Source organism: Anser cygnoides, chromosome 11, assembly GCF_040182565.1.
Source record: "Anser cygnoides isolate HZ-2024a breed goose chromosome 11, Taihu_goose_T2T_genome, whole genome shotgun sequence".
In the NCBI taxonomy this organism is placed as follows: Eukaryota; Metazoa; Chordata; class Aves; order Anseriformes; family Anatidae; genus Anser; species Anser cygnoides.
The window spans coordinates 12,037,915-13,151,063 of NC_089883.1; the positions used below are offsets into that span (position 1 = coordinate 12,037,915).

Genomic DNA, 1,113,149 nt, shown 5'->3' on the forward strand with positions numbered 1-1,113,149 from the left:
ATCCCCAGTGCTGCCAGCGCCATGGTCTGGGGACAAAAATAGACACTTGGGGACAAAAATAGGAGTCTCGAGTTACGCGCCGGGCCTGAGTGCCCAAAAACCTCAGTGGCCCTTGGGGGGGCACCAAAACGCTGCTTTTTGGCCCCGTTTTCCACCAAACCTCAAAGTCGCGTGCGTGGATTGAGCCATTTGGCTGTTTTGCCCAAAAAGAGGAATTTTGGGGGTGGCTTTGGAAGGTGGTGACACCATTGTCACTGTTGGGCTTGGGAGTCTTGAGGGAGCGTCCCCTGCTTTTCTGTTACCCCCACGGAGGGGACATTTGGGGACCAGGGTGGGGACAGTGCCGGGTTCATGGTGCGCAACCCTTGTGCCCCCTCTGCCAGCTCGTTGTCCCCATGGGGCAGCAGTGCCACCACTGGGGACAAGCCATCCGTCCCCGCAAGCACCCACAGATGCTTTGACCCCACTCACACTGGTGGAAGCACAAATCTGGGGACAAAACTTCCTCCCAGGTGTGGCACATCCCCGTCCCACGTGTCCTCCTGCCACCTTCCTCACGTGCCCAGCGCCTGGTGGCACCTTGGGTAAAGTCCAAGGCGGTGACAGGGACAAGGTGTGGGGTGTCCTCATGGCACTGTGGGGTGCGGCAGGGTGCGATGTCCTTGTGCCCTGCCGAAAAGGGGGGACAGAGGCAGGAACACTGGGCTGGGGACGTTGGGGACCCCATGCCAGCACCGTGGGGACCTTCTGCTGGGACCGTGGGGACACTGCTGGGGACACTGGGAACCCCATGGGGACATTCTGCATTGGGACCAGGGGATCCTGGTGCTGGGACAATGTGCCAGCACCATGGGGAGGGGACACTGGGGACCTCATGCCAGCAATGTATGGACCCACTGTGGGCACCCAGTGCCAGCACCTCGGGATCACTGTGCTGGGGACATCGGGGACACTGAGTTATGACCAAGGGGACACAGTGTGGGGTTGTGAGGGACCGCGGGGACCCTGTGCAGGGGACATGGGGGACACTGAGTGGGGATCATGGTGAACAACGCGGGGCCTTGAGGGACCACAGGGACCTCGTTCAGGGGACATGGGGGACACTGGGTGGGGACCAACACAGGGCTGTGAGGGACCTTGGGACGTTGTGCAAGGGGACATGGGGGTCACTGAGTGGGGACCATGCTGAACAACATGGGGCCGTGAGGGACCACAGGGCCCTTGTGCAGGGGACATGGGGACACTGTGTGGGGACCAACGTGGGGTTGTGAGGGACCGCAGGGGACCAGGGGGACCTGCACCGGGGATGCCGTGTCCCCCTCCCCCCCCCCACACGCACACTTGGGGTGTCCCTAGGGACACCGGGGGACATTTTGGGGTTCGGTGCCGGGGTCCCCGCGGTGACGTCACCGCCCGGGCGGCGTTGCTGGGAGACGGAGGCGCCGGGGCCCTGACGTCAAGGCCCGATGGCCGCCCGCCCGCCCGGCAGCATGGAGGCGGCAGGGCTGGGGGCAGGCCGCCGCCAGCGCTGAGATGGTGAGGGGACGGCGATGGGGACGGGGACGAGGGGACAGGGGGACGGGGACAACATCCCCCCCCCCCCCCCTTCATTCGGGGCCTGGCGGTGGTGGCGGGACCAGGCCTCGCCGCACAGGCCAGCACGGGGATGGCGGTGGCAGCGCTGAGGGGGGGACGGCAGCGAGCGTGGGCTTCGGGTCCCCCCGTGTCCCCTCCATGTCCCTTTGTGTCCCCCTGTGTCCCCCACAAATGGCTCCTGTGGGGTGGGAGCCCCCCGATGAGGGAGGGAGGGGCGAGGTGCAGCTCCCCCCCCTCGGCTGCAGGGTCCCTGGGTGGTGGTGTGCGGGTCCCCCCCTGCCTGTACCCCATAACCTGAACCCTAAACCTGTCCCCAAACCCAACCCCTAAACCTGCACCCCCAAATCTGTCATCCAAACCTGCACCCTCCTGCCTGCACCCCAAGCCTGCACTCCGAAACCTGTACCCCCCAAATACCTGTATCCCCAAACCTGCACCCCCCTCCTGCCTGCTCTGTAAACCTGCACCCACAAACCTGCCCCCTAAATCAGTCCCACAAACCTGTACCCCCAAACCTGCACCCTTCATTATGCACCCACCAAGTCTGCACCCCCAAACTGCTTTCCCTGCCTACACCTCAAACCTGTACCCCCAAACTTGCACCCCCAAACTGCTTCCCCCACCTATACCCCAAACCTTCCCCATGCCTGTTACCTGGACCTGAATCCCCAAACTTGCACCTCCCAATCTGCCCCCCAAACCTACACCTCCAAACCTATATCCCTCCATCTGCACCCCCAAACCTGCCCCCAAGCTTGCTCCCCCCAATCTGCCTCTCCCAAATCTGCCCCCCAACCCAGCTTCCCCATCTGCTCCTTGAAACCTGTACCCCCAAACCTGGCCCCCCAACCTCCCTGCAGTCTTCCCCCTCAGTCTCTCCCCCCAAACCTTCACCCTCCTCAACCTGCAACCACAAACCTCCCCCCAAAATCTCCCCCCCAAAACCTGCTCCCTCAGCCTGCCCTCAAACCCATCCAACCTCCCTTTCCAACCCCCCCAATCTGTTCCCTGAAGCCCCCTCCCCAAAATTCTCTCCCCCCCCTAACTCTCTGCCCCCCAATCTGCTCCCCCCAGGACCTCAAGGGCCAGTACTGGACGGACGATGACTCCGACGGGGACAATGAGTCCGAGGAGTTCCTCTACGGGGTGCAGGTAAAGCCGCTGCTGGGGACAGGTGCCACTGGGCACTTGGGGGGCTCAGGGAGCCCCTGCCCCCTTACAAGGGTCTGGGGGCTCCATGTTTGACAATGCCACGGGCGCTGTGCTGTAGGGGACCTGCGCCGCCGACCTGTACCGCCACCCGCAGCTGGACGCCGACATCGAGGCCGTGAAGGAGATCTACAGCGAGAATGCCGTGTCCGTCAGGTGTGCACCATGACATCCCTGGGGCCCCTGGCTGTGACAACAACTTGTCACCCACTCGTGGCACCCCCAGGTCCCCTGCACTCTCCCCATGCCACCCCGGGACGCAGGGAACCACGTGTGCCCATCACGATGCCCACAAGGCCACCCGCTGTGGCACAGGGGGCATGCCAGCCTCACCCCGTCCCCTCACCTCATGTTGTTGCAGGGAGTATGGGACCATCGACGACGTGGACATTGACCTCCACGTGAACATCAGCTTCCTCGATGTGAGTCCCCGTGGCACAGGGGGTGTCCCCAGCATGGGATGCTGGTGGGGTGTCCCCTGGGTTCCCTGGATCCAGCTGGGGTCCCCATGGCTGTCCCTCGGCAGGAGGAGGTGGCGACAGCGTGGAAGGTGCTTCGGACGGAGCCCATTGTCCTGCGCCTGCGCTTCTCCCTCTCCCAGTACCTCGATGGCCCCGGTGAGTGGGGCTGGGCAGTCGGGGAGTCCCCGTGTGCCCGTGGGACGGGCGCTGGGTGACGAGCGGCTCGCTCTCGGCAGAACCGTCCATCGAGGTCTTCCAGCCATCCAACAAGGAGGGCTTCGGGCTGGGTCTGCAGCTGAAGAAGTAAGAGCCGAAACACCGCGGGGACCCGGGGTGGTAGGGAGGTGGCTTGGGAGTGTTTTGCCTCAAAAGCATCCGGGTGCCCCTGTCCCCATCATGCCACGTCTGCTTGCCCGCCGTACAGCCCCAGGATGGGATTGTCACAGGGTTTTGGTGACGAGGAGCTGGGGGGCAGGGGGCACCCGGCAGAACACCCCCAGCTTGGCCAAAGCACCCTTGGGTGCTGGCACCCTGCTGGGGCACCCATGCCACCTCTCTGCCAGGATCCTGGGCATGTTCACATCCCAGCAATGGAAACACCTCAGCAACGACTTCCTGAAGACCCAGCAGGAGAAGCGGCACAGTTGGTTCAAGACGAGCGGCACCATCAAGAAGTTCCGAGCGGGCCTCAGCATCTTCTCCCCCATCCCCAAGTAAGGTTCCAGCCGTGTCCCCAGGGTCCCAGCCCCCGTCACCTTCACCAGGGACCCTCGCTCCTCTGTCACCATGCCTCAGTTTCCCCATTTGCACCTCGGATGCTGCCAAGGAGAGCGGGAGCTCCCAAAAACACACAGGAAGGCACAAATTGGGTGCTGGATTTAGGGGGAAGGAGAAGCCAGGAGGGAAACCGCCATCTGGGGAGGGTGACGGTGACAAGCGGCCCCCCGGTCCTGTGCCCGCAGGTCGCCCAGCTTCCCCGTCATCCCGGACTCGGTGCTGAAGGGCAAGCTGGGCGCGCCCGAGGTGCGTGTCAACCGCCTGATGAACCGCTCCGTCTCCTGCACGGTGAAGAACCCCAAGGGGGAGGTTTTCGGCTACGCCCCCAGCACCCAGGCAGGTGTCGCCCCCTTCAACATCCTGGTGGGTGCCAACCCCGCATCGGGGCTCACTTTGCTCTCCCTCCCCTTCTCCTACCCCCAGCCGCGTGGCATCGGGGCAGGTGGCACGTCCCCGGTGTGGCCGTGTCCCCCTGGGAGGGTGTTGGGGGCACCCGGGGCCTTCGGGGGCTCCCGATGCGGCAGGGGGTGTGTGGGGAAAGGGTAACACAGCTGGCACTGCTCCGGCTCTGTCGCAGGTTGGTGGCCACTGCAAGAACGTCCCCACGCTGGAGTACGGCTTCCTCGTCCAAGTGAGCGCCCTGCATCCCGCTGGGACCTAGCCCAGCACCCAGAGCGTTGTCCCCTCTGTCCCTTGTCGCACTTGTCCCCATCCCGCTACCCAGAGCATCTTCTCCACTGCCCCACATCCCGCTAGGGTTTCCAAAGCAGGGTCTGGCTCCTGCCGTGGTCCCTCGCAGTGGTCCCAAACGTCTCCCAGGCGCCAGGGGCCCGAGTGGCCGGGCCACCACTGCCACCATGGGGCTGACTCCCACATCCTGCCCCGCAGATCATGAAGTACGCGGAGCAGCGCATCCCGACGCTCAACGAGTACTGCGTGGTGTGCGACGAGCAGCACGTCTTCCAGAACGGCTCCATGCTCAAGGTGCGGTGCTGGCAGCGGCCGGGCGGGCACAAGTGTCACCCCGTGTCGCTGTCACCAATGCCACACGTGGTGCCTGTCCCCTCCACAGCCGGCCGTGTGCACCCGGGAGCTGTGCGTCTTCTCCTTCTACACCCTGGGCGTGATGTCCGGCGCAGCGGAGGAGGTGGCCACAGGTGCTGAGGTACGGGGACCGGGGGTGCGGTGGGTGCGTGGCACGAGGGTGGCATCTCTGGGATGACCAAAGCGACGTCTCCTTGGGGTGCTGCCCTGACCCCGTTTCTGTGCCACCTGACCATCTCCATGCCCAGGTGGTGGACCTGCTGGTGGCCATGTGCCGCGCTGCGCTGGAGTCTCCTCGCAAAAGCATCATCTTTGAGCCTTACCCCTCTGTGGTGGACCCCAACGACCCCAAAACGCTCGCCTTCAACCCCAAGGTAAGCAGCGGGGCAGCAGTGGGGCAGCGCTCCCCAGTGCCAGGGCTGCAGAACCCCTCCGACGGCCGCCCCTCTGCTGCCCCATGTGCAGAAGAAGAACTACGAGCGGCTGCAGAAGGCCCTGGACAGCGTGATGTCCATCCGGGAGATGACCCAGGTATGTGGCGTGGCCCCAGCCCAACATTTTGGCCCCGTGTGAGACCCTTCATGCCATTGGCTGGCATTTTGGTGCCCTTCACGGGTGGGTGGGTGGGTGACAGCGGCTCTCACCTCCACCGTGCCTCTGCCAGGGCTCCTATCTGGAGATCAAGAAGCAGATGGACAAGCTGGACCCCCTGGCACATCCCCTCCTGCAATGGTAAGGCCGAGGGTGCTGCAGGGGACGGGGTTGGGGCTCAAGCCCCTTGCTCCATCGTGGTTGCTTTCTCCTGGGGTTTGCGACCACCCACCAGGCAGCACCCGAGGCTCAGGGACAGGGTGGGACTCGCATCCTGGGTCAAACCACCCTGTCTGACCTCTTTCTCCTCCTCCTCCTCTTCCCAAGGATCATCTCCAGCAACAGGTCCCACATCGTCAAGCTGCCTCTCAGCAGGGTAAGTGGCCCAGCTAGGACGGGGATAGAGCTGCACGGGCATGGGATGCAGGATGTAGGGTGTGGGATGTAAGGTACAGGTGGTGGGATGCATGATATGGGATGTAGGATGTCGCTACGGGATGTGTGCCCAGAATATGGGGCATCGGATGCAGGCTGTGGGACAGAGGATGGAGGATTTGGGATGCGGGAGGTGGGATACAGGACAAGAGCCAGGAGATGCTGCGGACAGCGATGGGTGAGCTCCGATGGCTCCTGGCCCTTGCGCCATGGCCAAGCCCTCCGGCCGGGCTCTGGGCAGTCGCACTGAGCTGGGGTGGGCGTGGGGTTGGGGACTGCCGTGCATGATCTGTGTCTGTCTGTCTGTCTGTCCTCTCTCCCCGCCGGCGCCGCCTTTGCTCTTCCCTTTCCGCTGGTAGCAGCTGAAGTTCATGCACACCTCACACCAGTTCCTCCTGCTGAGCAGCCCCCCGGCCAAGGAAGCCCGTTTCCGCACTGCCAAGAAGCTCTACGGCAGCACCTTCGCTTTCCAGTGAGCTACCGGGGGGCGGTGGGGGGCTGGTGGGACCCCCATGGGGCACCGCGGGGCTGGGCGCTGTGGGGCCGGGGCTGACACAATGCTGGCTCTTGCAGCGGCTCTCACATTGAGAACTGGCACTCCATCCTCCGCAACGGGCTAGTCAACGCGTCCTACACCAAACTGCAGGTACTGCTGGCTGCCGCCGGCCCCAAATCCGGGCGGGAGGGCAGGGAGGGATGTGGGCAGCCCCAGGGATGCTGCTCGCCGCCGCCGCGGCCCGTGCCCCATGCCCAGGCTGCTGTGGGCCCCGTGTCGCTCACCCCGGTGTTTTCCTGCAAGCTGCATGGAGCAGCCTATGGCAAGGGCATCTATCTGAGCCCCATCTCCAGTATTTCCTTTGGATACTCAGGTAAGAGGCTGCCTGCACCGCTCCATCCCGCCTGTGCTCCCACCCCACTCCCTGCATGGGCCCGGGGCTGCTCGGTGCCGTGCCGGCTGGAGGAGCTGCGTGGGAACAGGGTGCTGAGGCCTCCTGGCCGCATCCCGTATCCATCCTCCCCACACCAGCCTCTCCCTGCCAACCCGGGGCTTTCGGATGCACCCTTTTGGTCACCGGGGAAAAAAATACAAATAAATCAGCATTTTCCAGGCTCAAAAAATGACTTTAAGGTGTCACAATGGCCACTTCTTCCTTTTGCCAGCTCTGAAAGCCGCTGCTCCCTCTGTGGGGGTTCCCAGGGTTCAGCTGCAGGACGGGAGCATCCCGCATGGCCGTCCCCGCGGGTGTCTGTGGCATGTGTCCTCACCTGTCCCCATGTCACCCCGGGGAGCTCCTGCCCGCTGGCCGCAGCATCCCCCCTGGGGTGCCCTGCGGGCGGGGAGTGACGGCGCCGTGTCGCTTTCCACAGGGATGGGGAAAGGGCAGCACCGGATGCCTTCGAAGGACGAGCTGGTGCAGAGGTACAACCGGATGAACACCATCCCCCAGGTGACGTGGCGGGGGACACAGCGGTGGGGGTCAGGGACGGGGCCGGGGAGGTGTCGGGGACCGGAGCAGGACGGGGGGTTGACGCCGTCTGCTCTCCCCGCAGACCCGCTCCATCCAGTCCCGCTTCCTCCAGAGCCGCAACCTGAACTGCATCGCGCTTTGCGAAGGTGCGGGGCCGCGTGGGGTGGCGGGGGGACGGGCAGCGCCCACCTCCCCAGCTGGGCACCACAGGGGGCTTGGGGTCCCCAGCGCAAAGTCCCGGTGCCCGTCTGTCACCCGTCACCCGCCTGACAGCCCCTTCCTCCCCTCGGCAGTCATCACCTCCAAGGACCTGCAGAAGCACGGCAACATCTGGGTCTGCCCCGTCTCGGACCACGTCTGCACCCGCTTCTTCTTTGTGTGAGTCCTGCCGCCCCCCGCACTCGCGCCCGGCCCCCACGGGCCCCCCTCACCCTCTCTACCCCTCCAGGTACGAAGACGGCCAAGTGGGAGACGCCAATATCAATACTCAGGACCCCAAAATCCAGAAGGAGATCATGCGTGTGATCGGGACTCAGGTGTACACAAACTGAGCGGCTGGGACCCGCCGCGGCGCTCCCGGGCGCTGAGCGATGGCCCCTGGCCGAGGATGGGCGAGCGGGTTTCGTGCCGGCTGGGCGACGCGCGCGGCTCCGGGCAGGGCAGAAGCGGGGGCACCGACGCTGGCGGCACCTCCCTGTACATAGGCGTAAAGCGGCGAGCGCGCAGCGGGCGGGTTGAGCGGTCCCTTGTCCCCACATCGTCCCCGACCCAGCGTGGGGCACGGCGCGTGCCCGGTGGTGGCTGTCCCTCCTCACGTTTACAGCGACGGCGTTTTTACCGAAGTCGAGAAACTGAAGCAAAAAAAAAAAAAAAAAACATGCAAAAACAAAAAACAGACAAAAAAAGAGAAAAGAAATCTGTCACGGTGTAGTAAAATTCTTTGAACGCCCTGGTGGGCAGGGGCTGTGGGGAAGGGACGGGGATGTAGCTTCGCGCCGCGGTTAACCGTGGTCCTGGGGTTAACCCGAAATAAATAAAAAACCCAAACTGCCCTTCCCCGCTGCACTGCAGCTGAGACCATGCCATCGTTTTTTGCTTAGGTTTGTGGGCTTTTTTTTCCCTTAAAAATAAAATGAATAAAGCCACTTTCCCACGTTTACTGAAGTCTCCCAGTGTGGCAGCGAGGGGACACCCAAGGGGACGCGGCAATGCCCTGCGAAAGCTCCCCATCGCTCCGAAACAATGCTGACACTGCGGGCAAGCGGTGCTGGGGGCCTGCTCCTGCCCCAGAGACGCTGCCCGCACCCACTTCTCTGGCTTGTGGGGGCAAATTCCTTCAGGAAATGTCAATTTCCAGAAAAAAAAAAGCAAAGCAAAACCCCAAAACGAGAGGCTGCTGGTGCACGTTGGGTCCCGTCCCATTTCCTTCTCCAGGGAAGCGTGGCCGCACCAGCACCGCCCTGGCTCGCAGCAGGACTCCAGCATGCAGTGATTGCTCCAAAGAACAAACCAAGGTGAAGATTTTGACAAAATAATTTTATTTTGCTTCGCTTCATTTCTGCCGAAACCTCACATTTTTTATTTTTTAATTTTTTTGGCTGAAAAACAAACGGAAAAAAAAACACAAAAGGGCCAAAGAACCAAATCGCTTCGCCGTCTCCCGCAGGCGACCGAGGGGCTCTTTTGACCAGATTTGGCTGCTGGGGCCACTGCAACCACCCCAAAATCCCTCAACATCCCCCCTCCCCGGCGCTCAGCCGCAAATCAGCCCCCCCAGACCGAGCCCTTAAGCTCCTCTTGGCGCCGCTCGCAGCTCTTGCGCCCGAGGTTTTTCTTAAATCTTTTTTTTTTCTTCTTCCTGTTTTTTTTTGTGTGTTTTTTTTTAAATTAATTTATTTATATATATATTTAAAAAAGCAATAGTCCTTTGGTCCCTAAACTCTAAGGAATGATATGACTCTGAAACAAGTAATCCTATGTCCCTGTGCCAGTGACAAGCAGGGGGAAGTGCGTGTCCCGCCACCCTGCTCCATGGGATATATATATATATACTTATTTATATATATCTTCTGTAAGTCCAACATCCTTTTATCCTTTTTTTTCCCTCTTTTTCCCAGCCAGACGTGGAAAAAACTATCACGATTTCTCTTTCCAAACAAGCATCCTCCAGGTGAAGCGCCCAAGGCTGGTCCCTTCCCGCTGCCTTTGGTTTGAAGTCCGCTTGGAGCCTCTGTTCCTCATTCCTCCTGGGAAATTTGTAGCAGCAAATGAGTGCTTTAAAAAGGTAGCTCACGTCCCGGCCGCCCGGGCCTTGGTCCTCTCTCCCGGCGAGGGATTTGGCGAGTCCCAGCGAGCGGCCAGCAGCGAATCTGAGCCCCGCTACCACTGCCGCGTCGCTCTCCTTCCTGCCTTCCTCGCTCTCTCAATCCCGTTAAGAAACAAACAAGACCATTTGGATAAAAAAAAAAAAAATCAAAAAGGAAAAGAAAAGCTACGACCAGAATGGCTCTCTTCTTCGCGTTTTTTTCTTCATCGCCTCCTCCTCCTATTCCTCCTCCTCCGGGACATGTTGCAAAGAAAGAGAGTTACGGGTTTGGATACTGCACTTGGGGAAGGGGAAAGTCGTCAGACACCGCGGGACGCCCGACCTGCAAGACAGCGAAGGCTCTGTGAGCGATCCACGGCTGCTGGGCAGGATCCGTCCCACCCCGGCAGTGCCCAGCTGAAGCACTAATCCCACATCACTGGGATTTTACCCAAAATAGACGCTCTTTATCTCAGGCGCCCAGCCCCACACACTCTTCTGGGAGCAGAGCGCCCAGCACATGCATGAGGGCATTTCTGGAGAAAATCCGGCTCAAACCAGTGGTGCTGCAGGTGACACCACCAGGTCCCCACCTTACCTCTCCGTAGGGCCAGGGTGGGCAGGGGTCAGTAGGGTCTGTTGGCATCTTTCGGCCGCTTTAGCTGGACTTTTAGCCTCTTCATGCCGATCTGGAAGCCGTTCATGGCCTGAATGGCTGCCTGAGCGCTAGTCGGATTGTCAAAACTGACGAAACCTGGGGGCGAGGGACGGGGCGACAGAAGGGGGGACAGTTTGTCACCACCAGCATCACACCTCGCTGCTCGACTTCAACAGGGTCACGGCCCAACTTCATCATGGACCCCATGCTCCCCCAGATGGGCTCACAAAGCCCAGGAATGGCCTCTGGGGTGGGGAGGTCTGGGGGGACAGCGAAGCCCCAAACTGCAGGGCGCTGGGTGATGACATCTCTGGGGACACCGAGGTTTGTGAGGACATCAAGGTGACGGGGCCTGTGGGGACTCTGGGGTGAGAGGATCCACAGGGACACGGGGTTGACAGGGTCTGTGGGGACACTGGGGTGATGAGGTCTGGGGACACGAAGGTGATGCAGTGACATCCTAATTAGCGGCAGCAGGAGGTTATGTCCTTCTGTCCTGGCACGGTGTGGTCCTTCAGCCCTGGGGTGACAGCCACCACGCTGCTTTGGGTTTGGTCACCCATCGGTGCTGCCCGGCCACCGGGGAGAGCCCCAGACGGTGACTTACCAAAGCATTTACTCTGGTTGGTGGCACGGTCCACAAAGACTTTGGCAGAGATGACATTGCCGAAAGGCAAGAACATCTGCGTGAGCTCTGCATCCCCGAACTCCTGGGGCAGGTGATAAATAAACAGGTTACAGCCTTCGGGACCTGGGTGACACACAAAGGACAGGGCCACATGTCAGCCACGAGGCGGGGGCCACCGGGAGCGGCAGAGCAGCCGGCCCCGCAGCGGGGTGCCCCCCTTACCTTCCCGCTGCTGCTGCGGGATGATGGGCGCTTGCTGGGGGAAGGCTTGGCTGATGGGCGCGTAGGCGGTGGGATATGCTGCTGGAACAGAGAAACACGGCGCTGAGACCCTGGCACAGGATGGGGACCGGCCCCCGGAGGGATGTCCCCAACTGCCACCCTCGCTGGCCCCAGCGGGGCTTCATCACCGCGTCCCCAGCACGTGAGGTTTGGTGGCACAGAGGTCTGAGCAGAGCCATGGTCGCTGCTCGGGTGGTGGCTGCTTCCTGAGGCCCCGTTCCTCCCTTGTGGCATCGGGGTGGGACGTGGCACCGTGGGAGGGCGCAATTGGGCTTCAAAAGCCTTTCTGGGGTGCTGGCTCCCCCTGCAGTGCAGCCTGCCTCTGCCAGCAGGGCCCTGGCCTGCGGGAACGGCTCTCCCAGTAGGGATGCTGAGGGCACCAGTAACACGGCCTTAAGGTGGAGGAAAGAGGCTTTTATCAACTTTTGGTTGGCCAAAACAATGACCAGGGGTCAGAAGCTTTGTTTTCTGTTGCAAAGCTGGAAATCGCCACCGGTGCTCCTAATTAAATACCAACTGCCGGGCTCAGAGTACTTCCACAGCTTGCTCTGACACCCTTCTCTCGCTGCATTACTGCGCTAACCCGTGCCCGGGACGCGTGGGGCCGCGCTGCCCAGCTTTGACCCCCCTGCGGCGCTCACAGCCCCCCTCCAGGAACCGGCACAGAGCAGAGCGGGGAGAGAGGGAGACGTGCAAGCGAGGTTTGAGACCTGCATAGTGCTGCATGCCCGCGTAGGCTTGCTGGAGGGGATCTGCCACTGTGGGGCTTTGAGCTGGGAAGAGAAAAGAAGGGAGAAGGAAGAGAGTAAGCGAGGGAAAGCCGAGGATGACCAGCTCCCAGCACGCGTCCCCGGCACCAGGGAGCGCGTCCGAGCCCCCCCACGCTGCATGGGGCGGTGTGAGGACGGCACCTGGGTAGGGGTGGATGCCGTTGGTGTAGATGGTCTCAGAGGCGGGCTGCCCGTTGGTCTGCGGCGGCAGGGGGCTGAAGCCGTTCACCCCGATCGGCGTGGCGATGCTGGGCACGGGCGCCGTGCTGATGCCGGGGGGGGTGCTCGTACCTGCGGCCCCGCGGGCAGGAGGGAGGGCATCAGCGCCGGCGTCCCCCCGCCGAGGCCACCAAGGAGGTGGGTGGTGGGGTGAAACCAGGGGCTGTACCTGAAGAAGGGGTGAGGGGGGCAGCCACCAGCCCGCTGACGTTGAAGGCGGCCATTTGCTGCATCTGGGCGGCAGCGATGGCGGCCATGGGGTTCAGGCAGGTCCCCTGCGCCGCCGCCATCAGGGCCGCCTGCTGCTGCATGATCTGAAGGGGGAAGGAAAAACAAAGGGAGGAAAGAGGGAAAAGTGAGCGAGGTGCAGAGGAAGAAAGAGGCAAGGGAGGATAAATTAGCATTTCCAGCACGTTCCCCGAAAAAAGACGTGTCCCCTCCCGTGCTGACCCCATGCCACCTCCTACCGCTTGCGTGTAGGCCCCGTAGGCACCGAACTGGATGGTCATGGGGTTGAAGATGCCCAGCTGCCCTGCCATCTGATGCATCCGCCGCAGGGTCCTCTCCTTGTCTGTGTCCGCAAACTTCACCACCAGGCTGGATGAGGCGCCCTACAGCGGGGGCGAGATGGGGCTGACAGCGGGGCCACCGGCCTGGCGTGACCCCAAAATGTCACCCTGTTCTGGGGACGACCTGCTGGCTCCCGGCAGCCGCAGCGTCCTCGCCCCGCAGCCCTGGGATGCCGCCTGGTTGGCAGCAGCAAGCAGTGATCGATGCGAGGTTTAATTACAGCCGTCTTTCCTCCCGGCGGCTGCTCCCTGACCGCTGTTTTCCTTTCCCCCTCGCTCACGGTTTTGACCTTCGGTGTTAATTAAATCACACCTTTCTCCTGGAGCGAGGGAATTAGCCCCACGCACCCACCCCCAGCGTGAGGAAAGGATGAACCTCAGGGTGATGTGGACAACAAACTGGGATTTTGATCCAATTAGACAGATCAAATTAGCCCGTGATTGGATTATGGAGACAGCACAGGGGGTAGGATGAGAGCCACGGGGCGCGCCCGGCGCTTACCGGCATGGTTTGGCTGCCGTGCAGGCTGTTGATGGCAGCCTGCGCCTCGGCGTGGCTGCCATACTTCACAAAGGCACAACCTGCGGGCAGAGCGGGGGCACGGGAGAGGTGGTTTGTGGGGGCTGCCCGGCTGGCAGCTCCCATCCCCCAGCTCCCTGTTTCCCACCTTTGCTGGCTCCGTCGGGCCCGCGGAGGATGGTGCACTCCTCGATCTGGCCAAAGGGCTCAAAGAGGCGCCGGACGTCGTCCTCGCTCTGCTGCTTCCCCAGCATGCCCACAAAGAGCTTCCTGTCTTCTAAAAGCAAAGCAGAGCCCGTCGGCAAGGGGGACGCCACGCGCCGTTCCCTCCCCTGTGCCAGGTTTGCAAATGGTCGTGGAGGAAAAAGAGGCTGGGGAGGGAGGGAGGCCAGCAGCACCAGTGCAGAACCCCGTGGTGGAGACGCAGGGTTCTTCCTCCCCATCCTACAAAACGCACGGGGTGGGAACCCTCTCCAGTGGGGGGGTTTCTTAGGGGTGAGGCGGGGCTGAGGACCAGGATCCTGCTCCCGTGGTGCCAATGCTGTCCTGTGCCACAGGACGCGTAGCGATGTGGCTGGGGAACAAAGCCCACAAAACCCCAGCAATTGCATTCGTATGATTGACTATCAGAATAACCCGCAGTCCCCGGCCGTGCCCGGGGGACATCAATAACCCAAACACGAGAGAAGGGAGAGTAAATAATGAGAATTTCATGATTATTACCAGCATCTGTCTTGCGCGGCCGCACGGTCCCGCCGCGCGCTAATGGCATTTGACAAAGAAAATAAGGTGCCCTGTCAGAGCGTTGCCGGGGAAATAAATAAATAACAGCAGGAGACGATTAATGCACCGTCCGTTAAGGTACCGGGAAAATTAGTTAAGGGAATAGGGCTCACGCATTGTCTGGTTAAACATAAACCATCTCCCTGCGAAGGCGGCCGAGCGTCGCCTCCTGGGCGAGGGGCCTGGAGTTGGGCACCCAAGCTCACCCATCGATTTTTAATCCCTCACCAATTATGCTCGGTAAGTGGGTAATTTATTTGCTGTGTCCCTCCAGGACGCGCTCGGAGCAGCTGTGTTGTGCCAAAGAACCGCGGCGTGCTGTGGATGCGTGGATGCCCGCCCCGGCCAGAAGGACAGGGCGCAGCTGGCCGTCACGCCAACATCCTGCAGGTCCCCGCGCGGCTAAGGTCCCTGAGGGCCTTTGGGACTCAACAGCATCATGAGAAGTGCCAGGTCTCAGCCCTCTGACTTGAAACGTTGCCAAGCCACGTGCTCAGGGCATCCATCGGGCGGCCCCACGCCCTTTCAGGTGGCTCGGGGGGTGCACCTACCTCCTCGTCCCTCGCTGTCCGCCGGCTTCACCTGGATGGGGCGGTTCATCTGCAACACACAACCGGGAGCAGGCGGTCGGCGGCGGTGCCACAGCCCCCGGTGACACCTTCCATGGGGAAGGGCAGGATTTGTGGGCATGGGACAAGAGCACGGCACGGGGACAGAGCGGAGGGTCCAGCCCCAGCCCTGCGGGGCTGGCTGCGCTTTGGGGGCGGCAGGTGCCCCCCGCTGCCTGGTGAGGCCACGCGGTGGCAGTGAGGACGTGCACGGGTGTGACGCGTGCCAGGCGCTGTGTCGTCCCTGCACCCATGGGCGTGACGTGTGTGTGCACCAGGACGCAGGGACAGTGCGAGCGTCCCCACAGCCATGCCTGCCTGGCCCAGTGCCGCACGGGGCCATTTCTCCTTCCCACCTCTCTCCCCCTCCTCTTCCCCCCTTTTTTTCTGAAAACGCGCTACAATTACGGCAGTTTCCACGGCAACAAGCGTGCATCCCCCGCGCTGCCGCGCCATGTGCTTGATAGGGTCGTCACGGCAACGGCAGGCTGACACGCGTGCACCCAGCATGCGTGTGGGGGGTGTCACGCATGCAACACGCCACGGGTGTGCCGGGAACGTATTGCACGGCCTGGGCGCACGACAGTGGTGCGCGAGGACGTGCATGCAACGGGCGTGTAAAGACGGGCACGCGCGTCAGGCTGGACACCCGCAGGAGGCAGCCACCCATACAAGGATGTGCCCCGAAATGCCACCGCCGCCACCGCGGTGGCACCCCCAGAGCTGGGTGGGGGCAGCACCGGCCCCCAGGTGATGATGATGATGAGGAAGGCTCAATGAGGAGGAGGAGGAAGGCTCGGGAAGAAGAGGAGGGCGGTTTCCACGGCAACCGCCTCGTCTCCCGGGAAACGCGGGGAGGAGATGTCAGCGCAGAGGCAGGGATGCTCGGGGAGGGGACCGATGGACACGGGGTCCCTGCATCCTGCTGTCACAGCTGGGAGGAGGGACCCCATTTTGGGGGGCGGGGGGGAGGCGCTGCCGGTCGCGTTCACCAGCACGGCGGCCTCTGATGGAAGATCTCTCCCGTTCCTGCCGTGATACACTCAACATAATGAACCCAGTGCGTGTGATTTAGAATAACATTTCGGAGCCGCAGAGCGCCGTTTTGGTGTGCCTCCCGTCTCCGCCTGCCGCTTATGGACCCACATCGGTCCTCCGAGAGCGGCTGATGTTTGGGAACACCGGGCCGCGGGGACCCACCAACCTCCCCCGGGGCTGCGTTGTGCCGGGGAGAAAACCAGAAAGGGTTTTTCGGTACCCCCGGGCTCGCTGAGCGCTCCCACACGCGTCTGTTGTGCCCACGGCCTCACACCCACACTTGCACGCGTGCCGTGCACGCCCGCAGCCTGGTGCATGCCCGTGCCAGCACGCCTCTGTGCACCGCCGTGCACGCTTGCGCCCGCGCAGCCCCACGTCCGCCCGTCCTCGCACGCCCTCGGCGCAACCGCACGCCCACGTGCAGCCGCACGCCGGCCCCACGCGCACGTGCAGGTGGCCGTACGCCCCTCTGGGTGTGCGAGCTGCACCGCACGCACACCCACGGCCCCCGCGCGCAGACACCCACTTACCGTCTGCACGCCCGCTCGCTCCCACCAGCACCCCCTTGCACACCCCACTAAACCCTGCGTCCCCCCGTCGCGCACCCCCTTGCACACACACACACACGCACGCACAGACGCACGCACACACGCGCTGCCCCCCCGCAGCCGGGCGGGGCCGTGCCGAGCCGTGCCGGCGGACAAAGGCGGGGGCCCTACCTCGATGCAGAGGATCTTGGAGCCGGCGGGCACCCACAGCACGGGCGGCCGCGGGCCCGGCGCCGGCACCTGCGGCAGCTGCATGGCCCGGCTCGGCCCGGCCCGGCTCGGCCCGCTTCGAGCCGGCCCGGCCCGGCTCCACCCGCGGCGGCTCGGCTGGGTCCGGCCCGGCTCGGCTCGGCTCGGCTCGGTTCGCGCAGCGGCGCGCGCGGGAGGCGGGGCGGGGGCGGGGCCGAGCCGGACCGAGCCGGGCCGGGCCGAGCCGGGGAGGGGCGGGGCTTCGGCGGGGCCACGCCCCCCTCGCCGCGCCAGGGGGCGAGCACGAGCACGGGGGCGAGCGCGAGCAGCGCGCACCCGCAGAGGCGCGCCCACGCGGCGAGGAGCGGGGCCCGGGGCCGCGTGCCCGGCGCGGGGCGGGGCGGGCGGGCTCGTCCCGCAGCCCCCCGCCGTTCACTCTGAAGCCTACTGACGTGCAGCGGGAAGGCGGGGTGGGGACGGCGCCCTCGGCGGCGCCCTCCGGCCCCGTAACAAAAGGGCTCCCCGCACGCCCGAGGTCGGCGTGTGTATTTACGGGCCTCGCGCTTTCCCCAGCCAAGCGGCTGCCCTATCGATTTTGATTTAGGAGAATAATTAAATATTTATTTTCACTTTGTTAAAGCTCGGGAGGTCGGAGCCCACAGAAAGCGCAGCGGCACGCGGGCGGGAGAAAATCAATGCCTCGGTTTGCGGCCGCTGGAGCGGCTCCTGCGCCCTGCGCTGGGACCCCGCTGTGCCCTGGCACCCTGGCGTGTCACCCAGGGGTGACAAACCCACCCCTGTGGAGGGGGATTTGTTAAAATGTGACGAGCCTGCGTTTAATTGGGCTGCGTTTGAGCGCGCACCCAGCACCCACAGAGCTGGTGTCATCCCCAGTCTCCTGGCCACTCCGGCGTCGTCCCCAAGCGCTAGGCTGAGTGCTCTGAACTCATCACAGCGGTGATGCGGTGACACAAGGCACAGCTGAGGCCACAGCCCCCCTGTGCAGAGCATCCCCTGAGCCAAAGCGATGCCTATGCACGCTGCATGTGCCCAGCACAGCACCCACTGCACCCATGGCACCGCGGATGGGCAGGGGAGGTCGATGCGGTGCCAACCCCTAAATCTCGCCCCGATTCCCGGCTGTCACTTACCCCTGGCAGCGTCTTCTGCTCGTGCAGGGCACTCTGAGCCTTCAGGGCTGAGTCGCGGGCGCAGTAGGTGAGAAAGGCACAGCCTGCAGAGATGGGGAGACAGGATTAGCGTCTGGCCTGGTACCCATCGCAATGCCCCGAGCACCCCAAATTCCAGCACCGGGTGGCTAACGTGGCTCTGGGGCGCATCAGCACCCGGACACCCATCCTGGGACCACGTGCACGTGAGCAAAACCGCCAGCCCTGAGCTCAGCCCCAAAGCAGAGAGGGAGATGTTAATGCAAAAGAGACGAGGGAGCAGCAGGAGGAAGGTGAGGGTGCACAGTGAGGCCAGCAGCTCTCCGGCCCCAAGCACAGCACCGGGGAGCCCTGGGGAAAGCTGCAGCCAAAGTCCTCCGGGAAGCAGGTTTCCAAGAGTCGATGCCGCGCACCCCGGAGCATCCTCCCCGCTGCAGATGGCATCGCGCCGCGAAGGCTCCTCCAGCATCACGTCGCGGCGCTTCGGGAATCAGAAATGCGCCCGGGGCGAGGTTTTCCCACGCTGACTCACGCTGCCGAGCGCTCGCTCACCCCACGGCTCACGCGGCAGGGACGGGGCCGGCTCTCTTCTGTCCCCACGGGAGCATCCCGGGTCCCCGTGCCGCCGCGCCGCTCCCTATCCGAGGGCTCCCCGTATTTGCCGAGGTCACATCCATAAGCTTCTGAAAGTGATATTAAAACAGCAGCAAAACAGTTTCCCTTCAACAAAGTAAATATTTAATGAATAAAATTGACATTGATGCATTTTTAATATTGGCACAATTAAATCCGCCAGCTGATTAAGTATTAATAACTCTTAATAAGTACAATCAGCGTGCCTCGGAGGAGAGGGAGCGTGGCAGCGGGGCGGGGGGCGCCGAGGGATGGGGTCCTTCAGCCACCCTGGGTCCTGGGCACATCAGCCCCTGTGGGGGCAAAGACAGAGCCCCTTTGGTTAAATATTAGGTGGAAAACGGAGGTCGATGCAGTGGCTCGCTTCAGCCCCGAGCTGTGGGTGCCTCTGCCTTCCCAGCCGCCTGCGTTTCCAGTGTTTGCCATTTGTAATCAAGCTGGCTTCCTCCTCTCTGCTCTCTTTTCCTTTTTTTTCCCCTCTGCGGGCAATGATGTGGACGGTGCCCAGGAGAAGTTCGGAGGGCAGCAGCGGCAGCCACGTTTCCCCTCAGAGGCTCGCCAGGAGCAAGGACAGCATTTGATTAGAGGAGCATCCGCAATAACATTGTGTTCCTGGGCCAGGGCGGTCAAAACCTGTGCTGGACAAAGTGCCATTGGGGCCGGCATGGTGCAATCCCCTTGTCCTAGGGCACAAATTCAGCTTCGGAGGCATTTTGGAGGCCTTGGTGCTGAGAATGAAGGAGTCCAGGAGTCGTCCCAGGCCGAAGGGTACCGATACACCAGCATCCACTAGCGCCAAGTTTCGGCTTCCAAAAATGTCCCGGAGTGCGGTGACAGCTTGCGGAAGAGCACGAGGTCCCATCCAGGTGACACCCAGAGCTCCACGGTCCCACTCTGGTGCGGTGGACCCAGGTGGGCATCCCCAGCCCAGGCAGTGCCCAGAACAGCCGGTGGCTGCTCCCAAGGCAGGTGGGAACACCCCACATCTAGGTGGGTGCCTCCTGCTTGGGCGGTTGTCCCCGTCCCAGGGGTTTCTTTGCTTCAGACACGTGCCTCCACCTCAGGAGTGCCCCTCTACAGGGGTACCCCAACCTCAGAGGTACCTGCACCTCATGGTGCCCCAGCTCTGGGGTACCTACACCTGTGGGGCACCTACACACCTCATGGTGCATTTACCTCAGCGATGCCTCCACCTCAGGGGTAACTTCATCTCACGATACCACACCTCAGAGGTACCTCCACCTCAGGTCTACCTCGAGATCGGGGATAACTTCACCTCATGATGTCCCATCCCATGGAGCCCTACCTCAGGGGAGCCTCCACCTCATGGTACCCACCTCAGGGCTGCCTCCACTTCAAGGGTGCCTTCCCCTCAGGCATACCTCCAGATCAGGGGTGCCTCCAACCCACTGTACCCACCTCAGGGGTGCCTCCAACTTGGGGGTGCCTCCACCTCATGGTGTCCCATCTCACGGAGCCCTGCCTCAGGGAAGCCTGCACCTCATGGTAACCACCTCAGGGTTGCCACCACCTCAGGGCTGCCTCCACCTCATAATGTCTCACCTCAGGGGCACCTCCACCTCAGGGCCGCCTCCACCTCACGGAGCCCCACCTCGGGGGTGCCCCCACCTCATGATGTCCCACCCCATGATGTCCCACCCGAGGGGTGCATCGTCCTCACAGAGCCCCTACCTCACGGAGCCCTACCTCAGGGCTGCCTCCACCTCAGGGCTGCCTCCACCTCAGGGCTGCCTCCACCTCAGGGCACCCACCTCGGGGGTGCCCCCACCCCGTGATGTCGCACCTCAGGAGCCCCACCTGAGGAGCCCACGGCCGCCGGCGCCCCGCCGCGGGCCGCCCGTACCTTTGTGCATGCCGGTGAAGCGGTCCTTGAGCACGGTGAGCTCGTAGATGCGCCCGAACTCCTCGAAGAGCGGCTTGAGGTCGCTCTCCTCCAGGTTGCGCGGGATCTGCCCCACGAAGAGCTTGATGGCGTCGTGGTCCTTCATGGCGATGGCGCCGGCCGGGTGGCTCAGCCCGTTCACCCGGCCGCTGTTCGCGGTGCTGAACGCCGCCCCCGCCGGGCCCGGGCCCGCCCCCGCCTCCGCCGCCGCCGCCGCCGCCGCCACGCCGCTGCCCGCCGCGGCCATGGCCGCTCCGCGCCGCGCCCCGCCCCGCCCGCCCCGCTCGGCGCCGCTCGGGACCGCTCGGGACCGCTCGGAACCGCTCGGAACCGCTCGGCGCCGCTCGGCTCGGCCCGGCCGCGCTCGGCCCCCCCCCCTCCGCCCGGTGACGTCAGCCGGCCGGCCCCGGCCGGGCGCGGGGCATTAGCATAATGAGGGAGCGGCGGCCAATCCCGCGCCGGCCCCGCCCACCGCTGCCTGCGTCATCGCGGCCGGGCCCCGCCCCCGCCCGCCCCCGCCCTCGGTAGGCTTCAGAGTTAACGCCCGGGGGCCGTGAGGGCACGGCCCGGGGCGGCCGCAATTAGGCGGCAGCCGTTAAGTGGGGGCGCGCGGAGCAGAGGCCGGGCGTGGGGCGCTCGGCTCCCCACAACGGGAGGCAGGCGGCACGCGGGTGTGCAGCCACATGCGTGTGTGTGCGGCCATAAGCATGTGTGTCTGCAAGATACACGTCCTGCAAGTGTGTGCAAGTGTGCAAGCCGGTACATGCTGCAAGTGTGTGCAAGTGTGCACATGTATGTGTTACAAGTACGTGCAAGTGTGCGAGCATGCACATGCATGTGTTGAAGGTGTGTGCAAATGTGCAAACATGCACGTGTTGCAAGTGTCTGCGAGCATGCACATGCATGTGTTGCAAGTGTGTCCAAGTATGCAAGCATACACACGTGTGTGCAACTGTGCAAGCGTGGACATGCACATGGTGCAAGTCTGTGCAAGTATGCAAGAATGCACATGCATGTGTTGCAAGCACGCACATGTTGCATGTGTAAGTATGCAACTGTGCAAACACATGCATGCATTGCAAGTGTGTACAAATGGTTGCAAGCACCTGCAAACAGTTGCAAGCACATGCAAATGCAGGCCTGTATTGCAAGCCAGTGCAATCACACACTTGCACAGACACCTGTGTGAATGTGTTTGCGACTTGTGTTTGCAAGCATATGTGTGCATATGCATGCAAATGTGGACACAGGTACAAGTATGTGCACGTTCATGCAGCACATGCATGTGCACATGCACCCAGCTGCACACGTGTGCGTGCACGGGCAGGAGCTGCCTCCGCGGAGGCTCCCGCCCCGGGCAGGGCTGAGGCTGGACCTCCTGGCGCTCCCAGGGGGGCGGCTTCATACAGAAAATGAAAATTAATTCCTACAGCACGGAGCGGCATTTAATTCCCAACAAAACCCAACGGCAAAACATACTTATCTCCCATCGCCTCCAACCGAGCCAGGAATTATCGATTCCTGCCGCCTGTTGCACCAAGAAACCCATTTGTCCGTCGGCCCAGCTTTGGTAATTACTTTTTTAATCTCGTTTTTGAAACGTTTTTGCATAAACACAGTCATTATTTTTTTTTCCACCCTCCTTTGCTGCCGGCCCTGCTTGTGGGCAAATCGTGCCCTTGCGCGTGCACCCAGCGCTGGGTGGAGGCAGCACCCATGGGTGCCCTGCGTCTGCGGCGGGTGTTTTCGGGGAGCGGAGCCGAAATCTCGGGGCTGGGCAGGAGGCATCTGCCGCTCCTCAGCGCCGCTTGGGTTTATTTTTAAACCCGTTGGCCCCGAGTGATTCACACGCTGCATGTTCCCGTGTTCTCCCCGGCAAGTTTTACATGACAAATCCCGGGTAAAAATAGATGTTCTCGAAGGAGCCGACACGCCGCGAGGATGCGGCGGGGGAAATGGGGGGACCGGCGGCACCCCGATGGTTGGGGACCCCACGCCATGGCAGCCCCCTGGTCCCCGGCCACCAGGTCACCCCGCAATGGGGAAAAAAGCAATAGGGCTGCTTTAAAAAAAAAAAAAAACAACAACAAAAATCAACATAGGTTAAAGCCAACCCCAAAAGAGATCCCAGCGGGATACTCACTGGGAAGGGGCTGCTCAGGAGCATTGGCCGGAGCAGAAGTTGTCCTCGGGGGGCTGAGAAGCTCCTGCGAAGTTTCGAGTGTTTGCTCCTACAGAAGGAGCTCGGAGCTCTTTAGGACGTGGCGGTGCATCGAGCCCCAGCAAAATGAAGCAGCTGTTATTATTATTTACATCTTTTGTGTTACTCAATTTAAGAGAAACAAACATCACGGGAGGGGCAGGCGGCAGATTGGCAATCCCGGCTCACCTTCAACGCCCTACCTCAAGCACCAGGCAAGGACAGCAATTATTGACCAAAACAACAGAGAAAAGGGGCACGAGTTTCCCAGGGAGACCCGGAGGAAGCAGAGGAGCATCTTCACTCAGGACGCAGCGCGCAGGACGGCCGCCCTTCCCTTCCCTTCCCTTCCCTTCCCTTCCCTTCCCTTCCCTTCCCTTCCCTTCCCCTGTCCAGTTGGAAAAAATACCCCCCTTTTCCCCCAAATCTGGCCATGGGCTACGCTTCCCTGCTCCATGGTGGTTGGGCTTCCCAATCTTTTCCCCGTAAGACGGGGGCAGTTTTACCACCACAGCCAAGTACTGCCTGGGTACCCCTACACAGGAGGGTGAAGAAACGCAAGGCTCGACAATTTAGGAATATTTTAATTCTAAGTAAACAACAGTGAGAAGCTTCCATCCATAACGGAGAGCAAACAGCAGACCTCACTCATTTCAGACCAGGACACACGCCCAGCAGTCCTGGCCTGGGGGAATTCTCCCCGAGAGATCCTCACGTTTGAGCTGGCCGGGATTTCCAGCGGGGCAACCCCAGCCGTCAAACGACGAGAACCCCGGCTGTCCCGGCTCCCTGGGACAGCGATGGGGCAAGGACCGTCTCTTCTCCAAGGAAAATACTGTCCAAACCAAGCCACTTGGGTACAGAGGCGGAGCTGAGCCCCTCCGAGGACAAGAGAGCAGCAGGGGGACACAAGAAGCCTGAGCAGAGGCAGCAGCCGACGGAAGAGCTGAGCGGTGCCTCGGGAACATCCGCACCCAGCTCCCGCGCTCAGCTCAGTGGCTTTGCGAGGTCTGAGAGGCTCTGGGGCTCGTCTCAGGAGCAGCCAGCCTGGGAGCAGACGGGGTTTAGGGACACAGAGAGAAGCGATAGGGAAAGGCCAGGAGGCAGCGGGTGACACAGCAGTGCTGGTGACATCCCAGCGCAGGCAGCGCCTTCAGGGGCCAACAGCAGGAGGTGGAAAGGAAAAGTGAGGGAGCCCACTTGGCCTGCAACATGAGGATTCCCCCCCACACACGTTACTGTGCAACTGGACACCACATTCTCTTAGCAGGGAGGAAATCTGGGATACTGGCAGAGAATAAGCACGGTTAACCCAGCTGAGCAGGCACCCGGCGCGCTGCAGAGCCAGCAGCATGAGGCACAGCCAGACGATCCTCCACAGGAATCCCTGCAACGAGCCTGCTCCAGGGCAAGGCCTGCCCAGCAAAAAGCCCTCGCATGGTCTTCCCAGGCCCCAGCTGGGTATGAAGAGGCACCTTTTTCTCTTTGGGGTCATTTATTTATAGATTTAAAGAAACTAAAATAGAAAAAGGGGCAAGGAGTGCATACTAAGGAAAAAAAAACATTCATTGCAACAATGCAAGAGCAGAAGCAGGGGGAGTAAAAGGGTCCCTTCACCATGCCAGCAGCTTTTGAGGGAGAAAGAGAGATCATTCCTCCTGTGCGCAGAGACCGAGGGCAGCAGGACTCTCCCTTCAAAACCAGTCGAATTCGTGGTCACAGTATCCTATGAAGAGAGGCTGTGCCTGGACACCACGCCTGGAAGCAGAGCAGGCAGCGGGCGTTACGCGGAGGACACAGAGCTGGCGGTCGGGTCTGAGGGGTTAGAGGAACCCAAAGCAGCCACCAGAGCCCCGACTCAGATTTGTGCAGTTTGCATCCTGCGCTTACAGGCTGGGTTTTTGCTCACGTGTGGAAGTGAGGCCTAAGGGCAGTTTTCCTGGGGATGAAGCGATGGCAAGTGCCACAGGGCAGCGCCTGATGCCGCAGGGGGGTGGCAGGAGCTGACAGGGCCCCCTCCCCAGCACAAAACCCTCTCCCCCGCAGAGCCACCAGCCCCCACCGGCAGCAGGGACCCCCTTTTCCAGCACAGCCCAAAGCAAGCCCTGCCCATGCACAGGCACGAGAAATGCTCTGGACTTTAGGGGTTGTTTCACACCCAGGGCAGCCCGCCTCCCCCCCTAGCACCCTCACGGCCCTGCCCAGGGTCTGTGTGGAGGGGGTGTCCCCTGCAGTGCCCCCCCACGCTGCGAGGAGGGTCGGTTACCTGAGAAGCTCGCAGCGGAAGCTGGCCAGCCGCACGTAAGCATCTTGCAGGTTCCTCACGGTCGCGTTACTCCACAGCCTCTCGGCTACAGCCCCAGCTCTTGGCCTTAAGGAACAAGCCACAAAGGCGGGCCGGTCAGAGAAAGCTTCTCACACACTCCCAAACACTTCCCCAACCCAAGTCCTCCAACACACGAAGGCGCGTGGCTTCTGAACGTTAAAAGCCCCACGCCTAGATGGGTGCAGGTCGGGAGGTGTCCTAATGACAGGACAGAGACCAGCAGTGAACAGACTGGCTGCAGCAGCAGGTGGCACAGGAGCAAGTTTTGCTCTTAGAGATGGCCACAGAACCTTGTTTAAGCCTCAGTGAAGCTGTTAGTGCCACAGATGTGCTGCCAGAGGACGGATACGAGTGCCACGAGACCGAAGCAGCATCCCTGGGTGCACACCACGCCGTGCTGAAGGACCAAGCTAACCTCCCCAGGACATCTCTTACCAGAGCCTGGGGGCCAGGTTGGTGACGTCCACGTATTCGCCCCACATGCACGCCTCTCCGCCGATCACCAGATCCTTCTGCTCAGGGCTGCCTGCCAGAGGACACAGCTTTCAGGTGATCGGGTGCTGTAAGGTAACAGAGCACCTTCCTGCCCTGCGTGGGGGGACGACTGTAACAGCAGGGAGCTGGCTCAGCTACAGAAGCTGTGATTTGCTCTTCTGGAAGCCCCAGCTTCAAACCCTGGGGCAGGGAGAGCTGAGGCGCAGCCTGTTTGCAGCAAGGGGACAGCACAGAGCCCAGGAGCCAAGGCACGGTGACTCGAGCACGTTCACACCACCAGTGAGAACAGAGCATCACGAGAGACAGCCCCGGAACCACCTCTGAGCAAGAAGCCAGCTGCCAGAAGGAAACGTGCCCCGAGGAACGCACCTGTGAAATCCAAGGGCTCCACCTGGTAGGCTGCCATCCAGTCCTGCCCGTAGGAGATGCGGTTGAGGTACCAGGGAGCAGAGAGCAGAGCCCTGTAGCCAGCCTTGGTGACGTTCGCCATCTCCTCCTTGTAAGGCAGGGAGTTCTTCCACACATGGATGATTGTGTCCGGCCTCACCTGGACCCGCAGCACAAACACACGTGGAGCCCGTGCACAGCATCAGTGCAGCAAGGGCACCACCTCCCCTCACGAGCAGAGTGCCCCGGAGACACCCCCAGCTCCAAACACCTCCTGATGCTCTGGTGACCAGGTCCTGCACCAGAACACGCCATGACCCGTTATCATAATACTGGGAGGTAGAGTTACACCCACCCCCCTCCATCGCCACTGTCCTGACACATCCAGTCCCCCCAGGGAAGCTCTCCTTGCTCCGCGCTTGCTGTTTCATGGCAAAAGCCCCCCAAAGGGCCAGGGCACCAAGGCGGGCACTGGATCGACTTCTGAGCCACGTCCAGGCTCACTTGAGTGAGCAGCACCGGCACCATTTGCCCAAGCGTTAGGGAGTTGTGCCAGGGAACGCAGGCAGCTCTCACCTTCGCTCCGTTGTCGAACACCTCCTGCCACACCATGTAGCCTTTGCCAAGGGAAGAGACGATGTCCAGAAGCCTGGGGTGGAAACATTACTGAGTTTGGGGTCCTCCCAGCTACATTCCCCTCTCGTTGCCAGCCGCACGCAGCCAGAGCAGCAGCACCAATATCCTCGCCATCCCCAGGGGGACAGGAGGGTACTGCTCATGGAGAAGGGAGAAAGCACAGCCCCTCCCAGGGCTCTTTTCTCCCTCAGCCCCAGACCTTTTTGTGGTCAGTCTCCCCCCAGAAATGTGGCTAGGCTACTCTGTTTGGGGACAGAAAGACAGGCCCAAAGGACTACATTCCTGAAAAGGAGATTCGTTGTCTGAGACAGCAGGAGACATTTGTGCCTGTTGTACTGCAACTGCAGGCGCAGGACGCAGCCATCCTCACCTCTGGATGTAGAATGACTCTAACTTTGTGTAATCTTCACCAAAGCCCATCTCCTCCATGAAGGCACGAATTTGTGGATTGGATTTCCTGCGTACCAAAAAGAGGAGAATAAAAACCCCAGGCACCAACCCAGAGAGCCTCTCTCTCTGCCCAGGGGAGCAGGGCACCAAACATCTGCAGGTGATCGTGGCCATGAAGCATGGCTGGGACTAAGGGGGCCTGTGCCAAATTTCTGTCTCCCTCTTCCACAGGAACAACCCTCTGCTCTCCCCCTACCCATTAGGGGGGCTGTTCTTTCAGGCACCCATCCCCAGGCATGTGCCAGGCACCCAGGCAGCAGAGCACCAGTCTTGTTTCAGACCCCAGGCCCCCTCCAGACCGATCTCTGACCAGGCATCACTCACCAGCACGTGAAATCCACCTCATCGCCACCGAGGTGCAGGAAGTAGTCTGGGAACACAGCGCCGACCTCTTGAAACAAACTGGTCACGAACTGGTAGGTGCTGTTGAGGATGGGGTTGATGGGCCCGTAGGTCCCAGAAGGATCCTTGCCCAAATAACAGGGAGTCAGGAGGTCTGGAGCACCTGGGTCACGACAAACCCAGTACAGTGAGGAAGGGGCTGAAGGGGGCTGTATCGCCTCGTGTAGCCACCCAGACCGCCCTCGGCACAGCCCAGTGACCACTGGGGGACAGAAGCCCCAAACAGCGCACCAGACGCATCCCTGGCAGCAGAAAAGTGCTCTGTGACTTGGGAAGTCTGATGTGCTGGGAGCGGATCCGCATCCTGTGCTGATCTGCGCTCCCCACCACATCCACACACTCATCTCGGGCAGAGGGCAGCGTGTCAGGACGGGGGCACAGCTGAGAATTTGCACTTAACCCCTGCGGGATGTGGCTGCCCACGCCCTGCTTCTGAGATCCACGTCACAGAGACCCCTCCCCAGCCAGGTACAACCACAGCTCTCACACCCACACCCCCAGGAAGGGTCCGCTCCTCACCTGGCCCCCAGGACATGGTGTGCCCGGGAGTGTCAAACTCCGCGATCACCCTGATGCCACGGAGCCGGGCGTACTCGATCACCGCCTGCACGTCACTGGCTGTGTACACGTGGGTCATGGCATTGAAGGCTCCCTGGGGGAACACGTGCGGTCACTGCGACCAGCACCCAGCTGGCCGGGGGGCTGCACGATGGCCAGCAGGGGTTACCTGCTTGCTGAGCTCTGGGAAGGTGAAGCTCTCGTACGGGAAAGACGGGTCGTCCACAATGTGCCAGTGAAACACGTTCAGCTTGTTGTAAGCCATGACGTCCTGGGAAGGAACGGGAACACAGATATACGCACCATGCTCCTTCTGAAAGGTCAGCCTGCTTGTCACAGGAAGGAACCACGGGATCTCAGGTCGCTGAGTAACGGACAACACAACGGACGAGCACAAATGCTCCCCAGGACCCAAGAACGATTCCAGCACCACAAAGAGCTGCAGAGGGCCATCAGTGCTTCTGCTCGCAATAAAATCCCTGCTCTCCTTATACCAGAGCCAACGGTTGAGATTTGAAGTTTAATTCTGCCTGGGATGGATGCAGAACCGCCACCCACTTTCATCTAATGCCACTGGGAAGTGTTTTTCCCTTGCCTCAGAAAGGATCCAGCCTTGGAAAGTAAGCCAGGCTGCAGGAATCTGAGATACCTCAGGGCTTTTTCTTCCTTCTCCCACTTAGAAAGGGAGCTGAGAAATCACCTAAATCAGCTGTGAGTTACACCAGGAGCAAACACAGCCACAGGCACAGAGTACTGCACTAGGAAAGACTGACAGCACGGAGGCATTTTTCCATCATGCAAATCTGTGTACTAAGAATCCAGGTCAGGCTGCCATCCCACCCCAGCCTGTTGCTTCATCCAGAAATAAGCAAGCTGGTGTTCCTCAAAAAGCTTCCATTTGGCAAGCTCTTCCTTGATGAGAAGTGAACGCAGTGGCCCATGCACAGCCGCATGGCTGGCTCTCCCTAGACAGCTCCTGGAACCATCAGAAATGAGCAACACACACCCCAAAAAAACAAAAGAAAACAGAAATGTGGCCCTCCAGGCTATTCAGGGAGGCTCAGTTGTCAGAGAGGGACACCCAGCTAAACCACTTTGCCTGCCAGTGGGGCAGACACATGCCTCCCAGTCCAGGCACCCTACCAGGGTCTGCAGGATGGCTTTCAGAGGCAGGTAGTGGCGAGAGGTGTCCAGCAACAGGCCTCGGTGAGGGAAGCGGGGAAAGTCCACAATTTCTGTCTCGTTGACGTAGTACTGCGGGAGGAGAGAGGACAAGGAAGAAGTGAGCAGGGCTCCAGGCAACACAGCCATTAGCACGAGGAAATCAGGGTCATCCTCATCCCCAGGGCAAGCAGGATGAGCAGCGTGCGAGCTGGCCAGAAAGAGCTGCCGTGCTTTACCCAGCTCAGGAGGCAGGACGCACTGCCCCGAAGCACAGCTTGCCCCCAGGAGACGAGGCAAGGACTCGTAGTGCTGCGGGAGTCGTGCTGGGCAGCCCCCGCACGAGCCACCCACTCACTCACCGTGCCGTTCTCATCTCTCCCAACAAGCTGGCTGAACGTCTCCAGGCCTGCGGGAGAACCACACACAGTCACTCGCTCAGCACAGATTCCAAAGAGAGCTCAATTAATTAAGTCTAAGGGAGAAGAGAGGCACAGGGAGATGTCCCGGTCTGCAGGGAGGGCGGGAATGCCCAGCAGAAAGCTCCGTGACTAAGCACACCTCACCTCTGAGAGCTCCCCAGACAGCATCGGCGTAGAGCAGCAAGGAGTCCCTTGAGATGTGCAGCTTATCTGAAAAAACAGCATCGGTCGGACTGGCACAGGCATTAGGTTCCTCGCACGCTGCCTGAGGGCACGAGAGCCCCAGCTGTGGGGTCACAGCTGGACCAGCAGTGGTTTTGGTACAGGACTGCGCCCCTGGGTCCCAAAGAACTGATTTTGGGGTAGTTTTTTTGTTTTGTTTTGTTTTAAAACCTCTCTCACACTACCAGCAACCTCAGGTAAGTTGCTCGCCCCTGTCCCAATTTCTCAACAATACAGTGAGGATCCCGCCTCTCCAAAAATAGGATTAAGTGCTGTAGGGTGTTATTTCCAACCAAGAGGCAGAGAAATACCTGCGCTCTGCTCCAGCTATCTCCTCCCCAGTACTTACAGCTCTCGTTGGAGTCCAGGCTGGGAAAGCCATCGCAGCCCGGCGTGGAGACCAAGACGGAGAGCTCACTGCAGGGCTTCCTCCAGGGCTGCTTGCTCTCTGCAAGGCAAAAAAAAAAGGTCGAAAAAAAAAAAAGAGGTCAAAAAAGATCAAAAAAAAGGTTGAAGATGAATGCAGGTGTATTGCAAAGTTGGGCTGGATTAGAGGCAACTGCAAAACCTGGCCTGAAGCTTTCCTAGCACAGAAAGGCCCCTGTCCGACTTCATCTTCTGCACAGCGGGTCACAGGCCCAGCAGCTGGAAAAATCAACCCAGCGGGAGCTCTGGCTGCTCTTCCCTATCTGAAGAAGCGTTCTCAAGCCCAAATCTTCACTGGAGCACACGGGAGATGCTGCCCTGACTCCCAGGGGAGGTGCTAATCCTGCTCTGAGGTAAGTGGGTCTGCTCAGAGCCATCTCTGGCCAGGAGGAACGTTGGTGGGGCGCTGCCATCACAGCCGTGGTTCACACCTACAGCCCCACAGCATTCCCAGGGACAGCCAACACTCAGCACAGCCACCAAAAAATAAGAAGCTTGGCTCTGAGGGAGCCTCATCAACAAGTCAGACACCAAGCTTTGGAGAGACCGTGGCACCACCAGCATTTGGGTGAAACATGGAGAGCACAGGAGCCAGAGACCCCAAACGTCCCCATGAAGGAATGGTGAAACCTCTGTGGCTGGAGGGAAATGGCTCAAAAACACTCCTCCATTTTCAGGTTTCCTCTCAGTACAGACAAGCCGGTAGCCAAGGCAACCTTGCAGACGTGCGAGCTGGCACATGGAGCACAGCAAGACCAGCTCCCTACGCTTGGCAAGGCAGCAGCTCAGCAGGGACGGCTGCTCTCAAGCCTGGCGACACGGCAAATACTCATTTTCTCCCTAGGGCCCTTCCCAGGATGAGCACTTCCCAGCCTGCGCCTCTCACCTCCGGCCGGATGGAGATTTTGGTTTAGTCGCAGGAACGCACCCTCCAGGAGCAAGCAGCAGCCGCTCCGAGGACGAGGGGGACTGCGTTTAAGGTGAAGATGTTTCCAAATTTCCTACCAAGCACCATCAGCCCTTTCAGCAGCCTTGAGAGGAAGGAAGTTACTGCCCGGCAATAATCCAGGCGCTGCACAGCACGGCCTGTTACACGCCCTGCAGCGTGCCACGGGGAGTACCAAAAAGCACTGTAGCTGGGCAGCGCAAAGGGGAAGTGAAGCAGCAACAGAATCGGTCCCCCCACCACACTTAAACCTGCCTGAGAGACATCCCTGAGCACGACACACAGTGCAGAGAGAACAGCACGGGTAAACCTCGCTTGTCTGATCGGGGAGGGAATCTGCAGCCAGCAGAACGTGTATTTGAACAAATGTACTGACATCTCTGTGCCAAACCCAAAGCAGCCTCCTTGACCAGGGAGCGGCAGGTGCCAGCACCACCAGGCTGGGAAGGCAACGCGGACGGGCCCAGAAGGAATCGATCGCCCATCAGCCAAAAGTTCACGGTTAAAAACAGTGCTACGGAGGTGCAAGTTGAGTTAATTACTGTCACAGGCTGGAAGGACGCTAAAGCAATGGTCACAGCGGGTTATTAGCAATAAGGCATCAGGGATGAGAGGTCCTGGCTTCAGCTCCATGCAGGGTCCAGGTCACACGCTCACAAGCGTTTCGGAGGCACGCAGCTGAAGGACTACAGACGAAGGAAGAACAGCAAGGGAAATCCCAACTAGAGACAATGAAAAGTAATATTCTTCACCTTGAGGATGGTCAAACCATACAGTATGGACTGAGCTCTCCATCCTTGCAGATATCTCAATTTCAGCTGGACACAGCCCTGAGAAGCCTGACCCTGCTGCGAGGCTGGCTCTGACCCCAGGGCTGGCCCTGATTTGAGCCGGGGGTTGACCAAATACTCCCCCGTGTCCCTCCTAACTTCAGTCAGCCTGCTTTCACGCTTGGAGTCCAGCAGCGTTTGGGCATAATCCACAAATCCCCAAAATGTTTTCAAACCCTGGCAACACGCAACTGCCCCTCCAAGTGCGCTACGGTAACAGCTGCTGGATCACCCCACCTGCGGCAGCGGTCGCTCGGCTTCCACTCAGAGGGAGAAAAAGACTCCGAGACGCCTGCTCTCGGGGCACAATCCACACATGCTGGATGTGCTGCAGAGCTGATCAGCTCACACAGGAGGGGATGGCACGCTAACATCTGGAGGGTTTGAAGAGGACCTTAAACTTGTTCTGTGGGAAGTCCAGCGCTGCCGTGGCATGCTCTGAAAGCAGGTCAGGAGAAGATGCTGAAGTCTCCTTAATTCTCTGCAGTGCGATCGGCATGCTTGTTTGTTCAACTGACATAGCTGCTTTCTAAAACAGGAAGAAAACTCTTTCTGTCATTTATTTTCTCTATTAATAGAAACTATTTTTTTTTCCATGCAGGGTTCCCACTCCTTGCTATTACTAACTACTCATGTGGAAAAAAAAGGAAGGCCGAGAGGAAAAAAGCCCTAAAATTAAGCATGCAGACTGAACTCCACATAAAACAGCGTATGGAAAACGGTGAGTATGCAGGGAGAGCTCGATCTGGTGATCACAAGAAATTGCTCCAAACGATGTGATGGCCATAGCTCCCTCTGACAGGAGCAGGAAAACGTGAAAAATTGAAACGATGCGGTCTTTGCAACCCTCAAATGGAAACTTATTTCTATTGCTACCTAGAAGAGTCAAGTTTAAGAGATAAGCCAAATGTTTCTTCTCAGTGTTTCACACTTGCCTTTGTCACGGTGCACCTGAGACAAAGCAGGGCAGCTTCCAGTGCCGTCACCCTACTCTGCTCTGATCAGCAGCGACAGAGTTCACGCTGACATACCGGGAAGCAGAGTTACGAGCTCTTTTTGATGAATGGAGCGTTTCACACTTCGTAGATGTAGCTCTTCAGGCTGCCTGCAGACCCACGCAGGCACTCAGCCTCCATGCGTGCCGGCTGCTCGATGTGTGTGCTTGCCCTGCAAAAGCAGCCAGGGAGTTCGCAGCATTTCACCTCAGACATGCAGCAAGACAGCACTATTTCACAAAGAAGTCCAGGTTGCAAGGATGTAATGACCGGCCACAAATCAAGCCTAGGCTCCCAAGGCTTTTTGCCTTTTCTCATCTTACACTATAGAAAATTTCAGGGTGCATCCAAGGGCTGTTACCTCTTTGCCAGAAAAGCCACACCGCCTCGGGATGCTGACCTGCTCACCTTGTGAGAATAAATGGCAAAAAAAGCCCCAAAACAAGAATACGTACTTGTGAGAAACAGGCAACAGCAGTTCTTTCTCAAGGCATATCTTTGCACTGGATGCACAAAGAGCTGCTAGAAACGGGAAGAGCCAAGACTTGTGAAAAGCGCTGGTAAGACTGGCAGCAGCTCTCCCCGGTCACGAGTAAGAAAAGGAAGCAAAACAAAACGCTGCAGTGCTGAAATGCAGTCTGGGGGAGATAAAAACGAGATAAAAAGAACAAGCTGACTGAATGAAAGAAATTTCTTTCCTTGAAAGAAATGCAAGATGACTGGTGCTCACCGTGCTGTGGAAGGCGTCTAGCCTATGTTTGATTTTTATTTTTTATTAAAAACAAAAACACAAGCACAGCAGGCACTACCCTGCACATACAAAGCAACAGTGGCTTTTGCTACAAGACTCAATTCAACCAACCAAGTCACCAGACTACAGCCACCACTTCCTCTAGCCATCAACCCCAGGTGAATTAAAGAAGCAGAAGGAGGGAAAAAGCAATACGTGGGATTCACGCACCCAAGACAGGAATTTTCAGACAGGAGCTGGGCACTGAAGCTCCAGGCTGACTTGGGCTCGTGCTCCCCAGTGCAGAATCACTAAAAATTTAACAAGTTGCTTTATTTGAGGCAGTTAGTTAATTTGCTGATACTGCAAAGTCCCCTGAAACTGTTGTACAGGAGGTGGTGACACCATGAGCAGACCAGGCTACCAACCCAACAGTGCAAATTGGGACAAGCTGCAACACTGGAGATTTCCTTATCTTGTCATTGGGTCAGCTCATCCCCACTCACCTTTAGGAGCTGATTTTCAAAAAAAAACTCAGGGTTTAACTCAGAAAAACACAATCTCTGTTTCAACAACTACATCATGGAGAACAATGTCCTTTTGCTGAACAAGGATTTGGTGAAACCAAACTTCCCAGTAACAAAGTTTCTGCTGGGCTGAGCCAGAACCGAACAGGTTTTGGTGCACCTTCCAAGCCAACACGAGGCTGGTCTGCCACGAACCAAGCAGGAGCAGCTCTCGCCTGCCACAATTACCGCATTCAACGCCTAGGTGCAGCTCTGTCTGCCGCTCCTGGAAGCACACACACCGCTTCTTCCCCACAAGGATACCCAACCTGAAGCAAGGAGCCCTTCTACGGAGCCAGAAGAGCTTCTTTGGCCTGGGGAGAAGGACTTTGACAGGCCGAAGAGCCGTGCCCCACCTGGGCACTGTCTGAGACGTGGACCTTTGGTTTATTACGGTGTGAGGCTAGAAGGTCCCACCGCAACACGGGACACCTGCGCGTTAAGGAGCAGGTTTCCACAAGACGCACACAACTTTTTGGAGACTCAAATCTCCGTGCCCGCTTCCCCCAGCGGCTCCTCGTCCCCCGCCAGCCCCAGGAGCCCGCCGGGCCGCTGGGTGCCCCCCGCCCCGAGCCCTCTCCCCTCGCCTCACCCGCGGGGCGTGCGGCGCCGAAGATGAGCGCCCGGTACCGCTGGAAGGCCTCGTCTAGCACGGCGCAGCCCGGCCCCACGGCCGAGCCGGCGGCGTAGGAGAAGCGAAAGCGGCCGGGGGGCAGCGGGCAGCGGGCGGCCGCCGGCGGGGAGAGCTGGCGGAGGGGCTGCGGCCACACGGCGGCCGCCGGGCCCAGCGCCGCCAGCAGCAGCAGCAGCAGCGCCCGGGCCGCCGCCATGTCGCGCTTCCCGCCCCGCCGGGGGTGCGGCTTCGGGCCGGGGGCGGGCGGCCCTGGGTCCCGCACGGCTCTGGGCTGCCGGAGGAAGGGGTTAAATGGGAGGTTGGCGGGGTTTCTGGGGAGAAACTGAGCCCCCGAGCAGCCTCAGGCTCCTTCCTCCCAGCTCCGTGCTCCTCAAAGGGAAATGAGGGTGCTGAAGTCCTAGCCGTTAGGTGCAGGGCTTACCCGTTTAAGGCCCTAAAATCTCACCCAAACAGCGTTTTACTGAACAGTCCTCCTCTGCAAAGGAATTAAGCTTTTGAGCATCGCAAAAGCATCATCAGGGGCTGAGGGAACGGGGGTTTCTGTGGGGCCGGGAGGGTGGAGGAGGATGCTCGCCACAGCGAGGGAGCCTGGGGGCCAGGGCACAGGAGAGGATCGCGGTTCGGTTGGGGTCTAAACATGAGTGTAGGGATTTCATGGGGTTGCCACAGACAGGTGGGGGAATTTCAGGTGGAGGGGGGCTGTGGGGCACCCCCAGACTGAGGAAGCCTGGCTCCGTCCATGAGCTTAACTCCTGCACAGCACCGCAGCCTCCTTCCCCAGCCCTGAGGAGCCCCCCGGAGCTGCCTGTCCCCTCCAGGACGAGGTGAACCAAGGATGGACACAGTGCAGGCAACAACCTCACCTGCTGGGCACAGCCCTGCGGCACCAAGGCCAGGAGAGCAGAGCAGGGTGGTCTATAGCCAGCAGTCCCCATGCAAAAGCAGGGCACCAAGGTAAGCCCATGATCAGCCTTGGGAAGCCTGGGAGGACAGCCCCACAAACGGCTGCCCAGGCCTGAGCTTAAACGGAGCTCCTTTCGAAACCTTCAGGGCCCCTGGTGGCCTGCACTCAAACCTGTGAAGTGCCAGCTGTTGCCACTGCTGCTCTGACCGGTTCCAGTATCTCTGGGCTCTTCCTCAAGTAGCTTCACTGTGTTAAGATTGCAGGAAACAAAAAAACACGGTTTGCTGCCGTGTTACAGCAGGCAATGTCAGCAACATCAGCAGGGCTGTGCTTCCCAGCATGTGAGGCTGAAACGCAGGAGTGCCTTGGCTTATCTCCCTGGGGCTGCTGCCCTGACTTGAAGCGAATCCTTATTTCAGTCTGTGTCGGGTGGCGTGTTCACCAGACTTATGTAAAATGTTGTGATCGTAGCCCGCAGTCGAAATATCCAAGCCTTTCTACGTATTCTGTTGTTGTTGCTATTTTAGGGGACCCTGATGTCTCTGGGGGATGACTCAGAGAAGTTGGGCAGCATTAATCCAGACTAACAGTCTGATTCAGGAATGCATCTTTACGTAAGAAAACTGCTTGAGCATATGCTTATCTTTGGAGCCTCGAATTAAACTGTCTCACACACTATCCTGCTTTGGGCATGGAGCAGCAGTAGCCAGAATCTGCTGATGCTCTTCAGTAGCTCCTCAGTAGCCAGCTCCTGGTCTCAGAGCATTTCTGGAGGGCGATACATCCATCTGGCAAGTTTGGCTGCTTTTGGCAAAGTCAGCAAAGAACAAGCACAGGATAAACTGAGACACGGGGTTCAGAGCTTACCTGTGCTCCCCCACTCCTCTGCTCGCCCTTGCCGAGATCTCCAGCCCCGCAGCACGGTCGTACCGGTTCAGAGACACTAGGATGCAAGTGGCTACAGATGTCGGTGCACTGGGCTGAGAACATCGCAGTGCGCCAGCCGGCTGATGCCTGTTGCAGAGGTACCTGCAAACACCTCTTGTTTGACTGCAAGAGCTGTCCTGTTCCAGGCAGAAAGCCAAGTTGCTGAGGGACTCTGCAGAAAACTGTGCTCTGCACCAGGGCTGTGCTGGATCACCTGTTTTCTGCATGAGGTAGAAATACAAATTTGTTATTCTAGCAAAAATTGTGATAAAGTCTGGCCAGTGTCACACTTGGATCTTTCTGGTTTGTCCACCTTTGGTGCCTGAGGGTGGCCTTTGGGCTGTCAGTGCAGTTCTGTGTTCCACAGCATTTTTTTTTTTAAGGATAAAACCACCTATTATGCTGCCTAATTCCCTGTAACATTGGCTGCATCTGCATTTAATCGGGAGGATGGTTTGCATACAGATTCCTCCGCCGGTGGGAAGCATGCGAGCCGGTGAAAGGGGAGCAGAGGAAGCGGATCGGCCCGTGGCCCCAGTCCACCCCAGCACCTGCTCAAGTCCTGCTGGATGTCAGCACGTGCCTTAGTGTTTCGCAGGGCTGGAGCCTGATCTGTCCTGCCCGCTATTAAATCAAGCTGGGCTCGCTTTCTGGGATCAGTTTGGTATGCGTGATCATGGAAACCTCCACAGGGCACTCCCAGGACTTTTCCGGTTTATTTTGCTCTTTGAGCCAAACGCTATTTAAGTACACTCGTTCCTGAATGAAGCCGGCTCCCAGGTCAATAGACCTGCTGCTGCCGTGGCTGGAAGAGGGCTCTGGAAAACGCAGACGATCTTCTGGAAATGCCTGCAACTGCCTGCAGATCTCTGACTTGAATTTTGATGTCTCAGAAGCTTTCTGGGCCAACTTACTCTCTCCATTTGCTTGTTTACCTCTTATTTAATCCTGGTAAAATAATTATGGTATTTGAATTGGAGCCACAAGGGTTGCAGTGATGAAGTGACCTTACTTGTGGTGGTGCTCTGGGGGCAGTAGTGGTGTGTGTGTACAGGGGCTTTAGAGGCATGGACCCTCCTGTTGCCTGTCTCCTAATTTCAGGGAGGACAGTGTTCAGCGCGGTGTCACACAGGTGCTGGCAGGGAGCGAGCTGTCTGCATGAGTTGGTGCCGATGCATCTGTCGTTCCAGCTTGTGGCCGCTCCGTGTGGACAGAGCATACGCTCCGCTGGAGGTGGGATGACAAGAGAGGACTGTTGGAGCTTTAGCATGTGCACCAGGAAGATCCTAAATGAGAGGTGGCCCTAAATCCATGTCCATTGTAGTTTCATCACTTGATCCCTCACAACAGCTCAACCCATGGGGAACATCCACATTTTGGGGGGCTGAAACAGGCTGGTGCATGGCAGTCTGCTTTCAGAGCCACAGGCATGTATCCCGGCACTTTTCAAAACACAGGATGCCTTGTTCTTACATCTCTGCATTTCCACCTTGACCACTGCTTGTCATGCTACGTGCTGCCATTGCATGGTTTAGCAGATGCACGTGGTAAATGAATTTCTCGGCACAGATGGAGTTTAGCAGAAGGCACCTCTTCAGATGAGAGAGCACAAGCAAGGGGAGCAAGGCCTGGGATATTCAGTGTTAGCAGGCAGGAGTGGGGCTCGGCTCTGGGCATATTTGCAAAGAGCAATATTTCAACAAATATGAACTTAAAAGCAGAGTCCAAGGCAAAAAGCTTGAGGCAAGATGTGTTAATCAGTCAGAAGAATTTGGGTTCCTGGCTCAGTAAGTGCTGCAGAGCTCAGCCAGGTGGTATTTGCACTATTGCCATTATTTGCAAAGCCTTCTTCTGCTGGAATTTCTCCAGCTTGCACAGCTTCTGGACCACAGTGATCTGAGGGGCACCTCAGCACACACTCAGGGTTCAGGTAACTAATGGGTGTGTAGGCAGCCAAAATCAGCCCCCAGGGAGAACAGCAGAAGCTGGGCACAGGGAACTCTCTTGGGTTTCCCTCCACCAACTGCAGGAATTCCACAGGTCTCAGGGGATGGAGGAGAAGGGTTTTTTTCCAGAGATATTTGCCCAGCCCCACCTGGGCCAAGGAGCAGCGGAGCAGGAATGAGGCAGAGGTGCACTACTGAAATGGGTGAGATTGCTGGCATACATCGAATCCCCAGGTCTCCTTCTCAGAACAGAGCCTCGGTGCAGTGCTGGGGGGCACCAGCACTTTTGTAGCATTTTGGTACAGCAAAGAGGGGCTCATGGGGGTGCCTGTGTCAAGGCTGTGGGGCTGGATGGCAGATCATTGAAATGTCAGGCTCCATGCGGTGCTATCAGAGAGAAGGGAGGCTGCTGTGAGTTATTGTGCAGGGTGAGTATTTGTGGCCGCCGTTCCTGGCTGCTCTCAATCACATCTGTGGGCCTAAGCAATCAGCTGAACTGGAATCAATCAGGCACCCGTGGATGTGCAGTGAAGAACTCCTCCATCTGGAAATGAAATGAGCGTGCAGAGAAGCCCTGCTCCCGTAAATCCCTTAAGCATGTGCTTAACTTCATGGAGCAAGGTGATTGCAATGCAATATTTTATTCTTGTCAGCTTCAGTGTTAGCAGTTACTAGAATCACTTGCGTAATTAAGCTCTTGCAAGAATAAAATGAAAAAGCACCAGGTGCCTTTGGAGATCTAAATCATTTTTCAGATTGGGTAGAACAGCAGTTTTCAACTTTCTTAGGTAGCTGGAATCCTAAAATCCTCCATGGCAGCGCAGATCCCCTCGCAAGGAATTGAAGGCAGCAGCCATGCTTCTCTGGAGTACCTTTCGCCAACCTTTCAAGGAGACAGTGAGCACCCAGGGCTCTGCACGTGACTGGGTGAACCACTGGGTCAGAAGCTTTGTAGCTTTTGCAAAGGGCATGGCTATAACTTCATACCGAGACATCTTTTTAATAACTACAGATCAGCGTTTTAACCGTGCTCGTTAAAACAGACCAGTCTTGTCATTAGCACAGACTGACACACACAGCTCTGGGGAGCCGGCAGTGAAGTGCTGATCCGTGTCTCATGGGGAAAAAGATAAGCCTGGGACCGTAGGAGGAGAACCACGTCTCCACGTCTATGGGATGGCGTTCTTTGGTGCACAGGGAAGATCCCATCACTGTTTGTAAACATTTAGTTCTGGAATTAGACATAAAAAGGGAGACAGTCGGGTTTGGAAGGCAGCAATTGTCTGAAATTGCCCCTGCACTGGGTGGGAGGAAGAGAATTGAGGGCACGTTCACTGCAGGTGTAACGGAGCTGCTGTGACTGACGTTTATTGCGAAGAGGAGAAGGTTCACTGATGCCGGGAGATTTGTTGACACACTGTGAGCCCGAACTCAACCTGCCTTCCTTTATATATACATACCTGAGAAAGTTTAAATGTGTTTCTAAAGGACTATGCACTACCGAATGGGCTGCAGTATTTACCCTGTGAGATGTTCAGGTGGGAGGTGACACTGCCAGGTCCCTGGGGGACAGTGAAGCGGTGCTCCTGGCACTGTGCATCGCTGCCCAGGGCTTAGGACATCCTTAAATTAAGCGACATTGACTATACCCGGTACCCGGCCTCTTGAGAGCTGAAGGAAGCCGGAGGGGCACAAGGGCACCGTGCTTGGAGGAGGCTCCGGAGCTCTGCAGCTTCGGCAGGGGCCAGGAGAGGGCAGCGGGGAGGCGCTGGCGGCACGGGGCGGGGGCGCTGGGGTGGCTGCCGGGCTTCAACTGGTGGAGGGCTCGCTGCCCCAACACCTGGATGACCCCGTCCCGGAGAGAAAGGTCAAGCACGGCCTCTAGGATGCTGCCTTGATAAAACCCTGCTGTCCGGTCAACACCTTTCTCGGCTCCTCAGGCCCAGTGGGTGCTACAGCAGACACGCTGCCATAAGCCTGCTTGCTTGTTGGTGACCCATGTCACCGGCTGGGCAGGACACAGAGCCCCCGGAGGTGCCACACACCCCCTGGGGACACCGCACCACTCTGTGACCCCTTTTGCACCAGGACATGACACGGAGTTGTGCAGCCAGCCACCGCCTGGCACAGAGGGTCCTGGAGCCACACAGAGGTCAGAGCGTGGGCTTTGTGGCACCAGGTGAGGACCTGTGACAACCAACCGAGCCACCAGCGCTTGACATGTGAGATGGCACCAGCCTGGCAAGTGTCCAGCTGGTAAGTCCAGAGCTAAACAAAGCCAGTGCTATTTATATTTATGTAGGGCAGGATGATTAATGCCCAGGCCTTCGCCATTCTAAATAAGTAGGGTAATTAAGGAGCTGGCTTTATTTACTAGGTAGGTTGGCATGAGGTAATGTGCGTGCCCAGCCCCGATGTCTCCCAGCCCAGCTCGCACCCACCTGTGCCACTGGGATGCACTCCTGACCCAGCCACAGGCACGATGCTGGGGCAGAGCAGGACGCGGGGACAGCAGGCTGCCCGTGGATGGAGACCCAGGGCTTCAGCAGGTCCCCCGAATGTAGGTGCTGCCCCTCCTGCCTCCTGGTACAGCGCAGTCAGAGCTGGCATCTGTCACGTTGCACCACCAGGCCCTCTCCTTCCTCTGGGCACCCTCTGGGCTGGGGAGAGAACAGGGCACTGGTGTAAGAGGGGTGTTTGCACAGCAGCTGTTTGGGGCGGACAATGGGCAGTTGCAACTGGAGAGAATTCACTGGGAGCAGCTGTGGTGCTACAAAACACCTGGAGCTGATTTTTGGAGCTACTTGTAGATCTGAAAATGCAGACCGGTACCCAGCAGGGCTTCCAGAGCATCTGCCCAGGAAATCAGACACCTCATCTGCTTGGGTCCCCAAGGGCACCTACCTGCCTCACCCTGAACTTCAGCCCCTGACACTGTGACCATCATTACACTTTACGTGCTCCATCAGCAAATAAACACCCCTGCAGCTTTTGGGCGGCAGCTTCTAATTTTCTGCAAGTGCCACTGCCTGTTTCATAAGGTATTTGTTGTTTGTGCTGCATTAGGACAGCGGAAGCACAAGCAGGAAGCAGGATCCCGCTGTGCCAGGTGCTGCACAAACACAAAGCACCGCGGTGACTCCTGTCCCAAAGAGCTGATGAAACTCATCACTCCTACGCTGCATACTGCAAGGCTGAGTCTCCCCCGCCCTCCGGGCACAGGGTCATTTTCATCCAGGTAAAGTGGGTGAATAATGTTACCACATCAGAATGACCTGCTTCACCAAGGTAGAAATGATCCCCCAGGGCACGAGGAAGCAGAGGATTAGTGCCTGGCGGCGGCGAAGGTAGCCCTGGAGTCCTCCCGGGGCTGTGCAGTCTCCTCACATCCGCAGTGAATAGCAATGGAGGATATGGTATCAGCTGGCTCTCTTCTGGGCCAGGCTACAGCCTGTTACCAAGCCAACCGGAGTCCCTCACACTCCCCAAACGGCTGCGAACAATAAGCCCAGCTCGCCTCCTCCGTCCCTCAGCTGTACCAGGCCGAGCACATCTGATATTGGAAACAGAGCTGCCCTAGCCGTGCCACTGCAAAGGCAGGCGGTGGTGGAGAAAGCTGGCGGGTGGGGTGCAAGCTGAGCGGTCAGGGCGCTGTGTGACGTGGGGGGCAAAGGGCGCTCAACGCCTGCCGCGCCCCAGACCCACAGCCTGGCGTCCAGCTCAGTGTCTGTCCCTGCCCTCTGTGACAGCGTCCAAGAGAGGCCCCAGCAGGGACAGGGGCACCTGAGAGCAGCGCTGGCCCTATGTCCCTGACCTGCCCAGAGCATTCTCGAATGGCAGGCTCAGCCCCAGCTGTTTGCAGAAGGGAAAGGTCTGTTTGTGAGCACGTTACAAAGCCACTACTGCATACTCTGCCCCCCTGCAAAATGCCAGATTATATAATAAACAGCTCTAGACAAGGCTGCCTCTTTTTATAGTACCTGCCCTGCAAGGAGCCTTTTTTTGGGTTATGCAGCCCACTGAAGAAAGGGAATCATGCCCAGCAAAACTGTGAAAAACTGAGTATTTTTATCTCCGCTGACCAGAAAGCAAAGCTGGAGCAGAGATGCCACCTGGCATAGCTGGGGTCACACAAGGTTTCATGGTTGGGAACCAGGGAAAAACAAGTGGCACAGAGGCTGGATTACCTCTCCCTTTGTCCATGGGCAGATGTTGCTGTTCCACACTTGAGCAGTGTCTGCATGCCTGCTGCTGCACGATCTCTCCCAAAGGCTGAATGACCTGCGTGACCCACATTAAGTCAGTTTTCCTTGGGAGATGTGTGTGGACCTGCTCTCCTTGGAAAACATGGGCTGTGTGTAGAGATCCACTGCTTGTAATCACCATTGCCCACGTTCTTACTGGGACACTGGAAACAGGCCTCTGAAACACAGAGATGGAGGGATCTGATAAACCCTGACTGGTAAGGGGCTGCCCCGCATTTGGGCAACATCTGCATCAACCGAAACCTGTGAGGCATCAAACAGAGGGGTCAGGGCCAAGCCCACATACCCATACTGGTACCAGCACCTCACTGAACCTATTTCCCCTCACATTTCTTTACATTTTCCTGTAATTTCCCACACATTCCCTTCACGTTTCCTTCCTATTTCCCTGTTATTTTCCTCACACTTCTTTCCTTCACACTTCCCTCATATTTCCCTGGGATTTCCTTCCCATTTTCCCTTTAAATTTCTCTCCTATTTCCCTCACACATCTTTCCTTCACATTTCCCTGTCATTTTCCTCATTTTTTTTCTTCACATTTCCTCATATTATCCTGCCATTTCCCTCACACTTCTTTCCTTCATGTATCTCTGGGATTTCTCCCACATTTTCCCTTCAAATTTCTCTCATATTTCCCTCACACTTCTTTTCTTTGCATTTCCCTTATATTTCCCTGACATTTCCCTCACACGTCTGTCCTTCATGTTTCCCTCATATTACCCTGTCATTTCCCTCACATTTTCCCTTTACCTTTCTCTCATATTTCCCTCACATTTCTCTGGGATTGTTCTCATATTTTCCCTTTACATTTTTCTCATATTTTACTCACACTTCTTTCCTTCACATTTCTCTGGGATTTCCCTCACATTTTCCCTTCACATTTGTCTCATATTTCCCTCACACTTCTTTCCTTCACATTTCTCTGGGATTTCTCTCACATTTTCCATTTTTCTCGTATTTCCCTCACGCTTCTTTCCTTCACATTTCCTTGGGATTTCTCTCACATTTTCCCTCTACATTTCTCTCCTATTTCCCCTCACACATTTTTCCTTCACATTTCCCTTATATTTCCCTGTCATTTTCCTCATGTTACTTTCCTTCACATTCTCCTCACATTTCTCTGGGATTTCTCTCACGTTTTCCCTGTACATTTCTCTCACATTTCCCTTACACTTCTTTTCTTCACATTTCTCTGGGATTTCTCTCACGTTTTCCCTGTACATTTCTCTCACATTTCCCTTACACTTCTTTTCTTCACATTTCTCTGGGATTTCTCTCACATTTTCCCTTTACATTTCTCTCCTATTTCCCCTCACACATTTTTCTTTCACATTTCACTTATATTTCCCTCACACTTCTTTCCTTCAAATTTTCTTCACATTTCCCTGGGACTTCCCTCACATTTTCCCTTCACATTTCTCTCCTATTTCCCTCACGCTTCTTTTCTTCACATTTCTCTGGGATTTCTCTCCCGTTTTCCATTTCTCTCCTATTTCCCTCACGCTTCTTTTCTTCACATTTCTCTGGGATTTCTCTCCCGTTTTCCATTTCTCTCCTATTTCCCTCACGCTTCTTTTCTTCACATTTCTCTGGGATTTCTCTCCCGTTTTCCATTTCTCTCCTATTTCCCTCACGCTTCTTTTCTTCACATTTCTCTGGGATTTCTCTCCCATTTTCCATTTCTCTCCTATTTCCCTCACGCTTCTTTTCTTCACATTTCTCTGGGATTTCTCTCCCGTCTTCCATTTCTCTCCTATTTCCCTCACGCTTCTTTTCTTCACATTTCTCTGGGATTTCTCTCCCGTCTTCCATTTCTCTCCTATTTCCCTCACGCTTCTTTTCTTCACATTTCTCTGGGATTTCTCTCCCGTTTTCCATTTCTCTCCTATTTCCCTCACGCTTCTTCACATTTCTCTGGGATTTCTCTCCCGTTTTCCATTTCTCTCCTATTTCCCTCACGCTTCTTTTCTTCACATTTCTCTGGGATTTCTCTCCCGATTTCCATTTCTCTCCTATTTCCCTCACGCTTCTTTTCTTCACATTTCTCTGGGATTTCTCTCCCGTTTTCCACTTCTCTCCTATTTCCCTCACGCTTCTTTCCTTCACACTCCCCTGACGTCCCCCCATCACACCCCTCGCACCACACAGCCCCCACAACAACCAACCACACCGACGACCCCGGCGGTGCAGCACCCCCCTAACCCCACGGCTGAGCGAGGCGCCACGCTCAGCATGGCGGCCGCGCCGCACTCAAGATGGCGGCGGCGCGCGGGGCGGGAAGGAAGCGGGCGGGGAGCGGCGCGCACTCAAGATGGCTCCCGGCGGGGCGAAGGGAGATGGCGGCGGCCGCGCAGGCGCGGCGCCTGAGGCGCGGCGGCGTGACGTGCCGTGCCGTGCGGCGCCGTGCCGTGCCGTGCGTGCGCGGCGCGCGGTGACGGAGCGGGGCGGCCGCGTCCCTTTGTTGGCGCTGAGGCGGCCGAGGCGCGGCGGCGCCGGGAGCGGCAGCGGGCGGGCGGGCGGGGAGCCGCCGCTTGGCCGCCTCGCCATGGACTCGGACGAGGGCTACAACTACGAGTTCGACGAGGACGAGGAGTGCAGCGAGGACAGCGGCGCGGAGGAGGACGAGGAGGACGACGAGGAGGACGAGCCCGACGACAACCTGGACCTGGGCGAGGTGGAGCTGGTGGAGCCCGGCCTCCGCGTCGGCGGCGAGCGCGACGGGCTGCTGGGCGGCGAGACGGGCGGGCTGGGGCCCGGCGGCGGCGGCGGCGGCGGCCTGGGCGGCGGGCCGGGCCCCGGCGGCGGCGGCGGCCCGGAGCAGGAGGAGGACTACCGCTACGAGGTGCTGACGGCCGAGCAGATCCTGCAGCACATGGTGGAGTGCATCCGCGAGGTCAACGAAGTCATCCAGGTGCGCCGCGGCCGCGGGGAGGGGGCGCCCCGCGGCTCCCCGGGGGGTCCCCCGGCTTCGGGGGGTCCTCGGCCTCCCCCACCCCGACCCCCCCGCTTCCCTCAGGTCGCTGCCCTTTGTGCGTCTCCCAGCCGGGATTTCTTTCCTTTCGTTATTAATATCATCGTTTTGCCTCCTCCACCCCCCGCCCCCCCCCCCCCCCCCCCCCCCCCCCCCCAGCCGCCCGGTTACCGGAGGCAGGGCAGCGGTTGGCCGCTGTGGAACGGGCTGGCTTTGGTGCCCCCCCCCCCCCGGTTGTGGCGTTTTAAAAACGAAGCGGGGCTCCAAAGAACATCCACTGACTTCCGACGAGCGTATCTAATCTCCCGGCTCTTGTGCTGTTGGAAGAAATTCAAGCTGCTGAGGCTATCTAGCATCCTTTTCTAAATATTTACAGCTGGGTTTTGCTCCAGCTTGCCCTAAGTTTCTGGTGCCGTCCGCTTTTCCTTGCAGGTGACCAGAATGCGTGGGTTTTCTTTTGTTTTGGTTTGCTCGGTGTTATTCAGAGTTACAGCGAGCAAACAGCAAACGCTTCTCCTTACCCAACAGAGTGAACAGCAGTGTGAAAGTATTAAATTTCTGAAGTGGTGTGAGGAGACTAAATTTACTGATACTACATAACAAAGGACACCATTCCCCCAAATCAGTCGCTTCCTCGGTGCGTGTACTTCCAGCGTTAAATACGAGATGCCTCACTGAATGTTTTTGCCCAGCTGTCCTGTGCTCTACAGTGACTCCATGAGCAGCTTTAAAATGTGGCTGTATGCGCTGTAAAGCCACTGCAGTTTATGGGGAGCTTGATGCAAACAACTGCCCGAGTGTTCACCTAGGAAATGAGTAAATGGCAGTTCTTCAGTCAAGTTAAAGTGTATAACTTTAATAATAGTACCGCGCACGTAAGGCTTATAAAGGAGTCTGGCTCGATTAGCTGATTATGAGAGCGCTCGGCTAAAGAAGATCTCTTGGTTACGTATGGATATTTCCTTGCTCCCAGTTATTGATCCTACTGGAGGGAAAGATGTGCAAGTGGGAAGTAGACATGCAAACACTTGATAAAAGTTTTTAACTCTTTGAAGTAGTGATTAAAATGGTGAGTGTGTGTATAATGACTAAGACTGTGAGAATCATCATCCATACTGGTGGTATTGGACAGACTCAGCCATTTGCCCCAGCTTTGAATAAGCAAAGTGGTGGAAATATTTCTGCTGATGAGGAATACTGAGCATCCCGCTCCTGTGTGTCCCTGGCCTGATGAATTCACCTGTGTGTTTTTTAGGAGCTGACTTAAATGAGGTCCTCTTTTCTAGTCCATGGTTTTTCTTCCTTTTTAGACAGCCCTCAAGCTGTATAACTTGAGCACTGGGCCTCAGCAGAGCTAGTAGCCAGAAGTTGAGGGAGGTGGAGACCCTTCTCCTGTTCTTGCACCCAGGGTGGGGGTGGGAGGCCTGACCCTCCCCTGAGCTGGCTCTGTGGGGCTCTGCAGAGCACAGCTGGTCTGCAGGAGCTCTGTGGCTGCTGTTTTAGGTCTTGGTGTTAGGTTTGTGGTGGTTATTCCTGGTTTAGCAGGGTGCAGAAGGCCAGTTGGTGTGGAATATCATGAGTCAGCCTAAGACCTAACATCAGCTCAAGTGCTGGGAGACATCAGAAGAGGGTAGAAAAACATTAGGCTACTCCAAATAGCTTTGAAATGGCACCTTACTGCTACTGGATTTCTAGTCTGTTCGGAGGTAAGTGAACTTAATTCAGTCAGTGCCTCAGCATTTGCTCATCCTCACTTCTCTTGCTTGCGCTGAAAGCTTCCAGGGCTCCGTTCTGTATATTTCTTGCTTTTGGCGCCCAACCAGGATTGCTGCTGCTGCTTTTCTGGTTCAGTAAACCTTTTCTGGACTCACATTGGCTCAGGATCCTGCTGCGGATCCTTGGTTGCAATCCTGTGATTCACTTGTTCCAGTCTAGAACTGGATGGCTTTGGTTCCTGCGTATCTAAATTCGGTTCTTGATATTGAATGATAACGGTTGCAGTTGCCTGTTGCAGTCCTCAGGAGCTTATTTGTTACCACGTGGAGGTACCTGGTGTCCGAAAGCTTCAGCTGTAGGGCCTGTGCCCTCTCATCAGTGGAGGTACCAATTTCTGGTCAGAAGTAAGTCATGAATAGGGCTTTATTTTTCAGTTGATTGTTTTGCAGGTGCAATGAGAAGAAAAGGTATCAGTGAGCCATGAAGTATCTGCAAGGGGGGGTACCTGAGCTGCAGATACAGCTTCCATGTGCAGGGACTTGGGCCTTTGTCCCTAACAAAACACAGGGCCTGCGGAACAGTTATTAGCTGATATAACCACCAGTGGAAGGAGTTGAATTAAATCTATTTTCCCATCCATTTAATCGCTTCCCAAATGCGAGCTGTGTAAGAACAGCCCAAAGTTCTCAGGACGGGGATTTGACCTGACGAAGGCTTTGCTGAAGTAGTGGCTAACGTGTGATAAACTTCCTGGCTACGAAGCGTGTGATTTGTGCTGGCAGCAGGTAATGTGCATGTGAAGATGGCTGCTCAGTGCTGAGCTGGTACCTTTTTCTATCACTTGGCCATCTAAGACCGCTAAACTTGCAGTGAACTCGGGAGGTTTCAGAGTGACTCAGATACTCAGCATGTTTTGCATTCACTCTCTCTTGTCTGAGCATAAGGGGGATTTCAGGTGCTTAATGATGATTTTTGCACAGTATTTAGCATTTATGCTGATAATCTGATTTGACTCTCTGTGCCACATGGCAAGAATTCCCCTTCTCCTCCAAATGCAAAAATAGGGGCATGAACAAACCTCTAACCTTGCACTGTTGATTGGCTGAGACGTTCAAACCCCACCTCAGATCCGAGTATCGCTTCCATTATATTGCTATAATTACACAGAGTAGAGAATCATTCCACAAGTTATTTTGGTTTTAGTTGTCAAAGTAAATGGGCAGACTTCTGGGGTGGTTTTTGCCAGCTGCTGGCAGAATAACTGACCGAGCAACTGCAAAAACCTAGACATAAAGGTTCTGGTAAACAAAAGGTTGTGTCCTTTGAAAGGCATTTTCCCACAGTTGGATGTCGTCCCCGTATTCTTCCTCTCCATACTTTGGGATGAGGGATTGTCCAAATAAGTTTCTACGATCATTACGTCTTTTTTTTTTTAATATCAGACTGCTATTTCTGTCTTTGCTGTAGATTTTCTGAAAATAAACTTGGAAATGTTTAGAATAGCATGTTTATTTCTACTCTGAATAGAGCACGTGATAGTCGGTGTCTCTCTAGTCTTGCTTGGCTCGGTGTTTTTGCCTTGTTGCAACTTTGTGCAACTTTGGTATTTCTAAGCTGGGTTCATTTTCCGCTCTCGGTCAGCTTTTTCTGGAGTGTTTGACATCACTGTGACGTCAACTGACAACATTTGTTCTTTTTGGACTTTAGCAGGGTTAAGCACTGGAAAACTCTCAGGGTGAAGCTTGGAGATGGTTGATGACATTTAAAACAAAGCACAGAAAAGGGAGCTGAGCCCTTGCTTTTTTTTCCCACCCAGAGCAGCACCCTGGACGCAGCTGGGTGTCGTGCCTTGTGAGCACATGAAACCCCCTGGCTTTGGAAAGAGACAGAAGCACCGCATCTCACGCAGCTTAGTCTAGCTCAAAAATACCTTTTCACTTTACTGCAGGCTGTGAAATGAGGTTCTGCAGGGTAGAGCAGGTAATGTGCAACATCAGAACATTTGTACTGAATACTGGTCCTCGTTTAGAGGACCAGGCCGGATAACTTCTTGCAAAGTGAGTATCCTTACCGGCTAAAGCTTTGATGTTACAATAAGCCAAAACCCCAGGCTGCTCTGAAGTTACAAAGCCGTGCTTGTTGAATTGGGTGAGGGGCAGCCTTTTTGTGACCGGGGCAGTGCAGATACCCCCAGAACACTGCTTTGCAGTTAGTCAGGCTCTGTTACAGCAAGTGTCAGTCCAGTGTGGCTTGGGAAGAGCGGTGTTACTACACAGTGGCTTCTCTTGCTCGGACAAAAAGTGCTGATTTCCAGTTGTAACTTAGGAAATCTCCCAAGTAGTGGTGTAATTCAGTGGTCTTGGCAATGCGTTCAAAATACTTTGTCCAAAATAGGAATGACTTTCCAGCGAGCAACAGGCATCGCTGCTGTCATCCAGGGCTGTGCTTAAAACTGGATTTCGTGTTAGAGATGACATCTTGAAAACCCCAAGTGCTTGAAGCTGCTTGACAAGCATTAGGTAGGAGTCTGTGGGAGGAAGCACTTGAGGCTGATGCTGCTTGCAGTGCCTGTACGAGGTGAGTTTGCAAGGCTCTGACTTCTCTTACTGTGTGGTTAGCTATTTGATAATAAAATTCAGTTGGGGCCCTGAATGTTATGATGCTGGAAGGAAATGCTTTGTTAAACTCCATGGTTCTGTCACATGGCGTTTATAAGGTGTTTCATTATCGGAGGAATGCGCTTAATGTTTCCAAGGAACGGAATAAACTTTGTGGTGACAAAGCACTCCTGAAATCTGCTGAAAGCCATCACTGTAAGGCTTTTGGAAATGACATCCTATCTGTTCCCTGGCTGCTGAGACATGTAATTCTGAATATAATAAAGCTAAAAAAAAAAAACAACAAAACCTATTATAAATTTCAGAGTTAACAGGTCTGTTCTATCTGTTAAGTCTCCAGAGTAAGCTAAACCTCATGCTTAAATGACCCACTAGCTTTGTGCTTTAGATTTGTTTCTTTTAGGCCAAACATAAATCTCATGGCTGGCCATGAGTAAAAACTGATGCCGGGCTCTGTTGCCCCAACATCACTTTGCCGAAATCACAACAAAGCAGCTGTCTCTCAGGGGGCCTGTGGGTGCAGATGGGGACTGCTGTGTCCTGGGGATGTTTGCAGAATGAAACTGAAAACAGTTTGTTTTTAGTTACTTTTAAGCATTTGTTTATTGGGGGGGGGAGGAACAAAAGGTATGTGCAGCCATTGGTATTCCCTATGGGTTTAATTTTAGTTAGCAGAACCATACATGCCACGCAAAGCAGAAGTGGTGGTTCTGCTCTAAATCGGTGACTGTTGTGCCACGGAGAAGTCATAATTGAGACTGCAGTACTCATGCTCCTTGATATGAAACAATAGCTGTGTTAGAAGCACGTTGTTCAGTCATATGCAAGCTGTGCTTTCCTATCTATCTGCTTATCCCGAGCTCTTACTCCTTAGTTTCAGACTTGCAGGAATTTAAACTTCATAATAGGAAATAAAGCCGGACTTCTGATGCTTTCAGTGTTCCTGTGGCGTGGCATGGAAGTGTAGGGCAGTCCTGTGCCTATTCAGAAATACTTTGCATACTTGCTTAGTGCTGTTTGGCAAGCAGTATTAGATTTAAGAGCATGGTGCACAGAACTGCAGTTTGACAGTGTGTGCTTCTTATGATGAAAACTGAGACCTGGAAGACTTCAACTTTTGTTTGGAGTGAGGCTGTAAGCTCATAAATTAGAAGTAGCTCCCTGTACAACACCTCCCCAAGCTCCCCCGCCACCTGTTGAATTTTTTCTCTTTTGAAAACAAGCTCTCTTCCCCCTTACTTCACGCATGAGGCAGAGTAAACAAGGAATTTTGGGTCAGCTGCGATGGCTCTCACTGAACTCTGAACTGTGCTCTTCTTATAATGAAAGTCCTGTCCGTGTCATTCAGTCTGCACCTTATCTGTTCTGGGTTGTGTTTTCAGTCCTCTGGAGTTAGAGGGATCAAAAAATACTGTAAGTGATGTTTTCTCTTGCTTGTGGCTGTGTACCCCATGTTATTTGGCATCCATGAAGGTTGGGAGGCTTTTTTCTGTCTATACGTGTGTAATGCTACTCAATGTCATGAAGTCACTCTGGCTTCTGCAATTGCAAGAAAATTGCAGCCTCATTTATTGTAAAACGCGCACGGCAGGTTCGTAGCTACTTGGTGATGCCAAATGGTGCATTTGAGTGCAGCCCAGAATACAGATGCCTGCGTGTTTGATAAAGGAGCTCACGTAGGGTACTGCAGGAGGCTCCAGCGTGAAGGTGAAGTGACCAACTCTGAGCTGGAACAAAAACTGTGGTTTGTAATCTGATGATGGAAAATCCGCTGATACTTCAGTCTGCACCATCCCAGGTATTTTTTGGTTGGGAAAGTTGAACGTCTTGCCTTTGCCTGGCTCATATGTGATTCCTCGGCTTGCTTTTTAGCTTTTGATCTCGAGCTGTGATGGAAATACTGGCTTAAATGAATGCATTGAGAACTGCTATTCAAGGCTTCCTAAGAAGCTGAGTTTCATCTGTAACTTAGTTCAGCAGTGTTTGTGCTTCACAAATCAGAGCCTTTTAGAATTTGAAATGTCCTTATGACTACAGACACTCTTTCAAAAGAGGTCCCTTGTTTACATGGCATAGTAATGCTGAGTAATTGGTTTTGGTATTCAGGGTAGTAATAGTGCTGTGCGAGTACAGTGGTTCACACAGCTAGCTGCACCAAGTCTTTCCTCTGTTTGCAGAGGCTGAGATCTGCAAATGCCCGGAATAATTTCAAATTCCAAGTCTTAGGCAGATATTTTCAACAGTATCTAAGTCATTTGGAACAAGGAGGAAGCTAGTAAGCCATTTAGAGACTTTTTCAGGGAAAAAAATGGTTCTTGTAGCTTAGGCACCTGCCTCTGAGCACGCTGGCTTGCCTTGTGCGAGTGTGGTGGCATCAGGGTCCCTTTTGGCAGCAGAACTGGTCTCGCCAGCTCTTTTAGGCAGCGCTTGAGAGCTCATGGGAACAAAGGAGAGCCCTGTGAGCGGGCAGTTTCTGGCCATGAGCTAGGAGAACTGGTGTGGTAGCCTGTATGCCTACCTAAAGCTCTGCTTCGTGGCCTTTTCCTGAACTGCTGATGGAGCCCACTGCTCATGCTAGCATGTTCAGTTCCTTCCCTTCAGCCTTTTTTAAAACATTCTTGGGTTTCTACCTTCCTCATTTAAAACTTTTACATCCTAGAGCATGATGTGGCGCTTCTGATTTCCAGAGATGGGAAAACACTGAGACAGGTGGTGTGAGGACCCTGTCTTGGCTGTCTTGCTTCAAAACCAGGTGTTCGGTGAAAGTGATTGTGGCTGAAACAAAAAGGCTAAAATCTAAAGGAGAAGAGTTTATTTTTTTGTACGACTTGCTCAGTTTTTTGAGGGCTTGAGTTTCCCTCCACGTTCTGGGACATCACGAATGTGCCTCTTCTTGTGGAGAGAGGGTGCATGTTAATTTACAAAAGACCCAGCTTCGATTGCTTTGTAATTCGAAGAATTTGGGAGCTGGAGGGAGGTAGTCTCCAACACTAGGAATTCAAAGCTTGATTGTTCGCTTACTGCCTTCATAACATTTTGAGAAAAATTCCCTGTGCTTGATAGAATAATGTTTTGCTTGTTGCTTCGCCAGGTAAAGGATGCAAGCCCTTAACTGTTTTCCAGCAGGGGAGAGTAGGAGCCCTTGCTGAGGGGTTCTGCTTGGGCACAGCTCAAGTCATCTTGAAGTGCAGGACGCATGCTAAAAATGCCGAACTAGAAGAGTTTGTATGGTTGTACCTGAAAGTAGTCAGCTGGTGAAACAACTGACTGCCTTGGGTGTTAGCGCCAAGATTTTCAGTGTGTGTATCTCCACCTGGAGACTCGGCTTCCGTGGCCTGTTTTGGGCACGGATGTACTGATGGCTGCGTACGGAACTTCTGGAAGAGCTCGGCATGGCTGTGGTAAGTGCAGATCCCCTCTGCAGCCGATAACTTTGGATTGCGTGTGTTCTTGTGTAACAAAGCACAAACGCAAGCAGCATTCCTTTGTCTGGCAAACAAATGTGGAGAGGGATTGGGGGAAAATAGGAGAATTCTTGTGAGCAACGGTCTCCCTTGCACTACACTTCCCTCTGCGGGAAGATTAACCTAAGAAGTTAACTCTTAAAAATTTACATCCAATTCAGGCTATGGGATCTGCAAACTAGGGAGGTGGAAGGGAGTGGTCTGAAAACACAGAGTTGAGGACCAAGAAGGGAGCGTGCGTGCCAGATCCGTGTCTTGAGGGGCCTAGGGAGAAATCTCCCGAGGCATCGCAAGTTCAGGCTCCAGAACAGGGAGTGACAGCACTTCGCTGATCAATGCATTTCAAAGCTAGAATGAACACCAACTTCTTGATAAAAAGATGGAAGAGCTCTCCAGCATGTAGTCAGCATTTCATTTCTCTTCTGGGAGCTCTGACAAGTTCTGGTAAGCCCAGGCAATGAGTCCTTGCCTTAAAATGAAAAATGCAGGTTCTCGTTCTGCATTCCTCAATAAACAAACCCAATAGGTGCTATTAATGTGAAATTTGTTTTCGTGTGAAGTGGAAGTCTTCAGGGTAGAATCCCACCTGGTGTGTGCACACAGAAGATTAAGTAACAATTTCTAATTACTATGAAGATCTGATGAACAAACATGTCTGACATCCTTGTTTGGGTAATTAGCAATACTTCTGTGATGACTTGAAAGGCTCTCTGAGCAACTTGGGTTTATTCTTCAATTTCATACATATTTTATGTATGCATTAGCATGTGCTCTAACAACCCTTCTCATGCTCAGCTTTATCTTATTTGATAAAGTGATGCGTTTGAAGCTTCCTTATTTGTATTGCTAAGAGGTGAAATGAACACCTGAAGATATTTTTGTGTTGGACAGAGATAGCTGATCATAAAGGCGAGCGTAGTTAGCTGTGACAGTTAAGTATAACTTGATAAAGTCTTAAACTATTGCATTTAAGCAATGAGATAATTTGCTTCCAGTTGGGAAATCTGTGCTGTGTATTGCAAATGGGTTTGAAAGCAGTATAGAAACTGGTATAAATTTTGTGAAATTGGTTAAATAAATAAATACATGCTTCTTGGCCTGCCGCCTTAATTTCTGAATCTCATCTGCCTTCTCGTGTTAATCCTCTTTGGGGGTCACTGTTTGGGATCGAGCCTTCTGTCTCTGGTGTTGACGTTTTTGGCTGGGATGATGTGTGTTCTGCACGTGAATGATAAGGACAGTTTTGAGACGCAATAAGTGCTGTTTTTTAACAGCAGCGTGGCTTGGAGGAGTTCTCGTGGGTGCTTTGTAGGTAGCTTATGGGAGCGTGCAGGGCTCGGCGCTGTTGCTGCCAGGTTTTGCCGTGTTCCTTAGGGACCCTTCAGCAGGCTCGCAATCGTGGTGCTAACAGAGGATGCTTCCTGGAGGAGATAGTCATGCAGAGACCCACGTTGCTTTTTGGGGTGGCTGGTATGGGAATTATCTGGAGGGAGGGTGTTGGAGATGTGCAGCAGTTGGAGGCTGCAGTTACAGGTGTGACTGTGCCTTGTTCAAGGGTGTGAATGAGCACGAACAGAGGAATCGCCAAACTCCGTGCCTCCAGAATATCCTTTCTTCACTGGTGGCTTCTGTGGAGGAAAGTTTTGAGGTGTAAACAGGCAAAATCACCTCTCCAGTGGAAGTTTTGGCTCATAAAATGGGATGTTGCTGGGGCTCTGTTTTGCTGGCTGTAAAACCAAGTACGACTAAATGAGCATAATGTGGTAAGTAAACTGCAAAGTCATCAGTAAGAAGTGGTCTGAGCTAGAAGAGGCTTGTTGGGGAAAGGATGCTGGCAGGCTTTCCTGGTGCAGATGCAGCTTCTGCCAGAAAATAGTGCTTTTGCAGGTAGAGCTTCTTTTCTGTGGGGGGAAGTGATATATGCTGTAACCACATCTGCTCTGGGGCTTTTGCCAAGGTGAGAACGTTGCCAAAGATTACGTCCCCAAGATGCACCAGCAGTGACTTCCTGGGCCTATCAGGTTGAAAAGCACTAAGATCACTAAACTTGTGTTTTTGTGCGACTTGAGAGTTGCAGGCCCTGCTAGGGGAGACTTGCTTGTCAAGGTGACGTCGCGTGTGTGCAAAACCACATTTGGCCAGCAGATACTTCAGAGGGTTACGTTCTTCCTGTTTCGCGTCGCAGTTCGGCGAGACTGTCCGTCTTTCAGCCGGCTGCTGCAGAGGTAACGCACGGTGAGGGCTGGAAATGAGAAGGTGGCAGCAGCAGCAACACGAGGAACTGAAGTCAGCCCAAGCAGTGTTTCTGCTCGAGAATTACGGTGCGTGTTGCTGTTCTGGTGAGCGGCGAAGGCTTCTCTCTGCCCACGCGTGCAGCACTGAGTAAAAGTGTGTGCTGCTTTGAGCAAGGGACGCCACTGGAAGCAATAAGGGCTGGAGGAGAGAGATACGGAGCTTTTGGATGCTCACCAAACCCGGACCTGAGGAAGAAAGATAAGATGGAAGGACGTTAAGGATTTCTCCCGAAAAATTAGCTTGTGAAGTGCCGCTGGCTAAACATTCTTCTGCTGAGTCTGTGTGTCATCAGTCACATTGTCTCTGACAGGCTTAGCGGCTGCACACCACCTGTGACCCTGTCTCAAAACTTATTCGAGTTAACCTGGCCACTGAGTGAGAGGTGGTTTTGTATTGGGGTGGGATTTGTTTAGCTTTCGTGGTAGATCTTTAACTGGTTGATTTTTGAGTGCTACTTGAATGCTGCTCATTGAAGAAGTTACTTTACCGTACCGTTTTCTACTCCCTGTGTGCCTTCTCTGTTGGAAAACGTTAATTGCAATGTTCTGAAGTGGAAGCCTGGATTCAGGGCACAGGCTGCACACGTGTGGTACTTGAAGATGTTGGAGCAGTGAGCATTTCCCCCTGCAAGCACCTCTGAGCCCAGGAGCTCTGGCTTTTGCTATGGGAGTTAGCCTGTCCTTTTGTTCAAATTTCTTCTCAGAAGAGCAAAGTGCTGTGTAACCAAGCACTGCACCAGCTGCCGGGACAGGAGAACCGCCAGTTTGTGCCAGCAGCATCATTTGGGGTGAAGGTGTGCTCAGGATAAACCAGGGTATCTGTGGAAACGATTGATTTTTGAGGAGTCAACATGAAGGCAGTTGGCTCAAGGCAGCCCGCGATTTGGTTGGATTATCTTTCTTCTGTGATAAACCTCTCATCTGTCTTTGTGTGTGAGCATGACGTGGTGGTATAGGTGTTCCCCATTTTTTCCTGGTAAAAGCAGGTGGGAGACAGATTCCCCAACAGTTTGAGACGTATTTGGGCTGAATATTCCTGGGTTCTGATCCTCTGCTTGCAGACTGTCTGAAGGCAGCTCACTCTTTCTTTAATAATTATCATCTCGAAGAACTGTTGAGACTAGGAAAAGGGCAGTTGGAGATACCAGAGACTTTTGCAGAGAGTTTGCAACGCTTAATCCAGAAAATCAATTAGTTGTTATTGTTTTCTTGGCACACGTTTGAGCCTACAGGCAGATATGCTATAGAAATTGTCTACGGGAAAACAAGCACAAGTTGTCAGGAATTTGCCCTTCCCGGTGTGCGTGTCGCTGCGATGGGTGTCAGAAAAATGTCCTCATCCCCTCTGCCTAACTTCTACTACACACTTTAAGTATGCCATGGTATTGTTACTTCTTCAATGGATTTTTTTTTTCTCCCAGAAAAATCCAGTCTTTTGACATCACAAAAATACCGTAGGGTACTCCTCCGGGAAGGACTTTGGTGCAGGTACTTCTTGGGATAGACATTTTTCAGTCAGATTCAGTTCTGTTCTAGCATGTAGATTTTTAACGCAGAGTAGTAGATCTTTGGGAATGAAGTGTTGGGCTGGTTTCTTTGAGAAGAACACGTGGAATGTTCTTGTTTTCTAAAACTGACATTAAAAAAAGGGTTTCGTAACCATTGTGTGTGGTCGTACGACTGGTGCTGTACTGATTCCTTTCTGGGGTGAAGTCCAGTTTCTGACTTCTTCACAGATCTGCTAGCAGCATCCTTCTGGGGCAGCAGAACTGCCTGTTGAGTGCTGGAGTGGTTTAACCAGGTGCTTAAGCAGCAAAAGTGAAGTTGTGTTACCCAAGGGCATGCCAAACCCACGGAGAAGGCCCAGCTATTGCTGACCAGGGTCGAGGCAGCCTGCTCCTTACGTTCGATGAGCTGCTGGACCTCGTGAAGCTGGCAGAGCAGCGGCTTTGCTACCTGATGGGGAGGAAGAGTGCCAGGTTCCTACCGGGATGTATTGAGCCTATGAAATGGGTAAAGTCCTGTGGGTGAAACTGGCTCTGGATCAGAATCTGGCAAGGCACAATGCTGACTGTGGTGAAAGAGCAAAATGAATGTTCTGATACACATTTGAGGGAGCAAAAAGAAGCAGGGACAGCTTTTTTTGCGATACCTCACACTTCCGTAAAATGATTTAAAGGAAAAAGCATTTGTACAGCAGTGTTCCCTCTTCAGCTGTATTCCTTTAGCACCTTCTCCCTGCGCACAGGCCAGGCTCTGTGGGTGCCATGGGCAGATCTGGGCTTTCCCAGCAGCAATTTGTTCCAAAGTTGAGGTGGGCAGCCAGAGAAGAGAAGACAGCATTTCCCCCCAAACCCCAGTGTGCTGCTTTGGGTCGCTTCCCCTTTATCCACTTGATGAGTCGCTTGCCTGACCTGTGCCACTTCTGTAGTGTTTCCAACCTTGACTAATAAAAGTTTGTTTATTTTTTTTAAAGTGGACTCTAATGAAAGTAGGGTTAGGTCCTCTCAGCAGGCACCTCCATCAAGGTCTGTCTCTCAGTAAGGTGGCTTCTGGAGAGAGGTTGGCAAGCTGTTGCTTTCACCTGGCTGAGAAATGAGCTTTCTGGATGATGCTTTCTGGGATGGATGCTCAGGTTGCTCGTGGGATGATGGAGGAGAAGAGTGGGACCTCTGCAGTAATGTGCATCAGATTGTACCTTGATAAGCTTTCAAGCCTTCAGGACCAGAAGATCTGGCAGGAGAACCCAACTTGGACATGTCTGGCACATGGCTCTGGGCAGACCGATCTCCCAAACAGAAAAACTTCTTGGGAACAAGACCCTCCTGTCCAAGTTGTGCCAACTCAGCTGTCTGGCCTCGCTGTGATCTTGGTCCCGGAACTGGTCTGGGTTAAAACAAACCAGGAAACCCCTTCCCCTGGGTCAGTTCCTTTGTCTGCTTCACTTGTAGCCGTGCCGGCAGTCGTGCTCCCATCACAGAGAGGTCAGCAGTTGCACGAGCTTGTGTTGCTGCCAAAATAAATACTTCCAGAGCCACTTCTGGTAGCAGTGGGATGTAGCTGCTCCAAAGCAGGTTCTGAAGAGCCCGTTTTACTGCTCTGCCTGGTCACTGTCTTGTTTGTTCTTCCAGTCAAAGGTACTGTTGTTGCACAGGCACTGGAAAGGGTTCAGGAGGGCTTTTTCCATTCTCAGAGTGTTTCTTCTAAGAATGCTGCTCTCTGCAGTCTTGTTGCAGAGCTGAGGGGTTGTGGTACCCATTGCCCCCTCACTAAATTCCACCGCTGTCATTCAGGGTCATTTCTTTCTGTAGCAAAATAAGCTTTTGTATTCCTCATGAATCAATATTGTTCGCTTTCCTTCAAGCTCCACGCTAGTGAGTTGTCTTACTGCTTTGAGACAAGAGTTGAACCCATAACCTTGCATCTCTTCTAGGCTGTGGGACTAAACGTATCGATTGCTGCTGCTGTCTGCTATTGAGGTGCTTGTGGTCTAGAGAAAACCAACACTCTTCCTCTGTATTTGGCACAATCGGATCAATTTGCAGTACATTTACATGAACGGTGCAGCAACTGGTGGGTCAAAACAAAGTGGAGTGGGGTGAGAAGCTTTATAGTGCAGGTTCATAGGGGACAGAAGAGGAAGAATTGGAGCCTGGAGGTCTGGAAGAGCAGTTCTGTGTAACAGCAGGAGGGAACGGGGCCGAAATACACCTTGGGGACAGTGCTTGTAGTGATACACGATGGATGAGCAGGGAAAGGGACTGCACCTTGTTGGTGATCTGGGAACCAGAGGGCTCTGAGTGCTTTTTCCGAATAACCATCTGTTTGTTTCATTGATTTCTCATCCTAACAGCAGCAGTGCTGTGAGGCACGAGATGTTGGCTAAAGGTTTGGCCTGAGGGGGAAAGTGGTGGTTACTGAAGACCTGACCTCTACCTGGATGAACATGTGGGTCCTTTGCATTCAGGATTGCCAGAACTATTTTTGGGTCACGTATGGGGCGCTTAAATTCACCCTTTCTACGGCTCAGCTGCTGCGCCGTGTGCTGTTTTCTTCCTCAGCAATGGGAGACTTTAAGGAGCCACCAAAATAGTAAACTGAACGAATTATATGGAAATGATGCCATCACCTTCTCCTACTCTTTTAAGGCACGTCTTTGCAAATTTGTGAGTGGGAGGCAATGGGTTGAACAAACCCATTCTGAAACACGCTCGGCACCCGTGCGCTCCCACTCCGGTTCTCTCTCATTATGTCAGCTACAGTCGCTCGGCGGCAACTCCGGAAACTGTAGACATGGCTTGTTGCTTGCACAGATCTGCTGAGCTTTTGCTCACACGTTGCGTTCTTGTGATGGGAGACCCCAGAAGGAGCAAAATACTGCGTGTGATGCTGCCTTTGGGGAAGGGTCACCTTTACACCCAAAAGCTGGAGTGAGAAGTAGTAGAAGCCAAAATGTTCTTCATACAAAATGTGTGAAATAGGGGCTGACATCTTCCCATATCCTATTATCAAACCTGGTATAGAAGCAAATGCAGGTGAAGCACTTAACAACAGCTTCCCTGGCCATATCCCACATGTGGTTTTAAATCTGCGTCAGTTGGTGGTGGGGCTTCAGCAGCCATCAGAGAGTCAGAACTGCCCAGAACACCGAAGCATGGCAAACCCATCTGCTCTTCTTTTATTTGGAAGTATTGCAGTGTGAATGCAGTTTTTGCATTTCCGAATTTGCTAATTCATCCCGGAGTTGTTGCTTGAGGATTTTTTTTGATTTAAAAGCTTTGTTACACAATGGATCTTTGTTGTGGCTCTTAATCATTAACCTGAAAACTTTCCAAAAGGCTCGGAGAAAATGTGAAGCAGCTGACTGCTTCGGTTTTGTCTCTTGAACCAATTAAGTGGAGTAATAAAGTTTTCTCCAAAGTTGCTTTTTATTATCTTCCTCTGCTAAAAGAGTGTATGTTCATCAGCTAGAACCAATCAGTAAAGTGCAGATAAGTAGGTTACTACAAGCTGAAATCTTCATATCAAGCTGTCATTTGGTGCCAATGTGTAATGTTACTAATTCAATAATTCTGGGAGACTTAATTTTCAAAATTAGAGATGATGTGTGAAGGGCGATTGATGAGATGAAGTAAGATGTGGGAAGCTAAGGAGATGATCAGGATGCAAGCTGAAGCTGCTGTATGTGTTGGGGGAAGTTGCAGTAGGTACCAGCCAGAGGACAGCAGTGCTGGGCGGTGTTGCAGGGAGGTAGCCTGTCTTCGAGCTGAGTCGCCTGGAAATGCAGGAAAAAGGGAAATTTGAGTGATTTGGAGCCGGATAATTTGAAAGGATCACTTCAGTGCGGTTGCAGGATGCAAAGCCCACGTCCTCAGTGGGTGCACAGAGATAAATAGTGCCAATTTCTTTTCTTATTTCTTACAGACTTTGGAAGCTGAGATCTCTGGTCCATGTGTGTTTGTTGACCTGGCCCTACAAACCATGAGATGGCGCAAGGCAGAAAGGCACCTCCGAGTAATTCTCCTGGCCTCAGGGGATGGCAGAGGTGGAGATTGTGGGTGGGCAGTGGTGGACTGATAGCTTTAGCTGCTGTTCTCATCATCTCACAGCAGCACTCACGGTCTGTCTGTAATCGAGCCAGGCAATACTGGGTTACACAGAAGTCTTCTAGGGTCTTCTCGGAGCTCTTGGTTGGTGTTGTTAAAACTAGTAAGTTTGAAGGTAAGCCCTTCAGGAGATCAGGTCCTGGAGGTGCTCAGCACTTGTCTCATCTCCCCTAGTCCATTCCTGAGGATTTTATTAAGCCGCTAGAAAAGGGGGTTCGTGTTTGTAAGATTTCCTGTAATTGGCTCCTGCAAGAATAAATGTGAATGGATTTTCACAAAGGTCGCTCGGCACATGTGTAAAACAATGCAGACCTGATGATAACAGCGTTAGTGTAACATGATTCTGGCTAAAAGCTTATCTAAAACGCTTCCAACTCTGTTTATTTCTACGGTTACCTGCACGGGGCCGGGAGACGTACAGATGAAGAGCCGTGGTGTTAGCAACAGTTGGTGACCTGGTTATTGCAGGGCTCGCAGCCGGCATTTGCTCTGTTATTGCCGGACCGAGGAAGCAGCGGTTTGGTGCCCGGTGTGCTTTGTTGGCTGCCCTCGGCCTGGAGATGGAGGGTGAGCTCTTGCCCTTGAGAAAGCGGGCTCGTTGTAAACCTGGTCAGGTTTGAAATGAAGGCTTATTGGGTTGTGCTGCTCCTGCTCGGTGGTGGCATTAATGCGACTGACACTTGCCCACTTGTGCCCATCAGATGTGACTCGGGTTAGGGCACGCAAGCCTACGGTCACCCGCAGGGCAGCGGGGAGAAGCGTGTGGCGCATCCAATGCTGATCCTGGCCATCATGAGAGCTACAGCTAAGGCAAGCCAGAAATCTCCTTAATTTATCAAGAAATCCTTCAAACTTCTTCATGGGGAGGTGGCTCTCACTCCACCTGCTAACATAAGACGTGTCACGTTGGTTATTTTTGTTTGTTTGTGCTTCTTTCCATGGTGTGCGCAGCGATGCGATGCGGCAGCAGGAAGCTTTGGTGCCGATCGATCCTGCACGTGCTTGGAGGGCAGCTGGAGTTTCCACTTGGTGCTCCTCTGTTGGCAAACGCTGTGGTTTTGGCTGATTAAATATTTACAGTGGTGGCGTGACATGCTGCCTCCTTACTGGAACACATGTTGGTTGGTTTCTTTTTTTTTTTTTTTGAGCAAATGCTCCAAACAAACTTGATTGTTCCAAATAGGTGTAGTTTTGAACTCTTTTTGGCAGCCCTCTGCTTTTTCACCTGTGGGTGTCATGTGTCACCTTCAAGCACAAGTCTTTGCCCTCAACCGTCTGCCCTGAAGCCAGTTGGTTTCCTTCTGCCAGGGAATTTAAAATACGGTCTTGTGGCGTTTATGTGCCCGTGGAAAATAGCTGTGGATGCTGCTGAGGCTCAAACCATTCATAGATGTGCGGGGCTTGGGTGAAGCCAGTGTTTCTGGAGCGTCTGCTCTGTGTGCCAAAGCAGATTCATAGAAAACCGCCCTGGAAGCAGCATCAAATTCATATCGATGCACAGAGTCTGAGAAAGCCACTGCTAATGGGAAATAGATGCTGCAGTTAGGATGAAAACTGTTGAAATGCCAAAGCTGCCATGATTAAAAAACAAAACACAAGCAAAGCCATGAAATGGGAGGGAACAAAATGAAGAATTTATCAATACCAGGTCTCAGGGAGGTGTGAGAGAATTTTTCTGGAGAACGCAGTTTAAGGCGAGTTGTTGTTAAATGGTTTTTATCTGCAGTGAATGCTCAAATTGGAACAGCAGCTTACTCTCAGCATGTGCTGAGAAGCTGAAGTCTGAAGTATGCTTTTGTCTGTAATAACTGCAAGAATTAACTGTGCAGCTCGTCTTGACAGATGAAAACATGAATGGATCAAGTGCTGCAAACTGTCATTCAGCAAATTATGCTGCTTGGAAATTCTGATTTAAGCTAATGTCCCAATAATCTTCGATTCATAATTCATTTATAGCGTTTACAGGCATCCATGTTCCTCCTTCCAGTTTGTTCTTTTCTTTTGGTGGCAAAAAGAATTTAACTCAGGTATTCGTGACCAAGCTTCCAGTTCCTCACGTTCTGCTAAATCAGGGAGTTTTATTTCAGTTTGTGGTGCTTCTTTGGAGAAGTCCAGATCTGATTTCTGAACCTTTGTAGGGTTTCCAATCCCTGTGTCTCCTGCTTGCATCAGTGTGTCCAAAGACGACAATGTAGCTGAGAACAGTAAACGTAAATATCTCCGCTGAGAAGCAGTAGTCGAGTGGAATCTGTTTGAAGCAGATTGGGACTTGGCTGCTTTGTTAACCTAAAAAAAATCCCTGCTGCAGGACTGCCTGCATTTCTCTGTGGGCAGAGCTTTATTCTGAGTGTTTTGTTAGCTAGCTAGTTGTGACAGCGAGTCTTTGAGAGTGCCCTGAGAATTTCAACAAAATGGCTGCTTTCCTCGGGTTTCATTTATATCTGGGTATCAACAGGCTCGCTGCCCCGAGCTCTAGGCAATCTTCCTCGGCTTGACATGTAAAATTTAATAGGCGACTGCTATAAATTAGATCTGCTGTTTCAGCTTTCATCAAACCACATCTGAATGGAAATTGAACGTTTGAATGTGTTAGCTTTTCCCTAGTTTACCATCTGTTTCTGGCTGCTTTACTTCTTTTTCTCGGTAAACAGAAAGCACCCTTTGTAAAAGCCCGCTTCTTCGGCCGCAGCTCCGAGCCCGAGCGGTAATCCCAGCTGAGCAGCCTCGTAGCCTGTCCGTAAGTGATCTTTGTGGGGTGACACTCTCACACAGCAATCCTGGGTGAAAAATGAGAAGCCTGTCCAGTTTTGGGACAGAAAACATACTGGCACTGAGTAACCCAGCATCTTTTGGGAGTTAATTCCCCCAGGTGCCTGGAGCATGCCTGAGGTCTCTTAGCAGCGGCCATGCTGATGCAGGGCTGCAGCAGAACTGGTGTCAAAGCAGGGTTTTGGGTGATTTTGGTGCCATTTTAACCCATACACAACTGAGCAGGTGACAGGACATAGCTGCTCTGCAGCAGCTGGCTCCTTGGGGTAGGTGCGGACGATTTACCGCAACCAAAGCTGCTCCCCAGTAACTGGGAGAAGTGTGCACATGCCAGCAGTTAACGCTGAGCAGCTGTCACCCGGCTCCTTGCAGGTGTGCCCAGCCTTAAATTAGAACAGCCCTTAATGCTGGAGGTTTGTGCATTTGTGTTTAAGGGTGGCTTGCATTGTGTAAACCAAGCCTCTCATGGCTGCCTCCCTCCCTGCGTGCCACGGGCTGGATTACGTTGCTGCGCGCGCAGCCTGGGGGCAAGGGCAGAGCTGTGTTAATCCTCAGTGTCGCTGACCAACCAGTCAAGTTGTAAATACCCCGTCTTGGATGGGGCAAGCAGCTATTGGTGGTGGGAGCTTGTCGTGCTGCTGGTGTTTCCTTTTTTTAAAAAAACACCACTGAACAAATCCTGCAGTAGCTGAAGCCCACCAAGAGCTGCGTGTTTGCATTACAATCCACCCTGCCAACAGCGCTCCTCTCTGAAGTGTAATCCTATAATAACACACTGGTTTGTGTGCTGTCACAGTGGAAAAACAGCTTTTTTGTGTGTGTGACGCTGGGATGTTTGGGGCAGCTGATCAGGAGAAACTTGTCCTGCAGTGGCACTTGGTTGGGAAAATGGACAGGCCCCAAACGAGATGCTCCTGTTCTTCGCAGCCGCGCGTCCTTCGGTGAGCGGCGTTTGCTGGATTTGCCTTGCAGCGCTCGCTAATCACTGCAGAGCAATTGAGTTCCGTGTTAGCACAGCATAATTTACCCTCCAGAGCGGGGAGAACTTGTCTGTCTGCCTCCTCTGAATGAGAAAACTCAGGCTACTGCATCCGTCACCTAGCCTGCAAAGCAATTGATGGGTGATCCTTGAGGCCTTAATGCAGCAGCCAAGGGGGTTGCTGTAGCAGAAGTCTTGGGGTTAATTTAAAGCTCTCAGTTTTGTTGCTTGAGAAGTTAAGAAAATGTTGCTTTGTTGTGCATCCTTTTGGCAGATCGCTGGACCAAAGGATCCTTGTGTCTGAGGGAGCCGTGCGCTTTGCTGCCCGAAACGTACTTGTAGATCTGGAGCGCAGGCATGGGTGGTGGGCCCAAGGTATTAGATGGAGAGAGCTGTGCATGGCATGAGGCTGGTATGTTTAGTGGGTTCCGTGGTTTGGGGCAAGATTTGCTCTATAGAAATAGAGATTTATTTAAAAATAAATGTTGTACTGGCTATTTGGTGCAGGAGACTTGAGCTGCTTGGAGGTAGGGCTGCTGTGAAAAACTTTTTTCCTTTTTAAAGGGGGCTCTGTGCTGGCTTAGCGCATCTCCTGCATGGGTTACAGCTCCAAGCTTACATCCACATCGCATGTGAGTCGCATGTGAGACCTGTTCAGAGGGGGACTGGGGCCGTGTTCACAGTAGGGAGTGGTTGGCAGTGCTGGCTTCTGGGTTTTCGGCTGCAGACTGACCATCACAGCTGCTTGTGGGGCTCCACTGGATCATCTAACCTTTTTAAAGTGGTTTTGCTTGGGCTTTTTAAGCTGGAAAAATTTCTTAATTTGGCCTTAAACAAGCCATGTTGGCATTAATAAGAGTAAGAAGAGGCTGAAGAGGGAGAGGATCATCACTTTGTACAGCATAAACTGCAAGACTAGTTCTTTGTGCTCAAATTTTGACTTTGGGGCTTTATTTCAGGGAACATGTTTGATGCTGTCACTGCTGGAAGATGCTGTCCCGCTTGTCCCAGGCTCCTTATTCCTGCCCGCTCCCTTGTGCTGATGCAGCTGTCTGTGTAGGCAGGCAATAAAGCAGAGGGTGAGGAAGGGGTGGGACTGTTGCTTTGGGCAGCAGTGTTGGCTTCTGGCAGCTTCAACTTGTAGCTATAGCCTGCGGACTCAGAAAAGCACATTGCTATTTCATGTCCTACTTTTCAACAGCTTCAGAGTGTCCATTGAAAATTTGCCCTCAGGCAAGCTTCCATTTTGGTGTTGAATGGCAGAGGACGGGCACCCATTCTTAGGGTGCTTGCAGTTGCGTGTAAATGGTCCTCGGCCTGAGCCGAGACAGCTCGGATTTAGGGAGCTAGGGCACAGTGCTGGGGTGTAACAGAAGCTACGTGGGGTTTCATCTCGTGTGCCCAAAGCCTTGGCTGAAGATACGGGCATAGCTGGAAGAAAAACTTGAGTAAAGTGAAAATTGGCTTTTATTTGTAGTGGTGTTTTTGACCTTTCCAGGCTGTATTTCTTTGTGTTGGATAATTACATAGTGCTTTTGAACCTCGGGGTGCTTTGGGATCGCCTGGAGACTTCATGGACATCGTCACCTTATGGCTGATTACTTTCTGGGCGAGTTTTCAGCCCAATGTTTGGGGGTTTGAGGTTGGGACAAATATGGAATATTCTTGTTCTGCAAATACTGTGCAGGAAAAAATGGCAGGGTAGATGCCACAGTGAGCCCTTCCCGCATCTGAAGGGCATCCTGGGCTCACACTGCATGAGCACATGGGACATTGAGATGGTGGGGCTTGGGCATCTGTTGTGGCAGCAGTAGCTAACCAGTTCCTGAAGTCTTCGGCTGTACTCTCGTTGTGTAGATGTTTTGCTTTAGAGATGTGTTGTGGTTTTTGTTAATTTTTTCTATCTGTCAAGACAAACTTTTCCAGTATGGGCTGACAGAATTTGTGCAGGCAGTCCGTTATCAGGCACGCTGTTCTCCCTATCTGCTTTTTCAGAACTCTGCTTGGGATCCTCACGATACAATATCAGCTTGGTAAACAGTTTTACTCAATTATTCTTTTTCTTTTTTTCTCCAGAATCCAGCGACTATCACTCGAATACTGCTTAGCCATTTCAACTGGGATAAAGAGAAGCTGATGGAGAGGTAAGCAGCCACACTTCACGTCGTACCCGCAAGAAATGTTTATTACTGGATTAGTGTGAGAACGGACGAATGCAGTGTGTGTGGTAGGAGAATCTCTTGTGTAAGCTCTGGATGTTTCCTCCTCCAGCAGCTCTTACTGGCTGAGTGACTCCTTGGTTTAATATTAATAATGCCTTCAAGACTTGAGAAGGTTTGGAAGCTAGTTACCACTTGGAGCGGTGGGTGCGTTTCAGCTTCAATACGTAGAGCTGCTGGATTTTTGCAGACTCTGGACTAAAGCAAGCAGGAACAGATTCCTGTTATCTCGCAACTGTTTTGGGTTTGGATTTAGTTGCTTTTACATCTTATCCTAGCATGCATGTTCCTGACTTGATTATTCTTCAGTCTTGCTGAGACCAAACTCATCCTGACTGATGAGGGGTGCTGGTAAACTGCATCTGCCTTCCTGGTCTTTGTTTTGCAGCGCTAGTTTTCTCCTTTGGAGGGTGTGTGCGTAAGTAACGGCTGGAGTTTTGTCTCTCCCTCTGAGCAAAGTGTTTTATGGCTGCTTCTCTTATTTGGCTCTTAGCTCTTGGAAGGTGTTGCTGGTAAAGGTGCTTTCTAGTTTGTGTCTTACAGTGGAGGTCAAATCTACCTGCAGTGGTAATGTACCTTTAAAAAAAAATTTCTATGCCAGTGCTGCTGTTGAAGAGTACGAAGGACCTGGAGAAATCAGTTTCCTTCAGAAGCCCGTGGAGGAATTAGGCTGGACCAGAAGGAGCAGTAAAGGCAGCATGGTGACTTAGGGTGGTTGCAGTCTCTGCTGGTCTTTACACCAAGAGTTAGGAGACATGGTTGGGTCAAGGGGTGAGGGCAGAAGTCTGTGCATCTGTAGGGTTGTTTCGTTATTCAGCTTCTTCTCAATTACCATTTCCTGATGATCAGGGCAGGAGAAAGCAGGGTGCTTTGCGCTCTGCGGAACAGTATGCAGCAGGAGTTGGTAGTCCTGTGAGCTGGACCCCTACCAGTTAGCAGCCTGGAGCTCTGTACCGTGGGTGGAGGCAGGAACTTCCACGCGTGGTCATTTCAGGGCTGTCTGACTGACTATAACTGTTAAGCATTCTGCCTTAGTTCCTTCTGTATAACTTCTCCCCCTTCATTTTTTTTGTTTAAGCTTCTTGTGCTGGTTCTTCAGGCTAAAGTTCACTCTCCTAGGCTATCTCCTTCTCACTTCGAGATATCTCTGCCTAAGTGTACTGAAATATCATTCATTTATTCAGAAGACTTCTTTTTTTCCCCATTCTCACCGAAAGCTTGTTAAGGCTGCCATCCACTTAAAAAAACAGTTGGCCTGTGGGTTTTTTTGAAGGGGGGTGTCAGCCACTTCTTTGCAAGGTATTATTGTTAAAGGCTTTTACAATTTGCAGCCAAAACATTTTAAGTAAGTGTAAATATTTACAAAGTCCACAGGTAAATATTTACTCTGGGTACATATTCATTAAAATACTTATCTTAATTCCATAGGATCACCCCTGTGAGTAATGTAATACGTGGCCCTTGCTTATGCAGAGCTATTGCACACGAGCTGCAGTTTCGGTGCAGGTACCCTGCTGTACTAGAAAAACATTAAAACGTTTTCCCTCGAGGAGCTATTGCTGCTTTCTGTCATCTCTTCACCAAATGAAGCCGTCTGCAGCCCTCCGCTGGCACCCAGCTGCGTGAAACAGGAGCGGGATGCTGGGGCAGAGGCTGGGGGATGGCTCGTTGCAGAGGGTTGAGGAAGACTCTGCGATTGCTGCAGTATTAGATGAAGGTGAGGGTGGGAGGCGAGTGGTCATGAGCTAGCTGCAGATTGTGTCTTTTTGTCGAAGTGGAGGATTTTGCTAAAATAGATGCTTTGGAAGTTTTTCCTATTTAGACAAAGAGGAGCTGATTAAGCCCAAATCTAGACTTGGTTAGTCTTCCAAAATAAAGATGGTTTTTGAGTCTGGCTTGGCTTTGTGTGTTTCCAGCAAATCTTAGGGCAGCATTGTGCTACTGTCACCAAGCAGAAAAACACGACTGACTGGGAAGCATCCACAGTGAGTGGAGAGGCGTGCTGTAATCGGGCAAAAAGTTTGATTCAAACTCCTCCAATTCAGAAGCTCCTGCAGTGTGAATGGGTTTAATGCTGGCTAAGGTGTAATGTTTGGGTGCAGTTTGTGGTAATAGCTGTCACACCAAGTCTGAGCTCGAACTCAGTTGCTTAATGGCGTGTGTTTACAGACCTAGGCAGTGCCTCTCGTACCTTAGCTCATTGTGAATCAGCATGACCTGCCGGGCAGCCCGATCGGACTTCGCCTGCAGGAAAGCAGATAAACCAAGTGGCTTTTTTCTGATAAGTGCCGAGTGCTACCAGGTCTGAGCTCGTGAGATGAAAATGTTCATGTTTTAATACGCACAAACCTCTTTGTTGCTTTGTTGTATTGTTATGCATGTTTTTAATAAACAGGTTGTTATGGTCTGTGACAGCTTTGTCATGGAGTAATTCCCTGGAGTTACTAAGAGGGCAGATATGTTACAGGTGTTTATTCCACCTCAAGTGAGGTAATATCCACAGTTCAAAAGCTGCCCTATCCGCTCCTGAAGTACTAATTATTTGACTGGCTCTGAAAGCCAAATTGGTGTTTTGGGGTGGGTTGGCTTGAAGGATAGAAGTGGGTAGTGGAGGAAATACTCCAGCTTCTGAAGTGTTGCACGTGTCTCAGAGAAGGATGTTATTGTCTTGAAGAAAAGCAATTCCTGAAGAAAAGCAAGTCAGCATATAACCAAGGGCCCAATTTGGGATACAGAGAGAGATTTGAGGTCCATCATAGGTGCTTCTTGGTGGCTGCATGTCTGCATTCCTCTGAGCAGAGGACAGATGCTCAAACAGCCTCGGTGGCTTGGCTGCTAGCCCAGGCTGCCTCTTCCCCTTGCTTTTGGGATCCCCCTCCTGGCTGTAGGTGCCTTCATGCCTCCCTCCTTTCCCTTGGGCATGTAAGTGCTTTAGACTACTCAGCAGGGCTGAACAGGTGAAGAAATTATTGCTTACGGCCAGCTTTTTGGTGCGAAGGTATCTTTTACTGTGAGTGTGCTGATTTTCTGACATTCACAAATACCCTTTCAATAAAGTAAATAACCCAAAGTGTGTACTAGGAGCTTTTTTTGAGTGGAAAGGGTTTTTGTATTGAATACTCCCTGGGATGGAATTTGATTATGTCTAGAAAATTGTTATTGGGCAGTTACCAGCAGCGGTGTCTGTAGAGATGGATGCTGTTTTGAGTAAATAAAGGAGTCGACAGCCTGATCCCTCTACCAACAAGACCTGATGCTATTATGGACTTGGTTTTGGTAAGCTAAGAAGAAATTCTAGAAGAACATTAAAAGAATTTTTGCTGTGTGGCTGATGAGTTTAAAGTGGCAGAGAAAACATCTTGGTCTGTAATGAAAAGAATGAACATCAATAACTGGCTCTATTAGTTTTGCAGTCAGCTGTATTGAACAAAGTCTACTGCTGAACAGACCACAACACTTCGGGAATGGCCTAAGTGCTGGAATTACTGAATTTGTGAAGAGAGAAGGAGGGGAATGTAAGGGATTTAACACAGAGGGGTGTTAAAGATGCTGTGCTCCTACCTAGGATGGAAAGGAGGACCAAGCTACCAAGAAGCAACCCTTTGGTAGTGAGAGGTCTAGGGATGGTGTGGGAATACTCAGAACCCAGGCTCGGTTACTTGGTAAAGCATCCACAGCCAAGAGAATGAGAAACTAGGGTAGAGGAACACTCTACAGTGAGGATATGGTGCAGAACCTGTGCTATCAGTAAGAACAAAATGAACCTTTGGGTTTCCTTTGAGAAAGGACCGTTGCCACATGGCTAAGGTGAAAGAGGAGATTACTGCATCTGCAGTGGAAGCAAAGCTCAGGGCCCTGTAGGTGAGCGGGGAGAGGAGCGGAGGGTGAAGGGGGTGGGATAAACTGGAGCCCCGAAGGAGAGGAGACAGAAGTAAAGGTTTTTTCTCCCATTTTTCTCCCAGGTTTCCCAGCAGAGATGATGGCATGCAGCTGTATGATATCAAATGTGGGGTATGCGTTATGGGTACAGGGATTAGGAGGGTGTGCGTGGAGTCCCTTTGCTCAGAAGGCAGGGGTAGTAGACCAGATGGGACGCATTAATAAGTCCCTTATCAATTAATTTGGGGATGAATGTTTGTTAAAGTGTTAATGAGTGACTTGGCACAAATCTGTTAGGAGGCATTTGGCTCAGAGGAAGATCCAGACGTCATATGGGGGAAAAACAGACAGCCGGAGGATCCTAGCGATGGAAGTAGTACAAAGTGTCATGATGGGTCTCGTCAGCACAGAGCTGGAAAAGAATCTGGGATTTCAAGTAGGTTGAAATGGAGCTGCTAGCATGAAGGAGCTCTGCAGAAAGGTGGGCACCACTCAGGAGGCACTAGGTGGACACCTGCAGGAGAAATCCAGGTGAATTTGTATGAGAGCGCAGTGATAACTTGCCAGGACTGCATTTGCTTTGGCCTCCTTGGATTTGAGAAGGATGAATGGAGGTGGAAAGCAGCAGTCTGCTGGGGTGGTTGGGGAAGTGGGGAGGTGTCATGCAAGGAGCTGAGCTGTGGTGCCAGGAAGGGTGCTGCAGCATCCATCCCCCAGTCCCTCAGAGGAAGAACATAGAAAGGGCAAAGGAGGAACTTTGGGCGTGTGGTTTATGCTGATGTTGGAACAAGTGGGGAAAAAAGATGCGGTGGCTGAAATTAGGAGTCATCCCTAACCATGGAAGGGGCTGGAACAGTCTTGTGGATGGGCAGCAAGTGCCTTGACATAAGAAGTGGTGGAGCTGCTGGAGAGACATGGTTGGACTTTGGAGTTCCCATTTCAGTTGTATGTTTTCAGGTATTCGTAGGCATTTCTTAGAGTTCATGTTCCCTTGCAGCAGCATTTTAAGTCTGAGATGCGTGCGTACGTGCAAATAGTTGTGGAAATCACTTGCTCAGAGCATCCTGGCACAGCAAAGAAAGTAAATGCATTAAATGCAAACAGCCTGTGGGCCCAGCGTGGAGGAGGAGTACCCAGTGCCCTGTTTACCTCGACATCAGTAAGGTTAATGTCTCATTCCCTCTATGGGGAAAATAGGGAAAGCCTGGGAAGGAGGTGGCTGTTGTGAGTTGGGTCCTGCTGGTATTTAGAGGAGATAGGCAACTCCAGGTGAAAAAGCAGCTGCTGGCAACTTCTGTCTGTGTTTGTTGGTGTTGGGCAGTAGGTGTGGTGGCTCAGAGTAGCTTTTTCAGAGACCTTATAAGAATGTAGCTAAAAAGATGAAAGTGCTAGAGCGTTCCTGATGTGGTTATGCGCTTAAAAACCAGCTCACTGTTACAAACATCGCCGCTATTTCCATAAGCGTTGAGCTGACCAGGAGTGCCGGTCTTGTGGTTGCATTGTAAGATTTGTCTTTAAAACTCTTTTCTTTGCAAACATCCCACCCTGCTGTCCGTCTGCTCGTTTTGGGCAGAGGATGTCCTATGCTGATCACCCTGCAGGTAAAAACAGTTTCAATGATGGAAACTTTTTGTAGGGTTAATAATTATCCATTATAAATATGGTGTATAATGGGACTGCACTGAATTCACTTGCTAAAGTTTTCTAGATAAAAGTAACCCTGAAGGCAAGCAAAATACCTTGGGTAAACCAAATCCCTGAGCTAACGCTGAAGAGCAGCAGCAAAGCCCTCGTGCATGCTGCAATTCCAGACTGCGCCAATACAATACGTTCAAAATTCAGCGCCTTGAAAATTCAGGCGTAAAGTATGTGAACTGCATCAAGACGCTTATAAAACAGCCGTGAACCATTTTTGCGTGGCACGTTGCCCCGTTGCATTCATGATTTTAAAGCCATTGCAATCAGGTGGTTTGGCAGGAATGCCAAAATACCGTGTTTGTTTGCAATGGGATTGGAATCATAGGATTGGAGTGGCAGTAGCTGAGCATTCACTGATGGGAGACAGGAGACCTTTTCTTAACTCTTCAGAAACAGGTTTTCCCTCTAAGAAAGAATTAACCCTTTAAATCAGATCTTGTTGGTAGATAGAGCTGTACGAGAGCTGCTGCAGATCTGGGACTTTCTGGGAATACTGCAGGATAAGACCCCTCTAGCAAGAGGCCGTTTGGTTAGGTGATGTATGTGTGCCTAGTCCCAGATCTTTGAGAGCCACCTGGTAAATTCTCACCCTGGCAGAAAGACTTGGTTGTCTTCTATCTGTTGGTGGACAGCAGACTTTTTTTTTTTTCCCTGGTCTGTGAGGAGTTTAAAATATGCCTTGTAAAGAACCTTTAACTTCAGTCTTGCCTGTGTGCTCTGCTATAGGGACAGTTGCTGGGACTAAATTTGCTGCTCTTAAATGCGACTGTGCTAAGATCAAATGTGTGTTCTCTTGGTTTTTGTTGTTTTTTCCCTTAGGTAGGTGCCACTTTATTTGGATTTAACTTGATGATGGAGGAAGGGAGGGGAACGACTTGTTTACTGACATTGAAAGGGGGATGTTCATGCAGGCAAGGTTAGCTGGTTAATTGTCAGATTTGATTAGTTCTGTGCAGCTGCTGCAGGCTGCAGGAAGGCGTGGTGTGGTGTCTTGGTATCAGGAAGAGGCCGACTTGCCTGCTTGTGGCTCTTTCCAGTCTGGCCCTGCACCAAGGTGAAGAGCTTTCTGTAAGACACTGAACCAAAGCAGTGCTTTTTTTCCTTAAGGGGGGAGTAGGAAATAGCAAGTGGTCTTTCATCTCTCCCCCCCCACACACACACACCAATTTTATGTCCTCCCTTCCCTGACCTTTGGAACCACTGCAAACCTGGAATTGTATTTTCTTAGGATCTGGTTAAAATATCTCTGAATTGGCTGGAGGCAGCCGATACTTCAGTGGCTAGGGTTTTAGCCTGAAATGGCTAGGGTTTTAGCCCGAGAGGAGGGCCGTGCGTTCTCTTTGCAGGCACGGATGTAGGCAAGCGCTCGGTGTGCAGCTGCAGCCTGCTCTACCTGGAGATGGATGAAGGGCCTGATCTCATAGGTGCCTGCCCAGCAGCCGTTGTTCCCAAACTCTGGAGATGCTTGGAGCATGTGAAATGCACTCCTGCAGTTGCCTTAATTGGACATCAGTGAACATGTGTAAGCGCTCCATCAGCTGAACCAAGCGTCTGATCCTGCTGGTGCGTTCCTTCCTGGAGAGAAGTGCTGAAACCAGAGTCAGGACCTCTCTGAGACACTTCACATAAATGAGCACGCTGAGGAGAACACAAAGCAGAGGAGCTAGGGACCTGTTAATTCTTGCGTGATGACCGATTGCTGTTTTCTGCCGCCTCCTTAATGATTTTGCGATTAGAATGTTAGCAAGAAATGGAAGGTTGGAGCTGAAAAGAGGACTGAACCTGAGAAACCTGTGCTTTAGGAAGGTGCCCTGATGCCTGGACTGTGAAGTCAGATGTTCTTGTGCCAGTTGTCTGTCTTGGAGCTTTAATGCAAAGCAATCTCTTTGAGAATTATGAATTACTTGAGGAGTTGAAGGTACCTGAATTTTCAGGAATATGCAATTCAAGCCCAAACCTCTGACATTCTGGATTTGTCTAATAGACACCTCTGTGGCCAGGGAAGTGTTGTGATGTCGGTGAAGAGCTTGTTAAAAGAAGTTGATATGTGTGGTGGTTTTTTTTTTTTTGAAGCATTAAAACCAACCTTGTACATTTAACTGCTAAATGGAAATTGAAAAGTGGCTTAAAGGGAAGGGAGTTACATTTTCATTTTCTTCCGTGTGTCATGCAGGTACTTCGATGGCAACTTGGAGAAGCTCTTTGCAGAGTGTCACGTAATTAATCCCAGTAAAAAGTCTCGAACGCGCCAGATGAACACAAGGTCATCAGCCCAGGATATGCCTTGTCAGATCTGCTATCTGAACTACCCAAACTCGGTGAGTACGTGGCATCCAAAGCAGTTTCTGATGGGTAACTCCCCCAGTTTTGCTGTCTGAAACTCAACATTTTGAGCACTTCTGTAAGGACTTCTCCAACAGCACTTTAGAAAAGCGTTTGAAAAGGAACTGAGGTTTCATTTTTTGATGGAATCTTCTTATCTGTAGTATAAGACATAGAAAACTGTTCAAGATGGTTTCTTAATACAATAAAGTGTCTTGTGTGCTGCAGTTGATCTGAGTAATACAGCAGGGACCAAAGAACTCAGTAATGCTTTTTGTATTCTCTTTAATTTTTACTCTGTGGTTTGACAAACTTTTTTTTAAGCAAACCTCAAACAGTATTAGTTTTCCTGAAGTGGCATTGTATTTCAAGCAGAAGGACTATCCTTTCTGTAAAAACCTTTGAGGATGCTGGGTTCTGCGCAGTGGTGTAGTAAAGTTACTCAGAAAAAAGCAAGCGGTGGATTCAAAGGTCAGATACCAATTGAGACGTGCAAATAAATGGCAGGCGAAAAAAAAGTAGAAAGCATGACAGGCAGAGCGATTTACTTAAATAGAATGGCAGGGCAGGAAACAGCTTATAATAGTAAATCATGATGCAATACAGTCAAGCTAGAAAGTTCAGAATAAAACTAGGTGGGACTAGGAATAAAAGTTGTGCTCTTCAGAGGAAATAATGGGTATTATTTATTGTGCTCCCACGATACCTAGTTACTGGAAGAAGATTAGGGTAGAAGGGCTTGTTGGGGCTCTCATTCAGACTTCTGGTTTGTGTTAAGATCGGTGATAGTGCTGCTTTTGGGTAGCTATTCACAAACACTAAGTTTGGCGTAAGTGCTGATGAGAGGTCCAGGCTTTTACCCTGTTTTGCTCAGGCAAGCAGCTTGCTGTTGACCTTCCTGGGGCAGAACACAGTGATGGGCGATCCGGGAAGAAAAGGAGATTAGTGGAAAAGCTCAGTCATGGGAGTCCAACAGTGGCTTTGCCAAAAGGCAGGGTGCTGACATAGGTGAGGAATTCTTTTATTGGAACTTACTGTTCCTGGTGGAGCTGTTCTGATCCTCCAAAACACCGTGACATCTGCCTGACCTTTAAGAGGAAAGCAGCCCATACATAAGACTTCCACTCTTGCTCTGGGTGTGTTTATGAGCTTGCTTTTCAGCAATAATGGAAACCATTATGAGCTTTGGGTTTTATGAGTAGCCATGAATGAAGGGCTCTTGCTTCCATGACCTCGCTTGCCAGCCTTTTCCTTGCTCTGGAGCAGGCAGAGCGAAGCAAAGCCCAGTTTGAGGCAGCTGAGATGCTCAGTGTTAAGATCGCTGTTGCTCTTGGGCCAGTAACCACAAGCCTTTATGCATCTCCTTTTAAGCTTTGTACATGCTTACAACTTCCTTTTTAGAGAGTATCTGCAAAGCAGAATCGTTGCTTGCTTTGTATAAAGAAGTGCTTTTAAAAAGCAAGACATGTTTGAGAAATCTGTCTATCCCTCTACCTTATGCTGCAACCCTGCTGTGTAATCACTACAGGCTTCTCCATGTTAGACGGTGAGGAAATGACTTAGGATCTGCAGCATTTTTGATGAAAACAGGAGAAGGACTGAGGGGCAAAACAGGGGGAGACCTCCTCAGTTGTCTTAACGTCCAACTCCAGAAAAGGTCCTTTTGGAGATTTCAAGCACAGGTTTTATGACATTTAATACGTATTATTTACCTTCTTTTCAGTGTAATTGCTGTGCTGGACGGGAGCAGTGTGCCCAGCACTCACACCTGACACACTTACGCTGCCTGGGAAGCGTCTTTCTTGCTGCTGGAAAGAACTGCACAAAGCACACTGATTCTTGCTTTTGTAGTTCGAGTAGATCATAAAAATAGCAGTGGCCCAGTTATTAGAAGAGCCCTTCCCTAACTGGAGCAGTGAGGTGTTACAAGGGAGCAGGGGTTTCTCTGAATTGTTAGTGTTGATTAACGAGAGACAACTGAGGGGAACCTCTCTGTCTCTTTGCTGTATCCAGGAGGTGGAAGCACAGGGAAATTGATGCTCACGGCTGCTTCTGTAAGGGGCTGTGGTGTCTCTGTGTCTAAGGTGACCGTAAGCCATCTGCTTTGAAGTCTGTTTGGAAGTGGTTTTAGTCAATGTCAATTATAAATTCTAGGATAAGTTATATTCAATACCTGAGTCTCCGTGAGCCGATGTCAAGTCCCAGTAGTTAGTGCAGACAAAATCCTTTTTGGTGAAGCTGGGAATTGAGAGGGTGGTGGCTTTGGCCACCTCCTCTCTTGCATCTCATCCTTCAGATCCCATTTGAGTGGAAAGCTGCCAGGCTGGGGGTGTTTGGGAGACATCACGCTGTTGTGAAACCGTTCTGAGCACACACAGCTAACGTAAGGCTGTGCTGCCATCCTTACGGACCTAAAGAAAGCCCGAGCGAAGCTGTCACGGTAAGCGCATCCTGCAGCAGCTGGTCCCTCCTTTGGTGGGCTTGGTGCTGCTAGGACAGCGTGCTCGTGCCTGGCATCCCAAGAAATGTAGATGATGAGTATAGGTGGGGTGACAGCAGAGCTGTTCCCTGAGATAATGTGCTGTGCAGAACGCGCTGTTACCCCTTTCACTCCTTTCCTGTTGGTCTTTTTTGCTTGCTCCTTTGACATCTGCTGTCAGCTTGGCCAAAAATAATTGGGAACTCCCTCAAAGTAAAGAAATGAGTTAAAAGGTGCTCTGAGTTCTTTGCAGCTTGGGAGGAGGTGTGGTGGCCCGCCTTTTATGCGGGCACGTAGCACATGTTTTCACTGCCTGTGTTTTTGCCACACTCCCCTTGTGTGCTTGCTGCAGGAGCATTTAGGTTTGTTAAGGGGTGATCCCCTTGTCCCTGCTTTCTGTCCATGTGGAGAAGCCTTAATTTGAGGCAAAACTGATGACTTTAGGCTGGTTATGTGCTGTTAATAGCTCAAAAAGTCGCACAAACCATGAGACTTTTCAGCTGTAACCCTGCACCTCCAGGGGACGTCATTTGGTCACTGCAGCATCTGTGGAGAGCATCAGATGCCTTGTTAGCCCATTCAAAAACTGGCAGCAAATTTCTTTTCCAGCCTTGAGGCGTTAGTTACCTTGGCCACGTAGGTACCTGTGGCCAGTCTCCCTGACACAACACACAACTCCGATTTGCAGAGGGGCCGGGTGCCTGTCTCCATTTCCACCCAAAACACAGCCAGATGCTCTCAGCTCCTTGCTGACCGCTCAGGCCAGCTGTCACCATCCTCCTGCCGCCGGTATGTGCTCTCTGGCAGGGCCGTGGGGCTGGCACGCAGAGTCCTGCAGCCCATTTCCAAGCCTCAGGTCCAAACCTGTGCCGCTGCTGATGGTAGGGGCGCCAGCCAAGCGTGAATCAGAGAAAAGCAAGGCCGTGGGAAGAAGGTGCTGAGGAGTGCTGTGCAGTCCCAGCGTGGTAGCAGTGGAAGACGAGTGTAAGCTGGTGTTGGATGGGCAAAATGGGCAATGTGAGTGATGACTGTCATCTTGAGTTTTGCATGGACAAGGAAGCTGTTTAGGGAGAATGCTTTTTCAAAATGGACTTCTCCTTTTCGTGATGAACAGCATCCTGCTGCTGGTTTGGGCTGTTCTGCAAACAGCTTTCCTTCGTTTACGGAGGTGCATCCAAGATGATGACATCTTGTGGTGGAGCTCTTGTTTTATCTGCAAGTGAGTTTGAAAAGCTCGGCCGTCACCTGCATAGCACTACGAGGGCACAGTTTCAAATACAGCTTGTCCCTGCCCCTGGCTCTCAGTGTAAAGTAACTTTTAAGATGACCTTAGAAAAGTGACTTAGTTTCAGTCCTTGCTGAGCACCGTGTGCTCCTCCACCCCTTGTGTAACCGCTCAGTCCCAGATGGTATCTTGACACACTCCGTGTAGATGATGCATTCACAGGTGAAGCTGTCCTTGTTTCTGTCTGCAGCTGCTTATCAGAGAATTTTATTTAGTAATTTACACCTGCCAATTAGGATCTGTAGTGTCCTCATCAGATGAGCATCTGGGTTTCAGAGGGAAGCTTACCAAGCAAGTTGGCAAACTTTGTGCGCGCATTAAAACCATAAGTGGGCGCGTTTTTATTTCTGTTGTTCAATGCTTGCTGATCACTTCTTGTTTCCTGTACAGGAGGGCGGTAAATTAGTGCCTGCGCATAGCAGGTAGGCTTGTTCTGGGAATTAGGGGCAGCACCCATGTGCTGCAGCAAGCCAAGCGGACAAACAGGAGGCACGACTCATCATATAACTGACCTGTTTGGTGGTGCTACGTTTATTTTATTGAATTCCCAGAGTAAAACAAGGGGAGAGCCGTTTCATGCTCCTAAGATGAGGATCAGTGTGAATGGGCAGGCAGGATAGAAACATCAGCCACACCTTTCCTTGCTGCTAGGGCTGGGGATTGAAGTCTGGCTTCGAAAGTGTGTCTAGAGCTGTGTTAGCGATGCTCCGTGGTGGTGGTAGAAAATAAATACTAGAGGCTCAGGTTTGGTACAGGGGATGAGGGATGCAGTAATCTGCACAGCATCGAGAAGGCTGGAATACATGATAAAATGCCCCGATGTCTGTGTTCTTTGTCATTGCAGTACTTTACTGGCCTAGAGTGTGGACACAAGTTCTGTATGCAGTGCTGGAGTGAATATTTAACTACCAAAATAATGGAGGAAGGCATGGGACAGGTAATACGTCAACTCGTACACCTCATGACTTCTCAACATTCTGTGTACTGGAGAGGAGGGGGAAGGAAGAATCCTTCACTAAAGTTTGAAAAAAAAAAACAAAAGAGCAACAGTTAAAACTACAAACCTGTAAAAACTTTGGGGGCTGTAGTCTTTGCCATGAGTGAAGCTGAAGGGAAGCTTAGTTTGTAAATCTTTGCTCTGGATGGGAGAAATCGTGCTGTGCAGGGTGGCACATTGGGATGTGATGATAAAGTCCATCTACTATTTTTGCTGTGGGTTGGAGTGAAGTCTGTTGCCTTGGAATTCTTTGTGATGCAAAAAAAAATAAGATAAACACTGTTCTTTTTATGACCTTTCTGTTTTTTCAGACCATTTCATGCCCTGCTCATGGCTGTGATATCTTAGTTGATGACAATACAGTTATGTAAGTATGATGAGTTGCTACCTCTTGGCTTTCTTTTCTTTTTTCCATTTTGTTATTCATGTGCTATTCAAATATGTACTGGCTTATAAAAAGCTGGGTAGAAGCTTAAGGCACTAGGGAGGTTGGCGCTGAAGTGTCTATTTTGATTCTGGTATGTTTCTTAACTTCCCGTTTAGGTCTGAAAAACCCGTGCCCCAGTACTTGGAGGAAAGACTCCTTGACCAGTTGGGTCATCGAGACAGCATAATAAACATCAGGCAGTCTTTCTAAACCCTGTTTAACAGCTTTGTGCATTTTGTTTCCTTTGATTTATGTAGGAATTTGACTTCCTACCTAGGTCAACCCACTGGTTCACCAGGTCCTATAGCTGTAGTTACTCTGTGAGTCAGAGGAAGTCAGTCCTGTGTACAGTCTGAGGTAGGGGATGTTTTATGCCCTCTGATAGAGAGCAGTTGACCCTCAAACATAAGATCTGATTAAACTGGTATGTCAACCTGTGTCACTTAGCTTATTAAGTTGTCTTGCTGAAGGATGGCTGCTTGCACAAGGCGAAGCAGTGAATTCCACAAGCTTCCTCCCCTTTTATGCTGTGTGATGTTACTGCGTGAGTAATATCCTTCATAATGCTGAACCTTGATTAAGTTCATTTTGATTCTTCATGCTAAAAAGCATCTAAATAGAAGCTCGTTCTCTTACCTTATTCCTTCCTTCCTGAAGTCTGACTCACTCATTGATATTAATTTGCTGTTTTTTCTATCAGTTGCTTTCAGACGAGTGATTTCCCATATCCCTCTGCACCAGTGGCTCTGTTAGTCATAAAGTGTAGGCTGAAGAGAAGTGGAAGTAGCTGAAATATCCTCGTGCCCCGTTGAGGGGTGGTTTGTGGAGTTCAGTGGGTGGAAACCGAGCCGAAGTTGGCATCTCTTGAGTGACTTGATGGAGATTTTTGTTTACTGGAGTCTGAGCTCGACTTGTGGTGTCACACGCTCTCAGCAGGAAATCGCTCGAGGGCGTTCCCGATTGCAGCTCTCAGTGAATGAGATGTGCTTGGGGGTCCCTTCACATAGTCTAGCTGGGGGTCTTCAGGTCAGTGGAGGCTGTGGTGGCAGCATTAGAAGGGGGAGGAAGAGGAAGATGGAAGCATGTGCTGTGCCCCACCTAGAACCGATAAGGATAGCTGGGACTTTAGGCAGTAAAACAAGCAAGTTCTCCTTGTTTAAGTGAAATGTTAAATGCAGAGGTGAAAACCCTCCTTTCCCTCCTCTTATGGGGGACACCTGCAATTTCTGGGGGGAGGGAAGGGGCATTTTCTGTGAATGCTAGTGCTTTGCCTGAAAAGCAACAATGGTGATCTGCAGCTATTTTACAAAATGGCAGGAACAAAGATGTAAGTAATACCATCTGGAATCTGCACCCCCTCCCATGTGCTTAGTTTTTCTCTTTTTAAGTCTTGTTCTTTTTACGAAGTCTCCAGCTCTAGAATTCCAAGCTATAGAAGCCGAAGAGTAATGTGCAGTGTGGAGAGACATTAAAGTTTCCTTATCCATCAAATCAGAGTAGATAGGCCAAGCTATTCACTTACTCCCTTCTTGGTACTTTCCCTCAACAAGGCAGTACATCTCCAAGTTGTATTCTCTCCGTACAAGTCCAAATTGAGCAATTCAGATGAATTTCCTTGATTTGTGAGTCTTCATCTTCAGCTAGCAGATTGCTAGCTCTCCTGCTCCTGCTCTTCCTGCTGACCTTAAGCAGGAAGGCTGCAAAGACCCTTGGGCTCTTTTGAGACCTTCAGATTGGCTGAAGGTAGTCTGTTCCCATCCCTTGTTCACTCTCGCTAATGCTGCTGGTAATTGCTTTATCCTACATGCAAAGTTCTTGATTTCATTAAGAAGCGAGGCAGGCTTACCTGGTGGCGGCTGCTGGTGGATGGCAGCAGGCCGGTACTAACCTTTAAGAATCAACCCACTCGGGGGAAATGGGTCAATTTTGGGTTTTCTTCTGGGAAGTCATATGGAGCACCTCCTCGATTTTAATCTTCCTTTGCATAATTGCAAAAAACATTGCTGCTGTGTCACTTCAGAATGCAGTAGGGTCTTGGAGTAATTCCTGTGGGAAGGTGTTTGAATTCTCACCTGATACGGGGCTTGCAAATTCACTGATTTTGCCTCTGAGGAGTTTGCACTGTGAAAATGGAACAAAAGTGTCAAACTGATGGCCTTATAGAGGGTAGCTGCCATCTTCAGATGGATCTGAAATTGTTCTGAAGACATGCCAGTGTGTAGTACTCTTTCCTGAACCTTGTTGCCGTAAGAGATCAAGGGATAACTTTTTTGTTTGCAAGCAGTTTGCTTTTTCAGCCTGGCAGCTTCAGTGAGGCCATTTCTTCCATAGCTTGGCTCATGGAAGAGTGAGCCCCAAAGGCTGGGCACCGGGATGGGTTTCATCTCGTATATGCATTAAATGCCACTTAAGGAATTTACTCTACTTCTGTGTATCTAGAAGGTTAGGTATAGAGTAAAGTGAGATTTATAATTCATTTTACAAATTTATTTTTATTTTCCTTTTTTGGTTAGTTTCACTCTGAAATTGCAGGCTCGTCACGGACAAGGGCCTGATGAGCTGCTTTGTCAGTCGATTTGTTTTATTTTAGCACTGGGAATTTGGCTGTCACGTGCTGTGTTTATGTAATAACCAGCATGTCATTTGGTGAGGAGCTCCCCAGACTGCTAAGGGCTAGGATTTATGCAACATCGCATAGTCACGTGCACTGCGTGATAACATGCAGGAGCATGCTTGATTCTGGCTGCACCCTGAAATGGGTAGTGTGTTAATTAGAATATTTATATGTGGTATGGCTGTATCAGGCTGTACTACAGTTTGATTTAAAACAGAAATACCACAACGTGCGTACTAGTCCAGCTTTATGTTGTGAAGCTTTATAAATGCAGAAGATGTTTCTTTAATAACCAAAAGACGTATATGACAGTCTTCAGCAGTACATAATTAAATTATTTATAACGCATCTAGTGTGGACAGTCTGCAAATGCCAGCTGGATCGTTGTGTCAAGGAGAAAAGCGGTCACCATGCTTTTAAAGGATTCCTGTCTGGTTGTCTTCTGCTCTGAGCTGACTTAATTCAGAAGTGAAGTCGATGCTGTGGACGCTATCGCTCTGTGCTGTCGGATTTAAATCAGCTTTGCCTTTTTTGTGATGAATATAACAGATTAAAATCACATTGACTTTCAAACTGAAATTGTTGCATTCTGTTGACATCCAGCTAACATAAGGTCTACCAAAGTTAACACAGCAGTTCTGAAGCTTTTTAAAGGAGTTTGACACAAAATGCACATTTAATGTGAACGAGTTAATGAAACTTGTCTGGTTATTGGGCTCTCTAAGAAAGTGACTTTTTTAAAGCAAACATCCTCACACTGAGAGGTTAGTTCCCTTAAACTTCATGAGCTTTGTCTGATTCTGAAATTAGTATTATAAGTTGAATACAGTATCTGTAGATTTCATAATATAATAGAGAAAAGGTAAGTGCAAAAAAAGTGCTTGCAAGCATAGAAGGAAGAATCAAAATCATTTGTGTCTGTGTGTACTGGCTATGTGTGTGGGGGAAAAAGTTGAATTTACTACAATATTTTTTTTCCATTTCCACAGGCGTCTGATCACAGATTCCAAGGTTAAATTAAAGTACCAGCATTTAATAACCAATAGTTTTGTAGAGGTGAGTTTTCCTTTGAAATTTGTAATGGCTTCCAGGGTGTCTTTTGTCTTGCATGTGTACTAAACCAGAGAAGTGAGGCTAGTTTGTAGCTGTAGAATAGGATTTCTTTTGCATAGTCTCTAATCAAATGTAACTACAAATTACAGGCTTTGTGGGGGCTGTTTTTTAGCCCAGTTAGCTACAGATACAGTTGTAGGAAAAGAGTAAAGATCTATAGGACAAAAGCCATGGTGAGGTTACCTAGAGGTATAGCCAGCTGTTGGAAACTGCAATTGCAACAGTTGTTCAATGTATAAGTTCTGAGGAGCGCTTCATGTTTATGGTTCTTGAATGTTATCTGAGATGCTTCAGACTGAAAACCAGGAAACAGCATTATAAACAAGAAAGTGCCTTTAATGTTTGCCATTTGAAGTCAAGCTGTAAAATTGCTTTTAGCAAAATTCCAATAGTTTTACACCCCCAAAATCAGAATTATCTTAGAGAAGGGTGTTTTGGAAGACATTCCTCTGTCCCCATTTCCTACTTGCATGCGTTCACATTTGTTGCAGAGCCTGGTATGCAAGTTGTTACTGTGATTAAGCTTCCACTCCTTGTTTGAAGTGATGCAGTGGTAGTAAGAGCTAGGTACTGTGCATAGTTGTGAGCTTTTTAACTTTCAAAAAGGCTGTGGGAGCAGTGGAACAGAAGTGAGTAGTTGCAGACAAGTTTAAATACGCTATGTTGGTGGAAAGCTCCATAACTTCAAATTACTCAAACGTGTTCTCTGAGTGAACTCTGAGGTCAGCAGGAGAGGTGGTGCTCCTCCTCCTCTTTCATAAAGGACTCCATTTGGCAGTGAAATGTTGATGGTTGTATTCCTGCTTTCTTTTGCTAGTAAGAGAGCAAATGCCTTGGCTGAGGAGACTTATGGTAAGGCAGGAGGAAGTGCGATTGAAGCTCAGAGTTGAAAGGATGAAAAAGGGCTGAAGGGCAAATGGGTAAGTTTCTTGTGCAGCATCCTTTCTCTATCACGTTTTTTTGGCTTTGTTTTGTAGTGTAATCGACTGTTAAAATGGTGTCCTGCCCCAGACTGCCACCACGTTGTTAAAGTCCAATATCCTGATGCTAAACCTGTTCGCTGCAAATGTGGACGTCAGTTTTGGTAAGAACAAACAAGTAAAAGAAGTTAATGTTGCTTTTTGTGTTCAAAGTGTTTTAGTATGTAATCCAGAAGTCTTCGTATTGAGATGGGTTTAAATGTGGTGAGAAAAGCACGGGGAGGAGGTGGGCACGGGGTGGGCTTCAAATGGCAAGCCAGGATTAGGCCCAGCTGGTGTGTAGTTGTTGCAGCTGGTGTCTCAAGGCTCTTTTCACCAGGCTCCACATCTGGCTTTCACTGAGAGATGGCCTTCAGCTGAGTGATTTTGAGTTAGGTGAGGTTCTTGGTTGCAAACAGAGAATCCCAGTGATTTTTAGGTTTATACTGTCCTGAAATTACATTTGTCCATTAACTTTCAATAGCAAGTTTGCCTGCAGCATATATTTTTATAATAATTAGTTAAGTCAAGTATCTCGTCCGGGTGAGGTCCTCTTGTTAGCTTTTTTTAAGATATCTGATTTATTTTGCAAAGCTGCCCGAGGTGCTTGATGGAAAATAAATCCCTGTTGCGTCTAAGCATCTAACATTAGCACCGAGATTCATGAATGTGGTATATATTCCAGTGAGGCTGTGGGATTTGAGGTGTTTGACATGTGTAATTTTTCCTTGAGATTGTCCATGGTCTTTGAACAGAACGACCCAGAAGATACCCATGGTGTTAACCAAGTTAAATAAAAGTATAGCTGGCTACCTAATTTGCTTATTTTTCCTTTCTTTCCCTTTCAGCTTTAACTGTGGTGAAAACTGGCATGATCCTGTTAAATGCAAGGTGAGCGTCTCAGAGCAGTTTTCCAAATGCGTGACTTTGAAACAATTAAAGTCAAGTTATGTGTAAGACACGCAGAAATGAAGCACAAGCTTTGCAGCTGTTCACATCAAGAAGCATATTAGTTCACCTGCTTAGATCACTTCATGAGAAGAATTAGAGAAGTCCTCCTGGATTTCTTTAGGATGCCTGAAAGTTTCTTTTTGATAGAACAATTCCTCAGCCACGTGGGGGAACACCCAGAGGAGGAGGCTGTACAACAGAGACCCTGGAGGAGAAGTGGGTGGCTTCAGAAGTGAATGCCTCACTTTACAAAGAGCATTCCTACGCTCAGCATTTCTGTTGGTGCTTCTGCAGGGTTGCGGTTTGTAGTAATGAAGGAATTTGGTCCTGGTTCATGGACCTGCTGCCATGCAGTGAACTCTGGAACTGGGCTGTTACTTTTCGCGGGGCTGCCAGAAGCTGCAGTTAAACCTAGGATTCCTGTGGCCCTGTGCAGAGCTCACACAGATGTTTCATGCCTCGAGGACAGGGTGGTCTCTGTTCTTAGTGACAAATGCATAAAAACTTCACTGGGGAGGGGAAAGGGAAGCCTCACCAGAGGTGTAGCATGGTTTGGCTGGTCTTTCTGGAACAGTAGTGGTCAGTTTGCTTATCTAGCAGGTGTAAGCAGTCCTTTGTTTTTGTAACTTGCATTCACTTGGTAAAGCCACGTTCCCTCCAAGGTTAAGAAGGGGAAAAAAAAAGATTGAGGTGGATGGCAAGGGAAAAATATGACATGGCTTGGTGTGAAGATAGCCAGCGCAGAGGGTCCGACTGCGGTTTTGGCAGATCATTTTTAAAATATCTATAATATCGAGTCCCACTTGAAGTTTTAGCTGGTTGAACTTTAGGAACTGTAAACTCGTTGCTGAAGTGTTAGTGCAGTGGTCCTGCTCACTGCATTAGGTTGGTGCTGCAGGAAGTGTCTGCAACTAAATTAGTTGCTGTCTGCACTGCTTTCTAGCATCACCTGTGCTGTTTCCCCATCCCAATTTACTAGAAGATAATTTCCAAAAGGTAGGATTTTGGAATAGTAATAATTGCTTAGACTTCTGATCCTATCTTCTTCTCTTCTGGTACATATCTAGTAAGCAAGTCAAAGGATTTGTATCCGCTCTAGGAAGCTTTGTGAAGTTGTACTTCAGTGTGGTAGCATTGAGCTCTGTGTTCTTTGCTATCACCTTAATGTAAGCAGCTGTCTTGGGACCCTTTACAGTTCCTCTGTTTTAATGTAACTTTCTGCATTTTTCTAACAGTGGTTAAAGAAGTGGATTAAGAAGTGTGATGATGACAGTGAAACTTCTAATTGGATTGCAGCAAACACAAAGGTGAGGGTGTTTTCCTTGTGCTTTATGTATGCTATCAGATGAAAAGAAGAATAGCAACCTAATTTGTCAGTACTAGGATTCTTTTTTTCTGCTGTTGTCATTAAATCAGGCATTAAAATCCTCAGCTCACTGAAATACACTTGTTTGAAGTGCAAATAGGTGTTACTGCCTTGAATCAGGGGACATTCTTCAGGTTAGGTAGAGTTTGTTCATGTAACAAAGTTGACTGGAGACCCAAAGGAAGCTCAAGTTTTAAGTCTTTGGGCTCCTGTCTGGCACTGATGGCTTCCCTGAGCAAGTCAGTGCCTCGCTCCAAGTGTGTGAAACATGTTAACACCACCCGTGGCTTGATATGGCTGTGATAATTTACATCTGCCTTTAAATCCCCTGGGCTGGTCTCTTGAAGAGTTGTTCATTTCCGCTGGGCAGCATTCCAGATAGAGACTGGCAGAACAGCTGTTAAGATTTTATTATGTAAATGTCTTCGTTCCAGCGAGCCCAACTTTGTGTGAAACTTCAGCAGGTCTGCGTTTGTTGGGAATAAAAACAGCGGTGGGGTGGTGGCGAGGAAACAAGAGAAGCAGATGTCATCGGGAGGCTGGGGCTAGGAGCAGACCCAGGTCTCACTTCTGCCGGCAGGGTGGAAGAAGGTGGGGAGGGTGTGAGGAAACAGCCGCTTTGTTTTCTTAGCCCCGTTGTGTAACTGGTTAATGGCATTGTTTGCGGCAGCGCTGCTGCTTTCTGGGGCTGGCTGCGTGTTTTTCATTGAACTGGAATGTCGCATTATGGTGAGAGCAGAAACACCCATCGCTGAAACGCACGGTTAAAGTCGTGCTGGAATTGTGCAGTCTCGGTGCTTTTTTGTTTCATGGGCTGAGGCTTCTGTGGTCCCTGCTTGGGGGCTGAGCACTGCTCAGGAAAGTGAACTTGGCGGTTTCTGGGGTGAACATGTTCAGAGATGGGTCGTGGGTCGAGAACCGAACCAAGTTTATTCAGTTTGCTTGCTCTTCAGATATTGCCTAAATTAAACCTGAGGAAGAAGAACCAAATAACTTGGAAAGGGTTGAGTGCAAGCACATGTAAAGCAGCTATTTTAGCCTTGGGAACCAAATACTTGGAATATCACAATGGCACAGCCCCGTTTTCCTGTTTGACAGCCCTATCTTGCTTGTGATGGAGCCCTCGGGAGCCAGAGGAGGAGCTGCTGCTGCCCCTCGGGGGTGACACTGTCCCTGGCCTTAGGGCTCTCCGTCTCCTACCTTGTCCCTAGGTGTCCCTACCTGGGCATGTGCTGCAAAAGGCCGAGGTCTGAGCTCTCCTGCTTTGGGTGCAAAACAGTTTTGCCTGCCTTCCTGGAGAGCCTCGTGCTTGTGGGGTGTTGTCACAATCTCAAGTTAAGCTTTCCCTTACTGGGTTCTGTGCTCATCTTAAAAAAAAAAAAAAAAAAAAAGGCTAAAATATACTTGTGTGTGTTCTGTAAATGAAACATGAGTGATGTGCCACTAAGCCTGGCTGCTGGAAATAGGAAGCTGCTTGTCTTCTTTTATTTTTTGGACAGGTATCTGCAGCTTGCTTGCCCAAAGAGTATTGTAAAGATGGTCATCCTTTTTTTAACTGGGATCTAGACTGTGTCAGCAAGGAGCCATGCTAGGGGTATTTAAAGCATATCTCAGACTATCAGAATTAAGTTTAAATGGCAGGAGCAAGAAGTTCTTTTTTTTTTCCTGGGAAACACCCATCCAGAGGAGGGTGAGGAGGGGAAACAAGTGTGGCCAAGCCATGCTGGCATCAGCCCAGCTTATCTGTTAGTGCCTGGTGTCAGCAGCAGAAGGGCTGTTGTCCTTGCACATCCCTGTCTAAGCTACTTCCTCTAAAATCGTAAGAGATGCTCCTGCAGCAAGAAAATACGTTGGAGCCCAGACTGTGCAGTAGCACCAGGAGAGAGGGGAAAAAAAAGGCAGGGTAATTACACCAGACATCTGAGCAAGCCAACTGTCATGGGGCCCTGTGGTGTCCATATCGATTGAAATAACTAAAAGACAATATCACAATTCTCCTCTCTCCGAACTGATGCTAGATTGAATTCGGGGGAAAGCTGGCAGGAAACGTAACCCTCCCCCTTCATAATGATCTCTGCCTTCTCGGGGGCAGCGAAGATGGGAGTTGTGTGCTGCTGCGATGAAGTGTGAGCGGGGCTGGCTGTTGGAAGACGCATGGTTGGAGCTTTACAGCCTGCGGTCACAGAGGAGCCAAGTATTTGTACAGCTTGGGAAAAATCCCTTCCTGCCGTAGCAAGACATTGGGGCAAGAGTTGCACAGTCTGGGTGCATGTATGTCTGCCCTTGCTGTCTGTCTCCTTACTATTTCTACAACGAAAGCAGGGCAGTTGTGTTTGGGGAGGGATGTCTTGAACCTTCTTCACAGCTGCTCACTTCAGTGAGCACAAGTCAGAGACCAAATTCTGCATCAAATTTATTCATTTTGAAGAACCAAGAAGGGAATCGGATCAGATCCCATCAGATGCAAAACCCCATTTTAAGGTGCAGAAGAAAACTCAAGTCATTTAATTGCTGCTGTGTTCCTGTTGCTCCTGCTGTCTCCATTGCCATTTCTAGCTTTTGAAAAGTGTTTTCTCAAGTCCTCCGAGCGTGACGCTGAGCTGCAGTCCTGTCCCATGTGGTCTCAGTTCAGGGAAGAACACTTCCCATCTCACCGCGATGGAGGCGTAACAGAAAAATACCAGTCTTCCTGGAACGTGTGCGCTTCAAGTCTGGGTAATCCTTTGCAACAGGAGAATGTGAGATACGTTTGTTCCAGCTTGCCCTCGGAGACAGGATAGGAAAGGAAAATGAGGCAATTGTTATATGAGAGAGCAGAAAAGTGAAACCTAGCTGAATTGGAATTTGTTTCTGTTCAAAAACCAGAGTGGTGTGATGCATTTTTTTGACAAATTTGGAGTGGTCTGAATGAAAAATGAGGAGATTTGAGGAGTGAGTTTTGTGGCTGCCTCTATAATTTTTTTTATGTGTACTTAGGAGACCTATACACTAAATTCTTTCTGCTTATTCAAAAGATAGAGCTCTTGCAGCATGGTGTGCTGAAGTAGATGGCTTTTAGTTTAAGTAAATGTAAATTCAAAATAAGCCTAAGCAAGTTCTTTACCAAGGCTTTAGTTCTCAGTATTCTTGCAGACAAAGGGTTGAATAGTTGAAGGTTTTGTGTGTTTCTTTTCCTCAGTTTGTTGTATAAACTTGGTTCTTAAACAGTTCCTTTCTTGAATAAACTAGGCAGCTTTCTGGTGGTGTTTGGTTCGCGTGGCTTTGGCAATAAAGAAACCACATAAATCAGTTACTTCTATTAAGTGGACCTTCAAAGGATGAAGAAACAAAAACAGAAAACTTGGATTTGTGTGCTTTTTTGGGACTCCTGAGGTGTTTCAAGACTGCCTGAAAGGATTTTAGAAGGGTTGGAGGGGGAACAAAACCTTTTTAAACCTGAGTTTCAGTGATGTTGGTTTTGCGGTATCTTTGAGCACTAAGGGGAGAACAAAGATGTTAATGGTCTGGTCTTCACCCAAGGCATTGTTTTTTGTTGAAGTTAAATTGGAGTTAATGAAAGTTGTTCATCTGATACTAAAAATGCCCCTGCCTTACCACTTCTGGCTCCTGTCATGTCACCATCTCATTATCTTCTGGGCTAGACAGGACTTGAACGGCTGATGTATAAAAGAGGCAGATTTTTTTTCTTCCACAAAAGCTATTGGGCATTTTTCTCCTCCAAGCGAGATAAAATGGCAAAAACCCAGTTCTCTTCCTTTTCAGGTTGCTTTTAATGCCTGAACATGTACTCCATCTGTACTTTCTGGAAGTCCTACATTTGTTCTAATGCATGGAAATTCTGGCAGCCGCCTGGATCCTCCCTGGGCACCAGCAGTGAACTTTGCTCTTTCATTTCTCACCAGCGCGGTTTCGTGCCAGAACTGTGAACAGCCTTCCCTGAGATGTCAAAATGCCATCCTTCCTCTCAGACAAGCAAGCGTTTAAAATATCCTCCTTTGCTCGGTGATTCTAGGTGGTGTCACAGTGTGCTACTTTGCACCAAGTGTAATTAAGTTCAGCTGTGGATTTTGTTGAAGTGCTCACCGTGGTGTTGGAGGATTCATCTTTTAGGGCTGGTTATAGGTGAAGGCATTGTGGTGAATACGTCAGGGAGGCTAATGTGTGTCCCTTGCCTCTGGGAGTCCCAGAGAGGACTAATCGGTTTCACCTGCATGGAAATATGAAAGGTGTTTCTATCTAGCCTCCTGTTCACAGGGCAGCTGCTGAGGTTTGTGGGGTTTTACATACGTGCAGCCTTTTAGGACAGAATGGGGATTGTTCTCCTTGGCCAGGTTTGCCTGGGCTTTTGTTGCAAAGTGCAGCGTGTAAGCAAACACCGAATTGTTCGGAGTGGAACAATGTTAATGAGGTCACTTCTGCATCGTGGCATGATAGATAACGTGCAGAATAATCTACCGGTTTAGTAATTTGATTTGCTGGCTATTATGTTGTTGCATGGCCGTAATTCTCAATAAGAACTGCCTTCCATATCCTCCTTAATCTATAAATCTCCTCCACTCATTGCATTAGTGGCTTGAGTAGTTGCTGCTTTTTTTTCTTTCTGCTAGCATTCGCTGTTTCTTTCATACATCCTTCTCGTAGCTTTTCCATAATTTTTAATAATGTTCAGCTTCTTCGCTTTCTCAAAACTTGCACAGCACACTGTGTAACCTCTTCCTTGCGCTTTGCTTAGCAGAGTGTAAAAGCATGACCAGGGTGGCGTTCCGTGTACTGCAAGGGCTGTGGTTAGGGTCTTTTTGTTCTGGTTTGCATCACCGTGCTGCCTGGGAGCTCCAAGCACCATCATGTTGAGACACTGAGGAGCTTGGTCGCATCTTCCAAGACCCAAGAGCAGAATTTCAGTGCTCCAAAGTGAGCGTAGCTGTGGGTGAGGATGGCCCCGCAAGCAGTGTGGATGTCCCCCACTGTGCGTAGGCAGGCTGTTTGGGAGCTGTTTCTCTCTCACCCCAGTTGTGGGGTTGTCCTAAGCAGGAGCGATGGCTGCAGCTGTTTGGCTATAGCTGCGTCTTCCACCGAGGCACTCGAGTGTTGGCACCTGAGCAGATGAGACACGTGGCTGGGGGAAGCCATGCAGCTCTGCTACCACCATCTCCTCTTGGAAAACCATTCATTGCTGAGCACAGGTAGCTCAGAGCACTTCAATTGTGATGGCCAAAAACAAGTTTGGTTTCATGCTAGCATCTTCTCTTGTCTTTTTTTCCCCTTGGAACCTGCTCATCTAGTGAGAAAGGTTGCCTCTGACAGGTGGAGACCCTGATGGTCTTTGGCACCTCTCAGCTATACTCTGTGTACCTAACTGTGCAAATTCTGCTCTTTTACAGCACAAACAGACCAACTTGCATGCAAATGTAGCTTACGTGGTAGTACTTGGGACATCTGGAGTGTGTGTATATGAATGTGTTGGGTTGTGTCCTGTATAGCTTCACAAATGCTGGTGTGGCTGTGTGATGAGCTGGGCTGATCCAGGCTAGATGTTTTTTCTCCAACTGTACTTGTTGCTTGGTTTTAACCTGAGGAGTTCCTCAGCTCAACTCTGGTATAGCCAGCATGAGAGAAGTGCCAGAGGGGCAGGAACAAGCGGCAGACGAGCTGGACTGGCTTCCTTCACCTGTAGATGCAGCTCAGTGTGGTTTTGCTACTTTAGCTTTGTGTACTCAGTAGGACACTACAGAAATCATCTTTTTTATATTCTGCATGAGATGAATGTTGTTTTGGAAAGTGGCCATATTCTGCTGATGTAAGAGAGTGATACTGGTGTTATTAAAATATATATATATATATATATGTATATAAAACTTCCCCAAAGATTTCCCTGTACAGTGCTGCTCTTTGATATCCTCATACTCGACAGAAGCCTTACACCTGAAAAGGAAGCCCCACATGGACTTCTGTAAGAAAAGACTTCAGTGAGGTGTTACATGAAGAGGGAAAAAAGGAGCCTGACAGGAAGTGTGGAAATGCCCCAGGAGGAGCATTGTCTTTTTAGCTGACGGAGGCTTCTTTGAAGCACAATGGATTCTTGCTGCTAGTTTTCGGATACTTTTTGGACGACATTTTACAACTTGCAGGTGTCTCGGATTGATAGCAGCGTGATACCAGCTCACTGTTAGGCTTTTTTGAGGTTTGAGTGCTGCAGTGGACCAAACACTTGATGGTGAGGAAAGCCAGATGCCTTCCCCTGGGCAATTATGAACCATCCCTGCTACCACTGTAACTCTGGAGAAGGTCATGAAATTAGCCATCCCGTGTACCACTAGCAATGTATGATAGCAACAAAGGTGATATTTGTTGCTTTTTTTGGTCTGTCTAGCTGCTCTGAGTTTGGAATTATTTGGAGACTTAACTTTGAAGAGGACCTTGGTGATCAAAGGGAAAAAGTAAACCGCGTATTTCACCTGATGTGCAGTCTCTTACTGCCATGGGAACCCTTCCAATTTCCTAAGATTTTCAAGGGATGCCTTGCTTTCCCTGCTGACAGTGCTCTGTGTCCTGTCCACAGGAGTGCCCGAAATGCCACGTCACCATCGAGAAGGATGGGGGCTGCAACCACATGGTCTGTCGGAACCAGAACTGCAAAGCTGAGTTCTGCTGGGTGTGTCTGGGCCCCTGGGAGCCCCATGGATCTGCCTGGTGAGTTCAGAAGTGTGCCTGGTGGGAAGGCGAGGCAGCCACGAGGGAAACTGCATCGAGTTTTGAATTGAACTCTGTGGAATCGGTGTCCCCGTTACAGGTACAACTGCAATCGTTACAACGAGGATGATGCAAAGGCAGCAAGGGATGCACAGGAGGTGAGTCCATAACCTTTGGCGGTGAGGGAGATCACCAGCTCTGTGGCGTGCTTTTAGGCTTTCTGTAAACCAGCTGTGAGGAATTTCCTGGATTTGGGCATGAATCCAAAAGACAGTTATGTTCACCAGCAACTTTGGATTCTTGCCTTGCGCTGGGTGGGGAGAAGGTTCAAAATCACTTTAGTGCAGCGAAGAGAACATGTTAACTCAGTTGTTACCTGTCATGCTGCCTTGCCTGTTTTATAGCAGCTCTTGCATGAAGTCGTCATAATGCTGTGGGTCTGAGACAGCAATCCTAACGCCCTTTGGAAAATGCTCTTCACTGCAAAGTTCTTAATGCTAATCCTGAGGTGTTTAAACACAGCAGACCTTTTGAATGTAAATAGAGTAGACTTCAGTTGTTCCAATACCTATACTTGGAGGCCTGACAGAAGTAGAAATTGGGAGTGAAGCTGCAGCTACCTTGAACTGCTTTGTGATATGGCTAGCAGAGCCAAAACCTCTTTTAATGGGGAGGGATTGCATGCTGTGTGCTGCAGCTTGCAGAAATCCATTTCCTGCATCTCTGTCAAAGTACCGTTACAGCCAAGAACCAAAGTATTTCCTGCAGCCCCTCCTCCTGCAGATAGGGATGACTTTGGCTGGCGTGTGCTACCTTTGTACATCCACTCTGCAAGTTTAACCATGCCCATGTTGTCCTTGTTTTCAGCTGATCTGTCAGTGAGAAGAAAATAAGATTAATGGCTGTGTATTGAGTCATCTTGGTTCTCTTGTACTACTTAGCACATCGCGTCTTTCCCCTGCTCTGTAATCGACATGCCTAGGCAACCTAAGGTTGCCCTCTTAACACAAGCACAATAATTGTTTAATTAGAATTCCTTATTAGCCAAAAAAGGAAAATCTGCTTCTGGCTGTTTGTCGTGACACTGGAAGCATTTAAGTCCTTGTAACTTGAGAGGGGAGGCTGAAATAATAATAATAATAAAAAAAAACACAAAACTTTAGGCTTCAGCAATGTGATTCCAATTACTTTCAAGGTTGGAAGTGAGGATGCTGCAGCTGTGCTAGGAAGTCCCCTGCATGACAGGGAGCTGCAGTGGGTCTGGCCTCTCCTCTGTGCACAATGTCAGGGTTAACAGTGCCGCACAAAGTGGCGCCATCTGAATCTGGCCAACGTGTGAGGAGAGGAAACACCTTTGGAAAGGAAGCTCGTTCTCAGGGTCAGGAAGAGCCTTGTGAAGGGCTTACTTCTCTTGCAGCCATTACTTTGTTTTAACTATTTGTTCTCTTTTTCCCTAATGGGAATTAACACAGCGATCCAGAGCAGCCCTGCAGAGGTACCTATTCTACTGCAACCGCTATATGAACCACATGCAGAGCCTGCGCTTTGAGCACAAGCTCTATGCTCAGGTGAAGCAGAAAATGGAGGAGATGCAGCAGCACAACATGTCCTGGATCGAGGTGCAGTTCCTGAAGAAAGCAGTCGACGTCCTCTGCCAGTGTCGTGCCACACTCATGTACACTTACGTCTTTGCCTTCTACCTCAAAAAGAATAATCAGTCCATTATCTTTGAGGTAGGAGAAAACATGGTTGTCAGGAGTTCAGATCACAAAGATAAGTGGCATAGGGATGTAATGCTTGGAGAAGCTGTTGTCCCCAGTTGTACAGAAGTGAGTCTTTCTGAATATTGTTGTCTATAAGGTAGAGGCCCTGCTAGGCATTTTGTAGATCCTCTGCTGGGGGATGAAATATCGCTACTTGTTGCTGCAGTCTGAAACAACAAAAAAAAGGATTGAGGTTCTGGCTTGAACTGGCAAAAGAATGCATTAAAGCTTAACGCTGGTGTTTTGCCTTTCCCTGGTGCTGGCTTTTTTCCAAGGGCACTACCATTAAAATTGCTCTTGACAATCTACACAGTCTGTTTCACACGTGAAGCTGTATTAGCTATTTAAGGTTTACAGCAATCCTTCACTGGTCTACGTGCAGAATTTAAGCATAAGGTTTCTGGGCTGTGTGGTCAGGGTGCACAGAACTACTGAACAGTAGTCAAAGCTGTGTGTACCAGGAGTCAGTAGAGCTGTGCCAATGCTGGGGGGGGAAATAGACTTAGGGGCATAATGGGAGACCATTTGGCTTGTACCGTGCTGTAGTAGTAAGGAAAAGATTCCTTAGGCTTGCCAGAATATTGCAGATCGAGGAAGGAATAGGGCTTGCTGGTAGGTGTAACGGTTCTCTTCTGATCAAATAAAATTTCTACTTTTTCAGTCACGGTGCTCAGAGCAGGTTACTTGAGTGTTACATGGCTTATATCTCACCCTGTTTTTTTTATTTTGGTTGGATTGACAGAAAAAGATCTTTCCTTCCACCTAAAAATACATGTTTTTTTTGTCTTTGCAGAATAACCAAGCAGACTTAGAGAATGCTACAGAGGTGCTTTCTGGGTACCTTGAGCGAGATATCTCCCAAGATTCGCTGCAAGACATAAAGCAGAAAGTACAGGATAAGTACAGGTTTGTTTCTGAATAATCCTCGTATCTCAAAGCTGCTCTAGCACCTGTAATGCCATCCCCTGTGGTAGGTAGCGGCATCTGTATTTGCCAAATTACTGTTTTCTTCAGAGTCATGTCCCTGGGAAGCTGTTTGCTGTTGGCCCTCTGCCATACATTGTGATCATCAGCCTGTCCCTGGGCATCTCAGAACAGCAGTGTCCTGTGCCAGAGCCTGAAATCGCTGGCGGTGAAGCCCTCGCACAGATGCTGGCAGTGTGTTTTTATGCCCCTGTTGGGACCAGCCCTCGGGGGAGGTGGCTCCTAGCTCTTCCTTGCATCTGCTCTGCTGAGCAGTAGCTAGAAGGTTCAAGCCCAGAACAGAAAAATCTTGTGACCAAAAGCAAAGGCTCTTCATGCACTGCACAGAAGGAGCACTGGGGAGTGGCCAGGACCCTCCAAAGAAGAACAAGGAGTGACTTTGTTGTTCCCAACCGACGACTTTGGCCCAGGTTGCGTTGCCATAAGAAAGCAGACAGCTGTTTTCATTGTCTTGCTTGCACAGTGTGTCCCCTGAGCAAAAAGTGGGTGCACAAAAGCTGTACTGAAAAAGGAGAGAGTAACCTGCTGAACCCTGAAAGAGAGCAGAAGTGGGGCCCAGGTGACAGAAATGCCAGTGCTTTTTATGGTCCCTGGGGAATCGCTTCTGCACAGTGGAAAAGTACCAAGCTGTAAATGTGGATGAGTCACAGGATTATGGCTTGCATTTTTTTGAGGCATTTTGCCAGAGTCGCTAAACTTGTGATGTCTAGGTTGGGGGCAAAAAAAAAAATGCCCAAGTAGGGTAAGCTTCAGTGATTAAGGGATGCTGGGGAGTGGAAGAAGCAGCCATTAACTCGCAGTGGGCCTGTGGCCAATTCTGCCAAAGGGTCTGGCAGCAGGGCTGGGACTGGACAAGGCTTTCAGACCTTCTCTTCAGTTAAGTTCTGTAAGTTAGCCTTTAAAATGGCTGCTAAGTTGGTATCTCAGCTCAAGCAGCGGTTTGCTTTGGTTCTGTGAAACTGGATGCTCTTCTAGGGATGGTTACAGCTATCCAGAAGAAATAAAAAAAATGTATAGCTTGAATTGCCTGACAACATATATCCTAAGTCTGCCTTCAGGTTTCTGGGAAAACAGTATGCATCTGTCAAGCCTGTGCAGGTCCCTAATTAACTAGTTCAGTCATGTCTTAATCATGTCCTGCGCAGTGCTTTTTGTGTACTGGTTACAGTGATGCAAGATTGAGACCAAGGATGTTATCAAGGTGGTCAGATGGGGTTTAAAGAACGGGGAAGCTGATTTCCTAGCTTGCAAAGGTATTTCTAGAAAACAGAGTTGACCCTCTCATCAACAACAAAATAACTGAAGTTGGGAAAGCAGTAACTGTGCATGTTCATTATTGCATGCTTTGTAAAAATCGGTGGGACTTTGTGTACGAAGACTTGTGTTGCAACAGCTGATGGCAAGGAGAAGAGCCAGAACAGTTTTATTCAGATAAATCTGTTGATCTGATCTGATACTGAATGCGAACAGTATTAGGGCATTAAACATGTCTGAGGTGAGGCTGCTACGATGTATTTCTTGCACTCCTGCCTGCGTGTTGGCATGTGCTATGCTTGGATAGCTTTCTGTTAGGGTCTCCTGCACTGTGCTGTGGGTCTCGTCCTGTGCCTCTGCTGTGCAGCTCCTTTGAGTGAGCAGAGGGACATGCTCCACTGGAAGGGGATTAATCCAGAATTGCCTGCTGCTTATTTATAATTTGCTTTTGGAACCTGAATACTTTAAACATTTCTCTGCTTTTATCTTTTTAGTTGGCTAACGCACCTGAAATGAACATGGCATCTTTTGATATGTTCCTATGATATCCCTTTTCCTCACTATCATTGATCCTGGTAGGACTGTACCTAACTCTGGGATCAGCTTTATTTGCAGCTTTGTCAGTTTAAGTGTGTAGGTGGGAAGATGTTGCAGGGCATAGCGCCCCTCTGAGGCGCAGGAGCTGTGGGGTGAGACCTCTGCCCTCCATCAGGCCAGTGCCCTTTTTGTAGCCACCTCTCAATGCTCTACCACTTCGGTCTCTACAGGGATTTTGGAGGGGAATAAAACAGGGTCAGCATTCCGGGGTTTGTTTTGCCCAGCTAGCTCCTGGAATTGTCTATATACAGCTCAGTGAGCAGGCATCAGCGCACCTTTGAGGAGAGCTCCCTCCTGTTCCAGGTGTCACCGCTAACCCGTGCTCTGGCTTCTGCAAATTGCAGCCACCCCTTCTTCATTTTTCAGTTATCAACGCAGATTTCTCAGCTATAGGGGCTTTGGGGATATTTTTGCACGGGAAACTATACATTTGCATGGTTTTCCAGCCAGGGACCTGAAGTGAGTGACTGGCGTAGCTGAAGTCTTAATTAGTGCTGTTAACTAACTGGCTACAAATACAAAGCCCTTCTCAGGGGATCTCCCCTTTGGAAGCAAGGCTTAATGTAGGTTTGCATTACTCAATGCTTGGGACGAGCAGTGTCTCCTAACCTGTCTTTTCTGTGCTGTCCCCCTTTGCTGCAGATACTGCGAGAGTCGACGAAGGGTTTTGTTGCAGCACGTGCATGAAGGCTACGAGAAGGACCTGTGGGAGTACATTGAGGACTGAGACTGGCCCCGCATAAAACGAACTCTGAAACCTTTACCATCTAGAGTGCTCATGCGATAAAAATAAAAACACACACAAGGCACTACGCCTGTTACACCGCTGGTCTGTAGTACCGGGATTCTGTTTTGTTAACAGAAAATTTAAGTAAATTATATTGTAATAAAAAAGGTAGATAAACCATTGTACAACAGTATTCTAGGCGGCCAATAAGAGTGTGACAGACGCACTAAAAAAAAAACCCTCCAACTTTAACTTGTAACGTAGCTTCATTCTCCAAGCCGACTCCTTTTTCTTTTCTATCTTTCTTTTCCTGTGTGTAGTACAGATGAAATTTAAACCAATTTCTTGACACTGCTTTTCATGTCCAAACCAGCCATTTTGATGTACTTTGGTAAGGGGGGATGTCTCTCCCGCCCCCCTCCTCCTCTCTGCCACCCAAGTACACGGATGAATGTCGATTTGGCTCCTTGTAAAGGTGATTCTTGGGGAGGGGAGGAGGGGGGTACACAGCAAGGAAAAAAAATTTGTATATGACTTTTAAAACAAAAAGAGGACAACACAGTATTTTTCAAAGTTGTATATAGCGCATATGCATGGACAAAGAGCAAGCGTGGCACGTGTTTGCATAATGTTTAATTACAAAAAAATATTTATTCTTTAAAAATCTTCAAGATTATGTCTATTTGCTGTGCATTTTCTTTCAGTTTGATTATTTTTTTTGTTTTGTTCTGTTTTCCCTGCGATGGGGTGGGGGAAGCGTGTGCTGGTGTAGTGACTTTTTTTGAAGGCTTTTACCAGAGAAGTTGGGTTTCTCCTCTTCCTGCAGTTCCTTTACATCCCTGGCCTCTGTGGTTTTGTGTGTACCTATTGCTGGCGACGGACCCGTCCCCTCACGCTCAGCTCCTGCCACTCGGTAACCCGGTGTGCACCGCATTAGTGACGAATGTACATTGTGGTTCAGGATGCTTTGCCTTTTTTTTCTTTTATTTTTTTCTCTCCCTACATTGGTACTGCTTGACCTGCCCCAATCAGACTCAGCTGTTCCCATCCACGCACGCAGGACACGCGCTCTGAACCTGGAGGAAGTGTGTGTATGTGCGTGGTTAGAGTTTTTTTTATTTTCCTTAGTTCTGAGGCAGGAAAAGGAGGGGTATTTTGCACCACTTCTCAAAAGATTCTTCCAAGGTTTTGGCTGTGGATCTCCTCTCCCTCCCCCTTTCATCTGTCAAATGGAGCGTTCCTTGCTGTTAAGTTTCACTTACATTATAACGAGTCGTAACATTGAAAAGGAAAGATGATGGAATTGTCTTTGTGTTTGTTTTGGGCTCGATTACTGGGCATACTGTCCTGGCAAATATTTAACACTCCATCTAGTGCAGTAGAAATTGAAATCAGTGGGGGTATTTTTCAATTAAAAGGGGAAAGAACTAATGAGTTAGCTACTGAGTCCATTTTTATGATTTCTGTAACAAGAGCTATGTTAAAGTAAACAATTGGTGGTGGTTTTATTAAATTTACTCCTGTATAGGAATTCCTCCTGTGGTATTTTTCGCCAGGCTAGTGTCCTCTGAGCTTCTTCCCACTCTGCCAGCCTCGAGGGGGAAAAATGGCAAAGGGGCAGCTCCCAGGCAGGGCGGTGATGTGAAATGCAGGTCTCAGCTGCCACCCCACTCACTATTTTATTTATTCCCTGTGGATGGCAATATACACGTACACCTGCTGCGATTTCAGTGCTGGCGGGTGAGGGGTGGGATGATGCAGATCCGTCCCTGCCTACTACCATGGCAGTGGCTACTTCGGCTTCAACTATTCAAAATGCGTATTAAAATGCCTCTGTAAAATGCCTGCTCATGGAGCAGTGTGGTTTCAGCGCGGCTGGGCCTTTACCCTTGGTTTTTATTCAGCATTTCCCAAAACGTGTACCCAAGCCACGGAGCTTCTGCTCCTCAGGGGAAACCTCTGGTGTTGTTTGATCGTAATCACGATTACGAATCAGTCACGTCTTTTAAATACTTTTCAAAGCGGGGGGGGCAGGGTGACGCGTCTGTAACAAACAGGGACCCTCTCCTGTGGGGGCTCTGGCGCTTATGGGCGCGGAGCTCCGGGCACGGGCCGGGCTCCCCTCAGGAGCCGCGGACTCCCCTCAGCCCCCGGGCGCGGGCCGGCTCCGTCCCCGCCGCCTTCCCGTCGGGCGCCGCGCGGCGCCGCCGCCATGGCGGGCCCGGCGCCGGAACTGGGCCGCGCGGTAACCCTGGCAACGGCGCCGTCCGCCCGCCGCCGCCATGGCGGAGCCGCAGGGCCGGCCGGTGAGGGGCCGCCGGGAGGGCGCGGGGCCGAGGGGCGGGCGGGGGAGCGGCCCGGGCTTAAAAACCCGCTGAATTTAAGGGGGTGGGGGCTGGAAGGACGCCGCGGGGCGCTTCTTGAGGCGATTCTAAGGGTTTTTAGGCGTTCCGTGTGGGAAACGTCGGGGGGATTGGCTTATTTCTCGCTCCCAGGAGGGTGGGGAGGTATTAAAAGGGCAGGAGGAAGGAGAAAAGGAGGTGATTTGTGGAGCCGGCCGGTGCCAACCCAGCCGCGCAGGGGCTGGCCAAACGAGGAGTGTTTGGGGTGGCGGGAGGCGAAGAATTGGAGAAGCCACTGAGCGACAGTTGGGGGTGATGTGTAGGTAAAAAAAACACTGAAAATATATCAAAAAAGAAGTTCTCTGCACTCATTACTGCTGCTTGGGAAGAAGATCTTGGAGTTAGGTAGTTCTGTGAAAGGACCGACACTGCACTTCTCATTAACAATTAGAAAAGTGACTAAACATTAAAAATTAAGAAACAAAGCTGGTAGGAGCCAGAAAACTAGACCTAAAAATGTTCCCAAAGCACTGAAAGGAACGAGTAGGTAGGCTGAAACCGGAAAAAAAAAATGTTAAGGTGGGACAAGTCTATAAAATCCTATAAGAAGAGGAACGAGGACTGTCTGAGGACTGTTCCCTGTGAGACCTGGAAGGCAAAAATGAAAATATTTCCCCTGGGTGATCCCGTGTAACTTCTGCGAGTGCTCAGTTTTGATGCAAAGTAAGAAAAAATCCCCAATGGGTTTGTTTTCCACGAGCTGCCTGCTTGGCCGCGAGCTGTGGGCAGTGTCTGTGGGGTGAGGTTTGCTGCCCTGCATGGCATGGCGTCGCTGCACTCCCAGAGCGATTAGGGCTGGAGTCTGCCCTAGGTGTGCCTTTGGTTTTGCCCCTGTGTTCTGGAGCATGCACTTCTTTTCCCTAAAAGACTGCATCTTCCTGAAGAGTAATTAAACTTCTTCTCAGGAGAACATCAAGGATTGGTTAGCAGCCTGCAAGTGTGTGGAGAACGCACCTGCTGGGAAGAAGGCACTTGACTTTCTCTCCTCTTGCTCTGGGTGACTTCCACGTTGTCGTTTTCTCGACCGAGAAAAGGCAGAATGTTGAGTGTTTAATTAGGTCACCTTGGCCCTAAATAAATCCTTTAAAGATGACCCCAAAACGCTTTAAGATGCACTGTGAAACTTACCTTTCTCTGGAGTGAGCTCCTCTCAGGTGTGCTCTGAGCCTGCACAGCCTTGTGCCTCTCATATAGGTCAGTACAGAGGCTGTCTATGATTTTCCTTCACTTCTCAGAAACCACTTTGCTCTGATTAATTTTATAAACGTTTATAACACACTTTTAACATTTTGCCCTGTGATCTCTAAGTAGCATCTTAAATGCTTGATTTTTTTTTTTTCAATGTGAACACGTACAACATGGATTGCTTTCTGGAATCCTAATCAATAGCAGTGAACCTACAAAAACTGAACGATCTGTAAAGCAAACAGGTTTATTTAATCTACATGGTGAGTGGAAATCTCAAACGAGCTATGGCTACGGAAGATTAGTGCTTGGCAGGGCAGAGTTTGTCTAGCAGCAGTGATGCTATTTTTGTGCACTCTTTTGGGGTTTGCCGGTTGTCCTTTCTGATTATTTTGTGGAATGTGCCTTCAAGAAACCTTGCGTGGTGTATTTAATACTTCTCTTTTCTGTCTTTTCAGGTTTCTACATTGCCAGTGGCTAGACAACCTCCAAAACCCCATCCTAAGAAAGGTTTGTTTTAAGATACGATTGTGTTTCTTGGCAGATTGATTTTAAGATTTCTTCATAGTGTGTGCAGCTGTCTAGTAAGAAAGAAATGTCCGCTGGGAAAAGACAAGGCTTTCTAGACTGCAAGCTGCTGAGTACAAGTACTTTTTTTGTAGGGTCTATGTCAGCACTAGCTCAGTGCTTTTGCTGGCTAACTGATTGTACCTACAGGCTGCATCTTATAATCTAACAGACTTTATTTTAGTGGTTACATACTTCTTGGCTTGCTAATGAGTTGATATTCATCTGCCTTCTTAAATAATATGACTTTTTTCTCCTTTTTGGTTGTGTGTATACTTGCATTCTTCAGAATAATGTTTTGCTTTAAAAATGGAAAACTAACATCATGTCTCGTTGATTTTTTCACATCACATTTTCCAAGTTTTGAAGTAAAAGCATGTGCAACTGGGATCAAACCAGTCAGGTTGTAACTGGTTTTAACTATAGGTTTATTTGTTTTTTCTTTGTTATATATCGAAAATAGGCATTAAGTCTCTGAGTTGTTCTGAAATCTTGGTTGAATCTGAACTGGATCAGTAGCATTATGAGTTATTGATTCGAAATATTTGACTAAATCCTGATACTTTGTAAAGGGTCTCATAAAGCCTGCAGCGCAGCGTGGTGGTGCAGCTGCTCCTTCCCCCTCTTCCCTCACTCTTGCAGTGTGACTTGCCCCAGTGCCCTCTGTGAGCGTTTCCTTCTCTGCAGTTCTCAGCTGTGCCCACGTTCCCCGTATGGATCTGTTCATTGTAGAGACCTTGTACCTGCGAGGTTTGGGTTCTCTGCATTTCCCTTACTCAAGCACCCCTCAGGGCCCCATCAGCTCAGGTTATGATGAGGAGTGAACTCTGCGGTGTTGCCAGAACCCCAACATACTGACAGCACGAGTCAGAAGCAGTCCGCCTTTTCCCTTGCTGTTTAGTTCGGGGACGCTCAGGTAGGGAGCACTGCAGTTTGGCCTTTTTCTACCCTGAATGTGTGGTGTTCCTGTCAGAGCATGCTTTGGGAGGAAATCTTCCATGTTTCTGTATCCCTCGTGATGGAGAGTGCCCCGGTGATAATGCTGGCATTAAAAAGGAGCTTGTTTGGCAACTGGGCATTGTGTTTTCTGCCTAAAGGTGAAGTTCTTTGTCTTGCATGTAGGCACAGTGCTATAACTGGCCCTGGGAAGCTGGAAAAGCCTCTTTGCCTTTTTTTTGGGGGGAGGCCAGGCTAACCTCACCTAGCCCTGTATACACCTACTGTTGTTGGCTTACACGAGTGTGAGCCTCTGGTACGTTGCCCGGAGCTAAGAAGAGATTGCTACTGCTGCAGGCCCGTATGCAAGTAAAAATAAATCTAGAACTTTTATCTCCGCCAGCAACTCTTTTGGGGCAGGGATGGCTGTCACTTCACAACAATTAGTATGGCTTCCATGGAGGCACTGGTTGGTTGCTCTCCATCCAGTTCTATAAAGATTGTGGCTGATCCCCTTATCCGCAGTAACCCCACCTTGTTCTGCCTTCTCATGCAAGCCACATCTACGATATTTGCCCTGACCCTGGGAGGCTGCGTCTTCTGCCTGTTTTTTCAGGACAGCATCCCCTTCAGCTCTCTAAGACAGCTGCAAAGGGATCAGGCTGATGGTGTTTGCCGAGAGATGGACTATCACTCCGCTGCTCTTTCCTGGAGGGCTGAGGTCTATTAAATCAACTCTGCATAATTCATGTGCGAACGGAATAGCTGAGCAAGAAAGATGGGGCCATCAACCTTACGAACAAGCTGCGGAGGTGTACTGGGTAGAAGCTGCCATGCCTCTGTCAGCTTGCTTGTTAAACTGTCAGTCGAGAGCCTTCCTGCTTTTAAGTGTGCACAATTTAATATTGATTGTTTGGGAGAGCGAACGGAGGCAGTTGTGACTTTCTTAATGGGACCGCTTTTGCGGATCCTGCCTGCCGTTTGATCAAGCGCTGCTTGCTCGCGGCTGCCGAGGAGGAGTTTTCTTTCCCACTCAGCAGTTTGCATTGACAGCCTCAAAACCGAGCCGGGCGCTTCTTTAAAAAGGGCCACCAACGCTCCTTTGGGTTTTCAGGCTGCACGGAAGAATTGGTCTGCATCCGTCACTGCCCGATGTTCCTTCTGCCTCCTTGATTTGGCATGGGTGTTTGCACAGCTGCCTGCCAGAGGGGAAAATTGTAAATGAAATCCAACTGTTGGTGCCCCTGGGTCTCCCTTGTACGACTCTTGAGTCAAAATGAGCTATCATGAAGACACAAATTCTAGCCTGTGACTTGTGTAATTATGTCTGTGTCTCAAGGTAAATTGGGGCACCTCCAGGACCTGGCTCACCACAGGTAGTTCTTAAATACTTTGGAAGCCTTTGCCATTTAATATTTGACTCTGTTGCCTTCAGTACAGTGGGTAAAAGCTGATTTAAGCTGCCTGTTAATCTCTAGGAATGAGGGCAGCTGCAAGATTTGTTATAGGGAGTGATATAACTGTCCTGTGTGAATATGATGCTGGGGATATGTAAGAGAGGAGTGGAAAAAATGAAAGTGATGTTGTGTATTCTTCTGGGGACTTTGGCAGGGAAGAGTAGCATCTCTTACCTGTGACAGATTTTTTTAAACAGGATTTTTTCTAAAATTTCTTAATGAAGTCTCTGTCCCGATGTAGTTTGGCTGAGGAGAGTTGTGGTAAACCTTAAGGAGCCAGGCAAATCTGCATCAGGTATGTTTGTATAGAAGAGCACTGCTAAAGTTATCTTAAACTGAATTTTTTAAGCACTGAACAGTAACTTTCTGTTGCAGCAATCTGTCTTTGTTATCTGCATTGTATTTTCAGGTGGGAGGCGAGAAGAGTCTTAGAATTAGTGCAAGCAGGTCGAAGAGATATGAGACTGTGTAATACAATAGCTTAGGCCCTTCTCCTACAGGTGGTTTGGTGTGGATGAAATTTGTGCCTGAACAGAGCGTGTATTATAATAACTAAATAATGTCGTCGCACGCAGGTGTAGTAGACTATGACCGAGTCATCGCTGAATCCTACCTTAAGTCATCGCAGTGGCTGGGTTCAGCTTGCCCGTGTTTGTCCTGGGTAGATGTAAGACACTAAATGGATGGTTCTGAAAATGTCATCTCAGATTTGCAAAAAGTAATTTGAAGGAGAAGCTACAAACGTGAATTTGTTGCTCAGCCGGAAGGAACGCCGCGTTTTCAGTCTGAATTGTGCAGAAGAGAACACGTCGAGTGGTGTCGAACCGCACGGCTGGAGAGTCCAGTGACTTCCCCTCGCTGCTGCCTGCTTCTCCTCACAGGGATGCTCGACTGATCCTGTCCTGGGAGACGACTTAAAATGGAAACTTCGAACCAGTGTTTTTCACCCTGGCTGTTAAACAAGGATAACTGTGAGATAAGAGGCAGAAATTGCTCTTGAATTAGCAGCTGTCGGGACCGATGAGTCAGTCACGTGGCTGTGAAAGCCCGAGGGGTTTGGAGTGAAGAGAGCCCATCCTGCAGACAGGTCAGCCCAAAGGGAGAGCAGTGAGCATCCAACACGCGTGCAGAGGGTCTGCAGCAGGCTGTGGCGGTCCTGGGGAAAGGCACTGCAGCAGTCGGGGTCAAAACCTCTGAACCTAGCAATCTAAATTAAAGGGGGTGGTGGAAGGCAAGCCCCTCCGAGTATCTTGTAGCTGCACTTGCTGACAACCATTATTCAGTAACTGACACGTTAGTAGCTAAAACCGTTCATTATTTTGTCCTTTACCCCCCGTGGGGAGAGCTGCTCTGAAAATCAATTCCCTTTGTTGCTATATCAAGATCCATAACTCTCCCTGTGTTGATATTTTCTCCCCAAGCAATTGGTGGTGGAATAAAGGAAGCTCTGTTCCTTGAAGCAATGTAGAGTTAATATCTGCCTGCTGAGATGGGGTTTTAATCTCCCTGCTGCATTTTAAATTAATCAGATATTTCCCAAAATGCTGTACTGGTTTTTGAACTCGACTGTCTCCCAGCTCTCCACTCTTTTTGCCACGCAGGCCAGTCAACTCATTTTATGGTAACTGATAGTGCCGCAGCAGAGAAAGTCAACAATACAAGCTGGGAATAGAGCTTTTATGGAACTTGAATTTATTTCCCTTTGTCATGAAAAATATTATTTAGAAAGCAAGTTCTGGGCTCTCGTGTTAGTCTAATAACAGTTCAGAGGTTAATGGATTTGCATTTGGATTTCTACACAAATATTAGACCCCAGCTTTTGCTGAGATACAGTGATGGATTTTTAATAACAGGATAGAATCCTAAAAAAACCCTAACATATTAAATACACTGTAGCAAAGTAAAGTGGAGTACACTTGAGTTGCTGGAATAATGTGGGCCAGAAGCCCTTAAGACTGTGAAGAAGGCGATTCTGAATTGTTACCAACCCCGCTACGTGTACCCAAGGACGGGGCAGGTTGATTATATTCAAAGAGAAAATCTCCCACTTGAGAATTGCAAAAGGATTAGCAAGGATTAAGTGTTCTCCCCAGTCCGGGGCATTAGGATATTTTTTGGATCCATTGTAGGTATGATTTTTCTAATGTTTATAGCAAAGGAATTCTGCTTTGGATTAGCTGTGACCTTTGGCAAAGTGCTTCAACTTTGTTTTTTAACATTTATCAAAGAGAAGATTGGTCTAACATTCAGTGACAGTGTTTGGATGCTGCAGGTTTTCAGTTAACAAAACATTTGGAGACGTTAAGTGAAAAATATTACATAAAAGTAATATACTGCAGAGTACTACTTGACCTGTTTGAGTGCTGCTAAAGATAGTACTGAAGGGTGCAGGCAAGATGTATGAGCGTACCAGAAGGGAGAAATTTTGTGTTCCCTGTTCAGCTCTGCCCGCAGGGTGATTTAACACACTCATCGCTTCACATCAGAGCACTTCTGTAAAATCAGCCAGGTGTCTGTCTGTTTTCTGGCTGCTTCAAGGCTTGTGAGTCTTCGTCTGATTTCTTTTTTTTTTTAATGTGGTTTCCACTTCTGTCTGGTACAATTACAGCTGAACTAGCCAAAATGGCTTGTAAGGCCAACGTGGGCCACCGAAGGGGAGGAAGCAAAGTTCCCTCGGGTTTTATAGCACTCTCCTTTCCAGAGACAAAGTAAGGTACTGACCCAAACAGTCGATGAGACAGGTTTAGCAGTGGTGAACACACAAGTGCTCAGTGTTGCTTTGTACGTAATAGCGAAGTTTGGTGTAGACTTGGCTATTACAGCCAAACTAGATAACAGAAGTGGGGAAGCATATAATGTGAGCAGATGTTTTAAAGCAGTGGCTTTGTCCTGTTCTTAAACTCTGCGGTAAGGAGGGTGTTCTTCTTTGTGGCTCAAAGCTTCTCAAAACTCTTTTACCACACAGAAACCTGAGTTTTGGATAGATGACAAAGCCCCAGTGTTCTGCATCTTACCGGAGTAGTTTCTTTTGCTTAATTGAATTTTGAAACGTTCTCAAGTGCCGGGTATTATTCTTGTCTAGCTATTCTTGTCCCCGTCAATATTTAGCTCAAATACTGATCGTGCTGTCCTTTTCACGTAGGTCCTCATTCTTGAAGACAAGGATGTCGTCATTGGGCTCTAATAAAAAAACAGTTGCTGGTGCCAATTTGATGGGCAGTAAACTCACTTTATCTGGAACTGGCTGTAGTTAGGAAGTGCTGGTGACGATCTCAAAATGTGACTGTTGCATTATAAATAACTTCCAGCTTATGCAGAAAAAGATAGGCGTCTTTTATGCTGTGTCCTGCAAATGCATCTCGCTTTCTCTCTAGGCTGCTCATGCAGATGAACCGATGGGCATCCCTCCTGCTCCTGCAGGTATTTTAATGGCTCGAGCACTCTGAGGAGCAGGAACTTTGTAATGCCCTGGTGAGTTGGTTCTGTGCGCTGCAGATCCGGTCATTTCTGAATTCCTGATAAATCAATATAAATCCATTCTTTGAGCCAGCTTCAAAGCTGCCTTTGAACTTGTAAGAGTGAAGCTGCCTGAGAAATCCAGATAAAAAACGACGCCCTTGAGTTAAATTAATTAGTACTTTTAAGTGTGTCAAAAAGAAAATATGTTAGTAGAAATGCTGGGGGGGGACTCAATGACACAAATGTGGTTCTTGGTTTCTGGACATACAAGTTTGGTTCCATTTGGCCATGTGCAAGCCAGGTTTTGTAGCCCATTTGAACCTAAAAACTTGCTGAAAGAAAATGATTTCTAAATAATACAGATTGGTTGGTGATTGTTTTCTATGAAAAGCTAGTATTTTCATCTCTGATACGTGGGTAGCACTGCCACACGTGTTTTGTGCAGGATCTGATGCAGATGTTTTTAGTTCTGTAGAGTGCTGTTAAAAAAGGTGAGTTACCATTTTGGGTTAATTAAATTGTGTAATACGCTTCATCCTCTTCGCCTCGAAGCAACAACCCTGCACCATAAAGAACTGGAAACATTTAAGTTTGAATGTGCTAGTACAGCTCTGCCCTCTTGTGTGTGTACATTAATATCTGTGATAACACGGGGACTCGTTTTAGATCGAGTGTGGTAGGTGTGTTGTTCTGTCAAGGCTGGTGTCACCGTAAAATTTTAGTGCAGACTTTTAAATCAGACGTTTTATGGTTTCAGTTCTAGTTTTACATTTTTTGGCAGCTGTCAGCCTAATTTCATTTCCCCCCTGTAAAAATAAAAATTCATATCTGCTTCTTAAACCTATTGCAAACTTAATTAGACAATGAAAAGTGCCAGAAAGGTGCTAACTCTTGTAGCAAGCAAGTATAATCTGAGTGCCTTTTGCTGATTTGATAATTAAGAAATATCTAACCCTATATATATGGGGTGCAGTAGCCCAGCTTTAGGGGATCTAGCCGTACGATTGCAACATACTACTTTAGGATGACATTTAAGTTGGCGAATTTATTTTTTTGATCTTCCTTTAAAAGTTCTCGGTGCTAGGCAGTTTCTTTTGTATTTTAAAGTATTCAGTTTAGTTTGTCTGGTGTACTGCTTACAAATGAAATGGCATCTCCTGCTGTGAAATTAATAAAATATATACTAAAATAGCAACAAACAAATTTAGGAAGGGCGGGATTAATCTTTCTTAACTTAGATGGCTCTGATATCCAGCTCCAGGTCAGAGCAGATCACCTGTGCTCGTGTTTAGTAAGTGGAAAGCCCCATCCAATGCCACCCTTCTGATCTCTCCCAGCCACCTATCTCAGGGTGAGATGAATCTCTCCCCGAGGATGCGTATTCCTCTGCTTTACTGCAAAGACAGCCCAAGGCAAATAACTCAGCTGTCTTAATTTTGTGATGCCTAAGTTAAGGGAGGTGCATCCCACTCAAGAATGTCACAATTAACCTTGTCTGCGCAACATTAATCCAAGCCCCTGAGTCTTTCGTGACAAAATTACACGCTGGCTTTTGCCCAGCTCTCCAACATCACCCATAGCACAGGGATGAGGGCACTCACCAAAAAGGGAACAGCTCAGTGGGAGTGTTAAGTCAAAAATATCTCCCTTATTTAGGGTATAGCCAGATGTCTTGTTTATCCCAGCACAGACAAATTCCCTGGTGCTGCAAGGTCATAGTCGAAAGTAGGTACTGATGCGGGGTTCCCTGATGCTCGAGGGCTTGCTTTGCCAGAGTTACAAACTGTGTGTACGCTAACACCGTGGTAGACACGCATCGCTGCTGTGCATCGTGCTGGCTGGAGTCAGTGCTGGGAGGTACCAGGTCTCATGGGCAGCCAAAAATGAGGGATGGGAACGTGGTGGCTGCCTTGGGGAAGCTCTGGTAGGTGATTTATCCAGCATCAGGGTGAGGTTTCATGTCTCATATGCAGCATCTCAGTGTCTTAACAAAGAGACTCTTAGTTTCTTCCAGGTTCTGTCCCCTTTGCCGCATAAGGTTTAAGCTGTGTAACAGAAGTCCTGCAATTTAGTCACTGTATCGTTCATATTTTGCAGTAATTTCATTCAACACCCAACCTTGATTTATTTTTTTGTTCATCCTAATAAGGATGAGGCAGGGCGCCTGGTGAAAATACCAGTGCTGTAGATGCGCTCATGTAACCGAAGGCATGACACCCGTGCAGTAGGGAAGAGCAAATCTTCGTTCTGGGACAGATGTCTGGCGTGGAAAACTTCATCCTGAGGCAGCACGTCAGGAAAAACTGCGGCATTCAGAAACAGGGTCTGATAGCAGGAAGCGCTGGACCATTTGCAAGACCAACTCTAAAATGTCCTTCTTTTGCAAGGGATGAAACGAGGGTAGGTTTTAGCTGTTACTCTTGGTTGAGTGGGAAGTTTCAGAGGCTGTCGGGACTGAATTGCCGCGCTATTCCTGCCTTAATTTTGTTTTGCTTTTAAATGGGAAAGCTTTTTCTTACAAAGGCCTTATAACAATTTTGGTTTCAATTTCTATGCAAAACACCTCACACCGTAGACAGAAAAAGCCTAAGCATAAGTATTTAAGCCAAAAGAAGGATTAGTTTGGAAATCCTGAAAGCACTGATCGCTACTGCGCTCCTGGTACTGGAATTAATGAGAAGCTGGTTAGGAGGGTTATTTTGGGAACGTCTGCAGCCAGCATTACTTCTTTTGTGGGGGAAATATCTTCCATCCCTCAGACCTCCTGTGCAGTTTTATTCTGGGGCGGCGTACTCTGGCAAACAAACACCCAAAGGGAGCTCCCTCTCCCCATTGCCTACCAGGGTATCGAGCGCAGGGCATCAAGCAGGGTGAAAGCATTGAAATGGGGAAGATAACAGCAGGGGGGCTCTGCCAGGGGCTTGAATCCTTGAATATCTCCAGCGTAGAGTTGAGAGCTGTGTCGAGTCAGCCTGTTTTTTTTCTAGATTAGCTTGTGTTTAAAAGCAAACATGGCAAAAGTTGTTTCAGACTTGTTTTTCTTCTGTTCAGCATGCGTGCTGCTGCTCAGCAGACAGCATCAATGCTCAGAATTGGCTTGTGCAGAGGAAACAGATGGTTGGTGTCTTTTTTGAGGCCAGTAAACGAGAGTCTACTTTTTTAGTTTGCTTTTGAAGGTATGTGTGCATTACTAAGCTTCACCCCAAGGCTGCTTGCTCTTTTAGGTCTGAATCAAATGCTTTGTGTCGCAGTGCTCAGGGTAATGTATTCGTGCTTAGGGAAATATAATTCCCCACCTCTTGTCGAAAGGAGTCAGGATTGCAGAGCGGTATCTCGCCAGCCTCGTGCTGGTAGTGGAGGTTTCCCAGTAAGCAAACTGATTGTGCCACTGGGAGGTCTGGGGTGGTCGCAAGCATTGGTTCCTTTACTTCTGTAACCTTCTCACTTCACCTTTCAAAGGTTAAACTTGAGCAACTCATGCTGTGGAGGCATTTATATTGAATAATTTGTGCAGGTATTTGTTTTGCAAATAAAAACATTTCATTTGGAGGAACTCAGACCTTAAATGTCTTAACTCAGGAAAACCACTGACTTTGAAGTCTGAGCTGGCTGCTCTTCAAGATTTATGCAATGTAAACTAGCAACAAAAATTGCCCCCACCTTTTTTTCCTAGTGTGTAAATCAACTTTTAAGATACAATTTTCATCTCTTTATATAACTTTGGCTAATTTTCCTGCAGGGGGAGGTGTAGAGTCAGAAATGTTGCCTTTTTGTTTAAACCTGCTCTTGTTTTTCAGCCTTCTTCCAGTTCTCTCTGTGTCTCGTGAAGCTATTAATAAGTGATAGTAAGATCACAGCTATGAATTATGGCTTTCTTTCCAACGTCAGGATACTACATGATGAGTTTTACTAACCCCAGCTGACTGTAAATAAGGAGGAACCATACGGGTTTATCGTTTGATTTAAAGGTGTTCCAGCAGCAATTTGCAAAAGGGAAAACAGAGAGAAGGGAATTAAACAGAGGGAATGGCTGCAGCCATGCGAGGAGACGGTTGCAAAATCCTCTCTCCTTTTTTCTGTTGTTTACAGGTATTTTACACTTATAAACGTTTCTGCATTTTACAGGTATTTTTGTGTACACGAACACCTGTATTCTCACACATGTATGTATGCATATATACACACACAATGAGTGCAGTGTAGCATAAACAACCTCCCCTGGGTGGTGATTTTTTGAGCTATTTTTTATCATTACCGAATTTTGAATACATTTTGTCTCCATTTATACTCTTTTCGAACTCCAGAGCTGGATTTGGGCGTAGGCAGGATGATGTTCCTGTACTAGTTTTCTTCCCAAGCTATAATGTGTTTATATTGCCACAATCTCAACAAAAGCCTTTGGGTGTCTGAGTAAGGAAGAGGATTTCTTGTTCTTGTGTCTGTGCACCAGCCTAGCTAGGGATTTGTAGGATGCTTCACTGCTGTTAAAGCAGTCTGTTGTTTTTAAATTTAAAAAGCTTGAGAGCTTAAAGCGCTTTCTATCCATAATTTGTACCTTATTTTGGAAAACAAGGTTCCCTGGTACATTGTTCTATAGCAGCCATTTGAGTTTGTTCCTTATTATTTTAGTATTATTTTTATTCAGAAGATGCTCATTACCTCTATTTCATCAGCTTTACCTTATTTCCCCACGTTGGGAGCTTGTGAAGCTCAAGGCAAGAAGGAGAACTGCACAGCTGGTTTCATCCTCGCCTTTCCCTTCCTACTGGTGTCTAATTAAACACGGTTGTGGAAACACCAAGCTTCATTTCGGGCCGTAACTGCAGCCATGCCCAGCAGCAAACCTTCCCCAAACTCTGCAGGTGGGAACGATCACATCCCTGGCAATAATGCCAGCAAACGTCTCGAGGAGACTGAGCTGGGAATCACGGGATGCGGTGGATGTTGGCATTGAAAGACTTAACCACGCGTCGCATCTCAGGTGTGAGGAGCCTCCTCCAGCCGCAGGTGAAATGTTATGCTGCCGTGAGTTTGATGCTAAGCTGATGACCAGAAGTACTTGCAACTGGGAAATGAATCCCAAATCAAAAAGATCAGTCCAGCTTTTGTGTCTTCGAGGGAGCCGTGCCCTCTCCAGTGGCACAAGATAATAGCCTTGTGTCTTTGCTGCAGCAAAGCTCCCCTCTTTTTCTTTTTGAGCAAGATGCACTGTCCCAAATATTTTCTCTGGTGCAGCTCTGCTAATAGCAAAACACCACGGTAGTGAGAGACTTGAGTTATTCCATCCTTGTTCATTAATCTTGAAAGTACCTGTGTGCTGGTGTGCTTTCTCAAGACTGCAGGGTTTTGTTTTACAGCATCCAGTTTTTAAGTGGGATGTAACTAGGACGGGTGATGGGCTGGCTGTGGCTGCGCCCGTGCGGTTACGGTGAAGTCGACTTCGTCTGGCTGTGCCTACAGCACAAGTAGTCTCTGGGTACCTTCTTCGAGAGGACAGCCAGTGCTTTAGCAATCGCTTCCCCCTGAAATTTGGTTGTTTGTGCTTTCCCCCCCCACACCCTTTTTACACTACAGCAATTTCAATAGGCTTTTATTAAATCTGAAAACCGCTGTTTGATAGTTGGTATCTAGGCTGTAATTACCCAATATGAAGACACAAGCACAAAGTAATTTCCTAGGGAGGTTTCCACAAAAGGGGACAATTCTGATTTTATTTTTTCCAGTCCTTTGAGAAAATCTATAACAGGATGAATGGAGTGAAGAGTGATGATAGTGCAGCACAGATACAAACCTGATGATCTTCCTCCGATTCTGTCGGGTTTTCCACTCCAGTGACTTCCGTAAAGGCGCATTGTCAGAAAGAAAAATCACGTTGCTGGGAGCAAGTTGGGCAATCAATCACTGGCCACAGAGAAAGAGGGGGATCAGATGGATTCCCTTTTGAATTCAATCAAAACACTGCAGAGCAACTGGCCTGTCTCTTGACTGAGGTATTTAATCATATATTTGGTGCCTGGCACCCTGTCGCAGGTGCTTAATGAGACTAGACTTTTGTACTCTCAGAAAAGAGAGGCGAAAAGATAATTACACAAGCTATAAACCCTTTTCACTGTAAATACAGTTTGGGGATAATTGTGTTTTCTTTGACTGGCCCTTGATCAGCATGATTTACAGAAAATACGTCTGTTTTCACTGCTAGAATGGTCAGAAGCACTGCTTTTCTAACCTGTGGTCCCTGCATCCCCGCAGGGACTGGATTGTAGGTGAGGGCTGTGCGAAAGGTGGCAAAGAAAAGCGTGTTTTCCTGCGCTCTGCAGCAGTTACATACGAGGGACTTCTGAAGGTCCGTGTATTGAAAAAGGTGGAAAATTGGATTGCAGGCAGCCTGAGGGACGTGATGAATGTGCTCAGCTCCTCCCGGCAAGGCCAAATTCAGTAGCTTTTCCCTGTGCAGAAACCTCCCAAGCGACCGGTTGCAGTCTCTAATTAGGGTGAGATTGCAAACCGCTCTGTGCCACATGAAAACTCCACTGTTCCCCATCATCTCTGCCCTTGAGGAGTCTGCAGCGTGGTGCCGGCGCTTCTTTCCTTTCTTTGTGCCCCTCGCAGCAGCCCCGTGGCCAGATCCAGCCACGTGCTGCTGTCGAGGCCAATGCAGCAAGTGCTGCGCGGCACGGCACGCCTCACCCATTTTTGTGTTTGTAGGTACTCTGTGGGTAACATACAGCCCAGTTAACAGTCCTTTGCTTCCCATAGCCCTTTTCGGGTGGATTAGACAAGTTATTGTCTAATGATTTATTAATTTCCTCGCAATTTCTTTGTCTTTCCTCTCTTCTCTGTCCTCTGCGGCTTCTACACCAGGCTTGGTACATAATGTTTGTCTTGGAGTTCTTCACAGAAAGGGTCAAACCATTGATGTTTTCTTTCTGGAGTAGACTCAGGGAGTCTATCAACATTCTTCTATGAATCTTTGTGTTTCTTTTGTGCTCAGATCACTTTTATCTACGAATTAATCCAGACATCTTTTTCGAAAGACATCAGAATTTATTTATCTTTTTCAATTTATTTATCTTCGGGAAAAAGGAAAAAGGATGCTGATGTCATCTCAGTCAGGTTTGTTGCTATTTCCAAATGTGTTTTAGGAGAGTAAAAACTCCATGTGTTTTCCCAATTCCACATGGTTATCTGAGGAGATAGCTCAGCGCATTGCCGGGGGGAAGCAAAACCCTTTTATCTCTGCAGATGTGAATGCCATTCACTTGTGTGTCTCATGGCCTTTTTGTTTCCTCTCAGTTTTATTTCCAGCCCAGCTTCTCTAGGTAACTCTTCTGGGTTTTGCAGTCTCAGACCCATAAGGCAGATGGTGTTTGTGAGATGTCAGTGTCCATTTTGTCGTTTTCTTTCCATTCCTGCTTGTTTCTCAGCAGCAGGACAATGGCAGAGGGACAAGGAAAGAAAACACTGCCGTGGCTCGTGCCTGTCTATGCTGCAGATGTTTGAGATAGATTATGGTAAATTGATCAAGCTCACGCTCAAATCCATTATAAAATCTGTGTTCATTTTCAGGTGGCTTTGTTCTCTTCAGTCTCTGATGCCTTTTTCAACGCTAGGAAGTGCATGCGCAGGATCAGTTGCAGCTCGATACCCAGCTCAGTGCAGTGACATTTAGCATTTGTGTTGCTGGCTTGGGTGAATGTCGCCTCTGTCTTCGTTCCCAGCACTGCTCTCAGCAGGCATTGCCGTCGTGTAGGCAGCACTGTAATGTCCTTCTGGTCCCACAACTGTGAAAGAGCCCTTTCCTTCAGGAATTCAATAACCCATCTACCATCCGCTCGCCGATGTGCCATCCTTATCCCAAAGCATTCATGTAGGGTCTGACGTCATTTGGTCTTTCCCACCCCAGCTGGAACACACCCGAGCCAGCTCAATTTTCTGTATGTTTTAAGGTTTAATGGTGCTCTCTATTTCTTTTCGACCTCTCTGTAAGGCTTGCAGTACTCCTGGCATCAGGCTGGAGACCAGGTGGGATTTGTCTGGAGGCCCTTCTGATTGTTTCCTATTTAAAACAGTTTCCATTGTTTGTAATGATAAAGGATTTTGTAATTTTAGGCTGTATTACTAGCACAAATTGGCAAAGTGTGCTTTAGTTCTGACTGGAATTGGAATGTTGATGGTTAAATAGAGTTTGCAATGCCTACCTTTAAATCCATGATTACAAAAGAAGGTAAGGAGTACCTGAATAGGTCAGACCGATGTTCCATCTGGTTCAGTATTTTGCGTTGGGTAGTGGCAAGAGGAGATGCCACGCAGGGGCAGCACGCAAGTCTGGCTGCTTTCTGCAATTCACTTCCAGTACCCCTAAGTGCTGTATTTCTAGGAAAAGAAAGTTCTGTCAGAGCCTGGCATCTGCAATAACTTACACAAGGAAGTCATTACAAGCCTGCCAATGAATTAGGTAACCACCCGATGCAGTCCAGAAGAGCAGCCCTCTATGCTCTTTATGAAATAGTGCTTTTTTAAAAATCATTTTGTAGCCACTTTTAAATCCTTACTTGCTGGGAAACCACGAGGAAGAACAAATGGAAAACATAAAGCTATTGGAAATCAATTAAACTGATCTGGGAGTGTGCGTGTGCAAAAGCCGTTCTTACAAAGGTCTGAGAGGGAGCAGCATTTGATGTGAGCTTCTGGATCCCTGATCCCTGCATTGCCTTAAGTTGGTCACATCAGCTTTCCATCTGACCCTGCCCCGTGCCGCAGGCTGCCGGTGGGGACCGTGGGCCATCCCTGCGGCCCCGGCCCCTGCGACAATCTTTGCCTTCCACGCTTCTGTCACAATATTGACTTGCAAACATACAGCTTTTTGCCAGTTGCTATGGTTACCTCTCAGCTACCAGCATCTGAGCTGCAGAAACGAGTACCAAGCAATACATTTCGAGCCTTAATGAAATGCACAGCAGCGTGTTAAACTTTTAAACCCAACACGAATTCACTAAGCAACATCCATTCGTGATTTGCCATAATTTCTGCTGCAAGCTCCATACGAGTGAAACACCGGAGCACAAGCCTTTCCCTTCCACTGCATCAAATAGGTTTTTCTGCCAGTAGCTTCACAGTAGCTCAGACCTGTGATGTTTCATACTCCCTTCACAGTTTCAAAGAACCAAGCCTGACCTCTCTAAATTATTCACACCTCGAGAATGGCAACATCTCCAAAGTCTCCTTTTGTGTGTGGTGCCTATTTCCTTCTCATTCACTCCCAGAAATGTATTTTAAAGAAGTTTGATTCTTCTGCCCTACTTCCAAAATGTGAATCTAACTCATTTCCCCAAGCTGCTTCTTGCGTATTTGGAAAAACCAATCCCATCAGACCAGCGTTAGTGCTAAATTAAAATGTGTGCGTAGCCAACGTGTTGCTGCTCGGTGCTGCTTGCTCCTGTAGCTGCACCAGAAGGAGCAGATGCCTCAAGCCTTTTGAGGTGGTACCTTTCTGTTTTCTGCTAAGAGACCTCATTTAGTGTCTCTGTCTCAAACAACGCATTTTACACATCAGTTTGAGAAATAAAATGAAACTGGACATGGGTTGTATGTCCAGGCTCCAGGTTTCAAGTCGGAAGTTTAATTGCACCGACGGGTGCAATTGCTGTTCTCAAATTAGTTGTGTTGTGCTTGCAGACCAGGCAGTTCAGAATCCCTCTCATGCTTTGCCCAGGTTCCCTGCTGATCAATCTCATTTTGTATTTTACATGCAGTGCCAGAGTTACCTGTCCTAGAGAGGAGAAACTGGTACATCTATCTGCTCTATGTTCGCAGAGACTACGATGAGTGTAAGGTAAGAGCTGCTGCCAAGACTTTGCATGAGGAAGTACTTTACTGCTGTTGTCAAATGATAGTTTTCATGCCTGGCCTAGCTGTGCCGTGGACAGGGGAGGTGCAGAGCTATGGCCTTGCAGGTTTGCCAGATCACCTGCTGTGCCACAGGGTCGTTAGGACCCCTCCTTTCCCCATAAACCAGTACATCACCAACATAATATCCCAGCTTTGAGGTAAGGCTGAGCCCTGGCCACCCTCCTTCCTGACTTCTCTTGGAATCAGGGGACCAAAAGAAAGTAGAACTAAGACAAGGATCAAAACAGCTTTAATTTTATTAAATCCTCAACTACAATCAGGATTCATACATGCAGTTTTCTAGAGTGCTCCATAAACTCACCATATGTTTGGAAGTGGTGAAAATGAAAGGATTGCAAGCTTCTCTTGTTCCAGGTGATACCCAGGGTCTTCCACACTGATTATAATGCAGTTCCGTAGTGCAGGTCTCTCAAGGGTCCTACAGAGCTGCTATGAAAAGCACTTCAATCAAGTAATACTTTTCTACCAAATCTAAAAATACATCTTGGCTATCCTTGAATGAAATTCTTTCATTTTGCATGTGATACGCTGCACCCTTTTATTTCTTCTGAGTTTGGTGGGTATCGTGGAAGTGGTTGATGATTTGAGATTTAACAGTAAGTGGACTAAGAAAATGACAAGTTTATTAACCAGTGTGTTTTCCCGACATACTGAAGATGATGGGGCCAGTGGCAGGAGGAGGGGTGTAAGAGTTGCCTTTCTGCTTTTGTAATGTGCAAAGAAGATCTGAAAATATTTCTTTCCTCCTGAAACATCAGGATCGGCCAGGACTTGTCTCTCTCTGTTGGAGAACTCCCAGGGGTGCTTAAGAAAGTGGTAGGCCAGAGGAAATTCATTTAGCTCTTAATTAATGGAGCTGGAGGGCTCTATCGTCAGCAGAGTGATTTCCACTCAGATCTTGGTTTAAATAGATCTAAGCAGAGGCTGGACTAGTAATCTAAATAGAAAATTGCTTCCCTTTTCTGTTGATCTGACTGCATTTCGTTGGTTTCCTGTTTTGTACGTTTGCTGGTTCCCTGATGGGATGTAGACTCGTGGAGTGCAGAGATGTACAGCTCAGGAAAACAGAAAGCATCCGTGTGGATGGTCTGAAGGGAGCACTGGCTTCTCCAAGTTGTCTTCAGTCACTGAAGGAAGTAAAATATGGGGGAAAATGTAGAGAAGACAGCTAATATCATTTCCTGTGGCAGACCAGTTTCGCTGTAGCTGTCAGCTCCTTCCTCCTGGCTCACAAAACCGTGTTTTTGTGGTAACATTGGGAGAGTTTGGCACCGGACAGTAGCTGGTTAAATAATCTTCCATCCTTCCTCCCAGATGTGATGAATGTATGCTCAGAGGCCTGGATCTGTCCCAAAGAAGATAAGAACATAAGCACGCCAGGATCCTCCTGCAGTCTCTGAACCATAGCCGTGTCCAGAAGGCAATGCAGATTCTAGGTGGGCTGAACTGCCCTCCGGTAGCCTCTGGCTCTCTCTGCTGGTGCCCGATGGGGTTACAGGTCTACACAGGATGCCCCAGGTGCCTGCCTTTACACGCAGTGAGCATAGGCAGCCCCAGACATGTTATTCAGGGCCAATACCGTCAAAAATGAAAGGTGGCATCCTTATCCCTGATGACTGAAATGGCTTTAAACTCACTGATTTCAGTATAATTTTGGCATTTGTTAAATCCATCAATTTTCTTTTAAGACTCAGCTAATAAACAAATGACCTGTGATGCTATTAATTTTGGCCTGATCTTGTACCCTCCTTCTTGCTCAGTGCCTTGAGATGCCTCCTCTCTAGCGCAACTGTAAAAGCTCCCCTATTTGTCAGCGGTGTAAAAGCCCAAGGAAAAAATGTTTCCTAACATTGACACCCTGAAATCCAAGCATTAAATTGGTTTTAACCCTTACAGTGCTGCTCCTGCATCTATTCCGGCGTTGCCAAGCTTCTGACCAATGTTGCTGCTTATTACAGCGCGAGATTGATAACTCCGGCTGCTCGATTCCGCTACCCAGCGAGGCGCAAGGCAAACATCCCCTGGAGCCAGAGGCAGCAGCAGCCCTGCTATTGCAGTGCAGGCAGAGTGGATCTGGGGGGTGATGAGGGGGGAGCACAGGGACGGGCCCTGCTAAGCAGTCGTCATCACTCAGCTCTTGCTCTTCAGATAGGCAGCTCATAAACTGTGCGTTCTGCTTGCAGCAGCAACTCTAGCTCTTCCCCCTAACCGTTTTTCATAACAGAAATCTTCTGTTATGTGTGAGGGAAGGATTATTAAAATTACCAGATGCTTTTAATTAATTAAAATCACTCACGCTGGTTGGTCTCCTGCCAATACATCTAAATTCTGTCAGCAAGTTAAATAAACTTGGGAGGAAACCCTGGGATTACAGATCATATTTCTCAGCTCAAGGCCTTTCACTATGGGATTTTTAGGGCTTAAAGAATTAATCAGATCTCTATAAAAGATAGCTCTCTATTGCCTGCTCTTGCTCTGAGACTGGTTTTATGTAGATGGGGCAATGTAGCATGTCTGTGTTCAGAAGATCCTTGTTTGTGTCTGAGCTGAATGTCCGATGATAAAGTACTTGGTAAAGACTAAAATGTAGGCTCGTGGAGGGTCTCTGGTCAGGAGATCAGAGGGATCCCCGTTATGTCCAAGGGGAAGAGCAGCCTGCGCTCGTTCTTTTTTTTCCTTCCTTTGTTTAATTTTCTTTCTGTGAGTGAGGTTTCTCAATAATAACTCTCCTTGCCTTCACCCTACTTTCCATGTGCTATGTTTGAGGTTCAATTTTCCTCCTTGTTTTCAGGTCCTTTCATTTCTATTCGTCTCGGAGGCAGGGGATAGTGGTACGGATCACACAATTGACAGATGTGCCAGACGAGCGCCAGGTTATTGTTAGCCCAGAAATCCTCCTTTCTTTCTCCTCTTTGTCTTCTACGTCAGAGCAAAGGAGGAACCTCAAAGAGAGCAGAAACAGGGCATTTGCTTCGTAGTCAGAGTTTGCATCCTGCCCAGAGTCACTCATTTTGGCTACTTTTATAATTTCAGGTCATGTGTGACTATGGAATTTAGCCAAGCTGCACCCGCACCCCAAGCTGTCAGCTGCAGGAGTGCATCCAACAAGAATTTACATTTTCCTCAGTTTTCTTCCTTCCTTTTCCCATGTACTCATCATTTGTTCATTTGACTTTCACTGACTCAGCTGCAGTTGCTCCAATTCAATTTATTTCTTCACAAAGGGCCTAGAGTAGATACCCTTATCAGCAGAGGATGCTTTCGTAGATTTCTTGTGGCGTTTTCCCCAGGTAATATCTAATTATCTTTGGTAATGGGAACGAACAGAGAAGCACTGAATGGCAGTGGTATTCCTGGCACCATGCTCTTCACAAACAATGATGAATTTGCACTCTTACACGCACTCTTGTAGTTGTCCCAGATGCAATCCAGTGCCTGTCTTATATGTGCAGTTGTGGTTTATGTAGCTGAAACCAAATCTCTTTCACTAGTTTTGTTAAAATGTTGAAAGCTGACCACTTTTGTAGTATTTTAATACAGCATATTGCAAAAACTAGCTGCGAATTCTGTCGTAATACTGACTTTTCCGAGCACAAAATTTGGTTACGTGAATGTTGTATTTGTTGTGTCCTGTGTGATACCACCGTTACTGTCACGAAAGGAAGCACCGTGTCTCCCAACATGTCGCGTGATGTTTGAATTCAAGGTATTTTGGGGCACTCTGCTGTGCGCCCAGGTACAGCACAGCTATATGTAGCACATGCAAAAAGATTCTCCAAATCAAGGTCGCAGGAGGCATTTGCTTGGTCAGAAATCATTTTTCTTTCGTAGAGGTTGCCTTTATTAAAAAATTTGAAGGGTTTATATTCGTTTGAAAACTTTCATGCTGCAGTTTAGAAAGGGGGTGATGGTGACCCAGTAAATGGGCTTCTCAGAGATGGGGATTACATTTACCCTGTGGTCTTTGCACTTCCTTGTTTCAGGCTGTCATCAAAGAGCAGCTCCAGGAGTCTCATGGAAGGTGCGAATATGCTGTCTACGTTCAAGGTATGTCACATGAGACCTCTGAAAGTCTTAACATTGCTAAAGCCACTTACTTTTGATACAAGATACAGTGAACAAGCGGGGACAAAAGAAGGAAACAGGAATAAAATTCATATGTAAGTATATTTGGCTTTCTTTCTACCTACCTTCTAGTGTTGAAATTTGGGATTATCACATGAACAAAGACAAGATTTTCTGTTTTCTTTTCACTGATGAGTTTGTCATCAGTTCCTCCTTGGACTCCTGGGTCTTGGCCTTCGATGTGCTGGTGTTCGATTGGGTCATGTTTGATCGTGTGCTGTGAAACGTATTGTGGGTGTGTGTTGTCTGTCAGAGCTACGTGCCTCAGGTGGCTGTTTTACCGCTGGCTCTAAGAATGGTCTTCCTCTGCCTGTCCCACCCTCTGCCCTCTCACAAACGTCCTCCAAACCTGGGCGTTGAAATTCGAAGGGCTGTGTGTCACCTTGGCAGGCGACTGGCCTGGGGGACAGCTGAGATTTCTTGGCCAAGGGCTTATTGCAGCCTGTAGGAGGAGGGGAGAAATCCAGACTGCATCGTAACGAACAGTTGGCCAGGGTTTCAAGATGCCTGTACCATTAAGAACAGATTTTTTTTCCAAACGAGCACGAGTCCTTTGCGTGTATTTTCATTCTGTCCTCACACACAGCTTCTGCATGAGGTTGCTGCAGGAGGGGAAAGACCAAACAAGTACTGCTATAATGTATCTGTACTCCCTGTTAGTTCCCTGCTGTCAGAGGTACATTTTTCCTGCAGATAATGGACTAATTTGCCTGGTATATGTTGTCTTGCAGCTTTGATATTTCGCTTGGAGGGGAAAATTCAAGAATCTCTTGAACTCTTTCAGACATGTTCCATTCTGAACCCTCGAAGTGCTGACAACCTCAAGCAGGTGGCACGATCGCTGTGAGTGGTGTTTTTATTGCTTCACTTTGATGTGCTACCCAGGACCTTCCAGGTTTTGTTTTTCTCCCAGGCATCAAGTGGAATCCCTGGCTGCTTAATTCCAAGCATGCTTCCTCCTTATCAACACTTGAGATGCTTTCCAGAAGCGTGGGCTACCCTTTAAAGCACATTCTCTGTCATCTGCTTGGCTGCTATTGTTGTGTTTTTTTTTTTTAATTATTTTTTCTGTATTTTTTTTTCTAATTTGTGTTTGTGCTTTAAGTGAGAGAAGTAGCACACCAATTTCCAGGTCCAGAGCTAAAGATGCAGCCTTGAGCAGTGTAAACTTGCCCTGCAGACCCCTTTCTGTCTCTGAGTGTCCAGTCTGCTTTTGATCACCTGTGCTTTTCCTTGGAGACAAAGGCAGATGACAGAGCCTGTGGATTCATTCCTTGTATCTCCAATAATGTAAGGGAGCGCAGAATTAATGACCTTGGTCCTGAAAGGGAGCAGTGCTGACATGATTGGAAACTTCTCAGGGCTTCTCAGGCAGGTCTCTGGAGAGCTAGCAAATAGCATCATTTCTCACTGGCAAAGGTGATAGTGGTTGCACAGCAGGGTTTCAAAGCAAGAAAAAATAAAAATTGAAATGCTTTCACAGGTTTCTTTTGGGGAAACACAAGGCAGCCATTGAAGTGTACAACGAAGCAGCTAAACTCGATGAAAAGGACTGGGTGAGTGTTGTGTTGATTTGGAGATTACTGTGCTATGCAGATGTTTCTGCAGTTTTATGGAGACAGCTGCAAACGTGTTCCAGGCAGAGGGGAGCTCATGCTGCCTGCAGTGCGAGCTGCAGGGCTGAGGCAGCATGATGATGCTGATGAGGCTCTGCAGCCGCTGGTTTGGATCGCAGGAGCAAGGCATGATCTCAGCCTGCAGAGACCCACACCTTGTTCTGGGGCACAAGCAGCAGAGAATCTAGCAACGTGTTTGAGCTTTGCAAAGTACCAGTATTAACACAGCCATATATAGTACAAAGAGCTAGATGACGTTAAGGACAGTATGGGAAGTGCCTCCTTCGGTCATCATTAAACCCTCATTATCACTAAAACTTGCTTGAGTAATTGGGAATCCTTTCATAATGCAAAACACCATTGAAAAAGATCACCCTCAAATTAGCTGAAAGGGTTACTTCTTATCTACCAAGCATTATCTACTTGGACAAAATACAGGCTGATAACTACAGGAGCAATAATAAATTAGCTCTTCCCCCTTAAGAGGGAAAGAACGAAGGAAGAACACTGCAAAGGGAGATGTGTGACGAGAGGTGAGAAGAGAGAGGACACGGCTTGCAGTTAGCTGTGGACAGCCTTCTGCAGGTGGCTGTTTTGCCTGCAGAAGTGCTGTTTCTAAGACAGGCTCACCACATGTGATCTTTTTTGCTAAGACATGATGCACTTGCTGACTTTAGCTGTACTTTTGGTGCTCAGTGTGTCTAAAATTGAGGCTTGATACAAGGATACATTTGACATTATTCTCATCAACTCATCAGTGCCAAACAACTCAGAAACCTTTTATGCTGTGGATCTTCCCTTAGCTAACCAAGCTACCTGCAGTACGTACTTGGCATGACTATAACCCTATTTACAGCCACAACAGGCAGACTTCAGTGGGCATTTTGATCAGTTATTTCCCATACCTGGCTCAGCACTGGCAGCAGCCTGTGCTCTTCGCTTGTGCTGCCTCATTCTGCAAGCCGCAGTAACCAGGAGTAGCTCTTTGATTCATTACTGTTCTCCACAGTTGGAGAGCCACATCGAGGAAAGTGTCATTGTGAGGGTAAATAAGAGAGTTTCCTCTGAAAGGTCAAGGCCGTCTAAACTGATGAAGCAGTAAAATGCTTACCAGAATAGAAACGAGGAACTTGTGGACCTTGCTTTTCAGCTCTGCGGGATGTGCCAGGGTGAGGAAGATGACAAGTAGCTTGGCTGTTACACTGTTGGCGATGAATTAGAGGCATGATTGTTCCCTACAGTGGCACTAGAGTGTTTAGGATGCCAAAGTGATCTTCCTACTGTGTTGCAAACGTGTTTCAGCTGCCAGAGATCCTGGATATCAGCCCTTCTGATGTTTGACTTCTATTTTGGAAAGTTAGATGCATCTTTAAATTTTGTCCAGATGGATGCAGTGTTGTGTGTGTCTTTGTGATTGTACAGGTAGACGGAGAGCCACCCATGAGGGCAATGGGCGTTAGCTTCAGAGATCTCACTGGGAACCGAGTCACATTAAAAAAGCGCTCTTTGCTCCGTGTTCTCCAAAGAGACCATTGTCATTTCTGTGCTGTAGTCTTTCCCATCCTGTCGCACTTTAGCTCTGTAGGTTGCTGGAGCAACTGGAATTTATAGGTTTATTTGAACTAAAGCAAGAAGGGTACGGGCCGGGAGTCTCCCTGTCCAGGTCAGCGATGACTGTTGGCACTGGTAGATTACATATCGCATCTCAAACCTCCTGCTGATTGGGTTTTATTTTGCTTTGTTTCATACAGGAGATCAGCCACAACCTGGGGGTGTGCTACATGTACCTGAAACATTTCAACAAGGTAACACAAATGCTCATCTTACCTACCTGACAGATGGGAAGCGGGGTCCTGGAAATTTCACACTCTGGGGGTTTGAGGTGGACCTTTTGCAGTGCTGGGTATCAAGGAAGCTTTTTGCTTCGGTGTTCATTTCTGGGAGGAAAAGTTTGCGAGCTGTGTCTGTTCTCATTTGCATGTTGAATTATTTTGAGTCAGCTGAAAGTTTGTGAACTTGGACAAGAGTGAAACTGAGCTTAGCCTTGTTGCTGGCCAGGAGGCTTTTTCTGAACTAGGATTTACAGAGAGCATTTCTGTTCTTAAAAGGAATGTTTGAGGAACCTCAAAGAGCCGCCTCAAACTAGACAGAAAACCAGCTGTGCTCCATCAAGAGCTGCATCTGTTTCAGAGCCTTTTAAAACCAGTGTGGTAAACACTGCAGGTTTTGTGAGGAGCAGCAATCCACTGAGCATGCCAATTCCATCTTCTTGCAGCAAGAGAAGTGTGATGGTTAAGACCCAAACTGTTTCCCCAGCATAAAGCTCAAACTGCTGCATCTTGTGCATGGTCTCTTTGGTCTGAAGGAAAATCAGCTTCCCCTTGTCTCTGGCAGGATTCAGTGAGAAAAGTCATGAAGTTTGTGTGCTGGAGGTGTAGTGGGAACCTCTTTCCCTTCCCTCCATGGACAGGGTTTGCTGCTGTGTCTGAAGCTCCTTTTGCACCAAGCCTGGAGCAGAAGTTGCAAAGAAGCATAGCTGCAGTGTGGACAGCACTGTTGCTGCCTTTGAGGCAATAAGGAACTTGAAATGGACTTTTGGTCCCTGGTCTGAGCATGCCTTTCCCAACTCTTCACTTAACCCTCCTCATAGTGCTCGTGGTGAGCACTGAGCTGCCCTCGATCCTGTGGGGTTACTTTGTGAGGGAAAACACAGCATTTAGAAAGCCTTTGTTCCCAGTTTGGCCCAGTTGTTCCCTGCCGCTCTTTCTGGTGGAATGCTGTGGTCCTTGCAGGCAAAACCCTGCTGCGTTCCCCGTTGACGGCATTGCTGTAAAGCAGGATGCTGTGGAGTGTAGGTTCATACATGGGATTTGTTATCTGCACTAGCAGTTTCCATACTGGGACCTGCTAACCTGCCAGCTTTCCCATAAGTGAGAGGTACTGGTCACCCTGGGCAGCAGTGTGTGCTGAATACTTCCTGGAGGACATCTAAAACACAATGAAGCCCATGGGGATGGCTATCTTTTCAGTAGTTGTTGGTAACAACTACCCCATATTGCAGAATTCCTTTAACACGTCAGCATTTCTCTTTCTAATATATGGTGTGTCCAGAAAGAGCAAATGTTCTTTGCAGTCCTGCTGGCTAGGCCTGAGGAGGTAAGAGGAGGACATGCTACAAAGCGTCTCCTATTGGAGGGAAGCGGTGGGTGCCTGACAAGAGCTGATTCATTCCCCTGGTTTACTTGGCAATCCCTGCTTGCTGCTGGAGTAAGCATTTTAGCAAGGAATAAACTGTAACGTACCTGTTAACCTCACAGGTCTGAGGCTTCCCTTAAAGCAAACAAATTCAAGGACAGGAACAGGCCTGTGCTCCTCTCTTCCTCGTGAGGTCGTTGCCTCTTGTCTTGGCTTGGAGCATGCTGCTTTGCTTTTTTCTGTCCCAGAAAGCTCATGGCCCCCGATGCAGAACTTGTTTCAACAATTAGCTGGGCTGGGCTTTGCTAGCAGGGCCCTCCGAGCTCAGGGGGTGCTAGCTGCTGTTCGCTTTCCCTTGCTGCTGTGGATTGCTCTTGGGCTATTGCTTCACCAAGCAATAATCACTGATTATTTTTTATTCTCTCTGGTTGTGTGTTCAGGCACGAGACCAGCTAAACAATGCCCTGGAGCTCAACAGACACGATCTGACTTACAAGATGCTGGGAAAAATTCACCTCTTGGAGGGGGAGACTGATAAAGCCATTGAAGTCTATAAGAAAGCAATAGAGTAAGAATATGGTTTTTTTTGTTTTTTTTCTCTGTCAATGTCCCATCTTATGCCAGGATAAATTTGATGGGTGTCCCAGATCTGAATTGAGGACACAGTTAAAAAGCTAATGGTAATTACAGTGTCTCTGTGCAAAGCAAGCACTTTGCAAGCTCTTCAGCTGTCTCTGCTCTCAGCTGTAGTCCTCCTCCTGCTGACAACATGTCAGGGAAGAAGGTAGCTGTTTGAAGGTCTGCCAAGAAACAGTGGAAAACAAATGGACAGAAATGCCTCGGAGCAAACATATCCCAAACGGACTTCATAAATCCCAAAGGTTTTTCTACCAAAAAGATCTAACCCCAGCTGTCTCTCTAACCCCGACTGTCTGCCAAAACTCAGTTGCTGGGTTTCACATGGAGTGATTTGCGTTTGAAGGAGTGTGAGTAGGCAGACTGGAGATGGGCTGGTGCACGGTGAGTTTCTCCCACCCTGTCACCGTTTCTGAGTACCAATCTGTCTTTTTTAGGACATTCCTGAGCGTCTGATTTACAAGTGCTTTTAAAAATGTAGGCAAAAGACTAAAGGAAGGCAGGAGCATGTCAGAAACCACTGGAGGATCTGCATTTTGTACTAGCTATTTTTCCTTCTTACACATCTGCTTGTGGCTGCTCTCTGGCAGTATATTGGGTCGGGTAGACATTTGGATTAATCTAGAATGTTTATTACGTAAATAATCCTTGCTAGGCATTTTACCAGGTTTATTCTGGTTATCTCGGTGCTCCCCTTCCCTCCCTTCCTCCTTGCTCCTGCTTTTTTCTTTTTGTTCTCATCTGCCCACTGCATTTAGTCTGCTGTTACCAGCTGCAGGTTAGTCTGTCACTGCTCTCTGTTTATCTTCCACCAGGCACACAGATTTCGTTCCAGTTGAGATTTAAGTGTGCCTGTGTGATTGTACATACTAGTTTTCTTAAGACCTGATAGCAGGGACTTGAAAATTCACTTTTGTTAAGCGAGGTCACAAACATACCTTTCTACTTTGTTGTTGCTATTCTTTTCATGCTATTTATCTCTTCAAAAACCTCCTGGGAATGGGGATGCTTTTAAAAGTGTTCACAACATTGCTGCCTGAACCCCAAATTAGCCATGAGGGTTTGGGAGTTGCATACAGTAACTGAAAACACTAAGGGCATCCTTTTTGAATTTGAAGCCTTGCTGTGCTGAACAGTGGTGTATATTGTCTGAGGTGTGTTAACTACCAGAGCAGTGCCTGTGGATTGCAGTGTACCACAAGGCCTTGGTGAGCAGTCCACAGCTTGTAATCTTTTTGTAGCGTAGTGAATGGCAAGTCTGATGATGAATGTGTGGGATCCATCAGAAACGCTGAGGATTGTCTGTCACATGTGGCCCCAGAAGCTGGGGAGGGATTTACAGGATCATTTATGGGAGATGAAGGAGAACCCCATTTTCTATTTCCAGGTCACTGTGCAGGCTCACTGTGAAGCTTAATAAAACCACATCCTCTTATCGTGCTTCCAGACCCATTTCAAACAGCTACCTTCACTTCTTATTAATATCTATAAGGCATTTTGAAATCATAGATGTAGTATTGTTCAAAGGAAGTCCCCATGATGGTAACTGTTCTAATATTTGGGTATTATTAATAATAACAGTTAATTTCCTAGTGTGACGCTAGGGTACTGTAGCATAGCTATGCCATGTTCTGTATTTACCTTGTTCTAGAAGTGCCAATACACAATGCAGCTCTCTGGCTTTTGTGTTACAGGTTCTCACCAGAAAATACAGACCTCCTTACAAAACTGGGGTTAATTTATTTGCAGGTACTGAAAACTTCCCATGTCTATTACAAGAACTTACTTATTTACAAAACGACCAAGATTTTTTATAGAGTTAAATCCTATCCATCTTCATATGACTAGCTTGTGTTTCTGTAAGGACCGTATTTATCATGACAGAGCTTGCTTTTCTCTCATTTCTTTTTTACTTTTGCTGCTAACAGCAAGTTGATCCTGGATCTGAGCCAGAGCAGGAATTCTGTCTGGCAACTGCCCTAATTCTGTTATAAATCCTCCAAGTACAGTAAAACATGACTTGTCATTACCTTACTTCTGGAGCTGGAGTCCAGCAAGTTAATCTACAACAAAAGCAGCTGTGAAATTATTAGCATTAACGCACCATAGAAGAAAATCATTGATTTAAATAACAAAGGCAGGCTTATCACTTATTTGTGAAATGTATGGGCAGGACCATCGGATTATTCCAAAAGTAAGCTACCCAAGGAGCAAACGGGCAAAGAAGAGCTAGCAGTATCAATCCTAGCAGGATTGATGGGCTAGAAAACTTGCACTGAGTGCTAATTCAGAAAGCTCCTTAAGCATTTCCCTATCTATTTAGATGCTTGAGAATAAGATGTAGATCTTCATAAACATTGCCTTGCTCTGGAGATAGGGAAATTGGGATGGAACAGTGTATCCTGCTCAGCAAAATCCATTTTTAGGATTTGTTTTGTAAATTATCAAACAAGAATGTGTGTGTAAGTAAATAATTGGAAGCCCTGCAAAAATCACTTTTCTGAGTCCTTTTTTTTTAACAGAAATTTAGGTGTTCATAAAGCCTATGTTTTCCTTTCTTATTCCTGATTTTCTGATACTTACTTACTTCTTTTCCCAGCTTGGGGATTACCAGAAGGCTTTTGAACACCTTGGAAAGGCACTTACTTACGACCAAGGCAACTACAAGGTATCAGGAGGAGTGGAAATGAACCAGCTGACCTCTCGAAACTAATTCCAGTATCAAAGCTTTGCTGTCTGTATTGTTGAGAGGCTAAAAAGGATTATGCTCCAGAAAACTTTTTCCATAATACATTTATGGGACCTTTCCCCGGAGAGGGAATTGGATGTGTGTGGAAGCAGAGAAAGGGAACTGGGCAGAGTATGTGGTTTTAAATGGATACCTTGGTTTTTAATCTGAAGTTGCACCTAGTTTAACAAACTCAATTTGCTTTGCAATGAACATCTTCCAGACATTTCTTTAAAAATCCCAAGACCTGTGCCTGGGTCACTGTGATTCCTATGCATGGAGCACAGGTACAAGTGATGTCCTATTACATTATTCTCCCATGTGCTAATAATCCTCTGTGTTTCCAGCTGTTACATACAAGTGTGACTTTTCCTTGGCTCCGGTCCGGAAAGCTGAGCTTGGCATCTAGGTTTCATTCCTGACTGTGGAACTGCTTCCCTTTTTAGACATGTTACTTCATTTCTCGCTGCCTCCTTTAGTACGATGTTAGCAAAGTAGAATATTGAAATGCATGGTTGACAACTGACACATGAATGCAAGCCAAATGTTATTGTGAAAACACCTTTACACTTACAAATTTTACTTGTCACTGTGAAGTATCATAAATTACTTAACTAGCTTGGTGTGGTTTAAATATATATGTGTTGCAGCCACTTGCCTTTTTTTCCCCCAATGCATATTTCCATTAATTTGCAGTATCAACTAGTTGGTATGAACTAGGCTGCTTTGTCTCGCTTGTGTTTTTTACTCTCCAGATAACTTACACCAGAACTGTTTCTATCAGTACTTGTTGGTAAAAAGAAACTAGTAGTGCATAGATCTTCTCAGAGATACAGGCTGTAGAAGATATGCTGTCACCCCAGAACATACCCTAAGCACTTTTCACATTACAGGATTTCAGAGACTGCCACGATTGAGATAGGGCAGGAAAAAGTGCACTCGAGTCCCTCTTTAGCCTGTCCTCACTATATGCTGAGAGGTTCTGGAGTCTCCATCTGCCCCTCACTGTTGGTTTTGGCAGCCCCTAGAAGAAAATAACTGAAAAAGTTAAATGGTTGCTTTTGAGATGGCTTTAGCTTAACAACTTTTTCCTCTCATCATGTTTGGGGAAACGCAGTTCCTCAGCTGGTCGCTCTCCTCTTTTCTCAAAGGCCACCTTGGCGGCTGGCAGCCTGATGCAGACCCATGGAGACTTTGATGTTGCCCTCTCCAAATACAGGGTGGTGGCCAGCACCGTGCCTGAAAGCCCCCCGCTGTGGAACAATATTGGGATGTGCTTCTTCGGCAAGAAAAAATATGTTGCAGTAAGTATCTCGTTTCCTTACTTTTTTTCATGTTTTTTCATGTTTTCAATTTTATATAAGAACATGAGTCCTGTTGTGGCAGAGACAGGAGGTCTGCTTGGAGGGGCTGCGTTACAGCACGCTTATTCCTTTTTGAAGGCTATCAGCTGCTTGAAGCGGGCAAACTACCTGGCTCCCTTTGACTGGAAGATCCTGTACAACTTGGGCTTAGTCCACCTGACGATGCAGCAGTATGCGTCGGCTTTTCACTTCCTCAGTGCTGCCATCAACTTCCAGCCCAAGATGGGAGAGCTGTACATGCTCCTCGCAGGTATGCGACACGCCGTTATGCAGCTCTGGTATATATCCAGCTTAGGAGATGCAGCGTTTTGGAGAGGGAAGGTTTGGGCTGAAGGCAAAAAACATTGGACGAAGGCTATACCAAGTTCCCCAGCAGGTCACTGGTGGGTGTAAAGCCTGAATAGTCTGTTCTCTCTCGGTGGTGAACAGGAAGGTTAAATTGCAGTTAGATCCAGGTTACACATTTGAAAACAAAACAAAACAAAACAAAACACTTTTTACCTTTAAGAGTTTGGGTTTGAGTTGGCTAGAGGGTGTGCATGTCCAGCACTGGACATTTTTGTGATTTGGTGAGATGAGTAGTTATAAGAAGGGACATTAGAAGAGTTAATCCTCACCTGCACAGGGGGCAGTAATCCAGACAACCCTGCTAGCACCTATTTATTTCATGATTTAATGACAGAATTATCCTAAAAGTAAAGTCCTTGTGAAGTATCATCTTGTGTGTGTACCTTTTCCTTTGGTACAGTTGCTCTGACAAACCTCGAAGACATTGAGAATGCAAAACGTTCCTATGAGCAAGCTGTGGCATTGGACAAGTAAGTCTTTGTCACATCTTTTAGCTCTTTGATCATGCTGCTTTTCCTCCCTGCACCTGGTTTCCTTCACATGCTTTGTCGCTCTGACTACTCTGACCTAAGATGGTTTTCATTAGGGAAATATTTTTATTCCTGAGGCAATGCAAATCAGTTTTAAAACCCTTTTTTTCCATTCAGGTCAGCTCTGAAAAATGAAAGAAATTTTGTTTGAGACCAAACCAGAGCTGATTTTTATTTTGCTGTTTATTTAGTGAGTCAGTGATGATGACTTTGGATTCCAATCCTCCTTTATTTACACACAATGGAGCAGATTCAATAGAAGGAAACCAGCCATCCCAGAATATTTTATAACCTGAAGTTCAAGCACTGGCGAGAGCATTGAGAGGCTTGGGTTAAAGCCTGTTCGGAACTGGTCAGAGGGAAGATTTTAGCTGGGAAGATGTGGGCAAGAAGCTAATATAAAGCATATGAAGGACAGTGGTGCAGCCCTTTCTCCTCCATTTTGTTAGCAATGTCGGTGTTTGCAATCTAGCTCTTAAAATCAGAGCACTTGCTTTCAGAAATGTTAAAGTGAGCCTTTCAGTGGTAAAGATAGTCATTTGCGTCATTTCAGGCAGGAAAAACAGATTTGTCTCAAATTTAGGAATAGTTCTGGCTGCCTAGGTCTGCTTTTCTTTACCTTTCATTTTTCACTTTTCACATTTTAACTAGTAGGTGGTTTGATGGCGATTCTTCTCCCCAGTTTACTGCGAATATTTGCATACTTAAAGCAGCCTGCACAGTGAGTCTTAAGGCAGGCTCTTTTCCACAGTGGCCACCACAAGGTGGCAGGAGAAAATACTGGTCCCTGTCCCCTCTAACCTAGGCACACAGGCCAGGCTTAATTCTGGGAATTCTAGAAGTTCCCAAGCCCATTAAAAAAGGCAGCAAGTTTAAAAGAATAGTGTTTAATACCTTAGTGCAGTTCTTTTTGCAGAGAGGTGCTTTAAATGCTCTCGGCACTTTGCTGCGAATTGCCTGGCTTGCATGCATGACAGAGCCCTTGAGTCAGTCAGCCCGGCGCCATCAGCACACATCTGGCACTGAGGTTCATAATTCTGCATCAACAAAGTTACAAAGCAAGATTTAAATATTTCTACTTCTGCCTCAAATGTCAGGACATCTGGGCAGCCTCCTCACAGGAACTGAACCTGTGCAAGCCATAGTCAAAGATTTGCACGTCTTGCTGTGTGTTTTGCAATTACGCATCAGCTGTTCTACCAAAATCTCCAACCAAGATCCAGTCGGCTCCTTTGCCTGGCTTTCCTAATCAGAACTCCATGTCTAGCAAAGGAGTACGGGATATTAAGCTCATTCAGACTGCTTAGTCATGAGTTTGTGTGCTTTGATCAAAGAGAGGGAATAGAAATCGAGCTCCACAACTTTGCCTAAATATCTGGCACCAGTAGCATGCTACAGCTTTATAGTTTTACCAGGAAAATAAAACCTCATCAAAGCAAAAATGAATACAAACTGCCACTGACTGCTGGGAGGAATATCCAGGCTCTGTCAGGCTCTGATCTTTGTTTCTCGTTCAGCTGACATGCCTTGTATTCTCTACAGTTATTTTGTGGCGGAATCCGTGTCCCCTCAGGCTTTCTTTGCTGGCACATGATGAGCTGTTTGGCTGGGATGAAGGTAGCTGTGTCTGTTGCCATTGCCATAAATACTTTTATAGCCACGCTGTGACATTTGGTCTGGGTACCATGCTGGGGTCTGGAAGGGAAAGTGTTCTGCCAAAATCTTCAAAAAAGATGTTTCTTCATCTTAGTACTGGTTTTAGCTCATAGCTGTGTTTTTTTTTTCTTTGGTTATTTAGCTATTGATTTTTCTAACCGTTATATTGCTTCTCAGCTCTTGAAGGACAACTAGCATGATAGGGTTCAATTAATTTTAAAAGTAGCTGTCCAATTTCTGGTTTTGGTGTTTTGTTGTGTGGGTCTGGTTTTTTTTGTTGTTTTGTTTTGTTTTGTTCCCCCCCCCCCCCCCCCCCCCCCCCCCCCCCCCCCCCCCCCGTTTTTATTGGCTTTCTTCCCCCCAAGAAATCAGTTTTTTATATTTATTTGCTCATGCATTACATCCTTTGCTTTGGCAAAGACGATGAGGAGGGTGGGGGTTTTTTATTATTATTTTTATTGCAGGATCAGTGTTCCAGTTTCTCAGATAAAGGAAATCCAATGGTGATGAATGCTATCGGATTTCTTCTAATAGTCTTCTTCCTTGCAGCGCTGTCATATAACTTACTGAGGATGGATAGTCATGGCCTGCAGACCACACTTTCTATTTGTTGAACAATGATAGCAGAAGCCTTTCCTTCTGCACTTTTCACAAAGGAAGCTCTCTGTCTTGGCCCCCTGGGTGTGGGTGCTGGAATCCTTGGATGGCTCCAGCTATCCCTGCCACGCTCCAGGAGAGGGCACCAGTCCCTCGCTCACATTTATTGAGCAAACTCCAGAGCATCCCTGGCTGACCCGTGTGCAGGGATACATGTACACGCCGCGGTCTGGCCAAATGCAGCCTCTGCTTTTCCAGGTCTCAGCCTGCAGCCAGGATGAGCCGAGTCTCTGCCTGAGCTCCTGCGGTGCCCCTCTTGCTGTTCATTTCTTTGTCAGATAACACCTATGTGCTTTGCTTCACCAAGTTGAGTGCGGGATTCAGACTGCTGAAGAACGGTCAGAGCATTTTGCTGAGTGTAAACCTTGGCTTGTGAAGCAGCTAGAGAAGGAAGAGGTCTCCGAGGGGTTCACTGAATCCCAGAACCCAGGGAAGCAGCTCGCTTCCAGCTGAGTTTGCTCACACTCCTGGCTAAGCTGGAGGAAAAGCTGCTGCTCTGGGTTAATGTATCCTGGTGAAGAAAATGGGTACTGTAGAAAATGAGAGCACATGGAACAATTCTATTCCATATAAAATTGTGTTCTTATGCTGTTCTTCATCAGGAAGGGAGGCAGAACTGCACAGGATTGCAGTGTTACCTGCAGTGCTGGGCTTCCTTTTGAATCCCTCGTTAGCAGGCACTGTCTGCTGTTCCTCTGTAACCGTACACACGCTGTGTATGGTTTTACTGGGTGAATGAGAGAGAAGAGGCAGGGAACGTGAAGCATAAACAGCATGTTCTGCAGCATGTCAGTTCGTAAAGTATGATCAGTATGAGCCAGTGCCACTGTCCTGTCCCATGACAAGCTGCTCTCCTACAAATGTGGAGCGCTATGAGAGCCTGAAATAAGTCAGAGTAGAGATCAGCTTTCACCGTGTGACAAAGCCCGCATCACTTCACCTGCCCCAGGCACCAGCTCTCACATGGAGGTGCCTGCTCGCTGCTCATGGACCTTTGTCTAGGACTTACTAAAACCGGTCCTGAGATGGTCCCCAAGTGCAAGGAGTTGGCTGGTGCAGAGAAGATCCTGAAGGGGGTGAAGCAGTCACAAGAGTCGTCATGCTGTCACTGTCACTGTGGAGTGCTTTGCTGACCCTGGGCTCTGAGTGTTTGGCCAAGCAGGCCGGACTCTGTCTTGTTCCCAAAGGTGTAAGTGGTAGCACAGGTAAATACAGCGCAGCGCTGGCTTCTGCTCTCAGCCAGGCTTCTGCCGCTGCCTTTGTAGGTCTGAAAAGTGCAAAACTGTTCTGCAGGTCTTTGCAGCTGGGTATCAAACCAAACTCTAGCACAGCATGGCTGCGTTACGCTCCTCCACCCTCCCACAGGCAGTCCAAGTAGTTCTGAGGCTGGCCCCAAATGTAGCATACATTTCAGGGAGAGCTCTTGCCTCCTTTGAACCAATCTTGCGGACGCTGACAAAGCCAGCTCACCTACCTGAGAACAGAGGTCACTGCTCGGGGAGATCTTTGTAGCCCTCACCTGAAAGCAACTGAGACTGGGCACTGGAGAAGCGATGTAAGCAGATGTGACTTCAGGGCCAGAGCACCCTGTGGCTTGTCTGCTTGTCAAGCTTTGCTGCTTGGGCACGTCTTAGCGTGATCTGAGTCCGGGTAAGTGTGATGCATCCCGTGTGTTTTCCGCAGGTGCAATCCCCTCGTCAACCTGAACTATGCTGTCCTGCTGTATAACCAGGGGGACAAGAAGGGAGCCCTCTGCCAGTACCAGGAGATGGAGAAGAAGGTCAACGCAGTGAAGGAGAGCAGCACTCTTGACTTTGACCCTGAGGTAGGTGCCTAAGAGTTGTCAGCAGGAACTAGATAGCCACATTAAGACTCACAACAAACAAGGAGGAAATTTGACTTTTGAGTCCAATAATTAGGAAGAAATTCTGCTTATGAGATTTTCTGAGCAGAGCAGTCGCCTGCTGAGAGCTGCTTACTTCTTTTCTGCTCTTTGAAGCCCAGTTCTTCAATCAATACACAGCAAGACAAGATTTCCTCTTAATTAAGGGAATGAATTAGCGGAGATGTTTCCCTCGAGCACCAAGGCAGTTGCCAGCTCTGCACAGCTCTATTTCTTTGTTGACTTTATTGTTGTGTAAAGTATTCCTGTTTACAAGGGTCTCCTCTTTTTGTTTCTCGAGAAGATGGTGGAGGTTGCCCAGAAGATGGGAGCTGCCCTGCAGGTTGGGGAGAGCCTGCTCTGGACTAAGCCTGCTAAAGAGTCTAAATCCAAGCAGCGAGCTGCTCCATCAGGGAAATCATCCAGTACTCAGCAGCCCTTGGGCTCTAACCAGGCCCTGGGTCAAGCCATGTCCTCAGCTGCTGGGTATGGAAGAAGCATGCAGCTTCCACCAGGTACCCCTCCTTTGCACCACCGCAAAGTGGAACTGTGGGAGGGGAGAAGAGAAGCCTCTGTCCCTTTGGGTAGGGAGTTACAACGTGTGTTTAGGAAGGTATTTACTCACTTACAGAGCTCCATTCAGACATATTCAGCCTTAGAAGACCTAGGCTGATAGCTGCATGTGCTGCTTCTTGCTGGGGGCTTGGTGGGGGCATCTCCAATGCCTGTGGCCTGACCTGCTCTTGCCCCTTGGCTCCCAAGGAGGAATGCACTCAGGATACTGCTGATTGTGGTGATTTTCTGTCACTGTTAAGTTCTGTTTCCTGTGGATTGGAACAGGAAGGAGGTTGTGTAACCCAGGCCTCTTTCCTTGGCACCCCTGAGGACCCATTCCATTCCTCACACATGGAATAAACTTTCCATGCATGGAAGATTTGGAGGCTGAAAAACAGAAACATGCAGGAGTTTGGGGCTTACCTGAAGGACTTTATCACCCACGTCAGAGGAGCTGGTTCATAACATTAGCTGTTGGCCTAAGTATGTATAGATACAACTGCAGCGTGGCATTATCCTGTTCTGATTTTATTCTGTAAGGAGCTACGTTAACTGCCTGGAAACTCTTCCTGAGATTGCTAAAACTGAACTGAAAACTACACTGTGGTTTTGGTTCCAGTTTGAGTATAAACCAGCCTTATTGGGACAATTTTCCCTTCCAAAGCATGACTTAATTCCTAAGTTCCTACTGACTTCTCACAGCAGCCTGGCCGAATGAGACAGTGTGCCTCAGCTGCCTTTCAGCAGAACCCCAAGTACTATAAGGTCTCTGGCTGGATAGCTCACAAAAGAATTGAGTGCTACTGATAAGCTAATGCTAGACAGAAGAAATCTGAGAACAAAAAATAGCTGTGATTGTTTTGCATCTCCATCCTCTTTGGAGGGGCAAAAGAACAGACAAAACACACAGTTGTTCTGTAACTGTCTTCTCTCCCCAGGTGCTGGCGCATCAGCTCCACTTGCAAAGCCTCCCTCGCTGCCCCTGGAACCAGAACCGGGCTCAGAACCGGGCTCTGAGGAGACCACAGCACCAACAGAGGCCGAGGAACAACGGAAAGAGAAGCGCAAGAGCCGGCAGGCAGCGGACTAGAACGGACTCTGGTTGGCATGGGCAGGTGTGGGGACATTTCCAGCGCTGCCTGCTGACCTGTGGGGAAGGGGACCTGCCCTCTCCCCCGACCCACGGTGGCTTCACCCCACTGTCAGTTAGTCTAAATGCAGTTGTTTTTGGTTAATGACTTTAGCACGTGCTCTCTGCCTTGTCCCAAGGAGTAGTTGCAGCGGTCAGAAGTGGTTCCCATGTAGCTACTGTTAGCGTGGTCGCACCTTACTGCAAGAGACCGGAGGATGGAGACCCGGTGGGGTTGGATGTCTTCAGTGTTCATCTCTAAGTCCTCCAGAAGGGCGCTGAGGCATCCAGTAAGTTTAGAAAAGCCAGCAGTAGTGACTTAGCATCCTGGAAAATGAGAACCCAAAGAGGCTCAACCCCTTCTGGTGGCTGAACTTGTAAGCTGAGGAAGCCCTGCACAAGCCGTAGTAAGGTCAGTGGTAGTGCACTCAGAGAAGGGGTGAAGGAAAAACACCAGGGTGATTACAGAGCTGTGAGCCCGGCATGGGCCTGGCACAACTTGGATCCTGGCAGGGATGTGCTCGTCACTCCAGTTTCACGAAGGCAAGACTTCCTAAATGCTTTTTCAAGGCTGGGCCAAGGAGGTTGCTCAGGGAGGGAGCTGAGCTGGGAGGTCTCATTCCTTGGCAGGGCCATGTCGTGGCCATGGAGCACACGAGCACACCCTTTCTGTAGTGGTGACAGCTGCGTGGCAAAGCCGAGCTGTTTGGTCTTGAGGCAATCGTTCTGTTAACGGTGCAGCCTGGTGACAGCACGTGAGTCGGCCAGCCAGCTGAGCCACCTCCTTTAGGACTGTGGTCACACTGATGCCAAGATCACTCTGTGTATTTCTTGAATCCAACAGGAGAGAATCTATTTTAAAGCATATGTGGTAGCTAACAACAGCCAAAGAAAACTGCAAAGCTGGGTGAGAGCAAGGTAGGTGCTCAGGGGCCAGCTATTCTGGAAGCAGGCTAGCTGCAGCAGCACAAAAGTCTGCCAGAACCAAATTCCTAATTGTTTGCTGAGAAACAGGGTGAATGAGCCTCAGTGAAGCTCTGTGCTCATGTGATTGGAGTTCTTCCTTTAGAATTAGTGTTGCTCAGCACGGGGGAAAAGATTGGTTTGCAGGAAAGAAAGATCCTTTCTGAAAAGGCTTGCCATGGTCAGCTTCAACACTAAATTTAAATTGTTTCAGTATGACAGCAGCTGTGCTCTGAATAACTCAGTTATGCCCTCCTTACAGGAGCATTCAGGAGAAATCATTTCTGCTAGGTTCCAGAAGGCAAAGCAGCCTTTTGGTGAGCGGAGCAAGGAATTTTAATGCCCATGTGATACTTGAGATGCTTTGAAAATGTTTTTCTGTTCAAGGATAAAAACCTTAGCCTTCCTTTCTCTGCTCCTGTCAGTTTTTTGCCCCTGGGATTTATCCAGAGCTTGATACAGGTCCTCAAAGCAACTGGTTTGGGGAATTAAGGCAGGACCATCATGCTTTACATAAAGAACCAGTAACTGGGTTAAGAATGTCTGTTTTTTCCTCTTTCTCCCCTCAGTGTGCAGAGAAGTGCACAGAGCTAACGTTGCTGTGGGACTTCTGATCCGAGTTCTCTAAGCAGAATGTCTAGCACTTGCCAAAAGCAGCTGAAGCTTCAGGATCAGCCTATTTGCTGGTTGGGCTGCTGAGCTTTTTAAAATACATTCCTGCTTTTTGTTCTGCACCACTGCATTCTGTCTCTCCGTAATCAACAAGTCCAATAGGGCAAGGTTAGTAATGGAAACTTCTCTGTAGCAACTTGTAGCAGCAGCCTGAGGAAGGCTCTGGATGCATTAACATCCTTCAGTGGTGCTTTCTGGTTAGCTGCTATTATCTAGAGTGACGTTAATGCATCTTTAGAGTGCAGCTGGGAACTGAAGTGCTATCCTGCTCCCCAGGGGACACTAAAAGAGTAGGAACCCTTCACTTTCTCTCTTTTGATTGCCAAAACTGCTGGCTTATCTCAAACGCGTTTTTTTCCACCTCTCCTCTATGGGCTGGTTTTGAATTGGTGCAGCCCTGGGGTAGCACTGTGGTGAGGTTTTCATCATGCTAGGAGCTGAAGAAATCACAGTTTCTGTTGTGGAGTGCTGGCAAATTTAAACAAACCAGACAAGAAGCAGCATAAACCAGGTACAGTGCAGTGATTTTATTCACATTAAACTTTTTACACTGGAAGTTACTGCAGCATAACTGTAGCTGTGAGGAAGGGGTTAAGATTGCAGAGCAAGGGTAGGCAGGGTGTGGGAACTCTCTATCTCACCCCCAGAACTTTAGTTCGTGACATTTTTTTCCTGTGGCAATTGCTTGTTGTAATCATTTGGTCTTACCATGAAGGCTCGCAAGCTGTGGGAGTTGCAGTGACCTGAACAGAGTGCTTACAGGCAAGCATCACCAGCACTGCTGATAGCGGAAGGTTTTCCCTCCAGCTGCTCGATCCCCTTGTTTTCATGTCACTAGTTGCTTTCCCCTGCCTTCTGCCAGTTGTACGAAGGGTAAGTTAACTTCAGGACTGCAGCATTATGAAACCAACTGGCTATGTGCAACAGCCCTTGGCCCACAGGTGCTGTGGGAACCAGAACTGCCGAGCAAGAATCTGAGCAGGCTCTTTTCTCACCCGGTCCCACTGGTGCGACCTGTTAGCTTCTGGGCTGCTGGGCTGCTTTTTAGGGTAATTGTTATGTGTCACTACCGAGGGAGTGCTGCATTCGGAGGTGCTGTCAAGGTAGTTAAAATACACCTTCTGGTAAAAAGCCTACGCAGATGATTAACTCCACTTCTATGAAAAGAAACGGTAGCACCTTGTTCTTTCCAGATTTCAGCAAAGCAGAAGGGAGCTTCACATCTAAGGAAGTGTTTTTAAATCCGCAATTACAGTTGGATAATAAATAAAACTGCAGTTCCTCGTCCCGTCTCCTCTCCTCCTCCTGGGTACTGTGATGACAGCATTTGCATGCCGTAAATTTGCAGTATCTTTATGGAAAGTTTTTTATTCTATCTAATGATGAGAATGAGGCTGGACTGTTCTTTCAACTGAAATTAAGCAAGGGAGTTTTCAGCAGGACTGTACAAAGTCATTTAGGGATTTTGGAAATCACACCTTATGTTCTAAAACCTGCTTCTGGCATCAGCCATAATTCTAATTTTCTGTTTTTTCCCCTGTAATTGAAAACTTAAGATGGAAAGTAATAATGAGCTTAATTTCTAGGGAAGCAGAAACCACCTGCTTTAGGACATTTTGTTTCCCTTTTCAGGAAAAAAAAGTGTTATAATTAACCAGGTTAAATCAAACTGCTTACAAGGTAGACTGCAGCTTGACTTCATGACAGGAACAAATCTAGAAGACAGTTGAAAAATAAAAGCCTGGGCAGCAAGACCTTGTTTCAGCCAGGAATAATTATCTATCCGTCCAGCAACTTGCATTAAACCCAAGCAACTCTGGTTCTGAGGTCCCCGAGACAACTGGATGCTGGCTGATGCACTGTTACCGTGTACTCGCTGGGTTCCTGCATGCCCTCGTTTGCCCAGTTGTGGTCACTGACAGACAATAATGGCAAGAGCTTGGGTCCTACTCTAACGTCCTGTTCTTGCAAAAAACACCTAAAATTTAGACTTCCCTGTTGGGAAGTGGCAAAGCCTTTTCTACAGAGGCAGAAAAACCTCAGTGCTGAATGAAGAAAAATGAGCCTTATTAAAATAATAAGCTCCACACCTATATACACTACAAGAAAGCACATAATATTACAAGTACTTCATCTGTCAAGACTGGTTTCTGTAACAGAAAACAGCTGTGCTACAAATAAAGCTGTACCACTCTCTCAAACTAAACTGCACACAAAAAATCAGTGTTTTCTGCAGGGGTTCTTTATGAAAGATGCAGGTGAGATTTGAATCCAGTTTTAACCAGGCTGCACTGTACAAGGAGCAGCTTTCCTGAGACGTTCACAGGTGAGGTTTTCAGGATTTTGTTGTTGTCGTTTCCTCCACTTGCATTTTAATGAGATTATTCACCCTTAGCTGCCAGTATTTGTATTCTTCAGCTGCTATGAGCTCAGCAAAGGCTGATACCAGGTTCAGTTTTCAAAGCGACAGTGAGCCGTTTGGAACCTATGCCTTTCCTAGCTTCTGGCACAGGAGGGAATGGCTGTGCATGCTATTTCCAACCTGTGTTTGTTCCCCTTGCTGAAACGACATCCTACCACAAGAGTCTGGATCAATAACTCCCTGAGAATTCAGTCTGGTCAGGGCGTAGGATCCACCTGAGATTATTATGCAAGAAACTGCTCCATCTGCTGTGGAACAGAGCTTCATCTGGCATCTCTGAACAGACAGGAGAGCAGTCACTCCTGGGTCTACAACAAAGTTTGGCTAAAGAGCTCAACAGACTCTGTGTCGCTGAGGAAAACAGGCCTGAGGGCTGAGAGCAGACCAGGGGGTAAAGAGAACGCGTTACAAATAGGTTGCTCTGCCTCTTAGCATCCAAATTTTAAAAACAAAGAGCAAAGACAAACTTCAGCATTTCCATTTCTCCAATATCCTCATTGCTGCCTGAATGTGGAACGTGAGATGGTAGTTGTTGTGGCTTCTGTTCTAGCAGGTTTTAACCAATGAGTCTACAGACATGTATTTATTTATTTCCCCTCAAAATGAAACTACTACTTCGCTGTGATCACAGGTTTAAAACCTAACTGTATGCTTTTACCAAAACATGAATTGCACTAGAGAACAGCACAATTAATATGGGTTGAAACGTTCACTTTTAATGCAGAACATAACAACCCAACTAATGCTATAAAAATGTAAATTTGGTATTTCCTCCGTTTTTATACTGTTCTTTCAAATGTACTCATCAACTCGATGAGTTTCCTTACACCAGAAATAGTAACACACATGGTGTGACAGGAACGCTTGCCGGGACTGCTCCAGAACAGATTGCTCTGAGCACGTGTACCCGCAGCCAGTGCTGGGTACCGGTGCAGGGAACATAGCTGCTCGCTAGTCCACACCATCAGCTTCCACCTAGCTGCAAGCTCCAGCAAGGAGCACAACAGCACAATGTCTGAAGAGCTTTTGGGGTAACTGCAATGCTGCATGTGCCCTTGGACCCTTCTCACAGAAGCTGCCCCCCAGTTTTTATTTTCACTTCCCAGCGCGTGGCTGGAAAGATCACCCTGCTGTGGCACATCTTTCCTGGTGATTCAGTCCAGGATTACAGAGTAAGAAAAAAGCCAGCCACCAGTAGCACCAGCAGACTTCACAGCTTAAGATCTCCTTTTATTTCTGTTGTTGTTGTTGAGAGGTGGCTACAAAAAGCCACCACCACTGCCTTAGGTTAGCCTGCCTTAAAATAAATGTGGTCAGAAAATACCTGACGGCAAAGACATACACACTGCTGGCATTGTCCATTAGTTTCTGGAGGTGGATCTGTCCCTGCTGCTATCCAAGCCTGGGATTCCAGTAGCTGAGAAGTGGAGCTGGGCTCTACAGGAAGCTCTAACCACATTCGGGCAGTTCATGTGGACTTTGCTAGAGACAAGGCATAAAAGCTAAGGGAGAAAACTTCAACATCATTTCTGTAAGAGGAACTCGCACGAAAGAGCAAATGTAACCAGATCTTACTTAGCACAACAGGAGATAACCAAGAAACACAAAAGTAAAGAAAATCAAGTAATTCCTTGGCAGTGCTGTGAAACACCAACGAGCATTTAAACTGGAAAGAGTGGGGTTTGGGATAGGTTCTTCCTTGGCCAGGCAGCAACCACATGGCACCATGGGCACAGTGGAGAAGCAAGGTACCTGCTGAGGGACATTGAACCTTCCTGAGCTTCACGCCTCAGCTAACTAACCTGCCACCTGGCCTTCACGAGACAACGTCATGGAACATGTCAGCACATTTCATTTGAAGGAAGATGGGAATCACTGCTTGGTTTTGGTCAAGGGTAAGTTAAGAAAAAGCAGAAAACAAAACCAAATGGCTGCACTGGCTACAGGCACTCAGAGGTGGAAATACCAACACGGACAAATTCTATCAGCTGGAGAGCCACTGACTTACTGCCACAGCAATGAGCTCATGTATTGTGTCTTCAGCAAACTATGTGCGAATAAACATTTCCAGGGCATTTCCAAAGGAAACCCTTCTGCTGGGGAGTACGAGGCTAGCTGAGATTTGAGTCAGCCATCACTGTGGATTTCAAGGTATGAGGAGGGCATGAGAACAGAAAGAGAGGGTAAGGGGGCATCCTTTCAAGACTGGTTTTGACACTTGGGTATTATCGCAACTTTTCTGTTTTTTCATGGTGAACAGCAGTTTGGATTTTTAGTAATCAAGTAGGTAAATCTGTGAATAATCTCTTGCCTACCAAGGACTCTTGGATTTTACAAGACAAAACAACCACACGCATGCATAGATCACAGGACCCCTTTCTAAGCATTAAGTACTCCTAAGAGAACTGGACACAGCCTTTCAGATGTGCTCCAGCTGTTTTTCATGGGAAAAAAAAATACAAAAAACAAAGCCCCAAGAACTAAAAGCAACAGTACTGCAATGGGGATAGTAAAAATAGGGGTAAAAACTGGGGGACAAGTTCCAACCCCCCAGTTGAAATACCCCCCAGTATTTCACTATTTTATTTTTTTCTGTACAGACTAAAAAACCAGTCTAGTTCCATTTCTGTTGTTCAGCGAGATCTGTTCAAGCAGCTTTCCTTTGTTGTCTCTGTTGCTGCTGTGCAGAGGTGTGGGACAAGCAGGGCTTCAGGAGTCTGCAAGCCTTGCTGTAATTAAGTTTGGGAGGCAGAGGGAAGTTAAGCAGATCAAATTCACAGCATGTGAAACGTGAAGCACAGACAGGCTGCCATTCGATTCAGTTTTATTATCATATAGATTGTTTCAAAACTTAATCAGGGATAGCGAGGGCCTATCTGATTAACGGGTCATGCTTGTTACGAATTACCCTCGGTAAGTGAATCTGGTGACCAGGCGAGCTGGCAGCGAGATGCCTGATCAAAGCAGATACTTGGGCAGAGCTGCAGCCTCGCCAGGCTCGCAGCACACCAAACGCAGGCCAAAGGCGAGGCAGAAACGGTACCTGCTGAGAAGGAACAGAGCAACAGAAGAAGTTCAGAGTCATTGCTTCATGGTTAGTTTTTTTAGGCCCAGATGAATTCTTAAGCAATAATTGCCTTTTTCATACTTACTTACAGCAGTTATTTATTCAAATTAGTTTTTAAAAATAGCCTGAATTTAAGCCTGTAACATTCGTTTTAGTGTAAGCATGCCTTACCCTTGGGAGAAGTTCTGATGGCGCAGTTACCTGATTTTCAATGGCCAAAAGACAATCACAGCCCAACTGGCCTCGTATCTCAGCAAATGCTTTTGGAAGAGAGAAGGGAAACAGAGCAGCAGGACTATTGCTCATGACAGCTTGTGTGTATTTAGTTTTGTTTCATTTCCAACCCGAGAATCCACACAGCTTGGCCCAACGTCAGGAAAGTGGGACCTATCGTAAGCAAAGGATTACTTCTCCAGCTGGCAGGATACGTGGCCACTGGTGGTCCCAGCGGTGTTGTACCAGAAGGCTCTGATCAAAGGTTGCAAATAACCCCGCTAATGGCCTCAGACCTTTTAGATGGCTGAAAGGAGAAATTTTTTATTTATTTTTTCTGTAGGAAGACTAAACCAGAACTCTTAAGTTCCATGCTACAATTTATAAATTAAAACAAAACACCAACAAAGAATAGAAAGCCTTTCAGTCTTAAGAAAATCCTGCATTGAGACAAATACTGAGACTCAGTGGAAGACCAGGATGGGATAAGCTACAGGGAAGAACAGTGCTGCCTGTATTTCTCCTCTGGTGCAACACGTAAGACTTTCCTCAGAGGGAAAGGAGAAGTTAAATACACGTTGACAGACAGCATTTTGTGTTGAGTCAGTACAAGTTACAATAGCTGTCAATTTTTATCCTTACAGAGCATTCACAATCGCGTTTTCCAACAGGAGAACATCACTGACGGCAATGTGATAGCCCTACTGAAAGAGATCAGGCCAGCCTAATTGGTAATATTCTCTCCTCCCTGCTGCTGAGATGCAAAGACTGACCAAAAGTGAACCCTACAAATTCTGGTACAGTGCCGACTTGCATAGACACGCTGATTGCATTTAATTCAGTTACACTGAAAAAAAAAAAGTGTATGATTGCTATGGGAATGGGCTTGAAGGTCCTGGAAACAGTCAGAGACAAAATCATGCTGGAAAAGAGACAAAAGAACGCTGGTGCTGTGCAATCAATGGTGTGCCACTACCAAGAGGTAAAAAATACAAACAAAGTATTTAACAAGATTTCTAAACTAGCAAGGCGATGATAGTAGATGATTTGACTCCTCTATTTTTAATTTCAAAGGCTGTCCGGAGCAAAGACAGCCTAGTGACCTAGTCAAAGTCAATAAAAAGCTCCTCACATCTGTCTTACCTGTTGCAGCTTTTGAGCCTCCAGAGGGCCCTTCCCTAATAAATTAACCCTTCTGAATGGAAAGCAGGGAGACGAAAGATTGCACATCAGTTCTCAAACAAACAAACAAAAAAGTCTCCAGCACTCAATAGCTTTTCTGTCCGATGGAAAATACCAGACATAAGCACCTGCCGTTAGCAAAGAAAGCAAGCTGTGAGCCCCTCTGGCTGAAACCCTTGGCATGTAGTGTTCAGCAGACACAGGGAACGTTTTATGGTTTACCTGACAATAAAATAAAGCTGTGTTCCCAAATAAAAACCCAGACTATCTTCACTTTTAGTTGCCCCCAAATTAAATACAGGCAACTAGGACTCAGTTGAATACCAATAATCGCAGAGACAAGAGACCCAAAATCACCTACACTGCCTTGAGTCTGGTTTCCTCTGTGGACGTGGGGAGGAGGTACAGCATGCGTCACATTTCAGGGCTGCGGCTCCCTCCAGCACGAGGGGCGCTGAGGTTGAGAGGTAATTTTGTCAGTAATAGATTTCATCATCGCACCAAGCAAACGGAAGGTTGGCTCTTGCCATGTAGCAATGTGCTGAGAGGAGATAATGCAAGAGCCTTTTATTTTTACTTTATCAGAAGCAAGGCAGGGCCGAGCACTGCTGTGCTCAGCCTGGGATCCACACACAAGAAATTCTCCTGGCTGCACCACTTTCCAGCACTAACAGACAAGACCCAAAGAGCATACCTACTCCAGACAGGCATTTTGGCATTTGTTCCCCTCCCCGCATGCTTAAGACAAAGAAAAGCCAATTTTCACATTAAATACTAAAACCTCTGCACTTCAACGTGAAATGTTTTAGTTGCTGCAAAGTGACTGGAATGTATCTGACAGTTTATACCTGGAATTATTCTTTGGCTCTTTTTCACTTATGTCCAGAAAACATAGCACACCCTGATTCTGTTCCTATATCACCGCTGCCTGAAATCCTAATGAGAAGAGCATGGTTCCTCAGACACCATACAGTACTGGAGACAAAGGAGGGCCTTTGCCTCCTACTGAGGATACACTTCTGAATATAGCAGTCCTTCAGCTGAAATAGCATCCCCGAGTCCCACGGTCCGGACAGGATCCTTACACACCAAAACGGGTGTGAAATGGAATGAGATGCCTTCTCTGTGCCAATGCACTACTGGCTCATCTGGATTTAAGGATATTTTGGAAGGTGCCTCTATCTGGGAGGTCACAAACTCCAGAGGAGCTTTCAGAAAGACTTTGCTGGTGTCAATGGTTTCGGTCGCGCAGGCCTGAGCCCCTGCCGCTCTAGCTCCAGCAGCCACGGCAGCAACCTGGTTGCCCCAGAACCCGTCCACCGTGGCAAGGATGTGGTAGGCCAGGGTGTGGAAGTGGATGCGTGTGAGATCAGAGGCCCGGTCCGCAGTCTTCCCGTGCTCCTTCAGGACCCAGAAGAGGATGTCGCTGACTACGCCCACATCAGGGATGCCGTTCCAGGAAGCAAGGGAGGCGTGGGGACCAGAGGCCGACTGCGTGAGGAAGAGCAGCTCCTGCTCGTTCAGCCCGATGGAGTTCACCAGGGGAAAGACCTGCTAACAGGAACAACAGTTCTTCCTTCAGAGACAGATCAGACTTCTGGGTTCTCCTTCACAGTATTGTTTTTACCAAAGTGCATCACAGCCTGCTGGCTATTTCTGAAATTCGTTTTCTAGATGTGCACTTTGACATTAAAGAGCAACAGAACATCACATCCACATGAAACATAATGCTGGGATTAGAGCTGTGTCAACTGAAACATTGGGATTTGCAGGAAAGAAATACTGCAAAAACCCTGAATTGATGATCAACCAAAAGCCTTTTAAGATACCTCCTCTATGAAACCTCACAGTCAGACCCTTCTAAAAGGAATACCCTCTGTGAGCTAAAGAAAACAGATCTGGCCTCTGCTAGGCCACAAGTCATTGCAGTTCTCTGCTGCCCAGAGGAGACTGGTAAGCTCAGTAAAGAAAAACTGTTCAGAATGCATCAGCAGACATTAAATCCATCTTCTCAATTTTTCTTCAAATGGATAAGCCTCATTTTATTTTTTTATTTCTATATTCATCTACCAGTCTGCGCATTGTGATACTAAAGAAAAGGAAACTGATGAAAAGAGCATGTCCTTTTTGTTACCTGATGCACAATGTTGCTCATAAAATCCTGGTCAGTCATACTGGCCAACTCCAGGTGTATAGGAATGTCAGTAGGGATGTCAGAGATGGAGGCCACAGCCTGCAAGGGCAGAGGAAAAGGTGAAAAACAACACCTAAAACGCATTTGAAAAGAAACAGAAGGAACGAAGGGGTGCATACTGTGAGAGACAGAAAAAGATGCACCTTATTACAAGTTCAAGCCTGGGAAGCTCGGAGTTTGCTATGGAGCATTTGTTGGAATGGAAATTAAGGAGATTTAAGTATCTTACCTCCATTAGTCGTCTGTGTCGCATCTCCTTGCTCTGGCCTTCCATCATGTGAAGTCCTGAGAGCACCACAAGATCTGGCTGAAATTCATCCAAGCTGGACACGAACACTTCCAGCATATTTAAGGCGCCATTTGATAGGTCATGGGAGAAGATGAAGCGGTTGGCATTGGGTGCTTTCACCTGTCCCCACTCTTCACCTAGGGCGAAGCAAAGAGGAGCGAACCAACTCAGAAGAGAAGCCAATCAAACCACATATCTACAGATCATTTTGGGATATCCTGCTGGAATCTGAAGGCACGGTTTCATACCATGACTGCACCCAATTAACAGCTATTGGAAGCAGAATTACACCTCCGGGTCTGCTTAGGATATATACCACAAAACAAAAAGTATACCTGGTTTTTATAGGCCATAGCGTACAAGAATACAGAACCCAGGGGATGGCAGCACAGCAGCATGAGTCAGTATTTACAGTAACTGCATTACAAAGGAATAAAGTTTCAAAGGAGTTTAAGATGTTTGCTCACCTACCACAGCTCCCTGCAGCGCACAGAATTACCAGATTAGCCCAGTGACAGCTGCCAGTACTGATAACTTACACAGTCCTTTTAACCAATTCAAAAAAAAAAAAAAAAAAAAGAAAACTGTAAAACCAGGCATCTCTTAGCGATGGTCAGGGTTCCATCCAACATTCAGCCTTTGGCACGGTACCTGCTTGATACTCCAAGATGAGATGGAATTCATCTCTTTCCTGCATGGATTCAGGTGGCACAACCACATTGTCATCAAGCAGTTCGTGGAGCTTGGGACCAACTGGGCCACAAAGGAGGATCTAGAAAACAATGAAAACAATCAAGGATCCCTGCCGTGTCCCCTGCCAGCATTTCAGTGCATTGAAGTAGCCATCTCATTTTGTGTGAAGCCATTCTATGCATGCATTAGTCCCACATTTCATCTCTTCCCAGTATTGCTGATGAGCAAGATAGTTCTCTTACAGGAAAATATATTTCCTTTCAGGATTTGTTATGCGCGGTACAGAAATACTTAAGACATCACAGCTTTAGAACCAAACTCTCTTCACTCTTGCAAGCTCACTGAAAGATGGAGGACCTTACACTAATCTGTTTCCAACCATGTGGCCTCCACATGACCATGTGAAAACAAGAAGCCACTTTTATTAAATAAGCAAAAATTAAGAGTCAGCACAGCACAGGGATCCGTATTTGTTTTATTAGAAAGAAGGTTAAGACAGAAGCCAGTAACTCCAAGGGAGCAATAAGCTGTAAACCATTACATAAAGAATAGATTTGAGACTCCTTAAAGCCGAGTGAAGAGCATAAAACTTTTGGCACACCTACCTTCAGGTCTGGATTTGCTGCAAGCTTCTGACCAATGAGAGCAGCGTTTCCTCCTACGTAAAGCTGTAAAACAGATCGAGGCAGGTATGGGCATTCCCTTGCTTTGATAGCTTTACACGTGCTTAGTCCTTAGTACAGGCTTCAGATTTTAGCTTCTAGAAAGGTTCCAGCATTAGAGAATTTAGGAAAGCTTAGTGGGGCTGAAGGCAAAACAATTTTACAATTCACTGTCAGATGCCAACAACTTAAGCGTTCTCTTCTTAAACTCTAAATATTTGCCTTCAGGTAACTCACAGCCCTGTGCAAATCAACTAATTTTTAACAAACAGTCCCTCCTACTTCAGTGCAGATTTTCTGTGGCAATTGGTAACTTGTTTTTTTTTTTTAAATCAGCAGGTAAACAAGCAGTCATTTGAAAACTACAGTATTTCAGGGTTAAACCTGCCATCTATGCCCACACAAAGTGAGCAGAACTGTGAAAGTTTCTTAGGTAAGAAAGGTCAAACTTTCTAGTAAGAAAACACCTATGTGAGCTCTGAATCTAAAGAACATAGATCTGTCACGAGGACCACAGGTGCCAAGAGGTGACAGAAAAAAAGCTGTAGAAAGATACAGCTGATAATCAAGTGATTCCAGAAAGCCCACACAGCAAACATCGAGAAACAAGCCAACATGCAAAAGTCTTGACCAATAAAAGGCCAGATTTTCAAAAGCAGCTGGCAAACTGCATATAAGGCAGCATTAAATAGTCCGTAGAAATTAGCTGTCAAGCAGATATCCAGCTAGATTCAGAAGACCCAGCATAAATTAGAGCAACAGAGCTTTGCTTTTGGAAAGCGAAGCTTCAGGAAAATCACTGAGTTCTTTTCATCATCCCTACTTCTAGAGAGAATTTAAACCCTGCATTAAGGTCCTAGAGCTGATCAGTGTGTTCATAACTTCTCATGTGGGGATTTTTTCCTTACTTCCTGCCTCACTACAAGATGTTAGAGCCTCTTTTACAGCATCAATCCCATCTGGCTCCCATAAAACATAAAAATGTCTTCAGTACTATCCTTACAGAGGTAATCTTGGGCTGGTATTTCAGTTTGGGAAAGGCAAGCAAGGGACAGACCATTCAAAACCCTTCAGTTTGGGGCAGGTGCAGAGTTCTGTTCTCTGTTTTTTCCTAAACGATTAGAGCTCTCACTAGACAGAGAACAAAAGTCACCAACGCTGCAGAACGTAAGAACTGTACTTCTCAAAACCTGGCTTCTCATGGAGGACATACCTGGGCACCTGGGTACTCCGAGGCTGTCCGTGCTATGTGATGGAAAGACTCCGCATCGCTGAAGAAGCGCTCGGCAGCCGCCCCTTTCTCCATGAAGTGTGCAAATGCTTCCTTCAGGTCCTGCCGGGAGGTCAGGACAGCGTGGTTTTTTCCATCCCCAGGTTCAAGACCAAGCGCCTCCAGCAACTTCACGCCAGACAGAACCACGTCCACACAGGCGTTGACGCTGAAAGAGAGAAGGAAAATGCATCGTGGGGAAAGCCAGCGTACGTTAGGGTGCCTGGGACACAATACAATGACTTCACTTCCCAGCCAGCGATGTTTGCTGTTAAATCTGGGCGGCCCTCAGGAAAAACAACCAACCAAATTAAAAAAAAAATAATTCCCACAGGGATATGAATTTTCTAAATTTTTACTGAAGTGCTCTCTTTATTGTGCTCCATCACAGCACTGAAGAGGTGGATTTTGAACATTCTGCTAAATTAAAACAAAGTGTAAGTTGTTCATGTTTAAAGGTGGTTGTAAATGTTGCATTACATTTTGCACTTTGCTTGCTGTTTAGGCTTGCTCTAAAAAGAGCAGGCACAATAATAATAGCATTTTTAACTTTTAATTCTTAAAATAAAGAAGCTTTTATTGTTCTAGTTCTGGTTTAAAACCTGCAGGCAATTCAGAACTGTTAAAAACAAAACTGAAAGTATTTCAGCCCACTAGATCAGCCTCTTGAGTTTCAACTACTGCTAATAAAAAGCAAAAGCACATACACAAACACCCTGTACCTGGAGTGATTCTGTTTACAAGAAGTCAAGAGAGCCACTTTTCAGTCAAAACATTTGAAGACTGCAATTTCAAAAGAACCATCCCCAATTTCCAGAAGTAGCATGTCTCCTTCTCTCAAATAGCGAAGCAGGAGAAAAATCCAGCACCACTTGGTAAGTTACAAGAACCATTTTGGCAGATCCAGCCTTAGGTGACATCAGACCTGCCGCTCAAACCTTCCAGTCCCCGCTTTTTATAAATTACAGCAATTTAAACACAGCGAGCCCAATTCAGAGCAGAGAACAGGAAAGTTTCTGCACTGGAACCAGGCCCGCAGGAAACATCTTACATGCTCTACTGGTGTATTTTATGGGAAGTTCATGAGTGCTTGCCCTCATTCCTATTCCTTGGTTTCAGAGAGACACTAATATAAACAAAATATTTACTGAGATCACATGAGCAATTACTATAGCATCTTCTGGAACTGCTCTAAGGGCATTTGCTGTTCCTTTGCCCCATGCTTCCATGACAGTGATCCAAACAACCTATAAAGCTTTCCCAGGATCTTCAGCTTGCTCTGCATCTGTCTCCAACACTCCAAATACCAATGTCAACTCGAAACGCACAGCCTTTCCTCCTCATCGGTGACCTTTCATGCACGACTTGGGCTGCATCACACTGAATAAAGGACATTAAAAACCTCAAGGGTTTTCAGTGCACAAGGTAACACAGCTCCTATTTGATTGGAAATCCTCTGCACTCTGCATCACATACTAAGGGAGAAAAATCCCCTTGCACAGCAGACGAAAGAAACAATAAGCTTCAACAGCATTTTAGCCACAAACTCACTGCAGCAAAAGGGCAGCAATCTTATGTTTTAATGGATCATTAAAGATGCAAGGGGACAGAAAGCAAGTCACAGCTCTTTCAAGTGAGACCCTTCTAATCATCCTCCAGCTGTCTTTGTTCTCCCTCCCTGCCATTCCTCTGCTAACGCACTTACTGCTTTTAATAAACTGCCCTAACAGCAGGGATATGCTACTAATGAACTTATTTTGCTATTGAACATTGAGGCCCTGGGTGTTTGGGGTGTGTATCTATTATGTGTATCTATCTATTTATATATATTCAGTCCCTTTAAAGCAAAGAAGAAAGGACTAAACTGAAGATAACTGTCTTTTTTCCAATGAAGGCATGGCATAAGAGAAGACTAAAGGGGACACTAGAAGTGTCACATATTCAGGGGAGAAACTTTGCATCGACCATACTGCAAGAGCAAGACTCCAACTAATCCTACATTAGCTATGCAGCCATTACGCTGAATAACTTTTTCCAACACTTGGAGGCCAAACCTTGCATCAAAGTCAAGTTATCCTGTCACATCCTTTTATTTAAAAGAAAGTGAGTCAAGTGCTATATATAACAGCAAGATTAATGGTCACACTTAACCCCAGCTTTTAAGATCAATGTGATATTCCTGAACTTTCCCCTTACCCTCTTTGCAGTTTAAAAAGAGAAAGGGTGTTGGATTTCCCCATGCACACACAGGTATTCTTGATGTCTACCACTTGCTCCTCACCATTCCCTCTCCCATTTCTTTGCTTACGTTGCCATCTCTGCCTTTACCCAGTTCATTTTCTCCTATCGTGACGGCTTCACTCCCTGCCCCACTCCATAAACCTGCTTCTCGCACCTATTTATTGCCAGTCCATGCTCCCCAAGCGCCACCTTCCAGGAACGGCCCAGTAGCTCCAAGCCACTCACTCAGCCTCTGTGTATAAAATTGTTTTACAGGCCAGCAAACAGGGGACAAGGTCTCCCGAGTCAGGCTTGCCAACCTGTCCCGAACCACGCAGCACCCTTCAGCCCCCCTACCTGAGGCTTTCCGGCCCGTCACCTCCCTCAGACAAGCCGCAGGGGCTCACACCTGCGCTCACCAGCTGCCACCTCAGGAGCTGCCTGACCATGGCACCTCACACCTCAGCCCACGGTGTCCCCGCTCCGTCCCAAAGCGGGGTCACCCACCCTACAGCACCTCCAGGCCACCACAAGCTGCTCGCTCGCCACTCGGGCTCTCGCTGTTGGTTTCTGGCGATGCGCTGGGCGACGTGACACGAGGGGTGACACGATGCGATAGCTGATACAATGCAGCATAAGGTGACAGCTCCGTGTGGCAGTTGAGGCCCACCCCCCTCACACCCACGCATATAGGTGTATATATATAGCTATAAACGCACTCAGACACATAGGTGACCTACCCGACGGCGACGCGCGCCCAGCCCCGCGCCGGGCGGACGATGGCCGCCTGCCAGGCCGCCACCATGCGGCTCTCGAGGGAGCGGGCCCGGCGTAGTCCCCCCAGCAGCGAGGCGGGGAGGAGCCGCAGGGCCGAGGGGGGCAGCTGGGGGCCCAGCAGGCACAGGTAGCCCAGCGCCACGGCCAGCAGCCCCACGCACAGCGCCCGCCGCCACATCGCGGCCGCCCCCGCCGCCACGTCTGAGGGGAAGGCGGGCGGCCGCCCCTCCTTACGCCGCCTCCGTAGCGCCCCGCCTCTGCCCGGCGCCGGCTGCCGTAAAGCCGCTTCGGGAATCGAGGCGGGCTCTACACCGAGTGCGCAGCCTCTCCTAACGCTGCGTATTCTACGTACCTCCGGCAGGGTGCGGCGGTGCGGCGGGCGTAGCTGAGCTACGGGAATAAGGCCGGGGGAGCGCCAGCGCGGCGGCGCTTCGTGAGAGGAAATGGCGGGCGGGGCAGCCTCGGGCACCCTCAGCGCGACTCAGGGTTGCCTCCGGCCTCCAGGGCTCCTCCATCCGGCCCCAAGGAGCCTGGCCTCGGCCCCTCAGGTCAGCGGGGAGCAAGCGCTGTGGCGTGTCGGTCTCATCAATGTGTATGAATACCTGAGATGTGGGAGACAGGGGGATTTGGCCAACCTCTTTTTAGTGGTTTGTGGGGATAGGACAAGGGGAAACGGCTACAAGATAGAGCACAGGAAGTTCCGCACCGACATGCGAAAGAACTTCTTCACTTCTTCACAGTGAGGGTGATAGAGCACTGGAACAGGTTGCCCAGGGAGGTTGTGGAGTCTCCTTCTCTGGAGATATTCAAGGCCCGTCTGGATGCCTACCTGGGCAGCCTGCTCTAAGAAACCTGCTTTGGCAGGGGGGGTTGGACCCGATGATCTTTTGAGGTCCCTTCCAACCCCTTCAATTCTGTGATTCTGTGGGGAACGGGGAGTCTGTGCCCCTTTCCCTCTATGCCTTTCCAGCACCTGTGTAGCCCCACGCGCTGTGTTCTTGCTCTTCATGTTCATCAACCTTTACCTCAGTAGCGCAGCTTCAGCTCTCAGCCTCTTTTGTGCCTTCCCCAGGTTACATTACTTCAGGTCTCTGCCCACGTTCCTGTGAGGCAGCCTGTGCTGGGTTTAGCAGGGAGCGGTGGGAAGGCATCCTTTGTTGTCTGCCTCAGCCTGTCACACAGGTGTCGTAACGAGTCAGGAGAGAGGCTTTCCCCCCTTAATGAAAGGGAAACTTTCTGGGCTGCTTTAGAAATCATAGAAACATTAGCTCTAAGGCTTAATGACAAAATTTGCGGGAGTTTGACAACTGTGTGCCACAGTGCGTTGGCTGAGGCAACTGATAATTTTCCTACTCAGTTCTGTGTTGTGAATGATTGTCATTTTCTTTGACTCTGACAAAACAAACAGTGAAAGAGAGAGGAAGGCTTCTTGCTGATACTTTTTTCTAGATTACAAGAACGGGTATTTGGACAGTGGCTCATCTACGTGAGTCTCGTGGCTCATTGCTCTGGCCCTGTGTGGTTACTGTGCTGCTCATCAGATTGCCTTTCTTGCTAGCCCTTCTCAAAAAGGACTGACTGCCTCGATGATTTTGCTCCTGTGATTTTACTCCTAGGAGCAAGTGAAGACAGAGGGTTTGGAGGTGGGCAGGACTGGAATTTGGGAGGGAAAGACTAAGGATGGGCCTCACCTGGTAGTGGGTGGTGTGCAGGGACACTTTTTTAAGAGCCTAGAGCAGCACAATAACATAGTGAGTTTTAAGAACCATATCCTGCAAACAAAGTGGGGGCCTAGCCACCTTCCCCATTGTTCAAGAAATCCTTCAGATGGTTCTTTCTCTTCAAATAGCTACCTGCTTCAGTGCCCCTTAAAAGGCTGATTACAGCACTTAGACCTGTATTTAGCCCATCAGTGTTGGTCTGTTAGTATGCAATCCCTCTTTGCATTTGCTCAGGTGGTCTTCGGGTTTTGTCAGTTGGCTTTTTCACTTGAACAAATTTACTCTTTTTCCCTTTGGCACTTTTCCTGCTGACATTTGACCTAAACGTGATTATGAAATCTCGCTTGCTTCCATACTCTTCGAGTCCCTAGGGTATAGGCCTGGAGGGCTCCCACAACCATAAGCAGCCCTCCGGTTCAAGCAAGCAGTGCTGTGTTGTTGGAGAACAGAGCAAATACCTGCTGGAACCTCTCATTGCTCAGTGCAATCAGGTCTTCACCTGTGGGAGCACATGTATTTATAGCCTTGTCACAGAACGTCATAATTAGACATGCCCATAAGGCAGCTGCGACCCATAACATTGTCACAGCTCAGGGACTCCATTATTAGTACTGTGTCATCAGAGGGTTAGGCTGCAAGCAGATAACCCATCTAATACAGTAGTACTTTAGGGAATTAGCCACGATTCCAATTTGGGGTGATTAGTTTTTGATCTGATGCTAATGCCGTGTTCTGCGTTGTTGCCCTGAAGTCTAAAGTTGTCTTTTTCACTCCCAGAATAGGTGCAGTTTCCACATCAACAAAATCAAACCTGTTCAGGAGGAACCACTACTATTTGGTCTGCTTAAACTGCTGGTTCCTGCCAACGAAAATAATGTGTTTTTTTCTTTTTTTAAAAGAAAAGGCAGTTCCCTCACAGAACCCTATTCGGTTACAGAGCTGATCTGCAGCTTTTCAGTTTATATTTGTTTTAAGCCAATGCAGGCTTAGATTTGCCTGTAACAGCTAAACTAGAAGTGAAAGTGTCAGCTGACAACTGAAATGCATCTCCTTATTTCCTTTCCTGTGAGCCACCAAGCATCCCACAAAATTTAGTTAGGGGTAACAGAGGGACACAAGGCTGATAGTTTCATGTGAGATGACTCAGATTGAGTAAAAAGTATTAATTAAATACCTTTTTAATTGCTTTTGGTGCAGGGCTGTGTGATATTTCAAAGGTGCGACACTGATTTTGAGAGCTTTTGCTGGGGTCCTTTAATAAAACATAGGAAGAGAAGGTAAGACTTGGTGGGTTTCTAAACAGTTTAAATCAAAACTCATGATGACAATTTTCCTTTGCCGCTTCTTCCTGGTTATATGAAGTTGTTCGTATAACCAATCCTTTACCTGATGCTGTTTCAGTATATGAGCTGCCTGTGACTCGGAAGGGATGTGCCAGGGAAGGTGGGTTTAATCCGTCTTCAGTTATTGGAAACTGAACTTTTTCCCTTCAGCAAAAAAAAAAAAAAAAAAGGTGGGGGGGGAGGGAAAGGGGACTCTGTCTGCAGGAGGCAAGCCATCAAGAAAACGCTTCTTTTAAAAAATTCGCCATGGAGAGCTATGCACAGAGCACATGCTCTCAGTAGCCACTCAAGCTCACACACAAGGGTTTGTGAGCTTTTAATGCTGTTAGTGAGTTTACTTTTCTGATCACAGGCTCGGTTTTGAGAATTTGGGGGTTTGCCAGAAGCTTATTAGGGAGGAAGTGAGAGGAAAGGGGATGAAGATGGGTAAGCAGAAGAAATAGCAGGGAGGGGTGAAAGCCAAAGCTTCGAGTTCCCAAAGGAGCTATGAAGACCTGTTTTTCTTAGCTTGAACTCACAAGCAATTGTCTTCGCTCCTTGTTAAGTTGAATTTGCATATTCAAATGGACTCTCTTCTTTTGACCTACTTTGGCCAGCTTAAATTGTAGGCCTGTGCGCAGTGTGGGAAGGGGAGGAGTTTTCCTTGAACTATGAATTCCTTTATTGTTGGTGGGATCGGTCATGCGTATCTTTAATGCCTGGAATTAAATCTTCAGCTGTACCTAATAAACATTAGGCAGTACCCAAGGCAGGATTTGCATTGCAGATGCTTTCAGGGCTGCTCCCTCCTGTGGTATCCAACACTCCCATGGTACTACCGCCTCTCTCTGAGTTCCCCAGGCTTCGTGAAGTCAATTATTCAGGTGTTGTGTGTCTGACTCCCTCTTTTGTGTTCTCTGCTATCAAACTTCTCCCTGAAATCCCACATCCTCCTGTCTTTGATTGCAGGCCTTTGATCTGAATTGGAAACTTTATGATAGAGTGGCAACCGTGTATCAATCCCTACTGGTGAAGCTAGTGCAGACATTTCTGATGCTTGCCTGGTGACATGTAGCCAGACCCAGTAGCAGAATTTGGTGGGTGTGACTGCTTGCTGCTGGAGGAGTAGGAACAAGTGGCACCCAGGCTTTTTGGATGGGTCCTAATAAAAGGCCTGGAAAATTCAAAAGATGAAAGTTTGTACTGAGCCCTGCAGATGAGCAGAGTAATTAAAATACATAATCAGTGCTGTGCTCAGAAACTGGGCAACGTTCCCCATCTCAGCTCTGCCAACTTGTCTCAGTCCTGGACTTCAGCACCCACTGCTTCCCTGCTTCATAAGACACACACTCAGCTTGGCCACCGCATCTCAATCTTGATCTGTAACACCTCCTGCTGTTCCAATTCTGGGGCCTTTTTGAGCAGAAAATACCATCTCTCTTCTAAATTGTGCCAAATTGCTTGGTTTTGGCCACAGAACTCATTTTCACTTGTCACCTAACGGGATACCTAGAGACTTTCATCTAGCACTGTCAGCGCCAGAGGAAAAAGAACATGTGAATACTTGGTCCCCTGCTAAGTCCCCTAATTATATAGTGATGTGTTAATAACAAACACGCTTTCATGTCTTGGCAGTTGCAAAACACTCATCAGTAGCGCAGTGCTTCAGAACTGGAGTCGCACAGGAAAGATGCAAGTCCCTGTTTAAATTACTTAATTAGTATCAGCATTGTCTGTACCCAGCGCTAGGGTCTGGAAGAAATGCTAGCATGAAGCTGCCAGATGCTGGTTGTTTGGGTGCTCTGCAGAATCGGAACCACAATGTTAGAGACTTGTTGTTGCAGAAGTGATACTTGCTGTGCAGAGCATCTCTTTTTCTTTGGGGGTGGAACAGCTTCTATCTTGGCTGGTGCATGAGAGCTGGAGCTGGGAGCATCCAGATCCAGAGTTATGTGCTGCTTTCAGTTTGAACCAAATTGCTGGATTTTGCAGTGCTGATTGCTTGCACCCTGTGGTGATGAGCCTGGTTTGCTGCACACCTGGGAGCTGGAGCAAGAGTGAACCTCTGTGTGTGTGCTGGTGAACACCCTGAGCCACTAAAGTTCATGGCAGTGGCTGCCTGAGCTCAGGAACAATTGCTCTCTTTCTGGAACAGATGGCTCAGATCGTCAGAAGTGGAGGAATTAAACCGTTTGTCAGGAGGTCTTCTGGAAGCAAGGTAGAAGTCAGAAAACCCAAGGGTGTTAGCATGGGGGATAATGTGCTTGGGGGAAAAGAGAGGAGGACGACAAAAAGAGGGGGAGCCAGGTGGGAGAGGCTTCCTTTCCAGAAGACAGAGGGACGTGGCTGATGGTTGCGTCGTGCTCCCTTGTGAGCAGAATCTTGAGCTGTGCCCAAAGTTCCTGCTTGCGCGTGCAGCGTGCGTGTTGGCTTGGGCTTTGGGGTCTGGCATAAGCCCCCTGGCAGGGATGGCAAACTCGGCCCCCTCCTGCAGATGGTGCAGCTGTGAGCAGCGCTGCCAGGTGTTGAGAGCTGCAGAGCCACAGCCCAGCTAAACGCCTGTTTATCTGTCCTGTTTGGCCTTGTAAACAGCCCTGTGAGAGCTGTTGGATGCTGAGGTCATATCCTGGCCCAGGAGAAAGGATGGATATACATCTTGCATGAGCAGGGTGTAGGGACAGAGCAGTGCTTCAAGTGCTTTCTTCTGTTCCAATGTCTTTGGCAAGGCAGAAGATGAATGGCAGATGCCCAATCTTATCCTGGGAAAGGAACGCTGCAAATGAAGCTCTCAAAATACTCCTCAGTCCCCTAGATCCATCCAATTTACATACTCAGTGTTGTGTGGATTGTATCTTATGCTGCATACTTTGCATTCTTTTATGTAGGTTACAAATTCTGCTCGTGTCACTTCACGCTAACAGCAGTGCCGGTGTCCCTGATAGCGAGTGTGCCTTGCAGTGCTCGGTGTCTGTTGGGATCACAGCTCTGAGGTCAGATGGAGGCCACTGCTCGCCCAGTGTCACAGCGTCATCAGTGCTCGCCTCTGACAGATTGGCCTAGTACCACCCCATCGGCGGAACGATGTGTTGTGAACGCGACACTTATTTCTATTACCATTCAAGAAAATGCCTAAAAACCGGATCTCTGAGAAGCCTTATATTTGCAACCCTTTAGGCTTTAATTTAGGCTCTTGCTGTGGCAGAAGACCGTGGAAGAAGGATGTAGGCAGGCCTGGAGAGAGTAGACGAGAGAAGCCAAAGCATTTGCTGTCTTTTAGGTCTGTCTGTGTGCAGAGCTGTGCACGAGGGCCTGCTGAGATTGCTTTGCCAAGGGGTAGGACGTGCTTAGGTCAGATTTCTGTGAGTGTGAGGGAGGGAAGAGGCATGATTTCTGGCTGAGAGCCACACAGTTTTACCAGCAAAAATACTATATGAAAATTGCCTCTTTTGTTTGTCTTATTCAGCATGTGTCTGATGCATGTCCGAAGGAGCCACAGCCTGGATCTTAGGCACGGGTCTTTGTGGGGAGCAGTTCTCTCTTCTGGCTCAGAAGCTGTTTTGCCATTCCAATCACATGCAGAACTGAAAGAATCGTGTTGGGTGGAGAGAGCGCAAGGTGATGTAACATCAGCTGTGTGCTGCTCATCCTTGGTGATCACCCACCTCCCAGCAGGGCCCTGTGTGGGCCCTTATCCTGCAGCCTGCTTAATCAGAGAAGCCCCAGGTTTGCCTTTGCTCCACCCTCCTCAGGGCTCTCTTAGTGCCATTTAGTAGGGTGAGCACAAACTGCTGCAGCTCAAAGCACGGGAGCTCGGGGCTGTAGCACTCAGGCACATGGTTCTGCTTTCTCACAGGTAGGAGACCTGCTGCCTGATGTGATGCACCAGTGCTGTAAGCTCAGCACATTTTAACGTGCTAACTGAAGCCCCAGATTGCATTTTGCAATAAATTTGTGTATAGGTCTACTGAGAGGCAGTTGTTTCAGAATTTCACCAGCGAGACTGCCAAAACTATTTGTGTATTTCATAGTTCATATTCTAAACGACTCGCACGCATCCCCATGTCATATATTAACCGACACAACTCAAACTGTGGTACCTAGCACAGCTCTCGTCCCTAGATCTGTCTACAGAGGTTTTAGCAATAGAGCTTGCTTTATCCAAGTTGTCCCTGGTATTTCCATTGTGTGAATGTCCATGTAAGGCACGGAGGGTTTGGTGTAAAATGAACCGATGACAGTAATTGTTGCTGCTGTGAAACCAGATTCCTCTTAATTGGCAAAAGAGATCTCTAGCCTCTGCCACAAATGGGCAATGAGTGGAGGGGTAGAACCTTCTCTAGAGGAGATGGGGCTGAGAAAAGTGAAACACTGAGAAAATGTTTCATAAAACAAAAAGGAGGTAGGGAAGCAAAGGGGAGGTGAGACTTGCTATATGGGGAAGGGGTTGAACAAGTTTTCAAAGAAAATGCCTTATGCTCTGGAAATAATGCTCACTCTATCACAGAAATCCAGAACAAAATCGGTGCTATTATAAATACTATTTGATGTCTCTTTTGACTTATACAAGCATGCAGATATTACTGAGACACTCTGAGCACTAAATTCATTTTCCCTTTGTAGTTTTGAGGCACCTGTAACTCTTGTGAGGAAGTGTTACCTCTAGGCTAGGCAACGTGTCTGACAAGGAGATGTAGCTGGCTGAAGGAGATTGAGATGAAACTCAAGTAGTTCCCAGGGGAAATGCTTTGTGCTTATATGGCTGACCAACCAGTTTAGGTTCCGGGGACTTCATTTTGAAAGTTTGCATGCAATTTATGCTGTCGTCTTCATTTTATGAACTTGGAGATTCAGCTTTATTAACGCTGCAGGAATGAATGCTTTTGTGCAGTATCTTCAGGCTAATTTGGGTGTTTGGGTTGTTCTCACCACCGTAGAGCAAAGCACATCTCTCCTGCAGAAATACAGCACCGATGGCTCACGTCATATTGCTCTGGAAGAGAAGAGCCAGTAAGCAAATGAGCTAAAGAAACAAGAGAAAGCATTGCAAGCACATTCATGCTGAATGCACAGGGAGGACTCTTCCTCCTTCGTCTTTACAAAAATGTAGAAGAAAGCAAACCAATCCTTTTCTACCTCTGTTTTTTGGATTTCAGAAATAACTGCTGTGAACTTTTGCTGCTACAGTTGCCAAAGCAGATTATTGTGTCGCTTAATTCTTCCCCATATTAACTTCAGCTGAAAAATCGAGCATGCAAAAGAAGCCCTTAACAGCAAGTGACTCCATCTGCTGCCTAGAGGAGGTCATTCATCTCTGAAGGCAAGTGATTAGACTTGTCAGCGTGCCTCATTCCAAAGTCTGCTGCTAATCCCTCTTGGGCCGAACGTTTGGTGTAGCCAAACACTAGTTTATAAGAGAAGTTTTGGTTGCCCATCAGTCTCGAAATAGTTTGTATTAAGAATTCTTCAGAGAAGAGCAACAAAGATGATTATGGATATGGACCAGCTTCTGGGCAGAAGTTAAATTAATGGGGATGCTTCAGCCTTGAGCAGAGATGCTCTGGAGGAATGTCCTGGAGGGTTGTGAAGTTGTCTGTGTCTGGAGGGTGACCTGTGGAGGACTGCTCGCTGTCTCTTTCCCAGGCATAGCGCTATTCACCACTGTCAGGGAGGAGATAATGGGCGTCTGCGGTCTGACATGCTGTGACGGTCTTTACCTTGTGGAGTGCGAGGTGTTGCTGAGCATGGTCTTTACTTCAAGTGAGGTCCTGAGATGCCAAACAGGGAGGTGTGTGAGAAAACCCTTCCCAAACAGAGCTCCCTTAGGTGAGAGCTGATAATTCTGTGGAGACTGCTACTGGTTTAGCACTTAGCTGGCAGCTGAAGGTGAGAAAGACAGCTCTGGGCAGCTGCTGGGGATGCTAAACTGCAAAAGGGCACAGCGATGCACTAAGCGCCTCACAGGTTATCAAAGTAGGTGAGCCTGACTCGGGTGCTGCTGCCAGATGAGGAGCAGGAGCCGGAGGCCGGCCGGATTTTCAGTGGCAGTGCATGTTATTTTCTCTGTCAAGTTCAGCTGAAGTCACAGGTGCTGAGATGCTTCTTGCTGTTAGGCTCTTGAGCTTTCAGCTGGGCACCCGTCCAGCCATCCGTCACTCCTTGGATTTTGTCCACAGGAAACCAAATGTGATCTGAGAGTTGCCACCGCAGCAGAGATATCAAACAGACACCTGGCATTTAATACAAACTGAGGTAAATTCAATCCAAAAATAGAACTGGGGTGCGCCTTGGCTGCCAGGCAAGTGAGCCTGTGCTGGGGCTTCTGGCTGCTCCCTGAAGGCTGGGTTGTAACCCTGTAGATCAGCTCCAAACAGAAAGCAGGAACAATGTTTGGATGTAACTGTAGAAAAACTGATGTGGGGCAGCTCAGAACCAAGCTCAAAGCCAAGACTTTTTTTTTTCTCCATGATGTGATCAAATGAGTAACAACTGAGTGAGCTCTTTTGTTCTTTGTGGCCCAACTGACAGATAATGCAGGGGGTGGAGAGATTGGCTTTGTTTTTAACTGCAAAATCCATGAAGGGATATGTTCTTTGTGAATTAATTTGGAGAGAATGGGGTTTAACTATTCGACAAAAGATTCATTTCCACCCACTTCCCAGCTGGCTCTGGAGTGCAGTTTAAACATAGACTGTCACATTCGCAGCACCCGTGAATGTTTGAACCAAACTAGCAACTCGTATCTGGCGGGGCAGCGAGCAGCAGTGGTGCTGCTGGTGGGTAACGGGTGGCATCCCAGAATCATTTGGGGTGGATAAGACCTCTGAGATCATCAAGTCCAGCCGTTAACCTATCAAATGGTGTGGTTGCTGTCATACCAGCCACATTCTGCAGACAGGTGCAGAGACATCTTCAGCACAGGAGCTGCAGCAGATCATAATCGCAAACTCTGCTAACAAGAGCTGGGGGAACCAGCCTAGAATGAGGTCACCCCTTGCCCTTGGAAAGGTCTGTGCTGTCCACCCCCCGGTAATGAGCCAGCTCAGACACTTAGGATGTGTCAACTCCAGATTCCTTCCAGATCTTCCAAATGGTTTTAAACCTTTAGATCTGCCAACGAGAGAATGGTTTTGGTTTACATCACTGTGCCACACCTGGTCCACAGCAGCCTTATCCCTACACGTACAGCCCGATGATACGAGCTGAGAGGTGACAGTCATCTGTTGCCTGTAAGTGGAGTGGCAGGACAGTGGCAGCTTTCCTGTTAATGTCACCACTATCAACGGAGCAAAGACGCCTCTAAATAGCATGGGAATGTTCAGCAATTGTCATCTCATGTGGAAAGTTCAAACTGTAGTTCAAGGACAGAAGGTCTCCTAAGTAAAAGGAGATCAAATCCCCAAGGATTTGTAAAATGCTGCTGTTAGTGCCCCCCAAATGCCTTTAGCTTATTTTGCTGAAGCGGCATGCTGCAGCTTATATCTGTATGACAAGAAAAGGACAAAAGTGTGCGCAGTTGGGACCCTGAGCAACTTTGCTGATCGTAAATACAGCGAGGCACCAATAAAATGAGACTCTTATTCTGAGCAAAAGAAAATGCAGAAAACTGAGCATCAGACAGAGCCAAGCTGTGTGCCCACTTTGGGTGCAGTTAGGAGGAATCTGAGAAAGAAAAAAAAAAACTGCATAAGACAGAGCAATTCAAATTCAAAAAACTTCAATTGCAAATACTTGCTACTCTGTCAGGATGGTGGGACACCGGAGGAGTCTACAAATTTACTACCTTTACTGCCTACAAATAACGTGGTGTGGGCCCCTGGAGGTGCTGAGTTGGGAGCTGCGTGGCAGAAGACTCTGAGGTGTTTTTGTGAAGGGGGAAGAGTCAGAAGGGCAACGCAAGCCAAAGGACTTAGGTCACTAAGGTCAAGCCCAGTGAATCTAGATCTGTTCATCTCTTGAGATACCTAAAAGAGAAAATATATTATTTGTTTAAAGATTCCCTTTGTCAGTTCTGTGCATTTGTTTTTCATCTGCAATGTCACCCCTGAGAAATAAACTGTGACGTTCAGTACCTGGAAAGCTGGGACTCTGCATGACCGCAGCTGATACAGTAAATCCAGGGCAGGTCTCCAGGCCTGTCGCGGCTGGGCATGGCACAGGGCTGGCTGTCAGGGTACATGTGAGTACTCAGTGACAGTCAGGGACGTGTGGACCTTACCTGTGTCTCTTTTGGGCAATACGGAGTTGACCCGTTCCTTAGCCTAGAGCACAAAAAGGGGAATTTACTCACTTTTTGGTATCTGTGTGCCCCAAGGCTTATTGCTGTCATTGTTGCCACAGCTGGCAGTGGTGGGAGGGCTAACACAAAGAGGAAAAGAACAAAGAAAAACCCAAACCTATCAAACCTATCACCAGCACACAACAGGCCACCTGGAAGTACCACCAGGAGATCCTGTCAGTGTTAGGCTGTTTTTTTCCAGGATAAATCATGCACTTGGAAGCCAGCAGAATCTGTTGAGCAGATAAATTCTTGTTCGTATAGCCTAGCAGCAGAGTCATATATTTCACTGAAGCCACAAACACATACACTCACTGCAAGTGTAAGACAAATGAGACTTGGAGGACAGTGAAATATGCAGTCTCCCGGGGCTTGATCAGCAGCGCACAGAAGGAACGTGGGCCCACCAGCTTGCTGTAGATTTTGGAAAAGGCTCTCAGCCCCATTAAAACCCCAGAGAAGCCAACCTGCCATCGTAAGACCGGCTTGCACTCGCCCACATCTAGCCTCCCCCACGGCGTGCGCAGGATGTGTCACAATGGCAAGAAAAGCAGGAACAATCTTCCCAAACCCAGAGAAAATTGTGCTGGTGCCAAGCGAGCTGAGCTAAGGTAATGTGCAAAATAAGGTTGGTGTGGCACGGGATGGTTTGGCTGTGCTGGGGCTGCAATAGGACAGATCTCTAAGAGTACATAACGTTATACAAGATGTGTGATTTGTATTTCTGCATGGCAGGAAGCAATATTTTGAAAAAAAAAAACATTTTTCCAGCAGGGTAGGACCTGAGGATGCATCTGAGCAAGTGCTGCGAGTTCCTTCAGTGGGGAGAGCAAGGCTGAGACCCCGCACAGCGCTGCGTGGCCAGAGCTGCTGCTTCTCGCTCACGCCCAGCCCCGTGCTTCTCATTTTCTCTTAGGACAAGTGAAATACTCTGGTCAACTGAAATCCTTTTTTTTTATTTCCCCTTTCTAACTTGTTTTGCTGACTGTTCATTCCAGCGACTGCAGTATGGTGCTGAACACCCCGTGGGTGTAGCCAGGTCTGTGACCCCGCTGGCTGGGATGCTGAGGACTTTTTGCAGTCCCTTACAGCGAGGTCAGGGAGAAGTGCTTCTGCTTTGCAGGTGTTTATGTGCCAGCCAGAAATCTGTTGCTTCCTGGGAGCGTTGCTCCTTGTGGAGGAAGGCTGACTTCCCCAGCATGTCACTCCTGATAGCAGGGAAGCACTCAGCCAGCTGCTTCTAGCAGGCCTGGCATCTCAGACACTGATTAATGTCCAGCCTCTGTTGACAAGGTCTGATTCTCTTCTGGATTTCCTGAGGTGGCACACCTTGTCTACACCCACTTGGAAAGAGAAATGGCGACTGTAGATGAGCTTTATTTATTCTATCCGTGCAGAGTATCTGTATTCATGAAGCTCCTTCGTTCATACCCTTGCCTTCCAGCACTTGTCCTTTAAAATGCTGATAATCCCAAACCATCCAGGCAAACTCCCTATGGAACCAAACTTGTCATTGCTTTACCTTTGGGTCTGCAAAAGATCTCTCCTATTTCTTCTCCCAAAGCATGCGATGCTTCTGTGCATGTCCTCCTGGATGAGAGGTGCAGGTCCTGGGGCAGGCAGGAGCCAGCTGCTGGGGGCTCCTGGTGCGAGGGGCTTGAGCAGGGCAAGAACAGCCTGGGGAGTAACGGTGCAGGGAGTCGTCCCTGCTGCGAGACGCAGTCAGACCTTGGGTGCTGAGCGCTCCATGCTCCTCTGGTGCCAAGCTCAGACCCCCGGCAAGCCTCTGTGAGTAGAGGTTGCCTTTATCTGAAGTGCCCAGCAGTTGATAGAAAGCAGCGCACCGGCATGTATTTCTGCCTTCGCTTGCCAAAATGCCGCAGGCCTTGGCTCAAGGTGCTTGGAAGTTACTGCTATTTTGGGTGCTGCAGCCATCAGCCCTCGTGAAACGCCAGCTCTGCCAGGTGAGAGACACCCAGCCGCTCGCCTACCAGGCGGGGAGCTGGGACTGGGACAGCACCCCGAAACCAAGCGGGGCTCCTGGGCCGTACGCACCCAGTGCTTTGGGTGCCGCAGCGACCCTCGTCCGGCTGTGCGGCGCCGCACGGTCTGCGGCGGGCTGGCCCGCGGGAGAGGGCGCTGCGGGCCTGTGCTGCGCAGCCCGGCAGCTCCTGCCTGCCTGCAGAGCTGTGAGAGGAGGCTGGAGACAATGCACAGGGCAAAGCAGACAATAACGGGCAGGAATCGGCAGCGGGGGGTTCGCCTGGGAGCCCGGGGATTTTGTTCCTTTGGAGGGGGGAATGGTTCTGGAAACTTTGCACCAAACAGCCTGAAGAGGGGAGGGAAGAGCTCGTCGCTAACCACTTGTACGAAACAAGGAGCCTGTGAATTACTGAGCTGTGCTTAGTGTGTGTGAGAAGAGAGCACTGTTTGCCTCAAAGGGTGTTTTCAGTAGATTAACGTGCTTTAGAGTTCAGTTGCTGCTCACCAGAAAGCATGGTGCATTTTCTTTCATAGGATTATGGTTTTTTTCCCTTTGGTCCTGCCTGCAAAATATCCAGTCCTGAAGGGTTTTGGTAGGAAGGAATGCTAGAAATGGTCCAAATCTACATCAGAAAAGGGGTGTCATGTCAGAGGCATTTGTTCTCTTCCCATTTCCATGGAAACATGCGAATGTGGACTTTGGTTTCAGGCAGAGCAGCTTGGCAGGATCCAGCTGACTCTCTCCAGGATGAGCTGCTGGCAACAGCACACAGAAACGTGGCTTGGTCCCATCAGGTTTGAGAGACAGGTATCCTGGTCCTTTAAAAAACAACGCTTGGTATATAGCCTCAGAAAGAACAGCCGTGACAAAGATTTGACTCCCAGCCTTCCCCTTCCCATCCCACCCTTCCACATCCCATTGCCCCGTCCAGTCCCGCTGAGCAAACAGTGTACACCACAGGCTACAATTTTTAATTTCCTTAGGGGTGGAAGGGGTGGAGAGCACATCTTATGGCGTCTGACAGGCTTTTTTGTTCTGCGTCAGTCCTTTTATTAACCCCCTGCTAGATCATTCACTCTCCCTGCTTAGCTGCCCCCGCTGCGTTAGTGATGAGAGCGTTTGTAACAGCAGGTCTGCCTTGGGAGATTATGGGGATCCCGTGGACAGGGAGCAGTGGGTTGGTCGGTGTGTGCACACAGATTGCTGGCTGCAGCTTTGCCTCCATCTGCCCTCTCTGCTAGCCTAGATACCTTTCATTATCCCTGTGGCGACAGCAGTCGCATGGCTGATCCCCCCGGAGCAGCCCCGCGGCGCCCTGTTCGTGGATTTGAAGTCCCACCTGTGCGGGCTGGCAGGAGGCGGCATGGCGCCAACGGTAGGAGAAAGCGTGGCAAAGGCGAGAGCATCTCACCTTATCCTGTGCCCTTTGCCATCCTCCAGCTTCAGCAACCCCTTCTATTTAACTCACATCTTGGGCAAAACCAAGCGTTCCCAATCAATAAACTTGCCTGTTTCCCCTTCCCTGCTTCCCCTATTTAGGCCCTTGGTTCCATAAAACATTTGTCCCAGACAAGGGGCTGAAGAATTTATGGGAGCCATCTAGATCTCTCTGGGCAGTTATTTCCTTTTTCATTTGGATCAAACTGTTGTTGGTTGATTATTCTAACTAGATTCGGGGTGCTCACACAAGTTCTAATTAGCTGCAATTATTTGCTTATTTCTGATCCAAACAATTATTTGCTTATTTCCTCCCTCCCACATCGCTCGAAATTCAACAACATCCCCCTAACACAGTGCAATAATTATCCTCCAGGCCAACACTGAACCTCTCAATCTACGATCAATACCTTCATCTGTCAGCTGCGATTAATTAAATGGAATCCCACTTTCAGGGCTTTGATTCATATCACCCCGGAACAGCTTACTGTGTGTTATAATCCAGCCGTGATTCTAATACAAGCCTCAAGTGAGAGGGAGGAGCTGGCTGGTACATCAAAAACAACTTCATTACAAAGCTAAACGACGCAGGACCTCTCATTGTAAGGCAAGTGGTAAGTAGGTGGCACCATATTCTCCTCCAGAGCCTGGCTGCTTCATCTGGGGAAATAAAGCTACTGAAATCAAAGGTGTGAGCAAGGATGTTGCTCTGTTTGAGGAAGGGAAGCAGAGTTAGGCCCAGCATGATCATTTTGATGTCTGCGCCATCTGCGTGGGTGTATTCTGCTCTGTGGAGGCTTCTTTTTTTGGCCAGCGGTTGCGGTTTTGGAACTTGATCTGGTTCTGAGCAGTAACTCAATATCCACAGGCTGTTCTGAACTTCTTGGCTCTGGTCTGTGGTGGTCCAAGCCAGAATGCCAAAGATGCTATAACAAATGTCTTAAAAACAATGAAATTGTTTTACTTGAGAATCTTCTGGTGCATTTAATAACTCTCTGCTCTGCGCACAGAGTGTTAAAAGCGAAGAGGGATGTCAGGCCAAGCCATGCAACGGCAAAGCAGGGACCGGATCCAAGATTCATGGCTCCCTCTCCTCTTTGCTGTCTTCCTCAGACAGGAAGGGAGGTCAGATCTAAAAGGGGTGATTTGAATCTGTTCCAGGTCTTAAACCTGAGAGCCAGTACCCTTTTTGCTGATGCTGACCATGTGTCCCAGCCAGACAGCATCCTCTCCAAGGATTTCTGCCTTCATACTCTTTCTTTTTTCCTGATTCATGGTCAGGCTCTCACAGCCTCTCTTTCCCAGAAGCACATCCCTTGCACCTTTACCTTCGGGGCTTAAAACGCCTCAGACTCAACTTTTAGGAGCCTGAGGGCAGCTGCTGGTATCTGCGAGGGGCAGGCAGCTCAGCAAATCTCCAGGCGATAAGAGACAATGATTTCCAACCTCACACCACCTGGAAGAAAGTGGAACTGGGGATGTTGCAGAGTCACCACCTCAGGATGGGGACACCAAATCCAACTATTTTTGAGCTCTCCAGCAGCCCTCAGTACCCAGTTTCATCAGTGCAAATCTCTGGGGGTTTTCAGGACGTTCTGTGTCTTCTAAATGATGTGTTTTGTTTTGTGTCCTCGTAGGACAAAGGACTTTTGAACCATCATCAAGGGGGAATAAGCAGAAACTCGTTCCCAGTGCTGGAAATGTTAGACTTGGTCCACCTGTCAAAATGTACACCTCAGCGATACGTAACACGTGCAAAGCCTTCTGCTCCCCCTGGGTCTGCGTATTCAGCGGGGGCTGGAGCCCAGCAGCGGTGTAGCTGCGGAGCTGACCGCAGCCTGGGGAGGCACGCTTCGCCCAGCTGCTGGCATTTCAAAGTTCATTCCAGTTCAGAGAGGCGAGTGGCGCTTTCATGTGTACTGAGTTCTAGTATTCAAGCCCTACCAGCTTGCCTGTTTGCATCCAGAAATGATTAAAGCTGGAACATTTGCTAGGCAAACTTCCTAAGTTTGATAGGGCATTCAATTAGGGAAGAGAAATGGTAGCACGCAGCCGGCTGGTCACTGGGTATGCCTCGCTGAAAGCTCACCGAGAATTTCACAATTGCTTTGCAGAGAGGAAAAGCCAAGATGTGAAGCCTCAAAATAATTTGCTGGAAGTTTGCTGCCTGGTTATTTTCAAAACCCTGTTCTTGCCTTTTGCCGAAGATCAGAATGGGAGCCGGGATGTTACTTGATCTGCACTGTAAGCTTTAGTTTGTAAATAGCAAAATCTCTGTGATCAGAATGGTTTTAGGTACGTGCAAGTCAAAAAATGCCAGATTCTCTGCTGCCCATCTAAGAAATTTGAGCATGGGGATTTAATAGAGCAATAAACCACAGTGCCTTTGTGGGTGAAAACTGTTAGCCCTAGGTTCATTGCAAGACAGAGGAACAAAGGCCACTTTGCTTTCATCAGCCACTTGAGAAGTACAGACCCCCCGCCACACTCACAGGGTGAGAGGCTCTGCTGGTGACGCTTTATTGCCAGTATAAAATGAAAATTGCACACAAAATATAGAAGAGAAAATTCGTATCTCTGCATTTGAGTGCTGTGCTGGGTATGACATCACTGCTAGCCAATCAGCAAGCTCCCTTTGTGTCTGGCTTTCTAATAAAAGCCACTTCATCAGAGTAATTTACAATAATAATTTATTCACCTTCTAGGAACGACACCACCTGATTCTCTTAACAGCCAGAGAGAGCACGCAAAGGTCTCAGGGACTAGGCACTGCAGCTATGCCCTGAGCCAGCACATCCTCAGTGCTGGCATGCGAAGAGTTGCATTCCAGTTGCAGTTAATATGAGTGATTATTTGTATTAATTAATTGCTCCACAGGTGCTCGGCTCTGCAGGCTCCCAGAGCAGGTCCCTGTGGCAGCGGGAAGGGGCTCTGGTAGGAAGCAGCGCTGTGATCATGTCACTGGGCTCAGTGTGAGCCTGGGCAGGGTGCAATGGGTTCCCCTTGCTCTGCGGGGATTTATGGGAGCAAGGTGCTGCTTTGAACGGAAACTGGGAGGAATTTGGCCACTTTCAGTTTGGGGTTTGCCTGAACGAAGGGCACGGAGTGTTGCACTGGAAGCACAGAGAGAGAGTGAGGCATCCAAGTGCTGAGTACAGCTCAGTTGTCTGGTGCTACTCAGGAGGAGATCTGGCCACGCAGGAATGGCATGTGTATGGCCTTGGGCAGCTGGGTCTCTCAGTTCAGCTCAGAAGCCTTCTTTCCAGGCTGATATCCCAAAGCTCCTCTGCGATGCACACGTGGCATCCAGTGTTACACGCAATGAGAAATAGCTCTGTGTGCAGGGTTCGGGGACCCCCGCGCGGAGATGCTGAGGAGTGAGGACAGCCTACGCTAAAAAGAAGAGCAGAGCCTGCAGGAGCGCTCCCTGAGTCACCAAAAAACCTTGCTCAGAGTGAGGTCCTGCCGTGCTCTGGGGCGGAGGACGAGTATGTGTTCTGCAGCTGTATGTTCCCCTCGCCAGGCTCTGCATGGGCGATGCTGGATTTGGAAGCAGAGCACAAACGTGCTGAACAGACGCCAAAACATAAAGACAACCAAAATAAGAGATCACTTCTGCCCTGAATAATTTGCTTTATTTCACAGGGAGAGAAGGCAGCGGAGCTGGGAACAGCAAGCGGATGCCCTGTGTCAGCGCAAGGAGCACACCGATGTAACTGTCGGCACACTGAAACAGGTAATGGAGATGTCAGCTGGGAACGCAGCTGGGCTGAAAAACAGGAGCTGATAGGTGGGCGAGCGACAGGAGCGTTCTCCCAGCGTGCTGGCAGTAGGGGCAGCAGCCCTCCTTTCTGATTGTGGGGACGGCATTGCTGCCTCTTGGTCACCAGAGTGTCTACACAGCTTTTGATTCTGAAATCAAAAGCCAAAATCCAAATAATTCAACCAGTGGAGTTAATTTGCTCTGTGAATGCTTTTGGAAGTGTATTCAAGTAGGGTTTCTGTTGGGAGCTTCTCCAGGAGTTTACCCTCGCCCCGCGTGCCACGTTGGTCCTGCAGAGCAGGACAGCTGCACGTGATGAACAACCTGCTCTTCCTATTCCTTAGGGATGTGTTCAGCCACCAGACCGGGCTGCTCGGACGGGGTCTGTTAAGATCCCAGTTGGAGGAGCCGCTTACAGAGGTAGAGCCCTGGTAGCTTGATGGAAGGCTGACCAGGAGCACGTCCTGGGACTGCTGGGTGGGGGCACAAGGAGCCCCAGGCAGCCAAAACGCCCGCAGGGCTGACTATGACTACCCGCCTTGGCTTCCCGAGGAAATCCACCCCAGCTGTGCTCTACGTGGCTGTGTTACCCTCTGTGTGACAGCAGGCCTGAGAGGCCCTAGGTGCCTGCAGTGAGTGGCGTGTGGCCCCTTTCTGAATCCAGCCTTCGTGGAGCCCTGAATGGATTCAGCTCCCCCTGCCTGATGCGTTTGCTCGGCTCTGCTTGGTCCCCGTGTCAGCAAGGCGCTCAGTAAGGGCTTTGGATTTCTCCAAGCAAGGATGGGACAAAGAGGCAGGCCTGTTGTCTTCCCCAGTGCCGTCTGTTCCATGCTCACGTTACTCCGGTAGGATCTGGTTATGTTCTTGGGGCTCAGATCCCAAATTAGTTGAAGGCCCCATGGACATGAGCTATTCCAGTGCTTCACATCTAGCTGGGGACAGAGAAGGGCTGCGGCGTTGCACCCAGCCTGTGTCTGCAGGACCCCTTTAAGTGTTGTTTATTGATTTACTTTGCGACTACATCCTTGGCCTCGTCTGAGTGCAATCAAAGGTGACAGAACTCCAGAGCAGAAGAGTTTATAACCCGTGTTCTAAGAATTGCTTGTCATATCTGAAGGGAAAATGGAAGGGTAACATAAACACACACAAAGCTTGAGGATAATGGCTATTGCTGTGCAGAGACAGCAGCCTCAGAGTCCAGAATGATCTGATGAAGTCTTGTAATGGGAATTTGGACAAAGCTGTGTTTTGCAGCCCTGATTCTCTTTGTAAATGAAGCTTCATAGAAAAATCTCAGAATTGCCGGGGCTGCTTGGAGAGACGAGGCTTTGTTGTCCTGGCTGTACCTCTGTACTTCTTGGAGCCTGGCTTCCAGACAACCTCTGCTACTCAGCCCCTGGAACCAGCTCACCGCAGAGTACCTGTCAGTCAGGGAGGGATGTTTTCTGAGGATTTAACATTTACTGGCTTCAAGTGATGGGAGAGAGGCAATCACTTTTTGGCATAGTTCATTTATGAATTGAGGCTGCACAACATCTTGCTTCCCTCAGGTTTGTGCACCTTAGAAGCAGTTTGCCTTTGCCGCGCACATGCAGGCAGAAACAGAATAACGTCCAGACCGTTTATCTAAGTGGTTCAGTGCCTCACTTGCTCTTCCCCATTGACTTGGTCAGGCCTTTCCAGGCTGTAAGACATCTGACTCTTCATTGTCCTCAGATTAGACAGCAGCAAAGTTGCTTCCACCTGGTTTAAGTGCCAGAATAGGTCCTCTTCATATAGCCCCACTGGTACGTTCCCAGTGCCCCATTCCCTTCCCTCTGCCTGGGGCTTGCTGTTCATGCTAAGAGTCTCTACGTGGCTAGAAATGGATCCTCTTTTTTCAGAGTCTCTTTGCATTATTGAGCTCTTAGGGCAGCTGCCTAAAACCTGCAAAGACCCCCACCTCCCTCTGTAAATTTGTGAGTCCCTTCATGACAAATTGGAGGCTGTTGCCAATGACGAGTTAACCTGGACGTTCCCTGCATGCTGTCTCTGCTTTCCAGCCAGCAGTCTCAGGTAAATGGGCAGTTTCAACATACAGTGTCGTGCCAGCTGGCTGTGATCCGGGGTCAAGTGTGACTTCAGGATCCCGCTGCTCCTGCCCCTGCACATCACAACCATTATCCCTATCTTCCAGCATCTGGGCAGCAGCTGAGGAATGCTGGACATGCTCGGTTTCCCGGCACAACTCCCTGCCAGCTACAGCTGTGTGGTTGTCTTTTCCACCCCATGGCCGCCAACAATGTTTTTCTCTCTCTCCTTGGATTTGGAAGTGAGCTTGTAGCTGTGTCTGGGGGAACTTGAAGAGCTCAAACAAGAATATGGACTCTTACCACTGCCAGGTTTGGTCTCTGCAGCTGCAAGAGCTGGTCTATGTCTGCACTCAGGGGCAGGGAAACTGAGGCAGAAATTCACCCTTGGGGAACCAGGACCCAGCAGCTTCTCGAGCCCTTTCCATGTTTCTTAGTATAGCACGTTTACCTGCAGGGGACAGCCTAGCTGGTGGGGCTGTGTTTATTCCCCCCTGCCCACAGGGCGGGGTTCCCCCGCAGCGATGTCTGTAAGGCTGTGCCTGTCCTGCTCAACAGTCTTCAGGTACTGCTGGCTGCTTCACCTGCTCCATCACTCACTGTTCACCCAGCCTCCCTCTTTTCCTCTTCTGTGTTCCCTCTCTGGGTGACCTTATTTACAAGTTTTGCATATGTAATCTCCTGCTGATGACTCACAGAGTGATTGCCTTGCTCCCTGCCTGTCCTGTGCTGTCCAAATTAATTCAGTCTGTCTTTCTGACAGCGCTTCGTGGATATCCACCTACTGGCTTCAGCTCAACACAGTCGAAGTGGAGCTTTTAATCTTCTCTTGCTTGCTCTTCCCTCCTACCTTTCCTGATGTCTCTGATCTTTCTTACCATCCTCCCAGCACCTGTCTCCTCTTTAACATGACCCCTCTCTAAATACCCATACCCTGACCAGTGAACTAGCCAGTTCTTCCTGAAGGGTATCTCCAAGATCCAGCTCCTCCTCCCTGTCTGCCTGGCTGGAATCCTTCTGGGTTCCCAGCTTCTCTGAGCGATCAGATTGCTGTCGAGCTTCTCAGTTCCGTGTGGAGTACCACAGACCCTTATCGTCGGGGTTTTCACTGGGAACCTCTGGCAGTGCAATGTTAAAAGGTCCTGCAGGACACGTCTCACCAGCCCCTTATTCATCTCCTTCACCCAAACTGCGAAGTGCTTGTGTCTTCCACAGACGGCCTCGTCCAGCCCTGCTCCATCGAGCCATCTCATCAAAATTTTCCACTATGGAGATAGAGCCCTGCCTGTCTGCTAGCCGTGCCAGTTCCAACATGCAGCTGCATGTTCCTCCCGTGTCACTCCCTCTGCGGGGGAGTAGCAACCTGTAAACACTCACAGAGCCTTTTCTCCATCCTCCAGATCCCTCCTAAAAACTCTGCTGTGCTCCATCGCCTACCAGCCCCAACATACCTGATGTCTGCTACTGCTACCCAGCATCTGCCTTCACGACAGTTTAGCTCTTTAGCCTGTGCATGGTATTTTTGTTGCATTTAAGTGTGTCCTTGGGATGTACGGACACTTCTGAGCGTGGAACTGCCCCTCTGCGGCATTCTTGCAGCGTGCTCAGCAAGATGAGATCGTGACTTAATGCTGCACCTGTAATACAGCCCATAGTGAGGGGGCAAAGAGCTCTTATTTGGGAGGCTAAATTACTAAGTCTGGTCATTTTAGTTTCTGGGAGCAGCGAACGTGAGATTAGTTTTAGTGCATGCAAATCTTGTGTGTAAGCTTCCATTTCCCAAGCGCATTGCAGTTGTGTTGCCTCTGTCAAATGTAGCAACTTTGGCTCTCCTCCCACAGATTATCTGGGCATGTAAATGACCTAAGACAGATACACTGTCATTTTCTCATGCTGTGTTTTTACTTACACCCCCCTGTGGTACATGACAATGAAATTACCCTTCTTGTTCCTTTCCCACAGACAGTCTTCCAGGCTTGTCAGTCAGCACATCACGTGCACAGTCCTTCATCAATTGCATTTGGGACCTAGGGGGTGATTTGGGACAGGTCTGTTGTGCTGTAATTTGCCTCTGTTTGCCTTTAGGAGAAGGATTCTGGTTTCCATGCTGTTTCCTCTGGGCCCTGCATGGCTCTTCGATCGCCATTTGACTCTGTAGGCCTTCAGAATTACGGTTACCTTGTATGGTTTGCCCATCATCTTGGTGAGATTGTTTCCTGACAAACTCCCAGCTCACGATTACCAGGTAGCTCAGAGACTCTCTGTTCTTGTCACGTATTCTCTGTTTCTCACCTGTACTTAAGCACTACTTGGGTCTGAAACACTTCTCAGCTTCTCTGTCACTGTCATCCAGCCTTCAATATTTTCACTTTAATATAAGAAAGATTTCAATATAGGATCCTCTTCTCTCTCATTTTTGTCCCCACTGACCCTTCCACACGACGTTCAGCCAGACCAACCCCAGCAGTAACTCAGCAGAAAGCCTGCAAGCTGCTGCTGCGCTCACCAGCACTTGTTAACAAGGCTGCTGTCTTGAAAACACAAACAACAGAGCTCTGATATGCCAGCAGGGTCTATGTCAAATAAAACCCTTATGCTTTCTCATATTCCTCCCCCAAAGACTTTATATATAACGTGTACGCTCTTGGGGCTGAGTTTGAGCCAGTCGAGCCAGGATTAGAATTGCTTCCAGGCAGGAAGCTTTTTAATCAAATGTTTCTCCTCTTACTGCTTATTATGCAGTGTGTACTTCTGACACCAGGGGAAACAGGAGCAGGATATCAGAGTCGGCTGCCAGCTGTAAGCCAACCAGCGTGTTCTTCCCGGCGTTCTTCCCCAACACTGGGCCGCTCCCTGCTCCCCAGCAAAGTCAGCAGGATGTGGAGCTGCTCCAGAAATCCCAGCTATAGGAGAACCATGCATCGGGCTTGTGGTGCGGTTAATGAGTAGTTATGGATAGCAGTTACTGAGCATGTCAGCGCTTCATACGTGCGTTAGTTCAGCCTCGAGGATGGCTTTTGGAAAAAAGACGAGCAAGGAGGAAGACAGTGCAGTGGTGGTGGGTTTCAGCCCTTGGGCAGCGGATGACTTCTGTAGAGACAGACATTTTTTTGGTGGGCTCAGCTCCACTGGGCAGGGCACTGCATCTGGATCAGGCAACTTCTGAGAGACCTGAAAGCTCTGAGCATCTAAGCACACGCCTGCTGAGAGGGAAGGGAGAACAGCCAAGGACTGAGGGTTCGATGTACCCTAACCTGCAGAGGATGGTAAGCTGTGAAAAAAAAGCTTCTGACCACAGAACAGAGCTGTCTGCCTGCTGCAGAGGAGTGACCGTTCAGGCTTATTTTCCCACCTGGGTGTTCTGGAGCTTGGATTTCCACCTGCCTTCCCCATGGCCCGCACTGGCAGAGAGGGAAAAGCACAAAAGCCCTGAGGGAGCTTGCTCTAAAAGCAGTAGCCAAAGTCGTCTATTTTTTTCTTTTCCATCAGACTGAGCCCTCCAGCCAGTCATGTTGGGGTGTAAAAGGATCAATTACCTGTGCTTCGACTTTGGAAGCAGTGTCCAGTGGAGGTCTTTAATAACTCGCAGGTCTTTGCAAGGAGCTCCTGCACTCTCTTCATCCCAGGTCTGGCAGGTGGATCAAAGCCAGTTCTGGCTGCAGATCCCCCCTGCGTGCTGAAGGAATGAAGCACAAGCTCATCGTGCTTTTAACTTGGTGTTCTGCCTCCATGTTCACAAAGGAAACAATTTCCATTTTCTGTAGTATTTTTTCTATTTTGTAATATCAGTAGTGACCTCCTGGTCAGACATTTCAGGAAATTTAATGACCAGCTGTGAGAAGGGACTTAGGCTTCAGCCTATATCTTACGTTCTTGCAAGAGCTGCCCATCTCATTACTGGCATGTACAGCAGCCTGCTGTTACCTGGGGGTTAGCAAGGTAAAGTTTTCCTAGATCCTTCTTCTCCTGCCTGAATTCTGGGCAAACAGGGCTCACGAGTCCCTATTTATACAAGCATAAAATGTCATTATTCTGTCCAATTATAATCCCAAACTTAAAAATTAATTGAGGCAGGTATTAAATTAAGCGGGTTTTGCTTGAGTAAATATTTTCCATTGTGGAGCCTAATCTGTTCACTTAATAATCTAATGCAATTTTATTAAATTTTTTTTTGGTTTGCAAAAAAAATAATAATGTCTGTTCCATTAGGAAATGTCACTGGCTTAAGAGGATTTTACTCCCATTTTATGGTTTGGCTCAAAGAAAATTTATTCTTGCAATAGGTTTAATAATTCTTAGCTAACGTTGCCTTCCCAGCCGCCATTGGACTGTAATAAAAAATAAAAAAAAACACACCTTTGGCTTTTGTTAGACTTGCACATTCTTGGCTGCCAATAATGATTAATCTTTCCCCCTACAAGATCATCTTATTACTCGGGTTTGAGTTAGGAGCTGCCATTCCCTCTGGAGCTTGGTAAGGGCTTTCTCCCGGAGCAGCTCTGATGCAGCGCAGGTGTGACCTGCAGTGCCTTTCCCTGCAGTCTGTCTTTGCCCCTTAATTGCTGCTCTGTGCCACTCTGCTTTCTGAGCTCCTCTGCACGGGAACGCTGTGCGGGGATGACGGAGAATTAATTACAAGAGGAATTCCTGAATGCTTCCATGCGAGGAAGGGCCCTCAGAGAGCCCGGCTGCCCAGCGGGAGGAACGTCTGCAGCATGCTGGGTGAGCAGGTGAGGGACGTGCAGGGCAGGCTCCGGCTCCTCTCCCGAGTCGCAGGGGGCTCTGATCCCCACCCGAATAAAGAGCAAATAGTGGCAGCGAGCTGAGCCTCTGAGCTGTGGTTAGAAGCCCTTTGCTGCTCTGTGCCAGTCCCCTCTCTGTGCAGAGGCCGAGAGGGGAATGCCCAAGCTCCAGAGGTGCCAGAGGGGGCTAAAAGGATAGGGCTGGGCTAGGTAGCTCTCTGCGACAGCGTTACAGCAGCTGGTTTTGGGGCATCACCAAACATATGGGACTGGAGCTTCGTGCTGAGAAAGTTTGTGTTTTAATTCATGGCCATCTTGGCAGTGTGTTCATGATTCGTAGCAATAAAAGCCCTGGGAACAGGAAGGGAAGAGATGCTTAACCGATGTCAGGGAGACCTTTGCCATCAACAGGACTCGCATGCTTTCTGATGGGCTTGTCACACCAGCCTAAGTGAATTTGCGGTACACGAACTTGCTGTACTCTCTCTCCGCCTTTGCCTGAGGGATCTTTTGGGCAAGTTGATTGCACCAGGGATTTTACGTAAAGGAATGTCTTCCCACTTCCCGTGCTCTGAAAGACCGCTAACTCTAGGGCAGAACCTGGCAGCTGATCGTACGAAAAGAAGTGATCATCAGCGCCAACAATTAAAATTGAAGTGGAAAATGCTTGAGGTGTTTGGGCTAGCATCTGGAGTTCCTTTTAGAAAGCTCTTGCAAGCAAACACGAATGTTCAGGGCTGTTTTACATCCATCAGAGCCCTGCTGCATACAAAAAAAAGATTCGTTTGTGACAATGGTTGTCAGCAGTAAGAGCTGCAGAACTGGTGCTAACACAGCCTCACTCCAAGCACAAAGACAAACTGTGTTCAGCATCATTTCAGGAAACAAGGTCTTCATCGGGCTGGCCCAAGCAGGTTTTATGAGCCTCCCTCACATAACAAACCCATGTGGGTGCAAGGGGGGAGCATAAGTGCTTTTCAGAGAGTTGCTTCACTTCACAGTTTCTGAAGGCTTATGTTAAATCATAGCCTGAACACTCAAAACTAGCAGCTCGATGGCTTTGCCTCTCATCTCGTAGTGAAATGATGGGTGCTGAGGTGAGAAGGCACCGCTGGGAGAGACCTGGGTAGGCACCGGTGTACACGGAAGGAAACAGAAAGACTCTAGCTTGGATTAGCAGTGTCTGCCTGCCTCCAAAGTGGGTTTCTCAAGGCTGAGAGCACTGGGGTATCCCTACAGGCTGAGGCTTCTCTGGAAGGCCTTGAATCTGAAGGTGCTTTGTCACTGGAACTGCGCCATGTGCGGGCTAAGCAAAGCTATTTGCAAAACTCTAGTCAAATGCAGGTCATTCCAGCTGGGTAAAACACCCAGCACTTGTGGGAATAGATCTTCAGTCATTTCTGACTTCCTGAAAACAGATTTTTTTCAATTTTTTTTTTCCTGAAGCACTGTTTTGTTCAGACATTTTGCTGTATGACATTTTTTTAACTGCAAAATCTTCTGGAACCAAGACTAAAAAAAAACAAAACGATCTGTTGGGTTGGGCAGTCTTGTGGTTGATCATGAAAAAGGGTTTTGGATATAAATTTTTTTGCTTTGGCAAAAGAACCTGACAATATCTTTAGTTATGGATTGTCATGAGAGTGTTTTTTCCCTGTTTCTTTGTTGTTGTTCAGTCTTTGAGGAGCCCTCCAGATCCCTCTGACATTCCTGCCAGCTGAGATGGTGGGGATTCGTCACGCAGAGGGGGACACACCTGGGCCCAGCAAGACCGACTGGGTGCAGAATGAGGGCAGGACTGGCTCTGACAGCAGATTCCTGGTGACACAGTTGAGAGTAGATGCGGATGGACATCGTTTACCCCCTGCTTATGTGATCAAAGAGATTTCCGTGCCTCTCTCTGCCTGGCCTTCAGCACCAAATGGGTGAGTGTGCCCACTCTTTTTGCCTTGTTAATCATCGCACCTGTATTCCTTTCCAACTACTGGGTCAGCGTTGCCATATCATGTGTACGGAATACATTTTCACGTCCTTGCTGTTTCAGCTAGCTGCCCATCCCCACATACACGTACCCCCCTGATGCTATTTCTGGCCTCGGAGCACTTATCACCTTCCTTGAGAGATGCCCATATTTTCTCACGTCCTTTTCAGCTGTTCAAGTAATGTAACAAACACTTTCTTCCGTGCAAGGGTCTGCAAGTGTGAGGCACGTTGTGAGGGCACTGGGAAAGGCTGGTTGACTTTTAACCCTCCCGTCTCTTCCACCAAAGCCTTTCTTGTCCTGGATTCAGCCCCCAGATGGGCTTGGGCAGTCGCGTGGCTTCCCCGTGGTTGTCCTGGGATCGCGGGCAGGCTGCGCTGCGCTGACGCATTGCTGTTCACAGACACTTTGAAGGGGCTCCATGGACAGGAAGCAGGGCAGATTAGAGGCACACTGAGGCTTTTATTTTATGCCAGGGCTTGAAAATGTTCTTGTTGGTATTTCTGAGGCCCCGTTTTCAACCACTCTTTATACATGTATATAATACAGCAGGAGGCCAGCTTCCCTGACTCCTGTGAGCCACACAGTGAGTTTCCATGGGATGAGAGTCACAAGACACTTCACATGCCTCAAGAGCCAAGGGGCTCCAGGGGAGGTGCAGGACCGGCTCTTTCAGGTCTGCTTCCCTCAGCAGCTGGAGGCAGCTCGCCCAGCAGCCCCTGACCAGCCTCGCGCCCCACGCACTGCTCTGCAGCCTGAGGCTGGCTCTTCCTGGGGCGTGCGGCTCTTCCAGCTGACACAGCCACCCTGCTTCATGCCCTAGGGCCACGCCAGCTCCCTCCAGTGAGCTCAGGGAGGCAGTGTGTGCGCACAGAGGTCCTGGCAGGCTGGGGGAGTGGGTGGCGCAGGGATTTTGCTGCCTCTTCTTTCCCTCATATGTTTGCACCCATTCCAGACATGCGTCAGCTCCACTCCCACAGGAGCACTGGGAAGAACATGCTCCAGCTGCTGTTCCTCCATGGTTTCTCCCCAGCAATGTAAACAGTTTACAGGGGACTTTGTAAACAGCAGATTTGTTTAGGATATTGTCTGCATTCCCGCCCCAGCCTTCCCTAGTTTTGCGGCATGGGGGGAATGCTGAGCTGCTGGCTGGACGTCCGCAGCTTGCATCATCAGAGGGGGAAGGTGGTGGTGACCGAGGGGAAGGCGTTGTGTACACTCCTGCAGTCTCTGTGAGCCTGGTGGATTTGGGGGATCACACCAGGGTTGCACGCACATGTTTCTGCATCCAGCAGAGGAAAGCTGGCATGGGATGCGGCTGCTGCTGAGCCTTTTGCAGGACACAGTTGCATGAGAGAACAGAGTGTATGTGAACAGACCTTGCTTATGCAGTGCCCAGGGCACAGGGAGATAGATGAGAAATCTTCCAAGATAGGATCTTCATTTCAGGAAAGCTCTGCCTATTTGAGGAGTCTCAGAAACTTGCTGACTCCCTGGGGAAGCTGATTTTCTACCCAGGGAAATAAAGCTGTTAAATCAACTTGGCCTTCATCTTGTGGGATTAACATCTGAAGATGTCTGCTCTCCTTTCACAGCTGTCCGCACAAGGATTCGGCTTGTGCTCATCAGTAGATCAGCTTCTCTCTGCTGCCCCTTGACCTTAGTAAAGAAGCAGAGAAGGGAGAGAGCAATCTACCTGAGCTTTTGCATCTGCCACAGGAGCTTTGACAAACTTGAGCTGTATTACTCACAGGTAACCATTAAACCTAAGATGCACACACTGAACATAAACAGTTGCAGAGGTGAATGAGGGAAGCTTCAGATAGAGATTGACGTGCCAAGAAAAGGGTCTAGGGCTGGGGTAAGAAGAAAACGTATTTAGAAGCAGTCAGTGGCAGTTGGGTCAGTGAGAGATAACCCCCAAGCCCCCGGGTTTCTGTTGGGTGAGTCCAGCCTTCCTTCTGCTGGTAAAACATCGCTTCTGCAACATGGCTGTGAGAGGTGGGTACCAAACAGGAGAGTGTATGAGAGGCTGACTTTCAGGAGGCATCTGAGGACAATCAACGGACCTCATAGAGGAGGGAACATGGCCTGAATGTTACAATACACTTCCTGTCTGTTGTTTTTTGATTTTCTGTTGTTGTGCTTAAACCTGAGCAGTTTAAACTTGTGACAGGCCCTTGAGCTGCTGCCTCAGCCATTCCCCACCGACAGCAGGGTTAGCTGTTGGCCAGCCTGGCTGCCCTGCACCGGGCTGTCAGGAGCTGACAGCTGATCGTTCTGCTGTTTGCCCCGCTCCCTGCCAACCACAAGTTAGAGTTTTGAATTTAAACATCCTGAATAGAAAGGACGAGATCTCTAAATGGCACCTCCAGTTCGTTGCCAGGGAGGTCTTGCATCCAGAAGACACAAACAGCTCAACAAGGCCAAACCTAGGGAGAAGCAATCAGACCACATTTTCCACAGCATTGGCTTCCCAAGTATATGTCTGCTGGTTGTGGCTCAGAGACTCTCCTCTGTTAGCATGGCCGTGTGAGGGACTGGCTGACCCACTGTGGCCACGTCCTCATGTTCACCATTACTAGGAAGAAAAGGGCAGGCAGTTCTTCCAGCTGACTGCTTCTGCTTCCCTCAGAGGCGTGGATGTATAGTACAGACTCAGCTTGGCCCAGGAACAATCGTGAAGGTTGAATTTTGGTTGTCTCTGGATTTTTTAAATACCATGTTAAAGCCCTATTTTCCTTTGGGGGATGTGGATAGTTGAGTGTTGTCCAGCAGAATCTTGTTGACTTTCTGGTGAGCTTTAACTGTAAATATTTGAACAAAAAAATTTCTTGTCTTAGCCGTAGCAAAATTTAATCCTTCTGTACATAATGAAATCTGGCTTAAGTGAAACTAAGAGCGGTAGTTTCAGGTGATTCCCCAGTGGGTGTCTGTCCCCATCAGCATGCTGCCCATCCTGGGTGGCAGCCTGCTCATCAGGAAGGGCTGGGAGGGCAGCTGGGATGGCTGGGCAGGACAGAGGTGCATCGGCTGAGTTTAGTATGGTCCTGAACAGGAAAGCAGGAGGGCTACGGGTCATGTTGGGTGAAATGAGACAGAAATGAGACGGAGCTGTCAGGAGAGTTGCCAGTTCTCACCTCTTCCCTTACAGAGTCCGTGATGTGCCTGTAGCTTGGGACCAGGCTTGCTATAAACCCCAGTGCTTAAACAGATTGTCAGCCCAGCTTTAGGTGAAATCCCCCTGTGCTCAGCTTGCTCATCTGCTTTACTCCCTCTTCTTCTTCCTTTGATCTCTCACCTTTGTCATGCAGAAGGATGGTGAAGAGGAGGCAAGAAGCTCTCCAGGTACCTCCTTCTTCCTTCCCACCTCCTGTCTGCCTAATTCATTCCTGGAGAACTCTGCTACTGCATGGGATAGGGATGCTGAGCTCCCAGAGGGCAGGCTGAGTCCGAGGGGTGGAAGAGGAGCACAAATTACTGAGGCAATGTGTGCATTACCAAAGCAGAAGTGGGAAGAACAAAAATGTCCGGGGGGCCGTGAGGCAGGTGGGCATGATGAGAACGCTCCCACAGCCCCAAAGGACCACCCAGGACTTGTACGCACTGAGGCTGGGAGGAGGCACAAAGATTCAGTACTACCAAGCTGACCCAAATGTGCAATGTGATCCTCATAAAAACAAATTCCTTAAATAAGAAGTCTGAGAGGGCTGTGGTTCCTCAGAGCCGGCAGCGTTAGTGGTGCTGGGGGTGAGTGGAACAACAGGTCAGGAGCGAGGGGCAGAGCCGGCTGCCGGGGCACTGGGTCAGGATCAGGGCACTGGCAGAAGGGCTCTGCAGTTCTGCACAGAAAATAGATTTAAAGCGTTGATGTTTCCAATGATCAAGGAACTGACAGCTACCTCCTGCAGCCCTCAAGTGCCTTGAAATCCCACCTTCCTTTACGATAAACAGGTGCCTCACTTAGTTAGATAGATGTCTTGAGTGGAAACATCTGGAAGCCCCCAGCCTTCACCCCAAATTCACCCTGCTCAAGACACCCAAGCAGGCAAGACTGTTCCTCTTGTATGCAGACCCTCTGCCAAGGGGGGTGAGCGCAGGATGCTTTTAAGGTTGTGCTCCCGTGCTTTGACCTGGGCTGAAGTGTGTCTGGGAACCCGTCAGGGAGGGAGGTGCGTGTCTGTGGTCCAGCCATGCCCCACTGCCTGTTTCAGGCTTTGGATTTGGTGTAGGGACCAGCTTCTGCTGTGCCTTGTGCTCCTGCCATTCCTTCTGGGGGAGGAAAGCTCTGCTGCGCTGCTTTTGGCCCCTTAAAGCAGCAGAGTGCCCTTAGCAGCAAGGCTCAGGCCTTAGAATAAAGCTCTGCATGAATGTCTTCAGGCTTCTGGGCACGTGCTCTGCCTCCCCATGGGCTGGATGGGCTCAGCCGATCTTATGGCTGCCTTCTGGGGACGGGAGGGCAGCAGGCTCTGTGGTACTTTTATGTTGCTGCCTGAGCTCAGCAGTATCACAGACCCCGCACTGACTGCAGTGCAGCTTTTGCTGAGGGCTGTGCCAGAACACCTCTAGAAACTGGCGTGAAGGGGAAGGATGCGCAGCCCCGCTCCTGGCATTTGGAGTGGCCTTTTTACAAATGGATACGGGGAGGAGGCAGGTGAAAGAGGATGGCAGCACCTTTGGGGATCCAGGTGCCTGCCACCACAATCGCGGTGCTGCAGCGGCAGAAGGTTCCCGGCTCTGGAACCGCACGTAGGGCAGGCAAAGTTTGCAGGGTCAGGCCAAGTAGGTCCTGCCTTTGCAGGTAGGGCCCTGTGGGTTTCGTTTCCAGGCCCCGTGACTTTGGCAAGATGAGAGGTTGTGAAGGTAGGGCTGAGAGCGTGCTTGCAAGATGGCAAGTGCTATCAAATTAAGCAGGGAAGATGATTGCTAATAAACTGGGTGTGATGATACTTGGCAGGGGTGGGAAGGGCTGATGAATGTTTGCAGAGCCACTCGAAGACCTGCAAGCACCTGGAGCGCTGTAACCTGCAGGAGCGTTTCCAGGGCCGGGCGCGCGAGGGCCTGGGGAGCGCGTTGCGTGTGTGCAGGCGGGGGCCCCGGCAAGCTGTAACAATTCCCATTTAGGTTTGACCTTTTGCTGGATATTAAAGCCTGGCTGTGGCTCAGTGAGATGAACACTGCTGCAAACCCAATTCCTCAAGATGAAATATCTCTCCAGTGGGTAATTCCAGCCTCATTTGAGGGTTGTTGTATTATTTTTTTTTTCTTTCCCACTGAATCATTTATTCCTGGTGTCAGGAAGGTGCAGAATGACTTTCCCCACTGGCTTTCAGAGCCTCATTGATTCAACTCCCACTCCTGCAAATCTGCTATACCAGCAGCCCTTGGCCTCTCTGATTTTCCCAGGAGGGGAATGGAGAAACGGAGGGTCTCAGGACGGGGGGAGCTCTGCAAGTGAGCCCATTCACAGCCTGGGCAAGATGTGATCATGTTTTAAGCTCTGTAGTCCAGAATCTATGTCTTGATTTGCACGTTTGTCGCCTTAAGTGCCTTCTCAGCACTCAGCTGTCGGCATGGGGAAGGGGGAAATATGGCCCCTTAGAACTGCGGGTGAAAGCAGGTTTTGTGCTGGAAGGATCGGGGGGGACAAGGCTTGGGTCACCCCAAACACCTTCAGACACTGACACGGGTCACAAAAGGCAGCGCAGGCCCTTGCCTGGCCGAGCAGTCCTCAGGAAGACAAGGGACAGGATTCATTGCAGCAGCTCCCCCGGAGCAGGGAGGTAATGACAGATCAATGGTAGATGGAGGAGCGGTGAGCAGGAGCATCTGCTGCAGCCGGCGTGTGTGCAGCGCCTGTGGGAATGCCTGAGACTGCACAGAGCACCAGAGACCTTTGGCCCTCCCTCCTTTCTGGTTCACTGTTGCAGCTTAACTCCTTTGCTCATGGTGGGTAGGAATCTGGTCCGTCCCCTTCGGCAAAGGAAAGCAATCTACTCCCCAAAATGTGTCCTGAACAAATCCAATCACTGGTGTGTCTGCCAGGCAGCAGTGAGCGAGCCCAGGCCTCCGCCTGTCATCATCAATCCGTTTGCAGTCCTGTCTCCGGGTTCCACTTTGCAGAGTGTCCCGAAGGATGCGCCGGGTCAGCAGCAGAGGCCGTGGCTCCAGCCTTGTTAGGGCCCTTCCCGTCTGGTTTGCAGCCTTTTGTCCAACAACTCAGGGCTGTTTTCCCCTGGCTGTGTGGCACCAAATGCTCCCACTGCCTGCGTGCCATCTTTCCAATGCATCTGCAGGGAGGAGAGCTGTGATAAGAGGATGAGTGGCAGGGAAGGGCTGCCAGCTCTCCCTGGGGAGTGAGTCTGGAGCTGTGAATCCCAGAGGAAGAGAAGTGTCTCCCTGCAGTAAGGTGCATAACCCCCGGACAGCAGCAAGAGGTCTCCTGCCTTTTCCTGGGAGCTGACATAGGTGATGTCCACCTCGGTGCATGGCGCTGGTCACTGTGGTCCCCGCCACGAAGCACATCGCTCTCCCCACGTGCTGCAGCAGGTGTTTCCATCCTGGGTCTGAAACAATTCATGGTTTCACATCGAAGGCTGCAGTCAGCTGGAGAAAGAAAGCACCATCCTAAATAGCTCCCGTCCCCTCCTCTTGCACCCCCAGCAGGTTATAACCCCCTCAGACCTGGCAGCAGTCATTCCTCAGTCAGGTGAGCCATCACGTGTTGGCTTTGGAGCTTTGATTTTGAATTTTTTGCTCTGTGTTTTTTTTGTTTCAAAGGTTGTTTTTGTTTCTCTGCTGGCTGTTCAGATGCTGTTGTCTCTTGATGGTGCTGGGTTGCCTCACAGACCCCTGTACCCTGCTCAGGGAAACCCTCTGCTGTCCCCATCAGAGCAGCAGTCACAGTGAACACACCAGGCTTTTCTCTTCCCAAATCTCGTGACTGCTTCTGTGATGGCTCACTCCCAGCCTGCTGTCATGCACTGTCGCTGCCTGGTGATGCACCAAGACCTGCTGTTACTCCAGAAGGGGGCTTTTACTGGCGAAAAATGAGGCTGAACTGAGCTGTCTCCTGGACAGGGAACCACCCTGGTACCATTTGTGAGTCCTGCGACTTCTCACCACTTTACCTTCTGTGAGTGCTGCTGTGAACAGGGATGGGGTTGCCTTCAGCCAGGATCTCTCCCTCTGGCTCTGCAGTCCTGGAGGCAGAGGTGAAATCTGAGCTACTTCTGTCTCGCACAGCTCTATGGAGTTTTGCTTTGCACTGTGATGTGTTGTTTTTTTTCTTCCATCTCCTGAGGCTATTTCACCCCAGACCCTTTGGAGATGACACTCTCTTTATCTGTGAGCCTTTCACTTATGGGATCAGGCCTGAGTCACCGCTGCTTTGTGCTTTGGTATGGCACTGAGTGAGGTGAGGCAGCCAAGTGGGTGTGAAACACTGCTTGACCCCTCTCCAGCAGAGAAGTAAATAGAGCGGGACAGCCGCGACGTGGACCCAGCGCTTGAAGCAGGACTGAATGGATGCCTCGTGTCCAGCAAAGCTTGCAGCCAGGCGCTTGCTTACTAAGCTCCAAGCGTTGATTTAAGGAGTTTCAAGTTGTCTGACCATGCCTATTAGCGCTTACATGATTCTCTTGCCAAGTAATTGCAAATGTTTCCATTCGTTCTGCGCTTGGCCCAGTTTCTCGTGTTTGTTATCCTAAATGTGCCCAGGACATGACCCTCCCACCCTCCTCGGCACTCATTCCAATTTCATTTAATTTCTGCTTCTTCCTATGAACCACTGTAGCATAAGCACTGTTTAAAGGACAGATAAATAAAGGGAGATGGGGCTTTGCAGCACTCTGACCTCTGTGGGATCAGGTGTGGTGCTCTCAGATCAGGTGGGCTCAAGCAAATGTAAGAACACCCAAAAATGCAAAAGGTGCTGGTGGGGACTGCAGGGGAGCTGGGTGTGTGAGAGGGCTGGAGGCTGCAAAGCAAGGAGGATGCTCGGTGCTAGTGGATTTTTAAGTCACTGTTTATTGCAGTGCTACACAGGAACAAAAAAGATCAATATTTATTAGTCGTAGAAAGCATAATTTTGCATGAAAAGCATCGATCAGCATGTCAGCCGAGACAATGTCATTACATCTTCTTTATGATTTGGTCGACATCCCTATATGAGTAAGGACATCATTGCCCTAGACAGACAGAGCCGGGGGCGCAGGGGGGTGAAGTTTAGCATGGCGCTGCATTTGAGGGGAGCAGAGCAGGGGCTGCAGGGGCTGTGAGGCACGGAAGATGGGATTTTGAAATCCCATCCAGGAGGAATAACCTTGAGTGCAGCCTGCCTGTGGCTGCTTCAGTCAGGTCCTAATTTTTGAGTCTTTTTCCCAGTGAAATAAGCAGCTTGCCAGCTGGGGTCAGGGTGAAATCTCCCCCCAGAGGGTACTATTGCACGGTTATGGGCATTATGGGGTGTTGCTGCCATCCTTTAAGGGAACACAGCGTATGTGGGGAGGATGCCTGTCAGTCCCAGTTCTCCTGCAGACATACTTGTGCATGTGGACTGACCCCAGAATAATCTGACAAGTGAGTAGAGGTGTCCAGTGTCGGGCATGGGCCACGTGCAGCCACCAAAGCCATTTGTTTGACCCGAGCAGCGAGTTCAGCAGCTGGGCAGCCAGTCTGCGTGGGCAGGCTGCTGGGGCACTCGTGGCGTGGGGAGCTGCGGTGTAGCAGCTGGACGCAGAGCCGAAGGGAAGAGGCTTCTGGGCTGCTACCGAAAGCTCTCCTTGCTGTGGGTGCAGTGGTGGTGCAGCAAGATCTCCTTGTGCCTCTGCACAAGAGGTTCAAACCTTGCCGTTAACTGGAGCTCCACAATGGGCATGGAAACAGCAGGCCCTGTGGTTTCGCAGAAAGCCTGAGTCAGGGCTCCTGGGTCAGGGTTCCCAGCAGTGCCGTTGGCTCCCTCAGGGCAAGCCACAAGTCAACCGCACGCGCTGCAATTGCAGAACTTGGCTTCCACTTAGACACCAAAATAATCGGCTCACCAAGCTGGGGGCATGGTTGGCTTTTCGGAGAAGTCCTGCTGCAGAAGTCAGGCTGGGAGCAAGCAGTTCTTCGCGATCCAGCCCCACACCGGATCTGAGCCAGGAAAGTGTGCCCCTGGCTTGGTAAAAAGATCCTGACCAGTTCACAGACTGGTTGTGAGACTTAATCTAGGTGTTTGTAGATAAAAGGTGTCGTCAAATGAAGATGAGTGGCCCTGCCTGGCTGTCTGGATGATGGATGAGGTGCGGTTCCATACAAGCAGAAGGGACCTCCATGTGGATCCTCAGATACAGTTCTTAAGACGGTTGTTCCTGCTTCCACAGCCTGCCTGACCTGGCAGACAGCCCTTTGTTGGCGTGAGAGGCTGTTGAAGAGAGAACAGCCCAGAAGGCTGGGCCCTGTGCGGGACATGAGGGCACAGATTCATCTGCCAATGCTGGGCACCTGCTGGCAGGGAGCTCGGGGGTAAGGCAGGAGCATCAGCGCAGGTAAAACCGAGCCGAGATGTGCACAAGGAAGGGAACTCACGTCCAGGCGGCTTTCCATGCTAGCCTGGCCGTGCAGCTCCCCGGGCTCCCCCAGGCAACGGAAACGTGCCGGTAACTCTGCTCAGCAGGGAGGCCAAAACGGGTCAGTCGGGGCTTGTGGGCAAGGATGTGCGGGCAGGTCAAGGCAAATCGACCGGTGTGCACGGGTTGTTGCAGTTCCATCCCTGCTCCCGGCCAAGCAGAGTCTTTCCTTGTTGGGTTGAAAGAGTGAATTTCATGGAATCGTAGAATATCCGAGTTGGAAGGGACGCACAACGATCACGTTTCAGTCCTGCTTTTGCCTTGCCAGCTGCGGCGCTCAGAGCAGGCAGCTTTACTGCATGGTATCTGAGCGAAAGAACCATTAATTTTGTATTAGGACATAAAAACTGTTTGAGCTGAACAGACCGATGGTCCTTCCAGCCCGGTATCCTGTCTCCACCAGAAGCCAAGGCCGGATGCCTTAAAGGAAGGCATAAAAATCCCATAATGCCCATAACTGTGCAATACTACCCTATGGGGGGAGATTTCCCCCTGACCCCAGCTGGCAAGCAGCTTATACCCTGAAGCAGGAGAATCAATAGCTGTTATGATTTTCATTTGAGCTACTGTCGCTGCGGATGCTGTTCTTATTCACATAAATGTCTGATCCTGTTGTGAAACTCTCTAATGCTGTTTGTTATACTGCTTTTTTTGATATCCTGGCGAGGAGCTGATGTTCTCAGGTCTGGCATTCATGGTATGTCCTCGGTGGCCTGCTGCAGACAGGGGATCCAGAAGCTTAGCCCCTTGGCCACCACCCCAGCATGTTCATTTCCCCTCCCTCCCGCTCTTTATTTTGTACTGATGCTCCCCGTGGCCCAGCCATGGAGTGACCATGATGGGGAGAAGAATTACTGGCCAGTCCCATGTCTGTGTTGATTTTTGGCTGAGGCACTGCCCTACAAGTAGGGTGTACCAAAGGTAAATTTCTTTGCCTCTGGAATATTTGCAGGATATTTCTTAGAGAGGGATTGTGGGGCTAATTGCGGATGGGTTGATCTTTAGTGGGCTGTAACCTCCTCACAGCTACTGCAGGTGATGGAAGCACTTTCTTTTCTGGCAGTGCGCTGTCACTTCTTTTCTCCTTGCACATTCCTGCCAAGCCTCCTGCTGCTAGTGCTGGGCGAAGCCTGCTGCGCAGCTCGGAGTATTGTCAGCAGCTGGCCACCAGGACCGGGGCTCACTGCAACGTGTGGGAGAAGACCTTGACGTGACTTCAACTCTAAATGAGAACTTCTGGTTACGTTTTCACTAAGTAAGTAAGTTCACTACGCCAACTAGCCACCTTTAGGGTGAGATGTCCAGCCCAGAGACTGCTCTTCCACTTGCCTGCCTTCTCCCAGCCCCTGCCAGCCCTGAGCATGAGAGAAGCTAAAAAGAAGGCTACCCAGGAAGGAGCGGCAGAGGTGTGTTTGCCTGCTAGCAAAATAGGAGAGGGGAATGAAGGCAGGAGAGCAGGTCTCGTCATGTAGAACGGGGAGGAGGTGACACAGCTCGTGATAATTGGACCATTAAATCTAGCAAAGGCACCGACACTTTACACAATGTGGCTCAGGGAAACAAGTGTTCTGTAGTAACAATAACTCTTCAATAGCAAGCAATAATAAGTAGCTGCAGTCATTTTTCTGCTGATACAGTGCTTAATCCTGTTGTTCACACTCCGGGTCAAATTGTCCTCGAAGCACCGTGCAAGGGCTGGGTAGGTTTGCAGAGATGTTCAGGCAGGACTCAGAAGAAGCTGTGGCTCAGAGATCGGTTGCACTTTGCAAATGCCTCTCAAATGTCCGCATTTGCGTCCTGTGCCTCCTCTCTTCCACCTCCAGAAATCTCTGCATCGGAGAGAACCATTCCAGTCCCCGAGGTCAAACCCCCCGTATGCAGTGAGTCACCAGCTACAAAGAATAGCCAGGACTGCCTGAGACAGTTGGCTGTCAAAATTGGTTTAAAAAAACGTGGAGGTTAAAAATCTGGCTTTAACCCTTATTTTTTTGTAGATCTGGGGGGCAGGGCTTTCATCCTTGATCTGCTTTCTCAGATTTTCATCTGTGGGAGCTGAGTGCCATTTTTGCACTAACAAAAGTGGTATTTTGGCTGTTGAGGCAGGGCCCCAGAAGCTGGGGACTGGAGAACACCATCCTGAAAACACCACCCTGTAAACACCACCCTGTTCCTGAAAGCTTCACAGTAAAGTGCAAGCTGTTGGCAGTCCGGGGCTTCCAGGGCCGCTACCCATCTGGACAATGTCTTTTTTTCATTATTAATCCACCAGCTCTAGTCCCAGAGTTTATCAGACCCCGCTGGACTGTTACATGTACTGTAAGGTATGGGTGCAAAGTTGACCAAGGCTGCTTAGATCTGCTGCTGAGCTCGTGGTGCTGGGTGGGGAGGGCCCTGGAGCTTGAGGCAGTCTCAAGCTGGGATTAAGAGCAAAGACAGAGAGAATTTACCTCGCCACTTGGGTTTTTCAGCTCTTTTCTAACTAGGTAGAGGACAGAAAGGGAAGAAAGACCCATTTTCAATCCCATGTCTGGCCAGACCTAATGCTGCCAGTATTCTGGCTGTACTGCTGAACTGCAGGCAACTTTGCTGTGCGTTTTTTCTGTCTTGGCTCGGTTTGGGCCACCGGGTTGCTGTAGAAAAACAACTTGCAAGTGTTGGCCATGTATTTTATCGGCCTGACAGTTCATTGTGGTAGGAGAGGAGTGCAGCCCTTTGCTGGGCAGGGGCTGAAAGGGGACAGAAGGAGATGTCAGGTTGTGTGACAGGGGTGTTGTGGGACGCCTGGCATGTGGCTGGAGTCTCCTTGATACACGGTGAGCTGGTCACAAAAGGTTCGTGGCTCCCCATACCTCATTTCCTCCCTGGGGCCATCTGAGCTGGTTATGATTTTCAGAGATGTCTAGAAAGGGGAGATGTCTGGGATATGTTTGTTTTCCTCTTCTTTCTCTTTGATGTCTCCCTAATAATGGGAGACTTCTGCAGCTTGGGGTTGACCTTCCCTGCTCGGTCTGGACCGGTGCTCTCCTGGTGAGTAGGGAGTGATGGCAGGGGAGGGCAGGACCTGTGATAACTCAGTCTGGCAGCCCCAGCCCTGTCAGCACCGATATGATGGAATAGTCTTGATTGCTCCAGAGCCCCAAGGGAGTTGATTGCTTCAGTCAGCTCTTCTTTCTGAAAAGGGTTGTCATAAAAAAAAAAAAAAAAGTAAAAGGTAAGGGAATGTAACTGTACGTAGCCCTGGAAACCTGGAGGAGAGGACAGAAACTGAGATCTAAAAAGGTGTAAGGCAATTTAAGAAAAAAAGGTTGAGGTGATGCAGTCCCTGCAATCAGTGCTGGTGTTAGTGAGTCTGGCCTTGATCCTGTGCTTCCTGCTGATGCAAGTCCTGCTCGTGTCTGCGTCTGAAGGGGTTATGCCCTGCTAAAAGGTGTGGAATGGGAGCAGGGAGGCCCCAGACATTGCTGAGCTGTGTGCTCAGCCCTGCTGAGGAAGCCCTGAGGAGGAAAGGGGCACGGGCTGCAGGGCAGTGCAGATGGCAGTGTCGTTTGGGCTCGCTGCCCTGGGACACCTGCCTGGACTCGGAGCTTGTCCCTACAGCTGCAGGCAAGTGCTGTCCTCTCCCCCCACAAAGCTCCAGGGACTCGTCGCTCTTCCTTTGGGAGGCTCTGACAGGGCAGAGGCTTGCTAGCAGCCGTGTGGTTTCTTCTTAACAAAGAAATAAAAGAGGGAAAATGGATTTTCCCTCTGCCAAAGATTTACAGACATCTGTCTCATCCCACCCCTTCTCCGAGCGCCCTGCAGCTTCGGGCTCTGCCCCTTAGCAGCTCCGTGGGCTTTGGGCTCCCCGAGTTCAGACCCTGTGGCCCAAGCACAGCACGGAGCATGTTCTGCGGTGGCACCGTGTGAGTTCAGGAAGCCGTTCCTTGTTCTTTCAGCGGTGGTGGTGGTGTCAAGGTACCGTCCTCTTCTCTGCATATGGTTTTCATCAGCCTCCTATGAAGTCACGGCAGCTTGTTAGCAGAGAACACATCCCAGGACACATCAGCTGCTCTTCTGCAACGTGCAGTGGCAAGGAGCAGTGGTGTGTTGCAAAAGGATTATTTCCTCATTATTTCCACATCAGCCTGACGTGATGGCAGGACGCTTTAAGGGGTAGGGAGCACCTTTAGTTGATGAGCACAGCTCTGTTTCTCTATTTCCTTCCCCAGTGAAGGGACAGCTTGGTGCTGGAGTTGGCTCCGGCCAAATGTTTTCTGCCACCGGTTCTTACCAGTCCTGTGGCATCCCCAAATGAGGCTCAGGGGATTACAAAGCAGTCAGCTTTTGTTTTAAGCCTGACCTTGGCATCAGGCTGTTAGCATGGCAAGGCAGAGAGATGAGCTAGCTGGCATCCTGCCTGTGTGTGGCAAGGGCTCTTTAAAGCCTCAAAGGACGCATTAGTTTGATGTCAGAGGCTTTGTTTGTGGCATTCCACGGCACAGTTATCCTCCCTCTGTGTGTGTGTGCGTGTACACACATCTCCTCCCCGGCTGAACCTCTGATGCTCCCCCATCCCGTGTCCGAAGAGTGCAGCGAGGCGGCGTGGAGAACTCCAGCGAGACAGATGGAGCTGGATCCAGGCCTCTGTGGGGACAGCTGCGGCCCTGACAGTCCCCTCTGGTCATGCACCTGTTAGGAACTATACTTAGCACGGGAAGGCTTTCCAGAAAAGAGGACGCAGGGGAGAAGTGGGGAGGCAGAAGGGCTGGGAATTTGGCCTCCGTCTCTCCAGCAGGTCTCGAAGCTCCGAAATGCCTTTCAGTAACAGCGACCGAAAATGACAATCAGGTGAAAAGCAGGCAGCATCCCGAGGCGTGCTGGCTCTGTTTGGAGACAGCCTGAGCACGTGATGGCTTCATAGGTCCTGGCCGAAGCACCGGGAAGCCTGGCGTGCTGGTCCTGCCAGGCCCAGCAGGTCGCTCGGTGACTGCCACGTGGGAATCGCGGTCAGTGCCGAGTGAGGCACGTGCTGGGGCCACAGGTGGAGCCTTCGCTGGTGCAAGACTGCATAGACTCCCATGTTCATCACATATCACCCAGGACTGTTGCAGTCCCTCCAGAAATTTAAGCAGCTCCCATTCCTGGAGCACCCAGCACGCTGCCCGCATGCCCGGGCTGCAGCCTGGCTGCGGTGCCATTGTCCCCGCGCGTGTCCACCTACCCGTATGGCTCGCAGACCCATGTGGCATGAGCAGGGGGGGAAATCCTCCTCCTCTTGGCACCGAGCAAGGTTCTCCGTGAGGGGATGGGAGGCATTTCAGCTCTTCTGTTTATAAATGAAGAGCCTGGAGCTAGGTGCCTGTGCTCTGATGCTGACTGAATGTGCAATAAGCTTGTCTGCTCCTTGCAGCAGGAGCCGTGCAAGGAGGCGGGCTGAGCTGTGGTATCTCGCCTGAGCAGAGGCAGCAGATCCAGGTAGGCTCAGAGCCCGTGTTTTCTTTCATCTTCCCCTTTGCTGGGTGCCGAGTTGCGTTTTCACCACCCAGCCTCCCTTAGGCACAGGAGGTGCCTGGTGGCCATCTCTGCCACGCCGCTCGCGCAGTGCAGCAGCGGCTGACGCAGAGCGAAACTCTAGCAGCGCTTCCGACCCACGGGAGGCTTGGGATGAATGGGAATCCTGCAGCTCTCAAATGCCTCCCGAGCCATCCTGCAGCAGGCCCAGCTCCTGACAGGTGGCACTGCCTCCCTGGAAGGACCCCGTGTCGCCTTCAGCTGCTCTCCCGCTACGCCTACCCGCACGCCCTCCCTAATGCCCGCACGCCGCACAGGCAGTTAGCGTTGCAGCATTTGTGGCCACCTGGGCTGCTGCTCGGTGTGGGGGATTTGCTGTACTTAGCAGAAAAATGCATCAGGAACTTTAAACTGCTCTGTGGCTAAATGGGGCTCACTTTTCCGGTCTCTGCAGCTCTCAGCTATCCTCCTCTGCCCTGTTGCTGTGTCCTCTTAGCAAGAAGTTCTCTTTAAAGAGAAAAACTATTGCATTGCTCATAGGAGCCACCAAACACTACGGGTTTCACTCGGCATCTTTCCTGGATGATGTTCTTAGTGTTTTCCCAGCCTCGGGGAAGATCTGAGTGTGAAACCAAGAAAGGAAGAGGGAATCCAGCATATCTTGAGGATAGCCACAGCATCTCCAACTGATAGGATAAATCTGTACAATTCCTGGCTGCTTAATCTGGCTCTCAGTGGCATTGGAACAATGTGCATTAACATCGTTAGCGTGACAGTGCTGCAGTGAGGCAAGGGAGAGCTAACATCCCCGTTTCACTGATGGGGAGGTGAACCCCGGACAGGCTATGGAGCCTCTGCCAGGTGACACAAGGATTCCTTGGGGCGTAGCATCCTCCTCTGGGCATGTGCCAGGGGAGCTGAGCTTCTCTTTCTGGCACGGGCAGGCTCCTGTGGGCTGCAGGCTGGCTCTGGGCAGCAGACAGCATGGGGACACCTTACCACCTCCACCCCGCGCACCCTGCCACTGTCTTTTCTTAGCAGAGGTGTGGGGTCCTCAGGGGACTCCTACATCTTCTTCATTTGGTATCTCCAACCACACAAGTACCTTCGGAGCCAGTGGGAAGGCAGCACTTACCTGCAGGGCTGGCCCATCTGGCGTAGATTCCTCTTAGCTTGGCTTTCTACATCACTTTAGGTGCCTAACCTTACAAGCAAGGGAGCTACAGGCCACTGAGACAAGGGAGAGAGACGAGGGGCTCCATGAGCAGCTCCCCAGGCCCAGTGGTCCTGAGCCCTGGCAGCAGGGGTTGCACCCTGCCGGTACTGGTGCCTGCTGTGCCAGCTCCAGCTGTTCCTTATCTCAGTTCCGGAGGTGGATTGAACGGAGGTGGTAAGGTTGGGATAACCACTGGGTAACCTGTACGTTGCTTTACCTCTCTTCATATATGCTATGGAGGCTTTCCTGGAACTAGAGGCACTAGGCAACATAAATTGCTTCTGTCAATGTGCTTTATTGGACTACATCAAAGTAGAATCGATAAAGAGTTTAAAAAAAAAAAAAAAAAGCCCCCAAAACAGTCTTGCTAAGCCAGACCAAGTCATAAACGGATTAGAGTGCTGTGGAGGTCAGGTTTCAGCTGGCATTCGTGAAAATAGGGGGGTTCTGGCGTTGTCGGAGGGTGATTCATTGCACTGGAATATTTCAGGGGAGGAGAGCCGTACAGGAGCTGCGAACACAATGCTGCAAAGAGAGGGGCTCGTTGTGTGCTGAGTTTCTGCCTCCAAGTTCACTCTCGCAGATTTATGCTGATACCACGTATATCAGGAGAAGTTATCTGTTTCTGTTTAACTCGGATGAAAGCCCATGTGTGGTTATTGCATTCTAAGTTTGCTAGAACTTGTTAATAATTTAGAATAATAAAGTCAGTCAAATTAATTCACTTCTAAAATTGAGCTTATTTGCATTGGCTTGTCTTTTTTGTAACAGATCTCTCTGCGGGCATATGTTTGTATAAGCTTTTGTATGTGCTTGTGAGTGTTTGTGTGCATACGTAATTTCCTTCACCATCTTACAACCCAAAGAGGCTGAGCTGGGTTTAAACATTGTACAAGAAAAATAGTTTTCTCCCTGCCTGTGAATATATTCAATGAAGGTTCACCCCAAAGTGAAGCCAAATAGCTAAGAAATAAATCCGCAGGAAAAAAATGGGATTTGTAATGGAAATGCTCCCTCGTCTTAAATTATAGCTAGGCATATGTGAAGCTGAAATGCATGCTGCAGCATCCAGACGGTGCCTCAAGCTGGCCGTGCATTCCCAGAAATAAAGAAAAATACCCCAGCCTACCTGCAAAGTGACCTTTCTCCTAGCACCGACTTGCAGCTCAGAAGCTTTTGTGCTGGAAGAGGCAGGGTAAGATACATGAAGTGACAGATTGCTACTGACGGTGAAAGGCTCTTTCAGCTGCATTTCTCTACAGCCACAGTGATATATCCAGGGGCTTGTTAGAGAACAGCAGCACCAGCCAATAACCGGTTGGTCTAAGCCCTAGAGATAGACCGTATGTCCCACACTCTGTCTCCTAATCACCGAATGTAGAGTGAATTCAGCTGCAGCATCGCCTCTCTCCCTTCATGTTATATAGGAAAGAAACGCGCCTGTGTATTTATCTGTCTGTGGCAATGCCTGTGTCTATAAATAACAGTGTTTGTGTCTATGCATGCGTGTGTTTGTGCATATTTATGCATGTGTGTGTTCATTGTGGGTGCGGCTGGTTGTAGAGCAGCCTGGAAAATGGAAATCCTTTTGTGCAAATCACGCGTTTTTGGAGGAAAGGAGAGCCAGGAGACCGCGGGTGATGAATTGGCCCTGAACTGTGATGAAATTTTTTTTTTTAAGGCAAAACAATTTCAGGGAAAGGGTCTCCAAAAAAGTCCAGTTTCGGGAGGTAACTCAATTGAATTTCTGGTTCCTGGCTGCCTGCCTGGAGGGCCTCTTGTCACTTCTACTTTCTTCCAACAAGGCAGAAGGCGGAATTGACAGCAGCCTTCCCGCCAGGCTGTTAGAGAAGCAGGGAAGCCAGATGCTTTGCCTCCCTCTTCCCTCCCCCTTGTGCGGCCCAAGAGCCAGAGAGTTCAGCTGCTTAACTTTTCCATCTTCGTTCTCCAGTGTTCCTGGTCTGACCCAGCGGGGATCCTGTGGAACGAAATAACGCCTGGTAGTCAGCAGAGTCGGTGTGTGCGCACAGAGGGGTTTGTGGCTGCTGAGGGATAGGGGTGTGCGCGTGTCATACAGCCAAGTGTCATCATGCTTCTGTATACAAAAGTAAAATTATACTTTCATACACAACGGTTATGCAGAGAGACGCGTTGATGAAGATGAGCTGATCTACGAGCCCCTCCCCTGGAGCAAAACCATGGCAAATGGTTGTGTAATGCAATTTCAGAGCTTCCATTGCTGTATTTCTAAACTCAATCTCAACCCGTGCTATTTGTGTAACTGCGAAGAGGTTATGTTATAGGCAATATCTAAAATATTGTTATGATTTCTCCTGCAAGGACAGAATGCTCAGCCCCTCACTTTTCTTCTTCATATAGGGTTATTGCCTTCAGATGGTAAGAAATTTAAGAAGGTTTCAGTTGCTGTTGAATTAACATTTCTATACGCATCATTTAACTAGATAATTTGCTGACTCTAAAATTTCTGTGTAATCAAATTGATTGGCTGTTTGAACATTCCTAAGTGCTATTTGAAATGATGCGGAGAATGGGCCCCTTTCTTTAGATTCAGGGCAGCATCAGGGTGAGGTTATCTCATGCAGCGTCCTGAGGCCTGACCTGCTGCAAGGCAGGGCTCGTGCATTTCCCAGCACACACGACCTGCAGCGCTTTTGCCCTCCCTCATCTCTGGAGCCTGCTGGCTCTGCTGAGGGGCATCCAGACATCTCAGAAGCAGTGAGATGATAGGGTTTTATTAAAGTACATACAGCCCTCTTCTCCTACCAGAGTTTTATTGCCTCTTCGATGCTCAGAAGTTGTAGCCGGTGAGTGCTTGTGCACTCCTTCCTTCCACCTCTGGTCTCTTGTTCTCTCTGCCACCTGCCCTGGGAGGGGAGAATTGTGATGGAGGCAGCTTTCCTCCTCGTTTGGCATGCGTTGCCGCTTGTGCCAACTCAGGCAGGAATGAACATTAGCCTAGGGCAAACCACGAACATTTGTAGCCTGCAGCAAGGCAAAAAAGATTGCCCAGAACAGCCTTTGGAAATATTTTAATTACCCTTGGTGAACTGGCAATCAACTAGCTTGAGGTAAAGATCACAAGTGGAGACAAAATCTAAGGGGAATTTTATGCTTGGAGTCAAATTTCAGCAGCATTTTTGAAGCATTTCTAATTGGTATGGTTTAACAGCCATCACCAAACATCCCCAAATCTAAACAGTTCTGATGTATGTGGAAAGCAAATCACAGTCCTGCAGCTCTACTACAGTATCGTGAGGTGGATGAACACAGGGCTTATAAAAGAGTCTGGGTAGCAGCCTAACCACAGAGGTCTTTCTGAACAGCTTTATAGTCAGAAGAATTTTTTAATGGACTGTTTTAATGGAGTGAATCAAAAATCAGGTTTTATGTTTTGTTTCTGCAGACTTGACAGTGAAAGAAAACTTGTTGGCTTTCAGATCAAATCATCTTTGCCAGCCAAAGCAGTGTCTTCTTCCCTGTTTCTAAGAGGCATGAACTTAAACAATGAGTCTCAGAGTGGGGTGTATCTACAGTCGTAGCTGTGAAGAGAGGTGATTATTCCTCCCTAATAATTCAGTTTCGCATAAGGAAATTATCACACACACAGGGGCGTGCACCTTCCTCTGTTCTGCCAACATGCGCTGCTAGAAAGATTTATTCCAGTAATAAGGTCTTTGCAGTGAAACTTAACAAAAATGAGGGGCCAAGTTTATTAATTATATATTTTACAGTTAATGAAACATAATATTTAACAGAAATAATTGCAGGCATCTGCCTCGATGGCACAACTCATTTTCAGTAATAAACGGTTTGTGTTTCCCTTTGTTGGACTGATCGGTTACAGAGACAAATCCTGCCTTGTGCTAAGCCCTTCTTATCTCTTTTCATTTGCAGGAGATGAAATGTTCTCCTGTTCAATGTACGCGGAAGAGACCAGAGCTGAGCTGCTATCATCGTAACAGTAAAACTACAGCGAGATCTGAATTCTTTGTTCATGTTTCATTGCCTGCTTTGAGGAAAACAGTGATCATGAGATCAGACATCAGCCTTAGGGTGAGTGTAGATACCACCCACGCCAGCTCTACCAACAGACTGCAATCTATATCTGGTTCACTCCGTTCCCGTCTGTCCCTCGCAGCCCCGCTGCAGGCTCTGGTAGACAAGGCTCCCTTGTTGTACAGGGCTCAGGTATTTCACCCCACAGCCTCTTCCATGTCTGCTGAAACGTCATGTAGGAGCACTCGGCACGCTCAGCTCAGCTTGCATTCAGGACTTTTTAAAACCTGCTCATGGATATACATTATCTGTCCATGTAGTAACTTGACAGGTTGTCAGAGCATACGCTCCTTTGGTATCTGCTATAAAGGGTGGCTGGGTGTCGTCTTGTGTGCCCTGACATTTGTAGAGCAGGGAGGTTTATTTTGCAGTATCACTGATAATTTCTCTACGCTCCTAACAACTTTCAAGCAGGTTGGCAGATTCTACCTCATCTAGGTGTCCATCTCCCATTATCTTCTGCTACCTGAGGTACCTCAGAGCCTGTGACACTCAGTTGAGTGATTTTTATTCCCTCCACTTGAGGGAAGTATCTTACAAGATTTTACACTGGTCCACTGCGGTTGACTCATGCCACCTATTTTTGAAATGCAGCCAACAAGGTAAGAGAAGATTGAAAAAAAAAATTAACAGCATGCAGATAAAATTAGGACAGAAATTAGAAACAGCAGTCAGGTAAAACATTGTAAACAGACAAACCTGGTGTGCCCACTAAACACAGAGCCATCCTGGGTGACAATGTGGTGTTCCTTCTTTTATTTTTTTCTTTACAAACTGTTGATGCGGTTGGTGGGTTCTCCCTGTGGGGTTCACTGCAAATAAGCTGTGACAGGTGAAGTCATTAGCTCTAATAGCTATGCACACCTCAGGACAACAGTCCTTCATACATAAGAGGTTGATGGGAACTCTTCAAGGAGGTGTTTATCTAATGGCATGCCACAGGGATCAGGGTTAGGTCCAGTCTTCTTCAGTGTCTTCATTAATGAGCTGGAGGAGGGGAAAAACAGCAGGTTAATGACATCTGTGGATGAAACAGAGAGGGAACAATGCAGGGGCCAGGGGAGGTCACTGGCACCAGCCCATCAGAACTGAGTAGAGCTGGGTTGTATCTGCTGTAGGCTTTCAGTCTGGCTTCATGTTTGCTGATTTTGTAAGTAAAATGTGGAGTCTGGGCAAGCAGGGAGGTGGGTTGGGTATTTGTAAGGGCATCTGTTCAGCCAGAGCATTGTCTACTCTGCTCTGAAACACAGGTTTTCTGCAGATCCATCTTGTAAATATTTAAATGCACGAGTAGCGGATGCAGCAAGTCTGGGTAGAGACTTGTGAGCGTGGAGGGAAATAAAGAGTGTGTGTGAGATGCATGTCTCCTTCTCACGTGTCAGCACTCGCATGTGCACGTCTTCCAATACCTTCCAGACAGATTGTCATCCAAAGAGCTCTGCCAGTCTTTCAGGCATCAATCACACGAGCTCCGCAATAACCCTGCAAGGTCAGGAAGCACTGTCAGGTGGGGAAAAGCCCGCGTCTCTGTGATCCTCAGAGGAGCAATTTGCACCTGAGCAAGGAGAGGTGAGCAGAGGGCAGCAGTGACTCCTGCGAGAGCTCACATTTGCTGCAGTCGGAGCTTCCCTGATTTGCCTAGAGCCAGGGATGGGAGCCAGGTCTGCTGAACCCCTGTTCCCTGCCTTGACCACTAGAAACACTTCCTCCCCACAGAAACCTCACCATGAAACCACCCACAGGAGAACGGCTTTGTTATTTGGCAAGGAGAGCACAGGCTCTGCTCTACCCAATCCGCAGGCACATTTTTGGGGTTGCGTGTTTACTGAAATCTTGGCTTTGCTGGTCTGGAGAGGATAAAAGTTGATTGTTCACCAGCCAGGGGTTGGCGTCTCCCTGCCTGTACGTGTAAATATCTCTGTGCAGCCATACCAGGCCATAGGGAATGTTTGTGGTGCAGCAGCCTGCTAGTGTTAGAAGCCTTGTCTCTCTTCTGCGGTAAACACGTCTCTTGTTACCTGTTCTCACTGAAGCTTTTCTAGCTTCTCCTATCCTTGGCCACTTTGGCTTCAGGGCCTCGTGATCGCTGGATTGATTTATTTATCTAATAAGAAAACTTAAAGAACTCCTTGTTTTCCAGAGTGCTCTGTCCCAGGCACTGGCTGCCTTGGAGGAGCCAGGTCATGCTGGAGGGAAACAGGGCTGCCGAGTGTGAGCGTCAGCTCTGCCAGCCTTGCTGTTCCTTCTGCCTCTCAGCCTTCTCCCGATACCGCCCTTCTCCTGGATTAACAGGAAAGATTATGTTGCTCTTCAGGATGTCCAGACCTTGCCAGTTCTGTCCCTCAGCATGTGGAACAGATCGTATAAAAGGGAGTTCACACCCCAGCTCTACGAACAGGACCATATGAGAGTACAGAGAAGACAACAGAAGACCAGGGAGTGGGCCTGCCATCCGTTGCTTCCCCTGTGCAGGTCCTGCTCGGTGTCACAGCACGTGTTTGCTGCTCCATGGACCCACGTCCAAGTGTGGCTGCTCAGCACGTGGCAGATCTCCCAGGGGTGGCTGAGCAGATCTGGGCTCATGGGGCAGAGCAGAGCCTCCCTGCACTGCGCTGCTGGTGTGTCGGGTCCCAGTTTTGGTTCAAAACAGAAGTCGGAGATCGGTGCTCTGGATTCCACCTGCTGCTGCAAATCTGAAGGCAGTCGGCTCCTGGCTGGTGCAGGAAAGTGTTGTCGCACCCCACAGCTTCACACATGCTAGTTACAGGTCTGATGGGACATTTTGCTGCTTCAGGAGACTCAATGTTATTCAGCTTCCTAAAATGCTGCGTTCTGTGATGCCTGTGTGACAGCACTGCTCTGAGCAGAAGTCAGCCTAACTGGTTCATCGCTGATGTTTTCCTGTCTGTTGGTTTTACAGCCAAATAATGAAACCCACTTCCCGTCACTCTCTGACCTTGGTTTTGCAGAGTGCTCAGGTGCATCTTAAAGACTTTGTGTTTCAGGAGGCAGGAGGCTGGCACAGCTGCAGCTCAGTGCCTTGAACAGTTCGTTGCATTGAACTGTTCATTTCCCTGAACATGTGGCCCTTCCTTCAGGAGGAAGGCTGTCTCTTCACAGTGTTTCTGTCCATAGAACTGATAACGTTGGGGCTGTTTTACACATCAGCAACAGAATGAAGAAAGCAGAGGCAATCAGGACCCAAAATAATTATGTTTATCATCTGTAATCATCACGCAGGCTCTAACTGCACGTAAGCACTTCTAGCTGGCTGCCTGCAAGAACACAGAATGCAGGGAGTATCATTAGAGGATACACTGGCTATTGAAAAGGATGCTAGCCAGCTGCTGAACAGGGCAGCAGGGGATTCTCTGGACTGCAAGCACTCCCATTTATTATTACATCTGTAGAAAAAGAGGGCATATCCAGTGCTGAACCCTCCTCTGTGTGCATGTGTTAGTGGGTGTTGTTTCCAGAGTCAGGCTGCTGGGGAAGTAACAACCCAGCCCCTTTCTGGCTGACCCTGGGGGTTCAGAAGGTATAATCTGGAAGAGCCTACAGCTGCTCAAGCCCTTCTCCACGAAGGGGATTATTCCAAGGGAGCTCTCTGATGTTTCCCCTTGTGGCTCTGTCTACTCCTCCCTAGGTTCATGCCCTTCTGGAAACACATAACCCCAGGCAAGGTCTTCAGGGCTGAGTTTCCCGCTAGCAGAACTCTTCTCCACCACACTGCTGCACCGGCTGAGGCTGCCGAGCAGAACTGTCCAAGCAACTTCAAGTGATCTCAGTACAGAAAACGCCCCTGAAAACATTTGCTGCATTCCCAAAGGAGAGCAACAAAAAGCAACATTCTCCCACCCATATCCCTGCAGCTCAGTCCAGTCTCTCCTAGTGCTGCACTGAGAAAGGGCTAAAGAATGTCTTGGCTGAAATGAGCACAGAGAATAGCTGCACTTGGCCGTTTCATGGAAGGTCTTACTGAAAATCTGCTTGAACGTAAAAACCTTAAGGCTGATAGCACAGGAAGAGTTAAAGCCAGATTTTGTATCCGTAGTGGAATTAGTTGGAATCCCATCAAAAGCCTGTGACAGTTCATCTCTTGAGCAAAGCATGTGAGATGCTGCACGTTTACTTATTCTGATGCTCAGGGTTATAAAGTGGCTTTCTAAAACCCTTCTTTTCCATGATGATCTCCAGATGACGATGTAAAATCTGTCCTTGCAGGAGGCCAATCCCGAGGTGTCTGTGTGTGTACAGGAGGGCTATTTCTCATCCTGAGTATCTGTCAATGGGAACTGGTGTTTCTCTTGCAGACACCCCCCCTCTGCCAAGAACTTTTCTTTAGGAAGGCTCTTATGAACCTGCAACTTTTTTAAAGAGTCAAACATTGATATAAGTGCACTTCTACCAAAATTCAAATGCAAACCAATCAGCATTTCACAGCAGCACTTTAGTTTTCCTGCAGATTACTTTTCCAGGGGCACCCTCTACTTCTGGCTTACCTACAAGACTCTGGGAATGCTGTCAAGACAGGAGCCGTTCTCCTGCATCTAAAGGGCAATGAGCACAGGGACCGAGCCACATTCTTCTGTTGTGTGGGCACCTCGTGCCAGTGAGCCGGGGAGGAGAGCTGAGCTCTGTGGGGCGCTCTGCGCCTGGAGGAGAGTCCTGCTGTTAACGAGGCAAGTGAGATTCTGCATGCTGTTTCAGGGCCATATACTCCTACAATCATGGGATAATGCTGGGTGAAAGGAGCCCGAGGGAGTCTTCAGTCTGTGCCCCTGCTCAAAGGCAGCTTCAAAGTTAGGTCCAGGTGATCTGGGCCTCCAGAGAGGTTTTGTTATATCTTCAAGGACTCCTATCCGGTGCTTAGCCACCCCCAGTGTGAAAAATGGCTGCATGGATGTTATCCTGGAGCTGAGTGTGAAATCTTTTCTAAAATCTCTGTCTTTTTCTGTGTCTTTAATGCCCAGGAGTTGGAAGGAGGCCAGAACACATCTTGTCATTTCACTTGACAGTATTCATCCAAACTGATTGGCTGTTGGGAGGGCAGGGCAAGCAATGCATGGTTTTCTAGGTCTTGCTTCCCTCTAATCCCAAGCCATCCTCTTACTCATAGCATCTGCACAAAGGAGGAGATTCTTTCCTGACTGTGGCCAAAGAGGACTTGTTCCTTGTGGAACCTCCTTGTGGAGTTGAACAGAGGAGCAGTGAAGTGATACTGACTGTGATCTTGGTGCTACGCCGCGCTAATGGCTGTCAAACTTCCTGCACAAATCACAGTGAAAGATTTTGAAGAAGACAAGTAATCAGCTTTGTGGGTGTTCCTCCCTTCCAGAAGTATGAATAAGGAAAAGCACGACAGCGCTTCCTTGAAAATCTGGTGGGTGGACTGGTGCTGTGAGCTGATAGAAGAAGATGGGGGCTGCTTTCTCCATAATGAATGAAAGATGACAGATGGGGGAAGGCAAGGAAAGGCCTTCAGCAGTAATATAATTAACTTCTGAGAACATTGGGATGTTTTTTTTTCCTGATGTGAAGGAAGAGAGGATTTTTGGCTGAGAGTCCTGGGGAAATGGGAACTACAGAGGTAAATATGGTTGGTCCTCAGTCCAACCCAAAGCAAAGACCTTATACCAGCTTCAAAAGCAGCGAGGAAGGGTGGCCTCCCTGGTCTTAGAGAAGGTAGGGTGCGTGGGGCTGGTCCTCCCTCCTCTTAGCTTCATCGCTGGCCTGGAGCTCTTGTTTTGGAAGAGAAGGTGAAGAGCCAGTCCCCCTTCAGACCAGTAATGACTTCACACCCTGACTTTTTCCCCGCAAGCCTTTCCTTTTACACGCTAACAAGTCTGAGCCTACTTCACTGTGCCTTCGGTAATTGTGCTTTTAATTATGCTCTGTGTCTTTGACCATCTGTTGTGCTTTTTTCAGAATCTGTTTCAGTCCTGCTATCCCCTTTGAGATGAAGGGACCACGAGTGCACACACTATCCAAGGTGTGGATGAATCATAGATTTTTCCGTTCTGATCTTTTTTTTCTTTCCAAATGATTCATACCAGTTGATCTGTTTCTTGATGGTTGAGTTGACATTTTCATGGTACCAACAGCTTTATGTATGTGGAAAAACGAGGGCCTACAAAGAGAAGTGAAAACGATATCCGTTGGACAGGAAAAGACAAGATTTTTTGGGAACACTGCAGGAGTCTGAAGGGAGAGGTTACAGTACCTCCCAGCATGGAGCCCACTTGCGAGAGGAGCCAGCACACAGCTGCTGGTGTCAGGAAGATGCTGTAACTTGCTGACAGACATAAGAGCAAGCACGGCAGACCTCTGCTTTGAGCAAGAGTCCAAGGGAGACAAAATTCAAGTCAGGAGAGGGAGCTTGAAAGGCTCCAGCTTGAACAGAGGAAGAGAAGCAAAATGAAAGGTTAATGAGCCAGAGAGCTTGTTAGGAAGATGGAGCAACTGCAAGCTTGGGCTTGAGAGCTGAGGTAGCTGCAGAGTTCAGTGGGTGAGAGGGACAGGCAAGAGGAACACGGCTGGACCAGAGGGCTGAAGACTGCAGGACCAGAGCGGCTGGAGCTGGAGGAAAACCAGAAGGTGACACTTGCAAAAGTTTAGGATAAGGGAATGAAACTATGGTCTGAGGCAACTGTTTGTGTGCTTCTAGCACCTTTTTAGTGTGTATGAGGCATATTTTCCCTTCACAGGGAGAGCACAAGTGCACATGGCTTCCTCTTTATCATGTCAGCACTAGCTCTGGCTTCTTTCTGCGGGTGTGCAGGGCTGTTCTAGCCTGTCCTCTGCTGTCAGTGCGATACTGTGCTATCTCAGGCTCTGATACCCAGGAATATCGTGTTCTCAGCAGGATGCCCTCTTTGTCTGTACTCTTTTCCAGTCAGAGCAACCCTCAGTAACCTTCAAGAAGTCTTATTCCAGGATCATCCATTGACCTCTGGCAGCTGCTCCTCATCTTGTCTTCTGAGCATCCTTTACCTTCGACTGCCTTGATGTGATTTCCTCATGCCCTTTTTGACCTCCCTCTGCCCCCTGGGTCTGACAACTTGGTGCTTAGACATCACCCATCATCACTGCTCCCTACACGAGCAATGAGAACCACCTGATCTGCTGCTGGCTGTCTCCTTTCCAGCTCTTTGAGGCCTTTCACCTCCAGCTTCCAAGCACAGGAAGGAGTCATGGTATTTGGCCTCACAGTTATCAGCCCAGCAAAACTGTCCCTTCCTGACCCCTCCAGACAGGATGTCCTGATGCCCATTTCATGGTGTGTTCTGTTTTAGTGGGGTTTTCTTGCTCTTTTGGCAGAGAAGAGCTGCCAGGAGTCTCCAGGAGTGCTGTAAGCTATACACTGATGTGCAAGACCTGCCTCTGTTACCCTTCTGCTCTTGCTGTTTTCTTATGCATGGAGGATGGTGAACAGAGATAGCTCACCAAATTACCTAAGGGGCTTTCTCTCTTATTCCAGTATTCTGCAGGTAGGTTTCTTTCCAATACATCCCCGTACCTGCAGGGTTAGGTGTTAAGCATCAGTCATGTGAGAGGACTATAAATGAGGTTCCTTCAAAAACTAGTTCTGTTTTGCTTTAGGCCGTAATGGGAAAACTGCTGTGTTTCCATTAAATCCCCTTTGTATCAATCTGGAGAGCTCGGCTGTGGGCGAGAGGTGCTGGGATCCCAATAGGCTACTAATTAATTACCAGCCCCACATTCTTTATTGGCAATGCGGGGGCCTTCCGGCATCGCCTCCTGATAGTTAATTAGGGTGGAAGCCAAGCAGAGGCTCCGTTTCAGTGGTGATCAGTTAACGTTCCCTCTGGCTTTATCCCTTGCAGACATGCCTTGGCACTGTGAGGGGAAGCCAAGACTGAGCATATGGCTTATTGCAGTGCTCTGACCTTCCCAGAGTGCCAGCGATCTGGGGCAAAGCCAAGCGGCTGGATTTCCATCAAGTGCTGCTCGAAAGTCTACCTGATGCCATGGAAAGCCTCCGTGCCATTTCTGGGAAAACATACCCACGGGGGAAGCACCAGCAGTTGCTGTTCTCTCATGTTATTCCTTCCTGTACGATACGGGCAGCTAAGAAATGTCTTCTGGTGGTGCAGGAGGAGGAGGAGACTGACAAAATCTCCTTTACAGGGCTCAGTGCTTACAGGTGGAAAAGAGGAGCATAGCTCCATGGATGCTTTCTGATGGGCACCTGCTGGTGCCCTTTCCATGGCTCTGTGAATCCAGGGAACCATCAGATAACGGATTGGGATGCCTGAGGGCACACTTCTACAACCCCACACGCAGTCTGTTGGGATCCTGTCATCGAAGGACAAGGCACATTTGGGATGAGTTCAGAAACTCTCCAGCCATTCCGAGTGTGAAATCTGCAGCTGGCCGGCCTGGAAGAGACTTCAGATAAGCAAAACATAACTGCTCGCAGTGGCTTGCCAAGATCTGGGTGGGAAAAGCCTTCCTTTGAAGAGGATTTCCCGTCATCTCCCAAGGACTCCCCAGCTGCTGAGCCTTTTTTGTTGCTGTGGCCTCGTGTCTGGGATTTGCTTTCCTCAAGACCTTGAAGCCCATTCCCCTCCCCGATTTCTTGTGGAGTTCGCTGCAGCCTGTCTCCGGTAATGCAGCTGTTCTCTCCTTCGCTGGAATCTGCTTTGAACAGAAACGATTTCTACTTTATTTTCCTTTTGCTGTGCAGCGACCTAATTAGTTAACTCTATATTGCAGCCTCTTACTACAGCACTTGCCAAAGAGCTCATCAAAGCCTCCCTGCCCCGGCGCTGGGGGAGGTGGATTATTAGTCCCTCTGTGCTCAGCCTTGGAGGAGATGTTTCCTTCTCTTGTGGACTAGCGACTCTTTAGCCTCGCCATTCGAGATCAAAACCACAGACAGCTGGGAGCGCGCTGGAGTAACGTGCTCTCAAAGGCAGCGCTTTGTTTCCTTGAAGTGCCTATCAGCTGTGCCTCTGATGTGCTGAGGACAGGCTGGCTTCACCCCGCAGAGGAGAGCAGTCTGTCTGGGAAGTGGCTGTGGTCGCTGGTGACACGTGGCCTTGTCCTGGCATCCCCAGGGCACCCTCCTTGCCCCTGTGCTCCCCAGCATGCGCCGCTCTCAGCCTGGCTGATGGCCTCTGCTGGGTCACCTCTGCCCGTGCCAGCCAGGACGAGGGCAGCTCGCAGTTCTTCCAGATGGTGTGCTTGTGGCTAGCACAAGTCTCAGCCTTGACCAAGAACTGATGTCTTTATGGGGGAAAAGCCTCAAAAGGAAAAGGCTTCGGCAGCTGAGGTGGGTTTGTTACTTTGGAAACTCCCTGGGCTGTGAGCTCACCTCCTGGGAAGTGTCGGCACCATGAGCTGGGATGTGCTGGACCAGCAGAGGCTGAGCATGTGCCGTGGTGCGATAATGCTGACCTGGTGTCATGTGCTTTTACCCTGGTGTCTGCTGCCTTGGCGGTGTCTAGGTGATGTCAGCGAGTGTTTCCATAGAGAAACTTCACAGATCTGAGATTCCTCCAGGCCATTGAGGCTGCACTGGAATATCACAATCTTAATTCTTGGTGTAACTGGATCCACTTGGTCTTGGAATGATGAGAGGAATATCTGGTCTTCCTCCTGCCTTGACAAAATAAGGCTCTAAAATTGCCATGTTTCTTTTCTCTATACACATACCATGTGACAAAGACTGATGTAGACAAAATATATCAATGCTGGCTGTGATTTCCCAAATATGTGATGTCCTAGAGATGCAGTAGTGTGCTGGGCCGGAAGGGATATGTGAGCGAGCAAGAGCCTGGTTAAATACCCCTGTCCTGCACTCAGGTTTCACATGCATGTGCCTGAGCTGCGTGCAGAAAACAGCTGCACAGGCCTGACTTTGCCAGTGTCCAGGGCTGCTCACAACACTGTAACACCGGGAGGGGAAGCAAGGGCGGGATTTCCAGTGGTGAGTAAGGAGAAGGAGCCAGAAATGGAGCAGGAAGTGCTGGAGGGGCAGTGGTCAAAGTCAAGGGAGCCAGACCTGACTTGTGCTCGTAGAGGCATCCCAGTCATTCCTTACATGAGCAGCTCTGCCCACAGCCACTTGTTCCCTCAGCAACACCATCCCAGGACCTGCAGGGATGTCCTCCCCCGTTCCAGAGCTCAGGTACTGCTGCAGTCCTTGGGCAGGCGCAGGGCACTCCGCTCCCTCCAGCACTCGTGGCGCTCGCGGGGCCGTGCGCACGCAGCTGCTGGTGCCAGCACGTGCCTCTGCTCCTGGGCAGCAGCTGGTAAATCCATTGGCTCAGCAGGTATGTTCGTGCTTTCTCAGGAAGGATTGGCTTTTCAGAAGAGAGGGGAAAGAGAACAGAGGAAAAACTGGAAGGGGAGCAGGAGGAAATAAAAGGAAATAGAAGACAGAGGGAAAAGGCAGCAAATGGCTGGAAGAATTAGAGGTGGAGTGTAGAAAGGACTGTGTGTCCCCAGTTGCTTTGAGCACTCAGCAGATCCTGTGGTTTGTCTGCTTTATTACTGACAGAGTTCTCCCTTCTGTCGGCTTGTTTCTTAATTGCTGGTCTTGTAACTGCTTGATTTATGGCTCTGTTCATTGGTTCTGGCCCTCGGGTATAACATGCTTTTCCTTCCAGGCTGGGAAGTGAATAACGAATTAACAGCCCGCCTTAGGTTCAATGAGAAGCTGAGCATTCGGGGATCTTTATTGTGATGCACGTGCCAAATCTAACTGCTTAATTTTTTACTTCTCATTCACAGAGGCTATTCAACAACTCCTTCCCCAGGGCAGCAGCTGTGTTGTGGATGCTTGGTGCCTTTGAAGTGTCCCACAAGAGAAGCCACCAAGGAATGGATTCGCAGTTGGTTTGCACAGAGAACTCAATCTGTTTCCTCGCAGCTTGTTCTGAAGCTGACATTGTGTGCCATACACGCTTGTCTCGGGCAAACGTCCTTTCAATACAGCCGAGGGATGAAGATCAAGGCAGAGAACAAACAGTCCCGCTGAGCTGGAGCTGTGACCCCCCGGTGTGCGAGCAGCCATCCTGCCAACCCCTGGCTGTCATCGCCTTGTTGAGAGGTTTGTCCTAGACAAACCCTGGAGTAGGTTCCCTTGAGTCAGGGCAACTTTAATCTTCTATTGAGTGAACCAAGCTCCTCTGCTTGCACAGTCCTTGGTGCCCATCCTGTGCCTTCCGCGCAGCTCTGATCCACGCGGCTGCGTAGTCGCACCACGATGCACTGGGGTTACACAACGGAACATCCTGGCCTTGCCGTGATAAGGTTTGTCCACACCTGGAGGATCGTGGGGTGGGAGCTCCCCTGGGTTCAGAGCATGTGGATGTTCTCCTTAACCAGGTCCCAGGGCCAGGAAGTAATGTGGTGTTCATAAAACACCTCTGCAGCACCACAGACACGCTGCAGTGGAGACCTGTGCACCTGGCAGCATGGCAGAGACTTCACGAGAACAAAATGTCTGTGAAACAAAACCTTGTGAAGGAGGAAAGCTCATGCACAGAATGGAGGAACTACTGTCAAAGTGTGGGAGCTGTTCTGTGAGCATAACGCTCTGCAAGGACTACCTCAGGACTTGCAGGCCTCAAGCAGATAAAGTTTAAGCTGACAAGTCCCCTCAGGACTTAGCAGCTTTCTGCCTTCCTGCCCTTGATCAGCCTGTTAGGATGCTGTTGCTGTCTGTGAGCTGCTTTGTGGCTGCAGCAGGTAAATCTCATCGGCCTGAAAGGGGGGGGTCAAGAGAATAGCTTTGTGCCCTCTGCATGCTGCTGTAGGAACAGGAGGCTCAACTCTGCATCACAAGAGGCCACGAGTGAAGGGCAGAGAGCTCAGAAAGTCATGTGGAGCATTAACAGAAAGGCCTACAGCCCCTCAGGTGCTGTAGAAACCATTAGAGGGAAAGTTGTAATACATCTGCTCAGTGCTGATCCAGTCCTCATGTGTCTGCAGGAGCTCAGCATGCAGGAGCTCTGCTGGATGGAGCATTTTCTCTTCTGAGAGTCCTGTGGCAGTGAGAGAGATCTGCTGGTGTCTGGTTTTTCTCCTAGGGCACATGCAGTAAAGCAAAGCAGAAATAAACCACACAGTCCAGCATTTCTTTCCTAGGAGCATTAGCAGTACAGCTTGATCAGATTGTCGTGGCCATCCCGTGTGCTTTGTCTCTTGCTCTTCCTTCCCCTGATGGGTCTGCAGGTCCATGCTCACAGACCTGAAGAACACCTGCTGGGCAGCCGGGCCAGTGTCTTTGGGCACCAAGTGCTGGAGGTATCTGACTGGGCCAAGCCTGTCACTGTGGTGCATCTGTCCCAGGCAGCCTAACGCCACGGTGGTGTATTCTTCACCTTCTGACAAGGCTCATGAACCTGTCCATGCCTTGGAGCACACTGGGTCCCCACCTGTCCGTGTGCCATATCCAACAGAATCCCTGATGCGACCGTAGTTTTGATTAAAATCCACGAGGCCACCCCCGGCTGCCTCCTTCCAAATAACCTCGCAGGCCTGTCAGGAGGCGGCAGGTCTCGGAGTGCAAGGATCTGGAGATGGGGTGGCAGTGCTCCTCACGGACACGAGCAGCTGCTCACCATGGCTGTAGTCAGCTGCTTCCTCCTGCCAAGGAGTCCAGGATCCAAGAGCACTCGGAGAGGAGACCAAAAACCCCTCTTGCTTGCAGTTCACACGTCCTATCACTGAGAATATTAACTACTAATTGCTAAATAATCTGAATATACGCTCAAAGTCCAGGTGTTATCGCTTACTGATAAAAAGGCTTCAAACTGCCTTTGGTTCTGCGTGTGAGCGTGCTCACTCCCATGCAGAATATCGGTCCTATTTCCTAACCTGCGTGACAGGCAAGATGGTTCAGATACAATAACCGCAAGAGGTTCAAGGTCCTGGCCATATCTTGCATCTGGCTGATCAGCCATCCGAGGCTGCGTGCCAGCAAGCAGAGATCAAAGGAGCAGAAGTGTGGGATCTGTGCTCGGGGTGGGTAGAGTTGGTGCCTGCACCCTTCTTCCCCTCTGGTGCAAAGGTTGGGGCAGTTTCTAAGCCTGGGACCGAGGCACTTCCTTTCTGGATGCTGCTGTGGGTGGCATCATGGCACAGACAGCTTCTCTGTGGACATGTTCCTACTGCTCACATCGCACGTGGGGCTTTAAATGGGATCAGAGTGAAATATTTCTCTTTAAACTCTATATTCACATGGCAAGATCCTCTCTGTCACCTCTGACCCACTCCCGCCTGGCTGCTGGTATGGATCTAAGTGCTACAGCGTTCAATCACCTTCCAGACAATTGAGCAGGAGCTGTTCCAAACACCGGCGCTTTCCCTCTCCTCTGCCCTGGAGTAGGAATTACCTTGAGCAGGTCGTAGCGGTGTGTGCAATAATGACTGTAGTAGTGAGCCTCGTTCCTGTTGCCTGGATGCAGGTAAAAGAAACTGCTAGGAGAACGGGGAAATTCTGTAGCTGAAGATGTGATCAGATGAGCGTCTGATCCATCTTTAGACCCCCTTTTTTCTAAAGTTCCTGTATTTCAGCTAAAGCTAATGCCCCTCTGCTGTCAGGTCCCTTCCTGCAGCGCAGGCAAGTAGCTGTTTGTGCCTCTGTTCTGCACAGCACAAAGTAAAAGAAGCTCGTGTGAAGACCCTGCTGGCACGCTCTTCTTGCTCTGAATGTGATGAGGTCGGGGACCTGACCTTTTGCAGGAGGTGGCCTCAACGTGCATGTCCTGAGGTCGCGGAAGGCAGCCCCGTGCCGCTCCCAGCCCCAGCGGGCACTTCTGTCCGCCCAGCCATGTAGCAGCCACGAAGGGATGGAGCTGGGTTTTGGGGGGTGAGCTCAGGGGCTCCTGCATAAACCACTGGAAGAGTTTTGAGTTTTAGGTCATAGATTGACCTAAAAATTGCAACCAGGAGAGTGCAGTGGACAGCAAAGGCTTGTGGACCTTGTGCCAGCTGGGTGAGGAGGCTGTCTTGTAGCCGAGTGCCGTAACAAAGGGCTGGGGTCAGAGCTCTGGGGCTGATCCATGCCCCTAGCACAGAGAGCAGGCTGCACACATCATTTTGGTGGCTGCTGGGCACTGAAGACCTGGGAGCTGGGTCAATGGAGCTGGTTCTTGCCCAGGCACAGCTAGTGTTGCTTGCCCAGGCTCTCCCTCACTTAGGTTCACGCTGAGTCTCGTGGATCACCCCAAAACATCCATCCCTCACAGCAGGGCACGGAGGCAGAAGCAAAGCATCGGTGTACACTTAAAGCATGGAAAACGACAGCCCTTTCTGACGGGACTGGCTCGGGGAGCATTCACAAGCAGATCACTGCAGCGGGTCTGAGCAAGGCTGCTCTCAGGAGTGGGATGGTGGCAAGGCGTGAGCAGCAGGCTCAGCTCGAGCTGGCGCAGCTGCAGCTGAGCTGGGAGTTTTCTGCTCGCTTGCCCTGCCGTGCACTCTTCCTTTGGCAGCGGCTTGGAGCCTGCATCCCTTCTCCCTACCCACAGGACTGATTGCAAGCTGGAGGGAGAATCTGGTGGCAGCCCCCACAAGCAGTTGGGTGTTTTCCAGATCTCTCCTACTCTCTGTTGCAGCTCTCAACTTGCTTGGAGTCAAGGACACACATTAGCTCCCTGTCTGTCTTTCTCTCCCCCACGCAGCGCATTAGCTATGCTCTGGCTTTGCTGTCTGACAAAGATGTGCTCTGCTTAGTGAGCGAAGGTTACCTGCAGAGTGACGGGAGCCTTCCCCGGCCTTTGTGGTGATTGAAATACTCGTCTGCTTTTGGTTTGTAGAGCTGGCCGGGGACGCTGCACAGCTGAGCATTGTGCCTCCAGATCCTTGGATCAGCCCTGCTGCTGGGAAGGGAGAGCTCCCGTCACTTTCCACGTGCTCTGCATGGATCACTTGCGCTCTCCTTTCTTTCCAGCTGGACCACAAAGAAAGTTGATAATGTGAAGACCTGTAAACCGTAGCTGACCCTTCTCTCTGGCAGCCCAGATTCCTGCTTTTTTAGAACCAAGGCTCAGCCACTGAAGACAACCACCCCAGCAGTGGGGTTTTGCTTGCACAGAAGCAAATGCAAAAGCTGTAGAGCCCAGGATGAGACCAGAGCTCCTAGGCTGCCAACAGCTCTGCTGTGCGGAGGGACTCTTAGGACCATGCCACCTCTTCTTCCTAGTCTGCAAGGAGACACAAGGCAGAGAGTGATCCGTAAAGATCCCTTTGCCCTGGCTGTAGCACCAGGTCCCCAAGTACGTCCCCAGGAGCACACCGCCCCGAGGAAGGCAGAGCTCCGCGTGCTGCACGAGGCGAGGAGACGCTGCCCTCCCCGACGGGCATCGCTAGCGCAGAGATGTCGGGTTCTGGCAAGGCAGGCACGGGGAAAGGGAGGCGACTTTTTCCTCTTGGTTGCTTTGTTCGTTGTTTAGGTAGCGGGTGAAAGGAAGCCTTTGCTGCCTGGGTTAAGGAAATTATTGTTTAGCTGAGAGCTTATGTGTTCTTTGGGGGAAGAAGATTGTGTTTGCCTTTGGCAGGGAGGGGTTATTGTGTAATGGCAGTTCATTTTAATTAGTTGCTTTTCTTTACCTTGGCTTTGTTTAACCAGAGAAGGAATTTCTGAAAGGAGACTTTTTAAAAGAGAGGGAGAAAAACAACAAAACAAAGCCCAGATTTGGGCTGGGATTTAGGACCTATGCTTCCAGATTGTCCCTGGTGTGTACCCATTTACCAAGAAAAGCTTTTCCCAGAGAGGCAGAGGAGGTGCCTCATCTCTTTCTCTCCCTACACTCTACATTCACTTTAGGGAACGAACAAGGGAAGTGTCTGTATCTCCATGGTGGGATTAATGGCAATATGGAGATGAGCTGAATGTATAATGGCCAATTTTCATAGAAGAAGGGGCTTGTACCAGCAGCAGTTTAGCCCATATGTCTGTGAGGGCTGTATCATTTTCTTTCTTATGAAAGCACCGAATAATCTTTCAGTTCTTCTGGGATGTGCCATGTAACTGGTGCTGCTGTGAGGGTGTTTAGGCTCCTGGTTATGTGACTTTCGTGAGAACCGGGCATTAAACGGGAGTTCAGTCTGGGACAGAGGATCCCTTCACATCCATACTCTTTTAACACCCGTTTTTTTTTCTTGCAGTCTCATGGCGAGGGGGCAGGAGCAGGATTCCCCTCCTTGTCCCCTGGCCCTGTCTCCAGGTGCAGCTGTCCGTGAGGCTGAGGCAGCGCTGGGGGCAGCGGCTCCCCCCAACATCGACATTGCTGCCGCGTCCTTCCCTCCGAGCTGGAAGGTGACAGTCGTGACAACAGCCGGGGAGCAGGGACAAGCAGCTGGGCTTTGGCAAGTGGCAGGGCAGGGCAGGGGTTGCTTTCATGCAGGCCGTAAGGAAAGGAGCTCTCCCAGTACAAAGGGAGTTTAAAATGTCTCCATTAAAGTGCTCCCGGCGGCCCAGAGCTCTCCAGCCCGTACCTCCGGGCTGGCGGCACTTGCTGGCAGCCTGTTGCCCTCGGAGCGGAGCTCGGTGCCTTCTGTCCCCTCTATTCTCTCCGAGGGTACCTCCCTGCTGCTCGGGTCTGAGTGAGCCTGGGGTCACTCCCACCTCAGGCCTCTTTTCCCTTCCCTGTCCAGCTCCTTAAACAACAGAGGTGCTGAGGGAATTTATACCTCTGCCTGGTAACAAGACAGATCAGTGAGACGCTGTCACGGTTTTGTGAGGGCTGTATAGATTTTTATGGCTTTTCAGTCCTTGGGTTCCCAACCTTCCTTTGGCTTGTAAATTGCCCACAAAATGCAGACACAGCTCCTATTCTGTGAGCTCCTTTGATGATTTTATTTATATCTCTTGCTTTGTCTTGTCTTTTATTACAGGGAGACTGCAATTAATTATTATCCCATCAGCTTCTATTTAGGCTGACAGTACAATGCAACACACAGTGTCCAACCTTCCCCTGCCTCTGTGTGCACAAGCGGGCAGCTATTCTCGAGAAGAACAAAGGCGCTGGCAGTTTTAGAAAGGGACATGCTGCTAAAGGGCAGCTTAAGGGAGTTCAATAGCACCAGCAGAGCATAGTTGTGACCAGGCGTCCCGAGTTAGTTGTGATGCTCCTGATTTTATCTTCTCATCCAAAGATTGTCACTCGTTGAGCAGGTGTAGGCTCATGATGGTAATTTCAGGACCCCTTTCCTATCCAGCCTTTGACACTGGATTCTGTATGGGGAATATCAATTTTCTCTCCTGGCTGTTCTGCCACTAGAAAACCTGCAAAACTGTTTTCACTCTTTCTTTTTTCTTCAGGTCTTGCAAAAAGGTTTATTTGTCCTACAGGCCCATGGATGGCATGACATGGATGGCTGAGCAGTGCTGGTGATGAGCTAAAGATGTTTTGACAAGATTCAGTGCCAGGTGAGTGGAAGCTGCTGTAAGACCAAATGTTTGTTCACTTCACTCCTTCTTATTTCTCTCACTGTTTCATTTGTTCATTTACACCTGGTCTTGGCAGTTTTTGGCAGTGTAGCTCTGACTCTGACCTCCTCAGACCAGCTAATGACAACGAAGCAAAGCCTCTGTGCCAACATTCTGGTGGAAATGTCAATGTAATGCTTCTACAGTGGTGTCCTCTCCGCTTCTCCCCAGCAGAGTCCACTCCCAGATCCTTTGGAAGAAGCTGCAAGATAACCCCCATGTGGGCTGTGGTGCCGTAAGTTCAGAGAGACGTTTCTCGCTCCTGTCCTCCACAAATGACATGTGCTCACTAGCCCACGCCGCTACCAGCAATTAGCTGGTTTAAGTTTTGGAGTCCAAGCTAATGTAGCTGTGGGGCTCTGTGGGAAACGAAGGGCATGTCTGGGCGGGGAGGCCAGGCAGACTGAGCTGGCTCTGCCATTGCTAATGCCAGAATGGAAGTGCCGGGAACTGCGGGGCTGAGATGCTGAGTTGGCTCAAGCTTAGGACTGTCTATGTTCACCCCACTTAATTAGCCTTCCTCAGAGAGCACATTCACTGGCTTGGGTGCAGTTCTGCTCAGGTGTTCTAATCTCCTCCTGAAAGCGAGCGTGGATGATCTTGCAACCCTGTTTTGCGTTGTGAGAACTTAGCTCAGCTCTGCATTGCTTCAGGTCTCTTTCTCCCATGCTTAGAAGATGAAGCCAAAGGTAAGAGCAGTAACTCTGTGACTGATTCCACATCACCCATTTAGAAACCTTGATTAGGTGGTCAAGTGAGCTGTTCTTCCCTCCTCCACCCCAGCTGCATCCCACATACAGTCCTACTGACTGTGATTACTGTGATAAAATTGCAACTAAACCCTGTCAGCTCTGAAGCAGGAATGATGAGGGTTGGTCTTTACATCAGACATGTAATTACCTGTCTACAAAACCATGGAAATGTGCAAGGGAAAAAAGAGGGAAAAGCAAGATCTCTGTCAAATGAGAGAAAACCTATCATTTCCCCCTTTTTTTCTGTTTTGTTTTTGTTTTCCTCCATTCACAGTAATACATAGCTGGGCTTAATCCAGCTAGGAACCTGCTCAGAGGTCACACTGCCTGGTAAGCTACCTTGTGGCTGCTGGCCCTCCAGCCTGCTCGGAACATAGGGCTTCTTGTTTGAAAACCCTGGAGAAACTCAAGTTTGCAAGATTTTAAAATCAGAAAAATCCATTTCCTGCATAAGATCTTTTTTATGGTAAATGAATACTGAATTGCAATCAGAATGCCACTACTGTTTGTTAAATGCAAGTTGCTTAAATAGTTCATTTTTCTTACTAATTATACAGTACGTGGTTAGCTTCAATGATCACATGTAATTAAAGGGGAACGGTTTCTGCAGCATTGTCATGACTTTGACAGTGCTGATAGAGAAGAGGCCAATATTTCCTGGTAGTCTACAGATTATGTGCTAATTAGGGGGTTTACATGGAGTGGCATGTGTATCCTGTGCTTGGAGCCAGACCCTGAACATGCGCAGGATCTGCTGATTTCCTGGAGGTCCTTAGCTTTGACTAAGGTCCCAAGTTATCAAAGCTTCTGCTTAATTTTAAATATGTGCTTAAAACTGTTTGAAGTCAATGATGCTTAAGTATGTGCTTCAGCTTTAGTCACACACTTGAGAATTTTGCCGAATCGAGGCTGCTGGCTAGTTAGGGATAAAGCCTGGCTGGCACCTGTTCTTCCCCAAGGACACATCTTATCCACTCGATTAACTGATCCAACGTAGCAGGCTTCGAGCACCCCGGTGACTGTCACGGTTAACTTTATTTCATTTAAAACACAATAAGCAAATCCCTAAGAGTTTAAAAAGTTTTTTTTCCCCTAGAAACTAAATGAGAGTGTATGTAGGGGGAAAAAAATATCATCTCTGGCTATATTATTTTACCATGCCAAACAGTGGGGGAAGCCTTACAGAGGGTTGCTGTATGGTGGAAAAGGGTTGGTTTTCTGTGCTCGCTTTAATGCCTGGACCTTTGTTCTACCTTTTAGCTGTGACCATTTAGTAACCACTTGACTCACTTTGCCCTCAGCAGGATGTTGCATGTAGCTTCACTGTGTTGAAGAACAGTCGAAATTAAAAGTATAATTTAATGATTCAGTTGGTAACAGACAGATTTCCTGATAGCCTGCCTGTGGAGTGGACCTTTGTAAGCACCCTTCTGTACAGGAGCGCTTCCTTAGACAAAAACTAGCTCGGAGGCAGGACGCAGTAAGTTCCCAAGTCATCCCGTCTGCAGTCTTTAAATCCTGTGTGTTGAATCTCTGAGTATTCAGCCAACAGCAAACTGAAAGAAAACTCTTTTAATGGAGAGTGGTTTGTACCTTTACTAGGGAAGCAGATTTAGATGTCTTTGGACAGAGGGCCCTGGAAAATACCTGAGCTGGTCTCTTCTTGGAAGAGTTCAGGATTTAAACATACGGAGCAGACTCGAGGTGGAGAGGAGGCTGGCTCCCATAGAAAGGTGACATGCCTGAAGGAGGCACAAGGGGCCACTAGCACAGCTGGGATTACACCCCTGGCCCCTGTGCAGCGCCTGTGCACTGCAACAGTAGAAATCGTTGCGGGCTTTGCTCGTTGTGGTTTGACGACTGCATTCAGGTGTGGAGGAACATTATTATCTACAAGCTATCATGATGGGTAAAGAAAGTGTAAGAACCAATTCTGTGTACCCAGAAGAACTGAAAAAGCCTCCTGAGCTTCCCTTCAGCTCAGAAGGAGGTGCCTGGGGGGGAGGCAGGCAGCTGAAGCCATGGGCTGGGGCAGAAAAAGAAGAGAAAGCGTGTTGTGGCTGAATGTGTCGGTGGAGTTTATTTCTCTGGACTTCAGCTCTGTTCCTGCAAGGAAATTTTTCCTACCAAAAACTCAAGCAATTCCCCTGAAAGCCCTGTTTCGGCAGACAGAGATCTCCCAACATGATTGCAGTGTCCAGCTACAGGTCCCAACCAGACAGTGGAGCAAGGGAAGTGGAGGTTTCAGTTTGAGAGAAAATTCTCTGTTGCCCTGGGGAAAGAGCAACAGGTCTTTCTGCTCGGTCTACAAAAACAGATTCATTGGACCTGACTCTCCTGTTAGGCAGGGATAGGATAAGAAATGATGGATGTGAATTGTGGTGGGAAAAGATGTAGGTTACATGTCAGGAAATTCTTCCTGCAGTGAGGATAGTTTATGGAAAAGCTTTTTTTTTTTTTTTTTTTTTTAAATTGTTTGATGTAGAAGGTGATGCAGTGGGTTGGGAGCTACTGAGGTAGACCTTACTGGTGCTCCTGCTTCATCAGAGTCTGTAGAAAATCAGATCAGATGAAATCCTATTTTGAGTGTCTCATACCAGGCTTAATTCTTTCTGCTGAGGCTCTCTGTGAAAGAAGTCAAGTGTCCTTGACTATAGCAGCCCTCTCTGGAGAGATAATTCTTTTGTACTTCCAATTGTAACTGTACCCTCTGGCTCTCTGAATCTGGCCCATTCCCAAAATGATGCAAAAAGTGTGTATGCTCCACCACAACAGAAATAATAACAGGAGGCAAAGATTCAAGAAGAACGTTGTTCTTAGGAAAGCCTTTTGGTAGCCTTCATTTACAGCTAGTTTGCAGCTGGTTTTTTAGAAAGAATAAATGTACTGTAATGGGAGTGAGTCAGCATGGATATATTGCAGGTAAATCATGTCAGACTAATTTGATCGCTTATGCTAATGAAATAACTATCAGTCTAGATAGCATAAATCTATCTGGTTTTCCAGAAGGTTTTAACAAAATTTTGCATGATGGATTATGGTACAAACCCCCTAAATGTAGGTTAAAATAATCCATTATTGAAAAGGATAAAATACTGGCAGGAGGATAGAGCCCCGGCTTGGAATGAAAGGTGGGTGTCAGTGGGGGGGTGGCAGGGGCATTGAGTCCTGCAAGATCTTCTGCTGCAGTGTTTTAATATTTTTATTAAAGATGAATGCAACACCACAACAAGTAGGATCATTAAATTTCAGACGACACAAAGCTCAAGGGATCAGGCAAGCCTCAACGGTCTTTCTTTGCAGAGAAATTGCTTTTTGGCAGTATTATCTTGCTAAATTATGTAAGTGGGCTCAAAATTGCAATACGATTTTGACTGGTCCAAGATCTTTCCATGACAATTACAGTACCTTTGACAGAGAACTGAAGGTGTGACCAGGACTGCAGTCTTGTCGGTGGAGATGGGCAGTTTATATCACAAGGTCTGCCGGAGGTATGGGGGTGAGGAATGACCGGCAGGAGGAGTGAGAGAGATTTTTCCTTCATTTCTGGATTTTTAGAGTCCTTTATGCACTCTTGGTGTAAACATTTGCACAGCAGCATTTGATAGAAAGTTCTGTAACAAATAATACATTTGATGGAATGTATTATTGTCGTATATAAAATATATATTGTGTTTGGCCATGCTTTATTATAGTATATAAAATATGTATTCTGTTTGTAGCTGATGTAGCAATTATATCAGAGAATTTATGTTTGTGTGTGAGCAAGGACTAACCTAAGCATGCAGCTGTTCCTGATTACCTGCAGATAAAGGAGGGGGAACTGGATAGGAACAAAACATTCCTGTTCTCATGCAGGCACGTTCACATGCTGAAGAGTTAACCAGAAAGAGATGCTACACTTCTAGTCCCTAGCCTGTTATAGTACACAGCGATGTGGAAGTGTAGCTGTGTCTATGTGTATGGTTAGCTCTTATCAGTTTTATTCCTGTCACAGCCCTCATCCGAGCCACTGAACGCCATGCTCATCTGGGTCTCTGCTTTTAGGTGCTCTTCATTACACGACATCTCGGCAGCACCGTGCCAGTCGGGGCAAGAAAGGCGCTTCCTCCGCTTCAGCCCGCCGCACCGCTCCCACTGAGCGTGAGACAGCTGAGCTGTCCAGCAGACAATGCTCAGGGCTTTCCAGCAGCTTTCCGACCAGTTTTTGAGGGTAATGCGATGCCTCTGCTGCTCTGCTGACGGTGCTACTCGCGCTCATCTTTCTGCCACTCTGTGGAAAAAAAGTTCAGTCTTTGGAAGACGTACGATAACCAGGAGCTGATTTGTTGCATGAGGCTCTGAGGAAGGGAAGAGTGAAAATACAGGAGAGTGGTTTTTCCTCTGTTTTGGTCTCTGATTTAAATCAGCTTCTGGGGCAGCATTCAGAAGAGTGATGGTTTTGGATTGAGATTCCTGCAGTAGGAGCAATCTTTTGGGGGTAGCCACCACCTGCATTTCTGAGTTGGCGTAGTTGTTAAAAGGTGACCAGTTACACTGACAGTACACCCAGGTTCCATGTTCCTGATTTCTCCGCCATTAAGAAGATGAGCCACAAATCTCCAGACATCTGTTATCATTAACAGAAGGGCAAAAATATTAAAATGTAAACCATAAAATAAATCTGTTGAATAAATCAAAGATAGAACCGAAGGAGAAATATGAAATCCCTGTGTAGCAGGCATAATTCATTCTCACCGACAGTTCAAAATCAACCGTAGCAGGAGAATTTAATGATACCATTGTTTAGTGAAATTAGACATGACACTAGCCAGCTACCTTTTATTTTGGTTGGTTAGGATTTGCTATTGTTTGACACTCATTAGAAATCACAGTAACCTGTTTTTAGGGCAGTCAAATTAAGATTCCCTCTCTCTGTACAAGATTACTCATCATACCACAGCTACATGGTAATTGGAAAATAACTAGTGAATGAGTATGCCTTATACAACCTGTCATCTGAGCATGTCAGGTAATGTACCAGAGGTGATCCTGCAAAGAATTTGGTTGTACACACAACAGCTAAGAAAAAAACTGTTGCAGGAGATTAATGCTACAATCACTTATCAGATGCAAAAATAATTATTAATCCTTAATGACGCTGGTAATTTCTTTATGGAAATTCACCTGCCCTTCTGTTTCCTTCAGTGCCTCCAGCATGAGAACACATGTTTTTCAACATGAACCTCAGCCCTGGCTTTTCTTTACTCTAGGAATTACTGTGAGTGAGTTTAAGAAGCCCTAGGGTTTGCTGTGCCAAGCCAGACTTCCATGGAGAAGACCTGTGAACTTGCTATACTTGCAAGCAAACAGGGTGAGCTGCTAGCTCCAGGTGTCTTGCCTTCTGTCTCCTGCCAGAGGAAACCTTGCTTAGCTAAACCATGTAGCGTGGGGGAAAAATTGAGCTAATTCTTACAAAGGGGCCATGTACTGCAAAGCACCATGAAGTCTTGCAGGGAGATGAGCAAATGCAGGGAGAGGTTTAATAACGGTTGTGCTTGCACTAGCAAGCAGCAAGGTGCAGTAAGAGCAGCTTTGGGGAGTGAAACATTTGGTGCTGGTCCACTACGTGCATCCTGGGTGATTTGTTTGGGATAGTTCTAATCTGGCCCAGTGGCTTGGAATACCCAGTAGCGCTGGGACACGCTAGGTGGTTTTCTGGAGCACACTTTGCCATTTAGTTTTGGCTGAAAGGAATCCAATTCTGCAGTGTGGACCAAAGTGCAATAAGGTCACCTCAAAGGGGCTGCCCTAGTCCAAAATAAGACAAATGCCAATACAACTGTAGAAGAGTCTTCAGGAAGCCAGTCAAACCAGCCTCCTGTTCCTGGAAGTGCCTAAGGAAAGATAATCTGAACATGCACAGCCTGTTTTGTTGTTTTTATGCCATGTTCACTCTGAAATGCTTTTGTTCTAGGGAAGCAATACTTTGCAATCAGGAAGTTGCTTGTTTTGTGATTAGCATTGCTGCTTCACCAGAGGGAAGGGACGGCACTGTCTGGACAGACTTCAGATCTGCTGAGGGCGTTTGCTTCTGGTACTCCACCCAAGATCCAGTCTACAACTGGAAAAGTTGCCTGATTCCCACGGGTGACTTTGGATTTAGGAGCCAAGAGATGTGTGGGGCACTGTGTCAGGTGAGGCTGGTCCAAAGTGTAGTTCACCCAGTAGCTGTGACAAGAGTTTCCAGTGAGTTTGGAAGGAAGATGTGCAGGTAAGATTAGCATTACCAGTTTATTCTCTGCAATGCATTCGCTTCAAACTGGAAAACACACTCCTTGCATCACCGTGCTCAGGTCTACGTGTTGCCTGCATATTCAAACAGAAGATGAACTTTCACTTTTGATAGTTCAGCTTACAAAACGAAGAGAGAGAGGAAGAAAGACCCTTCTGCACCAGTGTGATGATTGATCACTTTTTATTTTTGCTCAGATGCCAGGTGTGGGTGTGAAATAGAAAAGTAATACACTGTTTCATGAAAGTTACTTCAGGATGGGGCCCTGAAGGAGGAATGCAGAGTGCTGTAAGACTGGGCTGGAGAGATCAGACAGGAACCAGGAGAACAAAAGCCGCCACTGTTAGAGATCTGGGAGCTGGTGCTGGATGAAGCGGGGCCTCCCGCTGTTCGCTGCTCACTGTTGCTGTGGCCAGGCTGGCATCACTGTGCAAGGGGAAATACAGGCGAAGAGCTAATCTATTGAAACAGAAGGACAGACTTAGCTTGAGAAGATGAGCATGCTGAGCTGGTTTCTGCTCTGTTACACCCTGAAACCTCGCTGATATCTGTAGAGCTCCCCAGCTGTAACAAGGAGCGGACGGGGGTTCTTTATGCATTTTCTCCAGAGCCAGACTGGTGAGGATTTGGTGAGGACTGGAGAAACTGATACTGAGATTTGCAGCTCTGCAGGAGGGAATCTGTGTTTGCTTAATTTGGGAAGAGACAGTCATATAACTTACAGTATGTAAAGCTTAAGCAGTGGAAGTATCCCCCAGAGCACAGTGCAGAGTTTGAGGCAGCTAGGAAAAGTCTTTCAGGCTGCCTGAGTCTTTCCACAATGCTTCCTCCAAGTAGTCACAGAGAAATGCCTTCTCTGAACAGCTTGAGCAAGAACTCGGCTCTGGGACCAGCTGGGCTTACGACAGTCTTGTTTTGTCTTACAGCCAGTGCAATTTCTCCCAGAAGGTAAATGAAAGAGTGGCTTCTGAAACACAGCTAATCCCATAATTTCACCTAGTTCCCTGGCAAATGCTTCCAGTACTGAATGGCCTCTGCTGCTGTTTGTGTCTTGTTTCAAGGTTAAATTTCTGATTTCCAGCTTTTGCCGTTGTCTTAGAAGAAGCACCATGGTATCCCAAAGCCCTCTCCCACAATTGCCTTCCCCTATATCGGTGCCAGGAGCAGAAATGAGATCCCTTCTCAGCCACATCTTTGGTAAGCCAGCAGGCCTGGGCTCCTTTGGAAGCGCGCAGGACCCAGCTGCTGGGTCTTTTTGTGTTGCTTTGCCTGAATTGCTTCTGTGTTTTCTCTTTCTCCTTGAAGGAAGAACACAGACTGGGCACAGCTTTCCAGCAGATTGTCACTGGTGCCACGAACGAGAAGGATCACACCCTGCTGGGGTCTGTGATTGCCCTTTCTGAACACGGAGGGATCGGAGATGTCCCTTATGGCAGCTTGCACCGCAGCTGGGGCTAAAGCAGAGCTCTGAGATGTCCTCTAAGTCCTTTTCAAAGCAACTGCTTTCCGAGGCAGCATCCTGTAAGAGTAACCTGCATTTCTGGTTTCAGATGCCTTACCTTGCATTTGACTTTTTAAATCATGTTTCACTGGAGTGTGGCCAACTCCCAGTTACTTCAGATCGCTGTGTATTGATAGTCCAGTCTTGCTTGTTGTTTCCCTACCGCCAGTCTTGTTGGCATCTGCAAACTTTGCCACAACAAGGATTTTTATAGCGTCATTTAGATCGCTGATAAAAATATCGAATAAAAAACGGTAATAGGAGTTTCACTCTTCTTTTATCCCAAATATTTTTGCCCAGCATAATATTGCTGTACATTTATTGAATTGTGGCTATTGGAACATCCAGTAAATAAGGCTTTGAAGAATAACCAGTTTCCAGAAATGCTTTCCACCTTAAATGTGTATTCCCAGTCCATTATGCCGACAAGTGAGGTTAAGGCTTGGGAAAACAGAAATGTTAAATGCAAAGGTGTGTGCGTCACTGCCTGGTGCCAGATTGTTTGCACAAGTGTAACCAGATCGTGCCCCGTGGTATCTAGGCAACTTGCCGGGTTTTAGATCAGCAATTAACTCTTCTTTGGCTTTCAGAGGTCCAGTAGAAGGTTTTCCCATGTGGACTGCAACAGTTTCAGAGCTGAAGGCATTATTGTTTCTGAAGAACTGTGGTGCCTGGCTTTGTGAGAGGTCTGGGAGCTAGCTGCTGGGTTGAAACCCACCCCAGTAATGCAGCTTTGCTTCCTGCCCTCCTGGGGAGGAGGAAAGAGTGACAGCCATGCTGGACCTTCTCCTTGTGGTGGTGCCCTCCTTGTCAAACAGTGCTCATACACATTTTGAATGTTTCTTTTCCTGTAGAGAGGCCATTGTGGAGCCAGTGCCAGTTATCAGCCTGGATCTTGGTGGGGAACAGGGCTGCTCTGATTGCTGTGGAGTGAGCTGGATCTACAAGCTTATCCAGAGCCAGGCGAGGTAGGTGCCAGTGTTCCCAGCAGTACAGGACCTGTTGAAGGCTGGCTCTGAAACTAGGGGAGTTTCAGGCTGTGTAAGAGTTGTTAATGGGGAAAGCACTGACATGGCATAAAGACACCCTTGCCTGAGTGCTTCAGGTTTTCAGGACCTCTGGGGGATGCAGCCCAGGAGCTTGTTTAGATCCCAGGTTATGAGGGTTTCAAACCAATGAATTTGTTTCTATCTATCTCTTTTCACCTCCTAAACCAAATTCAAAGCAGCTACCACCTGACTGTGGGAGGTGTTGGCGTGGTAGGAGTTTGTACCTTCTGCAGAGCTTCCTAAGAGAAGGGTCACTGCTGCACGAGGGGACAAAGGCAGCTCTTCTGACAGCGGCTGTGTAGCAAAGCTCTTTACACAAATGACTGGAAGTCTCAGAACTGCTCAGAGTGCCCCAGCCAAATATCCCCAGGCTGGTACAGCAGAGCACAAAGGAAATCATTGATATTCAGAACTCGATCTTTAGCTACCCAGGACCTGAAAGCACAGGCACGTTTGTACCTCTGGGGAGAGGTACGAGGAAGTGGGGCAGCCTTTGACATGGTAACAGGAGCTCTCACTTGCAGAGCTAGAGGCAGAATAGTTGTCATTAAAAGAAGGTGATGTGGCCTTCATGGAGACATTTGAGCTGCTCTGGTTCACAGACCCCTGGGTCTTGAGCCCTGAACCAGTGGGGCTGGCTTGGCACAATGCACTCTGAAGGAGGGCTGCGGCTGGGGAGCTCTGGCACTGCCAGTGGGAGAAGGTCATGCAAAATGAATGAAGGGTCCTCCCTTTGACAGGAATCAAGGAATACTTCTGACTGTACACCAGTACCATCCAACTGCTTGATTTACAACCGATTGCTCGTGGCATGCAGGCAGGAGAAATTGTGAAGGGAAAGCTCCCTCTCCATTCAGCTCAGTGCAACCTGGGAAAGCTTTGTGCAGCCTACTCCCCCACCTGGGTCTGCTTTTCATTATTATTTTTTATAGCCAGAAATAAGAACTTTATTGACTTTATTCATCTCCTGTCAGATGCCCAATCAACATCTGGCAACACAGCAATTCCCAGAAAGTGCTGACCTAGTGGAGCAGGACCTAAGGGAAGGCCCTTAATCCCCCCTCCCATCCCTGGCTGCCCTTTTAATTATCTTCCCAAGCCAAGGTAGGATGCGTACCTCCACCTCACTCCTGCTGTCTGCTTGTGTTTCAGAGCACCAGGGTCATGGGAGCTCTGGATGTGATGCTCTCATTGGGCTTGGGGTCCCTGGCAGGCTTACGGGAGGTACCAGCACCGGGGGAAATCTGCCTTCCTCTGGTGGTCCTGAGAACAGACTTCTTGTGGGTTTGTTTCTTCCTTTAAGAAAAAAAAAAAAAAAAAAAAGGAAAATAAATCTCAGTTCTGATTTCTAGCCAGGTGTTCCTAGTTGTGCTGGCTCCCTTGTCCAGGGAACATTTAAGCTTTTGCTGTTCTAACAGCCCACAGGCAGCCTACTGTGAGTGTCCCTGGAGAGCTGTAGTATACCACTCTCACAGTTTATATCCACCCCTGAGCTTCCCCCAGCTTGCTTTTCCATGCAGGTTAGCTGTCAGTCCTGTAGAAGCACTAATGAATGGGGAACAAAACAGATCAGAGGCCATGCAGGCAGCCGAAACTGTAGCAAAGGAGGGTGACTGGGGAAGCAGCCTTGGGCACCCCCTTGAAGAGGTGCTGCGAATCTCAGCAGTGTGATCTGATCATAGCCGTGGTTGCAAGGCTCCTGAGAAAGCATCTAGGGCACGGAGGACAGGGACAGGAGGAGCTGCGTGGGAGGTGGGCTATCCTGACAACTGCTGCTGGGTCCCGTAGAGCTGACAGGGAGCGACTGCATCCTCTGTCAGGGAGGAGAGGAGACAAAGGGATCAGAAAGTTGCAGTGCTCCAGGAGCGGTGCCTGGCCAGTGTAACGGGGGTGCACAGGGCAGGGCAGAGAGGAGCTCAGCTCTCCCTCCTCCCATGTGCTTTTGTTTGGCTTTGCAGAGGACCCAGAACCTCTGCATAAAAATGCAGGGATCCTTCCTGAAGGGTTTCTGTTAGAATTTCCTGCAGGTTAGAGGATTTTAAGATCTAGCAGCAGATTGACTAGAGAGGAACACATTTTTATTTACCGCGGCGTGTTGGGCTCGTAATAAAATTCAGGTGTAACAAGCCAGAGGCAAGTTGTGTTCTATTCGGAGCTGAGCCCGTGCGCAGCTGCTCCAGCAGGTCCAGCAGGTTCCCTGCCCGATCCCTGGGCTCCCACAGCAGATCTCTTGAGCCCCCTTTTCCCACACGGTCCCGCCCTGACTTCTCCCTCAGGTGTGGGTGGCTTGCTTTTCTTTGCTGCATTGTGGTACCGGCCTTTCCACGTCTTGGCTTTTCTTCACTCCCTATCTCCTAGATTCAAGCTCCATCCAGTTGCTCGAGACAGTTCCTCCCTCTTCTCTGCTTGGGTCTTCTCCCCATGTTTTGGTCTTTTTCCTTCTTCCACCTCCATGGGAAGTTCCCTCCTGTTGCTGTGGGTTCCCAATTTCTCCTAACCGTAAGTGGAGCTTTTTGGGAGAAAGTAGCCAGGACGGACAGGGGAATAGTTTTTCCCTCCTAATGCCAGAGCCCAGCTGGGCCAGCTCCTTGGCTACTCTCCTTGGAGTAGGAAACCTTGCTGAGAAACCAGGACACAAACCCCTGTGGCCTTCATCCACATCGAGTGCCGCAGCCTGCTCCCTTCCTGGCCAGTTTTGGAGCATGCTGTCCTATCAAGCCCCCTGTCAGGTCCCTGCAGCTGGGTAGCTTTGGTTGTCCTCGGCTCCAAGAGACATGGATCCTTTAGAGACGGGGTCCCAGGCATACTGCGTGATCAGGTGCCCACTCATGTGAGCAAATGCCACCAGTGCGAGCCGAGGCATCGTAATCCAGCCTACAGTGCTCCTTTAAAGACATTTCAGCAGCTCAATTAACTTTCCACTTGGGTGTTTTCTTTTTCACCCTTTGCTTTCATGGTCATTTAAAACAAATAAAGTGAGCAGAACATGGCAGCGTGATAACCACCATTTAATTCCCTTCCCACGGGTCTCCAGATTATTTGGTGATTCAGCGGCAGCAGGGGGAACATTTACGGAAAGGGAGGAGGGAGCTTCCCACAGGGACAACAGCTCACAAAACAGGGCCCCTGAGCATCTCGGAGGAAAAACGTGCCTCTGGTTTCCTTTTAAATGCCATGGATATGGTGAATGCAGCGCAAGAGCCCGGGCCTTGGAACAGAAGCAGCCACCCGCTCCCCCACTTTTGTGGCGTTCCCGTTCTCATTCCATGTCTCACTGCCCTCGTTGTTCTCGCATTGTGAAGTGTGGGTGACGACCAATGTTCAGGATACATTTCACGCTTCTGTGCAAACACAATATGAGATGAAGAATTCATACCCTTAGACAAGGAGACGAGAGTGTATTTTCTCATAATAAGGAAAAGCAGCCAGATTGGAGCCTGCCAATTTCTCTTCAGTGCTCCCGACTTCCCTAGGAAGTTCAAACAAGCCTATGCTTTTAAGCTGGCAGAGGGAAGTAAATTATATTAAAAAAAAAAAAAAAAAGACCAACAAAAACAAGCAACACAAATCCTTTTGGATCTTTTTTACATTATTCTCCAAGCCTCTGCCTTGGTAGGTGACTTTTCCAGCTCCCCCATTTGATCTGCTGGGACCGCAGCGGTGGGGAAGGAGAATGCCGTGTGCTTTATGTGCGTGCGAGCAATTAATAGTGGTGCGGCGTTTCACTGGAGCCGCATGTAAAGCGCACCCCAGGAGGGGAAAAAATAACAACTAAACAGACTCTTAAGCAGGCCAGAGCATTTGCTGTCCTGTAGGAGAACACAGTGTGGGGGTTTGCTTATTCATCAGCAGCTGTAAATAACGGGTGCTCACCTTGAGTTCTCCTTCAGCTATTTCTTTATCTCCCCAGCCTCTGTGCTAGCAAAGAAAGGAAATATTTACTGTAGTTTGGTTGACAAACTGTGTTTTTATAGCTGTTCAAATTTTAGCTTTTGTTTTCTCCCTAAAAAGCAGTGTTTTCGCAGCTTTGGCTTCATCTCCCCCAGCCTCAAGAGCTTCTGTCTGGAGCACCTTCTGCCAGTCTGACACTGAAAATTAGTCCTGAACCATTTGCCTGAACCTGTCAACCCCACATCATAGCCACACATTGCGTATGCAGGTGGTTTGGCCTGGGAAGGACGCATAATGCACGTTAGTCATTTAATACATTTAAAATCTAATCTCTCAGCGCAGCACAGTCAGCAGCTTTTCTGCTTTTTACCCCTTATGCAGTATGCTGAGACGTGTTTCCATCCCTGTGTTGTCCTGTGCCCGTGCCAGGGAAGACATCAGTTCGCCCAGCACCGGGCTGGGAGGCTCCAAATTCCCTGCAGCAAAGGCCACGGTGGCCTCAGCTCCCCTGTGCTCCCCTCTGCCTGCCCTGTGTCTGTCCTGTGAGCCCCTGGAGCCCCTGGTTTCTTCATGGGCACAAGGAGGTCAGGCACCAGAGCATCTGCTGACAGCTCCAGCGGTATTGGGGGTCTCTGGGCACATGCCTGGCTTCGAAGGTTCACAACATCCCTTCCTTTCATCTGCACGTCAGGGCTTTGGGTTGATCTCGCTCAAGCTGAATCCGAGCCTGGAGACCCCGAGGTTACCGAGCATTTCCCTCCTGCCATCTGCTCTTGAGAGCCCTCCCATCTTCTGTAATTTCCCAGGGAGGTCGAGGCAGGCTGGGCAGCGGGATTTGGAGACCGCCGTGCACCTTGGCAGTCCCAACAAGCCATGAGCAGCCAAGACCTGCTGCAGAGTGTTGACCAGGAGAGCTGCAGACGCTGGATTCCCAAAACCTGTGCTTTACCTAAAGTCCTCAGACCATTCCTGAATTAAAATGATCCAGGAAATGCATTTTCAGACTGTCAGTGAAATGCATTCATCACCCCCCGAATATGCACCAGATTGTTAGTGCTTGAGGCCAAATACCATGTCTTTTTTAATGCCTACAAATGTAGTGCATGTTGCTGGCTCTGTATTTATAATAATTATAAAAGTAACGGGAGTAGCAGCATTCCTATAGGCTAGGAACGGCCAGGCACAGACAAAAAAAAAAAGAGTGATTCATTGTTGCAATTAATGCTTATGCTTGCACCTGTGATTAATTAGCCTGGCGATAGTGCTATGCAAAAGATCAGGATGAGAATTAATAAGCAGACAAGTGCCGACTTTTAAGATGGTTAAGACTACCGTTTAGTGCTCCTTCCCTGGGCTGCCCATTCCTGTTTAATTACAGGCACTGGCACAGCCTTGCTGTGCACCAATAGACCCTCAGGCGGGGTGTGCAGAATATTTATATATCAGTGTTCTGTAGCAAACTTCAAAATTAAATTCACATGCAGGTCTCTAAATATAATTCCGAAATGTCAGAGATGCTCAGAAGAATGCTGGCACCGATGAGATTGCTGTCAGGAGCAGGCAGCAGCGTGCCAGATTTATACTGGTCTCAATACGCAGGTGGCTTTTCAGCTTTTGTGTCTGGTGGAGCCTAGAATACTCTGATGGACATACTAAATCTGGCGGAAGGCAGAGAGACAAAGAGGAAGGTGTGCTGGACATTCCTACTCCTGCAGGTGCCTGTTGCTCACCTCCGCATCCAGCGCGTGCTTTGATTAATGCTGTTTTAATTGCAGGGCTCGCTGGCGCTCGGTGGCACTGCACAGGAATTGGGAGGATAACGCTGCAAAGCTGGCCCAAAGCGTGCGCCCTGTTAGCGCAACGCCGTGCCCAGGGAGGGTATGGAGAGGAGCGTTGACAACTGGAGCCCAGTCAGATGCCAGCGGGGAGCAGAAGGACGGAGGGTGTTCTGGAGATCTGCCCAGGGAAAAGCTCTCTGCAGAAGGCGCCGTAGCACCTTGCCCGGAGCGTGAAGTCAGCTGCAGTTTATCTTAAATGACCTTTTGCTGACTTCCATCTTGCAAGGTATTTCTCCCTTTTCCTCCCATCCTCCTTTCCCTTCCTGCATAGCCCTCTGAGAGAAAACAGCTTTTCTCCTTTTTAATAGGTGGCTTTGATGGGTGAGATGGAGCAGGGGCAAATCCTGTGAGCCTGCGAGTTCCCATGAAGCACAAGCTACTCTGAAGAACCTGCTCTTTAAGGTGAGCTACGCTGGCAAAGTTTCTTCTGCAGGTTTTATCCATCACTCCTACTGGCTCATTATCTTTCCCGTTGGCGTATTTGCGCCTCCCACCACCCCAATTCATTTTTCCCAGTTGCAGCAGCTATCGACTGGTTTATATAGATGGGGTTTAACCGGTCCTCCCTCCGGCTGCTCCTGAATCGCTGACGAGGCCGCTTTTGTCTGTTCACACATCAATCTGAAAGCACATGCAAAGTTATATCTTGGCTGACTTAATTGTTAGGAGCTGCAACCCCAATGTCTTTGTAAATAAAATGGTTTAATCTCATGGGGCATGCCTGGTGGAGAGAGCCGAATAAATACATCAATATGTAAATAGATCCTCAAGAGGAGGATGAACTGGGACTTTGCAAAACTGATAAAGCATCTTAGGAGACGTGTTGTCACTGCACTTCTTGCATATTCTGATTAGGCAGACAGGAATGCTGGATCTCAGCCCTGGGTTGCGGGAGAGGAAGGGAGGGAGGGAGGAAGTGTGGGCACGAGCACACCGTGACTGAAATTCTTGTATGGATTGAGTTGACTTGAATATATTCCGGGGCTGGTCTAATTGCTAGTTTAGTCTTAGGCTTTGATTTTCCTGTTCCTTTCACATCGCTGCTGCCGAGTCTTCCCTGCATCTCAAGCAGCCGTGATGGGGGCAGCATCCAGACCAAATCCAGCCCCTGTGAGAGCAGAACAGCAAACACCTGTCCTTTCTCAATCCTTCCTCAAAACATTTGCAGCAAAGTGTGGCATGAAGGTCGGACTTCTGCTGCATGGGCATGTGCCTGTGTAACGGCAGTCAGGGCTTATTCTGAAAAAACAAAACCTGAAGCTATTGGGACACACTGTTCATGATCGGCCCTGCTGGCCTGTCCCTCAGCAGGGATCTTCTTAGTGAGAATTCAGCGAAACACAAACGGGAGAAGGTGCCGTGGCCAACTCATTCACGTTGACACGCGGCCTGCAGGATCCTGCCTGCTGCAGGACTCTCTGTGAGGCCAGCCTGACGTTTCTGCTGCTTTGCATCACCCTTGCACTCCCACCGCACGGGTGGGAATAGAGGCACGAGGCAGGGAGCCCCACCAGGTGCTCGGTTCACGAGCAGCAGCCGTGGGTCAGGCAGAAACAAGTCGCACACCTCGGGCACTCGGGCGCTTCTGGACCGATTTCCAGGGAGAGGAGGGGAGGAGAAACTCCTGCCACATTGGCTGGGGCTGCCTCCCCTTCTGCGGGCTGAGCTCCAGCCCTTGTTTTGCAGCGCACCACGTGGAATTTTATCACCTTCAACAATGAAATCTGTCACCTTCAAGCTGCTTTATTGTAATCTGGGGACTTGCGCCCTGCCCGCTGGAAGCCCGTGCTGGGCTCCCACCGCAGTGCTCTGCGTCGCTCCCCAAGCCATCGCCAACATCGATCGATCGGCTCCTCGCTGCAACCAACGGCGTTAACTTTAGGGACCACATTTGTACTTGTTTTCTCACCGGGATCGGATCATTAATTGATCTTCTTCTTTGCCTCCCTTCTCTCTTGTGTGTATCTCAATCCTCTTCTTGCGGCTGCTTCACCTCCCTCCCTGCCCCCTTCCCATTTGGAGAACAGAAGCCAATCAGACGTGCGGTGTAGGCAGCATTCAGGAGGTTTCCTGCTCTGATATTTTAAAGAATGTGATGTACAAACGCATCCTTTAAATGATACCTCCATGTTGCATCGGTTATAAAAATATACCCGTCGGAGTCAGATTAACCATCATATTTTATCTTTCAGAAAGCAATTTAACAATGATCTTAGGGCATGGTACTTAAGCAGCAGATACAGCTTGTGGATCACAGCTCCTGAGCTGTGTTGTGGGTGGCTATTTTCTGGACAGTTTGGGAGCCGTGGTCAGGCGGGGGGGGGGGGATAAATTGACCCTATCCGTCTGCTTAACAGACATATTAACATGTATGTTAGGATCAGAATATTCTTATTTGCTGTTTTTCTGTAGCTTTTATTGTAGAAGCATTTCTGTTTTAGGGAGTGAGTTGTTTTCCTTTGAAATGCAGTTATGTACATTTGCATACACATTTATATGGGCTAATTAAAAACTTACTGTCAGAGTTGCTTTTCTGCTAACGATCACTGTACAGCAAAATGGTTGTTGCTTTTTGGCAATGTCTGCTTTGATGCAGAAATCTGAACTTTTTAAGAAATCACTTGGTCAAATCTTTGCGATGTATGTTTTCAATGAATAATCAATTTTGCAACAAAAGATTTAAACAAAAAAGGGTGTTCACTGAAGTTTTTCTGCAGGAAAAAATCGATAGCATGTATTATTAAATCTAAAGAGTCTCATGTCCTGAGTTTTATCGTGCCACATCTTATAATAACCCTTCAGAAGCTTGAAATGGGATTTTTTTTTTCATTGAACAAAACGTTGCATTCCCCCTGCCACATTTATTGCAGGCAGCATATTGAAAGGTGCCTGCACCCAGCAGTTCGGGCCTGGAGGGCTGCTCTCATCAGTCTCCGTCAGTGACATGAGTTATTTCATAAGCCATGGAAGTAATTATTTCAAAAGTGGATGTGCAGGGGATGACAGCAACAGCAGAGGTGTGAGCACCAGCCAAGGGGGCAGCATGCTTTCTCAGTGGCCTACAAGGATTTCCAGTGCCACCAGCAAGGAGACGAGGAGAAAAATCCCATCGCTCCGCTTCCTTTGAGTTGCTGGAGTTGCCAGAAGTGGGACTCACAGGCCAGTGCCCCAAAGCATTGCTTTGGCCGCCAGGCAGGGTGGGGATAAAGCAGTCGTGCTTCAGTCGTGTTTTCATTCCCCGTGGCCAAGTTCCAGTATCCAAAATGGGATTATTAGAACTGAAATGCAGTTGGGTCTTGCCTCTGCTGACCTTCAGCAGCTGCTGAGCTGTTGAGCTCTGGGGTACTGAAGTGTTGGTCTGATACTCCTGTCCTGAGCCCATCCAAAGCAGAGACTGCCAACTGACGTACCCAGACGTGGAGATGTTGTGACGAGCCAAAGGGAACCTTTCCCCCAGCACATACAAATAAGTTTTGCAACGCAAAAACAAGCAGCGATGCAGACAATGTACTCTTTTTTTTCCTCTTTGCTTTAGGAGAACTGGAAGAGGCAAGGAAGGAGTGGCTCTTTATCCCACCAAGGGTGTTCTCCATGATTCCTGCTGGGACCACTCCTGTATGTTCTTTAGGTAGCAGCTCTTTTGATTTTCTGGCCGCCTTGCAAGTCACACTGAGGTGCCTGGAGAAGGATTTGGTGATTGCTTATGAAATCCATTCACCCTTGAGGATCTGCTCTTTCCACTTTGATAAACTTTTAAGTCTTGCTTTCTAATAATACTGAGGGACTGTTTTGTGGGCCTGCCTTTATGAAGGACTTGTGATTGATGTTCATCTGTGCTTGCAGTAGACCAGTAACCTCATTTTATTTTTGACAGAACATCAGGACAAGCACTCTGTATCCTTCTCCCTTCTTGGTTACTTCTAAATGAAAGAGAAAGTAAAGCGGCTATTATCTGTCCAGGTTTGTCAGTTTGGCTCACTTGTACTCTCTCACCATATCACTAAACTTCTGACACTGTTTCTGTCCAGCATGGCACACAGGCACGTGTTTAAAGGACACGATCAGCTTATTTTTGATATTGCTCTGTTATCTTGTTTTTATTCTCGGTTCTGTACACTCGTGCCTGGGATGTTTGGAAGTAACTGCTGTAACTTCGTGTGGGAGTAGGTTGCTTAGATATTACCTCACAGTCAATGTAAATTTAGAGCAGATAAGGCTTGGACCCCAAATGCCTTTTTTAACCCATTGCTGTCTTTTTCCAATTCCATTCCTGCTGCCCTCTCTGATCTGTTTCTAGCAGTTTTGAGATAAACATGACTCCTGTTTTATGCTTCAACTGACCTCACCTGTAACACCACGGCAGTTTGTAGACGGCCAACAGAGAGATCTTGCACTTACGCAGATGCATATATGTCCCTCAACACGTCTCCACCACTGGTGAAGGATTTGTTGGTATAAGAAATCCTGGAGGAAAATGCCCACAATGATGAATTCACAGAAAATACAGAAAATACTATACCCAGATAGCCAGGTGATATCATTCACCAAACTGTGACACTGTTCTCAGAGAGGAAATGTAATTTCCCTTAAAAAATCCATTTTCTTTCCTTAGGAAAAAGGACATTCAGAGCACCTTTACTGAAGGAGAGAAAGTAGAAGAGCCTTTGTGCATGCCCTGCTTCTTGTACTCTTAAGCTGATTCTAAACACAGGTTTGGTTATTTCTTATATCTATATCTATATTTTCTCTCTGCTTTCTTGCTTTGAAATGTCTGTTTGAGTTCTCAATGAAGAACAGCTGAGAGATCAGGAAAATGGCTTAAGAATTCAGCAGGCTGTAAGCTATTTGGATTTAAAACAATGCCTGGGAGAGAGCTTTTTACACTGCCTTGCTAAGCAATCCTCCTTCTGTCACCGACTGAGGTTGCCATCCTTTGTTCGTCATGTCGCCTTCCCTCTAACTCTCCAGTGAGCTGTGGAGCCTTCAAGGGAAGGAAAAGAAGGATGAACGAGGCTTCTTTCTTGTTTCTTTTTCAAATCCCCCAAGGTCCTTCTTAAAAAAAGAAACAGAACAACACAAACCTCGTGGGCCATATGCCGTTGTTTTAGTTGTGCTTCTTGGCTTTGTTTCTTCATAATTTCCTCCTCCTCTCCCCTTCACAGGGCACTGTTAGGCACTCAGGGAGAGCTGTGCCAAGGCAGATGAGCATCCCCAGTCTCGGCCACAACACTTGTAGCATCAGAACCCGCTCGCTTGACTACATCCAGAATCATCTCCAGCACACGCAGAGGCTTCTTCCTTCTCCCTCCCAGGCTCTGCAAAGGCAAAGCAGTTGCTGACGTGCTGGGCTGTGATACAGCAAGCTGGGTGCCCTCGCGGCACGGGCGGGCAGGCGGTGGCAGGAGGGCCCCATCACGCTCGGGTTCCTGCTTGTTCCCCCTGCAGATGCAGAGACAGGCGGGAGGGAGCACGGGGTGCCCCATGGCGCAGGCAGTGGCTCGTCTTTTTGCCGTTGGTTTGCAGCAAACCGAGGAGGGAGCTATGTCAAACACACAGCACTCCCAGACAGCTCAGCACCACGCACACCGGGAGCAGGTGAGGCAGCCAAGGGGCTTGGACAACTTTTTGTCACGAAGCCCTGATCCAGGGGCACTGGGAGCAGGACCCTTAGCTGCAGCTCACCCTTTGCCTCCTGCTCCTGCGTGGCTTTGCCTGCAAGGAGAGTGCCCTCAGGACACGCAGGCACCACTTCAGGAGTGTTTCTAAAGCCGTTTTTGTTCAGAAATTCCTGTTGTTGTTGTTTTTGCTGACCTAAGCGGGCTGTATCTTTTCCAAACATTTCTGACGTTTCTCACAGAGTAATCTATTAATGTCGCAGACAAGGATTCTGCTGACTTCAGTTTGGCTTCTGTTTCCCATTGGGCAGGCTCGTCTCTTTATGGGGGAATGCCTGAAGCCAAAAAGAGAGGAAAAAAAACCAGCCCCTGAGCTAACTGAAAACAGGCCCAAAGGGAAGCGCTTTCCAGCCACATTGCCTCTCGCTGACTGGCTTCTGTTCTGTGCTTGGGGACGTGCCAGACTTCAGTGCCTCCATGCTTTTGATTCCTGTTTATCCCCAGCAACATGATTGTCTATAATTATATATAATCTCTCCCTTGTTTACTCTTCTTCCTCCAGGTCTGAACACAGCTCGATGGCAGTTCTCTGCTCGGCCTGCCAAGGCTCCGGCTCCAAACTGCTTCTCGGCATCCTCCACCTTCTTTTTGAAAAGTAACAAAGACATCTGATTTCCTCCCACCCCTTCTCCGTGCGCCCCTCTGCTCCCTCCCTCCCCCTCCCTGGCACTGGGGTTATTTATACAGAATGTGGAAACAATTTGCAGGAAAGCGAACAATGTAACCCGGAGTGAGGGAAGGGAGACAAGTTTATTGTGTACACTGAGGGGCCTAGAAGCGAGGCACTGTGCTTTTGGGGTGAGAGGGAGCGGACTGTTTTCCTTTCTTTCTGCTCCCCTCTTTCAGCGTCTCACTGCGTCACTTTGTCTTGCCAGAGCCAGGTCCAAACCAGAGCAACCAGATCTGACTGCGTGATTTGGAGGAAGTTCAGGTTGGATCCCCTCCCTGCACCAGAGCTTGTGCTTAATCCTCTCGGAGGTTTTGCTCTCGGATCATTTCTGCTCCCGGGTTAGCATTAATGAAGAGCATGTGTGCTGAGAGGTCCTGATCCAGGCCCTGAGCGCTACAGCACTGCTGCAGGCACTGTTTTATGCTGGGGTGTTGCACCTAGCTGTTCAGAGGAGTGGTTAGGCTGAATGAGAAGATTCCCCAAGAGTGAACAAGGCAGAAGCTTTGTGCAGTGTGATTTCGCTCCTCCTCCCCTCGCCCACTAAGGGTGAAGTTTCCAGAGCAGCCCAGCACCTTGTTAGCACAGATGTGAAAGCATCTTTGTAAATCTAGCAGTTTGCTTTGGTGCCCACCACAGAGCTGAGCTCTGCTGGAACTTGGGAACAAAGCACGTGCGCTTCTCAGAGGTGCGGGTGCCCTTTGTCCATGGGTGTAAGCTGAGCCAGCATTTCATCCAGTAGCCTTGAGCAGCTCTGAGGTTTTCAGATCTCCCTCTGCACGGGGCCCAGTTACCATAAAGTGCTTAGAAAGAGGTAATCCAAGCCCACTCATCTGTTGAAAAGGGCACGCTAGTGTTGCAGAGGGAAGGAGATGTTCTCCACAGGTTGCACATCTGAGCAGAGCAGCTGCCTTGGCAAGCTCCTCCCTTCCCGGGAGCTCACAGCTTCTTTTCTCAATAGCCTCAAGACTTGGGACGTGATCTGTGCAAGTCGTGCTGAGCTGAGCTGGTGGGGCAGAGTCAGGAAGCTGCCAACTGGGGCATCGTGTTCCTCCCTAAACCAGGCAAATTTCTGACCCTGAACTGGTGGAGTTTGGTGACCCGACAGCATAGGAGGGAGCCATGCACAGAGGGACAATAGAAGGAACCTGCAGTGGGTTCTTCCTCCGTGAGATCTCACCCTCTCCACCTCCAGTATTTCCTTCTCCTTCTCAGTCTTTGTCCATACACAGTGTGAACTTCCAGTATGTGTGTGTCCTGTAAAATTCGCATCTGCTCTGCCACACAGAGTGGCAAATGTCTCTGTGGGCAAGCTGACCCTTCTAAAACTAGGGACACAGCATGGATACCATCCCAAATGCTGTAGTTGATCCCTTCCTTTAGCCAGTCCTTGGCCCAAATTAGCAAATTTTGGTGAAAAACAGCACAAGGCAAGAGTGAGGTTATTCTGGTCACCTTTGTTTTCTGATGTGACCTCATCAGGGGCAGTTCAGCTCCTCTCTTTGGGGTCTGCTAGTTTTCTTTAGCTCCCAGAAGGGCCAGAAGCAGCAACGGTTTCTGTTTTCTCTTCCAAGCCAGGCACCAACATTGTGAAGCCCACATCTGGGAGCAAAGAGTGACTGCCACCTTCTGCTGCTCCCCATCGGCCAAGGCAGTGCCCAGACATCACAGTGCAGCCCCTCTCCACCATGCGAGCCAGGCGCAGAGGCTGTGGCACAAAGAAACACGGGGTTTGGAGGCATTCACTCTATCTGCACCCGCCTCTGTTAGCACCGCGTGCTCCCCAACCCGTCTGCCTCCCATCCATGCAGCTGCCTCTCACAGAGCATGTGGATGTCTGCAGCAGCCTGCCCAGGCTTGTCGCACGGTGTGCTTAGCTGACTAGCAGCGTGCTGGGCTATGGAGAGCATTTCAGTGCCTTAAGACTCTGAAGAGCCCCCTCTGGTCCCTCCTGCAGCTGTGCTTAGCTCAGGCTCTTAGGAAAGCAGCTCTGTTTTTTAGGGTTGTCTCTGGGCGCTCCACTGAAGGCGGTATGGGCAGACAGGTTTCCAGTCTCTTTGACTCCCAAGGTCCCCCTTTTATCCCTGGAAATGTGGCCTTGAGTTAAACTGCATGGAGAACTGTGAACTAAGCAGCTCACAGCAGCTGTACAGGTTTGGGCAAAGCAGAGTCTTGTACCTCTACCTTGAGAGACTTGAAAATGCAGAGAGCAGCAGTGTAAGTTCAGGAGAACAGTCACTGGAGCACATGTGTTTTTCCCTTTCTGGTTTGATTCTAAATGTTTAAATTCTCGTAATTTGGGTCTCTCCTTGGAACGATTGTGGTGCTGAAGCCATCCTTAGCTTTTTGGAATTTCCTTTGTCATCTTGTTCTTGTTTATATTATTTTTAGGACTATTTAGAGGAAAACATATTTGTATTCTTCATTTCATGCTGCTTGCTCACCACCTGAAATCCTCATCTGCTCTTTGCAGTTCCCAACACAACTGTGAGCAATATCCCGAACAGAGCATTCCAACTTCAGGTGGAGAAAAGCAACAGAAGCAGATGGGCTTGTAAACAGCAGAGAGCCGGCTGTCCCACAGAGGTCCTTGCAGAGCAGAGAGGAGCAGAAGGGTTAGTAAACACTGAGCAACTTTCATTTTCTGGGCAATGTCAATAGCTGAAATGTGATAATCTGGGGAGGGGAGGACAGCATAGGAACAGCAACTATCATATTTTGGCACAGTCAGCTATTCCCAGCAGAAGCTGTTCATGTCAGAACTTGTAGCAAACTGGAGAATATGGGAAAGGTGGGGGGGGGGGGTATGTTTTCCAGCATCAAGGAATTTGTGGGTGAAGGAAACAAGATTTCTATCAGCCCTTTTACACTAGCATTTTTATCTTGGTTTCTAAAGAAATATCCTACTGTTACGCTGTCATTCTTCCCTTCCCTTGAATTACTTTTGAAAGTGTCAGTCAATCAGAGTGATACGAAATTCCCACGAGTTACCTGAAGGTTTGCAGCTGAGTGGAGGGAAAAAAAAACAAATTGCCATCCCCACTAGTGGAAGAAGCCCCACATCCGCTGGGAGAAGCAGCAGCAGCCAGCTGGCCAGGCAGCACACGTGTTGCTCCGACCCAGCATGTGCTGCCAGTTGTCCAGCCAAGCACATGGAAGTGAGCTGGAAGCGAGCTGGAACGCTGTGGGGAAGGGCAGGGGGGAAGATGATCTGTGGGATCTGGTTCCCTAATAACCGGGCTTGGGTATTTCTGCTTCTCAGGGATCCGCGTGTGGCTGCACATATTCCATTAGCGGAGTGCCGGTGAAGAGAAGCAGGGTGCATCAGCCCCGTGCGGAGGTGTGGGGAGCAGCTCTGTCGGTCCTGCTGCCTCTGCTTTCGCAGGTGCGCCACAGGGACGGTCACAGGGGAGCTGGGAAGAAAAGCCCGGCGCTGACACAGCCTGTCAGGGCCTCCAGCCCAGGTGATGACAAACCTCCGAGTGCTTCTAGCTGCCCCTGAGAAGCAGCACATGAACTGTTTCCTGAAGGAATACAGATCCCTGGCTGCATAAAGGCTGGTTTTCCTTGTCCTTCGCTCACCCTGTGTGTAATAGAGCGTAGGAGTGATGCAATCAGGCATACTTCTTCCCTGTTAGAGGGCTGGGGACTCCTTCTGTCTTTACTTTTCTTTCATGCTTGGGCAGGACCCTCTTTCCTGTCATTTCTGGCTGCTCTTTGCTTACCGATGAACCCTGGGGGGTTCGGTTGCTTAGTTTAGAGCCAGGAAATGAATGAAGAAGGGCAGGAGAAGAAAGAAAACAGAATAAGGAGGCTTACTTCCATAGTTTATTGGGCCCAGAGAGATTTCTGTAAACCACATGGTATCAGGTGTAAAAGAAATGAAAGATGATAACCAACGCGGAAGAATGGAGCAGCCCAAACCTCCCACAGCCCGGTGAGTCTGCAGAAATGTTGGCAAGGCTTAAACAGCAATTTACTGTAGCTGCAGGCAAAGAGCATCCCCTCCACCTTGTTCGTGTCAAGAAGAGGTCCTGATTCATGGGATCTGTTTTTATTTCCTCTGACAGGGAGACTACTGTGGATCCTGAGGAGTCTAGCAGTCACCAAGATAAGAGACTTGTGAAAGATGGTTCCAGGTGAGGATTTTAGAGAGATCTGTGTTTGATTTAAGGTTGAAGAGTTGATATTTCTATTGTTGGTGGGGATTGGGAGGGGAGATTACCAAGTCCCCAAGTCTTAATGTAAAATGCTTAGAATCTGGAACAGATTGCCAAAAAGACACTTAGGGATGACTAAATGCACAAAGCAACTTGAATACCCCTACCACCAGATATCATCCAGTCCAGGATAAAACCTCTGAAATGGGCAGCACTTATATAAAGTACATATGTCTGGGGACTCAAAATACAAGAAAACGGTATCTGAGGAGGAGGAGATAACACTTTCTTCTCTGTTTCCTAGGAAGGAAAGAGAAAATGCCAAGTTACTTTTTTTTTTTTTTTTTTTTTTTTTTACTGACAATGGACAGGAATGGACTGCTCAGGATTTTTTTTCTGAGCTGGACAAGAACCACTGCAGGTTAAGATGATCCCCGTAACCCGACACAGTGGGCTCACTTCATCCTGCCACAAGTGGTTCTGGCATTTCTAGCGAGATTTGCAATTCTAAGAAGTAACCTCAGAGGTTAATTGAAGTCTGAAAATAAGTTTGTTTGGTAGATAGGCTAGAGGAGTTTAATTACATGTTTAGATCTGTGTTACTTTAACCATAAATTTTACCTGGGAAAGGAAACTGTGGTATTGGGAACAACAGCTTCAAGCAGTTTGTATTTGGAGATGGAAAATCATGGGGACTGGCAGATGGAAATGAGCTCTGAATTAAAGGAATCTCTTTGTTTGTTTTGGGCCCAAAATAACTGGACTATGTGTAAGGCCTGCTTTTCTGAGGATGGGTGCTCAGCAGTTTGGTGACAGGCTGTCAGAAGGAAACTATCTGAAATGCAGGCAATACACGTCTGGATTCTTTTTTGCCTTCTTTCTCTTTTCTGCCTGGTATGTCATATTCTCCATGCAGTTTTCCAGATCAGAGTTACTCTTCCACTTGTTTCCCTTTGCCTCCTGCTGAGTCAGTTCCTTTATTTTCTACCATTATTTGTACTGTAGTCACTCCCAGAATCTGGGCAATCTTCCTCAGAAGTCTCCTTGTCTCCCAAGCTCACCGCCAACTCTCCCACTAAAGCTTTTCTTTCTTTGTTTTGCAGAAGAAGAAAAGGCCAGGAAAGTGTGCCGTGACATCCATTCAGGTGCCATTGCCCTGTATTCTTTACAAACTCGATACAAACGTATAGTCTAGTCACTGAGAAGTGCTACAGTGAGACGTGTAAAGGCTGAATTGGTTTTAGCACATGAAAGGGAAGCAAGTGCTGTGGCCTGGTATCAGGCACTGAGTTCTGGTTTTGGTTTGGACACTGACTCACTCCCTGAGCTCGGGGAAATCGTTTCCCTTCTCTGTGCACCTGTTTCCACTCCCCACCTCTAATTGTCTGTCTGGTTAGGCTGTGAGCTCTTCAGGACACAGCCCATCTCTCGCTATGTGCATGCACAACGCCTTGGCACAACGGAGCCTTGTCTTGGTTGGGGCCTTAGGTGTTAAAGTAATACAAACAAGAATAAAAGGTATGCCCAGACGGCACGGCAAGCTTCCCAGACATGCTGCCCTGCAAGCATGTCTGAAACCCGATGTGCTGGGAGCTGTCTCTGTTCCCAGCCCTCGGCTTCTCTCAGCCAGCCAACAAGGCATTAACCAGTTCCAGTTGCAATGGGGAGGTGAACAGGCATGGTCCCAGTTCTCCTGGGAGCCAGGGTGAAATCACTAAGCCCATTTTGCAAACTCAAGCAGCGCCCGATAGGAACCCGCATCCCGTGCAGCCACGGACCTGCCTGGAGCTTCGCCACCTCCCTGCAGGTGAAAAGCTCCGCAAGCCAGCCTGAGCTCATCTCGCCCCATTCGCAGCCCGAGTCAACTCCAATTTGCCAGCGGAGAAGTGAGCAGGAACATTTTCTCCTTTCCTTCCTCGTCTGAGGAGCTGCGTGCGTGCTCAGGCTTTTCTTCTTGCCTTTCTGCTTCTGCATAGCCCCTTCCTCCAGTGGCTTGTTCATTCCCAGTGCTCCACCCCATCTTTTGCTTTCCTCCCTGGTTTGAGACAGCATCTCGCTGGTCCTGCCTCACACTCGGTGAAGGGGTATTAGATGGATTCCCCACAGAGTATAAATTGAATGGAGAGAAGTGGCTGGTTTCCCAGCAATAATTTATCTGATTAAAAAAATACTCCCCGAACTCCCCCCTCCTCTGCCGGCCCTACACCCCCTCCAAAAAGAAGACTGGCACTCGGGCTAGTGTTACAGCTGCATTATTCAAATCGCTGGAAGGGGGATTTAGATGGGAAAATGACTGTCAAAAGATGGCTCTCTGGGGAAAAAAGCGGGAGCTCTGAAATTTGGATCATGGGTTGGTGTATGGAGGAGGCAGAGAGAGTAAATAATTCTGAGTCAAGTACCTCTGTGCTTTATAGCTGTGCCCTCATCTAACAAATATTTTACAGATAGGCAGAGAGGCATCTGCTCACACACGTGTCCCTGCACACACCTCTCATAGAAGAAGCCATCAGCAGCAACTCCGGGGCAAAGCAAGCTGCTCCTCCTGGTCCATTTTTTGCCTTGATTCAGGGCTCATTCCAAATAAAAGAAGAAATCCACTTCACAAAATGTGTGTCTTCTTGTTTGTTACCTGTGCAGGTTTTATTCCTTTCAAATCAGCGTTATCCAAGGCTGGTAATTTTTGCCTCCTGCCGAAGCCAGCGTTCCTTTCCTCACATAGGTGGTTGTAACTGGGGAGCAGAGGAGTCACTCTGCCACCCCTTTTCAGCACAGAACCGCAGTGTAGGTGACCTGAACTACGTCTTCCCGGCCTGTCTGCATTTCGCTGTTGCCTTTTTCTTTGAGGGAGAGAGGCAGGTATTTTACATTTCATACTGCTTCCACAGTACGGAGTGATTTATAACAGGAGCTACCTTATTAATGTCAAGGGCAGAATTGCTACCGACATTCAAGCTGCAAGAGCGTATGAAAATCATTTAGTTAGCTGTGGCACGATCCCAGCACCAAGGGCTGTTAGCTGATGTACATTCCTCTCTGTGCTCGCGGCCTCGGCCGAGCCTGCCTGATGGTTTCAGGGCAGTGGGTGAAACATGAACGGGCCCATTCTGAGCTGCAGCTTTGCAACCACGGAGCAACCTTAAGCCAGTCACCAGGGCTCAGGTTTCCTTGATTTTTGACAGGAGTACTACTCAGACAAAACCTCTCTGCTCCTTCTGGAGGATTTACACTGCCACAAGTCTTCATTTTTTCCAGATGTTTTACCTAATAAATCAAGGAGTCTCATCAGAGGATTCGAATCCAAAAGCTGTTACCATGACTTCAAAGGCACAGACTGGAGTGGAAAGAAGCAGTGCAGACATTTTATACCAGGCTGTAGTCACCGATCATGAATATACACTTTGGTTCCAGGATTCTTCTATGGATACCAAAACTCCACTGTGATTAAATATAATGGTACTGCTCTCCTTCAGCCAGCCTTTGCTGAAAAGGAATTCAATTGAGGCACCCGCAGGCTGCGTGGCTGGCAGAAGTGGTGCGCAGTGACACAGGGTGCGGCTGGTCCAGGTGAGCTCTGCCAGCCCCCATCCAAGATGAGGGACAGTTCACTCGTGTTTGAACTCTCTCTGGCCTCTCAGGTCAATATATGGCTGCGTGTTTTCTGTCAATGCTAGTTTAAACTATTTTCATGTAAAGGGTTCAGACTTCATATTCTTCAGATGTTTGGGAGAGAAGAAGATAAAAAGATTGCATGGCTGCAAAATACGATTGTGATTATTCAGGCCAGTTTTTTCTTGATCGAGAATGTAACTTTTTTTTTTTTAATATAGCAAACCCTTCCTTTTTACAATGGTGTCTTTTTACATGGTGTCATTTTCTTTCACTGTTACATTTCTAAAGATAAATGCTCCAGCATTTGAGAAACTGTAGCATTTGTGTTTCTAATTACTTGATTGCATAGTGTACTGCAGGATAGTGTAACGGAGAAAAGCAGCTGAAAACAGAAGGAATGTTCCTGCAGTAGGTCAGCTGAAGACCTAAGAGACTGCAGTTTGGTTCCCTGCTTTCTCAGAGAGCTCTGGCATAACTCCAGCGGGTACTTGCTGCAGGTGACGTGAGCAGAGCACTTGGGTTGTGGTACCTGAGGATTCTGTTACTTGAATAAGTTGTCACCAAGGGGCTACACTAATCCCTGTCTTGTGCTGGTAGTGTGTTAAAAGCATGCAGAGGGCTCTTAGTGCAAAGCAGATGTGTGGTAAACTGCTTGTGGGTCAAATCTCTGAGGGAATCAGGGACTGTAGTACCTAGAGTGCTATGAAAAGACTGTGCAGCCCCCAGTAAACACTATAATTATGTAAAACTGACTTGGGACCTGAATTTACTCCAATTAGACCTTCTTTTATGTGTCCCAGGCAGCAGTGAGCAAGAGGGCGTTTGGTCGTTCAATATCCTTAAACCAGATCTTTAAAAAATCCCCTGTGGTTGCCCAGCAGGTTTTCATAGAGGATGTTTCAGTGAAGGGGACGTTCTGCTGCATTCTGGTGGAAGGCTGTCAGAGCACGCAGAGCCAGGTATGTATCTCCTAAAAGCAAGTTCAGACTAAAAAAAACAAACCAAAACAAAACAAAAAACACAACTCATCTAAATATTAATAATAAAATTACATTTATCATGATACAGTTTGTTCCTGCCACAGACTTCAGAAAAATTGCTGCTTATCTTCCCTCCCCCAGGATGCTAAAGCCCAGCACCACAAACTGACATGACTGCCTGGGATTGGTGACATCTAGAGTGATACGTGTTGGATCATCAGAAGAGAGTGGGAGCAGCACAGCTTGGCTTCGGGAACCTAAAAATAGGTACTATCATTTCTGAGCTGAAGCCTCCCTCCTCTTTCCCCACCCAGCCCTGCCTGTTTGGCACATGCAACACATAATCGCAGTGTTCACTGTGTACCAAAGAAAAGCCACATTCCTAAAGCAAGCAGTGCGTTAAGTAGTGGACACACTTTGGTGGCAGGGTATGTTACAGCATGGCTCCTAAGTTAGTATCAGTGACAATGGTTTGCAGATTTTCTGTTGGCAATGGGTCTAGGAAAGTATACAGCTCATCTGCTGCATTTCCATGTGGAAAAGCATCAGCAATGTTCAGAGACGCGCCATAAAATAGGGAGCTTGAATTCCTTTCACTGGACAGCTGCTCGGATACTTGTGATTGAGTGATTGAGTGATGAATATAGCACATTTGATTTTCCTCTGGATCTTTTCTCTCTTTATTGTGCAGCTCTGTGAATCTCAGTCGTGCTTTCACCTTTTTTTTTTTAAAGTCTACTCTCTGGAGTAGGTATTTGTCAGCTTCTGCCAAACCCCAATAAGCTTTTTCATTTCAAAAAAAAACAGTTATTCAGGAAGGGTGAAGTTTGATTCACAAAGATAGCTCTCTTTGAAGATGTCTGCTCCTTTGGTAGTGACTGATTTAAATGGGTTCCATTTCAGTATGCCTGTTATGCTGTTCTCAAGGCCACACAAAGGAGGAGGAATGGTGTGAGGCCATATAAATCAGGGTTTGTTATAGTGAAGTCAAACACAACTGCACCATGGGGTGTTAATAGTGAGCAGGCAAGAAGTCAAAAGCAAGTCAGAACCAACTAACAAAAGCCACAAAGCTAATCTGTCTGGTTCTTGATGCTTCCCAAAAGTGCAGCGTCTGCATGCTCACGTTCTGTTCTAGAAGGAGCTTGGGGTGTTAGACTGATCCATATCACCTTTTCAAAGTGCTCCAGTAATTGGATGAGTATGTTTGGTGTAACATCTTTGGCTCTCAATTTCTCCCATCAGGGAAGATCTAAAAATGAAGCTACGTGAGCACATCGCTAGGCCAAGTCTTCTCATACTTACTAGCACCAGGCTCACTCCACTGAATGAGCTCAGCTGAAACGGTGGTGAGGACGAGCATGCTGCTGGACACATGGTAAGGGACCTGCTGGACTGCACTTCCTTTGAATAGTGCATCGTTGTGTGGAGGAAGAAATCTGCCAGTCTTTGTGCATGCAAATAAGAGTTTCCTCCTTTCCAAGCAGTGCTTTGTGGGCAGAGTGGAGGGCAGCCAAGAAAATTTAACTAGATGGAGAGGTATAAAAAACCTTCTAGTGCACAGCTGAAGTGAAGGCTCTCGAGCAGTGTTTCCTGTATGCTTGAGGACAGAGATATCACACGCACCAGCCCCTTTCTTTAGAAAGCTTTGTCTTTGACACGGCTGCTGCCATAGGCCCAGTGTTGCATCCCATAGTCAGGTCCTCACGGAATGGGATTTCTGCCCTGGGCCTTATTCTCCAGAGCAATGGTCCTGGTGACCTCTCCTTACATGCAGATCATTTATGTGTAGGTTCATTGTGGGTTAAATCCTGAGGCTTTTACTCCACTGAGTTCCTCTTGAAGCCCATGAGAACTGCTGGAATAAGAAGTGGATGAAGATCTTGGTGCACAGCCTTTGGCGAAAGTGCCAGTGCATGTGTGTTTCCCTCTTCCTCAGTCCCATAGTATAGGAGCACTTCGGGTATTTGGAAGTCTCCCTTCACTCTTTCCTTCACCTGCTCTTGCTAAGACTCAGGGCTGCGTGCTGGACCACGAAGCTGGAAGGCAGGTGTGGAGCTCGCTTGGCACCGCCACACATGGAGCTTATGTGGGGGCACATCTTTCTCTTCCAGAACGGCTGTGCCATCTCTGCAGCGTCCCAAATACCTCATAGCCCAGAAGAGAAACTGTGCCCCAACCTCCTGAAAAGTACTGAGCTGTCAAGCCAAAAAGGAGCTGTTAGTGCTTTAAAATGGGCCACGAGGCTTCCTTCTTACAGACCGAATTCAAGACAGTGGAAAGTTTGAGGGATTGAATGTAGCTTGTGGGCCGGGATCGTGTATGATCGCATGAGTCCATTGGACAGACTGCAGACACGTGCGTGCACATGTGCCTGCAAGCACATACCACTGTGGTTTCTGTATTAGTTTTTGTTATTTCTCAATATTCCCTTTAATATTTAATGTATTTATACTGGTTGCTGGCAATTACAGCAGTGAGAGTGCTGACTCTGGTGTCCCTCTGGGACATGACATTGGCTTGGGACAGCACAATGCTTTCCTGTGGGTCTGCGAAAAATGTTCTGTCCTCTACCCACCAACCCCAAGAACATTCCTGGCTCCTCTGATAACGTCCTTAACTGCAGCACGGACATAAAGAATTTCATGTAGAGGAGCGACCAGACACTTCCAGACTTTCTTTATTTTCCAGGAGTTCTGGGTCTTTAGAGCCTATTTGTTGTAGCTCTTCCCAGCAAGAAGGACTTCAGCTGTCTCAGTCCAGTACCTACAGTGTCTCTCCATTCCACAGATCATGTTTTTGGAAAAATTTGCATTTGGCAAGACTAGCAAGGAGGGAATGAGAGTGCAGACCAGGACAGTCTGGCATAACTGTTGTGCCCTGACACAGTTCTTCTGGAAGACAGAAACTGAAACAGGAAAGGGAGAGTCCTGGTAGGGAGCAAGAGCTGGGTGAAGTCCAGGAAGGAACAACATAGGGTGCTGCAGGTCACAGCTGAGCGGAGCTGACAGATCTGGCAAGGGTGACACAGGAACGTGCTTTGGCTGAGGTGCAAGGGTGCAGTTTTGATCCATGGAGGTGGTGCGTTGGTGACTGCAATGGCCGTGGGGGAACGATGGGTCAGGAAGGGCTGAAGTCCTTCAGCTGGAGAGTGCCAGGTATTGGCCAGCGGTGTTCACGTCTCCCTTTAAAATCAGGTCAAGCAGAGTCCAGATTTCTCCTGCTAAGCAGAACAGCTGTATTTAGGAAGCTGCGGCTCTCACACAGCCAGTCTGTCTGTGGGAGCTGGGAGCGCTGGAGGGCAGAGGAGGGGACGCACTCAGACACAATCTGTGTGCACACAGGTACCCTCCAGCTTGCTGCACAAAGCTGGATTTTGCCTTTGTGAACATTTGCCAATTATAACATATCATGTGCGTCAATAGTGCCTCTAACTTGCCTTAATACCTTTTTATGAGAATAAAATTTGTTCTTATATGGTGCTTTTCATGCTTGAGGCAGTTCAAAGCGCTTCGCTAAGCACAGTAATGAGTTAGATCTGGGGAGCGCAGTGATTGTGTAGGCAAATACAGGGACTATTATGTGCTCTGCAATAATTCACAGAGCCGCCTATGCTAGAAACTGTTTTATTTATTGAAGGGAGGAATGTTGGCTGGATCTCGTGGTTGTCCTCTGGAAGATTTTAATGATCTTTAGCTTCCATACAGAAAGGCACCTCTGAGAAACTGGAGCCAAGAGACCTGGCTTGAGGAATGACACATCCAGCTATGCAGTGCTGCAGCTCCTGTGTCAGCTGAGGTGTGGGGCCCAAGTTCAGTTGCAGCCCTTGAACCTGAGATATACCTTTCTCAAGCATTATACATCTCTCTAAATCCTAGCAGTACCCTCAGGCTGTCTCTGTTACTTGATGTTCTCTTTTAGCTTACATTTAGTTATAAAATAAATGTTTTTTTTTGAGCAGGACCTTCCACCCCTAGGTCCTGAAGACGGATTGCTGAGTTTAACAAAGACCTTGTGAAACACCATAGAAGTATTGCAGTTCTCCACAGGAATAAAGGGAGATTTAAAGCTAGATCCAAACATCTGAAGTGAAATTTGCACAGAATTTAGGCACATAAGTCCAAAGTCATGATCCTGAAAAACCTGCTCTCAGCGCTGCATGCTACAGGGGCTGTCTATACATGGCAGACTCTTCATTTTCAGCATTTTAACTTCTTCCCCTGCACCAGACAGACCTTTCCTGCTGACTTACTGGCCGAACTGTTTCTAGGATTTCTCCCTAAAATGTTTGGGTCAAAATGAACTGGTCTGATGGAGGAGGGCAGTAGCTGCTTCCACTGTCCTGGCTGTTTGTGCTGGTAGTTGTTACAGGTCCAGGGGGCTCTGGATGTGTCTCGCAGGTACTGTTATATTTTTTCTGCACTGTATGGGTGATGATGCAGCACATGTTCTCAGTGCCCATGCTGCGGGAAGGACACCAGGTCTTCATGACTGCATTCTTCAGGGGAAGAGACGGCATGGGGTATGCAGGCTGCTCCCTCTGCTCCCTATCCCTGGAGAGGTTTGCCATAGGGTGGCTTGGAGGAGAGCTTTATCCCAGAAACCCTGTGCACGACTGCAGAAGACCACATGCAATCCAATCCTCAAAGTAAATTCATGTATTTTCACATTTTCTAGAAGAAAGCCCCAGGAACCCTACCTAGCACATTGCCCTGAGCTTTTGTGGGCATATGCTGATGGCTGGGGAGCCCTTTCTGCTAGGTAGGCCTTGATGTTGGAAAATGTGCATTACCCGCTTCTGCAGTGTTTCTCCAAAGGGAGCCAGCTTTTTCTTACTGCTGTATGATTACAGAAGCCTAATTAAGAGAGCAAGTGGAGTCAAACAGGAAGATGCTTCCCTCTAGGTGCTGTTTCAGCATACACATCTTCAGAGGCTCATTGCTTACACAGCGAACTGGCCTGTGCAGCTTCGTGCTTTTGGGCTGTTTGAGTGTATTCAGCCTACCAGAGCGTTTGCCATCATGGTGTTTGGTGTCTCCTTTGTACACTGCCTCAGTATTACACAGCAGAACAGTTTAAGACAGTTTCTTCAGCCTTTGTGATACCAGGAAGCATCCTGTGTTCAAGGACAGCCTTGAGACTCCTCCTGAAGCTCCTATGAGGCCACTTACGCTGTACCTCCTGTGAACAAAGAGGATTTGCATGACTTTTCACATCTCCCGCCTGCCCAGTGATTTGTGGGTTAACTGTGAATAACAGTCATTACCTCTCTGGAGCTCAGGGCACCGAGGGCTTCAGACTGCACTGCAGACAGGGCAACCCTGCTGACATGAATAGAGCTGGTCTATTGGGAATGTAAACAGAGTCTGACTTATTATTGAATTAACTTCCTAGCAATCGTAGGGTTACGATAGAAAGGTATCACTTCAGGCTACTCTGGAATGGGACGGGGGTTAGTAGCTTGAATTGTCCAGAGCAAAACTACACCCGGCTCAGACTGTAAGTAAAGACTAATAATATCTCTAATTGAAACCAGACAAAACATTCGAGCAGTCAGCCTACAAGTGCTTCACAAAAAGTGGAAAGCAAATGCTTTTTGTATAAGCATTAATCTTTATGCCTCACTGGGGTCATAAGCACTAGTAAGAGTGCAAGGAGAGAATTCAGCTTGGTCAGCACTGATCTGTAAAGATCTATGTCCAGTTTTGCACTTAGTTCTGTTTATCTGGGGCTATTAATTAGCTGCTTTCAGTTTCCCTGTGAGGATCTGTATGTTAGATCTAGGGAATGCTCTTGCACATAAAGATCTGTCATTGGTTGCTTGGGCAGCTAAATTGGGTAGACAGTTAACTGCTCAAAGGTATCTTAACTTCGCATCCTTTTCTGCTAGGGCAGGAATACTGGGGATGACTTCAATCTTTTTGTAATCTCCTTGTACACATTGCTTTTCTAATTTCATGCCTAGGTATGGCATTTCCATTACAAAGGAGTTTTGTTGGTTGAGCTCTGCTGGTCTGGGTCTTTCAAAAGCTGATCAGAGCCTTTGGTCATGTGCTTCTACTCTTTTGCCGCAGAACAAAACATCATCTACACAGATCCTAGGCTATCAAAGCCCATGAAACAGTTCAAGTGCCAAACACAACCCAAATGGCTGCCTGAGAAAATTATGTCTCCCATAGGGGCTGTTGAATATGCACAAACGTATGCTCTGTTTTCCTAACGTGTCTGTCAGAACCCTGCTGATGCCTCCAGCAGAGAAAAATATTTGGCAGAGTCCATTTCCCCCCAAACTTTACTCCTTGCAGGAAACAGAAAATGATTTTTTTCCTATGTATTTATTTGTGCTTAACTGTAATCACAAAAGGTTATATTTTTCCCCTTTCTCTGGTGACCCACGAGTGTCCAGTTGCTGTCAGTTCTGCATTTCCTCTTATCTTTCACAGAGCTGTGAGCCTTTTCACCCTTTCCTCTAATGTCTGCTGTATTCCACATGAGAATTTTACATAGGATGTGAGCTTTATGATGGGTGGGCTCTGTTTAGGTTTATTCAGCATCCTGTGCAGGCTTCCCTGTTTAAAAAAAAACAAACTCACTATTGTTCAGGTGCTCTGATGAAGGTGTTTTTCTAATGTAAACAAGGCTTCTCAACACAGCTATATAGGCTAATTTTTCAGGCTATCTCTTTTGGTGTCTGTTGGTTCCCCATACATTTAACATTGGATTCATTTAGTTAAAAGATCTCCTCTGTAAGTGCTGACTTTGAGCAGTTTCACTCACTTCTGACCATTTTCAGGAGTCTGCTTGTAGCTTTTGTTTTAGAGCTAATTACTGCTGTTCCTATCAATGCGTAAGTTGGTGCACAACTTCTAATTAATTAATATCCCTTTATCTTTCAGGCTGTGGATTCCTCACCTGTGTCACCCTACCCACTCTGGGACCATGAAGTACTCCAAATGGGGATTTTGTCCACGCTGACTGCTGAATTGGCATTCACATGTTCTTGGTGTTATCACTTGAGTTCCCCTTTCTTTTTCCAAAGGTGGGGACTGGTTTCTGTTGCTCACCCCACTGCCCTGTTCCATTGCCTGTGTTTTTTTGCAAACTGCTTCTGAATGCTGCAGACCTTTATCCTACTCCGCTCTGTTGCAGACTTTCAGATTATTGGACCTGCCTTCTCTCAGTCAGCATTAGAGTAGACACAGAGACTTTCCAGTGCTGTTTTAACAGATTGGTTCACTAAACTCAGACCCACGGTTTGAAAGGTGGTCTCCAAGTCAGCTGCTGGCAGTGCAACAGATCCAGTACTGGACTTACTATTGCTCATGGTAATTGTGAGTCAAAAATCTACTTTGGAGCGGTTTGTTCCAAAACCCAGTCAGGATCTGGTCTATTATTTGAGTTCAGTTTGTCATTCAACAGTGTAAATACATTATCCACGTTAGAGAATCATAGAGCTTTCTGTGCTCAGTCCTTCTTTATATACATCAAATCTGTTATTTTTAGGTGAAATGCATGATTTCTTACATATGTCACGTCTAAAACAGTCCGTATTGTTCACCTGCATCAGATGAAAATCAGAAAAGCCTTTCCTGCGTCCCAGCTGGCTGGAGCCAGGAACAAAACTAACTTCTTCATCTGCCTGGCTTGGAAATTGCTCACAGTGAGGAATTTGTCTCACACAGTGTTGGAGTTCTCACTGCTCGCTTCCTGCAGCAGGAGCCTGGGCACAGCATGTGCTTCTTCAGGAGTCTTCTGGGGGCACTGTATCCCCATGGGGTATTACATTTGTCAGAAACTGTATGCAACACTTCAAAAAAAAAAAGAGAGAGAGAGAGAGAGAGAGAGAGAATAAGAGACTGGGAGTTTTATGTGAGTCTTTTTTTTCCTGATATTTCTCTTCGGTATATTTTTGCAGCTTTATTTTTAAGCTAAGGATTACACATGAGCTCTGCTCTTTAGTAAAAACACACATTAACACCAGTAGTAGCAGTAAACATCAAAAGTGTGTCAGTAATACTGTGTCTTCTCCTACGCTGTCTGCTCCAAAAGTAACACTTCCTAGAATGACCTGGCAACAGAAGTATTGGCTCACGGCAGATATCGTGACGACAACCCCAAATGACCAGGTGACTGTTACCTGTTATCTGGTGAGTGGCTCGAGGTCAGAAGGAAAAAGCTGGACTACCATTTGATAGGGTGGCTTAGACAAAACTAACAGATCGTGAAGCAAGCAGCAGCCTGAAAGAAGGCTTTGGAGGCAGATTGCAGCCATTTGGGGCTAGAAAAACATTAGATTCGTGAGAAAGCTTTTCTTCCTCTGTCAAATATATCTTATTTGTTACCTGCCTCAGAGGGCTTACATCTGAAAAATGCCATTTCTTTTCTTCCTGGAATGTAAATGTTCATTCTAGATGGTATAGACATAAACCTCAATTTCTCTTCAGCCCTCAATGGAGGTTTTTGAATGTGGAATGAGAGTCTTTTTGAGAAATGGATTTCTTGGTGAATAAAGCACTTCTGTACTTTCAGAAATGAAGGGTGCTTCTGATAGCCTTCACTTCTTTCTCTACTGTTTCTCCTTTTTTAGCAATGTGAGTTTGTTCCAAACATCTGAATTCTCACTGGTCTTTGGTAGCGATCCTTTTTAGCTGAATGCCTTTGTGAGTGTGAAGGCATTTTGCTTTTACACAAAATGTATGCCACCTGCATAGCGTAAGAATATTTTCCTCCCAGGCTACCTTGCCAACATGTACCTCACACTACACTGAAGGAGGACATGCCATTTCAACCCTTGGTCCTTCTCAGATCATCCTCCCTCCCAAAAATGTGCATCAGTGGAGGGGGAAGTAGGTGGTGCGACAGCCTAGGCAACATTTTCTTACAGCGTGGTGCTACCTGCTTGCTAGGAAGTGGCTTAGCACCTTCACCTCTTCTGGGGCAAGGCACGTGACTGCCAATGGGCAGTGATTTTCCAAAACCACTGATCTCTGTTGGTATGAACTAGTAACCTCATTTAGTTTTCTGCAGTTCCCACTGCTCCCTTTAAGTGTTTCTGAATGTCTTTGTGTCTCTCTTGGACACAAAGTCACATTCTGACCTCTTTGAAACTCATTTCATATTTCTTAGAATCAATAGACTTCAAATGCAGTAGCAGAAATACCAACTGGTCAATAAGTGCAGTCAAGTTATGTTAGAAGTAAAAGCAATGTGTTGTAAAGGCAACATTTTCCTAAGGAACTGCTATTCGGGCATATTTGTTGTTTCAATTAGTCTGATTTAGTGGCTCAGTCAGGGGGCTGCAGCCTGTAGCACTCAGACTGTAATTTGATTTCTAAAGCTGCCGTTCAGGTACTAAGGAAATAAAAGTGTGTGGTAAAACCACATTGTGACAGCAGACGTACAGCCCCTGATGTGCTTAACGTGCTGCGGATCTGTCAGGAAGATACAAGGGTTCATGGCACGATCACCTGCATTTCGTACCCCGTCAGAGTTGCATGTTTTGCTCTCCTGGCTTTGATCACTGGTCCCCTGGGAGGAGCATGGAGCGGTGGCAGAATGGCGGTGTTTTTCCAGAACTGTTGCCCTGAAGGGATATTTAAACGAAAAAAGAAAGTAAAATTAACGTGTGTGAAAAGTGCCAGATTGACAGCCTTAGCAAGTAAAACACTTTACCTATTTGAAGGCTACCCACGTTTTATCTGCTTGAGCTGTCAGTGCAGTACCACTCCTTAGCGTGAAATGTATTCTTTTTTTTTTTTTTTAAGCTGTCCCTTTTTTCTCCAAATTGCTCAGTCCTGCATCTGAGAAAGATTCAGACAGTACTAATGGGGGTAAGAAGCCGGACTTCTGAAATCTAGGAAGAAACACTGGCAAATTTGCACTGCTTTTGGAGATCCTTGAAATTTGCAGGAGGCTAGAAATGATTTTACAATAAAATTTATGCAGAATGTTTCAAGGCGTAGCTCTGCTTTCAAACTAGAAACTGCTGGGAACAGGAGCTTGTTTCTTAGCAAATCAGGGCTGTATCACTGCTGTTACTCTGCAAAGAGACTTGCTTGCTCTCCTCTATGAGCTGCGTAACCGAGCTCGTCTGGACTTTTGCAGCATGCTCAGATGCTGCAGCGTGACTCCCTGCCTTTCTTGGCAGGAAGGTGCAACATTTGATTCTTGCTTATAGAAGTAACACTAAGTTTGAATCTGAACACCTGAAATATTCCAGCCGAGTCCAGTTTAAAGCTACCATCGTCATATCCAGAAACTGAGCTCCATCCTAAAGATGGGCATGTGTCCCCTGTGGGGTCACCACGTTCAGCTTCTCACAGATCCTGGGGCAGGAGGTCACTGACAAAAGACAAGTCCTCCAGGAGAAATAAAGACCAATACAATATCTCTTCCATAAAATGTCCATGACATTTTTAGGAAATTCCTTCACAGAATTTGAAAGAGTGATGAGATTTTGAGTAGCATTCTAACAGAAGGGAGGAGATCCCAAACTTTAAAGGGATACCTTTAGTGTATGAACAAGATAGTTGCTCATTACAAACAGGACTGTGTCCCAGTCCAGATCTGTGGTCTGGATGTCAGTATTCTTACCTGTTTCTGCACATCATTGTCCCTGTCTTCACTATATCATACTAATGGTGTGTGCCATTGTTCCTGAACTGTTAAATTCGTGGGCTGAGGTAATTTTGTTTGTATTTACTGTACTGTCACAAGGCTCTACTAACTGCTATTCTTCAGTTTCTGTGGTTTAAGATGGGGATACCTCAGTCAGTATTTTCCAACAGGGACTCCTGGAACATTTATATCTATATCTTACCTTCAGTTTTAAAGATCTAAAGCACTAGTGTGAGATACAACCCAGCCATGACTGACCTATAGCAGCACTGGACACTTACGGGAGCTGCAGGTATTGATGCAGCAGTGAAATCTGTCCAGTTTCAAGTTTTATCATGGAATCACAGAATGGTTTGGGTTGGAAGGGATCTTAAAGATCTTCTAATTCCAACCCCCCCATCATGGGCAGGGACACCTCCCACTAGGCCAGCTTGCTCAAAGCTCTATCCAACCTGGCCTTAAACACTTCCAGGGATGGGGCACCCACAGCTTCTTTGGGCAAAAGGCTTGAGACTTGCTCATCTAACTCCTGCTGAGCCATTTGCTTCTCACGCAGGTAATGTGGCTGCTTCTCCACTTCCTGGACTTCACAAACCAAAGGCAGCTGATCAGCCGCTGGGCAGTGGATGGGTCCCAGAGCTGGAGAGCTTCTCTTCCTTTTGTTTTTGGCCTTTCTACTTTTTTTCTCTCTGTTTTGCATTGCTCTCAGACCACTGCAGTCTCACTTCCCCACCTTTCCTGGCACAGAGACCAGGAGAAAATGTAGTAGGATTTACATGGCGTTGAAAGACTAGGACTCAAGAGATGTGAAATATTTCTTTGTGGTGGACCTGCTGCACTACCTTCAGTGATTCATAACCCCTTCCCTTGGTTCGGTTTTCCTCCTAACTTCTCTGAGGAAAGGACCTGCTTTTATTGTGTGATCGTACAGTGTCTAATACAACAGGACCAACCTCAGGTAAGACCTTTAGGCACTCCCATTATACGAATGAGAACAAGATTGTTGGTGTCAGTAATTAACATTCTTGTGGGATTGTTGGAAATGCTTTGGGATAAACACCACCTGGAATTCTTGCCTGGCTTATGTGGTTTTTAAGCTGCAGAGGAGGCTGATCCTGTTCACAGGAGAGGGCATGGATTGTCTGTCTCTTCTCTTTCTGGGTGTGGAAAAAGTCTTTCAGTCCAAAGACATTACAGCACCTCAGTGAGAAGTGGGATGCTGGAAAAGCAAGAGCGTTGTCAGTGGGGAAGAAGAATGGAGGCTCAGTTATCAGCGTGGCTCCACAAATGATCTCACCTGAGGACAAAGACTATATGACAACGACCAAAAGAGAGAGAAAAACACCAAACTAAGTGTCGCTGATAACATTGTGAATGCCTGTGGCACAGTGTCATCCCATGACAAGCTTCCAGAGATGAAATCTGGCTCTGGTTAAATGGATGGCAAAACTCCCACTGACTGCAGTAACATCAGGCTTTCCCCTTGGGGTTGCCTGCATTTCTCTGCTTTTGAATGCCCAGACAGCCGCATCCCACATCATTATGCACGTTCTGATAACAAATAAATTATTCTTTAAAGCATGGATTGGATTCAGTAAGCCCTGCATTTTGGATTCTAGGTTCCCTCTATCTGCACCTGAAATCCCCGAATAAACAAACACCGGATTAGATGTGAACAGCAACTCTGCTCAGTAAACGAAGCCATTAAAAGCATTTCACACCAACTGCTCTGCTCCTATTTCAGACTCTGTTAAACACAGAGTCGAGCTAAGGAGCTCAGTCATCCTTCTCAAACTTCCCAGGAGACTAACTGTAGTTATTGGAAGGTCTGCCTCCATTTGCCACCCTCCCTAGCTCCAAGTGAGGAGTCAGAATTGTCCAGCTGTTGACATCAGGAAGGACATAAATATGTGCTGGGGTTAGAGGCTTTCTGGCAAATGGCCTGCTAACCTAGAATTTGCTCTGCAAAGCTGGGAGGATGACTTTTAACCTCTGAGCAGTTTGCAAAACCACATCGGTGACCAATAAATATGAAAAATTAAAAAAAAAAAATCTAGTCCCTACTGAATGATGGAGAACATACCTCACTGGGCTCTGTGGTGCTGCGATCAGTATGAAGACCAATGTAGGCAAAAGCAAACTGGTTGCCAGAAGAGGTTTGTGGTTGTTGCTCATACCTCATACACCAGGGAGGCAGCACTGTATATTAAATTTAAGGTGAGTACCTCATAGATGTAAATCTTAATGAGTCACGTCTTTGTGCTGCAGCTCCTTCTTACCCCAAAATTGCCTTAACCAGCTGTTTGAGGATGCCCAATAATGGGAAATTCTCTAGATAACAATAAATTGGTGTAACAGTTCTGTGCCACCTGACGTCCTGCTAAGCACTAGAGAAATAATGATCAGAAAAACAGACACAACTAGAGCACCACTGACCAGTCCAATCCTAATTTCATCGCTCTTCTTGTTGGCAACAGATAACCCAGTGCAATTTACAGCAGCCCTGGAGTGTACAGTAGTCCTCTGTGCAAGCCTCGTGACTGGGAGTCACAAAAGGTCAGTGAAATTGTCTTTGTTCCATAACCTTGCGTCTGTGCCGAAAAGCAGTAGGTTGGTTTGCAGTAGGAAGCACCTCAAGCAAGAGAAAAAAAATTAATCACTGAAATTAAGGTCCTCCCCTGGATCTCCCCTCTGGAGAGTATTCTCTGCCTCCATTGATCATACTCAGACTCCCAAATAAGGTAGAATTTTGAATTAAAAAAGGTACAATGTGAACATTTGAGTGACAGCATTAAATCTTGGCTGTAAGGCTTAGATATCTCCAAGAGGAGAAAAACTTTTCTTACTCAATCATTTAGAAGTGGCTGAGGCAGATGAGGTAAATATAGTCTCCAGTTATTATAGAGCAACGCAGTCATTTATACGTGCATATTAGACATTTGCACCCTAAAGGTGTGGTTTTTTTTTAATTCAAGAGTTTCAAAGTTAAGAGATGCTAACATTAAGGTGGCCTGTGCAACTGTAATTTGTCCCCTTTTGTGCATTTGCATTATGATGCGCTATTTAATTGTAATTAGAGCACACGCTGTTCTTTTGACAGGTTCCCAGCCTCGCTCATTTTACAGAATAGCCTGTGCTCACTAAGTAATAATTTTATTTTCTCCTCGCTGTTCACTATGTGGCCCATGCTTTATTTACTGCACACTATTCAAATATTGTTCTGAAGACAGATTTATTCATTTCCTCCTGGGCTTTTGCATGGTACTCATCACTATGGTATCCAAGTGCATCGCAAACTCTAATTCATTTTCTCAACACTGTGTGAGAACTGGTATTACCCTTATTTTACAGATGAGAAATCTAGGCATACAGATGGAATAGTAAAAAATATCTTTTAATTTTAGATATCCAATTAGAAATACTCATGGCCTGATTTTGTCAGAAAATATAACATGTTAAAGCATCTAATTTAGTCAAAGTTGAATAAATTCTCATTTACTGTGGTTCTATCTGTAAGAGCTCTTCACTTCTGCAAATCAGACTTCAAAATGTCAAATCAGGCACCTAGGAAATGCGGGCTGCACAATTAATGTGAAGCCTCTGTTTTAAGCGCTGTGCTTTGCTCTGCGCAGGAGTTTTGATGCTGAAGCCCCTTCCTGGCGCTGCAGTTGCCGATTTGAGCCACAGCCCTTTCTTTTCCTGCAGCTCCTTGCAAGGTACATAACATACGTACATCTAATTTTTGTAGTAAATGAAGTGGAAGTTATTCAGGCAATTAATGTTGTTCCTTGACCTTGCTTCAGCATCAGAGCCAGGCATATCTGCTTGCATTGACAACCTTTATTCTGGTATTTCATAACTTGGGAGTGTTTTACTTTGCAGCCCAACTGTTGCTTTAATGTAGTTTTCCATGTGCAATTCTCTCCCATGTAGAGATAACCTAAAAAACCCAGCAATTTTATCCTGCGTTGTTATATTGATATCTATGTAGGCCATCAGCAATGTGGAAACTTATCCTAAATGAGGAAAGAAATAGTTTGGCTCTCCTGCATGTGGTCCAGCGCTGCAAGAGAATGCGGTACGTTCTCGGTGCGATTCAGACACTTGCTGCCAGTAGACATGGCAGTTTCTCTGACGGTCTTCACTCCCATTCCCATTTTTCTCCCATTTCTAGTCTGTTTTCAAATCTTCTCCCAGCAGGCTGGCTTCCAGACTCTTGCTCCTGAGCTTTGCTTTATCCCTCCTTCCAGGCAGACCCAGTTTCCCCTTCCAAGTCCCATTCCCTTTCATCGCCCTGGAGAACCTGTCTTTCTCCAGACCCTTTGTGCCTGCCAACTTCCCTGACCCAGTTCCTGGCCCCACGGAGGAGCTTCCTGCTCACGTTGCCTGAGAAGCAGCGAGAAGACTGGAAGGACAGGTTCCCCGCTCGCCCTGGGTACGTTCAGACTTGGCATGGTCCAGGGCAGCGGGGAACTGGAACTGCAGGTCCAGCTGTGCTCCCACAGCCCTGGGCTGCGACCGGCTCAGTGAGCATGAAACCGCTGGGGAATGGCTCTGCCAAGCTCCGGTAAACCCCCGCGGAGTGCAAATGGCATTTTTGGTAGGTTTTTACACGGAGGTTTTTGAGGAAGCATCTCTGACAAGGTGACTGTTCTCCTTTTCAGGCCCAAAGATATTTTTCAAAGGACATTTACCTCTGACCTGAGAGAAGGAATGACAGAAGACCTTTTTGAAGTTTGACCTGAGGTATGAATTTCAGATGCTTTCATTTCAGCACAATAGTTACTCTGGCATTATTAAAGGTGACCGAAGATGGGATTTTATGACAGGAATTGCTAACCAGCTTCGATAATAGTTACACTTCCAGTGCCACCTTTTAATCAGGGCTTCTTTTTTCAGTATAAACCATCACAGTTCATTGATGGTAATCCTTCTGGTGTATCAACCATCAGCGTAACGTGGCAAGCGTTAACGTGGAGAAAACCAAACATCCTTCTGAGGAGGTAATTATTCACCACTGTGAGAACGCTCCAGGATATTTTCAGTGGAGGACAAGCCTCCCGCTTCCTGACAGAAACACTAGACAAAATTATAAAATAATGAAGCAGGTTTCACAAAGAAAAACACTTTGGTATTAGCTGACGCTTTGTAGTCATGCTGGTGTTCAAGTAATCATGCACATCTCTGCATCTGTAGGTGCAGAAAGATTCACACGTGCACAGGTGTGCTGTGTCAGGCTTCTGCTTTGCAGAAAAGCCTTTAAATGCACAAATCTGCAAATTCCGCTGCCTCAGGGCTCATTTCAGTGGAGCATCACCGGTGCCTGCATGGAGAGGGACACCCTTGCCAAATGGTAATCAAGGCAAATGACAAACTTTCCTGTAATTAGTCCTCAGCTCCTCAGCAGCTGTGTTAGGATGAGTATTAAACCTGAACAAACAATTCTAAACATGTTTTTTTTTTCTTTTCTTTTTTTTTTTTTGTGATAGAAGTGTACTTTTTAGGGAGATATACCCAATTAGCTGTGTTTTGCTCTTGCAGTGCCCCAGGGGCATGGTTATAGCAGGGTTTCCGCACCACTTCTTGAGCCTCAGCGCTACGTAATTATGCACTGAAAGAGACGATTCAATTAGTCAATAATAAAACGAGGTGCAAAGATAGTGTACAGAGTGTAAAAATGTCATTTAGTGGGCAGCAGGCCATGATGGAAAATATATAAGGGTACACTTCAGATGATTAATGGAGGAGGAATGTATATTTATAGCTCTCATTGTGTCCTTTGTAAGGATACGCAATGCAACAGTCGGAATAAAACTGGCTGGTGACGATGCGCTATCCAAAACGATTTCGATTTGAATGGCAAATGCTGCCTAAAACGAATTGCCCCGGGAGGGCGAAAAGACGCATCGCCCGCCTTTACAAAGTTTAGCCTGTGTGTTTATTAATCCTTTGATTCGCTGAGAAACACGCTGGCCATGAAACACCGAGCCGTGTTCCCTGAGAGGACACAAGTTACTGGGGGTTGCTGTGAGGAGGGGAAGGAGGCGACATTTTGGGGTGCTCTCGGGCTCTCCCCTCACGGCGCTGAGGGGGCCACCGGCCCTGAGGGGGGGGCGCGCGCACACCTGGCGCGCGATGGCGGGAAGGGGCGCGTGCGCCGCCGCCGCCTCCCGGGAGCGCGCGGGCGCATGCGCGCGGTGTGTGTGCGGGGGGGCGGGGCCGCGAGGGGCGGGGCGGGGCGGGGCGGGGCGGGCGCCGCTGGGCTCCGTGCGCGGCAGCGGCCGGGAGCGGCCCCGGTCCGGGTTCGGGTCCGGCCCCGCCATGGAGTGAGCGCCGCGCTGCCGCCCGCCTCCCTCAGCCCGGCTCTGCCCGGCTCGGCTCGGCTCGGCTCGCCCCGGCTCGGCCCGGCTCCGCTCGGCGGGAGGTGCGGCCCCGCCGCCTCCTCGGGGCGCCGCGGCCCGGCGGGGAGCGGAGCGATGGCGGCGGGGAGAGCCCGGCGGCCCCTCGGCCCCCTGTGGCTCCTCGGCCCGCTGCGGCTCGGCCTCCTGCTGCTCGGCCAGCCCGGGCCGGCCGCCGCCTCCCGCAGCGGCTCCCCGAGCCCCCGCACAGGTACGGGGAGACACGGGGAGGGGGGGGGCGGTCGTTGGGGGGGGGGCGGCTCCTTCCCCGCCTCCGCCGCGGCTCTGGTTTGGTTATTTAATTTATCGCCGCTTCGTTCGGTTTGATTTTTTACCGTTTTGTTTTATTTCGTGCCCCGCCGCACTTGTCCGAGCGGGACGGGCTGAGACGTGCGCCGGTAGAGGCCACTGCGCGCCTCGGCAAAGCGGCTCCTGTCCGCCTGTCCCTCCGTCCCTCTGTCCTCCTGCCCCCCGCCCGCCCTCCTGCCCCTCTGCCCGTCCCTCCGTCCGTCCGTCCGTCCGCCTGTCCGGCCCTGCCCGCAGCCCGGCACCTGCGGGGGGGGCCCCACTGTCTGGGCGCTGCTCGCACCTTTCCCCATTGTTGCTTTTCCCGATCCGCTAGCGAAGCGGGCGGCTTGGCTGCCTCCAGGAAAAAAAAAAACCCACAAAATGAATAAACCCGGGGAAGCCCAGCCCCGTAACACCGTCCAGATGAAGCGTGGCGTGCGTGCGAGGCTGCCCTGCGGAAAGGCCTCCGCGACGGGGGGATCTGGGCACGCCGCGGGGGGATCTGCGGCTCGCAAAATGACGGCGTGAAAAAACTTTCCCTTCCCCCCCCCCCCCCCCCCCCCCCCCCCCCCACCTCTTGTCAGCAACGGAGTAGTAGAAAGCTGGAAAAAATCTTGCGTGTTGAACGCTGGGATTTTTAAAAAATGTTTCCCTGAGGATCGAACGCTGGTGTTTGAAAGGAAAGCCCTGCGTAAGTGGACCCTGGACAAAACCCAACTGGTGGTTAAATGAGCGGCTCTCGGCAACTTGGCGCGAGCGTGGCCGAGCCGTGCTGCCGGCGGTGCGGTGTGGCTGTCCTGCTTCACATCACGCCAGGCAGAACCGCGCGTGCTAGTTCTCAGCTCAGGCACTACTGATGTAATCGCGTGTGCTGACTCCTGTTGACAGGGAATGTATTTATTTAACCTCTTACATAGCGCGAGCTTTGCCGATTCCAGCTCTGAAGACTTTTATTCATTTTCCTTTTCAAAAAGAAAAAACACCAACAACGTTATACTTAGGTTGCAAGATCTCTGTGTAATAGATAAGTTACTGTTTTGATGTGTAAAATCTTACCATGTGACAATTCCGTTTCAGTATTTACTGCTCTGCTGACAGCTCGCTGCAGTTACAGTTCTGTTGGGTGCTTTTTGCTACTTATAAAAAAATCCTTTCTGTTTTGAGAACATCAAATTGATAGGTGAAGCTTTATCCGTTGAAGCTAAATAGGTGAGTTAAGTCAGCCAAGGGGGAGTAGCGCGCAGAAACATGAAATAAAGCATTCATTGAAGCTGACTGTTTCTCAGAGTAGCAATTTGGAAGCATCAGTGTGGAAATGCTGGAAGTTCAGCGCACCCCTGCTGCCTCCTCTCTCTCTCTCTTTTGTGCAATGTGCTTTTATGCCCTGTCGATGCGCTGCCCCGTTCCACCCGCGGTAAGGACCAGAAGGCAGGGTTTGCCTGACCCTGAGCCCTTCAGAGGGAGTCGCTGGGGGGGGAGAGCCTTTCTTGGTTCTTTGTCTCAATGAAGATGTGAGATGCTTCGGGCACAGCGGATGAACTCCATCCTAATTCGCACTAGCTCCCACCTGATAATTAGTATTTTTTTCTTAAACGCAGGGTGTTCCACGTATGCTCCTGTTTGGCAGGTGGGAGAGGCGCATTCGAGTCCCTCCCTGCTGGTGGAAGAGGGAATCGGACACAGATGTTCCACGTCACGCACAAAGCGCTCCCTTTGTGCAGTGGGTGCAGGGGTGACAGTGCTGCCGGGGGGCCTGGCGTGGGGCTCGAGCTCTTGGGCGAGCTCTGAGCAGTCGCGGTGCAGGTGTGCAGGGCTGGAGAGGACGCATGGCCTCTCGGGGCAGGTTAGATTGTGGCGCTCATCTCAAAGCTCCAGTGGCTTTTGCTGTGTCCCGAAGGAATAGATTCCTCTTTCTAAGCTTTTTGGCGTTGATAATAATGACACAAAAGAGCAGAAGTTGCAGGTTTGGAAGCCTGCGCTCTTTGTATAGAGCCCCTAATGTTTGAATGACGTTTGAGCCCATCTGTAAATAGGCAGTTGTTGCTCTCTGAAGAAGGAAAGAGTGTAGCTGAATTATTTAAGGAAAAAACCACCTGTGTAACTGCAAGCATTTGTTTGCGTATCTAGGAACTTGAGTCTGTTTCCCAGTCTATCTGGTTGCTTTGTATGTAAAATGAAATGAGCTCCTTATTTCAGAATTAGGACAGTTATTCACTTACAGAGTAAACCCCCCCAAAAATCCGTATTAAGGAACAAGCATCAACTAGCTAAATCCTGCCTCTCGTAACTGACTGAAACTGACTTGAGACGAATGTGACAACTTTGATCTATACAGGATTACATTATTAAGAATGAGATTGAAGTTGGTGTCGATTTTAATTTTTAATGGAGAAGCTATGATAAAATGTATGCCCTATTAAGACTGCAGATGAGATTATTCTGAAGCAGGAAATTTGTTCCTTCTCTCCCTGGTATTGTCGAAATCCTTGCAATCGGTGTGTATTGTGCTGGTAAAGGACAAACTGGCAGTTTAGGAAGTCCATAATGAAACACAGTTTGGAGTTGGTAAGGATCGAGGATGCACAGGGCTCCCTGAACTTAACGGGTGCTCAGGCACCTGTTGGTGGCAGGCACTGAAATGGGCACCGCGAGCGCTGCTGCAGGACTTGGGAGCAGCGGAAGGAAAGCCGGAGGAAGTGGGAGCATAGGTGTTTGGGGTTCCTGAGAAACAGGAGTCCTAACTCGTTCCTGTTCTGCGTGCATTTCTTGATTATCTCTAAATATATCCTGAGCTAAGAATAGAGACAAATATTCAGGTCTCCATTACGCCCCGTCAGCACAGGTCCCCAGCTGGTATCCCCGCTGGATGTAAATGCGGCGTGTGTCAGCCTTGCTTGTCCTGGCTGCTGGGTGCGATCGAATACGAGCAATTTGATTGCTCATAGCTACCGGGATGTGCGCATGCCAGCACCGCTGATTACACGCAGGTGTGAACAGGCTGGGGTAGGGGGCTCTGCTGGTGCTGGATGGGGCCTGTTTCTTGGGACCGTGAGCTATTGTCCCGCTAACTTACTTCTTACAAGTGAGGTAAGGTAATTACACACTGTAGGCTTCTCTTCATGTAAATAAGTGTTTGTTTGTTCCTGATGATAGTGTCCTTCTCATTTGTAAGACTTCAGACCTTCAAGAGGAGATCCTTGGAGAGATGTGAGAACTACGTGGGCATGTTTTTAAATAACTGGCCACCCTTCTGTGTGGTATTCTGGCCTACAGTTTCCACTCACCTCCCTTGTGTTTGTTTTAATTCGAAGGAGAGGAGGGTGATAAGGAGCGAGCATGGAAATGGAGTGGGAATTTAAGAAAACTGCACAAAAAGCAAGATGATATGTTTGTTAACCTTTACTTTCAAGCCATAAAAGCATATGACTTGTGCAGCATCAGCCTGAGCGTCATAAAAGGGTGAAAGCAGATCAGTGCACCATCTCTAGCTTGGCATGGCAGTAATTTTCTGTATAAAACAGATGCCAATGTGTTTGTAGCTCATTTTTATTAGTAAGCAGTAGGACCCTTAAAGTTTTGCTTTGCCTGGTCTAGGAGGAGGAATGCCTGGAGTTGTGGTTAATAGCTGGTGCCACTTGTTTCCTGTGAGGAACCTGCCGTAGCTTCCAGAAGTCAGCGAGTGGAAGAGAGGCCTTGCACGACTTCCATTTCCAGTTGAACCCTGGAGAAGTCACAAACCGTGAGGCAGTGCTGGCTTACCAGGAGCTGCTCCAGGCTGTCTCGACGAATCCGGGCTCTGTTCCTGGAGTGGGGGAACGTCATGCTCCAGGGATATCGATCTTCAGGAAGGGCACGCCGGTTCTTAATAGAGAAAATGTCTCGGCGCTGTGGAAACAGCAGTAATATTTTACTGATTGGATGCTATTGATTTAGTTCTCCAGTTAAATTGCTAAGATGAAAGTGGTAATCCTGATTAATTCCATATAAATAACTAAGCCCAATTTGTACATGTATCGCTGCAGACTTCTGTAGGAAATTGTTAGGTGCTCTTAATTCCAAGTGTTTTTTCCTATGTAGTATTCAAGCTAGGGAGCATATCTTAATTTTACAAAATAAACAGACTATCGATTTATGATAAGCCTTTTTTTTTTTTTTTGGCATCAGTTTAAAAAATGTCTTTAAAAAAAACACAAACCCCAAAACTCTAAAGCTGCCCCTACCAAAGGGAGAGAAGGAATTAGCAGCCTTGTGCTAATAAATTTCCTGGGAGTTTGGGCAATTCCCTGGAGCGTGTGACAGCCATGAGATGTTTGAGTTGTGTAGAAAGTGGAGAGATTTAACATCTAATTTTAATGAAAATGACTCAATGTCTCTTTAGCAATCCAAGTAAGAATTAAATACTACAAAGCAAGATAAGTTTTCCGTACGCTGTGAATAAACATCACTCCACTCATTGCTTCTGGACGTTTGGGACACTGGAAGTGGTTGGAGCTGAACATGGTTGGTCTGACTGGGGGTCATGCTCAGTGCGAAAGTTCCTTGGTTTTAATACCATTAGAGAAAGCTCATGGTCAGAAAACAGCTCCTTTATTACAAGAACAGCCTGCGTTCACTCTCTGGTTTCTCTTGTGAGGCTTGTGTGGAACGGGGGCTTGTATCAGGAGGAGATGGCTGCGAGCTTCTCGCCATGCCTGGGGCTCGCATTGTTTGTCCTCGTGTCTGAAGTGACCTCCCCATCTAAACATACCTGGGTTTTCTGTTGGTCTCTGATTCTCATGGTCCATCTTTGAGCTTTCCTGGTTCAGCCTCGGCTTTCTGTTGTGAAGTTAGCAAGACTGAGTGTGGCGTTTTTAGGGAAGAGCGTACTGTTAATTTATGATGTGACTGTTTTATTCCTCCTGTTCTGTGGGTGTTCTGGTTCTCACAGCTAGTGAGATTTTCTCTTGAGTTGTTAAGTTGATCTAGAGATAGTGAATTGCATGTTAGAGAGAGCTTTTCTCTTTAAAATGCACTCTTCTGCATATATTAGCAGTGAATTTTCTTTGCCACGAAGTAGTTTGAGCAGCTGACTTGATATTGGATACCATTGAAGAAATTCAAGTGCTCTGCTTTGGCTGAATTTCTTCATTTGCGATTTTTCATCTGTTGATCTTGGTGCACTGGGTAAGTGTTAGCTCATATGAATGACTTCTTTCTAATCAGCGTGAGTTCTGATGAATCAAGCGTAGTAGCTTGATAATTCTAATTAATAAGCATCCTCTAGTCATATAGTTTTGTCCAGAGGTCTTTTAAACATGGAAAAACTCCTGTGTGACTAAATTACCCCCTGCTTCATCTGTTCACAGAACTTGAAATGCAGCTGCCCTTCCTAGTTTGGTTAGGTGAGATTTCAATTTGCTTGTTACCCCATACAGCAGTGAATCCTATTGGGTTTTGTTAATGTTTTTCTGCTATTGCCTTCAAAAAAAACCCAAACCAGAACAACAACATCAACATAAAGCCCCTGAGCATTAGCTACTTTATCATTTATCTGCTACAGAAGCTTAGAAAGTGTGCTAGTTTGTGAAGATGGCTGAGTCACTTTCTCCAGGTCCACCAGATGTTTCAGCCCTTCCGATTGTGTGATGTACTTTTATTTTGTGCTGATGGGAGAGCCATGCTAAAGAAATCCCTTGCATATGCTTTACTGTCACTGAAGGCCTGAATTTCATTTTGTTTAATGTGACTAGTAATTTGTATATTTCTGTACTTCTACCGCCTGCTCCCATAAAACTCCGTTTCTCCTGATTTTCTTCTTGCCTGTAATACTTCATATCCTTCTGATGGGTTTCACTGGGCTTGGATTTCCACTTGGTGGGTGTCTCTCTGTTGAACTTTCCCACCTATTCATGTATTTTTCTCTTTTGCTTACAAGTATGGACAACTTCTGAGTTTTGCTTCTAGCTTTCTGCCCTTATGTGTGTGGGGGGTCTGAGTATTTTACCTTCATGTTTTTATTTGATGTCTTTCTTACATGTCTTGAAGCTGTCACATTCCGTGACAATTGGTCGAAGGGCATGTCAGTAGCCAGCTTGGTTGTCTTCCATTATCGTTACACTTAGATAAATTTATCCTGTTTGATGTGCTTTTAACATTTTTTGACATGTGTCTAATGTTGCTGTTGACCTAGGGATGAATAATGCAATGCTGCTAGCGTGGGCATGGTGTGCTGCAGTTGGAGGTTTGTACCAACGTAGGTGTAACTGGCGATTCTTGCCAATTAAAACATTTAACTTAGACTTACAATTTTGAAGAGATAATCTGCTTTGCTGCAGCTTCACTGCATTTAATGTTCTGCGTGTAGTTTACAGCCAGGTCATGATGAGTGCTGCTTTTCTACGAAATTTGGCTTTATTTGCATCTATGAATATGTGCTGTATTATGTCTGTGATACAGCACTGCCCAGTACATTGTCTTGGGTGTAGAAGCTGCATCTCATCATTTTGACCATGCTGATTTCTTTGCCCTTCCTTGCGGCAGAGGCACCTTCGTGTTACTGACACCACTGCCAGCTGCTCCTGGCTTCAGGCTTGGGGCAACTTCCAGCTCCTTCTCAGCTCACAGCTTTTTGTTTAATGGCCCAGCAGCTTGATCCCACTTGGGCTAAGGTGCAGTCAGGTCCCGCTGTGCAAGCTTCATCTTTCTCAGTTTTCTTCTGTAGTTAATGAATCTGAACATCTCTTAATGCTGCTCTGGGGCTCGGGCATGGAAACCTTATAACATAACTGTAGGGAGAGCCACAAATAGAGGCGTTTGGATATGCTTTCTAAAAGTAGAACAGGCTGCCAAAAGTCATTTAAGTCATTAGACCTGTCATGACTTCTAAAACATCTTGTGCGTATTGAGAAGCGGAGTGTAAGTTGCTTTCTAACTGCCAAGGGGTTGCAGTCAGACTGATTTAAAAAAAAAAAGAGTAGTTGTTTGAAACCAATGGTTGTTGCAGTATTGTACACAGCAGACATGAAAGCATGGGTATTAATGAGAAAATGAAATATTTCCAACAGCAATTTATAAAGCCAAATGTTCCTGTTTTCAAACAGGCAAGGAAGGCAGTGTAAGAGAGCTGGAAATGAAGTAGAACTGCATCCAGAAACAGTCCGTGTGATGTGGTCGGGCACCCCAGCAGCTGGTGCTAGGCTCCTGTGCCGCTGGAGGTGGCGTTTCCAGGTTGGGCTCTCGGTGCTCATCTTGCAGAAAATGCAGTATTTTGTTACCCGTTTGTCAATTTTTTATTAGAAATCTGGGCGAAAGCGAAGCGCAGCAGATAGGAAGTCACTGCCAAACGTTAATCCTATTTTCATGTATTAAGCTTCAACGTTTCTCGCACACCCTGCCCTTCCATTTGCTTCCACAAGCGTTTGTGGAGGCTGTAGCGATCTGGATGGGTTCCCATATCTGCCGTGCCATGTGGCTGCATGACGGCCTGCCGTCGGAGAGAGCGTGACAGGAGCACATGGGAGCCGCGCTGCGGGGAGGTGACACCGCTGCTGCTGCTGGTGTTTCAACACGAAAAGCGCTGTGAACAAAATACAGAACATCTTCTGTCACCGTGCTGGTCCTTAATGTTCTGACGTATCGTATCACATCAATTCCAGATCTATAGGCTAAAGTTTTGTCAGAAAATGTATGTTATTTTAAATTGGATTTTCCAGTAAAATGTTTCTTAAATGTTAAAGTCTTTAAATTGGAACGAATCGTCAGTTTGGCTCTAGTGTCCTCCCTCCCCCATGGAAATCTCATCTGTTTGGTCCCGAAGTGGGAACTAAGCTCTAAGTCTAATCTTAAAATACTTTGCCTTGAGGGGGGGGAAAAAAACCAACATGAAACTACCAGAGGGGGCTTCCATTTTCAGCAGCGGGTAGCGGCCTGGTAGCTCTCTGGATGGACTAGCCACGGGCTTAAAGTCCAGAGGAAGCCGATGGTGATTGCCTTGCATAGCATTTCAGTGCACGTGTTGCTTTCAATCCATCGTGTGCTGATGGCTGTGCTGTGGTTTTGTGGGACCAGGACTTTTAAATCATCTCTGTACCAATGATTAAACCCTTGAAGAAGAACACTGAACCGAAGTCCAGTCAGATTGTAAGACGAGCTGACACAGGAGGTGAAGTGACAAGCAGCCTTGGCAGCCACAGCAACTGCTGATGTGTGGAGACTTCCAGCCAATTTAATGGCTAATGATGACATCGCTCCGTGGTTCTCAGGAAAAATTCATGTTGAAATCAAGTGTCAGGAACTTGTGAGTGCTGGGAGACTGGTGTGGAGGTGAGGTGTATGCCAGGGGAGAGCTGCTCGTGCTCCATAGTGCCCTGCTGGGGCATACTATTGGTGCCCTTTGTGTGGTTTAGGGGAGATTTTTCATTAATCCAGTTACGTATATGCTGATAAGGGCCATGCTGTGTGTGTACATATTGCCTTTGAAATGATTTAAGCCGTTTTGCTGATTGACTTTGATACTATTGCAGAGATGGAAATCATTTTTACGCTGCTACCCCATCTCTACTACCCATGGTAGTTTTGCAGTGCATCTTGACCCGTTTAGATGCTGGTAACGGGACGATTTTGGGAGCTACATCCAAAATCAGAGGAATATGTTCCTATTTTGCTCATTTGCAAGGACAAGTTTAAATAATAATAAAAAAGAGACACTGTTTTAATTAGCATTAAGAGCTATTAGAGTGTGTACTGCAAATTTGGGGTGTGACAGCCCTACTTCGTAATTTTCCCAGGTTGCTTCCTTTTCTAGAATTTGAAATGGCTTGTCTTCTGTTTGAAGTGTAAAATAGCTTATTTATTGTAATCTTCCCATGCTGTTGTTTATACCTAGTGCAGGTCTTTGGAGCTTTAATTTTAGGTTCTGTAGCTCTTCTCTTCTTGTTATGGATTCTTTTTCCTTCTTGTCCCCGTATTTGAAGTTGTGGGGTTTTTTGTTGTTTTTGTTTTGAGAAATTTCTAAATGCTTAAAAAAAAAAAAAAGAGGTCAAACAGCTCAGATATCTGCGGTGGTTTGGTAACCACTTCAGCAACGTGATTTTTCGTGCAACTTTTTTGTGATGCAGATGAAATTCATGGTACGCAAAGCATAGCTACAGGAGAAATATGACCACATTGGGACTTTTTTTTTTCCCCCCAGTTGTGCTGTTGAGTGTAAATGAGTGTTCGGCATTGTTGAATCTGTTGTCTTTGAGAACAAGCGAGTGCTCTTCCTTGGAGCTGATGCAAATGCTGTGGCTCTAGTCTGGCAATGACTAAAAATCAGGTGGCAGAATCTGGAAGGTAACACCACAGCATACGAATAGGGGTTTTCATAGTTGAAATTCGAGGCTTTTGGAGGGGGACAGTCGATATCTGACTGTGGGAGGAAGAGTCATCAGGTGCATGCAGAGCAGGATCCGATGTATGCTGACTTTGTGGCTCGACGTGAAGTATCTTGTGCTCATGGTAACGGCGTTATCAGCTGAAAATGTGCAGTGCTATTTTTTGAAGTAGTGTTTTCCAGTTCTCTTTATTTACTGTTGTTGCCGAGCTTTTCTTTTTACTTGGGAAATCAATAATCTAAAGGAGGAAATAAAGCTTTTCCAGTAGCTGAAAATACCTGTCTGAGCTAGATCTGATCTGTCTCCATTTTGATCTGTCCTACTTCTTGCTCTCCAGAGCTACTGGTCATGACTCCAGAGCAGAGTGAGCCTGTGCTTTGTACTTTTATCTTCGTTTGCATTCAGTTTGTCAAGTAGAGGCTTCACTGCTTTAGCATTTTCAGGCATGCCCTTTGATAATTTATTAAAATTAAAAAGGATCTGCAAGAAATGGACTTCTGACTTATTTTTATCATGTGTGTTGATAATTTTTTTTCCCAATTTAGCGGTCATCCCTGTCTCTGCAGGAGACTTTGGAGGGTTATCACCTGATGGTTTCTGTTATAATTGCATGTTAATAGGTGGAGCATATTGATTGCTTAAATCTAGTGCAGCTCCTGTGCTATGAGTTACTTTGTCCCTGAACTTGCAGGCTGCCGGTTGTTGGAAGTGCACGGAGTGAGGAGAGGCTGTGTTGGGTGTTACTTCTTTTACAAAATAGAAATAACTGTATCTCGTCCGTTCTGCCTCATGGCTGCTGGTGGATTCAAGTGCCTCGTTCTCTTGTTGCCCGTTGCATAGCCAGGTTCACCAGCCCGGCTCAGTTGTGATTCCTGTGGGGGTACAAAGCAACTGGGTTGAACTGGTGAACTGAACCTCAAATCACAACACCTTCAGTGACCTACCTCTGTCACCTGCATCTGATTTCTTGGAACTTGGGCAGTCTTACTGCATTTAAAAAAAGGGAGGTGAGTTGTAGGTTGAGTTGAAGACTTATCATTAACCCCAAGGTTGAACATTTACATGTCTTTAAAAAAAAAAAGTGACTATTGCCATGCAGTGAAACCAACAAATGGTTTTAAGATGCAGGAACACCTTCAGACAGATTGCTCAGACAGATTTAGCTTTGTCCTGTGGTCTCAGAAAAAGGTGGAGTTTGGTTTCAGCTTTAGTGATTGCATGCAGGTGTTGTCACTTCTGTCCCATAGTCATATGGTTATTGTCAGGGGTTGCCAGCCAACGCACATCTTTGGAAAACTGAAGGCTGGAGGTTGTGTCTTGCAGATCTGCTGTAATGTCCTTAGCTGTGGCTTCAGAAACGTGAGTTCACATTTCTTGGCTGCCAAAGGTGCTGCGTGGGTGGGGGATTGTTACCTATACTTACTGCTATGCTGGTGGTTTGGTTTTTTAAAGTCTGGAAGCTTTTACAGCCTTTTGGGTAGCACTTGGGAGCTGTAGCAAAGAGGACACCTTTTGCTTCATCGTTTGGAAAATTTCTCTTCAGGCAGTTTTCCAAGAGTTTGATAGAAAGGCTTTAGATGTTGACCAACTGATATCTGGGTGTCTTTGTAGTAGTAGATGTACATTTGATTAGTTCTGCCACCTTTTATGATAATAACGGTTGAAATTTATGCAGTCCCTTATGGCAGTTTGAAACAGAAGCATCCATTCTTGTTCCTTAATTGCTCGTGCACTTTCCTGAGGCTATAATGCAGACTTCAGTGGCGTCACTGTACAAGTAGTTTTTTGAGGCACCATTTTGTGAATCACAGAATCATCTAGTTTGGAAGAGACCTCCAAGATCACCTAGTCCAACCTCTGACCTAACACTAACAAGTCCTCCACTAAACCATATCACTAAGCTAAATGTTTTTAGAACATAAAAATGTAGCAGACACGCTTGTTTTCAAGTCCTTCAGTTTGCACGTAGGGGGGGAGAATGGCTTGAAGAAGGTAGCTCAGATGTGCCCTGCAGGTTCCTTACTCCTTGCTATAAATGAGGCCAAAATGCAGGCCTGAGCAAGATCCCTTGAATAGACCATTAGGCAAAAAGCAGCTGTACAAAATTCAGAGCAATTTTTTGTATTGTAACTGATCTGCGTTACAGTATACCAAAGAGCATATATACGACAAAACCAAATCAAGGCGCTCTTAATAGTTCGAAGAAAGCAAGGTGTCACCGAGAAGCACCAAGGGTTTGTGAGCATGGTCTCTGAGCGCTCCTTTCCTTCACAGCCTTTCGATGCAGGGGAAGAGCACTGAGACAACTGTGCTTTTACAAGTCAACCTACCAGAAGGTAACATTTCAATTCCCTAACTTTTTCTTGAGCAACTTGGTGACTTTGCTTGTGCAAACAGTTTGGCTCACTAGAAAGCAGCATTCAAATTCAGTAACTTAGGTAAGTGATGCACAATGCTTTGTGGTATCGTGCAAGGCTACGCTTCCACGCTGGAGTTTTTGCTTCAATAAACTCCTTGGGGGGAGGTGGTTGCTGTTTTTTCGGACTAGCTCCTCCCATCCCCTCCCTTTGTGTAAACTCTGCAGTGCCTTTTGCAGCATTTTCCTATGGAGTTAGTGCTGTGCTGCGTTTCACAACTTTGTGATAAAAGCAGCAGCATAGTTCTGGGATAAGTGCTTCGTCGCTGTGCCTTTGCCATCCTTATGTCTGATTTTGTGTCTTTATAAAGCTAGAGCTGGGCCTGATTTAATTCCTCTCCTTTACATATGTTTTTGCGCTTGTACACTTTATTTTACAGAAAACGATCAATAAAATCTTTTATAGTGAAAATCTGTTTAAAAGTGTGACATCTGGCAATGTTGTTTGCTTTACTGCTATTGACTCAAAGGAAATCTGGTGATCAGAAGTGTCACAGAAAGTCTGAACAGCTCTGGTTAATGGGACGGCCATTTGAAATTAAACTTGTAAGATTTCAAGATACTCTTCTGATAACCTGGAAATACTTCTGAGTGCATTGTTTTAAATATAGTGGAAGATCTTTCTGAAGTTGTACAAGATGGCTTTAGTGTACGAAAATAAGGTTTTTATGTTATGGTCCTGGAATACAGACAAGGCTAAATTTAAATAAAAAGTAGGAAATTGTATATTAATATGGTATTTAAAATCCCTGCTAGAATTTCCATCAAAAGTTCTCTGTGTAAATGTCTTGATGAACTTGTCAACCCTGAGAAAATACTGGGCTCCCTTCAGCATCCCCTGCCTCTGCCCCGCAGCGCTTTTGGGAAGTTGGTGAGATGGATAACGTCCGCACAAATCTAGGTAAGGGAGGAACACACACAAAGTACAAGAAAAACGGACAGGATTGGATGCAGTCTGGATGTGGAGCATAAGGGGAAGCAGGGAGGAGGTGAGCTCAGCTATAAAGTGCCACAGCTGCTTGTTAGGCAACAGCGCCGGCATGCATAATGTATCGGATGCTGGTGGGGAAGGAGTCTGACGGATCTCCTAGTGTCCTCCTCCTCCTGTGCAAATCCACCTTGGGGTGAGATGAGCAATGTGCCATGCTGAGCTTCGGTCTGATGCGCATGAGCAACGCCTTTGTGCACAAGTCCTGTGTACCATAACTCCTGCAGATATCCACCTTTTTAAAAACTGGAAGTTTGTGCATCTCTAGTGCTGATGTAATGCATAAACGTGCATGTGCTTTGTAGAAGTAGCATTTAACTTGCTAAAGCTACAGAACCTCCGTTTGGTTTCTTAGGGAGACGGTTCCTTTTACACTGTGATTTGCTATAAAGCTGTGAGGCTCTGCAAGGATGTGGAGCAGAGCTACGAGGTGAATGAGGCTCCTGAGAATTGGGGTGGAGAGGGGGAGAGTATGCTGCTCCCCACCCCAGAATTGGAACAGAGCATTTTCACTGTTTCTAGCTGTCAGTCATTAGCTCTTGAAGTGAACATTGAAAGGACTTTTCCCACCTGTAAAGGGGAGTATAGTTGTGAGGATCTCAGTAGCTCAGTGTGGTCAGGAAGGTGGGATGGAATGGTTTTATTCAGATACATTTACTTGGCTGAGGAGGCGACCGTGAAAAGCAAACCTGAATGCTGCAGTGAGGTCCTGCTTCTACAGGATCATTTTCTTTCAATTTGTGTGGTGCTCGGAGCCTTTCTCAAGTGCTCCTCTTGTTCCTCAGTGCAGAAAAAATATTTTTCCTTTCTTAATGCTTTTCTTAAACGTTTTAACCCTTGACCACTGTGGTATGAAGTTGAATAGAAGAATAAAGTTGCTGGCTGTGCCTGCTCTGAGATTTGAAAGGTAAGAGAAGTCTTGCTTCTTTTTTAGCTTGTTCTTTTTTTCTAGCATGTATTAGTGCAAGAGCAGAAGCCTGCCATGCCTAATGAACACTTAGAAACTTCGGCCGCATCTTGCAGGAATGTGAGGCCTTTTAATGATGCAGGAATATCACCGAATTCAAGGCCTTCAGTTGTTTGAAGCTCAAAAAAATGCCATTACTGCTTGTAATTTAGAGTGATTACCAGCATTGTGAACCCCAGAAGACGTCCGTGTTCTTTCCTAGGCTTTGGATGTTAAGCGAGCTAGTCTTTCTTTCAGAGGCTCGCTCTAATCCTGTTGCTGATATTTTCATTGCTTGACAGAGCAGAGGAATGTCTGAGGCCGCAGCGGGGGGCTGGAGAAAGCTGTGAGCCATCGCTCAGCCAGGACGGAGCTGGGCTTGGGGAGAGGCTGCAGCGCTCCCTGCATTCGAAAAGAAGAGGTTAGAGCCGAGCAGATTGTTCCTCCTAGGATAAGAAGTAATTTACACACGATGCAAAACACTTGGCTTGTGGTGTTAGGTGAGGTGAAGGCTGAATTTGTGCAGTGTTGTTTGCCTGAGAAATTCCCTTTCCTGGAACACTGAGGACCAGGATTACAACTAATTGCGTTATACCTGCAGTGACTCTTGCTGTGCCATGCTGCTCTGAAAATTCTTAGTGGTGACAAATCCTAGAAAGCCTAAGAACTTAAGCTGTTATTTCTATTGTGGATATCAAAGGCAAAGCTTTCCAGAATCTGTTGTGGCAGTCTGTGTAGGTGCTTCATTGATTTTTTAATTCACATTTGCACTGGAAATGTGCTCATGGTGAAGAGCTACCTTGTGGATTTATACAGAGATAGAAGTAAATCCCAACTTTTATTTTTTGGCAAGAAAAATACCTATGCTATGAAAATGAAGTGAGTTTCATTACCAAAGACAAATGCAGAACAGTCTCCAAAAAGTAAATGCGTTCAAATAGTATTTCTGTCAACACAATTGATTTCACACATGACTTAAACATTAAAATTTACTTTTCTGATGTCTGGGGTTAAACAGCTAAAATATTCTGCTGGAACACTTGAAAAATACTGAGGTGTGGAGAAATGATGTGGAGATGTAGCTCTGTGCTGTTGTTCAGTCGGTGGTATAGCCCTTTGTGCTCTTTGCTTGAGCAGCGCTATGAATCTCGCCATTAGATGTTAATGATGCCAATATTAAATCAATATTTTCTGTGAAAAATGAGCAGCTAATCAATATACAGATTTTTTTTGTGTGTGTCACAAATTGATTTTAATACTACTACTTATCTATATTTAGCTTTTCTGGGTTCTTGGGATGTTATTTTAGCAAACAGGTAGAGAAATCTCTGTGATGTGGGTATCAGTTTTGTGGCATAGTAGGGTTCTGACCAAGGGAGTGAACTTATTAAACGTATGCAGTCATTGCAGGGATTTTCCATGTAGGCTAAACGATTCAGGTTTTAATACGTTAAAACCGATCTGTTTGTGAGAAGGCAGCACAGCTAGCTGCCTTATGTCTGGGAGGCTCCAAAGAAAGCAATGCAATTATGCTCACTTCACTGGCTCAGAAGAATGCAACCTGTGAATTTGACTCGACAGCTCTTATCAGACACATCATGAAAACATAAGAACTTGTTTTGGTGGATTTGCTGGATGTGTAGGACCTATCCAGACCTATATGTTGCATGCAAACTTTAGGATACACTGTTAATTTGCATCTGTCAGAGATAAAGGGTGATGTGAAGGCAGACTTAGGCTGCTACATTCAGACATAAAGCACAATCCTTAGCACTGAGGGGATGCCCCCAGTCTGCAAGGCGTTTCTCCAAATGGAGCAGAGGTGTACTGGAACAACATGGGTGTTAGGGCCAGGGAAAAACAGGACTGTGACTGGTGGTGGAGTCGTGCTGAGATGCCGTACGCAGACGGTTTTGCTCTGCTTCTGCCCTGAGGTGAGCGGACATGAGGCTGCTCCAAGTGGGGAACCTTGCTGGAGGGTTGGTGGCTCTGATGGCCAAAGCGTAAGGAGCAGCAGGGCACAATGTAAATTGATGAAAATACAATTGTTGTACTGAAGAACCCAGAACAGGGTAGGTAAAAAGGCACTCACCTGCCTCTTTAGTCATGTCATTTTATACACCTGTGAACCATCGCATGTTGTGCGCTGGTAATAGCAACAGCATTTCACTGCTAGGGACGAAGCTCTCTGAAATGCAGGCTTTTTTTTTAGGTCTGACTTGGTTCTCTGAATTTTGTGGCAAGGCGTAGCTGTCGGGTGCTGGGTGTGGGTGCCTGGCACTGCTCACGTCTGGAAGCAGAGGCTGCCCTTGGTTTTGGTACTGCATCAGGGAACCTCACCTCACTAATAATGACTGCCTGATGATGTTAAAGTATGGCTTAGCCTCATCCCCAGCTCTTAATTGCCTTAGTCATATGCACATCTTGCTTTCTTTAGCAGTTTTTGCTACATTTTACAGCGTATTTTCTTGTAGATCTTTGAGGCACACAGCAGCCAAGAGATGCAAAGGCGGTGACCACGCACCAGCATCCAGTGGGGTACAGCTGCGCCAGGCACCCGGCCCAGGGGGCTGCCAGTGGCACGGGGCGCCCTGCATGCTCCCTGCTTGCTTTGAAGGCAGCTAGAAATTAAAATGAAACTTGTAAGTTGATTCACCACAGTTTTCATATGGAAATAAATCCGCTCGACTTGTTACTCTGCTGGGTGGATTTTATTGTAGTGTGTCGTTTCATTGTTGTTTTGTGCAGATTACACCATTCTTATGCATATACTCCAATGGTCACACAATAGTTTATTCATATGACTAAAACCGGCATTAATTTGGGGAAGAAATGTAGAGCCACAAGCATTTGTCACTTTCCTCAGTCATTGCGAAGGGCTTGGAATCACTGTGAACTCTTGCACTCTTTTCTTGTTCCTCAGAATATTATCCTTATTGCTTGAGCGATGCGTGCAACTTGCATGCGCAGAATCCCCGATATTTCAGTCTTTCAAGCTCCACTTTTACTTTATAAGGAAATCAAAATACCAAATTCCCAAACCTGAATATTCTCACGTGACCGCAGGGTGTAAGGTGACCTCTTTGGCTCCGATCCCAGCCCAGGAATGTATCGTTTCTTTGAGTTAGACTTTGAAACAGGTATTACTTTACAATTTAATTGGCTGCATACATCTCGAAAAGGATATAAACCAGTGGGTTTTTCCACTATGGAGACAGAAAGGCTTGTTTCACAGAAGAGAAGGCATAAACAGGCTGGTACAAGGAACCCTGTGTGAAGTGAGCTATACTGTATACTTCAGGGAAAAAAAAAAGTAAATTTTTTTTTGCCTTGTAGGTTTTGGCAGCGTCAAACAAAACAGCCAATGTTCTCCTAGGAAAGCGAAGGAATTCTCTATCTTGAAAACACATTTGAAGACCCCCCCCCCCCCCCCCCCGCCTTTATGCGGGGCTGTGAATGTTGCCTGGTGCTGCTTTGGCTGCAGGTCCCCCTGCGGATGCTCGCCGAAACGTCGTGCTGCTTGGGTGCAGCCTCGCAGCTGGGGCATTGGCCACCAGCTGCTTTCGAACCAAAGGCTGCTGACAATTAGAGGAAAGCAACTCCAAATGTTTTGAGTGTGAACCCTTTGTTTTGGAGCTCTATTCTCTCTTCTCTTGTTTTTAATAACTGCAAGTGATCTAATTAGTGTCCATAGCTAGATCCAAAACCCTTCGCTGACCTATATTCAGACGTCTTTCATCTGCTCCTGCGTGGTTAAGACCTTCATAGTATTATTGAGAAGTAAGGAGCCAGACAGTGCAAGGAGGGTGGATAAACCTCTTAGTTCCTTGCATTTTGTTTTGCTAGTTGTTTTTTTCATTTCTTATTGTAGGATTTGTGGCTTATCTTCAATTTAAATCTTGCTTCACTGTTTTTGTCCTTTCTTCTTTGTAATCTGTGGCTTTTAATGTCTAAAAGGTCCTAAATATTTGATCAAAATAAGGCCTAATTCCCATTCTGAAGAGAATAAATCACTTTAAAAGTGGCAGAAAGAGAAACCATATGCAGGCAAAATGTAGTTTGAGGGAAAGATGCAGCATACAAGCATACATAATCAATTACTGAAACGTGGCACTAATGTTCCCTCTGCTCCGTCCTTAGCCACTTTCAGGCTTCTTCTGCAACTTCGGTAGTTTCCATTAATCTCTTTAACGTTAAGAGCTTTGGGCACAGAACTTTTGTGTGTGCGGTCTCTTAATATCTCATTTTTGTCCTGGTGTCTCCAGTTTTCTGTTAAAGTAGACCCGGAGTATTCTGTGACCAAGCTGGATCAAGACGTATTTCTTAATTATTTTGACTAGAGAACAACAATTCAAATTAGTGTCTCTTTGCTGTTTCATGACTGCAAGTAGGATGTAGTAATAACGTGTATACTTCCTAACACTGTTCTAGCTGTGTATTTCTGCTGTCCAAGCTTACAGTAAATTGTCGTTCATGAAAGCTAAGGGTGAAACTTGGACACGAGGATAATCTTGTCCTGTGAACTGGTGAGCATTGTTACGGAGCTTTGGAGATGTCGAGTGCTGCAGAAGTGATGAGCAGCCTTCATCCTGTGGCAGCGTTAATCACACTGATGAATGCTCGAAGGAGATGACTGATATGGGCACCATCTATGGCAAAGTAGTCTAGATTCCTAGTTATTTGCAGAAATATTTGTAGTCGTGATGGTTTTTCTTGTGAATTTGGTTATTAATAACAAGTTCGAAGGGGAGGAAAAAAGTAGGAATCATCCCTGCTTTCTTTCCCTCTTTTCTAAATTTGAGATCTCATTTTCATGCAATTCCTGACTCATTAGCTCCTGTAAATTTTGTTTGATTTCTCTGAATATTTTCTGGCAAAAAGGTTAAAAAATATTCTGACAGTAGATATCTCTTAAAGCTGTTTTTCTTAAGGAAAAAAAGCTAAGTATTGAAAGTCTTGCCTACTTTAAAAACAAGTTTTCTATTAATGCATAACTAAACATTCTGGGAGTGTGAGCCTCATATTTAATAGGAATTCTTATAAGCAGGAGGGGATGTCGCTAGATAAGCCCTGGAGGTGGAGTTGAAGCGATCAGCTGGATTCTGACAGGTATCAGGCTTTATGCAAGTGCAAGAAACAGTCATTTCAAGGAAAATGCAGGAGATACTTCACACAACCTTAAAATATTAATAAGGAACAGAAAAATCAGGACAACAGTGTCTTCTGTTCCAGTCTGTAAATTAAAAAGTGCGTGCATGAAGCAGAGATCATAGGACCTTGTGATCAAAGCTTTTTTGTTCTATAGAGTGTTTTGTTCAACAGAGAAATCTTAAATGTGCAGAATACGGTGAACTTGTAAGTCAACGGTATTTAACGTCTCGTTTTCAAAAAAGACAAACAACTTTTCCATGTTTATTTACAGCATTGAAGTTAATTCTCTAGAAGAGCAGCTTGACATGGAACGCTAGTAATTTTATGTAATACTATCAATTACTTCTATGTTATTAAATTAAAAATAAAGGCAGATGGGTTTTAAGCAGTATGATTACCTAATGATATATGTAAACTATCTTTCTTGGTCCAGCACTTAAGGTTTGGTGTTATGATTTCAGGATCATCTGGAAAACAACCAGCCCTGCTTGGGGGGAAGATGGCTACTAAGAATAAAATCAGTGGTTTTGGAACAGGAAGGGAACACAAGTAAACTATTTCCTTGTTCTTTGGAACTAATAATTGGTACTTCTTTCTTTTTCATTTCATCTAAGCACTGCAAGGCTACCAGCTGACAAGATTCTGAGTTAAAAATTTCGGCAACCTATTTTTTTTGATATGAAGTACAGCACTGAAAGTACAAAAATAGATGGAAAATGAGGCTGAGTGATTTTTAGTAAGTAGCTAGTAGTGTATTGTGTAAGATCAGTTGCAGATAAAAATTTAATGATGGACAAAGTGGAAGAAGGGTGATCAAAAAAGATTTGTTGCATGTGCAGACATATTTTACTGTTTTGGAGGGAATTAATACCTTAAAACTGGGAAAATGGAGTTTGGGAGCAAGAAGCAGCATCAGGTTAAACATAACCTGAAAAAATCCTTTTCTTCCCCTCCTGTGTTGGTGATACACTGCATACTACTGTTCTTTCAGACTTGTCTCCCCCCCGGAGACCACATTGTCTGGAGGTGGAATGAGAGAGGAATCGGGAGGCACTGGGCATCGCCCCATCGGGTCATTCTGCTTCCTTAGCGGTGCTGATGCAGCCAAAAGAAAAACCTGTTGTTAGTGAGCCATAGCCAGGTCTGTGTCTGCGCGTTAGGAATGCGCTTTTGATATTCTTGGACAGCTTACCTCTCCCCAAGAATTGTTGGTGTTGGAGCTGCGAAGACTGAGCAAACTTCCTGAGAGGAAGCAATTGTAAAATATCCAGGAAGTTATTAGGAAATGCAGCCTTCTGCTCCTGTCCGTGAGCTGTGCGAAGTGCTTGGGCTCTTTCCGTAGCACAGTCTGAAGAATGGGTTTGTTTTTTAATAACAGGAAGCCTACTTTAGGGGCTGGATGTAAGAAATGCAGTGTCGAGGGCTGTTAGAGCTTGGGCTTTTAAGCACTGTGAGGAGCAAGGCCTGGCGGCTCTTGGCAGTGCGCTGCTCTCCGCTGCTGGCAGAAAAAAATGGATCTGATTTTCATTATTTTTCCTGTTGCTCCCATTTTAGATTTGCATACCAGCTTGTCAGCTTCTGTGTGCTCCTGTCTGGGGAAAGAGGGCAGGAACAGAAAAGACCCAGGGAAAGTGTGGAGGCCTGAACAGGGAGACGTAGGAGAGTTCAGTTTGAATCTGTGTGCTGCCATCAAGCATTGCAGGGATCCCCTGGTTTTTCATATTCAAATTTTTCTGTGTCTGAAAACCATCTCGCAGTCGGTGCTTGCACTGTGCTCTCTAGGAACACTTGCTTTATTAGCAGCAGTGATGTAATGTGGTTTTTGCTGGCTTTTTGTCTTGCTGCTCCCCTGCCCTGCCTCTCACCTGCCGGCCAGACCAGGTTAGTCAGAGGCAGGGGAGCACTGCCATCCCCATCTGCGTGTTATCCTCGTTAGGTTTGATTTGTTCTAAAAGACAGGAGTCTTTTCCATCTGATTAAACATGCTTTTATGTTTTTTGTGGAGAGCCCAAGTCTATGATAACAAAGAAAATTTTAGATGATTAAGTATGTTCTGGGGCTGCTGTTAGAGAAACAATTTCTTGGTTTTGTCTTATTAATGTAAATTAGAACTGTCAGCTGCAAGTACGGAGTGTCAGGTGGAGCTGGTTCATAACTCAGTTACTAGTGTGAAAGCGTAAACTCGGTCTGTCCTCCGTCTTTATGATGATGCTGATGAGGGATAGCTTTTTTATTTGGATGTGGCCGTTTGGAAATTTGAAGCGTGAGTTCAGACTCCTACATCTGGTAACATGCAAGTATCAGGGTGCTTCTTGAGCTTGAGGTTGTTTGTGAGGACAGGTGACAAATAAATGAAGTTTCTCTGGTGTTGAAGGTGTGAAGAAAACGTGAACCCAGAACAGCCCAGGTGGTACAGAAGGTGTCCGTCCCCCTCTTCTCCCCTACCCCTTTACTGGGAGTCTTCCCTGGAGTGATGGTGAGTTGCCAGGTTTCAAAGGAAGGGAGAGGCCAGTCACAGCACCCACGTGAAGTTAGAGGGACTGACCGAGCTCCTTTAAACGTGCTTTGAGTTGGCAGACTCTCCTGGCAGCAATTCCGTAACTACTCAGAGAGGGCACGGTGTCTCCGGTGCGCTCGTGCTGGGAGAAGTTGTCCCCAGGGAACGTAGCCGTAATGATGCTTCACAAATTGCAGTTCTGTCTCCAGCATAGCCAGGGCTTTACCCCTTGAAAATTAGCACCTGTTCATTGACTGGTGCTGGCGTTGACTGAGCAGGGAAAGAAGCTGCACTTCTTGGCCAGCTTCAGCCTTGGGAGGGAGCAGACAGCTGTGCTTTGGGTGTTCATTAAAGGCTTTCTTCAAGCTGAGCTGCAGATGCAGCAAGCTGAAGGCTGCAGCTTAAAGAAGAATATGGGAGGGTGCTGTGGCTAAGCCCTTGCTGGAAGGAAAGGGAAGAAGTCATCTGAGCTGGCTGCAGGCAGCACGCTGGGTGTCTGCCTGGTCAGGAAACAAGATGCTTGAATCTGCCCTGGGGATCTGTCTCCATGCACCCCGTGCTTGTTGTCGGTGCTGCCCTGTGGACTACAGGCTTATTTGCACTGTTTCACAAAGTGACATTCAGCATTTCTGCTGCTTTATTTCTGCAACAACCCTGGGAAGAAGGAGAGCGGTAGCAGTTCTGTGAGCAATGCAATTAATCTTGGAATTGAAGACTCTTATATTGAATTCTTTCGATATATTATTGGTTTTAAAGTATCATGTGGATTTTTCTTCATGGCTTTAAAAATTGGAGTTTGATGCAGCCTTTTTCCCCAGAGAGCAGTAATTCTTCCTCTTTGATTTGACTGCCTTCCTATTAATTTCATGGGAACTCTTTGAATTCATTTCTACTGTCAAATGCACTTAAAATTCACAAATATATACTCAAGAATCTTTGCAAGTAGGGACTGTGTGCACACCTATGTACATACACGTGTGCAGCATTAGCCCTGTTTACTTAAAATCAGCTAGAAACAGCGACACGAGTGGCTGAGGGCTGGCACATAGAAGGGTTTTGGACCTGCTTGCTACTTCCATCTTTTGACATGCAGATTGTTTTCACTGCTCAGCTGAATTACAGCTTGTGGATAGTTTTTTGGGTGCTTTTTCAGCTGTTTTTTTTAAATCTGTTCTTATGTGCAGTGTCACAGTTGTCCATGTCCTCCTGGACTGAGCTAGTTGGGATGTGATTAAACTGGTTTACTTCTGAAGGGAACAGAAAGCTAAGTACATAGTAATGAACTCTAGAAGGCCATTTAACTCGTTTCTTTTCCCTCTTCCTGCACATACTCCAGTTTAAACTGGAAACTTCGCAGGGCTTGCAGTGAAGTGTGTTTGGATGGCACTTATGATACCCAAACCTCAGAGACCTTCAGGCAGAGGCAGTGTGAGCAGCGCTTAAACGCGAATGTGCAGGTTTTGTCTCGTCCCTCCCAGCCCCTCTCTTGGGTTTGGAAAGTAATTTGATAGAGTAAAAGAACTTTGAAAGCTATTTTATTCTAGATTAATAATGTAAAAAGTGGTGCTAGAATTTGATCCAATATTTATAGATTTCTGCTGTGTAAGAGTTAGAACAGCCTCTTGAGGACAGTTTAAAATTCACATTTTTAATACTCTCTTGAAGCTGAAAGAATTGTGGAGTCCTCAAAAAGAGTTTTGAAAAGAATTCAGTTAGGAATAATTCTGAATGTTCCTGTAGCGTACATTTCTTCTCATTTCTGTGATTGTTAGAAATGCTTGTCATCTTCAGAACTGCACTGTTTATCCTCGGTGAGTGTAATTGTGGCGTTACAGGAGAGGTGAGACTGTAGCCAAGAGCTCTTGCATTTATAGTGCAGATGGAGTGATCAAGCCCCCTTTCAGCTGAAGTATGGATTTGTCCTTGAATGGGTCTGTTTTGGGCGAGGTTTTGCTACTGTGAGCACCCTCACTGAATCCCAACGAGGTGCCTGGGAGGTGGGGATGCTCTCTGGATTGTAACGTGCCGAGTGTTTTTCACTTGGCTCTCTGAAATGCCATTTCTTTCCCTAAAATGTAGCATGTTTGCTTACAAAGCTGTTGCAACATGTAGTCCAGTGATGTTCTATGCACAGCTGAAATTTCTTGTGTTCATGAACATAGGTCTGTGAAACCTCAAAGAGGAGGAGAGATGCAGGGGTAGAAGACAATTCTTCTGCTGTTGGTGCTTCAGCTCTCCTGAGATATCAGCAGGTCTGGGGATATGAGAGATGGTTTTTAATCCAGTTTCCTTTGGGTTACTCAGCATCAGAAAAATTGCCTTCCTTCTGTTGTAATGGAGCTTGCAGTGTGTTGAGTTCAGGGTTGTGGAAGTCAAGAACTGATACCCGCGTCTACAGATTGGGAATGGAAAGGTAAGCCTGGTGTCTGCAAATACCCGGACAGTTAGGAAGTTGAGAGAGGCCAGCTTGTGCTAGCCAAGATGATCACTCAGGCACTTGAGGAATTGCTGAATCACAGCAAAGACTCCCTAGGATGTGCTCATCTTGATGTCAGCCAGGCTTTGTGAAAACACTGCTGCTCTCATCCCTGGCGATGCAAGCTGCTGGTCCACGCTGGTTCTAGTGTCCTTACGTGGCTCCTATCTTGGCTGTGTTACAGGCACCAAATGCGTCGGGTACTGTAATGACGGAGCTCAGGCTAGTCGGGCTCTAAGGAAACGGGCAGCAAACTTTTTAAGGACTATTTTTGGTAATTTTTAAGTAGAGAATGCCTGAACGTAAATAGACTTCCCCATCCACTAATGAAAGGATTGGGGTTTAATTTGACTTGGTGTGTTTTCTGGTTATGCTAAATTACTTTGATGTGGCCCTTGAGGTTATGTATTGGAGCTTTTTGCAGCATACTGGCTCCTCGAGCTTCAAGCCTGCACGGACAAATGTTGTAGAAGGTTTTGTTGGGAAAATGTCTGCATGTGTAGGCAATTGGACAAGAAAAGATTTTGATTTATTAAACTGCATGTTAGTCTGGTAAATATTAACTAAATGTACTTTGGGGCAGGGGTCAGGCTTTTGAATAAAAAGACAAATTTCAGCGTAAAGCAAACTTTTAAATGTGGGATCTAGCTGTATTTAAAGAAAAAGCATCTGGCAACATACAGATAGGAGTACCTGCTAAGCGTGATTTATCACAAATCACTATTTTGCTTAAGGTTTGCTGTGTGCTAAGCTCCCACCAGTGCCAGCATTGGTGATTTTATGGGAGATTTTCCATGAGGGTGAAGTAAACTGTGGAAAGTTGCCAAAATTTTTTACCCAAATAGCTTTGGATTTCTACCTGTTTGTGTGAAATGCCCACAGGTAATGCTGCTTCGACAGGCTCTGTGCTATGCTTCTCCTTGACCTGATGGAAAGCCAGTATTTCATACATGAATAGGACTTATGCAGAGGTACTAATTGTTTTAGTCTCTTTTATTTGGAATTAAAGTGCAAACACTTGCTTGAATAGGGAATATGAATTATTTGCCTGTGACACTTCAACAATTTACCATCCTTCTCGCTGTGTGAGTCCAGTTCAGGTGAGGCTAACACAAAGAATGGCTTCATCCTTGCTCTTGTAGGGGTTGCGAAGGGGAAGAGACCCCTTGCTCAGAGCGTGATGATGGAGTGGGCAGTGAAGGAAAGGATAACACAGCTAGAAGAGCAGCTGGAGCTAAGTAATCTCTCTTCACAGCTTTAGGGATTATAACATAAATATGTTTAAACTGGTATTTGTTTAAATGGGTGAGTCGAGTCATAAAGTTGATACTTCTGTTGCCCAACCACAAGTACCAGAACTTTATCTTTGTTCCACCCTTGACAAAAGAAAGGCCTTATTTGTGTAGTAAAATAAAATCAAACACTCTGAACACCTGCTTTGGAAAACAAAAAAAAAAGAAAAATGGACTCCTATCTTTTTGCAACAAATCTTTTTGGAAAGGTGCAACTCTCTCAAGATCAGCCTGTGGACGTTGACCACCTGCATCTGTTTTCCACACTGCACAAATTGAGTGATATGTCACAGTATGAAATGTGTGGCAAAATGAAGTGTCAGATTAGAAGAAAGTATTTAGATTCGGTGCTTTCTTGAATTTCAAGGTAGATGCTCACAGTGTTCAAACTCTACCCAATACCCTTGAGGAAATCGGGTCACATCCTTAAATACCAGTGGCCTCACTGAGGTTGCGTGATAAACAACGCAGCTAAAACTCAGGGTTATCTGGGAGAGGCTATTTATTTGAACAAAATGTTCTTACAAATAAATTAATTTAGATTGCAGCCAATTAGGTTTCTGTATTTTATTTCATGCAGTTTGATACTCGGGATTGTTAAAACAATTTTTTATGATCTGCTAATTTGAAAACTTGTTTTTTTTTCCCTTCCAAGCCATTTGCAAATTTAATAAGGTCAGTACTTTTTTGCTGTTAGAGTAGTATAAAAATACAGAGAGGACAGTGTGCTTATACATAAATGCTGTCTGTGACTTGCATATCTAATGATATGAATCACAATTCCAACTTTAATGCAAGTGTTGTAATTCATAACCATTTCAGTGGAAGGTGAAGTCTGTCCGCAGAAGAGATGACTGGGTAAAGCTTATAAGAGCTTATATATGGAGGGTGTGTGATGGCTTCATTTGTTGTTTTCTAGAATGATGAATCATAGCGCCCGAGTTGATGGAATAGCATTGCTGCTGTCTGTGTTGGTTGCTTTTTATTTGTTACATTAGGAATCTGCAATCCCCAGGATTTGAAAAGAGCTCACTTGATCAAGATTTTGGCTTATTTTTTTGAAGCCAGTTTAAAGACAATAATATTTGCTCTGATTTCAATTTATTGACTTGTTCCAATAAAAATGTTTATTTTATAAAGCATTTCTTTAAATGGAAGAAAAAAACTGCTGGCACTTAAAACTCTTACATCAAGGTCCTGAAGAATCTTGTCCTTTTTTAGCAGTGCTGTGTATGCATATTGAAAGGGGGGAGAAGCTGGTGTCATAGCAGAAGGGATTTTGGTTCATCTAGCTTGTTGCTATGCCTCTGTGCTACAGAGCTGTATTAATTATTGACAAGACTAGCCTAATCCAAAGTCACTGCAGTCTGAGGCATTAATTTACCGTATAGCATCGTGTGAAGAGAAAAAATAATTTGGTTCTTGTTATACATCTGAACAGTATTTTAGAAGGCAGAAATGTTTGCTGAATGAAATGTTTTCTATAAAACAGGTTAGGGTCGTTGGCTTTCCCCTCTCTCCCTAAAAGAGGAACTCTAGGCTCATTGCTATTTTAAATCCAAATTTACCCACCAGTACAGGATCCCAAATAAATTGGTTAGTCATTTCGTATCTTCATAAGAGTCGGTTCAGAAGTGTTTCACCTGTTATTTTTGACTAGCAGCAGGATATTCCTGTCTTATATCTGGATTTCAGAGTTCCCTTGTTTGAATTATAGTACTTCTTAGCATCCCTATCTGGGATCCCTTAATCCCTACCTGGTAAAAGCTTTTACAAAGGCTATAATGAAAGCATGTTTCAGGTTTTTAATCGGAAATTCATAAAGGATAAGGACAAATATCAGTTAGGGGAAACTGGTTTTGGTCTTGGTGACATTTCCATCATGTTCTTTGTTAAATTAGCCTTGTAACATAAAACCAGTAGTTGCTGTAAAGAAGAGAGCTGTGGATGAGGATTGCAGATGCCCACGGAGATTTTATCCTCAGCCCCCAGCCTTGGAGGAGATGGGGTGTGGAGGAGAGGCAGAATGGCTAGGGATGGTGATGTGATGGGACGAGAAGCAATTTCTGGCAGGGGGATTAAAGAGGAGATGAATAGGAGTCAGGAAATGCTGCCGCCTCTCCTCATCCTTGTGATTAGGTGCTGTTCTGTGATCCTGCTTGAGGGTTGGTGAGGCGTTCCTTAAGGCAGGAGGTGGATGTGGCAGGAGGGTGGTTAAAGGGGAGGTGGAAAACGGTTCAGAACTGTAATGTCATCTTGTAATACCTGCTGTGCATAAAGGATCACAGTCCTACTTATCAACAGTTGGAAAGATGCTGGCTTTCTTTATATCAGCTCATTGATCGTTGTCTTCCTCCCACCCTGAAAAATCTGGATTTCAGCATTGTACAGCGTGGTCAGAGAAACATCCCATGACACCTGCATACCTTAAATATCGTTCTGCAGAGGTGGTAACATTATCCTACAGTTTCTTTGCACATCTTTAACTTCTTGGTGTCCTGGGGGACTTCATAAATATCACTTCCTCCAGCAAAGCTGCTGACATGAAGCAAAAGCCATCAATAAATTATTCATATGCTGTTCATTTTCTATGTTTAGGAATTAATGCAGCTTCACTTAAAAATTCTCTTCTATGGCTGAAGTCAAGTAAAATTGCTAGAATTAAAGCTGCATACTAAGTAACATTTTAATTTTCTCTAAATTATTTTATGTTTTAGAACTAGTGGCTTGAAAAGCAATTGAAAGTTGCAAAAACACTCCCACTTTAATGTTAAATGCTGTAGGTAGGTCCTGTTTAAAAGGTTTCGTGATGTACACAACTGTGTAGGCTGTTTTTTAGAAAGTCACTTAAATAAAGTGCAGTTGTGTACTGTATGTGAGATACAATTAGTGAAACTTCAACGTGTTTGTGAAACAGTATTGTCAAAACAGGTAATTGTGCAGTTACAAGATGTTGGTTTCATTAAAGAAAAAACAAACCACACAAGCTGTACGCCAAAACCTCTCTAAAATCTCAAGCTTGTGGTTTGATTACTTCTGTCACATTTATGTCATGGTATTTTTGAGAATGTTTTCTTTGTAATTTAGAAAAAAAAGTGCAAAATGATATTCCTTTGCTCATTTTATTAATTACCTGAGAGGCAAAGGCATGTATATATATTTTTAATAGGTTAGTAGTTGAGATGTTACTCTTCACGTTGTCTTTGTAGGTTTTGTTTTTTTTTTTTTGTTTTTGTTTTAATCTTGGACTGTATTTTTGGACTTGTTATGGGAAATAAGTGCTTTTCTTTAGGGTGTACAGATTCAGTTCATGGCGATGTCCAACATTATTCCCCAAACGCTTCATTTCCAGCCCTGGAATGCTGAGAACACACTGTGAAAGCAGAGAATTCAGGTCTTTGAAAAGCTAGAAAAGCTGCTTAAAAGCATCCACCCTTTTGCAGGGACAACTGATGAGAAGCAGTGTTAGTCTTGCTTATGGGAAGGAATAATGAAGTGTTGAGGTTTCCTTTTTAGTTACTAAATAAGCACTTTGCGACATCTCAATCATCTCAATATCACTTTTATTTTTCAGTGTTACTACGACTTGTCATTGTAGTTTGCTTTAAATTATACAAAAGAAAACAGCATCAATATTTAATTGCTGTGAGGGTCCTAAACTGCAGTTGCTATGGCTCTAAAGTATTTTTCCTGTTAGTTTGCCTTGATGTATTTTGCCTTGGGAGCAACATGTAATTCAGTGTAGCTTTTTAAAAACTCTTTCCTTAGTGATTGAGTGTCAGAAAACACAGTCCAAGTGGGTATCAGCGTTTCTTAACTGCATACATTTGTTGGGGTACATAATAGAGCAGAATCTCTTAAGTAGAACTCTGAATTTTTGTGTTTTTTCAACTGTACGGAGTCCAGTAAGCCAGTGTCAGCATTTTGAGACGGATATATTTAGCTGCTGTAGAAATGAAATACGGGAAAATGCAGTCAAGTGTTTTCTTCCGCTGTGCAGTTTTGTAGTGAGATGTGTCAGATCGCGGACCAGGGTAATCACAGGCGGTGCTGACGGCGAGGAGCTCCATCCAGAAGGACCTCGCAGCATCCAGCATGCCAGCAAAAGGCAGCAGGTGAGTGTCAGTGTGCGTACTGCTTTGAGGAGAGCTCAGTGCCGGCACGCAGAGCCACGGGTGCCAGTTCTTTCTTGCCATTAGCGCAGTGTGCAGCGGCAGCCAAAAAAGTCGATCAAGTGCAGTGCCTCATTCAGCAGAGAGAGGTACTGAGAATGTCATCAGCTACTCCATAAAACACTGGTGTGGGCAGCTCTAGTCTGCATCTCGGGAAGGAAGTGAGAGGAGGGAAAAGCTCTGAGTAGTTTGGGGAGGAGGAGGCTGAGGCTGGAGAAGGCGGCTGGTGAGTACATGATACTCTTCATCAGACCTTGAAGTGCTACAACTACAATTCACTTGGGAAAACTCACAGGTTGGTTAAAAATGGATTATAGGAGGAACTGTATTGTACAGTGGGGATTTAAATTGTGGAACTTGCTGCCCCAGAACGCGAGGCAGACATCACGTGCGGACAAGGTTAGACTTGTTGATGAGCAACGGGTCAGTGAAGGGACAGCAGAAGTCTGAGCAGCCATTTACCCCCTACAATTCCCATATAACAGCTGTAGGTGCTGGAGGAGAACAAGGAGAATGGACTGTAGAAATGGCCAGGCTTATGTGTATTCGTTAAAAAACATTCTGCTGTTGCCCTTGGTATCTGGGCTGTAGGTCTCACATAGTGTGGTATTATGTTTTCTTAACTAATGTGGAGACAGCTCTAGGAAAAACATCCTTCTTTAACAAAAATTAAACTTCCAGTTGAATGTTGTGTGCGTTTTTCTGCTTTCTATTCTGCTGTTGCTCCTGTGTCTCTCTGTTCAGGGAGCTTTGTACCTTGCGAGTTCTGAACTGTTGTGACATGAGGTGCAAGATCTCTGCTGTAAGGAAAAGTTTGTTTTTGGGGAGTATACTGCTATGTGCTAACAGAAAGAGCAGGAGTATCCCTCCCTCAGTGTCATGACTAGGAATGTGAGCTGTCGATATGCTACCAAATCTGCAGTCTTTTTACATTCGGTAGCTGTGAACTAACAGTTACAGGATTTATATATGACTATTTCCTAGCAAACCCGAAACAGCTGTGCCTATACAATGCAGGGTGTTCTGCGATGGCAAATGCATCTTGCGAATCTTGCAGGTTTGAGCAGAAGACCACCCTGCTTGGCCATCCAGTCAAGTGGATAATTATTCATCTCAAAATGTGAAATCCAGAATTAAAGCTTGTGGACAGAGGTAACAAGGAAATACACTCTATCTAACATTTTGACATACACTCTATCTAACATTTTATGGCATCATTCTGTAATAAGTGTGGTTGAGTTGCTTTTTAATTTCCTCAATAAACGTTAGGTCCTAGGAGGTCTTCTGGAGAGGTTTTCTATATTGCTTATTTTTGTAGCTTTCTGCCAAAGTCGTCTTGTTTTAAGTTTGGCTTGTGCTGTAGCTGATGGATCTGAATACAGATTTATAGTAAATTTTTACCCATATTATTGGCAGAATTCATGGTTCCTGTTGTATTTGTGTGACAGTCTGACTGTAGAGGGAGATATGGCCCATGCTCATCCACTTGTCCTGGCAGCACTGGAGTGTTGCTCAGGGTGTGAGTTTCCTTAAGTGCTGGCAGAATAACTCCAGTGTCTGAAAGCTAATGTTATAGGGAAGACATGGAACTTCTTTGTTGTGTTTTCATTTAAAATTTTTGAAACCCCTGTGCTATTTGCAAATAAAACAGATTTTCTGCTCTTCTCAAGGTGTCTAAGCTCAGTGCAAAATGGATCAGTGATAACTTCCATCTACAAGAAACACAAATTTGCTCAGTAAAAGATAAATGAGTGAGGTTATTGACAGAATCAAGCGGAGGAGCTGGTGTTGGAGTATGGGATGGCCTGATTGCCAGATACTTGTGTTGAACACCTCTCGCAGGGGACTGACGTGGGTCTGAAATGAAGCTATTTCATTTGAACCTTTCAGGCTTTGAGCTCCGCTTGGTATACAGTGTCTTTAAAAGCATGAGATAAATATCAAGTGATTGGTAGTAATAGTATGGTGGGTTTGAAATAGGGCTTTTAAATTGAGACAAGAGTCAAAAGAAACTTGCTTTCTGGAAGTACCTCGTGTTTGTTAGGCTCCACGCGCAAATGCCTTACAAATTAACTGATTGCTGGGCAGTGCGTTACTGCTCGTGCATGTTTCAGCTGTAAATCACCTGAAGCTTAGGCTGGGCTATTTTCTGAGGAAGAAAACGTCAGTTTGAATGTCAGAGTTACCCATTGCCTAACCTGAGTGAAATACTGCCTCCGTAATGTTTGTGAGGTGTCCTTCATGTCATCTTCAGATAAACCAAGTAATGTGGTGGTAGTGTAATAATGCGTAGGAGTTGCACTTAGAGGCTCAGTTGTGTCCAACAGACCTCTTGTTCAGTGCTAACCGTGAGCTCTTTGGCAGCGTTAGGCATAAAGAGGGTAGGACATGTGGAAGGCACTCAAGTTGTGGAGTTTTAGTGTGGGCTTGTCCTTATTCAGATTTTGCAGAGCTACACCCAAAAATCATGTCCACTTACATGGAAAAATGCTGATGTTTTTCTGGGATAAGTAAACACATCTGGATAGTCTGTCTTTGCTACTGCTGCTTCATAGTTCTCACATTTGTTGCTTTCATTTAAATTTTCTTTAAAGTGCTAATTGAAATAAAAAAACAGACTTTGAACAGTTTTTGTGCTGCATATTGCTGTGCCGCTGTTGAAGAGCTAGTTATTAGGCTTTGGGAAGTTCTTTTCCTGCAAGAACAAAAGAAGGGGAAAGATTGTTTTTTTGGGACTGTAGTGCAAGCCCATCTTTCAGGTATGCAGTTAGCCAAGTTTAGAGGATGGCTCCTCTTCCACGGAAAGAAAGCTTTGTTTTAGAAAAAACTGAAGTCACCGTCATCTAAAATGGATATCTCTGCAAGGGTACCTGGTAAAAGCAGTGCGTGATTCCTGAGGACCTTGTGCAAAGCAAGAAGAAACCGGGTCTGGGGCTGCTCCTGCTGGAGTGGGAGGCTGAGGCTGCTGAGCCGGCCGCCCATGAGAGCTGCCAGGCTTGTCAGTAAGCAGAGCTGCAGAGGATGAAAGGGTGAAGGGATTGGTTTTATTGCGTTTGTTCTTCCCTGCTAAATCTCTTTTGCACAACCTCCCCAAAGACTATTGGCATTAATAAACTGGCCCTTGCTTTTTATCCCAGTTCTTCGGAGAATTTCATGTTTCCAAGTCTCTCATTTGGTGAGAGAAACTCTGGCTGTGCACGGACAGAGGATACGTGTTCTCGCTTTCCCTGCCTGCCATTACAAAAGTATTAAACATTTATCTTCTATAGGTAAATGGTCCAAAAGAAATTTCAGGGTTTCCACACTGCAACAGTTACAATACCGTGCAGTGATCCAGGTTTGTTTAACTAGAAACCTTTTTTCTTCTGATACATAGCAACTAAATTTCTACCTCATTTTTTTCCAGTGTGGCTTATTGTTCATAATGATGTAATATGACATAGTGTTATGAACAATAAGATTCATTTAAAGATGACGGAGTTCATACCTGTGTGATTGCCAAGGCATTGATCACACACACACAGGTTGTGCTAAAACAAATTCCAGTGAAAAACGTGAATGTTGGCTTGTTGTACATCTGGTTTACATGGGTTTATTCTAAAGCTTTATGTAAGCATTTATATTTTCCTTTTAGTTTGGGCAGTTCTCACATTGATAACTGCTTCTTGAGACTTTAAACCTAGTCATGGCGCTGCAACATGATTTGCAGCTTCTGGGGAGCTAAACTATACGTATGTTTTTAACGACACCATTTGCTACTTCTCTTGCTGACAAATTTCTGCAGAGGCCGGAAAACATAATTGTTTCATTATTTGTACTTTTGAAACCACAAAGAACAAAAAAACAAAACATAAAACACGTATGGATATGTGTGTATGAGGCTGGTTCATCGTCTTCCTGAACTAAAGCCTGGATTTTTATTTAAAGTCTTTTTCCAGCTGTAATGAATGAGTCACTTCTGTTTATAAGGATTTGGTTGTTTACTCTGACAAACCCTTGATAGGAGACACTCGACAAGATCTCAGTAAATCAATTTGTTCAGGATCTATAAGCATCTCATTAGCATTTATTTGCAATGTTCATTCTAAGCTCAGCTGCAGCTGTTTAACACACTAAATCTCTCAAAGATTTCCAGGATTGTAAGCATATGTTTTGAGATTGTGCTTTAAGTGGAGGAATTCTATGGGCTTTTTTCTCCTTTTCACTGCTGCTGTTAGCAAAGATCTTCCAAATTGAATTGCAGGCTCTGTGTATACAGTCTCTTGCATTTTAACGGCTGAAAATGGGAGAAAATGTTACTGTTGGAATTGCATGACCGAAACTGTGCTTCATCACGTGAACGTGCTTCTTGATTGCTGCGAGGACGGCATCAGCATTTGAGCTGCGCTTTCTGAAATCATAGTGGGAAGGAATCCTGGTGCTTTACCTCCAGCAGATCCCACATGGGGACGGGTGATGTCATTGTCTTTGGGACTTGCAGCACAACGCATCTAGGATTTGCATGGTGCGGGCCGCAAGTCAGACAATGACGCTTTATTTCAGATTGACTGATGTGCCTTGCAACACAAAAGGAGGCCAAGACTACCTGCAGCTCTTAGTGATTGATTTTCAATACAAATCTCATAATAGTCTATTTTAAAGAAGTGTAGCAGAAAACTAGTCGGATAGTGGCATTTCGAAAGGTAACTAATAGCAAAAGACACAACTCCAGGATTTTTACTAGGGTGAGTTATTCCGGTTTTGATTAAAAACTAGACTGTAGGGCAATGAAAAATGAAAAAAGGAAGCTTTCTCGGAGAGCAACGGAGTAATTCAAGTCTAAAGCACCACAGAGCAGCGCCTGAGAATGTTCTTTAAACGGCAGTTAGTGCACGTATGTTCTTTATTAAAACTTCATTGTGACTTTTGTGAATAGCAGCGTTTGGGAAAGTACAAGCATGTACAAAATGGTTCTTTCTTCACTCCTGCCATGGCAAATGAAAGCGCCTTCCTGACAAAGTCGAAGCTGCTATTTGACACTCACCCATAGTATTCAGATTCCCCTCACTACTTCTGTGATCCCTGCTATGCTCCCTGGTTCACCTGAATTGAGACAACCCACCTCGCTTTGCAGCACGTGAGGACAACAAAAAGCAGCTCACGAGGCTCGGGGCTCATTCAGCCCGAGCAGGGGCTGCCGTGCCCCTCTCCGACCCACCCGTGCTTGTGGTCCCCTTTGGCGAGGGACCACGGAGGGTTGGCTGCCCGGCTGCTGTAGGATGTGCTGTAGGATGCTCCTTGCTCTGCCGGTGTAGCCATGGAGACAGACAGATGGGAATCCCGGCGTGCCGTGGGGACCAGACTGACCGTCGGCGCGTGCGTCGGGATGGAGAGCGCTGTTGGACAGGTGTGCCTGTGCGGGACTGGCTGGGCCAACAGGAGCTAGGGGAAGCAGCCAGCTTCTCATCAAATTGCTTTCAAGAAATCCTCTGTTATTTTCTGCAAGATGGGGATCACAGCCTTCCCCTGTAATCAATCCATGAGCTGCTGAAGCCCCTCCTGCAAGTAGTCTGCAATCCAGCAAGCTGTTCCACTATGATTTTATAAGGAAAGGAATTTGTGTGCTTGGAAGTACCATAACTCATTCCAGCTGTGCACTCGTACGTTTTTAGTACCCCGAATATCTTGCTGGAATTGACCTCGCTCGATCAATACTTGAGTGTAAAATCAGTGGTGTATTTTCATCCCAGATCAATAACAGATCAATGTCTTGGGGGGGAGGATTCAAAGTGCCATCTCTGCAAAATATTTCTCTTGGAAAAATCACATTTATGGCTTTATAACCAATTATGCTGAAATAAAAGGTCTAATAAAAGACTTGTGATCTAGAGGCATAATTGCAGGACAAGATCATGAAAGCTGCATCTTAACGTACAGTTGTGGAGTCATAAGGGAAACGCTGCCAATGTACTGAGACTTTGCTAATAGTCCTTTTCCTGCAGAGCAACACTAGAATGCATCCCCGTGTGCACCCAGAGCCTGCCCGTGGTCCTTGGTGCCCTCTGGCATCGCCTGGTGCTAGCCGAGGGCCTGTTTTGTCCATTAGGAAAACCCAGCTCTGGATCCTGACCCTATGCAAAGCTCTCTTCCAAATCTGTGTTCAAGTACCAGTATTCAGTCTTTGCCCTAGTGAGCTCTAGTGCTGCTTCTCCTCTTGTCTCAACTGTCTGTAAAGCTGCATCAGGCACCTAAACCTTTTCCTCAAAATGTTTTACCAGTGTTGTCTTTTGCATCTTAAATTACCAATTTTCTTTTTAAGTCTAGTTCTAACTATGAAATATTAAGAAGTAGAGTTCCAGCTTGCACACAGAGTGACCAAATATAGCTGTAATACTAAGTTGTTAGGAAGGCTAGGAATTTTTTTTGTCTTGACACTGATACCGCAAAGATGAAATGACAAGAATGTGGCTGAAAGGACAGCTTGCTTTGTTCTGAGCTAATTTAAATTAAAACTTGAACGTGGTGTAGTGAATGCGGTGATACTTTAATTGTAGCTGGAGATAATTTCCTTTTTCTTAAGTCCCTTTGACTGTATTGAAAAATCTATCTTCATTTAGCAGCTCCACCTCTCCCATTCTCTCAAGGTTACGGGTGAGCTGGAAGGAGGAGCGGGTGGATCTGGGATGACAGAACCAGCCCTTTTCTGGGGGCTCTGGAAGGTGAGGGGTCTGTGGCGGTTCTTAACAATCCTGTGTGAGCTGCAGTTTAACCTTGAGTTGTGTAGTGGGGAGAGAGCTCCCGTTTCCCATCTGATCACTTAATGAAGACTCAATTATATTTTTGGCATAGCATTTAGAGAATGATCTATGAGTTGCATTCAAAATTAATGATATTTAATTTAATCGATGAGATACCCAGGCACCTTAGTCTAATAGTAGTTTTGACCACGTTAATAGAATTTTTCCTACCAGGAACTAAAAGCAAGTTATGCAAACTTAATAAGCTTTTGTTGAAATGTTCTCAGGTTGCTGTTTGGATGTGGATGTCGCATCTGATGTGTTCATAGTTTGGGGACTAAGAACCATCCCACTAGCCTTTAGGCGTTCGGTTTTGGTACAGCCTCTGCAAGAAGGAGCTTGTGATAGTGAGCGCTTCGTACCGCAAGTCTGGAAAGCAGTGCTGCAGGCTTCCTCAGCCATCACACCTCTGGACTCCCAGCCAGGTGGTAAACCTTCAGATGAACTGGGCCTTTCGAGTTTTCTGTATGCACTTGTTGGAGATTTGACTCAGGTCTGTGCAGAAGAAATGCTCAACGCTCACCAGAAGATGTTGTCCTTCTGTGTCGTGTTTTTGTTGTGCTTTATGGCCATTGGACATTGCTTTGTCTTGCTTTTTTCATTCGCCTACCCCAGAGAGGGCTTGAGGGCTTTCGTTAGACAGTGTCCAGTTATGTTTTGTCGTCTTTTTCCACCATACTTTCTATGTAGCCCCAGATTTCCTAAAATCTCTAGATAGTTATAGCTCCCAATGAGATTTTTTTTGATGAAATTCTGTTGACCGATAATTTAGGAGAATTATTTAAAAAAAAAAAAAAATAGCACTGGTATCCAGGATTGCCTTTTTCTCTGTATAGTTGAACCCAGTTAAACTGGTGAGAAGTCCGAGCTGATTTCCCAGGATGGCACGAGTCTGACAATGCACAAGGAAGCAACACGTTATGGAAGAGGTGCCCTGGGCACTGAATGCGCGGGTATTTGAGATGTCTGCAGTATGTGCAAATGGTAACGCAAGGGTGACCTAGCTTTGGGCACCTGGATTGTTAGGTATTGGTGTATAACGTCCTCTTTCATAGCTTCCATGACAAATTTTTAGCCTGTGGCCCATCTGGCTGCCCTGGTTGCGATTGCTCCCAGCAGCTGAGTCACACTGGGCAGGCTTGTAGGCTTCTGGGGTTGCTTAAGTGCCTGGAGCTCAAATGTTGTAGGAACCGTCCTGGCTTTGGTGTTGGCTTCACAGGCTTGCAGTGTATCCCCGGAGTTCACAAGCTCTTGTCCCAGAGATTTAACGCCCCCAATTTTTCCATCATTTTCAGCTGAAGTAGGGAGGAAAGCTTTGCTGGATTGCTGTGGCTGGATGTACTGGTCTGGGCAGGAGATAGTGTTCAACCTGGAACTGGTAAGGGTGCAGATGTGAATAACTTGTCCCTCCCTTTTTCTCCTCCATGTTTACGAGGATGAAAACCACTCTTAATATATGCAAGCCGTATTTAAAAAAAACAAAACAAAACAAAAAAAACAACAAAACAAAAAAGAAAACAAAAAAAAGCTTTGGGAGACAATGTAATAACACTTTAGTCTTGGCAGTAAGAAGAGTGCTGCAGAGAAATCCCATTGAAATAAGGGCACAGCTTCTTTCTGGACTTAATATTCTGTGATTTATATCCCCTCTCGTGCAAGTAAGGTAACAGTACGGTTCTGGGAAGGAGGAACCGTGTAGCATGTGTGCTGGGTGATTCAAAACCAGACACTGCGACAAACAACATTTTGCAGAAACAGCACAGGCTTTGATTTAAAAAAAAAAAAAAAAAAAAAAAACAACAGCAAGTTAACATATTCATATGCTTGAGAACATATTTGTATATGCAGATTGGTGCTGTTGTTGAAGTGAATCACCCTGGAGATCCTTCTTCCATAAATGCTTTGTTTTGTAATGGGACCTGTAGCAGCGGATGTTTGTTACAGACCTGATGTAGTGCTTTTACATACTCTTGTCTGGGCATCCTTCACAGGTAAAGGTGACATGAGTGCTTGGCTTTCTTGGAAAGCTATGCTTCGTCCTTTTTATAACCAAAAGGAGGTGTTCAGTAGTTCTGTTTTTTGTTTGTAGGTCTTTTTAAGACCCACTGCGCACATTAATAGACAATTTTCTCATGGAAATATTTCTTTGAAAAAGGGAAATTAGTCTGCAAGAAAAGATTCCTGTTTGTGATAGCCATAATGTACTCTGAATTGATTGAAACGGGGAAAAAATCTTTTATTTTTTAAACTTAAACATAACTTTTGAGTGTTAATAGTAGACTTGCCAGGGACTGTGATCTAATTATTTGATTATACTGTGATTAAGGTGTGTTTGAGTTAGAAAGTTTCTCAGGAGAAGGTTGTGCAGGCTGTTTACATAAAACCCGGAATGGACACGGAGAATGAGACCAAAGGAATTTTTAGCTTTATAATAGTGTCTGACAGTGGTCAGTGGTGGATGCCTAGGCGGGGTAGGTCTGCCCTTCAGCTGAAAATGTCTGTGGTTTTATCTCAGAGGTAGTATTTTGGTGACTGGGAGACTTTACAGCAGAAATTCTTAAAGAATCTGGGAAAAGCTTTGCTTGTAGCATCTTTTGAAACTTGTTTTGTGCTGCGATGCGTGAGCTAACTTATTTCTGCAAGTTGCTTTGTATTTTAATACCGTTCTATCAGCATGTATTATTTAAAATAGAAAGCTTGTTGCAGCAGGCAGCAACTGTGATGCAAATGTGAAGGATATGCTAAAAACCTTACCTTAATGCTAGCTGGAGTCCTAATGCAGAGGAAAAAACTACGCCTGGTGACACATAGCAGGTCACAGCAGAAAGGGAATGAGAGACTGGGGTTGAAGGGTGGTGGTGGAGATCCTCGTGTTCCCTGTGTCCTGTGGTGCTGGATTTGGAGTGGATTCGCAGTTGTAGGGTGGTGATGGCTTACCCTGTGCTTGGGTTGTGCTAAGTGGCTGTAGCTGGTGGGTAAGTGGCCACAAACACCCAACCCGGTTTACACAGCAGAGGAACGGGTTAACTTCTGCAGTTTGGAGCTCAGCTGGAGTCAGGAACTGATGTAAAGAGGCGCCTGGGGACACTGAAGGTGGTTAGCACCTCTGCGTTGAGGTTGAAGCCTTCGCTGACTCCCCTGGTCGTTGAACTTGCGTCCTTTGGTCTCAGTGGCAAAGCAGTGTGCTCAACAGCATTGTCAGCCTAAGCAAAACTGTAATTACTATCAGCGAGCTCAGCAGTCAGGAAAGGGTCTTGGGATTCGGTGAGGTTATGGTACAGCGATCATTTTCCACCAGGAAAGCGTAACTTTTTTCCAAGAGCTTTTACAGAATCCTACATTGTGGGATGAGTGGAAGGCGCACTCTGGAGAGTGGCGTGCTGCTAGGAGGCAGGTCTGCTCCTCCTGTTGCCCATCCGAACACGTCCCAGCTCTGATTTTCAGAGCATATTGGTGTATTGCATCTTCCTCCTTGCTTCTAAGCATGGTCACAAATGGGTCAGGCACACTGCATAGCTTCCATTACTGGATTCCTCAGAAAACATCTTTTCTAATGCTGCCATTGCTGTGGCTTTGCTTGTGCTGCTGCTTGGGATTTCTGTGGTTTCAATGTGAAGGTATTTAACCGTTTTGTGGTGTGTCAGAAACAATGTAGTGGAAACCAAGGTTGGGGGCATCTCTCTCACAATGCTTTGGATGCAGGTACCCTTCTTGCTTGTTTGCCTTCTGTTGATGCTTATCCTTGGAGGTGCTTCCAGCTTGGCTGGCCAGATCTGTGCACAGCCTGATCTAAACTGGCCTGCTTGGAGCAGGTGTCTGGCTGAGACGATCTCCAGAAGTCCCCACCAAAATTATTCCATCGTTCTGAGATGTGACTCCTTCAGCTGCAGCATATGAAAAGAGGTTTGGAGCTGCACCCAAACTGTGTTTGGGGAAATGTTATCAGCTGAAGCTTTATTTCAGACAGTAAGTAGTCAGCTAGTTGGATTCCCCTGTCCAGGCAGGTTGAAGAGCTTGTTGTCATATGAAGGTAAATGTTTGTCTTGCGAGAGCACTTGAAACCTGGCTGCAGTCCATGAATCGGAAGAAATGTTAAGTATAAATACTTGGTGTGTCTGTCTTTGCTTAAAAAGTTCTGTTCAGCAGCTCGTACTTGAGCTCGCCCTAGTCAGGTGAGCTTTCGCATCCCCAGATCAAGAAGGCACAGCCAAAGCAAAAGGGTGCTATCAACACAGTCTGCGCAGGTTTTTCTTAGCCATCTGTTACACATCTGAAACGTGCAGTTGTCAGTGCTGGAAATGGGTATTGCTCTGCTTCTGTGGAGTTGTTCCTTCTGGGGTTTTGTTGCCATAATTGATCAAATTAAACGGAGTCAGGCCTGTTTATTTAACAACTTAAACGTAAAGCCATGTCAGCTGAGTACTGTCCTCCAATGTGGTATGCAGAGGTCAGATCTGAGTCTTGTTTTGATTTTATTTGAGCTAAAAATTCTGCTTTGTGTTGAGCATCCTGACCTGGAGTACTAGCCAGGCAGGTAGCTGTCAGAGCGTGGCGTGCAGTCTGTGCGTGCCAATTCAACGCAGAGAGGGATATCGGGACCGGAGCCCAGTTTGTCAACGTGAAAGACTTGATTAAGCTGGAATGGGCTTGCTTGGAGCTTTCTTGTTTAGCCCAAAGCAGTCCTGGGGGGGCCTGAACAGGAGCCTGCAGTACCTGCATGCAGCTCCGTGATCCTGCCTGCCGTCTGGGGGTCTTTGCTGACGGGTCGTCTGTGTTGCCTCTGCTGGTTTTCTTCTTTTTTTTTTTTTTTAATGGACCAGAAGGAATACAGCTAAAAGGAGCCATCTCTCAGGTGAGCTGAAGGGAGAAGTTGTGCGCTAACCCCCCTCTGGCACTCTTTAGTCAAATTATTGTTTAGGAGGTTTTAAATATTTAGAGGGAGAGTTGAGAACTTTCACTGTTAGGGGGAAATTGGGGGAGGGAAAAAAGGAATATAAGCCAATTCCTTCTAATGGTGACCTAGGAACTTGTTTTTCTTAAATATTTCTGACTAAGTAATCAGGTCATGTCCGTATGTGTAATTTGGTATGGTAATTTGTTTAATATATGCAATATTAGTATTTCCATTTTTATGTAAGTTTTTAAACATATTTGCTTTCCCACTTTGATGGAATAATCTTTATTATAAATGAACACATCCATTTTTCCTTACATATCTATCTAACATTTGCAAAGCTAATACTTGCAAATATTTTTGCTAATATGTTTGCAAAGCTACAGTTAGGCTTTTTATTTTACTCTGACAAAAACTGTGCCAATCAAAGCTACAGTGCTTCATGGGAATTTAGGAGGTTAAGTGAGTAAACAAGCTAGATGAAAGCTTTTGTTTGTCTTTAGAAAATGAAACAGGAAGCTGTTTCATTAATACACTTTCAGAAGAGACAAGAATCTGTACAAAGCTTTTAAAACTGGCCTTTAACTTCATTTTACTGTACTTTCAACTGAGATCAAATAAGGAAAATGACGGCAGTTAGACATGCTCCATTAGCATCACATGCTTTCTGTTCTCAAGTAAAGCTCTGTGTACAACTCTGCTGCTTTTCGGGAAGGTGCAAGAATGCTGCTGTTTGCCCGTGTGCTTTGTCTCCCCTTTCCTTGGCAGATAAGTGCAGTTAACGCTACACCAGCCACTCCTCCGAGAAAGAAGTCAAGAATTGGGAGTGAAAATGAGGCCTTGGGCTATTTGTCTTGTTTTTTTTCACTTCTAAAGTGCTCGGTAACGGCTTAGTAGGAATCCGTTATGGAAAAATATCATTTGGATTAAATAACACAGCTGCAAAGTTGTAATAAAGGATTTGTGCAATTAGGTTTGTTCAGGGATCTTGTTTGAATACAATATGTCGTTAAAAGACTGCATTTGCCTTCGTGATGTATAGCTGTTTGATTTCATATATGAAAAAGCAATAAACAATGATCCAGTAATTTCCTCTACTCCTTGTATGTTCAGTGCACTTGCAATTATTAAGTAGCAGTCAATAAGACTTGTGGACTTTTTTTTTTTATGATTCCAGACCACATTTATGCATTTCGTGGCAGAAGGTCAGTAAGGCTTGCAAATATGTGTCAGGTTCTGGCTGAAGAGGTCTGAAGCGAGGTTAGTTTGCAGTGGCAAAGCTTCTGCTGTTCCTGGGCCAGCAAGTTTGATGTGTGGATGTGGTCCAGAGGCACTGGTGCAAAGCTGAACCTGAGTGTGCTGCAGAATTGTGCTGTGGGCGGGTGTTCCCTGCTGCCAGGGCAGTGCTGGCCTGGCTAAAGCCTTCTGCCGGACTTCAGGCATGATGAAATTCTCTAACTGCTATTGATCCTGACACAGCCAAATTGTCTAAAAGACATTGAATATTTCCAGGATCAATGTGCACAACTCACAGCAGAGAGGTGAAAAAAAAAAGTTGGAAAGTTGTAAAGCTGATGTATTGTTCAGGTGACACACAAGGAGGGTTTTGTCTGCTGCTTGGAGTTAACAACTCCTCAAAGCTACATTTTTAACAGTGATGTGTATAAGTTACCAGTTAAACCATTTTTCTGATGGATGCCAGTCTGTGATGTAGGTGAGTCTTGTGTTTTCCTGTACTCCTGGCTGTGGTTGAAATGTTGTTTGTTTGTCGCTAGTTATCTTCTGGTTTTAGTAGTGGAGCTGATCTGGATATTGGGCTTTAATCTCTGCATCTTCATTATCTGTACATTATAACCCGTTCTAGATCTGCTAAGCTTTCCTGAAATGCGGTTCAATCATGTTGTTTTTGTAAGTTATTTCCTATTTTTTTTCCATAGGCAATGCATCAGTGGTGCTACTAAGGTGGTTAATGGTTTTGATCAGTTACTTTTAAATGCTTGTCTTGAAAAGCAGAGGTTTGAAAAATACTCATTATGGAGAACAGTGGTGGGTACACATCACTGTATATGGTGTGTGTTTATATATGGCTATGTACTGTATGCTCTGTGTGTGCGTAAATATAAGTAAAAGATATGGAGTATGTGACTTGATGTCACTTAGAATTCACTGAGGTGGTTTATGCAGGCTTCTAAATGTTTACTGCTTTATTATACTGTCAATGTCCAGCTTCAGGAGATCACTGCCAAAGTCCGTATCACCAAGCAGAAATTCATGTTCAAGTGGTGCTGCAGCAGCACCCCTATAACCGTATAGTGACTTCTGTGAAGTATCCGTGTAAGGGGCGGTGTGGCTGCTTACCACATGTGGCTGTTTTCTGGTCTCACTCCAGTGTTCCTGCTGAGCAGTGAAGTAATACAAAGCCCAAGCAGAATCTCGTATTGAGAAGCACTACAACACCTTACTGCGTGGTCTAGATATAAGTCCTAATGCCATTTTCTCTCTTCTCCTTGCTGCCGTGTGCTCTGAGTGCTGTTGGGCAGCGGCGTCCCACCTGCGTGGCTGCTGCAGGATGTGGCTCCGCACTCACCATGTGGATGGGAGAGACATCGTTAAGAATTAGCGGTGATTTAAATAGTTTCCAAGGGGTCAAAGCCGTGCAAATTTCTGCTCTTCTGTTTGTCTAGCATAAAGCACCTTGCTTATTCGTCTGTCATCGGTTGGTGTTGAGAGTGCGATTTATTTTATTTTATTTTTTTTGCTCTTGCTAGGGAAATGACTTCGGTTCTAATTACTGCCGCTTTTCCTTGGTGACCGTCAGATGCTCTACCCCAAGGCATTTGTCTGCCTCAGTTATTAAAATGCTGGTAGGGTCTCCAAATATGAGCAGGCTAACCCTCAATGTAAAAACAAACACGAAGAGATGGATGGGGAGGTAAAAACACAGGACTGGAGAGTGCACAGCGTGTGCTGAGTGCTTGCCTGACGTTCAGTCTGGGTGGTGCTCTGATCCTGTCCATGTACTGATTATTTGGGGCTTTTTGTCTTAACGTTGATATTTTTCTGTTGCTAAAATGACTTTAAAACATTAAGCATTCAGAGGTATGTGCAGAGCATAAATTATTCTCTAAGTGTACATATCTAGGCTGAAAGACGGATACTTCTTTCCCACTGGGGACATCTTTGCAGGATCTGGAGAAGCTAACTCGTGGACCCTGCATTTCAGAGGAGCTGCCCTTACTTGTATCGTGCTGCCAGGTGGGGGCTATTTTTTTTATCCTGGTTGGTTGGTCGGACCCTTCTCCACATTTCATCTCACTTGTTTCCTCTGGCTGCCTGGGTCAGTTTGGAGGTGCCAGCAGTGCTTGCTGGTGGTTTCTTATTTTCCGAGGGCTGTTGAGCTGAAGAGCAAAACCCGCTTCTGACTGCCGAAGTCCCTCGCTCACGAGTGTGAGATGCTCAAAGGGTAAATCGGGGACACTTTGATACGTTTACTCTGTTCTGAGGTGCTGCCTGGCATCTGTCTCAACTGTGCTGTGACAAGGCGCTGTGTGAAAGGGATTCTCTTTGCTCAGATCGGATGTGACTGTTCCTCTGTTTCCAGGTCCCCTTAGATAATTCTTGCTTGATCTAACATTAAAGGTATTTGTTAAGGGTTTTTTTCCTCTCATGAAGTATGCCAGAGGTCTTTCTTTCTAAAGAGACACTGGAAATGATGTTCAGCAGCTTTCAGTTTGGTTCTTGCTTGCGTCTTTATCGTTCAACCCTTTTTTGACTTTAAACTTCCCACAGAAATCAGGCTCTTTTTTTCCTCATACATCTTCCTGTGTGCTGTTTTTGACCGTTGTCTGTCATGGGAGGGCTCCCTGACTTCGTAGCAGCGTTCCCCTTTGCCCTTCACTCCTCTGCACACGTGCTTTGTGATCGCGTAATCGCTCTGAAGCGGTGAATTGGATAGGTGGGCTGGAGGACGTCCACGGCATGCAGGAATATCATTCACTGAAGTGCAACTCTTGTGCATCTTTAAATGAATTTGCTGCATCGAATACGGTCTCTTGGGTGACCCATAGCCTCGTTGGCTTCTGAGAAACAGAACTATTACTTTACCTTTCATGCAGCATTCTTGGATGCTGCAGCGTGTTTACTGCTCAGAAAATATTTAAGTAATTGGTTTCAGCAAATAATTCTCTTGTGATGTGTGGGGGATTTTTTCCAGTATTTACATTCTAAACCAGTTTTGAAGTACCAGTCTGGTGGAAAAAAACAACTGAGGCAGGGAGTCTGCTGCCTGATCAGCTGGGTGTGCTTTGCACACCAGCAGGGTAGTCTGCGGTGGCGGGCAGGTCTGAGGCTGCTGGGGGTTTCACCAAAGCGAGGTGGTAAGGAGGGGTAAGACAGAGGAATTAATGCTAATTTTTAGCATCTTGCCTGTATTGAGAGCAGTATGTATTTGGAGTCTTTCAAGACTTCATTTTCTATTTTTAACCTCTTGAAAGGGCCACTGTTTGCTTTCAGTATGGCATGTATCTGAAGAGAGGAATAGTGTCCCTGAGTGCCCAAAGACTGGAACTCGAGGCAGGGAAATCCATTTCTCCAGCAGGAAAAATGGAAATTCCTCCTTACCTGCTGTAACAAATGTGGCATTGTCGATAGCTAACATGTGGTAGCTATTTCTGTGGAAAAGTCAAAGTACTATTGTTCTCAATGATGAACAGAAATAAATGTTCTCTTTGTAGGTGTCTTTACAGTGCCCTCTAGTAAGTTTTTCTAGAAATGTTAGAAAGATCTCAGACCAGTTTGGTAAAGTAATGAAAATGTGTTGCTGGAAGAGTTGAGGTAGGAGGAAGAAAATTGCAGGGGAATAAAAGCCCCACAAAGCATTCCAAAATGGGCTGGGATAGGGGAAAAAAATCTGGCATATTGTTGATTTCGTAGGAAAGGTAATCAGTCTGGCTTATTTTGACAGATGAGAATAAAGAGAAATTTGACAATGGGTGAAGGCCTTGTTGGGGGTAGAGTGCACGTGGCGTTTCGTGCTGTGTGCTGCACTGACGGCAGTCATCACCCTGAAAGTGTTTTAGTCTGCTGTGAGATCACGCCTTGAGCAGCTAATCCCAGGGCTGCAATTGAGGTAACTTCTGTCCCTGGTGTTGAAGTCAAAAGGATTTTTACCTGATTGTCGTGCTAGCTTATTTCTGTCACTATAACAATAGAAAGGGGATATCTTATGTCTTTTGTATCAAGTAAAACACAGTACCATTTTAATGTCCTGTGCAAGCCTAGAAGGGATATGTCAGGTGAGGGGATAAGCTGTTGGAATGAAGACTGGTAGTTTTCTGAAATGAGAGAAATGGCTTTGGTAATTCCATCTAAAAAAAAAAATCATCTAAACTCTGCCTGTGAAATGATTATGAAAATGAAATTCTACTCTTAGGATATTCAGAGTAGTTCTTTTACTGGCTTGAAGAAAAAAATGGATGTATGGCATTAAATGGTCTGACTTGCTTTTCCTTGGGTGATTATAAAAGCAAAATCTCTTTGAAAGGACGCTCCTTTCACAACAGGAGGGACGTGTGGGACACAGCTCCTAGATGTGAATCCTAGCAAGCCCAAGGATTGTTTCTAAGCAGCCTGAAAGCAACCCAGATTTCTGTTCTGAGCAGTTGTAAAGCGTTCTTCCTCATTGCACACCAGGAATAGTAAGTGCAGCAGAGCTTGCTTCTGAAGCAGGGCTGGCTGACGCTTTTCTGGCTCTGAGGGTAGGTTTAGGTCAGATTAGCAGACCCTTGCCAGGAGGTAACTTGCTGGCAGCACAACCATGGACTGGAGATCTCCTTGGTTGTTTTTTTTTTTTCTTTTTTTTTTCTGGACATCCCGATAGAGCTGCAGCACCCCAGTAAAGGGGCATAAGGCTTGTGAACACGCACTGCCACGCTGAGCCACTGGCTGTTTGAGGGAGCTGGGGTCACTGGACTTGCGGCAACTAAACCCAGCAACGCTCTAGGTAGGAAAGTTGCTTCCGTGTGTTCAAAATTTGGTTAAATAACAATTTCTGACTCCCTCGAGGTGGTAGAAAGGCCAGGCAAATGGCCCCAGCCATGAATACGTCTCCTAAGACGTTTGCTATTTGAAATTAGAATCTGTGTTTGGATTTGCTGTTGATCATTATCTTGTTTTCCTTCCTATTATTTAATAATATATGAGGAGATGGTATCACTTACAGTAGGAGTGGTTAGACTAAATGCATGGCCGTGTACTTTGCAGTGCTTTACTGCAGGCACGCTGTTTGGACGCTTTGTTCTCAATGCTATTTCCGCATACATTTTTTAATGGGCCGTATTTATTTATTTTTTGCTGTGTTTTATAATTTCCTGCTTGAGATCTTTAAGGAAGGTCGATTAAGATTAAACCGATAATTTGTTATTGAGAGAAAGGTAACTGGAAGTATAGACAAAGCTGGAAAAGCATCTTTGCATAGTGTAGTATGCTTTTCTTGAATTAATTCTTTGTTTATTGACAGTGCTTCCTGAAGGGCGAGTACACTCCTGCCTATGCTGAAGACAAAGCCTTGAAACAAGTTATCTCTTTTTCCGTTGTACAGATTTGTGTTACGATGATGAGTACCTTGACTTTTGTGTTCTTATTAGTACGTGGTGTCAAAAACCTGCTCAGCTCTGCAGCTGAAGCCATTATAGAATGACATGCAGAAATGTGTAGCATTTTCTCCATGTTGTATTTCTAGATGGATGCCTTTTGAAAAACGCGGGAGCTAGAAGCAGAGCAGAGTTCTGTCTAACTGAAAGCAAATACCTCTCCACATCGGTGACAGCCTTTTGGTATGAAGACAGGCATTGTTTGCGATGACCTGTAATTTCTCAAAACTTAATATTTTATTTAGAAGATGGGCTGAGAGTACAATTTTTGTTACGGTAGCCCAGGCAGTTAGTGTTCACTCAGTATTGTCTGCTTGGTGTGTATTATGAGAAGGCACCTGTGTGCAGCATGGACAACCAAGAAAAGGAGGACAAGGGTCCTCCTGAAGGGGGAAAGGGTTTTTGGACATGCTGTTTCTTGTATCCCGCAGAAAAGGATCCATCTACCTTACGGACCTGGGAACGTAGCCCCTTCCCATGCAGGCTGCAGCAAATCCGAGCCACCACGTCGTTCTTCAGTCATCGTTGCTAGCCCGCAGCGCTTAATGATGTTGGGGCGCTGATGAGTTACTCGCTTTGATGAATATCTTTGTTATAGTGTATTAAATCATTAAAAGAGGAAATCTGCTTGTACTGAAGGAGAAAGGAATCTAGTAAGTCTGGGGAAGTCTAGATTTATACGTGGCATTACTTATTTTATAATGTTACATCATTTGCTCTCCTAGGTTCCACTGTCAGCCTTCCTTTGAAATTATTAAAGCACCAGCACGATTTATATTGTTCATTTGCCATCATGGCTAGCTCTTGTACTTTTCATTTTTTTCTTGACGCTTAAGTGCAATATCACTTTTGTCTCATAATTTATGGATTGCAGAGTCTTTGCGAAGAAAGCAATGAAATGGAGTTTAGAGAATGCAGTTTGGAGAACTTGTTCTTGGTTTCTCAGTAGGAGTGAACTTCTGAACCGCTGTGCATGTGATTGGGGGTTGGAGGTACCATAAAAAGATAATCACAAGAAGTCATTGGTTGGCTGATGTATATTGGCACTGCATGCGATTTAATTTAGTCAGGTGGTCTATATTCTTCCAAAAGGGAAAAATACGGTATTAAAAGGAAAATCTATCTATCTTTACCTATGCATTAGTTCTGCTGTGGTATATTATAGTACCATATATAAATATTGCTTATTGGGCAGTGCAGAATGTGTCTGTTGTCAAAGGAAAAAAATTTACCAACCTGCTGGTAATACGTACTTTTATTGCTAATATGTACATTTATGTAGAGATTAATGCATGTAGCAATTTATCCATATAGTTAATGTGCTTCTTAGCAATGAATATTTTAACAAAACCACAAAACAAGTTCCTTGTGAGCTCTCGCTGGCAGTTTGCAAGGAACAACATTTGTAGTATCTTCAATTAAAATACATTCATCTAACCCTTGAAGATGGCATTTTCAATGATCTAGGTTAGGAAGGGCATGACATACAGTTTTTAGGATTACAAGGGCTAGTGGGAATGTTAATTAAATACTGCTGAAAAGCCTTTTAAAAGCTCAGTCCTGCAGCAATATAGCTTGGATCTTTTATCGCTGACTTGCAATATGTAAGGGCTCTATAATAGTTCCTGCCAGTCTAATTAGGACTCTATCAAATACTTCTGTTTTGAACATCAGTTTTCAAGGGCATTGTATTTACTCTCAAATTGCTTCAGAGCCTTAATTCAGAAGGACAAGTATCATGTCTCCCAACTGATAGGTCTTTCCTCAACACATAAATGCAAGAAATCTTTCTTTATCAAAGCCCTGAATGACTCCTTCCAACAAGTGAATCCCTGCATATCACTGGAGTCCCATACTTTTGATGAAAGATGTTTGGTTGCCCTAATTTTGCGTTGTTTGGCCAAAGTGCTTCTGAAATTATACCTGTGTTTCACCTTTCATTTTTCAGGAAGGTTGTTGCATTTGGTCCCTGTGAACTGGAGTTCTGTCCCGTTCCTGTACTTGCATGAAAACTGGGATCCATTGTCAGGAATAGGTCAACCCCTGCTAGTTCTGGTGGCTATGCTGGGTTTGAGTTGAGCCTAGAGCACTGTAGCAGGGAAGCGTTCTGCCACGTACTGCTACATGCTGGTAGGAGGTGATGAACTAAGGAGAGCTGTGAGATCAGGGCATTTGTTGAACTCCTTGTCCTGAACCCTGTCGTTTCTGCAGAGCTTGTGTCAGGCTCGTGTCTTTCAGAGAGGAGACGGATCCTGGAGGGATGCTGCTTTCCACATGAACATTTCCTGTTGCAGGGGTTTCCTCACCTGCAGCTTTGTTCAAGATGTACCACTGCTGGTATTGCCAGCCTTGGAAAATGCAGCATTTGTAAAGAGCAATTGATGAGCTCTGCCTGCCTTACCTAGCTGCTTTTGGGTCCCAAAACTGGCAAGAAGTATATTAAAACTTCCTTTTGAGTTTAAAAGCCTTGTCATGGTCTTTGGGGTTTAATGATCTAAGGAGAGGTTTGTGCAGCTTCATCTTAATCTTGTTTAATCGATGTCATGTCTCGAATGCTCTTTCTTTGGTGTTTTTTCAGTGAGAAGAGCAGCATGCTTTGGGCTCTTACCTGAGAGATGCCCTAGGCCAAGGGCAGCTTAAAAGTTCTTTGTTAAATACCTCCGAATTGTTTGCGTGTGCTGAACTTGGTCTTGGCCAAAACCATTTCAGAACTGTTGGTTAACTTCGGGAAACTGAGGAGCGGTGAGCTACAAGGACAACTATAAAAACCCAAAGTATTTTAAAAGTTGGAAAGAGAAGGAGCTAGGGATGTGTAAAGAAATCCTCTTAGCTTCAACTCCTGGAAACATTCACAAGTGAGTGAGCAAACAAACACTTTTTTCTAACATCTAAGTAACATGGGTATGAGAGTTAATTGGTGTGGAATTGTTAAGGAAATACTTTCAGACCATTCTAGTTTCCTCGCGCGGTTTAAAAAATTTCATGGAAGAAGTCACTGTTTCTCCTACTGCAACCATTCAAGAACACTTTCCTAACGAAGGAGGGAAAGCTGCTCTTCTTCCCTGTCATGAGATGTCTGTGGAAAGGGCTGGGTAAGAGAAGCAGTGGTGGTGATGAAAGCTGCTTTGTGTGGGGTTTTGCACTCATGTGTTCTGGGTGAATTTCTATTAGACTCCTTCCATTCGCAGCCTGCATGACAGAGGAAGTGATGTTTGTTAAATTTTCATGACATAAAGCTGAAAGGGAGGGGACAAGATGTTAGAGTTTGGAATTGGTAAACTTCTTTAGGGATGAGGGAAATTTTGAGGAGCCAAAAGGAAGTTAATACAGTTAGGCAGGAGTGATCAGCCAGTCAGACGTGAAATGGCAAAGAGCCAGCTTCATGGCAGTTTCTGAGGACAGGATTGAGAAGCTAGGAATGTAAGGGCTAAAGAAAAGACCAGAGTTCTTTAATTTAGGCTTTTTGGGCCAACATTAACACAAATCAAGCAGCTGATAAAAGATAAGCTCATGGAAAAGAGGAGTGACTCCCTCCACAAAATCCCCCAGTCCAGTCTTCAGTAATGCTATGTCGTTAACTGAATAATCAATAGGGTGATGGAGTGGGAGAAATGGCTGGTTGACAGCAGTAGAAGTTGATTAAGCTCTTGTGTGCACAAAGCCTTTCTGTGCTGAATCAAGGGTTAAATGAGCTCTGAACTCCCTTGGCTGGAGCGTGGCACCTCCACCAGTGCTTCTCTGCTGAGTGCCACAAACTCCAAACTGCAAAACCTTTCATAGAGTACGAGCTAGGAAATTCTCAATATGAGTTTAACTTTCTTTTAACATGGGGCGTATGTATTTACTAACCCTTTTATTTTTCATCCCCTGCTTTGTGCACAGGAATTGAAGCAGCCTGTGCAGTCCTCACAGGGTTCTTGGCAAGAGCTCTTTAATGCTACCTCTGAAACCTGGCTGAGAATCTGCTTTCTTCTTGAAAGTCTCTAATCCCTTCTGTGCTCTTCCTTCTTGGCGTGCTCTCTCTTGACATCCTCTGCTCCATACTCTGCAGCTTTATTTCTGTGGGCACCTCATTTCTTCAGGGTAATTGTTAGCCCATCAGTGGACTCGATCTGCTCCAGCCTGCAATGAAGATGAGACAAGGCAAACTACTTTTTTCATCTTGATTAAAAAATCTTAAGAGTAGAAATAGGGTTCAGTTTAAGCTGGTTGCTCTGCTTGTGCTGACCTGCAGAATAAAAAAGTGAGGTTGCAATTTTGAGGTGTTTGGGCAGAACTGACTTTTCTAGAAGGCAAGAGGAGCCATAGTTAGAACCAAGATGTATATTGTTTAGTGTGATTGGTCACAGAAACAGTGAAAATGAAGAATGACAGCTCAGATCTAGCGATGGATCTAAGCTAATGCATTGAGCCTGGGAAAAAATGGGTACACTGATGCTGAAGGGGCTCTCGCAAGTGAACTTAAGCTTACCTCAATGTAGACATGGCTAAAATTGGCTTCTGTCACTTCCTGGTGATTCCCACCCACCACTTCTGTGGCTTTTTTTTAGGTTTTATTTGAAAACTCAAAAAAGGCAGAGAAAAACAAAACTGTGTGGTTGTGTTTGTTCTGGTAAGGATCTGAACCTCTATTGGAAAAAACAGAGTTTGTAAGTGAGGAAGAAAGGCTGATAGCTTGGCTTGCATAGAAGGCTTCCTATTGGAAGACCCATGGCAGTAAGGCTGAATCTTTAATTTAGAGAAAATCTTTAGGTTTGTGGAATGGTGGATGAGATTATACTGATAAGCATTCAGAAGTATTTTCACGCTCCTGTGACCTTTCTGCCACATCTGGTAGATTAGAGCCAAAACTCAGAACTCTGCACACAGAATCAAGCAGGTGCTCATGTAGGTGGGTGTGTGCAAATCAAAGTTACAAAAGCACGTACAAATTTTATAATTGTTCTGTTTTTGTTTTTTTGCTTCTTTATCACCAGGAAAGACAAAATCTCAAGGATTTGGATAGTGACATAGCAGATCTAATCTTGTCTAGGACCAGTACTGTCACTAGGGAAGCCTGTCTTTCTCTGTTACTTCATCTTTTAATTCTTATAGGTAGAAGAATATCTGAATGATATAACCTACAAAAGCATAATTTATCTGTTGTTTCTTTCACACTGCCCCTCCTGCCTTATCTTCAAGTTTCTGTGAATCATGAGGAGGAAGACAATAGGCTTTGTGCAGAAGGCTGAGCCCCTCTCCAAGGGGAGCTGAAGTCTGTTTGGAGACGAGGGACTTTGTGTGCTTCAGTGATAGTGAGAATTGCATCAATTTGTTAATTAAGGCTATTTGAGAAGGTAAATCTCTTAAAACCCCCAAGTGACTGAGGAAGCTAAAATGCTTACAGGACAGTCTGCCTTTACAAGTAAAGGCTTCCCACCTATTTATACTTTTTCTAAAAACACATGCATGGTAATTATTCTACCACTTACTGAAACAAATCTAGTTATTAAATGCATATTCCTCATAACATTTTAAAGCATATCAGTATTGACCTTATTGTGAAAAGTGAAATTATTTTAGCAAGTATTTTTATGCCCCTTCCTGACGGGTTTATTGTGTGCACCATAAGCTTAAATTTGTGTCTCTGCTCATCAGTTTGTGATATCTGTCCATCTGCATTTAGACCCTTTTTTATGATGCCTTTCGCAAGTGTTACAGGTTACCTTTAAGTTCTTGGGAGAATTGCCTACGAGGAAAAACACATCCTTAATGTGTTGGGTGTTGCTTGCTGCCAGGTTGATGGGTAAACCAGTAACTGATGGTAAACTGGTTGATGGGTAGCTCTGCTACACAAATACCAGATAAAAAAACAGATAAAAATAATGCTCTTGCTTCCTATGCAGGAAAGCAGAACAGGATTTTATTCACTGTGATATTGTCTAAATATTCAACTTAAAGGCTGTATAGAATTAAGAAGCAATACCCTCACTTCATGTTCAAGATTTTCTTTTCCCTTTTAAGAGCTATAAAGAGACTTGAAAGTCCGACCAATTTTTCCCTTGTTTCCTTTAGAGCACCTACTAACAAATAGCTTAATGATGAACAACACTTGCACTATTTTTTAAAAGATAAAAGAAATAAGAAAAGAAGTGATAGCCGTGTCATTGCCTTTCCAGTCTCCAAACAGCCTAGTGAAAAAAAACTGTTTGCAAAACTGTAAGGTTTTTGTTAGCTAAAAGCTATTTTTGTTTTCTCAGTGATTGTAAGTAGCTCTGTAAAGGGGAATGTCACACATCCATTTCTATGTAAAGTCAAACTTCCTTTCTGTAGTTGTTAAAGAACATCCTTGTGCAATATGTTTTCAGCATGTGACTTCAATTTATTCTTAAAATTTTTAAACAAGGGTAGTCCAAGTGTGTCACTTCATGCTGAGAGTACTGTAGTAGACACTGTGCTTGTAGAAGATGTTTTAATTCATTAGGATCAAAAAGCATAATTCATTGATGCTTTCATTCATTAGGACTATTCTTTAGTTGTTGCGTCCACTGAAAATAGTTAATTTCCAGCTCTTGCAAAGAGATCTTGTCTATTTTTTTTCAGCTAGTGTTTTTGTTTCATGCGTTCCCTTTTTACAGCTTTCCTTCCTTATATACAGATAGGAGGAATTGGTGCAGCTCTGCATTGAAGTTGAGGCCTGCCTCAAAATTTTGGAATTTTTAGAATGGATTTTTTAGCCCAATCTAACCTTTTGTTCCATGTACTTTTAGTTTGGTTTGTTGGCATGCAGCTCATAAATGCTCCCATTTATATCACCATGATGTTTTGTACACATGTCCACCCTTAGTCCCCAAATGGAGGAGAGGTGGAGCTTGCCAGCGTATGAGTGGGGAGCCTTGATGTTATTTTGGAAGGTTGGCTTTAAAAAACAAAGACCCCCCTTCCCCCCTTTTCTCAAATCAACATTATGCTGTTCTTTCCTGAAAGAAACTTTCCTCCTTCTGTTTTCCATGGATGATTAAGTTAAAACAAGTCCAAGTGATACTAACACGCAATCTTTCTGCTTGACCAAATACACTAGAAAGACAGTAATTAAAATTCACTTCTTAATGGAAAGTAGACACTAATTATAGATGTCTTTTGGGAATACTTAAACTAGAGAAGTAATTGTGTTTATCCTGAACTAGAATAGAAGTAAAAGATGTTTTATGGCTCTTGCATGACGTGTTATGCTCAGGATTGGAGACTTTTTCTCTCGAGGGCTGAATTATTCTTAATGTTTCTTAATCTTCGTTACACAAAACAAATTCATGCACTGCTGTTACTGGCACCCATACCACAAAAGGCCAAGAAGAGAGTCCTCAGAGTACATGCTGTTTGTATAAATGTGTTATTCGGGCACATAAATTAACAGCATAAGTTTTGATGAGGCAGATTTCTGTGTAATGGGTTGCTCGGGACTGTTGACCACATCAATTTCAACGTGAACAAACCAGTATGTCTTAGGCATGAAAGATTTGACTTCAGTTTCAAGCGTTCATTGGTATATGTAGTTAGCAGAAAATACTGTCATACAGACCAAGCTGTTTCTAGGGAGACGATACTGCAAGAACTGAAAGTTTCCATGTACAGTTGAATATTTTAAAATGATGTGCTTTATGTTCTTAAAAAAAAGAAAGGCAGAAGGCTAACCCCCAAATTGTTTTGTGTGCTCTGTATTTTCCAGGATCCGTTTTGAGGACCTTCACTCCGTTTCACTTTCTGGTGGAGCCAATGGACATTCTGTCAGTTCGCGGAGCATCTGTTATAATGAACTGTTCAGCTTACTGTGAAACCCCCCCAAAAATTGAGTGGAAAAAAGATGGGACTTTGCTAAACTTGGTGTCAGATGACCGTCGCCAGTTGCTGCCAGATGGGTCTTTATTAATAAACAGTGTGGTGCATTCCAAGCATAATAAACCTGATGAAGGATATTATCAGTGTGTGGCAACGGTGGAAAGCCTGGGGACCATTGTAAGCAGAACAGCAAAGCTCACGGTAGCAGGTAAGGGTTTCTTTGCTTAGTTTTTCGTTTGTTTTAATGTATAACTAACAGCATGATAATGTAGAATGTATGCTCTTTCTTCCAAAAAAGAGAAGAAGCTTTCCACAAAAGCAAAAGATAGTTTCATTGCTTATCAATGAAATTAGGACTCTGTGTTCCTTTTTCCTTTTTTTGTTTTAACTAGGTGAAATTTGTCATACATTCTGTTCATGTAAGTGGCTTAATGTGTGGGTATTTCTCAAGAAATACTGAAGATGAGGAAAATTAAAATGAATGGATTAAGAAAAAAGTCAGGTACATCTAATCACTACAAAGATTTCCCACAGCTTAGAGTGAGCCAAAAATAAAATGTGGGCATTTACTTTCTTTATGTGTAAACATTCTTAAAGATAAGTTTATTTGGCTTGTATGTTGAAATTAATCTGCCGTCTGTGTCATGAAACATTTGGGAAGCTTCTAAAAGCCAGTGACGTGAAGAATCCCCAAAGAACTAGAAGACTGGTGGAAAAAACATGAATGCTTGGGCTTTGCCTTTTTTTTTTGTTTGTTTGTTTCTTGAGTGTCAGGAGTGAACAAGGAAGTTTCAGAAATTTGAAAAGCAGGTGAATTTTGCAGGCAAGCGCGAAGAGTTTGACTGGGAAAGTGATGACGTTCCCAGAATGACGTTTGCTTATTTTTGCTTAAATCAGGGCTCGGGGCTGTCAGGTTACGTAACTGTTTTGTAAAGTACAACTGCAAGAGACTTAGAATTACCTTGTAAGAGTGAGAGTTCAAAAACCAACAAAAAAAGGTGAAGTAAAGCAATGTGACTAGAAAAAAAAAGCCTGTGAAGCAGTTTTCTTTTGTTTCTCTAACGATGTTTACCAGCCTTTCAAACAGTTTTTTTTCTTTGCTTAATAAATGTCTCCAGGTAATGAATTCTTCCTGACTAGTGGTACAGCATCCCCAGAGCTGCTGCTCATTGCCATTTATATTCAGATGTTGTTTCTGTTAAGTTAGCTTGTAGCATTGTGAAACATCAGAAATGCGGCAAATAAACAAACCTGCATTTTTTTTATACCTTAAGTGACTTTCAGAATCTCTATTGAATGAGAAATACATTTCTAAGTTTCCTGGCAATGAGGACAATAAAAGCAGGTCTAACGGTGATCTCAGACCATTACCACCTTCTTGCTGTTACCATGTTCTTGCATTGCTGTTTGTGTTCAGTTCTGCTGCTTTCCAGGAGATCACTCAGTGTCATGCTTATGTTATTGTTCTGGTCCATATGATCATCACATAAGGTTAATGGGGTTAAAAAAAAAAAGGATATTCCAAAATGCCTTTAAAACTTCAGAGTTTTCCTGTATCAATGCAAAATATATTGTTCTAATTGATAGTTTTAAAAAGGATAGTCTTCAAGACCCTTCTACTAATGAAAAATAAATTCTAGCGAGTTTAGTTTTCAAAAAACGTATACTGGAAAACCTTAAAATATTGTCTAACCCAAGCTAACACAGATGTTTACTACACAAAGTTTCTTCTCTGATACTGGCCTACCAGCTGCATTAGCAGAATATTGGTCAATCACAGGGAATAAAAATGGTAACCTTTTTGTTCAGGACTGGACAAAATGCTGTTGATGCTTGTTCTTCACTGCCTTACAACCTCCTGCTAAGTTTGAAACCTGCACAAGAGCATCCTCTGGCTGCAGTGTGCTTAAGTTGTTTTTCTGCTCCAAAATGTGAAATGCAGATGTGTGAAAGCCCATTTGAAAAATGAGTGTAGTACTAGGAGCTGTGCAAGCCCTTACACAGCGTTAAATCCTTTGAGGGCAGGGGAAAGGGTAGCTTTGGTTGCCAGAGGGTTTGCAATATTCCCTTCTAACTGTGCTATATTGTTTTTATTGACCTCATTTGGATTCCACAGCTTTATCAGGTATGTTCTTAATGTTTCTTTTCCCCCATCTTTGTTGTAATTGGAAGCTTTCGAGATGCATTAGCTGTGGGGATAGTTAGTGTGGTAAAGTCTCTCGCTGGTCTCAGATAACAGTGGGAGGCAGCTCATTTTCCTCTTAATTGTGCACTGTTATGTTGAATTCCTATGGTATGTGTGAATGTTGCACTGTGATGCACTTAATTTCTTTATCAGAGAATATTATGCACATTTTAACTGCTACTTAATCATTAAATAACTTCATTATCTGAAAATGACAAACTCTGTTTGGTTAGGGAGGCCAGGGCATAGAAACAGGCAGTAAAACCAAGCAATGTTACATCATTTTATATATAAATATATGTAAATATATATACATGTAGGGCTTGAGCTTTTAGTCTTACAATTGTGCTATTCTCCCTGACAGCTGATGGATAATGCTGAACAGTCCACCTGCTGTGAATCTTGTGCAAAGGTTTAACAGACTTTAAAATTGTGATTAGTTTTTGGAATGATTTGGAATAATTGGACTGGTCTAAATCTTGAATGTCAGAAGAAGCAGCTCTTGCCAATATGACAACAGGTATTGATAACGCAAGGTGTTGCAAGGTGACAGAGGTGCTTAGTCGACTATTGCATGAAAAAATCAAACCCAAACACACTCACTACCTGTGTCGAGTGTGTCAGACAGTGAGCTAATACTTTTCATTAGAGAACTACTTTCTTGGCTTTTTCCTTCAATTTATGTTTTTGACACAGCACTATGAACTTGTCATGGCATGGGAAAATTGATGTTTGTAGTGCATTTGACAATGTGCTTTTAAAGAACCTTTTCCATACCTGATAGTAGATGAGAAGCCTTTACTCTTCAGGCTTCTTCAGGTTGCAAGAATCGAAGTTTCTGTGGCAACTCTGTCTCCAAAAGAAGTTGCTCTTTCCCTTTTCTAAACTGGTTTCTCATGTGACTCTAAAACAAACAAACAAAAAAAAACAACCAACACCAAAACCTAAACTTTCAGAAGCTATGATTTAAAAAAAAAAAAAAATATGAAAAACACTTTAAATCAGGATGATTTGTCTAATTTGAAATTGTATGCTCTTAGAACTTGATAGTAAGTTATTTCCCATTCTACAGTAGGTCTGGCAGAAAAGCTTTGATTTCTTTTTTCAAAATTCAAATGTTATGAAATTTGTTAGTTATCTTTAATGATCAGTTGTTTCAGGAAATTTGTCTTTTTTCTATGAAACGTGTTCTTCTATATTTGTTTTTTTAGCAAAATCAGGTTGACATTGTCACTGCCACTATTTCTTTCCTTCTTTGTTTCTCATCCTCCTGCTGTGCAAACCCAACCACTATCATGCTCTAAACTGGATTTGTGAAAAGATTTATTTCTTTTTAAAGGCATCTTTGTTTTGTTTCTTTCAAATCAGAATATGACTGCACCAACATCAGAGCAAGGGAGGGATTTTAAAGTGTGGCAGTTACATTGCCCATCTAATTTATGGGTATTGCCATTATTATGATGGATTTAACTAGGGAAAGTGAAAGGAAATGGCTAATATATGTAAAGCCACAACATTTTTTTATCAGTGTCTTACTAGTGTGTTTTCTAATTGCTTTTTGAAATGCAAATCTGGCTTTGATACTTAAGTACCAGTTATGCCTAAAGAAGGGTAAAGGGTTGCAATAGCTTTTACAAAACAGATTAAAAAATATATACAAATTTGGGGAACTGTATAAGTAATTCATCTTGGAAAAATAAATTTATATGTATTTTAGTAAAAAGTATGATGATGATAACTTAAAATGCCCCTGAGGTAATTTTTTTTCCCAGTCACTGTTTACTACTCCTTAGTTAAAGCTTTCATAAATCTTTTATTAAGAGAATGGGCATACAAAGAGCTAGAAGGTGTGAAGTGACAGTGGCAGTGAGCTTCATCATAAGGATTTATTGGTTTTACACAACCATTTATAGACTGTTCACTAAAACATTTATTTCATCCATTGTCTTTTTTTCCCCAAGTGAATCCATCTGGTTTTTTTCTTAGTCTTCCATTTGTCTGCATTTGCTAATACTTGGCTTTGAGCTTTATATTTAATTTGCTTGGCTGTAACAAGTTGCTCATATAAAAGGCAGTTGCTGCCTTACTATTAATTACAGGTATGACTGAGTTTCCTTCAAAAAGCTCTTAATGTTAAATTATTGACCTTTTTTCTTCTTCCTCAATTAAATAATCTCCCTTTAATTAAGTAATATCTAAATAGCTCTCTTAGATATTCACAGAAATTGTGTTTTGAAACCTTCATTTTGGAATTACTGTTAGAAGAAGGACAGGCTCGTTAGTGAGCATGAGACTTGAAGACCAGAGGAAGAAGGCTGTTAACTATCTTCTCCAGCTTGCTGCACGATGTTACACAGAACCTCTCAAAAATGGGGACATCGGGCTTTTGACCTGTGTTTGACCAATGTGATTTACGTGATGTCAATATGTCATATAGAGAAAGAACTTCACTTGAGAAATTGTTCCCGTTTTCAGACTCCTGGTTGCCTTTTTAAGCTTTATTTGTGTCTTGAATTTATCAAGCTTTTGGTTTCCAAGCTGATGGCTAGAAGAGCTCTTTGTGTAACTGCCACTGAAATTACAGGAGGCCTCGATGAACAACTGCTGCCGCATTTAATGTAACATCGTTTGGAGGAATTAATTGAATTAGGAGTCAGGAGATGGCTAATGCCTAATCCTGCTTCTCTCGCTGGTTCATTACGACTTCAGGGAGATCTCACTGATCTGACTTCTCCTCAATGGGTTACAAAAGATTTTGTCTTCAATAAATTTAAAGTATTATATTTTGTAATGTACGAGGATGCTTTAAATGAGTACCCTAGAAGAAAGACCACAGAGAAAATTCTGTATCCATTACGTTTTTGGGATGGTGTGTGGTAGGTGAAGCTGTGGCCAAGAAATGAAGATCAAGGACCTGCAGTGAGCACAGCTGGTGGAGGGGAGGGAGACCTGGGTGGATGTGTGCTTGCAATTAAGGCCAGGGCTCTGCCAGGAACATCATTAAAGAGGTGTGTTGTGGTTGTGGGAACTTCTCGCGTTTTCTAGTGTTTGGGTACTTAACATAAATAATCATTTTATCATTTTATCTGTAAGCAATGGTGAGAGGAGAAGGGTTTTGCTCAAATGTTAATTTGGATTGAAATTCTATGTTTATCTTTGCTATAACTACCAAGAACTGCATAAAAATAGGCAGGTTATATAGTTGTGGATTTGCACGAGTTTCTTAAAGTTTGCCTAACTTTGAAGATGATATCTCAAGAGAACTTTGTATCTTACTGTATGTGTGACATTCCTGAAGGATAACGGAGAAGCTTAGTGCAGTGGCTGAGCAGAACAAACTGTGTGCTTCTTCCAGCTCCTTGGAGATGTAGTCAGAAACTACAGTACTTTAGATTGAATACTCAGTATTACTTATTTCCCTTAAGGGGGGGAGGGGGGGGGGAAGAAAAACTTGTTCTTCGTGAATAAAGAACTTTCTATACCTTTTGAATTGGAAAAAACATAAGAGCATAGACACTTCAGTGAATGGTACTTCAGAACACTTAACCAGTAAAAGTAAATGACATGGGTGATAAATTTTCCTCACAAAAGTATGTCTTTGTGAAAAAATCATCTGCATTTTCCATTTCATTCTATAACAAATTATCTCTGAAAATAAATGCTTTTTTATCCATGAGTATGGGAAAGGTTGTTTTTACAAAACTGCAGTTTTGTCAGCTGTTTGTAGAAACTGCAGTGTTTAGAGAGGGCAAGAAATGTTCTAGGTTATATGTAGTTCTGAATTCTTACAATCCAGTTTGTCCAGTTAAAGTAGAAAAAAGATATTTATTAGGACTGGGACTGAAAGCAAAGATCCAGATTCAGACCTGTTATACATATTTTCAGTGTAAGACTAGAAAAAAACGATGTCACTTCTGATCCAGGATCTGTTCCCTCTTAGGAAGCAATTGGTCTGTCCCCCTTATTTTTGCATGCACTTTCAAGATCTTGTGTATCCAGTTAACTAGTCGTCTTCGTTTTAGAGTCCTGAGGGGGCACAAGTAGATCTGCAACACCCATGTCTGAAGTTTCTGCTTTTATAACAATTTAATATTACTGATCGGGAAAACGCAAACTAGTATGTATTTTCTAGAAGTGGAGGTAATGTTTTGTGCAGTGAAACGAAGCCTGGTGAGAGAGGAAGAGGGATTATGGATCTCTTTCTCAGATGGGTAGGTGCAGGGGAAAAAAAGCTGAACTAGTGAAATCTCACATCTCCATTACCAGCTAACGTACACGTAGTGGAAGTCTTCCTTCTTGTTGAAGATGGTTGCGTTAGCTAGTCTTTTTGATTCCCAGACATGCAGCACTCAAACCTCTAAAGCCTCTGGTCATTCATTAAGACTAAGATTATTTTCTTAATGAGGCATTATCTTAAATACAACATTCCATTTCATTATAAACCAGGATGATTAGTTTTATCGGTTTACCATTTTGGAACTTGCACTGTTAAGGATTAGCCTTGTAATTAGCAAAGACAGTATCCTTTGTGCGTGCTGGTTAGTGGACAAAGTTGGCTTTATATTATAAATGACATCAAGATATGTTTTTTTTTTTAAAAAAAAAAAAAGCTTTGTGCAGTATATGTTCAAATCTTGACCTTTTGCCTTTTGGTTTTGAAAATACCACGGCAGTAAGGCTTATCTCAGGAGAAGCATGAATTCTGTAAAAGGGAGCTTCACTCCCAAATTTCATTTTTCTAAAGTCACTTGGGTTTCTAGTAGACGATCTGTTGATGGATGACTCTACATGGTTTTGGTTTTTCAGAAGTGAAAATTGAGAGTTTATTGATGATTCATCAGCACCCCTGAACAATAAAGTTGGATGAATGTTGTTTAGATTGGCTTTCCCGTTTGTTAATATTTTCACTCAAATATATATTTTTTTCATTATTTATGTTCTGCATGTCAGCACCAGAAATCCCTTTTGTAATTTTGCTTGACAAGTTTTGCAGAGATTGCTCACTCCAAATCCTAAACTGTCAGGCAAATGATAGTTACATACGCTGCCTGTATTCTTTTCTAACTGTGTCTTAGAGTGTGGGATTCAAAAAGATATTTCAGCTTTAGTATGACAGGCTAAAAGTGATGGATCTCCACAATGGCATTGTTCAGACTTAAGATCAACTGAGTATTACATTTTGAAAATTATAAGAAGCTGTGCTATCACACCTACCCAAATGAAAGATGACACAACAGCGGTTAAGGCTAGGAGGGATCATGGCAGGGGTGTATGTAATAAATGGTGTGTTTTTCAGAATAGAAATTCCAAGAGGTAGTTCAGTAACACTGAAAAGGAAACAAAATGGAGGAAAATGATATTTAATAAGGAAAAATAATTTATGAAGCTTGCTATGTCTGACTTCAGTGAGGTTGAGGTCTTGGCAATATTCCTACAAATGTCTCATCATTCATATACTTACACTAGAAATAAAAATAAAAACCAAACAAAACCCTTCTTATTTGCATATAAACCCCCCTGTTTTGGGGGACACTGGGGAGAAAAATCTTAATTTATAGGTTTCTGCAAAGGTGCTGCTCTTCTTTTGTTAATAGCAGCTGAAGTCAGAGGCCTGGATTAGATGCACCATCAGTATGCCCTTCTGTGAGTGTTCGTAGTCTGCACACACAAAGCCAAGAAAAAGGCTTCATTACTGAGAGACCTTTTTAAAAAAAATATATATATATATACATATATATGAACTTAATTTCTAGCAAGTGTCCATGATTCTAGGGCCAGTGGTGTGATAATCCAGATCTTTGTTGTTTTAATCCTCATCCCTGTGACTGATCCACAGCTCTGGCAAATAATCTAGTTAAGCTCATCTTTTTCAGCTAAATGCTTCTACTGAAGTTCATTCTTCTGCTTTTTTTTTTTTTTTGCCTCTTGGTATGTCAGTCTTCAGGTACTTTATTTTTGGGGAGCGTTCTTTGCTATTTGTCAGCTCTCTATGTTTTTCTGTGAAATTGCTTAGGTTACTTCCCATCTTTAAATGTCTGTCTTCAGGTACCAGCTGTCTCTGTCTATAGAGTTGCTTGTGAAAGTTTTTCTGATCTTTCCTCCAGTTTCATGATAAATTTATCCTGGCAGTCCTTTCTGTGCATTAATCTTCTTTGAATAGCTTGTTCACATGAGCTTTCGTAATTGATAGCCTCGCTTGGATCTAAAATTATTTAACCTGTCAAGCTCTTTTCTTTCACCAGAATACTCAGATCCTATTCTTCTTTTGTTACGGCTATTGATTTTGTTTTAGAAAGGGTAATTGTGAGCCTGTACTTTTTTTTTGTAAGGCTTTCTATTGATCAAGACCTGAGGTTTCTTAAATGCTGCGGCAATCTGCATGTTATCTTAAGGTTTTCCCTTAAAACCCTGCAGTGCTTTCTTCATTGCCCTGTTAGAGTGATCTTCAACAGTATCAAATAAATTATTCCATTGGTTTCTCCTCCTCTCTTCATTTACATGTGCTGTTAGAAATGCCTACTTACCACATTTCTCAGCATCTAAACAGATGAAATTTGTTGTGGATACTACAGTTTTTCCTGCTGCCTTGGAGTGCTATTGGTCCTGGCAACTCCATTCTTTTCCCCTATAATTACAAGCCCTGTCTCTGATTTTAGTTTAATTTAATCCTATTATTTTAGCTACACCATAGCAGAGTCACTTTTTCTGTATTCCTACACTATTTCTTGCAGCACTCTGAGCCTGACCTCCCACTGTACAGTGGACACCCCAGCCCCATCTTCCTTCCTTGTGGTTTATGGTCATCATCAACCACCTCTGCACTTTTGAAGATCTTGCTTGAATCACCTTTTTTGCTCCCATTTAGTTCTTGGAATTAGTGTATTGATCTCTTCTAGATGTCACCTGGTTGGATTTGGATTTCTGTTTAGCCTTGGTCTATTCTCTAGTCTTGTCCTTGCACTGAAAAACACTTTCAATACCTTCCCAAGATGAATTCTTAACTTCTGATTTTTATTTTATTTTTCCTCCAAAGACTTTCCAAGCTACTTTTTTTTTTTTCAGGGAAGGTTGGTTTAGCTTCCCACTTAACATTGCTTTCTTCCCAATTATTATTATTATTTTTTAAATATAGCTGAACCTTACCATGTCAGCGCTTTCTGTAGCTGCTTCACTCCCAGCTTGAATACCTCTGCACACTCAGTTGCCTTCATAGAAGTTCTGCCAGGACGCGTTCTGCAATTGCAGAGCAATCTTGTTAAGATGGTGAGGTTGTCTGCTTTTCATTCCTGTTGGTGGCCTGCTGTCAAAATGCATTTCCATTGCTCAGAAAGGGCAAATATGTTTGAGCAATGATAAATTAGTTTTCAATGTGAAATTCTTCATGCTGGTAGCCTGCTCGACTTTTTTCTTCCAACTCAAACAGTATTTAATCAACCAATTTCTTTATTCTCCCTGTCTTTCGCTTTGAAGTTACAGGCACCAGGAGTGCATCCTTTCTCAGAGCCAGCCTCACTTGTTCATGACACTGCTTTACGGCTGCTCCCAGAGCTGCAGCCTGTCGGGCTGAGGGCCTGGATCCTCACAGCAGATTTGTGATGGCACAGAGCAAACGCACTCAGGTGTTACAGTTTTTAGAGTTGGGAACTGGTACCCCAGTTAATACAGTATCAAGATGTACATCATGTCTGTTTTTTTTCTTGGTCCATTTTAATATTTTGTTATCCCTAGGACTTCTGTCAAAGGTAGTGTTTGGCAAAATAGCATCATAAAGTCATTTCTAGAAATGTGACCTGTCTCATGCTCAATATTGTGCTGTCAGTCACAAGTCCAGTGGTTTCACCAGGATTATCTTCTGTATCATTTCTTTTCATCAAGCATCCACGAGAGGAGTCGGCAGCTGACATATGGTATAAAGAGCTGTTTCAGTTCCTTAGGAAGTCAGGATCTTATTTATTTGTTTCCAGTGTTGGGCTGAGGTCAGAAGATGCTCTGAGATGTGTGTTCTGCTTGAAAATCAAAATTGAGCTGTAATACTATTGTGCATGTTGACATTAATTCAATGTGGAAAGAAGTTTCTTCTACAGTCTGCGTGACTGTATTATGCTGTTGTATTTCAGTTTGGGCTTCCAGGATATTAAACTTTGCAAAGTAATATCACTAGTACATAAAGGACAACTATAAAATGTGTTTTGTTTCAAATAATTTCTATGAAAAACTATTTTTTTTGCCAGGTAAAACCTAATAATATTCTGATGTATTTTACCAGTCAAAGCACCCTCTTAAATTTTTGTGTGTTTTTTTTTTTTTAATTTGTGTTTCTGTGGCAATGCTCAGATCCAAGTCCAAGGGGCTTGATTGCAACCTAAGAATTCCTGTTATCCAACCTTGTGCTCCAGGGCATGATCAGCTTTGCTTGAACTTTCCCTGTTGGAGGTCTGTTTTGGCAGATGTAATTCTGTTCCTCCTTACGCAGCATTGTGAAATGTTTTTGAGGCTGTTCCTTTATCTCTATTTAGTTTTCTGTATAGTTTCCCCAAGTCATAGCACCATAGGATAATTGAGCTCAGAAGGGACCTCAGGAGATCTCTGGTTCAAGTGCTTCTTTCAAAGATCAGGCATCACACCAGGTTAGTGTATGTATGCACATCACATGCATACAGCTATATACGTTAGCGTTTGTTCTTACTAATATGTACAGTGACATCCTCTCCTTCTTCCCCTGCTTTTTCAGTTCTGGTCATGGCATACCTTAATAAATCACTACTGTATGAAGTCAGTATGTGCTATGTTAAGTATCTCACCAAGGCTGTGTTTGAGAGTCAGAATTCTGAGTATGCACTGAAATTTTTCATGCTTTTTTTGTATTCCACACGCTTCTTGCTTTAGCTTAGCCAACGAGACCTTTAATTTTTTTTTCAAGTTGTAATTCTAAGAATATTCCATATAAGAAGCATCTGATCTTATCTTAATTCAGGTAATGCTGGACTTCTGTTCTCCATGAATGTTTTGCAATTATGAAGCTTAATCTGTTTGGTAGTGAGATTGAAGAAGTATGTCTTACTAACAAAATTGTATTTTAAAACATGTTTCACACCTCTGCCACTCAGACAAATGATGCTGAATAATGTTCAAGCAAAGGAAAAGAAGAGGAGCTGTGATAATTTAATGAAGTGTCCACAGATGGCTGGACTTAATAATTTTTTAACAGGGTTCGGGTGCGAAGCTGATGCGCTAACAAAATATGCGGCATCTTTGAGATCCGCTGCTTCACTAGAGGATAACAGATGTTGTAGCAATTCTAACAATAGGGCATCATGTTTCTATACACTTTCACCAACGTATGTTGCTAAAATCTTCATGTTTCCCAAGAGGCTATTTTAATAAACAAAATAGTAATAGAGCTATTAATTTGTTTCAGTTCAAATTTGATTAGGAAAAAGAATTGGGGGAAAATGAAAAATTTCTGAAGGCTATCAGTGGTTTGTTTAATCATTCTCATTCTCTTTGTGTCTGAACAGAACAGGTTAATGTGTAAGGATCGTAAGGTGCAAGCTGTTAGCTGTAAGGTGGCAATATTTGTAGATGATACTGTTAAAGCTTGGTAAGGTATGAGAAACTTGAGTGAGATTGGGCAACAGAGTGTTTTTGTGGTAGGCATTTGGGAAGCAGTAGTTTGGAAAAACTTGCAGCTACTCCAATATATATAATATATATAATATATAATAATGCAGCTACTGCAATAGAAATAATCAGGGAAAAATGGGAGAAAATATTTGCTGAGTACATTGGGATATCATAAAAAAGCCAGAAACCAGCTTTGGGAAACAGTTAATTGTGTAAACATGTACAGTAGGGTGTTTCAGGACTGTTTAATTCTTAAAATATTGTGTTAAAATCTGCTATGTAGAGTAGCAATGGAGGAGACTCGAGCACATGACAAAATATTTGTGAAAATTTGATCCAGCAGGCTTGTAACTGTGTAGTAAGGGTATACAAACCTGTCATAGACAGGGAAAAAGTGAATTCCTGTGCAGCCATCTGTTGCCCTTGAGAAGAGCAAGTTACTCTTTTTTTCCCTACTTTTGTTTTGCAGTCTTGCTTGGGCAAGATTGATGCCAAAAGGTTAGTAGGATTCTAAAGAGGATTAAACGTGTATGGTAATAGCATCCACATTAAATAAAAATTGAACATTTACAGTGACTGCTGACGGTATTCAGAGCAGGAGGTAAGCAGTTCCTCTGAAATCAGGAGGAACATTGTCACAGGAGTGAGTAGTTTAGTAATTGTTGATTATGGAATGTTTTTTCTTCTTCCAGCCTTCTTGGAAATGATTGGCACTGTCCGTGGCTGCAGAGAGACTGCTGAACTAGATTAGCATCTGGCTCAGTGTAATGAATTCCTCTTCTCCTGGAAAGTACAGGAGATGAAATACTGGCTCTGCTGAAGGCAGCAGACTACAGCCAGAATTTTTACCATCTGTGTTTTCCAGGAGCATGGGAATTACTGCTCTTCTAGGCACGTCATTGCTTTTTCAGAAGTCAGGACAATGGGCCACACATCTCAGCAATGCTTAGACTGGGAATACAATTTGAATGGAACAAATTTGCATTAAGTAGATTGTTCATTCACATTCCTACCATTGCTCTGGTCTTTTGGTGGGGGGAGAGACAAAAGGGAAGGAGAAAATAGGGACAGGGTTGTTTCTCCCACACCCCTGCATTTGCATTGTCCAAGAAGAAAATTTAAAGTTTGTGGTGCATCTGATTTCTATTGTATACATGTGAGAATCACGCTATTGCTTATGTGTTCTTCTGCCAGTTTGTAGTGAACATTCCAAATGGAAAGTCATCCTCCCAAATTGAGTTTATTAACCTACGTTCCTGCTAGGTCAGGAGTATTTTCCTTCAGTGTCCTAAAATCGATACATAATATATTTGTGCTGCCATGGAATGATTAATGTACGTACAAACATGAAAAAATTATCTTTAATATCAGAACCCCAAAGTATCATTTATCATTATGTTCATTTAGTAAATGATGGGGTAATATCTTCAACTGAATGCTTTGCAACATGTGGGTGAAGAGTGGGTGCTGCTTTCTCATTAGATATCTAACTAATTTTCATTATAATAGATCATCTTGCTTTGATGTGTTGATTGAAGTGACTGGGAAATAGAAACCGTTATGAGAAAAATGTATCATTTTTTTCAAAAATTTAAGTTTGAAGAGTAGCTCGAAAAATGTGTTCACAATTCAAATGAACTGAATTAGCTGGCATGGTTTTGAAAACTATGTTAAAAAGTTAGGGAAATGCAGGAACTCTACTGATACTTCGAAGTGGAAAAGAAAAGCTCTTTAGTTGAAAGACTCTAGGCTGATGGATGGCAGGGTATTTTCTAGTAGTATACTGCTATGGGGATGTATGCCAGTGCTCTGGACCTGTTGCTGTATTTATAAACAAGTCTGAGAGTTAATTTTTAATTAAAGCTTATTTTGAATACTTTTTGTAATACGTCGTCACTGTTTTGTGGTTGTCTGTTGGTTAAAGCAAAAGGGTCCTCCTACACAATGGAGACTTTTAAGCAGTGCAAATTGCAAGTAATCCTAGAATAAGAGAAAATTGCTCTTAAGACAAAATTATGACCTGGGTTAAAATTATATATCATAAAACCATACAAAAGTATGATCAAATAAAGATTTTACTGGCATTTAAGATGGCCTGAAAAAGGAACTGTAATTTCATTGCTAGCGAGTAATGAAACCATCTTAAATAAAGCTTATTTAACCTTAATGGAGGGCTTGCCCACAACAGAGTATACAATGCCTTTCTGCCCCTAAAAGTGAATAGTACTTACAAGCGATTTAAAATAAAGTGTAATTGAACTGTATATTAGAAATTGCAGGGCTTTAGTCCTCCGGTAACATTCTCACATATGCTATAGGTTGCTAATGCAATGATTGTACAGGGTGAAAAAAAAAAAAATTTCAACAGTTGAGATGAAACCAGAAGTCCCAATGTTCATCTGACAAAATAAGGAAGTCCAGATCTCCTTACCAGGCTGCTGAAAGAACTGGCTTAATTTGCAGGTCTGTTAGTAAAGATTCTTAATGAATTGTGAATGCAGGGCTAGTACATTCTTTTTGAAGAATAACTGATGCAGAATGTGTGCCTGAAAAGGGAAAGGGTGATCCTAGACCAATTAGTCTGATCCCAACAGTATGTCCTCGTTAGAAGGATTTTGAAGGTGAGGGTAATTGAGACGAAGGAAGATGGACAGAAGGCTAAACTGTAACATGACTTCTGTCTGTGGTTTGCATTTGGGTTTCTTGATGAAGCAACTGATGTCTTGAGCAGCACAGGCATGCCACAACACAGCCTTTTGTTATGCTCTCCTGTTAGAAATTATTAAAGGTCAAAATGATGGAAATTTAAATGAGAATATTGAGATTGATAAGAATCTGAGGTAATTATGAAAACTTAATGGCTTATATTGAGAGGGAAATTTTCAGAATGGAAAGAGGCCTCAGAGACTAGGTTTTGGAAAGATAATGTTTAACATCTTCATCAGCCATTTATTTTGGTGTAAGAATGAGATGCTTGCAAAATAGCAAGTGTGGCAAATTTGGAAGACCTTGTTACTCTTGCTAAAGCCTTGCTGGTCTCATAGGAATAATTAAATGAGGCTGTAGACTGAATGATGGTGAAACTTAGCACAGTGTGCAAAGTCATGCAGATACAGCAATATCCTTGGTACTGTATTAAGTTGGGATGGAGGGACTGGTGATTTTATAGGTAAGTCTAGTTATATTGGTTGATTACAAGATTGACTATCATCTGCTGATGTACAGAGAGCTAATGTGATTCTTAAATCTATTGGGAAGATATTTTCAGTAGACACGAGGAAGCAATTTTGTGATACTAACCTGGACATCTGTAATCAAATGTTAAATGACAATAGGCATATCAAATTGTTGGGTCTCTGTTTAGCCAGTGGTGAGGTGCTGGGTAGCAGTTGAAGCAAAGGAATAAAGGAGGTTTTGACTGGATTTGAGGAGAAAGTTTTTCCGTGTGAAGGCACGCAGTTCCACAATAGGTTGTGCATTGGGGTTTTCAGTATCTGACTGGACAAATCCCTGAATAACCCACTCTGACCTCGTAGCTGACCATGTTCTATCTAGGTCCCTTCCTACGCAAATGATTCTGCCATTTTGAGTCTTTGAAGGAAGATAACTAGGATGGTTAGAGGAATGAGGAAAAGAAACTGAAGATTGTGGCTTCATTAACTAAGCAGAAGGAAAGCTGAAAGAAGATTTTTATTCATGTGAATACCTTAGAGGGAGGGAGTAATGGTTAATATCAAAGATGCAAAATAATTAATACCAAAACAAGGTCAAGATCAAAGGACTAGAAGTTGGTTGGAAATACAGTAGGAGTGGAAACTAGAAACTTACTTTCTTCTCAGAGGAGTGAAGTTGTGGATGGAGCCTCCAGATAGTTCTCCAAGAGGGGGGGAAGTATGTAATGTTTAGAGGTGAACCTGTACGAGGAAGGAATTACTTGTCGAAACAGAAGTGATCTAGATGTTGGAGGTGTAGCGTATTAGAAGTCTGCTCAGATGTTCTCAAGGATTGGGAAGATCTGTGGTTTTGTATTTTACTTTCTTGGAAATTGGGGCACAAAAGGTAGGTTACTCGTCCTTCCCCTTTCCTCCCCTTCATGTTGACGAGCCAGGCAATATTTTGCCATGCACATATGCTCTAACATTAGCTTCCATGGTCTGAATGGTTGTTTGCTCTCCCTTTTGAAACAACAAAAGAATTGTAAAGCACCTCACATTTCTGATGAAGTCAAACTTCTGGAAGTGGCAGCTATGCATAAAGGACTTCAGCGTTCGGCTCGCTGGAGGAAGCAAAGAAGGTGAGAGCTGAGCCATGCCTGCAAGATGGTGGTGTTGGTGCTTTCAGCGCTGGGGTCCTGGCTGTGGGCAGCAGCCCTGAACTAGAGGTTACCAGAGCCAGCTGGTTCTGCTCTTGTGCCAGAATAATTGTGCTCAGATGGTTTCCTTTGTGTAACCCAGTCCTGCTTTCTATCTTCTGCATTGAAGGCACACAGTGTAGTGACTTGAAAGGTAAAAGCTTAAAATCTACTTGAAGCAGGAAGGGAGAAGGAAAGGCAAGATGTCAAGAGTGCCAACAGGCTGTTTCTGTGACAATATTAATTTTGAGCATAAAGAAGACCAGAAATCCTTCTTGGAGACTGTTGCTGCGGTCGGGCTGCTGAGGGGCTTGGCTGTGGCGGGGCTGCCTGGAACCGGCTGCAACCACCTCATGGCGCCCGCCTCACCTCATAGCACCGGCCTCACTGCCAGCACCAGGCACCGAAACAACCACGAAGCTGTTCGTAGGCCACGGATCTTCCTGTCAGAGGCTCTGTCACGTATCCTGTGCAGGAGGTTGTTGTGGAAAACCTTTTTATTCAGGAGATGAATGTGTTCTGTGCGTAGAGCTGCTGTTTTGGTTTTGCAGCTGTAGCTTTATCTTGTGAAGAGACTTCATTCTCAAAGGTACTAATGTGAGAAAGATAAAGATTTTCTTATGGACAAATGCAATTTTTACCTTATGGTGCTATGCTTAAGGCTTTGGGGAGCTGAAAGCTTCAAAGGGATATCTCTTTTCCATTGAATTTCAGTCAGATTTGGTCCTTTAATGCCCTCAGGCTACTTTCCGTGGCCTGGTTAAAATTTCAGTGAAGCTAAACCATTACTTGCTGTGAGTTAAACCTTTACTTATATGTGGTTGTAGAAAATATTTCTAATTTTTTTTTGGTTAAATTCTTCATTGCTAATCTTCTAATTTTAATATTTGAAATCTAAAAATACAGGGGGAAGAAAACCCTCCTTATAAGTAGTTCTGCAGGTGGTAAATTAAGATGTTGCCTGGATTGTAAACTTCAGAGTGGAAAGTACACGAAGCCTTCTCTTGTGCTGCATCAGCTGTTCAGTGTCGCAGTGTCCCAGCGTATACTAGGGGGCATCTGTGTTAATGCTGTATGAGAATCCATGGCTTTTACAAAATATGGTTCAAACTGTATTTATTATGCTGTACAAGGCAGAGATACTATCTTGATGTTTGTGTTCTGTGCTATATATTCCTTAAGTAGCAATTCTGGAGAAGTGAGTGGAGGTTACTGGCATGTCTGCTCCTGTTTTTGAGGACTCCTAAGACTTTTTTTTTCTGTTTTCCAACATTTGCTTATTTCTAAAACAACTGATTTATTTGCCTTTATACTATCACTTTGCTATCAAGTTCTAAGGTTTCTAAAGAGTTGGAGAACGTTGTACTTTTATTTTAAAGAAGATTCGTGAATCTTGGCCTGTACTTCAAAGCTTTGGTGTCACTTTCAGAATACCTCTAATTTTTGTCACTTTACTAAGTTTTGTATTTCCTATTTGCAGGTCTTCCCAGGTTCACCAGTCAGCCAGAATCATCGTCTGTCTACAAAGGAAACAGTGCAATCCTTAACTGTGAAGTCAATGTTGACCTTGCACCATTTGTGAGGTGGGAGCAGGATCGTCAGCCAGTCTTTCTGGATGATCGTGTATTTAAATTGCCAAGTGGAGCTCTTATTATTAGTAATGCTACTGATACAGATGGAGGACTCTATCGCTGCATCATTGAAAGTGGTGGGACCCCCAAATACAGTGATGAAGCAGAGCTCAAAATTCTTCCAGGTATGAATCTGTTTTTCTTCAAAAAGGAAGTAAAAAATAGTCCACTGATAGGGAAAACAAAACAACCAAGCTAAAACAGCCAAACATAAGAATGCTTGTAAGGGCAACAAATGAGAATTCCCCATGTTGCATTTTTGTATGTTTAAAGTTGGACTAAGTCTAATATGCATTGTGGAAGCTATTTTTCAAAGTAGCTTAAAATGAGTGCAGGCACTTAAACTATGAAGTATTTTGGCTCTTGGAAAGACTAACCTGTATTTTGCATCTGGAAAACAGAAAAGCAAAATCAGTTACCAGTGTATCAGCTCATTGCAGTGGTTGGAAATAGGTCAGACGTGCAAATAGTTTTTTGCCATGTTTGATGGTTTGGCTTTCAGGGTAGAATTTCTCTTAAAAAGTTGTGAGTGATACGGTTCCATTGCAACAAGGTACAAAGAGAGAATTAACTCTGAGTGTAAATGTGGGGATGTGTAAGTTCCTCAGACTAGAGTCCCTTGTTTAAAATATTGTTGAAGTTTCCAAAATAAATGGTTGTTTTGTTCCTTGCTCTTGGGATGCTGAAGCACTTTTTAATGATTCCAGTATTGAGGAACTTCTGATTCTTAAATGCTAGACCCTTTGGGGAAGTTTCCAGATCCCAAAAAGGGGATGACCATGAATCCCATTATTTTGTAAGGTTTAGCTATGCATATTGTTTTGAAATATGTAGGTTTTTAAAATGAGAACAAAAGTCCAATTCTCACATACTGAATGTTGAAACAGTGTTTTTTTCTAAAACAGTATTACGTTGTTGAACAGAACTGTGTCTTACCAGATGTTCTAACATGGAGTTTTGAAAATTGACCAAGAATAAGACAGGAATGGGAATCGCTCTTTCCCAAACTAGGAAAACATGGGTCATGTTCTGTAAGGGTCATCTTAATGATATCCAGAGCTTCATGTTGTCTCTTCTGATTTAGTCTTCATGTTGGAATTCTGATTCAATTTTTACTGCTTGGAGGACTGCCAGAGAGGGTTGCTAAATCTCCATCTTTGGAGGTTTTCAGGGCTAGGCTGGGCAATATCATGATTCACCTGACCTACTGTTGGTAACAGCGGGACTTGAAGCAGGTGGCTGCATCAAACATCTTCAGAGGTCCCTTTTAATGAATATTTCCATTTCTCATGGCTATGTCACTTCTTTGTTTAAAATACCCCAATTTTACTATTGCAACTGTCTCCATTTTAAAGTAGAGGCGTCTGCTAGGTTTAGGTAATAAATTATGCTTAAACTAGGCATTAGTTTCATTAACTTTTTCACTGGGGGGGGGGGAAGATTCATCGTCCTTCAATGAAGGAGATAATTTTTGAAGAAGAGCGCTTTTTTGAAAGACACTTAGTTGAATTATTTTAGTTTTTTTGGTCTTGGTGTTTCTACAGACTCCCAAAAGAATATTAAGATCTTTCTGATTTTTGGCAATTAAAGACTTTCTAGTATGCTTCAGTACTGTGTTGATCTCTTTGAATTCTTGATTCCTGATACAGCCAGAATCTCTGCAATGTGTTATTAAAGGTGACTTAAGACCGTTATTCGCAGATACAAATAATGCTGATTCCTTTCTTGGTAGTGAGTCTAAAAGTGTCAATAGTGAAGTTTTGTGAAGCCCCCCAGCAGGCACATTTTTTTTTTAAAGTGGGATTAAACTGTTGCACAGAAAGCTCTCTTAATCCTGAGTAGCCACATAATTGATTGTTAGGTTTGAGATGCACTTGATTGAAGGATTTGAATTAATCTGCTCTTCATTGGCTTTATTCCAATTTTAAATCGTTATCTGATATGTGCATGACAGGCACTCCAGTGTTCTGCATCTAAATCTTTGAAATAAGCCCAACACACACTTGCATAATACAGATTTTCATCCATGGACAGTGCGGTACGTTTCCTCATAGCAAGCTTCCTTAGAGCATTCAGTTTGCCTTTCATCTGCCACAATGCAGGAGGACACACTTCTGAGCTCTGCTCCTTAATTAGCAAGTAGTTTCAAGTGTAGGAACGCAAGAAAAATAACCGTGTAATTCTTGAATCCTACTTCCACAAACCTGAGAACTCAACTCCTTTTTATGAGCTTGGAGGGTAAGCAAGTTCTGTCTCCAGTGAATGAGACCAGCTCCACTCCCCAGTGTAGCGATTACTCGCTGGCAATCTGTTACATCCATTTTTTTACAACTTGGTTTGCTCCATATGCCGCTCTGGGTCACTCTCACTACGTTCATGCCTGTTCACACATGGTATTATTTCTGGAGCAAGCAGACTAGTTCCCTCTAATAGTGAATGAGGGTGGAGCTGCTGCGTGGGCCTGGGACAGATGGTGTGATCCAGAATCACTCGGAGTTTGGCTCCCTCAGCTTGGGACAGTCCTGAAACATAACTTCCATCAGGCGTGGTTCTCTTGAATACTTTGGCAGCCTCTTCTTGTTACACCTTGAAGGACATGCATGCCCTTGGTGTAGGGCTGTAAATGCTCAGTTAATATTCGGAGAACACCAAAACCAACAACTTGGAGAAGTTCCGGCAAGTATTGTGTAGGTCCCAGGTGAGACGGGCCAAATACCATGCTTGATGGACATGGTGGGTGCTTCAGGGAGGAAAAGTGGTGTGGGCACAGAGTAGTTTGCCTCCATTTAGGTGGTCAAAGATAATTTTTTGATAAAAGGTTGAGGGTTTGTCCAGTTCTAGAACTTACTAGGTGCCAAACCAGTAAGCACGCATCTGAATATTGAGAGTACAGCAATTAATGTAACACAGACAAAGGAGTTTTTTGAGCTGTTAGTAGAAGGACTTATGATAACTAATGTAGCAGAAAAGCTGCATCTGTTATGTAGGAATTCATGTAGTTCAAATCATGGTGCAAGGCATGGATTATTGGACAGTACTTACTAGTGGGTACGTTTTCAGTTCTTACAGCCCAGGTGGCCTTTTCTGATAGTTACAGACTGAGTAAGTACGTTCTTCGCTTTTGCTTGTTCTTAAAGGGGGGGAGGAGAGAAGAAAAAAGGAGCAAAGCCCTCTCCAGTCCAAATCAAAGCAAAGCCCAGACTAGTTGAGAGGATTCACCGTTATAGGGATGGAAAACTGGTATATTCTTGTTTTAGGGCAAAGGTTGCATTAGTTCAGTGTGCAAATTGTCTAGTTTATTGTTGCTTTTGCTTACGGTTCACTTTCTGCTTTGGTAACTTCATTTTCATGTGCATAACGGCAGTTTCTCAAGCAGCCACATGATAAAGTCAAGTATGATATAATGGGGACGGCTGAGTCCAGTGCTTTCTGTAGAATGTATTCCTGGGCTGGATGGGCAGAGTAAGGTGATGGTAATCCATGAAAATGGTCCTGGATTTGTACAATGGTGTTCTTTCCCCATAGCTTTCAGCCCCAGCGTAGGAAGTAAGTTTGTTAGATGTAGGTTCTTACTAGCCAGCCTTGTGGTGGTGGCCAGAGGTAGGCTGGACAAAGTCAAACCTTTATTTTTTTTTTCTTTCGTAAATCTTGACTAGCTGATGGAAGTGTCTGTTTCAGGGCTGTAGCTTTTAGCTGAAATTGTTTCCCAGGCAGTTCAAGGGGTCAGAATCCCGACAGTGTTGAATCAGTTTGCAAGTCTGGAGGAAATGGTAAAGAGCTTTTCTTGTGGGAGGCTGGGAGAGTATTTTGCAGAAAGCTTTTGTAGGTAGCATGAGGATTCAGTCCTGTGAAGAGGCAGGAAAGAAATTAGACATTTCATTTGTTTTTTTTTTATTGGTATGATCACGTCCTGATTCTGCATCTGGTAACTCTGTTGTCATTTACAAAATACTTGCAGATCCAGAGGAGCCACAGAACTTGGTCTTTGCAAGGCAGCCATCATCGCTTACAAAAGTTACTGGGCAAAGCGTGGTTTTCCCATGTGTTGCTGTAGGATTTCCAACTCCATATGTCAGGTGGACGAGAAATGAAGAAGAGCTTACTACGGAAGGGTGAGTTAAGTTAATACATATTACTTATGTAAGAGTAAGAATCCATAAACGCAGCTAGAGTTACAATTTTAGATACATGCACAACTTGCTTCCTACTCTTTTTACGGTTTTTAAACTGGTAAAATAGGTCGTGGCTTTCAAATGGTGGAGGGTTTCTAGACTGAGCACTATGACAGGGTAGTTATGAGACTTGTAGAACAGTCACATATAGTACCTTTTTTTACAGACATCTGAAACCAAGAAATCTTATTTGAAGCAGGAAAGTTATTAAGAATAAGTTACTTTTAGGTTGCCACTGGAGTAAAAGAAGCGACTAAGGGGATGGGGACATGGCAGAAAAGCCAAGGTTGTCTTCATGCTAGCATATTATCTCTGGAGATTCCTGCGCTCACATTACTCTTCCTGTGATGAAGATGTCCAATATGCATCTATGTGTCCCTTAAAAATTTAAGAACAAGTGTTTAAAGAAGAATTTCATAATTTCTCATTAAAGCAGAATATTAAAATGCTAGGCATGATTTAAAAAAAAAAGTGTAGGCTTCCAAGAATGTGTTAAGTGAAAACTATTATACATTGCCACTGGTGTATTCATTCAAAACAATGTGGTCCAAAAAAATATACGTATTTAAAAAGCAGAACAAATCCTATGAAGAACAAGAAAATTATAACCAGATAGTTGGATGTTCTATATCATTCCAAGCTGGTGAGATTCATGTAGAAACAAGTTAGTTGTGAAACAGTGAGAGGTGAAGTTGTTGCAGGCTACAGCATGGCTACCACCCGGTGCAGCTAAAGGAATACACAAGTCATTTTACAGCAACAGCGATAGCAATATGTCTTTCTTTGTCAACTCTTGTATTAAAAAGTATATGGGCTTGTAGTGTAAATTGTCTTTATCAGGAAAATGCAAGCTTCTGTAGGTAATGACTAACGGTTCTAATACCTCTGAGAAATTGTGTTGATGTCAATCTGATGGCCCATGATTTTATTTGATTCATTTTTTGTAAATATAAGAAATCATTCTCATAGAAAGGATGGTACAGTCTCATTAGAATTGCACAATTGAATATGATGAAATGTCAAAATGAATGTGCCTGGTAAGATCTTAATTTGTTTTTCTTATGACATAACATCATTTGACATATATTTTTACAAATGTTTGCTGCCTCGCCCCTCTGTTACACTATCTTTCTCCAAGGTATGTCACATTCAGTGCACAAGGAAGGTGAAGCTCACATCCTGGAGAGCTCTCATTTTATTTTCTTCTCACTTTTTTGATTTAAAGCTCAAATCATCAATTCTTCCTCTGGATACAGTGCTGCTAAGTCTGTTAGGAGCTTTTCTGTGCACGTTGTTGTGAGGGCTTCCCAAATATTCTATTGCTTTTCAAAATTTGGTGAGAAATTTTACAACTGGCGAGCTGAGGCATAACATTAGTAAGCATATTTGATCTTAATATGTGCACAATTTGAGCCAAGCATGACATGATTTTTCAGAATACGTAGCATTAAATTTAGCATTGTTTCACTTTGGTTACAAGTATAGTTTCCAGTTGAATTATGCTGCAGTACAAATCCCTCTGTAGACTGTATGTCAAGTTCTTGGTATGGGCAGTCAGAACAGCACTTGTCTGCTAAGACCAGCTCACTTTTAAAGCATGGTTTTGTGTCTTTCCATCACCACATGGACCCTGGTAAGGCAAGAACAAGAGCCACAGGACGGTCAGTTTTCCCAAACATTTCTTTACTAAGCACCTGTCTACTTGACAATTGAGCTGTTCAGGTTCTCTGCCAGGCCCCAGTCAGCAGTCACAGACCTGCAGTATTGCACCTTTTTCTTCCTGTATGAATGAGTTAATGCATCTTCTCAGGAAAGCCTCTCACCAAACTGCAAGTGCCTGTGTATTTTTGGAATCTGTTGGTTGCCACATCCTCTGCATGTGTACTCACTGAGGAAGGTAAAGTTGAAATGACAAAGAAGAATTCCCTTCAATTTGAAATAGATGTTTTCTTCTGTTCAAAGATAGAACCAGAAAGGAGTAAAAAAAAAAAAAAGGGGGGGGGGGGGAGTTTGAACAGGGAAAACTATTGGGTTTCTCTTAATGTATTACAGAATTAATGTACTACAGATTCTTTCTGTATTTTCTGGTTGAACATGAGTGAATAAAGTTACCGTGCTTTGCTGATGAAATTGATCATTTTTATTTTTAGTTGTTTCAACACACAGCTTTTTTTCTCTCCTTACAGTGAAATGTGTACTCCTTATACAGTTCACTTTTAATGCATGTAAAGGAGAAAATTTATTTTTCCCACTCTGTAGGAAGAAGTTTGCTTCATCGTTCACTAAGAGTTTCCGCACAGTTTGATCACTTTAAGCCTGCTCCTCATGACTAATGGCTTAACAGAGAAGTGATTCAAACAGCAGACAACAAAAAGTTCTTAAACTCTGTTTGCCTTGACAGCTGTCATATCATTCTCTTGAACAGAGGAACTGAAAAATCTCTAGAACCAAGAATTAAGGTTTTGTTGGAGTAAAGCCTGCAGTTAAACTGCTGTGAAATAGGTACCTTAGCTTGTTAGCATATTCTGTTAATTTAGTAGCCAAGTTGTATTTAATTTGTATTAAAATCCCCATTTTATATAAAAGTATAACTTCTGTTGTTAACATGACTTTTCTTTATCCCAAGGGATGGATCATTTTCCTGTGGACTGCTTTTTCATGTACCTTCTGCCTTTCAAAATCCCAAAGTATTTTTTGTCTCCACACAATACAGAGACCTAAATGTACATATATATGCACGTGTAAATATTCAGACGTGTGTGTATCTATGAGGTTAGGAAACAAAACTCAGATAGCATATCCCTGTTTTTTCCCCTTGTAAAGTGGGTTAGGCACGTAGTCTTGTATTTTTATTTTTAACTGTGGCAATTAATGTAATATAAAATTAAATGTTTTACTGTGAAATTGTAGTTCTAAGGAGAATCTGTATAGGATCTTGTGTTCTAAAAAAACCCACCAGATTATTATTAATACCATATCAGTGCACTACTGATGTACACTGGACCTGCCATACATGCGCTTCAGCAATTTGAACTTGCATTCTGCTTTTTCAGATGGATTTCCTCTGTAGACTCAGAATGAGTAATATCTGTGCCAGTATCATAGAAGATAGAGAATGGAAGGAAGTGGGAAAAACCACTGAAGTATGAAGCTATCAGTATAAAAATTACTTCATTTTTTCTAAATAAGCTCAGTCTGCCATACGGCCAGCATAATCTGATACAGAAGGCTCAAGTGGAAATGTTTTATATGGGTCGAATAGTTTTCTCCAGTTTTGCCAACTTTGTAGCTGTGATGATTTTTATTTTTTTTCAGAAACATGTCTGGCTAAGGATCCTACTGTGTGAGGGTCTGTTAGTAAATGGAGGAGTGATTTTGTGCTCTTGATACTGCTGAAGTTGAAAAGTGAGGTTCCACTTGAAGTGGCTGCCAAGATGGATTTTCAGTTTTGGGAGTTTCAAATATTTGGATGTTCTACTTGGAAACCCTTGCACAGCACGCGAATCACCATTCTACTAGTCTGTGTTCAGGCAGCATGTATTATGCCACTCAATTTATATTTGTACATTATATATATATGGAAGGAAATACAAATGCAAGCATCACAAGAAATTCTTATTCTAAAAAAAAAACCACAGTAGCTGAGATGGCTAATCTGAAAATAAACAGTTGAAAGGACCTGGAGCAATAACATTGTATTTTATAAAGGCTGTTGAATTACAGCTAACTCTTCAGTGTTATTGGGCTGTTCAGTTTAGCCAAATTTTATATGATTAAGAAGTGCCCACAGAAAACTGTAACCTAGTTGTATGGTTAATTATTTTCTAAAGTGAGGAAATTGCAAAGCTAAGGTTGCATGTAAGCGTTAATTTTGTGCTGTTGTTGTATGTGTTAAAATAAAGTCTTTAGTTGTGTGAATACATTCTTAATGCAGGGTTTTTTCCTTAATACCTCACATGAATATGTGATCTTTTAATTATTATATATTATTGTTAGCCAGGCACTCTGAGTGATTTGTGTTAAGTGAATTATATTTGCCCAACTCAGTGAAGGTTAAACATAGCAGAGTAATTATGGAGATTTTTCTGGTAGTAGATTCACAAAATAATCTAATTTACTGTCTGATTTTATCTGCTGTGCTTCAGCAAGACTGCAAAGAGATTAGAAGATGTTTTGGGAATGGTATTTTAAAAGGGGAAAAAAAAGCCAAAACCTCAGGCTAGAACTGACTGCAGCATTTTAATAAAGGTTCACTACATATTATGTGATAATGAAATCCAGGAGAAAAAAAGATTTGAGTTAGGTATCCAAAGGAGCTCAAGCAATTGTGTATTAGGAGAGTGTAACATGTTAACTGAAGGCTGTACAGAATACATACAAAAGGCTTGAATTTGATTTTGCTGTTCCCTGACATTTGAATGATCAATCTCTGTTGTTTTTAATGACACTTTAAATTATGTTATCACTTCTATATTAAGCTGATTCTTCGTCTCCAGTGTCTGAAATCTGATTGCTTCACTCTTTTGTGGAAATGCTTTACTATTCTTGCGAAATTAAGATTTTATTTTTTACTTTATTACAAAAGCAGTTTTGCTGTAAGCCCAGAAGTATTCCACAGTGAAGGCATGTGAATGGAATCACCAAGTAGTCTGACGTGATTTTTTTTTTTCTTCCATGTATTTAACAGTAGTGAACTTGGATCCCATTTTGGTAGACTGGCCTGTCTTTTAAATTTTCTTGAGGGAAATAATCAACTGGAATATTTATTTTTCTTTTAAAAGCATTGATTTAGATGGCTGAGAACTATATACACTCATTTCTACACAAAGGAGAAACACTGAAGTTTGACAAATAACTTCAATACTGACAATAACCTCAGAAGTTAGTATAGGAGGTGTGTAAGGACACTAAATAGAGCATTTTGCCTGCTCACTTTTCTTACAGCTCAGAATCTTGGAAAACTTTTTTTCTGGAGTAGAAAGCTGGTCAAATTCAGAATCGATAAATTCATGTAAACAGTACTGCGTGCTTCAAGTAGGTAGATCTTAGAGAATTTTCTGTTAGCTGATGTGACAATGTCTAGTAACTTTGGATTGTTTTAGCCTGCCTCCACACCATGTGTGTGACTTCACTTTTCTGGAGGCTGGCTATGGGGAAAATCAGCAGTGCAAGGCACTTGCCTAATTCACTTGCTTTTCTTTAGGCACGCTTTTAGTGCAGTGTTAATGTGTCTAACTTACTGTTTGCAGAATGAGCTTTATTGGTATTTTCTGTTCCCCTCAGCAGTGTTTGGGAAGCCCTTACATGTTCCTGGACTGTCAATGTCCATATGCAGACCAGGAACTTCAAGGACTGGACAGAGCATCGTTTTCTTGAAAATTTATCTGGGCAGATGAAATTAAAAATACAAGGAAGGGGAGGGAGGTGGTGCCAGCTTGACAGCTCCTGTTTGACGCTCTTTTGTACAGCTCTTCCTTGTTCGAGATAGGAAAAGGATTGTCCTTGACTGTTTTTGATTACCACTAAAGTGCCTGTTTTTCCTATGTAATAATTTTTATCTTGCTCAATGATAGAAGGCTTCTGCTTCTTTCTGGCTATAATGATAATACAATAAGTATGCATCTCTTTAATTTCAGTCCTTGAACTGCTGTCAAGCGGTTCCCAAAATAGTTTCATGACAAACTTCTGTTTTCCTCTTTGTTAGGACCTGTTGGCAGGTAATCCTGGAATTGAGGTAGTTATCTTAGTGTAAAATCTGGTGCCAAGGCATGGAACGTGACCATCTAGTTAAAAATTCCTCTCTGAGAACGCTCCTTGTAACGGCACTCAGAAATATTGTGTGAACGCTTAAGTTTATTTAGCCATTTCATGCAACGGACTTGTATGTGCTTCTCTGTGAATTTAAATCAATTTTAAAATGATTTTGACCATTTAAATCCATTTGTCCATCAATTTACCCTGCTGTCCTGTTTTGCACAGCTCTGAAAGGTTTCTGTTTCTTGCGGGAGGCAGTCTGGTGATCAGTGAAGTTACGGAAGAGGATGTGGGGATGTATACCTGCATAGCAGATAATGGGAACGAGACGATTGAAGCTCAAGCAGAACTTGCAGTGCAAGGTAGGAGGAATATTTAATTTTCAGAGAGAACACATCTCTGAATTATTGTTCATAAGTTTTATTTGTGTGCAACCATTTAAAGACCTTGCTGCAAAAGCTCTTGGAGTTTGTCAGCTGTTTTTCTTCATGCCCCAGTTAAAAAAAAAAAAAAAAAAAAACACCAATATGAATGTGCTGTGAATATTGCAAGTTATATGTTACTTTGATTTATTATTTGAACTGCATATGATTTCATAAATATTCAAATGAGGAATTTGTTTATATAATACACTTGAGTGTGGTTAAAAGCTGCTGTATAAGCTCACGTAATGTGAAATACTTCTTAGGTTTCTTCTTGAAAAGGACATCATATAAAGTATTTTTCATAGTCTTAAATATACTGCTGTTTTCAAGGAACTTGCCAGAAGATATGAGCTGAGATAGTTATTTTGTAAGACCAGGTTTTATTTTGTGTGTGCAATTGTTTTGTTTAGTCAGGAAAGCTATTTTAAACAGAAGCAGCACTGAAATGTTGATAATGTTGATTTAAAAGCCTTTTATATAACCTGTGCGAATAAGATTTTTTTAATTGGAGCTTTACATTGGTTTAAGATATTTCAGGTGGAATTTAATTGTATGTCACATTGGTGACAGTATGCATTGGCCTAGTAAGACAATTGAGTTGTTTTACAAGGGATTGTGGTACTGGAAGGTTTGTCTTCACAATAAGTCTTGAAGAGACTAAGAATAAATAATCATGGAGGAACTGCTAAGGAAGGCTCATCTATAGTCAAAACCTTTATGGCAAAAATACTGTGTATTTTAGATTCTAATACCATGCAATGTAATGCAAAGGCATGTTATTAGCAGAGTTCTTACTCTGTATACACTTTCAACAGTGTATAAAGGTTTGCCATATTTTAGTAATTGAGGTGTATTTACTTATGTTTTACATGCCTTACCTGGCACTTGGGAAAAGGGCTGTGTTTCTGGTATAGAAGAACTAGAGAAGATTAGCTTGGGAGGAAAAAATAAGGGGGGGGGGCGATGCAAGCTTTCAAGGGGAGTTGACCAATGAGCTGTTCAGAATTGAACAGTTGGAGCCTACCTTGTTAGGAAAGTAGAGTACAAAGTAAGGCTTTTATTGGTGTCTGCAGCATTTTTACATCATGTCACAGCTATATAGCCATGTCCAGTTCTGTGTAAAACTGACAACTGAACACTGACAAGGTGCAACATTTGTTGGTGAGCATAGCAGAGGGAGTACTGTCCTGAAAGCACATGGTCGGTGCTCACTTTTGCACTCTTCCCTACTAGTTACCTCTAATTTAGCCTTCACCTTGTGTTTTACTGCCACCTGCTCTGGGGACTGGTGTTACTATAGCTCTGCTGTGACTTGAAGTATTTTGAAAGTAAATTCTGGTCATGCAGCAAAAGCCATTTCTCTTATCTTGGTTCTTGGACTGAGGAATGAAGATAGGTGCTGTGTCTTTTTCAGTACTTACAGGCTTCATGATTCATTGCACTTTATGATGGCTTAATGTATCTCGCTGTGTGCTGTGTTTAATTCAGTTCCAAATTATCAATTTTACAGAATTGGCATGATGTTTTCAGTTTTATGGGCAGTGGCAGAAATTAATATTATTAATGGTATCATACAATTAAGCAAAGAAAATCAAACATAGGACCAAGATTATAGCCTTAATGTAGGATATACAGCCAGGTCACTTGGGGATAAAAGTGGTCTTGAGATCACTCTTTGCTACTTATCTGAACTAATGCAAGTAATTTCTTTTTTCCATTGTAATAATTTAGAATACATTCTGCCAATTCTTTTATGCTGAATTTCTTTTGTACACCCGACACAAAAAAAATTGATTTCTTTTAATGCCTCAGTATTAAAATATATTGAAGATTATACAGATTGCATTTTGGAAGTTGCGTTTCTGGTTTTACTACTTAGTTCTAATCTTACTTAATTCTACTTTACTTTGAGAGGTCACTGTTAGAGAGTAATTGTATCTCTCCATTACTATAATTTGCTGAAGGGTTGAATAGTTGAGTAACTGTTACCTGATGATTGTATCATTTTCTTCTAGAACAGAAAAATTGTCATCTCCTACCACCTACTAACTACATTATTTTGCTTAATATAGGCTTCTTCTGTCATTCTTAGGAATTAGTCTGGCAGAAGTTCATACAAGAAATCCAGGACTTTGGTATTTAATTCCCATGTCTCATCTATTTTTCTGCATCTCTTGAAGCACCTCGGTGTTTTTTTTTGTTTGGAGATGTCAAAAGCATAGTAGAAGTAGTACTACTGCAGTCAATCTCTTTTTCTTTCCGATTAATATTTCATGATGGCAATTCAGTGAGTCATTTGTAAATCTCTACTTAGGCGTGGGTAAGATGGCATTATTTGACAGTGTTAGGACAGCTAAAGTGAAATGGTGTTCCTTTTGATGACTCTTAACTGAGATTTCCCTGCAGTGCAAGATGCCAGCTGATATTTGCAGGTAGTTAGGAACAACCATTTTATGCAGTTGTAAGCTTAGATTGTGCATGGAATGAAAAGAGTGTTCACTAATGGTTGGTCTTGGAACAAAGCAACTTTTCTATAACTTTTCATACGGATATGAACGCCCGGAAGCTCACATGCGTTCTCCTTGATGCGATACCAGTGGCAGCAAGCTGCTGTGCATCCTCTGCTGTGGGATGAGATGCAAACATGGCCCTCCCTGGCTGCAGGGATGGAGTCACTGCCTTTCATCCCCCAAGGGTGGCATACCTTCCCCTGCCTCACATCTAAACGCGTGCTGTGCTCCTCTGGTGAGGACCTGGTAAATTCTGCTGTGCTGCTTGTGCTTTTGCACAAGGGAAGTGGGAGATAGCTTATTTCTAACTGCACAGAAGTACATGAACTGAACAGCCCTGTAATTTCATGCCTTTCTGTTAAATTTGGCATCATTTGAATTCAGATAAATGTTACCTTCAAGTAATGCAGTTTACTCAGTTTTGATGATACTTAAAGATGCCATCTGTTTCCACATGCTAGGAAGTAGTCCTTTGGACAGGCTAACCTTTGTAATTAAAAAAGTGTTAGCGGAGCCTTATATTGTCCTAATATTTATTTTTAAAAGTACTTGATTTAGTTTCTTTACCTATATTGCAGAAGGACTGAACCTGGAAAAATGGCTTTAACTGGAAATGGTTATACAACTTAGTTATGAAGGTATTTAGGGGTTGGGAAGTATATTCTAAAAAAAAAAATCCTCTATCCCTTTATCTATCGGAGTTAGAGTTGGGAAAACTTTTTTTTTTTATTCAAAGGATGATGGAAAATGAATGGAATATTTTGAAGACTGTTTTAAGAATATCCATAAGCCATGCAATACAGGTCCTAAGAATACAGGAAGAAATGGTATTTCGCTACTGCTAGAACTAATGGTGGCACTGAAAGTGTGTTCAGTTCAGAAATCATGTACATTTTAGGAGGGGTTGGATAGAAGAAAAAAGTATGTTTTCTATATAGCCTACACTTTTGAGGAAGCCAAAAGAAAGATTTGCAAAGTAAGACCTGTTTTTCTCATTAGTAATGTTCTTTGTACCTTTACCTGTGGAACATCTTTGAATTTCAGCCCTCTGTTACGTCTGGATAGTCTATGCTAGGGTACAAAGATTTGTTTTGAGAAATGCGCAGGAGTTTCAGAATGGTGAAAATCTCAAGTTCATCTTGGAAGATGATGGTATTTAGCACAGCTTCTGTCAGCTGCAAAGAATTAATTCTATATCTCCTGCTGAGTGATCCAAACTGTTCCACGGGAACAGTGGGCACTGCCTCTCCATTTCTTTCCTCCCGAGGCCTTTCCGTCATCTGCTGGTTCAGCTGCTTTTTGTGAGATAACTTTATTTAACCTCAACAGATGCTTTTAGGCTGGTTTGATTATTTTAGATCTGGAATGGGTTAGGTAGCCATTGCCTGAACAGCTCAAGGATGGCTCTGCGGGAAGCGCGGTTTTCTGACATTTTATTTGAAAAGAGAGAGGTGCACACTGCCCTGAAGCACGGAGGCACCTTGCAGCAAGCTCACCAGACTGCTCTGCACCAAATAGTTACAGAAAATACAGGTTTCTGGTTACATCTGTGCAGTTTGAGATTTCACGTGCCCATGATTCCTGCATCATGTTCTTGACTTGCACATTCAAGAAGTGGTTTGAACCTGGAAGAAAACATGATATGTCCTGGGGGAAGATCCATGGCTGGGATGATCCTAACCCCTAAAGCTTAATGCTTCTGAATCCCATCCACATCTGAGATGGTCTTCAGGGACAGATATGAAACAGATAAAAGGCACGTGCTGCTGCGTGCTTTTCTTCAAGTACTCTTTGGTACAAAACACAATGTGTGGGCATGGTCTCGGACCAAGTACCTTGTGGGTACCATTGCCAGGGTAGGGTATTTCCTGTTAGGGTAGGCAACAACTTGATGTCCGAAAACCTTTGGTATGATGTCAGATTTCTGTTAGCTGTGTTGACAGCGTTCTTGCCCTTCCTGTCAGCAGGAGGAACAGTGCTGGGTCCTGGCTTTATTTACAACACGTGTAATGGGTTGAGAGCGCTGGAAAAATCTGTTGTGCTCTCACTAGCAATGAAAGAATCTGTAGTATTTCCGTGAGATAAGAGTTGGAAAGTGGTGAAAGAAAAGTTGGGGAAACAGTAGTAAGAGTATTGAAAATACTGTCGGCTGGCTTCTGTTCAGTCTGAATCCTGTGGCCTGGAAGAGCCATAGTGGCAGTGAAATACCGGGAAGGTTATAAGTTCATTCTTCATCTGGGAAATATTTCAAATTTATTACCGTGCCCAGAGCCCCTGGGAGTTCTGTAAATACTGTGACGCGAGTTGGATCGCTGTGTGAGCTTCCTGCCGCCTGTCTTGGTACTTATATTGTAGATAATGAGTTTAGGGGGAGTTTTCTCTTTGTGTTGAAATATTTACTGCAATTAATTCTGAACTGCAAAATAATAAAACAACAAAACACAATTCCATTTTCATTTTTCCTTAAAACATTGATATGGCAGGTCTGCAGTCTTTAAAATGAATCACTGGGTACTTCCGGATTGTGTGAGAAGACTTAGAGTTGTTTTTTTTGTTGTCTATGTTATTAACTTTCATTGGTCTTCAGTTGTAGAAAGCTGGCTCTTCAGTCATCTAGGGCAGCAATCAGTGTCTGAATGCATCTTAAATACCGTGCTTTAAATGCCTTACTGTGTTGATGTACCAAAATTAAAAGGAAAGTGTTATTTTAGGTATCTTTAGGGATAAATTTCAGGTTGCTCATGGCAGTAGTCTGATCACTGTCTCATCTGTGCTGCCAGAGCAAATTGTATGGAGGTGAAAAAAATAGTATGTAGAAGTGCTTTGATAAAATTATCAATTTTGTGCTTTGAAAAGAAATGTCTTAAATATTTTCAGTGTAGTTTAAAAGCTTTATGCTAATGAAGAATCCTTATTCTAGCAAAAAATAAATAAGTTAGGGTGTTTTTTCCTGCCATGTGAGAACACCTTTCTTTGTGCTTTCTGTGCACGTGCTGGGTAGTAATTTAGATAATAAAAGAAATCCAGATAGTCTATATTTTGTCTAGCCAGTAGGTTTTGAATTGATAGTCAGTGACACAAATCAGATTTGAAAAGATTGTTGTTAGAGCACAGCACAAACTGCAGCTGGTTGGTGGTCGAGGTGATACCGACAGGAACGTTACGCCGTTGGTGCAGCACACCTAATTGCCTTGTCAGGGGCAGAAACATCTGAGATGGTGACATTCAGTTTCTACACTTAGGGCAAGGCTTGGTGCACCCAAAAGAAGACACGCATTTAGTTTTAAGAATGACTCTGCTTCTTAAGATGAATGAAATTGGAGGTCTTGTATCTTCAGGTAATCTCTGCTTTTCTTTGCCTTCTGTAGAGAGCCTGTCCAATGTTTTAGTAGGGTATGGGTATCCTGCAGTACTAATCGCATCCTGAGCCAAGTAATTGCAGCTGAGGTTTGCAGATGATTGTGCTTCGGTACGTCTCTGAAGACCAAAATACCTTCTATTGTTACTGTTCAACTCCACTTACGACAAATAGGGTTGCGATTTAAGTATAGACTATCTGGTGTGATTGCTTTCCCTTGAACAGCCCGCCATACCCTTTTTAACATCCCACAAAATGTTGAAAAAATATGCACAACAATTGTGGAGGGAAGAGCCTTAACATCTTAGACAGTGTTAGATTTGTCTTCTTAAAGTACATCTGATGAGATCTCATCTGCAGCAGATACTTCGATAAGAGATGATGCCGTCCTCCTCAGGAAACCGTAGATGTTGGGAAAGTGCATTAAATCGTGTAACAGCAGAATAATACATTGGGGTGACTCTTACTTTTACATTAAGCTTCCATTATTATTGGAAACAAATCTCGGGAAGAAATCCGAACCTACAGTGAAAATTGCTAAAAACCTTTCTCATACCTTCTAGATTATCATTATTGATTTCTGTTTCTAATTAAGCTCTGTGCTGTATCTTGATAATAGGCAGCACTTCAATTACAGGTTCAGAAGATGCTGCATTAAACCTGCTGCTGTCAAAGGCTCATATTTGGGACAGAGTATTCTGTCCTGGTTATCTCAAAACTCTGGCTGGGGAAGCTATTAACACTAAAAAGAATACTTACGCTTTGTAGACATTCTTTCCTTCTGCTGAAACTGTAATGTGACTTCCATTAATGATCTTTGCTCAAGTGATACAAAAGAAATACGGTCAGATGAGTCTGATGCCGGGAAGGTGTTGGAGCTAACTCAGTGTAATACTGGTCGGTATTTCTGCACTTCACCACAGTAGCTGAAAAGACTACTAGTAGTCCTTGCTGCTCTTCTGAAGTATGGCTTCATGTTTATGGAGTTGTATAATTGTGGATTCAAGGAGATAATGCGAATATAGATGTAGTTTTCAGTCATTTCTGCCTATGTGACTGAAATTCTTGTTCAACTGTCATATTACTAATGAAAAAGTTCTCAAGAAATACTGAGAAACATGCGTGGATTTGGAGGGACAAGATTGTACCATTGTTTTAAGACTACATCACTAGCTCAGGCTTTACCTGGAGACCAAGCGTGCCCATCTAGATGTGAGAAATCATTTTTAATACTACATGTAAACTTTCACAAGACTAACGTGTTCCTTACATCCTGCAAAACATCACACTTCTGTGATACTTAAAGGTACCGTGGCCTAACTTCTGCTGCCCACCAGTATTTCGCAGGCTGAGCAGAACCCCTGTCCCAGCTCGCAGCTGCTCCTCTGCAAAATCTTACTCTGTAGTTGGTGAACTGTTGTAATTTTTTGTATGATCTCTAAGACCAGGAGGGCTGTTTGCCATGTTCTCATACAATGGGGGAGGTGGCCGCCCTCGGTGCTGGTGGTGTGCATTCGAGCAGAGCCTGACTCCTGGGGTGGGGGTGAGAGCTGGAGCCCACAGGGCAGTCTCTGAGACAGGGCATGAAGATGAGGGCTGTGTCGATGTCCTGCAGGGAGCTGCAGCCTTCTGGCACCAGCCACCTGCAGGCCCATCAGCTGGCCTGGAGGCTTTGCAGACCAGGTGCTCGTTTCAGTAGCAGCTTGGGTTTAGTTTAAGCTGTTGTGCAGCAATGGTGTGAGTGTGGCATGTTCAGCTGTCAGAGCATGATATCCCCCTGCTGACAGACTGGGGAGAGGAACTGGAAACGGGTGTAGTGTCTCTGCAAAGCTGCCGGCACCAGGCAACGTGTGTAAACCCAAAATGGATCCTGCTCATTGATTGTCTGGCAATGCCATGCTCCCATCACATCCAGAAGCATCAGGTCCCAGCATATGCTCCTCCCGGCAGTGGTGACATGCCACCAACAGGCGGGAAGGACCATGCATGTGGCAGCACTGTGCTGGGGATGAGCTCTCGGGAGCAACCCAGACCATTAATTAGAGGTTCTTCTGCATGGAACCTCAGTAACTTGCTAAACAACAGGATTACATGCAGAGAAATTTTCTTTGTTATGTAGGTGCAGTATAGCTTACAAACAGATTTTTGTGGCATCAAAAGAAGCAATTGCAAAGCAGCCCTGATTGGTGAGGTGTTAGGGGGACAAAGATGAGATCCATCTGGCAAAGTGTCCGTAACTGAATTACAGTTGGGAGGTTATGCCTCAGAAGTGCACGTGCAATGAAGATGAGGTTCACCGTGAACTTAAATAATAAAAAAGCTTTGTGATTAATTTTTATATATATCAAATATATGTAGAAAGAGAATACCATTAAGAAAGCCCAAACCAAATTATCAGTAAGCCATACAATTCACACAAATGGTTTTCCTTGTAAATGTTCTTGAGTAATCCTTGGGGATAATGAAAATGTTACTAAATTAAGCAGCAGTGGCTTAAATATCTACAGTGTAGAAACTGATATTGAACTAAGGGAATTGTAAAAGCTGGTTTCTCTTTCAGCTAGAATTTCTAATAAATTAAGATCATATTAATGGGGGTTTGAACCAGCTGCTGCCTTACAGAAAGAAAGACATTCTACCACAGAATGGCTTTTAAAAAACTATAAGCTAAGGTTACTATCAATAACTTTGTTGGCCTGGACCACCAGTTAGAAAGATGCACAATTTTGCTTGAATTTCATATTTAGATTTATTTCCTAGTTCAAAATGTATTTCAGTAAAAGATTGCTAAATCAGGTATCTGTTTTCTGAACACCATTTTTCATGGGAGCTTTGAGACCAGGCTGCAGGACAGAGGATGGAACAACAACAAACCACTAAATCTGACAGATGCTCATTGCATCCAAATTTAGGCCTGTGTGAGATCAGAGGCTTTCAACACAGTCCTCGATACTTTCAGCCCTTTTTGGGGCAATGAGGCCCTATTTAGCTAACACACACACAGGACAGATGGCTAAAGCTAGAGCAGTATGAACATACCGTCCTATTTGTCATTTCTCCCCGTTATCTCCATCAAAGGCACCCCAACTTACCGTTAACTTGTCTGTGGGTTGAGTAGATGTCCTTGTTGCTTATCTGTTGCAGAAAAGGATGTTTGCTAGGTCAGGTGCTATGCTTGCAAAATGTAAAATTATTAAGATGTGGACTAGTTGCAGGTCTCCAATATTCTGAATGTGTGCTGTAACCAGCGTTCTCATGAGGTGCTGACATACTGCAAATTCTGAAAAGTGTGCTGCTCTGGGTAGAAAACTCTGCTCTGTATCCATGCCGATCGAGTTTTTAGGGAAAAGAATTGGATAGGACCAGATTAAGAATGCTTGTAATTGTGAGTGCAGACATATTTCACAAATACAGATGTAATTTTGAAATCATGTTTGTTTTGAGTGTGTCGGGAAGCAGAAGTTGGATTAGGTGAAGATGTAAGCATGCACGAGATTGGCAGGGGTTCCAGAATCGTGCTGTTGGATTTAAATCTGAAGACTCTGATTCTTTCTGTCTGTAGGCTCTGGCTGCCTGCAGTGCCAAAAGGAATCTGGGCAGAGGCACAGTGACCTACAGCTTAGAAATTCTAGGTATGAAGCTGAGGAAGCATGGAACCCTGCCTCCTTTCCAACTAGTCCTGAATGGGGATGGTGTTATGATCAACTCAGAGACACATTCAGTTGTTACTCTATCCACTCTATCCATCCTTTTCTCAGCTTTGCTTTAACCTAAGTGTTTTTTCAAGCTGTTGGTAATAACTCATGGCAGTTATTTTGGAACTGACTTACTTCTTCCCTCTTGTTCTTGAATCAGCCATGGCTGGTTGAGTAAACTCAACAAAATACCGTTACATTTAGTTCTTGTTACAAAAGGCTGTCTGCATGAGTAGTGATTTACTACTGGAGGAGTACTGCTTACACTAAGCAAGCCAGATGTGCCTTATGTGGTGTCTGCTGTACTAGCAAAGCTGTTTTTTTCAGACCCCAGAAGGAAGAAAAGCTAAGAGAAGTACAATTGTGTCGAAAATCTACAGCCAGGGCTTCTACCCTACAGGAACCATACCTCTGAGGCAGCGTAAATAAATGCTGACAAAATCTATAGCGTTGGTCTTACCTTAAATAAAAGTGGGATTTACCTGGTGTAAGATTTACTACTTTGACTCTGAAGTCAGTTACGCATTGATGAAGTGTGTACTGCTGTGAATTAGGGAAGAGAGGAGCTTGGTGCAGCACAGGCAGGCAGTCCTGCATAAGTCAGCCTTCCTCTCCCTTTCCCTAGCTTTCATCAACTACATTGTGACTGCTTCCTTGCACTAAAATGCCTGTTTAAAATAACACAGATTTTTTTTTCCAATTTTGAGAAAACATACAGTGAAACCTGCCACCTCTATTATACCTAGTTTCAGTTTGTTTCTGAGCATGTGCTTTCCTTCAGATTGCTTAACAAAAAGATTGAATTCCCTGAATTGCCATATCCTGCAGGACATGCATGGATACATGTGGCATGCTATGTGGAGCACACTGCTAAGTCCCCTGTGACTTTGGCAGGAGGAATAATTAACATTGGGTGAGAAGTTCACCCTCTGCACAACTGACCTGGGGCTATAACTCATAGGTTAATGTGGGAAAGGTAAGCCAGTTGATAGCTCAGCTTTTGTTCTAAGTGCATTTGAATACTTGCTAAGGATTGTAGGATATAGTAGATACAAAATAGAGTATACTTTTTATTATTATTTTTATTCCCTATCAAAAGACATGACACTTAAAATTGCAATTAAAAATAAAAGCTGAAGGATTCAGTAATAATTTTGAAATTGCATATGCCAAAGACTTCCAAGAAATTTAAATGTGTGAACTAAGAAGCTCATTAAAATGCCTTCTTCCTCTAAGTGAGAACTCTTTTTATAGAAATCGTGCCCTAAATGGCAAGTATTTTCCTCTGTATATCAGGGTCATCCTTCTGTGTTTAATTGGTTGAATCAAGCTGTAAGTTTGATTCTTGGATTTATAGGTTGTCGTAAGGTTTTTTTTCCATTTCAACAGACACTTGTGCATTGTTTTTGTACCCCCAAAATGTGAGATGGAATCTGAGGGTGAGTAAAATGGAAATGCTGAAGAACACCATGCATTACTTAGATAGTCTCTAGGGAGAGACCATAACATAAAGTAAAGGCATACTTTCTTTCAAGTTAATTTTCGTGGTAGTTAAGCTGACTCTCATAGTACAGGATAATTTATCTCTCTAATGGGAGGTAGATTATTGCAGTTACTGGATGTCATCTTATAAAAACCAGAATCCTTGGAAGGGAAGTTTATCCCAAAGTTACAAAGATGAAACAATTTCGTAATTTGTTGTAAGGAGATAGGTTATCTGTGGTGACTTGTTCCCTAAACAGTCCTGCAGTTAATTGGTTTCTCTTCGTGATGAGAATAACTTAAAAGAAAACACCATGGAGTTCTTATTCCACAGTAAACACAACTTCTTTAGTTACAGTGTCAAGTTAAATTAAGCATAGTGTTTTGCATTAGATGTGAAGACCTTTGAGACAGGTGTGATTTCTGTAATAAAGTTGTTGCATGCTCTTCAGCGACATGGCTGAGGCTTCCTTGCAGAAGGATGCTGGAAGGATGTTGAGCATCCTGCCTGTAAGATGATGTGAGCAGGATGCACAATAATATGTGGAAGGAAACGAGGTGCGCAGCAAACCACTTGGTGGTTAGGTAATGGCAGGAGGATATTTTCGTATTGACTCTTCTTTTTCTAACCAGTCCTGATTTCCAGCAGCCCTGCTAGTCTTCTTTGCTTTCAAGTGATGACTCCAAGATTTCTTTTCCTATGGCCTGTTGTCCTTGCATCCTTTGGAGATTGGGCATCACCGCAGTGTATTGAAGACTTGAGAGGTCAAACACGACCCCTTAGGGCTGCTAGTGTCACTTTACTGCCGTTGGTGAGCCAATAGCCAGAACGTAGGCTTCCTAAAGAGGCCTCCCTATGAAAGAGTAACTGTATTGACTGCAGCGGTGATAGGCATGCAGGTTACATCTTCCAGAAAAGTACTTCTTACAAGAAAGACCTGGATCTAGGTACTCAGGGAGCAGTTCAATTAGGTAAGGCAAGGTAGCTTTTCGTAGTGATGTTGCAGAATAGAATTGTAGGGCATGTGAAAGTGCTAGCAACCTTTGAAAACAGTCATGCTTCATGCTCTGTAATGCATCTAGCTCAAGAGTATTTTGGGCCTCCAACTTCAAATTAATTGTCTTTGTTTATTCCAATAGGATATCTTTTAAGAAATGAGTGATGCAGTTCATATTTGCAAGTCTGCCTACTGTCTTCTGAGAAACTGAGGGCAGCAATGAAGCAAAAAGGCTAAAGTGCAATTTAAAATGTCAGCCTTCTGTAATAAAAATCTCTTCTGAGATGAGTTCAACAGTTCATAGCTTCTGAGGGTTGAGTAAAGCTGTTAAGGATACGTTTTTAGTAAATTCAAATGTTTTGCTACACATTGTGTGCAATGCTTTGGGGAGAATGTTTAAAATACCATTTTGCCATTTCAGTCCCCTTCTGGGAAACAATTTTTCTTTGCCTTTTCAGTACATGTAAAATTAATAACTTTGTTTATTGACAGTGTCACTGACAACATAGCTCTGAATTAGAGCATTTATCTGTTGCCCTCTTGCTTCCTTTAGTACATCCTGAAATGCCACATGTACCGTTTATTAAGGAAGGCATTCTGGTGAGAAAATAATGGAAAACTAGAGCGCATGAGTAACATCCTGCTGCGTTCCCTTTGATGTAGAAAACACATAAGGCCCAAATAATTGTACATGAAATAATTAGCTGAAAGTTTTGTTTTGGACACCTGTCAAAGAATTTATGTGGAGTGGGAAGGAAAGAAAACCCAACAACACTGGAGGCTTTGTGAAGATGAAAAAAGTGGTTTTGTTGTACGAGATCAGGCTAGAGAGGTTGAAATGTAGTGTGTCTGTCCTGGGCATCGATCATAGCTTTCCTTCCCAATCATAAACTCAATCTGAACGTTGCAGGGTTATTGTTCTCCTAATTCACTTAAGTTATCATTAGTGTGCTTAACCATTATAGGACTGATTTTCAGAGCTGCTAATCTCCCTGCTACTACTTCTGATTGTGACTGGAATAGCATTGGCATCGATTTGGAGGATTACAAGCAGAGAACTGAGGATTTCAACAATTAACCTACTGACTTCTGTAAAATTTAGCTGGATTGTGCAATAGCATAGAAGTAAAGATTTTTATGATGCCTCTTATGTGGATTCCACTGACTGTTTTATTCCTGTAGTCCTGTTCACAAAACTCTGCATCATATTAATGATACATTAATGTTAAATCAGTAATTTAAGTACTTGGGAAAAATAATGTGACTTCAAATCTTAGGCTAGTTCTTCTCTTTGCAGAACTCGAGCTTGGTTTCCTCAGTTTGAGGTTGGATTATAATTGTTGGGTATTGTTTTCCATAGCTACCATTTTTCTGCAGTTCTATTTGAAGTTGAATAGTATTTTCCTGTTTGCCTAGAATAGCTCAGAGATGTGTAAAAACTTTCTTTGAAAGAGTGCCCTTCCTTTTCACTGAAATAGTGATTCTTTATTGGACCACTTAGAGAAAAAAATACTAAAGGGTATAACATACTCTGTTAGCTTGACTCTAGGCAAGTACTGGTGCTTTATGTTAAGATGGTCTCTGTTTAATTTAAGAAATTGAAATGTGAATAATCCAGATTTTTAATCACTTCTTCCTAAATTATGAATGATTACTGGTTTGTATCAGTATTATGAATGCTCCACAGTCTGTTTCTGGTCGCTAGGAAGGATTATTTTCTAAAACACTGAACTTAGAAAATTTGTTTGATGGATAAGGAGCATATCTCAAATTCATAATGTCTTCCTCGACTTCTTAATACGCCCATAAATTCCAACATAAATAACGCTAGAAATCTGAAAGGTTAATTAGAAGATGTGCTTTTGTGCAGCTGATCATACAGTTTACAGCTAGATTGCCATATTAGTTCTTCTTTTTGTATCTTGACACAGCTAAATTGTTAGGAACTGATGTTTTGCCACAAAACGAAATGTGGTACAGCGCAGGGTTGTAGTGGCGTGGTGTTTCTGTTCAGTCATTGAAAGATACTCCAGATCAGTCCCTCCTCTAATTCAACCCACATCTAAATTTGTAAGATTTTTATCTTTCAGTGCTGCAAAATGCTTTTTTCTTCTTAGGGTTTGCCATATGGGCTGAAATAGACTGCAAGATGCAAACAGCCAGTTCCCCTCAGGCAGGGCAGCCTGTGCTTTGGGACCGTGCTTGCTGTAATGCAATTTGAAGAGCTCTGCTTGCGCGCTCCCTTGGCAAAGACCGGGTGGTGGAGGGCCTGTGGCCTTCTCCTTACCCTGCTGAGCAGCGTGTCAGCGTTACACCTCCCGCTGCATGGCTTTTGGGAAAGACATGAGCCCAGAAATACAGAAGTGGCTGTGCTGGACCAAGTGACAGGCTCTTGTATTTGGTGTCTTGTTCCGACTGGTGTCCACAAGCAGATGGCTGAGAGAATTTATGAAAAGGGTAGAAATACGTGTTGCTTCCCTTGAGTATACAGTCGCACTCATCACTGGGGATGAGACTGATCTGAGATCTGAGACTGGGGATTTTCTGAACCACATGCGGTTTCTCCATTATTTAGCAATCCCCAGTAGATTTCTTTCCTATTAATCACTCTGTCCCCCCAAACCCATTTAAACATCTTGTATCCACAGCATCTCATGACACTGTGAGGACCAGCACCATCTTTTTGTTTTGCACCAGTCACTGTTAACGTAGATTTATTTAGTAATTTTCTTAGCTTGCATGGGAAAAGGTTGAAGGAATTTGTTCTTATTCCCCCCACCAGACCATGCATGATTTTGTAGGCCTTTGTTGTATCCCTTTAGTTGTTTCCTTCAGACTGCAGCCCTAGATGTTTACTTGTTCCTTTTTATGGAAGCTATTATTGAGGTGGATTGTAATTAAGGTTATTTTGGGGATTTGTAAATTAGAAGAGACTTTGATGTGAAGATAGGCCCACATGCATTGATCTGGAAATGAAGCGATTGGATAACTCTTAATTGATGTGTAGAGCAAGCCTGCAGAATTTGTGTCTTTGCAAGCTAAAAAAGGGAAAGCACAAATGCACCAGCTCTTCTTCGGTCTCGATCAGAAAAAAATTCTTTCCTAGTGCGTGATTGCTGGGAAAATGCCTAGTTCACAGTAGTGTGCTGTCGGAAGTTCGCATCGCACTTCTGTAGAGATGAGAGGGACCTGCTGAAGCAGTGGATCCAATCAATTATTTTTACTGTTTGCAGACCTAGCTGTTTTTTTTCCCAAGTGAACTGCACCAGTCTGTATTCAGTAAGTAAACAGTTTAATATTGAATATTATCTTAAAATCATGCTCCTTCTGGCCTCTGCCAGCTTCTGAGTCTCCTGCACACAAACTTACTGCCCCATTGTGGAGGCTCCACAGGCAAATATTCAAAAATAAGGAATTTCAAGGCTAGGATTGTTAGCTGTCTTTAGTCTGTCATCTCCTCCTTCCCGCTTGTTATGGGAGGAAGTTATGAAAATCTTGTACTAAGTGTTCTCATACTGTTTCTTGACAGGATCTTACCGCTTTGTGCAGCGCATAAACTTCATAGTACTAATTTACTGAGAAAATATTCAATATTTGATTTTTCTTCTTATTTGGGGGATAGTACCATGATTTATTTATTGTGCTCAGCTCAAATCCATATTTATTTCTGTTTTGGTATTCGGCACCGTGGAATCTGAATCATTCATAACCACTAATGAATGTATTTTTGCACTCTGCTGAAATGAAGTGGTATGGAATCCATTTTAAAAATTGACTGAGACGTAGAAAAATTAAGATGAAATGTATCCAGCTGTTTCAGTGCCCAGTTTGAGATGCTTAAACATTGATTTTTCAGAATATGCATCCCTTAATACATCCCTTTAGAGCTGTGATTGGCGGCATGAGCTCAAGACCGGTCAGCAGCTTCCTTCCCTCTCTGTCTGGCGGAGATCCAGGTGACAGGGCTGTCACCTGTCAAAAACTGTATTTGCTTGATCTCTGCCACTTAGGCAGGGAGGATAACCAAGGACACCCCATCTTCTGTGTGCCAAGCAGTGGGGGGCTCTTTGGGTTGGGGGAGCAGGTGGAAATGGGAGACTTAAGTCCATTTTCTGAGGATATCTGAGGAGGACACTGGCCTTGCTGGGCACCTCTCACCGAATTTCTTCCAGTGTTGCTCTGATGTCCCAGCCTGTCCCTGAGCTCTCTCACCTGCCACGTTCATCACTGCCACTCACCAGTCCCCTCTTCTCTCTCCTGGCATCCCCCTTCTCTCATGTGTCTCTGACGAAAACAAAAAAAAATTCAGAATCCATTTTTTCCTTCACTGATCAAAGAGATCTGAACCCTTGCACACTTTGAATTTGAGGTTTTGAAAAATGCAATTCAAGGAAGAAAATGCCTGAGGAATTCTTGCCAGGTTCACGTTTTGGCAAGTCGTAAAGTTGTTATTACCAAGGCACTCGGTTGTCATTTGGTGTAGGTAGAGGCACCAGCCATGCCTCTAACAGTAATTCAGAAAACAGCCAGACCTTTGTTCTACATCTGGTAGAAAGGCTGGTCTCTAGCTGTCACAGAATGGCATGATGGTGACATCGTAGTGTTTACCACTGTGTTAATTGTGGTAATCATCTTTAAAATGTCCGTGCTACAGTAATAAATGTGTAGGGATAAATACTGTGATAGAGGAAACACTTTACTGAAGACCAAAACCTTTGGGTCAGTAAGTTTGAACTAGTGTGTCATGACACATCTGCTTTAAAATATTGCTTTAATCTTACCTTTCAGGTAGGAAAATATCCCTCTATCTAGAACAAGTATTCGTAAATGCCAGAAGTAATGTTTTTCTCATTTTCCACAGTAATCGAAGCGGTGCTGCAGATCCTTTCATTAAATAGTCTGAATGGGGGACGCACGTTCGTGGCTTTTAGTCGGAGGTGTTTTAGCAAGCTGGGGGGAAATCTGAGCAGAATCATCATCTCCTGTGGCTCTCCTGCAGCTTGGCTTATGGGAGCTGGGGGTGTAGAAACCTGGAAGTAGAAACTCTGAAGATTCAGTGGTTCAGCTTTGTGCTGAAAAATTGGGAACTGAGGGCCCAGAGGCTACAGGCCTTCATCTTGCGGAGGGCTGTGCCTGCTGCCTCTTCACTGTGTGTTCTTTGCGTAGAGAATTAGGGCTGTGGAGTTCAATAAAATTTTCATTGCCTTTGGTACTGCTGTAAGAAATTTAAATTTTGATGAGCATTCTTGTTGTTCAGATGTTTCCATGGTACTTGGAGCAGATTCAGGGTCAAACAAGCTTGATTTCCCCTACAAGGACTGGAGAACGAAGGCTTTTTTAAACAGAAAAATAATGAATGTGATATATTTTGCATTCCTGATGATTAAATCAATTTTTCTTAAAAAATAAAAAAGACAAAATCCTGGAAATTACCTGAGGTTTGCTTTGAATGATAATCTATAATAGCTACTGCTAAGTACTGTGGGGGAGTTGTATTCTAATTTTTTTACAATAGACAAGCTTTTACAATATGATCTGCTTATCGTAATACAGAAATGTCATCTCTTCTGTTTGTCCTGAGCTCTTCCTTAATTGTAAAGTTCACCACCGATAACAGCATACTAATTCCAGAGTGTGTGTTCGGAAATTTTTTCAGTGTGTCCATACAAAAAGGCTGGGCTCTATGTTAACAAAAGGAAATAAATGTTTGGTATTTAAAATTAAATATTGGGTTTTACTACACGGGCAGGAGGAGAGATGAGAAGTGCAGACGGTATTGAGGCATCATCTACTGAAAGTAACAAACCCCTCACATGAAAGGAAACATAATTCAGATAAGCTCAAGGGGGAAGTGTGTGTGCGGGGAGTCTAAATCAAAAAAACACTTAAAGAAAAATCATCAGTGTCAGACTGAAACGGGAGGTGCAGAATTGGAAGCAAGTTTTCCCTTGGAAGAAAGGACACCGAACAATGTGCCATTGCTCGTCTGGATTCATTAGGGGCTCAGCTGTGGGGGAAAGCTGCCTCCCCCCAACCCCGACAGCTGGGGGCTGGCACTGCCCTGCAGGGTCTTCTAGGCAGGGCCCCTGCATCAGGTGCCACCTTCTGCCTCTCCTGCTGCTTCTGGTGCAGTGATCGTGTCATTGCTGATCTGTGACCTGTGCCAGGGCTCACTGCACTTCGTTCCTGCTTGCTGTGTCCTCCTGGCTGTGGTTCATCGCATTCAGCCTCTGCTCAGCTCTTGGGCAGCGCCAAGCTCTGCTAGTCGTGTGTCATTCCCCACCCTGGTCCTTCTGACACCTCCCAAGTACAGGTTTTGTCACACATTCACTTGTATTTCACAGACTGAGGCTACAATTAGGGCTGGGGAGCTTCTGCCAAGTTCTGCTCCCTAGCTCGAATGGTTTAGGAATTGTTGTCACATTCCATCCCCTCATCCACTGACAGGCCCTTTACACCCTTATTTTGCTACTGCTTGTAACAGCTGCTATAATGGGACGTTCCCAGGCACTGACCCTTTCTAGAAGTGTCCCCACACAGGGCAGCCTCTGTTTTTAGGGGTTTTATCTCCACTGGCTTGCCAATAGTAGTGGCCTCCAATTTTTTAAGGGAAATTTACAGAATACAGAAAATTCATGTAAAACAAAAACCACCTCTACTCTTACTTATCCTTTTGGTTAATATTTGCACATTTTACATGTAATTTTCTTTCATATTGATCTGTACTACCTTGCAAACAGGCTGCCAGGCAGCACAGCGTGCCCATACACTGCTTTTCTGCTGTCCCAAAGGAAACCTTTGTCAGCTGTGCTGCTTTCCCAGTTGCATTGCTTCACATGTTTGTATGCAGCTTGACCAACCATGGTGACCAGCGACGGAGCCATGCACTCCCAGGACCCCAGCTGGGCATCTCAGGTGGGATGGGGCTCCTTGAGGGTGGTTTCTTTCTGTTGTATGAGCAAGGTGCATCATACTGCTCCCAGGACAAGGCAGCACACTTAAATGCATGCACGTGACCTGTCCCCAAAGCTATCAGAACCTGTCTGACACCTCAGGAGCTATCTGAGGCTGGTCTGTGTTCTTCACCCGTTTGTGTCACGGGGGAGCGGGGAAGTCACATCACACACCATGGCACTGCAAAGCTCAGTTTCTTAAGTGAGCCAAGTGAGGGATGGGCTGTGCTGTGCTGGGGGAAGAGTTTCATCTGCACTTTCATGCATGTCTCATCAACCCCGAATACTAATCTAGTATGGTTGAGCATGGGAAGAAACAATGTGGGAGCAGCGTTCCCCAAGAGGAAGTGTTCTGTGCTGGAGTTGAGCTGCTGCTGGAGAGCCCACGGCAGACTGGTCAGAAGGAGAGGTGGTTTGGTGGTACGCACGTATACGAATATAGAAGTTTCCTGGCCAAAGCCACTTTCTTCCTTGGTCTGCTTCAGAAGTTGAGCCCAGCAGCATCATGATGCTGGGTGTTTGTCCCTCAGTCATGATCTGATCAACCTCTGTCCAAATGCCAGAAGTTCACAGACAGAAGAGGAGGTGATTTCACGTCCTTGCTTTCATGAATCGGGTGCCACAGTGGATCTGTTTGCTGAGGATGCCCCATCCCTGGAAGTGCTCAGGGCCAGGCTGGGTGGGGCTTTGGGCAACCTGCCCTAGTGGAAGGGGTCCCTGCCCGTGGCAGGGGGTTGCAACTGGGTGGGCTTCAAGTCCCCCCCAACCCAAACCTTTTGGTGATCATCCATTTGAAATGTGCTGGAACGAAAACAAGAGGTGAAGTCTAATAGCTGAATATAATTTAGAAAGGCAGAAAAAATGGAGTATAGTGGGCCAGTAGAAGAGTAATAACATCGTAAGGAAAGCTCTGGGCTAGATGTTATAAACTAACATGTCAACAAATAACACAATCTATTTAAATTGAGATTCCAGATTAAATTTGAAAACCCCGCTATTAGGACTGTACAACCCATTGTCTCTCCAAGGTTGTGACACTGATCATCACCTGCTAAAGTGGAGCGGCTGCAGGGCAGAAACCTGTGGTGAAGAGAGACTTGGGTGACCAAGGTGGTGGTAAGGTGCTGGACCATCCCACGCTGGGGGCTGTAACTGGCTGCTTTGAAGAGCAATTGATTTGGAAACTCAGGAGTAGGTTTTGTTCTTGATTCCAAGCAGTGCATGTGACTTGATTAAAAAGTTTACTGTCTATTTTCCAGTAACTGTGTTCATAACGGACTTTATTATGTTTACAGGACCAATAGAAACCATAAATCCTCTAAAGAAGCACTGAATTGTAAAAATAAAATAAAATGAAAGGAGGGAGGATAAGTGCTGTAAGAGGAAGCTGACTGAAAACAAAATCCAAAGGCACAGTCAAAAAGGTGAAGCTTGGAAAGCGGCATAGCAGTTGTTTAAGGAGCTGTGCGAGGCTCGCGGTGAATGCCTGACAACTGTCAGAAATGATACTGGAAAGACAAATACCAAAAAAACACCGACCCTGAAATCTGTTAACAGCATGGTAAAGAAAAACATTTTTCTCACATCTACATGCGAGTAAAATAATACAAAGCTTTTGAGGAACCATTTATTAATAACACAGAAATCTCTCATACCTTATTGCGAAGCCTGTCAGAGATGGGAAGCCTGCCAGAGAACGCGCAGGGTCAGCAGATGACTGAACATGAAGGGAAAGGGGTGAGAAGATGGCCTGAAGCGGAGAAGTGAATTCTTGAATTTTTCGTTGAGTTGGAAGCTGCTTCTTTTTTTTTTTTTTTCTTTTCTCCCTTTTAGAACAAGTGTGCTTGTTGGAGGACCTACCTGCAACTGCCAAGCTAGCAAAATGTATTTCAAAGCAAATCCACAAAGTGAACAGTAGCGAATCATCCGGACCAGATGGCGTTCACTCCACATTTCTCAAGGAGTTTAAGTGTGAAATCCTGAGTGTGGTGTGTAACCTATCACTTAAGTTGGCTAGGCAGTCTGAAAAAATCAGACTAAAGATATTTGGTCAACATGACATCAGTTTTTTAAGAGTCCGTTGGGGAATCTCTGGGAAACTGTGGCCAAGGTAATCTGGCATCCCGACTGTTTAAATTGATGGAAACAGAAATAACGTATAGTGTTGTTAGACACGTGGAGGTACGGTGTATTGGAACTGTGTATGTTTTTGGGAGAAAAGCCTCACCTGACTTGAGATCTGCTGAGAAGTTGCGGATATTCAGACTGATGGATGTGAGCTCCTCCGCTTGCAGCTCTTCTGTCAGTCTTGCTGAGAGTCTCAAATGATGGTGCTGTGGAGGAAGAGGGAATGACCTCGTGTAGATGAAAGAAAATCAGTAAGGTTGTTGAACAGACAGAAAATCCGAGTGGGACTGAGGGCTTCTGTTCACCAGTGGGGCCGGGTTTGCACCGTTCAGCATTTTTGTAAGCGATCTGGAAAAGAGGACTGTAAGGTGACAAACGTTGCTGTTGGCTCTGAGTGGACTAAGGTTGTAGGAATGAGTGCTGACTGTGGGGTCAGCTGCAGAAATGCCTTGTTGTGCAAGAAACAATGAAGCAGTAAAACAGCAGGTGAAGTTCAGAGCGCTATAAAGCAGCACGTTCAGTTAAATGCGGTTCAAACTCTGCTTGTATGGCACTGGTCTCTGACCTGCCTGGTTTTGCACAGGCATCAAATATTGAGGTTGTAATATGTAGGTCTTTGGAAAAGGTAAGCTTTTAAAAAACAAATTAAATGTTCGGACTTACTAAGAAAGGAATAGGCATCTAAACAGAAAAATCCTTGTGGCGCTGACTAAATCTGTGATGGTCTTATATATTGAATGCTGCGAGCAGTTCTGGTTCCCTTGCTGCTCGAAAGTAGTAAAGCTGTTAGATGCGGTAAAGCTGAAGAAGGTATAGGGAATGTAACAAGGATGATCAAAGACACATGCAATGTCAAAAACTGTTCTTTTCCGTAAAATCCTGAGTGCCGTGGGGAAAGCAAATAGGGAATGAATGCTTGGTTCCCTTTGGTTGCATGAACCACGAGACATGGCACGGCTGATTAACTCAAAGACATGCAAAAATCTGTGAATTTTCTTAGGGAGTGTCGATGAAGTTTGCAACTTGATGCTGTGAGCATTGGGGCTGCTGAAAGCTTACCTGGGTCCAGAAAGAAACAAGGGACCAGCAAATGAAAAGGTTTCTCTTCTTTCTCAGGAACTCCCTCATCCAGGGATTGCTAGACACTGGGAGAATGAATGGAGATGTATTTATTGCATGTATGCTTTCACTCCTCTCACAATTCTTTTTCCTTGATGCCTGCAGTTGGCTGCCGCTTGGCGCTGTGCAACCTTCGCTGTGTTTCTTTGTTGCTGGATGCGTCCTGCTGATAAGCAACCTTTGTTCGCAGGTTATCAGGGTAGGGTGACTTTGAAAGCCCTGCGAAGCAGATGCTGTATCTGCAGATACTGCTTAGATAAAGGAGTTGTATTTTTTAAACACTTCCTGCTCTTGCCGAACAGATCAGCTGACAATTACGGCCAATTATTGTGCTTATCTTTGTATAGATAGGATTAAGAGAGGTGTGGATGATGTTGCAATCTTGCCACAGCTTTAATGCCAGCATGCAATTAGGGTACTGAATTGGTCTGCAACTACTAAGGCACCCCACAAGTCAAAACCATAACAAAACTACTGCTAGTGTATAGGGCACGCTCAGAACACTCGCTGTATGTTTCTGCACCTGGAAAACTTCCCAGACAATTCTATTTGTGGGTATGTATATACATAACCTCTAATTGTCTGCTCTCCAAATTCATGTGCTGAGCTAACATCTCACAGCCTTTAATGATAGTTTCTCTGTAGTCCTGTATATGCACAAGTTCAGAACAGTTATATATAAAGATAGTTTTTGATTTTACTATAGCTCATACTGAGAAGAACCCCTTTCCATATCAGATTGGAGACTGAGCAATTAATTGTTTTGAGTTCTATCATTTTTAGAATAGGGCAAGAACGTAGGTGTTAACTCCTGCATAGGAGTTTTTCCTTTGGGAGAATGACACGCACATCTGCTTTTTCCTTTTTTGGGGGGGGGGGGGGGGGGGGGGGGGGGGAGTATTTATGTATTAAGCTCTCTTACCTATTTGAGGTCTCCAATTTTATTACTGCTTAATCTTGCCTTTGCTTGAATAACCAAAACCAGGGCTTCCATTTTTCTTTTAGAGCCAATTTTCTGAGTCATTGATCATTCACAGAGTTTTCTTATAAATCAGAGTCTGTGTTTTCCTTGAAATGTGGTGCTCAAATAACATGGCCAGCTGAGGATTACTGGGTGTTGGATGGAAAAGGAATCTCAGGAGGTGTAAGCAGCAGCTTTGTATGATCGCTTCTTTTCATACCAGTAGGATACTGGGAGTAGTGTTCAGGTCATGGTCATATTTATGATCTCTGGCAAAATCCTTATTTCTAAGACCTTTTTCTGCCGTTGCTATCATGTCCTATTCCGTAAATTTCCGGTTTAATATTTCTCCCTGAAGAAGAAATACGTATTTATTGACTTTTATCCTTATATTTTTATTTTCCTTTTCTAGTTGATTAGGATAATTTTTTATTATAATTGTACTATCTTTCATTATAATCTGTACTCTTCACCCTCATCTGATTTCTTGGTGGTTGTAATATTGTTTAGTTTCTGCTTCCAAAATGTTTGTGTAGGGACTGGCCTCTGAAGAGTATTTAATAGGTTAATGATTTCTGAAGAAAAGCTCTTCACTTTAAATGTAAAATATTTGTTTTCAAATCAATTCAAATGCAGTCAGGCCACCCCCTGCCATCCCCCAGCCAGGTCGTGGGTGCTTCGGTGGTTGTAGATGAAGCCATAAAGCACCAGCCCCATCTGCATGAGCAAGAGCTTGGAAAATATTGAGCGCTCAGCCTTGCCATTTCAGCTGGCGAGCAGAATCTCACTAGTTTAGGGTAGGTTCCCAGAGACTGCACTTACAGAAAAATGCTGCCTCTTTCTCTGCTTCATCTGTTAAAGGAGCAGCAGAGATCTCACACTGGTAAGCATCCCACAGACAGCGAACTGTTGATCTACTGGTATGTTAGCTTTAATTGTCTAAAACGTAATAAAACCATCAGTGGTTTACTTGTTAAACACAGACATGTGAAGTCATTATCTTACAAGGTAAGAGGAAGTAACACTGTGTCACTGCTACAGAAACTTCCATCCTCTGACTGCAGTTTCTTGTGCATAAACTGGAACTTTGGGTTTTGTGCAATAGAAAATGCTGTGCATGTACTAGTTTACATTTTTATAATCTTTTTTTGTCTTGGTACACTGATTTTTTTATATTCATTTGACAGTTTTCTATTCTGTAGCTATTTCTCTAAAAAGTTCCATTTTGTCAGCTTTTGTTTGCTGTGCAAATTTCCAGCTGCATATTAAGTGTGTTTTAAGGACATGACAGTCCTGCTCAGAGGTTGGAAAGACTTCTGACTTTCCTGAGGCATTGTTTTGGTTTTAAATCTTTTTTTTTTATATATATAAAGTACTTATCTGTATACCTTTGTTGTTTTTAAGAAAGAAAATCGTAATTCCCCAGTTCTCTTTAAAGTGTAATTTCCTTTTGTTCTATGATGTACGTGAAGGAAACCAGCTAATTTGTACAACTAGAAGGTATAATTAAAAGCTAATTGAAACTTCTCCTCTGTATTGGTAATAATGGCAGGAGCTGGAGGATGTCATGTCGTTTTGGGGCAGAATCAGAATTTTGGAAAAAGACGTATTTAGAAGGCCAATAGGCTTCCAAAGTGATTACACTTTGATACCACAAAGCACAAGACGTATTCATAGACTTAAGTGACTATAAGACATAACTGAGTGGACTGCTCTCTCCTTAATGGTTTAATGTTGTAATTTATCTTTAATTTCTTTAATTTCATTGTTTGCATTGTAGTACTTAAATAGTTTGCTTTTGTTTTTAACATAATGGCTCTGCTCTGTGGGTGCTCCGAAGCACTACGATAATGCAAGTAATGTAAAACATTCTCATCTAAGTCTGCCCACTGTGTCATGGCAACTGGCTGACAGAAATTAGTTGGTTTCAGCTAAATGACCAAAGAAATTGGTATTAGTTTAAATAAAATGCACTCTGTATGTAATGCAGACATTTCTCTGTGGTTAGCATTGAAAAGCTAAGCTATCCCAGGCAGTGAAATGGGTCCTGCGGTCTGAGCCGGAGGTGGACCTGTCCCCTAAAGCAGCCTCTGCTTGGGGAATTTAAAACAAAAAAAATGAAAGATTTTAAGATCCTGTACAGTGTCTCATTAAAACAGAAGGCTGCCATCTGCAGAAGCATGAGCTGCTTTGCCATTTGGCAGGTAGATTTGGAGAAAACGTTCTGTATTGCAGTGATACAGTGAGCATGTTAATAATGATTCAAGGCATCATTGAATGGATTAACAGTGTGATCATCATGCTCCAGAGTTATACCCTACTCATAAACAAACCTTCGGTTGTTAAAATTAAGTTTAACTTTGTAAGGATTCTAAAGAAGGATTTGTAACATAGCCTAATAGAGTATTTGTCTTCCCTGGAGCAGAAGGTAAAACTCCTCTGGGCTTATCATTTGAAATGCTGATTGAAAGGCTGTTTATAAAAATAATAAAAATGCCCAGTTTATATAATAATGGTAATCCTGGCTGTTTACTGAAATACAAGATTGGGTTTCTACCCACAGTGTAGTTATGAAATGGAAGCAGTAGCTATAAAATGAAAGTCATTTGAGCAGGAATGTTTAAGGAGGGGTTAATCAGAGGTACACTACAAGAAATTATCTAGTCTGCTTAGTTTTTATATCAATATTGGGAGTATGCAAGAACTTGTGGGTTTGGAAGATGCTTTTGTATTTGATGATTGGCATTGATTGATAAGGGAAATCCTCAGGTCATCCAGAGAAGTGTGTACAGAGGAGAGTGAAGTTTCTGCGAAGAGACATGGACAAGAATTAAGATTTAATGTTGTGATTTCAGGGAACACACTTGTAATTTTTGTGGAATGAGAGCATTTATAGGTGGCTGAGGAAGCGGAAATGGCTACTTCAGCCTGGTCCTTGACCACTCTGTTTGGAAATGCAGCTGTTGCATTTCAGTCCCTTGGCTGCCGTAGCCTGTTGAAGCAGGGAGGTGACAGAGGACTGGAGGAGACAGCAAAACGCTGTGACAGATTCCTTCTACCTCTTGCAGTTGATCATGTGTAAGTTGTTTTTTGTCTGATGCTATGCTTGGCCCAACAGCTGTGCTAATGCTTTTTTAAAAAGAGAGCAAGTCTTTCTAAAGTATGGCTTGCAATCTGTGTTTCTGTTGCATCCAAATGAGACAATTCTTACACACTTTGAGTACGACTTTTACACCTATTCAGAAGGGAGATAATGGCGCAGCTGCAGCTGCCTGTTCTTTGAGGAATACTGGATATATAATGCCTAGGTCAGCTTTGGATTTTTTTTTTAAGGAGATTATACATTCAGATGATTTTTTTCTTACTTTGAAGACCTAAATGACCTGCTTGCTTGCACTTCTGCCTCTGCAAGGTTTTCTTTGTTTCTCAAGTCTGACTATCAGGAAACACTACTTTGCCACCTTCCTTTTCTTTCTGGGGAGCAATGTGGAGGGGATTCAGTTTTGGTGAAAGGGTAAGGCACGAAAAAATTAGATATTAGCTAGAATAGCAGCATTTTGGTCTGAATATTTTAGGACAAGATTCACTGTGCTTGTAACTAAGCAAGCAGAAAGTTCTGCTTTTTTAATTGTGCAGAACTTGAATTTTTCCTTTTCTTGTTTAGTTATAGCTTTCATATTTATAGTTTCACATTTGAAATGAGATTGCGAAACCAGGAACCTTTGTTCTTTCATCCGTGATTGTAAAACTGAAAGGAAAGCTCTTCAAGAGCTGGAGAGGACTGAATGTAATTAATTTCTCTCTCATTTGAAGCAGTACAGATGGCTGAATTGAAAATAGATTCTTTTGGCTACGGCCCTGAAGGCCACCAAATTGTTCTCTTTCTGTCTTAATGAGAGAGAACAGGCAAGAGCTGCTGACCACTGAAAAGACACTTGAAGAAGCAGTCGTTCTGTAAGGCTCAGAATAAATGATGCTGCTTTAATGTTCTTCACATAGTTATTCAAAGGTTTTTAATACTTCGCCATTTAAAAATTAACCTGTAGACAGTGTGGATCCTAAGCCAGCGTTTTTCTTTGTTGGCCCCTGCTGGCACACAAGCACGAATCAGGTAAGTGTCAGTCCTGTACATTGGCTTCCGCTGCTCACTTGGTTTTCTGCTCTTTCTGGTCACCTGCATTTGCAAAATGGCATCTGTGCCCAGCAGTGTTCCCGTCTCCACTTCGACTTACGTACTTCCTTAGCTCTTCCCATCATTTTACACCCGTGGGCTTAAAAAAACATATTATTTTTAGAGTATTTCACTTTTACAGGGATCCAGCTTATAAGTTTGAGTCACCTGCTCATGTAGATTGCCTTCCTTCTTTTCTCTGATCACTGTCGGGATCAAAATGCTTTGTCTTTTATATCTGCAGAGGTGTGGAAGATGCTGTTGTGTAAAGACTCTCTTAGGGTGCTACAGTGCATGTGAAATTCTGTGCGAGCATCTTGCAGTTGCAATAGTTGTTTGCATGCTGCCATTCAGAGGGATAGAAGAGTAGGGTGAGCTGCCAAGTTTTCTTTGAAGTTTAATTGTCTGTTTGGTAACGGAACACATAATCCTCCATTACAAATCTTATTTTATATGGTAATTGGCTCATTTGCTCTCTGGTTATCAATTTAACTTCTCTACCACAAACATCTGCACTTAGATTGTGTTAATCGGTGCGAATGCTAAACATTGACATAGTTAAACTATAAAAGTGTGTTTTAAAAGCATTTTTAATTCATTAACTGGAAAGTAAAGTATAATAAAGTGAGCACTTCTCATATTACTTTCCCTTTGTAAATAGTGTGGCATTTCCTCCAAAAGCCAGAAAAGCAAAGTCACTTTGAAAAATGAAGTGTTTCAAATTCTTAATCTCCTAAGTGAAAAATATTTGAGAGCAGGTAATAGGATATCTAGTTCTACTTTCATTTTTGTGACAAATCTTATAATTCAATATTAGTGCCTGCTAGTGGATGATGCCCCGAGTTAAAGCAATGCCAGTCGCTATAGATATCTGAGGGGGTTCCAAGGGTCTTCATTACAAAGGAAACACCGGTGGTGAGAGCAGGAACAATCCTGAACTTTCCGATGCTCTCATTTGCTGGTTCACGAGTGGAGGGTCACCGGTGCCCATCTGATGCTTGTCCTTCCTCCTCACCTCCACTCGCCACTCTGCCCTTCCAGTTCTCCATGCCCATTCCCATATTATTGCTTCGTTTCTTCTCTGGTTCCATTTTGACTTTGGTTTTATAACCAGCTGGTTATCATGGAAGTCTCTTACCCAAAAGCTGGATATGGAGGGAAGTCTCATCTGCTATCAGCATGTTCAAAGAGGAAACTGTGGAATGCCAGGAGAGAGGTGTATCAGCAGGACTTTGTGGTGGTGGCCTCCCCAAATACGTGGTCTATGCCGGACAGACAGTGTCTGTAGAAGGAGGACACGTTTCTTTGTGAGGGAAGGTCTGCTGTCTCCTCTGTGCTGTTTATGCTGGGTGTTTCTGAACTAAAAGGATGGCCAAATATGCTTTGGAAAGAAATAACCAATGAACACACAGAAGCAAGTGGAAGATCAGATAAAGGAAAACCATGGTTTAATTAAAGGTAACCTGTATCGTAATACTTTTGAGAAACTAACTCACTCTAGCAAAGGCTGTCTTGAACCGAGAACAGCTATTTGTTTGTATTAAGTGCCACTCATTATTTTATTGACCCTCTGTTGTATATCCCTACGTATGAGTTGGACTCGATGATCCTTGTGGGTCCCTTCTGACTTGGGATATTCTGTGATCACTATCTTGGAGTTTCGTGGCATAGCTGCTAGGTACAGCGAATTGCTTGTCTTCTGACATCAGCAGATACATTTTTTTATACAAGTTTTATGCATTTAACAGTGAACATTGCTTGTGTTTATTAGGATTCCTGTCATAAGTTTAATAGCTAAGGAATTAATGCCACCCTGTAGAGAACAGTAAGAAAATAAGGGTATTGTACCATCATGGAAAAGCAACTTTTTGCGTTTCCAATTTTTATGCTGCCTTTTTGCAACCACGTGGGTACTTCAACACTTGGTGTGTGTGTGTCTGTATCTGTGTATAGAGGAGAGAGATTGAAAGGAAGTGATAAAGCAGCCTGGGACAAAAATACTCATTAGTTAAAAATGATTAAAGATGAGAGAGCAGCTGACTCGGAGATCAGCATGTTGCATCTAGGAAAGGGCAAATACAGTAGCATTGTGAATTGGGCAAGGTATTTGCTGTAGTGATAACACTGTATTTATGCTGTTTTTTCAAGTCAGTGGCAAGACACATCTGAAACTGCATGCAAGTAATTGAAGCTCTATGGACTGCAAAGATTAATTCAAAGCAGAGCAAATACAGAAGGTCACTGGGGATGGTGTGGTGACTTGTCATACCAGAACAACCTGAGCAAACATGGCTTGTTGAGCTGTCCTAAACAGAGGCTGGGATACGGGAAGGGAGTAGAGGAAAAGCACAGCTCATTCGGAATAGAAATGCCAAGGGATAAACACCTGGGAGGAATACAAATTTAAAATAAGAGGTTACTGCAATTTGGTCAGGAAAAAATTCAGATGACAGTTTCCAAATGTAACTTCAGAGGACTGAAGTTACAGTTGTAACAACCATCTGATGCAGATACTAAGTACAAAAATACTTAAATCATTTTCATGTGGAGTTCATGGAGGTTTTAGTAAATTTAAGAAAATGATTATACAAAATGGATCTTGGAAGTCATAGGCAGCAATTGGACTCAGCCCCATACAAATTTTTAATCCTATGTGAAGGAGTTCAAGCAGTAAATCTGCGTGAGCATCTTTTTGTAGTTTCTGGTGTAGGTTTATATATGTCTGAGAGTTAAGTCATCTTCCTGCTCTATAAGTAAATATTTTCATATTTTTATGTTCTCTTATTTCTGATTTGAAACTTGAGAGATCAGAAGAGAGATCAGTTTGTGGAGAGCAGCTTGTCTCCAGCTATCTGTTTTAAAAAAAAATAAAAATTAAATCCACCTGCAAACCTGTACGTGAAGGAAAATGGATCATATCACAGAAAAAAATATAACAGTCTAGTATTCCTTATTCCCTAGCATGAAATAAATCCCATTGATGAGTGAAGCATGTAAAATGTTTGCCTAAACTCTGTAGCCCTGCCATATTGACTTTCTTTGATAAATATTAAAGGGCAAAAGGCTGCTTTTGACTTTCCTGGAACTTGAACAATCAGACCTGCCACCAGAAGTAAGCAAATTGCCCTTATGTCGGTGAGATTAATAAAAACAAATAGGTGAATGTGCTTCATAATAGATGATACTTGAATTCTGTGTGCCTACAAAGGGCTCTTCTTCTGCCAGTGAGCTGCAGAGGCTTGGAGTCCTCACCCACCCCTGGGTGCTTCCTGGGGCCCCAGTGGTGCTCGCAAGGTTTTGGATGCGTGGTGCTTGCGTGGCCAAAGAATTCTCTATCTTTGAGTTTTCCTGGATTTTAAACTTCCTTATTTTAACTAACCTTACTTAGAACATAAAAGACCTTTTAAAAGGCGGTCAAGACCTGGAGATGACAACTTTGCTACGTGCTTTACATTCTTTCAGGAAGAACCTTTGTGTATTACCGTGCTCTGAAATGCACATCTTGGGGCACCCCTGCCTGGAGCACATTATCGATGTGGTACAAAGCTATGTCTGCAGTTCTGCGGCTAGTGCTTCTTGCAAGGGGGTATTTATTTTTAACTTTGGAGGTCTAATTCCTTTAAGATGCCCGAAGATACGAATAGGCATATAAGAGACAAGGATCTATACCTTGCAGTGAAATGTGGCTGTGCCTACACAAAGCAGAGAAAAGAAAGCCTTCAGATAAATGCAGCGCTCTCTATTTGATGTACTGAGTTTCTTCACAGAAACACAAGGGAATGGGTACCCGAGGAAAGTTTCGTCTTAGTTTTGCGTCTGTTGACTTCAGAAAGTCTTTTTAATGTAATTTTACCTTTCTGCTACCTTTTGACTTAAATATTAAGTACAAAGAACTCTCTGAAAACCCTCTATTGTATCAACTGCAGATGTTTGGCTGAATAAATAAGATGTTGCTGATCATGATGTGCTTGGTGTGATGGAGCCGGACTGCAGTGCCACTGCTCTTTGTTCTGGGGAGCTCCAAGGGGGTGCTTGTCATGCACCTCAAGTGTAAATTGCAAGAAGTTTTACACAGCAATTTTCATCAAAGCCCATTTAAAAAAAAATTTCAAATCTAACTACAATCTTCCCACTTCATAAAGTAACAAGCTTTGCTGAAGGAAAGGGTGAAGGCTTTTCTGTAACCTGGGTTTTGTCTTGCTGGCAGCTTAGCCTGCAAGATTCTTTATTTGTGAAAGGTGCATTAAAATGTTGCACAATTAAGCACTAAATGATTTGCTCAGATGAACTCTTGAGTTAGTGAAGAAAGTGTGAATATTCTCTGAAATCCTCCCTGTACGCACTGCCCCTGCTGCTCTCTTTAGCGTTCAGCATCATGCCTATGGCAGATTTGAGAGCAGCATGGTCTTCAACCACCCAGGTATCCTTTTCCAAATAGTATGTATGTCTCTAGATTTTAAAAATACTTTTTTGTGTTACACTTTATAGGTTTTGGTTCGATTTCTTTTTTCATGTATTCTCAAGAGGTCATTTCAAATTAGACTGGCTGGCTATTTAACTGGCCTAAATGCAATTTTGAAATAATAGAGCTTGTAACAGCTTATATCAAACTTTGAAAAATGTCTGCCAACATTGCTGCTCTTTGTGCTGCCATCCCTGAAGCCATCTTTACGTGTACAAGCACAACTAATTGCTTTTGTGGATGCTAACACCATCTTTTGTCTTTCTTCCTTTTAATTTTAAGTTCCTCCTGAATTTCTGAAGCGGCCAGCGAACATTTATGCTCATGAATCTATGGACATTGTCTTTGAGTGTGAGGTGACTGGAAAGCCTACTCCGACTGTGAAATGGGTCAAGAATGGAGACATGGTGATTCCAAGTGACTACTTCAAAATTGTTGTAAGTATATAGTCAGTTTTGCACATTTTCAACTCCTGACCCGACCCTTAGTCCTGTAACACAAACACACGGAAGCTAGGTTCTTCCATAGGACCATCTTCCTATTTTTATACTATTGATGTTTTCAGGGCCTGGAAGAATTAATTGGTATGTTGAATTCTGTAATGCTCTGTAATTCAGTCATTTTACTGAAATTCTAAAACACCTTGCTTATGAGTCTGTTTCTTGGTAGCTTAGATTTTCCATGGGGGAGAGAGGCACACCCAATGGCAAAGCACAAATTGTTGGTTGAACCTGTTGGAGTGCAAGCTCACTGTGAACGTCTGTTTTCTGCAGTCATCTGTGATCGATGAAAATTACAATTTCAAACAGGAATTGAAATATAGATGTAACTGAGTTGTGGATCGTGAGTTTTGGCACACTGGTACTTCTACTGGGAAATGTTAGATGTAGTGAAAGTCATTACTGAGACATAGCTTAGAACTTAATGGTTGTATAATTGGGTATACCTGAGGTTGTGGGATTGTAACAGTGAGTTATGCGGTTATATTCAGTGCTTAAAATATCATAAAAATGGCTGTGGGAATGTTATGACTTGCCAGTGATATGTGATGCTAGAAAATGATAGCCATTAGTAAGAGCTTCTGCTGCTTTTTGATGCTGTATAATTTGAGGATTCAGTGTAAAAGAGATGAAATCTGACGGGAGCTCGAAATACACTTTTGTGTATTACTGTTCAGGAGTTTCTCCTACCATAGTGATGTGTTATAATAACACCATTGTTTTTGCAGTCGCAGCCCATTTTTAAGTGTTGTGTTTATCCTTCACTCCTCAGAAAGAACATAATCTGCAAGTTCTGGGTCTGGTGAAATCAGATGAAGGATTCTATCAATGCATTGCAGAAAATGATGTTGGAAATGCACAGGCTGGAGCCCAGCTGATAATACTTGACCTTGGTAAGATAAAAAGTGACAGTATAGTGCCAAAGTTGGGGAGGAACAGTTTCAGGGGACCTTTTCCCCATGATATATGTTACTTATAACTCAGATTGACTAGGATGATTTTTTACAATCATATGAAGGGTTCAGTGTCATCTTCTCCCTCTACACTTACAGTTACTTAGGGAGAGGAGAAATTGGGGAGTTCTACAGGATTCACCTTGCATTTTGGAAAATATATTGTGCAATAATAAACCATAGCCGTAAATCTGAAATATTAAGTGTATGCTGAGATTTTGAAAAACAACAGGATATCCAATATGAAAATAGTCACTGCAATTCCAAAACTGAAAAATAAGTTCTTACAGAGCTCACAACAGAGGAAGTATTTTACACCAAAGTCATTCCAGTGTCAGAAGCTTTTTTCTGCCATCAGTTTTAAAAAACAAAGTAGTAGTAAGCTCTGTCATTTCTGCAGACTGTGACTGCAAAAGAATTTGTGGAGTTGCAGCTGCTGCAATTGAAGATAAATATTTATTGTGCTCCAGTCAGTGGTATCACTAACAGTGCTCACCTGTTTGCCATTGAAACACACAATATCCTGCATTGCATATTTTGAATGCCAGAAGAAAATAATTATTGTTAGGATAAAAGAACTACTGTTTTCCAGAAAAAAGGCAGTACAAATATCATCAGGCATCCGCTTGCTTTGCTCTTTCAGGTCACACAGCTCTTGAAAATAATTTCTAATAGCATAATGAAGAAAACCAATAGAAAGAAGGATAAGGGAAATAAGTCAGACAAGAAAATATTAACTCTGTGCTTTTTTGACTTTAGTGTTGCCTCTCTTTTTTGGATATTGTTTCAAAATTGCAATTTCTTCTTTTTTTCCCTGTATATAACAAAACTTTTGGATGGAAAGGCTTAGAAGGAACACTTACATGTGACCAGGGACATGATATAACTTCACACTTGAAATTTTAACAGATGTGAAGCTGCTAGACCTGGTTTTGGTGTTCAGCGTACAGAGAGTAAACTGTTACAAGTGTGCCACGAAGGGAGATATTTCCCATTTCTTTTCTGATGGTTCTGTAGAGTAGTTTGAACTTTTAACTTCTTCTGAATTCTGCTTTGGATGTGGGTATGTTTCCTTTATGGCTGAAGGGATGCATGTACTTTCCACAACTATTTTGGGAATGAAAGGTGCCCTCTACTGGATTCAGTAGCTTTAATACTACGCAGCCATGGGATTTCACCTCTGACTGGTGTTAGGCAGCTGGATCCAGCATTGGCCTACTGTCATCATGTTGCCAGAAAAATTATTAAAAGTAATTTTATTTCTGCTCTATGCATGAATCACCTGAGTAGTTTCCAAATCTTTCAAATGGAAGCATTATTCCATATTTTCTGTGTTTGAAAAATATTGAATAATTAATGTACTTGGGTTTTGAAGCCCTGCCCAAGTTTGTACTTTCACCCAGTTCCCAGTAGTGGTTTATAAATTACTATTACTGTTATTATTTTAGTTCCTGTGGTCTCACTCTTCTTCCTTTCCCTCCCCGTTGTTTGCCCAGTGGTTTCTCCTTCCTGTTCTACTCTGGCAACCTGTCCTGTTATACTAAAGGACTTTGCCTTATAATGCTGTCCTTTTTCTTTTGCATGCTGCCAAAGGATTATGGATGCAGTTTTGATGGAGTCTAGGGTGTAAAAATACACCCACGAAGTCATATCGTGCTGTTACATGGCCTGCAGTGTTTTTAACAATGCACTCCCTGTGTAACACTGATGTATATTAGTTGTTGTTTTCCAGCAGTAGAGATGATCACATGGTACCTCACTGAAAGTACATTTATTTCTTTTGCTATTGAATAGTGACATAACAAGTAGTGCAATTAGGCATAAATGTGTTGTGTGTTATTTAGTCCTGATGTATGAAAAGTGGTATAATGTACACAGTCAAAGAAAATATAGATATTTGAGATCTTATTTTAACACCTTGTCACAATATATGAAAGGTGAAGAAGGAAGAAATGTTCAGGGAAAGAAAATGAAGGCATGATGTATGATAGTTCTTTCATGACAGCCATCTTGGTACGAAAACAAAAAACTAAACAAAAAAACCTATTCTGAATACTTTGATCATTAATTCAGAAAGCTATTTTTCTTCAGTTTCACACCTGATGATGAGAAATACCTACCTTGGCAATTGGAAAGTAATTTCAGTGAAAAAATGTTGATTATGTGTTCATCAAAGTTCTCCATCCCAGTTGGCAAGGATGTCTCTTCCTTTTCTGCTCTCTGTTTTCTCCTTCCTGACTAAATGGAATTGGAAAACATCTGGACAAATTACAAGCTATTTCCAGGTAGCCCTTTCAGTTACCATATTAAATTGGTCTTTAATAAAGTAAATTTATACTAGAAAATATAGAAGCCTTTTAGAGTTTGTCAGACAGCCAGGTCACATGCATTCTTTATGGACCAGTGTTGAAGAAATGGACCATGACTGTTTTGGTCATCTGTACGTGGAATACAGCATTGACTATGATACAATTGACAACGAGGAAGGGGATATTTGGCTGCCATAAGGGATGAGTGTGAGTAGTTGGAAAAGACACTCACTCAGACTGTGAGGGAGATACTCTGAGAAAGGTTGAACAGAAATAAACCCATAAAAGTGCCCTCTATTTGCGCTTTGCATATTAGATCAGATCTTAGTTGTCTCTTTCGTGCATTACCTTGTTTCATTCTGCACCCTTTGCATAGAAGTCTTCCTGCATGTTGTTTTTTGCTGCCTGGGGCGCTGCTGCTTCACTTGTAGCTGGACTGTGGTGCGCTGGACAGGTTGCGGAGCGGTCTGAAAGGAAAGCACCACGCCTGTGTTTTCTTCAGTCTTACCTGGTAGCATCATTTTTAAATACAGCAGCCATAAAGTACACAATGTGCTTCGCTGCAGGAGGCTTTCTGTATTTGATCACTGGCTTCCCAGGAACCAGATCTGGTTATTCACCTCATTGTCTTTGGCGCCCTGGCCCCTCAGTGCGCAGGTGCACACGAGCGACCCAGACCGGGGTGCGCGCAGACTCAGTTGCTACACTCAGTTTAAAATAATTGTAACTTGTAACACAAGTTTCTCTTGGGTTGGTCTTCTCTGCATTTGTGTTGAATTCTGAAAAGCTTGCAATATATTCAGAAGTGATTTGTGGAAAATAAAGAATTGACTGGCTAAAAATGCCAGGGTAATTGGAAGGCTTACTGGAGCAGCGGCTTTATTTTCAAATTCTGTAATTCTCTGTTAATAAGTTTAGAAGAGAAGAATTACCTAAAGAAAGGGGATTTTGACCTGAATTACTGCAGTCCTCTGCACTTGTCCTCTGCCAGCCTTTGGCGGTCTCGCTGCTCCTGTCTTTGCCTTGCTGCTGAAGCAGATAGATGGTGTCCCCGTAGTTCCTTCAGATGCCACCACTGAGGACTCAGCATATCCCAGTGATGAGGAAGAACCCTAGCTGTGTGCCTTGGGAATAACTTTATTAGGGACCTCAAAATCTCTCCTCGTTCCTTTTTACAAAAAAAAAAAAAAAAAGCCGTTTATTTTCTTTAGCTTACAATTATATCCTGATGGGTCAGCATCTGACCTCAGTTTTCCAATGCACGAATCAGATATGCTTGCTTAATCATAACAAAGCTATTTCTCATCATCATTTTTACAGCATTGTGTTGCGTGAACTTTTTTTCTGTGAAAACCTCAGTAATGGATACATTTGGGTTTTCTTTGTGGAGGTTAAATGCTAGTGACAAGACTGAGAAATTCAGCCAGGACCTGTAACCTGGCCTTTTCCAGTGATTCTGGCATTGCTCAGAATTGCCATTTGGGGACTGAAAAAAGAACAGGTGGCAATGAGTAAGAGGAGGTGCCTTTGGGGGAGGAAGGCAGATGGTTCCCTGTCACCCCTCTGTGATAGGCATTTGACAAGTACTCAGGCACCAAAAAAAGGAGTGATTATTGAATGCTGTATAAAGAAAAATCATTGACTGTAAACAAATATGCCACGTTATTTAGCGAACAATTTCAAAACATGAGTTGAGATGCAGCGCATCACCTTCAAAATTCCAAAGAAAGCATAGTACACTGAGCAAATTTTGTGCTTATGTGCTACAGAAATTAGTGTTTGCCATCCTTGAGTTGCATAGGAGTGAATGAATTGAGCTGGTATCCAGTAGCATGCTGTGTCACGATTTTTGTGTTGGATCTCTCCATTTCTTTAAACGTTAAATGTTCTTGAAAACTAGTCCAGGAAAGCACGTGTGAATTCATAGTACCAGCATGGGAAACGAGGAGGAGGGATTAGGAGTCTGTGTGTGGCTGCAGAGCTACTGGGCTTACACAGGTGCGTTGGGATAGCTCCAAGGGATGGGTGCAGGCTCCTTCGGAGGGGCGGGGAGGAAGCAAGGAAGAGGATCAGGCCGTGCATGCAGAGACCAACTGAGGTGCTTAGAGCTTTTCCTTGGAGGGGGAAATGAACCATCAAGAGCTTACACATAGGATCAGAGGATGGAAGGATGATGTTTTTATGCATCTCTGCTAAAGACCTCTGCTAAATGAAGGGGAAGAGGCAGTTCAAGGCTGCTTTATACAGCTGGAGAAAGCCTTGTGATTGCAGTACCTCCTTGGTACGTGTGTGGTTGTCTTTAACCACCCAGTGTGTGCTGATGTGGCAACCGGGTGGTGGGGCTGGCAGTACGGGAGGATTCTGGGGTGTGCTGAAGATGATTTCTTGATACAGGCTGTCTGTGCCTGGCTGGGTGAGTAGTGCTGGTGGTGTGTCGGACCTGCTGTGCAGGGGCAGAAGAGGACTGGTCAGTTACACAGGTCAGAGCAGCCTGGGCAGCAGCGATCATGAGATGCCTGAACTGAGGCTCATAAGAGAACTGAGCAAAACAAATAGAAGTACAGCCTTGGACTTCAAGACAGGAGATTTTGCCATGGGAGATTGTGGTGATGGGCAAGAGGAGAACCATTTGGAAGGACAGTCTTCTTAAAGCACAAGAATGGTTGATTCCAATGCGCAGGGATTTGAGCACGGAGACCAGCAGGGATGAAGAAGGAACTCCTCACTGAGCAGAAACACAAAAACGTTGGTACATGAAGGAGATGAGGAGTGGATAACCCATACACAGTCTCCCATGGTCTCCCTGTGGCTAACCTGGGAAAATCCAACCTGGACGGGGTGGGCAGTAGGGTGTGCGGAGGGCTGGCTGGCCCGGGGGGCTCCCAGCACCGTAGCTGGGTGTGGAGACTAACTGGGCTTTGTGCCTTCACGACATGGGTGCCGGGGCAGAGAGCATCCGCAGCAGCGTGTGGGTTGCAGCAGCCTGGGAGGAGCAGCAGGAATGGGGGAAGAGAGAGGGACCCGATGGGCTGGCAGGAAGCTCAGAGGTCATCCCCGAGAACACAGAGCCAGCATTGAAAGGATAGCAGGTAACAGGAAAATGCTGTGAAAGGGATTTCCAATCAGGTAAGAAAAAACAGTTTCACAGAGCAGGTGGTTGCAGTGGGAAGAGGTTGCCCAGGGAGGCTGTGATGTCTCTCTTCCTGGAGATACAGGGCACTCATTGTGGCCTGAGCAGCCTGCTCAGAAGTGCCTCTGGTCTGCGCGTATTCATGGACAAAATCTTGAGATCCCTCCCAGCTGGCAGTATTCTAATTCAGAAAGTGTCAGTCTGAGAGGTGTGAATGGATCCCGTTTAGCTCTTTGTTTATAGTCAAATTACGACCGTTCTGTAGTATGTATTTTTCTGCCGATCTCCTCATGAGAAATTTAAATGTCTTCTATTGGAGGCACAGTTTGACATTGCAACCCAAATTTGATTAAAGTATAACACCACTTGGGCTGCACTGTGTGATTTTAATTCCTCCACTGAATTTCCTTATGTGAATCCTAATTCTGAGAGTTTTAAAGACATCATTTATTGACCTGAAATTTGTGCTCTCTTTGTGTAATTGGATGCTGTGCGGGACCACTGCTGCATGAATAATTTCATTTTATGTTGGTGCTTCTGTGCCAGAGTTTGGCAGTCAGCTCTCTCAAGTCTGGTAGCAATGGAGTGAGGTTATAGGACTTCTGGTGGGGCCGGGGCTTCTCCTCCTACACCAAGGTGGAGAACATCAGAACCGTTGTCAGCGTTTTCTGGAGTCAGCACGTTTCAGCTGGGATCGTGCCAAAAATATATGGCATTTCGATACTGCAGTGGTATTTTTTGATTGAGGTTTCCTCAGGCTGATACAGACTCAAGATTTCTATGGGAGTGAGCTACCAGCAGGTTCCGTGCTCACAGCCTTGTCTCAGCTTGATACCAGTCAAAAAGAGTTTCTAGCTCTAGCTGGATTTCAGACTTCTCATTAGGCAAACCTTGGATGTAACTTCTTTGTGAAGGAGGATCCTTTCCGTGGGTGGAGCCCTCTGTCTATTCAACCATGCCATATAAATAGCACAATTCAGAAAGTTATTTGTTAAGATTCTCCCAGTTTTCAAGGAGTGTTTCAGGTACAGAAAAAGCAGGTAACGTTGTAGCAGACTAACCAGCACATAGTCTCTTACAGATGTTCCCCAAACCAGGAAACAGTACATCAGAGTGGTTTACTGCTTGAAATAAAGAGCTGTCAGTGTGTTGCTCGAGGCACTGTGTTGGTGTTTTTTCCTGAAAGACAGGATTTCCGTGCACTTGTTAACACAGCAAAAAGCATAGAGAAGTAAGTTTGTTAGTGCTTCTCATGGCGAATGTTCTGATCTTGGGAGAGAAAAATTTAATTTAATTGCATCAGATTTACCACTATGGGAATGGATTTTTATTACTGTTGACCATTGCAGTGGTTGAAAGCACGGCCATGTGGAATTCGTTGAAAGGGACACTACTGCTCCCTGTGCATTTGACTGATGAATAACGATGGGGAAAAAAAGCCCGAAATTTTGGGGCAGACTTCTCAACTGAGTTCTCTATACGTTATCATGGAAAGTAGCAGTGAAAAAGGGAGTTGAGGTTGTCATGCAGACCAGGTAGAGACAATTCAACCTGTGACATTCCTGATAAATGTCTGCATAACTTGATTATTAAAAACCTGAAACAAAAAGCCTCCACTGTCTCTGCCCTTGTGCAGTTTTGCCTATGGAGACTTGAATTTTTGGCTTAACTTGTCCAGGGGTGAACCTTTGCTGTTTTCAGGCTGTTTCTCCACTTTGACAACATGCTTTGAAATTCTAAACATGTCCTTCAGTGTGCTTGCAGCCCTCCTGACTTTACATTCGTATAAATATTAAGAGTGTTTTCTCTATGCCGTTGTCTGGGTTGGTAAAATGTGTGTGTGTGTGTATACATGTGTATACACACACATATATAAAATCATATGGAAGTCAGCATACCCTCCTTTACATCCTGGTTCAAAATCACCTTCTGTTCTGACACCGAAGCATTGAGAACTGTTCTGAATGTGATTTCTTCCAGCCAGTTATGAATCCACTTCTGTAGTAACCTCATCTGGAACATATTTGCTTGCTTTTGAAGGTGTCCTGGAAGGCAATGTCAAAAGCCTTATGTAAATCAAAATATATGAAATACTCCACGTTTTCCATATCTGTAGGTTCCATTATTCTGTTGTAGGAGGCAAATACGATTTCTCTTTGACAAATTTTGGCTTCTGCAGAAAGAAATATGAAAGTTGGCATTAACAGGCTCGTGCTCTGATTTGAAAAACTTGATCGCACTTTTGGGGATTTTCCATATGTGAGAAGTAAAATAGAATTGACTGCTGGCCTTCGTCTGGTTCAAACTCTGAAGCAGGCAGCTCGCATGTCCAGGACCTCTTTTGGATGATTTCACAGATAACAAGTGTAATCTCTCAGGCTCTTTCACATCTTACAGAGGTAATTTTTATTTTTTTTAAGTATTTTGTATGCAGCCACATACTGTGAATCAAGAACATTTAGTATTGTTTTCAAGGTGATAGTGTAAATATTTTCTCAATCCATGTAGTTACAGGGTTGTCCGAGACTGTAGAAGTACTTGAAAACTATGCAGGGAGTTGTGGATGAAATATCAGAGCAAGATGAAAAAAGCCAGCTGAATCAAAGAGAAGGACTCTGTTGGGTATTCTTCCTGAAAACTGTTCTACATTTTTGCTCATATAGAAGTGTCTTCGCATTCTTTCTGTCTGGTACAATTTTATGTGTCTTAATGAAAGGAAAATCAGAAGAGGTCCCTGTGATTATGCAAGTGGCTTTCAGATGTCTTACAGTGTCCACCAGAGAAGAAATGATTTGTGGATTGCAACTGAATAGTAAGGCTGCAAACCCTTGTGGCCAAGCATTCAAATTTTCTGTAAAGAGGAGAAGTACTCGAAAGAAGTGGATCGTGGATCTCAGGGGAGCAGACGACGGTAATGAGCCCCGGCAGCTGCTTGGTGCCACGTGCGCCCACCTCTGCTAGCACCAGAACCTAGTGGGATTTGAGAGACCTGCTCTGGTCTCTTATGGGGAGATGATGCAAAAAAAAAAAAAAAGGATAGAAAACTCACTAAGACAGGTATCCTCAGAGACAGGGCTAGCAGGGGAATTTCCTCTCCCCTGGAGTAATCTTGCTTTTGTCTGTCGTGTATCAACATGTAGCTGTGGGTTTTTTTGCTCAGCAGACTCACGGCTGCTTAATGTCAATACCCCATTCCATATATTCATACAGGGTTTGTCACAGTTTGTCAAAAATTGTTTTTCAAATTTAGGAAACAATGCAGAATGTTACGGGACTGTGGTATTTGAGCTAAATACCTTCTATATGGTATGGTGTATGCCATTTAAGATAATTGGACTGTTCAGGGGCTGTTACTGTGTTATAAAATGCAAGCTGTTTCCTCATACACCACTGCACATGCCTGTAAACCCTGTTGTTCTGTGTGCACACATTTAAGTTTATAAAATTATGTGCATACATAAATACTCATTTTTTAAATGAAAAAAACAAATCTAGGGTACTGTAGATACTGCAGTTCTGTGAAAAACTCCATGAATGCACCAAATACAGCCTCAATACTGATTGGGTAAGGAAATCTTTAAAAATTATGACAGTGCTTGTGTTAAAAGTAGGTGGAAGCTTTTCCAAACTTGCTGTCTCAGTCCCTGTCTGAAAATATCAAAATGGCTTCATCTGAATGAGAGAGGAACAGCTTGTAAGTCTCATTTTGAAAGTTGTGTTTCAGGAACATAAACAGCATCTGAAAGCTCAAACTGACTTCAGACAGTGTTTTATAAAACCAAAGCCAAACTCTGGGAATATTTTACTACTAGTTGTGTACACTTCATTGCTAATTTTCTGTAAACATAGCAGTATGTTCTCCTCTTTAACTCTGGAAGACTTTTTTTCATTTTAATTTTGATTTTAATTTATGTTGCTCAGCTAGTCTTCCTCCGTGAAATCAGCGTTATTGTTTCTCATGGCTGCACGTGTGTTCAGCATTGCCAGAAAGCTGTTGTAATTCATTCAGTCAGGTTCCTTTCTTGATTCCACCCCTGTTTCAGAAATGGCCATTATTAATTCCCTCTTCAGGGAGCTCACTGAGGACATGGGGGTATCAAGAAGCCCAACTGACTAACCTACACTGCTGTAGATCTCAAACTTCTCGCATTTGAAGTTACTGAAATAGGGACCTAAACGCCTCTCATATTCTGCATTCAATGAACTATTCATGTTTAAAGTTGGCATGTGCTTTAAATAAATTGCTCTAATTTAGATTAAATTAGTAATAGATTACTGTTTGTCAGTGCGCGGTGAATGCAGGAAGGCATAACGGAATTTATAGGAGGCTTTGATTGTGCTTGTTAGTTTTCATTTCTTGTTTTATGACTGTATTTACAGTTGACTTGGCAAAGGAATGTGAAGCCCTGTGAAGATGTGCATATCAGATGTTGTGCACTGTGACTTTTAAATTTAAGACTGCTCAGCACAAATATGGGTTCCGCCGGTTGCGACTCACACAGTTATACTCTGAAACACCTGGGCTGTGTGTCAGCTGCTTGATTTTGGTTTTCAAAGGTACCTGTGTTTGAAGAAATTATAGGTCATATTGTAAAGAGGAGTATTGTAATACATGAGGAATATTAGGCGGAGGCAGGGAAAGAGCTTCACTGTATTTTGTGAAACATCTCTCGGGTATTAATGCATACTTTCTGCCCTTTCCGTATCATATATGCATTGTACCGCAGCACAAGTGGGAAGGAGGGGAAGTGGGCTCTGACGCTGGAGCACCGGGAGTGTGCTCGGTGTGAGGAGCTCCAGGCGTGGAGCAGTGGCTGGTTGTTTGCTGCTGCGTGGTCAGAGTTATAAGGTGAAAACAGAAACACCTGGGGTGAAAAACATCAACCGCAGAAGGAGGAAGCAGTCATTGCATAGCGAGGGATTTTTGCTTTTAGGGGGTTTTGTTGGTTCCCTGTTACGGTGAAGAGGATAATAGGAAGGATTAGCTTTAGCATTCCCTCTGCCTTTATAATTCACAAAAAGGGTTGTGAAGATTGACAGAAGTAGCCTTAATTTGTAATTGATCCTAGTCTCATGTTGTAAAGGAAAATATCAGATTTTGTCAGTTTCGCACCAGAGGGGGCGAACAAACGCGTTGATATGGTCTTAATTGGTTGCTTATATTTCAGAGTTGCTAAATTATACAGTAATATCAGAGACAGATGAATGCCATTTGGAGAAAAAGCAGAAAGGATTGGTATACAGTTTGGTTGCATATGTAATAGGACTCATACGGTCGAATAACTGAATCTAGAAGAGACTTACTTCTGATGTCACGTATTTTCCCAGCAGTGATGACAAGATAGCCTAAACAGGCTTATAGGTTTTATACCACATGGAAATTAAGCACATACCTAACAAGTCAATCTGACTTTCCCTTTTAATAATAAACATTCAAATTTGCCTAATTTCAGTATTGAAACTCTGCCGATTTGTCAGTGTTCTCGCTGCATTAGAAGTATTCTATGTAGTGTTTTCTTACGATGATTGTTTTCCCTTTCCTTTGCCTTCTCTCCCCCACAAAAAAAGGAACCTGATAATTGTGGAGGCACTGTCTTTAAAAGACAAATGGATTCTGCATGGTTTCCTGTCGACATGTTGGTACTGAAGGTGCTAAAGGAAAATAATGAGAAAGAAAAAAATCATACCTGGGTTTGCTTTTCTCAGTTATAAGTCACAGACCTAATAGGTGCCACCGTGTCTCAGCAATAGGTGTCAGTATCCCAAATTCCCAAACATTCTGGTAACTCACTCAGCTGCTGTAAAAACAGTGTGGTAGACATGGCCTGCAAAGGGTAAGCAAGCAGCAGATACATACGGTCTTTAACAGAGAAACCCAGTTGAAATGAATATAAAAATCGAATATCACATATAGTAATATTGCTATAAATATAGTTATGGCTTAAAAGAGGAAAGGTGTGGGTTTTTTGATATCTTCTCTCCCTTTAAAAAAATCATGTGCATTGACCTAAATGAAAGAAAGAGAGTGCACTATATACATATAAGAAATAGATATTTAAATACAAAAATGTTTGATGAAGAGGTTAACAGTAAATTACGAGCAGCTTGTTCAGTCTCATCTGCTGAAACTTCAGCTTGCAGAGGTGTTGCTGCAGCGCTGCTTGAAGTGTCAACAGATCCACGACTGAAGGAAATTATATTTCACTTCCAAGTCTCAGAGAATGCCATATAAGCTAATATTCAGGTAAATCCTGTGTGTACTGTTAGTCACCTCTGGATTGACACACATCAACAGGAGAGAAGTACCCAATTATATCCTGAATGGGAAGATGGACATTATATCCAGAGGTAACTTGGAGGAACTCTGTGGTCAGTCATGTAAATAAAATACTTCGCTTTAAAATCAGGGGTTATCCAAATTATCCACAAGAAGTGGGGCAGTATCAGGAATTCCACCTGGTGGATCAGCAACCGCCGCTCTCAGATGGATTAATTTATTTCAGTTTAGGCTGGTACCGAGAAAAGAGAGAATGGGGGCTATTAGCCACTGCTTTTCCAGTGAAAAAGCATCCTTAAATAGTCAGGAAGCATGGTTTGATCATGATACCAGTATATTGGTACTGCTCTCACATCAAAGCAGTTATTGAGTCCTAAAATTGCCTTGTCGAAACTGCTGTGGTTAATCATTTGTAGTGTTTACAGCATTGACAGCAACTGTGGACCTGTTATGCTGGGTGTGCAAACAGTAAGTGAAAACTGAGAAACTGTGAAAAAACACAAAAGGTGAGGCTGGAAGTGAAGGCATGGTGAAGTTGTCCGCTCAAGGTGAGAAAACAAGTTACTTTAGACCAAGGGAGCAATCTTGCCTGACTCTTGAAACATGCAGATGGCTCCACATACTGTGAAAATGACCACTTTCCGAAATATATATATTGTGGTTTTATTAGTTGCTCTTTTATAAAGAGCTTTGCTCGGATGTAGCACATTTGCTCTTGAAATAAAATAATTGCTTTTCTGTTATGAGATATTATAGTCAAATTATAGTATGTTGTTGCAGACCCCACTGTTGTAAACAGATTTTTATTCTGCACAGGAGTTCAGTTTATGAGTATTTACATTAAAAAGACAACCTGTACCGTTTTTTTTTTTTTGATGCGTTTACTTTCGTTTGTGCTGGTTTTGGTCCTGTATGTGTGTTTTGTTGAGGGTTTTGACTCTATTTTCAAGGAGTAGTTGTTAAAAAATAAAAATGAAAACGCTAGACATTTCAAAAGCTTAATCTTAAAAGTTCAATAATGAATATGTAAGTCCATCATTTTTCAGTACATAATTATGAGTTGAATTTTTTTCCAATAACAAAATGTGTTAAAAGGTAGTTAGTTTTGAACCCCTTGGGGACAGTTCAAGATATGTTTGGCTTTTTTCCGTCTTTTTTTACAGTGTGAGTCCCATGATCCAGAGGCAGTCAGGGCTTTTTTTCTTCACATCCTCCCCTGACCCACTGCTCTCTGATCTGAACGGCGGGGTTCCTGCCTTCCGCTGCAGCCCTGCTGCTGCACGCGCTGCGTCAGGAAGGGCTGTCCTGCGAGACGGGAAAAAATCAGATTGTTTCCTCTACACCAGGGCACTTTGTAATGAAATGAGAAAGGGAGGAGTGTCCTTTATCATAATTGCTTTTATGACTTCCTTTGAAAAATGGGCTCGTTGTTAGAAAGTGTGTTTGTCTGTTTATATAGCCACAATTTATTCAGTGTCCATTTTACATTAGATTATAGGACTAAATGAACACTTAAAAATTCATAATCGCTTGGTATTAGATAGGAATTTGCTCGTATGTCTTTTTGGTGAGCTTTTTGCAAATAGTATGAATTGAGTGAAGAGTAAATAACAGTTCTCATTCCCAGTCGTAATGTAAATTAATCTAAAGCAATTACAAAAAAAAAAAAAATTATGTCTGCATTAGGCAGATGTCAGAATAGAGAAATGACTAAGTATTTCCATTTCATTTTATGAAAATGATGGGTACTTTTTTAAGGAAGTTTTCTGTACTAGTTAAAATGGTACAGAAGTTAAAAGCATTGTCTTTAATGAGACCAATATGGAAGTGGTAGAAGTGCCCAGGATAGAGAGTTGCTCGCAACCCGGATCCGTCCTTGGACAGGCAGAGAGATGAAAGGAAGACACGCAGATGCTTGTGCCATGTGAAGGTGCTGTGAAAAAAATCATAGCTGGAAAAATACCGCATCAAAGATGCTGTTATTTTCCCATGCTTTTTGTTGCCAAATGTCTTATATATGCAATGGTGAGCGATAGTAATAGATTTTCAGGTAATCATAGCAAATAATGTCTAAACCACTGCAATATAAAACATACAAACTGTTTCATTTTTTGAGCTTGTTGTCCCTGGTACACCACTTTGCATAGTTGTACATGCGTGAGGCAGTCTTTACAGGGTCAGTTGTGCTTTTCATTTCCGGATGGCTTGTGCAATTTTAGTTTTAGAAATAATTTCAAGGTTAGTGGGCTTTAGGTCCAGCTGGCCACCGTTGGGCTTTCTTGTAGGTGTTGCCTGAAATGTTCTAATGGGTTTTCTTTTTTTGACAAATGTCTTTGTATAGCAAAATCACACTAAAGGTTCAGCTGTTCAGATTACCTCATGAAGCACAATTTTGTATACAACTGTTGGCGTAAGTTTGAATTTTCTGTGAATGATTGAATTCTGCCATCTTTCTATGGTCACGTAGAGCAGACACAGGTTTGTGTCTCACACCAGTTAAATGGAGGTGCTGGTGATGCCCTTATGGAGCCCAGGAGATCCTGAACATGGGTTATCATATCCAGCAGAAATTATTTTAATACACACTCCATTCCATGTCTGCTTCTTCCCTGTTTCAGTTTTCATGAAAGAATATTTCAGAAGAATAGCAGTCTGATCTATTTCTTTTAATTAGTTTTTCCAAGGGAAGGAAGTAATTCAGTTATTATAACTGATCTATTGAGACAAAGTACCAACTTCAGCTGTTTGTCCTATACGAACTTATTTGTGCCAGTTAATATGTTTTTCTTTGGTTACAGTATCATGCAGGGGACTGTTCGGAATAACTATGTGATGTCTCTTCTGTTGTAAATTTATGAATTAGGCATATAAAGAGGGACAGCAATTTGATAAATGGGTAAAAACCCAGTGGAAAAAGATGACAGAAAGCAAAATTGTAAAGGATAGTTTCACCACCTGGACTTTCTCATTTTGTTATTTTGTACTTGCTACATTGCATTGAGTCCCTGTTACATTTTTTGAATACTGTGAGGAAAAGTGTTTTTAAAAAAGCCTTTTTTTTTTTGAATACGACTCTTTGAAGTATCACAGCCTCTTAATGCTGATCAAAGCTAAATCCTTCTGCTGCTGGGCAGTAGAAATGATACCATGTAGTAAAGCTGAAATTTTGGAAAACATCACACTAGGTTAAAGTAATAAAAACATTTGAAATTCTCGATTACCATTCTGGAATCAGTTAACTAACAATTCTTGTGAAAAATGTTGTTATTTAGTAAACAGCTTAATCTGAGTGCACCAAATCAAAATTTGAATGTGTTGGTGCTTCTCAGGTATTTTTTTCTATCAGCATTTCCAAGACATTCAGAGATCTGAGTGTCTTAGGTCATGTTGTTCTAGCAGATTTTTTGGCAAAATAGTCATTTGCTATTTTTAGTTGCAGTAGTAAGTCTCTGTTGCCTCAGCCAAAGGTTTATTTGTATTCAAAAGTTATAAAATCCACTCTGAAGTCCTTACAAAGAGGCCTTTCTTTTCTCCTGCACTACTGTTATATTAACCACTCTCTGGTGCCCCAAACAGCACAGTTGTCCCCGTAGCAGTTTCTGTTGGCCGGCTCTGTTGTGTTCTCCGCTTGCCCCACTGTCTGTGCCCTCGGGGTGCAGCCACGTGGACGTTTCCATTTGCTCCAGGAGAGTCCATAGGATCTCAGCCCTTACATCCCTGCTGCTCGCCCCTTGAGTTGTGCCTCAGCATAGGCTTGGACCTGGCACAATCTCGCTGTCTTTGGGAGGAGACCGGACTGGAAGCGCTCTGCAGTTGCTGTTGGGCACAAGAGCTAATGCAGAGGGCCAGTGGCTGAGCCCGTGGGTGCTGCTCCCCCTCCAGTTCCTCTCCGGCTGCCTTCTGACGTAGACATAGCTCAACTATGCTTCAGAAATACCCGGTGCTGCGACTTTGCGAGCACTTGAATATGGCCAAGAGTCTAAGTATGGCCACACAGTAGGTTTTAAAGTGTTTCTGCCTCTTAGTTTCACAAATGTCAATACTACCTTCATGAGGTAGGCTGTGGGAGTGACTTGTCGTTAGCACCAGGTAGCTGGGGCACGGGGTGTTGGACTCGTCCCAGGTCATGCAGTGGCAAAGCTGAAAGCAGATAACATTCCTATTGCACTTTTTCTTTGTGTAGTGTGTCCGGTGTTGTAATTGGGATGTTATTGCCCACAGCAGGAGGAAGCCGTGAATATGCCACTGGAGGAAAAGAGGAGGAAAAGGGAAATCTAAACCGGAGGGGCTGGACAACATGGAAAATATTTCTGCTGATTAGCTAACAGATAAAGCATTTCAATTACTGGTTTTCAGGCGTGGTATGTTTGACAGAGTTGTTTTTAAAAGATCTCATCAATATCCTGAAACAATTACGACCGAATAGCATCACAGCCGTGTTTGAATTGTTTGTTATCTGGCTGCAGTGAATTATGCTAATTGCAGCATGGGCCAGTTCTCCTACACGATGAAAAGCCGGTACCGCAGCGGTGCGTCAGGCTGGCAGACACCTCTGAGGCTTTACCAGCATCGTGCTGGAAAAACTAAAACCTTGTGATTTCGCCTGTGAGGGTGAGGATTCAGGCTAGAGAAGTCAGTGGTGGTTAGTCGTTTGTTTCCGTCTTTAATCCTTGCTGGGTATTTGTGCACACCACAAAACACTGCAATAAACCTGCAGTAGGTGATGTCTGGTCAGAAGAAGCCTTCGGAGAGGAATTCCTGCCACAGTAGCTCGACAGGAGGGGCTTGAGCAATTAGCAGTCCAGGTGTGTGTCCCCAGCGTGCTCATTCTGCATTTATCACACCAAAACTAGCTGGGAACCTCCTGGTCTGCAAGAAGATCTGCTAAGAGAGTGGTGAGGAGTCTTCTCTTAGGCTGGACCCTGGGATTTGTGTTGCAGCTGAAGGCTTTATGTGGCGCCAGGGGTGCCCCAGGCCAGGGCAGCACAAAAGTATAGAGCTACGTGATGGCATCCCTTCTAGCCCATGAGTATTGCGGCTAACAAATGGTTCTGGTGGCCAGTTCAGAAAGCCCTAATTCCTCCTAAGCCTAAAAATCCTAAAAAGTCTAATTTCTCTGCCTACCTCTTCCTGTTGGTGGATTTCTGGATGTGCTGTGATGATTGTTGTTCCAATAGTTGAACACTATTTGTGTTTGTTCAGGAATTTAGACATTGTTTTGTTGCCCAGGTTACTGCATAAGCATTAGAAAATACATTGCGCAAAGGAGAAAAAGGACTGTTTGAAATATTTTGCTGTGTTTTTAACTTTTTTTTTAGTTAGCTTTTAACTTGGTTAGGTGCAGACAGATCAATCAACCTATTTTCCTTCTCTATTGATCCAGAATTGAGACTGTATTGGGACAGTTTTAATGCATCCTCTTAGCAACACTGAGTTATTTAACCTCGGTCTCCCCCTCTCAGCCCCCAGATGCTCTGGAGCCAGTGTTTAGGGAGAGCAGTTCATTTTGTGTCAGCTCTTTTGCTGAATGATTTCTTTGAAATGCTGTTGAAGACAATGTGCTATATCTTGACTCTACAGCTTTTGTGTGATGCCAAATCGAGCAAAGATCTTGTCTTAGTCCCTTAGAAAAACACACGTCAGAAAAACTGATTTATCAGCAGTGGTTGAAAAGATAAATCTATTTTATATATACGTCTGGCATGCAACATTCTTTTCCCGTGTTTTTAGTATGTCACTTGCTGAATATGCATATTTTACTTTTTTTTTTTAAAATGAGATTAATGTGAAACTGTGTCGGCATATCTCTGTAAAGACTACCCCAGAGCAGAGTAGCTTTTTGAAAAGTGGTGAAATATATATTGGAAAGAAAAGACTTGTTTTGCATGTTACTTGTTACACCATGCTTAAAAGCTTGAAGTAATAAAGCTGCTCCCTTACTGGCGTTAAAACTAATTTTAGTGTAATTACTCATTAACACAGCTCTGCACTGCTGAGCATTCTGCTCACACGGCTGTGTACAAATCGGTTTGTAATGGCACTCAAGGCATTTTGAGGAAGAATGGGGGAGAAAGGAAAAGAAATAACCTAGTCTTCTAAATACATTCTACGGCTATCAGCAGTACCAAATTGCTGCCAAGCTGGTATTTAATTGCAGCTTTCAATGGGTGAATTTTCTTGCCTATTCATTGCTTACCGTACTTGTATGATTTACAAGCCCTTTGTGCTTTTATTTGGTTCGTGGTTTGTTTTTCTGATGCTACTAGTCTTTTGTTTTGTTTGACCTATCTACCTATAATGCTGTCAGAAGGAATATTTCTAGTTGTGAGTTTTGCACAAGGAGAAAACTGAGGTTCTGTTAATCTGGGAAATCTTGGCAGCTCTCCCAGGCTCTTCATCTTGATGCCTGCAGGTTCTTCATGCACTGTGCGCAGATCACTTAAATAAAAGATGGATCTTTTTCATTACATAGGGAGACAAATACGTGAGTATGTGGGAGGTGTTTTAGATTAACCAGATAATTTAAAAAAAAATTTCAGGAACATTATTTTGTAGAGAAATTTCAACATTTTACTTCAGTTTTATTATTCTTAAAATATTTATATTATGTTTGAACTAAAGGCAGTGATATTCAGAGGTAGGTAAGGTGCATTCCTTGCATCAAGAGCACGTAAAATGAAGTAGATCACCTGACAATATTACCAAGACACGTAGAGGAAACCGAAGTATTAATGGAAGGTAATGGAAGGTACGTGGCTTCACACTTTCAAGTGTGAACAGGTATCCCAGCTCTAAAAGACAGCTGCTGGACTGAAGAGTGGAAGTCTGATACAGCTCTTCAGCGTTTTGAACAGTCATACAGTAGAGGTTAATTTCCTGCAGTCTTTCTAGAGTTAAAGCAAGCTGAAATGGTGGATATAAGAAATTTCTTCACTGAAGTAGCAAGTGCTGGATATTTCTGAAATGTCTTAATTTTCTTTTTAAGAAATGGAGGCATTTCGTATGTTAAATAGTTTTAATAAACGTGTGAAGCAGTCAATCAAAGTGTTCACCAGACTGGTTGAGAGGATGCTATTTCAGAAGGCATTTGGCTGATGCAGCTGTACTGCACGAGTTTGTTTTTATAACAGCCTCCCTCAAACTGTTGCATGGTTTTAAATAATATTACTAATGTAATTAGTTAATAAAGGGATAGGAAATTAAAGCTTTCTGAAAGGGGAAGATAGGCAGTTGAACTGTAAAGTGAACAGAAATTGAAAACTTGAAATGAAATGGAAGCCAGTGAAGCAGGCACTCAGGGAAAGATGCAGAAAACTATGGGCACCGTGGAAGTGTTTTGTAGGGCACTGCACCTTGATCCTCAGTGGCAAAAGCTGTGGGGAAGGAATAAAGAAAGGTGCAGTGGTCAAGCCTCCAGTCCATTAACATGGACTCAAATGTAAACACCCCACTGCCCAGCCATCCAGGATGGATTTGGCTTTCCTACTTCCACCACTGAAAGCCTGGATAGTGTCTCTGTATTTTTCTGGCTAGCTGTTTCGATCTTCATTTCTGCTTCCTTCACACTCTCTGAGCTTCAGCTTGGCCAGGAGATCCATGCTGAGCCACACTGGCTTCTCACCGTGCCCACTTGTACCTTGCATTTACAAACAGACCGTTCTCGTGCTGTCCGTTCCTGAAGATCAACCAGCTGTCCTGGCTGCCCATGGGATTGCACTTGTCCCAGGAACGTGCGCAAATTTCTTCTCCTGTAGTCTATTTTCTTGGTTATGCCAAGTGCCTTCCTGAGTGTCCTTGGGACCTTAAATCTCACCATCTGAGGGTCACCAGCTAAGGCTGCCGTTGGTCACCAGACCTTTGACTGTTGGACTCAGTGGTCTCTGTAGGTCACTTCCAAGTGCAACTGTTCTGTTCTGCTCTAAATCTTCCTTCTTTTTAATAGCGAATCCAGGAGAGCATCTCTTCTGCTGGGCCATCCAGCAATGGGGTCAGAAAATTGTCCACATCTCCCTTCATATAGCTCTGCTCTGAGAAATGGAGGTGATGTAGGTTGGAGGAAGGTTGTAGTGGTAACTCTAAGCGCTGGTAACTTCAGCCAGAACCTTTTCTGCCCATGAGATAAGGCTTTTGCCCCTTGGTATATCATACTATACCCTGGACAAGGGGTGAAGCTGTGTAATTAAATATCCTGCACCGCATAGTGGGCGATAACATGGTTATCCTTGGGGAGATAAAACCTGGTGTGCTCCTGTAAGAAATGTAATTATGGGGACCTAAAAATAGTTTAGATTTTGCAATGAATGTGATGTGAATGGCGTAGCCCATTGATGGTGAGGAGGGTGTCGGAGAATGCTTGATTGTGATCTGTGGCCGTTGCAGTGTGGAAAGGATAATTAAGAAGATATTCTTGAGTACTTGTCTGTCTGTGAGCTGTATTTCCAATAGCCAAACATGTATGTTGCTGCCTCTGGGAGTCTTGCAGAGTCCTCTAAAATACAGTTACTGAAGTGAAGAGTTCTGATTTGAGTACCAAAGCAAGAAGAAACACATAATTGAAATGTAATTAGCTTGATGATGGTGTTTATGGCAGTACCTGGGGGAGTGAAACTTCCCAGATGAGAGGATGGGCAGCCTCTGAGAGAGGAGACGAAGCAGGAATGCGAGTTTCGGGAAGGTCCTTATGGCATTGCATAGAGAAGTGCTTCATAAGAAACACCAAATTGTTTCATAGTTGTGCCCACATGCTTTTATCACATTGCGCATGTCTGATAAAAGGAGATGTTTTCTTCCACCATCAGCAGCGGTGGCCTAAAAAATAAAAATGAAAAAACGAGTTCTGCAAATTGAAGACCTACATGTGAGGTGATGCTTTGGTTGGCAGTGGTTTTCTTTAGAGTTTAAAATAAGGTTGTTATTGATGGTAGGCTTCTCTAGGATCTGAGACGTTCTTGGTGCGTCTGCCTGGAAGTACTCCGTGGGTTTGGTTGCTTACGAAGCATTTGCTGTTTTAGTCCTTTTTTCACATGCAGGTTTCTCCTTTATCTCTCATGACATGAGCCCATGTGTCCTGGTAGTTCTTTATGTGGAGATGCTGCAGCTCTCACCAAAGCTGTACTTGTCCTGAGCTCCTTTCTTGAGGAAACCTGAGCCATTTTACTTAGTTTCCGTGATTACCAAGTTAATAAACGTGTTTGGCAGCATAGACTCCAGTGTGGAAAATGCTGTTGTCGGATGGCTTAAGCTTGGTAAATAATTAAGAATCCAGAAAAATTCAGGGTATCCTGAACTCTAGGGTTTTGTTACCAGTTGTGCTTCCTGTAATACCCTGTGGTAATTGGGGTCCAGCTGCTCACAATATTACTGTTAGATTTACTGGATGGATTGCTTTAATAGGATTTGGAGAACAGCTATTTGTACGTTACAACTTCTGCTCTTAACTTGTCAACCTTTTAATGCAATAATCCTGGAGATTTAGCCTAGCTTTAAAGCAGTAACACAGGGAGACGGGCATGACCGACTGCAGAAAGTTCGCAAAGCCTCCGTGTAACACAAAACGAGTTGCTTGTGCCTTCTAGTATCTTTGTAAAGTGATGTAATATACTGTGAGAGGGAGGAAGAGCACTGATGGAAAGAAAACGGTGATCTTAGGGAAAGTTAGGAGCAAATCTCTACTTGCCCTGCCCTACCAAGGCTGTCACCACGTTGGCAGTAGTAGGACCCAGCCAGTTCAGAAAGCAGGTCGTATGTGAGCTGACCCCAGCCTTTAATTGCTTGCACTCCTTCAACAGACTTGGGATATTCCATCTGTCATTTATTTATGATTGAGAATGGTATGAATTAATTGTGCATGTTAATGAAATAAAATAGAAAGTTGGGTTTGAATGTATTTTTGAATAAACAATACAGGCGGGTTTTTTATTTGCAAATGCTTGGTATTACATCTGGTTTACAAAGACATGAAAATACTGTTTGCTGCTGGTATGCCCTCTTATGAGGGCATATTTTATCCTCAGTTTTCACCTTTCCCTTTCCCTTGCCACTTCCATTACAGTGGAGATTTGGTCTGCTTGCTCTACAGTGACGTGTCCTTTAATATTTCCCATTAGTTTCCAGTAGTTACCTTTGCCTGCATGTCAGCCTTCAGTTTAATGGCCTTTTTTGTGTGTGTTCATTTTGTTTTGTTTCCCATCGTGGTTTTGTTTATTTCTTTGTTTTTTTTTTTCTGTTTTCTTTTTTAAAACCGTGGTGATGTTTGCCCTTCATATTCCCCAATGTTTGCACATGACAAGATGTTGCCATCCCAACATTACCTCCCACTTCACTGACCAGTGCCACTAATGACCATCTAGCACCAGCTACAACGGGACCACTGCCTTCAGCCCCTCGGGACGTTGTGGCCACCCTCGTCTCCACTCGCTTCATCAGGCTGACGTGGCGGACACCTGTGTCAGACCCTCAGGGAGACAACCTCACCTACTCAATATTCTACACCAAGGAAGGTATAAACAGGTAAAGATCTCAACGTGTAAAGCGGGTTGTGCTCTTTCATGACACTCCTTCACGCTAGCATTGCTTAGAAGCGCTATAAAATGTAAGTCTTCAGAGCTCAAAATCTTACAAGCTGTAGTCTGAGCAGCTGTGTTCCCTTTCCTCCTGCACCCTGATTAGGGGATACGCATTTTTGTCTGCTTCATTGCTGCATAGACATGCTGTTAGGGGTAATGCCTGTGCATGGTTTTGATTGACTGCAAACAGTTGCTACCTGCTTGTAGCAGACTGCTAAACACAGAGACTGTAACACCTCTTTGGGAACGCTGATGGCTGTAAATGCCACCCACTGCAGGCACGCAGACACCCTCCAGGTATTACATGTGCTGTTGAGAGGGGGCAGTCAGCTCAAGCTTTAAAACCCTGTAACTATAGCCTGATTCTAGAGAGGCACATGGTAGGTGTTGGTTAAATGTAGATTCCCATCTATGAATCCCTGCAAATAGAAATTTCACGAATGTGAAGCATTCATGTATTTTTTACATGCTATCCCAGTGGTCTAGTTCAATCTACATGTTTCTCTTACTGATGGGATCTGTTGCTCAGAATTAGTTTCCAATTGTTGTGATAAGATTGAAGAAGTTAAAGCTAACAGGCGTTTTGAGCTGTGCTTAATTAATTACAAATTAGATTGATTATCAGATTTATTACTCAAATGAAAATTATCTATTTACTGTCTAGAGAGTGAGGCGCAAAGTTAGGAAAGTCATTTGGAAAAAATCTCAAATGCACTAGTACTTGGAGAATTTCCACTTTTTTCTTAGTTCTGAAGATAGACAAGAGTCTAGGTTCACAGATGACAACTAATTCGGGCAATTAGTAAAATTTTCTGTGACTCACAAATGCGTTTTTTCTACTACTTCCTCATTTTGGTAATATTAATTCTTTTTGGAGATATTTTAAATGAGACAGGAAAACTGGTAGTGTCCTGCGAGCTATCCTTGCTGTCTGCCTTTCCTCCTTCATATTGCTGGTTGTAACTGATCTCCCCGTTGGGTTTTTCAGAAAGTAATTTGCTGGAGGTGGTTCGTTCCTCTCCTTATACTGGGTCTTGCTTTTGGGGAAAGCAAAATGCATCCCCTTCCACTACATACAGGACTCCAGAAATCTAGAAAATATCCCTGTAGGGTCAGAATCACTGTGCAGAGCAAAAGGAGAGAGGCATCTCCTAATCTGTGGGGAGTAATTTAAGAAATTACAGGACAACCTGCAGAAACTACCCTGCAAAAAGCAACCTTCTGGGGTTCGAGTGGTGTAGCCCACAGAAAGTTTGCACAGCAGAATACTTGAGCTGGTGCTTACATGTAAGCAGGTGGTTTCATTGACTGCAATGAAATCTTTGCTTACGTGTTCTTCTGGATCAGGGTTCAAGGCAGGCTCTGGAAGCCTTTCACTGGCACGTGGTCACGAGTTTCTGGCCTTTGCTGCCTCTCTGCTTTTGGAAGTCTTTTGCTATGCTGATAAGGACGGTTGGTATCACGCATTTCACAGGTTAGTGTGAAAGTAGTGTGAAATCCTGTCCTGAAACCTGAATTTAGAGAATGAGAACAATAGAATTAAAAACCAACAATGAACCACACTTGAGAACAAATGCATCCTATTTGTACAGCCTTTGTGTCAGCAGGCTCCACCTTCGCACTGAAAGCAAGTACAGATGCTGTTTGCTTCATCTCTGTCAAGTTAGATCTGCCCTGACGGTGCTGACAACTTGCCAGTGTCAATTCATTAGGGCATGAATTTTGGAGCTGTTAAGCCGAATTAAGCAAATAATTGAATGTAATACATTGTTTATGATAGGAGAACAGCTAAACTTGAACTGTTTCCTTCTACCTGGGAAGTCAGAAATAACTCCTTGGAGAATTTGAGAGGATGTTTAAAGTTATGGCTCAAATTAATTCAAATGTTGATTGTGTTTGAAGTGATACTAAAGCCCCTTCTACCCTGAACCCAGTTAGTTTTTGAGGGACAAAAGCTGAGATGACAAACCCAGTAGAGGTTCACCTTGAGAGGTACAGAAAATGGACTGGGGGTGTGCAGAGATTTTTGCCTCTATGCTTCCGTCTGCTGCTGTATTTGCAGGCACCTGGGATGAAAGAATGAGAAAAATCCCCCACGATTAGGATGGTAGTATCCACTCCCAGTCCTAAACTGAATTCTGTGCAATCATTAAATTATCTAAACTTTGCACTCAAGAGTCGAAAAAATGCCAATTTGCAGCATTAGCTTGCTAGGGTTTTTTGGTGTGTGCATGGGTGGGGGTATTTGATTTATGGCTGGATTTAAATGTTTTATGTGGCTTTAAGGAAGAGGCACAAAACCAACAGAAAACAACTGTGTAGAGATTAAACTTTTAAAAGTGGGTAGGATTTTTTGCTTGAAATTTAAAGGCACAGTAAGAAGTATAATAATTTTTAAAAAGACAAGCAATCATTCATCAAATGTTATTCCTTTTTTGATGTTACATGGTACGTTTTGCCTAGTTGTTTGCTTTTTTGTTACTTTGCTTAGTTTATGACTAAAAAAATAGGTGGGAGTCTCCCACATAACGAAGCAGTCAGAAACCAGAAAATTTTGAAGTCAGATTTAGATTCGCAACCCTCTTTTCTCTCTCAGCGTTATAAAACACGGCTTAAATGCTTGCTTTGTGGTCCTTGAATTATACATGATCGTACATCTTTGCTGCGGTTTTAAGTGCATATGTACCATCTCCTAAAACTCTCAGATTTGTGCCTACGTGTACCTTTTTCATTGCATGCATTACTGGATCCTTACAGTAAACTACGTGTTGCCTCTTCCTCATTTGGGTTTGAGCAGCGATCAAACTCTGGGTCATTTGATTTATTTGCCTTTTAAATCGGGCTTTTAAAAGATTGTGAAAGTCCATACGATGTGGAACAGCTCAGCGAGATATTCTGACATCTCTAATTCATCATTAAAGGGTTGCAGAGTCAACTTTATATGGTGAACAGTAGCAGCCCTACATATCTCTGCAGCACATGAGGTGTACCGTTCATGGGGTAGCGGCCCCGGGAGAGACTTCGCCTTGGCCGACTTACATTCCTTTTAGTTTACAGTCTTCCAGTGCAGTGAGATACACACAGAAACACGGTGAGGTGTTCCTTTACTTTGCACCTTGGACTGATTTAGAGGACCGCAATATATTCATGGATGGAATGTAATCACCTGCTTTGCAGCCATTCTGCAGCACTGCAGTATTTCCTTTCCCCTTTTCAACTCAGAGTGTGCTTGCACACCAAATTTGGCCTTTAATTTGGGTGCTGCAGAAGATTGTTAGCAGCAGAAAATGAGGAACTATGGTGAAAATGGCAGTCTTCTAAAATGGTCCTCGCTTCTGAAATGGTTAAAGCTGGGTTTGGTGGCTTTTAGCGTCTGTCAAGGAGGAGTGGGCGAGAATACAGGATCTGGAGGTTGCTCTGTAACAGAAACTGCAAGGAGCTGCAGGAGAGGAGCATTTATTGAAGGGACCATGTAGGAATGAAGAGGGCGTCATGGCTTTGTTGCTGTACCTCCAGAAGAACTCAAGTAATCTGGTCAGATACAAATTACTGTCTTCCCTATAGATTATATAGTTACATTAATATTCCAAATTCAAGACAGTTCCCCTGGAAAGTGTATGAGAATTCAGATGTGTAGGAGGGACGACAAAGGGAGGTTTACTCCTGTGAAACTTTAGGTGAGCAGCCATGCAGGAGAACTTCAGATTTTCAAGATATGGACAGAAAATTGTGAGAAGGCCAACACATTGCTCGTACAAGATGGTAACTTACACGCGTGATAGATTCAAATAATATTGAACCCGTGGTACAACTTAGTGTGCTACAAACACAAAATGGAGTTTAGTTGTGCATAATGGCACTGTCAAAATGTCCATCTGAGCTCACTGCCTGGCTTCACAGCTGATGTGGCCGGCATAGATGCTGGTCACTTTTTAATAATTCCCAAAGGTTTTGTTTTTGTAAGTGTGACTTCAAACTTTACTTTCCCAGATGAACTCTTGCTTCTGGTTTTGAGCTGTAGTCTTTTTTACCCCATCTACATGACAGCTATTTTAAGCCTTAATTCCAGTTTGCAAAGCTCTTTAATTGGGGATTAAACTGGAATGAGTTAGAATAGTCATAATGTTCTGTTGGGTAATATAGTTATTCATATAGACCATCTGTTTTGCTACCTATTATGCCAACCTAAATGCATCAGAGCTCATAAAAGGTGCTCAAGGCTCCCAAAGAAAGGGCATAAAGGAGAGATTCATGTAGCACTTAATTAGATTAATCTCAACATATTTTTAATATACTGTTGTGAGGGAAGGCACAATTCCTACTTATTACTGAAAATTGCATTGCTTTGGCTCATCTATTTATTTTTTGATAAATGTTGTGTTTCCATTGAAAATAATTTAAATTTTTTTTGTAATTTTAAATAATGACCTTGGATTGCTGACTTTTTTCTAGACAAAATCAGTGAGTGCATTTAAACTTGAGGCAGAAAGTGCAATATATTTTGCATGTCAATGGGAGATGAATGCTATTCCACAGCTGTGAATCAGTTGGCACTTATTCTGGGTTTTCAGATACCTTCATTATAGCTAAGATACATTTTAAAGGAAGCTATCCATTTGAAAATACATTTTCAAGCAAACATTTTGCTTTAGCTATAACTGGAAAAGTTAGCGAGAGAAAATATTTATCTTTTTTCCTGCCCCCCTCTTTCATTCAGCAGTAGGAATTATATTTCTTCAATGTCTCTCTCTCTTCTCTGCCAGCTTCTTTCTTGCAAAAATTACTTTATAAACATTAAAAGAAGAGAAATCCTTTGCAGAGTTCTTAAATTCATATATAATGATGCTGCTCATTCAAAGATGAAAATTAAAAAAAAATCTGAAATAAATTAGGCTGTGTATGCAATGCCATTTTAGCTCAACTGTAATGAAAGAGAATATTCTAGAAAATGTGTTTAAACAGCTTTTCAGTTACATTTAGCATATTGTTTTCCTCTGTATAAATACAGTATAATAGTGCAGAAATGAACAGGGATTTGAAAATGTTTTAAACCCAGTTATGCTAAATCAACCTTAGTAGTTGATTTAAAAAGAAATAAATTAAAAAGGGGAATTTTGGCATCAGATTTCCGTGGTATAAATTAAATCATAATGGCTGGGAGGTAGGAAAGAGGAGACTGTGGAATAATTTTGCCCAGGCTTCTGCATTAAAAATGATTTAATAGCAGCTAACCGTTGGGATGAGAATCGTCTGCCCTCTGCTGTAGAGCTAAACAAAGTCTCCCAGACAAAAGGGGAAGGATCGTATTCAAACCATTCACATTTTCCTTGTGTTTATTTCCTCAGTGGGGAAGTTTTTCGCTGCTTCTTTTATAATGGTGCTGTTATTTCTGTTTCAGGGAGTAGATAGCCTCTTTTCAAGCCAGGACTGGTCGTAGATGTCCTTGCCCAAACATAGCTGTGTGAAGGTTCAGGTGACAACAGCAATGTGTTGGAAATAAAGGTTGTAGTTAGTTGATAATTAATCTCATGGTCTTCACCTCAGTCCTGAGCTTGATAAGAAGTGATTGTGTTTCCTGAACTATGATCGCTGTTGGACCAGGCTTTCACATGGGGTGCTTGAGGGCTGTAATTGAAATTCGCTAGATGCAGGGCAGTAATCTTTGGGTTTGCGCACCAGGTGGGCTCTCCCAGCTGGCTTCTAGCTTTCAGCTTGCAAAATGCCTGCCTTTTTCCCAAATCGAAGAGAAATGCCCATTACCACTCAGCTGGCAGTTCCTTAGGGCTCTGGCAGGCAAAGCAGGAGGCCCAGAGCTGTCTCCTCCATGTTGCTGGAGCACCTGAGAGAAGCCCGACTCACGCGTCCCACTGGCAGCCCGCAACAGGAGCGTGCACCACTGCCAAAGGATGGTCTCCAGCAGCGGAGCCGCAGGCAGACATTGCCTTCTGTTGACTCCACTACTTGTGTGGTAATACCGCAACTGCCACAGCTGTCTGCTGCAGTGTGTGTGAGTCAGAGCCTTTGGATGTTTTTAAAAAATCTAAATATTAGGGAGGAACTAAGTAAAGTTTGGAGATAGAAGAAAATATTAAAGCAGCCTCTTTGAAAAATACACCGAAAGCATCCCCACGATATTAACAAAAATGTCTTTAAATCTCAATAGAGTCTGTGTACAATTCTTAAATATTTTTTCTTGTGGCTTCTGAGTAGTAGGATAAACTGTCACAATGAATTATGGCATGCTGTTGGGAGAATAACAATGAAGCTACTTAGAATTTTTTGATGTTGAGTATAATTTATTCTTTTAGTTTAGTGTGTATTCTTTTCAAAGACAAGCTACAAAATTAGAAGCTGTTTGTCACCAGCCATTTTGGCATATTACTGTTTTTGTGTAGTCAGGGTGGTATAAATAACCACATCATTAATACACTAGATACGTTCAAATGGGATACACGTTAGATTTGTTACAAGTAGCAACCATTTCTTTATCTACCTCTCAAAAACCCTCTTGCTAATCAATGATTGTTTCTGTGCCCAAACTTTTTGTTTCCCAAAGGGAACGTGTTGAAAATACGAGTCGTCCTGGAGAGACACAAGTGATGATCCAGAACCTGATGCCAGAAACAGTTTATGTCTTCAGAGTTGTGGCTCAAAACAAGCATGGCCCTGGAGAGAGCTCAGCACCGCTGAAGGTGGCCACTCAGCCTGAGGGTAAGCTATAAATACTTTGAGCCTCTTGACTTTGTGATTGCCGTTTTTTTTCCATTCATGGCCTTTCCCAGAATGAGGTGATCCTCTTAAAAGCTGCATTTGCAGACCTGAGTTTCAAAATAATTTTCCATGCTACCACGTTGGTATGCTTTATTCTCACTCTTAAGAAGAACTGATAAAGCATTCCTTGTTGAATTTTCTAAACTTTGTTATAAAAGAATACTTTTCAATTGTCATAAACTGACAGAGAATAAAGGAAAACTAAGAAAATGCAAAGGCTGTGATTTGTTAGAGTTGTTCAGGACACACTGGGAGTCTGATGCAAGGAGGAGAAGTTCCTTCTGAAATTTGGTGCCGCCTTTACCCCCTACCAGTGAATTCATATGGAATGCTTAAATGCAGAAAAATACCTATCTTTGAATGGAGTTTATTACTTGTGAAGTTGATGCCAAAATATTTAGCTCCTGAAAATCTATTGGTTAGGCTTGGTGATGAGCGGAGTTTCATGCTTACATTGCAGTTCAGCTTCCTGGTCCAGCACCCAATATCCGAGCATATGCCAATTCACCCACCTCCGTTACTGTCACGTGGGAAACGCCGTTGTCTGGCAATGGAGAAATCCAGAACTACAAGCTGTATTACATGGAGAAGGGACAGGACAGTGAGCAGGTACAGAGCATGGCCCTTCCTGTGTGATGTACAATGCCAGTAACAGTATTCTTTCTTTTATGTTTTTACCTTAAATTTCTAGAAGCACCTTACCAAGAGTTCATTCTTCTGACAGACAGAAGCCTTTAGCCTAAAATACAGAAATATTTAAAATTAAACACCTGGTTTGTTAGAAAATGGTTTAATTCATTATTCAGCATGAAATGTATTTGTATCAGAATTAAAACAGTTTTTATGTGATGGCTTACTTAGGTATTCAGCATCAAGTAGCATTTTGGGATGTCCTTCCTATCACAAGAGGAAAAAACTGAATACCTATTTCATCATGTAATGGTCCCGGTTCAGATGGTGTGAAGGATGTTTGCATAGGTTTTATAGGTTGGCTGTTTTTATGCTTACTGCTGATTTTAGCACGTTCCTGAATCCAAACTATTCTCGCTTCTTGAGTCTGTTGATCTGATGATTGATATTTTGATATTGGTGAGTGTCTAATTAAATTTGCTTAGGATTCTACTGGAAGAATCCAGCATGTTCTATGCAAGTACAGGTTGTCACCTGAAAAATAATCACAGCTTTGGGAGAATTCAACCCAGTCATTTAATTTCCCACATGATGGTTTATAACTACGATTTCAGCTTTAAAAAAATCCTAAGGGAAGAATATTTTTGTTTGTTAGTTAGCATTTAAAATATTTTGATGTCAGTTTTTTTAATAGGAATGAGTATTCCTCAGATAACATTACCTTCTTCTACTTTTGTGTCCCACTGTTAAAAATATCATAATAGTTTTTACCAATAGACAAATTTTCTAGATCCCTTTTCGTTTGTAAAACCTGTGTCCATGTTGTGACTTAAATTGAATAGGTAGAACTTCCTCTTGCAAGCTGACTGATAGATAGCATCTTTACAAGTCCTGGCTGCATATGACTGGGGGTTTGACTTGCACGTGCTACAGAGTGCAAGTGGTGTCCTTCCTGCTTTAGAGTTTGAGTATTACTGAACTGAAATTCTGAGAGGTTTATAATTGCAGACCTGATTCTGACCTTGACTCGTATGTATATTTGCTTATGAACAGGATGTTGATGTAGCAGGACTCTCCTACACCATTAATGGATTGAAGAAATACACAGAGTATAGTTTCCGAGTGGTAGCTTACAATAAACATGGCCCTGGCGTCTCTACGCAAGATGTTGTTGTACGTACGCTGTCAGATGGTAAGCTGCTTTATTCCAAGGCTTTTTGCAGGAATTATGTGGTAATTTCCTTTAAGTGGATTTCAAACCAGAAAGACTTCTCAGGTTGTTGTTCAGTGCTGCAGTGTTTTATTAATAATGTGGTTTCTGCATATGACCATGCATGCCAAAAGTTCCCCTGGGGCTTTCCAAATTGGGCGAAGGAAAATTAATATACCTACAAAAGTATCCAGTATTCCAATTACAAAACAACGGTGTCCTTAATTTCAACATCAGAGGTTTATTTCATGGGTTATTGGGTCTACAAAGTATTAAGAGTGGACAGAAACATAATTATATTGAACCCAACCACTCCAAATTGTTTTTTAGCTTCTATAATATTTTTACCTATGAGCAGACTTCTGCTTTTGGAGTGTTTTTATTTTAATTGTGGTCATGTGGAAAAATGTTGCATGTCTTTGTTTGGACTCCAGCACAGATATTATTAAATCAATCGTTTGTAATCCTGAAAGCAGGAGATGGTAACAGCATTTCCTGTAAGGCAAATAAGAAAGTAATGTGAGCAAATCTGATATATGAACAATTGCAGAATGATCACAGTTAATGTTAGCTTTTCTTTTTTCTACAGAAGTTAAATTATACATAAGAACTGTCAGACCCAAAATGAGCCTAGCCTGGAATCCTCTCTCCAGGACTGAGCCAAAGCAGAATGATTATTGTCCAGAAGTTTGTTTCTACGGGACTTCTTGGCCCTGCAGTAGTTTCTATGTATTCACTAACTCAGTTGCTCTTCCATGAAACCTCTAATCATCCTCTAAAAATGTCAACTCTTATCATCCACAACATCAAGTGGAGGATCCCACAACTAAACTTTCTATGAAAAATCCCTCCCTTATAGTCTGTTTTGATCCCTCTTAGTCTGTGTTAGTGTTACTCATTGCCAACAGCTGTGCCGCCTGAAAGAGGAAATAATCAGTCTCCATCAGCCTTTTCTGTCCCACTCCTCATTTTATAGACCTCTGCTGTATTCTCCCTCATTCATCTCTTTTCCAGATTTAAGACAGAAATGGTTACTCATTTCTTCTGTGGAAGCTGTTTCAAGCGTCAGTGTCCTTTTCTGAACTTTTTTCTAGGTTTCTTGTCTCTTATGTGCTTTTAAAAATGGAGCTAGGGAGGGCCAAAATTGTATTAAAGATGCAAGTGTGTAATTACCAGCATTTTTTGGCTCATTCTGAGCACTGAAGCAACATTTTTGGGCTAGAGTGATCTTGCTCCTTAGTGGAATTGGTTTGCTTAGAGCCATCGCTTTGCATGGGGAGTTAGGATCATTTTTCCTATGTATGAATTTAATTTGTCACATTAATATCCAGGCACAGAACAGCCTCAGGTCTTTCTGCAGTTCTTTACCATCAGATCTTGTCTGTACTGATATTTTTCACATTGCTGCTCATCCCCCTTTCATCTCTTACAAATGTGGGTAGCGACAGGGGTGTCAGCACGTGCCATGCCGGAGCTCCACAGGTCATCACCCACTATGTACGTTCCCACCTTCTCTTTCTTTTAGCCAGTTGTGTACTCGGGCAAGGACTTCCCTCCTATCCCATGATTGCTTTGTTTCTTAAGAGCTCTCCAGCAGGTTTGTGATGCAAGATTTCCCTTTAAAAAGTGACAGATATGTCATATTTCTCCATGTATCTATGAATTTCACACTTCATTATAGTTTCATTTTTTTTTTTGCTAATACAGATTTTTGATTTCTTACCTGAGGTGTCCAGTAGTTGCTCCAGCAGAACCCCTTCTAAATACTGGCATCTCCCAGTATCATGGTAACTTTAAGTGACCGGTTACAGCCTGCCATAAGTAATGCAACCGTTTCATTCCCAAGTTCCCTTAGAAATCCTGGATGAATATGATCTAACCCTGCCAATGTGCTGCAGCTTATGCCTGACACTTCTGTAACCCTGCCTATTGACATTTCAGTTGGAGAGTTGCTCTAAGTACCTTGTAAAGGATGTCATGGAAACCTCTCTGCTGCCTTCCATTCAGTACAAATGCAAAGCAGGTAGTTCCTCTGGCCTTACCTTTTCTTTTCCTGTGATACCTTGGTCATCTGTAACTCTGCTTACTCTGAAGGGCTTCCGGCTCCTTACTTGTTGAGGAAGAATGCATTATTAGTTTTAATGTCATTTTCAAGCTTTCCTGAACTTCTTGTCATCTCGACTTAAGTTTCCACATTTAACATGTTGAAATTTATTTTCTGCAGCTTTCTGAAGGATGTCCTTTTGCTTCTAACAGTTGCGTAGCTCTGCTGCTTAACCATGCTGTTCTCCCCCTTCACCCTCTTGAATCTTTCTAGATAAACAATACACATTTTCTTCCTGGGTTTTCCTATTGTGGTGTCAGTACGCCCTCTCCATGCCTCCTGCAAATATTTCATTCTTAGCTACCTTTTTTAGCAAGCTTCCTTGTTTTCATGTAGGTTTCTGCTCCTAACCTAAGTCTGTTACAGTGGTTTGTTGCAGAATAATTAGCTCTTCAGGTACAGCAATTTGAACCCGGGTTTATGTGCTGCTGGTAAGGATTGCATGTCTTGTCATAAGTGTTCCTGATTTGTAGGAAACAGTGTTGTATCACAACTAGAAATACCATCAGCGCATCACACCCTGATGGAGGGCATGTCACTTACCAGCTCGTCCTTGCGGCCTCTCTGAACCAGCAGCATGTCAGGTCCTCCTGCTGCACAGCCTACCAAAACGGGCTGAGCCTTTCTTACCTGAGCGTGGAATATCAGCCCATAGGAAATACATTTTATTTGTTGATCTGGTTAATTTGGTAATCTGGTCTGAGTTTAGGCGTACTTTGACATAAAACGAACTGTACATGTATATGTATTTACATGCATAAATCCTTTCCTGCGTCCTGCCAATCTTCTGTCTCTCGCCAAGTTTGCGTTAATACGCGTTAATTATTAATCAAGCTTTGTGAAACCCAGGACATTTTAGGTTGTCTTGAAAGCAGGCACCAACTGCATAAAACAAGAACAGCAAGAACTGGCCTAACTTTATTTCATTTCCTCCTCTTACCTGGTGGTCTTGCTTTTTAAAGGATGTAGCCCCTAGTCCCTAGGTCTGGTGATCTCAGACTCAGTTCAGTTGGCAAGAGGGGAGGAAAAAAAAACGTCGTTATCTCTGTTTCGGTAATGGGAGAGGGGTATTAAACCACACCCAGGGTACCTTTCACTTAGCACTTTCACTCATTTATGCACTCAGGATTGTTTTCTTAGGCAGTGTTCTGCCTGGTGTGTGTTATCTGGAAAACAGATGATTGTGGCCGGAACAATCTCTAGTCCTGTTGTACCTCTAGTTGCCTGTCCTTGTGCTTTGTTGGAGCCTCAGCTTCCTGTCAGGGAACCCTTATCTATGCCTTTGAGATAACACTTGCGAGTCTTTCACCTCTGGAGAGCTGCAGAGACTTCCTTGCTTTCAGTTTCTCTCTCGTATGTAACCTGTTTGTGTAATGGACTTCAACTGACCTGACCAGTGAGTTGCTACAGCAAGTAAAGAACTAACAAAGAGTGGAGATTCAGGAGCAGAAACTGTCTTTGCAGTGCACTTCACCTCTGTGCTTTTCAGTAGCACAGACACATCTTGACTGAGGTTTTCCTGTTACAGCAACTCATGAGACAAAAACCAGGGCTAGAATTTTAACTGTTTCCCCCAATCATGGTTTTCCCAGAATCAAGCATCTAAATTAAAGTCTTGATTTGGAAAAGTACTGAACATGATCTCTTAGAGTTAACGGGAAGTACCTTTAAATATAAGGCTTTTTATTTAAATACCTATGATAAGTAAAGGCCTGAATAAAGTGAGTTAATTTTTTGTGATGAAAGTAAGTAAATCTCCTAAGCCAACCAGTCACTGTGTGTCAGAAAGCATGTGTAGAATTTTGTAGTCACTTTAGATTGTGTATTAAACCTGAATGGTTCATACTTCCATAATGAATGATATCGGAGAGTAGTTGTACATGGAAATACAGTATGGGATACATTATCTGGAAATGTTTCAGTTGTAATTGCTTTAATGTTTCTAGTCCCCAGTGCTCCACCACAGAATCTAACGCTGGAGGTGCGGAATTCCAAGGTAAGATGCTGAGAATTTGTTTTCTGTTACGGGTAAATGGAAGGTTGGGTCTTAGATCAGCCAGAATTTGGAGTTGCTTTTGGGTCTTCTACCATGCTGCTTTTCAGCTGTTTGTTTATGAGTTGCCCAACAGGAAAATATCTGAATGTGGGACTCAAGGCATTGGAAACTCCAATCCAGTTGTGGGCTGCGCACAGCAGAATGCCGTGGACGCAGTGACAGTACTCCAAAGCATGGAGACTAGTTATGAAAGAGGTTTAATCAGGCACAAAAGCCTGAAGCAGCAGAGGTTGAATATGTTCCTGGTGATAAACTATTGTTTTACAGAGTGTATACATACATATGTCTGTTTACAAGATCCTGGGCCCTTTAAAAAAGAAAATTATGTACTTAACCGTTATTACTTTAGTGATTATGATTGGAGATTTAAAAAAAAAAAAAAATCCTTTTCTAACCCCTTTTTCCAATGTTGTCTTCTACTGCATATATGGTAAACCCCAGCAGCTTCATGCACATAAACTACAGTTCAGATAACTTGTACTCTTTGAAGAAAATACCACTTCTTAAGGACAGCCCCTCGAGTAAACCATATCTTAATATAACCCAAAGAAGATGGAAAGGGAAACCCAAGAGGCCATTTGTGAAATTGGAATCAGGAGGTCTGATAGGATTGAAGCACTTTGAGGCAAACTTATAGGCACTTGTATGACCTGTGCTGCTGCTGAATCACAGTTCTTTTTACTTTTTACAGATAGCATTTTTCTCTTTTTAGACAGCACGTGTTTTACACGTATGAAAATGCAGTGTATTCTGTCTGCATGTTTTCCCACTTTGTGTTTCTTAAGTATTAGCACTAGAGTATTTTTTTTCAGGCTGCGTGGAAGGCAATGACTTTGTAATTATCTTCTGCCTTCCACAGAGCATCATGCTACACTGGCAGCCTCCTCCTGCAGGGACACACAGTGGGCAAATCACAGGCTACAAAATTCGCTACCGTAAAGTGTCCCGTAAGAGTGATGTAACTGAGAGCATCGGTGGGACCCAGCTTTTTCAGCTAATTGAAGGTGAGCTGTTATTTGCAAGCATTTGTTATCATAGGGGTTTCTTAGGTGCTTTCAGTGTGCTGAGGCACAGAGACTTATATCTACATGTTTATGTAGTGTTCTTACATTTAAATGCAGAATGAAAACACTTAAAAGGAGTGATGATAACTTCTGAGGTAGTCTGGGCTGGCTAGTGGTAACTGAAGCCTGTTCTTTAGCCCTGGTTTTGCCTTTGACTTGCTAAGTGGACTGGACAAGCCCTTTTAAAACCTTTATATAAAGGCATAGGGGTTGCATGGAGAAGATGGTCCTGAGCTCATTGTGTTGACTGAATGACAGAAAGAAAAGTATTGAGAAAATTCCTCTATTTTAATTAAGAATTGTGATTCCCGTGTTTGCGGTTGGAATTGCTGTTTTGATATCTTGGATGCTCTTTGTCTCCCAGGTCTTGAACGAGGTACAGAATACAGCTTCCGAGTAGCTGCCTTGACTGTTAACGGTACTGGACCAGCTACTGACTGGATATCAGCAGAAACATTTGAGAGCGATCTAGATGGTAAGATAATAAGTGTGAAGTTATCTGTGACACCAAAGACAGGGCACAGTAAAGTTTGATTGCTTTTTTAAAAGGCAGAGATGATTTTGTTGAATTGTTTTTAATATATTCTAACGTTGCAACTTGTTATATTTATGATGAAGTGAAATTGATTTCTATTTTATTATGAAACTCTTACCGAGTCAATAAAATGGCTTAAAATTAAATCCTGCTTCTACACTTTCTAGCACTGTATGTTAGCACTATGTTTTTCCTACTAAGAAATACTCGATTTTGAATGACAGTGCCAGTGATTCAATATTTAAATAATAATACATGATAAGATTTATGTAATAATAATGGCTTGATTTTTATACTGCAATAAAATTCATCTTGTTAATCATGCAGTTGTTTACAGGATATAAAGTGGAGGTAGGAGGACTGTTTTCCTTGAGGAAGTAAAATAGTGATTATGTATTTATGGCACACCTAAATTATGCTAATGAAACCATTGAAGCATTGCTCAGAGAGTTTAGCGTAGTGATTTGATATTCAGAGATACAATGAGTGACTACTCATACTGTTGACTGCAGTACGGAGTATTGGTGTCTGCATGGTGGTTGCAGCGTTGGGTGTAAGTGTAAACTTTGCTGAATGCGGGAGAGATGCCATGGTAGGAAAGGAGCAGTGGAGAACGCCGCTGCTGTCAGTACATCTTTGAATCTTATCACTGTGTTTTATTGCTACTATGCTTTGTTAAAAGCTTTTTCCTCTTTTTTTTTTTCTTTCTTGTGCTTGAAGAGGACATTTGGCCTATAGTAACTGTTACTTTTTGCCACTTCCAAAAAAAAAAATTGATTAAAAAAAAAGATTGATTATATTTCCAGTGCTGGTAGGCTACTGTAGACCAGGTTTTCCACCAGAAATGAAGACTTGTCTACCAAAGCCATAGATTTATGATGTGTGGCATACAGAACCACACTAACATCTTGTTTTTTCAGCGCAGAGGTTAACAATGAAAGTAGAAAAAGTTCTGTGAAAATTTTTGACCTCTGTCAATTCGCCCAAAGGTTTGGTATTTACTACACTAGGATGCTTTGGAAGCGGGAACCTGACTCTTGCAGAATTCCGATAAGCAAATTTGTGAGTACCTCCCAGAATTTCACTACAAGCAATTGAAATTGCAGCAGAGAAGTGCCATTTCTAACAGGCTGGCAATGGCAGATCGCTTGGGAACTGCCTAGATGTTGCTGATGATTCTGGGCAGCGTATTTCTGGCAGTTCATATTTCAAAAAAGCATGTGATCAGTTCTTTTGCACACAAGTTCCTTATGTTTCTTGCAGGTCATTCTCCCTCCTCGCTGTGTTACGAAGTAGCTCGAGGGTCATTCTAGCTGAATTAATATCGCAGGTTGCCAGTAATGTCTTTCACATCTGTGTGACTGGAGATTTAGTTATGCTGGCAGCTGGAAGACAGAATTACAAAAGAGATCCAATATTTGTTCTACACTGTTGGAAGATTGCTTCAACAGTCAGCTGATTAAACCCCTTGAGAGCCCATTTTTCAATCTGTGTTATGCAAAGCTGATGCTCAACTTAATATTTGTCCTCTTATTTCTTACTTTCCATTGCTTAATCAAGAGCAGCAGAAAAACTAATGTTAACAGTAGAGTTCAGTTTTGTAGCTATTTAAAATTTGCTTTTTAGAGCTGAAATGACTTGCATGTGTGTGTCTGTCTTCCTTTATCTGGATATGACACAACCTTGCAGCTTGAAATACCACTAATTCCTCCAGCTGAAGATGTATTTTTTTTGCTTTTCTTTACTTAGTAATCTCACGTGGATGTTTTTAATACATTAATTTTAACATGTTCATGTTTTAAATAGTGTATTTACAACTAATCTTTAATTTCTCAAGTTCAGTATGCATCTATACATCTATACATGTAATTTCTTTCCATTCCGTGGCTGCTTTTGAATTTAAATAGAGTATAATTATCGTGTCATCAATGCAAATGGGAGCCAGACGGTTACAAGTCTGTATTAGTAGGGCTGTGTAATTTTGCAGAGTTGGTGCAAGTCCCACAAGGAGTTCGTATGCAAAAGGTGTTAAACAGTTGTACAAAGTTTATCCCCAGCACAGTGACTTCTGTGCAGTTTAAAATGTCATCTCTCATATTGCAATTCCGTAGCTTTTCTGTATTTAATAGTTGTGAACTTTAATTGATCAGCTGTGTCAGCTGGAGGCAATAAACTCCCTCAGCAAGCAGGCCAATGGCATATTATGATCCAAATAATACTGTTGTGGTGTTTTATTAAATGTTTTTAGATAAATGCAGCATGTTTCATTAAAAGGCAATCCCTGCAGGAAGCAGAACTCTCTGAACAGATTTTATTTTAGAGTGGGGAACTCAGTTTACTATTGCACAAAATATTTAATATCTGTCACCATATGGTGGGCTCCAGTGACCTGACAAAAGCAATTATTTCTTTTCTGAGAAGTTAAGTCAAAGGTACGGATGTTAGTACGTGCAGTTTTGCTTTCAGATTGCTTTTATTTTTTTTCAGCACTGAGGAAAAGTCATTTTAGTAAAAATATTAGGGAACTGCAGTTAGATGCTGTGGAAGTAAGTCCTTCTGTTCTTAGGGATCTACATTCCATCTCACTGCTGGATTGTGATTAGATTTGTGTTGCTTGTGGGAGCAGGGTTTGAGCATTTGACATGGACTCTGAGTATTTTTCATTCTTGCGGTATGAACATGTAGTCCCTGCATACGTTTTGTGAGTTATGTAAAAGGGACTTAAGGATTTAAGCAGTGACAAGAAAGGTGGCATCAGGTACAGGACAAATCACAACAAACCTTTGCCACAAATGCAATATCCACTTTACTGACAGTTGTTAGAGCTTTGGAATATTCTGTCTAATCCTACAGTGAGCTCAGGAATGTTCATTTCATCGTGAGTGTGTTTTCAAGATAGTTGTTTAATGCCCACAGTAAGTAATACAATGGAACTAAAAGCAGATTGTGGTGAGAAGAATGTGATAATTGAATGAATATTCTGAAAAATTACAAATGGGAAAAAACATGCACAAATATATTTTTAAAAAAAAATCTGCCTTGAAGCAGATCTGATATTTTCTTCAGCATGACTGTCTTTTGTTTTAAAAAGAGTATCTATTAAAATATACTAGTGGACAAAACAGTGTTAATTTTCATCTGCTTATTAGAGATTTCTCTGCTCTCTCTTGTACAATAAAACTCCCTCCTTTGGACCATACTCTTTTTAATACAGGAGCAGAGTACAAGTGCTACATTTGACCATACCAGCTCATGGTTCTTCATGTAATTACCTTTATGTAAGAGCAATCCTTTAAATCCATCATTTTTCTTTAACAGAAACTCGTGTTCCTGAAGTTCCAAGCTCCTTACATGTCCGTCCACTTGTCACCAGTATCGTAGTGAGCTGGACTCCACCTGAAAACCAGAACATCGTGGTAAGAGGCTATGCTATAGGGTATGGCATTGGCAGTCCTCATGCGCAGACCATCAAGGTGGACTATAAACAGAGATACTACACCATTGAAAACTTAGGTAAGGAAAACAAATCAACACCAGGGCCAGTGTTTCACTTCTAATTTATGTTCCTGCTTTCTAATCATGATATGACAAAGATACAAGACTATCAGCATGTCTTCTAAGAGGATCTTTATCATTATGAAGACAATACATTGGGATGCCAGACGGTTGATAAATTTGAAACAAACTCATTTTTCTGTTGATGTCAAAGAGGCAGAGGAACTAAAAATAAAAAAAATGCTAAATTCACTGAGCTTGAAGCATAGTGCATTTTGATTTGATGCATTCCCTTCCAGAACTATTACAAAAACTTTCATGCTGAGCAGCACTTCCTTATTCTCCTTCTGGAGCTGCAAAGCAGTTTGCTTCAGGCAGAAAAATAAACTAAAATGTCACCAAGTTACTGTGGCATTTACTTTAAAATACAGGATAGACCCTCCACAGAAATGCCTGTGGTAGGTAAGATTTCCTGATAGCAAAATAAAAGTTAGTATTGTGAACTGTTGGGAAATTCCTGAAAATTGGAGTATTAGATAATATTTAGTAGAGCAACATAAAATGGTCATTTTAAAATGTTTTTCCTCATTACTAGCTTGACTGTACTTAAGGTGGATGTGCTCTGACTACAGACTTCTGCTGTATGAGAGCTGTTGTAGACTAAAAGAAGGTCTGTGTGGAGACATTCACAGTGCAAACTTCTTATTTCATATATTTTACTTAAAAAACAAAATACTGAACAAAGCAGAGAAAACAGAGGATAAAAAAAAAAACAGGATTCACAAACAGGTTGCACTGAAAATATACTACTACTTTTTTCCTTTAGACCCGAGCTCCCACTATGTTATAACTCTGAAAGCGTTCAACAATGTTGGTGAAGGAATTCCTCTCTATGAGAGCGCGGTGACCAGGCCTCACTCAGGTAAAGGCAAGGGGCTGCTTTTAAGTTGTGCATTTCTGAAAATCAGTAACATGCCTTCTGCACGGCAGCTGAAAATGTGATTATATGTCATGTAAACGTGTGGTTTTTCAGTGTCATCAAGTACTCTCCATTTCTTTAACTGATTGGCCTTACTGTTTCAGTGATTGCCTTGCATGTTCATCCATTTATTTAACTGCCTAAAATTTATTTTATTTTTAAATTACAAAATTTATCTTTTAACAACTTACAGATGTTCTTATTTTAAAAGTTACCATTACATTAGCAAAAATTGTATGGGTACAATTCTAAAGGTGTTGTTCTTGTTTTGTTTTTAGGGACAAGTATAGGGTTTTTTTGTCTTTACACTGAGCTTTTGAATATGATGCCTTCACTTTCTTTGTCTAAGTCTCAGTCTGCCATTACTTACATTAAACAAGTTGTTGGCTTAATTGTTTTTTGTCTTGTAACACATTAATACAAAGAGAAATTTGTTTACAAGTGAGCTACTATTAACGTATGGCTCGCTGTGCTCCCTGCTAGACTGTTGACATTATTTAGTTATTTTATACAAATGTTTAACACTTCTGTTTGGTTTACTCTCCTGAAAAGTAAGAATTCTGATAGATTTTATAGGGGACATTGGAATTCCATTTTTTTCAGTCACTGCAAATTTGCATGATACATGGGATTTGCCTGCCATGAGCATTCTTTAAAAGATGATGGGAGTTACTTTTATGAAGTGGTATTTATCCATCCAGAAGTCCCACTCTCTTTCCTCCTCATTGTTTTCTGGAGGAGGAATCAGTGGATGTTCTGAGGCAAACAAAGTCAAAATTAAAACTATTGGATGTTTAGGGTTCTTAGGCCATGATTGCATGCACTCAATGCTAATGGCTAGGTGGCAAACTATAGCATAGATATGTCGTCATTGTCTTACGGGAACACAATGCAACAGTAATTGTATTAGCCAGTCTTATGTCACCTATTAACTCTGGCTTTTCTCTCTTTTTCTCCATTTCTCACCTTCATTTCATTGTATTACCCTGCATTTCCCCTTTTTTGTTTTTGTTTACATTAAAATGCCACCTTCTCCCTTTTTAATTATAATACACTACTTTTTACCCATCAATTCCCTAGACACTTCCGAAGTTGATTTGTTTGTTATTAATGCTCCATACACTCCAGTGCCAGATCCGTCTCCCATGATGCCACCGGTGGGAGTTCAGGCTTCCATTCTGAGTCATGACACCATAAGGATCACTTGGGCAGACAACTCTCTGCCAAAGAACCAGAAGATCACTGATGCTCGCTACTACACAGTTCGCTGGAAAACCAATATTCCTGCAAATACAAAGTACAAGGTATTGGAGTTTCAACGACGCCAGCACAGCTGGGATATTCTAATGACAAGTTTCATGTTTGAGTTATGGTTAAGCAAAAGCTGAGAGTCAAGAGAAGTGCTTAGAAAGCAGTATAGATGTGTATCCAGTTCTATTTGTGTTCACACATCAGTAGTACTCAGTTAAATCATTGCTTCAAAAGTTCTTCTGGGTTTGGTGGAAGTAGGTGTTTGTGGTCTCTGGTATATGTGTGAGAGATTGAGCTGGCGTGTTGTGTATGAGTGAATGGAAGAGTTGACTTGGGCAAGGAAGGAAGACACTTCCAGAATGACTTTCTGCTGGGGAGCTGTGGACACAGTGACAGTTTCCTACTTTCTTCTTCACCTTGACATGATGGCTTTCTGTGACACGTGGGCTTACCTTAGAGGGGCCAATAATGCATTAATAAGGTATGTGTTACTAATGGCTTCTCTCCAGTTAGCAGAGGACTCTGAATTTGTGTGGTGAGCCATGCACTGGGAAATATTTACTCTGATAATTTGACGTCTTTTTTTTTTTTTTTTTTTTTTTTTTTCCTTTTTACAACCCTTTATGTTCATACCAAGTTGATAGTGAAACTTCCCTTTGGGAACTGATGGGCACAAAATACATAACGATAACTTTATGATATTGTTGCCTGCCTTGATTTGGAGATCTAATTTGGGGTTGGACTTTTCAGTTTGGATCTTTTGAGTCGGTTGGTTGCATTTTTTAATTTCCAGAGCTGTTTGGAGGCCTGAAAAATGCTGACTGCAAATTTCACATTTGAAATGAGACTCAGAGGAAATGGTTGTTAAAATATCCAGCTAGTGGAGCTCCCTTTATGCTCTTAGAGAGCAATCTTGTTACAAACCAGATATTTTTTTTTTGATTGAAATGATGTATGTATGTGTGTTCCTTCTCTAAAGGCAAGTTATTTATGAATCCACATTCCTGAGTCATGTGCAGAGGATGTCTCGGGAGTAATTTATATAATGCTGCAGTTTCATTAGTTAAGAGCTTAAAAAAAAAACACTCTCAGTGGTAAATGAAATACTCCCACTGTTCTCAGTGCTGGCAGCCAGTGGTCAAGAAGTTTTACTCTGAACCAAAAATAATATGTAATGATGGAATATAGTTCAAAATTACTCATTTAAAAAAGCATTTGCCTCAAAGGACTTAAGTAAGAAACATTTGCCCTAAATCATCATTTTTAAACCATGACGTCTGGAGAACTTGTTTCCGGCTTTTATTTCTTTGTTTCTGTGATAAAATCCATATTGCTCAGTTGAACAAAAACAAATGGCAATTTTAAGACAGGCAAAACCTCTTTTTCAGCAGTGCTGTTGAATAAGCTGCTGTATTTCAGTCAGGTCTTTGGTTACTTTATTAAGTACGGACTAGTGTATTGCTCATCATGGCCACCTCTCTAGAAGCTTTGCTACCTATTGCACATTTTGAGGCTGTTCACCGAGTTGCATCAGAGCTTCTCTGTTACACAGCCTCGCACACAGAAATCTTATCTTCAGGACAGTTCTCTGGTATCCAGAGCTACATCTATTCACTCTGGTGTTGTTTCATCCATCACTCCCTTCAATAAATGGGATGTTGATACAGTTTGTTTCATAATTTTCCACTTTCTATGCTTACATTCAAAAAATACTTATTCAAGAAGAGGGAGCATGCTTCAAATGCAAGTACAAACCTCAAGGAGCCTTATTTTCTTACGTTTGTATAGGAGTTGTGTCCATGCAGAGCATATAAACACAGGAACAGATGTAATATAGCTCCTGAAGCTGAAATACTCCGCTGTGCTTTGAACCGTGTAGTTTCACTAATGTGGATCAGAGAGCATTTTTCAAAGAATCTTTGTTGGTGGTGAGGGGTTGTCCTACGCGCAGGCTCCCTGTGATTTATATCAGCTATGCTCTCAAGCATAAGCTAAAATATTAAATCTTAACTTAGATCTTATAGGACTGTATAAAAAGAAAATGTATTTTACAAGGTAATATTAATGATGTTTATTTGTAGTAGGTGAGCAGGGTTTAGTATAATGGGATATGTTGTGATCTTAAAAACAGTAAATGGCTTAAAAATAGAGAAGGAAGCAGAGAAGTCTTGCACTCCAGTTTGGCCTTTCATGTGTCACTTACATTCAGGAAGATGTGTACTGAAACTAAAAGATACCAAGCTTCAAAGTCATAGATGAAAATATAACTTTAACCTTTAAAAAGGATTCCAACTGCCATGTATGGCTGAAGCTAGGAGCTAAAAAGTGCTGTAAACAGAATTGAGTGCTTAAATGGTGTTAGGGTTTTCCAGAGATTGTGGAGAGGAAGAAATGTGTGTACTTTGCAGGGGTAAGTCCAGCTCGTAATGCAAGACATTAGGAAAAGACTTCTCTGTTGGACTTGACATTACATTATTGCCTAGGCCAAAGGTTTTTGCAGTTTCTACTGTAACATCACTGTTTTCCTTATGTCCCTGAGCTGCACTGCAAAGAGCCTGGAGAAGATGTTGCTTGGCACTCCCGAGAGCTGATGAAAAGCTCTTCTGAGCTCATGGTTTCATGTTTGTACTAGGGAGGTTGTGTTCAGTCAAGCTTTGCCACTGAACAAATACAGGAACTGTTCTACTCTACACTTAAATATTTGAACCATTCAGCCACAATCACATTTACTTTGAAACTACACTGAATTTTTGTACAAGTTAAGGTTTAAAGGTAATGGAAGATTTAATTTTGATTAGTTTTATGATGTCTTTATGGTCTGTCAAATCCTATGATGTCTTAACTGGCAAAATGCTCCTCTGTGAACAAGCAAAGTACTCTGTACAAATTTAAGTATCACTTGGCTGACAGCTTTTTGAACTTTCACCTGGTGTAGCAAAAATCTCTCATTATATACTTGAGAAATAAGGGTTTTCTCTGCAGAATTTGGCCATGTTATTTGTCGAGTCTTCAAGGAATATGCATTTATAGGTGGTCTTTTCCTTGAAAAAGAAATCACTGAAAACAGTTGTTTTCTGAAGGCAATAGTTATTTATTAATACAGGTGTTGTATGACCCTGCCATATTTGGAAGCAACTAACTATTGAATTCTACATTTAGATTTGTGTAGGTCAAGGTAAGGAATACAAATAGATGTAGAAACCTCTTTCTTTTTTCCATATGCCTCAAGTACGTGCTGTTTATGTTTAGGTCATGTATAACAACCATCAGACAGTTTGATTTAAAGGTCGAAAATTCTAGGTAAATGGCTGAGTTACAAATCACAGTATAAACCATGTGTGGTTCAGTGTTTGGTCCTAGATAACGATCCTTTCTGATAAAACCTAAGTGTTAATAAAGCTTCGACATCTTCGAGTCTCTCAGCACCTGTACCTTCACTTGATTTTTTTTTTTAAAGTATGTTAAAAGTTCACTGAAAATGTTAACAGGAATTTGGAAGGAAGATGCGGATTTCATGAAGGACTTCTATTGTTAGCTGTGCTTCATTGCTTTCCCTAGTTAGATCAGTTAGTGAAATGCTGTAAATTAACCCCCTGCCAAGTAGTCAGTGATTCAGCCTGCTGCATAAGCATGCCCTGGACCTCGTATTGCTTTTTTTTTTTAATCTATAATTGGTATTAAATGTTTTTGCTCTTTGCAGAAGGAATTTCTAGCTCAGGATAAAACAATGACACCTTAATAGTTGATTAATGAATTGCATGACAGAGCAAAAACGTTAGAGAATTGATGACTGTGGTTATATTACCTGAGACGGGTGTCTGAGAGCTGGTGATGGATGGTTCTCAGTTCAGAAGTTACTGACACTTTGTTTTTCTTTCAGACTGCAAATGCAACCACTTTGAGCTATTTAGTGACTGGGTTAAAACCAAATACCTTGTATGAATTCTCTGTGATGGTGACTAAAGGTCGAAGATCAAGTACTTGGAGTATGACAGCACATGGAACAACTTTTGAATTAGGTAATCATCTGTGCCTTTCTGGAAGGGTTGACATCCATGATGAGATCAATAAAGTCTTGTCTGCCAGAATCCTGGAGGAGGGAAAGCATGTATTTAAAATGATTATGCTGAGGAGTACTTGCTGGGGGGTTCTTTTCTTTCTAGTTTGGTCAGAAATTCTGATCAAAAAAGAAAAACATACTCCAAAATTCAAAGGGATGATTGCATGCAAAAGAATTTACATCAAATTACAGAGAAGTAATTAATAATGTACCACAGTTCACAGACAGGAGAGAGTAAAGAAGCATACAAAGAAAATAATTTAGCAAGTAATAATTTAAATTCAGTATCATGATGATGATTATTATTACAGTGAGGAAGTGCATGAGGCAAATGAATCAAAACCAAAATCCCAATAAAAATTAAGACATCCAAATGAACCCTAAATTATTCTTCTTCAACGTGAATAGGCATTGCACTTCCCAGAGCTGCAGAAGTGATGCACTCTCCAAGTAGAGAGCAGGAGAGGGTTTGTAGCCGCTGGGGGGAACTCGGCCCCAGTGAGTAGCTGTGATCTCCAGAACCTCTCCTGACCTGTCCCTCATTAGCCCCCATCATCCCACAGTGTGAAATGATCTTTGTGCAGTTTAATTTACTGTTTATTATGCTGGTGTTTCTGTTTATTTGAAGAGTAGGGACAAAAAAGAGCCTATTCAAATTACCCTGCAGTTCTCAGACTAGATTAAAGTACAGCAAAAAGTCAAGTATGTAAAGAATCGGTCAGATCATCCAAGTATTCTAAAACAAGCATTAAGAAAAAGATGAAATCAGAAAGCTCCTAACTTATTCTGAAGTCCCATAATCCTTAGTGAGCGTCAGTTGCTTTTGAAAACATTGTCTTAGTTTTTGGTGAGAGTGATGTATTTGTCCAGAGGTAGATGGCTTTGTCAGAATGCATTCCCCCAAAAACAGAGAACGTCAGAGCAGTGGAACTAGCCCAGATTTGCATGGAGGCTTGCTTCCCCTTCTGATGGCTATGCACATCCAGTGTTTGAACTGTATTTGGTACACACACACTGTTCTCATCCATAACTCTGTGCAGGGATTGTAAAAGTTGCACAGATAAAGTTCTTTGAAGAGAATTTGAAACTCAAAGTGCAGGAGCGAGGGTGAGATAGAGGGAGTTTCATTTCTTCCATTTAAATAGCATCAATTTCTATTTGGGGCACTTGTAAGGAATATTTGTAAATATGACCTAAAAGCTTGGGAACTAAGAGGCAAATGAAAAAAAGCAAAAGCTAAATATATTTTCTCATAACAGATCTTGTGATTTATATTACTCGCCAAATTCCTGAGTGTGTGACTCATTATTTTTGAATACTCATGACTTGCAGCGTTGTACAGGACTTGCTCCTCAACTAAGACTGAAGAAAAATACAGGATAACTGGTTTCAGTGTTGTTCTCTGCATTACTAATCTCTTGAGGGCTAGTCCTGAGGTTTATTTTTTCTTTGAAGCTTACTCTAGGGCCTTGAGTAGTGCTTTACATCATTTCTGTGGAGCATGCTTTTAAGTATCTAGGATAATGATTACAGTAACTTTTGAATCTCTTTTGCCATCCCTGGTTTCCACCTATTATTCTGCATTGGGATAATAGGTAGCCACCTCAGAGGATGTGCAAATTAATTTCTAATAGGTAATATACATAAAGCTCTTTAAACGTGGAAAGCACTGTGTAAGCACTAAATGTTACTATTACAGTATTAAATATCCAAGGCAAATATACTTTGCTAAGAGTTACCTAATTAAAAGTCTCATGTTTTTCATAATGTGGCATTCCACACTGTAGCTGGTTAATGCACCTTTGGAGAGTGGGCTCTGTGCATTTGAAAGCCATTAATCCAAGCCCCAGCTGGATATTTGAATTTGCAGGGAGAAAGGTCTCAGGTTTCAGTCTTTCGCTGGAGTGGTTTGTGCCATTTCCTGAGTTTTAGGCAGGAGGGGCTGATGGGAGCAGAAAGCTCTCCCTCTCTCCTGCTCTCAGTTTTGCTCTCTGGAAACTCAAGGGACAAAGTTGGACAGTTGTGTTCTGCCAGTATTTCTGGATTGCACATGCTTCCGTGGTGCAGGTTTCCTTGCAAATCACAAATAAATGTTCAGTAAAGTAAGTTAAGAATTACTGGTTCCAATTCTAAACCTCTGGTGGATTTACTTTGCTGAATCAGATTTGAGTGGCAAATTGGCATTCCTGGGTCTTGGTCCCACCATAAAGCTGAAAATATGGAGATATTTCATATGCCTGTGCCTATAAAATGTGTTTATTCCAGAAGTTCATGCAGTTTTTCTGATGAGCAAACAAATTCATGTCAGAAGTCACTAACCCCAACTACTAGAGTTCTCTGAAGGTGATGTGGTTTTGAAGATAGATGAGCTCAATCATGAATCACAGCGTCTGGTGACAGAAAGGCTTTAGAAACAGGTAACTTGCCATGGAAAGGAAATACCGCATACCAGATGGCATTTGCCAGTTTAATGGAGTAAATCAGTAAGACCACTGCACTGGTATAGTTGATTTATCTGAAGACTGAATGTTCAGGGTTTTTTATTGTTGTATGTGCCTTTCTTATAATAAAAAGTGAAGGTGCTGCGATTACTTACATCCAGTGAAATTGGGCAAACTGTTTCTGATAACCTGTTTTTTGTTTCTTTGCAGTTCCTACTTCTCCTCCCAAAGATGTGACTGTGGTGAGCAAAGAGGGAAAACCTCGGACAATAATTGTTAACTGGCAGCCTCCGTCTGAAGCCAATGGCAAAATTACAGGTGCAGTTTGCGTGAGCTACAAAGGCAGATACAAGATAGCTTGTTAACAGCAGAATGTAATCTACATAACTATGTGAACATATTCCATATTTAGCCTGGAGCTATCCACAGGTTCTATATCTTCTTTGCCAATCTTTTTAATAGCTTGGATTAATTATTTACTTTTGTACCCAGTAAAATATATATCAAGATATAAACTGTAACTGCAGTATGAAATGGGAGTCTAACCACAAATATAATTGAAAGTTTAAATATCTCAATAACTTTTGCCTTCATCAGTTTGTGCTATTCTAATAGCAAGCCTCCAGAAATACATCTGTTAATGCATCTGGCCTGTCAGTATTTTATTTAGAAGTCTGTCCCGGTGATCCTTGCCATCTTCCTGCCATTGCTGTGGCACAGATCAGACTTAAAGCCTGTTTATTAATCCCCTGACATAATCATTAGGAGCAAACTGTTATTTGACTTGGTAACTGCATTGCTTTCATGTAGGGTAAATCATTTACAGAAAACAATAATTACTGTTTCCTTTCTGTAAGCGTTCTGTTTGTTTGGATTCCCATTTCTAAAGGCTTTTTGAAATGATTCACTTCAGTTTTCCTTTTTTTTCCCTCCCCCAGGCTTTAAGCTTAAAGCAGATTTTATCAGCATACAGTTTGCACTGTATGATTTTGCTTTTGTTATCAGAATTAACTGTGGTACAAGAATCAAACCTTTGAAACCTGTCACCAAGGCAAGAGTATGATTATACAGTGCTCAGTGCTGTAGCCCGTGTTCTAGACAGGAGACAAAAATGAGTCTGATTCCTTTGAAAAGGCAGAATATTGTAGACTGCCTTTAGTAAAAGCAATACACTTTCTTATAAGTATTCTTAAGTATTTAATTACAGTAGTTTAAGTATTAATGTAAGAAAGACCCCTAAAAAGCAAAGTGGCACTGAGCTTGCAGCCCAGAGCCTGCAGGTAAGATGCTGTGGCTGTGCCAGGTGCACTTGCTGTCTTCCTGGTGTCAGTGCTAAAACAACAGTGTGGGAGGGTTGTGCAAACACACCAGCACACTGCTCTTCTGTGTGATCGGGTGCCATGTGTCTCACGGTGCAGCTGTGGGGATGCAGCTCCTGCAGAGCAGCAGCTCACGCTGCGCCAGAATGCCCGAGCCATTTCTCTCTGTGCATACAGATAGCTGTTTGTACCTTTCTCTGTTTTGATTTGTCTCTGTAAAGCCAGTTCTGCGTTTCTTTATTATCAGCAAGATGTTTCTTCCATATGGGAAGGAAAGCTTGACTGGAGGAGCGGGAGCCTTTATCTTTACTGCAGGTTAAAGGACTTGGTTGCTAGCTGTCAGTGAGGGTCATTGACAGGTGTGAAACGCAAGGCACAAATAACCCCAGCGTATATGTGCTCTTAAAAAGATAAGCCTGTCACCTTACATCACGTGTATGTCAGGAAGGGAAGGCGATAATACAAAGAGATCAGCATTCACTTACACAGTGCAATTAGCAAAATTAGCATACGCATTTTCCAGGTAACAAATCTCCTTGCAATGTCTATACTGTGAAGGAGAACCTTGCATTTTTTTCATAGGTGTTGGATGGAAACACACAGTATTTATTAGTATTTGCATAAGCGCTAAATTCTAAAATATTATGTGTCTATAGGGGTACGAGTCCACCAAACATCAGACTGGGTTTGCCAAGGGAGCCAGACAGGGATTTTTGGGGATGTGGCAGCTGAGTGCCCTCTGCTGGACAGAGCCATTGCCAGCGAGAGAAGCAGAGACGAGTAATTAATTACTGATTAACCCTGCTCAATTCATTCTGTGCAGTCATAGCAGAAATGCTGTGCAATGAAGTAATTCTGTGCTCTGGATAGCATGTCTGTGGAATACTTACTTGTCTTTGCAGTTCCTATTTTCCTTTGATGTGGCTAAGATGGATGTGAAATTCTGAAATGTGCTAATCTGGATTCCAGGTGCTTTGGCATCATAATAATTGCTGACTAATTAGTACAGTCATGAGGAAACTCAGTTATCTGGTGCCACTACGCTGTATATAATGCTTTCAGCTATCACTGTGTGCATGTGTTGTCCCTTCCTAGACAAGTTACAGATAGGTTGCTTTGTGACCTGTACAAGTAGCAAATTATTAAATCCAACCCACAGAGGTTAACGCGCCACCAAGGGCAGAAATTAAGCCTACCAGACCTACAAATGGTGTTTCAGGCATCATCCTCCATGCCGTACTGGCTACTGGGAATTACATGAATGTGAGGTACCAGCAAGATTTTTCATTTTTCTGAAGAACTGGAAGCTGCTCCAGAGAACCTGCTTCCCTCTTCTTACCGAACCCCACAGACAGGTGGGCAGTGGGACAAGAGCAGTAGCAATTCGTGCATGAAGCCTCTGACCTAGCCCTATATTTGGGCAAATTAATGCCAGGGGCTCTATGTTCTTTGTGACAGAAATCACAATGCTTTTACTTCATATTACTTTGTATGTGCAGTATATTTAACACCAGATCACATGCTCCTCCTGTACTGTTTTCCTAGGACCTGCAAGATAGCATCAGTTCTCTTCAGATTGTTTCTTTGTTAATAAACTGAAAAAGTAATAAACCAATTAGATTTAATATGAACTCATAAACACAAGTTCTTTTGCTATGCATGAGAATGTTTTGTTGTTTCAAGGTTAGCAATTTTCCCTAAACATTAATACTTTGAAGATGTATTTATAAGAGTAGTTTTATGTTATTTTACATTACTTGGTCCATGAACAGATAAAGAGGTGGAAGCGAGGAATTCATCCATACTTAATGAACAGTGATGAAAAATAATTTTGATACTTTAAATAGATTTTTTCTCTCAACATACTTTTGAATAGCTTTAAATTTTAGATAGGAAGGCTGTCTAATACATGAATACATTCCTAGTCTTTGAAAATGTAAGAATACACTTTCAAAAACCCATAATCATTTAGCTGTGCAAATATCATTAAAAGTCGATGGAACTCTTGCTGTTAGATCTTACGACTATCCTGTTCTTTTATGTATAAAGTTCTTTTGTTTCTTTCCTTTGAATAGGGTACATCATTTACTACAGTACGGATGTGAATGCTGAAATACATGACTGGGTTATTGAACCCGTTGTGGGAAACAGACTGACCCATCAGATACAAGAATTGACCCTCGATACACCATATTATTTCAAAATTCAGGCCCGCAACTCCAAGGGCATGGGGCCTATGTCTGAGGCAGTTCAGTTCAGAACCCCAAAAGGTAAAGTATCACACATAGCTAAATATCTTCCTTGTTTTCTGAATGCCATCCCTATAGGAATAAGTCACCAAATAGCATTAATTTTATATTTAAACTGGAAAAGACAGGCAGATGATGAAGTTGGATTACAATAAAATTTTCCCTCTGATTGCTCTTGCATGTATTTAATATATATGCAGATTTTGCTCAACTGTTTGCTTATTTGTGTTATTTCAAAATTAGTGGTGGGCCTTTAGGACATCTAGTTATTGATGCTGAGGGTCCATGTCCCACATGTGTGTTTTAGAAAACTACTTTCTAGTTGCTTTAAGATTCTAGGTCTTGTGTGTCTTGTCTGCTCATGATAAAATGGTCCAAGGCAGCAGGGATCTGGAGTTGGTAGCCAGTGAAATACTGCTCGCTGCTGGCTTGGTTGATGTAATGGGAACTAGTGTGACGCAGCGGACTCTTTAATCACGAAGTGCTTGCTGAGGGCTACCTAGTGAAATAGTACAAACATAATACCTTGAAAAAAAAGTACTTTAAGGAGAGGTGAAGAATAAAAAGTTATGAATCTAACAGTGCTCTTTCCATGTTAGTATTCATGGTTAAAATTGAAAGCTTTATTCTAGCCAGTCTGTTTATGCTATGTGAAACTTGAAATTCTGTCTCTCACTCCTTCAAGCCTTATGATCTTTCTCTTGTTTTTTCCTTCCCTGTGCTTGTTCCACTAGCTGAATCCTCAGATAAAATGCCTAATGATCAAGGTAAATGAAGAGCCATGCTTTCTCTTTCACTCCATCCTTTCCATGTGTTGTTTTTTCCTTTCCATGTGCTGTTGCATGTCCTAAATGAAACAAGTATCTGCTGCTCTAAATATAAATGAGCAAGTTCCTGTTGTGCTTTTAATAGTGGAATAACTGGAAGCTCTATTTGTGGTTTGGGTGTTTGGAATATAAAGTGATCTCTGTAGTCAGATGTCACATGAAGGGATGAGTGGGTTGTGCCAGAGGTGAATCATTCTGTCAAAATGAATTTGGATTAAGTGATATTCCAGCCAGCCTCTGACCATTTATGCAAGATCTCAGTATACAGAGGAGGAAGATCAGACAGTTATCTAATTAGCACAAGTACTGTTTTGCAAGCTCTACGTCTATAATTATTTTTATAATAAGGGAAAATATATCTGCTCTAGAAAGCTTTTTTGCAAGAGAGATTCTGTTTGTCAGCTCGTTTAGACTCCAGACTCTGCTGAAGAGCACAGCATTAGCTACTAAAAGCCTTAAGGCTTTAAAATGTTTGCTTGAAAAATGGTAGCTTTGAGTTTACTACATTGCATTATATGGGGAATGTCCCAGGGCTATTTTTGCTTGCTTCCAAATAAGCTGCAAGCCTAATAAAAAGGGGAAGAATTAGTCTAAAGGGATGAGTTTAAAAGGACATTGGCAAGCAGCTTAGACATACAATTAAATAGATCCTAAAGGGGTTGAGAATGATCTTTTTTTTTTTAACTTGCTTTTCAACCTGTTATTTGGAAGTAATTTCTTAAATATGCTTTATTAGGCAATTACAGAGTAAATTCTTACTCAAACTAGAATAACAGAGATGCTAGCTGAGAGTCAGGCTTGTCTGTGAGGAAGCAGAGGCTCCCCATGTTGTCGTTAGTCCTCTCTTGCAGGTAGAATGGAATAAGGAAAGATTAAATGGTTTTATTTAAAAGTTGCTGTTTACTCTTGCTCTACTCTTCTAACTTCATTTCAGCAGATAACTAAATCTTCTCATCCAACATTATCTCATACTAAAATAATCTTTTCTTCTACTAATGATTTGATTAACATTTATAAATTTATAACATCTATAACTCATAAAGCCTACGTAAAAGCCAAGAGAGTTTTGTTTCAGAATTCCTATACGAGAATGTGGAGATCAGAAATCATGGCAATAGGTTAAATGTAGAAAAGGAGAACACAAGCTGAACAGCAGAAGAGCTTGCTCTGTGACAAGGTCCTATAATTGCAGAATTGTGTCCTTGAGGAATACTGAACAGGTTATTTGAGACTGGAAGGAACAAAGTCCAGTGGGACCAAGTCTCTGGTCACAGTGCTTCTGGCCTTCTTCTCCCCCGTGTCAGAGCTCTTCCTGTATTCAGGAGCGAGCTCCCCAGCATGTACAGGCTGTGCTGCTTTCTGGAATTAGACGCTGAGAAGTGATGTGGTCAGTTAGGTACCTGAATTTCACTATGTTTTGAAAACTGGCGTTCGTGCCTTGTAGATACCTTTGCTTGGCTGGAAGTGTGCACGCTGCTTGCTGCACGGAGGCCACGCGGTCGGTGCCAGCGCCTGGTGTCCCTGAGCTACCCCCTCTACAAGGGTAGCGTGCAGGTGGTTGTTCCAAGGATGTCCACAGCTGGAATATTGTTTCTTCCATATCTCTGACTTCCAGCGTTTTTACCATCTAAATGCAATTTACACTCTTGTCACATATGCACGCATCCAGGGGCGGTATGGTAGTGAGTGCAGGCCCATGATAAACTGCCCTGACTCAGGGTCTTACACCCACATTTACACGTCATCTCTGCTGCTCCGTGCAGGTGATTTTGCATATCTTACCATCATTTTATGCCATCTGTGAACTTTAGTAGCAATTATTTTAATTTTCTTTCACAGTGTTATTAAGGATATTGAATTATACTTGGCCAAGCTCAGGTCTTTGCAGAACCTCATTAGAAATATCCCCTGTGAATAATGATTCTGCAATTATAATTCTTATTCTTATCAGTTAATTAGTTGTTAATCTTGTTAATATGTGCCACATTGCTTTTTTATTATGCTATTTTTAACAAAGCTCAGTGAAATGTTTTATGGAAGTCTAAATATAGTATGTCTGCATAGTTTCTGTTCCCAACTAAATTTATTGTCTGACATTGTTTGTTTGAAAAGACCTGTTTTCAGTAAAACAGAAAGATGGACATGAAGTATGCCCCCATCTCCTGTCTGTCAGTTTTTCCATGATCTTGCCTATTATAAGGATCTAGCTCCTGCATTAAAAATGCATAGGGCTGTCTATTTCTCTTTTTAAAATATTGCCAGTTATTTTTATTGCCTCCTCCTCTGCCCCCCTCCAAGCTTCTCTGGTGCTCTGCTGTGTCTTCAGTGCCAGGTTTGATTCAGAGAATTCACCCTTTTTTTTTCCCACATCTCTTTGGTGCAAGTTATATGGTCATACGGATCTAAATATATTAAATACCAGCTGATTAAAATTCTGTTTAATTTATTTCATTGATGCTGCAAAATTACCAGTCCAGTACTTCAAAGAGAAAACTCGTTTTAACTGAATGCTATGGCCTCTCTGGGCTGGCAGGTGCAATATATCTTGTTCATTATAGATTTGTCCTGCAATACGCCTTTCCCATTATTATAGACTACACCTAATTCCTCACTGTATACGTGTAACATTCCTTCTTATTGTCCGCCTTGGGGATTATTCAGTAGTCTTGCTGGTGCCTTTGCTGTTCTTATCAGTTGTCTTTATTTCACAGTTACTAATTTACAGACTTTTGGCTTCAGATTAATAATTTCCATTCATGGCACATACTTACTAGTTCTTGATTAGTGTGGATTGTTAACTGAGAAAACCCTTCTTCCAGATGTAAGCTGCTGTATCTGGGGACTTGTTTTTTGTGTTTTTGACTTTTTGTGCCTACCTCTGTAAAAATGTGTCAAGTATAAAAAATTCTAGTAAGAGGAACATTGTTCTTTGCATGTTGCATTACGTTTCCCCCCTTTACAGTGTTTTTATCATTCGTGGTCATTTTGCATTAGTATATTCTAATGAAAACACAAAAGTGATGAAAAAAACAGGGCTTTTGTGCACCTTTTCTTCTGGAAGCCTTCTGCTAACTCAGGAGAGATCTTGGTATTAGAAGTGAACTTGTGACTTCATGCCTCTTGCTGTGGCAGCAAGCGATCTGAGTTAGACCTGACTTACATGAGGGGAAGTGCTTGGTAGAGGAGCAGGAGGACAGCGTTTCTGTGGGTAGGTTGGCTCTTGCATCTAGCACCCAGGAGATTCTGCTAAGAGAGGCTGTGCCATGTGCCTCGGTTTGTAATAATTAGCATATAGATACATTTACTTCTGTTGCCAGCCTATAAACATAATGCTTTGAAACTAATTAATTTGTTTTCCCTGGGTTTTGCCAAAAACATTTCTGTGATACTTCATTGTCACTTATGGCAAATGCAAAACAAACAGGAAAGAATGGGGAGAATTTTAAAGCAAGCTTTTAAGGTTAGGAAGGGACTTAATATTATATTTACTGTGCTTTTTCTTCCTCACTCACCGTAATTAGTGATTAGGAAAAGAAACCTGTATAACTACTGTTTCAGGATGATTAACTGTGTGTACAAGTGTGGCAAAACCATTTGCCTCAATATATACCTGTGTATTACTGCAAATAATTTTTGTTATATTGTTTAAAATGAATACTAGCACAGGAAGCTAATAGCTCTATTGAAGTGGTTCTCTTCCTGGAGAAACATAGTTGCCATATCTTTGTGTAGGGGGAGAAAAGGATTAAGAGATGCTCACAATTGTTCAGAGAGAAATTCCAAAGGAGCTGCCTTGTAGTGCTAGAGTGGGTGTTGGTGTGTACGTAGGTGTACGTGTGTCTGTATATATATGTGTATAGATGTATATATAGAATTACCATATATGTGACTTTTTCAGCTTCAGGATCTGCAGGAAAGGGAAGCCGCCCAGTGGACATAGGGCCAGATTACAAACCACCACTCGGTGGTAAGTGTTGTTACAAAGCTTTTCAATTCAAATGCAGCAACTTGTGGTATTTCAGAGTGATGAGACAGCCCACCAAAAATACTAAACTGTTTACAACCCAGACCAAATCTGTTTCCGTAACTTTTTTGTCTTATGATGGTAGCTGTGCCCATTCGAGAAACTGTTATCAGACTTCTGTCGTAGCACTCTTGCCTACTGCGTAGGGTATTTGGAAAAAATACCTTCCCCTTCCTTTTCATTTCAGTCTTGACAGTAGATCTTGTTCTCGGTTTAGTTTTAAATGCCTGCTCTAGTGCACAAGTGTAAAATTTATTCAGTGAGAACATATTAGGACGGAAAAAAAATCATCTTAACCCCTTCTCCGTATTAGCACTGGGCATTGTGGAGCCTTGCCCTTAGGTAACACTCATTAGTGTTACATAAAATGTGTTTTCTTTCAGAGGAAAGTGACCACTGTCGAATATTGATATGATTCGTGTGATTACTGGGTCCAGGGGAATGCCCATCGTGCTGTAGTTCTAGCAGGGTCCCAGGTTAACTCTCCTCAGACTCAACTATTGAATTTTTTTATGATAGCTATTAGAGTAGGGTGAACTTATAGACTGATAGTTGGAACTGGATCTATAAAGTACCTTACAGATTACACAGTTGTACAGAAACATGATTGGCGAATGACAGAAAAATAAGTAAGCATTTCATGTGAAATCCTAGCAGATAAACTATCATTCTTATTCTACTAATCTTTTTCCCAGTCTGGGATCGGCACTCCTTGCTTTTGTTGGGGATCTTTTCCAAGTCAAGTCTTAATAAAAAATAACCCTTTTCTCCCTACTCTTACAGGCAGTAACAGTCCCCATGGAAGCCCTACTTCTCCCTTGGATAGCAACATGCTTCTTGTGATCATTGTATCCGTTGGAGTCATCACCATTGTGATCGTGGTGATAGTTGCTGTCTTCTGCACTCGTCGTACCACTTCTCACCAGAAAAAGTAAGGGCACTTAGCCCTGTCCTACCTTTCTCAATGAATTCTGTTATTTTTCTCACTTAATCTGTTCTTTATGATGTATAGATCTTTATGATGCATGGTTCTTTATGATGTATGGATCTTTATGATATATATATCTTTATGATGAAGACTTTATTACTTTTAAGCCTTGTGAGCTGTAGAAGCTCTGTCCTGACACCAAAGTGTAGTAATATAGTGCTGTGACATGAGTTTGAACTCCAGTGTTTGGCAGATAACTCAGCTGCATTGATGGATGTTATCATGAAGTTGGTGATGATGTTCTTTGGCTTTTCATCAGTATTTCAGAGATTACAAAACATCAAAGGTTTACAGACAAAAATGCTATAACAGTGCTTTCATATAGACCTACGCTTCTCCCTGTCTGAGGAGAAAGTACTGTTTAAAATACCGGGATTATCTTGCATTCTTGTCTGAACATCAGCTTTGTGTGCTTGCAGTAATCACACCAATCTCTGGTGAATGTCTTGCTGGAAGCTCAGATGGTCGTCTGAGAGCTGACATCTCATTATGCAGCTTCCGTTACTGCTTGCGCCAGGATCAGAGGCAGAATTAATTCAGGCAGAGCAGCATGCAGGCCTGGCTCTTCTGTTTCCAACCCTGTGCTGATACTTCTGTGTAGAGCTGTGTGTGCTCAACAGCTCAGGCAGATTCTCACTTCTGTTCTTAGTATGTCCTCCACTGTGCACAGCAGGCTTCCAAGCTGTGCATGATAATAACTAATTCTTAGATAGATTACTGGAGTGGAATGTGGACCCGGGGCTGGACTCCTTAGAAAAGTGCTCCAGAATCCTGAATAGAACTGTGTGTCTGACTTCTACCCTCACTTAGAGCACAGACATCTGAATTAAGATGACAGCAGTGATGCTGCCATTTATTTGGCTACTGGAAGTTGTTCCTGCATGTTCTTTTAAAGAACTGAACAGAGCTGAAAGCTTTTTGTTGTTTTTAAGTTTGAAGAGACTGTTTTATGCAAAACAGGGTTTTAAGGAAGTCACTAAAAGCATGGCTTAGAAGGTAATTCCACTTTTTTTCTGAAGCTGAACCATCCTGCAAGAATGCAAATTCGTAGGAGAAGAGAATGTGGATATGTGAGAGAGAGTCTAGCAGCTGGGGGATGTGATGGGGAGAGGAGAAAGTTCATGGTCTTGTGCCCAAGAGAGGTTATTTATTTCTCAAACAGCAAAAATAACCCTGTGAAATTTTGCCTTTGCTTTCCCAGTGTCTAAATGCCACCTTCCACATGCAGCAACCCGCAACCTTCTGATCTGCTTCATTTGCTCAACTACAGAGCTTACAGCCAGATGCTGGGAGCATGTATGGCTGCGTATCACCTATGTGAGAGGCTCTGTTTGCCAATACTTTCAAAATTGTATGTAGGCAGATATCTTAGCCATTTCTAGCAAATGTGCTACCCAGAAGGGACACCTTCCTCCAGCACTGCCAGGGCCCAAAAGGAGAAGGGAGTGGGGAGGGCAGTGCTGGAACTCTGAATTTCATTTTTCCCAAATTCCTTCTTGTCAAATGTCTTCCTCACAAGCACTCTCCCCAGTTTGCTGCTGATGCTGTTCAACAGCAATGAAAAAACACATTAGTTAGATGTATCTAACCTGAGCAGTGGTAAAATGAATGTTCTTGTCATTAGTCTTTTGTGTTAACCATCCTGTTGGGATAATTGGCCATTTCCACACTCCTTCTGCAGCTATTGTTTGAGGTTGTTTGTAAACCCTGGAGTACAGCACAGCATGGTGTACATACACTTTGTGTTTAGAATATTCTTTTAATAACCATAAGCGCTGGAAACTTAATTTTTGTTAATGAAAGCTTAGTCTGTAGAGCACAGTTCTGCAGCATGTGGTACCATTTGAGACAAAATTCATGGCATCAGAGTTGCAGAATATGCAGGGGTATGCTTTGAGATGTCAGATGTGCTTATATGTAAAATTCAAAGCTTCCTGCCCAGTGGGTAGCTTTCGCTCAGCTGGATTCAAGATCAGAAAGAAATCTCTATGAAAATTTGCCTTTTTCAACAAGTGAAAGGAAGCATACATCTAAGAACATTTCATTTGTTTTCCTTCCCAAGGAAACGAGCTGCCTGCAAATCAGTGAACGGGTCCCACAAGTACAAAGGAAACTCCAAAGATGTCAAGCCTCCTGACCTTTGGATCCATCATGAAAGACTGGAGCTAAAACCCATTGATAAATCTCCAGATCCCAATCCAATCATGACAGATACCCCAATCCCTCGCAACTCCCAAGACATCACCCCAGTTGATAATTCCATGGACAGCAATATCCATCAAAGGCGGAATTCCTACAGAGGTGAGCTATCAGCAAATACTTTGATCCTGATTCTTAAACTATATATATTTTACTTTATCTGTCAAAATCACTTTACTGGCATGTTATTTGGTTACCGTGTTTCTTTGTTCTTACTTTTTGAGTACTGAATTTGTCTTGTGCCTGGTTTATAAGGCTCTATGAAAAGGAAGGATCACGTTTTTTAGTGACGAAAGTGAATGCACAAGAGTTAAATTATGAATTTCCCGTAGTAAATACTGATCAGTAGTCAGAAGATCATGTAACAAGTGTGTGACACATTTCTTTCAGCAAACACACAATCAGGTTTCGGCACCTTAGCCAGCTACTGCTCATCTCTGAGGCTTGGCTGAGTTTCCACATGGTGAGTGGTTCATGTGGTAATCCAGCACGTCTTACCCACACGCACGACTCTGTTCTACCACTCATTTCCCAGAGCTGCATCGCCAGAGGTTTGTGTTAGCCTGATGGCCTGGCGAGTTCTGGAGAGTGCCCAGTGATCTTTAACACTCCTCCACCTCCCCACTTCGTGGTGAAGGATGAAAGAGCTGTTTCTGTCAGTTGTGAGTCACAAAACTGCTTACAGACAGGAGAGCCCTCTTTTGCACTCAGAAATAACGAGAGGAGGATTGAAATTATCGTGGTATGGTATCACAGAAGTCTCGCTGCCATAGTAAATAACCTTCAGTATTCTTCCTTCAGGGCATGAGTCAGAGGATAGCATGTCCACGCTGGCAGGAAGAAGGGGAATGAGGCCCAAGATGATGATGCCTTTTGATTCTCAGCCACCTCAGCGTAAGTCAGCAGCCTACCTACCAGCTGTCCTGGACTTGGGTGCACCCAAACAAACCATGCTGATGCTGTATGCACAGGCACAAACGTTCACTTACAGTCTTCCTGCTTACATCTCCTAAGTAATTCTGTCATATCCGCAGTGGAAACAGTTCAAAGAAGGCATCCTGAATCCCTTATCGTGAAGGCAGAGTTAGATCGAGTTAGAAGGAATAGCTGTACTGGGCGGCATGCTGCAAAAGGGGGGAGAGTTAGAATGCGTCCAGCGGTCTGTCTGTCCCAGTCTCCAGCAGCGACAATTGCAGGTGCCTTTTAGGGAGAGCCTAGGAGCCTGGCTGCTTTTTATAGTCCATTGCCTTTGTATTCTGCCAGTATCCAGCTGTTAGATAGGAACTGCAGAGGGTACATCGCTGCTGAGACTTCTGTGCTCTATTTACTGACCTGCTGAACAGGTCTTGACCCCTTTCTGAAATTGCTGTTTGCCTCTTGTCTCCTGTGGTAGCAAGTTCGAGAAGTTCAAAACTTGCTGTGTAATATACTTCTTTCTATAGTCTGTTTTTAACTAGTCTCCTGGTTTCATCAAGAGATTTGTGGTTCTAGTACGGTAGGACCTGGTAGCGCATTCTGTGTTCACCTTACCCTCTGCCTTCCTGGGTTGGTGAATCTCAGTCAGGCTCTTCTCCACCATTAGTTGTCTTCTTTTTTGGAAAAGGTAACAAAAGCCTCTGCAGTATGTACAGTAGTTTTGCTCCACAATGTGTGTATTATACTAATTTATTGAAATGTGGATGCATCACTGTTAGAGGCTGAGGTTTTGTGAGTCTGGCAGAGCAGACTTTTAAATGAGGAGCATGTCTGGTTTGTTATTTCTTATTTGTGTATTTTGCTGCTAATTAATGACAATTTGAGCAAGCGTGCTGACTTAGAAATTTTGTTGAAGTAATAGAAATACATTAAAACATACCTGTGGTTTTCAAATGATAAAATTCTGAGATGAAAAGGGACTTTGCCAAACCTCTGAACAACTAGACTGAAACCTTGACTTCAGCACAAGTAAAACTGCAAAAGTTTACAAAAGTTTACCTGCACCGACAGAACTGTGAGGCAAAATTACACAACGCTTATTTGGTATGAGCTTTAGACATGTCTTGTTCAGGGACATGTCTTGTTCATGAACATAAAGTTCATGTTTAACCTAGGTAATTGCTACTGATGTTATCTGCTGTCAAGTATGGATGTCTAACGATGAACACAGCAGCTATTGGATTCTGATGATTTCCTGTCCCATGTCAGGTGCTGGAACATGATAAATTCAGACTTGTGTGACCTCACAAAAAAATCAGACTGCAGTGAGACTTCCTTTGCACTTTTCTGATAGTGACAAGTGCGGCTTCCTGTAAATGGGATGCAGCATTGGATAAACACAACATAATACAAATGAGTACAGGAGCCAGTGCTGAAACGTGCTGAGTACTGCACAGAAAGAGCATAGCAATGTGCGTTTCATGCTACGAAATTCAGTGAGAAAGATCTGGCAACTTTACATGATCAGTCCTACGTAGGATGGGAAGATGTGCAGCTGACAAGAGTGATAGATACGGTGGTGGTACATATTTTATGGAGGTAGCATATTCCAGTTCCACTTTATAATGGTATTCAAACTGATGTGATTATGCTGGCAGATACAGTTGTGGATATGATTTTTCTTTGCAGCACCAAACCTAGCTTGGATTATTTTTTTTTTTTAATGCCAGTCCTGCTGTGTTTGCTTGAAAAGCGTATGTTTCCCCTCCATCCTGCAATAGATACTGCCTTGCCCAGAAAGAAAGAACCAGCTGCAGACGCAGCTGGCTTGGTGCGACAGGCTAGCACGATGCACTAAATGTCAGAAAGGATAAGTAAGGTCCTCTGGTGCCTTAGGGCTTGAGATTGTTTTTGTGACTTTCTTTTGAGTTTTTGTCCTGTTTGCAAAAGCTCCAAGGAGTTACAACTGTAGATTTCTTTTTACAGTCAGTGAAAACATTAAGGTGATGTCTTTAGATACCTTTTTGCAGAATCTCCACAGAAAACGGACGTTCTGATATATGAGGCTCTGTTCAATAAGCAGCATAGGCAGAACCATTTAGTGTGTTTAAGCCTGTGGCTTCAGATACCTTCCTATTGCTTTGTTTCCCCATACTGTAGTGTTCAAATCTAGTTACTTTCCTCTTAAGTACTAAATTAGGATAACTTAGTATGTTCAATTTCAGTATAATTTACAGCAGTGCAACAGGAATGGTGCGTGCCTAGTTAGCCCCTACCTTTTTACGACTGGAAAACAAAACTTCTGGAAGGATATTAGGAAGCAAAGACCTATTTATTTCTTAACGCACATTTTTCTTTGTCTGGTTCTTCCTATGAATTTTTTGCTTCCTTGAGATTAAATAGCACATTGTGATCTGGTGTTACAGCGTACTGATTTTTGAACTGTAAAGCTTTGTGTGATTTAGGTACCCAGAAAATTAATTGCAGAGTTGCCCTAGCTGGATGGCTAGGTGGGAAGGTGCACGTACCGAGGACCTGGCTTTTCACTGGATCAGGTTTTTCCGACTTGCTCACTGGATTCTGCTTTGGATGGTGTTTCAGAACTACTGTGGTCTTGTTTTTTTCTCCATCCCCAAGCTTTTAAGAAGTGTTTTCCGAGGCACAGAGTTATGTGCAAAATTTTTTATTGCAGTTGCAGAAATGTCTAGGCAGTCTTTTGTACTGACATTCATTATATTTGATAATGACCAAATTGATAGAGCAGTGGTTTTTACAAGTAGAAGTAATTAAAATGTTTATGCTTATAAAATTTTATGCTTTACAGTCTACGTGCTTCCTACCTTGCTGACATGCAGGAAAACTCCCGGTGTCTCTGATGACTGTCATCTCTGCCACAGTTTCCGATCACCCAGTTCTAGTGGTTTATTCCTTGATTTGCCAGTTCCCTGTGAGACAAAGTGACATTGTAATTTTCCTTGAGGCTCTTAGTGAGAATAGCTGATATTTTACTGTGACTGTATCCCTGGACATGTTTCCCTAGGATTTAAATCTAGAACCGAATGCTCAGTATTGTAGTGTAGTTACTCTTCATTTATAGGAGGCTGATAATGGGGTTGGCTTTCTGTGGGTCTAACCTAATGGTTATTACCAATAGCTGAAAATCTGTACGCATATTGCCTCCTCTGATCAATTCCCATATTCTGTCCTGCTGACAGGCTATTTTCTAGGAAATGAAGAAGTCAGAGGGTTCACGTTTGTTTAGTCAGCCTTTGAGTTCAAACAGCATGCATCAGTGCAAGAAGTCTTAACTTGATTACCATTATAATGATAGATTTGTGCATTGTCAGTCCTAGAAAGTAACTTTCAAAGGCACCACATGTGGAGAATTTCCAGAAGAGTTTCAAACCAACCAACTACAACCATGTTTTTCTTTATGGTGCTAATGCTAGCACTGACCTTTGGCCTTTCCCTTCTGTTTTCTGTGTTGAGATTTCTTTTGGATGATTTTAAGCAACTCAGTATTTTAGTCTCTCCTAAGAGCTAAGCTGTATGCTTTTCCTCCCATTTGGGGAGTAGTGAGACTTTGTTTTGCTGTTATCACAAGAGGGTGAGGACAAAGGATGAATTACAGTAAGTATAAAATTTATGTGTCTCAAGCAGGAATGAATGCAATAAAGACAGCAAGATAAAAAATGGGAAAAAAAAAGAAAAAGCTGTTTTCAGTTTTAAGTGTATAGGAGCAGAGCTTTACTAATTCTGCACAGAGGGACTGAATAGAGCTTTTGGTGTCATGTCGTACACTTACTTGTCTTACATTAATTAATTAACCAAAGATGCCACATTCATTACAATGTTGAGAAATTCAATGGCAGTCACAAATATTGTGGAATTTGAGCTCAGATGTCTCCTGTATTAGGTCTGACATTTATAGCACAGCATGAAATAAGTGGAAGTTCTAAAGGGAGTGTAACAGAGCTCTTGGAAGTCACAGCCAAGAGAAGTGCACTTGCTGCGCAGGAAAATGGAGGATTCTGCTTCTTTGGGAGTTTTGTGTCTTGTCACAGAGGGAACTTGTCATGGCTCCCCTGCTCAGAGGCTTTGTGGGAGAAGGGAGGGATATGGTGCGTTTCAGTACATGTGCATGCTTGTCTGTATGTTAAGCATTTTTCTGTCTTATATTCATTCACAGCTGTGATTAGTGCTCATCCCATCCATTCACTCGATAACCCTCACCATCATTTCCACTCCGGCAGCCTCGCTTCTCCAACTCGCAGCTATCTCCATCACCAGGTCAACCCGTGGCCGATTGGCACATCCATGTCCCATTCAGACAGGGCCAATTCCACAGGTGAGATATAAATGCGCAGGTAGATTTTGATTGTACTGGAACAATGAGTGAAATGTGGAATCAACAGCTGAAACTTAACTTGGTCAGTCACCATTTTGGTCTTAGGCCATGGAATGTGAACTGTCCCAAGATACTTTTCTTCCTTTCCTTGAGTCTCTTTGTGCTGAATGAAAATAAAATTAACTTTTGAGGTTTTTAGATAACAGCAGACAGCAACTAGCGCTGTGTGTATTTGCTTCGGTAGGTGACCCATAGCATTTCCTGGTTTGTTGCCAATAAAAGACTGTGAGGAAGAATGGGAAAAAATACTTCCCTAAGAGGCAGAGGGATGAGTTTAAGTACAGACAATATTCTTGACAATTAGATTGAGTTTTCTGTAGACTGCTTCTTGTGTAGCTCAGATACTGATCCTTTCAATAGGTGATAATGCCCTTGGAAAAGGAGGCTTAATGTTTTATATACATACAACTTCAAATAGGAAGACTCCTTATTATAAAACCTTCAGCCCTGGAGTCTGTAACATCAGTTTACATCTAATTTGAGCTATTTAATGCGACAATAACTTTCCTAATTAGTTGTGTTTAAAAGCGAGACAGAACAAAAGTCCAGACTTTGTTACTGAGAGCTATTAGTTAATCCTCCTGAAGCACAAAGAAAATTGTGGTGTTTCCTATGCGGCGTTTTTCAGGCTTGACGCACAATTTCTTGCGATAGTTTTTGTAATGTCTCCAGTTTTCTTAAAAATTCTGAAGCAACGGTATTGCTAAATTGCAAGTGGATAACATCCTGAGATGAAGTGAATTCTGAGTTTCTGTAGCTTAAGGTCTAAATTTTAGTTAAGTTGCCAGAGCCAAGTGTTGTTTCCTGTTTCCTTCTGAAAACAATTCACAAGGGCGCTAACACACAGACGATATGCGATATGTTAGAGGCAGAGGTTTCTCTTGCTGTGTTTACGCTGCTGAAGTGTCAGCTCTTGCCATCCAGATCTTTTCCTGCACGTGGTCTGATCAGGATCACGATGCCCTGAATTCAAGGCACCATCTTGTTCTCTGAGATGTGGGCGGAGCTGCTGCAATCAGCCAAATGAAGCCTGGGATTTCATTTCAGTTTTCAGCAAGTAAATCTTCCTCAGAAAACAGAAAAAAAAGGGCTCTTCTGTATGCACTTTAGTGATATATGCAGAACATATACCTATATAAGAATTCCTGTGTTGTGAAATACTGAAGTGTAAAATGAGACTGAAGATTTGTGTTCTGTGCTGTTCGTCTGAGGGCCAGGCTGCTGTCTTCTTACACGTAGCTGTTCCCATACAAAGCTGTTGATTTGGTATTATACCTGTGGACTCATTCAGTTCTTCAGCTTATTTTGTTATTGAATAGCTGTTGCCGTTCACTCTACAACAGGACAGTTACATGGAACTGGTGTTATTTGCTACACAGCTGACTTGTGAATTCGCTTCTTAGCTTATAGCAGCAATCTTGGGAATGGTGCTTGTAAACACTACTGCTTTGTTCCCGTGTGACCACAGAGAAAATTTCTGTAAAAGGAAATAAACCACATCTTTTTGTCTGTTGTAGAATCTGTTCGAAACACACCTAGCACGGACACCATGCCAGCTTCCTCCTCTCAGACATGTGCTGACCATCAGGATCCCGAAAGCACCACGGGAGCTTATCTGGCTAATGCACAAGAGGAGGATTCAGCTCAGAACCTCCCCACGGCACATGTCCGTCCTTCTCACCCGCTGAAGAGTTTTGCAGTGCCAGCAGTCCCACCAGCTGGTTCCACATACGACCCTGCATTGCCAAGCACCCCATTACTGACTCAGCAAGGTGAGCAGGGGAGAACTTGCCAGAGACACTTGTCAGACAGAAAGAAAGATTTTAAGCAGAAAATGATAGGGAGAGTTGGGTGTCAAAGGAAACATGTCAGACGCTGGACTGAATTTTTTTGTTATAATTTTCAAGGCCCTTTTCAGTACATAGATTAACTAGACAAAAATTCAAATTCAGCATTTCATTATTTGAAGTGTTCATTTTCCTCTATTTTAATAGAATCTTTTATTCTCCTACTTCCAAGAGCTTTCTGAATAGGCAGAATACTAATTAACTGAGGCATAACTATATAACAATTTCTTTTAAGCTCCTAACCATCCCGTTCACTCGGTGAAGACTGCATCAATTGGGACCTTAGGAAGAACTCGACCTCCTATGCCAGTGGTAGTTCCCAGTGCCCCAGACGTGCAGGAGACCACCAGGATGCTCGAGGACTCGGAAAGCGTAGGTACTCTTACACTGCCAGCAGCTTCGTTAGGCAGTGCGTATCAAAATGGTGAATCTCTGTGTGTATGATCGTTGTAAACTTCAGTAATGACTGCACTGAGACTTTCAAAGGCAGAGGATAATGAGGCTTCTGACTTCCACCAAGTGCCATTGCCTGTTAACCCACATAAAAAAAAAATCTAGTGCCAAAACCTTCTACACAAGGCTGTGAATTCAGAGAATAAGCACATAAATGCAGGTATTAGTAGTACTTTCTAAATCTGAAAGTTACCTGTGAGCATACCTCTGTTTCTCATTATGCACCACTAAACAGACGCAGTGCTTCCATCTATTCCAGTCCACGAGGCCCACTGAGTCAAAAACTGATAAACCTCCAGCAACATTTTGGCTGTCCTGAAGCTATTAGCTGAACGTAAAGTAATGGTCTCACAACTACAAGAAGGCAGTAAAGCCAGATACCACCTGTAGCAGTAGTCTTCTCATTTTTTACAATACATAGCACCTAATGGAGTTCGAATTTATGACTTGGGCTTCAATACACAAGGTTCTGTATCGGAGCTGTAAAAGTTTCCCTGCACATCTTTTTTTTGGCTTATCTTGATATAAAGAGCATCTTTGTTCACAGAGCTGAAGGCCTCCAATGGTGCCACTTGCTCTTCTGCACAGCTTAACATGTTGTGTTCACACTCACTTCAAGATGTCATTTTTTTCTATCTGTTTTGCAAGCACACTGTACCTGGATCCTTTTAAAGTCCTTCAGCTGCAGCTTCCTGTGCTGTTCCATAGCCACGAAAGCATCCAGAGTGTCATTGTGAATGAAAAACTTGGTATTAAAGCCAAAACGTTTAATTAAAGCCATGATCCCAAATATTTAGATTTCACTCTTGTGAAAGTGTTCTGGCTTTCTGGGAAAAATGCAACTATTGAGCTTCTTTGTAAACAGACAGCTTTTAAGAGGTGAGGATCTTCCAGGTGTCAGGCAAGAGCTATTTCTTTTGAAATCACAGGCCAAGAAGTTATTATATTAGCTATTGTATTACTGTTACAGGAAATGCTCATTTTGAATCATTGTTTTTTTCACGTTTCCTTTTTCTCCCATGCCTTTGTCACACTGTTGTTGTCTCTAATTCATCCTCTTGGTTTTACTTCCATATGTGGTGAACTCTAGAGATTATATGCATGCTTGATCTAGTATACTTTCACTCCTCTTTCTGTTTGTCACTCCTATCTTACTTGTTTATTTAGGGTTGGTACCAAAATACTTATTAGTTATTCATCAATTAAATTTATAACTTAAATATATTCATGAATAAGTTTATTATTAAATTAGTACAATACAAAGTCACCATGCACACTTTAAATGCTAGCTAAGTTATGAGTTTTAGGAATTAGTTAGGATTAGAAGGTGATTTGAATTGATTTAGCCCTTATGAGAGGAGTAAGTCTGAATACTTCCAGCTCACTGATATTTATCATTGCCAGTAGCTGGCAGATAACGTGTTAGACGCAGGACAGAGAGGACATCTCTGGTACAAAACAGTCTAGATTTGCTTGGTAAACCAAAAGTGGCTGCAGTGCTCATTTCTGCTTAAACGAAAGAAGAGGTTTGTATCTAGGAGCACGGCAGTGAGATCACCCTGCCAGGTTTGAGCACTCCAGTTTAGGGGTACGCAGTCAGCTGAGCAGTAGCTTTAATACTAGGCTCTAGTTAGAAGGTCTAATAATGGGCCTCAATTATATAAAGCAGAAATGATCACACAGGAGTTCTGCGGCTCCTGATTTGGCACTAGCAGAGCTGGTACTGGAATACCACGAGCAGCCTGGCTTGGCTTCTATGAAAAAAATGTTGAGAGAGTGAAGAGGGTTTGGAAAAATGCTCCAGGAACATGAGTGGTTGAAAACTACGCAATACAGGGAAAGACTTGGCTTCAAAAAGGTTTTGAGATGAACCAGTTCATGGTATCTGTCTATGTACCTGTATAGATTACAGAATTACAATAGATGAAGCTAAGCAATTGAGGCTAAAAATGGAGTATGACCTTTTTAGCAAGCCTAAGTGTGTTTTAAAACAATTTTACCTGTATGATTTTTTTCGATGTTTTTTCCAATCAAGCTAGGATGCTTTTTCTAAATACCTACTTCGGTTCAAAGGCAGCTGTTACCTTGAGGCAGGAACTGACACAGATAAAACAGATAAGATGATCACAGGTTTATGGTCAGTTAAACCATAAATCACTATTGCAAAAAGATGTGCATTTAAAATAGAGTATTATTCAAAGTATTAGTTCTGTAACTCTCAGTAAATCTGCTTCTGCTTATTTGTGTGTCAGAGCCACAAGCTACACTACACTGACCACTTCTTATTCCTTACTCTGTCCCTCTCCAAAGACTGCATGTCACCTTGTCAGTAACTCTTTCCATCTCCCACAGAATTATGAACCAGATGAGCTGACCAAAGAGATGGCCCACCTGGAAGGACTTATGAAGGACCTTAATGCCATCACTACGGCATGACCACCTTCACCAGGACATGACTCCAAATCGTATCACAAGTCTTGGGACTCAGCCTTGGAATGCAAGGAATTGTACAGAGAATAAAAAATACAGAAAAAGAGGGACAGCACATTGAGAGCATTCACAGAAAGCAAATGAACCAACTGGTGCATTTGTGCTACAGCTGGTCGAAGAGAGATGACCTTTCTTGTCATCATCCTGCAATGAAGTCATTGCCAAGTTGAATTCCATTTACCTGCTGAGACCATGCAGGATGGGACGCATCAGGCTGAAATCTAGCATCCAGACAAAAGGAAAAAAAAAGTGGACTTCACATTTTTTTTCTGGTCAGGTTTTGTCTCAGTGGTGTGATTGCCCTGCCTTTTCAGTGTTGGACATTCGCATTTATGTACAATTTTGTGTTTTTTTTTATCTTTTTTTTTAATAAAAAGGAAAAAACTAATGTAATCAAAAAAAAAAAAAGGAGAAACTATTGTTTTCCACAGCCTAGACTGACATTTGACTGCTTGTTCTATTGTGTATGAAAATTCATTGCCAGTGTGGGTTGTTCTGTTTGTTTTTTATTCTGCGTATAATTACGTCCCCTTCTGGCAGTTAATCCATGGCCTTTTGGGATGCTGCACTGCTATTTGTAAGCTTTTTTTTATTATTATTTTTATATTATAATTATTAAAAGCCTGACTTTCTCCTCTCATCACTGTGAGATTACCAGTCTGTTTGAATTGAAATGTAATTTGAAAGGCTTGTTTGTCGCTTTTTGTGCAGTTTCAATATTTTGAGTGGGGAAAAGTAGATGGGGAAGGGGAGGGGATCCAGTGGGAGGTTTCATTATTGTTGTTTTCCTGTCTTTCTACATTGACTCGAAAGACTGAAGAAAATGAAAGCATCTTCTGTAACGTCCTTCCTTGTAACTTCAGCATACTGTGTCTCTGGTTACTGAATTGCAGTGAAAGTCATTTAGAAACATTAAAAAAAATACTCCTTTAAAGTAGGGTTCCTTATGTTTAGATGACACTACAGCTTATTTTGGCATCAGTGCTCTGTTTTGTTGTTGTTAGGTTAAAGACCGCATCATGACACTAAAGTGCAGATTAACGCTCATGAAGCACGGAGAACTTGGCACAGGCAGCAGCGCCCAGGTGCAGCACTTCGCTGCTGGTGCTGCAGAGGTTTGAGCAACCTGGCCCTCCTCAAGCAGAGAGCTGTGGACCTCTTCTAAGCATTTTACGCCATGCCTTTGAGAACACATCATGTCCACAAGATCTTTCAGCAGCACATCCAACCCCAGTGCAATTTCTCTGTCCCAGGCCATTTAAACAAGAATCCTTCTAAGGATTCTTGAGAGACATAAGCAAGGCAAAATGTATTTTTTTACACTTTTAAAACCATTTGAAAAGAAAAACAGTATTAGCAACTCAGGTGCTGTTCATATTATCTGTCTAGAAAGGAAGGAAAGTTAAAAGGGAACTCCTGTATGGGGGAAAGGAAAAGCTTTTTTATTTTCTCATTAGTATCGTTGCTTGGCTCTGCCATACTCTGTGAGGAGGAATGGCATAAAAGGAGACTATTTCAATGAGAAAAATAAACAAAACCCATCTGCCCAAGAACCTTGTGTGTATTTTCACTTTTAAGATACGATGAAAGAAAACCCCAAACTTACTGATAATTCATGTGGAGACTCCGTTCCTCCTGAGCAATGGGATTTCTAGCTTGGAAGCTTGGCATTAACGATGGAGGCAGTGCAGGTGGCAGGCGGTTCAGATGCAGGGCACTTCTAATGTAGTCCAGAGCTCCTCAGCTAGACAGCTGCACCTGCTGGAACAGAACAGGGGATACCAGGATCTGTTTTTAAGTTTAAAACAAACAAAAAAATTGCCTCCCACCCCCTCCTTATTGGCTATTTAATGGATATTTTGCTACAGCTAAAGCTCTGGGCCTATTTTCTTAACCCCCGTCACAAAAAGAGAGCCCGTGAATCATTCTGGAGAGCAGCAGGGGTTCGGGCTGTAGTTTTACTTCCTTTCTTTTCCTGGACTCTTTGTGTCGTCATTTCTAGCACATTTGCTGGATTTATTTATTATTTGAGGGAAGGGAGGGAATCAATTGGAGCACCGTGGGCCACCTGGAAAATTGATGTTTGGACTTTTAATCAATACAATTCAGGGCAAAATAAGCTACAGAATATGTATTTAAATAATAAAATACACACCTTGTCCTGAAAGGAAGGGTGTATGTTTTCCTTTGCCTATTTTTTACCTATACCCAAAGAAATAGCATCTTACATACACAGTATTCTTAGCTGGTGGGTCTTTGTGAATATTACTTACGTATAACACCATGAATGTTAATATTGTCATTGAATTTGGGGAGGGGAATATTTTTAATGATAAAACAACTGTTCAAAGTTGGTTTTTTAAGGTTAAACTAAAAAAACATTTATTCAATTCAGTGTACAATCTGTATTGCACTTTTTCACATTTTAATGCTACGTTTTCTTACATACCCTGTGATTTTAAATTTGGACATTGTGTATTCTTGTAGTGTCATAGTCGAGCTGTAAAGTGGCAGCTTCCCTCAGAGAGATTTGGGGAAAAAAAACCTGTATATTGTTTTATGATTCTCACGTAGAATAATTTTGAGGACTGCTGTAGACGTCTACCTTTCTGTAGAATTTTTTTGCTTTTCTGTAGTATTTGCTGTATACTCTATGGCTTTTTTTAATAACTTCATGTTTATTATTTTGTATTGGACATCCAATACACTTTTTTTAATCCAATCAAGTTCTGGTCTGCTTGGAGATTTTGTTCTCTTTTCAACTATTCCTCTACCTTGTTTTCTTAATCAAGGTGGTGACCAGGTTTGGGATTTTACTCGCACCTTTTTTGCTGTGGTTTGTCAGGTTGCTTCCTCCAGAGAAAGAAGAGGAACAGGAGAACACCATTAACACCATTATTCCCACCCCTACACAGGTGTGGAGCATGATGTAGTGCCTTCCTGGCTAACTCCTCCTTCCCCTCTGTTTCCAAGCTCAATTGCAAGATACCATCTTCTAGCAAGCAAGTCTCAGGAAAGTAGGATTTCGAGCCAGTAGAAGTATGTTTCAGAGAGGAACCTTAGTAAGCCAGTAAATCACAGAAAAACAATAATATAAATCCTTGAATATAGCACTCAAAGTGCTGTAAGTGATATCCTTGTTTTTACCTTCACACTTACTCCACTCTCCAATACTTAAGAGACTCGTTGATCATCAGTCTCTTCTCCACAAGCCAGCCAGTTCCCCTAATTACTGGTGTCTCACCTTCTTGAGCGTATTAGACCCTTCCTCATCCTGACCTCTGCAAATGAGTACAAGCTACTGCATGGCTTTGCACTCCCTTCCCCCAGCCCTATTTTGCTAGGCAGGTTCTAGAGTTCTCTCCAAACTTTTGCAACCGTGCTGAGGTCTCGGTTGGGAACTGGGCCCCCACAGTTATGAAGGAAGGCCGTGCCCCTGCAGCTGGGCAGGGGCCTCTCAGCCAGGCAAGAGTTGGTGGGAGGTGTAAAGGACCTGGGAACAAAGGTGTTAGTGATTAAGTTGGGAGTGCCACAATGCACAGCTGAGATGCAGACACAGAAAGTTGACACAGCAGAAAAATGTGACCTCTATTTACTAACCTCTGGCTTTGGAAGTGAAAGACCATTTCTTACTTGGCCAGCGCAGCTAATTTGCTCTGGTACTCGCATTGCAGGGCAAGCCAGATGAAAGGTGGCAGTTTTATGAGGGCCACGTAGTCTGTTGTAAGGCAGGTGGAAGTAACACATGCTGTGAGTTGTGCCCTTCTGCACGCTGGGCAGTGCACGGCAGGGACACTAGATGGCAGCGATGACTTGCTGGTAAGCAAAGCAAAACCACAAATACACCGTTTTTGCATCTACCTGGAAGAGACTGTTTCTCTTCAGCCTACATTAATTAAGGAGACTGAAATTAGTGATGCTCTTTTGTTAGCAGCAGCATAGTAATGAGCTCCTGCAGCAAACTAGGTTTCTTCATGCCTCACTGTGTTCTTCCTTGATAGCGTTTATGCTTCTAACATAGGCATAAAGGTTTGACTCACAGCAACTCAAACACCTTTGGTAAATTGGTGCAACACTTGCAGACTTCTCCAATTAAAAGCAGCCTCCTGTCTTAAGGCAGAAATTAAGACTGGCTTTAAACTAACAGCAAGTCAACGTTCATCTCAAATAAGATCATTCCTATGAAGGCATGACATGATTTTAACTAAATTGCCTTGCCCAAACCCATTAAACCAGCACAACTTTTCTGCAGGGGCAGCTCTCCCCTAAACAAACACGGGATTTGGTCAGGTTACGCCTGCCCTTACTGCACAGAGGATGGTGGCTCCTGGAGCCTGCCTTTTTAACAGGCAAGAAAAGCCTGAGTGTGATAGCTTGCCTGGGAGGTGAACCCAATACAATGAGGGGGAGCAAAGAAACTTGCTCTAGGGGACAGTGTCCTGAACCAGTCAGCTCAGCCCCCTGATCAGGGCTCCCTACACATGCAGCTGCCAGGCCCATTTCCCCTCTACAGGCAGGCCTGGCAGCAGTTGCACTTGAACAAGAACCTATCCCCTGTTCTCCAAGGGAGGGTGATTTAGTGTTTTTTGTTTGTTTTTGTTTTTTCAGTTATTCCCCATTTTCAGCTCCTGTTGCCCCACCTTCTTCCCTCAGTTCCCATCTCTCCCAGATCCTTCCGTCTTCTAGTACATGCTGCCATTCCTCCAGACCTTCCTCTCTGTAGGGACAGCAGCCAAGAGAGACAACTCTCAGAAGGCTGCAATTTAGAGCAAATGCTAAGAAATCACCAAGGAAAATTAGGAGGAAATTCTCTATTCCCCAGCCTGGCTGTCTCAGGACACCCCACCCTTTGTCAGCTGCCAAACAGGAGGGGAGTGCTGCTCTGGTATCTGCAAACCCTGCTCACGTGAACCAGGCTCAGCACAGCCATGGTTAAAACAGCCTGCAGCAACCCCACTGCTGCAAAGGCTGGGAGAATTAAATGAGACGTGCTAGAGATGTAGCAATAAATTCATCATGTTAACTTAATCCAAACCAGGACTACTCACTCCTAGCAGGCTCCAGACAAGGGGAAAGCACCCACTGGACCATGCCTGGTGGTTTTGCTGCATCCCTTTCAGTTTAGGCTGTCAGCACATCCAGCTCCTGTACTTCCATCACTCTGTCAGGGTGGGGTGAGGTCCTCTGTCCTGGGCTTCAGGCCTGAGGGGGAAAGGAGCGACCCCAGTCGCTGTCCCTGGCCAGCAGAGCCCTTGCAGGCAGAGCTGGGAGCGGGTTGCAAAGTGCTGACCCGCCTGTCTCACAGGGAGGGCAAGAGGAAGGCGCTTCCCCAGGGAAACTGGGGGCAGCCACGTGCCTGAAAGCCCCTTCCCACCCTGTATCCTCCCCGAGGCCGACCTCCCAGCCTCCTTGCACACAAGGAACACACCAGGCCACATTTCTCCTCCGTGGGCACCATCACCATGGGAACTGCATCCACTTAACTCAGCCAAGCTCTGTGCTGACGGCGGCTTCCCTCCAGCGCAGGGGTTCCCCTGCAGCTGCTGCGAGGCAGAGCCGGTCACGCACTGCTCTGAGCCACCTCCTGTCTGCCCACAGTGAGGCTTTGGGGACTTGTGCCCCAAAAATAAAGAAATCTGTGGCTGCCAGGGAAACCTGTACCTCTTCCTGGTCCTGTCTGTCCATCAGCAGCCCTGAGCGTCGAGGGCTGCCACTGTGTTATCAGTGATGTGGGAGTGTCGCTGCTGGCCCCCAGCAGGGCCACCTCCGAAACGCTCTCAGCCCCAGGCAGCAGGACTGCTCTAGCAGTCACGGTTTGCCCTCCTCATCCCAGGTTTCTCCCATCTCTGCCTGCCCCTGCTGCAGTATTGCTCCAGCCTTGTGGCCCTCACAAGATCCCCATACCCCAGGGACCCAGCCCCACAAGGAGGTGCTGCACAGGGGCTCCTGGGGCTGAGTTCCCTGATCCTACAGCATTTGCTTTCCCCCCTTGCCCCCAGATAAACATGGTGCTTCTTCCCAGCTCAGCCTGCTCCCAACCACTTAATACCAAGCCTACAACCTTTCCACAAGCTCCTGGTGCTGCCCCTTCATGAGCTCCAGCAGCCTTGCTCCTACCAGAGCTGAGCTGGGCCACCCACACCCCCAAACGTGGGCTGCAACTAGGGAGCCACACGCAAAATCCCCACTGCTGCTCTTACCTAGCCAGGCCTAGAGGAGCCCTCTGCTCCCTGCAAGGAGAGGAGCTGGCTGGAGCCTGCCCCTTGCCCCCAGGTGTTTCCTATCTCCCTCCCCCGGCCCTTTCCCAGGTGCTGAGCATTGATCCAGGTGCCTAACTCAGCGCTGGGGGCTGGTTCTGTTTTGCAAGCCAGCCCGGCTCACTTGCAGGTGGGCCTGGAGAGCTGGGGCTTGGCATCACGGGATGAAGGTTGGGGTGGGGGCAGCCATTTCCAGCCTGCGGTGATTTAGGAGCTGCGTGAGATGTGCTCCGAGGCACTGACACTGAGGAAAACTCAGCGAGCAACAACAGCATCACGACAAACGTGATGGATGCTGCGCCCCCGGTGCTTCTGACTCACGGGCTCCCAGGGGATATCCCTGACTCCCCAGGACAGGCAGCTGCTTGTTTTCATACTGCCTGAACCCAAATCCTCTGATCTTGGAGACGGTTTTGCTTGGGGATGAAAACAATGTGTGTCGTGTGTCATTGCACAAGTGCTTCCACGTGCCCCTGCTGGTCCCTGGGGCATCTGCAGCTCCTGTAGGTGCTCTCTGGGGTCTTCTAGGTAGAGCTGATTAAAAGCTGCATCCTCCCAGAGCTAGGTGTGCATCTTGTCCATTGCCACAGCTTCTCTGGGAGCACAAGCCTTATAATGACATGAAATATCAAGTTATCCTGGCACTCGATTTTTGCCACAAAACATGAGCTGCAAGAGAGGGCTGAGGCAGCAGGGAAAAGGCCAATAATCCATCAGGGGCAGTGCTCCTGCCTGGCAGGAACTACAGACATGGAGCAGGCCAGCAGCGTGTGCCCCCAGGCACCACGTCCCCCCTCCCCAGGCCGGGGTGCTGTGCCCCTCACAGTGCACGGGAAGGTGCAGAAAAGCTCACAAAGGAGCAGTGCTGAAGCCCTGTCCTCTATCCTTCCTGCCCCCCCCCCAAGAACAAGAAGTCACTCCCAGGTCCCTCCTACCTCCACTGGGTTTGCTGCAGCAGTGCCAGGCCACTGACAGAGCACCAGAGATAGCAAAGAGCGGCTCCGATCCCCAGTGAGCCCCCCCAGGGGCCGTGCCGGCCCCCGCAGTGCGGGGAGAGGCTTGTCAGCACCGAGCCTCTGCGGAAAGGAGCTGGCAGTGATGGGTACGCATGGGGACAGAGCTGACAGCAGCCTTTGGCTGCAGCAGGAGGGCAGTGTGGTGGACGGGGCACCGGAGAGGCAGTGCTGGGCCTGGGGAGGGCAAGTGGCCGTGCCCTCCTGCCAGCCACCCATGGCACCTCCGATGGAGCTGGAGGGGCAGAGCAAGCGTGCTCGTCCTGCAAGCTGTGCGTGGGCAAGCCCCAGCCGCACCCATCACAGCTGAGGAAGGCAGGTGCATAAAAAAGATAAAATAAAGGGAGGTGGGGGGAATAACCCAGAAGAGCTGTCTAATTTGCAGCACAGCCAGGGAGAGCAGCTTCCCAGGGAGGGGAAGGTTGAGGCACGCAGGGCTGGAGATGCTGTTAACGCCTTCCTGCCTGGCACTGCCTGCAGTCTCAGGCAGCTCCTGTTCCCCTCCCAGGAGCCAGGCAGGGTTCCCAAGTCTGGTCCCCTCTGTTGGGGGGATTTTGGAGGAGGCGGCTGGCCCTGAGCATGCTGCAGTAGCCACAGCTCATGCTGGGCAAGAGATTGCCCAGTTTGCTGGGCTCCCACTATAAGCTATCAAGCTGCTGTTTCTCCTCCATGAACATGAAAGAGCATCTACCTCTTCCCAATGACTTCAGTCAGTGTCTTTTCTAATCAGGTGCCTGCTAAGAGGTGGACTTGAGCAGAGCAGTCATTGCTAGTGATTAGGGTCAGCTGGTAGCTGGAGGCTGAAAGGCAGCTGGTTTGCAATCACTCCTTAAAAAGAGTAAAAAAAAAAAATCAATCTACCTTCCTGCAAATTTTAAGTGGCATAATAAAGTTAGGATTTTTTTTTTCCTTTAATTTGTCAGGGGTAGACAGTACCATACGCAGCTCCCCGGAAATCACAGCCTGAAGTGAAAGTTTTGGTTCAGTGTGCTGGAATTAGTGAGCAAATGGGTCAGTGGCAAAAGGCAATGTGCATGTGTGAAAAATTCACCCCCTTTTCACCAGCAGGGAAAAAGCCAGCAGGCAGCCAGGGGATTTGTCTGAAGACACCTTGCCAAGGCCGACAGCAGTCCCTTGGGCTCTCTGGGAGCAGAGCACAAGCTCTGGCAGGGAGACCTCCCCTTCCCATCAGGTGCTGACAGCCAAGGCGATGCACTGGCAGGGGGGGTAGCATTGCTCACCATGTGCCTACAAGGCTTGGCTTATTTTCTGCAGGTTTCTGAGAGTGGGTTTGAGCCCAGACACCAAACAGGCTGCGGTCACACCTTGGTGGAGGGGCCTAAGGCACACACAGCACCCGGCATGGCTCCGGGTGGGGCAGGGGGGCAAACAGGGGACACAGTGCTACGGGGCGCACTGCGAGGGCTCTCCCAGCTGCCTCGTGCAGAGGGGCTGTGAGGATGAAGCTCTCCGGGGCTTGGAGAGGTGGCTGCCACCCAGCAGTGCTGGGCGGGAGGAATTACCTGCAAGGGGAAAGGTGCTGCCTGCCTCCTCGGGTGCTGCCTCTGGCTCAGCAGCTGTGAAGCTCTCACACTGCCCTCGCCTACGGGAAGCAGAAAATCCTGGTCAGCTTTTCACCGGGGCTTGTGAGGAGCCAGCCCTGGCCCCTGGCCCTTCCCTCCCTGGGCTTCCCCAGCCACTTTGCTCCCTCCCTGTACCCCCCTGAGGCGGTGTTCCTGCTCTGTACCCCTGTCGCAGCGAGGTACATGGCAGAGGTGGGCTGGCCTGGAAAGATTTCTGCCCATCGCATCACCTGAGAGTATGAACCTCTTGCCTGGATGCTTTTCGCTCCTGCTTCTGTCTGAAGGTGGCAGGGCAGCAGAGGGCAAGGGGGCCTAGAGCAAAGCTAATTTGGCTTTTATCTGCTGTGGATTGCACATGGGTGGGAGCGTTGCCTTGTGGCTGGTTTCCCTTCCACATCCCACAGAGCAGCAGGGACGCAGAGCCTGGCCCACGCAGTGTGCAGGTCAGTGGTCCCGTGGGCAGGCAGGTACGTGCTTGGCCCCAGAGGCTATGTGGAGTGACCAAGTGAATGCTGACATCAGGGTGTGGTTTTCTTTACTTTAAATAAAATATACGCTATGATGTACTCATTTATTTAAAGCAGTGGTTCCGACCTTGGTGTCTCCCCCAGCAAGGTGCAAATCCCTTCTCCTTCCCCAGGGCATGCACTAGAGCATCCTGTAGGCACCTGTGGCCTCCTGCGCTTGCCAGCACCGTGCTGCGAGCTCCTGGGGTTTGCAGCGGGGAGAAAAAAAGGACTCAGCTGTTTGCCTGCACAAACCCAGCCCTTGCCCCTTCTCAGTGCAGCTATGGCCTCATTTTCCTCCCTCCCCTTTTGGGCTAATCTCCCCCTACCCCAAGATCTCTCCTTGGGAGGTGAGTGGGGCAGGCAGCCAGGCTGGAACCATTTTCTGGGACAAGGGAGAAATCACAAAAGCTGAGATCCTGCCTTCTCCTGCTCCGAGTCCCCACCCCAGCAGACTGCGTCTTCACAGGGCACTGCAGAGAGGTAGCGGAGAAAACACCCTGTTTGATGGGAGGGTGACTTGGCTCTGGTACCTGAACGGTTTCTTCCTGACTGCCGGTGCGTACCACGAAGTCCCAGTTCAGTCTCAAGTCCTTTCAGTAAGATAAGGAGGCAGCAGTGCATATGCTAAACCAGTCAAGCCCTTCCAAGCCCTTCCTTCCTTCATGAAAATCCTGGAAGTTTCCAAATCTTCTGTGAAGTATAATTAATTTTCTTTTATGTTTTGATAGGGCAGGACTGACTCCCAGCCCACTTCCTCTGTAATGGTAACGGCATGCAAAATAAGACAGCCTGGAACAGGCATTTATTTTGAAAGGTAAACCAAATATTTTACTGCCTGCACTTCTCTCTGTGAAACCCAGGAGAACTGACCTTCCAGGGCAGAGCCATCTGGTTTCAAGGGAATGGCATTTTCTGATGAAAAGGTTTGGTTTGCTCTTTCCTCACCAGCTCTGCTCATTTACAGCCAGACAAGGTCAGAGGATTGATGGAGGGAGACCATCAGGGTCCCCTATTTTCCTGTACCATCAGAAGCACAAGGAGAGAGCAAAAAGGAGCATCCTGCATGGCTTGTGCTGCACTGTTGTGTGTGGTGGAAGTGTGTGCAAGTCCCTGAGCATCCTTCTCTGCAAAATACTGATTTCATTCACAGCCTTTGGGCTCCTGTTCATTTATTTACTTATTTATGCCATCTCTGGCATTGGGAGTCCTGATTAAAGAACATCCAGGACCTTGTTCTCATCCCGCCAGGGAGGACACACTGCTCACATGCTAGCAATTAAAGCCTTCCAGAGGCGGGGTGAGCTGTAAGGTTAGAGGGCTAAATGCAGCCATGGGATGAGAAGGAACCAAGGCAATGAGATGTCAGAGAAAGAAAACAGAACGTGAGCCGATCAGCAAGGCAGCGGGGAGGCTCCTGGTGCAGGGAGGAGGATGTCCAGCTGCACCTCGCTGCCACGGGCTGCAGGACACACGCCAGCAGCTGGGCTGCTTTGCTCCGTGTTTGCCGGGCTCTGAGGAAGGGGCACGAGGCCGTACAGCTCCGGTGTGAATTACTGACCCCAGCAATCCATTTTGTGCCCATTTCCTAGACTGGGTTTGGACAAAGACTCAAAAAGGATCTCAGAGGAGTGAAATGAAAGATAAGGCTGTGAAGTGAAAGATAAGGCTTGAGGCTACTTTTACCTTCCAAAAATACATCAGGTCCTGACTCTGGCATCATCACCCAGCTTAATTTAAGACTTGGAAATGGTGACTTCTTGTCCAGATTTTCATCCGCTTTCTGTGATAGTCCCGATTCCAAGTTGTTAACTTCTGCATCCTGCAGTAAGGCTCCCTGAGCTCTTCTCTGAGGCTCACAAAGTCAGCCAGAGATTCCAGATCTGTCAGTACTGTGAAGGAATCTCATACACTTTTAGCAAAACAACTGGCAGGTTTCTCCTTTGCACTGCTAAAAATTGAAGTGTAGGCAAAAGTGTAGAAATTTTACTGTCAGTGGCTTACCATACACTGCCTACAGGCGTGAGTGAGGTGGAGATGTGGCAGCAGGTAAACATGCCACCAAAGTTGTGAAAACAGGAGGAAAATACAGATAGGAAGCGAGATAAAACCTTTCATCGTCCCTCTCCAGTAGGGCAGAGAGGGCAGAAATGCCACACGAGTTGTTTTTTTCTTGAAACCTCCTCCCACAGTGCCTAAATTTCAACACTCAAAGCAGACAGCAAGTCAGAGGGCTGGGTTTTTACTTTTTTATTTACTAAGGTTTTTTATTGTGTGTTTTATATTGCAAACCCCACCCCTAGAACTCTTCCCTCCCTTCTCCCCAAAATAAAACAAAAAATAACAATAATAATTAATATAGTTCCACCTACTGAGACAAGCCTAGTGTTGACTGGGGTCCAGTCGGAGTAACTTAATATTGGCTACTGCACCGCTAAGAACTGGAAAATCAAACAGCACCCCCATGAAAATCAAAGCAAAGGAACCCAACCGAACGCAGCACGTTCACCGGCCTGGTGGAAGGAACGCACGTCTACCAGAGACAGCCCTCAGGGTGTTTCTGTGCACCTCCATTTGTCTGAGTGTCCACAGGGGTTGTTGAGATTCAAGTACCAATGCAGCAGTCACAGGACAGTCATCCACGAGGGCTTGGCATTGCTGGGCTGAAGACCTTTCCCACCCGCTTGTATCGAATTCCCCAGACCCAAACAGCTTAACTCCCAACCTCTTGAGATGTTCGCTCTAGGGGGCCCTCTAGCATACGGGGAAAAAAGATTGTTAAAACAAATATAATACTTGAAAGGATATCATGAGTCTTCCTCTAGGAACTCGTACCTTTGAACTTATGAGAGGGTCTGTGACTCTGCTTCAATTCCGTCAACTGGTTCTGTTTCAAGATGAACCTGTACATGTTTTGGAAAAGCAGGATCTATGCGTTACAATTATCACCTGCCAATCAGTCCTACAGGAGGGTCAAAACTGACATGTATTTTAAAACTAGGAGATACATATATATATAAATGTGTGTGTGTGTGTGTGTGTGTGTGCGTGCTTACACATGTGCATAAATAGACTACATATGTGTATAACTGTATACTATATATATATAAAAGCATGTGTGTATATATAGATATATATATAAAAATCTATACACACACACACACACACACACCCCTCCCTCCACACACACTCACACATACATAGTTGTATGTAGCTAGTACAAAAAAACATTCCTAGAGCTCCCCTGACCCTTTAAGGAAGACCGAAGCTGATTACATCTGAATTCTGAGCCACCAAAGCACATTGAAGCAAGAGTGCCCAGTAATGCTTGCAGCAACATTCAAGATACAGGCACATGTCAAGAGTTTTGCAAACAATTCGGTATAAAAATGAACTGTCAGCCAGTGGTTTGGGGGGAAGGAGGTAAGAGAGGGGGTTGTATGGACCTGTATCGTTACTGTGATAATATTAAGTTTTTTGGCACTGCTGCATGAAGTTCTGCTTTCCCTCTGTGGGCTGGAGGGACCCCAAGATAGCTAGAAACAGAGGGAAGCCAGACAAGTGTTTCTAACAAGTGTTAGAAAAGTTGAGCACCTGACTCTTTACAGTGAGGTGGCTGGAGACACCTCTTGGCCTACAGAAAAACCAAAGAGAAAGAAAGAATCAAAAGAAAAGGAGACATTTGCTCTAGAGGTAAAGGCTGTAGCTTCTCAGTGCTGTGTGCACCAAAAGGCCCCATTCTGTCTTCATGCCACTGTGCCTTAAATCAGGGGAGCCCAAACTTTCCAGCTCAAGGTGCCTGCCAGGCCCCAGATGTGTCCAGTGATGCTGCAACTGCAGGGCGAGACCAAAGCCAATCAATCAGGTGCAGGCTGTTATTGCTGGTGAAATCAAGCAAACGATTTCGATTCCCCCATCAGAGGAGAAGCATGGACCACGGCTGGCCAAATTTCTGGTTTAATCTGTTTTAATGGTATGAACATAGTTGCAAATCTGGAGGATTCTTGGCTGGGCACCAGTGTTGCCCTCAGTGCCTCCGAGCTCAGACTCCCCTGGGCTAAGGAGGAGGAGGGCTGGGGTGACTGCACCCCCCCTTGCAATCTTACCCTACTCAGTTCTCTTCAAAGCAGTCAGCCCATGGACACTGAGACACCGAGACTGAGAGGGAAGATTAACGTGCTGCCTTTCTTCATCCCTCCCTTCCTCTGCATGCCCCAGCCTGGACGGCAGCATGCATGCTTTGCACACTGCGGGGACGCTGAGGCTGCCATCCTGCGCAAGGTGCTCTAGGTGATCCTACTCGGCAGGGGGGTTGGACTAGGTGATCTTCAGAGGTTCCTTCCAACCTCAGCCATTCTGTGATTCTGTGATTCTTCTGCTGCAGCCAGAGGGGCTGGCAGCAACGGGACTTCTCCCTCAGAGCATTGCTGGAACGAGACAAGCAGCTGCAGTCAGGCCCGTCCGTCTCCTGGTCACCCTCCTCTTCTTCAGATGGAGTCCAGAAAAACAACTCAGCCCTTCTGAAATCCCCAGAGGGGACTGCGTTAGTGAAACTTGCCCTCTTCTTGCTTCCTCTGTGCCCTGCTGATCACAGGAGAAAACCTGGGAGGCAGTGAAACTTCCCAATGTATGCGGCGAGCTATCTCAGTCCCTCCATGTCTCGGTGCCACGAGCCAGGTTCAAGTGCACCAGGCTGGTGCAAAGCGGTGCTAAGCTGAGGCCAAGCAGAGCTGTTCCAAAAACACCAGCTACGGGCCTGACCTGATGCTCCCTTCTATGGCCCACGTCAACCTCAGATCTTTGCCTCAACAGGAAAACCTCTTTTGGTGGCTTCTATGGCTGATCATTCACATGTTCCAGCTCAGGCACACGCCTCATCTGTGTGTTACCTCGTTGGATTAAATTTGCTCATATCCTTTTGTTCCATGTATTAAAATATTCTATAAAATCAAGTGACCAAAAATCTATAGCTCTAAGAATACCTGGTTATCTTCTTTTTTTTGTTGTTTTTCGTGTGTTTTTTTTTTGTTTGTTTCTAATCACAGTTAAACCTAAACGAAAGAAATGGAGGAAAGAGGGAAAATAAAAAAAAAAAAGAAAGAAAAAACCAATTCATGAAAGTCTAATCGGGAACTGAATTGCACGGCTGACATAACCAGCTCTCAGAAGGAGTCCTCACAAATTGGAGGGCAGTTTGGATCTGACAGGCTCCAGATCCCCCGTGAGCACTATGGATTCTTTCCGCCCACCAGCAGTCAGGGAAGCAGTGCCCGCAGTGCTGGCACCAAACACCAGCGGATGTGGTAAAGAACCTGAGGACATCTGACGTGGTAAAGTCACGCGCCCAGGAATTGAGCTACAAGGCTTCCCGAGAAGTCCAGTCCCTCCACCAGGAAAAGGAGAGAAGCTGGAAACAGATTCTCTAGAGGAATGAGAACTTTGGCTCAGTGTCTGAGCCAGCTCTTGGGGCAAAGATGGCTGGGAAGCAGAAATCAACTTGATGTCCTGGTTCAGGCGTCCGGGCGGCACAGGCGGCGTGCTTTTGGACGGCAGGATCTGCGGAGGTGGGCTGGCGGTCTGAGGCAGGAGCAGAGAGCCGTGAGAGCCTGAGGCCCCAGAAGGGCCACACTGGAAAGTTCTTGTTGCCACTGGGCTCTGAGTAGGAGGACTAAGGCCAGAAGGGGTATAACAGGGAGAGGCGACGCCGGACTGTTGGAGAGGAGACATGGAGGCAAAAGGCGATCGTTCCTGGTGGAGCTGGGCTATCGTTCCAGTTACAGATCCTAATGCACTTGGATGTGTTTGGCACAGGCCTGAGGACGGCCCACCAGAGGCCTGTGCCAGCTGGCTTAGGCTGGCGGATGGCGAGTTGGAAGAAGGAGGGGGCTGGAAGTGATTAATTCCCCCCAAAGTCCCACTGCCTGAGAGCTGCTGTAACTGTCCTCCCTGCAGTGGTCTCGTGGTGGGCTGGAACTGGTTGAGAAGGCCAGGGGGTGAATTTGATGCGAGCTGGGTGAGTGATGCTGACGGAGAGCTAGTTGTGGCTTGCTGGAAGTGCCCAAATCCACTGCTGGAAAGGGGTGGCTGCTGCTGCTGCTGCTGCTGCTGCTGTTGTTGCTGCTGCTGCTGGGTGGGCTGAGCTGTCCCTAAAGGTGATCCAGATGGTGCTCGTTGGAGCTGGCTCAGTCCCACAGAGGACGCGCCACTCAAACCTGTCTGGCTCGAGCCACCGGGAGGGGATCCCACCTGGAACTGGCCTAAGCCGGCGGCAGCCGAGTATCCTGCGAGCTGCTGGATGTGGTAGGAAGAGGATGACGGGGTTTCTGCTCCCGGTGTGTGCAGCTGGGACGGAGTGCTGGAGGGGGAGCCGACGGCAGAAGGCCCAGCCGATGGGATTAGAGACTGAAGCCTTTTCAGCTGCCTTGGGGTCTGGCTGGACTGCTGCCCCAGGGAACCCAGGACGGACACGGGGGGACGGAAGATGGCTGTGGGGAGGCGCGGGTGGTGGGTCAGAGCTATCGCAACAGAAGTGGTGGCTGCTGCAGCCTGCAGGGGTGCCTGGATCAGCGGAGTCCAGATGACGGGCGTGGGTGTGGATGCAGCAGCGGCAGCGGCGGCGGCAGCAGCCTGGACGTTGTGAGCACAGTGTGCCATCTCTCTGTCGTGCTGCACAATCTGCTGGATGATCTCATTCTCTTGGTAGTTGAAAACACCTGAATTGAGGTCATGCTGGACTTTATGCAGCAGAATGGAATTTTTCTTACCTGTAGGGAAAGTGAAGAGAGAAAGGGTCATTCTGATATGGCAAAGCAGGGGAGGCTTCCTCAAAGATTCCTGCCAGACCTTCCTCGAGTTGTTGGCACTGTCTCCCCTCCTCTGTCATTATGGGCTCTGCATACAGTCTTTGTGCTCCAGCAACAAGATGATAAACATCGCCTCTTCAGCTTTTGTGGTATGATCAACATACATCAAGGTCCCATAGAACTGCCTGGCAGAACACATAGTCTTAAGACAGTAGGGCCAATTTTGAGAAGTGTGACAGAGTGGTAGCAAAGCTTATGAATCTGGAAGAGTCTCATTTTGCAGCTCATAATCTAAATTTCTGGAAGATTCTCACTTTGCAACTCATAATCTAAGTTTCCATTTAGAAAAAGAGCAGAAAACCAAAGACCATAACTTTTGTGTTTGCAAAGGAAAACCTCAGAAACACAAGTTCAGTGCAGTCTCCTGAGTCGTCAGTTACTCTCCAGACATGTCTTTTCATCGTGTGTCTCATGCATCTTGCTCATTCTGAAGTCAAACATTTGTTTCTAGTTGAAATGGAATTTCTCTATGAAAAATGGGCAGAAGGACTTTACGTGCTGGAAAAGTCCAGGTGGCCCACGTAAGAGCCCTCAGACACGCTGCAGCTGCCATTATTTCGCTGTGCCCTTCTAGCCCAAACTTTAAGGAAACTGCAGGCTAGCAAACCTCCTGTTCCAGCTGGACTTTCTAGCCTGCAGCAAAATATTAGCTCAGCGCTTTGCCTTTTCAATGGGCTGGAAAATGTGGCATAATGAGTTTGTCTGGCCTGAGTGTGCACCTGGCACTGAAGGGATGCTCTCTCCTGGACTGAAGCAAGGGGATGAGATGCTGCCAGTGATGCCCTTTCACCAGAGCACAAATGCTTTCTCAAAGGACAGGATTTTTGACGTGGATAGGCACTCTGTGTAACGGCTTTTGCATCTGGGTTCTCGTAACAGTCTGTGCATGGGTAACTGTGCCAGCATTGATTTGTAAGGCGTTGGTATATGCTGGCTTGAATGGTTTTCTTACAAAACTGGTGTGGATTAGATCCTCTCTTCTTGCCTTTTCAAGGGTCCTCTATCCTGACAGCATATGCCAGTTTGAATTGATGACAGCACCTGCCTATAGGCTTCCTTTTCGCTTTTATTTATTGCAATCATTCGGATATGAAGGGTTCAACCTAGCAAGCTGTGTGCACCCTGGTTGCGTGCCTGCACACAGCTCATTTTGTGGCTGAAGCTCAGGGGTGCAGAAGGGTCACCTCTAGACGAGGTGCCGGCTGGTTTGGATCAGACCAAAAGCTGAATTAACCTTCCTCCCTGAACCAAACGCTTCCTCAGGCACACTAGCAAACCCACTAGCAAACCCCTGCTCTAATTCAAATGTCATTTCTACTGGTTCTGATCGCTTCAAGTTCCTGTACAGGACCAGGGCAAGCACACAGCATCTTGCCAGATACTGGGGAACTGGAGGGGCCTCTTTTCAGTACTTTAATTCCCAATCATGTCATGTTTTAAGAATTAAAAGCTGGCAGCGCTGCTCCTGTCAATTAACAAGTTTGCTGCTAACAAAGGCTTGTCCATTAAGTTTGTCTCTACTCTGTCACGAAATCACTGCTTTCCCTCTGAAATGAGGGAATTTTGAAGATAACTAGCTGAGTTCTAAAGCTACCATGAGAAAGAGGGGAAGCAATTGTTGCAGAAATGAGGAGGAAATTATAAAGCATAAGAGAGATTCTAGTCACTACCACATAAAATGTTAGGAAGACGTACAATGTTTTAGTTCTAGTGTCTAGCTGCAAAGCTGGAGAAGGTGCAGAAAATATCCACAAATCAGGCTTGAAAAACATCTGTGGGTGCGTACTATGTATTCAGCTTCTCTCGGACAAGAGGTGACTTGATACTGATTTATAGGGGACTTCACAGACGAAGGAAGCTGATAAGAAACATTCCCTTTGGTTCCAGAATGCCCAACGAGATACTGTGATTTTAGACAAGCTCAGAAAAAAAAAAAAAAAAAAGGATAAGGAGCAATCTAACAGTAATTGTAGTTTTTCCTTCACTGTACTTTTCAAAATCAAGCGTTTCTCTCCTTATAAAGGAGGAGGTGTGTGCTCTAACAACTGAGTGCTATGCAATAGTGCTATGCAATTGTTCAAAGCAGGTAAAGCTTGAAATCTACAGCCCCTGGTCAACCCCTCCAGTGGGCTGAACTGCACCATAAAACCAAACCAAAATGCTGACAGGGTTTTAAGGACGTGTCTGTTGTGGGTAGTACTATGGGATGCTTAATGGTTTTGTGGTTAACCTGCTGATGATTACTCCCTCCAAAAAAAAAAAGAAAGGCAGATGGACAGGAATGGATCTTAGAGAGAGACCAGCTCTGGAAGGACACAGACATGAAAGCAGCCAGTGTTCAGAGCTGCTAATGCCATTACAGGGGCTGGAGAGCTCGTCTGCACTGAAATGCTTGTGTACAATACCTATACTACGCCCATTTCACTGTATAACAAGCTGACATGGACAGCACCAGATATCCCCTAAACAGAGCCTGCCTCTACCTGCCGTTCATGTAGCCGGACACGCCAGAGGAGCACGAATGTCACCTTTAAAATTCAGAGCATTTTGGCAGTGAAGGAGCAGAGGGTCACACTGTACACACACAGTACTTTCCAGGCAGCATCTTCTAGAAGCACACACCTGCTCACAAACAAATTAGATCACAAAGAGCTGCTTAAACAGAAACAGAAATGCTAACTGCTTCAAGCCTGGAGAAAAAGAGCAACCAATCTAAATAAATTGACAGGTAAGAGAAAATCTGGCCAACGCACTTGAGATAAAAAGCAATTCAGTCTGCAGGTTTGTAATCATTTTCTTTCTGGAGTTGAAGGTACAAATCCCAGCATGGGGAGTCTTGCACAACTGCAAGGTCAGGATGTGGATGGGAGACGGCATGCTGAGTTCAAGCCAGACAGGCAAAAAACTGCCCTACTGCATTTGCTTTCTTGATAACAGATTGTAGCAGAACCGGGCTGAGGAGGGACAGCTTGGGTAGAAGGAGGAGAAACAGCAGATGTTGCTAGTGCAGCTTTCTGATACCAGCAACTGCTCTGCGCTTCCATCACCGCACCTCATCTCGCTCTTTTAATTCCATGTCACCTGTCTTTGGCTTCTGATTTGCTTGTCTGTGCTTGAATAGCCTGCCATTTCCAGTGCTGCCCTCAATTCCAACGAGAACCCATTGCGATGTTAATCAGGGCTGCACGGATGAATTGAGGGGACTGATGTTTTCATAACCGGAGCTCCTGACAACACAGAACGACTTCAACAGCAGACTGGTTTCCTTGGCAGATCACTAAATGGAGAATACACTAACATTTTCCAAACGCACATATGATTTACTGCAAAATGGTTTGATCAGAGCTCCTTAAATTTGTGTCACGTTGATAAAATAATTCCAGTAAAAGCCTTGGAATGACTATTTTTGTTATTTTTAAACAGGACATTTCAGTTTTCCTTTGGAATTACATTACATTTTACTGTTTTTCTGAACTCAACTTGAATTTATTAACTGTTTCATTAGATCAAATTTTTCCTTTTCTTTTTTTCTGAGAAAGTCTCAGATTTCAGCTCCAGATCATTAAAAAAATACTGAAAATGTTCTTTCAATTACTGAAGGGGAGAAGAGTTTTTTAAATCGTTTTTCAAACTTGTAACTGGTTAGCAGACTGAAAAATTAATTGTTTCCACCGTTCTAATTAATTGCATCACTCACATGATGCTTCCACACCCTGATACAAGTCTGATTAGTTGCTTCTGGAGAAAAACCCTCCTTCCAGCCAGCACCAGATTACAACAGGCACACAGCAGTGCCCTGCTGGCACAAAAACATTTTCCTGGCAGGTCTGACTGAAGTCCTGCATGAAACAGAAGCCAAGAGCAGAATGAGGCAGTAGGAGTCAGTTTGCTTGGGCTGGTGGTTCTGAGATTATTTCTGTCCCCCTTCAATCTTATTTATGAAGTTGCTTCAGTTTCAAATTCGTTTTTCCTTGTCTGGATTTATTGTCACTGCACCTGCCTCAAAAGGAGAGCAAACAAGACAGCAATCTGAAGACTGAAAGGCTGATTAGTTTGGCTCTGTGTAACCTTAATTAAAACTATGTCCTGCAACTCACAGCTATACTCAGTGAACTGCAATAGAGCCCTGTGTTCTTGCTAAGCCAGGGAGAGGCTTCATTAGGAGAGAGGAAAGGGGACTCCAGCTTCCCCTTCACCCTAACCATGGGGTGATTACGGAGGCTGGCTGTTACAGGATTTTCTTCTTCTGGGCTGTTTACCCCATAGAAAGTGCTGAGCAGAATCTAAGGTACTAAACAACCTGTCCATGCATTTCTCCTAAACCCCAAAATACTACATAAATTTAACTAGATTCTAAAGAAAGCTGTAATTCTAATTTATAGCATTTTGTTGACATATTCTTTGAACTGGAAATTCAGCAGAACTTTTGCTTTGGATACATCAAAATGTAAAGGATGTTTGCCTCGGAGTCCTGGCACTGGAGAAGCCTACACATACACATGGTGACCCTGCCCGAGGCCAACCCGAGACCTGGTGTGTTCAGCTTCTGCTGGTGGGAACATCCCTCGTGGGAAAACAGGGACCAGGGCACAAGGAACCAGGAGCCAAGTCTGCAAGTCTGCTCTCTGTAAGCCCAGCTCTGGGACTGGCCTGCATGTGTGTATGAAGAAGGACAGCAAGGCCCTGATGGGCACCCTGCAAACAGCTCAGGAAGGGGCTCCTGAACGGACGTGGTCTGCTTGTGAGCAGAGGCTGAGGACTGAGGGCTTGCCAGGAGTTAGTACTCGCAGTTAATCAGAGTTTAAAGCTTTCTGACATTGAGCATCCCACACTCCACCAACTTGAAGGGCACTGACATCCTTGTGCTGCCAGCTCCGGAACCGGGAAGCCCTGGCAAGCAGTGCTGGGTCTGGGCCATGGGGTGAAAGGATGTCTCTGGAGCAGCAGGGACCTCTCCTCAGGAAAGCTGCCCGTGCTGCCAGGATTAGGGACGCTTTTAGGTCACCCAGCTTCTCTAGGTGGCTGGCCTCAGATTACCAAATTCAACTCTCCAAAAATGTTGGTTTGTAGATAACAGGGAGTTAATTCCAATTCAGCAACTGCTCTGGCAGAGCTCAGGGGAGAGGTGCAGGAGGAAATACGTTGGAGTGTGTGTGGCTACAGTGAGGGATAAACGTAAAGTAAGGTTATGCAACTTCACGTGGGGCCCTTGCTAACAGATGATTCCCAGGGCTGCCTTTCCAGAGGGTACTATTTTTTCCCCTTTTCTGGTTGGATCATGTCTTTCCAGTTCACCCGGCAAAGCCCTGCTCAGATCTGCACCCAGGTCCTCTGAGGTGAAGGTCTGATGGATGAGCACTGCCACACATTTGTCTCTAGAGCTCTCATCTGCTTTTCTATGGGAAAAGCATCGCTTTTCACCTTTCCCTGCCATATGCTGCTTTAGCACTTCCTCTGGAGCAGGCAGTTACATCTCCCTAGGTAGATTCTCCCTCAGAGCATTGAATCTGCTTAATACACCTGTGGACAGTTTAGAAGCTCAGGTCCTGCTCACCCAAAGTCCCAACCCGTACTAATGTGAGCTCGTGGAAGGCCACTCTACAACCTCAGCAGACCTCTGACCTACAGACGCACACAGGGACAGCCTAGTCCAGTGCAGGAACCAAAGCAAGGCTTGGAAGCAGGGGCCAAGTGGTCTCTTAAAGAGTGCCTGTCCTGTCTCCCAATACCCTCTTCCATGGCCAGACCCAACTCACCATTTCCAGTCCCACGTCTCCTGATTTCTTGACTCCTGACCCTCCTTCTTTCCTTAGCAAGACCTACAGCCCCCACTTTCTCTTCATCCTACAGCCAATGACATGCTACCCACCTCTATCACCCCATGTTCCTGACTCCCCAAACTCCTACTCGTCCACCTCTCTCTTGGAGACAAGTCCCAGAGCTCCCCTGGGTGCCATGGAGCTGGGACAGGAGCCATCTGCAACCAGCACAAGCACCAGCTCCCCACCATTGCTTACTCTGAGGTAGCTCCAGGCCCCTTCTTTCTACCGAGGAGAGAGAATCTGCCCTGTTTGTGTCACGGGGCAAGACTCCACTCACGAGGGCTTCTGCAGAGCACGCGGTGTGTGACAACCAGCGGAGGGGAGGTGCTACAGGAGTGAAATTAAAGGACTTAGACTGAAGGGTCTCCATGGCACAAATCACCTTTTTGTTGTCTTTGTACAGCTCCTAGCACAATATGTTTTTTCCCATGGTCAGACAAAAATAAATAACATCAGTGGAGTGCTGTGTGCTCTAAAAACTCCATGTTTTCCTCACTGCAACAGTGGACCAAATACAGGGGAGAAAAGAAGATATTTGGAGCCTAGGAGATGTTTATAACAAAGCTGCCGGTGCTTTGAAGTGGAGTGGGGTTTGTGAAATTATGGAAACTAAGCTAATAGATGTTGCTCCCTTAATAAAGAATTGCAAAGTCAGATTTTCCTCAACTGTAGATAGCACACAAAAGAACGGGGAGAAAGGCTCATGTGATTTCATAAAAAGAGCCAGCACTCAACAATAATTCTTCTATCAAATAATCAAAATTAGCTTTCTGTTGTTGAAATTCCGCACAGACACAGGGGAAATTAGCTGTGACTTTCTGTTCATTTCTCTTTTCAATTCTGTCTAAGTCAGCTGGCTGCAGTTTAAGAATTCAGGTCACTGAATTGCTTTCTGAATTTGCATGCATTTGAAATAATCTCACTTTATTAGGCTGGCTTATGCTCTGGCCTGCTGTCAAAGTCACTGCCCCCTGCACCACATGGTTACTTCTTTCAGGTCTTCTCTTCTTATTATTCATACGACTGGGTACTGAACACCCTGCTCGGCTCACTGGTTGCTGCAGAGAGCTCACAGCACGGTGCAGGTACGGAGGTGGTCTTTGCCCTCCCTTGCCACAGCTGCTTCTGTGCCCTGGGGGGATCCTGCACTGGGACTGTGCTGGCTGGGGGGTGTTGCAGCACCAGCTCCTGTCGCTGTCTTAGGGTCTGCACACACACAGAAATCAGCTGGAACAGAGATTTCAAAATAATTCTCAGCCCCCGACGTATGTGCTCTTCTGCTGTTAGAGCCAGCCTTCCTCTCCAATGTAGGTCACCCCACACTTCATCAGCTGCAAGGTACTGCCTGCCTTGCAAAGGGGTCAGCTCAGAACTGAAGGAGCTCCCGGAAGCAAAGCCAGCTGGATCCCAGCAGCTTGAACTCTGCCTCAGAGCATCCGCACAGGAGTTCCGTGCACTTAACAAATCTGCTCTACAAACTAATTCACATTAACCTTCCTGAGAGCAAGGCTATGTAAACACATTACAAACTGGATGTGCAGTTCTTGATGAACTGCTCTGCAGAACTTGCCATATGTGTGCTCTTATGCCGTGCAACATATAAGGCAGCACCCACCTGCATAATGCAGACTATTTCTTTCTTGTCAAAGCCGCATCATTTGAAATACATTTAATGTACAATATTCCCTTCTTCCCCTGCTCTGTCCTCCACAAGCCTCTCTGGAGATAAAACTGTACAAAGGGGTTTATTGCAGGAAAGCCAAGCGCCATATGGGAAGGGAAATAAATTTTATCAGCATAGAGCCCATTGCACTGGGTTGGTTAGCTGAATCTGTTGTCTTATGACCATCTTAACAAACAATAGTGAGTTTAAAATTTTACAACAGACAATCCCCTGTCTTTCCAAGTAGAGGTCTGCTCTCCTCGTACAGCTCAAGCCTACCACTGATTGCTTCTCCTCTCCCATACACCTACTTGAGGTATGTGGCATCGCTTTTAAGGGAGAGAACGCAACCTCCAACTGTGCCAAACTGCTGTAGGTCAAACGATACACAGAAAATGATGTTATCTGATGAATCTCATGATTGTTAAACAAAACGTGAAATAAATTAAGCTGATGATGCTCTTCCCTCTCACTTGTCACATTTATGCCCATCATACAGGAAAAAAAATCAAACCTATAGGGCTCTGTAGAGCAAATTGTTTGTGAATAGCCATGAATGGGTGTAAGAATTGTGCAATTCTGAAGCACAGTGGCTGCTACTTATTATTGCTGGAGACTGAAGCCAAAGAGCCTTCTCTTCTCTTCAAGTGGCAAGAGTGCTTATACCTGGAGCCAAGGCTTCTGCATTCAATTCTCAGTGCCCTGCTGGAGCTGACAGCTGTGACAGGGACAGATTCTGGAAGACTCTGGGCTGGTGACATTCTGGCACTGCTTTCTGTCAGCAGTGTGGTCAGGGTGCAGAGAGCTACCAGACTGTCCTCAAAGCAGGAAAAGTCCCCTGAGTTTACAGGTGTGGTCGGCAAGCAGATCCTACTTCATGTAATTAAAGAGAGAGTCAAAAACTTTAAAAAGGTGTTGGAATGGTGAAGAATTACCTGAACGGGTGTTTTATTTTGATACTGATAGCAAATAGCTACAAGCATGGCTCTCTAAATGCAAAAGGAATTTGGTAGCTCAGGGGACCCATGAAGATGGGGCACAAATATATTGCATCTCCTACCACTCCCCAACTCTCTTGCTTCTGCTGAATGTCTCCCAGCTCTCCAACTAAGTGTCCGTGGTACTAGTGACATCTGCCTAGAAGACCAAACTCTTCCCAGAGAACTTGCAACCTGTGAGGTTGGGATAAACTGAGGTGCTCAAGGTTATTTACAAAGTCAAAGGCAGGTAACCTGAGATCTCACCACTGCCCCCACTGCCCCTTCTACTGGGGTGTCTTAGGCTTTATTTTCCTTCCAGAGTTACATGAGAAACGGCACTTCCATATCCAGACAGGGTTGGCAGCTCACCTTAATTAAGATGAAGTCATGTGCACTCACCCATGGCTGATGAGTTGCTGATAGCTTTCCTTAGGCTAAAATACTCCAAGCCTGGGACTTTACTTCCAAATAAAAAGTAATTCACAAATTGAATTCCTGCTGAAGTCTGAGCTCCTACCGTGAAGACACCGATATCTGAGCTAGATCGCATTTCTACCTCGGCCATTTTAGATAGCTATCTCAGGGAAGACAAATCACACTCCAGAAATGCTTTTTTCTCTCTGCTGACTGTAAGTCAGATTCAGATCTGCACGCTGTACTGTCAGAAATGATGGGAGAGGATTTCAGGTCAGAGACCTACGAACAGTGGTATTTGAACTCTGATTCCTCACAAACAGTTATGTTTGTGGGTGACCCGAGAAGACGCAACACGGAAGAGCCCATGTTTCCTCTTGTCAGGCACCGGTATCTCAGCAGCTCAGTACGTGGATAATAAGTTTCCACCTACTTAAAGTCTTCAATGCGGTTTGGAAACAAAGCTTTCTCCCAGAGCGCACACACTGTAGCACTGTATAAATCCTAGGTCACAGGAACTTGTATCCTAACATCACCTGTGCCTGTATCAGCAGCCTCAATAAGAGGCATATAGAGCTTTATGACCAAATCTGCTTGCTCATCTCACGTGTGCAGCTCTTTAAGGATTACTCACCGGCGTACGGTAAACAAATCTGGGACCTCAGTGTGGACATTTTATGCTGAGTACATATTGTTTTATTTCTACACATTTCAGTCAGTTTCATGTGATTTTGATGGCACCTGCCCCAAGGGAGTAAGCAGCTAAGGTGTGTTCAGAGACCGAGCTCCACCTTTGCTGGTATTGTTTTCCCCATGGAAGAGAAGAGGAACGGAGGCAGAGAGCAAAGGCATGACAAGGACAAATGGGGAATCAGTGGCAGAGCTTGGCACAGGTCCCAGACCTTCTCATTCACAGCTTGCCCAGCCTAACCCAGGCCAGTCCTACCTCTGAGGCAGCGGATCCCAGAGCATTAGTCACGACCCAGACACGAGGGGTTGCAAACCCAACGGGATTTCAGTTGCAGAAGCATGATCACGAGCTGACAAATGGGGTGCCCAGAGAAAAAGTTTGAGAACAGCTATTTTTGTGGCTTGTATGACAAAGCTTTTAAAACTTCTTCCACTACAATATCTTATACAGACACTCTTGTACTGTAATAATGTTACGTAATAATATTTAGATGGGTATTTTGTTGCCTTAGCTTTGTTTTTTAGCATCTGCAATGCCTGGAGGAAATGCAAGGCATTTTTAATCCAGGGTTAACTGGGATCCCTGGATCAAAATATATGCAACTGGCATTCCAAATGTATGTATTTCAAACTATTTGGTGTAAAATATTCCCAAAGAAATTGAAAACATAGCGTTCCCTGCCTTCAAAATGTTCTTTCAGCTCTCACTGGTGACCTTGATACGGATGGTGAGCAACCTCATGGCAGACATTCATGGTATTTATTACAGCACAGTGAACAATGGAAAATAATTGTCCCCCAATATTTTTGGAAAGCACCAGTGAATTTTGATTTGACAATATTCACGACCCGTATTGTATTTACTTTCAGTGAACGTTTGAGCGGTTGTGTTTTACAAGTGCAAATACTTGTGAAAATCTAATTTTAAGCTTCAACGGTCACCGAGATCCAGTTTCAAAGCCAGGCGAGAACAGAATCCTGCGATTTACGTAACTAACTGACACATCACAAACTGGGGCTGTTCACAAACGCTTGTCAGACAAAGAATTACTCACTGGAGAAACGAACAAATCATTTCAACACACAAACACTAGGAAGAATTTTACAGCTTGGTCAAGAACAAGAAAAAGAGGGAAATTAAATCAGTGGTAAAATTTTTATTAATCAGTGGTCAGCCTGATTTCCTTGAGTCTCAATCTTCAGGCTTTGAGCCTGTGGAGACCTGTGCATGTGATTTTCTGCAGCCTGAGGAGTTCTTTAGAGTCTGAAGTTATTCAGAGAGTAGAGTTAAGAAGGGACACAAATCATTGCAGAATCCCAGCCTTAGTCAATTCTCAGAGACTAATCCCTTCCAGTCTTTAAAGAGCTCTGTAAGTGCAAGACACCTGGGAAACCTCTTCCCCAGCCATGCATGGCCCAGGCAGGATGCCAATATCAATTCCCATTAACGACAGAGGTTAGGAGGATACACCAACATGCTCTTTGCCAGAGCGATCAATGGAGCTGACAGCTCCTGGGGGCTGTGCCCTTCATGCCGCTGCACCGCCAGGCTACCAGCAGGAAGCGATGGGGGGCACAGATCTGCGTGCATCTGCCCCTCTCCTTGCCCTCTGTCTAGCCACTGGCTTTCAAACTGCATTTGCTCTGCAAAGCGAATGCCTCATTGCACCTCCAGTCAACCAGCACTGCTCCTGGTGGTTCAAGGGACAGGGTCTTACGTTCTTATCCTGTCTCTCTGCTATCGAGGCGAGCTCAGACCACACTTTCCAAGTCTTCTGCATAGCAGCTAATCCTGTAAGCATCCCTCCTGTGGCTGGATGGATTGAGATTTTTCTCCCTGCTCTCAATTCCTCACTGCACACGCAGAATACTGGATGGATCTACCCTGGTACCAGGACAGTGATGGAGCCCTCTGAATCACTTCGTGTATTCAGCGAGGCTTGGGCTTCTCAAGGACGTGTTGTCAGCTGGCTCGAAGGAAGTTAGTGAATGCACCACTGACTTGGAAAGAGGCTCCCACTTGCTTCCATCCTGTGTACAGATCCTGAGCTGAATGCAGCATGAACCAAAAATACAGTTCTTCTTCTGTTCATACCAGGCCCTTCTGGCCCTTTGTCCTTTACTCTCTGCCCCCTATAACAATCCCCTTACTGTCAGTCTCAGCTCGGTGCAATGCTCCTGACTTCCCTAACCAGTCACGTGCCGCTACGCAGCTACTGTGCTGCTGCTTCTGGATGGCGCACATTTCAGGGGAAGGTGAAGAAATGTCTTATTTATAAAAGGCAGGGATTTCCATGGGATCTGCCAATTCCAGTAGGACAGGCATAACTCCCTTAGGCTCTTTTGAGAAATTCCAGCCAAATAATGTTACACACTACAGGGCTGGAAGGTACTATGAGGATGTTATTTTGCAATGGTAGAGGACATAAAGCTGGAGAATAGGCAGCTATTGAGTCTGATTGCCAGGGAAACAGGGAGAGCACTAGGATTTTCCAGAGTATGGCTCTAAAGGTCTGTGCCTTTTTTATGGTGCAGGGACTGATATTGGCTCTGGTCAGCAGAATGGCAAAAGCAGGGGAGGACAATGCCAGAGCTCTGCACCAAGGGGCATGTTATTCCAGTAGCTCTGTGCCACCTTCTGACCTTATACTGACATTTTGCAGCTGCATGTGGAAGGGAATTTCTCCTAGGGGAAGAAACAAATGAGGTGTTTTATGATGGTTGAGAAAACAGAGCTGTGAGGAGCAGCTTTCCCCCTCGACCATCACTGCAAAGAAGACTTCCCACAGCTGCACAGACATGGAGGTTCCTGTCCGGCTTTTGCCAGCCTTTCCTGCATGCCTCCACACGGAAAATGGGAAGGAGCTACAAGCCAAAAAGGCTGCTTGCAATGAAATGCCCCAGATGAGTGGTCTGACTCATGGTCTAAGTGTTGTTCCTTGGAAACTTGAGTAACATCACAGGGATAGTTCAGGCACAATTCTGATGGAGTTGTGGAAAGGGACCGCTGCCTTGGGCTTAGAGGATTAGGAGTTGAACCAGCAAAGTTTATTCTCTGTAGCCTCTGACTCAGCGTGAACTTGAGCAGGTTGGCTTTACCTCCCCACATCTCAGTTCCTACACTGTAAAATTCCCTGCCCGAACACCAATTATTAATGCAGTTTTGGGCAACTCGCTTTGATCTGCATCATGAAAGGCTCCCAAGTGTTTATCGCATTGAAATCAACAACAACTGGACAGCTGGGTAGCTCTGGGTTAAGATTACTCTGTATAATGGGGAGACTAGCACTGTCCTGCCACTGTATGAGAAATGATTGCAATCCATTCTCAAACAGCAGCAAAGCAGAGTGAGAAAGGTGGAGGAACTCTGGGAAGTTCTTTAATGTGGAGACGCTGTCTGCAAGGCGACCAGTGAGGCATTCTCTCTCCTTCAAGTTGACTCCAGGAAGGAACGAAAGGAAATCAGCATTCAGCTGGTCCAGCCACCATCCCAGTGGCAGAGCACTGGCTGGTGTGCACATCACTGCAGATCTCTGAATGCCTGTGATGCAGCCACTAAGCAAGCACGATCCTGCTCTCTGACCTGCAACCTGTCTCCCACACCTTCAGGCCTTACACCCAGGGATCTGGCCTGACTGATGATTGCCACCAGTGGTACAACTACAGGCAGTACCGATGGCTGGGAGTGAGGACGACAGCTAAGATCTTCAACAGTAAAGTGCTGTTCTCTGATCCTCACACTGAGACAAGCAATGCTGCAGGGCAATATCAGTAGTAGCTTCTTATCCTCTTATGTCTACACAGCAGCTCAAGGAACTGCAGCAGGAGAAGACACCAGCTAGCTTCAAACTAGCTCCCTCAGGTTCTGGTAACATCACTACAGGTTAAGCACTCAAGGATTTACCTAATTTCACAGTGGTTTTGGGAACCTCCTCAAAGTTCGGCATCACTGCTGACAAGCAGTCTGTGTACATTTGCCTTGAATTTTGGCTGTGCATGCGGCTGCACACAGAGCAAAGGACAAGGAGCGCACACGATGCCCTGCCCACCTGTATATACAGTTACAAAGAGCACCAGGCTAGGAAGTGGAGCAGTACTGACCATCTGAAGATGAAGAACTTGAGATAAAGTCAAGCTGGCCCATCCCTGGTTGTGCTCGATACTACATTTTCTAGAAGATTGTTCAGTGTAATTTAAATAACCTAAGTGAGGAGACTGTTGCCACTTACACTAGGGCCTCATTAGTGGCCAAACTCTACATATTTAGCTCATAACCTTTTCTTCAGGGGTCACGCTTTCTGGTCTGAAGCAGGTAATGAGATGCACAGAATACAATGTTCCTGGCATGAAAAGCCCCAGAGACACTGCACCCCTTGCTGGGATGCCAGCTTCCTCCCTACCCCGCCACCCCCACCCCATTATCCTCCTTGCTTTCTGCGTTGTACTCAAGACTTGCACTGACCTTTTTGATTCTGGAAAGCAATGAAAATGCGTGCAGCGTTAAGTGATGTATAATAAGAAACTAAAGAAGTTAGGCTGGCACTCTGAGATGCTCAGTCTTTAACTCTGCAGAGACTTCCTGCATGACCTTGTGTAAGTCACTTAATCTCTACGTTAAATGCCTCTGGTTGTGACCAAGGACTGGTACCTGGTCTCCTCTAATCAGACAAAACTGTTTGCAGCACAGGTGATGTCTGCAGGACAGGACAGCATCGTGGCATGGGTGACTGTGAGCTATTACAATTCAATGATACTCTTTGGTTACCTGTGTTTACTCTGGGCTGTGTGAGGTTAAGTGTTTTATCAATTGTTCCATGTCTTTGTTCTGTCTGGTGTCCGTTTCTACTGAATATATTGGACTCTTGTGGACAGCTGGATGGTGCTTTGTGGCTGTGTTTTGCTGATGGTTTTGCACAAGACACAAGAAAGCACTCCAAGCTTTCCTGTCCCAACAGCACTTTCTGCTTTTCCAGCTGTTTGTGAACTATGACCAGAAAAACAACTGTCCCAAAAAGCTACATTATGGTCTGCATTTGATAGAGAAGACTCTTCCTCATCAATGTGGCTCCAGTTTTTGTCTTTTAAAAAGTAATACCACTAACCCATTCAGTCATAGCCCAACCAGCATCCATGCAAAACGCAGGCCACCCTCCAACAAACACCCGAGCCCCCATGCTGAGGGATGATTGCTGCTGCAGAACATTTCAATGAAATACTAAGGTTTGCTCACAGGACCTAGGGGAGGTCACAGCCTGGCCTATTTTCCGTTGAACCTGGGTGGCTCTGGGTACTTGCACATTCTGAGCTAAAATTCAAAATCTAGAGAATTCCCCAGGATGGCTCTCATGGGGTCAGAATGGTCTTGGTTCTTTAAGAGACCTCTTGGAAATGGAAACAAATGAAGCAGGAGCAGGCAGAAATATGTATGTGAGAGACAGAGAGAGAAGGATGAGGTTCTAACTGATCATAAACGGGCTTCTTGTGGGAGCTGAAGCCAGACAAGGAGAGACTGGGTAGGATCTCCTTCAGTTCACAAGTCCAGCAAAAGAACAAGGGACCAAAAGGACCAAGTCTGGGCACAGAAAGCCAGGGCAGCATGTAGTTGAAAGGAAACCCTCACATCTTCTACTTACCAATTCTGTCCAGCCTGTCAAGAGCCACCGTTTCAAAAGCTCGCCGCATCATGGGATACTCTTCCAGCACCTCGTTGAAGTTGTCCACCGAGAGGGAGTAGAGCCGGCAGTAGGTATCAGCTCGCACACTGGCTGTGCGCCGGCCGCGAGTCAGCAGGCAAATTTCTGGAATGAAAACCCCAGCCTGAGAATGTGGGGACAGACACCACCACCCCTGCCATACAAAACCTGGCACTGCCATTCAACGGGCAGTCCTGCCTGCCACCCAGTCTCCTCTCCAGGTAGACTCTACTTGCTTTCCCCTTGAAAGCATGAGCAGCGGTAATGTTCTCCATATGCAGGAACATTTAAACAAGAAAATACCAGGGGGCTCAGTTGTGGCAGCTGCTATGTACAATTGCACCTCAGGGATTCTGCTGATCTAATTAGCCAGTCAAGTTTTGTTATGGTGGATTATCAAAGATGTCATTTGTGCATTCAGAGTGGAGAAGCTGTCCTTCTCCAACTCCTCAGGGGCACTGGGAGCAGAAGGTCATGCCGTGCGCTCATTGAAGCTAATTCTCTCTTTAGATTTGCAATAAAGGCTCTGTGCTGACCTGTGGCCTTGGTGCCTGGTAGTAACAGCGATCCTCAAACCCAGAACATTTGCCTGTTCAAAGACAGTTGGAAGTTACTTGCAGACATGTCACAAGCTTACAGATAGGATAAGCCAAGTTAGTGGCTTACTAACTCTTGGTGTATTTACACTGCAGTCAGCTACTCTCAGAGGCTGCTCAGCTGGCTACAGAACAGAAAGTCCTTGACTCTAACATAAATGCCTCATTTGGGCACAGACGCTCCTTGAGCACTCAGCAGAGAGCTCCTGAGTCCTGCTTTTCCACTGATTACACACAGAGTCTGGGCACCTAAGACAGGCACTTAAAGACAGATGGTGTGACCTAAAGGCAGAAGGTCTGGTCACAGCATGCTTTTCTGTGCTGTTGGGTGTCAATCTACCAGCACCACTCTCAGGATTTATTCTGGGTGCACTCCAAAGCGCCAGTGTAGTAGCACTACAAGGTTGTGAGTTTTAGGCTGCTTTCCTAGGGAAATGATGCCTCTGAAACTGTGCTGTCTTTGAATGTGTGAGAAGTTGTGCGTGTGGTATCTAAAACGCATTGAATCTCATGGGCAATTTTAATCAAATCTGTCAGGTAAGGGTATCCTGACTCAAGCCCTCCAACTCCAAATCCCGGAAAGCTGACCCAACTTGCTAGTGATGTACAAAATCCCTGTACCCCAGAGCCAGCAGGTAGCTGCAAACATGTTATTTTGCAGGAAATAACAGAAGAAGTGAGTAGAAAATTCAAGATTGGGATTTTTTAATAGAGAACGGTTCTTACAGAGAGGAAGGAAAGTCAGGTTTCATTCTACCCCTCCTGGTAGGTGATTAATTATGATGCATTCAGTGCTTGTACTGAAATGTGCATCTACCAGAGAACTGTCTGTCTTGGGGTGTCAGTGAGGTCTCTGTGGGGCTGTGATAGCACGAGAGTTTCTGTGTTACTCATAAAAGCAATATCCTAAATCTTCTCTTATGGTGTTTTCTGACCTTGTATTACTTTCACTGTTCCAGGCCTCTGCTGCTGATACATTATGCCTGCCTGCCGACCTTCATGACATTTTGCTGAGCCACAGACTGGGGAGATGATGGACTATGTTTTTTCCTCCATGTTTATACAGTACCTCATATGATGGATGCCAGGCAGTAGGAGTAGGCAACACTATAAATGTGCTTGGAGAATTGAGAATGCTCCATTTTTTTCCTTTAGATTCTCAGCTTCACAGATCTGTCAGTTTGCTTGGGGCAAAAGGAAATGAAACTACAAGAACTAAGTTTTCCTTCTCCACTTTGTTATTATTTATTGCCTAGACTCCCACACTGCCCACTATTCCCAGCCACCACTCATTGCACAATTTACTTATAGGAAGCTGCAGGACAGGTGAGATGAACAGAGACAGGGGGTGGAGGAGGTGACGGGGTATCAATTCTACATTCTGCCCTACCTGTGTATGACAAGTGAAGGAAAATATGAACACTACCAGTGGGTCTCACTACGCAAGGGTGACTCATTAACACGCACCTCCAAAGTAGGAGCCATCTGCCAGCTTGGTCTCCTTGTTGCCTTTGGTGAGGACGCTCACCACTCCGTGCTGGATGAAGTACATCTTCTTGCCAATGGTGCCCTCGCGGATGATGTAATCCCCGGGCTGGAACACCTCGAACCGCAGCTTGGTCAACATGGATGTCACAAAGTTGGGGTCTGCATTGGCGAAGAGGGGCATCGAGGCAACCAGCTTCCGGCAGTTGAAGTTGATGATTTCCTGATGACAATGTGAGTACAAACGAGAGAGAGTTGGGGGAAGGGAAGCAGGGAGAAAACATGGGACAGGGAGCAGAAAAGACATACACATACGTTTAGTCAGCATCTAATAACCCACGAAGTTTCCCCACTTGATGTGTATGTTAAAAAGTCAAAAAAAAAATACAATGCTGTCCTCTCTGTCTGGCTCCCCCAGTGCAGGCTGGAATGGGCCTCGGGACACAGCACGTAGCAGTGCTAACTGAAGCTGATAGCTTGACACCATGCTTCATTGCCTTCATTCATATGCTTTCTCTCCGAGCAGGGACCAAACAGGAACCCCCCCACTGTGCCAAATACATAAAATATACCTCTTACTGCAGAAAGCCTTGGATTTTGAGAGGTGCGTGGTGCTGGTGAAACGCTGTATGAAAAAGCCCAGGGCTCCTCTCTGGGAAAACGTTATAACTCACCTTGGCAGCCCTACGTTCTCTGTTGCCCTTGCTTGACAATGAGATATTAAACAGCACAAAAGTGCCAAGGCGCTCAGAGAAATAATTATCCTGGGCAGCTGGGGACAGTGTCAAGAGGAGGGAGGGAAAGGTGCCCACCAGTCACCGGGGCATGGGCTGCCTCATCAACCTCAGATGAAGAAAGCCCAATTCAGCTGTTCAGCTGTCATACAGCAGACAGGGACCGTGGCTCTTCCTATGGCTTGGTGTCACTTAGAGGGCATGACAGCACCTTCCGTCGCACAGGAGCTGCTGTGCCATGCCAGCTCAGGCTCAGAAAGCAGCAGAAAGTGATACTGAGTACATCTCCCCAGCAAAACGCTCCCCAGCCAAGCTGTGAAGGAGGATCTGGATGACTGGAGCAGGAAGAAGGAGGGCAGGGGAAGCATCTGTCTCCTCCTCACTGGGTTGGGGGAAACTCTTCCAGCACTGCCCTTTTAGATTTCGGCAGACCTAGTTTTAAGATATTGCTGGTAGATGCTCAGCTCTTCCCTCTCCTATGGAGGGGAAAGGCAGGAAGAAGACTGCTTCCAGTGCTTGTGCGTACCGTAGTGGAGGCAGGCACTGGGGAGAACCTGTGTTCCTAGGCTGCATGGGGCACAGATCAGGCCAGCACACTGGAGGGAAGTGTGTATAAATACAGGAAACACAGCTTTATATTAGGGAGCAAGAGGTGGGGGCTTACTGAGACACCACAGCAGGCAGAGGGGTGTGTGTTTAGGGAGGGAAGGGACCTGCAGAGGTGTGAGGCAATAGCAAGGCACTTTTCAGAGTGCTCTCCTGCAGGGCTTGTTTAGGAATGGGGAGGAGGTCTGCTCTTGTTGCAGAGCACCCACATGGTGCAAACGTTTGTATGACAAATTGATGGGCACAAGATCATATGCAACATCATGCCAGCCTCAAAAAAAATGAGGTATTTATCCACAGTATTGGCTCTGCAGTGCAAGGCAGGTAAAAGACCTTTAAATAGGTATAAAGGACACGAGTGACTGAAGGAAGGAGAGCTCAGCTGGATGAAGATAGTCATGTCTGTTGTACCAAGAAAAAGGGCAGGAGACTGGAGAGTCAAACAATGCAAGGAAGAAAGCGAAATTCATCTCCACATCCACACCAGAATCTGCTGGAGAGGTCTAACAGTGCCCTGAAGGACACAAACAGCCAATGGGCACTCCTGTGTGCAATGCAGCCAACCGGGGGTTAGCCAGGCTCAGAAAGCAAGCGGAGTTTTTCCTAACAGGATTCAAAGCGTGACAGACTGGCTAGGACAGTCACTCCCTCTGATTGAAACTATCTCACATGGAGACACAGCCAAGCTCTGGACTGTGGTCTTTTTGGCCCTGCCCTCGCAGAAAGTTGGGCACAGTGCCGGAGCAGGTACAGCCCCAATTAAAATGGGGCTTGCATGGATGTGCTGTCTCTGCTGGGCACTAGGGCACACACACAGCCAGTGCTGATGGGGAAGCTGGCCTCCCACCATGCTCATTGCCCTCCGGTGTCCTCTGCAAACCACAGGGACAGGACACTGCACAGTGGGAGCTCCACGGCTGCCAAGGATGGTAAGAACACGCACTGCCCATTTGCAGCCCCTCCTTACCTCTCGGAGAGGCTCGCTCAGCTCTCCCAGGATGCTCTCCTCATCGAACATCTTCCCCTGGTAGCGGTGCTCGTAGTAGTCATGGATGCGCTGCCGCATATCCGCAGGGAGCTTGTGGAAGGACATATACTGCTCCACTTGTTTGTACTGCACAGGGGAGAGAGAAAGAGAAAGAGAAGGAGTTAGCAGGACATGCAGTAAATGGCACCCACTCATGGACAACTACGTGCCAGACGATCCCCATACTTGCTTCCTTCATGCCACGCTGTGCTGGCCGAGGTAGGTAAACCTGGTGCAGGATAGAGCGATTGCCTGAACACAGGGGAAGTTTGCAGACACCTTTATTATATTCCCCAAATAGCTGCCAAAGGTTTTAATCCTTAAACTTACCCTCAGCCAGTTACACCATGGACATAACTCCACATTCCCTGGGTACTAACACACAGAGATAAAACTGATGTGAGTAAAGAGCAACTGGCTAGGGCACTCCGCTCAGCAAATAATGGTGTGAGAAGTCCGTGCAGAATGGAGGCCAAGGCACACGTCCTGGCAGCTTGGCTCCAGACCAGTAAGTGATGGGTAGCACCTCTGTGTCTCAGCCCAGCAGGGGATCCCACTGTCCCAGGTGCCGTACCAAGCAGCAGAATGCAGTCCTGCCATGGATGTGCAGTCACAGGCAAACAGAAGGAGGCGCAGAAACCTGACAGTTACTCGCATGAAGCTGCAGCACCCATGGGCTGCTTCTCCTGTCCTCTGTGTTCTCATCCACCAAGCTAAGAGGCCGAGCACCTTTGTTTCCCACTCACAGCTGCACAGGTCCAGGTTTTTTCACCTTTTCTGGGCCCCTGCTGCCCCGTGCACTTGTGCTGTCGAACCTACCTGTATTTTTGCCTAACAATTTGCATTTCCATCACGTCACTTAGAGGGAAATACAAGGGCATGCTGCCTGATGCCAGAGCAGTATTTGGGGATGAATGGTGCTTTCTATCAGCACCTGACACCTCTTCAAGGGCAAGGGGTTGTAAATGTGCCCACTTGCCCTGCAGCTCCTGCGGGGACAAGGTGTGTGTGCTGGTCATGCCCCCTCCCCCGGTGTGCAGCACGAAGCATGATCCTGAGCATGTACTGCACTAAATAATGCTGATAAGAGGACCACGCACCCCCTTTCCTTCTCCCTTTCCCCTCTTTTCCCCTATAAATCTGTCCCTGAATGTCCCTTTACTGCAGCTTGTGCTGAAGTGCCTAATTACCGAACTCCTGCTCATTACAGACCTCCCCTGCACACACCAGTGTCACTCAGCTCTCAGTACAGTCTGTGCTGGCACTGCCTTGCATGCTAACAACTTGATTTGCACCAGAGAGGAGAAGGAATTACTCGGAGAAGCCAAGGTGGCAGAGGGGACACTCGGGGTTTCCTGGCATTTCCAGAGCTTTTTGTCTGTAGCTTGCAGCAGAGGAGCTGGCTGTAAATATTCATGATCACTACAGCATGATCAAAGTCAAGCGAGTCACCACCTCCCCACGGGGAGCCAGGTGGTGAATTGGCAATGAACGCCGCACTTTTTAATTTGGATTGCTGAAGTTCTGTAGAGACTGGCAGAAAGCTGCAGCGGGCTGTGCTGGGCGCTGCAGTCTGCAGCTCCTGAATGGGGGTGGCAAAGGCAGCAGAAACCAGCAGTTCCTGTGGGGAGAACTCACTGGTCTGAGCCAGTCGTGGATGTTGCAGGCTGTGCTCTTAAATGCACAAAGTGTAAGAGCTTGGCTCAGATGGTGAAGCAGAGATGTGTGCTGCCTCTGGAGATGTATCACGGCACCTGGGGCATCCATGGGACTGGTGAATCAGATGCAGGACATGCAGGATATGCACTATGGAAAGGGCTTCAGCTTTTGCTGACTCAGGTTTATGAAATTTATCTTGAATCTACAAACAGCTCTGTTTGTTTTTATGCTGTGTTTTTGTTCAGTAAATTACTTGCCAAAAATATCACTTCAGACTCAGTTTTAGTCCAGTGTCCTGTATCAGACCCTGTCCACCATACAGCAAATGCACCACAACACAGGTTCCATCACAGAGACTCACTGGTCAGAGCTCCAGGTGACACCTTTGAGTGTGCCCCATGTCACAAGACGCCACTCATCACCTGCTGCCAGCCACCAGCCCGCTACCCCTCTTCCCACCATAAGCACTTGCTGTCAATCTCCAGATGACCTTTGCTTCTCAGGAAAAATATCCCTAACTTTTCAAATTCACAAGCACAGGTTGGATGGGGAGAATTGGACTCTGCTTACTCACTACTGTATACGGATTTATTGCTTTGTAACAAAGAGCAATAAATTATGGCTCTGCAAAGTCTATGGGACTTGTCAGATTCTCCTACAGTCACTGTCCCCAGATACGGCTCAGAGTAAAAGCAGGACAAATTTACTTCACTGGAATGAAACGTTCTGCTTCAGATTACAAATTAAAAACACGGTTAAAAAAGAAAATTGTAGAACAAGAAATCACAGTTAACAAGAAGGAGGTATCTTGGCTCTCCTGCCTTTGGTAGTGCCACTTCCCCTCACCCATGCCAGGTGGAGAGTTTTTGAGCTCTCCTGCATGTAGAGATGGAGTGCTGCAGAGCTGCTCGCAGATGAGAGCATCAGCCCCTTCTCTCTGTGTGTGATGAAAAAAAACCTGCAGGAGGGAGGACCTTTCAGTCCATGGTGGGCAGTACGTATCACTCCTCAGCTCCAGACAAGATCACTCCCAAGGACACCAGCAACGCGTGGGGATGGGACTAAGTCAGGGGCTGATGGTGGCTGTGGCGAGCATGACTGTCAGAGTGCATGGATATTAACCGAGGCCCTCAGGTGGTGCAGACCTGGCCGTCTCTAAAGCTGCTTGACGCCCATGGAGTTGGTGCCCTGTCGGGTGCCTTTCAGATGTGGCCAGCCGTAGCCTGACAGCCCCCTTTTGCCTCCCTTCTCCCTTGCATTCCAGCCCTCCTGTCTCCACATCCTCAGTCTGACCTGTGCTTGGAGGACCTGTGCAGAGATTCGTGGCCTCTCTGAGTTCAAATGGAAAGACTCATTTAGGAATTATTTAAATCTCTCTGAAGACAATTCAGTCAATTTAAATCCTAACTCATTTTCTTTAAGTCTGTTTTTCCTCGAATAAGCCCTTGAAGAAGGCATTAATATATCAAAAGGGAACCATTTAAATGAGTATTTTTCCTTCTAGAACCTGCTGCTTTCCCTAGTTGTCTCCCCATTCCCCTCCCTTCCAGCAAAGCTCACATCACTCACATTCCAAAGAGAACAAAATATTTTTAACTCCTTTCATACCCTCGATCTCTGTCATGAGTCCTCCTTTAGCAGTAATAAATCACTGTCTGGAAAAGCTGGACTACTTCCTTGCCCTACTTCTGAACGTAAAAAAGATCCTGCATTTGAGAAGAGCTGCTTGCACCCCAGCCCTGGCACAGACACCTCTCTGAGTCCTCTTTGGTCCACAGACATCACTCTGCAGAGCTGCACAGAAATGTCGATTTCCATTTTTGCAACTCAGTTAATTCAAACACACACGCTTTCACAGTATGCTCACCAACACGGGCACGCACACGTAACCTACTGCAACCAAAGTACCTGGGATGCTAGTTGCCCTTTACCTGAAGATAAATATACATTTCCTATACAGAGCTGTATTACTTGCATCCTTCCAGAAATAGGCTGAGGCAGCTGTGGGGAAGACTTTAATCTCACTCACAGTCTCCACATCCAAACTTCCTGCAGATCAACAGAGATGCACTCTCGTAAGAAGAGGAGAATCGAGCAGAGTAATGCATCTTCAATTAAGTGAAACGTTCTGATGCTCTGACAGCATTTTGAATGCTGTACGGGAATGGCAGTATACATACTGTGAGACTGTATTAAGATACATGGAAGGAGCTATGATGGATGATGCTGTGGATCTCTTAAGTGGATTTGTGCTTCATAAGGGCAAAGATCAAATGACAAGATTCACTGGATGGAGTGTCTTGATGGGACACAGTTGCATCTTTGTTTATTTTATCTGACATATGATTAGGAGTAAAACAGTGCTGCAATGTCAACTCCCCAGCATTTAGTAATCATCAAAAACTAATAAATGCTGAGTTCTGTTTTTTGTCTTCTACGCCATTTATATTCCCTCCCTTCCAAATCCCTCACAGATTTGTTCTGTGACCAGGAGATCTACTCAGTGTAGTCGAGGTACATTCTCCTGAAGTCCAATGAGGAGAAAGAGAGGAAGAAAACGGAACTTTTGTAACACAATAACATCACGCCAACACTGCTGGTGCAATCTTTCCTGGTTTCCCTTTTCAGAGCTTGGAGCATATTTAGTATCAGTCCTAGCCCATAGAAGTTTGCTCTGTCCCTGATAGTTTGTCTGTACCTGGTGCAGGCTGTCACATTTTGACCTGCCAACACTTAGGAATGTAGTTGGCTTGACATACACACTCATGCTCCTGAGCACAGTCCTGCTGTTTTCCAACAAGAACACAGAAATTCATAAAACGCAATGTGCACAGGTCCATGCTGTCCATAGTGATGGGAAAGTGACTGAGGGGCGCTGTATGAAGGCATATGCTGTCCTTTCCATGTCCTCCAGCCCGCATGCAGCAGGAGGATGGTGTTAGGGATGAGGCTGCAGGATTCTGCAGGATTCTGTAGGATTCCATTCTCAGAGGGACCAGAGAAAACTCTAAGTGAACAAGGAAGCGGAAGGACAGCCAGGGGGAGTGGCTATGGGGAGTATCATTGCTAGTTGTAGCAAGGTGTTTAGTAATCAGTGGTTATCCCAGTGCCAATTCAACCGGAACAGCTCAGACCACATCTAGCACAGCACCAAATACTATCAGTGTTGCTTTTGTTTACTGATAATGGGCTAAATTTAAACTGACGTCTGTCTACTCTTCAGCTTTGGACGCTGTTCGGTCGCTTTCTCTAGATCCAGTCTTCATTCTGCAAGAAGCTTTATGTGCTGTCCTGGGTCTGAGCCCTTCCAAACACTGGGTTAATTTTTGCAGTGCAGCACCAGCTCAGTTTGCTACAGGAGGATGATTTTCAGGTACTGCATGTTACATGCTGAAATACATGGAAAGCTTTTAGCTTCACTGCAGTGATACCTTCAGAAATTATCTTAGGTAGAATCAGGCTCTCTGCCTTTTGCTCTGTTACGAATACCACAGACTCCAGCAGGAAATTCTTGGAGCTTTTTTTCCAGTTTCTATACAACATTGATTATACTGAGGATGGCTGCAATGATGAGCCGCTGTTGCTGCCTCCCCTTGCTGGTAATCAGTACCTATTCAGGCACGGATTATGCTTCAGACAATCCCATTTCTGGGCTGTGATATGTCAACAGACTGAGTAGGGTCAATTACGAGCCTGATGGATGAAACAGTTGTTTACTTCCTCCCATCGGCTGCATTGCTGCAGTGGCCCCAGCACAAGCCAGGGAATCCCAGCACGGGGACAGAGCCGTTCAGCAAGTAGCACTGAGCCAGCAGTCACACTGCCGGGGGACACGGCCTTGCTTTGCTGCAAGCATTGGAAACGTCTGAGAACTTCAGCGGTCCTAGGAAATCGGATCCAAGCACCTCGGGACCAACCTGCTTGCATTTAAATGCTGTGGCAACGCCCTGTTTGTCGGCTTTCACAGGTGCTCAGCCTTAAGGTGTAAGCCTGTGCACCGTGGCAAGGTACTGCGTACAAACCTAACATCATGGCCGTGGAAAAAGCTCGTTTTCCACAACCAGCTCCAGCCTGGGAAAGGCACCTGAGGAGAATGCCTCGCTGTAGAACGCCTCGCTGCGCCACATCCTAGCACAAGCATATCGCCCTGCACCATGCACTTTTGGACTTGGTCAAGGAATCTTTTATTATTCATCAAGCACTGTGGAACAGGATATTTTGGAGATGTCAGGCCATGTCACAGGATCCACCTATCTGGAAATGTGACGGGAAAAAAGAAATCAACATTACTTTCATCAGGAGAGCAAGACAAGAGAGATGAGGTAAAATCTGCCAGCAGACAAAGGCCAGAGATGTGGAGAAGGGAAGAGTGAGTCTGTGAGCTTGAAATCAGTATTGCCGGGAGCAGCCTTTTGCCAGGAGAGGTGGCTCAGCAGGGAGGCTTAGCTCTTCGTGTTATGATGTATTTACTTTTTTTATTTACAGTTCAAGTGCCAAAATGAATTTCAAAACTGATAATGAAGTTTGAAATCCCACACTGGGATACAAAGAACTGCTGAGGCAAGAGCACTTTCTGTGACAACACACAGTGTTCGTGCGTGCACGAACACACCACTCAGACCAGGCTGTGCTTGACATTGCTTAAAGAATAAAACTATTTGTCTGGTTTCTACTCTCAGAAATAAGATGTCAAAATCTTAGCTCTAATTACTGTATCTCTGTTACAGCAAACCAAGACCAATCCTCTACGTAAACCTGCTGACAGAAAGCAAAACTACATGGCAGCTTCGTTTTTCCTTCTGTGAAGATGTGCTGCAAAGACATGGAAATGTCAATAAATCCTTCCTTTGCCTGCTGAGCATGGAGAGGGCACTGCCTGTACGCCGGCACTTCATCCCCCTCACCCAGCCACACGCTCCGTATGGGCGCTGCTGCCTCTACGATGGACATGCTCCCACTTGGGCACTGAACTGCCTGCTTCGTGCCGACTGATCACCACTGCACAGGTATCTAGAAGATGTTTTACAGCTTCTCTTAGTAAGGCTTGGGTAAACACTTTCAAGAAAAAGGAAGTTCACTGTGAAATATTCTTCTGCAGAACCAAAAAACTACTTGATCCCAGTTGAGTTACAGCCATAAAGGGAAGGCAGTTTCCACTGCAAGATGTTTTTAAAAGAAACCATTGGGTTTTCATTCAGAAAGCATTTCCACGTTTCTTAATCAACCCAGGATTCTTTTATGAAAAGGATTAAATAACCTTAAAACAATTGACACAAACTTCTGATTTTCCAGTTGAGTCCCTGAACTGAATGAACTATTATTGGCACCACTCTATTGACTATTTTTTACAAACATTCTTCTTAAATCAAGGTGGATGTGGTATCCCTAAGAGGAGGGCTGTCTTGCAGCACTGGATGCACAATCCAGAGCCAGCCATTCTCACCAAATCTTGACTGCTTGGTGCCTGAAGCAATCAGGGACTCTGCGCCACAAAGAACAATGTAAGCTGGAAGGGACCCCTGGAGGTCACCTGGTCCAAAGGAGGGCCAACTTACACCAGGTTGCAAATTTGGCAAAGAAGGTGGGGATAAGGACCCCTTGCTATTCCATCTACTCTTTACCGTGACGGGGGAAGCTGGACCCGTACTGGTATCCTGAGCTGCATCCAAGCTTACTCCTTCCCCTTGCTGACCCTGGCCTGAACAGCTGCCAGAAAACCCAGCCCTGTTTACAGAAGAACCTACCTGGAGGCACTGCCTGAGACACTGAGCCCAGAACACATCAGCAGCCCTCGCAGCTAGACGCAGTCAGTAAAGCACATCATTTATAAGCCTTATTATCTATCCCAAATGCTTTGATTGATGGTAGCATGGGACATAACAGTTCTCAGGCCATCTCTGAGCAGCCTTGAGGTAATACGCAACTAGTACAACCATAACAGGATAAAGCAGGGCTCTCCAAACTTTTTTCCAATTAGGAAATTTGATTAAATTTTGCATTTGATTAAATTTTCCAGACACCTTCAATTTCTGGCGTGCTACACACTCCTGAGCCTCTCCTTTACACACACTACCACAAGCGTCAGGGAGTTCTGCAGCCTTCCCACCATCCAAAACTGAGACACTAGCTGAGGGGACTCTTGCCCCTTTGGACTCAAAGAAACTGTGACTACCACCTGAGGAACCACCGATGCTGGTGACCTATTGTCTTGGGAATAACACTACAAATCCTGTCCAGGCTGGTAATGAACAAGAAAACTCCCATCTGACGGAGTGTGTGCAGGAACAGCAGAAGTCTTTGCCCAACTCCACACCAGCAGAGCAGCTGACATGAGTTATCTTCATACATCTGCGCTGTGTCATCCCCAAGGTAGCACTGGCTAAACCAACCCTGGAGCCACAAGAATTAATACAGCTTCGGTGCAGTGCTGCGCTTGGGTTAATTAGCTCTGCTTAGAGGGGAGGGAAGAGGGCTAATCAGCAAAGGCTTGCTGCCAGGCTAATGTGATTATGCTCTGTCCAGGACTCCAGCTAGGATCTCTGCACCAAATTCTATGCACACATTCATTTGGAGCCCATTCAGAAAACTGCATAGTCCAACAGCCTAAAAACACAAAAAGGGTGAGCTGAGGGCTCCTCTCGCCTGTGTTGTCTCTGGCAGTTTCAGATGCCTTGAGGAAGAGGAGAAAGAACAAACGAGGCGTAGGGCAGCCCAGCTCCTGGCCATACCCTCCTAGCTTCTGACAAAAGAGGATGAGGGATACCCGCTGCCAGGGGTTATGGCTGCATCTTAGTATTCAGTAACACTTGAAAGATTTTACTTGTATGAATTTATTTAAATATTCCAAGGCTCATTAAACTTTGGGCCTCCGCAGCACCCTGTAGCAGTAAGTTGCACAGTTTAATTACATACCAGGAGAAAAAAATCACTTCTTAAACCTGCTGTGTAATAAAACTCTGTCCTGCTGGTCTCCAAGGAAGGGCAAGGCCTGCCCAAGCCCAGGAGATGGCTTCCCAGCCCCCTCTGTAGCAGTGAGGCACAACGGCAGTGTGTGCTCTTCTGGCTCTATCAGTTTTTGGAGCACTGAACTTCAGTCCGCAGGGCTGATCCAGTCCCCAAACTGCCTCCATTCTCATGGGAGTAACTCATGCTGCAGACTTAGCGTGGCTCTCTGGGGAGAGGAGTTGTGCCTGACAGTCTGAGGGATGAAGACCATCACCTCTGGCCAGTGGCATCAAGCCAGTACGCTGAGATCACCCTGACCCGTACTGTGCCACAGAGATGCTGTGGAAAGGACCACACAATACCACTTGGTTCAAGCTGTTGCCTGACAAGAGTCTCCCACTTCTGCCCTGACGAATATTGGTCTAACATCTGCTTTGTCCTCCAACAACGATTGTACTTTCCAGGCAGTATGCTTCAGCCTTTACAGTTATTACATTTTCTCCAATTACCAGTATCAAAACCCTCTTTGCTGAGTTCAGGCCAATGACAGAAGGACTGAAACACTGAGAGTTGGACAGCAAAGTGCCTTTTGGCGTGGACAGCCAGAGAATAGGATGAGTCTGTGGCAGGAAGGAGGGTGCTGGCGGTTTAACAGGGCTGTATCAGGAACTGTGAGATGATGTCAGTAGTGCGTCTGCAGGATTTGGAAAGCGCTTCTCTCTGTAACGTTACCCCTTGCAATTGTGCTGCAGCAGGTGCTTCTTCAGAATAACACTGTAATATGTAAGTATCTACCCAGTTTCAATCTGTACTTTAAGAACAACAGGCACTGGATAGACTGAGCAGGGGAATGAATATGGAGAACAGAGAGCTTGAGAGAACACCAGTGTAGCAGACAGATCTTGAGCAGAGATGAGGCTCTGGCAGAAGAGATTACAGCTTTGCTGGGCTCTGCAATGCTGACAGCAGCAATTCCTACTTGTCATCAGTCATTCTTCTGCATGTACCTGAGCAGATAACGCAGGAGAGCCGAGCCTCTCTGCAGGATGCCCATCACTGCCTGCATCCTGCTGCGATGGAAGAGTAAAGCCCAGAGTCTCTCTCTGCTTTGTTCCGAGGAGCATGGCTGCAGTAAGCAGCATAATCACTGCTCCCAAAAGCCTCAAGGTTACAGCTCCTACTGGGGAGAATGTGTGTGTGTGTGTGCATTTGTGGTGACTTGACATAAATATTAATCCAGCTGAGCTTTAGGATTAGAGAAAGAAATTAATAGGGCAACCTGCAAAAAGCATGAAAATAACTTTCATATCCAACTAGTTTACTCATCTCCCGAGCAGGAAGCACTCTCCCACTCTTGTGAGCCACAGTTACTGCAGGTTGCGCGATGATTTCGGAGTCAATGATGAACCTACATGCTAAGGTGTGAATTGATACAAGAACAGCTGAAATGGGCCTTGAGCCTCTGCTCTTGGCTATGGACCTCCTTCACCATCACCCTGTACCAGCTCTGGCACTCACTGGACTCTACAGCAATTTAACCCAGTCACCTGGCAGAAAACTAACCCAGAAGAGAGAAATCATCTCAGTAGAGGTCTGAGTAGCATTAGATGTGGTGCACAGGAATGAAACTGTGCAGCTGTAAGTAGGAGAGCGCCGTGTGAGAACAGGTGTGCAAGGCTTCCCCTCTTTGGTCAGAGCTGTCAGATCAATTCAGTTATAAAATGTTAACTCCATGACTTTGGAAGATTTTTCTATCAAAACCCCTGAGGATGAACTTGTAATATTCTCCCATCATACACATGTAAGAGAAAGGATACCAGTCATGGGTGCAAAGAGATTTTGAAGCTAGACACTAGACTGCAGTTTAGAGATAGGAGTCAGCTTCTGATCCTGCTGTCACTGACTCTCCCTGTGTGACCACAGGCAAGTCATTTAGGGTGTAACACACTCTGCAATGCAGGACAGGACACAGAGGTCTGTTCTAGCTTTGTCTCAGGGACTGGAAATAAAACAGCCACTTCACAGTTCCAGAGCTAAAGAGCTGTTCTGCCTCAGAGCTTTTTAAGGATGGCACAGAGCCATACTTACATGATGGCTGTGCCACTTCCAGTGCCTGAGCTGGTGTGAGTGCTCTGTGCCACATGGGACTCTCCGCTTGTACTTGGGAACACTAGCACTAAACTGTCTTGGAGGGTTCAACCTCCCTCTCCAAAATCTCCATGCTTCCTACCAACCTGTCGATCCTGTATGGCTTCCCTGCCTTGCAGAAACCGGCACAGCATGAAGTTCATATGCTACAGGAGGAGACTTAGACAGAACAGGGATAGTGTCTCCAAATGTTCAATGAAACCAATCAAGAGTGAAAGATGGGGCTAAATCATGTACTGTTTACTGTGACAAGCCTGCTATTGAATCCAACAGCCAGCACATCTTGTCTTTTATTCCTCTTCTCAGAAGCCCTGTTTGTACAAGGGAAGAACAAGTTGTTTGGCAGAGACACAGACCAATCTGAAATTTCACTACAAACTCCCTCCCAAACCTTGTCTTGAAGGTTACGCAAAGCCTGCCAATAAAGTTACCAGCTATACTCTTCCGTCCTGTTATGATAGTCATTTCTGCCACTCCTCTCCCTCCCCACTGTACCCTCTTTCTTTGGCTACTCCCGGAACAGCTGCAAAAATGTCTGCAGTCTGCTGAGGTGAGAGGCAGAGCCCTGTCTGCACCTGAAGGGGTACTCAGCAGAAGTCTCCAAACTCCTGCCTGCTTCTCCCAGTTGACCCTGCCAACTTGTTGAGATTCTTTGCTTATAATATGCTTCAACAGACACATTGTCCCAAGAGGACTGAACTAAATTGAGTTGCAGGGCTGCAAATCACGAAGCAGCCTCATTTTAATCATGGCTATTCAAGTGCTAAGGAATGCAGAAAGTAAATACATATTTGTTTTTAGACCATCATTTGTCCCATTTGCAAGAGGAAATTGAATGTACTCAGTCCCTGAGGCTTTGTTCCTAGGAGAATACCTTGGGAAATGAACCTGCTATAACCACTACAGATGAAATACACCCTTTGTTAAACCCTCTACTCACTGCTTTCATCACAAAGCTTTTCTCCTGGATCTATTAACCCTCTCATTCACTTCTCCACATTCTAATCAGGCTTTATTTAACATTTCACACTTCTGCCACCCTGGCTACAGTCTCTGCTGGCTTACTGGTGACTGATTTCCCTGAGCACTGAGTGGAATCAAATGTCCAGGGTCAAGTTCTGCCCTTGACTTCAGACCTGGCTGGGGAAAAAATCGTGCTGCCCAGTCCTGCAGGTGTAAACTTGGCTGCGGCTAGGCTGACCAGGTGGCTGGATTTGTAAATCAGTCCTTGACTTCTTTGCTACTTCAAACACATTTGAATAAATATTCTGCATACACAGATTTGATCAGCTTGCATTCCTAGCGCTGCAGTGTCCTTCTCTCTGGCATGCCTTACTCTCAATTAGCCTTAGTCCTGCCAATCTGGAACACAGAGGCAAAACGCATCCCAGACCTCCACGCTTTTTCTCCTGGGCTTTTTCTTTTAGCTCAAGCTGAGGTTTGAGATTTTCCCTCTCCCAAAAGCATGATTCACCCTCTGGTCTTTGCTTTCAGTCTCTGCCCTCCTGCAATGTCTTTCTGTGGCCCAGCATTGTAATTCCTGTGTCTCAGACCTGCTCTAGGCCACCTAATAAAGCCTTTCTCCCACCTCCTTCCATGCAGCAACTTAAACCTCACCTTTCTTAAGCCAGTGCATACTAGCCGTACTTTATGGACTTGAACACCAGCTACCCTCTCACCTAGTCTAACTGCTCCAGGCAAGGTCAGAAAAGGACTAGCACCTCATTCTTCCTCTTCTTAATCTTCACCTGACCCTGACTGTAACACCTCTGAGCCAGCCAGGCCCTTGCTCTCAGTTACACACAGTCACTCTTCAGTGAGCCCTCCTGTTTTGTGCAGACCTGCTGTTTCAACCAGAAGGTGAAGGCAGCTTTTCCTGTCTGTGTCCTAGAAGGAAAAGCATCATTGCACCAGCAGCTCCTTTGCTTTAGAAGATGAAATGCCACTGTACAGGCAGCAGTATACTGCAGGCATGGAAAGAGTGAAGGAATTGAGGCAGTTCCATAAGTTACCAAATCACAGTGAGCGCCCCTGTTTGCCCCTTAACTTCTTACAAATTTGCAGCATCACCTTAAACCCACCACCAGGCATTACTGCTACTGCAGCGGTAACCTGATCAATGGTGACATTTCTCTCTGTGCCCTACATTATGCAATTCATCCACCGTGCAATTAATTCGATAGCTACCTGGGGAACCTATTTGGTGCTCCTGAGCTTTAAATCTGTGCTTTGGGGTTTGTTAGGTAGTTTCACTCACAAGCACTGAAGAGATTAATCCGGATACTTTTAAAGGAAGTGCTTGCTAAACAAAGCTGCATGTTCTGAATGTTTACTTGGGATTTGGAAAAAGATCTCGGAAAGGAAAAAGTGACTTTTAATTTTAGATACCAGTGACATTGATAATGCCAATCTAAAAAGATAGTCTGATACAAAAAGAATCACCCAGTTGCCCTACCATTATTCATTTGATCCCACATCTGTTTCCTCCATGGGTCTGTCTGGATAAACGAATTAAATTACCCGTAAACTGCTGTGGTGACAAAGACACCGGACCTTTGGCCTCTCACTTGAGTTACTCACAGCCCTGATTTCCTCCAGACAACACGTAAACCACCCCTGGGTCATATAAGGGTTGCAAAGCCCAGTCCTTACCTTCTCCTGGTACTGACGCCGTGAGGAGTCCAGAGACTGGATTAGGGCTGTGGCATGGCCGATGAACATGGCATAGCAGGTGGCACCGACAATCATGCTCAGCATAGTGAGCCACACATCTGACATGCCAACGGGCGCCTGCTGCCCATACCCAATGCAGAGCATGTGACTCATTGCCTTGAACAGCGCATAGGAATACTGCTTCCCCCAGGAGTCATTCTAAAGAGACAGATAGACAGACAAAGCTTTAGCAGTGGGACAAGACATTCTTGGAGATGAACACATTTCAGAAAAGGACACCTTATGTTAGACCCCAAAGTCCATGTTTAAAGCACCCCTATATGTTAAACAAGCAGTTTGATTCCTTGATGGCTTGGAAGTGTTGGGCACACTGGATTTAAAAACAAAGCCTAAATTCAGCCATCTGACAATAACTGACTTTGGTCAGGGTTTTACAGGTCCCGTGTGCTCTTTCCAGCAAGGCTTTCCAGAAAGGAAGCCAGACTGACACACTGCTAACCTGGGATAAAATGGGACCATGCACTGGGATAATTTCAAAGTGACCCATATGTGGGAGAAGGGACTGATGCAGATGATTACTCCCTCGGGAAATGGATTTTTCAGAGAACTGGTAAAAGAGAGCCTGAGCAAGGTTGCCAGCAGTAAGATCTTAAAGTGGGGAAAATCACTTACTCCCCAGCAATTTATGAAATGTTTGGGAACTCTGGTCATTACCTGAAGAGATGGGAAGGGCAGAAAATTAAGATGATAATGTCCAGACAGCGAGTTCTTTGCAGTGTCAAACTGGGCTTTTTTCAGGGAGCTGAACAAACTACAAACGGTCTCATTCGAGAGATGAAATAAACCACTGTGAGAAGCCAGCTGAAGTCAATGGCTTGTTTCGGACACCCCGTGCTCTCCCACTGCAACTAACAGCAGAGGCACCTTGGCAATTATATCATGGGAAAGGGAGAAAAATACAACATAAGTTTCATGACTATTCTGATTAGCTTGAGTTCATGGAACAGCACAAGGTACATTTACTGTCCTGTGGGTATTATATGCTAGCAAGTCCTTGCCACAAAACCTTGTAAAGTAAATGCACTGTCATCACACACTGCTATTACAAGGCATGTGAAAAAATACCGCTGCTACGGTGACATTCATCGCAGCACATAATCTGTACATTCATCAGTCTTCTTTCTGTTCCTAGGAAGGTGCTAACATCATGGATATAGCAGTGCAGATACGTATACCACGGCAACTTAGAAGGTCGTGGTGCAGCAGGCCTGCTTTGGGGCTTGGCAGAGATGAGCCATACTTTTCGGAACTCCTTCAGAAAGATGCAGCAGCCTCAGCACCACTGACCAGCAGTGCTGGACGCCTCCCTGGAGGGATCTAATCACAATCAGGTGAATGGCTGATGACCTGTTTACAAAAAACAGCTTTCTGGGTGTCACTAATGTTGATGGAAAATTTTCAGTAAGCTTACAGGTAGTAAACGGAATCAAAGTGTACTATTGCTGTTTGGGAGCCGTGGCAAAGAGCTGGAATCTCCAGAGAGTGGTCACGCTTGGTTAAGAGATAAGCACATGAACAAAGACAGGCGATGGTGTTACCTCAGCCCTATTTGGTTACGTTATGCAAGACAAGCCTGATTCACACTGCAATAAGAAGGGCAAAGCAACACAAGTGACAGCGAAGCGGACACAGAAGCAGCAGCACATTCAGGGTCCCAGAAGGGACTGCTCCCTGCTGGCGCCAGCCTGTCTGGGCTCCCCTCCCTAACAGAGCAGAAACAGTTCACCTCTTTTCTAGAAAAACTACCCTCGAGTCCTCAGAACAGACAATGCGGCCATTGGGGTCTCTATTCCTGGCTATGCAGTTGGCTTGCCCCAGTGTGTGACTCCCCAAAGGGGAATCAAAAAGAATTTGCGCTCTGCTGCCTGTACAGGGCAGAATGCAGCTCCTTGAGAGGACCATGGCAAGGCGAGGAGATAAGAGTCAGTCCCAGCACTAAATACAAACTGCAAGACGTGAAAAAGCATGATTTGGCTATCAGTTGACCAATTTGATACTCCTGGTTGAGGAGGGCAGTTTCAGGACAAAAATCCAGCAACCCATGGCACAGGGGTTAAGGCAGCCCCAGCCCACCCTTCTATTATGGAACCACCAGTTGAGTCTGGCAGAGAAAGAACAGAGATGTGCACTCGGCCTGACGGAGCAGAGCATGATTTCTTCTCCCCTTGCCCCCTCAGGCCAGTTCTTCTTCTTAGCCAGAAAGTTCTCAAAGCAAATACCTTTCCCATGCAGGCACTTCTCACCTGCACTGCAGAAATGCTGCTGCCTCCTGAGTTCAGTGTGGCAGTAGTTTAACAGGGCAGTATCTCCGGAACAGAATTGAGGGCAAGGAGAAAAGAAATGCTGAGCAGAAATTCCAGAGGGAATTTGGGGAGACAGAAAAAGATTGGTTGAGCTGGATTTTGAAACATCAGGAAACTGGCTGCCAGCGTCTTTAGTGACCAGGAATGAGCAAAGAGGAGAGTCTGGGCATCAGGCAGGTTTGAGTTTTAAAAGCCATTCTTCCAGCAACTTGCTGTTAGGGAGCAGGCAAGTCACGGAACCACCCTGGATTTCGTTCCCTCCTCAGTAAATAGGAGACAACAGTTCCCAACTAACTTTTGGGTCTAGGAGACCAGCATTTGGAAGGAATTAGTCATCCAAACCCCTGATGTCCAAGACCAGTGAGCCCCAGCAGCCTGCAGAAACACTTCTGGCTCCCTGGGAGCTCTACAGATCTCAGCAGCAAGGAGTTGGCTGAGTAATGACAGGCTGAGGGGCGAGAGCTGGAGGAAAACCCGGAGTGTTTACAGCATTCCCTAGCAGTGTGGCCTGCTGGGAGAAGAGCTCAAGGACTGCTGAAAGGGAGGCACTTCCATGAAGGGGAACCTTTCAAAGCAATTACCTTCAGGACACAATCTCTGAGTTCTCTGAGCACCTGTAAAGGGCGCTGGATCATCGTGGCACAGTCTACACAATGACTCTTTGCTTATAGGTCTCAGTATATCTTTACCTTTCAGGCCTGCTCTACATCCTTTTGTTTTCTCCAGAACTATGCCAGATGAGCAGCACTGGTTCAAAATGTGATGTGGACACAAGTTTACCAGCATCAAAGTGCCCTGTACTGACACAGCTTGCCCCTCTGCTATGGCAGTACACCATCAGACCAGTCCCTACAGTGGGAGGGCTGCACTACAGATCCATTAGGGGAGGTAAATGCAGCCTTAAAACTGCAGAAAGAAAATGACTCCTCCTCTGCCAAATCTCACAGCAAGCTAAAATGGAGCCACAGATCTGTGCTTGAGCATAGTCAAGAGGGATGTTATCTCAAACACATGCCAGGCACTACGAGTGTTTGCAAACAGGAGTTAAAGTTACTTTGAAGTGGTTTCTCAAACTAGCTTGCTTTCAACATCCACGCTGGCAGGACCATAAGGATTTCTCTAGGATTAGTGTCTGGACTTCAATGCCTCTGCTCAGATCCACCCCTGAATACTTGGAAACACATAGCTGAAACTCTTCAAAGGCAGCATGGGGCTCTGTGCCTTAGAGGAGCACCTAGAGAAACAGTACGGTGTCTCACAGGATGCTGCTGGATCTGAGGAACGTGTGAGTGTGCCTGGCCCAGCCCTCATAGGAGAGAACTAGAGAGAGAGAAGTGGGGAAACAAAAGTCCTGGCAAACTCTGGGGGTAGGGACACAGCCCATGGGCACAAGGCAATGCCTGGCTTATACCACTGACATTTCACAGAATTAAGAGTCTGTCTGTAGTGAAAGGGTGTATTTTCCCCCTCCATCTGTCATCCTAGCCAGATGAGCTGTAGGTTACATGTGGTTCACGTCTGAGACCACCAGCCCAGCCAGCCAGGGTGTGAGCACTCTTTGTGAACCCCCTTTTTGTCCCAGCTGTGATATCTGCTGGCCACAAGCTGTTACTCCGGGTTTGCCACTGCCCACCACTTGGGTCCTGCTGCAAAACAAGGCCTCTGAGCATCACTGCCCTCCCCTGGACAACACCATAACTGCTGGGCAGGGAAACAGACCTTCAGAAATCCAGTATAAGGGACAGGAATAGTGGGATCAGAGATGGAAATGAAGGGTCATACCTCACAGGACAGCACCTGCATGTTCTGGGCTTGTTTCCAGAGCGAGCTTTGTGTGGCCTTCGCCTTAGAGAAGAGAAGATTCTCTCAGGACTCCGGGTGCACACAAAGTCTTCACTGCCCATCAGCTTTGTGTAGGACCCCCACCCATGCACACCTGGTTCCTGGAGCTCAGCCTGGGCACCCAGTCCTTGTCAGAGCTGCCAGGGCTGTACCTCTGCTAGCCCTGTCCCCTGGCTGGGCCTTGGACATGTGCTTTAGCCTCGTCTCCAGCCCTGCCTCTGGTCCCCTGTCTTGCCGCTCCTAATGGTACTCCCTGGATGGACCTTGGACATGATTATCACCTTGCCTTCTCTGGGATGATCAACGGACCAGACCCTTCCATCACCAATTCTGCTCTGTGCACCCTGTTCAGGTCCAGCAGGTGAGGGCACTGCCTGTGCAGGGGTCACCTTGCTGACACCATCACAGAGCAGCCCTACCCTTGCTCCTTGACAGATTTATAAAACACAATAATCTACTACGCAGCTTTGCAGGGCTGCTGAGTGAGGGTATGAGGGAGCTGCTCACCAGAGGCTTGGGGGGAATTAGGAATCAGCCAGGAGACCCACACAGGATTGCTCTGTCTTCCACCCTACGTGCTGCACCGGCATCTCTTCTTCCTTTCTATCAGCAACACAACAATGTGTCAGGGGTGGGGGTGGTAGGCTCAAAGGGGAGCTACTCTCCTTCTTTTGGCAGAAGGGAAGATGAGCAGTATTTCCTGTGCAAGGTCGCTACATTTGACAGGGGTATGTTTGCCTTCCCTGCAGGGTTTATCAGTTGAGCACAGCACCCAGGGGAGCGAGCCACGTGTTTCCAGCAGCTTTCAGGTCTCAGCAGAGCTCAGATTTCTCTGATGAGGATCTGCCAGGCGAGGGTCGTGGGGAGATGCTGCTGCCCGCACATATGCCTCCCTGGAGCTGACTCACCAGTGCTTCCCTTTTTAATAAAGTGCCCTGTAGGGAAGCTAACACCAAGGCCCCTGAGACTGGGGCTGAGCAATTAATACCGAAGACATCCTTCCCTGCCATTTCAGAGCCTGTTCAGAAAGAAGGCTCACAGAGAGTCAGTGCTACAATTGCTAAAGACGAAAGATGGAAACATAGAAAACAACAAAATGAACTGGACCCAGGGATTTATCGAGCCCCTGATATGATTTTGGCAACACCAGCTGCTTCACAGATCCCCTGGACGAGGATCAAACTTTAGGAAGCAGATGGAAGGTGATGAATCTTCTTTTCTCGCTGCATTGGAGTCAGAGCTGGCTTAATGGACTGCCAAGTGGCTAGGTGGGAAACTCTGGAGTGGGGATGAACAGCACCAGCACACTCAAGGAGCAAGCCTCTGAAGCATTTGGCACCTTACAAACAGCTCCCCTTGGATGCAGCAGCCTTAGAAGATTCCTTTTTTCCCCGCAGTGGTTCCATCCCAGCTTTTTAGCTCCTGTGGGCAGTCACGGCAGTTGTGCACCCAGTGTATTTATCCCCTCACAGCTGTGACCAGGTCCGTACTGGGTGTCCCAACATCCAACCTGGGGACTCTGTCACAGATAGATGCCATCGGGGCCTCCCAGCCCTGCCCACCACAGCTCTCAGAGAGCTGTTCTACACAGCACCATCAACACCTCAGCACCAAGGCCTGCGAACAGCCCAGGCCACTGGTTTCTGGCTGTTTCCTGACTCAGTGGCCTCTCCCGTCACTTCACACCAGACTACAAGGAAATCGGTGCACTAATCTTGTCATCCACATCCATCACTAGGCAGCAGGCTCCCAGTGACACTTCTGGAAGTCTCAGGAGATCAGAGGACAGAACCTTAGTGTGAGAAGAAACTATCTGATTCCAAAAATTCTTTTTGTCGAATGTTCTAAAAATGAGCTATTTCAGGGCTGGCATTTTCCTGTACAAATTTTGGAATGGAAGCCACCTAAATTATAGGTGGGGCAGATAACCATCTCTCCAGTTCTCCATCCCAGTTTCCTGAGATTCCATTTCTAAGACAGTCACTGAGATCACCATTTTTTTTCCCTTTTATGAAATGGAAAATATGAAAGTGATTTAGCTGCAGATGAGAAGCTGAAAAAAAAATCACACAAGGCAAATTTAATTCCCAGCTTCATGGGCTCTCAAGGAGGGGAAGACAAGCACTGCAGCATGAGTCCTTGCCTGGTAAAGCCATGCTCTGAATAAAATGTTTCTATCCTACCCCTCCTGAAGACTCTGCTGAGCCCTCCTGCCTGCAGGACACATCCTTCCCCCTCCTCCTCAGCCCTGCAGCTAATAAAAGTGCCCAGACTAAGCAGTAAGAACATGAGGTGGCTCACCCTTTGATCTGTGGTTCTTACCCAAGCTTTCAATGCACATAAACATATCCTCAACGATCATTTGGCTAACGAGCACTCCCTCTGCAAGAAGACTGAACCACTTAAGTGGGAAAGAGCAGGAAGCAGGACCTGGTAAACATATGTCAGGAATAAGGAAACACGGTTCAGATCTGCTGCTCTCAAACTGTCCTGCAAGGACACCATGGCCGAGTCACTTCATCTGATGGGGATGATTCGGCTGCACCTCTGAGCTCTCCAGGACAAGGAGCTGTCTGTCCTTTTGAACCTGAAGAGCACAAGCACAATAGGGCCTTGATCTGTCATTGCTCCTGCCATATAAATAATAAAAAGGCAGCACTGGGGAAGACAGGGCAGCTGCTGCATGGGTTGTTCCTCTGCTGTAGATAAATAAAGGGCTGGAGTCTCCAGAACTGCCAGTCTGGCACCTTTCAACAGCAGGAAATGAATGATTATTGCAGAGGGAAGAAATAAACAAATAAACCCCCAAACAGACGACTTTTTCACGGCTGCTCACTCATCTCAAGCATGGGCAGCATGTGCCCACAGCTCCGCATGTGGGAGGCATGGAAGTTGGCAGTTTTAAACATTTTACATTTGTTCTGTTCTGCATGAGTGCCTGACATTATTTTTTTTTTAAAAGAAGGAACTGGCTGGGGGAATCTGGAGGTTAAGAGCTGCAATAAGAGGCAATTTTTTAAGCTTTGTCAGTTGTTGCTGCTTAATCAACTGGACATTGTCCCTTTGAATAAAAGATCCTGAATTCTCAGTGAGACAGTTGAAAGGTACCACGAAATCCCTGCACATGTACCATATGGTTCAGATCTCCCTCACAGCAAACAGCGCAGTGAGCAGCACAGCTTGGGACGTTACTGGGAAGTCTGGTCGGTGCTCCTACGACGGGAGGCCGAACTGTGGCTTGGCAGAGTCTGCTTCAGCCTGCTTTAATGGGATATCGTGCAGCTCCCCAAGGAGCAGCAGGCAGTGTGATCACACCCACCCTTCAAGTGGATACGGAGCAGGAGGCTCAACAGTTTCCTTGGGACCAGTAATGGGAATTAGGATGTTACAGCTCAGACCCAGCTATGGCTCTAGGGCTCCCCCGCCTCTTCTCTTTGGCTCAGCAGAAAGAGGGATCTCAGACCCCAGCAGAAAGACGCTCTAATTTTTGCTCTTTGCTGTCTCCTGCCAGGAGCGGGAGCCTGGCTCCTGCCTTGCGCTGCAGGCAGCCCACAGCAGGCTGTGCTGGGGCTCTGCTCCGAGACTATCATGGCTCTGCCAGCGCTTACTGGACCGTGGAGGAAGCCCCTGAAAGGACATGGGGGAAATGGGAAGCTGGGGACGCCATGTTAGTGCTGGGAGGCGACCAGGGGCCTGGGGAGCATGAAGGACAAGCACTTACCACCATGCGGTTGAGGGATACCCAGCAGTCGTCAGGGAAGTCCTGCAGCATGGGCACAAGGAACTGGAGGCAGCCATCCCAGTGACACAGCAGCAGCATCATCCCGATCAGGTTCACAATGCGCACCACTGCGCTAGCCAGATCATAGGTCATGTGGAAGATCTGCAGGGGACAAGAGGGAGCAGATTAGATGGCAGCTCCCCAAACAACCAACCCAGCATAATTAGACGCAGTATTGGGGTCAAGAGCCTTGCTGATGTGACAGGAAAGGCTGCATCAGCTCAGCTCGGGTCAGTCACTGTGTGCGAGCAGAGCCAGCTGAAAAAAAAGATTAAAAACCAAAATACAAAATTGTAATCACTCACCCCTCTTGCCCTTTGATTTTACCTTCAATTTACATTGAAAGCTCCATAACTCCTCTTATAAAATAAGTCGGTTGCAAATATTTCCAGAACATCAGCCACACCTCAGAAATAAACTCCATCATCACATCTTTTTAACCGCAGTGACCTTCTTTGATTTCTGCTCTTGTTGGATATATGTGTTGCACTGACCCATGGGGGAAGCTATCTTTGTATCGGATGTTGGATGTAGTCTCTGTATGTATCAAATGCAAGAAAGAACAGCCTCAAACTCAGCAGACTTTTACCAGAGCACCTGGTTCAACTAATTCTTGTACCAGCTGCTGCATCACTTCCAGTCTTATGAGATGGATATGAAATTGCACTTAAATGAAGTGCAAGGAAAAGAAAAACATGTCAGAGCTACACAGCAGCTCTTAGCAAGGACACCCAGAAACCTGGCAGAAGGGAGCTGCAACCCCTTCTCTGCAGCCAGTTCTCTAATGCCAAGGGAGCCTATGTCCCTCTCGTCCACAGCACTAGTCATAAGCAGGACACACGGAGACAACCAGGTGCTCCATCATCAAAGCCACATACATAGTCAAGAATTACTTGATGGACACTATTTGGGGGGGGGGGGGGGCTGTGTTGTAGAGACATTGAGGGTGCTTGGCTCTTTTATGCCCAGCAGGCCTAAGCTACATACCTGCCCAGGTTTGGTTTTCCTTGCCCGGCAACGCGCCATGGTGAGCAGCAGAGGTCGGCCCTGGAGAGCACGGTCACCCTGCGTGACTCAGCACGGAACCACCTTCCAGTCTCTTTTCCCATTAACACATCCCATGAAGAGGGGGAGCAGGGAGCAGGGAGCAGACCCTACATGCTGCTGTAGTACCAGCAGTCCCTCCAAGGAAGCAGGATTGCTGGGATGCAGAGGAGGCAGCATGGCCACCTACTACAAGGGAGATGCTCTTGCTCCAGCATCACCCCGCAGAGACCCCGAATGCATCTGACATCCTTTCCCACGTGCTGCCGTGTCGCTGGAGCAATCTGGGAGGGATGGAGGCCCGACAGCCATGCCCTAGCGTGTCCTGCCCTAGAGTTCTGCATGGAGAAATGTTAATCACCGCTCCCCACACACAGTGCTGCTGCTGCTGCGGGAGGAGTGAAATATTTGGAGGACTGGGTGTGAGTGCAGCAGACTCACCGCTGTCAGCTGCCACGGCTGGGCCTTCTCAGGAGACCTCCCCGTGGTTTGGAGGCACGTGCAGCCTGGCTGTTTTGTGTCTCAGCCTGCAACCTGGTGACACAATGTCCTACTTGGATTTAATGGAAGAAAATGGAAACAGCGTGCCTCCTGGTGCTGCTGCAAAGCTGACCTCCAAGTGAGCCATGCAGAGAGCATTTATCCAGACCTGCAATTTCCTTAGGGATGTAACAAGATTTACTCTCAGTTCTTCAGATGTAAAATAAGCCATAAATGTGACTTTCTTACAAGTTGGCCAAAAGACAGGGAGACACTGACACGGGCTTATATAGGATGGCAAAGCCATTTTCAGTTTGCTGAGTTATGAACAAAAACGGAGAGTGCAGTGACAAAAACTGCAGGGAGAAGCATTTCCTGAGCACTGAACAGCTCCACGGAGCCCCAGTGCAGAAAGCTGGGGCAAATGATTACTGAGGAGCTGTCTGTCTGTCAGGGAAGCATCTAAAGCAGGGGACAGGGCCGTAGGCATGCTGTGTGACTGTATGGCAAGGTCCATCTAACTGCTTGCTGCCCTCACAGGGCTGGTCCTGCTCTTTGCAGCCACTAGCAGCAATATGAACCTGCCATCCTTGCCAACATCATGGATTGCTCCCACAGTGAGTCAGTCTGAGCAGCTAAAAAGGCAGAAAACTAATGTTACGAAAGAAAGGAATCGTGTTTGTCAGTTTAGCTCCCTAAATTGGCTCATCACTCTGTTGTCAGAGCTAGCTGTTCAATTTCAATGCTTGTTTCCACACCAGATATTAACACTTCCCTACCTAATCAGGTTGCCATGAGGTCACATGCATTAGGAGATGCCAACGTGCTCAAACCAGACCAGGAGGGAGCCACGGAAGAATGCCGGGAACCAGAATGATGAATGATGTGGATAACTGCTTCTAAACCCCATTATTTCCGCTGCATCCAAGGTGCAGCTGGAGTCCACAGTGTCACTTAGCATGAGAAAGGCCATTCTAATGATATTTCTGAGCTGAAAAGAAGAAAATATCCAAAATCCAGCATGAAAGGCTGTTCTAGGAAATCCGACTCTCAATGCTGACTCAATCGATCAGTATGAAAGCCAAGCACATAATTCATAAAGAATAATTCCTACTGGTTTCACCTTTTTTTTTCCATTGCAGAAATGATCATTCTCATTTAGATAACCCTAAGCAAAACCAGCCTATCTGAGTGACAGCCATGGGCTATGGTTTTAATGAAGCCAGAGCAGCAGTTTGCAGAAGGATCACTGGGTGGATCTTTTGTACTGCCAGGGTTTTACTGTGTTAATGACTTTTCCTCTCCCACCTATGTGTGTTTTTCAAAGAGCTTCAGCCCTCCTGTAACCCAGGGAACTCCAGCCAGGGAGAGGGAGAAACCCAGACTGGTTTAGGAAGTGCCTTTCTTCCTTTAATATATTGAAAGTAGAGAGTGAAGAGCCTGAGGGAATGGACGGTTTAGGGGAAAGGTAAATGGATATGGGGCTTCTTATATGATGAATGGCATCTATTCTGGTCAGGGTTGGGCAGCAAGCCTTTATCCCGTGGTGCACCTCCAAAAACCAGTCATAAATGAATGTGTTTGCTTCTGCCACTAGGTCCTGCTGCCTCCTCTCATGTTCTAAAGGGTGGATTCAGCTCACCTACAGTGGGCCTCAAGATCTAGAGACCATTAGTCACTAGACGGAAGCACGCCTACCGAGGGCGAGACATCTGGTTTGCAGCACTCGTGTACTTGAGAAGGGGATGCATCGCATCTCAGGAGTTCCTGCTTCCCTCTGCTGCCTGTAATGGAAGCCTAGGTCAGAACTCCAGCTGTAAATGTCTGAACTGCAGGTGAGACATATCCAATTTCAAATGTCAGTCTGAGGAGCTACCAGCCCACTCCTTGGAATACATTTGCATTCACGTGCAAGAGAAAAATACGAAACACTCACCCTGCGGCACACAGGAATAACAGCGCAGGGGTGGAATGAACACCTCTCACATGGAAGAAGCTCCTACTGTAGAAGCACCGTGGTATTGCAGGGAATGCTAACTCCAGGAGTGTGCTGGAGAGGGCCTAGCCAGTGCTGCAGAGCCCAGAAGCAGCCTCCAGCTCGCCAGCGAGAGATGGCGAAGAAACATTCCAGAATAGCTGCTCCAGGAGCAGAGGAACATGCGTGGTAATTGGTACTTCTCTGGTTTTCATTATTAACACTCGGGGCTTTCTTGTCCTGATGTAACACAACCCCGGCTGGGTCCCAGAGCATTACACCTCCTTCTGTCCCTGGAACTGCTCTTGCCTGCCTGCTTTCAGCTGCCTGTCATTTAGAGGAAGGGAGTGGGGAGGAGGAGGAGGAGAAGGAGGAAGCATGGACTCTAGCTTGAAGGTACCTGTTTCCAAGGGCATTTTCTGATCGAGCCAATAGTGCTGTTATTTGACTGTCCAGAACAAACTGTGGCTTCAGAATCCCTGCTAAAAAGTCCACTCTGTGCCTCTAGCCAAAGGCACCTTGTGGCACTCTCTAAAAGGACAGCTGGGGGAAAGTGGAAGGACCAAAACTTTCCTTAACAAAGTCATCTCTAGGCATAAAGGCTCCATCTTGGAAATCCAGCCTATACTGAGCAAACTATCTATCAGGATCCTAATGGCATGAATCCAAGATCCTGGAAGTCCCAGCTAACTCTGTGCAGCACCCCTCACTTGGCTCTCTGCTGCAACAGGCTTCCTCTGTCCTGAACCTTTGAGCTGGAAGAAATCAAAGACACCTTGGAGAATTGGGGGCCTGGCTCTGGCAGTGAAACAAGCACTTTGATTCAAGTCAGAGCTGTATATTTAATTGTTGCATGTTGGCACATAGCTTGCTGTGGCTATCCAAACCACTAGGTCAACAAAATTTCTCAGATCCTTGAGAGTGATGCTGCATTACCATGTCCGTCTGTCTCAGGACCAAAACTGCACGCTCCTGGTGGCTCTGCATGGGCTGGAGGTGCTGTGCTTGGAAGAGGCAGCTTGTCCTGAGGGTCTGGGAACTGCGATACAGAGGCGTAGCGATGATTCTGTTTGGAGCCAGTGTGGCTGAGCCGGAGCTAGACACCCTGCCAGACAGAGCTAACAGCATGCACAGTCACTCAGCTGAATGCTGGCTCTGCGCAGAACTGCCTTGCATCCACTGGGTTTATGAACAGATTCTGCACCGCAGGAAAGCAGTGAAACTGCCTGTTGCCCTTCACTACCTCTACTAGCAATATAGCAGGATTTCTGTAACTCTGCATCCAAACTGAGAAAGCCTGCTGGTCCTAAGCCAGTTCTGGCGTCTGTAGCCACACCGTGGATAACACACAACTGTGATAAATCCCCTGTGGATAATCAAGTGGCTGTGACACTGCTCCAGCTTAATAGAAAGCAAAGAATCTACTCTTAATTTATGGCTTAAAAACCCAAAGACCTTAAAAGGAAACATAAATATCAGAAGAGAACCAAAACAGTATAATATGTTATTCTGAGAGCTCTAGGGGTCAGAGTTAAGGTTGTTCTGCAGGGAGGAAATACGTATTTTTATTCCTACTTAAGAAGAGTATTTGTGGACTCTGGGGAAGAAGGTTGAGAGGTCTCTCAGTCCAACTTCCCATACTTGGCTTTTGTAGTTAAAATCAGAGGTAAAGATATATTTTCCTCACAGAGGCACTGGCCTTTGCAAACCTAGGTGTTCAGTCTCAATCTGCTGGAGACAGGTGACTGCTCTGAAGAGCTTTTTGGGAGCCTGGCCATGCAGCTCCATCCTGGAAGGCTGGAGGGAGGGAACAGACAAACAACTGGCAGAGCTTGCAGGAGGGGCTTCCCCCAGAAGAGGAATCCTCTCCGGGCACATACAGCATCACACACGTTAGAGCACCGAAGCATGGAAGCCACGAGCATACACAAGGCACACGCAGAGCCAAAACCCCTGAGCAGTTCAAACACTGCTAAAGACATGCAAGAAATCAGAGTCAAGAGAGAAGGGGCAGCTCCCCAAGAAATTCACCCTGTCACGTAGACACTCACCACTGGGAAACACAATGTTTCAGCAAAGCAACACAGAAGACCTCAATGGCTGATGCTGTTGATGAGAAATGCATCATCAGCCCCTTTACTTGCTCCTTCCTCTCCCTCCCCAACTTTCTGTTTATTCTTCCAGGGATGCCACGTTTAAGCTGTGCCAAAACATAAACAAATCCTAACCCAAAAGGCTTGTTGTCTCAAGTAACTCATCAGGCCACACATTTTGTTCTTGTGGATGAATAGACAAAATGCTGTTCTTGCCACTAAAACTTACAAAGATAGAAACTTTGAATTTCTAAGGCTACTGTTGCTCAGACCAGACTGCTGAAAAGGGGCTTAGGAAGGAAGGAAAATTATGTAAAGGATCACAATTGGGCTTATTTACAACCTCACAGCATACTGGGAAGCAGAAGGCCCATATGAAGGCTCAGCTTCGGGTCAGACAGCTTTGGGCTCTGCTAATCACATTGTGTTTGGCAGAACGGTGAGGGAGGGAGGGAGCTCTGGGATCCAGATTGTATTGGGACAACGCTGAAAGCACCAGCCAGCACAGAGCAGATGGACTGGAGATGGGAAATCATCTGTGGTGCACAGCTACATCTGCAAGCAGTGTGCAGATTCGGGGCTGACAGTTTGAGATGGTGTGGGATTTGGTTCTGCCCGCTTTTTGCTGTGCCAGCAAGGAAAACTATAGCCAGAAGATCAAGTTTTAGATGAAGGCAAGAGTTTGGGGTTGATTCTCTTTTTATGCTTGCTTTGCACCAAACGACATAATCAATGTCAGCAGAGTTGCTGATGCTGCCTTGAGTCAGGGTGAGAGGAGAAGTGGATCCGTGATTCACTCGGTGTAACACTCACAGGAGGAGATGTTGGGGAGCGTGCCTGTCGCAAGGCTGCCTGAACAGTGAGTTGGAGGGAAGTGCATCGAGTGCCAGGTGTTAGGAGAGAGATCCGAGTAGATTTTACACTTTAAATAATAATCCTTTGTGCTGCTGTGGCAGTTTTCATATGAAGGTCTCAAGGGGCTCGGCTGACATTAATCTGGTGTGCTTCAATATCTCCAGTGAATGTGTTATCTCCATTATCCTAGATGGGCAAAAAGAGGCACATAAAAGGGAAAAGCCAGGGGCACAGGAAGCTTTAAGCAAAGTTTTGGATCAAATCTGGGGACACCAGCTTTGGAATCCTGCTCTACCCACTGCACATGTGGCGTGGCTCCCACACAGAACCAAGGAGCTGCCCTTAGAAAGAGCCACTGCAGCCCAGAAGCAGGGCAGGGGGAAGAGATCTCTGAACAGCCTGTTGCTGTTGAAGCCCTACAAGAACACCATGCAGGTCTGCAGGCCCCTACCTCCTTCTGAGGTCTTCTAACTCTTTCCAGGCAGCTGCCGTCTGGCTAAGGGAAGTTCTTCTCCAGCTATGAGGTATGGGGCTGTAGACAGGGAGCAGCAGAAAGCCCAAGCCAAAATTAAAAAAAAAAAAAGCCTTTTCTTGCCTTCTCCCTCAGAGACTTGTGCCTACTGGAAAATATTTACAGCAGAGAAAGGTGAAATAGCAGGACTAATTAGCACTGAGAAAGCTGGCATAGACGGCAGATGTTTATGGATATATATAAACCCCAAAGATCCTGCCACCACCATGTGTTTTGCCTCTTGCACTCTCAGAGTTCGCGTTGTCTTGACAACAGCCCCCCTTCCCCTCCCCATGCCACCCCCCAGCCTAGACTTTAATCTTCATCCTTTTAAGAACTTTTGTCACCACGGCAACATGACACAGACTTTTAAAAATATTTTCTAGCCCAACTCAAGATGACTGCCTTCCCTGCACGGTTTTCTTTAAACCTCTTGGATGAAAACATTCAGGGTTCCATTCTGCCTCCCCAGAACTGAGCTGTAAGCACCTCGGGTGCTATTGAGCAGGGACAGGAGTTGGCCCCTGCCCCCAGCCTGGGGGGACGATGGCAGTTCCTGATCCCAGAGAACACGTCGCAGAGCTGCAGGGTCCGTGCACAGACTGGGGCCAGGAACTCCATGGCTTTGGAGCATGTGCCCCTTTGCTTTTCAACAGGGCTTGTGTTCTCATACGCCTACAGCTCAGGTTTTCAACAGTATTCATATATCTCTTGATATAGTTAAACGCCTTTAGAAAAAGAAAAAAAAAAATCAAGCCCTGGAGCTGTAAGTAGGTTAGGTGTCTAGCTCTCTGTGGGAATGAGATATCTTACCTGCCTAGGCATTTTTTTAAATCTCTCATGGCTCTTATCTGCATCTTTGGGGGCTGTAATTCTTCTGAGAGGCCAGCAATGAATCACTCCTGGAAATAGGTCACAGGCTTTTTTGGAAGTTTAAGAATGACCACAGTCTTCAGGCAAAAGGCCCATCCGGCTCGGTGGCTATACTTAGGTACGCCTCTGCAAAGAAATATCTGGGAAGGCAGAGGGGAAAGGAGGCATAAATACCTGAGAGAGAGACAAGATACACAAGTGGTTTGAAACCAGGGCGGTGGAGGTGGCCAGCGCGGGAGAAGGCAGCCAGGCGGCGAGCTGAGGTCATCAATGGACGACTTGGATGACGGAGGTGAGCCCAGGCTGCAGACTCTGTCACAGGAACCTCAGCTGTGGCCTGATCAAAAATTCATCAAGCTAAGTGGGAAGACACCCCCTGAGTCCATTGAGCTACCAGGCACAAGGCCAATTAAAACAGTTAGCATGGGCAAGTAATGAGGCAAAATAATAACGGAAATATTGACCATGCTGTGCTGTCACCTAGGTCAGGCACAGTCCTCCCCTCAGAGCACGGCTCTATTTTCAGGCAGGAAGCTGAGAAATTGCTTGAAACTGAAGTATCAGCTGGCAAGAGGAAATGCTGCTTTCCAAGCAACGTGCTGCTCGGCCTGAGGAATACATCGACGCAGGAATGTTTGAGACCAGGATCTTGGCAGGTATTGAACACACACCTGGCTGAATAACAGTAACTTTAAAAAACGGTATATATTCTTCCTTTTCAGAGCTTAAAAAATAATAATAAAATGACCAAAGAATAAATCTACCTGCGAGCAGATTATTACAGAGCTGTTGTTTTGGAATTCATCACATGCTCCCTCTGAAGCATTTCATCACCATTAAGTATGGGAGAGCAGAATGAAGGAACCTCTGGTCTGCCACACTGCTTCTCCTTCTCCATTTACATACATGAAAGAGTCTAACCCAGAGAACCAAGGACTGTCAGCAGGATTTTTAGCCACAAACACACAGAAGAACATGGGAGAAAGAAAATGAGATCCAGAGAAGAGGCCCTTCAAATGACAATGAAAATCACCTTAACATTCAGATTGCCTGCGAAACAACCACAGCTCATGTTCTAGAGAAAGCTGCCACAAAACATGAACTTTGTTTTCAAAACCTTTGTTTTCAGAGTTCCTTCAGTCACTCTTGAAGTTTTTTAGTCTAAGATTCGTAACAGATTTAAAAAATCCAAGGCTGTCTTAACACACTTACAGACTCCTGTGACTGGCACCCAGGCTGTAACAGAAACTCATCAGGACCTGCCCAGTAAGTGCAAACTCGCTGAACAATTACAGAACTTGGCAGTTTACTCTTGATCAGTTACTATGTCTTTAGTGCTTCTTGCTCTTCAGTCGAGAGGCACCCTCTATTAACTTTCTATCAAGCCCCACTCAAACACGACAGTACAGCAAGAGGGTGAGCCAGAAGGCGTGCACCCCAAAATGAAATGAGCTTGTTGTCTCCAAAGCACTTCTCTGCACCAGCACCCCAGCTCTGTAGTCAGTGTTTGTTTAAAGGATCGGCCTTTTGGGAGTCTGAAATGATGGCAAGTTTTCCTCCACCCATTTTTAAGCAGCAGGTAATGTCACTTTCAAAGAGGTGCATCTGCCTGCCGAGGCTGCAGCTGCGGGACGTTTGGTCGTGTTTCTGTACACAAGCACAGTCCGTGCCTGCTCACAGCCCGGCTCAGCCCGTCAGGCCAGCTCACTGACTGAACGTAGTTCCACCTAACAGTCCTCCAGCTTCACTCGATTACAGCCTCGGCAACCCAGCCCAACTTCCACCCCTGACTTTTTTTAAGCTGTTAGTGACTGCAACACCCGTGAAAGGAAGCAGGCTGGCAGGCCTGGAGCCTTAAATAGTTTCCTGTGCCACGAGGCAGAGAGTGTGAGCAAGATAATGACAAGCTCCTCTGGCTGCAAACTCGGTGACACTGGATGTGTACGGAGAGCAGAGTTCACGGATTGAGGATGCTCAGCACAATGGCCTGATTTTCTGATGGGCTGAGCATTTGCCTGCAGAGTCTCCATCGATCCACTTTGGACACTTTCTTTTTTCTTGTGAGTAACATCTCACAGGCAGCAGATGAAAAGGAAGGTGTACTTGACACCGCAGTGAAAGAAACGCTGGACTGCAGCAGTGCACAAATTCAGAACAGAGGTGTGCCAGGTCACTGGGGAGGCTGGAGCTTGGTCCTCGGTAGCACAGATTTGAATTGCGTTGTTAGCATTGCTTTTATTTCTAAATTACTTTGATGAAGGCTGGTATGAATAAGTCCAACTAGGATCTGAATCATCTGTTGGGGGACCTCAACCAGTTTGCCAGCAGCGTGCCAAGAGATTTCATTGCACAGACTGATGGAGATTTATTTGCATACAGTGTCACACGTCGCATCCTGCCCAAGACAAGTAACAGGAGAGACAAACGCCCTCCCACTCTTTCAGAGTAATAATAGCAATATAACCTTTTCAGTATTGCAACGTGCACCTTAGAGAAGACATCTCTTAAAAGAACAGTGCAGAGAGAAGAACTCCTTGGGTAACATACCTAAGAAAACCTGTACTCTCCCATAAGCTTCCCAGGGCAGAGGCTGAGGAGTCCGAAATGAGAGGAAGAGGAGCTGCTGGAGGAAGTGCAACCACCACCCTCACATCACGCAGGCTGCACTGGACTATGGAAGAGGGAGGAAGTGACATTTTTTTAATTTGCTTTAGGGATTTGGGGCACAGAAAAGTGATACTTTAACTGACAAGCACTAGATTATATTTATGAAAATATGACAGCATCCTGCTACAGTTGCATATAGATACTTTGGGTGATTATAGAAAAAAGTTCTTTAAGTCAGAACAAAGATGGTTAAAAGCATTATTTAAACACCATCTAAAATATTCCTAAACCTCCCTTAATACATGCTGGGCAGGAACATAGTCCCTAAAGGCTGCCATTTTAATTATAAATGCGTTAGGAAATGGTGCCTGTTGACAGGTATCAAGGCAAAAATACCCAGAGTTGCAGCCAGAAAAAATGAGGAAATTTTCACAGCTCTTTTAGGGGTATAACATAATAACACCACACTAATAGCACTAATAGTAGTAATGAGAGTTTGACAGGGATGCTGTACATCCAAGCGAAATGCCAGGTCTGCAGCTGTGCCTCAGAGGCTGACCTCTGGAGGCACGTCACCCAGTGGAAGCGTGGCACGAGTCCCTCTGCACTGTCCCAGCACAGGGCGCTTCTATCCTAGAAACAGATCTTTGATACCCTTTCTTTGCAGCAAACCCATACCAACCAACGGTCCCAAAGGTAAAGGGTGCTAGCAATTGCTTTTAAGGGCCGCACCCTTCCACAGGCTTGTCTTTATCCCTTTTTCCTGAAAGGGTGAGGCATTAGGTACTAGGTCTCTGCTGTCACTGCTGGAATGGAGCCAGGTACCACCATGGCACCGCAAGATGCTCACACAAATGTTAACAAAGTCCTAACGAACCCTTTTGTTCTTGCTGCATCATATGATCAGCAAGTATTTTATTGGTATTTTTCTCCAAAAGGCACACTCCCTCCTAGAATTACTGAAAGAAAGTGAATTGCTTTGGCCCAAGTGCTGCCATTTTCCTTCAGAAATAGCTTTGCTGCTGTCTCTGTTCAAATTTTCCTTTTAGTCCTGATGGGCACGTGACCCACCACCCTCTCCCGATGTACTCCTCTCCTGCCCCGTGAGCCCGGCTCCCTTCCCACTGGTAAACATGCAGAATAATTCCACTAACCGCATGAGAAGAAGGACAAACTACATCTAGTGTCCATTCCAATCGCTCCAGCAAGCTCTTAGGCAGCAACCAAAATCAGGAAATCCAGAAGGAGGCATAAGAAATCTCCCATCAGGCAGAGGGAAGACAACCCACCTCCTTGGAAGACATCACCTGAATGTGTAATAGTGAGAGATTGATTTAAACTTGGAAGCAGGAGTGTTTTTTAACCTTCCGAAGCTCTTGCCTACCTTTTGACTCTGGATGTTCTTATAGCTCACATAAACATCCAAACTGCCCTTGAATTGCGCTGTCTGTGGAAGAAGCTCCGATGTCTGAATGCACGCTGTCTGAAAGAGTATTTCCTTGAATTCATTTGGAATTTGCTGCCTTTTCAATTTCATTGACTGCTCCATATCCTTCCTGTATGCAGCAGGCAAAATATATCTGGCCCTCGTCTTTTTCTGGCTCAGTTACTACTTTATAGGCTTTTTCTTTTCTCCACCTTCCCTTAAAGGAAAGGATTTCAAACTTCTGATTTATTCCAAGTTGCTCTCAAGCATTCTCATCAGTCTTCTCTGAATTCCCTTTACTCCCACAGTGCAAAGGTAGTCCCGGTGACTAAAGGTGGGATATTTTCATCCCCAGTTGTCCTACAACGGAGATTTATAACATTTTTAATGCTTGTCTCCACCCTGTGCTGCTCCAACACCTGCTCTGCTTTTTTATCACTTCCAGCAAAGAAACGGGCAGGAAGAAACTACACAGAAGTAGCTTTCACAAAGAAGCTACACTACGAAACAGAACCGGAGCTGCCTTAGCATTCATACTCTCCTCCCTGCTCTGCTTGGTTTCTTGTTTAGTTTGAAAAGAAACTGAGTCCTTTGGGAATTCACTTCATAACCTGCTCATGCGACCTCTCCTGCCTTACCCTCTATATTCTGGATCATTCTTCAACTTCTGCTGCCTTGTCTGATTTAATGACACCTCATTGCTGTGAAAGCCCCCAGTGAAGCAGCATGAACATTCGGCCCCATCAGTGTAAGAAGAAATGGGCAGAAGAAATGATGGTGGCAGCACTGAAAAATCACCAGGGGAAATGAAGTACATAAAAATGACAGCATTGATCATTCTTTACAATCCCCTAGCAGCTCGCTGCATGCTGCTGTGGCAGAGCCTCCCTTGTCAATACCTCTGAATATTTATTCAGAGAAATTAAGTGCGGGGTAGAAGCTGCTTTACCTCTGTGGCTGTCTGGGCTTTGCAGGAGCTGTGTCTACACTGGCTATGTCTACAAAGGCTACAGACTATGTACACTGGGGCTCTATCGACACTGGGAAGTGAGAATGGACTCCAAGCAGTGCTAGGTATGTGGGCCAGCCTTGTGGCATGCACCTCTCCACCACCGCAGTGGCTGTAGCATGGGCTCGATGTACCAGAGGTGAATTTAGGAGGGCTTGAACATCCCAAGGGGTCCGCTCCTGGATGGTGCTGAGCCTTAGTCACCCTCAATCTGTCCAGACCACACAAATGAGGGCTGTGTGGAAGGGCTGAACATACTCAGGCCCCATGCCTCACAAGAAGTAAGGCCAAGGCTCAGTCCATGTCTGGATGCATGATTATGGGAATGCGGTGCAAATACAAGAGGGGACTCAAGAAATAGCACAGACTCCTGCTGAAGTGACAGCACAAACCCAGAAAGGCTGGGCGCTGCCTTTCCTCCCCCCCAAAATAATGTTAAGAAAGTGGTAAAACTGCAGCCCAGGACTAGCCTTGTGCCCTAGGGAGCTGTGCTGTAAGAAGGGTGGGAACAGGACCAGCGCAGTGCTTCACTGCTTTACATTTACTGTAATGAGTGGTTTTACATGAACACTTCTAACCTAAGGCAGAATTATTATTAAGTGTCACTAGTGATTATAAATGAAGCTGGATCCCTGACCCCGTAAAGCTCTGGCAGAGCAAGAAACGTGAATCAGGACACAAGCATGTCAGGCAGAGGATGTAGATCCCAGGAGCAGCTGTAACTTATGGGATCGGGCAAGGAGAAGCAGCAGGGCAGTAGGCACATTCCTCCTACACAGTGTCAAAGGTACTCATCTCAGGAAGCTTTAGCACGAGGAGTAAATCCTTCTTTGTTTTAAATAATTCTACCACTTACTTTCTTTGTGTTTATGGAGCTTTTCCTCCACAAAGTGAACAGAGAGTGAAGCTGCAGTCAACCAGTTCTGCTAGAATACCACGGGGTAAGAAATGCCACTTGGAAATCCAGCTTCAGACAAAGTCTTGGCCCCTTCTCAGGCTGCTGCCCTCCTGGGGGAGTGGGAAGCCTCAAAAAGCCAAGGTACAACCACGCATGTGATGAAGCAAACTTGAGCCACTTCAGATTTTAAAGCCAATGTGGGGGAACCCAGATATGAGCGTGCTCCATTAGATGAGGACTCAGCATGAATTCAGAACCATGGGACCTTATTTCCCAGCTCCATGTCTGACATGGTTGAGATCGCATGAGACGGGAGGTTTTGGCTCCTTTCACTAAACTTACATGAATATCTTTCGGGTTTAGAGCGCCGTTGTATTCCAGAATTTTGTGCACATGGTGGGTAGCAAGTGAGACACGGGAATCATTGTGAAGTTTCTCTTTCTGACCACCTACAAGCTGGTGACTTCCTCGAGAGAACGTACTCTGAAGCACGCAGATGGGTGTGGGCACTCTGAAGAGCAGTAAGCAACACAATCACAGGGATCACATATTTCACAGCCCCCAGTGGGACGACTGAAAATGGAAGGGAGTCAAGAACAGATGTCTGGTATCCAGTAATTAGTCAGGATCTCCCTAAAACCCCAAGCACCTCAAACTCTGAAAGGATTAAATTTGTGTTCACGTATTTAGCAAGTGAGTGCAGCTTGAGCCTGAGCTTTGTAACTCTCCTTACTGCAGAGACGAGAAATGATCTGAACATCAGGATTTCATTAGAGAGCCCTCTCTCGTCTGTAGGCTAAATATCATGGGGGATGTAAACACTTCTGATGAGACTGATGAGAAAGCGTTTGGCAATGTGGTCTTTTTCGATCTGCTGGATGCCAAAAGGGAGGTGACGAGGAAAGAGATCATTGAGGATGGGGTGAGGAGCACAGACCGGAATGTATTGGGATGCAGGTAAAAGGGAAAGCCTCAAAAGGAACTTCAGGGCAAAACACAAACTGTAAGACTCCTGTAGCAGCATTAGCTTGTTGAATGAAAGGTAGGGAGGCCACATCATTTGGGGCATCAGAAATCAGAGCTGATACAGGGTAAAGGAGCTTCTGCCAGCAGGTGCAATCGTACCTGGATCTCCCCAGCACAGCATACCTTTGGATCCAGCACACACATGGTGACCTGGCAAACCCTTACCGACACAACAGGCAACAAGGGAGGGCCCGCAGTGACAACCAGGGCCAGGCAGGACCAGGCACGGAGAGAAGTGTTTGGCCAGGACGTGCCACTGCCCTGCAGCAAGCCAGCTAGGCTTTGCCGAGCTGTCAGCCCCACAACGCAGCTAGGTGCACGTACGGAGGCGAAAGGATGTCTCTGCTGAAACTGATGACCACAGATGACCTCCTGCTGCCATCGCCCCAGGAATCAAGAGGATCTCTACCTACTCTCCTGCCCCTTCTCCGATGCCAGTGCAGGCATCTGGAGTTGGCAGCTGCTTCCCACCCATTATCACATCTCATTTTCTGGGCCAGCTGTCAACTAAGCCGGTTTGTCGGTGCAACCTCCCCACCTTCCAGCTCCAGAAGCAGCCCACGGTGTGCTGTTCTGCCGGCCCCACAGGCGAGAGGCTGGTTGTCGGCTGTCACGCAGGGTAAGCTCTGGACCACCTGCAAACAAGCAATGGGAACAAGAAGCCACTGTGTGGAGTGTCGGTGCGCAGCCCTGCCTGGAATAAAATATCCTCTGTCCCTTTTAGCCTGGTCTTTCCACTTCAGTCACATGCAAACATGTTCTCTTCCATTTGAAAGGTCTCTTCAGAGAAGAGTTTCTGCCCTCCCTCCCAAAACAATGCAGCAAGTTGTGGGCTGCTGTCCTATAGCTCACATCTCCTCTAGGGAGGAGGGAACGTACGCGGGCAACTTTTCCTCCAAATGCCCCCCAGGTTCATAGCTAATCAAAGCAGGCACTGCTTCGCTCCAATGGCTGATTGCAGCACTGGCTCTTCGCCCTTCCCTCACTCCATTAGTTGATCAGGGTCAAACGCTGGGCTCTGAGGCTGCTTCCCCTCCGTCTGCTGCTGCTGGCTAGAGGCTGCCAAGGTAGGAAGGGAACAGGAACGAGGCTGAAGTGAGCAGCACATCCTGCAGCCAGTAATCACTCGGGCTGGGGCAACATTTATCAGGCAAGGGAATGGCAGAGCACTCCTACACTTTCACCATCAGGAGCTTGCTGCAGCAGACTCGGAGCCCACGGTGCTCGAACACAAAGAGCAGCAGGGGCGATGAGGCAGTATGAGCTTCCATGGGGGCTGTGCAAACCTCACGATGGCCCCCGGGTTTTCAGTGAGAGCATGACCCTGCTCTGATCTCTAAGATCCCCCCTCCATGGTGCTACTGAGCAAAGCCAGCAGAGATGCACGGGCACTCTTCTGCAGTGCTGGTGAACCTTGAAAAGCAGGAGGCATGCCTCTCTCGGGAGCGTGCACGGCTGGTGTAGCGGCTGCACTGCTGCAGCAGGCTGGGAGGGAGGTCCAGAGAGCTTTCTGTCTCCAGCAGCAGAAGGAAGGCTGCTGCCAGCTGCTGCACGTCCCCAGTCAGCACTCTGTGCAGCACATCCAAGTCTGAAGGCTGCAGATAAGGGGCGAGTGCTTTGCGATAAAGTTGCTTTTAAAGGAAGCATCTCCTACAGGAGCTCACAGCATGCTCTGCCTCAGGAAGAAGGGAGGAGGGAAAGGGCAAAGGCCAGAGAGGAAATGTCCCAGCCTGGCTCCATACCTCATCGCCTGCATTCCCAGCGCTCACAGCAAGCAGGGATGGAAACCAAAGGGTTTTTTTCCATCTTCCTAAAATGGGCTGCACTCTTCCTTCCCTGCTAGCTGCTGAAATGACCTTGAAGAGAGCAAGGAGAGGGGCAAAAATCTGTACAAGAAGCAGCAGCAGCATGTGCTTGTATCTCATCTCCAGCAGCATTGTTGCCAAGGGTCATGAGGGGAGCTCCGGGAAGGATTCCTCAAGTTCTCCTAAAGCATCGCTGCACTGCCTCTGCCCTGCGTGCACTCATGGGAAGCGCTGTGCAAGGCAGCAAGGCAAGACGGAGCTACAGTCTGCCATGCTCACTGCTACGTGTTCACTGCTACGAGAGCTTTCCTTTTGCTTTCTGTGCTGGAGAAACCAACCTCTTCCCCCTAGAAACAGCAAAGACCAGCTCCCTGCTCTCCAGCCAACTCGTTCTCTGTGGAGCAGCAGGCAGAGCCTGGCTAAGCAAGGCAGTCTCCTGTGTTTGAAAGTAAGTAATCCTTCACAATATACAAGGCAATGCTGCAAGATGAACTTCCCAGAAAAAGTGACAATGCCTTGTGACTTGAGCAATTTAAAACTTATCTCACAACAGCGTTGAAGATCAGATAGTTCTGTGCCAGGGCAGATTAGATGATGCAGCAGGTCTTCCTCATTTCTCATTTCCTTTTCGTTCTTCCTTCCTCCTGCCCTGCCGGCCTTCCTCCGCTTTTCTTTCATATTCCAGAGTTGGACTGGGGCTGCTTCTCCCTCAAGACAAAATGCAATGTGTCTTTCAGATCCAGAGGGCAGACAGCTGAAGGGGAAAGTTCGTATCCATCCTTCCCTGTACCTGCAAGCTGGAGGTGATTTATCGACTGAACAAGCCAGCTGGTAAGATGCCTGCTCAGCCTGGCAGGCAGCAGACCTTTGTGGAAATGTTTGGGGTGCAGAGGAGCAAGGCTCACACGTAGGCCAAGCCTGAGGGGAAGGGGAAAGCCTGCTGGAGAAAGTACCATCAACCTGGATCACACGTGTGGTTTTTTCTCTCCACCTGTATGCAAATGACAGCCCTTTTAGTCCTCTGTGTGTATGGCAGAGCAATATGGAAATAGGGAGGAAGGTGATCACAGCACAAGCTCCTCACGGTTCGTTTGTGGCTCCACTTTGCATCTCCCGTGGCTGCTCCAGCACAAGGCGTGGATGGACACACACACAGATGGGGAAGTGCTGGGCTCACGTGATACCCCAAGTCCACCAGTGCATCCATCAGTGTCTTACAATGCATTCCTATAAAACCACCAGCAGAATATCACCCTCCAACCAAGGGGAACAGTCCCAGCCCACGGGGAGTCCCCATGCAGTCACTGGGCTCTCTCTAGATGTCTCTTATGTGAAAGGGCAGGCGAGGCTCTGCCAGCCCAGCCATTTGCCAGGGCTGCTCCCAAGCTTTTTTGGCCCCCATGATGTGCTCTAACACCCTCGCAGAGGAGACACAACTACCCTGACGTGGCTCACCTCCTTTTCCTTCAGAAACCAGTTAGAGCCGAGCCCAGTAGTTGGGACTAGTTTGGGGTGGTGGTGACAGGACAATGACTAGGACCTCTCATTGGTGATCACTGCTGGGCCCTGACAGAGCCTCTGGACTTCGGCTGCACTCAATTTATATAATTAACTACACAATCCCAGCCTAATTCTTTGTAGTGTCAGAAAAGCCAGTCACTGGTGGGATAAAGTGGAATTAGGGATGTTTGGGTGGTGCATACTGGAGAGGAGTCTAATCAGCCCTATTCGAGGGACAGCCTCTCCAAACTGGGCTACACTGAGACACAGCAAATCAAGAGGAATTAACACCCGGCAGTTTGCTGGGTGAAAAAAATATAAATGAAAAAAAAAAAAAACCAACAAACACAGCTGCTGCGTCTTAACTGTTCTCCACCCCCTCCAGGGAGTTGAGGAAGAGCAGGCCTGTCAGCTGCTTCAAGAGACATTATTATCCTCGCAGTTTCTTCCCAGTGTTTACAAGGAATCGCTGCTGCTGCCTGTTTGGTTGCCTGTCAGTGTCAGTGCAGAGCGAGGTTCTCTCGAAGTTCACCCTCTGCAGGCTCCACCACCCAGGAGCAGGGCCAGACCTAACCCAACGCCGGACGAGGGCAGGCTCCTAGGGCTCTGTGCACCGCCTCGGTACCAGGCAGCGTGCTGCAGAGCCCAGCTCTTCCCAAGCCACTTCTTTTCTAGTTGGTCCCCCGGCCACCGTCAGGGCTGGCCCTTAACTCAAGATTTCCCCTCAGGCTCATCTCCTTCTGCTCCAAGTCCACTTGCTCACTGCAAAGACCATCCGTCCTTCCTTTGGATCATGGTGGGATCCAAACTTGGGAAACATTCACCAAGCATCTCCTTCTCTCCTGCCCCTTACGAGGCAAAGATCCAGAGTAACCACGATGCCATCCTCTTCCATGTTCATCTACCTTCACTAAGTCAACAGGTGAGAGACGACATGAGACACGTCACAGTACAGTGAAAAGCCACACACTACAACAGAGACATCTCTGTCCAACGTTGGGTTAGGGCTCTGCTTCTGGAAAAGAGTAGGAACAGTGTCCCAGCAACCCAGGGGCAGGACCCGCCAGAGGGCACGTAGCAGAGAAGTCCATGCTTAGGTCACATCTCAGCAGGATTGCTCAGGGCCTGTGTCAGAGCAGATCTCAGGCCTGATGGCACTGCAGAAGCTTGAAGGACATGCTGCTGTTTAAGATTGTCAATGAGGTGACTACATCACTACCTTCACTTCACAGAAAGGAACACTGAGGGATGACGGGCACATGGCTTATCCTAAGCCCAGAAGGAGGCTAGGAGAAGAATTCGGGTATTTCTGTTTTCCAGTCACATCTCTCACATTCTTTTTGCTGCTGTCATGAAAGGCCAAATGTTTCCCATGATCAGGCCTTCCCCGATTTCTGGCTTCTCGCTCATAAATACTGGATGAGCAATGACAAAGATACAATCACCAGTTCAGCTGCGGACTGCCTGCCACGTGGCTCTGCCAAGGTAGACAGGGCCACCACTGCCATTTCACAGTGCCAGGAAAAATATTTTTCCCTTGAGATTAAAAAGCCCAGCTCCACAGCCTCCGTTCCCCTTTCCCTCTGGACATGCATGCATATACCCCTGCATTTGGCCCTAGACCAACCTGATCATGTAGAGAACCGCTGAGGTGAAGACGGAGAGCGCTACATCATCCAGGCTCCTGCGCTGCTGACCCAGCTCAGAGCTGCACGGCACCCGTGGCCGGCTGCCACTACCCGTCCCTCCAGCAGTGACACTGCTGTTTCTCGTGCTGCCACCTGCTCCGGGAGCCCTGGGGGCTTGGGCTGCTCTGTGCTTCGGGACACTTGTGCCATCAAACTGCCACAAAAAGCTTGGAACAGCAGGGTCCCAATGAAACGCTCATCAACTTCTGTGATAAAAAAGCCAGTCGAGGGACACTGATTGAAGGGAACTAAAGCACTGTTGCTTTCTTGGATGACATTTGTTGTAAAATTCTGAAGATTTTTTTGTGAAGTTTTATTTTTGGTTCCTTTATCGATCATACAAAGGATTTTTCATGTGTCTCTAGACTAAAACACCACATGCGTGGAGCAACCCACTTCAGGAAGGACTGGGGTAGGAGTACTTGAGAGGAGGCATATTTATCAAAAGCGGGGCAATTACCTCTACTCTCTCCAATTTTATGGCACACTCTTGTTGAAGAACTTCTCCAGAGACATTATCCAGCTCACAGCTCCAGCAGCTGCTGTTCTGCAGGACTTCTTGCTTAGGAAGGGACGAAACAAGGGAGGAATAATGACCAACTTATCCCTGACCATGCAGGAGCAGGGAAGGTGACAGAGGCTGGAAAGGCAGCAACCGGGGGACACTCATTCCTTGGAATGAAAACCCAGGGTGAAGGTCAGCATCGTTAACAACACATTACAATTCTTTCCTGGTGACGTGGTGCTGGAATGAAAGGAACAAAAGGGTTCTTGTCCTGAAGTCAGAGATGCAGTTCCAAGTCCTTTTCCAAGAAGGCAATACGGAGAATTTTGCAAAGAGATTGCATAAACATTTTCCACTCTAAAATGACTCTGGGAATGTGGAAATTGCCTCATCCTTTCCTTTAGCCCTTGGGGTATTCCTGCTTAATCAAAATGGGGAGAGGGAGGAGTTAAAGTAGAAGAGGAAGCTTAAAAATATGTATCCTTGTGAGAGAAGCAAGAATAAAATGTCATCTCTTGGCTCTGAAAAAGTTACCACATTGATTTCTGCTTCATAAAAATGAGGTTAAGTTGAATGCATTAAGCTGGCAAACCGGATAATTGCATGTCCTGAAACTGTCTTCGAAACAGCTCTTTTCACAGCGGTGCTCAGAAAATAACTTCATCAATAAGGCTCTTGCCCATTAAACCTTCGCACCTCTCTGTGCCTTGCTCAGGAGTGAAGCTTGTCCTTCCCCAGAAAGATTTTTTCCTCCTTTCACCTCAAACTAGTGGAAAAAGTTAGGCTGTTTTGCATTGCATTAGCATATTTCTGGCAAAGAAGTAAGGAGGATAAAAACCAACCGCCTTCTCAGGGCTGGGGCTTTCCAGCTCCGGTTCCCCACACATGGTGTGCTGCAGAGTCTTGCACTGTGGCTGGCAGCTTTTTTCTCCAGAGTGGAAGTGAGAATTGCTTGGAACCTCGGGTTTTGCCTGCTGAGCCCTTGTGCAGCCCCCCTGGCAGGATGGGTCCTGCCCTTTCTACCCGGCTAGCGTCGCCCCGTCCCCCTGTCTCTGCACCTTCGAAAGGCAAGAGGTTGCCTTCGGCTACCTCGTTCGCATGGCAACGCCTGTGACTTCTTTGGCTCACGGTATTATCCAGCGCTGGTGCTGAAGCCTTGGATCTGAACGCTGCACTTTCTCCTCGCCAGCTTTGTCTGGGAGGGAGATCAGGGTTTCTTGCTCTGCCTCGAGCCCCACAGCATAACAGCACTTACCACAGGGTGTAGCAAGTGTCTACAGACAGGGAGATGTGGTGATAACTGGCTGTTCTCTCCCAGTGGCCCTGTCCTCCTGCTGGAACAGAATGGACTGGGTAGGTCCCCACTACCCTGGATTTATCTGGCATGCAGAGGTGCCCCTGAGTGCCCAGCAGGTCTGGGGGATGACAAGCAAAACAAATCAGACTTGCCCTCACCCATCGACTGCTTCAGAGCACACAAAAATGCTCCGTGGGGAAATGAAGCAATCAGCTTCAATTTCTCGTGTCAAAAAGCACCCCAATGCTGTTGTGTTCCTTCTTACACTCCCAAATCCCCTCTTCCTCCTTTCCCACTAACCAGCTTCTATTTTTTTCCCCCATGGCCCTATCTGGGCCAAGGTCCTGCTTCATTCACACAGCTTATGGATCTGGCACAGCCCTTTCCAACCCTGTCTCACTAAATAAGAAAAGTGAGGCGAGGAAATGCTGTTCTCTTCAGCTACCTCATTAAAGTTTTTCACTTGATATGAATGCAATCAATAGTGCCTTCCTGAAGAAGCTTCAGTGACAGGAGCAATTAATTTGCTCCCACTTGCCAAGGCTAATGTGCCTCAGACACACTGGCCTTAAAGTATGGGGTGAGCCTGGCAGAACATTATTCCCATGCAGCTAAAACACATGGGAGAACGCCCCATCAATAGCATGCAGCCTCCATGGTAGGAAGTCTTGGAAAATGGCACGGATTGCAGCAGGAACCTCCTCACGCCAGGCTCCAGCACTTCTCCTTTGAGGACCCTCTGTTACTGTGACACTGCAGCAATAACAAAGGCTGCCAGAGAGCCCCCTCCAAAAACAATGGCCTGAAGACAAATGACAGGCAGCTGGCAGGATACGGGCGTCGAGCTGCGGGCAGCTGGTGCTGGCAGAGAAATGCGGAGACGTGAGCTCTCTGGGAGAAAAGCGAACCTACCACGGTGCCCAGCGAGGGGACGTGTAAGGAGGAAGCTGGGAGGAGTCTGAGGGAAGAGGAAAATGAGAGGCTGGAGCAGCAACCAGCTCTCCCAGTGATTAGAGATCATTAGCAGATCAGCCTCTCTCTTTTGAAAGCCTTTATAATTTTATCACAGTGTGAAAGCCCAGACTGAGAGCCCTCTGACACGCAGAACAAGAGGCTGGGCACAGGCAAGACCCTCTTATTGATGTGCCCTGTGCCCCGATCAGTGGGGACTTCTTTTCAGGGGTCTGGGGGGCCTTAAACCTCCCAGATGCTACTAAAGGGAGCCAGAGGCTTCCCAGGGCCAGCCCCACAGGTGATTGTGTCACGCAGGCACCCGGCTACTAAGAACAGCCCAGAGACGAGCCGCCGTGAGATGGCAAATGGCTTTCACTCGCTACGAGCTGCATCTGAACCACTGACCTAGAGACAAATGGCTCCGCGCCCTCCTCCCGGCCCCTCACGCCATCTATTCCCTGTATCATACCACGCTGTTGACAGGAGATGCATTAAGCATCGCCAGAAGGTGACTATAAAAAAAGAAGAAGGCTTTTTCCTTTTTATGGCACCCTCTGTAGCTGCACAGCTATTCAAATATTTGCCTTGCTCCTTATAATTCATTATAACCCATTTTTTACGATACCATCTTTGCAACTGTGTATTCCCATTGCCCAGGTGGAAAGCTTAATTTGAATTATGGCAGCAGAACTTCCTGCCGGAGACAAACCCCACCAAAAAACTTCAGTTAAGGTTTCTTTCTCCCGAAAGGTGACACAGCCCAGGTTAGGGGTTGGGCCACTGGCTGCCCAGAGCCAGTGAGGGAAAGGTAATGTCTGCACAGAAATGCAGAACATCTTCCTTCTGTTGTCTGTCCCTGTTCTGCCAGGATATTCTGCTGCACAAGTGAAACAGTTCGATGTAAAGGCTGTGGTAAAATCTTGAGCGACCTTCTTCTCGTGTGGCAACAAGGGGGTTTTGCTATTAATTTCAGTGCAGCCGGGATTTTCTCGAAAAGGAAAAGATGCTCCAGTTTTGGGACACTTTGTGCAGTAAGAATGCAAATTACTGTAACTGGCATTATGATCCTAATTAGCTCTTTGATGACATTAAGACAAATGCTTGATAATTCTGCCTTCTGAAATGAGGTAATGCAAACTAAGGAAGAAACTCGGCCCATTCTCCCCCTCCCTGCCACGTTCCCTGTATTTGCTGAGTCTGATTTTGCCCAGTGGAGGCCAGAGGTTTTAACGAGTTACTCTCATGGGTCTGCCTCGCTATTTAACGCGACAGAATTGCAAACCATATCGATGAAAATCTGCTAAGCTATTTTCAACTGCTCATGGAATGGGACCCTGCTGTGCTGCTCGAGTACAATAATTCTGTGCAGCTCCTCCCCTCTCAGGAGCCAGTTATGGATTTGGACTATCATTACATCCCCCAGGCCACTAGCCATGTTAAGTTAATTTAATTTAAAGGAAGGCTACAAATAGGTCAGAAGAACCTAGGGGAATTAGCTGTTCAAATGAAAATGGAAATCAATTGGGAGCTACAGTCTCGCAGTTGTTGGAAGCTTTCTCCTGGTCCTGCCCGGCGAGCAATTGAGCCTTTGAATCAGCTTTCTGAATCTCTTTGAATCTTCCTAAAAGCGACGTCATCTTTCAGATGATGTAATCTGTGGCCAGTAACAGACCTGAGAAGATGCATTTCCTCCATTCTGAAACTTTTATATAATATGGAAACTCGAGGGGAAAAAAGGACAGCATCCAGGAAGGTTTGCACGTTTTCATTGAAGTAATAGTCTGAAAATGACACAGTTGTCCTTTCTTCAGGTTTCAGCTGCCAAAATTGAAAAGTACACCTTTTTTTAACAAAAATCATTAAAAAATCCTCTCACTTATGACAATCTCTTATTATTGTGATATATATCAAAACCAGTTAGATCCTTTCCTACTCACCATATTCTCTCGCATAAGATTCTGAAAACAAAACGTTTTGGTTAGCATTGCCTACGTGCTATCTGAAAACCAATTTCTAGGAGCAGGATATTACTGTTGTGCCAATAAATGTTCCTTGTCCATAAGTCACAATAGTTTGATCTTAAATAGAGGATACTGCATCCTGGCACCAAACACTGGGGCAGATGTGCATAAAACAGGGAAAGCTCAGCAAATTGCTCTTAAGAAAAAAAAATCAATCAATTTTCCTATGAAAACCTAAAGGGGATTTTTTATTTTTGTTTAACACTCGCAGTCTGCGCTGTCTTTTGATTGGGTATGTGGGTTACAGGGCATTATTCTGCTTTATTATTTCTTCTGGGTGACCTTGGGATAAAGTCTGTAGGATATTACCATTCAGTCTGCTTTCTCTGAACAGTTTCTCAGGGATGACACCGTGAAGGCCCAGCTCCCTGTGCCTGGGAGCTGCAGCGTGCCCCTCTTTTCACATGGCCCAGAACCACAAACCTGCCTGGATACCCTGAATAGCTGCTGGGGTGGGCCAAAGGCCGAGGTGAGAAGAGTTCCCCTGGGGTGCCACCAAGCCTGGCAGCATGAAGCAGGGTTAGGCTGGGCGTGCACAAGCAGCAAGTACTGCCTTCTGCAGTTTCTTCTGTTTTTCTGCTGCCGTATCCCGAGCTCAGGTTGCTCCCTGCTGCAGCACAACCACTTTCCCAACCACTCCAGAAAGCGCAGGGGTCACCTGTAATCTTGTCACCTCTTGTTGGGCCACCTCTGGACTACTCCCACGGCTGCAACCGAGGCATGACAGGAGTACCTGTGCTTGTTCTCACCCTGGCAGCACAGCTCCAGACCCAGACTACGTTGGCTGCCCTGGATTTCTGCTAATGCACCTGGTAACTACCAGACACCAAAGCTTATAAGGCGATGAGCAGGCACGCTAGGCTCAGCCAGCTCAAGCATGCCTCCCTCCACTGCAGTCCAACTTCTGACTGCAGGACAGATACGGGCAGATACTTCAGAAAGACTCTATTTATATTCTGCCCTACTGGTAAATTCATTCCTTGGACCACTCATGCAAAATGGATAATGCAAATAAACTGCTACATTTGGAATTAAGCTTATTTTTGTACTCCAGTGAACATGAGCGCAATGGATTTTCTTTCTTTCTTTTTTTTTTCCCCTTCTTTAGGGTGTTTGCTGAGCTGCAGGCCCCAAAGCACTTGGTTCAGGTCTGGGGGAGGATGTCACAGCAATCTGCTGCTGCTGAGACAGAATGGCGCAGGCACTTCAAACCACTGGCTCTCGAGCCCACAGACTCATGACTAGCATTGATCTGGAACTGATGAGTGGCTGGCTGTTTTACAGCATTGCAGCCCTAGAGAAGGCTGCTCTCTCCTCACTGCAGGGTGAGTGATAAATTCATGCAGAGCATAGCCAATTGCAGGGGAAGAAACAGAAAGGCTCTCTCAACTCAGGAAGTGACCACTCATCCCTGTACTCACTCAGAGTGACACTAATGCACAGATGTAATGTTCATATAGGAGACAGAGCAAGGAGACTGACATCTCTGCGCACACTGCATCCTCCTCTCCTCCTCAAACAGGACTCAGTGTCTCAGCAGTAGGTACAAGCGAGGAGCTAAGTTCCCCATGGCAGCAGTGATTGCTCCAAGAACTGTCAGCGTGGTTCCAGGGAGCACAACAGCTTCCTCCCACACAGAGATGAAGCAGCACTTCTCTTCCCCATCTCCTTGGTGCTTTGTAGCATGCACTGCACCAACGGCAAGGGATTGCCCCTTCTCTCTGCTTCCCTCCCTCATTCAAGAAGGTGGAAAACCTCCTAGAGCCGCACGCTCTCTGGGAAACTGCTGCTTGGGTCGAGCCCTGTTTGAAAAAAGACTATCGTGTTTGCTCTGCTGGGCTCTGCAATGCATAACAGAGTCTGCATTGCAGTCTCCAACTGCAATCCAACACCATCTGTCCCTTCCACTTGCAGCACTGCATCACTCCAGGGAGTCTGCTTTTCAGGAGGGATCCAGAGTGTGCCCAGCTATGCTGTCCCCTGGTGCCCAGCACAGCCAGCAGAAGGGCAGAAAGCCCCACCCCGATCCGCAGTACGAGACTGGAACCACCACGGGCTGCTCAGTGAAACCCTGTGAGAAGCAAGACAGGAAAAGGGTGCAGAATTGCTTCCTTCTCACTATGTTTTTAAAAGAAAATCAGTGCACTCAACAGCAATTTTATTTAACTCCTTTTCAACCACTTTATGGAAAGGAAGTCAAGTAGCAGAAGCGTGCAAGTGCTGAGCCCTACACTCCCATGACTATGTAAATCAGCATCAAGGAGCTACGTTGGTATCAACCTAGGCCGCCAACTCCCCTTTCCTGAGTGTCAGAGAAGCAAGGCAACCAGGGGACAAGACAACAGACCTGGAGATACTTCATTGCTCAGCCCAGTCTCCGAGCTACTGAGCCACACCAGGGAAGACATTTCTGCTTTATTGGTCTCCATCTTTCAATGCACATCCCGTCTGTCTGTGCTATGAAGCAAATTAACCTAGTAGTGAATTCTTCAGGGCTGTAGCTGTCTCTTCCTATGCATCTGTACAGCACCTTGCACAATTTCGTCCCAAACTTCAGCAAGGCGTTGTGCCCTGCTCTAAGTGAAACATTCACAAATCATAAGGCTACAAAGATGAAGCCCGAGATTTGTAAGGTATGCACCAACGCTCTCCCTCTGAGTCCGTGACGCTGGGAGGAGGAAGCGGTTCACCTCCATCGTGAATTAGTGTTCTGACAGCTCGGTGCTATCTAGCCATGACTTGCATGGCTGCTTTCCCTTCACATTCCCAGGAGCACACTCTGCATTAGATCACGTTCTGCATCAGCCTGTGCTCCAAAGCAGAGGAGAAAGAATGGGGAAGAAGATGAAATTGCCTTGACCAGCTTTCATTGTCCTGAAAATATGCTACTGACATGTGGAGAAAGCTGCAGGGAGCTTTCTCTCTGCTTTGGAGAGCACAGAGACAGGAAAAAATAACTAATTTTCGAGCTGCTTGTAAGGTTGTGGCTTCACTCACAGTAAGCCTGACAACTCGCCCTGCATATTGCAACTCCCCTGAGAACAGCACAGGATACTGGGGCTCTTGCTTTCCACCAGACCATTATGTTTCTAAACGGACCCTATTTGTCTGCAGAATGTTCTTCTTTCTTCTTCCCCTCTTCCATCATGTCAGAGAATTTAGAAAACGAGAAGGTTATAAATATATAACTAAGCCATTTATTCAGGAGCTAAGCATGTAGAAGTTGCTTGGGTAAATAAACGCCGCAGGTTCTGCAAATCAGCTGTCTCTAGACCCTTCCTCTGTGCTGTCTCTGGACCCCCTGGGACTCTGAGAGGGCAAGACCACACTGTCTGGCTAACTGCTCCCCACACAGGCAGCTCTAGCTTCACACTGCCTGCAGCAGACCCACGTGCACTTGCTCCCCACTCAACCCATGCATCCCCCCCCCAGAGCACACACACTACGACCCTGAAGGAGATAGCACAGTCTCAAGTGACTGTGCAACAGCAAGCTGATGGCCCTCTTGGGAGCCTGCTAAAAGCAAAGCATTACACTCAAGACACAATCTTTAGCATTCGCACTGGAATAAAGTGGGAGAATGGGCATTCAATCCAAGCACCTTTGTGTAATACCAGCATAAGCGGAGAAAATATTTAGGATGCAAGTGCACCGCAGCCTCTGCTCACCTCCTCCCACTGATGAATGTAGCGGATGAGCCGGGAGAGCCGCAGGAGCCGCAGGAGGCTGAGGATCTTAGTGAAGCGCACAATGCGCAGCGCCCGGGCTGTCTTGTACACCTCAGAGTCAATGCGGGTTTCAACGATCAGGAAGATGTAGTCAACGGGGATGGAGGAGATAAAATCCACCACAAACCAGCTCTTCAGGTACTTCATCTTGATCCGCTGTGGGTCTAGGATGATCTCTGTGTTGTCCTCCACCACGATGCCTGTTCGGAAGTTGAGGACAAGGTCGATGAGGAAGAACGTGTCCGAAACCACATTGAAGACAATCCATGGGGTAGTATTTTCATCTTTGAAGAAAGTGATGCCCACAGGGATGATGATCAGGTTCCCTACCATCAGCAGCAGCATGGTCAAATCCCAATAAAACCTGGACAGCAAGACAGAGACATGTGAGATCAGCTATGGAGTGGGAGACCAGGGAGCCCACATCAACAGAACTGATGTGCTTTATACATCTCTCCTGTCACTCGTTACCTAAGCTTTGCTAGTCTGCCTGATGTTTTCCCAGTGCACAAGCTGCTAACGTAATTAAGTGCTTAATAGCACAGGGACACTCGTCTTCGGGCTAAGAGAGTTCAGAGAGGAATTGGGTACGTGGCTGGATGTGCTCCCTGGAAAACTTTGACTGGGCCTTCAGGGCCACCAAGAAGACAGAGGTATTTGAAGTTACTACAATGACTGTTATGAAAAGGGACAGAACAAGTATCTAGAAGGGCTCAGAGTCGGCACGTCAATAAAGCCATTTGGGGTCACAGTCATCAGGCTTGCTCCTACTGTCTGATCCTCCTTTGGAAGCAGCCAGCGCTGGTAGCACTGGGATCAGAATAGAACTAGGAACGGCTGTGTTTGGTTTAGCTCTCTTGTTGAACCAAGCTTACACTGAGCCTAGACTTGGAGTTTAGTTCACACTCTATAGACTCCTCTGCTGTACAGAAATGATCAATAAGGCTCAGAGTCATGCACCTGGAAATTATCTATTTCATTTCTAAAGTAAGCAACAACAACATTTAACTACTGTGTCATGAAGCACAGTCTCCAAGAAACTTATCTTCACTTCAGCGGCAAGTCAATATTATCCAGCAGGCCTTACAACAACACTCATTTTCATTCTTGAAGGCACACACAGCCTAAATACAGTTCCTAATTTATTTGTTTGGGCTATTTAAAGATTTTCCCCAGGTTCTAGTGTAAACAATACACAATCACATGATGTTGCTGTGACTCAACCAGAGTGAGGACTTAATTTTTTTCTGGATCTCATACTTTGATGAGGAGTCTCACAAAGGACCCTCAGTGCCCAACACTGGTGCTCCAATCCCCACCAAATGTTTCACACGTAGAGATGCCAATGCACTGTGGTCTCACAATGCCAAGATTTCATCAGCTCTACATCGTATACTGCACGGCTGTTACTGTTACACTGTGAGGTATCATAAATAATTTACAAACAGATGCACTTGTCACAGCAAATAGACAAAGTGCACAGAACAAACCGATTACCGGGTTCGGTTGCTTATACCTGAAGATGAGACATTCAGAAAGCTGCTGTCGCTCTTCTAGTCGGTCACACCAATTAGCATGGTATTTATATTTTTCTTATTAACCTCTTGAGTACCAAATAAACCTAACTCCCTTGACTATAAAAAGGCAACAGCAAACTAACAGGACTCAAACACAAGGGAGAGAATTGTGCCTTCCTTTAAAGCAGATCACCACAATACCAGTGAAGTCAGTGGAGTGACTCTGGATTCCCAACGATGCAGTGAAGGAAACTGCTGGGTTTGCCAAAGGAGGGCATCCCCATGCTGCTTGTCCATCTGTCTGACCAATTACAGTCAAAATCATGGAAATGTTTTAGAAAAAAAATGGATTTGCCTCAAAGTTCCTCAAAATCTAGCTCTGGTAAGAATTGTTCAGCCTAAGCCCATGCTGTGGACCAGACTGAGCTGCTGCAGAACAATGTCGCTGTAGTGAAGCAACTCATGGATTCGTTAAACTCTCAGCAGGAAAATCAAAGGGTAGAAGATAACTCAAAAGCCCTGCCTGCACAGATTCTCTCTCCTTGGTGAGAACCTAACACTCTGAAGCACCTCTAAACATGTTTACGATCCCAGCCATTACACATGGGCAGACAGGGCCACAAACCAGCAGCCTGCAATTCTCAGAAACATTCAGCAGAGGCTGATGGCAACTGGCTTTTGTGTAAGCCAAGTTATCCACTAACGAGGTTTCCAAAAATGTCATCAACCATCTCCTTCTTGCTCTCAAAGTGCCATGCCCCTGCAGGCAAAGTATCATGCAGTCCTTGGCGTAGTATAGAAGTACAGTAGGTGCTGGTAGACACTCAGCCATGAGATAGGTCCGTGTGCTTCTGAGAGCAAGGCCGCATCATACAGCAATATGCATTAATACTGTACAAATCCATGTTGCAGTCTTCCTTATTAAGGGTCTGAGATGATGCTGCATCTTTCCTAGTCAATTAATCTAGATAATCGCACAATAGCAGGAAGTCTGGAAGCAGTGTGTACGTTATTACTGAAAATAAATAACTTCCCAGCCATCTTTAATTTGCCCACAGGGGATACAGGAGGAAATATGCACAAAGAAAATTATTTTTCCCAAGTTTCAAATTAATGGCATGAGACAGATGTGGCCAGACACACACAGATGCAAAGGTAAGTGGCTTTCCTCAGAGATCTTTGGATTTTCCTGCCTCTTATGTCTGCGTTAGCTGGTGATTTCAGTACTAAGCGGCAAGTGGGGACGACGACAGCAGCGGCCAGGACTGCTCACAGTTCCAGTGAGCTCTGCACACACAACCCCAGTAAAATGCTTTCTGTCTGACTGCTGCCCTGGTCTCTTGTAGTCAGGCATGGTCATACCACAGTGAGTTGTGCTGCATCCTGAGCTACAGGTTGGTGTGCACAGTATTCCAGCACAGCAAATTCACCTGCCTTTACAACATAAACTTTCTAGAAGTTAAAATTTAACTCTTAGGATTCCACAGTTCCTGCACATTGCATCTACATGGGAAGTATGATCTGCTCAGGGTGGCATCGCTGGATTTACACTGAATAGATTCTCAGGGTCCGCAGCACCTCAGAGGTCTAGTACCATCCATGTGTCATTTTGTATTTACACTGAGGAACACTTTTCACTCCCTGTAAATTATTGGCCAGAATGAGTAACAGTGCATGCGATGTATGTAAGGGCAAGCACCAGCTATTAATAACCTATGTTTTCTGTATTTCTGCGCTTCCTTTCACCCAGCGATTCCACAGAGCTGATGGTGATGAAATTGGCTGCGCTGCACCCATGAGAAGCAGAGTTATTATCCCTGTCTTGCAAATAGAGAAGCCATGTGGCAAAGTTGAGAGAATGGGATTTGTCCACTGAAGTCTGAGGCTAAGCACGGACTACAACCTGAACTTGATTCTTGAGTCTCACCAGACTGGAAACTATTCTTATGGCTTGACAAAGGGTCCAACAGAGATTTGTATCATTGGCGTCTTCCTCTGATATCCTGTCTCCTCTCCTCTCTTCCTATTTTCAAGAGCCTACATAAAAAATTAATAAATATGAATGTATTGTTTTATTATAGCTGACTTAGTGCAACTGAGTAGCTCCCAGCATGGGGAACAGCCAGCACTATATAAAACAGTTGTCTTGTTTGAACACACTTGTTTTCAATACTGCATCCTACTTCTATGCCACTTCTTGGAGCTGAAAATCACATTTTAACATGCACTGCTACCTTTGAATGGTTAATTCCAAATATATTATTTAGTTCTAACAGAATGTGTATGAGAATTAGTGTGGGCAAAAGCAATTCAAGAGTATATGCTCATTGAACATATTTGGTGTCATGCAGTTGATTTGATACGAGGAATGCTTCATAGGTATTAGTTTGTGGGCTTTGACAAGCAAGTTGGATCAGCTTTCTGTTCTGTCTAGTGCATAATTTAACAGCAGGCAAGGAATGTGGCTTTCAGATGTAATTTTTCTGTTAAATAAACCTTGATCTTTCAAAACAATTCTATGGTGCAGTATAACCGTTTCTAGAGCACGAGCTCAGGAGGGATAGTGACCACTGGACTGAAAATAACAAACTGCAGGGGTTAGCTTGGTCAGCATTGCTGCGTCAGTCTAGCATTCACAGACCGCTCCTGAACAGGGCACATCTGTGGCCTTAACTTCTGTTCTCCTTGCTTGGTAGTGCTTGCACTGTCAAGAGAAAATAGACTTGGGCAACCTCACCTTTAAATTAACAAAGCTTTTTGGATGTTTTCAGCTTCTGCCGTAAGGCAGCCAACTCAGGGTTGAGCTGAGGAGCTGCCTGACAGTGCACAGGAAGGAAGCAAAAATAAAAAGGCATCTAACTGAAAATGCCAGGGAGCCAGGATATCCTCACCAGCGATGAATTTAGCTCAGACACCTTGTCGAACCTTCCTAACCTTACAAGAGCACATCTTTAATGAACATCTCTCGCTAATACCAAAACCAAAGACATACCCAATTGCTCTACCAAGCCCAGGCAGGCGCAGTGCCTCAGTGCTGACTCAAGAAACAGAGTGCCACCTACTGAGTCACCAAAGTCATCTCGATCCTCCGCTTTGCATGGGGAGGAATGGCCATATTATTTCTTTAAAGAGCTGATGAAAATCTGCCCTCTTCTGCAGAGTGGCAGCTCCCTTCCCCCTCCGGACTGTATGTTGAATTATACACTGCTGTGCTCACCAGCAACTATCCTGACAGGAAAGAGGCCACACTTTAATTCCCAGGACTGCTAGTCAGGCTAGAAATAGAAATCATCTTTTGTAAAGAGCATTAGCGGATGTCAGCGTGGCTGGTGGGAGGAAAGTGTACTCCAGAAAGCAGCCATTCACATAGGTAACAGCACAGACGGGAGAAGGGAAAGAAAAAGGAGCTGGAAGAGCTCCTTCCCTGTCTCTGGAAGCATTGCTTCTTCCAGATATGAGTAGGCGTATTTCTACTGGAGAGTTACAAAGTTTGCATTATTCACAGAGATAATAGCAAGAACGTGGTGATTCATTGCTCCTAAACACACCAAAGGATACTTAACCAGCTACTGAGTCCAAGAATTCACTTGCTAGAAGTGAATTTATTTATAGTGATTTATTCAAATACCTGTGCACTTGAAAACCTCTTTGAAATGAATACCCACCAAAAAAAAAATTTCAAATTACTTACATAAATTTTCTGTGTGCTATATAATGGGAAATGAGAAGGGGAACCTATTTAAAGAGTAAGACAAACAGTTTTAATTCCTTCTGACCAACCTATGCAAATAATCTGTATGCTCTGCCATCCTGAGTAAAACCCCTGAGAGCGCTGAGAATTAGCCGTGCACTACGACAGCACGAGGAAAAGGGCTCTGCCGTGCCCCAGCCTCCTGCAGAATTCCCTGGCCTTCTGCTCCGGCAGCGCTGGCTGCTTCTCCTTCAGGCAGAGCCGGCTGCTGATCCGAACTGTTCGTCTTCCCTTTCGACTTAGTCGCCACAGTGATAATGATGCCTCAGCAGGGTACGGAAGAGTAAGGGGCACCACTGAGTTACTCAGATGGGATGCAAGTCTGCATGTGATTAACTTTCCCATCAGGAGTGCGAGGACTATTAGCTAGTCAAGAATTTGAAGTGCTTACACAAGCAGGTGTATGATTAGGGATATCTCGCAGTACAGCACCCGCTACAAAGGAGGTGTATGCCTTGGGGCACTTTTGTTCCATCTAGATTTCTGAAAACTCATGTATTGCCTTTGACAAATTTTTCATAGAATTCAACTGTCAGTTTTACTTCAGGCAAGCTATTTTCTAAGGTCTCAGTTTCGCCTTTCACTTAGATTATCTCCAGTCTACATAATTGCTCACCTAATCCCCTCTGAACACCGCAGAATTCCATACCGTGTTTGGAGTTTAACACACATGCTCATATTATCATCTTCAGATATAATTACTGGATTCTGGTGAGTGGAAAATTAAGAAAGCTATTGCTTATGCAATAGTTCGGAATGGCATTTGCAGTCCAAGCAAGGTAGCACATTAGCTTTTTTATTGCTTCTCTATCATCAATTTTTAAATCTAACACTTCTCCATTAAACAATAATCAACAGCCTGCATTTTTCAAAGTTACGTCCACACGTTAATTAAATCCCAGCAGACCTACGAATTATCATCCTACGTTATCAACAGAAAGACTGTAAGATACCAAAGATTTAAGCAATGTATTCAGAACTAGCATGTAGAAAATATGGATGCCTAGTTTCAGAAGAGGTTTCCAGTTACGGTATATCCTGTAATTTGCGGTAACAGCAAAGGGGAAATTTCCATTCTCCTTCTTTGTAGAAATAAACATACACATTACTTAGCGATATTTTTATTCCAGTTATAATACTTGACAATTTGCAAACAACACGTTTGAGGCACTGATGCATTTACCCTATTATAACAGAACACATTATGATTTATTCCCTTTCTTTAACTTACAAAGCATAATGCATTACATTAATATCAGTTAGACTAAATTATTAGTTCTCTGATAATACCTATGATACACCCACTCTATTGTGAGGCTTCTTGAAGAGATGAAGATTTGCAGTATGGATGTTGTTATAGGAGGACTCCAAAGACTGGAGGACAAGTAAAGCAGCCCTTAGGCCAGGGGCAGGCTACCAGGGAAGGCGTTTGTACCACGCCATGGCACAATGCTCTGAGTGAAGGAGGAGTTGGGGGGCTGCCGGTACAGCCCCTGCTGCCAGCGCCCAGTGGCCTCTGGAGCAGCCAGAGCAGACCATGGGCAGCTTTCTTCTTGCTGGCACAAGTCTTGGACCTTGTGTTTTCCACTGGCTCTGGACAAAAACTGCAAAATGTGATGTGAGCTCGTTAGCAGCAGAGTGGCCTTTTTCTTCAAGCATTAGCTAAGAAGAAACAGCACAGCCGGCACCTTGCACAGGGAAATCTCACTCTCTGCGGTTCTGGGTGGCTGTGACAGCCAGCACTGACGTGGGAGCTGCCAGAGGAGCCACACAAAACAGATTTACCAAGAGAGAGGCATTTCTACAGCCTCCATCTGGTACCACCGGTCAGCTTAAAACAGGCTTTGTGAATCAGCCCAGGCAGGCAGCCCTGCCGCTCTGTGGCTGTATCAGGACAACTTCGCTCCCTTCCTTATTTTTCTGTCTCAGAAACCCCAAGCGCTTTCTCATCCTTGCACTGAAATGTACCAGTCATGAACCAAAGCCTCGCTAAGAAAAGCACTGTTCAAGCATGCCAAAAAAATGGAACCTTGCCCCAAAACCTGCTGACACACCTTCTCATAAGTGTTTTAACACTCAAATTTAACTTTGTATCATCTGCTCCCCTAATCTGAGGGAGTTTAAGTGGCTTGGCTAGGACAACAGCACTCCAACCACTAGATAGTGCTGTCTTTCACTCAAGTTCCTCCAAATGCCATGTGTGTGAACTACGCAGCAAGTGGCATCACTAAGCTCGGTTTCATGCAGACCTAACAAACCTTGCAGGGTGTTGTTTCATTACAGTCTGAGGCATGTCAGGACAGAGGAGTTCACGAGGCTGCAGCGCTGCCGCCTGGCTTGCACACGTCCTGGGATAATAAGACTTCTGGACATCTAATCTGTAAAGTCAACATCTACCACCTAATCCTGCAGAGTGCTTAACAGAAACTGTACAAGCATTTTCGAGAGTTTTATGTGCAATATGCCATTCAATAAATGCAAATGTATTGGAACACTTACACCTACTCCTTGGCCTGCAGACATACTGTATCACACAGAAACAATATGCTCCTGCATTTCATTTCCAACAATGCTGAAACAGAAACATGTCACAAGAACAAGAAAAGCCACAGTGGATTCTGCTCAAAGTAGTCAACTGACCACTCTCCTGAACTGACGCTGCCTTCCTGCCTGCAGATACCTGCCTAACATATTAAGTGGTATTTTAAATCTGCACTTAGAATCCAGCCTCCTCAGAAAGGTAAAAATAAATGCACAGACAGAAGCAGAGGTAGCCACAAGAGACCTTGTTTGTTCTGGCTCTAAATTTGGAGTACAGAGGCCAATACAGCACACCTCCCATTTCCAACTAAAAACAGCATTGGTGATACTTTCTCACTTGTCTGGACACAGCTATTACTAGCTCATGGAGAATTCCCCTGTAATGAGCTGCAAAAGCAGTGAGATTTTTGTGCGTATTAACTGTTGGAAAGCTTATTCCCTTTCTTCCTTGAAGGCCTGAAGGAAGAACATTTACACACCAGACCTAGACAATTTATTGTTCTCATAGCACCGTTGCCCAGGAGGAGGTGATCAAAGATACAAATTGTTATGCAGGGGGAATTCATCGCCAGGAGTGGCTGGAGATACCACTGGGAAGTTAATACAGTACAGATTCCGTGGGAAATTTATACGCATGAGCTTTCTGTAGATGGAAACCAGCCCAGTGCAGCTGCTGGCAAACCAGGCTCTAACCTGCTGGATGGGCTCCTCTCCCTGCTGCAGGTACGAGATCATTTCAGCCTCCCCAAGGAAGGGAGGTGCAGGCAGAATACACAGCAGCTGCTGGTGCTCTGGGATTACCTCCTACACAGCCACATCGCTGCACAAGATGTGCTCTTCTCCATCCCATGCCCTTCTCATCAAACTTCATCAGAAGGAACCTGCAACACCACAGTCCCCCAGAGTTAAAACTTAAGTACAATTTTCTATTTGTAGCATTTAACCAAAACTGCAGGAACCCTTGCGCTCATGGCAGACAGCCTAAGCCAGAGCTTAACCCTTTCTTCACATCCCACTCTACTGCACTTTTAAGTATGTCGATTCCCCCTCCTCAGCCCCACATGCCAAATCCCAAAGGTTTTCAAGGTGTTAGATGTGTATTGATTTCATAGAGCTCCCAGCATACATTATGCATGAGACTGACATGCTAAGGGCCTGGCAATGCCACATTGTTTGATCTTCTGAAATCTCTTGCTTGTATGAATATGGAAAAGTTCCTCTTTGTTTGCTGTCCATTGATCCAGACGTTGACCCTTCTTTGTGTGCATTTATCTCTGATGATTTAATAATGAAAAAGACCAATAAACTGAGGAAAGGAATGAAGCCCCTTTAGGGGGACCTATTGCCACGGAAATATGCCATATGTTGTTGTTGCAGGGAACGGACAGGTCAATAAGGCTGCAGCTTCCAAGTCATCATGAATGTGTTGTGGAATGTAAAAGACTAAAGCAGAAAGACATGCACAAATTATGGCATTATGAAGTTCAGACTCTGACCCACACCCAAGGTCTAGCACGACTCAAATTCAAATGGTTGGGCAGTCTGTTTCAAATGGATCTGCACTAGGGAGCTCCGAGTTGTCTCAAAAAGCAGGAACACTGGGCCAAAGTTTTAATTTGTACCCAAGCAGATGAAGGAAAGGGGCCATGTCTTATTTCAGAGTGCTCAGGCTGCCATTTCTTGGAGACATACAGGTAGACATCTCAAAGCCTACTTCTCTGAATCTTATCTTCCACGCTTACTTGCCAGAGTATAAACAGCAACTCACACAGGATTCGGTGCTGCAGGCACAGACTTCGCATATACAGAGACAATACAGATGGATGGATGCACGCATACCTGTTCAGAGTAAACACTACAGCAAGAGTGGCAGAGAACATATGACACCAACTGAGCTAACACACGTCTTCCACCAACTTAGCATCCCGCTGAGTTACAGGGATGACAGGCTGGCCTGTTAACTGTTTTGCAGTGCCATAGCTCCCTTGACATAATATGAGTCTACTTGAGATGAGGATGTCAGTCTCACCACCAGGAACCCAAATTTACTAAAATTAAACACTAAAATAGGGCAGAGAGATTACGTGAGTCACATATCTATCAGAATCACAGAAACACAGTTTAGAAATTGGAGGACAGTGGAGGGAACATTGCTCTTTCTGCTAGCTGCTATTTTGCATTGGATTGACAAATTCGTGTCCACATGCTCTGCGGTAGTCCACAAAGAGGTGACAACCGCATGCAGCAAACAGTTAAGTCATCTGCCAGCCTGAGAAAAAGACTTCTAGCCACCCGAGATGCTAAAAATGTCTCTCCTAGGTATTGCTATGCTACAGCTTGGTGCTGTTTAGAAATCACGATTCCAGCCCATTCTGCCCAAACGGAAAGCAGGGTGAAACACAAGGTCTCTTCTGACACCATTCCCAAGCTCTCACAGAGGCTCCTGGGGACATTTGGGGCACCCACCATAACCTTTGAAGCATGCACCATCACAGTACCGTCTCCACAACACCTTACAGTGGGCTTAAGCAGCCTTCGAAACAACTTTATGTGCAGTTTGGCTGAGTAGCTGGTCATTTACATCCAGTTTCAATGAAAGACCAGCGAACAGAGCTGTTGCTCAGCTGCATGAAGCAATTTACTCAATAAGATGCATCTCAGCCTGCCTGCAGGATGAGGCACACGTGCTCTCTCACGTGCTTTCTTCAACATCTAAAGTTACCAGGATTTATGGCTGGGACAAGCAACAGCATCTGCCAGACATGGGTACCTGCGTACGCTTACCCCTTCGCCTCTGTGACAGCCGTGGATGTGCCACAAGGGGCCAGGGGAAAAATTCAATCTTTTTTTACCTTTTGAGTGCTGAGATGGAAATCCAAAATGCTGCCAGAGAGAGGTAATGGAAAGTGGTTTGTTTTTTTTCCGTGGTCTGTTTGAATGCCCATGTTCAAATCTGTGTTACTCTGAAGGCCCAAAGCTTCCTAAACCACATGCTCACCAAGGAGAGAGAAAGCTGGAGTGACAGAACATGTTCCGGGCAGGTAGCTTTTGTCCCTGAAAAGAACACTTTACCTCAGACCTTGTGGTTATGCAGCACAGGGAGAAGCAGACCTGGAAGAGAGTTAACTCCCAACTTACACTCCCAAGTCAAATGCCTTCTTTGACAAGCATTGCTTCTGGGTCAAAAACACTTTGGCCAGCACAGATGACAACTCTGGTGCAAATTTTCTGCCTACTCTGTGACCAAAAGTATGGCTTCAAGTGTTACAGGCTGAGGAAATGCCAAAGGAGCAATGTGTAAGAGCGCTCTTCCATGGGGAAGAGCAGATGGGGTGGAGGGGAGTAGGACATGTTAAAGGGTAACGAGGCAGTGACCAGGTGTGTTTCAGTTTCAAAGGCAGAAAATATTTTTCCTTCCTAACTCCTTCTGGCTGCTAATATCAGACTCTTGTTTGCATTGAGTTATTTGGGCTGGAGTAGAGCAAAATGAATCCTCAAAAAGACTAATGCTGCTGGGACTTTGGGGCTACTCAGGTGTCTAACACCCCAGACAAGAGATGAATGACCTTCTAAAAATGCAACAGTTAAGAAAAAAAAACAAGTCCAGTAGCCTCTGATTATTTTAGGTCTCAGCAGAAGCATATTGTGCAACGGCTATGCTTATCTAAGGCATCCATGTGAATCCACTATCCCCTCTAAACGTCGGGTGCTGAATTAATTACTGCATGTACTGAAGCAGCACATAGCTCACAGGGGATCTTTGCCTTTTGGTCTCTGAACTCTTTATGGCAGGGGCCAAGGTCTCACCATCAGCATCTGCCAGCCAGGGAAACTAAGGCACAGAGCAGCAGCCACTTCTTCAGGGCCTCCCTCACACACAGGTCCACAAAAGAAGGGAGGACAGAGGCCAGGAATCCCAACATTCACTCCAGGGTCTTAAGGGCACTCAGATCAACTCAGGACTTAGCACTTGAAGTCCACAGAAAGGCAGTTCCTCCCGCAAGGAGCCTCTGTGTTCCAAAGCCCTTTTCAGTGTCTTAGAAACATTTATTCGTCGTCTGTTCCTGACTTTCAAACTTTGGTAGAGAGGGCACGTCCTTGTTGCGTGGTGGGGATTCTCCTCCAACAAAGCTCTAATCCAGGCTGCAGGTCTCAGTGACCCACACAGCCCTCTCTCTGCACCATTTTGTTCCAGTCAAGAGACCTCCCTGAGCAAGTTGTCACTGCAGCCCCTTCTTTCCTCACCATTCAGAACGCCCACTCCAATCAATGGGAGCTTGCATAACCACTCTCCTTAAAACCACAAAAAGCAGGCAAACACTGGTTGTAAAACACAGCAGCTTGCTGTAACTCTACCACAACATCGAGTGCTCCTCCAATATATATAGTACTTTTCTGCCAGAGGCATCCAGACAAATAGTGATGGGCACCATTAAAAAATGCTTAGATAAATCTTTTCCAGTATGGGCTGGGCTTGATCTGCTCTATTTAAGTCAGTGGAACACAGCCATTGAGCCCTGGGGGAGCAAGTGCCAGCCCTAAATCATTTCTTTGATTAATTGTTCTTGGGAAGGAAGAATTCATTAAGCATTCAGCTCAGCAATTAGAAATAAATATATTTTTAGAATGAACAACCTGCCAGAAACAAGTTGTTTCAGAAAGATACTCAGATTGATGCAGCCCATTTCCCATCAATACATACCGAGGAGGCTTCAGCCTGCCAGGTCCCGTCCTAAGCCAGAGGGACTTTGCAGGAGAAGGGAGCACAGCCCTGTCCCTTAGAACTAGTTGTATGTCTGCACAAGTCCAGTTCACATTCTGTGAGCAACTCTCTAGGAAATAATGTCGTTTCTCTGTATACTAGTTTTCCAGACATAAAATGGGAATAAATATCCTTGCTATTTCACAGAAATATTACAAAGCTATCTCTACAAACAGCTGGGACAGTGCAGATTTGACAGTGATGAAAAGACAGAAGAAAAAAAAAAACACCTGTCAGACATGCAACACAGTGAAAGTGAAGTAACAATCTCTTTAGAGCTTTTGGACATATAAGCAACCTATTTCCCACAGAATTCAGGTGTAACTGAAACATGCAAGTAGCTTTGTTGACACACTAAACAATTATCAGATGAACAGAGGGACAGGTACCTGTGCCAAGCCAGTGATAGCTGAGCGCTTCCCTGTCTGTTTAAGGTGCAGACCCAACAACAAATGAGGTGTAAATGTATATTTTAAATCTACCTGATTCTGTCTTACGTCAATCACTACAAGCTCTGAATCTGCCTACAAATAAGCTCATAGCCCTTGGCAACATGCAAAAGTGTTCAGAAAACAAAAGAGGAACAAGAAGCAAGTCTCTCCGTTCTCTCAGCGTCTGCCCACCCAGCCCCGTGTGGCTGCAGACATGGGCAGCAATTGCCAGTGGTGGTGCTCCTGAAGGAGGCACAGTGCTGCAAGGCAGGGGCTCACCGCACAGCTCCAGCAGCAGCGCTCGGTGAGGACGAGGTCTGTTCACCCCCAAAGCCCAGAGAAGAACGTGCAAGTGAGAGCAATGGCACTTGGTGCACACCACAGCCCCGTCCCCAGTCTAGAAGGATGTACCTCAGGTCCCGAGGCTGGAGAAGAAACCCCCAAAGGACCTAAACCTGCTGTATTGAAAGTTACAACCACAAAGACCATCCCAAGCTTCAAACTGCTGTGTCTTAAAAGGAAAGACATATCTTATCCTTTCCTTTCAGTGCCTGGAGGCAAGTCTGTTCCCTGCCCTGTTTTGGGTACCTATGATGGCAGCAATGTCTCAATGAATTCCAGCTTTTTCAAAAAGCAATCTAAGAACATATTCTCAAAGGACTTCTCTGAGACATGAAATACACCTGTAGTTTTTTACTTCTATGCATGCAGACTGGAATTTCAAGGCCGCTGTAGCAGGTGCTGACTTCACCTTTGATTTCAGCAGGAGCAGGGACGTGCTCGGGTATTGTGTAAATTAGCCAGGAACTTGTGTATTTCAGTAATGCTTGATTAGGTGAATTCTATGTTTGTTTGTTTGTTTGTTTTTTCTTTTTCTTTTAATTTTTAGTTAATGCAGTCCTTCTGTTTAAGAAAGCTTAGTAGTAGGGCTAGGGTTTTCCCCACCATTCTTTCAAATTCATCCCACCAGAAGTATATGCGATATGACTCAGCCCAGCTGGCTGGCACTCAGCAGATCACAGAAAGGCTGCGCAAGAGAAGTAAAAAGATGGTTCTGCCATGAGGGAACCTGGGAGGATGCTCAGCAAGTCATTCAAAACAACATCCTCGGCCATCCCTGGTCCCACTGGGGCAGAGGTGCCCAAGAACATGGAAGGATCTGGATCTTCCACTCTCTGATCCTCCTGTCACGCAGAGAGAATACGGTCCCCAGTTCGGGGGGTACCTGGAAACTACAAAGCCCTCATGTGCTACAGGGGTGGGGCCACATAACTGCCTTGGCAGGTGAGCTTAAACTGAGAACCAGCAATCGTTAAGGTACCTGTTCTCTGAAATTTTCCATTCAGCTGCCCCCATAAGGCTTGACCGGCACAGAGGAGAGTGGAATCGGGAGAAGTTGCTTCAAAAGTTCAAAATTCAAACTAAATCCCCACCACTTTGAATTTTAAAGCCTTTCCTTGATTCTTTCTCTTTGTGCTCAGAAGCCGGAGCAGAAGGTCTTTCCGCTGGAGTCCACACAAAGCAGAGAGCAGATTAGCTCTGCTCTCGAGTATATCCAAAAACATTTTAGCCCATTAGATATTTCATTGTAAATTAGGGATCTCCTTTATGAAAGACATCACTGAATCAGAAATAGCTATTTTGTGGGCGACGAGCAGAAAATTCAGTGCTCTAAAATACTTCCACTGTAGCAACAGAGAGGAGCCTCACTAAATCCGGCTTGGAAGATCCCCTTCACGAGCACCAAAATGTGAATGCAATCCCGTATCTCTCCCTGTGGTGTGACGTTAGCAGGTCTCAGACAGCGCTCGTGCGGTGCCCAGATGTGCCCAGCGGTATGGGTACGCGAGAGGCCAGAAGCAGCTCCCAGGAAAGAAGCAGATTCCCAGTGCCACCCCACTGGCTGCAATGGGTTCTCACCAAGGAATTTTGCTCCATACGTTCACTGATTAAAACCTAACTCCAAAGAAATGACAATATATCCTTCTGCATACACAAGAGCCCCAGAATGTGAAGAAATAATTGCCTCCAGCACTGTAGAAAAGCCAGAGCTGGAGTGAAATGCAGCAATTAGGCAGTGCACGGCAGAACACCGCACAGTTGCTGCTTCAGGGCAGGGTCTGAATAAACTCGAGTACACCATTTGAGCTGTATGGGAATTACCTGGCTGCTTATGAAAAGCAGTAGTTTGCTCTGTCAAAAGCCATGGGTTTTGAACCATCAGGGTAGTTTGTAATACTACAAAACTATCTGATTTGGAATATTTTCCCTTTCTCTCTCTGAGCTAAGCAGGAGCATACCCATTTTTCCTTTGCAAAACAGTGGGCAAAGAGTGTGCGAGGAATCCTCTCCCCTCCTCCTGTGACCTGCTGTAGGAAAGTTGTTCCAGCTCAAACGCCTGCGAGCAGCGGTATAGCTGACCAGGCGGCTTTTCCCTTACTGGACTACAGATCTCAGTAGCCAAGTCTGGGGAAGATACAAGTTTCCATATGTCCATCCCCACCCGAAAAAGGCGCTCTCTCCTTGAAAACCACAGCCCCTAGGATGTGTGCAGAAGGAAGGCCTGCAGCCCACTGGTGGGACAAGCTGAGGACTAACATCAAGGCATCTTGTTCAGCTCTTTCACAGCTTGTCTCCACACATCTTATCTAAAGACTAGAAAGAAATGCTGATGGCCTACCATTACTGAGAAGATGTGTGTGTGATGATTGCACTAGAGGAAGTGTTTAAGAACGGCTCAGCCTCATGAAAATAAAACCCTCCATCGGCTGCCAAAAGCTCAGTCCCAGAAGGGTTACAGTTCCCAACCCCCCAGGTGGGCATGGCTTCCATGCCTCGGCATCTGCAGCAGGATGCAATGCTCATGGATGGGCACTGCCTTTCTTCTCTGTGCACAACCCAATGCCTCCATCATCTCCTGCCCACCACAGGGTGCTCTGCCTTGCACAGAGGGTTGTGCTGACCCAGGGATTGAGCTTTGGAGAAATGTCACTGCTTTTTGTTCCTCTTTCAGTTATGGGAGACAGAGGACTGGAGACATCTGAGGTGCTTTATGGTGGGAAGAAGAGAGATAAAGAGACGCTGGTAGCCTAGGTGTGGGAATTATCCTCCTGTGGTGCCGGGGAGAGTGTTCCTTGTACAGATGTTTGACACGCTCAGCTCTGCTTTGCACTTCTCACGCACATATCTCTCACGAGGTGGTGTATTATTAGATGCACCCCCGATGTTACGTATTAATTTCCAAAGCAGACTCATTCACACACACATAACACATCCACCCACATGCAGTAATGCTTAGACAGACACAAAACCATCCAGCAGCCAATTATTTGGGGTGGGAACAGCTTGCATTAGCTCATGATGAAGCTTAGCCTTAATTCTACTGAGCTAGAGAGGCTGGGAGCTGTGCGTTGGTCTCCTGACTGACTGCAGATCTCAGAGCAGGGCAGATGATGTCAAGGCAAATCTTTTTTTGTCTGCAGTGCAGATTTGGCTGTGTGAATTTACTTGCAGATGAGGCTTCCAGATCCCCTGTTCAAAAGCACAAGCCCTAGGCCATACCCACATCTGCCACCGCTAGCCTAAATTCCCCTTGGTGCTGCAAAAGGAGCACACAACCAGCAGCACTGCCCTTGTCTAGGACCTATGCTCTGGCCGCCTCTCCACCAATGCATGTAGCCAACAAGAAGCAGGAGGAATTCACCCCGTTTGGGTGCTGGATGAGGATTGTCCATGGTGCAAAGTGGAGCCCAGTCATAATGGGAATTCACCGACATGCTCTGAACGACGTTACTTTATGTGGTGTTTTGCAAAACCGAGGACCAGAAGCTCCCCAAAGCAGTCAGGGCTGAGCCAACAGACCCTGCCAGATCCGGAGCTTAATTAAAGTATGCCTTTGACCCAGAAACTTGCTCCAACTCCCAAGCATGGGGCACGCCCCTCAGTTGCTCTCTAACCAGAGCACACACAGTGTGTCACCTTAACCGGGGCTGACATGATCTGAAGCACACCTGGGCATGCACTAAAAGGCAAGGGGCGGAACTGATCGTCCAAAAGATTCAGCAGTTGCTGAGCTCAGATGCTGTTTTCTAAAGCTGCTGTGCCAGAGAGACACCTTGCCAGCTCCTGTGCCAGACCTTCCATCCAGGAGTGTTTACTGAAGTCAAGTTGTTGCATCTCCCAAGGAGAAAAGCAGTACGCCTTGCAATACACATGACCGGTGAGGAAAAGTTGGAACATTTTCTTTTTACAGCATCTCCAAACCCCGTGCAGGGCCTGCATAATTCTCATTACAGACACAAAAGACAAAATTCTCATCTCCATTCCCTGTCCAGACTTTTTACCTACATTTTTTCCAACCTAGTTCCAAACATGCTACACAATATAGCATCATACGTGGAACTGTAAAGGTGCTGGCAATAAGTAACCATTATTCAGAAATCACTTAACAGTGCATGGATCTACTAATTTTTGTGGTCCTAACAACAAATGGACAAGAGATGTAACCAAATCTTCAGCAGCACTCAGAGTAGTATAGTCATGAAGAAATTCTCACGGAACTGCCTTCTAAACCATATACCCTTGCTGACATCTACTCTGAATCTTTTGTTATGTTAAAATGTTTTAAGAGGTCTACAGCCTCTTCCCTGGCCCCTAGCAGTACCATGGCTCCACTGCCAAAGTTGGAGAAATCAAGGCACAAAGAGCATTGTGTTTATGGTTCCTCATAATGTCAAAACCAGATGCCTGACCTGCCTTCCAGTTTGTCCTTGTACCTGCTACACATTGCTCATGGTCCAAAAGGCATCCACAGCTAAACAAGCATGGGAAAGCGATACAAATGAGTTTGTGTTGGCATCAAAGAGAACAGCCCATAATCTGTGGTCTACACTGGTCCTTCCTCCTCCCCTTCCCAGTAATTCACGGAAAATCAGGGATGGAAACAAATGTTCCACTTAGAATCATAGAATCAAATGGACCTTGAGCTTGTTTGGAGGTTCTAGCAGGGGAGCGCAGCTACCGTATACCCTTGACCGATGAACGGTACGCCTCTATCGGGGAAGGTCGTCCTCTTCGACCGAGCGCGCAGCTTCGGGAGGGACGCACATGGAGCGGTGAGGGAGGAAGGGGACACCCGCCTAGCCAGCCAGATCAGCCGAATCAACCCTGGCGATCAATGGGGTGACAGATGTCGCAGCCAGATCGCCCTCACATCCACTTGTTATTAATAAATGCGTAACTTGTGCATGCATTAGTGCTTTAAGGCAAAGAGGGAAAGATCAAGCACCAAGAATTTGTGCTTAACGAAAGCAGGTTTGCCATCATTAAAAAAGCTGCAGAGAGTCAGCCAGTGTTATCATTTGTTATCGCTCTGCCTGTCAGGAGAGCCAGTCCAAACCCTGACACTGCCAGGCAGCGTCACCTTTGCACTGCTTCCCTACGCCTAATGCAACTGCGGTGCCTCTGCAGAGCTGCAGGATGTCACTGCGCTCGCTCAGCCCACACCCTGGGCTCTGCACCATCCCTCCAGCCTACTCACGAATGGGGACAGAGGTGAGACCACCAGGAGCGGGATAGGATAAACTGGGGCCTCCACCACCTCCTGTCCCCTGGAGATGGGCACGTACGCATGCATGCACCAAGTCCTCTGCAGATGAGCCATCGCGCCAGTAACAATGTTAGTGCTGTGATGAGTTAGCACCTTGTCCTGAAATCACGTGCGAAGCCACGGCTGGGAGGAAGGGACTTATTAATGTGGAGTCCCCGAGTCTTTGGAATGTAGCTGTTATCTCCCTCGCAAGCTCCAGAGCGCTGATAACTTTGCAAGGCATTTCTTTCCCACACCCAGGCAAATCCAACTGTGCGCCACCAGGCTTTCCATCCCCCAGACATCAGACTGTAACAGTGCCCTGCAGCTCTGACTAGGAAAACGGGATCCCATCAGAGCCCCTCTGCATACAGTCTCACTGGAGCTGTGTGCAGGATGAGGAGTTACTCAGCGTACAGCTGCCGATCTCCCGGCAGTCACCAGAAGCTGGAGCACAACTGTGAAAAGGGAAAAAAAAAAAAGAAGTTATAGCTCCTACACTAGGATCAGCTGGCAACCTGCAGCACCTCTCCTGCCTCTAAGCTCTTTCACAATAGATGCATAAACACAGACAACCTCTCTGTCCAAAGAGGCAAAGATTTAAATCCTTAATTAGCACATTTGGACAAGTCACCACAAAAGAGATTAGCTTTTGTGCATCGCTGGGGAAGCAGTTGTGCCCCTATAATGTCCAAGGGGTGGGCCCTCAAGCTGACCTTGGAATTCCCCTTTGAATGCTCATCCGCTGTGCTCTCACTTGCAGCATCTTCCCCTGCTGCATGCAGCGTCTCTTCAGGAGTTAACAGCCTGGTTTACTACAGCCTGGTGCTCAAACTAGGCACGGGGTGACCATTTTGATGTCAGCCGCTGTGAATATACTGCACGGAATGAATAATTTCAATTTGTAAAGGGACTTCCCAGGTAGCCAACCATTCAGCAAGGAAAAGGGGCAGAAAAAGGTCTCTGTAATAGCACCTTGTTAGCCCAGCACACATCTGCTTTCTCTTCTGTATTTCTGGAGTCCTAACTGCTTTGTCTGCTGACAAAACCCAGGTTTTAGTGCTGTCAGCACTGCAGAGCTGTAGAGCCACGCAGAGCCAAGCCGCGTTCTCATCTGCCTTGTACATCACCAAAAAAAAATGTCCACTTAAGCAAGGATACCTGAACAGTTCATATATACAGATATACAGCAGCTCTGGTTTGGAGACCCCAGGACAAACTTGCTGCTTGGTCAAAATCCTCTCCTGACTTGCAGGCTGAAAAGCACCTTGTGTTACAGCCATCTCTCTGCAAAATGCTCAGCTAATGTAGGAATGAGTGCTGTATTGCTGCTAGACAAAGAGATTATCTAAACATTTCTGAACAGAACTTAAATCAACCCTATTCACCATAATAACTCTGACTCTTTTATAACAGGAGCAAGTAAATCTCATGCAGATATATACCACTGCTCACCAAGACGGTTATGGTGCTGCCAGCCAGATGCTGCCTGGTTTGAAGGATGGCTGGGGATGCTGCCCCTGCATCAGCAGCTGCAGGAACGCATGAGGACACTGAGAAGCACCAAGGGAGGAGAAGAGGCCTCAGGTCTCTCCACACAGAAACAACCCCATGCTCTGTTACAAACCAGGGAGGGGATAGAGCAGCATTCGGCAGACTTGGGGGCTTTTGTAATTCTCCCTCTTGGTCTTGAGTTCTGGAAATTGCCTCACCCCCCTGAATACAGGAACAGCGTGGACCTTGTCCCAACACAGATCACGTGGCATAAACATTTTGGGGTGAAATCTTGTGCTCTACCAAGCCACTTCCCTATGGAATGGCCTTTCCCTTGCTCTCACCGGTGGAAATGCAGTTTTTTGAAGTTCTCAAAGACAGAAATGGAGTTGGCACCTTCTTTTTGAGTGACATTCATCCGTAGGTAAATTGATTTAATAGCTTGTTAGAGTGCCAATTAGAACCAACAATAACTCAATTGACCTATAACTTCCTTGGCACCAACAGAGCTTTCAAAAATAAGAGAAAGGACGAAAGCTATGCTCTGGCAGAGATGAGAGCTCAGATAGTTGGGTTTTGAGAGCAAATGGAGGGATTCATGGGCTTGCTAATGAGATGCTCATAACACATCAGAAACAAAGACAAATTTCAATGGTTCCAAGCTAAAATGACACTATGTTATCTCCAGACAGAGATCACTCTTTTATCTGTATAATAAATGAATTTCAGTGCAGTAGCAGTACCGCTACAGCAGAAAAAAAACCTGAGTGCAACAGAAAGCACTAGCAGTTACCTAACCACAATAACACCGTGCTGGAAACCCAAGTCTACCTGCTTATAATAGTACTGAAACGTCCTACACTGATTCTGTGTGCGCCTACCAATAAACACTTCTGGAAAACACATTTTTCCCTCAAATAAAATCTGTTTCACACTTATGCAGTGGAGATTGTGCTTCTACATAAATTCATCGTTTGAAATGCTTGGCTTCAAGGATGGATGCGTTTCAAATTTGAAAAAACAAAGAATGTGGGTAGAGTTTGTCTAAACAGTGCTGGGCTGAGAGCATCCAAGGATGGAGGAAGGGATAAAGTGGAGAGGTTTGAAATTACTAGGCAAAATGACCACTGTTAAACCAGGAAGGAAAGCAGGGACTGAGAATACTGAGCTTATCTGAAGAGTCCAACGGATAATAGCAACTACAAATACATAGAAGGAGAGAAAACAAATGTGGGGGAGATCCATCTGGAAAAAAAAAAGAAAAAAAAAAGAAGGATAAGGGGATAAGGACTGAGACTGGCAAGGGAAGGAACTGGTGTGAGAGAAGTGCCACTGACACTGGGCTGAATAAAGTGCCAAGCACAACGTACTGCAATTGGACATGGGGCGGGAGGGGAGAAGAAGCATTACTAAAAGCTGTGGTGAGGTGGAAAGGAGCAATCAAATGAAAAACTGGGTATGAGGAGCTAGGACTGGCTGGATAAGAAACATGTTACAAGAAACCTAGAAAACGGAGATGGGAGTGGTGAGATAAGCAACACATCACTGAAAGTGAGGGGTAGGGAAAACAGCAGATTGGAAGGAGCAGGGCAGAAGGCATCATGCTTGGGTACAGGGGAGAAAACAAACAGTCTGTAACACAGAGCACATTTCCCTTCAAAGCCTGGAGAGCTACCCAAGAACCTGGCACATCATTGCCGCTTTGCTGTAACTGCCTGCTACGGGCATTGCTTAATTGAGAGCAGAGGGCAGTGCAGCATATCCTCTCAAAGGTCCATCGCTGCTAACGAACCCAGGGACATTATTATGATGAGGATGGGGATTGATTTACCTTAACAATTATACAAAACCACTATATTAAAATTAGACTGCAAAGTCAAAAGCTTCGGTTATGAAATAGCAGAACGGAGGTTAGCTGTATGTATTACATTACAGTCATTACATGTTTCAAAATAGTTCTTCCTACAGAATTCATTCAAGATGAGAGGAAGGGCTTGAGGCAGACGTGTGGGGAAGAGATTTTCTATACGAGCTCATTTCTTGCACAATCTGAAAGGTTTGCAATAAAAGAGATAAGGAACTGCAGGATAAGATGTGATGGCTAAGGCAGATGAGTGCTGCCCTGGAGATTCTGTCTCTGCCAAAAAGTTCCTGCAGAGGTGTTAGGCAAATAGCTCAATCCAAAACTGGAACTAGAATAATATTTGTAGGGGATGATTAAAGAGGACACTATGTCACTGTTCACAGCTATGTTTTGTGGAGTTTTTTTCTTGACAACCCCCTCCTCTTTTTTTCTTTTTTTCTTTTTTCTTTTAAACTATAACAGACAAACTAACAGACATCAGAGGCTTGGGTGGGATCGGCATGCCTCTTTCTCAGACTGGCTGCTCACCAAGCAAGTCTAAGAAATGGTCCAAATCCGAAATGTCCCGCTCATCTTAAAGCATCAGATACTCTTAAAACAGGCAGCCAATACCTCTGTGCCCTGGTCTTGTGGGTCACAGCAATGTCCGGTTCCTTACTGGGCACCCACAGAGGCTGAGCTCTGAACATAAGGCATGCTGTGGAGTGCTACACACTCTGCAAACAGGTCCTCAGGTTGACTACACCAAAGTAATGCATGTTCTTGACCTCACTGCCTGTTAGCCTCTGTCACCTCACTACAGACTGGGGATGACAGTACTAGTTCCCTAGACAAGGTGTCAGAAAGAGAAATGATCGTTTATTGCTTTTACAGTTGAATATTTCCTAAGTATCAAAAAAACCTGTTTTTTTTCATACTAGGATCTGAATAACATGAAATAAATATGCTATCTTACAACAAGAGATGGATAAAATGTTAAATAGCTTTTTGCAAAGGAACAGCCATCCCCATGTGCACTGCATGAGGCTTGGGCTTCTGCGGAAGAGAGAATGTGGTCATTTATTGGCAGAGATTTGCACCAAGGGTCTGAATTAAGTTTGTGCAGGAAATCTTAATCATGATATTGTCTTAAATCTCAATGTTTGATTTAGTATTTATTCATACGATTTGATCTCATTTTCTGCACGTGAACAAATATGAAAATACTATAGTATTATATGATTATGATCTTAAAACGTCTTATGGTGGTACACCGAGGTGTTTCATTTACTGAGACCTTCCTGTTTTCAAATGCTGCCTCTTATAGTACCTGAACATGTCTCCTACAAATAACTATATCCCCACAACAAGCCTCTAGCACGGGATTTTTTATCCTCTGCTTCACAACTGGAGCGCGAAGCTTGGGGTGACTCGCCCAAGGACATGAGAAGCATGGCTACCACTAGTTTGGTCCCCTTCATGGTCAGGAAACCACATTTCCTCTCCTGCAGCTTGATTCACAGTCCACTGAAGACAACAGAAGCCTAATCCATGTTGCTCAGCAGGATTTGGATTATCCCTCATGTTATTCCTGCTTGGATTCCCTTGTTCAGCTCCAGCAAAACTGCCCTGGGAATTGGCAGGAAAGTTCTCTGCAGTAAAGACAGCAAGATTTGACTTCAGGAACATCTCCCTTCCTCAGCTAGCAGTGCCCCCACATGATTTTAAGGCAACTGCCATCGACACAAACAAGAAAAGACAGGCAAATATATGAGCTGCCCACCAGCAAGCCCATGCCTGATTTGCACTTTTTGTTTGTTTCTAATGACTGGCACAGGTTCTGCTACTAATGCAGTCGTTTCCCCTGCCTTTCCCTCCAAGCAGAGGTTTCAGTGAACCAGAATTGCAATTTGCAGTACATAAGGCTCACACAATGGCTAGCTTTCATTTTAGTTTCATGTGAGCAGTGGGCAAGTCACAAGATCAGCATTTGCCATTGTGGGCAGCCTTTGAATGTGGAGAGGCATGAAGGCAAGCACAAGCAGCAGCATTCTGGGCAGCAGGTATAGAAAAGAGCATTATTGTCTGAGAGCGGGAAGAGCAACACCCACCTAAGTGAACCACCAAAGCCAGGGAGCGTGCTGCATGCTTCACAAATTGTTTACCCTCTTAACAAAATAGCAAAAAGCTTACGACTGAAAACAATCTCCACAGACAGAGCAGCACCCCGTGAGGCACTCTGGAAATCACTTCTGTTCAGGAGAGTGGAAAAGGGAAGCATGCATCCTTCCCATTTTTGCTCTATCCTGCCAGTGCAATTGGGGTCAGTGTTTAGTAGTATAATTAATAAATCCCACTGATTCCCCAAGGGAAGTGTCTGACTGACACTGCTGAGAGGTCTGGACCAGCACGAAGGGGAGCAAATGATTTTGTTCTTCAGAAATTCCCCTACCTTACACATTACACCTCCACATCTATTTCTTTTGGTGCCACATAAATCTCCCCAGCTCCTGAGCAGGTGTGGGGGTCTCACAGAGGAAGCAAACGAACAAAAGGGTCTGTTTGCAGATAAATATTCCAAGTGAGAACAGTGGGAAGAAAAAATCCAAAATCTCAAGTTGGGACCGAGTGGAATATTTTCCACTGTTTTCAAGCAAGCAGCAGCTTCTTTTTCCTGTGAAGAAGTTAATAGATTACTGGGCAGTGAATAATGTGTAGTTCTATTTACATCCACTGTTTGGACTATTTTGGTCCTTCAGATAGCGTATCTGTTCTCAGGCCTTTCTAAAAGCAGCATGCTCCACTGTTTTGCAAGCAATTCTGGAGAGCAGCTCCAACCAATATGCTTCACTCAACTTCAGACTAGATAGATCACTGTTTGTCTGGATTTTTTTTTATTAAACCGATTTTACTAGATCAATGCTTCCTCTAAGCAATAAATTGCAATTCTATCTATCCACTGAAAAAGCTCTCAGAGCCTCAGATAAATCTTGATCTACACATTGGTTCTGCACTGATGTGCGATCAACCACAGATGCAAATAAACTCAAGTAACTAGCACTTAGATCTGAACCTCGGAAGAGGAGCTAGTACTCTTATTTTCATTAGAAATCGCTAAGACACCTTTTAAGTGCTGCCAGAACTAGTCCACTGCATTAGTCATGAGTACTCAGTGGCACTGAGTCTGGTTTTTATAAAGGTCATTCGGTGTCTTTTCCCCTCACAATGGACTAAAAGCAGAAATCAACAGAGCCTTAATCTATATTAATTTGCTTTACTCTTTGAGGGTCATAGATTTGCCACTGGAATTAGCTATATTAGATGCTAAAATGATAATTTAATGAGACAATGATGAAAGCCTCTGTTCTATTCTAAAACCAGAATGCCTCTCACATAGCACGAAGGAGAGTTACTCCATGAAGTCAGAGGAATTGCACAAATGTAATTTTACAGCAAAATCGAGCTCTGCTAATTAGGGTCGGAGTGTTCAATTCGAAAGTTCACGTCTTGAGCTGTACGTAACCAGGAGTCATGAAGTCTGGAGCTCTACCAAAACACCTGGAGACGCACCTCACTCTCAGAGGTGAAGCTGGTTTCTCCAAAAAGACAGCAAAAAAGATCAGGGGCTTAGTATTTATTAACTTTAAAACTTGTACACCAAATGCTACTGTACAGCTTTGGTGACAATGCAAAGTGCCAGACAATGGAGACTCGTGCCTCTCACAGCATCCTAATGCTCTAGGATCTGCACCCATCTATAGCAAGGAGCAAGCACGCCTTGCACTGCGTAATTTGCAAAGCAGCAAACGGAGTCCTTTGGGCCAAGGATATAGCTCTTGAAAATATCTTGGTCATACCTGCTCTGTGGCACAATCTACTGCATTTCGGAGGTCAAGAAATGTTACTCGTATTCATATGAGTTGTTTCCAAGAGAGATGCTTTGGTAGCACTCAGAGCAGAAGGGAATATCTAATCCGAACAGCATCCGGGAAAGCTCCCACTCTTCTCCTTCAATGCAGCCATTGTTCACAGGTTATTTTTCATGAAAGTCCACGCATTTTCTCTAAGTGGCAGTCACATTCAAACAGATATGCTGCAAGTGACCTAGAAACTGGGGTGAAAAAAGTTCCCTGGAAAATGCACATACTGACCATACAATAGTGTATCCAACTCCTTCCGGCCTCTTCAGATGCTTCTCTGCACAATCAATACCACTGCCCCATCCGATGCTGATCCATAATAGTAGGGAGGAAGCACATATTTGTGTGCTCGGCTTCTAGCATCAATTTAGAAGAAACGCAAAATGGCAAGCTCTCAGCGCACCTGGAATCTGACACCAGGCAGACAATTTCTCGCACCAGGGCACAGATATCCAACTCTGCTTTCTCTACAGAAATGCAAAGCTACGTTGCAGAGGATTTTGTTCTTAATGCTAACAAGTCATACATGGATACATCTGTAACTGCCTGCATGTGAACATTTGGGTGTTAGCACACTGTATGATCAGCTGGCTTGGGAGAGTCTAGCTTGACTGCGTATTTCATTCCTTTGCGTAAGGCTAGGAGTGGCCCTATAGCCAAGTACCTCACAAATAAAAACGTGCCTGATAATTTGCTATGCCATTTTAAGGAATAAGCACTAGTTCACTAGGAATCTTCAAAAAATTATCTCTTAGGACCATCTCACCTTGGGCAAGGTGGCTACCTCAGCTACTGCCACGATCCTTCTACTGAAGTTTGCCAGTCTGGCTCTGTGCTGGAAACAGTCATAGAGACGGAAGGGCATAAATCTGTTATACAGATACATAAAAGATATACAAACTGAAGGCTACTTTAGGATAAATCCAAATATGATCCAGAGACTAAATCCAAAATTCCTTTAAGATGCAACACACAGAGAGCACTTTGCTAGAATAATCCAAGAAAGCACAGCAGTTAGTTTTTAACTCTAGGCTTGTGGCAAATACACTAAGATCTGTAGCCAAGCGAATGAAATTGGTTTGTTCTTTCTAAAGCTAAACACTCTCACATTTCTCTGTGTTTGTGAGGTATTACTTGACCAGTCACAACAGTGAGGCAATTTTATACTCTTTCCAATCTGGGTTTGAATAAGATTGTACTTACAAGGACTGTGCATCACGATGTAGCTACTGGAAACCCTCATATGCTCGGTCAGCTCTATGCTTGGGACACTTGACTGCGCTGAATTTAAATGACAGTGCAGTCTTCCAATTCACATAGCCTTCTAATAATGTTTGTTAATCCAAGCAAGTATCCAGGAATCTGTTCAGTGCCAGTCCTGAATCTTCTAAGCTTGTTAAATCCCTAAAAGGTAGTGCCAAGAGGTTTCTGTCATTGGGCACCAAAATCCATCCTGCAACTCCTTCCTGCAATTATCTTGCTAACTATATTTTACTGAATAAGGCGACATTTCTTTTAGAGTCCAAGAATTCAATAAAATCACGTAATTTGATGGCTATGTTTGAATAATGTGCTTCTACTGTGTGCTTTTAAATGTGAAATGTAAGCCAGTTGTAATTAAAGTTGAAGCAGTAACCCTTAGCCATTGATTGCACTAAGTAATTAATTATTGATTGCAGCACTTTACATACGTATTGCAGAGGACAGTTCACCTGTGCTGTAGACAATACTTTACTCACAAATGCCTAAACACAGCTCCCCCCCCCAGCTATGTGATTGAAGCCATACAATAATTGGTTCTACTGTTTACAAGTTAATTTTTTTATTAACCTTCATGGCAATGTTGCTATCTGAGTGAAAGAAAGCCATTACTCTCCTAAAGACAATGTTAACTATTCCCTGCCCAAATTAGTCTTGCAAATAAGCATCTGCAGATGCAAAAGAGCAGATCTTTGTCTGTAAGACTCTGAAGGTCTTAAGTTCCTTCAGAATGAACGCTGCTATCATCCTCTGCACATACCAATTCCTGACAAGCGATGCTGTGGTAAGAAGCTGTACAGAGCAGCAATAGTGGCAGCATCATTCCCTAACTCTTGGGGAAGGAGAAGGGAGAGGACTTTGAGGTATTAAAATGGGAAACAAAACATTAAACTGGCAGACTGCAGGTTGTGAGCTGGAGATGCAGGAGTAGTTAAGCAGCAGACATTGTGCTTTTAGTCTGGAGTTGTGCATCAGGTGGGAACGTTTTTCCCCATTTACACAGGACTATGGAGAGGCTTTCCCTTATAAAAAGCTGAAGCGAGAAGCATCTGTTAGTTTAAAAACACAATTTAAAATTAATAGTAGTATGGGGACACTAAAATTAAGCTCAAATATAAATGAAACCTGCAGATTGTTTAACTGAAGCAGATCTTGGATGTGTCCTCCAGCTCTTCTGACTAGGAAATTAGCAAGGAAAGTTATCCCTGGGTGTGTGTTCTGTGCAGAAAGGTCTGAGCTGGACAGGGTAGGGGAAGGGGCAGGCCAGTTTTGAGCGGGCCAGGAAGGGGAGATTGTACCTGAAGTCACTGTAGGGATGGATGATCCAGAACCCGGCAGACTTAACCCTTTCCTGCTCCCGCTCCACGGCCTTCTGGCTGCCAAACATCCTCAAGGAGAATTTGTTGACCCCCGGCTGGAGCATGGCCCCGAACTGCCTCTGCATGAAACCGGCTTGGCCCAGCCTCTGCTCCTCATCTGGGGTGATCTGGTCGCACCCTCCACCTCCTTCCACTTTGATGGAGGTAGAGGAGCAAGCTCGGGGGGGCTGCTGCTGGGACTCCGGGGGGGATGCCGGTGGCGGGGGTGCTGGCAGTCCCTGCTCCGTCTCCCCACTGCCAGGGGGGCTCTTGTCCTCTCCAGGGGAGGCTGGCTCCCCTTCGCCGCCGATCAGCCTCTTCTCCTCAGCCGCGTCGTGGAGGTGCCTGCTGGTCAGCGAGGACAGGCTCCCTTTGAAGCGGCGGCAGTCCCCGTTGGTGCTGGTCTTGGCGCCCTTGCTGCCTGCCTCCGTCTCCAGGAGGCCAGGGTCTCCCCCTCTGCTGGGGTCTCCCCCGAGTGCCCGGGTGCTCCCAGCAGAGGGCGAAGGCAGTGGCTTGAGCCTGATGCTTTTCCTCCGGGTGTCCTTGTCGCTGTCTTCCTCCTCATCCATGATCGACGCCTTGGGTCCTATCTGCTGGGGCAGGCTGTAGAGCCTCTTGCGCATGGAGGGGGGCAGTTTGTCCATGGCCGCTGCTGCTGCTGCTGCTGCTGCTGCTGCTCAGTGAGGGGGAGAGACCCCCCGGCTGTGCCGAAGGAGGGGAACCGTCGCTGTCCCCAGGCCCCTGCCCCCAGCTCAAGAGGCAGGAGGGACCAGAGGCTGGCGTGTCATCTCCTTACCAGACTGTGGCATCCACAGGCTCCGCATCAACGCACGGGCTCTGCATCCAGAACGGAAGAAAAAAAAAAGAGGGAAGGCAAAAAAGCCCCCCCCTCTCCTCCCTTGTCCCGATTTGGCTACTTGCTGCTTGCCTCCCCTTGGTGAGTGTTACTGCAATCCCTGTCTGCTCAGATCCAGAGCACTGGGCAAGAAGTCTAGAGGAGAGCCACACACTTCTGGCTGGAAGGCGAGGGAGGGCGGCAGCAGCAGCAGCCGCCTTGCCATGTTGGCTTCGAGATGCAAATGTGCAGTGTCTCCCGGCGGGCAGACATCATCCGAAAAGCGAAGCGCAAGCCTGGGTGCCTCAAACTCCTCAACCTGCCGGCCAATAACACAATGAACTGCAACCTGCAGCAGCCACTGCTTGCTTACATCACTGTCATCACTTATTCCTCATGCAGCCCCGGCTCCTGGGAATATTCATGAAGCGATCCCATTCTATTGGGTTGCCATAGGAGCGACTACTGCACACAGGCTCTGCCTACCTGAGCCAGCACCCGGGCTTCTTAAAAGGGCAACGTCTGGCTGCCAAGGGTGTGTGTGGCAAGAGGCACGCCGCAACGCTGCTGCTGCTGCTGCTGGGCTGCAACATCCCCGGCGCCTGGGCACTGCGGGGCTCCTGCCGCTCACCAGGAGTCAGCCGCGGCTTGGCTGTAGCTGAGGGAGCGCCCGGCTTAATGCCATCCTCGGTTTAGCAGCAAAACCTACCGGGCAGCTGTAAATTTAAAAATAGCAGCATCATAAAAATAATAGGAGCAAGAAGATTCCTTTTTCTCTTAGATGCTGGCGATCCTTGTCTCCTTCTGGAGTTGCAGCTGCTTGGCTGCAGGTTTTCTGGTGAAGACACGGGGGGGGGGGGGGGGGCCGGGGGGATGGGGCAAATCCAAATCTAAAGGAAGAAATACCGGTTCACCTTGAAAATCTCACTTGCATGCAAAGCAGGGTCTTGGGGAGTGCCTTTCTGTTCTGGCACAAGTTTGCCTGCTGGGAACCCCATTGTGTTTTTTACCGAAGAAAGGTTTGGAAGGTTCTTTTCCTTTGTTGCCTTGCTTCCCGTTAGACATGCCAAATGCTACTATTTCTCCCTGAGGGGTTGGATCCGTAGAAGTCATTCAAAAAACGGCAGGCTGCATCTCGGAGAGCTCCCCTACCGGAACGAGGGAGGCTGGACCGGGATGGCGAAGGCGCGTGTGGGATGCGTGGGCTCTCCCTGCGCCGCGGGGAAGCCCACTTCGCTGGGCACCTGAGTCAGCGCTTTCCTGCCGGAGAACAGCTCGGGGTAGGAATCCTCCCTTCCTTTCGCTGATGGCCATGAGGCACCTCATGTAACACAGAGGCCAAAGCCGTAGAAAAAAGCTTAAATCAGGCTTTTCCCTACCTTTTTTTTTTTTTTTTTTTTTTTTTTTTTTTTTCCTCAGAAAAGGAAGAAAAAAGGTGGCAATCAGCCCTGCCCTGCCCTTCCTTGGGAACGGCTGTTTATTCCACTATGCTTATGAAGCTCTTAGACTGATAAACCAGTTCCAATTATTTTCTAATGTAAAGTCTTTGAAACCAGTGGAGTTAAATTAAGAATCCGTTTAGCCATGTAAGAGGCTGTTTGCAGATATTTTTGCACAGACTCAGTATCTGTGGCTTTCTAGAATGTTTGTTGTTTTATATAGTTAAAATCATACCTCCCAGAAAAAGGAAACCACGTGAACTCTGCAGACAGGCAGGGAGGCTAAACGCAGGCAGCCAATGCCCACTGCAAGCAGTGAGGAAATCCTCACCAGTTCCCTGAGAATCGCTGTGCTTCTGCTTCCATAAGCAAATGTTCACCTTTCCCCCCTAGAAGTCACTTGTCACCGGCCTAAGATAACTCTGCCATTTAAAGCAGCAGGATGGTGTTTAAGCTCTTACTTTAAGAAAACGCAGCCATCAGCAGTGACTTCACCATGCACACAAACAGCACATGCTTCTTCATCTTTGTTTGCCTGCTCTCCAATTTTTTCTCCAAAGCATTCACCTGCTCCTCTTCTCCTCCCACCTCCTGGCACAACCTGGACGGGCTGTGACTCATTTGAAATACTCTGCAGAGAAGCTACCTGGTGCAAATATTATTTAGTTTTATTCTTTTCATCGTAACTTCTGGTAGAACAAGCTTTTTCTAGGGAGATAAATCTCGATTTTCAAACACTGCCATAGATTAGATAATGTGAACTAAGCCAGTGATAGCAGTAAAGGTCTTTTTCCCCTACTTTTTTCCTTCTCTAGGCACTAAGGGATGCTGAGGTGTAAGCACTTCTGTGCCTAAGCTGCAATCAACTGCCTTCCAAAAGGAGCTGTTTTGATTAATGAGGTGCATAACATCTGAAACTGATGCAGCTTCTTAAACACAGTCCCTAATGTTCCCAGAGAATGACAGAGCAATAAAGGACGTGCTCAAGGAATCAAGCTGTTCGCCTTCCTTCAGCTATAGGTATTCTAGCAGGCTCGGAAAATACCCATACTCTTTTTTTCCTGGTCTTTCTGGGATTATTCTCTGAATGCTGCCTTATTTGATGACACAAATAAGATTCTCTTACAGCCTTGAAGTGGGGAGAGAACAACAGAGCATCCAGGCAGCAGAATGCTCCTTTATCACTTTTGTAGCTAAGAAAGGAAATTATCAGGTGCAAAGACTGAGTCAGGCTGCCTGGCACACTGCTGCACAATGACAGAAGCATGCAGATGTCCCCATGCTTAGACCTCTGGCTAGCACTGCCCCGGTTGCCAGTGTCCATCCCATACACAAGGCATATGATTCCTCAGTTACAGAGAAGGTTTTAAAATTATTGGTTTGGGACCACGTTTGTTATCTTCACAACTATATGTAAAGCATTAAGCTTCTCTTCAGTATCACACCTGCTTTGAAGCAATTTCTTGAGCACGTCACTTTAATATCTTAGTCCCATTCTGAAAAAAATGCTTAACCTGAAAGGAGAATGTAAGTGCTGCATCGAATCTAGGCCTTGTCGAGCATATAGCCCAAAATGCTAAAAACCAGAATGCGAATTCCTGCGTAGCTCTGTCTGCAAGCGTCGGTTCCTACACACTTCTAAACCTTGGCTCCAGGATTCACAGGTACCAAACTCAGAGGAAGTTTCAAAGTCCTTAAAATGTAAAGACAATTTGGTATCCAGAGAACTTCAAAGTAATGGTATTTTATTTGAGAGCCTTCCAAGAATTAAGTGCAGGAGGCTGGGAATTATTCTTGTCTAATGGTATGAAGCTACCATCATGGACATTATTTACTATTGGCGTTATGGCAGTGCTTTCCATGTTAGCAATGGGCCTTTATAGGCACATTTTAGAACATTTCAGAAAAGCTGTGACTGTTGCTGGGCTAAGCCTTGCCTATCATTGGCTGTACAGAATATTCAAAGGGGGTATAGAGAAGACACCTACCAGAAAAAAGGAAAGCACTTTTTGAGGAAAATTCTCTCTTTTTTTAACAATATTTATCAGATACTGCTCCAAGACTTGGCAGAGATACAAAGGGAGCTGATTTAGTAGGGAGAATGCAGGTGAAACAGCCGAAGATTTGCTCGTTTCTTAGGGGATTTTGTCAATTTTATGTACATATATATGTGATGCTACTTTAATAAAAATACAGTGCTGCAATGCAAATATGAAAAATCAGGTTCCTACTGAGCTCAGGATTATACAAGAACAGACTGAGAGCCATAAAAACTGGTATCCTCTTGCTCAGAGTACACGAAGCAGCAGTGCAAGCTTTCTGCATGCTGGCCTGCTAGGACTAGCTCTGCTTGGGTGAGATTTTCAGGCATCATCCTTGAACCCTTGGCTTCTCAGATAATAAAGGAGTTAATTAACATGTGGTATAGATTGGAGGAACTGGAGCAAGTCCCTTCAAGGCTGCATGTTGTTCCTAGCAGGCAGCTTCTAACTCATAACTGGCATTTGAAAATCCATGAAATATTAAACACTACAAAACACAGAAGTTCTGTCTCAGAGTTTTAGTGGTAGAGTCACTCACTGCCCCTGCAGCTTGTATTATACCTAGAAGATAACAAAAATATTAACCATAAATGCATAAATCCTATATCCTCCTCGCACCTGCCACTTACACAAGCGTGCTGTCACACTTGGGCTCGTTGAAATTCAGCCTCTGCTTTCTTACTGCTCTGTCAATAGGAACTGGGAAGTGGGGGACTGAGCAGCTGGAGCATATGCTGAAACCTATTTATTGCACAAAGAAGGCACCTGAGCATCTGGTCAGGATAAAGTGCTGAGCAATGGGAAGTGAGATACATGCCAGGATGCTGGACTCTGGGGAGAGGGAAGAGTTCCACTGCACTGGAAGTCAGGATGGGAGCAGAAAGTCCTCTTGTGCTGCACAAGAACTGGGTTGCGTTGGGAGAAAGAACAGTTCCATGTCCATCAGTGGGAGCAGAGAGGTACTAAACAGATCTCTAACAACAATGGACTGTGGAGCTGGCACAGAGAGACGGCAGCAGCAGCAGAGGTACAAAAGAAAAGCTTGTGTCAGAAGTATTTGGAAAACTATTTTCTGTCCAGCTTCCATTGATGAATAAACCTGGAGTAATCCCACCCTCTTCATCCTTATAAACACAGCAAAATGGGAGCACTTGTCTGGGACGTGTATTTCCAGGGGGTTGTTGGCAATGTGCTCATAACTAGCAAACAGCTTTGCCACTGCAAAAAAGGAAATGTTATCCAAAAAAAATCAGTCATGCTGCTATCTGTGAAAATAAGTCACAGACTATGCAAAAAAAATAAACCCTCAGGATTTTCAGGATGTTTAGAACTTCTGTAAAGGTTGATAATCCTCCCTGAAAGAAGTAGCTAAAAATCACAGCTACACACAGATTGATTAGCAAGAGCAACTTGCTACCCAACCTGTAATACTCCCCAAGCAGAAAACTTAGGGACAAGTAACCAGGTGTGAAGCCATGAGGAAGAGAAATTACATAGGCTCTGGGAAGCTGCTGAGGTCAGAGTAACTATATGATTTTGTCACAGTTACTTAATCTATGGAGTATCTGCATTGTGGTCTAAACCCTATAAATGAGTTTTGCAATGTCCACACTGAAATGTTCATACTAAGCTTGTGTCTTGGACTTCAATAACATTTGCTTTCCAGATGTATATTCCATCAAATTCCTGTTAAAATACTGAGAACCAGCTTATTTTTCTACCCTTATCTGGAATTATTGAGAAGAGGGTTGAAACAGCATGGGGAGGTTTGCTCAAACTGGATCTGTTCAGTGACTATCAAACGACGCTTTCTCAAAATAGCGCCTTTCACCAGCGTTTAATGAGCCGTAGCTTCACAAAGAATAATGGATCCCTCTTCATGAGCCTCTCCCTGCCGATGTATCTTCTGTCCACATGAACTGTACTATTTTTGATTATCACACAGGGCTGGATTTGATGGGAAATGTGCTATTGTCTCCAATAACAGTAATGGCAGCACCCAACTTTGGGAAGGCCAGACTTTTTAACACTTCCTCTTCCTCAGTGAGCACCTCAAACCAGCTCAACATCACGTTGTTGATGCAACTGCAAACCAGTTGCACACCTGTACCACCTGTTGGACATGCACACTGCTCTCCCTCATTGTTTTTATGAACCTACCTTAACGATGCCTCCCTGCGGCAAATTGCTGAAGACAGGCAGAGAATTTAAAAATTTTAAATAAGAGACTGCTAATTAGAAATAAATTGCTCTGTAAGCACAATGGTTATGAAAGAAATGTCCCATAGATTCATGTGTTGTGACTGCAGTCTCCCATGCCTAAGGTGCAGGATTCAGCCCAAACTTTTCCTCCGTGATTGAGGAAATGTAATTTATTGAGCCTGGCATGCAGGCTGCAGCAGAAGGCCCTTTGAGCCCTCACAGGTCCCTTCCAAGCAACATTATCATGTAATTTTATGACCCTATAACTCCTGTTCTCAGTGGGACACAATAGGAATTCTCTCCTTACTCCAGTTATCTACTTCCACAAATACATAGAAAGATACTACCTCTGAGACAAAATCCCTCTGTTAACGTGTTTTAAATCATTAACACGTTGAAATACTACTAGGAGGGAACTGACAGACTGATGGATGTAAAGCATGACTGTATAAGCTTCATTTCCTTAGGTGGACAGCTAAAAGCCATTCATTTCATGATTTTTGGGGAAAAAGCTAAACATTTTAATGCTTATTCATGATTTCTGAACTCCTGAAGACAGCAAAATTACAAAAACAAGCTTAGCCAGCAGATATAAGCAATATGGCAGCAGAAGAGCTTCAAGCAAAGGATCCCACCTTGTCATCACCCCTGCCGTAGATACCCCTCCTCAGGCTGCTGCCCGCAGAGGGCCCATTTTAGGTGGTTACCCCTCCCACTCAGTAACTTTATAGGAATAGAATGTCACTGCCAATAAAAACAAGGCCAAATGGAAGGGAGATACGGCATTTCTGCCTGCGATTCATTCCTTCCTGGCATGAGTACATCCTCTACAAACAAGCAACCAGGTCAGGCCAGCCTGAGTCCTCAAGACGTTCCCATTATCTTGCAAGAGAAAACAGCAATTTGGGCCACCACCACATCTGTTGCTCAGCAGCAGTGTCTGCAACTGCCTGCGATGCTGAGTGCCCCGGTGAGCCAGTAGATAAACAGAGGAGAGGGAAGAGGCATCAGCTGGTACAGCTGCACTTAATTCTGTGAGATTAAAATAAAGGCCTCCTTCTCTCTGGGCTCTGCTTTTAGAAACCAGCCCTTCAGTGATACCGCACGTAACCCACTCAACACCAGAAAGATCTCATGGTTATCCTAAAGCTTGAGATTACTTCCTGAGTTTGCACATGCCTGCGCCTACATGGGCACATTTGTGTTTGTGCTAATCAAGCTTTTACCTCAATTCTGGATCAAAAAAAGCACGCCAAGTCCATTTGCACCCCTTTCTGTCATTTGTTACTTTTGTTTAATTTTAAGTGTTACTGAAGCATCTAGAAAATTCTGTTGATCTCAGAGCTAGAGCAGAGGAAGGTAGCCCAGTCCCAGTCTAAACAGAAGAACAGAACACAGCAGCAGAGTAAACAATCTTGTGCTCTCCAAATGCCAGTTCAGTGCTGTGCATTTCCTTTTTGCTGTTTCTGTTTTAGAGAGGGCTTTGCTGAGAGGAGCTAGAGCAGGGAAAAAAAGCAGATGGGGAAGGATCTAAAGGAAGAGAAGAAACTATGAACAGGGAAAGAGGGCAGGGTGAGAGCTGCCTGCATTGTATTTGCTTTTCTGTATGTTCAAGTTGTGCTTCAACGCTACCATTACGGAGGGTCTGAACTTCCATTCCAAGCTTCTTCATGGTCGTTCTTGTTGTCAGCCAACTAAGATGACATTCTGAAGACCTTATGTTTACCCATTGGTTTTGAGAACAAGAAGGGTGTATGTGTAGAAGAAGAAAAAAAAATACTTTTCCTGTTCCCTGTTCTAAATGGTATTTCAGGAACCAGTGTATTGTTGTAGAAGTAAGAGCTAGAGGAATTTCACAGAGAAGGAGGTATGAGGCATGATCAAAGGTCAGTCACAGAAGATTTGGCTCTAAATATTCAATCAGATAACCTGGCTCAAAGAATGGGGAAAAAGGGGAGCATTCCATAAGAAGTCCCGAAGAGCTCAGAGAGCTTGTTGATCAAACTTTGGGTGAGCTATCCCCATTTACATCTGAAAACCACACCTGGTCAGAAATAGCCCCTTCCCCACCTTAAGCCCACTCCTCATGGAGCATGCGCAGTGAATTGAAGTGTCACAGGGCCATTAAGCTGAGGCGAGACAGGGAATCACCAATTAGAAGTTGTCGTGCTCATTTAACCACCAATTTTAGGAGGTTTGTGTATAATCAATGCGTATAAAGATGTATTTGCAGCATCAAAAGGTGTGCTAGCTTTGTGGGGCTACCACCTAGCACCCATCTTGGTGCAGACACAAAATAAACAAGTATCTGGACTCGATGTGCCACTCGGCTCATTGTGCACTGGGCAAAGAACCCAGTTTTGGGACAACGCCACCCAAGTGGCTAATAATGAGATCTGAACTTCCTAATAGAAGGAAACACAAGTGCTGTACACCTGACAGAGATGAAATACCCAAGAAACCCAGAAGGGTCATTGAGGATTTTGCTCTCTGTGCCTCTCCTTCCCTGGGTGCTTGTTGCCAGCCACACCTATTCAGGTTCTATGTTCTTGTGCTAATACCCATCACGCGGGCATATCCCTTATTCTCAGGCACACAGAACTAATGAAGGTTTTAGTTTCCACAGTGCCCCACAGGCTGGCCCAGCTGAAGCAATGTCAAAGGCTCGGATGCTGCTGGAGCTGAGCTGCAGGGCTGTGTTTGGTGCCGTTCGGGCAGAGTTCTAGCAGTCTGCCCAGGAATCCCCATTGATTAATTTCCACGGCCGGTGCTTTCATTTGTTTTCAACACTTGGTTGACCTTTGTGTAAGAGTTTAAACAAAGCTCTGTAGACACCTGAGGCCATTGCCTTGAAAATATCAGTTCATCATTGTATAAATTTGTCTCAGAGGATGGTAGCCTTGTGTTTGTGTGTGTGTTTTTGTGAGGGGGAGGCATCCCACTCACCTGGCTCTATCTCTGAATGCTGAAGCTTTTTTCAGCGAAATCAATGAGAAAACTTCACACTGCATCTAACATTACTGCTCTGCACCGTCTGATGCACGGGCATGGCACACAGAGCAGTTCTAGACGTTGCTTCCTGGTCTCTCTCTACTTTTTGGGCAATGCCTTTTCCCTTGCGATTTGTGAAAACATTCCTGGGAACAGGGACCAGAAGTCAGGCTTTCCTGATTCTCCCCATAGCTGTTAGCTGACAGAATCAGATTCCCCTCTGTGCTCTCCTACCCACTGATGGAATCTTAAATCTTCTTCTGCTCAGTGGAACAACTTCACACACACCTCCCATGGGATAGTAGGGTAACAGGAAAGTGGTGTTTGCTTCACTGGCTGCCGTTTTGGGTAAAAGAGTGAAGCCTGCTCTATCTTTTTGTGTATTAAAAATAAAAAGCTTAAAACTCTGACAGAGTTCTAGAAGATGTGAAGGTGTACGCAGGCCTGCACATATCTGAACTGCAATGAGATGATGGGGAGAAGTGAATTGTGGCAACTTGATTTGTCAGTGTTCCCCCATGGCCAGGTCGCTCCCTGCTCAGCAGCAGCCCTGCGGAGCCACCAGCGCATGGGGCTGCAAAGTTTGGGGTTGCCCCAGGCTTGGACAGGCCCCTAGGAGTTGCAGGCTGCAGTACACAACCTTTAAGCACCTATAACCTGTCACTGAGACTGGCATTACAAAACTGCCTGCAGTCGCATAGGGAATCTGTCTGCTTCCCAGGTTATATGTGCTCCTACTGTGTCCAGCCCAAAGTTACTAGCAAAACATACCCATTTCTGCTTGCTGCTTCTGTTCACTACTGCGGCAAAGAGAACTGTGTGTGTATAGATATAAAGTAGCTTAGTAAAGCAGACCTAGACACCACAATCATTTTCTCCTCCTACTCTTACAGAAGGATGTCAGATTAAACAGCTTTCTGAAGCTGGAGACATCTCAGTGCATACTTTACCCCAGAGGAAGCACTTCACGTTAAAGAACAAAAACAACAAATACCACTTCCCTCTTTTTAAGCAACTTCATGTCATAGTGGGTGCTTGACAAGCTGCTGTTCAAAGTCTGCTGAAGGAAAAATTGTATATATTATTAGCCACTTCTCTGCTTGTTAATTCTTTGTTTTTCACCATTCTGCAAAGCCTTTCACAAATCCCTGTTTCAGTGGAGCAACAGACTTCCACTTCCTTGGATTTGCAGTTTTCACTTAACAGGATTAGGTGACAGGATTTATTTAGAAATGTGTGGCTATAAAAATACTCATTTTTTTCCCTGTTCATGAGTAATGGAGGGAAAGCTTGCGATTTTCTTGTCGCCTTTTAAAATTCGAACATCTCAGCAGGGGAAAAGGTTCAGATCAGGTGTTTGCCACCCACACTTCTCAGTACTAGAGAATGCTTAACTTTTTCTAGCAGGGAGAAGACTGGAGTGGAATAAATAGAGAAGACTAAGTCTTGCTGTGAGACCTAAAGAATATGAGATTCAAAAGGACTTGATCTTACCATCAAGCCTAGGGCTGACACAGAACTTGTTAAAACATCTTCCTGTGACTTTGAGTAGTCTGAAGACTTCTCTAGCTTTTCACAAGAGGCAGATTTATTAGTCTAAGCTAGCCAGAATATGTAGCCCTCAACCACACACTCCCTGCTCTACAAGAGGTGCTATCAGAGCTGCTCTGATGACTCTGCCCTTCCCTGTTTCTTAGAAAGCTCTAAGAAGTGCAGAAGACTCTCAAAAGGTGGTGAAATTGCACTTTGGACTGCCTTTGCTGCCTGTGGTAGAGGATGTTGGTGCCAGATCAAGGCTAAAGATCCTGCTCAGTGGAGAAGAACAGGAAAACAGGAAAGATCCTAGGAGCTTAATCTTTTTTAGTTGAGCAAAAGGAAGAAGTAATTATTTGATAATAATCTGTAAGTACCCACATGGAGAGGAGGAGACCCAAACACAGAGGAATCCTCGCTCCAGTAGATGTGGCTACAAAAGAAATGCTGCCTGGAATTTGAAGCTACACACAGTCAGGCTGGAATAAAGCTAATCACTTGTAATATTGAGGGCAACCAACCTATAGATTATTATTATGAAGTTTTTCACCAATTCTCCATCACAGATTCACTGATTCTCTGCCACGGGCAGTGTCCCTACCCACAGCAGGGGGGGTGGAATTAGATCATCGTTAAGGTCCCTTCCAGCCCAAACCATTCTATGATTCTATCATAGGAAATTTTAAAAAATAAGATTTGGTTTTTGTTTTTTAAAGGTGTGTTTTAGCTCACCTTTAAACCAGCTACTAGACTTGAATCTGGAGTAATTTGGGTTAGTCTTAAATCATACCACATAGGAAGCTAGAATAAACGTTAATTATGTTCTTTACTACACTAAAATCTGGAAAACTGGAAAAGCAAATGACCAGTAACAGTGGCTGGAATGTTCATACCTTTTTCTGGGTCATTTGTGAATATGCTGAACTGCCTACATCCCAGTACAAGTCCCTACAGAACTCGCTTGGCACTCTGCTGGTGTGAGGCTCAATCATTTACTTCTACCATCTGTTTCTACTTTTTATCCAACTACTCACCCATGCTAGGACTTTTCCTTATCCTCTTTGGCTGCTTAATTTCCTCAAAAACTGGATGATGGACTTTGCCAAAGCATCTTGGAAATTGAAATGGACAGCATAAATCAGATCACCCATACTCTGTTTCTTGATGACCCTTCAAAGATGCCCAAGAGGTTTGTAAACTGTCAGCCCTTCACAGAGACCACGTTGGCTCCTCTCAAGTAGACTGAACTACATCATATTTATCCAAGTCCATGTTTCTGGCCTCAGAAGTTCATGATTCTAGTTTTGTTTAGAGTGATCTATTTGTCTACTAAAGATTTCCGCCTAAGCTAGGAGAAATAGCTAGCCATTCACGTCTTTTGTTGTCCTGCACTTTCATAGGACAGCAGCAAATTCTGTATGTATCCTTTATAAAAGCATTACAAAACAGAAACGGATGGATCTTCCTTCCTTGCTGAGAGCTGCCAGTACTATCACCACAATGCACACCTGGCAGTGCACCTGCCTGGCAGCACTGACTTGAAATATCCCTGTTCTGACCCCACCAACATCTTCTATAAATATCAACCAGCATTCATACGCACGCTGCTCCCCTGCTTGGAAGGGAAATTAGCTCTCCAGAGCAGAGCTGCAGTAAGAATAGGGGTCTGAACGTTGAGTTGTGTAAATCAGGGTCTACACAGAAGGTGTATGCCACTTGGTTACAGTGCTCACAGGACATAGCTTCAAGATGAGAATACTGAATTGTGTATCGATTAGTTGATTCGGCACACGACAGCAAGCATGCTTGCTTGATATCAAGCCCTATCTCACTACATAGTTTTGCAAGTCAGCCAAGATCTCTCCACACTCTTCTAGTTGAAATCCTACCATCCTCCTCATTCAGCTCTGTTTTGCTTACACTTCTGATACATTTCAGTGCCAGCTCTGGCATTCTGATTAAAATCAGCTTGGAGGGAAATTGTTAGTCACATGTGTCTGAAGCTGAAATAATACCTTTCCTTCCTACTGGAAGAATCCTAGGCTTCTCTCGTACTCCTGATGGAACTGTTTGCATGCCAACATGGGAAACAACAGCGTTATACATGCTTCAGGTCATTATCATAACTACTCCAACAAGGAGAAATACACAGAAACAATGTTAATGCAGAAGTTGTAGCCCCCAGCTACAGGCAGGATGACCTTAAAATGAGTGTTGGGAGGTTCTGGATTCCTAAATCATATTTTTGAATTTTGTAATGAGTTACATGATTATCAACATCACTGATGGTATTTACACTAAACAGGGGGCTGTGCAGACTTTTTTTTTATATGGATTGAGTGCTCAGAACTTCTGCCAAGCTGGACCATCACAATTCCAGTTTCAATACGGACTTGCTTCTAAGAAACAATGGATTGTCAGGGGTCACCCCCTTGCTTCTTGCAGATATCCTTCTGAGAGTGTACTGGTGTTGTCTAACGGTGAATCCCAATTAAAATCCACAAGCGGTAACCTTTCCTGTAGAAAATGTATGCAGCACATTGAAATTTCCCAGTCTCTGCAACCATACTGCATGGATTTCCAAGTGTGATGAAGTCTTTAGCCTTTCATGTTTATTAATGCCTTGTAGCTAAGTAAAATGACTAATAAACTGGCATTTTAAAGAACTAGATGGAGCTGTTCTAAGGACTGAATAATAACTAAACATTCATTTACTAAGCTCCCTCTAGCAGTTTTTTAGTATACCCAGAAAGAATATCGTGAATCTATGGAAATAAGTTTAGGCCACTTTGCACCAAAGATGCCCCTTGCTGTAAGCACACAAATTCACTTCAGCACCTTCTGCCTATTTCCTTTGTAGGGAAAGGGAGGAAACAGGATTATCTCACCCACATTACCACAACAAAGTCAATGCCAGATCCGGAATTAAAAACCTGGACCAAAGAGAGATGATTTTCTGAAATAAGGAAAAACTAGACAGAAGCACTTGTAGATCTGTGCTTCCCCCCTCCCCCCCCCCCCGAAAAGAACAGGGAATTCACAAATATTATCACTCCCTTGTGCACCACTGGGACAATACAGATTGCCAGTATATTCCTCATTATTAAAAATTAAAAGAGGGAAAACATATGTACTGCTTAATTTTCTAAGCAAGGCGCAATATTAAACTGCAATAAACTGTACAATATTAAACTGCAAGCCGTTGTGACCGTTCACTTGAAGCAAGTTTTAATGCTACCTGAGATGAAATAAGCAAGATGCTTGCTACAGAGAATCTAAAAGAGTTCACCCAAGGCCCCTCAGCAAAGCAGTGTCAGGCCAGGAACTCAAATGAAGGATTTCCGATTTCCTCATCCTATAATCAGTCCATTGGAACAAGCTTGTTCTCTCCACTTGTGCTTGTTCAACACTGCCACTTAAAACCAAAATCAAGCTGTTGTCACTGAACTCAAAGCAGCTTTTGTTAAGCATTTCCCTATAAATGCATTCCAAAGCACAACTGTTTTCACTAAGCCTGATCTACCAGCTGCCAGACCATTAAAACTGGAAGGACCCACTTCCATCTCCATCTGATATGAATGTTTAAGCAGGCATCTCAGACCAACAAATGAAATCCCAGGCTGGAACTTTGAGGAGATATTCTAACTTTGATTTCTTTCGTGGCTCTTTTGTCTTGTATACTGCGTTATTCACAGGGCCTTATTCACTTCCAGTTTCTGTGCTGCAGGTTTTGTACACTGGCTAGTATATGAGTAGGAACTGGAAGTTTTCATAAAATAATCAGAGCAAGTGGGATTAAAAATAGACCAGACTTGTGGTAGAAGAGGAAGAAGACACTACCATTCCAAGGTTGTTTTGCATTTCAGATCAATAATGATGAACAATCTTCCAGAGGTGTCGGCTAAGGTCTCCGAGCCTCCATCAGCAGCCTCCTGGCCTCTCTGCTCCTCTCTGGCTGTAGGCAACTTGGGCCACTGCTGCAGATGAACAGTGCACGTCTTCCACGCGAGTGGAGGGGAAAGCTGATGGGAAGGCACAGAACCTGAGAGATGTCCTAAGGTGGCACGACAGGGATCCTCAAAGCCTGTGCTGCACTGAAACCTGCAGCAGTCGATGGGAGTCACTCTGTTAGTGGACAGCTTTTACCTCTGTGCCCTTGACAGAGGTCAGTTTGGAAATGCTAGAGTTGAGAGTGTGCACTACCCAGAAGAGAAAGCAGCACGTGTGACATGGATTTATGCTTGCAGTTCCGATAATTCTGACTTCTTGAATTCACCCCTAATTGCTGTGTGCCTCACAGATGATTTACAGCATTTGATTTACTGATCTTATTTTACTCTTCCTGCAATTTCACTTCTTTGATCAGATCTTGCCAGCAGGTTTTCATTACCAAATAGGTGAGTTTTTTAAATAGCACAATTGCAAGTCATCATCATAAACATCAATCTTCATAACTCATCTGAGCACTCTATGTTCTTGTAATGTCGCGTGTCAGGATCCTGCTGCGAAGATAGCCAGCTGGTGTGGCTGCCAGCTTCTCATTCCTTTATTGATTCTCCCCTATTTACTATAATTGAGTTTTCATACTTACCTTGTTCTTCAGTATATAAATGCCTATCAGAGACAGGAAAAGAGAGCCAGACCAGGGATTTCCACTCCTCATCATCTCAGCAGAAGAGGGTGCTGTGCAACACTTATTAGAATAGGTATTTTATCAACTGCGACAGCCAAGCTGAGGACTGCCTATCCAGTTATCAAACCTACTGGCATGTCAGCAGGTCACTGTAGGAAAAAACTTATATTCCTTATTTTCTAGTTTTGATGGAATGGTTGGGGAAGGAGAAAAGAATTATCTCCAATTTTCCAGCACTGACTCATCTGCTTTGAGCTGCCAGTGTTAGAGCAAACCTTAAAGGGAGCTTTGTGTTTATTTTATTTTACAGGACCGTAGAGAAATTCTACACGTCACTGTTCTGAAATGTTTGCGTGTTTAAAATCAAGATCCCCCTTTAATTTAGTATGGACTCCAATAAGCTTATAGGTATGTGTTTACAGGACAGGGCATCCAGTCCATCCCTAGCTGCCAGGCAGCCAAAGCCTGCAGCCTCCCTGCTGTTATGACTCCTGCTGCATGACCCCATCTCAGGTTCAGTGACGGGCACAGGGATCACTCAGTGCTGACCTCGGTGGCTAAGCCAGCACGAGGGGTCACAGAGGGTGCATAATGCTGCTGGGGTATTCTGTGGATACTCATGAGCCACAATTAAGTGAGACAGGCACCCCTGAGATAAGGAACTTATTCCTTGTTTTGCTTCCAGTTTTACTGTCTAATCTTTCAGTTTTCCAGTCTGAAAAGAAAGTACATGCTTGCTTAGAGACCCTTACAGAAGTCTGCTAGCTCTGATCAGACACTCTGCCCTCCCAGGGAGGAGGCTGCTTCTCCCTGACACCACACATCACCAGGAACGACCTACAAAACGGCAGACAGTGCTGATGACCACCTTCTGCTAAGGCTGCCGGCTTCATTCAGCCTGCAGGATGGCCTCACACACCACTTTTATTCCCTGGTGAACCACGTCACACTGCTGTTTGTCTCTGGCATGAATCAGGCTGCTGCTGCACCAAGTGCTGGCTCTGGCTATCCCAGCTCAAAGCAGCAGCAAACCAGCAAATGAGTCTGCTTACTGCCGCTATCTACTGGCTGGAACCAAACTGAGCATCTGCGTGTCCTGGGCCATCCACTGCTAGTGGCAGGGAGAATTTCTCATTCTGCAAAACTGTTTCTGCAAAGACTCCTCAGAAAGCAAAAAGTTCTCACTTAAAAAGGTTCCAGAACTCAGCCTCACAATTGCTCTGACACTCTCTGGTATCCCTGTGCATGCACACATACTGGATCAAAATATTTCTTGTTCTTTTTTGGGTAGTTTAGACTCCATTTGCCAACTTACCAACTTGGAATTTGTCAGCCATTTTCAGGCCTGCACTGTAAGAATAAGGCATGCACATATGAGTTTGTTCTGAAAAAGCAGAACATTTTTGGCTTTTTTGTGCTTCTACCACTAGAGAGCAGGAGAATGGTTCTCCCAGCTGACTCCTAAAGCTCCAGCAGAGAGAGCTGCTGTGAATCGCCAAGGAGCTCCTTACATAACTGCATTTCTGAGGCTGACACTCACAGCAAAGCCACAGAACTTTTCAATCCATTTATCAAACCTTTGCAGTTGCCATTTCCAGACAAATGAAACCAAGCTAAGTATGAAGCAGAAGAGAAGTCCACATCCAGAGTAATGTGCTGGAGTTCTAACAGACAGACAGACAGACATTGCCCCGTGTTTCACTGATACATGCTAGGGGTTTTTGTTCATTTTTAATTCCTTTCAGCATGAGTCTAGCCTAGACTCCACCCAAGGAGGAGAATACTAACTATTAAGGGTTGAACGCTGCCACAATATACCTAGAACTGGAATTACAAGGAAGACTACATTCATGTGCTTTGTGGTCTGTGATAATTACCTTTTAGACATATCTGCATAACTACGAGAAAGATCTCTGAGCCATGAAATTCTGTTCTAGGTTTTCATTTTTTCCTAACGTTTAAGAAAATAAAGGGATAAAACTATAGCTGTGGTTTCATACCCTGATCTACCACCTGGTGGATGCTGAAAGGGGAGAGACCTTATTCCTCCTGCAGCTTTGCTCTCCTTTCCCCTTTCCTTGTGCTCACTGGACCTTCACAAACATTTCTATCCACTAAATCCAGAAAAACTTTGGCATTTTTTTTTGTTTTGCTTTGCTTCTTCAGCTGTCCAGCAGTTCTCTGGCAGACTATCAGTTTATTAAAGTACCTGACGAGAAACAGACGCAGCTTACAGCAGCAGTGTAGAAGAGAGCTGGAGAAATAAGTGCCCTCTTTCCATAGCAGTAACCTTTTGATCATGCTCACTCTGACACACAAAATAGCAGGCTAAGGTTGAGATATCAGGAAGGGATGCCTTGTCAGGAAAGCTGCTGAGATGTTCTCAGAAAGAAGTGCTGGAAGCCCTGAAGGACATTCTGTACTGGGCTCAGGCCGGGCAGTATGGGATGGTACCTACAGCACTCCTAGGACTCTAATTTCAGCAGCACATGTAACCACCTACAAGAAATGGAAAGGGTTTAATGCCAAAAGCAAACTGATCTGGATGTGCTCTCCAAACAGAGGGTTTCAGTCCTCCGTTTTTTACAGACCAAATTATGTTTCCCCAAAATAAGCTACTGAACGCAGAGTTTCTCTTGACTTAGAATTAACTTTGTCTGGTCAGACCACAAAGTGCAAGCTGAGACTTAGGCAAATTCTACTGTCCCTAAGACCTCCCCAGAAAAACTGTTGCTTTCTCCAGCAAAACTAACCTTCAGTAACTCCCTAGATCAGTCTCCTTCCAGGACCAGCCAGCATGTGAGAAAGCACAAAGCAGTGCTTTTCTCAGACAGGAGGAACACCTCAGAAGACAGAGACAAGATCCAGACTGTATTTCCCACTCTATGTATCACGTTAATTCAAGTGCAGGGTCTATGTAGCAGGTAAGAAAGTGTTGCCTGCCAGCCAGCACCACCCTGCAAAACCTTCTGCGAAAAGATGCTGTAAGCCCAGCTTATTACAAGCATGCTGCCTGGGCCTGGAGGTTCTGACTGGCTCTGGCTGGGTGTCACATCCAGCCTCTGTTAGAGCCTTGCCACCGGCCCAGGAGTGACACCAAGCATCTCAGGTAGAATTCCTGCCACTTTACAGTCGAAGAAGTATTGGGCTCATTCTTCTGCTATATACTTTAAAGCAAATGCTTTGTCAGGTGGGACAAAGGCAGGCAGATCCCAAGCTGAGTTTCTCAGCTACTTTAAAGTAGATTCAAATTCCTCTCTGCTTTGTTCCTTCACAAAAGTAGCTTTTTACATTGGAGTCATTTTCCCACCAGGTTGTATCAGCAGATTGTGCTGAAACCCAAGACAGCGATTTTCTCACCTGCGATAACTAGCTAAGGTTCCACTTTACATATTGACTGACCTATTTAAGAAACAGGCAAGTCCTAGGGAGCATGCTGAAGAAATCAAACGTGGCAGGCAGGAGAGCAGGGGCTCGATTCCTACTGATAGCAAAGAATGCGCATTTGCTTGTACATTTAAGTTGCAAACCTCCTTAAGTGGACTGATACAGTCAAAGGACGAATTATCTCCATTACAGCAATGTGCTCCAGAAAAAAAGCCCTGTTACAAGTCCTTACTGTGAAGCCACAGCTCCTAGGGTTTAGAATGGACAGGACAAACTCCTTGATCTGAGCTTAGCTTATTTCACAAATTTGTTTCAGAACTCTTGTTTAAGTTAACTGAATGAATTTCAATTGCAAAAATTAAAGCTGAGAAAGAATAGATAAAACTGGAAAAGAATAGAGAATGGATGAAGATCTCACACAGCTACAAGAAAGGAAGATGGGGAGTAGGAACATGTCCTTAAATTTCACAATTTCCCCATGTCTTAATAAAGTATTTAGCAAACCCTACAGCCTGTTACCCCTGAACTTTAAGAGGGCATTTATAATCAGGACAAAAAGTTCGGTCTTTTGCCTCCAACTTCCTTAGTTGGAAGCTGTTCCAGAACATCCCTGGGCTGATGCTTTGAAAGCTCTTTTCCTACTTTTCAGCCTAAATGTTGCATGTAGCCAGCTTACAGCCATCTATTCTTATACCAGTGCATCTTGGCTCCTATGTGTTTTAGACTACCTGTATTCGCTTTGCTGACAGCCTTGTCCTCAGCAGATTCCGAGGAATTTAATCCCATTGTAGCTCAACTAACTTAGGGAAGGGGCTGGCACTTTATTTTCTGCAGTTTGTTCTGTTGTGATTGATAGAAGAACCCTAGCTAGCACCAGCTGCATTAGGCACTGCATAAAACATACCTTGGCAGGTAGCTGCTGTTCCAGAAGGCTCATGCTCTAGGCAGAGGGTCAGGGTGGGAAGGTGATTTAATCAAAGTCCTTCATCGAAGGCAGGTGTAGGGCCACAGTCCCCTGAGCACTAACCCAGCCCAATACACCAGCGCTGTTTCTCTTTTACAACACTTTGATTCCCAAACGCATTTTCCATTTGCACAGTTGTCACCATCTGTGTCACAGGTAACACCTAGAACAGCTCCAACCTAACCAGACCAGATCACGCAGTGCAATCTAGAACGTGTGCAGCTGCTTTTGTGAATAGGCTTTGCTTCTGCCCCCAGGGCTTGCAGCCAGCCAGCTAAACATAAACTTGTGACTAATTCTGCTTAGCTTGCCAAAGGCAGGTAAAAGCAAGCAGCCTCAGATCCGGACCATTCCTCAGCTGGGAAGGTGCCTGAGGTGAGAGGCTTGAGGTTGATGCAGAAGATCAGTAACCAGAGCTCCTGCCGTCTGTTCTCAACTCTGACATGACTCATGATGTGAACATAGTTCCACATGCGCTGATACACCTTGAGGGACTCCTGCCTACTGGCTCTATCTACCCTGACAACTAAAACCAACACCCTTACTACACACACAAAAAAATAAATTAAAAAAAAAAATAAATGTTGAGCTGTTCTCACAAATAATCTAAGCCTAAAAGCTTCCTGTGTACAACCCTGAGCAAGGCTTGAGGCCTTAAGGCAAACCCAAAATCAGAGATAAGTTTTCACTACAACGTATCAGCAAACAGAAAGAAAACGCTATGAGGGAGAGACTGCAGCAGCACTGTGCTTCGGAACAAGGAGACTATAAAATGTCTTCTTTCCTGCTGTGGTGAAATTGCATGCATAACGTTGTGTTCTGTGATGGCCTCCCTGTTATCCTAAAGGCATCAGCAGATTTTGCAGGGAGTTCAGAGAAAAGCAACACAAGTGACTAGGGGGCCAAAGGGATTGACTTGTGAAGAAAGATTAAATTTGCAAATGTAATATGTATAGGCTGGCTCAGCAATGACTGGGGCCCATGATAACCACCACCAATTGCTGAAGGATTTGAATACAAGGAAGGAGAAGAATTTAGTTTGTTATGAAGCACAATAATGGGAAGAAAGGGAAAGGAAATGGAGGAGTAAAGGCAGAATTGGATAAAGCCCAAGGAGACCTTTCTGACAATGAGATGCTGCTGCTATGTGAGCGATGGGAGAAAAATGTTTTACCCTTGCAGAAATGAAGGTCTTGAGCACAAATTCCTAAACAGCTCTGATATACAGAATGGAAAAGCACAGTTGCCGTGGAAAACACTGTAGAAGTACACTTCATCAATGGCAAGCCAGCAGACAGCTCTTTGGAGTCCTTAGTTGCAAACAAGCACAACAAATTACCAAGAAACAGGAAGCACCAGCCTCTGTGAACTCAGGTAGTGTAACACAGCAAACGCATTAGCACCAGCGGGAGGCTTGTTCACGCACCGAGGGACAGCATCTGCCATGTAATGGAGACTCACGGTGACAGTGAGGATAAGGTACTGCTGTGAAAAGGCACCTGAACAAATCCCACTGCTCTTCGTCCCTGTGTGCCTGTTCCCAAACGCAGTCACAACCAAAGGACAATGCCTACAGAGGTGCAGTCTTCAACCTCACCCCTCAGTTTTCCTTCACTCATGTAAGTTGGAGCAAACTGAATCTGGTCCTACACCTGCTAATTGCCAGGGACCCCACAGCACTCACAAAAACAGGCAGCATGTATGTGTATGTGTGTGAAGAATAGCTATACCTGCTGGATTCCTGCAGGCAGTCTTCACAATGCTGCTCTACAATCAGATAACACTAGTCTAATTCAGGAAAGAATTTCATCTTGTATCTGTAAGATAGGGAGAATTACATTCTCCAACTTCCTCAAAATACTATGAACCTGATAACCTATTTGTAAAAAACTCAAGAGATCTTAGGATGAAAGTGCAAACAGCTTATGTCTGCAGAATTCAGAAAGGCTCTCTACACATCAACAGCTTTGCAGGGCATTGTGTTATGGACAAATGGTAAAAATTCTCACCTTTCTACATGTCATTCCATTGCCATTAACTATGCTCTCTCAAACCAAGAACAATCGCTCCAGTTCTTCCAAAATCTAGTTATTTTCTTATTCTTGGGTAGTAACTGTGTACCTCCTGTCATATCATATGAGAGGCTTATAGACACTCCAAGGGGTACAACATCTGAAGTGTCAGAGACAACTGTTTTTCCCAAAATCTCATTAGACAGTTCTTTTCAGCAGACACTGATTTGCAAGGCTGCTGCTCTGGCCCCGAGGAGATCAGCTCAGGATATCTTTAGAAATCACAAAGTATTGAGTGCACACCTTAGAGAAAAAGCAACACAGATAAAATCAGGATATCAGTTCCAGCTAAAATGTTGGGATTGTGCTTGAAAGAAATAAAATGCCTTCAAATTACCAAGCTTATCTCTTGGCCTTGTGTTTTTCCTGTGCCTTGAAGATGTCTGTGCTCAAAGCTTTTCCCTTTCTTTGGACAATAGGGACTGCAAAGGAGCCTTTTCAGTGTGTCAGGTCAATAGTCCAGAGACTGAGAAGGATTTGTGCTATAGATAGTAACAGCATCAAAGAGGCCATTACATCTTCAGCACCAGTAATCCCCATTTTAAAAACTCCATTATCTGACTGGCTCTTCATTTGCTTGTCACGTAATCCTTGCTGTTGTGGTAACTCAGAAGTGAATGCTGTGAGCTTAATAGAGAAGTCACAGAATTGCCTGTCCATTGCCTGTCCAGTCAGGCTGGTTATGGGCAAGGCAGAAAGGAATCACAGAGCAGTAAGGACTTCAGAGATGTTAACTGAGCAACAGGAATAACGTCTGTGAAGATGCTGCTGCAGTTGTGAAATACTTAACAGACATTCCTGGGGATTGACTGTTTTCTGATTTTCATTCCATCAAAAAGGAAGAGACTGATAGGCTTGTAAGTTGATCATGGCATAGCTGTGGAAGAAATCCTTGCTTTCAAAGTCTCAAATCCAAAAAATAGTCAAAAAATAAGAGGCTGAGAATCACGGTGATCATTCCTGAGAAGATATGTCAGCTTTATGGAAGTCAGTGCTCCCACTTGCATCTATATCTTAAATCCCACCTGTACAAATCACAGCCCTTTGCAGCTTGCTAAAAGAGGAGAATTAGGGGGAGATTAGTACAAAGGTCTGTCACCAAGAATGGGCCAAAGTAGGGAACCTGAAGATGACCAGTTGTGGCACAAGATGTTGTCAGATTGCCTTTAACTCTCAGGAATCTGATGCAAAGTATTTTAAAATAGCTGTTGTAGATACAATGACGACTAAACAGCAGCTCACCACGCCATCAAATAAGAAAACAGTTTCTCCTTTAACAAGCAACTTTGTGGTGCTTCTCCTGCATGAGACCAAAAGGACTGGTTGCTCAGCTGGGGCATCCAACTGAAATATGGAATCTCTCTTTTGGCAAAGAGCCTAATATTTTAGTCTTGAATTAGAGCAAAGTATCCTTTGTTGCAGAAGCCCAGAAGCAATGTCTAGAGGAACATTCCAGCTGCAGCCCATGGAAGACCCTGCAAGATACAAAGACAGTGGCTAGTACATAAGTCAGCTATTTTGATGCCTCAAAAATAAAATAATTAGGAATTAAAGACACAGTCCCACTTCAAGTTGCTGCACATAAGAAGTAGTTGCTCTGTTTCCTTAGAAAAAGGTTCCAAATAGTTGGTTAATAACTCACGGTCAGATGCAAATCCTCCACTGATGCTGTATGAATGGCAGTCGGCACACATCACACAAGGAGATGCAACAGCTGAATTGTCATGACTAGAGTTGAGGGTGGGGGAAGGATCATCCTTCACTGTCACCATAACTGTGACATCTTTCTGTCTGCAGTGTTTCAGACACCCAACAACATGAAGAAGAGTAGTTTATCATTACATGTTCTTCATTTATTCCATCTTCTGAATTTGCAGGAAATGGAAGTTGAAGAAATGAGATGACAAGCCTAGATTTCAAACTGACTTGTGATGACACTTTGGAAAACAACACAATTGCTTTACCGTGAATTGCTTGCCATGGTCAGGCTGACACCGGCTTTAGCAGTTTCATTACACTCAAATTAAGGGAGCAGCAACTCTGCATCCACAATGCCAGCCAGCAGCTGTTAAAGACAGACTATTTACTGCATCTTTCAGCTTATAGTGCCAGAGACCTCAGTGCACCAATTAGGCTTTAATCACCCCATCAGGCTCACCCTTACAGCCTCTGCTTTTCTCCAGGACCTCCATTTAAGTTCTGGCCTGGGCACCCTGCTGTGGGCCTGCCTGTTCCTGAGCTGTTTTTCAGCTTTCCTGGACTGACCTCGGACCTGACTTGTTCTTTGCTTGATGATGGCTGGGCAGTTGATGGAACCTGTTGTGGTCACCAGCTTGCTTAGTTCAGGTAGTGCACATCTGTGTCCTGTTGGAGAGGGTGCTGCCTCTGCTGTAGTCTCCCCCACCTGATGGCTTCTCTCTCCTCATGGAACAGCCCTGCTCTCAATTCTCCCTGAAACTTGGTCATCTGACGTGCCTCAGCGATGCCAAGGGGCGTGTGGATGAGAAGGGATGGGGATGTTTGCAGAGGTATTAAAGCAACAATTCTTCCACTATTACTTTCTTACCCACAGTTTTCCTTCTCCTCACGCTTCTATTGTGCAGCTGTAATCCATTGTCAAAAGCAAAATGAAATGACAGTCTCGGGACTAACTAGGATGTGCGATGTGATAAAGGGTGGCTCTTTAAGGTAGGATCAAGCCAGAAAAGAGTGACTAGAAAACGGCACTGGTAACCAGAGCCTCTAGACCAAACCTAACTCCCATCAGTAGTGAGCCAGAATCAATGCTTTTTCTTGACTACTGGATAGAAAGCATTAAATGATTTCAGCCCTGTTCCTAGACAAAAACTGGCTCGAATTAAGAACTGGATGAGCCACAGAGACCAAACTTTCTCCCTTTTTTGAGATGCACATGCAAGGATAGGACAAGTTTGTTCTGCTTGAATATGTGCAGAGCACACTATACATGCGGTGGAAGTGTTGTAGCTTTAAAAAAACGTGGACGAGTTTTAGGCAGGTGATTAACCACAGGACATTTGTGCCTCACTTTCTCAGATTAAGCTTTTCACAACATAGGCACCTAGCGCTCCCAGTGGGATGTACCCCTATCTAAAAGTATTGAAGGATGAGTTTATGCACTGAAGTTTATGCACTTTCCATGCTTTGGTTGCATGTTATATTGATTTTAGAGTAATGCAACTACAAAATCTCAGTACAACAGAATGAAGAAAATACTGCTAATGCGAAGGAGCTCACAGCAAGCTGTAGTCATGTCTTACTCAGGCATGCAAGCTGCAGCAATGCTCACTTTCACAGCAGTCTGCCTCCCAGGAAACTTAACATACTCCTTCTTGCCCCATTTCAAGGATGAGGATTCTCTCCCAAACTTGCAGATAGTGTATGACACTATTTCATTACTTCCCCAAGGCTACACTATCTTGGTTTCCAGTCTAAACACTAGTAAATTTGCTTTGCTTCATAATCATAACTATCACACTGGGGTACATCTTTTCCTTAGAGCCAGAGAAGATCTAACTCTGTTGGGATTCCTTGGCACACTCATAAGCTATTTGCTTTTCTTGCTCTAAAGTTTGCCTAGAAAAAACGGCCAGAATTTGTGCACTGAACCCCAGCGACTTTCAGCTTCGAGAACAATCTGATGGACAATGTAAACTAGATCAAACTCCATGCTATTCAAGCTCCCTCACAGCCTGCACCTGAAACACAGAGCCTTAAAATAAGCCAGCAGCCCTAGCAGGTTTGTGCGGAGGAGGGCTTGGATAGACTTGGGATTCTGGCCCTTGAAGCATTTAAATTCTTCTCTGCAGTTGGAAATAACTAACACCTCTTCCTGCAGTTACAAAACATTATGTGCAGCCATGCGTTTTCAACAGTTCATCTTCCTTCCTGCTGTCAGTGACAGCAGTATACAGCAGAGGGACCCAAAGTCTTCTGCAGCTGTGCCTGAGCATTGTGTCACACGCAGCGGGAACATGGCGAGGACAGCCTCTCACAGCAGTGCAGGAACAGGGACAGAGACTGACAAGGAAAAAAAGTCTTTTGAGCTCAGTCACCCAACACACCAATTAAACAGAGGCAAGACGCATATATTTCTAAAGGCTTTTTTTTTTCCTGCCATTGTTACAGGTCTTTGAAAGGTAGATGGATGGATCAGGCCAGTGAATAAGTGGGACAGTCGTAATGCTTCTAAAATAGCATTCCCTACCACTAATAGATCCCTTTTCTCTGTATCTGAAGGGTAAAATGTTGGGTTTCTTTGCCTTTCTTGTTGTTGTTGTTACTACATATAGCTCTGGAAATATATATTTTTAAATGGTAAACAGCTCTGGGGAGAAAAGGTATAATTGATGATGATGATTAGACTTGGACAAAGAGGCATCCTACTGATAATTAGACTGTGATAAAAGACGTTTTCTACACCATATATTTTCTACTCGTTTCTCCCTCCTGAAGTGAAGCTTTTGGGGGGTTCTTTTTAGTTTGAGGTTTACATTAGCCTTGAAGTACATGCAATAATACCATCTGGCTTTGAAAAGATTTGTACACCCCACTGGTCTTAGTATGCTGTGTATTTCCTTTTGTGCTCATTTACTAGCAAGTATTTGTTTCTCTAACTTGGTCTTCTAGCTCAAGTTGAGCCTCAGAGTGGTGGTACAGTGTTTTATCTTGGGTCAAAACCAAGGTGGGGCTTTGGAAGCAGCACTCACAAAGGATTCCGAAGTATGTTGCTCATTAGACAGCAGCGTATGAATTCCCCTGCTGTTCAGCCACCTACTGATTTGGGGTAGAGCAAATCGCCCTAGCTGGTACCAACACAGTGAACAACACTGTGCTGCTGAACAGCTCATCCCACCCTGAGCTGGGCTCTTGCACAACCCAGGAAGCAGTGCTGAGCTACACAAGTTGCAGCACTCAGAAACTAGAAGGACCCACCTCCAGCAGTGATCTGGAGTCTCAGCCATGCTATCTCCTAATCGCACAGGCTGACTGGCAACCAAGACACAAGCTCAGACCTGTGGTTCTGTTTCCAGAATCTACACAAACATGCATGTGTGTGTGTACATTCATAGAAATGTGTATTTAGGTATATAGCCAGTGAACAAAAGTACACATCAATCGCAGGGTTTCTTATTCAGTGTGCCCAATCTAAAAATTTGTACTTTTAAAATAAACTTCCCTTATTCACACACCACATCCACTGTCATTCAGATAGACAGACAACAGGGCTGCACACAGCCTCCAGGTATTCACCCCTCATACCAAGAAAATCAGTAATTTGTTTGCTTTTGGCACCTGTGTTAAGGATTTAGTCTTTCTACAGACTCTACAGCTATCATAAAATATTGCTCCATTTGGCTACAGATAGAAGCCTTCTAAAACAAAGCTGGGAATTTCACAACAGATACCTACATGCTCCTTCCCCCAACCCATTAAGACCTAACTTGTGCCAAAAGACCAGTGAGGCCAAATAACACAGACTATAAATGGAATGGAAGTCATTGCAAAATGAGAAGTTTCGTTCCTTGACTATCATGGCACCTCAAAATCTTTTAGTGTCCTACCTCATTGTTCCAAAAGAAAGCAAGTTAATATTATTAAGGAATATCTTTCCTTTCACCTGATCATCTTATTCTCTCTGCAATTATTTTAAACCAGGCCTTCAAAATCAAATGATCTGTTTTAAAACGATGCCTGTCTAACAATTCATTTGGTGGTTTTCTACATATTGAAATGTTACCTTCCACCACCCGCCAAATATACGGCAAAGTGAATCTGTGGTGTTTGCCTCATACTGTTCATTTGGAAGCTGCTCCATTAGAGAAATACCAAATATTTTGAGACTCAAAAGAAAAGAGACATTGAGATCTAACTATATTGTTGAATAACCTGTATTTAAACTCCTTCAACTGACAAGCTCAGAGGCAGACTTAAAATATATGATTTCTGCCCATGGGTTGTTCACTTACATGAGAAAAATGATCCAACAGTCCTCTCCAGATGGCAAAGGCAATTTGGATTCATTACACTTTGACAGAAGGTAGGACAATATTTTTTTTAAATAGATCCAATATAAGAAGCTCTAGAATAACTCCATTGGGAGTTATTCTGATTAAAGAATTGGGATTAATTTCTGAGTATTTACTCAGACTGTCAACAGAGTCGAAACTCATATTCAGAGCAAAAGTTGACTCTGCTTTGGAAAAGACTTGCTGCAAATAAGCAGCCGTTCAGTCACCAACACCCTCCTCCTGAAGGCAGGTTAACTGCATAAGAGAGGATTTGCCAGTGCTTTTAAAGGTCTTCTTATAGCTCCAGTTATACGTTCGTGCTCGCGCTATGCCTTACAAATGTGCCGTGTTGTGCAAGCAGTGGGTTTGCCTATTATTTATGCTTTGCCTTGACAACTGAAGTTTACCTAAAATATAGATTTTACTCAGAAAAAGATATTACTTGATCATAAGATCTGCCCAGTAAAATGGAGACTCTCAGATTTCACACTGAGAAAACAAGTAACACCACTAAAACCAACATGAGTAACTTTACATCTAGCTGATTTATGTATTCATGGAGTTTAATATATTATCACTACTGAAGAATTTGTGACATTCCAGTTATATCTAGCATTTATGTATATGAAATATTGGTTTGTACTTGAAGTTCAAAACTCCCGTAGACTAATTCTTGGCTTTCCGATGACAAAAAATATTCTGAAATGGTTTCTTTCCCATGGCTCTATGCCCTGAGTTCTTAAACTTGTACTAACAATGAGATTGCCAATACCATCCTTTCAGTAACCATGAGATTCCTAACACCACCCAGTACCTTAACAGATAATCTCTACAGGGGCTTGATGTCCCTAGAAAGTAGCAGCAGGGATTCAGAGAGTCAGTGTATTCCAGAATCTAACATATGCTTAGCACATCTTCTAGCAAGCAAATGTACAAAATTTCTTGATTTTTCACTGAGTCCTCTCTATATTCTAGTTAGATGTCCAGTACAGAAGTGAAAAGGCAGGAAAAGTAAGATTTTTTCTTCGTTGGGACTTTATACTCTATTAAGCACTCTCTTGTATTATGACCACAATAAGCAGTAAACTCTTCTACACAATCAGACAGTAATGAGGCTTCCTGCAATCACACCAATCCTGTTAACAGCTGTAACACTTTGTGCAGATGCATCTAGTCCTCTTGTAGCACCAGAACAGTACTGAATAGTGTTCACAGCTATTTATTCTTTCCAGAAGGATGCATTGCTCTGCCCATCAAAACATACCTGCCAGAAACTGTCATTAAAAAAAAAAAGAGAAGCCTTTGTGAGTCATATGCAGAGCTTTTCAACAGTTGCTAAAGCAGGATTTTGGAACTGCAGAGAGGAAACAGTTACCTTTCCACAGCTTTTAATAGCTGCATGTCTTTCCACTGACTTCAGTGCTCTTAACATAGCATGAGAAAGGCAACTGCTGTCTGAGGGGACCTTACCTCTGCACTGCACTCAAGCAGTTTCAATGCACATTCTTACTGAATTAAGCAGTTTTAATGCACAATCTTACTGAATTAAAAGTGAATTCTGCATATCTGCACTACATACGTCACACTGCACCAAAATATCTTTCAACAGTGTTCCAAGCACTACGAGTAATAGCTGTCGCTTATGTGCTTTTTACACCCCATCAGTAAGGGGAAAAGTGCACGGCTGTTACCCACCCACATGTGCACAGAGCTATTGTCAAATGTCCACAATGATATGCACCTTGCAGCTGAAGCAAAAAGTCATCAGATTTGTCAAGATCCTTAGATTCTTTCTAGAGGATGGTAGTTGTCTTTGTAGAACTCAATGATTTTAAATACAAAACATTTTTCAGTGAGAAAATGTAGACTGGCAACCCTCATGCAAATTGGAACAAGTTGACCATGACTATACCCCATGACCTGAAATAGCAGATATCTAATGCCATTTTTCACTCTGCCCACACACACTTCTACACACAAACACACACTTACTAGTGAATACGCCCCTCAGATCTACACTGCAGGCATACACATTTGGTCACAGTCATTTACTCCATTGATTCAGAATCAATGGAGAGCAATAAGCATTTCCAGGCACAATTCCTTAGTCTAACCACATATTCCTGTACCTGTGATAGGCTGGACATTCTGATGCTGTCACTTTCTCTTCAGTGCTTAAAACATGGAGTGTGATTACATGTTGCCCTGAGTGGAACAACAGTATCTAGACACACAGAGGAGCATGAAACAAAACTCCAGAATTTTAGAGACTAATGGGTGGCTGCCACGGAAAAAAAATAAAGACTAAAGGCACTCAGAGAAGCTGCAGAATTAACTTTCCTGAATAAAATGAGTCTTCTCCATATTGAGTTGCAACTATGTAATACCACAAAATGCAGAAGTTCACAGATGCTTCTCGAACTTCTTTTAACTGCACTAAAAACAGCTGAGAGTACGTGAGCCTCGTGTGGGCTTTTTAGGGGTATGACACCTCTGTAATGGTTTTCTTCAGGAACGGATTTGCCCATTCACAAGGAAATCTTGGTCAATAACCTTCTTGCATCCACAGATTCAGAATTAATCATGTTCTCTGCTACACTGGGCATAAGTTGCCATGTCCCACAGGAATATACTGCAGCCTTAGTAGATATCCTCCCCCTGACTGCTTTGACAAGTAGGGTTAAAGTGTGTACCACAATTACCCTGGATTTTTGCACAGCTATGGTGTTTAGTGAGTTGAGGTATAGAAGCTGCTTCTGACTGACTGCGGCCATTTGTATACTACTTGGAAAAGATATTACAAAGAGAATGAAACAATATATTCTTGGTAGAAATTCCTGACATTTCCTACCATTACAATAACCAACATCTTAGAGCTAGATTTGTAACTGGTAGGGATCTAAAAATAATTTAGCAGTACTTAGGAAACAGTTTTAATCTATCGAGTCACACTGCCCTCCACTCCCTTGCTATAGGAATGCATCACAACTGTGAATTCATGGAGAGAAAAATGCTAAAAAAATGCTAAAATGACCATAAAACAGAGTAGTATCACTTCCATCTTCTGACTGGAGGATGGAGGTACACCACAGGGGATGAGGAATATATATATGTGTACACACACACTTACATACAAACAGTCTTTTTGGTACAAAGATTGTTTGGTGGCAAACCAGAGGTTGACCCCCAGTTTCCTGCATCCCTGCGTTTAGGTCCTCATTCACTGTTAGTCTTTTCCCAGCTACATTAGGAACCCCTGGCCAAAGAGCTCTAAGCAGGAAAGGCAGAGACCATCACCCTGCTCTGCCTAGCAACCATTATCAACACGCACATTTTTATCGTCTTTACTCTTGCCCTCGTATCCATAATGCCTGAGCAATTACCACCCTATAATTTCCCTCTACATTGCAGCAACAGTTCTGTGCTTCAGCAGGCATAAAGTGCCTTAGGCTACCTATTTTCAAGATATGACTGCACATCTGGGGCACATACATTAGTTCAACAAAAAGTCTGAGATGAAACAGACCAGAATTCTATTGACTTACCTTTGTATTGCTGCAGATATACAGTACAGAATAAAACTACTGCAGATATACAGTACAGAATAAAACAGCTCAGATTACTAGCTAACATAGTGGTTTGCCAAACTTCTGAACACAAAATTAAGTGGAAATCATTTTAAACTCAATGAATGCATGTTTTTGGAGGCGGGATATGGATTACTGAGATTTTTGACAGTATTTCAGACCACAAGGGATTGCTACAAATTGACTGAATCAAGCCAAAGTACTCCCTTGTTCACAATTTAGCAAAAACTAACACCTAGGCTGCATCCATTTCTACAAGCAATACACAAACCCAACAAATGTAGGTGTTGCTGCTTTCCTGGGAGCATACACTTCCCATTCGGCAAAGCTTCACCACATGGCTTCTTGCAGACAAAGAATTTGGAGTAGAAATTAGACCTCACTATTCTTAAAACACAACAGGAATAAACAAATCACATTTCCAAGAAAACCCATCTCAGTGGAGTTGTCAAAGTTGATACAGGGAAAAAGACACCAGAAATAATGGCTCGCATTTAATAGTGATAATGAAACAACCGAACACACGCTTGTACACAAATACACACACACAAACGCATGCAAGACTTAGTTCCCGAGGATCCACATACATTCAGAATCTTTACCAACTCCTTTTGTGAATGACACAAAGATTGGAAAAGTAATAATGATTTCTGTCAGCACAACACAGCACTTTGGTAAATTGAAAAGATTTAACAATGTCTGTTTTAATACAGCAATGTGCAAGGTCATGCACGTAGAAGCAAAATCTAGAAGTGCCTACAGATCAGGGGTTATATCCTGACAAAGCAGAGAACCTGAAAAGGACTGCGTGTCTGCACGGGTTCTCAAGGCTTTTGTAACCATGGACTATAAGCAGCTATGTAGTGAGGAGGAAATGGAAAGATCTGGGAGAAATCCCTAAAGTAAGGGAAGAGTTCAGTATGTTTAATTTATCTTAAAAGGGGATCAAGAGATGAGGTGATTATTTATGAAAAGGCATTATGCTAACAACTAAAGAGCTTTGTAAGTGAGCACTGCAACACATAAAAATAACAACTGTCTCCAAGTAAGTGGGAGATAAATAGAGAGTACACTTTAAAAGCAAGCTGATTAACTGGCAGAACAAACTGACAGAGGAGACGCTGAATTTTCAGTTATTAAACAACTTTGTATCAGGACAGGGTGCTCTCCTGGAAGGTTTGCCTTAGCCAGATATGACTTCTCACCTTTCAGTGAGGAATAGATTAATGAAATGGTCCCTTTGCTTTTGCCTTCAGAGAACCTAGGACAGCTATGCAATACGCATTATCTTCGTGGGAGAAACGCTATAGGCCAATACCTAATTTTTTTTCTGAACTACAAATACAGACAGAAGCCTATCACTATGCATAAAATAGCAACTGCCAAAGCAAGAAGTCACCCAGATGACATGACCAGTCAAGTATGTGCAGGTAGGTGGTGCATGCACGAGAAGTTGTACGGCCTAATGTATGTTAATTCAAAATCAAGTGCATGTACACTGAGCAAACATACTGAAGCAATTTGAGAACTAAATACAGTCTTTAACATCTACTGGTACTACTTCTGTTAAATTCTTTTAAAAATAACAATGCTATGCAACACGTACACAGTTTTAGCTATAGCCTAGGTCTAGACAGCGCCCTCCTGGCTACACATTCACTTGTGCCTGTCTCAAGTAGCAACTCACGGCCTGAACTCTTCCCAGACAGATAAAAAGTGTCCTTCATACTTTTGCTCTGCTCTCTTTGAGTAACTGACCTGTTATGACTGCTCAGCTGTGGGTGACAAAAGCAAGTCCTATATAAACCAAACTTCTGTGTTCTCTTCCTGTGTGGAAGAAGCTAACTGGTTCTCACTAGAGGCCCTGTTTCTGTGTTAACAATCCACAACCTGCACAATTCCAGAGGTATTACTGCCCAGTGTGCCATGTGCTTAGCTAACAGCATGTCAATTCAAATTACAATTGCTCTGAGGAAAGAGCCTTACAAACAGAAGCCTTCCTGGTGGCTCAGCAGATTGGTCCATTTGCCATACATGGTAGAACAAGTTAGCCTTTTCTGACTATGCCTTTGGAGTAAAAATGTCTCATTAAATAATAACTATGGCAGGAGTGAGCGCTACTAGATGAGCACTAAGCAGGTACCCAACTGAGTCTAATCTCACTGGCTGGGAGCAAACACGGTTTGCTTTTGCATGCCCAACATCTGGATGCAGGCAATGAGCAGAAAAGCAAACAGGGTACCAGGCAAAATGTAGGACTCCCGAGGAGCATAGATGGTAACTCTAGGACACCCCTTATCTCCCTGTCACAGCTCCAAATCAAGCCAGGACACTGCCTGTTCCCTAGCACAGCACACAGGTCTGTTATACAGATTCCTGTGTTGCCCTCCTCACCATACCTGACTGTCACCCAGCTGTATGGTAAGCAATCCGATCACCACACAAAGTTTGTTCCTTTTCCTTATTTTGCCTTCAGGTCTCAATTCTGTGGTGTTTGCATACATAAGAGGGCTGACCAAGAACAGCTTCTTAGTACAGTGAAAAGATTCCAACTCAGTGGTTCATCTGATAAGCATCCTCAAAATATCTCAATACAATTGTAAAAATAAATTGTGTCCTTTCACTGTGCAAAAGGAAGAATTAATATTGAACAGCTACAGGTCCAGTCAGACATAGCTCCTGTGTGACTGAGCCAAGTTTATAATTACTTCTTCTACTTTATCAAGCTTCAAGCAATGCACTTCAATGGAGAAAGTCAGCAAGAACAATTCTGAAGTTAACTTGACTAATGGAATTTGTAAACTTTCATATAAGAAAAGGCATCAGCTGGAACCTCAACTCCCTGACTTGTTCCCTTTAATCAGCAATGACTTGCCAGTATCGTCTGGATCTTCACGCTGTTTCAAAGAGCACATCAAAAAGACTAGATAGAGAAGTATTTTGTCTTTTATTTTTTAGACTAACTCCTTTGTGGACATTTCTTTCTCAATTGTTCTCCTATGCCCCTGCAATCACACTTCAATAACATTAAGTTTCACGATCCCTCCTTCTTACCCAGATTAAGCTTTAGAAGTTATAAGGTAACTCGGTTCGTCGCATCACATCACTGACAGATACTCCCACCTCTCTTGTAAGAAAGAATTGCATTTCTAGCCCTTACGTTTGCAAACTAGAGCTTGGAAATACGTGCGCACTGAGCATCTAAGCCTACTGTCATTCTAGAACAACAAAAGAGGTGATGGATTGGCTCAGGAACCAATGTTCTTGAAGCCGGAGATTGTCCATTGGTGTCTATAAAATGCAAGCAAGGCAGCCATAATGGAATAAGGGGGTAGCTGCTTGCTGGTGCTAATTCCATGGGTACCTATGGCAAGGCTGAACAGAACCTTCTCATCTCGTTATTTCATAACTAAGGTGTCCCGTAGTACTCATAGATAAGCAAACACTCTGCTGAGGCACTAAGAACTGCCTAGTTCATTGCACCCTTAACCCTCCCCTATAAATTCCTGATTACCGTTTTGTTAGGGAAAAAATAACAATTTACATATTTATGAGCAGATGATAGAACATTTAAAAACTGATCAAAGACACAGTGTTGTGAAAAGACTGCTTTATATATGCCTGAATGGGAGAAAATTCCTGACAGTTTAAGTCCATGAGCTTGCATTTCAGGCTGATCAGTTAACATTATGAATGTAAGTGGCTATTATTCTTGTATTTCCTACGACAGCAATAGAAAGTCACATTTATGTATCATATTGCAGGCAAAGACACTCTATTCTGGCTCAAGCCAAAGTTGCCTGTGGTATGTGCTTCTGACCCAGTACATCATCTTTGGCTCATGGGTAGAGACTATCTAATACCCTGCTGGTGCATGATGTGCAATGATCAGATTAGCAAGTGCCTACAGTGTGATAAGCAGTATAAATCAGTCAGAACTGCAGAAGAATCTCTTCTGATCTGTAGAAAACTGCAGTCCGTAGCGTACTTTTTTCTCCCATCCTACTGACAGTGCCTGCGCTGCAAGCAGTGCCTCCCCATGCCCAGCACTCCTAGCTGAATTAGGAGCTGGCCCTCTGATTCTGAAAGCCACTCTTACTGATTTTCAATCGGTTTAAGGCAAGACAAAAAATCTGAGTTTAAAGCATATAACAGCGTGATCCTAAAAGTTGCCTCCTGGCATATTTTATGTAGCTAAGGATTTACCCAGTTTCATCTGTTTCCATTCTGACAACAGGGAATAATTTGGAAATCCTTCTTTGTGGAAATAGTAATTGTGATGAAGTTGTATGAGATGAGAGGAGTTCAAAGCTAAGTATCTGAAAATCAAGTAGCACTTCATGGTATATACTAAAAACTGATGGGCTTAAGTGATTTGGCAAACCTAGAAAAGGTCACTTGGCAATTAAGTAAGTGACAGAGGTTGTTTCAGGACATGTGTTCTTGCTTCTTGAAGGCTTATTATTACAGCAGGTAAGAGAGGCTGAACGTCTGTACACCGGGAGAATGAATGATTCATGTGCAAGTGTGCAAAATTCACACAATTCTCATTTCCCAGATGCTGTACATGATATGCTGAGAGTTTCTTTCAGATTTGCATTGTCTAGGTTTTTTAAAAGAATGAATAAAGGAATTTTATCCATCCCTTCTTAAAGGATGAGTAAGATATTTATTTCTAACCTAGCACTGATAAAGATTGGTGTCTGGGTATAATGCCTGAAATGATTTCTTAAGTATTATGTATGGCTTATTTGATGTTGCATGAACTTTGTTTTAGTACTGCTCCCTGGTCTGTTTGCTGCACCCCTCTCCCTGCTTTTTGAGCAGGATGGAGAAAGGGGGTCCTTACTTCCGTTCAGGAAAGGCTGATGCCTGTTCTTAAGGGAGGGAATCATGAGAACAGTGTGCAGTAATGGATCTCTGGGGAAAAGTATACAATCAAGAAAATCCAATAAAAACGTTTCCTTGCTATACTCTCAAAGCTTCTAGTAAGCTATGGCTCAGGGTCTTTCTGGTTATCAAGGATACCTCTATGTTTAACAGCCCATCACACGTTTTCTTCATCTTGAATTTGCCTGATTACTTTTCATACCCATGTAAACTTTTGGCATCCATAACACCCTATAGCAAAGGAGCCTGTACGTTAATTGTGTGCTCTGCATTTTGTACTTTTATACCTTTTTCTTAAAAGGAATAAAACCTTTCAACATCTGAAATAATATATTTTTCTTCGTTTTACAAAAAACTCTGATTAATGCAGCCTTTACTTTGTTGCTTTTCAAAACCTTACGAAACAATGGTCTTACAGAACTCACACCTGTTGGAGAAGAAAAGCTACAGATTGCATTACCTTGCTGTGCTGCTTTGAACGTAAATGAAAAGCCCAGACAGCCTGAAAGGATCATTTCTTCTAAACATGGAGTGTGTTTAACTTTACTTGCAAGCATGTGAGTCTGCACTGACACCGAAAAGCAAAGTACTTTCTGCTGTGCACTGTACAACAAGACCTTTAACATTGCCAAATACTCTTAAATTGCTGCTATGTTACTATTTTAAGTACTGAGCCTCTTCGGTTTGGCTTTTTACTCCACTAGTGAGATATCTACAAGTGGAATGGGCAGCTCTCACAAGCAGGGTCATCTTGCCCTTCTATATGGGATCATACCTTCCACATGGATTTAAACTCAGAACATACAGCGGAACTGAACCTTCAAGGCCAGAAGTATAAATCAACAAAAACTTTCAGACTGCTACTACCAAGACAAATAGACAAAGCCCACCCGCATGCCAGTGAGCTTCATTCTGTTTTGAAGGTAATTCAGCGCAGTAGCATTTATGCACTTCCTTCCAACAGGTTTCTCTGACCACCCAGGGAGCATGAAGAAAACCATGGTGAAGGATATGTGGAAGTCATATCAAAACCATCTTTTTTTGGAGGAAATGTCAGAGTGGTAGGTGATTTGTAGATTCTCTACAGCAGTGGCTTTCAATCAGTCACACTACTCTACAGAATATGGAACAGCCTCTGAGACACTGGAAATTTTAGCACAGAAAGCCATTCCCTTCCAGTCCTTTACCTCTTGAGTTAAAAGTATTCTCTGTCAGACTCTTAAAAAATAGACACGAACCAGCTTTTTGACATTAACACTGCTGTAATTCAGACATTTTAGATTTACTTTATAGTAAGTGTGGTAGAGCTGTCAAAATGTTTTTCTTTGGAAAGGGTTTTTTTGTTATTTTTGAAAAACAATGCTATGCAGCATGTGAGGAAGAAAAAGAAGCTTCAGAATGATCTCCAACCTTCCACTCTGACCCTCAGCCTCAGTTCCACTCAGGTAACAGAAATGTCTCTAATATTACACTTTTCTTGATTAATGTGATAGCTTATGCCAAATGACATCTAGTTTTCCATTGACATCAGGCGGTTATTAAATGTTAGCAAATACCCCATTCTCTGGAATGCTAAGATAGGAAAACAAAATATCTTCTATCCCAGATGGCATTTCATCTATCATACTTGATTTTTTGCTGAGAATAACAACTAAGATTGTGTTTATTTGCATCCCTGTCTATTCAGGTCTTGTGTTAACAACAACAAATAAGACAGAGAGGCTCTCCTTACCTTCTGTCAAAGGATATCAAGAAGAAATCAGCTGAAGCTGGCAAAACCATTCTGCTGTGAATTTGCTAGAAGATCAGAGCCATAGCCAGGTTCTGCAAAAAATGACAACAGATACCTCTCAGTTTTCATGCAGCAACTAAATTAGACTGAACTAAGCAATTGCCTACTGTATTAAAATTAAAACATAACTTAGAGTATGGAAAAGACATTCCATATTTATGAAATGCTGACACTAAGCTTTGCTCCATAAAACATAGAAAAACAAAACCAGTTCTTGTCCAAGGCAGGCACAGAGATGAAAGTGGGTTGTTTTAGTTATTTTAAACGCATAGCTTGACAGAATAGCCAAAACTTAATCATGCTTGCCTATTTGGCAACTGCTCCTCAGTGGTATCAGTTGCAACGGAGATGATTGTGTCTGGCCACCTGTGTCATATGGGAGCACAAGAGACTGATATTCACACTTGGAGGCTGCTCAGGTTGATGGGTGTCCAGCTTTGTTATAGGGTATTTACATGCTAGCCCTAATAATGCTTGCAGATTGGCAGTCCATGAGCATCAAAGGACACATTTCAGATGACAGTATTTCTGCACATTGAGTAGAAGCCAAAGGTTTCACTGGTAGAAGACCTTGGCCAAAGTCTCACATGCAAAATTTAGTTGTTTGCCTTTTGCATCCTTTATGAATTGATAGGCTAAGATGATGGCCAGGTACTCTTCCTATGGAGAGTACTGGGGGGTTTTCAGCAGAAGACCCACGTCCCCAAACTTGCATTGCCTAGCTCACTAACTTAGCCTACAGTTAGCAAACTACAGGCCAAAGCATACAACCCATTTCTTCAGAGGCTTCCAATGGATCTTTAGAGTAAAAGGAAATAGAGTAAGCAAATACTGCAATTCAGTAGCAAATCATAATTGACTAATCATAATTTACTAATGCCAGAAAGCCAGACTTCTGTTTGTTTCTTGTTTTCCAGGTAATTGCTATTTCAGGCACTGAACACATGGTCTTACACTGTACACGTTGCATAAGCCACCATCCCAGGCCTCTCCAGCACTTATAGATGTGATTTGCAAACACAAATCCTGGAGTGAGGGAGCGGCAGGCAGCAATATGGAAGCCAGCACTGCCCCTCTACTCCCTTCAGCAGCTCATTAGTTCCCTCGCATTAAAGGGTAGCCTGACTTTACAGGGGACAGTCACTGTTACTGAAACAGAGTGGTTGTGTCAAGTCTCTCTCCAACTATCCAAGAGTTCCTGAAGTATCTCAGCTCAGGTACCGGCTTTTCATTTATTGTACATGGGTTTGAGATACACTTGAAAACATCAGTGGAATGATTGCTAGCCACGGTGAATCCCTGCAGCTAGGCAATAAAACTGACAGAAGAAACTGAATGTTTATAAAGCTATATACATGGGCAAAACAACCACCCTAGCCTTGCTTATACAGAGAGGTACTTTCAGGTAACAATTACCACTAAGGAACAAGATCATGGGGTTACCTCAGGCAATCCTAAGGAAATGACAGCTCAGTACACACTAGTTTTTAAAACACAAATAATATATTAGGAATTAATAGAACCAGAGCAGAAAAATTGTTACCACCATGTATTTTTTACTGGTGTATTCCACACACCGAATATTGTACATGCTTTGGACACCTCATTTAATAAGGATACAAAAGAAAAAGGTAAGATGATTTCAAATGAACAAATCCATAGACGAAAAACTAGGAAGACAACAACCCTGGTTTAGGAACTCGTTATGCAGAAATTTCTGTAGACCAAGAAAAGGCACTAGGAAAGTGTTCCTATATCACCCTCACTTCGCTTCATATGCTTCCTAACCAGCCACTGTTAGCCAGGGGTATTGGCTTACAAGGATTTGTTCTTGTATAAGAAATTGAGCTTTTTCTAAGATCTCATTGGGGAAAAAATGCTGTTTTCTGGGCACTGAATCACCCATTTGAATGTACAGCGTATGTCTTGTGTTAGGAAGGCTTCAGAAACATGCTCAATAACCTCAGAAAATGAAAGATGCTTATATACTTTGTCCCGAGCTCTGCTTCTGCTGCAGTTCAAGAAGAAAAACAAATATCCATTACTATGGATGATAATAAAGCCTTCTCACCTAGGCGTAGCAGTATCTGAAATGTGTGATTACTTGATGCATGCAAGACAAAAATGCTGCTTCCTCCTTTCCAGAAAGTTAACTGGTTGTTTAGTTTGCCAAATTACAGCTTCACAGGTGAGTTTCTTGTGATACGCAGGAAGAGAGCACTCAAGAATAGGGACAGATTATATGCCTGCCACTGATTGGAAAAAGATATCCAACAGAACATAACCTTATTTTGAATGTCTGACTTACGCTGTTTCAATCTACCATTACCAATGAGATTTCAATATGGGGCTAATGGGAACCCAACCCAAAGAGCTGACAGTGAAAAAAAAGAATCATACATATTCAAATTAACAAGAAAACTATAGTGTACGTTACAGCATAGTACACTTTCTGTGCTGCATCACGTGCAATCTAATGTCAAAGCAAAAGCCCTTCAGGGCTGGGGAAGGAATGGGTCTTTAATTTTTGGTTTAGGCTGTCAGCACAAAGAAAAATTTCCTATGTAGCACTGCATGCTTCTGATCAATATTCTTCTCCTCCACATACTAACTGTCATCTTTATTGAGATGGGAATGTTTCCGGTATCTAATATTACATTATTTGGGGATGTAACAAATACCTGATATTTCATTCCCTAGCTCATAGGCTCCTGGCACAGGATATTGCCAATTTTCATGGAAGTTACTCGTATCCTGCTGCAGACCTCCAGTTTACATGTGGCAGATATGAGCGACTGCATTAACCTTAATCTGAAGGAAAACATTTTATTATATAAGCACAGCCCTGCTCCCATAACATTATTCATATCAATACAAAACATGGGGGAGACTGAACAAGTAAATTAAATAGTGTTCTGCTGCTTGTTTCCTAAACCATGTGGGATCTTAGGGGACTACAGACTCCTTCTGGTAGGGCACACAGTCCAGGTTGCGTGTCAGACTGCAGTACTGATACGCACCCACATTATCACTGCTGCCCTATCCAGCTCATGGTGCCTCAGCAATCCTGAGGATACCCTGGCTGACTTCTGTCTTCACTTCAGACCATCTGGGAGCACTAAACTGTACTGCCACCTCATAGTGCTGCTGCCACTCTTCCATCACCCTCTCTCCTCACAAAGAGATGTCAAAACTAGCATCGAATCACCACTTTGTCACAACAGCAGTGATGCTGGGCAGGCATATAGCATGCTAAATGCACAGAATAAGAGGCTGCAAGCTAAAGACTGTTTTCTGCATCTCTGGTGGACAGGGCAAAACATAATGGCTTTGCATGGCAGCAAGTGAGATTCATTCAGACATTATCAAAAGCTTTCAAAAGGTGAAGATAGTTCTGCACAAGAGTAGATAGCCCAGGTAATTCTGGAATTGTGTCACTGAAGATTTTCTTGCAAGCAGCTTTGCCAAGAGAGTCAAAGTTTGTAGGAAAAGAAAAATATTTTGTAAGGCCTAGCCTACAAATATTAAACTCAGCATGCTTCTGGATTCCTAGAGAAATAATTGTGCACAGAGCTTTATCTGGTGGTTTTGGGTTTGTCATAGCCCATCCGTGAATGGGAAATCTTGGCAATGAAAGGACTGTTTCTCCTCCAACAATCCTCATCAAAAAAGGGGCATACTACAAATGGCTTATCTCCAATCTGCAATTCTCTCTTCCACCCATCTGTAAATTTGAATTAATTAATAAATGCCCTTATGCTTTCAAGGTCATGGAAAATGAAAGGCGCCCAGCAAAACGGAGGCACTGTCAGTGAAGGGTTTTTATTATTATTATCGCAAACAGAAAATTTGTGAGGCAGAAGCACTTTCATCTATGCCATACGAGGGAAGTTGGAAAACTTAAAAGGAGAGAAAGAACGTAAATAAACTGTGCTTTGAATAAATGTGACCCTTCCCTAAAAAAGACTAAGGCTTTAGAGAACAGAGTCTCAAAACACATGATGAGGCCAAAGACATCATTAAATCAAGGATCTTCAAGCAAATTCAGCCATACTGTCTTTTTTGTTAGTCCCTGTTGATAGTGGACAAGATGTTTTCTACTGGCTGCTCACTGAAGAACTGGCACAGGGCTCTTCCACTTCTGGCCAGAGAGACCTCACATAGATAAGCTGTTTTTTGACAACTGCATCTGCGTACTTATTTGAAGCTCCTGGCTCAACCCAAAACTCTCTAGTGAATCTTACCACAATTAAAATACATAAATGATAGAACTACACGGCTACATTTGTGTCACATAATTTAATGTCCACATCACATACACTGCTATAGGAGATTCCACAGCTTCCTTGTAAATTTCAAGCACCCTCAACAGGAAACAAATAAAATGATTTAGGGAGTAAGATGAAAATATCATTTAGATATATAGCACTTGACAAGTTATGAACAACACCATTAGATAAATGGCAACAGCACGTGTACTTATGGAAACACTTTCTGGAGACACACGCAGACTGAAACTTTTGGAAATAAAGATAAATGAAAATTTCTTTGGAGAAAATGTTTTGATTCTGGAGAACAAGAAGGATCAACTGCTTAAAAATTCTGGAAGACCCTAACCAGAAGGATCACTTAATTCTTGCGCTGCCTCAATGGCAGAATGTCCATCAATTATTAATCTTGATATGGCCACCAAAAAGAACAACTCTGAAGTCTACCTGCAAAATCCATTTCAGCCTGATGCCTAATTCAAGTCAGACTTTTGCTATTTTGTAAGGCAGGAGTGAAGTTTAGTCACTCAGAAAATGGGCCAATTTGTTTCCTCTTTTTCACTTAGACATTTAAAACTCATTGCAAGGCATAGAGTTCAGCAAGGAAAAAGGTGAAACAGGATAAAAACCATGAGGAAGATTCAATGGCTGCAGCTCAACAGCTGGGGAAAGAGGTCTCTCAGCAGGTGTGTGAACTTCTGACACTCCTCAGGACAGCAGAAGCCATCATACTGGGCCTGCAGCATCACACAGCACTTGCCTTCAAATTGCTGCAACCTCTGAGTTCATCTCCCTCAATGCTGACATATGTTGACAGACCTGCATGAAGACATTCTTGTGATGGATACAGAACTGCTATGTAATAATCAAATACTGAGATGTAATTTCATTAGCACTGAGAAATCTGGGCAGCGAGGCTTCTGACTGTCAGATCACATTCAGATAAAAGAAGGACCAATTAACTATGTGAGACGTTGATTAATGGAAATGAACCTGTCAGTTTCAGAGGAAGTCACACAGCTACTAACAAAGCAACTTGAGCATAAGGTAACACAGTTTATTATAAAAATCAAAGCCATAAATCAAGTATTCTGAATAGAACATTTTCACTAGCCTGTTATATATGCCACTGTGAGTAATCCTATTTATCCCTCTAGCGCAGCTGGATAGAAGAGGATGGTAAGCTGTCAGTACCACAGGGGAACCTTCAGAATAGATCGGAAGCACCTTTGGTTGCTTATTTTATCCATTTCATGCATCTGGTAGCCCTTATTTTGTTAATACATTACTTGTTGTCCGACTTGTGGAAGCGTGCGCTTTTGGCAAACATACACTCAAACTTAGTAAGGAAGTTATGGTAACACAACTTTGTTATTGCTGTTATCACCACCATTAGTATTACAATTAACATTGTAAATTGCTAAAAAAACAAACAAACAAAAAAACACTAGGACCAAAACCAACAGTCATATATTCTGTATAATCCAGGCTAGTAAGCTATTGCATCATTTTGCCCTACTCTCAAACAGTATCAAATCTGTTCTCATCTTCTCTCTGAGGAAAAACAATTTTTAACACATTATCAAATCCATATTGTGCAGGAACAGATCTCTCTTCCTGCTTGTACCTCTCTGCTTCTGGCTCTCTAAAACTAAAAGCTTTAAATGTTCAACAAGGTAAAGACCCTGCATTTTAACTTTTTGAATTTTAATTTTTCCACATGCTACTACAGCCTAAGACCACAGTAAGAACAAATTGCAAAATGAAATCACATACATAAATTGCAAAATAGCAAACAAAACCAGGGGAAAATTACAGTAAAAAAAGTAAAGGGCATACTTCTGAGTTGAATGGACACAGCTGTTTTGGCAATGATATTAACATGCAATCAAAAGAACAATAATGGTTGAAAAGTTTTGTGAGAAGTACCAGACTTCAATTTTCAGGAACATTCACAAGGAAAAGTTGAGCTAGTGGGATTATTTGTGAATCAGGGCATAGTAAGGTTGCAAGACAGAAAAACATTTATTGCTTCACAGTCTCTCTTCTCTGTAGCATTTCCTTGTACATTTAATATCTATACATATCAATAGGCGGTATGTATTTGGTAACAAAGTAGATTGGTCACTAAGCCCTACAGGCAACAGTTGCAGAGGGAATAAATTTGAAGTCCTGACCATAAAGGTGGCTGGGAGAGGTTGTAAGGAGGCTAGTAAAAATGAAACTCATTACTTGAAACAAGCAAGTTGAGGAAGGTAAGGTGCACTTGAAACAACAAAAGAAGCTGGGGGACAAAAGAAGTTGAAGAAAAAATAATAGACTTAACAGACATGCAAGAGATCATTAACAATCCACCTTCATGAAGATAAATCAGCTTTACCAATAGGCTCCCTTTCACTTTAGACCTTAGGGGCACTGTGTGGATTATTATGCACCAAATTATAACTGCTGTTTAGCTTTTTTTAATGTTTCAAACAGAAAATACTTTACCTGCTTTTTCTTGACAGAAATTGATGTGTAGATTGCTGACTGATTGAAAGATAACACCCAGACTGACATATACCAGACCAACACCTCAGCAAAATCCAGCCAGTACCATGTGATGGAGTAAAAGACATGGAGGTAAGCCACACAGTGATTTGACAAGAGAAGGAAGGAACTATAAAGCTCACCTGTTTAAGGAACTTGCCACTTTAAGGGATTAAATTATTTAAAGTGTCCCAACCCAAATCATTTTTAAAATGGCTTTTACCTTCCAGTCATCTTTCCCTTCCCCAAATTATCAGCAAAGGCCATTTTAGGAGGACAACAGGAATGGTTACTTTCGATATACTACTGCCTTTTACAGAACAGAAAATTGTTTTAGTTTGTCAGATACTATATACCCATGAAGGCTTCTCCACAAACTCAGTAACAGGGCTACACACTCTTGCAGGGAGAGAATTAACTTTCACTGCTACCATCTGCAAAGTCTCAAGCAAACCTGAGGTACACCACAATGATAAACCCTGAGCACACACATGGGATTTACTATCTCATCCCTGATGAAGCACATATTAACCTGTCAGGCTCACCTGCTAGTCTTCTTTTTCTGTATTCTATACTGAAATTTAGGGAAAAAAATGGCAAACTCATTCACCTTTTATAAAAAAAACATTTTAACAGTCTTTCTACATCTTTACTGTCTGAACACAAAATTATTCATGCAAATCCCCAAAGAAATCAGAATCAGCAAGAGCATGCCTGTATCATTCTTCACACAATATTATTTCTCCTGGATTACACCTTACTCTATACACATATAAAATCATAACACACTACTGTAAAAACAGGAAGCAAACTAGTATACCCTTCTCAAGCAAAAAACTGATTAGAAAATTAAGCAGTGCTAGAGTCACATTAAGGTTCCACATCAAAACTATATGTGGTTGTGACTGATATCTCTAGACAAGAGCAATATGAGACACTGCACAATCACTGATGAGTTGCACTGGCAACTGTATTTAGACTATAGGTCTAAATAAACTGCAAGCACTGCATAAAAAAATTTGAGGTGCCCTAACAAGGTTGGGAAGGAAAGAATTTGCATACCCTTTTTCTACACTGCAACTGGCCGTCTGTCCTGCTAATAATTCCTTCTTTTCATGCTCCACTTCAATAGTGTTATTTTTAAAAGGTTTGATGAGAGTATCTTATGCTCTTAGTTTACTTCTCCCACTTTCAAAACCACATTTTGAAATTTTTGCTTTGTTAAGAGATTGAGCTTTTGTTTTCCTCCTCCAGAATCTTTTAGCATGTCTGCCATAAATCACTCTTGGAAAACTAGACACTAGAAGATGCTGCAAACAAACCATTTTCTACAACTTCAGCTGAATTAGGGGAAAATTGATTCAATAGATGTATTCATACTATCCTTCTCCGACATTTGTATTACTTTCTTCTGTAGTTTCCAAGAAAGTCCCAAGTTTACAAGCCAACTCTGAACATTTGACAATCACAATTTGAGAAATCCTCATGGGAAAGCAGTGATTAGAGAAAACAACTGGCAGCTGGAGGCCCATGCTGTATTCCCTGTTCCATTACTGATTTTTCTGGATGACCTTGTCAAGTCATTTAATGCCTTTCTGCCTGTGCTCCCCTATCTGCAAAACATTCAGATAAACAGCTTCCTTTTGAAAAACATTATAAAATTGTTTATTACAGAAATGGTTCCTCAGATACTAGCCTGGCTTTTGGGTTGTAATATCAGACAGAAGACAACACAGTTGCTACATGACATAAATGCCAATCTATTGTTTTCTAACAGACTGAACCATCACAGTTTAAGTAACAGGTTAACCTTGTACCCAGAGGCTTTATTTCAGATGAGACAGTAGTTACCCAGGCCATTTTAACCTTATGCATATCAACCAAGCTGGCAACAAAATGGCAAACTATAAAGGCAACAAAAAGACACAAACACACAAAAAACATCAAACAAACAAACAAAAAACATCATCAACAAAAGAATACACATTAACTTTTTTGTTGTTTAATTTAACAGAAACATGACTATTTAACCAAGCCTCACCTTGGTCAAGCATGTGCTGCTGGCAGTAGCAACGCTCACATTTGGGATTAATGGTATCAGCACAGAACCCTCAGGTATGCAAATGAAATGGTTTAACGGTGGCTAGCAATGAACCAACATCCCTAAAGTCAGTACAGGTTAGTATAGGCTCTCACAGACATCTTCCAAGCTCCTTCATGCCCCCTCATTGACCTTGGCTGGTTAATGCACATATTTCTATTGCTAATGTGCCAAGATATGTACTATAAATGGAATACGTAAGTGCAGTCTTATTATGAGTCATCCTGCCATCACTCTTTTTCTAGATAAAGTGTAAAATTACATAACTCTGGGAGCAACCTAATAACAGAGAGGAAGCAAAATGGGAGAGAAGTGCAATTTTGATTTATTAGTCCATCTGTACAAAACTGTGCTGGCTAGCAAAAGGCAACACACTGAAAAAAAAATGCTTTTTTGACATTTAGCATAGCTCCTACTTCAGGTACCACAAAAGTTCTGTTTTAGTTCTGTGAACTTAATGCAACATATTACTGCACCAAGAACTGAAAAGGTATGTTAGGTTTTTGGATAACTTTTCTACATGGTCTCAGAAATTCATCACCTGAGGAAGGACAGATGCAGATATCATCGATGTCTCCCCTCAGCCTACAAATGGCAGCTGAACCCACCTCTTGGCCTGTGCTTCTCAGCACCGCAGACCAGTTCTGCCATATCAACATGCCAACATGAAGCAATCCGGATGGAGCCCGGAGCGTAAATGGTATTAGGAGAAGGGGGAAGCCGCCAGCAGCGCTCCCCTCACAGAAGCAGCATCCTCAAAAGCTGTCGTTGAGCCCTCACAAAATGGCGGCGCTAAGGGGAGAACAACCGCCCGCGAGTAACGGCCCGCGCGAGCCCGAGCGCACTACCGGATTGGCTGTCGTTTCCCTGGTGCTCGCTGATTGGTGAACGAGACCCCTCAAGCGTTCTCTCCACTCTCCTACTGGCTGCCGTTTCCCGCCTCTGCTGCCCGCAGGCCGCTCGTGCTGAGGAGCCACAGCCCCGTGAGGGCCGCGATGGCGGCGGGCGGCGGCTCCCTCTTGGGCAGCGCCTCGACGTGGCCCTTGAAGCGCTACGGTCGCTTCCTGCCCCCGACGGACAGCGACGAGGAGCAAACCGCTTCCTCCTGGCAGGTGGCCCGGTACCGGGGTCTTTTCTCGGTTTTGCTGCCTTTGTAACTCCTATCCCTGGCCCTTCGTGTGTGGAAATGTGTGGCGTTTGTAGCTGTAACCCGAACCGTGGAGTGTCTTTTGTTATTTTAGCAATAATCAAATGAAAGCTAAACGTGAAACAGTTGAAAATAATAGTAAAAATGCTACAATATCACGCCTTTTCCTCTTCTTAAGCTAGCTTGCATAGGTGTGGCTTGGGCGGGTCTGTTCAGCCTGGGAGTATGAAGCTAACTAACACAGGCATTGAGAGGTTTTCCTTTGTGAATTAATACTCAAACATGTTAATGATATTAGTGATATCTGTTAGTGGTTTGCTTTTTTCCTCCTTCAGAAGTGACCTGCTGTATTAAAAGCTATAGATCAAGTCAGAAGGGTTCACGTGTTTTTTCAAAGCAGTTATGTCTGTGTATGGGGTTCTAATTAGTAAATATTTCTTGACTCTGCCTGCTGTCTGTGGGAGCTGAAGGCAAGTTACATTTCTGGGAGGTACTTTTACCTCTGACTTCCAGCACTGACCTCTGAAGCCTTTCTCATTTTGTACTAGAAATGGAAAGCGTAGATTCTGTGCATACAGGGATAGATTTTTATTTTGTCAATCTTTTTAAAGGTTTTTGAATCAAATGAAGAATCTGGTCATCTTATCCTTACCATTGTTGTATCTGGCCATTTCTTTATCTCCCAAGAGAGAACAGTACTGGTAAGTTGGTTTTTGTTTGTTTCTCACATATAAAAACAATTTCTCCTTTTCATTAGCATCAGTATTGACTTCTTTTCCTTTCTCAGCTTCATGTTCTCTCCCAGTGAAAGGAAACTGCCAATTTTATTTTGCTCATGGAAATTCTCATGTGGTGTTTTCTCTCTCAGTTTATCAGACTAATACTACATGTATTATTTCCTACTGAGGAACAGTGTTTCCTCAGTGGTTCTAAAAATCTAGATTAAGACACAATACTAAGTGCTGCTGACGTTGAAAGATGATTTTTTCCAACATAATTCTTCAGCATAAGAAAACAGAAAATATGCTGTTAAGAAATACATAAAAATATAATTTATTGTAAGATTTGCCATATGATCCAGCTAGTTTCTTGCAAGTGATCTGTTAGTATTTTGATAATTTAGTTTTTCACAGGACATGGTTCTTTTTGTTTGTTTGTTTTCAATATGTTGGGTAATGTGATCTAACATCCATCTTACCTTCTTGGAGACAAAATATCTTCAGAGTTGTGTCAACTGATTGTGCTGTAGCCTGTGCTTCAGTACGACTGGCTTCTAAACTATAAAGACATCCTGAAACACCCCATCTAAGGGAATGGGTTGGATACTGAGATTGCTCCATTCTTCATGACAGAAAAAGCCTGTGCTGGAAGGTGAGATCCAGTCTGTTCAGTGCATATCACCAATACCCAGTGATGATAGCAAGTAGCAATTGTCTGATAAATGTATTTAAAAAAAAATAAATTACAAACCATTGCAAAATGCTGCAGCAGTAAGATAAATGCATATTTAATACAGAATGTGTACAAGGATATGTATAAGATTATAAATTAGTTTTTGCTGTGCCTCCTAAAATGTCTTAAACTTACAGAAATATCTTCTAAATATAGAGGGGGAGACCCATGTAGGTACTCAAGATTTCAAGATTCAACTTAAAAATTCAAGATACCCTTGATTATTTTTTTTGACCTTTGAGTGTGTTAAGGTTATTGAATAGGTAGTGAGTGAACTAAGAGAGCTGTCTGTATAGCCCTCGTACAAGGCATAGCATTTGGCTTATATATTTAGGAAGGACAAGTTGAGTGGATTTGGACAAGGTAAAAATGGAACAAGGAAAGCATTTCAGCAGTGTGCGTTGAATAAGAAAAAGGAATGGAGTAATTGAATGTCCAGATAGTTAAACAGACACAACTGAAATAAGACTTGCTGCCGTCTCTTGCCAAATTCTGCTGGGAATGAATCAGTGCAGAATGCCCCTCTCCTGGGGCTGGTCCTGTTTTCAGTACACTGATCAGACAGCTGTAACTGTTTAGTACCTAGTAGACTTGTATTACTTTGCAGAATGTCCTTGAAATAACCATATAAAGGCTAACTGAAAGGAAGTTTTATTAATTAACTAATGAGCAAGAAAGGCATGGACAAAAGCTATAGCCCTTCAGAGACTTTGTCTGGCAAAGATTGTATCTGGCAAATAATAATGTGCAGATAAAGCATGCTGTCGTAAGGGATGAGTGCAGGAAGAAAAGCGTTATAAAGACTTGGCTGAGAAAAGCACTCTCGAGTTTAATGGCTAGTGAAGCTTTCAGGCAGCTGCCTTGCTTGAAATACCAAATGAGGAATTTCTGAAGAGATCTCTCAGGTCTGTTTCAGCTTCTAAAAGACACTAAGATACTGCAGTAATAATCTCAATTTAAGAATAGTGTAGAATAGAGGTGGAACAAAGAAGCTTGGTAAATATGACCAATACATGATACCAAGAGTTTTAAAATGTCATTTTTTTTTAAACAAATTTTGGCAATGTTTCTACACCAACCTTAAGGCCACACCAAAGATGTTTTATTAAGTGTATGAGAGAAGGTATACAAAACTGGTATTGTATGCATTTTAAAACCTGATTGTCAATTCCTTTGGATGCACTTCTCCTAGGATGTGTAATTGGGATCATGCTGCAGGTGTGTTCTGTGCATATTGAACTTAACCTAGTGCAAAATGCAGCGGTACAACATGCCCTGTGCCTATTTCTCTCTCTGCAACAGGTCAGAGATTGGAGTAGTCCCACAGTCCAACTGTGGGAGCACAGGTCCGTCTTCAACATACTGGACTGGCTGAAAAACCTAGCAAATATCCAATCTGCTAGTTCTGAACACTGGTGGGCGTCTTCGGACCTGTGTTTCCTGTTTACAAGTGATTTGGCCCAACATCTGGCTTAGCTTTACTGGTTAGACTTGTTCCTTAAGCACATGCCCTCCCAGAAAGGTGTGCCTTTCCCTGGTGCTGACACGCAGTGATAAAATTCTGCCTAGGACAATCCCAATCTGCAGGTATCTTTTCAGGCTCTGATGACCAGTCTATGGAATCTACTTGGTAAAGCAGCCAGTATCATCAGCCAGAAAGGTGATGCACAGGGGGTGGTGCTGTCAGCCAGAAGCTGGTATCAGCACTGATAACACAGTATGTATGACCATTACTGAATCTGTGAATGGTTTTCTTCAAGCAGTACACCAGGCACTGGAAATTCAGTATCATTTCTGTATCACTCAAGCCAGAACTATGCAGGCCACTGGTGGAATTTTACAAAGTCCTTATTGAGATGCTGTGTAACAAAAAGAATTGCAATGCAGTACAGCCTGTGTTGTTGCTGTAGAAATAATCAGACCATAGAAATGGTTAATCTCACTGGTGCTATCTCCCTGTAGTCTCCAGCTCCCAGGAGTTGTCAGAAACCTGTCACAATGTTTAAACAGGCTTTGCGCAACTAAGTATGTATAGTTCTTTTGAATCTGTCACAGACCACATCTTCTCACTAGGGGGTCTATTATAATGGACGTTTTTGTCATGGAGGATAATGTGAAATACACAAGTTTCTGCTCCAGAGGGAATGTATGAAGTCTGATAAAGTGCTGGTTCCAACAATTGTTGGAATGATTCAGCTCTTGTTTTTACTGTTCATTTGTACTTGCTGGCGTGGGCTACTGAGTTTCCTTTTCAATTCCAAGGTGTTCTCCAACACCAATGTGCTGCCTTACTCACTTGCATTGAAGTTCCCTCTGATGTACTTACAAACTGTTTCTTGCTATGTAGTAACTACATCCTTTAAAAACTGTTGATGTCTAGTCTTTTGATCCATCTTTTAATCCCTACTTTTCAGACCTTTTGATGTACTGCAGGCCTCTGATTTTGAGGGAACCCATTAACAACCGTCACAGCTTTATACTTTTGCATAGGAACACAGTGAGGCACAAGACCTGTGCACGGCCCTATCAAACACCAAATAGTGAAAGAAGTATTGTCCGTTATAAGGGGGGGCATACATGGTTTTCATGGTGATCCCACTGGCTGCAAGACCTTGGAGAAGCCTGAAGGTGACCATATTGTCTTTGGAGTTTCCAATTTGCAGATAATAAGGAATGTAACAGAAGGTCTTCTCAGAGGGATGTTGCGCCTTGGTTAAACACGGTTGGTCCGGTTGGAGTTAGGCTTAATTTACTCTAGAGGTGTGATTTAGTTCAAGAACTACTGAATGTTTCACATTGTTCTGAATGACATGAGACTGCTTTAATGTACAAAAAAAATAAATAAATAAATACACAAAACACAGCCAACCAACCTGCAACAAGTGCTGTTCTTCCAGATTTCCTATCTGGTTTGACTTTCCTGAGGCATTTGCTGTTGGTGGATGAATTACCTTTTCTAAGACTGAAGAGCCTTTCTGCAATAGTAGATATTTTTGTCATAGGACAGCATTAAGCAATCGCACAATGTATGATTACAGAAATTACCATCTGACATCAACAAATGGTTTCTCAAGTACACTACCTCATCTCAACCACTAGTTATTTCAAGGACAAATGAAGGAAGTTATTCTGGTAGTTGTTCTGTTGTCACAGGGACCACTTCCTTCTCAACTCGAACAACTATTTCGTATTTTTGTAAAATTTCTGTGGATGAATAATAAAGGGATTTTTCTTCCCTCTAGCAGTAATCCAAGAATGAAACAAATTGCAAACTAAATGCAAGAATTCAGAAAGTGGTGAATGTTCCTAATATTTTTTTTATTGCAGCAGTAAAGGAACCCTTACCCCACTCCAAGAATTTTAACATGAACCATTCTAAGCGATAGGTTTAAAAAAATAAAAGTTTTTAGGTAACATCTCTGACAAAGAAAACATTAATAGGATGCTTTTAAAAACTGGCAGTATCGTAGTATGATGTATTTTCATCTCTTCTGGTTTAAAATGGGCATAGAATGTAGTAAAATCAGTGCATTAATAGATTCAAACTATCTTGTTTAGTACCTTCTATTTTCTTTAGGAAGATAAGTCAGAGTACATCTGTTCTTCAGTGGTGTGTACATTTTACAAAGCCAAAATGAACCTTTTTAGCTGCCAGCGAGTTCTGAGTTATGCTGATAATATTGTGGGTGGATGCTTTTTAAAAAGTCCAGCAAGAAAAAAAATCAGTTACAGTTGAATCAGTTGAAAAATGTGAACTTCCGACTTTAGCTGCTTTGTATGGCATATACAAGTTTTCTTTATTCATTCTTCTGCAGTAAATGTTAGCATTAATTGAACTCTGTGCTGATCGGCTTCTTAGTTAGTTTTCTCCTACACTGATCTTGGTTGGCTAACATGCAAGTAGCGACAGTTCCAAGTATTTTCTCTTTAGTGAGCATGGATCCCATGAATACTCTTTTGGATGAAGGCGTATTTTGTTCAGTTGCTCAGTGATTCTTCCATGAAATGCTTTTTCATGTCAAGTAATGATTTAGGAAATACTAAAATACAAACTATTTTGTGTAACGTACACTTCCCTTCATATGAAAACATCAGGCAATAGCTTTTGTGGGAGTTCTTTGCGTACTAAATGCTTTTCTTTGGTGTCTTACCTTTCGTCCAACTTTCACTACATCTCCATTTGCACAAAACTGAGATGAAAGACAGTTGTTCAGAAATGAAGATATGTATTTCATTAATGGCTGATTAACCTGATCCATTTGGGGATGAATATTCAAGGATTCCTGACTTTATATCAAAATATTTTCTCTTCAATGCATATATTTACATATTCTCACAGTTCTTTTTATTTTCTTAAAGCAGGACTGTTACAAAACCTTTCCTTAAAGAAAATTGGTTTCTTAGGACCGAGTGAGACTATGACTCTTCTATAAGCATTTATAAAAGTTATAAAATCTTCACATAAGAAGATCTTATAGAAGACTTACAGAATTATTCTCACAAGCCATAAAATAGTAAAATATTCAATGAATGATCTTCTAGCAGACTTTTCACTAATGGAATTTGCAATACTATTTTCCGGCCAGAGAGCATACTACAATGTATGCGCTAAGTCTCAGCATGTTCAGACCAGGCAGATCAGTCCGTACCTAGTGCTTGGGTGCTGCAGCTTGATGCAATTGCTTACAGTACCTGAGAATGCTCCGGAGCTGATGATTGAAGCACATCCATCCTACTCTAAGAAGTAATTGTGTTCAATATATCCATCGGTTGCCCAAAGAAAACCAAATTATCTGTTTTAATGGGTAGACTGTTTTGCGGAATGGGTATGCTCTCGATAACATTTTAAACATTCTTTAATGACACTGCTAGAGATGACTTCTTGTGATGAACCAAATGGAATGCAGAGGAGGGTAAACAGAACATCAGAGCCTAGAACATAAAAAAAACCCTAATGTGTAATGCGTGTCAAAGGGATTTTGTTTGTTTTGATTTTCAGTATTTCATTTGGAATTGCATAACATTTTTAGGACTTACTTTTGCTGCAATTTTGCTTAACAGACTGCATATCTTAGGAAAATCTCATTCTTGCACACTGTAGATAATGGAATTTTAAAAGGAATATCTCAACATCTCTGGCAATTTCTGGTCGCACTCAAGATACTTCATGTTCTGCGTATGACACGTGCAACTCATTTCCTTTCCTTCCTTCAAATCAGAACATCATGAAAATTATATTTTGGTGTTTTATTGGATGCAATTAATTCCAGTGCTAGAATTCTTAATATCCTACACATTAAACAAATTGAAATTGTGAAGAGGGCTTATTTAATAGGATAAAATGAATCCGGAGCAATTGATTTGTGACCTGATCTTTTGAAGTATAGGCTAAATGTCCTTAGTGCCCTCCCGGTCCCCTCCTGACTTCTAACAAGCTAACAGTGCTTAGGATACAGTAGAGTCTAGCCTTGTTAATTAGGCAAACATTCAGCAGACATCCTGATGTTCTTGATGCTCTCTTTGCAGTGCCTGAAACTTATGCACCAGGTTTTTGAGATGATATTCACAACTCTACCTTGGGTACATAAAAGTCCCTGTGCAACAAATGAGGATATTTGACAGGGACCTGGGGAAGTGAGGAGGTTGCTAATGCTGCTTGCTTGGTGGTGGAACTACATCAGTTTCCCCGTTTGTGTTTCCTGTAACGATACATGCCTGTTATAACAATTATGAATTATATGACTAGCATCAGTAAAGAGTTATAAGGGCTTCAGATTTATATTACTCTCCTGCCCTAATTCTTCTAAACCCAACTACTAATTTTTAAAGAGTAGTGGCATTAATAAAATATTCTTACCCTAAAGTTAGAGTTCAAAGTAAAATACTGATCTAGGGAAGTATGTATTTTGTATCAGGACTTACAGAAATTGCTTACCTTGACTTACTAATGGAATGCTTTCAAGTGCTTCAGCCAGCTAATCCCATGAGCATTCTGTTCGCCTCTCTAGGTCCTTGGTCAGCTGTCATTGTTCTAAAATGTAGTTTAAAAATTTTTTTTGAGGTTTGTCCCAAGTTGGGGGCTTATCTTTGCTGTTCCCTTCTGCAAGGGGCTGCAGTTTGTACCAGTCTGTGGGAACTCTTTGCAGAAAGCTGCCACCCAGCAGCATGTGCTCCTGCACCCAACGCTGCGCTTTGGCAAAAGACATTCATCGGTTATCGAGTCCCCTGCGCGGCTGCCTCAAGGCTGCCTATGTGTGGCCTGCATTCAGTCCTTCATTTAGCTTTCTTGCCTCTGTACAGAACACTTTGTTAAATGAGTTCAGCCCTGATCAGTTCTCCAGAATCAAACAAGCCTAACAGCAGCATTTAAGATCAGGCATCTAAGAGATTGGGGATGAAAAAATTGCATGCAAAAAGAGAACACAGAGCTTAACATCCTTTTATTCCTAGTTAGCTTGCTGTCTGTCTGCCTTGGCTTTTTGGCCTTTATCCTTTTCCTTTCCACTTCCTATTCTATATTCTAAAGATCTGGTTGAGGCAGCTGATACTTAACATGCACTAAGATCGAAGTTACACACAGCCTGTGAAACACACGGTTTCTGCTACGCTCTTAGCTTCCCAAGAATTTGGACACTGGCATATTGCTTGGAAATTTCTGGAGAGACAACTTTCTACTTCCCCCACTCTCCAAGTAGTCATGTTTGGGGAATTTTTCTTGTCACATTGCCACTTGTACTCTCTGCTCAGTTTTCAAAACAGTTCGTCATAGGAAAAAAAAAAAAAGATCTATTTGGCAGTATTTAGATCTCAGAGACAGATATAAAAGTAAGGAAGACTTCTACTTCTAGGTGTGTTAGTCACAAGATAAAAATAAAGATTTGATTGGAATTATGTTCAAAGCTTGATTTCCATAACTTCTAGCTTTAAGCTGGAATTAATTTTTTTATTTTTCAGTCATTAATGAAATGAATCTTGTCTTTTTATAAAGTAAGCAGTTTTCTAAGTTAAAAGTGCAAAATGGCAGCTCACATTGTCTTTTGGAAAGCCAATAGGACAAAAATTGGTATTTTTCCATATATACACAAGCACTTGATTTACAATCTATATGCGACATCTCAAGCATATAGTTTCCAGTATTATAACTATTAATGACTAAATCCCAATCAAAGAGGTCACCATGGAAACATGTACTTGTGAATGTTTTCAGATTTTGCTTAAGGTTTCTGAAAGCATCTCAGTTTTGTCTGTTATGTAGTGTTCATCATAACAGTTACACATAATTCACAAGCTTTTTCAGACTGTCTGCTCTCTCATCCTTATTTTTCCCTGTCTTGCAATAAGATAGAGTAACAGTCTTCTCAGCTCTGAGCGCCCACTGATGTTTGCTTTCTATAAGAAATATTTCTATTCCATTGCAGACTTTTACCAGATTTAGCCACATTGTGCAGATATCTGGAAATAATACTACTATTCCTTTGTTTCCAAAGTAGTCGTTTCTAAGAATAAACAAGGTGTTCTTCAGTATGTGTTGAATAATTGTAGTACCTAGAATGTCAGCAGTCAAAAAATGTTGACATTTGTAATGTAACAAATCACTTAACATTTAGACAGTGAACATTATTTTCAAAAATATTTTTCACTGTACCTCCCACACTCAGCATGGTGAGCAGACCCATGAAGAGGAGCTCTGCATAGGATGATGCAGTAGCTGGGCAGTGTCTCTCCATCTGGGAAAAATAGCATGTTGAAGTCATCCCTGCTGGTTTTGCGCAGTGTTGCATGAGCTTGCAACGTGGAGGGGTCAGAGCAGGCAACGTTGCTTACTTGTTGCTTACCTTGGGCAACGAGTAGACTAATGAACTGTCACAGGTGCCTTCCCTGAAAACTGAACAGGGCCTTTGCAAGCAGAAGATTGCTGTTTTCAGGGAAATGGCTGCATACCATGTTGCTGTCCAGCCTGAATCAGAATGTTGCAAGCAGGATGTTGTCTGAAGCCTTCAGCATCTCTTTTCTGCCACGCTCCTCCATTTTTCAGACAGGAGCACTCTGGCAACTATGCACTGGAATATTACTAACATTTTATAATTAACATTTATAATATCACTAACATTTTTTTGATCTCATCTCATGCTGAACTCGTAATTCCTTATGAATGCTCATTCCCAGTCTGTGGGATACACAGCTGAATCCCTCATCCATTACGTTATGCATTGTATACCCCCAGTCTCAACTGTGAACTCTGAGGACAAACAGTTACAGATGCATTTCATGAGCATGTTATAATTGGCAGCGAAAAAGAGAGAAAGTTTGTCTTTGTGTTTGGTTTTCTGGGTTTAATTTTAAGTTAAGATTGATTGTAAGGCCTTTAGGCAACCCTAACATAAAATGAATAATCTGTTCATGTATTCAGATGTTGCTTAGCACCATAGAGTTTCTACAGGATACAATAATAGAAGTATTCATAATAATAACCAATACCTTGCAACACAGAACAAAGGCCTCATTATCCAGCAACTTCTTGAAGGCTGAAATGTAAAATCAGAACAAAAGTATTTCCCAATTAATGACAGACTGTGTGGGTGTAAGTCTGGACGAGCATTATTATCTCTCCCTCATGTGACATGTCATGTCTTGTCCTGGCTCCAAAATATTTGGAAAATGCCTTGCTTTGTTTTCTGCTTCAGCTTATTTTTTTTCTCAGGATCCTCCCTCTGAGAGACAGATTTTTGTCAGGGGTGTATGAAATTGTTTTCCGTGAATGCAGTGCTCTTACAGGCATGACCCCAGAGAATAACAAAAAGGCTATAGGCATGATGGAATGCTAATGATCAAACATCTAGAAATGCTGCCGTTTGTATCTTCAAATTGTAAACATTTGAAATCTTATGTTCCTGTCCAATTTTATGTTGCCTTTCTGTCTATATTCCCAATGAATCTTATACTGCCATCTGTCTTTGCTCGTACCCAGTACTGCTCAGCAATGAACAACTCTGAATGTAGAGCAGGTACTGATGGTGCCTGCTGAAGGGGAACACTGCCCACAGCTGCTTTCTCTGTATTTCTGTCGGCACGGTGGTAGCAATCTGGAGGTGCTATTACTATTTTTTGTCCGTGCATATGTTGGGAGCAGATTCAGAGTTGATTCATCATCTCTAGAAGGGATCAAATGTGCTATAATCTTGATATATTGCCATGCATTTTCCAGAATCTACCCCACACTTAGCTCCTGGGTGGTGACAGAGATCCTCTCAACTTTGAGCTATGGAACATGGGACAGATTTGTTTTGGTCTTCATTCTTGCTGTTCAGAATTCACTTACCTAACTTCATACATGGATTTGTAACTATTTCAGTGTTGACAAGAAAGTTCATGCAGTTAAGAATAATCTTGTCTTAATCCAAGAAGCCTGAAATACAGATTCTATGCTGCCTGAAGTAACATGGAAAAGCCACGAGGAACAGAGTGAACCTTCTTAATGTGGTGCCAAATCAGACGTTTTCTGCTTACAACTGAGGAAAATCTAGAGGATTCTGATTGTAATGACAATTACTGATATAAGTGATCTAACGATGGAGTTAAGTCTGAGCAGTTCTGCTACAGGTTAGCTGTTCTTAGTTGCTTCTGCTTGGCAATATACAATCAACAAAGGTGCAAGGGAAAAGGAAACACTTTCTGTTTTGTTCTTCAGTTAATTAAACTTCAAGTACATTAACTTTCAGTTAATTAAATTTTGGGTCGAATAATTAGGAGTACATAAATAAAAATGATATATATAATTTTTTCCCCAGCTTGATTTTACCTCAGAAACAGGGCACATAAAAGAATGCCAACCTGGTAAGCATCAGTAAAATAGTTGGTATGAAAGTTAAACATTAGCTGCCTTTTATGATCTTTGTGAAAAGGGTTATTATTTTATGGAGAAAACATTTGTTCTACCTACGTATTACAGTGAAAGGAAAAACACTATAAAAATAGACTAAGTATGGGAACAGCTATATTTAAATAAACACAGTTGGTGTGCATCAGAGACATTAAGTATCCAAAATGAACAGAGTAAGCAGAAGTGGCCACAAGTTAAGGAAAGTGGCTTAGTGAAAGAGGGGGATATTAGAATTGCTTCACTAACAGTCTTTCAGGACTTGGCAGCAGAATCAGAGGAAATCAAGCAGCAATGGATAAACAACCTATGGCAGGAAGCACTAAGCATGTAAGCACTAGCAGCAGTCATATTCCAACACAAATTATTTCCTGGGTTGTTTGGTTGTCCAGATCTTAGTCTAGCTGCTTAACTGGAGTGAGCAGTTCTGAATTAAGGTATGGATATTCCCCTCAATATGAGTAAGTTAAGAAATGCTCAACATTTATGGCTTGAAATGAGGGAAGAGGGAAGTAAGTCCTTGCAGTGGGATGGAATTAACCTTAAGTTGGTTTGCATTTATTTCACCAAAATAGATTTAAATGCTCTCAGTCTAGTGCATTCCAAACACTGAGAAGACTTGCTTTTCAGATTATTTGTATAAACCTCAAGAATATACCATTTCTAGAAGGAACGGTTTAAAAATATCTTTTTTGCTTTACATAGTCCAGTTCTACATAACCCACATTTTTCTCTGTTCTGACCTTAGAGCCTGTGCCATTCAAACTCTTTTGCAATACATATGTTTTCTGCAACCAGTTGCTTCCCTTCTTGACTGCCCTCTAGGCTGTACTTTACTCATCTTGTTTCAGCTCCATTTTCCTTGCTTGCTTCCTTAGTGGATCCCTTCTATCAGCAGTGACAGCGTAAGCACAGCTAACTTGCTAGCACCTTTCCATTTTCAGAATTAAACAATATTTGGGGGCCAAATTCTATACATGAATATCCTTAGCAAAATTGCAAAGTCACATATACAACTGAAATTGCAACATCTAGAAATGTTCTAACGGTGTTGCGTTCTTTTCCTTGCCTACTAATGTCATCTTACTCCACAGGCATTCTGCTCGACATTATTATTTTAAAACAACTTTAAAATCTGCATACCAAGCTCTTGTCTATCAAAAGAAGCTAAAACTGCATACCTCAAAGACAGGGATGCTAAAATTGCCAGGTGAACAAAGGAGTAAGGGTATTTCACAGGCTTCCTTTCCTGTGTCAGACTACATGACAAACTGGCCTTCTTTAGAGGCTTCCTACTGTTTGACAGAGAGGATTTTGTCTGTACGTGGAAGGAGGATACCCTCTTGCTCCAGTACTTCAGCAGTCCGATTGCATCACACAGTATGGCTGGAGAGCGATGACTTACCATGGAAGATGCTCTTTTCTGTCGCGAGGTCTATCATTTGGCGGTTCGTCCCTCTTAGGATCCAGACTCCTTTAATAATTCCTGTAGGAGTAGAGGATAGCTTGGCACTTTGCTTTGGTCACAAAGTGAAGTTTTTCCTAGTCTTTTGACCTTGAGGCTTTTCACACCTTAATAAGTTCTACCCTGAGGCACACTGAATGTGCTCGTTGCCCACAGACAGAATGGGCTCAGTGCAAGCAGCTGAGGTATCTTACCTGCTGTCTGCACCTTCCCCAAAACAGCGCAGATTTGTTTCTCCCTCTGCCTCTAAATCATTTGGGACCAATACTTGCAGACCGTCTTACCATTCTGGAATCTATCACAGCAGGTGTCTGATCAGAATAGTCTGTGATCCAGTTTGCCTTTGGCATGACTATTCCAACACTTCATAGATATTCCTCATAAAAGTTCAGTTAAAAATCTACACCCAGTTGCTGCATGGGACTCTAAAACTAGTGCCAGTATACTAAACGCAGTGTCTTATTAAGGTGACTTCTTGTACCAAAATAGAATGGCAGATGGTTTCCTATCCTGGACCTGTGAAAGATGGATATGAACTGGCAAAAGCATGCTTTTGATGGTCCAGGATGGGCATGACTTTTAATTCTTGGCCCTTAGGACACCTATGCAAAGCAGCCTATGTAAAAAGTCATGGTCATCAAAAGCATTATTAGTTCAGATAAAACATAAAACAGATTATGTAATTAACTCCCTGCCCTTAAGCTTGGTTGTGTTGGCTTTTGTTGTTGTTTGTTTTGTTTTCACCCTAGACTTTCCTAAATAATGACTGTGTGGCAGCCTGTGGAATTACTTGGGGAACACGGTCCCTTGTCTTGAAGATTTTTATGATGTTTTCAGGTTCCTGGGGTATTTTTACAGAATGCTGAGCAGTCCATCTTGTTTGAAGAGACTGTCAGCTAATGCAACTGGAGTATAAAAACATCTTTATTGAGTTATCAAAGCTGCGTCTTTGTTTACCTGGATTCCATCTGGAGAAAGTGCCTGTCTGGGCCTTAGATAAACCAACTGCTGGCCCATTCTTCAGGTTTGCCTGCCCTCTGCTGCCTTCTCAGGCAACTTCATGGGATTCAGAAGGACTGATTGTAGCTCTCCTTGCGGCTTTCTTAGAGTGCATTTCAAGGAGACTTTCGTAACATGCACACTGAAGAATATATATGGAAATTAGAATGTACCACGACATACCGTTGTTACTGGAGCTACAGATTCCAATTTAATTCAGCGTGGTAAAAATTACATGTTGGCAATTGTTTGATAGATACAAACGATGCCCGTACTCAGATGACAGTAATCTTCATTAGGGATTAAATTGTATCACGTAATTTGAGTGTGTACTTTGGAGTATTGCATGTTTGCTGTGCAAGTAGTTTGTGTTCTGCTTTATTTCAGGAAGGCTTTTCATTAATTGATTGCCACAAATGGTTAAAGATAGTAAGAAGAGCAGACTGCCTGCTGCTTTGTGCAAAGTCAAAGGTAGGTTGAGTTACTTTTAATATTTCCAATTGCTAACTCAGTTCTGTTTCTTAAGGTTTCCTAATATTGGATAAATTAAACCAGAAATTCTGAGGTAATGTAAATTGTGTATATAAATTAAAGTGTTGTTTGTTTTTTTTTTTTGTAATTTAAGTATGGAACAAAACTGCATTGAATCATCGTAATGTCTTTTGTAACTGCTGCTATTTGAGACTTTTAGACTGCTTTCTGAGAGTTAGCTATTAAAACAGCCAGACTGGTATTTATTTTAGAGTTTATCTGCCAGCCTGACTGTATAAAACCTGAAATGGGCCCACAGTGTGAAAGCTGCACTGCTAACAATTAAAAAGATGAAGCAATTCTCTGACGTGTACAGAAGCCTGCTACCTATCAGTCATCCTTCACTGTGGCCCGTGAAGTATTTAAAACAATTATTTAGCTATTTTCTGGCTCCTGAGACCTGGCACAGTAGTGCCCACCTGGTGATTCAGATATTTGATATTCAGGCTAATAGAAGAGACCTGAGTTTCTCTGTCTTCCCTTCAGATCTCATGCAAAGGGGTTGGCTAGCCTTTAAGTAATTACATGGCATTTGTTTGTTACCAACTTAAGTATAAACCTCAGTTTTCTTGGTTCTTAGGTGAACTCTGGGAAAGTCCTTAACCATCTGTGCTGAGCAGTTTTTTCAGAAACAAAAGCTGTTTCTAAATGAGGATAGCCCTCCCTTCTCTGCTGATACTTTCTAGGCTTTGTTGTTTCAGCCAAAACAGCTGCTTCCAGTTTAGCTATCTCTACTTGATGAGGGAGTTCATCTTTAGTTAGAAACAGGAATTTTGGAAAGAGATAAGCCCCTTGTTCAGTAGCTGCTAGAGACCAGTTTTTACTGTTGGCACAGCACACTGAACTATTAAGGCATAAAAACATCTCAAGTATTCTGAGACGTTCTGGCATTCTCCAGGAACATGACAGGAACAGAGCGGGTTATTATAATTGCAAATAGCAGTATCCAGGAGAGCTGAAAACTAAAAATTCTTCCTTACTTCTACTTGTATCTCTTATCTGATTTCTTTCAAGAAAGGTGCATAACTGTTTTTTTCATAGGATGTTACAAACCAAAGAGTACAATTTGCAAAGTGGAATGCCTTGCTAATTGCAAGATAAAAGCACATGTGAGGTATAATAAACATTGTACAAATATAAGGACTCATCTTGTTTCAAAATAAGCCTAAACTAATGGTAGCACTAGGAAAAAAGTATCTATGCAAAAAATACTATGCAAAAAATAAGTATCTTGATGTGTTTTAAATTCATGGGTTATGCTTGTCTGAAACCAAACCACCTTTGCTCTCTGATTTTTATCAGATAATTGTTATAAAGTGTTACAAAGATTGTTATAAAGTGTTATAAAGTGTGGAATATTACTGGAGAAGACTATTGAGCTGTTGCAATAATTAGTTCTGATGAATCAGTAGATCATCAGTTTCCTTTGGAGTTAACAGAACCAGTTCCCCAGTACAGCGTTAAGGGACTCTACTGCATCTCACAAGAAACAAAAATCAACGTCACAATCATTTTGAGGCTCGAAGAAAGCCCTGAGGGACATTTTGGAAAAGGAGGAATATTAACATAGTCTTAAATGAATTCACTGCATCCAAATGTTTACTTACCATAAATTCTCATGACTTAAAGTGGATTTAATGGTATTGCAGCAGTCCTATCATATAGCTTCTCTACTTTGTATCCTAAATTGTAGCTGAGACAATCCCTTAAATGCTATCAGTGTATATTGCTTCTGTGCTAATCCTCAAAATCATTTAAAAATATTCAGGGAGCCAGCCACACTATGTGAAGGGTTATGTCTCAGCCCCTGGTAGACCAAAGTAGAGTTGAGAAAGACAAAGCAGAAGCCATTTAAGCAGAGGAAAGCAAGCTATTATTTCAAATACCAGTTCCTATATTTGCATGCACAAAGCAATTAAGGGGCATGTGTAACTAACTACTACTCTAACGTTTCTGATATACCTTCTGCTCCTTGCTTTCAGTCTGATTTCCTTACTTTACTGGTTTCAGTTATTTTCTCTCCTCTGCTTTTCCACCCTCTGCATATTACCTGCTTTGCAGTTGTAGGTAATCTATGTCAAAAAAGCATGGAGGTTAATCACTGGGATTATGTACTTCAGAAGAAACTGAGTGAACATTAAAAGATTGGCTTTTGAAAGTCATTAATATACATTGACAGTGAAACTTACTCTCATTTCTTATAAAATACTCTTTTAATAGGGCATCGTGGACTCTTAGCTAGCAAAATGAGTTTCTAAACTAGACTTTGAGAAATTTAGTGTTACTACACTTAAAAGCAAGACCTTTCACAGACCAGTACTAAAACTCAGATATACTATCAGAAACTTTATTCACTGAAGCATACGTGCATGTAATTCTGAAGCCATACCTGTCAGATGCACACTTGTGTCTTAGAAGGAAGGCTGCATGGCTGACTACCTTCTACAGCTCTACCCTCTCTACAGCTCCATCACTAGTAATTGCTCACATTAGTCTTTGATGTACCCCCATGTAGAAAAAAACTTTAATCTGAAAATCTGCAAACAGTAGCAATTCTTACTATTCTTGTAGTAAGCCATTTCCCTTCATAATGTTTTCATTGAGCTCACCCTCTCTAGGGTGGGAAGATTGAAGTGACCTCAAAGTTCTTCAGTACTTCAGCTCTTGTATAGTTCAGATGCTGCTGCCTAGCACTGTTAACGCTAAAACTTGATGCACATCTTAGCTGAAATGGATCGCTCTCTTTCTGTGAAGGAAAAAGGTGTTTAGTTCACAAAACCTACTGTCTGTAACTGTAATCCTAAGTATCTAACCATCCAGTCCCTGCAAAAAGGCAAATGGCAATACAAATTGTTCTGACTGAAAATGGATTTGCAGATGGTAGGGGTAACTAAAATAAGAGTTCTTTGAAAGTCTCCAAAAAGAATTCAAATTAAGATGCAATTTACTTTTCTCTCATTTTAATGAGAACTTATGTGTCTGGCATAGCCACAAATCAGTGCTCAGTTACGTGAAGTTGACCCAGTTAAGCTGACACCTTCATTAATGACAGGAAATCTAACTGGGTGCTGGTAAAACAAGTGCTACCATCTGAATTATTTTGACATTTTTCCCTTTAAAAGGCATTAAGGCAGCCTTTTATACTTACAGTGCCATAAAAATCACTTTACGCAATAGCCACATCTTAAAATAACATGCATGTAAACATATAGACTGTCACAAAGAGCTGGCTCATCTTTGAGACAAAAAACTTTAAAGTGAAAGATGTCCTTGTATTCATGTAAATCAGCAGGCTAGCAGCGTGTCTAGACATTTTAAAAAACGGCTTTGATGTTGAAACCTTAGAAAGATGAAGACTTATAAGCTATATCAGTCCAAGGAAAGAAAAACTTGCTCTTTTCTGGTGCTTTAACAATGTTTTACATTTGAAATTTCAAGATCAAACTGAAAGTCCCAGTAATACACTTTGTAAACAAGAGCATTCAATATGTAGCTGCCTTTCATCAGTGGGATGTGTATAAGAGAAGCTTATTGTGCATGACAGGTTCTCCATGTATTTAAAAAATACTATTGTTCAGCATGACAACCTACACTGGGGGTTGATTTTGTGCAATTCTTAATATTATTTCACTACTTGAGGTAATTAATTCTCCATTTTATTAACCAGGAAGATTCTCTCAATGAAATCTATATACTGGTGTATACATACAGTATCTGCCATTTCATGTCCAAGGACAGCTGCAGTGATCTAGTCTGAATGTCTGCATCATTGCAAGAGAGGTGGACTAAAACTGGTTTCCAGCATGGAAGTTTCCAAGGACTGATTTCAGGGAGAGGTTACAGAATAGCTTTCCATTTGCACAGTACTCCTTCCTGCTGAAGCATTTGAGTTTCTTTCACTCCTGATCAACTGCATTAACTTCTACTCAAGGAACAGCGGCATTAAGTTGGAATGCTAAACTGAATTTGTATTTAGCTATGCACACTAGGTAGGAAAGGCTGATTTTAATGCAGACAATATAAATTCTAAATAGAACATAATTCCTAGAACTTTTAGTTTAGATGCCAAAGTTGACTTGTGTTTACTTTAGTGCCATCTCATTTTTTGTCACCAATAACCAGTCAGAGCTGGAATATCCTTAGAGAGTTTGCAGCAACAATAAGAACTTAGATTTCCCTGCTATAACTGTACCCATTGTTGTGGCAAAGCTTAATTAGTTGTATTAGTTGTAAGTGTCCCTGCTTGCCGCTTTTTTTTTTTTTTTTTTAACTGATTTTCAAGTTGCAAATTATATTCTTATCTAGCTGTTGGGATAAATGAAACTACAGCATAGAAAACTTGATTTTTTAAGTTGGTGCAGTGATCCAAGAATTAATCACCGTCTACCTAACTATATCTAATAGCTTAATCAAATCAAAATATTTTGAGGGGATGAACAGTTAATTTCTTTTTTTGTTTTTGAGCAGAATGAATGCCGCATGTTTAGAGTTCAGTTTGATGGAGATTCAAAACAACAGATGTTGGAACACTGCTGCAACTGTGTTCAGAAACTTGGGGAGTACGTACCGGTTCAAGTAACCGATGAACAAAGCCAGAACCTTTGCCACAGTCTCAGTGGTGGAAGTCAAGTGGAAGATGCTGAACAAGTACTACATGTAGTAAGCAAGCAAGAGCATATGGATGCAAAAATGGGAAAACAGTCACCTATCAGTGCTAGATCTGTAAATGACAGCTTATTCTACTTAAATACAGACTCCAAGACAAAAAAAATCAGCAGAGCTCAATATTCTTTATAGTTCTGTAGCTGTTTACATCAAACCAGTGTTTTTCATAGCAAATGAATTTACTTTTTTTTTTTTCTCCCCTCTAGCCAGCTACTTCGTATTTTGTATCTCAGGAACTGTATTAATTTTCATGAAAGCTGGTATGGGAAGAACCGGGAAACCTAAAGTTCAGCTTGCATGCAGGGAAACTCTGTGAACAGGAATGGAGTCATTCAGGAAGTCAGCTACAGAAGCTGGCTATCATATTGCTATTTTCTTAGTGTGCCTGAAAAAGGTTAACAAAATAACACTCTAAAAAAAGTGGTTTTAGCTCCTCAAGCTGGGAACCACCTGGCAGCTTTTCAGCTGAATTACACAGCTCAAGAAAAATGGTCAGAGACATTTAAGTAACCGTGACTTGTGTTCTCCTTTTTGCATTTACCTACTCCTGTTTTGTAGTTTTAATAACTGTACACATAGTAATTGTATACATTTTAGCTTAACCTGACAAATTTAGATGTGACTCCAGGGTAGGAGCAGAATGTTTTCCCTCTAAGACACCGACTTAAGGTGATTGGAGGAGGCAAAGGCAATGTTGCTGAGGATGACTAATTCTTAAATACACGATCTCTTGGCTATTCAGAGGATCACATTTACCATCTCTAAAAAACATGTGTGCAGCTAACTCAGCCAGGGAAACTGTTGGGTATGCAATAAAATATCAAGGGCCAAGAACAGCATCCTGAAAAGGGAATGTCAAAGTTTTCAGCTACATTATTTTCAAGATACAATCCAGGAAAAGTCCTACATGACTGGACAGTGAAAACAACATGTGGTAGAGATAGTGGGGGGAAGAGGTGGATGATACTGTTAATTTGACTTACACTATTTGAAGAAAGATGTATAGGAGATGTATAACCTTCAACATCTGATCTTCAAGATTCATTGCTTGTTCTTTAAGTGCACTTATCTATCCTGTGGACTTTGCTCCTTTCCCGATGAGTTAAAATAAAGAATGAAAGTTCAATTAACTACTTAAAGGCAGAATATTATTGAACACTAGTAGTCACACTATTGGTATCACTTTGCTCTCACTCTGTGACTGAAAGCCTCACTCAGAAAACAGAATTGACACCTCAAGCTATCTTTTCAGTGATATAACCCATGGGAAGTTAAAAAGCCTGCTCCTGGTGAGCACTCTTGCACAGTGTTTCTTTAAAGGTACTTCCAGTAAGTAGTTTAAAAGTTACCTTGGTTTAGATATGACAGTTTAACTACAGGCCCATTATTTCATGTCTTTCATTTTTAAAGACTTTAACAGATGTGCTTTAAAGTTCCATAAAAAGAGATGCCTTTTTACTGCATAAGGTAGCTGAGCACATTCTCTTCCTGTTATCTCTAAAAATGGAACCACTTCCCTTCTTGCACATACCCACTCTCTTCTTGGTAACAAGCCCTTATTTGCATTTGATATTTTCTAGCCAGATGAGCCTCTACCAGATTCCTACACAAGCCTTGGAGAAAGAAGATCTGTAACACAGCTAGCACAGGTAAAAAGACAAAATAAATCTAACTTGGATCCTGTAACTGAATCTCCCAGGCATAGAGAAAAAGCTCTCTCATATACTGTAAACGTCTGGTAGGTGTCTTCACCGAAGATCGGGATGCTACCAATGCTGTCATCTGTACCAACAAAAACACTGGCTCTAGTGTAATGATCCAGAACTAGGAAATAAGCTGTAACACCAGAGATTTCATGGTGTAATTGTACCGTTTGCCTAAAAACATGCTGCCACACCAAGAGAAAACAAATACCCAGAGGTCACTTATAAATATATGACTGTAACTGACTCTGTAGATATTATCTCTACTTAGCTTAAGTCTGAAAACATCAATCATTCTTGACCTACAGCAAGAGATCCCATAATTCAATTGACAGTTCAACCAAAAGTCCAGGGTAAAGCTGTGCTTAGTATTAGTGGGAGTTAAATGTTGCTTATTGTGAATTTGGGACAGCACAGAACAAGACAATTGGGGAGAAAACTGTACTCTTTCAAACCTGTTTTTTGTGCAGTTGCTTCTAATGGTTACTAGTTTCTTTTTCCTTATCGACAGAGAGATGAAGTTGTTTCTTCACATCAGTGGTTTAAGGGACAACGCCTACACTCCCTCTTAAAAATTTATCATCTCTAAAACCTAAAAGGCTTTTAAATGTTAACAAACACTTTGTTTTCATAAAGCAGAGTTCCCCAAACTCTCTATCTCTGTGTTGAGAGCTGCAGCACATACCTTGCTGTTTCATTCACAGGTTTGTTTTTTCTCCTTGTAGTGATCCTCCAGACTCTAGCCTAGTACTTCTAGTTACGCTGAAGCTTGACAACGATGGGACTCATTGACTTGCTTTACTGGTTATAAGCATCACTGATTACTGATTAGGAAGTCACTGGAAAAGCTCTATATGTCCCCTGCTAGGCAGTTGAGTGCAAACCTAAAGCTACATCCATTACCCTTCTACCTAGCTTGGCCTCAGAGAGCAAGCTCAACAGCAGGTGCTACCTACAGTAATTTTTGTGCATCTTTGTGCTTCTTATCTGCAGTGAAGGCAGATGGATTAATTGACAACGTGAACAGTAGCCTCAGGACTGCGCTAGGTCCTCCAGTTTCCCTGATGCTACCTGTGAGCCTTAAATAGATGGAATTAGTGACAGTGGTTGCACAGGGCACAGTATGCCCTTCCTGTCCTAGGGCTAATTTAGCTCTGCTGTTGAACACTCAGTACAGAGCGATCAGACATGGCAGAGCTTGCCTTTAGCAACTGTGTTTTTCCATAATCATTTCACAACTAATTTCTGCTTTAAGAGGCAATACTAGGAAATGTAAATTAATACCAACATTGTAAGAGAAGACCTCAGGTTCTAAGAAATTCTTTTCAAATCACAAATGCATGATACCTGCTTCTGAACAAAGCTATCTGCTAACAAGGCTTTTATTTGCTGTATGCTTTAATCCATCTCTCCATTGAATTGCTAGCAAATTCCCTTTCAAAGACTCCTTGATGTAGTTTCATACATCCACTGCTTGCCCCTCCACTTTCTAGTCAGCTTAACTCAACTGTACTGTACTGTGAGCTGATTTCCTGTGCCCTGACAATACAAAGTTCATTCAGGGCTGAGCGTCTTTTCCTCATTCACCTTGGAGACATACCCATTCAGCTGGTGCTCTGGAACAGCATGGAGCTGTATTTCTACATTTCTGCCACCTCAAGAAGCTGGCAGCAGCTTTGGTTTTAAGTAAAAAAACATACCTGCAAGAGAATAATCATTTTTAAACACTATTTTGTGTTCAAAGATACTTTTCTTCAATCAGCACTATGCCATGAGCTAGGTTAACAGCAATAGTGCAATTTTGAACCAGTAAGATTAGGAAAAATTAGATTCCCCCCTCTCACAAACATAGCTATGCTTGATGTCAGCATGCCCAAACAGCCCACCTCATTACTTTGCCCTGTTTCGGGTTCAAGCAGTGGAAGCTAGGGCCTGACTGAAACTAACAGCAATCCTGACTTTTCCAGATGGAGAGCCTTGGTTTAGCCCTAGTATGCCATTAGTGCACCAAAGAAGAGGCCAAGCTAGGCATTTGAAATTCTTTAAGCCCAGCTACAGACCCCCCCACACCATTACACAAGGTCGACTCACCTCAATCACCAGCTGCCTCTGCACATCATGTTTACCTCACATGAAAGCAGCACTTCAGTGACTTATGTACTCCTGCTCTCCCATGCAGAGTATCCAAACAGCATCTTGGCTGATGCTTTTATGACTTCAGAACAGACAGGTAAAGCAATTTAGAAAGCAAGTGGGTGGCGATGTTTGTATTTGCAGCCTGAACAACAGGAAAGCGTTGGTACACAAACTTTTTAAGTCATTAACGCGCACTGTGAATAACGAGATTTACAATGAGCAGCAACCCTGGCTATGGCAGGGCCTGTACACTGTGAAGTTGCCATTTCTTCAGTATGGCTCCCATCCAGCAGGAACACTGGCAGCCAGCCACAACGAAGCGTTAGTCGAGATGCTTCAGATTGTTGTCGTAGTCACAGCAGCATGGAAAGTGCTCAGGAGCTGCCAAGCAACCTCCCGGTCCATTAGCCTCACGCACTTCTCTGGTGTACCTAATGGATGAGCTCTGGTATCACCCATGGATGCCAGGAGTCGGTGAGGGCCTCCTTGAGCTCAGTGCATGCTGTTATATGGCACCTGTTTTGCTGCTACTAGTTTTGTAGTGAAAAATAGCATGATGGACATCCTTCCTGCACCACCAAGGGAAAAGCTGAGAGCAGGGGTCAGGTTGGGATGGAAAAGATGTTCTACACCTTTCAAAAAGCTCCACCATTTAGTTCTAAGAGATAATTTGCTAAATTAAGAGCTTAGAACCACATTGGTTATCCCTGCACAATTAGAACAGCAGTACACACCCTTCACACAGGATCCTTTTCTCTTACACAGAATGGATTCACTAGGAAGTCATGTTACCCAGGAAGCCAGCATTTTGTAATGGCACAGGCAGGAATTCAGAGCTGCATGAAAGCTGTATTGGAATTGAAACCAGGTGTGAGGGGGAGAGAGTTTCATAGATAAATCATACAGGATTGAAAGTATTCAAACAGCATAATAACAAGTCAGATGCATCTTTATTAAATACTGAAGGAAAAATCTGACGTAGCTGCATCATTACAAAAACCATGTAATGCTACTTTTTATGTACAAGATTAGTGCAACACCTTTGTTTTTCCTTTTGCAGTCTGTGCTGAAACAGAAGTTTGAGCTCCCCCTTGTGTACCGGCATTCAGCGTGGAGCGCACAAGAGCTGGGGCCCTTCATTCGCTTATGTCTTATGGATCAGAATTTCCCAGCTTTTGTGGAAGATGTGGAGAAGGAACTGAAAAAACTCGTGGAAGGCTGAGCAATATTTAACTTACTACCATTGGAATATCTGCTCCAGGATACACAGTACTCAGGATATACAAGCTTAAATGCAATTAAATATTTGAAAGTCTCACGTGTTTTTGTCAGTGTTTTATTTTTAAAAACAGGTGAATCCACTTTTTATACATCATTGCACTTCAACAAATACACAGAACACAAGTTCATGCATCTACAGTTACGCACATCATGAGAACCCTGTTAGGTCTATTTCTACAATCTTTAAATCATGAGAAATTACAGTGTCAAACTAAAGATTAAAACTAGTTGCATAGAATATCACCATGCTATAACATTATCATTTAAACAAAAAAGAAAATTATAAAAGTTTGCCTGAATTGAATGTACAAGAATATGTTGAACACATCAGTGCAAAAGGATTTGAGAATTTACATGAGTTAACAAAAAAATCACTTAAAAAGCAATCATATATATATATTTATAAACTGAAGTTTTGTTTTTGTTTCAACTGCATTTCTCCACCGTCACCACCTTGTCGAACCGTTCCAGCTTTTGAAGTCTGATTATAGGACACTCAAGTCTTTCTATATAGGTTAAGCCCTTAAGATAATTTCAATTTATATTACTTCTCTAAGTACCAGAACAGCATAATTCTCTCATCTTTCAGACATACAGTAAGGAATGAACATCAGCAGCTTAAAAATGAAACACAATTACTGTATTTTGGTTTTCCCCTCCCCCAAATATAAATATATACTGTATATATTTTTAAGTTTTGCTGTACTTTACAAAAAGTATCACTAGATGGCAGCAGTGCGCTTTAGAGCTTTGCCAATTTAAAAGCTACAGTAAGTAAAAAATGGTGCATGCGTGATCCGACTTACTACTTCTAATGTTTAAATATATTAAGGAAAAGAAAAGCAACATTCACAGCACATCAAGCCCAAAATAGTTTACACCTTCTACACTGAAGCAGTATTAAAATTTATCTGGCTAGGTCATCCTTACAGGAGAGGCTAAATAAGGCATGCTTTAGACAGTCATATTGTTGCTCACTTGAAAAGGAAAAAAATCAGACAGAACTGGAGTTCTAGAACCAAGAGTTCCAACCCTTAAATTTAGCAGGTCATATTGCCATCAGTCTCTCAGAAACTTAAAGCTCTAAAAAAGAAATGAGAAAAGGTGCTAGTCAATGCCTGACAGCATTTTCAACATCACGTGCCACAACAGTACGTAAACAAAGCGCTTAACATCCAATTTGGTCTTAAATGGAGGCACAGGCTTCCCAACCGAGCTTAGCTTCCAGGCTTTAAGATGAAATAAGGAGGGCTGTTTTTATTAGTGATAGTAGCGGTTATGTAGAGTTTGAGCGCTATGAATCATTAAACTACCTACACATTTTATGAAAAAATTCTTTCGATAACCCCCAGTGCTCTTCGAAGCGTGACAGGAAGGCTAGTGCCATACTCTGAGCAGCTGGTAGCTTTAACACACAGAATGAGTTAGGTTTACATACGCAAACCGTGGGAGAAAAAGGAGGGCTTTAGTCTGACCGTTTCTGAGATGTGTGCAAGTCATACTTACATGATAAGCATTTTTAATTTGTGTTTCTCTGGCGTAAGTTTTTATCTTTATGATTGTTTGTAGAATTGGTTTTCCTGGGGAAAGAAATTAAAAAAAGCACTAAATTTCCAGTGTAGGAAAATTTTCTTTTTACATACCAAATTAAATAGGCTGAAGGAAGAATGACATGTTAACTCATTTGAAAAAATTTGTTTATCAAGCAAGGATCTGGCAGATTTCGATTTTCATTACTTCACTGCTATCAAACAACAAACCAAGCAGGTACCATTCCCAAGCATCAGTGGTCCAAGCCCCATTTGGGAGCAGGGGCTTTTTTGTGCCTCTTCCCCCAACAGACTTTTTAATCCCTTGGCCAAAAAAGCCAGAGATCAACTCAGAGGCTTCGAAGAGTGAGGATTTTGCCTGCTTTTACTTTGCCATATAACACAGGGTATGCTGATCTTTATTAGAGCTTTCATGTCACAGCTAGTAATGGCACGCATAACATAGCACTGCAAACTCCCGTAAGCCCCCAAAGTAACCTCAGCAATATTTTTTTTCTTAAGGTGCACTTACATTGGCCCAGCTGGTTCATCATCTGCAGCAAGAATTCAGGTGCAATCCAGGGAAGACAAGAGAAGGAAAGAAAAGAGAGTCAGTCTTTGTACCGACGCCAGCCCAACTACAAACAGCAAACCGATCTATCTACAGCATTAAAGGCCATTCCACTTGGTAGTGCAAAGATTCATGGAGTTATTTTCTGGATTCAAGTTTTAATGGCAGGTATGTTGCTTCAATGGTTTTAGTTAACACTTTGAATGCTTGTCATGAAGAACTGCAACTGTAGCGGACAGATTGTTGCAATATGGTCAGATTCATCTTGTCCCCAAGTTCCAGTGGTTCAATCTTATAAAAATAGATGAGAAGACAAACCAACATTTCAGTTGTAAAATCCTGCTGTTTGTTTTCTTGGATTGATTTTTAAGCCATCCTTCAACTGTGGGTGGGTAGTTATTGGTATATACACAACAGGGTGTATATGCCATATGCTCATCTTCTGCCACGGACTACACAGCCTTTTCATTTCTCATTTTTCTCAAGATCTAATTATAGGAGACCAGGTTAGGAGGAGATTGAAGGTTCAATACTTGATTCAAGTACCCAGGTGTAGACCTGGGATAGCAGCAGGCTTTGTGCATGCATCCAATAGAGCACAGGACTCAAAGCACCAGGAAAAATTCCAGTGTCGCAACACCTCCAGACACAACAGACTTCAACTACAGAAGACTGACAGCATTGTTTTGCCCTTGTCTCCTGGCGAGAGGCCAGGGAAAACATTCTCTTTTAAGAATTGGAAAAAAATTGCCAACGAGTAGTGTTTCATACGGGCTCTTTCATGGCCAATTGAATACTTTTTGAATTTAAAAAAGGCCTTATTTTTCCCCCGAGCTGCAGTACGGAAGATGGAAGTGCATTTAAGCAGCAGTACAAAAACCAATCCAGAAAGTTACGTTAATGCTCCCGTAGAAGTATTTTGGGGGACCAATTCATGACCTGCTGTTTTGAGCACTCCACAGTTGCTGCTCCCCCTCGTGCGGGAGGGATTTTTCACTGAAGCCTTCAAGAAACTCTCAGCAGGATTCCACAAGGGGGCTTGGTGCACATGAAGCAGTTATGGAAATTACAGTCTGAACAGTGTGGGCATCCGCATGAGCACACGCTAGGAGTAATGTCTGTCAAACGTGACATTACTCCACCTGTACCTTCAAGGCAACGGAGAGGCAAAGCCACCGCTAGCACAGACAGTGACCGGAACAAAAAAATATTTCAAAAAAATAAAGAACTAACCACAAACCGAGAGCTTTACAGCCAAAAATAACATACTAGCGACACACCAGTGTCCACAGAAGTCCATTACCAGCAACAGTACACTATCGGACAAGATACAGAGAGAACTAGGACTAGTAAGGACAACCAGACATCAATGTGCTGTTGTATATACAGTGGAGATATACAGAGACACATCAGGTACTGAAACACAAAGCACAGTAGAGTAAATCTAGAGCCTCCCTCCACGATAATCTTTTGACTCACAAAAGATTGCAAAGCAGGCTAGGCTACGTACTCTGCGCACTCAGTGGGAAGAGCCTGGGACAGACAGCAAGCCCTGCGCCCCCCCAGCCCCAGCCAGTAGCACTACCGACGCCGTTCGGCGTTACCACTCGGTTATCTCAGCTTTCTACAAGCATCAGACAGCTTTGAGAGTTTGTTCTGCTGAACTTCAGAAATAGCAAACTGCACCATTAAGATACAAGCTCTCTCTCGCTACCGAATAACCATTGTTCCTCCTCAGTTAAAATATTCAGATGTGTATTTCAGACAGGGAGTTTCGTGTGTTTAAAAAAAAAAAAAAGCTTCACATTTATAAAGGCTGCCAGCAAAAGTTTCCCTGCCAAAGATCCAACAAAAATGCCTATTAGGATACTTGTGATTATGCATAAGGCCTAAGACCAGTGGATCACCACCACTCGCCCCTTCCCCTTCTATAACCTAAACGGTGACAAAACGTGACCAAGGAAAATTTCTCTATGCGTTACTACCCCAGTCAGACTTTTCTCTGCTGAAAAAGCATCCCCAGTACAGTACAGACAAAGACCAAAACCTGAGCGAAATCAGGGGGCAACAGAACAACAGAAAAAATAAGTACAAAATTAGATTAAATAAAGATTAAAAACAGCAAACTGAAATCCAAATTAGTCGTGAACGTGAATGAAGAAGTTTTAAGAAAAAGTGTTAACATTATGACTTGTGCATTGTATAGACTGAAGCGGAGATTAAACAAACTCCAAAGCATGCAGATCTCTCACTTACCACCGTTTTTTAAGGGTATGATGCAATTGAAGGGGGGAAAAAAAAGAAGTCATAGTAACCGACAAATATCAATATAACTTAAAACCTTTATGCCAGAAGACCTGCTCTAGTAACTGATTTCTATCGCAACTGTATTTAAAATGCATGGCCATAGAGAACCAGCCTCTGAGTATGCTGCTTCATTCCATTCCGCACCTGCAGGGCTCCTGAAACGCTGCCAGGTGAAGCTGTAATTTCATAATTGACCGACCTAACCCCCTCATTTTCCAGGGGCTGGCTTTTTAATTCGGAGGGGGCCTGCAGACTCCAACAGATCGTTGTTTATATAATGCACGGTTAAGGTAGGTATAGTGATTATCTGCTTAGCATTGCCCTGAAATTGCAGATTTCTGAACTGGAAGTTTAGAATCGCTCCTCTCTTTAGTGCATTGCGCACCAAGCATGATCTTCTTAGGCAAAATTTCTGGACGTTAAAACTCTGCGGGGATGACAAATACGTTTGCTGTGGCTTCAACTTGCATTAAGTGTCTGGGAACAGAACTCAGGCTACAGCAGGCTGAAAAAGGGGCTACATTTTGTGGAGGGCTCCCCTTTTACAGTGCTGCTTACTCTGTCAGATAGCAAAACTCAGGCCTGCTTTGCACACCTGTAGTGAACAGAAGCATCATTACAGCACACACCCAAGCAGAACACCCATGTGCAAGTTCTGCCCAAATGCTTAAAAGGAAAAGCCAACATCTGTGGCTGCTCCGGTCTGGCATTACAGTGCGACCACCATGGCTTGCGAAGCAGTCTGTTACCACTGCTGCAGACTGCTGGGGACTTCTGACATTTACACTAGCTTCAGTGCTTTCCGGGAAGAGAAAATTCAGCAGTGGTTTGAAAACTTCTGAGAAGGACATTAGTATTATTCAGATGTGTTTGCCCAAGTTAAAAAAAAACACCTCAATAAATTCTTCGGTGAACTCATGAAAGGTGCAGGAGGCTCCCCAGCAAGCATCCTATGCTTTCTCCCTCGTGGCTGTTTGCAGGGACATGGGCATTATGACCCACGCTGGCAACTCAGGTTGCACAACGATTTGGAGGCGGCATTTACTAGCACAGCACACAGGGTTTGCAGTAACGCTCTTCTGTTTCGCTTCATTAATAACAGAGGGGGGGAGCGGTGAGTGGAGACACTCACCTTGCTCCACAAAACCCACCGGTAAGGACAAAGCAGTTGCTCTGAAATGGAATGAAGGCATAAGGCAATGACGACTCTCTGGCCAAGATTACTTACATCAGACTCAAGGAGTTCTGACCCTATAATAGCATCTAACAAATTAGTACAAAGGCCCACAGAAGCCAGGCTATTCCATTACCGCTACGATACAACGATGCTTGCGTTTAGGTATAGTTTATAGCTACACAATCTCACAGCGTGCCTGTCTGACAGTTTTCTCCCCATTGTGAATTTTAAGCGTGGGAGAGAAAGGTGCGGGTAATAGGAAAAAACAAAAATTAACTTGTTACAAGGTAAACCTTTTAAGTGAAAACATTTTGTTCTTTAAATTACTTACAGTAATAGCAGGAACAGGGAAGTCAAGAAAAAAAATGAGTATTAGAAAGAATGTGGGGATATGGATGGAGCTGCTGCACAGCCGGAGCAGAAATACATTTATGGAGAGGCTTTGTATTAAGCTGACAAATGAGAGGGGAAGAATGAAAAAGCACGTATCATAACCCAGTCACCTCATGGCTTTGAGCTAAGGAGTATGTACAGGATGGATTTTAAAGTAAAAACTGTTTACATTCCTAAGAGGGAATGTAGCCAAGGAGTTTTTACTTTCTACTTACCCTGGAACATACCCTTTAAAACAGCATCTGTGCTAATTTGATCCAACAACAACAGGAGAAAGCACTTTCTTTAGGAATCTTTGATAGTTTGATAGACTACATAAAGGTCAGAATGGCTGATCACTACGTCTATCAAAAATGAGCAGCTTAAGCTATACCACAGAGGAAGAAAAAGCTATTTGCTCCCTTTTACTGTCAAGGGAAGTCCAAGCAACTTGCGTTCTGAGCAAAATGCATCAGCAGTTCTCCGCTGGAACAGTTTCCGACCGTGCATGCAGTGAAGTGCCAGCAACCCTGGCCTCGACATGCCATGTTCATGCAGCTTTCATCACCAAAAGCCATGGGAAGCTGCACCTTATTCACCCACTCTGGTTTCATGACACCTAGCTGCTCTCTGGAAACAGAATGCGACTGTATCGCTTTACCACGTGTAAAGCAAGCCACAACTCATTTTGTGGTGCAGAAATTCAAGCGCGGCCTCCCCTCCCTTCCTCCTTTCCGCACATAATTTGAGAGCGAGGGGGCTTGCAGGCTGTTGGCGATACTTGCTGCAGCCCCCTCTCCTCCCAGCAGGACGAGAAAGCCCCTAATCTGCAGGCACGAGGAGCAAGATCCTGCCCCAGGCACCCACTAATGCCATCCCCACACCATCGCTGGTGGAAATGCAGATTGCACGGGTGCAAAAGTTCCTTCTCCTGCTATGCAGCAGCAGGACAAAATAAAAAATAAACATCTGAATTATGTGAAGGAGGAAATATCAGCAAAGGAGCTACCGAGCAGCCCTGTTCTGTGGCAGAAGAAGCAATTAAACCAAACACAAAAAGCAAGGTCCATGCAAAAAACTGCAGTCAGGAAATGCCAAAGTTAAAGGATTGTCCTCACTCCTCTGGCTGGCAGTGCTTCTAGCGGGCGGTAACATTTTGTGCAGCCAACAAACGCACTGGGAAAGTCTCTTTTGCAACACAGAGCCCTTTCCACCTGGCTCTGACACCTAAGTGGCCTCACTCCACGGTGTTACTGAACAGTAAGCCAAGAAGAACTGCTCCGAATTCAAGCAGGTATCTTTCACTACCCATCTGAGAGGAACGGTAGCTGCCACGCTACGACAGGTAATTTTAGCCTGTGGGACATGGAGATGAGAGAGGGAAAGGGAATTAATTCAATTGATTTTATTTTGGCTGGCCAGGTAGAGTTCCCAAGAGCTCTGGAAAGCATCCCAGACGTCTTCCAGGACAGAGATAATGTTTCTCTCCAGTCACATCCCCCACTAGCAAGTGGGGGGTCCCGTTCAGCATCAGCCATTCAAAGTCTTTGGGGGCACTACTTTGTACCAAAAAGGTACCTACCTCGAGCCAACCCATCAGAGGATTCTCGGGGAGAAAAAAGGCCAGCTGGATACAGGAGACATCCCCCTTCCTCCTCCTAAGGTGGGAAGCTCCAACGCCCCACGGGCCAGAGCTCGCACCCCAACATTTAGGCTGTTTATGGCAGCAGACACCTTATCAGCAGGAGTGGACAGCCTGCAAGAGGATGTGCCAAGCCGAACGATAACGATCCATTAGGCAGCGGTCCAAAGGAACACACAAAATGGCCATCCATCCTCAAACACGGCTGTCTTTTTTTTTTTGGCTGCTTCTGCAGATCAAAGGAGATTCAATGAGTCCAGAGTTACGCTGTTGCAATGGCGAGAGGGGTGATGGTGGGGAGCTATTAAAGAATCTCGGAGTAGGGACAAGTTTGGAGTAGTCCAAGGATAAAATGCACAACCCAGCAAGAAGGGGCAGCAGGGAGGTTACTCTGCTACCAGTTTTCGCCCCTGTAAGTGAGGAGGAGGCACTAACAGCGCAGCCTCGCACAAAGGCTGGCGTAACCACAACCCTTGTCCTGAAGGTTTAAGGCATCAAAACCAACAGTAAGAAAATTCAGGAGACTGGCCGACTCTAAAGAAACCACAGCAGATGCCAAATAATATTTATATTAAATAATACGATGCTTAGACTCACAGCTAATGAATGTTCTGATAGGCAACTGCTTAAGTTGCTGGCTCAACTGTGGGCTCGCTGGTGTTACCTGCCACAGCTCACTGCAGCACGGAGGCAGATGTACGATTTTGGAAACACTGAGTTTCAATTCCAGATAAACACACCACTGTGTTCAAACATTAACTTTGGCATTTCATAACAATGTATTTAAAATAACAATGGAATTAAGAATAACCTAAGTAAAACGCTCAAGTGTGGAAATCAGCAGCTTATCAAAGATTTCTCACATATGCATTTGTAAAATGCCCCGGCTTAGAGGGTGTTTCCCACCACAGTACCACAGAAAGCTCCAAATGCAGTTAAAGAAAGCGCTAGAGTCTCCAAGGAAATACAGGACTCAAGTCGGCCTTTTAGTTGAGATTTTATGCTGATTGCATCTCTTCATCTAGGCAAACCTAATACGTAAATATTGACTGCAATATTGAGTATTGGATTTTGTCCTCCAAGAAAATGGGCAGAGAAAACACGGTTCAGAGTTTCGTCACTCTCCAGGACTTGAGCTTAGCTGCCTTTAGAAGAATAGCGAACTGAGCAAGCAAAGTCAGTAACCTCAGTTACTTGGCTCATCATCTTGGACACCTACACCACAGATGAGGAGCCTGGAATTCCTCAGGCATCTGAAGAGCAGCCAGACCAGCCAGGAAAACTTCAGCCTTTGAAACAAGCCCGTAACAAACGCCGATGTGCATTTCACCTCTGGTGTGTGCTCAATTGTGCTAACACACTTGTCGCATTGCAATCTGGTCAAGTCCAAGCCAATTTCTACTGGATTAAATCCAGTTTATGCTGCTTGCAATAACTATTTCCATATCTGATTACAATTGCTGATACCTTGTTTCAGTCCTTGTGAAACTTCACCAAGAGAAAGCTTGGGAAATGCAGGGAACTACCAAGAGCCACCAAAAAAAAGAAAAGAGGTGAGATTCTCCCTGGCCAAAATGGTATAGCAATATGTGAGAAGTACGAGAAAACATTAAATTATTCTTCCAAATACATCTGAAGTTTTCTGGGCTGGTTGAGAGCCACTTACAGAACAAACTGCTGGCAGTAGAAACCCCTTCAGCAACCGTGAAGCTGTTAGTTGGCGGAAGTACATGCACAACACAGTATAAAGTTTGGTGGATACACACCTAGGAACGGTCCCAACGCATGCTCTGTAAGCAGTTAGTAATCGCTACCAAGGTGGTTAAGATCAAAAGCTAGTTTCCTCTAGGTATGCACTATTTAAGAAAGTTTCGATCTGCTGTGGAGGTGATCCAAGCCTCTGCCAAGCTACTAAAATTGATTACCTATTTCGTAAGATTTCTTCTTCCACTCGCTAAAACCCAGCTCGGGAGCAGTGAAGTTATTTTCGCCCCAGCTCGACAAGCAGACTGCTGTTTCAGCACCTACGTTTCCATCCCAAAGGCAAACATCTTGCTGTGCTGTTACCGAGTCCTTGTGCAACTCAACGGCGAGTCAGTGCTGCACAAGCTACAACACAGCTGCCTTTGGGAGGTACCTACTGTGCTCGCGGGCTCGTCCAACCCAGGAAAGCCCCCGTGATTCAGTGCTTCCCCGCACTGACTCAGCGTGTTGCCCTCCATGTACTCCCCAGCACTTGATCCATTATCTGGACACGTCATGCTCCTACAGCAGGCAAAATGGCATTACCAGCTGTTTCTCACAAGGATTCCTTGAATAAGTTTTCTTGACAAACACAGTAATAAGCAACTAGGTGTCACACGAGCGTCAGGTCTGTTTGTCAATGTTTTTCTTTCAAATACTCATTTTAGCTTCAAAATGCCCATTCCCCTATTTTTAAAAGAGGGAGATATGCAGAAGAAGTTCAAAGATAAAACAATTAAGCTGTTTGGTACACAACAAAGCTGTAACTAATCAGTGCTACCATCAAAGCTAATAGCCTAATCTTTAGAAAATGCAACTCAGTGGACAGGAGAGTTTCCAGAGCATTCCTTAAATACATTGCTAATTCAGTTACACACCAAAATAAGAGCCCTACCTCCCACCTCCCCTCCCACCCTCCCTGAAAGCGTGATATTTTTGAAGCATCTCTGTGGTCCCAATCCCTCTAAGTGCAATGCTTTCTTCCAAAACCTGCCCAGTGTCCAATCCGGGCGACATCAGGGATTGAAAGGTTTCCAGCTCTCCCCCTGTGCTGCCCTATGCTCTGTGGGCTGGCATGGAAGATTTCAGGACTACCACAGCAGGAAAAAGACGGGGGCACAAGGCCTACCTTGTGCGACAAAACACATTCCAAATATTGTAAAAATTGCTTTCCCATCCCACAGTCCAAGATCCTGGGGAAATGCAGTGTTAGGACTTCGCACAGCATTCGGACTCTCTCCGCTTACTGGGGTTTTTAGGATTTGGAGAGTGAACAGACGAGAAGGCAAAGAGCTCAGAGCTGAACGAGCTGCGCTGATGATCCTTCCTGCCACAAAGACCCCCTCTGTTCTCCTTCCATAAGTTTGCTTTGCCTTTTTATGTTTTCCTCCTCTTACAAGCGGCTTTGAGCACACTTACCGTCTGGGACTTCGTCCGGCCGCTTCCTTTTCTCATAAACAACTATGATGACAACGAGGATAACAATTTCTGCCAAGATCCCCAAAAAGGGCCAGAGGGGAGCCAAGTGGCTGCGGACACGGAGGATGGTTGTGACGGACATGGAGCCGATCTGGTTGGTTGCGTTGCACTGGTACTCGCCAGGATCCTCATTTATCTGTAGGTTTGTGATGCTGAGCTCAGTGTAGTTGTCTTTATTTGAAATAAAGAATCTGCCGGAAGAGTTGTTGATGTCCTGATGAAAGAAGAAAGGTGGAAGAGGAGAAGAGATAGAGCTTAATAAGTCCTGGCACTGAGGCTTTTCCTTTTCATTTCTATGTCATGGCAAGTAGAAGAGATTTGATGGATTCTCACAAAGCAGTTAGTTCTTTAACACAACAGAGCCCACTGCCAGTGTTCATTCTATATCCCTCCCTGAAGTGAATTGTTTCAAAACAAAAAAAAACAAACCATGTCAGCTTGACTGACAAGCTGTATTCTTCTCCTGCTGTAACAGTAGCAGCCATGAAATGCCAGCGGCTGTGATGTACGTGTATGCTGCAGTGTTCTCAGCCTCGTGCCTTACGAGAAACCATTACAATCCATTCCCCTCTATAAAACAAGATGAAACAGACTAACCTAACCAGACAAGAGAACTAGAGAGTGCTTGCCCAAGCAGGGGACAAAATGATTCCAATGTAGAGCAAAAAAAAGAAAAAGCAGTATAGGTTAAGATTATTCTACACTGCATTAGGTAGCATTGTCTAATTATTTAAGATACAGTGGACTTATTAACATTTTGCCTTTGTAACGTTTTTAAAGCAAACACCTACTGTTCTTAGACTGCCAAGTTTGTGAACTTCAGGAATATTTACAGAATCTGGAATTTAAGGCCCCATATTCTTTCCACATTTTGGAAAAAGATTTCCGGAATTACTTATTTTAAGAAACATAAAGGAGCAAAACTGACAGAACAAAATACAAAGGTTTGATCTTCCTGAGAGCTAATCTTGGATGAATTTATCAACTTCACCAGAAAGAAAGCCTGTGGAGAAGTCGACAGAGCAACACACAGGACTCTGATGACTCACAGCACTGGCTAAGCTGCCCATACATCACTGTCCCATGAAAAATTAAGCTCACCCTTAACAGTGAGCAAACAACCTACGCTATTACTTGCTGAATATTTGTTCTTCGTCTATCAATCAAGTTACTGCTTCTCTGGCAGATGTAAAAATAGGCAGGCTGAAGGATTTAGCAACTTTCAGCTTCTCTTCTGCTCTTCCAATTGCTGATCAAATTTTTAGCTCAACAGTTGGGTTGCCACATGGAAAAAATACGGGCACTTAAATGCTAATAGATATCACTGCCAAGTCCTCCTATTGAGTGAGCTCAACCAGTAAAACCAAAAAACAATTTAAGTAGTTTACAACTGAATGCGTTTTTAAAGTACATTTCATAACTTGTGTTTTGCAATTTGTAGCAGATACCCTCAACATTCCATCTTTCTGGACAACTCCTAACTTTGTCCAGCAGCAATGTAAAAAGCAACTGTTTGCTCAGCAACACAACAGGTGTGCAACAGTTTTGTATTTGCTGCTGCTGAAAAATGTCAGCTTTGCTCAGCCACATCTCAGACTTATGGAACCACATTTTGAGAAGTTACAAGGCACCCTAAAGAGCACATCCCTTGAGCTAAGGTGGTCATTTCCTGCCTTAGTGGGAGTTTTGGGATATTTATACGTTCCTAATACCCCAGTTTCTTACCTCAAATACTCCATTGACCTTCTTGCGCCACACCCATTCGGGATGTGGGTAGCCCACGGACTTGCAGTACATGAGTGCCTCCTGCCCCTCGTTTTTATTTTCACTTCGCTTGTGGCCAGTGATGTCAGGGATAGCTACAAAAGAAAACAGGAACTGTGTTTACAAGCTGCTCGGTGGAGAGGTAATTATTTTAAGCTTTGAGAATCTGCACGGCAAATAAGCGACAAGTTCCCTAGAAGCTATCACCTTTCCCACATTGAGCCCAACTTAAAAAAGGAAAACCGATTCCCACCTCTCTCTAACCAGCATCTCAGCTGAACATCTGCAAGCATATCGCTCAGGCTTGGGTCGCAAGGAAAACAGTGGAGCAAGGGAGAAATCTCAACATTGGACCAAAAACCTACAGAGCTGAGATGGCCCAGGTGCTCCTCAGGGCAGGAACAGGAGGAACATCACCTGCACCGCTCAGGAGGTCCCTGTGGCTCTGTGGGTACCTTCAGCTTTGAAGCAGAGCTGCCAGGGACCCTGGTTACAACCTGCCCATTGTGTCAGGGCTCCATGCTGATGCTGTTCTTAATGCAAAGCTCCAAAAGCTGCATCGAGCCATTATTCCTTGCAACGAGATTGTAGATTTGGTCTGCAAATGTACCGTGACCTGGAACACTTCACACTTGTTAACACCTTACAGCGACACTACAGCTGGTATATGTAATGCAGATAAAGTTAAAATCCCTCCAACAGAGAACTGCTTCGTCCAGCATGTATGCAAATATATTTTTAAGGGGGGCTGTAGGTAAATTGGGCAGCCCTGAGCAAAATACAGAATAAATATCAGCACCCTAAATAACAGCAGAGGGTTTTAATTCTGAATTGTCTATAAATAATGGCACTGCCGTTCCCTTTGTGTGTCACAGCAGCCTGTCGCAGCCTAATGCCTCACGAGAGATTACGCTGGATCAATGGACTGCCTGAGCTGAACCTTCACTTAAGCAGATGGCTTCGGTGCTGCAGTGACCACCTTTAAAGCCCATTCGCTTTCTAGCTTGCTAATTATGTCACACGTGGCCTGCTGTGTGATCGCTGGGTGCTGATCTGTTAATCCAGTCAAAGTCCAATCTGAGAGCTCCAGGAAAAGACCCCTAGGTGCTGCAATTTATCACAAGGGTCTACGCAAGGGAAGTTCCCTTTGCTGCTAGCAAAACCTACAGGCAGGAGCAGGGAGGTTTCCTGATGGCTCATCTACCACTGCAAGTCAGAAGATTGAGCAGAAATGAAATCTTGCTTAAGTCACAGCAAACTAACAAGTAAAATATCTCGTGCAACTGAGCAGCAGCACCTGAACCTGCTCTTCCCCCAAATTAAATCACAACTCTGGGAAAACGTTTGACAAGTTTATGTGCTAAAGGCATTGCCGTATCTCAAATGCAAGGGCATTTGAAATGGAAAAGTTATCCCATGCTTTAGCGCTGGAGGATTCTTTTAGGACAGCAATGCAGGTGATTGATAACACTGTTAGGGGCTGCATTAAACGAAGCTTCTGAACCATGAAAAGTCTTGGCTGTTCAAACAAGGTACGGCATTCCTCAGCATCCGTGTGTTCACCTGAAAAGACGCCATCAGGAGAGGCTGATGACCCCAGGCTTTTGTCAAAATGCCTCTGTAAATCCAAACAAATTTCAAAAATCTCACACCTGTTGGAAGTTGCTTACAGAAATCCAGTCTAAGTACAGGACCTCTGGTGGAGCTCCTAAAGAAGGTTATGCTATTTCAAAGTACTTTAATACGGTGAGCATGTCATCCTGTCCACTTCCCAATTTTAAAGCATTTTCTCAGCAAGGAGCTACTCTTCAGTAAAGAGAAAATCCCCTTCTCCCTTGCAGGATGATACAACACCGAAGGAAGTAATTGAGTATCCCCAGAGGCAAATAATGTCTTTGCTAACAATACTCAATATTCGTGACCAAAGCAGCATGAATGGATGAAGCTAGAGAAACGCTGTCTAGTTGCAAGATGATGCCAAACAGTTTTCAAGTCAAAGGTCTCCAAGCAGAAAATAAATCAGCTTCAGGGCTAGGTGTGCTGCATTACACCTTCAGGATACTAGCATCAGTAGGCACCTTCCAAAACGCCATCCACAGCCTCAAAGAGGAGCGTTATTTTTACTCCAAAAGATGGTAGTTCTTCATTAAGAAGCGAATTTCACTTTGTGATCCACTGAGAGCTGTCATCTCCTCCTTGCTAGGCGTGGGAGGCTCTGTCAGGCAGGGGCTTGGTGAGCCCAGTGACTTCCCTGGGGCTTCTGCTTCCTCGAGGACGATACGCAGAGCTCACCTCCAAGCCCCTGACAGCGAAAGGCCTGCAAGCACGGAGCATATGGGACAGACTTGGAGGCAAAGCGATGGTCCCAAAACTGGCACGTAAGGGCTGTCAAAAGCAATTGTGAAGCACTCCCCATTAGGGAAAGAAGAAATAGGATTCATCAGCTTACAGTGAAGCCCCACACAGCCTCCATCTGTCAGCACTGGGTTTTCACCAGCAGGAAGAGGCTGAAAGCAGAGCCTTGCGGGGACAGGGCGCAGCAAGTCTGTGCCGTGCAGCTGGCCCACTTTTTCTAGGAGAAAGAAAGGGGAAGCTTTCTAGGACATGGTGACTTCTGCTGCAGGGTGACCTAGCGTTCTCCTACAGCCAGGAGATAATTATATTGAAGAAGAGGACATCTTTGCCAGGTTATCCCAATGAGAGCATAAGTGACACAAGCACACTCTGCCTGTTCCTTGCTGGGCACAGTTATGCAGCAGCCATTTCCAGCTCTCTGAGGGCTGGGACTATTTTTGTACACAGTCTGAGGGGAGCATTACAGGGAATATTAATATTTCAGGGCATCTGATGCTAGCCAGTTTCAAGCTATGGCTCAGACATTTCCAGTACTTTTTCTATCAGAATGTTTGGCTAATTGCCTTCTGCTGTACAAGCTACATTTAAAATATCACCGCAGCTGACCTCAATCACAGATTTAGCAACAGAGCAACATTTTCCTGCGAAGCTTTTCTAGTCAAGGTTTTTCTTACACCATTCTACTCCAGTGCCAGTAACATATAAAGCACAGAATGAAGCAGGTTTTGTTCCTAAGGATTAAAATTTTACCTTGGCTTTTACACAGCAGTGCTCAGCAGAACCCACATCGCTGCTCAGACACAGCTCGCTGCGGAGATGTGGGCCCAACGCATTTTATCAGGTCCCACACCAGTGGAACCAAGCTAATGCTCCTGATAAAAGCAAGCAAGGACTTTTATTCTTACTCCATGAAGCAGGAAAAACCATACTGAAAATCTAAAGACCTGTTTGAAACAGCAGACAAAAGAGCAAAAAGAGGCAGGGCTAGTTTAAGTTAACTGATAATTAAAAGTATGTAACAAAATAAATACAGGTTTAGTCATTCTTAACACGAGTAATCTTATAAGCATCACTCTTTTGGTAGATTTAATATGCATCACAATAGAAAGGGGTTTTGTGCCAAAGCACACATTGTGCCTTCAAACTGCATGTACACAACAGGCACAAACTGCACTCGAGCAGCTTTCGGAACGGGTATGCTTCAGCACAGCCTTGGAAAGAGTGCTCTTTGGTTTCTCTGTTACAGGGCATGCAGTGCAATCCTCTTAATATAAAGGAGGGATTCAGTTCCTCATTTCCAAGTATTTTCAAGATATTTTACTAGCATTACTAAAATGGAGGGGAGGGCTAATACGCCTGTCAGTTCCAAAACAATGTCCCAGTTAACAGAACCTGTCAAGTTTTCCTATTAAGAGACAAAATTAAAGCAAGGTGCTTAGGTGCAAAGGCACCTAAAAATATTCTTGCATGTAAAAACTATTACGTCTTATGGGTGACCTAGTAGAAGGTCTCTGAAGTTTTATTCTTCTGCATTACAATTCTCATCCACATCTACCTTGATAGCCCGGGTGGAGAGCAAGGACACCAAAGGCACTGCAGAGATGGAGAACGTGACGTGCATTGCCCTTTCGGTGTTCAGGACCACTTTAAAATGCAGCTGTGCTGAGAGAATGCCGGATTCCTTAATTCACTTCTGGTACAGCATTGTGAAACGGCTGCAGAGGTTTCCTAAGACAGTCAGGAGTCAAAGAACCAAGCTCCTCCAAGGCTGCTGATATAGCCACCTGTTTTCCAGCACGCTGCTTGGGCTGGAGCCAGAGTGAAAGCAGAAGAGCCACGTTCTGGGTGCGGGTATCGCCTGTGAAACCAGAGCCTGTGGCTCAGCTGCAGTTAGGGGGTACAAGAAGCCTTTTACAGAACGGATAAATTGTACGCTATCACAGAGGCAGTGTTCTGAGCACTTGCTATTGGGAAATCAACTAATTGCGGGTGACTAAAGAGGAAGGTGCAGAAGAAATAAGGAATGAAGAGAGAAACCAGAAGACTCCCCTTGGAGTCACGATGCTAGAAAGGACGAGGAAACAAAAAGCTCTATCTGGTGCACAGAAAGGTGCATGACAAGAAAGGAGCCTGGGATGGGAAGGTGAGGCAGGGAGACCAGACGCCATCCATCAGTCACACTGTGTACATCATGAACTTTCCTGGGGCTTGTACAATTTCTGGGCACACAGAGGGAACTGGAAGCACGCTCTTCCCCAGCTGGTTCTCGCTGCTGCTGTTCTGCACCAGGTGATGGTTTGTACAAGACAAAAAGACAAACTTGTTTCAACCTCCTTCTCCCAAGATCTTGCTACCAGCAGAAAGATTGCAGAGAGAATTCTTCAGAGAGCTGCATCTCTTTCCTTTTGATCTTCAAGCTTGCAGAGCTCCAGCATCACACCACCACCACAAAAGCATGGTGGGCACTTCTGCTGCACAGAGACAGGGCAATTAGAAAGCCTACATCCAGAAAGGGAGCAAGACAGCACGCTGCATCTTGGCAGGATCGTCGTCACGGCCCCTGCTGATAATGAAAGCATTACTCAACACGAGCTCATTACCTGCAGAGCTTTCAGCCAGCAGGTTTAGGAAGCCAGGGGGGAGAAGACCCCTGCTTCATGGAGGAATCTTTCCAAAAATCAACACTGGCCAAAGGCTGTTGTTTCAGGCTTTCAGCAGCTCTCACACAATGCCCCAAACAGCTCTGAGATAATTTGAGCAAGAAAGATTCCATCAGATGCTTCACCCAAAAGCTGCCCATACGAGGGAAGCCAGACTTGGTCCATTCCTGGGAACTCCCAGTGGCTGACATTAAAATCCAGTATTTTAATTCAATTGCTTTTATACAATGCTGCCCCAGTAATTTCTTTTCCAAGAACAGCTGCTTTAAATATGCAAGCACATCTATCAGTTCTAACAGCAGTGCTCATGTTTCTGCATTTTTACCTTCCTACACAGCCCTTGTAGAGATTGGGGAAGAAAATAGGCAGCATTACATAAAAGGCAAATGGCACTGGTGTATCCTGGATTACATCTGCTGCAAGGCATTTGGTAGAGTTGTTCTCAAGTTGTCAGAAAGTCACTATTTTAGTCCCCAAGCACTTTTATATTCAGGGCCGTCTTTTCTCCATGCATCAGCAGTTAAAAAACTGCAATGCAATTACAATCAGCAATTAAATGAATACATTTGTGTACCACTGCTCGTCCACAAGTACTCTGATGGGCCACATATGCAGGTAAGCGTTAAATTGCAGCTTCTGCGTGGCCAAACAAGATTCATGCATCACTGATGCATTACACATGCCTCGATTAACGAGGTAACATCTCCACGCATCAAGCTGTACCAAAATCAGTTTGATTTGAGCACTAGAACTGCTTTAGCAGCATGTGTAGAATATTTACACCAACCTGCAAGAATCACAAAGAATGCCTTCCTTTGCAAAATGGAAAAAAATAACCACTGCATATTCTATGCAACTGGTGTGGATAGTATTCAGAGACATTTACACCCCAGAAAATATATGTGATACCGTATAAGTTTAGCAGTATGGCTCTTCCAGGAGCAGTAACTTAAACACGCACTCTGATCAGAATGAATTTATGTATAGCGGTAGGACTGCAGGGAGACTGTACACAAAGTTCACTTGTGCTTTAAGTGCAGCCCCAATTTATTGCTACACAAATCTCTCTGCAACAGGGGTTGGACAGGAAAGCACATTTTCAGTTTAAAAGTATCCACGTATTCCAGTTTCCAATATGCTTTGCAGAAGGCTTGGGAAGGTACCGCCACTTCAGACAACACTCCTCTGTGCACGCAGACCTCAATGCTGCTCTGTCGAGCAGGAATTCAGTCAGCCACTCCTGCGATGCTGCAAGGAGGAGCCAGAGTACAGGGTTACCCAGTCCTTGCATTACGGCTGCAGAGCAAGCTGCAGGTGCGATGCCTCCAGGAGCAGCGTTCATTAACTTTCAAGTGATGATTGCTCATCTGTATCTATACATAAATTATCTGTGCAAAGTGGCTGGTAGGATGAATTATTATTCTCCCTCTGCCCTTTCTGCCAATAGTTCAATCAGATATATTGGCGTTTCTTCCTGCAGCTTGAAATCCTCCCTCCCCGTGCAAAGCTCCCTGCCAAGCTCGCCCGGTGCCCCCGCCTGCCACTGGGCAGCAGAGACGCCTTAAGCCAAATGTCTCTAAAAGGTCTTTTGACAGATTATACAAAGCTGGAAAAGGTCTTATTCAATCCATTATCAGACCTATATTTCCTGTCTCTGGAAGCAATTTGTCACCCCTGAAAGCAGCCTAGAGAAGACAGAAAGGACTAAGATCTTAATTAAGATATTGAAAGATTCAGCAATTACAGCGTAAGAGCAGAATGCAAAAATTTCCCCAGAACCAAGAAAAAAACACAACTGTAAGTTGAACACCCAGAAGACAACCTCACCAGAAGTACAACTGGAGTTTGGATTCCAGTTGATTTAAGCACAGCAGTAATTATTTTTAGAGCTGCCATCAGATTTCCAATCAATAGCAGCCCACTTCAGGTGCTGCACGCCGCTTCGCTAGGCCAACAGGAGCTTGGGGTGCTTCCACGTGAGCACGTATTTTACATTTCCTTTTTCTTAGCAGACGTAGCTTCTGCACCAGAGCTGGTTAAATGCTGGATATGTCTCAAAATATTATTATATGCATGATCATTAAAAAAAACACTCTTAAAATCAAGATGGGAAATCAGCAAGCTTTTCTTGGTGCATCACTGGATCGTGAAGGGAAATATTGACTTATGAATAAGCAAAGAAGGTGTTTGTATGGATCAAAAGATTCTTTGCTCATGAGGAAAGATGACGTTCAGAATAATTTGTCATTTCTCACAGGCTCCTGAACTACTCTCACTTGCTTTGGATTCAGGAACCTGACCATGCAGCATTCAACGAGGCACCAGAAATCTTCAGGAAAAAGGTTTCAGCTTCTGCTGCAGATCTGTGGTGCCCAATTTAAACAGCAGTGATCACAATATAGATGAGGACAGGCTGCATCACCAGTGCAGGGATGCTAAGAAATAGAGAAGCACCCTCCTTCCCACTCACTGCTGTTCCTACAGCAGCAGAGGAAGCTCTGTCTAAGTTGGGGATGTGATGAAGATGGTAAGTAATGCTCATTTAGATTCTGAACTAATTTACAGTACACCATAAAACAAGCATATTAGTACAATCCCAGACACACATAGGCTGGCTGCAAGAATTTTTAATCAAGTTTTTGCTTGACCTCATCTGTCTTTGACTAACAAGGCTGCCATAATGCATCATACCGTAGAGCACTAGGGGAAAACTACTGCATAGCAGTGACCACATCCTCATGCTGGCCAGTCATTTCCATGGTTATTCAACAAACAAATTGAACAGCCATTTAATACTGGATAGAACACCAGTATCTCTATGCTACCTGTCTTTTTTACGTCTGAAACATTGAACAAAAGAGCATCAACTACAGTAAAGCTCTGGGCAAAGAGCACATTTGCTGCAGCACAAGATTTTTTCAGGATACTTTCACATTCTGCAGATTCTAGCCACAATTTTCTGACATCTTTATGACCCTAGGAGTATCAATATGCACAAGACAAGGAAAAAAAAACATGCATGAAAGCAAAAAAACCCCAATCTGGTCCAGGGCACCTGTCCAAACTGGCACCCAGGCTTTCCCAGCAGTTGGACTAGTCTCTGCAGACAAAAAGCTACAAGTACATCAGTTCCAAGCTGTCACATGTGAGATGCTGGCTCTTCACTTTTCCCCATTCAGAAACAGGAATTCAAAATACATTCAATACATTCAGAAGGCCTCATTTACTGTTAGACTGAAACGGGGAGGGAGCCCCAGTTGTCTTAAACATATTCTGCAGCAATCTTTTTATTCTGCTTGGGCAGGCGTGCTCATCATAGCAGTGCAGACAAATATGCTAGAAAGGTGTTTTAGTGCCCTCCGTGAGGACCACAACTCCAATATTCACATTCCCATATCTGTGAGATCTTACCCTGGGGATTTTCTGTAAGACTTCCTCTGAAATTATAACTAAACATTGGATAACAGGCTTGATTTCATGAGGAAAGGCCTCCTGAGTTTGCCTTCTTGCACCAACACCGAGTGAGATAGCAGAGGCAGTGAAAACACTTGACTTCTAGGGAGAGGAAACAAAACAAAAAGAGTACCTCTCACTTCTATAGTGGCGTTGGCTACGGGAGAGTTTGAAAACACAAACACGCACAAGTATTCCCCTGACTCTTCTGCTCTGGGCTTCAAAATCCTGCAGACAGGGAGAGAACAGATGAGCCATGTTAGGTATTGTGTTAGCATTCAAAAACGAGCAGGCTAGGAGGTTTTTTTACTTTAATCTTTTAACAAATAATAGCTGTGAAATTCAGTTAATTCAAGGGGTTGTACAGATGCATCTACTTGAAATAAATGTTGTTTGCCCAGAAAAAGGGTAAGCTCTAGTCAGTACCAACTGAGCTGGAGAAGCTGCATTTAGTTTAAGAGCAAAGAAGCCCCGTCACAACTGTTAATTATGCACTCCAGCTTATATGGAAAATTAGGCAGCTAATAAATCACCTCTCTCTCTCAATGGGACATGATATGTACTACCTACATTGAAAAAATCGTTGCACACCCAACTGGGAAGTGATAAATTAGAGACGCAATCATGGCTAAATGCTGTCATCTCAAACTGTTTTCTTTTGTAACAGCAGATATGAGACTGCTCCATTAATAGCGTTCCCTGAGTCAGATGAGACATGGAAAATCTGCAAAAACTGGTCAGCTCACGAAGCAAGGCACCACGTAGGAATCTGCTGCCATTTAGGAAATTAGGAAAGACTAACTCAATAAGAGCTAGCAGAGGGAAAAACAGATGCAAGCCGACCAGAAGAAAACTGGAGCTGCAACAAACGCAAAGGAAAAAAAAATCCAGAAGAATTTACTTTGGAGATGGTGCTAACTTCAAGTCCACCAGCTTTTGCTGTCCTTTGAAAAGCTTTGGGAAACAAATTACTTAAAAGCTCTAGGTGTATGTTCTTCATATAGGTACCTACAAAAGACATCTTAGAGTAGGGAAACATGCTATGATGTGCAACAGTTTACATCTCCACACAGCATAAACAAAATATTGTTCAGTATTCCCCATTGCTCCCCTATACTGAAAGGCATTTTAGTGTTGTTTTTTTTTTAAAATTTATTTTTAAGCACATTAAGTGGATAGCACACAGATGAACAGGAACCCTACAGAAGAGCATTGTAATAAAAGAATTTAATTGCACATGGAAACTGCTTAGACACGTGGAAAAAGCCGCTCACTTTGACAGTGCACTTGGACCCAAGCCTTTGCTCTGTTTGCAGGGCTTACTTTCCAATCACTGGTGAAAGTCTAAACTTAGTTATGAAGTTACTGTCTTTCTGAAACATGGGTGTTATCGTTAGATCTGAGTTAAAATTAAAGATTATCTAAATGACAAAGAACAATCATTGACCATTACCAAACATCAAAGCTGTACCTGGCTTTTAAACCACAGCCAGGCAGAGCAGGAGCACGTTAACTCCGAACACGAGTGCCCGCTGACAAAGGGTGGAAACGTGCACTCCTCGCCCAGCTGCAGGGCACAAACCCCACCCAGGTATTTCCATTACTAAGCTGTTGTAAAACTCCAGATATTTCCATTACTGAGGTGTTGTAAAACTGAGTAAGCATGGGGGAAGGCACAGACTACCTGTCTTTCTGTGATTCTCTTACGGGCCTTAATATTTCAGCAAGCATACTCTGGCTGCTTTTTTTTTTTTTTTTAATTAACACTTAAGAAGTGGAAGAAAAAAAAAGACTTTTTCAGTTCTACAGACTTCTTTTTGAAGTGTGAAAGTATGGCAGCCTCTAGTAGTTGTATTGCCATAAATCAATAAAACAAGTGTAAACTGATAGAGCTTCAGAGCTGTAAAGACAGACAAGACCTTAGCCAACAACTTCTCTCTGTCCCCTGGTTTTAGGAGAAGCCCAGCTTTTCATGGCCAGAACTGTTACTGAACTCTGAATCAACTGATGAAGAACATGGAAAGAAGTCACCACCTTTCTCCTCCAAACTATGAATGCAGATGAGGGGACAGGTTTCTTCCATGGGTGAACAAGCCCTTTGCTAAGGCAGTGAAAACCTTAAGTATTTCTTAATCCTGTGCCAGCAAGCAACACCAGTGCGGTAACGATCCTGCAGAATTCTGGTGGAGACAGAAAAGCCAGGTGTGTACAGGCAGGTTTCCCTCCTTTAGGGCAGAGACAAGGCACAGTAAACCAGATGTGCTCTAATTTAACAGGCATAGACATAGACACCTAGACATAAGCACCTTTTTCTAGCAAAACAGCTAAGTAAGGGGGGGGGCAGAATTGGTCTCACATCTCCAAAGAGTAAGATGCCAGCACACAGGTGCTTAAAATATTCTTCAAGTGCTTTTCATTCTAGCTTAAGACTGAACAGAAGGCTCTATTTGCTATCCATGCTACCTCCTAAGAGAAGGAAATGAAATGGGGGAAAAAAAGCAAGGAAGCCACACATGCAATAAATCTCTGGTGGCATTACTGAGCACATTCTGTATGCTCTCATCAGCTCCATGGCTAAAAAGCCCCATTGCAGGAATACTGAAAGCCCCAAAGGATTTATGCTTGATGCAAACGACAGACACGAAAGAAGTGGCTGCACACGTTCTGCTCTCCTCCACACCCTTAGATGAGAAGCAGAGACAAAGTCAGAGCATGCACATGTAGAACAGATTAAGGCTGAAAATGCGGATGTACTGACACATAAGAAGCACAAGTGATACAGCTGTACTGGTTTAACGAAGACCTGGTACCATTCCATAGTACTGCTCAAACAACTCTCAGAGAGCAGTCTTTTATCTCCTAGGGCCAGAAAGTGATTAACACAGCCAACTGCAGCAGTGCTTTATGTGCTGTGTTTCCCTGCATGATAAAAATGCACAGCTGCAAATTCATCCTTATGTAGACATAAACAGGATAGAGATAGAGCAGAATATACTCAGAGGGGGAAAAAATGAAAGCTAGACATGGTGTCTGCACCTATGCCACACATCACACATAGTCCATAGAAAAACTAAAGGAGTTTAGAGTGAAATTATGGGCAACTTGACAAAGAGAAGTTCACAGAGTGTTTTTGTTGATGCTATATTTTTGTGATAGCTGTAGACAATCTCCCCAAGTTGTTCCTCTAACTGTTTCACAGGCATACTTTTCGTAAAGCCTCTAATGTGGATCAATTCCCACAATTTGTCTGACCACGGTGATGCTGAGCCAGGGACCCTGGAGTCCCAGCAGCTCACTAAGTACTGCAGCTGCAGGTTTGCTAATTCTGCCATTCTCCAGTGTAAGGTGGAGATTTTTCCCTGAAGAGACTTACTTGTATTCTGTAGTGTTTGAAGGTTTTCTAGTGCCAGGAATCTCTTCTCCATTCTTCACCCAGTAGCTGGCAGAAAGGGGGCTGGGACTCGTGGTAAGGTTGCACTGCAATGTGATGGCCTGGCCATACAGCTGGATGGTTACATCCTCGCTGGCATTGATCCTTGGCTCTGGAAAAAAAGGGACACATTAAATAGCAACGAGTCTTCACTGGCAAATGTGCCACACTAGTCTAAAATGCAAAGGGCAACAGGGAAGGGGAAAAAGAGACTACACAAGGAATGTCACTGCACTAATTCGGGAGACATCAAGAAAGTCACAATAGAACAACTGACTACTAGCGAAGGCAACACCTTACAGATCAGCTCCCCTGTGTGGGAAAAAGAGAATTAATTACTTTAGATTTTTATGTTTAACATTGCTACAGATGTCAGTGCAACATGGCTAATCATTTCTACACGTGGCTGAACATAAAATGAATAATAAAATAGATAAATGTTTGTCCTGAGACTATACATAAGGAATCAGCTATTCCTTCGGAAGCAACTTCTGTCTGGCTATTACTTGTTCCCTCTACCTACTCTGAGGTTTGAAACAAACCCATTTTCTGTGCAGAATAGCCCTCAAAGTCAGTCTTCTGAATAATGTTTCTGGACTTAACCCTGCAAAGAGACTAATGTCTACCTAAGATATCCTGTCTTCACCTGGCCATTTTTCCTGGCAAGACAGGAGCATTGCTCTGCTAGCACAAAACCCTACAAAGCAAGTGGGCAAAGTTACATTTGACACAACTTAAGAGAGGTGCAGTGCAATTTCACCAGTACCTGGAATTAGAGCAAACCCTGCTGTGAATAAGGCACAAGTCTGATGAAGGATGGCTGAAAGCTGTCCTTAATGCTTAAAATTAAAAAAAAATAGGAATGTACACAGTGTTAAAATGAGTCAGGTTTCTAAAGTAACCTGAACCGTGAACATTTATGAAGGGAAACAAAAAAATGTGAGCCTCATGACCTAAACAGACCAAAGGAGTTGGATACTTTGCTGGCTGTGCTAGGACTGAAAGCGGGCTGTTTCTCATGGCAGTCTTACCTGGCACCGTCACACTGACATGATTTAGGGGAAAGCATTTCCAAAGCGATCAGCCTCATATTAGGGCACTGCCCTTTTTTCTTCAAATTGAGCAATTACTCCCTAACAAATAAGGGGGGTGACTTTTTTTTTAGAACAGCTGGAGACAGGTTTCCTACTAAACCTGGCAAAAAACCTTTTCAGTTGAAGGTCTCAGGGATCATAGCTGGTTTTCGGTATTCTGTTAAGAACAAGACTTAACAGAGGATGACAGATCTTATAGGAAAATTAAGAATTCTTGCCATTAGACTTCTGAAATGACCTTAATTTCACATTGAGTACAGTTAGAGCTGGTGCTAGAGGCCACTGCTCTGGCAGTAAATGTGTGTCCTCTGACTTTGATTTATTTATTTCCTTACTTTAAAGGGAAAAAATGAATTCCAAAGCTGCAGCTCTCGCCTCTGCTCGTTTCAGCAGCCACACTGCTCCAGTGCCAACCTCTCTGAACACAGGAGGCCCCTCCTCTGCATTTGGGTCAGCAGCAAAGTGCAAGAGGGTGAGGAAATTGGTCAGGAATGAACGGGTCGGTGATTTTTGCAAGTCAGCAAAGGATTTTTAATCCTGTAAGGTTTTTTTATGCCTTGTCATAATGTTATTTGGAATGCAAATTTAGTCATATGCATGCAGTCTTCTGGATATTCATCTGCAAAGCACTTGGAAAACAAATTAAACAGAACGAGAAGTGGAAAATACAGTACTGTCAAAAACGCTGCATTTTTCATCGCATAAAACATTCATTTCTCCAATACTACAGTACTTAGATTATTGCCCAGAGAGGCAGGGAGGTAGAATATCTACCTACTAATAACTTGACACAGCCCTTTGGGGCTGCTGTGTATCCTTTTCTCCTTTCCTCAGCAGGCAGGCTAAAGAACTTCTTTTCACAGCTATTTAAAATGAGGACTATCATTTAACTGCAGAAAAACTCACAGGTACTGTAGAAATAGCTTTTTTTTTCCTGATGCTTCTCATAGATACCTCACCATTATCAACTGCATTTCTGCCTCGTGATAGCCCTGCTGGGAATTTTATCTGTGCAAGGAGCTGTTTTGGTCCTACAGGGTACAAAATTGTTTGATTACTTTTTCCATGGCCAACAAAAAGCATGCGTGCCTTCTTAGAAAACCACTACCAAGGCTTTGGAGAGGTTTTTAGGAATGTGTTTGAAATAGTAACTCAGTGTTTGAGTATTGATATATAGAGAAAAAAACTTTTGCTAGAATTCACTGCTCCTGCTGGGGTTTGTTTTAAATATTTTGCTTTGATTATGAAAGCGGTGTCCTCCAAGTTTTCAGTCCCTGCTAACCTACAGCGTCCAAAAATATTTACAGTTTTCTCAGGCCTGCTTTGCTGGGGCCTTTTGTGTCTGACTTGCAACCTCTTCAAGCTTGCGATGTGGCTGGAGACAACTGCAGCCTCGTTTACGTCTTTTCCCTGCACCTGTGTTACTTTAATTTGTAATAATTAAATGCAGTGAGGCAATTCCAGTCTGATTTAGTTCTATAAGACAAATTGCACGTGGAGTACTACTGGGATAGTAGCATCCAGACAGGGACGTCCTATTGAAAGAGAAAGACACAAGAGGCTTTTCACACACCACTTGCACTGTCCGTTTCATGTAGGTCCGGGTTTTTACATAAAGACATCCGTAAGTGATATTCGTTATCCAAACCAGTAACAAGACTGAAGCCAGAGGTAGTTCTTGGGTGCTAACTTTTAAAAATCAAGTTGCACTTGAGCTCTCTGCATTCTTGTTTTGGTATTGGACACCAGCTGTGACTTATATGACAGTGGGAAGAGAGAGGTTCTGCTCTTTGGATCCAGTTGGTGTTCCCTTTCCATGATGCTGACGACACATGAATGACACACGAGGCCAGCAGCAACGTAGCCACCATCAGCTGGAAATACCAGCACTGTTTAGACAGAGAACTCCAGCTTCAGAGACTAATTGTGTTTGCACACAATTAAGCCACCGAGAGATTTTGGGCAGTGGCTGAGGTCCACACCCTCAAGGGCAGCTTGGAAGTCTGCTCTTCCCTCCTCTCCGTTTCCAGCACGGCCATGCAGGGGCTTGGTGTCCAAGAGCTGTTTCCCAACATCAACAGGTCTGATCTCCTGACATAGCCAACATTTCGGAGCAAACACATTGAAGTATTCGGTTCAACGCTTTCTCCCACACATAAGTGTGAATAAAACACAAAACTGGAATAATCAGTCCGGTCACGCGGCACTTAGCAATGAAGTCACGGCACAGGCTCCAGAATTAGCAGCACCAGATGCGACAAGTGATGGTAGCTGGGGAGGAAGATGAGCGGTTAGGCTTCAGTCCCCAGAGCCGGGAGCTTCAATGGCCTGAGAGAGGAAGAGCCCACTTCCCATGCGGAGACATCTCCACAGCAGTTCACTCCTGAATGATGTGATCACCGTCACTGGTTTTTCATACAAGATTTTTCTCCCTCTGTAGGTCAATAGAAGCAACCGGAAGACACCAGGAACTCACCATGTTCAAGAGAACCTGAGGGTCTGAGTCAGGGGGAGTTCAGGAGACGTGACTTCTGCAAGACAAGGTTTTTATGCTTTGCCTTAAGGTTGTACTATTACCTAAAATTACGCTACTTTTGCTATTGGAGGTAATGCAAGCAATCTACAGGTCTGAGTCCTCTGGGACATCAACAGATGAAGGAGGGATCAAGCATCAGGACTACAAGCCAGGCAGGTGTGTGCTGAACAACCCAAAGCCGCTTCAATTTTCCAGGCACATCCGCATCACCGGGTTCACTGCCAATTTTTCCACATACAGATGTTTCCATTTCCCAGGGCTGGAAATTATTTGCCACCTTAGGACACTGAGAACTCACCAAGCAAGCAAGTTCTCCTGCACCTCCATGCAGCAGGCTCACGTTGCAGATTTAAGTCGCTCCGCCTATAACTCGCTATGTATGTGCTTTATCTTGTTTGCAAACGAGAGTTCATCATCTTACAAGAGATGAAATACGGTTCTGCCATAGCAGCTCTGATGACAGACTTCCAAACTCATCTGGATCTGGCTTGAAAAGTCAGCTGAATGCAGAAAAGTCTTGATCCAGAATTGCTTTTCGTTCCCTATTGTTTCAACCATATTCTCTGCTTTTGAAAGCTTTTCTGCTGCCAAAAGTTGCATTCTCAGATGAAAGTCATTTAGCTAAAGCTATTATTTCAACGTTGGACAAGGAGGTGGGTTCCCCCCCCACCCCTTTCACAGGCTGGATTAAGAATAGCTGCATCAGTTCAGTGCTGCTGCATCAGGGAACTCCTTAGGAAACATGCTGCTGTTCGGGAAGGAAAAGCAACACAACTTCATGGAAAAATCTGAACATTAAAGGTCACGTATAACCGAAAGGGAAGGATCTGCACAGCAGCATATATGCAACCAAAATCACGTGAGGAAGGCATTCAGAGGAAGTTCCAAGAGAACAGAAGAACAAAATGGTTAGACCTGGGAAGAACACAGAAATCAAATATAAAGGCACTCACGGAGAAGCCAGCATGAGGGTGGCTGGAAACCTGCTACAGAGCTACGGGGGTAGGGGAGAGGCACAAGCTCAACGCAGGGCTGGTTTCCACACACAACTATGAAACTAACCCAGGGATTTCTCCCAAGTCCTTTGATCCTACGGAGAAGATAGAGGGGTGGCAGACACATCAGCACTACGGGAACGGTGTCGGGTTCGAAACAACAGGATAAGGCAGCAGGGGGCTGATGGGGATTAGGGGAAGGCAAGGGGCACTGGGCTGCCTCTAGAAACTATGGTACCACTACGGCAGGGCGCCGAACTCACTCTGAAGGACGCTTATAGTAGCCTGGGCTCGAATCCACGTTATGGAGGGATTTTGCCTCAAGTCATTCCTCCTGGGGTCGTTGCTGGCCCTGCACTCGTAAGTCCCAGAGTCTTCCAAGGTGAGGCGGGTTATTCTCAGCACGCTCACCCCGTTCGCCCCGTAGGCGGTGTTAATGGTGACACGGCGCTTCCGCGCGCCATCCCACAGCTGTTTGAAAGACTCAGCCCGGTTGACTTCAGCGTACCACCACTGGATCTCTGGAGTGGGGTTCCCAACCACATCACAGTACAGTTCAAAGGCGTCCCCCGTGAGTTTAGTTTCTGACATGGGCGACTTGACAAACCCGGCTAGAGGGAGGGGCAGCAGAAACGCAGTGACAGACCAGCAGAAAACAAAAGATCTCAAAGAATAAAGCAACGAGGTGCAGAAAACAGTTAGATAAGACATCTACAACAACAGCTGTTAACATGACTTTTGGAGCAGAAGCTCACCACAGGGCACTGGCAGGTTGTAGTTGGAGAGCATTCCCCGCCAGCAGCATCGTGGGAGGCACGGCTTCGTGGCACAAAATGCTTGTCCCCACGGCCCCAGGGTGGCACAAGGGCTCGATCCTACAGGGCTGTGCTCGCAAAGACCCGGGCTGCAGGGCACACTGCGTCGAACCAGCTAGGAGATGACTCCAAGCTGTAGAGCACGCTGGTGGGTGTCAAACCTTTCATTTGGGTCAGCCTTCCTGCTGACGGGTGTTAAGTGTTCATATCCAGATGTCTTTCTCTAAAGAGTTGTCTCGTTTTGTAAGACCTATCTACACGGTGGGGGAAGAAGTGAAATAAAAAGGGAAAAACTCTACGCAGCTCGTGTCTGTGAGCTCTGCTTTGACCTTTTTTTCCACCTATTTTGGACCTGTGAGGCCTGGAAGTCCTCAGGACACTGCCAACCCACTTCCCTGAAGCAGACGGACCACCAAGGCTGCGAGTGTCTCTCACCCTTCCGAGGCAAAGGGAATTTCCCTGGTACACACGTACATAGGCAGAAGGACTGCTTCCCTTATCTAGGAAGTGCCTTTGGTGCTGTCTGTCCCAAGAGACCATACAATTTTTGCCTTTGGAAACAAGACACCATGCTGTTGATCGTCAGCCCAAAATATCCTTACTTCGAAGTCCTTCAATACTTACCAGCTTCTGAGCAGCGTTAAGAGCAAGCACACTAAACTGTCCTTCAATCCTGCTTCCAAAGGTCCCTACTGAAAGCCACGTTGCCTTAAAGCTGGTCCCTCCCCCACCGCCTCCCCCGAAAACCCAAAGATTACAATACAGCTGGCCAGACAGATTAGGCAGCAAAACCCATCAGATTGCTGTGCTGCCCAGGCAGCGGGGCTTCGCGGCGGAGTCAGGAGTGCCACACAAAACAAGATCGCTTCATCCCTCCCCCTCAAAATCATGGCTTATTTCCAGGAAGAGGACTGGTGAGGCAATTCGATGGTACAATTTCTGATGCACGCTTATTTAGGAGCTGTCCCCCGATGGCGCAGCCCTGCCTGAAGAACAACTGCAATAGCTGCAAGAACAAAGGCTCAGAAACCAGACAGATTAACCCCAGAAATCATTTCTGTTATCAGCTCATTGGTGAGGACTCTCTCAGCACGAAAGGCAGGTGAGCTCTGTGCTGGGTAGAAACACTACTGCAAATAACCCACTGCTGCAGGGAGAGAGGAAAAGCTGCTGTGCCCTAATTAGCAGCAGTCACAAATAATGCGAAGAGCACCGCTGCTGTTTCTTGAGGCTAACAAGGCTCACACTGTTCTCACACTGCTGCTTCGGCTAACAAAGGAGACCGGGTTATGATCCTGCTCTGCTAGACTGTCCCCGTTTCAAGGGACACTGAAGGAGGAAGGCTTTGAATTTCCAAAGAGGCAGAAATCCAACAGCGAGTCCGGCGTCTGCTGAACGTGGTACACTGGATGCAAAAGGCAATAGCACATGGCACAGCCTACCTTCTTTCCATCGCTCAGCAGTTCCTTCCCTGAAATTACAGTCTTTTTTCCCCCCCTGCTTGCCCGCTGTAACATGGAAATGCCACTCAGAGCTGAGGAGATGACAGCAGCTCGGGAAGGCTGCTCTGACAGCCTCATCACCCTGCAGGCTCCCGGCTGCCACCAGCAGCAGAGGCGAGCTCCCTGCCACCAAAGGGATCACCAAAGTCAAAGCCCAAGTGACCCAACGCCCCGGGGCTGTGATCCCAACCAGCTCTGCCAGCTGTCCTAGCCACTACGCAACCACTGCTGCCGCAGAGGCATCTCGTGGCGGGGACGAAGGGGTGCAAGGGTCAGTTTCAAACCACCAGTAGCTGCACTGCTGCTGGGGCTATGCTGTAGGCACACGTAGCATGAAAGAGGACTGTAAATCCTCTTATTAAGAGAAGTATCAGCAATTTGGATAGGCCAAGCTGCCAAAAGCTTTCAGTTTTGAATTTGCTTCTGCATTAGCTAAGCTGTTAAGTTCTTGTAACTTGTGCACAAAGCCTAAAAATAATAGAAAGAGATTAAACCGGACAACTGCATCAAAAGGTCCCTTTAGTAAATACTCTCCGGGTTTAAGTTTTAAACCCTAGGCTTCCATCAGTTTCAAATCCCCTTGAAAAACAATGCCTCAGATTACGATAAATTTCAGTGCAACGCTATCAGGATCTGAGAAACCATGTCAGCAGCGCAGACAACTCCATAATGATGGCAAAGAAAAACGCAAACTGGATTTGTTGGCTCCCTGCACCCCACCAAGAGATAAAAGCGCTCTTTAAAAGGGTGTTCCAGGTTACAATAAAAATTCTGGGAGGAAATAAATGGGAATGAAGGTGGTAGAAGAGCCTCCATGTACAGATTAATCAAGACTTAGCATTACAAAGGACTGGCAGAGCTATTAAAAACTCTGCACAAGAGTCTCAGGTTCATGTTTTGCATTTTCAGTAGTTCAGGAACAGCAAAGGCAATAGATCAAACAGCATCAGTAAGTTGAGGCAATGCTTCCAGCTACTGTACATCTGCCAGAGGGCCATTTCTGATTAAAACATCCAGCCAGAAGCTACAGAAAGAGCTGAAGCCTGTCAGTACCAAGCAGTCGTTAAAAAAGGGCAAAAAAAAGCTAAACATTACACTGAGCGCTTGCTGTAACACAACGGGAGCCTGGAAGCTGAAGCACTCCTGCTTTTTTGGCAATTGTCAGGGATTTCCATAATTGTTCAAAACCAAACAGAAAATGACACTGTGCAGATTTCACTGCTTACATAAGAGGCTTTCGGAGCCCAGCAGTTTCCTTACTTGGTCTTCTCCAGAGCGCAGCACTCGCTGCTTTGTTATTATCGTGTTCTGCACAAGCCTAGAAATAGGAGCATCAGACGAAAAGCTGCACATCAGAATACAGGCAGGTCACGGCAGGGCCATGGCTCTATTACAGCAATTACACTACTCACAGCTGAAAACTGAAAAGCGGCTTTGTGAAATTCCCCAAAACTGCAGGAAGCACTGGTGGCAGGAAGGATTTCCAGCTTCAGCTCCCAAGTGTCAGCGGACAGAAGAGCAGAGCTGGGGCCAGCATCCATACCCTAAGATCCTATCGGCCCACGGGAAGTAGAAGAGCAGCCCACATTTTAAGTGATCCCTTATTCACTACGATAGAAATAAGCACCTTTACATGCTTAGAAGAAAGCATTCCTATCAAGTTTCAATAGTTTCAAATGACAGCTGTGGGTTCTTCACAGTCATCAACAAGTAGTTCTGTTACACAGGCAGTTTTCCTCATTAAAAGAAAAAGGCATTGTGTTGGGGTTTATTTTTTTATTTATTTTTTTAATGCCAATTGCTATCAGGCATCAAAGAACAACAAAACCTATTGTTAAACCTCCCACAAGGTCTTTACAGAGTATTCACGATACTCCAGAGCGTAAGCAAAGCAACGCATGATAGTCCAGCAGATGTAGCAAATCAAGTACACTGTTATGTTTTCAACACTTGTTAGAAATTCGTGGTTATCTGTCTGACAGAATGAAGAACTAGTAGCAATACTCTTAAATTGCTTATAAAGTGAGGTTTGTTTGTTGCAGATTTACTCTCCCCTACCAATTTTGAGGAAAAAGGTAAGGAAAGCGATGGATTCTAGAACAAGAGAAACAAACTAATGCCTAAATACAATTCTGCCAAAGATGAATGAAACCCAGTGCACAGCTCTTCACACAGGCAAGACGTGATCATGGTAATCTGTATTTTAGCGAAAAATTGCTAAGATCCAGAGTTAGGCAAAAGGTATTTTGAAAGGCAGGCAGGTGTGCTTGAACTGGGAGCGGGGGAGAGCTTGGAGCTGTTCAAAAGGGCGGACAAAATTGTCCATATGCAACAAAAGAAGCACATGAAGTGGACTCCCAGGGCCAGAAAGCTGAAAAAGCTCAACACTGATCAAGTGTAGAGTTCAGGAGAGGAATAGAAAAGAATACTGAAGATGAAGAGTTTAAATAAGTGTAGAAGCTCAGCCTGGCCACACCTGAGCAGACTTACTTTCATTCATTGATGGAAGACACCCTTCTGATTCATTTTGCTTCTGTTTAGCTCCCTGTTGGCCAAGCTATGGCAAAAACACGACCCGCAGCTTTACGCACCACCAGTACCCCCCCAGCTTGGGGTGGCAGCAGCACCCTTCCACCCACAGCTACTGCCCATACTGACAGGGGCCAGAAAAGAGGCAGCAGCAGCTTACCTACGTAGGGAAGATGCATGGGAGAAGCAACAAGGCTCATCTACTTGCTGCTGTGGTCGTGTCATCGTAGCACTGAGTTCTGCATAAAGCTAAAGTAAAGCTTAAACATATTGGAAGCACAGAGAAATATTTAACTAACTCTGAGCAGCTTCTGAAGCCTGTAGAGGAGCTTGTGTTCTACCTTGGCTGGAGCCCAAATGCAACAATACTCAAAAGACAATGCCCAAACAGCTTTAACCAGTATCACAGGGACTAAAAACCTTCTCAACTTCCTCGCCTGCTAGAATGAATGTGCAAAAAAGGATCTTTGACAGAGACCAACAACCAGTATATCAGCAGCAATCCACCAGTCAAAAAAACAAACTGAAGGAGGTACCTGACAGAAGTCAGGTACCTTTGGTTGCAAAAACGCCTCTCCTATCAATTTAAATAAAAACATTTAAATATCTTTTAAATATCCTAAACTTCCCACTAGGTTGCAAAAGACTCAACACCAATGGCACTGGAGAAGCAATGGAGGAGTAATACTATCCTAAATAAACGTCCTAAGAAAGAAGTTAAAAATAAAACAAGGGTTTGGCTTTAAGGAGATGCAGATAAATGTTAGCTAAGGAAGTGTTAAACCTGCCCCAGCACACAGACAGAATCAGCCAGAACTAAACGAAATGGAGGTACTGCAAAAAGCCCTGCTAATGCAGAACAAATGGTAATTTCTCTAGGCACGTAACATGTATCTGGCATAAGATTAAAGCTGAAAAAAGTGCAAGTCCATCAAAGAAGACGTGGTCTTAAAACAAAGTCCGCAAAGATAGGAGAACAGGAAGGCCACGGAGTTCAGAGCAGGGCACAGGCACCAGGACGTACAAAGGTGACTGGAAAGAAGGAGCATGAACTATTTCTAAGAACATATCCAGCCACAAGAAATAGAGCTGCAACAAAGCGATTTTACAACCAGGACAGAGCACTGCACATCTCTGCCAGGCAAGCTGATGCTCCTCCTGCCTTCATCTTGGGGTGAATTCCGCTTGGAAGAAACAAAACACAGTTCAAGGCTCAGAAACGAGGAAAGCATTTGCAAAGCTAGTGCAAAAAGCACACCTGATTTCAGCAGGAGGCCCACACCACGGCTAAAACAGACTGCTTCAGGACTCTGTGCTGTGCAGATTGTCTGCCTTCACCACCCAAACCTCTGTGCAAACAGACAGGGCTGATGTTTCCTGTCTGTCCTATTACCCTGCCACATGCCCACATTTCACAGCTTCCACAGCTCCCAGGCCTCTAGCACAGGTCTGGCCACTTCATTTCTGTGCGCTGGCTGAGAGCCTTGCCTGCAGTTATACCCAAAATAATCCAGAGAGATGAGATACAGGTGTCACTCTACCAAATACCATCACCCCCTTCACACTGAGGCTCTCCCACCAGAAATAGGCAGTAGGATCAAAGGGTGTCTCCTTATAAAACTCTTTTCAGAACAGCAATTAGGAAATGGGTCTGAATTAGAGACACTGATATCTTTTTCCCCAAAAAACATTCTTCCAGCTTTCCCAAATACCCCGGGCTCTGCGCCTGCAAAGACAAGCAAAGCTTCACAACCACTGGCATACGCTGCAGAGGGACTAGATAAATCTCTTCATCTTCTGTCCTGGAATGACAGAAAGAACTGCATTCATGAGGATTTAAGAGGGGAGAACGCAATATAGCCAGATTCAAATAAACGTGCTTCTGAAATGCTCGTTGGTATCGTCTCCTTCCAAGGAAGTCTGCTCCTGACACCAGGGCTCGGGGCTCACAGCATGGTTGCAGCACCAGGGAGCGACCAGATTTCTGCTTCGGGAAGTGGAACGAAACAATAAAGACACCAAATCTCAGCTCTTCTCAGGTGCTCCTCAGATAGCTTTGCCCTGCCCTCCAGTTAGCCTATTTTCACCTTTCTTACAGGGCAAGTCTCACTTGTATCAGGATATCAAAGGAAGCTATGCCAGAAGTCACCCTCCTCTCCCCACCTTCCCACTGCGCCCATCACCTGGGCTTTGAAAGCCTGAGCCCAACTATCTGCTATTTAACTGCGACTTTGCCTAATTAACACCTTCTTCTTCACTGAAAGGTGTTAATTATGTGATTTTTTTTTTCAAGTGGGAGAAAAAAAACACAGTCACTTCGACAAAGTATTGCATTTTATATCAGGTAGAACAAAAAAAGGCAGCCTCATTACCGTTGAGTGTCTTTCCAATTCTGACCTTTACTAAAACAAAGGATTTGAAATTAAGTTAAATCTGTACCAAAAGAGTGACAGCCAAAACGCCAGCTGGAGCAGAGGGCTGTAAACACTTAATTTCATGGAAAGCACTGAAACGTCCTGCCTGTTTTCACCTATCAGCTAGCAGGTTTAATGCTTTCCCACTCATTTATCACTGAGAACATGGCTTTTAATCAGCTCTCTGATAAAAGATGGGCTGGGCTTTACATCACATCGCTGATAAAGAGATGGGTTTAATTTTTCCAGCACACTTGCTGCTTTCTGCAGCCACCCAAGTATGACTCAGCAGCTGCCCTAGAGCATGCATTGTGCAACCTATAGCTAGAGTCTCCTGGATTTCGGTACCTTAGTTGGTGGGGTGGATGCTGGGCACTAGTTTTCTTGGTGTGCTTTGCCCTGTTCTTCAGCCAGCTGCAGAAACACGAAGAAGCATCTCATCTTGCAGCTTTATAGAGCTGAAGGTAGGTTCTGACTTGCCATGGAGAAAAGCACTACCCAGAGAGCATCGTGCAAAATGCACGAGCCCGTGCTGGAGCGCTGGCTTCCTTGCACAGAGAGGGAAACCTGAGGATTACTTTGGCCAAGCCCGCAGACAGGAGGATTAACATTTTCTGGATCCAGACCAACATTCCTCATTTCTCTGCGCATTACAAAGTCTTGCCTGGTTTGACGTGCAAAAAAGATTTAGGGAGAAACTAATTCCATCTGGTTGCTGAAGCAACATTCAGGGAGCCCTTAAGTAAATGGTTCAGAGCCATCTCTGCCGTGAGGCCATCCTGGGAATATGTCCCACGTAGCCAAGAGAAACTGCTCGGTGCTGGCCTGCTCCGAGGTTATAAATCAGGGAACGCAGCCTGGAGAGGAGTTCTGAAGGTCCTCTGCTCCAACAGCCTCTCCCAAGAGGAAAAACCACTTGGATCAGGGCGAGGACCTCAAGCTGCCCATTCACCTTCCCCCACACGTTCACCCAGTGGATGTTTTTATTTAAGAGCTTCCTCAGAATAACAAGCAATGCTCAACTTCACACCACAAACACCTCTTACCGTAAATAATACTTAAATCACCTTTATTGGGCAGAAAACACTCACAGTAACCATAATTCAATGAAAAACATGGTTCATAGGAGTATCACTGGACAGGAACAACACTGACTCGTAGGAGTTGCATCTGGGCGCCCTCAGTTTCTGGAAGCTACTCTCACCCTCCAAATATTCCCTCCAGAACCCATCCTTCTCCAGACATCCTTCCCACACTCATACATCGTTTCAAGAGGTGTACACAGTGCTTCAAGTCTACTTTTGCAGCAACCCCATGCTCACACATTTGATACCACAAGATAGGAGAAATGTAAATAGATTCGAGTCTGGAATATTTGCCAAGAGAGGAATAACCCGACCGAGAAATTGATAACTACTCCCTCGTTTTGGCTCCCCGTTGATGTCAGCCTCCTGGCTATAGTCACATTTTGAAGCATGGTAGTTTGCAGATCTTTTTCCCAGTTTTTCAGATGGAAAGAACAAAGTTCTTCTAGTTCTCTTGTGCTATATATGAGCGTGGTCTTAAGAACCAGCTGGAACAGTGACCTAGGCGCTGACAAACAACTGGGGAACTTGATGTTTCCCTTAGCTACTGGAAAAGTGAGGGGGGGGGAAGGGGAAATGACAGAGCCCCCTTTACATATGACACAAACCTTGATGTCAAATTTTAATTGCAAACTTGGCTATAGGAATCTGCGTTACGCATCCCGATTTCTCTGCAAAGGGCTCAGAAGTGCTGATAATGAAGGCGGTGCGTTACACGTACACCAGACTGAGACGACACATGAGCAGATGTGCAGGAAAAAGATTTTTTTTTATTTATTTTTTTTTTTTTACACAGCCATGTCCCTAAAGTGCATTCAGAAGTCCCTATCATAGCCCATTTTCTGCTGAGTACAAGCTCTATTTTCAGTTTATAGCTTTGTCCTGAGAGAAGTCTGCTTTGTGTTTTAAGCCCAATTGCTTAGAGGCACTGAACAAGTGTAATCTAGAAAGCTCCAAGTGTCTCTGCCCTGCGAGTTCATTTATTAGAGCAATTCTCTCCGCTTTGGACATCCTGGTTGGAGATGGGTGTAATATTGCAGACACTTTAACTGCCACTGCAGACGCGATATTAAAGCCTTCTCTTCTGTAGGAAGTAAAGAAAATCTCTCATTTCCTTGTATCACCAGGATCACCAAACAAACAATAGGTAACAGCCTGATGCATGCGTTAACTCGCCTGTGGAACGGCACCCAGAGCAACACCAAGTTCATCCATTTGTTCAGTGCCCTCGAAAGCACGTTTCTTTGTATTTCAAAGAAAACGTTAAAGGCAGCAGTCAGGAACTGCTCTTAGCAGTCTCCAGAGCAGCTGCATGCACCGCGAGCGGCACAGCAGAAGACAACGGACAAATCCTAAACAAATCCTATATAGCTAGGCAGCATTTCAACCGCATGCTTAAGAAAAGCAACTCTGCTTAGCTTCATTCTGCAGCTTGCCTAGAGCAGCACCTCATACAACAGCAATTAAACAACGGTGGATGATGAAGCCATTCCAGGAAAACGGCAAGCCACCCCTCACCGAGGACACACACCTCAGTTCAGGGTTAACACCAGCAGAACGCAACCCACTTTTAGTACCAGAGTTTTAAAATCCCAAAGAGCTCTGCCATCGCCAGGTTCCTGCAGGCTGCTAAGCTCTCCCCAGGGCTGCCCACAGCCCCCCGGGCTCTGCACGAGGACTGCTGCAAGAGGCAAGAGACTTCTGCATGCTGCAGGGATGAGGGATTGAGGCAGACATGTAAGTGGAAAGCAAGTTTACTGAGCAAGTATTCACCTCTCTCCCGAGGCGGTGCAGGAGCAGGATGTTGAGCCAGAGCTTCTGACAGCCAGGGAATTGTGTGGCCAGCGCTGCTTTTGCATGCATTTAAATTCCTGTTTGCTCAGAAGGGCGCACACTGTCAGGAAGCTGGTTTGAACACATCAAGAAGCATTGACCACAGCAGATTTCCTTCCAGAGAGAACTTGTGGACTAGTTTCTCACGGTTTTTTTCCAAAGATTAAGCTTGCATCATCCTCTGCAGAGGAAGGCATTATTCTTCAGTTTTTTCCATTTATGCCTCTCCCTGACACATGCTAGGGACAAAAGACCTACAATCATCCATGCAGGGGAGAAATAAGCCGATCGTTGATAGCATGAACTTTTTTTTAGGTCACTACAGAAATACTTCTGTTGTAGCTGAGGAATGTACAAGAATTTCTCTAGAACACGATGGCGTTGCTCCTGTCTATTGCCAAAAATACTTGTTAGCAACCAGGAACCCACTCCCTGGGAGTAGAAGGGAAGGGTCTCAGCTTCATAAGACAGAAAAGCAGAGCTCCCAGCAGCTCTGCCTCAGCAGTCTTAGAGAAGACAGCAATTTCAATTTGTCCAGCGTTCACACAAGCACATCAACTGAAGCCTGCATGCTCAAGCTCTCAAAGATATTTTAAGACAACCAGATCTGCATCCTAAAGATACTGAAATCTCTGTAAGATGTTGGTACAGATGACCAAAAAACATGTCATGTTCAGATTAGTTATTTCAAGTCCACAGACTATTCCATTAGTAAGGTGAAGGTTTACAGTACTTTCAGTCTTGCTTTGACCTTTCCTGATCCAACAACTGCATTTGAAAGGAGAGTGATCGCATTTTTCTCTGGCAGAGAAGCACATACTGAATGGCAAACCTGTTTTTTCCCCTTTTAGACATTCTGCAGAACGAGCTGCTGTCTCATCTGCAAAGAAGAAAATGCTCCGACTGTTTTAAAGAAATGCCCTTTGCAGAACCGTTGGATTATGTAACAGGTCACACAACCCGAGGCAGAGCTGAGAACAAGCCATTCAGAAAAAAACCCAACCACTGCGTGCCCAAGAAGTGCTATCAGCAAGAGGAACAACGCATTTTGAAATGCAAAGCAGAGTTCAGAGAGCTAGAGCTGCCTCAGAACAACGTGTAAGATGCTGCCCCTGCTCCAGGAGCTGGGGTTAGAGAAGGGATGCTTTCCTTCCTTCAAAGCTTACGCTCTCCATAGCCGGAGAGCAGTTCAGTCTGTTGACTGCTAACTTCGGGGCCACGCACCTGCAGCGGGTCAGGCTGCGGTCTCCCCGCTCAGCCTGCTCTCCAGGACAGCACAACGCTCTTCTAGTTATGGGGATGAGGAAGGAAATACATTAAAAAGTACCGAGGATGCCACCATTTGTTTGCCAAATTGATGTTCCTTGGCAAATTTCGAGAAGCTCATCCCTAAGGTGCGTTTCTGAACGTTTTTCTCCCCGCCAAGGCATTTCTCCAGCGCAGTTCAGCTTCTCCCTGTTTTGGCAAGCCTGTTGCTCCACCAACATGCCCCTGACCACAGCAAGGCTTTGGTAACTCAAACGGCCCTACCAGGCTGTCTACCACCACCCGTGGCTCTTATGTAGGACATGCCAGTAGGAATAGCTTTGTCCTTCCCACTGCTTCATGCCAGCACATGCAGCTGCACCGGGGCTGCGTCACAAATCGGATCCTTCCTTGGACCGGGGGTTTGATCTCACGCGGCCTACTGACACTGCTTAGATTATTGGTACAGAAATAAACTTCTGAGGGCAGCTCCTCTGCAGCAGCAAACATCGCTATTTAGGAGCTGAAATTCAAGTTGAGTATGAGCCAAGGTTAACGCGAGCCTCGCTGGTGATGCCCCACGCCGTGCCTCCTAACCCCCCACGCAGAAATCACCTTCCTGCAGCCAAAGGCTCCCTCCCAGCACGCTCAGCTACCGAGAGCTGCTCCCTGCGCCTCACACAAGTGATGTGCAGGAAGGCGACCAACCCCCAGAAACGTCAGTCATGGATAAAAGGATCCCTTATGGAGCTGCTGGGTTTTCCAGAGTCGGTCTTCCAGCTGAGAAGCAGGAGGAATAAAGGCAACTGACATAAAATATCGACAGAAACCTGTTCTTTGTTCAGGATAAGGGAGAAAATTTACAGAACAACATTGTGTTACCTGCACTAATTATAGGTTTTTGTTTGTTTTTATCTATATCTGCTAGAAGGCTTCTGAAAAAATGTAAGAAATGAAACCCTGCAACAGTTCAGCAAGTCTTTAAACATTAAATGGAAAACTCTTCTGTTTGAACTCAGCCAAAGTATCAGCACATCACTGACACTATGCATTATGCAGACATGCCTTGATGGGAATAAAAATTAGAAGCTGGGAAATCAAGGATTTAAGGTGACTTCACCATAAAAGCAATGAGATGAAAGAAAAGAGCACTCCACAGAAGTCAGGGGCGAGATCTCTCATGCCTGAGCTGTCCAAAGAGCTCAGTGCAGCCTACTCAAGGTACACGGGATCCAAACCCGGCTCAGATTTATTTAAAAATATTTAACCGTGTTTTAGAGATTCTGTGGTGGTTGAATTTGTGAATGGTGACCTAAAGAGTTCTGTTGGTTTCTATTTGGAATCCCCTCCCTGAGCTCAAGTGAAGAAGTAGTTCTTCGTTTGTTTTTATCACAGCATTCCTAAAGAGCTGTGGTACATAACATGATGGCTGCATTAAGTAGTCTCACAGCTCTTGAACTAAAGACCCCATTCAGCTGTGCAGTTATTTTACAAAGACATCTTTTAAATACCTTACTGGAGGTCAGACCAAAGCACGCACAGCATTTGTCCCGCATCAGGCCCTCAACTGCAGCAGTTACGCGAAGAATGTCAGAACAAGGCAAACGCAGTTGTCATCTGCCAGCCTTCCAGAGTTTGCTGCTGAGGGATGCCCTAAACCAGAGGTGACATTTTCACAGCCATCTCAGGGCAAGTTTACATTTTCCCAAAAAAATAAATAAAGAAAAACCTTTATTTAGTAATTTTCCATCTCTGAGAGGCTCTGATTCAGTTCAAAAGAGGACAACAGCGTAATATTTGGAAAAACCCTTTGGGAACTGCTAGTCTCCTGCTTTTTGTCAGAGAACTGGAGAACAGCGGCACCAGACAAGGCATTCGCTTGGTGCTGTGGAAGGAACAGGATAAATCCCTGCCCCGTTAATTTGCTGCCTAGATGAAGCATAAAGGGACAACAAGAAATGAGATTTCACTGAAAAGATCTGAATGTAGGCCACTGACGAGCCATTGTAACTCAGACGTTTACTCACTGAATACTAGGAAGCCCCACACCCTTCTAGATCTACTTAAAGCGAGATTTGAGAAGATGAAAGTAAGAGGGAAAAGAACTAAGCAGCACTTCATTCATCCATTCCCTTCTGCCATTCCTGCCTTGACTAGTATTTATAGCTGCTTAAGAGCTGGTTCTCTCTGTCCCGTCTTTTCTGCTCCTTTCTCACAACAAGTTCCCTTCCTGGGATCCAAAAATGCCTTTCTTCTTCCTCCATGTAGCTCAAGCTGGAGGTCACCACGTTGATCCTGGTACCACTAAAAATAGGAGCTCCGTGAGCCCTAGGCCCAGAGCATGCAGCTTTACCCAGACCTAACTCGTTCTGTTATGTGAGAGCAAGCGGAGCACTGCATCGCTTCCAGCACGGCGCTGAAACACCTGTCAGTAAAAGTAGAAGTGAATTCCACGTGAAAGCAAATCAATGGTGTCTTCCTCTCACATCATGTTCAGTGCCCTAAAGAGACATAAACTGTCCCATCCGCTTCAGGAGGAGAACGCTGCCTTACTTCACGCTGCTCCTCCTGCCAAAGTTACCAAAAAAACAAAGATTAGCACTGCACCCAATCTAAACACGAATAACACAATAGAAGGAAATGAAGAAGGAAGAAGAATGCTCCTCGAGGGAAATGAAACCATTTGCACTACTGCCATGTGTGCCAACAAGAAGAAAAACGCTCGGTATAGAACACCTACCCTCAGGTACTCGTGTCATCCCAACTGCTCTGCGTAAAAAAAACAATTGGCACAAATAGGGTAAAGCTCAAACAATTCCTCAAGTGCAGGAGTTAGAGGGTGACAGCACTTCCGCTGGGGACAGAATCCAAAAGTGAAGGCAATCCAGACCATTATAAAACATTATATGATAGGAGCCAGTCAGCAAATGAGACAAGCCCAAATGCAGTAGAAGTGAGAAAGGTTTTCTGAAATGAGACTTTTTGGGGGTAATTCTGAAAACCCTGGGGTCAGAGCAGAGACAAATGGACATCCCCAGGCCCACACAAGAGAGGCAACACTTGGTGAAGAACCCAGGATAAAACAAACCAAACAGGGACGACTGGCAGTGCAGGTTTCTAGATTACAGAAAGCACCAAGTACCAAACACACCACTTTTCACAGCAAACCAAAGCACGGCAGGAGTGGCAATCCATGTACTTCTCTCAGAGCAATCGTACAAACGGAAAGCTCTCTGCTGATACCCAAAATGTCTGTTTGTTCAACCAACCGGCAAAGCCAGCCCGTTCACCTGCTCTTGGGAAATACCAGCAGCAAGTCTTCCAGTCCACCTGAAGTGTGCTCGGATTGTACCAGTAGGTTCAATTAAAAGCACTCCTTCCTGATGGGATGTGTGCAGAGCAGCCAGTAACACTTCTGCCCACTTTGTCAGACCTTTTTTTTTTGTTCCCCAGCACAAAGATGCAAGGGGCTGGGGGGGGGAGTCCAGGCAAGCCCCGGCTTCCCACTGTACCTAAGCAACAAAGAAGAGCCCATCCAGGAGACTTCCGAAGACACACGGATGTACAGACCAGCTCTGAGTCACAAGCCCTCGATGTTCAGCTGCTTCAGGACTCAGAAAAGCTTCCCCGAGGCACCTCTCTTCAACAAAGTGGTAAGCCTCAGCAGCAACCACCTGCTGAACCCACTGGTTATGCAGCCTGGCAGTCGTTAAAAGGAAGAAGCTTGCTGCAGAGCTTGTTTTACCGTAGGCAAACGCCGAACACGACAGCATCTCCAAATTCTGAGCTCCCAGTTTGTTGCCTGGAGTCATTAAGGCAACCTATCACAAGTGTAAATTAAGCTGCCTGCATCAAAATCAGGAAGATAAAGTACAAGTATAGTGTCATAGCATGAAGTGTCAGCTGCTGGCGACCTTGGATGCTTAATGCAACGGAGAAAGGAGGAAACAATATTGAGTTACCTGGGAGGTGACTTGTTTGTACACAGAGGCTAGGTCACCTCAAGCAGGAATTAACAACGAGAAGTACAACACCAGCGAGCACGCTGCCTTTGCTTGAAGATATACTGAAGATGAGGCCAACAGAACACCATTATGGGGCTTCTTATCCTTTGCTGTCAGCCTGCGGATCCCTTCCGCTAACCCTGACCGCAACCTGCTCAGAGAGCGAGTTAAAGTCACCAAAGTAACCCCCGAGAAGCACTGATCCTGCCTTTCTCACCTAGGCTGCAGTTCTGAGAACTGCAAAAAATAACAGAAAAGCGTTTCCAATTCTCACGCCACCTTTCACCATCTCAGATCCCATATTAAGACCCCTCCTTTTCTTTTCCAAACCAAGTAATCCTGACTCACACAACCATCTCCAGGGCAATCTTCATTTCTCCTTTAGGGTCTGGACTGTAAGATTCATTTCACATTTTCCTCATGTCAGTCCTTATCTCCATCATTTCCACTCAAGTCAGTGATTAAGCACCACTTTTGGCATCACAAAGGCAAAAGCTGCTTAACATTACAAAACTGGGGTCATTTTAACAAGGCTGAACGTAACAGAGCAGCTGGACTTCAACCTGCAGCCAGCTGAGCATCACTTAATTATTAAGAGTTTTGAATGAATATGACGGGAACTGAAACACTTCCACACTTACACATCAAACCTGCTAAGGTGGATTATTCCAGCTCACCACCACGAAGCTCTCCTAACATAAACCAGGCCAAAAAAATCCCGCAGCAGTCAGTCACTATGGCATCCGCTTGGTTTTTAAAAATACACCCAAGCATGTGTTCCTTCAAACTCCTGCCGAATGCCTTCGCTGGACTATTTCAGTCTGCCTTTGGTTTGCTACGAAGCCTGCTGGGAGCCTACTGCTTTGCTAAAATCATCATCGAGCTCCCTTTCTAGACATTTAAATACAATTCCCTCTGGTTTTCGCTTCAAATATATTTTGTCAGTTTTGCCGACCTCCCAGCATTAAATCCTTTTCCCCAGGACTTTTTCTCCTATTTGAAGTTCTGGCCTGATGGCCCCTTTTCACATCCATAACAGTCCTCTTCCTCTCCTTTTCTCCCATCTTCAATATTCACCTTAGAAGATGCTTTTGTTTGAGGTTTCCAAGGTACACAAGCTCTAGGGAGAGCCCCTGTGGCCCCTCCATCTACCACAGACTAGCAGTGGTTCAGGTAACGGGGGAAGTAGCTACAGTACTCAGCTGCTCTAAGCAGCACTTTGGCTTAACAGATTCTTTAATGTCATATTTGAAAATATGGACTGTAAAAGAAGCCTGTAGGAATTAGAGTACTCTAAGACTTTTCCCCCCTTTACTCATACCAGAGCAGGGCATCGTGATTTAATTTTCTTCTATAGAAAGGGCTCACAATGCAAATGTGTTTAGCCTGGTGCTGCCTTGGACAGTGCTCCTCCTCAGCTGGAAGATTTGATCTTTCAGACACCCCCTTCTTTTTTTGGTATATAAAAAGGCTTCCGATCTGATAGCAAAAACCACCCCAGTTTACATGAACACAGTGTTCCTGCGGCAGGTCTGAGATTACATCTTATGTACTGAAGTCCCAAGCACACCTTCAAAAACTGAAGGACAGACACGGTGCTTCTGCCTCCCTCACAAGCAGCTGCAGAACAAAATCCTTGGTGCCCTGCCCCTTTCCAACATCAAAGCCACTAAGGACGAAGGCTGTCCTACCCTACAGCTCCCCAGCAGCTCCATTTGGGGTCGAATTCACCCAGGATCAGAGCCCAGCATCCACGCTTTGCCCCACGCCTTCCAGAGGCCAAAATACTACGCTGACATCGCGGTGTCATTTTCCACCATGTGGAAACAGGAACAGGGGTAAAAAGAATAAAAATCTCACTCTCAAGAACTTCTAATTCTTAATTACAGCAGACATCTCGGGCTTCTGACAACACATGATGAAGAACCCTTCACGGCTGCAGAAGTTATTGTCTTTTTGCTTGAATGAGTTTGCGTCAGCGCTTAAGTGGTGACTTCAACCACACAGATGACCCAAAAAAGCTTCGAGCTCATCAAGAGGGCATGAATTTTTAAAAGTCTACAGTAGTTATCTTACTAGGGGATAAATACTCCCAAGACATTCAATCCAGGCTGAAATTATATTTAGATTTAATTAGACCCTCTCACTTACAATGCCAAAAGAAATGGTGTGGTACAAGGTAGCAAAAAAAAAGTTTAACGTGGAGTGAAAGCGTATTTCATATCAAGGAAGTTTTGTTTTGTTTTTTAAAGGAACATAAGTGATGTTTCAGACAGTTATCATGGTTTTAATAACTGGATATTATTTTCTGATACAGAGCTTTGACACCAGCCGAGGACTGTTGTCCTTTGACTCTCCCCCCTCTACCTTTACACAAACCAGGTTTCACATTCTCGCATTAACAGGGTAAAAAAACCCTGCCAAGTCCCCACAATCGTTACGAAAGGCAGCTAAGCAGCTTGTTTTAAGTTGCACTGACTACACAACGGCCGTCCTCAAGCGCCTGCTAGGCTGCGTACAGGACCCGACACCAAACCTTCACACCCAGGGGCAGCATCCCAAGCGCGGGCGGGTCCCCACGGAGCTCCTGCCACCCCACGTCCCACTCCTGGCAGAGCGGGATCGCAGCGCCACGATCAGGTCACGGGCTGCGGGGCAAAGGTAGGTGCTGCCCCGCTGCTGGCTGGACATCAGCTCTCTGCAGCACTTGCAGAAGATGGGTGAATGGAAGAGGACAGGCGGTGTTATGTTTAAAATGGAGAGCAATCGTGGGCCAGCCGATCCCCTTTCAGTCTCCAGAAAGACAAAGGGAGAAATCTCTTTGATGAGCAGAGCTTTGTTGCGGTTTGATGCACCTTGCCCACGACAATCTGATCTCCCGCTGCAAAAACTGAAGTAACTGGAGGAGAAAATAGATGTGCTTTTCCTAATTTCAGTAAGGCTTTTCACGCTGCCCCCTGCAAGAGCCTTCTAACCAAAAATAAAATGTCACTGACATAGCTTTGCGTATCCGGTGTGTGCTTTTTAATGTGGCACAGTGAACAAGTAGATGGAAAATGGAATAAATAAGATAGGTGATGGGCAGAGCATTATTTAAGCTGACAAAACCACAGGAAGCTGAGGTAGGGGTGGGTTCCAGAAGGGGGAACTTCTGACAATGGGAAGGAAGGCACCAGAAGTAAGTACGGTGCCATTTAATAAGAACAGCCAAGAACTACTGGGTTCTAGGCAGTAAAAGAGCACGAAGCAGCAGTCTTGCAATCTGACTGACCCCTGGGAAGGATCCCACCATGCCCTAGAGACCCCGTTTGCCCCGTGCTGCAAACAGAAGCGCCATCTGCAAGAGGCGCCGAGCGATCCTTCCCCACTGCCGAGCCTTGGTCCGCTCCCAGCTGGAACCGTGGCCAGTTCCATGCGTCACACTCCAGGACACGTGGCTGAAGAAAACCCACAGGAAAGCACCGGGAACAGTCAGGAAAATACAACTTGTGGTGAATGACCGTGACAACTGACCCCCAGAAGTACAGAAAGTAATTGCTGGTGAGAAGGAAATATCCTGCTCCCTTCTCTGAATTGCACAGGTTTAGGGAATAAGAAGCCCAGTGACAGGAAAGCAGGTTTAGGATAGATTTATGGAAGACCTTTCCAGCCAGTGGATGAGCAGAAACCATTTACCTAACTTCCAGTGTTAAGAGGCTCCTCAATGGGAGCTGCAGCACCTCCAGCACCCGTTTGAAGGCTGGGCTTTACAACCAGATGAATCACAGGCTGGCATTGTCCTTTACAATGCAAGTTCTTACAATTGCCTCCTCTAAAGTAGTACTTAGAGCTAAAGAAACAGCTCATTGTGAAGGAGAGAATGCACCTCATTCACCAATGCAACCAGCAGTCTTCGTGCAGCATTGTGCTGCCAGGACAGTCAGCATCATTTCGAGTACTTCCACCAGCTCTCCATTCCTTGACATAATTAAAGCCCTTGTTGAAGTGTCGGTACCAGCAGTTGGCATCTCTTCACCCTTTAGAGATCCGCTAGAATTGGATGCAGTTTTCAAGCATATACATTAGTCACGTTGCTTGTATCTAAGTTTCCTATGCGGGAGTTGTAGGAGGAAGGAGAATAGAGATAGTGGGGAAGGGAACAGAGCTCTGAACGCTCTCCTCGCTGCTCAGCCCACACTTGTGCTCCATAAGCGCTGTACGAAACTGTTCCTTGGTTTTATCTGGGGACCATTAAAATCATGTCAGTGCAAAATGGATGAGAATCTGCAGTCAGAAATAACACTCACAATTTTAAAGATGCAACGTTTAAGAATTTTCTCTTGTAGACAAGACACGATTAAGTCTGTTTTAACCATGCTTTGCCAGACCAGATCTCTTAAAAGGAATAACTGGAAAATAGCAATTCAGCTCACTTGGTGGGGTCGACTGCAAACTTAACAGGGTCAGCCTGAGCATCTCTTTTAGACACCGGTAAAAATACAGCCACGCTCTTTTAAAACCAAAGGCTCCGAGGTGAAAGCCCTCATATCCTGAAGCCTTTATTTTTAAACAAGCAGCTGGAGAAACAAATAGATTGCAAAGGTCAAAAGCCAGCAACCAGAGAGGGCACGGAATTCATCACCAAAGAGGCGAGTCAAGCATCTTCCCCTAAGGAGGACGCTGTCTGTTTACAAGTGATTTTCCAGCAAATACCAGTTGGAAGCCACAGGTTTACACAGACCTTCTTGCCAGACTGACTTTTTCCAGCTGTTCCTCCTCATCTCTCTTCTAGCCCTCCGCTCTGTCACATCATTAAGCCACGCTTGGGGTGCAAGTGACAGGCAGCACCAGAAATGCAGCCTCGAGGAACCCGACGCGTTTCACAGAGGAATCCCCAGGAAAAGTTCCCCTTTCTGACACACGACTTTTTCTGTGACCTTTCGGTGTTTATGCAAGAGCTCTGAAAATAATCCACACAAATGCCAGAAACCTGCTTCCAGTTTCATAAGCTTAAATCTATAGGCAGCGCTAATTAAAAATGCGCTGAATTGCATGAATTCTAGAAAAAACACTGTCTGTTCAGCAGCAAAAAAAGGCTGCTCCCAACGGACAGGACTCCACCGTGTATTTTTTGGGCCACGTGAGTGGTTTCCACCACACGCCATGTGTGTCCTGCAGCTCAATAAGCACACTCACTGTTCCTTTTTTGACCCAAACTCAGCCATACTGTGTGCTGAACAGCCCTTGGCATCACCTCTCGCTACAGCGATGACTATGGACCAGTAACAGGTAACGAGGCTCTTGGCTCTAGCTCTGGGGCTATCCTCCACATGCTTCACAGCACGCCCCTGTCTATATTCAGCTGTTTTTTTTTTCCAAGGAGTTGCCCCTGACAGACTTCCACATCTACTCAAATCACTTAATTTTTCTAATGGCTTACAAGGAGCACACACAATCCAGGGAACTGCTGTACCATTCCCTCACAACAAAGCAAAAAAGAATTGTTTCATTAAGCATCTTGTTGGCCACTATTTGCAGAAAGAAATCAGTTCCTCTGTGGCAGGGCCTGACCTCCAAGCTCTGTAGTCTCACCTCATGCCACAACCACCTGCCAGCATTTCACACCTTGCTTGCAAACCCAGTACAGAACAGCTTCAGGCACGCGACCCACTTCACTCGCGGGGCAGGAGACCACTCACCTCACTTCACCTGAACACCACGGGGAACACAACACGGGCAGGTTAACCCTGCCAAAATGTTTCAATAGCACAGCTACCTCGGGGAGCAGACAGCATCTCTGCAACAGAGAACCTTGACGTCCACAAGGCAGCCCAACTTGCTGTATTCTGGGGATCCAGGTCCCCAGCTCCCACTGAACACCACCAAAATTTGCCCAGAGCCTTTGCGGCTCCTTCAGAAAGGCCCCCACACTGCAGAAAGCCTACAGGCTTCATTCGCACAGCGTGGGTGCCAAAGCTTCTCCTGTGCGGTTAACAGTCAGACATGGAGCTCAGTTCTGGTTTCAGACTGCAAAATCAAAATATATTGAGGCAGTCATTCCGACCTGGGATCTTTGGGCCATTATTTCTTAAATCTGCATGTCTACCACCATTGTCAGATATGCTGAGAGGCCTCAGTGCTTCTTTTTTTTTTCTAGAGCAAACAGTCGATGAGTCTGACCCCAGGCTGTAAAGTAAAACCCACCTCAGGAGAAGGAAGCTAGGACAGCACAGTATCTGCAGAGCAGAAAGGATGAAGAGAGGAGGATGGAACAATGCAAACTCATCCAGGGGTCGGCGTATTACCGAAGTACAGTTTCATTTGGGGAAGATTTCCCCAATGCACAATAAATCTCCAGCTCACGAGCCAGGCTCCCTGCCCTTACGTTAGCTTCATCACAGTTCTGCAAGAGAAGCCTGCCGGCAGCAAGGCAGCGCTGAGGCAGCTCCGGAGCACGCAGAGCCTGATTTACGGCCGCCTCTGGCCTGCGGATCACCTGGTAAGCTGCACATTTCTCTAAGCTCTGCGGGATCTTCCTCCGAGCGCCGATTTAGGCCAGCCTCTTGGCCCCGCTTCGTTCTGTCACTAATTGCCATGCACTTGGCTGCAAGCTCATCGGGGAGGAGGCATGCCGTGCTAGATTTAGCTCAGACTATCCTACAAGGAACAGAGAAGGGTGTTTTTTTTTCCCCCCTTTTCCTCCCAGTTGCTAAGGAACTACGACTTTATTGCATTAGAAACCAGCGAGAGCAGCTCGGCAGATGCGGGTTCGGTGGGCGGGAGGCGATGTTCCAGCCCCCCGGGCGCAGATCACCTCAGGAAGCGACAGGGGGGAAAGGGACGAGGAGTTGGGGGGCCCCCAGCTCCCTCCTCCCCCCTCCCAGCGGGGCCGGAGCCCCCCAGAGCTCCCCAAACCCCCTCTCAGCGCAACCCCCCCCCCTTCGCCTCCCGCACCTTTTTGACCCTCGTCCCCCACCGTAGCCTCCCCCCTTAGCAACCGGCAACCCCATAGCAACGGGCGGCCCCATAGCAACGCGCCCCCCCCCCCCGCCCTTCACCCTCACCGTTCTGCGCGGCGGAGGGCGCCGGCAGCAGGGCGGCCGTGAGCAGCAGCAGGGAGAAGGCGGCGGGGAGCGGCCCGGAGCGGGACATCCTCCTGGTCGGGGCCGGGGGCGAGCGGGAGGCGGCTCCGTCCCCGTCCTTCTCCGCCGACCTCCTACCGCAGCGCCGCCGCCGCCGCCGGCTCTCGCGAGACTTCGGGCCCCGCCGGGGGCGGGGGAGGCGTGGTCACGTGGGGGGCGGGCGGGGCGGGCAGCGCGGGCGCGCCGCTCCCCCCCCCTCGGGCGCCATCTTGTGCTGGGGTCGGGGATGGGGGTGCGGGCTGCCAGCCTCCCAGCGCTGCGGTCCTCGGGCTGAAATGAGGCTGAGAGAGCCGGCTGGGTGCTGGGGAGGGGTGGGAGTGTGAGGGAGGGTGTCCGGGGCTCGCAGCTGGGAGGTTTCGGTGCTCTCGTAGGCAGCCCTGTCTCCACAGAGCCCCCTCAGGGCTCTGAGGTGGGGAGGGTGAAGTCTCTTCTGTGCTCCACAGAGCTGTGACCTCGCTTTTATTCTTGGTTCTCAGTGAAAATGACAGCAGATAGTCGTGAAGGCAGGCTGGGGGCCTTGCTAGCCTTCATATTTCACTGCCCTTGCAAGATCACAATTTTCACAGCCATTATTGGCAAAAATAATTCAGGAGTTTTACCCCCTATTCAACAGGGGCTGCAAGTGTTGTTGCAACCCCAAATTCATCCCAAAGTGCTCCCCTTTAAGACACAAATAGATAACCTGCACCCTTGAACGACCAACTTTTTTTTCCCTCAGCCACACATTAAGTTTAAACAGAATTTTATCAATTGTCTGCGTGTCTTTTCCTGTTGCATCAGGTTTCTGCATGGAGTTTACTTGGCAAAAGTATTGTACTTTTTATGAAAGTACAATGCAGCATGTGAAATTTTGCAGTAAATAATAAATGGGGAAAGTCTAGGAAAGCCCCTCACAAGGGCAGCCTCATCCTGCACGCCAGCCTGAGGTCTGCTTGTGGTTAGGAATGCAGGCTGCCAGCACATAAGCCTACTTGTTGATAAACAAACAATAAAAAATAAATAAAACACTTGTGTTTTTTCAAGTACAGGGATCTGCCCTTCTGATTGCACAGATCTGAAGCTGAGGCCACAAGAAGTGAAGGCATTTGCCCCAGGTCAGTGGTGGAATTGGGTGCAAAAAGCTCAGAAATCGCTCCTGGTTCACTGGACCTGCGAAGCACCCCTGGAAATAGTTGTGGTTACACCTCAAGGCTCGCCGGGTGAACTTTGGGCTGGTCACCTAAGTTTTCTCTTTATTTCCCTTCTTGTAAAGTACAGGTATTGGATCAGACAAACTACTTATGCTTGGGTTGCTTTCTACTGTGCTGGTGACCCCAGCTGATTGTAAACACTATTTAGATGACATAAAAGCGGATCTCTGACTGCTCTCCCTCCTGGGCTGGCACACAGTTGGAGTGTGCTGTTGAACACTTTAACACACATCCAAGGTGAGATTTGCAGGAGACTGGAACACGCCAGCACAGAAGGATGCTGAAAAAGATAAAAATAAAGAAAATCCCTCAAGAGCATGTTTTCTGCTTTTTGCTGAGTCCTCTGTCTCCACTCCAGAGATCTCTGCATGCTCAGGACTCCCAAAATTGTCTAAAGATTGTCTAGCTTCTCCCCCTCCCACAAAAGTGGCTCTGAGAGGATGTTGATGCAACCAGCAGTTGTTTCCCATTCCAGGCAAAGCTTCCTGGCCATTAAATCCCATTGCAGAAGCTTCTTTGACCAGGGTGCAGCCTGCAGTGGCCACCCTAATTGTACCCTCGCTCCCAGGCTTCACTTGGAGCAGCTCTTTGACATTGCACTCCGGATTGCTTCGCCTCGTTATCCTCAGCTGATTGCTAGCAAACAGAATCGGAGTCCTTTCATTGTTGCCATGACTCAAGGACTGAAAAGGAGGATCAGACACACCTTTTTCACGGAAACCCTGCTATTCAATTGAAGCGGATGAAATTGCTGCTCCAGTGCTTCAGGACTTTGATGATAATGATCATGGGCTTAGGATCTGCTGAGGTCACGGGACAGAAACCTTCAGGCTGTGCCCAACCCTGGCTGGCCATGGCTCTCCAAGGATGCCGTGATACTGAATTCGATCTGCATCATATGTTCCACTGTGCCGTGTATCCTGCACTTGAGCATTTCCATGGTGCATTTCCATGACTCACTATTCTTGCCAGCTGAATCATCTGTGACACTACTATTTGTTTTCTTGCCATGGCGCAGAAACATCCTCTTTTCTCCCCTTGTTTGTTGTTCCCTGGAACAGTCCTCACAGTAGCGCTAGAAAACCAGAAGGAACAGGGAAAAAGAAGCAGAAAGCAAGATTTCACATGGTGCTCTCCTTCCTTCTGCTTTCTGCATGCTGTTTTGCCTGCTCCCAAGGATTTTGCTGTAGCTCTCATTTTTGCAGACACCCACTCGGCATTAGGCCTTACCTACACTCAAGTGTTTTCCAAGTTTGGAGCTAGTTAGCGATGTACTTGCCTCCGAGCATGGTTTGTATCTGCACAGTAATACTTGTTTCGTAACCATGGCAGCTCGCAGTGACTCATGCTGCCGGAGGCCTGGGCCGAAGTTAGCAGAAGGCTTCGGCACACTGTTGTTTCCCTTTATCTTCTCTCCACCGTTGCATAATTCATCTGTCACGTTTGCACTGCTCTGGCTCCATCCTGGGGACAACCCCGGGACATGCTGCCCCGCTCGCCAGGAGCTTTGCTCCGCCAGAGAGCAGGGTGCAGCCGCCGGGGTTTCCCTCGAGGGCTCTGATTACCCAGAGCGGCTAACAAAGATGAAGCAGATGGAGCTGCCCTGTGGTTTTGTGGTTGAGGCAGAGCGTACAACACAAGGCACAAAAGCAGAAGATAACCGTGCTGACGGACCCCACCTGAAGCCTGCTGTTGTCTTTGAGAGTCTTTTGGGGAGCTTTTGGGTTTCTACAGATTCCCTAATGTGTATAGCCAGTGTCTCAGGTATCCAGCACGGCTAGCATGGGATAAAAAGCTGTTCTCTCACTGGGCACAAGTATGTCCTCTTTTAACAGGTCACACTTAGAGTGGAGTTGTTTAGAAAAATAGGAGTTGCCAGCACTGGGAGCAACATAGCAGCTTGATGATAAGAAGAGGGTTTTATTCCAGAGACAAGTGTTCCACTTGTTTTTTGGGGGGGATGTTTTTTTGCTTGTACGGTGATTCCTGACCTTGTGAGTGGAAAGGGGAACTTGGACACAAATTTTCCAGAGTAACTCACAATCCCCACACTTCCCCTTCACTCGAGACCCATCTTCTTTTCTCCTGGCACGCATCAATCTGGGTTATTCTCTGAGACTTCAGCTAAAGCAGGACAGAAAGCGTGGGATTCAAAACAAGCAGAGAGGAAGAAAATCGTCATACAAAGTTCCTGTTCTTTTTCCCACTGTAGAACAACAAGGAGGCATCGTCCTTTTGTGTGTGTATTTGTGTCATCTTTGAGCTGTCTTCTTGCAACTGGAAGCATTTAAGACATCCCTGTTATTTTGATGTATTTATTGATACACTTTGGCACTTGAAGAAGGCTTTGCCTCGAGAAGTCTCACTCACAGTCACCTTCTTTTGAATCTATTATTGGAAAGTTGAAAATGTAGGGTAGAGCGTGAAATGCTTGGTGACGTCTAGCAGTGAAACTCAGCTACTGCAGCTGCTCTCGGGGCTGAGAAATGCTGAATAACGTCGGTTAATGCCTTGACATGCTGGTGAAAGCGTAGATCCATGCTTCAGCTGGCTCGAATCAGCTTGTAGACACACACGCAGGGTACTTGCACACCAGATTGCCGCTGCTTTACAAGACTGCACTAAGCGCAGGGTCACGCTGTTTGCGTTGCGTGCACGGAGGAGACGAATGAGCAAACACAATGCAATATGCATGCGTGTGCTTACATGTTATGTAAGGCTGCCGGCCATCAGTGCTCCTTGCCTGCCTTGCAGCATCCTAAGGAGCAGCTCTGGCCCTTAGGTTACACACGGATGATTAGCAGCTCGTCTCCCCAGAGGCACAATGGTGGGAAGGGAACACCATTAACCTAAGGAGATAACTGAGCCGCTTCTGCTCCCAGGGCTGTTCCAGGAGAGCCGCCAGCCCCTTGGGACAGAGGTGACACCCATCCCGGTGAGTCACCAGAAAGGCTCTCTGGCTCTTCTTACAGGCAGGGCACGAGGGGCTGGGACTGCTGACAAGGCTTCATCCTGCACAGCGGCTAAATTGGGGACATGGCTCAGCATCATCACTGCTAGCTGGACGTGGGGACACGGAGCTGCAGGACTGAGCTACTGGGGTCGGCAGCTCCTGCCACCATCAAGTCAGAATCACGGCTAGAGCGGGTTGTTGCTGGCTGATAGGAAAACTGGAGCTTGGGGGAAATGCCAGTAGGAAAAACCAAGGTGATTCTGTGCAAGGGAATGTGAGAAAATGATGGAGGAGCAAGGAGCAGCAAAAGAGGAGGTGGAAGAAGAAAAAAAAAAGGAAGGGATTGAACTGAAGTGGTGCTCTAAGGAATGAGAGACAAAAGAAAAGCTTGTAAAACCAGAGAAAAGCATGTAAAATCACTTTCTGGAAAAAAAAAAAAAAAAAGAGGAAGGACCCTCGGGTAGTAGTGAGAAAAGTATAGATGTACTTTCTCATTTTGCAGAAAGGTGGCTTTCCACATCTCAGCTCCGGCGGGTAATGGCAGTTTGGTTATTTCTAACACCCCCCCCCCCCGTCCTCCTACATGTTCAAATGTTCCTGTCAGAAATGGTCAAAATGTTTGAACTGATTTTTTTTTTCTTCCCCTAAGGAGAAGTGTCCTTTCAAACAGTACAAACATTGTGACAGAAAAGGTAATTTTGGACAGAACGATTCACAATGCAAACAAAACCAGAATCCGATGAGAATTATTGGCGTATCTGATTTCATCTGCGTTATGGCAGGAGTCTGAAGGATTCCTCACTGATTTTTGGCAGAAAAGGACTAAGACAGACAAAGAGGAATCAAAGTGCTGTTTTCCCCTCTCCCTGACCCAACCCTGAAGTTGTTTCTCTCAACAGCAATTATTTCATCCAGCTCAGCCCTGCAGTAATGTTTTTCTCCACCCATTATTTTTTGGAAACCAGGTCCAATAGACTAAGTTTCCAGTACAGATACGAGATACACGAGAGCTATTCCCCGACCTCGTTATCCCGAGGAAAGGGTAACGTTATCCTCCTGCTCTCATTAAGAGCAGCTCCATCCAGCCGCGGGCAGGGCACGTGGGGACAGCCCCACTGTTCCCCAACTCCCTGTGGGTCGCAGCAGGAAGCCTCCAAGAAAGCACAGGGGAAAACCCGAACATCTGGAGCAGTTTGCGTGGTGCAGAGGTGAATTTGTGGGTGATGCCGTCAGCAGTAGACGGCAGGTGGCACCCATGGATTAGCGCAGGGCTTGCTCTGGGTGAGCGTGAGCCTGGCTGGGCGATGCCTGAAGCGAGGGCCGGGGAGATGCTTTAACACCATCTCCTTGGGGAATTAATAAATAAGTAGGGAAATGGAAAAAAAGGAGGGAAATGGGCCCTCTTGATTGCACGAAGGGACTTCTGTGTCCTGTTTTTGCTGGCCTGGGGCACATTCAGGCTATTCTCTTTGCATTTTGTTAGCCTAGGGAACAAGCTTGTCTTGGGGCCCTGAATGTCTGGGATGTCCATAGGAAAGCAGGCTTGCTCTGCCAGGGAGCAAAAAGTGCACTGCTCCTCCAGGGAAGGGGAAGCGAGTGGCTGGCAGGATGGGGACAAGCCTCAAGGGACCTGAACAAGGGGAGCTGAAGGCAGCCAAGAGTCCGGACCATCAGGTGTCCTCACAGTGAGGAGATCAAGGCAAGAAATCTGTCTGCAGGTCAGGGTCAGGCATGGCGAGGGCAACCAAGCTCAGATGCAGTGGGGCGACCCCTGCACAAGTCTATAACTAAAAAAAAAACAATGAAACTCAAATCAGACAATGAAACTTGGATCATTTGGGTGCCAATGGAGGGAAGAAGCTGGCCAGGAGTTCATCGCGGTGGGTGCTGCACACACCCATGCTATTTGTTGTGTCTCCTACGTGATGCTTTGTCTGGCCATGGTCAGGCTTTCTGAGACGGGGCCGCCTGTGCTGCCTTGGGGACATGGCTTGAGGACAGGGGACATCTCTCCAGATGCCATCCATGGAAGGAGCCCCCAAGCAGCTCCAGACCCTTCAGGGTGCACTGGGGTGCAACAAGGATGCCTGAGATGAAACATAAAATAAATACCAGCCACGAGAAAGAAGGGGGGAAGCCATGAGGGCACTACTAGGCTTTAATGACCCCAGTCAGCCTCACCTGGGACCCGCACCTTCCTCTCCATCAAGGAGCACCAGGAAGGACTAGGCAAAATGGGCTGAAAACCTTCCAGAAAGGTGCAGAGAGGGCTGGGACAAGCTTTGGATGCAAATGCAAAAAGTAATTTCTGCGGAAGGATTTCTTTATCGATAGGAGAAAACGAACAATAGGGGATGGTGGTGAGCAGCCACAGGCTCAGCTGAATATCTTCAGTATCTCACCTAGAAAAGCTTGGGGGAGTGTCGGGGTGGGGGGGGGGGGGGAAGAGATTTAATTGATGGCAAACATTATGGGCTGCACAGAGGTAGAGGTGCTCCAGACTGAGCAGGGAGGACTTTTATAGCAGCTAACAGATGAGCGTCATGAAAGATGGCTGTGATTCTTTGGGCATTTCTGGGTTAGATTGCAGTAAAATTGCAGCAAGAAAGCAATTTTGCTTTAATCAACTATATAACAAAGCCCCAACACAGTGAAGAGCAGAAGGTGTCAGAAGATAGGAAATTGTCAGCATTGCTGGAGCTGAAAGATAAGATTGTACTCTCCATGGCTACACTAAAAGAGGATAAATGATCCATAGGGGCAATTCAGAAAGAAAATAACCTACAATTAAAGTTGTTTGAATTACAGTCTTAGGGAAGCACGGGAGGAGGAAAAAGCCAGTTTCAGTGGAAAGTCTGAAGCCTCCTTCCCACGTGCTTTCAGAAAGCAGAACTTTTTTGGGAAATGAAATCAAAACTGAGCAGGGCAACCCCTACAGAAGAGCGAAGGATGAGTTAGAGGGGACCCTATAGGGATGGGGGGAGGTGGTTGTGCTCTGCTCAGCACAGGTGGGACCTCAGCTCCGGTCTTGTGGCTCTTGGCTGCCTCCAGCCATGACTCCATCGAACTGGTGGGAGGGAAAGAGCTTAATTTGTAGGGAAGCAGATATAGGGTGAAACCTATCTGTGAGTGTGACCCCTGCCAGAGGCTATCTGGCACCTTCACTGGGTTTTGGGTGGGTGGGCTGGGTTGGGCAGGGCTTGTGGCCGTATCCCCAGGTGAGTCCTGCTACGGGACAGGGGGGTCCATGCTGCAAACCTCCCCTTGAAACCCCAGAGACCATCAGGCGAAAGCGTGGGGGAACGAGGGGCTGATTTTTGGATCCACCATTGCATCTTACGGCTTTGTGAGTGGGAATCTCCTGCTTTTTTGTGGGACCGCTCCTGAGCAGGTGGCAGGGATATTTGGAGCGAGCCGGCACCTCCCGTGCTGCAAAATCCCCCGTCCCACCAGCCACCTGCCGAGGGGCCCCGCTGCAAACAGATGGCTGCGGGGAGGGCTGCGGGGAGCGCTGCGAGGCGGCGTGAACGCGGCCCCGTGTGCATGATGCGCTCGGTGCGGTGCCGGGGGGCAGCTGTGGGGTGGAAGCCGAAGGCGGCCGCCCCAGCCGAGCTCCGCGGTGACTTGTGCGGCTGCCACACTGCCTTCCGTGCTGGCAGCTGGCTTGGAGGAAGAGGAGGAGGAGGAGGAGGATGCTGAGATGACGGAGGAGCTGCTTTGGGAAGGGCTTTTCTTGGGAAAGTTCTTCTGTGCAGCATGGGGTGGGCTCCAAAATTGCGTGGCTGAGCTGGGAACGGGGCCCACCATCGCTCTGCTTCCTGAAATCAGCCGCTCCGCGAGCACCAGCATGGGGGCTGTTCCCTCCCAGGTCTTCTTTCCCTTCTGACCATCCCTTTTCCACCATCCCTGTCCATCCACATGCCGACAGCAGGCTCTGCCTTCGGAGCCAGGACAGTGGCTGGGGGCCACCCTGGGTGCTGCCAGGGTCCTGCTGGGTCTCCTGGGTGTCCACGGGCCAGGAGGAACAGGGCAGGATGCGTCCTGAGGCTCCCAAAGGTCTGCGTCAAGACAACCTGAAGGTTTATTCGGGTTATCGTTGCTTTCTGGGTGGAAAGCCTGAGTTTGGCCAACTTCACCCACCTTTGACATGGTAAATAGAAGTGCCAGTGACTGAGAACTTGCGTGTGGCTGCTCTGAGCGGCTTTGGGGCAAACATGGTGCTACAGCACACAGACTGTGACCAGCACAGCTTGTGTGCAAGCACGTCGAATACCAAATATCCCAGGCAAATGTGCTTTGTATGGCTTGCTCCTCACCAGCACGGTATCTGCTGCAGTTCTGCACTGCTGGGCCCCGGTGTCACCACGTGGGACACGGTGGTCCTGCGGTGCTGCAGCTCTGCTTTGGTGCTACCCCAGTCCTTTTTCTGCTTGCTTGCTTGTGCACAAACTCAGCTCGTGGGCTTCAGAGTGAGCCGAAGAAAACACCTTAAGGAATGGCTCTAGAGATGACAAAAATACTATTTTTAAAATATGAATTGATGAAAGCCATGCTGAAAGCAATCCTGCAGAGGTGTTGCTGGGGAAAAGAAAAGCCTCGTGACTTTCCTCTGATAAGAAAATATTCCTTCCTCATGCTGCTGGCATCCCCCAGGGGGGTTTGTGCATCTGGAGTCCATTGCGGGGCTCTCTGCTTCTGAACGACTGCTGTGTGCTGCAGAAAACGCTGAGCTCCCTCCAGAGCAGCCTCCCACCACGTGCACAGACCCGAAACATCTGCGCTCAGGCGGCGGTGAGTGACTCACTGTCCCCAGCCCCAGCATGGCCACATCCGAAGCGTTTCGGCTCCGTTCCTCCAAGCGAGCAGGGCTAAGGCTGTCCCAGCTGCAGCCTCAGCAAAAAGCACGGGGAGCACCAGGGCAGGACCAGCACGGGACTTCTCCCGGGACCAGCTCCTCGCTCTGCTGAGGCTCAGGGCAGCCCCAAACCCTCTCTGCTCCTCTTTATGCTCTGTATCATTGGCAGGCGTTATGAATATGCATGTACCCCAGCACCTTAGTGCGTCTCCTTGAGCAGATCCTGGCTGAGCGTAAAATTAAACTTGCAAATCGCAGCCTTTTCTTTGCCTTCCTGTGTTTATTTATTTATTTATTTATTTTTCTGTTGTCATCAGCTTTGTTATTATGCACATTTCTCATGCACATGCCTAGGGTACTTCAGGGTGCGAGGAAGGAAAATTAGCCAAAAGACTCATTTGGGACAGAGCATCCACTATTTAAATTCCTCCCTGGAAGCCTGTTCGTTGTTAATTATGAACAGGCTTGCAAGCAGCATAGATTTTAATTTCTAAGCTAGTGTTGATATTGAAAAATCTGCCTTTGTTTCAAAGGGCATTTTAGATTTTATTTATTTTAACAGTAAGGAATCTGCCTGTGCTCAGACACTGTGATGTCTGAGCCCTACACTGGGAGTCTGCATCTTTTTGGGGTCTTTTTGCTGAACCCCTTGGGCTCCACTTGCATTTCTGGAGCTGGGTAGGGACTCATCTCATGCAGAAGGTCCCTGCAAGCCCAGCTGGTCTCCAATTGGAGACGGAGGGCTGCATCCTTTCTGGCAGCATCCCCAAAAAGTGCCTCTGGGTTGATGGGGCTCTTGCGTCTGGTCTCCAGGAGCTGTGCACAGCCACCACCCCCACCAGGCTGGGCATGGAAAGAGGAACCCTCCTGATCTGCAGGCACATCTGCAAATCGAGCTCCTGATTTTGAAGCATAGCTGCTTTTGAAGTATATTTGCTTCATCCTCAATTGTTCTTGTTGCTCTCACCCATGGAGCTTGGGTCAAGGCTTTGCCAGCTCCATCACCACAACATCCTTCCTTGCTCACAGGGAAAAAAAAAATCAAGTGCTTTTAAATATAGCACATCTCAGGGTATTTTTATTTGCTCTTTAGCTTTGAGCTCTCCAGGTTTGGTTGTTCCAGCTTTGCTCTGTAATCAAAAGGGTGAGGAGCTTCCTTTTCTCCTCCACAATGAGACCGAAGCCTCCCACGTGGGCACGGGGGCCACCGAGTCATGGGGAAAATGTGGGAGCCTTGGGGACACGGTGAGAGCTGCCCAGGTATCGTGTGTCTGAGGTCTTGCTTTTGTGGGCACCCCTGCACTGTGGTTCCCAAATATTTGGGGGTCCCTCCCTCTCTAGCAGCATCTTCCACCGAGGACGGTATGGGGCTGCCAGTGCCTCTGCACCCCTATTCCCCCAGCTGAATACACCCCATTCCCCAAGCTATGTGCACCCCAATTCCCTATCTCCATACATCCCACACCTGGAGCTCCCCACACCCCAATCCCCCAGCCCCATACACCTCAACTTCCTATCTCCATACAACCCCAATCGTAGGACTCCCTGCACCCCAATCCCCCAGCCCCACACACCCCACACCTGGGGCTCCCCGCACCCCAGTCCCTGGCCCCATACACCCCAATACCCTAGCCCCATACAGCCCGATCCCCCAGCCCCCACACCCCACACCTGGGGCTCCCTGCACCCCAGTCCCTGGCCCCATACACCCCAATAACCTAGCCCCATACAGCCCGATCCCCCAGCCCCACACACCCCACACCTGGAGCTCCCTGCACTCCAGTCCCCCAGCCCCATACACTCCAGCCCCCAAGCTCTATGCACCCCAATTCCCTGTCTCCATACACCCCAATCTCCCAGCCCCACACACTCCACACCTGGGGCACCTTGCACTCCAGTCCCCTATCCCCATACACCCCATACCTGGGGCTCCCTGCACCCCAATCCCCCAGCCCTGTACACCCCAATCCCCAAGCTCCATGCACCCCAATTCCCTATCTCCATACACCCCATACCTGGAGCTCCCTACACCCCAATCCCTGGCCCCATACACCCCAATCCCTACCCCCTTACACCCCAATTCCCTATCTCCATACACCCCATACCTGGAGCTCCCTACACCCCAATCCCTGCCCCCTTACACCCCAATTCCCTATCTCCATACACCCCAATTCCCGGCCCCGCACCCCCCAGTCCCCCATTCCCCCCGCGGCCCCTCCTCCCCCGCCGGACCCCGGGCAGGAAGCGGCCGCAGCCAACCAGGGCCCGAGCGGATCCGAAGGGATCCGACGGGATCCGAAAGGAGCCGAAGGGATCCGGAGGGAGCCGAGCGGGGCCGAGCGCAGCCGAGCGGGGCTGAGGCGCGGTAGGTGCGGGCCGGGCGGGGACGGGGGGCGCCGGGGGGCGCCGGGCAGGGGGCGGCCGCGGGGCTCCGTGAGCGGCCCCCGGGGCTCCGTGAGCGGCCCCGGCCTCGGCCGCAGCCCCGGGGCCTCCCCGGGCTTTGTGGTGGCGGGGGGGGAATGAATGGGGCCGGCCGGGGGGGCCCCGAGGGGTGGGGGGGGGCCCCGCCGCCTTCCCCTCCCTGGGGGCTCCTCCTCGGGGTCCCCCCGGTTTGGGGCTGAGCCGCGGGGAAGCGGCTTGGGAAGGGAGCGACGGGACGTGGGGGGGGAGCGGCGAGGTTCCCGACACCCTTTGGGTGTCTTTTTAAATTTTATTTTATCTTTTCGTAATTATTTTAATAGGTATTTTTTGATTAGTATTCTTTTTTTCCCCCCCCCTTTCCAGAGTGCTGAGGAGACGCCCCAGCGATGCTCTGCCCGCTGCTCGCCCTGGCGCTCAGCCTGGCAGGTGAGCGGGGACCCCTCTGGGGCGAGCGGGGACACCCTTGGGGTGAGCGGGGACCCCTCTGGGGACACCCTTGGGGTGAGCGGGGACCCCTCTGGGGCGAGCGGGGACCCCTCTGGGGTGCTCCTCCCAGGTACACTGCGGGCACAAAGAGGGGCAAGACCTCGCCCGCCGCCACGGGAGGAGCGTCCCTGTGGCGAGGGGCTCCACATCCCATGTGCTGCAGCCAAACGGTGAAGGCGCAGCGGGGTCACGTCCTGAGGGATGTCACGGGGCTGGATCCGGCCCCACACTCAGCGGCTCCCGGACCTCCTCCGGGCACGCCACCAGCACCCGCTGGCTTGTGGAGAGGGATGAGTGGCCCTGGCCTGGCTCCCTGAGCCCTTTGCCAGCACACCAAGGCCCGACCCAAGCCCCTGGCATCGCTGCAGCAGCCCCCTGCGAATCCACAGCACAGGGGGTCCATGGCGAAGAATCCTTTCGGGATGCATGCCAGCCAGCGGCCAGGCTGGGTGATGTTCCTAAAAACCACCCACAGGCCTTTATTAATAGCCAGAGGGAGCTGTGACGCTGTGGGGCCTGCCAAGAGCCAGGCTGGCTGCCCGGGCGCTGTGCTCGTGTCTGTCCGTCCGTCTGTCCGTCTGCGTCCCCTGGCAGGGCTCACCCAGCCCAGCTCCCTCCTGAGCTCCTCTCCTGCAGAGATTTACTGGGGTCAGGATGTCAAACCTTGCTGCCGATGCACCTTCCTTGGTGCCAGGCGGGATTTTTCCCCCTTTTCCTCCCCGTATAACACTGGGAAACGTGGCCCTGGTGGGACATCCCCACCCACTGCCGTCATTCCCCAGGGGACAGGGGGCGAGCGGGTGGTGAGGGTCTGGGGGACGGATCCGCGCCTCTGCCTGCGCGGCTGCCAGCTCAGCAAGTGCCACCCAGTGCCACCTGGGGCTGGCAGAGGGACGTGGGCACGTCCTACCTGGGCATCGCACTGGTGCCATCTAGCGCCGCTTCATCACCTCCGTCCTCTCCGCAGCCTGGCGTTGGGGTGGCTTCTTGTAGACCCTACCAAAACAGAAGCGACCCCGAGCAGGTTTGGGCACCCACGGGTGCTCCTGGCAGTGCTGTCCCTGTGACGGGTGGCACTTGCTGCGTGCTGGCAGCGGAGGGCAGCAGTGCCCCTGGTTTGGGCTCAGCCCTGGGAGGCTGCTGGTCTCCCCACCTTCGCTTTGCTGGGGAAGGGCTGGAGATGTTTTCCTCCCTTCCCAGCCCCTCGATTCTCTTAGTCATTAATTAGCCGGGTGGATAATTAAGGAGATGCTTCCATGGGGGCTGACCACCTCGTGCTTCTCTCCTGCAGGTGCCATGGAGATCCAGGTCCCGGAGGAGCCCGTGGTGGCCCTTTTTGGCCGAGACGCCACCTTGCGCTGCTCCTTCTCCCCCGAGGCCAATTTCAGCCTGGACGACCTCAGCCTCATCTGGCAGCTGACGGACACCAAGCGCTTGGTGCACAGCTTTCTCCGGCGGCAGGGACCAGCTGGCCGACCAGGGCGGGGGCTACGCCAACCGCACGGCCCTCTTCTACGACCAGCTGGCCCAGGGCAACGTCTCGCTGCTCCTCCGGCGTGTGGAGATCGCGGATGAGGGCAGCTTCACCTGCTTCGTCCGCGTCCGCGACTACAGCAGCGCCGCCGTGACGCTGCAGGTGGCAGGTGAGAGGTGGAGAGCTGTCCCGGCATGCCTCCCCCAGCAAGAAGGGTTCTCCGTCACACTTTCATCCTCCACGCAGCCTCTTTCTCCACCCGTGTGGTCTCCACATGAATTCAGCCCTCCAACCGGCTGCATCTCCCCCAAAATGTTCCCCACAGGGAGGCTGATCCCTTCCTTGCTGTGGTGGGGAGGTTCTCGGCTGAGGTGCCGCTTGTGGCAGCGTGGCCAGGAATGAGTCAGAGCTGGGGAGGGTTCAGCTGGTTGGTGTCATCTGCTGGAAGGTGGTGGGTTGCTCCTGATCCTTTGGTCACCTCCGTCACCTCCTGCTGGCTTTCCTCTCCCTTTCAGCTCCCTACTCCAAGCCCAATTTGAACCTGGAGCCCAACAAAGACTTGAAGCCTGGGGACCTGGCGGCTGTGACTTGCCACGCATCCCGCGGCTACCCCGAGGCCAGCGTCCTCTGGCAGGACAGCCAGGGCACCAACATCACGGAGAACATCACCACGTCCCAGGTGGCCAACGAGGAAGGTCTCTTTGACGTGCACAGCGTCCTCCAGGTGCTGGTGGAGCCCAGCAGCACCTACTCCTGCCTGGTGCGAAACCCGGTGCTGCAGCAGGAGACCCATGCCTCCGTCACCATTACAGGTGAGCCAGCCTGGGCCAAATTTGGGAAAGGAAGGGTTGGGATCTCTTCTGAAGAAGGTGGCCGTGGTGGTACAAAGCTACCCCAGGGGTTTGTACACCGTATCCCGGCTCTACCTCTCTGCCCATGGACCTTTAGGGTGGCCTGAGGCTGTGCTGTCCTTCCCCGTATCTCCGTACCAGCATCCCAGCCTGGTGCTGGAGGTACTTGCTGAGCTGCAATATAGGTTTTGGAAGATCTGTGGGGGATTTTGGAAAGGTCTTGAGATGTTGTCCTCCTTCTAGCTTTGCTGGTTGCCCTGTCCCAGTCTAAACCACCCCAGAGAGCCAGCACAGGGCATGGTGGTCTTCCTCTCTTTAGCACGTGCCCATGGGATGCTTTCCATTTGCAGCTCTCCATCCCATCCCATCCCATCCCATCCCATCCCATCCCATCCCATCCCATCCCATCCCATCCCATCCCATCCCATCCCATCCCATCCCCTACACAAACCCCACATCACTTGCACTCTCCCCTGACCTGCTAATTAATCCTGACCAAAACACCCTTGGGGCACCCGCTGTGCTTTTCTACCTGGGCTGCTTGGCCTGGAGACCAGCACCTCAGCAAACTTTTGGGCTGGTTTGCCAGCTCGGACTGTTTGTCTCTGAGCATCGTTCAGCCTCGCCGCTTCGCCCTGACGATGTCTCGCTCTGCTGGCCCGACAAATCGGGAGTTTAGCGGCATTTATCCTGGATGGCGCGGGCAGGGAGCGTGGTCAGGGCTGTGTCGAGGAGATGGGTAGGGCTGTGCCTGGGAGCTGGGTGACAAAACCCATGGCTGTGAGCTGTGTGCCCCAAATCCAAACCTCCTGGGGCTGGCAGGGACCCCTCCTGTTGCCCTCAGGAGTCCTGCTCTGTCCCAGATGCTCTGGGGAGGGAAGAGATGAGCTCCAGGAGAGATCTCCAAGGAATCTGACCCCGTGGACTCCACTGGTGGCTTGCAGGACTCAGCCTTGACACACCAGTGACTTGCCACCAGCTCCAAGTGGCTTCTGCTCATCCTCACTCGCTCGGTTTTTATAGCTGCCTTGGAGCTCTTTATAACTTTACACACTCCCTGGTAGCGTTAATTAGCATTTAATTGGCACGGCAGTTGCTGGGTTGTGAAGGTGGGTCCCCGGTGGAGCATCAACCTTTTGGCTGCTTGCACCAAGCTCTTCCAGCAAGTGTCACGCAGGCACCTGACATTGACCATGGCGGAGCAGAGAAGAGGACACCTATAATGCTTCTGATCCTCTTCTCTAAGGGATATTTGTCCCTTGTGACAGGGAAATATCCCCTAAACTCCATCTGCCCTTTGTACCGCCGGTCCCCTCAGCGTTATAACTACAGAAGGATTTGTCTTTCTCTCCCCCAAGGCCAACACCTTGCCTTCCCCGCCGTGGCTCTCTGGGTGACGGTGGGACTCGCCATCTGCGTAGTGGTGTTGCTCATCGTCCTGGCTTACATCTGCCAGAAGAAAATCCGTGAGAGCTGCGAGGAAGAGGAGGAAAATGCAGGTAAAGCACCCCCGTCCCATCTGGGTGCACACCCTGCAGTTGGGGATGGATCAGAGGACGCTTTAACCTCTTTCCTTCTTTTGCACATAAGCGAGCGCTTTCCTCTTGTTTTTGTTTCTTCCTCCCAGCACATTTTCACCTTTCTGCTCTGCCCTTCTCCATCTCTTTCTCCCCATCCTCCCACTCTCCTCTGAGTATCCTCCACGTGCCCGATGCCCTGGCAGGACATCCGTGCGGAGAGCGTCTCCTCCGAGAAGATGCCCCCGGGCTTTGCCACCGCAGAAATGTCGAGCGCATTGACACGCAGAAATAGCATGAGACAGAGATGCTCCGTGCTCGCCCTTGCTCTCCCTTTATCCTCTCATGCTTTGTTTTGAAAGAATTAATGAAAGGCGTGCTGCTGCCTCCTGGGAAGCACTCTGAAATGCCCCCTTTGAAAAATATTTCTGTGCCAGCTCTCGTTTTCCGCATTCTTCCCCTCCTTTGGTTTGTTTCTTTTTATTACAGAGAGGTGTTTGCATGGCAAGTGGGGCTTTATTCCTTTAAAAAAAAAAAGCTGTTGTGCTCCGAAAATGGCTGCAGAAGCAGCTTTGCTGGCGTTCCCCGCTTGTTTTCTCTCGCTGGCTGCAGGGCTGATGCGTTCGTGTTGCCAAAGCCTTGCCCTGACAGCATTGTGCTGCGCAAGCTGCAGCCGCCCTGGGTTTTGCTCCTCTCCCTGCCTGCTGTGAATTTATTAATTGTTATGGTTTTATTTTATCATATCTATCTTTTTCCCCTTGGAACACAAACCCCAGTGAATTTTCCCTTTTGCTGGGGGATTTGGAGTGCCGGACAGCTCGATTGTGGCCCTGAGCCACCTGACCTTTAGCACAGGACACTGCTCCCAGCCTGCGATGGCTTCTCCCTGACCCTCAGCAATAACCTTTGCTTCAGATAATAACCCTGCAGGACCCTTTGTGGGAGCTGCAGGAAGCAGGAGCAGCAGTTTTTGCTGGTCTTTTTGGCCGGGAACAGCATCGCAGGCATTCAGAGCATCCCACTGACGGGGCTGTTCCGGCAGTGTTGCAGGAGCTGCCGTCTCCTGAGCCCCTGGCTCTGGATGGTAGCGGTGCTATAAACAGGGAGCCAAGCGGGCACGCTGCATCGTGCTGAGCTGCTGGGGTCACGAACAGGCAGGGAAATTCCTCCCTGTGGGGTGCCAGGGCTCGGCATGGGGCCGGAGGAGGGTTGCTGGCTGCAGGTGGGTACCACTTGCCGCCTCCCTCTCCATCGCCAGTATTTCGGCAGAGCCTGGGATGTGCAGCCAGGGATGGAGGCATGTCCACCGAGCCCGGTGGGCTTTGAGGGGAGGTCTGCAGGTGCTTCACACTCTCCCGGTTCTGTTTTGTAGGGACAGAGGAGCAGGACGAGGATGGGGAAGAACCCAAGACAGGTGGGTGCTGTCTCATGGCTGCGGGGCTGTTCCCAGTGCTCCCAGTACCATGCTGAGAATGGGACTGGGGGGCAGCCACCTTCAATCCCTCCATCTCCCTGTTAATGTGTTCTGCTCACAAACTGCCAAAGGAAAGCGACTGGGGGTCTGAGGCTGTTCCACACAAGCTGACCATGTGCTGGCTTTGCTTTTTGCAGCTCTGCAGCCGCTGAAGAGCACAGAAGACAAAGCAGGTGAGCGCATCCGCTGAGCGTCTTTGTCCCCTGCTCCAGGAGCCTGCTGGAGGGGACACAAGCTGACTCGATGCAGCAGTAACTATTTCTCCACAAGCTGGTCAGCTTGGGATGAAGTGGGTTTTTTTTATTTTATTTTATTTTCCATTTGCTGTAGAACGATCAAATTTCCCCAGATTGCTTCTATCAAGCAGCGCTCTGGTTTGGGCCGCTCTGACCGATGCTTGTATTTCCCAGCCAGAGATGAAGTGATGTGAGCAATGGCTTTGACGTGCTGTTTGCTCAGCTATAAGATGCTTCTGAGAAAGTTTTGTCTCCTGTTCAGGTTTTTCTTGCACGTTGGGAGTTTTCTTGGTCTGAGATACATTCAAGCATCCTAATCTTTGCACCCAAAGCTGTATTTAGTCCTCAGGGTGCTGGGACTGTGAGAAATGGAGGGGAGCAGCGCAGGGGGCTGCACCCCCAGCTTTCCCTTCTGCTCTAGCCCAGGTTGAGAACAGCCTTATGCAGGCCCTGCCAAGAATCTGGGTCTCTGCAGATGTGGGTGACCACTTTCAACTCCATGCCTGTGGATTATTATTATTAATATTTAAATTTTTATTGCGAATTTTAATTTCTTCCTTTCTTTTTTCTCCTTCCCTAGAAAATGAGCAAGAAATTGATTGACGCGAGCTGGGACAGCTCCAGGCAACACCGTGTGCCCTGCACCACCCTGCGGTGACAAACCCAGGACACCTCGGAGGGACAGGGACACCCCGACCCTCTGCCACCGCCGCTCCGGGTGCCATCCCCCTCTTCCCGCGCCGGCCGCGTTTTCGGGGCGCCCTGGGGCTGGAGAGAGGCTGCGCCTCCCTTTACCCCCAGCGAGCCCCCAAAGCCACCTCCCGAGGGACCTGGGACATCGTGTCCTGCGTGGGGTCGTTGGGTGTCTGTCTGTCCGTCCTCATCCCCAGGGAGCGCCGGGCTGAGCCCCCAGGGTGAGCATCATTCCAGAGGCACATTAGGACAATTACTTTGTTTTTTTTTTTTCACCTTGCACCACTGCAGTTCCAACCGGACTTTTATTCTTGCCTTAAATGCATGGTTATCCCATGCTTCAAATTAACACAGAGGATTTTTCGGGGGGGTGAATCTTCTCCCTGTCCCGACCCTGCAGCCGGAGGCAGGGCTCAGGGAATAACTAGGGCTGTGCTGCGTGATGCCTTTTTTTTATTTTGGAGTGGTTGGAAGGCGGCGGGTGGCAGAGGCAGGGGGTTTTAGCAAGGGGCAAGGTGTTAATGCCACCCACAGAACCTGGGTTCAGCCCAGGAATGCTGGAAAAAACACCCCAATATCGTTTTTAAGGGAAAAAAAAACACACCAAAATCTAGTTTTTAAGAGAAGTTTGTGCATCCATGGGGTATGTGACAGGTGCTCATCCCCAGCTGGACCAATGTGCCTATTGCCTAATTAAATATTAAACAATAACTCGGGAGCACACAGGGGGTGCACTAAAGCCCTGCAAAGCGCCTTAGCATCCTCGCTGCCCCAAGTGTTTGTGCTGGAAATAATGCTTGTTTAACTCAATTTGGGTAAAACCGCCTGCTCGGATGGCTGCAGGAAGAGGCACCCCAATGCCAAGCGTGGCTGATGCCGGGGGTCGAACGCAGGCTGAGAAATGGGTTTGCTCGTGGCGTGTCCCTGGGTCCAGCGATGGGTCTCTGTTGGTTGTCATTTTTATTTAAAATCCAAGGATCTGGAGGGTTTCGTGCCTTGACAAATAAACTCGTGGGTTGTTTTGGATGATGGTTTCTGGGCTTGAGGGTTCCGCTCTCCCCCATTCTTGTATTTTCGGAGGTGGCTGAAGGCTGTGTGTTACTAGAAGAGAAAAAAGGAGTGAGGATGAACTCAGGTTGTTTCCTACCTTAAAGCCCCGTTTCCTTCCCAAATCATCGATGGCTCACACTGTTTCTAGAGTCACTAGAGGACACAAGGGCCAATTTTGGTGGCGGAGGAGGTCTAAGGGACGAAGGACACCAACCTGTAGGATAACGGGCTTCAGTAGGCCCCTTGCTCATGGGATGAGCTGCATCATACCGTGCATTACGTTTTTGGGTTGATTTTGTGAGATTCAGCACAGCAAGAGGAAATCCCTAATGTCCATCCCCATCTGTGATGTGTTCCCAGGGTGTTTGGTGGCCTGGGCTGGCCCTGCAAGACCTTGCACGGTTCTTGCAGCCTTGATGGATCCATCCTTTATGGATGCTCAAAGTAATGCATGCATATTTTGGACCTGAGCTTTGCTTTGGCTCCGTCTTCTGCTGCCACGGTGGCATCATCCATCACCAGCTGATGAGCCCTGCCGCGATAACTCCTCTTTATTTTCATACTTAGAGCAGCAGAAGAAGGTGCAAAATCCCAAGGGGGCCATCAGCATCTTTGTACCAGCCATATGAAATACCCCTGAAATTCAGGCTGCTGTTTAATCCCATCCGTCGGTGGGGTTTGATCAGGAGCTGCCAGGGGAAGGGGTCTTCTTCAGCCCGCCGCAGCCGGCGAGGATTATTTTTAGCTGTCCTTCCCGGGCATGCAGCCAGGCGCTGCATTTTAATAGAAAAATATTTCTAAAAGCGAGACAAGTTAAAGCGTGCCGGTATCAAACTCGTATTAGGGAGGGGATGGATGGTTATTTCATTTAGGGGCCATGATGTACAGCCTGAATTAAGCACTAGTGCAATTTTTAACGAGGTGCCAGGAGGTACCATTAATATTAGTTAGCACCCAGACGCTGGGCTGGGCGAATAAAGCCATTAACCCTCCCTGCCCGGCGCTGATGAGTGATGGGACGAGTCGTCCTGAAGCTCGGGACCTTCACGGTCTTTAAAGATCCCGAGATAGCTCCACCAGCACACATGCTTCCACCACCGCCAGCTTCTCCTGTGGATTTAATTATGGAGGGGGGATGCAAACAGCTAGTTGCAGGTTAATGGGGTGGGATGCGGCAATGCCTCCATGGTGCTTGTCATGAGATGAACTGGGGGATTTGGACTAAATGGTCTCCAGAGGTGATTTCCAGCATCAACTGCTCTGTAATTCCCAATGGGAGCCACTGCACAGAGAGGAAATGGGATGTTTTAGGACACCCCCATGCCGTAACGCAAGCACGTTCGCTTCTTGTTCCCCTAAAAACCTGCTCAGCTCCTGGGTCTCTGCTCCAGGAACGTGGACTTTCCTCCCAGCCAGCTGCTGAAGGTGAGGAGCAAAGCCCTAAGGTCACGGATGAGAGCAGATGGAAGCAGAGGGTTTTTAAAATCACTTTCCACCTTTGTTCGCAGCTTCTCCTGACTAAGCAGCATCCAGAAAAAAAAAAATCCATCTGAAATCCAGGATGCTTGTTAACTGGTGGTTCCCATTTTCCTGCAAACACCCGAACGAAACGCTCTCTTTTGGTGTGAAAGAGGGCATTTCATCCCATCCGAAATGGCCTTGCCCTTTGAGCCCGCGTGTTCCATACGGCCACATTTTGTTTCATTTCCCTTTCGTTTTCCTCCTGATAAGAAGCTCTGCTTGGGGAACAAATGTGGAAGTTGAAGCCAACTCAAAGCCATCGTCCTCCACCTACTCCAAAAACCATGCCCGAGCACTCACAAGCATCTTCTCAGGCAGAAAAAGGCTTTGAAAAACTCTTGCCTGGTACCTAAATCCTTTCAGTGGGGATTAAAAAGTGGCATTTTCAAAGCACTGCTATTTTTAAAGAGGAGTTGGTATTTTCAGAATCAGTTGCTCTCTCCTGGGACCCATTTTTTGGAGCCGAGTCCCGGACGGGTTATTCCCTGCTGCCACAGTGCATCTGGTCCTGATATGTCAGAGTGAACCGAGGGGCTGAGAGACGTTTTAATTACAGACTTGGCTATCCGGCGTGATTTGTCACGGGCAACTTGAGCAATTTATCCATCAGCAGTTAGACGCAATCTGAACCAGAAGGAGCATTTATCTCGTTGACTCAAAAGAGAGATTTGAAATGAAACGGGGGAATTTCTTACAAGCCCCTACCTGGCATTCATTTTCAAACCTGGAGTGCGTTCGCACTCTTTTCCCACGTGTGCCCAGGGGCTCGTTTCCCTTTGGGATGGATGAGGGTGAGGAAGGGTGATAATGGGGTGGCTCGGGTGCCTTTTTAATGCCGTGTCATGACCGGGAGCCAAATCCCTGGACGATGCTCTCGCCAGCAGGATCTGGGCTGCAGACGGGGTGATGGCATCATTTTCTCGGGGCGGGAGGCGAGGAGGTTGTTGTTGCTCAATGAGCCTTGGAGAAGCATGTGCTGTCTCAGGTAAGTAGAAGTTGCTAAAGCGTTGCCTGATGAGTATTCAATTCCCCGATTAATACAGTATTTAACACTCCAGTGAAAAAAGCACCCTGGCAAACAAACGGATGAGCCATGGAGAGAAGAAGTGCTGACAGTGCAGTTCTTTTCTGTGCACGAAATCATTCTCCAATCTCAGGGAAAACGCAGGTGCTGATGCGCTCTGCGGCACGCGGCCAAGCTGGGCGCCCCCATTCCTCCCTGAAGGGCTGAAGAGGAAGGATGGTGCCCACCCAACCCTGGGCTTTTCCCTTCTTGCCAACATTAGCACGGTTTGCTCCGAGCTCTTCTAAGCGCAGGCAAGGACGGCCGGTGTATGTGAAGAGAAAGCCGATGTCCCCCGGTGTCCTTCACCACCGGAGGAAATCTATAGCCAGGGATGGGAAGGGTTATTCCTTCAGAGCCATTAAATGCAGATCACAGTGATGGATGTTGCCGGGAGGTGGTGGATGTGTTTTCCTTGATGTGTTTTATTTTTATGTGTGGTTGTTTTTTTTGTTTGTTTGTTTTTCTTCTTTTTTTTTTTTCTGCCTATTGATCTCATCTCCCAAATGAGAATAAAAACCGTTCCCACCCATCAGATTCAGCCTTTCCCACCCCAGCTCCTGGAAACTCCACTTTTTTCACTGGAGTGTTAAATACTGTATTAATCGGGGAATTGAATGCTTATCTGGCAATGTTTAAGGCTCATCAATCTCCCCTCCACCGAGCGAGCGCAGGGCATGAGCTGGGCTTGGAGATGACCCACTGCTAGCTGAATTAATAAAGAGAGCCTGAGCTGCCAGAGAGGTTTTTCTTGTTGTATCATTTATTCATCACTCATAAAACTATCCACGCTTCAGGGAGACCACAGCAGATGTGTAATGCATGGGCCTGCAGCAAAGGTGGGCGCTGCTGGGATTTGGCTGCCTCCCCCGAGGCCACACAGCACGCGTAACCCCAAATCCACCCCGCAGAGGGGCGGAAGATGCTTCATCCCGTAAAACCCACATTATGGGTCATGCATGCAATGCTCCTGTAGAAACATACCGTGAACACAACCACTTGTGTTAAGAACACCTCCCCCCGGCTTGTTCAACACCAGGGCATTGTCCCCATGCCGAGGAGACCCCACTGCCAGCAGCTTTGCGTGACCCCAGCCCCTCCACCCAGCACAGCCATGTACAGCCATTAGTCATCCTACTGTACGCACAAGCAGCTGTGCCAATTAGCATAATTAACACATGAGGGCCAATTAATCTCTTGATTATGCCTGCCATTCACTTATCAGCTGCTATTATGGGAAGATCGGCTTTTGTACCTCTGCTTTCTATGCAAATAAGCCGGTTATGATGCCTTCATTACTCGACATACAATTACCCAGCGCAGATACCCATGAAATCGAGCACGGACAGATTGCCAGCATGCACGGGCCGGAGCCCAGGTGGATTTGGCAGCTGAAGGAGCTCTGAAAGTCCTCTCTGTGTCTGAAAGTGCCACCTTGAGCAGTGCACCACACCATGGGTTTTGGGTAATCTGATGTGCAGGAGACCAGAAATATTTGTGGGATGGTGGCCGAGTCCTTGGCAACCAGTGGCCAACACTGGCTCCAGTTCAGCCATAGGGAAGGGGACACAGACACAGGCACAAGGGATGCTGTGGCCATGGGGGCTGCTGGGCCTAGATCCCATCTTGTTGCCACCCCTGGGCTTGGTTCTGCGGCTCTCTGGTATCAGGGATGCTCAGGAGGTCAGCAAAACCTGCGGTCCATGGAAATATGGTGGGATGCAATACGTCCCCACCACATTAGCCCTCTGTCTGTTCTCCTACCATGGTGACCTCTTGTCCCCAAACAAGTGCCTGATGCCACCCCCACCAGGCAAGGCAGGAAGACATGGGACAATGCCCTGGGGCAATTCCAGGTGTGGGGTTGGTGAGATTTTCCCCCCTGCCCCTCGAGGGAGGGGTGTCCCAGCTGGGTCTCATTGACCTGGGTTGTCCCTGGATGCTCCAAGGGCTGGGTGGAGGCCCCCAGGTGCATCCCATCTGCTCTTCAGGGAGTTGGTATAAAAGGCTCCTGAGCAGCCTCTTCTCTATCTGCTGGTTTTGTCAGGCTCAGGATGGGGTCTGGAAGCAGCCTGGGTATTGCTCTGCTGTGCTGGGCACTGGCTGAAGCAGTGTCTTACAGCCCCTGGGATCTCTCCCCAGGGGACTCAGGGGTCTTGAGGGTCCGAGGGGACTCTTCGTGGAGATGGCACCACCAGGTGCCTTCCTTCTCCCAGCCCTCCCCATGGGCATGGGTGGATGTCTCCCAGCTCCAGGCTGCCGCCCCCCTGCACCCCGTGGCCGTGCAGTGCCAGGAGGCACAGATGGTGCTCACAGTGCACCGGGATCTCTTTGGCACCGGGCGCCTGGTCCGGGCTGGGGACCTGACCCTGGGCACAGCCAGCTGCCCGGCCACGGCCCAAAATGCTGCTGAGAAAGTGGTGACCTTCGTGGCTGGGCTGCACGAGTGTGGCAGCACCCTACAGGTGAGGTGGGGTGCTAGGGTGAGGGGCTGCTCCATCCCTGGTGCTGCTGCTTGGGTAGTGGGCTAATGGGCTTTGATCCACACTGGGGTGATTAAATGGGGGTTATTTGGGACTAGTAAGTAGTAACGTGCTGCCTAATTCTTCTTGGGAGTGGCTCAGTTCTAGAAATGATATAGTAAAGGTGATGCCAAGGGTTGAGGTTGGGGTGAGGGGTACGTCTGCTAACAGTAGCTCTTAAGTGAAGTGCCTTGGGACCATTGCAGGGCTGGTTTTGGGAGTATGCATGCTGTCCCTGAGCCCTAGGTGAATCCACTGAATGGCAAGCAAGGCTTGTAGTGCTTTTCTTCTACCTCTTCAAGAGCCAGAGGAGTTGATGTCCTCCCACTTATTTAGGAGGAAGGAGGCTTCAGGCATTTTGTCCTACCGCACTTGCCCAGCTGGTGTGGGCACTTCTTGGGGTGGTGGCCCTCAAGACTGACCTCTTATGAGGTCAGTCTTATTCTCAGGTGCTGAGATGCCAGCCCAAATCATGGCATCCTGAATGTGGAGGACAGGCTGATGGAGCTGCAGGTCCTGGTGCTGGGTGCCTGACAGTGCTGAGGTTTGGGCTGACCCGTTTGTTCTGCTGACTTATCAGCTCTCCCATGTCCCTTCCAGATGACCCCAGACTCCCTGATCTACAAAACAAGCTTGTTCTACAAACCCACTGCTGCTGGCAACGCGGTCATTGTAAGAACCAGCCCAGCCGTGGTTCCTATCGAGTGTCACTACCCCAGGTGAGCCAATGAGGCAATGTCTCTGCTCCTACGGACCTAGGGTGGTGGTGGCATCTCTGCTGACATACTTATGCTTTTAGGAAGAGCAACGTGAGCAGCAATGCTGTCCAGCCTACCTGGGCTCCCTTCCACTCCACGCTGTCAGGGGAAGAGAAGCTGGTGTTCTCCCTGCGCCTCATGAGCGGTGGGTGCCCCCTCTGATACCTGCTCCTGGCCGTGAATGCTGAGATCCCCAAAAAAACTAGGGGCTGGGTTACCCCACACTTTACAGGAGGGATATATGGGGTTGCTGGTCAGTTAGGAGGTCCCACAAGAAAGGGAGGGCAGCATGCTTTTTGCCAAAGCAACCTGTGGCTTCAACTGTGCCTTCCAGATGACTGGAGCTCCGAGAGGCTCTCCAACGGCTTCCAGCTGGGGGAAAGCCTGCACCTCCAGGCCGATGTTGTGGTGGGGGGCCACGTGCCCCTGCGCCTCTTTGTGGAGGACTGCGTGGCAACTCCGAGTGCAGACCGGAGCTCCTCGCCCCGCTACTCTTTGATTGACCTCAGCGGGTAAGGGGGGACAGCGCGGTTTGCGTGGCGGTGCCATAGCTTGTTGGGATGTCCCTGACTTCTGCTCCCTGTCCAGGTGCTTGGTGGATGGGAGAGCCGATGACACCACCTCAGCATTTGTGTCCCCGCGGCCGAGGCAGGAAACGCTGCAGTTTGTGGTCGATGCTTTCAAGTTCGCAGGAGATGACAGGAACCTGGTGAGATGTGTCTGACCCCCTGGCCCTGCCCGCACAAGAGCAGTGCTGTCCTGCATGAAAAAAATCACCCCAACCTGGGGATTTTGGCTTAATTTCCCTTCCAGATCTACATCACCTGCCACCTGAAGGTCTCCCCAGCTGACCAGGCCCCAAACCCACTGAACAAGGCCTGTTCCTTCAACAAAGCCAGCAGCCTGTGAGTATACCTGGGGGGCTTGGGCAGGGGGCAGCCCGGAGGAGAGGGCTCACAGGTGGCTCTGTTCCAGCTGGGCTCCCGTGGAGGGCACCGGGGACATCTGCAGCTGCTGTGAGACGGGCAACTGTGCACTGTATGGAGGCTACTCCCGGAGAAATAACCCCCTGGCCAGGTGGCCAGGGAGGCGCTTGGGGAGAGACATCTCTTCCAGGCAAGGTAGGGCTCGGTGTGCCCCAAAATGCGGCCCTAATTTGGTGACCTCCCAGGCTGGGGTGGCTGAGATGCTGGAAGGTCTGAGATGTCACCTCTTGGGGATGAGCTTGGCTCTTCTCTGCTGTCCTTGGGCAAATAGTTCTCCCTTTTGTATAAAGCTACACAAAACCACCTCGCTGTAAACCCTGAAACTCCAATGGATCAGGAATTGCCTCACCTGCCAGCTCACTCACCCACATCTCTTCTTAGGTGGGTCCTCAAGGGCAGCAGAGGCTGAAGTCTCAGTTGGACCACTGTTAATCCTTGACCCAGCTCAGGGGTTACGGAGTGCCTCGGGACGGCTTGTGCCAGCAGGGAGGGCACCGCAGGGTATGTGTCTGTGTGGCTGTGCCTTCACCTCTCTGAAGATGACTCCAGGTTGATCTAATAGTGAATTCCTCCATGATTTCGTGCCTAGATGGACTCTCTGGTGTATCTGCTGAAAAAAACTGTCTGGGGGGCTTTTTTACCCCTATACTGCCTGCATGTTGTGCCACTGCCAGATGGTGGAAAGCCATAAAATGTGTAGTAAGGGGATTTCTCTCTTCTAGGTGCTGCTGAAGGACTTCCTACGCTGGTCCAAGTCACCATGCTTGCAGCAGCTGCTGTGCTGAGCTTAACTGCCCTTGGAATATTTCTTGTGTGCAGAAAGTGCAGATGCCCTCTGGGAATGTCATTGTAACTCCCTGTACCTAATAATAAAAAAAGTTTGTCTTCCCTTTGTGATCTTGGTGGTGAGGAGGGACAGCGGTCAGCCCCTGCCCTGATGGGATGGCATTTGAGGCTGTGCTCGGGAACCAGGTAAGCCAGCTCATGGGGTGACCACGAGCTCTTGAAGCCACCACTGAAGCAGGGATGGGATTAGACTGGGATCAGACCAGTCTGTTGCATCCTGCAGAGAGCTGCTTTTCATCCCTGAGCAGCAGCAGTAGCCCCCTCTGAGCTGAGCAAACTGCTCCTGGCCCTAGGGAGAAACTACAAAGGGGCAAAGCAGTGAGGCTGAGAGCGATGCCTGCAGCTCCAGTTCTTGGCTTTTGGTCCTCTCCTTTTGCTAGTGCCTTCTGAAAGCTGCTGCTGATTAAAGGCATTGCCTCTGCTTGGCAGCTGAATGCTGGAATATTTGTCTTTTGCCCTTAAGCCCTTGGGTTGCAATTCCCTAGCCATTAGGCTGCAGTCTAGTGCTGCCAATTCTCCTTACAATCCTCAAACAAAGCCTGAGCAGGGCTACATCTCTGCAAATGAGCCTTCCCTAACACCCTTATGCAACCTCTCTTGTCACGGAAATGATCCTGTTTGCACGGAGAGATGAGCTTGGCACTTGTGCTCCATGGGCTGTGCGGGGTGCAAAGCAGGAACCCCAGCCCAGAACGAGCTGGATTTGAGAGCCTGGGGACGATGTGCCTGGGGAAGATGTTTCGTAGTTCTGTGTTTTTGTTTTTTTAAATGAATTATGTAGCTGAGCTGAAATAATCAGGTGGAAAAATGAGGCAGCCATGTAAGCTTTTTGGGGAGGCTGAGATTTTCCTTGGTCAGGCCATCAGCCTTCATGTTTTATGCACGAGCTACTCTGTGCGGGAGCTGAACCCCCCCTTTTTTTAAAAAAAAAAATACTTTTTTTATGTTGAGTTGATGACAGGGGACATGAGGTTGTGCTAAGTGTGTATGGCCAGGCTGTGATGCTCAGGGCAGACCAAGGGGATACCAATGGTCCTCCTAGGGGCATGGAGGCTGGCCTTGTCCTCTGGGCAGGACCTGGAGGCTGGCCTCTACAGGAGGTCCTCTTCAAGCCACTCATCTTTCTTGAGGCTCCTCACTCAACTCTAAAACCACTTTCTTCCCATCCTCTAAGGAGATGTGCAACCTGCTGCTCTTGTCACTGTTGTCTGATGCCTCGGGGTTTCCCTGGGACCTGGTGCTCCTCTAGGAAGGCAGCCACCAGCAGAAGACTTCACCTCACCCTTCTAAAGCCTTCAGCCCCCAGATAAGGAAATGGGGGAAATCTAGCTACTTTTTGGCTGCTTAAGCATGAACCTTCTCTCTTGCTGTGGTACGAATCTGGTGGTCTGTTGGGTGAAAGCCGGCACAGGGAGCATGTGAGGAGCACCTGGGGTGGTGGTGGTGGTGCTGGCAGCAGGGGAGGCTGAGCAAGGGGGAGCAGAGCGTGACTGGGGGGCTCTGAGCTGTGTTGCATCCCTCTGGGTTCAGATCTTCTCTCAAGACCTGCCTGTAGCAGGAAAAAAAAAAAAACTTTCCTGCTGGCCCCTTTCTGAGCAATGAAGGGGCTGCATGTCTGCTACTGCTGCTTTGAGCAGTCAGCTTCTACCTTGCCAGCTTTTGTGTGTTTTGTTTTTTTAATATTTTGACTTAGCACACCTATTATTTCTCTAGTATTAATCCAGAAACATTTCCCCACAGCTTACTAGAGGGAGGAAGCAACGTTCCCTGGCTGCAGGAGGGCAGGAAGCAGGCTGTCCCTGCATGTCTGCTCCCTAACCAGCTGAGCTCCAAGGAGCAAAGCACATTGTAAATAACTTCTTGCTTCCTACCTGCTCCTTGCTTAGCATAAGACCCAGAGATTGCTTTCTAACCTGATTAATTGTGGTATAAATCCCCTTACATTGGAATTTTCCCCCCTCTGTGAAGAGTGTGCATCTCAAAGATGCTGCTGGTGGAGGTGGGAGATGCAATGCCTTTGCCCTGGCCTCATGAGCACCACATCTCTCCCCAGCCCCCTATCTCCTGCTTCTGGGCTTTATTAGCTTTTGTTTCCCTCGTATGCACGAGCACCTGAGTAAAGACTTAATTAGAAAGCTGCAGATGCTGGCAGAACAATCAATTTGTGGGAATTAATAATGGGAATGAGGATGCAGTGCAGTTATTCACTGGTGTCTCCCACTTGCTGTAAGTGCCACATTGTATGGAGATGCTAGTGATAAGCTCTAAGTGGTCTTCAAGGCAATTAATTAAAAGAAAAAAAATAATTTACTACACAGAAGAACATCAGGTAGTACTTACAAGGATTTAAAGGTACAAATGAGCTGCTGCCCACGTTCATTTGGAGATTTGCACTGCCCTGTGGAAGTGGTGCGAGTGTAAGTGCCATCTAGAGTAGCTGCTCCAAAATGTCCCTCTCTGGGCATGGACCATAGCAAGGATAATTAAAGGCTGTAAAAATAATTAATTGAAGGCTTTCCCAAGAAAGGGAACTCACTGCTGCAAGATGATGGTGGGTCTGGGTGCATTTGGAGGTTGTGGTGCAGGGCTGTGTCCCTATGGGGTGGATTTTTGGGAGACCGTAAGACGGTCTGGTAGGCTGGAGATGCTCTGGGAGATGCAGCATCCACCAGAGGAAGGAAAAACAAGAGAAAGGAAGAAATGTTCACTTTAGCCCTTCCGTATTGTCTCATCACAGCACCCAAAGGCTTGGGGTTGGCAGACGTCCTTCTCTGACCACGGCACACACTTATCCTCCACTTCATGGTGTTGCACATATTTTTTAAGCAAGGATATGTGGTGCAATGAGAATTGAGTGTGGGTTTGTTTGTTTTTTAAAAAAGCAACCCAACTAAATTTCTAAGGAACAAGCCTCCCCTATCAGCCCCAAGCTGTCTGCCTCATGATTTAGACACAAAACCGATGGAGGTCACAGAGGTTCGTGGGGTTGGGGTGAGCCCCACAGGCAGCTGCACATCCCAAGGACTTTCCAGCCCTATTTATGGCCCAAAGCATCCTCTGGACCTTGCCCCAGAAGAAGTGGGGGGCAGAAGCAGGAGACTGTTTTTTTGGCTGTGCTTTGGCCACATCTCAGAGGCTTTAGCCATGCTGTCACATGATGGAGGTGGTGCTCGGTTGGCACCCTCTGGAGCCTTGTGAGCATGTGGGAAACCTCTTAAAATAATAATAATATAATAATAAAAAGTATTAAAGCAGGGAGAATGAACTGTTTTTTCTTCTGTCTTTATTTCTCAAGTCGCTCCAGGCTGAGGAAGTTGCACGAGTTGTGTCCTTCCTCAGCCCTCTGCATCCCCACGTTCTCTAGGAGGACACAAAGCTCAGATGCCCAAATTTACGCTTTAAAGCACAAATTGGCTGCCCTGTCTCAGGGCTAGTTTCCCAAAGATGTACATTATTAATGCTCTGTCTGCACGTGTTCGAGTAAATTGCTACAGATTTATTTTTTTTTCCTTCTTTCCCACTTTCTATGGTGATTAGCAAAGCAGAAAGTTAGCCTGAATCTTTGCAAAGGTGAAGTCGGGTTGTTTGTTGTAAATAATATCCATTTTCTGTGCACAGACCTGGGGAAGGGGAGGAAAAGCAGAGTTCCCGATATCTCTTTTGGGTATCTGTTACCGTCCGCAAGACAGCAGCATCTCCCCAAAGAGCTGGAGTTAATTCACTTATCTTGTTTTCCCTGCCTTAAAAAAACGTGCCGTGGTGGAAATGGATGTGAAGGAGCAGAAGCCATTTGAAAACACCTCTGGTAAATTAAAGTTTTGCCGTATTTGCTGAGATAATTTAGTGTAATTCCCCGCTAATGAATTAATGCACCACTTCTTGTTCATTATAGCTTTCCTAATTTGATTGGGGCTCCAAGTGCTATCTAACTTCATTACCAGCAAATATTAATGTAATAAAATGGGTTTGGCGGACCCGGGCGGCTGCGTGGGTGTCCCCTGCACCCTACGTAACCCAAAAGCAACAGGGATGAACCGGAGCTGCCTTGGCTGCTTTGAAACACAGAAGATGGCTGAAACCAGAGCTTTCGGGAGAGGAGGAGGAGGAGGAGGAAGAAGGCCAGGGATGCCGCCCACCCATGAGGCTTCCGGCTTTAAACATGCGGATGGGATCAGCTCTTCCCAAACCCCCCTCCTCCATCCCAATGGCCCCATGCATAATTTAAGCTCTGCCTTGCTCGCACTGAGCAATCGTCTTTTCTTGGGCGAAAAGGGGATGGGGAGAGAGAGCTTTCTTCTTTTTGAGCCTCTTTTTGTTGTTTTCTCCCCAAAGTGCTCCCTAAGTGATGCATGAATGGATTTTCCCAGGGTGATTTTCCCACCCACCGGAGCGTGAAATTTAGTGGTAACCACGGATAATGTCCCAGGACACTGCCCAAGCCACATCCAGTGTTTGGAGCCATGGGAGATGGTTGCTAAAAATTCACATTTCAATGCAGAGCTGAGGTAGGGATGTGTTCCACCACCAGTGTAGGATCTTAGGAGCTCTGACACCCTGGGACTTTGGCTGTGGACTTGGCTGAACACAAAATCCCTCCTGGCTCAGGTGGCCTTGGGGACACGGCCCCACTTGTCCCCAGGGCCGTGGCATCAAAGCCAACAGCTTTCATTTTCCCCACTCATCATTATTATTATTTTTCTTTCCAAGAGCCACAACATTTTAATTATTTATTTGGAGCATGATTAATGTTTTGTCTGACGCTGTTCTGCCAGGGGAGCCCCGGTACATTTTGGCTTAGTGAGAGCTAATTAAGAAGTCCCATCAAGCATGTCATCCCTTGTCTTACAAGCACCTCCAGGGCTGCTCTGGCGCCGCTGCCTTTCTGCAGGCTTGGCCGAATCCTGTGGCCATCATGAGAGCCCTGGGGGGACAGATGGGTCCTGGGGCTCTGCTGAGGGGTCATCAGCAGCTGCTGTCCTCATCTGGGGGATGTTTGTGAAGGGGAATTGGTGCTTTGAGCAACTTGTCCCCAGGGGTGAGTGCAGGAGCCTGGTGTGGGTGCTGGAACTTCATCCAAGCAGCCCCCATCCCATGGTGGGGACAAGACCCGAATAGCTGCTGCTACCTATGGGACTTGGGGTCTAAGTGACGTTTTTGGCCTCAAATCCTCTCTTTCCAGCTGTGTTTGGGGACAGTGCTTTGTGGCATCCCCATGTCCACAATGGGTTGTGCAAGGGAAGATGGCAACCATGGAGGTGACGTGACACGGGGCCACCAGGGAACACCAGGGGCACCATCAGCATGGTCCCCATGCGCTGGCAGGGTGCAAGAGGAAGGGACGATGAGGACAAGGACGGTGGCACATGCACATGTGTGCGTGGGCACCCACTGCCACCCAGTGGTGGGAGAGCACCCAGCCACCATGCAGCAAGAGACGATTCCTATCATGATAAATAGACGTGTGTTAGCTGTTGGGATACCAAGAGCTGCGTCCAGGTCAAGCCCAGGCATTACCACCGGAGGACCAAACCTGAATCCTCTTGACCCCAGCCCAGGAAGGATAATGGGCCATGTCTACCTCCACATCCATGTCCTATTGACACTGGCCATGCCCCGTTGATCCTACCCATTTATTCCCACTGAGACTTGGACCTGCTTCATCCTCACCACCTTGCCCAATACTCTGGGCTTCTTATTGCCACCCGCTGCCCCCCTTGTCCCTCCCTGGGGGTGGTGGGCTGGCTCCTTCCCACCTCCCCATCCCCACCTTCCCTTCTCCCAGTGGAGCAGGCAGGACCTTGAGAGCCAGGCTTGGTTCTTGCGTCTCCATCCCATGGCACCAGGAGGGCTCGGCGATAACAACCCAGGGAGAGAGATAGGAACGATCTGGGGGGGAGGTGGAAGCTGTTGTGAGCAACGCATTTTCCTCCTGCAGGCGTTCTGCCAGGAGATAACCTCCGCCAGGCGGTTATCCAGGTCCAGAGCACGCAGCGGAAGCGTTGCTGGAGATAAGCAGAGCCGGGGAGGATGCGACCCCCCGCTCGCTGCATTGCAGAGTGAAATCAGGCTGGGGAGGACACAGCTGTGTTTTTGGGATGCTCCTGCCCCGCAGCATCCTTTTATTCTCCCCCATTGCGCAGAGCGCCACAGGGCTGGATGGGCAAGGATGAGGAGGGAAGAGCCTCAGCATCCCGAGGTGGAAACAGCTCCCGGCTGGCCCTGAAATCCAAAAGGAGAGCCTGAAGGCGAGCCGACTGCGTGGTTATAAAGAAGAAGCATTGCACGAGGCGCTGGTACATTACTTGCAGTAATTCAGCTGTGGAACAGCAAGGAACAAATAAGACAAGATGCTGTACATTAGCAGAGGCAGAAGGCATAGCCTCTCCCTTGGAAAAACAAAGCATTTGTCTTCCAGCCACGGCCAGCACCTGGCCCCAAGCAATGCGTGGTCCCCGGGGACCACCGGGGCAAAGAGGGGGCCACCAAGGCGGGGGGGGATGCGGCTGGGGGCCCACGGGCTCCCCCAGCACAAAGGGCTCCTGGGCTTTTACAGAAGATGGAGCAGCCAAGAGCCTCTCAAGGTGTTTGGGATGCAGGTGTTGTCACAGCTCCTGGGGAGCCTGGCTTCATTTTGCTTTTATTTTCCCCGACCTCCTCCCCAGGTAGCCCATTTCTGTGCGTTTTCCCCCCAGGATGGCGGAAGCGAGGAACTCGCTTTGCTCACCGGCCCCAATCGGAGGGAGCTGATTCGCATGCAAAGCCAAAATTCTGCTTTAAAACCCATCAAACCGTGCCAAACGCCGGCACGGTACCCGCCGGCAGGCGAGGAAAGGGCAAGAATTAGCAAAGCTGTCGCATCTCATCCCCGGGGCGCAGAGCAGCCGGAGCCGCCGTTCCGGGTCGTGTCCTCGTTTTATTTGCTGATTGTTTCTTTATTGCTTCTGGAAGAAACACGAGCCCTTTGCCCCTTCCTCCGCCAGCTCTCGTGAGGTGATGGCCGCTGTTTGGGGCTTTTCCAGTGTTTTTTGGGGGGGGGGTGAGAAAGGGTTAGGAACAGGGAACAGGGAGGGATGACCCCATCCTGACCTTCCCTGGGTATTTGGGGCTTGCTTGGAGTCAGTTTGAGCAGTTTTTGGCATGGGCTGATGGATGTTATTAATTAACATTCTGTTAATACTAACCCCTATCCTCTCTAACTCTATTAATAATAACCCCTATCCTCCTCTTGAATTTCACCCCCAAACCCACCCAAGCAGGTTTTCCTGCTAAATAATACCAGCAAAACCCCTCTGTGCTTGTTTCTGGGCATGCAGAAGAGCACGAGGACGTTGCGTGCAGCTTGGGCTGCTCTGAATTTTTGCCTTGTGCCCCTCCTGGCGTCTTTCTCCAGAAGTTATTAAGGAACAAAGCTGCCTCTATTAATCACACCTATCCAATGGGGCCCGGCTGTAAAAACAGCTCATAAAAATAAATAACCAGCTGTTGACACGCAGAGTAATGGAGGGAGCAAAGAGGAGTTGTCCTATCCCATGTCTCCCCATGGTGGTGGCTGTCCCTTCTCCGGCACATGGGACAGGGACATCCCAAACCCTGATGTCCCTATTTGTGAAAATAAAATTGTCTTGGGGTCCCAGCCCTGGGGTCCCAGGGAGATGCAGAAGGAGGTGATGCTGATGCAGCTGCAGTGGAGAAAAAGTCTTAAAAAATAAAACAAAATGCCTACAAGCCCTTTAAAAAAAGGGATTTTAACTCCTTCTTCCAGCTAATGGGGGTTGATTCCCATCAGTGGGCAGGTTCTGGTTTGTTAGCATCAGAAATACTTATAAAAGTTGCTGATAAAATATCAGAAATACAGCCTTGTCTTGCACCACATCCCCAGGTGATGCCATGAGGGTCCCCAAAACCCATCGTTGCCATTCCTGGGGTTAATTCCCCTAAAAACTGTCTGTGGGTTCTCTTTTTTTTGTTGTTTTGTTTTGTTTTTCCTAACCTGTTTTCCCTGCTGATAAAAGGGAAGAGCATCAAGCTACGATTTCGGGTGAATATAGAGCACTTTTTGAGAAAACCTGCAAGCAGATTGCACCAGCTCCTTGTATTTCCTAGCAAGTGCCTATGGCAAACAGGGATAAAACACCCCAGGGAGGGATCTTTGCCCTCCCCAGCCCTGCCACCAACCCCTCCGGTGTCCCCACGTCCCCAGGAGAGGCTTCCCTCTCTGGGCACATATATACATAGGATATATATATGTTATGGTTGGCATTTCTCCATGACGAACAGTTTATTGAGCTGCATCTTCCGTCCACAAAACAGTTTAAAATTCCCTGAGCCTCAAAAACGACGGGTAGGTAGTTGGACGTTTTCCTTCTCTGCCACCTTTTCATCTTGATTTTATTCGTAGTAGCGATGTATTTAAATATATATTTATATATATATATATATTTCTGACCCTTCCCAGGCTCCCCACCCACCCAGCCCAACCCTCGGCCGACCCCAACCCGCTCGGGAGCCGGCGTCAGTTTTTCCTTTTGCTTTTCTGCCTGATGTAAGGCAGCACCGTCTGGGTGCTTTTGTCGGCCACAGTCTGCGTGCTGCTGTTCCTCGTCGGCCGCCGGGCCGCCGCCGGCCCCCCGCCGCCACCCCCAGGGGGATGCTTCGAGGTCGCTTTGCGGCCGGGCTCCTCGCCGCAATCCTCGCCCGGGGAGCCTTCGTCGGCGCCGTCCCCGTCGTCGTCGTCGCAGCACAGCGCGTGGTACAGCACCTTGTCGCTGAAGCGGACCCGCTCCCGCGTGCCAGCCGGCCGCTGGTGGGGACCCCTGTGGTGGGCACCGAACGCCTCCTCGCTGGAGGAGTCCGGGGTCCCCCCCCGGGGCCCGTTGGCGATGGGGACGCCGCCGTTCATCAGCCGGTAGTCGGGCTGGCGGCACGGCGGCGGCTGCGGCCGGGGGGGCTCGGGACCGTCCCCTTGGTCGGAGGGGGTGGAGGCGTCGAGGAAGGAGCAGAACTCCCAGCTGTCGGAGAGGATGTCGGTGGCGGTGAAGTCGAGGGGTCCCAGCTCGAAGGCGGTGCCCCCTTTCTCGCTGCTGGAGGTGCTGCTGGCCGTCGCCGTCGTCCAGTCGTCCGGCTCCAGCTCGAAGTCGAAGTCGGACGTCAGACGGTCGATCTGGCTCACCACCTGCGGGCGGACGGATAGATGGGTGGACAGACGGACAGACAGGTGAAGCCCACCCAACCACACAGCGCTTTTGGGGTGCTCATGGACCCCGCCACCACAGCCGAGACCTGCCCCAGCCCAACTCATGGCTGCTTTGGGCTGAGGGCTCCTCTCCCCCACCCAATACCGGGGGCAGGATGAAGCAGGCACCCCAAATCCCCACACACGTGGCATCCCTTAGTCCCTCACACCCGGCCGTGTGGAGCCATCGGTGACCACCACCTCCTTTGCCCCATAAATTTCAGCTCCACAGGTGGGGAAACTGAGGCAGGGCTGTCCCCAGGTCGTGTGATGGATGCTTCCAGGCTTGTTCCTGAATCCACCATCCCTTCCAAGGTGTTTATTATACCTAGGACCAGCTGGACCGTGGTGGCTTGGGGACATGGGGGTGTCCCCACCGTGCTGCAGGGGACAGACCCTACATGGTGCCACCGTGGTAAAGGGGCTGGCACACAAGCGTGTCCCTTTCCGTGTCATTTCCATGGCTATTTATCAGGATTGCTCTGCTCTCCCCGTCCTTTTCCTTCCGCTGCCCTTCCACATGTCCTTTCCTCGTGGAAAGAAACCATGAGCTTCCCAAAACAAGGATGGGAAGGCAAATAAACGAGCAACATCCTGGCGCCTTGCAGTCCACACTGAAACCAAAAATCCACACACCACCAAAAGCACCCCACAAACCACCAAAAATCTGCTCCGTCTCCACCAGCATCACACCCAGTGGACCTCCTCATCCACCAAGAAAAATTAATTGCAATGCTAAACCATCCCTCCATCCTTTCTGATCTTGAAGGTCTTTTCCAAGCTCAGGGATTCTGTGATTCTGTGATTATGCTGCCGTTACCCTGTTTTTTGACCACTTTTGGAGGAAAGCAAGTCCTCAGGCTTAGACCCCCCAATCCATCTTCACTGCAGAGGCTTCTCCCTGACCTTCATCCCATGCCCTTTCTCTGTGCATCCTCACCCCTGTGCTAGATGCCAGCATGCAGCAGTTTAGGGAAGACCCTATAAAAATACCATAAATGCACCGTAAACCAGCACCCAGCAACCTGGGGCCATTCTGGAGGACAAAACGCAGCCTGGTGTCCCCAGGGATTTGGCTCAGGGTGATGGCGCTGGATTGGGAAGCCCCTGGGAATGGTGAGACCCTGCCTGAGGTCCGACCAGGAAGATGCAGGTGTGTTTGGGGGTGTGTTGGACGTGGTGGCAATGAAACGGCCCCGATCGGCCCCACCTGGACCCCCCATCCCGCCCTGCTCATGGCTCAGGAGCCCACATCAGCTCGACGTGGAGCTGTGCAGGTCCTTGTCCCCAGCCCTATATGCTGTGGGTACCTTGCCTCCTGGATGGACCGCTTGTAGGTCATCCCCCACCCTGCTTCCAGGTTAGACCCTGGCCCTGTGTCACAGCCTTGTCCCCCAGCGGGTCTTTGGGTCCCCAGAGCGGGGCAGAGCCAAGTGGAGCACATCTGATCCCCACCAGCAGAAAGTGAGGGGCTTTCCCCAGGCTTTCAGGCCTTGCCCAAGAGACCAGACCTCTTTTCTTGCCTCCTTGACCATGCTTCAGCTCTGGAGGATGCTGAGAGCAAGCTGGGACCCCCGGCTGGAGCTGCAGCAGCAAGAAACTACTTGGATGAGAAAAGAGGATCGCTGCTGTCCCCAAAGTGCCATCAGCTTGCTTTTTATTTCCTTTTTCTTTTTCTTCTTCGGGCAAGAAAGGGTGAAAAAAAAAGCCTATGTGACCTCTTCCTTCTCAGTGGTGACAAAGAAGAAGGAAAAAGGGCAGGAAAAGAGCCGTGCCTGGGAAACACCCGGCTATTATTATTTTTTAATAAGGCAGAAAATGATCTCACCGAAACCCTTGGCTAAAATGAGATCACCTCCGTTTTCCTGGAGGCTGCGAGCATGGCACCAGCTCCAGGGTGAGCGCATCCTCCCCAGCCCAGGGGGCCCCAGCTCCTCTTCATCCTCACCCATCCCCGGGACCCCTGGGGGGCTGCTGGCACCTGGGTGCCGGGAGGAGCCGCGTCCCCCCATCCCCCCAGGTCCTCGGGGGGATTAGTGTCACACCAGCCACGCTCACTCTATTTTTAGGAGCGCCCTTCGCTGCACTTTCTATTTTAAATGGGCGGTGGGGGGGTGGGATGTTAAATACCTCCCTGCCGCTTGCTACCTGCTGAGGATTTAAATGTAAAGCAGGATTTGGTCTTTTCTCCCCCCCTCTCTGCTACATCTGGCTGCCAAAGCCTTTTAGCAGGGCAAGCTGGGATGGGAGTGATGGGGAGGGAGGGACAGACCGGACCCCATTGCTCTGCATGGGTTTGGGGTTTTTGGGGAGACCCCCATGATGTGTGGCCTAGGGGGCTGCAAGTGGCTGAGGGGGTCAGGGTGTCCCCAGCGTGAGCCACAGGGGTGCCAAGAGGGGATGTGCCCTCCTCCTCCCTCACCTGTAGGTCTCACTTTGTTGCAAAAAGCAGTTTTTTCTTATTTTTTTTCAGCTAAAATGGATGGAGCTCATCCCCACCCCAAACACCAGGCCTTCCCCCTCCCCAAAAAAATGAATCCTCAGCATCCTGCATGTTCTCAAACATGACACTTGGGCTAAACATCCTAAAGCAAAAAGCAATTAAATGGGACAGACCCAGCCTGCAGGACCAGCATGGGACCAGCCACCACCAGTCACCCAACTGGGAGCACTGGGTGTTCCCCCCACCCCCAGGAGCTCGTGTGTGGTCCCTGCACCCAAGGACAGTGCTGGGAGCTCTTTAGCTAAAATCCTGCATGCCCCCGGCCGGGTGTTCCCCTCCCCAGCTGGATACCTGCCGAGGCAGATGTTGCACATCTGGAGCACCATTGTTTTGCTTCATTTTAAATAGTTTGGGTAATCAGCTCGGCTGCAAATCACGCCCTGGCTCGGCGGCTGGCGTTCTGGCATTTTGGCCATGCTGCTTCTCATTCAGGAGGGAATTTCTCGGCAAAGGTGCTGGAGAGGCGGGGAACGGTGCAGGAGGACGAGAGGGGACTTCAAAGGCTTCGTGGGAAGGAGCAGCACGGTGATGGGTAACGCATCTCCAGGAGAGGGTGGACGGGAGCGGGGCTGGGAGATGCTCGGGATCAAAGTGATCCAGCGGCCCCTGCCTCACAGCCTTTGAAGCGGAGCGGCTGTGGGATCGAACAGGGGGGCAGTGGGGACCTTTGGGTACGTTGACGGGGTCTGGCTGCGTGGCTGTGTCCCCCCCCCTCCCTTCCTAAAGGCTTTCCTGGCCCCAAGCATCAACTCCCAGGGCAAACCGTGGGTTTTGCTCCCTGTTCCTAAAACTGTGCCACTGCTCCAAATCATCCCTGAGGATTTTGCCACCGTCGCCTTGAAAAGCAATCCCTCTGCCAGGAAACGGAGCAGCCCCAAAGCCTCTGGCAGCCCCCACGACCCCGCAGCCTGACTTTCCCAGGGATGGGACGTTCCCGCATCTCCCCAAACACTTTTCAGCAAGGGGGAGGTAAATATTTAACAGCAAATAAATGATTAATTGGAGCTTGCTTACAAGCGAGCGAGGAGAACCTGGGTTACGGGGGCCTCTCCCCAGGCTGACACGTATGAATGAGCAAGCCCTGTTGTCTGGTCCAGCGGACGGAGCATCACTGGGCCATTTGCTGCATCATCAGCCACTAAACTGTTCAAAATCATCGCGTGCCTCTCTAAAACGTGTGGCTGGAATAACGAGCCGCCTTCTCCCCGTGAACTTCCCAAAGCATTCCCAGCTAATCACCTATCGATTACGACATTATTAAGGTATTTGTTAGTGGAAGGGTTGCGCTGCAGGTCTTCCTCCCGCAGAGGGAATGCCAGGGGACGTCCTGGTGTCACCTGCTAGTGTGCTGGCACCCACCGCTGCACCCAGAGGGGAGCGTGGGGGTGACGGGGCACTCGCCATGGGATTTTGGGGCTTGGAAATGGAGAATGTGGGAACTGGGGATGCAGGTAGCGGGGATGAAAGATGTGGGTACCAGGGATGGGATGAAGGATTTGGGTTCCAGGAATGAAGGATTTGAGTACCAGGGATGGAGGATGTGGGTACCAGGGATGGAAGATGTGGGTACCAGGGATGGGATGGAGCATGAGGGTACCAGGGGTGGAAGATTTGGGTATCAGGGATGGAGGATGCGGGTACCAGAGACAGGATGGAGGATGAGGGTAGTAGGGGTGGAGGATGCGGATCCCGCTCAGCGGAAGCACCTTCAGTCCCGGCCTCCTGCGTGATTTTTACTTCCAGCATGCGATTTCAGGCAGAGATTTAATAATCATTTTCCCCGCACATAATACAGCCCTGTCGTGGAGTGCTGGGGAATAATTATATACACAAAAGGGAAGAGGGAGGGAGGGAGAGTGGGAGCACAGGGGCTGGTAAAACAGCATCCTGGATACAATGGACATCTGGAACGACAGCCTTCAGGTGGGGAACGCTTGGGGGAGCGAGGGTTGAGCAGGGCTGGGGACAGATCTGCCCCATTCCTTGCAGAGCACGTCCAGCCCTGTGCCCCAAACACCCGGCAAAGCCCGGAGAGGAGGGGATGGATGCAGGGGGAGGAGAGGAGAGGGTGGGGGTCTCCAAAGCCCCATGACTGGCCGTAGACCTGGTGGCTTGGTGTGCACCACCGGGGACTCATGGTGTGTCCCCTGCCTTCCTTGTCCCCATCTCCTTGGGCTCCTCCTGGCTCATCACTTCGTTGAGTTTTGCAAGGCAACGCCGGCCTGGCCCTGCGGGAATGGGGAACACGAGAGCTCTGCTCCACCAGAGCTGTTGGGTGAGCCTCGGTGTACTTTAGCTCCAGCTCTTATTGTTTTACACCACTTTTTAGGCACTCAACCCCTTGCTGTAGGGTCACGTGGTTCTGCTGAAAGACTTGTTGAGAAGGGTCAATGTTTAAGACCCCTTTGTGGAGAGGATTTTGGGGCCACTGACCTGGCCACTTTACCCATGCTACAAAGGGCCCTCCTGTGGGAGGTCACCAGTGCCTCAGGACATGCCGGCTCCCCCCCAGAGTCACCTCCCAGCCACAACACTTCTCCTCAGGGCCCCTTCCCCTCTTCCCTTCCCCTTCCCCTCTTCCACATGCTGGTCCAGCCTGGCTTGGGCAGCTTCCCGAGGATGCTGCTGAGATGCTGGGGGTGTTCCAGCCCCAAGAGGCGGACGGGGACCAGAGAGTTAAGCTCTGGAGCGCTCAGAAAGGATGCTCGGATGCTCGTGGTGGTCTCCCCTGGCCCTAAATCCATGAGCTTTGTGAAAGGGGCACTGAAGTGGGCATGAATTGCCATCAGCCTCCTTTTGAAGGCCTCTTTAAGCTCCTGGAGGAGTGTGAAGTGAGATCAGGCTAAATGGAAAATAGCTCTGCCTCCTGATTATTATTATTATTATTACTATTTTTAATCCATCAGGGATTTGTCAAAAGGGGTTTGGGGTTACCCCACGTGAGCTGCAGGAAGCAGGGGCCTTTCTTTGCTCTGCGTGCTGCCTGCTGAAGGGACGAGGGCCCCAACGGGGTGGTGTGGTGGGATGTGGTGTCCCCTGGGGGACAACCTCCCCTAAAACCCCACAAACCAAGCAGAGCAGCCCCAGAAAGGACAACAGGGCTTTCAGGGAATTCTTTGGGCTGGGAGGTGTCACGTGCCCGAGCACGGCCCGCGGGGACACAGCTCTCCCCCATCTCCAGAAACGACCCGACCATCCCAACGACACAACTGCCCCATCCCAAAAGCAAGCTGCCCCACCGTGCTCAAGGCCCCCACGCAATGGGCAGCCACAAAGATGTCCCCAGCCTCCAGCCACGTCCCTGACACCCAGAGCAGAATTAAACCCCCCCCAAAACCGCTGCCATGCCTCTGGGCATGCAGCGAGCCTCAGCATCAAGGTCAAGAGCAATTTTACCAAATACAGCCTATTTCCCCCCATTTCTTTAGAGGTGAGGCTGGTAGGGGCAGGGTGCCCGTGCTTCAGGCTGGGACGGGGGGGGGGGAGGGGGGGGATGGCGGGGGGCGCCCGGTACCAGCTCCCACCCCGGGTCCTCTCCCCGTTGCTCTCCTACCTCCCGGAGCTCCTTGGCGACCTCCTTGAGCTCCTGCAAGATGCCTTCCAGCTGCCCGATGACCATTTTCATCCGGCTGCGGATCCTCTCCCTCTCGCCGTCGCTTTTGCCGCTGCTACAGTTGCTGCTGCTGCTGCTGCTGCCGGGGGGGTCACTGGGCTGCCTGTCCTGGCAGCTCCGCGAGTCCATCCTTCCCTACCGGCCTCGGCTCCCGGCCCCAAGGGCTCTGTCCATCCTGCTCCCCCCTAACCCGGTGGCCTGGCGTCCGCGCAGCCCCTCTCGGCCGGGGAGCTTTCACCATCTTAACGCCCCGAAGGAGTCCCAGCTCGCCTCCCCGCCCCGCCACCGAGGCTGTTTTCGGGGGGCTCCGGGCCGCAGCGGGGAGCGCCGGGGCTGCCGGGGGCTGCTCCAGGGTCGGGGTGCACCATGCGGGGCCGGGCGGGGTGCCGAGGGGGCTCAGCCAGCGGCCCTGGGGAGGCACGGGGGGACCATGGAGGAGGAGGAAGAGTCCCTTGGATGTCCCAGGAAGCGAAAATCCAGCGGCTGGCGCTTTTCCTGCTCGCCGGGGCCGGGGAGGGCGATGCGGGGCTGGGTGCCCCCCCAGGAGCGATGCTGACCCCCGCGCTGGGCCCTCGCTGGCTCCTCGGCAGGGCGGTGGTGGGGGGCTCCGGGCCGGGTCCGCGTGTCCCCGGGGTCCCCTCCTGCAGGGACAGACGGACGGACAGACAGCGAGAGGGAGCCAGCCCTTGCGGAGACAGAAAGCTTGGCAGGGGGCGGGAGGGGGGCTCTGCACAACCCCCCCCCCCCCGTCGCTTTGAGACCTGCAGACTGGGGTCCAGATGGACAGACAGACGGACAGACGGACGGACGGACAACCCAGGAACTTACCGGCACAGCGGTGAGAGGGCGGCCAGGTCCAGATTGCCCTTTCCCCACTCCTGGCTCCGGTCCAAGCTCTTCCTTGTCCTTTTATTTTATTATTATTATTATTATTATTATTATTTTTGTCTTCCTTCCTCCCCCTCCTCCTCCTCCTCTTCCTCCTCTTCCTTCTCCCTCAGGATTTCTGCGTGGAGTCCGGGGGCCACCTTCCCTCGGCTGCTGTCAGAAGGGGTGAGATGTTACCTGCAGGGCTGGGGGGGGGGGGGGGGGAAACACATCCCTTGGGACCCTTCCGCTTTAAGGGGGGGGCAGCCAGAGCCCCCTTTCCCCCAGAGGGTCCAAGCCTCATCTGAGGAACGTGGGGGCACCCCCTTTGCCCCCAAATGTCCCCCACCCTTCCCTCGGGAGGTGGAGAAAAGCGGCGGAGGTGGAGGCGGAGTGGCGGGGGGGGGGGGGGGGGGGGGGCACCCCGTCAGCCTGGGGGGTGCGAGCAGGCTGGGAAGCGACGTGATTGCATCCTCCAAACCCGCTACCCGCATCCTCCAGCCATGGTACCCTCAACCCTGCTACCGGCATCAGTGGTACCCGCATCCTCCAGCCCTGGTACTCGCATCCCTGGTACCCAAATCCCTGCTCCCCGCATCCTCCCTCCCCGGTCCCCTCATCCTCCCTCCCCGCATCCCCCCTCCCCGCTCCCCGCATCCTCCATCCCCGTTCCCCCCGGGACCGACCGGCGGCGGCGGTGCCGGTTCAGGGCCGGCCGCCCCCTGGGCTCCGGGGGGGCGGAGGGGGGCGGGCGGCTCCCGGCGCCCCGGGCAGAGCCATGGGGCGGGGGGGGAGCGGCGGTGGGCGCCCGGCCCCGGCCCCGGCCGCAGCCTCCCCGCGGCTCCCGGCTCGGCTCGCCCCGGCGGCTGCTGTGTCAGAGAAAGGGGCCGAGCCTCGGCGGGCGGGGGGGGCTTAAAGGAGCCGGGGAAGCCTTTGAAATGAGGGGGGGGGAAACTGAGGCACGGCCGGGGGGGGGCGGGGGGGGGGGGAGGGCTCGCTGCTTGTCCCCAGCCCGGGTGAGTCGGGGGGGTTGTTAGGGTGGGAAACGCACCCCGCTACAGCACGTGTTTTGGGGCGGTTTTGGTAGAAATGGCTAAAAAAGAAAAAAATACATGTCCTCGGTGGGAAGGCATCATCCCAGCGATGGGCTCTGTGGGGTGTAGGGGGGAGCTCATCCATCACCAAGCTCTGCGAGCCTGGCTCCGGCCAAACCCCGGCTCCGGGTGGTGCTTTGGGCGCTCTCCTGATGCCCAGGGGGTGTTTGGGTCGGGGTCCAACCCCCCCGAGCTGAAGCCGTGGTTGTGTGGCTGTCCGTCCATCCATCCTGCCTCGAAAGCCGCAGTGGGAGCGCCGTTGAGGCCGAAGGCTCCCGCGTGGCGCCACCATCGTGGTCGCCGCCGTCATGCTGCTGGCAGGTGCCCCTCGCTGACGTCTGGCTTCCCCGCCGTGACTCACCGGCAGAGATGTAATTTCTAATTAAACGGTGCTGCTTTTCAGGGCTGCTTCTTCCTGTTTCTTTTGCATTTTGATTGGAGTGTCGGTCAGTTTTCCACCAGTTTGTCAATTCCCCCTCTTCCTGAAGATCAGCCAGGAGAGATGGGGGATGCAGAAATGCCTGCCGGCAGCGCCGAGCTGGGGAATGCCTCGGGTCCCAGCCGCTGGGGGAAAACCTGCAGAGAATCTGTTAAGAAACGGCAAAAGAGAACAAAAATAATCCCCTAAGAAGCCTCTGCTCCCAGCAACACTTCAAAAGCTGTTTCTTGCTCTGTCTCTCTCACACCTCCCCAGCACCTGGACCGGCGGGACCTGTCCTGCTGCGTCCCTGGGAGAAATCCCATGGGATGCTCGCGCTGACATGGACTTTATCCTTCTGCCAAAAAACGCGGCCTGAAAACTCCTTTCTGCACCAAAATATGTTCGGGAAGCTTAGCACAGGCACTGGGGAGAGAGCTGAGCCCCTGGGCTGAAGTCCCAGTCCTTGCCCTGGGTGATAATGAGGTTGGGAGGGATTTTGGGGGGAGATGTCCATGGATGATCAAACCACCGTTGTTTTTGAGAAGTGCTGGGTTTACAGACTTTCTCACTTCAGATGCTGGAAACATGCTCAAGCCACGTGTTGAAGCTGGGCAATTTGGGGTCAACGTCTTTTCTAGCAGGTAAAAATTATTTCCATAAAAAAGGAACATCGGCATGAGCAGGACCCCTAAAACAGATTGCTTGGTTGGGGATGGGACGTGGGAGCATTCCCGGATGCTTTGGAAATGGGAAGCTGAGCTAAAGGCCCTATTGCAGTGACTTGTGTATCCCAATGGAAAATGTATATCCCTTCACACGGAGCTGGAAATTCAACGTATATTGGACTTGTGCAGGTGGCGGAGCAAGGAGCCACCCCAGCTGGTGGCCCAAATTAACCCCAAACCGAGGGCTGGGCTCAGCCCAGGTGCAGCCCATCTGGGGAGGGTACTCCAAAAGGCTTCAAGACACCCTAACATCTCCCTAAAAGGGGTCTGAGCAAGAGGGTTTGAGGTTTGGGGCTTTTTATTTTAGCAAGGGGAGTTTGTCTTTGTGCAAGTTGTGGTGCTGCTGAGTGGTGAGTAACCACGGAAAAGGGATATTCCCTATGGGACCTGGGCTTTGGGGGGTTCTGGCCTCATTTGCAAGTGTGCAGGGCTTGCGTTGAAGGATGAAGTGAGTAGGCAGGGAGCAGAGAGAGCAAATTTCAGTGCTTTTAATGGGTTTTTGCTTTGTTAGCCAAATGGCTGTTAATCACCCCAGCGAGAATAGCGGAGTCTGCTAGGGGCTGGTGCTGATGGATGCCCACCAGTGGTGGACAGATGAGAAAAATGCAAAAATTCCCATTTTTGGCTCCTGTAGAGTGATAGAGATGTCTGTTGGGGAGAAATAGGCTCTGGTGCTGTGTGTGGGGCTGAAAACCCTGGGTGCTGCAGAGCTGCACCACTGCCCCGTGCCTTAGTTTCCCTTGGGTTTCTGGGTTTTGGTGCCCTGGGAGAGCAGGGGAGGTATTGGGAAGCTGGTGGGCAGTAGGCTGCGGGTTGGGGTGAATAAAAGGCCTTTTTATATGTTGTTATTATATGAATTATATAGTCAGAGCTTGGCCTCCAAGAGCATCTGTGGGGGTCAGGCACTAAGGCACCTATTCTGCCATCCATGTGGTTGTATTTTTTGGGGTGGGTGCTTGTTTGCTGCCACACTTTAATTAAGTGGAAATCTTTATTAATGATGATGGATTTAAAAAGTTATATTTCGACACAGTAGCTGGTTTTGGGACTGGGGGCTTTCTGGGGCTGTGGCAAGACTTGGTCTTAGAGGAGCACCAAAAGTGGTCCAGGGCTGTTGGCAAAGTGGATTTTTCCACCAGCTATTCCAAAACTGTCCAGATAAATACTGAAAACAAAACTAAACCTTTTCCCCCAGCTCTGGGATTGGGTTTTCCAGCTTCCATTGCACTTTCCTTTCCCTTCGAGGGATGCAGCATCAGCAGTGACGTTCTCTGAACAAAATGCTGATTTGCACCAAACCGTGTCTTTTTTCCCCTCCCTTTGCTTGACATCTCCTGCCAGGACAACCGTGCTGGAGCAGGGCTGTGCCAGGAGGTGTCCTTGGAGCATTGGGTTTGGTCCTGTCCTCGGGGGGACCTCTGCGAGGAGAATGCCAAGCAGATGGGCTCAACCTCTGCCAAGGGGACCTTGGGCTAATCTCACTGCCGTGGGTTGCTTCGGGATTAGGCTGGCTCCTTGGGCTTCATTTACATTTTTAAAAGCTTTGTCGTGACCTTAGCTGTGTTTCTGGCTCTTGTCCTTTCTCTGTGAGCACCAGCTCTGCTTGAAGATGCTCCAATGTGGCTGGGCTGGGGAGAGGACTATAAATAGGAAGAACAAAATGAGTGGGTTTAGGGATGTGCTGGCTGTTTTGGAGACCCTGGGTGACTTGGTTTTGTATTTTCTTGGGTTTGCAGGAGCCATTCCAGCATCGCATGGGGCCATCGCTGGGATGGCTTTGAGCTAACGGTTTCTTGATGCTCACCGATAGCTTCCCCCCAGGTTGCATTTGTTTCCTTGCTTGTTGAATAGAGAAGCACGAATAAGTGCAAATCCCCAGGGTGTGGGAAGTGTCTCACTTAAGCTTTTTTTTTTTTTTTTTTTTTAAAAAAAAAAAAAAGCTTTTTTCTTTGCTTCTAACTCCTTGTAGTATGGCAAGAAACGGGAATCACCTCCCATTGAAGTTCTGTGCACTTGAGTGGTTTCTCTCCAAAGTAAAGCTGCTCCCCCGGGGCAGACTCTGCCACATGCCACATGCCAGCATTTGCTTTCCTGACTTGGCTTTTAAAAGCAATTGTGTAATGAAAAGGGCAGTTCTCAGCCTGTGTCTTCTCCTCAGTAACATTGGAAATATTAAGGATGAAATTGGTTCCTGCTCCTTCCCACCCACCAGTGCCCATCCCCGTGGTGTCTGAGCCATCCCTTGGCTCCCGAGCAGAGCGCAGCGATCCTCTGGTTAGCCAAAACAGAAATTTCTATCAAAGCTGGTTTCAAACTGGATTTTTCCTTTTATTTAACAGGAATGGAAAAGCAAAATTGCAGGGAGTTTCCGAATGCAAATCTCCTTTCAGTGGCGGTGGCTTGTTGAAATGTTGCAGTGAAACAGCGCTGGCACCCTCCAGGCACAAAGAGCTCTTTGAAACTTGGACAAAAGCATGGAAATTTGGGGGTTGCCAAGCATTCAGTGGTTTTTTGGGCTGATTTTTTTTTTTCCTGGAAAACTTTGCCTGTCTCTGCTCCAGAGTCCTGCTTAGCAGGGCAGGTGAAAAAAATCCTTTAAGCTTGGTAATCACAGAAGATGTATCTGAGGGTTTTATACCTTGGGGCTGGCTGAGGCCGGTGATGGGATGTAGAAAAAACATTGGGAACCCCGAATGTTTCTGCTGTTCATTTGTTTTGGAGGGGTAGATGAATTCAATCTGCTTTGTGCCTGCGGGCTTCCCAGCACAGCCTTATATGAGACAACAGAGAATCTTCCCTGCCACATGGCATGGATGGCTTTAAAAGCCAGGAATAGCTTTTAAAAGCTCAACCCCCCCCATTTTTCCTCCTCCCCATGCTGCCAACCTATTCCACGGCATCCCTGGCTGGGGCTGGGGGGGATTTGGTGCGGGTTCCTCGCAGAGAAGCTGAGATTTCTGCAGCGTTGGGTTTCCATGACGACCTCCGCGCAGCATCCTTGGGAGCCAGCACCCCGAGATGCACCTACCTGGGAAATCGGGGGTAAAAATAATAATTAAAATATAGATATAATAAAAAAAAATAGCTGAGGGTTTGCTGAGTCACTGCTGGCTTGTATTTATAGGCACTGGCAAACCTCGCTTTGGGATGCTAATAATATATTTTGTTAATCACAAGGACTGTGGTGGAGAGCTGCTCGCCTTCCAATTCCCCGCTGTGGTGGAGCTGGGTTTTGTTAAATAAACAGCCCGTGGACATGGTGGGTTTTCTGGGGGGGAAATAAAGTCAGGAATTGCCCCCCAAATCTTCTGCAGGGTGGTGGGGAGGAGGATGGGGCTGCAGGGTTGTGTACCTTGATTGAGGCATTGGGTTTACAGGGGACCCTGAACCATGTGGTGAGAGCTCAGTGGGGACCACAAATACATCCAGGATGGAAAACCTGCCTTAATGAAGCCAAAGTTTGCTCTGGACTTTATCCCTTCAAAGCTAGCAAAGGGCTCCTTGCATGGATTGTCCCATCCCTTGGGTCGCCCCATGGTGTTGTCCCTGATGCCACCTTTGCTGAACCTGCTGGGAGGTGGCCACCATGGGAGGGGAGTTTAAATTCCAGCGTTAATTCTTTGCAGCAGTTTTTGAGGCACTTTTGCACAAAATATCCTCCAGATGAATATTTTAAATGGACTCTGGCAAGATGCTAATGGGTTTTTCACAGCTGATGAAATTAAGGCCGTGTTCCTTCAAACCTTATGGAGCTGACTTTGAAGAGCTCGTGTTTTTTTTTTTTTTTTTTTTTCTTCTTGCTGCTTTCTTGTAAGTCTTCCTCTGGCTGATGCCATGAACTGTTTGCTTTCCTCCTGGCCAAGGTGGGCATCAGAAGGCTCTGATCCCATCTCGTGCCTTGCAACAGTGGTTTTGGGGTCCTTTCCCTGCCCTTTGCAGGGAAGGGGTCCTTCTCCTTGCATCACCTTGGAATTGCTCCTGCTTTGGCCACGCCAACCTGCTTGCTGCAAGATGGGCTGCTTCTCCTGGGCCAGCCCATCTCTTCTTCCCTCCAAGCCCTGTCCTCATTGGGGTGGATGAGATGTAAAATTGGATGTGGGGGGGTGGCTTTCCAGGTGTAAAATAGGGCCCCTGCAGTTGTCTTTGCTGCACTCACAAGGTTCAAAGCCACCCAGCACAAGCTCCAGCCCTGGTCTCTCTGTCTGGAGCCTGCTGAGACAGCCTGGACAAAATGCATCTGGCTGCCTCTCACCTTTGGGGAAAATAGACGTAAAAGCAACTGATTTTTTTTTTCCTGAAATATTTTGTAAGGGCTCTATGTGGATAGGATGTAATGAGAAAGTGCTTATAGCCCCATGCTCGGCTCCTCCGGGGGTGCTTAGAGAAGATCCGTCCCTCCTCGTGAGCTGCCATACGCTCGATGAAAATGTGAAACGTTTGTCTAATCCTTCCCAAGTTAGGAAGATTTAAATTTTCTGGAAGCCTTCTTAGCTTCGTAGATGACGGGGAGATGCCCGTGCCATGCCTGAAACTTCAGAAGGCATCGCTTTAGTTATGCGAGTTCAAACTTTCCCACTCACATGTGTTTGCTACAAGGCTTGGATTACCCGCTGCTATCTGCCTTGCTCTCTCTCTCTCTTTGCTGAGAGCCAAGTGCTTAAGTATAGAAGCAACTGCAATATATATTTTTCTTCCCTTAAAGCTTGCAGGGAAAAATAGCCTGGTGTGTTTAAACAGCTTTGCAGGCGTGTGGGCAGGCGCGCGGGAGGGTGCTGTGTGTTTGGGTGAGCTGGGGACGCGGCACTGGAGCGTGTCTGAGCTCTCACTCATGTCACAGTCACACGTGTGCGCGTGCTTGGCTTGCCCCTGGCTTTGGCTGGGGCTGAGCTGCACGGGATGCAAGTGCCTCCTGTGCTGTTACAGGGTCTGTGCCTTGTGGTGGTGGTGCAGGTGCGCCCGGAGGATGCTCTTCCCCCAGTACCCACCCCAATTTTGCACAGACAAAGGTAGGTACCTGCTCACCAGGGTGCAAGTCCCAATTCCTTAAAAGGGGGATATCCTGGTCTCCCCCTTTCTAAAATGGTCGAAACTATTTGGTACTGGGGTGCATCCCCAGCTGGGAGGAGGACTGGAGCCATTCGTGCCCAGCGGTGAACTCGGGGTGAGGGATTGCACCAGGACAGCCTTTCTGATTTCCATCCCCCCCCCCTTTTATCTCCTGCTCCCTCTCTGCTGTTACAGAAATCCAAGTGTTTTAAGAAATCGTTTGTGCTCCTGCTATAACGCTACTGGGGAGGGATTACCCATGCTCCTGAAATCAGCATTGGTCCTGGAACAAGACTGTCCAGAGACCCTAAATCTGTCACTTTCTTAATGCTGGGTGAATTTTCCAGCCTGGGACAGGCTTTTCCAGCAAGGGGACAGCTCTCCTGGGCTTTGAAATGACACCCTTCTTCCTTGGTGAAGCTGAGAGTGACTCAAAGCTATTCTTAACTGATGTTAGAAGTTGCTTTTAAGCAGCATAAGACTTAATCCTAGCAATGTGAGTTTAGGCAGGCATGGAGCAGCCTATTTTCTGTGCTTTGTTTTTTTTCTTCTGTATATACAAGTTCCTCCGTGTCTGCCTTGCATCTCCATTAGTTCTTTCTTTGACTTTTCTTTGCTTTACAATGTGACTTTTATAATTTCCCTGACCCACGAAGCTTTTTCCCTGCGCTGTACCTTGATGCATGCATCTGCTGCAGGGACAAAAGGAGAAAACTTTATTTTTTTGGGGTGCAGATGCTCATTTCCAAAATTCCAGGGGGATGCTGGGGTTTGGCATTGTGGGGTTTTCGGCCACTTGGTTTCCTTGTTTGCAATGGGAGTAAAACCCGCTGCAACACAAATTGTGCCCAAATAAATGCTGTTTCAGGGGAAATAATCTTCTTGTAAGCCAGCAAAAACAGCCTGTTCCCCCAAAAAAGTATTTCTCTGTAAGAACAGAATCACCGAGACTGGAAAAGACTTTCAAGATTATCGAGTGCATACAGCCAGGAGGATTTGAGCTGGTTTTTTTATCAGGGCAAGTTAAATTCTTTGGAAAAATGTCACCTTATGTGACTTTGCGACGTCTGGTCAGGCTGCTGGTGCCAGGGACCAAAGCCAGCCCCGTGGGCGCCTGCTGGGAAATGTCACCGGGCTGTGGTGACCTTGGCTGGTGGCAGCATGGGGCAAAGGCTGGGATGCAAGCACCAAAAAAACAAAAGACGAAAAAAAAAAAAACTTGATGCAAAAATATCTTTTGGTTTCCTTTTGTCCCGAGATACAGGGAAAGCAGGTGGGGTGGAGGGGAAGGAGGGGGAAAATGTGGGTTTGTCAAAATCCAGATGTCCCAGGGGAAGGTGCTTCTGGCCAGGGCTGGGGAGGCGTTGGGTGGTGATTTTGGTTTTGTTCCCCTCAGTGAAATTAAAAAGGGCTTGCTGAGAGCCCCAAGGGTGCTGTGCGATGCTTGGTGGTGCTGGTGAGCAGCAGCTGATGGTCCCCAGGGGGCCAGCATCAGGATGGAGGGACTAAGCTGGGCTTTGTGGGTCACCCCAGAGCAAGATCTTGGCACTTGTGGTCGCTTTCCACAACCCCATAAGAACGTGGGGCAGCCCATTAAGACCTCATGGTGTCTCTAAAGAGACCGAACTGAGTTTTTTTTGGTTGTGCAGCTGTTGGATTATCTGAGCGTGGGTCAAGTTTTGAGGCTCCAGATGGAGATGTCTTATTGCTCCCCTCTGCCCAAGCGCGGCAGCCCTTTTTAATGGGAACATGCAGCAAAATGAGCTGGTAAAGCTCTCAGTGCGGCGGGGCTTTTGATCAGGGAAGCATTAATTATGCTCTAGAGCAAAGGAGAGAGACTAATGAAGGGGAGATCAAAGGCAGCAGTGAGCACGCCGAGCTCAAAACCATGGCTCTTCCTGGAGGTGCTCTGCGGGGAGTCACCCCAGCACCAACCCCAAGCTCCCTTGTCCTCCTCTGGACCACGCGTGCATCCGAGGAGGATCTGTTGGGTGGCCCCCCGTCACCAGGACACAACCCTTGGTGGCCGGACAGGCTCTTCATAAGATCAGAGAAGGGGGTTATGAATTATTTAGCTGGGAAAGCACATGGGTCTTTGCAGTGCTCTGCTCACACAGGCTCCAAGGATGTGCAGCCTGTGGGCATCGGGAGGTGCCTGGGGACAGGGGGACCCCAGGGATGGAGCTAGTTAAATTTAAGGACAATATTGGCACAAGAATAAATGGTGACTAAGCCCCAGAGCAAGCAGAGGACAGGTGTATCAGCAGAGCCACCAAAATGATGGGGAGATGCTCCCTGGGTCGTTTCCTCGCTGCCAGCAGGCTGAGCCCTGGGCTCTCTGCAGACACTGGGCATCGCTGCTGGTAGGTGTCTGCTGTCCGCCTGCCCTTTGGGTATCTCAGGCTTGAAACCACCTCTTCCACCTCTTCTTGTCCCCCCTTTGCCTTCTGCTTTCCCCTCTCCGCCTTCCATCCATCCCGATGTCCCCATCACACAGTGCCGACCAGCTTTGCCCTTAGTTGGATGTTTTTCTCTCTAAATGGCTTGTTGTCTCGGGCTCCCCCAGGAGTTTTTAGTGCCCCACATTGTTTTAATAACAGTGAGGAGTGCTGATCGGTGAATGCTATTTCAGGATGCACAGAATCAGCGGTCCTGCTGTCAGGGAAGGGTTGGGTGGCAGCTGACGGGTCTGGAAGCGTGAGCTGGGCACAAGGATCCATCTCGAAATCAAAGCAGCTCTGAGTTTTCCTTCTCCCATGGAAACTGTCATTCCTCTGTGCCCCAGGCTTTTATCAGACAGAAATGAGTTCCCATACTTTGCTGGAAAAACAGGCGTTTACCTTTTTTTTGCAGGACCTGGTTAACGCATGCCCAGGCTCTTTTCACCAGGCTGTTCCAATGTGATGGCATTTATTTGGGTCCTTCTATGTGCCTCCCCTTAACCCATGGGGAAAAGGGCTGACCTGATCCTGTGCCCCATGGGGCTGAGCAGTATGGGCTTGCCTTCAGATGGTCTGCTGCTGTTCTTGCAGCTGGGGAACGTCACGCTGCAAAGCCCTGGGTGGGTTGGTCTCCTCCACCCTTTGTTGAAATGGCGGGTTGCTTGTGTCCTGCATCCTCCTAGTCCATCCATGTTGTATTTTCCAGCCTTTTTTTCTGTGAATGCTGTGAAAGTGTTGCCCTGGCAGCTGAGAACCATCGCACCCTCACCTGGTGCTCCTGGGCAGAGGAGCTGGATTTGGGGCTGAACCCACCAAGAGCTCTGGTGGTGGGCTGGAGGCCCACCATGTATTAGGGGGGAGCAGAAGGGATTTGGGGCTTGGATGCTGGGGAGAAGCTGTGACCAGGAGCACCTTTCCCATCCTCCAGACACCTCTCCGACTCCCAGCTGTGATTGCAGAGCAATCCCCAAACTCAGGGGTTGCACAGCAGCAAGCTGTGAGCATGGAGGAGAGGAGCAGGGACTTTCTCCTTACCACTGATGGTTTCTAACCCTCCCCTTTGCTTCCCCAAGCTTTAACACTGCTTAAGCAGGAGCAGCAGCACTCAGCTGGGAGCTGCCTTTGGCCTGGCACAGCTGCATGTGGAGCACAGCACATATGCACAAAATAAAGCAAATACTTGGCTTTTAGGGCTGCGTTTGCTTTCATAATCTTCCCCATAGCAGCTCCCTTTGCCATGCCCTGGAGCTGGAAGCCAGCTCCAGACCTGCTGGCCTCTAATTTCTATCCAGCTACTGCTTGCTTTGACATTTTATACACTGATGCGTCTGCTTCTGGGCTGAATTGGGCTGAAACTGTCCCAAAATGAGAAGCAGCCTGATCTCAGTGAATTGCTTGGCCATGTGATGATGCTTCAGCCTTGTGCTGTGAACCCCAGCTGAGCAGGAGCAGCTTTCCAGCCAAAGTCAGGGCTGTGCTCTTTGGCCAGGGATGGCAAAGTTGTGATCAGCACCAAAGCTCTGCAAAGGGCAGTGGGCGAGGGGTCTCCCGTGCAAGACCTCTGGCTGGCACAGCTTGTTTTAAGCAAGTTTTGTGGGTGCTGAGTGTTACTGACACTGCACCAGAGTGCAGAGCTGTCCTGGGTGCCTCCACGCCATGCCCCAGGGGGCGGCTCTGCTCACCTTCATCAGCTTTGGGATTTTTGCCATAACTGCCATGAATAATCCTTTGTTCACCTATAAATGACTTATTGGGACAAATCCACCACCTAAGCCCTGATTTGGACAGCCTGGGTTCAGCTGGGCCCACAGTGATTTTCTCCTTTAAACTCTGATTTTGGGGTTCATGCTGGTTTTCTGCCAAGTGCTCTTGTGCTTGGGGAGCTTCATTCTGCAGAGCTCCAGATGCATTGGGTCTCCTGCACCTCTTGAGCAGACCATAAGGCATGATGTGCATCATCAGGTGCTAAACCTCAGGTTCAGAGCGACCACAATTACTTTTCTTACGCTATTGCAGAGCTGGCACTGGGGAGAAGTGCTTTGGAAATGTAATTTCTGCATCAGCTCTGGGGCTCGCTTGTAGGCTTGCTGTGAATGATCCTGCTGGGAGTCCCCGTGCTGTCCCCTTCTGCAGGCAGCAGAGCCGCATGGGGAGCATCGGGGTAGGTTGAGACCTGGCCCAGGGTCATGGGCTTGGGGCTAGAGGGGCAAAGGGAGGGGGTTTGTGGAGCTGGCCTTGCTGAGCGGCCCTCCAAGTCCTAATTTACAAGTGTCTTTATGTACAGTTTGGATCTTCGCCCAGCTAAATGAGAACTGTCCCCTCTGCATTTATTAGAATGATCCAGGGTGCCTCAGCTTACCATCCAGCCTGGTGGCTGTCAGTATGGCAAGCCTAATCGATCCTTCTCTTTCGCTGCTGCTTTCAATTTTGTGCCCTGACTTTGAGTATAAATGCTTTTTTTGTGCCTGGGCTTCCAGACCCGCGTGTTTGGAGTGAGCAGCCCTGTGATTTTTGCTTCAATAACCAGCCGAGACAACAGGGGAGAGTCGGGTCAGGATGGAGCCGTCGTCGAGCTGCACGGAGCTGCTGAGCACCTCAGGGTTTAATGAGATTTGTGTAAGACGCTGGCAGGAAAATGCTGCTGGAGGTCAGGTAAAGCCTCGCTGGAGAGCCCTTGGTATTGCTGGAGGGATGCGAGATGGAGCAGAGGCGTCCTCACGGCAAGCAACAACTCTTCCCGGGGGGGTTTTATCCTCCGATCCCATCCCCTGCACGTGGTCCTCATGCTCACCTCTCTCACCCACTATTAATGACATTTCACAAGGTGATGCTCCGGCGTGCTGATTAAACAGGATATTGGAGCTGAAGATAAAATGTCCTGGAAGGCGGCTGCTGCTCTCTGGGGAAAATAGCTTTATTTTGCCACAGAAATGATCTGGGAATGGCAAACTGTGGGAGAAACCTGCTGTGATGTTCCTGGACAAGGGATGAAGGGGTCACGTGCCACCCCACCCCTGCTCCTTTCATGGGGACCCCCTGCTTGTGCCAGGGCCTATTGGATCTGTGGAGACTTCAAGTTTGTCCAAAATTGGCTGACTTTAACAAAGGCTGCAGTTGTGCAAGCATCCTTTGCTCCCCCTTGCTCCATTTCCAGGGGCGAGCTGAGGGCAAATGGCACTTCTCTAGTTTTGGGATCGGCCCCAAATGCTCATAGCTGAGCAAACCATGCATGAAACCATTTCTCTGGGAAGAAAAACAATTATTTTCCTACCCGAAATACATATCTGTGGATAATGCTAATTGCACGGCTCTGAATAATGCTAATTGCACTCGACCTCTGTGGAAGACATATGTAGATAATAATACCTCGGTCTTCAAACTTCCTCTCCAGAAACCTCATGAATATGAGTGAAATGCCTCAATTTTGTCCCTTTAAGCCTCCCTGCCTCATCACGAGGCTCACGAGCACGGTGGGGGCTGGAGGAGCCAGGCGATGTAGGTCATGCCCTAGTTTTTCTCTGCTCAGCAGCTGTGGGACCTTCCTCTTTCCAACCCCATCCATGCCCAGCCCCAGGCTTGGATGGTCTCTTGGAGCTTCCAGAAGGGATTTTTTTTCCCCATACCTTGGTAGCCTTGATTTCCCCAGGGGACATCCCTTGGGGGACCCATGCAGGTCCCTTCCTGCCAGCACTGGAGGGGGACGTATGGCTTGTATATGGTATCTGGCTGCCTCCGACCTGTAAATATAGCTCCAGCAAGAGCATGTCTGCATGTGTGTGACAGTCTGTGCAGCCAGGCTCTATTTTTAGGAGCGCTGGCAAAGGACATACACACAAATGCACGGTTCTAATCACAGCTTCTCCCAGGCAAATGTTCTTTCTCTGGTTTTCGAGCCATGCTTATCAATTTCCTCTGCATTGTTTCCTTCCCTTCAGCCGTGCCGTCACAACCCGCAGCCGGCAGGAGGGAGAAAAAGGGATGTGATGGGGAGGAAAGTTGGTAGCAAGGCAGCTGGGTGGGATGCAGGGGCTGTCCCCAGGTGGAGGGATGCTCCCCCAGCTCCATGGATGGGCTGCGTTGGGTGGCCATGGGCTGGGGGCTCACCTGGAGGAGCTGGGCTGGAAGGTGAGCAATGCCTCCAGCATGCCCAATTGTCCTCTGTGGGGTGGTGGAGGAGTTTATTAAAATTTGCAAGTTTTTTTTTCAGTATTTTCTTCTTGGTGTGGCTGTCCAGGGAGGGACATCAGAAGCGAGTGGTCAATGGTGTGCATCCAAGTTTTCTTGTGCTCTGTTGGACAACCCCGAAATTTCACTTCTTAAAAACCCACCTTTCCCTGTCTGCGCTGCTCACTGCTCCTCTTGGAGCAAACGTTCCTGATTGAACATTTCCAATAGGAAATATTCCTAAATTAATTCACCCCTATGGCTGGCAAAGTCACAGGCAGTTGCATTGTGATGACCTCCAACAGTAAGATGTTGGATGGGGACACCCGTGCCAGCCCAGAAGCATAAATATTTCCGTAAGCCTTGCACCTTTGCCAGGAAAAGTGTATTTTTCCTCCAGCTGATTTGCAGGCAGTGGCGAGACGAGTTTCCCGGGGTCTCTCCCAGCTTCATTAAGCGGTCAGAAGCAATTAATTTAACCCTTCTCTTCCTCCAGTTGTAAGGACAGGGATTATTAATTGCTCGTGGAGGTGGCAAAGATGGATGAGGAGAGTTAAGGCTGGCCGTGAGCTTTCAGTGCAATTTCTGCTTTCTTCAGATAATGAAACTAAAACATTTTGATCTCCCCAAATTGAGTAAAAACCCTGGCTCTGAAAAGCCTCAGTGTTTGAACTAAAATGCTCCTTGTCCAGCACGAACTGAGCAAGTAAAAATTCATCATGGGCTAAGCAGGACTGCAGCACAGAGTGGGACCAAAACTTCTCAGTGCTGGCTGAAAAATGGACTTTATTTTTATTTCAGTGGCATTTTTGGGATTAAGAATATTATGAAGCAGAACTCTGTTGTCTTAAAATTTTCAGTGAAAGACTGTTGAAGCCATCCTAGCAGGCATTTGGTGCTATTTGCTTTGACAGGCCTTTAACTTCTGAGCTTCAAATTAAGGCTTCAAGCCTTAGGCATCCCAAATAAAATTAATTACAAAATTTAGAGTAAAATAGCATTTTTAAAAGAAAGGACAAACAGGGTGTTTGCCAGGTATTGTGGTCACTGATTTTTATTTTTTTGTAGTGAGAAGGGAGGTGAGGGGCTGGCTCACCCAAGGCTCTGCAGCGATGCTGCACCAGCATGGAAAACACACTTCTAATTCCAGGCTTGAAAAGGGGAAAAAAAAAAAGAAAAACAACAACAAAAAGAAGCATTATGGGAGATTTGGGGAAGAAAATGGCTCTCGGCTGTGACACCACCGGAAGGCCCTGTCCCTGCCTGCCCTCTTCTCCTCCTGCTGATGGCAAAGCCTGGAAGAAAATATATTTTTTAAATGGGCTATTTGCTTTCCTTCACCATTCCCCATAAACATGGCTTTTTGTCTCATAGCGAAGATGCACTCTTGCTTTTATAAGCCGTCTTAAGCACCACTTCTTACATCAATGGCTTTAAATGAAAAAAGAAAGCGCTTTTGAATACAAATGTGGCATTTACTTCCTTAATGCCTCTCTTGCACTAAGCTACCTTCAAACCCATCAGAGACACTTTAATATATTGAACAGAACTCCCCTCATTTTGATGCTAATGCAGCATTTCATGCAGATAATTTGCTTGAATCATGCACTGAAATACATTAAAGGTGAAATCTAGAGCCTGGAAAACCCTCTGGTGGCTCAATGCTCCCCTCCCTCCCCCTACCTGCATCCACTCTTGGGGTCTGGCCAAGCCTCTTGGTAGGTCCAAGGCCAAGCTTGTCCTACATGACTTGGTTGGTGCCTTCTGATCAATTGAAAACCCCAAATCACCTGTTTGTTTTTTTTTTCATGCTGTCGCTCTGCAATGGGCTGTTCATTGGTGGGACTCCTCGCTGGGAGGTCCTGAGGCAGCATCGTGTGGATGCAGCCTTCATCGTTGCTGTGCCAGGACATGCTGAAAGCCAGAAATGACTTTTTTCAACCTAAGGAGAGCGTTTCTATGCTCTTGTTGTGCTACTTATAACCCTACACACCTCTTGTCCTCCTTCGGAGGCAGGTATTGATGACCCCACCTGGATGTGTTATCATGTTCCTCTTCTCCTAACGCATGATAGCAGGGACCAGGTGATAGGAGAGGGGCTGCCTCTTCCATTTGTTGTTCATTGTGAGCCAAAACTAATAATTAAGCTCCAAATTTGGGTCATTAGGAACCAAATCACCTTGAAATAGAAATGTAAATTTTCCATTTTGGGTCAGTGGGTGTCGGAGGACTTGACAAGAAGCGCCTTGTTAGAAAGGGATTAATTTATTCGTGGAAACCTCACTTTGTTTTGAAGAAATCAAAGCAAGTCATGTCAAGGTTTGGCAATACTTTCAATTGTGCTTTTCTGTGACTGCAGTGGTGTGACTGGGGGTTGGAAAAAAAAAAGAAAGATTTCTGCTAAAACTGCTGTTATCTGTGTCTGCTGCTCCTTGGAGCAGCCCACTTGTCCTGAGTAGGATGCACCAAACTCAGCTCACTTGTACCATTATTGGGGTGAGGGTGTTGGGCTCACCCCTGAGGTCTTTGGGGTCCTTTTTTCTCCTTTGTAATTAATGCTGCCACCTCTCTGGTGTGAGCTGTGCTGTGGTCTTTTGCTAGCATGGTGTGCGAGTTTAGCTGGCCAGGTATTTTCTTGACGAATGAAAGATATTACTATTATTTTTCCCTTTCTCTCATTACTCACTTGCAGGAATTTCACAAAATGGAAATAATGGATAACAAAGAAAAGCTCGGACCTAATTAATGTCACCGTTCCCTTCCTGGGTGGCTATGTGTGGCTTTTCCTGGTCAGGCTCAGCGCAGCGGTGCGTGCAGCAGCACCGAGCATGGGAAGGGAAAAGCTGCAGATGGGAAACGTGCCTCACCTGTAAAACAGTTAAACCTAATTTCCTCTCCCTCTCCAGCCTCAGAAAGACCCAAATCACAAGAAAATTGGGCTGTAACGCTCTTGGCTCGATGCACCTCTGGTTTGTTTGAAGCAGGAGTGATGTTTTTCTGAGCCAGGCGCTTTACCCTCCTTGCTCTGCCATCCAGCAACGATGTCCCCACATCAAATATTTTACATAAAGCCCTGAAAGTATTTCCAAAAAAGATGCTCCATGGGCAGGTGTCTCTGGTGGAAGCAGCCCGGGAGGGCAGGGGAGCCCCAGATCTGGACCTAGCCTGCTCAGTTATCACAGCATGGTCCCACGGCTGGGAAGCTGCTCGCTGCACACACGTGGGCAGGTGGAGGTGGCTTGCTCTGCTCTGGCTAATTGGGTTCATTTCTCTTAATTATCTCTCCTCACTAATGAGCAGCCATCCCTTCAGCAAAGCCCAAGGAGGGGCTGATAAACAGGCAAGGAGGGCAGTTAACTGGATTACGTGCCCCGTGGAGCACGTTGGCTTCTTCCCATTGGAAAGGAGAGGAAAATGTTGATGCAGAGAGCTTCATTCCTGCTTTTTTTTCCATTTCCAGGGAGAGGAGTAGTCCCCATCCCACCCCATTACCCCATGGGTACTATCACATGCCCATCATGCTGTCCTTCAGGTGCCCTGTGTGCAGATGTGCCTGGGTTACCGCTGAGATCTCCAATTTTGCTGTCCACCACCCAAATTTGGAGCATCCTTTGAGGGTTTTCCAACCATGGGACAATGTCAGCTGGGATCACTGAGCCTTTTGGCACCAGGACAGCTGCTTCAGGGCCAGGACACCTTCCCCTGGCAAATCACAGGGACCTGGGCTCCCCAGCCAGGTGCCCTCCATCTCTGGGATGCGCCGAGCCCATCTGCCCCATGCTGATCCTGTGCTCGTCACAGCCTCTCCTCGCCCCCATCTGCACCACCAGCTGAGCTTATTTCCCCAATTAAACACAACCAGCCCTTGATGGAAAGGAGGAGCAGCAAGGAGGGATTTTTATTGGGAAGTCATTTCTTCCTTAATTAAATCACTCCCGTTAAGAGTGGCGAGGAGAAAAGAAACAAAAAGGTGAACGGGAAGTAAAGGCGTTTAATTCGCTCCTGCTTGAGAGCAGCTAATATTAATAAACTTCTGGATGGAGGGATTTGCAAGGGCTTGTTTGAGGGAGTAACTCCAAAATGGTGATTAGATTTCCCAGAGTGAACTCGCTGATAAACAAGTGAAATAGGGGGACCTGTATGTTGTCCCCCCAGGCCATCAGAGCTGCTCCAGGGCAGGGGACTTCCACCTTTATCCCAAAATCAAGCAGAGATGATATTCTTGGCCCTTCCTAAGAGGGTTTTGGCTTTGCTTACCATAAAGACCCTTCAAACTTGGGGTTGGGTGGAGGTGGGACCATTACAGCGACCACATGGGCTAAGGAGCAGGATTAGGGAGACGCTGACCCCAAATCTGTGGGGTGGTCCCACAGTGGGGATGGATGCTCCAACAAACCTGACTGTGGCTGTGTGTGAGGCTTCTTCCATGAGTGCAACGTGTGGGCAATGATGTTATAGGGGAGGAAGGGGGAGCTGGGTCAACCCCAGCCCCTGGGGAGGAACTTCTGAGACCTTTCATCTTGCCCTTTTGCTTGCTTTTTGATGAAATGTTTTGTTTTGGGAATCATGACACATTGATCAATTTAAAAAGCAGCTGGTTTGACTTTTGCCTTTTAAAGGTTTTTTCTTTTTTTTTTTTTTCAGTGCAAGCATGGACCTAAACAGAGGATGCAAAGCCCGAAATAGCACGGTCCACACTGGGGCAAAGAAACACACATTGTCCTGAGGCAAAGAATCTCTCTGCTTCTACTTAACCCATTTTTTTTCTTCATAATTTTTCTGAAGCTTCCTGTGAAAGTTTCTGGCTTGGATCAGCCCAAATATCTATTTTTTTCCCTGGTGTTTTTGTTTTGCTCCTTGGGTGAAATATCCATTGTTACTTGCTCCATGAGTGTGGCTAGACCCAGACCTTCACTGGTGCCTTCTCTTCTTCTCGTAGAGCCCAGCTGAAGAATTTCAGTACCACGGGGCTGATTTGGTCGGGCCTCTGCATCCCACCATCTGCTTGTCCCCTTAAATGGGCTATTTAAGAGGGGAAGGGGAAAAAATATTTATAGGGTTGCCTTTGGCCTTCAGGCACCAAATTTAATATGCTTCTGATGGATATAATCAAATAGGGAATGTCATGTGTAGGAACACTCCTTCGGTGCCTTCCTGTCCCCGTCTCCCGCTCACAACAGCCTGAGCTCACACATCCAGCCCAGGGTTATGAGAAAGGAAATAAACGAGGCAAAAAAGTCAAAAGCAGAAGGAAAAAAAAAAAAAAAAGTTTCTCTTGTTTTTCCATCTCCTGTAAGTTTTGAGTTTGGGATCTTGTAGGGTTTTGGGTCAGTGAGGCAATCCTGTTGGAACAAAATGTTGCACCTTGTTTGGGTACAACCTTGTTAAAGCACAATGTTTGGGGGGCAAGGGGATGTGACACCTGTGTCCCCAAGGAAGAGCCAGCCTGCAAGGTCATCGCTTTGTGTCTCTGCACACCGAAGACAAGCTCTGTCTGATCCTCAACCTTTCCTGACCCCACAACCCCAAAATACTTGGGCAAATGCCTTTTAATTGCTAAATGCTCACTTCTCTGCTAATTAACATCCTCACAGGCATTTAGGAAATGATGCTCTTTGTTCATAATTACCAGTAAAAGGTGAATCCCGGCTCCTGGAAGCAAAGTAATTTTCACCTAGGGGGAAAACCTATTTTCTTTTCCTTTTTAACATTGGTGGGCAGAAAACATGGGTGCTTTATGGAGGCAGCTCATGCAGCAGATGGGGAAACTGAGTCACAAGGCCACGCGCTTCAGAGCAGAAATAGAAGCCCTGCTTCCACCTCAACGATCAATATTCCTCATGAAAACCTTGGTGGCAGAGCTGATGAGTTTCTTCCCTCTGCAAAATCGGTGCCGTCGCTTCCCATCAGCACCGTGCCATCAGCTCCCGGTGCGGGCTGACCACATCCCACTAGGGACGGGAGATAGGAGAGGACCTAACTCACCGGTGCTCTCCCAACTGATCTTCAAAAGCACTTTGAAGTTGGGGAAATCAGTGGAGTTTTTATGTTATTTTATGTTTTTCTCTTCTTTTCCTTTTTTTTTATTTCCTTGGGTACTAAACTTCCGAACTTTGGTTTTTAATGAGGAAGGAGCTCCGCGGCTCGCATCAAACGATGCTGGCCAGCGGGGCTCTGGAGCAACAGCTGTGCAAACGAGCAGGAAGGTTGAAAAGCATGAAAAGAAAGGGAAGAAATTCCTCCGGGTGAGCATGGAGATGCCTTGGGGAGACTCCTGGTGAAACCTTTCCCTTCCTGCACGAGAAGTCCTATCGGGTGGGGATGCTCCTGGGGAGAAGACATTTGGCCAAAGACAACCCAGCAAAGCAGTGTTGGTTCAGAAACTATATAAAATATTTAAAATATTTTCTTTTTTTTTTTCCTTTTTTTTTTTTTTTAAATCTCTAGGTTTATATTTTAAAATAGCAATGCTGCAAATCAGGAATTTTTAATGGTTACTTGGATATAGTTGATGGTAAGCTCCACTGTACCTCCTGCCACGTGTCCTTGCCTCTTGGTGACATCCCCAGGATGCTGCAGGGACTTTCCACGTCACCATACCTGGCCAGGGGAAAGAAGGAGCTGCCACGTCTTGTGCCCACCTGGGAGGCTCCTGGTGCTTTTCCATGGCCTTCAAGAAGGAGGACATCACCTCCCACAGCCCCAACCTTGTCCGCAACACGTGTCCACCAGCCCGAGCTCAGGCGACTGTTTCTCTGCAGGTGTTCTGCTGGAGGGATTGACAGATGGACAGCTCCCTTGTGCTGTTCATCCCTTCCTTGCTCCTTGGTTTTAATTTTAGCTGTCCCTTTCACCGGGGGCTGAGATGTGCTGCTGGCTTGTTTTCCCCTGCAAAAGCACCCAGACAAATATAGACAAGGATCCATTTAAATTACAGGCAGGACAAAACATAGGAGGCTGCTCCTATTTAATAATAGCCACCGTACAGATATTGCTCTCAGGGCTTTGTCATGCAACAGCTTGTTTTATTAAATCCTTCATGCCCTGTGCCAGCTTTATTCAGCTGAGAGGTGCCCGCTTGACAGTCGTCTTGGAGACAAGCATCCTCTCGGGGTCCATGTTTGTGGGGTCAAGCGCTGCTTTTTTGGCAGCCACCATCCCCTGGACCACCATGGCTAAAACCTAACCTGCTTTTGGCCACAAGTTTGGGCTGGAGCCCCTCGGTTGGCCACCAAGCATTTTCCAAGCCCATATCCTCCACTGGGACTTTGTGCAGAAAACCAGGTCCAACCTCTGCTGAACCCTTCCCAAAACATAAATCCACCTGCCAACCTTCATGGAGGTTCATGTTTTTCCTCCTGGTTGCTTATTCAAGGTGAAGTGCCAATCCCTGGTCCCTCCCCAGCTGGGCTGAAGGTCAATTCTGGCCAATTTTCATCAAATTTGGGAGAGTTGTTGGTCTGTCTGTCTGTCTTAGAGGGACATTCACTGGTTAAAACCATCCTGGAGCTGTGCAGGACCCTCTGTGTGAACCCTCCCCACATGCCAGCATATCAGGGGGTACCAAAAATGATGCTTTTGTTATAAAAGGCTTGGATGTGGAGCTGTGGGGGGCATGTTGGGCTGGATGCTGAGCACCCCTGAGTCTCTGCTTTCTTCTGGATGTCCCAGTGGGGCTGGGTGGGCTGCAGGGTGTTCCCAAAACCTTCCCAAACCAGGGATGTGCTGTGTTCTGCTCTCCCCAAGGATCAGGAGAGGAGATTCAGGGAGCACGTGCTCAAGCAGATGTTGGTTTTGCTAGGTGGAAAAAAGGAAAAAAAGGAAAAAGAGAAAAAAAACAGTTTTGTTCTGAGCTGAGGTAGGAGAACACAATCACCACATCGTCTTCATCTCGGCGCTTTCTGGGCGAAAACAGCTTTTCATTTGAGAGACTTCAAGGTGTTTTGGAAATGTCAAAGTGCTGCCAGTTCCAGCGTCCTGCTTGGAGCCATGTCCTTCATCTCGAACAGGCCTTGATCAGAAAACAGATCTGGTTGTGTGCACACGGGAGTGCTGGTGGGGGATGAAACCCACCTGCATGGAGATAGCTTAGGGCTTGCTCATGGGGCAGCCAAAATCTTGCTGGCACCCATAAGAGGCTGAATTTTGAAATATTTCCTTGCTATTTACCTGATCTCTTTGGTCCCCTTCATTTATCCGATTTAACCATCATCATCACGAAGTGAGCCCTGTGCCTCAGTTTCCCTAAGGTGCCTGTTGTGATGCCTGCAGGATGCTGGGGCCATATAAATATCTCCAATAAGCAGTGCTGAGAAAAAAAGCATTTAATTTCCCATCCCATGATCAGATTTGACTGCGACATAATTCTCATCTTTATTTCCCCCCCAGATTGCTCTCGGCACCAGCTGGGCTGGGAGCCGGTCTGCCCCACACTCTGATATCAAACAGGATTTTTCCCACTGTGGGGAAATCCCCAAACACACCAAAACACTCGCTTGCACAAGAGGGCAAAAAGAGTTGCAAGAAACAAACAGAGCCCAGGTGATTTATTCCATGGATTTCACGCCGCACAAAGCACCTGGAAAATAGCTGTGTGGGCTTTCCATATGGGTTGCTATTATTTTCCAGGGTACAGAAAACAGATTGTTGGAAGAACTCCCTGTTCTGTGGCTTGTGCTATTTTTTTTAATTATTTTTTTTTTAAAGCAGAGCAGCAGTCAGTGCTGTTTCCTCGCTGCTGAACGTTGTTTAGCGATTGCTCCTGGTGCAACTCGAAGCAGGAAAAAGCTCGAGCTTTTAATTAAAAGCCACAATCTGCTCTTTCCTCTCGATGCAAAGTCTCACCTACAACATGGGAACTGCAAAATGATAATATCAAAAGCACTTTTCCTACGTGGGGAAGGACTGAGTTTAAACCGTGGGGTTGCCACAAACAGAGGTGTTGGGGATCTCAGTTTGGGGATCTCAGAGATGCTTTGGGGAAGCCTGTGGGCACTTTGCTGATTTTTTTCATTTTTTTGTGTTATCCCGTAAGTTTTAACCTCGGTGTTTGGTCCAATAAATATATAAATAAATAAAAACTATCCTGGTTTTGTTATATACGCGCTGTTTTCTCATGTCTGGCTGCCCCACCGGCTGTTTGGCAGCATCCATGCATGGCTAAAGAGGCCGGTTTGCTTCTAAGCACGTCGCCACGCGTCTCCATCTCCCCGGCTCCCAGCCACGGGGACAGGGGGAGGCTTTCACGGGAGGGAAACCCACCGTGACGCTGCTATGGGCTCCGATATCTGCCGGGGTTGCTCTCAATTAGCTCCTGCTTGATAATCAATGATTTTTTTTATTTTTTTTTACATTTGCTTTTTTCACTCGGCTGACTCCTATATTTGGCGCTTGGGAGCGTGTCTGTCTGCGCCTGCCGTCCCTCCATCTGCGCGTCTGGCTCACCAGGGTGGCACCGTGCTTCCCCCAGCAAGAAAAAGCTTTGGGAAACCTATGGGGTTTTATTCCCCCCTCCAGTGATGGTGGAGAGGGGAAAAAAAACTTGTAACCTATACTAAAAAGAAGATGCTAATACTGATAATGCTCATTTGCATGAGCTGCAGTGCTGCGTTTCCATCCCTGTCCTTGGTAAAATGGTAAATGTCCAGGGAGATAAGAGCCAAAAGCTTGGAGCCACCCCTTGAGCCTCCTGAAAAGGTCTGGTGCTGCTCTGTGCAAAGAGTTTTGGCTTTGGGGGTGGGTTTGCACCCCCTTGGGTCCCATTCTGGGGCTTTGCCCAGCAAACCAGGGGATGTGCGAAACAGGGGCAGAGCATGGGCATGAGAACAAGGAGGGATGTAGCATACTAAAACTCCAGCCTCCTTCAACTTAATTTTCCCTAAAATTCTTCCCTAATTTTCCCTAAAATTTTCCCTAAAATTAATTTTCCCCAAAAACATCCTGGCAGGATTGCAGTAGGAGGGATGGAGAGGCGAGGGGAGCGCTGCATCCACCCCTCCCCAGCCTGCATGCCTGGACCCCAAAAGATGCTCGGAGCCCCTGGGTCAGGTTTGCTGGATCCAAGGTGCCTCAGGGGGGATTTTTGGGACCCCCCCATCCCTTCTGCATGTGACGTTGAATAGCAAAAATTGTTTTGCAGGAGGGGGTGAGCCAATCCATGCATGGCGCAGTATCCTATGCGAGGTGCCCATGCCAAAAGCTGACAGAGGAAGAAGCCCAGGGTGAATTTTGGGGAGGTGGAGCAGGACACTGGCTCCGAGCTATATTTGGGTCCCCGCGCGGTGGAAGCGGGTGGCCGTGGGCTCGCTGGGGGGGGGCTGGCAGCCGCGGCTCCCTGGCCCTCAGATGGCGCATTGAAATTCAAATCGCGCCTCTCCACCGCTGAATCTCTTTGTTGCTTCTTCAAATGACTAATTGTCACTTTTTTTCTTTTCTTTTTTTTTTTTTTTAATAAGGCAGCATCACAGGGAGGTGCAGGAGTTTTTGTAATAATAATCGTAAAGCGGGGGGGGAGGGGGAAGATGGGGGTGGGGAAAGAGAAAGAGAAGTGCCAGGGATAGTAAATCTCTTCCTCCTTTCCACACACCAGCTGCCGTGCTGCTCTACCGCGGCAGCCAAGACACTTCATCATCCTTAGGGGTTTGCTGGGAGCAGCGTATCGCTTGGGTAGACAGGGCGAATCCTGCTATGTTTGCTTTTTATTTGCTTTTTAAATTTTTTTATTTTTAAAAAGCTCTAAATAGCTGGGGACAGACCTTTCCCACTTGCTCTCTGTAGGGGACTCGTGTGTTAAATCAAATCACGGTGACGTCCCCATTTGTCCCCCAGCGGGGTGGCCCATGTCCCTGCCCACCACCGTGATGCTCCAGGGGTTTGAGGTGTTGCTGCTTGCTCCGAAAACCCTTTCCCTTCGTGTTGCTTCTTGGCTGATCCATGCCTGTCCCTGAGATGGGAAGAATGGGATGGGTTTGATGCAACTGAAAGGATCTGTGGTGGCCCAGGGATGGGGGAGCCACAGCTCGGGATCTTGGCTCTTCCCTTTCCAGCCCAGGATGATGGGAAAGGTATCAAGGAAGATGTGTGATTTCTTCTGCAATCCTGGCTCCCCCTAAACTGGGGAAGGGAGTAGCAGCGCTGCTGGATAAGCTCCATCCCACGCAAAGAGCTGGGTGCTGATTTCGCCCCACGCAGCATCCTTCCAAGCTGGGGTCGGCCACATCCGTAGCATGGAAAGTCGTCTTCCGTCTTTATTTATCTCAGCGCATCTCTTGCTGCTAACTGCTGCCAGCCTGGTGCCAGCTGGCCTGTTTATGATGCCAATAAAAGTCAAACAGAGAGATAAAATTGCACCTGTCATAATTGGGCTTGATTTAGAAGTGGTTGGAGTGAGCTGGAGGGCTCGGGGACACACCATCGCTTTGCGATGTCCCTTCGCTATGTTTTTCCTCCTGGACCTTGAAATGATGCTGGCGATGTCAGCCCCAAAACTGTGGCCATAAAGACACACGTGAATGATGCTACTGGGCCAGCTTTTGATGTATTTACCTCTTGTTTCCCTCCTTGCCCTGGCCACAAGAAGTGTAGAAATTTTTGGCGTACATTTTGGGATGTTTTTCTGTGTTGCAGGAGCATAGACACCCGTGAGAATAATGAGGCTCCACGGTGTTTTTAATAGATCAGGTTTTCTCCTCTGCTCCCCGGTTGCCTTTCTCCCTGCTAATTCTCCCATTATCCTCCCTTAATGAACGACTGCCAGCAAATAAAGCCTTGGGCATGCAAAGGATCCTCCTGCGGCCCCAAAGCTGTCCTGCAGCTGGTGGGGAGGAGAAGGCAGAAGGATGCTGGAGCCCTAGCCTGCCCAGGAGCCCCACCGAGCAGGAGCTGCTTCTTGCTCGCTGCCCTTTTCCGAGCTTTAGTCCTATTTTTGGGTGATGCTTCTGCTTGGCTTTTGTTGAAAGAGCGGCAGCCACGGGCTGGTACCCAGCTCCTGATGCTCTAGCTTATCTAGACCTTGTGCTATTTAATTCCTTTTCCCAATCCAATGAATATTAATGGAAAAAGTGGTACCTGGGGTATGAACCCCAGTAGGAGCACCCACAACAGCACAGGGATCCAAAAATCTCGAGGTCTGTCCTCAACTTGAGGTTTATTTCTCCCATCAGATTGAATGCCCAAGGCAGCGTTCCTTTCTCTGCACCTGCTCTCTTTTCCCCCTTGTTGCCAAACGAGCACAAAACCGAGGCTGTAGGAGCTCCCTGGTAATCCTAAGAGCCCCCAGCCTGTGTCTGTAAGCAAAATGCCCTGAATTGATGCTCTGGGAGTCTTGCCAAAGAGTCCCGAGCTGCTTGGGCATCCAAATGCCGGTGTTCTCAAGGGTTCCTGCATCAGGACTCCGACTTTACCCTCCCATCACATATTTCTGCACCATGTCCTGATTTGCTTTCTGCCCTTGCTGCTGTGGTGGGAGAGCATCATGACCTGTGCTGGCCCAACCCCTTGCCTGACTGGAGACAGCTGTGGGCACGAGGTGTTCGATCCCGAGCGATGAAGGCAGGAGGCGCAATGGCAGCGTTATCTCTCCTCTCACCCCCCAGCGCTTTCATATCCTGTTGTAATAATGCACAGAATGAGAGCAGAGATGGGAGCGGTGATAGGAGGGAGCGTTGGCAGTGCTCCCTTTGTGTGCTGGTCCTGCTCTATGCCTGTTTTGGTGAAATATCTCATTCTGGAAGCATCACAGCTGAAATTAAACCATGTGTGGTTTAGATGTAAATCTGGTGGGGGGGTCCTGCAAAACAGCATAATGTCAGGTACCCCTGAAAGAAGCCCCAAACCCCAACATCTCCCCTTGGGGATCTTCCCCTGTCCCATGGGGAGAGGTGACCTGAGCATCCCTGCAGGCTCTCCCACCACCAGGACCCGACCTTGCCCAAGCGACGCTTAATTAACCACTAACGAGCATCTGAAGCATCTGTAGGATGTTCCTGGCATTTTCCCAGGATGGTTCCCTGCAGCCAGGCTTCAGCCTGGAGAAATCTGTAAGTGACAGGCGGCGAAAGCACGGCTTCATCCAGCAACGGGGTGACTCCAGCAAATAATTGTCCAAAGATCAGCGCTGCATAATGGGGCCACAACAGCGGAGGCCACACGTCATTAGAGCTTACCAGGGAGTGTGGGAAGGGAGTCAACAGACCTAGGGCAAACAAACAATGAGCAAAATACACAGCAGATGTAGCATGCTAGTTGGGCACGGATTGACTTAAGGGCTGTGTGTCAATAGCAGCGAAGCAAGGCACACTTCCGATGATAAAAACCCCATAAAACAGTTCAATTCCTGAAAACTGCCCCTTTTTCCAAGCAGAAATGGATGGGCTGACCATTAGCTGTGAGCTGTGTGTTGTCAGCTGGAACTGCTCTGAATTTCTGGCTGGGAGCGATGGGGGAGCCTTGGCGTGGTGATGCTGGCACTGCAATGGTAAAGAACAAACTCACCCAGGTATTAGGTGGTAACATAACTTTTTGGCAAAAAATGGCTTTGTATATTTGCTATTTTTAATTTATCCTGGTGCTGCATTAATGCAGAGCCTGGATAAGTGGTTTTTTTTTTTAGAGTATTGTGTTTGTTTTACTACTGCCTCTTTTCAGCACCCCATCCCAGCTGAGGATGCTCCAGGATGAATTTAGCAAGACAAAACCAAACCTCCAGCCCCTGAAACCCCAGTGATGGAGGTTTCTGGGCTGGAGCCCTACATAAATATCATTTACGGTGAGGCAGAGTGTAGATAGACGGCGTGAGTCCTGTGCTGGATGTGCGTTGCAGCAGCTGGGGGATGTTCGCAGGCTGCGCTCATGCTCTGCAGACACGTATATAGGATGTCGTCAACTTTCAGCAATTTATTCCACCTATGCTTTTTTTATTTGTCACTATGGTAACTACAAAGTAAAGATCAAAGCAGCGTGCCATCAGCAGGAAAAGGTATTATTTTTCCCTCTTTTGCAGAAATAACTTAAGCATGCTTTTATTTCCTTCCCATTCAGGGGAATTGGTTGCTGCTGGTCGGTGCCGGCAGCTTTTTGGCAACAAAGTTTGGGTCTCCAACTGAGAAATTGTCCTGGAAGAGTTTGCAGCTCATATAAGTTGAATTTCCTTCAGTTTGAAGATAAATGCAATGTGAAGGGTGGGTGACCGCTGGTTGTGGGGTGCTACAGTGGGTCCTGGGACAGGAGGAGCTCGGTGGAGCAACCTGGTCCTTATAATATGAAAAGGGAATCCCCCAAATGTTGGTATTGCTCCTGGCTGTGCCCTGGGGATGGGTTTGGGGTCCCCATCCATGCCAAATGGGGATGGTTTTGGGGTCACCACCCATGGCTTGAGCTTGAGTGTTTAGATATAGATAAAAAAGCCAGAAACCACCCAAATCTTGAATTTTGCTTCATTTTTCTTGCTTCTCCTTACTTGTCATGGAAACTGGGTGCAAGCCCTGAACGTGAAGGGAAGGACTCTGCTCCTGCAGATATAGCTACAGGGTCTTTTCCAAGGGTGTTCAGGATCCAGAAGTCGCCCTGCTCTGATTACACCTTTAATTATTTTAATTAATAATAATTACACTCTTCCCTGATAGATGCAGAAATAGAAAGGCAGGTGCAAAAAAGGACGAGGTGCTCACGGGGATGCTGGTGCAATGGACTCCGTCCGGCCATCGCCACCCACCTGGAGCTGAATTTCTTTTAGAATTTCTGCCTTTGGTAAATGGAGGGCGGAAAAAAAAAAGTGTTTTTTATACGTATGAATGTATTCAGAAGTACAAAATTCAGGGGTTCTGCTTCATGTGTTTGCAAAGCAAGCGGTAACATCTTCTTCTATGGGCTATAAAGCAGCTTTTAAGTGTTTGGGAATCAAATGTGTTTGTTGTTCCCACAGATGAGACAAAACAGACCATCGTGCAGCCAATTAGGATGCATATGCTTAAAAAAATAAATTAGTGAATGTTTTTGGCTGTCTGGAACAGCCTTGTTGGGATTTTGAGGACAACCAGTGGTCATTGGGTTTTGAAAGGGAATTTAATCCATTTAGGAGTGGGATTATGTGATGTATTTGCTTGCAGGTGGCACGGCATGGTGGTCTCAGACTTGCTTTGTCTTTCTCTTTACCTTGCAGCAGCCATGGTTGCTTGTGCAAGCTTTGCATTGCATTGAAGATGGCTTCGGGTTTGTCCTGCAAGACCTCCTCTAGCAACGTAGGGTTAAATTTAGGCTTTTAAGAGAAATTGAAAAAAACAGTTAAATGTTACATCAGTGGGGAGGTGGCTCCAAGGTCTCTGCCCCAGCCTGCATGAGCTCCTAGCAGCAGATGACACCCTTGGCCAGCACGTGGACAACCAAAAGCCAAATTCCCTCTTGCTTTGGTGTTTTGGGGCAGTTATTAGTTGCTTTATGTCATTCTTCTTTAACTGGAGATGCCTTTATTGCTACGAGCCAATGCTTTCTAGTGGGAAAGGGCTCTGGGTCCTTGGGCACAAGGTGCCAAGAGCGCGGTGGGAGCATCTCCACCAAGTCCCCACTGGAGGATTGACTTTGTGCTAGGAGCCTCACCAGTCAATACTGGGGGAAGAAGAGGCATAGGTGTGCACCAGCCTTGTGTCTGTACACCTATAGGCACCTGGTGTAGGGATGTATTTCCTCCGGGGTGGTGGGGCTGGGGAGCATGGAAATGCAGCGACAACAAAACATTTTTTCTTCCTCCTTTCTCCTCTCTGTGTTGAGGAGTGGTTGTTTGAAGAGCGAGCAGCAGCGCAGTGAAATCCCCAGTGGGATGTTCATGGTGCACATGCTCCAGCCCCAAGCGAGCTGGTGGCCCAGGGGAAAGGGAGCTTGTTATTCACAGCTTCTTATACAGCAGAAGAAAGGAAAACAGCATCTGCCAGCCCATCAGCCGCTGGTGTGAAAGGAGATCCTGGAGGTTTTCCATGCCCAGGTGCCCCCTGAGACATGCTGGAGGCAGGACATTGCTCTGAGCACCACCAATTCAGTCCTGAATTCCACAATACCCACTACAATTGGGATTTCTCCCAAGCTCAGAGAGCAGATTGGTAGTCCAGAGCCATCTCCATCACTCATTATTTTTGAAAGTGGAAATCTCTCCCCAGCTGATGCTCTTTGTAACCTCCCCTATGAGAATGATGCTGGATTAACCCCACGGGAGCCCACCTGCATGGAATGGTCACAGACAGCCATGGAGGACTCCAGGGCCCAGAAGTGTTTGTCTTGCAGTAGGACTAAAACACCCTTAAGAAAACATAGTTTAAATATAAATATGATGCTGGGCTGGAGGATGATATGGCTTTAGAGCTCACACCTGAAGCCAGGGGTGGAACCCCCATGAGATGCTGCTCCGGGGCTTGCCCCAGCTTCATAGATGCCACCTGGGGATGCTCCTGGCAGTGATGCAGCTCACCATGAGTACTGTGACAGCTTCTACAAGGGGTGGTTGTACTGGTAGCACCCAGCTTGGGGCCTCCACCATGGGCATCCCCTCGAGGTGACTGCGTTGCTGGCTCCAGAGCAGGCACCCCATCCTGGGGCAGGAGCTGAGCCTCTCCAGCGCTCCTCGGTGATCTGGGACTCAAGCAAAGCTGGACAAAGAAGTGTTTGTGTCTAGATATGTTTTGGAAGGAAAGAAAACACAAAACCCCTCATTTCTTTGAAGCTTTTTCAGAAGCAGGTTGCACAGATGCATGGGTTGGGTTGCTTCTACCCAGCCCTGATCGTCCTGCAGAAGCTGTCAAGATCCATCAAAAGCCAGCAACTATATAAAAGCATCGGATTTCCGTGGTTTTATTGACGTGCATCCCCTGGCTGCATTTTGCCTTTTTTTTTTTTTTTTGACTCAGGGTTTTGGCAGGCTTTATGGCCAGACTTCCTTTTTTTTATTAGGAGGAACGACTGGCTGGTGTTTGCACTTGTGATCTCCAGGGTGCCCAGGTCTCCTGGGCTGCTCGGAGGAATATTTCTTGTGAAATAACCAATCTGCTAGGAGCCATGTTCTGGCGATGCTCTGTGCAAGGAAACAGGGGGGGACCATTGGCTGCGCTGACTGGCATGGTTACTGGAGGCTGGAAATAGGTGAGGGGGGTTTTTTAATCGTTCTTCTTGCCTGGCTGTCCTGGAGGTGCATTTTAGGTTTGCAAGTGAAAAGATCAGGATTTATTTGGGAAATAAAGCTCCATAATTTGTTTTGTGATTTCCCCCCCCCGCCCCTTTCCCTTACTACGGTCTATTTACCTAAGCCATTTATATCTATTCATCTATCTGCATCCCGTTTATCTGTCCAGAATATCTTTTAATATATATTTATGTCTGTTCCTTTCTGCATTATCTCTCTTGCCCTTCTGTACCAACCATCAATCTAGCTATAAAACCTCTCCTTACTGTTGTCTTTGAATAAATTTTGGCTTTTGGAATTCCTCTTCCACTTTATACCAGCTGCATGCTGCAATATTTTCTAAGCTTGGCCGCAGCTCCTCTTGCACAGAGTCTTTAAGAAAACGTGCCATTAGCGAGGGGTTTGTGCATCTAAAAATCCCTGACCTGGGGATGTGACTTCAGGAAATGTGTTGTGTTTGTGTTCCCCTTTCTTCTTCACAGCAGCTGCATCTTCACCGTGGCCATTTCTTCCATCACAGAGCTCCTGTGGGACATCTCTCAGGAAAACAAGGTAAACTCACTGAAATTATTTCCCAAACGTAAGTTATTAGCATGAATTTCTCATCAAAAAACAATAACAGGGGATTTATCTTCTTTTTTTTGTTTTGTTTTGTTTTGATGGAAGCCTGGATGCATCAGAGAGCTGGCAACACACATCCACCAGATAATTAGATTGAAAGAAAACCACCCCTCTGAAGACAATGAGATGATAAAAGTGATCAAGGTCCCTGGGAAAACTTAATTCTTCCCTGTTTTCCATTACTTCTCAGGTTATTTCACTCTGTTATTAAGAAATTTGATATGCTGATGAGTAGAAGAGAAAGCTTTTGGAATCGGGGAAAAAAAGCTGGGTTGTTTGAGGACAAGCTATTAACAACTCAGCAACTGTGTGAAGCCCAAAAGTAGAGAGTCCCCCATGAGCTAGCATGGGATCCAGGCTGGTTGAACCCTTTTCTGTCCCTGGAGATGTCCTACAGCCACTCTCAATACTGGCAGATAAAATTTGGTGCCCCTTGGCTGCCTGGGCCAGTATTCCTGGCCCCTGCCTGGAGAAATGCAATAACTGATTTATTTAGATGCATCTGGAGGCAAATGAGAAAGCCTGGCCACCTCCAGCACTAAAAAATGCCTCTCTCAAAAACCATGGGAAGTAACAACTAAAAGGGATTGGATGCTTTGCAGTTGTCTTCTTTTTATTTTATTTTTTTTGGGGGGGTGCATGTATTAAATGCTAATTGTTTTTCTTCTGAGTGAGGAAGGAAGGTTTGGACACATGGGGTTGCATATCCAGGTCTGGAGGCACTGAGGATGTGGTGAAGATCTCATGTGAGGTGGAGTAATGGGGTCTGCGACACATCCTTTTTGGAGATGTGCTATCTTGTGGTTCCTGGCATCCTGCAGGGGCTAAGGAGGAAAGATATCCAAGCAGATATTTTAAATAAAGAGCATTTTAATCTCTTCATGGCTGTGGGCACGGTGAAAGCACGGAGCTTTGCCACGACTGGCAGGAGCCTGTATTTATCTTGTCACCCTCGCCCAGGGTCCCCAGCTGAGCACTGGCACCACAGTGGGGCTTTCTTCCTCGCCTTGCTCTCCCCTCCACGTTGAGATTTGCTTGTAGGCATTTCCCTTCCAGGGAGTTTGATGGATGAAAATGCAGCGCATTAGCTTGATGCAATAGGAGGTCTTTGGAGACTGCTTTCGTCTCTGGTTGTATCAATAATTAATATGTTGATCCAGAGCAATATTATAAACAGGGTAAATGCTCTCTCTCTCTTTTTTTTTATTTTTTTTTTTAAACAGAAAAAGGAAAAAGAGCAGATGCTGGTGTCACCACTCAGTGGGGACTTCTTTGTCTTCCAGGAGGTCATCATATGGAGACAGCAGTGTGGGCACGCACCTCACTGCAAGCAACGCTTTTCCATCACCTTCCCATTGACCTTTTCCATTTCTTATTCATTTTTCAATCGGAATCCCTTCAAGACACCTGTTTGGATTTGGAAATCACACCAAGGCTCGATGCATCCATCAGAAGGGAGGCTGAGGCATCCCTTGCACCGAGTTTTCAACAGCTTCGTTTCCAATCTCTATGTGGGTAGCACATGAAGGGCACCCTTCCAGAAGCATTTCGTGCCCAATCTCCTTACTGCTGTCTTCAAACATTGATGATGGAATAGTTTTGAATGTTGTTTCATCACTGGCTTCGGGTTTATTCTGAAGAACACCTCTGCTAACATGATTCACCTGGGGCCAAAGATACCCGTGGCATTTGGACTTCTTAAACACACAGATAGGGTTCGTCTGCGAAGTCGCCTCCGTCTTTCATGACGGTCCTTGAGGTCCCACAGCCCAAATTAAAATATCATCTGCTCTAACTCCAGCACCTCCTAATCCCTCAAATATCTGCCAAATTGCTCTTTGAAATACCTTGGGAGCAGAACTAATTCCGGATGGTATTAGCTTAAATTTGCAATGTCCAGCTGGTGTATTAAAAACCACTAGCTTTGAGCCCCATTCATCTAATTTCACTGGCTTTAATAGATGTCTTGCCTTCATGCTGAGAATATTTCTGCTTCTGAGAACATTGCTAACTTTTCATTAAGGGTTTCCAGTGGATAATGTCTCCATTTGAAAGGCTTTATTTAAACCGTATAAATCAATCAACATCTATGATTTATTTGGCTTTTTGATTCGTACCCTTCTCGGTTAATACACCACATTTAACCCAGTCTGCTTGTCAACGCAGCCTCAGGGGATGAAAGACAACAGCAGGATGAGTTGTTCAGTCCCAGTGCAGAAGGTAATCCCAGTGCTAGCTGGGAAAACAAACTTCTTGTAATCCCACCAGTTTTGGGTCAACTTCCCTGCCCAGAAGCAATTTTGTCAGAATGTAGAACAGTGTTTTTGCTTTTTTTTTTTTTTCCACCATTTCCACCTCATTTTGAAGTGAAAGGGACCACAAACATTCAACTAAAATCCCCTGGAGGATGAGCAGTCTGAGGAGCAAACCCTTGTCTTCAGCCCAAACTTCCTCCAAGGGACACCTTGCTCCAAATTTCGGGACCTTTAGGATTTGAGCCCCAAAGCTCAAAAGCCCTCAAACCTTTAGGGTTGGAGCCATCCAAGTCTGCCTCCTTACCAAACCCTCCGCGCAAGGTGGGTCTGACCTGGGTACATCTTGGGGCTGGGATGCAACAAAGGACCAAAGGACCTGGTCAATGCTGGGGTTCATCCAGACCTTGGGGAATGGGATGTGGTCTCTGTGGGACTTCATCTCACCAAAAAGTGCATATCGAAGCTTGAATGTACATGCTCTTCTGAGAAATGAAAAGGATCCCCCATTTGTGTGGTACCCAGAGGGATTCATCTTCTCCAAGCATCAGCCAGGCGCATGCATCCAGCATGCTGGGGCTGAAATGAGCTAACAGGAGGGGAGTAAGCTCAAAAAAAAAAAAAAAGAGAGAGAAAAAAAATAGAGAAAAAGTCCTCGAGGGCCTCTAACCTGGCGTGTGTAAAAGAGGAGCTGAGCTGCCATCCACACGCAGCTCTCCTTCAGCTCCGTGGGTGAGGGGGAGAGGAAAAGGAGCTGGGCTGGAAGCACGGAGGCTGCCAGATGGGGAAGCAAGCTGCCGGGAAGGAAAACGGGGGGAGATGCTCACAGATCACGAGCGCCTTTGCAGCGTGCGAAGGAGAGGAAAATGCTCCTGGGCAAGGCGGGACTTTAAAACTGGGTTTTAGCTGAGTGGAGGGGAGAGAGCAGAGCAACTGCACTGGCCATCCTGATTTTAATTTTAATCCCATTCCTCCACTGCCGCATCCTCACCCTGTCCACGGACCCTGCTGCCTCAGTGTGCACGATGTCCAGGGCAGATGCTACTGCTGCTGCTTTGCTTCATTATTTGCTTTTGTGCTCAGGCAGAGATCTCTGCTTCCCCTGTGGCAGGATATTGACTGGGTTTGATTTCAAGGAACAAATCCCCCCCGTCCTTCGGGTTCGGCTCTTGTACTCGGGCCAGATGATTTCCAGGCTGGCTTCCAGCAGGAATGGTTGGAGGCCACACGGCAGCTGCTCAGACGGTGGGGCTGGAGCTGCCAGCAATTCTCTGCCGTGACCAAAATGATCTTTAATAAATGCATCGGGGATTTCTCAGCCTTTTCCTTTCCCCCTTTCCCTCCGTGCCCTTGGAGCTTGGGCAAACCGTGACACGGTTGGGACAGCATGGTCGCTAGGGGCGAGATGTGATGGATGGATGGATGGGATGGATGAATTTAATGGATTTATTTTCTTCGCTTCTCTCTGGCCCCTTCGCTGCTGTGTTACCACTGCTTGTGCTTTTCTGGTGCGTGGCCGAGCCAGTTCAACTCACCGAGCTGGCAGAAAACAACTCCTCCTTGCGCTCGGGTGGCTCTGGGGACAGGGAGTCCCTGCAGAGGCAGGGCTTCTCTGTGCGTCCTCTTCCAGATTTAATTCGGGATGTGCAGGAAATCTCCCAAAGGAAAACATTACCAGGAGAGCCTCTGTGTTGTTGCTGCTGCAGGAGATTTCTTGCAAAACATGCAGTTTTATTTAACTGCAAAATGTGCTAGAAGCATGTTAATACCAAAAATAAAAAAAAAAATAAAAATCCCCACTACCATTACAGCAGAAGTGTCATAATGAATCTTTTCAGTCTCATTTCATTGTGATCGTCAAAACATTTCATTTAGATGTTATCACTCTAATTTCATCCTGACTTCTCTGCTGTCTCACTTACATATAGGCTTGCATTATATCTCACATTACCCCGCTTAAACATTAGCCAAATGGCACATCGTACTTATCGAAGTGAAACAACCTGGCAGGGTGGGACTGAAGTATTTGGGTTTTGCATTGAAGCCTTCCCTAAACTTCTCCTCCCTGGAGACATTGCACAATTTTGCCTTCATGGTCCAGGTTGCAATAAAACCCACCAAACCATTTGGTATTTCCTACGGGACATAAAAATGAGCTGCCAGAGAGCTCAGCTGGCTTTGGCAGCATTTTGGGGTGAAAACTCCTATTCCCCTTTTTTTTCCAGTACTTCCCACAGTGCCAAGTGATTAGGCATTATGGAAGGGAAAAGTGGCACAAAGCACAAGGGAAACCTGGAGATATTTAAAGCCCATCTGGCCGCCTACCTGGGCAACCTGCTCTAGGGAACCTGCTTTGGCAGAGGGGTTGGACCCGATGATCTCCTGAGGTCCCTTCCAACCCCTAAAATTCTGTGACTCTGTGATTGAGCATGTTAAATGCTTAAAAGAGCTGCTCCCCATGCCAAAGAGCTGCACCAGGGGCCACCTTGGTGTGGCGGGATAGGGATCTGATGGCTCTTTTTCTTATAGGGTTTGGTTATAAGGCACGAGTCTGCATCCACTCAGCTTGGCAATAAACCTTCTTTTCTTCTTCAGAATGGGAGAATAACACCAGTCCAGCAGTAAATAAAGGTTACAATACCCAATATAAACATTCATTGGCATCGTACGCCCACATGTCTGCATGTTGCCAGGTTACAAGTATAAAAGGCTAGTGGCTTATTTATCTAGGAAATCTGTCCTGGGTATAACCTCATGTCTGCATTTAAACCAGGGTAATTCACTCGGAGCAAACAACAGTATAGGTGATCTCAGCGTGGTCTGCCTCTTTGGCCCCTGTAATTTTCCAGCTCACCCCAGATAAACCCGATTTTAAGTGACTGAATCCTCCAAAGGGGGCTGACAATGCTGGTGGGTAACCTGCCAATGATTTAATTACAGTGGGTGGCTATTTCTGTGCTCTTAAACCACACTGAGAGCAGTTGTTCTTGTCTGTTCCTAGACCCTGGCTGCATTTCTGGACTGGAGCATCCTCTCCCAGCCCCGCTGCTGCCCGCGGTGCCAGCTGGGCTGTCTGCTGGCTGTGATGCAAGGTGAGGCAATGGGTTTGAAAAGCCTCTTGTATCTCTGATTCCCCTTTTCCACCCTGTCCTGCTGTTTGTTGGTCTGTGTCTATGTCTGACTGCATTTTGGTCCATGTGAAACATGGTGGCCCTCCTCCAGCTCTGGTTGCTTCCCATGTTACCTCTGGGCACGACCCAGCACTGGTCCCTTTTCCCTGTAGTTATCTCCTTGGGGATGCCCAACACAAAATCCAGCCTGTCCGTAGGGCCAAAGAGAATATTTGCCAATGGATGGGGAGCCTACTTCACAACAAACACTAAGATGAGCTTACATATTTCCAAATAAAAATCCCAATTCTATATTTGCCAGTAAAAACTGGGAATATTTCCCAATGAAACCCAAGCCTGGGCTCTGTAAGAGATACCAGTGTGCAGCCTCAAGTAATTCAGGGTACCGTGTTTATGTTGGGATTTGAGGGATGTTGAAAGAATCGATCTAAAGCGTTTCCAGGCAGGTGAGGACCCGTGAATTTTGCAGGGTTAACATTAATTTGCTTTTTACTGCATGGACATAAACAGTCAATATTACCTTGACTTTGTCCAAAGAGCCAATTGGCGCAGTTGTTCATTAGGAAATGGCTCGATGAAAGTGCTTTTTGAACAATTTATTGACCCTATAAAAAAGGAAGTAATATCATGAGTAGATGGAGCGATACCAAAAATGACGTCCCACCTATAAAAGCATCACAGTGCCTCCCTTGGCCAGGAGAGGGGCGTTGCTCCACGGAGATGCTGAGCGCTGGTGGAGGTGTGAAGCTGGGTCAGGATGGGAGCCAAAACGCCACTGGCTCATCACCCCAGCACGTCTGCCGGCTGCTCTGAGGTGTGAAATGGGGCATTTGGACCATCTGATTGACGGAGGGAGGAGCACTGGGTGCCTCATATGTCTCCTTCAGCCCCTCAGGCTCAGCAGTCCCAGGCTTTCCCATTCCTCCTCCCGAGAACGCCTCCTCACACTCAATATCCATTTTTAGTCTCTTGTTTCATGGCTTTTGTTGGTTTGTCCCTTTGTCAAGTTAAACACGAGCTGCATGGGTGTTTATCAGACAAGCAGGGCTTTTGTCTGCTCGGAAAACCCCAATGTTGAGAACCTTAAGCCAGAAAAAGCCTTGGCATTGGTCACATCAGATGTGTCAGCGCCTGGCTGGAAAAGCTGCATCTATTTCCACGTGCATTTGGGAGAGAAAACAGCTATGGCTTGATTGTCCATTCCTCTTGGCTCCGCTCCTCTCCTGTTTCAATGAGCTGTGTGAGCATTCGTGGATAAATCTTTGATTTCAAGGAGGCAAGGTCACGCTCCATTTCGTAGCGTGCCGGGAGTAAAACATTGCCCGGGGCACACGTACGCGAACGCAATCACCTAAATTTCCTAGCTGATGCGGTTTGGGAGGGATGCTTTTATTTCATTTGCTTTATTTTCCTGGCTTGAATGAAGCCAGTGTGGGAGGGAGGAATTTTCTCTGGGCAAGTGCTCAGGAAGAGCAGAAACCCTACCTGTCTCCAGCCTTTCTTACCCCAAACCCAGAGCATCCATTAGTGGCCCCCTCTCTGCTTTCGGGGATCTTTGCAGAGAGGATTAAAATGTTGCAAGCTGTCAGCATGCAACAGAGATGGCTTCAGCATGCTTCATTTAAACTTGGCTGCTCCTCTGGTCTCTGGGAGGTGCATCCCTGCCACCTGGTCCGTGCTGGAGTCACATCTCCTGCATGCTCCTCAACACCATCATCGCTGGAGACCTGGTAGGTGAGGTGGGTCTCCATGTCTCCATCCTACCCCTTCCTGGGGGCCTTGGGCACCGAAGCGAGGAGTTAAAACATTGTTTCACCCTGATGGAGAGCGTTAATTGATAAGGGAGACGTGTTTGGGTGGTGGCTGCCCATAGGCTTGCTTCCTTCGGCATTTTCCCATTAATAAGTCGTAGCGAATGTTCTCTGGCACATCAACCTCAAACAGATAGCTTGTCAGCTGGGAGCCGAGCCTTTCATAGATCTCATTGATGGAACAGTTTTTAAGAGCAAAACTGGGGACAGGGAGGGAACGTTTGCAGCCCTCCATCCACAAAAGATGGATGGGTGGCGGGAAGATGTTATCAGAGAGGCTAAAAAGCTATTTGGGCAAAGGTGGACTTCTCCATCCCCACGTCCTTCCCTGCCTCATAAAGCATCCTGCCTTCAACCTTTTTTAAAACCATATTGCTTAGCTTTATTAAAGAACTCACATCTTTTTTCTCCCTGCTCATTTCCATGGGTCCAACCTTGACTCACACGAGCAGGAGACAAGAACTCCTTGGAATTCCCCCATGAATTTCGCATGGAGGATTTTCTCTGGCTTTTTCGTGATTTCGGGGAGCCGGGGGACAGGAGAGTGTGACAGCTGAGCCGAGCTCACCGCAGAGAGCACTCACGGGTTGCCTGGTGATCCAAGACGTACGATTTTAACAAGTCAGGCTCCCAGATCGCAGGCCTGAAAGACTGGTCCCAGGTGGGCGTGAGGTGCTTAAAGGCGTGGAAATAACCAAAACCTCACCTTTAGAGGCCTCAGCCAGACCTAGCACATTGTCTGCACCTTCCTTGTGGCTCCCAGGTGCTGCATTGAGACATCAGAGCTCCCTGGGGGACAATTCAGGCGGCGTTGAGGAAGATCAGAGGGGCTGAACAGAAGATCAGTATGGGGAAAGCTTAAATACCTGCTGCTCACCAGCACAGGGGAGGGATGATGGATGGGGCTGTGACAGAGGTCTGTAAAAGCCTGGGCAGCAGGGAGTGATTTCTCTTCCTTGCCTTGTGAGAACCAGGAGCCAGGAGATGAGACGAGCTTTAAAACAAAGACAGGGCTTGTTTGCAAAGCCGTAATTCAGCTCAGTTGTGCTAGAGGTGTGTAGAATTAGACAAAAGGAGGAAAAAGCTTAACCAACACTAAAATGTCCCGAACTCAGCCCTTTTCCCCAAGTACCCAGAGAGTGCAGGTCTCTTCTGAATGCCGAGGGTGTGGCGTGGTGGGAGAGCTGGTTGGGGTTGCTGGCAGGTTTTTTTTGTCACCTTTTGCCATCCCACAGTCCCATGTCAGGTGAGGCTTCCACATCACTTCCAGAGGTCTGGGGAATTGGGGCACATCCTTGCACTAAATGGAAACCTTTTTTTTTTGTGGTCTCCATAGCTGGTCTCGTCATAGGGAGGTCGTCGCCACTTGACCCGTGCAAGTCCCAGTCTCTCTGGCTCCACCTCAGTAAGGTCTGCAGGGATGCCAAATTCACTTCTGGCCCCAACCCCCAGGGCAAGGACCTGCCGGGAACAGGCTCTGTGTCACCTCTCTGGGTAGTCTTGGGGTGCCCGGGTGTGATGGATACTGGGGGAGATGGCGTGGTGAGCTCTGGAGCCTCTCCTTCCTATGTTAAGTAACTGGAAAACAGAAATTGCATTTCGCTAAATATTCATTTGGGAGTGGTGATGTCTCTGAGGATGTAACTAGCAGGTGTCAGCCTCTGTGTCCAGGAGCTCATGGAGGTGTCACAGAGTCCTTCCGTGCCCCCAAGTCCTGCTCCAGTCCCGGCTTCCCCTTCCCTTTCCAGATCCCCATCTGATTGGAAATGCTGGGTGCATCAGGTGTGTGGCCTTCTCTTCCCGAGGCTTCACTCTGCCGAGGGATCTGGGGAGCTGAACCACTGCTTCCAACAGTCCTCAACTAGACCCCTAATGAGGAGGCAGTGGCACCTCCCAGCTCCTTCTGCAGGCTGGTTTCCCCAATGGGATTACGTCCCCCCTCCGCTCCAGAGGTTGGTTTTGCGCTGGGAGACTCTCCCCCCGCCCCAGCTCTGAAATGATGATTGAGACCAAGATTTATACTTTTAATTAAGATTGAGAGTCTGGAACCCCAGGGTGCACCAGCCTCAGGAAGAAGGACAATTATGAAGCAATTACACAGCCTTGTAATCACATTATGCACGGGATATAGGCTGAGATCTACCAAAGCCAGTGTAAATAGGTCATCGGCAAGCCCAGGAGATGACAAACCTCAAAAAATCCTCGAGGTGCTGCTGTCCAAAGCCTTTTGGGGTTGGGTATGGAGGACCTGAAGCTCTCAGACCCCATCGGATGCTCAGGAGCTGGCTTTGGTGCTTTGTAAGGACTGAGCGTCTCGGAGCCAAACCTTCTAGGAAAACCCTCCTGGGCAGGAATTCGGTAGGAAAAGTTGGCTCAGGGCTTAGTTTTCCCACTGAAGGAGGTGGGCTATGGGGTCCGTAGGAGCTGACACCCCTGAGACTTTGCTCCCCCCTTATTTTTCTGGGAAAAAAAACAAGTTCTTGGTGGAATGCCATCCCTCTGCTCTACGCTTATCCTCATTTGGCATCTCTTGCTTGCTGCCTTTTTCCCTTATTCTTTTCTCACAGTTTACAAATTAGTCAGCTTTGCCCGGTGAGGAAGAATTGATTTTATGGTGAAACACTCTATGTTTTTTTCTCCCCTCTAAAAACAGCTTTTCCTTCCCATGAAAGCAGCCGGGCGAGCTCCGAGACGAGCCCAGACACCCTGTCACACTTGCAGGGAGCTGCGAAAACAGTCTGCTTCCCCCTTGTTGGGTGGGGAGGGAGGAACGTCCCTGCCTGGCCCTAAAAACGGTGCTTGGGAAGCACCTGGGGGGGGCCAGGGCTTGCTGCGCGGGACACAGGGGCTGTGCCAGGCTGGGGATGAGGTGACCTGGGGCCATGGGTGTCCTCCCACCTGGGGACCAAAGGGACAGGATGCGAGGTCCCTGCATGCCACATCCCCCCAGCTGCTCCAATTTGTGGCAGTTTTATCCCTCTTTCCTCATCCTGAGCTGATTTTCTTCCTCCTTTTTCACCCTGAGCTGCCACATTGTTCGCACTGTACCTGCTACAGCAGCGCCTGGAGCCCACAGCATTGCAGCGATGGGTCGAGTGACCCAGAGAGAGAGAATTATATATAGAAAGGCAGGAGATAGAGATGTCATTAGAGAGAAGCTGGGAGTCGGGAGAGCACCTCCAGGCCCTTTTTTTTTTTTTTTTTTTTTTTTTGTGGATGAAAGGAGCTTACTTCAGTGAATAGCATGATTATATTCAGATTCCCATTTAGGCTGCTCCAAGTTGTACAACAAAAGGAATATTAAATGATATTGCAAAATTTATGTTACAAATCAATGTAACCTGCATAAATCAACCCAGCCCAGGCAGGAAGGTAGGGCTTGCTTTTCTCAAAGTGGCTGCTTTAGAAATGAGACGCTGCCTTGGAAATGAAAGGGGCTGCATCCAGCTGCAGAAGACCTTAGAAGAATGCCATGCCTTCAGCCAGCTGCATCTCCTTACTCCCTTATTTTTTTTCCAGGACACAAACCGATCTGGTTAGAGGAGCTTTTAGGAGTTTACACGTGTTTTTCAGAGCTAAAACTCTTTGTACATGTAAGCAAAATTTTGGGGTGGAAGGAAGGATGGGCCAGGAAGGAATCTGAGCACAGCAAGGCATTTGTGAGATGCTCCTGCTCTCCTGTCTCCTGGATGAAAGGGAATATGAGGTGTACCAGTTCTTCCTCCAGAAATTTGGGTGCTTCAGAGGTGTGTGGTGAGCACAGGCATGGGGATGAGCGTGGTCACACCAAAGACCTTGGTTCGCAGGTGTGCAACCAAGGCCTTTGCTCTCCCTTTGCTGAGCTGATCTCCGTTATTCAGATGGAAAATGTCCCCTCTCTTCTGGGTTTAACTGCTTTTTACCTCCCATCCCACCAGAGCCAGGCCAGGCCAACAGAGCTGTCCCAGTTTCCCCAGCTCTGCTCAGCACAAGGCAGCAGATCTGTGCCGTGCTGGAGCTCAACTTCTCCAAAAAGCGGACTTTTAAAGGTATGTTTTGCAGCCTGAACAAGAACAGACCCACAAAACCCAACCTGGCAACACAATCCCTGCCCTGCCACTCACAAATCCCCCTTCCTGCCCTTAAAATCTTTGTCTCTGACCAGGGTTTGCTTTTCTCACCTTTCAGAAGCGGAAGGTGGGGAAGTGACTCCCTGCCCCCTGGTTCTGCCTCTCCTTCCAGTGAATGTCCAAATCCTTGGACGACATCTGGAGGTGAGTGTTCGTGAACGTCCCTGCCACCACCCCAAGCATCCTGCATCCCTTCTGGCCAGTCCCTCACCCTGCCAGCAGATCCTAGCAGCTCCTGCCCCGGCCCCACTCCCTGGTGAGCTGGCCAGCTTCTCCTGGGGACCTCGGCCGTGCTGGCAGGCGGACCCAAAAACCTGCCAATACGTTCAAGGTCCTACTAAGTTTTGGAGTGGCTGCTGGATTTTAATACGGGGCGAGAGTACATTGTCCCCTTGCTACAAAACCCCTTGGGTTTTGCTACTAAAAGCAAGGAAGAGCTGGCCAAGGGCAGAGTTAAGGCTGTTTTACTGTTGTTTTATCAGCCTAGGACATCGTGCATGGCACGGCTTGATGACGGATGATGGATGTCCCTCTCCACCTTAAGGGACACGTTTGTCCCGTTGTATCCTCAGGAACTCAGCCTTGCTTTCCTAAATGCAATTGCTCCAGAGGAGCCACGCTGGCCTTAGCATCCCCTTCCCATTCTTTCTCCCAGTCCAGACCTGAGTGGGGTTTCCCTTTATTCCTGAGCAAACCCAGAGCAAAAAAAAAGCCCCAGCACCCTTTTCATGCCCTAACTTGCCCAAATCCCTTCTCCCTTGAAAGCAGCTGCATTTTTCAGTGGTGCCTTGGAGGTACTCGCCAGGCTCCTGACTTAGGCACAGCCGACCGAGGGATTGCTCTGAAAGGGATTTGTTAGTATTAATTACGCTGCGTCCCTGCTGAGATTTTTAACAAGATTATGCTTCCCGAGCGCCGCTGCTCCGCTTCCCCTCCTACTCCTTCCTTTCCATTTCAAAGCACAGTGCGTGTAGCGGGGCTTGTTATTTTATTTTTTGTTGTTCCCCCGCAAGATGCTGCTGAGGGGGGAGCACGCAGGAGCCTCCCCAGCTGCCTGGGTCCCCATGCAATGCTGAGAAGGGGCAGGCGATCCTCAGCTTGGGACCTCAGCATATTCAGGAGCCACACGTTTGTCCCACCCCATCCTCCTGCTTCCCTTTCAACCCCCAAAACCTGCAGGTCCATAGGCAGACGTGGCTTTTAGCAAAACGAAGCCGGATTTGCGCTTGCATCAGAAATTCCCCAACCTCGTGGGTTTATTTTCCCTGTAGGATTAGCGAGGTTAAGTCAACGAGGGTGATCCGATTTGGGCTTGATGCTATTCTCGGCAGGGTTTAGGTGCCGTGGCACGGGCGGGTGTGTGGATTCCTGGCGTGAGGCAGCTTTTGTGGGATAAGGGGCAGCACAGCGATAATCAGCCTTGTGCCAGCTGGGAGCTAACCCCAGGAAATGGTTTAAGGAGGCCTCTTCGTGGGGTGCCATTGCTTTGGGGGGGGTTGCAGCTTTTTTGGGGTCCCTGTCTTGCTCCCAGTGAGGGGGATGTGACTGTGCATGAGGCACTAACTTGCTGTGAGGAAGCGTTTTTCTCTCTCCCCACTATAAAACAGGGATGGACGTCACCTCAGGGTGCTGCTGGAAGGTGATGGAGGTTTTAGGGCCAACCAGTTGTGTGGATAAGGGTGCTCCATGTCCTCCCCCCCCGAGGAGAGCATCCTTGGTCTTCTGTGCTTTGGAGGGGGGGGACAGAAAAGGTGAGGATTTGGGGAGGTGAAAAATGGGGCCCAGAGTTGGACCTCGGCTCGGCATCACAGTGGTTTCAGTAGGAGGGATGGAAGCACCAGGAGATGCCCCTGGTACAGTGCGATCCCATTGATGGCCCCAAACCCAGGCACGGCTGGGGCAGGTACCCACATTCTCCCCAGCCCCTGCCTCCAAGGCCAACTGGAAGCACTGGGAGCTACTGGGAGGCTTTCAGAAGGGCTCGGAGGTTCCAAGCTTGGATTTGTTGTGTGCTCACCCCCCTAGAAGACACAGGAAGAAAAGGGTGCTTGCTCCCCACAACACGACCCCTCTCCAACCACCATTGGCCATTTTTTAGCCACCAGTTTTCCAATTCCTCCTCGATTTTTCTTGCCTTCCTGAATTTTTCCTCCTCTTTTCACCCCAGCGATGCCAGGGCCAGCCGCCGCCTTTCCGACGGGTATCTGTTTATTTTGACCCGAGCAAAAAGGCTCCTTTTAAGAGTAAATGCTGGGGTCCTCCCGCTGCATTATGTAGCATAAAGCACAGCACCGCTCAGCCAATTACCCTAATGCTGCTTATTTGCTCTTGTTACAGCGAGTAATTGCTCACCCAGAAGCTATTAAATTAGATAAGAGCAGAACAAACAAAACTATTCATTTTATTCACCGTATATTTATACACCTACCACTCCGGAGCAAGCAGCCGCCACGCTCGGGCGCTGTGAGTTTTCCTTGCTAGGGAGGCGAGGGCGATGCTCGTCACAGTCTGGGGGGTTTGGGGCTTTCCTCCTGCATTGTCTGGGAGGGTTGGGTTGTCCTCCTCCAGCCTGCTGCCTTCCGGGCTTCCCACCACGGGAAACTGGGGCGTGGGGTCAGGATCACGCCCTTGTGGTGAAATAAATCAAAGTTGGAGGGGGGACCCCAAGTGCTTTTAATTCCCACCGGTGCTCTTCCTCCCCCGGCCCCGGTTTGAGCTGGGTACTGGGCAGGGTGACCCAGCTGCCACGGGTGAGCAGGCACTGGTGGCACCGCGGGGGATACTGGGGACACTGGGGTGCCCCCAGTTCCCAGCTGGGGGGGAGGAGGAGCAGGGTTATTGCCCGAGACATGCTGTGTCCAGCCCTGGTTTCTCCACCCCATCCGTGCTGGGATGGAGAGCTCCACGTCGAGGCTGCCACCTGCCCCCAAACCTCGCATTAAAACTCAGTGTTTTTTGGGGAAAATACCATTTTCTGATGAAACAGATGTCCCTTTTCGTCCGGTTTCACCCACAGCTGGAAGGTGGCAGGGTGGTTGTTGGGGTGGCCTGTGGGGTGGGCTTGGTCCCTCGGTGGGCTTTGCTCACAGCCGGGCGGTCCTGGTCTTGAAGGGCAGCAGAAATTCAAGCAAATTAAGCAAATTAAATTAAATTTTTTCTTAATTAAAAATTAAGAAACAACGTGCTCATGGCAAACCCCAAGCTAAATGGTGCTGGGAACTGTGGGGAGGTGGGGAGGAGTCAGTTGGTTATTTGGGGGTACCTAAAGGGGGTGGAAAAGGGTTTCTCATGGGAAGATGTGATGCTCGGGATGCTGCTTCCTGCTGCAAGCCCCCAGAATAGAAACATACCCCAAAATATAATACCCAAGGGCTATTTTTTTCTGATTTTTTGGACAATTTCTGCATTTCATTGCTCCCTTTGAAGCCGAAGCTCCCGGTCCTGCTGTCCCATCGGTGGGCGAGATGACCCCAAGTGTCCCCCAGCATCGCTGCGTCCCCCCCCTGCCCCGAGGGACATCCCCTCCTGGCCGGGACCATCGGGGATATGGGATTTGGGGACGACCTGGGCGTGCAGCCCACTTGTCACCCCGGGGGGTGGCTTCCCATGGGGTTTCAGTGGGACGCCAGGAGGTGGCTGTCCCCGGCGCTGCCAGCCAGGCGTGGGCTGCTGGCACCATCTAGTGGGTGCTGCCCCCTCACCCCGCTGCCGTGTGCCACCTCCCTGCTTTGGGACCCCCTGAGCCCTCAGGGGACATCGAGCCCCCTTGGGGACGTGGGGTGGGACCCCGTGGCCCTGGAGATGTCCCCACTGCCGCAGCGATGTCCTATGAGTTCGGGGTGCCTGGGGAGGGGGCAGCGAGACCCCCAGACGTGGGGCTGAGGGACATTGGGGTGCTGGGGGTGCCGGGGGACAGCCAAGGGGGGGGTAACCTGCATGTCCCTGTCCCCAGGCAGGGCTGGGAGGCCGGGCCAGGCTTTTCCTTCCTGGAGAGCGGCGCTGCCTATTGCATCAACTCCGGCATTTCCAGTCCCTGCGGGAGAAGGGAGGAGCGCGGCAGGGAAAAGGGAGAAGAAAAGAAATGGGGGGGACGTGGGGCCGGGGGGGGGCTGGGGGTCACGTCGGTCCCTCCAGCACCGGGGTAGCCCCCCCCTTGGGTGTCTGTCCCCATCCGTCCCCGTGCTGGCCTCGGCCCCTGGGTTCTGGGCACGGAAAGGGGGGGAAAAAGGGGAAAAGGAAAAAAATCTCCACGTGGAAACGCGCGGCCCTACAGCCGGGACCTAAAGCAGCAGGGAAACCAGCCGGGGTCTCGCCTCGGTTTCCCCAAGCAGGGGTGAGGCGAGAATCCGGGAAAGTCCCCACAATGCCACAATTGGGGAATTCTGGGGGGAAAGCTCCCCTTTTTGGTACAGCCGGAGGCCGAGAGCCCAAAGCTCGGGGTCCGCCCTTCACCCCGGCATCAGGCCTGCGTTTGGGTCCCTGCAGAAAATGGGGCTGCAGCCTTTGGGGGCACACAGCGGGGTCCTGTTGCCTCGCAGCATCCCCCACCCCTCTTTTGGGGCCGTTTTGTGGTGTTTTTGTATAATGCTGACGTCCGGGAAAGGTTTACCCAAAATATCCGGAGGGTGATAGAAACAAAAACACACAGGGGAAAAAAATGTGCTGTTGTTTTGATCCTTATTGGAAACAATCCCAATATTTTGGGATTATCTGGGGAGTAGTTGGGGGGGGGTTATAGGTTGGGAGGGGTTATAGGCTGGGGAGGGGGTGCTTGGGGGGTATTTTGGTGGGGATGTTTGGGGATAAAGGGGCATTTGGGAGAGGGGATTTAGGGGGAGGTGTTTGGGGACTATTTTGGGGGCTATCTGGTGGGATATTCAGGAGGGGTGTTTGGGTGGGGGGACTTGGGAGGGGGGATGTTTGGGGGGTGTTTGGGGGAGGTATTTAGGGGGAGATGTTTTGGGGGGGGTATTTTTGGAAGTGTATTTGGGGGGGTGATATATGGGAAGGGGCTATTTGGGGAGGTAGTGGGGGGGCAGCTGGGAAGGGGCATTTCAAGTGGGGGATTTGGGAGGGAGTATTTGGGGGAGGTTATTTGGAAGGAGATATTTGTGGGGGTATTTTGAGGGGGTTATTTGGGAAGGGGTGTTTGGGGGGGTATTTGGAGGGAGATATTTGGGAGGAGGTATTGGGGGGGGCATTTTGATGGGAGGTGTTTGGAGGGAGATATTTTGGGGGAGGTACTTGGGGAGGTACTTGGGGGAGGATATTTTGGAGGGTGGTACTTGGGGGAGGATATCTTAGGGGAGGTATTTGGGGGAGGACATTTGGGGGAGGTATTTGGGGGAGGACATTTTGGAGGAGTTATTCGGGGAGGTACTTCGGCGGACTATTTAGGGGAGGACTTTTTTTGGGGGGGAAAGGCTAATTGAAGGGGGGATGCCTCTGCCCCAAGACCCTTCCTGAAGCCCCCCCTCCCCGCAGCCGAGCCGATCCCAACTCCCAGCTCGGGGGGGCTGCTCGGGGCCCCCCCTCGTCCCCAAACCCCCCCTCCCCGGCGGCGGGGCGGGGGCGGAGGAGGCGCCTGGCAGCCGGCGGCCGCCCCCCAGCTCCGGCTGCCCCGCAGCGAGCCGAGCCGAGCCGAGCCGAGCCGGGCCGGGCGGGGATGGGCAGAAGCAGCCGCCCGGGGGCCGGGGGCCGGTAGCGGGGGAGGCGATGGGGGGCCGGGGGGCTTGGTGGGGGTTGTGGGCAGCGCTGGGCTGCGGCTTGTGGCTGCTGGCCGGGGGGCAGGATGCCGCCGGGAGGGCCGGGGAGCCCTGGAGGCAGCTGATCCGCTGGGAGAACAACGGGCGGGTGTACAGCCTGCTCAACACCGGCGCCGAGTACGTGCCTCCGGGGGGCGAGAGGCCCGGGGGGGCCCGGCTGCTGCTGGCCGACGAGGCTCCCGGGCGCGGAGGCCGGAGGCAGGCGCCTCCGCCGCCTCGCCTGGGCTCCGAGACGGTGCGGGGCCACACTCGGCACCCCTTCGGCTTCGGGCAGGTGCCCGACAACTGGAGGGACGGGCCGGTGGGCGACGGCGCGGGCTCGCCGCGCTTGAGGCCGGCCGGCCGCCAACGCCAGCCTTCCTCGTCCTCCTCGTCCTCCTCGTCCTCCTCGTCCTCGTCCTTCGCCTACGCGGCCTTCGGGCAGCCGCTGTACCCCCAGCCGTCCTTCCCGCAGCCCCCCTTCGAGCCCTACGAGGCGGCCCCGAGGGCATCCTACGACGAGGCGTACGCCTACTACCGCGCCGCGGGCGCCGGCGGGGCAGCCGTGGCCTCGGCGGCGGCGGGGGCCAGCGTGGTGTACCCCTTCCAGCCTCGAGCGCGCTACGAGGACTACGGGGAGGAGCAGAGCCCCTACAGAGCTCAGGGCTACTACCCCGAGCGGCCCTATGCCCCTCAACCGGCCGACGGCTTGGACCGGAGGTACTCCCATAGCTTGTACCACGACGCCGGGGCCGGCACGGAGCAGGGCGGTGCGGACTCCTTCGGCCTCGACCAACGCGGCGTGGCCTCTACGGATAACCTCCAAGCGCCCGTCGGCTCGCCGCAGGCGGGCGGGATGGCGTACGGGAGCCAGTACCAGCCCCACGAGCCGCAGCCGCCTTTCGGGGTGGTGATGGAGCCCTACGGGGCCCCCCGCCCTGAGCCCTACGTGCCCCCTCGCCCCGAGCCCTACGTGCCCGCCCGCAGCCCCGAGGTGCCGCAAGCCGTCCCCGACAGCCAGGCGCGGCTCAGCGTGGGGAGCGTCTACAGGCCCAGCCAAGGAGGACGGGGTGAGTTCTGGGGGGCCCTGAGGTGGGACAGTGCCCCTGGTGCCCCCTTGCCCTTGGGGATGGCAGCCTCGAGCTCGTGGCGTCGGGGTCCGGTGGTGGGTGCACCCCAGGGGATGCTGACACAGGGGCTGAGGGGCTGGGGATGCTGGAGACATTGTGTGGTTTGGGGAGGGCGTTTTGGGGTGGGGTGGGGGTGATGTGAAGGGACTGGGACAGGTCCCACTGGGGGCCAGGTGTGGGGTGGGTCTGAGCTGTGTCCTGGGTCCTCCTGCAACTGTGGGGTGGTTGTGTGTTGTGGGATTGGAGATGTGACACTTGTGGGGTGGTTGTGTGCCATGTCTCAGGTCCTCCTGCATCCGTGGGGTGGACACGTGCCATGGGATTGCTGGCATGATGCACTTGTGGGGTGTTTCTGTTACATGTCCCAGGTCCTCCTGCATCTGTGGGGTGGATATGTGCCATGGGATGGGGAGATGTTGCACTTGTGGGGTGGTTGTGTGCCATGTCCCAGTTCCTCCTGCATCCATGGGGTGGATGTGTGCCATGGGATGAGGACGCACGGTGTTTATGGGGTGGGTTTGTGCCGTGTCCCCACTCATCCTGCCTCCACGGGGTGGCTGCATGCTGTGTGCTCCGTGCGTGGCTCCGTGCTGCCGCCCTCGGGACCATTTCCCCGATGCCCCCACCCAGCTCCGCCGTCCCTGACCTTCAAGGGAGATGTGCAGCGGAGGTCACAGCAGGGTCGCCGTGGCTCCGTGCCCTACTGACCCGACACCAGTGCAATCCTGTGGCTTTTGGCTGAGTGTTGCTGAAATTTGAGGCAGGGCTGGAGGGCGCGAGGAGCAGCAGCCTGGGGGATCTGATCCCTGCCTGTCCCCAGGGAAACCCGCCTCGGCTGGAGCCTCAGACCCGGCTGACCCCACAACCCATCCAGCTCCGTCCCTGCTTTCTGGGAAAAGCCCCACAGCCCAGCCTCGTTGCGTGCAAGCGAGCGAGCACAGCATGAGCAGCCAGCCCGGGTCAGCGGGAGGTCTTGCAGGAGAAGTGTGGGAAAGTGATTTTGGGATGGAGTTTGTGTGGAGGGGACCTCTGCCCCCCCGGTGTTGGAGGCCGGCGCGCAATGGGGATGGTGCCAGGGTGGAAATGGTGATGGGACCCTCGGGGTGACTTAGCTGTACCATTGAGGGATAGCAGGGCCACCCCTCGGGGTCACCTTGTCACCTGCAGAGCCACTCAGGGCAGGTTCCTTAATTGGGAAGGAGGCTTTTGGCAGCAGAGCCAAACGTTAATTACGCCCCTAATCTCTTCAAACACACATAATCCCGCCCGGCTCTGCGAGGAATGCGTGGCATTCACCGCCGGCTGGGCCGCCTGGGGGGGTTAATTAAGCAATTAGATCGCCCCCAGCTTCCACCTGGTGGGTTGTAAGGGTGCGCGCGAGCCTCCAGCCATCCAACGGTGAGCCTCCATCCGTCCTTCCAAAAGCGAGCCTCAATCTGTTCAAAAGTGAGCGTCCATCCATCCAAAAGTGAGCCTCCATCCATCCAAAGTGAGCCTCCATCTGTCCAAAAGTGAGCCTTCATCCATCCAACAGTGAGCATCCATCCATCCATCCACCCACCCATCCATCCATCCATCCATCCATCCATCCATCCATCAAGAGTGAGCCTCCAGCCACCCAGGACCATGTCCTGGGGCTCCATGGCTGCAGGCACTGGTGCCGTGGTAAGGCGCTGTTGGTGCTCTCCCATCCTGTGCTCCTGGCTGCAGCCTCCCCGCTCCCCAGGGACCCACCTTCGCCTCCGCATCCCCTCCGAGCCTCGATGAGGCCTCCCCCAGTGGGTCCCTTGGCCTGACCCCTACCTGGTGCCGGTTCCTCCCACTCCGGGAGAAAGCGAGGCCGTGCCAGGGCTGGAAAATTCCAAAGTTGGTCCGAGGGCATGCAAGGCCTCCAGCCTCCTGGAGCTCGCCCCCCTTCAGGACCCCGTTTCGGGCGGGCAGTCCAGAACAAAGGGCCAATTTTACGGGTTTGACCTCACCTCCTTCTGGCCCAGCACTGACGGCCGGGGAAGTGGAGGCCAGCAGTGTCTGCATATATCCTTGTCAGCCTGCAGTACTAAACACATGCGAACTTTCTAAAATAAAAACAACCCCAGCCCTCCTCCTCCTCCTCCGCCTCCTTTTTTCTCCTGATTCACTCCGACACCTTTTTTTTTTTTTTTCACTGAAAAAAAATGCGTTTGCTTTTTTTTTTGCCTCTTCCTTAACGCCGTGATTTTTCTACCTGTGGGAAACATTCAAGCCTGAGAAGCAGCCGCCTCTGGGCGAAGCCGAATATTGCTGAGCAGTGAGTCAGCTCCTGCGAAGCTCGAGTTGGCCAAGACATCTGGCTGTCTTTTCAGACAGAAAGGAGGGAAAAATCCCGTTTTCGGTTGATTTTTTTTTGTGCCGCCTCTTGCTTTTCAGCTTGCTGCTCTCGAGCTCTGCGTTTTTGTTATTTCTTTTTTTTTCCTTGAAGGAAGGGTTGGGTTTGGGATGGGAGTTCCTCGCTGAGGATGCTCAGGTCGGGATGTGGTGAGCGCCACGTGGTTTGGGCGGCAGGTCCTGCCTCCACATGGCTCGGGTGGGCTTTATTTTCCCTGGATCACCGTGTATGTGCGTGGGTCACATAAAAAGCTGGGCCTGGCACATTTCTCCCTACTTCCCTCCGAACTCCAAAAAACACAGCCCCAAACCTCTGCCGTCTCGATATTCCTGCCCATCACAGCCTTGATGTGTCCATTTTACAGATGGGCAAACTGAGGTGATGTCGCAGTGGTTTTCGGGGTCCTTCATCCTTTGGGTCGCCTCTCCCAGGTCAGATCCTACCTCACCCCTCGCAGAGGGTGCAGGGGGAAAGAGCCAGCCCCACTCCCTGCGCTTGGGCTTGTAAAAGCAGTTTTTTTCAGCTCAGCCCCGCACACCTGCACAAACAGCGTGGTGTGGAGCAGGCTGGCTCGCTATTATTGTGATTTTCACGGTGCATGAGGAGGAAATCTTCTCTGGCAGCTCCCTGGGCAGGCTGAGAGGCAAGGGTGCGGAGGAGGAAAAACAAACATTTTCTTGCTGTGGTTATCCCGTTTTTTGGAGGCAGCGGTGGGGGCTGCCAGGTCCGGGCTTGCAGGAGGTGGAAAAGAGCTCGGTCAGCGGAAAGGAGGAGGATTTGGCACGGGGGGCTCGGCGTGGAGGGTGGCGGGGGCACCTTTGCACGGCAGCCCGTCCAGGCGAGCCAAAATGCGGGCTGGGAAGGCAACCCTACAAAAACAGCAGGGCCAGCTGGGGCAAGCATTGCATGGGGGGGCAAAGTCCCCATTGGCGAAGGAGTTGGGTTTCTCTGGGAGTGTCCAAGAATTTATTATAAACACCAGCGCCGAGGAGGTGTTGTTTTGTGGATGAGGACAAACTCTTCTCCCCACGGCTCAGTAGCAGGACAAGCACTAAATTCAGGTGCTCACCCCAAAACACGGCTCGGCGGGGGCCTCGCTCTGTGTCTGCTGTGTTGTTTTATGGTATTTTAAGGGGAAAAGTCCCTGCAGCCCTCTTGCCTTCCCCCTCGCCCAGCAGACCCCCCTGGGCATTACATCAGCAGTGATGACCAAGCAGCGGGGCAGGAAACAAGCTCCAATCGAGTGACGTGATCCCTCGGGGGAGGCTGGGCCGGGAAACAAGGAGGCATTGTTCTTCTTGCCCATGGAACAAAATAATAAAAATAAAATAAAACAAAACAAAACAAAGGGGAAGGCAGGAGGAAAATAAGCAACATGCTGGAAACATCCTTGGTGTAACGGGGGGAGCTGGACTGGCTCTTGTGCTGGGGATGCGGATGGGAATGGCGAGGATGAGGATGGAGATGGGATGGAGATGGAGATGTGAATGGTGAGGATGGGATTGGGATGGGGATGGAGATGGAGACATGAATGGTGAGGATGAGGATGGAGGTGAGGATGAGGATGAGCTAGCAAGCTCACAGGAGGCCAAGCAGAGGTGCAGCACCATTGGGCACAGCGCACAGGACAGGCTTCGCTTTGCACAGGGTTGCAATGAGGGAAACTGAGGCACAGCGTGCCCGGAGACCATCGCCCCCCCAGGTCCTTGTACTTCATCCCCTTGCTGGCTATATAGCAACTCTTTTGGGCCAGCACACTGGTGGAGCTGTTGGGACCAGTGGATGTTTTGGGTGTGCGCCACCACTGCTGTGCCACCGCACAGGAGGCTGTGTATCCCCCACAGGTCTCCCCGACTTGGTGCCCGACCCCAACTACGTGCAGGCATCAACCTACGTGCAGCGGGCGCACCTGTACTCGCTGCGCTGCGCCGCCGAGGAGAAGTGCCTGGCCAGGTAGGTTGGGCGCCACACTGCCGGGGGTGCTGGGGGGTGATGGGGTGGAGAGGGTGTTCACGGGTTGGAAAGGGTGTAAAGTGGGGGAGGGAGGTGGAGGAAGAAGGGAAGGAGGATGGAGAGTGGAGGAGAAGGAGGAAGGATGGATGGTGAAGGAGAATGGGGTGAAGAATGGAAGATGAAGTATGGAGGGTGAAGGATGGAGAATGGAGGATGCAGAAGGTTGGAGGATGGAGGATAGAGGATAGAGGATAAAGGAGAATGAAAAGGAAGGGGAATGAGGAAGGAGAAGGAAGAAGGATAGAGGGTGAATGAGGAGGATGGGGGATGAAGGATGGAAGATGAAGTATGAAGGGTGAAGGATAGAGGATGCAGGAAGGAGGGTAGAGAATGGAGGATGAAAGAAGAGGATGGAGCATGGAGGATAGAGGATGAAGGATGGCAGATGAAGAATGAAGGAGGAGGAGGAGGAAGGACAGAGGGTGAAGGAGGAGGATGGGAGGTGAAGGATGGAAGATGAAGTTCGGAGAGTGAAAGGTGAAGGATAGAGGATGCAGGAGAAGGATGGAGGATGAAAGAGGAAGATGGAGCATGGAAGACAGAGGAAGAAGGTTGGTGGATGAAGGATGAAGGAGAGGGAAAGGGAAAGGGAAGGGCAGGGTCCCACCACCAACTTCCACTTTCCCCAGCACCGCCTACACAGCCGAGGCCACCGACTATGATGTGCGGGTGCTCCTGCGGTTCCCGCAGCGGGTGAAGAACCAGGGCACGGCCGACTTCCTGCCCAGCCGCCCCCGGCACGCCTGGGAGTGGCACAGTTGCCACCAGTGAGTTGGGGACACCCACGTGGCCCCCCTCTCTTCTGCACCCCCTCTCCTTTCCCCATGGTTTTGTGGCTTGTTTCACCTGCTTGCAGCCCCGAGATCTTTTTTTTTTTTTTGGGGGGGGGGGGGGGGGGTGGGGGGGGGGTCACCTGGCTTTGCCTCCTTGCTCCAGAAGCCCCCGTGGTTGTGTCATCACTTGGCCACGGGCTGGTATAAGCATGGGGTCACTGCAGAGCCCCTCACAGCCCCCAGAACTCACACCTGGGGTGGGGATGAGGCAATCTGGGGGGGGATGAGAGGGGCACAGTCACCCTCACGGCCTCCTGCCCCCAGGCACTACCACAGCATGGATGAGTTCAGCCACTACGACCTACTGGATGCCACCACGGGCAGGAAGGTGGCTGAGGGCCACAAGGCCAGCTTCTGCCTGGAGGACACCACCTGCGACTTTGGGAACCTGAAGCGCTACGCCTGCACCTCCCACACCCAGGTTGGGCTCGGGATGCTCCTCGGCCGGTCGGGGTCCTCGGGGCTAGCCCCCAAGCCCATTTCTCTATCCACCAAACCCATTTCCCTCCCCGCAGGGCTTGAGCCCAGGGTGCTATGACACCTACAACGCTGACATTGACTGCCAGTGGATCGATATCACAGATGTGCAGCCGGGGAATTACGTCCTAAAGGTGATGGAGGGGTTTTTAGGAGCAAAAATTGTCAATGTGGGGGCTCATTTCTTGGGGTTCTTCTTCCCCTTTTGCTCATTTTTGCACGGTGTTTTTCCGCCACCGCTTAGGTCCAAGTGAACCCCAAATACATCGTCCTGGAGTCAGACTTCACCAACAACGTGGTGCGCTGCAACATCCACTACACTGGTCGCTACGTCGCCACGACAAACTGCAAGATCTCCCAGTAAGGAGCCGTCCGACCGTCTGCCTGCCAGCCCATCTGTCTGTCCCGACAGGCTCTGTCCATCCCTGGGGACAGACGAGTTGGGAGGTGGAGGGTTAATTGTTGTCATCACTTTGGGAAGGGTTTGGCAAAGAGTTGGGTTGTGAGTCAATGCTTTCCTCCGTCACCCTGCTTGGGTGTTTATGTTGGATTTCCCCTATTTTCGTGTTATTTAGGAACAGAAACAGCTGCAATACACGTTTTTCCAAAGGAATCCCTTCACCTTTTTCAGCCCCAAATCCTTGTCTTTCTCCCTGCAGATCTTGAGCCGAGGGGGCTTGAAGGACGGCACCTGCCCCAGCCCTACCACTGGCCGCTCCTCGAGCCCAAAACCACCCCAAAAAACCCACCCTGACCACTCCACGTGACACGAGGGAAGCGAGAGAGACTCTCTGAAATATTTTGATACTTAACTTCTCTTTAACCTGCGTCGTTTTTCCATTTCCTGATGGAAGCTGATGACAAGTTTTAGCTGGAATAAAGGGAGGGATGCTACCGGGCTGGTAGATCTCACATTTAGCAACAGCGAGCTGGCTCATTGAACCCTTTCTGCCTTTTTTTTGGGGGGTCTCCAGCAACACCACGCTCCCCATAGGATGAAAGCAGCAAAGATTTGGAGGTGCTTCCCCTGAAATTCGGGCTGCCCACACAGCCCTCGGGACGATGGGACGTCTGGTTTTTATTATTATTATTTTCACCATCTGTAAAAAAAAAAAAAAAAGCAAAAAAACCACACACCAAAAAAAAGACGGAACCCATTAAAAACCCATTGCTTTGGGCTTTTTTTTTTTTTCATTATTTTTAATCTCTTTTGAGCAGCGGAACTGAGCTGGGGGGGGGGGGGGGGTGGCTTGGGCAGGGGGTGCCTTTGAGGGGCAGGGTGGGCAGAGGTCCCTTGGGTGCGGGGTCCTGGGGCCGGGGGGCCCTGTCCTGTCCTGTGTCACCAGGAGCTGGTGAGTGGAGACCGTGCCCAGCAGTGCCTGCAGTGGAGCCACTGCTCCCCACTGGGTCTATCCCCGTGCCCCTTTCCCTTCCCCACACCCCGTTCTCACCCACACAGTGCCCTGCGTCCTCACCCCCGTTATGTTTCCAGCACGCTTTGTTCCCAGATGTTTAATTTCAGCTCCAGCGCTGGGTTTCCAGCCCGGTCCCAGCTCCAGGCACTGCACACACCTGATGCTCCAGCTCATTTCAGCGCTGCCTAATTACAGCTCGTGCCCTGCAGCTCAGCTCCACGCGGGCTGCTCCAGGTAAGAGATGCTCTAGCGTCTCACAACTCCAGCTGAGCAGTGTTTTCATCTCACCCTGCACCCCAGGATTTATTTACACCCAGATCTTCATTTTCAGCTCATGCCCTGCAGTTGAGCTCCGGGTCTACATTTTTAATTCAGGCCCTGAGCTCCAGGCCTTCATTCAGCCCCAGCCCTGCATCTCAGTACACACCAGGTAGGAACTGCTGCAGCTCCTCACACCGCTGGTTTTGCCTGCCGTGCCCTAGGTTCCACTTCCAGCTTTGTGTTTTCAGCTTGTGGCCTTGGTTTTCACCTTGCGCTAGCATACATACACTGGTCGATAACTAGTTTTGGCTGGGTTTCACTACCAACATGACCATTTTGGCTTAAGGCCCACGTTTCACCCCTGGATCCTTGTTTGCAGCTCGTGCCCTGCCGGCCAGCTCCAGCTCTCACGGCTCAGCTCCATCCCTGTGGCTCAGCCCCAGAGGCCGCACGCTGCAGGTAAGAGATGCTGGGGCTTCTCCCAGCTCCAGCCACCTGATGCTGTTTTGCCTTGTGTTTTACCACCAGCACACAGTTTTCAGCTCATATCCCTGTGTTCCATGCCTGGATCTCTATTCTCAGTCATGACCTGTGTCTTCAGCTCATGCCAGTGTATAGATAGTGGCTGACACTTATTTAATTGTGATTTTGTTCCTGGGTTTCACCACCAGGATGCTGTTCTCAGTTCACATTTTAGCTTGTGCCTGCTGTTTCCACCTTGGGTCTTTATTTTCTTTGTGACCTGTGATTTCAGCTCATGCCATTGTACAAATATATAAGCCTGTGGCCCCTGTTTCCTCCCTCCAGATCTTTTTTTTCAGTTTGTGTCCTGCATTTCAGCTCCAGCCCCTGGACGCTCTGGTTCCTTTCAGTCTGAGCTCCCCAGCTGGGCACTAGCAGTGATGCTCAGCATCCAACCACCTGTTTTGAGCAGGTTCTGACAAGGCCATAAATCCATCGCTGCCATAACTGGGGTACCAACATTAACCACCACACCTGTACGCTGCGTAAATAGTGCCTGGCACAAGCACCAAATAAAGAGTTGAACTGCAAAGACGCCTTTGGCGCCTGGGGGGGGGGGGGGGGGGGGTGCAGTGGGGTTTTATTTTTTAAAGCTGGTGAAATCAACACTAATAACAACATTAATAAAGGAGATGCCTGGACAGCCCCAATTTCTGGGGGTCAGACAGCCCGAATTTTAGGGGAACGCCTCCACACCTTTGCTGTTTTCAGCCTCTAGGGAGGCGTGGTGGTGCCAGAGACCCCCCCCCCCCCAAAAAAAAGAGGGAAAGGGTCTAAGACCCAGCTGTAGTGCTAAACAGGTGATCTACCAGCCCTGGGGCATCCCTCCCTTTATTCCAGCTAAAGCTTGTCATCAACTTCCATGAAGAAAGGGAAAAACAACACAGGTTAAAGAGAAGTTAAATATGAAAATATTTCAGAGTTGCTCTTGCTTAGCCTTGCCCCCACCCCAGTCCCCAGGGGGAGCGGCAGCAGAGGTTCATTGCTGAGGAAGTTCAGGGCCCCTGCTTTGCAAAGCAGCAGCTCCAGGCCTTCTAAAGAAGGCAGCACTGCTGCTCAGATGATGTTCTGGAGGCTCAGGCTGCCCAAGCCCTACTTAGCTCTTAAGGCTATGTGAATGGCAAGCCCCACAAAACACTGAATCCCATGCAGGAGAGGTGGGTGTGGGGTTCTACAAACAGTTTATTAAAGTTCACCGTACAAAGTTTTACCAGGACTGCGTCCTTCTCAGGAGGCAACTGGCATCCCGCAGGGAAGGGGGAGCAAGGACAGTGCTGCAGCATTTCTCCTCGCCTCGTTCAGCCCAGCAGCTCCTTCCCTCATCAGGCTGAGTCTGTCTGCCAGCACGCAGGAGCCTCCTCCGTGTCCTGAGGGACAGAGGTGGCCGTGTCCCCCTCCAGGACGTGCAGCAGGGACCCCCCCCCTTCCTGCAGCCCCAAGGGGAGCTCAGAGCCCCTCCAGATCCCAGCATCACAGAGGGCCATCCCCAGCCCAGCCACCACCAAGACCACTGAAGTGACTTCCAGGGCCCCCACAGCTATCTGGCTCCAGCTCCCAACAGAAACCCCCCCAGGCCTCCACCCCCCCCCCCCATAAAGGCCACTTACCTGCTCAGAGGCCACCCAGAACCCTTGGTTCTCCATCTCCAGGGTCTGCGTCCCCACTTCGGGGTCTCTTCTGTCCCACAGGACGGCCACATCGCTCCAGCTGCCCCTCTTGGTCCTCAGGCACTGGGGAGGGGAGCACAGCACCAGGCTGCAGCCTCCCCGCACCAGGATTTTTGGTGTTTTTTTTTTTTTTGAGCACCCCGATCCTTGTGCAGTGCTGAGACAGCCGTGACACCTCCAGAACCCCTCCCCACCCCCCCAGTCCCTCTTTTATTTAGGTGAAGCACCACAGCCCTCATGCCCACCACCCTCCGAGCTGTCACCCGAGCTCCGTGACCCCACCGAGGGAGCAGATGGACAGACAGACAGATGTCACCCTTACCACCAGCAAGACGATGGGCACGGTAATGATGCCGAGGATGCACACGACCATGACGGCCACTGTGGACTCAGGAAAGCTGGGGGCAGGGGGGGGCTCCAAGGTGTCCTCTGGAGCAGAGCCAGCAGTCAGCACCCTCCTGGGGGGCCATGGAGCCCCCCAGCTCCTGCCCCAAAGGGAGCTTACCTCCGACAGCGATGGAATAGGGGTCCACCTGGAAGTTGGAGCCAGCCAAGGCTTCGTCTGGCCCCACGGAGAGGGCGAGCGCCTCCAGGACCTCCAGGCTGGTAGGAGCGGGGAGCTGGAAGAGCACATCCCCATGGCACAGCAGGGAGCCAGGCCTGGGGGGAAGGTTGGGGAGAGCTCCTGCACCAGCCCATCCCAGCAGGGCCCCATGAGGAGGCATTGGGATTTCCTTCCCAGCCCCCTGGGGACATCCCTTCGGTCCCAAGGAACTAAGATGCCAGCCCCCCTAAGATGCCAGACCCTGCCACAAACCCTCCTGGGCTCAGATCCTCAGAGCCCAGGGATGATGTCTGAGAGCCCCCTGGACCTGTGCCCCCCACACAGCCCCCCCTGCCCAGGCAGCCCCACGCTCCCACTCACAGAAATCCTCTTATCACCGCCTGCAGGAAGCTCCTGTGCCCCTTTAGGGCTCTTGCCACCTGGAAGAGAGGATTCGCTCAGCAGTCCCCAGGGATTTCCACCACCTCAGGGAGGAGACCTCCACCAGCACAGCCTCAGAGCCATCACCCAACAGGTTCCCGAGGGGCTGCTGTGGGCACCCCAACGCAGACCCCTAATTCCTCTGGGGTCCTCAGCCCCCAAGAGGCCCCCAGCCCCTTCCCCCAGCCGTTCCTACCGCCTCTCCCAGGTCTCTGGCGAGCGCCCGGTGCTCCGCAGCGAGCGGGTCCAGGAGGCGCTCGCTGAAGCGCCTGTTGGTGACGAGGAAGGAGATGGGGTACACCCGCAGGGGCAGCCTGGCTCCTAGGGGGGCAGGACACGGGTTTTGGCGGGCAGACACGGCCACGAGCCCTGCAACCTGCAGGGACCACCCTTACCCTGCACCGAGAGGGAGCTGAGGTCCACGGAGCTGCCGGTGAGCGCCATCAGGGCTCGCAGCACCGCTGCGACGTCGGCATGGACGGCCGTGTCCAGGTAGACATCCCCGGTGACCTCCAGGTCACCCCTGAGGGGTCTGAGGGGGGAGAAGGGCTCTAAGCAAGGCAGGAAGATCCTGCTGGCGTCCCCCAGCCTGCCCAGCAGCTCGTGGCTTCAGAGCCACGGAAATGGGGTTTAGCGGGGAGCTTTGGAGAGGGGCTCCCTGTACCTGAGGCGGCTGATGGTGAAGTTCCTCACAGGGTAGAGGGCACTGAGAGCCCGAATCACCTGCAGGAGGAGGAGGAGACAGGAGCTCATCCCTCACGGGCAGCTCACCCTCAGACCCTGGGGGACCAGGAGCAGCTCCCTCCAGGGAGCCTCGATGTTCCCTTCTCCCGGCCCCGCAGCGTCCCCCCAGGGCACCGGCCCCGACGGCCCCCAAGGCTCGCCATACCTCGCTCACCAGGGGCTCTGCCCCATCCTGGCCAAGCTGGAGGGCGGTGAGAGAGATGGACAGCTTCTCCGGGTCCAGGTTCTCCAAGCTGAAGCCTGGAAGGGGTGAGAAAACCTGTCTGTGCCTGTTCCCCCACCTGTATGCCCAGCCCTGAGCCCACGCTGTAGGGCAGAGGCAGTCAGTGAAGGGCAGGTGCTCTCCTGTCCATGGTGGAAGGGCTCAGGCTGCACCCAAAGCAGCTCAAGGAGGGGAAACCAAGGGGACACCCAGGAGTTTTGGCACCAGCACTGGGTCACGGGGGTCTCCAGCACCCTTAGCACCACACAGTTTTGCGTGGATCAGGAGCACGGAGGTTAAATGAGGCCAAGCCAAGGAGGTTTGGGCTTGGATCAGTGCGCAGGGGGAAGTTTGGAGGCGGCCACCCCGCTGCAGACCCTCCTGGCTTACCTCCGGAGGAGACGGAGCGGGGCTCCAGCCGCCAGCTGAAGGCGTCCCCTGCTCTGCTCGCCTCCGTGAGCAGCGTGCGGATGAGGTGGGAGCTGCTGGGGGCATCCCCCCGGAACAAAATCTCCCCACGCACCAGCACCGAGCCATTCCTGGGGGGGGGGGAGAGGAGGCGCTGGGGCTGACCCACAGCTGGGAGCCAACAGCATGACCGGGGGGGCTCCGCTCCCACTGGGGCAGCCCCACTTGGGCACCCTGCACCCACCTGAACTCAAGGACGTTGGCCTGGAGGAAGGTCTCGTAGGAGGACAGCGCCTGGCCCAGCTGGAAGAGAAGCACAGGGATGGGGAGCTCCCACACACCACAGCCAGCGTGCCCAGGGCTCCCCACCCAAAGCCCCCCCCCGGGGGGCTCTGCTGGCACTCACCATCAGCCTCACTTCATCCTCCAGCTGCCTGTAGCTCCCCGAGGCCTTGCGGCTCAGAGCCTCCGTGTAAGCGATGCCCAGGAGCCTGAAGCTCAGGGGCAGGGTGTGCACAGGAGGCTGCGCCCCCACTGAGCCAGGATCGCTCCTTGATGTGGCTTCTGCAGTGAGGGTTCCTCCTGCTGCCACCCAGCTGGTGGCCGTGGGGACATCAGAGGGGTGCCGGGAGGTGACAGGAGAAGGACTGGACATGGGATGAGCATCAGGTGTGACTGCTGGGGTCCACGAGCTTGGGGCAGGGGAAGCCAGTGGGTGGGATTGGGATGGAGATCTGGTGGCGCTGGGGGGGTGCCTGAGAGCAAGGGTGCTGGAGCTGGGAGGTGGCACAGAGCCCAGCGTCGGTTCTGGAGGCCAGGAAGCCCCCGTAGCTGCTCCATCCTCATGGGGGGCTTTGGTGGCACCAGGGGCTGCTGAGCTCACCCCAGCCTCAGTGGAACCTGAGGAGCTGGGGACCCACGTCCACATGGGGACAGGATGGGCTTTGGAGGGTGGTGGGGATGGATCAATTTGTTCCTCCGAGGTGACAGCAGGTCCCCTGAGCCCCTCCGAAGGGACCATCACCTGTGGGTGGCTGACACCAGGGGACATGGCACTGGGAGGAGACGCAGAGACAGTGCCCAGGGACCAGTGCCCCACTGGTGTGACAGCAGGGACAGAAGGCACCAGAGCAGTGCCAGGACGAGCCCCAGCCCAGCTAGATGTCTCCTCTGATGGCAGGGCTAGGGACGGCCCCGCAGGGGGCTGCAGGTGAGCAGCAGCAGGATCCTCACCCACACCACTTGCAGGGTGGCAGGGGCTCACAGCTTGCTCCTGTCCCTCAGGGCTCCTCGCTGGGGCTCCAGGAGCTTCACGCTGGATGTTGGAGAAGCCACTGGACGTGGTCAGGTCAGATGTGGGCACACTGCTGTCACCCAGCATCACAGCTCCAGTTGGTGTCCCCAGGGCCAGTCCCGCAGCTCCCATACCATGATTGGAGTTTCCTTCGCCGCAGGAGCAGCCCGAGGTGCCCTCAGATGCAGGTGGCTCCATCGTGGGGTGGTTGCGTGGGTCCCCGTGTCCCCTCTGGGACAAGTGGCCAGGCAATGGAGCCACCAGGGAGCCCAGGCCGTGGGGCAGGGCAGTGACGGACAGACAGACGGCCAGCAGCAGGACAGCCCTGCACCGCAGCCCACCAGCAGCAGGACACAGGGCTGGGGCCATGTCCCCCTCACTGCGGGGCATCGGGGACATGTAACCTGCAGGATGCGACAGGGTCACCCCACAGCTCTGCTGGGGAGAGCCCATGGGGATGGCGTGGCTGCAGGGGGTGAGAGAGAAACCTTGGGGGGGGGTGCCCAAATTGTCCCCAGGGCAGACCCCAAATCAAGACCAGCCCCCTGCCAAAGCCCCTCTTATGCAGCTTCACCCACTGTTACTTCTTCTCCAGCCTCCCTCCTCACCCCACACAGGCAGCAAAACCCCAAACACCCCAAACCCCCAACAGCAAAACCCCAAACACCCCCCAAAATCCCCAAGCATCACCTCAGAAGATGCCCAAAGCCCACCTTGCCCCTACCTCACAGCACCCACCAGGAGGAGGAAGCACCAAGTCCCCACCCTGGCCTTGATCTTTTATCTCATATCACAGCTCAGCTCCAGCTGGTCCCAATTAGCACAGGTGCCCCCCAGCTCCTCGTTAAGCCCTTGGCACAGTAGAGGGGATGTGGGGACCGATCCCACAAAAAAACAAACAATGGGGTTTGGGCTGCCCGAGTGATAATTTGGGTCCCCCCATCCTGGCCACTAAGCAGAGACGTGAGCGTGGTGTTGGAAAATGAGCCAAGCCCTTTAATGAGGTGAGGCACCTCCTGAAAGTCTTACAAAACGTTAAATAAAGCAGAGATTCCTCGATCCCTAAAACCAAACTGCAGGCTTGTCAGCAAATGCTGCTTTCCACATCGCCCCGTTTGGCTAAGAAAAGTCACGAGTGTGGTTTTTTTTTTTCCCTTTTTCTTCCCCGTTTTCTTAGTTTAAAATAAATATTCCTGTAGTGAAAAAAAATAATAATAATTAATAACAATAATCCTCATTTTAACTCGTTCTTCCGCTGCTGGAAACACCTGAGCACGGAGGTTGTAAGGCCCTGGGAGTGGGGAAAAGGCAGGCTGCATGTCCAGGGTATCAGGGGGTCCCTGGGATGCCCCCAGCATTTTGGGAGCGTTTTTGGCATTAAAAGTCTCCCAAATCTTCCTCACAGCCTCTCTTCATCCATCCGGGGCTGAAGCTCGCACCCCGACAGCTTCGCTCCCTGCACCTTGGTCCAGCACGGTCAGTGGGTGAAGCCGAATTCTGAAATAAAAAGGCAAATATAAATTACTATTATTATTATTATTATTATTATATTAGAAGGTGTAGTATGAAGGTGCCTCCTTGTGAAGGCAATTCCCCTGTAATTTCTACAAAATCAAGAAAAAGTGCATTTCCCCCAGCCCTATTGATGCCTTCAGTCTCTCCCTCAGGTCGTGAGGGACATCAGGGTCCCCACCATCCCAACCCCGCCCAAGCAGCCCCTCTCACGGCCCTCCTGGTCCACCCCGAGCATGAAAACCCCCCACAAGTGCCCACAAAGGTGACAAATCCCTACAAACGCCCACAAAAGAAGACTCACCTACTGGCCAGCCTCCGGCCTCCGCCCCGTATGACACAAAGCTCTCGGTGCTGGCCTCCAGCTGCAGCATGAGGACACGAGGGGCAGCAGTGGGATTGTCCCCGTCCCGAGAACGTGCCTGGAGACACCTGGAAGGAGCTCGGCTTCCTCGGGAGAAGCTCTGGGGTTCCTCATCTTTGCACGGTCCGTGCCACGTGGAGGCCGATTTCGGGAAGCCAGGCAGCTGAGCGCTCAGAGAGCCAGCGAGGAGCGGCGGGGAAGGGGCTGGGGGAAGGAAGGTGGTGGTGGGCATATGTCACCACCCAGTCCCTGTGCAGGATGCTCTCGGGGGTTTTGGTGGGGCTTTTTGGTGGAACAACCTTGGTTTTTGGTGGGACGTCCTTGGTTTTGGTGGAATATCCTTGGTTTTTGGCAGGGTGTCCTTAAGTTTTGATGGGACATCCTTCGTTTTTGGTGGGACATCCTTAGTTTTTGGTGGGGCATCCTTGATTTTTGGTGGGGCATCCTTGATTTTTGGTGGGGCATCCTTGATATTTGATGGGACACCCTTGGTTTTTGGTGGGGTGTCCATGACTTTTGATGAGACATCCTTGGTTTTTGGTGGGACATCCTTGGTTTTGGTGGGATATCCTTGGTTTTTGGTGGGGTGTTCTTAATTTTTGGTGGGACATCCTTGGGTTTTGGTGGGGCATCCTTAGTTTTTGACAGGACATCCTCAAGTTTTGGTGGGATGTCCTTGGTTTTTGGTGGGACATCCTTCCACGAGCCCCTTGGGGAAGAGGTTGGGGTGCCACCGAGCTACCTACCGAGCTGCTGCCTGATAGAGTGGTGCCACAGGAGGTTCAGCAGGTCCGGGTAGATGTCAGGGAGCTGCTTGAGAGCCAGGAGCTTCAGCATGCGCGAGGTGCAGCTCTTGAGCTCCAGGTCCCTCAGCAGCTTCTCCTCAGACAGCGTGGTGGGACGCAGCTCCACCTTGTGCTCCTGCAGCACTTGGTCAACGGAGGCACCGGGCAGCTTGGGGAAGAGCTTCTCCTTCACCACATGGATGGGGATGAAGATGGCACCCGCCCGCACCACGTGGGGAAAGGGGCACTTGCGAGTGAACATGAAGGTCTCCAGCTGGGACAGCAGCTTGCTGAGCAGCGCGGCCACGTCCCGGAAAGCCAGCCAGATCTCCTTGCCCCTGGGGGGCTTGGGGGGCTCGGGGAGCCTGACCCCATTCTTGGGTTTGGGTGGGGAACTGGGCATCTCTGCCAGCACCTCCTCCGGCTCTGTCCTCCTCAGCCACTCCTGCAGCAGCTCCGGGGAGGACCCGGCCACCGAGCAGGTGAGGACGTCGCAGAGGGCGGTGTGCAGGGTGGCAAAGCACGGGCTGCCCGAGCCCTGCCGGGCCAGGGCATCGCAGCAGGCGGGCAGGGGGGCTCCGTCCTCCCCTGGCACAGGGGGGGCTTGGGGCACGAGCACGTCCGTCAGCGTCAGGCGGCGGTGGCAGGTCCCCTGTGGGGCCGAGGTGCTGGGCGGCGGGGAGCCGGGGGGGCTGCGAGGCACGGGGCTGGGCTGCGGGGCACGGGGTGGTCCCCAGGACCTGAGGATCTTGTATTTCTTGGACATGAAGGCAGCCGAGCTCTGGAAGTGGCTCCTGTCCCCAGAGACGGCCTCTACCAGCTGGGGTGGCACCGGGGGCTTGGTGTCCTCCCCTACGTCCTCAACCTTCCCCAGTGGCCCCTCTTTGTCCTCCCGGGGCTGTCCGGTGTCTGGGCGGGTGTCCCCTGTTGTCACCAGGCTCTTCTTCAAGCTCAGGTCCAGTGCCACCTCACTGCCCTGGAGCCCCCCGTGGCTTTTGGCCGGCAACTCTGGGGAAACGGCCTTTGCCTTGGGCCCCTCAGGGGGCACCTTTTGGTCAGCACCCTCCCCTTCACTGGGCGTCACCGAGACCTTGACGGCACTGGGGTCCCAAGTGCCGGCTGCGTTTTGGGGTGGGGTGTCCCCCTGGGTGTGCTCCTTGGGGACGGGGACGTCAGCGGAGCCCTCGGTCCCCTCCAGATACTCCTGGTAAGGCGCCAGGCTGAAGACGTTGTTGATCACCGGCATTGGCGGCGAGGCAGGGGACATCTCCCTGGACATCTCCCGGCTTTTGAGGTCCCTCAGCTTCTCTTGGGGACAGGTGGCCCCAGAAGGCTCCTGGGTTGTGTCCCCAACCCTACAAGCGTCCCCGACCCTACAAGCATCCCTGACCCTGCAAGTGTCCCCAACCCTACAAGCGTCCCCAACCCTACAAGCGTCCCCCGTGCCCGGGTGGTGCTGGGGAGGGATGGGGCTGCCTTTGGCCACCACATCCAGCCCGTAGCTGGCGTCTCCCTTGGGGAACGTCCCCGCGAGTCCCTCGGGCATTTTCTGCGGGGCGCGGACAGGGTGGAAGGCGCTGCCAGGCCTCGCCACCGGCCTCCCTCCGCGGGGCTCCACTGGCGCCGCTCGCCCAGCCCCGTGGTGCTCTGTGACACCAAATAAAGCTGCCTCCATGGGGCTGAAGGCGAAATTGGGGCTTGGCTGGAGGAACCCGGTGGGCAGCGGAGGCTCGGCAGCCCTCGGCAGCCCCGCTGTCTTCGGCGAGGGCAGCGCACTGGGTCCGGCCGGCCTCGACACGAAGCTGTCCAAGGGGCCGGGAAAGTAGCTCCTGGGGGTTTGGGGTTTGAGGTAAGCGCCAGGAAAAGGGGCAGACTCCCCGGTGGCCGCGAAGCTGAGGGCTTTGTAGGAGGAGAGGGAGCCCGGAGGCTGCTCTGCGCGTGGAGGCTGCAGGAAGGGAGGCTGCGGGTAGGGAGGCTGTGGGTAGCACGCCGGGGGATGCTCCCGGTGCACCGGGCTGCTGGCGGGAGGACGGAGCTTGGGCCAGGAGTCCTGGATACGGCCGGGGAGCTCGGGGGCCTTGGCCAGGTCGTGCGCGGTGGGGGGGCCTCGGTATTTCTCGAAGGCAGCGTAATAGGGGGAGAAGGCAATGGGGGAGGCCGGGGGCAGCGGCAGGAGGCTGGGCTCGGGGTGGGGACCCCTGCGGGGGGGCTCGCCATGGGGGGACGCAGCCCCCGGTGCCCTCTGCAGGGTGCTGTCCCCCCCCCGGGAGCCCAGCGGGGTGAAGCACAGTGGGGCCGCATACACCGGCTTGGGGACTGCCACCGGCTTCTTCAGCGGGAAGGGGTGGCCCTGGTGGCCGGGCCACTTGTCCCGCGCCATCAGCAGGTCCCACACCAGGGCGTCCGCACCCTGCTCAGCACCCAGCCTGCCCGGCAGGGGGCTGCGGGGCCGGTGGAGGAGGCAGTGCAGGAGCGGGCCCTCGGCTTGTGGGCAGGAGAAGTAGGAGCCCTTGTAGCTGAGGTGGTTTTCAGAGCCGGCCGTGGGCACGGGGCTGGGTTTGCAGAGCACAGGGGGGAAGCCTGGGCTGGGCTCGGCGTCCACCCGAGGCAACTTGTTGAAGATGACGGCGTCCAGAGGCTCCGGGTGACGTTTCGCGGCCATCTATACGTCACGGCCAGCGTCGGGACTGGGGCGTGTGGCAGGCGAGGTCAGCTGGCCTTCCTGCAGGGGCAGAGAGAGCACGGGTCACCCATGGCCACCTCATCCTTCCCCCGAGTTACTGGGACCCCCGTGGGACCCCCCTGGTCCCTCCCAGGTTGGGGTGAGCTCCGCAGCAGCAGGCAGCGTGTGCCAGCAGGTGGAGCTGGCAGACCATCACAGCACCGCCCGGCCTTCCTCATCCTCACCCTAGCACCACCAGCACTCCCCCGAGATGCCTCCAGCATCCCCCCGAGACCCCTCCAGCATCCCTCCGTGCCCCCCAGAGCACCGCTGGGCACCCCCCAGCACCTCCCGAGCCCGGCAAGCATCCCCCACACCACCCCACGCATCCCCAGCCTCGCTCAGCAGCCCCCAAAACCCCCCGGAGGGACAAACAGCGGTGGGGTCTGGTGCCCCTTCTCCACTCCCTGTTTATTTTCTCTTTCTGTGGCAAGAGTTAGCAGAGAAACAGAGAAGGAAACGGAGGAAGAGAGCGTGGAGATAAGATAAAAGCCTCGTCCACAAAAGGGGAAATGGCTCAGATAGCTGGGCGAGCTTGCTGGGGTAGATAAAGGGCGCCGAGCGTGGTGGTTTTGCTCTGCTACAAGGGTCTGTCCCCGCTCTGCACGCGGCGGGGAGGAAGCGCGTTTCCCCGCTGACATCCCTCGGTCACCACGGGACATTTGGGGTGGGAGGTTTTGGGGAGGAGAAACACAAAAAGGCAGCAGGAAGCGGCGGGGCGGGCAGCTGCCCACGCACCCCAGTGGGAGGACACAGAGCTGGAGATGCCCCCTCCACACACAGCGACACGGCCAGCAGTCGGGACGGTGCTTGGGGTGGATGCCAGACTCGGGAGGAAGCCGGAATTTCACAATTTATGGTGTTCCCACACTTCTTTTTCCCCTTTCCCCGAAACATGCCCATCTACAGACACCCGTTGTGCAACCGACCCCACGTCAGGGGGACGCCCCCGCTCCCAGCTGGAGCACGGGGACAATCCCCCCAGCACCGTTCCCAAAATCCAACCTTGTCCGTGCGTTCAGGCAGGTAAAACACCATGGATATAAGGGATATAAGCACGGAGGCTCCTTTCTGCCTCCCCCCATGCGAGGCCTGGGAGCAGCCTCCGTTGGGGAGGACGCAGGTAGCGCCAACACAGCCTCAAGTCCTTCGGCACCGCTTTGGGGCTCTGCTGCCATGGCCACGTGCTCCGTCCCCGTGTCCCCGTGTCCCCTCTTTGGTGGCGGAGGTGACGCCTGGCGGTGCTGGCCGCTGGCAGAGGGGCTTCCCGTGAGCTTCCCATCCGGCTGCGATAGCGGCTCTGCAGCCGCGGGACCTTGTGTCCCTGCCGAGGAGGAGGTCACCTTCCCGACGTCTCCGCCAGCTCCGGATGCGATCGGCGGCCAGGTCGTTTGGGGGAGCGGCCGGGAGGCCAAACATGCCTGCTCCCAGCGTGTCCCCAAAGAAGTCCGTGGCTCCCGAGCTTCCCCCAGGTGGAGGAACCCGTTGGGATTTGTCACTGGCACCCAGATTTTTGGGGATCCGATTCCCCAGCGCGCGTGCACCTGCAGGCACGTGTGCGGCACAGCCCCGCTCTGGGAGTCACCGCTCCCCAAAGCACCCGAGTGATGTTTCACGGGGCGGGGGGGGGGGATGGATTTGAAGAAAACTGCAGCAGCAGCAGCCGCACACGGTGCAGGAACCACATGCTCTAAACCGGCCATAAATGGATAAAAACCCGAAACCGAAGCTGGAGCCCAGCACCGGCGCGCCCGACCCGCGGCAGGGCGCGGAAACCCTCTCCAAGAGGGGGCGCGGGGGGGTGCTGCTCCGGCCTATTTTTGCCTCGCTCCCCCCAAAAGCAGGCACCGAAAGGAAGCCGGGATCGCGCCCCGCGGCCGGCGGGAGGCCGGGCGGGCGGAGGCTGAGCCTCCCCGCACTCACCTCGCGGCGCTGCCTCCCCGGGAGCATCTTACGGCGCCGGGCCGGGGGGGTCGGCGGCGGGGGGGGGCCGGCGGCTGCTTCTGCCCCGCTCGGGCGGCTGCTTGCATTGTGCGGAGGAAGTGGGAGGAGGAGGGCGAGGAGGAGGAGGAGGAGATGGAGGAGGAGGAGGAGGAGGAGGAGGAGGCTGGGTGCGCGCGTGGGCCGGCCGGAGGAGGGGATGAGGCCGGGACGGCCTCCCCCACACGTGCACTGAGCCCGTCGGGGCTCTGCCGCCCCGACCTCCAGAGCCCCCCGTTTTCACAGGGAGGGATGGGAGGAGGCCGCCGAGCCTCCGCTCAGCCTCGCGGCTGCCCGCCGGCCTCCACTCGCAGCCCTCACCCGCAGCCTCCCTGCCCCAGACAGCCCCGAGCGATGACGAACCCCCAGGACCATCGAAACCCAGCGACACCGGTGCTGGGAGGGGAAGGGAGGCACCCAACGCCCTTTGGCGAGGCGCTGGCAGAGGCTCGGCGGCCTCCCCCGGCCTCTGAAACTGGGGGGTTTGGGCCTCAGTCCAGCAGCGGGCGCGGAACGGTGCCCGGCGGCAAGTCTCGGTGATGGAGGACCTCGTGGAGCAAGGCCAGGTGCCCAAATTCTTGGGCTCCTGACCATTATTTCACCCTCACGGCTTGTTTAATTTACAGCAGCTCTGGGGAGGCAGCGGTGGAAGGGAGCCAAGTCTTAGGAAACCCTTAGCAGACCTTTTTATTTGGATTTATGGCCATAAAGAAATCGTTGGCATTAATTTTTCCTGTCTAGGGCAGGACAGCAGCTCACCTTCTTGGTGTGGCAGATAACCCTTTATACCTTCATGCCACTCTTCCTCCTCCTCTTCCTCACCAGTACCCTCCCCTTGGCATCGTCCAAGCCTCAAAACTCGTAAGATTTTAAGCAAACTTGCTCTGGACCAATTTATTTTAAGGGATGGGTGTGCAGTATTTCAACACGTACCTGCTGAACTCTGAAAACCAAATCTCCCCCAAATCTTCCGTTATCGCCCCCAGATTTCTTAGTTTTTGGTCTGCTAGGTCAATTGGTTTTACCCCGTAATTTCTGTAATACCATTTTCCTGCTAAAAAGACATTTCACTGCTGGGACATGTGGCAAGAGGCTCTCAGGGCAGCCTCCACTCATTTCCAGGGGGTGTTTTGTTAAAAATGACTTATTCTAAAACACATTATTTTGCCATATAACTCCCCTCTCGACATACCTCAGGGTCTTACATTTTCCCTGCAGCATTTTTGTTATTATTATTTATTTATTTTTCTCTACCTGTTCCCTAAGCAAATACCTGCCTTGTGGTTTGGGTTGGTTTTTTTGGTTTTGTGTTTCTTGGTTTGCTTTTTTTTTTTTTTTTCTTTTTGCTGCAGATTTTCTTCTCTTCAGCTTCCTGTGTGATTCATCTTTTCACGCGCAGCACCAACTGAAATTTGGGCTGCTGGTGCACCAAAGCAGCGTGCTTACAGTAGATAGGAACTTCAAATATATATATATTTAAATATATAGAATAGGACATGGGCAGTTTGGGGGAAATGGTCTTTGGGGGGTGATGCTCAGCTCGGGTACTGATGGTGATGCATGGCCACGGGGTGGGTGACGGGGGCTGAGTACCCATGGGTGGGCCGGTGCCAGGCGCCCCCCCCGAGCAGCCCAGGAGCAGATCTGCCTGCCCCAGCCCGATTTCGGCCGCGTGTGGTTTTCAAGTTGTCTCTTTGAGGCTTCACAGCCCCGGCAGCGCTGGCGGCTATCTCTGGGTTCATCGCTTGGGCAACTTTTATCTGCGGTTCGCTGCCTTCGGGCCCTGGCAGCACTCAGGAAATGTGCCGGCTCCAGATTGGGCTCGTTTCTCCCAGCTGTGGCCAGGATGGGACCCCGGGGACCGAGGAGCAGGGCGGCAAGCCCTGGGGTGAAAGGCAGAGGGGATGTCCCTTGGATGCCCCCAAAACAGCAGCATCGTGGCACAACTTGGCACCCAGGGGGACCAGCAGGGGCTGATCCTGAATTTTTCTGTCCCTACCAATGGGGACAGCCCAGTCACCACCCCAAGGAGGCTTTGCAGCCCCACAGCTACACACACAGTGATCCTCCCTCCTAAAAAAAACCAAACCAACGTCCTCTATGGCTCTGCAGATGGAGCCTTCATCGCTTGGCGTCGGGGGCAGCTTCTAACTGGAGCCTCCTGTATCAACATGCTCATAGGGTCTTGGTTCCTCAAGGGCCCAGGGAAATCTGGGGGCAATTTCTCCAGTTTCTGCCCCGCACCCAACTGAACCAACCCAAGGGCGTCCCCATCCCTCCTGTCCCACCCCTCCGTTCCCACCCACGAGGTGGCTTTAACCCCATCCCAGGGCCTCCAGGCTTGTTAGCAGCTCTCACCCTGGAGACACCCCTGGAGGTAGCCACGTCCTCCATGAAGGCCTAATTATGGAGCTAATTGGAGCCAGAGAGCTGTGCAGCTGCTCTTAATTCACACTTTGCCCGTTCCCCATGGAGCGAGCTGGGTCTTGCATCATGCAAGCGGGATGTAGAGAATCGGAGCCGCTGCCTCCTGAGGACATGAAGCCCTCAATGAACTCCTCGGGGCCCCATTATTTTGGGGCCAGGAGAGGTTTCTGAGGTCCCAGGAGCCTGATGGAGCAGCTGGTGGTCGTTTTGGGGCACAGCTGGTGGTGGCCACCTCTGGACAAGGCACCACCGAGCTTCTCCCTTTACACTCCCACTACCCGCAGTTCCCTCAGGAAGGCAGGAAGGACGAGACCCAGTAAGACCTCACCATGGATGCAGGTATCATTATCTCTAGGTAATTATCTGCAGATAATGAGATATCCCCCCAGCAACAGTGGAGTGGGCACGAACCCCCGAGGGATGCCAAACATGACCATGAGGAGCTGGATTTTGTCTCCACTATTTTTTTTTCTGTGATGATGAGAAGTTTGGAGACCCGGATCCCGTGTCCCCCTGCTCAGCTTTTCCTCCAAAATCTCATTGTGACACCAAGAACCATCACCAGGAGTGGAAACCCCTCAGTCCATGCGGGTCTGCTGCCCGCTGCGAGGAACAATGTACTTGTAAGGGGCAAAGCGAGTGGTGGCTTGATTTCTCCATGGGGTTCAGAGGACATGGGGCAGAATACAGCCCCTGGAGCAGCTCCTGGGGCTGAGCACGGTCACCCCAGGCCTGCCTGCCCCGTCTCCTTCTCCTTGCCCAGCTGCTCCTGCCTTTGTCCTTCCACCACTTGTAACCTGTGAGATCAGGGAAAGCAGCCCCAGGGAACCGATCCGGCCAAAAGAGCCAAAAAAAGGGGGAAAAATAATAATAAAAGGACTTATTTCCAGCCACAGAGCTGGGTCTGGCCCCGGGGCAGTTGCATTTCGGCCAGCCAGTGCCCGGGGCTGGCCCCGTGCAGGGGCTCGGAGGGTCCCCTGGGTGGGATGTCCCTTGGGGGGCTGCACAAAGGAGCCGGGAGGAGATGTCAGGGGAGTTTCTTTGTCAGGAGCAGAACCTGCCCTGTCGAGGCTGGGGGCCCAGCCCGGGTCACCCCAGGCTTGCTCCTTGGTGGCTTTCCCTCCCGGGATTTTCTCTTCCCAGCGGTGTGGAGAAGCACCTCCTTTGGGTTGCTTTCAGCCTGCCGGCTGCCGGCTCGGTTTGGCGGCCCCAGATCTGGCAAAAGGAGGGGCAGGGAGCAGCCACCCCCTATTTATCCTCCCGGGACTCGCTCCTACCCGCCCCCGTTGTCTCTCTTCCAGTTTCTTCCCCCACTCTTTGCACAGAAGCCTTTCCCCCTCCTTGCGTTACGTTCCTCCGGGGATGGAGACCAAATCACCCAGGGCAATAAACAGATTGTTATTAGCGTAGGGTTGAAGGGTTTGGGGTCCCGGGCCGTGTACAGGGGATGAACCTGAAGCCGTTCCTCGTCTTGGGACCCCGCCAAGCTGCCTTGGCCAAGTGTCTCCTTTTCTTCTTTCTTCCCTTCCAGGCTTTTTCCGTGCTTGGGTGTGTTTCCACGCCGCCAAGCCGGATGGAAAATTACTGCTCTGCCCTGGCAGGGCCAGTGCAAGGCAGAGTTCCCTGCTGGAAAACCCCCTGGGGTCCCACCCTGGTGGCGTCTGGTCACCGCGCCCCTCAGGGCCGAGCCTGGTGGCACCCGCAGCTGTCCCCGAGATGCAGGGACACGCCACGGCCTCAGCTTTGAGCCATCTTCTGGCCCCACAGCTCAGGGAAATGAGGCAGGGCGGAAAGCCCCGACCCCATGGCCCTGCACCCCCATGCATGGGGTGGCACGGAGGGACACCTCAAGGCTCTCCATAGTGGAAGATGCGCCTCAACCCCAAAAGCCGAGGCAGGAAAACCCTTTCTCCGACCACGGGGCACTCTTTGGTCGTGCAAAGCCAACTGGAGCATCTTCCACGAGGCGCGAGCTCCCCGGACCTGGGAGCTGGCATTTCCAGCCAGAAAGGGCAAGCCCGGGTGTCTGATGCCCATAAAAAGAGCACATCTGTTTGGCAGGCACAGAAAACCCATCAATCACCTCCAAATCTCCTTCTGCCCACGCAGCAATTTTCAGTGCCTTGAAGGAAAAAAAAAAAAAAAACAGAAAAGAAAGAAATGAGCGAAGTTCTTGGTCGTGCCCAACACAATGTTTTGGATTCGGGCCCGACATTTGGGCTGTGGGACCTCTTCCGGCGCGATGCTTTGGGGTCCGAGCTCTCCTCCCCCATTCCCCTGTCCCTGCAGTGGTGGCTTTGGGTCTCACCTGCCAGTTTTCTCCACCGGGAAACCTAATGGAAGGATGTCTAGAAAGTCGTTGTTGGTGGGATCCTGTAGACATGGCCACGCTGCTTATACCCCCCTTTTGGGGGATCTTTTCCCCTTTTGGGGGATCTCAGCTTTCAGGGAGTGCTTTTTCTTTTCTCTCTCTTTTTTATTTATTTATTTATTTTTTTAATGCTGTGGTTGGTGATTATGGAAAGGGAAGGGGTTCCCTGCGGGGAGGCTTCACCCACCCATGTCCCACCTCGTAGGCGAGCGCCCAGCAAGCAGCAAAGCTTGCGGGGGCTCCATCCCCGGCAGCCCTGGGCTGAAACTGCTGGGGCACGCCAGCAACACGGCTCCCAAGCGTGTCTTTGACGTAAAAACCAGGTGAAAAGCCTTGGAGAGATAAGGCAGAAGCCACCAAAGGGAAAACAGGGCTCCTGCGGGACACCACGCTGCCAACTGGGGCAGGGTCGGCCACGGACCAGATGCTAGCAAAACCCGAGCACGCACCTATGTGGGTGCAGGCTCAGGGCCGGGTGGAAAAATCAATAGGATTACGGGGGAGGAAGGAACAAAAATAAGAAAAAAAAAAAAAAACTAAAACCTTGCTTTTGGAGGCAGGCGCCAGGACATGGAAGGAGTCTGGTGCGCATCAGGCCCAGGGAGCTGTGCAAGCCTCAGGAGACACGTCCCGCCATCTAACGAGGCTGCCTAATTTGCATTTTTGTTTTTTTTTTCCATGGAGGGGGGCAGCCCAAACCCACAAACTTTGTCCCCGAGCAGGTAATTAATGGGCCGGGCTCGGTTTGCTCCGCTTTGGGAAGCCCAGCGCAAGGCGCGGCAGGCCCCGGGTTTTCCAGACCTCTCACCAGCAGCCGCTGCCGTGGGTAAATCCCAGCCCCAGGCTCCCCGGCGGCACAAAAAGCAGCACCTCTCCCATCTCCGGCAGCTCTCCAAGAGGTGGTTCCCACCCCGGGTGCCTCCGTGATGATGATGGTGGTGATGAAGGCTGACGGTGGCCGTGCCACCTCCGATTACCCCCAAGGTGGCCAAATCCAGCCCCAGCCCCAACCAACCCCGTCCCGTGGCTGAAGTTGAGCCCATCCAAGCCCATGGCACGAAGCAAGAGGGCTTTCAATCATTTTGTTTTGTCTTGACGCAAAACTCCACCATGCTCAGCCAGGAAGCTTCCGATATATATTTTTTCCCCCAACAGCCTGCAGCAAGAGGGGAAAATTCCCCAAAGCCTTCATCCCTCATCGTACCCGAGGGCAGCACCATCTCGGAGGCTTCCTGGTCGGCCGGTCCAACCTCCTGCGTGCTCCAAGCATCTCCTGCACCTTCCTCAAGCAGGTCAACGGGTGGCCTGGGGCTGGCACGGAGATGCAGCACGCGATGCCTGCTGTCGTCTGGCCATGCGGACCAAAGCTTGGTGACACCAAGCACGGGATGATCATAGGGTGGCGCCTGGCCTTTGGCATGGCGCAGTGCCCATCGTCTTCCTCCCCCTGCAAATAAAATACAAAGTGTGGGCAATGTAAGCCACGGCGCCCGAGGAGCTTCGCCTCCAAGCCAGGAGGGGGAAAAAGGGAGGGTAAGACAAGGATCTGCTCCCAGGCATGGCTCTGGAGGGAAGAAGAGGAGAAGGGAGACCCGTGCGGTCAGCGAGGCGGGCAGGGCAGGCGGCTCTCCTGTCCCCAGTTGAGCAACCCGCCCCCGTCCCCAGCTGTTTGCAGAGAGAAAAGGTTGAGAAATTGATTGGTTGCGCAAAGCAGGCATTAACACGTCTGCAGCCCCAAAAACAACAGAAAGAAGCCCACGTTCCTGCAGAGACACCCATCAGCTCCTCCCAAAATCCCTGCTGATGTCAGCTCCGGCAGTGTGGGCTCCGGAGGAGGACCAGGAGCATCCCTGCCCTCCTCCCCTCCGGGCAGGGGTGCTGAGCCCGGGCAAGGATCCCTTGGCTCCCAACCACGCTGGAAGGAAAAGGGCTATAAGAACATGAGGGTGTTTTGCACCATCCTCCGTGAAGATGCTCAGGAGAGAGGTGTCCCAAAGCCCAGATTTTGGGGTCTCCATCAGCACCGCCTCCGTGGCAGGAGCCGAAATCCAGCCCCAGCACGTCCCGGCGTCGCAGGAGCTGAGTGAGCCAGCAAAGCAAACACTGGCAGAGAGCTCCTGAGCCGTGTAAACAAACAACCAATTAAAAGATGAAATAAATCCCCCGGGTACGTAACCTTTCTATTTAAGCACCGGCCAGGGCTGGAGGAGCTCCAGCACATCCGACCCGGCGCCGTCTGTGATCTCCCTGCCCAGCCCCGCGAGCCCGGGGCTCCTCTGGGATGAAAGCGGTCGGCTTTCAGGGAGCGGCTTCACCTTTCCTGGCATTTCTTTCCCCCCCAGTTACACCATTTTTTTTTTTTTTTTTTTTTTTTGGTTTAATTCAGAGGGAAGCCCTCAGCCCCTTTCCGCACCCCAGAGGGGCAGCAGGGATGCTTTTAAAGGCGAGGGCAAAGCGAGGGAGGGAAAGCAGCAGGGAGCCAGTGCTAAAAGCCCCGCACCTGCAGGATTTCACCACCTGAGCACAGCACCGGGGCCAGGCCACCCCTGGGCAGCCACGGGGGCAAAAAGCAAGGCTGGAGGCAGGAGGAGGCGCTGGGACAGGGAAGTGAAAGAGGCAGAGATAGCACTGCCACCCTTCCCACCGCCGCCTGCAGTAATCACAGCCGCTCTCACTTCTCCCTCGCTGCCCCGATGGTTCCTCCGCAGGCGGGTTTTGGTTCCTCTCCGCTCCCCCGCCACCTTCCCTGTTTCGAGACCGAGCCTTCAAACCGCTTCAGCTTTTATTTCCAGTTTCTAAACCGCAGGGATGCCGCCGGTTCCCATGGCCCGTGCTGCTCCCTGCCCGGCCCCGGCACTCGCGTCCCCTCCGGGGAGCTGGGGGCAAGGCAGGGACGGAGGCGGCCCAGCTCAGAGGGGTGCCCTGGGGGGCTCAGAGGGGTGCTTTGGGGTCAGGATGGGGATGCTTTGGGGGAAGGATGTTTTTTCAAGGAGGACAAAGCTGGGGGATGTTAATAAGTTGGTGACTTACGGAGACAAGCACATCACCTCCCCACCTCCATCCTCCCTCCAAGCCCCAGGGCACGGATGGGAGCAATTCCCGGCTGCCCTGTGCCTGCAGCCCCCAGCACACAACGTCAGTAAGCCCAACCACTTCATTTTATTTTGTTTTTAAGAATCACTGCAACAAAACTGGCATCGGAACGAAGCGTGGGCTCTGTTCTGCTTTTGTTAATTTTAGTGCCGACGCATGCAAACGACGGCAGAGAGTCAATATTGACTTTCCACTGAAGCAAGCGCGCGGGTTCATTGACTGCAGGGGTGAAGGTGCTCCAGCAGCTGCATGGGGCTGACACTCACAGCCCACGGAGCGCCGCAGGAGCTTGGCCACCGAGTGCCACCCGTGCAAAAAGGCTGCTGCTTGCAGCACCGCGCACGCAGGGTGCAGGGACCCCGGGGCTCGGTCACAGCGGGGAAAATCCCAGCCCGAAAGTGGCTTCCCCGGAGGGAAAGGAGCCCCGGGTGGGAAGCCCCTGAGCATGGCTGGCAGGGAAGGGCAGGAGGGGCTTCCCGGGGCTGCCGGGGGACACAGCGAGCCCCCGGCTTCGTCTGCTGCCGTCTCCGCTTTCAGGGCAAGAGCCAGCGGCCAAAACCTCGCCGCCTTTATAAAGGGGCCGCGTTTGCCAAGAGCCAGGTCACGGGGCAGGCGCAGCAGGGTCACTGCTCAGAAGAGCAGCAGGCGGGGGCCGGGGCTTTCCCTGCTGCCCCCACCTCGGCTTGGCCCTAAGGGCTCCCGGCCACCACCTGCGGGAGCTCCGCACCCCATGTCCATGTGTCCCCGGGGCACATGGCACCGCACAGCACGTTCCGGCACGGCCAGGGCACAGGCACCGCGCTGCCCTCGGTGCAAAGGCTCGCGGCCATCAGGGGCTGGGGCTGCCCCCAGGTCCCTGCTGAGGGTGCAGGGGGGCTTTACCAGCAGCCCCCCTGCCTGGGGGCTCTGCCAGCCGCAGACCGGGCTCTGTCCCGGCCGCATTCCTCGGCGTTGACGTGGTTTTCTTTCTTCCCCCAACCTTATCGCGCTCGAGTTTGTGAGTTGTGTTTCTCCAGAGCTGCAAAGCAGCCCGGGGAGCTGTGCAAACCGAGCTGACTGCATGCCTGGGGGTTGCTGCTGCTCCTCGGGCAGCTCTAAGGCTTCCTGAAGGTTTTCTGCTGGCCGAGGGGAGGTCACCCAGCCGAAACCCTCTGCAGGGCCTGAAAGAAATGGAGCATTTCCCTAAAACGAGCATGCAAAATCACCAGTTAGTACCAAAGCACCTGGAAATGATGCAAACCAACATCCCACTGATGAAAGAGAAAACCAGGGTGAGACCTAGCAGGGAGCAGACTTCTTGCTCTCAGTATTTCTTCATCCCCTCCGCACAGCTCGGAGCATCTTCTGCCTTCGCTAAGGACCCCGGAGTACCTGCAGAGCAGGGCAGGACCTCTGCGGCTGGCCCGCGTGCACTCCAGCCCCTGCATGACTCCAGACAAGCACAGAAACACTGTGCAGCACGGCCCTGGGGAATTCAAGCTTCTAATTAAGCTCAATTATTCCTGGAAACAATTTTTTTCGGCTCTCCGCTGAGGCAGCTGGCCAGGGCAAGAACGCTGCACCTGCAGGTTTTAATTGCGAGGCTGTCATCGCTGGAGCAGGGCTATCGGCGCGCCTGGTGCCAAGGAGTCTGCCCGGCCTCGCGTCCCTATCGCGGCACATGGGCGGCTTTCTCATCTCTCCCCACCCGAGAGGCCAAAACGCTGCTGGAGGCAAAAAGCAAAGCCACCGGGGCGTAGGAAAAGGTCTGGAGGAGGCAGGAGAACATCACTCCTGCGGCTAGACCTGTAGCAGCAAGGGTAAGCGACTCGAGGCAGAACAAAGCGGTCGCTGTGAGCTACCAGGTGCGCCCGCACACGGCAGGACTCGTGCCCTCCAGTCCCTCTGCACGGGACGGGACCGCGCTGTTCCCATCCACCCGGGTGCACCGACCCGAAGCAAGGCGTGCTCCGAAAGGCAGCCTGTCTGCCGCTCGGGGTCAAACCATCAGCACGGCGGAGACGGGCAGCCCTCGGGGCCTTGGCTCCCCTTCCCCGGGGTGCCGCATCCCTTTCCAGGTCCCAAATCTCCCCCCCTGCCCCGGCCCCGCTGCGGTCGGCGCTGAGCTCCGCCGGAAAGCACAGGGCTTCCTGCCGCCCTGCGCTTTCGAAGACACGAGCTCGCCGCGGCCCCGCTCGCTGCAGGCGGTGTCAAACCCGGAGCGCCGAGGCTGCACGGCGCGGGGACGCGGCGAGGGACTTGAAGCAGAGGGAGCTCAGAGCTGTGAAAGGAACAAAGAAACACGGGGTTTTCAGCTAGATAGCCTTTTAGTCATTATTATTATTATTGGTTTTAAGCAATCTGTCTGATGGCTCACGTTCCTCTGCTCTGCTGAAGGCTCCCAGGACAGAGGTTTGGGCCGCTGCTAACGCACGTCCCAGCCCAAGTGACAGGGGAGGTGCCCGAAGCACCATGCCTGGAGCCAGGCTATCTGGACACAAAGCAGCAGCACTTTGCTCTTTCTGCTGCTTTTGCAGGGAGGAAAAACTCCCAAGCCAGCCTTTTTTGCCCCGAGGCGGCTGGCACATACCTTGCCATGGGTGGGGAAAGCGGCTGAGCCATGGGTGGAAGCGGCATTGCTTCAGCCCTCCGCCTCCAAAGAGGAACTTAACTGTTTCTGATGTTTGCCCCGAAGGAGAGGCGGTTTCGCAGCCTTTATCCCTCCCTGCAATGCTATCACGACCTGCCTCCAACCAGAAGTAACAGCGGTCACAGAGGATCACGCAGTGGTGAAACTACAGCTGTTTCTGCAGCCCAGAGGAGACAGCCTGGGCACGGTGTCTTTCTTTGCACATTTTTCAGGCAGCCGCCCTGAAGCCTTCCGTCATCCCCTCAGGCTCCGCTTAGACACACGTTTCCACTGCTGCTCTACACATTTGCAGGACAAAGAAATAACTCCTTGCATTCAAGGCTCTCCAGTTTCTTTGCAAGCCACAATTTAAGCCTCTCAGTGAGCCCCAGCGGCAACGCTGTCCTTTCATCAGCTTCTTTCTCCCTCTGCAGATCCACAACCTGCAGATCCACAACCGGTGGGTGCCATGATCACAAGCCCTGGATCTGCGCACTACCAGGCGACCCAACACAAACTCTGGGTCTAAAAAGGGCACGTTATGTTATCCCATTTCTGCTGAATTACCGGGGTTCACGCTCCACAGCATATTATTTATACTTTATTACATATTCTTTATACAGGGAGAAGGCAGGCGATGCCTGGAGCAGCTCAAAGCAGCAAAACAGCTCCGTAACAGAAGAGCACTCGTACCAAGGACGCAGTGTTTTGACGCGGTGTGAGGAACACTGGGGGTTGGCTGTGTTGTCAAACCACAGACGAGGAGGGAGGATAAGCAACCCTAACTCTGTGAGACACCCGTGGCAGAGCCAGAGGAGAGCCCGCAGCGTCCAGCGCCAGCTGCAACCACCAGAACACGCTGCTCTGTGAGGAGGAGGAAGAGACCTCATGGAAATCAAGAGGCGTCTCTTCCACCACCTTCAAGAAGCTCAAAGTAAAAACCTGCAATGTGTTGGCGGCTTTCGTCACCCTGATATGAGCAAACTGCCACAGACATCACCCGTGCAGCCTGGCACAACCCCTGGGAGGCAAGAGCTGGGAACTGTGGCACTGCCACGGCCCTTCTCGCGAGCCAGCAGCTCTGCTCACACTGCTCCTTCTGCCTTTATTCCTAGAAGCTCTGACGCCCCTGCTCCTGGTCAGTGGAAGAGACAAAACGGGAAAGTTCAGTGGTTTTTATTTGTGCGGAATAGATAAGGAGCGCAAACAGACCCCGATAACCTCTTCCCTCGTGCGCAGCAGTTTGAAGGTTGCCCCCACAGGCAGGATGCACATTCTGTACCGAAGGCCTTAAATTTGGCTGGGCCTAGTTAAAAATAAACTCTGGCTCAGCAGTACCGAGCTGCGGCGACGTGTGCGCCGGCCCCATTCCCCCCAGGGGCAGGACCACGTTTCCGAGGAAAGGCCGCACTGGGGGAGCCCTGGCTGCTCGGGTCCACAGGGTCACAGGATTTCCCAATTTCTCCACGCCAGCCCGTTAATGTTCAAGCTGGGGAACAGAGGTAAGGCGTGACTCTACTCCCTTGGGAAACACCCCCCCGACTTCCCGCAGGGGCCACTTCCTGCCTGGAGCACCCAGGCGGGCAGGTGCCAGGCTGGCTCACCGCCTGATTTCTGCATCCCGAGCTGGTCAGCAGATACAAAAGGGCAAAGGCTAATTTGACGACTAGATAGCTTCTCTTAATCATTTTTTTTCCATCTCTGATAAAAACAGCACACACAGGCAACCACGTTAGGCACAGACACCCCCAAAGCAGCTACAGGAGGCAATTCCTCAGGGGCAGAGTTAAAAGCTCCCTGTTATTAAGCTCCCGCAGGGGGAATGCTTTTTGGACAGTGACTCCTGCTGGAAAGGTGAAGGCAGCACAGCCACAGACCACGCTCTGGAGAGCGGGCACGTCCCCACACCCAGCTTCCTCCCACCACCAGGACTGCCACTTCGCTCTCCTCATCTCCAGCTGCCCCAGGGGCACCGCTGGACCCGTGACACACGGGCAGCTCCTTCTGAGCCTCCTCAGAAAGGATCACACGCGAAACACGGGGCCGCGGGGCCTGGGGGAACGTTACTCCCTCGCTGCGAGATACCACAGAGTTTTCCCACACTAAAGCAGCGTGGGCTCGGCGTTGGTTTCTGAAAGTCTGCAGCGAGGTACCACATGTCAGTTTGGCACCAGCTGGGAGCCAACTGCTGCACCCCTTCGGTTGGGGAGCCTGCTGTAGGGACGCGCGCCGTCTCGACTGGGTTTCCTGTTCGGTTTATCTTCGAGTCCCCAGGAAGGCAATTCACATGGCAAGCAGTCAGCTCTGCGCCGGCAGGTCCCGCTCTTCAACGATCCTCCGCACGCTCTCCGCGATGGTCCACACCTCTGCCATGGCACCTCGACCTGCAGGGCAGGGCCAAAAGCGCACGGTGAAGCCCACGGAAAGAGCACGAGGACACGCTTCCCCCGCCCCACCTCTGCTCCCCTCCGCACTCGGCAGCCCTGCGGCAACGCAGAGGCAGTGGCAGAGCACTGCGAGGCCGGGGCAAAGCTTGCTAAGTAGCCCCGTGTGTTGCCTCATGACTCACCCCACAGAAAGCAGCTGTGGAGGCCGGAGGATCGGCTCAGGCCTGCAGGCTGGGCAGGGGTTTTGTGGCCCGGTGGAATGCCATCGGGGAGGAGCAGTCAGGCTGACTTCGCCTGGCTCCTCACTCACAAGTCTAAGCAGGAGCACGAGCTCCTCAGACAGTCAATGGAGGGAGGCAGGAAACCTCAAAAGGCAATTCATATGACCTTAATAAGTACCTCATGTTCTGAATCATCTCCAAGGACAACGGCGCCTAACCCTTGCGCAGGGAGCTGGTCTCTCAGTTCACGCTACCCCAGGAATAAGTGTGCAAAAGAGACCAAAAAAAGCACGTGGGTAACAAAACACCCTGCCTCCCCTCCCTCCTCCAGTGCAAATACTGCGTGTGCTCAGTATTGTTTTGAAATGATCTGTGACTATTTAAAAAAAAACACAAAACTTGACTTCATACCATTCCAGTGACTCCACAGTTCGCCCCACATTAGAGAGAGCTGCCCTGGATTTGCACTAGCTTGATTCTTGGGAGTAATTCTTGGAGAAGAGCGAGTGCTGAACAGAACAAAATGTAAAAGCTTTTCCTTTTGGGCTGGTTAGCTGCCAGATGAACATCTAATCTACACTGCGCTGTTGCTTCCTTCTGAAAGACTTTTTTTAAGCTTAGAATGAAAGTTTTAATGCCAGAGATCACTAAATCATCTCGTCCAACCTCACGCACTCGCAGAACTCAGTCCGTTCACTCCTGTCATTTGCTTGAGGCAAACACAGGATACCTCCCCACCAGCATGTGTCTCCATTAGAAGATTCAAAAGATGGGAGTTTCTATTGGTCCTTTGTTCTGCTGGCTAATTGCTCTAATTATTTATAACATGAGCCTTATTTGCCACTAGAAATTAGTTGGGGAGGTTTTGTTTCCCTCTTTTTTTTCTGGTCCGTTTACACAGCTGGGTTAGTGAGTGTGCAGATGAGCAGTGCCCAACAGCAGGCTCCGAAGGACAGTAACAACGTGAGGAAAGATGGAGGGGAAGGAGAGAGGCCGTTCAGAACGGCAGAGAGAAGTGCTCTCTGTGCGCAGATCACAGCCTGAATCTAACTTCACCCTCAGTTTTCCAGTAGGGATGAGCCCCTGGGGCCATGTCTGGGACAGAAGGCATAACCAGATAAAACTGCGAAGACTGGGGATGAAGAGCAATACTTTTGGAACGACAAGAAAACTGAGTTTCCCTAAGAAACACTCACTAAGACCCAATCTCCACTCCACCTTTTCCAGACCTATAAATCCCAGGAGGCTTGAAGCACCCTACGGACAAGATGCAGGCAGATTTGGGTGCTTCAGGCCTCTTAATCTCAAGAGGAGCTGCGTCTGACAAGCCCTGCTAAACAAAAGACATTCCCTGACTGCCGCCTCACGGCTTGGCAGAGCTACGCCCTTCAAGGCCCGCCTTTGTCCTCCCTGACCCACTTCCTCCAGGTCTTTGGCAATTCACAGCTGGATCTTGAGGTTTAGCTGAGAAAAATCTTGCTAAACAGCCTGTCTTACAGCACAGATCATGCCTACAGGTAAAATTCTTCCAGCGTGCCAAGCTCTAGAAACCCGGCCAAGGATGATGAAGATATTAGCAGATTGGAAGTGTTTTGCAACAGTAAATTGCTGCAGGCCCACAGGCTGCAAAGCACTCCTCAAAGTCTCCTTATATTGTGGCACACGGATATCACCACGGCCAACAGCCGGTAGGTTACATTTAGCTATCCAATCAAGGCAGCATTTTAATTGTCGATTTCATTTGTTATTTTAACTCGTTTTTAGCTGGGCCTTACATCCAAAGCCACTCACTCACTGAGAAACATGTATCAGGTAGAGGTTGTCATACAGAAACTTGGTGGCAGCCAGGATCTGGCCCACTTCAGGTGAGACCAGTCACGCGAGTGAGGAAGGCGAACCTTCCACCAGCAAGTTAAACCACAACATCAACAGACAAAACTGGTGCAAACTGAATCTCTTTTCTTCTGCACCAGATGTGAGCTCTGCTGCCTGCTGTTTGGGTGAAAGCTGGGCAAACCCCCTTGTGGATAAAACCCACAAGACAGAAATTAGTTTGGAAGAAGAGGCCGTGGGGTAAAAGGCCTGAAAACAGAGAAGGGGAAGAAAAAACTCAGCGGTGGAGACGACTTTGGGTCTTCAGAGACCTGGAGCGCATTGCTGCTTCGCCATAATTTTCTCACACATTGCCAGGAAAACCCTGGCATGTGCCAACAGGAAAATCTTGTTGCAAATTGACTCACGAGCACGAGCAGAGCAGAGTCAGATGTGGCTACTACTGCCCCAACTGACCTTACCACCCCTCTCCCACAAGCTCCTTCGGGAGTTTGTTCTCACAGCAGCAAGGTTTGCACGGAACATGAAGCAGCTCCCAAACGCCTGCTGGTGTAGTGAGGTAACTCCTGATCAACGCTGCTCTGCTTTGCCACTCTGAGCTACAAACCACAGCAGTTCACGTGCCGCTTCTCATGTGGCTCACACATCCCTGCCGCAGGGGTGGCAGCCCCAGGACAGGAACAGGGCAGAGCAGCAGAAGGTGGAAACCGTGTTTGCCATCCAGCTCTAATCCACGCAAGTCCACTCACACGGCCCTTCTGCATCTCACATCCCCCCTGTGAAAGGGGGACACCTCTTTCTGCTTCAGGTGTGCGGACGCGCACAAAAAGCACACTACCCATTGGGGAGCAAACATCCGAGTGCCACGGGACCAGAGGTCCCACACAAGTACTAACAGAGATGAAGGAAAAGCTCCGAGGGACCAAGAGGCTATGCCAGATGGCCTTTCCACTTCTGCCAAAACGTCTGCGTGGAATGACCTCTTCTGGGCGTTTTCCCCTAACATTCTTACAAGTACGCAAGAAATTTGATGTAATCAGGTCTAAAACCCCAGCGGAAACATAATTGTCCAAGACAGTTTAGCTGATGCCTGAGTTACTTGACTACGCTTACCTAACTGTAAATATTTCTTAGTCTTCAGCTCAAGAAAGCATTCTCTAGAAGCACTGCACCTAACGACTCAGACACTAAGAAAGCCAGCCCTAGAATTTAACCATTAAGAAGATTTTAATATCCTGTCTTCACTACAGACTGCCTTTTGAGGTATCCAGCAGAGTGGTGAGGATCTTGATATCACTGGGGTTGTTAAATGAGAGGATGAGTGCATTATTGCGCAGGCACATTTGCTATTACAGCTGGAATTGGGTGACATTTTACAATTTTTCCAAAAGAAATCCCAATTAAAGAAGAGAATCCATTCATCCAAATTGCTTGTAAAAAAAAGCTTCTCAAAACCTCCCAGAAGTCAGAACATCGTCATTTAAACCAGTTTGTAAAGCAGCGTAAGTGAAGACTCGAAACTGAGTGTGACAACGTTTCCTACCCCCTTCTTTCACTTCACACAAGCCTGATGTCAAAACCCCAAACCAAAACAAGATTGGAAAGCTGATCTAGCTGAAAAGTAACCCAGGCAACAAACAACAACACATGTTAAATGCACGTCCAGCTACACCCTCAGCCACATCTGCAAAGCGCTTATCCTCAGTGCCTGCTCTGAGGGATAAGATATTATCCCCCTGGCAGAGACGAGGAACCGTGGGCTGTTTTCATCATGTCTCAGTCTCAGCAGAGGGCAAGGCTGGGACACCCAAATCCCAGGCTGATAGTGCTCACCACAAAGCCTTCCTTCTGCTTGATCTGCTCTCTCCGCCGAGGATGGGCCTTTCTTTTAAATATCTATCTAACAGCTCGTCTGAAAGCCTGGCTTGGATGGTCTCATGAGACTGCTAAAAGATTAATGAAGAATAATAGGTGCCAGCTAGCACAGGGCAACGTTTCGTCTTGTTCATACAAACCTCGGCAACGAGCACCTGCTCTCTGCAGTCCAACATCTTGCAGGTCACAGGGCGAAAGAACAGGGCACCTCCCTTCAGGATATTAGGGGCACCTGGGCAGCAGAACAGTCAGATGACATGCAACGGGACTGACCTTCGTCTCCACACACGAGTTTCTTCACCACACAGGGGACCTCCGTGTAGCCAAAGCCCTTCAGCTGCTCCACCTGCTGAGCTGTGATGGGATGTTCCCACATGGCTGTGTTCATGGCTGGGCAGAAGAGCAGAGGTTTGCGCAGGTCCCAGGCACGGATGACACAAGTCTGCAAAAGAAGCCAAGAGGTTGGGCTCTGGGATGTGTTTTCTTTCCTCATTCTGTCTCACCTCTTTGCTGCACAGAAGCGCTTTCCCAGCCCGGCTATCATGAGAGGGCCAAAAGCATCCATCTGTCAGCGCAGCTGGACTAACCCGTGAGCAGGTCCACAGGGCTGCTACTAATTTGTGTTACGTTCCAGCAAAGCTCCTCTCTGACAGGCGAGGAGGACGAGGGAGGCTACAAAGAGAAGAGATTCCATCCTACGCCGGATCAAAGCCAAGCAAGACATCCCAGTCGCTGGAGCAAACCACGCTGGAACGCGATGCATGCAGCCAGCCCTTGTGGGAGACCAAGAGAAGCTGAGGGGTGGCCACAGATCGTATCAGCTACAGAGAAATCCCCAGGCAACACTTACAGATAAGCCAGCTGTAGAGCTAAACAGAAAAAGTTGGCAAGTCAATCTTCTCAAACAACGCGCCAACTGGATCCCCAGCAGCTGACAAGGGAAGCGCTGCTGCTTCCAGCATTCACATGGAGGATTACACGAACCTATCTGCGCTGCTGCAGAAGATGCTGGTAGATTACAAACCACCCAGCAGCTCCTGCGTGTTGCAGAGGCTCACATCTGAGGCCGCAATAACATACAGCTTCCAGATAAGCTACTATCATCTCATCTCCTCAGAAAGATAAATGGTGGTTGCTTTTAAACAGCGCAATGCCCTTCAGTTTCCCTAGCCCTGACAGCTCAGGGATGCAGGGGGAGCCTCCCAGGCAGCTCACATGGGTCTCTGGTGCAGGGGCTCTGCGCAGTTCACAGTACCTCGGAGCAGGCTGCCCACCCTTTTTTATGCCCTGTGATCTGAACCCTTCGCGGCACAGGGGAAGTCTGCTAGAATCTGTTCAAACTTGCTAACCAACGCCTCTAGCACTTGCTTTTCTTTACCGGAGCCACCTCTTCCCTCCACAAAACCATCCAGGACCGGCAGGGGTTTGTGAAGCCGTGTCCCTAACACCTTTCCTGAGCTCTTCCTCTGTTGACTACGGTACAAAGGGAACTCAGCAGGACAAGACGTTGCTTGTCCCTCTCTCAGCTCTTTCTGGCTTCCCCAGATCTCCAGAGAGCTGCTCAGACATACGAGGGCTGTAGCTCTGGGTGTACTGTGCTCATTTGTAGGCACTCTTTCTTACCTAGACAGCTAAGCTGGTCGCGCAGGGCTCCCCAGCCAGAGCTGATGCGCTGCCCTCCCTTCCGAAATCTATCCTCCCTACGTTACCGAGGGGTGATGCAGCATTTGCACTTTTGCAGCTTCCTGGCACATCTTCCAGGTGCTTTATACATATGACCTTTCCTGATGATGGCTCAACACAAAGCACTGAAGCTACACAAAAGTTCCTGATCGCTGAACTGAGAAGCACGCTCTTTTAATACAGTTTCTGATCAGTCTTTGAGCCGGAGAACCTTTAGTACCAGAAAAACAAGCCTGAACAAGCAAAAAGAAAAAAAAATACATAGCTGAAACTGGAAGGTAAGTAAGTGTGCACATGTTTGAATTTCTGTGCTATGCAGTTAGGTGAGGGAGGAGGTGAGGTAGCAGGAAGTAAACAGTTTTATCTGATCTCACAGGTGTCTTTCCAGCTTACATCTAAAAAATGCAGAGAGGAACTCAAAAGTCAGAGAGACAGAGAGAGAGAAAAAACACGACAGAGAGAGAGAGAACATGATAGAGAGAGGGTGAAGGTAGAAGGAGAGAAGGGTCATCCACTAGAAAAAGCAGGATAGGCACAAAAGAGGGACTGGGAAATAATGGAAGACACCGAGATAGGCCAGGAATGGAAAGGAATACAGGTCAGGGAAGGAAAGAATTGGTGTTTGAAAGGGATCAGGGGAACCACGCTGGCAGAAGAGACAAGCATATGAACTGGCAGCAGAACATGCAAGTCTTGATGCTGCCGAAGCACAAGAGTTTCCATGAAAGAAAGGTCAGACAGACCAGCGCTGGGAGGGGAGGGAACTGAGGGGCTGCTCTCAGGCAGAGCTGCGGTTACTCACCAGCAGGTTGTCACAGATCCCGGTGGCGAGCTTCGCCAGGGTGTTTGCATCAAGAGGGGCCACCAGCATGAGGTCGGCCCACCGCCTGAGCTCGATGTGCAGGACTGGGTCCGAGCGGCCCTTCCACAGCTGGGGAGGAGACAAGATGCGGGTTACGAAACCCTCGCAGCGAACAGCGGGCACTGCACCGAGCCCAGGGCAGTGACTGCAGCCTCAGCTTCGTTATTCTCACATCCAGCAACATCTGACGGCGTGGGGGGACTGGGGACTGCAGCCACAGCGCTCCCGTTTCTGACTTCCCACCTCCTCCAGCGAAGGCTGCAGGGCAGCAGCGTTTAGGAAGCACAGCTAACGGGTAGTTTCCCCACACAGACAACAATTTATGCATCCAACAACCTGGGCAGCTCCCAGCAAAAACCTTTCTCCAGCCACACCGTCCCTCAGCTTCACAGATGCCCAGCATAAAAGCTCCCTTAACGTGTAGTGCATCTGAGAAGCCCGCTGCATCCTGTCAGCCAACCAAACCCAGACAGGACCCAACCGGGGGAAATCTCTCCTGGGGAGCCCGCGCGATGTAGAAGCCTCACACCTCTTTACCATGTTCTAGGCACTCTGAAGCCGTCCACTGGCTTTTAAAGAGGTTCAGACCCCTAACTGACCCCCTTCTCAGTAAGGAAGCATGCTCAGAGCCAAGTAAAGCCACACAACTGAGCAGGGAGCAGTCCTGTGGGCAGCCCCGTGGAGGGATTAGGTTTGGCCAGCCAGGCACTTCCATCCTCGGGGCTCCAAGCAGGCACTTGTATTCTCGGTAAGGCTCAGGGGGGTCCCTGCTCTGCTTAGGAGCACATGCAACTGGGACAACGTCAAGAGAAGCAGCAAGCAGCACCAGGTGCTTAACCCCAGAGAACACGCAGCCCCACAGCAGCAAGAGGTGTGTCAGGGCCACGAACTATTCCTTCTCTGAGTCACGGGAAACCACAACAAAAAGGCAGCATCCGGAAAGCTGGTGCTCCCTGACACCTTTCCCAGCTCTTCCACTCGCTTTTATTTTTTCTACAAGTGCTGAAGGTTGTAGTTTTATTTTCAGAATAGAACATCTCCCAAACATGCTGAGCAGGCTTATTTGCTACCCTGGTTTCAGCAGGGCACGCTACAAAGGCTCCAGGTCTGCCTTCCAGTGTGCCAGCGGCCCACGGAGCCTGACCTGCACCTCTACGGCCACACAGAGGGTTCCTCCTGAACAGCTCTGCCTGGAGCTGTAGCATCCTGGCCCCCAAGAGACCTCTGCTGATCTTCTAGACCAGCCAGAGAGCTTCCTGGCCATTGCCCCTCTCCACATGAAAGCAATGTTCGCGTGCGAGTGCATTTGCAAGAGAACTGTTAAAGGGGAGATCAGCTCGCGCTCACATCAGTACTGCAAAGCTGAGAGAAAATGTATAGAAAAACAAATGTCGACGTTTATACATCTCTCCATCCCAGAATCTGTCAAAGCACGTCAACAAATCCATATTCAAGAGAAGATAATTCTATGGAGAAAAGCCAAAAAGATGCCACCGGACACTGTTATTAGTGGATCCTGGGGGGCATGCTCATCCGTAACTGGTTTGAGGGGAAAAACTGGTGAAAAAGGTCAAGTTGATAGCACGTTGCTAAAATTCAAAGAACGATGGACTGATCTCTTCCACGTACACACATCAACGTGGGAGCCTTTTGAGCTACACACACCGCTGCCACCAGGAGAACATCTCTTACGGCCAGCCACCCACCACAGGGGCAAGAGCAGGGCACTGCAGCAGGCCCTGCCGGCACGAAACTCCCCAGGAGAGGCGGCCCTGCAGCCGGCTCAGACGTAGCGCACGCCAGCTTTGGTTCTGTCCCGAGGCACGGGCAGGTTTGGAGGACGCAGAGCGAGAAGCTGCAGCACGCAGGCAGAGGAGGCTGAGGTTACCCAGCAGGACACCGAGCTGAGTTCTGAAGCAGCCTGGGTAGCTTTGTGATTGTCAGCGGTGCCGGCAGATTTAGAATAGGCAGCGATAAGGAGAATTAAGCTGTTGCCTTCCTGACAAGCATGAGTCATGGCAAGCAGCTGACACCCTCACCACCACTTTGCAGTGGCTTTCTTGACATTTCCTGATGCTCCTCTCAGCGCTGCAGAGAGCTGCTGAGCCCAGGGTGGTGAGAGACCACTTCTTACCCACAGCGCCTGCTGCAAGCCTACTAGGGCGGTACAAAGGCCTCTGGTACAGCCGGGGCTGCCTCGCCCACCCCTCTGAAAGCCCTGCCCCAGAGCACTCCAACAAAGAGGTGAGCCTCGGCCAAGAATCTAAGGAATGTGGTCTCTGATGAAGAAACGTGGAGGATTTGCTGTTCAGCACTTGAACAACGGAGTGAAACCTCTGCGAGTCCTGCCTTCTGCTGAAGCAGGACCCGTTGGTCACAGCAGGAAGCAAAAGGCCCAAGTGCATGATGAAACGACCTGAATCACAAAACACGGGGCTAGTGGGGACAGGCGGGGAGCCCTTGCCCTCTCCAGAGGTAGAACTACTCACCTGCCATTCGTCTTCATCGCTATAGAGGGGGACAGGAATCTCCTGGGGGCTGTAGAAGTGCTTTGCTCTCTCGGTAGTGACCACCTTCACTTCCAGCTAAGCAAAAAGCAAAAAGACAGACCAACAGTTATGCCCTGAGGCCAATCCTGTACAGCTGGGCAGAGGAGGAGGGCTTGAGCAGCACAGATTTTGAAAGATTTGTGGATCCGCAGAGGTCGTTCCCCTACTGCGTGCACGTGCGCTAACCGCACCTACCCCGAGCTGAAAGGTCAGGCTGCTGGAGGTGCTCACGGGGGCTGAAGACTCATTTCACTGCCACCCAGCAACAGGCAGGTGATTAGTCACTGCCTGCCAAACTCGTTCACATGGCCAGTTCACAGCCGGGATAGCAGCAAGCGCAGAAACGAGAGGCAGCTCCGCGCAGAACTTCAAAGGGACGGTACGGAGCAGCAAAGCGCAGCGCCACGGAAGGTGCCCTTTAATCAGGAAACGCCCGCCGAAGGGAGCAGCAGAGCATCCTGCCTCAGTGGATTCCCTCAGCCACCGCAGAAAGAGGTGGCATGCCCGCACGGCCCTGCAGGATCACTCTTCCCACACTCGGAGCCAAGAGGAAGCACGGTGCCGAGCCGTCACGAGTCCTGCTGGGGGAGAAGCTGGCAGCTGGGACCCGGCACCACCAGGGCAGAGCAAGCCCATCCCTGCCGAACAAGGCTCCACAAGAAGCAGCGCCTCAGAGCTCCTCTTGTTTCCCGGGGCGTTTTTGAAACAGCAGGATGTTGGCTGACCTGTGCCTACCGTGCCTGTTACGAAAGTGATAAAGTCCCGTCTGCCAGGCAGAGCCTTTGCTTTGGAAGAACAAGCATGATTTCTTGGTCTCCGTTATATTTTTCCCTTTAATTCCTCTCTCTGCCTCCATTTCTTTCACCTGTGCCCATCTCTCTTGACAAGGGAGGTACCACCAAAGGTGGGGAGGTAGCTACAGACTACCAGGCGCTATTTTTACAACCACGTTAACCCATCTTGTTCCAGCCAAGGGCAGCAAGCTGGGGCAGTGCCTTCCAGCTGCTGCGCCCATCAAGGAAAGATGCTGGAAACAGTAAAACCTCTGCGCAGGTACGTTCACAGCACAGGGCTCGTGTGGCTCGCGTACGGAAAAGGAGACTGGGTACAGTGCCTGAGGGCTCTCTCCCAACTCTCAGCCAAACCTGCCTGCCTTACGGGAAGCCAGCTGAGCCCTCAGGTATATGGCATGCACTGGGGAAGTCCCAGCATGTCCCTTGGACGTCTGACACACACAGTTAGGAGGTGCCAAGGTGCCCATGACAGGAGATCCTTTTATTTCCTCCTGCAGGAATCTTAGCAGGTGGAAAAAGTGGAATTTGCCCCAGTTTCTGCACGTCCCACGACCAAAGCTGTGCCTCTGACAGGTGCCAAAAGCGGCTGCTGATCACACAGAGGCGTTCTGCACGCACCAGGATCAGCCACGAAGCAGAGCCAGCGTTAGACCTGCTCCACACATGCCTATCACCTGCGTGGCACATGCAGCTCTCCCACCTGCAATTCCTGCAGAGGACGGACCTTAAACCAGCCAACAGACTGCTCAACACGTGAAGGGAGCGCTCCGAAACCACTGCTGACATTCAGGGCGCACCTCACACCACCGATAACCGTAAGGAAATAGTTCTTTTCCTCGTTATCACCCCCTTCTGACCGTGGTCTGCACCCTGAGCCAGCTCACGGCACAAGCCACGCGGTGGTTCTGTTACACCAGCAGCTCCCAGCTCCTGTGAGGTGCCTGCTCCTTTTCAGGCGGCCCAGCTTGGAACCACAGCTGTACTTCTGGTGCTTTCGAGTGTGAAGATCACGTTCACAGCAATCAACCACGTTGCATCTGTATTAGCCTCACCTTGCAGAAAGCTGTTTGGAGCCAAGCAGCGATGCCACCAAAGGTGCTAACGCTGCTTTCTGCCATCCCTTGGCCTTCGAGGAGGTGTTAACCTCGCAGGCTGCAAGATATTATTTATTTGGTGATTTTAAAGAGTTTAAAGGGGTTTGTCTGCTCTCTGAAATGATACCAGTAGGCTGCATCTATGCTAAAAGTTCTCACCAGCAATGTTTGTTAGTGCTATTCTTATTTACAGAGAGCCATAACAATATAAGGATTTTGAGGTGATGCAACTGCATCTACCTCATGACATGTTTTGTACCTTGCTGCTTCAGTTGTGCCAGTATCCAAAATGTTCTAATCTAGACGAGAAACACCTGGTCAAAAGGCTAAGGGACGCAAAAAAAATCCACCTTTTCTTAATTTTTTTTAAAGACAGTTTCATAACCATCTCTGGTCTTAAAAAAAACAACCTACTTCTTCAAAGCTGAAGCCCAGGACCAGGGAATGGCTGGCTATCAAGAACTGCGTCCAACCCACTACAAGGCAGAGCACAGCAGGGGGCTGTTCGAGGACTCTGCCTGGCGGTAACTCCACCACTCCCCCAGGAAAGCTGCTCCAGCAGTTTAATTATCCTCTCTGATTGAGGTTTTCTGCTGGGGTGGGCTCCTGGATCCCTTGTTCTCTGCAAGTGTTTCAAGTCCCTCCAGCTATGTTGGAAAGAGATCAGTGCTCTCAAGATCGTTTTAGCCTACATAGTTTCTCCTTCTATTTACCTGGCACACCCTCTGTTTGACTGTGGATATCCCTCTGCTTAAGCTCTAAATCTCTCTGGCCCCACTCACAAGCTCCACAGCGCAGTGAAATTGCACAACGTGCTTCAAACCTCCAAGGCCGGATGACATCCAGAAGCTTCAGTAACAATAGCTGTCACCCAGAAAGAAGTTTGCTTTTTCCTTTCTTATTAACTAACTGATAGCCCATCGATGTGATTTTTTGGCGTTGTTTTCCACCCAAATTACTAGGGATCAGGCTGAGACAATGCGTGTGAGTCTAGCACAGCCATGAGTTCCCCAGGCGTCCTGACAACACGCTACGTGCTGTCTCCTCACAAAAAATAAAAATAAAAAAAAGAGGCAAGGGTAAAAAGCTGCAAAGCGTAAGCTGATGCCCTATAGATTTCCTAGATCTTCAGAGAGCTTAAAAGACAGTAACATGTAGCCGTGTCAATTACCACCCTCAAGGACACGTTAAAGTTTAATGGGTGCAAAGTGGTGCCGCCAAGTTGTTGGCTCAGAATCATTTTAGCAGAAACGTCAATTTTAAACTACTCCCGTTTCAAACTTCTGGCTGCATCCCTTCTGGTATCAAAGCCTTCCTCTGCCTCTGCCCTACTCCCACCGACGGCTTCTCCAGGTTCTGTTCTGTCAGTTAATGCAGCAGGCCTTAAACTTGATGGAGACATTACGCTGACTTCACCCACCAGGCTATAGATCAGGCAGCAAAATCACATCAGAAATGAGTGAACAAATAAATTTAGCTAACAAATCTGATATGAGAAGCTCCTGGACAGGCTGGACACTCATCTTTTATTTTTTGTGCAGCACAGCCTAAAACTAGCGGCCACAATGCCTGCAACAGATGTCACAGAGCGCGGAATTTAGGACTGGCCATCTGCAGCTGTTAATTACGCATCCAAAGCTCACAGAGAAGGAACGCACTTGATCTCGATTCCTATAGCAGACCATTTGCATTCTTCCCACCACCTGCAAAGGGTGTCCCAAGCACCAGGAGCAAGGGAAAAGAGACCACAGCAAAGTGGATCCAAGGCAAGAGGAACAGAGGATGCGTGCCCTGCATCCCGTGCTAAGAAGAGAACAACGGCTGGAGCTGGCTCTGGGCTGGTCCCCCCCTTCCTCGGCACCCTTTGGCTTCACCCTCCTACTCCAAGCTAGGACCTTTGGCCTTGGTAATTTTTTCAGGTCAAAATCATTTCAGAAGGACTTTCAGCAGGTTCTCTAACCAAGAGATGTGGATATTTAAGTGCACGCTCTTGCTCCTGCTCCTCTTTCATTTCGCTGCTCCAAAACAGACACCTCGCTTCTTAAAAGCTCAAGGCTTCTACAGTTTCCTCTAACTTCACTCTGAAGCAAAAGTTACCACGCTTCCTTCCCTGACTCTAGTCACTAGTGGCCTCTGCTGGACACCTTTGTTACTCCTGACAACAAACTCGAGTTAAAAAATAAATAAAAATGCACAGACACATACTGGCTTGTATCTTCTGTTCTTACAAGATCTAGTCGCCCTTTGCTGGTCAGACGGCAGTGTCCGTCTTTGTAAAGCCCACATCTCAGCTACCGAAAATTGCAGGGTCCTAATTAAAAATGTTAACTTCCAAAAAGCATCCACCTGTGTCTGCAGCCAGGTCTGCCTGGGGAAGCATCCAGGAACAGTCACTGCCCTTTAAACCTAATTTCAAGCTAAAGCTTAAGTGTAGAGAAGTAAGAAACGATAGGAAGAGAAATATTGATTTTTAAAAGCAGGAAGAACTTGTCCCAAGTTATAATCTAAAGGGCTCAATGCCAGAAGGAACTCTTCACTTCAGCAGAAGCCATCCAGTCTCTCCTGGAAACCAAAACAACAGGGTAACACCAGCTTTACTGGTAAGATTTACTCACCCCAGGGATTTTTAGCAATTCAGAGATGAGGAGAGGCAGCTTCAGGGCAGCCACACTTCCAGTCACACCCACCAGGACACGGAATTTTTTCTCTGGCACAGACGAACTCGTTTCTGCAGTTGCCTTTGGTTCTAGATGTGAGAAGGGCTCCATGGTCCTGTCAAACTCTAGGAGCACAGAAAAATAAAGGAATTTTAGCACTGAGACAAGCGCAGCAGGGTTCTAACAACAACGTACTCCCAAAGACACGGGTCTAAGCGTGGACTATGCAAGACCCCAAGCAACTCGGTCTGATGCTGAACATTCAGACCCTGATCCACAAAGCTTTTAAGTACTGGCACACCTTTAAGCACAGGAGTAGCCGGACTCCTCCCATTTTCCTTACGTACAGGTTCTCTGGGATAACAGTAAACAAAATGCTACAAACTACACAGGACCGATCGTTGTTGGTAAAGCCAACAGCCCCCAGAACAGAAATATGCCCTTGCGTGGTGGACACGGTACAGAATTTAGGATAACTATACCTTTCGCACTGACTACAGGCAAGACATGCAGCCCAGCTGAGTCGTGCTCCCTTCACGCTCTGTGGAGAAGAATAAACGCAGTGCGACATTTTAGTAAGTAAAAATTCTGGGGGGCCTCAGGAAAGCATTAGCACTGTACTGCCCATCGCATTAATACATATTTACAGTAGCACTAGGAATTACTCTTTGTAGATGGGGCAAAAAAAGACCCAAACTGAATAAAATGTAAACCAAACCAGCCACCGTGTGCAAATACCGCAGGAATGTGAAAGCCAGAACCGCTCACTCATCCACTGCTGCCAGCCAAGGCTACCGACAGGCCTAGAGGTTGTTTTTGAAGGCATGTGTGGCAAGCAGAGATGATTCAGGATGGTCTTCTGCCATCTCTGAGCCACTGCCACGCTGATAAATCACTAATAATAAATCACTCACAAGTATTCTGTCAAAGAAAAGCATTCCTCTACAGAATCCACGTGAACATCTCTATTTAATAAGTCTTGAAACTAACAAAGAGCAAACTCTCTTATTTAAAAGATCTGAAAACTGTACTTTAGTGAAGGCATCACACTGGGATTCAGCCAAACTAACCTCCTCATTATTCAGAGGAAGTTACTTGGAAGCATTTTGGGTAAAAGGGAAGAAGGAAAAAATCTTAACACCAGCTTTATTTTACGCACCAGCTTGGACGTTGGAGTGAGACAGCTGGGTTCCCTGGAGAGAATTTACCTCTTGGTCATCCCCAGAGCTCACTCAGATCCAAGTTTAATTTAGGATCCTTCACGGGGCGATTCAGATCACGCTCGTGTGACAGCTACGCATGAGCCTGAGCCACCGAGACGCACAAGCCCAAAGATCCTCGCTAATTGCCTCAGCCCCTCAGCTGAGGCACACAGGGAGCTGCACATCCTTTTTCCACGCTCCACTGGGAATTCATACGTTGTGCTTGGGCCCCTGGGGTTTCTGTGTGGCTGGGAAAAAAAAAAAAAAAAGGCAAATAAACAATAAACAGCTAGGACAGGAGCACTATTTCAGCTTGAGCTTCCAGGCAGTGCTTACCACAAGAAATTACAGAAAAGGATGCTCAGCGTACGTAGTGGCTAGGGTGGTCTGATACCACAGCAACACTTCACGTGCTTACCTAATGAAAATTAAAGCTATCACAAACTACACAGAGATGAAAACATTTACTAAGTAACAATTAATTCACCGAAGCACCCCCAAGCTGAACTCTAGGAAGTAAGACGTGAGGGCTGTTGGCGTCAGGGGACCGCTCCCTCCTCTCACCGATCACGGCCCTGGGCAGGGAGTTAAGCGAGAAGGGCGCAGAAAGCAGGCGGCCCGTTAGCGACGTTACCGGCTCCTTAGCTCTGAGAACCGCTTCTAAAGGCTGCCGAGGCCGAAAACGGCCGGGAGGAAGCCGGCGGCCTGCGGGACACAGACGGGGGGCCCGAGGCTGAGGGCGGCGGGGCCCCGCGGCCTGGCTGCGGCCTACCTGCGGCCCGGCCCCGCTCACCGCCCGGGCCCAGCGCCTAGCAACGGCGGCAGAACGCGGAGGCGCGGGGCACGCTGGGAAATGTAGTCCCGCGGCGCCGCCATGAGGCCCAGGCCGGCCCTCAGGGCCTAGGCGGCGCTCAGCGGGCTCCCAGAAATACAAATTTACTCCAGTAAAGCCTCAGGGCCCCGTAGGTCAACACCGCACCCCCCTCTGGTGACCCGCACCCCGCACACCCCGCTTTCTCCCAGTCCCAAAGCCCCCTGTTTTGGTGCCCAGCCCTGGGCGTTACAAAGCGTGGGTTATTATCCGGTGGCAGCGCAGAGCCTGGCTCCTTTGGCCAGAAGCAGCCCCTCAGGGTTGTTGTCGTGTCCCTGCCCAGCTGCAGCTCCAGGCTGGCCAGCTGCATTTCCCCACCCCAAAGCCCCGAGCCACGGGGCAAGCATCACCCCATCAGCCCCAGCACAAGCACGGGCTCGTGGTGACATTTGCTGTATTTCCAAGGCAGAGAATTCAGTGCTAGCGGTTAAAAATTCACTGCTAGGGGTTAAAATGAAAAGCACACAGGGAGAAAGTGAAAGCAAGGGGACAGGGACAGAGCCCTGGGGTACAGGGTTACTCCTGGCACCCCAAAGGGGGAGCAGAGCTGGGTTAGTGCGTGGCCTCCCAACATTTCCCTGATACAACTGAAAAGGGACATCTTGTGGGCATCCCTCCCATTATCAGATAATCAGTGGGGAAGGAGAGACAGGGACGAGCTCAGCCACAGCTCACAACCAAGGCTGTCCCCCCATTAACACAGCTGCTAATTAAAGATAACCACTGTGGAAGCCGGTATGATGCCATGCCCAGCTGCCACCAGAGCAGGCATGCATGTCGCCAGCGAGGGGTCACGCTTGCACAGACGAGACACACTGGAGAGGAGGGTTAGGTGCTGAAGCAATGTCTGTTAGTTACAGCTCGGTACAGGTATCATTTATGCGGCTTAATATAAACGCAAAAGGTGAAATCATTATTTTGCAGACATGGATGACAGAGCACGTGATTTGGCATAGTAAGTTTTAGGCTAGCTAGAAATGAATTGCACAATATTTAAACCTGATTAGGTACATAATAGGCTCAGCAACGGATTACTTTTCTCCTTACAGTTTATACATATATATACACACATACACAGACAGGCATTTTATCATTAGCTGCATTTTAGTCTTGTCAAGAGACAACTACCTACTGCCAAATGACTGAAGTGATACTCTTAGAAAGGAAACTATTCTTGGTGTGCTTTGCTGGGAAAAAAAAAAAAAAAAAATAAAAGATAAATTCCAGTTTGGTGCCATCCCCGTGGGCAGATCTCACATCCTGGCACTGCTGAACTGCTGGGGGGGCAGGCAGGAGCACAGCACCAGCAGTGCCAGCATCTTTACGGCATCTGTGGGGCAGGAGGTGTTGGAGCCGAAGGGCTGCATTCCCTTTTGGGCTGCTTTTCTAGGACTTGGAGGAAAAAAAACGGTTGTTTAAAGTGCATTTAGAGTCTGAAAAGCATCTCTGAGAAGGAGCTTTCCCTCCTCCTGCCCCACAATGTCCATTTGCTCCCATTTACAAACCAGCCCTGAGCCCTGCTGCCTCCCTGCAAGCCCCTCACTGGAAGCCCGACCTCCCCAAACTGGGCAGGATTCGGGGGCTGGTGGACCAGGAGGACTCATTCTTGCAAAGGATCCTAATAGAGCCAGACAGCCAAGTTTCACTGCGCTTTTTAGGAGTGCAAGCAAGGAGGAGTCACTCCCACCAGCCCAGAGCTTCCCTAAAGAGCTGTGAGCCAACAGGAAGAAATACTGGCCTCATTATTTACACCATTGGCGGGGCTGGTTGGATGTGGGGTGGCAAGATTGCACCAAAAATAGGTCCCACGAGAGACACTCTGCCAGTTCTTGCCAGTTTTAGTTTTGAAACAGAAGCCTATAGAAAACAGGTCCAGGCTACAGGACCAGGCTGGTCTCACCCCCCAGAGAAAACCTGTCCTCATTCCCCAACACGCACGCACCCATGCACACAGCGGCTCTCATCTGCAGCCACGCAAAAACAATACTGCTCTTCCACAGCAAAATGTAAACTACACATTTACAACACCACGCACTGAGAGAAGGTGGAGATCCTGAGCCAGGGATTGGATTAGGAATCTCTTGGCTTCCAGCACGTCAACAGCAGGATTGAAGGGTTCTCTCTCTCTCCTGTTTTAAAAATCAGCTAAAACAGCCTTTTTTTTTTTTTTAATGGCTAAATCAGCCACCTGCTAGTTAAAAAGCAGAAGAAAAGAATTCCCAGGATTGCTTGCCCTTGCTGAGACACTGGCAAATGGCTGGATACTACCAAGTGAAAGAAAACTCACATGTCAGAAACCTGTAGTTCAGCTCTTATTTAGGGGGGAGATGGGTGCTGGTCACTATTTTGTAATCCTTCCCTTTTGGGGGGACTTTTGGCTGATGTAGTTCTAACACACACCTATCACCACAGTAATTAAAAAATCACCACCGTGCACTACTTCACAGGGAAAAGAAGACACAGGAATGTACACGTACTATCACGCACAGCAAGAGTCCTGCAGGTCAGCTCACAGCCTCTTCAGAATGAGAAATATAAGAGAAAGAGAACTAAGAGAAAGAGCTCGAGGTGATGATGGGGAAAGGGGGAAAAAAAAAGTAGATTCTGTTACAAAGAATGGGGAAAGATTATGGTTCGCTCTGGCTTTCTGAAACAGCTGCAGGAACTCGACTCAGCCTTCCTTCTCCTTCCCCCCAGTGCTTTCCTCCCGAGGACGGAGCCCCGCGGCTCACATCTCGTTGGAGTAGGTGTAGTTGGGGGTGGCCGAGTACTGCGTCTCGTGCTGCATCATGGCCCCCTGCGCCGCCCCCATCGCCGCGCTCTGCGCTGCCTGCTGCACGTGCGGGTTCTTCCAGGCGCCCGTGGTCCACTCCTCCTGCGCTTTGCTGAAGCTCCCGCCGCTCCCCCGGTAAAACTTGTGCACCTGGAGCCGAGAGGAGGTTGGAAAGGGGAAAAAACAAACCACACACCCAGTGCCCCACCACCACCGCCCCGCCGTCGTACCATAGTGAGGGCGATGAAGGAGAAGACTGCCATCCCCGTGAACAGGATGGTGGGGATCAGCATCACCACGGCCGACCCCACGTTGGTCCCGAAGAAGGAAATTGCCGCAATCCAGCCGCTGCAAGGAGATGGAAGCCACCACGCTCAGCACCCCTCCCAGCTCCTGCCGCCAGCTTCCCCAAGGGGAGAAGCTGCCCGGGATGTTAAGACCCCGAGAGGCAGCTTCCCCTTTTTTCTCCACCCCACCACACACAAACACCTCCCCTGGGTGCCCAAGCACCCGTGGAAGTTGCCTGCAGGCCCATGGTGGGAGAAGCACGGCCCTTACCAGACACCCCAGCCAGGGATCCCCACGGCCTGGATGATGCTGATCACCAGCTGGGCCATGAAGGTGAAGAAGAAGGCCATGAAGCTGAAGGAGCTGTCTGTCCTGCAAGAGAGGGCTCCGTCAGCTCCTGCGCCTCCGGCCCCGCCGCTCTGCCCACACAGGGCTCCCCCACCGAGCCCCAAACAGCCTCACGGTCAAGGTTAGGAAGTACAGCTAAAAGGCTGAGCAGGAAGAGCAGAAATTCCCCAAATATTCAGGCAGTGCCTCAAGCTAAGCACCACGTAGGAGTTTCCAAAAAAAAAAACAAAAACCTTGAGAAGCCAGGCTCAGGAGTGACCACTTACTTGAAAGCTTTGTAAATAGGTCTAAACCAGCAGACATAGGAGCAGGGCGTAAAGAGAATGAGCCAGAGAATTGCCAGTCCCAAATTAACAGCTCCGCCGCCTCCAATCAGCCATGCGAGGCAGCCAACGAGATTCACCGCCAAGGTGATGCTGTTCACTGCAAACACACACACGCAGAGGGAGCAGAGTAGCGTGCACGAGGAGGGCGGCGTGATCCCGAAACCCTGCGGCAGTTCCGACCCCCCAGAGCCCCCCAAGGGGACTCATCCTGCCCGCGTTTATGGGCGAGATGGGGGAAAGTGCTCTGGAGACAGAGCTGGCTGGACACACAGCTCCAAAAACCAGCAGGCGTGAGCTGGGGGGGATTTAACACCCCAAAACAGCTACCCCAGGGAAGCACAACTATTCCCCCCCCCCCCCTTTTTGTGGAAAGGTTACAAGAGCCCTCCTGGCGTGCAGGGGGATGTTAGAGAGACCGGGGCGAGCTGAAGGGGTTAGAGAAGAGCAGTGGCTCTCAGCACTGAGCACGGCACACGCATGCAGAGAGAAAGAGGCAAGGCTCTCAGAGGAATCCAGCCCACGCATCTGGCTTCACGCTGGATGTGGGCACGGGGGTCAGGGCTTTTGGGAGCCCACAAAGGGGTTGCCAGGAGCTTGGGGCCGTGGAGAAAACCCCTCGCTGCAAAGGAAACCCAAAGAGGCTTCGCTGGCAGCAAATCTTCCACCACGATGGTGGGAAATCCAGGGGATGCTGCACCCCTACCCCATCCCTAAAGGGTTTAGGCACATGGAGGGGCAGAAGGGGGAACGATGTCCTTGTTTCGGGGCTGGGGACCCGCAGCCCGTGCAGAGGACAGCCCACACTCACACATCCAGAGGTAGTAGAGCCGCTTGGCCATGGTGCGGTGCTGTGGCGGGATCTCCGCGTCGAAGTCCTGGTAGAAACATGGCTTCAGGGGGATGAACCTGGGCAGCGGGGGGAAGTTGTTGGCTTTCTCTGAAAAGAAAAAATCCCAAAAAAAGAGTTAAGAAGGGGTGAGGAGCGGGAATTACCCCAAGTCCCTGCGGAAACCCCCATACCTGCCATGCTGGCACGCTCTCAGCTGAGAGAACTCCACAGGGAAGCTGGAGAAGAGCCGGGAGCTGCGCGAAAGCTGGAGGGAAGAGAGAAAACAGGAACAAAAAGCGGGATGTGGAGAAAGGCAGAGGAGGACAGGGCCCTGCCCGTGGTGGAGGCTGGAACCCGAGGGTCCCCGTGCTCCCTGCCCACCCCGCGGCCTCTTCTCCGGGATAAACCCGGCTCCCGCCACCCACGCCGACACCCTAATTAACCCCTCATTAATCCTAATTAACCCCTCATTAATGAGGATTTCGCCACGGGGGGGGGGGAGCCCACGGGAGGGGGCACTCGGGCGGGGGGGGGGACACCCACGGGGGAGGGGTGAGGACACCCACGCGTGTCCCCGTGGCGGGCTGGGGTGGGCTCAGCACCCCCAGCACCCCCCTCAGCCCCCTCCCAACCCCCCCTCATGTCGCGACAGTCGCGAGCGGGCTCCCCACGCGTGTCACGGGCGGGCTCCCCACGCGTGTCGCGACCCCGCGGACTCCCCCCGGGCCCGCTGGCCGGGTCTGCGTGGTAAAAGCCCCGAGGTCCCGGCCGGGCCCCCCCGTGCCCGTGCCCCCCCCCCCCCCTCACCGTCCCCACGGGCCCGTCGCGGGTGGCGGCGGCCGCCCGGCGCCGCTCCTGCCGCAGCGGCCGCGCTCTCGCGAGATTTCGCCGCCCCACGCACGGCGCCTCCCGCAGGTCTCGCGAGAGCTCGGGAGCTGTCCAGGGTCCCGGTGCCGCCCGGCGGGCCCTGAGGGGAGGGGGAGCGGGGGGGGGGCTGTGGGGTCAGGGTGTGCTGGGGGCTGAACCCCAAAAAGCACCAAAAAACACCAAAAAACACCAAAAAAACACCAAAACCCACGGGGAGCCTCTGTCCCTGGGGGGCTGGGGGTGGTGGGAAGAGCCGGGGGACGGCCAAGGGCGAGGAGGTGGGTGCGGGGGTCCCTTGCCAACAGGGTGCTGCAGCGAGCCCGCCCCTCTGGGGGCACCGCTGTAGGGGAAATGGTGCTCCTGGTGCCCCCGGAGCTACAGGGCACGGGCACACAGCGTTCGGCTGCCGTGGTTCTGAGTCAGTGCTGTTAGCAGAGCGCTGGGAACAGCACTGGTTCCCCTTGCTCGTAAAGGACGGCTGGGAAGCCGAGGGTGAGAGCACAGCCAGCACCCGCAGCACATGAGGGACAGCAGTCGGGACCAGCCAAGGGCCCAGACCCAGCAGCACATCCCTTCCAAACACAGCATTAATCTCCAAAAACCCGCTACCAGCCACGTCCAGCAAGAGCCGAGCAGCTCCCGGATCAATCCACGGGCTGAGCTCCCATCCGGGAGGCCCCAGTACCCCCAGAGCTGGGGCTAACCCAGGCCCCAGAAACCCCAAACTATGGGGAAATCCCTGGGCTGAGCTTAAATAGAGCTGCTGGACCTGCTGCTGGGGCCCCGAGGGTTTATTTGGGCCCCGCGGGTTTGTTGGTGCCCTGGGGGTGTAATTCTTCCTCTGCCCCATCGTGCTGCAGCTCGGTGGAGGGGCTCGCCCCACAGCAGGGGTCCCTGGGTGTGGGGTCAGGGTACGGGGTCACACCGCAGCTGTCCTACCGAGACCTGAGCCGCCCCGATGTGACGCGCAGATGGGCGCCGACTGTCCCCGTATCGCGTGCTCCAACTTTCCGAGCTGCTCCCGCATTCAGCAGCTGAAAGAAAATATAGCGAGGGCAGGCGGAGGGCAGGGCTCGGGTTTCTGCAGCCTCTGCCATCAGCCTCTTCTCCATCTTAGCCAATTCCATGGGTTTTTTACCCAATTCCTTTCCCCCCCCCCAGTCCCGCTCCCGTTCCTCTCCCGCCCCGCTGCTCCCCAGCATGGAATAACTGCGCTGCTGTCCTCCAGCAGACGCGCTGGGAGGGTAATGAATGGCTTCGGATGGTAATTAGCGGTGGAGCTGCTAATAACGCAGCTCATTTCCATTTTAAGTGTTGCAGAGCGCTGCGAAAAAATGGACCGCGGGTGGCAGGATCTGGCCCCAGCCCGCAGCTTTCCTTCCTGCTGCATGCACAGTTGCTGAAATCCTTCCTATTTATTTTCCTGGGGGGCTTAGCATCTTTTGGAGGCAGCATTTTCCCGCAGAAGCTTCAATCCACCCCAGCCAGGCTGAAGGGAGATCTGACATGAGGATGCCCTTGTTGTCGTGGTCCTGCCTCAGTTTCCCCTCTTGGTGGCAGCTGCTTTCAGGAGAGGATGCTCTCCTTCTCTCCATTCCCATGGGTCTCCCAGCCCTTTACACCGTGGGGTGTCCCATTTGGCACCGTGGGGTGTCCCGTTTGGCACCATGGGGTGTCCCCCTGTGCATCTGCAGCCCCTTTTGGCCCCCCGAGGCTGGTGGCCAGGACCAGGGGACGTCCCAGCAGTGGTGCCCCCTCCCACCCGCTTTAGTGGTGGCAGGGACGGGGCTTGCAGACCCGTTCGTTTATTTATGGCTTTTGCAAGCCCTGCTCGGGGTGAAAACAATCCCGGGTCCTCCGGAGGCCGATAAGATTTGGCTGCAAGGCAATACTCGGCATCTCTTTCCACTGTGCAATGATCCCCGGGCAGCGGGGTGGAGGCCGGGGGGGACAGGGGACAGGCGAGAGGTGACAGGGGACATCTGCTGACGTTTGCAGGCAGCTCTCGGTGTCCTTGAGGGAAGGGACCAGGTTCTCTTTAAGGGGGCAGGACTCCGGGAGCATCGCGAAGCCAGGAGAGAGCTTCTCCCTCTGCCTTCGCAGGGATGGAGGCAGCGGCTGGGTGCTGGCATGGGAGGCTGAGCAAGGGGAGGAGGAGGAGGAGGAGGAGGGGAGGGAGAGGGGGAGGATCTGCTAATTACACCGAGCAGCTCTGGGGGCTGCTGAAGTCCACAATGAAGCAAAGAGCGGCAGAAGCCAGCGCCGCAGCGGGAGCGGAGGAGCCCGAGCGTCGCCGAGAGCCACAGCCGGTGGGGACAAGCAGGGGCAGCCGGGGGGTCCCGCAGCTCTGCACCCCCCTGGGGACACCCCCAGGCTAAGGCCGGCGGGGGGCTAGGTGCCTGCCGTGCCCACCGGGAAGGGCCGAGCGATGGCAGCCCAAGGAGGGGCGGCCAAGCCCGCGGCCCCGGCCGGGATGGAGAACTTCCGAAAGGTCAGGACGTCGGAGGAGGAGAGCCCCCTGCCCTTCCCCGACCTGCCCCCGGGCATTGTGGAGATGAAGGTGAAGGAGGGCAGCAAGATCAGGAACCTGATGAGCTTCGCCATGGCCCAGATGGAGCTGAAGGGCAGCCGGCAGATCGTCTTCAGCGGCTGCGGCCGGGCGATCACCAAGACCATCACCTGCGTGGAGATCATGAAGCGCAAGCTGGGGGGGCTCCACCAGGTCACCAAGGTGCGCTACAAAACCTTGCTGGAGGTCTGGGAGAACCAGGACCCTCCGCCCGGCAGCGCGGCGCAGAACCTGACCGTCCACAAGAACGTCCCCTCCATCTGCATCCTGCTCTCCCGCGACCCCCTGGACCCCAACCAGACGGGCTACCAGCCCCCCGAGCCCAGCCAGCCGGGAGAAGACCCCTCAAGCTCCTCCGCCAAGGGGCAGAAGCGACCCCTGCCACCTCCTTGCGAGGAGCTGCTGCCCAAAAAGCTGCAGGGAGCCAGCCCCGGCAGCAGCCCGTGGGGCTCGGGGGACGGGGAGAGCCAGCCAGAGGGCCACCACTGACCTGCCACCTCCCGCTTACAGGGGGGCTTGGGGGATGCACCTGGGGGCTGCTGATCCGGCCCGGTGCTGCCCCCAGGGCGGTGGCAATGCCACAAACTGCCCTGTCCCCCCTCCCGGTTGCCGTTTCGGTGACTGCCGGCAAGGACGGGGGCTGCCTGTGGGAAAACCTCCCCTCTCCAAACTTTTCCTCTGCCTGGCACCGCGTGCGGGGATGCGGAGCTGCTCACGCCCACCTGCTAAATAACCCCCTGCTGAAAAGGGCTGCGGACCCCCGGGACTCCCGCGGAGCCGGAGCATCCTTTGCTTTTTGCCCAGTCCGGGAAAAGCGGCACCGCTCCACACTGAGACGTCTCGGCCATCAGGAGAGGCAGCCTTGCACAGAAACCCCTGGAGTGACACCTTCATTACGAAAACTGCTTCGATTACGCCCGGAGAGGAGCTGTCAGGTTTATTAATGCTGGGCTCCGCGCCTCATGGCTCCTGTGATTCATCCCGAATAACACACAAACAAGCGGGTGGGTCACGCTCTCCCAGCTTTCTGCCTGCCCTGCCCCACTGCTTGTTTCCCCTTTCCCCTCCGACGTGGCATTGTTCCTATTTTGTGCTTTTCTCTGAAATACCTGAAGCTGATCCATCCCCTCCCAGAACCGCTGCAGCCCAAGAGCCAAGGAAATGATCCCTGGAGCACTGTTATTTATTTATTTATTTATTTATTTTTATTTTCATAGCAGCCCCCAAAGAGAAGAAAATGAAATAATCCTTCTCGTATCAGATGTTCAGGTATTCACGCTCCTGGAGTTGTTTGCAGGATCCGGAGCCATGGCGAAAGCCTGATGTCGAGGGACTGGGGCAATGGGGAGCATCGGGCAGCTCGTCTCCTGCTGCGTGCTGGACGGACACCGGGACGAGGGGGAGCTTGTGCCTTTGTAGGTTTGGCTGCAGAGCCCTCGCCGAGGGATGGCTCACGGAGAAAGCCCTTCAGAGCGAACCCCCTGCTTTTTCTAGGGGTAAAAGGAAACTAATCGAGAATAAAAGCTCTTTAGAAATAGCTGGAGTATGCCTATGGGAAAACGGGGGGATCGATTTTGCGACTGCCCATGGCACAGATGGGCACGGGGAGGGTGGGACTGCCAAGCCAGAACAGGGGGATCCTGGCCAAACCGTGCCCCAGGGGATGAGGGATCGGGGCCAGCCTCTCCCGCATGCCCTGGCAGCCACTTGGCCCCGGCTGGCACAGCAGAGCCTGGCAAAGCCTCCCCCGGAGCCCCCATCTGCCCCACTGCAGCCCCCTGCCAGCACGCAGGGACCCGGGTGATGGGGGAGCAGGGGGTGGGTTGTGGGGGACCAGCCGAGCCCAAAGCCACCCGGTTCCCCCGCACCCTGCCCGGGCAGGACCGAGTCAGTGGGTACTGGGTGAGTGCACGCTGGGGATGGGGTCAGCAGGCATCGCTGCTTTGTCCAAGGCTCGCCTGGAAAGCGCTTTGCTTGGCTGGGAGAGGGATTGAAAGGAGACAGGGGAGTGAGGAGGAGGAGGAGGAGGAGGAAGCAGAGGGCTGTTTTGTTTGGCAATGACCTTGTTATCTCCCTCAGCAGGCAGCTGCTCCTCCCGGCCAGAGGCTCCCACTTATCTGCCCTGCTGCAGATTGATTCATTTCACTGATCTGCCACCGTGTAATTGAACATTAATTAGCAATTGTTTCCTTTTTTTGTCTGTGTTTTCTGTTTGTTTCTTTGTTTTTCCATGCAGGGAGATTGGGGGTGTAGAGGGGTGGGGGGACATAAGAAGTGGAGGGGGCTGAACAGACCCCATAGCATCTCCCACCAGTTTCCACCCTAAATTAGGCTAAAGAAGGACTTCCTACTATGTATAAAGAGATGAGGAATCCTGGACATCACAGAGGGTGATGTTCCCCCAAAGCCTCGGCCTTGCCCTTGCTGATCACAGCCAAGGATTTCTGGTCTCCTAACATGCTGGCCAGCAATGGCAGGACTTTGGGGGCAGATTTATTTACCCTTAACAATGTGATGGCTTCCCCATCAAGCCAAGGAGAGGGGCTGGGAAAGCTTTCCTATCGGATAAGCAGAGCCTGTGTCAGTGGGAGATGGAAATAAAACAAGTGCAATTCACCCAGAACATCCCCAACAGCTTTGTGGCCTGCATCCTTTGGTATCCAGCTGAGATTCTCCGAGCTCTCATCATTTTTGCCCCTCGTCACCCTCCAGTGCCACCGCACTGCTTAGTAAACACTGATCGAAGCGTAAATGAGGCTGAGAACTAAGAGTCCTTCATCCTGCTGCCATCTCACGTTGCTCCCAGGAAAGAGAAGAGCAAGAAGAGAGGGAAAAAGAAGTCAGTCGTTTCACCTTATTATTTCGTTAATGTTCAAAATTATTTTTAATTGATTTTGTACGCAGGCAATTTGCAATCTTGGAGGCAACAGGAGCCTGGGGATTTCAAACGCCTCATGTTGCTGGCTGCGTACCAAGGATTTCCTGCATGAGGAAATAGTTAAAAAAAAAAAAAAAAGACTAACTCAAAATATGAAGCATTTATAAATAGTAGGATGGCATCTGGCTCAACGGGGTCCTAAGGCGACATTGTGAGTGAAAACAGTGCAGAGATTGTGTGCTGCAGAGGCACGGCCCCAGGTGCCCATGAATAGTAATTTTGGGGTCATTTTGCGAGCCTGGTGGCTTCAGGGGTAGTGGTAGGGACAGCCCCACGCCAGCAGGCAGCACCCCGGGGCCTGGTATAGGTTTGGGGATGTGGATGTGATGGGTTTCACCACCGCAAACATCCGACCAGCACCCACACGCCTGTCACAGGGGCGGCGATGCCCTGACCCGCCGCCACAGAGCCCAGCAGCAGGGGTTCCCCGTGGGGAAGCCAGGCTGTGTTCAGCCATGGGAAGCCTTTAGCACCAAGCAGCTGTGGGCCCTGGCAGCCATGAGGGCTCGGAGGGCTCGGAGGCACTGCCTCCCACCGAGAGGCCGAGCTGTTGTGGTGCTTGCCCGGCTGCCAGGCAGCAAATGGCGGGCAGACGATGTTGACAGGAGGGGGCTCCTTCCCCCCATGGGTCGCCATTCCCTAGGGGTTCCGGGACACAACACAGCTCTGAAATATGCCAAGAACTGCTGCTGTGAGTGGAATCCGAGTCAGCAGCGTGCCCCGGCAGCCAAAAGGGCTGGCTGTGTGCTGGGGTGCCTCGGGCACATGGCGCTAGCTGCTTGAGGGAAGGGATCATCCTGCCCTGCTGGGGCGGCCTCACCCCGAGCTGTGCGTGCAGTTTGGGCACCGAGTATAAGGACACGAAACTATCAGAGAGTGTCCGAAGGAGGGCTATGAAGATGGTGAAGGGTCTAGAGGGGAGGATGTGTGAGGAGAGGCTGAGGTCCCTTGGTTTGCTTATCCCAGAGAAGAGGGGAGCGGAGGGGCAGGCGCTGAGCTCTGCTCTCTGGGGACAGCGACAGGCCCCGAGGGAACGACATGGAGCTGGGACGGGGGAGGTCAGGGTGGGCGTTAGGGAAGGTTCTGCACCCAGAGGCGGTCGGGCAGTGGGGCAGGGACATGGGCACGGCACTGAGCTGCGGGGGACTGGGGAGTGTTTGCGGACAGAAGCGTTTCTCAGACACGGGGTTTGACTTTTGGGTGGTCCGTGCAGCCAGAAGCCGGACCCCACGCCCCTCCCAGCTCGGGACACGGTGCAGCGTTATGCTATGACCTGACCCAGCGGGACGCGCTCCCCACCACAAAATGGCGGCGCCCCCCCCCCCCTTTCCTCCTCCTCCCCCCCCCTCCCCTCGCCTCCCCTCCACGTGACCGCGCACGCCGTCCCCCCGCGTCCCCGCGGAATTTTGTCCCCGCGCCGCCTCCGTCCGCCTCCCCCCCCCCCCCCCGCCCTCCATTTCCTCCTCCGAGCGCCCCGGTGCCGCCGGTGCCGCCGCCGCCGCCATGCTGCCCGCCGCCGCCCGCCTCCTCCTCCGCCGCCCCGCCGCCGCCGGGCTCCGCGCCGCCGCCCTCCGCCGGCCCCCCGGCCCCGCGGGTGAGCCCTGGGCCGGCCGCCGCCGCGTCCTTGCCGTGACCCCGGGGCTAGGCCGCGACTGAGGCCCGGCCCCGGGGGGACCGGGGGGGAACCGGAGGGGAACCGGGAGGGGTCCGGGGGGCACCGGGGGGGTCCGGGAGTGCCCCCGGTCCCGGGGCTGTGGCGTTTGGGAGGTCGGAGGCCCGCGGGGGGGACGCCTGGGGAGGCGCCGAGCCCGGCCTGCGCTCCCTGCTGGCCTCCGGGGGTGGGTTTGGGGAGAATCGGGGGGGTTTTGAGGGAAAATTGGGGGGTTTTGGGGTCGTTTGTTTTTCCTTGGCTCGCGGGGTGAAATGGTGCAGAATGTCCTGCGTGTGTGTGTGCGGCCCGGGCCGGGCGTGTGTGCCCCCGTCCTTCCCCTCGCGCTGTGTCCTCTGCCTGCAGACCCCCGCCCCTCCTGATCCGGGTGGGCTTTGGTGTTCTGTAAGCGTAGCTGTCAAATTCCGGTGGAAAAGGGAGATTTTGGTTGTGTAGTGCTCAATTCTGACAGCAGGCGTGAGATTTAGAGAGAAAAAGGTTGGAAAGAAACACAGCATTAATTGAAGAATGCACCATGGAAATCCGAAATCTGCAAGCCTTTGTGTTATTATTTTCCCTCTTCAGGAAAAAAAAATCAGTCTAACCGTGTCTTTTAAATTGCTTTTTTGCTTAAGACTGGGGCTTTCAGTCAGCATCCGAGAGCTTTGATCCGGGCAGTCACTGTAGCTAGATACATGCAGGGATACGTGTGGGTCGAGCAGGAAAAACGCTGGGAGGCAGCGGTGACAAAGCTCTGGGGTCCCGTGTTCGGGGCTTTTGGGGCGCTTACAGTAGGGTGATGATGGCCAGAAGGGGGAGGCCGCTGTAAATGTGGAGCGCTCCGAGCGGTGTCATTGGAGAAGGTCAGCGGGAAGGTGCGAGCGAGGGCGTCAGAGCTCGGTGGCTGTCTGCCTGATTTCTGATAAAACCGCTGAAAATGCTTTTGGGCAGGCGTAAATCGGGATTGCAACTCAAACGTTGGACCGTGATAAGTTCTGCTAAAAATCCGGGTTGTGTTCCGGTTGGGCTGTCACTCGATGAGGCTAAAAATATTCCTTGATAGCACTGCGGCTCGTCCCATTGTGGTTTGTATAAATTAAAGCACTGCTTCGGGGGTCTTCAAAAAGGAAAAATACCTGTGGGAAAGGAAGAAAAACGCAGCCCAGCCCCATCAGCCGTGCAAACCGTGCGGGCGCATGGGGGTTTTCGCTTGATTTTAAAGAAGCCTCTGGCTGGTCGTCGTGAATAGTTCACGCCAGGTTAGGAAAGAGAAAGTGAGCAGCTGTATGGAGCTTCCTCGGAAGCAGATCTTTGAGCTCTCAAGGTCACAGCCGAGCGTGAGCACTCTGCAAACATGGGCAGAGCAGCTTGCGAAGTACCTGGCTCTGGTTGTAGCCCGGCTGTGGTTCCTCCTGGCAAACTGCTCCGACCTTTGTGCCGGAAAAGAAGAGACCAGCCACAAAAAAAAGGCAGCCAAACTTGGCAGCAATTTTTTCTTCTTCAGTAGCCTGTTGGGAGAAATAACTCTTCAACGGCTTACATTGGCGTGCTCATTTTGTGTATTTCCTTAAAACCACACTAAAAAAACCTTTATCAGCTCGGAACTCGTGATGCAATCGCCAACCAGTTACAAAGGAGTCACCCAGCAGGGTCGGTGTGCGAGCAGGGAAATCCTCTCCTGGCTGACAGGGTGAGCTACCGAGCAATTGCAGGAGTTGTCTGCAGGGGGAAGATGCTGCAGAATAAATTGGGGCGTTCGTCGTAGTTGGGTAATGTTGTAACTCATCAGGTGTAGGCTCTTGTTTCTGGGAGGAAGGCCGCTGAAAAGCTCATTAACCTTGCTAAACTCATGGCATGGACAAGGGATTGCTTGGCTCTGGAAAGAGGGAAAATTCCTCTGCCTTATGGAGATGGGTCCCATAAGGCATCTCCAGAGGGCTGGCTGTATAGAATTGGTTTCCCCTCTCCTCTTAAATAATCCTGCTCTGGGAATGCTTTGGAAGTCTGTGCTTGAGGGCAGGGCGCGCTGTGCCAGGAAGCAAACAGTGGTTAGTTAATGAGCTGCACTCGCCTAGTGCTGAGTACTGATCCAAATCAAAAGCCACGAGTGAAATGCGTGTTTTTATAGCTTTTGTTCCCTTGATCAGGGCTAAAGTACACTTCTCCTGTGTTGGCTCACAGTCTCCTCCCCTCTCTTTGCATCCAGCCGTGCTGCACGCCCGCTGCTACTCCCATGGGTCGCAGGAGTCAGACGAGGAGTTCGATGCTCGCTGGGTGACGTATTTCAACAAGCCAGATATCGACGCCTGGGAGCTAAGGAAAGGTATGTTGAATGAAAAGGGAGGGGTAACCTGCAGAAAATAGAGTTTTATTTGAAATCTGGAGTCAGTAGGGCTTCTGCACGATGAATGAGCTCGCTGCAGTGGGCGGTGGCACCTCACCAACCCAACGAGGATGTTGGAAGGAACTATGGCATGGAAAATGAGGAGAAAGAGGGTTCAAGGCAGTAGGAACACAGTTTTTTTTAATTCTAGTGCCCCAGAACACACATTCTAACTCCTGGTCTTTGAGAGGGAGTGTTGTGGTTTAACCCGGCCGGCAGCAAAACACCACACAGCCGTTCGCTCACCCTCCCCCCTCCCTCTCTGGGATGGGGGAGAGAAACGGGAAAGTGAAGCCGGTGAGTTGAGATAGACAGTTTATTAAGACAGGAAAATAATAATAACAATAATAATAATAACAATAATGATAATAGTATTAATAATAATAATGGGCACAAAACAAGTGATGCACAATGCAGTTGCTCACCACCCGCTGACCGATGCCCAGCCTATCCCCGAGCAGCCGGCCCCCCACCCCGGCCAGCCACCCCTATATATTGTTTAGCATGACGTCAGATGGTATGGAATACCCCTTTGGCCACTTTGGGTCAGCTGTCCTGGGTCTGTCCCCTCCCAGCTCCTGCTGCACCCCCAGCCTGCTCGCTGGCAGGACAGAGCGAGAAGCCGAAAAGTCCTTGGCTTGGTGTAAACACTGCTCTGCAACAATTAAAACATCAGCATGTTATCAGCGCTCTTCTCATCCTAATCCAAAACATAGCACCCTACCAGCTACTAGGAGGAAAATTAACTCTGTCCTAACTGAAACCAGGACAGGGAGAGAAACACTGGCTCTGAGGAATATTTCTGAGCTCAGCTGTTGCCTAATGGGAAACCACGCTCGTTTTTCTTTGGGCTTTGACTGAGTGGCTTGGCCATAACTTGCTGCAGACTGTTTGGTTGTCTCCACACATTGCTTGCTGTGGAGCTGCCGGCTGCTATTAAACTACCCTAATTAGGGCTTCATATAACCGACAGAGGGATCGTTCCCGCATGATGTGGGTGACCAGTGTTGGGTCCTTCCCCTTGGAAGGAGAGGAAGAAAACAGGCTGCCTGCATTGCACCGGGAGGAACAAAGTCGTTTGGATTTCTTCATGGTTCCATATCTGGCTTGCCACATACACCGCTGTGGGGAGCGTGGATGTTACTGGCCCACTGGGATTTCACAAAATTAACTTAAAAGCTGGTTATAGGTATAGCTGTGAGCGACAGTGAGAGGGAGAAGAGCAAAAGAACGCCCTTGGGGTGTGTGTGTGTATGTGTGTGTTCAAAATAACAATGAAAGTGCCAGTTGGATGCTCTTGGTGGTGTGTTAATTATTAATTCTTTCATGAGCTGGAGCAAAACAATGCTTAACAGGTTCCTTTTGATAGCCTGGGCCAAGTTACTCGATGTTTCCCTGTGCTCACAGGTATAAACACGCTCGTGGGCTACGACCTGGTTCCGGAACCAAAAATCATCGATGCAGCTCTGAGGGCATGCAGACGGTTAAACGACTTCGCCAGTGCGGTCCGCATCCTGGAGGTCGTGAAGGTGAGCGGGGCGGGGGCGTAGGTGCAGCTGCTGCTTTCTGCAGAGCTTTTCTAGGTTTCCTCTTGGTGGTGCAGAGGGGCTGCTTACATCTTGGGGAACAGGTTGGAAACAAGACGCAGAGCGTCCCTCGGCTAGGCGTTAGTCTCGTGTGGTACAGGACACGTGTCACATCCAGCTGACGTTACACAGGGAGCGGTGTCACTGTTAATACTCTGAAAATCCCCCAGACAGGAGCTCGGCGTTGCTCTGGGGTGCTTTGCAGCCGTGAGTGATCGGTGGGGGTCTTTGGTGCTGGATTTGCAGGGTGCTGGACTTGCTGTCCAACTAACATCCTTCCTTTTCTTGTAGGACAAGGCAGGACCTCACAAGGAAATCTATCCGTATGTTATCCAGGAACTTAGGCCAACTTTGAGTGAACTAGGAATCTCCACTCCAGAGGAACTGGGCCTGGACAAAGCATAAACCATGTTGGTAAGGGATGCTCTCGCTTCCCAGGCTCCTGGCCTGGGACTCCTGTACCCTAAAACTCCTCTGGCAAAGCCAGAGTGCTCCTCACAGCCTTCCACAAACTCATGAAAGCAAGGAAGTTCAGGCTCGTATCGAGGTTCTTGATAGGAAGACATCACTTTAGTGACACTGAAACGTGTCTGAAAAACATATGGCCTTGTGACATGAGGGGGGTGTTCACAGTTCCCTAGCTGTAACTGGGAAATTTGAGCATTGAAGGAAGAATGAGGTTTTATTGTGAAGCTTGATCATGGTTCAAGTGGCAAGACCCACGACACAGAGCAGTTCCTGCGGGACTGCGCAGCCCTGGGATGTCTCCTGCAATCTCCTGAAGGCGTGGGGAGCTCTAGATCAGGAGTACCCACGCACTGATGGGGAAAATCGAGGTGTTCGACCCACCACCTGTAAGCACAGCCCTTCTAGAAGAGCTGGTCATGTTTTCTAAAGGCGTTCAGGCCTCCAGAGCCGAGAGTTGCCAGGACAAAGGGGTGTTGCAGCGCCTGGCTGGCAGGGTGTCGGCCTTTGCTCCTCATTAGCTTTTCTTGAGAAGCCTTTTTAGCAAATGGAAGGATCATTTCCTCTGGAAGTGCTCAAGCTTTCATTTTATTGTAGCCAATTTAGAAAATGGGGACGTGCTCGTTTCTCTCTCATGCTAGCAAATGAGCCCCACTGTTGACGGTCACCTAACAACCCAGAAGTTCCTTTACCTTGCACTTAAAATAGCTTCTGTTCTGCTAATTTGCAGGACCCCATGCTTACAGAACAAGCAGATGAGCTGTAGCACAGCCAGAGCTTAACTGACCTGTGTGCGGGACACCCACGGATAATTTCAGGAGCAGTGTGTGTAGCGTTTGGTCCCAATGGCAGTGGCCTCAAGTTCTGGGAGGCTGCTTGTTTTACCACCTTAAAAAGCTGAATTCTGAGCACTGTATAAACTTGGGAAGGACTATAACAAAGATTTAGATCTGCAGCATCAATGCCAGGCTTACACAGGATCTAAGACATGGGAGCATTGTTAGTGAGCAGCAGCTCCTGTGGTTAATGAGGATCCATCGTTACGTTTAGCTGAGGCCGTACGTGCAGTAACCCTGACTGAAATAAAGCCCAAAACAAAACTTCTCATGGAGCCTGAGTTACGTGAAGGCAGTCTCTTAACTCGGGAGACAGCCAGTGTCACACCCAGAATTTTTTGTCATATTCCAGATTTTTTTTTTTTAATGTGACCCTTAGGGCTGGGCTCTGGGTGAAGATGAGCGAGGGCAGTGACGTGTTTGGGAGCTGGTGAGATAACGGGCCGCTTTCTAATGGCTGTTTTGTTTTTTCTGTTGCAGGTGCATTACTTGAGCATTCTCCTGATGTGACCTGATTGTGTGCAGCCGCCGCGGGGCTGTGCTGTTCAAACCGTCTCTTGTTTCACATAACTTTATTGCGCCGCCATGCTGTGGTGCGGGCCGGGCCTAATAAAGGGAAACTTGGCCTGACCAACCTGGTGTGGTTATTTGTTAGGGTGAACAGGAACGAGGGAGCAGAAACCATTCTGTGCTAGCAGCAGAGCGTGTGGGGGAGCTCTGATTTCAGGGCTGAGGGCTTTGGGCAAAGAACAGCAAAAATATAAACAAAAATATAAGTAAACCAGCCCCGGAACCCTTTCGCCCCGGCCCCTTCGAGCGCGCTCGCGGCGGCCGCCCGGAGCCTGCTGGAGGTGCACAGCGCCTCACCGCCGCACCGCGCATGCCCACCGCAGGCCCCGCCCCCGTGAGCCAACGCAGCCAATGGGAGGCGGGGGGGCGGGGCCGCGCGGCCATGGCGACGGGCGGCGGCGGCGGGCCCGGGGCTGCGGGCCGGGAGGGGGCGGGGCGGGGCCGGGCGGTGAGGGGCGGGACGGGGGGGGTGGGGGGGGGTGGGGGGTTATACGGGGCTGTATAGGGCCGTAGGGGGCTGTGTGGGGCTGTACGGGGTTATATGGGGCTGTATGGAGTTACATGGGGCTGGGGGGTGTATGGGATTATATGGGGCTGGGGTGTACGTGTGGGGCTGTATGGGGTTATATGGGGCTGTGGACTGTGTGGGGCTATATGGGGTTATATGGGGCTGGGGGTTTCTATAGGGCTGTGTGGGGCTATATGGGGTTATATGGGGCTGGGGGTTTCTATAGGGCTGTGTGGGGCTATATGGGGTTATATGGGGCTGGGGGTTTCTATAGGGCTCTGTGGGGCTATATGGGGTTATATGGGGCTGGGGGTTCGTGTGGGGCTGTGTGCATGGGGAGCAGTCTGGGGCTGGAGTATATTTGTGGGGCAATGTGGGGCTTTGTGCTCCAGGAGCGGTATAGGGCCTGAGCGTGTGTACGGGGCGGCGTGGGGCTGTATGCTGGGAGCAGCACGCGGCCGTACAGGGGTGCGCGCACCAAGGCACGGGGTCGGGCAGGGGCTGCTTAGGGCAGGGGCCGTACAGAGGCAGAGCGAGCACACAGGGGCTGCGCAGCACGTGCAGGGCGCTATAGGGGCCACAGAGCGCACACAGGGAGCTCTGTAGGATCAGGCCCCAACTCTCCCCTTTTCCTTTCCAGCCGCCCCGGGGCGAGAGCAGGCGGCCGAACGCTCGGGGCAGCGACGGGGCGGAGAGGAGGGGGCCCTACCTGCTCTGCAGGCCCCCCGCCGGCCACGCCAAGCTGCGTAAGTGGCCTTAGGGGTGCCCCCAAGCCGGCCCTAAAACCCCAGCGGGGCCGCGGGGGCTTCGGCCTCTCACCCCCGGTGCTTGCAGAGCGGCCGCGGGAGCCAGCGAAGGCGGCGCCGCGATGGCACGGGCTGCTGGGGGGGCCCCCGGCGAAGGCAGCGGCTAAAAGGTCGGAGCCCCCCCCTTTTTTTTTTAACCAAAACTGGGGTTTTTTAAGCTGCGTGAGAAGGGCTTGGGGTGAACCAGGAATGGGAGGGGGCTGGGGGGGGAGGATTGGGGGGATGGGGATACTGGGAGGATGAGGAGGATACTGGGAGGATGATGATAGGAATAGTGGGAGGATGGAGTTGCTGGGAGGATGAGGATACTGGGAAGGTGAGGATGAGGGTGGGGATGAGGACGCTGTGAGGATGAGGGTACTGGGAGGGGAAGGAGGATACTGGGAGGAGAATTTGAGGGTACTGAGAAGATGAGGATGGGATGCTGGGGGGATGGGGATGAGGATACTGGGAAGACAAGGCTGGGGATACTGGGAGGATGGTGATGCTGTGAGGATGAGGATGCTGGGAGGAAGAAGATGAGGATACCAGAGGCTGGGGGTGCTGCGGTGCTGGCGGTGCCCTGCGGCCGGCAGGCACACAGGTGCTGGGGCCGCAGGTTCCTGCCGCTGCTCCCATCCCCTCGCCCCTGCGGCCCCGTTGGCACCCGTCCGTGTCCCCGAGCAGGTCCGCGAGGTCCCGCGGGGGCTACGTGGCGCTCAGCCAGGTGGCAGAGGACAGCCTGGTGTCCCCCAGCTCGGGCAGGTGAGCGGCCGGCACCCTCCTTCGGGGCATGGGGCTGACGGGCTGGGGAGGATCGGGGTGGGACTTGCTGAGGAGCGACCTAAAACCCTCTAAACCTCGTTAAAAAAGCCTCCAAACCCCATTTTTTGTGGCTGATTTGGTCACTTGGAGAGCCTGAAGGTGTCTCCCTGATGGGCTGGGCAGGCAGCAGCGAAGTGCCCTGCGTGCCCTAAGTCTAGCAGCCGCCCCTGCCCTCAAATCCCTCGGGCTTTTCAAGCAGCCCCGTGCTCGTGGCGCTCACTCTGACTTTTTTCTGCTCGCAGCGATGGGGAGCTGGAATCGAGGGGCTCCTCCGGCTACTCCTCCGCCGAGGCAAGTCCAGGTTTGGCTCCCGGCCCCCCGCGGTCCTGTGGGCTCCCCCACCTCGCCGCCACGTCGGGGGTCGCTAAATCCAGCACTGCCCTCTGCTCTGTGCGCGTCCCCCTCAGCCTGGGGGCTTCGCAGAGCTGCTGAGCGCTGCCGTGGCCCTGCCGGGCTTTGAGGCCACCCAAAACCCGCCGGGCTGCGTCCCCCTGTGCCAGCCCCGGGTGCCTGTGCTCCACCGTGGCGTTACCCAGACCGCGAGTGTCACGAGTTGGGGGTTTTGCCACGTCGGGGGGCGCGGGGGGGTTTCACAGCTCCGTCTCCCCCAGCAGGTGAACCAGGAGCTGAGCCGGCAGCTGCTGCAGGATGGCTACCACCTGGACGAGGTCCCTGACGACGAGGACCTGGACCTCATCCCCCCGAAACCCGCCGCCGCCCCGTGCCCGTGGTGCTTTGGGGACTCCCTCTGCTGCGTGCTCCAGTAGGCACCGCCCCCGCGGGGGGCGCGGGACAGCTCCGGAGCCTCCGCTCCCCACGGCCCTCGGGGCGTTTGGTGGCGCCCCAGGAACGCACTGCACCCCGAAGTCTCCGTGTCACAGGGGGCAGCAGCAGGCGGGTGGCTCAGTGCCACTCGTCACCCGGCTGGGGTGGGACGGGAGGAGATGGGGGCTCCTGAGGCGCATGGGGAGCTCCCGGTGCTCCTGCTCCCTGCTGCGAGCCCCTGCTGCTGTTCAGGAAGGGACCGACGGCCTCCACGTTATGATTTCTTCCCCCCGGGGCCATTCCGGTCTCATAAGCTGCCTTAAATCAGGGTCCTGCCGCCCGACAAGGGACAGTCGGTGTCTTAGGGAGGAACCTTATTTAAACACTCGGCGTCTGGAGAGGAACGCTCTCCTTTTTTTGTATCCTATCCAAGGAAGCACTCAATAAAAGGATCTTGCTACTCGAGGTGTCTTCCCGCTCCCTCCCCACATCCATTTGCTTTCCCCACGGGTGGGGAAGGGGGGACTCGAGGGGGGGACCCAATTTGGGGCCGGGGGAGGCAGCAGGGACACCCCCCCCGGCCCCACACGCAGCGCTGAGGACAAAATCACCGCTTTATTGGTAGCACCAGTCACCCCCGGACCCCCAGGCCCAGCACCCCGTAAGCCCCCCGTGAGGACGGGGACGCCCAGCACCACCTGAGGCCGACCCAACGCCTCCTGCCCACCGGGACAGCCTCAGCGAGCGTCACATTGGCAGGGGTAAGCAGCAGTCCCGAGGGGAACCCCAAAACCCCGGAGCCCCGCAGCAGCCCCACGCTGCAGGGCGTTAGCAGCACCGGTGAGGGCCGTGGCGCCAGGGGGACACGGCCCCCCCGCGTCCTAAAAAGTCACCTCAGGAGGCGCAGGGTGGGCGCCCAGCTGCTTCTTTCACGAAACCGGGGGTGGGTGGCTTTGGGATTCACTTTGGGGGCGACTTCCAAGCGATGGGCCAGGACTACTTTGGTTTCTATCTACCGCGGGGCATCGAGGCGGGCTCAGAGGAGGCAGCAGGCTCGGAAGAGCAGCATCCCGTCGGGCGAGGAGAGGCGCAGGGAGATGCTCTCGTTGGCGGAGACGAAGAGCACGGAGCCGCGGCGCAGGGCCATTTCGGAGGCGGCGGCCGTGGAGGTGCCCACAGCCGTGCCCTGCACCACCAGCAGGATGCTGGCCGAGTCCACGGCGGAGACGAGGTACAGCTTGATGGAGGAGGGAATCTGCAACGGGAGCGGCCGCCGCCGCTCGGGTCTCTGCGGCTTCCCTCCTCCTTCGCCCCCCTCCCCGCAGACCCCATCGCCCTCCTCATCCTCCCCACGCCCAGGGCACCTTGGGCAGCCGAGCAAGAAGAACTTGGGGTGGAGAGGAGCTCGTGGCACTGCCCGGGGTGACATGGGTGTCCCCGGCACGCTCCTCCTCCCCGTGCCACCAGCGAACCCGCACCAAGAAACCAAGAGGCCAAACTGGGAGGCTGAGGAGCTGCGGCTGCCCCCCCCCCCCACCGGGGGTGGTTATGGCCAGGCTGGGTGGGCTTTGGGCAGCCTGGGCTCGGGGGGCAGGAACTGGGTGGGCCTTAGGGTCCCTTCCCACCCAGCCCGCTCCACGCCCTACAAAGGACAGCCAGGACGCGGCGTCCCTTGCGCAGGCGGGTGCCACAGCCCCAAACCACGCCAAGCACAGCCCAGCAGAAAAGCTGAGCAACCCCGGGATGCTCCCGCCCCACCGGCTCCGGCCCAGCGGTGCCAGCAGCTCGCTTTTCCCTGCAGCCCCAAACGGCCTCACCTCTATCCTCATCAGCGTGAAGTCGGGCACGGGCGGGTCGTAGAGGAAGACGCTGGGGTCCAGCGGGCTCTGCACGGCCGGGAAGATCTTGGAGCTGCTGGGCGCCGGCGTGTAGTTGAGCATCTCGCACAGGGTGAGCACGTCGATGAACTTGGGGGTGAGGCCGGCGCGCACCGTGTTGTCCGAGCACGCCATGCACTCCACGCAGTCTGCGGGGACCGGGGCGTCAGCGCCGCCTGCACGGTGCTGGGCCCCCTGCACGGTGCTGGGCCCCCTGCACGGTGCTGGGCCCCCTGCACGGAGCTGTGCCCCCCCCACAGAGCCGTACCCGGCGCTCACCTCCCTGCAGGTAGGCGTGGGGCTCGTTGGCCGCCAGGAACATGGCCTCCCCGGGCTCCAGCCTCACCAGGTTGAGGAAGTAGACGGCGAAGCAGCCGATGTCCCCCGGGAACTGGGAGTGCAGGCGCAGCAGCAGGTCCCCGTTGCTCCCCGACGTGTCCTGCCCTTCGGCCGCTGCGGGGGGAGCGCCGTGGGGCTCGGTGGGGGCTCGACTCAGCCTCCCCATCCCAGCCTCCCCACCCTGATCTCCCCATTCTGGCCTCCCCGTCCCAGTCTCCCCATCCCAGTCTCCCCATCCTGGCCTCCCCGTCTTGGCCTCCCCATCCCGGCCTCCAGCGTGGCTCCCCCACCCCCCAGCCCCCAATACGGGGCTTTCCCCAGACCCTTTCCCCCCTCTCCAGCCCCCCCTCCTTGCCCGAACGAGGCCCGGGAGGTTTTTTCTCGGCCACCTTCTCGGGAAATCCTCTGCACCAGGGTGTTGAGCTGGTCGACGAAGCACTTCTTCTCGCTCTTCATCAGCCGGGTGAAGCAGACCCGCAGGGCGGCCGAGACGCCGCGGGGGTCGTGGCTGGCGCTGCGCTCCAGCTGCTCCGCCGCCACCTCGCCCACCAGCGCCCGCAGCTCGGGGACGGCTGCCCCGGGGGGACGGGGCCGTCAGCGGTGCCACGGGGACGGGCTCCGTCCCCTTCTTCCCCCCTTCCCAAAGGCTTACCCCGCAGGAACGAGGCGATCTCCTCGACGGGTCGGAAGCCGCACAAGCCCTCGAAGGGGGTGAGCGCGATGGCCATCTCGGGCTTGTGGTTGGCGTCGGGGTAGTGCTGGGGGAACTGGGCGTGCAGCTTGGCCGCCAGCTCCTGCCGAGGGGACAGCGGTGGGGGCGGTGTCCCTGAGGGCGTGCGGGGAGCCCCCCCGGTGCCGCCGGGACGTGCCTACCTTGTTGGGGTGCGCCTGGATGGAGAGGGCGGAGCGGACCGAGAGCACCTTGAAGAGGAAGGGCAGGCGGCCCTGGAAGGCGTCCTTCACCTTGGCGCCCAGGCAGGCGGGGTTATCCGCGATCCAGCGCCCCAGCGTCTTCTGGGGGATGCGGTTGTCCCGGATCGCGGCGTCGCCTTTGGGGTGGGCGCCCATCCACAGCTGGGGGGGGACGGGACGGGATTTGGGCTGAGTCACCCGCTGCGGGGCGACACCGGGCGGACGGACAGACGGACGGATGTACGGACGGAGGGGGGGACTCACCTCGGCGTAGGGCTGCTCGGGGTCGATGTGCGCCGTGGGGTCGCCGCTGGCCACCAGCTGGGCCACCTCGCTCTGCAGCCCCAGCTTGCCCCACGAGTAGTTCTGCACCGGGCAGGCCAGCGGGAACACTGCGGGACGGCGGCGCGGGGACACCCGTCAGCGGGCGGGCGGCCCCCAAACCCGGCCCCCAGCCCGGCCCCCAGCCCGGCCCCAGCCCGACCCCGGGGGTCTCCCCGCGGGTGCCCCCGGCTCTCACCGCGGATCTCCGCCATGGCCGTGCCGCCCGGTGCCGCTCCCCGGCGCCTCCCCCCGCCGGGCGGGGCAGCGCCCTACGCCCGCCCCATAGCGGCCATCGGGGGCGCGCCGCGGGGGGGGACGGGCGGAGGCTGCGAGGGGGGGCGGGGCGGGGGGGCCGGGGGGCGCTGCGAGGGGGGGGGCCCGCCTCTATGGGGCGCTGCGCTATGGGGCGCTGCGGGGCGGGGGGCGCTGCCCGCCCGTGCTGGGGGCGCTGCGGGGCGCTGCGGGGCGCTGCGGGGCGCTATGGGGCGCTATGGGGCGCTATGGGGCGCTGCGGGGCGCTATGGGGCGCTATGGGGCGCGCTGCGGGACGCGGCTCCCCGCAGGGCTCGGCGCGCCCCCGCGCCGCCAGGCCACGCCCCCCGCCTCCAGACCACGCCCCCTCGCCTGAAGCCCCGCCCCCGTCCCGCCGTTGTGACGTCACGCGGGAGAAGGGCGTCGCCCCGCCCCGCGGAAGGAGGGGGTCACGTGGGTGGGGAGTGCGGCGCGTGCGCGCTGGCGCTCCCGGAAGTGTCGGCGCGGCGGCGACGGCCGGGGCGGGAGCGCGGAGCGGAGCGGGGCGGGGAGCGCCGCCATGGCGGGTTTCGACACCAACCCGTTCGCGGACCCGGTGGACGTGAACCCCTTCCAGGTGCGCGCCGCGCCCCCCCTTCCCCCCGCTCCCCGTTCCCCCCCCATCCCCGAGCCGCCGGGCCGCGGCGCTGAGTGGCAGCCCACCGGCCAATAGCCGCGCCGCTCCGGCGCCTCGCAGCCAATCACCGCGCGGGGGCGGGACGTGGGGGGGGTGTGCGCTGCCGGCAGGGTCCGGTGCCCCCCGGGGTCCGTTGCCGTTTGGGTCCCCCCGGGAGCCGCAGCCCAGCAGCGGAGTTCCGGGGCCGCCGCTGCCCCTTGGGGGGGGGGCGATTTGGGGGAAAAAAGGGCGAGTTTGGGGCTGGGGGCACCGGGGGAGGCTCTGGGTGGGCAGCCCGGTCTTAACAGCAGGGCAGGGCCGTGAGGTGCTCTGCCTAATTAGCAGTAGGGCTAATTGATTTCGCGCCCTGTGGGCCCTGCTGGCGGCCCCGCCCCTGAGGGGAGCCCGGCGGGGCCCGCTGGGGGCTGCGGCCCCAAAACCCCGGGGTTTAACCCCAAAACAGCGCTTTTTTGTGTGGGGGTGGGGCTGTCCTGCCCCCGGGGTGATCCCCGGGCAGGGAGGTGGCAGTCGCTCACCTGCAGCCTGCCCCCCGCCCGCAGCAAGGACAAAAATTGGGGTATTTTAGCTCTGGCTGCCTGCCCGCCTTCCCAGGCTGTTCCCCGTGCCGGCAGGAGGACCCGTGAGTGCCCCGAGGTTCCCTGATCACTGGGAGAGGAGCGCTGCAGCTTGGAAACTGCTGCTTAAAATCCCCGGCTGCAAAGCAGGGACCTTCCCGCGGGGAGCTCAGCGTGCAGGGAAAGCAGCTGCAGGTTGGGGGGTAAAGGCGCCCTCAGTGCGGGTGCAGGGATCCTTTCGTCCAGGACCAGGCCGTTTGGTGGAGCTGCTGCGAGTGCACGTAAAAAGAAAATAGGCTGTTAACGATAAATAGGCTGTGTAACTGTTCCCAGGTAAAAAAAGAGGCTGGGAGGCAGAGCAGGTGACATGTGAGCTGATGTCTGGTGCTGATTGCTCTCTCCTCTTTCTGTTTTTCAGGACCCCTCGGTGACACAGCTCACAAACACAAGCCAGAGCGGCTTGGATGAGTTCAATCCCTTCTCGGAGAGCTCCCAGCTGGTGCGTGTGCCCGCTCCGGGCGTCGTGGCGGTGCCTGTAGCGCTTTAGGATATCCCCTGGCAGTACAGCATAAAGGGAAATAAAAGCAAGGCACGCACAGCTGGTTTCCCCACGGACACTGCGAGCACTGAAGCCCCCAGCTGGAGCTCTGTGCTCGCATGCAGCAGTTTCTCACGGGGTGGCTCCTGGTAAAGCCACGTGAAGTGTGAGGGGAAGGTGTTTTGTGGCAGGCCACATCGGTATTTGTCTGGTCTGCGGGCCGGGAGCTGAGCTGATGTCACTCGTGGATCGCTATGAGAACTTCAGCCTTATTTCCTGGCTGCTGCCATGTGTGATGTGGTGAAAAGGAGAAGAGGAAACCGGGATAAAAATAATTCTTGCAGCTTAAACAGCCGATGGGGATCCCTTCTGGGTTCTCTTGTGCCCACAGTCCTTGGGCACCGCTTCCCCAGGCGGGGTGTTAGGCAGCGAGTGCGTTCCCGAGAGCACACTGGTGCCTCCTGCTCCTCGTGGCAGTGCTAAAACTTGAGAATCCTTCCCCGAAAGAAGCAGCCCGTCACTGTGTTCCCTTATCCCTTGCAGACAAATGCAGCGCGGACGACGCCGGCCACGCAGCCTGCTGGCCACTCGCAGCCCGCCGTGCTGCAGACCTCGGTGGAGCCCACCCCGCAGGTGAGGCACCGCCCACGGCGAGCCCGAGCCAGCTCCTGCTGTGCGTGGGGGCGTGCGGGAGCAGCGGGGGACGGGGTCCTGGCTGCGGGAGCTGCGCCCTGCCCTGTGAGCTGGCGTTTGTACCACCCTGGGGCTGCTGAATCGCCTTCGCTTCCCTTCCGTGTGGCTCCTGGTCTGCTTGCCTCGGGCAGGGAAGGGCTTTTGACCTTTCTCTCCCCCTCTTTCAGGCTGTGGCTGCAGCAGCACAGGCCGGGCTGCTTCAGCAGCAGGCGGAACTCGAGAGGAAGGCGGCCGAGCTGGAGAAGAAGGAGAGGGAGCTGCAGAGTAACGCCGCCAGCATTAACCGTGAGTAGGAGCGCGACCACCACGCTCCCAGGGACGCCTGGGCTGCTCCATTTGGCAGCGTGGCCGCTGGCAGGGGCGGGTTTGGCCTGTCCAGGGGTGGTGTTCTCCTGCCTCGTGCCCTGGGGCCGTACCCGTCCTCCCATGGCCCGCAGCCCGGCTGCCCCTGAGGGCTGGGCAGGAAAGGGGCTCCGAGGTGAGCTGCTGGGGGCCAGCCCTGGCTTTCTGGCAAGGCTTTCTTAGGGGGAAACGCTGTTTTGCTCTGGCTGACCTCGATTTCAGACGGTTGTGGTGCCGAGTGGTGATGGCTGTGGTGGTTTGTCATGGGGAGTTCTGCTCAAGCCTCGTTCCTCCCTGAGACCGAGCCGCTCCCGGGGCTGTAACGTCAGCAGATCCGAGCGGCTCCTTGTAAATGACGGCACGCTGATAAACCTGTGGGTGGGTGCAGAGCTCCTCTGTCCTTCCCTCCCGCAGCGAGGCAGAACAACTGGCCGCCCCTTCCCAGGAAGTGCCCCATCAAGCCCTGCTTCTACCAGGATTTCTCCGCAGACATCCCGGCCGACTACCAGCGGATATGCAAGATGCTGTATTACTTGTGGATGCGTGAGTAATGCCTTCAGCTGCAATAAAAGCTCTCTCTGAGAAGTTCCTGTATCAAATGCCGCCCTTTGTCCTACAGTGAGTGCTGTGGGTGTTGTCGGCAAGGGTCAAGCGGTGCCTCTCCTCCTTTATTTTTTTAAGTGGAGGCAGATGCGAAGGGCTGAAGGCTTTTGCTTTGGGAACAGCTCGTTCACAACAGAGTTTCGGTCATTGTTTAAAGGAGGCTGTACAGCCTGAGGCTCTGAGCGGTGGTGGGTAGCGCACTTAGAGACCAGGTGCAAAACAGTCTGAGCTGCGTTCCTCAGTTCCGAAAGGATTTCAGACGTGTCTGCAAGCAGCAGGGCCGGGTGAGGGTCTCAGGTTAAGTCCCACTTTCCTTTCAGTGGAAGAAAAGAAATCAGATGGCCTCAGAACTGTCACATCTGCAGAGCTTTGTGTCTTCAGCAAGGGCCGAGAAGTGCTCGGAGGGGTTTGGGAGATGGCCGAGGGTTTACAGCTGCTTCTCCTCTCTCCTGTCCCGCGCAGTGCACTCGGTTACCCTGCTCCTGAACCTGCTCGCTTGCCTGGCGTGGTTCACGGTCCAGACGGAAAGAGGAGTAGACTTTGGTCTCTCAATCCTGTGGTTCGTTTTATTCACTCCTTGTGCCTTCCTCTGCTGGTACCGGCCGATTTACAAGGCTTTCAGGCAAGTACTCGTCTCCTCTGTAACGGGCACGTGGCTTCTGCTGGGGGGAGCCGGGGTTTGTCTGCTCCACGAGTGTGTTGCCTGTGGGATTTTTCCAGCTCTTCGCATCACTGAATAGATCAAACCCACTTGTTCCTGAACGTATCTGAAAAATCTGATGGAACTTGCTCGTGGTGCTCCTTTTTCACCGTGAAATCTGAGCCTGGCCAGCGCAGGACCCTGCTGCTTCTTAGCTTTTAAGAAAACGCGTTGAGAAAATGCGGCGCTGCGATACGCAGCGGGCACGTTGTAAACCGCACGGCTGCGCGAGTTCCTTCTGAAATCACCTCCCCTCGGCAGCCTTCCCCTGGAGGAAGCGGATCGCCGAAGTGGTTTTCCTCTCTCTGAGGAGGGAATCTGTCCAGGGATCAGGTCCCTGGTTTTCACTCCTGCTGCCGTCTCTCCTGCAGGTCTGACAGCTCCTTCAGCTTCTTCGTCTTCTTTTTCATCTTCTTCTGCCAAATCGCAATCTACATCATCCAGGCTGTCGGCATTCCTGGCTGGGGAGATAGGTAAGGCGCCTGAACGAGCTGCTGGGGCGCAGCCCTGCCCTCGCGCTGCTTCTCACCAGGGCTGTGGCTGCCAGGAGCTCGGGGCCCATGGCTGCTCCCTTTTTGACAGCTCCGTTCTTCCTCCCGCGCCTCTCGCCTGGCGCGCTGCGCTGGCAGGTCTCAGCTGGGCCCTTCCTCTCCCAGACTTGAAGGCGTGCGTGGAACCTCCCAGACCTATTCTGCAGTTCCTTCCCTAAGCGTTTTGTGTCCCTGTGTGGTGCTGAGCCCCTGGTGCTGGCTGTGTCTGCCTTGTCTCCGAGTGGAGGCTGAGGAATCTGGGACCCACTGGATGTGGCTCAGCCCTGTGCAGCTGCTCCCAGCCTGATTCCGGCCCCAAACCCTTCCTGAATTTCTCCTGAGCGTGGTCATGCGCTGCCAGCGGGCTGTGCTTCAAAAACCTACAAGAAAACTCCCCGAGAAAGGGTTTCCCCTCGCCCCTTCTTGGTGCCACCCCCCAGAAGGACGAGCCCAGGCTCCCTGGTCACCCCCTGCCCAAAGCCGCGCGTTCCCTCCCCTACCCGCGCTGGCTGCGGGCAGATCCCCGAGCTCCTGCTGGGGAAGAAGAGGCAGGAGGTTCACAGCCAGCGCCTTCCCCCCGCGGGGCAGCCTTCGGGAGCTGCGTGCCGTGGAAGCTCTCGCTATTTTTGCCCGCTGCCTGCAGAGCAGCTCACGGGCAGAGCTGTCCCCGCGCAGCCGTGGGGGCCGGGCAGGGGGCGCAGCATTTTGGGTCAGAGCTCCAGCTCCGTTTCCTCGAGCCAGGCAGCGTGGTTATTTTTGGCCGTGGTCACGGTGTTGCGTTTCTGCTGCTTTTCAATGCGCTGGGAGACGCACAGCACATCGAGCGAGCCCAGCTATCCCCTTTGGTCCCCTGTCTCCTGCACGTGGGTGAGCACCCGGAGAGGTTCCTCGCTCTGGCACTGCAGGAGGGCGCTGGGAGCGAGGCGTCTTGGTGGCTTTGCCCACTGATAAGCACCGATAACTCCCTGAGTCCTCCCTGCCCCTTCCCCGCAGCCGCTGCCAGTTCCCAGGAAGCTTTTTTTGTAGCTTTTCCTTCACTCCTTCCTCTCCCTCCCGCTCCCCACTCACGGAGGTGACACGTAGCTCTGGGCTCCAGGTCTGGCAGCCTCCCTCTTCCGTTTCCCAACGCACCAGCCTCCCTTTCCCTTGCTCGGCTGAATTTGGAGGTGTCTGGGGGAGCCACTCGGTTTCTGGCAGCACCAAGGGCGCTCTCGGGGCCGGGGGGGGCCGTGCTCACCCCGCTGCTCTCCCTTGCAGCGGCTGGATCGCGGCGCTGTCCGAGCTGCACGGGAACCTGGCCGTGGCCGTCATCATGATGGTGGTGGCGGCGTTCTTCACGCTCTGCGCCGTCCTCTCGCTCTTCCTCCTGAAGCAGGTGAGTTCCTCGCAGGGCTGGGGACAGCTCAGGACCATTGTGGGGCAGCCCTGGGGGGGGCATTGCTCGGGGGGGCAGCCAGGCCGATGCGTGTCCTGCAGGCTGATGTTTTTCCCCGTGCTCCCTTTCCCAGGTGCATTCCCTGTATCGCCGCACGGGCGCCAGCTTCCAGAGGGCCCAGGAGGAGTTTTCCCAAGGCATCCTCACCAACAGGAGCTTCCAGAACGCAGCGGCTGGGGCGGCCTCCTCGGCCGCGCACGGAGCTTTCCGGGGGAATTAGCCCCTCGGGGGGCCGCCCCCGCCTCGCCTCCCCTCCCCTCCCGCCATCGCCCTGACCTCCATTTTCTAACGATGCACTTTCCGTGGGTACCATGTTAGCTCTGTGACGCCGACTCCAGATGAGGAGAGGTCTGGTTTAGCTTCAGCTGGCCCGGGTTTATCACGGTTTGTTTTCCCTGGCCTGCTCGGGGGCGCGGGGAGCGGAGGAGACGTCTCTGCCGGGCGTCCGCCTCCTGCCCTCCCCTGGCTGCAGCAGGGGGGCGAGGAGAAGCAGGTTTTTTGATTTTACTTTCTCTCTTCTATCGGCCTTTGCTCTGAACAACTTGATTATCTGCTGGTTTTTTGGGGGGGTTTTGTAACTCGCGTGTAGTCTGTCGTTGATTTTAAGAGCGGAAGCTGTACCTTCGGGTTACCACACTTAACACGATGCTGCATTTCCACCTCCCACGTGCTCGGCCTCCCGACGGCGTGGCACAAGCAAAAACCTGGGGGCAGGTGGGGTCGGGGAGGAGCGGGATCTTCCCCTCGTCCTTCCCCCGTCGCAGATCTGCCTCTGCTTCCGTGGGGATCCCGCGGCCGACATCCCCTGGGGGTCCCGTGCCCTCTCCCCAGCACCCAGGGCCCCAGGCACGGCGAGAGAAGGGAGCTGAGCCTTCCCCCAGCCTTAACCTGGGGGAGGGAGGGAGGAGGGGGCTTGTTTCGCTCCCCGGCCCCGTTCGGAGCGGCAGCACCGGAGCTTTGGGGGGGGGAAGGTGTGGGGCCGTGTGTCATGGGGGAGAGGCAGACCTCGTCCAGGCTGCTGCGTCTTGCCCCGGGCTCTCAGTCCAGGCTGCTGCGTCCTGCCCCGGGCTCTCAGCGCCGCTGCTGCCTGCCCCAGCCTCCTCATTTGCCTCCTGCCAGCCCGGAGGCGCGGACGGATCTCCCTGCAGGGACCGCTCCCGTTTTATTTAATTTTAACTGGGAAAGAACTCGTTTGATGCCTGTTTTGCTCTAAAGCTGTGTCCCTGGGGCGTGCAGCAGGGAGATGGCAGGACCCCTCCTGCCGGGTGGGTCCTGGGGCCGTGCTCCCCCCCGGCCCCTTTCCACGTGTCCCCAGATGTTGTAGGGATTTGGGGATTCCCCTCGCAAGCTCCCCGTTGCCCCCAGATTCTCCAAAATCTGCAGCTTTGAGACTAAAGCTGCTGCTTGTGGCACGTGAGGTGTGGGCCTGCTGGGGGCTTGCTGCTGGGTTTGGGGGGGGGGGGTCTGTCAAGCTGGGGGGCTGGGCAGCCGTGCGGTGAGTGCTTTTTTGGGGGAAAAAGGGGAAGAGCAGAGGTGCTTGAGACCCTCGAGGCTTTGATTTCTGCCGTGATGAGGGGGACGGAGAATTATCCCTGCTGGGAAACCGCTCCCCCTGCTCCCTGGGGGGATTGGGTTTGTTTTTCCTGGGTGATAAAAATCTGAAATTTTTGTAAGAGGAAAACAAAACAAAACAAAAAAACACCGACCAACCCCTTTCTCGTGTATTTTCCCCTTTTTCCTTGTCTGATCTTTCCTCGTAACAATCAATAAACGACGCGTCACGTTAAACGCTTTAAAAAAAAAACAAAATAATTAAAAAGTGCTTAAAAAAAGATTAAAAAATGATAAAAAAAAATAAAAAAAAAAGAAAAGATAACAAAAAAAAAAGGTGCTTATAACAGATAAATAAAGAAAGAGCCGCCCGCAGAGCGGCCGGGCCCGCCCCTTCCTGCCGGGGGCGGCGGGGCCGAGGCGGAGCCGGAACCGGGCGGCGGCGGGGAGCGGGGGGGGGGCCCCGGGGGGGCCGGGGGAGGCATGGCCAGGGCCGGCTGCGCCCCTCCGCGCCTCGACGGCTTCGTGCTCACCGAGCGCCTGGGCACCGGCACCTACGCCACGGTGTACAAGGCGTACGGCAAGGTGCGGGGGGGTCCCCGCTTGGGTCCCTCGGGGTGGGGGGGTCCCCGCTTTGGGGGGGGTCCCCGAGGGGGCGCGGAGGGGTCGCGGCTGCAGGGTGGCCTCTCCGGGCAGAAGGACACGCGCGAGGTGGTGGCCATCAAGTGCGTGAGCAAGAGGAGCCTCAACCGGGCGTCGGTGGAGAACCTGCTGACCGAGATCGAGATCCTCAAAACCATCCGGCACCCGCACGTCGTGGAGCTCAAGGACTTCCAGGTGGGGCTGGGGGCTTCGCTGGGGGGCGCGCCGAGGGGCGCCGCGGTCCCCTGGGGGCACGCTGTGGTCCCCCGGGTGCTGGAGGCCGGGGGACGCGGTGGGGGCGGCCTCCGGTGAGCCTCCGCCGCCCGCCGTGCAGTGGGACAGCGAGCACATCTACCTGATCATGGAGTTCTGCGCCGGGGGGGACCTCTCCCGCTTCATCCGCACGCGGCGCCTGCTGCCCGAGAAGGTGGCGCGCGTCTTCCTCCAGCAGCTGGGTGAGGACCTCCTCCTCCTCCTCCTCCTCCTCATCCTCCTCGTCCTCCTTGTCGTCCTCCTCCTCATCCTCCTGCTCCTCGTCCTCCTCCTCGGGGAGGCGCAGGGCTTTGGGGACTTTTCGGGGACCCGCCGCCCCACCTGCCCCCCTCGCCCCCCCAGCCTGCGCCCTCAAGTTCCTCCACGACCACAACATCTCCCACCTGGACCTCAAGCCGCAGAACATCCTGCTGAGCGCCCCGGACAACCCCCAGCTGAAGCTGGCAGGTGGGTCCGCAGCCCCGTCTCCCCCCGGGGGGGGCACACAGCGGGTACCCCCCGGTACCCCACACTCTCCCCCCGCAGATTTCGGCTTCGCGCAGTACATGTCGCCCTGGGACGAGCAGCACGTGCTGCGGGGCTCCCCGCTCTACATGGCCCCCGAGATGGTGTGCCGCCAGCAGTACGACGCCCGCGTGGACCTCTGGTCGGTGGGCGTCATCCTCTACGGTGGGTCCCCCCCCCCCGCACCCCCCCAGCACCTCGGCACCCCCCCAGGGCCCGGCTGTCCCCGTCCCAAGTCGGGGGGCAGCCCCACGGTGACGTCCAGCAGCCCACGGGGCCGGCACCCTCAAGCCCTCGGCTCGGTGGCCCCTTGCTGGGACCGGGGGGGGATTTAAGATTTAGGGGGTGCCCCCCAAAGCGACCCCCCCCCCACGCTGCCTTCCTCGCAGAGGCGCTTTTTGGGCGGCCCCCCTTCGCCTCGCGGTCGTTCGCCGAGCTGGAGGAGAAGATCCGCAGCGACCGAGCCGTCGAGGTGACCTGCGGGGTGGCGCGGCCGCCGGGCCGGGGGGGCAGCGGGTCGGCCTCACCCCCCCTTCCCCCCCCAGCTGCCCAGCCGGCCCCCGCTGTCCCCGGGGTGCCGGGACCTCCTGCGACGCCTCCTGGAGAGGGACCCCCGGCAGCGCATCTCCTTCGAGGACTTCTTCGCCCACCCCTTCGTGGACATGGAGCACGTGCCCGGCCCCGAGAGCTTCCCGAAGGCGGTGAGCGGGGCTGGCCCCGGGGGGGGGGCAGCAGTGGGGTGCGGTGGGACCGAGCCCCGAGCCCCGTCTGCCCCCTCCGCAGACCGACCTGGTGGTGGAGGCGGTGAAGAAGGACCAGGAGGGGGATGCGAGCACCGCGCTCACGCTCTACTGCAAAGCCCTCGAGTATTTTGTGCCTGCCCTGCGCTGTGAGTGCCCCGGGGGGCTGCGGGGGGCCCGGGCTGGGCCATGGCGTGGCCGTGGAGGAGCAGGGGGAGCTGAGACGTGGTGCTGGGGGGCTTCAGTCAAGGGAGGGGGGACGTGGAAGGGGCTGGAGCTCGCCTGGTTTGGGTGCAGGATCAGTCCCGCTGGTGCTTGGCACCCCCCAGCCCCGGACCTCGGGGACCCCTGACCCCTTCTTTGCCCCCAGATGAAAGCGACCCCCGCCGCAAAGAGGCCATCCGGGCAAAGGTGAGCGCGGGAAGCCTGGGCTGGGGAAGGGCCGGGGCACCCCATCTGATCTGGGGGGTGCTCCCGTCACCCCAAAGCCCCGGGGGGGCTGCTTCACCCCGGCCCCCCCCGCAGGTGGGGCAGTACATCTCGCGGGCGGAGGAGCTGAAGGCGCTGGTCACCTCCGACAGCAGGAGCCTCCTGCGGCAGGGGAGCCCGGCCAGGGAGGTCCTCAAAGGTGGCGTTTTTTTTGGGGGGGGGGGCGTTGCTGGGAACCAGCCCCCGGGGGGTTGGCAGCGGGGAGGAGGGCTGAGGGCGCCCCGAAATGTCTCCCTGCAGAGCTGGCCAAGGACAAGCCGCGGCTCTGTGCCGCGCTGGAGGTGGCGGCAGCGGCCATGGCGAGGGTGAGTCCTGGATTTTGGGGTGCCAGCACCCCTGGGGCGGCAGGGAGGGGGCGATCCCGGGGGGAGAAGGAGCTCCCGGAGCATCCCTGGAGGTACCGGGGGTCTCTTGCAGGAGGAGGACGGCCGAGACGACGGCGACGCCTTGGAGCTCTACCAGCAGAGCCTGGGCGAGCTGCTGCTGCTGCTGGCCGGTGAGTGCCGGGGGGGGCCGCGGGGGGCCGCATCCTGCACCCCGCTGACGCCGCCTCTGCCCTCTCCAGCAGAGCCCGCGGGGAGGAGACGGGAGCTGCTCCACGCCGAGGTGAGCCCCAAAACCTGCCCCTAAACCCCGCTCGCCCCCCGGGCGCCGCCCTGACGGGCTCCCCTCTGTCTGCCCGCCAGGTGCAGACCCTGATGGCCCGAGCCGAGTACCTGAAGGAGCAGATCAAGGTACGGCCGCCTCGGGGGGGGGGGGCTCCAGGGGGCTGCGGGGGGGCCGGGGGCTGGCACACACTCCTCTGCCCTTGCAGGTGCGGGAGGCGCAGTCCTTGGGCAAGGAGGCGCTGGCAGAGTCCGTCCGGAGCTGTGAGTCCCCAGACCCTCCGGGCAGGGGGGGGGCTGTGGCCGCAGCCCCCCGAGTGACCGCATGCCCCCCCCCCCCCCGTGTCCCCCCCCGTGTCCCCCCCCGTGTCCCCCCCCGTGTCCCCCTGTCCCCCCCAGCCTGCACCTTGCAGTGACGCCGGGGACGAGGCCAGGCGCTGGCAGCGGGAGGCGTCCCTGCCGCGACCGTCTGCTGCCCTGCCCTGCCCTGCCCTGCCCGCGGCGGGCGGCTTATTCCACCCCAGTTCCTCCGCTGGCTGCGTTTGGGTGCCCGATGCTGCTGCTGCGTGCAGGCTCTTGCGTGCACAGCCCGGAAAAAATAATATATAAAAAAAATAGACACACACACACACAGAAAACCATGCTATCTGCGCCGGAGGCGTTGGCGCGGGCACCGAGCGCGCTGCTCGCCCGTGCCACGGGCCGCTGCCCGCTCCCAGCCTGCGTCGTCGCGCGGCGAGCAACGCCAGGAGCAGGGCTCGCCTTCAGGGAAACGCCGGCGCAGACCCCGGCCCCGCACACCGCTCCCTCCCCGGGGGCAGGATCCGGCCCCGCGTGCGCCGCGCTCCGTGGGGACGCCCAAAAACCCTCGTCCCTCGGGGCCGTCCCCATCTGCAGTCACTCTGTGGCCGCGGGGGGGGTCTGCCGGCCCTGCGGGGCGGGGGCCTCGTCTCCGAAATCTGCTGCGTTTCAAGGGAATGTAATTTATTGCCTCGAATAAATACTTTTTTGGGGGTTTCTCCAAGTGGCTTATTCCGTGCCGCCGCTTTTGGGGGTCGATGCTCGGGGTGGCCCCACGGGTCCCCCGGGCGGCGACCTCTCTCCGAGGCCGTTCTGCGGGATTGTTTTTATCGTTACCATTCGGAGCAGCGATTATATCCCCGGGCTTTAAAGAGCTTCCAAGCCTGCCGCCCTCCCCGCGCTGCCATCCATCACGTTCGCCTTCACGCTCTGCCGAAGACGCGGCTGGATCCGGAGCCCCGTCCCCCTCGGCAGGACGTGGTCTGCAGCGGGGTCACCCCAAATCTCTTTGTGGGGTTCGCAGCAATTGGGGGGCTGCCTCGGCCCCTCACAGCCCCAGCTCGCAGTGGCTCCGGGTTCAAAGGAGGGCTGGGGGGAGCTGGGATTTTTGCCCCCCCCCCCAGGTTTTAAGGTGCTGCCCCCAAAGCCTCTTACGCATGGGGAAGCGGAGACGCGGAGTGCTGCCGCGCGAGCCCCTTCATCCCATTGTCCCTCCCCGCAGCATCCCGTGGGGAGATTTAACGGGCCACAAAAAGGAAAAAAAAAAAAAAACCAAACCCAACGAAACCAAGCCTGCGGTTGGGATCCCCCCGGCCCTTCTGCCCCTGTAACAGCTGCTCGTTTAAGGCTCTGTCCTTCCGTCCCCAGCGCTGGGACGCCCTTCACTTCTCCCACAGCACCGAGGGAGCACAGTGAGCTGTGCACAGAGAGCTCCCGGGCTTTATTCCGGCGGTGCCGCGGCACGGGGACAGCACGGTAGGTGTGGACACTCGGCGGAGCACAGCGCACGACCACATCACGACGGGCACGGAGGCGACTTTCCCTACACACAGGTCGCTTTTCCCCCCTTTCTCCCAGCCCGGGGGATGGGGGGCGCGAGGCCACCCCTTTGCTGTGTCCTCAGACCGCACCGAAACCTCCTCCTCCCCCCCCAAAAAAAACACAACCACAGCACGCACGGGGACACCGGCACGGACGGAGCAGGGGGGTCTGGGGCAGGGGCTCGGGGCTCAGGGGGGAGGACCCGGCTCACGCAGGGGGTGGTGGCGCCGGGGGGGGTCCCCAGCGGGACCCTTCGCTGCGAGGGAGAGGGGCAGGAGCCGTCAGCCGGGTCACATCACGGCACATTTCTCGGCCGACTGCTTCAGGTCCTCCAGCGTGGCCGAGGCTTTGTCCTTCAAGGAGTCCAGGTCCAGGTTCTGGATGTTGCTGAGCTGGCCGATGACGGAGTTCTTCTCCTCCTCCTCCTCGTTGTCCTGCTCGATCATCTTGGCCAGCTCCTTGGGCAGCTCCACGTCGCCGCCCACCAGCTGGATCTGGTTGTCGTCCGTTTCGTTCTGGAACAAGAAAGTCAGGGCAAGGCGGTGGTGGTGGGGACGGGACACCTCGAGCGTGAGGAGGCAGCAGAAGGATGGGGGCATGGAGCCGAACAAATCCCCGTTTCCCCCCCGGGAGAAAATCTCCATCTCGTCTGCCTTGCTTCGCTTTGGCAGGAGAAAAATCCCCCGGCTGCTTACTTCCCGGCGCTGCAACGGGTGTAAGCAGCACTGGGGTGCTCCGTGCCAACGATACCCAAAAAAATGAACAATATCCCTTGGCCGAGCTGGCCTTCCCCGACTAAAATTAGCCCGGCTCCATTCAGAGCGCTCCCCACCGAGGGGTTCGGAAAGGATCCGGCTTGACGCGGGGCGCGCAGGGGGAGAGGCGCTGGTGGCGGGTCCAAGAGCGGCTGAATTGCCGCTGATTGAATTGTTGGGAGTGAATCGCTCGCGGGGTGGAAGGTCCAAAATAGGAATCCATCTCGGGAAACAAACGGGTGCCAAATAAGCCAGGAGCTGGCTAATCCAGCCGGGGGGGCGCAGCGCCGGCTCCGCGCGCAGCTGTGGGGCTGGGAGCCTGGCGCGAGGGTGGCTCTGCCTGGCAGGGTGGGGGGGGGGGGGGGCAAAAAGGAGGAATTGGGGGGCTGGGGGTGCATGGGGGGGTCCTGCCCTTGGGGTCAGGGGGCTGGTGGTGCTAGGGGGGCTGTAGGGCTGAGGGGAGGGAGGATTTTTTTTTTAGGGGAACGGGCTTTGGGATTTGGGATTTGTAGCCGAAGCCCCCCCGGGCGGTGCCCCTGGTGCGCCCCATCCCGGCCCCGCAGCGCGGGGGTCCCTGCGCCTGCCCCCCCGCGGCCATACCTTGGGCAGCCGGTACTTGTCTCGGAAGTGGGACCTGAACGTGGCCCTCTCCGCCTTGCGCTGGGCAAACTGCGCATCTCTCTCCATCCTGCGAACCACACGGGGCAGTTACCCCCAGCCGGGGCCCCCATCATCTCTACAACCCCCCCCAACCCAGGTACCCCCCATCCTCTCCGCAAAGCCCCGGTCCCCCCGCTTTCCTCCCCCCCACGGCGCAGCCAGAAAGGAGAAAAAAATCCCTGAGGAAGCGGATTAAGGGATTAGGGGGGGGTTCATTAAGCAGCCTCCTGGCCCTGCCACCCCACCACTGTCTCCCCCCAGGCTCCCCATGCACAGGGAGCTCTGGGCCCCCCCATCCCATCCGTGTCCCCCCCCCAGCACTCACTTCTCCTCCACCAGCTGCCGCTGATACTCCTCGTACTCCTCGCGGGTCATGCCCTGAGCCTCTGCCGGGGACTTCTCGCCCTCGCTCTTCTCCTCGCCGCCCAGGCCACCCGTCAGGTTCTTCAGCTGGCCCCCCACCATGCTCTTCACCATGAACGCCATGGCCGCGGGAATGGGGGGGGCGAGGAGGGGGGGTACGGGGGAGATGGGGTGCTCAGGGAACCGGGAGATGGGGGTACCGGGGGTACCAGGGAGAAGGGATGCTGGGGGATCAGGGAGGTGAGATGCTCAGGGGATCGGGAGATGTGGGTACCGGGGGTACCAGGGAGGTGGGATGCTCAGGGAACTGGGAGATGCTGGTACCGGGGAGGGGGTGAGCTCAGGGAGCCAGGAGATGCAGGCAAGAGGCGGCCTGGGGAGGTCGGATGCTCAGAAAACGAGGAGAGGTGGGTACCGGGGAGGTGGGATGCTCAGGGGACGGGGAGGTGGGATGCTCAGGGGATCGGGAGATGTGGGTACCGGGGAGACGGGGAGCTCAGGGAACCGGGAGGTGTGAGTACCGGGGGTACCGGGGAGGTGGGATGCTCAGGGGATCGGGAGATGTGGGTACCGGGGGGACGGGGAGCTCAGGGAACCGGGAGGTGCGGGTACCGGGGGTACCGGGGAGGTGGGATGCTCAGGGGACGGGGAGGTGGGATGCTCAGGGGACGGGGAGATGCGGGAACCGGGAGAACCGGGGAGGTCGGGTGCTCGGGGAACTTGGGAGGAGCGGGTCCCGGGGGTCCCGGAGAGACGGCAAGGTAAGGGAACCGGGGAGACGGGGTGCCGGGCTGGCGGGGAGCCCGAGGGAGCGCGGCTCCGGGGGCCGGAGGAGCACCGGGTGCCGGTGTGCCCGAGAACCGGCTTACCGGGGCGCCGAGCAGCGAAGTGCCGGGGGGCGAGCTGCGGGCTCGGGGGTGCCGGCGCTCGGCGGGGCCGCTCCGCTCCTCCCCGGGGCTGCCCGGGGAGCGGCGCCGGGGCTCGATCGGCTCCGGTGTGAGCGCGGCGGGGGCGGAGCCGCCTCCCCCCGGCCCCCCCCCGGCCCCCCCGGCCGAGAGGCGGAGCCGCCGCCCCCCCGGCCCCGGGTGGAGGGAGGGGGGGCTCCGGGAAACTTCGCCCCGGGAAGGAGCCCCCCGAGCAGCCGGCCCGGGGGTGGATGGAAACTGCTCGTTCCCCCCCCCGGCACGCTCCCCCCCCCCCCGAGAATGTGCTTTTCTGATTCTTTTTTTCTTTATTTCCCCCGTTCCTGGAGGATTTAGCACCCCGCGGAAGGCAGGCGCAGCACGCACGAGTTGCAACTGTTGTTCGCTCCTCGCCGGGAGGATCTGGCGCGCCCCGCAGCTTGCTATTAACGATGTTAATTAATTCTAATAAAAGCTGCTGCTCCCTGCCAGCGCTGCCGTGTGCCAGAGCCTGGCGTCCGTCGGTCACAGCGCAGGGGGCTGAGGAAGGCGCAGGCACCCATTGGGTTGGGAAATGCCCTCTGCCCCCCAGCTCTCATCCCATCCTACCCCAATCCCATCCCATCCCATCCCATCCTATCCCAATCCCATCCTATCCCAATCCCATCCCATCCCATCCCACCCCATCCCAATCCCATCCTACCCCAATCCCATCCTACCCCAATCCCATCCCATCCCATCCCATCCTATCCCAATCCCATCCCATCCCATCCCACCCCATCCCAATCCCATCCTATCCAAATCCCATCCCATCCCACCCCATCCCACCCCATCCCAACCCCAATCCCATCCCATCTCACCCCATCCCCATTCCCATTCCCCCCCAGCTGCAGCCCCCCCCCAGGCCTGGGGGGGCGAGCAATTGCTGGCTCGGCGCCGCGCCGCCCTTCCAGATGGCCAGCCTGGCTTTCGCGTACGTTTCTCCCTCTTTTCTTCTCCTCTTGGTGAAAACGCGAGCGCATATCCCAGCTCTCAATCCCGGCTTGGGGGAAATCATTTCATTTCGGAAATTTAAAGACAATCTCTGCAGATTAAAATGATGGAACAGCTGTGAAGAGATAGAATAAAGCGAATGGCGAGGGGGGGACGCGGTCCATCTCCTCCCTTCCCCCCTTGCCCAAGGTAACACCAGGCAAAACTTGGTCTTAAAAGGGAAAAAAAAATAAATAATGGTGTGTGTTCCCCCCCCCCGCTCCATGGTGTCGGTCTGGGGCTGTGCTCAGCTGAAGGTGCAAATTGCTTCTCGACACCGCCGCCGGGGACACCCGAGGCAGCGCTTGGCACGAGCCCGCTGTCACCCACAGCACCCCGCCGAGCTGGCAGCGTGACAGCCGAAAGCCACCATTTTTCCCTTTTCCCCCTGATCTGCAGGGGCAGCCCACGGAAAAAGCCAGCCCGGAGCTTTCGCGCCCGGCTCCGAAGCTCCGAGCGCTCCGCAGAGCTCTGCTCGCAAACCTGCCAAGTTTGGGGAAAGCTGGGGGAAAAGCGGGGTGAGCCGGGGGGTTCTGGCCTCGGGGCGGTGCCCCGGTGCATTCGGGCACCTCGACCTGCCGGGAATGGGGCGCACGGCCGCGAGCTCCCGGCTCCGGGCTGGAATAGCGCCCGCAGCGCGCGTCGGGAGGCAGCGTGAGCTAACAGCAAGAGACTCCGAGTCAGGACCGATTTTCGCAGCTGGGTTGGATGGGTCAGCTGCCGCGCGGCCTCCCTGTCTGCGGAAGGGAGAGGAAACAGCTCCTGACGAGCTGAGACGCCCGAGCGAAGCAGCGAGGTGAAAAGGAGCGCGCAGGCCCCGGCTGCCGGGGGGCTCTCTGGGGACCGGCCTCGGCAGCGTTTCGGGGGGAGGCGAGGGCAGGGGGAGGCGCAGGGGGGTGCAGAGCCCCAGCGGGGCCCGTGGCGCGGCCGCTGGTGCTCGGCAGGAGCAGGAGGTGCCCCGGGGAGAAGAGCCACGAGGCTGCCCTTTGCGGCTCGCCGCGGCCCCAGGGCGCTGGTGGCACTTGTGGGCACGGAGCAAAGGCCGAGGGAGGGGCATTTCCCCCGCCAGCCCCGGGGAAATGACCTGCGGGAGGTCTCTCCCCGGGTGTCCCGCCTGGAGGTGGCACTGAGGGGACAGCGGGGGTCCCGGCGGGGGGCTGTGCCCAGCGGGGTGCTGCCAGGGGGCTGCTGTCCCCCCGCGGCGCCCTGCTCCCTCTCCCCGAAATGTATTCCAGCCCGAGTGAGTCATCCTTCCTCCCGGGGCTCCAACCTGCGGTAATGAGATGCAAATCCTTGCATGACCTATTATATTAGCTTATGCTATATCACACATCCCTGGGGATTAGCGGGGGGCAGACGAGACGTCCCCCCCCGTGGCAGCCGGCCTCCGACACGGGCCGGTGGGAGCTGAGGCTCGCTCCCCGGCGCTGACACCCGCTGTGAACAGGATGCTCGGGTCCCCCTGCCCTAAAACCCGCACGGCAGGCGTGCTCTCGGCTCTCCTCTCCAGGTAAGCAGGGAACCAGCCCCCACGCCCCACCTGCAGGCCCTCCCCTCGGCCTGTTTTTTGGGGGGACCCTGGAGAGGACCAGGAGTTGCCGGGGATTCCTGGAACAGCCGGCCCTTGCGGCGGTGTAGGGGAGTTTGGGGACCTTCCTGCCCCGGTCATGATGCCCCTGCTGATGTTAGAGGGGCTAACTGGCTTCACATCTCCGCTCAGAGGTGTTGGCCCCCCAGAAGGACATTTATATGGCACTGCCCCTCCAAAGGGTCCCCAGAAAGCCAAGCCTGACTCCGTGCTGCTCTCTGCAAACCCTCTTCTCACACAGAGCAGGGTCACCCTCCTGCTGCCTGGTCCTGGCTCGATCCTCCCCGAGACGTGCCAGGCCTGGTGTCATTGCTGTCACCGGCGTGCCAGGCTGGGCAAGGCCACCAAAGGCGGGGAAGCCCCAGGGGGACACCTCGGAGACCTGGGCAGGGCGACGGAGGCTGGAAAAGACCCTTCAAGACCGCTAGGTCCGAGCACGAGTAGGTGAGCTCGGTCCTGGCCAGGTTTGTGAGCGTGGCGGGGGGGCGGAGAGGAGGCGTCACTTCTAAATAAAGCAGAAGTCACGCCGACACCTCCCCGCCGGCTGCCACTTGGTGTGACGGGCACGGGGACGTCGGGGCGGCTGCCACCCGCGGTGCTCACCGAGGCCGGGATTCGGAGTGCCGCTGGGAATAAAAGGGTTGTGGTGGCAGCGGAAAGGAGATCGGTGGGGAGATGGAGGGGGTTGGGTGAGAGACACCAAGGGGTGACAGGGGGATTTTGGTGGGAGGTGTCGAGGGATGGCCATGGGGATGATGCCGGGGGCGTCAACAGGCTTGGGCAGGAAACCCCACGGGATTTTGGAGGGGATGATGGAGGGGTCCCTGCTTGGACAAGGCTCCCTGTGGGGCAGGGGGTGCCTCCAGGCCGGCAGCACGGGCAGCGAGGTCAGCGGCGAGCGCGGTGCCGCCGGCCAAACGCAGAGCCGTCCTCCCGGGCTGCCTTAATGTCGGTAAGGGAAGATGAAGGGCCCGCACGTGGCCGTGTCTGGCACGCGAGGCAGCAGGCCGCCCGGCATGGAAATGGAGCGACGGCTGCCTTCTGTGACCTGGGAAAAAGCCGTTTCGATGTAAAGCCTGCCTGCACTGCTTCCCGCAGCCGGGCCGTGCTTCGGGAAAGCTGCTGTCACCGCCTGCGTAAGGAGAAATCCGACAGAAGGAGGTATTATATGGTTATTATTATTCAGTATCAGCCCTTCATGGTATTTGTAGGGGGCAGGGAGAGTCGTCACACAGCTCGTTGCCACTCATTTGGCAAGATGGAGCCTTCCAGCTGACCTTTCCTGCTCCGTGCCGGGGCGGCATTGACCCTGGGCTACGCAGCACATGTTACACCATGCAATGAATTATTGCATTTATTTATTTGTTTACTTATTTATTTACTTATTCATTTATCTATTTATTTACTTATTTACTTATTTATTTACCTATTTATTTATTTACTTATCTATTTATTTACTCATTTATGCATTCATTTAGCTCGTGTTTAATTGGCTCACGAGCTCTTGTGCGCGCACAGCAGCCCCCCTCCGGGATGCAGCGCTTGTAGCAGTGGATGGGGACGCGGGGGAAGAGGCACAAGGTCTCCCACAAGGTAATGCCCACATATCATGTCCAAATATCTTCATATTTCATAAGGACTAGCCCATGCGCGGCAGCTCCCCCTGCTACGTGTGCACACATATGTGCACGCACACGGGGAAGGCGAGGGGGCACCCGCGCGGTGACACAAATGCGCCCGGACAGACACACGGCGCCGCGGAGCCAGGCACATGGGGACACCACGTGCCGCCGTGCTGCTGGTGGTGCACAGCCAGCCCTGAGCAAAGGCACGCACACACACACACAAGTTTTCCCCAAGGGATCTTTGTCGAGCTCGCCTCGGGTCCTGGAGAGCTGGGGGGAAGGAGCGGGGTGAGAGGTGGCCGGCACCGCGTGATGGCGGGGACGTCTCTGTGCACTCCGATAAAAACATCCCTCGTGCTCAGGTTGATGCGCAGGATGTGCAGATGCTGCCTGGGCTGCAAGGGGTTTGGAGCCTGCCCAGCGAGGAGGCAGCAGCAGGAGCCGTAATTAGGGCCAGGGATTTGCCCTGAGCAGCGCTGAGCCCACCCAGGCGCATTGCACCCCGCTTTTTGGGGCGGACACGCCGTGCAACCCCTGCAACTAATGCCAGGGTGCCTCTGAGCCAAAAAAGGGGGAAATAGGGGAAATGGGGAGTGGTGAGCAATGGGTACAGTCAGGACCAGGGGTCTGGTTGCCTTTGAAGCGATTCTCTGTTTTTTGTTTTTTTTTTTTTTCTGGTTTGCTGAGAAGAGGGGGAGGAAGGCTCTGCGCATGGCTGGCTGCCCTGGCTCGGGGGCTTGCGGGTGAGGGTGAGAGCAGAGGGTGAAGAGGAGAGTGAAGAGGAAGAGCCTCACCGGAGGCCAGAAAGAGGGGAAGGGGGCAGAGGGCAGGGACGGGGCACGCAGAGCATCCGAGGGGCTGATGCACGCAGGGCCGGCTGTGCAGCCCCCCCTGTCTTCCCCACCCCAAAGGCTGCTCCGGGGGATGCTGAGCCCCCTGCCCCTGCTCCAGCGTGGGCTGCGTGCCCGGGGCAGGCAGGCTGTTCTCCGGGCTGGCGGGGGCTTTGCAGCTGATGGAAAAGCCCCAAAATGCCTGGGGGGAGACATCAGCTGCTGGGACACGGGCTGCTCTCGGTGCCCCACCGCCTGGCAGGCTCCAGGGAGGAAACTGAGGCAGGAAAGGGCTGGAGAGAGGGCAAACGTAGCTCCTGGCAGGCCAGAGGCTGGGATTTCCCACGTCTTCCTGGCTTTGGACATGGGGCTGAGGCCATCGGCCAGCAGGAACTGGAGGCAGGGGGACAGGGGACAGTGGTTTTGCCCCCCTTGCTGTGCACCCCCGCGGCACGAGGACGCATCTCGCCCTTTCAGGAGCCGCCTTCTCGCCGGCTGTGGACGACTTTAATCTTCATAAGCCCCCAAAGTAAAGCTGCTTATACGTGCTGGGAAGAGCCGTGGGTGAGGCCAGGAGAAATGAAACCCTACAAAACCCCAGCCCCACCACATTCCCCCTCCGTGCACCCAGGTACCCCCGGCGCTCCCCAAACGCAGGCATTACCGCGGCGCCCTCCCCGCTCCTCAGGCTGCAGCCCCGCAGTGGGGGCACCGTGTGTCCCCCCCGAGATCCTGCCGGGGACCCCATTTGGGGTCGTAACCAGGACCCAGAGGTTGGGGGGGGGTCCGGAGACAGAGGGTCGGGCAGGCGGGCCGTGCCGCGTCCGTATGGAATGGTTTTTATTACAGTTTTAATCTCACAGTCGGTAGCATTACATGAGAATAAAGCACTGGACAGGACTGGAAAAAAGGCCTCTGGAGACAGCATGCAAACATTGCAACGAGTTTAAAGCAAAACAACCCAAAAAAGCGTCGGGGGGGGGACGCCGCCGCGCTCTCCCGGCTGGGCGGCGAGTCCAGCGTCTCCCCGTGAACCATCACTTCTGTCGTCGGGGTTTCCTTTCCTTCGCGTGTCCGTTTCATTGGCTTATTTATTTTATTATTATTCTTCTTTATTAACCTTCTCCTCTCTCTCTTTTTTTTTTTTCTTCTTTTAATTACATTAAAAAATAAGATTCGTACTTTAGTAAAACACCCAGCGCTCAGCTGGGCGCCCTGCTTGAAATAATAAAAAACAAAACAGACAACCAAAAAAAAATAATAAAACAACCCCCCAAAACTGAGAACAAACAAACAAAACAAAACAAAAAAATAAAAACCACCCCAAAATCCAAAAAATAAAGAGCCTGGGAGACCAAAAATGAACCTGACGGGGAAAAAAAAAATCGGATTTGGAAGTTTGGAAGCGACCAGGAGGCTGGTGCGAGGAGGAAAAAAAGGGGGGGGGGTCACCAGGCACCCCTGGGCCCCCCTCCTGGCCACTCCTGCCGCCGCGTGGGTGCCCCCGAAGCCCCCCGGGGTGGGCTGGGGGAGCCGGGGCCGCCCGGCCGGCGGGGGCTCGCCCCCTGGCGCTGCTGGGGGGGTGGGGGCCGCCCCCAGAGCCCCCCCTCACAGGTAGAGCTCCTTCTCTTTGATATGCACTAGCTGTTCGCGGAGCTGGTGGAAGGACGGCCGGTGGCCGGGGTCCAGGGTCCAGCACTTCTTCATCACCTCGTAGACGATGGCGGGGCAGCCGTCGGGGGCGTCCATCTTGTAGCCCTTCTCCACGCGGGGCACCACGTCCTTCAGGGGCTGCGGGGACGGGGGGGGGGCGCTCAGGGTGCTGCCCCCCCCCAGACACGGGGAGGAGGAGCGGGGGGCTCCCCGAAATTGGGCACTTACGATTCGCGGATAAGGCACTCGCCCGAAGGAGTAGATTTCCCAGAGGAGGATCCCGAAGCTCCACACGTCTGACTTGGTGGAGAATTTCTGCGGGGGGGGGGAGAGGCCCCGTGAGCGGGCTGGGGGCGCGGGGCGGGGGTGCGGCGCCGGCCCCTCTCCCACCTTTTCTCTAAGCGCTTCCGGCGCCGTCCACTTCACCGGCAGCTTCCCCGTGTCCTGCGTGGACGACGCCTCCTTGGTGAGCCCGAAGTCGCTGACCTTGGCGATGTTGTCCTCCGAGACCAGCACGTTCCTCGCCGCCAGGTCCCGGTGCACGAAGTTGTTGGCCTCCAGGTACTCCATGGCTTCGCAGACGTCTCTGGCGAGGCAGGAGGAGGGCGTCGGGAGGAGGGACGCCGCCACCAGGGGGGACGCGGCCCCAGAAAGCCTGCTCTCCCCTCGCCCGTCTTCCCAGCAGTGCGCCCAGGGTGTGGGGTGGGATGGGCAGGAGGAGCCCCGTGTCCCTCTGTCCATGTTCCCATGTCCCTGTGTCCCCATATCCATACATCCCCACATCCCCATGTCCCACATCCTTGTGTCCCCACATCCCCGTGTCCCCATATCCATATGTCCCCACATCCCCATATCTGTACGTCCCCATGTCCCCACATCCCCGTGTCCCCACGTCCCCATACCCGTATGTCCCCACATCCCTGTATGTCCCCACGTCCCCATGTCCCCCCGCAGACCCCCATGCCCCCCCTTGCACTTACAAGGAGAACTTGAGCAGGCACTCAGCGCCCAGCACCGACCTCCCGCGCGACCGCAGGTAATCTACTAGGCTGCCCTGGAGGGACAGAGAGCGACGGTGCCACCCCCCGCCCCAAAACGCCCCGCCGCCACCCCAAAACAGGACCCTGGGGACAGGGGGAGGACAGCAGAGCCGGGGCACAGCCCTGGGGCTCCCGGGGACGGGGACAGCCCCAGAGCAAGGGGCAGGGGGGGCGAAGGAGCAGGGCGGGAGCGCGGGGCTGGGCTCTGCCCCCCCGGGGCCCGGCCTCACCTTGGCCATGTACTCGGTGACGATGTAGAGGCCGCTCTTCTCCTCCACGATCACCCCCAGCAGCTGCACCAGGTTGCTGTGGCGGAGCTGCCTGCGCGGCGCAGGGGGCTCAGGGCAGGGCCGCCCCTCGCCCCGTGTTCCCCCCCTGCGCCCGTGTCCCCCCGGCCATACTCACGTCATCACAGATGCCTCCGCCAGGAACGCCTGCGCCGTGGCGTCGTTTTTAATGCACTTGACGGCCACTTTGTTCCCCCGGTAATCGCCCAGCATCACGTCTGCGGGGTGGGAGGGACGGGCATGGGGGGGACGGGGACGAGCCGCGGCCCCCCCGCCCCAGCACCCAGACCCCAACGCATCGCCCCAGTGTGGGGCCGCATCGGGGATGGGGGACAAGGCGCCGCTCACCTCCAAACTCCCCTTTGCCGATGATCTGCAGCAGCTTGAGGTCCTTCATGTTGAGGGCCCAGCCGCCTTTTGGGGGGGGAAGGAGAGTGAGGGGGGGGTGTCCAGGGACGGAGATGGGAGCTGGGGAGGGGGCACGGCCACTCACTGCGGGAGAACTCGTCCTGCGCCGCCACCGTGCCCTCCATCACCTTCGGCTTGATGAGGCGCGTGCAGAGCCCGTCGGCGTCCGTGGTGTAATGCTGGGGGGGGACACGGGGAGGGGGGGACCGGGCTGTCACCCGCAGCCACGGGTGGCACCGCGGGGACGTGGCGAGGGGCTGGGGGGGCCCTGCCGGGGCCGTGCCAGGCTCTGCGGTCCCACCAGGTGGCAGCACGAGGCCATAAATGGGACCAGCGGGGGCTTGGGAGGGGGTCGGTCCCGATGCATCCCCCATGGCCAGACCCGATTCACCCCACGGGGGTCCCATTGGGGCTCGGGGGGGTCCCCATCCCTCCTCCCGTCCCCGTCTCCCCCCTTGGCCAGTCCCGACGCACCCCACGGGGTCCCACAGGCTCTTGGGCCCCACGCCACCTCCAACCCGCGTGCCCCCCCGCTCACCTCCACCAGCTGCATGAGGTTCTCGAAGTAGACCTCCTCGTCGATGCTGAGCTTGCTGGAGGAGTAGATGATGCGGTAGTGCTCCACCTTGCCCTCGCAGCTGACGCACAGCGTGTAGTCCCCGGGGTAGTTGGTGCTCTCCCGCACCAGGAACAGCCCCGTCTCGGGGGGGTACAGCAGCCGCTCCGCCTGCTCCCGCGTGATCTTCCCGTGAAACCACCTGCGCCGGGACCGGGACAGGCAGGTCGAGGGGACCCCCGGGGCCGAGGGGCAGGCGGGACCCCCGGGGCAGCCCCTTTTTGCCCGGCTCCTGCCCCCCCCCCCCCCCCCCCCGCGGGTACTCACGGCATGAGGCTGAGCTTGATGCCGGCCTTCACTCCCTCCCGCTTCTGCACGTAGTTGGCGGGGATGATGCCCTCCTGACCCACCTTGTTCTTCGCCTTGTACCAGTTGGGATCCTGCAGGGACAGCACGGGGGTCACGGCGAGCCCACGGCCCCTCCGCGGGGGTCACCCCGCCGGTCCTCAGCAGCACCCAGCACCGCTGCCCAGCCCCGAATTTCTCTCCATCCTCCCCCACTGAGCCGCCCGAGCCGCTTCCCTTCCAGGGGAGCGTTAACTAACGAGGCCGTGAGTTAATTAACCCAACGCCTGGCCCCGTTCCCGGCCCGTCGGGACAGCGGAGCCACGCGGGACGCCCACGCAGGATCCCGCGCGCAGTCTCCCCGCCCGCGGCACCCAGACACGGGCACGGGGGGGACCCCACGCAACCCCCCCGGGGGCTGGGGTGCAGGGGGGGCATTACCTTGGTGACCGCGACGATGGTGAGGACGTCCCCCTTGCTGAAGGGCAGGTCCTGCTCGGCGGTGCCGTGGAAGTTGTACTTGGCGATGCACTCCGTACCGGACGGCCACACGGCCTGGGGGGGGCAAACGGGGCCGCGTGAGCCCCCCGCCTGGTGGGTGCCCCCCACCCCAAGCCGCAGGGGTGCTGCCCGGCCCCGCCCGGCGCTCACCTGCATCCCTGACATCTTCTCAGGGGGGTCGGGGGCGCAAATCTCACGGGAGGGACACGTCACTCGGTACCATGAGACCTGCGGGGGGAAAGGGGCCGCTGAGAAGGGCCCCGCCGCCGGGACGGGCACGGCGGTGTAGGGCTCAGCCCCGCGGGGTTGGGTCGGGAACCTCCGCTCCCAGAGGGGGTTTTGGGGGCAGCTTCAGCCCCAGAAGCACCCAAACCCGATCCCAAAACGTCACGCCCATGGAGGAGCAGAAAGCCACGGGAGATGGAGCACAGGGCGTCCCTGCAGGATGCTTCGGGTGAGGAGTGGGGAGAGGAGTCCCGTGAGGACCGGCCCCAGGATAAATCAGAGAACGTCGCACAGCGCCGTTGCTAAAAGATTTGAGAAAAAATAAAATCCCATTTCCCGCAGGATAAAACCCATCGGCGCCCCGGGCGTGGGTGCAGCCTTGTCCCCCGCAGGGTCCCGGGCCGGGCCGCATCCTGCCCCGCGCGTGGGAGGGGAACAAGCCCGGCTTTATCCTCGCCGGCCGGCGGATGAAGTCAGCGGCCCCAGCATCAAACGGGGCTTTTCTGGGCTGAAACTCAGGGGCCTCTCCCTCGGAGGGGACTGTCACAGCGGCTGGGAGGGACCCCGAGCCGTACAGGGTCCTCGGTGGGGGTTTCCCCCCCTTGTCACCAAGACGGCAGTACCAAAATAACCCCGTGCCGATTCAGGGCTGCGAGCGGCCACCGCTCCCAGCAGCCACCAGCAGCTAAAAATATTTTGGGAAGGAGGAACCGAAAGCGGGGGCAAGGCCCGCGGAGCCGTGAGGAGGAAGAAGATAAGGGGCAGAGTGGCGGGGAGGAAGAGCTGGGGTGCGGACGTGGCCCCATCCGCCGCCGCCCTCGTCACATTTTCGGGGGGTCCGGAGAGGTGCTCAGCACCATGCCCGGCGTGGGAAGGGATTTGGGGCCGCCGAGCCGAGCGCCGGGGTTTCCGCCGTGCCCATCACCGCGGCACCAGGCCCCGCACGGCGTGTAGGTTTTCCTCCCGGCCACGCCGCCAGTTGTGGGGCTGTCCCAGCGGCCGGGTGCTGGGTGCAGAGAAGCGTCCCGAGATCAAGCTGTCGGGCTGCGTCATTTCCTCGCCACCCCCCGCTGAAACCCCCCCCGTGCGCCGCTGTTCCTCATCCTGCTGCCCCAAGCCTGCGCTGTGGCGGCCGAGAGTGAGCTCCTGGGGATGCTGCCACCGGGGGGGGGTCACCCCCTGGGACCCCCCCGTGCACTCGTCCCATCCATCCCACTGCTGGACGGACGCCGCAGGAGCTGGGGGAGCATCGTGGGGAGCGCTGCGCCCCACAACAGCCCCGCCTTCGCCCGCCATCCACACCCTCGTGCTTCTGCACCTGCTCGAACTCGGTTTTTGGGCTGATTTTTGGTTAAACCCCGAGGCGGGACGTTTCGGGAAAGGGGCCGGGTACCAACAGTGCAAAACGCAACCCAACAAAACCGGGGAGGGAACCACCGAGCCCACGGAGGGCTTCTGCTCAAGCCCCATTTAAGCAAAGCTGCCTTTTTTCCCCCTTTGCTGCAATTTAAGCTTTTTTTTTTTTGCCTTCTGCCAAGGAGGAACCACCATTTCCACCACCCTTGTTCCACTCGCCCTGTAACGACCTCACCAGCAGGAGCTGGACCCAGTCCCTCTTTGGGGACTCTTTGGAGGGGGGACGTGTCCGGCCGCACAGGGCTCCACGCCGCAGGGCAGGCCCAGTTCCCACGGGAGCACCGCGCCGTGCACGGCCACGGAAGGAATTTCCCATTTCTGGCTTTTTCGCCCCCGTTCTCCAGCTGTTGCTCAAGAGCATCCCCCAAGCGTGGTCAGCGGTCCCCAGCGGCTCCCCGCGCGGTTAGCCTAACGGAACCAAAGGGAAGAAGGGGGCAGGAAGGAGGTTTTGGCTCAGATTTGGCTCCAGCTGCACAGTCCTGGCCCATGGGAAATGGTTCGGGGGGTTCCCCGCACAGCACAGGGTGCTTCCCGTCCCGGGGATGCAATTTGGTCCCGGCGAGGCTCCTGGTACCCAGCTGCGGATGCTTCTGCAGAGCCCTCGATGCACATCCCTCGTGTCCCTGCAGGGTGTGAGCACCCATGGGTGCCACCAGCTGGACACAGCTGGGACACCCGAGGAGTCGCCCCTCCGGTGCCAGGAGCGGGGAGCAGGATCGCCCCGACCCCTGCCTTCCTCTTCCACGTCCCAGCGCTCGCCGTCTTCCTCCCAAGGGTCCTTTTTAAGCAGCAGGTTCGTTTTTTATCAGCACCCAATTCCTGCTTCAAAGCCAAGGCTGAAGACTTCGTGACATGCACATGCCCTGAGCGAGGAGCTATGGGGCCGCTGCCAGCTGGATCCAAAATGCCCCGATGCCTCCGCTGGGATGGCGAGCAGCTCCACGTCGGAGCAGAGCTCCTCAGGAACCAGACTTTGCAGCCGGCAGCCTCCTCGCGCTGCTGTCTGTTGGAGAAGTCGAGCCTCTTTTCGGGGCGTCATGATGCAAACGGCTCCCGGGGTGCTGGGCTTTGCTCCTCGTTTTTGGGGGATTTGGGGAGCTTGGTTGCCCCATCCCAGACCCAGGCACAGCGAGCTGCCCCCTGCCCTGGGCTCGAGCATCTTCTGCGCTGCTTGGCACAAAAAGCTCGGTCTGGGGTTCTTCAGCACCCTGATAATCCAGCGGGCTCTCGGCGGTGGCACAAGGCAGGGAAACCTCTGTCCTCACCAAGCACCAGCACTTCTCCTCTCCTTGGGGATGAAGAAGGCTCCTTGCCTGCTAGGTGTCCCCGCAGGAGCCACACGGGGCTGAAGCCGCTGCCCCTCCGAGGATCCAACCGCTGCTCCGGCAGCAGGGCGATGCAAAAAGGTGAAAAACGAGGAAAAAAACCTCCCAGCTGGGGCTTTGCGCTAGGAGAGCCGGTCGCCTCCGCGCGCGATGCTCCTGCCCGCAGCGCTGGAGGAAGCTGCCTTTCCCACAGCCCCGTGACCTCCCGGAGGAGCTGCCGCCGCCCTGTCCCTGCGCTGTGGGGCCGGGACGAGGCCCTTTGGCTGAAAGCTGGAGCGTGGATGTTGAAGGAAGCGTCGCTCGCACGGGGAAGACTTCCCCGCGCATCCACCCTGCTCGGCAAAATCCCTCCAGCCTCCAGCAGAACGCCTCCCCGCGCTCGACCCGAGCCTCTTTAAACTTCAAAAAAAAACCAGCAGCCCAAAAACAGACAACATCCTCACTCTCTCCAAGAGATCTTATCGACTGTTATTACAAGTAACACCTACGATTACCATAATCGAAAGAAAAACGTTCCTCCTTTATCTCATCAGCGACTTGGCTGCGCTCTTGCAGACGGTTTCGCTGCTCCAACTGCCTGGGCACCGAGCGGCGGGCCCCGAGAGAGGAAAGGGGGTGTTGTTCCTTTTCTATTTGCTTTTTTTAAAAGAGAAGAAAAAAAATGAGAGAGAGAGAGACACGGTGTTGCTGTCAAACCACAAAAGGCGCCTGGGGGATAGTCAGGGGCAGGTGGAGGCCCTGTGAGCGCTTGAGATGCTGCTCCGAGCCTCCGTGGCGCAGCACGGCGGGGGTTTTCCTGGTCTTTTTCTCCTGCAAAATTGGAGTGGTGTCACCGGACCCGATCGTCCCAGAAATTTCTGATGCTTGGTGGTGGTGGGGGACAGATGGATGGACGGCACGGGATGGCGTCCCGCGGGGTTTATCGCGACGCCGCTCGCTGTCGCGAAGCTTCTTGCTGCATCGCTGCCATCCCTTCGCTGCCCGAGCCTCCACTCCCCGTCCTCAAACTCTGTCCGTGGCGGGGTGGGATCCCCAGGGACCTCCTCCATCCGCAGAGCCTTTGGGATGCTCTCTGGGATCCACGCCCGCGGGTGCCTGCGCGGCTCCGGAGGGGACGAAGCGAGGCCGGTGCCGTCCGAGCAGAGGCCGGCAGCCTCCTCCGCCTCCCCAGACGGAGCTGCAGCCCCGCTGCTCTCGACGAGCCTCGCGGGCGCCGTGCGGGGCCGTCGATAGCCCGCCACCGCCTCGCCGACCCTTCACACCTGCGCCGCGACGCCCGGCGCCCCGCGACGCCCAGCGCCCCCCACGGCTGCCGAGCGGCTCCCCAACACCCCGCCAGCGGAGGCTCGGCCTCCTGCCTCCCCCCGGCCTCCGCACGGCTTGCGGCCCCCGGCAGCCCCTCTCGGCTCCCCCGGGGGCCAGCCCGCAGCCCCCCCCCGGCCCCCTGGGGACCTCCGGACCCTCCCCGGGCTCCCCGCGCCCAGCGGAGGCTGCCACCCGCCGCCGCCTCCGGTGATGCTCGGCTCGCCGGGGGGGGGTCCCATTGTGCCGAGGCCACCCCCAGCCCCGCTCCCGCCCCCGGGGGGGGCTCCCCCGCTTCCTCCCGCCCCCCCCCCCGCCGGTACTCACCTCCCCGCGGAGGCCCCGAGGGAGGGGTCGAGGCCGGGCAGGGGGCCGAGGCCGGGCAGGGGCTCAGCCCGCCGCCGGGTACTCCATGCGGCGCCGCCGGGGGCCTCCGGGCTCGGGGGGGGGCGGAAGGGGCGGAGGAAGGCGAGCGGCAGCCCGGCGGCTCCCGGCCCCGCCGAGCCGGGGCCGCGGCGGGGAGGACGGAGGCGGGGAGGCGGGGAGGCTCGGCCCGGTCTGGGGGCTCGGGGGGGGGCGCCGAGGGGACGGGGAGCGGGGCCTGGGGGCGCGGGGGGGTCCGGCCCGCTCCGGCCGGGGCCTGGCTGGGAGGAAGCGGCGGCCGGAATCGGGGAGCCCGGAGCACAGCGCCTGCGCCGCGCCCGGGGCCGGCCTCCGCCGCCGAGGCCCCGCCGCGCCACCTGCCGGGCACCGGCACCGCCGCCCGGCCTCCGCCGGCACCGGGCCGGGGCTGCGGGAGGGGGGCTGCGGCTGGGCGCCGCCTTCGGGCGCTTCCTGCAACGCCTCTGGTCTCCTTGCATCGCCTTCGGTCCCTTCCTGCGTTGCTTCTGGTCCCTGCTTACCTCGCCTTTCATTCCCTCCTGCATCAGCCGGTTTCCCTTCTCACACCGCCTTCGGTCCCTTCCTACACCGCCTTCACCCCTTCTTACACTGCCTTCTTTCCCTTCTTCATTGCCTTCATTCCCTTCACCCTTACTCCCTTTATCACCCTCATTCCCTTCTTCGTCACTGTTATTCCCTTCTTACATCGCCTTCATCCCCTTCTTCATCACCCTCATTCCCTTCTTACATCTCCTTTGCTCCCTTCTTACACTGCCTTTCATCCCTTTTCCCTTCACCTTCTCTCCCTTCTTACATCGCCTTTGGCCTCTTCTTCATCACCATTGGTCCCTTCTCACATTCTTTACTCCCTGCTTATGCCACCTTTGGTCCCTTCTTCATCACCTTTGGCCCCTTCATCGCCTTGGCTCCCTTCTTGCATCATCTTCACTCTTCCATACATCATCTTTGCTCCTCCATACATCGTCCCCCTGTGCTCTGCTCTGGTGAGGCCGCACCTCGAGTGCTGGGTTCAGCTTTGGGCCCCTCACTACCAGAAGGACATGGAGGTGCTCGAGAGAGTCCAGAGCTCCTGGACTCTGTGGCTCCTTCTCACAGATAACCGACATTAAGACCATAGGGGATGGCTGGATGCGTGTACACGTGGGGGATGAGAGCAGCCCCGCAGAAAAAGGTTTGGGGGTTCTGCTCGGTGTCAGGCTGGATCTCAGTCAGCGGTGTGCCCTGGCTGCCAAACGCCCAGCCGTGCCCTGGGGCTGCAACAGGACCCGAGGGAACGGCACGGAGCTGTGGCAGGGCAGCATTCTGAAAGAAAACGAACCAAATTAAAAAAAAAATCAAAGAAAATGGGCCGATTCGCAAGAAAAGAGATGCTTGTCACTTCCTGCCCTGTGCGGCGAGGCGCCGTGGCCATGTAGGGCCAAGCAGGAAGCCAGGGCACAGCGCTCGCAGCCCCCCGGGACCCCCCCACATCCCGGGGCTCGTGTCCTCACTGGGGTGGGCACCGGGCTCTGGTGGTCACCGAGGGGGCAGGAGGGGATGGGGGGGACACGCTGGCTCTGGGGACATGGTGCTGGCAGCTCTGCCTGCAGACCAAGAATGATGCCATCGTGCCGTGGGGGATTGCCGTGGATTTCCCTGCGCCGAGCACATTGTCCCCAGCGATGCTGAGCGGGTGCAGGACGGGTCCTGCTCGCCTGCATCACTTTTTCGCCACTGGTTCCTGCCCAGCCACCGAGCAGAGCGGTGCTGGGAGGAAATGAAAGCGGCTCGTGTGTCTGCCTGCACCAGAAATGCAGCCGCGGATGCAGGCACAGACCCGTGTGGGATCCTCTGCACCCTGCCCAGGGCAGAAGTGCTGCAAGAAGAGCGAGCAACTCACCTACAGACTGAAAAAAGACACCAAATCCCCAAAGGAAAGCGAGCCCGGCTGGTCCTGCAGCACCCAGAGCTCCAGGGGCGGTGGGGATGTGGGATCCAGACCCTGCCGGGTTCCCCCTCCCCAAATGAGCATCCCCCCAAAAAAAACCCCAGCGCAGGAGCCCGGCCTTTCGGGGAGGCAAGCCGCCCCGTGCGCACGCAGCGCTGGTGTGGCAGGCGCCACACGAGGGCGTTCACGTCCCAAAGCCAGCGCAGAGGGGACAGGAGCGCTCCGGGAGGGGACGAAAATGCTTCAGGAGCGCCCAAGCGATTTGGGATCCCGCACCGCCCTGCCTGGTGCTGCGCCCTGCTGGCATTCAGCCCTGGCCCTCGGGGGGCTTCTCCCCCATTGCTGGCCCCCAAATCCCTCTTTGGGATTTTGCCCTCATTTCAAAGCCTCCCCTCGTTCCCAGGAGGGTGTTAATTAAACAAGAAAGGGTTGGGGACGCTGCCCTCAGACCCCGCTCTGGTTTTGGGGACCGGCGGCGTCCCCGTCCCCCACCTTTCTCCCCTCCTTTCCTCCCCCCGTGGCTGGGGGCTTTGCTGTGGGGTTCCCCCCGTGTCAGATTTGGGGTGCAGGGAAGGGGAGGAGAGGCAGGATGGGGGACAATCCCCACAGCCCCCCTGTCTCGGGCAGATTTGTGACATCAGGGGACTGCCGGCAGTCTCGGGGACAGGCAGCCAAAGGGAGGTGTCACAAAGGTGGGTGACACCTGGGGAATATGCTTAATCCCCCAGCCAGGTTTCAGCACCCTCTCCAGCTACTCAGAAGCTGTGGTTTTATTCCCCTTTGGCAGAAATTTGCAAGTTAGGCCATTTTTTACAGGCACCCAGGAGCTAATCCCCGTGGGGAGGTGGTTGCTGCTAACAGCTCTCCTGGGTATGAGCAAACAGCTGAGGGAAAGAAGGAGCCAGCGGCAGGAAGACTGGAAATAGGTTGGAAATATGGGATGGGCTTTTAACAAGGAGGGTCACTAAGTGTGGGAGCAAACCCTCTGTCCCCTTTCTCTCCCTCTAAAGCAGGACCCACAGTTTCCCACTGCAATTTAGCTCCTCAAAGAGTTTCCATCCCTGCTGGACGTGTCCCTGTGGCTTCCAGGGACCTCCGCCGTTGCAGGGGGACCCGGAGTGGAGCTGCCATTGCTCAGCCTGCTGACTCACTTTAAAACCTCCCATAAAAGCAAGTGATAAAAGCTCCCCCAGCTTATCATGGTTCCGGTTCCCATAAAGAAATCACGGCACTTGCAAGCTACCTGGGGAGTAAGCGGAGGCTTTAATTGAGGAAGATCATTAGGGAAGAGACAGAGATAGGGGATGTGTGCAATCAGGGCCGTCGTGGCAGTGATCAATGGATCTGCTTATCAGGAGCTGGTGGGGAAGGGGAGGAAGGGGAGAGTGTGTGGGTGCAGCACAGGGCACCTTGTGGGACGGGAGCTGCCACGAGTGTGTAAGGAGACGTGTGTGCAAGGCCAGGCTTGTATGGCAGCTCTGCTCCCTTCCGGAGCTGCCCTGGGAGGTCTCCTTGCTGCTTGGCCTCTCCGCTCTGCTGAGCAGAAGAGATGCTGCTCCCGGCCAAATTGGGGGCTCTGGGGGCTCCCCGTGCCCCTTGGTGTCCCGTGTGGGATGCTGCCATCGAAGGGAGAAAGATGGAGCCCCATAAAACTGTGCGTTTCACCTCCATCAGCGAGAAGAGGAGGGCCGGGTGGGAAGCCTGCCCAGTTTTCTCCCCTCCAACCCTCTCCCTTCCTTCCTCATCCTGGCACGTGGGTGACTTTTCTCCTTTTTCTCCTTTTTCTCCTTTTCTCCTTTTTCTCCTTTTTCTCGCCCTTTTTTTTCCCTGATCTCCAGTGCCAGGCTCTGCAGTCTGTCAGCAGTGACCCCAGGGGAGGCAATCAGAGGAGACCTTCCACCAACAAGGGGCTGTTTCACTCGGTAACGTTAATATTAATCTGCTTATCTGCCCCGGGGCTGTAAACCACTCATCTCCAAAGGGAAAAAAAACTACCCCTCTGTTCTTTATTTCTCCCTACTGATTGCAGGCCTTATCAGCAGCCACCGCCGGGACTCAGGGCAGCGGAGTCACGCGATGGCTCCAGCCACCGGGGCTCTGGTCCTGCACCAGCGCCGGAGTCACGGGGCCAAGTCCACGGGAAGCTCCCCACCCCACGGCATGACACGCGGCCGGGGTGGCCCTGGTGGTCTTGCAAAGCACCAGGCTGAACACCGAGACACCCAGCCCCACGTCCGTGCTGGATTCGGGATGTCCCTCATGGAAAGGTGGAGCACGAGTCTATTGCCTTTACCTACACCCCCGGGGGACGTAGGGGAGGTGTAGTTCGGCCAACAGATCTCATGTGTTGTCCTAAACTGTCCTTCCACGCTTCCCCTGAGCTCAGCCCTGTCTCTCCAGATGTGGTTTGGACCTCGTGGAAGCACAGAGAGACAAAGAGCTACTCCCTTGCTTGTTTAACGGGTCTGAACACCTCCCTGCTCTTGCTGGAATCTCCCCGAGTTCTTGGGCAACCGGCTTCCTCATTTCCTTCCCTTTTGTTTTTTCTTCCTTCTTGGAAGTTTTTGTGCAATGCAGGGTTGTGTGCGTGCAATTGCCGGGGCCTGGCATTCGGACCTGGAGGGAGCTCTCATCGGCCGGGGTTTGGCATCCTGGCCCATGGGAACAGCTTCATGTGTTGCACCCCATGGTCCTTCTTGTTCCCATATCACTGCCTGTCGGCCTTGGTGGGCCTTCTCCTCCAAAATGCTGGTCCCTGAAGAGCTCCTCCACCCCAGTTCACCTTAACGACCCCTCTCATTTTACTGAAAAACGAATCTGAGCAGCAGCAGAACCCCTGATATGCGAGGTTGTCTGGCAGATTCTCAAAGAGGCACTAAAGTGCCTTGAGTTAAAGATAAATTACACTAATGCACGCAGCATGGGTAACAAACAAGAGGAGCTGGAAGCCATCGTGCAGCAGGCAGGCTATGACTTGGTTGCCATCACGGAAATGTGGTGGGACCACTCTCATGACTGGAGTGCTGCAATGTCTGGCTATAGGCTCTTCAGAGGGGACAGGCAGCACAGAAGGGGTGGTGGTGTGGTTCTCTGTATCAGAGAGTGTTTTGATGTTGTGGAACTTGAGCCTGGGAATAATAAGGTTGAGTCCCTATGGGTTAGGATCAGCAGGAAGGCCAACAAGGCAGGCATCCTGGTGGGGGTTTGTTATAGACCGCCGAACCAGGGTGAGGAGACTGATGAGGAGTTCTACAGGCAGCTGGCAGAAGTTGCGAGATTGTCAGCGCTCATTCTCGTGGGGGACTTCAACTTCCCAGACATATCCTGGAAGCACAACACAGCCCAGAGAAAGCAGTCTAAGAGGTTTCTGGAGAGCGTGGAAGATAGCTTCCTGACGCAGCTGGTTAGAGAGCCTACCAGGGGAGGTGCCCGCTAGACCTTCTGTTCACAAACAGTGACGGACTGGTGGGAGATGTGGTGGTCAAGAGCTGTCTTGGGCAGAGTGACCACGAAATGGTTCAGTTCTCTATTCTTGGCGAAGTCAGGAAGGGGACCAGTAAAACTGCTGTCTTGGACTTCCAGAGGGCTGACTTTGAGCTGTTCAGGACACTGGTTGGCAGAGTCCCTTGGGAGGTGGTTCTGAAGGGCAGAGGAGTCCAGGAAGGCTGGGCACTCTCCAAGAAGGAAATCTTAATGGCTCAGGAGAGGTCTGTCTCCACGTGCCCAAAGACAAGCTGGCACGGAAGAAGACCAGCCTGGCTGAACAGAGAGTTGTGGCTCGAGCTTAGGAGAAAAAAGAGGGTCTATAATCTTTGGAGAAGAGGGTAGGCCACTCAGGAGGACTATAAGGATGTTGTGAGGCTGTGCAGGGACAAAATTAGAAAGGCCAAAGCTCATCTGGAGCTCAATCTGGCTACTGCCGTTAAAGATAACAAAAAATGTTTTTACAAATACATCAACACAAAAGGAGGACTAAGGAGAATCTCCATCCTTTACTAGATGCAGGGGGAAACTTAGTTACAAAAGATGAGGAAAAGGCTGAGGTGCTTAATGCCTTCTTTGCCTCAGTCTTTAGCGGCAAAACCAGTTGTTCTTTGGATACACAGTACCCTGAGCTGGTGGAAGGGGATGGGGAGCAGGATGTGGCCCTCACTATCCATGAGGAAATGGTTGGCGACCTGCTACAGCACTTGGATGTACGCAAGTCGATGGGGCCGGATGGGATCCACCCGAGGGTACTGAGAGAACTGGCGGAGGAGCTGGCCAAGCCACTTTCCATCATTTATCGGCAGTCCTGGCTATCGGGGGAGGTCCCGGTTGACTGGCGGCTAGCAAACGTGACACCCATCTACAAGAAGGGCTGGAGGGTAGACCCGGGGAACTATAGGCCTGTTAGTTTGACCTCAGTGCTAGGGAAGCTCATGGAGCAGATTATCTTGAGGGTCATCATGCAGCACTTGCAGGGCAAGCAGGCGATCAGGCCCAGTCAGCATGGGTTTATGAAAGGCAGGTCCTGCTTGACGAACCTAATCTCCTTCTATGACCAAGTGACAAGCTTAGTGGATGAGGGAAAGGCTGTGGATGTGATCTACCTTGACTTCAGTAAGGCTTTTGATACCGTTTCCCACAACATTCTCCTCAAGAAACTGGCTGCTCGTGGCTTGGACTGGCGTACGCTTTGTTGGGTTAAAAACTGGCTGGATGGCCGGGCCCAAAGAGTTGTGGTGAATGGAGCCAAATCCAGTTGGAGGCCGGTTACTAGTGGAGTCCCCCAGGGCTCAGTACTGGGGCCAGTCCTCTTTAATATCTTTATCGATGATCTGGATGAGGGGATCGAGTGCACCCTCAGGAAGTTTGCAGATGACACCAAGTTAGGTGCATGTGTCGATCTGCTCGAGGGTAGGAAGGCTCTGCAGGAGGATCTGGATAGGCTGGAGCGATGGGCTGAGGTCAACTGTATGAAGTTCAACAAGGCCAAGTGCCGGGTCCTGCACCTGGGGCGCAACAACCCCAAGCAGCGCTACAGGCTGGGAGATGAGTGGTTGGAAAGCTGCCTGGCAGAGAAGGACCTGGGAGTATTGGTTGATAGTCGGCTGAATATGAGCCAGCAGTGTGCTCAGGTGGCCAAGAAGGCCAACAGCATCCTGGCTTGTATCAGAAGCAGTGTGGCCAGCTGGGCTAGGGAAGTGATGGTCCCCTTGTACTCAACTCTGGTGAGGCCGCACCTTGAGTACTGCGTTCAGTTTTGGGCCCCTCGCTACAAGAAGGACGTGGAGGTGCTCGAGAGAGTCCAGAGCATGGCTACGAAGCTGGTGAGGGGTCTGGAGAACAAGTCTTACGAGGAGCGGCTGAGGGAGCTGGGATTGTTCAGCCTGGAGAATAGGAGGCTCTTCTTGCTAAGAGACCTTACCGCTCTCTATAGGTACCTTAAAGGAGGCTGTAGCGAGGTAGGGGTTGGTCTATTCTCCCATGTGCCTGGTGACAGGACGAGGGAGAATGGGCTAAAGTTGCGCCAGGGGAGGTTTAGGTTGGATATTAGGAAGAACTTCTTTACTGAAAGGGTTGTTAGGCACTGGAATAGGCTGCCCAGGGAAGTGGTTGAGTCACCATCCCTGGAGGTCTTTAAGAGACGTTTAGATGTTGAACTTAGTGATATGGTTTAGTGGAGGACTTGTTAGTGTTAGGTCAGAGGTTGGACTAGGTGATCTTGGAGGTCTCTTCCAACCTAGATGATTCTGTGATAAACCTCCCTGAATGGGGTCTTGGAGTGACACGACAACTCAGTTGGGCAATTAAAAACACAGTGTGGACACAAGGAAACAAGTTTAGAGGACTTGGAGAAGTATTAGTGTTTTTCCAAGACGTTTTCCCAAAATCTCCAAGATGAGCTTTGTGGTGCTAAGCCTAGACGCGATGGAATATCCAACAGTAGAAACACCAGACAATGAAAAAGGAGGAAAACGGTAGAAGGCAAACAAGATAAAAGGGATGCTTCAATGGCTTCAGTTTATTGGGTGGACCTGCAAGGTTCTGCCAGCCCCGGGGTTGGTACGAGGGCACCCACGGCTGGGGATGAGCCCGCTGCTCAGCTCAAGCTCGCCATGGGGAAGCGCTGCTTGACCTGGAAGTGCTCGCATCGCTTGTGCTTGATGGCCAGTCCGTAGCGTGGCGTCATGTCCACCTTCCTGCCATCACGGACACTGAACTCCAGCTGCTGCAGCAAGGTGGTCAGGAAAAGGAAGACCTGCCTCCTGGCGATGAACTCCCCAATGCACCTCCTCTTCCCCAGGCCAAAGACCAGCACCTTCTCCCCATCCTCTTTGTTCACCTCAGTCCCTTTGGCATTGAGGAAACGCTCCGGGTTGAAAACGTGTGGGTTCTTCCAAAGTTTCCTGGGGTGGAGAAGGTCAGGTGCTGAGATGGAGTCTCCTGGCCACGGGTGCAGGGGGGCTCTCATGGGAGCCAGTTAGGATATCCCTGGATTTAGTAGATCCCTTACCCTCCCCTTTTTCCCTTAAAGCAGGAGGCTTTCTGCCTCTGCAGGTACTCACTCATCGTGGTTCACCTGCCACTGGTTGATGAACACGCAACGGCCCTTTGGGATGTAGTAGCCGTTCAGCACCGTGTCCCTGGTCGTGCTGGGGGGAGAAGAGAGGGCTGTGAGGTTTTAGAAAGCAAAAAGGCTCTTCCGCATCCTCACAGGACTCAAAGTTTGCCCACGCTGACCTGCACAGGAGTGGTGAACTCCCTGTGTCCATGATGAAGCCATTATTGTACTGATAGAATTTTCCCTGCTCTGCTGCTGGGCAGGCTGCACCACGGTGCCTCAGGTCCTCACCTTGGCAAGCCCAGTCCGTCCCCAAGCAGCACCTACCTGTGCGGGATGGTGAAGGGCAGGAAGGAAGAGTGCCTGAACATCTCCAGGATGAAGGCTTCCGTGTAGGGCAGCGTGCCTTGGTCCGACAGCCGCGGTCTCCTCTCCCGGCCGATGGTCTGATCTGCGGCAGGTGGGAAGGAGAAGCTGGTTGCGGCCAGCCCTCACCTCACAGGTCCCAGCCCCAAAAAACTGGGCTCATCAGCTCACCCAGTTCGGCCTGGATCCTCTTCTGGATGTCGGGGTATGTCACCAGGTACATGAGGCACCAGGACAGGGCGGTTGTCACGGTGTCAAAGCCTGGGTGGAGAGGGGAGGTAGTGCAGACCCCATGAGTGTCATGCACAACACGGGTTATGCATGACCCCATATGTGCTATGCTCGCTGCCAGACTGGCACGTGGATGGCTAAGAAGGGAGAGGACATCCCGGGCACACTGTAGGGCTTGGGTTTGTATCCTGTTGGAGAAAGCTTTGCTAAAAGGTTCAGTTCTCATTCGTCCTGGATTGCCCTGGGGTTATGCCAGGTTTGTGCAAGATTTCAACTTCTTTGGAAGCGAGGGAGTTTCCACAGAGCTACTCAAGGGTGAATCAGGCAGCAGACGTCTCCCTCAGCCAGGAAAAGCCACCCTGACCAAGCTATCAACTGTGCCCCTGGCTTGTTCCTGAAGCTTTCTTCCAGACCTAATATCCCACACGGTCTCTGGGGGTGTCCTAAGAAGGTCCAGAGCAGGGGGATGGGTGCTTGGACACAAAGTGGCCAGCCGGTGCTGGACAATTGGGGTCAGAGCTGTAAGGTGAGGAGCCCGAGGTGACCTGCCGTAGCTGAGGGAGCGGCGGGGCAAGATACCTGCTCCGAAGAGGTCGTTGACCAGGTTGACAATCTTCTTGTTAGGGATCCGCGCGGCGGTGCTGGCTTCTTTCTTCTCCAGGCTCTGCTCAATGAGGGAGTCGGTGATGTCTCGGATGTTGTTCTGAGGGAGAGGAGAGGAGAGGAGAGGAGAGGAGAGGAGAGGAGAGGAGAGGAGAGGAGAGGAGAGGAGAGGAGAGGAGAGGAGAGGAGAGGAGAGGAGAGGAGAGGAGAGGAGAGGAGAGGAGAGGAGAGGAGAGGAGAGGAGAGGAGAGGAGGAGAGGAGAGGAGAGGAGAGGAGAGGAGGAGAGAGGAGAGGAGAGGAGAGGAGAGGAGAGGAGAGGAGAGGAGAGGAGAGGAGAGGAGAGGAGAGGAGAGGAGAGGAGAGGAGAGGAGAGGAGAGGAGAGGAGAGGAGAGGAGAGGAGAGGAGAGGAGAGGAGAGGAGGAGGAGAGGAGAGGAGAGGAGAGGAGAGGAGAGGAGAGGAGAGAAGAGAAGAGAAGAGAAGAGAAGAGAAGAGAAGAGAAGAGAAGAGAAGAGAAGAGAAGAGAGAGAAGAGAAGAGAAGAGAAGAGAAGAGAAGAGAAGAGAAGAGAAGAGAAGAGAAGAGAAGAGAAGAGAAGAGAAGAGAAGAGAGAAAAGAAGCCGGTGGCCAAGCAGAGCGTTGGGTTACCAACTGGAGAACATCATCTTTCAACCCCCATGGTGGTCCCTACTGATTTTGCAGCCAGTGGAAATGAGGAGGTGGCTCTGCAGGACACCTGTGCAAGCAGCCTTGCTGACAGATCAGAATATTGCCCAACCAACTGCTCTTAGCACACAAGGCCACCGAGGAGCATGCGTACTGGCCCGCAACACAAAGAGGTTACAGCTGGACAGGCTGTACTCCTAGATGGAACAATATCTGCAGGAACACCAATGGCCATGGCCACTCGGCTGCAGGAGGACAAACAAGTCCCCAACACAGAGTGGGACACATCTCTGGCGCTGGTGGGGGTCCCCAAAGCTCTCACCTTGTCATACGTCTCGTAGTGCTCCTTGACAATTGCCTGCAGGAAACGGATGAACCGCTTGTTGAAATCTTTAAAGAGATCCATGGCACGGCTGGGCAGGTAGCGGAGCAGCGGGATGAAGTCCGAGGGGTTGCCAGCAGCCGCCACGTCCCCGAACTGCTCACTGACGTTGACCAGGCTGAGCAGCTCCTGGTCGTCGTGGCCGTAGCGCTTGCCGAAGCACATGGCGCAGATGACGTTGGCCACCGAGACCACCAGGTAGCGGTACGGGTCGAAGCTCTGCTCCTCCTCCATCAGCTGCAGGAACTTGGTGACCAGGTAGGCGGCCTCCTTGGAGACGTGCTCCTCCAGGAGGCAGCTGGAGGACGACGTGGGGCTGGCGGTGATGGAGAAGGTCTTCAGGGCGTTCTGGGCCAGCTTGCGGCGCGCTTTCCACACATCCCCTGAGTCAGGGCTGAAGGTCAGGCTCTGCCCGTCCGTGATGTGTCGGAAGCTGGGGAGGTCGGGGCGCCCCATGAAGTCTTCCCCTTGCCTCACCAGCGCCTGCCGCAGGGTGTCCAGCCCGCTCAGCACCAGCACGGGCTGGGTGCCGATGGCCACCTCCATCACGTCCCCGTACTTCTGGCTCAGCCGCGTCAGGGCCAGGTGCAGGTCCTTCCTCAGCTCCAGTGCGTTGCCCACAACGGGGAGGCCGCGGGGGCCCGGGGGGGACTTCAGCCCCTTGGGCACACGGCGCCGCAGGGGCTGGGCGAGCAGCAGGAGCAGGCAGAAGACGGCGGCCGCCAGCAGGACCTCGGTGGCTGAGACACCGCTGGGGCTCCCTGCCAGCCCCATCGCAGCTTCCATCCCTGCTGCCATCTAGAAGGAGATAACGGAAGCGAGGTGCGGAGGCAGGATTAGCATGGGGAACCCCAAAACTGCTCAGGGAGAGCTATAGCATGAATTCTCCCACCCAGCTTTAAAACCTTCCACGTCCGTGCTCAGAGCCCCACACGCACATGTCCTCTCCTACCTGCAGGTCCTCAGGTCACAGAGGGCTGGGGTCCCAGCAGAGCGAGGAGAGGGGGTCCCAAACCCCCGGATGGGTTCCTCTCCTCCTGCCTCCTGCTCCACTCGAGGCTTTAAATAGGCAGCTGGGTGCTTATCTGTGGGGTCATGGCGAGGAGGACCCAAGGGACAGCTACCCATTAACAGAGGGGGCCGAGCCCCTGGAGCCAGCCCCGGAGCCCAGGGCAGACGTTCCCCAGCTCCACCACACTGGGGGGGGGGGACAAGCAGGGTACCGGTGTCCCCACTGTGGCAGGACCTCGTGGCCGGGGCCAGCCTCAGGTTAACGATTGGCCAGGGTTGCGTGAGAAGTTGCTGGCATGCTTCCTGACCACGGCACGCGACCGCCGCCTGGGCTCGGCCCCACGACCCCGTCCCCCCCTCCAAAAAAAAACCCTGGCAGGGGACACGCAGGGTCCCGGCTCAGCCGGAGGGAGTGGAGGTGTTCATTAGATGGAGGGAATTTATTTTTCTTTTTGCCCCAAGTTTTCATCTGCTCTTTGGAAAGCACAGGGGGAATCGTGCCCAGGTAGAAGCTGAGCTAATATTTAATAAAGGCTTTCAACACCTGGCCCAAGCGGGATCATTAATAGCAGTGAGTAGGCTCATTAAGGCTTGGCAGGGACAGTTACAAAACCCAGGCTGCTAAAATTCAGCCCAATAATTGCACACGCTAACGAGAGGCACCGTGCGGACGGCTCACGCAGGAGATGCCTCCCAGCCCTGCATGGGAAGACGCCTGTCGAGACACGGGGGATTTGCTCAAATACGTGGGAAACGCTAAAAAAAAAAAAGGTTTTGGGAAGGCGAACACCGCAACGGCGTGGTGCGGGCGGTGGGCATGGGGGATGTGGTGCTAAAAGTGCACGACTGCAGCAGACGTGGGCCAGCTTTGGGTGTGCAAGGCGCGTGTGCACGGCGCTGTGCGGCAGCAGGAACCTATAGAGGTACCTATAGACATATAGGTATGCTGCAGGGGGACGGGACTGCGTGCCCTGCACGTCCTGCGTGTCCCCTGCCACCGGGATGTTCCCAAGTGTGGTGGCACTGCTGAGCCCCCCCCATCCCCCTGTGGGCTGCCCCCCGGGTCCCGTGGAGGGGATACAAGTGGGACCGAGCCCCGTTACCCGCTGCGGGGGGGGGGGGGGGGGGGGGGCGATCCTTCCCGGCGCCACCCTGACCCCGGGCCGGGCTCCTGGACGTGGGGCCGCCGCCCTGGCCCTTTATAAGCCATTTCCCCCCCCCCACACCCATAGCGTGACAACGAGTGACCGTCCCAGGTCCGTGCCGGCCCCTTCGCACGCGATGCTGTCCCCTCGCCCCCCCCGCCCCCCGACGTGACCCCAGCCCCCGTTGTCCCCGGGGGGCCGGGGGGGGGGGCAGAGGGCACGGCGGCTTCTCACGCGAACCTGGCCAATTTTTAACCGGCAAGCCCCGGCCGTGACCCCCGGCCCCGCGACGTGGCCCCCCGTGGACCTGCCCCGCGTCCCTCACGGGGGTCTGGGGGGGGGGGGGGGGTCGGGCCGGATCCGGGATCCCCCTTTTAGGGCAAAGCCGGGTGGGCAGCACCGAGCGGTGCGGGACGGAGCCGGTGCGTGCCGCCCCCCCCCGGCGTGTTCGCGGATCCCCGTGGGGCTGCGGCTCCTTTAAGAGGCTCCCCGGTGGCGTGCCAGGGTGCCCAAACCTCCCTCCCGCTTCGCACGCGATGTCCCCCCCTCGTCGTCCCCCCCCCCCGGGACCTCCGTGTCCCCCCCCTCCGTGTCCCCGCAGCCCCTCGTGCCGCCCGGTGCCGTGCCGTGCCGCCCGCCCCGTCGGGGCGCCCCCGGGGAGCGCCGAGGGGGGGTCCCGTAAATCCCGGGGGGGCTGCTGGGGAGTTCGGCCGCTCGGCAGCTTTGATTAGGCTTCGGTCACGTGGGGGGAGGCGCCCCGGCCAATGGGAGCGGGAGGCGATGCATATAAAGCAGGGCCGGCGGGGCGCCCGGTACCTGGCGGCGGGATCGGGCCCCCGAAGGAGCGCTGCGCCCCGAGGTGAGCACCGCTGCGGGAGGGACCCCCCTGGGAATCCTTAAAAAAAACCCACCCTGACAGCATCCTGCTGGGAGCTCACGCTTGTGGGGTGCGGGGGGGGCTTCTGTGGGGTCCTCGCTGCCCCCTCCCTAATTGCCATCCTTCTCCCCAAGGATCCTCGATGGCAGCAGGGATGGAGGCTGCGATGGGGCTGGCGGGGAGCCCCAGCGGTGTCTCAGCCACCGAGGTCCTGCTGGCGGCCGCCGTCTTCTGCCTGCTCCTGCTGCTCACCCAGCCCCTGCGGCGCCGTGTGCCCAAGGGGCTGAAGCCCCCCCCGGGCCCCCGCGGCCTCCCCATTGTGGGCAACGCGCTGGAGCTGAGGAAGGACCCGCACCTGGCCCTGACGCGGCTGAGCCAGAAGTACGGGGACGTGATGGAGGTGGCCATCGGCACCCAGCCCGTGCTGGTGCTGAGCGGGCTGGACACCCTGCGGCAGGCGCTGGTGAGGCAAGGGGAGGACTTCATGGGGCGCCCCGACCTCCCCAGCTTTAAGTACATCTCCAACGGGCAGAGCCTGGCCTTCAGCCCCGACGTGGGGGATGTGTGGAAAGCGCGCCGCAGGCTGGCCCAGAACGCCCTGAAGACCTTCTCCATCGCCGCCAGCCCCACGTCGTCCTCCAGCTGCCTCCTGGAGGAGCACGTCTCCAAGGAGGCCGCCTACCTGGTCACCAAGTTCCTGCAGCTGATGGAGGAGGAGCAGAGCTTCGACCCGTACCGCTACCTGGTGGTCTCGGTGGCCAATGTCATCTGCGCCATGTGCTTCGGCAAGCGCTACGACCACAACGACCAGGAGCTGCTCAGCCTGGTCAATGACAGCAATGAATTTGGGGACGTGGCAGCTGCTGGCAACCCCTCGGACTTCATCCCGCTGCTCCGCTACCTGCCCAGCCGTGCCATGGATCTCTTTAAGGACATCAACAGGCGCTTCAACTTGTTCATAGAGAAAATTGTCCAGGACCATTACGCCACCTTTAACAAGGTAAGAGCTTGGATGCTGCTCTGGGGCAAACCTTTCCCTCGCTTTGCTGCTTGTTTTCTTATTGCATTCTTTTTGTCATGGTCCCATTCATTAAAATCATTAGAAGAGGGCACAGAAGTAGAGCTTTGTGCTTAATAAAATTGAGCTTCTGAAGAGGAAGCCCAAATCCAATTCTGCTGCTTATGGGTTATGGGATGTGGTAGAGCCTCTTGAGATGCTGACTTTGCTGCAGCTGGTTCCCAGTTCTCTAACGGAGCTGATCCCACCAGCTCTCCTCACCCACCGGCTTGGCTCTGCAGCTTGTCCTCCACCAAACCCCGCTGCCCCTTGCTGGGTGCTGGACCTGGCACCCCCTGCCTCCAGCATCCCCCTTTGCGCTTGTGGGGGAGGGAAGAGTTGGTGCCTCCTGCAGCTGGGTAAGGGGAGGTTTCATCTGCCCTGGTGTCTCTGACCCCTTGGCTCTTCCCCAGGAGCACATCAGGGACATCACGGACTCGCTGATCGGGCACTGCCAGGAGAGGAAGACAACAGGGGAGGACACCCACATCCAGCTCTCCGACCAGAGCATCATCGCCATCGTCAACGACCTCTTTGGGGCAGGTGAGGCCATCTCCACGGGTGCAGCCCCATCCCCTGGCCATGCTTGGGGCTTTGGAGCTGCCGCTGGGCTCACAGGCAGTCGTGGCCACAGGAGGTGGCTTTTGAGGGGCAGCTGATGGGGAAAGCTCTCCAAGGCTGTGTGTCACCAGCCAACACATCCAGGGTGCTGAGATTTGTGAATACCCTGTGTTTTGGTAGCTAGATGCCTCTCTTTGTGTCCATCCAGGCTTTGACACCGTGACAACCGCCCTGTCCTGGTGCCTCATGTACGCCGCCTTGTACCCTGACATCCAGAAGAAGATCCAGGATGAGCTGGGTGAGCTGACAAGCCCGATTCTTTGGGGCTGGGACCTGTGAGGTGAGGGCTGGCCCCAACCAGCTTCTCCTCCCGCAGATCAGACTATCGGCCGGGAGAGGAGACCGCGGCTGTCAGACCGAGGCACGCTGCCCTACACGGAAGCCTTCATCCTGGAGATGTTCAGGCACTCTTCCTTCCTGCCCTTCACCATCCCGCACAGGTAGGTGCTGCTTGGGGTTTTGGAGGTCCCAGCAAACAGAGCACCTCCAGAACTTGTGCTTGTTTCACCACGAAGCTGTGAGTTTCCTCTGAACCTCTGCTCATATTTCTTCCAGGACAACGAAAGCCACTGCTCTAAACGGCTACTACATCCCCAAGGACACCTGCGTGTTTGTCAACCAGTGGCAGGTGAACCATGACGAGTGAGTACACCACAGCGTTCCTATTCGGGGGGGGGCAGTCGGCTTGCCTGGGATGAAGATCGCACAGATCTGTCCTTAAGAGTCTGATCATCCTTAAAAGTCCCAGATCAAGTACTTTGCAGAGCAAAGCTTCTGACCCAACAGGAGCATGATCTTTCCCCATGTCTGAGCGGCAGTTCCTTGGTAAGGTGCTGGAAAATCCCACAGCATGGCCAGGCTGGGACAGGTTGGGAGGTTTTAAGGGAGGATGCAAGAGGAGAAATCCCTCAGGTCTCCATCCTTCCTTTGTAAAAGTTCCTGCCAGATTCCTGTGCTCCCATTTCAGCCAGAAGAGCAGGACCTCTCTAGATGTTATGTGCTGATTTCAATCATCCCTGGTATCTGCGTAGGCAAACACGATCCGAGGCTGAAGTGGAGGTTTCAATGGGCTGAGCTGATACGGGCTGACATGCAGCTGGCATTTTGGGTGGGGAACAGAGGCCACAGCAGGCTGCCAACGTTTTAGGGTGGCGAAATGAGAAAACATTGCAACACTCCTCACAAAGAGGGCTCTCTTTGTCTGCCGTCCCCAGCGGCTTGCTCAGGTCTCTCTGTTCCACTGCAGGAAGCTCTGGCAGGACCCCTCCGCCTTCAAGCCCAAGCGGTTCCTCAACGCAGCCGGGACCGAGATCAACAGGACGGAGAGCGACAAAGTGCTGACGTTCGGCCTGGGGAGGAGGCGCTGCATCGGCGAGTCCATCGGCCGCTGGGAGGTCTTCCTCTTCCTCACCACCTTGCTGCAGCAGCTGGAGTTCAGCCTGGCGCCGGGCGAGGCGGTGGACATCACCCCTCAGTACGGGCTGACCATGAAGTACAAGAAGTGTGAGCGCTTCCAGATAAAAGGGCGCTTCCTCTCCAACGGCTCTCCGTGAGGCAGCGAAAAATAAAGGCAATAAATGACTTTTTGAGTCGGGCGCCTCCGCTTGTGCTCCCGGCGTGGAGCTGCTCCCGTTGCCGCCTTGCTTCACCGCAGGTGTCCTCGTCCCTCATCGTGCTCAGGCTGAAGAGGAATTCGCACGATGAATCCCTGAGTGTTTGCACCCCGCAGATGCCCTAACAGCTGGAAATGTGTAATTTAGGTCGTGCTGCTCACAGGTCATGGTGTTAGCTGCCTCCGAAGGAGAAGCCTCCTGGGCAATACCAAATGAACGAGAGCAAGGGACACAAAGCAATGAGAGGCACAGTAAAGTGCTTCTGGACTATGTATTTGCTGCTTCAACTAGTATTTTTTTAACAATATATCAGTATATTCTGACTAATAAAAAGAGGAACAGTTTGAGAACTGCAGGAGATGCATGGAGCAAGTCTTCCTGGCACACGGAGCAGGAATTTGTGCTGCTTTGTGCTGTTTTCTGGGGGCTGCATGGAAATGCATCCATCTGCAGAGAGAAATGGCGTGGGATTTCTAACCCAATAAATTTTTATGAAAGTTTCTTCCTCTTTGCTGCTTTTATTCCTCTTGGGGGTAGGATGGGGTCACACAAATCACACCTCCGTCCTTAAAGATCTAACAGGGCTGTGTTGAATTCTTCTGGAGGGAATGAAATGGGACATTCACATGAAGGAGAGTTCCCTGTCCTTGGGGGTACCTGATCTAGGTGAGAAAAGACCTTTGAGATCATCAAGCCCAACCATCAACCTGACCTGTGTCCCATCACCAAGCCCTGCCCCATAGTGCCACCGTAGTGCCACATTTGAAGGATGAGGTCCCCTCCTGGTGTGTACAGAGAGGGCTGGGGTATCAATGGTGGTGCGTTTCCCTAAAAACCTATTGCAGTGGTCTTCTCCACCCCGTAAAGCAGTGAAGGGAGCATGGGTGCTCCTAGTGCCCCCCAGCTGCTCTGAGCTTCTTGGTTGCCTCTTAAAGTGATGATAAACATAAAACGGCCACACAGTGAGCAGCTTTGCGTGTTTCAGGGGTTTTTGCAAATTTTTTAAAATGTGATCACAGTTGGCACATGAAAACATGAATCCAGGCCCTGTGTGGGAAGAAAATACTGAACAAAGAAAAAAAAAATCATGTTTGCCTCGCTGCATCCTCTAAGACAAGCCTTCCTCCTGTTATGACCTTTCTTGTGGAGATCATGGGGGTGAGGTGGAGCTGTCATGGAGGTGGTGGAGCTGTCATGGAGATGGAAGAGGTGTCATGCAGGCGTTATAGAGATGGTGGAGGTATTATGGAGATGGTGGATGTGTTGTGAACGTATTATGGAGGTGGTGGAGGTGTCATGCAGGTACCATGGAGGTATTATGGGATGGTGGGGGTGCCATGGCGGTACTGTGGGGGTGCCACGGAGGCAGCACTGAGGTACCACCGAGGCACCTGGAGGTGTCACGCAGCAGGTGACGCATCAGCCCCACCCCGCCCCACCCCGCGCATGCGCCCCTCAGCGCTCGGCGCTGCACCTTGTGCCCGCAGCCCGCGCACGCGCACCCCGCCCCTCCCCCCGCGGCGCGCATGCGCCAAGCTTCGTTCCTCCGCGCCTCTCTGTGATCTCCCGCCGGCGGCTAGAACGGCGCGGGGGGGCGGGGCAGGAAGTGACGCAAGGGCAGGCGGCGCGGAGGTGGAGGGGCGGCGGACGGTGAGCGGCGGCCGCAGGTGAGGCGGGGCCGGGCCGGGGGGGGACCGGGAGGGGCCGGGCCTGGCACGGAGCCGCCGGGAGGCGAGGCCGCGGCGCCGGGACCCGCGCGGGGCCGATCCGGTGGCGGTCGGGGCCTGGGGGGAGCGGCCGGGGGCGCCGCGGCCTGGTCCCGGGCCTGGTCCCGGCCTCCTGAGGGCCCCGGCTCGGCCCCTCGCGGCCCGGGCTCGCCCCCTGCGCCTCACGCACCCCTGGGGCCGCCCCTCGGGCCCGCCGGGTCTCGGCCCGCTGGGGCCCGCGGCGCGCCGAGCAGCCCCGTGCGGAGCCAGCGCTGCGAAGGGCTCGTTTTAAAGCATTGCGCCTGGAGTGGTGCGATAACGGGCTGCTCGGGCAGGCTGCGCCGCCGGGCTTCTTGTAAAACCCCCCGGAATCACGGGGGTTGCTAATAGCCGCTTAAAAGGGGCCGAGGGGGGCTGCGAGGGGCGTGCAAACAGTAATTCAGAATATACAGGTGTCAGAGGGGAGGTTCGGCTTTGCAGGTGGGGGTGAACAAACAAACACTTTCCTGTTTCCCACCTGTGAGCGAGTGAATCGTTCGCTGGCTGCGTGGCTCTTTCCCTCTCCAAGTGACCAAGTACAAGAGCGAGGTGCGCTGAGGCAGTTCCCCTCCTTTGGGTTTGTTTGCAGGCAAACGGAGGGATCTGTTCCTTTATTTATTTGTAAAGGGACGGGGCCTTCTCGAAAGGAGTCCCTTTGAGGTGGTGGTGTGCACTGAAATCTTTGCCTCCTTTTCAAAGAGATGCAAAAAGCAGGAAGGGGAAGGAGGTTTTAGCTGTGCCGCAGGCTCTCTGGGATGCATTATCGGTGTTCTGCGAGTACTTCTTATCGGCTGTCATTGTGGAACCCAGGTGGTGTTGTTGTGGGTTAACATAAATACACAGAAATGGGAAAGGGAGGAGGCTGGTCCTGAGAAACGAGTGGCTTGGTGACCAGATCCGTGTTTGTTTCTCCCTGGAGCCTCCCTTACATCTCCTGAAAGCTGGGGGAAGGGAGTTTTTATTGTTCCTGGTGGCACGCACGTGTCCCAGCTCTCTCTAGGTAGTTTTTCTTGTATCTTTTTATTTTCTGTGAAGCTCAGGACAGAAAGGGCTTGAAGAGAACCGAAACGTCTCCCGCAGAAGTGTGCTTTAGGTGCTGTTCATCCTGGGTCACATCCCGCACTCCCTACCCCTGCGTGCCCCATAACTGAGTGAATTCCCAGCGTGATCCATCTTCCTGGGGGTGACGGCACGAAAGGCAAATAACGTGCAGTGGCTGTTCTCTCCCGTGAGCCTGTCAGCTCCCCTGTGCTGCTGTGGTGCTAGCGAGGCTGTCGCCTTCCCGGAGCTGTGTCTGCAGAGAGAAATCCCCGACCAAACGCCGCGCTTAGCGGCTCCAAGGTGTGCTGGTGCAAGTCCAGTCAAGCGTCAGATCTGCGAGGGAATTACACGGGGCTGAGGGTGTAACAAAACAAAAAGTGCGTCTCCTTGTTTCCTGTGTCCTTGCAGGGCTCGGTGCGGGTGCTGGAAAGCAGCGTGGCTTTGTTCAGCTGTCACGTTGTGACAGCAATGCTAATCCTGGCCCTGCAGAGCATGAAGACTGCTGTGCCGGGCTCCAGCGCTGTTTTCTTACCCCCCTCTGCACCTGTCTGTGCTCTTTAAGGTGTTGGTTTTAATTTGGAGGTGCTGAGGTCAGCATCCTCGCTGTCAAGTGTTCGCAAAAGCTGTTCTTCTCTGCTGTTTGCACACCAAAACTTTACAGAGGGAAGAGAAAATTCCCCAGTTGAAGCTCCGGAGAGAACACGCCCAGGCAAAACTCCGTGCTCTGTTTGGAAGCTGTTAGCCTTGAAATCCGTTACCAAACTATTTCTTCAGTTATGCAAACAGCGATAGGGCTTCCAAACGTGCAGGCAGGGCCCTGCGCAGGGGTTTAACATGTTGCTGTGCGTGGATGTTACTTGCAGCCCACAAAGAAGAGGGGAGCTGACGAAGCCGGAGCCTGGGTGGGAGGCAGCGTGGTGGGCCGGGGGATGCAGCTGGTGCCGATTCGGGTTGTCGTTCCCTCATCTTACGGCCAGGCCCGCGTCTCTTTGCAGCAATCGAGTCCCAGGATCATGGCTACGGACTGGCTGGGGAGCATCGTGTCCATCAACTGTGGAGAAAGCCTGGGGGTCTACCAGGGGCGAGTGTCTGCTGTGGACCAGGTCAGCCAGACCATCTCCCTGACCCGGCCCTTCCACAATGGGGTCAAGTGCCTCGTGCCAGAAGTCACCTTCAGGTTAGTGTGGGCATTTCTCCTGCGTTTTCCAGTCTGGGTGCATATTTGGGGTGATTTTCCCTCAGAAACGTGCTCTTCGCCTTAAATCTCCCTACTGCTACTGAGCAGCTTCAGATGAGAAGCACCACTGGCGTTTCCCTTGGCCTGTGTGCAGAAGATTGCTAGTTTTTGGTCTGTGCTCTGTGTTACAAGTGCTGTGAGGATCCGTGTGAGCGTGTATGAATGTATTTGTGTGTGTGATTTCTGTGTATTCTGTGTATGTGTGCACTCTTTGAGTAGTTGAGGGCTTGGCTCCCTCTTTATGCTTTGCCCTCAGCAACACGTGTTATTAAAGTGCATCAGGGGAAAGCAGAGGGGGATCTCACCTAAAATGTTGGCCAGCACAGGTAAATTACACGCAGTGGTTAAATCCAGAGCCATCTCCTTTCTCTTCCCGTGTTCTTTCCTCCGTGCAGGCAGGGAATGGTTTGGAATCAGGGCGCTGGATCAGCGCAGTGCTGTCGTGGCTCTCCTGAGTCCCTTCCCACCAGCTCCTGCTAACGCTGTGCTCAAAAAGAATAAACAAGAGTCACTTGTCACTGGACGCCTTCCTGTTACCTCTGCAGCTTTCCTATCACGATAGCTAAGTGCCTGAGTCACCGATTTAAAAATAAGACCAAGTGCTGACTGCAGGGAAGCCTTTTTTCCTAGAAAACTCTGATTTTTGAAGAGACTGTGGGAAGGACGATTCTTTCAGGACTCTTGCTAACTTCCAGGCTGTTAGTTTTATATCCCGATTGGACGCAAACTTTATAAGGTTACATTGAACACCAGTTTTATATCCCGATTGGACGCAAACTTTATAAGGTTACATTGAACACCCTAACTTCTGGTTCGTGTCTTGCAGTCAGTGCAGATGGAGGAGGTCTCTGTAACCACTTCTTTGTTTCACTTTGGCTTGTGCTCAGTGCTGTGTTGGTTTTTTTTATCCTCTGTCTTGAGAAACAGCGAGCACATCCTTGTCTGAGCATGAATAGCACTAATTTAAGGAGAGTTTTTTGTAGGAAAGGATTAAAAGTAGTAGCACCCTCCAGGCTGAGGTTAATTATAATAGCTAGAAACTGCTGAATTAACGCAGATTTTCTCAAAGATCTGTGCTGGCTGCTTTCATTTTCTGCTTGACCAATCCCTGTTTCAGCTAGGGACAGAACCTACACCAAATCCAGGTGCCGTTCAGAAATATTTGAGATTTTATTTAAAGTTCATATAGTTTCAGGCGAATATTTCGATGTCTGGAGTGTAGCCTGTGTTTGAGTATTAAAAGGTTTTTTCCCCCTTCATTTTATTGACAGTGGCATGCAAAACCCACTGGGTAATGCTGCATGATTTTCTTTCAAGGCTGTTTTTTTAAAAGTACCCTGACCACCAAGTTCCTGAATGTCTGTTTTCCTATTCTTTTTGTCTTTTAGGGCAGGTGACATTACTGAGCTGAAGATTCTGGAGATCCCGGGCCTGGGGGACAGCAGGTCGTGCGGGGATCTGCAGCAGACAGAACTGGGCATCCCGGGGGTGGGCTGCCAGGTGGGGCCCAGCCAGAACGGCACCGGCAAGATGTTAAAGAAGCCCATCTCCAGCAGCGCCCCGCAGAACATCCCCAGGAGGGCGGACGTGAAGAACCAGGACATCATCATCTCCCCCCAGCAGCAGTGCTCCAAGAGCTACATGGATCGGCACGTGGAAACCCTGACTCAGTCCAAAGGCTTTCGGCGTAGGCACAATTCCTGTGAGTATGTGTTCTGCGTTCTGCAGCTCTCCACCCGGGTCACTGCCGCAACATGTGCCCCAGTTCAGCAAAAACATTTCAGACGGTTCTGGAAACTTGCGTTTGTTTCCTTTTGTATGTGCGTTGCCACCTGAAGGGCTGAGTTTTACAAGTATAGATCTTCCGAGGGTCTTCCACGCGTCTCAAGTTGTACAATTAGATGTTGTGACCTCTGCCAGAGCCTGGTGGGAGCGTTCAGGCAGCGCCATTAAAACGTGCAGCACCTGCCTTGCAAACAGAGGTGTGTGTACCGCACAAGCAGCCCCTGTACGGCAATACAAAACGCTGCGTTGGGTGAGAGTCGTCAGCTGAAGCGGGCTGTTGGGTCTGATCTGTCATTTCTGGCTTGCTTTGGTTATTTCTTATTTATTTTCTTTACAAAAGACATTCTGTTTCTCTAAGCTTGCAGCTACATCACCAAAAGGCCAGCAGGGAACGTTGTACAGAACTGCTTCTCTGCTGTCCCTGTTGCCATTGCACTGCTGCTAAGAGTTCTTCGGAGGCAGATGCTCTCTACCCTTCCTTGCTGTTGTTTCCAAGTGAAACACCTTTCCTGCTGGACACAGAAGTCGGTGCTGCTCAGCTGAATAGCGAGAGCAGGGAACTTTAACTCGGGTGTGCTTAGTGCTTGCCCTGACCGACGTGGAGGAACAGCTGAAAGCAGCTGGTCCCAGTGGAGGCCAGATCCCTGTCCACCATAATACTTTATCAGCTAAAATTCGAGCGCAGGGTTGTCTCCTTGGCTTCTGTGGGGTGTTGGCAGTGATGTTTGCAGGGTGTGGGCCTGCAGTGGGCCTGGTTCACAGGCTGGGAGGGCTGCAGCGGAATTCACGGTGCCGTGATTTGCCCGTAAAGGCCGGTGTTACTTAGGCTGCATGCAGGCATGGTGCTCGCTGTTTCAGAAGCATGTCTGTCCAAACTAACCTTCAGAATCATACAGGTAAGAGGGAACCATGTACATGACTTTATTTATTAGGTTCAGGAGCATTTTGGATCTGATGTTGGTTGTGTTGTGGGAATTTGACGAGCTTCCCATGGCCGACCTGAGTTGAAACTCTTTTCCCCTCTTGAGGGCTGTTGAAGGAAAGCCTCTGAACTTTGAAATGCTGCAGACTGTTCTGTGTGTCTCTTGTGAACGTGGTAGAACAAAGGGATGTTCACAAAAACTCTCCTCTTGCTGGTGTTGCTGAGAACTACCAGCCTTTACGTTTAGGGCATGTAAGACAAGATTTAAAAAGAATAACTCCTCCGTGTTCTCCCCCTGCTCTACATCCATGTATAATCTAGTCTCACCCTTTTCTTCCCTCACTGCTGGCGTGAGGTTAAGAGGTTGGGCTGAAAAGAACAGGGGACCTGCTACAGGAATCTGGGAGGCAACAGGGAAAAGATGTATGGGCACAGGGTGGAAAGGAGGCTGTTGCTTATCAGTGGGACTGCAGTCCTACCGTGTCACTGCTCTGTAACTCTTTGCCCATCCCTGTTTCAGTCCGCTGAAGAGCAGCCCCGCTTGAGCATGCAAAGAGCAGCACGCTGGTGTTTTCTTTGCTGCAGCGTTTCTCAGAGAAGTGTGGTTGACGCCTGTTTACGTAAAAAGCCAATAATTCTTCAACCATTTCTTTGTCAAAGTGAACTTTCAAATCTAATTAGTGGAGATCTCACCCCGTGCATTAATCTGCTTCATCAGCATCAAAGGTTGCAAAATGTAGAACCGAATAATGCTAGTTCATATGAGTTCCTCGTTCCTCTTGTGTTTCCTGATTGAAAACGGCCCGGTTGCCAGCCTGTTTTTCCTCTGAAAGGAACTAGAAACAACTGATGATGTTGCAAAGCTTTTCTATTTAAAGCCTGCACAACCGTGACCTATCACAACAGCCCCCTACGAGTCATTACAAACGGTATTTGCTGTGCTGTGTTGGTTAAAAAGCACAAATTAACGCGCTCTAATGAGGCTGATGTAAAGATAGGATCAGCACGTCTCAAAGCCAGGCATCCGTTATTTTTATTTCTGTTCACAAATCTCCAGCCAGCTCTCACGCTGTGCCACGGCTGGCTATGTTCGCTTCTTTTTGCCCTCAGAGCCCCCTGGGCTGCAATTATTGAAACATCAGTATACATCTAGTGTAGTTCCGTGACTTAAATGTTGAAGCATTAGTATATATCAAACCTATTTCCATTATTTAATTCTTTCCCTTGCCTTTTTTTTTTGTTTTGTCTTGAAAAGAAATAAAAGCAAGGTGAGCAGGGCCAATTAAACGGCGAGATCAAAGGCTGCGCCTTATCTGGAGAAGTTCCTGGGCCTCTGGAAGTTTTCCTCCCCCACCAACAGCTCTCGTTTTCTGGAACAGCTGCAGCTCTTCTGATTTCTGATAATTTGATCAGTTTACAAGGTTGAACAGCCTTTTGTTTTTAAAGTATTTTTTAGAAGGACAATTTCTTCAGTTTCTTATTCCCTTCTGTTTTAAAGTGATTGCCAGACAGGGTTGGTAGGAGGAGGAAGGCCAGAAAGGCGGGGGGTGGGGGGGTGAAGGCATGTTTTGAGGAAAAACTCTTTTCAAACTACAGTGGCAGCTACCAGGTTATCTGAAGTAACTCGTGCTTTGCTTTCTTCTTGCTGGACAGAGCCTGTGGCCGGATTACCTCGCTTAGCACTGTTCAGGCAGCATCTGGTAGGTGTGGGGTGAGTAGCGAGCCTTTCAAACCGCCTCAGCACACCAGCAGCTCGCATCAGTTTTACAGAAGCCCGACAGCAGGTCAGATTTTCTCTTACAGACTTTGTTTGAAACGGGTTGAACAAGGTGCGGATCGTAAATGAGGTAGAAAATTGAACTCTTACTCTCTGCAGTGTGTGGCGAGCAAGGCAAGCGATGCCTGAAGGTCTCCAGCGGGGAGCAGAAGAGGTGGTGGCTGCAGGAATCGAGGGAAGGCCGGGCTGAGACGTCAGCTCGACCCGAAGCTGTGTGGTGCCTGGGCTGGAAGCTGACCTCCTGATGCCCTTTAGCGTGCTAAGTCAGGGACAAAGTTCCCCCTTCGGAGCACTTGTGTGACAGAAATCTATAAACAACAAATAGCAGCCCAGATTACACAACAATGGATTATGTGCCCTGCTGGCACGGGGCTTGTTCATGCCAGGGCTGGCGGTAAAAGCTCCCGCAGGGATCTTGCAGGAAGGCAGCCAACTCGCTAGAGACTTTACATTTGCTTGTGTGCTATACAGAAGTGTTTCTTTTTTTTTCCAATGAGAAAAAGCTTGGGAAGTATTGTTTATCTTTCGAGGGAGGCGCTTTTCTGCGCAGTGCCTAGCCGCCAGCTCGATGGGGAGCCATGTGCTGTTCTCCTTAGCAAGCCGTGCACAGATCGAGGAGCTGGGCTGGGAGCTCTGGGTTTCGGTAGCCCTGGGAGGCAGTGGATCCTCATGCTGGCCTTATCTCTCATTTTTTGAGTTTTCCCCCGCTCTGCGGGGTAACGCAGCCCGTCGGGTGGGTCAGCAGGATTGTGGGGTTGGCACCCGCTGGATGAGCGAGCTGCCCAGGACAATGCCAGCACGTCTCGATTTGATGAGGTATGGTCTTGGCTCCCAGTCGTGGTGTCTGCAGGGAGCCCGGGAGCTTTCCAGCCATTGTTCTTCCAGCTTTCCTAACGCGGCGTTTTATTCTGTCAGCATTCGCACGCTGCTCGCATCAGCTGCTTCTCTCCCCTGGGCCCATCGCGTGGCGATGCTGCCGGCCCCACGTTTTGTTTCGCAGGTCAGCTGAGGGGAGAGCGGAGCTGTTTGCAGAAGAACCTGGCAGCGAGCGTAAAACTCTTGTTGGGGAACAGGAACAGAGTTGCCAAAACATTCGAGAGCTGCACAAGAGGCAGGCTTGTTCTCCCATTGTGCTCAGAGCAGGCTCCAGCTTCTTCATCTGAACTTTGAGTCCCTCGCCTACTGCTTCGCCTGGCAGTCAGTGAAGTGCTTGGAGGACTCAGCCAGTTGTGTAGGTCTGGGCTTTTGTTTCTCGTGCCGCTGTTAGCGGCAGCGTTAGCTGTGGTCCCTTCGTGTGGTGGTGGCCGCCAGCTCCAGCCCAAGCTGTGTGCAACTTGGGGGTGCTGTGTGCGCCACCTTTGGTTTGGGAATCCTTCGGGGCTACTGAAAAGCTTTCCCTTTCTCAAAGCTGTACGTGTGAGTGACTGGTCGCAGCTCCTGGGCTGAAATCCTCCTTGCTAGGAGGCCTCACCCTTTCCCTCTCCCAAGTTGTGTTTAGTTGCTAGCGATCCTTGACTTCTGTCCTTCAGTGGCTTCTTGACAAAAGGTGCGTTACAGAAGTCTGGTCTCACCCAGTTGTTTATAAAAAAAAAAAAAAATCCAAAGTCCCGAGCAGCTTGAAAATCACTGTGTCTGAAAATGAGCTGCCTGCTATAATTAGTAATAATTTCAAATAATTATAAATAGGCTCCAGAAAGGGAGTTCTGACAAAGTGTGGTGACGCTGACCGCATGACGCCGCAGCACTGGTTTCGGTTGCCCCAGCGTGCACAGAAGAAATGTTTCCTACTGGCCCTCGTGCTGAGAGCAGCAGCTTTGAAGCGGCTTTGTGCTATGGCTGGTGGAGTCTGTGACACGGGGAGGTTAGCGTAAATCCTGCAGGCAGGCGGCAGGAAAGCGGTCACTGGAGAGGGATTTGGTTTCTTTCTTTACAGGGGAGAAGGGCTCCACAAAGCCTTTGGGAGGTTGGGGTCTTGTCACCCTCATTTCAAGGTGTGAAATGCTGGCCTCTGGCTTGGCTGCTTTTTCAGTTGTTGCTGGACTTGCGAATTACCGCGTGATTGGAGACGGAGCTGCAGCAGCTTTGAAAGGGAGTGCTTGAGAGCACCGAGGTCTATTTTGTTCAGCTCAGGTACTCGAGGCACTCTGCCGGCCGTTTCAAAGAGCTTCCCTGCTGTGGGGGCTGGGAAAGCTTTTGGGTGAGTCACCTCAACAGCAGAAACAAGTGACGTGCTGCCTAAAATAGGGGGAAAATTAACCAAGAGGGAAAATCCTTCCTGAGACAAAGCTTTCCTAATAGAGAATAAAGCCGGTTATGTGTTCCACGCTGCACCATGACTTTCTAGGGATAAGTTAGACGTGGTGTTAGGGGAGCTCATGGTGAGCTCCGGCAAATTTGTTTTACAGCGTGACAAAGTCCTCGATAAGCCCCGGAGAGTCCCAGGCGAGGCCACCTTCCAGGAAGGGGTTCCCAGCTCTGGGCTGCAGAGCCTCTGCTGGGTAGGGAAAGTGGAGGGAGCTGCTTTTTATGGCCTCTTCTCTAGAGGGTTTGGGTAATTGTAAGTGTTCTGAGCTAACTGCTGCAATTTAAGTTGTGTAATTGAGCTACTGAATAACTTTGTGGTAGAGAAATGAGTTCTGTTCGTTAACTTGGCCAAAATCAGCACGTTGGTCTCCAACAGACCGGTTCCGGCCCTGGTTCTGAAACGGGTGAGTGCTCGTGCAGGAGCTGAGGCGAGGCTCCTTTGCTGTCCAGGTGACGTGCTCTTCTGCCGATGGAGCAGAGCACCTCACGCCTGGGAAATGGGGGAAGTGGGAGCTGCGATTAGGTGGGCAGCTTGTGGCTGCTCCGCCCGGCTGGCCCGGGGTTACAAACAAACCTTTCTAGGCAGGGAGAGAAAGCAGCCTGCCAAGACCAAGCTGGGCCTGTCTGCGCTTCTGAGGGTAACAGGTAACTCTGTGGGACACCACGAAGCTTTTGCATATTGCAGGTCTTTTGGGGTTGATTTCTAAATATCCTCAGATGACTTGAAGTTCTTCCTGTGCCCTCTCATTGACTGCCAATAACGTGTAAAACAAAAAAAGTGGCTTTTTCAGCCAGAGATGTATGCAGGGTGATGGACGAGAGGCACGTGTCATCGTGGTGACTTGGTGGTAATTTGTTTGTGTGTTAGCAAACAGGTTCTGTCCGCAAGCTCATTTGTATAAATAACATTCAGGGATGTAAAATCTCTCCTAAAACACGAGAAATATTTTAGGGAAGCAAGCACTTCTGGTGTGATAAGTTACTCCATCTGTTGGGCAGTGGAGGTGGTAACTGTAATTGCTGAAATTGGCCTGAAGTATTTTCTGGTGTCTGCAGGTTTAACAGTGGGTATAACTAACAGGTTAACGTTGTCTGGTCTTGACTGCGTACGGGTGACCTGCGGAATAATGTAAGATATAAATAACGGGGTATGTCAGCCTAGTGACTGCATTTGGGTTTGTACCATCCCTCAGAATGAGACTTCTTCAACTTCATGTGAGAGAAATCAGGCTGTCACAGTTACTGATTGGAAATAATTCCCCTTAAACATGTGATATGATGAATAAGTAGAAAAATGCAGTATGGAAAAGGGAAAGGACTTCATCGTGGCTTACAGAAATACACACCTACTGATGGCAAATGAGAAAGAAACATTTACTTTCAGGCGTCCTCCATCAGCAGGTGGCTTACCTGTTTCGGAAGAAAACACCCACGGTAGCCTCTGAAATTTAGGGAAGTTCCATGACGGTCTTGGGCCACGTGCCTGCACAAACACAAGCCCAGTGCAGTTCTAGACCAGGGCTTGCTCAATACCTTAGCACTAATATAACGCTCTCTTGCATTAAATGAGCAGAAATGTTTATTTTGCTACTGGGGTCGAGCTTGTTTTCCTGCCATTGCCAGAGGAAAGTCCCTGAAATCTCTTTCCTGGTGCCTCGTGTTGTGTGTTCTGTTGGCATTACTCATGCTCAGATAAGCTAAAGGCGAGGCCTGCGGGTTCTTTGGGAAGCAAGAATCCCTCGAGTCAATAGACACCAAACGTGAGCTTTCCTCTTACAAAATTTCCTGAGAAAGCAGGCAAGCAAACATGGCTTTTTCCATTGATGACACTTTTTCCATTTGTATATTTTCAACTTGCCTTTATTTTTGTTCAGGGTCGTCCAGCAGCCGCCATCCAAACCAGGTGACTCCGAAGAAGAGCGGCCTGAAAAACGGGCAGATGAAGAGTAAAGATGATGAGTGCTTCGGGGACGACATCGATGAAATCCCAGACACGGATTTCGATTTTGAAGGGAACCTGGCCCTTTTCGACAAGGCAGCTGTGTTTGAAGAGATTGAGACTTACGAGCGGAGGAGCGGCACCCGTTCCCGTGGCACCCCGAGCGAAAAGCCGGCTCGCTATCGGCACGACGAGAACATCCTGGAGTCGGAGCCCATAGTCTACAGACGGATTGTCGTACCCCAGAACGCTAACAAAGAGTTCTGCACTGGTATGCCAGATCCCTTACTGATAAGGATGCAAACTCTGCAGCTTTGCTGGGGCACACGTGGTGGATTTTTCCCCCGGGGGTGTCTGTCAGCTTGACGTGGTACGAGCAGGGGCATCCCTGTATGTAAGGTCGGATCTGTGCCTTGCGTCTCCGTACAACCTTTAGTTGCCATATTTCTGAGATCAAAAGTATTCAGATAGGGCAACAAGGTAAGTTGTTTGCAGGGAGGGACAAAGCTGGAGGTTGCATTAAAAAGAACAGAAGCTGAAGTGGAACCACTTGAATCTGTGCTTTGATTTCAGTGGCGTGACGAACGTGCGTGGGCTTGATCACTGGCTTCTGGGAGGGAGGGCTCTTCTTGGGGTTCCAGGGTATGGGAGCATGTCGTAATTCCTGCTCTTTTGGTAGGAGGCAGGGGACTTCAGGTGGTTCTGGTGCTGCTTGGGTAGCAGTTAGGGACTTCTGTGTGGTTATAAGGAACTTTAAATGTCTTTGGTATGGAAAGAAATGGTTCTGGCTCTTCCCGTCCATATTTCCAACCGCTCGTGTACAAATAGCTTTTTATGGGGGTTTTGGTTCCCCCCTGCCTCTACTTCCTGTGCGTTGTTGCTGTGTGAAAGAACCAGAGCCTGCAAGCCTGATTTATGCAGAAGGGTTTATGCGTGAGGGCTTGACTATTAGGAATCTTTGTATATACGTACGCATGCCACGAGGCATAGCGTATTCACTTCATGCTGCTCTTTATATATGTTCTTGTAACTTGAGTCTAGGCGTGGTACCCTGCCTTCAGCTTGCATCCTTTTTAGCACTTGCAAAATATAGGAGTAAAGGAGGTTCAGCATCCCAGGAACATTTCTTTTCCACATCAGAATAAAATCAAATTTCAGGTCTTTTTGTAGAGAGACTCTAAACTGCTGCACCCTGGTGGTGTGCCCGCTGGGCACGAGGGTAGCCGGGTCCCTGGCCTGGCATTCCTTCTGCTCGGTCACGCCTTCTCTTCTCAGAAACTCCAGCGGGGTGTGAAGCGCTTGATGGAAGGAAGCCGATACATTTACAGTGACCGGCTGCTGTTCAATTAAAAGATGTCAGTTTTTAATGGTTCTGCTGTACAGCGGTATCCTGGCTTTCCGTTTGTGTCCTCTGTTTCCCTGTTGATCCATTCTGATCCAGGTAAAAATGTCCTGGGTCAGTTCCAGCTCGTCCGACTCGGTGTTCTGATTCCAGCAGCTTCTTAAGGACAAGTGAAAGACCAGAGGAAGCGTGTGGTGAGACCTTCCCTTGAGCGCTCTCTTTGACGATTTTAAGACTTCCTGAAGCAGAAGTGATATTTTAGTATTAAGAGCTTTAGATGACTTTTTCTTCTGCTTAATTTAACCTATTCCTCTTTGAGCCTGTGCAAGCTCTGTGTTGCTGCAGCATCCTGCGGCATGAAGCTCCCGCAGTTGGCTACGTACTGCGTGAATAAGTACTTCTTCCTTTTTGTGCGAGCTTTTCTTGGTGGTAAACTTGCTGCTTGTCAATTCATCTTCCAGCTGGCGCGTTCCAGAGGAGACAGGGCCTCTGTGTGGGTCTGAAACAAAAGCTACCCGAGCGTTAGCTGCCAGTTTGAGAAGTACAGCTAGTGCGGTATTCTAGAAGTACGGTTCCTGGAGGAGAAGTGTTGTGCAACAACCAGTAAGCACCAGGACCTAGTTCAGGGGATGGAAATGAAATTGTGTTTGCTAAACTGCCGTGTCCTTTCCTGTGGAAGCTCCTGGCTCCGTTTGCAGCCCGCTGAAAGGGCTGCTGTCGGCTTGTTTTGCTCTTGGCAGGTCTGCCCAGGGAGGTGGCAAACCCCTCTCCTCTGTAGTTGCGGGGTCTCGCCAGCCTCATTAGCTCCTGGGGGGTGCTGAGGCCCCCAGGTGGGGTTCTGGATTTGTTTGGAGGAAAAGCCATCACGTTGCACGAGGGGCATTGCCAACCGCTGTTCCCTGCCGCCTGTGCTGAGCAGGGCACGGTCCCAGTCCTGCGAGCGGTGCGAGAAGGGTCCCACGGCTGCATGTCTCGAGGTGTTGTTCCCACAGAGGGCGACTTCCTTTGTGTCAGCGGAGGAAGTTTACTTCTGCTTCGGAAATGCTAACGGCCGTCTAGCAAAAGCTCTTGTAAACAGCTGTAGCTTGCCTGCTGCTGACAGCCTTCGGCCGAGCGCCCTTTGTAGCCAGAAGGACAGAGGGATAGTCAGTGTGCTTGGGCAGCGATGGGCTGTCACTTGGAAAGCCCAGACCTCTTTGTTTAGCAGCTGGAAGGAGGGTGCTGGGCTACAGGCAGGCTGCCTCTCTCAGCGGCTCGGAGAGCAGCAGCTGCTGAAATTAGCTGAGAGTGCCAATCGCCCTGAATGCCGTTATTTTGGATACATCTGTCACAGGATTTCTTCTTATTATTCTGAATTCTCTTTGTGGAGTTGTTTTTAGACTCCTGTAGGGATCTCTGCAAAAACAAAACACAACAAAAAACACATTTCCTAGCTATAGGGGAAATAAGTACTTTATATTTCTTCCCTAGGCCAGTCTTGAAGATGAGTGTCTTAAAAGAGCTCTGGCTGACAGACTAATCGTTCTGTCTGCTGTAATCACACAGAGTGATGCTGCTTGGTGGTTGACAGCGAGCTAATATCCAGCTCTCGTCACCGTGGGAGAGGAGAAAGGTCTGTGGGATCCTCGCATGCTCTTTTATGCTGTGTTTCCATGGAGCTCGGAAATAACCAGAGCCGTGCAGCAGGAAAACCAGCAAAGTGCTGGTGCCCGTCCTCCAAAAGCCTAATCTGCAGGGCTCCCAGCCTGCGTGGTGGCTGCCGGCTGAAAGAAGCCGAGCCGTGTGGGATGTAAGCAAAGCTTGACAGGCACTTGAGTCCCTCAAGATGCTGTTCTGAGAGCTAATTTTGTGGTGCCAGGCAGTCAAGTGTGTGTGCTAGTATGTGTTCGGAAGTAGAACAGTAAGTCGTTAGGTCTTCTGAGGCTTTTGGCTCAAACTCAGCACTGAAGGTTGGATGAAAGCGGCTTGGGTTCGTGTTTCTTTGGGTCCCTTTGCGATTTTTCTTTCTTAACCACACACAGGTTAACACGGTTATCCCTGACAGCCTGCAGTTCAGCTGTCCTCAGCAAACAAGAACTTGGGAAAGGTAGTTTTTCTTCCCTCCTTTGGTTGCTGTCTGTTCACAATGTTTTGTGCCTGAAATGATCCTGGAAATGCTGAGGGCTGCTTGGTCCTTCAGTGGATCCCCTCTTCGCAGGCCGTGTGCCATCCTCTGTGGCCTGAAACCTCTGTCTGGCCGAGACAAAGCATGGTCAAACTGGAGTCTGAACACAGAGCAAGAGGGCAGCTTTCCTTGCTGCCGCCTGCTTTCCTGGCGAGGGAAGGGTGAGTTGTGCAGGGGGAATGGCAACAATGGGCACGAGAGGGCCGATGTGGATTCCTGATTCAGCACACCCCCAGCTTCAGCAGCGTGCTGTAGGCTACCTCGGTGTTCCCACGGTGCGAAAGGCTTTGGGGTTTGCCCTGCTGACTCGAGAAGGTGATGCTGGGACGGACAGAAAGAGGGGAAGCAGTGCTGGCTGTCTGCCCGGAGGTCTGGAGCCACAGGGAAAGGATTACGGTGGAGAGAATGGGAGTAGAGGTGGGGATCTGCTCCGAACGTAAATGACAGCTGGAAGCTGAGAGCTTGGCAGTTTTCTGGTCGTGACCGACTCGTGCCCGTTCCTGGGGGCTCCACGTGTGACTGGCTCCCCGGTATTTCACTGCTCTGTCCTCTCTGGGGCTGGGGCCTGTTATCTGTCTCCCTGTTTACCATTATGCCACGTTGAAAAGGGGAAGTGCAACTGTTTAACAAAAGTCTGCCTCCCTGGCAAGGCCAGTTGGTGATGCTTTTATGAGGTGTGAGCTGTCTCTTCTGCTCCTGGAGCTGTCTAGCTAGAGAGCTGAACCGTGGGCTGGCAGGGGCCTCTGTCCTGCTGCTGGCTGCCCGCCCTGACACTAGCCGTGGGGTCAGGTCTTCCAGCAGTAGCCACAGAGCCAACGTTCTGTGGGTGTGTTGGAGCTCAGAGGAGTTCCTGGCAGGATGGAGCGTCTCGGTTCGCCATCGGTGACTGTGTAATCTCAGGCATATTGGGCTCTCCAAACTTTCCTTTTGCACTTTCTCTCTTCTTCCCTCTTAACTGTGTTTAATCACCGCTAGCACACGCCACGTGCGTGCTGTGGGCTCCAGCTCGCGGTGATTAAACTGAATCAACATCTCCCTCGTCTCCCATCAAACTGGGCTGAACTCCTCACACCCCGCAAGACCCCATCTTCCTGCTTTCGCACAGGTGCATGCAGTGGGCTTGTACCTGAAGCCTGGCTTTGCGAGCAGTGGATGTTGCTGAAACAGCACCTTCAGGGGCATGCCGGGATGAGTAGAGGATGGCCGTGTGCCAGGTGGAGGAGGTATTCGTTTCTTTCCCTGCAGTGCTGGCGAGGCTTTGTCCGGAGCAGGCTTTCTTCTAGCTAACGCTGGTGGTGTGGAATGTGAGCTGTTGCCATCGCAGTGCCTCTTCTGGAAAGTAAGCGGGATTTGTTTCCAGCTCAGCTGCAAGAGAAACTTGAGCTATCAGTTTGTCAAGTTCAAGCTCAAATATCAGGCCAAAAGTTGATATTTGTTTCTCTGTGCTTTCCCTAACCACGCTTCAAGCCTGTCCTTCAAGAAACTCCTTTTCCACACAGTAAGGAGACGGAGGAGGAAAATGCGTGCGTCGGGGCAGATCGGTGCAGCGGGGCCGGGCTCCGGAGCTGAGGCTGGTTCTGTCCTGTGACAGAGGCAGCGTGGCTTTTCTAGTGCCACGTCCTTTCTCTTAGCTTTTAGCTCTTCAGGCTGTGGATGGATCGTGGATGTGTGTAGTGTTTCGGGATGTCTGAGTAGGGTGCAGGTGAAGTTAACTTCATCCAACCGCAGGACAAAGCAAAGCAGTTGTGGGGCGAAGCTTCTGCTCAGCCCAAGCGGATTGTGCATTGATGCTGGGAGAGGTTACGTTGGGATGGCAGCCAAAACTTCCACAGAATTTGTCTTAAGTAAAGATAATGACGATTTAAAAAAATCAGTCTAGCCCTTAAGGTTGTGGGGGAAATGATTCCCGTTTGGAATAATGTGTGGGGCAAGTAACTGTTTTCCTGAGTCCGCAGACAGGTGGCTCCAGCCCCGCAGCCAGCATGGGGCAGCAAACAAACCAGGAATATCCCGTCTGCCCCAAGCGCACACGGGCTGTACCCACCTCGTGTCACTGCTGCTTAGTCCTGCTGGCACGGGGGTGGTTTTCCTCCAGCTGGTGTGCGCGTAGCGTGGCATGGGGGAGCCTGAGGAGGTAACTTGTTCGTGCTCAGGGCAGAGTGTGCCCCGTAAGCCGAGTGCACTTCGTGTTCAATCGGGCCTCAGCAATACCCTGCGTGTCACAAAACTGTTTAGTCTTTATCTTTCTTCCAGGCAGCTGTAAAATACATTTATTTAATATTAAAAGGCCTGGGCTAATTTATTTTATTACCTTCATTACCAAACAATAAAGATGCACTGTCCAACCCAAACATAATTAAAGTTGGCAGGAGTTCAGTTCTGTTGCAGCCGTGTTATTGTTTGTGGGTTTACACGTCGCCTCCTTGATTGCTTTCTGCCCGAGTTTATTTAACTCCCTCGGCCGGGCTCTGATAAGCCAGTCTGACTGGTCGGCCCTTGCGTGAGTGCAGAGAAGGGAAGTTCTCTTGGCATTGGAGCCTGCTCCTGAGAGGGAGCAATTAGGACAAAGTGTAGCACAAGCTAAATGCTAAATACAAGTCCATCCCGCGCCAGTAAGCCCCTTTGCATTAACCCACTGGGCACCGGGTTTCCTCCGGCTGGTGGGAGCTGTGAAACCTCGTGGTGCCAGGGGAGGGATGTAGGGAGGGGTGCGAGTGGCTGGAGAGGAGGAGCTGGAGATGGTCGCGCTGCACCAGGTAGGGAAGGATCGAAAGCTGGCTCCTCCGCCTCCTCGCACAAAGCTTGAGCGGGGAATTGGAAGGCTCCCCTCTGGGGGTCCCTCGCTTCGTGTCAGCAGAGGATGTGCCTCGCCAAGCTCCCGGGCGACACCCTGACCTCGGGTGGCTCGTTCCGAGCCCTCCCTCCGGCTTGACGAGCACGGCCCGGGGAAGGAGCAAAAATGTGAATGGGAACGAGCCCGAGCTGAGCCTTGCGTGACTCCGGAGGCTAAGAGGGCGTGTGAACGGCGGGCAGGTGCGTGACTGGTGTGACAGGCTTAGGATTATTAGTGGCTTATGACTCCAAACGTTCGGCGGCTGCTATCAGGAGTCTGAAATGACTTTGATAATGTGTATGCTTGCATGTGTGCTGCGTGTAATAAAAGATTATTAGCAGAGGTAGCTTAATCGGCTGTTAGCATGCAAGGTCAAGTGTTTGAACACGTTTGGTCCCTCCGTGGCTGCAGGGCCCTCGGCTGGTGAGCTCAGAGACGAAAGCCGGAGGGATTCAGCGGAGCAGCTAGGCGGGATCTACTGTTATCTCGCAGGGATACCCGCGACGTGGCTGCCACACGCTCCGAAAACCTCAGGATGCACAGAACCCGCCGTTGCTGCGGCAGCTCCGCTTAGTGGTTTGTGACCAGCACCCCGAGGAAACGTGGCAGTACAAATGAGAATCCTTTGCAATTAAAAATGCGCGTTGCCTTTCTCATTTGAATGTGGCAATTGCTTGTTACCACTGGTTCTCATGCTCTCTTTCTGCAAAGGAGCCCGAGCCTGCGAGTAACTGTTAGGTTTCCTCTCAGCGGATGTGCGCGCTGTGGCTGTTCCCCTTTGAACTCGTATCGCTGCAGAGCATTTTCACTGGGCCTTTATTATTGCTGTGACTCCGCTCAGCTCTTCTCTCTGAAACGTGAGCAAGGAAGTCTTGCAAAGAATTTCCAGCAAAGCGAGGCTGAAACAGCTTTCTGCCTTCGCTTTTGTAAACAACCTGCACCGTAACGCAGTCCAGGGCACCGAAAATGCCAGTAAGGTCCCAGTTCGTGCTGATTTTACAGGGTGAGCAGCTGGTGGTGCTCTGCCATTTGCCTGAGCTGCAGCAGAAGTCTGAGTCCTGAACCTTTTCCACCCGTTGTGCCCGTCCCCCTGCACGTTTCCTGCCTGTCCCGCGGAGCAGGAGCTGCCAGCCTATTTCCCAGTAAACCCAGAGCCCTCGCTCAGCTGGACACTGCCGGGGTTGCCTGTTTGGCTCAGAGCAGTGCTTGTGAGTGACCCGGGCAGACAGAGCCATGGGGTGGTCTTTCTGGCAGCTGTGTGCGCCTCCTGCACGTGGAGGAGCTGAGCTGCACGTCTCCCTAGCTGGGAGGCGGTCAAGGACCCCCGGACCTTGTGGGAAGATGCGCAAGAGGAAGAACAGCCTGTATTTCTGATCCCACACAGGGGCCAGTTGTCAAACACAGGGTGAAGCAGCTTCGGTATCAACTGCTTTGGAGAAAAGTTGGATGAAAGAGGTGGTATCTGAAGCTGAAGATATTCAGGGATGTCGTGCTGGCTGCACCAGCAATTTTCTCACCCGACACTTAGCTTTTGCACTCTTTTCTCCATATAACTGAAAATAGCTGCTCAGGGTTCCTTGTCCTCTGCTGCTGAGCACGCCACCAAGCAAGTGCTACGGCTCCCCTCTGAGCGAACTGCTTTCTAGAGGCAAGGAATCCTCTATTTCCAGGTGAGTTTACTGCAGGGATGATTTGTGAAGTTGATGCCAGGCTGGTCTGCTTGGAGAAGGAGCATGTAAAGAATTGGCCGGAGGAGTTGTTCAGGTTTGTTTTCCACCTGCTGCTTCCCCACGACTTTTGGCTGTGGAAGTGAGCAGGAGCGGCTGTATTCTTCCGTAGGCGCTGTTCTCGGTGCTTGACAAAACCTCCCTTGTCCGTCTGTCTCCTGAGCCGTGTGCTGGGGCAGTTCCTGGCTCGCAGACGCGGCTGTCAAATGTCTGAGAAGCGTTTTTCCCTAGCCCCCGTTCCTTCAGCTGCGTCGCTCCCCTGCGGGATCGTGATTTTGTGCCTGCAGCCGGCCGTTGGGACACGGCACAGCCCCCGCGGTGGGGACAGCGCCTGGGGGACGTTTGTTCTCCTGCGGTGTGTGTGTTAGGGGCAGGGTGTTCGGAGCTGATGGGGATCGAGGAAGCAGCTGGTCGCTGTAGCACATCTGAGCTGCTGTGGTGGGAGTGTCTGGTTTGCGGCGTCTGTGACCGAGAGGAGGCTGCTTCTGCCACTGACCTTGCAGGAGATAACTGTGTCTGTTCTCGGTCCTCTAACGGCTCCTGGCTGAGCAAGGGAAGCATGTCCTGAATCAGAGACCTGCAGAGCCTCTTCCCAAGTGCCTGGGGATGAGCTGGGCTTCGGGGAAGCAGCTGGTGTTGTATCCCGGGGGGTAACAGTCAGCTCCCTCCGTCTGCAGCCACGAGGTGGGGTTCGTGGGGTGGCCTCAGAAGGAGCCTGCATTACTGAAGCCTTCGCTAAGTGCTGTCATATAAAATCTTACCAGACTGCACCGTCCTGGAAAACGTCTCTGATCATGTCTTCGTCTTCCTCCCTCCCCTCTCTGAATCCTAGACTCCGGGCTGGTGGTTCCGAGCGTGTCATACGAGCTGCACAAAAAGCTGCTCTCGGTGGCCGAGAAGCACGGGCTGACTCTGGAGCGCAGGCTGGAGATGACGGGAGTGTGCGCAAGTCAGATGGCGCTCAGCCTCCTCGGGGGACCCAACAGGTAAAGCCCTTCCCGTGAGCTCCCCGGGGATTTGCCCTCTCTAAGCAGAGCTCGCTTCTGTTACCTTGCTCCTCTAAGTGGGGGCAACGTAAAAGAGACTGAGAGGTTACTTGGGAGGTGAATGTGATGTGGCTGCTGCCTGGCCCTTGTGCTGGCCCTGCAGCTGGAGGCAGCTGTCTCCTGTCTGCTTCCTTGAAAGAAAAACCTCACCCAGATGCCGTGCAGACCTTCTGTGGTACCTCACACATCAGCTCGTTTCCCAGGGATCGTGCAAACAAGCGTGAGGCTCAAGCTCCTGAAATGGGAGGAAGCCTTGCAGTAGGTTTTCATGTTCTCGTTCCACCCCCCCCTTTTTTTTTTTTTTTTTAATATTCAGCCTCTCTAGGAGGGGACTGGTGGATTTTTTTTTACTATCTTGGATGGGTGGCTTACTAAGTAAGGGCTTCCTTTTGTCTCCTTTGTCCTGGAAATAGAAGTCTCTTGGGCCAGAGATGAAGCAGAGCTGATGTTTTTTGTCTCCATTTAATGAGCATTTTTTCAGCGAACTTAGCTTTGCACCAATGTAACCCAAGGCTGTTGAAACCATTTCAGAATTTCAGTGAGCTGGCCTTTTTTTTGTAAATAACTAGACTTTTCCTTTGTTTAATGGCATCAATAAAACAAAAGTTGGCTAGTGAGAACGAGCTGTTCAGCTCTTCACAATGCTGAGTTGGCTTTTAGGCATCTGCGAATATCCTGCCCTTTTGGAGCACCCGGTTTGGTGGCAGGTTTGGAGCGTGTTTGCTGCTCTTTGCACAAGTGATGTGCTGACTGAAAAAGGTCTGCTCTGTGCCAGCACTTACAGATCTGTTGGTGTGGGCAGGCACTCGCACGTGTGTTCTTATGTTGTTGGTAGGTGCTCCGAATGATTTGTTCTTGAAACAGAAGGTAAACCCGAACAGTCTCAGTCTTCTGGTCATGCAGCAGCACGTTACTTGCAGCCCAGGACACAACTGTTTGATTTAAAGCAGTAAGGGGTGACCTGCCAGGCAGCGCTGACCCTCTCAGTTGGGAAGTCTCGTGCAGAACTGCTGCAGCCCTCGTGCTGGCTTTGGAGCGCTCCCTGTTTTCCACACTGCATCAAACTACTGCCGTTCTTACAACATCCTTCAGAATCAGAGGGATGGAAGGGGGAAAAGAAGCCTCCTAAAAGTGAAAAGGCACCAAATTCAAGCTTGCTATGTGGCTAGTGAAAACGCATTGTCAAAGCAGGGAACAAGCCGGCTGTGTGATAAGCCGGGCTAGGCTGGGACCGCTCTCTGCTGCGGGGGCAGAGAGGTCTTGGAGGGAACCTGCAAGCAGAACAGCTCTCTGGTGTCAGCACTACAAAAGGATGTGGGTTCCTTCTTCTTCCGAGGCAACGGAAGGCTTGTCAAACACCTGTTGATTTGCATCTTGCAGGATGAAGGTGGGAGATCCTTGGGTTTATTGACGTTTCCTTTCGGTCTCCCCTCAGGCTGAACCCGAAGAACGTGCACCAGCGGCCCACGGTTGCCCTGCTGTGCGGCCCCCACGTCAAGGGGGCGCAGGGCATCAGCTGCGGGCGGCACCTCTCCAATCACGACGTCCACGTCATCCTCTTCCTGCCCAACTTCGTCAAGATGCTGGAGTCCGTCACCAACGAGCTGAACCTCTTCAGCAAGACGCAAGGCCAGCAGGTCTCCAGCGTCAAAGGTAAGCGAGGGGCAGAGCTGCTCTCCGGCCCAGCGCCGTGTGCTGAGCTCGGCGCTGCCTGCCCGAGCCAGCGGCACCATCTAGCGGCCCCGAGAGGTCCGGCAGTGGAGCAGTTGTGCTGATGCAGGTGTCTGTGCGAACACAAGAGCTGCTGTATGGGTGTGAGTCAGACCAGCCATTCTCCTAGGATAAGGCTCGCCTTGTTCAGCAGATGGAAGCTGCAAGTAAATGAGCATCCAACTGCTGTTTCACACCGAGCGCACATCCTCGCTGAGCTGTGAGGGTGCTGCTTTGGAATACGCCACACAATGCGGCGACGCTCTGCCTTCTGTGAGCCAGCTGGCTTTTGGTTGGCACTCCACCAGCATTATTTTCAGACCTAGCTCTTTCTAAAGTATTTTCAAACCTAGCTCTTTTAAACTCTGGGGGAGAAACAAACCTGGGAATTAGGGCACTGCACAATGCTTTGTGCTGCAGCAGGGTGGGGGGCTGTGCGGTGCTGGTGGAGCTGTGTGCCCAGTATAATAAAATAGCAGTCCTTGCACCGAGTGCTTCATGAAGAGAGAATGCAGCAGGTGAGTGCAGCGAGACCAGCGGATCCCAGTGGGGCAGGGCAACACCTGCAGCTCCCACGTTGCCATTCCATAGCAAATCTAATCAACATGCTCCAGAGCAATACACATTTTTTTTTTCCAATTGTGCAGGCTAGAAAATGGCTTTTCTTAGCGGAGAAAGTCATCCCCTGCTTCCCTGGGCTGCTTGAGCTGGAGAAGCCAGCTCAGTGGTGCCATCTGGGGCAGGTCTGCTGAACTGCTGGCCGCTCAGTGAGGTTTTGTTTTGGTATCTGAAAGGCTGTTGATGTTCTCCAGCAAGTTCAAGAGCTTTTAAATATTGATGTCAGTGTTTCCTGCAGAAGGACAGCAATAACAGCCCGTGAGGCCAGACTGCATGCAGCAAGCCTGTGGGTGCTGGAGGCAAAAAGGAGAAGTCTCTGCTGGCAGCAGAGGAGGAAAAGGGAAGGAAAAGGAAAGGAAAGAGAAGAAAAAGGAGGGAAAGCACCGAGCCTTGGATCGTGTTTTCAGGCCGGTCCTCGGTGCTCACAGTGCTTGTATTTCTTTCAGATCTCCCAGATACCCCTGTTGACCTAGTGATCAACTGCCTGGATTGTCACGAAAATGCCTTTCTGAGAGATCAGCCTTGGTACAAAGCAGTTGTGGACTGGGCCAACCAGAACCGGGCGCCCGTCCTCAGCATAGACCCTCCGATAAACGAAATGGAGCAGGGAATCGACGCCAAGTGGTCACTGGCCTTGGGGCTGCCCCTGCCGCTGGGCGAGAGGGCAGGGCGCGTGTACCTCTGTGACATTGGCATTCCCCAGAAGGTCTTTCAGGAGGTGGGAATAAACTACCACTCGCCCTTCGGCTGCAAATTCGTCATCCCCCTGCACTCCACTTAGAGCCCATCCAGCCACGCGGATCTGAAGGGAGAGAAGAGAGAAGGATGTCTGTCAAATAAGCTGTCTGGTGGATCCTGACTAGTAAACTCGTGACGCCTTAAGGATGTGAAGTTCTGGAGAGTTTCCTTCCAGAAGAAAAGTTGTGTATTTAAAAAAAAAAATAGTCATAAAGCGAAAGAAAAAAAGAAGGATGCAAACGTTCCTGCAAAGCTGTCTTCATTCTCTTGTGCCATTGTGTGAAGGAACACGCAGGAAGGTGGTGCCTGTCCCTGGCCAAGGCAGCTGATGCTGCCCAGGCCTGGCCAGGGGTCTGTTGGAGGGGCTGTTTGAGAGGGTCTGGTGCAAGCAGTGGGTAGTTCGGAGGCTTGAGACGTATTTCCCAGTCCTTCTGGGCGGAGAGACCCAGCAAGGTGTCCTGCTGGGAACAGCACCCCTTGGTTGTGTAGAAATAACCTTTTGTTGCAGTCGTAGCGGGAGGGAGGAGTTGGTTTTGCTCGGTTCTGTTGGACACCCTCCCCTCTGTTTTTTGTCCATGAAGGCAGCTGTAGCTCGCTGGCCCTCCTGGACCTCCGCTCCTCGAGGAGAGAATTCCCTCTTCAGAAAGCTTGTGCCAGGAGCCAGAAGCTCTCAGGTAGCACATGCTCCAGGAAGATCCGTATCCTCAGCTGGCTTTTAATCATGCCCTCTGACTTTTTGTTTGTTTGGGGAGCGAGGTGTGGTTTGGAAAATAATTTTTCTATTTTTTTTTCTTTCTGGCACAGCGATTGTCTGAATCAGGGGAGGCACGGCGAAGCAGGGAAGCATTGCTCTGCCTGTTCCGTGGTGTACGGTGCAGGAGATGTTTGGATGAGCTCCCTGTTCGTGCTCTCCGTGCACCCGTAGCTGACCCAGGGGAGGCGCTGGACCTGGGGTGACGCAGGAGGTGCGGTGAGGTGAGGTGAGCTGTGTCTGCCTGCTCCTGGTGCCGTGGGCATGGACGGGAGGTGAAGCTCTGCCGTCCTCCTGGGCCCTTTCCTGCCCCCAAAGCTTCTGCTGGTCCTCAGCCTGCCCCAGGGCCTGTTCTGGCAGCACTGGAGAACTTCAGAGCTTCGGATGGTGCCTTTCCTCCGGGGCGGCCGGCTTCCATCTCGGGCTGAAGCATGGGGACAGCTGCCCCATGCGGGGCAACGGTGGCGCGGTCGGGGCTGTGCTCGTTTGGGTGGCAGGCAGGCAGCCTCCTACCTGCCGCACGTCGACCCCTGCGTGCTGCGAGTCCGCAGGTCAGGCACCTGCGTTTGCCTTTTATCTGCCTTAGAACAAAGGCTGAGTGTGTCGGAGGAGGAAGGAGGAGACTTCCCTGGCGGAACGGCAGCAGCTGAGTCATTAATTTGCCTGCAAGCGCCAGCGTGACCCTGGGTACGGGGGGAGGGAGCTGCTTCTGAAGGTGCTGGGGTCCATCAGGGCCGGTCACTTTGAGAGCCACTTCCTAGGGGCACAGGAGCAGGTGGTGCCGAAGAGGCAGAACTTGAGCAAGCAGGGCAGAAGCTTGGCTGGGCAGGGAGCTTCTAGAGCTGAGGTGGGAAAGGGAAGGGTTTGGCCACTGGAGGTGAGGTCGAGCAACACGGCAGGACTACAGGCGTGCTGTTCCCCTGTGCAGGGAGGAAACTTGTGCAGCCAGAACTCGGTGTGAGCTGAAGCTGGCCGGTACTCTGGGGGCATCAGAAAGGGCTTTCTAAACAGCATGAGGAGGACCAGAGACGGCTGGTCTGTTCCTGGGTGAGGATGGGCACCTCAAACAGGGACGGAGACAAAGAGGCGTTTAATGCCTTCCTTGCTCTGTCTTCAGCACCGATGCTGGGCTCTGGGCCCCCAGCTGCCCGCAGCTGGAGGTCTGTGACTGCGGGAAGGATAAACCCCCAGCCCACCCCGAGCAGGATCCGCTGCTCCAGCTGCGTGTACGTAAGTCCACAGCCCGATGGGATTCAGCCCAGGGTGCTCAGAGAGCTGGCTGGTGTCGCTGGGAGACCTCTCTCGATTATTTTTTTCAATGGTCTTGAAAATCTGGAGAGGTCCCAGTCGACTGGAGGCTGGCAAATGTTGTCAGCGCTGGTCAGAAGGCAGGCCCTGGTAATTGCAGGGCTGCCAGGCTCACTTCAGTGCCTGGTAAAGTCATGGAAAAGGTTAGTCTGGAGCTAGTGAAAAATGCTTGAAAGACAATTTTACTCCCTTTTAGGGCCAGTTCTCTGTAATACTCTTATAAATGACCTGGGCACGAGTCTCAGCTGCATACTGAGTAAGTTTGCAGGTGACCCTGAGTTAGGAGGTGCTGCTGCCTCCCCTGAGGGCAGAGAAGCCTTGCAGAGAGCTCTTGATTTGTTTGAGGGCTGGGCAAACGAAGTGGAACAAGAGCACAAAATCAGCTGCAGCTTCCCCTGCCACATCTACCTCAGCAGGACCCAGGCCCTGCCCCTCTCGGTGTCCCGACCCCTGTTCCTAAAGCGTCTCTCCGCACCGTGTTCAGCCTGGGCTGCAATGGCGTTTACCAGGCTGGGGCTGTGCTCGGCTGCCTTGGGAAGGGGCAGCCGTGGGGCTGGCTAGGTGAAATACAAGTGCAAGGCTTCTCTCTGCCTCTTTGCTTCCTCAGCTCATCTTTAACCAGGCAGAGGAGCGGCATCTGGGTTTAAAAGGTGGGCAATCAGCTGCTGGCTGTTGCTTCAGTACAGTGTTAGTCCTAATCCCCTCATTTTCCACTTTCCTTACTCAAGACGCTGGGTAGGAGGCCCTGCTCTTTAAATTCCTGCTTTTCTTGGCTCTTTGGGGTTTGGCTGCTGAACTGCAGTGTACCCGTGGCGCAGTAACAGCGTAGAAGATATTCAGGGCTTAATCCCAGGGGGCCTCTTCTGCCTCCGCACAGCTGTGCTGCTGGCTGAAGCTACAAGAACCAGGTAAAGACACCCGTGCAGGTTTGGCAGCTGGACCCAGCTCTGTTCTCACTGCAGTGTGGTTTGGGGAGCACCGAGGCCCTGTGCCTGGCCAGCCATGCAGCAGTAGGGCTCCCCACCTTTAAGGAAAAAAAAGGAACAGGTAGAAGGGGAGGGCATGAGCCTTGATGTAAGGAAAAAGCTTCCTAATCCCTACCTGTGTGGTGTGTAGGGGGCAGAGCAGGGAGCCTGGGCTGTGTCGTGCACAGCTGCCCTGTACATTGCGCTCCCCTTCTGAAGAGGGGAGATGTGGCTGTTGGGCTGTACGTTATCTCAGCTGGCTTACTTGAGGAAGGAAGTATGGGCCTTGCCCACACGAAATGCGTCTTTATTTACAGGGGTGTACTCTTCTGGCACACCCTGCGGCACCCACAGGGGCTGGGTCCCTTGGTTGCCCCTTCCCTCACATTGCTGGAGTAATTCAAAGAATGCACCACACTTTAAATCTCTTTGAGATCGTTTCTGTCCCCACACAGGACCTGCCCGAGTGCTGCTCTGCTCACTAACACGTGAAGATCACTGCCTGGTGTCACCGCTCCGTATTCCGTTTGTGCCCCAGCGTCTGTAATGACTAATTCCTGCCTCTGCGGGGGGATGCCCTGCAATAAAGTGCAACTATTCATGTGTGCTACTCCCGTGCAGCTCTTCATTTGTCTGCTGGCATGCTGCAGCCTGACCCCCACAGGCACAGCAAGCCTTCCTGCTGCTCCGCACTGCTCAGAGGCACAAGGGCAGGGACCGGGGAGTTCGGTCCCCTCCCCCTTACTTTTTGCCTTCCACTGAAGCAAAGCATCCTGCTGCCTAGTTTCCTGACTATTTTTCAACAGCTCCATCTTCTGCACAGAAAGGAGAGCTGGGAGTAAGCGAGCCCTCCACCCTGCCTACAAGGGAAGTATGAAACAATAAGAAACACTTTATTTTAACTTTACAACATATAAATAGACGAATCTGTGCTTTCCAACGGAGCTGTTCTTCCCCTTCCCTGCCCAGGGTTCGTGTCACAGTGCCCCTCTGAACTCTGAGAGGGGTGGAGCTGAGCTGCAGAGGCGAGGCTGAGCTTGTTGGTACCAACCCAGCCCCTGTCACCTCCCCGGCTGTCATCTGCTCAGGTTCCGGCTGGCGGTGCGACCGCACAGCATCCGCTCCTCTGCAGAGAGGCCCGCAAAGAAGGGATGCAGGAGGGCTTCCGAAAACGTGATCCTCTGGGAAGGGTCGAACTCAAGCATCCTTCTCATCAAGTCGAAGAGCTGCACGTGCTCCAGCGAGTCGTGCAGCATGTATGTCTGAAACAGAAGGGCAGGCGAGATGCATGTAGGCTCCAGTACAACAGGGAGCGCGCCCCAGCCCCCAGTTCTGTGACGTACAGCGAGGCTGTGGCTGTTTTGACCTCACCCCCAGCAGAGATAATTCCCTTCCTGACCCCTGTGGATCTCAGGAAGGGAGCCCCGGACCAGTTCAGCCCCTCAGCGCAGCCAGCACCCCCTCAGAGCTGCCCTCTGCCACCTACCCGCAGGGGCTTGCAGTTCTCTTGGACGTATCTCCCATCGGACGTGTTCTCATCCCATACCAGGTTCCCATTGTGGAAGTATTTCTGCTTCCTGGAGAGGAGGAAGGGTGTTCGTATGGCTGAACCGGAGAGCTCACCCCCACGGACAGGGGAAGAGCAGCAGCCCATGAGACTCGATGACAATTAGTACTATAAACTCTGCCCTCCATAAGCAGCCGAACCATTGCCCCTAAAACCGGTCATCAGGCTCAAAACCCAAACTTCAGCAAGTTCCCTGTGGTTATACAGGTTAGACCTGGTGTGCAAACACAGCTGGCATCCTGACTCGTTAGCCACCACAACCAGCTAACCTGCGCGCTGACGGTGCAGTTACGGGCTCTTACCGAGTTCTGTGGATCATGTGAGGGGGAAGGGGCCCAAGGATTTTCTCCATCATGACCAGATGCTCACGGTTCTCATGGGTCTGCAAAGGAAAAGAGCAGCAGCGCACTGCTTCAGAGCTTGGAGAGCTGGTGACAACAGTCTGTCACTTAAACAGGTAGAGAGGCTAAGGGAGAAGCCAGGAATGGTGCAGGCCCTGTCCAGCTCTGCTTCCTCTCCTGCTTTTTCTATTCTTTCATTTCCCCCCCCTTTACCTAATTCTAGCCTTTTTAGACAGTAAGCAGTCTTAGTTTGGCCAAAGAACACGATGCCTTTTGCAAGTCATACCTGGAAGAGCGTGAAGCCTCGGTAGTACTCAAACAAGATGCAGCCGGTACTCCAGACATCACACGGCTGTGCCCAGCCCAGCTCTGCAGAGAGAGTAAAGCTAGCTCTGTGCTCCCTGCAACCCCCGCCACGCTTCCTTCCACCAGCTCCGTGGTGGAGCAGAGCCTCCTGCCACCCCGCGGTGCTCACCGAGAATCACTTCGGGGGGACGGTAGTGCCGGGTGGCCACGATCGTGGTGTGGTGCTCGTGGTCGAAGGTGGCGCTTCCGAAGTCGGCCACGCGGATGCTCGTGTTCCGGATGGACTTCTCCTCGCAGCTCTGCAAGCAAAGGAGAAGGCCCCAGAGCTTTTAACAGCTGGTTCGGGATTAGGGTAGGCTCTGACAGGAGCCCTCTGTCCCCAGAAGGGCCATGTCCACGCTGTTAATCAGACGGATCCCGAGTGGGAAGCTCTGAGCTATTCACATCCCGTGTCCACGTTCAGGACAGCAGCTGAACTGCGGCTGTGGGCTGGAGCCACTGAAGCAGAGCCTTAAGGCTCTTAAAAGACAGGGGGGAAAGAAGGGGCCGAGCTTCCAGTTTGTTCTTGCTAAACAGGCTTGTGAGGCATGCCCAGGAGATGGAAGATCCACCTTCTGCAGCGCGGGAGCAGGCGGCCGTTCCTGCTTTAGTCACCTCTCTCTCAGCCATAACCCACCTTTTTCTCGTTGTACAGAGTGTCAAAGTCGGAGTTGACAAACAAGATGTTTTCTGGCTTGAGGTCAGTGTGAGTCAGCTGGTTGTCGTGTAGAACTGCACGGGGGAAGAGGAGAGGGGAAAAAACACGTAAGAACCAGACACTGGAGCACCAAGTCCGTGTACTGGACACCCTGACGCAAGCCAACTCCTTGCCTCCCTCCCAGCCCATTCTGGAGAGGCAAAGCCCAGCAGTGACTACATATTCCTGACAGAGAAGGCACAAGAGAGCTCACAAGCCTCTCCTCCATTCCTTTCACAAGGAAAAGAAAGCAAATCTAAAGACTACTCCACCGAAATCATCATATCTGATCTTTTTAGAAGCTTCAGAAAAGGAAGCTAGGATGTTCAGGTCCTACTATAGGTTAAAACAACCCAAAAAAGCACGCACTGAAGAACAAGCAGCTGCTGGCAACCCCAAAGGCTGGCCCTGGGTAACTTACATCTCAAAGCATGGCAGAGCTGGTAGGCCATGTGCCGGATCTGAGGGAGAGGGTATGGCTGGAAATTGTTCTCTTTCAGGAACTCAAAAGTGTTCTTGCCGAGAAGCTCAAAGGCGATGCACATGTGGCCGTGGAAATTGAACCAGTCCGACATCAGGACACACAAGCTAGGCAGAGGAGAACGGCACGAGGATTAACCATCGTTCAGACTCGACAGAACAGTAATTCTCCCAGTTTTTGGTGAACAAAAGCCCTGAGCCGGCTGAGCTGGAAGCACAGCAATCCCTCCATTTACGCTGGAGAGAAAACTCCTGCCCACTTTGCTCACCCAGCTCAAACGGGGGCTCTTTTTGTAAAGCAGGACAAAGCAGCAAGTGGCTGTCAGTAATTCTGGTCAATTTTTCCTCCCTGTGACTTAACATAGCAGTTGTTAAGCACACAAGTGTTTGGTAGAACCTGGGCCAGGCTCTCTTCTTCCAAAACGCAGAGGCATGACACAGGTTTTCCCCACAGAGGAGGCGAGCAGCAGGTACATCCAGTCCTCAGCTCTGGGCGGCTTTGGACCTCGTTCAAGCAGGCTGCTCGTTTCTGAGGACGTGGTACTGGCTGCCTGGGAGCTTCGCAGCAACTTACAATTTGTTCTCCTTGTCCTTCTCCTTGATTTTCTTCAGGACGTTAATTTCCAGCCTGGCTGCTTCTCGGTACTTCCCAACATTTTTTATGATTTTCAGTGCCACCTGGGATTTGCCTCTGCAAGGGAAGAGACAAAGGAGTCAGAGAAAAAGCCGGTATCACCTGCACGCACATCCCACAGGGCACTGCAGGAGCCTGTAGGATGACAGGGAGGTTCCCAAGGGTATATTCAGACCACGTCCCCACTGGCTTCACTCAGCTCAGCCGTGCCATGTTGCATGTGCAGTGCTGCGAGCAGGTGTGTGGCAATCTAATAAATAAAACCAGGCAGAGGAAGGAGACAGCCTTCAGCAAGCTCAGGATGAGGGAGTGATGGTGCAGGGAAAACAAAGAGGAGGTCTGGGTAAGAGATTAGCCGTTCTGCCCTTGTCCCGACCTTGACAAGCGATTAAATACCCGCACGGATTTGAAGTGAAAGGCTGCTGCTCAAGCGACACTCCAACGAGAGCGCTGCAGACACGCCACGTGCCGAGCCGGCAGCCCCCGAGCAGCCACACCGCCTCTCTCCGACCGTGCCAGGGAGTTCTGCGGGGGCAGGGGTCCCGCTGGCTCCCGCCCTCAGCTGCCCCCGGGGCGCAGAGCCAGACGGGAGGGCAGGAAGGGGCAGGGCTCAGGTGTAATCACGGGAGAGGAGGCAAAAAAGAAGCACCCTGGCAGATTGAGGCCACCTCCCCGTCCGGCTGGCCCGTCCCGAAGCCCTCAGCCGCTGAGCGAGCGCAAACCCTGCTGCGACAGAGGAGTGAGGGGGAAGTGAGGGCTGCCCACCTGGCGTGGTCGACGCACTCCACAACTTTCCCGAAAGTGCCTTCGCCGAGGCTGCCGACGATTTCATCTAGGAGAGAAAAGAGGAGCGGGTGTGAGCCTCGGAGGCCGGGCGAGAGCTGGGGTCCTGCAATTTCACAGCAATAACACGTCAAAACAAAAACGTCTCTCACTGCTACGCTCTTTAAAGCTCACGTGTCTATTGTCTGCCTCAGGCAATTTACTGGTGAGTCCATTATAAGCAATAAACACTAGAGACCCCTCCAGTACAGAGAGAGATCTCGTCTAACACGGGGATAGGAAGTAGAGGTAAAGTTTTACGAAAGGTGGCTGTACATCGCTCTTGAAGCCAATCGCCGGTCCTGCACACCAGGTGGCCTTCCTTGTCATCTTCCACGCTCCTGCTGCGCTTACTGCTCTGCTGGCTTCTCTGCACACACCGCCCCCCGGCACGGCATACGGCCAAGCGCGCACAGCGGGCAGTCCCCAGTGGCAGATTGTGTTGTCATTCAAAGGTGGAGAGACGGCGGTGCGTCGGTGGGTGGGTTTTCCAGATGCCAGCATTTCATAAGGCACACAGCATATATAACGATAGGGATATTGCAAGGGACACGTCAAGACACAAACCGACTTCAAAACAGAAAAGTAATCAACAGCTACAGGTACGTTTAGAACACCCTCTGTTAGCTGCAGCGCCTGGTGCCGCCGCCAAACGCCCCCCTCTTCTCTGCGGGGCGGCAGCTGGGGGGCTCCGGTCTCGGGCTCGGCCCCCGGGGGTGCCCCGGGGCAGCAGCGTCCTCGGCAGCGCCGGAGGCTGTCCCCGGCGGCGCGGGCAGCAGGGCTCGGCCAGAAGAACGCCCTTTTCTCCGCTGGCAAACGTGAGGAAGGCTGGCCGAGCTGGCAGCTTGGACGAGCCGTCCAGCGGAAGCCAGAGCAGCAGCTCCGCCCCTGTCACTGCGCTGTGCTCCCTCGGCTAACGGGTCCCCAGTCCCCCAGGGCCGCATCCTGCTGCTGCCGGCAGGACCGACAGCGCTGCTCCTCCACCGGTGCGCCCGGCTGCGAGCGGACCCAGCGCTGCACCTTCTCCTTGGGGTGCAGTCTGAAGCCTGCGAGAACTTGAGGGACGGGTCAAGAGAGTCCCCAGGGAGCGCTTCGCTCCCCTTCAAGCTTCCACTGAGGACACGAGGTCACGTTCACCCCTGCTACTGCTAGCTCCTACTGGAAAACCAGCCCAGCGGTCCTGCAAGGACCGGGGTCCGCAGAGCGAGCTGTCCTGATGCCTGGTCTTTTCTATTTAGCCCTAAAAATGGCGAAGGAAATGCAAGCAAAGCTCTGCGTTCCCACGCCTGACTTTCTGTCAGGCTTCTCCTCTGCACCCCCTGGCCCCCACCTGGTCCAAAAGAACGAGCTCCGAAGCCCGGCAGGTAAGCTGAGCCAGACGGAGGTGGAGGGGAGAGCTGGGACAGCTGCGAGCCTTGAAAGGATCCCGCTGAGGCCACCCAAACCCTGCACACCGGGTCACCGCACGCACACACGCAAACCACACCGGAGCGTTTTAGCCGTAACCCTGCCTCTGAGACCGAAGTGAAAATGTCAGTGGGGAAGGAAGGCAAGGAGAGCAGCAGGCCGCCAGAGCTCCCACGCCATGCAGGGATCAGGACCCGGCCCCTGCGTTGTGCCAGTATCTGAAGGGAACCGAGTGGTGCAGCGTGGCCAAATCTTCCCTTGCTGCAGAGAAGCAGCGAGGCAGACGCTCGGGCCCACACCTCGCGATGCCCCCGGGCCGCTCCAGGCCCTGGGAGAAGCCTCCCCACCCCGCACCGAGCGTTCCCTGATAACCCTCGGACCGCCTCTGGCAAGGAACGCCGCGTTTCCCCACAGTCAGGTGGAAAAGCGACGTTTTCAGCGAAGGTGCAGTTCTGGGACACTTGCATGGCACCAGGCAAAGAGGACGCGGGCGTGGTTTTGGAAGCTGGGAGCCGCGTGCAGGGGGACGGGGCTGGTACCCGCAGCGCTCGCGGCTCACACGAGGCCCGGCGGGGCTGGCTGGTCCCACGCGGGACGGGGCACAAACCACGCGGCACCTGCCAGGAGCGCTCCGAACCCTTGCTGCCTGCCAGCCCCCCCCGAGCAGCAGCAGTATGCAGGGCCTCGCCGCGTGGAGACCCGCACGGGGACACCGCAGCCTGGCTGTCACCGTGTCACCTGTGTGCCACCTGGAGCCTTCGCTCGCCCCCCCGGCCGTGAAGGACACGGCTTTGTTTCCTCACCTACTGCAGCTCCGGGGGCTGGGCCACCAGAACCACCAGCTACAGCCTCTCCCGGCGTCCCCCCACGTGGGTTCGGGACCGCACACCCCACGTAACGAAACGAACGGACGGGGGGCAGAGGTACTCACCCGGCGCGCTCCGAGCTGAAAGGAGGGAAGAAGGGTTAGGGCCCCGACCGACCCCGCGCTCGTTCCGGCTGCTACTCACCGAGGAGGCGCTGCTACAAGACCTGGTCCTGCGCTTCCGGCAGCGGTGCTGGTGCTGCCTGGCGCGGTGCTGCTCCCGGCCCCGGGAGCGCCGGCAGTTCCGCGCGCGGGGCGGGCAGCAGTCCTCCCCGCAGGACGGGCTCCGCTCCTCGAACCTGCAGGCGTCACTGCCCCGCCTGTCCCGGTACCTCCTGCGGTGCGGCGTCCTGTCCCGGCTGCGGCAGAGGCGACGCGTCAGAGTCGGAGCGGCAGGAGGACGGCACGCCGCCCCGCTGCCAGCCCCCCCAGCCGGCCCCGCCGCTGACCGCCTCGCAGCCAAGTTGCTCGGGGAAACAGAAAAGTTTTGCCAGAGGAAAGATCGCGCGGCGTTCCCACGTTTGGAGGAACCAGGGGGACGCCAGGCGCCTGCTGAGGGCTGGGTCCGAGCTGCCCACTTCAGGGAGCCTCCCCCAGCACCCACGAGTGCTTTCCTAGCACCGTTCCTCCTCCCCCAGGAAGGCCTCTCGGTGTTTTATTAATGAGTGAGGAGCCAAGCCAGTGGCGGTGCCCGAACCGTCACGCCAGCAGGGATGGGAGCCCCCAGACACCCAGCCTTCGGTGCCCGCGTGCCTCCGGTGATCGCTACCACGAGCCAGGAGGAGAATTTGGCCTCTGCTCTGCAGATAAACCCTGCGGCTCCCAGAGCAAGCCCTGCTGCCGACTGAGAAGCCGCCTTTTAGGCAGAAAAGGTCACAACACAGAAAAAAACCACAGCAAACTGGCTGACAAAAGCCACAAAACGTGACCAACGCAGCGTTTCGGGCACGCGCCTGGCCAGGCTGCTGCTGCCCCAGCTGACGGCGACCAAGCCCTTGTCGCAGCTGCTTCCCGCTGCAAAAAGCAGCTTTTTTGGTCAGTTTGCTTCCCCTCTGCTTTGGCTACGACTGGCTTTCTTGCTGACAGCTCAACAGGACGCAGATGTGCACGGGGTGGCTCATTTCAGCTTGGGTCAGGAACCAAATTTCACTCTGCCTTGCCCGCTAAATTATCCACAACAACAACAAAAAAAAACCACACCAAAAAATAACACTTTTCTGTTCCAACAGCAACACTCAGCTCCAAGCCCACCTGTGCGAAACCTCAGTCTGAGCTTTTAAGGTACAGAAGACTCAGAAGTAACAGCCCGAAGGACTGGAGGTACCGAGGAACCCACAAGAGGCTCACAGCCTGAGGACAGAAGGGCAAAAAGGTTCTCACCCGGCAGCTGACTGCTTTCACCCAAATCCCACCTACATAATCTACTAATTAAAAAAATGGGGAAAGCCAGTTGTGGGCACAATTCGTTTGTTTCGTTAAACAAAAGCCAGACCCGGAACCGGAGCGAGCCCAGGGAACAATTAAGGCGTCCCCTTCCCACTGCACCCGCTCTGGGGCGAGGACCAGCGCCGAGACCCTGCCCCCCCCCCCCAGGAAGACCCCCTGCGATCCCTCACCTTCTGGATCGTGACCTCCTGGCCGGGTCCCTGCGGGGCGGGCAGCGCAGCCTGCCCTCGGGGGCCCTGCTCCGGGACCGCCGCCGCTTCCACCGCTGGCCCCAGCAGGGCTCCTGCTCCGGGGACCGGTACCGCCTGCAGTGATGCATCTGCAGGCACACACAGAGCCAGCTCAGCTCCCGGCCCCTTACGCCGGCCCCGAGCCCCCTCAGGGTGCCCCCAGGCCCCCTTTAGGGTACCTGTAGGCCCCCTTAAGCCACCCCCAGACCCCCTCAGGGTGCCCCTAGAACCCCTCAGGCCTCCCCCAGAGCCTTCTGGGGCAACCGCAGACCCCCCGAACCTCCTCCAGACCCTTTTAGGGTGCCCCATGACGCCCTTAGGCTGCCCTCAGGCCCCTTTAGAACACCCGAAGCCCCTTTAGGTCACCCCCAGGACCCTAAAACCACCCCCAGGCCCCTTAGGGTGCCCAGAGGCTCCTTTAGGGCACTCAAAGGCCCCCTTAAGCCACCCCCTGACCCCTTTAGCCCTCCCCCAGAGCCTTTTGCGGCACCCCCAGAGCTCTTAAACCTCCCCCAGCCCCCTCAGCGTGCTCCCAGCCCCCTTAAACCGCCCCAAACCCCCTTAGGGCGCCCCCTGACCCGTTTAGGCCTCCCCCAGAGCCCTTTGGGGCACCCCCAGACCGCCCAAATCTCCCCCAGACCCCTTAGGGCGCCCCATGACCCCCTTAGGCTGCCCCCGGACCCCTTTAGGACACCCAGAGCCCCGTGAGGTCACCCCCAGGACCCTAGAGCCACCCCCCGGCCCCCTCAGGGCGCCCCATGACCCCTCAGGCCGCCCCCAGCCCCCCTCAGACCCCTCCAGGCCCCCCCCGCCCCCCACTCACCGCCGCCGGGCCCCGCAGCGCCCCCGGGTACGGCCCGGCCCGGCCCGGCCCCCCGCAGCCCTCCGCGCACTTCCGCTTCCGCCGTGGCCGCCCCGCGCCGCTCTGGCCGCCCCTCTCGTTGGTCCGGAGGTTAACCCCTTGCGCGCCGCGGGGGAGGCGAGGGGGAGGCTCCCAGGGCCTCGCGGCCTCCGCGGCCCCGAAACGGGAGCCCCGCGGGGCAGGGACCGCGCAGCCCCTTGGGCTTCGTGCCCTTCCTTCGTCTCCTCGCCACCTGCTTGGCTGTGGGCAGAGGGTCGCATGCCGCGGGTGCCACCGGCGTGGCCTCCAGCCGGGCGGAGGCTGGCCTCCGCGCCTCCGCGCCTCCGCGCAGCTCTGCCTGCGCTCCCCGAGGTCCCAGCCCCGCTCCTCCGGCCCGGGGACCCCCCGCAGCACCGCAGGGCGAGGAGCAGAAGGGGCCACAGACGAGGCCGGCGGCCTCCGAGCAGAGCGAGCAGCCCCCTGGGCCTCCAAAGGGGCGGCCGCGTCCCGCCGAGCGGCTCTGGTGGTGCTGAGCATGGCCCGAGCCAGCCTCGAGGCCGATCGCCTGCACCACGGCGAGGGCATCTCCCGCTGCCGCAGGGAGGCCGGGGAGGCCGGCCTCGCTCCAGCCGGGGCCGTGGCCTCCTGTGGGCTCGGACTCCTCGGTGTCGGTGTGCTGGGACAGGCGGGTAACAATGGAACGGAACGGGACGGGAGGCAGGGCCCTGCCCCGGGCACACCGGGGGGCCTCGAGGCAGCCTAAGGAGGCCAGCCTGGCCTCCACAGGGCTCCTGAAAGCCACCAGAAAGCCCCCTGCTATTTCTTTTTTTTTTTTTTTTTAACTGGAAATAGCAAAAAAGCCCTGCACCCCCTTCCCGTGGCAGCAAAAGGCAGAGGGAAAGGCGCTGCCTCCGCCGGTGCGGTGCCTGGACGGCTGGGAGCAGAGCCATCCTAAGGGGGGCAGCAGGGCCTTGGAAATTTTGGGGCCAAAAGGGCTGGAAACCAGCTTCTGCCCGACTTCAGAACCGTCACAGCTCGCTCAGCACACTTTGTGAGAGCGCAGCCCAGCAGGCAGAGCAGCGCGAGGTTAAAGCTGCTGCAGCCATCAGCAGAACAAACCACGGGCAGATTTAGACGATTTACCTGCCCAGAGCCACCCCCACGCGGCTGGTTGTGTGTCGCCACGTGTAAACCTCCTGACGGCGCGAGGCACGGCTGCCTCGGTCCCCCCGCTAAGCAGCGCGGCCCCAATTCACGCTCGCAGGGTCACGGTGTGAAGAGGTAGAAGTTTATTGGAATATAAACATTCAGATAACGTGTAAGATAGAAAAAACCCAACAACAACATATACAGACACTTGTTGGAAGGAGACGTTGAGGTATTTATCCACCGCCTAGGCTATCACATTTCTTTTTTTTTTTATTTTATTTATTTCTTTTAAATAGGTAAGAAAACTAGTAGCAAGGCTGCTGCAGCTGTTTGGTGAGAACAATCCGATCTGAATCCGCTTGGAGCGCGCACGCGGCGGCCAGCAGGACGCGGTGTAAACGCCCTCACGTGCGCCGGGGGGGGACGAGCGGCAGCGCAGCCTCCCCCGGCCTCTTCCCCCGTCCCCGAGCCTCTGCCCTCGCCTTCCCACAGCAAGCTGGGGGAGGCCGAGCAGGTTGGTTTTAATCCCCACCCGCTCCGAAACAGGAGCGTCTTAGCAGCTGGGGGCTTTTTCTTTTTTCTTTTTTTTTTTTTTGGCTGCTCGCTGTGAAACCTTCGCTGGTCTGGAGCTCGAAGAGAAGCAGACGCACTGCCGAGCAGAACGCTCCCCGCGAGGAACGGTCCTGCCCGCAGTGTCAAAACCCCTGAGTACGATACAATCCAACACGCTTGAGTGAAATGAATCGGAGCCGGGGGGAGGCCGAGCCTCCGCCCTCGCCCGGCCTCCCCCTGCCCCCCCCTCCTCCACCCCCTCGCCGCTGCTGGTTTCTCTAACCCTGTCCCCGCAGCCTGGCAGCTCAGTAGGAGACCTGGAGCTCGGCGAAACGCGCGTTAAGCCGGGCGCCAGAATCAAACCCAGGCCAGGGGAAGGGTTCCTCTTCACAGTCTGAGTGGTCCTCGTCAGCGCGGGGCGACGGAGGACCAGGTATGGTTGCAGCTTATTTTACTGAGGTATCTGTTACGCATCCCGACTTGTTTCTTTCCCTGAATCGGATACAAAATAATCTGTTAGTCCCTGTCTATTTCCAGTCTAGTTGTGTAAAGCTTATAAACATTAATACTCTAGTAGTGTCAAAGCTGTTTAGCAGTTCAGTGATTCGAGTGCCTTTCTGTGCAAGAAAACACAATGTTAGCATGTGATACATAAGCAAAAACACCCATTACTAACCTCTGCTCCCCAGGACCAGAGAAGAAAGCATAAGGAAAAGCCAGAAGTCCCCCAGTCCCACTCTTAGGAAACAGCCCCCAAACCCACCCCCCACCTCCAAAAAAAAAAACCAACTAACCAAAAGAAAAAAAAAGGAAAAAAAAAAAAGAACAGTCTGAATGAGTCAGAGTCTGGAAAATCCTCTCTGAGTGGAGACAATGAAATGCCTCAGAGGTGTGCGGCCAAAGAGCAGCTCTGCTTCCCCACTGAAAGCAGGCGGAGGTGGGACATCGTGGAGCAGCATCCATCCCAGGACATGCGCCTTCGCTGTCGCTCCCTCCCTCCCTCCCAGTGCAGATAACTCGAGCCGTGTTACATGAACTGGCATCCAGAGAGCGGGGGCCTCTCGCGAGCGGGAGCTCCTGCCTGCGGTCGTACAGCCTCGCCCAAGGGATGGGGCCATCCCTGCACCTGGGCTTCAGACAAGGAGAAAACCACAGATCGCTGCTGCGAGCTCACTCCTGCTCTGCTCTGAGGACGGGCAGGCAGCCGACTGAGCGGTGCCGGGGGATTAAAAGGGACGAGATGAAGTTTGGGAATTGACGGGAAGGCAGCTGTCCCTCTGCGGGACGCACCGGCGGGGGAGCAGCGCCACGGGGGCTGGAGGTGGGGGCGAAGGACCCTTCCCGGCTGGGCTCTGGCCGTGCAGCCTGGGCAGGAGCAGTCTGTGACTGCCTCGAGCGCGGGGAGCCGAGCGCCCCCGGCAGCCCTGCTCACCTGAAGGGCAGCGACCGGCCCCGCGCTCCTCTGTTGGCTCCGAGAGCAGGGCAGCAGCGCAGCTGGCAGCCGGGCAGCCTGCTGTCAGGCCTCTCGGGGAAGGACCGCCTGAAGGAACCGCCAGGAACTCGCAGGCAATAAAAGAGCAACCCAGGTCCATAAACACGGACGTGCTGCAGGCAGCCAGAGCTGTCCGTTTGCTGGGGGGCACGTGGTGCCTCACCAGTAACACTCCAGGAAACTGTTTTGTTTTTTTACAAGCTGAACCTCTGGAGTTTTAACTGGGTTTTCACTTTGATTGTAATGCAGCTACTGGCTTGGGTGCTTCTCACGCGGTTTGGTAACACCAGCAGCGATGTGCAGGTGGAAAACAAGAGGAACGCGTTATTTCGGTGCCTCTCACGACAGCTAAAGTGACGCAGCACCCACAGGGCTTAGTCTTGTAGCGAGGGCAGAATTAGCTGTGCTGTCTGCATCCAGCGAGCCTGGGAAAACACTCACAAAGCCACGGCCCGACCAAGCAGGCTGGATCCCTGCCACAAGACCAAGCTCTGCTTTGAGGAAGCACCTTCCTACGAGAGGCCGGGGAAATCCGTAGTGTTGGCAGGGCTGTTGCCTCCCAGCTGCGCTGCGCAGCTTTGCTACGGGCAAGGACAGATCACGGGGGATGGAGAAATCCAACAGGGCCTCTGGAGACAGCCTCCTGTCCAAGGTGAAGGACGGGTCCTCTAACTCAGCTGTCGCCCTTGCCCTCTGTTCCTACCTCTACCTGTCCTGTCGTGCGCATGTCCTGGGACAGTGGTGCTCAGCGTGTCTCCTGGCTAGCCTAAAGGATGGGGAAGCCGCTGCTCCTTTGCTCAGCTTTGTTTTTTTCTTTTCTGTCTTTGGTGCTACAATTAAAAATAAAAAAAAAATAAACACGACATCAGCAAAACCACATATATATATATAAAAAATCAAGCGATAAGATATGCCAATACTTCCTGAAGAGGTTAAAAAAAACAACCCAAAACAAACAAACAAAAAAACCCCCAACAACAAGTACATATCTGAGGTATTTCATCTGCTCAAAAAAACCTGACTCAGGCCCGGAGGATGGAAAGGACGTCACCAGGGCAGGAGGGATGGTGCTCGGACCTGACCTCCAGGCGGGGGAGGATGTGTGCGGGACGGCAGGAGGAGAGGGGACACAGCGAGGCCACGCGAGCAGGGGCTGAGCTCGCGGAGCCACCGGGTCTTGTGTCAAGGCGGGCAGAGGATCAAACCCAAGCGAAAACAAGTTCAGGCTGTCGGGGTAAATGTCAGCGGGATGAGTTCCCCAAGGGCAGAGAGACAAGGTCGAGGGCATTTACAACTTGGCTGAAAGCCTGAAAAAGGCAACAACAGTAGGGAACGGGCCAGCACCAGCCAGGAGAACGAAGCAGCTGAGCGAGCGGGGGTTTTTCTGTGTCTGGGGGTCCTTCCCCTGCGGCCAAGACCTCCGAGAGGGGGGAAGGAGGTTCACCGAGTCTCTCGGGACTCCGCAAGCAAGGACCGTGGGCCCGAGGGGAGGACTGGAGCACGGCAGAGCCTGAAGAAAAGCGAGGAAGCTCGCCTGCTTGGCAGCTGCGAGCCCGGCAGGAGAGGGGCAAGGCAGCCTGCCGGCCGTTCGGATTGTCAACACACTGGGTTGTTTTGTGGGAAGAGCCCGCGTGGCTGCTGGCTCAAGGAGAGCCCCGCTTCCCTGCCCCGACCCCGGCTCCTTCCCCCTGCCTTGGTGACATCTCAGCCATCTCTCGACCCGCCGCTCCTAGAGACGATCCCTGATTGAAAAACGCCAGGGGTGCCCCCTCTCCATGTCCCACCCCCCAGCGGGAACACGGCAAACCCCGGGAGGAGGAGGAGGAGGAGGAAGAAAACGGAAGAGAAAGGGAGGAAGAAAGGGGAGAAGGAAGGAAAAGGCTGGACAAACGGACGATGAAGAACAACTCGCTGGCGTGGAAAGGTTTCAGCATCATCATCTTGCCGTCGGCCAGCCGCAAAGCAGGTTCCTTGAGATGAGGTAACGTGTGCGACTCCTTCCCGGCTCGCTCCCCGCCGCGAGCAGAGAGGGAGAGCTGCCGGGGGCCAGTGTGAGACAGCGAGCGCGGCCGTCCGTCAGAGAGACCAGCTGGTGGAGGGCTCTGCGCCGGGCGTTCCCCGCGATGAGGTAGGGCTGGGAGAGCAGTGGGAGCTGCTGCTGCTGCTGCAGGAGCTCTGCGTGCTGGAGCCCGCGATGAGATGGACGACTGGCTTCTGGGCAAAGAGCACTCCTGCAAGGCACGGGGAGGGAAGAAGGGTTACGGGGCGACGCAGCTCAGGAGGATATGGTAGAGAGCAACCCCAAAGGCTTCACCCTAACAGAAGGGGGCCCAGCGCAAGACCAGCAGGCTTCGAGGCAGATCAGAGCATCAGCGACGGCAAGGATATACGCGGGGGTACTCTGGGACTTGCTCTGTCAGCCCCTGCCGTGGGATCTTTTGCTTACAGAAGACTGGAAGATCCCAAACGGCTTCAACACCTCTGGAGGGTGCAGCGCCAGGTCTCCCACTGTGGACTCTGTCACGTAAACGTGACCTGCACAAGTCAAATGGCTCGAGCTGCGTACAGGGACAGCAACAACTCTTGCTTCCCTGCAGCATGTGAGGAGAAGCTGAGTTAAGCTCCTCCTGAATAGGAGAAGGAGCACAATGCTCCTTCCTGCTAGCACTTACTACAGAAGTTCCCTCTCAGGAGAAGCTGGATTTCTCACCAGGTTCCCTCTTCCCTGCCACAGCAAAATGCCACTTGTGGACTGCCAGCAAAATGCTTCCCCGGGGACAACTCAAGAGTAGAGATGACGGCAGAAACACGAATGGCATTACAGCAACAGCTCCTTGCACAAACAGAAAATCACCGAGAACCAGCATTCAGGAGCATCTGAGATTTAAAAAATAGTAACTACCACCACCCCCAAAAGGAAGGAGCATTCATCTTGACCAAAAAGAAAACAAATCAGCTCCTGCTGAGCTTTCTGAGCCGGGTGAGCTGTGTGCTGTGCTTCGGCAAACAGCCAGCCCCTGGCAGCACGCCACCCTCCGCACATCCCACTCGGCATCCCCACACGTCCCCGGGGAGCGGCTCCTCCTCACCAGCATAAATCGTGCCGTTAATCTCCACCGACATGTTGATGCTCCCAATGCCGTTAGGTGACAGATTGAGTGCTGCCGCCGCCGCCGAGTCCGGTTTATCTTCTGTCCAGAAAAGAAAAGACAAAGTTAGAGAGGAACTACACCATCTCCTGTGCTATCCAGAGCTGACCGGATACCTACACGGCCCTCCTTTTGGCACTTCTCTGATGAGGAGAAAAACCACTGTCAGTCCTCTTACAGAGGTGTTGAAGTGCCCAGGCGTGAGCTGCATGTGGCTGGGATCCCACTGAAGTCCCCGACTGGGGCCAAACGAACAACCCCTCCACAGAAAAAGCCACCAGCACACGAGACATGTTGACATCGGCTGGATTGTGGCCGGGTTTGCAGCAGAGCTGGGGCGCAGGCAGAGCCTGGAGCCGTCCTCCGGGGTGGGGATTCCTCAGGGAGCTGCTGCCACTTGCGGTGTGCCGAGCTCAGGCTGCAGCAGCTCCAGCGGCCGCTGGAGGGGGACTGCCTGAAGCATGACAGGCTCAAACCCAGGCCGAGCACGCTCGGCTGCCCCTAGTGCATGTGAAATCTGTTTTCTCTGTCCCCTCCGCACGGACAGCCCTTTCTAAGGCATCCCGGGCAGCTGTGGAAGTGACAGTGCAGAGCAGGGATCCGCTCCGCTCTGATGTCTAAGGGGAGCTGAACATCAAACCCTCCTGGATGCTTCTGAACCCTCCAACCAAAACAACCTGAGCGTGAGCCTGGGATTGCTCCTCCACGCTCATTAATTCAGCCTTAGTTTGCACAGTGCCATGGTGACCGGCCCCGCAGTGTTGGTTTTGGGGCATTGTGCTATTAAAACAGGGAGAGACGATGGAGACAGTCTGCCCAGGCTCTGGCACTGCATGCAAAGTGCGTGTTTGGAGCTCCCTTCCAGTCTGCTGGGACAGCAAGGCCACTGTCCCTGCGAAGAATGCAAAGGGCTTTGTTAACGTTTAACCCAAACGGTACTATCAAGCTAGAGCGAGCTCGCGCGGTGCTTTTCAACAGTGCCTCCCAAAGCACTTTACAAAGCACAGCATTATTTTTATTTTGCATTTGGCAAAATTAGGGCCTGAAAGATAGCACAGACTTGCCCAGTCCCCTAAGGAAGGTGGGGATAGTATCCCTGACTCCTGCTGAGGGCTCAGTCCTCTGCCTGTTACTGACTGTGGAGACTAAAACCGATCCTAGCCTTTTCATCTAGGAAGTTCAGCATGAAGAGGAAAAAAATGAAGTGAGACAAGGGAATGAACGTTACTTGATAAAACTTGTATTCCTCTTTACTCACTTTTTTTGATGTGAAAGTGAAGTTGAGGTGGATGCGCAGCTGTCGGGACCTGCAATTTGAGGTCTTGATCCCATTTAACTGGGCAGCAAGAGCATATATATCTCTCGCAAAGTGTCTCCGGGAAGCTTATCACTGCTAGCAAAAGCCTCAGAAACAACTTTTCCCCTTCTTCTAAGCAGTGCCAAACCTGCCCAGCCTTGTGCCTACATGCAAATGGACACTTAATAGGGCTCCGAGACCTTTAATTTGAATGGATCAAAAGGTTCAGAGGAAACAGCTGTTGGGACTGAACCTTCTGAGCCTCTGCCGTCCAGCGAAGCGCAGCCCCAGGACAGGTAGGGAGCCGTGGCGTTTATCAGCTTTTGAAGCCACTCCGCAACAGTATTGATTCTGACAACGTGACCTTTACGGGGTGACTCCCCTTTCACAAAGCATTTCAGGAGGGCATTTCCCTGGCCATGAATACTGCTTCTCTCTGACCTCCTAACCCAGCCCTGCCAGGAGTTCTCTGCCTGCAGGGCTGCAGCAGATGCTGGCAGGAACCGCCTGACTCGCTAAAAGCTCTGGGATGTGTAGGGCCCCCTGCAGACACACAGGTCTTTGTAGCCTCCTCATCACACCTGCCAAGGGGATTCCTAAAAGCCGGGCATCTCTCTCCCCTAACTGCCACCTGTACAGAGAGAGCTGTCACCTCCAGGATCAATTAATAGGGTTCCCGACGAGAAAAGGACAGGAATTCACTCCCTGCAGCACAACCCTGGATGAGGGCAGGGCTGGGGAAAGTACGCTCTACTTGAGGGGCTGAGCACCTGGCACAGGACCAGGCTTTCCCTCCAAAAGTCATCTCAGTGACCGCGTAAGCTTCCTGAACCCGCTGCATCCAGGCTGGGTTATGCTGCATCAAAAAAAGACTAAGAAGTGCAACGGTAAACTCTAACAAAACATTTCTCTGGTTTAGCTTGGCAGTTCCTGTGCTCCGTTTTAGTAACTTTGTGACACTGACCTCCGCCCAGTGCCCAGAGATGACCAAGAGGTGTTTGACACCCTGGACTGGGAGCGGCAGCCTGCAAAGACCCTTCGTGTACCTAGAGGCGCATCTTACCCTTGCCATTGATTTTGATTTTCATGGGGATCTGCCGCGCCATGCTGAAGAGGTTGCGCTGCAGAGCCTGCTGGACGAGCCGCTGCTCCTCCTCCGTCATCCGCGAGACCTTCTTCTCCGGCGGCTCCCCGGACTCCAGCCGCTCCCTCAGCTGCTCCAGGGTGGCCGTTCTCGCTGCCACCGTTGCCTGCTGGCTAGCCAAGGTCACCGGCACAGCGATGCGATTTGGCATAGACACAGTCAAGGGCACACCGTCGCCTAGAGAAGGACAGAGTCACTTAGTCTCTCCCGCAGCCCTTCCTAAAGCAGGCACACAAAGGCTCGGCTGCCGGCAGAATATTCCGCGTATCCTCACCCACCCAAGCCCCGTTACTCTCAAATCCAACTTAGTCTGGGGGGGCAAAATGGCAACTAACTGAAATAATCGCGTTTCTCCGCCCATAACGCAGCCACCCTCTGCCGCGGGCGCAAAGCCGACCTTTTCTGACAGCTGCTGCTGGAGACACGCGAGGATTGCTGGTCCCGCTGCCGGGCGCGACGCCGATGATCGGGAAGCGGATCTTTGGGGGAGACAGGAGGGAAGGAGGCCCCGTGGCGGTGGGCGAGTAGCTGAACAAGGAGGAGCTGTAGCTGGGCCGCCTGCCTTCCCGCCTGTTGCCGTCGATCGCAGCCTGAAGCTCGGCAGGAGAGCTGAGGGACTTCTTCTCGCATTCGTAGGCGTACAGGTACTTCATATACCTGGGAGATGGGCGAGCACAGGGAGACTCAGGCAGGTTTCTCGACAGAGCATGCAATGACAGGCTACAGCACCCACTGGGTCGTCCAGGCAGACTTTCAGACTGAGGTGCCCTGCAGATTTGGAGTCTTTGCATCTCACGACCGCTGCTGTGCTTGGTGTCATAAGTGTTATGGAGTTTGGGTGTGAGGCACAGCTCTCACGAAGAAAGCACATGGCTGCATACCACTGCAGCTAAAATTTTAACAAATAAGATCTTGAACCATAACACATACCAGCAAGGAGCGTGATCTAGGAGTTACCTTGTCCAATTTGTACTGGGCAGCACCAAACCTATCGCTTTTGCTGAATTCTGCCACACAAATTTGCAGCAAGCAGTCTGTTTGTACCAAAGGCTGGAGGAACAGCACGGAGCTTCCCTCCCTGGGACTCCACAGCTCTAAAAACTAAGAGCTAACAGCTCTTTAGAGAGTTACCAGCTCTAAGAACTGAGTTTCATTTTTACTGGGGTGTGCATTCCCAGAGTCCAGCCTCACATGCTCTAGTCACCGGACAAAAGCGCTGCTTTGCCTTGCTGCTTAAAGTCTGCAGTCGGTTTAATTTACCAACCTTCTCTGCTTATTCTACTTTTCCTTCCTTTTGGCTTGCCTACTCAACGTGAGGTACTGCAGGCCAGAAAAGCAATCCTCACGGCAGGCAGGCGCTAAATGCAAGTGTCCACAGCTTAGCGGCGATGACATGAAATGATCGAGTTTATACGTGGTGACTATGTATCAGCAGCCCCCCTGCCCGCTCACGGTGCCAAGTGGGACAGAGCAAGAGACCCTCCTTGCCCTGAGGAGTTCAAGTCCCAGGGAACAAGGTGATGGTGTGTTAGTGCTGGGATTGTAGGGAGGGAAGGGGAGAGCGTTCCGGAAGGATCGCTGCTCAGCAAAACAAGAGAAGGGATAGAAAGGGAAAACGGCAAGCTGTGGGCGAGAGAAGAGGGATAAATAAAGCAATTCATCAGCTCCTCCCTAGCCACAGAATAGGATTTAGTCTCATTTTTAACATCTCAGTCCCTATTTTGCACTCCCCAGTTCCTGCTCTGTTCCTATCCATGCTTTCAGGCTCTCCAGACTCACTGGGTTCGAAGCGTGAACGCGGCACTGGTGATGGAGGTGGGCAGATTAAGGCCTTTGGTGATCTCCCGCCAGATCTTCTTGTTGATGATTTCCACCAGCCCTCCTTTCTCGGTCACCAGTTTGTAGAGCATGTAGAGGTCCAGGATCTGCTTTGCCATGATGGGGATCCGATTGATGGGAGTTCCTGCAGGGAAACAGCAGGGAAGAAAACATGGAGGGAGCGAGAAAATGAGGCCGGGAAGGCTGGCGGGCTGGGGCTATCGATCTTCTTTCTAATAGGAAAGTCAGGCAACTCTATTTGTAGCCTGACTTGAGGCCCCTCTACGGGCGAGTAAATGAGCCAGAGAAGTGTAGCTACATGGCACGTCCTTTTCATGAAAAATCCTTTCCTGTAGGCAAAAGCAATTATCAGACAAATAATAACCTGCAGCTAAGAGCAACTTCTCAAATAGGAGAGGGGAAGTGGGGACTATTCAATCCTAGGGGCGAGGGAGCAGCACAGAGGAATCATTTTTTATGAGCTCCCAGGGCAATCTCAGATAAAATCTGGATTGCTTGTGCTCAGGAAGGGGCCGAGCAGCCCGGCAGCTCAAGCTGCCCACGCACTGGGACTCTGCTCCCTCGCTCCCCAGGATTTGCTCGGGAAGAGCAAACAAAAAGGGGACGTGACACTCGGCAGCATCCCCCTCCTCCACGCACATGTACCCCCATCCTCCCTCACGAGCAGGCGCTTAGCTCTGGATTCTGCTCTTACAAAGCATTTCCATCCTCCCACGAGCTCCCAAATGACGCCCCGCTGCGGGGACGTGTCCCTCGGTGGCAAACGCCACCCGGGAGCAGCAATTTGTTGCACGGTGGGGATGGTGCAGGTGAAAAACTGAAGGGTGTAACGGGGCATCGGCGACCGCAGGCACTGACTGCATCCCCCTCGTTTTTAACCCGATAGTGCCCTTTTGGCTGCACCTTTCAGCCCTTCAGGGTCTGAAAAGGTCAAACCGATGAGATTTAGGCAAGGAGAGGGAAGGGGAAAAAGACGCTGATGCAGCAACCCTTTTATTTTGCATAGGAAATACTGTCCTGGATCAAAGAGCGGTCCATCGGAGGTCAGTATCCTGTTGACCACAATGCCCAGCACCAGCCGTTACAGGAAAGCCGGCGAAACGCCGTAATGGACAATTATGGGATACCCAACCCACAGGGGAGGCTCCTGCCACTGCTCATCAGCCAGCGAGCCGGTTAATGCCCCGGAGCAGAGCAGTTTATGGCCCTTATAAATGGGTTTTATTCTGGTTAGTGAAAAGGAGCTCAGCGAGCTCTGCAGATGTCCTCATTATACATGTAAGTGTAATTTTTTCCCCTTTCTTTTTGAAGCCTATTACGCATTAGCTCACAGCACCAATTCCCACAGGTTAACGAGATGCTGGATAAAAGCAGCAAACTTCTTCGGCTTTGAAAGGGCAGCCTTCAATTTCACCCAGTCACCAACCCTTAAACGTAAAGAGCAACCTGATCGGGCTCAGCCCGCACGCCCCATTACTTTAGATCTTTCATATCCTTTTTTCCTTGCCTAAACAGCCCCTTCCCTGGCCACAAAGCTGCCATTCCCAAGCTGTCGTCCACCAACTGCATCAGATCCTCTTCCTGCATTTCCTATGCGACAGCTCCCCGCGGGAGCAGAGGCGGTTCCCGATTGTTGGATGCCTTCTGGCTCCAGCCAGAGCCGGTCCCCTCCCGAAACATCAGCCTGTGTGGACGCAACCCTTGCTTTGCTTCGCTTTCTCCCCCGGCACCATCTTGTCTCGGCGCGTCGCGAGGAGGATGAGGAGTGCGGCAGTGGCGTCGTTTCAGGCTGGGAGCGATCGTGTTACCAGCCCCAAGTTATCATCCATCAGCTGAGCTGCAGCAACCAGAGTCACACCCAGCCCGCTCCGAATGCAGAAGCATGGAAATATTTGTCTCAAAGGGCCCCAGAAAGAGCTAGGACTAGCTCTTCCCACCCCCAAAACCTCCCTTCAGCAGCAGTTCAGTGTTTGTGCCCTGGCAGCGAGGGAAGGCAGAACATCCCAACAAGGGAAATCACCAAGAAAACGATTTGGGGCAAAGCCTGGGCACTGCCAGGGCAGGGTCGAGACCCTTTCCTCTGGCAACCCCGCCGCCACCCACTCGTCCCCAATCCCATTTAGCGAAGGGCATTAGCTGGTCCAGGAGGGACTTTCATCCAGCGACCAGATGGGGAGTGAAAGGGGCCATGTGTAAGGCTCCTCAAGCCGACAACATGGAAACAAAATAAAATACCTACTTTTTAAAATACTCCATTTATCCTCATCAGTTTTAGCTTTTTCTAGACCTCCCCACCTCAACATCTGAAAACGTAAATTTATCCAAACGCTCCTGTGATAAACATTACCTACACGGGTGGGAAATAAAGGCTTCCACCTATTTCCAGAGAGCCTGCTCACAGCTGGAGTGGGACCAGCACTCAGAGCTGACCTCTCCTCCTCACGTTACCACCCCTTTGACACCCTCCCTTCCTGGAGTTTTCTTTTAAGCAGGACCCACGGCCTGAAGTGCCCCAGAACTTAACCAGCAGCTTTATAAGCCAAGCTAAAACCTATCTATTTTTTTTCTTCTTTAGTTTCTTTGAGCAGCCTGAAGAATTTTACAGCAGGGACACGGCTTCCATCCTCCCATGCTCATGCACTGAGACGCACTCATTTTCCTTTTCAGCTTTCCCTTAGGTGGAGACCACTCCACGGAACACCCTCGGGCACGGGATGAGTGAGCCAAGCGCAATCTGCGTCCCGCACCCCGTGAATTCACTGTATTCCTCACCGCCTCGGCCCATTTTGTAGGAACTGCCTGCAAGCGGAGCTGGGAAACCAGGACGAGCTGCTCGTGGAGCCCCCTCCTCCCCCAGCCCAGCTCCGAGGCGATAAAGTCTTTATTGGAAACCCCCAGCGCTCCAACAGGAAGGGCTGAAAAACGAGTGCCATGGGACGGCTAGATGCTGAAGGCGAGCGGATCCTTTCACAGGCGGCTGCGAGGCTTGTCAGGGGCCGTGATGGATTACTGTCATCTGGCAGCATCAGGATTAATGATCTGGAGGTCAGAGGGGAGAATTCCAGAGTGAAAGGTCAGCAGCCGGGGGCACAGCGTAAGACTTGTTGCCTTTTGATGGCAAACTCATTTTACTGTACTTTCAAGCTTGGGTTTTGCCGGCTCAGAAATGCTCTACGTACCACGCCTGCAAAGAGCCGGAAGCCTTGCTCAGCTCCAGAAGAGGCTGGGGAAGACGAGTGGCTCCTCTCCTCGGAGTTTTCCTGGTAAACAACTTGCTTTCCTTTACGCAAAACCCCAGCGATGCAAGCGTGGGCCATCCCTGCAAGGCAGCAGCCGGGGCGGGGGGACACGGAGTCTGCACCCCCTGGAAAAAGGGGGTGTGTGGTTGATATGCATGGGAGACCTCAGGAAGAGAAGCTTTAGGACAAGCATAAACGTTCCCCCTTTCTGCTGTGTTAACCGCCGGGCTCCAAGCAGGGGACAGAGCAAAGAGCCAAGAGTGGGAATACAGCCCCAGGGCAAGAGGCTGCTGACTCCGGCCAACCTGCCTCCCCCTGTGCTTACCAGAGGGGCTGTGAACAGGACAAAAAGCCCCAAAACGGCACTGGAAGGAAAAGGAATCAGCCCCCCGGCCCGTACCATAGGGGCTGGGTTTTCTGAAGGGAAAGACAGCTGCAGCTACAATTCAGATTTCTGGAATAAAGAGGTTCCCTGGAGGAAGCCTGACTGTAGCTATAAACATCTCTGTCCTTCAAGGGAAAACAGCAGCCCCTTCTGCCAAGCTGTTTCACCCCTTTCAAAAGCTTCTTCTGTTTCAGGCAGACACAACAGAAGCCTAAAGGGCTTATATGGAGAGGCTTGAATGTCCCCTATGTCGGAGAGGCTGACGGGAAAGCTGATGTTCGCTCTTTAACAGACGGAGGAAGATGTGAGCCCCAGATAATGCCTGAATGACTGTTCTGACATCTTTTGGCAACGAAACATTACCTGAGGAAGGGGTGCTGAGCACTCAGCACACGCAGACTCTGCTCCCCTCTGACGACAGCCAGCCCCCAGGGCTGGGGCTCAGCCTCCCCTTTTGTCCAACGGGACCCTATTTCGGACCAAAGTCTTCCTCACCCACCCAGGCATGCTGCCCAAGGTGTTTTTTTCCGTGCTCTGCATCCTGACATAGCCAGGCTTCAGATTTATACCAAGATCTGAAGAGGCAGACTGATGTTAAACAAAGACAACTGCCCCCCTAAGACTGTAACAGGATCACGGAAGATGAGTTCCCTCCGGTTCGCAGGGATTTCCTCGGCTTTACGAGCCTTCCGTGACGGAGATCCCCTGCCAAGAGACTCACTCCGCTCCTCGGGCTGAGCAAAACCCACTGCAGGGAGTTCCCCATCATCAAGCAGCCTAAGCCACGACTTGTCCTGCATGCAAGAGACAAAGAGCAGTTAATTATACCCAGCCTGAAGCAGTGTTTTTTTCAATCGCCTCCCAGTGCTGTTTTTTTTTCCTACCCAATTTACTTTCAGAAGTGTCCATTTTTAGGTAAAGAACAAAGGAGGCACGACTCCCATACGCTTATCCCACAGAACAACATTTGAAGTGCGATACAGCACATTTTGGAGTGAAAAAGTGCATGGGCAGAGAGGGGGCATTTAGGTGATACCCTGCACAGGTAGGGGAAGAGCTGCTCCTTCCCGTCTCCAGCAAGCACTCAGAACAAGAAAACACCAGACGGCCAAAAGGAAGAGGCTTTCCTTTTAGTCTGCAGTGATTTACAATAATAGAATAGTTTTGAGCCCAAGCTTGAAGAAATCTTCGTGTTTCTTCAGGAGACAGAATAATTCCTTGGTGTAAAATCCATTTTGACAGAAACCCAGCCCCGCGGGGAGCATTCAGCCACCCCAGTTCCTCTCTCTGCCTGAAGGTTTTCGTTCTTGCTTTGAGCCCATCCTAACGGCGAAGTCAGCGTTAAAATAAAAGGAAAGGTACACACAGAAGGGAAACAAGCTCTCCTGCTTCCTCCCCGCCCGTGCCCCGGCTGATCTAATCTCTCCCCGCATTCATGGCATTTCCACAGCGGGCATTCGCGCCTCCCAATGGGAATGTCACCACCTGATCCGCGAGCCTGCAGACCATTAGACACTCCTCTCAAAGCGGGAGCCAGGCTCGAGGGCAATTAATCACCCTCTATTTGACAGGAGGCCCGCTTCTTATCGGCACCCCTCAAAACCCCATCAGTTTCGGCTTCCCTCGGCAGTAAGCGAGGCTGACAGCAGCCCCTTATCAGATTTCGGCTGCCGAACCGGAGGCAGCCTAACTGGCATCCAGCGATACTGGCCGAGGCTCCAGCCACGTTAACCTCGCCTCGCGGGGTGCTCGTCCGTCCCCCAAACCGAGACCCCACGGAGATGGGTGCTCTCGCGCCGAGCTCGACCCCAGCCCAGCTGTTCGGCTGCTCCTGGCCCAGCTGGGCCCGATATCCTCGCTGTAACAGATTTCTTCCCCAGATGTGGGACAGCCGGGGGGGGGGGGTGTTCCAGGCGTACGACCTTTGAACCGAGCGGACAATCCTCTCTAGGCAAAGGCAAGTTCCAAATACAGGAGGAAATGCAGAGAAATGGGGGCAGCTGGGGAGAATAAAGGGGGGTCAGGCTGCCCCAAGTTAAAAATCGGAGCATCTTCATGCCAAACAGTTCCCCCTTCCATCCAGCTGGGTATCTGCGGGGTCATCTCTTCAGTGCTGAGCTACCTCCGCTGGTCGAGTGCTCGAGTTCATCAATCATTTGGAAAACACGCTGTCAAATTTAGGGGAGAGGCTAAAACACCCATAACAAAGTACCCATGTACAGAAGAGCTCTGGGAGTCCAGGATTTGAGACCCAGACACCATTTTTTTGGGGAAATGTGTTACAGTTTGACATCTCAATCTTCAGGGGAAGGGAGGAACGACACCTTTGACTCCGTCACTCAACTCTGCATGCCCAGGAGTGCCTGGGATTCAGGGATCCCCAACCGGCAATCCCTACAGCAAGCCTGGGATCAGGTTAATAAGCTACAGAAAGATTCACGCAAAGCCAATCACATCAAATTATTTTTTCTATCCTGTCCAATACAGGATAAAACATTCAAGCTGCTCAAGTATTCATGCTGGCTAAACTTAAAACAAATCTGTAATCAATGTAAACTCCTGATACTATTTTCCCATTTACAACCGCAGCTTCCACTGAGAGTTCTCCATGGAGCTAAAGCAATATTTAAATATTTCAGCTGCTAAAAACCCATGGATGTTCATTGCTGGAACTGAGAAATTACTTATGCTGGGTATTTTCCCAGAAAAGATTTTGTAGATCTTTCCAAAGGGAAACTTGGAGGCCTTTTCCCAATCAGGGAGAAAGCTCTCACGTCTCCACCTGTGGAATGATTGCTTAGTACATAAAAAAAAGCAGAAGGAGGGGAAAATTTGCTTCTGATGGGAAAGAACCTGCTTTTTTACAGCTTGGAAGTTATCCCAAATTTGGCCCAGGTAAACTCCCCCAAAATAACTTCCATGTCTGGTGGAGACGTTTAGTCACCTGCAAGGCATTCCCTGCAACAGTCTTCTGGATGCTGCTGAGGAATTTAAACAGGAACAGCGGTTCTCCCTAGAACTCGAGGAAGTGAAGGCTTTTTAAGCAGGGTGAGGCAGGCAGAGACGTAGCCGTGCACAAACTGGGGGGTGTAACGGGGACAGGAACTTCGCCTGGTTGCTTTGGACCATCCAGACCAGAGCTTTGCTGAGGAGTGGCTCAGGCAGGAGATGCTGCAGCTGGGCTTGGTGCAGTGCCTCGAGTGAGAATTTTCCACTGCAGAACACCGGCTGCTATTTGGGGAAGCATTTGCTGCGGCTCAGCGTTAGGCAGCCAGCACGAACAGAGGATGCTGAGAATTTATGTCTATTGATGTCTCATTTACAGAGCTGCACTGCTTAATTCAGATTCAGAATATCTCCAGAGGATGAAAGGAAGAAAGCGGCAAAATTGAATCACTGGGACGGAGAGTATTCCCTGGACAAACATTTCATAAACACCACTTGGCCTAAAGATAAAAGAACCCATCAGTAAATGCTTTTGTCAATACCCTGGATTTGTTGCATTTCCACATCTAAAATGTGCAGAGCATACAACAGCAGGAAAACATTAAAACCACGCGGTCAGGCTGACAAAGCCCCTTCTATGTATATACACATAAAAAACCAGAATGGTCAAGCCATCTGGGAAAACCAAGGTCACGCAGAAACCTTGAACAAAATTAGTAGAGCTGTACAATCGGAGACGTTTTATGAGCTCTTCACAAAGGCGGTACTTAAAATGAACAAAACAGCTTCCCTTGAAAGGGAGCCTTTCCTAATACGCCATAGCACGCAGTTAGATCTCTTCCCCATCAAACCTTTTCTCAAGAGGAGTTTCTTGCACGAACGCTGCTGATACCAGGGGATGGAAGTCCTGCTGCTCCAGCTCTGTCTTGGCCAGTGCCAGTGGAACGTGCTCAGCTCGGTTATAGCTTGGCTGCTACGAGGAAGAATCACACCACTGACAGTCCTTCACTGTTAGGGGACAGAACAGGCTAGCTGTGCTGCCCAGAACACACTACAGGGTTAGTATCTATGTTTTTCTGCTATTTGTCTTACCTATGCCTTTTATCCCGCAAAGACGGAGCCAAAATTTAGCTTCAGGGTATGGCCCCAGGGTAAGAAAGGTCTGAAAAGTGGAAGGTGCACGGAAGATGAAGTGCTTGTCTCGAGCACTGAGACCTGAGCACATCAACTCGCCCACCGGGCTGCTCAGTGTTTGTTTTACTGAACCCGCTGCAGCACAAATCACGAGCACTCTTCCTGGAGGGCTGCGATACAGAAGAAAGGAGTTTCAGAGTCACCGCAAACATTTACCGTGCCAAGGAATCCACGCCCAAAGCGTGAGAAGCTAATTTTGCACAGGTTCACGACACGTCCCTCACCACAGACGCTCCTGGAGTTAATTCCTGCGTTAATGTTTCAGCCTTGGCACTCGAAAACCCTCCTTCCCAGTTCATTTTGGATACACGAGTGCTGCAAAATGATCAGCGATGCAGGAGGAGGAACTCAGCGGGAGGAAAGAACCTTTGGTTTGAGCTGAGAAAGGGAGTGGGGATGCAGCAACCCAGCGTGGTCCCCGTGGAGCTGCAGCAGGTCGGTCGTGGCGTGGGACGGGTCCCGAGGGAGCCGTGCACCGAGCCCTGGTGTCCCCTCCTCGCCCCATCTGCCCCTTCAATCACCGCCAGGGTGGGGCCCATTCACCGAACCCCACACGGGGAATAAAAAGCCCAACAAAGGAAGAGTTACAGCCTCCCTCTCATCTCCCCCTTCCATCATTATTGCCACCGAAGGGCCATTTTATCGCTTGCAGCTGTGGTCGTTCAGCGACAACCTGCTGTGCTCAGAGGCAGATGAGACCTGCACATTTGATCTGCATTAAGCCTGTTTCATGGCTTCACATTTCTAGGTACATTCCAAACAGCAGCACTGACAGCCAAATCTTTTCATCCCTCCTCTTACTCAGGAGCTCCTGAAATCTGCATTTATCTTTCGCATCAGGCTTTTCGGTTCAGCAGCAGCTAGCAGCCTGTGCTTTCCACCAGCCCCAAGCAAGGGCCAGCACTCCGGATGCTCCCGGATGGCAACAAAATCCCCATCTTTACACCAGCAGTGTTTATTAGCAGGGCTGCCTTCCATTCCCTTCAGACACAAGGTGCAAATGAAGCAGCTCTTCACACCTAGAAGCTAAGAAACACAGCACTTGGCTCTCAGGTGCAATGAGGCCTCAGCTTTACCCAGCTTTGGGGGACCCTTTCAGAGCAAGGCAGCTGCTCAGCCTCGTTTGTTTGAGGTTGCTTTTTAGGGACGTAAAGTCAGGGGAGCAGAAGTTGAAGTCCGAATGGTACCCTGTGATAATTTTGCTGTAGAAGCCCACAGATTTTGGGACACACCAGAATATGGCACGCAGTGGGCAAGTCCATCCGCTCGCTACAAAAACACAGTCCAGCTGCAGAGGGCAGTGGGGAGAGGAGTCGTGGCAAATAAATGCATAATACAGCCCCTGAGAGGGGGGCAAAAGATTTACTTTGCAGTAAGGCACAGGAGCTCCAATCAGAGCCATAAGGTGCCTCTCACTTCAATGTACGCCTCTCGATTTTCATATCAACCCAAAGAAACTCACCTCCTTCTTCCTGTTGCTTTTGGGGGTGGCCAGAACACAAAATAAAACCAAAACTGCCTCGCTCCCTGTGATCTAGCCAGTTTCCCCAAGCGGGGCCAAATATTTCCAGACCCTCTGGTGGAAAGCTGGCAGCTCACTACACCTCTCCCCCACGGGTGGTGGGGCTCCTCGATTTCATTTCCAGCCTTCTTGCGAGCGAGAAAACAAGGGAGCCTCCAGAAAACAAATACACTTGGAAATGCCCAGATGATTAAAAGCTAAACTCCTGCAGCAGCCAGCTGGTGACCAGCTCAGCCCCTGCACCAGGAAGGTGTCAATTATAAATAATTAAAAGGTAATAGGAAGGAGACACTGAAGTATTAAGCAGATTTCTCCCTGGGCATCTGGAGGTTTCTATTGCTGCCAATCACACCCTTCAGATTGTCTTGGATGTCAGTCATCCCAGCCCTTGCATCAATATGCGAGCTCAGGTTAACATTTGCAAGTCAACTAATTAAGCCTGGTTATGCTTCTGCACATGAAAGCCAAAAATATCAGAAACACCCAGCTCCAGTTTTTAACTGACTTGGAAGCGAAACCTCAAGCTTTTGGATTAAAATTCACCAGGTCAGCTGTTAGCTCCAGCCACGCCAGGGAGAAAGACAGGGAGAGGAAGAGGACTTGAAATAATTGTGCCTGGATTTCCCATTCTGAATAGCCGAACGGGTCTAGTGGTCTAATCACGCACAGAAGGGGACGCATCCCAAAGATTCAGGGCTCAAATACCAACTGGAAATGAGACTCCAGCTCCAATCCTGCAACCAGGTAATCTTCAAATAGACGAGACTGATCCTGCGTCTTTACACCTTATGAGATTCTCAGGGCACAATACTGCTGGTGGCACTGAGGCTGCCCCCCTCCAAATGCCCACGAGCTGGCTTGTTTGGTCCAGCACGCTGCTGTGCCACAAGGGAGCAAAGGGCCCCTTTCATGTCTGCTCTTCACACTTACCTTCACAACTCAGCAGACTTTTTGGAAACAATCAAAAGGCCCGTTGCACAATTTAGTGCTTTTTGTCAGAAGAAATCTCTGTTAGACAAGTCAGACTGGCCTGGCATGCTTGGAGAGGTAAAGGAAAAGAACACCACAAAGGATTTACCAGGAACACTCAGAGGCAGGTGACTAATCAGCTCTCTCCACGGACACGTCCACCAAGGTCAGCGCTAACAAAGCATCGTGTAGGAAGCCCCAGACGTGAAAGCCCCTAGCTGAACTCCTGGCAAGGCTCAGCGCTGTCCCTTCACACTGGCAGTGCCAGAGCCGTTCGGTGCCTTGACACGCATACTCAGAGCCCCTGGGCGTTTCAACCAACAGAAGGTTCTGAACCATCAATAAAGTTTGAAATGAAACCACGACATGAAACAGTACCGTTGATTGCAGCTTCACGTCCTTTGTTTTACATGAAACCACACATTTGTACTTTTTTATAATACTTTGTAATGAGGGAACTCAACTTTGATATCTAGGGGCTGGAAAGACTCAGGGTATCTCAGCTGAGCTGCTTCACACATGCAGCACCATGCCTGTAACCAGGAGAGACACAAGTTGCTGACACCGTAGGAAGGAATGTGAGAACTGTTTTGAACTGTTTGCTCCCGCACTGTTACACAGGGTTACTACATGGAAAGCTGACATGTTGTGAATCTAAAGGAAAACCTGGCTTTATCTATTTTTCCAGGCCCCAGATTGTGAACTCTGTACAGCGTGTGACGGCATTCACACTTGGCTTCCACATGCCACCGAAGCAGAACACGAGATGTGTGATCGTGCCACCTGAGCAGCTTATTCTGAAGGGGAGACCAGAAAATCCCCAGCGGTACTCAGCCTCGTTTCAAAAATCCTGGGGGAACCAGGTCGCTCAGGCTCTTGATGCATGGACACTTTCAGTACTGGGTAGGAGCGAGGGAAGAGAAATACCGTCTGTGACATTAGGTTACAGAGCACAAGAGTTCTTTCCTGCTGAGCTCCTTATTTCCCAAGGTAAATATCTCGAGACTTACCCCTGCCCTTCCATCTGATCTGCAAGTTCAAGGGCTGGATTTGTTCTTTCAAATGCAGGAGGGAAGAATTCAGCCTGCCGGGGCAACTCCCCAGTCCCGTTTCCCTTAACAAGTTCAAACAAAAGCTCACTCACCCCTCTTCTGCATGAAGATGAAGAGGTCATCCAGGAACTCTTTCCGTTCAGGGTCGCTATCCAGTTCATAAAGCTGGAAGGGGAAAATAAAAATAAAGGCACAGTCCACAAGGAAAGATAAAGTAACAATATTAGCCTGCTCCAGCAGATCATCTGTGGTTTGTACTGGGGGAAAGAAAGGCAGCTGCAGGCAAGGAGGCAAAATGAGGATGGACTCCTGAGCTCTTCAGTGGACAGTGATAGTTCGAGGACCCTCTTTATGGCTTGTTGCCTTGCTGAGCCCCTCAGTAACTTGTCCAGGGGCAGTGCAGACTGGCACCTGGAAGGGAACAGGATTCAACTCGGGTAGCAGAAGCACTGCTGCGAGCAGGGTTTGAAACCAGCTGAAAGCAAAGGGGAGAGAAAATAGGAGACAAGCTGGGAAGAGATGAGACAACCAAAAGGAACGCAACAGTGGTTAGGGCAGATTAGTGGTCCGTACCTTTGGGGCACCGTGTGGGAATCTTCTCTGCAGCTTCTCCTAGCCTCACGATTCCCTTCTTTGGGGATTGTCACCTAAGTGACAAACCAAGTCCCTTGGAAGGGGGAGGTGAAAGGATAGAGCTTTCCTGTAACTAATGCCTGGCAGGACAGGCTGCTCTGAAATAAGCCCAAAAGCCTTGATAGGGACAATCAGCCTGGAAACTCTTTGTTGCTGAAATCATTTTACCAAAAGGCTTCAAAATCCAATCAGTTCCATAGGAAGCTTACTCCAAAGGAGAGGTACAGCACGCGGCCGTTACCTGCTGATTTTCCAGAAGGGACAGGTACAAGTATCGCCTCTTGCACAGAAAATCTAATTTTCACCTGTCAAGAACCCTGTGAGGCCACAACGTGACAGGGCTGCAGTCAGTACCACCGAGATATGGGAGGATATGGAACAAGACAGGAGACAATGCTGCATGTAAAGCAGATTTTAATTCCTTCTTGCTTGCATAACTCCGTGCAACTTTTTGCTGGTTGTAGCTACTCTGGTGAAACAGATCAACAGAAAAGCAAAAGATTCACCGGGAGAAAAATGTCGTTCAGAGTCCCTATAGGTGCTGCTAGCTGCTCAGTACTCATCTAGCCCAAAAGAAGAGGGGCTTTGGGGTGCTCTTCCTGTGCAGCTCTGTGCTTGCTCACACACTGAGCCCTGGGAAGAAAACACGCCGCTGTATTTGCAGAGCAATTAGCTGCACCCTTTCAGAAAGGCAGCTCGGTTCAAAATGAATTCCTCTAGCTGATGTGACACGTTGCTGCCACTTCCAGATCTATTACCACAGTGTGAAAGGGGTTCCAGAAACAAAACACTCTTCTCCCAGCCAGAGAAAGTATTGCCCAAGCGTGAGAAGGCTGCTTACGAAGGCTTAGCTCCAGCTCCATTCCAGAGACCGCAGGCAAACTAGCCAACTCTGCAGGCTGGTAGCCAGAGGGCTGCAGGACAGAGCAGTTTTCTCACAGGTTAACTACAAAACAGTGAGGGCTCAGTAGTCGTCTTCTGCCACAGCTCAGGGGAAGAAAACCCCAAAGTCAGTCCCTCCCCCCAGATCCCTGTGACCGCACTGACCTTGGCAAAGTCTCGTGAAATTTCTCTTCCTCGGCAGCCATCGCCTTCATCGTTCCAGGTCACGTTGCCGTTCTAGGGGGAAAGGGAGGAATGAGAGGCTGAAATAGGTGCCAGGGAAAGGTTTTGGGGACAGCTCCAGAAAGCTTGCAAACACACGTCTATGGGCACAATACCACAGAAAGGCAGGTAATGGCTTAGAGCAAAGAAACTAGAAAGAGCTTTTGACCAGCGTACATGCTAAAAGCCCCCGGTGGAAGGTGGGGGTGCTACCCAGCCATCCCCTGCACACACAGGGCTCTCCTTCCTGTCCTTTTAGCCAGAAGAAGGAACTGCTCCCTGCCCCACCTGGAAATGCCCTTCTGGCCTCCCCTGGCTTGCCTGCAAAGCCAAAACCCGAGTATGCCAAAGAGAAAGAGGGAGATGACACAAGGGGAATGCTCCTCTCCACCCCAGCTTCTGAAAGCTGCCGAATCTGGCTGTTCCACAGAGAAATGGAAACCCAGCTTTGCTGGATAAAGATTCATTCTTCTTAGGCATTAAAAGGATTACTCTCGTTAGGCTTGTTGTGCTTGGTAACTCTGCATCATCCCGCAACCAGCACCAGGGCTGGAAACCAGCAGAGGCAGCCCCTGGCCGTACGGCAGCACTGAGAACAGCAGAACGATCCTGCAAGCAGTCTGAGCATCTTCAAACCACAAACTTTACATAGGAAGTGCTCCAGAGCCCCTCGAGGACAGAGCACAGCCAGCTCCACCTGGCAAAGCGCCTCAGCCCACCCTCTGCCCCCACAAACACGCAGCAGGCAGAAGAGAGCTGAAGAAAGCAAGAGGCCCCGACAGGAAAATGCGCGTGAATTAGAGCGGTGGTCCCATATCTGAAACCTCCGAGTCATCTGGTTGTGACACGTCCATTGAATTAGAAAGATGAATAGCTCTTGTCAAGGCCAGCCAAAGCCACATTTCCCCCTTTAAAAACCACTGCAGTGAGCTGCCCTAATGCCTGCTGATTTAGTTTGAGCCAGTAATTCCTGCTGGAAAGTCAATTATCCGGCGAGTCCCATCAACTGAGAGATATTTAATGGGGGATTATTGCCACTTCTGTTATGTCAGCTGTTTATTACAGCAGATCAATTCCCAGCCCTCACTAGGAAGAGATCTGAAGACCGGTTTTGTTCGCAGGAGGATTCAGCTGGGTGTCCTTTGCTAGCAGAGATTAAAAACAGGGGTGTTTTGTTTTTTTTTCTTTGCCAATTATGGTAACATCCAGCTGCTCCTAAAACCCCACTGACTTAACTCGGATCGACAAACCTGGGTGAACAGTCAGAGCAGGAAACCAGCCAGCCTCTTCAGAGGGCAGCAGTTATTTTGCATCCCTGAATTTACCCAATCCAAGGCAAAATGGCTTTCAGAGGGTTGAGCTGCCTTCTTCCCAAGTTTGTGCTTGGCTATAAATCCACAGGGCAAACCTGCTCACGGTATTAGAGCCTAAAGCGGGTGCTCCAGAAGCCAAACACTCGTTTTCATCGGGAACTCAGGTCATGCTGAGAGCTTATTCCACTACGTTTGAGGACGAGAGAAGAGAAGGGAGCTTCGAGAAGACACTTCTCCACTGCCAGCGGGTTTGAACTTGATAAAATTTTGGCACAACTTTCCATGGGATTACAGACTCTTCAGGAGCTATTTTGTTGTTTTCTTTGAAGAAAAGGTCGTTAGAATAAGGCACGAGGTGAAGGGTCGATGCACAAAGTAAGCAGAACGTATGCACCTCCATCGGGAGGTGCTTGGGAGCACAGATGTAGTTCTTCCCCCACCCTAGCTAGTGAAAAGGAGCTTAAAGCTGGCCGTGTTTTGCCATATGTCCAGAAAGCTGGCTGTCACCTGGCATGACACGGAGCGATCCGAGGTGAAGGGCTGCGGGGGGCATCAGCAGCTGAGGATGAGCGTCTTCAGTCCTCCCACCTGCAGCACGTGTGACTGTGCCGGGCGAAACCCCGCAGCCAGCGGGTTAGAAGCACTTTACCTCGGGTCATACTGCTTTTATTACAGGCTGGAAATGGTTCCTGGCAGTGGTTGGAACAGCGACCTGAGCACAACTGGAGCAGGTCAACCCATGAAGAGCCGCCTGAAGGTGCCGCGGGTGCTGCACTCGGAGCCTAAAATACATCTTGCACAGCGACAGAGCCCAGAGGAAGCGTGGGTATCAAACTTCCTCCCCGTTCCTCCTAGGAAAACAAAGTTGCCCTGCGCTGAGAAGCCTTCTGTATGAGCAGCAGGAACCTGAGAAATCAATATATCCTCACAAGTCATTAAAAGACCTTTGTATAAGTCAGGCAGTAGGAGCAGGAAGGAAAAAACACTGCGCGGAGAGGCAGCTCGCTCTCTGGGGAGAGCCCTGCCTCTCCCTCCACCGCCCGGCGTCGAGGGAATTTGTGGTGCTTGGCAAACAGCCGTTCCCACTGCTCCCAGTCACCACGGGCACGGGTTTATCCCGAGTTCCTTGCAGAAAAAAGGCAGGAGGAGCAGCCCGGCGCTGCTCGGGCAGGGAGCATCCCGCGCCCAGGCACACCTCGGGGGCCACCGGCGCGCTCCCCGAGAGGCTGCAGCCCTGCCTTCAGCAGCAATTATATCTGCAGCTATTTTAGGATTACTCCCCAACCACCTGGAATATCTTATTAGAGGGAAGCTCAGATGTCCAGAGCAATTTTGGTTTCCAATCCCGTGTTCAAAAGCCAGAGTTAACCCCTTCCTCCAACGCAAGAGTTACCCAGCAGACGGAGAGGAGAGCGACAAACACCCTCCTGCTTCGTCCAGTTCACCCTTTTGAGAACAAAAACCTAACAAAGCAGCAGCCTGAACTCCTGCCTGCAGGACATCCATCCCTCAGATGCTGCAACAAGACACCGTGCTCCGTAAAAGCAAAACATTAAGGGACAAAATCTTAAGGAAATACTAAGGGACAGAGAAAAACAGCTCAGCTGGTCTACCAAGGTTTTATCAGACTACAAAACTATTCAAAAGGCAAACTCTAACCTGCTGAACGTGAAAAAGAAAAGAAAACCTCATGGCCTGAAATTCAGAAATCAGTCTGCAGACCTGCAGCCTTGATGCAGATTTCAGGCCAGAAATCTGCCGAAATATCCACGTAGGGCCCCGGCAAAGTGTTGTGGTGGAAAAGCAAGCCCCTCCCTCACCCCCTGGGTTAACCGACAGCAGCGAGTCAATGAAAAGGTACAGGGGCAGCAATTTCAGGATTATCAGGGAATCCACAGAAATTCCTTTTGTGGGTAGAGTTAAGCCTTAGGAAGTGAAACAGATGCTATTATAAAGCAAACTGTTGTAGTACTAAACACTGATAAGATCAGGGCTACTGCCCTGAGCTGCAAGTTCTCAAGCACGGAGCACGGAGTTATAATTACTGCGGACACAGCCCGCCTGGTAAAGCCCTGCTGGAATTGGAATAAACCCTTCCCACTCCGCCTAATAACAGAGCTCAATTCAGGATCTCCAGCTTCAAAGCTCGTTGCTGAAAACATTTTAGTGATGTCAGGAATGGCGGGGAGGATGGGAAAGGAAAGGGAAGAAAGGACCCGAGTTAACAGATTAATTACCCGTTTTTATAAAGTTTCTTTTGTGCTCCCTCAACCTAGCGATTGCAGCCCCGACACAATTACTTGCAAAACAGGAATCTATTTCCTCACCCGAAAGGAAAAGTCGGACTCTTTGTGAATGGCTCCTATTCACAAACACTCGGAGGAGTTAACCGCAACCTAAGTGACAAGGAGGCTCGCTCGGCGTTAACATGGCTATGGGAAGAGAAATTCTCACTGCCACCCGGGAGGTTCTCAGATCCACCCTGAAGTGAGAAAACAGAAGCAGAAGAATGCAACACGTTCGAGCTCTTGCCACCTACCATCTCCGCTGTCAGCTAAATATCTACAAATTGGCACCGAGGAAGACAAGCTGCGACTGTTCCTGAAGATAAATTTAGTGCCTGAACGAATCCTAAAATGAGCCGCATCTTCCCCAGGATACAAACGAGCTCCTTACCCCGCGCCTCCGCTGCCAGATACAGCCCAGCTGCTGCTACGTAGCGTAGCCCTGATGAATCCTGTGCACTTGTCCCAGGAGATGAGGATTTGGGGGCATGCCCTGGTTCCAGACGCGTGTAGGCTGCAGCCTTGTCCCGGGCGGGCAGCAGCAGAGCGGGTACGGGATGCCCTCACCTGCCCATTTCGGCAACTCTGTACCTCTGCGAGCCTCTCCCCCTTGGGTGGCATCAGCAGCAGCTAACCGCGGGACTTCCAGCCAGGGAGAAGGCAGGCGGGCACGTGAGACTTCTTTTGCAAGGCTGGCTCCAGACAGACGCGCTCCCTGTAGATTCGTGCCCGCAGGTCCGCTTTCCTTTTGAGCACACTCACAGAGCTCGGGTTCTGCACCGCAGCACTGAAAGCCAGGGACATCTTCAGTCACCGGGAGCGTGCGCGCAACCACGCACACCGAGGGCTGGAAACCTGGCCCTTGTGGTCACTGTCACGAATGGTTTCTTGGTTCTCCTCTCCCACGTGTTCTTTGGTTATTTTGGTGTCCTTTTTTGAACCGAGCTCCAGCCACTTTAAGCTACGTACCCATACAAACCCCAGTTCAGTTGCTACAGCAGAAGCAGGCTATCCCAGGGACGAAGACTTTGCCAAAACAAACCTAAACCACAAATTTCAGGAGAAGCAGCCGTCGGCAACTTCAAAACCACAACCTGCTCCTGCAGAACAAAACCGTCAATAAACGAGAAACCAAATATTGGCCGTCACCTGTTAACGGGGAACCCTCCTTCCCCTACAACATTAAAAAATGGTGACCCACGGGAATTAAAACTGAATTGGCACTTGAATTGGGCCCTGGATCTCCAAAATAACCAGGAGACGAGAAACGAGCTGCCTGAGATGCTTTGTTCCTGGGACCTTCACCCCCTGCGGATTAATGAGTATCTCCTGAGCAATACCTGGATACGCACAACACTCGAGGCACATACTTCAGGTTACGGAATCTCAGCCACTCGTTCCTAGAGCCTAGAGCAAAAGCCAAGTAATTATTTTAAGCTGACTTCTCTTAATAAACACCGTGACCTTTGTAAAAGTTTAGGTCAGGATTTTCAGGAGTGACTGGTGATTTCAGAGGCTCTAACGTGAGACAACCCTAAAAAAAAAAAACAGACCAGGAGCTACGCTGCAATCAGATGCGTGCTTTGCCGAGAGTTACCTTGCTGCGTTTAGGAGGGCACGAAATATCAGCTGGTGCCTGGAAACCTTGCCTTTGTTTTTACATTCCACGAAGGAATGCACGAACTAACTGCCTGCTGTAAGAGCAGCCCTGCAAAAGGGCTCGTGCTGCACCAGCCCCGGGTGGGAAAAAGGAGTTTGGGCAGGCAGCAAAGAGACAGGAGCCGTGGTCCTGCCCCTCGTGCCCCGCTCTCCCCGGTAACCAAAACCGCTGCCAAGCAATGCGAGGGACCGCTGGACGAGAACCCACAGCCCACTGCTGCTAGGAGCAGCGTTTTCACCCAGGGAATTAAAAGCTGCTTTTTCTTCGGGGCGAGGCAGGCGTCCCCAGCGCCCTTCCGAGGAGGGACACGGGAGCGGCGATGGATTTGTGCAGGGTTTGTGGGACGAGCTGAGAACACCCCCTGCTCTGCTGTCGGGCCCGCGGCTCCCTGACGAGCAAGTCCACTCCCTCGTCGTTTTGTGCTGACGGGATTCCCACCGCCCCTGGGTCAGAAGCTGAGCCAGCCCTTTTGTCCGCCGGCTTGTCGTACAATTATTTACTTGGCTGGCCGGCAGTGGACGGAGCCGGGCCTCACCTCACCGGGAGCCTCCCTCCACCTTTCTGCCGCCTCCATGCCGCGTGCCTCCCGGGCAGCCTCAGCCTGACGCGATCAAGATGTGCTGTTCTGCAAGGGCGTCGCTTTTGGGGGAACGAGTCACACTCGAAGGAAGGAACAGAAGTGACTTTCTGCCCTCCGCAAGCAGCAGCCATTACGCATACCGCAAATACTCCCAGGCCAGACCTAGCTGGGAACAGCATAAGCTAACAGGTTACTGGCCTCCAGCCCCAACAGCGCCTTAAAAAAACAAGGGGAGGAATCGTTTGGAAAATCAGCCGCAGAACGCAGGCCTTCCGCACCTCGTCCAGATTTTCCTGCCTAAAATCAACCGTTTCAGACGAAGACAAAAGGAAAAGCCCGGCACCTTTGAGGTACACGCCTCAAATGAAGCACCTGAAGCGGGGCAGCGTGCTGCAGTTCAGAGCACAGGACTACGGGGGCAGTTCGCAGCCGCAGGCACGTTTTTGTCCCCCTCTGCAGCCCCGGCAGCAAACCGCCCCCCTACCTGCGTACTCCCACCTCCTCGCAGCTCCCCGGCTCCGGTCCCGCAGTTAAATTTTTACTCCCTGGTATGCAGGCTCCGCTGGCGAATGCAAACAAGTTGATCTGCAATATTTACCCTACTCAAGGTGAATATACTTCACCTGCATCATGAATACGGTGAGCCTCGACGGGGCCTTTGGAGCGCGCTGCAGCACCCCAACAGCCCCGCTCACCTGCGGGACTGGGACGGGACGCCTTTTGGGGGCACACCAGGTGCCCCCCCGGCCCAGCACTCCACCTCCAGGGCCAGGAACAGATCGACTTGGGGGCAGCACGAGGGCCTGCCCGCTTCCTGCCATCTTCTCCCACCCCTCGATCGAGCTGCTGCGGCGGGGCTGGTACTCCTCCATAACCCATCACCCTGACGTCCACGAATTTCACCGACTCCTTTCTTTACCTGCTGTACTGAAACGGATCCATCTGGCACGGCAAAGATTAAGTTTTGCTTCCCAGAGCTCTGTGCACCTCGGCTTCCCCACCACACTGGCCTGGAGTCAGGGTAGTTTAGGCTGCACCCGGCACCCAAACGCTCGATCGCTGCAGAAATGCCGCGGAACTGGGCCAAAGCAGCTGTGTCAGCGCCGGTTCACGGTACATCAGGCAGAAAACGCCTGGACAGCGCTGCTTTGCCACTCTGTGCCTGCTGCGACCAGCTGCGGCACGCGTGGAGCTGCCTTCCCGAGCCAATTCGTTGCGATTCACAGCCCTCTCACAAGACAGGCAAGAACTGCCACAAAGCACAGTGCCATCCTCGTTGGCACCCGCCACGCTAGGAGTGCCAGCAGCCAGAGCCTCAGCCTATTTTTAAGGCTGAGCCCCTAAAACCAGAGTCCTGCCCAGCGTTCTCCAGCCCGAAAGAGGAAGTTTTTGTCGGCCATTACAATCCAGCAAATTCTGAAGCAGTTTCTGTAGCGCTTGTGCCCCGCCTGACACAGCCACCCCTCATTTCCCTACAGCAGCACAAGTCAGTTCCTTGTCGGGGGCAGCTCTTCTGGCGAAGCCAGCACAGAGAAACCCCAGGGCAGGAGCCCGCAGTGGGCTCTGAGTGGGCTGGGAGCAGTAATAAGGCTTGTGGAGGTTTAACAGCTCCCCCTCGAACCACTGCCCATGAAAGTTTAAAGCAAATAATCTCGTGTGCGCGACCAGCAGCAAACTTTTCACCGTTTATCAGCCGCCGCTGAGCAGCTCGGGCCTTTCTACTCCATCGTGTTTGCAAGAGGGGAGGAGGGAAAGAAAACAGATCTGGTTTTGTCTGTACAAGGTTTCTGAGCTCGGACAAAAAACGATCTGAAAACCTAACCCCGCTCGCACTCAGGCTAACACCTGTAGGACAGTTAAAGCCAACTCTTTATTTTATTCTTTTAATTCAAGCCACGCAGCCCTTTGGCCCCATTTCTAAACGGGTACAGGTGCTGGAAACGTCCCCAAAAGGCTGTGCAGGCCAGCTCTGCACCAACACAGCCCACAAGCGCTGCATTGCCTGAAATACCTGCTTATAGCAAGAAGAATCACCGATCCTCCGACATTTAGTTATGAAACCTGCACCTGCAAAGCAAGCTGAGCTCGCAGTCCTTTTCTGAGAGACAAACCTGGAGGAGCGCCGCGGGGAAGCACAGCTCTGCTCGTGCCCAGCTCTCACCCTCTTTCCAAAGCCCCCCAGACAGCGGTGCTCGCAGCTGGGCTGCAGAACCCGGGCTGCCTGACCCGGCCCTGGGAGGGAGAAGGGACTGAGGGCAGCACTCACCTGCTTGAGCTGCTCGTCCAACCTCCAGCCCTGGCGCGCAGCCGGGGAGCCGCAGTACGGCTGCTTAGTAGTGTCTTTACCCTGTTCTTCTCTGCCCTGCTGTCCCCGCTGGTGCCCCGCGGCCGGAGCAGGGTTGGAGGTAGAGGCCACTCTTTGGTTGTGCTGGGCAGCTTTGGGAGCGTGGAAGTATTTCAGAGCAGAGCAGGACTCCTTTCCAGTCATATCGGCACCATCGTCGAGATCTCCGCCTTCCAACCCGCCTTCCTCCTCCTCCTCCTCGTCTTCCTCCTCTTCCTCGTCCTCCTCCTCCTCTTCCGGCTCCGAATTCATGCTGCTCTCATCGAAAGCCCGCGCGGCCCCGGCCGGGGCTCTGCCCAGGGGACCCCCGGCGGAGCCGCCCGAAGCCCGGCCCGCGGTGGCTGCCAGCACGGCGTGCTGCACCGCCAGCTGCTGCGTGTAGAGCAGCTGGGCTTCCCGCAGCTGCCTCTGCTGCCGCTCCCGGGAATCCATCTGCAGAGGGCTTTGCTGCTTCTGCTGCTGCTTCTGCAGCTGCTCGACCACGGCCTCCAGCTTCATCCCGCACGGAGCATGGCTGGGAAGAGAGGGGGGCGGCTGGGGCTGCAGCGGGCAGGGTTCGAGGCCTGGCCTTGGGAGACGGGCGGAATCTGAAAGAGAGGCAAATATTTGGCCGTATGAATATAAAATGCTTTCATCTTTTCCCCAGGAAGAGGATAAATAGAGTGCAAAGCCAATACTCTTTCCTGTGCAGGAGACCGTGAAACAATCAGCTTCGTGTTTAACAGCCTCGGGCTCAAACTCGCATTCAGTTTTCAGCCCGTTTAATTGTATTTGCAAGCCGAACACAGTTGCTATAACCTCGGCTTCGTGTGCCCCACAAGGCAGCTGAAATGCCTTTGTCCGCTGGCCCAGCCGCTCGTTTTCCCCCGGAATCCTCCCGTGCCTGCTCAGCGACCGCTCCTGAAACACTGGGTTTAGCGTTTGGGGCTCGCTCCTTCCGAAAACACTGCCTTAAAAGGAGACGGCCGGGCCCTGATCCTCCCCATATTTCTATTAAGAAACGTGCAAGGTTTTATCGTGGGCCGCTCCTCTCTCGGGTCTGTAATGCTCTCGTTGTTTCACTCCTTTCTTTACGCTTCGAACACCAAACACTACTTTTAGCCGCTGCTTTTTCCCCGACGCGAGGAAAGGCAGCCCGACACGCACAGCAGGGCACGGGGCAGCTCCTGCCTGCGCTCCCCCTTTGATTTTCCTGGGGAAAATGCCCTGGAAACGTTACCACGTCCCCGTTCTGAGCCAGCACCAGGCTCCTTTGGGGCAAAAACCCCCAGAAAAGACGCGGAGCCCCGATGGCTGCGCCTCGGCTTGCCAACCTGCCTCCCCCGGACTCGGCGTCCTGCCGGCAGAGAGGGCCCCGCCGAGCTTTCCAACGCAAGGAGCCGCTAAGACAGGTCTCCCCCGCTGCCCTTCGGGGTGCAGCGGTAACAAAACGCTGCCTCTTGGGGGAAACAAAGGGCGGGCGGACCTCCGGCAAGCCGAGGCACCTCCCGGCCGCCTCCCACCCGCTGCGTACCAGCGGGGCCGTGCATCGGGCCCGGCAGAGCCTGGCGGCCCCGCAGCGGGCTGAGCTCCCAGGGCCCCGTTTGGGAACCGACGCAGCTCGCCCTAAAGCAAACAGCCCGAGGGAGGCCGGCTCCCAGGGGCCCCCGAGGGAATCCGAGAGCTCTCGGAGGCTCGCGTGCGATGGGATAAAGGTGGGAACGGGGAAATACGGGAGGAAATACGGGAGGAAACGGGGAAATACGGGAGGAAACGGGGAAATACGGGAGGAAACGGGGAAATACGGGAGGAAACGGGGAAATACGGGAGGAAACGGGGAAATAAGCAGCCCGACGCTGGGGGCAGCTCACGGCGAGCTCTGCGCGGGGCCATGGCGGTTTTTGGGGAAACCCCGCACGACCCTCGATGGCCCCCCGAGGAGCCGAGCTCTGGGCGCCGAGCAGCAGCGGGAGAGGCGTCGTGGTCGGGCGCCGGCCTCGCAACATGTCGTGATAGCGGGAGGGAGGGAGGGAGGGAGGGCGGGCGACGGCAAGGGGGCCGGCGGGGCACCGAGCCCGCTGCGGGCTTCAACGCCCGCTTTAGGGCCTGGCACGGTCCCGGTGACCCCCCCGGTGACCCCCCCAGCTCCTCACGCCCAATTCTGGGCGGATTTTAGGCGGTTTCACCCGACCCTCCTTACCGAAGCGTTCCTGCGCTGAACAAAGCTAGGGCGTTGAACAACCCGAACACCCGGCGGGGCGGCGCCGGGCTCCCGGGGGCAGGGACGGGCTGCCCCGGCCGAGCTGCGAGACCCCCGGGGGGGGCCTCGGCCACAACCGGCACTGGGGGGGCTCAAACCGTGCCCCCGGGCTGCCCCAACCCCCCGGGGGCTGCCCCAACCCCCCCGGAGCCGCGGCCCCCCCGGCTCCGGGCCTCCTCCCAGCCCCCGCTCGCCCCCTCCCCCGGTCCCCGGCCCCTCACCGCCCGGTTCCCGGTGTCTCCCCCCCTCGGTGCCGCCTCCCCCCGGCCCCCAGCCTCCCCCCGCCGTTTCCCTGGGCCCCCCACGCGGCCACGCCGCCGTTACCTGCGCCTCGCCCCGGCCGTGCCGGCTCCGGGCCCTCCGGGCCCCCCGCGCGCCGCCGCCGCCGCCGCCGCCGCCTGGGCCCCGCCCGCCGCCGCCCCCCCGGCCCCGGGCCCGCCCCGCCTCAGCCCAACCGGAAACGGGCCGCGGGGGGGCGGTGCCCGGCACCGGAAGCTCCCGCCTCGCTTCCGGGTGCGGCCCAGGCAACGGCGGCGCCCGGAAGGGGCGGGAGGAATGGTGAGGGAAAGGCGGGACGGCCAATGGAACGGCGGGGAAGGAGCGGCTTCCGGTTCCGGGGGTATAAAAAGTGGGGCGCGGGGCGGGGCTGGGCAGTCGCAGGCGAGGCGGCGGCGGCACAGGTTGGGTAGTGGGTGCGGCGGTGCCGGCCTTTGTTCTGTGGTCTGAGGGGGCCCGTGGGGCTGGGGGCTGCACCAGAGGGGTGCGGGGGGCTGCGAGAGGGGGGAATGCCGGAGGAGAAAGTGAGGATGGGGTGGGCGCGGCCCCGAGGGGTTTGGGGGGAAAGGGGGGGCGGCCCTGAGGGGCGTGCGGGGGGTGGGGAAGAGAAGGGCATCCTGGAGGGGTTTCGGGGGTAGGGTGAGGGGGGGCAGCCCTCAGGGGCCTTCCTTGGGGGGAGGGTTTGTCCCCCAGGGGTTTTTGGGGGGTAGGGGGAGAGGAGAGTGACCCTCGGATCTTCGGGGAGGGGGAGGAGGGGTGTCCTGAGGGGTCTTCGTGGGGGGGGGGGGGGAGGGGAGTGCTTACTGATGGGGCTTGGGGGGGAGGGAGAGGAGGGGGGCTTCCCTGAGGGTTTTTTTTTGGGGGGGGGGGGGGGGGAGGTGGAAGGGGAATGTCTCTCAGGGGATTTGGAGTGGGGGTGGGGAGAGAAATTTTCCTTGATTTTTTTTGAGGGAAAAAGAGGGGAGGGGGGTGTCCCTGAGGCTTTTTTTGGGGAGGGGAAAGGAAAGGGGCAACATCCCTAAGGGGCTTTGGGGGGGGGGGGCAGGGAAGAGGGTGTCCCTGGGGAGTTTTTTGGAGGGGGGGGGGAGAGGTAGAGGTTGTGGGTGGCCTGGTCTGACTCCTCAGGGTGTGCGTGCTGTGGGGGGTTAGGTCAGGGTTAGGTCACCCTGATGCCTTTTTGGCACCCCCAGGACACATCTTTGAGTCTCCTCAGTGCCCCCTCTCATCTCCTGGCCCTTTCTAGTGCCCTCACCCCCTCTGGTCCCTCAGCACACGAGGGCAGGGCCCCCACTGTCCCCCCCACGAGGTGCTCTGTGACCCCCCCCCTTGTCCCCCAGGCGCGGTCAGCATGGCGGACGAGGAGATCGCTGCCCTCGTGGTGGACAACGGCTCAGGCATGTGCAAGGCGGGCTTTGCGGGGGACGACGCTCCCCGGGCCGTGTTCCCCTCCATCGTGGGGCGCCCCCGGCACCAGGGCGTGATGGTGGGCATGGGGCAGAAGGACAGCTACGTGGGGGATGAGGCGCAGAGCAAGAGGGGCATCCTCACCCTGAAGTACCCCATCGAGCACGGCATCGTCACCAACTGGGATGACATGGAGAAGATCTGGCACCACACCTTCTACAACGAGCTGCGCGTGGCCCCGGAGGAGCACCCCGTGCTGCTCACCGAGGCGCCCCTCAACCCCAAGGCCAACCGGGAGAAGATGACGCAGATCATGTTTGAGACCTTCAACACCCCGGCCATGTACGTGGCCATCCAGGCCGTGCTGTCGCTGTACGCCTCCGGCCGTACCACCGGCATCGTGATGGACTCCGGGGACGGCGTCACCCACACGGTGCCCATCTACGAGGGCTACGCGCTGCCCCACGCCATCCTGCGCCTCGACCTGGCCGGCCGCGACCTCACGGACTACCTGATGAAGATCCTGACGGAGCGCGGCTACAGCTTCACCACCACGGCCGAGAGGGAGATCGTGCGGGACATCAAGGAGAAGCTGTGCTACGTCGCCCTGGACTTCGAGCAGGAGATGGCCACGGCCGCCTCGTCCTCCTCGCTGGAGAAGAGCTACGAGCTGCCCGACGGGCAGGTGATCACCATCGGCAACGAGCGGTTCCGCTGCCCCGAGGCCATCTTCCAGCCCTCCTTCCTGGGCATGGAGTCCTGCGGCATCCACGAGACCACCTTCAACTCCATCATGAAGTGCGACGTGGACATCCGCAAGGACCTGTACGCCAACACGGTGCTGTCGGGCGGCACCACCATGTACCCTGGCATCGCCGACAGGATGCAGAAGGAGATCACGGCCCTGGCGCCCAGCACCATGAAGATCAAGATCATCGCCCCGCCGGAGCGCAAGTATTCCGTCTGGATCGGCGGCTCCATCCTGGCCTCCCTGTCCACCTTCCAGCAGATGTGGATCAGCAAGCAGGAGTACGACGAGTCCGGCCCCTCCATCGTCCACCGCAAGTGCTTCTAGAGGGGCTGCTGGCAGCCACCCGGGGCGCCCCCACCCCCTGCGGGAGGAGGCGTTGCAGGTCTTCGGGGGGCTCTCCCTTCGCTTCGGACCACTATTGTTTGACTGTCCATGTCCTAATCCGGTGAGGTACCGAGTAGTAACGTAACGAGCAGTACGCGTTTTAACCGCCCTGCCACGATTTGGCCAGTTTGTGACTAGAGGTTTTGTTTTGTTTTTAGCAGAGGAACAGCAGCAGCCCCTCAGGCTGAGGTTCCGGGGCTGGCAGCTCCTCCTCATAGCTGTACTGACCCTCCGAAGGTAGAGGGAGGGTTGTTCACGTTTCCTGTGTAACACTAATAGGATGACACTAAAGTAGGCTCGTCACCTTTAGGTTTGTCACAACTGACTTATTTGTAGGAAAACAAATAAACTTCTTAGTCTTAAAGCTATGCAGTGGTATTTCTTGCCTTCTTTAGGGTGGGTCTGGGTCTGCTTGCTCCGGGTGCTGTGTAAGGCCAGGCTCTGCACTCAGACTGAACTCTGGGTGTCCGCCTTGGAGTCTGAACCTCCGAAAGCAGAACTTGGAGTGGTGCTGTGCGAACTGCGCCGTGTCACTGTCTGTGGCACGAACCATTTAAAGAACTGTTAGCAAGGAAAACTTGACTGGTATGTGGCTCTTGCAGCCTTTCTGGACTTTCATGGTAACTTGGCTTTTTTTAGAACGTAAACAGCCCTTCCTGTCAGAAAAGCTAGCAGGCTGGCACAGGTTTTGGGGTCAGAGGAGCAGCTTCTCCTTTTTTGGGAGAGGGCGATGAGGTGGAGCAGCGGATGCTCCTGAAGCTCCTCAGCCTGGGGAGGTCAGCTCCTTTTGCTCTGGGAGGGTTGAGTTGTGCTGCAGAAACACTTCCTCAGTAAGAGGAGTTGTCCTGCAGAAATGCTTCCTCCATCAGGAGAGGCAGGCAAAGGATGGACCCGTTTATTGCAGCGCTGCAGAGGCAGCCTGTGCACGTGCTGGGAGGGGCAGCGGGGGTGCCTCCCCATGGGCTCCCAGCCCCCGGGACAGCTGCCCTCCTGCCGAGCCTTGCTGGGAGCGAGGGGCTGCCCCCGGCCCTGCTGCCAGCCCCCCGTTTCCGTGCAGTGCCCCCCCGCCGGGAGGCGCCGCAGGTCCCCCGCCTCCCCGCGAGCCCCGGGCGGCAAAAGGTGGCTTTATGCCCCCGTCCCGCTTTTAAACCCCCAGCCGGCCTCCCGTTGGCTCGCCCTTCTACCTTCCCTCCAGGCTGACCAATCAGCGGAGCCTCCCTTAGCGGACTACGCTTCCCAGGGTTCCCCGCGGCGGGGTGGTAGGGGCATTTCCGCTTCCGGCGCGGTGTTGCCGGAAGAGAAGCGGCGGCGGCAGGGTGTGAGGGGAGCTCCGGGGCCCGCAGCGCCCGGCCGCACCCCCCCCCCCCCCCAGACCCCCCTCAGAGCCCTCCCAGGTCCTCGGGGAGCTCCGGAGCGGTTCCGGAGCCGGTTGGCGGTCTCGCCCCGCTGTTGCCGTCCCCCCCCCCCCCCCCGCGGCGCCGGGCCTGCCCATGGCGCTGCCCGAGTGGCACATCGCCGTGAAGCTGGCGGACCAGCCGCTGGCCCCCAAGTCCATCCTGCGCCTGCCCGAGACGGAGCTCGGCGAGTGCCCGCTGGGCGGCTGCAGCATCTCCTGCCTCAAGCAGCTCATCACCGGCAGGCTGCAGGAGTCCGTCCCCGACCCCGAGCTCATCGGTAGGTGCCGGGGGGCGGCGCCGAGCTGCTGCCTCCGCCGTGCCCCGGGGATGGGGAGTCCCGGGGCTGGAGGGGCCGGGCAGGGGGGGTTTGGTGGGACCGGGCAGGTGGCATGGTGCTCCGAGGGCTTGCCGGAGGCTCTGCTGCGCGGTGGCTGCCTGAGCGCCTTGCGGTGGTGCCGGCGCGTTCGGCCTCTGCGGGGCTCACAGCGCTCCTGCGGGGTCGGCGCGCTCCTTAAGGAGCCTTTTGGCAGAGCTTGCCGGTACCGGCGTGTCCACAGGGGAGAGCTCAGCTCTTCTAAAGGAGGCAGCAAAGACATGTCTGTGAATATCAGCTCTGATTTCCTCTCGTTTTTCATGTCGTGATGAAGCAGCTCAGCGGGCAGGGCCATGTCCCCGCGGGCAGGGTGATGTCCCCACCCAGTTCCCGGTTCTTAAGGGCCCTGAGCCCTTTCCGAGCGTGCTGTAGGCATTTGTCTTCCCATGTTTTTCGCTTCCTCTAGATCTGATCTACTGTGGCCGCAAGCTGAGGGATGACCAGACGCTTGATTTTTATGGCATCCAGTCGGGTTCCACTGTTCACGTGCTGCGCAAGTCCTGGCCCGAGCCCGATCAGAAACCGGGTGAGGAGGAGGTGGTGTGTGAGGAACAGCTCGGCTCCTCTTGGGGATTTGCTTCTGGGAGGCTGGTGCAGGGTTTGGGGGTGGAACTGACCTGTTTGTGCGCTCCACCTCCCACAGCAGCAGATGGGGTAGAGTTAGGGAATGAATCATGTCACGGGGCGAGTGAGCACCCCTTCCTTACGTGGCTGTGGCCAGATTTAGGGTGTTGCCAGAGAATGAGGAACGAAATGTCTCGTTACTCTAGGTCGAGGGAAAACCAGGCTCGTGTGCGCCTAACTGTAGAATAAATTGTGTTAGTTTAGGGTCGTTACCTTAATACACTTCCTCCTGTGCATGTAGGAAGGTACATTTATATGTTTTTGTATGCCTGGAAGCTGGAAGTGCTATCTTTCCTCTCTCAGAGCCCGTGGATAAGGTGGCAGCGGTTCGGGAGTTCCGGGTCCTTCACACTGCCCTGCACAGCAGCCCTGCCTACAGAGATGCAGTGAGTGAGGCTGCAGTTTGTCTGGGTGCCTTTTGTCTGTCTTCCTCGCTGAAGAAAGGCCCTGAGTGGAGCCTTGCTGTGTGCCGCTGCTGATCCCTTCTGATTGCTCTGGCAGGTCTTCAAAATGCTGGGGAACAAGGAGTCGCTGGATCAGATCATCGTAGCTACTCCTGGCCTCAGCAGCGACCCAGTTGCTTTGGGTGAGTCCAGATGTCATCCAGAGGGTCTGAGAAGAGCCAGATAAAGATGGCCTCGGTATAAAACAAACACTGTAATTTAAACACTAAAATAAGCTCTTAAGGAGTGTTTAATCCCTGACGTATGGGATGGGATCGCAACTTCTCACAGCCAGCTGGGCGTCAGGGTTGATCCTGCCGTAAAGTATCGCTGTCTGCTGGAGCACAGCCTGTGGATCTGCTGGGGAAGCCCCGTCCCGGGGGTGTGGCTGTGATTCAGCCTCTCTCTAGGAAGGCACAAAAGGTTTCGGAGAACAGTAATAGAGCATTTATGGTGTCTTTTTGTGACTCACTTCCTGAAAACAATTCGTTTGTTTTCTTCCCATGATTTGACCGTCTCCTGCGGATTTTGTATCCTGTCTCGTACTGGTCACGCTTCCTGGTCCCTCCCAGGAGTGCTGCAGGACAAGGATCTCTTCTCAGTGTTTGCAGACCCCAACATGCTGGACACGTAAGCTGGCGCAGTGACTGGGCCGTTCCTTTGTTGTTCAGGCTGCTTCCCTCGGGGTGGGAGAGAGCGGTTCTGCTCCTGCCTGCCGGCACAGGAGCACCAGGGCAGAGATTCAGGACAGGGCCCTTCACCCTCAGCAGCAGAAAAGAGGGAGCTGACGCTTTGATGTGCGCCTTCCTCCACTGCTGATTTGAGCTGCGGGGTATTTAATGGGAGCTGGGCCGTGCTCACCTCCAGACCCTGCGTTCGAATCCAGGTCTGGTCGCTCCCAGCAGAGCTGCTCCCAGGAGAGCAGGTGTGTGCAGTGGGACCGAGAAGGCTTCTCCGGCTGTGGGGGGCGAGCCGGGGAACATTTTGCTGCTGGGCAGCCAAAGTCAGCATCTGAGGTGGCGTTGGCTCAGCCAGCGGGGATGGCTCTGCTGCTGCTGCTTTAATTTCTTTGCTAGTATCAAGCTGCTGCTTTCTTAGCCTCCTCTCGTACATGATTTATTTTCCCACCCTCCCTCCAGGCTGATCCCAGCTCACCCTGCCCTGGTGAACGCCATCGTGCTGGTGCTGCACTCGGTGGCGGGCAGCACCCCGCTCCCGGCCCCGGAGACGTCCTCCCGGGGCATGTCCTCTGGCTCCTACCGCGACATGCCAGGTGCGTTCAGCCTGCGGCCACGCGGCTCTGCGGGCTTCGTCTGCAGATAAATCCCTGCTGGGCTGACACACAGCCTTCCCCGGGCTGGAGGCAAAAGAAGTTTGGGTTCCTGAGCGAGGAGCAGTGCGCGTTGTGGTTTGATGGGTTGTGTTGACAGAGGCATATCTCGTCCAGTGCAACCTCAGAGCCTCTCCTGGCCACACACGTGTAATCACTGTGGGTAGCAGAGTGCTGCGGGCTCTGTTCTGCACAAGTTAGGGGCTTAACCAGAGCCGTAGCTGGGGCTGGGCCTGGCTGCGTGGCCAAGGCCTCTGTGGGATTCTCATGCGGTGCCCGGTTCCTGCCAGCACCCAGTTCTCTGCATCTGGTGGTTCTTCTTCCTGTTGCAGGTGGCTTTCTGTTTGAAGGTCTCTCTGATGACGAAGATGACTTTCACCAGGTAACTCACAGGCCAGGTCAGGTGGGGCAGCTGTTTGGGGCTTGCTTTATGCATTTAACACGTAGCTCTTAAAGACTTTAAAGGTTCTCTCTCTTATCTCAAGAACAGCATGAGTTCCTCTGCCTCACGGGGGCATTGTGAAGATAAATGTCTTTTGTTTTTAAGCTGATGGACGAAATATTAAAAGGTTTACAGCCAGCTTCAGCAGCTTTATAGTTGGGTTTGGAAAAAAACACGTCTGATTGCCAGGTGTGTTTCCTTTAAGAAGTTCCATGTTTGAATTTTGAATACGGTGGAGGAGAGATCCCTGGGAATACGCACACGAGCTAGGCCTTAGCGGGACACGGACACTGACGCCTGAGGCGCTTTTCTCTCCATGCAGAGCACGAGATCGACGCCGTCCAGCAGCACTTCTGGTTCCCGCCCGGCCTCCCTCGGCTACTCCGGGGCTGCAGGGCCCCGGCCCATCACCCAGAGCGAGCTGGCGACCGCGCTGGCACTGGCCAGCACGCCGGAGAGCAGCTCCCACACGCCTACCCCTGGCACCCAGGTACAGCAGCTGGGGGGGTCCCGCACCACGGAGCTGGCTCGTCTGAGAGCGAGCCCTGCTCGGTCTGGGAGCCCTCTGTCTGGGGTCTCCTCCAGACGGGCTGGGGGAGCGCTCCCCTGAGCCGTGCCCAACTCATCTCCTCCTAGGGTCACTCCTCTGGGACCTCCCCGATGTCATCCAGCGTCCAGTCAGGGACACCCATCACCAACGACCTCTTCAGCCAGGCCTTGCAGCACGCCCTGCAGGCCTCGGGGCAGCCCAGCCTGCAGGTCAGTGTCTCAGCCCCCTCTTCTGGGGACCCGTGAAAGCTCCGCATGGCGTTGGGTGCTGCGGGGTGGAGGTGGTTCTTCCAGCTGCCTTCTGTGGCAGGACAGCGAGCTGGAAGGGGAGAAGAGCTTGGAGGAGGCGCAGCAGACCGATGTTAAAGGGCTGGGTGGAATGGGAGGGATGGGCTGGGGGATTTGGGGTGTGCTCAGCAAAATTTAGGACGTTCAAGACCTGTTTGCACATTTAGCATTGCACTTGTGAGTCAGAGAGGTGGGAGAATCCAGCGTAGCAGAGGGGGCTGCGGTGAAGGCTGTTGTGTTGCCGCTTGGACTCCTGCACCTACCCTTAGCTTCTTTTGTTTCCTGTCCGTAGAGCCAGTGGCAACCCCAGCTGCAGCAGCTGCGAGACATGGGCATACACGACGATGAGCTGAGCCTCCGGGCCCTGCAGGCCACCGGAGGGGACATCCAGGCTGCCCTGGAGCTCATCTTTGCTGGCGGGGCTCCCTAGCTTCGGGCAGGAGAGGCTGGAGCGGTGTGCGGCACCGTGACGCTCCTCGCTCTGGGACTCGGCCCCACAGCTCTGCTCTGCGCTGGGGCTGGGAGCTGTTGGGGCGGCGGCTCCTGTCCTCGCGGGTGGGCTGCGCGACCCTGGCTGAGAGCACCGAGGCCGGTTCCTTCAGCTCCACTGGTAACCTCTCTCCAGTCTCCCCCTTGTCCCCGTTCTGCCCACCAGAGATGAGACCCCAGAGCTCTGCTCAGCATGCGGAGGCAGCTCTCGTATGCTGGGGAGACGTGGCACCTACGGTCCTGCGGTCTTAGTTCTGGCAACGCGTACCCCTGCCTGCTGTTTGGTTCCTGCCCGCCTGGCGTGCCTCGGTCTTGTCTTGTTCTGTCGTTGTGGTTCCCCTGTGCCTGACTGCATTAAAGGGACTGTATTCACCTGCCTCGTGTTTGGGTTCTCATCCATCCCGGGGTGTGTTCCAGACCTGCCAGGCAGCGTGTGCTTGTTGCGTCGTGGGCGCTGGAGAATGGATCTGCCTGTTGCAGGACGGCTGTGTCAGCAGAGGGCACTCCTCCTACAGAGCAGAGTGCTACCTCTGGCCCGTCGTTATTAAGAGAACGTTGTGCTGGGCGTGGAGCTTACCTGCCAGCCCTCCTCCGGTGAGTTAGGCCTGTAAAAACCAATTGTGCTACAGATGTTCTCAGAGAAGGTGCCACAAAGGAGCATCACATCTCCTTTTCGGCACAAACTTAGCTGTTCTCAGCCGGTATCAGCTGTTCTCAGCTCTGCGGTCACGGCTGGTGCAGTCCTGCACGTTGGTGTGGTGCAGGAGTTCACGGCCACCGCCAGGTGACAGCAAGAACATGACAAGCACAGAGGCAGGGGGTTGAGGCAGGTGCTGAAGAGTGCGCGGTGCTGCCTGGGAGAGACGCCTCGTTTCTGACACCCCAGGTTACTCTGCTGGGCTGCAGCCGGTGTTTTCCAAAGTGGCTTCTAGTCCTTGGTGCCCTGTTTGAGGTGCCCAGGACCTGCACTGCAAAGGCAATCAAACGATCTGGCCTGTAATTAGCTAATGGGAACTGAGAAGCTGGAGCCAGAGGCAGACCTGGCTTGGCTCTGATTGTACCATCAAGGTTAATAAGGCATGAAAATGGGAGCTGCTCTGCCCCAGGTGCTGCCGTGTGACAGTAGGGAGGCTGACAGCAGAAAACGATCCATTACCTTCCGGCCACCTGTGTGCCCCTCTAATTTCCAAGTGCTGTTATTGTTTGCTGATAGTGTCGGCTATCACCCGGCAATGCTGGATCATTCCCTCCAGGACAGCTTATCATTTAATCCTGGCTAGAGGATTAAGCCTCCCAGGAGGGAGGGACTGGCTTTGTTTTTCAATATGTGGGAGATAAGATCTGATGGCTATCGTAGGGTCGGCCGGACGGCTTTCCTGACTCGATACACCCTTCCCGGACACGGCTCTCACCACCTGCTTTGGGAACCCGCTCCAGATGACGGCCGTGACTCCGCGTGTCTGAGAACAGATTAATTGGTTCCCATCCCTGGTGCCTTCACGCTTTGCTTTGCTGGAATGGGTGGCATATGCCCAGCATCCTCCCTCCCTTTCCCGCTGTGAGATGAGCCCTGCCGTCAGCCCCGAATCCTCCCGAGGCTAGCTGGGGATTAGCTGTATCGCAGATGTCGCGGCGGTGCTGGAGCTGGCTGTCCTGAACCCCCCAGACCCGTGCAGGACTTGCTTTGGGACCAGGGCTGGCTTGTTTGCTAGGCTGTGCCCTGCTAGTTCTCAGCTCAGACTGGGAACAGCTCGGGGCTGGTGGTGTCCCCACATTTTTCCTTTATCCTCCCGTGCTATTATGATTTGATCTCTTTGACCAATGTTTTGTATAAAGTAGCTTTTTTCCATTATATGGGCTGTTCCTGCTTTCCCCTGTGTTCCCAGGTAGCTGAGAATCGCCTGGAGGTTTTGCATAAAGAGGATTTCTTTCTATTTCTTTCGCAAATCATGTTACTTGGCTCGGAGTACCACATCAGACGCGTTCTCTGCCTGAAACGGCTATATAGCAGAGAACTTGGCACTGATGTCGTTCGCAACCCGACTGATGCGTGTGCTTCGCTTCCCTCATCTCGCCTGTCCCTGCCTAGAATAGAAATGTTCAGCAGCCAGGCAAATTTAGAGAGGCAGGGAGGGGAAGAGAGGCTCTGCCTGGGCCCTGCAGGGCTGCTGATGGAGGGGGAGGAAGGGAAACTTTGATGCGGGAGGCTCTTGGAAGAGGCGAGCGGGAGCTGCGAGTGCCTCATCGCCGACCCCCCGGCAGCCAGGTGAGCGCGGCCTCCCCGCCTGCTCCGACTGCCTCCCGCCTCCCAGCCCCGAGCTGAAAGCGGTGCTGCGTGCAGGGGAAGCTCAGCCTCGGCCCGGGGGGAGGCTGCAGGAGGCAGCTGCTTTGGATGCAGCGCGAGGTCTGTCTGAGCCTGCCCCGGCTCCTCCAGCTGCTGGAGCCCTAAGCGGGGTATGGGGCAGAACTGGAAGCGCTGGGAGATGCTGATATCTTGCTGAGAAAGCAGCTTTAGCGAGGCACCAACTTGCTGGAGCTCAACAGATTGTGCTCTTTGCGAGCAAGTTGCAACGAGCTGCCTCCCACCTGCCTGCTCCCTGCGGTCCTCCCTTGGTGTCCCCGCTCCTGCCCCAGCTCTCATCACGGCCTCAGCGCTCGGCTTAGCGGCGCAGCCGGTCCCATTGGGGCTCAGCTTGTCCGTGTCCTGCCTGCCGCCTCGTCTCCCCGCACCGCAGCCGTCAGCCAGCGCCTGTGGCCTGAGCGTCTCAGCAGCTGTGCCGTGGGAGCAGATGGAAGGTGTTTGCTGAAAGCATTTGGCTGACCCTCCGGGAGGGGTGGAGGTCAGGCCGCAGTTCCCCGACGTAAGTGCTTTCATTAGGGACTTTCTGCTTCTGACATCAAAGAGAAATTTTTGGTTCGGTTCCCTCTTCACCTCGCAGTGGAACTGACAAGGGAAGCGGCAGCAGCGGGTGTTTTCAGCAGCGATGGCAGCAGCTGGTTGTACTCCTGTGTTTCGGTAATCTTGTTGTTTGTTCCAGTGTTTGACCATCAATGCTGGCGTGTCACGGACACCTGCAGGGGCTGGCAGGTTGACTGGGACGTAGACTCTTCACCAGATGAGCCCTTCTCTTCTGCTTTGGCCACCTTGATGGCTTTTTGCCCGTCTGCCTTGTTTCTTTTTGCCAAAGACAGTCCTGGGCTGACTGTCTCCATGAGGAACAAAGCGGTGCTGTGGGAGGGTGATTCTGCAGCAAGAAAGTAAAGCTGACGAAGCAGAATCTCCCAGGCTCCACATCCATGACGGCTTCTGCTGTACCGCAGCCTGTGACTGCCCACCTTCATCTTCCTGTGCTTTCACAGTGACGCTGGAGCCTTCCCCTGTGTGAAGTGAAAATAACCAGCAAGATCTCTACCAGGAGCAGACACTGACATTTAAGGTATTAAATGTTTGCGCAGTCTCTTAGGTGCGAGCATGCTTGGGTGGTTTGTTGGATCAGATGTTAAACCTCCAAAATTCCGAGCTCCTCATTTCGAGCTCCTCAGCCTTGGTTTCTGGCTTCATGTGACTAGGTTGAGAAAGATTTCCCCTCACTCTCCCGTATGCCTCTGTGATGTTTTGGAATGAATGTTTCTTCTGTGCTCCCCCAGCCAAACAGGCTCTGAGTGTCCCCTGCTTGCAGGACTCATACAGGGATACGCTGGTAAAGGAGCCCGATAACCAAACCCGTGCCTAGGGAAGGCAGCCATGCACCTTAAAACAGCATCACCGCCTTGCCCAGCTTGGCCCGCAAAAAAATGTGGGGTCAGATCTTGCCCAAACTGCTCCCAGAGCTCTTGTGTCCTTGGGAAACGCAGTGGTCTTAGGTTTGGGTTCACTGCTTGCCCCGGTCTCCTGACTTAGTGGTGCTGAGTCTTATTTAAGTGCTGTGCTGGGAGCTGGAGGACTGACTGCCAGAACATCCCCGCTCGCCATGGGTGTCTGCTGAGCTGGGGAGCGCCATCCTCTGCTCCCCACATCCAGATGCGGTGTGGGGTGCGCACCTTGGCCCCCTGCTACAGTCTGACACGCCAGCTGAGACCATTGCTGAAGGTGACATTCTCCAGCGCTGCTTTGCCCAGGATGCAGCATCTCGTGCAGGCTTTGCTAGGGAGGGAATAACCTTGGGCAGCCAGGCAGGAAACATCCACGTCGTGAACGGCAGCAGGAAACTTCTGTCAAAGCCCTTGCCTATGGGCTTGCTTTATTTGCAAAGGGCTTGGTGGTTTCCTGGCTGGTTTCGGCTTTGTTCTTGTGGGGAATGCTGAAGAATCGGGAAACACAGAGTTGTTTTTGGTTTCTCTTCTTGTTAGCTTTGTGCCGCTGGGGGAGCTCAACAGTCTCACCGAGGAGGCCAAGGCAAAGGGAAGAGGGGCGGCAGGAATTGCTGACTGCCACGAGCTGTGGGACTTCCTTGGCAGTAACGAAATCTTGGTCTCGTTCTTCCTCAGGCAGGCTTTCCGGGAACGCGATGATCGGAGCGCTGGTCAGGAGTCAGGTAAGAGTCAGGACGGGCGATATGGCCCAGCTGGCCCAGCAGCGTGTGTCCTGTGAGTAGGGGGGACTCAGCCCCTTTCCTAGCACAAGACAACGTTCTTCTTTAGGAACGGCAGGAGGGGACCTCTGTGGCTGTAATCACCCAAGCATCTTTTTAGGGAACTGTACTTGGTGCAGATGAAGACCCTGTGATGCTTACTGGGAAACAGCACAGTAAAACATTTGAGTTTCAAAGGCCACTGGTTCTATTTTAGCTCGGTGGAAGCAGAAGTATACTGAAAACGTCACACCATGAAATGTATTTGAAATGTATTTCCTAATATTTACTTCTGTAATTATAAACATTCTAATTTATAGATAGAAAGGTTTACAAATAGCCCTCAGACGTCATGCGTGCAGTTCTAGTTCTGCTTTGGGAGGTCGCTCGTAATTGGATTACAGTAAACAACAAGTGAAGTTCAAAGGGAAGAAGATAAACATTCCCTGAGCCATCCTTTGAGGCCAAGGTGCTGGCCGAGCTACTGGCTTTGAAATTGAAGCTTCCTGGCTCGTCTGTTTGAACTGAACCTGGAAACTTAAAAAACAAACAAAAACCTTAGTAGTAGTGATAATAATATAAAAAAGAATCCCTGTTAGGGGGAGCCCAGGGACTGGGGGGAGTGTTTCTGTCCACACGGTCTTTGTGGCTGACTTCTGGGTGTTCCAGGCTGTCAGTAAGCAGAACGGTTGTCCTGAAGTAATTTTGAGACATCTTTTTCCCTTTCACTGAAACAAACACGCTCCTGATTTAAAAGCATGATCCGCTCGGTTCTGCAGGGCGCATTAGCTCAGGTATTGAGTTTGAGGGAGAAGCTGGAGAGCGATGGAACCCCTCTCCAGGGGTGATAAAAGCATCAAATGGGTTGTGCAGGAGCAGAGCCAGAATTCCCTGACTTCCTGCAATGCCAATAACACAAGTTGCCAAAAAACCCCACTTGAGAGCAGATTGAGCAAAGAAAGGCCCACCTCTAGTAGATTTTCCAGCATCCACTGGTCCCAGGCTCAGAGGCTTTTAGAGCCAGAAATGGGGGTGTAAATAACTAACAGGCCCCGCTGAACTGTTCTTTTCTCTTTGAACGCAGAAGCTGGTAGCTCCCACGTCACCCTGCAGCAAGGAGTCCTGCAGTTTAGCCGCAGGTTGTGCGAAGATCTGACCCAAGAGGGCACTCAGCAAGTGGAAGGAGGAAATGAGGTGCACAGGTAACTGCTTGCATGTCAGACTCAAGGGGTGGTGGTGCTGTGGCAGTGGTAAAGCTCTGAGGCTGGATATTTGGGTGCCTGGAAACAGCCTGGAATTGTTGTGGGCACTGAAGTGGCAACAGGTGATAAGGGGAGCTGGGCACTTGAGAAGAAAATTGCCATTGAATCTGTAAAGGAGATACTGTTGCTAATGACAGCAGAGCTCTGTAATCCCTCAGCAACGCTCAGCGTGCTACCTTGACATCCTGCAGAGCAGACTTCAAACCGTTTGCTTCTGTGTTAATTGGGTTGTTTGCCTACGGCCCAGTTCCAGGGAAGAGGAGGAGGCTGGCCGTCCTGTCCCTGGAGGATTCCTTACTGGGGCGCAGCTCCCTCTGATTAAATGTTTCAAAAATGCTTCCCAAAGGATCTTCGTTATGCGTAATTTGATCATCCCGTGGATCCTGCCAGCTGGTGTCGGGCTGGGCAATCAGATGTCTGTTTATTCTTCCTCCACCTCATTTTCTTACTCTTCTCTTCCTTCCTTCCCAAAGGCTGTGACTTGGTCACTTAGGGCTTCCTCCAGTTGCTTTCCCAAATGAGCTGTGTGGGAACATCGTGGAGTTGTAACAGCCAGGAAGCAGGTGATGGGCACACATCCTACGCAAGGCAGGGCAGATGGGAAGCAGGAAGACAGGGGAGCTCTTCCCTTTGACAACCTTTGACAGGTCACAGGGAAAAAAAGTCAAAAAGGTCGAGCTCATGGTGAGATCCTGAGCTGTTCCCACTCTCCTGCTGGAAGAGATGGTGGATCTGGAGAGAGAAACCAGAGCATCTGTGGTGCCGAGCCTTTGTGCGACCAGACAGGCTCTGAGTTTAGAGCCAAAGACAGTGCTGAACTGCTGACTACCTTCTGCATCGTTTGGCCCAGGGTCCTCGAGCAGAGGCCAAGATAGGAAGGAGGATCGGGGGAGGCAGAACATCTCAGACATCTCTCAGTTCCTGGCAAGACAGAAATAAGTGCTTAAAAGTACTTGAACACCAGGTCCACTTAATATCCTTAAATTAGTTTTCTTTCCTGAGCAGCCTGCACATCCTGCGTGTCTGGCCAGCTTGTAAGAGACTCTCTTGGTGTTTTTTCCCCAGCAGTAGTTTGAAGTGACTTCCTGGGGGCCAGGTGATTTGCATTGATTCCCCAGAGAAAAACAGACTAAAACCCCAACCCAATTATGGCAGGGGCTGGGAGAGCAGATTGTGGAGCGGGAATCTTAACTTGTGGATAACTAAGAGGACTCTGGGGGTCTAATAGGGCTGATAAAGGGCTCTGCTAAGCTCGTGTATGGGGCGGTGGGTGTCAGACCCTTAGGACAGACCCTTTCAAAGCAGAAGTGGGAACTGGAATTGCTAAGGAGTCTGCTTGCCAAGTGCTGAAACACAGCCATTCCTGCAGGAGAGCACGACACAATGCTGCCCTGAAATCCAGGCTCTTCCAGGAAGCAGAGGAGCACAGCGTCCAAAAAAAGAAATGCCAGGAGTTCCAGGTAAGCCAAACGGTCTGGCCTGCAGGGCCCTCGCAGGCAGACAGAGCTGGCACGCTGTGCAACGTTAATACATCAATATGCAGCTCTCGTGGTGGAATTGCAGCAGATCAATCTCACCAAAGCAACTTGTTTGTTCTTTTTGTTTTAATTCCCTTCCAAATGGGAAGGATCATGCACTGCGTCAAAAGATGTGATTCTCCCACTGTATTCGGCGTTGGTGCAGCCTCACCTTGAATATTGTGTGCAGTTCTGGGCTCCAAGATAGAAAGGATGGAAGCATCCTTTTTAAAAGTACCGTCCTTCCAAGGTGGTCCTTGGAAGCATCCAGAAGAGGGCAACAGAACTGGTAAAAGGGCTGGGGTGTTGTCAGCCTTGGACAATGCCCTCACGAATCTGCTTTAATGTTTGGTTAGCCTGACATGTTCAGGCAGTTGGACCCGCTGCTCTCTGAAAGTCCCTTCCAGCTGAACTATTCGAAGGTCTATTAACCGCCTAAAACCACTTCTGAGGGGCGTGCACAATCTTGGCAATCTGAGCAGGAGATGTGTATCTTGCTGTTTTGCTTGCTTTCCTGCTTCATCAGCAGCTCACTGAGCTGCTCGTCAACAGCACTGCTTGTTAAAGTGATGGGCATCACGTTGGGACACATCTGCCAGACAAATGGCTGCCTTTTAGTGACAAGGCTGAGGTGTGCTTTGGGGTCATGTGGAGCTGAGTTAATTTGTGCCCATTCCTGAGGCAAGACCTCTGCAAGCTGCTGGGTCAGTGAGTAGTGTCGTGAAGCACTGGCCTGGGATGAGCCACTGGGATTTCTTCAGCAAGGGGCCCCATGCTGCAGAAGGGAAAGCACCGAAGAAGGGACAAACCAGCTAGTTTTGTGGCTCTCTCCGAGGAGGTAAGTATGAGACCACTGTGCCGCAGGCTTCCCTTGGCAAGTCAAGGAGTAAATCTATTAGAGAAAAGCTGCCCAGGGGCACATGGCTCCTCCTCTGGCTGATTTTAAAGCCCCGAGGGTGGCACATGGGTTCTTCTCACCCCTTTGGTGACCCTTCCTAGGGCAGCAGATTACCGGGCTGTTGTTCAGCATCATGGCAGAACGGAGAGCTGGGGGTATACCACCTGGTTCAGTCCAGCTTCAAGAGATGGAGCTGAGCTTGCATCAAAACACTGTGCTGGAGAGGCTGAGGTCAGGGCTGCAGCTTTGGAAGGCGGTGGTTGAGGTTGCCCCGCTGGTGACCACTGCGGCTGTCTGCAAGGAATGTGAGTTGGAGGGTGGTTTGTATGTTTTGAAATCAGAATGTGGCAGCTTATTGATAAATGATCCACTTTACTGCTTTTCCATCTCGATTTATGCAAGAACTGCAAGTCCTGTAGGTCTGTGCCAAAAGAAACAGAGAGTGGAATTTCACTTTTTTCCTCTCAAATTCACTGCTTCTAAGTCTTCTTGCTCCCAAAGGTGAAATACAAGGGGTAAAACGTAGCAGCTCTGGTCTTCCAAGGCTCTGGAATGGTCATTTACACTTGTGTCCCAGCCTCATGGGGCATCAGCCCATCCTGCAGCAGGGTCTCTGTGCCAACACATGCAGATTAGCAGTCCCAATCTCTTCCAGGGAGGGAGTGTGGAAGCACATGCGTAAGCAGCGACTGTCCTGGTGAATGTCCTCAGCCCTTAGTGCCACGTTCGGAAAGATGCTCCTCTGCTCTTTTCTGAAGCTGTCACAGCTGATGACAGCCAGAGATCGAGATACGCCTGTTAGCTTTCTGGAAGAGAAGGCACAGCAGAGAGAAGATCTCGCCTGGTTTTCACGGGGATAAGCAGGTCTACGAGCTTGGCTGCTCCTCCATCCAGCCTCAAGCATGCAGCGTTGCTCCGTGCTGCTTCGTACCTCTCTGCAGGGCAGCTCTGCCCTGGGGTGACTTATTGGTGGGTTATTTTCTCAATGCATGGCACAGCGTGAGGCTGCTCCCTTCAGCCTCCAGATCTCATCTGTATGCTGTAACGTCCTGTGCAGCGACTGGGTGTTTGTGCATGTGAGTCAGGCTCACCCCAGCTGATCACAATCGTGCTGCTGCACCGAGGGTGCTTGCAGGGAGGAGGAGGAGGGATCCTGAAGAGAGCTGTAGCTCCTGGGGGGAGCAATAAATCGTTGGGGTGAACGCTCGGTTTTAATGAGGCCTGTTGATCTAAAGAGAGATGTAATCAGCATTTTGGGTGGGATGCTTGTGTGTGCTTACGTGTTCCACCACGTTTTTCTTTCCTTTGCTGTGGGCTCCTTTGCTGGCGAGCTGACCCACAGAGATGGCTCGGCAGCTTTGTGTTTAACCATGTGTGATCTCCTGCAGCCCAGGGGCTGAGGACAAGCACCCGACTGTGCTGACTGCTGGGGCTGACTGCTGTGCGTTGGAACTGGCCTGGCCTACCCCAAGACCTTTTTCCTGGGGATTTGTCAGCCTTCCCCTATCTCCAGGCGTGAAGCCCTGATAGTTAAGATCCAGCACAGCGATCCCACGTAACAGGAGCGTGCAGCAAGCTGTCTGCCGAGTTTCCTGCTCGGTGTGGGTGCTGCAGCATCAGTCTGAATCCAGGACCACAGCGCGGTCGCGCTCATGGGGTGGCTCAGCCGGTGGCACAGGAGATGGAGTGAACGTTTCCAAACTCGTGGGGGAGTTGGAAGCTGGATTTTATACACAGGAGCATTGTCTTTAGCTGTAGGTGGGGGGAAAAAAACCCTATAAGCTAACCATGCAGGGTACCAAGCTTTGTTAGTCAGAGGCAAGGCAAAGGGCAAAGCAAAGGATTTACAGCTCTAATAAGGCAGAAACTCGCCCAGTTCATCTCTGATCAGAACCCCTCTGTGTCACCACGTGGTGACTTTGTTGAGAGTGGGAGTTGAACGCCAGTCTCTCGGCCCACCAACTGTGTCGGGCCGTGAAAGACAAAGCAGATAATGTATGCAACTTTAATAGGGTAGCCTAAATTTGGGGTAGGTACAACATGCCAGCTCTCTGAGTTTATTAAGGAGCCAGCATGGGTTGTACGGCTTCGGCTGTTGGTTTATGAATGGTGCCCTGATGTTTCTCTTTCACTCCTGACTGTGTGAAAGAGCCTTAATGGATTACACATTTTTCAGCAAGCCTTCTCTGACCTTTACCGCAAGAAGGCAAGTGCGAAGGGCGGTTAGCACCTCTGGGGGCACCGGGGTGGGTAAAGAAATACCCGCTTCTGGGGCAGAGTGGGCAGTTGCTTCGGTGCGAGCAGCAGTGCAGAATGGTTCAAGGCTGGGAATCACCATGTCCAAAAGTGAAAAACCAGAGATGATGTGTGCGTTATCACGCTGTAATTACCCAAGCAGATATTTGGTTAAAGAAAGAGCTGAAACCCCATGCTTCGGCTTGGAGGGAAATTCCTGTGGGTCCTTACAAATTCACAAGCAGCTGGCTCATTAATTTTTTTTGCTTCCTTCAAAATGCCCCCTCGCACTGCCACTGTTCATCTCCGTCAGGTGCGGAGCGGCCCTGGGTCTAGCTTCAATACGGACTTTGAAGAGCACAGCTGCATCTCTCAGCCCTGCGAGTTCCCCACGGGGCTCTCCTATTCTGGTCACGTCCGACCTTGCTTTCCTTGTGCGTAATTCCCTGCTCTTCTCATTAACAAACCTCGCAGCGCTCCACAAAGGCTGTCAGCCCTTGCTGGCCTCCTGATGGCGAGAGGAGGTCTGGCAGAGCAAAGTGACTTCCCAAAGGCCGCGCCGCAGCCCTGCGGCAGGCTGGCCCCACAAGGTGTGCTTGGCATCTCCTCCTTTCAGAGAAGGGAAGCGGAGCGGAAGTCAGGGCAGGGTCTTAGGGAAGGGAATATGTACTCACCGCGGCTCGTAAGAGGATTTCATCCTCTCAGTCACTCCCACGCTCTCACCCATACACGCGTAAGCTCCGGGATGTGAGTTTGACTGGTTTAGCAAGGATCGCTGACACCGAGGGACACTGTCGTCGTGTCTCTGGTATTTGTGTCAGGAAGAATACCAGACCCGTGATGACAAATTTTAGGGTCATCTCGTGTGTCGTTAGGACTGATCCTTTGTTATTATCTTCTCATAGGGCTAGCAGCAAAAAGGCTGATGCGTGAGATCCGCTGCAGCCTCGCTGCATCCTCCCGCGGGTCGAGCAGGGCGCTCTGTCCGTGAGCTGCCCCTGCTGCGGTGTCAGAGCGCGGCTGTCCGGGCTCCTCGCGTCCCCTAAGTACGGGAGCAGCACCCTTTGTTAGCAGTGTTTGCACCCTTGGGGTCTGCTGTTGCTTCTCGTGCTTTCTCATACACGTATTTTCATTCTTACTTCATTTATACCAACTTCAACGTTCCTGCTCTTAATGTTCCTGCTATGAGCCTCTTCGCTTTCTGAGTTTACTGCAGGCTGTGGGCCAGCTGCAGCTTTTTCAAGAGGGCGATCGAAGCCGTCAGACTCCCACCTTTCCCTCCCAGAAGTGGGGCTGAAAGAAAGGAGGACCAAAAACTCCAGCAAAGCCTGAAGGTACCAGGGGCTGAGGATCCAGCACCAGCAAAGAGTCACTTAAAAAAATAAAAAGAAATTGAAAGGGCTTGCTCAGTCCTACAGTCCCCGCCTCCGCTGCCACTCATTGGCTCTTCTCCTCACTACCCACTCTATTGTATAAGGCAACCGATGCGGCTGTCAGCTTCACAAGCTCAGGATCTCAGCTCGCCGAATCGCTGAAAATGGGCAGCAGGTCCCTGGTCGCCCTCCTCGTGGCCCTGTGTGCCTGCCAGCTGGGGGTGCGGGCGGCGGGGCGCTCCAAGGTGAACCCCAGGATCATCACGGCTCCCCAAGGTGAGTCCTGCCCGAGACGCAGCACCGGCGTGCGCAGCTGCCGGCTGCTCCCCGCGCCGGCTTTTCCCCTCTTTGGAGGGCAGTCGGGCTTTTCTGAATTGCTTTTGTCTCTTTAGGGAGACTTCGGGCTCTCGCTGTAACGCCTGTGATCTCTGGAGGGGCTTCTGGTGTCCTTGATAGCTTTTGGTGAATTTTTACAGCTGCCTTCCTGCCAAATCCTTTCCTTTTTGTATTCTAAAAGCGTTTTCCTACAAGCTGGATATGTTAAAGGCTGTCAAAAAGCCCACATCCTGAAAAGGGCAGAGTAAGCATTTCCTCTAACTCACGGGGAGAAATGGAGAAGTGTATTTGCATGAAAGTTAAATTTCTAATTAATCCGACATGCTTACCCTGGTAGCTAGCCACACGTGAGTTCTGTGACTAAATATTTACAGAGGGTATCTATTCTCAGGGGCAAATATATCCAACGGCAGGGACACAGGAGGACGGGGCTATAATCTTACCAGAACTGAACAAAGAGCTGCTCTCAAGGAGGAGGCTTACGCGGAGAGCGCAGCCCGAGATCCATGCGTTGAAAAGAGCAGGCTAACGCTTGCTGGTTTTATCATGCGTCTTCCCGGCTCTTTGAGGAATACCCTCCAGGGAGGCTTTAACAAAAGACCCTGTCTTGTCCCCGGCGGTTATGGTGTTTGTCTAACCCTGGGGCTGAGCTGAGCTGCAGATCTCATGCTGCTCTGCAGTACAACAGCTCCTCTGTGCGCAGAGAACTTCAGAGGACGTGGATTTTCTGTGGTTTCTTCTGGACCATCTGTTATTCTTCTGCCGGGAGCCGCTTGGGCTCGTTTCTGCCTGGGATGAGGGGCCAGGAGCAGAGGGAAGGGCCGGGGGTGTGCGAGCAGAGGTGGCATCTAGCTGTCAAACCTCATGCTGGAAGGGAGAGTGGCTAAAGGTTGCCATTAGTAACGCCTCATTAATTTCATTCCTGGGTAAATGAAGCGGGTACAAAGAAATTGGTACAGAAGTGGGAGAGGAGCCGGAGGATGGGGTCACGCGTTTCTCGGTAGGAACTTCCCCTGCCCCGCTTAAGGGAAAGGAAAAGTTGCGTCGCTGTTGGGTGCTGGGGTTGGAAACGGCTGTCCTGGGGTAAAAGTGGTCTGGGGGGGGGAAGCGGGCTCGAGGGGTTGCCTTTCCACCTGTTCTGTGTGCTGCTCTTGGCGTGCGCACGCGATACACTCATTTGGCCTTTCCGAGCATCTGTGTCAGATGGTGGCTTCCCTGACATTAAACGCAGCGAGGAGCTGGCGCCGAGGAACACCAAAGCCAATTAGCGCTGGGATGCTTCCCTCAGAAGGGATCAGCTTGTGCTTTTCTCTGTTTTTTTCTTTTTCTTTTTGTGAAAAAGCTAAACTGGGACACGATTTCAATTAGGGAGCTAGCAGGGGCAGCTGCGCGGCACGCTTGCTGAGAGTCACTCGTGGGTCTCGTGTAACGGATCGGGTTGTGCTCGGCGTCACCTCTGCCCTTTGGGAAGCGGGTCTGCGCGGGGTGAGGCTGGAACGTGGCTCAGGGCGGGAGGAGAAGTGGTACAGAGGGACAGCGGGGGTGTGATGGAGCCCTCTTCAACTTCCCCAGTGCTCCAAACCCGGTGAAAGGCAAGCGCGGCGCCGTTATGGTGAATAACCTGCAGGTCAGCACGCTGGCGGTGGGGCTGGTGCCGTTGTAGGGTTTGGTTTCCAGGTCGAGCCCCGGGACCAGGTGGAGCAGGGCAGCAGTCGGGCTCCTCGTGGCTCGCCCTGGCTGTTCGTGCTGGGGCTGGTGTGCTCCGAGCGGTGCAGTGCTGGCCTCAGCCCTGGGCTCTGCAGGAGCTGGCGGCTCTTCACGTAATTCAATTTCTTACACGCCACAGCCCAGCACTAGCACCAGGTATGGCAGTTCCAAAGACACCCAGAGATGTCACAGCCCTGCAGGAAGACGGAGAAATACCCTCCTGGCGCTGGCCTGAGCCCAGCCCTTTCCAGGAGGGGAGGGTAAGTGTGCAGCATCCCTCCCCGGGCTGCTGCTCTGGGGGAGAGAAGGAAAGTGGCGCTGGGAGAAGCTGCAGCTGCCCTTTCCTCTCTCAGCCCCTGCCCTGTCCCCTTGTCGCCACCCTGCCAGGTTTGGGGAGATCCCTGGCCCTGCTTCAGGCAGCCAAAGCCACTCTGCTGTTTCACCCCCCGGTCCTTCGTTGTCTGATTGCCGTGGAAGAACTAGGTGAGGTGACATTGTGTGCTGTCAGCAGAAAAAAAAGGCTGCTGGCTTAGGTGGTACAACCCAGAGCTCCGCTCTGAAGACAAAGAAACCGAGTTGGCCTGCCTCGGTGTCGGGAACGGCTCGGCCTTAAGTGATTCTGCAGTCCTGGGGACTTGGACTTGCATCACTGGGACGTGGCTGGAACAAAGTGTTCTGCAGGTCTGCCTTTATCTCTCCTGGAGTGCACTGCACATAAACCCAGCCCCGAGGCTCAGACAGGGCGCCTGCTCTGCCTTTATTTTTCGTTCCTGACTCCGTAACGCAGTGCAGGATGGGGCGAGGAAGGGGCATGTTTTCCCAAACAGCAGCATTTAGCCCCAAAGGCCGTGGGGAAGGAGCTCTGGAGCTCTGGCAGCAGCCCGCACAGGTGGCTGGCTCCCATGTAACGCTGGTTAAGCAGTTCTTTGAAAGCACGTCTGACTCTGCAGGATTTCTTCCTCTTAGGGAGAAGGCAGAGCAAAGGGCTGAGGTCAGCTCCTGACCAGGGGTCATGTCTAAAGTACTTAAGATCCCTTTTTCTGCTGGGGAGTTTGTCGCCTTCCCCTTCGCAGCTGACCCGGCACGCCTGGGCTGGGGTCTCCGGTGCCAAGTTCCCGATCCGCTGAGATCTGTGGGGTGGGAGCGAGTGGGGCCGTAGAGCCTGGGCTGCTACAGAGACAGGCGTATCAGGCGAGAGCACGGTGTGCAAGGTTATATTTCCTTCTGTTTGTCCTCCCTGTTTCCCTAACTAAACACTGGCCAGCTGGGCTTTGTTTGGAGAGGTGCACGCAGCTCCCACGCCGAGCTTCTGCACGCCAGCCCCGATAGCGCCGCTGTCCCGATCCCTCTGCAGAGACGCGGGCTGGGCAGAGCTCTCCGGGTGACAAACCCTGGACGGAGCATGGAGGTGGCACCCCAGGCTGGCTGGCTGCTGACCGGAAAGTCACCGAGCATTGGGAGAGCCGAGGAGCGCAGCGAGGCGCCCGAGGGCAGGGGCAGCCAGCTCCTCTCACCAGGCGGTTTTGCAGCACGGGAATCATTTTTAGCCACCGCCACTCTTCAGACTGCCGTGTCCTGGCTTACCCCTGCGTGCGTAGACCTGAGACAAACTCACAGCCCTTTTCTGGCTCCCTGCTGCGGTCACACCTTGGGGTAGGATGGAGGCTGACGGTTTGATTTTCCCCCAGTGATTGACAGACGCGGCTAACGGGGGTTTCAGGGCTGGAGGGTTTAGAGCTGTTCTGTTCGCAGGAGACAAACAGGTTTTGCAGGGCAAAAGGAAGATCGTACCATTGACCCTTGGCTGCCTCATCCAAGTTGAGCAGGCTGGAGCCGGTTCAGGGGGAGTCAAATTAGAGTTCCCGGAAAAACCCCGCGCTGCCCCTAGTCCGGAGGCTTTGCCAAGCCTCAGCTCAGTGGGCTGGGAGGAACGCTGCCAGCAGCGAGTGCCCCTGCCTCCAGGAGCTCTTCCAGGAGCTCTTCATGCCTCCTTGTGCCTGGCGCTGCCTTCAGCTAGCGAAGGAAGGTAAGAGCTGACGGGGGACGGAGGTAAGAGGAGAGATGGCGGTGCCACCACCAGCTTCTGCTCCGTGGTGGCACCGTTTTTGCAGGTGCCACGGTCCCAAGAGTGTGAAACATCTTGCAGGGTACTTCTACGCGAAGCTCTCGCAGCATCAACATTTCCAGGAGAAAGCTTCTCACTTTCCCAGCAGTGCTATTTTCTGCAGCCGGCTCGTTTTCACAGGCTGGGTGATGCTGGTATCATAAAATGTTGGTTGAAAATATTTTTTGCTCTGCGCAGATTGAAAAAAGACAAACAAACCAAACAAACCGAGCGAGTGAATCACAGCCACCTCCTGTTACAAGAGCGTGACACAAAACCAGCAGACATGGGCAAACTAATAAAAAAAAAAAAAAAAGTTGTGGCTGCCTCGCTGCAACGCTCGGGGCTGGGCCAGAGCCAGATCCGCAGCGCTGTGCCAGCCCTCGGGCACGGCCCTGGGCAGAGCTGGGGAAAATGGGGCTGGGAACACTTCGTAGGTGATGTAGTCCAGCTCGGTGCCCTAAGGCAGGCCAAACTAAATATAAACTTCAATACACAATGCTTTTTAAAGAAGCAGAAGGGCTGGAAGGAGGAAATTGTGCATTGTGCAGCTCTGTCCTGCTGAGCTGCAGCCTCTGGAGCGGAGCTATTCCTGGGTGCCCCAAAAATAGGACTTGTTCCTCCTGTTCCTCATCTTCCCGTTCTGCCTTGCCGTGCCAGCTCCACCCGGCGTGCCTGTGTCCGGTGTGTGCTGGGAGGCAGGAGGAATGCTGTAAGGCTTACAAACACCTCCTGCAATCTCCGCGAGTTTCAGAGCAGCTCCGGTATGGAGCAAGGGGCTCTGTGCCCCTAATAAACCTCATTCAACCCTTAGCAGAGCTCTGGTTCTCTACTGCTGTAACTACCCAGCCCCAAACCTGAACCCTGTTGTCTCGGCAGCCCCCAGCAGCTCTGACTCTGCTTAGTCTGGAGTGAATTGTTTGCCTGCGTTGGCTGCGGAGAGGAGCAGGTGCCACGGGCTCGAGGAGCCGTGGGAGTTTCCGCGGTGAATGCGGGGATGTTTGCAGGCAGACACAACAGCCGGGGGGTTGCTCACACTGGGAAAGGGTTGGAAGGGTTGGGAAGTCTGACCGGGGTCCGGATGCCTGGGCAGCTTTTGCAAGCTAGCAGTGGCTTGCTTTCCAAATCTGACTCATGCAGCCAAAGATGGGCAGGGAAGAGGGGATGTGGTGTGTGTTGGGGACGGCAGGAAGGGGATGCTTGAAGGTCTGTGTAGCCTTCCCTGCCCGAAGCCAGAAGGATTGGGAAGCCTGCAGCAGGGATGCAGAGAGCACGGCAGGGCCCTCCTCTGCTGGCTCAAGTCCCTTTGCTACGTGTGTTACCTTGTCTGCTTCGTGTAGGGAACTGGAACTTCGTCCTTGCCTCGGAGCCGCACATCTCTCCCCGCTCCGTGAAGCTGGCGCCCTGCAGAGGCTGGGCGGGAGCAGCCCGTGCCCACCTCCCGGCCCCGGGCAGGGGCTGGCAGTGGAGGGCTCGCAGCCCGAAGGATGCTCGGCTGCTGCAGGCTGTGCTGCTGTCGGCGGGGAGATGGCTGCCAGTTAGGGTAATAGGGAAAGCGGGGTTTGTGCACAGAGGTGCTCGCGGCAGTTTTGATCCTGGGAGGCTTTTTATGAGAAGCCACCCTCTGGAAGTTGATTTGCTTGCTAGGAGGGGCAGCCGCACTCCGCAGATAGCTCTCCTGCTAAAAACGTCCTTTTGTCCTGGGTTTTCCAGGGGCCGTACGACGAAACGCCGTAATCACAGGCTGAGGCTCCCCCGGCTTCCAGCGGAACACGGCGCAGCTCGGGCCTGTTATTACGGAGAGCAGCTTTCGGAAGGGAACAAAACCTGGCTCTAAATTTAGCACCCCCAGTCGGTGGGGTGCAGCCTGCGGCTCGCTCGGGGCTGGCAGGGAAAACGTACCTGCGAGATGACAGCCCTGGCTACGAGCTGCCTCCTGGGGCACCTGGGAAGTCAGATCTGCTCTGGACTCATCTTGCAGAGGCACGGTGCTGCATAATTTTGGGAGGGGGGACATGCAGAAGGGGCCAGGGCATGTTGGTAACGTGTTAGCGTGCCTCCTTCCTGCTGCCTGAGCGTAGAAAGCACCGCAGTGCCTGTCATACAGTCATTTTGCGTTTAATTAGGAGAAACCTGCCTTTCCTGGAGCGCCAAACACTGGCTCGAGGCTTCAGAGGGCTGTGCGGTGCTGCCTGCGCTCGCAAAATCCTGGCTGATGGCAGGAGCTTTGAATTCAGGGCTCGTTTCTTCTGGCCGCAGGTTAGGAGGCTTTTCTCCTTTGTTGCTCGCTGAGGGGGCGTTCGGGACCGACGTCTGCTCTGGCTGCAGCTTGGCAGCCCCTTGCAGAGGAAATAAAGGCTGTGCAGCTCACAGAAAGGCTTTGGAGCAGGCGTGCCCGTGCCCAGCAGCTGCATTACCAAGCGGAGAGGTTTTTCTCTTTCTTCCTGCCCTGGCTCACCCCTGTGCTGAATAGCACTGCCAGGGCGCTCCAGAGCTTACCAGAAAGAGTGGAAATCATTAATCTGCCAGAACGCTTCGTGTCTTTGATGCCATTTTAAGAAAGCACGTTTGTCTGGCTTGGCTGTGCTCTCTGAGCTCGAGCCTTTCCCCTGCGTTAGCGCAGCCCTTCCGGGCACGTCGGGCCGTGCAGGGGCTGAGAGCCTGAGCAGGAACAAAGCACTCGATGACATATCCCCGATAACGCCGGCTGAATTGTTTCCTCTGCTCTGGAGCGTTTTGCTCTCGATGGCACGAACATCCCACGATTGCAGGGGCTTCAGGAGCGGCCGGGGAGGAAGCCAAAGAGAAGGCAAGCAGCGGGGTTTGGTGGCAGCAGGGAACGTGGCTTGGCTTGGGGTGGCAAAGTCCCTCTGCAGAGAGGCAGAAAGACAGCGGGAGGTTTCTTGGCAGGTGATTAAATGGGGCTCGCCTGCAGGCTGTCTTGGGGGCGAGACAGGCTGAGAAATAGCAAGCAGCTGAACTCCGCCGCTCGCTTGCTGCAGACTTAAAAGAAGAAAGAGGAGCGAAACGCGTAAGGCGGGCAGGTGTGGTTTTGAGTACCGTGGGCTTCCCAGCCTCGCGTCTCCCCTCTGTGCTTTCACACCTCCTGTGGTGGCAACAGCGGCTTTCTGCAAGCGCCGTGACCCCTTTGTGCGTCCCCTCGATGCTCTTCTGCCTGCAGCGGGCTGCTTCTGCTGCCCGGTGCTGGGCTCGGTGCATTTCCAGCTGAAGGGCTGGTCACAGATGGAAAATAAAGAGAGCAGCCCCAGCACTCGCTCTCAGCTTGGGAGAGCTTTCAGTCCAGCTTTCAGGAACCAAACCACAGCAGTTCCTGCAGGATGGAGGGCATGGCAATGTTACCGTCAGGGCTTTTACAGCCCAGGCTGATGAGAAAGCACGTTGCTTCCATGGGGAAACCATTTACGCTATCCTTTTGGACACACCCTTGTTTTTTAGGATGCAGGAAGTGCATCCTGGGGAATGTGGCTGCAGCAAGGCAGCGCTGACCCCACCTGGCCAGGACCCTTACCTGGCCCACGAAGGTGCTGTCGTGCGGTCACGAAATGCTTCGGAGATGACTGATGCCCCCAGAGGGGTTTGTCTGACCTGCTTTCCTGGTCCCTGCCCTTCCCAGAGCAGCCGGCCACAACCTCTTGGACTCCAGCTGTACTAAAATGTTTGTGTTGGTGTTTTGTCCTGCCCAGGGACGGGAGGGATGGAGGCAGGCTGGCCGCAGCCCTGCTGCGTAAGGCTCTCGTGGTGGGCAGGCGGGCGGCAGCTGCCAGGCGTGGGGCACGAGCGGGGCTCCCCCCGTCACGGGGAGCTGCGTGGTTGCAGAGAGGGCTTAGAGGAGCAGGAAACACGTGCGTCTGCATCTGCATCTTCAGCACAAGACATTTTTGGTGCACCGGCTGCCTCGTTTCCACTGCTGCTGCCCCACGGCTCTGGAGTGGTTTGGCCCGTGCCGTGGGGGATATGGGGGATGAAGCAGGGAGTGTCGGCATCCTAAAAACACCTCTGGGGAGAGGAGAGAGACTGGGAGGGGAAAGCAAGCAGCACAAAGCCCTTCCGAAATGCTCTGGAGGGAGGTGAGCTTGGAGGGGTCAGGGATAGGAGCCTCGAGGGCTGGCTCAGTTCTGCTCCTTTCGGTCTGGTCCCTCTGAGAAGTGACTGCTGTCACCTCCAGCCAGGGGGGAGCGGGGGATGCCAGGCCAGGTTTTACCCGAGCAGTGTGAAGGAAGTGGTTTTACCTCTTTCTCAGAAACCCCCCAGGCAAAAGCGTATCTCTTTTGGCACCTTGAGGTGGCTGGGGGTGCGTTGGAAACCTTGTGATTCACAGCCCTCCAATTCCTCTGTGGCGGGTCAGAACAAAACCCCCAGGGTGCCCCTCCTGGGTCATCTCATCTAGAGAAAAAGCATTTGTCTAAAACCAGTACTTTTTGCGGAAAAGTCCCAGAAAGAGCGATCCCAAGGGGAGGGCGAGACAGCTCTTGAAGCACCTCCCCGGCCCAGCTGGCTGTGATGACAGAGACTGGTTTCCTTGTGTCATGATCCCATGTGATTTCACGGAGCAAGGGAAACCTTGTGGTGAAACTGGAAGTGTGGAGTGTTGTAGGGGCTGGGTGAGTAAGGCAGTGAGGCTGGGTTCTTCTCCCTGCCTTTAAAGGACAGCTGCCGACGGCCCGTGCCGTGCTGCCTGTCGTGCGTCCGGTGGCATTGAGCCTGGGTGGCCCCGATACTCCCCAGAGAGAGGCGGTGAGCAGGACCTCACAACGCATTCCTGGATTTGCTCAGCCCTGACTCACGGCCGGGCTCGTGGCACAGGTGTAAGTGCTGGGCCCCCCTCTGCATTGCCCGGCCGTGAGTCAGCACCGAGAGGAGGCTTTTCGTCCTGTCTCCGAGCCAAGCTCAGCCCGCGCAGCGAAGATGGATCACGGCAGAGACGGTGACGTGCCACGGTGAAGGTCATAACCCCTTCCGTCAGCTCAGGAAGGAACACACAAAGCCGGGGAAAGGAAGGAGCCAGGAAAGGATCGGCGCTGTGATTCAGGCAGGACCTAGAGGCAGCAGGGCAGGTGGCGGCGTCACCGGCGTCATGCCGGCGGTGTTGGGTGCGTGACGGTGTTGTCACAAGCCCTCGCGCTGCTTAGCAAAGGGGTTTGAAAACCCCTGTGTGCCCCTAAAGGGCTCAAATCCTCCTGTGGCTGCCCGGTTGGGAGCTTTTCCAGCCGGGGCTGCACAGATGCTCCCCGGACCCCGTGGTGCAGAGCAAGGGCAGTACCAGGGAGCAGGTGAATTCCTGATTCCTGATGCCTGATTTCCCCTCTTCGTTTATCCAGGCAGGGTCCCCAGCTGACAAGAGTTTTATCAGCAGGGAAGGATTTCTCTGGGACGTTGCTCTCGGCTGCATCAGCGCTGTGCCCGAGAGGCAGAAGGTCCCCATCTCTTTCTCTTTCTTTTTTTTTTCCTAATCTTTTTTTCAGTTCTTCATTTTAAAACGCTGGCGTCAGAGCGGATCCAAACAACCCCGTCCATTTTAGGGCAGCACCAGGGAATCGTCGCCCTACAAGGACTCGCCTGCTGCCCGTGACCCAGCCGAGCATCGGGGGGCCGTGGTGGGGCTGGCAGCGTTTCCCCTTCAGCCAGGAGGACAGCGGAGCTTGCAGCTGACTCAGCCCCCAAGCTGGGAATGGAGCTGCTCTGATGAATTTGTCTGTAACGAGCCCACACTCCCACGCTGTTTCTCTGGCTGGAGCATCTGCAGACAGCTGCTCTGGGGAGGGGGCTGCGAGCAGGCTTCTCCCGCGTCCAGAGCGCTGCCCAGGCTCTTGGCTCCTGGATCCGCAGCAAACCAGAGCCCTTTGGCTCGTCGTTAAAGCACTGATCCCCCAACCCATGCCTGAGGAGGTCAGCCTGTGCCGTCCTATGCCCCGTTAGAAGCAGAATTTATCTGTGTCACTCTGTTTAGGGTGGGCCTCCCTGCCCTTGTCTGCAGCATCTCTCGTCCTTCATCTCCTCCATTACCTCACCCTCCAGGCATCCTCCGAGATGCACTAGGCTCCCTCCCTCTCCCTCGTTTAATATTATTATTATTCTTCAATCTGCTGTGGCATTCCTCATCACGCCGGCAAAGCACAAAGCTGCTCTTTCTCCTATTCATCCCTCCGGCCCCGGGTTAGCATTTCAATTGACAATTGTGCCATTGATTTGTGTGCTGACGGTGGGGTTTGCATTAAATGCCAGGCGGAGAGACTCGACCGGGTTAGCAGGGCCCTGGAAATCTGCTCGCCCCATGTTTTCTGAAGCTTGGGGTCGTCCCCTTCTCTGGGGACATAGCCTGGGCACTGCGCCGTGCCCTCAGCCTTTAGATGCCCTCATCATCATCCCGGCTCTCGGAGCTGTTTCTACCCCAAAACCATGGCACGGGACAGCAGGGCTGCTCCCACGGACCTGCTGGATGTGAAAGGGATCGAACCTCTTGCCAAAGCCCGGCTGTTGAAGGCAGAGCAGGGGCTGAAGGGGCTTCACAGGCCAGCCAGCACCCTGGCCCGGAGGCAGGGGGACCCAGCACCCGCTCACGGAAACACCTTTAGAAGTCTCCCTGCCAGATCAGGGCAAATCAGAGCTGCAAACGCCTCTGGGCCCTGGCTAGCGGCGCTGTTTATTCTCAGCTCGGTGATTCAATGCAGTCCCCGGGGAGCAGCAGGATAAATAACGTGTTGGCGCCGACCAAATTATTGTTTTGGGCTTGTTTGTTTCTGGCTGCTTGAAGAGAAGTGTGTCCTTGCTAGGAAGCAGGTTGGCACAGCTCTTGGAGCCGACCGAACAGGGCTTGTGAAAGAGGAGCTGTTAGGAAAAAGCCCCAAAACGAAACCAAGGGTAGCACGATCGCAGTGCCAGGTGCGTGCAGGAGGGCGAGGTGGAGGGAGAGAAGTGGGGAACGGCCACAGATCGAGGGCTGGAGGCTTGAAAACAAGAGCAAAAGTGTGCTGAAGTCCAGCCAAACCTGCCCGTGGCATGTTGGCCGTGGCTTGTGCTGGCTGGGGAAGCTTTCCTGCAAACGTCCCACGCGTTAGCCAAGAGCCGCAGCCCGGAGGGTGTCCCAGCCAGCCACCCCGAGGGGCTCCCCCACACCACTCGTGTACCGAATCGGGGGAAAAAGCCCTGAATAATCAGGCATTCAGGAGGCTGAGAGACCTCTAATACTGCTTTTTTTTTTTTTTAAATTTTGGGCTCTGCGGGGTGTTGGCAGGACCCCCGTGCAGCACGCTCCGGGCGGGGAGGAAGCATTGGGCTGTGCGGCGATCGTCCTCTGCCCCTGCCAAGTGGCCCTATAAATAGAGAGGGACACGTGCCACTGATTAATTGCCTGTCTCTGCAGCCAGCCAGCTCCCGAGGCAGACGCAATCTTTGTCTGCTGGGAACAGCAGCGCTTGGCAGGAGAGGCCCTCTTCTTGGGAAAAAGGGAGAAGAGGCAGATGTGGAAAGGAAGCGCCAGCGAGGTCAGTCCCGATCCGAGGTTTTTCCCCTTGGAGGAGCTGGATTCCACTCCCTCTTGGTGACTGCTGCAAACTACAGCTAGGGACAGGGCAGCCTCCAGCTTGCAGCGCGTGCTGCCGTGGTGCTGAGCCCTGCCCGGCTGCCGCAAGCTTCAGATGTGGCAGCACCATCCCGGAGGGGCTGCAGGACCTCTGCCTCCGACCGGGAGAGAGCAAAGAGCCCGGGGGAGGATGCTGGAGGCTGTGCTGGCTGACCCTGCGCCGCTGCAGCCTCCCACACCTGAGCTGGCGATGCAGAGGGGAGAGGAGGACGATGCGGGGAACGGGAGCTGGAAAGGCTAGAAGGTGAAAGAGGAAGGAGAGCTGGGGAGGGCGAGCAGCCCTTCCTCCCCGCTGGGCTCGGGACGCTTCCCGTTTGAAGCAACCGGTTGTGACACGGGGGCCTGGCTCTTGCAGCTCACCTCCGGGGCGTGCAGCCCTGCTCGTTGCAGCTGCTCACCTGCTTCCTTCCCCTGCGGCATCGGGGCTTTGGCCCCGGGGGCTGGTGGCTCCAAACCCCGTCCGTCCCAGCTCAGCCTCCAGGGGAGGAGGCTGGCAGTGCAGGTGGAGGCTGGCGAGGAGAGGCGTGATGCTGCGGTGCAGATCTCCTGCCCTGGGCATTGCTCAGCCCAGAAGGAGCCTCTCTGCTCCTGGCGAGCCTCCTCCACCCCTAACCCGTCACCTGGACGTGGTGCTCGCTTTTCAGCAGCTGGAGGAGCCGGGGCAGGCTCAGACAGACCTCGCGCTGCATCCAAAGCAGCTGCCTCCTGCAGCCTCCCCCCGGGCCGAGGCTGAGCTTCCCCTGCACGCAGCACCGCTTTCAGCTCGGGGCTGGGAGGCGGGAGGCAGTCGGAGCAGGCGGGGAGGCCGCGCTCACCTGGCTGCCGGGGGGTCGGCGATGAGGCACTCGCAGCTCCCGCTCGCCTCTTCCAAGAGCCTCCCGCATCAAAGTTTCCCTTCCTCCCCCTCCATCAGCAGCCCTGCAGGGCCCAGGCAGAGCCTCGCCGTTGCGGAGCTCTGCTATCCTTGGGGCCGGCAGGATGAGGGCACAGCTCCGAGCCCGAGAGCTGCCTGGCGCTGGCCCAGCCGTCCCGCAGAGCCCCGTGTCCTTGTTTTTCTCCTCGCTCGCCCCAAGGACGCGGGAAGGGAGCCCATCAGCCTGCGCTGGCTGCGGCTGCTCTCTGCAGCGGGCTGCGCCTGCACTGACGAGTATCTCCTCTCTGCTGCTCCTAGGCGCGAGGGAGTACGCCTTTCCGAGGAGCGAGAAGTACCCCGTCTTTTACCACAAGGAAAACACCTCGGCCATCTACGTCGGGGGGGAGGGGAGGCTTTACTACCACGACTTCGCGACCTGCGAGAACTACACGGTAAGGGTGCTCTGCCTGCACGTCTGACCCCAGAGCTCTGTCACGAAGCGTTCGGCATCCGTCTCGCAGCCCAGGTGCCGTGACCCTGCTCGGTGCCTTTGCAGGCAGCAAAATCAGGACTGGCAGGGTCCGGTCTGCGTCCGGCCTGCCCCATCTGCCCACGCCGTCGGTGTGTTCAGTGCCTGCAGCAGAGGGGAAGCGTCCTGTGCTAATCGTGGGCGGGTTCGTCCCAGGCTGTGGTCCTCCTAAGGTCTTTGCTGCTAGGATTTCTCAGGTGGGGCACCCTCTCTTTAGCATGGAAAGGGATGCTCAGACTCGTGGCACTGGGGAGGAGCTGGGTTCCCCTCCTCTTCCACTGTCACTGCCCAGGCTGCTTTTTCTCAAAAGCAGCAAGTTCTGGATCAGCTGGGCACCAAGTTAAAACAGCAGGAAGGCCCCAGGGGCAGTTAGCTTTCACATGACCCATTCTTTTCCTTCTCAAACAACCCAATCGCTGCAGTTTGTGCCCAGAAGCTTCCCTTCTTGTGCCCAGAACAGCAGGGGTTTGTGTGTCCCAGCCCTTGGACACCCCGAGCTGCAGGGTTTGATGGCCTTCTCACTGACATGCTCGCTTTGCTTCGTGCTAAAAGAGCAACTAGCATGCGAGACGCAGCCCCTGTTAGCTGTCTTGGAGAGGGAAGCAATTAAAGCTTCTTTCTTTCTCTTTTATTCCAGGTAGACTTCCCCGTGGAAAGTGGAGGGCAGTGCTTGAAACCTGGGAGTCCGGTAGGTCCTACCTGCGGGGGAACAGCGTGCGAGGCTTGGAGGGCTTGGGCTGCTGGGGAAGGGACTCTGTAAGCTCCTCACCTGCTTCCTCTGGGTGAAGACCTCCAGTGGAGGCCGGGTGGGATGATAGCGGTATCCTCCTCTGGGTATAACACCTATGGAAAAAATAGGAAGCCATATAGCAGGGTGCTTGGTAGTGCTGCAGGCTCGGAGCTGCAGGGCTGTGCTTTGCCATCAGCAGCTGATCAGGGGCCTTTTCTTTCTCCTGCAGGAGGACAATAAAAATTTCATCACCTTAGTGGCGAAGCACGGAGATGGGATGTTGGTGTGCGGGACCGGCGCCTGCGCTCCCACCTGCTGGAACTTGGTACGCTGGAGTTCCCTCAGCACGGGGCTCACTGATGGGGGGACTGGAGCTGAGCTGCCCCGCTCCTCCTGCTGTCTTTTCCACCGGACAGCAGCGGCTCTGGGGGATGCAGCACAGTTTGGGAGCGGGCCCAAAGGCAAAACAAGAGCTCAGGAGTCCTTGATGCCCATGTAGCTTAAACTCCCTTGAGGAGCTTCTCATGACGGCATGAGCAGAGCCAGAGGTTACCCCAGCTCGCTTGGCTGGGGGAGAATGCAGGCACCTGGCTCTCCTGCCCTGTCTTGAACTGATTTTTCTTCTTATCTTACCTTATCTCACCTTATCTAAGGCCCTTTCTGTCCTTCCCCAGACGCAGAGGCAGAAGAGCTCTCCGCAGGACGGCAGAGGTCTTGCTCCTTTCACCCCTGACGCGAATTCCCTTGTCGTCGTTGACTGTAAGTCTGACTGCTCGCGTGTTTTGGGCAGCAGTGCCATGCAATTAGGGTGGGCTCTCCATAGCGAAAAGGGGCACCTGGGAACCCTGAGGCTGCCCCGAGGGCTGTGTCCCCCTGCTTTAGCTGGCAGTCTTGCTTTTGCCTCATCGAGATGCTCGTCCTTCTAGGACAGAGCATGGCACGAGGTTGTTTATTCCTTTACTGGGGAGGGGGCTGAGGCTGTGCAGGAGGGCAGAGTGCAATGGGAAGGGTGGGGAGGGAGGGTCCTGCAGTAACTCCACTGCTGTGGACATGGTAGAGAGGGAGAAGGGGCTCCCTTTCAGAGGCAGAGCAAGAATATATCCCTGCTGCTCTTTAAGAGGCTCCAGAGTGTTCCCTGGGAGTCCTGCTCAGCCCCAGGCAGTGAGGACTGGGTTTCCTGACCTGTACCCACCATTTCTGTCAGCCCCCTCAGCCTGTCTGCGTGCCCACGCGCTTCTTGGCTCTTTGCTTTCCTTTCCCAAACTCTCCTGCCCCCGCTGGAAAACAGCCTGCTGCAAACGAGCCTTCTTCTCCCACAGATCCTGACATCTACTCCACCATCAAGAAGAGCCAGCAGAACGGCAAGATACCCCGTTTCCGGCGAGTGAGGGGGGGTGGAGAGCTCTACACAAGTGACACGGTGATGCAGAGTGAGTACAGGAGCATGGGATCCACTGCTTTGCCCTTCCCAGCAGCTAATTTGGGCTGATCTGGTCCTTTCTGGTGAGGAGGAGCCCAGTGGCTCCCCCCAGCTCTGCTGCTGCCAGCTGGGGGAACTTCACCTCCCTGCTTCTGAGCCAAACCAACTGGCACACAAGTTCCTCTTGCTCGGGGCGAGGAGATGGGGAAATGGAGAGAAATGGGTGGCGAGTCCCGTGGCAGAGGCTGGTTGTGTAAAGGTGCCCATCAGCTGCTGGTGGAAAGAGGAAGAACAGCTTCCACTCGGGGCAGTGACTCTTTCCAAATCCCCAGCTGGGCACGACCGCGCAGCAGGAGCCTGTTGGTCTGCACGTGGGGCGGGTGGGAACGGAGGGAAGGGACCCTCCTCCATTTCCACGGCCTTGCTGCTTCCCCCAAGCATCCCTGGGGAATGGGAGATTGTTGAACCCCTGGCCAGACAGAAATCAAACCCCAAAAACACTGGGGCAAAACAGGATTTGGGCATGCAGAGCATTGGCAGGGCAACCCAGGCAGCAGCAAACAAACCCACTGGACCCAGAGCCACGGGGCTGATCCCGCGGTGACAGAGTTCCCCTGCCATGGGGCTTCTGACTAACGATGCCTGGAGGGACCCTGCTGCTGCTGGGGATGCCCTTTGTGGCAGCAGTGTATTAATAGGAAAAGCATCACTGGGTTTTCCACGCCAAACACAAACAACGGGGCAGCTCTCTCCACCGAGGGAGTCTTCCTGCGTGCTTCTAGCTCTGCTGTGCAAAAGGGAGAATGGGTTTCCTTTGCTGCTAAGCAGCCGAGGCTTCACTGGGCTCTGGGGGCTTGGCCTTCAAGGAAATGGGTGCATGGGGGAGGGAGAGGAAGGAGAACCCACTGGGAAGGTGGTGCACGACGTGGTGGGAAGGTGGTGCATGGTCTTTCATGTGCTGTGACCGGTCGTGTAGAGAAAAAGGGACTGGGCATGTCCTTTACCCATCGGAGGCTTTCAGATGAGTTTGCGTTCCTTTAGTGTGCGTGCTCAGGCCAAGGTTTTCTGACGGCTCGCTTCCCTTTTCAGACCCTCAGTTTGTCAAAGCCACCACATTAAAGCACGATGAGAGTCACCAGGACAAGATTTACTACTTCTTCCGTGAAGACAACCCAGACAAGAGTCTCGAGGCACCCAGGAACATCTCCCGAGTGGCCCAGCTGTGTAAGGTACCATGGGAGCAGCATATGGCGGGGAGGCAAGAGTGTCACAGGGGTGGTAAATGACCCTGCCAGCTCGTGTTACCAGCATGTGAGTTGGCCCCACTGGCTCCCTGCACCTATGTCCTTTGGTCTCCCATCGTGCCTGTAGGGGAGACAAAACCCTGCCCCGTCTCGCCGGGATGTTAGAGAGGTACACAAGCGTTGCAGTGCCCAGTGTCAAATATATCTCTGGAGCATCCCCCAGTTACCCACCCAAGATGCTGGACGGAGAGGGCTTTGTGTTGTTCTCTGCCAGTCCCTGACTCCCTGCTTTTTCTCCCCCACAGGAGGATAAAGGGGGAACCAGTTCGCTCTCTGCTTCCAAGTGGACCACCTTCCTGAAGGCCAGCTTGGTTTGTGTCGACCCCGCCACCAAGGGCAACTTCAACTGGCTGCAAGATGTCTTCTTTGTCCCGGCGAGTAACTGGAGGGACTCCAAAGTCTACGGGCTCTTCACAAACACCTGGTGAGGGTCTTTGCAGGACGGGGGGATGCTGGAAGTCCTTGCTTTCAGCCCTGTGTTCTCTCTGGCAGGCACGTGGCTGGAAAATTGCCAGAATGGACACGGGGCAGCAAAGTTTTGACACGTGCAGCCATGCCCCAGGTGATGGCCAGTGCCTCCCTGACCCTCTCTGCCTTGTTGCCCCCAGGGGAAGCTCTGCTGTTTGTGTCTACTCCTTCGGGGACATTGACGACGTGTTTCGGACCTCCAAACTCAAAGGCTACAACGGTCCCAACCCAGAGATCAAGCCTGGGCAGGTGAGTGGGGGATGAAAGATGCCCACATAACGAGGAGAGCTGCTCCCTGCTCTGCCACTGCTGCTGCCAGAGTAGCTGGGGCAGGTGAGGGTCCCAGCCAGGCGGGCGCCAGGTTTGGACGGGTTTGTAGGCAATGTGGGAAGGATCTGAGCTTTGTTGCTGGAAACATGAGGAGGCTGGATAGGGTCCAACACCTTTGTAGAAAGAAAAGGGAGAGAGGCTCTTATGTGCCGTGGCAAACAGGTCTGAGTGCTTCTGCGTGACGCTTTAGGACAATGTCCTGCATTGTGTTCGCCAACACAAGGCATTTGTCCACCCCGATCTAGCCCAGCCCTTAATTTTTTGATACACAGCTGACCTGGCAGGAAATAGCAGCATGGGGAGAGGCTGCTCCAGGCTGCTGGGGGATGGCAGGATCTGAATCTCACAAGCTGCAGCTTTTGCAGCAGGGGAAGGGCTATGGGACCGCCAGGTTTGTGGCTAAGGTGTTTGCCCTGTGTTTTGCCACCTGCTTTGTGATCCTGTGCAGCAGACAGGGCAGGCAGCGGGCTCTGTGCTGGGGTGGGAGGCCCTGTGCCCTGTCCTTGCCCTTCCGTCCCCCAGTGTCATCCCCGGGGATCTGCCTGCCTCTGACGGTGCCTTGTGTTCCCTCCTGGCGCAGTGCGTTTCCTCTGGACAGCACACCCCCAGCGAGACCTTCAAGATAGCCGACAGCCACCCGGAGGTGGAGGACCGGGTGGAGCCCCTCGCCCCCACCAGGAGCCCCCTGTTCCACAACAAGCACCGCTACCAGAAGATCGGGGTGCACAAGGTCTCTGTGAGGGAAGGACACCAATACACCGTGCTCTATCTGGCAACAGGTACTGGGAACGTTTGGGATCCCCTGGCTGCTTTCCCCTTGGGGCAGGGAGCCAAGGGAGCTTGAAAGCAGAATTCCAACACCTGGCATTTACCCCGTTGGGTGGTATATAGGTCTCAGGCTGAGTGTTTTTAGGGCAGACGAGGGGTGGCAAGGCCCTCCCCAGGTGCAGTTTTACAGTTTTATGCTGCCAAGCAGAGATCCTTTGACAAAGGGACCCGTGCTGTCACCTCCTGTCCCTGCTCGCTCTAGTGCAGCAGCGCAGAGTTCCTGTGGCTCTGGCTGGAGGCACGGCCAGCTGATCACAGCCGCCGGGGTCCCCACGGTGCTGGGCCAAGCCCGAGGTTCCGCTGCAGGCAAACAGGATGGCAGAGCAAAAGCTCTGTCCTCTGTGCAAAGCTGGAGAGCTCAGTCAGGGCTGCCTGGCTTCTCAAGTGGTGTAAAAAGGTGTTTGAAAGGTCCCTAGCGCAGTGCTCCCCTCTCTTGCCCGTCTTGCTGCCCAGGCTGGCACCCTAAAGCTTTGCTCGTCCCTTTTCTGCATTGGCATTGTGTTCCTTGGCGTTTCTGAGAGGACTTTCTCGAGCTTTTGTTTCCCAGTCCGTGACTGAAAAATGCAGACAAGTCTCCGTAGGTGGCCTGGGTTGGGTTAGGGCCCACCCATGCTCATATTGTTATCATGCTACAAGTGTTAGCTAAGTGCATCTAATGCCTTCCAGATCCCTACAAGGGAGCTTGTTCCATGCTGCAGGGCTTGGCAGGCAGCTTCCCACCCACGCTGGGGTGGGTGCGAAGGCAAGGGCCAGCAGCTGGGGCGAGGGGGCGTCCTAATCCCTGCCTGGCCCCTCCTGGGGTCACCTCTTTCACCTCCTGGTTGGTGGTGGGGAAGACGTCAGCTATTTGGGAAGAGAAAACCAGGCAACAACTAAAAGAGGGTAAATGGCGAGGATTCCCGAGCCCTGTTCTGCCAGCGTCAGTCTTCCCGTACCTCTACCAAACTGACCGACTTTCTTAAATCACCAGTTTCTGAAGTCATTTAACCGGGGAGAGAAGTTGCTTTACTTAAAATCCAGAAAGGCAGAAGTCCAGGTTTCAGCCTCAGGCAAGTGGTGAGCCAGAGCAGGCCAGTGATCAGATCAGAGATAAGTTAGGGAGCAGTTGTTTTTCCTTGCTCTGAGGCCATTAGAGTGCGGCTGAACACAGCCAGCACGGCCAAGCCCCAGAGGGCGACAGGAAATTGGTTCCTCGTGGCTTTCGGCTGGGAGGATGGCAAGGCTCTGCCATGGGAAACACTACTGTTTGCAGGATGATTTCCCAGTAGCAGAAGAAAGCCCCTTCAGAGAAAGGTTCCAGGCTTCTCTGGGGGGCCGGCTTCAGGAATACAGCCTCGGCTGGCTCTGCAGAACGGGCGTTGTCTGCCACGACGAGGGCTGAGGTCCCAGAGCCGGTTCTCTGCCCGCTTTCCCCACCTGTGGCTGCAGTCCCCCCGCCTCGCCTTTCTGCTCAGCCTGCTTCACCGGGGTTCTCCCGTCTTTCTTTGCAGACAAGGGATCCATCCACAAGGTGGTGGAGCTGCCGGAAGGGGTGCAGAACATCATGGAGATCCAGGTCTTCCCAAGGAAGGAGCCCATCCAGTCCATGATTCTGGACCACGAGAGGGTGGGTCTCTGCCTGGCCAGGCTCCAGTGCTAAACGCAGCGGTGGAGGCAGGGACAGACAGGTTGATGCCAGCCCCGAGACCTGGAAGTAGCCCCTGGCTGGGTTTGTGGGGGGATCCTAGCAGCCAGGCTGACGTCCCCAGGGCTGGATGACTGTTCAGACCCGTGGGCAGAGGAGCTGTTCAGACACCACCTCTTCTGGAGGCGAGGGGAGGCTGTTTGCTGCCTGGGTCAAATCCCAGCCCGGTGTTTGGCTGCCCCCGCAGTTCCCCTCTCGCTTTCCGGCCCTGCTGGCAGCTGAGCTGTCAGACAGCGCTGCTGCTCCGTCCCGGAGGCGACAACCGATGGAGCAAACTTATTTATACCTCGGGCTGGCGGGGGAAGGATGGCTGCTTGCCCTCCCACGACAGAGAGCAAGCTCCGTATGACTGCGCTGCCTGGAGAGCGACCAGCCCTGCTGGTGGGATCCAACCCGGAGCCGCGGGAACATTTCCGCCGAGAGGTGCTAGACACTCGTACGGCGGCGCTGGGGCAGGGTGCCGCGACGCTCAGCCCCTCTGCTTCCCTCCCGCAGGCGATGCTGTACGTGGGCTCGGCGAGCCGAGTGGTGGAGGTGCCCATGGCCATGTGCGGGCTGTACCGCAACAACTGCGAGAGCTGCCTGCTGGCGAGGGACCCGTACTGCGGCTGGGCCGGCGGGCGCTGCCAGTCCGTTTATCAGAACAGGTACGTGGCGCCCACAGCTCGCTGCTTCTCCGATTCACCCGGCTCCTTTATCTCGAGAAGTGCCCGGCCCTTTCCCCTTCCTGGCCCCATTCCCCTTCCTGGCCGGGGTTGCGGGTGGTTTTGGGGCCATCTTCCCATCAGAGGCAGGTCCCGTCGTGTCCAGGCAGTACCAGCACACACCTCTGTGCGGCCTCTGCAGGGGTCCGACCCTCCCGCACCACCCCTGCTCAGTGGGAGGAGAAGTCAGTGGGTTTCCTACAACCTGAGCACCCAGCTCTTCTGCTGCCGCTAGAAATGCGCGTGGCTCCATCGCAGCAGAGGTTCTGCTCCGTTACGCTCGTCCTCAGAGATGAAAATTAAGGTCTGCTGATTGTGGTGCTGCTCAAAGTGCTGGTCGGTGGTGGTGAGGTGAGCTGGTGGGTCTCACGGTTGTCATCCACCAACCTCCTGAGCATGGGGCTGGAGTTTTTCCCCACCCAGCTAGGTGTTTAAACTTTCTGACCCACCACGTCCCTTAAGGGCCATCCCTTCCGTAGCCCCAGAGCGCAGCTTCCCTGCCGTTACTGCATTGTTAACGCTTATTCCTGTCTGCTAGGGAGGTGCATCAGAACCTGGACCTGAACCCGTGGCAAGGAAAGTGCCAGAAGGGCGAAGTTACGGAAGGTATGTCAGGGGTTTGTCCACGGTGTGTCTGAGACAGGGTGACTGGCTCTCAAATGTTTGTGCGGGTTGGGCGGGCTGTTACAGCCCGCTGCTGGTGAGCTCATTATGACCGCACCGCAGCCGGGACACCGAGCGTGTCTCAGCTTTGAGCTAACCGCTGGATGATGTGTTTGTTAGCTAAAAATCAAACAATGTAAGTCAGGCCTTCAGGATTCAGTCCCACGAGCTTGATGCCACATTGCTGCCTCTGGTGGCCAAACTTAGGCCCTTAGGCTGAGGCTGAGACAGTCAGGCATGACCTAAATGACCCTACCCAGCCTGCAACTGCACGGAGCAGCAGACGTGATGAAACACTTCGCCTCCTACCATAAAGCAAGCAGTCTGGCTGCTATGCAAACACACCAAGCTCACAAACAGCCCTTCGTGTCCAAGGAGCTGTTAGCACATCTGGAAACATCTACACTGCCATAAACCATCTTGCTTGGCCTCATTTCTCCTCTGTGGCAAGGCTTAGCGCTGCGGTGGGGTGAGGTCTTGTGAGCTGGGCGGGAGGGCTCACACTCTGGGGCTGCTGATGCCCAGGGAGAAGAGTCCCGTGGACTTCACCAGGTGTGGTTCATGCCCTGCTATTATCATTAAATGGCCATGTAACATGTCCCCATCGACCCACGTGTTCTTCCCGCCGGACTTGTGTGGTTCCCGGAGGCGCCAGTCTCATCAAATCCTTCCCAATCTCTTCCAGCAGACACCTACCAGAACATCACGGTCGTCCCTTTCTCTCGCTACTACCTCAACTGTCCCGTCGAGTCCCACTATGCCACCTACAACTGGTACCACAACAACACCCTCATCAAGACCTGCAACAACACCCACCCCCAGATGGACTGCTTCTACTTCATCCAGAACGTGAGCCACGCTCACTACGGCCACTACCTCTGTGTCTCGGAGGAGGACGGCTTCAAGCAGGCGCTGGTGAAGGAGCGCCTGGTGAACCAGCTCCGCTTCATGTCGCAGAAGGGCCGGGCCACCACGACGCTTGGCTCCTGGCTGCAGCTGCTCCTAGTGGTGCTGTTGGTGGAGCTCTTCCACTGAACGGGACAGGACCGTGTTCCCACCTTCCCTGCTGCTGCTGCTCTTCCTGCACTTACCGTCCTGCCCCGAGGCGAGGTCCCGTTCTCGTAGGCGCTCCTTGGACATGAATCTTTGTCTCCAGGGGGGTCCTGCCGCTGCGGGCAGCAGCCCCTCCATCTTTGGCCTTGATGGAAGAGAGAGTGGGAGGAAGAGGCAGCTACAGGGCCAGACGGAGCAGGGGATGGGGGCGGGGAGGGAAGGGGCACCCAGTCGCACGGGGGACACTTGCTGTGCCAGAAGCATAAACGGAGTGGCTTCAGCCTGCCCCCGAGCACATCCTGAGCGTGTACTGGGCGCGGACTTTGTTCAGGGGACTATGCAGATGTGCATGCACTGATCCGATCCTCAGGGCACGATGGCTCCTCTCTTTGGGAACGTGCATGTGATGAAGAGGAGGAGTCAGCCCTTGGCCTTTCGGACTGTTTGATCTGCGCTTCTCTCCAAGTGGGGACTAATGCCTCCAAGTTTTTTGTGGCTAACGCCTGCCCGAGCTGGCAAGCAGCTGGATTTGCTCCCAGTGACATGACACTCGCGAGTCCCCTCCTGCTCCAGAAGGGTTTTGTCCTTTCTCTGGCAGGTGGCTGTGCCCTGGGGGGGCATCGGGGCTCGCGCTGGGAACCTGCACGGAAGGGCAGGCACAGAGTTAGCGTTTTGCATGGAAAAGGCTTGGAGGATGACTAGCTTTGGGGTGTGGGGAAGGGACAGACCAAAGGGTCCTCACTTTCCCGGAGCCTGAAAGGAGAGGTGGAAGCGGAGCCCCAACCAAACCCGGGAGGCCCTGGGAAGACGTTTAAACGCACAACTCTGCCGCAGGCAGCTAAGGGCATTGAGCTAAGCAGCAGGCAGCCCTGCTCCCAGAGCTCCCTCCTCGCCAGGGACTGGGCTTCCTCAGGGAAAGAGGAGCCAGGCTGCAGATCTCAGGGCGCTGCAGGCAGGCAGGGGGGCTGCAGCCACTTCCACCCGCCGGGAGCTGCATGAGGAGCCAGGGGAGGGTGGGAGATCCCTTCCCTTGGGCTCTGAGGCCTCCGAGCAAGACTAAACTGTGAAAAACGGGATGCTCTCCCTGCGCTCGCGCGCACGGGGCGATCCCGCACCTTGTCCGAGCCTTCCCCAGCCCTCTTGACTTCTAAAAACCCCCGGCCTCGGGCTGTGCAAGGCAGGGGCATCGTGTCCAATGCTTCTGCTGCCTCCTGCCCCCTCGGAGGCTCTGGGTGGAAAGAGCACTGGGCAGGTTGTGCCCAGCCGAGCCCTGGGGTTTTTTGGCAAGGGGGAGAGATGCCATGAGCATCTCGTGACTATGGACAACAGGCCAGAGCTTCCTACTGCACTACATTTCCACGAAACCTCCCCGAGTCTAGGATAGAGCTTCTTACATCTCTTCTCAAAGCACTTTAACTTTGTGAACTAACAAATATCTATTTATTATCGATGACTCATTACCATACTTCTATAATTTTGTAATAGAGAAAGTGGGTTCGAGTTAGAGAAAAGAGGAAGAAAAAAAAGAACAGCTACCAAAAAAACCTTTCAGACCTGTTGACCAAAGTGAGAATGAGATCAGTGAAATAAAGAGTGGAAAAAAGTGTGTGGGTGCCGTGCTTCTTGCTGGGAACCAAGGGGTGCTCGGTGCTGGGGTCCCCCCGTCCCCACACCGCTTCCCACCGGGGGTTCATGTGGAGAGCATCCTCTCAAAGGCACTTTGAACCCTCCAGATTTCCTGTTGATATTTCGTGCGCTGCTTTTTGCGGCCCTTCCTGTTCCTATGGGTCAGACCTTGTGTTTTCCAGCCGCTGCCCTTCCCTCCCCTCCGGCAGGGTGTTCGCTCCCCCTGTGAACGCTCCGCTCCTCTCCAGCTTTCGCATTTGCGCGGGGGAATCGCAGGCACGAGAAGGAAGCGGGCGCTGAGCTCTCCCCGCGGGGGCTGCAAGGATAAAAATACCGGGTGCTCGTGGGCGCTGAGCTGTGCCGCTGCCTTCAGCTGGTGGCTGGGGTGGGAGTGCCTTGCTTTGACTTGGAAATTTTGATTTTCCTGGTCAAAGAGCCGCAGCCCTCTTCTTTCGGGGCTTCCAAGGGTCACAGAATTATTTTAGAGCCGTGCCTGGCCATGTTCCCTCATGCTACTCTTGGTGCTCAGCCCCGAGCCCCTTCCTGCAGGTGGCAGTGGAAAACATTTGGGAATTATCTGGGTTTGCGGGAGCTCCTCTTGTGCCTCCCTCCCTGGCTGCTTTGAGTTGTAAATCAGGGGGAGATTCAGCTGCTGAGACCCAGCCGGGTTTGGCAGCTGAACGTGAAAGACTCCCCTGCCCTATTTCTTCCTGAGCGTGGGGTTTGGCAGCGAACTTGGCGGCAGCACCATATGTGGTGCCTTGACGTAGAGACGGAGAAAGGAGCCCGAGAGGCGACGTTTTCAGCCGAAGCTAAAACGAGAAGTGTGAAGGCAGAAGGAAGGCGGGAGATGGCCGAGAACGGGGACGCGGGGCTGTGATAACGCAGCTCGGGTTCTCTGGGTTCCACCATCCTGTCCCTTCCCCATGTTAATGGGACAAAAGAGAGCCACGTTTGTTATTTTTACTTAGAATATAGCGTTGAGTGTTTTTATTCTTAGCCGTTTCCCCCCCCAACCGCCGGCTGTTTCCGATGGGTACAATGAGCTGAAAACCACGGGGCTGCTGAGAAAACACACGTGCGTGGTCACAGCGGCCTTCGGGGCTGCTGGAGGGAAAAGGCAGGCATGGAAAGGAGAAAAACCAAGACCTCAGCACCTCGCCCCGACAATGGCCCCATTGTTCCAGCAGCTATTTTTGGGGAGGCTTCTTTGAATGCGGGTGGGTGTGCGCAGGAAGGCCAGGTACGGCGCGGGCTCTGCGGCTCCCCGCCGGCTTCCTCTCGGGCTGGAAAAGGAGGGCATGAATTCAATGAGTGGGTGCTGTGAGCCTGGAACAAAAGGGTTGTAGGGTTTTGTCTTGCCTGGGCTGTATGGGGCTGCCGGAGGGAGCCGGCGCCTGCTGCGGCGTCGGCATCCGGAGGCTGCGGGGATTATTTGTGCTGCCGACCTTGCGTGCAGCCTTGGAGGCTGCTCTGCACGGAGGGCTTGCTGGAGAGGACAATAGACCCAGGAAATCCTGCAGACGCAAGGATTTGGGAGAAACCCTCCCATTTCTGCCCCTGACCGCTCACCTTGTGCGGGCGTGCGGCTGGGAGCGCACGGTGACCCGCGGGGTCTGCACCCGGAGCGTCCCCTTCGCAGCCGAAAGCTTTCTCTTTCTAAACAAAGTGGGCTGAAAATCACCTCCTCCAGCCCCAAATTGAAGCGCTGGGGTTTTCTGGGCAGGAGTTTTGCTGGTAAAACTTTCCCAACCGCTAAGCAAAACTGAAATGAATGGATTTGTTACAGTCTCTGCTCGGGGGAAGACCGCACAGAGAAATTACTGCAGGAAGCAAAAAACCCCCGGAAAACACATGAGAAATGCGGTCCCCATCCCCACATGTGGATGTGGGCTGTGAGTTTGGTGTAGGGAAGCAATTTAGCTGGCCATACACCTTTCCTGTGATAAATCATGGCATTCCCAGCACTGGGCACTCTGGACTTACGGGCAGCGATGGGGATTTTCCAGGCAGGCCAGGCTTCCTGGGCTGTGTGGGGGCAAGGGAGAGTTTTGCCCCCCTAAACCCAAAACCCAGGGGGGTTTTCAGCACCTCCTGCTGCTCAAGGTGTGATTTCGGGCAGTGGGCGCAAAGGGCTGGCTGTCACCTAGCTTGGGAGGGGACGGGGCGAGGAAAGCCCCACGGGAGGAAAAGTGACAGTGTGACACCCACGCTGGGCTGAACGCAGCCCCCGGGGGTGGCACAAGGACAAAACCCCACCGGAGGCACCCTCCTTGCCGTGGGGGGAGGCACCAAAGAGCGGAGCCCCGTGACGCTCAGCAGCCCCATGAGCAAACGTGGTCACAGCCACGTCCCCGCTTTTTCCGAGCACCTCTCCGAACACATTTCCTGCCCCCCATTTGGTTGGGGACCCCCAACCGCAGCAGTTCCTGCACCCGGAAACCCCAACCATTTATATATATATATGTATATATATATATATATATTTTTTTTTTCCAGGAGTTTCATCCCCAGCAGCACTTGGGGATGAACTCCCTGAAAAAGGTGCCCCCAAATTTTGGAGACGTGCCGGAGAGGGGCAGGACCCCACTGGGGAACGTGACCCCTTGGGGATATGGGGACCACCTTGGAGCTCCTGCCGGGGGTCCTGCAGCACAACAGAGCCAAATTGGCCAAATTCTCCCAAATGGCCTTTTTTTGGAGGACGAGGAGCGGGGACACGCGGCTTGGTGGCAGTGGATGGGGCAGGCGCGCCCCCAGGTGCCCGTCGCGGGGCTCGCAGCCGGCTCAGCCTCGGATGCTCCCTGGGAGTCAGCTTTGCTCCCTGAATAATACAAAAAGGGTTGCTCCTCGAAGAAAAAAAAGTATTAAAATTAAACTAAAGGCTTGCTACTAAAAATAAAGGGGTTTTGCTCCCACGGTGCCCGGGGAACCCCCACTCTGGGGTTCCCCGGGGGGCTGTGGCACTGTTAAATCCAGCTCGGAGGGGCTGGGGCTCATGCCGTGGGCAGCTTTGGTTGAAACCTCGGGAACTTTCTCACTTCAGGAGCTTCTGTAATTGCACACGGCTTTAGGGCTTGGCCGTGCCCTTAGTGTGAATCCTGGATTCCCAAGGGGGCCGTGGAGCGGTGCTGCTGCCCATGCGAGCAGCTGAAGGCTGCCGGAGGCTTTCCCTCGTGCTGCCCACAAGCTGCCTGCCTGCTCCCAGCCCTGGTCACCTCCAGCACCTCAAGGACCCCCATCAGGGTCCCCCCTTTGAGCTTCCCCCAGGGACACCTTAAGGTGACGCCCCTGATTGTGCCCTGCAAGCCCCAGCAGCACCTACAGCAATTTTATCCTTTATTTTGCAGGGAAAACCAAACCAAACCAAACCAACCAACGCTTTGATGCTGGGGGAGCTCGCTTTAATTTTGGAATAGCTTGCAGTAGGGTTGCACAGGCCACCAGCCAGCATTCCCCGCGTCGCTCTCGGGAGCTTTGCAGCACCTCCAGTGAAGGGAATGAGGACACGGACTCCAAGATAGTTGAGAAATGGAGACCCTTTATTGTTGCAATACCAGATATTATATAGCTTTTCTGAGCCCCTACACGCGCTGCACGCGGCTGGCAAACATAGTTACAGACTTCTGATTGGCGCATTCCTTTTGATCATGCCTAGCCCTCTATAAGCCCATCCGAGCCTAGCAACTTCTTCTTAACCCTTGGTGCACCGCCGTATCAATCAGCTCCAGTTTATCACCGAACGCGTCACCCATACTCCAGTGGCTCTTGGGGCAGGACCGTGCTCCCCAGGTGCTGCCCCCAAAGCAAGCCCCCACCATCCCAGCCCTTTTGGGGCATCTCGCCAGCACCCGGCCCCGTGACGCAGCAGGAGGCGTCTCCTCACCTTGAGCCTCGGCTGGGTGGGATAAGAGCGAGGTCACCCTCGCCGCCCGCTCGCCCGCTCCCATGCTCGCCCGGGCTGCGCCCAAACCGGGCGGCTTGCGGCCCCGCAGCCATGCTGGGGGCTGCCGCCGGGCTGGGGGGGTTCCTGTCCCCGGGGGGGTCCCCGGCCCATCGCACGGCCCCCCAGCCCCGGCCCTGGCGGCTCGTCCCTTCGAGCAGGTGCCGGGTGAGCGGCGGGGCGGCTGGCTCAACCTCTACCGCTTCTGGCAGGAGGGCGGCTTGCACAACGTGCACAACATCATGGCCCGCAAGTTCCAGCGCTTCGGGCCCATCTACAGGTGAGGATCCCGCCCCGATCCCACTGCTTTGGGCCGGGACAGGGGGGTGCTAATGGGGCGCGTTCACCCCGACGCCACGGGGATGGGCAGGAGCGGGGCGTTCACCCGGGGAAGAGCTTTGGGTGGTTTTAGGGCGAAACCCCATTGTCTCCTTACCCCCCCCCCCCCCCCCCGTGGTGGCAGGGAGAAGCTGGGTGTCTACGAGAGCATCAACATCATCAGCCCCCGGGACGCGGCCACGCTCTTCAGGTCGGAGGGGATGATGCCCGAGCGCTTCAGCGTGCCCCCCTGGGTGGCTTACCGCGACTACCGCAACAAGCCCTACGGCGTGCTCCTCAAGTGAGTCCCCAAAAAACATGCCCCGGGGCCCCACCGCCCCCCGAGCAGTCCCTGGAGCTCGGGGCGGTGGGGAGCTGCCGCAGCAGGAGGGTGCTGGGGGTGTCGGATGGGGGCTCCCCCCCCGCCCTGTGCCGCTTGTGACCCCGCCGCCGTGTCCCGCAGGAAGGGGGAGGCTTGGCGCTCGGACCGCCTGACCCTGAACAAGGAGGTGCTGTCGCCGCAGGTGGTGGAGGGCTTCGTGCCCCTGCTGAGCGAGGTGGGCGAAGACTTCGTCCGGCGGGCACGGGCACAGGTCCAGAAGAGCGGCCGGGAGCGCTGGACGGCCGACTTCAGCCACGAGCTCTTCCGCTTCGCTCTGGAGTGTGAGCCCCCCCCCCCCAGATCTCTCCCGAATGCATGTGGGATGGGTGGTGCAACGTGTCCTGCCCAGCTGCATCCTCAGAGCACTTCTTCCCCAAAGACTTACATTTTTAGGGCTGTCCTCTCTCCCACTCGACAGCAAACCACCCGGCAGCTGCTGGCAAAGCAGCGGTTTATCAGCACCCACACTGCCAGGAGGCCGGGCCGGGCCCCATAGCCACGGAGAGGCTGCATCTGGCCACGGTGGAGGGTGGAGGGGCTGCGTTTGGGTCTCCCCCCGTGCTGGGTGGGCTCACGGGTGCCGTGCTTGCAGCTGTGTGCCATGTGCTGTACGGGGAGCGGCTGGGGCTGCTGCAGGACTTTGTGGACCCCGAGGCGCAGCGCTTCATCGATGCCGTGACGCTGATGTTCCACACCACCTCGCCCATGCTCTACCTGCCGCCCGCCCTGCTCCGCGGCCTCAACACCAGGACGTGGCGGGACCACGTCCACGCCTGGGACGCCATCTTCACCCAGGGTGAGCTCTCCTCCTCCCTGGCGGCTCCCAAAGCCACCAGCACGGGGCAGTGATGTCCTCAGGTGCCACCTCTGATGCCCTGGTGGTGGCACCGGGACCACCCCGCACCACCCAGCACCGTGCCCCTATTTGCCCCAGCTGACAAATGCATCCAAAACGTCTACCGGGACCTGCGGCTGCAGCGCAAGAGCAGCAGGGAGTACATGGGCATCCTCTCCAGCCTCCTCCTGCAGGACAAGCTGCCCCTGGATGACATCAAGGCCAGCGTCACCGAGATGATGGCGGGCGGCGTGGACACGGTCAGGGGCAGGGCGCGGGGTGGCGGGGACGGGGCGGCGGTGGCGCTGAGCCCCGCTGTGCCCCGCTGCAGACCTCGGTGACGCTGCAGTGGGCCATGTTCGAGCTGGCGCGGTCCCCGGGCACCCAGGAGCAGCTGCGGACGGAGGTGCTGGCCGCCAAGCACAAGGTGGCGGGGGACAGGGTGAAGATGCTGAAGACCACCCCGCTGCTCAAGGCGGCCATCAAGGAGACGCTCAGGTAGCCGGGGGGCAGCCGCTGCCTCTCCCAGCGCCGCGGGGCACGGGGATGCAGCCAGCCCCTTCTCCTCCCCAAATCTCGGGGGGGAGCCGATGTGATGCTGGCGGGACCGGCATCCCGTAGGGCAGCCCCCTGGGGTGCTATGCACAGAGGAGGAAGGAAGCTGTCCCCAAAAGCAGGTTTTCCCCCCCTTTTCCTGTCCCGCAGGCTGCACCCCGTGGCGGTGACGCTGCAGCGGTACACGGTGCAGGAGGTTGTCCTGCAGGACTACCGCATCCCCCCCAAGGTGAGCCCCGGGCCACAGGGTGGGAAGGGGGAACGGGACCAAAATGGGGCTTTCCTCCCCCCAATCTGCTTGTCCCCGAGCTCCGAGCACAGCTGGGAGCCCGCTGTGGGGTGCAGAAGGGGGACAGGGTTGGGTTTAGCGTGGGCAGCTCCCCATGGGGCTGATCCTTCCCCCAGACACTGGTGCAGGTCGGTCTCTACGCCATGGGCCGGGACCCCGAGGTCTTCCCCAAGCCGGAGCAGTTCAGCCCCGAGCGCTGGCTGCTGCCGGGCTCCAAGCACTTCAAGGGGCTGAGCTTCGGGTTCGGGCCGCGGCAGTGCCTGGGGCGCCGCATCGCCGAGCTGGAGATGCAGCTCTTCCTCATGCACGTGAGCCTCGGGGCTTGGGGTGGTTTCGGAGGGTGTAGAATCATAAAATCTATGTTGGGAAAAAACTTTCCATCTAGGCTGGAAAAATCTTTCCATCTAGGTTAGAAAAGACCTTCAAGATGCCCCAAAAATCACCAAGTCCAACCATTAACATGGCCTAATAAGTCCCATCACTAAACCTTGTCCCTTAGTGCCTCAACCCCATCCCTTAGTGCCTCAACCCCATCCCTTAGTGCCCCAACCCTGCCCCTTAGTGCCCCAACCCTGCCCCTTAGTGCCAAACCACGTCCCTCAGTGCCCCAACCCCATCCCTTAGTGCCAAACCCCATCCCTTAGTGCCCCAACCCTGCCCCTTAGTGCCAAACCCCGTCCCCTAGTGCCAAACCCCATCCCTTAGTGCCTCAACCCCATCCCTTAGTGCCAAACCCCGTCCCTTAGTGCCCCAACCCTGCCCCTTAGTTTTTCCCTGTGAGGGGCCGGGGAGGATGCTCTGGGCATTCCCATCCCCGCCGCCTCCCTCCTTCTCTTCCTTCCTCCCACCCCAGATCCTGGAGAACTTCAAGATCGAGACCAAGCGGGCAGTGGAAGTTGGGACCAAGTTCGACCTCATCCTCCTCCCCGACAAACCCATCTACCTGACGCTCCGGCCCCTGCAGTGCCCGGCGTGAGCGGGACACCTGGTGGTCCCCCTCCGGTCCCAGCCTGGGGACACCTCCAGCACCTCCAGCCCTGGCTCCAGCCCCACGGGACAAGGGGGGAAAGCTGCCCCCCTCCCCATATTGCTTCGCCTCTGTTTTGCTCTGTAATTTCTAAAAGCAGCAGGTCTTTGCCATGAGCATGAATTTTGCATCTCAGAGTGTCTCCGGCGTCCTGCCCCCTTAAGACCCCCTAGGGCAGGGGGTCCAGGGTCCGGGGTCTCCTTGGGGAGAAGGTGGAGCCTGGGGGTTGTTTCTGGTGGGAGATGCGAACACGTCTCGGGGGTCTGCCACCCCGTGGGGTGCTTTAGGGAGAGGTGTGCAGCCGTGACGGGGAGGGCAGTGATACGGGGGTGCCAGTGACCCTTGGGGGCCACACTCCCACCTCCCTCCTGCCCCCAGTCCTGCAGGGAAACTGAGACATCCCCCCTGGCGTGGGGCTGGGCGGTGAGCCCCACGGGTGCCCCCGTGTCCCCAAGGTGCTCACCGAGGTGGGGACGTGGGGAGAGTGGGGGGCTGAGCCCCCAAAGCCGTGCTCCCGCTCCAGCAGCCGCATGCCCAGCTCCTGCTTCTCCCGTCCCCACCTCCTCGCCGCCTCCTCCAGCTGCGATGGACCGAAATTAGGCTGCTCCCCCCTTATCCCCTCCAAATCAGGGGGTGCTGGGGTGCTGCCCACCTGCCTCTCCATCACACGCCCGCGGGCTTGTGCCTCCTCCAGCCTGGCCAGCAGCGACAGCTTCTCCGTGCCACCGAAGATGTTCCGTGTGCCATGGGAGGCACGTGGGGCCATGGGGGGCGATGGGGGGCGGGGGGGCCTCGCCAGCTCCTCCCGCAGCCTGCGGTTCTCGGCCAGCAGCAGGGCGTGCAGGTCCCCTGCATGGGGACAGGGGTTGAGGGGGACCCCCTGGGACGTGCCCTCCATCCCCCGTGCGAGAGGATGGGCGCCAGAGGGCTCTGGCCCCGTGGTTCCTATGGGGTGGAAGCAGCAGCAGGGGGTGGCCACCCCCAACCCCGCTCACACCTACCTGTTGGTTTCTCAGTGCTCATGGAGAGCCTGTCCTGCAGCACCCGCTCCATCACCTCGATGACCTGCGGGAGCAGCAGGGATGTCCCCATGTCCCCAGGGCAGGGGACAGCTCGTGGAGGGGTGGTGGTGGCCCTCACATCCCCTCTGTTGCCATCAGTTTGGCACCAGGTGGCTCTGAAGAGCCAAGAGGGGCTGGGCCCGCCTGTCCTTGCCCCCCAGCCCACCCCGACTCACCTTCTCCTGCTGCCTCACCATCTCCTCCAGGCCCTTAGTCCTGGCCACCTGCTCCTGGCACCTCCTGAGAGCGGCTTGCTGCTGCCGGTGCGCTCGCTGGAGCAGCACCAGCTCCTTCTCCCGGTCATTCTTCTGGGGGGGAAGGAAGGGAAAAAAACCCCGAGGGCCTCCGCGCCATGCTCGGGGTGGTGGGGACCAACGCCCCCACCCCATCGCCATCCCGCCCGCGCCCACGAGTGCCGGTACCCGGATCAGCTCGTTCTGCAGCCGCTGCACGCGGTCCTTCAGCCGCCGCATCTCCATCGTGCCCGACACCAGCTCGCCCTTCAGGGTGGCTGCCAGAGCCCCACGCCACATCCTCAGCTTGCGGGACGCGGCTGGGGGACAGCGGGGTCCCCCGCAGAGGGGTGTCCCCTTTTCCGCCCTCCCTGACCACGCACCCAGGCGGTCCAGGACCTCCTCCCTGGTCATCACGTCCACGTCCACGTCGGCGAGCAGAGCGCCGCCCGGCTCCTCGCGCCCGGCCAGCCTGCGCCGCAGGTGCCCGTTCTCCACCTCCAGGCTGGTGACGTGCCGGCGCAGGGACAGGAGGTCGCCCGCCATCCGCTTCAGCGCCAGGCGGTACCTGCTCACCTCCTGCCAGCCCGCAGCAGAGCCGGTGGCACCCCAGCACCGGCGGCACCCCACCACCGGCACGGGCTTCCCCTGGCACCCAGCCCCACGGAGCTGAGCTGAGGAGGTTTGTCCTGAGGGCCAGAGCCACCTCGGAGGGGCACAGAAACATCCAGTCTTTCCCCTCTTGTAACCAACCCTCCATCTATCCATCCTTCTCTTCATCCATCCATCTATCCATCCATCCATCCATCCCTCTCTTCTCCCTCCCTCCCTCCCTCCTCCCACCCTTTCCTTCCCCATCTCTCCACCTCTCCCTTCTCCACACTTCCCTTCCCCAACTCCCCCCCCCAGCCCCCCGCAGGCCCTCCTGCAGCCCCCACCTCGTCTCCCCTCCTCCTCCTGCCACCCCCAGGGGGGAAGCGACTCCCCGACACCCCTGGGGTGTGGCAGTGCCAGAGCTGGGCTTAACCTCCGGGGGGGACACGGCCCCATCCGTGGGGGACACGCTGCCACCGGGGTTTATTTTAATGGACGGAGGTGCCTCGGTTTCCCCACGGAGCGGGCACTGGATCCAGAGCAGGGTTTTCCCCTTCCCCCTCCCTGGCCTCTTCCCGCGAGGACAAGGACGAGGACGAGGACGATGCAGCCGCGACGGTGGGGGCAAGGGCACCCGCACAGCCCTGTTGGGGGGGGGGAACCCTCCCAAGGTCGGGGCTGCCTCTGGATGGACAGACAGCCGGGCACGGCTTCGGCTGAGCACCCCGAGCATTTCAGTCGTCCCAGCCTCAGCCTCAGTCCTGCCCGGTGTTTGCACATCCTTGAAACAGGGGGAGGAATATTTGATACGGGTGGATGCAAAGGTTTTTGGTGTGTTTTTTTTTTGGGGGGGGGGGGGGGGGGGGCATATGGCCATGTGATGCTGGTGGGTGCCGAAAGGGAAATAATTCCTGGAGGGTTTGTATCTCTGGAGGCAGAGAGGGCAGCTGAGCCTCCTGAATCCCTGCCAGAGCCCAGCCTTGGGGCCGGCCTTCGGGGGGGGTCCAGCAGCACCGCGTGGCCTTGGGGGGGGACGGATGCTGCCGGGGGGAGGAGGAGGAGGGAGAGGAGCGGCTCCACGCTTTGCTTGCAGCTGATCTGGGGGGAACACCCCCCCCCCCCCAGGTTCGTGTCCCCTCGGGACCACCGCTGCCCGCAGCGCACTCACCCGCTGCTGGAGGTCCCTGGGGACGTCCTGCGACCTGCGGGGCAGAGAGCAGAGGGACCCCCTTGGGTGGCGTGGGGAGAAAGGGAGCAAGGAGGAGAGCACCCCAGGGGACACCTGTGGAAACGGGGGTGTCCCCGAGCCCCCCGTACCTCTGCGGCATCCCGGGCAGGACGCTGTCAGCCGGCGGCAGGGCCATGGCGTCCCGGTGGGGCTGTGAGGGGACACCAGAGCCAGGGGTCGGCGGCTGCACCGCGGAGCCACGCACGTGCGGCAACAAAGGCAGGGGTGGCGGCGACCCTGGCCCCGTGCTGTCCTCATCCTGGGGACCTGGGGGTGCCCCCGAGGGGCTCGAAGCAGCCGGAGCAGAGCCCTGCAGCATCCTCTGCTGTCACCACAACACAAGCCTGCTCTTAGCAACCCGGGCTGGGCTCCCTCCCACTGCTGGGCAGCAGAAATCAAGGTTTTGTCCTCAAAACCTCTGGCTCTGCTGCTGCCCGAGCGGGGCAGAGCTGCCCCGTCCCCCTGACAGCCCCCCCAAAGCCACCGAAGTCCTTGTCCCCGGCCCGCCCCTGCCTTATCTCCCGCTCCCAGGCAGTCTGGTGGCAGGTCCCGCAGCAGCTCCTCGCTGGTGGCACCTCATTTCCATGCCTTGGATCTCGGCTCGTGGCTTTCAAACACTCCATTAACTTCTGAGCCCCCGCGGCCGCTCAGATCCGTGGGCTGAGCGACGCCGGCTCGGAGCTGGATGCGGAGCAGAAGTGCCCAAATCCGCTGGGAAATGCCCTGCTCCCACCCCGCTTCCATTCCCAGGGAGGGTGTGAAGCCGTGCTCCCCACCTCAGCCCTCTTTTGGGGTCCCCACACGTCCCCAGCTGTGGGGACATCCAGCGAGGGGCTCGAGCACCCCACCCGCTGTGCCCCCCGCGCCCACGTCCCCCCCGGTCGCTGTTAGGGAACAAAGAGCCCGGTGTTGGTCGATGGAGACCCCCAGCGCTCATCCCGGGATATGAATTTTTCATCACGGAACCGGTAGGAAGCACGCAATTATCCTCTCCATCAATAATGCACGGGGACAGGGACCAGACACCCAGCCCCAGCCTCCTGCCTCGGAGCACCTCCCCACCCTGCCAACACCCATTTGCCCCTATTTTTGCCCCAAAAGCCTCTGCTTGTCCCAGCACCACCCCAGCGATGGGGACGGGGGTGCAGGAGGGAAGGGGCTGCCCAAAATGCTCCCCAAAATGAAGCTGGGACCTCCGGGGAGGGCAGAGTTAAGGGTATTTGCACTCCCCTTCCCCTATACCCGCTTTCGAACGTCTCTACATACATCCCTCCTTCCTGCAGGGCTCCGGGATGAAAGGCTGCGCATCCACATCTGAAACCGCAGCAGCTTTGAAACTCCTGCTGATTTTTATTTTATTTTTTTTTATTTTTTTATTTTTTTCCCCGTCATTTACAATCCTCTGAAGCTTTCCCTGCTTGGCGAGCCGTTCCACACACGGCTCCGCAGCCTTTCATCCGCCCCGACGAGACGCCCCCCTCCTTCCCCTATTTGCTTAGGCCAAGTTTTGTGATTTTTTTCTTTTTTTTCTCTCCCTTTTTTTTTTATTTACTTAACAAATTGCTAGGAGACACTTTGATGTCTCTCATCTGCTGGCATCGATTCAGCCCATCGCATCCGTCGCTCCTTCTCCCCCGTGCCCGGGGGGGCTGCAGGCTGAGGATGCTCCGACTCGTCCCGTTGTGAGCACCGAGGTGTTTGAGGCCCCGGCAGCGGCCTCCCACCCCCCCGCCCCAATAAATACATCCCCGGACAAGTGCTAAGCCCAATTCCGCCATTGTCCCGACGATGGGATAAGCGCAGATTTGCTTATCAGAGCAAAATTGCTGCAGCGGCTTAGGAAGATCAGAGGGGGAAAAATCCCCCATTTCCCTTCTTTTTGGTGTCGGAAGCTCCTGAAGCCTCCAGGAGGGGGTCGCTGCCTGCCCCTGCGCTCGGAGCCCTGCCTCAGTTTCCCCACTGCGAGGGACAGGTCGCTCTGGGATGTGTGTGGGCGACTTTTTGTGGCTGCATCTGATTAAACCCGGGCTGACCTCCCTTCCCACGCACCGGGCTGGGGGGGGGGGAATCGGGCAGAGCATCGCTATTCAATTTGGGAGTTAATTGGATTGTATCGGAGGGCGTTTAATCTGAGCTGAGCCCCATTTAACAGAGACGTCGGCTCCACGCTCCCGCCTGCTCCGGCCAGATAAGGCTGGGGGGAGCAGCGAGCCCCCCCGGCTCCTGCCCGTGAGCGGCTGTGCTTTCATCCCCCCCCAAAATAAAGAAATCCCCGGCCAGGAGGAGCGCGGAGGCTCCCCCAGCAGCTGGGGGTGGAAGGAGGTGCACGCTTTGCAAGTGCCTCCAAAGCTTTTGTGCCCCCCGGGCTTCCCAAAGCCGGTGCCTGAGGGACAAACCCCAAACCCCAAACCCCAAACTCAAACCCCGACCCCAAAGCCGAGGCTCCCCATCCCTTTGGGCCGGGCGTTGCAGAGCCCTGCCCTCAGCCTCGCTGCAGCCATTTGTTTCACCGTTTGCTCGCCCATCGACTGCATTTGCCGACAGAACTCAGCAGGGAGCATCAATCCATCAACACCCCCAGCCCGGAGCCGTTCTGCTGGGTTTTTATTTATTTATTTTTATTATTTTCCCGGTTCTCTGCCGTTCACAGAGAGGCCGCTGGGTGGCACTCGGGGTGCGGCTGCACAAGGAGGAGCTGGGGGGGCCAGGGCAGCATCCTCAAATCCTCACCCCTTGCAGCATCCTCACCCCTCGCAGCATCCTTTCGCCTTGCAGCATCCTCACCCCTTGCAGCATCCTCACCCTTTGCATCTTCTTCACCCCTCGCGGCATCCTTTCACCTTGCAGCATCCTCACCCCTTGCAGCACCCTTCTCCCCTGCAGCACCCTTTCCTCTTGCAGCACCCTCACCCCCCGCAGCACCCTGACCCCTCTCAGCACCCGCCCCTTTGTGGGCACCAGCCCCCAGGAGGGGCCGCAGAAAGGTCTGCAGAAATCGCGGAGCTACGGGGGGCAGGAGGGCAGAAAGCAAGCCTGGCCAACTAAGCAAATGTTGGTAGAGGTTGGAGAAAACTCCCCCTAATCGTTAAGTGCTGCCCGTAAATTATTCATCGACTGGGAAGAGAGGCACAAATCTATTCAGCGAGAGGGCAGGAGGCTAGGAAAACACTGCCCTGCTTTGTAAACCCTGAGCCGTGCGCGGGGCTCTGCTGCCTGCACGGGACCGTGGTCCTCTCCGGGACGCGCCTCACTTTGCTTTCCTCTCCCCTGCTTTTAATTAAGGCATTAACGCAAAAACCCACAGCGAGAGCCCCAAAAGCAGGCTGTGCTGCTCGGGTTTGATCACCGGCAGCCGAGGCAGGGAAGTGACAGTGCTGTGATCAGCGGGGACCACGCCGTCGGGGCTGTCATGTCCCTGCCACCCACGGCACACATGCACCATTAGTAGGGTGTCAGCCCCCATCGGCGGCGCTGTCAGGAGATGGGTGCAAGCCCCGCGGCACTTTGGAGCGTCCAATTTCCCCCCCTGCACTCCTCACCCCGTTTATGTTGGGTTTGCTCGAGCCTCCGCACGCTGCCTGGGCTTTATTGCAGCTCCCCATTAGGCTGGGCGCGAAGCAGCCGTCGCAGGCACGGGAAGGGAAGCAATAAAGCTCAGTGGGTCGGAGGAAAAAAATAAATAGCTTTGCTTTCTTTTTATCTTATATTTCTTCTTTATTGCTAATTTTTCGTCCCGCTGCTCAACCTCAATTGCAGCATCCCCATCCCCTACAACACCCCCATCCCCTGCAGCACCCCCATCCCTTGCAGCACCCTCGCCCCTTGCAGAAAGCGAGGGCGAGTGGATGGTGTCGACCCCAGGCCAGGAGTTTTGGCTGCCACCAGCTACCACAGCATTAACAAGTGGGGTACCCACACCCTGCTTTGCCCCAAGCATCACCCCCTGGCCCCAGCCCCTTTGCTGTGCGCCCAGCCATCGTGTGCCCCACGCCTTCCTCACCCCGCTATTTAATAAGCAGAGTCGAGGTTTAACGACCTGTTATTTTTAAAGCCAGCTGGCTGGAGTACAGGAAGATATTAGCACCGTGAGGGCTGGTTTTGCATTCGCCCCACAGCTCCATTTATCAATACAAAGGGCTTGGAGGAGGAGAGCAGCTGCTTTTTTTTTTTTTTTTTCCCTCCGCAGCCGAAAAGTACGAGACGGAGGTGCCTGGGGTCTAAAACCTAATGCAGCGGTAATAGGGGAGAATTTGCTAAATGGATTCGGGATGGAGCGATTAGATCGGATCTGGGGCGTGCATGCAGCTGCCACGGGGCTCATCCTGCGAGAGGAGGGAGCTGGGCTGAGCCCCCCCTTTGCATGCCCCCTGTCCCCTCTCCAAGGGCCGGGGAGGTGCTGTGCTCCCGGGGCTTTGCAAGGAGAGCTTTGGGCTGAGCAGAGGAGGATGCCTGCTGCATGCTGTGCACTGACCCCCTATAGAAAACCCTGGGAGGGGTGGAAATCACCGGGTCCTGCTGGCACAGAGGGATGGTAAAAGTCACTCTGCGGCCAGCTCTGCTCCCATCTCTGGTGGAGCCTGGGGCAGCAGAGCATCTCCGAGCCAGACGCTGCCAGCAGCCCTAATGTGATTTCCCTGCCCTCATTTCCCGCGCCCTGCTCCCGCCAGCCTGGCTTTTATGGACTGGCCTCTAATCTGGTTAGGGGGGAAGTCGCAGCTAATGGAAGAAGCGATGGAGCCCACGCTGCCCTCACCAGGGCGGGTTTGGAGATGGGGTCACCGCTGTGTCCCCCAGCAAGGAGCAGGTTGGGGTGGCTGGGAGCTGGCATCTGGTGGCATCTTGGTGACCGTGACCCCCCCAAATTGCTCTTCCCACCTTGATGTTGTCTCTGAGATGAGCAATCAGGCTCCGAATGGATGCACGGCGCGAGCAGCGGCGCAGCGTCCCTCTCCCCATCCTTCTCCACGCCTGCCCCCGGCCCCACAAAAGCTCCATCCAGCATCAAAAGCACGGAGCACCAAAGACGCCCCAAAAGAGACGGGATCATGCAAAATGCAACAGTTTATGCTCTGCCTGCAATTACCGGGGCCGGCGTCCAGCTGCTGCCCAGCCCTCGCCCGCCGGAGCCGGAGCGGGAGCGCACGTGCTCCTAATTCAATTAGCACTGCCCTGAACGCTCCCTGGGGGCTGGCGGGCGGAAAGCAACCAATTCCCCTTAACGAAGACATTTGCTGCCTCCGCGTGCCTTTCCCCATCCCGCTCATTAGGGCGCAAGAAGGGGAGAGAGTGGGCGCAGGCGACTGACGGCTGTCGCTCAAAGCCCTGCCGGCGATCACGCCTGCAGAAGTCAAGGGGAGCTGTTGGCGGCTCAGAAATGCAACTCCCCCCCAAATTATAAATAAATATATAGATTTTTTTAGGGTCTGGTGGCTGGGCTGGCACAGGAACAATTTACACCACGGCGCCGTGACAATTTACACCAGGCACCGATCTGCTCCTGTTTTTAAATGGCAGCAATTACATAAATTAAGGCTGGTTAAGCAGCGGCGCATCCAGCCTGTTGATTTTGCTTCGCCTGGAAAAAAAACAGCGCTAGCTTTTCCTTTTTCCTTCCTTTTTTTTTCTTCCCCCTGACATTTGTAGTGTTGTGTAGGACTAGTCCATGCCCCAAGGGTCCCGAGTGCAGAATTAACGCCCCGAGCAAGGTGAGGCTGTGCCGAACGGCAGCACAAGCCATCGCTGATTCATGCACAGCTAATAAGCAGGGGTGGTTAATAAATAGAGGTGATTAATAAATAGGGGTGATTAATAAATAGTGGTTAATAATAAGTAGGGTTCATTGACAAACATGGGTGATTAATTAATCCGCTAGGGATGAGGAGATCTCCGACGCGCGTCCTCCGATCCTTGGCGGACGCTGTGCATTGCTGGGGACCCGCTGCACACACGAGGGCTGAATCCTGCTCATGTTTGTCACCGCTCTGTGTTGGCTCCTGTGTGGTCAAGCTCGTCTGTGCTGGGCACGGCAACAAATTCAGGATGGAAAAAGAAAAAAGGCAGGGAAAACAAGAGCCAGGCATTGCGCCACAAGCCGTACGGAGCCGGCTTCATTTTCCACTGCGAGAGTTTTCTACCAACAGACATTAATTTGCGAAAACGCGAGCGTTTTGCTGAAGCCTTTGATTTCTTTGTCTCTGATCAAAGTCTTTTGTTCTCATTTGCGCTCCAAAGAGGGAGCGGGGAGAAGGCAGCAGCGCCGGGCGCGCATCTCACCGCCTCATCCCTCTGGTGGGTGCGAGCATCCAAAACCCAGCTCAGGGCAGCCCCGGGAGCATCCCCGGGCCGTGCGCCGGGATGTGCAGATGGCCCAGGGTTTATTTAGCTCCTGCTTAGTATAAAAAGCCCAGGCAATCTGGATTTCAGCTCTCCGAGCCCACGGCTCTCCTGCTTTTTGTTTCCTCTCCCGGCTCTTACATGTATTAAGGAAGGTTTGGGGGGGGGGGGGGGGGGGGAAGAGAAGGGAGAGGATGGGGAAGAGGAGGGAAAAAAAAAATTACAGCTCCCAGATCAAAACAATAATCAGCTAAATGAATTCCGCAGCATTTTCCCGCATGACTGCGAGTGATAATTTAGTGCAGCAGCCAGCTGGAAGCAAAAGGATTAATTCTGCACTTAGTGACACCCATGTGAATAATTCATCAGACGCAGACCCCTTTCTGCTGACCCCCCCGGGCAATAGCTCCAAAGCCCCCCCCCGGCCCACAGCATCGCTCCCCGGGGAGGGGGCAATGAAATCACCAGAGCTGTCCCAAATTAACTTTATGGATATTATTATTTTTTTTTGCGAAGGGGAGGGTTTGGGGCTGGCTGCTGCAATTCGATTGATCGGTCGGGGCCGAGGGCAAGTGGGGTTTCCCCCCCTCCCCAGCCAAAGATGAAAAGCTGCCGAATTCCCTCCCCGCTGTGACATCCCCGGGGACCACAAATGGTGAAGGATGAGGCCAGCGGGAAATCCGTCACCGCCTCGAACCAGCCCGTCCCTTCTCCACCCGCTGCGGGGAACACTTGTGATGAACACAGGGAGCTTTGGGAGGGCTGGAAACAGCATCAGTCCATCACCGCCCGCTCCTTCATCCTCACAGAGCCGTGCCAAGGGGTTCCCCAAACCCTCTCCACGGGGCTGGGTCCATGCGTGGCACCGGGATGCTCCGGGACAGCCGCAGGCGCAGTGCCAGGGCGTCAGAGCCGATGCGCTGATGTGGGCAGACGGCTTGTCACAGCCACCGCCCCTGCCAGGGGCTGGCTGCACGGGTGGTGAGGATGAGGAGCAAGGAGCCTTCGTCCTCCCTGGCAAGGCCTTCAAAGGATTGGCACGAGCAGAGGTGGCTGAGGAGGGTGGACAAATCTTTGCGGCGCAGCTAACACATGGCTGGTGGCCGGCCGGGCAGGGAAGGGTTAACCAAATGGGGACGCTCCCCCCTTGGCTTCTCCCGACCCCCCCTAAATACAGAGGTGTCAGGCTGCTGAAGGTGAACTCATTGTCTGCAGACGCTGATGGGAAGGGACAGGCGCGGTGACACGCTGGGCGGCCAGGAGCGCCGAGCGCCATTAGCTTGCGCGGGGAAACCATTAACCTCCGGGGCTCTCGAGCCCGGATCCGGCCTGGGATGAAGATCCCATCGCACATGGGTGTGGGGAGGAGGAGGAAGAGGAGGGAGAAGCCTGATGGCTGGGTTTAATCGCCCCGCGCTAGCAGAGCCAGCGCTTGGCACCTGCTCGCCCCGCTGCCGGCACCTTCGAGCCCCCCAAACCCCATCTCTGCCCCCAAATCCCGCACGGGAATGAGCCAGGCGGGGCAACAACACAACAATTATTGTAATGAATGAAACGCACGAGTGGGTTTTATGGGAATCTGCAGCCTCGCGGGCATCTTGGCACTGGGCCGGCCTCCCCTAAGTGATATTTTATTTATGGGCTCCCCGGACGTGTTGATGCCGCACGTTTCACTCCAGACGCAGACGAAACACAACGCACGGGCTGCAGAGAGAGAGGCAGAAAAGCCCGTGTGCCCCGTGGACGTTCCCAAACGCCCAGGACGAGCTCCATCCATCGCTCCCCGGTTGCCCTGGCAACTGCTTTTTGGGAGATGTGCGTGGCCGGCTCGCCCCGTGGTACCCAGCCCGGCGCGTGCGGCGGGGAGCAGAGAGTCCCCGCCTTGGCCCATCAAGTGCCAACTGATAATTAAAGCTCACCGTCCCCCCGAGCCTTCGCGGGGAAGATCAATATAACAAAGCCGCCTGCTTCGGCAGTTAAATATTTCATCGCCCCCCAGCTCTGGGGAAGAAGGGGGGAAGGAGGGAATTCATTTCTGCCGGGCAGGGCAAGGCAGAGGCTGGGTTTTGGGAAGCGTTGAGGGACTTTGCTGGGTCTCAGCTCTGCCAGGAAAGTCCGTGGGAGGTGCTGGAGCTCTCGAGGAGCCCCCAGGACCATGGCAAGGAAGAATCTGGCCCCGGGAACACCGCCCTGCCCCATGGCCCCGAGGCTCCGGCACATCTCCAGCCCTCGGCTGGAAGCAAGGAGGCAGCCTACTGCTCTGCCCCCACCGCTCGCTCCACAAGTTGACAAGCACGAGAGGAGTCTTTTATCAAAAAAAAGGAGCTGATGGAAGGCAAAACCGCCCTCTCTTTATGCTGCCATCAAGGCCTTCCCTTCCCCCAGCTTAATGCGAGGCACGAGCCTTAACTCCTGCTTGGCCAACCCGGGGATGCTGCGGGGCGCGCGCGAAGCCCCGTCCCCAAATCCAAGCCGTAGCCACAGGCAGTGGCTTACCCTCATCGATGGAAGAGCTGGTCCGGGAGCCACAGCATTGGTCCCAACATCTGGGAACATCTGGGGGGAGCCCAGGGTCTCCCTGTTGTCCCCACATCCCTGCTGGTGAAGAAGGATGGCGGGATTTGGGATGCTCAGCCCTGATGCCATCCCGTGGGATGCCACTGAGGACCTACGGGCATGAGGATGTGCAGGTGGCCTCCAGCTCACCCCGTACTGGTCTTACTGGGAGGGAAGGGGAGGTGAAGCAGGCTGGTGGGTGGGAAGGAAAAGGAGCTGTGCATCAGGGCGCCCACCCCAAATCCCACCTGGCAGGCTCCTTTGGGAGGAATGAGCACCGACCCCTGGCAATGCTCGAGGGGGGGCACGAGACGCGGGCAGCCCAATCCCGCCGAGCCCCCCACGCCCTGGTTTGCTTTGTAAGCAGCCCCTTTTATCCAAAAGGCTATTCCAGACTCCAGAGGCTAATTATCCAGCAGTATTGATGAAGGGACAGGGAGGAGGCTGCAGGGAAAGGAGAGGGGAGATTGAATGTTAACGACCGCCGTCATTAAAGCCAGCACATAACGAGTCTGAGCAATAATTACAGCAGCATTGGGGGCTGCAGCCCTGGGTCATTTTCATTTGTGCTGCTTATGGCCTACGTGCCACGAGGGCACGTCTTCCCCATCAAGGCTGCTCTGGGGCAATTCCTCATGGTTTTAGCACTGGCACAGCTTTTAGGGGGCCTCGGTGCTGCCCTGGGAGCTCCAAGACCCGAGTCCTGCTGCCTGGTGACACCTGGTGCCCTCAAACCCTCTCCACACAGCAGCAGCAGGCTGTGGCACGGTGTCAGAGAAGGTGACACAAAAGCCCTGCTGATGGGACACGATGATGAGAAGGTGTCTGGCGGTGGCTCCTCTGGGCAGGTGTCCTCGAGGGAAGGGAGGCCACGTGGCTCTCAGGAGAGGTCAGATTTGGAAGCATGGGAACGCCCCAAGATCCTCAGTCATCTCCATCACAACCCTCGCACCTCTTCTCTCCCCCATCTAGAAGCAGCTTAGCTTGAAGATCCCAAGGGATATGATGAAGCAGGGCATGGTCCCACCACCCCCAAAGCCACCAGAGCGCAGGGAAGCCCCAAGCAGCCCCAAGCCTGCGCCCCTGGGAGCTGGAGCCCCTGGATTTGGTGTTAAGGAGATGGCAGAGGTTCTTCAGGGAGTGTAAGCAGGATGGGGGGATGTTCCGTGCTCACAAGACCTCCGTCCCCTCGTGTTGCTGGAGACATGGGTTTGGTGGCCCCTCACCTGCCCCATGGCTGCAAGGGACATGTTCTATGTCCCCTGTGCTTCTGGTGCTCTCCCCTTCCCTTCTGGGGTGGGTGAAGCCCACCCATGGGACGTGGAGCTGAGCTGGGCACCTCGGGCAGGTGGGATTAGCACTGGGCTGGAGGAAAAGTGGCTGTCGAGTAACGAGCTCTGTGGGGGATTGCTCGGCCCGCAACGTGCTTGGGGTCCCAATGAAGCCAGACACGGGCTGGCGATGGGAGGAGGAAGAGGAGGAGGAGGAGGGAGAGAACCGCCCGCTCCGGGCCCCCTTCATTATAGACTTGCCTAAGGATGAGAGCATTGAAGAGCTGTGAAGTGGAGGGGGAGAAAAAGAAAAAAAAAACCAGCACGGCAGTGTGCAGCACGCGGGGATGTGCTTCGGAACGGAAAGAATGGGCTGGGGGCAGCGGGCAGGCTGCAGAGCGGGAGCTTTGGTGGCTGCTCCCCGCCCCAGCGCCAGGCTGGGCGCATTCAGCGGCGACCTTGAGGCTCTTCTCCCCCCGCCAGGCACAGAACGAAGCAGCACGAGGGCTTTTCACCCCACAGCCTGCCTTGATGGGAAGGAGAAGCCTTCCCAAGCTTTGTGCTGCTAATTGCACGCGCACCTGCCTCCAGCAAACCAAGGTCATCCGGCATTACTGCGGGCCGGCAGCGATTTATTCACGTGCGCACGTGGGCGAGACGGACTCAGAGCATCCCTGCAAGTGGGGAGCACCCCACGGATGAGCCAAACCCATCAGGATGCTGCCCACCGAGGGCTGGTGCCAGAGGGATCGCTCCCATCCGGCTCCTGAATACTGGGGGGTGATGCTGGGGGGTCCGGGCGGGCTCGGGGTGGTCCCCACCTCCCAGCAGCTCCCCACCTGCTCCTTCCCGTCCGGAAAAACCCACCTCTGAGCGGCGGCACGCTACTCTCCTTGGAAAGCAGGCACCCTGCAAAACAATAACCGATTCCCTTCTGCCTTGCGTCCCTCACTATGGTTACTAAAAGGCCCCTCATGTGTCCTGCATCCCGAATGCCCCCTCCCCTCCATCACTCCCCCGTTTCCATGGCGATGCGGTGATGGAGCAGCACCAGCACGCGCGGGGAGATGCAGCCACCGCGCGCCACCCTCGCGCTGCCGTTTAGGATATTGATGTTTAAAGCTCCCGAGATTATCTGGGGGTAATTGGTTTATGGAAATGGAGACAACTCCTGCCGCGGAGTTCCTCGGGGCGGGTGGAGGGGGGAGATGGGGCGCCAGAGGGGCTGCGCTGCTCATGGTCTCTACCTTGGAAGACACCCGGCAAGCAACAGTTTGCTTGGGGAGCTCTGAGAGCTCTCTCCAGACTTTCGCAGCCCTGGCTGCTGCTTTCCCCATGTGGACAAGCCCGGGTCCCAGCACTGCGTCCCCACTGGGTGCTTGTAGGGGCATTGCCATGGGGAGGTGCCACAGAAAACCACAGTTCTGCCTGCAGCTGCCTCCTGCCCCTCGCCCTTTTCTGCTCCTGCAAGGGCGCCTCCTGCCCCAGCACGAGTGGGGCCGCCTCTTCCCCACCCGACCAAAGCCCGGCCGGCTAATTGAGTCCCCTGGCACATGCATAATGCAGCGCTGCTTGCCCGGGCATCTTGTTTTATTTATTAAAACACTCTTTTATTTATTATGATATCATCCCGAAGCCCACGCGGCACTGCCCGATGGCTGCTTTGACATCATTTCAGACTTTGGGCGTTCTGCACGCTGCTTCCTAGTGCCCCGTGCGTTGTTTTGTGCCTCAGCAAGAGGCCCTGCACCGAGCATCCCTCGGAGGGGCCGCGCTTCACTATGGAGTTTTCCCTTGGAAAACACAGCGTCCCCCCATAGGGTGCCCCCTTCCTTGCATTACCCCACTGCACAGGGGGAGAAGTGATCCCGGCGGGTGATGAAGGCAATTGCTCCCCACATCTCAGCCCTCCTGCCAGCTCCCCAGCCCCTTTTTTTCCACTTTTGGGGGGCTGGATCTGTGCATATGGTCTGCTAAACTGCAGGCACGTCCCCGTTGCCATTCCTGGTCCCCAGGACATCTGCCCACCGCAGCACCCCACCCTGTCCCCAGGCCCCCCACCTCCCCAGATTGCATGTCACCATTTCTAGGGACGCGGCAGGAATTGGGATTCCAGCCCAATCCACGGCGAAGGGGAGAAGCCAGGCGCTCGCCCCCCCTTCCCCATCTCATTAATTCGCACCAGCTGATGTGATAAGGCGCAGAGGGGCCGCAAGCTGCTCCTCGTGGTGGGGGGACCGTCCCTGCGCCCATCACACCCTGTGCATGTGAGAGACGGCGCCGGCCCCCCCGTGTCGCCCCCCACCACCATCCATTGCTTGTAAGGCACTCGAACGTTCACCTCCGCCCCGCGGGCTGCTCACAGCCTCTGCGTGCAAATCCCCGCCGACGTGCGGCTGTGCCTCCCGAGTCCTTAATGAGGGGCTGCCTCCTCCTAAGCCTTCCCCGTGCCCCCCCCCCGCTGCGACCACCCCGCTGCAGGGGCTCGGGGCTGGTGACGGTGGCACGGGATGGATGGGGTCTGTCCAGAGCAAATGGGGGAGCAACCTCCTGGGGACCCCGGGGGGCTGCAGAGCTCATTGCTGGGGTAGAGATAACCTTTTTTCCCTACAAATTTGCTCTTTTTGCTCATCAGATCTGCTGGGACACGGGGCTGTGCTCATCACTGCCCCAGACCTCCGCAGCCTGACTCCTTCCCAAGGCATTTCCTAAAAGCACCACTTGAAAGGAAGGAATGGGGGGTGTAGAAGTGCATAAATGTCATTGTAAAGGAAAAGAGTGATTTTTTTTTCCCATCCCAAGGATGGCTAAATGGCAGGAGAGAGCGGGGGAGCATGGTGGCAGGGTGAGGCAGCAGTGAGGATGAAGGCTGGCGGCAAGTTTCCAGCCCAGTATCTCCCACTGCGAGCATCGAAGCCTCTCCTGGGAACAGGGCACTATTGCTGGATAACCCCAAATACCCCCCAGACCCAAGCCAGAGCGATGGAAAACGACCTCCTGGCTTTGCCTTTAACTGCCCAGAGCGCTCCCAGTACCCTGGATGCGGGAGAGCATCAGACCCCTAACAAGCGCTACATCTAAACGCTCGTGGGGCCAAAATCAGAGAGAAAATCAAGGGGGAAAACTGGGACCTGACCTCCTTCTTGTGCCCTAATCTTCTTCTTGTGCCCTAATTCACATCAGCCATGACGTGGATTAGGCTAGGCTTGGCGTCCCACAGCACACAGCTCCAGGTCGGTGTTTTTTGGGCCGTGTTCCCAGGTTTTCCCGTTCCCTTTTCCCTCCCAGACAGCAGCAGCAGGTTTCGTGGTGCACATCCCTGCCGCCGCCGCTTGTGTTTACATTTCCCTGAACAAAACGAGTAGATTTTACCGCTAGCAACGGCCGCGGGGTGATAATTAGCAATGGGTTTTAATAGTAAATTCACAAATGGCAAAGCTAAGGAAAACCCAGCACGAGAACAAAACATTTCAAAAATAGCAGGCGTGAACCATGCCAGGCTTCGCAAACAGCTTGCAGGCAAAACCCCAAAACCCTCGGCAGAGCTGTGATTATCCACCCCAAAAACCCACGGCCACCGCTCCCAGGCGGGAGGAACTCAGCATCCCAGGGTGTCTTGCTTCTTTTTCAGCTCTCCTGACGGGGGGCAAAACTTGTCCCAGCCATCCAAGCACGCTCGTGCTGTGGTTTGCAACCTGTGGCTCCTGGAACCGGAGAATAAAAGTCCCCGCGTCCCCAAGGGGCTTGGAAAGAGGATTAAGGGGCTGATGCGTTACACAGGAGGCTGCAGACTGGAGGAGAAGGAGTGTGTGCCTGCGATGTGACGTTCCTGCGGGGTCCCAGCCTTGTTCCCCTGTTAAATGGCGGCCGGGTCTGGCCGGGAGCACCGCCGGCGATTTACGAGTGGCTGTTGGGGAGGCGGCAGCTTTATCCGCCTCCGGAGACTCCATAAAATGATAGTGGGCTCCGCCGGTGAAGATGGACTGGGGCTGGTGTGAGTTTTCCTCCCCGATGGCTCCCTAGGCTCCGTTCAAGCCTCTGCGTGCCAGCAAGCCGAGAGGTAAAGCGCCGTTTGCTTTACCCCAGCGGCACGGGTAATTTAACGGGGTTTGGGCTCTGCAACTGGGGTCTGGGCTGCAGGGCCATGGCACCACAAAACCACCGCTTCGCAACCTTTGTCCCCCACCCCCTTGGCCCGGAGGGACGCGGAGGAGCACATTTGGGCTCGGTGACCATGGTGCCACCCGTCCCTGGGAGAGCCTCTGCCCTTCCTCGCTTCCTGCAGCCCCCCGCGCTGCAGCTAATCACGTTTGGGGCTGGGAAATCTCATTTGAGGCTCTATTAATGCAGCGCTGGCATGGCACAGGCCCCGGCCTGTCTCCGCTGAGCAAAGCGAGGAAAGCAATCCAGCCAGGGAAAGGCAGCTCCCGGAACGAGCTCGGGGGAGCCGGACAAATGCAATTACCCCCGGGAGGAAGATGAAAGAGGCATCTTCTTCCTCCCCCCCACAGGAGGGCATCCCCAGCCCCACAGAAGTGCCGGCAGAGGAAGGAAAGCCGAGCCAAAGGAAGCCAGCGCTGTTTTATTCATAGCTTGGTGCCGCTTTCCAGGCGAGGTGTCGCCTGCAGGGGACCCTGAGGGTGCTCATTAGAGATCACACGGCGGGTTTGGGGCACCCCAGTCCTCCCACCAACAGCCCTTTCCGAGGACAATTCCTGCCCCAGGCTGGGCATCCCTTGGGGTGAAAATGTGCCGAATTCATTTCGGTTCCATTTATGCAGTAAAACTCCCAATTCACCTGTCAAATAATTAAATGGGCTGGCAGCCCAGCTCTCCCGTCGTCTGCTCCATTAGGGGAGTTTTACACTTTCTATATTTGTCAGTGGCACGCGTGCAATTTCCTTCCCCCCGCCTTTTAAAATGGAGCAATTTTCTCTTTTTAACCCCATTTGCTTTTCTCATAAAGGCAGCTATCTGACACTTAAAGGGACATGATTACTGAAATTGCAGGAATTAAAGCTCGCTCCTGTGAGTCGATCCGAGGCGCTTCCTCCGAGCACCCGAAGAGTTTGCGCTTTGAGACGAGCAAATCAAGAACCCATCTTCTCCACCTGAGCCCCCGCCTTCCATTTCTTTGCTCCATTTTAGCTAAGAAACCATGAATTGCTGCTCTTCACCGGCCCATTTCTATCAGATGCCAGACCTTATCCCATCCCCATGAGCGTGAGCAGGATGCTTAGACCAAGAACTGCGTCCCAACAGCCTCAGCACCCCGATGGGTCCGTTTCTTATCATTTAGGAACGTGTTTGCATCAGTGAAAAAAGACCTCTGCCATGCTCTGAGGCCCATTTTGTGTAGGGGTGCTGGTCCCCAGCACCCTGCAGGGCTCTCAGAGCAGGAGATGCTGCCCCAACCCCAAGCCCTGCAGCACCCCAAGCTTGGGGAAAACAATTTATTTGCCTTCACAGGGAGAAACCATCACATGGGTGGGACTGAAACACCGTCTGCCATCTGCAGAGGGTGAAGGTGAGGCGAGGAGAGTGGCTCGATGCGGTGTCACCCCGGCCTCGTGTCCCCTCCCAGCCCCCCCGCCAGGAGCAGGATGCCGAGCTGCCGGAGGAGCCCTGCGAAGCCCCCGAGGAACCCGTCACGGGCTGACAGCCTCTCAAAGGCCAACAAATTGCTCACCAGCGCGGCGTTATTCATCACCCTGCTGGCAAAGTTTGTTTTTTCAGCCTCATTGGCTTTCCAGTGAATGGAGGCAGCTCGCGGCTCTTTCCCCCCCGGCCCGGTGCTGGGACGACCCTCGCTGTCACCACGATGAGTGGCAGGAGGTGGCCAGGGCACAGACGGGAGACGCACGCCATCCATCACCCGCTAACAGAGAGCTCAGCCCCGGCGAGGTGACGACACCAGCTTTTATCCGGCAGGAAAGCTTTTATATCCATCGCTCACCCAGCAAGACCGGGCACGTGGCCTGTGCCTCCGAAACGCAGCAATTGTGGCCCAAAAGCAGCTCCCAGCCCATCCCCAGGGTTGTTGCACAGCCAGAGGGCTCAGCCAGGGTCATGGACATGTCTGTGCCTAATACCAGTGTTTTTGTCCCATTTTGCAGACCCCTTGAAGCTCCGTGAGCTGCCCTTGCATGGGGTGGATGCGGTGCGCTCACTCTGGGAAGCATCACACCTTCGCGCGCTGCGTCCTGCCCAGACGTTGCAGCCCCTGGTCAACAGGAGCGGCGAAGCTGGAGCGCGAGCCGTGCAGAAAGCCCTTTGTTTGGGGGAGGAAAGTTCCCCGTGCCCTGACAGCAACAGACTGCTGCAGCCTGGCTGCCAGCTGCTCCGGGGAGGCTGGAAACAAACCACCAGCCACGGGCTTGCACCCAGCTCCGGCTGCCAAGGAGACCTCCGAAAGCCGGCTGCCCCCCCTCAGCGCACACGTGGACCTGCGGGGAGGGAGGCAGGATGGTTCCCCCAGCACGGGACCAGCTCCTGCTCCCCCCGGGGTCTGCTGCAAAGCCCTGGGGAGCCTGGCCCCATCCCGGCCGGCTGGGGACGGCATCTCTGGGGATGGTGCTGTGGGGGTCATCCTCGCCCACCCGCGATGCTGAGAGCTCGCCCGTGGCACGTTATCGGCTTGCTGGGTACCGTGCTCGAGCCCGGGGACAATTAGGGAGCCATCTGACCCTGCGACGTGCTCGAGGTGTTTGAACAGGCAGCAGAGCCTCCTGCTTCGTGCCGGGGAATACATTAGCCGCAGGTTGCGGTGAGATGAGCAAATCGTTATCCCTGTGCCGTGGCCTTTCGAGGGGAGCTCAGCACCCATCCATCACCCCAGCATCCCGCAGATGAGATGCTTGGCACGGTGTGGAGGAGCAGATCTCCCACCGGGGCGAGCCCACGTGTCCTTCCCATTTAGGAAAGCGAACGGGATCGAGGTGACAGCCCAGCACCCAGCTCGCACCCTCTGCCCTCGATCCGGCCTCCGGAGGTGTTGCCAGCTGCCTGAGCATCACCCACAAACCCTATATCCATCACGGCCACCAGCCTGGTCCCACCTCTGTTTAACCCTCTGAGACCCCCCCATATGGAGCAGGACTTTTGGGGACTCTGGGTCCAGCAGCAGCCCTGGAATGGGGTCCCTGCACCCCAAGACCTGCAGGTTCCTCTCCATGACAAGGACCCCAGCAATGCCCCCTCCTTGCACCCCCTGACTCCCTTCTGCCCAAACCACTCAGCCCTATGCATGGGTTTCTCCTTGGCTAGGGCACCTGGGGGCAGGCAGGGCACTAAAGATGCTCTCAAGGGGAAACTGAGGCACGAGACGAGGTCGCTGCCCTACCTCTGGAACAAGCAGAGGACTGCGGGATCCCCTCCATCCCCTGCCGGGAGTTAACATACTCCTGCCTCCCAGCTTTCAATTTTTAAATAAACCCCATCCCCGCAAATACTTCCAGGCTGACATCAGCAGCAGGTGATTTATCACCGCCGGAGCTCAGAGCTCGCTGCATTCCCCCCGGGGGCCCAGGAGCCAGGGGGGAAATTGCCTTTGCTGATGCTTCGCGCCCCTGCCCTGCCCCAGCCCACTCCCACCCCTATCGATCACCGCTGCCTTTTCACCACTCAGCAGAATTTCCGTCCAGATATTTGCTGACCGAAGTCAATTGAGCCTCACTAATTATCATTTCTGGTACGTTTTTGGTTAATTGGGGCCTCGAAAATTCAAGGAGAGCCCCAAGGCGGTGCAGGGCAAGGGGCTGTAACGCATGGAGAGGTGTCCCTGGGGCAGCCTCAGGATGGGGAGCAAGGGACTGGAAAGCAAACAGAGCCCCGAGGATCAGAGGAACAGAGCCCCGTCTGTGGTCCTGAGCCTTCCCAATAAATGTTTTCACAGGTGTGAGACACCTCTGAGAGCGGGCGAGGCAGCGGCCTCACCGCTGGGGTGGTGCGGAAACGGAGCCCCTCAGGGAGGACTTGTCTTTTCTCCTTTATTTGCACAGCTTTGGACACGGTGACGCAGGGCGAGGCGCAGCCTCTGGGTTTGTTAATCCTGACAGTTCGCCCTGCAGCTTCGGGTTTGAGCTGGAAGACGAAGTAGCTAAGATTTATCAGCCCCAGATGCCAGCAGCTGGTAGTTTGAAGGGCTTCGGTGCCCGGGTGACACCATGCCTGGGTGACACCATGCCCGGGTGACACCATGCCCGGGTGACACCATGCCCGGGTGACACCATGCCCACGGGGCTGCATTTTCTTGCTAAAAATGTCAAGTTTTGTGCCCCGTTCCCCATCCCCATGCTGAGGCTGGGGTCCTCGTGCCCACGAGTGGAGCTGGGGACAGGACCCCCAGGGGTGGCCACGTCCCATCGGCAGCTCCAGCTGCACGAGCACGCAAAGCTCTGCTAGAAAGCTCTCGGTGACCATAAGGTGTCAAAAGAGCACCCGCAGCCCCAGCACCCCTCCCCACCAGGTCACCGCAGGCACCAGGACGGCATCTCCTCCGGCTCCTGCACTAACCTGCGCTGCCCACGGGGTCGGATCCAGGCTGGATCCTGGCGAGGAGAGGCGGAAACTGCCGCAGCTCAGCGGTGGCACCGAGGAAGAGGAGGAGGAGGAGGAGGAGGAGGGATGCTCGCCTGCTGAGTCACCCAGGAGCTCTGGGGAGGAGCTGAGCGCAGGGTCAGCCTGCGGCATCTGCGGATGAGGAGTGGGGTTGGGAGGGGAGCAGCACACCCCCCTTGTGTCCCCCCATCTAACCCGTGGGCTCAGGACCTCACCCTTCAGGAGCAAAGCTAGACATTAAAAAGCTCAAGGAACAGCCACGGTCACCCCAGAGCCAACACTTTTACGTTAGCAGATTATCCCCATGCCTCCCCATGGCCCAAACTACCTTATAAAAATAACAATGATAAAAAAAATAACTTTGTGCAATAAATTCCTCCTATTCACAAGTTTTCCTGGAGCCCCCAGCTGCGCCTAATGTGGACCAGGTGCTCGCAGCCCTTAAAAAGAGCGGGGCAGGGCAGGGCAGGGTGCTGCTGGTGGGTGCTGCTTCCATGGGGATTGCTGGGGGGCTGCCCAGGCAGGTGAGGAGGATTTAGGGTGGGTTATGGGGTTGTTCTGGAGGGCCTGATCAAGCAGGTGAGGAGGGTTTGGGGTGGGTTATGGGGCTGTGCTGGAGGTGAGAGCCCTGCTATAGGTTTTGTTCTGGATGGCAGATGCTCAGCACCGTGCTGGGTGGGAAATAGGGTGCTGTGGGCTGAGCTGGGCAATATCCCCTAAAGAGCCTGCTCCTGTAGGTCTGAGCACTGTCTTGCTGCAGGACTGGGGGATTGGCTTTTGGGGGGCTGCCACCAACCCTCCACCCACGTGGGACCCCCCTGGCCCCCAAATTGCCCCCAGCTCCCCTACCTCTGTGGGCAGCGAGTGGTAAGCGGACTCAGGCGTGCGGAGGGGGACTTCAGGGGACAGCACTGCTGGGGACGTGGGTGCTGAGGCTGGGTCCCCCTCCTGCTGTCCCCTCTCCTGGCTGGGGGGTGACAGTGGTGGGAGCCTTGCTGCGAGTGGCCGGTGCTCGTGCAGGGAGGCGACGAAGGCCAGGCGGCCGCAGTGCATGGCCGGCTGCTCGCTGCCCACCCGCAGCAGAGCTGCCACCGCACTGCAGTGGTACCAGTCCTCATCCCGCCCGGCCGGGGGCTTCGTGCGAGGCTGGGGGGGCCGGGGGTAGATGGCGAAGAAGGCTTCACCCACCCTCCTCTTCCTCGCCTGGCTCTCAGGTGAGCGCAGGGCTTCGATGCGCAGCCGCACGTCGTGGTTCTTGTCGTTCTTGCAGAAACCTGCAGGGTCAAACCTCGCTTAGCAGGGGGACACCTCTGCCATCAGCCCATCCCCGTGGCACCCAGCCATCACCTCTGGGCAGCGTGAAGGTGAATTTCCTCCGCTGGAAGGAGCACACCTCATCCAGGTGGCTCTGCTCCACCGTGTCGGTGGTGCCGGTGCTGGCGGGGATGGCGTCGCCTCCGCCGATGCGCAGCAGGACGCCGGCCGCGGGGCCGTGCAGCAGCGGGTTCTCCACGCTGAGCCGCAGGGCATAGCGGCCCCGATGGTTGAACTGAGCCCCCAGCACCTCAAACTCAAAGTCCAGGGTCTTCTCCTCGGCCTTCAGCCCCCAGCGCTGCAGGCTGGGGGGGATGCGGGGCTCCCCGGCCATGGGGGGGACCTCCCGACAGCGGAGACCTGGAGTGAGCCCTGGGGCTTGTTTGAGAGCTGAGCGGGCTCTGCTGGCACTTCTCACCTCTTTCCAACTGGAAAGTACCTGGGGGGGCTCCGGATACGTGTAGGCTTCACATCTCTGCCGGCAGCTTTCAAAGGCAGGGAAAAAAGGGAAGAAATCCCTGAGCTTGGAGCTGAGCCTCGGTGCTGCAGGGAGGTGCTGGGAGCTCCCCTCTCCTGCCCCATGCTGGGACAGAGGGCTCTGAACTCGGTTTGTTTGCAGGGAAACCAGGTAACTGCAGGAGGAGCAGTGGCTGCCTTCCAGCAAGCAGCCCAGGATATCCAGGGCGGTGCTGAGGACACAACAGAGCTGCGTACACGTGGCCTTGGGGACCCACCACCTGCAGGAGATGCTGGTGCTGAGGCCATCACGAGCCCCCCAGCTCCCACGTCTTGCTGGCCCCCATGGGACTGTCCTGTTCCTCCTGCTGGACCCCATCCTGTTGTGGCCAAGCCTGCAGCTGTTTCCCAGCTCATTTACAGGGCAAGACTTTAGCTGGGGGGCACTCCTGGATGTGGCTCCCCATGGGGCTGGGTGAGCCAAGGGGATGGGATGAGTATGGGGGATGCTTGGGGTCACAGCTGGGCTGCAGAAGGCCCCTTGGGGCTGGAAGATGCCCCCAGATGGGATGGGAGCTGCGTGCAAGTGGAGCTGAGCCCCCTGCCTGCTCAACCCGTTGTGGGGCCAGCTAAGCATCCAGGGGTCGGAGGCACTGGGGATATTTTGGGGCTGAGCTTAAAGGGGAGGGTGGGCAGGGGGCTGGAACGGCTCTGTCTGATCCAACCTGGGAGCCCCCTGCCCTGTCACATCGCATTCCCCTGTCGCTGTTGAAAATAGCACGTTCCCACAGCTTTTGGGATGTTTCCAGTGAAACACGAGCCGGGGCCAGGCTAGCAGATGGCCCTTCTCCGAGACAGCTCCGTACAAAAAGCTGCATTCCAGCCCCTTCGTGCTGGTGCGAGCCTGAAACAACAGGGTTATCCTCGGGGGCAGAGGGATAAAGCACATCTGAGGCCCTGGGGTATGGGATTTTGCTATTTTCTGGTACGGGAGAGCAGCCCAGGCACCTGCAGGGCAGGTGGGTGCTCCTTGTTTGGGTCCCTAAAATGGAGCCAGGGCCTGTCCCAGCACCACCACCTCTGTGAGTCCCTTTGGAGGTCCCTCCACCGTCTCTATTTCTGGGTTTTTCCTCCTCATTTAGGAGGAAAAATAGATCAGGTTGGAGCCTGGGCTTGGGGTGCTGACCCCTAATACAACCTCGCCTCCTTTTAACCTCCTGCTGCAGGGAGCATCCTGGGGAGGTCAGGGCGAGGACAGGGAAATGGGCCAGAATCTGGGGTTTTCAGGCACTGAGTTGGGATTAAACAGAGGAAAAAGGGTGCTGTGAAGGGTGCCCCTGCCTGTCAGGAAGGCAGTACTGGTGTCCCGGGGGTGCTCAGGGCTGCTGGATGGCTTCTGTGCTGGGAGCATCACTGCTTTTAATGGCGTTGGAGGACTCGGTGGCGGAAACTGTGAGCAAAAATTGCATTTATCCCTTGCTGGGGCTTCTGGGCTGGCGTGCTTTTCTTTGGGGGTCCCACGCATCCTTCCATCTCCCTGTCCCTTCTCTTGTGCTCCTTTGAAATGGAAGAAAATTGGAAGGAACCGGTGATTTGGCTGTTCTCGGGTGGCTCCCACCCAAGCCAGCGTGGGCTGGTGAGAGCGAGGTGGTGCCACCCAGGGACACCCTGAGTTGGGTGCCGTGGGATGCTGCTCTCAGCTGCTTCCCCCACAAACCTGCATCCCCCTGGGCTGCTGATCTGCAGTGACACGGCCGTGTTCACCTGTGCACCCCTTTGGGGCAGGGACACAGCTTTCCTTTGCCTTGCTTTAAACCCTGCCAGGCTCTGGTGCATGGAAATGAGACGTTTCTGCCTGCTTCGCTTCCCTCCCACCCTTGTGCAAACACATTAGAGCCACCTCTAACGATGGGCTCATCAAAGAGCAATTTTCATGTAATTTAACCCAAGGCACAGTTTATTCAGGCAGCAGCTCCCAGCTGTGCCAGAGGTGCACGTGCAGCCTCCACCATGCTAAAGCAGCACTGCAAAATGACAAACCATGGCCCTGCTTTAGGATAAGTTTCCAGCATCATGTCCCATTCCTTGGTGCCCCAAAACTAAATATGAGAGCCCGCAGATCTCCTGGGAAGGAGGTTGCTTCACGGACACCTTTCCCTTTGGCTGCAGCTCATTTAAGAACAACCCCGGGGAGGAAGGGGGGGACCTGTGGGTCTCTGTTCAGCCTTGCCACAAGGTTTTGGCTAAAAATTAAGCTAAATCTTCCACGCTGATTAATTTTCCCTTTGCTTGCTGTCACGTGCAGAGCGTGGGGGTGTGTGCAGGGATTATCGAGGTGTTGTAACTTGTTGTCTCGTGGGCTCGGGGCCCCTGGTGCAGGTGGGAGGCACAGCTCGGACAGGAGGAGAGGAAGGGAATTTCCCCAAATCCTGCTCTTTCCCCCCCAGTGGGGAGGGACAGGGTCCCTGCTTTGCAGTGCTAGGGTGGGGAAGGATGCAGCAAAAGCCCCTTTTCAGCAGGAGTTCTGGGATGGTCACCCCATGCTGGTGGCACCTGGGGGGGCTTTATGTCCCCAGGCTGCCTCTGCCTTCCCCTTTCCACCCCGGCTGCTTTAAAATCTCCCCCAGCGAAGGGTTACGTGGCCAGGATCTGGCCCTTGGGTGTACCCAGGAGGAAGCCTGGAGCCAGCCGAGATGTTTGCAGCATCTTGGGTGGGCCAGCACGGCGCGGGGGCCACCCAGCCCCGCTCCGGTCCCCGTCCCCCCCCCAGCTGTCAGCACGGGGGCGGAGGGAGCAGCTCGGAGACCGGGACGAGGAGCGGGGGAACAGCCAGGGGCTGGCTCCAGCTGCCTCCCTCCCTGGGCAATCAAAGGGGAGAGCGCAGCACGGGGTTGGTTGCTTTTCATTTCCTAAACCCCAGGGTGGCCCCGAGCCAAGGCCTCCTCGCCATGGAGGGGATAAAGTTCCCGGCGCCTCCGCCGCCGGCCTCCGCCGCCGCCAGCCTCCGCCGGTGCGCTGAACTTTGCCTGGCGGCGCGCATGGCCGCGTCCACGCCGGGCTGATGCTCTGAGCTTTTCCTGCGGCCCTTTGGGAGAAGGTAACTTCTTATTTTTCGGATGTGTTTTTCTTCTTCTTGCAAAGTTTGCGTGGCAGTGGCGGGGGGAAGCCGGGCTCCCCGGGGGGGTATCGGCCGTGTGTGTGAACTACCAGCACGCTTGTTGGAGAGGGTGCAGGAGCCCCCAGGCACCCTACGGGGAATATTTCCCCCTCCCCATCAGCAGGGTTTGCAGCACGGGGGGCGCTTTGTGGGCAGTTTTTAGCCCAACCCTGCAAACTTGTGGCTTCTCCCCTCCACTGGCTCCTTGCTCACAGCACACCTGCTGCACTGCGAGGCTTTGGAAGCCGAGAGGGGTGGCAGCCTAAAACAACCCCCCCACGCCTCCCATAGCTCGGTTTGCTTCGTTTTTTAAGCTGCTACAGCTTCTAAAAATGCAAAAGGTGCTTCTGGCTCGTTGGCTTGATGTCCCTGAGGGCAGAAGGGGCTGCTCGGGGCTGGGGGGCTCGCTGCGCTGGTAGAGGCCAGCGGGCTGGGGTCTGGGAGGTGGAGGCTCTGCTGGAGCTCTGTGCTGAGGCTTGGGATGGAAAAACCTCCTCCGTGCCCCCCCTCCCCGTGCTGATTCACCCCCTCCGACCTCTCCCTGCCCCAGACGGGGGCTTTCCTGTGAGGCTGAGGATGTGGGTTGAGGTGCGGCGAGGTCACCGCATCCCCGCAGACTTCCCGCACGGGGTCACAGCACCGGGGCCTGGTGTCCTCACTGCCCCCGGGGGTGCCCCGAGCCCCCTGTTTCTTGGATGGAGAGAGTGAGCGGGGGCTTCCCGGAGGCTCCAGCCTCCATCCCGATGGTCTGGGGAGGCCGGGGCCTCCCCGGCGCCGAGGTTTGGGCAAGCGGGGAGATCTTTGCGCTGGGGAAAGCGCCGCTTTTCCAGAAAGAGGATTAAAGTCTTCGAGCAGCTCTGGGCGGGCTGAGCAGCGCGGGCAGCTGCTAAATCCCCCTCCGGGACCGAGCGAGGCCAGTCCCCATCCCGTGTCCTCCGCAGCCACCGCTCCGCGGGGACGCACGGCTCCCTGCTGCCAGCGCGGCTCCCGACGGGCAATTGAATTAGAGGAGATCTCGCTTAAACAGCTCTCCCCCGGCCCAAGCACTCCCTGAACAATTGTGAAACGAGATCTTTATCATTTTTATTAAAAGCTGTACACAAGGCATCACCATTATCCCGGATAGGAGGAGGGGACGGGGGGGGGAATTCCCTTATGGCTCCCCCCAAGTCTAATTCATAGTGGTGGGATGCAAAAGCTCCCCAGAGGGTGATGGATGGTGGGAAATGAGGAATATGAAGGAGCTTTATTGGAGCCATCAATCTCGGGCGACGCCACGGCGATCAAAGGCCCAGCCTGTTCCAGCAGGGGTTAGGCAGAGGAGCAAAGGGATCAGGTTTCGGGGAAACGTGGGGCACCGAGGGGCTGCGGGGCTGGTGGGCACCCAGGGGGCTTGGGCACACCTGCCTCTCCTTGGGGACGTCTGCCTCTCCCTGGGGACACTGCTGGCTGGTGGGCCGCGAGGGGGGGCTTCCCCTCGCTGCCAGAGAGCATCCCGTGAAGATGGAGCAGCTCTCAGAGGGATAACTGGGATGCCTGCTCTTGACCCACCTGGGTCTCGGTGAGGATTTGCTGGCACACGGGGCCGACACAACACCCAGGAAGCTTTTCAGCTCGGCTTTGTGATTTATTTTTACTGCCCTGCGTGGATTCAGGCTGTGGCTTGCCCAGCGGGTGCCGTGTGTCTTCCCTTCCTGCTCCTCTCGGTCGCTACCGACGTGATCTCAGGCAGCCAAACCTTGGGGCAGGGGACACCAGTGAGGTGGTGTCTGCTGGATGGGGTGGGGGTGGGTCCTGTGGGGTGATGCCACCAGGCTGGGGAGATCTCACATCTCCAAGCCCCCTGGTCACCCTGCTCCAGCTGACCCCATAGGCAGGTGAGAGGGGCACGGGCAGTCCCCTGGTGGCTGTGGGATAACATCTGAAGGCTGCAAGACCGCTGCCCTGACCCTGCAGGAGGGGAAAGGGGCTTTCGGGTCTCGTAAGAGGCATGTGTGTGCGCTTTACGGGCTCCTTCTACTTTACGGAGTGCTACATTCCTGGGAGGTGAGGTCAGAGCCGCTTCCCTGCGCAGACAAAACCAGGGGATGGCCGGGGAGCCGCTGGCCGAGGGGGGGTCTGGGGTCCTGAGCCCCCAGCAGGGAGCAGGATGCTCGCCCAGGGCTGGTCCTACACCTGCTGGGCCCAGGGCTGGTGGGGAGCACAGAGGGGACGTCACCTGCAGAGCACCAGCCCACGAGGCGTCTGGAGAGGGGGCCGCCTGCATTTCCCTGATTTTTGGGACCCCGTTGAAGCTGATGAGCCACATCCAGCACGGTCCTTAGCGAGCACCAGCTGTATAAACAGCAGCCCTGAGCAAAGCTCCTGGCGGGGTCATCCACCTCCTCCCCACCCCCTTGGAGCCACCAGGCAGGGGTTGGGGAGTCCCCGTGGTCCCATGGGGGTTTGGGGATGCCCCCGAGGTGGCCCTGGGCTGGTGCATGGGAGCAGCGCTGCTGAATGTTGTGTTTGGGGATGAAGGGAAAGCTTCTCAGGAGGGTTTCACTTGGTCCCACCGATGCTTTGCAGATGGGGATGTCCCTCATCTCCTTCAGGGAGCTCTCCTGCCCCAGCAATGGGGTCAGGGTGACTCCTGCAGCCGCTGGATGTGCCTCGGTGTCCCCACTGCCAGCCGGGGACGGGGGAAAGGCTCAGTCCATGATGGGGGTGAGGGATGAGGCAAAACAGAAAAACAGAGCTGTGGGACATCAAGGGAGGGTGTGGGGCTACCCGGGCCAAAGTAACCAAAAAAAAAAAAATACCAAAGGGAAGGAAGAAGAAAAGCTTGTTGGAACTGGCACTGGGACAAGCCGTCCCTTTTATTGCTGCGGGGATGATCGGCCCCGTTCCGGCGAGGGGAAGGTGCTGAGGCTCCCTCCCGGGGCTGCACCCCCGAACCTGGTGGCAGGGAGGGACGCTGGGGACACGGCCGCTCGCCCAGCTCCCTCCTGCTTTGCCCGTGCCTCCAAATCCTGACCCTTGTGCTGGTTTCGCAGCCCTTCACGTAAGCGCTGTAAAACAACCCAAACAAAGGCTCCCATTCTATCAGCGGGGAGGCAGCGGCCGCCCAAGGTGGGGATGGGGTGGGAGTGACCCGAGAAGATAAATCTCTTGGCTCCTTGCCTCCAGCCCTGCATTTCCAAGGGGACTTCCCCCCCCCCAGAAAAACCCTCTTCCCTCCGCCTCCCCCTTCCCCGTGCAGCAGGAGGACGTCAATGGCAGCCAACAGCTCCGGGGGGGCGCGCAGCTCGCCGCTGGATGATGGCTTTGGGGACGACCTGGTTTCTGACTGGTACATCTACGAGACCGCAGAGCCGGCCGTGCCGCAGGACAAGTAAGCACCTGGTGGTAGTGTCACGCGTCCCCTCAACCCCGCGTGGGTGCCAGCAGCCTGCTCTGGCAAGCCCCGGACCTGCTGCTGGGGCCCCTCTTGTCCCAGCTGATGGACGCAACTCATTGCATGGGTGGTTCTGCCATCCCGGAGTACGGTGTGGGGTTGGTAAGTGGTGTAAATCTGCAGTGGTGGCGGTTTTATAAAGCCTGCTCCCCATCTGTCCCACTCCACTCTTCAGCTGGGCATCCTCCCAAGAGCAGCGGAGGCACAATTTACCTGAGGTGAGCCCCCAGGCGGGTGGCAGGACCCCATCCTGGGTGTCCTGAGGCCCCCTCTCAGCACCTATTGTCCCTCTGTTGACTGAGCGAGGTTTTACACTGCTCAGCTGGCCGATATCTGATCCTGAGGACACCCCGGCGGGGACCAGCCCAGACGTATCCAAAGGGTTGCTCTAGGTCCTTAATCTCCTGCTTTGTGAAACGCCCTTGAAAATCGCCTCGCCCAGCCCCGGCTTGCCCAGCTGAAGCCCTGGGGGTAGAACTGGATGGAAGAGCCCCCCCCCCCCCCAGAACCCGTCAGGGTGTTTGCTCTTTCCTTCTGGTGTCCTCTTCCAGCTGTGGTGGCGAGGGGAGGGAGGCAGCACCAGTGGTTCTCCATCCGATGGCTGCGCATCCCATCCACACCCCAAATGCTCAGGATTTAATTCTGAAGCCCTGGTGAAACCAAAACTGTTCTGGAGCTGGCGCTTCCTCCCCTCCTTAATGTTGTGGGTGGGCGCCCTGGGCCTCGGGAGCTGGGATATTTTGGGACAGCAGGAACTGTCTGGTCTACCCAAGGACAGCTGTTAGAGCAAAAAGGCAGAAGGCATGGAGCTCTGCTGGCGGCAGCCTGTCCTCAGGAACCTCCCCTGGCAGCCTGGTGATAATGCTGGACTGAAAAAATCCTACACGGGGCTTCGTCCCTCCTTGCTGAGCCCCGTTTGGCCCTGACATTTGCATGGGGTCCTGGAGCTCACCCAGCCCCTGCAGGAGCAGCTCGGGCTGCTCCCGGCTGCCATCTCTTGAGCTCAGTCCTAAAATCCTAAATCCTCCTCCCCAGGGTGACTTCAGCCCCAGCTATCAGGGGTTCCATGGCCCTGCTCTTTGGAGCTTTGCTTCTCCTAATTATCACACCCGAATTGCTGCTGCCATCCCTGCGTGCGCAGAGCATCACCCCAATACCTTAACTTTTTACCCTTTCAGGACAAAATACAACCCCAGATCATTTTTTTAATTTTTCCCCTCTCTAGCACATTTCCCAGCGCAATCCCAGACTGTGACCCCACCATCTCCCCCAGGCTGTACCACGCCTGCATGGCGCCCATCTCCGTAAGTACCCCTGAAGCCCGTCACGTTTGCTGTCCCCAGCTCCATCCTTGTGCACCTTCCCCCAAAGGGCCCTCCTGCTTAGCTAAAAAACCCCGCTCCCCTTCTCCTGGCAGCTGGCTGTGCTGCTGGGCTTGTCCTTGCTGGTGAAACGCCGGCGTCTCCGCCGGGGCTGCTGGAACGGCGTCCCTGGGCTGCTCAGGTACCATGTCCCCGCGTCCCCATCACCCTGCCCGGCTGGCACGGGACAAACCAGCCCTAGGGTGGTGGGGACGGGGTGCTGCAGTGTGGAGCAAGGGGGTGCCAGGCTCATTTTGTGCCCCCCGGCCCCACAGCCCGGCCAATTTTCTGGAGGAGGAGGGCAACCGCGGGTTGGTGGCCGCGGTGTTTGGCATCCTCTTCTCGTCCCTGTGCGTGCTGGTGCTGGACCGCGACCCTCTGCCGCTCGTCCCCAACTCGTCCCAGCACAGCCGGGGTAAGGCCAGCACTGCCCCGCCCTGCAGCACCGCAGGGGAACCCCCATGCAGGCTGTTCACTCTGGTCCCTACTGAGAGCGCGCGTCGCCTTTGCTCTCCCCCCGGTCTAGAGTACTGGAAGATCCTGGCTTTGCTCTACTACCCCGCCTTCTACTGCCCCTTGGCTGCCTGCGCCACGGTGGGGCACAGGGCCGGCTACCTCGTGGGCTGCCTGCTGTCCTGGTGCCACTGCGTGGTGCACATCTGGCAGAAGGTGGACTGTCCCCAGTCGCCGAAGGTACGCGTCCCACCACAGGGCAGGCTGCTGGGGCCTGAGGTGGCTGTCCCAGCGCCCTGGAGAAGTGGCGCTGAGGCGTCCCTGGGCCGGTGCGTGACAGCGCTGTGTGTCCCCAGATATACAGGTACTACTCCACGCTCTCCTACGTCCCCATCATCCTCTGCCTCGTGGTCTTAAGCCTCTGGTACCCAGCCCTGCTGATCAGGAGCTTCACGGGGCACGACGAGACCTTGGATAAGGAGGTAACAAAGATGTACTGGGTGACCAGGGGCGGTGGGAGCCCGGGGGAACCCCTCGATGGCCCTGCATGGTTTTGAGGCTGCTTCGTGTCTCTCCTGCCCCACAGCCCAACTCTGAGCATCAGGGTGCTCCCAGTGCTCCCAGTTTGGCTCCCAGCAGCCTGGCGGCCCTCTGACAGCAACGGGGCACACACGGGTTGCGGCTCTGTTTATCTTGCTGGATTTGAAGAGGGGAAAATCCATCTTTGGAGTAAACTCCTTAGTACAAGAGGCTTACGGCATCAATGTGTCCCATTCAGGCCGGACTGGGGTCGCCTTGTTTTCCTGGCAGGCAGCAATAATCCCCAGCCCTTTTGGAAACGTCAGGCTTTGTTGGGTGAAGGAGAGAAAACCTTCAGAACTGAGCCGCTGGCCCCAGCGTGGACTGAAATAACCCCGGGAGCTTGCTTTGGGCTGCCCGGTGGGAACTGGTCAGCTTTTACAGCTGTTTTCCTTCAGGTTTCAGGGCGAGGCTACTACAAGAAGTACCTACGGGCTGTCCTGTCCAAGCGGCCGAGGAAGGGGAGGTAAGGGCAGCAGCTTCTAGCTGGGAGCCTGGGGACGGCACAGCCTCCTGGCCCTGCTTAAAAAAAGAAAAGAGAAACCACATACATCATGCTCCTGCAGCTCTGCGCGACCAGAGCGCAGCCCTGCCCGCAGTTTGGGAACAGCCAAGCCACGTTTGTCACCTTCTCCTTCCTCCTCCAGCCCCAGCAAGCTAGAAGAGAGCCTCCTGCACCGGGTCCGGGCGTATCTGTGCTCCTACATCTACGCTCCTGAGGAAGGTAGGATGCGCTCTTTTGCTGTAGCAGCAGCTCTGCAAACAGTCTGCCTCCCCCGGGGGACAGCAAATGCCTTCCTTGGCTCCGTCCCCAAAGCATCTGTGCCGTGGCAGCTGCCGCCCGGCGCCTCGGCTCGCACAAACTGTTGCAGACTCGGGGTGGGGAGGAGGAGCTGGGGACCCCCATGGGGCACGGGTGGGCTGGGCAGGGATGGAGGGGGGCACCTGGGGCTCCTTGCTGCAGGTGCATGAGGTTTTATGGGCCTGCAGGAAGCCACAGGAAGGAACCCTGTCCTCTAACGCCCTGCAGGCTTGGGGAGCAGCCTGGGGGAAATCCCCACCAGAAGGGGGCTTGGGCTGGGCTGGGTGGCCTCCTTTTATCCCTCCACTTCTGCCTCGCAGGTTTCCAGCTCCCGCTGAAGCTCATCCTGTCCCTAACCACCTCCGTCGTCGCTGTCTACCAGGTGACCTGGGTGGCCCAGCGGCACGCAGCGCCCCGTGGCCACGTCCTCATAGGGCAAGGGACACGTTGCCACGCTCCCTCGGGGCACCGTGGCTTTGGGGCTGGTATTAGCGTGCCTCGAGGTATTACTCGAGCTGAGCCTCGCTAACCGGCCGTGTGCTCGCAGGGCTCAGCCTGCCGTGAGGCTTTAAGCTAACCTGGTGGCTCACGTGGCTCCGCTCCCCCGCAGGTGGCCCTGCTGCTCCTGGTGGCCTTCGTCCCCACCATCCAGATCGTGCGGGCGGGGATGACGAAGGACGTGGTGGTGCTGCTGGTCCAGTTCGGGCTGGTGCCCTCGGAGAACCCAGGCATGCCGGGTGACATGGAGAAGGAGCTCAGCACCGTCAAGCACTACCTGTGGTCGCTGGAAGGTGTGTGGCCATGCCCACAGGGGATTTGGGGAGGAGTTCCGAGTTTAGGGGGTCTCTAACCCAAGCTGCCCATGGAAGCAGGTGGTGATGGAGCAGGTTATTGTGTTGAAGGAGCATGGGGACCATGAAGGAGGGGACACAGCCCAGCTGCCCCTGCCCCAGCCTGGGCTGTGCAGACGTGGAAGGCGGGTGCACGGACCTGGTGCCGTGCCAGAGCTCCCCAAGCAGCTGCTGCCTGCCAAAACTGCCGCGCTGCAGATGCTGCTCCTCAGGCAGGCTTTGATATGTGCTGGAATCGAGCAGATGGCCCCTCGTCCCCCCGCTGCCGAGCGGGCACCCGATAATTGAAAGCCCTGGGCAGGGGGCAGGGGGCTGGCAAGGTGCCTCCACCAGGGCTTTTCTGTGGCTTTCCGGAGTCACTGAGCCCCTCTCCTCCTCCCCACCTTTGCTTTCCTGACCTTCCCATCTCTCCTGGCAGATCCCCTGCTCCCATCTTGCTTTCCCCTTGCATCCCAGCTTCTGAGCATCCTGCCAGGCTCAGCGCCCTTTGCACGGCTTGCCCAGTCACTTCCCCAGCACCGAGCTAGCCTGGCCCTCTGCCTTCCCCCTTCCCTTTCGCATGGGCAGTATTGCCCTCCAAGGAGATGGAGCAGGGTGTCCTTGTATCGCAAAGAGGCCGAGGAAGTAAACTGAGGCACGGTGCCCTGCTTGGGGGACGCAGCACCATAACCTGACCCCGCCTGATGCCCCCTGGGTGGTGCCTGAGACCCCTCCTGGGGTAACACCGGCCCCCCGGCCGCCTCCCCGCAGTGTGCTACGTGTGCTCGCTGGTGCTCTGCTGCCTGCTGACCATGGCCATGCTGCTGAGGACGCTGGTGATGCACAGGTAGGGCACCGCGCTGCCCAAATCGCCCTCTTTGTGTCCTTGTCCTCGTCCCCGCCGCCCAGCCCCGCTGCTCTCTGCCCTCCAGGAGCAACCTGAAGGCGCTGTACCAAGGGGCCGTGCTCGATGTCTTCTACAAAGCCCACATCCTCCGCCCGTCCCGACAAGCCATCGTCTGCTGGATGAGCTTCGCCAGCTTCCAGACCGCTTTTGCCTGCCTGGGTAGATGTTTCGGGGGGGTCTATGGGGCAGGAGGAGGTGGTGGAGCCCCATTTCCCACAGGTTACCCTGCATTTAAGCAGCCCCAACCCCTCCTTTTTTTTTTTTTTTTTGCCCCATTTTGCAAAGCTCTAGGGCTTTTGTTCGTGGTTCCCCCAGCGCAATCTGTCCTTCTGCTGGGAGGGCCAGGCTGAGCACCAAATGGTGGGGAGAAAAAGGGGGGGCTTGGGGGAGGGGGGGCGGAAGGAGAGCCGTCCTGGCTCGCGCCCAAATATTTTGATCCGCGAATCTGTCACGGCATCTCGTGCGAGGGGCTGTCTGTCTCCTCCGGTCCCAGGCGCCGCGTCCCGACGTCTGATAGATGGGTGGGCACGGGATGTGAAACGGGGCAGAAACCCCATCCCTCCTCACCCCGGCGCGGTTTGGGCACACCCCAAAACCTCTCTGGGGCTTGGGCGCACCCCAACCCCCCCAGGAGCATCCCTGGCTGGGCTGCCTGCATCCTGCTGCGGTGCCATGAACACGACTTGAGCTCGAAACCCGATTTCCAGGGCATGAAATCCCAGTGCTCGGGGTGGAGCGCAGCCCCCTTTCCTGCTCGGCACCGCCGCTGCTCCCGGCATGATTTCTGATTAGAAACTGCAGCTCGGGCTGATTTTGTCATGAGGCATCGCGGCCGCAGCCCCCGGAGGCAGCTCCTCTCGGCGGGGGTGAAGCGGGGTGCGATGAGGAAGGCTGAACCCGTCATTAGATCCCGCGCAGAGCATTGTGCGGGGAGCGGGGGAGGCAGGCGAGGAGCCTGCTTATTATGGGATTAAAATGACAGGCGTGCTCAGAATCGAGCACGGGGCTGGAACCAGGAACAAGGAGCACTTCTCCTTCCTCCCTCCCCCGTGACACCTTCTTTCCCCGTGTCTCCCTCCAAGGGCTCCTCATCCAGCAAGTGATTTTCTTCATCTGCTCGGCTGCTTTCACCTTCCTCGTCGTCATCCCGCTCCAATCGGGCACAAGCACGCACCTCTTCAGGCTCGTGCAGAACATGTGGTGAGCGCCCGGGGGTGCAGGGGTGACCCTGCTGGGTGCTGTGATGAGTTTTGGGGTGCTTGGATAAAGGGTTATCTCTTTTTTTTTTTGCTGCACCTCGGGCTCCTCCTGCTCTGCTGGAGGTTTCGGGAGCCTCGTCTCCTGGCCTCCAAGCTCCCCGTTCTCTCCTGGCCAGGCCCTTCTGGCTGACCCTGGTGGGCGCCGTCCTTGCGCAGAACCTGGCGGCTCACTCCCAGTTCCTGGAGCACCATCCCCTGCGCAAAGAGCTGACCAACAGGTAGGGGACCCGGGGTCTCCTGGCGCCCAGGGCAGCTTCTCTTGGGTTTGCACGCACCCCTTATGGGGTTAGTTCAACCTCTGCAAGGCTCCTGTAGGGTCTTTAAGCAGCTTTGTGCTCACGGAAGGGGTTCTTTGGAGGCTATTGCTAGGGGCCGTGGCCAGCTTGCAGCCCTGATGTTAGCCTGTGGGGTCGGGGCCCTGTTCCACCCCCACGGGAGCGGTGTCCTCCACCCCGAGCCCCCAGCCTCGTGCTGTGAGTGGTACTGAAGCCTCCGAGGGGAAGCAGAGACCCTGTGTGTGCTGGAGGCCAGCCCCCACATCCCAAGCACGCACCAGGAGGGCGTTCACACCTCTCCGCGGGATGGAGACATCTCAGGCGGGGACAGGGCCTGCCAGGGAGGGAGGGAAGGCTGGGAGGCTTATTTTGGCAGGTTTCTCTGTTAGGGAAGGGCCGTGTTTCCTGTTCTGGGGCATTCTGCTCCTTATTTTCCTCCTTTTCCACCCACAGGCGAGCTCTCTACATCGTCACCTACCTGCTCTTTCCCGTCAACGTGCTGGTGGGGGTCCTGGCGGGGGTGTGGAGGATGCTCATCTCCGCGCTCTACAACGCCGTGCACTTCTGCCAGCTGGACATCAGCCTGCTGAACCGCGGCGTGGAGACCTTTGACCCAGGTCCCGCACCCGCACGGGGACGCTTCTCCCACCTCCAGGGAGCACAGCAGGGTCTCCTCCATCACCCGGTGCCGCTGGGACCAGGGCTGGCTTCGTGTCCTTGTGCCCAGAAATGTGCTGGGACAACGGGAGCGAGCAGCTCCTCCTGCTGCCCGCCTGGTCCTGCCAGGCTCCTGTGGGGGGTCCTAAGGGGGTTCGCTGGTGGTAGTGAGCAGATCCCGTGCTGGGGGCAGCAGGGAGGGGAGCTCAGCCCTTCCTTTGCTTTTTCTGCTGGGATTTCGGGAGCAGAGCACAGCCCTGGGGCTGGAGATGGATGCTCTGGCATGGCAGGGATGGAGCCTGAGACTTTACCTCCCTGATACTCAAGGGAAAGAAGGCGGGGGGGGGGAACATGTCGCTGGGCAGTGCTGACCCCTGATCCCTATTTCCTTTGGGCTGCGTCCCCCAGGCTACCACGCGTACTGCCACTACCTGAAAACGGAGGTGAGCCAGTCGCACCCGGTGATGCGAGCCTTCTGCCTGCTGCTCCTCCAGCCGCCCAGGCCACGGGGGACCCCGGAGCCCCGACCGGGGGACGTGGAGGAAGGTGGGTCCCCCGATGCCCCCTGGCCAGCCCCATCCCTGGGGGGCCGCCTGCGGGGCCCCCCCAATCCGCCTTCTCCTTCCAGGCATCCAACTGATGCAGAGCACGAAGGCGCCGTCGGGCGGAGGCCGGCTGAGGCAGAGCCGGGCGCGCTGGTGGCTGGCGTACACCCTCCTCAACAACCCCTCGCTGCTGGCCTGCCGGAAAAACGCCCTCTGCGATCCCACGGCCAACGGCGCCCAGCTCAGCCCCCAGAAGCCCTGACCCACCCCCCCCCAGAGAAGCCCCCTGCCTCCTTTGTCCCTCCCGTCCCCTCCTCGCCTCCCCATGCCTCTCCTCCTGGGCTGGGAGGAGCTGCCCCCCCCCCCCCGTCCCTCCCCAGCAGTGACAGCACTGCTTTTTAGCTCTAGGTCCGTGCCGAGCCACCTGCGGGGTCCGTAGGCGATGAGACAGCCAGGGCACGTGGGGCACTCCCCAGCCTGACGTGGGAGCAGAGGGGTTGATGATCCAAGCTGAACCCTTTGGGCACCTCCAAAGCCCCTTAGGGGTCACTTCCGAGCCGAACCCACCCGTCCTTCTCCCCATCTCGTGGCACAGAGTGACCACGAGGAGCCACCCCCATCTCAGTGCCCTCTGCAGAAGGTCCCCACCGCCACCCCCAGATTCTCCAGTCCAGGTCTGAGCCTCTTTTCCCCTGTTTTGTGAAGGCTGAAACCCCTTTCTGCTCCATTTGGGGCTGGAAGGTCGCAGAGCTTCTTGTTTGGGGCTCCCCATAGCTCTCATCGCCCGGCGTGCTCTCAACAGGCTCTTTCCCCCTCCTCTACCCTTCCCCCTCCTGCTCCAACGCAGCGTTCCCCTGGGGGGGCAGCTGTCCCCCCCAGCTGGGACCGAGCCCCCGAAGCAGTCTGACACCCCTCTCAGCCTTGCCGAGCTGGGGAAGGAGAATAAATCGTGTACCTCCTCGCTGCGCTCGCCGTCTGCTGGCTCTATGGGTCCTTCCCAAGGGTGAGGGGAGGGCAGAGCTGGGGATGCGGGGCCAGGAGGGCCACCAGGGCTGTCCCTGCTGTGTTGGCTGGGGTTACTTTGAGCTGAGGCTTCATGGTAGGTTTCGGGGGGGGTCAGTGGGCCCCTCCGTCTTAGAAAAACCCAAAGCAGAGCAAGAGGCTTGCTCCCCAAAACAGCTGCCGGCCCCTGTGGCACAGCCAAGGGGGTACATGGGGACAGGGACGGCATGGCCGGGAGCTGTGCATCCCTGGAGCAGCCTCCGGGCTGCCAGGGCTTTGAGGAAGGCTTTGGTAATCCCTGAAATCTTCTGCAGCTCCAGGCCAGGGGTGGAGCAGGGTTTCTGTGCGTGTTTACGCAGCCTGCAGCTTCCCGGAGCTGTCTTGGCACGGACGGAGGTGAGAGATGACAGGAGGTGGCTTCTTTCTTCTTTGTTTGTTTTCTTTTCCCTCCTTTGGCATAATCGGGGTGCCCTGGGGGTGAGCTGAGCTCTTTGTGGTGGTTTCTTGCCTCGGTGAGCTCCCAGCCTCGCACGCAGCCTCGGTACAGCTGTGGGTGCCGGGGTCTGGCTGTGTCCCCACGCGTCCCCAGGGCCACCATCCTCTCTAGAAGTCACCTGCCTGAGCCCCTGTGAGGTGGGTCAGGGAGCTGGGCTGGCTGAAAAAAAGTGAAATTTGCCTTTATAAACGTGAGGGACAGCAGTGGCACATGGCCACGGGCCTGCAGGGGAACAGAGAGGGGTGGTGGCACCCCAGGCTGGCACCGTTTGGTGGCCTCCATCCTTTGGCCACCTCAGGGACGTGGAGAAGGCCCGATTGGAGAAGCTGAGTCCTACGAAACGAAACCGAAACTCCCCGCTGAGACCTTGTCCTCCCAGCGCTGGGGTTGGAGCGGCGCTCCTATTTTTTTTTTTTATCGTCTGTAATGGGAAAAATCTGCGGCTGCTCGTTAGCATCAAAAGCCGGCAGCCGGGGGCTGCTCCCGGGCTGTGCTCCCTGTTCCAGCCACCATAAAAGAACCCAGATCTGGGGCTGCAGAGCCTGCGCAGAGGCCTCGGGCTCCGGCACAGCTGCTTTTCAGCTGCTCGGTGTCCCTGCCTTCCCCACCCTGCCCCAGCGGGCGATTTGGGGCACCCCGTGAACCCGTTCTCCCTCCCAGGGCCACGGGGCTGGGTGGGCGCAGAGGCAGCAGGCATGGGTTGGCTTATAAAAGGTATTTATTGTGCTTGGTACTCGGCTGGCCATACAGCTTTGGTTATAGGGCTGCGGGAGGCTGCACAGCTCCCGCAGGTGAGCGCTTAGCAGAAGGCACGAGGAAGGACAGCCGTGCCATGGGGTGGGGAGAGGGAGGTGCTCAGCGGGTCCCCGGCACCCTGGGGTGGTGGGCATGGTGTGTACGTCCCAACGGGGCTGCTGAAGCACTTTCAGGGGAGTTTTCTTTTTCCTTTGGGTCTCTTTGGTCTCAGTTCCCCCCTGCTTTCGAAGCCTTGGAGCTGGAGCAGCGCAGCCCGGTGGGTCCAGCCCAGCCGAGCGGTTTGGACCGTGGGCTTCAGTGGTGAAAGGGAGGGGGGAAAGCATCTGCGTCCCATCTGGGGGAGGCACAGAGGGGGCAGGGCCTGATCCTGCGATGCAAGGAGGGCACAGGCACCTCAGGTGCTCCCTCCCCAAGCCAGTTTCCCGCAGGGGTGAAGGCAGTGGATGGAAATGCTTCTCCCCAAATGGCCTGATTCACATCCTTGACCTGGCACAATGTGCCCCACACCTCTCCTACCATATTTATCCCGCTCAGAAGCACCTCACTAGTTCTGCCCCTAAAGCCACATGCCCTGTAGACCCCATACTAGGGCTCCCTGCTTGCTCAGCCCGGACCTACAGCCCCCCGTGCTCCACGGGATGCTGGTGGTAGGAAGGGTGCTCCTGGCTGACACCCAGCACCTGGGTGGGGTGGGGACGTGGCCTTTGTGCCCCCTGCCCACCCCTGGGGCTGCGGGTGGAGGAGGGCTGGTGGGGGGGGCTCTGAGACTGGGGGGGTTGCCCCATGGGGGGTGGGCTTCACCCCTGCAGCCCGGTTTTGGTCTCGGAGGGGAGCTGGTGGCAACATGTGGGTGCCTGGAAAGGGGCAGCATGGTGCTGAGCTGCCCCACGTCACATTTCACCCAAGCCTATTTGAAGCTCTCAAGACCCCATCGAGGAGGGGATGTGCTGCCAGCCCCGGGCTCGGCTCCAGGCCCCCTGGGACTCCCAACCGCCCGCAGTTCCCAGAAGCTCAGCAAACGCGTGGCACTACGTGAAGATAAATGATACAGAAAGAGGGGGGAACCCCCCGGGCACTGTTTCCTTCTCCCCCTTTACCAGCTCAGCGCGATGCCCAAAGCCAGCAGGAGGGTCCCCAGCCGGACCCAAGGCACGGCTCCTGCAGCCTTGCTCTTCGACTCCCTCGGCACGTGGTAAACGATCACCAGCTTTTCCCCGGCCCCGGACGGATCCATTTCATCACCCTTGTAGCAGCTCTGGCCCCCGAGATGGCTGGCCTGGGGGTCATCCTGCAGCAGGTCTTCGGCCGGATTCTCCGACCCAGCCAAAGCCACATTGACCGAGACCTCCCGCATGCCCACGTCGTTGACGGCGAGGCAGGTGTAGATGCCTTCATCCTCCTTGCTGAACTTGGGGATGGCCATGGTGCCATTCTTGAAAACCAGGAAGCGCTCCTGGCTCTGCTTGGCGCGCCCAGAGAGGGAAGCATTCCCATCCCGCGCCACAGTGGGCCCGTTGATCTCGACGCCGCGGGTGGAGGTCTTGATCTTCCAGCGGATCTCTGGCGGGGGGCTGCCCGCCACACTGCAGTGCAGCGTCAGGGTGAGGCCGTCGTACGTGACGGAGTTGTCCAGGTTGGAGAGGTAGGTGAGCTGCACGGACGGGGCGACGCAGTGGTGCTCGGGGATGTCCGTCACCGCCCTGCCCTTCAGCCTGCCCGGAGCCATGCACAGCGTAGCTCCCCCCTTGGTGATGGAGACGGAGGTGCTCTCGGTCCACCTCTTCAGCCAGAAGACCTTGCAGGAGCAGTTGAAGGGGTTGTTGAAGATCTGCAGCTGGGACAGGGAGGGCAGCTTGTCGAAGGTGCCCTCGGCCAGCGTGGTGAGCTGGTTGTCGTTCAGCCACAGCGAGCGCAGGTCCTTCAGGGCGTGGAAGGCATCCCGGGGCAGCCCGGCGAGCCGGTTGTTGTTCATCTTCAGGATCTGCAAGCCGCTGAGGTTGCGGAGGTCCTGCCAGGGGAAATCCATAATCTTGTTGTGGCTCAGGTCCAGGTTCTTCAGCTGCGCCAGGAGCGCGAAAGCCCCCGGCTCCACGGTGCCGATCTGGTTGTAGCCCAGCCACAGCGACTGCACCTCGGGGACCTCGGCGAAGGCGCCCCGCCTCAGCCAGCCGATCCTGTTGGCTGACAGGGTGAGGATGGAGACGTTGGGGGACAGCCCCCGGGGCACCTCCAGCAGCTCCTTGTAGGCGCACTCGGCCAGCAGCCGCCCGTTCTTCTTGGCAGAGCAGGAGCAGGCGCTGGGGCAGGCCAGGCTGCGCCCCAGCAGCGCAGCGATGCCCAGGCAGCACAGCAGCGGCCTCATCCTTCCTCCTGGGGACAGAGACAGGGGGCGTGAAGGGGGGGCTGGTTCACTGGAGCCAGCCGGTCTGGGGCTCTGCTGCTCCTCGCCAAGCGCTAACAGGAAACAGCCCCGCACTGCTCCGCGGCGGCTCGGCCGGTGCAGTAGCGAGGAATTGGTGAAATATTCCCAAATCCGAGCAAGGCACGGCCGTGCCGAGAGCTTTCGGCTACCTCCGTGATCCCAAAACGCTTCCTGCCCGCACCAGCTCCTTACCAAAATGTCCCCCCCGCCCCGGGAAGCTGCTTCCTTATTCTGGGAATCCTGCATCCCTCCTGGGCTTGGACGCGCAGTAGAAGCTCCGGGTTCAGAGTTCACTCCATCTCTCCCTCTCCGGAGCACTTCAGCCCTTTTCCCCCCAGCCTCAGCCCTTCTCCCTCCAAAGCACCAAACTTTCGGTCTTCTCGGCACGCGTTCAGCCCTCAAACCAACCCCCGGCCTCCACGTTTTTTTCCATGGAGAAAAGAAAAACAGCTTCCCGACTGCTTTTTCTCAGCAGAGAGCGGGGTCCTGAGCTGCTGGAAGGTTTTACAACGCTTTCGGCTGCCAAGGGCAGAGCTAACTCCTCGCTCGCCTCGCCGGGGGCTGCGTACGGGCTGGGCCCCCCCTCGGGAAAGGTTAAAGCCCGGCTCTGCGGGGAGCTGGCAGCGGGACCCCCTTTGTTTCCCCAGCCCTGGCACTTCCAGCGGGAGGGGAAAGGGGTTGGCGGCACCAAAACCCTGCGCAACAGCCCGGGGCGGGGGGAGCGACTTGCAAAAACCGGGCTGGGGTGGCTGCAGCGGGGGGGGTGGGAAGCGTCCGGGGGTTGGGGCCGGATCCTGGATCCCTTTGGGGCGCTCCCAGCCCCCCCCCATGTCCCTCCCCTACACCCGATGCTACGGGGCTGGCGCATACCAGAGCCGTGCACAACGCCCCCCCCCGTGCCTCCCCGGTCCCCCCGAGCGCCCCCGGTCCCCCAACCCCCCCCGGCCCCATCACCGGCCCCGTGGGCTTCCCGGGGACGGGGTCGCCCCTCGCTCTCCCGCCGCGGCTCCGGTGCTGGCGGCTGCGGCTCCCGCGCCCCCCCGCCCCGGCTTCTCTTCCCCCTCCCGGTCCCCCGGGCCCTTTTGTTTTCCATGGCACCGACCCGCTCCAGCTCTCGCCTTCCCGAGGATCGCAGGGAAAAAAAAAAAAAAAAAAGAAAAAAAAAAAAGAAAAGAAAAAAGAGAGAAAAAAACCGCAACCAGCCGGCCCCTCCTCCCCCCCGCAGCCCGGGCCTGTGTCCGTCCCCCCCTGCCCCATGCCGGGGGGGCCGTCCCGCAGCCCCCGGCCCCAGAGGGCTGGGGGTGCAGAGCATCCTCCTCCGGGGTTAAAAATTAGAGGGGATGTGGTGCAAGGTATCGGGGGGTTGGGGGCGTCCCGGGACTTTTCCCTCCGCCTCTGCCCCCAAAAGATGTCGGGATGAACACAGGGGGACTCGGAACTGCTGCTCCCGGCTCTTCCCCCCTTTTGTTGTGCTGTGGGATAAGAGATCCCCTCATCCTACTGTTGTGGGGCCAACGGCACAGCGCTACCAGTGTCCCCTATCCGTCCACCCTCGTGGGCTGCGACAATGGGGCGAGGAAAGCGCCTGGTCGCGGTCACCCGTGGGCACGTCCTGCTCCACGCAGGGCCCGCAGCAGCAGGGTTAATGCTTTAGGAGGGGCCAAGCCACCCTGCTGCGCCCCCTTAACCCTTTCTGCCCAGCGCCAGCCTGGAGAAACGACCCCGGGACTGGGGGGGGCAGGATGCTGAGCCCCCTCCCCGCGCCCTAATTGTGCCCGTGGGCACCTGGCGCTAATTAGCGCCCTCCCGAAAAGGAGCAGAGGGGGGAGCAATCCGGCACCGCGAGGTGCTCCTCACCGCCGGATCCCCTGCAGACACGCCGGGCGGGGACATCTATTACCCTCTAATTAAAGGGAGGCAGCAATGATTGTTCTTTTTTATTCCTTGCGTGTTCCTGGGCATGAAACTCAATTAAAGTGTATCCGCAGAAGGGGATTTGTCTGCGGTGAGGGGGGGGGGAAGTGTTTTCGCACGTGTTTTTCAAAGCTGCAGCAGACACCTGGGCTGCCGTGGCAGAGCCCCGAGCCGGCAGGATTTGGGGGATTCGGGGGGGCACCCCTCCGCCCGCCCCCCTCCTGGCTTTGTCCGCCTTCTCCCCGCTCCCTCCCCGTGCCGTAGGAGAAAGATGCGGAGCCAGGACCTGAAATAGAAAGCCGTGCTCCGGAGGATGGAGAAAGGAGAGGCTGGGGGCGGCGGGATGGGCTGCGGATGGTGCTGGAGGGGTGGGCGCTCCGCCGGCATCGGGGCTGCGGGGTTATGGGGTCGCCCCCCTATCCCCCCCTCCCTGTGCATCTCCCTGGTCTTTTTCGTATGGGCGAGGCTGGCTGCAAGCGGAGCTCCAGATAAGAAAAGCAATCAAAGGCGGCCTTAAATCTTCGCCCTGTAAGCGTGGGCTTAAATCACCCGTGGGGCGAGAGTCCCCCATAAATCCGGGAGCGCTGGGTGCCGGGCTGCGCTCCTGTACCCGATGCTGTGCCTTCCCCTGCGTGCGGGGGGAAAAACACGGGCTCTGTGGGCATCTGTGGATTTGCACATTTGTTGAGCATGTGTGGTGTGTGTGCCGAAATATATAATGCCTGTAAAAATAACAGGAGAACGTCCTGCGTGGTTTTGTTACCTATTTGTATGGAGGACGCGTGTAAATGTGTGCACACGCCGTGCGGAAACGTTGTCTTTGCATTTCGATGTGTTGTGTGTATAGGGAGAGGTTTGTAATATTTTTATGCACATGATGCATTTGGATACATTTATATGGTGTGCACAGACTGACTACACCCGGCGTGCGTGTGGGGGTAAGGTTATTTGTGGGGGTGCACGGCACGGATGGATAAAGGAGCGTACGCAGCGAGGATGTGTATATATATAGCAGGTGGCTCTGCACATAGGGCGCCTGCGAATTGTAGCTACGTGCATGCAGGAATCTGTTCGTGCGGATACATTTTCACCCCTCCCCGGCTCCCCTCGGCCGAGTGGGGGGCACTGGGGGGGTCCCGGCTGTAGCCCCCCACCCCCTGACCAAGCTCGGACGCATTTCCACTTTCAATCCCTTTTATTGACTCTTTCACAGACAGAAGGGCGCAGAAAGGCGCCCGCGGATCTCGCCAGCCCCGGGGGCTCCCTGGGGGGGGGCGGCAGCGGCCCCTCGCGCCCCCCGGAGGGGGGGGGACAGACCCCACGAAGCGGCCCCCCGCCGGCAGCACGGGCGCGCCTACGGCACAGACACTTGCTACAACGCTACTCTACCCAACACATATCGAGGGGCACCGGGGAGGGGGGACCGGGGGGCGTCGGAGGGGGGGGGGGGGGCGGGGGTGTCCCCCCCGCAGTCCCGAGGCCGGGGGGGGGGCTCGGAGCTGTCCGGAGCCGCCGGGTGCTGAACGGAGCCGCCCCGGGCATGCGGCGGGGTCGGCACCGGGGAGCCCCCGGAGGGAAGCGGAAGGAAACCGGGGGGTACAGGAGGGCTCCGGGGGTTCCGGGGGAGATCGGGGGGGACCAGGGAGAGGGGTGGGGAGCGGCGGGGACCCGCCGGGGCTGAGCCAACGCACGGCGGAGCCGCTCCTCACCGCGGAACGGTTTTGGGGGCTATCGGGCTTTTGCTTTCAGCCTTTTTTTTTTTTTTTCCTTTTTTTTTTTTTTTTCCCTTGTTCGCTTGTTTTTCGTTCTTTTCCTTCGAGGGGACACAAAATAAGGGGGTGGGGGTAGGTAGAGGCGGGAGGGGGCCGAGGAATCGTTGCGCTGCGGCGGCGGGGAGTGCCGAGCTGCAGCCAAACGAAATCGGGGGAGCGGCATCCTGCCCGCGGCCGGAGCCCCCGGCACCGAGCCCCTGCCCCAAGGAGCCACCACCCGGCGGAGGAGGAAGAGGAGGAGGAAGGACACGCCACCAGCACCCAGGGTTTTCCCCTCTTTCCTCGCTCCTTCCTCGGAGGAGAAGCAGTGGGGTCGGGAGGGGCTGGGGAGGGGGATGCTGGGGGCGATGGGGACCCGGGGGGGGGATCGGGGGGGCTCAGCGGGGGCGCTGCCGGTAATTCCCGTTAATCTCCTGGGAGATGGTGACGGCCTCGGCGCCCAGTGGCAGCTTGTCGCTGTACTCGGAGCGCACCTCAAACTCCTCGCCGTTGGCTTTGGATTGCGACTCCGCCATGGAGCTGGCAGCCACGCTCTCCTCCCGCTCCAGCTCCACGGCCCCTTCGGCCTCTCTCCTCCTCCTCCGCCTGCCTCCTTCATCATCATCGTCCTCCTCTTCATCCTCCTCCTCTGCGTCGCCTTCGCCCACCTCGCTGGGGTTGTAGTTCTTCTCGGACTCCAGGTAGGAGGCGCGGGGGTCGAAGTCGGCAGCCATGTGCTTCTCCATCTGGTCCGGGTTCTGGGCTTTCATGATCAGCTTGTAGGTCTTCCCGTGGTACTTGGAGAGCAGGTGGCACCAGGTGGCCCCCATCAGTGGTAGGGTGGCCAGCACCAGCAAGAAGATGCTCACGACCACGATGATGATGAGCGAGGGGATCTCCTTCTTGGTGGTGAAGACCACTTGGACTTGGCAGTCCTCACCCAGGTAGGTGAGGCACACGGAGTAGTTGGTGCCGGGGTTCAAGCCCTGGAACCAGTACGAGTTCACCCCTTCCTCAATCTTGGACCACTGCACCAAGGCGTGGCCCTGGCTGCTCTCCTGGCACAGGTAGAGTATCCTGAGGTGGACCTTCTCAGGCTGCAGGTAGGTGGGTGTCAGCTGCACCCGGGCGTCACGCTCCGACACGTCCAAGGCGATGACGCCCAGGTCAAAAGTGTGCTGCTTGAAGTCGCCGCTCTGGTTGAAAGCATGGTTGGAAATGTATCTGCTGGTCTGTGTGGAGCCACACTTCTTCTCAAAGGGAGGATGCTGGAAAGGGACTTGCCCGTCTCCTGTGGGCTCCATCCCAGCCGCCAAGGACGGTTGGCTCTGCCGGGTGGGGCTGAGGGGTTTGCTCCTCTCGTCTGGCGTAAGCACACTGTTCTTTGCTCCCTTGGCCCCCGGCTTCTTGTCACCCAGCTGTGCTTTGCCCCCCGCCGGGTCCCTCCCGGGCTGCAGAGGGTACTTCTGGGTGCCGGCCACGGCCACGTTGACCGAGGTCTGGTTGCTCCCCATCTCGTTGGCGGCCAGGCAGGTGTAGGTGCCTTCTTCCCGCTTGCTCAAGTGAGGGATCACCAACGTGCCGTTCTTGAAGACCAAGAAGCGCTCGGGGTCCTGCCTGGGGAGGTCCTTCCCCGCGCTCTCCTTCGGGTTCCCGCTGAGCTCCAGCGTCTGGCTGGAGGTGCGGATCTTCCAGCTCACTTCGGGTGGCGGGGTGCCCGTCACGGCACAGTGCAGCGTCAGGGTGAAGCCGTCGAAGAGCTCTGTGGTGTCCAGGTTGGGGTAATACGTGAGCTGCACGGACGGCGGGGTGCACTGCACGTCCGGGATCTTCCCCACCGGCACCCCTCGGAGCTGCTCCGGGAGGTTGCAAGTGATGGAGTCCTTCTCCGGGATGGAGATGAGCGTGCTGTCCATCCACTTCTTCAGCCACTGGAGCCTGCAGGAGCAGTCGAAGGGGTTGTTATAAATCTGCAGGTGGGAGAGGGAGCTGAGCGAGTCGAAGATGCCCTCGGCGAGGGCGCTGAACTTGTTGTTGTTGATGCGCAGGGAGCGGAGGTCCTTGAGGGTGTGGAAAGCCCCCCGGGGCACCACGGCCATGTGGTTATTGTTCATCTTGAGCAGCTGGAGGGCGCTGAGGTTGTAGAGGTCCTGCCAGGGGAAGTCCACGATCTGGTTGTGGCTGATGTCGAGGTTTTTCAGCTGCACCAGGATGGCGAAGGTACCGGGTTCGATGGCACGGATCTCGTTGTGCGCCAGCCAGAGGGATGTCACCTGGGTCACCTCCACGAAGGAGCGCCGCTGCAGCGAGCTGATCTTGTTGGCCGACAGGCTGAGGGTGGTCACGTTGGAGGGCAGCCCGGTGGGCACCACCTGCAGCTCCTTGTAGGCGCAGTCGGCGAACTGGTGGGCGTACTTATCCACACAGGCGCAGGGCTCCGGGCACGCCTGGGCCATGCCCAGCAGGGCCACCAGCCACAGCGCCGGGGCCATCTCGCCCTGCCGAGGGACACAGGGGCTCGGTGGGCACCCACCCTGCTCCCCGCCGCCACCGCCCCGGCCCCTGCCCCATTGTCTGTGCCCAGCCCCCCCGCAGCCTCCCCCCTCGCTCCTTCTCCTCCCAGCTTTCTGCTCCTTCCTCCCGCAAATCTCGTTTCCTTCCCCCTCTCTTTCTTTCTTTCCTTTTTTTTTTTGTAATTTCTGCCTTTTCTGTTATTGCTTTCTATTTTTTCTCTCCTTTCCCCCATCCTCCTCCTCTTCACTTTTCTCCCTCTCTTCTCCCTCTCCCCCTACTTTTCCCCCTCCCAATTCTCCCTCCTCCCCGCGTCCCCCTCCACCCCCCAGACCCCCCGCCGGCTTCTCCCCGTCCCCCCCCGGCCCCAGACCCCGCACCTTACCCGCTCCTAAGTGCCGGTGAGCAAGGCGCAGCGCTTCTCCCCTCGGCTGCCGCTCCTCAGCATCCTCCTCCCCAGCCCCGGCCCCGTGGCACGGAGGCGCCCAGAGGCGGCGGTGAGGGGCGCGGCGGAGATTTTGGGGGGGGTGGCTTACGGGACGGGGATGGGGGGGATCTTGTGGGGGGGTGGGACACACACCGCCCGCACCCCTGCACCTCGCCGGGCTTGAGCTGCGCACCGGAGCGGGGCCGGGCGGGCACTGGGGCTGCGGAGCCGAGAGAGGAGGGAGGAATTAGCATTTCTGCCAGCCTCCCCCTCCGCACGGCCGCCCCCTCCCTCCTCGCCACCCCTTTCCCATCCCACCACCCACCCACCGCCGCCTCGCCAGCCCCCAGAGCCCCTTCCCCGGGGGCGGCGAGCGGCGCCCCCCGAAAATCCCGCAAAGAAATGCGGAGAAACGCCCTCCCCGCCGAGCAGCGAGCCGAGCCGAGCCTCCCCCCGCACACGGAGGCAGCCGGGATGCGGACCCCCACCCCCGGCTCCCCCCTTTGCCGTCGGGGCCCCCCCTCTCAGCCCCCCCCCCGTAGGGACACGGCACGGAGCGGGGGCACCTCGGCCCTTCGGGGACCGTTTCTGCACGGGCTCCGGTGCTGGGGGGCCGGGAAGGATTCTCCCAGACCGGCAGCCCCCCCAAGGGGCTGCCAGCCCCCCCAGCCCCTCCCACCCTCCCATGGCGGGCAGCTCCCTCCTGCAGCCGGTCGAGTGGGTGGGGAGAGCGTTAAACCTGCAGGTGGGCAGCTCCCCCCCGACGTGGGGGTCTCTTCTCCCGGCCCTGCCCCTCCGTGAGAAACATGATAAATAATTGATTTTGTTAGTGGGATCGATTCCTGCCTCCCTGCATCCCTCTTTCCAATCCTCCGTCCGTCCGTCCGTCTGTCCCTCCCTCCTTCTCTCCATCCCTCCCTCTCCGCCTCTCGAGGAGCTCTGCTGGCGTTTCCTGGTCCCAGATGACTCAGTCCAGTCCTCCCAGTGCCCCCTGGTTCTAGGGGTCCAGCCTGCCCCTCTGTAGGGTCTTGCCACCCCCCCCCCCACCTGCTCACAGGCAGACCAAAATCCTGGTCCTCTCTCCCTTGGGCTCAGCACCGCAGGTCTGCATCTGCGCCCCAAGGCCGTGGGGATGGGCATGTTCCCCTGGGGGGTGCAGAGGCAGTGGATGGAGGGGCAGAGAGGGACCAAGCCTGACCCTCAGGCACCGCTGCCCTCGCAGGGGTTCCAGACCCCCAAAGTGCCCAGCCCCGTGCGTCCCATCACGGCAGTCTTGGCCCAGTCCCATTGACATCCCCACATCTCTTCGCTGGAAGAGATGCTCCCCACCACTCATTTTCCTTACTGCTACCCACGAGGACCCAAAAATTTGCTTTCAGAAACAGACATGCGGCTTGTGCTATACGCACGGCGGCTCCTGGGGCTGACGGTGGGGTTGGTGTCACCGCAGCCAGCCGGATTTGGGGGCAGCGGGGGAGCCGAGCTGCTGGCCGAGGGGAAGGGCTGGGTTTGAGCGGCAGTGAGCTCAACATCTTCAGCATCTGTGAGCTCAACATCTTCAGCATCTTGGGCTGTGGCGGGGCCGAGACGTGACTCACCGCCTTCCCATCCCCGTCGCTGGCTGTTAGCCCAAGCATGCCCTCACCCTCACCGTGACACTCTCCCCAGCACTAGCAAGCTGCAGCTCGGGGAATTACGGCATCGCAGGGTTTTACAGGCATTTTTTCCCGTTCTGCTCACTCGCTCAACGCCCACGGGCTGTCAGCTGCTCCCGAGCCCTGTGGAGGGGAGTCCTGCAGCCAGTGGGGCAGCACCTCGAGGGGCTCAGCACCTCCAGACGGAACGGATGCAAACCCATGCCCCATCCCATGCTGTGGGGCCTTGGGACGGATCCTCAATGGGTAGGGATTCAGGGCTGCAAGGCTGGAACGATGCTTTCAGGAGCATGAAAGTAGGTTAAAATGCCACAAGGACACGGCCAACACAAAGACGATGCTTGCTTTCTGGCTCGGCTGCTCTCTGTTGTGCTTTGCTGAGCTCTCCCCGAGATGTCTTCATTCATCATGCACGAGGAAGAAACCCAGGTGTCCTAGATCTGGTGGCAGTGCTTCTCCTGGCCGCTTTTTGGGAGCATCGGAGGCTGTGTGTTGTGCTAGAAATGGGTCAGAGGACAAGCTGCGTGTGACAGGATGGATGGTGCATCCCTCCTCCCGCTCCCGTGGACCAAACCTTCACCAGGACCCTGCGGAGGGCATCACAGTGTAGAGCACGTGGCGTGGGTTTCACCCTCACCAGGCACAGGGTGTGGGCTTTGTGTGGCTGGTTGTGCCTCAGTTTCCCATGGGCAGAGTGGCAGGAGTAAGAGCAGTGCTTTGTGGCAGCCTCTTGGGACCCTCAACGGAAAGGTCCAAGAGAGGACAGCAGAGGATGGAGACGGGGATGGGTGCATGGATGGGTGCATGGATGGATGGAGGAGTGCAAGGATGGGTCTGTGGGTGGATGGATGGATGGATGGATGGATGGATGGATGGGTGGGTGGACGGATGACAGAGCAGGCTGCAGAGCCATCAGCCTGCCCACACCACATCTCAGCCCCAGGTACCCTAACCTTCCACGTGCCCCTAAACATGCAGAAGCTCAGCTGAGGGCCAGATCCTCAGCTGGTGCTGGCCAAGGCAGCTCTGCTGGCGCTGCTGGGGGCAGCCCCCGGCTGGAGGGCTCCCTGAGGTCAGTGGGGACTTGCTGGTTTCCACCCCTCGATGTGCACCTGCAGCCTGGAAGCACCTGGAGGAGCAGCCCTCCTCACCACGCTGGGTAGGGGGCTTGGATCTTTAAGAAGAAGAAAAGCAAGCCTCCAGGTCGGGTCTCCTGGGTTCTCCAGCTTCATCCCATCTCCTCCAAGTCCGGGTGAGTGCATCAGGTCGTGGCGCTGGGAGCATCCTGGGGACAGGGCCTGGCTGGAGGCGGTGGGGTTTCTCCCTCAGCTTTCCTCCAAATATTTAAGAGTCCTGACTGCCCAATCCTTGCTCTCAACCCTGGGATCCAAACCTGCTTGGATTTTAGCAAATAGATATTTTTATTAGGAATGTAACCCAGATAACCTTGCTCAGGCTCACCGGGGCACATCCTCCCCTGCCTTGGATCTCCCCCCACCCTGGCCATACAACCTGAGCGATCCTGCAGGCTGTAATCAAATGCAGAGCAACTGGCCCTTTGGCTCTAATTAGTTTTGCATGAGTGTTGGGGGAAGAAATCCATTTTCATAAACAGAAAGGATTTATGCTGCTCCTTCTTGCCTTTTTTTTTTTTTTCCTGCCAGTCCCAAAGCACTTTGCTAAGGGCTAGCAGGGAGTCATTTTATGAATGGTTTAGATTGAGCAATGCATTATTAATAACAGCCAATCAGGCTAGCAGCGTATTATATATCATTTCAGGAGATTCGCTTAATTCAGGGGAGTTATTTATTGCTCTTAAGGAAAAAAAAAATAAAAAATCTTTCTTCTTACTACTTTGGCCTTGAAGGGCGATTGGGTGGGAGGCCCAAAAGGGGTCTGGGATCTCCACGTAGGGATGTTTCTACCCCTGCAGGAAGGGTTTTTGCTGTCGTCTCTTCACCCTTGGTCTGCCAGTGCCTGAAGTCTGTCTCTTCTGGGTGCCAGCTTGTAAAGAAAGCACTTCTGCAAAAAAAAAAAAGGCTAAGTTGGGGGAATGGCTCGGAAATTTGGGAGCGCATCATGGGGAGCTTATCCCCACACCCAGCTGGGGTCTCTGCGGTCCCCAGGGCTGCCATGGGGAGGCTGCTGTTGCTGTTTGTGACTCTCCCAGCCTGCACGAGCCTGGCCGTGCACAGAAAGCCCTGCTGGAGGAGGGAGCCCCCTCCCTACTGGGGTACCCCAGCTGCAGCCCCTTCCTCCAGGGCTGGGCTTGCCGCGACCAACGCCGCCAGAGCCCTTTCCTCGCCACCTGGATGGGGTTTATGGCGGCTCAGGGCAACGAGACGGCTAATCTGGCTCCCGCAGCCCGCTGACTTTGCTATTGTTTTACAGAACTTTGATGAGGCCAAGTGACAGCAAACAGATGGGGCCAGCGCTCTGGGGGCTGCGCCCCTTGTAGCCAAGTGCCTGCTAAGGCTGCTCCTTGCGCGCAGCCCTGGATTAGACACCGGAGAATCCCCGGGGCACGAGAGACGCCAGTTCGCCAGCCGCAGCAGGAGCCTGCAGGGCCCGGCCGGTGGGCAGGGGCTCCGGGAGGGATGCCATGGGGTGCCCGGGCAGGGAGGTGAGACGGTGCGCGCGTGGGTGCCTGCACACGCTTGTGCAAAAAGGAGAGGTAAAGCCGGGCGTGTGAGTGCGGCTGTCCAGAGGGGACACCTGGCGGTGGCTGCGGCGCACTGCGTGTCGCGCCCGGGCTGGGGACACCGCCGGGCAGCCCTGCGTGTCCCCAGATCCCCGGGGGAAAGGGAGAAGGGGCGGCGGAGACACCTCGCTGTCCCGGCATCCTTTAATTTACGAGGATTTTAATTGCTCTGACGGGGTGGCTCGTGCCCCGCGGGGCTGCCCCAGAACCCTGAGTGCTTTTGTGGTGGGAGCAGAGCGGGCTCAGGGCCTGCAGGAGCAGCCGAGCACACGAGATGTTGGAGGTGGTGGCACCAAGGTGCTGGAGCAGGTCGGTGCGGGGGCTGCAGGAGGTCCTCATCGCCCCCAGGTGCCTGCGCCCACGGCGGCTCAGCTCCCCCCCGGTGTCCTCACGCCTCCTACGGCTCCCAGCACCCTGGTCTTCACGCTGAGGAAGACCAGGGTGCTGAGCTCCGAGCCGTCGCCCCAGGGGCCGTGGTGCGGGGAGGTGCTGCTCCTGGACCGTGCGGGGCTGGAGGGCTCCACGCTGTCCTTAGGCTTGCAGCAGGCCTGCAAGAGAGGGGAGAAGGTGGCCAAGTCCCACCTACCTGCCTGGGCTTGGGAATGGGTGAGGAGCACCCTTGGGTGCAGCGTTGGCCGTGGGATGGGGACCTGCTGGTGTGCGGGGCCGTTGGAGCCGTGGGGGCTGACGCTCTGACACCGCCAGGGCTGGTGTGGGGGGACCCACATCGAGAGCCCCAAACCAGGGGGCAAGTGAGAAAGAGCAGAGCCCCAACTGCTGCTGGTCCTGAGCGTGGGGGGGATCCAGGCGATGGCCAGAGGGACACGCTGTGCACGGCTGGGGGCTTGTCCCCTCCTGCGTGCCTCTTGTGGGTGCAGCTGGTGCCTAAATTTGGGGTGTCAGTGTGGCTGAGCAACTTCGTGGTACCAAAGGACCAAAAGGTCTGCTTGGCCTCTGGGGGAAAAGGGGACTGAACGGGCCCAGGAGGAGGCTGAGTGTCTCCAGGCTCAAACCCCATCCCTGCACAAGGTGGACATCCCCGGTGCCAGTTTCCCCACGGGAAGGGCGACGCACTCAGGAGGCTCCAACCTTGATTTTGCTCCCTTTTTCCCCAGGGACAGTCCTGCACCACACGCGTGGCTCCCCGCACGCTGCCTCTCTGCTCCTTCACTGGGGTAATTTCCAAAATATCCCCCGCCCGGAGTGCTGGAGACATGGCCAGGTGAACATGTATGAGCATGGGAGCAAATCCAAGTGCTCCCAGATGGGGGAAGATGGGTGTCCGAGCAGCAGGGTGTGCGGATGGGATCCAGGGAGGGATTTTTTGCCCCACTTTTTTTCCCCTGTTAGAGGTGAATCGGAAAAGCAAGGAAAAAAGCAAAGGCAAATGAATCAGGAAGTCAGCAGCAGGCTAGGATTTGGTCTGGAAACAGCTTTATTGAAGAATAATAAGAGTTTTTGCATGATTAACTTATACAAAAGAAAAAAAAGAAGGCTGGTAACCCCTCATTCAGCCAGCTCTGCAAACCCACCCCCGGCCCCAAATCTGTTTCCAAAGGGACCCCCCACAAATGCTGGTGGTGGGGAGATCCTGGCAGGGATCCCATGGCCCATCCCGTCTAACAACCCCTGCATGGGGGGGGGATGAGCACGGGTGCTACATTCAACTTAAAAACATGATTTTCATATAAAAATGGGTTTTGAGCTGTGGATAACTTTCCCATCGAAGCCTGCTCTAATCCCCTTGGCGCGGGGTGGCGAAGGGGCAATGGCACGAATCTCCTAGGGAAAGCAGCACTACAGGAGTGGGGGTTTGAGCAGCTCTCCCTGCAGCGGGGTGAGGGTTGTGTTATCTGAAGCTTAGGGGAAAAAATAAAAAAGGAATTGGTAACCTCCATCCCCATCCTCCATCCCCATCCTCCATCCCCATACCTGCCCCTCTTGGGGACTCAGTGACCCCTGGCAAAGAACTGCTGGGGGCGATATCAAGGATGGTTTCAGGCTCCTAAATCCTTTAATCCTTTAATTCTTTCCTGGGGAAGAGTCCGAGCCAGACAGCCGTCCCTCTGCCCAGAGCTGGGACTCTTCGGGAAGGAAGAGGCCGTCGGGACGCCCCTTGAGGTCAATTTGGGGATGCTGCCACGTGGGACCCCACCTCCGAGCAAAATCCAAGCGGGCTTTGCTGCCTCCCAGAGTGGGGAGGTGACCCTGGCTGCTACAGAGGGGACGAGGAGAGGCAGCCCGGTCCTTAGCGTGGGCAGGACGCGGGGACGGTGGCAGCAGCTGCCCACTGCCACTTCTGCGTGCTGCGTGGCGGCTCAGCAGGGAGGCAGGTCTGGCGTCACACTCACCACCGTGTCCTCCTCGCTGTCCTCCGAGCTGCAGATGATGATGCTGGTGTCTTCTGCAGGAGGAACGGGACGGGGCTGAAGCTTTGGGGGACAAAGCCAGGCAGCCAGAGCTCCTAATTACTCCAATTAGCCGCCCATGCCGTGCCCCAGACTTGGTTTTTGGATGTTGAAGGCAGGACACGGGGCTGCACGCATCCCCACCCCATGGGATTCGTCTTCCCCTTCTCTGCCCCAGCGGGGTTTGACCAAGGCCCTGAGTACACCGGGGTGCCCAGAGGCTGAGAAAAAAGGGGAAACCCCCATAAATTTGGGGTGGGGGGCCCTATCCCCTCTCCCCACCTGCATCATTAGCGCGGCTCCTGCCAGCCTTGGGGACGCTGCTGCGGTTGTGGCTGGTTGCGGAGGTGCTGGGCTCCCCTCTGCCGTCCTTCTGGGTTGAACTGGGCTCACTGGGGGCCGCCGTGGTGTTGTGCTCCAGCTTCAGCACCTTGGGTGACACCTGGCTGCCCCTTTCCACCTGGGGCCACCACCGCTTGGACCGCACGGCGGCAGGGGGGAGCTGCAGGGGACAGAGCACGGGGGATGTAAGGTGCCGGGGTGGCCCCTCCGGGTCCCCAGAGGCTCCTGTCCCGCCGGGGTGCTCCTTACCGTGCTCACCCGCATGTCCCCGAGGCTGATGGTGAAGGTGGGCACGATGCCTGGGCTCCCACGCTGGGTGGGCTCCTCTTGCTGCAAAGAGAGCGAGGAGCGATGGTTAAGGGGTCCTGGGGGCCACACAGCTCTCTGCGGGACCAGGGTGGCCCTGAGCAGCAGGCAGAGCCATGGGGGATGGGGAGAGGGGAAACTGAGGCACGGCAGGGCCAAGGCTTTTGCTGGAGCTGCTTGTTAGCAGGGTTAGGGACAGGCGCTGCTGGCTGGGGACAGGGGAGTGACTGTGACAGCGACAAAGCAGCTTCATGGGGGAAAAAATCCCTGTTTTTTTTCTTGTTGGCTAAGAAATGGGTGATATAGGATGGGGAAGGCTTGCAAAGGTGGGGGTGGCAAGCCTCGGCTGATGCAGGAGCCCTCCCCAGGTGGCACCGGGATGTGCCATGGCTGTCTCACCTGGTCATTCTCCAGGGCCACCTCGACCACGGGGACAGCCTGGGAAGAGGTACCTGCAACAGAGAGAGCAGCACTGCGGCACAGCCCCTGCAGCGCCTGCCCAGCGGCTGCGGCTCTGCTCCCCAGCCTTCCCTTTGGGATGGCCGAGCGCCCTACGAGAGTGCCTTTGGGCAGAGAGGCGGACGACGACCACCTGCTTCCATCCCTGGCACAAAATCCTCACCTGCGCGCCCCTCGACGCACTCGGCCAGCGCCTGCAGCCTGGCGCGGCACTCGGCGAAGTCCCCGTGCTGCACTCGGCCCCCGGCCGCCGCCGGCCGCAGCCGCTGCAGCTCCCGCAGCGCCTCCTTGACGAAGGGCTGCATGTCCATCACCTCCTGCTCCGTGGCGTACAGCCTCATCTTCTCCACCAGCCGCTCGCCCGCCTCCATCCGCCGCAGCACGCCCTCCACGCGCCGCAGCTCCCCCGCCAGCTCCCGCCGGCCCTGCTCCTGCCGCCGCTCCACCAGCCCCAGCAGCTCGTCCTCCTCGCGCCGCACCAGCCGCACCAGCTGCTCCACGCGCTGCCGGATCAGCTCCCGCGTCTCGCCGCTCGCCGCCTCCAGCCGGGTGGCCTCCTCCTGCAGCGCCGCGCGCGACGCCTCGAAGCCGCCCCGCCGGCGCGCCAGCTCCCGGCCGGCGGCCGCCAGCTCCTCCTGCCGCCGCTGGATCTCGGCGCGGATGTCGCAGTAGAAAGGCGAGTGCTGGCTGTCCAGCAGGGCGCACGAGCAGCACAGCGGCTTCTCGCACTTCTTGCAGTAGATGCTGCGAGGGGAGGGAGCGAGTTTCAGCCGGGGGTGCTCAGCGGTGTTTTAGCAAGAGGGGAAACTGAGGCACGAGCTGGGGGGCTGCTTTGGTGCCTCCTCCCGGGGACCCGCGCCCCACACCACATCCTGCTGCAGCTCTGGGGTGTTACAACGGGCCCAAAGGGTCTCCAAAGGTTGCCCACGGAAGCTGTGGACGCCCCATCCCTGGAAAATCGGATAGGGCTTTGGGCGGCCTGCTCCAGGAGGTGGCCCACCGGGGTGAGCCTTAGGGTCCCTCCCAAGCCCCCAAGCGTGGTCCCAGCCCTGCAGCCTGGTGCAGCCCCGAGCCCCCAGCTTGGGGACAGCCCCAGGGACGCATCCCCGTGCTGACCTGGTGATGTGGCCCTGCTCGGTGTGGCCGGGACTGGAGCAGAAGAGGGTGCAGGACTTCTTGGTGCCCTCCAGGAAGCGATGCGCCGACTCGGCCCGCAGCTCCTCCACCTTCCTGGCCTCGTGGCTCCTCTTCTTGAAGAACCACTGGTGGTCCTCAAAGCAGCCCGGGCACAGGAACTCCTCGCACTCGGAGCACCAGACGGCCGCCGGCTCCCTCCGGCAGCGGCTGCAGCTCAGCACCCCGCCGACGATCCTGCGGTAGACGCGGAGCCTGGCCTGCAGGCTGGCGAAGAGCACGTTGTCCACGTCGGGGATGCCGTTGGCCTGCGGGATGGCCTCCTGGCACACGGGGCACTGCCCCACGGGCTTGTTCTCGCTCAGGCAGCCCAGGCACAGGGTGTGCAGGCAGGTGAGGAGCTTGAGGCTGGGCGATTCCTGCCGGCAGCCCTCGCAGAGGACGAACTGGAAATCCTCCTCCTCCTCCGGCGGCTGGGGGGGTGCCGGCTCCATGGGGGCAGGCGGCTCTGTGGGGGCAGCGGGGCCGGCTGCGGGGGGAGAGGAGCAGGGCGGATCAGGCAGGGATTTGGGGATGGGAAGATCCGATCATGTGCTCAAAGCCATTTTTCTTTCACTTTTGCTTTTGCAGATTTTGGAAGTCGGAGGGGAATTGGTGGCGGGGCGGTTGAACCCCTTTGTGCCAACCAGCCCCGTCCCCAAAAGTCCCCCACAGCCCTCCCCAGCCCACCAGCGAGTCCCATGATAAAGCAGGGTGCCCCCCCTTATTTCTCCCCCCCCCTTTACCCCTTTACCCACCCCACGCAGCAGTTAACACCCCGGCTGTGCCCCCCTCTCCCCCCACCCCACCCGCTGCTCCCTTTGCGTGGGGGGTCCCCGCTGTGCCCCCCCCAGCCCTTCTGCCCCCCCTGCAAAGCGGCGAGGACCCCCCCAGACACCCACTTACCGTCGAGGGTCCCGGAGGGCCGGGGGGCTTCGGGGCTGCCGGGCATGAGGCTGGCGGGGGGGGGCCTGGCCGAGGGCTCCCACTTTGGTTTCTCCGGGCAGCCGGGGGAGGAGGAGGAGGAGGAGGAGCTGGGGGAGGAAGGAGGGATGGCGGGAGGAGGGCGCGGTGCCAAGGGGCGGGCTGCTGGGGGAGGGAATGGGGTCACGCGTGGGGTCCCCCCTATCCCACCCACGCGTGGCCACCCGCCCCTGCCAACCCCCCAGCCCCGCACTGCACTTTGGGGTGCTGGTTTTGGGGGAAGTATCGGGTGTAGGGGGGGTGTTGCTATGGGGGGGTGCTGGTTTGGGGGATGCTGGTACCCAGGGGGTGCTGTTCTGGGGGGATGCTGGTACCTGGGGGACGCTGGCAGTATGGGATCGGAGGGCTCAGCTGCTTTGTAGGATCCCTGTGCCTGTCTGGCTGCCGCTGCCTTTAGGGCTGCGCCCCCGGCCCCCGCTTCAGCCCGGGGGGCTTAAAGGTGACCCCGCTGCTCTCAGCGCTGCTCCTCGCAGGGTCCCCACCTCCCTTTGCCGACTGCCGAGCTGGAGGAGCGGCGTTTCGGCAGCATGGGAAGGCCGCGCCGGAGCAGGAGCTGCTGGGAAAAATCCCTCTGCTTGGTTTTTATGGGGTCAGGGCACCCTGTGGGGCCGGGGACCCTCTGGAGCCCCCCTGAGGCGTGAGCTCGGTGGAGGACCCTCTCCTCCCCGCGGCTGCCGGAGCAGTTCCCGAGCAGGGCCCCCCGGAAAAGCTCACCCAGCCAAGAGCCTTTCGGTGCGGTGCCGTCAGCAGCCACATGACGTGCGGACCAGGAAGCGCCGGGAGCTCCCTCCTTCCTCGCCGCCGCAGCATCCTCATCCTCGCCGCGGCCTGGGGGTCGCCAGGAGGATGGCAAGTCCCCGGCCCCCAGCCCGGCTGGGGCCCCGGCTAGGAAAACACAGCAAAAATTGCTTTATTTGAGCAGGCGCCCTCCGGCGCGGCAGCAGGGCTGTTGTCTGGGGGGTTTTGTTTTGTTTTTTTCTCGCTGCCTCTCTGGCCGCGCGGCGGGGCAACGCGATGTTCAGCCGCTCGGGGTACCAGGCTCTGCCCCTGGGGGATTTCGACCGCTTCCAGCAGTCCAGCATCGGGCTCTACGGTGCCCAGAAGGGCTTCTTCTCCTTTGGGGCCAAGCAGGACCCCCTGGGACCGGCTGGGAATGGTGCAGGTGAGCCCGGAGCTTAGAGGGGAGGTGCTGCCTTCCCGTACATTGGGGTTTCTCTGTAGGGTGTCGCTCTGGCTGGCTGCCCTCTCGCTGCTGCCTCCCCTGGGGCGTGGGGAGAGGCACGGCTGGGGTGTGCTGGTGGGGAAGGGGGTGTCGGAGCGGGTGCACATCCCCTGCTGCCCCCCTCAGAGTCCTCCCAGGGCTGGCTGTCCTGGATCTGCCACGGCATCATCACCTCCCTGGTCTTCCTGCTGATGGTCGTCACCTTCCCCATCTCGGGCTGGTTCGCCTTGAAGGTAAGGAGCGGGGTGGCGACCCGTCCTCTGCGGGGTGCACAACTAGTTCCTGGCACGGCCTGGGTTTGTCCTTCTGCCCTGGTCCACGTTTTCCCTTCCCAGATCGTGCCCGCCTACGAGCGAATGATCATTTTCCGCCTGGGCCGCATCCGGGCACCGCAGGGACCCGGCGTGGTCCTGCTGCTGCCCTTCATCGATCACTGGCAGCGTGTGGACCTGAGGACCAGGGCCTTCAACGTGCCCCCCTGCAAGGTGAGCTGCCCTCGAGACATCCCCGAAACACCCGGCGAGGCTGGGTTTTCACGTTGTGCTGCCCACAGCGTTCATTTTCTCCACCCTCGTGGGGATCCCCACCCAGGATCCCTCCCCTGCCTGGGGCTGGAAAGCTCCCTTCGACCTTTCACACCTTGTTCAACGCATGTTGAACATCTCAAAGACATCAACACCTATCCGGATGTCTCCTAATAACAGCTGGAAGCTGGCTTTGATATTCAGATTAGCCCAAATATCACCATTTGGGCTGGGTTTGTCCCTTATCACCCTCTTATTAATGGGATCTAGAGCCGGTTCCTGGCTCTCGGGCTCTCGGGCTGGGCTATGGGGTGGGGAAGGGGAGAGATCCCGAGTCCCTTTGCCCAGCTGACCTCCAAGGACGGCGCGGTGATCTCCATGGGTGCCGACGTCCAGTTCCGCGTGTGGGACCCGGTGCTGTCCGTGCTGGTGGTGAAGGACCTCGTGGCGGCCACCCGCATGACGGCGCAGAACGCCATGACCAAGGCGCTGGGGAAGAAGAGCCTGCGGGAGATCCACGCCGAGAGGCTGCGCATCGGGGAGCAGCTGCTGGTGAGGAGAGCCCCGGCCCCGCTCGGCCCCGAGCGCGTGGGGTGGGAATGATGCGGAGGAGCCGATGTGTCCAATTCCGCCATGAAGATGTCTGGGGGAGGGCTGCAAGTGGGAAAGGATTTGGGGGAGGGAAGCAGTGCCTGCTGCCCACTGTGGGCCAGGGGAAGAGCTTTTGGGTTAAACATCTACAAAATAGGATCTAAAAGGGAGTTGGAGTGATACGGTGGCATCTCGGGGGTCTCTGGGAAGAGATGTGCTGCCTGGTGGACCACTGTGGACACAGGTCAGGCCAAGAGCTTGTGGATTAAATATCTACAAAGGATCTAAAAGGGGGTTGGAGTGATATGGTGGCATCTTTGGGGTCTCTGGGGTGGTCTGGTGGAGCCCTGTGCCAGCCCATGGGGACCAGGGGAGCAGACTGGGAGGGAGCCATGGAAAGAGAACCCACCAGAGCCGTCCTCGTCCCAGCTCCTCGGGCCCAGGAGAGCCCCTGGAGGAGCAGGGCTGCGTGTGAGAGCGGCCAGATTGGAGGAGGTGGCCTGGTGAGCCTGGTCCACCACCCTGAGCCCAAAACCAGGGGTAGCAGAAGCACAAAGGAGCCGTGGGATGCTGCGGTAGGTGGTCTCCCCGCTCCCTTCCCTTCTTCCTGGCTCTGCAGCTGGACATCAACGACATGACCAAGTCCTGGGGCCTGGAGGTGGACCGCGTGGAGCTGACCATGGAGGCCGTGCTGCAGCCCCCCCGCGAGACCCCTGCTGGACCTCTGGCCGCCGCACCCCCGGTGCCCGGGCTGGAGGGCACCGCGCAGCAGCTGGCTGCCCACTTCTTCGGCAGCACCCTGGCGCTGGCCGGCAGTGTGCCCGGCACCCCGGAGGCAGGTGAGGAGGCTGGGAGCACCTCTTCTTTTCCCCGGGGGTGTCCCCGCTGCATGCCCCGTTTTAATGAGAAGGGGCTGGGGAGAGGAGGAGAGGATCTGCGGGAGCTTGGGTTTGGTGCGGGGAGCTTGGAAGGAACAGAGGGCAAGCTGGGGAAGTGACGGGGAGATTTTTTCTCCGTGTGCTTTGAGTCATGGGGTGAAGACAAGGCAGGAGGTATGAGGGCAGACATGTCTCTTCAGGCCCCTTCTTATTTCTAATACTGAAAAAATGTACCCCACAGTTGCTGTTCGACTATCTGTGCCATTTCTTTGGGTATTTAGGCTCCGGGAGGAGCAGCAGGAGTAGGGAAATGAGAACCGACTGGGGTAGGAGGAGGAAGCGGCATGCTGACCCATTTTTCGGAAACCCAAAGCCAATCTGTGCCTTGCAAAGCCTTTTGGGAACCTTTCCCAGCCGCTTGGTAACAGGGATTGAGCCACCCATTGCAGACAGAGGAGCGGGCAGTAGGAATGGGCAAAAGGCTGTTTTCCTCCTCCCGCTTAGCTGGAAAACCACTGGTTTCTCTGCTCTGTGGGGACCAGCAAAGCTCGCCACCCAGAGGTGTCCCCTCTTGTGCCCCTCTGTCCCCAGCAGACAGCATGGAGACGGTGAGTGAGGTGGAGCCTGCCGGCGCTCCCCACCTCGCCGCCAGCGCCCGGAGGACGCCGAGTGCGGACGAGCTGCTGGCGGCGGTGGAGCCCGTCCTCTGCGAGGCCCTGGTGGGCCAGGTGGGAGCATCCTTCCAGGTGGACATCGCCCTGCCCAGCGGCGCCCGCAGCTCCTACTTCATCGATCTCTCCTCAGGTCACTGCTCCTCGGGGTCGTGCGGTGCATTTGGGAGGGTTTCTGGTGCCCCCGCAACCCCACTGAGCTCAGGGCAAGGGGGTTCGTGCTCCTTGGAAGTGCAAAGTGTCCTCTGGTTTGGGTTAAACACGCCGGTTTTCCTTCAGAAAGAGAGCACCGGTGGAAAACCGGCAGCCAGGTCTCCTGGTGGCTGGCCAAGTGGGATGGATCAGGGGCTGGTGGCTCTTGTCTGCCACCAGCCCTGAGGGGGACACGTGTGGGCAGCACCACAGCCACGCTGGCATCCCCTCATCCATCCCCCACAGGCACCACCGGTGGTTTTTCTGGTGGCCACGGCCAAAGCAGGCCGGGAGGCAGACCGCCGGAACACGACATCAGCGGAGCAGTGCAGGAGACGTTTGTCTTCAGCAAGGAGTGCTGCCTCCAAATTCCCCCTGCCAGCCCCTTGTCTGCCACGTGGCCAGACTCAATCCCTGTGGAATGATGGGGAAAATGCCAGCAGGCAAGGCTGGATCCCAGATCTCCCCGCTTCTCCCCCCCTGCAGGCAGCGGGCGGGCTGGCCGCGGCGTCCCCCAGGGCAGCCCCGACGTCGTTCTGGAGCTGGCGGAGAAGGACCTGCAGGACCTGGTCCTGGGCGAGCTGCGCCCCCTGAGCGCCTACATGAGCGGGCGGCTGCAGGTGAGGGGCGACCTGCACCTTGCCCTGAAGCTGGAGGAGCTCTTCAAGGCAATGAAGCAACGCAGATAGAGCGTGGCGGCGTGCATGTGTCTTGGTCGGGGCGGAAAGCAGGACCCCAACGTTTTGGGGGAGCGCCCTGGAGCCCCTGCTGCCTTCCCCAGGGAGCTGGCAGGAGGCAGGAGAAGACCCGAGCGGGGAAACTGAGGCAGCAAAAGCTTCACCTCCTCAGCTGAGCTCCGCTGCCAGCCCTGATCCATGTTTTCACCCCACATTACTGGGCAGGAACCAGTCGGTGCCCCAGCTCGGGGACGCTGCGGCCGAGTTTTGGGCTGAGTTTGGGGGCGTTTTGGGGAACGCCCAGCCCGGAGGTGGCCGGGCCCTGTGCTAAGTGACCGCAATAACTTGTGCTTCGACGTGCTTTTGCATGCGTGCCGTGAGGTCTGTCCGCGGGGGGAGGGTGTGCACTGTATATAGGCGTACACAGATATCTATTTATTTTGTAAGCTTCCTTTCTATCACCTCCAGATGGACAATAAAGCTGGTCTGGAGGCAGCGATGGGCTGATGAATTCTGTGGGCAGGATTTGGGCCAGTTGTGCTCCTCTGCCCACCCTGCTGCAACCCGTGATGCCTCATTTTCCCCAGGGGAGCTGATGCCAGTGGGGGATGCTGCGTGGGGGGTGCCGTGGGCTCCATCTCACCATGCAAACACCCCAAGTCCTACCAAGAGTCTCTCCGGGGATGCTCAGCTCCCCTCCAGCACCCAACATTTCGGACTCCGGGCATCCTCAGCCAGCCCCGGAGCGTTTTGCAGGACCAGCAGGACGAGGCTGACCGGTGGCATTGAAAACCGAGACATTTCACACCAAATCACCTGCTAAATCTCTTCCTCAAAGCTTGGGGCTGTGTGGCACCAAGCAGACTGGGGGGCTCCCCGCCCAACCAAAGGCTCGATTGGCCTCATTCTTCCTTCCTTGGGCTAAATTTTGGGGACTGGCGGGAAAATATCCCCTCTCTGGGGGTCATCCCCTCTTTGGAGGTCGTTCTCTGTTGGTGGTGGTCCCCTCTTTGGTGGTGTCCCCCCCCTTGGTGGCAGTCCCATAGCTGCCAGCGGCTGCTCCCGGCGCATCGCTCGAAGGTTGGTGGGGTGGATGGGAAGCAGGGCGCAGCCCCCCCCGGGACAAAGAGGGCCATGGCGATGCTCTGCAGGGCTTCACGTCCCCTCCCGGCCCCCTCTCCCCCAGGAAAAGCCCCTTTGGTGCCGGAGCCCTTCCCGCCAGCCATCAGCAGAGGGCTCTGCGCTGCTGGCCTGCCCACCCCGAAGGTGGAGCCTGGTTCCAGCGCAGGAGAAATCGAAAGTGGGCAGCAGCAGCAGGAGCAGAAGCAGCAGAAACCAAAGGGAGGCTCAGTGGCGAGCTGGGGGTTCCTCACCCCACCATGGCCAGCCCCGACCAGGTGAGCCCCCGGGCAGCGTCAGGCTGCTGCAAGGGATGGGGAGGAAGGGGGGATGCTGGAGGCCACGGGATGGAGAGGCTGTCGAGGAGAGGGAGGATGTCAGCCTCGGCTGGGAGGCCAGGATGGGGGACAGCCGGGCTGGGAAGGGGTCAAGAGGGGAGCTGGGCTGGGGGGAAAGAGGCTGGGCTGGGAGATGCTGGGGGTGGTGGGAAGTGCTGTGTCCCGGCAGGCTCCGGGATGTTTCATTGTGTGCCTCCACGGGCTTGGTTTGGAGGCTGAAGGCTGGGTTTGGGGGCTGGAGGCTGGGTTTCCCGCTCCCCACCCCAACTCTCCTTCGCCCTGTGGGGTGCCGGGGTCCCCCTGCGCACAAATCCCGCGGCACTGCCAGAGGGAAGCGGGAAGCACCACGCTCCTCCTTCCTCCAGCTGCGGTTTGTGAAGTTGGCAGAGTGCTCAGCGGCCTCGCCTCTTCCCTCTTCCTCCCTCCCCAAGCAGCAGCAGCAGCAGCAGGAGGAGGAGGAGGATTTCCAGTTCGTCCTCTGCGAGGGCTGCCGGCAGGAATCGCCCAGCCTCAAGCTCCTCACCTGCCTGCACACCCTGTGCCTGGGCTGCCTGAGCGAGAACAAGCCCGTGGGGCAGTGCCCCGTGTGCCAGGCGGCCATCCCGCAGGCCAACGGCATCCCCGACGTGGACAACGTGCTCTTCGCCAGCCTGCAGGCCAGGCTCCGCGTCTACCGCAGGATCGTCGGCGGGGCCGAGCTGCTGTGCGACAACTGCAAGAAGGAGGGCGAGTACTGGTGCTCCGAGTGCGAGGAGTTCCTGTGCACCACCTGCTTCGAGGCCCACCAGCGCTACCTGAAGCGGGAGAGCCACGAGGCCAAGAGGGTGAAGGACATCAGGGCGGGGGCGCTGAAGGATTTCCTCGAGGGCGCCAAGAGGACCGGCAGCTTGTCCTGCTCCAACCCCACCCACAAGAACCAGACCCTAAGGTAGGTCTCCCAACACGCTTGGTTTCATGTCACCAAGCTCTTTGGTGGCCCTCCGCTGTCCCCGTTGGCACCAGGTCCCCGAGATGGGAGGGAGGGTGAGCTTTGGGGAATGGGGGGAAGGTTTGATGGGGAAGGTGGTGATGGGACAGGGGAGGGCAGGGGATGAGGCTGCTGGAGCCCAGGAGGAAGGCGGCTTGTTTGGGCAGGAGGAAAGGGTCTGGCTGGTGGTGCTGGACCAGCCTGGGGGGGGGGTTAGGGGTAAGGAGTCCCCCAAACGGCTACGGGCACAATGCAGGACAAGGTTCAAACGCCCCCACGGAAAAGTTCTCGAAAAGTTCTTTCTTCGCCCCGGGCCACGCTCTAACCACCCGCTCCACCTGCGCTTGGCCCCGCAGCATCTACTGCAAGAAGTGCGAGAAGCCGGTGTGCTGCATCTGCGCCCTGCTGGACACGCAGCACGCCGGGCAGCACTGCGACATCGGCGCCGAGATCCAGCGGCGGCAGGAGGAGCTGGCGGCCGCCGGCCGGGAGCTGGCGCGCCGGCGGGGCGGCTTCGAGGCGTCGCGCGCGGCGCTGCAGGAGGAGGCCGCCCGGCTGGAGGCGGCGAGCGGCGAGACGCGGGAGCTGATCCGGCAGCGCGTGGAGCAGCTGGTGCGGCTGGTGCGGCGCGAGGAGGACGAGCTGCTGGGGCTGGTGGAGCGGCGGCAGGAGCAGGGCCGGCGGGAGCTGGCGGGGGAGCTGCGGCGCGTGGAGGGCGTGCTGCGGCGGATGGAGGCGGGCGAGCGGCTGGTGGAGAAGATGAGGCTGTACGCCACGGAGCAGGAGGTGATGGACATGCAGCCCTTTGTCAAGGAGGCGCTGCGGGAGTTGCAGCGGCTGCAGCCGGCGGCGGCCGGGGGCCAAGCGCAGCACGGGGACTTCGCCGAGTGCCACACCAAGCTGCAGGCGCTGGCCGAGCGCGTCGAGGGGCGCACAGGTGAGGATGTGCGGAGGCTGGGGGGAGGCTGGAAGTGGGGCTGAAGGTCAAAACCCTGCAGGAGCCAGAGTTCTCCGTGGGTTTCAAGTCTCCTCCTGTGAGCTGACGGACTCTTGCTCTTGGGGCGTGCTGCCGTTCCCTGGATGCAATTGTAACGGGAGGGCTGGGACCGAGCCATGCCATGGGCTAAGGGAGGTTTGTGGCACCTGGACGCGTGGCACATGGAGCAGAGGCTCACAGGGAGGCTGGCGTGGGCAGAAGGGAGGTGGGGAGGACTGGGTCACCTTGGCACCCTCTCAGAGCTGTGGCACGTGCAGGTGTCACGTCCATCCCCGGGTCCTGCCCACCTCCATCCTGCTTGGCCTTGCTCAACGTGGGCTGCACAGGGCAATCCGGGGCAGTGATTCCCCCTCTGTTTGCTGCCTTGGGATGGCACATCCAACCGGGAGGGTAAAAGGCTTCCAGTGACACCTGGGCTGGCCACCGGTGGGTTTTCCCAGGTGTTCCCCGAGCTCTCCAGGCAGGATGTGGTGCTTTGGGAACGGCAGACACGTCCATGGTGTGTGCAGAGAAGGAGCCAGGCGCGGTCAGGAGGTGTCAGCATCCCTCCTGCAAATGGGGGGAGAGCAAGGGACGTTTGTGGGGTTTTCCACTCCATCCCCTTGCTGCTGTCAGGGCCGATGCCATTCAGACCTGGGCTGTGTCCTCCTTGGCAAGCCACGGGCTTCCACAACTAAGCTCCCCAGGGCTGGAGCTTGCGGTTTCCTGGGGATAAGCTGCCTCCCGCCCTGCTCCTTGCGTCTCCCCCCATGGTAGGCAGCACCCCTCCACCTCCCCTCACCAGAGCAGCCTGGCAGCACCGCCTGACGCCCCTCTCCTGCTCCCTTCAGCCCCCGTCCCCATGGCAGGTACCTCTGCTCCCCGTCGGGACGCCCCATCTGAAGATGACAGCACCCCAAGCCTCAGCCTCCTGCCTCAGCCTCCTGAGGAGATGTGTCCAGGCCAGGGAGGGGACACGTCCCTCGAGCAGAGGGATGAAGAAGCGGAGGAAGGCTTGGCGTCACCTCGTGGGACCCGTGGGGACACCGCGCCTCTCCCCAGGACCCTCCAGGCCTCCCCGCAGGAAGATTTCGGCTCCTGGGCCAGGTCACACGCGCAGCAGGCCACCGAGCTCCTGCGGGTCACCTCCTGCTTGCTGCGGGCTCACTGCAGGTCCAACAAGCACCTGGCGGCCCTGTCCCGGGGCGTGCGGTCCATGTCCCGCTCCCTGGGTGCCCTCGCCTCCACCGTGGGGACAATGCTGCAGCCGTGCTGCAACCCCCCGGCCATGCCCACCCCCCCGCAGGACCCCCAAAACCTGGACTGGCCGATGCTCCCCTCTGACCTGCTGGAGCTGTTCCCCTCCGGCGCCCTGCAGGGGGATGAGACCACCCCAGGTCCCGCAGCATCTGCCCCTGCCTCTGAGCCCCCCGCCAGCCCCCCGAGGTCTGCATCCCCCAAGGAGCGCCCCTTTAGGGGCAAGCGTGGCTGGAAGCCCACCAGCAGCCCCAGGAAGAGGAGGAAGAAGTGACAAGAAGTGACATCCCCGTTGTGGCACCGTCTTGATGCTCAGCACCGGCACTCCGAGCAAGGAGGGGTGCGAGGAGCCTCGTTTGCAAGAGGGAGCTGCTCGGTTTGCAAACCACAACGCTTGCGCCAGGCTGCGGCTGCTCGGAAGCCCCACTACGTGTCCCCCCAGGGACCAAGCTTTCCGTCTCGCTTTGCTGTGCCAATAAAGTCCTCCTGGGCTGAACTTTTGTCTCTTGCTGGTGTTGCAGCCTGGAGGGGCCCTCCCGAGACCGGGGGCTTGGGGCTACCCAAACCATGCCCTGCTTCTCCACCAGGGGTTTGAACAGGACCATGGCAGCCTTCTGCCAAAGCCACAGGAGCCCTGGGGACACCGGGCTGGGGTCGGCAGGGTGGCATGCCCCCAGCTGCCAAATCGTGTTAACTTCTCACTGCATGATGCTACTAACAGTCTTTTTCCCTTCCCAGCATGTGCAGGCACCTCCACGAGCTGCAAACCCAGAGGGGAAAGGGTTTAATGCCAGGGTGGGCAGCAGGACGAGCAGGCAATGCTCCAACCCAGCCTGCAGCCTCGCTGCTTGAACTTGGCCTCTGTAGCATCTCCTGGTGGGGCTTGAGGTTACCCACAGCTCCAGCGTCCCCGTGGCCACCTGCACCTTCTGCACCTCCAGCCCTGCTCGCTCTCAACACGCTGTGTTTTTGTTCTTTCAGAAGCTGCCCCTGCTCCAGCCATGGAAAACTCCCACCAGGTGAGGCTTTCTGCTCGTGTTGTGCCGGGATTTCATTCGGGGCTACCTTTGCTTGAGCATTTGGCTGCTGCTTTCCCACTGTCCCCACCTGTCTTGCTTTGAAAGGAGAGCTGGGCTGCAGAGCCACTCTGGTGCCAGCTCTCTGCTGGTTTCCAGTCCCACCCCCGGACTGGGACTGGTCTAGCATCACCACGCGCAGCCCAGAGGGGTCCTGCCCTGGGGATTTGGGGTGGGACTTGGGCAGGGGAGCATGGTGCCAGTATGGGGACGTGGTGCTGGGCACAGGGCAGCAGAACCTGTCTGGGCAAGATGAATGTTTGCTTTGGGCAGGGACACACGGGGCTGGGAACCAGCTGGAGGATGGTACCATCAGCCATAAATTGCCTCTGAGGCACCAACGGCCATGAATTACATGTCCAGGAAGAAGTTCCTTCCCTGTGCCATGCTAGCTCTCCAGCTCATGCCCCTTGCCACCACTGCATGCTCTCCATCTTCCCAAAATAGGAATCCTCTGCTCTGCCTCATCTCGCCCCCTCCCAAAGCCCTTCCAAAGCCCAGGACCCACCTCCCCATACACACACATCTCCAAGCACCAATCTGCTCTCAAGCAACCAAACCTCCTACTCATTGCTCCCACCTCTGTCCCTTGCCCCGTGTCCTCTTTTGGTCCCCACATGGAGCCATCACAGTCCCAGGCTGGTATAATGGGCAGATGTTTGTTCACCCAAGCAAGGTGCGTGGTGGGACCTGCACTCACACAACATCTCACCTGCCTTGGGGTCATTACCTTGGGGTCATTACCTTGGGTTCAAACGAGTGGCCAGAGGTGGCAAGGCTTGAGGATCCTCAGTCCTTCCCTCAGACCTCTGCATTGGCCAAGGACCAAAATGTCCATCCTGAGCATGTAGGGATGCTCACCGGGCTCTGCTTTGCCCACGCAGGGCCCCTCTACCTCCACCCCTGCCAAGAGGAAGAAGGACAAGAACACCAACACGCTGCCGTCGCCAGTGAAGGTGATGAAGGTTGAAGAGGACGACGATGGATGGAATGTGCTGGTGGGGCCGCAGAGGCCAAGCTGTGAGGAGCAGCCTGGGACCAGCTTTTTGGCACCCGCCATGGATGACGGCCTGCTGGAAGGCATGCTGGGTAGCAACGAGGGGCTCTGCAAGATAGGTAAGCGGTGTGCCTGAGGCTCTTCGTGTCCTGAGCAATGAAGCCACAGGTGGAATTTTCCACCGTGGTGTATTTTTTATCTGTGGCTTGAGGGGGTATCTGTTCGGACTCATGGGCACATCTTTCCTACCCCAGCAGACAGCAATAATTCCAGCTTGGAAAGCGCTGAAGAGGACAGCGTGGATGAGGAGTCCAAGGTGAGTGCAGCTTTCCGTGCTCAGCCGTGCGTTGCTCGCTGTCTAAGCCATGGAGACTGCACCACTTGGTGCTTCCAGACCCCCAGGGCCATCCCAACATCCCCTGGCAAGGAACTCTTCACTCCCAAGCACCAAAATACCTCTGTCAAAACCCTTCAGCTCTTTGGTAGCCCCAACTTTTCTGCCACCTTTGAGCAGAAAGCCAGTTAGGAAGGGTTCAGGCGGGCCACCTCCTATGGACACATCATGTTGGTCTGGGGTGCTGGAGGAGGCAAGTCTTCATGACCAGCTGGAGGGGCTTCTTACACCCTGAGGGCTCCAGTAGGCAGTTTGAATACATTTCTGGGCTTTGGTAACCTCCAGGACAAGTCAGCACCCAGAGCTGCAACCCCAGTTCTCCTTGAGACATTTGGTAAGAGCTAATTTTTGCTCCTCCAGGACTCCAGCCTGCTGGATGGTCTCAGTAACATGCTTGATGATAGCACCAGCGAAGAGTACTTGGGCTTCCCCATCCGCCTGCAGAACACAATGGACACGAGACAAGGGGTCCTGGTCTTCTTTGACGTTAAGATTTTGAGTAAGATCCTAACTGGGGACGCCTTCTGCAGCGAGTGTGCCATGTCAAAGCTGGTTTCAATCCCCGCTGCTGGCAGTATCTCTGTTGTTTGTTTTTTTTTTGGGTGGGGGGAAGTTTAGGCATTTCCACCCTGGCCTTTGGGGTTACCTACAGGTTACCATAGGAGAGAGGACAATCTCTCGAGCCCCTAACAGGCCTTGCTGTTGTTTTTTGAGACAGTTGGAGGGCTGGGAGAAGCACGAAACCCACAGGGCCATGGGGAGATTCCTCTGAGATGGCTAAGCCCTGTGCCGTTGCATCTTCCATGTGAAAACATGGGTCCCCTGCTTCTTCCCATGGGCCAGTCTCTTTTGGGCAAGGTGGATTTTACTTCCCAAACCCCTCTCCTTAGTCCACCCTCCAAGACCTGTAGGAGCCCTCACGTTCGTGGTGTGGGGCTGATCCAGAAGTTGAGGGTGGAGGTGGAAACAAGGATGGATCACATCCCCCCGCTGCTGTCGAGGCTGTTAGAGCAACTCAATCTGTTTTATTTCCCTACCAAGTAAAACTAATTCTGCTTTTCCTTCATTTCTCCTCACTCTCTTCCCTCGGGTCTTCTCCAGAAAACGAGATCATCCAGATGGCAGTGGTCGATGGGGAGCAGATATTGCCAGTCCTCATCCAGCCGGTGAAATGTTTGCCCAGCCTGATGGCCAAAAACAGCGTCTGCGAGGTTGGCATGAGGAATCTACTTAGCCACCTCCATGCCATCCACAGGCCCATCCTGGGTGGGTTTGGGCTCTGCTCTCTGCCACTTCACACCCTCCTGGAGGCTCTGACAGTCCTGGGCAAGAGCGAGGAGTTCAGCTCCGCCGTGTATGGCTTCCTGGACATCCTGCCCCTGATAAAGGAGGAGGTTCCCGAGAAGGACAACTACAGGCTGAAGAACTTGGCCAGCAGTTACCTGTGGCGGGACCTCAGTGACCACAGCGCCATGGAGAACGCCAGGGCTGTGAAGGACCTGTGCGAGGTGCTGGACGTCGACCTGGTGAAGAAACCCAGGCTGGTCCTCAGCCACGCCAGCCTGGGGTGCTTGGCCTCCCTCCAGCCCCTGCTGGAGGAGAAGCTCCTCACCAAGGCATCAGCCCTAAGGTTGGCCACGTGCAACGTCGGCCTCTCCGAGCTGTGGTCTTGCCACCGGCGTGACCCCGGGAAGGGTCTCCAGAAGCTGCGTGGTCTGGTCAACGCTCACCGGCACGACTCCGAAAAGAAAGTCTGCAACCTGAGCAAGGTCAAGGTCTACTTCCAGCGCCAGCAGGATGAAAGCCGCGAGACCCCGGCGGGCAGCGATGTGCCGAAAGACATAAAAAACAAGGAAAACTACTGAAAGTTGGCGGTGCCCTGCGGTCCGACAACCTGGTTCATGCGCAGCGAGCCCTGCAGGCTCACGTCCCTGGTTTTACCTCCGATGTTTCCTTGCCTGGTGGCTCCGGTCCCGGCCCCGATCCTGACATCTTGCTGTGCCCTCGCGGCCCCTCTGGGTTCACCAGACTGTCGGGAGAGCTTTCCAAACGCTTTCTTGGGGAAGGGTGCTGCTGCCCAGAGCATCCGGCTGCAGATGAAATAAATCATTTCTCTGTTTTGAAGTGTGTCACAAATACTTTGCCTCTGCTCCCCGATCCCTCAACGCCCCCCGGCGAGCACCGAGGGTCCCCTGGGGCCAGGAGCAAAGCCCCGAGCTGCCCCCGGTGCCCCGCTGCGCAGAGCCACCCTCGTCCTCCTCCTCGATTTGTGGCCTCCAGCACGAGGACCTGGCCTCCTCCCTCTCAGGGACGCCTCATTTCTAATAAAAGCGTTATTATTCCTAATAATGATTATTCTACTCGGTGTTTTGGTACCGCTCATCCCAGCACCGGTCCTGCCCGGGAAGTGGGATGGGTCTGTTCAGGGAGGGGTTAAACAAGCATTTTCCTCCCTTTTGCTAAAATCCCGGAGGGAGTGCGGCTTGGAGGGAGGATGCCACCGTGTGGAGGCTCGTCCTGCAGCAGCACGGACGTGGCTTGGGCTGGGAGGTGGGCTATGGGCTTCACGATCCCCCCGGATCCTGGAGGCTGTCCAATGCCCCAGGACTCCCAGAGCTTTTTGGGACATGCCCCTCCCCAGGAAATGCAGGAGTTTTTTCTTTTCCTTTTATTATTCCACCTGATTCGAGATAAAATGTCCTCTTCTTCCTGGCCCCAAATCGCCTTTTCTTGGGTAAAGAGCCAGCCGTGAATCCCTCGTGCCCTGGAGACCCCCAGTTGCCCTTGACACGAGCAGCTCCACAAGGATCATTGAAGGGCTGAAGGAGCTGGGACAGGGACAAGTTTGGGGACCTGAAGAGAGGGCAGATGCCACCTCCTTCCCACCCCAGAGTCCCCCACAGCACAAGGACCCCACTCTCTGGAGGTGGGACTCATCTCTTGGTAGGGCTGGTTATCACCAGACAAGGCATGACAAACCTCCAGCTGGCTAAAATCCAACACCTCTTCTTTGGCAAGGGACCCAGCAGCTCATTAGCTAATTAGCACCCACCCCGATGGGCTCCCCAGGGATCCAGCTGCTCTCACCTGCTGCCAATCGCCCTTGACAGGAGGCGAGGGCTACAAAAGCCCCCGTGGCAGCTGATGCTCCTTGTGCTGGGTTCTGGTGGGCAGGATGGGGCCTGGGAGCAGCCTGGGGTTTGCTCTTTTCTGCTGGCTGCTGGGGGAGGCAGCTGCTTACAACCCCTGGGGCTTCCTGAGAGGGGAGGCAGAGCTATGGGGGGCTCCTGCCGGGGGGCAGCCCCCTAACTTCTCCCCATGGGCATGGGTGGATGTCTCCCAGCTCCAGGCTGCCGCCCCCCTGCACCCTGTGGCCGTGCAGTGCCAGGAGGCACAGATGGTGCTCACAGTGCACCGGGACCTCTTCGGCACCGGGCGCCTGGTCCGGGCTGGGGACCTGACCCTGGGCACAGCCAGCTGCCCGGCCACGGCCCAAAATGCTGCTGAGAACGTGGTGACCTTCGTGGCTGGGCTGCACGAGTGTGGCAGCACCCTCAGGGTAAGGATGGGGACTGGATCTTCTATCGGGGTGCTGTGTGCAGGGCAGGGATGCTGAGCGTTTGGGCATCCCCCTAAGGGCTTCGGGCTGGCTTTTCTCCTCCATCTCAGTGTTGAAGCCAGCCCTAGAAAGGCAGCAGCTGTCAGCCCTGTAAGTGCCTGCTGATAAAACCTGGTGGTTTTGTTAGCCAAGGGCAGGCTCCCTGCTGCCACGATGCTCTGCTGCTCGCCAGTGGGCTAGAGCTGATGTAATGCTTGGTGAAGCGTGTCCCGCTTTGGCAGAGCGGTGTGGTTGGGCTTTAAAAGCTTAAAAGCCTTTCCCAGGAGCTGGAAATCTCATTCTGGTTTTAGGAGTGGCAGAAGCCATGCTGTCTGGGCTGGGGGCAGGCTCTGGTGGTGCATCAGCAGGGAAGGGCACAGACCAGGCAGAGGCTGGGTTTCTCCTGACAGATCTCCAAATCCTCCTGTGCGTGCTGTGGTCACCTCCTCCAGGGTGGTGGCAATGTAGCCCAGGAGCCCCAGCAGCTGGTGCTGAGCTTAGGAGACCTCTGTGTGCTGCCAACTGGTGCTAGAGCATGGCATGATGCTGCCCCAAAGGAAATTACCTTTGGTCTCTCTCCTCTGGAGAGGCTTGGGGCCAGCAGATACCTTCACTAAATCCCCTTGAGCAAAGCCCCCTGGGGGACAGACCCTCCTTCTGGGAACATGGAAATGAGGGGAAAAAAAAATAACTTAAGCACATCTACATCCAGCTGTGCTGCTGGCCAGATGGTGCTGGGACAGGCAGGAGCGTCCCTGCGGCAGCATGGGTGCTGCACAGCTGCTGGCGGCCAGAGGAAACCTCTCAGCACTGAGGAGCCAGGCTTCAATGTGCTGCTCCACTCAAGTAGCTGAAGGAAAAGGGCTCTTAATGGTGGATAATGCATCTCGTCTCTCCCCAGGTGACCCCTGATGCTCTAATCTACAGCACAACCTTAAATTACAGCCCAGTTCATGCAGGCAACCCCGTCATCATCCGCACCAGCCCCGCTGTAGTTCCCATCGAGTGCCACTACCCCAGGTGAGTTGATGTGGATGAATACCTCCCAAACCCTGCTGCCACGGAGCCTTCTAACCAGGGCATCCCTCTCCCCAGGAGAGCCAATGTGAGCAGCAGTGCCATCAAGCCCACCTGGGCACCTTTCCGCTCCACCGTGGCCTCGGAGCAGAAGCTGCTCTTCTCCCTGCGCCTGATGAGCGGTGGGTTTGGGGCCAGGGTCTCCTCGGGCAGGGTCCTTTGGAGTGGCCGGGCTTCCACTAGGTGGCACAGGTGGTGCTGGTTTTGCCCCGGGGCGTGCTGGTGGCACACGGATGTGGTGCTTTTGGGGCCACCAGGCTTTGGTGCGATGTGGGTGGCCACCAGGTCTCCCTTGGGTGGGAGGGGAGAAGCACCAGGAGCCCCCCAGCTCCCCGTTCACAAGAGCCTGCTCTGCTTCCAGATGACTGGAGTGCTGAGAGAGCCTCGGCTGTGTTTCAGCTGGGAGAGGTCCTGCACTTTCAAGCTGGGGTCGATGCGGAGAACCACGCGCCCCTGCGGCTCTTTGTGGACAGCTGCGTGGCCACCCCGGCCCCGGAGAGGGGCTCCTCTCCCCAGTATGCCTTCATCGACTTCAGCGGGTACGAGCTGGCTGTGCATCGGGTAGGGACGCCTTTCCTCCTGGATTTCAGCAAGGAGAAACCCGCTGGCCTTGCCTTTTTGCCTAGGTGCCTGGTGGATGGGCAGCTGGATGATGCCACCTCAGGTTTCATATCCCCGAGGCCACGGCCAGATGTGCTCCAGTTCGTAGTGGATGCGTTCAAGTTTGCAGCAGACTCCAGCAGCCTGGTAAATCCTCCCCGAAGGGAGTCCCCCCCATCTGGGCAGGGCACAGCTTGGCCCAAAACCACTTTCCCGAGGCAAATACCTCTCAGTGGGGTCACCCCGTGTTGTCACTTCTGGACCGTGGCCCAGGGCTCCCCTGGGGTGGTGGTGCTCCTTTTGGGGACTCCTCTAACTGCGCTGACCCCTTTTGCTCTGCTTTCCGCCCCAGATCTACATCACCTGCCACCTGAAGGCCTCCCTGGCCAACCGTGCTCCCGATGCCCTGAACAAGGCTTGCTCCTTTGACAAAGCCACCAGCCTGTGAGTACCTGGGGGCTTGGGGCCTCTCCTTGGGACCCCGAAGCGTGTGAGGTGTCCCTGATAAAGGGTGGGCTGGTCACCCGGCTCTCTTGTAGCTGGACGCCCGTGGAAGGCCCCCGGGATGTGTGCTCCTGCTGCGAGGGCCGGCGCTGCCCCTTGGGGGGGCTCTCCAGGAGGCTCCAGGCTCCCTCCCGCTGGCAAGGAGGACGCTCCCGGAGGGACCTCTCCTCCCAGCCCGGTAGGTTTGTGGGGTCTTGCATCCCTCCTGGGCTCTGGCACTGCTGAGACGGCTCGCTCTGAGCTGGGTGGCTGGAGCTTGGGGGAGCTAAACGTCCAGAGGAGCTCATCGGAGCCCTGGTGTCCTCCCTTCCAGATCCCGTGGTGGAGGAAGAGGATGTCATGCTTGGCCCCCTGCTCATCCACAGCTGGCAGCATCCCAGCAGGGGCAGGGATGCCCTCAGGAGGTAGGGTGAGGGCAGGGATGTAGGGCAGGCCGTGGCAGGTCCCAGCTCTGCCCCTGTAACGCCTCCCTGTTTCTCCTCCCCAGGTGCAGGAGGTCGCCTGGGGCTGGTCCTGGGGCTGGCTGCGGTTTTTGGCTTGGTCGTCCTGATCCTGGCTGCTCTGGGAGCTCTGACTGCCTGCCGCCAGCCCAGCAATCCTGTCTGAGATGATGTCAGCTTTTATGGCCTGTCTAATAAAGAGAAGTAAACCTGAAAGGCTGGGGGACTTCCTGAGATGGGGGTAGAGAAGAGCACTGGAGCCTGAGCTAAGCAAATCCCTGTGTTCACCTGTAAAATCCCTGTTTTAACCCATTAGCTGGGCTGCTTTGCCTCTCTCAGCCCATCTGGGTTTTCGTTTTCCTGCCCTCAACAGGGCTTTGTGGAGCCTTAGGGATCCTCCAGAGCACCCAGCAGGGAACCGATGAGAAAACTCATCATGCACACTGCCCTTCTTCTAGAAGTTCATAGAAGCAGGGGGTTTTAGCCTTAAAAATGCTCCTGTGGCACATGGGTAATTCCTCACTCATACTGAAATTAAGCTAAAGCCAGGGAGGGCTGAGGGCTCAGTAAAATTTGGAGTGTATGTGGGAGATGAGTTAAGAAACCTGGGGGGTTTGGGTGACTTTCTTCGTGTCCTGTGCTAAAGCTGAAGTGCTCTGTGCACAAGCTGGCCTCCTGCAAAAAGCAAATCTGGAAAAGCAAACCCGGCAGGGAGGAGGTAACGACCACGAGCCTGAGCTTGGGAAGCAGGCTGGGCTCCTCCAGCCCCGCTCCTGCTGCAGGTGAGGAGAAAGGGCTCTGCGGATCCCTAAACTGAAGGCTCTTCTGGCGCGAGGAGCTCCAGCGGGGCCGAGGGCGGCTCTCCTGCTGCCTGGAGCTGCTGCCTGGGGAGACCTCGAGCCTTGCTGGGCAAGGAAGGGAGCCCAGCGCCAGGGCGCGTGGGTCAGGCCCTTCCCGGGACAGGGGGAGGCAGGAATTCCAGTCCCTGCCCCAAGGACTGTTTACACTTTTCCCCCAAGGCTTGTTGCATATTTATGTGTGCAAACAGTCCTTGGGGCAGGGATCGGAATCTCTGCCCCTGCTCACCCCCAGAAAGGGGCTTTGGGGCGGGCTGCAGCCACATTGGCTTGGAATGTGGTCCTCCCTCTGCTGCCCTGCATGGGCAGGATGCTCTAGAAGGCTCTTTTTATTTTTTTTTTTTCCCCAAATACCTTTTCAATATACTAGCTTGGTGGCACCAAGTCCCATAGAAATGTTTGCCAGAGCAAAGCAGGGGGCACAGAGATGTGGCAGGAGCTGGGGCTTGCTCACAGCATGGGATCTGGGGGGCTCCAAAGGCTGGTAGCATCCATCTGCCTCCAAGAAGGAAGGAAAACTTTAGCCAAATCAGCTCTATAAAGAGATTTGGGATGGGGAAATGCTCTCTGGCTTGCACCCATGAGCAGTTGTCCCCCTTAACAGCTCCTGTCCCCTCCTGAGCCCCCTCCCCAGCTGCATTTTGACTTAAAGTTCTGTGCTATAAGTAAAAATGAGATGTGCTTGCAAGATTTGCTTTCCTTTGTACAATGGGGGAAAAACGCTGCTGTGGGGTTGCCCTGGGACTTTCTGGTCTCTGCCTCCCCCAGCTCTGTGCTCGCCCCCTTTCCTGGCCGTGCGGGTACGTGGCCAGCATCATCTGCTCAGGAGAGAGGGCCACGGGGGCAAGTGGTGAGGGCTCAGCTGGGAGCAGAAATTCCCTTTTCCAGAGCCAAACCCCTCCCGTCCCCTTTTCCCGGTCTCGGAGCCTTTTCACCGAGGATAGCTGCAGCTGTGCAGGCAGCACTCCCCCCCAAGGGGCTGTTTCCTGGGGGGATCCAGCCCTGGCACCCCCAGACCCCCGACCTCCCCAGCCAAGGACCCGGCCGTGCTGCTGCCCTCATGCTGAGGCTCCCCCGGCGGGGCCGCCCGCTTATTTACTGATTCAGCATTGCCCACTGCCCTTATCTTTCGTCAGCGTGAGCGCATTTGCCAAATATTCTGCCAGAGACAGAGGCTCCCTGCTGGAATCCCTGGCATTTCTACGCAAGCAGCGGTCTCAAGGTATTTTAAACACAGAGGAGAAGCCCTGGCCAGCTTCATGGGGAAAGGAGCCAGCAGGAAAGGCAGAAGGTTTAGGACTTTGGCAGGGTGATGTGGGTGCGTCACGCAGCTTTTGGGGAACGTTGCAGCAGGTACAAGCCATCCCCAGCTCTAAAATCAGTGGGGTTCCTGCTAGGAGCGTGCTGGCTGACACCTGGCCCAAAACCTTGTTTCCATTTCCTTTAAATTTCTCAGCAAATGGTCAAGCTGCTCCCGGTTCAGACATCCACATCGTCCTGCTGCCCCTTGCGTGAGGCTGGCTGGGGACATGCCGAAAGGTGCAGAAGGATTTGGGGTGTGGAACAGAGCATCCTGGGTCTGCCGTGCCCTGGCAGGACTGGGGGAAAGGAGATAGGGACGCTCAAAAGAAGGGACTAAAGGGGTGTGGGGTATAGTTTTAATCAGCCATCCCTCTCCCTGAGAGCTGTCGAGTGCCGGCCCCGGGGTATTTCCCTGCTCCAGAGCTGGGTGCTGGGAAGGGAGCGAGGGGTGGAGCGCCTCGCCTCGCCTTGCATCCCTGTCCCGTTTCCTTGCCGGCAGCAAAACAAACACGGCCCGAGGAGAGGCGATAACACGGGGCCACATCTCACGGCCCGCCCTGCCCTAACCTCGTGGCCGGCAGCACCGAGGCCGAAACGGGGATTAACGGGTGCTGGCTGAGCACCGCCACGCTCGTGCCGCTGGTGAGGGAGCTCCAGCAGCTGCTGCTCGAGCATCCCATGGGGGGGCTGCGAAAAGCCCCTGCGTGGGCTGGGGGCTCTGGGAGCAGCAGCGTCTGAGCGGGAAGAGCAGCATCCCAGGGGGCTGGCGGCGCCGGGCAGGGCTGCTCCTCCAGGAGGGGGCGGCGAGAAGTGGCCGGGTCTGGCCCCCCCCCAGCTCCCCCTGCTCCTGTCACCTCCCCGGGGGCCTTGAAAAGCCCCTTATCGCCCGGCGCGTAACCTAAACAAGCCACTTTGTACCCGTCTCCCCGTCTCC

General features: G+C 50.0%; 44 protein-coding genes and 7 long non-coding RNA genes across 126 annotated transcripts; 25 read left to right on the plus strand and 26 right to left on the minus strand.

Annotated features, from left to right (window-relative positions):
• The first annotated feature begins 1,380 nt into the window (after window positions 1–1,380).
• Window positions 1,381–8,957, plus strand: PARP6 (poly(ADP-ribose) polymerase family member 6). Of its 5 annotated transcripts, none has more exons than XM_048081473.2 (22): window positions 1,381–1,536; window positions 2,671–2,748; window positions 2,867–2,961; window positions 3,167–3,227; window positions 3,332–3,422; window positions 3,503–3,569; window positions 3,830–3,979; window positions 4,229–4,406; window positions 4,621–4,674; window positions 4,932–5,027; window positions 5,116–5,208; window positions 5,336–5,461; window positions 5,553–5,618; window positions 5,752–5,819; window positions 6,006–6,054; window positions 6,476–6,585; window positions 6,687–6,759; window positions 6,913–6,982; window positions 7,482–7,561; window positions 7,665–7,728; window positions 7,876–7,960; window positions 8,031–8,957. In XM_048081473.2, the coding sequence occupies exons 1-22, from the start codon at window positions 1,534–1,536 to the stop codon at window positions 8,131–8,133; spliced, it is 1,860 nt and encodes a 619-aa protein (XP_047937430.1). In that variant the 5' UTR covers window positions 1,381–1,533; the 3' UTR covers window positions 8,134–8,957. The 5 variants fall into 5 exon arrangements, 4 of the variants coding, with proteins under 4 accessions (XP_047937430.1, XP_047937431.1, XP_047937432.1 ...); XM_048081474.2 differs by having other exon boundaries at window positions 4,229–4,379; window positions 6,473–6,585; XM_048081475.2 differs by having other exon boundaries at window positions 4,229–4,379.
• Window positions 8,958–9,101: 144 nt separating this feature from the next.
• CELF6 (CUGBP Elav-like family member 6) lies at window positions 9,102–20,667 on the minus strand. Of its 12 annotated transcripts, none has more exons than XM_048081484.2 (13): window positions 20,366–20,667; window positions 17,851–17,933; window positions 14,868–14,916; window positions 13,682–13,807; window positions 13,516–13,595; window positions 12,912–13,055; window positions 12,614–12,758; window positions 12,367–12,516; window positions 12,166–12,228; window positions 11,396–11,476; window positions 11,153–11,296; window positions 10,486–10,641; window positions 9,102–10,230 (listed from the first exon to the last, which is right to left on the minus strand). In XM_048081484.2, the coding sequence occupies exons 1-12, from the start codon at window positions 20,649–20,651 to the stop codon at window positions 10,514–10,516; spliced, it is 1,479 nt and encodes a 492-aa protein (XP_047937441.2). In that variant the 5' UTR covers window positions 20,652–20,667; the 3' UTR covers window positions 9,102–10,230; window positions 10,486–10,513. The 12 variants fall into 12 exon arrangements, with proteins under 12 accessions (XP_047937441.2, XP_066859816.1, XP_047937438.2 ...); XM_067003715.1 differs by having other exon boundaries at window positions 11,396–11,473; window positions 13,682–13,810; XM_048081481.2 differs by having other exon boundaries at window positions 13,682–13,810.
• A 2,503-nt stretch (window positions 20,668–23,170) lies between these two features.
• On the minus strand, window positions 23,171–35,006 carry HEXA (hexosaminidase subunit alpha). Its single transcript, XM_048081530.2, has 14 exons — window positions 34,749–35,006; window positions 30,013–30,111; window positions 29,586–29,651; window positions 29,382–29,428; window positions 29,002–29,112; window positions 28,028–28,129; window positions 27,820–27,952; window positions 27,223–27,403; window positions 26,819–26,905; window positions 26,389–26,461; window positions 25,795–25,972; window positions 25,366–25,456; window positions 24,871–24,975; window positions 23,171–24,362 (listed from the first exon to the last, which is right to left on the minus strand). The coding sequence occupies exons 1-14, from the start codon at window positions 34,984–34,986 to the stop codon at window positions 24,299–24,301; spliced, it is 1,575 nt and encodes a 524-aa protein (XP_047937487.2). The 5' UTR covers window positions 34,987–35,006; the 3' UTR covers window positions 23,171–24,298.
• Window positions 35,007–37,636: 2,630 nt separating this feature from the next.
• LOC125185086 (uncharacterized) lies at window positions 37,637–45,202 on the minus strand. 3 transcript variants are annotated; one of them, XR_007170033.2, is made up of 3 exons: window positions 42,755–45,199; window positions 41,009–41,227; window positions 37,637–39,798 (listed from the first exon to the last, which is right to left on the minus strand). It is a non-coding gene; the product is annotated as an uncharacterized lncRNA (long non-coding RNA). The 3 variants fall into 3 exon arrangements; XR_010834152.1 differs by lacking the exon at window positions 37,637–39,798 and adding an exon at window positions 39,805–40,027 and having other exon boundaries at window positions 42,755–45,202; XR_010834153.1 differs by lacking the exon at window positions 37,637–39,798 and having other exon boundaries at window positions 40,085–41,227; window positions 42,755–42,989; window positions 45,035–45,196.
• A 118-nt stretch (window positions 45,203–45,320) lies between these two features.
• Window positions 45,321–100,249, plus strand: ARIH1 (ariadne RBR E3 ubiquitin protein ligase 1). Its single transcript, XM_067003713.1, has 14 exons — window positions 45,321–45,743; window positions 67,326–67,393; window positions 75,219–75,363; window positions 79,976–80,068; window positions 80,440–80,495; window positions 84,159–84,225; window positions 85,260–85,366; window positions 86,090–86,132; window positions 87,428–87,499; window positions 94,118–94,248; window positions 94,349–94,406; window positions 95,721–95,981; window positions 96,805–96,917; window positions 99,489–100,249. The coding sequence occupies exons 1-14, from the start codon at window positions 45,378–45,380 to the stop codon at window positions 99,571–99,573; spliced, it is 1,665 nt and encodes a 554-aa protein (XP_066859814.1). The 5' UTR covers window positions 45,321–45,377; the 3' UTR covers window positions 99,574–100,249.
• A 1,524-nt stretch (window positions 100,250–101,773) lies between these two features.
• Window positions 101,774–142,828, plus strand: BBS4 (Bardet-Biedl syndrome 4). Of its 5 annotated transcripts, XM_048081413.2 has the most exons (16): window positions 101,774–101,879; window positions 103,619–103,670; window positions 119,332–119,411; window positions 123,472–123,535; window positions 124,345–124,456; window positions 125,097–125,169; window positions 126,981–127,034; window positions 128,865–128,992; window positions 130,755–130,809; window positions 131,660–131,728; window positions 132,940–133,092; window positions 133,231–133,402; window positions 133,901–133,970; window positions 138,027–138,168; window positions 138,530–138,740; window positions 139,719–142,828. In XM_048081413.2, the coding sequence occupies exons 1-16, from the start codon at window positions 101,856–101,858 to the stop codon at window positions 139,868–139,870; spliced, it is 1,611 nt and encodes a 536-aa protein (XP_047937370.1). In that variant the 5' UTR covers window positions 101,774–101,855; the 3' UTR covers window positions 139,871–142,828. The 5 variants fall into 5 exon arrangements, with proteins under 5 accessions (XP_047937370.1, XP_047937372.2, XP_047937373.2 ...); XM_048081415.2 differs by lacking the exon at window positions 101,774–101,879 and having other exon boundaries at window positions 124,398–124,456; XM_048081416.2 differs by lacking the exons at window positions 101,774–101,879; window positions 103,619–103,670 and adding an exon at window positions 109,521–109,591 and having other exon boundaries at window positions 124,398–124,456.
• On the minus strand, window positions 116,955–118,388 carry LOC106044206 (uncharacterized). 2 transcript variants are annotated; one of them, XR_010834154.1, is made up of 3 exons: window positions 118,231–118,388; window positions 117,815–117,952; window positions 116,955–117,360 (listed from the first exon to the last, which is right to left on the minus strand). It is a non-coding gene; the product is annotated as an uncharacterized lncRNA (long non-coding RNA). The 2 variants fall into 2 exon arrangements; XR_001212169.3 differs by having other exon boundaries at window positions 116,955–117,635.
• A 3,945-nt stretch (window positions 142,829–146,773) lies between the features above and the next one.
• Window positions 146,774–156,802, minus strand: ADPGK (ADP dependent glucokinase). Of its 2 annotated transcripts, none has more exons than XM_048081412.2 (7): window positions 156,497–156,802; window positions 153,480–153,705; window positions 152,210–152,272; window positions 151,563–151,683; window positions 150,852–151,048; window positions 150,563–150,661; window positions 146,774–149,979 (listed from the first exon to the last, which is right to left on the minus strand). In XM_048081412.2, exons 1-7 carry the CDS (start codon window positions 156,709–156,711, stop codon window positions 149,431–149,433), a joined length of 1,470 nt encoding a protein of 489 aa, XP_047937369.1. In that variant the 5' UTR covers window positions 156,712–156,802; the 3' UTR covers window positions 146,774–149,430. The 2 variants fall into 2 exon arrangements, with proteins under 2 accessions (XP_047937369.1, XP_047937367.1); XM_048081410.2 differs by having other exon boundaries at window positions 146,774–149,982; window positions 156,497–156,801.
• Window positions 156,803–156,883: 81 nt separating this feature from the next.
• On the plus strand, window positions 156,884–267,959 carry LOC106044201 (uncharacterized). Its single transcript, XR_010834151.1, has 32 exons — window positions 156,884–157,081; window positions 174,918–175,008; window positions 183,523–183,771; window positions 185,423–185,580; window positions 203,569–203,716; window positions 204,060–204,218; window positions 214,983–215,942; window positions 220,368–221,631; window positions 221,866–221,926; window positions 226,491–229,914; window positions 230,023–230,238; window positions 231,073–231,186; window positions 236,934–237,222; window positions 237,305–237,398; window positions 240,532–240,956; window positions 241,297–241,527; window positions 241,609–241,707; window positions 242,159–242,591; window positions 243,174–243,266; window positions 243,547–243,679; window positions 245,812–245,953; window positions 246,601–246,723; window positions 247,409–247,477; window positions 251,989–252,066; window positions 252,229–252,354; window positions 253,333–253,465; window positions 258,984–259,126; window positions 265,182–265,260; window positions 266,337–266,420; window positions 266,696–266,782; window positions 267,369–267,450; window positions 267,604–267,959. It is a non-coding gene; the product is annotated as an uncharacterized lncRNA (long non-coding RNA).
• Window positions 267,960–268,965: 1,006 nt separating this feature from the next.
• On the plus strand, window positions 268,966–459,569 carry NEO1 (neogenin 1). Of its 12 annotated transcripts, none has more exons than XM_067003702.1 (29): window positions 268,967–269,313; window positions 324,707–325,024; window positions 342,457–342,732; window positions 346,566–346,719; window positions 352,759–352,895; window positions 385,077–385,231; window positions 386,067–386,187; window positions 408,253–408,472; window positions 415,085–415,239; window positions 415,760–415,908; window positions 416,983–417,121; window positions 421,190–421,239; window positions 422,159–422,303; window positions 422,728–422,838; window positions 426,217–426,411; window positions 427,220–427,315; window positions 428,453–428,676; window positions 432,504–432,642; window positions 435,335–435,442; window positions 438,519–438,713; window positions 439,427–439,459; window positions 443,418–443,486; window positions 444,327–444,474; window positions 446,594–446,832; window positions 447,532–447,624; window positions 451,835–451,993; window positions 453,571–453,825; window positions 454,136–454,276; window positions 456,706–459,569. In XM_067003702.1, exons 1-29 carry the CDS (start codon window positions 269,181–269,183, stop codon window positions 456,711–456,713), a joined length of 4,365 nt encoding a protein of 1,454 aa, XP_066859803.1. In that variant the 5' UTR covers window positions 268,967–269,180; the 3' UTR covers window positions 456,714–459,569. The 12 variants fall into 12 exon arrangements, with proteins under 12 accessions (XP_066859809.1, XP_066859803.1, XP_066859808.1 ...); XM_067003698.1 differs by having other exon boundaries at window positions 268,968–269,313; window positions 454,136–454,272; XM_067003701.1 differs by having other exon boundaries at window positions 268,968–269,313; window positions 408,313–408,472; window positions 454,136–454,272.
• LOC136791677 (uncharacterized) lies at window positions 301,252–303,904 on the minus strand. Its single transcript, XR_010834155.1, has 3 exons — window positions 303,783–303,904; window positions 301,552–301,693; window positions 301,252–301,376 (listed from the first exon to the last, which is right to left on the minus strand). It is a non-coding gene; the product is annotated as an uncharacterized lncRNA (long non-coding RNA).
• Window positions 459,570–460,534: 965 nt separating the features above from the next.
• Window positions 460,535–468,028, minus strand: LOC125185070 (uncharacterized). 4 transcript variants are annotated; one of them, XR_007169983.2, is made up of 7 exons: window positions 467,889–468,027; window positions 466,736–466,895; window positions 466,291–466,404; window positions 465,637–465,716; window positions 464,805–464,941; window positions 461,892–462,045; window positions 460,535–460,659 (listed from the first exon to the last, which is right to left on the minus strand). It is a non-coding gene; the product is annotated as an uncharacterized lncRNA (long non-coding RNA). The 4 variants fall into 4 exon arrangements; XR_007169981.2 differs by lacking the exon at window positions 464,805–464,941; XR_007169984.2 differs by lacking the exon at window positions 464,805–464,941 and having other exon boundaries at window positions 466,736–466,892; window positions 467,889–468,019.
• A 108-nt stretch (window positions 468,029–468,136) lies between these two features.
• Window positions 468,137–619,368, minus strand: HCN4 (hyperpolarization activated cyclic nucleotide gated potassium channel 4). 6 transcript variants are annotated; one of them, XR_010834150.1, is made up of 10 exons: window positions 609,282–609,373; window positions 570,886–572,496; window positions 542,422–542,845; window positions 514,127–514,288; window positions 506,180–506,398; window positions 492,716–492,862; window positions 490,391–490,631; window positions 488,268–488,432; window positions 470,309–472,966; window positions 468,137–469,105 (listed from the first exon to the last, which is right to left on the minus strand). XR_010834150.1 is itself a non-coding variant. In XM_048081409.2 (9 exons), exons 2-9 carry the CDS (start codon window positions 571,587–571,589, stop codon window positions 471,378–471,380), a joined length of 3,651 nt encoding a protein of 1,216 aa, XP_047937366.2. In that variant the 5' UTR covers window positions 571,590–572,496; window positions 609,282–609,373; the 3' UTR covers window positions 468,137–471,377. The 6 variants fall into 6 exon arrangements, 5 of the variants coding, with proteins under 5 accessions (XP_047937366.2, XP_066859810.1, XP_066859811.1 ...); XM_048081409.2 differs by having other exon boundaries at window positions 468,137–472,966; XM_067003710.1 differs by lacking the exon at window positions 570,886–572,496 and adding an exon at window positions 618,848–619,368 and having other exon boundaries at window positions 468,138–472,966.
• Window positions 619,220–643,877, plus strand: REC114 (REC114 meiotic recombination protein). Of its 4 annotated transcripts, none has more exons than XM_013194089.3 (6): window positions 619,220–619,351; window positions 619,998–620,087; window positions 633,567–633,650; window positions 638,178–638,369; window positions 639,956–640,024; window positions 643,275–643,877. In XM_013194089.3, the coding sequence occupies exons 1-6, from the start codon at window positions 619,235–619,237 to the stop codon at window positions 643,434–643,436; spliced, it is 714 nt and encodes a 237-aa protein (XP_013049543.1). In that variant the 5' UTR covers window positions 619,220–619,234; the 3' UTR covers window positions 643,437–643,877. The 4 variants fall into 4 exon arrangements, with proteins under 4 accessions (XP_013049543.1, XP_013049544.1, XP_013049545.1 ...); XM_013194090.3 differs by having other exon boundaries at window positions 638,178–638,357; XM_013194091.3 differs by lacking the exon at window positions 639,956–640,024.
• On the minus strand, window positions 643,146–673,367 carry NPTN (neuroplastin). Its single transcript, XM_013194092.3, has 8 exons — window positions 672,866–673,367; window positions 667,921–668,089; window positions 664,681–664,775; window positions 656,041–656,174; window positions 654,256–654,529; window positions 645,557–645,578; window positions 645,002–645,075; window positions 643,146–644,578 (listed from the first exon to the last, which is right to left on the minus strand). Exons 1-7 carry the CDS (start codon window positions 673,311–673,313, stop codon window positions 645,015–645,017), a joined length of 1,203 nt encoding a protein of 400 aa, XP_013049546.2. The 5' UTR covers window positions 673,314–673,367; the 3' UTR covers window positions 643,146–644,578; window positions 645,002–645,014.
• Window positions 673,368–706,360: 32,993 nt separating this feature from the next.
• On the plus strand, window positions 706,361–714,326 carry CD276 (CD276 molecule). The gene is given in 9 exon segments (XM_067003718.1): window positions 706,361–706,513; window positions 706,933–706,995; window positions 708,347–708,501; window positions 708,503–708,698; window positions 709,045–709,341; window positions 710,739–710,879; window positions 712,270–712,311; window positions 712,509–712,544; window positions 713,188–714,326. Coding segments are annotated over 8 exon segments (930 nt in total). The 5' UTR covers window positions 706,361–706,513; window positions 706,933–706,955; the 3' UTR covers window positions 713,211–714,326.
• A 4,622-nt stretch (window positions 714,327–718,948) lies between these two features.
• On the plus strand, window positions 718,949–722,098 carry LOC106044170 (zona pellucida sperm-binding protein 3-like). The gene is made up of 9 exons (XM_013194065.3): window positions 718,949–719,399; window positions 720,057–720,175; window positions 720,256–720,359; window positions 720,549–720,726; window positions 720,803–720,923; window positions 721,028–721,119; window positions 721,190–721,335; window positions 721,582–721,701; window positions 721,923–722,098. Exons 1-9 carry the CDS (start codon window positions 718,989–718,991, stop codon window positions 722,051–722,053), a joined length of 1,422 nt encoding a protein of 473 aa, XP_013049519.3. The 5' UTR covers window positions 718,949–718,988; the 3' UTR covers window positions 722,054–722,098.
• Window positions 722,099–730,513: 8,415 nt separating this feature from the next.
• On the minus strand, window positions 730,514–737,881 carry INSYN1 (inhibitory synaptic factor 1). Its single transcript, XM_048081547.2, has 2 exons — window positions 737,335–737,881; window positions 730,514–731,218 (listed from the first exon to the last, which is right to left on the minus strand). Exons 1-2 carry the CDS (start codon window positions 737,521–737,523, stop codon window positions 730,559–730,561), a joined length of 849 nt encoding a protein of 282 aa, XP_047937504.2. The 5' UTR covers window positions 737,524–737,881; the 3' UTR covers window positions 730,514–730,558.
• A 48,709-nt stretch (window positions 737,882–786,590) lies between these two features.
• Window positions 786,591–794,723, plus strand: LOXL1 (lysyl oxidase like 1). The gene is made up of 7 exons (XM_048081506.2): window positions 786,591–788,051; window positions 792,321–792,429; window positions 793,119–793,256; window positions 793,587–793,743; window positions 793,838–793,933; window positions 794,044–794,159; window positions 794,459–794,723. The coding sequence occupies exons 1-7, from the start codon at window positions 786,953–786,955 to the stop codon at window positions 794,463–794,465; spliced, it is 1,722 nt and encodes a 573-aa protein (XP_047937463.2). The 5' UTR covers window positions 786,591–786,952; the 3' UTR covers window positions 794,466–794,723.
• Window positions 794,724–796,995: 2,272 nt separating this feature from the next.
• On the minus strand, window positions 796,996–801,147 carry LOC106044236 (uncharacterized). Its single transcript, XM_048081463.2, has 12 exons — window positions 800,410–801,147; window positions 800,248–800,306; window positions 799,986–800,134; window positions 799,539–799,633; window positions 799,314–799,372; window positions 799,045–799,181; window positions 798,846–798,970; window positions 798,590–798,648; window positions 798,170–798,324; window positions 797,987–798,093; window positions 797,605–797,727; window positions 796,996–797,364 (listed from the first exon to the last, which is right to left on the minus strand). The coding sequence occupies exons 1-12, from the start codon at window positions 801,052–801,054 to the stop codon at window positions 797,320–797,322; spliced, it is 1,758 nt and encodes a 585-aa protein (XP_047937420.2). The 5' UTR covers window positions 801,055–801,147; the 3' UTR covers window positions 796,996–797,319.
• A 1,123-nt stretch (window positions 801,148–802,270) lies between these two features.
• On the minus strand, window positions 802,271–808,958 carry C11H15orf39 (chromosome 11 C15orf39 homolog). The gene is made up of 3 exons (XM_048081461.2): window positions 808,604–808,958; window positions 803,114–806,680; window positions 802,271–802,794 (listed from the first exon to the last, which is right to left on the minus strand). The coding sequence occupies exon 2, from the start codon at window positions 806,618–806,620 to the stop codon at window positions 803,912–803,914; it is 2,709 nt and encodes a 902-aa protein (XP_047937418.2). The 5' UTR covers window positions 806,621–806,680; window positions 808,604–808,958; the 3' UTR covers window positions 802,271–802,794; window positions 803,114–803,911.
• Window positions 808,959–820,320: 11,362 nt separating this feature from the next.
• PPCDC (phosphopantothenoylcysteine decarboxylase) lies at window positions 820,321–837,208 on the minus strand. Of its 4 annotated transcripts, XM_013194153.3 has the most exons (8): window positions 836,653–837,149; window positions 836,274–836,564; window positions 835,597–835,655; window positions 835,073–835,239; window positions 830,510–830,605; window positions 827,961–828,089; window positions 825,749–825,917; window positions 820,321–821,543 (listed from the first exon to the last, which is right to left on the minus strand). In XM_013194153.3, exons 4-8 carry the CDS (start codon window positions 835,223–835,225, stop codon window positions 821,458–821,460), a joined length of 633 nt encoding a protein of 210 aa, XP_013049607.3. In that variant the 5' UTR covers window positions 835,226–835,239; window positions 835,597–835,655; window positions 836,274–836,564; window positions 836,653–837,149; the 3' UTR covers window positions 820,321–821,457. The 4 variants fall into 4 exon arrangements, with proteins under 4 accessions (XP_013049607.3, XP_013049613.2, XP_066859621.1 ...); XM_013194159.3 differs by lacking the exon at window positions 830,510–830,605 and having other exon boundaries at window positions 836,653–837,208; XM_067003520.1 differs by lacking the exon at window positions 835,597–835,655 and having other exon boundaries at window positions 836,323–836,564; window positions 836,653–837,182.
• An 879-nt stretch (window positions 837,209–838,087) lies between these two features.
• On the minus strand, window positions 838,088–842,683 carry SCAMP5 (secretory carrier membrane protein 5). Its single transcript, XM_067003518.1, has 7 exons — window positions 842,559–842,683; window positions 841,943–842,016; window positions 841,731–841,859; window positions 840,863–841,019; window positions 840,519–840,620; window positions 840,191–840,308; window positions 838,088–840,110 (listed from the first exon to the last, which is right to left on the minus strand). The coding sequence occupies exons 2-7, from the start codon at window positions 841,947–841,949 to the stop codon at window positions 839,916–839,918; spliced, it is 708 nt and encodes a 235-aa protein (XP_066859619.1). The 5' UTR covers window positions 841,950–842,016; window positions 842,559–842,683; the 3' UTR covers window positions 838,088–839,915.
• Window positions 842,684–844,031: 1,348 nt separating this feature from the next.
• Window positions 844,032–847,741, plus strand: RPP25 (ribonuclease P and MRP subunit p25). The gene has a single exon (XM_048081467.2). The coding sequence runs from the start codon at window positions 845,047–845,049 to the stop codon at window positions 845,674–845,676; it is 630 nt and encodes a 209-aa protein (XP_047937424.1). The 5' UTR covers window positions 844,032–845,046; the 3' UTR covers window positions 845,677–847,741.
• A 1,826-nt stretch (window positions 847,742–849,567) lies between these two features.
• Window positions 849,568–855,673, plus strand: COX5A (cytochrome c oxidase subunit 5A). The gene is made up of 5 exons (XM_067003759.1): window positions 849,568–849,719; window positions 851,980–852,096; window positions 853,564–853,685; window positions 854,034–854,156; window positions 855,524–855,673. Exons 1-4 carry the CDS (start codon window positions 849,629–849,631, stop codon window positions 854,145–854,147), a joined length of 444 nt encoding a protein of 147 aa, XP_066859860.1. The 5' UTR covers window positions 849,568–849,628; the 3' UTR covers window positions 854,148–854,156; window positions 855,524–855,673.
• Window positions 855,674–855,995: 322 nt separating this feature from the next.
• FAM219B (family with sequence similarity 219 member B) lies at window positions 855,996–858,956 on the plus strand. Its single transcript, XM_067003881.1, has 6 exons — window positions 855,996–856,061; window positions 856,762–856,867; window positions 856,956–857,037; window positions 857,594–857,671; window positions 857,974–858,022; window positions 858,343–858,956. Exons 1-6 carry the CDS (start codon window positions 855,996–855,998, stop codon window positions 858,496–858,498), a joined length of 537 nt encoding a protein of 178 aa, XP_066859982.1. The 3' UTR covers window positions 858,499–858,956.
• Window positions 858,957–859,092: 136 nt separating this feature from the next.
• Window positions 859,093–862,297, minus strand: MPI (mannose phosphate isomerase). The gene is made up of 8 exons (XM_067003758.1): window positions 862,145–862,297; window positions 861,889–862,016; window positions 861,586–861,786; window positions 861,365–861,506; window positions 861,102–861,284; window positions 860,653–860,826; window positions 860,314–860,522; window positions 859,093–859,751 (listed from the first exon to the last, which is right to left on the minus strand). Exons 1-8 carry the CDS (start codon window positions 862,158–862,160, stop codon window positions 859,533–859,535), a joined length of 1,272 nt encoding a protein of 423 aa, XP_066859859.1. The 5' UTR covers window positions 862,161–862,297; the 3' UTR covers window positions 859,093–859,532.
• Window positions 862,298–862,655: 358 nt separating this feature from the next.
• Window positions 862,656–869,995, plus strand: SCAMP2 (secretory carrier membrane protein 2). Its single transcript, XM_048081543.2, has 9 exons — window positions 862,656–862,816; window positions 863,849–863,929; window positions 864,512–864,601; window positions 864,829–864,946; window positions 865,418–865,546; window positions 866,069–866,228; window positions 866,678–866,779; window positions 868,094–868,211; window positions 868,345–869,995. Exons 1-9 carry the CDS (start codon window positions 862,760–862,762, stop codon window positions 868,489–868,491), a joined length of 1,002 nt encoding a protein of 333 aa, XP_047937500.1. The 5' UTR covers window positions 862,656–862,759; the 3' UTR covers window positions 868,492–869,995.
• Window positions 869,996–870,245: 250 nt separating this feature from the next.
• On the plus strand, window positions 870,246–873,711 carry ULK3 (unc-51 like kinase 3). 3 transcript variants are annotated; one of them, XM_067003756.1, is made up of 16 exons: window positions 870,246–870,407; window positions 870,522–870,659; window positions 870,799–870,919; window positions 871,080–871,184; window positions 871,263–871,406; window positions 871,631–871,713; window positions 871,787–871,942; window positions 872,025–872,130; window positions 872,352–872,392; window positions 872,507–872,609; window positions 872,711–872,775; window positions 872,888–872,966; window positions 873,036–873,076; window positions 873,157–873,204; window positions 873,285–873,339; window positions 873,475–873,711. In XM_067003756.1, the coding sequence occupies exons 1-16, from the start codon at window positions 870,306–870,308 to the stop codon at window positions 873,489–873,491; spliced, it is 1,404 nt and encodes a 467-aa protein (XP_066859857.1). In that variant the 5' UTR covers window positions 870,246–870,305; the 3' UTR covers window positions 873,492–873,711. The 3 variants fall into 3 exon arrangements, with proteins under 3 accessions (XP_066859857.1, XP_047937465.2, XP_066859856.1); XM_048081508.2 differs by having other exon boundaries at window positions 870,249–870,407; window positions 870,519–870,659; XM_067003755.1 differs by having other exon boundaries at window positions 870,249–870,407; window positions 870,519–870,659; window positions 873,039–873,076.
• Window positions 873,712–874,071: 360 nt separating this feature from the next.
• On the minus strand, window positions 874,072–877,470 carry CPLX3 (complexin 3). Its single transcript, XM_067003757.1, has 3 exons — window positions 876,658–877,470; window positions 876,273–876,360; window positions 874,072–875,432 (listed from the first exon to the last, which is right to left on the minus strand). The coding sequence occupies exons 1-3, from the start codon at window positions 876,816–876,818 to the stop codon at window positions 875,208–875,210; spliced, it is 474 nt and encodes a 157-aa protein (XP_066859858.1). The 5' UTR covers window positions 876,819–877,470; the 3' UTR covers window positions 874,072–875,207.
• Window positions 877,471–883,490: 6,020 nt separating this feature from the next.
• Window positions 883,491–892,305, minus strand: CSK (C-terminal Src kinase). 2 transcript variants are annotated; one of them, XM_067003785.1, is made up of 13 exons: window positions 892,058–892,305; window positions 887,613–887,690; window positions 887,403–887,516; window positions 886,944–887,056; window positions 886,599–886,818; window positions 886,146–886,239; window positions 886,001–886,066; window positions 885,771–885,870; window positions 885,596–885,686; window positions 885,306–885,379; window positions 884,716–884,911; window positions 884,554–884,640; window positions 883,491–884,463 (listed from the first exon to the last, which is right to left on the minus strand). In XM_067003785.1, the coding sequence occupies exons 2-13, from the start codon at window positions 887,625–887,627 to the stop codon at window positions 884,281–884,283; spliced, it is 1,353 nt and encodes a 450-aa protein (XP_066859886.1). In that variant the 5' UTR covers window positions 887,628–887,690; window positions 892,058–892,305; the 3' UTR covers window positions 883,491–884,280. The 2 variants fall into 2 exon arrangements, with proteins under 2 accessions (XP_066859886.1, XP_066859885.1); XM_067003784.1 differs by lacking the exon at window positions 892,058–892,305 and adding an exon at window positions 890,923–891,050.
• Window positions 892,306–900,046: 7,741 nt separating this feature from the next.
• On the minus strand, window positions 900,047–903,952 carry LOC106044189 (cytochrome P450 1A5-like). 2 transcript variants are annotated; one of them, XM_048081549.2, is made up of 7 exons: window positions 903,806–903,952; window positions 902,794–903,651; window positions 901,783–901,867; window positions 901,144–901,233; window positions 900,934–901,057; window positions 900,611–900,697; window positions 900,047–900,451 (listed from the first exon to the last, which is right to left on the minus strand). In XM_048081549.2, the coding sequence occupies exons 2-7, from the start codon at window positions 903,649–903,651 to the stop codon at window positions 900,145–900,147; spliced, it is 1,551 nt and encodes a 516-aa protein (XP_047937506.2). In that variant the 5' UTR covers window positions 903,806–903,952; the 3' UTR covers window positions 900,047–900,144. The 2 variants fall into 2 exon arrangements, with proteins under 2 accessions (XP_047937506.2, XP_047937505.2); XM_048081548.2 differs by having other exon boundaries at window positions 901,783–901,906; window positions 903,806–903,951.
• Window positions 903,953–905,766: 1,814 nt separating this feature from the next.
• Window positions 905,767–909,801, plus strand: LOC106044188 (cytochrome P450 1A4-like). Its single transcript, XM_048081392.2, has 7 exons — window positions 905,767–905,868; window positions 906,021–906,886; window positions 907,357–907,486; window positions 907,713–907,802; window positions 907,881–908,004; window positions 908,120–908,206; window positions 908,811–909,801. The coding sequence occupies exons 1-7, from the start codon at window positions 905,790–905,792 to the stop codon at window positions 909,115–909,117; spliced, it is 1,683 nt and encodes a 560-aa protein (XP_047937349.2). The 5' UTR covers window positions 905,767–905,789; the 3' UTR covers window positions 909,118–909,801.
• Window positions 909,802–910,690: 889 nt separating this feature from the next.
• On the plus strand, window positions 910,691–937,739 carry EDC3 (enhancer of mRNA decapping 3). 2 transcript variants are annotated; one of them, XM_067003910.1, is made up of 7 exons: window positions 910,691–910,844; window positions 912,959–913,140; window positions 914,589–914,902; window positions 921,863–922,198; window positions 930,826–930,979; window positions 932,475–932,692; window positions 933,814–937,739. In XM_067003910.1, exons 2-7 carry the CDS (start codon window positions 912,977–912,979, stop codon window positions 934,146–934,148), a joined length of 1,521 nt encoding a protein of 506 aa, XP_066860011.1. In that variant the 5' UTR covers window positions 910,691–910,844; window positions 912,959–912,976; the 3' UTR covers window positions 934,149–937,739. The 2 variants fall into 2 exon arrangements, 1 of the variants encoding a protein (XP_066860011.1); XR_010834257.1 differs by lacking the exon at window positions 910,691–910,844 and having other exon boundaries at window positions 912,939–913,140; window positions 933,814–934,779; window positions 934,910–937,739.
• A 262-nt stretch (window positions 937,740–938,001) lies between these two features.
• Window positions 938,002–946,942, minus strand: CLK3 (CDC like kinase 3). Of its 2 annotated transcripts, XM_067003911.1 has the most exons (13): window positions 946,787–946,942; window positions 945,904–946,052; window positions 944,433–944,646; window positions 942,292–942,385; window positions 941,959–942,025; window positions 941,134–941,250; window positions 940,501–940,667; window positions 940,020–940,114; window positions 939,513–939,642; window positions 939,324–939,406; window positions 938,999–939,078; window positions 938,616–938,706; window positions 938,002–938,391 (listed from the first exon to the last, which is right to left on the minus strand). In XM_067003911.1, exons 2-13 carry the CDS (start codon window positions 946,050–946,052, stop codon window positions 938,206–938,208), a joined length of 1,473 nt encoding a protein of 490 aa, XP_066860012.1. In that variant the 5' UTR covers window positions 946,787–946,942; the 3' UTR covers window positions 938,002–938,205. The 2 variants fall into 2 exon arrangements, with proteins under 2 accessions (XP_066860012.1, XP_047937510.1); XM_048081553.2 differs by lacking the exons at window positions 942,292–942,385; window positions 945,904–946,052; window positions 946,787–946,942 and having other exon boundaries at window positions 944,433–944,573.
• An 833-nt stretch (window positions 946,943–947,775) lies between these two features.
• Window positions 947,776–949,228, plus strand: LOC125185089 (uncharacterized). Its single transcript, XR_007170038.2, has 2 exons — window positions 947,776–948,085; window positions 948,250–949,228. It is a non-coding gene; the product is annotated as an uncharacterized lncRNA (long non-coding RNA).
• ARID3B (AT-rich interaction domain 3B) lies at window positions 948,079–981,367 on the minus strand. Of its 2 annotated transcripts, none has more exons than XM_067003908.1 (9): window positions 981,216–981,367; window positions 978,575–979,239; window positions 970,414–970,485; window positions 968,826–968,898; window positions 957,367–957,550; window positions 955,985–956,244; window positions 955,507–955,764; window positions 953,087–953,188; window positions 948,079–952,228 (listed from the first exon to the last, which is right to left on the minus strand). In XM_067003908.1, the coding sequence occupies exons 2-9, from the start codon at window positions 979,148–979,150 to the stop codon at window positions 952,074–952,076; spliced, it is 1,680 nt and encodes a 559-aa protein (XP_066860009.1). In that variant the 5' UTR covers window positions 979,151–979,239; window positions 981,216–981,367; the 3' UTR covers window positions 948,079–952,073. The 2 variants fall into 2 exon arrangements, with proteins under 2 accessions (XP_066860009.1, XP_066860010.1); XM_067003909.1 differs by lacking the exon at window positions 948,079–952,228 and adding an exon at window positions 952,257–952,830.
• Window positions 980,204–984,074, plus strand: LOC106044233 (actin, cytoplasmic type 5). 2 transcript variants are annotated; one of them, XM_048081555.2, is made up of 2 exons: window positions 980,204–980,346; window positions 982,505–984,074. In XM_048081555.2, the coding sequence occupies exon 2, from the start codon at window positions 982,516–982,518 to the stop codon at window positions 983,644–983,646; it is 1,131 nt and encodes a 376-aa protein (XP_047937512.1). In that variant the 5' UTR covers window positions 980,204–980,346; window positions 982,505–982,515; the 3' UTR covers window positions 983,647–984,074. The 2 variants fall into 2 exon arrangements, with proteins under 2 accessions (XP_047937512.1, XP_066860013.1); XM_067003912.1 differs by lacking the exon at window positions 980,204–980,346 and adding an exon at window positions 981,491–981,571.
• A 1,063-nt stretch (window positions 984,075–985,137) lies between these two features.
• On the plus strand, window positions 985,138–990,018 carry UBL7 (ubiquitin like 7). Its single transcript, XM_067003913.1, has 10 exons — window positions 985,138–985,380; window positions 985,883–986,002; window positions 986,404–986,486; window positions 986,602–986,686; window positions 987,116–987,173; window positions 987,683–987,816; window positions 988,206–988,255; window positions 988,638–988,805; window positions 988,952–989,074; window positions 989,445–990,018. The coding sequence occupies exons 1-10, from the start codon at window positions 985,197–985,199 to the stop codon at window positions 989,580–989,582; spliced, it is 1,143 nt and encodes a 380-aa protein (XP_066860014.1). The 5' UTR covers window positions 985,138–985,196; the 3' UTR covers window positions 989,583–990,018.
• A 155-nt stretch (window positions 990,019–990,173) lies between these two features.
• On the plus strand, window positions 990,174–1,025,416 carry SEMA7A (semaphorin 7A (JohnMiltonHagen blood group)). Of its 5 annotated transcripts, none has more exons than XM_067003907.1 (17): window positions 990,174–993,078; window positions 994,130–994,176; window positions 995,297–995,414; window positions 995,948–996,934; window positions 1,014,416–1,014,549; window positions 1,015,264–1,015,314; window positions 1,015,586–1,015,681; window positions 1,016,031–1,016,115; window positions 1,016,676–1,016,786; window positions 1,017,866–1,018,005; window positions 1,018,326–1,018,504; window positions 1,018,689–1,018,797; window positions 1,019,459–1,019,657; window positions 1,021,197–1,021,312; window positions 1,021,886–1,022,037; window positions 1,022,633–1,022,700; window positions 1,023,443–1,025,416. In XM_067003907.1, the coding sequence occupies exons 4-17, from the start codon at window positions 996,919–996,921 to the stop codon at window positions 1,023,790–1,023,792; spliced, it is 1,806 nt and encodes a 601-aa protein (XP_066860008.1). In that variant the 5' UTR covers window positions 990,174–993,078; window positions 994,130–994,176; window positions 995,297–995,414; window positions 995,948–996,918; the 3' UTR covers window positions 1,023,793–1,025,416. The 5 variants fall into 5 exon arrangements, with proteins under 5 accessions (XP_066860008.1, XP_066860007.1, XP_066860006.1 ...); XM_067003906.1 differs by having other exon boundaries at window positions 996,844–996,934; XM_067003905.1 differs by having other exon boundaries at window positions 995,297–996,934.
• A 3,604-nt stretch (window positions 1,025,417–1,029,020) lies between these two features.
• CYP11A1 (cytochrome P450 family 11 subfamily A member 1) lies at window positions 1,029,021–1,032,908 on the plus strand. The gene is made up of 9 exons (XM_048081523.2): window positions 1,029,021–1,029,659; window positions 1,029,843–1,029,998; window positions 1,030,161–1,030,360; window positions 1,030,672–1,030,875; window positions 1,031,014–1,031,174; window positions 1,031,246–1,031,412; window positions 1,031,620–1,031,698; window positions 1,031,875–1,032,066; window positions 1,032,612–1,032,908. Exons 1-9 carry the CDS (start codon window positions 1,029,385–1,029,387, stop codon window positions 1,032,732–1,032,734), a joined length of 1,557 nt encoding a protein of 518 aa, XP_047937480.2. The 5' UTR covers window positions 1,029,021–1,029,384; the 3' UTR covers window positions 1,032,735–1,032,908.
• Window positions 1,031,981–1,039,679, minus strand: CCDC33 (coiled-coil domain containing 33). 6 transcript variants are annotated; one of them, XM_067003810.1, is made up of 8 exons: window positions 1,035,991–1,039,679; window positions 1,035,842–1,035,875; window positions 1,034,463–1,034,584; window positions 1,034,023–1,034,357; window positions 1,033,787–1,033,850; window positions 1,033,438–1,033,634; window positions 1,033,249–1,033,365; window positions 1,032,849–1,033,017 (listed from the first exon to the last, which is right to left on the minus strand). In XM_067003810.1, exons 1-8 carry the CDS (start codon window positions 1,036,157–1,036,159, stop codon window positions 1,032,955–1,032,957), a joined length of 1,101 nt encoding a protein of 366 aa, XP_066859911.1. In that variant the 5' UTR covers window positions 1,036,160–1,039,679; the 3' UTR covers window positions 1,032,849–1,032,954. The 6 variants fall into 6 exon arrangements, with proteins under 6 accessions (XP_066859908.1, XP_066859911.1, XP_047937478.2 ...); XM_048081521.2 differs by having other exon boundaries at window positions 1,034,463–1,034,658; window positions 1,035,991–1,036,082; XM_067003809.1 differs by lacking the exons at window positions 1,035,842–1,035,875; window positions 1,035,991–1,039,679 and having other exon boundaries at window positions 1,034,023–1,034,151; window positions 1,034,269–1,034,357; window positions 1,034,463–1,034,915.
• Window positions 1,039,680–1,043,546: 3,867 nt separating this feature from the next.
• Window positions 1,043,547–1,049,091, minus strand: LOC125185082 (uncharacterized). The gene is made up of 3 exons (XR_007170030.2): window positions 1,046,929–1,049,091; window positions 1,044,731–1,044,829; window positions 1,043,547–1,043,938 (listed from the first exon to the last, which is right to left on the minus strand). It is a non-coding gene; the product is annotated as an uncharacterized lncRNA (long non-coding RNA).
• Window positions 1,049,092–1,053,243: 4,152 nt separating this feature from the next.
• On the minus strand, window positions 1,053,244–1,056,509 carry LOC136791691 (coiled-coil domain-containing protein 33-like). The gene is made up of 3 exons (XM_067003811.1): window positions 1,055,968–1,056,509; window positions 1,055,470–1,055,894; window positions 1,053,244–1,054,752 (listed from the first exon to the last, which is right to left on the minus strand). Exons 1-3 carry the CDS (start codon window positions 1,056,266–1,056,268, stop codon window positions 1,054,489–1,054,491), a joined length of 990 nt encoding a protein of 329 aa, XP_066859912.1. The 5' UTR covers window positions 1,056,269–1,056,509; the 3' UTR covers window positions 1,053,244–1,054,488.
• A 2,701-nt stretch (window positions 1,056,510–1,059,210) lies between these two features.
• On the plus strand, window positions 1,059,211–1,071,612 carry STRA6 (signaling receptor and transporter of retinol STRA6). Of its 2 annotated transcripts, none has more exons than XM_067003586.1 (18): window positions 1,059,211–1,059,487; window positions 1,062,750–1,062,920; window positions 1,064,209–1,064,287; window positions 1,064,401–1,064,486; window positions 1,064,620–1,064,759; window positions 1,064,871–1,065,037; window positions 1,065,154–1,065,279; window positions 1,065,775–1,065,842; window positions 1,066,024–1,066,100; window positions 1,066,499–1,066,560; window positions 1,066,789–1,066,969; window positions 1,067,780–1,067,855; window positions 1,067,941–1,068,074; window positions 1,068,998–1,069,115; window positions 1,069,291–1,069,392; window positions 1,069,903–1,070,066; window positions 1,070,515–1,070,652; window positions 1,070,735–1,071,612. In XM_067003586.1, the coding sequence occupies exons 2-18, from the start codon at window positions 1,062,802–1,062,804 to the stop codon at window positions 1,070,911–1,070,913; spliced, it is 2,016 nt and encodes a 671-aa protein (XP_066859687.1). In that variant the 5' UTR covers window positions 1,059,211–1,059,487; window positions 1,062,750–1,062,801; the 3' UTR covers window positions 1,070,914–1,071,612. The 2 variants fall into 2 exon arrangements, with proteins under 2 accessions (XP_066859687.1, XP_066859686.1); XM_067003585.1 differs by having other exon boundaries at window positions 1,059,212–1,059,487; window positions 1,062,789–1,062,920.
• Window positions 1,071,613–1,072,849: 1,237 nt separating this feature from the next.
• On the minus strand, window positions 1,072,850–1,076,560 carry ISLR (immunoglobulin superfamily containing leucine rich repeat). Of its 3 annotated transcripts, none has more exons than XM_067003592.1 (2): window positions 1,076,430–1,076,560; window positions 1,072,850–1,075,275 (listed from the first exon to the last, which is right to left on the minus strand). In XM_067003592.1, the coding sequence occupies exon 2, from the start codon at window positions 1,075,265–1,075,267 to the stop codon at window positions 1,073,999–1,074,001; it is 1,269 nt and encodes a 422-aa protein (XP_066859693.1). In that variant the 5' UTR covers window positions 1,075,268–1,075,275; window positions 1,076,430–1,076,560; the 3' UTR covers window positions 1,072,850–1,073,998. The 3 variants fall into 3 exon arrangements, with proteins under 3 accessions (XP_066859693.1, XP_066859692.1, XP_013049620.3); XM_067003591.1 differs by lacking the exon at window positions 1,076,430–1,076,560 and adding an exon at window positions 1,076,282–1,076,423; XM_013194166.3 differs by lacking the exon at window positions 1,076,430–1,076,560 and adding an exon at window positions 1,075,520–1,075,996.
• Window positions 1,076,561–1,078,210: 1,650 nt separating this feature from the next.
• On the minus strand, window positions 1,078,211–1,082,247 carry ISLR2 (immunoglobulin superfamily containing leucine rich repeat 2). Its single transcript, XM_067003584.1, has 2 exons — window positions 1,081,889–1,082,247; window positions 1,078,211–1,081,490 (listed from the first exon to the last, which is right to left on the minus strand). The coding sequence occupies exon 2, from the start codon at window positions 1,081,482–1,081,484 to the stop codon at window positions 1,079,391–1,079,393; it is 2,094 nt and encodes a 697-aa protein (XP_066859685.1). The 5' UTR covers window positions 1,081,485–1,081,490; window positions 1,081,889–1,082,247; the 3' UTR covers window positions 1,078,211–1,079,390.
• Window positions 1,082,248–1,087,703: 5,456 nt separating this feature from the next.
• PML (PML nuclear body scaffold) lies at window positions 1,087,704–1,092,811 on the minus strand. 3 transcript variants are annotated; one of them, XM_067003588.1, is made up of 9 exons: window positions 1,092,673–1,092,811; window positions 1,092,273–1,092,511; window positions 1,091,881–1,092,008; window positions 1,090,918–1,091,464; window positions 1,089,965–1,090,545; window positions 1,089,742–1,089,794; window positions 1,089,286–1,089,366; window positions 1,088,977–1,089,196; window positions 1,087,704–1,088,690 (listed from the first exon to the last, which is right to left on the minus strand). In XM_067003588.1, the coding sequence occupies exons 3-9, from the start codon at window positions 1,091,924–1,091,926 to the stop codon at window positions 1,088,605–1,088,607; spliced, it is 1,614 nt and encodes a 537-aa protein (XP_066859689.1). In that variant the 5' UTR covers window positions 1,091,927–1,092,008; window positions 1,092,273–1,092,511; window positions 1,092,673–1,092,811; the 3' UTR covers window positions 1,087,704–1,088,604. The 3 variants fall into 3 exon arrangements, with proteins under 3 accessions (XP_066859689.1, XP_066859690.1, XP_066859688.1); XM_067003589.1 differs by lacking the exon at window positions 1,092,273–1,092,511 and having other exon boundaries at window positions 1,091,881–1,092,060; window positions 1,092,673–1,092,767; XM_067003587.1 differs by lacking the exon at window positions 1,092,673–1,092,811 and having other exon boundaries at window positions 1,092,273–1,092,661.
• A 104-nt stretch (window positions 1,092,812–1,092,915) lies between these two features.
• Window positions 1,092,916–1,097,209, plus strand: STOML1 (stomatin like 1). 4 transcript variants are annotated; one of them, XM_048081525.2, is made up of 7 exons: window positions 1,092,916–1,093,120; window positions 1,093,307–1,093,413; window positions 1,093,516–1,093,665; window positions 1,094,053–1,094,256; window positions 1,094,915–1,095,134; window positions 1,095,765–1,095,977; window positions 1,096,523–1,097,209. In XM_048081525.2, exons 1-7 carry the CDS (start codon window positions 1,092,973–1,092,975, stop codon window positions 1,096,723–1,096,725), a joined length of 1,245 nt encoding a protein of 414 aa, XP_047937482.2. In that variant the 5' UTR covers window positions 1,092,916–1,092,972; the 3' UTR covers window positions 1,096,726–1,097,209. The 4 variants fall into 4 exon arrangements, with proteins under 4 accessions (XP_047937482.2, XP_047937483.2, XP_047937484.2 ...); XM_048081526.2 differs by having other exon boundaries at window positions 1,095,768–1,095,977; XM_048081527.2 differs by having other exon boundaries at window positions 1,094,101–1,094,256.
• Window positions 1,097,210–1,097,349: 140 nt separating this feature from the next.
• LOC106044181 (PML nuclear body scaffold) lies at window positions 1,097,350–1,105,961 on the plus strand. 3 transcript variants are annotated; one of them, XM_067003581.1, is made up of 8 exons: window positions 1,097,350–1,098,110; window positions 1,098,602–1,099,098; window positions 1,099,494–1,100,074; window positions 1,102,352–1,102,389; window positions 1,103,331–1,103,562; window positions 1,103,698–1,103,759; window positions 1,104,198–1,104,336; window positions 1,104,939–1,105,961. In XM_067003581.1, exons 1-8 carry the CDS (start codon window positions 1,098,093–1,098,095, stop codon window positions 1,105,700–1,105,702), a joined length of 2,331 nt encoding a protein of 776 aa, XP_066859682.1. In that variant the 5' UTR covers window positions 1,097,350–1,098,092; the 3' UTR covers window positions 1,105,703–1,105,961. The 3 variants fall into 3 exon arrangements, with proteins under 3 accessions (XP_066859682.1, XP_066859684.1, XP_066859683.1); XM_067003583.1 differs by having other exon boundaries at window positions 1,103,701–1,103,759; XM_067003582.1 differs by having other exon boundaries at window positions 1,098,605–1,099,098.
• A 1,018-nt stretch (window positions 1,105,962–1,106,979) lies between these two features.
• LOC106044171 (zona pellucida sperm-binding protein 3-like) lies at window positions 1,106,980–1,110,272 on the plus strand. Its single transcript, XM_013194066.3, has 9 exons — window positions 1,106,980–1,107,396; window positions 1,108,337–1,108,455; window positions 1,108,531–1,108,634; window positions 1,108,874–1,109,051; window positions 1,109,139–1,109,259; window positions 1,109,465–1,109,556; window positions 1,109,652–1,109,794; window positions 1,109,930–1,110,020; window positions 1,110,104–1,110,272. The coding sequence occupies exons 1-9, from the start codon at window positions 1,107,013–1,107,015 to the stop codon at window positions 1,110,225–1,110,227; spliced, it is 1,356 nt and encodes a 451-aa protein (XP_013049520.3). The 5' UTR covers window positions 1,106,980–1,107,012; the 3' UTR covers window positions 1,110,228–1,110,272.
• Window positions 1,110,273–1,113,149: the final 2,877 nt, after the last annotated feature.

Coding starts and splice junctions, on each gene's coding strand:
- LOC106044170 (XM_013194065.3), top strand. CDS start 718,989: ATGGGGTCTGGAAGCAGCCTGGGTATTGCTCTGCTGTGCTGGGCACTG. Junction 720,924..721,027: donor CAGGAGATGACAGGAACCTG/GTGAGATGTGTC, acceptor TTTCCCTTCCAG/ATCTACATCACCTGCCACCT. Junction 721,702..721,922: donor AGCAGGGAGGGCACCGCAGG/GTATGTGTCTGT, acceptor TCTCTCTTCTAG/GTGCTGCTGAAGGACTTCCT.
- HEXA (XM_048081530.2), bottom strand. CDS start 34,986: ATGGCGGCGGCCCGGGCGCTGCTGCTGCTGCTGCTGGCGGCGCTGGGC. Junction 25,973..26,388: donor TGTTCGACAACGGAGCGAAG/GTGAGAGCTGCC, acceptor CTGCGGGTCCAG/GTGAGGCCGGACACAATCAT. Junction 24,363..24,870: donor TTCCGCTGCGAGCTTCTCAG/GTAACCGACCCT, acceptor CTCTGCTTCCAG/GCGTGGTGTCCAGGCACAGC.
- NEO1 (XM_067003698.1), top strand. CDS start 269,181: ATGGCGGCGGGGAGAGCCCGGCGGCCCCTCGGCCCCCTGTGGCTCCTC. Junction 444,475..446,593: donor ACCACTTCTCACCAGAAAAA/GTAAGGGCACTT, acceptor TTCCTTCCCAAG/GAAACGAGCTGCCTGCAAAT. Junction 447,625..451,834: donor TGATTCTCAGCCACCTCAGC/GTAAGTCAGCAG, acceptor ATTCATTCACAG/CTGTGATTAGTGCTCATCCC.
- HCN4 (XM_048081409.2), bottom strand. CDS start 571,589: ATGGACAAACTGCCCCCCTCCATGCGCAAGAGGCTCTACAGCCTGCCC. Junction 514,289..542,421: donor ACATTCATCAGTGGGAGGAG/GTGAGCAGAGGC, acceptor TGTCCCCTGCAG/ATCTTCCACATGACCTATGA. Junction 506,399..514,126: donor TATCCCTCAACCGCATGGTG/GTAAGTGCTTGT, acceptor CTGTCTCTTTAG/AATGACTCCTGGGGGAAGCA.
- RPP25 (XM_048081467.2), top strand. CDS start 845,047: ATGGCAGCCCAAGGAGGGGCGGCCAAGCCCGCGGCCCCGGCCGGGATG.
- ARID3B (XM_067003908.1), bottom strand. CDS start 979,150: ATGAAGCTGGAGGCCGTGGTCGAGCAGCTGCAGAAGCAGCAGCAGAAG. Junction 956,245..957,366: donor GCGTTCACGCTTCGAACCCA/GTGAGTCTGGAG, acceptor CCCATCTCCCAG/GTATATGAAGTACCTGTACG. Junction 953,189..955,506: donor AATCAAAATCAATGGCAAGG/GTAAGATGCGCC, acceptor TTTTCTGGACAG/AAGATAAACCGGACTCGGCG.
- LOXL1 (XM_048081506.2), top strand. CDS start 786,953: ATGGGGGGCCGGGGGGCTTGGTGGGGGTTGTGGGCAGCGCTGGGCTGC. Junction 792,430..793,118: donor GAGGAGAAGTGCCTGGCCAG/GTAGGTTGGGCG, acceptor CACTTTCCCCAG/CACCGCCTACACAGCCGAGG. Junction 793,257..793,586: donor GAGTGGCACAGTTGCCACCA/GTGAGTTGGGGA, acceptor TCCTGCCCCCAG/GCACTACCACAGCATGGATG.
- ISLR2 (XM_067003584.1), bottom strand. CDS start 1,081,484: ATGGCCCCGGCGCTGTGGCTGGTGGCCCTGCTGGGCATGGCCCAGGCG.
- CLK3 (XM_067003911.1), bottom strand. CDS start 946,052: ATGCATCACTGCAGGCGGTACCGGTCCCCGGAGCAGGAGCCCTGCTGG. Junction 940,668..941,133: donor AAGGACAAGGAGAACAAATT/GTAAGTTGCTGC, acceptor TCCTCTGCCTAG/CTTGTGTGTCCTGATGTCGG. Junction 939,407..939,512: donor TCCCCCCGAAGTGATTCTCG/GTGAGCACCGCG, acceptor CTCTCTCTGCAG/AGCTGGGCTGGGCACAGCCG.
- COX5A (XM_067003759.1), top strand. CDS start 849,629: ATGCTGCCCGCCGCCGCCCGCCTCCTCCTCCGCCGCCCCGCCGCCGCC. Junction 849,720..851,979: donor CCGGCCCCCCGGCCCCGCGG/GTGAGCCCTGGG, acceptor CTTTGCATCCAG/CCGTGCTGCACGCCCGCTGC. Junction 852,097..853,563: donor CGCCTGGGAGCTAAGGAAAG/GTATGTTGAATG, acceptor CTGTGCTCACAG/GTATAAACACGCTCGTGGGC.
- STOML1 (XM_048081525.2), top strand. CDS start 1,092,973: ATGTTCAGCCGCTCGGGGTACCAGGCTCTGCCCCTGGGGGATTTCGAC. Junction 1,093,414..1,093,515: donor CGGGCTGGTTCGCCTTGAAG/GTAAGGAGCGGG, acceptor TTCCCTTCCCAG/ATCGTGCCCGCCTACGAGCG. Junction 1,095,135..1,095,764: donor GCCCGGCACCCCGGAGGCAG/GTGAGGAGGCTG, acceptor CTCTGTCCCCAG/CAGACAGCATGGAGACGGTG.
- REC114 (XM_013194089.3), top strand. CDS start 619,235: ATGGCGGCGGGCGGCGGCTCCCTCTTGGGCAGCGCCTCGACGTGGCCC. Junction 619,352..619,997: donor AAACCGCTTCCTCCTGGCAG/GTGGCCCGGTAC, acceptor ATCTTTTTAAAG/GTTTTTGAATCAAATGAAGA. Junction 620,088..633,566: donor CCCAAGAGAGAACAGTACTG/GTAAGTTGGTTT, acceptor GCTTTATTTCAG/GAAGGCTTTTCATTAATTGA.
- NPTN (XM_013194092.3), bottom strand. CDS start 673,313: ATGTCTTATCTAACTGTTTTCTGCACCTCGTTGCTTTATTCTTTGAGA. Junction 656,175..664,680: donor CGCCACTATAGAAGTGAGAG/GTACTCTTTTTG, acceptor TTTCTTTTGTAG/CTATCCCTGACATCACTGGC. Junction 645,076..645,556: donor GATGAACCAGCTGGGCCAAT/GTAAGTGCACCT, acceptor TTCTTTCCCCAG/GAAAACCAATTCTACAAACA.
- LOC106044233 (XM_048081555.2), top strand. CDS start 982,516: ATGGCGGACGAGGAGATCGCTGCCCTCGTGGTGGACAACGGCTCAGGC.
- ULK3 (XM_048081508.2), top strand. CDS start 870,306: ATGGCCAGGGCCGGCTGCGCCCCTCCGCGCCTCGACGGCTTCGTGCTC. Junction 871,943..872,024: donor CCGAGAGCTTCCCGAAGGCG/GTGAGCGGGGCT, acceptor CCCCCTCCGCAG/ACCGACCTGGTGGTGGAGGC. Junction 872,393..872,506: donor AAGAGGCCATCCGGGCAAAG/GTGAGCGCGGGA, acceptor CCCCCCCCGCAG/GTGGGGCAGTACATCTCGCG.
- CYP11A1 (XM_048081523.2), top strand. CDS start 1,029,385: ATGCTCGCCCGGGCTGCGCCCAAACCGGGCGGCTTGCGGCCCCGCAGC. Junction 1,031,175..1,031,245: donor TGGCGGGCGGCGTGGACACG/GTCAGGGGCAGG, acceptor GCCCCGCTGCAG/ACCTCGGTGACGCTGCAGTG. Junction 1,031,699..1,031,874: donor ACTACCGCATCCCCCCCAAG/GTGAGCCCCGGG, acceptor TCCTTCCCCCAG/ACACTGGTGCAGGTCGGTCT.
- ARIH1 (XM_067003713.1), top strand. CDS start 45,378: ATGGACTCGGACGAGGGCTACAACTACGAGTTCGACGAGGACGAGGAG. Junction 45,744..67,325: donor AGGTCAACGAAGTCATCCAG/GTGCGCCGCGGC, acceptor TTTTTTCTCCAG/AATCCAGCGACTATCACTCG. Junction 75,364..79,975: donor ATCTGAACTACCCAAACTCG/GTGAGTACGTGG, acceptor TTGTCATTGCAG/TACTTTACTGGCCTAGAGTG.
- BBS4 (XM_048081413.2), top strand. CDS start 101,856: ATGGCGGAGCCGCAGGGCCGGCCG. Junction 133,093..133,230: donor GCAAGAAAAAATATGTTGCA/GTAAGTATCTCG, acceptor TCCTTTTTGAAG/GCTATCAGCTGCTTGAAGCG. Junction 138,169..138,529: donor CTCTTGACTTTGACCCTGAG/GTAGGTGCCTAA, acceptor TTTCTCGAGAAG/ATGGTGGAGGTTGCCCAGAA.
- SCAMP2 (XM_048081543.2), top strand. CDS start 862,760: ATGGCGGGTTTCGACACCAACCCGTTCGCGGACCCGGTGGACGTGAAC. Junction 864,947..865,417: donor TAACGCCGCCAGCATTAACC/GTGAGTAGGAGC, acceptor TCCCTCCCGCAG/CGAGGCAGAACAACTGGCCG. Junction 866,780..868,093: donor ATTCCTGGCTGGGGAGATAG/GTAAGGCGCCTG, acceptor TCTCCCTTGCAG/CGGCTGGATCGCGGCGCTGT.
- CELF6 (XM_048081481.2), bottom strand. CDS start 20,651: ATGGCCGCGGCGGGCAGCGGCGTGGCGGCGGCGGCGGCGGCGGCGGAG. Junction 13,056..13,515: donor ACGGCAGCCAAACCATGCCG/GTAAGCGCCGGG, acceptor CCCCCGCTGTAG/GGCGCCTCATCCAGCCTGGT. Junction 11,477..12,165: donor GGGCATGCAGCACTATGCAG/GTCTCAAACCTC, acceptor TCTCTGTTCCAG/CAGCATATCCCACCGCCTAC.
- ISLR (XM_067003591.1), bottom strand. CDS start 1,076,420: ATGGAAAACAAAAGGGCCCGGGGGACCGGGAGGGGGAAGAGAAGCCGG. Junction 1,075,276..1,076,281: donor CCGGGAAGCCCACGGGGCCG/GTGATGGGGCCG, acceptor CTCTGTCCCCAG/GAGGAAGGATGAGGCCGCTG.
- PPCDC (XM_067003520.1), bottom strand. CDS start 835,225: ATGGAGCCCTTCTCACATCTAGAACCAAAGGCAACTGCAGAAACGAGT. Junction 825,918..827,960: donor GGATCTGTGACAACCTGCTG/GTGAGTAACCGC, acceptor CTTCTTTTGCAG/ACTTGTGTCATCCGTGCCTG. Junction 821,544..825,748: donor ACTCGTGTGTGGAGACGAAG/GTCAGTCCCGTT, acceptor CCTGCCCTGCAG/GTCGAGGTGCCATGGCAGAG.
- LOC106044236 (XM_048081463.2), bottom strand. CDS start 801,054: ATGTCCCCTGGTGTCAGCCACCCACAGGTGATGGTCCCTTCGGAGGGG. Junction 800,135..800,247: donor GCCAACGTCCTTGAGTTCAG/GTGGGTGCAGGG, acceptor CCCCCCCCCCAG/GAATGGCTCGGTGCTGGTGC. Junction 798,971..799,044: donor CAGCTCCCTCTCGGTGCAGG/GTAAGGGTGGTC, acceptor CTGCCCCCCTAG/GAGCCAGGCTGCCCCTGCGG.
- ADPGK (XM_048081410.2), bottom strand. CDS start 156,711: ATGTGGCGGCGGGCGCTGTGCGTGGGGCTGCTGGCCGTGGCGCTGGGC. Junction 152,273..153,479: donor CGGAGTACCCAGGTGCCCAG/GTATGTCCTCCA, acceptor TCTGTTTTACAG/CTTTACGTAGGAGGAAACGC. Junction 151,684..152,209: donor CAGCAAATCCAGACCTGAAG/GTAGGTGTGCCA, acceptor ATTGTTTTCTAG/ATCCTCCTTTGTGGCCCAGT.
- CPLX3 (XM_067003757.1), bottom strand. CDS start 876,818: ATGGCGTTCATGGTGAAGAGCATGGTGGGGGGCCAGCTGAAGAACCTG. Junction 876,361..876,657: donor CGGCAGCTGGTGGAGGAGAA/GTGAGTGCTGGG, acceptor TGTGGTTCGCAG/GATGGAGAGAGATGCGCAGT. Junction 875,433..876,272: donor ACAAGTACCGGCTGCCCAAG/GTATGGCCGCGG, acceptor TTCTTGTTCCAG/AACGAAACGGACGACAACCA.
- LOC106044171 (XM_013194066.3), top strand. CDS start 1,107,013: ATGGGGCCTGGGAGCAGCCTGGGGTTTGCTCTTTTCTGCTGGCTGCTG. Junction 1,108,456..1,108,530: donor ATCGAGTGCCACTACCCCAG/GTGAGTTGATGT, acceptor CCCTCTCCCCAG/GAGAGCCAATGTGAGCAGCA. Junction 1,109,795..1,109,929: donor GGACCTCTCCTCCCAGCCCG/GTAGGTTTGTGG, acceptor CCTCCCTTCCAG/ATCCCGTGGTGGAGGAAGAG.
- PARP6 (XM_048081472.2), top strand. Junction 2,962..3,166: donor GAGAATGCCGTGTCCGTCAG/GTGTGCACCATG, acceptor ATGTTGTTGCAG/GGAGTATGGGACCATCGACG. Junction 6,760..6,912: donor CGTCCTACACCAAACTGCAG/GTACTGCTGGCT, acceptor TTTTCCTGCAAG/CTGCATGGAGCAGCCTATGG.
- SCAMP5 (XM_067003518.1), bottom strand. Junction 840,621..840,862: donor CCTATTTACAAAGCTTTCAA/GTAAGTGGTCAC, acceptor CCTCTCTTGCAG/GACAGACAGCTCCTTCAGCT. Junction 840,111..840,190: donor CCTTCATCGCCCTCACTATG/GTACGACGGCGG, acceptor TCTCGGCTCCAG/GTGCACAAGTTTTACCGGGG.
- PML (XM_067003588.1), bottom strand. CDS start 1,091,926: ATGCCCGGCAGCCCCGAAGCCCCCCGGCCCTCCGGGACCCTCGACG. Junction 1,091,465..1,091,880: donor GCCCTCCGGGACCCTCGACG/GTAAGTGGGTGT, acceptor CTCCCCCCGCAG/CCGGCCCCGCTGCCCCCACA. Junction 1,090,546..1,090,917: donor GAGCAGGGCCACATCACCAG/GTCAGCACGGGG, acceptor CTCCCCTCGCAG/CATCTACTGCAAGAAGTGCG.
- LOC106044189 (XM_048081548.2), bottom strand. CDS start 903,651: ATGGCAGCAGGGATGGAAGCTGCGATGGGGCTGGCAGGGAGCCCCAGC. Junction 901,907..902,793: donor ACTACGAGACGTATGACAAG/GTGAGAGCTTTG, acceptor CCTCTCCCTCAG/AACAACATCCGAGACATCAC. Junction 900,698..900,933: donor CCCTTCACCATCCCGCACAG/GTAGGTGCTGCT, acceptor TTCTCCCCCCAG/CACGACCAGGGACACGGTGC.
- FAM219B (XM_067003881.1), top strand. CDS start 855,996: ATGGCGACGGGCGGCGGCGGCGGGCCCGGGGCTGCGGGCCGGGAGGGG. Junction 857,672..857,973: donor GTGTCCCCCAGCTCGGGCAG/GTGAGCGGCCGG, acceptor TTCTGCTCGCAG/CGATGGGGAGCTGGAATCGA. Junction 858,023..858,342: donor CCGGCTACTCCTCCGCCGAG/GCAAGTCCAGGT, acceptor CGTCTCCCCCAG/CAGGTGAACCAGGAGCTGAG.
- SEMA7A (XM_013194129.3), top strand. CDS start 1,001,662: ATGGGCAGCAGGTCCCTGGTCGCCCTCCTCGTGGCCCTGTGTGCCTGC. Junction 1,018,006..1,018,325: donor GAGTGGCCCAGCTGTGTAAG/GTACCATGGGAG, acceptor TCTCCCCCACAG/GAGGATAAAGGGGGAACCAG. Junction 1,021,313..1,021,885: donor TGATTCTGGACCACGAGAGG/GTGGGTCTCTGC, acceptor TCCCTCCCGCAG/GCGATGCTGTACGTGGGCTC.
- CSK (XM_067003784.1), bottom strand. Junction 887,057..887,402: donor CCATCGTCGCGGTCACCAAG/GTAATGCCCCCC, acceptor CTGTCCCTGCAG/GATCCCAACTGGTACAAGGC. Junction 886,819..886,943: donor ATCAAGCTCAGCCTCATGCC/GTGAGTACCCGC, acceptor GTCCCGGCGCAG/GTGGTTTCACGGGAAGATCA.
- LOC106044188 (XM_048081392.2), top strand. CDS start 905,790: ATGCATATAAAGCAGGGCCGGCGGGGCGCCCGGTACCTGGCGGCGGGA. Junction 905,869..906,020: donor AAGGAGCGCTGCGCCCCGAG/GTGAGCACCGCT, acceptor CTTCTCCCCAAG/GATCCTCGATGGCAGCAGGG. Junction 907,803..907,880: donor GAAGATCCAGGATGAGCTGG/GTGAGCTGACAA, acceptor CTCCTCCCGCAG/ATCAGACTATCGGCCGGGAG.
- STRA6 (XM_067003586.1), top strand. CDS start 1,062,802: ATGGCAGCCAACAGCTCCGGGGGGGCGCGCAGCTCGCCGCTGGATGAT. Junction 1,064,288..1,064,400: donor CCTGCATGGCGCCCATCTCC/GTAAGTACCCCT, acceptor TTCTCCTGGCAG/CTGGCTGTGCTGCTGGGCTT. Junction 1,070,653..1,070,734: donor ACCGGGGGACGTGGAGGAAG/GTGGGTCCCCCG, acceptor TTCTCCTTCCAG/GCATCCAACTGATGCAGAGC.
- LOC106044181 (XM_067003581.1), top strand. Junction 1,099,099..1,099,493: donor CACAAGAACCAGACCCTAAG/GTAGGTCTCCCA, acceptor TTGGCCCCGCAG/CATCTACTGCAAGAAGTGCG. Junction 1,100,075..1,102,351: donor GCGCGTCGAGGGGCGCACAG/GTGAGGATGTGC, acceptor TTGTTCTTTCAG/AAGCTGCCCCTGCTCCAGCC.
- CCDC33 (XM_067003806.1), bottom strand. CDS start 1,034,883: ATGGATGGATGGATAGATGGATGGATGAAGAGAAGGATGGATAGATGG. Junction 1,033,851..1,034,022: donor TGGTGAGGCAGCAGGAGAAG/GTGAGTCGGGGT, acceptor CTGCTCCCGCAG/GTCATCGAGGTGATGGAGCG. Junction 1,033,635..1,033,786: donor GAGCACTGAGAAACCAACAG/GTAGGTGTGAGC, acceptor GTCCCCATGCAG/GGGACCTGCACGCCCTGCTG.
- C11H15orf39 (XM_048081461.2), bottom strand. CDS start 806,620: ATGGCCGCGAAACGTCACCCGGAGCCTCTGGACGCCGTCATCTTCAAC.
- UBL7 (XM_067003913.1), top strand. CDS start 985,197: ATGGCGCTGCCCGAGTGGCACATCGCCGTGAAGCTGGCGGACCAGCCG. Junction 985,381..985,882: donor CCCCGACCCCGAGCTCATCG/GTAGGTGCCGGG, acceptor CGCTTCCTCTAG/ATCTGATCTACTGTGGCCGC. Junction 987,817..988,205: donor CTCCTACCGCGACATGCCAG/GTGCGTTCAGCC, acceptor TTCCTGTTGCAG/GTGGCTTTCTGTTTGAAGGT.
- LOC136791691 (XM_067003811.1), bottom strand. CDS start 1,056,268: ATGGCCGGGGAGCCCCGCATCCCCCCCAGCCTGCAGCGCTGGGGGCTG. Junction 1,055,895..1,055,967: donor CACCTTCACGCTGCCCAGAG/GTGATGGCTGGG, acceptor TTGACCCTGCAG/GTTTCTGCAAGAACGACAAG. Junction 1,054,753..1,055,469: donor ACCACTCGCTGCCCACAGAG/GTAGGGGAGCTG, acceptor CCTCATCCGCAG/ATGCCGCAGGCTGACCCTGC.
- INSYN1 (XM_048081547.2), bottom strand. CDS start 737,523: ATGGACTCGCGGAGCTGCCAGGACAGGCAGCCCAGTGACCCCCCCGGC. Junction 731,219..737,334: donor TCGCCAAGGAGCTCCGGGAG/GTAGGAGAGCAA, acceptor GTCCGCCCGCAG/GTGGTGAGCCAGATCGACCG.
- MPI (XM_067003758.1), bottom strand. Junction 861,285..861,364: donor GATCGCCTCGTTCCTGCGGG/GTAAGCCTTTGG, acceptor CCCCCGGGGCAG/CCGTCCCCGAGCTGCGGGCG. Junction 860,523..860,652: donor CCACGCCTACCTGCAGGGAG/GTGAGCGCCGGG, acceptor CGGTCCCCGCAG/ACTGCGTGGAGTGCATGGCG.
- EDC3 (XM_067003910.1), top strand. CDS start 912,977: ATGGCTACGGACTGGCTGGGGAGCATCGTGTCCATCAACTGTGGAGAA. Junction 914,903..921,862: donor TCGGCGTAGGCACAATTCCT/GTGAGTATGTGT, acceptor ATTTTTGTTCAG/GGTCGTCCAGCAGCCGCCAT. Junction 922,199..930,825: donor TAACAAAGAGTTCTGCACTG/GTATGCCAGATC, acceptor TCTGAATCCTAG/ACTCCGGGCTGGTGGTTCCG.